Source organism: Balaenoptera physalus (genome assembly GCF_965194825.1).
Source record: "Balaenoptera physalus genome assembly, chromosome: 16".
Lineage (NCBI taxonomy): Eukaryota > Metazoa > Chordata > Mammalia > Artiodactyla > Balaenopteridae > Balaenoptera > Balaenoptera physalus.
The window spans coordinates 63,742,881-64,896,313 of NC_138898.1; the positions used below are offsets into that span (position 1 = coordinate 63,742,881).

Here is a 1,153,433-nt window from a genome sequence, read left to right on the forward strand (position 1 = left end):
CTCTGACCCTGAGAAGTGCAGATGACCATGGGGCCAACCTTGTGGGGCATTCCAGAAGGAAGGAACAGCAAGAACAAGGAGATGGGAGCCTGCAGGACATGTTTGGGGGACCAAATAGCCATGTCCCGAGGACCCAGGGCACGAGGTAGGAAGAGGCAGAAGCTAAAGTCGGAGAACTTTATGTCGGGGCAGTTTATTAAGCACTTACTAGGTGTAAGGGCTGGAGACACGGAGGCCCAAGGGGGGGGGATTTTTGTCTGTTGTGTTCACTACTGTATCCCCAGTGCCTAGAAAAGTAGCTGGTAAACAGGAAGCTTTCAGTAGTTGATTTATGAATGAATGAACAAATCAATGAATCAATCAATCGATGAGTGAGTGAGAATTAATGAATGAGTGATTGAATCAGTGAATGAGTGAGTGAATTATGAATGAGTAACTGAGTCAATGAGTGAGTGAGGGGACTTCCCTGGTGGTCCAGCGGTTAAGAATCCGCCTTTCAATGCAGGGGACACAGGTTCGATCACTGGTCAGGGAACTAAGATCCCACATGCCGTGGAGTAACTAAGCCTGTGCACCGCAACTAGAGAGCCCACATGCTCTGGAGCCCACACACCACAACTAAAGAGCCCCGCACACCGCAACGAAGCAAAGACCCAGAGCAGTAAAAAAAAAAAAAAAAAAATGAGTGAGTGAGTGAATGAATGCATATGTGTTCTGACTGCAGTCTTAGTGGAGTAGCTGGGGAGGGAGGTGGATACAAAGAAGAAATTACTGTTCCCTAGCAGGTAGGAAATCCACAAAGGCTTTTTAAAGGGGCTGATGCTCAAGTCCAGTCTTAGGCAGACAGGGAGGAAGAGCATTCCAGGCAGAGGGCACCACATAGGCAAAGGTCTGGCAGGTTAATTAACAATCGCCTGGAGTTCAGAATTACTGGGGCGTAGGATGGAGGTGGGTGTAGAAAGAAATGTTGGTGGTAAGTCAGGGACGGGCCCCCAGGGTCTGGGATCAAGCATTTGAATACCGCCCTTATGTGATGAGTCAGAGAAGGTTTTGAGTAGGAAAACAATGGGATCAGATCTGACCATGTCTGGCTGCAGGACTTCCCCAGCCAAGACCCTTCACCCTTTCACTGCCTTCCACAGCAGGACTGGATCCCAAACACATACACCCCACTCCAAAGGCTGAATCTTCCATTACTTGTAAAAAAAAAAAAAAATGCAGGTATCCCAAAAGTATTTACCCAGCACCCTCCATGGCACAGAAATAATAGCTGGATTAACTATTTACTTCTGCCAGGTCTGGGGTCAGCCTTGGGTACATGCTATCTCATTTAATTCTCCCAGCAGCCCTGTGAAGTCAGTACTATTTGGGCCCCATTTTATGGATGAGGAAACTGAGCTCAGAGAGGTTTAAACAATGGCTGAAGGTCACACAGCTACTTGGGAGTCATTCTAGGCCTTGACCCCAGGCAGTCTGGCTCCAGAGCCCCTGTTCCTATCACCATTCTGAACTGCGTAAGGGCGCTGCTTTCTGCCTTCAATCTGGGAAAGTAAACCACCACACTCAGGGCAGGCACTCGAAAAAAGGCTGCCTTTGCCCAGCTGGCCTCAGCCTTACATCACGGCCTGCATTGCTGCTATCAGCCCTAGCACGTTGTTGTGGCCCCTTTATAAGGGCCTGTAAGAGAAAAGCCCTGAGCTCTTCAGGCCCAGGAAAGCCAGACTTCCCCTGAACCCTTGATTTGTTTTCACCTTTGGAACAGTGCGAATCTTGAAATTGATTGTGTTTCCCCCCTTTGCTCTGGCCACTAGGAAGCTCAGACCAAATGTACATCCCAGCTCTGGAAGCAGAAGCGTGCTTTAATATGAGTGTTGTTTTATTTTCCTTCCCTCCTATTATTTTTCACAGTTTCCTCATTAGAAAAAATTTCATTGCTCTGTTGATATCTTTGTTACTTCCTTCTCATTCATTGTGGCAAGAGGCAAGCTTACAGATAAATACATACACACATGAAAAATGAATAACAATCATACCATTAAATCAGTGTTTCTCAACCTTGGTGATATTAATATTTGGAGCTGGATCATTCATTGTTGTGGGCCTGTCCTGTGCACTGTAGGACGTTTAGCAGTGTCCCTGGCCTCTACCCACCAGATACCAGTAGCACCCCTCCCACCCGCGCACTGTGACAACCAAAGATGTCCATTGTCAAATGTCCCCGGGGCAAACTCTTCCCTGGTCAGGAACCTCTGCTCTAGGCTGAACTCCTTAAAGGCAGGATGAGAGTGCTTTATGACAGCAACCAGGGCCTAGCTCAGGACCGGAAGTTGGCAGGATGAGAACGGCTGGCTTAAGAGATGAACAAATGTCCACCCCAATACCTCATCACCCTTCTCCAGGTTTTCTGCCCATAGAGCTCCTGCCATCTCAATCCTCATAGGAGCCCCATGGAGTCATAATTAGAACCCTGCTTTACAGATAAAGGTACAGGGGTCCAGAAAGGTTGAGTGAGTAGACAAAGGTCACACAGCAAGTGGGCAACAGGGCCAAGAGGCACAGGGAGCGGTCACTGTGAGATAAAGGATGTAAGCTGGATTCTGAGGAGTAAGTCGGACTTGACTGGGCAGGTGGGATCCCAGGTGGGGGAATCTGAGCATGAGAAAGGCCCGTAGGTGGGCATTTGAATGGCTTCCTTAAGACTGGGAGATTCGAGAGGGAACTGAAAACCTGTATGTGGATGTTCATAAGAGCATTATTCACAATAATCTAAAGGGGGAAACAACCCACATGTCCATCAACAGACAGATGGATAAACAAAATGTGGTCTGTCCATACAATGGAATATTATTCAGCCATAAAAGGAATGAAGTTTGCTTCATGCTGTGATGTGGATGAGCCTTGAAAACATGATACTCAGTGAAAGAAGCCAGACATGAAAGGTCACATTTTGTATGATTCCATTGACATGAAGTGTCCAGAATAGGCAAATCCACAGAGACAGAAAGTAGATTAGTGGTTGCTTAGGGCTGAGGGGAGGGTGGAGTGGGAGGTAATAGCTAAAGGGGATAGGGTTTCTTTTCCAGATGATGAAAATATTCTAAAACTGTGACGGTTGCACAACTCTTGTATACTAAAAGCCATTGAACTGTACATTTTAAATGGGTGAATCATATGGTATGTGAATGATGTCTCAATAAAACTGTTAGAAAATAAAGATGGGGACTTCCCTGGTGGTCCAGTGGTTAAGACTCTGCGCTCCCAATGCAGGGGACCCAGGTTTGCTCCCTGGTCAGGGAACTAGATCCTGCATGCCCCAACCAAGAGTCTGCATGCCGCAACTAAAAAAAAAAAAAAAAAAAAGATCCCACATGCCACAATAAATATCCTGTGTGCCACAACTAAAACCCAGCACAGCCAAGTAAATAAATAAATAATTTTAAAAATAATCAAGTAAAATAAAGATGGAGTGAGGGGATACTCCCAAGGCAGAGGATGCAGGCTTCAGTGCTGGCTGTTCCACTGCCTGGCTACATGACCATGGACAAGTCACTTCACCTCCCAGAGCCTCAGTTTCCTTATCTGTAAAACGGGTACATCCATGACCCCCCATCTGCTAGGGCTGAAGGGAAGTTGAAGGAGATAAAGCATGCAGCCTAGAGCCTGCCATTCCAGTGCTCCGTAGATGTTAGTCACTGGACGTTATACTCTGGATGTGTCTTGTCCCGACCCACTTCTCATTCATACTCCAGAAGCCTCTAGAGCACCCATTCCAGGAATGGGGCAATTCCTTGAAATCTGAAAAGACCGCACAGGCTTTCTTGCCCTGGGAAGAAAATAAAAGCCCTCACTGTTGTCCTCCTAGCCCTGGATCCTAAAAATCAGGCCGGCCTTCTTTCCCCAGATCCAGAGGGCCCAGGATCTGTCATTTACAGTTTCAAGACACCAAATGACCCCAGTGATCTGTAAAGAGGTCCTCATGGCCCCCATCATCTGGGGCCCTCGAAGCTGTGCTCCACCCCCTCCAGCCCCCACTGCTCCTGGTGGCTTTGAGGACCTCAGGAAAGGCAAAGAGAAGCTGGCACTGACCCTGCAAAATAATCCAGCCTGGGTGGGATGGGTTGGGGGAACCCCACAAAGAAGCAAGTGTTGGGGGGGGCTCATCCCTGTACAATGGCTCCTCAGAAACCTGTCCCTGGGGGGAAACAGAGGATCTCTATCAACACGGCCTGAGAAAGAAATGTCTGTATTCTTTTCGGACCTGCCCCCACAGGCTCCAGGCCAAGAATGTACAGCACAGCATCTATTAAGTTTCTAAAATTATGCCTAGGTTTGGGGGTTTGGCCAGGGCGAGGAGTGGGAAAGGATGTGGTGGGTGGGCAGGCAGGCAGGAAACCTTTAATCCAGCTCCTTGCACCCCGACCTGCACGCTGGGCAGCGGGAAGGGAGTGTCCTTCCAGCAGATGTCAAATTGGTCCTTAGAATCAAAAGCCCTTCTGTGCACAGCCTGGGCACTCAACCGTTTTTAAACATTGCTGCACTGCCTTCCCGGATTGTTTGAGTTTTCCTTGGATCGACGGAGTTGGGGGGAAGGGGATGACGTATTTGGGCCTTCCAGTTTGAGGAGTAAATGAGAGAAAGAAAACTCCTAGTGGTCAAAATCTAGAAGTGGGAACAGGGTTGCTGTAGAGGGTTGTGCAGGCTGTGCACTGCACAACTGCTGAGGGTCCTCTTCTCAAACATGGAGTTACACTGTGTACACCCATTCGAGGTGGCCCATCACGTACCAGAAGGAGGACCAGCTGGCTCATGGGGTCAGGGCCTCATTCTTGGATGGAGCTGGGGGAATGGGAATCAGTGGCCAGTTTGTATGTGGGAGTCAGAGCAAGACCTTATCACAAATGTCAATCCTGATCGAAATACTTAAGACACCCCCTCATACAGATAACTAAATCTAAGGGGGAGGAAGGAAAAGTCAAGGCGGTAGGAGCCCCCAAATCTGTGGGCTATCCTACCTCCCAGATATGGTTGCCAGAAAAAATACAGGACACACAGTTAAATCTGAATGTCAGATAAGCAATGAATGGAAGATATCCCCAGGGCTAAGATCAAACAACAAACAAAAAAACAATGAATGATTTTTTTAGCATAAGTATGCCCCCAAATATTGCAGGGGGAAAATGACACTAAAAAAAAAATCATCTGTTGAGGGACTTTCCTGGTGGTGCAGTGGTTAAGAATCTGCCTGCCAACGCAGGGGAAATGGGTTCGAGCCCTGGTCCAGGAAGATCCCACATGCCACGGAGCAACTAAGCCGGTGCGCCACAACTACTGAGCCTGCGCTCTAGAGCCCGCGAGCTGCAACTACTGAGCCTGCACGCCCAGAGCCCGTGGTCCGCAACAAGAGAAGCCACCGCAATGAGAGGCCTGCGCACTGCAACGAAGAGTAGCCCCCGCTCGCCGCAGCTAGAGAAAGCCCCTGCGCAGCAACGAAGACCCAGTGCAGCCAACAACAACAATAAAAAATCCTCTGTTGTTTCTCTCACAGTCAAATTTAACTAGGCATCACTATTTTTCTTTGCTAAATCTAGCAACCCTACCCCCAGAGGGCATGCCTATAAAAACTCTTTGCCACCCACCATTGCCTGGAAATAGCTGTTGAAACAGCAGCTAATTAGGAGCAAGTTTCGCCCCAAGCCTTTTGGCTGCTGAGCGGGAGCCAGGGTAGGAGGTGTGAGAGCACTGCCCCCACACCCCCACGTGTCATCGCAGTGGCCTCTTCCTCTCCTGGGGGCTCTGAAATCACCACCTGGCCTGGCTAAGAGGTTTCTCTGCAGGTGGGTGCCCAGCACGGCGCCTGTCGGTGGGGAGGATGGAAACACAGCCTCGGAGCCAGAGGATCTCACAGCACTGCCCACGCAGCTGAAACTGGAGGAGTGAATCTTGTACAAGGCCTGCACAGTAAGTCAGACACTGTGACTCCCAGGAGCCAGGGTGGCCTCGGACTCTGGTGTACTCTCATTGGTCTGAGATGGGGTTGCCCTGGGGGTCAGGCTTGGAGGGCCGGTGCTCAGGTCAGGGCGGAGGCCCCTCCCAGGCTGTCCCCCTGGGCTTTCTGGAAGGCAGGTAGAAAATGAGGGAGAGCGCTCTGCAACCCTCGGCGGTTTCTATGGGAATGCCTGGCTGACCTCTTGTGGGGCCAGAACCAAATGCACGTGACCAGTGGGCAGCGGAGCCAACCCAGCTGGCAGGACACTCACGTGCACAGGAAACCTGGACAGAAAGTTACCCGAGGCCCAGGAAGGACGGACCTGGATCTGGAGCCCGGAAGAGCCTTGGCAGACAGCAGGAGGGTCTCCCCGGTCCCCCACTTCCCCCCCAGCTCAGGACTGGCCACCAACTTCCCCAACCCTGCTCCCCACTCCGTCTGAGACCCTGGAAGGGGTGGGGAGGCGAGGAGGGGCTGAAATGCCCCAGGGATGAGTCAGCCCTGTTTGGGAGCAATTCCACTCTGCTAGCCCAGAGGTGATTGGACACCATCTGGGAGCCTCCCTGTGGCTCCTGAAGACTTGTGAGTCCCCTCCCCGTCACCCCAGAGTCCTGTTCCCTACAGAGGCACAGAGGCACCCGATCCCTGCAAAAGCTGTCCCGTGTGCGCCATAACCGGAGACTTGAGATGCCTTCTTTCCACGAGAGGGCCAGCCAACTAGGCTCTTGACTCTAGTTTTTGTTTGCACTTCTGATCCTTGTTGGGTGGAGAGGGGAAAGACGCTCACAAGGGCAAAGAGGCCAGAGCTCCTCTGTCACCTGGGGCAACACACAATGCAGCCAGATGCAGTTCCCCAGTGGGGGGTGGGGGGGGCTGCTTTCTCCTGTGTGATTTGGTCACAATTGTCACAATGGGTTTGTTCGAGGCGTCAGACCCTGTTGTTCTGCCTATTTAGACCTGCCCCACTGCAAAGGCAGATTAACATTCTCCTCTCCAACTGCCAACTCCTGGAGGGCAGGGACCCTGCTACTTCAACATGGGCTCCTGGGAGAGCCCCCAGAGGGAGAGGGCAGTCTGGGAAGGCTTCCAGGCGGAAGTGGCACTGGTTGAAGCCAGGGTTCACTGCGGGGAGGAGGAGGAAGGGCACTATCACACAGAAACAGTGAGATGGAAGGTGTGGCACACAGGCAGGCTCAGCAGGCAAGTAACCCAGGGCAGCTCAGGCTGGTGGCACTAGGGCATGGGCTGGGGGCCGGGGGTCTAGAGAAACGGCTGAACAGAGAGAGCATCCTGGAAACCAGGATCTGGACCCAGAGAGCCAGCCTTGCCCTGCCACGTGCTGCCGGATGACTTGGCAAAACCACTTCACTTGCTAAGCCTCAGTTTCCTCATCTCTAAGATGGGAACAATGGCGGAGATGAACATCGCTGATCTGCGGGGTCCCTTTGTTCCCTGCCAGGCCCTGGGGTCCTCACGTTTACCGGCACATCACTCATTCCCATGACACCACTAGGAAACAGGGGGCATCCTTATCCCCACTGTACAGATGGGACAGTTGAGGCTCATGCAGGTTCAGAAAGACGTCCCAGGTCCTAAGGTTCAGGGTTTGAACCCAGACCCAGCGATGTGAGGCCCAGGTCTGAACTGCCCCTTGGACAGAGGGAAGGGGGATGCTCTTTGGGATATGGGCACAGTTGTCTCTCACTCTACTTTTTCCTCCCTGGGGCGGCCATAGGAATTAGCACAAACTTGGTGGCTTAAAAAAAAAGAGAGAGAGAGGAAGGAAGGAAAGGGAAGGGAAGGAAGGAAAGGGAAGGAAGGAAGGGAAGGAAGGGAAGGAAGGGAAGGAAGGGAAGGAAGGGAAGGAAGGAAGGAAGGAAGGAAGGAAGGAAGGAAGGAAGGAAGGAAGGAAAGGAGGGAGAAATTTATTCTCTCACAGTCCTGGAGACCAGAAGTCCAAAATCAAGGTGTCTGCAGGGTTGGTCCCTTCTGGAGGCTCTGAGGGAGAATCTGTTCCCTGCTCCTCTCCCGGCTTCTGGGGCTTCCGGCTGATGAAGTTCAGGACATCATACCCCAAAATATTGCACCTCGGCATGCTGAATACCTTAAGCAGAAGCAGGAATATCACCCTGAACTTGTCCTTCTTCCCTGAAACAGGTGAATAAAACTCCCACGTGAGAGGTGCCCTCCCTGTACCAGGAGGAAGGGAGACTTTCTTATCACCAGGGACGGGGAACTGGGGATTGAGAAATCTGAACAAAATTTGTTAATCTCACCTTTTCCTAGTTATTTCTCCACTTACCACCCCAAACCCAAACCCCTTTGTCTTGTTCTTCACACATTTACTTGTTTCTTTGTCTCAAAGGTATAAAATCTTCCTGCTTTGGTCACTTCTGGTCCTCATTCTCTTGTAAAGACTCCCATGTCCAAGTAAAAATTCAGTCAAACGTGTTTCCTTTTCTCTTGTTAATCTTTGTCAATTTAACTTTCAGACGCAGCCAGGGACCTTAAAGGGGTTGACAAAAATTTTTTCTTCCCCTCACAGCAGTCCTGGAGTTTCCTTGGCTTGTGGCTACATCCCTTTAATCTCTGCCTCCATCATCCTCTGTATCTGTGTCCTCTCTTCTTCTTATAAGGACACTTTTCATTGGCTGAATTGTTATGGTCTCTCATTGGCTGGGCTGTTGCCGGGCACGGAGAAAAATCTTCCTTCCTCCTGCTGGGGTGGTAAAGTAGTAACTTTCTTCCTGTTGGCAGATGCAAGGTACATCTCTTCCTGTTTGGAGTCTACAGACAGCAACGTGTGATAGGGCTTGAGAGCTCCCCCCTCCTGCCTTCCTGACTCCAACTTAAATGAGGTTTCATTTGGTCCTCAGAGTACTTGGGGTGATGGAAATGTTCTAGAACTAGGTAGTGGTGATGCTTGCGCAACATTGTGAATGTACTGAATGCCAGTAAATTGTTTACTTTAAAATGGTTGAATGAATTTTACTGCAATTTAAAACAATAAAAATATGGGAATTCCCTGGTGGTCCAGTGGTTAGGACTCAGCACTTTCATTGCCGGGGCCTGGGTTCAATCCCTGGTTGGGGAACTGAGATTCCACAAGCCGTGCAGTGAGGCCAAAAGGAAAAAAAAAGCAATAAAAATAAATGAGTGAACTTAATTTGAATGATATATTTTTTAACCCAGCCTAACCAAAGTGTTATTATTTCAACATGTAATTGATATAAGAAGTTATGAATGAGATATAATATTTTACATTCTTTTTTCCATGCAAAGTCTTTGGAATCTGGTGTATGTTGGACACTGCACCACAGCTCAATGCAGACCAGCCACATCTCCAGTTTCAGCAGCCACGTGGGGTTGGCGACTCCCTCGTTAGACAGCAAGGCCCCAGAAAGAGGCAAGCCTTCTGGCTTCTTCAGAGGAGCCACTGGAAAGTAAACCTTTCGCTGCAAAGCACCCCCCCCCCCCAATGTAACTTCGTGTGTGCTTTGCTCATGGAGTCTCTGGGGTCTTGTCTGCTCTGGCCAGTCCTCCCTCCCAGAGATGGGGAGAGTGTAAGGGTGGAATGGAGACCCTTCCCCCAAAGATATGTCTACCCAGAACCTGTGAATGTGATTCTATTTGGAAAAAGGATCTTTGCAGATGTAATTAAGACTCTTGAGGGAATTCCACGGTGGTCCAGTGGTTAGGACTTGGCGCTTTCACTGCCGAGGACACAGGTTCAATCCTGGTCAGGGAACTGAGATCCCGCAAGCAGTGCAGCACAGCCAAAAAAAGAAAAAAAAAATCATTAAAAAAAAAACAAACAACTCTCGAGGTGAGATCATCCTGGATTATACAGGTGGGCCCTGGCAATTTGCTGGCATTCAGTACATTCACAATGTTGTGCAAGCATCACTACTACCTAGTTCTAGAACATTTCCATCACCCCAAGTACCCTGAGGACCAAATGAAACCTCATTTAAGTTGGAGTCAGGAAGGCAGGAAGGGGGAGCTCTCAAGCCCTATCACACGTTGCTGTCTGTAGACTCCAAACAGGAAGAGAGTTACTACTTTACTACCCCAGCAGGAGGAAGGAAGATTTTTCTCCTTGCCCGGCAACAGCCCAGCCAATGAGAGACCGTAACAATTCAGCCAGAGAAAAGCCACTACACTTCGAACTCCCAGCTTCCTCCAATGGGCTCTTTGTTTATAGCAGCCCTGCCCAACTCCCCCTTCTCCTCTATGAAAGAATGTTCTTCTGTTTTCTCTGGACTTGCCTATATTTTTTGCTATAACACACTTGTCACGAATTGCAATTCTCTATTCCCCAATAAACCCATTTGCTGGTAAAAATAACTAGCTGTCTCATTTTTAAAGTCAACAACCAATTAGCAGTCACTCCTCTCTCTCCCCAGTCCCCAGCCACCACTAATCTGCTTTCAGTCCCTATGGATTTCCCTATTCTAGTCACACAGCAGGGACTTAAGTGGCTACTTCATGCCAGTGGATGCCCGGCTTCCAGGACCTCGTGGAGTGCTACCGGTTGGGACCAGGCAACCCCCCGCGCCAGAGCCAGGTCTGTGCGCTTCACCCCCAGCATTTTCTCCAGCACCCGACTCAGCCCTGTCACAAAGTGCATGCTCAGTAAACATATATGCTGGGAGAAGGAAGGAAGGAACAGGGACCCCAGGAAGAAAAGCAACTCTGGGAGCCCCATTCTGCCCTGGGGTCTGAATGGTCTGGGCAGCAACTCAGTGGAAAAGGAGAGATGTGTGTGCGTGCGTGTGTGCCTGTGTGTGGGCGTGTATGATATAATTTAAAAAATATATATCTGTTTGGTCTTTGCCCCATTCCTGGCACAAAGCCCCTAAAATCCTTGGAATTTCCTCAGTGATAAGAATGTCTTTTGTATGCTAATGAGAACTCCAGGGGTCGGGGCTAGAAAGCTTCAGGAGTGGGGCTGGTAGCCAGAAAAACCAGCCAAGTGATTACAGGGTGGGGACTTTCAGCCCCATCTCCTGAGAAAAGAGGCTGGAGATTGAGATCAATCACCAATGGCCAATGATTTAATCACTTGTGCCTGTGTAATCAAACCTCAATAAAAACCCCTAAATAATGGGGTTCGGGGGCTTCCGGGTTGGTAAACACATCCATGTGCCGGGAGGGTGGCACACCCTCCCAACTCCAAGTGGACAGAGGCCCGTGTGCTTGGGACCCTTCAGACCCTATTTCCCTCTTCCTCTGGCCATTCATCTGTCTCCTTATAGTGAACTGTAATATGTAATAGTAAGGATAGCTCTTTCCTGAGTTCTTTAAGTCCTTCTAGCAAATAATCAAACCTGAATGAGGGATGTTGTGGGAACCCTCAAATCTATAGTCAGCCGGGCAGAAGTACAGGTAGCCTGGGGATCCCATTTGTGGCTGGCGTCTGAAATGGGGGGCGTCTTGTGGGACTGAGTCCTTAACCTGTGAGGTCTAATTCTAGTTAGTGTCAGAATTGAATTGCTGGACACCCAGTTGGAGTGGGAGAATCAGAAGGTGTGTTTGAGGGATTCCTCTGGGCTTTGTTGCGTGGATGGGCTGAGAGCAAGATGACTGTTGCTGGTAATAGACACGGGTGATGCCCTTGCTTCCGGATGGATGGAGTATTTCTGGGGGGCTGCCCAGGGCTGAGAGCCGGTCACCACCCTGGGCTCAGAGGAAGAAGCTCCAAGGGAGCTACCAGGTGAAAGCCAGCACCCCAAGGGCCCTGCATGTCACGTGAACGACAGGTGCTTTGCTCTGTGGGTGAGAGGCTGCCAATGCAGCCCCCTTCGGGGGCAGGCCAGCAAGAGAAACAGGAGAAGTGAGCAGAGTGTAATTATAAGCACGGGGCACTCTTAGCTATATTTCACTCTCCCACTTTTGAAGGTGATATGGGCAGAGGGACGTTTCTCTTCTGTAAGAAAATCAGCAGCACAAGTATGAAGACGTAAGGAACCAACCCTCAGCCTCCTGTCTGGGAGACAGACAACAGGGAACAGAGGGAGTCGGGCAAACTGGAAGGCAGGGCCGTCTAAAGGGTGCAGCAGGCCCTGGCATCAGCGCCTATGATGCTTCTCCATCTGTGACTTTCTACCTGAGGTTTTTCTCTTGGGCCGACTGGCAGTGCCAGGGAGCTAATACCCCGGATGCAGGCTTCTACCAAGAACAGACAGGTGCTGGCAGGAGACACCCCAGTTCCCTGGCCCCTCGGGCGGCAGACGTCCCCAGATGTCCCCAGTGGGATTGCACCCCAGCTGCCCACAGCAGTGACTGCTCGCCCACACCCAGCACCCTGCACTAGCTCCTTCCTTCCCCGCCTCTCTCCCCGTCTCCCACCAGCTCTTCCTGGGATCCCCTCCCTAATAAACTACTTGCACTAAGATCCTGGCCTCAGAGCCTGCTTCTGGGGCAACTGAAATTTAGGCAAGGGACTGAGTAAGGGACCAACTGTTCCTTATAGCTGCAGCCAGTGTTTGCTGGATGGGAAGGCAGGCCCTGTATTGCAAGACCTTCCAATGTTTTTCAAAGAGAAACCAAAATCCAGACTTTCCTATGAAACCTTTCCTATGAAACCTTCATTGCCAACTCAAATTAAACAATACAGAACAAAATAAAACAGAACAAAACAAAACATGTCTGTGAGCCGGCCCTGGCCCTCGACCTGCCAGGTCAGGGCTGTTGGTGGCGGGTGGAGGAGACACAGAAAACTGTAAGCGGGGACTTGGTCAGAGGGGCTTTTTGGCAACCTGCTCAGGCGGCCTGGGTGGGGACAGGCGGGGGAGGCCCGCGGTGGGCCGGGCAGTATGGCCTGTTTACGAGACCCCAGCTGGAAGCATCTGGAAAGCCCTGCGTGGCCGCCCGTGGGCCGGGAGTAGACCCAGAGTAAACAATCAGTCCGAATGCTTTTCTAAACACGCAGACCCTGAGCTGCCTGCAGCCTCCCCAGGCTCGCCAGGCTGGGGAGAAATCCCAGGACCCCTCCGCCTGCCTGACATCTAAGCTCAGGCCCAGGAAAAACAAACTCGGGGCGGCTGGAGTGCCCCAAGGGGGCAGTCATGAGAGAGCCACTTCTAGACCCCACGCCTGTGAACTCCTTTTTAATTCTGTGCAGATGGGGAGGCTGTCTTTACAGATTTCCGTCTCCCTACAATGCCCCCTTCCTTCCTCTTGCAGAGAAAACAAAATGGGTGTCTCTCGAGATTGTTTTTGCCCTATTTCACATGGTTATTTAAAGCCATCGCTTTTCTGCTGCCTTCTCAGGATTTAAATTAAGAATACAGGGTGTCGAGTACAGGCGGGTGATGTAAAATTTGGGTTCTGTGTGTTTATTGTTCTACAACCAGCCAAACCCTTCTGTGCCTCTTCTAAATTGTTTAATGCGTTCAGTAGATTTTCAGTTGGAACTATATTCCGTCAGGGGGAGGAGAAGAGAAATTCCTGAAAGTGGACCTTTAATGGGCTCCCTATGAGCCACATATTTCATATATCTTTAACTCATGCAATCCTCATCATGACCCAAATAGCTGTATAGCATTGTATGATTAAGGTATCTTTTGGTTGCAAGGGACAGAAACCCACAGCAAAGGGAATTTACATGTTTGAAAAGTTCATGGTAAGGACCTCAGACATGTCTGGATCCAGGAGCTCAAATGCTGTCATGGGACTCTCTCCATCTCTTCTCTGCTCTCCTCTGTGACTGTTTCATTCTCAGTCAGGCCCTTCTCTTATGGTTGCAAAGATGGTACCCAGCAGTTCCAAGATTCCAGTCACCAAGCGACCCTGGTGGAAAGAGAATACCTCTTTCCCAAGAGTTTTAGCAAAAGTCCCATGACTGAATTTCATTGGTCCAGCTTGGGTCATGTGCCCATCCTTTGACCAATCACTATGGTTAGGCTGATTAAGGAAAGTCCCAGAATTTAGGACTTACTCCTCCAAATGGTGTGAGTCAGTTCCATAATATTGGGTTGCCCAAAAGATGTTAAGATGTTATGGAAAAACCTGAATGAACTTTTTGACCAACCCAATACTTGTGAGAAAAATCTCATTACTTTCCTAAGTCTGATGAAATTGGGATCTGATCCCCCTTACCAGGGGGGCAGGCTTTTGCCACTCAAAAGCTTGTTTCCCCAGATAGTTCCCACAAGCTTCTCCCAGATAGCCTGGTTCCATCCCGCTATAGCCCCAGGTGTAGACAATATCTCTTAACCTGTGCTGCCAAATCTTCCCTTCCTAGCCCCACCCCAGGCTCTTGGAGCTGAGTTGTGCACATGACCAAGGCTGGCCATGGTGACTGCTTCAGTAATGAGCATGTGACTTAAGCTGAGCCAAAAAGGAAATGTATTGTATGATTTCCTCTTCAATAAGAGGAAATCTCCACTAGGCTGGTGAGATGGAAGCCTGGCCTATGATGCACCATCTTTGCCAGCAGATGGTGAGAGCCCACCTAAGAATTAAGCCCCCACAAATGAAAGCAGAGTCAAGAGACAGAGACAGAGTCCCAACAACCTGCCTGAGCCCCTGGATCCAGCTGTGCCTGAAGCTGTTGCACTCCTGACTTTCCAGGGACACAAAACAATACATTTTGCTTCAATGTAAGCTAATTTCAGTGGGATTCTGTTATTTGCAGCTAGATGAATCCTGACTAATGTACTAGACTTCAAAAAAACCAAGGCCCGGGCTTCCCTGGTGGCGCAGTGGTTGAGAATCTGCCTGCCAATGCAGGGGACACGGGTTCGAGCCCTGGTCTGGGAGGATCCCACATGCCGCGGAGCAACTAGGCCCGTGAGCCACAACTACTGAGCCTGCGCGTCTGGAGCCTGTGCTCCGCAACAAGAGAGGCCGCGATAATGAGAGGCCCGCGCACCGTGATGAAGAGTGGCCCCCACTTGCCGCAAATAGAGAAAGCCCTCGCACAGAAAGGAAGACCCAACACAGCCATAAATTAATTAATTAATTAATTAAATAAAATAAAATAAAAAAAGAAAATCCCCTTCCATAAAAAAAAAAAAAACAAGGCCCATTGATTCTCCACTGGCCCAAGACAAACACAGCCTTTCAGAATGCAAAGTTGGTCCTTGAGAGGGTTGGAGGGAGGGAAAATATCTCTCATTCTTTTGTGATGACTCAATGGCTAAAAGAAGCCCTGGTTCATTTCTCAAGCAGGTTATCCTGGCTGACAAACATTACTCATCCCAGCCCCAACCAACCCTGAGGTTGGTGTGGCCCCAGAGAACTTGCTATACTCTAGGCCTCCACAGATTTTCCACATTCATGTGAAAAGCCTGTCTGTGTCATTGCTCCTTTCTCCTCCAGCTCAGAATCCTGGGAGCTGGGTTTTCTAGAGCTCCAAGAAAACACCTTACAGAATGTCCAGCCAAATCAACACCCAAAAAATGCTTACAATGCACAAGAGGCCGCCGGAGATCTCGCCTCTACAGAGAACGCCCAAAGAAGCTGTTCTTGCCCCTTCTTACCAAGTGATGGGCTAGCACAGGACTTCAGACGCGAGGAGACAGGTCAGTAGGGGCCAGATGAGGAACCTCTGGATGAGCCAAAGAGGCAAGACTCTTTCTGGAAGGACCTAGGGTGTACGGGAAGATTCTCAGTTGGGGAAATCAGACACGACTTCATCTTAGGCTAGGTTCCCAAGAGACGGAGCCCGAGATGGGGATTTGGGTGCACATGGCTTTTTGAGGGGGAGGTTCTCAGGAGGAGGCGGTGTCATTCCCTCTGGGCTGGAGCGGAGCGTGGGTAAGGGGTGGGGGAGATGGCTGTGGTCACTGGCCGCCAACACTCAGGGCAGCTGGCACATAGCCTGGTAAAGAGGATTTGGGCAGCCCCTTCCTTCCTCCTCGGGACCACACACCTGCTTTCAGGGAAGGGTTGCACCTGGTGGGGATGGGGATTCACCAGTGATGGCATAGCACAGCAGTTGAGAGCCCAGAGCCTTGGGGGCAGGCAGAGCTGGGTTCGAATCTGGGCTCTGGGACACTTCAGGCACCCATCGGGATCTGCAGAGGTGCGCAGCTCCCAGGACGAGGGCAGATGAAGCATGATCGTGTGTTAGGTGCCCCTGCATCCAGAGCCCAGCGTGTGGTGGGTGCCCCACAAGTCTCGGCTTTGTACACATCTCTGAGTGTCCCGGGCCTGAGGGCCGTGGTGGAAGTTCTGGGGTGTATGGGGGGCGCGGGGGGTCTTCCTGAGCCTTCCCGTGCCTTCCCACCACCTACAGACACTGACTGACCTTCTACGTGTGCCAGGTGTTACCAGACCCCTGGCTTTTGGGGTGTCTAAACCTTCTTTGTTGGGGATTCCTGGCTCCCCACTTTCCTTCCCACTCTCAGTCCCTCTGGGTGGAAAAGTACACTGATTGGCATGAGAATCAGGTCTGGAACACAAAACTGGAGGGGGGTGGGGTGCTTCTAACAGAGGAGCAACTCAGTAAGAGATGAAGGAGGTCTGGTCTTAGCCTTGAACCAGAATTGCTTCAAATCCTCCAATGACCCCTAAGACCCGGAGGACAAGTCCCAGCCCCTCATAGGCCATGCTCAGGGGGGAGGCCTCGTGGGCCTCAGTGCTCACCATGGCCCCTCCTGTACTCTGGCTGCTCAGAACACCTCTCCCATTGTTCCACATGGTCCTTCCCTGGGCCTTTGCACGTGCTGTTCTCTCTGCCTGGAAGGCCTTCCCCTCCTTCTCCAGGGCTACTGTCCTCCTGCTCTGGCCTCAGGCCTCCCCTGACTCCAGGAAGCCTTCCCTGACCGCAGCTCCTGTGGGTGGGCCCCTCCTTCCCGTTCCCTTCCCACCTCCCCACCCTGTGCCATCTCCCTCCTTGTTCACTTGCCTCCCCAACAAGACGGAGCAGCCCAGAGGGCAGCCGTCAGCCTTGACTGACTTGGTGTTGGCTGTGCCAGATACAGTGTAGATGCTCAGGAAATGGGTGTGGCATGAAGGAATGAAAGCCAGTGAGTGGGGTGGGCGGTCCCCCTTGGCCAGTGACTAATCAGGTGCCGCCACAAATTATATCCACTTATGTTGCACCAAGCAACACGCTAAGCCAGTGACACTGTCCTCTAAGCTGACTTTGACCATGGTTTGTGACAGCCAAACATTCCCAGATATACTTATCTATAATATACACCCTCCCCACCAAATTAAAATTGGCCATTGCTTTGGATGCATGGATGACAGGTACCATCCCACGAGTAGAAATAGCCATGATAATAACAACCATTGCTGCTCTGGATGTACCCAGCTCGGCTAAGCATCACCTGAGCATCTTTATTATTATTTTCCCTGTTTTACATTTGTGGAAGCTGAGGCCCAACATGGTTAAAGTTACCTGCCCACAGCAGGTGGTGGAATAGGGATTAAACAGAAAACAAATGACCAGGCTACAGTGAACTGTGCACTGCACGGGGCGGTGGTGTATCAGTTTCCTGGGGCTGCTGCAACAAATTACCACAACCTGGCTTAAAACAACAGAAATGTATTCTCTCACAGCTCTGGAAGCCAAAAGTTTGAAATCAAGGTGTTACTGGGGTTATTATGCTCCATCTGGAGGCTTTAGGGGTCAATTCTTCTTGCCTCTTCCAGCTTCCAGGGCTCCAGGCACTCCTCGGCGTTCGGCGGCATCACTCCCATCTCTGCCTCCGTCTTCACATGGCCTTCCCCCTCTGCGTCTCTGCGCCTCAAATTCCACCCCCCCCCACCATCTCCTTTCTCTTATAAAGACACCAGTCACTGGATTTAGGGCCCATCCTAAATCCAGGATGATCTCATCTCAAGATCCCTAATTTGATGACATTTGCAAAGACCCTATTTCCAAATAAGGTCACATTTACAGGTACCGGGGTTAGGATGCGGACATATCTTTTAGGGGGTTACTATCGCTGCACTACAGGTGAGCAGGAACAAGCCATCAGCTGCCCCGCCTCCACGGGGCTGAGAAAGATGAGGAGGGGGGCTTGCCCAGGGAGAGGAGGAGACGGGCAGGCACAGAGATCAGCAGGGACAGAGAGGCCACCAGGCTTCATTCCCCACTGGAAACCCCATTTACAGAGGAGGAAGCGGCCAGGGAGGCTGCGAGGCCACGCAGGTCCCACTCAGGACAAATAGCTGTCTCTGACCCTGTGATCCCTGGAGCCTCTCTGGGCCCTCTGGGCCAGCATCCTGGCGCACGGGGTCCCTTGGACCGGTCTGGGGAGGCCTCGCCAAGCCAGACCAGGCTGCTGGCCGGAATCTAGGTCCAAGGCAGACACCGCCCAGGCCCTGCTTTTGGTTCTGCAAACGCCACCGGCCCTGCTCCCTCGAGGACGGAGAGTCCGGCCCCTGTCCGCATGACCACGCTGTGCCCTCAGTCCCCACCAGCGGTCGGAGTTTTCCATGCGCCTCCCCGACCCCCAAAAGGCTGAATGCCTAGAATTCTGCAGGAATTCCCACAGCGGCCCCCGCCCCCTCTGGGTCCCCAGTGAAGGAAACAAAGGCCCTCTGCGGCCGGGGGCCGTGGGTGGGGGAGGCCCAGGGAAGTCACTGGGACTGTCATTCCTGGAGGTTTGCTCTTAGACAGGAAAGGATGGCGCCACAATGGGCCCTATAGATGTTTGCTATGATTATGATATAAACACACAGGTATGTATGAGGCTACGTACCTACACGCAGGGACACATGTAGAGAGACATATGTAACCCCGAATAAAAACTCACATGCAAATAGATACACAGATACATGGGTACCTACGTGCACACACACCAAGAGGCATTCACACACACACACGTACACAGATACACACTCACAATATAAAACTGGATGCACGTACGCCACACGCAGGCGTGCACACAAAGTGATGCTCACACACGTACCCACATGCATGCACACAGACACCAAGCCACACAGGGGAACCATCCCAGCCAGCCCTGCATCTGGTTCACTTCCTTTTCAGTACTTCCCCTCCCCTCCATTGCCCAGCTGTGTATGAGACACATCTGGCCGTGGCCAGAGGCACCAGAGTCCTTCCCTGACTCTTGAGAGGCGCCTGTGTCATCTCTCAGGTTATAACATGCTGTCACACACAGGCTGGTTTCTGTCTGTCTGACCAGACACCCCACTGCTCCCTGCCCGGCCCAGAGTCTGGAATCAGGACTCTCAGCTGCACAGCCTGGGACCCTTCTCCCCCCCACCTCCCTGCATCCCCCTCTGCTGGGCCCCATTTCCCAAAGTGGGAAACGAAGCCCAGGTCCCAGCAGCCTCTGAGCCCACTCTTCTCCCCACTCCTCTCTCTGTCTCTCTCTGTCACACACACACACACCCCAGGGAAAACAGATCACAAACCCAAACTGCAGCAGCTCCCTCCCACCTCCCTCATCCAGATTAAGGATCAGTGTCACCAGGGCGACACCTTTTGCCATCAGTGCCCAACCCCTGACCCTGTAGACTGAAACCTTTTGTCTGTGGGACCACAAGGGGCATTTCTGACCCAGGACTCCAGGCTTTTTACTCTCCCAAGGCCTGTGCTGTGGGCCGGCCCCCAGCATTGCCACACTGGGAAGAGTGGATTCGGGGCAGCAGCGCAAAGACCCTGGGTGTTTCTGGGAGAGGAAGCAGGAGGGCAGGGAAGAGCTAGACAGTGAGGCCATCCAGGCGGGGTCTCCGTCCTCCCTGAGCCTCAGTGTGCTCATCTGTAAAGGGGGTAAGAACAGCGCCATCTGCACTGGGCGTTGTTTGGGGCTGCCCAGGCTGCGCCCCTCCCCACGCTTGAAGAAATTTCCACCTTCATGGGTCTCAGTGGGAGAAAGCCCTGCTTCCCACTGGGGACCCTGAGGATGGCAGCCTGGCGTTTTGTCAGCCTCCTGGCAGCTAGGATGCGGGCACATGCCCCCGGCTGGGGCAATCAGTACACAGGTCCCAGAGTGGCACTAGTGCCACTAAGAAATAGGGATGGGAGCTCCACCACAGGGAGAGGGTGGCAGGGACACCCACCCCTGGGGCCAGGCCTGCAGCCGTGGGGCAGAACCCCATCTGAAGTTTCCAGGCATGAGTTTGCTGCCCACTTTCTAGGCCGTAGTCAGCACTGGGGCTGAGTTCTCCAGTTTTCTTCCTTTTCCAAGAGATTCCTTTTGCCTTATATCAGCCAGGTCTGTTTCTGTTGCTGGCTGCCGGGTCCAGGGCTCATCACGGCCCCCTAAGACTGCTGTGGGGAGTGAGTAAAACAATCCAATGGAGGACTCAGCTCCGTCACCTGCTAGCCGGGCACCTGAGCACATCACACTCCCTCTCTGGGCCTCAGTCTCCTCAGCTGTAAGATGGGCCGATAATAGTTCTCCACCCCCTGTGACATAATAAGAAATAGACATTTGGGGCTTCCCTGGTGGCGCAGTGGTTGAGAATCTGCCTGCCAATGCAGGGGACACGGGTTTGAGCCCTGGTCTGGGAAGATCCCACATGCCGCGGAGCAACTAGGCCCTTGAGCCACAACTCTTGAGCCTGCGCGTCTGGAGCCTGTGCTCCGCAACAAGAGAGGCCGCGACAGTGAGAGCCCGCGCACCGCGATGAAGAGTGGCCCCCGCTCGCCGCAACTAGAGAAAGCCCTTGCACAGAAACGAAGACCCAACACAGCCATAAATAAATAAATAAATAGCCAAAAAAAAAAAAATTCCACAACGTCTTAAAAAAAAAAAAGAAATAGATATTTGGTCTCTGCCCCCAGTTCCTGACACAGAGCTCCTAAAACCCTTGTAATCTCCTGAGTGATAGGAGAGTGTTTTGTTCTAATGAGGTGGCTCTTGGTGGGCACCCGGGGTGAGGGCTGGTCACCAAAAAGACCAAACCATGATTAGAAGCTTGGAGCTTTCAGCCTCACCCCCATCCTCAGGGAAGGGAGAAGGACTGGAGACTGAGTCAATGACCCATCATGCCTACATGATGAAGCTGCGATAAAAATCCCCAAAGTACGGGGCTCGGAGAGCTTCTGGGCTGAACACATCCATGTGCTGGGAGGGTGATGAACCCCATCTCCATGGGGACAGAAGCTCCTGTGCTCAGGACCCTTCCAGACCTTACCCTGTGTATCTCTTTATCTGGCTGTTCACCTGTATCCTTTATCATATCCTTTCTGATTAGCTGGTAAATGCAAGTGTTCCTGAGTTTTGGGAGCCATTCCACCAAATTATCAAACCTGGGCGGGGGCTGTGAGAACCTCTGACTTTGTGGGCAAGTCAGACAGAAGTAGGGGCGCTCTGGGGAGCTCCTGTTGGCTGGCACCTGAAGTGCGGGCAGTCTGCGGGACTGAGCCCTAACCTGTGGTCTGATACCCAACTCCAGGTAGGTAGTGTCAGAATTGAATTGAATTGTATGATACCCGGTTGGTGTCTGGAGAATTGGAGAATTGGTTGGTGTGGAGGAAAATCCCACATATTTGGTGTCAGAAGTGTTGTGAGTAGACAGCTTTCTTTTATCCTCATGGGGATGGTGTGAGGATTAAATGAGATAATGCATACAACAAGCGCTCAGGAAGAATTTGCCATGGGTAGCATTTGCCTTAACATGGTAACAGCAATGATTTATTTGGTTTTTATGAAATAAGAACTGAGTAGGGGTCCTCAAATTCAGAGAATCTGTAGATCTGGAAAGGAAAAAAATTACATTTTTGTTTTCACTAGCCTGTAACTGAAATTTAGTATCTAACTTCAATTCCTGAGGTAGCAACATCCATGGACCTGTGACTTTGTCACCAACAAGAATCGCAAGTATTTTTATCTCCCATGACTGTCATATATATGACATAGCTGGCTTCTTTTGTAACCTTTGTGGGGTTTTTTTTTGCATTGAAAAAGACTATTCTGAATATTAAACTTAGTTATTAAAATACATGCCAAAAAATACATGCCAAAGTGTTTAAAGGGATGGGTACTGATGTTAGCAACTTATTTTGAAATTTATCAAAAAATAAAATAAAATGGCTAGATAGAGTTATAGATGGATGGAGAGATAGAGAGATGGAGGAATGGAGAGATGGAGGGATGGATGGATGGATGAAGGGATGGAGAGAGGGGTAGATGGATGGATGGAGAGAGGGATGGAGGGATGAAGGGATGGATGGATGAATAGATGAGTAGAGGGCTGGCTGGCTGGATAGATGAAAAGATGAGTAGAGGGATGGAGGGATGAAGGATGGATAGATATAACAACATGCTATCTGGGTGTTCACTGCTCAAGTCTTTCAACTTTTCTGTATGTTTGAACATTTTCACAATAAAATGTTGGGGGAAAGATTTCTAAAAGAGAGAAAAGGATGAAACCGAGAAAGAAAAAGACATTCAAAGCCTGAAGAAAGAAAGAAGACTCATCTTAAAGATCATCTTTATCATTGAGTCCTTATCAAAGTCAGAGTATACAGAGAAGAAAATGAACAAAAGAAGCACCAAAAGCAGATACATAATGCAGGACTTAAGTAACTATAACATTAAGGGGGAGAAATTAAGTTTTCCCTATAAAGAAAGTTCAATGTCTAGGCTGTATTGTCCATGTGATGCCCACTGGCCACCTGTGGCCACTGAGCAGTTGAAATACAACTGGTCAGATCTGAGATGTGCTGTAAAATATACACCAGATTTTGAAGACTTAGTACCAAAAAAAGAGAATGGAAAATAGCTCTGGAATATTTTAAAATATTGATTACATGTTGAAATGTTAATATTTTGGATATATCAGATTAAATAAAATATATTGTTAAAATTAATTTCCCCTGCATCTTTTTTTTTTTTTTTAATGCAGCTATAAGAAAATTAAGATGACATATGTGGCTAAATTAGTTATATTTCTACTGGGTAAGACTGGTTTAAAGAAGTGTCCACTGTGAAAATTCTGAGTTTACCAAGCTGCATGCATTTCTCTTATACTTCTAGAATTATTCTTCTTCTTTCAGTGGTTGACCAGACATGGATATGCCAAGGGAATAATTGTTGCCCTTTGCTTACCTTTGGGGGAGTACCTGCTTTTTCCATTTTTCTTGTGCTCTGTACCTCTGGGAGATACGATGTCAAACTAGTGTTTAAGATATTTGGAAATAAAATAAAATCTTTATAAAATAAAAATATTTTTTAGGACTTCCCTGGTGGCGCAGTGGTTAAGAATCTGCCTGCCAATGCATGGGGACATAGGTTCGAGCCCTGGTGGGAAGATCCCACATGCCGCGGAGCAACTAAGCCTGTGTGCCACAACTACTGAGCCTGCACTCTAGAACCCGTGAGCCACAACTACTGAGCCTGCGTGCCACAACTACTGAAGCCCGCGCGCCTAGAGCCCATGCTCTGCATCAAGAGAAGCCACCGCAATGAGAAGGCCGCGCAATGCAAAGAAGAGTAGCCCCTGCTCGCCGCAACTAGAGGAAGCCCGTGTGCAGCAACAAAGACCCAACGCAGACAAAAATAAAAATAAATAAATAAATAAAAAGAAAATTTTAAATATATATATTTTTTAGAAGAAATATCCAGTCTTAAATCAACAGAAATAAATTCAGGTACATCTTTCAGAACAAAACAAAGGATATTTTTGGAAGGGGTGCCTGGACCCCAGAAGGGTCCTCAGTGAATCAGGATGTCCCAGCTGGGTCCCCTGCCCTCCAGCCCTTTGAGAATCACGTGGTTTCTGACCATGACCTTCCTGTTTTCAGATGATTCTGCCACAAACAGATGGTAATCACAAAAACATGAGGCACCATGTGACAGTCGCCTGGCCCTTCTTGTGGGCAGTGGCCCCTGCCCTGACTGGGGCAGGCACAAGGTTTGGTCCCTCTGGGCCCTGCTCCAGAGTAAGAAGACCTCGGGAGGAATCTGGCCAAAGTGACAGTGGCTCCATCCTCTGGTCAGAGAGTGGCATGGAGCTAAGTCAGGGTCTGAGCACACTGGATATTTACCCCAAAGGCAGCTTGGGAGGGGGGATACCTGGGCTCTGGGAGGTGGGGCCAGGCAGGGCCAGCTGTCACTATCGTCAGCAACTTATTGCAAGGCATTTCCTGGATTGGGGCTCCTCTTGTACTGCTCACCTCTCCAGGCCTGAGCCTTTCTCTTCCTTATTAACATATTTTAAGCATGTTCCAGGTGCTGTCACCAGACAAACATCATCTCATTTCATCCCTACTCATCCTTGAAGAAGGAGCTATCATCACATTTCCTAATTCACTGATAAGAAAACTGAAGCACAGAGAAGTTAAGTGACTGGTCGAAAGTCACACAGCTCAGGACCCATAGTCTTGACAACCACTCTGTGCTGCCTCTTTGAGGAAGGGTCAGAAACCCAGGTGCTCCATTCCAATAAACAAATTCCTACCAGAGAGGGTACAGTACTGCTCACCAGCATCTCTACCCAGGAGAGCTGCTCCTCCCCCAGGTGCCCCACGTCCTCAGGGCATCACCACCCACCAGTCACCCAGCCAGACACTCAAGCCTGACAATGCTTCCTCCGCAGTCATAAGTGTCTCTGGCGTCAGGCCCTTTCTCTCCAACCCTTCCCCTCACTATCAACTGTGTGACCTGGGGCAAGTCACTTGACTTCTCTGTGCCTCAGTTTCCCCACCTGTAAAATGGCGATAATGATAGGTCTATCTCATAGAATCATCATGAGGTCAAAGTGATTTTTTAAATTTTTTATTTATTTGTTTATTTTGGCTGCATCGCACAGCTTGTGGGATCTCAGTTACCCAACTGGGGATTGAACCCGGACTATGGGTGAAAGCCCAGAATCCTAATCACTAGGCCACCAGGGAACTCCTACAGTGATTTTTAAATTAAGAAACACACACACGCACACAACACTGTAAATCAACTGTACCCCAATAAAAGTTAAAAAAAACCAAAAACCAAAAAACAAACAAAAAAACCCCACATTGTAAAGCCAACTATACCCCAATAAAAATTAAAAACACACATACACACACACACACACACACACACACACATACATATTTTTATATATATATATATATATATATATATAGGGGCTTATCATGACACCTGGCACACAGTAAGAGCTCAACACTATTTAACTATCATAATTATCATCTGCATCCAGAGCTCAGCACAGTGGATGGGACACCAGAGACCCCAGAGCAGATGTCTGGGAGGCCAGAGATGGTTTCCTGGGAAATGCAATCATGTCCCTCCCCAGCCACGGGTCCTGTGGTGCTGTCCCCACAAGCCCGAGCATGAAGCACGAACTCCTCAGGCGGTCTCGTGAGTCCCAGCTGATGGCACCTACCCTCTCCTGCCCACAGAGCTCCCTCCAGCGACCTGCTGCTCCCCTGCCCTCCTGGCCCCTCCCACCCCCCAAGCCCTGCACAGCCGGCTCCTTCCCATGCTTCAGGGCTCAGCCCACATCAGTGCCTCCCTGCCCCAGGTCACAGCACATGGCTCTTCTCCCTCTGGGCCCCACAATTTGTCAGTTTGGACCTGCTTGTCTGTTGACTGTCCCCCCACTGGAATGTCCGGGCTGTAAGGACCGGGACCTCGTCAGGTGCTCACAGCTGGATCCCCCAGCAGGCACACCTGGCAGGTGCGTCAACAAGTGTTTGTGGAATGACCAAATGCTGGAATCAGTGAAGGAACAAATGGGGTCTGGTCCCAACGCTCATTTTGCAGCCTGGGAAGCCAGAGCGGAGATGAGGTGACTTCACGGGTCACATACACAGTGGGTGGCAGAGCCAGGCTGAGGTTATTATTATGAAATATTTCATAAGGACAAGGGGGCACATGCCATGCAGACAGAGCTCTGGATGACTTCCTCTTTGATTTGCCACCAGCCCTGGTGACACAGGCAGCTGAAGGCTCCATGAATCACTGCCCTTCATCCCAATCACGGTCACCCCTGTGCCAGTGGAGGGACTGGCTGCGAGGTCTTTTCATTCGATGCTGGGATGGGGGCTCAGGATGGCCCCTCTGGCAGGTCACAAGAACCCCCCATGGGATGGGAAATCACGTCTTAACAGCTGAGTCACAGCCAGGGTGTAGAACGGCATCGCTGGTGAGCGTGACTCCATGACATCCACTCCAAACTCATCCCAGCCTGTTTCTCCCCTCCACACAGCTCGGCTGTATTCAAGTCGGCTCACTGGCAAGATGCTGCCACGGGGGAAGGAAGCAAGCCCAGAGAGGACAGAGCTGGTTGGGGTGGGCAGCCTGGAGCCTCGTCCCTTGCGGAGGGAGAGAACCAGGTCACGATACCCAGAAGAGCCAGGCCCACTAGGTGTCTATTGTGCCGAGCCCTCACCTCCACCCCCGTGAAACGGGCAGAACTGTTATCTCCACTTCACGGATGCAGAAACAGGGCTCAGAGAGGTTGAGGGCTTTGCCCGGGGTCACACAGCTGGCCAGAATTACCTCGGGGCTGGAACTGCAGAGCCTTACACGCAGCGTTCCAGCTGATCGCAATCCACACTCCACCACGCGCCAAGTGCTTAGAACACGTCACTGCCTTTCGTTTTTTTTACAACAAACCTATGAGCTACGTGCTATTGTTAGCCCTGTTTTACAGAGGAGGGAACTGAGGCTTGGATAAGGGAGACCATTTGCACAGAGTCCACAGTCGGGGGCTGACAGGGGTGGGATTCGAACCCAGTGCATCTCCAGGGCGCATGAGCTTCCCTCTGCACCCGACCTCCTCCTTCATCAGCGACTCTTGGCTTCTGCACAGTTGGGCAGGAGCAGGCGGGCTGACCCACACTGTGACCTCTGGGCCAAGGACACGGGTCTGCAACCACCTTCCTGCCCCAGGGCTGCTTTCCCAGGCCTCCGGCTCTCCCGGCATTTGTGTAACTGGTCATTTTATTCACTTGTATGGCCTCCTGCCTTGGCCCTGCCTGATCCCCCATCCCCAGGAGGCCCTTTGAAAGAGTAAACGGAGCTGGAATGAGGGACTGACGCTGAGGGGTGGACAGATAGCCAGACAGTGGAGGCAGATGAGGACACAGCCAAGGGACCCAGACAACTACGGTGAGTGTGAGAAAGCAGGCGATATACACGTGAAATGCTGGCGACAGATGTGAGCAAGGCAGATAAAGGAACCTGGGTCACTGCGGAGCAGAACAGAAATAAAAATGCTGATTTATCACCAGCTGGACACGGCCCCCTGGAGGCCAAGTGTGTGACTTTTAAAGAAATACCCTGAAAAATGGGTCTGGCTCAGCCGAGAGCCTTGGAATCCTTTTTCTTTTTTCTAATAGCCGAGATATAATTCACATACCATACAGTTCACCCATTCAGAGTGTACATTTCAATGATTTTTAGTATATTCAGAGTTGTGCAAACATCACACAGTCAATTTTAGAACATTTTCATCACCTCAGAAAGAAACCCGTACCTTTTATTATCACCTCCCTGTTCCTTGTGCCCTCTCCCCATAGCCTTAAGCACCCAGTAATCTTTTTGTCTCTATAGATTTGCCTATTCTGGACATTTCCTATGAGTGGAATCATGTACTTTGGGGCCTTTTGTGTCTTTAGCATCATGTTGTCAAGGTTCACCCATGTTGTAGCACGTATCAGTACTTCATTTCTTGGGGAGGGATAAATTAGGAGTTTGGGATTAACAGATACACACTACTATATATAAAATAGATAACCAACAGGGACCTACTGTATAGACAGGGAATTCTATTCAATATTTTGTAATAACCTAAAATGGAAAAGAATCTGAAGAAGAATATAGATATATATAGGTATAACTGGATATATATAGAATATATATAGGTCACTTTGCTGTACACCTAAAACTAACACAAAATTGTAAATCAACTATACTTCAATAAAAAAATAAAAATAAAATACTTCATTTCCTTTTATTGACCAGTAACATTTCGTGGTACAGATACACCACATTTTGTTTACCTACTCATCCGGCTGACTGACATCTGGGTTGGTCCCTCCTTTTGGTATTATGAATAATGCCGCTACGAACCTCCCTGTACAAATTTCTGTGTGTTTCTACTTCTCTTGGGTCCACACCTAGGAGTGGAAGTGCTGGTCATATGGGAAAGAACCTTGGAATCTTCTTCCAGATTCAGAGATCCTCCATAAACACATAGGCAAGAAATTCTACAAATAATCCCAGCACATCTTATGCAGGCTTCCTGCATGCCAGGTCCTGTTCTATATTCACTTGCAGAATCTTCACAGCAATCTACTGATGAGACACTAGTATTATCTCAATGGTACAGACAAAGAAACCGAGGCACAACTCTGCCTGGCTCCCGAGAAACTGCTCTTAGCACGAGACCAGAACAAGGTTTGTGATGGGTGAGAGCAAGACCAAGGGCACCCGTGAGTCACACTCCAAGGACCTGAAGGAGTGGCTTCCCCTCCCTTCCTGGTGTGACCCCAAGGGACAAGCATCTCCCCCGGGAAGGAGCCCACTGAGGGCCCCCAGGCCTAGCCACACCCCTCCATCCTGGCTGAGACTTTTCGAAGGAGGGGCGGGGGTGGGCTGGGGGAGATCTTTCCTCTGCCATCAGTGAATCTGACCACTTACCTCTCCCCCCACGTCAGGACAACAGTCACAAACTCGGTCCAAAAGCATTTAGTGAGCACTTACTACATGCCAGGCACTGTGCTGTGCACAGAAGATCCTGCCAGGAGCAAAACAGACACAACCCCTGGAGCTGACACTCCAGGCGGGAGAAAGACGATACACTGCATAATAATAAATATATACGGCCCTCCATAGTAGCGGGTCCCTCCTGGCAACCGATGCACGCACCCCTCCTCTGTGGCAGAACAAAGGACCCCATTCCCTCCCCACAGCGGACGGGTACAGCCGTGGGGTTGGCCAGGTGCCACGTGACGCACACGCACACTTAAGCAGGGCAAAGGGGCACACACTGGGTCTGAAACAGGAACGACATCCTCACACAAGGCGATGAGGCTGAGGGGCCTCTTTAGTTCCTGGTAAGGAAGTGTTCTAGGCCCAAGGCCATTCTATGAGGCCAAGTCCAGGTTAAAAGACTGCACACCCCAGACCCCTTCCCAGCACGAGGCAATGCAGATCAAACCCAAACATCTTCTACAGCTGGAGGGAAACGTAGAGATGAGCTTAGTCCAGGGTTTCTCGATATCAGCCTTACTGACATCTGGGGCTGGAGAACCCTCTGCTGGGGAGGGCTGTCCCATGCACTGTCGGGTGTCAGCAGCACCTCTGCATTCTACCCACTAGATAACGGCAGCGCTCCCCACCCTGCACCGGCAACAGCCATCCAAGTCTTCGGGGCTACAATCACCACCCCCACCCGTTGAGAACCACTGATCTAGATAGACCCTGTCCGATTACAGATGGGGAAACGGAGGCCAAGAGAGGTTGAAGAATCACAACAGCTGCCACAGACTGGGCATCTACCTGGTGCTGACCCGACGCCAAGGGCCCTAGACGTTATCGTCTTGAATCCTCGGCACCATCCTAGGAGGGAAGCATTACCACCTCCCTTTCACACATGCAGAATCTGAAGCTCAGAGAGGCCAAGGGACTTTCCCCGGGCCACACAGCAGGTGAGTGGCCATCAGAGCCGAGCATCCCTGACTTGGGGCCCAGGCGGCCGCCTCCATGAGCTGAAGGTGAGCTTCACTGAGGGAGTTTTGGTAAACAGGCAACAGCTGCTGGCAAATTCTTTAATTCCATCTGTTGACATGTCTGTCATCAACTGCAAACATCTGTGGGCTTCCACCGGGGTCCGCTTGACTCCTTCCCATCCCCGCGGTCTGTCAGGCATGCGCAGAATGACAGGTTTCCGAGCTGATGGGCCACCTTTGGCCCGTATTATCCAGGGTCTCAGTGGGCAGGTGGCCCTGGTGAATACATAACCATCTGTCATAGTAAAATCATAAGCTGTCAGAGCTGGATGCAGCCTCAGAACGTACCTGATTCAGCACCTGTGTTCTCCAGGCAGGAACTGGGGGCCTGGGAGTGAGGGGAATACCATGCTCAAGGTTACACAGGGAGCTGGGGCGGGGCCAGAAGGAGGACCAGCTGAGATAGAATGCACATACCGTACAATTCACTCTCTCACGGCGTACAGTTCAATGGCTTTGAGTATATTCCTAGAACTGTGCAACCATCCTCACAATCCATTTGAGAATATTCTCATCACCCTTCCCAAAACCATTGGCAATCACCCCACCCCACCCTCATTTTCCCCCAACTCTCCAAGCCCCTGACAACCACTAATTTCTGTCTTTATGGATCTGCCTATTCTGAATGTTTCACGTAAATGGAATCATACAGTCTCTGGTCTTTGGTGACTAGCTTCTTTCACTTCGCATAATGTTTTCAAGATATATCCGTGTTTTTAACAGGGCTGCATTCATCTTAAAGGCTGAATAATATTCCATTGTATGGACAGACCGCATTCTGTGTGTCTGTTCATCCATTGATGGACATTTCCATTGTTACTACTAGACTGTTTTCTTGGTAACTCCCATTGATTGAGAGCTTCCTATGTGCCAGCCTGAGCACCTGACTTGCAGACAGATCACACAGCCCTGGAGGAGGCAAAATTGTTCCCATTTCACAGTCAGGGAAACCGAGGCTCAGAGGAGCCAAGGGACCAGCTCAAGGCTCCAAATCAGAGGTGTTCTCAGAGGTCCCAAACTGGCAGCCTGGGGGCCAACGTGAAACGCACTCTGGTTTGGCCTGAAAAGCATTTCATAGTTGCTTGAATTAGCTGCAAACATTTGAAACTTCAGGGTTTTTTGTGTTAAAAAAAAAAAAAATGGATTTCTAGCTTCTCTTGAAAAAGATAATAAAAGTCACACGATCTAGCCACACAGAGCCTGTCTTTCCCTTTGCAGGAGTTTAGAGACAGCTGCTGAGAGATCTGCTGTCCCCTCAGGACAGGCCTGTGCTCTCTCCCATCCCCCGGCCCACCTGCTGGGTTAGGGTGACCCACCATCCAGCTTGCCCAGGACTGTCCCAGTTTTAAAACTGAAGGTGCAGGGCCCAGGAAACCCCTCAGTCCTAGGCAGGCGGGATGGCTGGTCACCCTACTGGCCCAGAAGCCCCATCGCCTGCCAACCCTGCCATCCATCACTCCCCCCAAGAACCTTACACTATACGTCACACATCAGCTTTGGTCCAGTGTCTGGTGTTCTCAGCTATGGTTTCCTTCTACCATTTCTCCCCCTGCCCACATTCTCCAGGCCCCAACTTCTCATGCGTCCTGGGCAAAATGAGAAATATAAAGAGTCTGCATTCTTCATTAACCTGGACTTACTCCATTTCGACTCTTGTCCATTCTGAGACGGAGGCCTTCCTGCTGTTATGAACCTCCTTGCTTTTATGAAACAATAGGGGTGGGGAGGTCGTTGGGGAGGTTTTTAATGTCTTCATTAGGTAAAATAAAAAGTTAGCCATCTCATGTCCAACCGCAATTTTTTAAAATAAACTTTAAATTTTAGAATAGTTTTAGATTTAGAGAAAAATTGTGAAAGGAGCACAGAGAATTCCATACTCTCACATCCAGCTTCCCCTGTTATTAACATTGATACATTATTATTTACTAAAGTCTGTGCTTTATTCAGATTTCCTTAGTTTTTTTCCTGAAGTCTTTTTTCTGTTCCAGGATCCCATCCAGGACACCACATTACATGTAGGTTCCTCTGGGCTGTGACAGTTTCTCAGACTTTCCTGGTTTTTGATCACCTTGACACTTTTCAGGAATATTTGTCAAGTCCCTCAACTGGGATTTGTCTGATGGTTTTCTCATGATTAGAATGGGGTTGTGGGACTTCCCTGGCCGTCGGACTTCCCTGGCCATCCAGCGGTTAAGACTCCACTTCTACTGCAGGGGGCACGGGTTGGATCCCTGGTCGGGGAACTCAGATCCCGCATGCCGTGCGGGTTGTGTATTTTGGGAGGAAGACCCCAGAGGTGAAAGGCCATTTTCATCACCATCATACCAAGGGTACGTGCCCTGAAGATGACCCACCACGGTTGGTGGTGACCTTGATCACCTAGCTGATCAAGGTAAATAATTTGGAATTCTTTTGTGTAGGAAATTCATCTCTCCTCCAAATTAAAAAAACTATCATATATATATATATATATATATATATATATATATATCTCCATATATATATATATATATATATATATATATATATATGATATATATATTTTTAACTTTCTATCAGCAAAGCCCTAATCCTGGCTTCACCACTGCAGGCTCCAGCTGGCCATATGGGATTTGCCAGAGAGAGACAGAGCCCCCTCTGTGTGCCAGGTCTATGTGGGATTTTTATTTCACATAAAAGGGTGCTTCCTGGCAAAATGGGGCTCAGCCTCCCCAATTTACAGAAGAGGCTCAGAGAGGCGAGTGGGGCCCCAGGTCACACGCTGTGAGTGGCAGCTGCTGGGTCTGAACCCACTTCTCACCTCCCTCCCCAGCCACCCCTGAGCTGGCTTGCTAAAGCTAACTGCTGGCGAGCAGGAAGACACCCAGGCCACGGAGGCGGGGAAATTATACCAGCCTGGATCCCCCGCTCTCAACCCACGGGGCCCCACCCACCCGCGGGGAGACATCCCCGGCGCGGACCTTCAGCTGCCGCTGCTCCGGAAACCTGGAGTTAGAAAATGGAAAAGGTCTGGAGATGAACCGCAGGACGCCGCAGCCAGAAGGGCGCCACCTGGCGTCGCCCCTCCCCCAGCGCCCTTTATACGGGGCCTGGTGGGCGCCCACCCACTGGTAGAAGCCTGAACATATCTTTAAGGGAGTCTTGGCTCACTCCCCGGACCACATCCTGAGGCTCGTCTTCATCATCCCCCTGCCTCTTAGCGGGGCTGGGCTGGGCAGTGGTGAAACCTGGGGGGCTACTCCTGAAGGAAAGTCTGGGAGTCCTGGACCCCACTCTTGGCCTCTAAGGTCCCCCTGGTGCCCTGGGAAATGCAGCTCAGGTTCCCCGGCAGGAGCACTGGACTGGGGGGTATCCTGAGAGGCTGATCCACCCCTTGGGAGAGCCCTCCCTGCTCTCTGGGCCTGGGGGTCCTCCTCTGTAAATTGGGGGTAAGAGCTGACTCCCCGGGAGCTGCCCAGTCCCCTGCTTCCAACCCGGACGCAGCTGGCCCAGCCGCCTCTGACGGGGGCCTCGCGGCCTCCGTGGCGCGTCCCCTGCTCTCTGCCACCCCCTGCAGGTCATGTGTGGGAGGGCAACTTGGCTGAAAGCACCCAGAAGGAGACGAGAACTAGTTTTCTAGACCGGCATTCCTGGGTTCCCATCCCGGCTCTACCACCTGCTAATGGAACCTCAAGTGTGCCACTGAACCCCTCAAAACTTAACCCAATGCTTTGTCATTTATAAAATGCATAAAAACAGGTGAGGAGGACATCTAGGCGTCTCTGTGGTAACATTTGCCCAGGAAATTACTGCCTCCAGCCTTGTCCACTCTGCATCCTCAATGCTGGTGTGTCCACCCACCCATCTCTGCCCGGGCTGGGCCTTCAGCCTCTCTCCTGAATCACTGCCTAGGCCTTCAAGTGGCCTCCAGTCTCCACTTTAATCCACCCTCCTAACTCCAGCCAGGGTTCTCTTTCTAAAACACTGATCTCATGAGTAACTCTCCTGCTTGCAATAATTAGTGGTCCTCTATCGATAAAGTCACACCCTTCACAGCATTCAAAACCTTTTCCCTCATATCTGTCAGAATGGCTATTATCAAAAAGACAAGAGCTAACAAGGGCTGGCGAGGATGTGGAGGAAAGCGAACTCTAGTGCATAGTTGGTGGGAATGCAACTTGGCTCAGCCACTATGGAAAACAGTATGCAGGCTCCTCAAAAAATTAAAAATCTAAATACCATATGATCCAGCAATTCCACTCCTGGGTATATATCCTAAGGAAATTAAACCACTATCTTGAAAAGATATCTGCATGTTCATTGCAGCGTTACTTATAGTAGCCAAGACGTGGAAACCACCGAAGTGTCCATAGATGGATGAATGGATAAAGAAAATGTGGTATACATATTCAACGGAATAGTACTCAGCCATAAAAAAAGAATGAAATCTTGCCATTTGTTACAACATGGATGGACCTTGAGGGCATTATGTTGAGTGAAATAAGTCAGACAAAGAAAGAAAAATGCGGTATGATCTCACTTTATATGTGCAATCTAAAAAAGCCAAATGATACAGAAAACAGATTGGTGATTGCCAGAGGCCAGGGGGGCAGGTAGGGCTGGGGAGGCATGAAATGGGTGAAGGGGGTCAAAAGGTACAAACTTCCACTTATAAGATAAATAAGTTCTGGGAATATAACATACAGCTTGGTGATTATAGTTAACAATAATGTATTGTATAGTTGAAAGCTGCTAAGAGAGGAGATCTTAAAAGTTCTCATCACAAGAAAAAAAAAATGTAACTATGCGAGGTGATGAATGTTAACTAAACTTATTGTGGTGTCATTTTACAATATATACATATATCAAATCATTATGTTGTATACCTGGAACTAATACAATATTACATGTCAATTGTATCACAAAAAAAACGCAAAAAACAAAAAACCTGTTAGACCTGGGCCCTGTCTTGTCTCTGATCCAATGATTTACCATCTCTTTTTCCATCCTGGGCTCCTGCATATGAATCCACTGGCACCCTCTGTACCCCCTCACCCTATGGTGATTCCCAAATCTGGGCCTTTGCATGTGCTATTCCTGCTGCTGGAAGACACTGCCTGTATCTCTGTCCACTATTTGTCATTCAGGATACAGCTCAAATGTCCCCACTGCTAAAAAGCCTTCTTTCCTTCCCACTCCCTGCCCTGCCCTGCCCTGCCCAGAGAAGAGTGGGTCCCTCCTTTGACTTGTCCTTCAGGCGTCTGCTCGGGATCCAACTCCTCCAGGAAGCCATCCCTGACCACCCCATATCCTCAAGGTCTTGAGTTGGGATAGCGTGGCTTTGGTCTGTCTGACCTTGGGGACTGAGCGCTGTGAGGTCAGGGGCTGTGTCTGAGTACTCGGGTATCCCTGGCTCCCAACCACTGCCCGGCATGGAGGAAGAAGTCAGTTGGGGTTTGGTGGATGGATGAATAAATAAATGAATGAATGAACGAAAGAATTTGAACAAGCAAGTTAGAACTGGTGATCACAAGGAAGGGTTCTTGAGTGCTACTTGGAGGACCCCTTGGCTTCATGGGAGGTAGAAAAGGCTTTGCTCTGACACAGATCATGGCTCCTTTGACCCCATCTAAGCCTGTTTCTCCACAGGCAAACTTGGGAAAATATTAAGCCATTGCCCAGGTGGTTATAAGGATTGACTGGGATCACATTGCTCTTGGTTTATAGCCTGGACCCCGAAAGCCTTATGTCAAAGCTCATGGGACCTTTAGGTGTTTAGCCTTCATGATGGGATTCTAGGAGGGAGTGTCCAGGACACACAGTGCCCAAAGTCTCCAGTGCCCACCCTCCACCCCCTCCACCCCCCACTGGGCCCTCTGTGCCTAACATTGGCCTCCAGTCTGCTCTTCCAGCTGAGCCCCAGGCAGGCTTTTCCAGAGTCTGGGCTTTAGCCTCTCTCGGTCCCTCAGTCTCTGCAATCCTCCCTGCATCCCTGCTCCCCAGTGACATCCATCAGCGTCTGGCCAGCTGTTGTCCAGAGCAGCCACTTCCGACCAGACCCCCCATCCATCACCGCAGCCCAAGGGACTTCAGCCCAGCTGCAGCCAACAGCCCCAGCACCCACCCCGGGGCTGGGGTTCCCGGCAGCCTCTCTGCTTAACCCCAATTCTGGAAATGGACAGCAGCTGGGTGGGGGCAGGTAGGGGAGACCCTCCACTCCAGCTGTTAGGAGGGGACACCCCTACAACTGACCGGCTGACAGAGGCCTTTTGCAGGCCACCCAGTCAAAGGGAATTAGGAGCCTTATTTTCACAGCAGCAATGACAGCTGACCTCTATTGAGTGTTTACTGTGTGTTCAGACCCTCTGCCAAGCGCATTCCCTGCCTCTGCTAATTTAATCATCAAAACAAAACAAAAACAACCCATGAGGGGGGACTTCCCTGGCGGTCCAGTGGTTAAGACGTTGCCTTCCAATGCAGGGGGTGCGGGTTTGACCCCTGGTCGGGGAGCTAAGATCCCACATGTCTCGCAGCCAAAAAACCAAAACAAAACAGAAGCAATAGCGTAACAAATTCAATAAAGACTTTAAAAACGGTCCACATCAAAAAAACAAACAAACAAACACAAGCCATGAGGTTGGTTCTGTTATCATCCCACTTCATATGTGGGGAGACGGAGGTTCAGAGAGATGCTGTGACTTGCCCACAGTCACGCGGCGGGGAAGTGCCACAGCTGGGACTCAGACCCAGACTGAGCGATTCTGGAATCCACGCGCCTTCTACCCTACACAGGTGCCTGAGTGGAAGTACATGGAAGACACAGGGAAATAAGGACCGGGGTGGAGGGGAAAGAGGGATTCCTGCTCAGAGAGGCATTCCTTGGGAGCTTTGAGAGATGGGCAAGATGCGGGTGGGCAGAGGACTGAGGGGGATGTGTGCTTAGCAGGGGGAGCACCGTGAGCAACGGCGTGGAGGTGGGAGCCTGAACCACTATCAGCGCAAAAGAGCGAGAGTCAGCGAGATACACGAGACACACACACAGTGTGAGGCTTGTAGGTGATGTGGATGTGTGTGAATGGCTGCATTTGTTAGTGATTGTGACTCTGTGTGTGTGTGTGTGGAAAATTATGAAAGGCTTTGAAATGGGCAAAAAAGATGACTGGTGTCTTGCCTAGTGCACCCTTCTGGGTTATCTTGGCCTCTCATCATCTTCAAGGTATTTCACACGATATAGAAAACCGATTGTAATGCAAATTATTCTCCTCCATAGAAATGTAAATTACTTGCATCCAGTAGAGACACAATTGATTTTTGCCCTGCGCACACTGACCAGTTTTGCACCTATTTGTAAGTTCATTTCAGCACTTCTAATTGCCTGCGTTTGTGTGTGTGTGTGTGTGTGTGTGTGTATGTGTGCGTCCGTTTTTTAATCCTCCTTTGAATTGGCTGTAACATCTTACTAGTTCCCTCATAAATTCATGAGTCAAATAAAATCTTTGACATATGTTCAAAGATTTTATATTTGTATAAGAGTCCTGAGTTTCCCTTCTTAAAAAGATGTTCCTTTACCAGTGCCCATGTGCCTGCCCGCTCAGGGGCTGCAAAGCCTGCACACCCCCTGCCCCCTGTCCTGGCGCCCCTCAGGCTCTGGCCTGTCCAGCTGACCACAGACAGTATCCCCCCCTGTGGGATGCCCAGACCAATCATGGTTCTTGTGACATTAGTCAGCACTTACTACACGCCCAGCACTGGACTGAGCAATTTAAATGTCTGAGATCGATTCTTTCTCCCAACACTGCTGTGAGGCAGGTGGTCTCATCACCCCCATTTGACAGATGGGGAAACTGAGGATCAGAGAGGTGAAAAAGTCAGCTAGAGAGGAAGTGCCAAGGTCAGGATTTGAACCTCAGCCATCTGACTCCCGTGCCCATGGGTTCCTCCACTATCTACAAGTGAGTGGGTTTCTCTAGCTGCTCCAGCTCAGAGAAGGTAGGAACAAGGGCTCCCAAAGGCTGAGCCCCAGCCCTGCCACAGAGCAGTAGGGGAGGCTGTTCCTCAGTGGGGAGCACCTACTATGTGCCAGGCCCCAGCCAGGCACTTCACATGCACACTCCCACAGTGTCCTCACCATAGTGAGGCAGCTCCTGCCTCATCCTCATTGGACAGAGGAGGAAACAGGCTCAGAGAGGTTAAGCAACTTGTCCAAGGTCACAGAGCAGAGCTGGGATTTGAACCCAGGTCAGTGTGTCTCCCAAGTTTGGGCCAGGTTCAGTCTGCCTTCCCCCGGCCTGCAGGGGGGTCACTTATCCCAGCTGGGGTTCAGAGGGGACTGCAGTCAGCAGTGGTGGACATTGGTCCCCTCCCCGACCTGCTTCCTGCCTGGGAGATACAGACAGTCCCTTCAGAAGGAGCTGGAGTTGGGAGTGCCAGGTGTGCCAGACCCACCCTGCCCCCTTCTCCAAGAACAGTCTGGGGCCTCCCAATCAGCTGAAATTGGAGCTTCGCTGCTGTCTGCATGCTCCTCCATACCTCAGCCTCAGTTCCCACACCCAGAATCCTGCTCCCTCCACCATGCACAAAGGGTAGCTCGCTTGTTAAACCACACAGTGCAAGGTTAAAAGGAGCCCCGCGGTGCTTCCTGTCTCAGTAAGTGGCACCTCCACCCACACACGAGCACAGCTGTTATGCACGCCCATAGCACCATGAACTCCTGGGTAACACGTAAGTATCACAGTTATGACTGAAAATCCCACAAGGTCCTCTCAGTTTTGCTGTGAACCTGAAACTGCTTCAAAAAATTAAAGTCTTAAGAGACAGTTGTTGTTTTTTTTTAATCCCATGAGAGTATCTAAGAATCGGTCCCCAAAATATAAATCCATGTATGCACAAGGTTTTGTTGTTGTCACTGCAGCACTAATAGTATCAGCAAAGACTGGAAACAATACAAACATGTACCAAGAGGAAACTGGTTGAATAAAATGGACATCCACATAAGAGAGCGCTACACAGCTGTGAAAAGGAACAAAGATGCTCTCTTAATCCTGCACTGGAATGATCTCCAGGATATATGATTAAGTGAAAAAAGCAAAAATAAAATCCAAGGAGCAGAACTGTGTATGCAAAGTATTCTATCTTCTGAATATGTGTGGGGTGTGTATACATTTGCTTATATTTTCAAAAAGAAACAATGGAAAGATAAAGCAGAAGCTAACAAAAGTTGTTACCTATGGGGACAGAGATAATTAGTGAAAGGGAAAGATGTGGAAGCTGGATTTCACTGAGTGTATCTGGTTTTAGAGTATTTAGTTTGTAAATGCAAACTTACAAAATTGTAAAGCCAAGACAAAAAAAGCAATCCCTTAAAATAAAAATACCCAACAGAAATGAGTAAACCTGACTAAATGTCAACTTGGCAAACACACTAAGAAGGATTATTGGAAGTGACTTTAAAACAGCATTTTGATTGTACATCCCTAGTGGGCTTTAACCTAAGGACCACAGAATCACAAAGAAACAGGAGCACAACGAAATCTTCAACAGCACTCAGTCATCTTACAGGTAGTGACTATATTGGTATTATTAGGTTGAAACTGTCTGCTTTATAACATAGGATAAAGAAGATAAGAAATTGGATTAATATTGTTAGGAACAAAGATTTTCTGTGTAAAAATAAAAAAAGAGATACATAAAATCAAATAAGTTAACTGAAAACCTTGTAATCTTATATGTGAATGATAATTATCATTGTCTCCAGCTTTAAGCCTAGATGCAATGATAACCCAGTGGGAATGAGCATCCCTAATGTCTAGATTGTGATTCCTAACTCCCATGTATTGCCAAAAGGAACAGGGCTCCTCTGAGAAACAGCTGATTCCGGGTAGAAAATGCATGAGATGAATCTGGGACATGGCATCCATAAATCAAGAAAACTGTCAAAGACAACAGAGGTCATGTCGAAAGGACGCAGGATGCAGGGGGAAGGGACTCCCGTTTACTTGTGCTGGGCACGGTTCTAAGCACTTTACAAGTATTAACTCACCCTTAGGAAAATTGCTTAACATCGTTTAATCCTCACAATAAGCTTGTTATGAGATTTGTATGTTTATGCTCGTTTTACAGATGAGCAAACTGAGTCCCAGGCGATGAAGTAAATTGCCTAAGATCACGTAGCAGTTAGATGGCTGAGTGAGGATTTGAATCCATGCCCTTAGCCATCTTCTACGCTGCCTCTTCATTAATGCAGGATGATCAGCATCGAAGTAGAAAAGGGAAATAAAGAAAGTGGCCCAAGGCTTGGCAGAGGCCGGTCTGGGGAGTGTTTAGAACCACGGAGAGCGCCCCCAATCACTTCCCTCCTTGTTGGGTCACCCGTGCCTACAACCAGGGTGCTCAGAGGTGACCCCAGTGGGGATCAAGGACCAGTCATGATGTGCTCGGCTCCACACCCTGGTCAGCTGCAGACCACGCTCCCATAATGCTCAGCCTCCCTACAGCCACCCCTCACATCCTCCTGACTCTCTTGGGGCCACCTGGGCTCTCTTCCTCAAGACCACCACTTCAGAGCAGCTCACGATTTACTTCCTCACAATGCCCAGCCAGGTGGGAATGGGCAGTCCTATTGCTCAGATGGGGAAACTAAGGCTCAGAGAGGTATTGAGCTCTCCAAGCTCATGGCGCTTGGGAAGAGGCTGATTCTGGCATCCGTGCCCTTGCCCCACCCTCTCTCTCTCCTCTGTTGGCTCGTTCTCTTTGGAAGGCTGAGCGTGGGGTGCTGGTGGTCCATGCTGAGCAGTGAGTTACCCTCATTTTGGTGTGTGTCATCTCCCCAGCTTCAGCTGAGAGCTTGGAGGAGGGGTCTGCGTACAGGAGCTTGAGGCAAGAAGCCTGCTTTCCCCGAAGAGAAAGGAGCCTGCCATCCAAAGCACCCTGGACATCTCCTGCCCTCCGTGTCCACACAGCCACTGCACCCGACCAATTCTACCTCCAGAACACTCCTGGAATCTGTTCCCTCTTCACCTAAAGCCACCACCCTGGCCCAGGCCACCATCAGCTCTCACCTGGACTGTGGAAGCCTCCCACTCACCCCCCTCCCCGCTTCCTCCCTCGCCTCCTCCAATCCACTGCAAGAGAGAAAGGACAGATTCCAGACGTGCTTTCAAGGTGGGATTGACAGCATTTGTGACAAATGGGCAAATGAATATATTTAGTTTCTGCCATCATCAATGTGCCTCCCTTTTCTACCTAGGCCTGATTTTATTTCTTTTTAGATAACCAGTAAGGTGGAAATACCAGGCTCTCCACAAGGCCTGGAGGCTGGGCCAAGCCCCCACCATTCCCTGCCCCCTCTACCCCCCAGCCCAGCCCTCCACTTTCTGCTGGAGGCTGTTTAAGAGGCAGCAAATCAATGCTTAAGAGCAAGGATCTCACACTCTCTGCAGCTACTAAAAGGCAAGGAAATAAAAGAGAGAATCGTTATAGCTTACAAGGGATTTAAGAGAAATACCAGCCAAATGCAATGTACAGACTTTGTCTCTTGATTTGAACCATTAAACACGTTCAGAAAACAAACGGGGTGGGGGGAAAGATGGGATTCGAGAGGATATTACAGAATCATGAACTTCTTGTAGGTGTGATGTGAAAGTGGTGATTAAAAGAAAATGTGGTTATTTAAGAAAGTTCATATCACAGAGATACATTCTGAAGAATTTATGAATGAAATGCTTAGATGATATGATTTGTGATAGAAGAATCCAGCAGGGGGCAGGCGGGGAAATGGGTGGGGGCAGAGCTGCAACCAGATGATTTAGAGGAAGGTGCACCTTTCTCAAAAGATATGGAGGTTCCTTAAAAAACTAAAACTAGAGCTACCATATGATCCTGCAATGCCACTCCTGGCCAAAAGTCATAATTTGAAAAGATACATGCACCCCTATGTTCACTGCAGCACTATTCACAATAGCCAAGACATGGAAGCAACCTAAACGTCCACTGACAGGTGAATGAATAAAGAAGATGTGGTACATTTATACGATGGAATACTACTCAGCCATAAAAAAGAATGAAATATGCCATTTGCAGCAACATGGATGGACCTAGAGATTATTATACTGAGTTAAGTAAGTCAGACGAAGACAAATATATGATACTGCTTATATGTGGAATCTAAAAAAATTTGATACAAATGAACTTATATACAAAACAGAAATAAACCCACAGATATAGAAAACAAACTTATGGTTACCAAAGGGGAAAGGGGTCGGGGGAGAGAGATAAATTAAAAGTTTGGGATTAACATATACACACTACTACATATAAAATAAATAAACAAGGACCTACTGTGTAGCACAGGGAACTACATTCAGTATTTTGTAATAACCTATAAGGGAAAAGAATCTGAAAAAAATAGATATATATGTATGTATAACTGAATCACTTTGTTGTACACCTGGAACTAACACAACATTGTAAATCAAATATACTTCAATTAAAAAATAATTAGATATATACAACACTATGTATAAAATAGATAACTAATGAGAACCTACTGTATAGCACAGGGAACTCTACTCAATGATCTGGGAAGGAAATCCAAAAAAGGGGATATGTATACGTATAAGTGATTCAATTTACCGTACAGCAGAAACTAACACAACACTGTAAAGCAACTATACTCCAATAAAAACTTTTTAAAAAATCATTAGAAAAAGATATACTTCACATGATTCCAGTAAAAGCACAGTGTCTAGAAATAGAGCAGCCTGTGGTTTACCGATGCTGATAAGAACATGGGGGGGGGCACTCTTGGGCTGCGGACACTTACTGATTAAGCTCTTATCCTGTTTACTCTTGTCTGTATCAGGGACGGATGTGAGGATACTGGAGCTAGACTGTGGAGTTCAAACCTTGCTCTGACACTTCTTTGCGGGTGACCTTGGCCATTCACAGTCCCACTGTGTGCCTCAGTTTCCCCATCTGTCGAGGGGGGGTGTAATAATGTCTGCCTGATAGAATTGTGGTGAGAGTCACAGGAGTTAACCAGCATGTCACCAGCACTAAAGAAACGTTAGCTCTGATTATTGCTATCAGGTAATATTTGAGTGTTCCCATGATTTTTTTTTCACATTTCATTTGTCTGAGCCGATCTGGACCCCCTGGGGAAGACACAGAACACCTGGCTTTGTTGTTGTTGTTTTAAATAGATATATTGAGCTATAATTCACATACCATGCAATTCCCCCATTTAAAGAGTAAAATTCAGTGGGTTTTTCTGTGTCATCCATCACCATAATCGGTTTTAGAACGTTGCCCCCAAAGAGGCCACTTCAAGGAAGGGGTGGGGTAGTGACTCAGACCCTGTGACTTGTCTTCTGGCAGAAGGGGTGGGCTGTGGGGACCACCACCTCCCCACAGCTCCTCTGGGGTGGGAGCAGCCAGCCCGTCCTGCAGCGTTCTTTAGGGACACCAGGGACCAGCCAGCTGGCCTCGGCTCCAGACCCACTGCATTTACTGCGATCATGCGAAGTACCTCTTTAGAGAAAGGTGACCACAGACCTCCGTGCGGCTCTCTCTAGGTCGATGATAACGTGCCACAATTTAATTTCCTCCTTTTTTCTCAGGAGGGAGGGAGAGAGAACCACTAGCCAGATACACTGGGTGTTAAAGCTGCAACAAGGCCCGTCAAGGGGCATTTAATGACCGGCCCCTGGAAGAGGGGGGCAGCCAAGGGATCAGAATGGCTCTGGGGCATCTGGCCCAGCAACTGGGGAGCTGGTGGTGACATTTACCAAATGAAGGAAGGCAGGCAGGAAAGGGGCGGAAGAATCTGGATCTCCCACCATCACGAAACTCTTGCGAGGCTTGAATAGGATTTGACAAACCTTCCAGATGAGACTGAGCTGGGTTCAAATCTTGGCTCCTGCCTTCGGGCCACATGGCCTGAGGCAAGTCACACTGCATATGGGTCTCCTGGTCTGTAAAACGGGCTGTAAAACCTGAAGGGTCCGTGTGAGGGGCCAGGTCAGAGCACGCCCAGCATGAGGCATGGCTCACGGTAGGAGGTCCATGCACGGTGGCCTTGACAATGATGGGTGTTAGTTCCCCTCCCTGGTTGCACATCTTTGGGAAATTCCAGCCCAGGAAGTACGTGTAATGGGGGTGAAGGAAGCAGAGGAGCTAGAAAGGGCTAAAATAGGGAACTACGGGTAAGGGGGTTTCCAGGCTGAGCAAGAAGGGAGATTCTGGTAGGTCAGGGGCATGGAGCCCATCACCCCTGCCTGAAACCCACCAGGCCTCCCCAGTGCCATGCTCACAAGTGCCATCCAGGCCTGGTCCACCACTCGGTCCCCTTCTCCCACCACTTCTTTCCCTCCCAGCCCCCCTGGCCTCTTTGGTCCCACCTCAAGCCTTTGCCTTGACTGTTCTCCCCCCCCAAACAATGCGTTTCCATGACTGTCTTCTTTGCATCCTCAGATGAGGCACCACCCTGACCCCCTCTCTCACGTAGCCCCCAGCCCACCCTCCCCGAGTCTCTATCACGTCACTCATTAGAGCATTTATCGGTCTCTGAAGTTATATTTCATGACGTATTTATCAATGTGTTTTCGTGTTCCTGGCCTCCCCCTCTAGACTGTCAGGCGCCTGCGGGCAGGGATCTCGTCTCCTTGTTCATGCTCTGTCCCCAGGACTTGGCATGTGCATCCTGAGTGGTGTAATGGACATTCCCAGGGCTGGGGCTGGGCTGAGCCTGGGTGGGGGCTTCCTGGGAGGAGGCCTCTAGGAGCCCTTGATCCCCAAGGAAGGGGATGAGCCTCTGGCTCTCAGCCAGCAAGGCAGGCAAGGCTCCAGCCCAGAGATGGTCACTCGGCAACTCCAGGGCAGGGCGGGGCTCAGAGGAGCTAGAAGACTCTTGTCTCCTGGAATGTGTCGTCCACGGGGGCAGGGTCAGCACTCCTCGTGTCACCAGGCCCGTGGCTCTGGCCAGGGGGCTCTTGGCTGGTTGGTGGCCAGTGGGTGGCCAGGGCCCCGGAGGCTCGTCAGACCCTCCTCCTGAGAACAGGCTGCTTCTAGCTGGCCCGGCCCTGCTTAGGGCAGGACACCAGGCCTCACCCTGAATCCCCCCTCTGCTCTCTCTGCAGACTCCCCATGGCTGGGCCTGTCGGCTGGCTCTGCTAAAAATCCTCCACACCTGTCCACCCCTGCCTCAGTCCAAGTCCTTCACGGGCTGCAGGGGCCTCCCCCCTGCTCTCCCGGCCCCTCTGATCTGTTCTCCATGAGGCAGACACAGCCAGCTCTTTAAAATTTAATTTGGGTCCCACCCATCTTCCCAGGGAGGATGAAACCCTTTCATGTCCTTGCATTGCTTTGCGGGTAAAGCTCAGCCACCCTCCCCGCTACCTGACCTTTCCACCCCTACCTCGAACTCTGTGGCCCGCAGCGTCTCACACATACTCCCCTCTGGGTGTTTCTTGACCACTGGGCCTTTGCACATGTGGCTCCCTCTGCCTGGAAAGATCTTTCTGCCTCTCTCTGCTCAGTTAGTTGTCCTCGCTCAGCTTTCACATCAGGCCTCAAACATCACGTCTTCCAGGAAACCTCAGGTCCCTGTCAAGGTCGCATCCCTCTACACACTCTCACGGCACCATATTTGCCTTTGGGGATTGTTCAGGGTGACTGTATAATTATGTTTAATGTCTGCCTCCCCTTAGACTGAAATGTGCTGAGACTGGGAAACTTCTCTTACCTGCCTCTCTCAGTACTGCACCTGGTACATCAAAGTCTGGATGCAGCGGAGACATGTGCGTTCCTTCGCGCATTTGCTCTCCATAAACATTTGCTGAGAATCCACTGTCTCTGGGCTACCAAGCCGGCATAGACCTGATCCTGGCCCTCAGGGGGCTCAGCCTGCTGGGGACCACACACTACAGTGAGACCCGGGCTGGGCAGCGGCCACAGAGCAGGACCTCAGGGAGAGCTTCTCAAGACTTGACCAGTGAGTGGAAGTCTGAGAAAAGAGGGGGAAGGGAACCCCAGTCGTGGGAACAGCCTGTGCAAAGGCCCTGAGACAGGAGGAGACAGGAGGCATCAGGGAACCTCAGTGGCTGAGCATGGCTGCAGTGCAGGGAGGGAGGAAGGGGTGGAGGATACAAGGGCAGATGGAGATGCTCAGGACCCAGAGCTACCTTCCTGCCTCCCTCCCCTGTGGTCTCCCCACTAGGACAGGTCAGGACCTGCCAGAATCACGCTCACCAGCTCCAACTCCCTCCCTCTGGGGCCAGAGCAGCAGGGACAGGGTTTGGCAGGGGCCGAGGGCAGTGTAGGAGGATTTTCCTCCATGCATTGGGAACCAGGGAGCCCCAGGAGGCACCAGCTCTGCTCAGAAATGAGTCTCATTTTCTTGCACAACCCTCGCTCTCAGCCAGTTCTCACCAAGCGCTCAGCTGCCTGTGTACCATGTCCATGCTACAGATAGAGAAACCGAGGCTCGGAGACTGGGGTCTTGCAGCTGAGCTGAGTCAGAGCCGGGCTTGAAGCCACAGGCTGTGTGACTCAGAGCCCAGAGCGTGTTCCTTGCAGAGCCTGTCCCACGTGGGGCAGTCTGGTTCCAGCACAGGGCCCATCAGGCTCGGGACTGTCACAACAGCAGCAGCCCCTGTCTGAGGGGACTGCTGGCTCTGTTCCGAGGCAGGTCCTGTGGTGGCACACCCCATCAGCCCGTTCCACAGTTACAGGGGTGTTCTGCCAGGCAGGCACACGGCCTGGAATCCCAGTCTTTGCAGAGGCCCTGAGGATGCCCTGACAGAGCTGCTGGTGCAGGACCCCCATAAACAGGAGGGAGCACCTTGCCGGGCGCAGAGGGGTCTGGGGCTCAGAGGGTGGGCTGTGGCCTTTGCCCACCTCTCACCTCACATGCGGAGGCTGGCAGGCAGGTTCCATCTTCATTCCTGGTACCACTTTCCCTTCCGGAAGCTTCCCCTTGACTGGAGTGAGATCCAAGGGGGCAGAGTCCTGCCTGCTCCCCTGGACCCCATGGCCCCAGCCACAAGCTCATCCCCGAGCACAGCCCCAGCGCCGGCCCTGAGCCTGCGGGCTCCGGGCTCAATTTGTGCGAGAGCAGCCTCTCAGCTCTTCCTGGCTTTGTTGTTTTCCCAGTATTTTCTCTCAATTATTTCTCTTCCTCTAAATATTAGTGTATAGATTTTGTTATAGATATAATACATTCAATATTTTCAATAAATTACATATCTATTTTCATTATATATTAATATAATAGGTTAATATATTATGTTAAGATATTCCTATATATTATAATGATAATGCATATTAATGTAACGATAATACTACACATTAGAATTTTATCATTCTGTTAACTTCAACAGGAAGATCTCTCAGACTCTATCATTCGTCAGTAGTGCAATCTGGGACTTGACATTTCTCTGAAGTCAGTAGTTGTTATTATCCACCTGTTTATCAAAGCTGCCCGCGAACTGAAATTCTCTTCTGGAAACAGCACCCACCTTACGGGGGGTGTGGGGAGGGTCAGATGAGGAGACTGGCGCTCAGGACAGTCAGCGCTCAACAAACACCAGCTTGTCATTCTGGCTCAGCAGAACTGTGTCTTCATATGTTTCAAATTATCCTTTAAAATCACTAAATCAAAAAGAATAAGGCACGTCTATGTGTGATGATCAGGAGTGAATTTCAAGATATATTTTCAAGTGAGAAAAGCAAAGAATAGAACACCATGTATAGAATATTACCATCTGTGCTTTTTAAATAGGGATATATCTTTATCCATCCATACGTTCATCCATTCATCCATCCATCCATCCATCCATCCATCCATCTGCTGTGTTCAAACAGGATAGCTCTGGAAGGACGCACAGAGAAGACGGAGCATGCACACCTGGACCCCCACCTCCTCCCCTTTTGCTCTGGTTTTCTCCCAAACGTGTATATGATGCATGTTACTTCTGTATTTATTGTCCATCCCCTCCAGTAGAACGGAAGCCCCATGAGGGCAGGGATGTCCGCCTGTTGAGTTTGCTGTTGTGACTCCCACACCCAGAACTTTGCTGTCCAACGGGTCGATCACCAGCCACACGTGTTGCTTGAGCCCTTGACACGGGGCTGGTCGGAACTGAGATGTGATATGTGAATCAAATCCACATTGGGTTTTGAAGACTCAGTGTGTGTCATGCACTGAATTGTGTCCCCCCCTTCCAAATGTATATGTTGAAGACCTAACCCCCATTTCCTCAGAATACGACTGTGTTTGGAGACAGGGCATTTAAAGAGGTAATTAAGGTAAAATGAGGCTATTAGGGTGGGCCCTAATCCAACATGACTGGTGTCTATACAAGAAGAGGAGATTAGGACACTGAGAGAAACCAGGGACCGACCACACACACACAGAAAAGACCATGTGAGGACACAGCAAGAAGGTGGCTGTCTGCAAGCCAAGGAGAGAGGCCTCCCTCAGAAGAAACCAACCCTGCCAGCACCTTGATCTTGGACTACCAGCCTCCAGAACTGTGAGAAAATAAATTTCTGTTATTTAAGCCACCCCACCTCTGGTATTTTGTTATTGCAGCCTGAGCTAACTAATACACCATGAAAAGATCATTAAAATTTCATTAATAATTTTTGTATTGATTCCATATACTAGGTTTGGATATACTGGGTTAAAGAAATATATTATTATTTCAATAAAATTAATTTCACCTGCTTCTTTTTACTTTTTAAATGTGGCTCTTGGAAAATTTTAAATTTCATGTGCAGCTCTTATTGGTGGCTGACATCATACTTTCTGACACCATAGCCTGGCACAGTGCCTGGCACATAGTAGGTGCTCAATAAATATCTGTTGAATAGATCAATTAAAATAGTTGTCTTTGGGAAGTGACTGGAAGACGGGAGGAAGGGTGACTGGCTTTGCACCGTATTCCCTTTGAGTTTACCATGAGCAAGTATCTTCTTAAAAAAAGAGAGAGAACGAGAGATCTAAAATAAAATACGATCAAACACTCCCTTTGTGATGACTTAATATATTAAGACAAAATAAGAGTCGCCCCCCATACATTTAAAAGATGCCTCTTGGACTTCCCTGGTTGGCGCAGTGGTTAAGAATCCGCCTGCCAACGCAGGGGACACGGGTTCGATCCCTGGTCCGGGAAGATCCCACATGTCACAGAGTAACTAAGCCCGTGGGCCACAACTACTGAGCCTGCGCTCTAGAGCCCGTGAGCCACAACTACTGAAGCCCGCGCGCCTAGAGCCTGTGCTCCACAAGAGAAGCCACCGCAATGAGAAGCCCGTGCACCGCAACGAAGAGTAGCCCCCGCTCACCGCAACTAGAGAAAGCCTGAGTGCAGCAACAAAGACCCAGCGCAGCCAAAAATAAATAAATAAATAAATAAATAAATAATAAAAAAAATTAAAAGATGCCTCTTGCAGGTATGCACACAATAGTCAGCCACCAGGTGCCCTCAGATGGAGCGTGTCAGCCACGAGCTGCCGGAAAGCTGAGTCTCGGATGATGGGCGAGATTCCTCTCCACACCCCAGGCTCAGGCAGGGAAGCAGGTCCCAGAGTCTCCTGCACAAGCCCCCTCCCCAGGATGAACAAAACACAGGGCTGGGCCCAGGGACAGCCCCCCTGTGGTGGCCCCCAAGCTGTAAGCTTATTCAGCTTTCTGCTTTCCGGAGAACTGCTTGTCTCTTTCTTGGTATGCACTCCTGACGCTGTGGTATTGAGCGTAAAAAAGGAAAATGGCTTGCAGCCAGTTTCGTTCCAGGTGCCTGCTCTGAATCTAAGAGCCCCTGGTTGTTCCCCAGAAGAAGGACGTGCTGCCCTGAGGGGGAGGTCTGTATCTCCAAAGAATGGCCCATAAGGCATGCTGACGCATAGATAGTGGTGCATAGATAGTGGTGCATAGATAGTGGTGCATAGATAGTGGCGACAGAATTATGTGGAAATACAAGGTTTACTGATTTGTTGTTTAGTATTCGTTCCGTACTAAACCTATATATACATTCATGCTCTTTGAATAAACTTGCCTTGCAACCATCAGTTGTCTTGGCCCTTCTGACCCCATACTGGTGCTTTTCAGTTCCTTACCCCTCACCGCCAGGAACTTCTAGCTTTCTGCAGCCGGTCTGCGGCACCCCCCAGTGTCAACAACCTAAGGTGCCCCCCCAGGTCCCTCCAATCCTCCTGCCTGGGGTTTGCTTTGTCCATCTATACAATGGGCACATTGGGCTCACTCCATTTTTCAAACTTTTTTTTTCGGCCACACCGCAGGACATGCAAGATCTTAGTTCCCCAAACAGGGATCGAACGCACACCCCCTGCAGTGGAAGCACAGCGTCCTAAGCACTGGACAGCCAGGAAATTCCCATTTTTCAAACTTTTTACCATGGAAAATTTCAAACATATACAAAAACACAGAGAACAGTAAAGGGAGACTCCAAGCACTGTCCCCTCCCCTCCCCAACCATCAACTCATCATTTTCTTTCACATTTACCCCCTCCCCACCCTGACTATTTTAAAGCAATTCCCCAACAGAGTATCACTTCATCTGTAACTAGTTCAATATGTTTCTCCAAAAGACAAAGCCTCTTTTTCAAAACATAACCACAGAGCCACTGTCACACCAAATAAAAGTGAACAATAACAGCTTAATATCATCCAGGATCCCCTTGGTGGTCACATCCCCTAAATATCAACTTAAAACAAAACAGTTAATATGTTCAATCAGGAGCCAAACAAGGTCTGCACATTGAAATCAGTTTATGTTTCTTAAACCCCTTTTATTGTAGACTTTATTTTGTTGTTGTTGTTGTCTTTCTATTTTATTTTTTTATTTTAAAATTTTTATTGGGGTAGAGTTGATTTACAATGTTGTGTTAGTTGCAGGTGTACAGCAAAATGAATCTGTTATCCATATACATAAAAGTATACTTTAGATTACTCCAGTATATCCTTCTATTCCCTCCCACCACCCATCTCTCTCCCTCCTGCCAATATCCACCATATTAGTTATCTATTTGCTGCATAATGAATTTCCACAGAACGTAGCACTTAAAACAACAAACATTTACTATCCCATAGTTTTTGTTGGGCAGGAATCTGGGCGTGACTTCCTCTAGTGAGAACCCTTAAGAGTTTCCCACTGTAATCTAAGTGTCGGTGGGGCTATGGTCTCACCTGCAGGCATGACTGGGCAAGGATCCAGCTTCCAAGCTCCCTCAGTACACGTTGGCAGCATTCAGTTCCTTTCCACGTGGGCCCCTCCAACGTGGCAGCTCACAACATGGCAACCAGTGTCATCAAAGTGAGCAACGGAGAGGGAGCAGTGGGTCTCACATTTGTGTGTGCACCAGTCTCTCCTGGAGGAACTGTTAAAACACAACTCACTAGGCTCCACCCCCAGAGCTCCTGATCCAGCAGGCTTGGGTGGGGCCCAAGGATGTGCATTTAAAAAAAATTAACATTTATTTGTTTATTTTATTTTGGCTGCGCCAGGTCTTAGTTGCGGCACGCAGGATCTTCGCTGGGGCAAGCACAATCTTTTAGTTGCAGTATGCGGGCTTCTTAGTTGCGGCATTCAAACTCTTCAGTTGCGGCATGCACATGGGCTCTAGTTCCCCCACCAGGGATCAAACCCGGGCCCCCTGCACTGGGAGTACAGAGTCTTACCCACTGGACCATCAGGAAAGTCCCAGGATGTGCATTTCTAACAAGCTCCCAGGTGACGCTGGGGACCACACGTTGAGAGCTACAGAATTATAGGTACCCCCCTCTCAAATTTTTTATTTCTTCATTGCATTTTATTTGTTGAGGGGCCACTCTTAAGAAGTCCAAGGTGAAGACAATGGTTTCAATCCTGGATGCAAATGAGAATTACTTGGTGAAAAACTAAAAATACAGTTGCCATATGATCCAGCAATCCCACTCCTGTGCGTATATCCAGACAAAACTATAATTTAAAAAGATAAATGTACCCCTACGTTCACAGCAGCACTATTCACAATAGCCTTTTGGCTATTGTGAAACAACCTAAATATCCATTGACAGATGAATGGATAAAGAAGATGTGGTATATATATATACACACATACACACCTACATATAATGGAATACTACTCAGCCATAAAAAAGAAATAATGCCATTTACAGCAACATGGATGGACCTAGAGATTATCACACTAAGCAAAGGAAGTCAGAAAGAGAAAGACAAATACCATATGATATCACTTAAATGTGGAATCTAAAATGCAACACAAATGCACCTATCTACAAAACAGAAACAGACTCACAGACATAGAGAACAGACTTGTGATTGCCAAGGCAGAAGGGGGTGGAGGAGGGAAGGATTGGGAGCTGGGGATTAGCAGGTGCAAACTATTATATATAGGATGGATAAACAACAAGGTCCTACTGTATAGCACAGGGAACTATATTCAATATCCTGTGATAAACCATAATGGAAAAGAATATGAAAAAGAATATATACATAATTGAATCACTTTGCTATAGAGCAGAAATTAACACAACATTGTAAATCAAGTATACTTCAATAAAACTGAAAAAAAATTACTTGGTGAACTTTAAAGGGTCACACCATCTCCACATCCCCAGCAGGGCCTGGGAGACAATCACTGAAAAAGCAAATGTCACAATAGCTACTCTGATGCTCAAGCCCAGCTATGGACCACTCATGCATCTAGTTGTAGATTATTTCTAAATCTTTTAGCAAAGTGGAGCCAGTTATTCCCATTTTACAGATTAGGAAATTGAGGCCCCAAGAAGGTAACAGGAAAGTGGCAGAGCTGGGCTCAAACACAGCCCCAAGTGCTTTGTCTGTCAGTGGGTCGCAGGCCTGTAACTCATGCTGGAGTCTCCATCCCCTCTCGGTGGAAAGTCCTCTGCCCTCAGATCTAGAGAAGAAAGTTGCTTGCGGTCAGGCTCAGCTGTGGATAAAAGCGCCTAAGAGCTGGGCCTTGGGAATAATTCCTGCCTGACCCCAAAGTAACCCCAGGCCCGGGATGGCAGCTGTGAATAATGGATGACGCCGGGGAGAACACTGTGGCCTGTGATTCATCTCCACTGTGATGGCCAACTACCTCTGGGGAGGGGGAAGATGGATGGACTTCCCCACCAGGAGGCCCCGCCTCTCCCCTCCATCCCCAGCCTCTCCCCAGCCTCAGAGTCAAAGGCAGGGGCCACCGGGGAATCAGGGGTCAACCCCACTGCCTATCACTTCCTCATTTCAACCTCTAGACCCTTCCTCCTGTAGAAGCAGGGCCCAGAGACTAGATTCTGGAGGGGGAGGGAGGGAGGGAGGGAATGGCTGTGATGTGTGGTGGTGATGGGTGAGGGCTCTGTAGCCAGACTGCCAGGGTTTAAGTCCTCTGACATATGCTAGCATTGTGCTCTTGGGGGACTCACTCATCCTATTTGAGACTCAGTTTTCTTGTCTGTAAAGTGTGGAAAATACCATCGACTTCATGGAGTTGTCGGGGGTTAAGTGAGTAAATAACACATGTAAAGTGCTTGGCATCACCTGGCACATGGTAAGTACTCAATAAATGCTAGTTAGTGTTCTTATGCTGTGTATCCGGCAATGTGGGAAGCTTCCTGCGTAATTTGTCTTATGCAATCCTTATGGCAACTAAGGGCAGTATCTGCTATAATTCTCATTTTACAGATGAGAAACCGAGGATCACGGAGATGAAGTATAAGATCGCAAAGGCAGTCCGCGGGAGGAGCAGAATTTGAACTCAACATCCAGTGAACAATTTCCAGTACACTCAAGAGTCCCAGTCAAACATCCTGCCCCACTGTCCCCAAAATACACTTGTCACTTTACAAAAGCTCCTAAGATTATACGACCCATCCCTCCTTACACAAAAATCAACTCCAGATTAAGGGCTTAAATGCCAAAAACAAACAAACAAATAAAAACCACTTGAAAATTTTTAGTAGGAATTAGAGGTAAGTATCCTTTGGAACTTAATGATGGAAAGGTGATAGATTACGGACTTAAACGTCAAAACCAAAGCTTCAGAACCTTAGTAGGAAATATAGGTGAATATATTTTAGACCTGTGTTGACAAAGATGTTCAGCATCATTAGTGATCAAGAAATGCAAATCAGGATCTCAGCTGGAGGGCTTCCCTGGTGGCGCAGAGGTTGAGAATCTGCCTGCCAATGCAGGGGACACGGGTTCGAGCCCTGGTCTGGGAGGATCCCACATGCCGCGGAGCAACTGGGCCCGTGAGCCACGACTACTGAGCCTGCGCGTCTGGAGCCTGTGCTCCGCAACAAGAGAGGAAGCGACAGTGAAAGGCCCGCGCACCGCGATGAAGAGAGGCCCCCGCTTGCCACAACTAGAGAAAGCCCTCGCACAGAAACGAAGACCCAACACAGCCAAAAATAAATAAATAAATTAATTAATTAATTAATTAATTTAAAAAAAAAAGATCTCAGCTGGCAACAATTTCACGCTCAACTGGAAAACATTTTTAAATCTAGTAATACCAAGTGTCGGAGAGGATGTGGACCGTACATGCTGCTGGCGGGAGTGTAATTAGTGCAACTGCCACATAAAGTACCTTGTTATCATCTCAGAAAAGTGAAACATTCACGTATTCTGAGTCCCAGTGATTCCATTTCTGGGTAAACATCCCAGAGAAACTCTTGCATGCGTGCTAAGAGCCACTTATGAGAATGTCCAAACAGCACTGTAAATTAGCAGACACCTGGACACTACCCAAAAGGCCACCCACAGGACAGCAGATGGGTCAGCCATGGTATACAGACCTAGTGGACATATAACACAACAGTTAAAACAAGTGAACCTCAATATGGGCCAATCTTAACTATACGTAGACTATTAAAGAAATTAAGCCCCATAAGAGTCAGACAGCTTGATACTCTTTCTTAGGTTATCTGGATTCCCTTTGTTATGGGTTGAATTGTATCCCTGAAGAGAAACACTGAAGTCCCAATCCCTGGTACCTGGAAATGTGACCTTACTTGGAAATAGGGTCCTTGCAGACGTGATTAGTTAAGTTTAGATGAGGTCCTATGGGTTACAATGGGCCCTAAATCCAATGACTGGTGTCCTTATAAGAAGAAGAGGAGGTCCAAGCTGTAACAATCAGGCAAACAAAAGAAACAAAAGGCATCCATATTGGAAAGGAAGAAGTAAAATTATCTGTTCGCAGATGATATGATCTTATGTATAGAAAACCCTAAAGACTCCATCCAAAAGCTATTAGAACTAATAAATGAATTCAGTAAAGTTACAGGATACAAAATCAACATACAAAAATCATTTGTGTTTCTATATACTAACAATGAACTATCTGAAAGAGAAATTAAGAAAGCAATCCCATTTACAATAGCATCAAAAAACGATAAAATACTTAGGAATAAATTTAACCAAGGAGGTGAAAGACCTGTACACTAAAAACTATAAGACAAAACAAACAAACAAACAAAACCCTGATGAAAGAAACTGAAGAAGACACAAATAAATGGAAAGCTCTCTCGTGTTCTTGGATTGGAAGAATTAATATTGTGAAAATGTGCAAACTATCTAAAGTGATCTATAGATTCAATGCAATCCCTATCAAAATTCCCACAGCATTTTTCACAGAAATTTTAAAAACTACCGTAAAATTTGTATGGAACCACAAAAGATGCCAAATAGTCAAAGCAATCTTAAGAAAGAAGAACAAAGATGAAGGCATCACACTTCCTGATTTCAAGCTATGTTACGAAGCTATAATAAAACATACTGGCATAAAATTAGGTGCAGAGACCAGTAAAAATGAATAGAGAGCCTAGACATAAATCCACGCATACAGTCAACTGATTTTTGACAAGGTGACAAGAACACACAATGTTTGAGAAAGGACCGTCTCTTCAATAAATGGTGCTGGGAAAACTGGATATCCACATGCCAAACAATGAAACTGGACCCCAGTCTTCCACCACTCACAAAAATTAACTCAAAATGGATCAAAGACTTAAATGTAAGACCTGAAACCATAAAACTCCTAGATGAAAATATACAGAAAAAGCTCTTTGACATTGCTCTTGGCAATGATTTCTTGGATAAGACCCAAAAGCACAGGCAATAAAAACTAAAATAAACAAGTGGGACTACATCAAACTAAAGAGCTTCTGCACAGCAAAGGAAACAATCAACAAAATGAAAGGCAACCTACAGAATGGGAGAAAATATTTGCAAACCATATATCTGACAAGGGGTTGATATCCAAAATATACAAAGAACTCACACAACTCAACAGCAAAAAAAAAAAAAAAAAGTAAATAATACAATTTTTTAAATGGGCAAAGGACCCGAATAGACATTTTTCCAAAGAAGACATTCAAATGGCCAATAGGTACATGGAAAGGTGCTCAACATCACTAATCATCGGGGAAAAGCAAATCAAAATCTCAATGAGATATCACCTCACACCTGTTAGGATGGATATCATCAAAAAGACAAGAGATAACAAATGTTGGGGAGGACGCAGAGAAAAGGGAACCCTCGTGCACTGTTGGAGTAAATTGGTGCAGCCACCATGGAGAACAGTATGGAGGCTCCTCAAAAAATTAAAAATAGAACTATCATATGATCCAGCAATCTCACTCCTGGGTATATATCCAAAGGAAATGAAACCAGTATCTTGAAGAGATATCTGAACTCCCATGTTTACTGCAGTATTATTCATGATAGCCAAGATATGGAAAACAACCTAAATGTCCTTCAATGGATGAATGAATAAAGAAAATGTGGCATATATATACATACACATATATATATGTATATATACATATACATACACATATATATGTATACATATATATACATACATACACACTGTAATATTATTCCACCAGATGTTAAGTGAAATAAGCCAGACAGAGAAAGACAAATACTGTTTGGTTATCACTTATATGTGGAGAAGAAAGAGAGAAAGAAAGAAAGAAAGCTGATTTCACAGAAACAGAAAATAGAATGGTGGTTGCCAGGGGCTGGGGGAAGGGGGAAATGAGGAGATGTAGGTCAAAGGGTACAAGAATAAGTTACAAGAATAAGTTCTGAGGATCTAAGGTACAGCGTGGTGACTATAGTTAATAATTCACTATTGTATACTTGAAAGTTGCTGAGAGTAGATCTTAAACATTCCCACCACGTGCACACAGGTGCGTGTGTGCACACACACACACACACACACACACACAGGGAGTTAACTATGTGAAGTGACGAATATGTTCATTATCTTCATCTGGGTAGTCATTCCACAACGTGTATTATATCAAAGTATCACACTGTACACTTTAAATCATATTTGGCAATTATTCCTCAATAATGTTGGGGGATAAAAGGAGAGGTGATGACACACAGAGAAGAAGGCATGTGAAGACAGAGGCAGGGGCTGGAGTGATGCACCTACAAGCCAAGGATTGCCAAGGATTGCTGGCAACCCCCAGAAGCCAGGAGAGAAGCATGGAGCAGATCCTTCCCTAAAGCCTTCAGAGGGAACATGGCTCTGCCAGCATCTTGATTTGAACTTTTAGCCTCCAGAACTGTGAGAGAATAAATTTCTATTGTTTTAAGCCATCCAGTTTGTGGGAATTGCTTCCAGCAGCCCTGGGGAAGCTAATATAGCCTTTTAATAAAGTTAGTAAGAAGAAACTAACATAAAAAAATATACTTTGAGGGACTTCCCTGGTGGTGCAGTGGTTAAGAATCTGCCTGCCAATGCAGGGGACACAGGTTCGAGCCCTGGTCTGGGAAGATCCCACATGCCTCAGAGCAACTAAGCCCATGCGCCACAACTAGTGAGTCCTTGCGCCACAACTACCGGAGGCTGCACGCCTAGAGCCCGGGCTCCGCAACAAGAGAAGCCACCGCAATAAGCCCGTACACCGCAACAAAGAGTAGCCCCTGTTTGCCACAGCTAGAGAAAGCCTTTGCGCAGAAACAAAGACCCAACGCAGCCAAAAATAAATAAATAGATTTTTTTTTAAACTATATATATATACACACACACACTTTGAGGATAAAACCATACAAGAAGGAAAGCATGGAGTAATGAAGACAGGACCCAAGGTGATGGGGACCACGGGGTGGGGGATGGGATGGGGAAACCTCAAGACTGGACTTGGGCCACTGTTAGGGTTCTGGCTTTCGATTAATGGGTTACTTGGTGTGTATCATGTGATTAAAATAACTGTGGAAATTTTTAAGAAAAGCAGGTCATGTAAGACCAAAGAGAATACGCCATGATCTGGATTATGATCAGTCCATCATTCTCTGCACCTGAAGTTTCATTAAAAAATTACTTAAAATCAAAATAAAAGGGATCCCTGCACAGCTCGCTGTCTGCCTGCTTCCACGTCTGTGAGTTTCTCTGGTGCCAGGACGAGGCTGCATGCTCCCAGCTCGGGGCACACCTTCTCAGAGAGCCCCTGCCACCACACCTCTCACCTTACTGTCTTTCCCTTTTTCCCTAGCGCATACACTGTCTGATAACCCCTATAGTGTACTCATTTCTGTGTTTATCATCTGTCTTCCCCCAGGAGACTGTGAACCCCGTGAGGGCTGAGTTTCCTGTCTGATTCACGCCTGTCTCCCCGGGAACTAGCACAGTGCTTGGCACAGAGGAGGTGCTCCATAAAGATTGGCTGAATGAATGAAAAAGTGAGTGAATAAATGAATGATTTAGTGAATGGGTGATGAAGGGGCGCCAGTGCCCAGGTGTACATGTGTGTTTCGGGGGGTGGGTACCGCCCGTGGGAACGCAGGGCAGGCTCAGGGCAGGGAGCGGCTCAGGACAGTCCTGCCCTCCCCCCTCCCCAAGTCTGCCCCTCATCACGCTGATAACACAGACTCCAGGAATGAAGACGGGAGCCAACCCAGGCCGCCCTCAACCCATGACAACCCAGCTGGACTCTTCCGGTCAACACAGGAGCCCATGGGATGTCTCCGTCCCGGCCGGGGGCTCTGTCTGGCCCTGCAGTAAGAGGATTGGGCTGTGAGCGGCTGTGGGGTTCACCTCTGGCAGGTTCCCCACTTCAGCCATCCGTCTTCCACTGTCCTCACTGCTTCCATATCCCCCTACCATCTCCAGTTACTTCTGTTACATTTTGCTTTAAATTAACTCACTTATTTTTTTCCCCTGAATAGACTGAATTAAAAAGGAAGAGAGGGGGAACTCCCTGGCAGTCCAGTGGTTAGGACTTGGTGCTTTCACTGCCGTGGTTCTGGGTTCAATCCCTGGTAGGGGAACTAAGATCCCGCAAGCCACATGGAGCGGCCAAAAAAAAAAATGTTTTTTAATAAATAAATAAAAACAAATGGGTATGTCACTATCAAAAATGGAAAAGCAATATCTGTGCCAAAAATAGAAAGTAACATAAACTGCAGAAAAACAACACGTTGTTAAATTCTAGATCAAGAGTGTGGATTGCCCAAGACTGTCAGCCTGAGGTCTGCTCCCTCCTGGTTATAAGGGAGCTGAGCCAGTGCTAGAGAGATGTTAAAGCCACCCACCAGCAAGGGAGGATTTCTCTCCTTGACCAGGATTGCTGTGTGATTCAGAACAAGATGGCGCCCTCTCTGTGTCCCGCCTAACCTCGCCCTGCAGAACTCACCAGCGGCTCACTTCTCTCCCTTTGGGGAACTTCCCACTGGCCAAGCAGTTTTCATTTCATTTTTAGGCCTGGAACCCTAAGAGCTGTGGGCTTGGCAAGGAGGCCCCACTGGAGTTTCCCCGGAGGCTGGCTGAGGCCTCTCTACTCCCCAGCAAACCCCACCCTTGTCCCAGTCCCTCCGTGCCCCAAGGGAAGCAGGCACAGGGCCAGCCTGGCACAGGGCAGGCCCGGCTGGGCCCCAGCAAGCCCCAGGAAGCCAGGGTGATCTCAGCCCTCGCCCTTAATTATCTTCCTGGCTAATGAGCATCTGAAAACCTCCATGTCATCTATAGGACCCTTGGGATGCTGGGGGCAGGGAGGTTCTACAGGCCAGATGTCACCAATGGAGGGAGGTGGTAGGGGCCCCGAGAGAGGAAATGGGCTTGGGGAGGGGAGCTATACTTCCTGCCTCTTTGTAGGGGAGAAAGCTAGGGCTGGGGCAGGCAGTTATGGTGGCGGTTAAGTGCAGGACTCGGCAGCCTACTGTGCGGGCTCAGATCCAGGCTTGTTGCATACCACCTGTGACCTTTAGCAAACGCATTAGCCCCTTGCTGCTCAAAGTGTGGTCCCCAAACCATCAGTACCACCTGGGAGCTTGTGAGAAATGCAGAAGCTCGGGCCCCGACCTACTAAGTATCTACATTTTAACAAGACCCCCCAGGTGATTTCTGTGCACATGTGCCACTCTGTGCCTCAGTTTCCCCATCTGTAAAATGGGGATTAAAATGAATTTATGCATACGTAGTGTTCAGAACAGGGTTTGCTGCTATTATTATTCATTCATTGTTATTATTATTGAAGCAACTCACTCTGGGCAAGAGGGATGGCTGGACCCAGGTGGGCTATTCCCAGTCCCCCACCTCTCAGGGCCCCAGAGGTGGGTTGTCACTGTGAAGACCAGGAGCCTGAGGCTCACAGAAATGCAGTGATTTGCCCAAGATCCAAATGGGGGAGCCCAGGTTCAACCCCATTACTGTTCAACCCTATTACTAATGTTAAGAGTGAGTGAAATTGTTTCCTCTGCACAAGCACTTGTGGTACTCACAACCGCCCTGTGAGGTCAACTTACTGTCACCCCCATTTTTCAGATGATGAAACTGAGGGACAGAGAGATTAGGGTGCTTTTCTAAAGCTACCCAGCAGGAAAGGCTGCACTGCAGCCGGGCAGTCTGACGCTCATCTTCTATGCTATGCTGCATTCCCCCTCTGGTTTTTTCCTCCCAGAACCTGTTCCCCCAAAGTGTCCCTGCTTCCCCTGTCATTTCTTTGACAACCCTGGCTCTGGGGCTCTGAGGCTGCTCCTCTCAAGTGCTCACCACTAATGAGGTCTTTGGCTACTTGAGGCTGGGACCGCAGAGGCCGCTGAAACTGGGTCTGTGGGAAGAACCTGCTTCCTTTCACCCTGGGCTCCCTGGTGTGGCTAATGGGGCAGGAGCCCTTGAGGGCCGCGCCACGCAGACTCAGGAGCAGGAATCGTTCTGGGCTGTCTGGCTCTGGCCTCTGGGGAGCTGGCCTGGAGCTGGAAGCCCCTCTGACTCTCTGTCCCCTCTTACTTTCCCCTCTTACAGCTCACATCCTGGGCCTGGCCTCTTGGCTAGGGCGCAGCAGGGCCAGACCTGGAGGTCTGCAGTCTGTCCATTCATTCATTCACTCCACAGGCACGCATCATACACTCTTGCAAATGTACAATTTCGCAATGCACAGGCGGGAAAATAACAAAGGGACCGCGCTAGGTGGAGATCAGGGAGGGCCCTCCGAAAGATGGGAGTGGAAGAATGTTTCAGCGGAAGGAAACAGCACAGGCAAAGGCCCAGAGGTGGGAAACAGCTTGGCGCATTTGAAGCAGGAAGGAGAGACCAGCGACAGCGTGGCGACTATGGCCTTGAGAGCTGGGCCCTCCATCTTCTCCCAGAGGCCTCTGCTTGAGGCTGGCAAAGACATTTCCAGACAAGACTCCCAGCTTCCAGGATGAGGGGCTCCACCTCCCCGCTCCTGCCTTCCAAGCCAGAGGTGGCGATAAAGGGAACTTGGGCCACAGAGGCCTTGAAGTACCCACCCTTGCCCCTCTTATGGGCCCCGGCTGGCCACGAGGGGGAGTGTCCTCCTGCTGGACCGCCTTCTTGGGTGAACAAGTGGACTAACCGGCAGTAACTCCCAGGCAGACAGGCGTGGCCTCCAATCCTGCCCTCATTATATGCTGGCTGTGGTACTTCAGCCCTCTGGAGCGTCAACTGGAAAATGAGTAGCTCTCCCTTTCCCCGTTGTCTCCATGAAATGTGTTGAGAACTGAGTACAGGGTATAGCTCTTGGCGAGGGCCTAATCGCGGAGTTATTAAATTAAATAACCATGATTATAAGAGGCCAAGAGGCTGCAAATTCCCCACAGCTTCAGCCCGCAGCAAAATGAGAGCTCTGTGAGGGCAGGGTCCTTATCTGTCTTGTTCGTGGCTGTACCCGCGACCACTGGTGTACCCGGCACATGGTCGGTGTTCCATAAAGGTTGAATGAATGGACAGATGGATGATGAATTAATGAACTAATAAACGAGTGAACAACCAGCTCCCTCCCCAAGGAAGGACATTTAACTTAGGGGTCCTGCCTATCTTTCGCTCCTGCCCGGGATGCTGCCGCCCCCTGCTTCCGGGCAGCGTGCCACACTCTTACCTGCAGTGTGCCTCAGTTTTCCCCTCCGTAAGCTGGCGGGAGTAAGGGGAGCCTCTGGGGGTTGGAGGCTGGGCTCCCGGCCCGGGCCTCGCACCCACCCGCGCCCAATCGGCGCGCTAGGAGGCCGAACCCGCGCCCCGCCCCCAGTTCTGCCAGCTGCGCTCAGCCCCCGCCCCGCGCGCACGTGACCCCGCCCCGGCCCGCCCCGCCCAGCCGTCCCAGCGCGGACTCCCATTGGCTGTTCTAGGAGGGCCCCGCCCCCGTCCGGAGCGGAGCCGGAGATACCCCGCCCGCCGCAGAGAGGGGCTCCTGCGTCCGGACTGTGCGCTGCGGCCGGACCGGGCTGGCTGGCTGGCTGGCGGCTGGCTGGCTGGCGGGCGGGCGGGCGGAGCCGGGCCCGCGGGGCTGCGGGACGATCGGGGCGATCGGGCCGGGCTGCGGGCGGCGCCATGGTGAGAGGGGTCGGGCGGGCCGGGCGCTTGGGCCCGGCGGGGGCCTGCAGGAGGGGAAGGGGCCGCCCCGGATGGGGTGGGGGCGCGCGCGGGGGGGGGGGGGTCCTCTGCGGCGGGGGAGGGGCAGCCCGGGCGGGGGCGCGGCTTCGGGGGGAGGGTCTGTTCCGGGGGGCCGCGCCCGCGGGCGGGGGTTCTTTGTCCGCTGCGCTGCGGCGAGATCGGGACAAAGGAGGCGGCGGGGGGCGGCGGCGGCTTTGCAGCGAGCTGGTGTCCCCCCCAACCCAGTGCATGCCCCTCACCGCGGCCCGCAGTTCTGCGCCCCAGGTCGGCCGCGGGTCTCCTCTGGACACTTAGGGATTTTTAAAAATAACAGGAGGCGGGGATCCTGGCAACCTCCAGAGTGGTCAGGAGGGCTGCAGGGGGTAGGGGTGGGGGTCCTAGCGACGTCTGGCGCCCATTTCGCAGGTGGGGAAACTGAGGACGGGCTGCGGCGTTTGGTGCCCGGTTCCGTCGGTGGTGACTGCGCGGCGTGGGCATGACTGAGTCTCGTAGTCCCCCGTCCCCTAAGCTTCCCCCGCGCCAAGTCAAGCCGACTGGAGTTGCCTCTCCAGCTGTCGTTTCCCCTCCAGCTGTCGCCCCCTGGGCCGAGCTCCTTCCTCCCTCCAGCCTCGCTTAGCTCTTTGGTAGAGTCGGGGAGACGACGGAGTCGCCTGGCAGGGTTAAATGAGAGGGTGCGTGGAGCGCGCCTGGCACTGCGCCTGCACGTCGCCCGCGCTTGGCACGCGGGAGCTGCCAGGGCGCTTATCATCCCTGTGTCCCCAGCATAGAGCCGTCCACCCCAGTCACCCAGACTCTTCGGGTGGGGGCGGACTGGGGTTCACTTGTCCACCTTGGCCCCTCAGGCAAGGGAGCGAGGAGGCGGGGGTCAAATAATATGACATTTTAGTGTCACAGTTGAAATCCCAGATTCTGGATCCAGGCTACCTGGGTTTGAATCCCTGCGCAGTTACTTTTGGGCTGTGTGACCTTGGGCAATTGATTTAACTTTTCTGAGCCACAGATCCTTTATCTGCAAAGCGGGCATAGTAATAACTCTAGGGTTGTTTTGATGCTGAAAGGAGATTATCTGTGTGAAGTGTTCAGCCCAGTGTCTGGCACATAGTAATTATTGCCAACTTTTGCCAGGCGTCTGCTGTTATTACCAAAGTTGTTTGGCAAGTGAGCTGAGCCTGGGGCAGCCTGTGAGAATAGCCAGTGGCTGATTCACAGAGTGGGGGCACAGGAGACTCGCACTGACCTTGGGGCAGTCCCTGGGGTTCTGCCTGCGCCAGCTTCCTCTTCTGCACAGGGGAACCTGGGGGGTGCTGGTGCGAGTTTCCTCTCCGGGAGGACTGTGGTGTAATGGGTGGGTGGTGAGGGTGAGGTGACACTGGCCACAGAGCTGGGCACAGCCCAATGATTGTCAGTCTCTCATCCGCATCCCCACTGTTCTTGCCCTGGCTTTTGGAGGGCAGGGGCCTGTGTGATGCTTCCTTGGGTCCCAGCGCCTGCTCAGGCCTGGCACAGAGCAGATATGCCACCTGCCCCCTTGTCATGCCCCGTCCTCCCCACAGTCCTATGTTTCTAATCAGAAACTGGGCAGGAAATGTTTCCGGTTTGTGAACTGGGGTCCCCCGAAGAGCCTGGTTTGCTGGCACACCTGATAGATGGCTTTGTTGAGGGAAGGGGCATGGCTTCACCCCTGCGGAGGTGGTGGGTCCCCTGTAAGCAGGGCAGCCCCAGAAGGTGGAGGCTGCAGGGGGGGAGGGGTGGCAAGCTGGTGTCCAGCTGGGCTGGGTGACACTCATGATGTGCCCAGTTAAGCGAGAAGAAGGTGGCAGCGTGTCCCTGAGGAAGGCGCTATTTGTGGCACTGGGCCTGGACCAGGCCCTGTACCCTCCTGGGAGCAGGTCCTTCGGGGGGAGTGAGGGGCGACCCTGTGACACCCAGGAAGGTGTGGTGCCTGGTGACACACAAACCTGGTGGCCCCATAGCCCTTCTGTTTTCACATTTCTTATCACTTCTCAGCCTCCCCACAACCTGGCTGCTGAGGTCAAGGCCTCTTTCCCATTTTGCAGGCTGAGAAACTGAGGCCATTAGGAGCAGCTTGCTTGGCTGGGTCACAACAGCTAATGATAGTGGAGGGATGGTGTGGGGCAAAGGAGGGGACTCTTATCTGCTCTGCTGCTGGCTGGGCTCCACTGGGCCTTGAGTGTGTGAAGGGACCTGTGGAGTGGGGTTAAGGCTTCATTTTGGGGTCCCCTGAAGAGGCAGGGGTAACTAGAACCCAACCCAACATTGGGGAAGACCTAAGCCGTGGGCCTCCAAGGGCAGCAGGACAGTGGGGGATGCCTGCCCTCAGCTTGCTGGTGGCCGATGCAGGGTCTGTCCTCTGAACCCATCGGTGGTTGGGGGTGGGGCAGGGGGCGAGGTCAGAGGGGTGGTGTCGGCAGACGCTGGGCTTTAGAGCTTGTTGAATCCGTCTGAGGGAGGTGGGAGCTCCGAGGGAGGTGGGAGCGGGAGGGCGGAGGGAGGGTGGAGGATTGGCACTGTGTGTCTGGGGGGTCCAGATGGCCTTGGGCTTCCAGTGCCAGCTTTCGTCCTGACTGAGGGAGCTGGCAAGGAGATGCTACAGAGGTTGGGGGAGCATGGCCCGTCGCCCACCCCTAGAGTGCCCGGAGACTACAGTCCTCGGCTGTGCTCTGGCTCCCAGGCTGGCCTGACCCTCTGCACTTAGAAGACCCCTCCCTTTATTCTGCTGGGCCCCACTTCTGGGTCCCATCCTCCTTTATTCTGTCCAAGTTCACTCTTGGACGATCCATTCAAGCTCTCCACGCCTTAGTTTCCTCACCTGTGAAACTTGGATGGTAACGGTGAGCAGCGCTAGCCACGGGCTTGTTGGGAGGAGTAGATGATGGTATGGAATAAGTGTTAACTGCTTTGGTGATTGTTCTAAGGGGGTCCAGGTTTCCCACGTGCCATCCTGGGCGTCTACCTAGCCCAAGCTGTGGTCCTCCGCGTCCTGCCCTGTGTGCTTTCCTGGATCAGGGTGAGGGGTCAGCTGACTTGCAGGAGACATCTTAGCTTGGAGGGGCAGGAGGGAGGCCCTGAAGAGAGGAAGCAAGGGGTGGGGTACAGCCCAGGCCAAGAGGGTTCAGAGGGAACTGGCTGGCCGCCCTCATGCTTCAGGTTCCTCTGGGATCTGCATCTCAGTGGCATCTTCCCTCCCCTCCCCTCCCCTCCCACAGCTCGTGTGGTGACAGCTGCCCCTCCGTGGGCTTGGGCCAGGCCTGCCTGGGACCCACTTGCACATGTGGCTCCTGCCCCCATGCTCAGCCTGCAGCCTGTCCTTCCACGCAGGCTGCCAGCTCCCTTGAGGGGACCCGTGGTGGCTTCGAGATTCGGGGGCGTTCAGGGGTGGGGGCTGCCAACCGTGATCCCCATGCAAGCAAGGTCTCCTCTGATTACTGCCTCCCCGGGCTTGGAGTGGGCGGTCAGCAGACATTCATTGAGCACCTGCTGTGTGCTGGTAATAGGGCTGGGGATCCAGCAGTGGGCAAGATGGACAGTGCCCTCCTACAGGCTCAGCGTCCACTGCGGGAAGGAGACGGCAGCCAGGGAAACACCTTCCCTGACCCAAGAGAATTTCACGTGGCAGAGCGCCAGGAAACAAGAGGAAGTAGTACGAGACGATGGCCAGTGGGGGTGGGCTGCGTCTGGAGCCTGGGTGATCTGGGAAGGCAGCCCCCAAGAGGCACCTTCTGAGGAAGTCCCGTCTGATGGGAAGGAACCAGTCATGGGATACTCAGGGAAGAACACTCCAGGCAGAAGGAACAGAAAGTGCAGAGGGCTTGAGGTGGGGGGCGGAAGGGTGTGAAGAAGCTGGGGAAACAGGGAATTTGGATTCTCTGCTGGTACCAGGGAGGGTTCTGAGCAGGGGATGACATGATCAGAGTTTTTAAAAGATAGGTTCTCAGGAAATACTTGCTGAGTGAAGGAACAAACACATTCAAGGGAGGGCCAGGGACCGCAGGCAAGGCATGACTGTGGCCTGGTCACCCTGCTCTGCCCGCTCCTCCTGACCTGGGGCGGGGGCAGCAGACAGGGTTTTGAGGTCACTGCTCCTCTCAGAGGGTCCTTGGAGCTGGGGCTACCGCTGCCTCAGTTTGCTGGTTGGTTGTTGGTCCCGGGACCGCTTGTTCCGCCCCCCCACCCCCACCCCAGCACTCAGAGGCACTTCCTGGGCTCCTCAGCTGGTTTGGCCCCTGGGGTCGCCCCTCCCCAGGTCTTGCTGCCATTGTTTGATTTCCCTCTTCCTGCCCCTGAACCACCCCCTGCTCCCCAAACACACACACTTCCCCTTCTGCATTGACACTGACTTGCCTTCCTGTCAGGAACCCAGGGGGAGGGCAGGCACCCCAGCAGGCGCTGGACACAAGAGCCAGTGGAGAGGGTGAGGCGGGGAGGGACGGGCAGCCAGGTGTGCTCCCGAGCGGGACGAGAGCACAGGGGTTGGGGCAGGTTCACCCAGCTGCAGCCAGCAGGCTCTCTGGGGGTTGGGGGGAATCACCTGCTCCATGTAGAGGCCCAAGAGGACAGGCTGAGCAGAGCTGTGGGAGCTGATGGTGGCAGGGGAGATGCCAGAGGCCTCTGGGTGGGCACAGAAGTGTGCAGGGCCACTCACGGAGCACATGGCCCAACAGGGGAGGCAGGTGCCAACCCGATGGCTCTGACACAGAAGCCAGGCTTGCACGTTGAGGCTGGTGACCTGGAGGGAGGGTAGGAGGGAGTGCAGCCACAGGACGAAGAGGACTTCCTGGGCCGCGGGGTCAGGAAGGCTCCCCGCCTGAGCTGGAGTTAATAACCAGGGCAGCCTCCACATGTTGATGTTTGTCTGGGGTCTTTGGGGAGCTGTCCCATGCCATGTGACAGGTTTACCAGCATCCCTGGTCTCCATCCACTTGATACCAGTAGCACCCACACACACACTAGCTGTTATAATCAAAAATGTCTCCAGACGTTGCCACATGTCCCCTGGGGGGCACGGCTGCCCCCACTTGAGAACCACTGCACAAGGGTAAGGGGAGCAGAGCATTTGGGCAGAGGGACCTGGCTGGGCAAAGGTCTGGAGGCAGGAAGGAGCGTGGGGTCAGCGGGAGAGGAGCAGGGGTGGAGATGCTTCATCAGGTCTCGTAGGTCACTGCAGGGACTTGGGGTCTTTCCTCTGAGTGACAGGGGCACTGGCTGCAGTGGCCCCCACAGGTGGACCAGGGAGCCTGTTGAGAGTGATGGCAGCGGCTTGACCCTGGGGGCAGTAAGAAGGGGGCCGACTCCAGGGATGTCGCCCCCTCCTGACTAGGACCCCTCTGCACAGATGGGCGTGGGAGCAGGGCAGTTCTGGTGGTCTGTAGGGTTTTCTCAGGGCCCGGTCCCCGGACAGACTCACGGGCGTTGACTTAGCTGCCTTTGACCTTCAGGCAAACCTGGCCCTGGGGTTGGGGTGGAGGGCTCCCTGGTGTGGATAAGAATCATTTCTAATTAAGCTGTCATTGCTCCAGGAGGGCAGGTTCCATCCTGTCTGGAGGGAAAACCTGCTTCCAGTGATGTCTACCTGCACTGATGTCTGTCTTCTCCAAAAAAAAAAAACAGATTCAGACAGCTGAGCATCGACTCTGCCCCCACTGTGCCCAGGCGTCGCAGGCATCCTCGTAACCACCTGGGTGTTAGTTACTATTATTTGCTCCGTTTACGGTCAGGCAGGAGAAATTTTTAAAGTGCAAGGTCGGTCTTGGGACCCAGGGGAGCCACCACCTCCAACCTCAGTGGGTTGTCGCTGCCTGGGCCTTGGGGCACGTACACCCCCTCCCTGCCCCCACCCAAACCAGCTGATCTCCAGCTGCAGCCACCGGCGGCTCCTCGCACTTGCCAGCGGTCCCTCCTGCCTTCAGAGCCTTAGCAGACGGTGTTCCCCTGCCGGGAACGCTCTTCAGGGGCTGGCTTTCCCGCACATGCACATCTCGGCATCAGCATCACTTCCCTGAGTTTCGCCTGCCCCGCCCAGTTTAGCATCGTGGCATGTGGTCCCCTATGTTCCCAGCATTGCATTCCTGCATTTGTAGTGACAGGTGTTTGGCATATTGACCCGTTTGTGGTCTGGCTCCTGCACCAAGACGCCGGCAGAGGCTGGTGTGTCCCGCTCTCCCCTGCCCTCCTCAAAGTTTTTCCGGAGCCAGGTCAGCTACACCTTCTTTGTGGGCAAAGGCTGTTGTCGGCTGCACTCTCTCACAGGTGTTCCAGAAGACTCTTTGAGCTATATATGTCCCCTGTTCACGAGAGGGGCTGATGTCATTTCCCTGCTTTTGAATCCCTCATCTCTGGCCGTCTTGAAGCACTTTCTTTTTTTTTTAATTTATTTTTGGCTGCATCGGGTCTTCGTTGCCACGCACAGGCTTTCTCTAGTTGCGGTGAGCAGGGGCTACTCTTCGGTGCGGTGCGAGGGCTTCTCATCGCGGTGGCTTCTCATGTTGCGGAGCACGGGCTCTAGGCGCACAGGCTTCAGTAGTTGTGGCTCACAGGCCCTAGAGCGCAGGCTCAGTAGTTGTGGCGCACAGGTTTAGCTGCTCCGCGGCATGTGGGATCTTCCCAGCCCAGGGCTCGAACCCGTGTCCCCTGCATTGGCAGGCGGATTCTTAACCACTGTGCCACCAGGGAAGTCCCTGAAGCACTTTCAATGTGTGAGCAGTTACTGAACACCTAGTGGTGCTGGAGTTCTAAAACATTCACCTTAAAGAGACCCTCTTTCAGCCTCTGCTGCAGTGGTGACGGAGGTCTTGGGTGCCCCCTCTCCTGCCTGTCAGGTTCGTGCTGAGTGAGGATGACTGCCTGTCTGGTAGCAGAGGCACTGAAGGTATTAAATGAAAGCGGCTGGGGTGAGCGAGGGGAACGCTGGTGGCATCGTGAACAAAAAAACCCAGCAAATGCCAACCAGCCTGTTTCTCACTAGGATGAGGGCAGGACGGTCAGGCTTAAGAACTGATTAAAAATAGACCCCATGGAAGAGCAAGCCCGAGCGTGTGGGCTGTCAGGGTCCCCGGCGGACTCCCCGGTGTAGCCTCATCTTGCTCTTTCTTTCAGGGCTCTCGTGTCCAGCCTGGGTTCCAGCCTCGCTGAGCCGTCCCCACCAAGACCTTCCTGCAGAGGGGTCCCCTCCGCTCAAGCGCTAACCATGTCCATCATGGACCACAGCCCCACCACCGGTGTGGTCACGGTCATCGTCATCCTCATCGCCATCGCTGCCCTGGGGGCCTTGATCCTGGGCTGCTGGTGCTACCTGCGGCTGCAGCGCATCAGCCAGTCGGAGGACGAGGAGAGCATCGTGGGGGATGGCGAGACCAAGGAGCCCTTCCTGCTGGTGCAGTACTCGGCCAAGGGACCGTGCGTGGAGAGGAAGGCCAAGCTGACCCCCAACGGCCCTGAAGTCCACGGCTGAGCCGGGATGCGGAGGCTCCTGGGCCTGTCCGCCGCCAGCCGAGAGGCGCAGTAGGGACGAAACCACAGACGTGCTGCCATCTTGAGAGGAAGGGTTGACGCTTGCTGGCATGGCCTCGCCGGGCTTCGTCATCGCATGCACCGACTCCTGGGGTCCCGGCGGTCCTGAGCCAGGGCTCAGTGGCACTGGGCAACCCCTCAGCCTCCTGGTAGGACTGCCCATTGCAGGCAGTGGGCAGGCCTGACCTTGCTGGGGCTCACGGCCCCACGGCGCTTTTGTTACTTGAATGTTTAGCTGAGCCTGTTTTCGATGGAGCTACTACTGTAATGCGTGAACTCACAAGCCTGTGAACTGTAAATAGGCCCCAGAAGCACGTGCTTAAGCCTCTTTTGCTGATTTTTTTAAAAATATAGAGCACATGGGACTGTCCGTACTAACGCTGAGTCAAGGCAGGAGGGAGGGTCTTAGACTTGTAAGGCCCACATTGCACTTGGCAGGGGCCTCAGATACACGTGTGTATGTAGAGGACGTGACACGTCGGCTTTAAGTCTCGCAGCTGACCCGTTGGGGTGCTTTGGCGATTTCTGCTTCGTGAGCAATGAATGGGAGCGGCAGCACGTCCCGCCCCCTCCTGCTCTAGGTAGATGAGGTTGTTAAATGCCAGTTCCTGCTGCTGGTGGAGTGATTGCAAGGAAGCTACTGCAGCTGCTTGGGAGCCGGTGAAGGACGAGTCGGGGCCCGAGGCCCGAGTCCCGAGGCTGCCAGGCGTCCTAGTGGCAGAGCAGTTTCCGGCCCCCATGGTCTTGAGCGTGCTGAGCACCCCGCCCCCCACCCAGCTTTACTGAGCACAGGCTTCGCTAGAGACACCAGAGCCGCGGTGGCTACCTGTATCCCAAACCCAGTTGGCCCAGGAAGGAGAGAACATTGTGCTTTTTGTTTGTTGTTGTATTTAATATTTTCCCCACTGGAGGGGGCGGTGGGGGGCGCTTGGTTTCTTCCCCCCCGCCCTTTTCACAAATTCGCTTCCTTTCCTCCCAGATTCCCACCCACCTGCTGGGTCCTGGATTTCATTTTCCTCAGTGGGCCACCTAGAAGGAGGGTCCCCTGACCTTGCTCTAAGAGCGCCAAGTGTCACTTCTTGTGTGCCTCTGCACACAGGAGCCCCCAGCAGCCTGTGCTTAGTGGGCGCCCAGGGGAGGCGGCTGGGGGGAGAGTGAGTTTCAGGTTCAGGATTTGGTTTTCACAAAGGTGAGGCGTTTGGTGGCTCTTGGTCAGGCCAGTGATTCCCACCCCGCCCCTCCGAGATGTCCCTTGTGTGTACTTCAGTGAACTTGCTTAGGTTTTTAATCCCACCACTGTAAGCACACCCTAAGCTATCATGATTAAAATGTGACTTGTGTCTGCATCCTCGGGAATAAACTGGAGGCCAGCCCCGGGTGAGCTGGGGAGCGCTGGCCCTCAGCACTTGAGCCGCCTTGCCAGCAGCATGGGCAGGGAGCTCCCGGGTGGCCAGGGGCTGCCCCCGATTCCCAGCTCCCCCTCAAAGCTCTGGCCTCCTGGTCAGGCGGAAGGCGGCTCCTCTGGCCTCATCCAAATCTCCTCTAAAAAGCATGTTGAACTAATCAACTTTCTAGAACCCCTAGGAGGGAGCTTAAGGAACACTTCTTTTAGCGGCGTACCCCTAACTTAACGGTCAAACATTAAGGTATAGCTTGGGGGGAGGGGAGGAGTAGCTAGTTAGGCCATTTGAGCTGAAGGCAGGATTGAGACAGCACACGCGGGCTACTAAGGAATCCTTAGAAGGCGGCCAGGCTTTAGTACAGGGGAGGAAATGCCTTTGGCCCCCACCTGGGGATGGCCAAGCATGAGTCAGGCTGGAGACCAGCAGAAGGCCCTGTAAGCAGCACACAGGGTGTGGGCGGGAGGAGGGGTCAGAAGTTCAAAAGGGGTCAACTGGAAGGTCAGGGAGGTGTATTTCCTAATGAAGGACATAAGAAAAATGGGGCAGGCGTAGGGGTGTACGATCCATTCCCCTCACGTTTCAGAACTTCAGGCTTTCTACCTCTACTTTCTGCAGCCGGCAGCCTGCACCTAAGGCTGTCTTTCCTTTACCCAAGTAACCGAGGAGCTCCGGGGACTTGCATTTTCAGTCCCTGAGCCTGACCCTGACAATGACCATTGCTTGACTGTCAAACTCGCCCTGAGCTTCTTACTGTGCCGGTGCAGTTTCAGTTTTGAAAAGATGAAGCATCACTTTCTCCTCAGTTTCACTCCTGGAGGTTCCTTATCCCACGACATCTGTGCCATTTGCATCAGGCCCAGCAGCACGGCGTCAGTGCCGGGTGAGGGTCACGGGCATGGTGGGGCACTAGTGGGGTCTCTGGAGGCAAGTGGAAGTGCCTGCAGAACTGGTGACCAACCACATAACAGCTCTCACTGTTCTTGGTCAACAGCTACTTTTTTTAGCATAGACACCAGAGCCACACACTCAAATGGCTTAGTTAAGTTATGACCTCTCATTGAATTCTTTCTGAATAGCCCAACTGTTGCGTCCAAGTTTTCTGACTAGTCAGTCAGGACATCAGCCTTTCATTCTGCATGTCATCGCAGAAGCAACAGCAGGGGGATGGGGAGGGAACGCCGACACTGAGCCACTAAAATATGGACTAACTTTTCAGACCAGTCTTCAAGTGGACTGTGCTACTGTTTCTGTCTCAAAGCTACCAAGTTTGTGCAATAAGTGGAGGGGATGTCACCCCTGTTCAATAAAAGCTGAACGACATTCAAGCTGATTTTCTAGACCACTGAGAAAATCTTTATTTACAATAAATTTCAATAAAATTTGCATAAATATATTCGCAATGTACAGTCTTCACCTCTGATTTCTTCGTGTCATTTTCAAAGTTAGTCTGTCCTGTTCTCGGTGCTCCTTTCGGAGGCCAGCGTGGAGCTGACGTTGGAAGGCGGAGGGGTGCTGGCTGGTAGCCGGGGGGCGCCCGAGGGCTTGCGGTAGTCCGATCGCGCCTCCTCCGGGGGAGCACGGCCTTCGGCCCCATCCCTGCCCTCCAGTTTCTGCTCCATGGTGGCCACGAGGATCTTGAGCCAGGTGTTCTCGGTGAGGAGGTTCTCCGAGGCATCGGCCAGCTCCTGGAGCTGGCGGGCCACCTCCTCAAGCTGCCGGCTCTTCTGCTCGTGCAGGGCCTGCAGCTGCTCGCTGTGCCGCTGGAGCAGGCTGTGCTGCCTCTCCAGCGTGTGCTGCTGCCGCCGCAGCTGCTGCTCGTCCCTGCGCGTGCTCGAGAGCCGGGCCTCCACCTGCCCCTGTGCCTGCTGCAGGGCGCTGATCTCCGCCCTCAGCTTCTGGATCTCCCTCTCCAGATGGGAGATGTGCCCCTGCTGCAGGACGGCCTCTCTCTGAAGACACTCTTTGGTAGGAGGGTTAACCAAGTTCTGGGGGGCAGAAGCAGGGTCTGAGTGATGCAAAATGAACCTCAGCAGATTTGGAAGGGTGATGGGAAGGTCTTCGGGGTATTTCACACTTAGGTCCTTTCTGGAGAGAAAGGGAAAGGAGTCAAAGATAAGAGAGTCACACCAACATTCTTAGTCCAAAACCAGACTGCCACCAGACTGCCGCCGAAGGTCAAGCTGCTTATTTCCTACCAAAAGGAAGTCAGCATGGAAAACGTCATCTGGCAAAAAATTTTCTACAAAGCTGAGGATGTCCCATATGCTGCTTCTGTAATTAAGGTGGTTTATCTCAAAGGTGTGTCTGTTCCTGAGGACAAAGAGCTCAGTTTCTGTTCACAACCTTCCAAGAAAGATAAGAACTCAGGGCAGAGGGGCCTCCGTGTGCTCTCAGACGCCCAGTGGCGTGTCAGGAAGGGTGCCCGGGGGCAGGACTGCCACCCATGTCGCTATTGTGGCCATCGACAATGCTTGGCGAGATGGGAAAAACCTCCAACACTCAGCCTGGCTCTTCAGCAAGCATTTATTACACACTATCCAAGGCAAGAGTTCTCAACTGGGGTAACTGTACCCTCCCTTCCCCAGGGGACACTGGGCAACATCTGGAGACACATTTTATTGTCACGATGGTGGAGGTGCTACTGGAGCCCCACCCTTGACAAACAGACCAAGGGGCTCTGAGGAATTAAGGTTGCCGGGCCCTGAGAGCAGAGAATAAGGAAGGAGGGTGACATATGAAGGGGATTTTCCCCAAAGCTTTGCTGCAAGTCCTGATGTACAAAATTCCTTTTTAGAACTTGTCATCCAATTGTCTTGATGACCAAAATTTCTACCACAGATACATTTACCTGTGTATACACCACCTGGCTGCAATAAATCCAAACCAGCAGCTTTAGCATGAGGGGGGCAGACACCATCCAGTATTAAAGGAGTGGAGGTGAAGGGCACGACTCCAGGGCCCACCCGCCTCCGGGGCCTCACAGGACTCCTCTGTGGCCTGCACTGCTTTGTCTGTAAAGGGGGGAATATGAGTCTCATCTACCCCCAGAGGACTGCTGTAAGGACTGCGTGAGTTACCTGAAGGCTCAGGGAATGTTAGCTTGAAAAAAAAAAACCACCACCACATGGTTCCTTAGAGAAACTAGCCAGAAATCCCTCATTAAGAGCTTGCACACCCTCTCCACACACAAAGCCAGTGGCCAAACACCTAAGAAAAGACAAAAGGTGTTCTATCAAAGGGTAGCCCTTTCCCTATGAAATAAAAATCACAGGGAAATTAAAATCAGATATGTCCCATTTTATACGTTTATGGAAACTTCCAGGTAAATGGAATAATTTTTAAACTTTGGGGGTAAGTATATAACCACGCCTTCCTTTAAAGCATAGTTTTCTTAACATGTAAGCTTTCTCCAAGTGGGGCCTCCCAGCCATTCAACTGACAACTAAGAACATCCTGGCCCCTGTGAAGTGCGGGTGAGGACGGACAAGCGGAGGCTGGATCCACCCCTAAGTTCTGCAACACAACCTGCTCTTCTAGACAGAGCAAATGTGCATCATCCCCAGCAAAGAGCTTAGTGTGTGTATCTGGAGACATTTACAGGACAGAAAACGATACCGGTAAACGTGCTATTTTAGAGTTTCTGGAGCAATCTCCATGAACCTACCTGATGGGTGTGCTAAAATGCTTTCAAACTTCTTAGAAGTCGCAAGGATACAGAGCGTCAACAAACTGCTTCCAAAATGGTAATCATTTTGAAAGTGTAGTGGTAGAAGGTCCCACTGTTTATTGGACTCTGGTCTCAGTTCACCAGGAGTATGTGTACGCACCTCTAGCATGTCAAAGGCTAAATACAAAATGACCAATGGGGTAGAAGTTATCTGCTCCAAAGAGGGGCTATAATACTGAGGGAAGGTGGGCTGCTCCTCTAAAGAAGCGAGGTCCTTCCCCAGGGGACACATCAGAATGAACCCCCCACCCGCTTCTGATCTCCTGGCCCAGAGCCGGGCCAGAGCACCTGCATTTTGGAACGTCACACAGAGTGGGGGAAGAAGAGCGGTTCTAAGGTGCCCCTGCACAAGAAGGCGGCCCTGCTGGGAGCAGGAGGTAGTCCAGGCTGTGCACTGTGGCAGAGGACAAGCTCTTTCCTACGGTTTCTTTCATGATCATAAAATACAAACGACGTGCTCACTGAGGACCATTTGCAAAGGATATAAAAAGCATACAAGAGGCACCCCCGTGACCACTGGTAACCTTCACTCCTCCAAAATTATCGTCGTCAACATCTTGATACCTTCCCTTCTGCACACATTTTAACCCAGTGCATGTGTAAATTTATATTTTACCAAAATGCATATATACTTTTATATTCTTTTCACTAAAAATGACATAAGCATGTGCCCTGTGAAGAAGGTCTTACTGCTTGTTATCAGTTTTTTGTTTCCTTTTTTGTGAGCTGTCAGCTTTTTGCCCTTTACCTTCTGAGTGAACTGAACACTCACTTTCGACCAGTTAATGAAGAGCTTGCTTCACTTCTGATTACCATTTATTTTTAGGAAATAAGAAAAATTCCATTCCAAAGCAGTAAGGCTTTGGTTTACCAAGCTCTCTGCATTAGAATGGAACTGGACAGTCTACTCCTATTCAGTATTTACTTTCTTGACTTCTCAATACAAGGGAACTAGGAAGAGGCTGTAGCAGCGACCTTCCTGCAGGGCATGGAAAATGAGCTCATCTCTATGCTGACTCCATCAGGCAACCTCAGAATGAAAGGCACTCGACCCAAACGCGAAACAATTCCAGCTGCTGAGAACCTCTTTGTGCAAAGGCATGTGCTGGGTGTTACGACGTCAGTGTTTTTTCCAACTATGACTGAAATTTGAAAATTATGGTGTGCTAAACTTCATGCCCCACCTCTGTCCCACACACGATGAAATTACTTGTGTTAATTGTCCACGGTTCCTGGACCGTGTGGCACCTGAGACACTTCTTAAAAAGAAAAAGGCTCGTCACAATACAGTCAGCAGTAGAACTGGGTGAGTCACACTCTGTTTTTAGTGCGTGGTTTGACAAGACCCTACTACCACAGGAAGTATTCCAGCAAAAATTCTTTGAGATAAGGAGGAAAAACCAAGGAAATGATTCAGTACACATGAAGGAAGCACTCTCCTAGAGAAGCATGAAGAGCATGGCAGTGGCTGCAATAAACAGTAAAAGCAAGCGCCAGAGAATAAAAGACATGTGAGTTAGGGAACGTCACTAAAATCATCCTGCAAATGCTTTTCCCTATAAAGATATTGTCAAAGCCATGTGACTGGGTCCCTGAGGACCCATCCTTTTAAAAACAAACAGGAATCTGTACCAAGAGAACATCTGGTTTATCAGGCTTTAAAAGGCCAAGAGTTAATTTCCCTTCTACCAAAACATCTGGATCCACATTCGCTAACTGCCAGGTCACGTCCCCTTGCTAACGGCCCATCCCTGCTCGCTGGGCTTTCAGGGAAGCTGCCCTGATCACTCACCTTGGAGCACCACTTAGACAAATGTGAAGAGATCAAGGTGACAGCCCCGTCAGGTGACATTCACAGAAGTCTGCACAACTGGGGAGAAGGCTTCTTGAACCCCAGTATGCGGGTGCAGTGGGTAGGAGGGCCTCCGTTTCCTCCTTGTACCAGGGGGCCGAGGTAGCCATCCGCAGGGCTCAATGACAAATGACTCACGTGGAAGCGGGCAGGCCGGGCCTGACTCCCCATGAGGCCCAACAGTGAGCTGTTGTTTTGCCCCACGTGAACCTGGGGCTCTTTGCTGTCAATCTCAGCACTCACTGTGTGCTCATAAGGCCAAGAAGGTGAACAAGTTCCAGTGGCCACATTCATACTTCGTGTAAAACACACTCTGGGAGGGGGCAAACTTACAAAAACTACCACACCTGACATCATGACACCAAAGCCCTTTTACCCTTGGTTCCCAGTGGCACATTTTTTGAACAATACATTTTATTCTAAATACTTTAGTAATAAAAAATGATGTACATTTCACTTCTGTGAAGTACCTTAAACCCATTTCATTTTCAGCAAAAGAATCCCATCTGCCCAAATATTGAAAAAATTCAGCATTACCTGTTACAGGGAAAAAATAAGACAGTAGGAAGACGATCAACCATAAATTCCCAAGGAAGATCATTCTGAGATACATCAATCCTGGCAAAGGGAAAGAACAGAAAAAGCAAAAGATCAGCCCAAGAAACTCCAACTTGAAAGGAGCTTCTCAAATAATTGAAGAACCCAGGGCACTGTCTGCGCCCACACAAGACTGGCCCCTGGCGGTGAGTGCACCACCGGGTGTAAGGCAGGCACAGCTTGTGGGAGAAGCAGCGAGACTTCCAGGACGTGCAACTGCCCACCTAACTCACTGAGGGAAATGTCATGTCTTGAAAGTAAAAGTAGAATCCCCCCTCAAAAAAGGCTCGCTGACACCTCAGGAGTAGTCCACGCACCTGACCAAATCTGGGCAAGTACCTTAACCGTTGAATCAGCTCTGGAAAAAGGAAATCATTGAGCAAAACACATTGAGCCTCTGAAAATGTAAGAAAACAAGATAAGGAAGATTATATTCTACATTTTGTAAGTCTAGACAGAGGCCAAGAAAGTTGTATTTTCTAAGCAGATTTTAGATAAATTTTCTAATACAGGAAATGACATCTGTGCTAAATGAGCCAACCTGTGCTTAATTACTACTGAACTAGGTGGGGGCCCCTCCTGCAGCCCGCACTGAGCTGGGCCTGCAGGAGTGTCTCCCCACCTGCCCCCAGGGACTGCTCAGTTGAAGCAAAAAGAACATCCCAGAAGGAGGAAGCGAAGCAGCACGGAGGGCTGCTAGGCCAGGTGTCAATATTCACAAATAGTGCATAAAACAGGTGGAAATGTTTTGAATCATTAACTTGACAGGAGTTTTCAGAAAAGTATAATTGGGGGCAGAGTGGGGAAGGGGGGGAAATCAGTGCCTCGCATTTGTCCAAAAGGATAAAATACACTTTAAAAAAAATTGACATAACCAAATCATAATGGTTTTAAATAGCTTCATTAACAGAACAGTACTCCTGCCTCTCTGCCTGTGAAAGCCCACCTAGAACATCAGAGTTGCTATTTTTTAAACAAATGGTGTTGAACAGTTTATTCTATGATCAAGTGTTTCTTTCTCCTGATTTTTACTTCAAAGAAAAACCAAACTGTAAAATTAAAAGAAAAACATTTGTAAACATCCACTCAGAATCCCATTGTGCTAATCGGGACCTTCTTTCTGGGATTTTCATTCAGGCTTTGGTGTATATGCCTACATACTGATAAGAGCAGCAATCATATTTCATACCCTATTCTTTTCAGTTAATTGTATGAAAAGCGTTGTTCTAACAAAGGGGCAAAAATCCCATCAAATGCCCAACCGTAATTTACTTAACCATTTTTCTACTGTTGGATATAAATAATGCTGCAATGACCAGCACATGCTTCTCTGGAAGTCCTACTTCCTTAATTCCCCAAAGTGAAATTAACTGGATCAAAAATGTATAACCATTTTTGTTAAAATGTTGCTAAAATGCTTTCCAAAAAGTTTATGCCAATTTACTTATTCTATTAGCTACATCTGACTGTGCCGATTTTATTTTATCAACACAACACGTTAATTTAATAAGTGTAAATGACACTTTGTTATTGTTTTAATTTACATTTACTAGACTATAATTTCCCCACTTGTTTATTTACTCTTCTCTTACATGAAAAGCCTGTTCATGACCTTTCTTCACACGGCAGTCCTTCTCAGCTGTTTCTCCCTCCATCCCCCGTTTTTTTTAATTGTGGTAAAATATACATAACATTTACCATCTTGGCCATTTCTAAGTGTACAGTGCAGGGGTATTAAGTACATTCATAATGCTGTGCACCCATCACCACCATCCATCTCCAGAGCTCCTTCATCTTGCAAAACTGAAACTGACCCCATTAAACAACTCCTCCCCCTTCTCCCCTCCCCCCATCTCTTGGCAACCACCATTCTGCTGTGCCTATGAATCTGACTACTCTTGGTGCCTCATATAAGGGAAACCATACAGTGTTTGTCCTTTTGTGACTCATTTCACTCAGCATTAATATCCTCAAGGTTCACTCATGTTGCAGCATGTGTCAGAATTTCCTTCCTAATTTTTAAGGCTGAATAATATTCCATTATATGTACAAACCACATTTTGCTCTCAGCAGTTTTCTTAAACCATTTTAATTTCTCAGGGTCTGGAGCACGCACACCTGATTCTGAACCCTGCTCCCTCATTTACAGGCTGTGTAACTCTGGGCGAGCTGCCTCATCTTTCTGAGCCTCAGTTTCCTCCTCAGTAGAAAGAGAGTGGCAATCATACCTGCTCCACTGAATGGTCTAAGGATTAAGTCAGATAATATGTATACATAAAAATCTCGCAGCATAGTAACTCAAGTGTGGCTCTAATCATTACTTAACAGCACACACAAAAGGTTAAGACATATATGCTGTAAAATATAGCTATCGTCCTTTTGTAAGTCAGTTTTATTTTCGTTGTACATTTTTCTAGTGAAATCTGTTCATCTTTCTTGCATTATTTTTTCAACTGCTTCATTTTGGCAAGTTTTCACCTCTCAAAGGAACTAGCAAATCCAATATTCTAGCTTCTGTTATTTTTTCTATGATTTGATCTTTTATATTTATTCTATCTGAAGGGTTTTTTTTTTTTTTTTTTTTTGGTGACAGGGAGAAGATATAGCTTAAGTCTAAATAATTTTCATCTCAGACTGCCTACCTGATCCAAAAACTCTTTGAGCCTTGTTTTTACAAAACAATGGTTTAACATTTTTTTGTTTGCTACATATACACATACAGTACCAAGGAATCACAAAACTAGAACATGCAGGTATCAGCCAATCTTGCCTCTTACTTTTAGGAATGAGGAGGGAAAGGAGGCCTGGTGGGGAGATTTGCTCCAGGTCCCAGGGCTGGTTGGCAGCACACCAGGGACTGGCCCCCTTTTACTAGGCCAAGGCCCCAGTGCCATGTATTCCAGAAAGCTGGCCACTTGGGGGGCTATCCGAGCAACCAGGTCAGCACTAATCCCTCAGAACTGCACTCACCCTCCTATGAACTCAATCAGGACTAAACACACTCAACATCATGGAAGGAACACTCAGCATTCATCAGGAAAACTGTGCCTCCAATAGGTTTTGCTCACAGCTTTAAGCTGACAATCAACCAAATCTTACCCAAGGTCAACAGAAAATGGGCAGACCCTTGCAGGCCGTAACGGCTAAGCTGTAAGGAGGAGTGAAGGCAGGCACACAGCGCTGCAGCAGGGGCTTCCTTACCTCGCCACAGTGAATGTATCCGTGGGCAGGAGCCGAGCTAGCTGGATAAAGACGTGATTGAGGGCTGGACAGAAGCCGCACCACTGTGCATAATAAAGCAGCAACACATCCTATGGGAAGAGGAAGACGGCTGTTACTGGGCTGCTCAGGTCCTCACTGTGCTTAGAACCTGGCAGGCATTCGATAAATGTTGCTCATGCACTAATTACAGTGAAAATTTAATCTTCAGGTATTTTCAATTATGTGATTTCTTTTTTTTTTTTAATAAATTTATTTATTTATATTTTTGGATGCATTGGGTCTTCGTTGCTGCACGCGGGCTTTCTCTGGTTTCGGCAAGCAGGTGCTACTCTTCGATGCAGTGCACGAGCTTCTCATTGCGGTGGCTTCTCTTGTTGCGGAGCACGGGCTCTAGGCGCCCGGGCTTCAGTAGTCGTGGCGTGCGGGCTCAGTTGCTCCGTGGCACATGGGATCTTCCCAGACGAGGGCTCGAACCTGTGTCCCATGCATTGGCAGGCAGATTCTTAACCACTGCGCCACCAGGGAAGCCCTATGTGCTTTCTTAAGGACGTTTTACAATCACAAAACCACCATGTAATTCACATGTTCTGCAGTAAGACTGTCATGTGGTCCATCTTTTGTACATCAAAACCAACCGCCCCCGGGTGGCGCAGTGGTTAAGAATCCGCCTGCCAATGCAGGGAACACGGGTTCAAGTCCTGGTCTGGGAAGATCCCACATGCCGCGCAGCAGGTAAGCCCACAAGCCACAGCTACTGAAGCCTGCGTGCCTAAAGCCCGTGCTCCGCAACGAGAGAAGCCACCGCAATGAGAAGCCCGCGCACTGCAACGAAGAGTAGCCCCTGCTCGCCGCAACTAGAGAAAGCCCACGCGCAGCAACAAAGACCCAACGCAGCCAAAAATAAATTAATTAATTAAAACAAACAAACAAACAAACAAAAAAAGCCCAACTGCTCACCCCGATGACTGCAGCTTTGGAAATTATTATAATAGGGACAAATGGCTTGATTTTTGCCTCCCTCATGATTCCATACCTGTTTTTGAAGGACTACTTCCCAAAAGGTATCAGTTGTCACTTCAGTGATTAAACGCTGAGATGGGAACTGGGCAGAGTCACTTCCAATAAGATGCCTTTTCAAGGGACTGTAGAGAACGCTGAAGTTTTGAATGAAAGACTCTAAAAATAAGGAGAAAATGAGATCAGCTCTTCTCTCAGTACAAGGAGAGTGGCTGGCCTACTTTAAACTCTACATCTAAAAAACTGGGCTGGCTTCACAGGCCCACATTTTTAACACTTCACCTACAGGCAAAACCCTGAACGAAGCCACCCGGGGGGACAAGGGGTAGCTTTGGCAGTAGTAACTCAGCAGACAGCACTTTAGCTAACAAAGCACCACTCGGTGTTCCGTGTTCTACTATGCAGGGACTAGGAATTTGATGCTCCTTTTAAAAACAACACTGGTCCAAAAATGGACACCTGAGACTGCATAAGTCATCAACATGCCACCATGGAGATTTCAACCTACTATACCAAGACCTTTAAGCATAACTACTGATGCAGTAATTGCACAAGCTACCGTAATGGGGAAGGTGTTTAAATATTCATTAATTTAAGGATAAGGAGCTACGGTTTTTGTTTCCTTTATTAAAGTCCTTCAAGTTTCTTTCTTAAAAGGTTAAGAAAAATAAACTCAATTATATTTAGTGGAAAAACACATAAATAAAACCCATAAATAATCCCAAACCCTAACCTGAACCAACAGTTTTACCCTCCCCACCAACTCTACTATCTTCAGATTCCTTTGTATCATCTGGAGCAGCACTAATCTGAGTTTCACTTCTTTTTTTCTTCTTTTTTCTCTCCATTGCGACGCCCTAGTGAACAATGATATGTTCCGTGGAGGGAGGAGGAAAGGAGGAAGGTCTTGTGAAGAGAATCCATCATCAACATCTGACTGATACTTAGTTGGCTATGTTTTTGAAACATAAAACCGAGAATTATTTACTAATCTGAACGAAGCCTAAATTCTGAAACTGACCCAGAGACAGCTGACTTAAGAGTCAACTCTCCAAAACAACAACGATGCACAGTGAATGTTTTTGGACGAGGACCCTGACAAATTTTGTCACCAACCACAGCACGAAGAACAACGGAGCTAGATGTTTCAGAGGAGATAACAGAAGATGAAAAGAAAATCGGAAGAAGGCTTCTTTCAGATTACCATTAAATTCAAGATGCACACATCATGAGCTAGCTCACTGAATGCTTGAGTGTTATAACAGAATGCAGGAAAATCCAATAAATACTTACTTTAAAAATACAGGCTTGTTTCATTTTCAGAAAACTCAGTACAGTAAAATGTAACTTTAGGAAACATGAATTAGGAGCAATTTGTAGTATCAAAAGAGTACACACTTCATAAAGTGACTGGTCACAGGGTTCCTCTAAGCACTCAGGAGGCTTCGTGTTTATAATATAAAGCCTTTTATTAACATAAGCCTTTTAACGTGTCTAATGTAAGAAACGAGCTTCACCTGGACTTAAAGGACAGCAGCTAAAATGACTATCATTTAGGGGCTTTGATTTTACTCTTGCTTTCATACTCTCCAAAACTTGAAAATAAAAGGTTTCCCTCCCCACCAAATTCCTCCTGTCTCCATTTGGCAAATGCTAACTTTCCCCCATGTTTCCAACGAGGCTGAACTAACACGGCTTTTGAATTCTCACTTCCTTGTGTGCACATCAAGGATGGCAGCAAAGCCCTGGGAACAAGACAGCATCAGTTAGTTCACTGCTGCTGCCAAGCCTAAGGGCAAGCTCTCGGATGCACTCCCATAATGGGGCCTTACCCGCCACCCCCCCAAAAAAAAGTGGGTTTTGCTGGTTTGCAACCTGACACTTGTTTATTGCACTTGACACTTGTTTGTTACAATCTAGGCACCCAAGGTCAGAGCAGCAGTTCTCAACTTGTTATAAAAGAGCAGCAGAACAAACTAGGTCTGGCGGCCTTGATGCCTAGACAGTTAAACCTGTGAGACAAAAAGGGGGGTCAGGCGGTTCTATTGTTTCACTGCTTTCTGTTTAAGTACCTTTCGAATGAAGCCACTGTTGGGGCTCACGTTCATCAGCCCCTGGGGAGTTACCACCCGACCCACTCTCCACCACCCTGTCCATCACAGAGGCCAGGTTCCCACTGGCCGCAGCTCGCGCCACCGTGGAAATGCGGCAGGCGCTGCCGATCAGGAACGCTGGACTCTTAGCCCCCAAGGGCTAAGTGACGAACTTATCCAAAATTTGGAGTTAGGAAGTTTCTATTCCATTTAATATACAAAATTAGCTTCTTTTAAAATTATGACCAGCTGCAGTCTAAAGATTTCAAATGCACTAAGAGCCAACCGTAATGAGATCCCTAAATAAAAGTTACCTATGTTAAGTTAAGCAAAGCATTAGGCTTGGGGAAGGAAACTGCCCACAGTACCTAGGGTGAACTTCATAAGAGCTTGTTTTGGATCCAAGACATAGTGAGACTCTTCTTTCACGTCAACAATTGCAGCAAATCCTTTCACCCGAGCAGCGCTCGGAGCACCCAGCCTCTCTGCATACAACCAAAATAAATTGGAATCCAAAAGGTAGATGTTCAGGGTCTTGTTGGTTCTGCAGCTCAGGCCTATGAAGCTTGTGCTATCCACGTCCAGTTCAGGAAAGAGATACCTGTTCTCCTCAATGTGAGGAACGGAGCTTGGGGTATCAACCTCACATTTCTTCTCAAGGGAAGAAAATGCAATGGTCGGGGTTTCAAAGACATCTTGTTCAGAATCAATGAAGCCTGTCACGCCCCTGTTTATGGTCCTGCAACATGCAGTGTAGTAGCTGAAAGGGCTATAGAAACTTAGAAAATTCCTGCATTCTATGCTGTCTGATGCCACATGATAAAAGGTCCGCTCCTTGAGGTAGAAAGAATCCAGAGCTGCTGCCATCTCGAAAAAGCTGCACTGGGGCATGCTGACCGACCTTGGCCTGAGGCCGCCGGCGGTCTGGTTGACACACAGTTCACACACGTTGTGGGTCCTGGAGATGGAGTGCCACTGGGGCAGCACCACGGTGTTGCAGCAGGGGGACTCCGTTATCAGCGGCGGGTCCGGCAGCTGGGCCGGGGGCTCAGGTGCCAGAGACTTGAACACCGGGGCGTCCACTCGCCGCAGGTGCTGAAGGAGCCGCTCCACCACCTGGTCCCCATGACAGTTGTTGTACTCCAAGGCCACTTCGGTGATCTGAAACACAGGGCGGAGCTCATGAGAGGTGTGGGGGTGACTGAGGGACAGACCCCGTGGCTCTTAGACCTGGAAAGCATCTTGCCTGATTCACAAGAAGGAACCCTGGCTGGAAACACAGCATCAAACAGGAAGCTGTCACACCAAAAGCTATTAATAAAGAGGCTTGGGTTATTTTTCAGATCCTGTCACTCTGTTAACAAATACTGAACCGCCTGTTCAGAGACGGAAGGGGTCTTAGAGGGAGAGAAGTCAGTCTACCCTGTGATGGGGTGAAGTGGCTCACCCCGACACACATCAAAGAACCAGGAACAGAATTTAAATCTCAATGCCCAGTTGAGTGCACTTTCCTTTACATCCTTAAAACTCCTCCAGACGATGTCTTCTTTCTTCATCTTAACAGTCTAAAAATTTCCCAAATATTTGATCCACTTGTTGATCCACCTAACAAGTGGATCAAATATTTCACAGCACATGTTTCCAAATAAATTCATGCCTCGGGCTTCCCTGGTGGTGCAGTGGTTAAGAATCCGCCTGCCAATGCAGGGGACATGGGTTCGAGCCCTGGTCCCGGAAGATCCCACATGCCACGGAGCAGCTGGGCCCGTGAGCCACAATTACTGAGCCTGCGCGTCTGGAGCATGTGCTCCGCAACAAGAGAGGCCGCGATAGTGAGAGGCCCGCGCACCGCGATGAAGAGTGGCCCCCACTTGCCACAACTGGAGAAAGCCCTCGCACAGAAACGAAGACCGAACACAGCCATAAATAAATATAAATAAATAAATAAAATTAAAAAAAAAAAAAAAAAAAAGATTGTTTAAAAAAAAAAAAAAAAAAATTCATGCCTCACAGGAGGCTACGAATTCAGCCTCTTCCAAACCATACTCATCCATCTCGCCTTCCTCCTCCTGTACCACCTTTTCTGGAAAATGGCATCACCAAACTGGAAAAATCAGCTGACCCTCAATTTCTCCTCTGCACCACCCAAGCCTCCAATGCAGCCAGCTATGACTTCAGCATCACGAAGCAGCCTCCCTTTGCATCCTCACAGTCACTGCCTCAACTCAGGCCCTCACGGGTCACAGAGCGCCCCCTTTTTCTCTCCCCTACCTTAACTGAGCCTCCACACTGCCACCACTTATTTTTAAAAATACAACCCTAAGCAGGAGACTCCTCTGCTAAATGACATTCGACGGCTCCCTATTACCTGGAGGGTAACCCTAACATAATCTGACCTGCGTCTGCCTTTCCGGTGTCACCCCACCACCTTTAGACCAGCCAGGCCCTTCCACGATGCCTTGCCTTCAGAGGCCTGGCCGGGGCCTCCTCCATCTGACAAACCTCAACACTCCCCAAGACCCTGCACCAGGATGGCTGCTCCAACAAAGCTAACACCCCCCCTCCCCCAGGAAGAGTCTACATCTTCAGGGTTAGTTCCAGAAGCCCTTCCCAGACAGCCTCCCAACTGTCTGTCAAGACGTCCCTCTTCCCCACAGGCTTATGGATCCTCACGGGCAGGGACCATGTTTGATTTATCCTGCTATCCCCGCAGCCTAGCTCAGAGCCCGGAACATAACAAATGGTCGATAAACAGCTGGTGAACGAAGGGCATCTCAGGATATCGTACATGCTCCCGCTTCTCGGGGAGATGAACCGCTTTACCCTCAGATCAGTGTTAGCCATTTAGATTCACATTTCACATTTCATTCCAAGACTCTTCCATTTCCGAACTGAGTACATTTCACCACTCAACAGCCACCCCAGGTCAATGAAAAAGATGAGCAAGTCATTATAATCCAAAGGCATTTATACTCCCTAAAACAGAACTGTGTGCTAACTTAAATCCCACCAAGGTTAGTTAAAAGGTGTCAAGTCACTCAGGATTTTGTTTCATTAAAGTGTGTGTGTTCGTGTGTGTGTGTGTGAAAACCATTTAATAAGTGCTTTTCCAATTTAAAAGAAAACCCAAATTTTATAACATATGATACTTATAGACAGAGTTAATTTAAGACATATGCGTTTGTACAGAAAAACAGATTGTTTGAATAGTTCTTGGGCATAAAAAAGGTTACTTTAGATGATAAACCAGTGTTTTGGTTTTTTCCCCCACACAAAAACATCTCAGCCCTTTTTAAAGGATAAGGCTCTGACAGCACATTACGCTAAAAAGGTCAAGCCCGTATGATTCATAAATAGCCCAGCTGCCCTCTTGCCCCATCCTAGTACTACTTTATATTCAAAGACATAATAGATTACCACCCCCAGTCCCCCCCGCCAAAACCCACAAAAATTCAAGTACAGTCAGCCCTCCATATCCTCGGGTTCTGTATCTGCAATTCAAACAACCATGGATCGAAAATATTCACGGGGAAAAATGCCAGAAAAGAAAGCTTGAATTTGCTGCACATAGGCAACTATTTACATACCATTTATATTACATCAGGTATCATAAGTAATCTTAGAGACGATTTAAAATATACGGGAAGATGTGCATAGGTTATATACAAATACTATGCCGTTTTACATATGGAACTTGAGCATGTTGGATTTTGCTATCTGCAGGGGGCCTGGAACCAACCCCACTGTGGATACCAGGGGGCGACTGTATTTACCGTGGGTTTTTATGAAAAGTCCAAGTAGGAGTACACTGAGGACAGCAAAACTCCTTATGAGGTCTTCCTTCCTCATCTCTTTCATTCTTAATGTCTCTCACAAACAAAGCAGCCGTGTAAAGGATATTCTTAAGTGAAGAAAATATTTTATACAGTAATGCCCCTGAAAAGTGAGGAGTTCTTAGTTTTCTCCTCTAAACTGAACCAGTTTTTACTGTTATGTTCCTTTTTCATAACAGGCAGTTTTGAAAAGGCACTCCAGTTACATCCCGTATGTGAATCACTTGATGTCATATTTAATTTCATGTCAACTAATAAGGAAAATTTGGCAAAAAACTTTAAATGTTTGCACTATAAATGCTTCCTTCCATTTTCGTTAATTGGAGAAATCTGTAAGTCTGGACAAGATGCCTTTGTCCCCCAGACTCATACGCAGTGGACGCCTCAGAGCAGCGCTGTGAAAGCTAAGAACCCGGGACTTCCCTGGTGGCGCAGTGGTTAAGAATCCGCCCACCAATGCAGGGGACACGGGTTTGAGCCCTGGTCCGGGAAGATCCCACATGCCGCGGAGCAGCTAAGCCTGTGCGCCACAACTACCGAGCCTGCGCTCTAGAGCCCGCGCGCCGCAACTGTTGAAGCCTGCACGCCTAGAGCCCGTGCTCCGCAACAAGAGAAGCCACCGCAATGAGAAGCCTGCGCACCGCAACTTGAGAAGGCCCCCGTGCAGTAATGAAGACCCAACACAGCCAAAAATAAAATTAATTAATTAATTAATAATAAAAATAATTTTAAAAAACAAGCTAAGAACCCACACAGAGTCTCTTCTGGCTGCACTAAGAATTTCTTTTGATAAGCACACTGAGATGTCTCATGACCTCTCCGGGACTCTCTGGAGACGCTGGGGTCAGGGGCCTGATGCCGCGCGCGGTGCAGGCCGTGCTCTGCCGGGGGGCGGGGTGGGGCACACGTGCGGAAGAGCAGCTGCCTGGTCCCGGCCTGGGCCTCACAGGACGGTCCCCACGTGGCCGTCCCTTACTGCCTGACCCCCCCACCCCGACTCTACAATGACCACTCTCTTCTCGACAAGGCAGGCCTCCTCCATTGCCTGCCCAAAGTTGGGCCTAAAAGCATAATAGAAAAATAAGGCTTAAGGCTTAAATTCTTTTGGGGTCAAGGAGCCTTTGAGTTTAGAACTCACCCTCATGTAAGGGAGGTGTTCAGCCCTCCCACCCCGCCCAACCCCGAGGATGACTTCCTTACTTCTAGTCACTGTGTCAACTCTTTCCATGGTCACATGCCCCACTTCCCATCCCCAACACCACCGTCCAAGTTCAGCATCTTCCTACTTCTCACTTTTCTGGAACACGGCTGCTAGGACAACTTTAATAATGGTAACACAGCTCTGCTGACAGCGCTCCATTATCAGACCTGGATGGCTATGACTGATCCTGGAGTCCTCCAAGAAGCACCCAAAAGCCTCTCCTACAACGTTTTTTTTCTGGGTCTTCTTCAATCAGTCCTTTATGGAAACCATACAACCTGTCCTATTTCCTAATATCTAAACCCGTCGCCCCCTGCCCACCCCCGGTGCCTTTGCTCAGGCTATTCCTTCCCTTAAGTTTCTCTCAGCCCATCACAATCCTGGCCACCCCTGAAGGCCTGTCTCAAACACTCACCCCTCCCACAGCCCCGTCCTGCCTCCCTCCTGCCCAGCCCCCAGCTTCCCGGGACAGCACCCACTCTCCTCCAGTTCCTCCTGGGGCCGAGCACGCTCTGCCTTGAATTACAAGCAGGTTCTTGCTCCCCTACCAGACAGGCCTCCGAGACCATGAGACCAAGGCTCCGCCTTCTCCATCTTTCTCCACCGTGGCTCCCTGGCACAGTGCTCCATAAACGTTTTCTAAAGGGGCCTGAAATGAACAGGGAAACGTACTGCACTTGGCTGAGTAATCCATAACACTGCTAAGATGCCACCTGGTTTAACCACAGGCTGTGACTAAGGGACTCTCTTCACCTCACGGGGACACTAAGAGCCCGGAGGAAAGGAGCTGTGGGCAAAACCTTGATAAACAAAGACAGAGGAGTACGGGGAGATAGGCGAGACACTCACCCAGAAACAAAGAGTTGGAAAGAGAGTGTCTCCCACCAGGTGTCTAAATCCAAGCACAACCCCCCCAGAGGAACTGGGCTCCAGTCACAAAATACCACCCAACCCAGAACCCCGACATGCCCAAGCCAGACAAGACAGAACTCTCCAGGAGGAAACTTTAAAAGTTAAAGTAAAAATCCACAACCATGGCTAATACCTTGGTTGAAAACCCCACCTTTCCTACAAAGAGCTTTAAGGGCTCTTAATACTAGAGTGTCTTAGTAAAGAAAGAGTGTCTTAGTTCATAAAATAACTGTGTAGTGAAGATTTTCTAAAGAAATTAAGTCTTATTACTTCAAGTCCTCCCTAATCAGAGAATAAACAAAGCTATTTCATCTTCTCCTCTTTCCTCCTCTAAGCCATGGTAGCGGCATTCACTCAGAAGGCGCCCAGCAGGGGTAATAACTTCCACAAAGAGGCTCCAGAGCAGCCCCGTGAGGCGTCTGGCCTGGCCTCCCGGCTCCCTCGGAGAGCAGGCCGTCAGGCTCACGTGGAGGGCTCGGGAGACGCAGCATCCAGGCCGCCTGGCCAGGGATTCACTGGCTGTCTGAAATTGGTTTTGGCCAATTAAGGGATCCTTGAGGGAAGGAAAAAATAAAACCCCCAGTAAATCCAATTTAGCAATCCCAGGCGCTCTCGGCTGATTGTTATTGCTCTCTGTAAGTGCCTCCAAACGATCCCATGTATAAAATAAACTCACACCCAGAGACAGTGAATGCACCAGATGAAGCAGAAAAGGCAGCAGGGAGGGTTGACTCCTGATGGCGGTTGTCTCCGAAAACTGCTCTGTGAGACATGCAAGGTTTAGAAAATCGTGGGATCCCAAGGTCACCACCACCGCGGCTGGCTGCTGGGCTGAGGGTGGCCAGGGCCAACAGTCTGATCGAACCCCCGCGACAACAGCATCCCAAAGGCCACACTAAACCCTGCCTGTGTTGTCCATCCCCTCTGCCCCTCTCCCAGGCATCCGTCACCGCAGGAAGAGGGCCATCTGGTCCTTTTCCAGAGAGGCACAGTTTGCCTTCCCTGTCCCCTCCGAATCACCCCGACCTGAGCAGCTGTCAGTAATGTGGCCAGAGAGGCTGTGGTGAGTCCTACCCAAGGCACGGGCTCTCCTGCCCACTTACAGGAGAAAGGAGTAACGCCACAGAAACATAGCAGCTGCTCCTGGCGGCCGCTCGGCGACTAGGGGAAACTACTCTGATCGCAGAATGAGAAAAGGCTAAGTTAATGAGTTTCTCCGACTCCTTATGAGACACCTTTCACCATTATGACTCTTACCTCATCTATTAAAGGATGACTTTCGGCTAAGGGATTAAAAGGTATAAATACAAAAAGTGCTGGTCCCTTCTTCAGTTCATTGTTCAGCAGGAGACTCTTGCCGCCGTGTGGCCGCAGCCATCGAAGGAGCGTCTCTCGGTTTTCTAAGGCCCACTTATAGATGTTCTCAGCTGTGTAGTTGATGACCTCCCTGGGAAAGACCTGGGAAGGACAAACGCACAGAGGATAAAAGGCAGGACAGGATCAAAGCACATCAGTCCCGTCCTCAACCCCACACTTCACAGGTGAGGAAAATGAGGCTCAGAGCAGTGACACGACCTGTCCCTGCCTGTGCAGCTAAACCCTGGCTCTACTTCTCCAGACAGAGCGCTTCCTCACCAGCAGCTCGGAAAAGCAAAAGCAGCTGTAAGAGGTGACTTCCATATCATGTGGTTCATCTTCTTCCCTTTAGACAGACTCATCTATCAACAAATAAGTCTCCCTGCCTGCTGCTGGCAACAATGACCTCTACCACCCTGCGCAAGGGGAGCTCTAAGAGAACAGAAATGGTGGAGTCAAGGATAATTTTTACCTTGGCAAAATCATGTTTAACTTGGTCCCTGGGGACCCTCTGTTAGGGCAGAAGTTTGGATCTGCCTTGCTCACATGCACCCTCAGTGACTAGAACACCTGGCACAGAGCGGGAACTCAACAAATATTTGCATGAATCCATGAGTGACCTAGAACTTGCACAAGGCCACGGATCACATTTTATGTGTACAGAATGAAGGAGAGATACACCTAGATTTTTTGCTTTGTTTTCCTATAATAATCAAGAGTACGTCAACACAAAATTATTTTTGAAATTCCAGTGATATAAATCACTGGGTTTCAAACAAAACTCCCCACAGAATGCTTTGGAGAGTTCCACAAAATGAGATATTTTACACTCCCCAAAATAGAGGTTTAAATTGGCTTACAATAAAGATGTCCACTGGTTTTATTTTTTTAAAACACTGGTATCCCAGTAATATTTCATTTGCTAAAAGGAATTCTGCTGCTACACCAACCAACCAACCTTAAAAACTATGGAATTGATGCAGTAAGCCCAATATCTTTTTCAGTATCATTCTCAGTCCTACCTTCTTTTCTCCGTCTATTTAAAATTTCTTCCTCAGTACCCTTTACTATACATAAACATGATATATGTTGGTTGTATAGCATGCTATAAAGGAAGGATGAAGGAAAATGATAGCAAAGGCAGATGAAGTCAAAAGAAGCTTAGACAGAGAAACAAGGAGAGTGGGGTGGGTGGTGGGAGAAACCATCACAGCGGTGATTCCCAAAGTGGGATGGTGGGAGTCTGAAAAAACATAATCATCATAATCAACATTTCTATCTGGAACACACGTAAATACATTTGACTTTGGGAATATAAACTGCGAGAAGTAAAGCCATCTGGGATATAGAGATATGCAGAAGCCAGGGTGACTGGTACTGAGGGCGCCGCCCGGGAGGGTCTAACAGCATAAGGCCTGCACGCTGAGCCGAGGGGAGCGTGGGATTAAAGGGCTGGGCACACACTGGGTACAGGAGATCTGGTCTTCACTCGACCTGTAAGTCACTGACACCATCAATGAAGTCAGAGAGAGAAAATACTGAAGAAAAATCAACTCAGTGCTGGGACTGAGGAAGTAGCAATAAACAGAGCAGAAGCACAGGACTAAGCAGGATACAGGTCAAAAGCTCAGAAATCGCTGAGTTGGGGCTGGTCCACCAGAAAGCAAATAAAATCAGGGAACAAAGACAACAATGGAAAGCGAGGCTCTCTGGGGCGGAAAGCCAACAACTTCTCACTGTGACTTGACAAGAACTTCAAAATCCATTTCATCAGCTAAAGGAGAAAAGCATGTCACATTACTACTCTTGATAAATGGAACAAATGAACAGAGAACACTGCCCAAAGGAAGCTTAACCTCTCAGAACATGGGCCCAGAGTAACACTTCTCCAACAGAGTAACTCTGCAATTTCACCCAAGAAGGAAAACTAACAAGGCTGTATCAAAATCTAAGAATATAAACAGAATTTCTAGATGTTAAATCCAAGAGCCCTCTAATGCATGGGTTCTAAACCAGGGGCATGGGCTCTACAGAGGGACTGTAGGGACTCTCAGTTTGCAATATAAAATCATGTGCACTCTCCTAGAGAGAGTATCCATAGATTTTATCCAATTCTCAAAGACGTCTGTGATCCAAATAAGGTTAAGAACCACTGCGCTAATATAAACGTGATTTCAAAATACTTACAAGTGATGTGTTGAAATGTCTATGTAAATACACACTTCCAGAGTGTACTAAGGATACCAGTTTCGCAAGATGTTTATTTGTGATAACCCCAAATCGTACTGTTCCTAGGTAATCTGAAACAGAAAATTTTCCTTTATTAAAAAGAAAAAGCCTATGCCTTAAAACAACCACAAAACCCAGTGATCAAATCCTGACGCACAAATTCCCCAGGGCAAAGCTCTTTTTGGGGACCTATCCTAGATAGAAAAGGAGAAGCCGAAGAAACAACCTCCTGAAACAGACCTCATGTCTACTCCTGCGCACCTGTCTCTGACAAGCACTTTCGCTGTGTCCGTCAATGTCCCCCCGACTCACTAGCCCCACCTGGGAGCCCAGGCACATGCTGTTCTGTCTGGACACTTCCACGGCCAATTCCTTCTCATCATTCAGATCTCGGCTCTGACCCCACCTTCTCTGAGAAGCCCTCCCTGACCACCCGCCTCCGGACAAACACTCAGAGGATGGTCTGGAAGGGGAAACTGGGGCTCCCTCCTGATTCAGGTCCTCTCTCTACCATTACTCTAATTTTTTAATAGCACTTATTAACAGGTACATAATCCTACTGATTTATTTAGATTTTCTTTGGTCCAACTTCCTCTTAAGTTCTGTGAAATTAGAAACCTTGTTTATTGCTGTTACCCCAGCACCTAAAGCAGTGTCTGGGCATATGCATATTGATCTCTTGATTAATAAGTATTAGTTAAATGAATCAATCTAGCATATATAGTAACTCATACAAATTAGTAAGAAAAAGAAAGCAGTTAAAAATGGACAAATCACAGAAAAGGAAATGTAAAAAGGCTAAAAATACACTCAACCTCACTATTTCAGAGGAAAGCAAATGAGAACAAAATGCCACTTTTCACCTTCAAAATGCCCAAAATTTGAGACACAGGAAATATCAAATATTGATGACCAGCAGAGGAACGAGTCCTCTGATGCAAAGTTGGTGGAAAGGGTAAAATGGCAGCCGCTTGGGAGAGCAACCTGCTGTAGTGACACAGCCTGCGGCCCCACAGCTCCACTTCTTAGTGTCTACACATGTGCACCAAGAGACACGCAAGGACAGTCACCAAGAAATACTCTGCAGCTGTTAAAAACAGTGGGGCAGGGCTATCTATACACATGAATAGATTTTCTAAGACACATGAGTAAAAAAGCAAGCTGAAGAAAGATAAAGGATACCTTTTATGTGGAAAAAAGCGTCACACATAAAATGTTTTCCCCTACAGGCACGTATGTTTAGAAATGTATACAGAATCTGAAAGGATAATAAAAATTGTTTTGTGTTGGGGGATGGCGATCAAAGGGGACTTTATCCTTAGGTGTGAAGCTTTCTTTTCCCCCCAAGGAGTATATTTAATGTAATATTTGTGTGACTAAAAATTGACTAAAATATCTAGTATTAAAGGAGGTGGGTAAGACAGTGTAGGAAAAGGTGCATTCTTTCCTATCCCCTTTCTGCTTTATTAGCAAACGTTAAATAAAATCTCAGTTAAACTTTAAATGCTACCAACTGATATCTAAGTAGTTAAAATATGAAGGTGCTGAACACACGAAGTTTCTAGCTTAACCACACAGCCCACCTTCCAGCAGTGGCGGCGTCTTCCTCTCAGAGGAGGAGTGGCTGTTGAGGATGAGGGGAGAGTGCCCGTGACCCTAACGGCGGCTGGACAATCTAGCACAAACCTGATGAGTTTAAAATGGCACAAAACCAAAGAAACACAAGAAGAGTAAATCAGACATGGGGCTTCCTTGGTGGCACAGTGGCTAAGACTCCACGCTCCCAATGCAGGGGGCCCGGGTTCAATCCCTGGTCGGGGAACTGGATCCCACGTGCCGCAACAAAGATCCCGTGCATCGCAATTCTAAGACCTGGCACAGCCAAATAAAAATAAGTAAATAAATAAATATTAAAGAAACAAAAAGAATAAACCAGAAATGATGGAAATGGCTTATTTATAGGGTGGGTGGCAAAGGGGGGGTGGGTAATGGGAACTGGAGAACAGGGGTGAGGCAGCCTGACCTTCCTCTGAGTATCAGAACCATGGCAAAGCTCACAGCCTTCACACACTCAAAAACCAACCAGCATGTGTGGGGACCCAGTGGGGAACACAAGCACTAACAAACCCACCCAGCTGTACTGCAAATGCATCCCGCCTCAGTGAAGGGCTGCTGAGTGGGGAGTAAGAACGGGACCAGAAGAGAACAGCAAACGGTATCTTGACTGAATACTGTAAAACTAAAGACAATGAGAGCCAGGCTTCTCAGGGCAGGAGAAAAGTTACATATGAAGAGGGGAAAGCTAAAATGAACTCTGCGGTGTTAGATTGGAATCAGAAGAAATTAGTGTAAACTTATGACCTTTCATATAACCTTACGACTTATGACACAGATAATAGATACAGAACTATAGAGGCATGCATGTGTGTGGGTATAAATACGTATATGTCCTAGCTCTGTCTGCTAAAAGGGCCTAGAAGTAATGACACCTGATACTGAAGAGCATATCTTGTACCCAGATCTGGGTTTCTAAATGTCACTCTCCAATAAAAAGAAACCAGGGCTTCTTGGAGAAGAGGCTGATCCCAGAGCTGGGGCAAGGGAAGTATAAGATGAGCCTGAAACACCCTGTCGAGTCAGAACGAAAGATGTGCTCATAAAAGGAGGGGGATATGTTCAAAGGACACAGGCGCCAACCCAAGATGCTCCTAATGGCCAAAGCCAGAACAAGTTGAGCAACAAAATAGACGACCCGTATTTTTCAAAAGTGTCAACATCATGAAAGACAAGGAGTGAGGAATTGTTATAGGAGGAGACTAATTAAATGTGATGTGAGATCCCAGATCAGATCCTGGAACAGAAAACAGTCATTAGTGAAAACACTGGCAAAATTCAATAACGTCTGCAGTTTAGTTAATAATCCTGTACCAGTGTTAATTTCTTAGTTTTGGCAAAAGCACCCTAACAAATGGTTAAATAATATGTTAACAATGGGGGAAGCTAAGTGAAGGCAGGACGTTAGGAAACTCCCTGTTCTATTCTTCCAACTTTTCTGCAAGCATAAAATTGGTTCAAAATTTAAATTTTAAAAAATGGCATAGCATGTAAGTTCAGATTCCAAAGCTGTCAGAAGAAAAAGCAGGACCCAAGAGATGATATGAATTGGTAGAAGCAAAGACACCACTCTCCAGGAGAGGGCTGAATTTTGGTAGACTGGCATCGATAAAGAGAGGAGTGAAGGAAAAGCAGCCAGTAGGAAACTCATTTGATAGTCCACCAAAGTCACCAACATGATTTATTGGAGCAGAGGAATAAGTAGTGACAGCTTGACTCAAAAGTTGAAAGGGGTAATTCAAAAACCTATTTAACTGCATTAATGAGAATCGACAGCCGCCTGCACAGAGCAGATTCTAACACACCCAAACATGTTACAATTTCAAAACTTTATTTTTTACAGAGAAATTTATAAAAATCACACATTTTAAAAGTTCCTGCATATAGTGGAAATCTTGCTGGACGAAGCAGCTTAAGTTTGCAGTCCCATGTGTACAAGGAGTACATGAATTAGCAGAGGAAGTTTACAGTATCAAAATGACACAAGAAAATAACACTTCTCATCTCCATATCCAGAACATTCTGTTAAGCAGGGCTCCAGGGCTTTATACAATAGGGGCCTTTGTCATTTATAAAATGAGTAATTTTGTCCTAAAATTAATGAAGCTTTAATATTTTAATTAAGGTCTTTGACTGTGTTAATAATTAAAAATAAATTCAGAATCATGCTCTCCCCTCCCCCAACAATGGTCCAACAATGGCATGATCCTATTCAGTTAATAATAATAATAATAAAATTTCCAAACTTGCACAAGCCTCTTAGATAGCCTTATCCACCAGAGGGCAGACAGCAGAACTACAATCCTGCAGCCTGTGGAACAAAAACCACATTCACAGAAAGATAGACAAGATGAAAAGGCAGAGGGCTATGTACCAGATGAAGGAACAAGATAAAACTCCAGAAAAACAACTTAATGAAGTGGAGATAGGCAACCTTCCAGAAAAAGAATTCAGAATAATGATAGTGAAGATGATCCAGGACCTCGGAAAAAGAATGGAGGCAAAGATCGAGTAGATGCAAGACCTGTTTAACAAAGACCTAGAAGAATTAAAGAACAAACAAACAGAGATGACCAATACAATAACTGAAATGAAAACTACACTAGAAGGAATCAATAGCAGAATAACTGAGGCAGAAGAACAGATAAGTGACCTGGAAGACAGAATGGTGGAATTCACTGCTGTGGAAGAGAATAAAGAAAAAAGAATGAAAAGAAATGAAGACAGCCTAAGAGACCTCTGGGACAACATTAAACGCAAAAACATTCGCATTATAGGGGTCCCAGAAGGAGAAGAGAGAGAGAAAGGACCCGAGAAAATATTTGAAGAGATTAGAGTCGAAAACTTCCCTAACATGGGAAAGGAAATAGCCACCCAAGTCCAGGAAGCGCAGAGAGTCCCATACAGGATAAACCCAAGGAGAAACATGCCGAGACACGTAGTAATCAAAGTGGCAAAAATTAAAGACAAAGAAAAATTATTGAAAGCAACAAGGGAAAAATGACAAATAACATACAAGGGAACTCCCATAAGGTTAACAGCTGATTTCTCAGCAGAAACTCTACAAGCCAGAAGGGAGTGGCATGATATACTTAAAGTGATGAAAGGAAAGAACCTACAACCAAGATTACTCCACCCGGCAAGGATCTCACTCAGATTCGATGGAGAAATCAAAAGCTTTACAGACAAGCAAAAGCTAAGAGAGTTCAGCACCACCAAAACAGCTCTACAACAAATGCTAAAGGAACCTCTCTAAGTGGGAAACACAAGAGAAGAAAAGGACCTACAAAAACAAACCCCAAACAATTAAGAAAATGGTCATAGGAACATACATATCGATAACTACCTTAAACGTGAATGGATTAAATGCTCCAACCACAAGACACAGGCTTGTTGAATGGTTACAAAAACAAGACCCATATATATGCTGTCTACAAGAGACCCACTTCAGACCTAGGGACACATACAGACTGAAAGTGAGGGGATGGAAGAAGATATTCCATGCAAATGGAAATCAAAAGAAAGCTGGAGTAGCAATACTCGTATCAGATAAAATAGACTTTAAAATAAAGAATGTTACAAGAGACAAGGAAGGACACTACATGATGATCAAGGGATCAATCCAAGAAGATATAACAATTATAAATATATATGCACCCAACATAAGAGCACCTCAATACATAAGGCAACTGCTAACAGCTATAAAAGAGAAAATCGACAGTAACACAATAATAGTGGGGGACTTTAATAACACCTCACTTACACCAATGGACAGATCATCCAAACAGAAAATTAATAAGGAAACACAAGCTTTAAATGACACAATAGACCAGATAGATTTAATTGATATTTATAGGACATTCCATCCAAAAACAGCACATTACACTTTCTTCTCAAGTGCACACGGAACATTCTCCAGGATAGATCACATCTTGGGTCACAAATCAAGCCTCAGTGAATTTAAGAAAATTGAAATCATATCAAGTATCTTTTCTGACCACAATGCCATGAGATTAGAAATGAATTACAGGGAAAAAAACGTAAAAAACACAAACACATGGAAGCTAAACAATATGGTACTAAATAACCAAGAGATCACTGAAGAAATCAAAGAGGAAATCAAAAAATACCTAGAGACAAATGACAATGAAAACACGACGATCCAAAACCTATGGGATGCAGCAAAAGCAGTTCTAAGAGGGAAGTTTATAGCTACACAAGCCTACCTCAAGAAACAAGAAAAATCTCAAATAAACAATCTAATCTTGCACCTAAAGGAACTAGAGAAAGAAGAACAAAGAAAACCCAAAGTTAGCAGAAGGAAAGAAATCATAAAGATCAGAGCAGAAATAAATGAAATAGAAACAAAGAAAACAATAGCAAAGATCAATAAAACTAAAAGCTGGTTCTTTGAGAAGATAAACAAAATTGATAAACCGGGACTTCCCTGGTGGTGCAGTGGTTAAGAATCTGCCTGCCAACGCAAGGGACACGGGTTTGAGCCCTGGTCTGGGAAGATCCCACGTGTCGTGGGGCAACTGAGCCTGCACGCCTAGAGCCCATGCTCCCCAACGAGAAGCCACCGCAATGAGAAGCCTGTGTGTCACAAAGAGTAGCCCCTGCTTGCCGCAACTAGAGAAAGCCCGCATGCAGTGACGAAAATCCAACGCAACCAAAAATAAATAAATAAAATAAATTAAAAAAAAAAAAAAGATAAACCATTAGCCAGACTCATCAAGAGGGAGAGGACTCAAATCAATAAAATTAGAAATGAAAAAGGAGAAGTTACAACAGACACTGCAGAAATACAAAGCATCCTAAGAGACTACTACAAGCAACTCTATGCCAATAAAATGGACAACCTGGAAGAAACGGACAAATTCTTAGAAAGGTATAACCTTCCCAGACTGAACCAGGAACAAACAGAAAATATGAACAGACCAATCACAAGTAATGAAATTGAAACTGTGATTAAAAATCTTCCAACAAACAAAAGTCCAGGACCACATGGCTTCACAGGTGAATTCTATCAAACATTTAGAGACGAGCTAACACCCATCCTTCTCAAACTCTTTCAAAAAAATTGCAGAGGAAGGAACACTCCCAAACTCATTCTATGAGGCCACCATCACCCTGATACCAAAACCAGACAAAGATACTACAAAAAAAGAAAATTACAGACCAATATCACTGATGAATACAGATGTAAAAATCCTCAGCAAAATACTAGCAAACAGAATCCAACAACAAATTAAAAGGATCATACACCATGATCAAATGGGATTTATCCCAGGGATGAAAGGATTCTTCAATATATGCAAATCAATCAATGTGATACACCATATTAACAAACTGAAGAATAAAAACCATATGAGCATCTCAATAGATGCAGAAAAAGCTTTTGACAAAATTCAACACCCATTTATGATAAAAACTCTCCAGAAAGTGGGCAAAGAGGGAACCTACCTCAACACAATAAAGAAAAAAAAAAATTTTCAATAAACTGTTAGCCAGGTAACTGGCCAGTTGTAGTCTCTATTAACCATCCAGTGCAAGGTGTCAGAAAGACACCTGCAAGATGTAACAACATCTTGAAAGAGCATCTGGGTGAAGGCAGTAGTTACTGAGCAGTTTCTGTAGCTGGTCACTCAGACACTAAGTAGGTCAAGGTGACCACAGCATGAAGACTGTCGCCTGCTACACAAAGTGCTGAGTCCTTGGCCCTGTGTCCCTCAGCTACAAGGCAACCCACTGCACACACAGTCACCACTAGGCTCCCCACGAGACGTGGGGTGAGCAGAATGAATACTATCATGCTGATTCGCTGTTTGTGTGCTTTGAGTAACAAACAGCCTTTCTTTGATCCATTAAACCTTGTCTACTTTTAGCATGTATTGTAGGTTTACCCTCTGCTATCTTTTATGAGGCTAGGGTTCTTTTCTGCCACTAACAGAATGCTCTACCCCTGCTTCCTATGCCCCCGTAGGTGGAGCTTCCGCTGACCTTCTTGTACCTTCCACACACCACTGTCACCATTTACCTTGTAGCAACCACCAAGGCTGCATCGAGAATGGAAAGATCTGAAATTCCATCTGGTTTCCATTCAGAATCATCTGGCTCACTTGTGACCTTTCTGGTGTGCATTCAGATTTTTTGTTTTTGGCCACTGCCTAATGTTTTAATATCAGACTACTTTGTTTTGCTTAAAACCATTGCTTTAAATTCAGTTTTTAGTATTAAAACTTCAGTTCAGTATTAAGGTAAAGCAAACACATTCTGAGGCAAGACCTCAGTGAGGCGAAATATTAAAATTCTCAAACATGCCAGAAAGAACAAGAATTCGTTTCTTTTGTTAGCAAAAGAGAATCGTTTTTTCTTTTTATTGAAGTATAGTTGATTTACAATATTGTATAAGTTTCAAGTGTACAGCAAAGTGATTCAGATATGTACATATGTGTGTGTGTGTGTGTGTGTGTATATATATATATATATATATATATATATTTCAGATTATTTTCCACTAATAGATTTTTAACTGTGCTTTAAAGTTAATAATAAAGGGTCCTGCCAGAAGCAAAGCTACACAATTCGCACTCAGCAACTACCAGATTACCAAGACTACCAGGAGGACACTCTGAAGCATTAACTCAAGGACGTGCCTGCAGGAAGGAGACTCAGTATCTTAGGAAATAACTGTTTTCCCCGGGATACTTGGATAATGAGTCCTAGGCCCTGAGTGCACTGTCCTGTGTCATAGCCACTAACCATATGTGGCTAATGAGCGCTTGAAATATGAGCAACCGAGGGACTAAATTTTAACTTTATTTGATTTTAATTAAGTTAATGTAAAAGTGATACTCAACTCAGTTATCAGAAAATGTTTAAGTATGTTTAAGACAACATGGGTATGTAACCTGAAGCTAATATAATATTGTAAATCAACTATATTTCAATAAAAATAAATAAGTAAAATGAAACAATATAAATATTTGGTATATAAATCACTTTTTCAACTGTAAATTTTATAAACTCTAAATACAGATCAAGTATTTCCAATGAACATTTAGCAGCTGAATTGAGATGGGGCTGTTAAGTATAAAAGACTTAGTTCAAAAAAAAAAAAAAAGTAAAATATCTCAATAGTTTTTATGCTGATTACATGTTGAAATGCTAATAATCTGGGTACACTGGGTTAAATAAAATATAAATTATTAAATTAATTTTACCTATTTCTTCTTAAATTTTAACGCAGCCACCAGGAAATTTTTAAATACCTCCATGGTTCATCTTATAGTTCTACCGGACTGTGCCAAGGTGGCAATGATGAAAAAGCAGGATTCATGTAACTCAGGAAGAAGATCAGGCTAAGATAATAAGCCCATTAGCCAGTAAATCTTAATAATGGACAATTATCTGGGAAGGATACATAAGACAAAGATTTTTTCGTGAATGATTATTTTTAAGAATCCAAGAGCAGAGAATGATTATTTTTAAGAATGTGTCCCACTCTCTCCTTCGGAAAGGAAAAGGTGGGGCTCGAAACCTTGTGACTCTGGGTATAAACTGCCGAGCTTCTGAAATTCTCTCTCAGAGGGCTAGAGTAAACAGCGCTTGGTGTCCTACAAAGTAAGGTACCCAAGGATACAATGAAATAATGAGCAGAAATGCTGGAACTGAACAACATGGAAATTTTTACATCAGGACTGGCCATCTGCTCTCCAGGAGCCTTTCATGTGAGCTAATCTCTCAGGGATCATAGGACAAAATGGAATATCAGGTCAAGAAAAATACTGATAGAAGAAACTGCTAACAAATAAACCATGAAATACTTCAAAACTGAATACCACTGGATTAAGTCACATGGCTTTTAATCTGCATGGCTAAGAAGTTATTTACTCCCTGGGAAAAATTCTCTCACTTCTTTACTCTGGGAAGTAGTGACATTCCCAAAGGCAAACCTGTATTGTAGTACCTTCCATCCTTGCAACGATTCTCATTTTACTCTATACTCTGCCATTTTTATTAACTTCTACTTTCCCACTCTTCTTTACATGGTTTTGGACAAGGAAGAAAAAGGAAAACGACAGGATTATATAAAAAGGAATAACAACAGCCCCTCCAAGATTACTCAGCATTTACATGGTGATTCATCATCATTCGCTAGATGATGACTTCACACACTTCACACACTTTAAATGCATTCATCAAAATGAAAAAATCTTCAAAGAAATGCAATAGTTTATAGAAATGTTTGTTTTCAATGTATGAACTATAGCTATTGCTTGCATTTTTTCCCACAGAAATCTGACTCTGAGATTTGTATACTGTCAAAATTCTTTCTTCTTTTTTCGGCTGCGCCGCATGCCTTGTAGGATCTCAGTTCCCCAACCAGGGATTGAACCTGGGCCACGGCAGTGAAAGCACTGAATCCTGACCACTAGACCACCAGGGAACTCCCTCAAAATTCTTAATATAAAGCACAAAGCAATTATCTAGAAAAAAATCTGGCATATGGGCACCAGAGATACAATATGCACACTCTGGTACGTGCCAAAATACTGCTAAACTCTAAGTAAACATGTAACTCCTTAGCTGTGATTTTTCTCTTTCTTGTGAGTTAGGGAGGAGGGAAAGAAAAATATAGTTCCAAATACATCATTTTAGGGGAACATAAACTATAGAACTAAATATGCACTGTTCTATATACTAACATGACAGTAAACTTAACACCCTCACACCATTGTTCTCATTTAACCAGAGCATAATATTAAAATGATCAATTCAAACACGTCCCTTGTGTGTACTTCAATTAAATTCCTTTTTTTTTTTAAAAAAAAAACACCCTCAGGGAGGGAAAGACTTCACAAAAGAAACACATCTGCTTAGAAATCCCTCCTCCATCCCCTCTTATGCTGCTCTTAGGGTCTAGCATAGGTGTCACATATTCTTTTTTTTTTAAATAACTCTTTACAAATATAAAAACAATTCTTAGCTCCCAGGTCTAAAAAAAACAGGCCAAAGGCCAATGCATTTTCAAGCTGAAGTCTCCTTTAGAGGCAACTAGGGCAAAGTTCCCTCATCCTGCAGATGGGGAACCTGAAGACCAGTGAGAAGGGGTGACTGGTGAGCTGTGGTCACACAGGACATCTGCCACTAACATGACTGATCAGGACAGTCTCTGACTACTTGTTAGGAAGATACTAAAGTCTAAGGGAAAATCAGAAAACAACGTTGGTTGCTAAGTGGGAGACACAGCCAATGAGTGCAATGGGAGTTCCAAGAAGGGAGCCAGTGGATGGAAATCTCCACTTGATGTCCACAGTGTGCCAGAAATCATGCTGGCTGGGCACTATTTACAAATCCCAGAGGACTTCAGTTAGGCCTTGAAAAATTAGGAAGGCAGATAATAACTAGGGCAAGGCCTTGCATTTTAAGCAGTATCATGGGCAAAGACCAGGAGGTAGGAATCACCATATTGTGCCGCCTGCCCCACTTCCGGAGGGTACAGAGGCAGATGGAGTGATGTGGTCCTGGATTCCTATCTCACTCCTCGTTTACTGGTACGTGACCATATTAAGTTGCTATTTCTGCTGTAACAAATTACCACTAACTTAGTAGCTTAAAAAAACATAAATTTATCTTACAGTTCTGGAGGTCGAAGTCCAAAATGGGCCTCAATGGGCTAAAATCAAGGTGCAGCAGGTAATGTTCCTTCTGGAGGCTCTAGGGGAGAATGCAACTCCTTGCCTTTCCTACCATTTAGAGGCTACCTGCATTCCTTGGCTTGAGGCTACCTGCACTGGCTTGTGGCCCCTTCCGTCTTCAAAAGCAGTAATGGCCAGACAAGTCCTTCTCACACTGCATCACTCTGACACTATTCTTTGCCTCTCGATGCCACTTTTAAGCATCGTTCTGATTACATTGGGCCTACTCAGATAATCCAGGATAATCTCCCTTTCTCAATGTCAGCTGATTAGCAACCCAAATCCATAGGCAACCTCATTTCCTCTTGCCATGTAATGTAACATATTCACAGGTCCTGGGGATGAGAATGTGGACATCTCTGGGGAGCCACTGTCCTGCCTCACAGTGTCCTGGAGGCTGTTAACAACCTCAGTTTCCTCACCTGAGATAGTAACACTGAGATAATAACAGCTTCTACTTCAAAGAGTGGCACTGAAGACTGGATCCTCCAGGTAAAGTGCTCCATCCAGTATCAGCTTATCACGCTCAACGTTACATAACAAGTGGTCAAGTGGAGACCAGAACAGGGTTTGTCTGCACCGAGTTGAGTCGTTTCACTATAAGTTTGTGACTTTATTATAGAAGGTGATCCCTGAGAGGTTTCTAAGATTTTAGTGTTTTTGGTTCTTTGTCTAGGAGTCTTATTTCAGCTTAAACAAAACAAAAAAACCAAAACCCCCCAACAACCTTGAAGAAATAGGATCAAAAATCAAAACACACACATACACACTACTAAAACAGGATACCTTTAAAAAGGCAGAAAATACCACAAGACAATTAGAAAGTAAAGATGGTGTAACTTTTCAAATACGTGGGTTCAAGGAATCAAAATATCTACAAATGGGCACTAAATATAGTTCTGAGCTCTCCGCACACCTTTTGCTCTTCTCAACGCCGCCTATCTTCCACTCTCTCATTCCTTACACACTTACCTGAAAGCTGACCCCTCATTCTCCTGGGAAATCCTCCCCACCACCAGTCTTCCCTGACCTGATCCGCACGCCCCACCTCCGTGCTCCGACGAAGCCTGTCACAGACGTGTCACTGCACTCACATTGTGGGTAAGCCCACCTGTTGGCCACACTAGCTGGTGGCACCCCGATGGTAAGGAACAAGTTTTACTCCTCTTTACAGCTGTAGCACAAAGTGGATCCTCAAATGTCTGTTGAATTAATAAGTCATGCTGCTGAAGCTAATTCAAAGTGCGGGGATGTCTGTTTTTGGCCTTAGTGCTTATCTAGCAGCACTTACAAGGCTTGAGAGATGTCATAATAGGAATAAAAGCATTTCCTATGAAATATGATCACATCCTCGCTAAAATAATAGCAACATAATTAAAAAGTCAATTTTAGGTATGGGAACAAAAGGTATGGAATTTCTAATATGTATTAATCAGTACCCAGAGGGCCTCAGAACACAGGCAGTTAGTTAGAAAAAGATTTCCCTCTTTAAGTGAGTATAGTGACAACAAATGAGATTACGTGGGAAAACCAGTGACCTAGAACCTGTTTCATTCACGGAGAATTGTTAAACCTAATGCTTGGTCCAAACTCCCAAGAGTGAGACCCAGGAACCTGAAAAAATAAAGCAATTTCAGAGTCAATCTTGCCTAAGAAGTCAATCCCTTGTTTTTTCAATGACTTTAAGAATGTCACTTTCAGGATAAGAAAATCCTACTTTTCAGACCTCTTGATGTTGTACAAAGTTTCACAATCTAACAGAAAAGTGCCCCAAAAAAGCTTTGTTTGTGAATAAGGATATGGAGGAGGGAGCTTTTTGCGTCCTGACTCAATTCTACCAGCAAATCACAGCACCATCAGACGCCACCTGGTGGAGTAGAGGAACCCTACACTGGAATTACTTCTTCCTCTAAAAAATTCCTATTAAAAAAAATTCATTACAACAGTATTTTCCAAAGGTGTTCCTTAGACAACTAATGCCACAGGTTCCCTGTCAACTATGTTTAGGAATTCCTAAAGGTGAATGAAGGGAGTGGAAACGACGTCTTTAGTTAATAATTTAGTGTATTTTGAAGATGACATTTAAGTATCATGTGAATTTCAATTCAATCCATGAGGATTCTAGTGTCAGGGGACTGGGAGAAGCCAAGAAGAAAGAGTAAGAAGAATGAGCCAGGCAGGGACTCCATCCAGTCCAGTGGGAGTGATTCCTGCACACTGGTCTATGGAACCTGAAAGGCCAGGCATGAGGAGAAGTGGTGGTGGGAGGGGATCCAAAATGACTCAACATCCCTCTGCCAAAATCACTCCAACCTGAGCAATTTCAAGGTAAAGTATCCTTTAACTAGTCATTCATTCAAACTTTTAGCTAAATTGTTCGAGTTGTAGGAGAAAGACAACAAAACCTTGGCCTCAAGGCGCTCAATAAATACTGTCTGAACAAACCAGCTCAAATTCTGGTGGGACAGACATGCAGTCAGTTCCACAGCGAGAACACCATGCAGTACTGTCATCCCTTGGTGTCCACAGGGAATTGGTTCCAGCCCCCCACTTCCCTTGGATACCAAAATCCACGGATGCTCAAGTCCCTTATATAAAATGGCATAGTATTTGCATGTAACCTATACACATCCTCTGGTATACTTTAAATCAAATCTAGATTACTTATAACAACTAATAGACTGTAAATGCTAAGTAAACAGTTGCAATTACAACGTAATGCTATGGAAGTAGTTGCCAGGTACACGATACATTTAATTTTTGCTTTTTGGAACTTTCCGGAATTTTCTTTTTCCTAATATTTTCGATCCAGGATTGGCTGGATCCAAAAGTAAAGAACCTGTGGATACGGAGGGCCAACTACACAAAAAACAGCAGGTATGGAGTGCTCCAGGAAAAGGGAAGAGGAAGACCTGTGTCTGCTGGTCGGTCAAGGTACATACTATCTGGTGTAGATGCTCTTAAGAAAACAGACACAGTACTTACTTCAGGTGCTTTCAGCCAATGGCTTTCTCATTAAACTGCTACAGGTTTTCAGACTATTATTTTATTCACACACAACATACTTCACACATGATGTGGCCTTGTAAAACAAGCATTTACCCTTACCTCCACCCTCTCCAACTTTACAGACAGAGAAACTCAAACACAGAAAAGTTAAATCTTTTGTTCAAGTTTATAACCCTGCCAGGGGCAGACAAAAGCTAAGGACCAGATACTGCCAGATCCCAGGCCACGGCTTGTCCCCCAGGCGGCACTGCATCCCTTTTGAACAAAATTTGTTGCAAATTTTCTCTTTTAAAAAGGTCACTGAATCATAACAGAATATAACAACATTTTACCAGAACATATTTTTACAGCAAATAATGAAATAATCATAAGATGGAAGAAAATCAAGTAAGCAACTTAAAAATATCAACCCCTCTACCAAATTTTCTTTGGGCAAATTTTCTTTAGGCCTGTCTGGAAAGGCTCCAAGAGGAACAGGCTCTGCAGTCTGGGAAGAGTGAAGAAGTACAAGAGATGGGCTTCCCTAGGATCCTGAAACACACAGACTGCCAGCCCACAGTTAATCATTCAGCACTTTATTAAAAGGATTAACCATTAATGAGGGATGTGTAAGACCTTTTACAAAAAATTGAAAGGAAGGTTTGAATAAATTAATATCATGCTGTGATGCTAGAAAGGGAAGCTAAGTTTTATGAACATGTCAATTACCTCTAAGTCAACTTAAACATTTAATAAAATTCCAACCCAAATTCAGCCAAATGCATAGATGGATATAAAAGAATATTCCATAAAACACCAGAACTAGAGGACGCGGAGTCCAGAGTTCACCAGGTAATTACTTACAACGTAAAAAATGAAATTATATTTACTCGTATAAAAAGAGGGATGGATCTAGACCAAGAGAAAACACAGAAACAGACCCAATCACATATTAGAAAATATTTTGTGATAAAACAGGCATCATCAAGATGAAGGATAAAGAAAGCTTTATTCTGTGAATGGTGCTAACTGATTAGCCAATAAGAAGGGAGGAAAATCAATTGTGCTCTGTATTTTAAGCCAAAGTAAATACAGGCAGCATAAAGTGCCAAATAACTTTAAAATTCAAAAAGAAGTGAACTAATTAGTGACTAGATTTTTCTAAAAAAAAAAATCAAGAAAAAGAACCACAGGTTTAACTACATGAAAATATAGAACTGCTAAATAAAAAATGATACAGGTAAAATGGCTAGGAAAATAATGGACAGAAATATAACAAAAGGGTTACTGCCCACACCACTTAAGAGGAGGGCCGACATCAACTGACGAATCAGCACCAAGTTGGAGAGCAATAGGTAAAGGACACAGGTAACTGAGATGTCCCCTCTCAGCAACCCCACAGCACCCAGGCAGGATGCTTCATATATGGAACATTCTCAAAATATCTGTAGACCGATGGCCAGCTAGCTTCAAGAAACGAATGTTAGAGAGTGTCCTGGTTATTTCTAAGGCAATTAAAAAAAAAAAAACAAAACATTTAGGCAATGGAAAGATGTGTATTTTATATATGCTTGTGGCTTGGTGAACCAGGACATCTGCTTTCTACCACAACAGACTAAACACTTCGTCAGTTAAGCTCTCTATACCAAATGTTAAGTGTGTCAAATGTTCCTCAGGCCTCAATTTGTGTACACAATAGAAACACAACAATGACCTAGAATTTACATTCCAAACTGTCCCATTAAAAAAAAAGTCTGCACGTGTTTCTCTTACTTAACATTGGCTATTAATAATAGGTAAAATACCATTTGACTTCAGGGTAGGAGAAAGAAAAGGGGAAAAAAACCCAGATGCTCAAGGCAAGATTTATTTTAGGTAATCCTTCCAAATTTGTCTTTTTCTTCTAAAAATGGTTCATTAAGCTTAAGTGGGAGTTTACCCACAAAAATGGGGTGAAGAATTATTAATTAGAATGAACTCAGTTCTTGCAAAGTTCATATGCAACAGGATTTTATAAGACCCAACTAGAATCACAAGAGAGGGAAGAAATGTAGTACAGGTAAATTGAGCTAGATTTATTCTGAGAAGAAACTTCATGTAATCATTTGTGAAAATTAGTGATTTGACCAAAAGGATCGTTTTGTACCTTCAAGTAGTTTTTATCCATTTATTACCTTCCTTGCTTAAAAAAAAAAGAAAAGAAAAAAGCAAGGGTAAGTCAACTATACTTAAAAAAAAAAAAAAAAAAAAGGGAGGAAAAAAGGCTACTATCTTATACTTAGAAAGGTTTTTCCAAAAAGAAGCAAAATTTTGGAAACCTCTGAATGAAAAAGATGAATCATAAACACACAATATAAGCCAGCTGGATAACAAAACATCCTTCCAAATCTTGAAATAGCTTCTCCAACTCAAGTACTTGAATGCTGCCATCATTTTAGTGATTGACTCTAGGTTACCCTTTTATACATAATCTTCAAAGGACTTTACTTGGTTTTCTAATAAGATTTTTGAACATCTATCTGCTTAAGCTTATTTAAGTTGGTAGTATTTTGTTTTCAAAATTCAAACTCTGACTCACTGAGCCTTCTTAGTCACCTGAAGCTGTGCAGCTCAAAGTCTTTCAAGTAGACAGAAGACACACCTAATGTGACAGCTTGAGTTCCTCTCCCAGAGTCCCCTGCATGAAAAGCATGAATACAGTAGATTCTCTATGCATAAAACCTTAAGACAATGGACATATTAAAATAACCAGTAATATAATTATTTGACGTATTAATAGTATACTACTATAATACCCCCTCAAAATATTGAAGCAATGTAATATCCAGTAATAGGAGGATGACTACATATTTTTGGCTGACCTACTGAGGGAAAGATGACATGGCCATCAATCTGATCACTCATTTGGCAAATAGTGATTGAGTCCCTGCTATGTGCCAGATGCTGGAGAAAGAACACTAAACTGAAGATAGACGATCCCCATCCTCAGAAATCTCCCAGCCCAGGGAAGATGACAGACAGTAAACAAATCATCTCATAACTATACACATATTGGGTGGGCCAAAAAGTTCATTCAGGTTTTTCCGTAAGATGTTATAGAAAAACGCGAACGAACATTTTGGCCAACCCAATAAATACAAACTATGTTGAGTGCTATGAAAGAAAACAACAAATCTCTCTCCAGGGGGGTAGACTGTGGAGGTGATATTTGAGCTGGAATCTGAAGGATGAATAGGGGTTCGACAGGTGGACAGCTGGGCCCTGGGGAGGGAGAGGGCACATTTCAGGAAGAAGGACTAGCACAAAGGCCCTAGTGTGAGGAAGGAGGGGCGAGACTGGACACCAGTTAAGTGCCCACTGGCCTAGGGTAAGGGTGGGAAAGGGGCTTGGACCAGAGTGGTAACAAGGAGATGAGGAGCAGATCAAAGTATCTAAAAGAGAACTGACATAAGGTCATGGCTGATATAGAGAAAGAACATGGAGCAACACGAAAAAATGGGCAACATGAAAAATGTTTAATTTAAAAAGTAGGACACTCAAATAATACGTGATTTAGCTAAGTAAAAAAATATATATGGATTTGAGAACAGTGAACCTGGCAGTAGGCTTATGCTATGTGACATGACTTTCATCCTTATAGAAATACTTCTTGAAGAAAATGTATTCCTAAATTATGATACATCCAACTGACAATACAACCACTGAAAACTTTGACCAAGATTTGTAATGCCACACAAAAAAAGAGATTATGATATAATACAATTTGAAGTGCAAAATATATCATTGCAGACGCTGTGTGATCAAGCTACATTTTAAAAAATAATAGTCTCTAAACATTTAAGAGACTATACTTGAAATAGCACAAAATTTTGTTTGCCAGTGCACCATAAAATAACGTAATTATTTAACACAAATACAGAGAAAAAGAATCAAGAAAACTAAAATATATAATCATAAAGATAACATATGCAACAGAAAATATCAATATACAAACATTTCTGTTAAAGTACTAATGTCTTAATATGAATCATGTTTACCTTTCTTTAATGAATGTAATGCTGAAGTGAAGAAGGTCAAATAACCAGGAGGCTGGGGTGAGCCACTGAACTCAAAGTACCCGAGTACTCCAGGCTGCAGAACAAGAGCAGAATTAGGTGCCTGGGGTATCACTGGTCACTGCGTAAAGGGAAATATTTCAAAACAAGAAAGACATGCCATTATAATTTAACAACGGCAATTTGTTGCATTTCATTTTTTAAAAAGCCTAATAAGCCTTTGAAAAAAGTTGCCGGTTAGGGCTGACCTTTCCCTCCATTTAGACAAACAAGGCAAGGGATGGAGTGGCAGCAGCTTTTACAGAGGCAATTCAGAGCTGAAACTTCCTAAGCAGGTCTTTCCACCCTCTGTGGACAGTTCTCCTACATCCCTGGTTTGAAACCTCACTGTCAAGTTCAAGCACTCACTTGCTTTTGTTTAGCAACTCCAGGCAAACTAGGTCAATGATTTGTAACCTTTCTTACATTTCTTCCTCAATCTCTTCACCGCCTCACTCCAAACACACCTTCACACTTACTGGAAATCAGGCTACCTCTGACTGGCTCCACTGTTGTTCAAGGTCATCCTTTGATGGGCTCCTTCTTCCCCACCACACGCAAAGCCCAGCATTCCACAATGGCACCCCTCCTCTCTTGTCAGGTCAGTCTGCCGAGAGCCCTCTCGCTCCTCCACCCCAATTTCCACCTGCTCATTCCATTTCTCTAAGCTTAGCACAGAATACCCCTCCATTCTGCCAAACCAATTAACTGTCCCCACCAGACACATTCTGCCTTCTTGTTCAGAATAATTTCTTCCTTCTTAGAAAGGCTCGTAGGCACTCGTTCTGTCTGGTTTTGTTCTATATGTTTTAAAAGCCCAACTGTGAGATCCTTAAGGAAAGAGCGCTGGGCTTGGAGTCAGAAGACTTAAGCTCAAGTCTGACAGTTAAATGATACTGAGTGAATGCTTCAGTGTGAAGCTCAGTTTCCTTATCTGGCAAATGGGGACCATTCATCATGGGGTTACTGAGAAGAATGAGCCTGATGAACTATAAAGCACTTGGAAAATGTAAAGAGTCCTTTCTAGCCCTAAAACACACAGCACTATGTTTTTAATAAATAATTTTGGAGGTGATTTGATCATTGGGACAAAGTCAGATCCAAAAAGTAAAACAGAAATGTAACCTGTTGGTCAAGTTTAAAATCGGTATGTTGTATAAAAGAGGAAATTTCTGATTGTAGTGGAACATACTATCTTTCAAATCTAAATCACCTATTAATTCTAGTAAGATTCCATTTTAAACAGATCAATTGGTTTTCACTCTGGTAGAAACTGAGATAGTCAGAATGTTTAATCTTAACATCTAAAAAAATCTAGCAAATAACTAATTTCTCAAACAACTGAGGAAATCAGAAAGTAAAGTCACTGAAACAGGATTTTCTTTTGCTAAACTCCTTAAAATGTTTTCAACAAGCTGATCCAGAATTGGCTCAATGTAGAATTACACAGTGTTTGGGTTCTTAAGGTTTCAAACCAGGCTATGATGGTGTATAAGCCTTTCTACCATGAACAAAGGAAGACAAGATCTTCAGAAATTTTAGTCACTTAGTTAATACTGGATACAAGATAAAAATGAAAAGTAACATAAAGAAAATAGACTCATTAGTTTATTTCAATTCTGACCAATCTCCTAAACCAAAACCAAATGGAATAATTGGTTCTAAATATTAGGAAATGTTTCATGGCTAATAATTAAATGAGGTGAGTTTCAACCTCTTCTCCCATCATGTTATCTAAGGTGGCTTCACAGCAGGAGACATATAGCCCATAAACATGTATCTCTCTACATGCATGTATGCAACTACATATGTGTTTATGTAAATACACATTAATGGAAGTAAAAACGATGTGAATTCTGAGTCTTCATGAGAAACCCAGATTAAACCTTTAAAAATGAATAAAGGTTAGACCATTTGCAGGGGTCCTTTACGGACCTTTCTACAGTGTAAGGGTTTATTCTTGTTGATGGCACCACTGCTGCAGTTTTCCAAGGGGCTACATAGCTTCGGTGGAAGAGCCTGTATCCTCAGAAGACCTGGTACTAAAATTTCCAAGTAGTTTGACCAAAGAAATTCCACGAACAATACAAATAACCCCATAAGTAAAATTATTTTTACTTTTCATTGCCAAAGAAATGAAGATCATAAGATTAAACAACTATATGAGAGGATTAAAGGTTGTATAAATTATAAAATACTAGCTCTTTGAAACACAAGACGGGTTTCCCGGGTGGTGCAGTGGTTAAGAATCTGCCTGCCAACGCAGGGGACATGCGTTCGAACCCTGGCCCGGGAAGATCCCACATGCCGCAGAGCAACTAAGCCCGTGTGCCACAACTACTGAGCCCGTGCTCTACAGCCCGCGAGCCGCAGCTACTGAAGTCCGCACACCTAGAGCCCATGCTCCGCAACAAGATAAACCACCGCAATGACAAGCCCGTGCACCACAACGAACAGTAGCCCCTACTCTCCGCAACTAGAGAAAGCCCAAGCCCGCGTGCAGCAACGAAGACCCAATGTAGCCAAAAAAAATAAATTAATTAATTAAAAAAAAAAAAAAATATATATATATATATATATATAAAATAAAACACAAGAAACAGGCAAAGTATATTTTAGGTACTATTTTTCAAATATCCACAATACTGTGAGTCTGTATTAGATTTTGAAAAGTGGCATGTTTAAGGATATAACTTAAAATTAACATTTCAAAACAATAAGAGGAAATAAAGTGAAGTGATAGTTATCTGTTTATTTCTATTGCAAATTATCATTTAAAAGTTATTAAACTGGCTCTGGTTACGCTTTAGGTAAAATAAATTTTGCAATCATTTCCCCAAAGTTTCAGTGTCTCTCCAGCCAAAGCTGTATTTGAGAAATGATTATACATTTCAGAGTTTCCTCCACAGTTCTTTCTTAAATCTGGAAAAAGGGAAGTTTGGGGAACAAAACACATGCATATTCACATAGGTCTACACCCCTTGTTTGCTGGGTTGCAAATAAACCCAGGGGCTGGTTCAAAGCAGACACCTTGGCCCCTGCCTCTTACTGTGGAGGCTCTCTTTCAGATGAGCGGGCCGAGCACGTGAGCCAGCCTGACCCCGGGCTGAGGCTGGAGTGGAAGCCTGCTGGCACGCAGGCTGTCCCTCCTCACTCTGATGCTCACCAACATGTAAAGATGGTCCAGCCCCAGGTTCCAGCTGCAGTGTTTCCATCAGCCCCTCCCAAATGCCTGGACGGCTGCCAGGTGAATAGAACAGCCACAGGAACCGAACTGCCAGCATTCCTCTTTCCTTCATTTGCCCAACTAATCAAAGGTGTAATCAGGACGCACCACAGTCACAAGACACCTCTGTGCCCTCATCTCCTACCGCTCTCCTCTCTGCTCCGGCCCCCCCATCCTGTTCCTCCCTCAGGACCTTTGCACTCACTGCTCCTGCTTCCTGGAGCGCTTTCCCCAAATTTCCTCAGGGATGGATCATAGCACACAGGCTTCACTCTAAGTATCTGCTCAAATGTCATTTCCTCAGAGAGGTCTTCTCTGTCTTCTAAAATAGTTATGCCCACCCTCCCTGCCCTCATATCTATCTTATCACCCGTCTTTATTTCTCTTTGTAGCACTTATTACCTAATATTACCTTGTATGTTGTTTCCTAGGGCTGCCGTAACAAATTATCACAAACTTGGTGGCTTAAAACAACAGAAATTTATTCTCACAGTTCTGGAGGCTAGCAGCCCCAAATCAAGGTGGCAGCAGGACTGTGTTCTCTCTGGAGGCTCTAGGGAAGAATCCTTCCTTGCCTCTTTCCTAGCTTTTGGTGGCTCCAGGCATTCCTTGGCTTGAGGCTGCATCACTCTGGTCCCTGCCTTCATGTTCACAGGGCCTTCTTCCCTGTGGATTTAGGACCCATTCTAAATCCAGGATGATTTCATCTTGAGATCCTTAACTAATGACATCTGTACAGACCCTATTTCCAAATAAGGCCACATTCTGAGCTTCTGGCTGGACACAAATTTTGGGGGGATACTACCCATCCCCCTACATCTTGTTTATTTTCCTGTTTGTTGTCTATCTCCACATTTTTTTTTTTTTTTTTTTTTTGCACACCGCACAGCACGTGGGATCTTAGTTTCCCGACCGGGATCAAGCCTGCGCCCCCTGCATTGGAAGCGCGGAGTCTTAACCGCTGGACTGCCAGGAAAGTCCCCTATCTCCATATTTTAACTCCATGAAACACAAGCTCTCTCTTGTTCATCACTACATTTGCAGCTCAGACAGTGCCTGGCACAAAGCAGGCACAAAATAAACATTTGTTAAAGACTGAATGGAGATAAAAAGATAAATAAGACAAAGCTCCTCCTCACCAAGTTTACAATTTAGTGAAGAACAAAACATAAGTACCAGATTATAACTTGACCCAGTTTGTGTGTTTCAACTCCATTTAATGATGTACAGTATATTCAGTACCTGCTATAATGAGGAGCCTGGAAATAGGCTATTTATAGGAGGCTAGCACATCCTCATTGGCATAAAATATTTATTTTCCTAAGTGAGCACCATTTGCAGTATGGCATAAATTTCAGCAGATGGTGTACATGCCCTCTAGTGGCCAAGAGAATAGTTACCTCGGTGTGTTTTTTCCTCAATGGCAATTGAAATATTTCTGCATTAATGTTAACTCACACTTAGAAAATTTAAAGCTACTTAATTCACAGTCGTATAGAACTATGAATTAACAGAAACAGTATCAAGTTATGTGTGCAACATCCAGGGTACAAACAACCCTTTTACTAACAAACAACAAGATAACAGCAGGTACCAGGCAGTCTACTAGGTTTTTCTCCAAAGTGCTCAGGTTTCTGTCACCTGGCAATTTACCCAATGCCCTGCTTCTCCCTCCAAACAATTCCCAAGCCTTCTCCTATCTCACTTAAAACAACTTGGTTTACCAAAACTGCTAAGAACAAATGAATGGATGTGTGCTAAATCACTGCTCTTAAATAGATAAATTATAGAAATTCATGAAAAGATTTCAAAAATATTTTGGCTACAGATATAAGAGTTCTAAATAATACTGTTGGCATTTGGTGGGTAGATTATAAGGTACAAATCAGATAATTCTGTCACATTCTTTAAAATATAAAAAAGAAAGCATTATTGATGTAGAAGCTACCGATACTTAAGACAAATATGTCTAAAAAATACCGACAAATGAGCCCTAAAACTGTGACTGTGAAAGTGACATTACCATATTTAGTCCTATTCCCTTTCCAATCAACTTAATGTCTATCCAAAATAAAAATGACACTGGGTTATGTCTGCCTATGTTGTCCACAAGTAATAAATTAAATTGTCCTGTCTGTATCTTAAATATGCAGGAAGAACTTTCAAGGAAGAGGAATTCTACAACTGGAGTAAATGAAGAAAGCAGAATTTCTTAACATGGTTTGCAACAAGATGACTTAAAGTTCCTGGGGCTTCCCTGGTGGCGCAGTGGTTGGGAGTCTGCCTGCCAGTGCAGGGGACGTGGGTTCGGGCCCTGGTCTGGGAGGATCCCACATGCCGCGGAGCGGCTGGGCCCATGAGCCACAATTGCTGAGCCTGCGCGTCTGGAGCCTGTGCTCCGCAACGAGAGAGGCCGCGACAGTGGGAGGCCCGCGCACCGCGATGAAGAGTGGCCCCCACTTGCCGCAACTGGAGAAAGCCCTCGCACAGAAACGAAGACCCAACACAGCCATAAATAAATAAATAAATTTAAAGTTCCTGATCTCCCTCTGTGGTGTCCACCAGAAAGTCCACTTAGTTTTATTTAGCTACATTCATTATTTATAAGGCAGGTATGATTTTAGTGCATATCTGGGAAGAAAATTCTGGACTCTACCCAGCCTCAATACTGTGATTATCATACATAGAACACTCCCAGTTCTGTAGAATAAATGCTAATGACCCAATTAATAACAGTAAATGGTAAAACTCTACTGTTTGAACAGTAAGTCAATAGCCACGGCCCATCCTTTATCACTAATTATTCTTAGAACCATTCCTAAAGATGAAGGAAAAAAGTTAACAGTCAAATTAAGAAGCTGACTTCCAAAATTTTTCTTTCATGAAAAAGGAAGATTCAAAAATGACATTAAATAATTAAATATTCAAAGTTTTAACCTCTAGATACATAGTGAAGTTTCAAGTCAGAGACCTTAAACATTCCTTTGTGTACAAGGAAGAATTTTGGGAGCCAGAAGACCTAGGCTACAGTCCAGTCTCCACTTAGGGGTACATCACACCCAGTCTGTACCTTATCTTCTTAATCTGTTGAAAGGATCTACAATTTTCATCTATCTCACATGGCTGTTGGGAAGATTAGAAGTAAAAGCACTTGAAAACTGAAGGGCACTTACCAATGCATAGTCTACTCATTTTTTGTTTGCTAATAATGTCTAAAGTATTTTGGAATCTACAGAGTCAAGTATTTGTAACAGTCACTCTTTTAATGTCTTTCTACAATGTTCAGTAAATTAAAGGCAAAATTGTTTTCCTAAAAATTACATCTGGGGGAACTAAGATCCCACCTGTTGCGGGGCAACTAAGCCTGTGTGCCACAACTAGAGAGCCTGTGCACCAGAACTACTGAGCCCGCTCACTCTAGAGCCCCGGCGCCACAACTAGAGAGAAACCCGTGCACCACAACAAAGAGCCCGCGCGCCGCAATGAAAGATCCCGCATGCCGCAAGGAAGATCCCACGTGCCGCAACTAAGACCCGATGCAGCCAAATAAATTAAAAAAAAAAAAAATTGCATCTGGTTTCAGTGTCATATTTTATAAACATAAAAGTATAGAGAATGATGCACAATCTGATTTGGGTAGGTTTGAGATATCTAAGTCAAATAAAACATTTTCCATTGGTTAAAAACTTCTACTCTTCTAGGTAATTCATTATCAAATCATCTGAAACAGGCTTTTAAAAGGATTGATTCATCTGTAGGACTTATAAAAATTCAAACCAAGCTAGAATTAGAGCATTCCTCTTTATAATGGCAATAGAAGCATATGTGAATAGAGTTCAGTATATGTATAATAAAAGTTTATGTCAATATAGAAAGTTGTTAATTTCAGGGTATCATCCCTTCCCAAGTAATAAACCCTAACTACACAATCTTATGACGATCCAAACTGTTCACAAATATCTGGATTAGAGACAAACTTATGAGTAATCAATGTGTTTTTTTAAAATGAGGGGGAAATTATCAAATGCACTCCTATAAGACGTCACAAACACATCTAGAGACAGAAGCAAAAAAACAAAGCCATCCTAACAAACCTTAGAAGTGCCACAGAAACATTAAATAATTATTTCAGCCCAATTTTGGTATACCTAAATTTAAACACATTTGATATTGAAATCTATATAAAAAATATAAATTAGGAGACAAGGCTCTTGATCAAAACAAGTATCTTTCATACTAAGACTTCTTTAAATCATCAATACCCTTAACACACTTAGGATGCATACTTTTTAGGGGGGGGATTGTGGTACAGACAATTTGAGTAGAAAGTTGAATATCAGGGACATCTATTGATGACAACATAACTCACTCCTGGCTCTAGCTCCCCACAGGTAACACTCCAGAATTTTCTAGTTAAGGCACTGCTTAATTTTCATCTTCTTTCTACTGATACTGTTATAAGCAGATAAACTTGCAACAATTAGATTGTGGCATTCTGTGTGCTACATGAAAAAACGTGTTCATACTAAGACCTGTGGGGCATCCTTAAGGCCTTATTTGGGGAAACAATAATTGAGAGCAGTGGCTCTCAACTGAGGTGATTTTGCCCCCCTAAGGGACATTTGACAATGCCTGGATATTTTGGGTTGTCACAAGTAAGAGGGGGGTGCTATGGTAACTAGTAGGTGGAGGCCAAGGATGCTGCTTAACATCCTGCAAAGCACAGGACGGCCCCCGACAACACAGAATTATCGATTCCCAATGTCAGTAATGCTGAGGTTGAGAAACCTTCACTTAGAGGAATGTCTAAAAGTATATTATGCTCCAGAGTGGGGCCTCCCAAAATTCCTTTATCTTTCCTATTTATTCAACTATCAAAAACCATGACAGTGGTTTCACTTCTGGATCTGGAATTTTGTCTTTATGTTATCTTACAGAGAGTAAATGAAATTGATATCACTTCTTTCTAGGCAGTATTTGGTATGTTTCACAAGATAAATGGCTTCACATTTGAAACCATGCCGGGCTTGACTCCCGAGTTCTTTCACAATTAATCAAATACTGCCTCTTGCCAACCCAACAATTTCATCTCCGTGAAAATAAGCCCAGCAAAGATGATTCTAACACGCTAAAGGCCATCTACAGCTTTCGGGAGGCACTTAAAAGGCTGACAGAAGCTATACAGCATCCCAGCTTGGCAGCACTCTCTTGGGTCTCATCTTAAAGGCAGTCTCATCATTGCTGTACATCTTCTAATTAAGTGGGCTGCCAAAAAACAACCTTGAGTAATGTCGTGTGGACTCAGTGTCAGACTTGGAGCATAATCTCTGAAAGTGCTGCTGGAAAGCAGGTACAAAGAATGCAGAGGCTCAAGGTCAGGAATCATCCTGGCTGCTCAGTCATAACCATGCGCTTGTCTCCCCTGCAGATCCAACTACAAAGACACTACAAACATCTTAGAGGCAATAAATAAAAAAGGAGTAGAAAGATCTCTGACACAGATGCTCAAAGGCATTGTGTCAAAAATACTTTCCCAACCACAAATGATGAACCTTCTTCTGTCTGCCTCTTTCCAGCCTCTAAACTTCACCAAAGCCAACAGTCAGGAGGGATTATCTGAGCCAACTTCCTTATTTCAGAGATGAGAAATCTGCATAAAATGCAGAAATCACAGATTTCTGTCAGGGCTAAAACCCAGGCGTCCAGAGTGCTAGCTGAGTCCGTCTTATCACATGACCTCTGCTAAGAACTGGCTCAGAACTCTCTGGATACAAATCTCTGACAGAGCTGGATATACTAATAAAGCCACCTCTCTGTGCTCTTTTAAGGCTAAACAATCTCAATTTTTTCCACACTCTTTTGGTGCAGGTTAAGTACATGCTGTATGCTATTCGACGCTCCATAGCTCTTCTCCCATTTCTTTATTTTTTAGAAGACACTGACTGAAAATTTAAAGAAAAAAACAGAGGGTACCAAACTGGGCATGGTGTTCTATAAAAGTCCCAACAGAAGCTAAGCTGAAGGAAGAACTCTTGGCCCTTACAGGTCATTTTTTATCATCTTAAGTACAAAACAAACAAAAGGTGTTTATATCAATATAAGTTGGGAATTCCGGCAGGTGTTGTGCACATTTTGAGCTCTCTCAGTAGTGCTAAACATCCAGGATTTTTCCACAACGTCATTTTCACTGATAAATTTTCATTTATTAGGACTACATCCTAGCAGGCATTTTCTTTGTTTAATCTCACCTAACCCCTGTTTTACAGATGAGGAAATGGAGGCATAAAGAGGTTAAGTATAATACTAGCCGGAGGCCACACAGCTAATAAGGTGGAGATGAGTTTGGATTCAAGTCTGTCCAAGTCCTGATTCGTCACCATTCTGCTGGACCACCTCCAGTGACTGCTTGTCAACTAGTGCAAATCTATGTGAAAACCCACATCACACAATCATTGCACCTAAAAGTTAAAAGGAGTCTCAAGAAAACCCTGTTCCCGGGCCCTGACGCCTGACAGATGAGTGACCTGCCCCAAGTCACAGACCCAGTTAGTGCTGCCAAAGGGACTAGGCCCAGGCGCCCTGCCTCCTACTATAGCTCCTGCCCACCAGCCTCCCAGGCAAAATGGGAGCAAGCCCATGAGGGGCACGGAAACCCACCCTTTATCCACATGAGAGTCAGGAAGCATTCACCCTAATGCACATCTGAGAACTACAAGCAGAATAACTAGACAGTAACACTGCTGCTTAGAGAACCTGCTAATAGTTAACACAAAGTGTTCCTAACATAATTGAAAAAAGCTGTAAATGACGTTCTAGGGAAAAAAATTCACATCCTAGCTACATAAAATATACATAGTGCAAAAGGTAAACTTCAACCGAGTGACAATTGCTAAATTCTGAATTACTGAGGTGTGGATTCATATGGTTTTTATCTCTGTCAGGTACTTATGGTCTTGATTTTGTTGTAGCTAAGTATCATTTTTACTTGTGCCCCAGTATGATTTTACACTTGATCCAATGAATTTCTTTGTGGAACTATTTTTATAATTTACTGAGATTGTTTTAAGCTTTATACTGGCCTCTCAATAAGCTGTCCTGAACACGCAATGAGGATCCTACCAAAATAATCCATCAGGGGTTGACTGGCAATGGCAAAGCAGTAGAGAAGCCATGTTAGGAAACTTTCTGTTAATGAACCTTGAAATTGTTACGCACTTAATAAAACAGAAAGGAACATATTCCTAGTTCTGTTTTGCTTTTTTAAAGCTAAACTACAACTGACAAGAAAAACCAGAGATCTCAGAGTCAAATGCTGTAAGCAACAAATAAAATTTTTAGAAATCTCTAGCTGCATACAAACTATAAGTTAATTTTTACATACTCTAACTTAATTGTGAGACAAACTGAAAGTTTGTTAAAAATTCCTGAATAAAAAATAGACAAGGTTTTGCAAGTATTTTACTCTCTAAAAACTCACTTGGCCAAACTATCCCTATAATCAAGTATCTCAAAAAGCATTTAATTGGGGCTTATCTCCAATGTGATCTTTTAATTGCTACAAATCAGGAGGTATAAAGATTCTTCTAAATATAAACAATCCAATGCAACCCAGTGAAGCCTGGGGGAATGGGAGAAGATAGGAAAGATAGGTACCTCATAGTTTGAGAGAAAATCTAGTAATTCTGATTGAGATGGGATGTAGAGAAGTGGTTTCATCACCCGGCGGACAAACTTCTCAATGTAAACAGCACTCATGGGGCCTTTGTATTCGATTGGTCCAAAACTAGTGCCAAAAAAATAAAAATTAAAAATACACCATGCATTAAATCTGTAATATATACCTGAAATCATCAACATCACAAAATGAAAAAGTCTTGCTTTAGGATCCCAACTGTTTCATATGTAAGTAGCCTTCCTTGTCTCAGGAGGTAACTGGAGGGCCAATTAAGAACAAGCATTTTATGTAAGGGGGGGGGTACAAGTGGCCGTTACTTTTTTATATGAGCGTAATTCTGCAAACTGAATTTCAGAGCAAAGAACATTCATTCTAGTCTCTGAAAAAAATTGATTCTCACAATATTTCTTTAAAAAACAAAACAAAACAGACAGGCAACCCTGGAAACTGACCAAATGCCAAAGGATTCCAGGATCTTAACTACACAATTCAATTGGGGGTGGGGGGGAGGTAGGGGCAGACTTTCCAAGTCACTCCAAAATAAGGAACAAGTTGAGCAGTTGGTCCTTGGCCTACTAAAAAGTAGTTATTAAATATTTTTAGATGCACTTACACAAAGGATCACTAAATGAAACTTAAACCTATTTAAAGCTTTATTACAACAACAAAAAATTATATGAAGGTATGAAATCAGGGACCTATACAAACGATCTTATTTTCCCCTCCAGTTGTGCTTGGGAATGCACAGGAATTTGATTTAGTATTGCTAAGCAATGCTTCCAACATTCAGTTATCCTCCTAAGCTAATCAGAATCCTCACATGGCTTTCTTCAATCTTGCACAAAAGAGACATTGCTCAAATATAATTGGATGGTATGTGGTGGGGGTGAGGGAGTACGGTGAAATTCACCAATTCCATAACCATTCTTCTCTCTAAATAGAAATTGACATTAAGCCTACCGTTAATAGCAACAATAGAGCACAGTAAATAAATGTATAAATGGTGATCACATAACTATAATATATGGTTACAGAAATTAACACACACATATAATGTGATGAGATAAACACAATTCTTCGGTGTGCACTGCAGAATATGATACCATACAGAGGAATATTAGCATGAAAAAAGTAAAAATAGCATTCTACATGCACAGCTGAGAGACTGGGTGAACAATTCTGTCAATTCAAGACTTACTACAACTCATTTGTTAACTAATTCAAGTTTTAAAATTACTACCACCACCAACCCCATCAACCACCACCAATTTTTAATTTAAAGGAAGAAATCAAAAATATCATCTGATAACTTATTTTGTTGAGCAAAAAGGAGGCAAGTGATCTGGAAACCTCGTTACTCAAGCAAACAGGCTCTGCTGAGGTTCCCTGGTACCGTGTTACAAGGGTCCCAGTGACTCGTAATGAGACGATCCCAGGATGCAGGATGTAGGACACGTTTTGCCAACACACTATAGCCATTGCCTTAGGACAAGCTGAACTTTGCACAGAGTGTTTTGAGAAAACTACTCCCTGCTTCAGAGCCTGTTATAAACTGCCTTTGTAACTGGCATCAATACAAGCCAAAAAATGGAATCTACTTTCACAAAACAGAAAAGCCTGTTAATTTCTGTAAGCAGCTACTACTAGTTAAGCCATTACACAAACAGCAGCAGCAAGAACACACACAAACAGCAGTGGTCTGTCCAGTGATGAGACTCAAGGGCCATATTTGCAACCACCATTAGCCAAAAGAACCTCAAGACTACCAAATGCTCACAAGAGAGTTTAGTTGAAGGAACACATTCATTCATATGTGTATGTATAAAATAGAGGACTTGAAGATTCTTAAATAGAATATGAAAAGGCTACCTTTTGGGTATCTCTATGCCTTAGCACTTTCTTCTATTTTTGGAACATCGGGAATGGTAGATGTTGAAACGGGTATTAACGGGTCTGAACTGACTTAAACAAGTAAAAGTTGTAAAAGTTTAACAGGCAAAGATGAGGAGCAAGCACTTCAAGGCAAGTACCAGCCTCAAATTCCTCATGTGTAAAATGAGAGGGTTGGACTAAGTATTTCTAAAGTTCCTTTCGTGTCCTTCCAATCTCTCCATAAAACTAAGAAAACAAATAGTGTAAGACAATGTTACACACCCACATATCCCAAAATGACATTTGTACTCAATTCAAGGGAACTCTTGTGATTTTAATGTCACATCAAGTTAAGTCTACCTCTGGGCAGCTGGCTTGGTTACATACAGTTGCATGACCTACACTCCCTGCTAGCCATCTGTGCCCTATTTCCTATTTCGAAAAAAAGAAATGCAGGGATCTCTCCAGGGAAAGCTTATCGCCCATTACACAGCACTGACTTTGAGATCCTTCAAGTGTAACACCTTATACTTACCTTTTAGGAAAAAGAAAAAAAGTAACCATCAGAAAGTCATTCTGAGAAACTGTTCTTATATCCAGAGGAAAATTTGAGGGTGGAGATAGGGTAGGAAAGCATGTTTTTGCCCAAATACTATTTAATAGCTCCTGAGAAACAACACTCTGTTCCACACAAAGTTTATGTTAGAGACATGGGAGTGAGCTGAAAGATGACAGATAATCCACAAATGATGGTCTGGTGATGTTTGTAATAAATCCCCATTGATTAAGGCCCAGGAATTTTAGAGGGAGGAAATAAAGCCTAAAAAAGTAAAGCTCTTACTGGTGAACTCTTCTTAAACCATTTTACAGTAACAAACTTCAAACCAATTACAAACAGTAACAAACTTCAAGCCAATTACACTACACAGAGTCCAGAATCCCATCTCCTGTCTCCAAAATCCTTCAAGTCAGATTTTAGACATAACTTAACACCCACAGCAAGGTCTGGGCAGTTTTCCAAAATCAAACACCATTATTTCTGCAGCAAAACGAGTACAGTGGCACCTGATGTGGTATAAAGACTATAGGTGGCCTCTTGGTACTTCAGGCCAGATGAATGCATTTGGGGACAAAGTTCACGGAAGTCTTTCAGGTTTTAAAAGCTCTCTGGATTTCAGAATGATAGATTATAGGACTGCGGACTTGTAGTCTTTTTCTTCCCAATTTGAAGAGATGTTAGATACCCTCTTGACTATGCTATGCTGCCAGGTAATGGGATAAGGACTTCTGTATATTTTTATACCATAAAATACTTTTCGAACATTTGAAATGTTCAGCCACACAATGGAGTACTGGTATAATAAAAACAATGCTATCGAATATGTAATGACATGAAAAAGTGTTCACAAAAGAAAGAAAAAGCAGTTGAAGAGACAGTATTACTACATGATCCCATTTTTTAATTTAAAAAGGGGGGGTGGATATGTATAGTCACAGGAGGATATAAATCAAAACACACAGTGATTATGAATGGCTAATAAAATCACAGATCCTTTTATTTACTTATTTTTGCTTATCTGTATATTCTCAATTCTCTACAGTGAATGTAACAAAATTCACTTTGAAACTGATAAACTTAACTGGAATTAGAAATGCTACTTGAAAGTTCTTACCTCCGATGATACAGATATATTACAGGAAAATAAAAGAAGTGTTTCTGTTTTCTGCATTTCCCCTGATTCCACCAACAGTTAACTGCGACAAACAACACCTGCAAGTCAAAGAAGGTTTCAAATGACTATAAATAGCAACTGAAAAATTGCCAAGATTTAAAAGATAAAATTTTAGAAATGGAACAATTCCTCTCTGAAACAGAAAGTATTAAAAAAAATTGTTTTGAGTGTTCAAAGAATGTCATCATTTACCACGACAAGGACAAAGAAAGACACCTGTCCACAGTGTCCAGCTAGGACTCCGAATATTTTGGAGTCTGGCCCAAGAGGAGAATGATTTGCTTCAAATTCTGAAGTGAATGACACCAACAAACTTTTTCTAAGCATGATTACACTAAAACTCAGTAGTAGGATGTGTCTTTTGTTAGTCAAACTGAGCATCTGAGAAGGAAAACAATCTTACCTACAGATGAAATATCACAAATTTCAAAGGGCCATTTTTAATAACTATATTAAAAACTAATAAAGATAATAGATGACTAGAGCTATGCTCTAAAATGTACCATTAGATAACAAAATATGGATTAAGTATGTATTTATAGGTAAATGCTAAAGTATTTAAGGAGGAGTATCCCAATGTCCACAATTTACTTTGAAATGTACCCAAAATAAGATGGATTAACAGTTAGATTGTAGCAGAGTGTCTCACCTTTGCTACTACTGACATTTTGGGCTTGAATTATTACAGGGTTTTTTGCTGATGTGATGTTTGTTTTTGTTGGGGGTTGGGGGAGGGGAGGCTGTCCCACACACTGGATGCAGCATGGTGTAGGATCCCTGGCTTCTACCCATTAGATGCCAGTAGCATTCCCCCCCTCAAGTGGTGACAACCAAAGACCTCTCCACAGTCCCAAAGGTTCCCTGAGAGACAAAACTGCCTCTAGTGGGGAACCACTGATTAGAGGGATGGTAAGATGAATAAACACATGATAAAACAAGTGTAATAAAATGGTGATAGAATTTAAGTGGCAGGTATATGTCACCTTTGCTATGTATTTTAAAATTTTTATAATAAAATATTGAAAACATATGAAGACTACAAATTAAAAGTCACTTTCAGATGCCTTATATTTAGATAGCAATGTTGCTCAAAACTTAGTGGAAACTCTCAAGAGCTCCTTTTATAGTCTATCTATTAGAAAGAAGAGCAACAATATCTTTACTAAGGTTGACATCTCAAAAATAGGGCACAATCTACCGTGTATGCTAATTTTATTAAGTAATGTGGCGTAAAAAATTTTTGCCTGTTTCCAAAAATAAACCCAGTCCTTTTCCCTATTGAGAACATAGAACAATAAGCCCTCAATTTAGAAGAAGCTGAAAAAAGTTTTTGAAAAAAGCAGAGCCCATCAGTTGTGGACGGCACTGTAACCTCTACCACTTGTCCCGTGACCTTTAACAAACCTCTCTGCCCTCTAAAGCTGAGGTCCTGCTTCAGAGGAACAAGGCTACCAGCATCAGCTTGCAGGGCTGTCCTGAGGAACAGCATGGGCCTGCACACCAGCACACCATCCCTACAGTCACTCTGAAGGACATATTCCCTAGGCTGACAGTAAGATAACAAGTAATTGACACTTACCCTAAAATACAACAGATTCTCCCCTTTTTCCCCACAAGTTCTCTGAATTCAGAAAACTTGGGGAATGACTGACAAAGTGGTGATTTCCTTTAAGCTTGCCTCCCAGTGCTCCCTTAGAGTCCTTTCCTCCCTGTAAGTGCCGGATTGGTTACTATCAGCCATTTTTAAGGGGGGTGAGAAAGGGGGGTAAAGGGAAGACAAGGAATAGATCAATTCCATGGGTCCAAATCTGGAACACAAAATCACAACCCCCTCAGAATCAATGTTATAGGGAATGAAGAGTTCTATTTAAATACTACTTGGTACTACACATTCAGGGATATAAAACAGTTAAAAAGGCTTTGCCAGGCTGGGCAGGAAGCCTAGCCACCTTTTATAACATTGTTTCTAAGAAAAACCAACTGAGAGTTCCAAATGAACTTCTGGAACTCAGCTGCACCACAAGTTACCCCAGATCAGTGGGTGTCAGCAGCAGCCTCTTAGAACCTGTGGGATGCTTTTCTGACGGTTGCAATGACTGGGAGGAGCTATAGGGCATGTAGTGGGCAGAGGCTGTGGTACATATCCTGCAATGTTCAAAAGTGCTCTGCACAGGGAATAGTCATCTGCATCACCCAGAGCAGTTTTAAATGTCCTGCCAAATACTAATGTTGAAGGAAACCTGTTTGTTATTATTCAAGCTCAGAACCTAACTCTATTTTATATGTGAATCCAAACCATGGCTTTTGTGTTCACTGAATTTCTTGGAAGGCGACTTCTTTTTAATTGAAGGCAGAAAGTACTTTGTTTGGTTCAGAACTTTACCAAGAGCTGTTCACCAATTAGAAAAATCAAATCACTGAGAGCAATGCCCTCATGGCACCTAAGTTGTCAACACATCCTACTTTTATGGGCCTGCATTTGTAACTGTCCCATTCACAGTGGTTCTACATAAAGGTACAGCACTTACATACTGAAACAACATGTGATTTAATTATACACCACTTTTCTTTTTCCGCCATCTTTATGTTTCAATTAGCACATCAGATTGGCTATTTTGAAATTATATGTACAGGGAAGTTTTATCATCTATGAATTCCTTTTGAGGACAGAAAAAGGGACATCATAAAATACATACATAAGGACAACGGGGATCCACTGGATTTAAAACCACTGCCAGACAGAAGGCATATATATCCATTGCCTATATATCCCTCTTATCTAACACAAAGGTGGCATTCATTAAATATCTGTTGAACATAGTTCTGGTCCCGGGATTTAAAAGGTCTGCATAGTTACACTGTACTCATGATACATAAATTTCTCTTACATAAAATAACTAATCAGCAAATATCAAATGTATATTCAGTGAGGATTTTCAGTCTTCCCACCGAAGCCAAACAGCATGGCACCCTGAGATAAGCACTGGCCTGCATCACAAGGAATTGCAGAATCTCCTCCCTCTCCTGCCTCTGACCAACTATGACCATCACAGTCAGAAATTCTATTTCTTTATAGAAGGCTTTACAATTTACGAAGTAAGGCTCCTGGCCTTCACCCTGGCAAAATCAGCCATCTGGGTAAGGTGTCTCTATGGGGATAACCAGCCCTGCACAGGAACTGACGGTCGTTTGATTCTCAGGCTGAAGGTCAGCATTACCTGGTCTGAAAGCTGACTCGCTACTTGTTCAATTTCTGCCCTGGCGGCGATGGACTGCCCACACCACGGAGCGTAGAAGAACAGGAGCACCACCTCCGAATCCTGGCGAATGTGCTCTGCGTAGTCCAGCTGCCCCTGGAAGAGGTCAAGAACCGGAGACCTCGAGGAGAAAAAGCTGACAGGTGGCTTTGCTGGAATTATCACATCTTTCGCTCGACTAGAAAAAGAGCAAACACAAACAAGATTGTTTATCTTCTTCTAACAACAGCTCTGTGTGGAAGAAAAATGAAGCTTAAAAGAAAAGTCTTCTTTCGAAAAAGAAAATGGAGTTCCCAAAACACTGTCCTGGAGTATAAAAGTAATATTTTGTGCTAAGTTAAGGCAACATTTGGCTGAGAGAATGCAAGACATGAATAACATGTTAAAACGATTCTTGGACTTCCCCAGTGGCGCGGTGGTTAAGAATCCGCCTGCCAGTGCAGGGGACACGCATTTGATCCCTGGACCGGGATGATACCATGCCTCGGAGCAACTAAGCCCGTGCACCACAACTACTCAGCCTGCACTCTAGAGCCCGCGCACCTAGAGCCCGTGCTCTGCAACAAGAGAAACCACAGCAATGAGAAGCCCGCGCACCACAACGAAGAGTAGCCCCCGCCTGCCGCCACCAGAGAAAGCCCGCACACAACAATGACCCAACGCAGCCAAAAATTTAAAAACATAAATAAATAAATAACAAAAACGATTTTTTTAAAATTTATTTTATTTATTAATTTTGGCTGTGTTGGGTCTTCGTTGTTGTGTGCGGGCTTTCTCTAGTGGCGGCGAGCAGGGCTACTCTTCTTTGCTGTGCACGGGCTTCTCATTGCGGTGGCTTCTCTTGTTGCGGAGCAAGGGCTCTAGGCGCATGGGTTTCAGTAGTTGTGGCACACAGGCTCAGTAGTGTGGCTTGCGGGCTCAGCAGTTGTGGCACAGGGGCTTAGTTGCTCCGCAGCATGTGGGATCTTCCCGGACCAGGGCTTGAACCAGTGTCCCCTGCATTGGCAGGCGGATTCTTAACCACTGAGCCACCAGGGAAGTCCACAACAATGATTCTTAACAATGTCTGCCCAGGTATGGGGTGGGAGGGCAGTGGAGAGCAGAAGAGAAGGGTGTCTTTGAGAGAGCGCCAAATCCTAACCACTAGACCACCAGGATGAGTTGAGAATGGTGTCTCTGAATAATCCAGATCCTTTCCTCCCCCACCCAAAAGACTCCATCCTCATCTCTCCGCAGCCTTGCTCTCCACAAAAGCCACTGATCTCCAGGGTTTCAGAGCCACCAGTGAGTCACCCAGAATTAAGGGGAGGGAGCACATGTGCCACCACTAATAGGCATGGGAAATGCTTACAATCAACTCATGTTTAGTTTATTGGTTGGAGTTGGCCTGTAGTTATCCAGGGCACTCAGGCAAAAGTAATAATTAAATAATAATGTAGATTTCTCCAGATATATGTCATGATCCGAAGGTTAATAAAGATGAATAACAAAGCAACAGCCCATTTTAGTGGAAAACAGGTTTCCTAAGTATGTATTTGAGATTCCCAGAAGGTCAGGAGGAGAAAGAAAATAAAACTAAACAAGTAGTCAGAAGTCACAGAGCTGCCACTATTTCCCCATCAAGACAAAAAGGTCTCGGTTCAAGCTGCACCCCACCAAGTTAAAGAATCCTAGTAAATGCCTTGAGCTGTCCACGTATCTGCATTAAAATAGTATAAAACCATTATAGCAGCTTAGCTAAGAAACCAATAGAGGAAATAAAAATGGAACCCTAGAAAATATTCAATTAACCCAAAAGAGGTAATTCCCTGGCAGTCCAGTGGTTGGGACTCTGCTTTCACTGCCGAGGGCCTGGGTTCAGTCCCTGGTTGGGGGACTAAGATCCCGCAGGCCCCACGGTGGGGGGGGGGGGGGGGCGGGGAAGAAAGCAGAAAAGGACCAAGAAAGGAACAAAAGCCAGAAGGTACGAATGGAAAACAAATAGCCAGAAGGTAGACATAAACCCAACCATATCAATAATTACATTAAATATGAAAGGACTAAACCACCCAATTAAGAGGAAGAGATTGCCAGGCTGGATAATGAAGCAAAACCCAACCATATGCCATCTAAAAGCATTCTGAACATAAAGACATAAGGATGGGAAAAAATAAACCACATAAATAGTAAGCATAAAAAAGCTGTAGTAACTCACTAGGTGAAAGGATAAATAAACTGGGGTGTATTCTTACAATTAAATGCTACTCAGCAATAAAAAAAAAAAGAACTGATACACACTATAACTGGATGAGTTTCAAAATAATTATACTGAATTAAAGAAGTCAGACACTAAAGAATACGTATGAGTGCATTTATATGAAATTCCAAAACAGGCAAAACCAATCTATAACGAAATGAATCACATCAGTGGTTGTCTAGAGCTGGGAGTGGAGCAGGAAGGCTAACTGCAGAGGGGTACTGAGGAAATTTTCTGGGGACAAGGAAATGTTCTATATCTTGACTAAGAGAATGGAGATGGTTACATTTGCCAAAAGTCACGGACCTATACATGTAAAATGTGTGAATTTTACTGAACGTAAATTATACTACAATGAAGTTGATTAGCAAAAAGCTTTGCTGGCGTGTCACCTCCTTGGTGAGGATTGCTCTGATGAGTCTACCACAAGCCGGCGGCTCTCAGGTTTTTTTTATCTCAGCTTCCCGTTGAGCAGTTGCTTTCATAGCCCTCACCATAATCTGTAACTTACTTATTTTACCTGTTTATTAACTCCATGAGGGCAAGGATCCTGGCTCTCTTTTTCACTGTTATATCCTCACTGTTTAGCAGTTCCCAGTACTCTGAAGTTCAGTAATTTGTGAAATGAACAAACCTACCCTACACCTTACCTGAACCTATGTGAAAGCAAATTAAACATAAATCCATACAGACGTATATTATATTATTAAGAACAATATGAAAGAATCAAAATGTCAGAGACTTCCCTGGTGATGCAGTGGTTAAGAACCCGCCTGCCAATGCAGGGGACATGGGTTTGAGCCCTGGTCCGGGAAGATCCCACATGCCATGGAGCAACTAAGCCCGTGTGCCACAACTACTGAGCCTGCGCTCTGGAGTCCGCGAGCCACAACTACTGAGCCCGCGTGCCACAACTACTGAAGCCCGCCCACCTAGAGCACGTGCTCCGCAACAAGAGAAGCCACCACACCTCAAAGAAGAGTAGCCCCCGCTCGCCACAACTAGAGAAAGCCCACGCGCAGCAACACAGACCCAACGCAGCCAAAAATAAGTAAATAAATAAATACATTTATTTACTTAAAAAAGCGTCAGAAGGTCCATTTGCCTTACTAGGGGTGATTCTAAGGAACACCTAATTGTGTTCTAACTTTATATGTATGCAAATGAACTCGATAATCTGGTTTCTCAGAATATAGCAAAGGAGAAAGAAGGAGGAACAGGAAGGAATGTGCTGCTAGCTCTGAGATACGCAGCAGACAGCCAGATATTTAGGATCAAAAGAGAAATCACACAAATACCCAAGACCTAAGCTACTCTAAGAGCCTTGGGTCACTTAGTTTGAGGAAAAGAGTCCACCCCCTTCTCTACATCTAGAAGGTGTCAGCTTCCTGAGTTAAGACAGTTTTAAATATATTGCTTCCCCATTTTAACCAAAAATTATTAACATCATAAAGTAATGCCGTTAAAGGTTGCTATTAAATGCAAATCTCCTATTTATGCACTCACACTAACATTTTAACTCCGCAATCAGGGAGGTCTGTCTATGTAAAATATCTTCATAATCTGAAAAACAGTCACTTACACAATAATTCAAAAAAAAAAAAAAGTTCAGTAAGCAAATGCTACTGTGCTTCAGGCACTGCTCTACAGGAACCAAGGCTATAGGAGGGAGCACATGTTCTCAAGGGGCTTCTTTTCTCAGGGAGGGAGACAGGCAAACAACCAAACGTGTAAACAAACATAAAACCACACAAAATGATCATGTTCTGTGGAGAATTTAACACAGTGATGAGACAGGAGACCTGGAAGCTCCTCGATGGGGTGGTGGGCAGGGTGGTATCTTTTAAGCTAAGACCTGAGTGACAAGAAGACAGTCATTAAGACGGGAATAAAGACACAGACCTACTAGAGAATGGACTTGAGGATATGGGGAGGGGGAAGGGTAAGCTGTGACAAAGTGAGAGTGGCATGGACATATATACACTACCAAACGTAAAATAGATAGCTAGTGGGAAGCAGCCGCATAGCCCAGGGAGATCAGCTCGGTGCTTTGTGACCACCTAGAGGGGTGGGATAGGGAGGGTGGGAGGGAGAGAGATGCAAGAGGGAAGAGATATGGGAACATATGTATATGTATAACTGATTCACTTTGTTATAAAGCAGAAACTAACACACCGTTATAAAGCAATTATACTCCAATAAAGATGTTAAAAAAAAGAGATTAAAAAAAAAAAAGTAAATGGCAACCATGAGCCAAGTCATAGTTTGATACCTCTATTTGATTGCATCTTATTCCTGAGTTATGACACTGAATAAACATCTTTCAACAAGAAAAAAAAAAAAAAAAAAAGACAGTCATGCAGATAAGAGGGAGGTCTTGCAGCAAATAAGTGACACATTTCTCAGCAAGTCCAAAATGCTCCTCTTTGGAGGTATTATTTTTCTACTATTCAAATTTCGTCTTAAAAGTTAAATACACAATCTGAGGGGAAACGTAGGTCTGTGACAGTCAGACAGAGGATAATCATCAACTTCGCACTGTTGCACTGCATGTTCAGAGCAGCTCCTCAAGTAAGCGAGCCAGACAAACCCTCCGCCCGCCAAAAAGCAAACATTAACCAGGGCAGAGGAACATACGCCTCTGCCCCAACAGCAACATTCACGAGTTTCCATTTAACTCCTAAATTCGCTCTCGTTTTTGAGAAACTATACCTAGATCAAAGATTTCCTGCAGCCTTGAAGTGTAAATCTCAGGCACCAAAAACTCAAGAAGAGTTGGTTGCAAACAAGGAAGGCCTGTTGCAACTCCCAATTTTTGTATGAGACTCATACTCTACAGTTCCTCCCAAAGGATCTGAAGCAGCTTTGAGCTTACAAAACGAAATACAGCAAAATGAATCTACAAAGCAAAATACATATAGAGATAACAGAGACAAACACACAAACACACACAATTTTTTTCCCCACAAAAAAACACACGCACAAATCAGGGTAAAAGGAAAGCGAGGATGAAGTCATGGAGATTCAATGCATAGAAAAGCAGGTAGGATAGAGATTTAGGTGCCCAGAAATGCACAGTTATTCATAGTGTTTCAACCCCAAATCAACCTTTTCTTAATGCTATCTGATTTGAACTCAGCTAAGCAACAAGACAGTGAAGAGGGCTGTCACCTATTTCAGGCCTGGAGCTATTAATAAAAATTAATTAAAAAAAAATTCTACTCTCCTTTAAGCCTCTGTCCTCATTAACACAAAGATCTTAAAAGTAAAATAGGAAAAGAGTGGCAGAAATGTTAGAGTCAGTTGTAGAGCGGTAAAGTAGTATCATGACACCATTCCATCAAAGGAGACTCTAAAAAAATCAATCTGAGTCTATTAAAAGACTGTGAAATTTGCCAGTGGCACACAAAGAAGCTGGACAGGCAAGCAGCCTGTTCACTGGTTCACTCTCCTTGCCTGAAGTACGTGGGGACCTTGCTCAGTCTGCTCTAGTAATTGGATTTACACTCTTCCATCTTCCTGAAAATCTCAAAGCACTTTCGTATCTATTAAGCCCTGTTCTCTCAGAGCAAACATCGCAGGTTTTTACTATAGATGGACAAAGTGATGCAAGTAAGCCCCCCAACCCTTGCAGGAGAGAAAACCTCTCCTCCTAATCTGAATCCAAATACCACCTTGCAATAGTCTACCTTGTAAAATACTTTGTCTAATTTCCTTGTACAGGACGTGATAAAGAACAAGGTAAAGAGACTAATTCCTGACAATAAAGGATTCAAATTCCAGTTCAGCCACTTATTAGGCGGATGTGATTTGGGGCAAGTTTTGCATCATGACCAAAGCTCCACTCCTTCGTGTGTAAATTGGAAGGGTAAGAGTATGTATATCCAGACTTTACTGGATTGAGACTTAAGTGATCCATACTAGGCTCTCAGATCACGTGTTCAGTGAATGAATGCATTCACGTAATCTGCAGTTCTCGAACAGGCGATTCTGTTCCCCAGAGGGCATTTGGTACTGTCTGGAGACACTTGTGGTTGTCACACTGGGGTGGAGGGGTAGGAGCAGGTAGTAGGTACTGGCATGTAGTAGGTGGAGGCCAGGGATGCCGCTAAACATCCCATAATGTACAGGACAGCCCGCCACCACAAGGATTATCTGACCCAAGATATCAACAGTACCAAGGCTGAGAAACCCCGCTGGTAGTATAGCACCTGGCACATAGCAAATGCTCAATGATAGTTATAATAATTTGTTCCTTCCACTACAATCCCCAATCCTTTGACATCTCTTTGACAACAGGGGCCACATATTGTCCTTAACAGACTCAATAATAATGTTCCAAGTTGAAATCTTTCTCGTGGCCAATATGCCCGTCAGTGGCACCACAGATTTATATATTGGAGTCCCAGGAGATACACTGTGGATTTGGGAGCCCGAAAGTACTCCTGAAATTTAAAGTAAATTTTCTATTTGTGTCCTTTCCCAAAGAGAGACATTAACTCTCACTCTTCCTGTTCACTACACTCCAGCCTACTCAGGCCTTCCTTCCAGTTCCAGGAAAACAGCAGCCTTGTCCAGCCTCAGGTCAAAGGACCTTTGCACTTGCTCCTTCCTCTCCCCTGGACGCTTCCCCCAGATCTCCCCAATGCTGGCTCCTTCCCCTTCGTGGGTGCGTTTCCTATCTAGCTCCCTTAGGAAGGCCTTTCTACCCCACCCTCTTCGCTTCTATTCCCCGCACAGCACTTACTGAAGCTCTTTAAAATTATATTAAGTTTTCTTATTTACTGTCTGTACCACCCCCTGGAATGGAGAACAGGGACTTTTTATCTTCATCGCTCACCTGGATGAGCGCTCCGCACACAGCAGGTGCGGATAATAATCACTATATCGATGAGTGCATGAATTCTCAACATGTGGGACGCTAAAGGTTGTCTACGCCTAGCCTAGGCATAAGGTAAATAAAATGGGTGATAAATGAGGGTCCTACAGCCTGGGCAGAAGTGACAGGTGCACCCTCAAGAAACCCCAACAGCTGACAAGCAGCTCGAAACCTGGCCCGCCTTCCTCGGTATTAAAATGGGAGGAAGGGGCGCCGGGCAGCACCCCAAAACCTCGCCTTATGGCTCGCTGGCCGGAGAGAAGGGAACGCGGCGGGCATGGCCGCATGCTGGAGGAGGGTCAAGTCCATCGCTCCAGGCAAAGTCAGGCCCGACTTCCCGGGAGGCCGCTACGACCCTCGACCCCGAGGCCCAAGCCGGCTACGCGCCGCCCGCCGGGCCGAGGGGGCGCCGGGCCCGGGGTTCGGGCCGCCTCACCTGCAGGTGAACTTGAGTGCGAGGAGCAGCGCGCAGCCGAGCGCCACGGCCCCGCAGAGCAGCTCGGGCCGCCGGCGCGCCATGAGGGAGGCGCCGCGCAGTCCGCGGCGGAGCCGGCCCTCCGAGGAAGCAGCCGGGGCCGGGCTGAGGGAGCCGGAACCCGCGGGGCCGCCGCCACCGCCACCCTCGTCCTCGGCGTCGTCGCTGCTGCTGCTGCCGCCGCCGCGGCCTCCGCATTCCGACATTACATGCTCCCCGTCGCCGGCTTTATACCGCCGCCGCCGCCAAGGGCCCGAAGGCCCGGCCCAGCCCGTCGCCCCCCAATCCCGCAACTCGCCGAGCCAGCTAACCCGGACAGTCCACGTCAGCCCCGCCGCAGCCGCGGCGCCCGCCCACGCGCAGGAGGCTCCGCCCCCACCCGAGAGGCGGCGTGGACACCACCCATCAGTCCCGCCCCCAGAGAGCCACGCCCCCTCGCTTACGGAGTCTGCGCGGACCCGTTCCCCGCTGGCTGCGGGGCAGCCGCGGCGTAGTCCCACAGGCCCCGCCCCCGTCCCTGACGTATGCGCCGAAGCCGACGTAGCCACATGCTCGCGACGGTACCCAGTCCACTGAGTCTGCGCAGGCGCCGGCGCCTAGCGTCCGGCGACTCCTATCCCGGCATGCAGCTATCGCAGACCTCAGCAGCTCCGGGCTCCAGGGAGTCCGCGCTTGGCTCCTTGAGTTTAAAGAGCCGTGATGATGACAGCAGTCGTGTCTGCTAATATCACTACAGGCTCCGGAGGATGTAGGTGCCATTTATTGTCCCCGCTTAATGAAAGGAAAACACGTACAGAGGCGAGAAGTGCCCGCGGATCCAGGAGAGAGGCGGGAGAGGTCACGGCCTCGGTTTACACATCTGTAAAATGGGGGTGATATCAGTACCACCCTCACAGAGCTGCTTTGAGGATTTTGTTTTATATAAATTTATTTTATTTATTTGTGGCTGTGTTGGGTCTTCGTTACTGTGCACAGGCTTTCTCTGGTTGCGGCAAGGGGAGGCTACTCTTTGTTGCAGTGCGTGGGCTTATTGCAGTGGATTCTCATTGCGGAGCACGGGCTCTATCTAGGTGTGCGGGCTTCAGTACTTGTGGCACACGGGCTCAGTAGTTGTGGCTCGTGGGCTCTAGCGTGCAGACTCAGTAGTTGTGGCACATGGGCTCACTTGCTCCGCGGCATGAGGGATTTTCCTGGACCAGGGCTCAAACCCGTGTCCCCTGCATTGGCAGGCGAATTCATAACCACTGCGCCACCAGGGAAGCCCTGCTTTGAGAATTAAGTGAGGTCATTGATGGAAACTGCCGGGCCGAGAGTGAGTACTCAATAAATTTTAGTGACTGTCGTCTCCCAGTGTCCATTTCCTGCACCAGTGAAGTGCTGTGCGCCTGAGCACCATGTCCCTACATCACACCCCTGGGAGGAGGGTCTGTACAGCCTGTACTCACTTCACAGGTGGGAAAACCGAGGCTTGGAAAAGCCACGTGACTGCGGCCACAAAGCTAGTAGGTGAGGAATTCAGGCTTAAGGGCAATTTGGTTAACAAGCCGCTCCAGCGACACAAACGGTTGACTCTAAATCCTCTGTGACTCTAAATGTTAGGTCCTTACTAAGTAAGTTTTTTTTTTTTTTTAATTATTTTTGGCCGCGTTGAGTCTTTGTTGCTGCGCGGGCTTTCTCTAGTTCTGGCGAGTGGGGGCTACTCTTCGTTGTGGTGCGCGGGCTTCTCATTGCAGTGGCTTCTTGTTGCAGAGCATGGGATTTGGGCATGCGGGCTTAAGTAGTTGTGGCTTGCAGGCTCTAGAGCGCAGGCTCAGTAGTTGTGGCGCACGGGCTTAGTTGCTTTGCGGCATGTGGGATCTTCCTGGATCAGGACTCGAACCCGTGTCGCCTGCACTGGCAGGCGGAGTCTTAACCACTGCGCCACCAGGTAAGTCCCTCTAAATAAGTTTTTGTGATTAAAAACAAGTCGGAGAAGGATGAAATGTGAGTTGAGAGTGACAGGAAGGGATTGTTTCCCTGGGACAAGTGTACCTGGAGCTAAGAGAATGTCCATAATTACCAAATTGCTGGGGCCACAGATCTAGACTCGACTTCCGTTGTCAGTAACTACAAACCAGGCAGAAAAAACTCGGAGGGAACTAAGGCAGTATGATGCCACGCAAAAAAACCAAAAAACCAGAAGATGAGACCCTACCTGTGCCGCAAGCCAGCCGCATGACCCCGGTGCAGATTTTCCAGGGATGTAAAATGTGCTACGAATGGTCACCTTCGTAGGTGACCCAGAGCATTAAGTGTGTTAACCACGGAGGCCCAACATGGTAGCTCATATTCACCTGCCATTTTGCTCTTTGGTTTCTACATCTCTTTGTTCTTTATTTCCTTCTTTTGTATTAAGTGGATCTTTTCTAAAACATTATTAATTCCTTTAATGATTTAAAACTTTTTTTTTTTAGTTACTTCAGATTTATACTAACTTAATTCCAGTAAGATACGGAAACTGCTCCAGTACAGCTCCGTTTCCTCCTCCCTTTTTTATGCTATTATTACTCTTTTTTTAATCTACTACAAATTGAATAATATAGTGTTACATTCTTGTTTTATATAATCTTATTGGAAGAAGCTAGAAGAGAAAAAATATATTTCTAGTTTTTAAAAAAATATTAACCTTATTTACCGTTTCTAGTTCTCTCGATTTCTTTGTGTAGATTTGAGTTACATAGTATATTACTAACAAAAACAAATATGGTCCAAAGTCACCGGTACTCATTCACTGTAGGTTGCTAGAACAGAATCCACACTACTCTTCCGTAAGACACCTGTTGTTTGCACAGGCCTTTATAAGGTTCAAAGTACTTTTGCTGCCTGTGGGTTATCTCATGAGACCCACAATAGCTTATGGCAATGCAGGGCGGCGTCTTACAGGCCAGGAAACCACCCTGGATCAATAAAAGGATGTTTCCTTTACTATTCTCTTTCTAGACATCTGGCTGCTGCTCTGGCCCTAGATGTTCTCCTGAAACGGTGATAAATTCATTTCAGATTACACCAGGCCATCTGGGTCAGGCGGCACTGCTCTTCAAGGCTACGTCAGCCCTAACTAGTCCACATCAACCAATATCTGAGCTTTCATGGCCACTTTTTATACCATGGTCAAGGTGGTGGCATTTGAGTAGGGGGCAGGGGGAAGATTACATATATTTCTCCCAGGTATTAATCCTTTTCTTAGAATCGGAGAGAAATAATGCTTGTAAATTTTTTTCTTAATCAGAGCTCTTTTTTTTTTTTCTTTCGTGTGCTAATAATCATTTTTCCCCTGCTCCAAATTTTGTAATTCTGTCTTTTTAACTGTCTCATTACTATTGTTTCTAAGCCAAATTTGGTTATTTTTAAAAGTGAGTTACTATGGTAACTCAGTATCACTTGCTTCAAATATTTTATTCTACTTTGTCCTTTCAGCAGTTTCCTTTTTTTAGAGATATAAATTTATTTATTTATTTATTTATTTATTTTGGCTGCGTTGGGTCTTTGTTGCCGCGAGCGGGGACTACCCTTCGTTGCGGTGCGTGGGTTTCTCATTGCGGTGGCTTCTCTTCTTGCGGAGCACGGGCTCTAGAGCGCAGGCTCAGTAGTTGTGGCACACGGGCTTAATTGCTCCGCGGCATGCGGCATCTTCCCGGACCGGGGCTTGAACCCATGTCCTCTGCATTGGCAGGTGGATTCTTAACCACTGTGCCACCAGGGAAGTCACTCACCAGTTTCCTTAAATCTGAGTCTCTGGTTTGGTATTGTCAGTGTTTCTTACACAAGAAAACCCATATTTTACATTCTGTAGTTTCAACTAAATTTTTTAAAAGTTGAAGTACAGTTGATTTACAATATTGTGTTAGTTTCAGGTGTACAGCATAGTGGTTTTTTGCAGATTATGTTCCATTATAGGTTATTACAAGATATTGGGTAATTCCCTGTGCTATATACAAGGTATAGTAAATCCTTGTTGCTTATCTATTTTATGTAGTTTGTATCTGTTGATCCCATACTCCTAATTGTTCCTTCCCTCCCTCCCTCTCTCCCTTGATAACTGTAAGTTTTTCTGTGTCTGTCTGTTTCTGTTTTGTATATAGATTCATTTGTATTATTTTTTTAGGTTCCACATATAATGGATATTATATAGTATATTTCTCTGACTTAGTTCTCTAAGCGTAATATCCTGTGCCCCATCCATGTTGCTGCAAATGGCAATATTTCATTCTTTTTTATGGCTGAGTTAATATTCCATTGTACGTATACATACATATATATAGCATATATATGTATAAAACATCTAATGGTTGTTTTTTTTTTATTTTTGGTTGCGTTGGGTCTTTGTTGCTGCGTGTGGGCTTTCTCTAGTTGCGGCGAGCGGGGGCTACTCTTCGTTGCGGTGCACGGGCTTCTCATTGCGGTGGCTTCTCTTGTTGTGGAGCAGTGCTCTAGGCACATGGGCTTCAGTAGTTGTGGCACGCAGGCTCATTAGTTGTGGCTCAATGCAGTTGAGCAGTTGCCTACAGCTTGAAAAGCAGGGGGAGTGGGTAGACTAGGGTGTGGGTTTGGTTTGGTTTTGTTTTAGGTAATGAAATACACTATAATTCATTGTGGTGATTGTAGCACATTTGGAATCTACTAAAACCATGGATTTGTACTTTAAAATGGTAAAACTTTTGTTATAAAAATTGTATCTCAATTTGTTAAATGTTGAAAAAAATCCACCCTGGAGGAGATATGGAGATAAACATGTCCAAGTAGACATGCCAGTTATTAGTTTTGTCTGCTGTTAATATTCGGGTTTTGCTCTTTCATATTTTCTTTTCCTTGCCCTTTTCCCCCCCCCTCACACCTCGTTCTCCTCTTCGCTTCTAGGGTGGAGGTGTGACTTCACTATGGAATAATTCGCATTGACTTCCTGATGCTGAGACCAAGGCTGTGGCCAGGGGGGTTCTTAGCCGAAATGAGGCAAAAAACTGGATGATTTAGGCAGAAATGGAATTTACTGAAAGTATAGTTCAGAGCACAGAGAACTGCAAGAAAGCCCAGGCACAGAGAATTTGAGGTGGGGATGTGGGTGTGGAAAATAAACAATTTTCATCTTGACCGGTCAAACTTGTAAGTTTCTAGCCTAGATTCCAAAGGTTCAGACAACCAACTTGTTAAACTGCAAGCTAAAACAGAGCACCAGAGACAGCTTTTTAACATCTATTCTCCCTGGAAAGAGAGGATAAAAGAATGGAGAAGAAAAACATCATGAAGGCCATCAGACTAAGGAGACCTAGCAGAATGAGAACACTGCCAGTCTGCTCTACAGAAACAGATTACTTATTTGGCAAATAAGATGCACTCCTAACGCACCTGCCAAATAAAACCGGTCCCAACTGCCTTCCATTCATGGGAGGGAAACCAGTCTCCTGTGGTCTTCGAGGAGTCCCCCGGGCTTGCCTTTCACTCTGCAGCCTCTGGTTCTGCTGAAGGCACCGCTTCTCTCTCGTCTCTCTACTTGCAGCCGTGCTCCCCCCACCCAGGCGGGACTCGCACTGAACAAAGACCCTTTTCTGTTTGCCACAAACCCCACTGACTCAAGGTTGTCATGAAGAAGTGACTTTCGAGCCCATCAGCCATTCCTTCTGACTCCCACCCCCAACAGGGACTCTGCACTGGCAGTGTCCTCATGAGGTGGCGGCCCTCAAACCCTGACAATGACTCTTCTCCCTAGCTCGCCAGGTCAGGAGCAGATCTGGGTCTCAGGACAGCTCAGCCCCTTCCTTGTCTCTGCAAGCCCGTCCTGACCACAACTTCAGTGGTCTTCCAACAACCGAAACGGCCCTATAGAAGGCGCTGTGCTAGACAGTTGTGTCTGTGGAATCCCACAGCCCACGTCTTAGCTGACCGTGTGTCCCCTTGCTGGGCATTCATCTGAATGAGACACAGAAGAGCCCCCAGAGGGGTTAGCATGTCAGTCAATAAGAGAAGCCTCTTAGCAACCTGAATCGGAGGAGAGCGGGACAGAGTGAAAGTTGCTGCCATGTCTCTCTAATTTGCCTTCTGTCATTAATTGCTTAAATGAAAGTGTTTTAAAAAAAAATCTAGGGAATTCCCTGGCAGTCCAGTGGGTAGGAGTCCACGCTTTCACTGCTGAGGGCCCAGGTTCGATCCCTGGTTGTCGGGGAACTGGGATCCCGCAAGCCGAGCGGTGCGGCCAAGAAAAAAAAAAAAAAAAAAAATCTAACCTTGTGATTTTAGTACCCAGTTTTAACAATTCTTTAAGGAACTGGCAAGGACCACACCAAAAAAATGAAAGACATCTGTATATAAAATCTTTATTACGGGCAGTATTGGTCCATACACTACACAATACCAACAGTACAAGTTTAATCTTTCAAAATCATCATTTAAACAGCAAAAGACCAAGAAATAAAATTTGAGTCAACTGATTATTTTTCAAAATATTCTCAATGCACATTATCCTCAGTTCCCTTATTATAGTGAAACATACAAATACAGAAAAATACCCCATTTAACATATACTAGTGTTAAATGGTTATTTGGCTTAAAATCTGAGTTAAGAAAATCCTTTTTAGCAACCTACATACAGATAAGTAGCAAACTTTATTATATTAGACAAATTCATTCCTCTTAAAACATGTGAAGAATTTTCATCCATCATGTGTTCTGATCCTAGTACAGTGTTTCTCTCTCACCATCATGATTCTTATCTGAAGGACCAACTCAAGAAGTCGTCCTCAACATAACCTTATCCTCTTCCCCAACACAATTCATCCAAAAGTCTGTTCAACAGATGGCAACCAGTAGCGGTCGCTTTGCCATTCGATGCCGTGAGAGCCTGGCCAAACCTGTCAAACAGCCCGTTTTCCTACCTACTGTGGGTTGCTGCTCAGGAGGGACGAGAGACGCCAATACAAGCAGAAAATCTGCAGCTCCTCTGCTACGTGCCTTACAACACTTTCAATTTTTCTGGTCAATGCTCTGATTAGGTAACATACATAAAAGCCAGCATATTAGTTTAAATCTTTAAACAAAAAACTATATTTTCCAAAGTCATTATCATTGGGGGCAATTAAGTGATCTTTTCGTGCTTTGTTGAGCTTCATCTTTAGGGCATCTCTTCTCTCTTCCCATTCATGAAGTTCAGCATTGCCATGTGCAAATTTACAGCTGCTTCCTTCCGTGCAGGTACCATTCATATACCTGTTAGGACAAGTCAGCTTGGTAAGCGTCCACCAGCTTGGTAAGCGTCCACCAGTTGTTTATAAAAATCTTTAAAATGTGCTCTTCACTACCTTTATGGTTTGCATTAAACTTTTAGCTCGAAATGTTAATCCTAGAAAAATGAATATTTTATTGCCTTGACATCTACAATAATTAGTACTTTAAACTATTTAAATGCACTATTTAATGAAAAATACAGATTGTTGGGGAAAAAAAGACTACGCTCCTTCTTGATGCAGTGGCAAGAAATCAGAAGGGGCAGGAAGTAAAAAATATCTTCAATAATTCTATGTATCACATGGATCTAAGTTTGGAAGTCAAATAGAAACAGCAACAACAAAATGAGGAGCAATTCAAAATTATCTAGCTTTTCACTGAAAAATTTTCTAAGTAAACTTAAAATACTAATATTTTCCTTTGACCTGAGAAAGTTCCAGATTTATACTTGGAATATAATTCAAAGGCAGTTTCAAAACTGATGAACATCTACTACGAGAAAGATTATTGTGAAGGGTCAGAGAATCTCCACTGCCAGTTCAGAGATCATTTGGGCAAGCTTGAATGAACTTATTTCCCTATTTGGTTATCTTTAAGACTTTCACGCCAGTACCGGCAGACTAGTGAATCTTTTCATGTAACGCAGAAGAGTGAAGAAATGTTCAAGGAGCAACTAAACTTTGAGCTCAAATCCAAGCATCCAGGATTAGAAGATTTTATCACCCAGATACTCTGTCTACTCACAAGGTCAGCAGTTTTCATGTGGGAAACTGAAGAGACCCACGTACCTATCGCAAATACTAAAATATCCTGTTGGAAAGCGGTGCTGCCAGCAGTACTGGTCATCTTCAGTGTGGAAAACCTTCTCCTTGTGCTTCTCCGAGGAGATGTGGCCCTGCCACTGCTTCTCACTGTTGCAGTTCTTCCCACACATCCAGCAGTGGAAGTCCACCTAGAGTGCACGGAAGACACGCATCCCGTCAGTGGCTGCTGTCTGTGTGGCCCCTGACGGGTCACCTGTGTTCAGGCACCAGAACAACTAGAAACGACTCCACCCAAGACCCAGACTCTACTCTTGGGGAGCCCGTCCAGTGGGGGATACTGGGTGAGAACGTAAAACTCAAAGTCAAGAGCAGGACCAAGGAGAGGGCGGCCAGCACACAGGAAGCAGAGAGCAGGGGCGACGGACCGGGCCAGGGGTCCAGGCAGGCTCTGGCAAGGAGCTGGTGTGCAAACAAGGGAGTCTGTCGGCAGGACAAGGGGCCAGGTTCAAACAAGGATTCCGGGGAAGATTCGTACCACGAGGGAAAGCAGAGAGGATGTGAAAACCCGGGACTCGCCCACTGCAGAAGGACGAGCAACTCCATCCTTGCACATGAACTGAGCCCCTACTATGGGCCAGGACTTGTGCCAGGGGCCAGGGAAGTACACGTGCTGGGAAGACACCTCCCTGGGGGCACAGACCCACACATTAGGAACCCTGTGCTCCCACATATGCAAGCGTGCAGTGTTTCAGTAGTGTTGACTATTTCCCAAATGCCCTGCAACACTGGGTAAGAACAGGTTCGCAGAGACAGGTCAACCTCATGACCCAGCAAGTTGGGGTGACCCTGGCTCTGGAAACCCTGGTAGTACTTAAGAAAAGGTGGTGAGGAGATCAGTGCTGAGCCTTGGCAGAGAAAGCAGGGTTCACAGGGCGTATCGTGCACAAAGACGTGTCCATGACCCACATCTGAATGACTCAATACAGAGAAGGGACAAAAAACAAAACAAGAAACAAGGAGCAGAGTAATGCATACGCCTGTCAGTTTGAAAAGAACATGCCAGGCAGAGCGATAGGTTAGGAATAAACAGTCCAAGATGTGTAAACATGGCCTGGAAAAATACACACCGGATCTGGTCCCTCTGGGAAAGGGGGACAACTGGGGTTCCCACTTTATCTGTGACATTTTATTGACTTTACAGAAGCAAACACAACAAACTGTTAACATCGGTTCACCTGGGATGGTGGGCTCAAGACAGTCATTATAATACCCCCTTCACTTTTTTGAAAAATTTAAAAGACAGCCAAAACAGTAAAAGACCACAGGTGACTTAACGTCTCTGTAGAACCCAGAGGCAGAGGCCAGACTACGGGACGGTGATAAGAGAACAAGAGGACTTGGGGGACGGGGACCCCACATTTCCTGAGCACCTTCCGTGGGCCGGCACTGGGATAAACCCGCAGGCTCATCACACTTCGTGGCTCCATCACAAGCAACCCCCTCAGAGACGTTCAGTAACCTGCCCAGTGTCACAGGCTAGTAAGGAGACAGAAGCAGGACTCGGACTCACAATTTCCTGGCTCCACAGTTGGAAAAAAGATCCAGGAAAGGCATTTTTAGGATGAAGAGACTTAAACTAACAGTGGAGAGGCAGCGTGGAGAGAAGATGAAGGTAAGGGGGAGGGCAGACCGGGGGCGAGGGAGCCAGGTTTTGGAGAAGGTGGGAAAGAAAAGAAAGGCCTGGAAGCAAAGGTGAGGGGAACCAACCTGGGGTACTTACAGTAACTTCCGCGTAATCTGTCGGCATGTGAATTTGTTTTCCATTTTCTTTGTTTGACTGACTGGCTACATCATCGCTTTTTTCATTTTTTTGGCTCTTTAGCCAGAGTTCATAAAACTGCTCCATATCTTGTACTAAAGAAAAATGAACTCCTTTCAGTGGCAAATATTTAAATACGCCATTTAAATACACACAAGAACTCGCACTCTTTTGGTATCAGTCGGTGCAATTTTCAAAAGAAACTTGAGAGGGCTGAATGGAAACTGATCGTACTGAGACACAGAGAGACAGTCCATTTCCAGACTCTCAGGGGTGAGAAGCAAATTCAGGACTGTAAGACCACAAACGTTAGTTTTCTTTTTTTTTTTTTAATAGTTAGCTTTCAAGATTAACTCCTCCCTGCATTTGCAAGACACTATGGGGGTGTTTAAAATTCAGAAACCATTTCAAGGGCATTGCTGGAAAGGAAAGCCTCGGCACGGCTTCACGATGCCCCCCGTTAAACGCTCGCTACCGCTGCTGTAACCACACGGGCTGCTTACACGGCTGCTCACTGTTTGCTGAGAAACCTACCATAAGGACCGAGATTCTGACCCTGGTGGGAGCCCGTCAGTTGAGCCACAGTCCCAGAAGACCGACATGCTGGGGTGCAACTTACAACAACACAGCCATGACCAGGTGCTGGGCAGTGGCTGCAAGCTACTGGAACAAGTGTATCCGGCATTACTATCAAGCGATAAAACCAAGGTTTCTCAACCTCAGCACCGCCAACGTTCTGAGCCAGAAAACTCTTCGCTGTCGGTGGCAATCTTGTGCGTGTAGGATGTTTAACAACACCCCTAGCCTCTACCCACTAGCTGCCAGTAGCACAGCCCTACAAGTCATGACAAAGTCCAGACGTTGCCAAGTGTCCCCAAGGGGAGAGAGGTGTGTGTGTGGCAAAATTCATCCCCAGTTGAGAGCCACTGAGTTTAAAAAAAAGTCTGGTAATGAGGATCTGGTCAAAACTCGGCTTTACTGCCTGCCCAAGTGTTTCTATGATTAGAGGTAAACTAGGAAATTCTTCTTCCTTCAGACCAGTGGTAGCAGGAATCACTGCAAGAGCCCTGATTTGCAAGGACACCTTCAGTAAGGCCCAACTCTATGTCCCCACTCCAAGCAAGAAGGAGTCCTGTCCACACAAGTCACTGAATTTTTACATGGTTGAAATACGACAGGTGACATGCTTAAATCAGATGGCTTCTTGTAATCCAGAGATCACAGATCTTAAGCAGTCGGTAAATTTCCATCAGTTTACTTAAGACTGAAGAACAATAATCCTGGTAGCAAAACCTTTTCTGGTTGGAAGTGAAAGGTTGTCTGAGGCTCCTCTCAAAGGCTCTCACAATAAACCTGACGTTTGACCAAAACAAACATCCTCTCCTCGGGCCTTTGAATGTGGGCCTGTTCTACCAGTAAGGGCTCCTTGAAGAGACCTCCAATTATAACCTGATTAATTCAGGGGTGACTATTCACAAAAGGAGCTCACAGAAGGACTGAACTTCCCCCAGACCATGAATCACGCCTGTGACATCAGAGGATGCTGACCTATGTATTCGTATCCGAATCTGACCTAAGCAAACATGATCAGAGGTCAGACTCTGCTTCACTGATAAAATGGTATAATGGTTTAGAACGCAGACTGCTTTCTGTGTGCACAGTGAGTTGGCATATTTACAGAGAGGAAAGAGACTTTCAGGCAAGCTAGATTTCACGGGTGTCAAGGCCACGGTTAATCATCAACTTACTCCCGTTCTCTTTCATGTAGGTCCACACTTCCCGTTCCTCAGGACTGTGAGCAAAGGAACAGTTTCCAACATACTGACATTTTTTCCCAGAAGCAATATGATTGCACAGCTGTGTTAGAAAAATATGAACATGCTTTAAGACAGAGTACACTTAGTAAAACTGCCTAATTTTTACATTTAAGCAAAATAAAAATTATTATCCATGCTAATGCCGAGAACATAATTTTAAAAGGAGATTAATTTGCTTCTATTCAAATTGACTATAAGCCCCAAATACATGAGATGATATTAAGCTTTCTGTCTCAAAACTTTTCAAAAGAAAATTTCCAAAAGAAAGTAAGTATGAAACTGGAATATGGAACATTTTCTTACAAGGAAATGTCAACAAACTCATTGATTCAGAGTATCTGCTTTTAACACAGCAGAACATTTTATCTCTGCAATGCAAGTCTCTGGCCCCCTCAGTCTGAAGGATCCTACTCTCCCCTACCTGACACCTAGGATGCCTCCTTGTCAGCACTTGGGAAGCGATAAAGAAACTGCAGACTCCTCCAAAGGTACTAAACAGTGTCAGAAAAAATCTCGGACATTTACTTATCACCAATACTGGCAGCTAATCTTGGCCATCATTCACTAGCTATGCGTTGTTCAAAAACAATTATTCCACTAACCAGGCCATCCAGTTATACAGCGTTCAAATAATACCTCTTCTGGTTATTTGCATTTTTACTTTACAGAGTAAATACAGTGATACCGGTAGGAAAATAAAGTGAGAGCCATCAGCAGAACACAGACTCCCCTAAGACCCATGACTATTAAGAACTAGGAAAACCGCCGGCACCAAGAGCTCATTCTTAGATATCATCAATGTACTTGTCTTTATAGAGCATAAATCCTAGTACAATTAATTGTTAGCTTATTTTAGTTTATCCGTGTTTCAACAGGAGTTGGCCCTATATATTAGTTTACGTAATAGTAGATGCTCAGCATTGACTTTCACTAAAAATCAAGCAGCAGTCAACACTTAACACTGCTCCTTTCCTCCCTTGGACCAACGTCAGGGACCCCCACCCCTGCAACCCTTACAATCTTCCGCATGAAGTCGACAGTCAACAGTCAGCAAAACATTCTTGGGATGGACTGTATTATATTCCTTTCCCAGTCAATCCCCAATAAGTACTTAGGTATTACTAGGTAGACATTTACCATCGTCTTTCAAAACTCAACGATAAGGAGCAGGGAGAAGAGAAAATAAAGGAGAAGGCCGCTCTGTGCTGGGTTTTTACACAACACCATCTCCTGTATCTTCCCTAGGATGCAATTATTCTCATTTACAGATGAGCAAACTGAGGCTGAGTAACCTGCCCTTCGGGCAGACTCTGAAGCACACGCTCTCTCCACCTCACCACACTGTCTACACACACACACACAGAGTACTATTTCTTCTTTTAGAAAAAGGATCCCTTAGCAATACCTAGTATGGTAGGAAAAAAGAGGAAATAAGCTCCTGTAACATTGCAAAGTAGGACACCACATCCAAGATGAGAGAATAATCAGTGGTCCTAGGCAGCTGCATCATGAGCTAGAATTGTTCCCAGTCGTCTTAGTTTTAGCAAAGTTTTGAGGAATATGCCCATAATCTCCACTATCTTTTGAAGCACAAGATATCAATGGTTCCAATAAACCTTCCTCCCCTCCTTCATAACCCACGGATTAAATCACCCAAATCTGAGGCTGAAACCACTGTGGATAAACAAACACACCACCTCCTTCAAAGACTGTCCTTATAACTTGTATAAGTTTTACAAAAAGCAAGGTACCCTGGGTGATGGGAAATTAACCCTCCTCTTCCTCAACTCTCTGGCAGTTGGGAGAGGGAGCCTCGTTACGTGGGGACTCTGCAATCCACCTGCACTGCTTCTCTGGGCAAAAGGCTCTCTCCATACTTCCTCCGCTGCGGCAGAAAACTTCCGCCCTGTCAGCTCCAAGTGTCCCTCGCACAGTGAAATCCCTCCAGACCCTCTCTCTTGTGAAGAGGCAAGTTGGGCCAGCTCCAGGGCTTTGCCCAGACAATCGTCTTTAAGACCCCGTAAGGCACCAGGGGGACCAAGCTGAAACGTGCTACCTAGTGAGTGAAATGCTACCCACACATTAAGTTGGCCTGGTGTTTTCATTCTAAGGGCTTTTGAGGAACATATTGCTCTAACATGGGGCGTTTCTCCTTTGGGTTACTTCAAGAAAATCCTATAATGTTGGGCATCCTTTAGCGAGCATCCATCGCTTCAGTGAAAGAAACAGGCGTGATAAGAACAACCCATCAACAGCATCCATAATCATACGGAAGGCCCTGGGTTTGACAGCAAAGCTGAGGAATCAAATTTAAATGAAATTCTCTCCCATTTGCTCCCAAAGTAATTCATCTGGAAAATAAGCTGAGCCATGACCATCACTCTTCTCTAGTCCACTGTCTACTTACTTTTCCTCAGTAACTCATACGATTCCAATCAATCTAAAGACTGTCCCAGAACCACACATTCAAAAGGGGAAGGAAAACGAAAGGACCACTTCGATTTCATTAACATGATGAGCATTATTTAAAGGGGACCAGTTTCCATCTGAATTACTACTACTTTCTAATGATTTGAAATGCCTAATAAAAAAAAAAGTGGCTTAAAAATTACGTATGTACATCAAACTGTAAAGGCATTTGTTTCTTTGTGGGGAGAGGACGGATGTTCATCCACTTCTTACGTTCAATAGACATCACTCTCATCGCACGACGATCTTTGGTCCACCTAAGAAAAATGGAGTTCAGAAAAAACAAAAACACACTGGCAAAGGCATAATATAAAGGGGCAGGTACAAAGTTTGTACCTAAAGGACCAGAGATTTTTTTTTTCCTCAACCCTTCTAAAAGAAATGCCTTATGATTCTGTCATTTCATTTCCTGTCGATAATTATAAACAAACATTCCCTATGAATCCTAAACACGGAAATGATGAAATACAGGAAAAACACTTGAATTGTGTTGAATTCTTAGCTACTAAATTCTAAAAATCTCTTCCCTTTTGCTTTGCAATCATTCCTAAATTGTCTACTTTCCTTTGCTCTCTTCAAAGTCTTAATCTTTTTTTCTTATATGCATGGTTTTACACCCATGAAACAGATCATTATGATCAGGCACTATTTCCACACACACACTACTTACGAATGCCTTGCTTTTGCACTACAATATTTTCTGTTTTTGTCTGGTTCAATGACTTGACCATTTCTCAGACACTGAGCACACACAAATTTTATCTTCATATTAAGGGATCCAGGCATTATTTGATTGCCAAGTACCTTAAATAATTAAAAGATTAGTTTTAATTTAACAGAAAACCAGTTTTCTGAGAACACAATCACCATGCATTTTTTTTCACAATAGCATACAATTTCCGTTTTTGTCTGGTTTGATGATTTGACCACTATATATATATGATCTGATAACTAAAATCTCCACTTCTCCACCCAAATGCAAGAGAATATGATAAAAGCAGATTACAGATGCCAAACCTCAATTTATGAAAGTCAGCTTTGGAGTTAATGACTAGGATTTTTGGCAGGGAGGGGAAGGAGGGTAGTTGGGTAAAGCAGTTTGGCTGGGCAGTAAGCAAAACTACAAACACAATCCACCTCCCTTATTCCAAGGATCCCCACAGCGCGAGACCCCAACTGTTTTGCCAATTAAGCTGAATAAGAAAACTGTATCCTACAGTCTTTTTTTGGCCATGCCGCCCGGCTTGCAGGATCTTAGTTCCCCAACCAGGGATCGAAACCGTGCCCCCTGCAGTGGAAGCATGGAGTCCTAACCACTGGACCTCCAGGGAATTCCCTATCCTACATTCTTGGTGGGTGTTATGGGCTGCCTAACTTTTTTTCTTTTATATGATCAACTAAAATTCAGATTTTTTTTTCACATTAAGAATTACTCAACTGGGGCTTCCCTGATGGCACAGTGTTTAAGAATCCGACTGCCAATGCAGGGGACATAGGTTCGAGCCCTAGTCCGGGAAGATCCCACATGCCACAGAGCGACTAAGCCCGTGCGCCACAACTACTGAGCCTGCGCTCCAGAGCCCGCGAGTCACAACTACTGAGCCCACATGCCACAACTACTGAGCCCGCGCGCCTAGAGCCCATGCTCCACAACAAGAGAAGCCACCGCGATGAGAAGCCCGTGTACCGCAACGAAGAGTAGCCCCCGCTCGCCACAACTTGAGAAAGCCCGCGCGCAGCAACAAAGACCCAATGCAGCCAAAAATAAATAAATAAATAAATAAATAAATAATTAATTAATTAATTAACTCAATAAACATTAAGAAAGTAACTGGACTGTATGTAAGTTTTAACTGCATCTGCCGACAACTAACATCAATTAGGCCGTTCCAGAAAGGATCCCAAATGCAGAAAGTACACAGGAAAAAATACCTGAGCTCCAGGTACGTTTGCTTCCAAATTTTGCCAATATCGTTTAGATTCCTGGGCAATAGCGTCATGTGAGATACCTGGGAAACGCAGAAGCCTTTTTTTAGGTCCTCGACACAACAACAGGCCACCAATCTAGGCAAAGTCAGACTCAATTCTTTAATTAACCCCACTTGGCATAATCTGTTGCCAAGAATGAACATCCCATTATTCTTTCAAAATGGAATATTTACAAATATAGCTCTTGGTGTCTTCCGAGGAATCTTTCTTCCTCACAAGTCCATACTTCATACATGAACTTGTATCAGCAATTACTTATACGAGACCACACTCAAAATAGGCCACTCTAAAGATGAAGTGACTACACGGTTTAAAGCTCAGGAAAAAGTCAACAGTGTTGCCACACCAGGTTGATGGAGAAGGGTCTCCAATACCGCTTCATAAACCCTGACGCTCTTGAAGAGACATTTCTCAATCACACACAAACCTACCTGTTTCATTTTGCAATATCCAGACTTTCAATTCTACAAGACTATGTGCATAAAAGCATTCGTCTTCCCTTAAACAGCCATATCGAACCTCATGTCGGCATAAATCAAGCTGACATTGACCATGAAAAGAACGTATTTTGGAGTATTTTACTGTTGTCTCTCGCAAAATGTGGACAAGGCACCTAAGAGGAAAAGGGAGTGACATTTTACTATTGTTCTGCCATAGCTTTAAAAAAAATGTACATACACATATAAAATGTAAAGTTCTAGACTGAAAATACATTTTAAATCTTTATCAGAAAAAATATATCACTGTATGCAATTGTTTTGCTCGGGAGGGGAGGGGATAATTATATGTTAAGCTATAAAATACCTAAATCCATGTCATGAGAAGCTATAAATCAGTATTGCTTTTCTGTATTAAATTTCAATTAAATAATTCATTTTAAAATTCTCAGCAAAACCTATTAGCCATTTAAAAATAGTCACCATCTTTCAAAACAACAACAAAAGGAGAGGGGGAATGCCTGAGCAGATACTACTCTGGTTTAATTTGGATCTAAAAAAAGACTCTTGTCTTGTCACTATAAAAATTAGAAACTACCAACATACTTATTGTCTTCAAACTCATGCTTTGTAACCGGATGAGAACAAGAAGTAGAATTATCTTTGTTTCTTTTACTTATCATTCTAGGCTTATGATCAAAACATTTCTGAAACAGAGAAGAAGAATTATCATGAAAACATAATATGAGATAGAACTTCCGTGCCATGCTTATGATGTACATACCTATACATTACATGCTTACACCAAATAACACTCAGTAAGTACGAAGTCTTAACAGTATTCTTTTGGATAATAGCAGTGGCTACCGTTGCTGAGCAGATGCTTTATCATATGGCAGGACCAGAGCTAAGTACTTGATACTTCTGGGCTTGCGGGTCGGAAGCTACCACCAATTTCACAGCAGAAAGTAAGGTTTGGAGAAAGTACCTCACAAAGGAATATAAATTCTCCAAGATGCTCTTGGAGCAGTCTGAACACGGTAAGGTTGATCTTTCCGTTGCCACCAAAGAAAGCCTCCCTGCTGAATGCTCCCTTTCGCTCTAGCGTCCAGACATCTATCTCTTCCTGGCAATAAGCGAATGTGCAGTGGCCCAAATATCTACATTCCTCCTCGGCAGCAACATCTAGAAAGACAGGGAATTAAAACACATTTAAAACGCGGACTGTTGTTTTTTCAAAGCCAATAAATATTAAACACGCTTAGGGAGAGTTCCCTGGTGGCACAGTGGTTAAGAATCCGCCTGCCAATGCAGGGGACAGAGGTTCGATCCCTGGTCTGGGAAGATCCCACATGCCGCGGAGCAACTAAGCCCGTGTGCCACAACTACTGAGCCTGCGCTCTAGAACCCACGAGCCACAACTACTGAAGCCCACGTGCCACAACTACTGAAGCCCGCACACCTAGAGCCCGTGTTCCGCAACAAGAGAAGCCATCGCAATGAGAAGCCCGCGCACCACAACAAAGAGTAGCCCCCACTCGCCGCAACTAGAGAAAGCCAGCGTGCAGCAACGAAGACCCAACGCAGCCAAAAATAAATAAATAAATAAATTTATAACAACAACAAAATATCAGAAAAGTGTTTAAAAAAAAAAACAACACGCTTAGGGCATCACTTGAATTTTTATAACAATTCATGGATAGCTTCAAACCACGATACGCGTATTACAATGCAGGGATGGTATTAACTCTTAAAAAAGGAAACCAAAAAACCAGCACCACAATTCTAAATTATTTTTATTTCAGACAGGGAAAAAAAGCCTTGATACCCGGATGTACTCCACCTAAGTTTAAAAAGTCATTTAGGTACATTCAAAGCTCGTTCAGGTGAAGTGGTCTGACAAAAATGAAAATACTAAGTTCTCTCAAAAACAACTTAAAAGAGCAACATTTTCAAAGCCTTAGTTCAGTGTTCTGATTCTGTTTAGACCATGTCAGAGAACCCAAAGTTTGAGACAGTTTTCTGTTTAAAACCTGGGGAAATCCCCATTTCCATAAATAACTATAAAATACCCACAAGACAGCAAGTTAAAAACAAAGGTAAAAATAATATAAAAAATACTAATGTCTCAATCCAAGGAACTTTCTGTTAACTCTATCTAAACATTTTTAGTTACAGTAATACTGGAACCATTATAACAAATGTAGCAAATCATTTCTCGCTTAGGCGATGTACACCAATTAAGTAATTATAGCATATACCTTTACATATATAATAAGGTCCTTCGTAATTTGTTTTTGTTGGTCTTGGACGTATTTTTTTCCATGATTTATCTTCAACATTCTTTATCCTACCAATTAAAATATCTTTCTTACATTTATGATCTATATTAGCATGGTAAGTGAAATCCATTAACTTAGGGCCTGAAAAAGATGTAAAAAGGATTGCTCATATGCACAAAAAGTATCATTTCATTTTACAGGCACATTTATAAGCAGATGTGAGCAGATGGATTATGATTATTAAATTCCCATTAAAAAATCCCATCTTCATAACCCCCAAATGTAAACAAGCTATGGAAGTAACTTTTGCCTTTCGTGCTGTTTGTCAGACAAAACAAAGATCAGGACAAAACACCAGTCTTCCCAAAACATAACCCTTATTTAACTATTAGAATAGGAGTTTTGACGGCTTCTAAAGGTAAAGAACGCATTTAAATAAGCAACTAAGAAAGAAAATTAACTTGGGTCGAGTTTAGAATAAACTGTGTTCATATCACTTGACTTAGGGGTAAAGATATGAAATAACCCAACAGAAAGTACTTTAATTTTCACAAACATTATAGTCAGGTAAATATTCTATTCCATATGATTCTATACATAAAATTTTATCAAAGGAGAGCAGCGGCTTATCCTATTAGACTCCAAAGGCCCCTAATCAATAACTGCTGCTTCTTTAGAAAGAATTCAGAGATTGAAGAATCACAATAGGCTGGTGTTTCCTAAGAACTCTCAGGTTATTGACTGCTTTAATCCTGTCTGCTCCTTGGTTTGGTCCTGACCTGATTTTACGAAACAGATCTGGCAAGCTTGTCTCAGTTCATGGGTTCCTTCAAGGGGATGTCTTGGGGTCACTGAAGAAGGTGGTTTAGTTACTGCACTTCCAAAAAAGTTTCCGAAGTCATTCCTAGGGTGACTTGACATTCCCAGGAAACTCTCAGAAGCAAACAAACTGCCTGGTCCATTCATCTGCAAGAAGAATTAAGAAAACAAAAAACAAAAAACAAAAAAACAAAAAACAGCCAACAAATATTGCACTATCACTAAAGAAGGAAACAGATGCATCTGAAAAATAAGACATTCTGCACATACTGAAGTTGAGACTATTCTGTCCTAACTGCGTTTCTATTTAAAAACCATTTCCTTCTACATTTTCCTCTCTTTTGGGTCTCTAGGCCCCTCCCCCACGTTTTTGGATGCTCCATGAGTTGTTATAAGTGACGGGTAATTGTTCTGCTTCATCAGCCAACATGTTTTTCACGCCCTGATCTTGTATTTCCTTGTCGTTCACGCTGTGCTAAAGCCTCTTACACTGCCTGCGATTGTGATTAATTTGCTATGACAGATCCAGCCTTAAACACAAAGCATTTATTACTGGATGTTCCAGAAGAGTCTTATTTTAGCACTCTTTCCCACAGCACACACAAAATTTCAGGGAGACGGTCACGTTCATTCAAATAACTCAGTTACTTAAGTAAAAGACCTATTTGCAATTTAAGCGACGTATTTACAAAAGAGGAAGTGGCACTTACAAGTAAAAGGGAAGAATTACTGTTGTTAAGCGGTGTTCCCTCTCTAGAAGTTGAGGTGGACAGATCTAAAATAATAAAAAAACTTCAACAGACCTTTTCATTCTAATCATGTAATAAGAACATCAGGGCTTAGTAGCTCACTGTGGCTTCCCACGTTATTTTCCCATCCCAATTCCAAGAAGCTTTCTTGCTCATGATTGACACTTAAAGAGGGCTATGGAGTCTTTCCTCTCCTCTAGAAACCAAGGGCATAAATAACCCTTAGACATACAAATTTAGATAAAAAGTGATTTTCAGAGACATAAGCTAAGGCAGGGCCTACCAAGTGGGACTGTTAAAAAGACTGAGAAAATAATTCGTATTCAAAATGGGAAAGGAGCCTCTCCTTTTGAAAATATGAAGCAGGAACTCATCATAACATTAAGAAAATCAATAAAGTTCAATTACTTTCTTTTTCTTAGTCTACCACTCAGTTACTTTCTCTCTGCCCTTCTGTCTCCCACAAATTTCAGTTTCTTCAGTTGTCAATCTTCAAATCAATTATTTTGATTTTTATCCCTTTAACCATAACAAAGCCTCACAAAAATATGAAGATTTTCATTGTTATTGTTTAAAGTATATATTAAGCCTAGGACTACAGAAACAGGAGTCAGGCCAAAACCTCAGCAATCCCTTGCAAAACTAAGGCACCAGGCATGCTTTGCTGAGCTCAATGGATGAAGCCTAAAATAGACGGATCTATTATCATTTTAAACACTGATTTTAAATTAGTCTTAACTAAGTATTTGCCTAGTTCAGAATTTAAAAGGATAACCTGTCTTTAAGACCCTTTAGATGGGGTATCCCTTTTTTAGAGAACACATTAAAAGTCATTTCACCCCCCAAAACAACAGACACCCAGCTTAACAAACTATCCTATAAAAAAACCAGTGCCACATACATTCCTACTCTCAGGGCTTTGATTCTTGATCTCCAAAATGGCACAGTTAAGTCCAGGTGAATTTAAAACAGGAGGGTTTAGACTTTAGAGCTACAATGTATTTTCAGCTACAATAAAAATAATTCAAGTACCAACTATCTGGAGTTAGTTAAACAACATTCAAACCAAATTGTCTTTTTTAGAAAATGAACTGTAACTGTTTATATAAGTGGCTCGAGTCTTACCTCGTTTGGATTCGCTCATTGAAAATGAATTTAGAGAAGAACAGAAATCTTCTAAGGATGAAGTCAAAGGCGGATACAGCTCCGAGAAGGAGGGTGCAGGCGCGTACCTCGCACCGATGGGCAAGGCGCCCAAAAGAGACGCTGAGAAGGGGATGCTCGGAGCGACGCTGGCCGTTGGGAGGGGGCCTCTGACTAAGGCTGATGGCTGGAGAGGAAACAAGACCGGATTAAAGTCCATGAAACTCAGTTCCAAGCTGGCCAAACTGCTTTTAACATCAGCATATAAAAACAAATTACTTCACTGGGTAATTCTGTTACATAACAAAGTTGAAATCAAAATCAAGATTCAGTGGCAGAATCCAAGCTACAGAGCTGATTTCTTCTCAAGCCTACTTTTTAAAAAGGATGCAGATGTGATGTCTAATATTGCTGTAATCCAAATAAGACGTTCATGGTTCATTTTCAGAACTTCCTTAGGATTCCCTACATGAGAGCTGGCTTCATCAAAGAGGAAATGTGAGGATGTGTGTGGGGCTGGAGTGGAAGGAAGGGTGCTTAAGAGAAGGGAGCTGGAGCAGCCTGGAAAAGTGGGCACCATCTTTCTGGAGATGTGAATGTACAACCTCACAAGAACAAATGGAACGCTACCTTGCCCCTCCCCCACAGAGCGAGGATTTTTGGAGAGTTTCCATGTGCCTTGTACTATGATAAATCATATACCATCTATTTAATCCTCCTAACCCTCTGAGATGTATCCTACTAGGGCTGCCACGGTACAGATGAGAAAACCGAGGGACTGAAAGGTGAAATAACCTGCCCAAGATCAAAGTGGTAGGAACCAACCCCCCATCTGTCTGCCTTTTACATCTTCTCTCTGTCAGCTCCACGGGGACATCACTGGTTTCACCCACCCTGGAAACCAGCTTTGAGTTCCACCCCCCATCATCATCCTACTGCTGCCACTATTTTAATATACTTCACGGCAGGAGTCAGTGAACTTTTCTATAAAGGGCTGGATATTAATATTGTAGGCTTTGTGGACTACACGGTCTCTGTTACAACTAGTCAACTCTGTTACTACAGTGTCATGAAATATTTTCATGTGTCTCAAAATATTATTATTTTTTTTTTTTTTCTTCCAACCATGTAAAAATCTAGAAACCATTCTTAGTCCATGGGCCATACAAAACAGGCAGCAGGCCAGATCAGGCCTGTGGACCAAAGTCAGCTGACACTTGCTTTATGGTATATGGTTATAGGAGAATTATCCTTAAGGAATGAGAAGTCCTTAATCCATGAATTCATTTTGCCTTACATGTCAAATGCCTATTCTTTGTCAGAAAGTTAAATTTACCGTTTCCATAATATGTGATTCCTAGCACATTTCCCTTTTTTATTTAAAGAAATGACCAAATTAGCCAGTTACCACTGGAAAACGACAAAAGTAATTTTCAAGAAACCCAAAGCTTACTCTATAGTCAATACTAAAAATATCTAGCAGGTTATACTACGATTAAAAAAAAAAACACAAAAGCCTGCCTTCAGAAGAAAGGAGTCACACTGAAATTTACCATAACAGTTTCATTAGTTTCAGGTGCAGAATCAAGGAGGTCATCTATTTCATCTCCAAGGACCATATCTCCATCATCTAAAAACGCTTCCGGCATACTGAAGGGGATCTTTCCTCCATTTGCCAACACTGTCGATGGCAGAGAACTCTCTTCCACTTGCAGTGGCAAAAGAGAAGTTAAGGGCATAATGGGAACTGAGGCCAGCTCATTTCCAACTTGGTGAGAAAAACTGGATGCAGGTATAGAAACAACAGGAACTGCTTCTTGCCTCGGAGTTAATAAATCTGTAACATGGATGGACATGTACTCACTTATTTTCAGTGTATTTATGTAATACTAGTGTTAATAGCCAATAATAGAAAAAATGAAGAGCTAGGTGAAAATATGAAAGCAATTATAAAAATAAATTAGATACAACAGTGAAAGCAATTCAAATAAAAGAGTACAAGTAATCCTAAAAATAATTTGTTTTGAACAGGAATAGATATATTGACTTGTGAAAACTTCTCCTTCTTTCTCAAAACTGCTGGCCCCCTTTCGGATGGAGCTACTAGAGGGTGGTGAAGCCACAGTGGGTATCGAACAATTGCTCACTGACATCCAGTACTGTCACTCACTCACTGGCACATCCAGAGGCACAGAGGTGGTTTTTGAAATTACTCTTGTTTTAATACTAATAACCACACAGCAATCTTATTTGACAACACTATAATGTACATAACGTCTAAGGCTGGCACTTTTCAGATTAAGAGGATGTGTGTGAAAACGTACCTGGCTCAATATCTTCCACAGAAGAGTTCAAAGCCTAGAAATTAAACCAAATAATAGATGATAGTATTTTCAGGACTCTAAACCACAAAGCAAGCTATAAAACTCACTCTAAGAGAGCAATGCAGGTTCTCACATTTGACCTCCTTCCAATTAAGACAGAAATAAAGAAAACGTGTAAACCTCTGTAATACATGGCGTTAAACGGTGCTGGCCTACTGGCACTTGTTTCTTGTGGCCCAGTATTTCTCAAAGGATAGTCAGGAGCCTTCTAGTTCCAGAGGGACTAGTCTAGCCACCACTCTCTCCCCAACTCACAGTGGCATCCTCACAGCTCTAAGAAGACTTACCTTTAAAAAACAACTTGTTAATTATGTTTAACCCAATGACTCCTAAAATTAGTATGTGGCCCTGACCCACTTTTTCTAATAAAACCTAACATCTATTAAAATCCTGTAAAATGCTCCATTGGCCTTCAGGAAATGCTGATTGAGAGTAACAGATATTACTTGAGTTGTTTGTTTTTTCTAGGGCAGGAAGCTCTGGCCACTTTTATGTTTGAGGAATAAAAAGGTCTCAAAGGGCTTCCCTGGTGGCGCAGTGGTTGAGAATCTGCCTGCCAATGCAGGGGACACAGGTTCAAGCCCTGGTCTGGGAAGATCCCACATGCCGCGGAGCAACTAGGCCCGTGTGCCACAACTACTGAGCCTGCGCATCTGGAGCCTGTGCTCCGCAACAAGAGAGGCCGCGATAATGAGAGGCCCGCGCACCGCGATGAAGAGTGGCCCCCACTTGCCGCAACAAGAGAGGGCCCTCGCACAGAAACGAAGACCCAACACAGCCATAAATAAATAAATAAATAAATAAATTTTTTAAAAAGGTCTCAAAATAGACACAAACCAAAAATATTAGAAACAAAACTACTAATGCTTCTATCTTTTCTTCTTTTTTTTTTTGTATTACGATTCTTACAAGAGTAATAACCTTACCTTTGTAGCCCCATCCCCAGGAACTGTTTTTAGTGAGAGCTGAAAGAAAATTAAGAAACTAATTTAAAACCAGAACTGACTCCAAGCTACAAAACAAAACAAAAATACCTTATGGAGAGAACTCCACCTTACCTCAGTTCTAACATATGCTTTTCTTATTTTAAATCCCAATTTCTGAGCTAGTTCTTGAGTTAGTTTTATTACATGTTCATCCTGAAAAAAGTGAGAATATATGATTAGTGGAGGGCTATATTTACTAACTGTAAAGACGAAGAGGCAAAACAGTTCTAACTTATACTCTGTCAAGACACTTGTTTTATGGGCAATTATTCCCAACTGCAGCAGGTGGGTGGCTGGCTGGAAGATGTAACTTTTTAAGGCCATTTCTCTACACAGAATCAATAATTATGATGTTATGATGTAAACGAATGAACCAAAACATAAATTCCATACCTGAGGCACTGCCAAGGAGCACTTTGCCACAGCGTCATAAGCCTCTTTGTATCTTCCTAAATCACTTAGAGCCTTAGATTTCCGATAGAGAGCTTTGCAGTTACTGGCATTTAAACTGAGGACTGTATCACAGTCTTCTAAAACTTTATCATGGAAACCCTGGTGAGGAAGACCAAATAAAGTTAGCAATCAAACAGTTCACATCTTGTGATGATGTCTCCCTGCAAATGGAAACAAATTCAGACTTTTCCTTTAAATTGAAAGTTAGTGGTATTATTTGTCTTTTTAAAAATTATTTTCATTACGAAATTTCAAATACACAAAAGTAGAAAGAATATCGTGGCTACCCATGTACCCACCACCCAGACATTTGGCCATAAAATACCCCAGATCTTCAAGAAATAAAACGTTCCAGGTATGGCTGAGGCCCCCAAGTGTCACTCGCCTGTCCTATTTTCCTCGCAGTTGTAGCTACCCCCTTTTTGGAGCTCATTAAAATGTTAAATGGAAATGTAACTCCCAAGCAGCTAGTTGAGAAGGAATATATGATAGAAAACAAATCATCAATGAATGCTCATTAGCAAAGAACTAGGTGACAACATGGATACTTTTCTTAAATTCATGGTTAAATTTTACTGAATGTCTATAGTGAAAATTATAAGCACATTAAAATGTTGCTTTCTAAGTTCAGACATGTGAAGAGCTTGTTAACTCTTTTGAAGGCTAACTACTGTTTTGTGCTATAAAAAAAAACAGCTCCTAAGAGAATCTTGACTAAGAAGCAAACTGTCAGCAGAGACACCTGATGGGTACCCTGTACCCATCTGTGAACACCTGTATCTTCCTAGGCTGGCTTTTTTTTTTTTTTTTTTTTTTTTTATTAAATTCTGCATTTCTCTTTTTTTTTTTTTTTTTAATTTATTTATTTATGGTTGTGTTGGGTCTTCGTTTCCGCGCGAGGGCTTTCTCTAGTTGTGGCAAGTGGGGGCCACTCTTCATCGCGGTGCGCGGGCCTCTCACTGTCGCGGCCTCTCTTGTTGCGGAGCACAGGCTCCAGACGCGCAGGCTCAGTAATTGTGGCTCACGGGCCCAGTTGCTCCGCGGCATGTGGGATCCTCCCAGACCAGGGCTCGAACCTGTGTCCCCTGCATTGGCAGGCGGATTCTCAACCACTGTGCCACCAGGGAAGCCCCTAGGCTGGCTTTTTTATGAGCAGACACCCCCCACCAAAAGCCATACTCAAAAAGGAATCTCCAAGGACCAGTATCTAAGAAACAAATTATTTTTAAATACCTAAGCATTTGGCCAAAGCTGATTTTTCAAAGCTTGAGGCCACTCTAAAAGCAGTTAATTTATCTTTCTTATAAACTGAAATTAGGAAACTGACTTTCGCTAGTATACTATGTTATTGAAAACCTTTTTTCTCTCTAGAAACATTGCTTTAAAAATCACAACTCACCATATTAGAATAGCAAGCAATACGATTTATATATAGTTTTTCAATGATTTCTTTAGGGATTAAAATTTCTTCAGACTTTGCATAATCAGCTATACTCAAAGCTTCTGAATATTGGCTCATGGAGTTGTTCCAATCACGTTCCCGATAAACATCATTTCCTTCGTTAAAAAGATTTCTCACAAGAGCACGTAAATATACCTAAAAAGAAGAAAGTAACCACTTGAAACCCTTCAAGGGACAAGTCAGAGTGTAAGCAAATTTTAATTTTTGTATCTAAAACTTCAGAGGAAATAATTTGACAGAGCAACAAGCACTGTCGTAAGAAATTATCAAATCCAGGCCAAGTCACTGCTATTTCAGCTAGGGTTTCATCTTGCTTGCTTTTTCCAAGAAAAAATTCAATGTCTCATTATTAAGAGAAGTGCTGCAAAAGCACCTTGTCATATTTGTTGACATCGCCAACTCTGTGCCTGGGATAAATTCCTACAAGTGGAATGAGGATTTTAAGGCTTCTGACTAGTATTTCTAAATTGTCTTCCAAAAAGGCAACAACAAGGAATACTTATAGCGGCTTGCTTCAGAGCACCTCCACCAACACGTGTGCACACGTGCGTGAGCACACACACATAAAATCTACACATTTCTAGGTGAAAAACGGTACCCTTTTTTATTTGCATATCTGATTACCAGCGAGGTTGAACTTCTCCACATTTTTATGGACCATTTGTGTTTCTTCTTTTGTAAATGTTCAGGTCATTTACTGATTTATGGGGAGGGGATGGCAAACCTTTTTCTTACTGTGTAAGTATACACACTCTTCTGGTAGGGGCAAATGTTCTTAAGTCTCCTTCAGGATTTCTATCATTGCTCTAAGATTTTAAAAGTCCTTTCCTATCAAAGGATCAGATAAACATTCAGCTCTTCTTTGTCTCATTTTACGAATTCACGTCTAAGCTGATGAAAGTAATAAAGAAAACTGTCCAGATCAACCTTTAACAGCTGAGGTGACTTGAGAGACAGGCCGTTTCACCTCCCTGGACCCCAACCGCACGTTTGTGAAATGAAAGGATTGCTCCATGTGATTGCTAGTCCTCATACTTTACAGATCTACGTCTGTTTGGAGAAAAGGAAGGAAGGAAGGGAGAGACTGAAATGAACGGAGAGGGAGGAAGGGAGGGAGGCAGAGAGAAAGGAGTGACATTCAGAAGCACCACAACCCACAGAGATGCAAAGCCACAGGGGAACTAACGGTCTGCAGAACTGAGGGCCTTTAGTCCGAGACCCAGTCAGCTGGGCTTTCTCTCTAACTAACTAGATTCCTCTCTCGCTCTTTCCCCTAATTATCCAGTCACCTCTTTACTTCTGTTACAACTTCTCTTCTAAGGAAGAACAGAAGATACTCTGCACTCTCCCTCTCAGCATATTCTGTCCCCCTCATTTTCGATGAAATGAAAGGCTAAAAGTAATTGTCAAGGGGCTCAAGAGAAATTAATTCAAAACTACACTAATAGAGGAAAGAAAAAATAAGACAACTGTCCAAGTACACCAGAAAAAAACAACATTGTCTTATATATACATGGGTCAGCAAACTTTTTCTGTAAATGCCCAGATAGTAGGGATTTGAGGCTTTGTGAGCCATAAGGTCTCTGTCTCAACCACCATGTCGTGAAAGCAGCCACAGATAACACATTGACAAATGGGCGTGGCTGTGTTCCAATAAAACTTTATTTATGAAACAGACAGGGGGCCACATCTGGGTTTGCCAACCCAGGCTACATGTGGCAGTTCACAGGCTACTTGTGGAGTTCTCAAGCAGACCTTCCCAGAGTCCTTACCGCATACTGTTCCTGTGTTCCTGGATACGACAGCGGTGACCTAAGAAGAAGAAACAAATCAATTCTGATGATCAGGCTCTTATCAGGATTTGTTCACCCAGGAGTCATCTTAAAACTGAGGTTCTCATTTTAAAGACCTACTTCTCCTTTACGACCATTATTCACATATAACTGTAGTCATGAAAAAAAAATCTAAAAGTATTCCTTGGTATTTTCTTGAGTAAGTATAACATTTTCCCTGCAAATCTACTTCTGATTAAAGACAGCCTAATTCTTCAAATGCCGAAAAAGTTTTAAAATAGTATAGAACCACTAGTACTATTTGATTCAATTTACTATAGAACAGAGGGGAAGAATGTCCCCTTCCCAGGAGGGACAAAGAGGCCTTTCTGCCTGGACATGGCCACCCGGGCTGTGGTCCTGTCACTGACGTGCTTCATGAAGGCCAGTTAGAGACCGAGCTTCTTAGCAGAAAGAGTGCGATCACAAAAGCCCTGTGTGCTGAGAGATGTTGATTTTCACTCATCAGAACCGTTCTTACGAGATTAGGTTCAAATTCCTCAGTCTAACATTTTAGAGGATACTTAAGGATTTCAGCCCTAAAAATCAGCGACAGCAAGATCCACTTCAGAACAGAAAGAAATCAACGTCCAAGAGCAGAAAATACTGCTGGAACAAAAATATCTAATTTCTAACCCAAAAGAACAGGACTTCTGAAACATAACTAAAGGTTTCCTAATCCCTGCTACATGCAGAGCCACACCAAAAGGAGTTACTCCATGACGAGAACATGAGGCATGCAGTGAGCCCTTACTGTATAAACTGTAGTCCTTCCTTAATGTTCTGCTGCCTTTTTCTTCTCTCCTCGGACACACTGGACATGTTATCCCACACATCCACTTTCTAAAGGAGAAATCTGGAAAGAAACAGGCAAGAAATTACACAAGGCACGGGGCTCCTGGACCCCAGTTAAAACACCCATAATCTAGGTCTTGTCACACGCTTAGCTGTGGACACGTCCATCTCCGCCGCCTTGACTAGGGTCCTGGACGCCGAGGACACCACCTGAGTCGTGTCTGTGGTCCCCACCGTCTCGTGCGCCACGAGCAGAGGGCTTCCACACTCCGCTCACTCCCCTTAACAGCCGCGCAGACGCTGTCGCTGTCGGCCCCTCCTAAACAATCCCCGCGCTAAAGTCACCTCTCTCTCCCCATTTCACCTTCCTTCCTTCGACGACAGGTTTTGTTCCCGGCCTGTCTCTACGCACGCGGAAGCAGCCACGAGAACAGTCCTGGCCTTGTTTTGCTTCTGGAAGCTTTCCAGAAGCAAAATGGTTTCACGTCCGCTTGCCTCTGAGGGGTTTTGACTTCCTTGTGAGCAGAGTCTAAACCTTATCTGTGTTTTTTGAAACAATCCTTCTTCGTACAACTGATAGAATAAGGATCTAAGTGAAGTTACATTAATTGGAATTTTCTGGAGGGTAAGGGTTTACCTTCGATGTAACACTGGCAAATGTCAACACCGTTAGTATTTAACCTGACTAGTCGACGCTCATTAAGCAGCTCCCAGGAAGCAACGGGAGAACCACAGAGAAGAGATCTCGGATAAAACATCGTCTCCCAATGTCCTAAACTAGGGTTTCTCAACCTCAGCCATTCAGGCCAGATAGCTCTCTAGTACGGAGGCCCGTCCTGTGCACTGCAGGATGCTGGCGGCATCCTGGCCTCCACCCACTGGATGCCAGCAGCACCTCCTCCCCTCAGCTGGGACAAACTAGTGTCTCCAGATATTGTTAAATGCCCCTTGGCGGGGGTGGGGAGGGGCTGGGGGGTCCACACAGTCACCCCTGGATGAGGACTACTGAGAGCTAATGCTGAGAGGACATCGTGTCACATAAACCATGTATTTGGACCCATGTGACAGGGAAATGGCACCCGTGTTTCAAGTACGGAGCTGAAATGTTTTCGTTTCATTATTGCTTACCATTTGTAAGCAAGTTTTATCTTTAAGTCTACCTTTTTTCAAAGTGTAGAGTGGGGAGGGAGGCTGGAATACCCTGGAAGCTCATAACTGGTGCTAATACTTTTTGTCTTTTATTTTTTCTCCTTCCAGTTTCATTGACATTATCATTGAAATACAGCACTATGTAAGTTTAAGGTGTAAACATAATGATGTGACTTACACACATCATGAAATGATGACCACAATAGGTTTAGTGAACATCCGTCATCTCATATAGATACAAAATTAAAGAAATAGAATAAAACATTTTTTCCCTTGTGATGAGAACTCATCTACTCTCTCAACAACTTTCATATATATCATACAGCAGTGTTAATTATATTTATCACATTGTACATTATATCCCTAGCACTTGTTTATCTGATAACTAGAAGTTTGTAGCTTTTGCTTTTTGTCTTTTAAATATTTGTCTTTTAAATATTTGTCAGTTCTAAATATTTTGATCTTGTATCTAAAAGTTGGTTACTTTACTTAAGTATTGTTATTTACACGTGTATCTGGTATCTGCCTTAAAATACTATGTTTGAAATTATCCAGAATTAAAAGTTTAAAAAGCCCGTTATACTGAAGTAAAACAGCATTGTTTCTGGAATTTGTTTTTAAGATCGTCTAGCTTAAAGGGGGGTAAATGGGTGGGCATGAAACAAGAGTAGCAAAAACATGGGACACTGCTCCAGCTGGATGAGGGGAGGGTATGTGGGGTTCATTCTGTTCTTCTACTTGAACATGTCTGGCCATTTCCATAATAAAAAATTTTTTAATTCATATGTATGAATACTTACAAGGTTCTTTAAAGAGGCACTATTTCTAAGAGAAAAAAGATGGGAAATTAACTCAATGCCTGTCAAAAAGGAAATGGTTGGGGCTTCCCTGGTGGCACAGTGGTTGAGAATCTGCCTGCTAATGCAGGGGACATGGGTTCGAGTCCTGGTCTGGGAAGATCCCACGTGCCGCGGAGCAACTAGGCCCGTGAGCCACAACTACTGAGCCTGCACGTCTGGAGCCTGCGCTCCGCAACAAGAGAGGCCGCGACAGTGAGAGGCCCGCGCACCGCGATGAGGAGTGGCCCCCGCTCGCCACAGCTAGAGAAAGCCCTCGTACAGAAATGAAGACCCAACACAGCCAAAAATAAATAAATTAATTAATTAATTTTTTTTAAAAAAGGAAATGGTTGAATAAATTGTGCTGGAGGGAAAAAAAGGCAAAGTGCAAGTGTCCACAGTAAGACCCTGTTCTGTTATTTTAAGAGGGGGTAGGGGTATATATTCATATTTGCTTGTGTACACACAAAATAGCTCCAGATGGGATCACAGAAAGCTACAGCAGTGAGAGAAACCCAGGGGTTCAGGGAAAGGGGTGGGACAGCGTCTTTTCACTGCAAACCTTTAAAACTTCTTTTTTTAACCTTGTAAACAAATGATATCTGGGAAAAGAAATAAAGTATTAAAAGAAGTCTACGTAGCTTCTGAGCCCTTCCTTAGAAAGATGACTTACTGGGTCACCCAGCCTTTTTCTTCTATTTTACTTAAAACAGAGTCAGAACCTTAGAGCTCAAAGGCACCCAGAGGTGCACTTGGGGGTCCAGGGTGGTCAGGCCAGAGGGAATGGGACAAAAGAAGTGAAGCCAAAGACAAGAAGCATCCCCTCTCCTTCCGTGAAGGACACACGTCTCCCAACCCCTGTCTGGTGGGGTGGGGAATTAGTTTGAGGTTCACTCAAAAAGTAAATCTGTTGGCTCAGAAGGAACTCCGGGGTAATGATAATCCGCCAAGTTAAGAGCCTTAGAGCTGTTTCTCCAGAAAGTGCTCGAAAACCTTGAACCTTGGCCTCTTAAGGACAAAGGGCAGGTGGAAGAGCTGACAACTCAAGCAAGTGATTAAGAGAAAATAAGACTCAGATTCTTAACAGCATGAAATACTATGCCTCCTTTAGATGTTTAAAGATTTGAAGACATAACATCAGGTGATGTTTAAATATAATATGGCAGGGCATTTCATGTTCTGTAGATTTTCCCCCTAAATTTTATTATGAAGAATTTTACACACACAGTAAAATTTTTTTTACAATGAATAACATATACCTCTATACTACCTATATCCTACAATTAATATTTTGCTATATTTATTACATCTGCCCACACTTCCGTCCATCTACCAACCCAATTTTGGTAAACTGCAAACTGAGTTGCAGACATCAATTATAATTTACCACTAAACACTTCAGCATACATATCATTACCTCGGGTTCCACATTTGTTTACAGTTTTTTAAGGTAAAATGCACACAATTTAAGGCAACTTCTAACAAACGATACACTCATGTAACCCAGACCCCGGTGGTGAGACACACCGTCACCGTCACTCCAGAAAGTTCCCTCAGGCCCCTTCTCTAGCCAATCCTTGCCCCACCCCCAGCCCAGGAATCACTGTTCTGATTTTTTTTTCACCATAGATTAGTCTTAACTGTGAAATAAAGCCTCCCCACCCCCCCATCTCATTTTAAAAGAAAACGATAAAGGCTTTATACACCATCTTATTTTCAGATCCAGTCAACAAAATCTGGCCTCAATTTTCAAGTGAGGAAGAATTTGATAAAAGTTAATCCAACAATCACTTTCCTTCTTCAAACTCAGCAGCACATGACAGGTGTCCACTGTCTCCTCAAAACAGGGGCTTCATCTCCAACTGACCTCTAAATGTGAGGGCCCTGGGGCGTCATCAGACCCCCCCCTTCCCCCAGGCACCCTCTCCCCTCAGGGACCTCCTGCTCTGCCCAGATGTTAAATACACTCATCTAGGGCCCGACAACTCCCCACGTCTGTCCCCTGGCAGAGCTTGCTAGACACCCTCTACCTGGTAGTTCTACTTGGGTGTCCAGACATCACACACTGTTCGGAGAGCAGGAGTTTAAATATTATGACAGCGAAAAGCAATGTCGCCTTCCCAACCCTGTCATTCAACCACCCATTTGCCCTGTGAAGGCAATCAATCAATACCATTGCTACCGATCTGTTATGTGTCCTGACAAAGACACTGTGTGAACCAAGCTGTATCTTGATTGTAATGGTAGTTACGTGAATCTATACATGGGATGAAACTGCATAGATACACACACACACATACACACACAGGCGTGCGCACGCACATACACACACGAGTGAATGTAAAACTGAGTCAGGTCTGTAGTCGGGTTAACAGTATTACGTGAATGTCAGTTTCCTGACTTTGCTATTGCACTACAGTTAGGTAAGATGGCACCATTGGGGGAAGCAGATGGAAGGGTTCATGGGATTCTATATACGACTTTTGCAATTTCCTGTGAGTCTATAATTATTTCAAAATAAAAAGTTAAAAATATCCTGTGCATACGTTATTTTTTATACAAACTGGGGCTCCTAACGTGCTCTGCACCTTGCTTTTCTCGATTGGTACCTCATATCTTGAAGGCCAGTCCATATCAGCACGTATCAAGCTGCATTACCTTTAACAGCCGTGCAATGTGCTCCGTGATATGGCTGCACCATAACATCACCAGCCCCCTAGTCATGGACATTTTGGTTGTTTCCAATCTTTAAAAGTTCACCAGGTACACAGAACATTTCATATATGCATATCTTCAAAGAATTTCCGTAGGATGAAGGGTATGTACATTTCTTTATTTTGCCAGCTACTGCCAAGTTTTACCAAATGACCCTACCCACCACCAGTGCACAAGGGTTGCTATTTTACCCCTTCACCAAGAAATTATCAAATGTTTCCATCGCTGTCAGGGAGATGAGAAACAGTGTGACAACTGTGGTTGGGGTCCTGCTTGTTTTAGTCTATCATTAGTGAGGCTGAACACCTCTTCAGATTTGAGAGCTGTTTGCACTTCCTTTTCCATGAACTGTTTCATTTCCTTCACCCATTTTTCTTCCAGGCTGAGCTTTTCGGACTTATGGAAGTTCTTTATGTGTTGAGGAAAGCAGTCCTTTGTGATGTTATCATTATTTTCTCCAACGTGATGTCAATCTTTTGACATTGGTTATGGTATTTTTTTTTTTTTGGCTGCATCGGGTCTTTGCTGCTGCGCGCAGGCTTTCTCTAGTTGCAGCGAGCAGGGGCTACTCTTCATTGCGGTGCGCAGGCTTCTCACTGCGGTGGCTTCTCATGTTGCGGAGCACGAGCTCTAGGTGCGCGGGCTTCAGTAGTTGTGGCACGTGGGCTCAGTAGTTGTGGCTCGCAGGCTCTAGAGTGCAGGCTCAGTAGTTGCGGGACACGGGCTTAGCTGCTCCACAGCATGTGGGATCTTCCCCGACCAGGGATGGAACCCGTATCCCCTGCATTGGCAGGCGGATTCTTAACCACTGCGCCACCAGGGAAGTCCTGGTTTTGGTACTTTCTGATAGCAAAAGTTTTATTTTTAAGTAGCTGAGTTTATCAATACTTATTTTTATGGCTTCTGGATTTTGACATACTCAGAAACGCCTGCACCACTCTGAGATCATAAAATAATTCTCCACATTTTCTTCCAGTATTCTCACTGTTCCATTAAAAATTTTTTTTTCTTAAACTGGATACGTGTGTGTGTGCGCGTGTGTATTTCCCTCCCAAATAGCTACGAGTTGCCCAAACACCATTTACAAAAAGGCCTTCTATCCTACACTGATATGCATAAGGCCCATACAAAATTCTGGGTCAGTTTGTGACCTTTACTCAGCGTTTTTAACTAAATGTCCCCTAATCCTACGCCCTCCTCCCAAGACTAACCTTTTGCCCAAACTTACCTTCTTAGTACTAAAACCACCTTCTGGCCAATTGCTCAAACCAGAAGCCATTCTCTCACCACATCCAATCAATCCACCGACAAAGGCTCTATCAGTGATACTGTCAAAATACATGCAGGACACCCCAAATCTGTCAGTTCTCAAACCTCCTCTGCCACCTCTGCCTGAGCCACAGGTGGATGTCGAATACCCTCCTCTCCCACCTCTACTCTCAGCTCCCTATTCTCTCCACTGTCCCCTCCCCCATGCAGTTCCGACACTAAACTGAAAGGAATGCTCTTTAAAAGCACAAGTCGGTTATTACAGCCCTGCTTAAAATCCCCTGCCAGCGTCCCCTGCGCACTCAGAATCAAATCTAGACTCCTGACTGTGACGCCGCCCTCACCCAGCCGTTCGCACTGGCCTTCTTCCTGTGGGTTCCTGGGATGAGTCAAGGGCTCTGTGCTTCCGGGACCTCGTGCCTGCTGTTCCCTCTGCCCCCCGACACTCTCCCCAGATCTGCACGGGCCTTTCACCCCAGAGTCTTGGCTTCAGTGTCAGCTTTAGAGGCCGTCCCTCCCCCCCAACTCTGTCGCCACACCCCACTCTCACCCCATCATTCCCTTCCAGGGGCCCCCTATCTTTCTTAGTCCTCATCACCTTACACTCTCTGGGTCCAAGTCAATGAAAACTTGAATGAAGAATGAATGAAGTGGCCAAGCATAAAGACAATGCTCTGTACAAAGTACCTGGGTACAGCCGTTCACTCAAGGCAAGCGTGACAAACCAAAGGACGGGGCCAAGAGGATGTGACCAGACGCCAGCAGGGCTGGCTGAGGTGGACCCCACCTCCTTAGGGAGCAAAGCAGGGAGTAAATCAATAGGGTGGGAATCAACCAGAGACAGTGACAGAGAAAAACCTGAAACCGTAAGCAGCTCAAGGAATGCGGTGAAGGGTTTCATTCATTGCCAACAGGGGAAAAGTAAGTCAGCCACACCACCTCCTCCTTAAACAAAAAGGAAAAGAGATGGGGGTGGGAGCTTTGAACAGTAAAAATAAATAAATAAAATATGTCAGAAACTCAATTAGATAGGAATTTCATTCAATTAACTAAACTCTTACAAGCTGGAACATACATCACCTTCCTGGAATCAGCTGATTTTAAGTTTGTTACTCACTCTGAAGCTTTACAGGAGCAAAGGTCCCCTGGTTCTCCAGTATAATTCCTTACATATTTATTCCGTACTTGTTAGGTGGAACCCATTATAGTGAAGTCCAGTACAAAGCTATAACTAAATGATGAAATGCTAAACCATGAAATTTTGGCCTTACATGGTAACTTCATAAACTAGCTCCCCTTGTCAGAAAACACCAAGGAAACGAAATGTGACTACAATATCCGGTAGAGATGGAAATAATAGCTAACACTGAAGCCTCTTAGTGGACGCCGGGTATTGTTCAAAGTTCTTTACACATATTAAATCATCTAATCCTCCTAAGAACCCTGTGAGGTAGGTACTTAAGAGGAAACGGAAGCACAGAGAAGTGACGCAAACAGTCCAGGATCACACAGCCTGGAAGTGGCCGAGCCGGCCAGGCTGGCTCCGAGCCTGAATTCCTATCCACAGAGCAATTCCGCACCGTGAGTGCCAGGAGGTAGAGCACGGCTATACTGGCCCTGGGCTGGGCTCTGAAAAACACATGCAGCTGCGACAGACAGGTGGGCACTTCAAAGCCACCCGAGAGGAACAGGACAAACACACGTCTCTGCACACGCAGGCACACACAATGACGTGTACAAGGGACATGATTTAAAGCAACTCAGACAAGCAGAGGGTGTCCACAGCGTGGACACAGGGAGTTAGGATAACACTCCGGGGCCAGAGCTTTGAATGGAAATACGCTCCGCCCACAACATCACGTGTTTAGATGCAAGGAATAAATATTAAACAGCCTTACTTCCGAGACACTCTCACACAGGACCAGAGAAGGTGCCCCAGGGAATGCAGCACAGTGCCTGTATTTTTGCCTAAAAAGGTATTCCTAAATTTCAAGTGAAAAATTATAATTTCCAGTCTGTATTCAATGCTACCCTCAGACTCAAGCCTGTCATGGTAATGGCATAAACAAACACGCACACAAAGTAGTTAAAGTTCCTGTCACCCCAGCTTGCAACAGTGTTCGTTCACTCTGGTAACACTTAACAAAAGCGCGTGGATATATTACATCCCTCAGTGACCACAAACCCAGGGAGGGAAACATTATTACAGATTATTACAGATGTTCTATCACTTTCTTGGAACACTAAATCTCCTACTGGATACTTTATGAGACAGTTTTCCCCTTTTACTGAAAATGAAACCCCCATGATGAAGGCTGTGCTAAACAACATCAAGAAGGAAATTTCATATTTTTGCCACACTCCCACCCCTGCCCCCAAGCTATCCATTTTGAACTTGCTGTCAGATATAATAACATGTGCAGGGTGCCCCTTATAGGGCCCAGCCCTCCTAAGGCCCAGGGAACATCCTCACCTCATACAGGAACCCTGTATGGGAGGAATGAACAAGAAAGATGTGAAATCTTCCAACCAGCCTGCCCAGGGGCGCCCAGACCCTGGGTCAGTGACACGTCCAGGACTGCAGAGGAGGTATTCTGAAGTGCCAGATTACTCTCCCGCTCCAGACTCAGGTATTCTAATAAAATACAAAGGTTCCACTTCCTTATTTGTGAAACAGAAAAATTTCTGCCTCTCTCTTACTGCATCCATTACCTGGTTCCCAAAGCTTTGAAAGGTATGTGGAATTAATAGTAATAAATTAACTAAAAACACATCGTTAAACTCATAATAAAATTAAAAAGCAAATTTCTTGTTGGGGCAAAACCTGATAAGGACAAGTGGCCTTGTTTCTTTATATCAAAGAAAATTTTCACCTCCACTTAATACGCTTCGTGTGTGTGTGAATTAAAACAAATGTATTGGGACTTCCCTGGTGGCACAGTGGTTAAGAATCCACCTGCCAATGCAGGGGACATGGGTTCAAGCCCTGGTCCGGGAAGATCCCAAATGCCACAGAGCAACTAAGCCCGTGCGCCACAACTACTGAACCTGCGCTCCAGAGCCCGCGAGCCACAACTACTGAGCCCGCATGCCTAGAGCCCGTGCTCCGCAACAAGAGAAGCATCACAAGGAGAAGCCCGCACACCACAAGGAAGAGTAGCCCCCGCTTGATGCAACTAGAGGAAGCCCGCGTGCAGCAACGAAGACCCAATACAGCCAAAAATAAATAAATAAAATAAATTTTAAAATAATAATAAAAATAAAACAGATGTATTGTCACAAGCATAAACTTCTAAACTTCTGGATTAATGTTTTACTATCTCTTCCCCCTAAAAATACTATCTAAAGTTTTCCTCTTGATTTGTAAACACATCACACTTTGGAGAAAACAAATTTCACTTCCAATCGTAAGATTCTGGAGAAAAAGTATTTTCATTTAAAAACAAAAAACAAACCAAAAAAAACCTCAAGATATTATCTGGAAGTCAAGTCTCCACACATCATACTTTCTCTTGAAAGCCCTTCTAGAGTAACGAAGGCAACAGAATACAGACATATTCTGTTTCTACCTTGTCCTTTATTGGAATGCTCACAACTTTCCAAAAGTCACTCTCACCATTCCTAAAGTTGAGGATCTATAGTAATTGATTCTCTCCCACTTAACATTGATTTAACCCTCCCAAACTGGCAAGTTTTACAGTTAATCAAAATTAAGAATTAGGGGACAATATGGTTGACAACCACCATTTTTACTGGCAAAAACTGACAGCATCTGAGGGCTGGGAAGGGAAAAGGGTGTAGGTCAGGGTATGACGAGCGCCCAAGAAAAAGCCACAGTAACTTGGAGGAAGGCATTTAGGTGGCAGAGGCCCTGAAAATTAACATGCTCTTTGCATCACACACACAAATATTTAAAATACTCAGCTTCGATAGCTCATGATCTGATTCTGAGTCGAATCTTACACAACTATTTCCAGACTACAATACACAGCATATAGACATTTTTTTCAACAAAGAAAATTCTGTCCACTAATTTAAATTATTCTGCAAATTAGAACAAGATCCTCATTAAGCAATCAGCTCGACAGTTCAGTTGAGGGTGAGAAGGAAGAAGCAGGGGGCTCCTTGAGAGGCTAAGAGAGAGGAGGCCACATGCCATCAGAAAAGCAGTTAAAAATAAGCAGATGGCATAGGCTCCCAGCTACCCCTGCCCCCATTCTGATGCTCTGGCTGAACACTGTCCAATAGAAATATAATGCGAGTCATATATCTAATTTTAAATTTTCAAGTAGCCATGTTAAAAAAAAATGAGTAAAATGAAACCAGTGACATTAATTTTAATATTTACATTAACCCAATATGTTCAAAACATTACCATATCAACCTGTACGATTTAAGCAGAAAAAAATTACGAATGAGGTATTTTACTTTTTTTTCCTTACTAAGTGTTTAAAATCAGGTGTGTCTTTTCACTGGGAGCGCATCTCCATTGGGTCTAGCCACATTCCAAGCGCTCAGGAGTCCCTTGCGCTCAGTGGCCACCTTCCCGGGCAGCTCACATCGCCTTTAGGCAGACTCTTGGTTCTTAAATACCTAACTACATATGGGGGGACGGGGAAAATACACCCAATCAGGGTGCAGGCGCAACCTCTCGGGACCAGCCGGAGCTTTCCAGCTGGACCACACCCCTGCAATGACCGTCCCCAACAGGAAATTCACGCTAATGGGAACTGACAGGTCTTCATTCTTTAAGGGTGGGGAAAAGAAACCTAAAGCCCGGCCGTCTCCGTATCCACAATATAACACAGGAAACCATTCGCCGCGCGTCCTAGACGTGCGCCCCGCGCAAAAAAAAAAGGGGAGGTGGTGGTGGTGGAGAGTAACCCGAAATAAACGAGCCAAGAGCCCCGGGAGCATCCTGCCCGCCCCCAAACCCAAGGTACTGAATTAGGGGTCCTAAATCACCGGAACAGATACAAATAATGGGGGAAAAAAAATCCTTTTTTTTTTTTTTTTTTAGTTAACCAGAGAGGAGGTATTTTGCCAACGGAAACACATGCTGGGATGGAGGGAGCGGCAGCCCTCTGCGCCCCACTTGGCGGAGACGCGCCCCCAGAGTGAGCCCCGCACCGCCCCCAGGGAGGGAGGGCACCGGGACCCGCCCGCCCCCGTCGACTCGCCCGCGGGGCCCGGGCGGCGGCGCGCGCTCGGACCGCCCCTCCGCCGGGGCCGCGCGCCCTTTGTGGCCGAGCCCTCCGCCCCTAGGGCCGCCGCTTCGCCGCGGGGGGGGGGGGCCAAGCGCGCCGCCCCTCCCCCGCCCGGCGTCCGTTACCGACCGCGCGCGAGCACGAGGCGGCGGCGGGCGCGCGCCGGGCGGGGGCGCCGGGCGGGGGGTCGGGGCGGCGCGCGGGCCAGGCGGGCGGCTGGGCCCGGCGGGGCCCACCTACCTGCGGGGACGACCGCGCCGGCGGGCAGGCAGCGGCGCGCGGTGAGCGGGCAACGGCGGCGGCGGCGGCCTCGGCGCTTGCTCGCAGCTTCCCTTTGCGACCGGTGGTGGCGGTGGCTCCGCTGCCCCCGCGCGGCGCCCTCTGGCGGCCGGAGGCCGCGCCCGCCGCTCGGGAGAGGCCGCCATTGGCTGCGCCCGCGAGCGTCGGCACCGGGGGCGGTGGCGGCGCCACGTCGGGCCGGGCGGCGGCGACCCTCAGCTCTGGGCTCCGGGGCCGCCCCTGAAGCGGGCGCGCGGTCCCAGCCGGGCTGGGGCCGCGGGGTGGAGCCAATAAAGGGCCAAGCGGTTCCGGGACGCACCCGTCCTGAGAACTGATTGGGGCGGACATGCAATTCAAATTGATGGGCGCCGTGGGTGTTTTTTCTCGGCAGCGGCCCCGGGGCAGAAGAGCAGGGAGTTAGAACAGCGTCTAACATGGAACTGACCTAGTTTCGGGTGTCGGGAGGCCTCCCCTGAGATACTGTTTATTTAGCAAATCCTTATCCGGTACTTTCTACTCTCCCAGTTGTAACTCTGTGGAGCCTCCGGGCAACCATTGTTGTCCCCTTTCCCGCAGATGAAGGGGAGCACGGAGCTCCATGGCAGCTCTGCGATGGACCCTAGAGGGCCTGGCTCCCTGTCCTTCAGACACCCCGCCCCCCAAATGTCACCTCATACACCTGTATTTTCAACAGCCAACTGTGCTCGGGGCTCAACAGCGGGCAGAGTCTCTGCCTAATAAGGGGTTGGGGGGGTGGCGGTGGGGACCCACAAGGATGCAAAAAAAAAAACCGTTTCGGGCAGTGAAAACCAAGGAGACTAGATCAGGGTAATGAAACCATGATGGGAGGGCTCCACTTAAGGTGGGATGAGTGAGGGCGCGGTGGGGATCTGAGAAGGTGACAGCCGTGCAGAGACGGAGAATGTGCTCCAGGAAGAGGGAAGGTCAAGTGCAAAGACCCTGAGGCTGGAGCTTGGTGCCTGGGGAACAGGAGAGGCCTCTTTGGTGGGTGTTTTTGAGGGGAGAAAGTTCTGAGTGACAAGAGAGGGGCCACAATTTGGAATTTGGAGTTTGTTCTGTGTGGTGCTAACGAGTCTGAATTGGGAGTGACACAATGTGATTTACATTTCAGGAAGTTCTCTCTGGCTACTGTGCAGAGACTGGGCCGTAGGAGGGACAAGGGGAGAAGCCGAGGCTGGGAGACTAGCTGCGTGGCTCTGACGTTCGTCTGGCTGACGTAGGTTTATAAACCAGATGTACTAGCTCAGGCGCTATAACAAAATACCACAGACCTGGAGGCTTAAACAAGAATTCATTTTCTCACGGTTCTGGAGGCTGGAAGTCCAAGCTCAGGGTGTTGTGTTGGCAGGGTTGGTTTCTGATAAGAACTCTCTCCTTGGCCTGCAGGTGGCCACCTTCTCACTGTGTCCTCACATGGCCTTTCCTCTGTGCACAAGCATTTCTCTTCCTATAGGGACACCTGTCATTTTGGATTGGGGCCGCACTCTTACGACTTCATGTAACCTTAGTTAATCATTTGGGTACTTGTTTGTGGTCTTCCTCCACCCCTCTTAGGACAGCAGAGACCCTTCCTGCTTTGTTCTCTATTCCCAGCCCCTAGAATAGTGCCTAGAACTCTATAAACATTTCTTAAATGGATGTCCCTGTGAAACTTGGAGCTAAGATCTGCAGGATGAACAAGAGGTAATGAGCTGCAGGGGTGCGTGGAGAGAGAGGAAACATTTTAAGTCAGAAGATGCTGAAAGGCCAGAGTGGCTGGATCACAGAGAGCTGGGTGGGGTCCCAGGGAGGTGAGACAGGAGATGAGCAAGGGCCAGGCCCTGAAGGCTATTGTAAAGCTACAGGAAGCTGGACATCATTCTGCCAGTACAAGGAAAAACTCGATGGGACAGTATAAGTTTCCTATGGCTACTGTAACAAATCACCACAAACTTAGTGGCTGAAGACAACACATATTTATTATCTTACCTTTCTGGAGGTCTGACATCTGAAATGGTTCTCACTGGGCTAAAGTCAAGGTATGGGCAGGGCTGGTTCCTTCTGGAAGCTCTAGGAAAGACTCTATTCTCTTGCCTTTCCCAGCTTCTAGGGGCTCCCTGCCTTCCTTGGCTCATGGTCCTTCCATCATCTTCAAAGCCAGAAATAATTGGTCAAGCCTTTCTCAGGCTGCATCTCTCTAACTCTGCTTCTGATGTCACGTCTCCTCTGATGCTCCCTCTTTCTTCTTTCCCTTATAAGCACCCTTATGATTATACTGAGCCCATCCAAATAATCCAGGATGATCTCCATATGTATATATGGAAGAGTTCTTATGACCAGAACATATGTATTCTAAAGAAGAGAAGGCAAACAAGACCTGTTCTTTTTAGATAGGTTTTGTTTTTGCTAAGGTATGTTGAATTAGTTTGTGATTCCATTCTTCCTACTCACCTTGGATTCTCCACTCCTCTGCATGTTGTTCTGTCAATTCTCAACTGTTTAAGGAGTCAACATATAAGTCTATCTTTTGTTGCCTTGGTTCTCCTTTCAGCTGGGCACCAAATTAGGAATCTTAGTTTAAGAACCTCATCTCCTAGCACTCATCTGGAAATGTGGGAGTGAGTCCTTGGGCCATGGAGATCTCTGGACAGCAGCTCTTGTTACTATCCAGGCAGTAACAGCAGTGGTAGTTCTGTGTCATGTATAAAGTTCCCCAAGATTCTCAGCTGAAGCTGGCACGCACACTTGACAAAAGTGGTTTTTGTTTTATACGTTCACATCCTAAGTCCCCTCCAAAGGAAAAAAAAAGTGTTTCTATCATTATAAACACCATTCTCTCTCACCCAAGCTCCTCCAAATAAACATAAAGTGAATGTTCTGGAATGAATGTTTGTGTCCCCGTCTCCCAAATCCATATATTAGAAATCCTAACCCCCAATGTGATGATATTAGGAGATGGGCCTTTGGGAGGTGACTAGGTCTTGAGGGTGGAGGCCTTATAAATGAGATTAGTGCCCTTATAAAAGAGGCACAAAGGAGATGATTTCTCTCCCCATCATGTGAGGACACAAGGAGAAGACATCCGCCTGCAAGCCAGGAAGAGGGTCTCACCAGACATCAGATCAGCTGGCACCTTGATCTTGGACTTCTCAGCTGTCATATCTGTGAGAAATAAATGTCTCTTGTTTAAGCCACCCAGTCTATGGTATTTTGTGAGAGCAGCAGGTACAAACTAAGACAGTGAACATCTAAGATACAAGCATCTGGTCAGTATGAGGTAGCACAGTGGTGGAAGGAGAGGGACTTTGGAGTCTGGGAAACAAGGGCTAAATCCCAACTTGCTCCTTACCCATCTGGACGGCTCTGGGCCAGTTTCTTACATCTGTCTTGAGCTCATCATCTTTTTTTTCTTTTTCTTTTTTGGCTGTGTTAGGTCTTTGTTGCTGCGCGCGGGCTTTCTCTAGTTGGGGCGGCCAACTCTTCCTTGTGGTGCGCGGGCTTCTCATTGCCGTGGCTTCTCTCGTTGTGAAGCACGGGCTCTAGGGTGCGCGGGCTTCAGTAGTTGTGGCACGCAGGCTCAGTAGTTGTGGCGCATGGGCTTAGTTGCTCCGCAGCATGTGGGATCTTCCCAGACCAGTGATTGAACCCGTGTCCCATCCCCTGCATTGGCAGGCGGATTCTTAACCACTGCGCCACCAGGGAAGTCCCCTCATCATCTGGGCGGGGTGCACTTGCACCCCACCCCACGCCCATACACTGTGAGGCACGCTTCCCAGTACCCCTGGGAGTTACTGCATTTAGAGAAACTGTTCTTGAGGGGCGTGACGGAAGGGTGAGAGATCTCTTAGGTATCCTGAGGTGGCAAAATGCTTGAGAATCACTAGCTTAAAAATGGAACCTCAGAGATATACCCACAACTTGAGGCCACTATCACAGTATTATCTACGGAAATGGATTGACCACAGGGCCAACCTCAAATAAGAATGAAAATAAAAATGATCCATTTGCAAATATTACACACCTGTACCAGAAAAGGAAAACCTTCAATTTTATAGCAACTCAGCACATGAAAGGCATGTGTTAAAATATTTGCCAAATGACCCCATGATACTGTGACAAGCCACATGCACTGAATTTTGACAGCACTCATATGGAAATCTGTGCTGGAACCTACATGTGCAGCATAAAAAAATTTTATATTATTACATTCCTTCTTGAATAAGCAAGTAAATTGATTAATCACTGTGAATCACCTGGGCTATATTTCTTCCACATTCTGCTTTGATGAAATGCTGAAGTATAAGAAAGATACAAAAAATATTGACTGGATTCTTTTATTTGGCTTTTTAGGTGGTATATGGATTAGGCATTTGCTTCCTCTCCACTTTCTCTTGGTATTTACCTTGTGTTATTCAGCTTTGAAGATGGCTTGCTAAAACCTCTGCCCATGGGCTGACTGCATGGACATCAACTTACATGTGTAACTAACTGCAGGCGGGCTCCTAAACATTGTATAAGGCAGGAGAGCCCTAATTATCCAAGGAAAAAAAAAAAGGAGCATATACATAAATAATCGGGGGAATAATGAGATAGACTTTATGTTTTACTTGTCAGCACTTTTTCCAGGAATTCTTTGGAGCTCCCCTCCCCCCCCCCCATAGTAAGTTTAGTGCCACAATGTATAGCACAGTTGCTTGCTTTTATTTGAGGAGACACATTTGACGTTCAGAAAAAGAGTTGATCCAACTCCTAGTAGCTTCTGGGGATAGAGGAGCATGAGAAATCAGGAGTGCTGCCTTCCCAGTAGGAATTCTTTCCAATTCTTTCCCCAACTTCTTTCTGCCCCGAGTTGGGAATACAGGAGTCCCTTTTCCATGCATTCTGTCTTCCACTCCATACCTGTTCCCAGCTGGCTTTTCCTCCCCCATCCTCTGATTAATCTTGCCCATAATATCTACTGCCTCCAGCCTCTGGGACTCAAGCCACCTGGAACTGGTCCTTCTGGAATGGTGGATGGGATCCAGGGAGCTCCGTTCATCTGTTCAACAAATATAAGTGCCAACTACATTCAGGGCAGTTTGCTGAATTCCAAAACCTACAAGTCACGGTTCCTACACTCAAGATACTTAAAATTAAACTTGCTGTTTGATCCCCCAAGAGGTGGGCTTGGGAAATAGATAATTAGAACAGGAAAGCACAGGGACCCCTATGATGAACCAAAAACACAGGTTAAGGGAACTTGATCTGTAAGATGTAGGGTCCAAGATCTTTGTCTTTTAACATGTGAGATTCTCAGGACATGTGTAAATGAGGAGAATTAACATGAAATCAGAAGAAAACTTACCACGGACACTGCGGTTTAAAAGATACTTTCTGCTTCAATTAAACGAAATTGCTGTCAGGCTCCTTTAATCCAACTAATCTACAATAGAGTGTTTTTTTTTTTTTAAACATGTTGAAGGATCATAAATTTTACTCAGTCTTTTATAGCCTTTGGCAGGGTGCCAAGGCTTATTAGGAAATTGCAGAAACCATAAATATAAAAAATGTACAAGTTCTCCCTTGAGTAACCACACGAATGTTTCCAAAAACATGTCCAAAGCCATTTTTCCCTTCTGTGAAGTTGTTAGAAAATGTACTTAGCACAGACCTACATCTGCTGCTCTAGACTGATTTATAGCAAAAATTTAAATGAATGTATTTTAAAGACATTTGCAAAAAGGAATAAATGTGAATAAATTCTAAATCTGAATCACGGTCATCTGGTTGTGCTGTAAATTTTAAATATCAAAACAAAACAAAACAAAACAAAAAAACCCTGAGCCAGCTCTTCTCCCTAACATTCAGCATCCATCCTTCAGGCATGATATTTAAGGCATGTGTCTTCATTAGGAGAGATGTTTCTAGGAGCATGCGTGTGTGTGTATGTTGCAACCAAAAAAATTAATATAGGGACTTCCCTGGCGGTCCAGTGGCTAAGGCTCCACGCTCCCAATGCAGGGGGCGCAAGTTCAATCCCTGGTCGGGGAACTAAGATCCCCCATGCTGCACCATGTGGCCAAATAAATAAATTAATTATATTCCTATGGAAATACAAAAAAAAAATCTTTCATGTATTTCAGACAAACTTATTACAGGATGGACTTAAATCTCTTGTTTCTTTTCTAGAATAAACATATCTAACTAGGTGGGTTTTTTTTTGGCTGCATTGGGACTTAATTGCTGCGCACAGGCTTCTTATTGCGGTGACTTCTCTTGTTGCGGAGCATGGGCTCTAGGTGCACAGGCTTCAGTAGTTGTCGCACACAGGCTCAGTAGTTGCGGCTCGCGGGCTCTAGAGCACAGGCTCAGCAGTTGTAGCACACAGGCTTAGCTGCTCCACGGCATGTGGGATCTTCCCGGACCAGGGCTTGAACCCGTGTCCCCTGCATTGGCAAGTGGATTCTTAACCACTGTGCCACCAGGGAAGCCCAACATATCTAACTAGGTTTTAAACATTCTTGGGTTCAACGTGACTTTGTAAGAGCTTTCTTTTATTCTCAGTTCAAATGTTAATTTTCTTCATCTCATCTACAGTATGCACAAAGTCTGTCTTGCTTTTCTTCAGCTTTGATCAGGGGAATTGGTTTCAAGTCTGCTAGTTTATCCCTAGTGAACATTACAGTAGTGTGGCACCTTTCTTTTTGGGAGGACATCAAGTTCTAGCAAAGAAGTCCCTCTAATCAGGGGGACCCAAAATCTTAGTGATGCAGTTACCTTTTGGGGGGCGAGTTCCTTCTCCAGCACAATATTTTACTGGTATTTTCTTTCTTTCTTTCTTTTTTTTTTTCTGGCCAAGCCATGTGGCTTGCGGGATGTTAGTTCCCCGACCAGGGATTGAACCCGGGCCCCCGGCAGTGGAAGCTTGGAGTTCTAACCACTGGACCACTGGGGAATTCCTTACTGGCATTTTCTTTAAAGAAGTTCATGAATGGGTATGTCAAGAATTTTTTAGTAGCCATGATCTTTAACTAGTGAATCCTGCTTACCCTAGATTAAGGCAGAAAACAAATTTATAAGCACATGTAACTTAATCATCCAGGTAAAGCCAGCCTCGATGTCAAGAAAACCCAGTCTTTCTCCATCTGTCAACTCTGCTTTTCATTCTCAGGCAGGTGCTCCCCTTGTAGGGGCATTCCAGGCTTATGGGGCATCTTCTCAGCAGCCGCCACAACAAGTCCCACAAATATCCAAGGCCTGACTCTCACTGGCCAGAACTGGGTCATATGACCATCTGGAATCAATCACTGAGACCAGGGGGATGTTATACAATTGTGTTGTCATACACTTACATTGTATACAATTGTGTTAGACAGTGATGACTTGGGCTTCAATTATATACTCACCCCTAGAACTGGGGATGGTGTCAACCCCACCAAGAAACAGAGAAGGATAGTTCCTCCAAGGAAGAGTGCTGGTACCTAAAGAAGGTTATGAGTGGATAGTACCTATGTCCAAAACAGGGACTCTATTTCTAGTAAAATAATAAACTGATATAGGTCTTCTTCTGTTCCAATTCTCTACTCTCCTAGGCAATCTCATTCATAGCTCTGGCTTCCACTGTCATTTATGCGCTGATGGCTTTTCCATGTACATCTCTAGCCCAGATCAGTCCTCTGAACCCATACCCAAAATATAGTCCAACTGCCTACTTAGTATCTCTTCTTGGATATCTCAGAAACATTTCCAACACAGCATCTCAGAAGCTGAACTCATGGCCTCCTCCTCCCCACGTGACACTTTCTCAGGGATACCTTCCCTAACTTTCCCAGATAGATCAAATCTGCCCAGCAGAGGCATTCAGCGTATCGTGTACCTCCCTCCGCTTGTAAATGGACACAAGTGCAAGGTTACATTCGTTTGTATATGATTTGATTCATGTTTGTCTCCCTCACTAGACTGTAAGCCCCATGAGGGTAGGGACTGTATCTTTTTTCCTCAACATCATATCCCATAGAGACTGGAACACAGATATTCAATAAATATTTCATTGACTCCATTAGTATTTATTGGTGTATAGCTATTTACTGAGAAACGTGTCCCACTGCTACATAAATACTCTCTAAAAAAGACAGTTTGCTAGTAAGAAATTAATCCAAAGTACAGCAGATCAGATGGGTGGTGGTAGATAGAAAGACATTGGTTATGAATACATGCTCCTTGACACCCACTGCTCTGAAACAGAGAGATCCTAAGAGGAATTTAAAAGGCCACCTTGAGGGACTTTCCAGTTGGTCCAGTGGTTAAGACACTGCACTTCCACTGCAGGAGGTGCAGGTTCGATCCCTGGCCAGGGAAATAAGATCCCTCATGCCACGTGGCCAAAAAAGAATAAAAATAAAAGTAAAAGGCCACCTTGAAAGATTTCCATGAGCATGAAGGCTCTTGGAAGACATGCAAGTCAAAAAGGATGCATGCAACATTTTATATATATATATTTTAATAGCATATGCATACATATTTATATATTCTAATATTTTCTATTTCTATTAAATATTAAAGTATATCTATTTATTCAGTTTTACATTTGGGTTCCTTTAAAGTGTATATGGCATTAATATTTTTCTCTAAGGTTTTATATAGAGTTTTTGTTACAATTAAAAGGCTATAACTTTTCATTAAGTTTTCTAAGCTATTTAAAATTTTTTATTGAATGAAAGATTCTTTAAATTATATAATGCTTTATAATTTTCAAAAGTTTCACACACATGATTTCATATAATCCCATAATAACCCTTATCTCCCCACCCCTATATTGCCCCTCCCCACTTCCCCCTCCCCACTAGTTTGTTCTCTGTTTCTGTGAGTCTGCTTCTTTTTTGTTTTATTCACTAGTTTGTTGTATTTTTTAAATTCTACATACAAGTGATATCATAAAGTATTTGTCTTTCTCTGTCTGACTTATTTCACTTAGCATAATGTCCTCCAAGTTCATCCATGTGGCTGCAAATGGCAAAATTACATTCTTTTGTACAGCTAAGTAGTAATCCATTGTATATGTATATACCACATCTTCTTTATCCATTCATCTGTTGATGGCCACTTACGTTGCTTCCATACCTTGGCAATTGTAAATAACACTGCTATGAGTTAGGGTGCATGTATCTTTTTGAATTAGTATTTTGTAACATTTTATATTTAGTTATGAAAATCAAGCAATTATCAAATAACATTCTATCCATTGTGACTGAGATGTGCCTGTGATAGAATTCATCCTCCCAGGAGGAAATAAAGCAGAGACTGATAAGATCAGAGAAAAGGTCAGGCAACAAAATGCAAAGACAAGGAAGGAAAAGTCAACGATAAGAAGTGATCAGCCAGGGAGCAAACTGGGAGCAAACTGTCCTTCAAAAAAGCCAATTCTGTGACAAAGTTCAACATGTTTAATAAACAAAAGTAGCAGTTCTGGTGGAAATTTTTGTGTTATGTGCTTTTTACAAAAAAAAAAATTTTTTTTTAATTAGAAGCTCTGGAAATTATTTACTTCATAAAAACAATTAAGTAAATTCCTAAAAGGCTGTGAAGTAAAATAGCTTTTAAAAAGTGAAGAACTGTTAATTTTATAGATAAAAGCCATTCATACTAAGAAACCATTTTGGAAGGCAAAAGACCCCAGAGGAATACTAGAATATTATAGGTCAAATGCAAAAGTTGAGAAAGGATATGGGAAAAGTGAACAGCATTCACGAACTGCAGGAAGAAAATAAGGTGGATCTAAACAATCACATATCAAGAGATTAAAAATTAAAAGTGCTAGGGGAAAAAAAGGAAAATGTTTCCCCATTAAACCCTGAAAGCTTTACTTCAGAATATTCTGAGAACATCCTGGTAACATTTGAAACTATCTGCTTTTAGGCATTTCAGCAACTCCAATCTAAAGAAAGAAGGTGACACCAGGTATCTTCTTGGAATTCAGTAATTATTAAATGATCATAGAGGGGACTTCCCTGGTGGTCCAGTGGTTAAGACTTCACCTTCCCGTGCAGGGGGGTGCGCGTTTGATCCCTGGTTGGGGAACTAAGATCCCACATGCCTCACAGCCAAAAAGCCAAAACATAAAACAGAAGCAATAGTGTAACAAATTCAATAAAGACTTTAAAAATGGTCCACATAAAAAAAAAAAAATCTTTAAGTGATCATAGAATATATCATTTTATTTAAAAAATCAACAGGTTAGTGTAAACCATTATTGATGTTTCGGTCTAAGTTTCTAAAACGAGCTATCACTAAACTTTTTTTTGCAAGATTGGACCAAAGTTTGGCGTATAATAAACATGGAATACAATTTACATATTTTATGTGTATACACATATATGTGCAAACATATTTTGTGGGTATAATTATGCATTTTGCATGAACCATCAGCTTGTAATATTTAATCCAATCCAAGTTAAAATTATAATTCCGATTTAGTGAGCTCCAAATTAGGACTCTTTTTTTTTTTTTTTTTTTTTTTTGGCTGAGTTGGGTCTTCGTTGCTGCTCGTGGGCTTTCTCTAGTTGCGGCGTGCAGGGGCTACTCTTCGTTGTGGTGCACAGGCTTCTCATGGCGGTGGCTTCTCTTGTTGCAGAGCACGGGCTCTAGGCACACAGGCTTCAGTAGTTGTGGCACGCGGGCTCAGTAGTTGTGGCTCATGGGCTCTAGGGCGCAGGCTCAGTAGTTGTGGCACACGGGCTTAGTTGCTCCGCGGCATGCGGAGTCTTCCTGGACCAGGGCTCAAACCCGTGTCCCCTGCATTGGCAGGCAGGCTCTTAACCACTGCACCACCAGGGAAGTCCCAGGACGGTTTTATTGTATTGGCAGCAGCTGGTATTTTCCAGGCCTCCATTTATTTTCTTTGGTCTCTTCTAGATTTTTATGTCTCAAAGTGTAGTCGGTGGACCAGCAACGTTGACACTTTGAGCTTGTTAGGAATCTAATTCAGTACACCTGGGGTCGGGCCTGAGGTTTTTGGACATCTTACAAATTCTTAGGCCATGCCAGCCCTACTGGTCCATGGACCACACTTTTGAGAAGTGAAATTCCTCTAGAGACTGCCCCATTTGCTTTCTTTAAACTCTATTCCTTTTCTTAGGGGTTTCTGTGTTTTCACCTAGAAAAAGAGTGGGATATTGGGATTTCCCAGTGCTCCCAGTCAGAAAAAACTATGTTTGAATATGGCAGTTTTATATTCTTTATTCTTTAAGTGGTCAATTGGATGAAGGTGGTCAAAAGGTACAAACGTCAAGTCATAGGATATAATAAGTACCAGAGACTTAATGTACAACATGATAAATATAATTTACACTGCTGTATGTTATATTGGAAAGTGAAGAAAGTAAATCCTAAGATTTCTCACCACTGAGGAAAAAATTTTTTCTATGTCTTTAATTTTGTATGTATATGAGGTGATGGATGCTCACCAAACTTGTTATGATAACTGTTTAATGAGGTATGTAAGCCAAATCATTACACTGTACACATTAAGCTTATACAGTACTGTATGCCAATTCTATCTAAATAAAAGGAAAAACAAAAAACATAAAAAAAAGAAATTGTAAACTCCCCCCCCCCCAAAATAAATGAAGCAAGTCCTTTCTTCCTGAATAACGTCTTATATAGAGAGAGGGGGAAAAAAAAAATTTCAGAGGGCTATGGCGGACCACTAGTGACACCCTGTGGCCAATTCTTATAATTACAGTAGCATTTCGGGAGTTTCTTTCCAATGTAAAATTAGACTACCTGACCTTGGGTTTTTAAATGTCAATAGTCTGTGTTTTAATATTACTTTTTTAACTTATTACTTTGAAATAATTATAGATTCAAAGGAGGTTGCTAAGAAATGTATAGGGAAGTCCCGTGTGCTCTTCCCCAGCCTCTCCCAGGGTTAGTGTATTATACTATCAAAACCAAGACAGAGGGCTTCCCTGGTGGCGCAGTGGTTGAGAATCTGCCTGCCAATGCAGGGGACACGGGTTCGAGCCCTGGTCTGGGAAGATCCCACATGCCACGGAGAAACTAGGCCCGTGAGCCACAACTACTGAGCCTGCACGTCTGGAGCTTGTGCTCCGCAACAGGAGAGGCCGCGATAGTGAGAGGCCCGCGCACCGCGATGAAGAGTGGCTCCTGCTTGCCACGACTAGAGAAAGCCCTCGCCCAGAAACGAAGACCCAACACAGCCAAAGATAAATATAAATAAATAAATAAAATTAAAAAAAAAAAAAACCGAGACAGACATTGACCAGATTTCACCAGTTATACATGGACTCGTTTGTGACAATAGCATTTGACATGTCAAGGAAACCACAACAGGCCTATAAGATTATTTTATTTTGGTGCTTAAATAATATTAAATGCAATGACCAACTGGAAATCCTACTTTAGCATTGTAACAATGTAAAAAGAATCTTCTATTCTAAAACTCACAATTATATTGAGTCAAATATTGCAAAAAGTGTGATCTAGTGAAATAAGCACTGGACTGAGAACCAGAAAGCTCAGGTTTGACTTTTTGACTGAAGAGAGCTGAAAAGCCTTGGGCAGAGTGTGTAATCTCCCTGCATCTCCTATCTCAATAAAAAGCTTTTACTTCGTTGGTTTCAGGACTTGTTTCTGTGAGGTTTCTTGAGAAAGAGTACATGTCAAGACAATGTTTCTGACCTTGCATGTCTGAAAACATCTCTCTTCTAACCTCACATTTGATTGATAATTTTGCTGGGTATAGCTTTTTTAGGTAGGAATTTATTTTCTGTTGGAAATTGGAAGTCATCCTGCATTGTTTTTGTTCTTTCCTAGTTCCATTTTTTTCTTCTTGTTTGGGTGGCTCGTTCACAGTAGGGCTTTCTTTAGATGTCTGTAATTCTTTGCTCCCTGTATTAAGAATAAAGCATCGAAAAGCCAATCAGGAGCTCTGTGAACAGCCTTGTCAACTGGTGAACTTTACAGAAGGAGCATAAAAAGGCCAACCAACTTTTCACTGAGGGAGCCTAGGTCTCTTCTTTTTAAGGTGGTAAGTTTCCTGAGAAAGGAATCTCCCAATCTCCCATGAGAAGTTGGGGGCTGGTAAGAAGGATGGACAAAAAGTCTGATGCCCAGTTGACATGGGTGACCTTGATTTTAGATCAATATGAGTCAGTTAAAGCATAATGTTTAGCTGCCTCAGTACAGACATCTAAGAAATAAATTCTTATATTGACCAAGTTTCATATATTTTAGGAAGCAAGTGGAGGGGGAGAGATAAGGAGAGTTGGAGGGTATTTGAAAGGGAGCGATGATGGTGGGATATGGGGTCTCAGTCAGATGAGGGGGGAAGGCACTAGAAGATTCATGGAAAGTGAGAAAATTGGGAGTTTTTGAGTTGGAGGTCTCATGAGAAAAGAATTTCAACAGTGGGAACGATAGTACAAAGGACCTAAGATATTGGAATGACTAAAAGTGAGAATTCAGGGCACTGTGTTATGGGTGATAAGGTCTGGACAAGCCAAAAGGTCATTGGATAGAGAGAGAGCCAAAAACCAAGCCATGGGACTTCCCTGGTGGCTCAATGGTTAAGAATCCGCCTGCCAATGCAGGGGACACGGGTTTGAGCCCTGGTCCGGGAAGATCCCACATGCCACGGAGCAGCTGAGCCCATGGGCCACAACTACTGAGCCTGCGCTCTAGAGCCCACGAGCCACAACTACTGAAGCCTGCGCATCTAGAGCCTGAGCTTGGCAATAAGAGAAGCCACCGCAATGAGAAGCCCACGCACCATGATGAAGAGTAGCCCCCGCTTGCCGCAACTAGAGAAAGCCCGCGTGCAGCAACGAAGACCCAACACAGCCAACAAATTAATTAATTAATTATTTTAAAAAAAGCAACGAAAACAAAAGAAAAAGGTACACATATTCTTTGGAGGTGCAGTTCTTAAAAGTTTTCTCTGCATGTTTAATAACAAATTTATAATATGTTTTTCTCAGTCCATTGGAGCTGCTATAACAAAATACCACAGAAATGGCTTATAAACAGCAGAAATGTAGTGATCACAGTCTAGAGGCTGCAAGTCTGACATCAGGGTGCTAGCATACACCGGTGAGAACCTTCTCCTGGGTTGCAGATTTTTCCTTTTATCCCCACTTTGGGGAAGGGGTGAGGGAGGTCTGTGAGATTTTTTTTTTTTTTAATAAATTTATTTATTTATTTATTTATTTGTGGCTGCATTTGGTCTTCGCTGCTGTGCACGGGCTTTCTCTAGTTGCAGCAAGCGGGGGCTACTCTTTGTTGCCGTGCACAGGCTTCTCATGGCAGTGACTCCTCTTGTTGCAGAGCACGGGCTCTAGGTGCATGGGCTTCAGTAGTTGTGGCACTCAGCCTCAGTAGTTGTGACACACGGGTTTAGTTGCTCTGCTGCATGTGGGATCTTCCCAGACCAGGGCTGGAACCCGTGTCCCCTGCATTGGCAGGCAGATTCTTAACCACTGCGCCACCAGGGAAGTCCCTGTGGGATCTTTTCTAAGAGCGTTAATCCCACTCATTAGATCTCAGTCCTTATGACCTAATCACCTACCAAAGGCCCCACCTCCTAATACTATCACCCTGGGGGACGGGTAGGATTTCAACATATGAACTTGGGGCAGACACATTCAGACCATAGCAATGTTGTTTTGATCATATACTAATCGTAATTGTAAACTAGTTCAGAAAAAGTTTTACCGTTAGAACGTCATGTTCAGAAGAATTTGCCTTAAATCCAAGTTTATCTATACGGATATACCTTTGTTGTAGGGAACAATGATATGGGTGATCAAAAAGGACTTGAAAGCATAACATTAAGATACGTTTCAGGAGAGATTGAATGGAATGGAAGAACAGATTAAAGAAAAGGAAATGAAGAAAAACTTCAGACTGTTAAAGAAGAATTTGTTTATGTGTATTTCAAATGCATGATGGTGGTGAAGATTCAAATTTATATACACATTTAAAAGTAGTATTAAGGGGACTTCTCTGGTGGTCCAGTGGTTAAGAATCTGCCTTCCAATGCAGGGGACGTGGGTTTGATCCCTGGTCGGGGAACTAAGATCCCATATGCTGCACCCACGCCACAACTAGAGAGCCCACGTGCTGCAACTATGGAGCCCATAGTTGCAGCTAGAGAGAAGCCCAAGCACCACAACAAAAGATCCCACATGCCGTGATGAAGATCCCGTGTGCTGCAACTAAGACCTGATGCAGCCAAATAAATAAATAAATATTTTTAAAAAGGTTAAAGTGGTAAATAAAATAAATAAGTAAATAAAAATAGTATTGAGACGGAGCAGGACCCTGTGGTCCTTCCCTCCCATGTCCTCTGCCTGCCTTTTGTCTGTGGAAAAACTTTAGACAAAGAATAAGTTTAATCAGAGAAGTGAGAAAATGCAGAAACAAAGGAAAATTGTCCAACAAGACTAAATAATAATAGTTTAGTCATTAAGCATAGTCAAGGACCTTTAGTTCCTCTTCGAGAGCTATAGATAATATCCTGAGCCTTATCCTGCGAGCTGTCTTATAGATACTGAAACCTCCACCAGGTGGAAGAAGTTAATTACTTGATGACCAGACTGTAGCCATGACATAAGCTGCCACAGTTGCAAGAACTGGCCTCAGGAAATGGAAACAAACCGACCCTGGAACTGAAGATTAACTGTACTTAAAACAATCAAGATGACACTGATCAGACCACCGATGACCAATTTCAAGATGACTGTCAGAGCTGACTGTGCTCTTTCTGCGTGTAGCCCCCTCCCTTCACCTATAAAAGCTCCTGCCCCATGACTGTCGGGGCGAGGGGGCAGCCGGCCTTTGGACGGGTTGCCGGCATCCAAAATAAAGCAAGCTTTCCTTTCCACCAACCTTGCCTCTTTATTGGCTTTTAAGCAGCGAGCAGCCGGACCCCACTTTCAGTTACAGTATAACAGTTATTTTGAAGGGTCAGAATTTACAAAATTCCAGAGAGTGCATTCTTTGTGACTATTTAACATGATGGAAACCTTTAGAAGTGCAACTTAATGTACAAGTAACTATGGAGTTGTCTCCAAAAATATTATGATGCATGAGATCAAAGAAATTGAGGAGCTCAAACACAAGGAGAATATAATTGAAAATTGCCTCGCTTCGTAGATTACCTTTAGCGCAAATGCTTTGGTTATTTCACCATTTCTTACATTCTTTGCTGTCAGCAGATTCTCTTTTTTAGAATCAGCATCTCCATTCTTCTTTGAGAATTTGTCATAAGAAATTGCTAGGGAATTTTGTCAAATGCATTTTCAGCACTTGTTGGTAAATGTGACTTTCTGCTTTACTTTATTAATATGATGAAGTTTATCAATTTTCCTCATTTAGACCTATCCTTGTGTTCTTGAAATAAATACTCATGGCCATCTTTGTTAAATGGTACAAGTAATTTTATTAATCAAGGTGGTCTTCAGTTTTTGTAGGAGAATGCCCTTCTTCACAGGAGAGGCATGTTCAAGCATTTAGGCATGCAATTCGTAAAGTCTGCCACTGATTCTCAAGTGATTCGGCAAACCATAATAATAGCAATAATAATAATAATAGCAACAAATGATGTGAACATGTACCAAAGTTACAACAAAATGTTAATTTGTTGATATTAAGGAGGGTAGATGAGTGTTCATTGTGTTTTAACATTTTGTTTAACACTTGGAAATTGCGATTAAATGTTTTTAAAAGGTAAGATTTTATTTGCTCATTATGTTAGGAACTTTACAATGTAGGTTTTTGAGTTAGACTATGCCCCAGTTTCATCATGGAGATTTTTATGGGTGCTGGGGCTGAGGTAACATTACCTTTTGAAAAAGGTGCCTTTGGAAAGCTTCCAGAGCGCAAAGCAATAGGCCGCTCGGGCTCTTTAGGTGGAGGTGTGAATACATTTCTCATATCTTCTAGAGTGATTTATATGCCTGCTGCAACTTTCTGTCGCTTCTTGAATCCATTTTGGTAACTTTTCAAGGAAACCATCCCTTTAACCTAAATTATCAGGTATTTTGATATGAAGTTGTATATTACCTTTTTTTAATAATTCTTTTTACCTGACTATATTTCTTGTATTGTTCACCAAATACTCTTTTTTTGTTTGTTTGTTTTGACAGAGTTGATCTATTTGTCACCATTTACAAGAGCAAGCTTTTAGTTTTACCCATCAGTGTGGTATTGTACTTGATTTTGAATTTAATCTAGGCTTTTAAATTTCCTCCTTTTTTTTTTTTTTAATTAATTAATTAATTTATTTATTTATGGCTGTGTTGGGTCTTCGTTTCTGTGTGAGGGCTTTCTCCAGTTGCGGCGAGCGGGGGCCACTCTTCATCGCTGTGTGCGGGCCTCTCACTGTCGCGGCCTCTCTTGTTGCGGAGCACAGGCTCCAGACGTGCAGGCTCAGTAGTTGTGGCTCACGGGCCTAGTTGATCCGCGGCATGTGGGATCTTCCCGGACCAGGGCTCGAACCCGTGTCCCCTGCATCGGCAGGCAGACTCTCAACCACTGCGCCACCAGGGAAGCCCTAAATTTCCTCCTTTATTTCCATTGATTTTATTTATTCTAGTTTCTTAGACTGAATGCATATTTTCAGTCTTGCTAAGTAAGGAAAGCACTTATGTTTTACTCAAAAAATGAAATAGAGATGCCTTAAAATAAAAAAAAAAAAATCTCTTGGTGGGCATGACATCACAAAGTTATGGTAAGTGACCAAGTAAGAGAATATATTTTACACACATAGAGGATAAAGAGTTAATATCCTTCATAAACAAAGAACATCAACAAATTAAGGAAAAAGAAAGAAAAACAGACAAAGGACATAACAGGGAACTCACATCTGAGGAGCTGCAATGATCAACGAATCTAAAAAGACATCCCTGACCTCATCGAGTAATGATAAAAAGAGCATCCACACAATGATTTCCAAGCACACCACTACAGTTACACGCAAAAATTTGTAGGTTCCTTTACCTGGTATGAAACGCAGCTCTTGAACCACCAAAAAAGTCAAACTCTTTTCAAGATGAAACACCAAGCACAGCTCTTTGTGTTTCTTTTATAGGAGACAGGATCTTGATTGGATAATTGCAATAACATGGATTCTATGGAGAGAATCTATTCTTTTTCACCCATCGGCTTAGCTTTCTCCCAATTCATCCAATGATGTAAGATGCGGGGGGGGGGGGGGGTGCTGAGAACATTCCTTAAAGGAGAGCCTGGTAACAAACCCTTGTTATATAGTGGTTAAGGATCATGTACTTGTGTGAAACACTAGGAAATCATAGGTTTGTTTTTCCCTGTCTGTTGATGGTGGCAGTTTCATTCAGCTTCACCTGATAATGGTTTGGTCAAGATGAGGGAAATCTCCTTCTCTTCTACCACCCACTTTATACCAGGGTTTCCCAACCTCCCTGAGCTGGAGAATCCCCGAGGCTCTTATAGAAAGCACAATTCACCTGGTGCTTCGTGGAGGACTCAGCAGTGGGACCAGGAGCACGGACACCCCACAGTACCAGGGACTTCTTAATATCAGCAAAGGTTGGGGAAACACTGCTTGAAATCATTCACTCTATGCTTCTTTATTCACAGCTTCATGAATGTACAAATGAGGTACAAAAAACAGCACATATTTAAAGTGTACAATTCATTGAATTTTGGCATGTATGAACCCATGAGAGCATCAGCTTAATTAAGATAAAATAAACATACCCATCAGCCCCAGAGTTGCCTTGTGCTTCTTTGTAATTTGTACCTCCCTCCTTCCCACTCGCAGGCAACCACCAATCTGCTTTCTGTCATTAGAAATGATTTTTCATTTTATATAAATATAAAATATAAACATCATCCAGCATGTACTCTTCTCTGTCTGGCTTGCTCCCTCAGAGTAATTATTTTGAGGTTCATTCATGTTGTCTTGAGTATCAACAGATTGTTTTCATGTTGAGTAGTATTCCACTATGTGGATAAATCACAGTTTGTTTATCCATTCCCTCTGTAGATGGATATTTAGGTTGTTTCCAGTTGAGACTATTACAAGTAATTTTAGATAATTAAAGAGGTACAACGAAGGAGAAATGACTTTTCCCTTTTCATTTGAAAAATTTCGCTAGGAAAAATTTGAATATGACAGATGGTAAAAAAGAAGAGAAAAGAAACACCCTATGCACATAGAGAAAAAGACTGTCAGAAAATGCACCATCCTTATGTTTGGGAGGTGGGGACTTGAATATTATTTTCTCACAGATTTTCAATCTCAAAAGTGTAAAACACTTCAAAAACATCTAGGTGATGTATCGATAGTTCAATGGTGAAAAATTCAAGGCAAAAATTTATAGTTGTTTTAAAAAAAATGTAGCAAATATGAAAGATTGTCACAACGGCTGACATCCACACAGCCGGCTCTCCCTCCTTGCTGCTGGACAGCACACGAATTCTCCCTTTTGGAAATGTACTTTCAAGTCCTGTATCCTTTAACCAGGTCACCTGGATATTGATATATAAGAAATTTTATTTTTTAACATTTTTTTTGATTACAGAGTCTTGGGAAATTTGGGAAAATAAAATATCCAAGTACAAAGAGGGTCATTAGTTATTCCATCTCCCAGAAACAATCACCATTAATGATGGTTTCCTTTTTTGTTTCTATCTTTTTCACATCAGTTAGGGATGGTAAGATATTTCATTGTCTTGTTCTGTTGTATCAAGATTTTGAACAATTCTCCATTGTTGGACATTGTTTTCAGTTTTCCCATTTATCATACACAACTTTTTTGGATTTTTAAGTTCTGCTCTCATTTTTTTAAGATTTTTTTTTGATGTGGACCATTTTTAAAGTCTTTATTGAATTTATTACAATATTGCTTCTGTTTTTTTATGTTTTGGTTTTTTGGCCACGAGGCATGTGGGATCTTAGCTCCCTGACCAGGGATCAAACCCGCACCCCCTCCATTGGAAGGCGAAGTCTTAACCGCTGGACTGCCAGGGAAGTCCCTGCTCTCATTTTTAATTCAAGAGCTCCTGCTTTTTTCTTACGGATCCTTTGTAACACCCTATTGTTGTTTCTATTATGCAGTATGTTCTAAGTGTCTGAAAACATCAATTACATAGTTGAAAGATATTTCTATTTACTGCTCCCTGCACTCTCTGTGCCCTCTAAAGTCTTCTGAGTTTGCAAATCATCGCAGAGGCATTCCCAAAGGGTCCTAGTTTCTGGGCTTTCCCTTCTCATTTCAGAGTGAGGACTTCAGGGCTGTTGAGTGGGGCTTGTTGAAGGGCAGGATTTCCATGGTGAGTAGGTTGAGCCACTGTTTTCATTATGGAATCCCTACATGTTAGGGGAGAAGGAACAGTTTTTCTTTGGCCAGTTAACTTAGGAAAGATTCTTCCGATCTCCCGCCTGAACTGTAGGACTGGGGACACATAAGAAAAGCAGGACAGCAGTGGTGATTCCCCTTCGGTGAATGATCATGATTGAGAGGAAGCAGTCACCTTTACTGAGTGATTACCTCCTTGGATTCATGTACACGGGGGGATAGCTTGGTTCAATTAGGTTCACATGTCACCAGGAATGTATAGTTATAAGGGGAGGAAAAGGTAATTCCAAGAGGAAGCCCAACAGAGACAAGAAGTCGAGGCACTGTGGGAGAGTAAGGAGACCTCAGCATCAGAAGGGTGGACGACACCATCACATTGGAGAATGGTCAGGTGAGGGATGCCAGGGAAATTGACCAAGGATGATAGGGCCTGTGTGGTGCAAGAAAGGAATGTCTGAAGGGATGTTTTGGGGACTCACAGGTAACAGTGATGAAAAGTTACAGGACGGGACCATGGACAAGATCAGGGCATTGCAAGCGAGGAGGGCCATGAGCTGGTCACCTATGGTCTTGGGTGGGTCGACTGTGTGCACATGAAAATCTGCAGGAGTTGCGTGAAAAGCCAGAGCGAGAGGCAGCAGCTGGATCTTCAGTGATTGTTGGACGCGAGCTACGGAAACAGGGAAGAGAAAATTGGTTCGTTTATCTGGTGCAACCTTGAAAGAACAGGAGCTTCTGCAAGAAGATTTCAAAGAGGCAATAGGGAACAGAAACATTCCAAAATCAAATAAGCTTTTTAAAAGCCAGAGTTTATTTCTATTTAAATCTTTAAATTGTCCCAAGTCCCAAGGATTTCCAGGTTTAAGATAATATTACAGTCAGGTGATAACTGTTGGTTCCTCCGTTTCTAAAGCCTCACAAGGATCCCGAGCACTTCTACTCCTTGAAAATTTGTCTTGTATGAAAGCTGATATCTTGTTAGCTTCATGCAAGTACATCAGTCCAGTGAGGAAGAAAAACACAATGCCGGTAACAATCATTGTCTTTGGAAGGGAGAAAGGGGTATGGCCAGAGAACAAAGTGATCAAAACACCGCCGAGTAACAATATTATTGTTGCAGCATAGAACAAATAGAAACATATCCAGAATCTATGTGAAAACTCTTCTTGCGTTATTCTTTGAAACCAGGTCCACTGACGATTAGCTTGAAAAGATGGGATCATGATGAGTTTTAGCTGCAGGGATTAGAGGAAGAAAAAAGTTAAGTTCAGATAAATCAAAAGGTTGACCGTGTGGCTTTGCTTTTAGATGAAGCTTCAAATTCCATTCATCCTAAATTAAAGTGTCCTGGTGATATAATACAAAGGGCTAGTGATTAAGACAACCTGGGAGTTGGCTTCCAAGGAATGTTGCTAGAAAATCAGGGATGATTGGCATTTAATCCTTATTTATTTTAAATATTTCTTTCAATATCTTCATGAATCTATTTATCACAAAATTCTGGATCCTTTTCAGAGAGACCACTAGTGAATTGGGTATATCATGTAGTCCTGAGGTTTGCTAGCAGGTATGTAAAGACTCAGAACACACACTGCATTTTATGGGAATATCAACATTACTTGGCGGTATACCTAAGATTGTTAATCAGATACAGATGAAATGGAGCACAAAGCAAGAGCCCCATTATTCAGTTTAGACACAGATGGAATAGAATGGAATGGAATACGTGCTAAAAGCAACATGCACTCCAGACAAAACATAACAAGGGAACTTTGACCTGCAGCCCAGGCACCTGTGTTTTCCTCTCCTCTGCCAGTAGGAGGACCTACCTGAGTGCAATGTTCAACCTGCAAGACTGAAGGAAGCTTCCAGGTGTTTCCCACTGATGCTCTTGTCCTTGCCTGAATGAACTGAAGAGGAGTCTTGAGTTCACCAGACTTCCAAAGGGCCACTTGGGAGGGGTAGAGTTAAGGAAAGAGCCAGTAGGTAACTCTTGTCTTGATTGGCATTTTAACAGACAGATGGGCTGCCTGCTGTCTCTGGACCATGCAGGACCCACCTGATGATGGACATGATTTCTAACTAATGTGGTTAAGAGCCACGATCTCAACTGAATCAAGGGATTTACTTCTCCCCATCATTATTATTATTAATCTTTTTTTAAAGATTTTTTTGATGGCCATTTTTAAAGTCTTTAATGAATTTGTTACAATATTGCTTCTGTTTTATGTTTTGGTTTTTTGGCCACGAGGCATGTGGGATCTTAGCTCCCCGACCAGGGATTGAACCCGAACCCCCTGCATTGGAAGGCGAAGTCTTAACTACTGGACCACCTGGGAAGTCCCTTATTATTAATCTTTAGTTTCTGAGGTATATAGTCCATTTGATCAACAAATCCTGGTGCTGGCACATTTTGTTACATTTCAAGAAACACTTAAGAGGCATACCCCACCTCAAGATTATAAAGCGTTACATTTTAATAACTATGGTATTCATTTTAATCCATTGACAATTTTTGTACTTTTGCATGTAAAGGAACTCTATATTCCCTCCTAAATGAATAGCCAAGTAGTCCTCTACCATTTATGGAATATTTCATCCCTGCACATTATTTTGAAATTCTGCTACCCCTATCATATTAAATAACTCTATACTACAAGATGTGTTTTGACACCCTATCTTCCTTTTATATCTAGTCTTTTGCCCGTCCCAAATTGTACTGATTTAGATCCCATTTTGTGATCTTGTTGAAAGTATTCCCCAACAACCTGTCTGTTAGACTTCTCCTGGCACACGAAGAAAAGTCAGGGCTTATAACTGAAATTGTGACAGAAACAATTTCTTAGAAAGATATTATATTTCATAAGAAGTCTTCCTTTTCAGGAAGGGCTCACTACTGAGTTCATCTTTCTAGTCTTCATTACTGTTTTATGCTCATTTCTTATTTAATATTTATGTTTCTGTGTATAACACAATTACATAATTATATCAAATGACATGATTAACGTTATATAATGATTGAGAATTTTATCCGTTCTATTTCTAACTAGCAATTACTGCCATAAAAGAAAACTACTAAAGTTGTATACCATTGCTTATCCCCAGCCATTTAAATTTGTTGCACTAATTCTAAAACTCTTCACTTGAATCCTGGATTCTCTAGGTATACAGTCATAGGAATAATTTTTCCAATCATTTTACTATTTTGTTTTCCTATTTTATTACATTGTCTAGAACAGTGGTCTTCAAATGAACCCACATGTACCCTCAAGGGACACAAAGACCATCCATTCATGTTTGGAAAGCTCCATCGAGCTCCACATCCTCAGCTCCCTGTTGTCCTTCCTACAGCTGCTCTGCCTGCAATCAGGGCATCCCTTTGGCAGGTGCCCTTCTCCCTCTTCAGAGGAAAATCATCCCTCTCATATTTATCTTGCTGTGGTGCATTGCATCAGGGTAGGTATTAAAAAAATATCCAGGACTTCCCTGGTGGCGCAGTGGTTGAGAGTCTGCCTGCCAATGCAGGGGACACGGGTTCGAGCCCTAGTCTGGGAAATCCCACATGCCACGGAGCAACTAGGCCCGTGAGCCACAGTTACTGAGCCTGCGCGTCTGGAACCTGTGCTCCGCAACAAGAGAGGCCGCGATAGTGAGAGGCCCGCACACCGTGATGAAGAGTGGCCCCCACTCTCTGCAACTAGAGAAAGGCCCTGCACAGAAACGAAAGACCCAACACGGCCAAAAAAAAAAAAAAAAAAAAAAAAATCCAGGGCACCAAATGTAGGCACAACTCAAAATGTGGACATCTATCTTAATAAATGACTAATAACTGGGTAACAAATAGTTTTACAAGCAGAAGTCACTTTTTTTTCTTTTTTTTTTAGCTGTTAAAAACTGGAGGAATCAATGAAGTTTTCAGCTCAGGAAAATAACTCGATAAAAGATCATTTTGTGATTTCTGCATGTAACCTTGAAGGAGTCCAAAATATCAAGTGACATCACTATACATTCCCATCTCTCTATATGTGTGAACAAGTTTCTTTTGTTTGTGAAAAATAAAAGCAAGAAGTGTAATGATGCTGAAATTGGTCTCATCCTAGCAGTGAGAATTCTCTATGTAAACGTGAATTTTAAAAAGGGAAAAGAAAAAAAGAAAGAACATATTAGGGACTTCCCTGGTGGTCCAGTGGTTAAGAATCCGCCTTCCAATGCAAGGGACGCGGGTTCGATCCCTGGTCAGGGAACTAAGATCCCACATGCCATGGGGTAACTAAGTCCGCACGCCACATACTGAGCACGCGGGCCACAACTAGAGAGAAGCCTGTGTGCTGCAACAGAGAATCCCGCATGCCGCAACGAAGATCTGACGCAGCCAAAAATAAAAATAAACAAATTAAATAAATATTAAAAAAAAGAAAGAACATATTATTACATCATTGGAAATGAAGCCCTTACCAAGAGTCTTTTTCATATTAACATGATTTGTAGTACATTGTTTTGATCACATGTATACTAATTGTATTTGTAACTTAGAAGAAACTTAACACCTAGAGTCTTACAGTCAAAAAATTTTAAATTTAGGCTTACATACACACTCTTACTGCAGAGAACTATGATATGTTGATCAAAAAAGATTTAAGGCATAACGTATTACATTAGGACACAGCTCTAGGTGGGAGTGCATGGAATAAAAAACAAGTTGAAGTAAAGGAGTGATGTGAAGTTTCAGATTGTTGATGAAGAGCTCAGTTCATGTATATTTCAAACAGCTGATGGAGTTAAAGATTCAAAGTCAATGCATTCATTTGAAAGTGGTGTAGCAGTTACTTTGAAACATCAACATTTATAATATGTCAAAGCATCTGTTGTGAATAATTTAATTTACGATGAACTGCTTTAGAAGTCAACTTAATATGTAACAAAAGACAGAATTGTCCTCCGAAAATGTTATGGTTCTTGGGATCAAAGAAATTGAAGATCTCAAACACAGTGGCGAATAAGAACACTGGAAACCATAGAACTGTGTATATTACATTTCTCGGAAACCCTCTGTTCATTTCTCATGCTCTTTGACAAATGCTGATTCTCTTTCGCACATTTAGAGAACATTTCTATTCTTCCTTGACAAACTGTGATGAAAATTTCTAGGGAATTTTTTCAAATACATTCTTAGCATTTGCTGAAAAATGGGACTTTCTGCTTTTTTTTATTAGTACAATGACATTTGATGACTTTCCCAATTTGGATTCACCTCTGTGTTCCTGAAATAAACCCTCATAGGCATCCTAATTATATTAAAACTGTTCAGTAATTGTCCTGCACGTAAGTGAGTTATTGTAGGAGAATGCTCTTATATGTAGATGTAAGTTCAAGTGTTTAAGGGTGAAATGTTATGAAGTCTACAACTTTCAAATCATTCCAATAATAATAATGATCATGATAATTATATACACATGTACCACAGTTATGACCAAGTAATTTGTTGCATCTAAATGAAGTGTGGGTAAGCAATCTTTTGATTATTTAAACTTTTGTGAATGAAAACTATTATGACTAAGTTTTTTTAAAAAAGATGGGAATTTATTTGCTTGTGTTAGGAATTTTTACATGTATGTTTTAAACTTAAACAAGGCCCCAGTTTTGTCGTGGGGATTTTTATGGGTGCTGAGACTAGGGTAAATCTACCTTTGTAAAATAATTGAAAAGCTTTCCAACAGCTCAAAGGAATCAGCTCCTCAGGCCATCCCTAGGTGAATGTGTGACCAACTTTTAAAATTCTTTGAAGAAAATGGGCTGTTTGGAGTTTCTGTCCTTTCTAAATTTAATTTTGGTAATGTCTGTTTTCCAGAAAATTATTCATGTAACCCAACATGTCAAGTATATAGGTATGAGGTTGTTCATTATCTTTTAATATTTTTTTTGTGCAATATTTCTTGTCTTATTCATAATAACTAAGTTTTTTATTGGCTTGACAGTGTTCACCTATTTCCAAATAGAATAATTTCCTTTTCCAAAAACCAGCTTTTAGTTGTATCCATTAACCACAGTGTTTGCTTTCCAATTGGTTAATTTTAGATTTTTCCATATTAAATTCCTCCTCCATTTCCAATGTTTAAAAAAACTTTTTTTCAATTCCTAGGTTGAATGCATGTTTTGTGTAATTTCAATCTTGCTAAATAAAGAAAAAAGTTCAAGTTTTTACTGAAAAAAAATTAGCACAGCTGCCATAAAGAAAAAAAACAAAAAAAACTAGAGATGAAGTTAAAGTGACAGGATGGGATGAATCTATTTTCAACAGGGAGAAGACAAAGAGTTAAAATCCATTACATACAAAGAATACCACAAATTAAGAAAAAAATAGAAAAATCGAGAAAGGGCATGACAGAAAACCTACATCTGAGGAATTGCAATGCTCTGTGAATCTCAAAAGATATCCCTGACCTTACCTAGTCATAAGAAAAAGAACATTCTTAATGACTTCCAATCACACCACTACTTCTATATAAATATTAAAAAAATTGTTGCGTGCTTTACCTGGCATTAAATGCAGCTCTTTCACAACAGAAACCAGCAAACACCCTTCAAGGTGAAATGCTAAGCACAGCTCTTTGTGTTGCTTTTCGAGGAGACAGGATCTTGATTGGATAATTGCAATAACATGGATTCTATGGAGAGCATTTTTCACCCATCAGCTTAGCTTTCTCCCAGTTCATCCAATGATAGAAGATGCTGGGGGACTGAGAAACTTCTTAAAGGAGAGACTGGTGACAAACACTTGTTATACGGTGGTTAAGGATAATGTGTCATGAATAAAACCTAGGAAACGATCGTTTGTTTTGCCCCCTGAGCTGTTAATGGTGGTGGTTTCATTTGGCTTCACCTGATGATGGTTTGGTCAAGATGAGGGAAGCCTCCTTCTCAGCTGCCACCCAATTTGTACCAGGGTTTCCCAGCTGCCCTGAGCCTGAGAATTCCCGGGACCCTTATTGAAAGCACAATTCACCTGGTGCTTCATGGAGGTTCCAGCAGCGGGACCAGGAACACGGACTTTCCACGGCGCCAGGGGCTTCTTAATATCAGCAAAGGTTGGGGAAACACAGCTTAAAATCATTTACTCTGTGCTTATTTATTCACAGCTTCATGGAAGTATAAATGAAGTATAAAAAACAGCACAAATTTAAAGTGTAAAGTTCAATGAGTTTTGACATATGTGTATATCCATGAAAGCATCAGCACAAGTAAGAAAAACATATCCATTGCCCCCCAAAGTTTCCTTATGTCCCCTTGTAATCCATGCCTCCCTCCCTCCTATATTCAAGCAACAGCTGGATCTGATTTCTGTTTCTAAAGATCACTTTGCATTTTATGTAAACAGTGTCAAGTATGTAATCTTTTCTGTTTCTTTTTTTTTTTCACTTAGGATGATTATTTTGAGATTCATCCGTATTGTTTTGAGTATCTGTAGCTTGTTCCTTTTTGAGAAATATTGCAAGGTATGGATATATCACTGTTGGTTTATCCATTTTCTTACTTATGAATATCAGGTTGTTTCCAGTTTGGGGCCATTACAAATCATTTAGGAAATTAAAGAGATAGGATAAATGCCAGTTTACTATTTTTTACTGAAAAGGAAATTTTATTGACAAAAGCTTGAATACACATAGACTGGAAATATAGATTAAAAATGTTAAATCCTATATATTTGGGAAAAAGATGATCGGAAAACCAATCATCCTTATGTTTGGGAGTTGCTGGGCTTTGAATATATTTTCTTACAGAACTTCCATTTCAGAAGTGCAAGATATTTCAAAAATATCATGGGGATGTTTCCCCATTTCAGTGGTGGAAAAGCCAAGACAAAAAGTTTATGGTTGTGTTTAAAACAATACCAAGGAATGGTCTGTATGCGATGTCGGCAGAAAAGCTGGCTACCATCTTCTAGCTCCTTGCCACTTTTGGGGGGAGTATATTTTCATTTCCTGTAATGTTTCACTGAGCAGCTGAGATAGATCGATCGATCGATCTATATATGTATATGTATGTATGTATATATATGTACATACATATATGCAATTTTATTTTTTAAACCATTTAGTTTTTTTTTTTTACTACCACGTAATAAAAAAGCCTTAGTGAAACTTTGGGAAAATCCAAAACAATTCAACTAGAAACAAAGTTCATTACTTACCCCACCACTCAGAAACAATCACCTTAATGGCAATTTCCTATTATGTTTACTTCTTTCTGACATCAGTTCAGGGATGGTAAAATGTTGCTTTATCTTATTCTATTGCATCTTTTAAAAAATTATTGGACTTGTTTCCAGTATTTTTCATTGTAAATGATTCTTCTTCACTTTATCCCCTCACCTGTATGATACAGAAGTATTGGATTTTGAATTTTTGCCCTAATTTTTGATTTCCAAGAGCTCTTGCTGTTTTTCTTTTTTTTTTTAGTGATGCTTTGTAACACTCTATACTTACTCCATTTATACACTGCTTCCTACATGTCCGAAATGTTAAATGCAAGTTGAAAGATATTTTTTCTGTGTGCTGCTCCCTGCACTGTTTCTACATCCTCCAAAATCCTTCGAGTTTGCCGATCATGCCAGAAACATTCCTCAAAGGTCCTAGTTTCTGGGCTCTCCCTTCGTATTTCAGAGTGAGGCACTCAGGGCTGTCGGGTAGGGCTGGTGCCCTGGGGGGATTTGTAGGGTGATTAAGTGAGTAGGTGGCATAAGTCATCATTTCATTGTGGGACCCCTATACATCTGTTGAGGGAGAAAAAACTTCTCTTTGGTCAGTTATATTAACAAGATTTCACTCTCCATTAGGGCTGAAAGAGTGGGAGACCCCTCAAAAAGGTGGAACAGAAGTGGGCAGTGCCCTCTGAGGCAGTGATCGTGATTTGAAAAGAAGCCAGTCAACGTTTTGGCATGACTTGCTCTACTCTATAGAGTCATGTACACAGTGGATAGCTTAAGTGGAGTTCTGATGTCCCCAGGCCTGGAGGGTTAGAAGGGGCAAAAAATTAGGGGTATTCCTAATGACAAAGTGTCTCTCCTTGACCAAAGGCTCCTCTGAGTCCTCTTCCCAACCAGGACTCAAATTTTGCATTTCTGTGTTGGTCTTTGCATCACCCAATTTGAGTAGGAATCTTGCTAAGTCAGTTTAGTGAGAAACCACCACCCTTGACGGCTGATCAAATTCCTCATCTCCCTACCCCCCACACCCAGGTGATGTCTGATCACCTTGGCCTGCCTTCTGCAAGAATTGTGTTAGGTTGGTTTAGCCAGAATCACCCCCCCCACACACACACACCCCTAATGTTTCCTCAGTAATTTTCTATCCAGTGACCACCCCCCCACCCTTCTCCTGGGCTATAAAACCCCACTTGACCATGTCGTATTCAGAATTGAGCCCAGCTCTATGCTGAGGTCTCTTCTCTCTCCCCTGTTGCAATAGTTCCTGAGTAAACACTGATTTTACTGCTTTAACTACTTCCTGGCTCTGGTTTTCTTGGACATCAAGAAGAAGCCCAGGACTTCCCTGACAGTCCAGTGGTTAAGACTCTGTGCTTCCACCACAGGGGGGACGGGTTCCATTCCTGGTCAGGGAAGATCCTGCATGCCGCACGGCACAGCCAAAAGAAAAAAAAAAAAAAGAAGCCCAAATGGGACAAGAAGAAGGTGAAGGCACTGTGAGAGTGAGGAGACCTAAGCAAAGGGTTGGAGAGCTCCATCACAGTCAAGAATTGTCCGGTGAGGGGAAGGAGAGAAAGTAATCAGGAATGATAGGTGAGGTATGTGTGGTGAGGAGGGATGTGTGGTGAGGGAATGAGGTGCCTGAAGTGATGTTCTAGGGGTCCCACAGGTATAGCACTTATGACAAGATACCCACCTCCATGGTCATGTTTTGTATCCGGTGGGGGAAGAGCAGGACATGGCAGGTGAGGAGAGCTGTGAGCTGGGCACCTGTGGTCTTGGAGGGGTCAACTCTATACTTGTTAAAATCTGGAGTTGGGCTTCCCTGGTGGCGCAGTGGTTGAGAATCTGCCTGCTAATGCAGGGGACACAGGTTCGAGCCCTGGTCTGGGAAGATCCCACATGCCACGAAGCAACTGGCCCGTGAGCCACAACTACTGAGTTTGCGTGTCTGGAGCCTGTGCTCCGCAATGAGAGGCCGCGATAGTGAGAGGCCTGTGCATCATGATGAAGAGTGGCCCCTGCTTTCCGCAACTAGAGAAAGCCCTCGTGCAGAAACGAAGACCAAACACAGCCATAAATAAATAATAAATAATAAATAAATTTTAAAAAAAATCTGGAGTTGACAGTGAAGACCCAGATGAGAGGCAGCGGCTGGACCTTCAGTGATAGTAGGAAGAGAACAGGAAGGTTGGGAGCTGCAGAAACAAGCAGGACAAAACTAGTTCCAACAAGAATTTGAGAGAGAAGACTTCTGAAGGAAGAAAGATTCCATACACGCAAGAAAGAACAAGCACATTCCAAACTCCGATAACAAAACTTTTTAGAAGCCAGAGTTTATTTCTGCTTTAACAATACTCAAGGAACTTTCAGAAGGTTAAAAGACCCAATGATATCTGGGTTTAATATAATATTATAGCCAGGTGCTGATTGTTGCTGCCTCTGTTTCAAAATCCTCAGGATGACCCTGGGCAGTTCGATGCCTCACTGATTCTTCTGGTCGAAGAGGGGCGTATTCTGAGTTTCGGCATAATCCATACAAAACCATCCCTCCAGAAATGAGGATAAAAACAATGCCGGAAGCAATAATTGTCATTGAGAGGGAGAAAGGTAAATGATCAGCAAAAAAGGCCACCACAGCAATTTCAAGGAGCAAAATTATTAATCCAGTATAGAACAAACAGATGCGCTTGTGGAATTCTTGCGTTATTCTTTGAAACCAAGTCCACTGACTACGAGCTTGAGTTGCTAGAATCATGATGAGTCTTATCTGCAGGATGAGGGGTAGCAAAAAGTTAGGGTTAGATAAATCGAAAGGTTGACAGGAACCTGTCTCCCCATTTGTCATGACAGTGCTTTCAGATCAAATTTTCAATTATATTCACTGAGTTACCAAGTATCCTGATGGTATAAAACAAAGGGCTATCTTCTGGACAACCTGGGAATTGACTTCCAAAGAAGACTGACAGAAAATCCAGGAGGATGAGTACCTATTCTTAATTTCCTTTAACTATTTCTTTCAGTAACCTTCATGAAACCATCTATCACAAACTTCTAGATTATATCCAGAGAACACTATGGAATTGGGGCATGACCTATAGACCTGAGGTTTGCTAGAAGACTCGGGTTGCATTTTATTGAACTATCAGCCTAAGCTGATAGTCATATTCTAGGATTATTATACAAATTAGATATAAATTAAATGGAACACAAAGAAAGTTTAGACACAGATGTAATGGAATACATGTTAAAAGCAACGTGCACTCCAGAAAAAACATAACAAGGGAACTTTGACCTGCAGCACAGGGACCTGTGTTTTCCTCTCCTCTGCCAGTAGGAGGAGCCGGGTGCAACGTTTGACCTGCAAGAGAGCAGAAAACTTCCAGATGTTTCCCACTGATGCTCCTGTCCTTGCCTGAGTGAACTGAAGGGGAGTCTTGAGTTCTCCAGGCTTCCAAGGGCCGCTTGGGAGGGACAGAGTCAAGGAAAGAGCCAGCACGTAACTCTTGTCTTGACTGGCATTTTAACAGACAGATGGGCTGCCTGCTGTCTCTGGACCATGCAGGACCCACCTGATGATGGACATGGTTTCTAACTAATGTGCTTAAGAGCCACGATCTCAACTAAGTCAAGGGAGTTTCTTCTCCCTTTTATTTATTATTATTATTTACCTTGGTTTCTTAAGCATAATACCCTTTGACAATTGAATACTGGTGCTAGGCATGTTTTATTACATTTTAAGAAACATTTAACTATATTCAATATCTTATAATAACCTATAATGAAAAGAATAGGAAAAAATATATAAATGTTTAACTGAATCACTTTCCTATGCACCAGAAACATTGTAAATCAACTATCCTTCAATTAAAAAAAAAAACATTTAAGAGGTAATTCCCGACTTCAAGATTATGAAGTCTTGTGTGGATACGTTCCTTATTCATTTTCATCCATTGGTAATTTTTGTACATTGCTTGAATGAGAATCTATATTTTCCCTCAAAGGAATAGAAAAGTATATGTAAACCATTTGTGGAATATTTCATCCTCCCCTATTACTTAGAAATGCCACCTTAATCATATGGAATAACTATATATCCTTGGACATGGTTTGCCACAGGCTGAGATTTTCTAGTCCTTTGCTACTTCCAAATTGTAGTGATTTAGATCCTGTTTTATGATCTGGTTGGAGTGTTTCCCCATCAACCAACAGATTGACTGGGGTTTTGATTGTATTATAGCAAAATGATTTCTTAGGAAAAAGTTACATTTCCATCGTCTTCTTCCTTAAAGGGCTCTACTGATTGAATTCATCCTTATAGCCTTCATTATAATTTTATGCTTATTTTCTACTTAACATTTTATTTCTGCTCAACTCATTTCTGTATGTATGCATGTACGTGTATAAACACGCATATTTTTTAAGTGGGCTTTTTATCAATTCTCTAACTGCTAATTATACCCATAAAGGAAAACTGTTGAATTTTTGTACCATTACTTTTAGCTAGCCATTTAAATTTGTGGCAAGAATTTTAAAACTATTCATTTTAAACCTGGATGTGGGGACTTCCCTGGTGGTCCAGTGGTTAAGACTCCTCACTCCCAAGGCAGGGGGCCCAGGTACGATGCCTGGTCAGGGAACTAGATCCCACATGCCTCAGTCAAATAAATAAATAATAAAGTATTATTAAAATAAATAAATAAACCTGGATGTGCTTGCTATATGGTCATCTCCATAAAGAGTCATTTTCCTGGGACTTCTCTGGTGGCACAGTGAGTTAAGACTCCAAGCTCCCAATGCAGGGGGTCCGGATTCAATCCCTGGTCAGGGAACTAGATCCCACATGCATGCCACAACTAAGGAGCTGGTGAGCCGCAACTAAGGAGACCGTGAGCAGCAACCAAGACCCAGTGCAACCAAATAAATAAATAAAATAAATATTAAAAAAAGAATTATTTTCCCAACATATGCCATTTAATTTTCCTATTTTATTATGTTACCTAGAACACTGGTCTACAAAGTGACATACTACACATGTACCCTCAAGGGACACAAAGACCATCAAGGTGGCTCATTGTCAGGGAGCTTCCTCAGACTTCACATCCTCAGCTTCCTGTGCTCCTTCCTACAACTGCCCTGCCTGCAGTCAGGGCATCCCTTTGGCAGGTGCCCTTCTCCCTCTTCACAGAAGCAAAGCATCTCACTCATATTTATCTTGCTATGGTGCAATGTACAGGGTATTAAAATATCTGGGGCACCAAATATAGGCACAATTCAAAATGTAGGTGTTTATGTTAAGAAAGTGAATGCCTAATGATTGGGCAACTAACATTTCTGCAAGTAGATGTCTCTTATTCTTACCTGTTACCAAAAAATGGAAGAATTAATGAAGTTGCCAGCTCAATAAGAAAAGCTGGCTGGATGATCATTATGTGATTTTTTGGAAGTAACCTTGACAAAATTCAAAGAATTCAGTGACACAGCTATAATCAGACTCTTTCCATTCCTATCGTTTTATGTATGTGAACAAGATTGCTTTTGCTTCTGTTTATGAAAAATAAAAGTAACAAGAGAATGCATCCTGAACCTGGTCTCATTCTAGCAGTAAGTTACATGCAAACAGGTACTAAAAAATGACAAGAAGAGAGCAAAGAAAAGAAAAAGTGTATACATTGTGTGACTAGAGTTGCAGCTCTTAAGCAAATTTCCCTTTTTACATTTAATACCATAGTTTGTAATATGTTGTTTTGATCACATATATATTATTATAGTTGTAACCCAGTTCAGGAGAAATTTTACATTAAGAACCTTATGGTCAGAAAAAATTTTAAATTAAATCTATATACATAATTTTGTCCCAGAGAACTATATACTGTGATGTTTTTTTAAAAGACTTTAGGGGCTTCCCTGTTGGCACAGTGGTTGAGAATCTGCCTGCCAATGCAGGGCACACGGGTTCGAGCCCTGGTCTGGGAAGATCCCACATGCCGCGGAGCGACTAGGCCCGTGAGCCACAATTGCTGAGCCTGCGCTTCTGGAGCCCGTGCTCCGCAACAAGAGAGGCCGCAATAGTGAGAGGCCCGCGCACCGCGATGAAGAGTGGCCCCCACTTGCCGCAACTAGAGAAAGCCCTAGCACAGAAACGAAGACCCAGCACAGCCATAAATAAATAAATAATTCCCATTTAAAAAAAAACAAACAAAAACAAACAAAAAAACCACATAGTTTCCTTTACCTGATTAAATGAATCTCCTTAACAACAGAGGCAAACACCCTTCAAGACGAAACGTCGATCAGAGCTCTCTCACTGCGTTTCTTTTATAGGAGACAGGATCTTGATTGGATAATTGCAATAACATGGATTCTATGGAGAGCATTTTTCACCCATCAGCTTTCATCCCAGTTAATCCAATGATAGAAGATGCTGAGGAGCCGAGAAACTTCTTGCAGGGGAGATGGGTAGGACACGTATTATATGCGATTAAGGATCAGGCACTTACGTGAAACACTAGGAAATCATAGGTTTGTTTCCCCTTGGTGGTGGTGGTGGTGGTTTCATTTGTCTTCACCTGATGATGGTTTGGTCAAGATGAGGGAAACCTCCTTCTCAGCTACCACCCAATTTGTACCAGGGTTTCCCAATTGCCCTGAGCTTGAGAATCCTGGGACCCTTGTTGAAAGCACAATTCATCTAGTGCTCCATGGAGGACTCAGCAGCAGAACCAGGTGTGTGGACTTTCCACGGCACCAGGAGATTCTTAACATCGGCAAAGGTTGTAGAAACACTGCTTAAAATTATTCACTCTATGCTTCTTTATTCACAGCTTCATGGAGGTATAAATGAGGTACAAAAAACAGCACAGGGGCTTCCCTGGTGGCGCAGTGGTTGAGAATCTGCCTGCCAACGCAGGGGACACGGGTTCGAGCCCTGGTCTGGGAAGATCCCACATGCCGCGGAGCAACTAGGCCCGTGAGCCACAACTACTGAGCCTGCGCGTCTGGAGCCTGTGCTCCGCAACAAGAGAGGCTGTGATAGTGAGAGGCCCGCGCACCGCGATGAAGAGTGGCCCCCACTTGCCGCAAGTAGAGAAAACCCTCGCACAGAAACGAAGACCCAACACAGCCATAAATAAATTAAAAAAAAAAAAAATCAATGCTCAAGAGACTTAAAATCGAAGTTTCAATGGCCTGAAGATATCAGAGTTTAGGATACGGTTATAGCTGCCAGGTGTGGCTATGGGTCTCTCAGTCACTAAAGGCTCTGTATGGCTTCAGGTCCTTCTGCCTCTCCTTCCTGCTTCCAGTCTTGGCTTGTGGTTCTCTGGGCCTTCTAGCTCCCTGCACACAGGGCTAGCCCTCCAGTTAAGACAACAATAAAAATGCTCGTGGCGACCATCATTAATCCACCAGAGAAAGCCACGTCGTCAGAGGAGTCGCACACATTGACAACCCTTCCCAGAATCAAGAACCCTATGCAAACAATGATCACGTATTCAGAGCTAGACATGCACCCGAGCTTTTCCTGCCCTCTTCTTAGTAACCTGGTCCTCAGGTTATAAACTCCCACTGGCTGCAACATCATGATTTTTTTTTCTGAAGTGGTTAAGGAAAGAAAAAAATATTACAGGTCAAAAATATCAAAAGGTTGAGGAGAAATGTCTTTACTGAAGACATTGTAGTGAATTGCCTCTCCCTGAATTATCCATCAGAACTATGTTGACCCTCTCAAGTGTCCTGAAGCCTTAATTCAAAAGAGCTGGCTTCTAGGAAGAGGGAACATTCCCCTCCGAGTAGATTCTCAGAGGGTCAGCTCACATTATGGGAAGTTCTTAATGGCTTAAAGTACATCTTTCCACATATATCATGAAGCTGTCTCCTGACATCCAGACAGACTACTTCCGAAGATTAGCTTCTCCAGGGGTACTTGAAAAAGTGGGATTGACATGATATCTTCCTGAAGCATCATTATTACTCGATGCTACGTTTAGATTTTTATGCTTTAGATACAAGTGATGAAATTCTAGGTGAAAGGTTAATTTAAGAGGGAGTACGGGAAGGAAACTTTGGACAGTTGGAGAGAGAAATGTGTTTCCTCCCTTTTGCCAGTAGGGGGACCCAGTGCCAAGTTTAACAAGCAAGAACCTTGGGGTAGAACCATTCATTCCAGCCCTTGCCTTTCCTAAGCTACTTCTCCTGAGTTTACTACTTGTAGAAAGCGTCACTTGTGAACTGCAGAATTAAATAGCAGCCACTAAAATAACTCAAGGCTTGACTGGTATTTTAACAGAGAAATGGGCTGCTTGGGTTTCACCAGAACCCATGTGAAAAGACTTCTAATTAATGGGCTTATTAGCCAACTCACAAATCAATCATTTTTCTTAACATATACAGACAAAAGCCATTTACTGAGTGAAAATCTGAGCACGTCTTGCTGTGAACTCACCACTCTTCATCACTTCAGGAAAGTTAAAAAAGACCTTGTCCAACACAAAATGATCAAATCCTGGGTTTTCCAGAATTTGTACGATGCCTGAAATATGGTTCTATATTTTTCCCCAAATGAATAACCAAGAATTCCCACATTATAGTGCAAGTTTCATTTGTTTCCTTTAATTTAAAAAAAACACTATTATGATATTAAATTCCCCAAGACACTAGGCCTATTTTGACTTACCATTCTGTTCTACTTATTTACACGTGTGTGTGTATGTGTTTCTTCCTGTACCATATAGTAGAGCTTTGTGGCATGTTTTCAGACCTAGGGGGAAACATTTCCCCTTCAACAGCCGCGTAGAGATTTCCTAGCTATTTTCACATACCTCCTTTTCTGGCAGAGGAATTGACTTCAACTTACCCACACCACACCAACACGCCTATTCAAGCTGGGTTTCCACTGGATTTGAAGTAGAACTACTACAGGGCAAAGTCAAATCTTCTTAACGAGTCAATAGGGACCTTGGAAAGAGGAAGTTCTCTGCACTCACCGAGGTGACTATGTCCTTCCTTAGAGCGTCATACTTCTTACTTTCTACATAAGAGTTATCTGTCTTGCTCGATTTATTTATATGTGTTTTATAGATCTTATTGCTAGTATAAATGGGATTTTTGTCAGTTCTAATTGTAATTGGTCTTTACTCCCATAAAGGAAAGCTACTGTGTGCTTATAACCTGACCTTATTTGCTGCATCAGTTCTTGTTCTGGTATATTACCTAGAACGATGATCTTCAAACTGGGGTGCACAGTCCCTTTGGAGTATACAGGGACTTTCCAAGAATTACACAGGCATAAGAGTTTTAAGGAAATCGTCTTCAGGTTCTCAACTTCTGCATGTTTTCTGTTAAGTCAGCAATGCCCAAGAACCTAGAGTTAAAGCGTTCCCATTTCACAACTGCCCTTCTCCATTTAAGAGAGGAAAAGCAGTATACGGGGTTTTGGTTTTTGGTTGTTTTTTAAAACCTCCAGAAAACCTAGCATAAGTTCAAAATATAGATACCTGTGCTGAGAAAGTGAATGACTAGTGACGGGTAACATTGTTAAATTGGCCAGGTGTTTGCAAATTTTGGCTTTCAACGCTTCCTTGCTCTCAAATGGCAGAACTAATAGAATTTCCAGCTCAGTAAAAATAATCCAGGAATACATCACTGTAATGTGGGCATGCATTAGCAACTCTGAACAAAGCCAAAGAATTGAGCCACAATTCTTACTGCTAGTATAAATGGGATTTTTGTCAGTTCTAATTGTAATTGGTCTTTACTGCTGTAAGCCCCCGCCCATCTCTATCTACCGATGTGAGCTTTCTCTGCACTTACATCTGTGAAAAAGGAGGCAAATGGAGGCTGAACCATCTCATTCTAACAGGAAGGAATAGTCATTCGTGGAAACACGCACCAGGGTAAGAAATCTAGCTCACTGAGAGAGGCATGTCTAATAACTGTGAACCATGAAAACTCTTAAAACAGATAACATACACAATTTGATCAATTGTATACTAGTGATTATAATTTTGCCTTAGACCAGAGTTGATACTTAGGGACTTATAGTCATAGGAAATTAAATTTTAAATTGATATGGTTTTTTTTGTGGCAGAGTGATGGGATAAAATGATCAATAAAAGAGTTAAGCATAAAAAATGCTACACTAATATAAAATCCCTGGGGGAAGCAGAAAGGAAACATCTAAGGAGAAAAAGTGTTAAGAGCTGGTCCGTGTGTTTTTTGAAGTGGGAGATGGTGGTCATCAAATCCCTTAGGTATACAGAATCTAAGATGTACTTGAGAGTGAAATAATGGTTTTATTTTAAAAGATCACTATTTATACAACTTCCAGTAATTGTATCTTTGGAACTGTATACACTGAAAATTTTAGGTGTTAGATGACATGCTAGGTGATACAGAGTTCTTGACAATATTTTAGGGCATGTAGGAACAAAAGATTGAAGATGAAAACTGTAGCAAATATTAATGGTTTTGGCTTTACAGACTCCTTCCTGCCTGTAACGGCAACATTTTATTAATTCAGCATTTCATATGATGTTTGTGGCTTTAGAAGTTTCCTTTGCCTTTAAAATGTTTAATCGCAAATTGCTGGTCAGTTTGGTAGCTGCGCTTTTAACATTTGTTGCTATGGTTTTCTTCCTTTAATTTATCGACATGGAATTTAATAATTCCTTGATGTTTTTTGTTTGTTTGTTTTTTTCTTTTGCTTTTTAAAAAGTAAGCTTTTGTTTTGTTTTAATATTTATTTATTTATTCAGCTGTGCCTGGTCTTAGTTGTGGCACGCGAGAGCTTCGTTGTGGCATGCGGAGTCTTAGTTGCAGCATGTAGAATCTAGTTCCCTGACCAGGGATCAAACCTGGGCCCCTTGCATTGCAAGCACAGAGTCTTAGCCACTGGACCACCAAGGAAGTCCCAATAATTCCCTAACGTTTAACCATCCTTGTATTCCTCAAATAAGCTCTCCTAGACTATTTATTATCCTTATAAAGCAGTACATGGTGATTTACATTTATTTTAAGCCAGACCAGGTTATAGGGTTTTTTGAGGGAGGAGGCAGAGAAAATTATTAAGTTTGAGTACTAAGAATGTTACTTTAGTAAAACAAACTGGGAAACTTTGATTTACAATGCACGATATGATGATGATGGTGATGACGACGATGATGGATCTCATGACCTTTATTCCCCAACTTTTTAGGTTTTTGTCTCTACATTCAATTTTTTTTTTTTTTTTTCTCTACATTCAATTTTGATAATTAATATGTTCCCAAAATATTCATTCCATCTAGATTTTCAAATGTGTTGGTAGGAAGTCAACCATAATTCCCTTTGATTTTTTTTCCAGCCTATTTTTCCTGTCTTGGTTATTAAATACCGGAAGTTTATTTTGTTTGGCTGTACAGGGGTTTATTGATCTGTCACCTTTTTCAAGAAACAGCTTTCGGTTTTACCTGTTAATTTGTTATTTTTAGCTTTCTTCTTTTAAAGCCTTTCCTGCATTTTATTAGTTTCCTCCCTATTCCTTAAGTTGAATGCATACATGATTTTCAGTTTTTGTTCAAAAAAGAATTGCAAGTTTACTTAGAAAAGTGAAACCCAGAACCATAAAGGAAAAAAGTATTTTAGGATGCAAGATTTCATTAATTAAAATAGGGTAACTGTTATATTTGGATCTTTAACACACACACACACACATATATAACATATGTAGACAAAGAGACATATAAAACATATGTAGATGCCTAAAATACAAAGAACTTCTGCAAATCAAGGACAAAAATCCAATAGCCTAATAGAAAAGTAGTCAAGGCATAAGAATAGGAGACCCACCTCTGAAGAAATGCAAATGTAAGTTAATACACATAAAAAGATATGCAGCTCAACCAACAATAATATTATAAGAAGCACCTTTAAGTGACTTTCAACACACTAAGCAAAAATCAAGCTACTAATTTTATAGAAGAAATGATAGTTCCTCACACCTGGTCCAATAGGCAACTGTTTAAATTTTTTTTTAAATATAAGAAATAATTTCCCCCAAACAGACAGTTACCTTTCAAGTGAAATGTCTTTAGATGAAAAGAGAGTCAACATGATTCTGTTTCTTTTTTACGATTTAGGCTCTTGACTGGATAATTGAAATAACGTGGGTTCTCATGGGGAGCAATTTTCACACATCAGATTAGTTTTTTTTTCTGGATTAATCCAATAACGTAAATACCTTGATTCTATAGATTTGAAGGAAATTCCCAGCAGGGAGAGACTGGGGCCAAATGCATATAGTTCATTCAAATGTCCAATGTAAAATAATAATAATAATAAGAGGAAGTAAAGAATCGTTTACTCTAGCTGTCTTTTACTTGGCTGTTTCATTTGATTTCACCTGCTGAGGATTTGGTAAAGATGTAGTGGAAGCAACTTTTAACTACCAGGGTCATTATACCAGTGTTTCCCAACCTCGCTGAGCATAGGACTCATCTGGCCTCTTGTTAAAAACACAGATTCCTGAAACTTCCCTGGTGGTCCAGTGGTTAGGACTCTGCGATTCCACAGCAGGGGGCATGGGTTTGGTCCCTGATCAGGGAAATAAGATCCCACATGCCACTCAGCACAGCCAAAACCCAAAAAAATACACAGGTTCCTATGTCCCACCGTGTGTAATTCCAGTGATTAAGTAGTCCTGCAATGGAACCAGGAATGTGCATTTTTCAAAAGTGCCACCCCTCACCCTCAAGAATTTCCTATTTCCTCTGTGCTCTCAACGATAGACATTTAAGGGAGTAAAGTGCAGGAGTACTGGCGTTTGTCCACTGCAAAATAACTTCACTAAAGAAATGTTAGAAAATACAGTTTAGAAGAAAAATACTTATGCATAGGGAAAACATTGTAAGAAAATATATCAAAATATTAAAACATGAACTGTGCTTATGTTTGAGAGGTGAAATTATGGGTATTATTTACAGATTTTCAGACTAAAGACTGCAGAGCGCACTAAAAATAGTTCATGGCAGTATTCCCATTTCAGAGATGGAAAAAACAAGCACAAATATTTATGGTTGTTTCAAAACAGGATACCTCAAGAGAATGAGAAGACAAGCCACAGACTGGGAGAAAATATTTGCAAAAGACACGTCTGATAAAGGACTGCTATTCCCCAATATACAAAGAATCCTTAAAGCTCAACAATAAGGAAACGACCTGATTTTAAAAATGAGCCAAAGCTCTTAATAGACACCTCACCAAAGAAGATGTACAGATGGCAGATAAGGACATGAAACGATGCTCCACATCATATGTCATCAGGGAAATGTAAATTAAAACAAGGAGATACCACTACACACCCATTACAGTGGCCAAAATCCGGAACACTGACAACACCAAATGATGACGAGGATCTCTCATTTACTGCTGATGGGAATATAAAATGGTGCAACTAATTTGGAAGACAGTTTGGCAGCTCCTTACAAAACTAAACATACTCTAACGATATGATAGAGCAATCACACTCCTTGGTATTTACCTAGAGGAGTTGAAAACGTACGTCCTCACAAAAAGCTGCACACGAATGTTGATAGCAACTTTATTCACAATTGCCAAGAACTTGGCATACAATAATGCTAATATTCCAGGCAATGGAATATTATTCAGCACTAAAAAGAAATGTGCTATCATCAAACCATGAGAAGACACGGAGAAATCTTAAGCACCTACTACTAAGCGAAAGAAGCCAGTCTGAAAAGGCTACCGACTGTATGATTCCAACTCTATGACGTTTTGGAAAAGGCAAAACTACGGAGACAATAAAAAGGTCAGTGGTTGTCAGGGGTTCTGGTGCGGGGAGGGGAGAAGGATGATTAGGTGGAGCACAGGTGATTTTTAGGGCAGGGAAAATACTGTGTGTGATACCATAATGGTGGATACATATTATCAACATTTATCCAAACCCATAGAATATACAACATCAACAGTGAACCCTAAAATAAACTACAGACTTTGGGTGGTAATGACGTGTCCGTGTAGGTTCATCTGTTGTAACAAATGCGCCACTCTGGTGGGGATGTTGGTGATGGGGGAGGCTATGCATGGTGGGCATGGGGGTGGAGGTGTATGAGAAATCTCTGTACATTCTGCTCAATTTTGCTGTGAACCTAAAACTGCTCTAAAAAAATTGTCTTAAAAACAACCACCACCAACACAGAAGACCTACATGTATACATGTAAGAACTGCTGATATGTAAGATTCATGAGGAATGACCAGGTGGTACTCTGAGATGAAAAAACTAGATGTCTTTGCTCTACTCTCTAGCTCTTTGTCATGAGGGCTGAGGAGTATCTTTTGACAAGTTTCACTTCTTGTAACTTTTCAGTAAGTCATGAGGATAAGGAGAGAAACTCAGTAATTTTCCTTTTTTTTTTAAACACTTTTTTCTGATTATGAAAGTAATTACTGTGCCTTCTGAAAAATTTAGAAATTATGGAAACACAGAATAAAAACAACCTATAATTCACCACCCAGAGATAACCGTTATTAGCATTTTGTGGAAATTAGCTTTTCCAAGTTAATATGTGCTTTTGGTGCACATACTAACTTTAAGACAGAATTGGAAAGAGATTGTATATCATGTAACTTTCTCTGTCCCATTAATAATAAATAGTAAACATCCCACGTTTATTAATTTAAACATTGAATTTAAATATTTCTTTGCATATTTTTCTATAACATTTGTAATGATTTCATAGGTTTTCAATGAATTGCTCTGTGTCCAAACCATAAGGATTTAACCAAATCCTTATTGTAATACTATATTAAATCTGTTTTCTGTTGTTTTTCCCATATTAAAAATCAGTACACATTACATATAGACCATGGCGTGCAACTTTGATTGTTCCACTAAAATAATTATCTATCCCTAACAGTTTAATTGCTGTGTCAATGGGTATGAACACTTGAAAGCTAAAGCCATTCTAGAATGCAGGCTTACGGCTTCATTGCAGGCTCTAAAGGGGAACGTCAGTTATACTTGTCATCAAAATAGATATGACTTATTAAGCACCTACTACATGCCACTTTTTTCAACTTTGCTTACCTTTATTTATTTACTTATAGATATTTATTGGAATATAATTGCTTCACAATACTGTGTTAGTTTCTGTTGCACAACAAAGCGAATCAGCCTTATGCATACCCATGTCCCCATATCCCCTCCCTCTGAGCCTCCGTCCCAGCCTCCCCATCCCACCCCTCTAGGTCATCGAAAAGCACGGAGCTGATCTCCCTGTGCTATGCTGCTGCTTCCCACCAGCCAACTATTTTGCATTCGGTAGTATATATATGTCGATGCTACTCTCACTTCACCCCAGCTTCACCCTCCCACCCCATGTCATCACCTCCACTCTCTATGTCTACCTCTTTATTCCTGCCCTGCAACTAGGTTCATCAGTACTATTTTTTTCTTTTTTTTTTAAGATTCCATAGATATGCATTAGCATACGGAAATTGTTTTGCTCTTTCTGACTTACTTCACTCCGTATGACAGACTCTAGGTCCATCCACCTCACTACAAATAACTCCATTTAATTTCTTTTTATGGCTGAGTAATGCTTCATTGTATATATGTGCCACAATCTTCTTTATCCATTCATCTGTCCATGGACACTTAGGTTGCTTCCGTGTCCTGGCTATTGTAAATAGTGCTGCAGCGAACATTGTGGTGCATGTCTCTTTTTGAATTATGGTTTTCTCAAGGTATATGCCCAGTAGTGGGATTACTTGGTCATATGGTAGTTCTATTTTTAGTTTTTTAATGAACCTCCATACTGTTTTCCATAGTGGCTGTATCAATTTACATTCCCACCAACAGTGTAGGAGGGTTCCCTTTTCACCACACCCTTTCCAGTATTTATTGTTTCTAGCTTTTTTGATAATGGCCATTCCAACCAGTGGGAGGTGATTTTGCATTTCTCTAATAATTAGTGATGTTGAGCATCTTTTCATGTGCCTCTTGGCCATCTGTATGTCTTCCTTGGTGAAATGTCTATTTAGGTCTTCTGCCCATTTTTTAACTGTATTGTTCGTTTTTTTGATATTGAGCTCCATGAGCTTTTTCCATATTTTGGAGATTAATCCTTTGTCTGTTGTTTCATTTGCAAATGTTTTCTCCCATTCTGAGGGTTGTCTTTTTGTCTTTTTTTTTTTTTTTTTTTTGGCCACGTTGGGTCCTCGTTATTGCACACAGGCTTTCCTTTAGTTATGGCGAGCAGGGGCTACTCTTCGTTGTGGTGCACAGGCTTCTCATTGCAGTGGCTTTCTCTTTTTGCCAAGCATGGGCTCTAGGCGCATGGGCTTCAGTAGTTGTGGCACACAGGCTCAGTAGTTGTGGCTCATGGGCTCTAGAGCATAGGCTTGGTAGTTGTGGTGCACGGACTTAGTTGCTCCGCAGCATGTAGGATCTTCCCAGACCAGGGCTCGAACCTGTGTCCCCTGCATTGGCAGGCGGATTCCTAACCACTGTGCCACCAGGGAAGCCCCTGTCTTTTTGTTTTGTTTGTGGTTTCCTTTGCTGTGCAAAAGCTTTTAAGTTTAATTAAGTCCCATTTGTTTATTTTTATTTTTATTTCTGTTACTCTAGGAGGTGGGTCAAAGAAGATCTTGCTGTGGTTTATGTCAAAGAGTGTTTTTCCTATGTTTTCCTCTAAAAGTTTTATAGTGTCTGGTCTTACATTTAAGTCTTTAATCCATTTTGAATTTATTTTTGTGGATGGTGTTAGGGATTGTTCTAATTTCATTCTTTTACATGTAGCTATCCAGTTTTCCCAGCACCACTTATTGAAGAGGCTGTCTTTTCTCCATTGTACGTTTTTGTCTCCTTTGTCATAAATTAGGTGTCCATATGTGCGTGGGTTTATCTCTGGGCATTCTATCCTGAACCATTGATCTATATTTCTGTTTTTGTGCCAGTACCATACTGTCTTGATTACTGTAGCTTTGTGGTATAGTTTGAAGTCAGGGAGCCTGATTCCTCCAACTCTGTTTTTCTTTCTCAAGATTGCTTTGGCTAGTCAGGGTCTTTTGTTTTTCCATACGAATTGTAAGATTTTTTGTTCTAATTCTGTGAAGAATGCCATTGGTAGTTTGATAGGGATTGCACTTATTCTGTAGATTGCTTTGGGTAGTATAGTCATTTTCACAATATTGATTCTTCCAATCCAAGAACATGGTATATTTCTCCATTTATGTCATCTTTGATTTCTTTCATCAGTGTTTTATAGTTTTCTGAGTACAAGTCCTTCACATCCTTAGGCAGGTTTATTCCTAGGTATTTTATTTTTTATTTTTTGTTGCAATGGTGAATGGGAGTGTTTCCTTAATTTCTCTTTCTGATTTTTCATTGTTGGTGTATGGAATATCTTTTCCATTCCTTCACCTTCAGTCTGTATGTGTCCCTAGGTCAGAAGTGGGTCTCTTGTAGACAGTATATATATGGGTCTTATTTTTGTATCCATTGAGCCAGTCTGTATCTTTGGTTGGGGCATTTAACCCATTTACATTCAAGGTTATTATTGATATGTATGTTCCTATTACCATTTTCTTAATTGTTTTGGGTTTGTTTTTGTGGGTCTTTTTCTTCTCTTGTGTTTCCTGCTTAGAGAAGTTTCTTTAGCATTTGTTGTAAAGATAGTTTGTTGGTGCTGAATTCTCTTAGCTTTTGCTTGTCTGAAAAGCTTTTAAGTTCTCCATCAAATCTGAATGAGATCCTTGATGGGTAGAGTAATCTTGGTTGTAGGTTTTTCTCTTTCATCACTTTAAGTATATCCTGCCACTCCCTTCTGGTCTGCAGCGTTTCCACTGAAAAATCAGCTGATAACCTTATGGGGATTCCTTTGTATGTTATTTTTTGTTTTTCCCTTGCTGCTTTTAATATTTTTTCTTTGAATTTAACTTTTGTTAGTTTGATTAATATGTGTCTTGGTGTGTTTTTCCTAGAGTTTATCCTGTATGGAAGTCTCTGTGCTTCTTGGACTTGGGTGACTATTTCCTTTCCCATGTTAGGGAAGTTTTCGACTATAATCTCTTCAGATATTTTCTCAGACCATTTCTTTTTCTCTTCTTCTTCTGGGACCCCTATACTTTGAATGTTGGTAAGTTTAGTGTTGTCCCAGAGGTCTCTGAGATTGTCTTCAATTCTTTTCATTCTTTTTTCTTTATTCTGCTCCTTGGCGGTTATTTCCACCATTTTGTCTTCCACCTCACTCATTCATTCTTCTGTTTCCGTTATTCTGTTATTGATTCCTTCCAGTGTATTTTTCATTTCAGTTGTTGTGTTGTTCACCTCTGTTTGTTTGTTCTTTAGTTCTTCTAGATCTTTGTTAAACATTTCTTGTATTTTCTCAATCCATGCTTCCATTCTATTTCCGAGATTCTGGATCATCTTTACTATCATCACTCTGAATTCTTTTTCAGGTGGATTTCCTATTTCCCCTTCCTTTATTTGGTCTTGTAGGTTTTTACCTTGCTCCTTCATCTGTGACATATTTTTTGCTGTCTCTCTTTTTTTTTTTTTTTTTTTTAATGAGTGGGATTGTGTTCCTGTTTTACTGGTTGTTTGACCTGAGGCTTCTAACACTGGAGTTTGTAGGCTACTGGGTGGAGCTGGGTCTTAGTGCTGAGATGAGGAACTCTGTGAGACCTCACTCCAGTGAATATTCCCTGGGGTCTGAGCTTGTCTATTAGTCCAATGGTTCGGAGCTCCCACTGCAGGAGCCTCCGCCTGACCCCGGGCTCGTGAATCAAGATCCCCCAATCTGCATGGGGTGGCAAAAAAAAAAAAAAAGAGAACAATAACAAAGTAAAAAATAAAATTAGACTAGGAAACTAACAGATATGTTAGAAAGAATGTAAAAATAAAATATAGATGAATCAACAACCAGAAGGTACATCAGTTCCACAATAGTAAAAAAAGAGGAGGGAAAAGAGAAAACAAAACAAACAAATAAAAAAAATGGGGAAAAGGCCTTGGCTGTGGGGGGCAGGGCCTAAGCAAAGGTGAGGTTTGGGTGGTGGGCGGGGCCTATGCTCAGGACCCACAGGGCTGGAAAAGGCCCTGGGGGGGTGGGGGGTGGGGCTTAGGCTCCAGGAGCAGAAGGGGCCCAGGCGAGCCCCCCACCCCTGGTCTCAGAGGGCAGGGGACCTCACCTGGGAGCCCAGCAGGCTTCCTGGGCTCGAGTGGGCTGGTCGATCACCCTCCGTTCCTCTCCCTTTCCTCCCAGAGGGCCCCTCCCACCTGCCTCTCTTGATCTCCCCGGCCTCAGGGGTGCCGATCTTGTCTGGCCTCCACTTCTTTCTCCTCCCCGCTTGGTCCCCCTACATCCTACCGGTTCACTCTGGGGTTCCTTCCGTCTCCTTGGGGGTCAGAGTCCCCCAGCAGCAGCTGGCAGGTGCCCTAGTTGTGGGGAGACACTAACTCTGTGTCTTCCCACACCGCCAGCTTGACTCCTCCCCTCTACATGCCACTTTTATAACTCTAAATCTTGTGAGTACCCTCTGCAGTAAGTATATTAATTCCCATTTTATAAATTAGAAATCTGAGGCTCAGAGAGGTTAAGGTTGAGTGGTGGTACAGAAACAACAGAATTAGGATTGAGACTCAACTCCATCTGGCTCTAGAATTATTCCCTTTCTGCTAACCCAGTAGATACATAGTTTGCTCACGTTAGGGCATACTTAGAACATGTCAATATCTGTGTGGTACACAGAGAGAAACTGGAAGGGATTTAGAGACATCCATATGAGATTTGTGGGGAAAATGCAAAATATTCTTTATATTCTAGAATTATATTAAAATAAAATATACCCTATTAGGTGATATTAAATATTGAATAAAACCCCCAAATATGTTTTTCTATTTGTAAATGAAAGTTTGAACTTGCTTCTGTGAACATAAATTTTTCTTATCAAAGCTGTATTGAGATATAATTCATGTAACATAAAATTTACCCTTTGCAAGTGTACAATTCAGTGGTTTTTAGTATTTTCACAGAACTCTACAACCATCACCTCTAATTCCAGGACATTTTCATCACCCCAGAGAGAAACCCTGTAATCCATTAGTGGTCACTTACCATCCCCTCCCCACCCCTGACCTTGGCAACCAATAATCTACTTGCTGTCTCTATGGCTTTGCCTATACTGGACATTTTATATAAATGAAATCTTACAATATATGGTTTTTGTGTCTGTTTTCTTTTACTTACCATAGTGTTTTCAAGGTCCATCCATGTTGCAGCATGTATCAGTAAGTCATTCCTTTTTGTGACTGAATAATATTCCATTGAATGGATATGTTACATTTTCTTTATCCATTCATCAGCTGGTGGACATTGGGTTGTTTTCACTTCCTGTCTATTAAGAATAGTGCAGCTATAAACATTCAGGTGCAAGTCTTTTTGTGGACCTATGTTCTTAATGCTCTTGTGTGTATACAAAGGAATGGATATGGTAACTCTATGTATTCCTTTCAGGAAATGACAGACTGTTTTCCAAAGCAGCCACACTATTTCATATTCCCATTTACAATGCAATAAGGGTTGCAATTTCTCCACATCTTGTTATTGTCTTTTGGATTACAGCCATCCTAGTGGTGTGAAGTGGTATCTCATTGTGGTTTTGATTAGTATTTTCCTGATCACTAACGATGATCATCTTTTCCGTGCTTGTTGGCCATTTGTATACCTTCTTTGGTCAAATGTCCATTCTGATCCTTTCCTCATTTTAAAAATTGGATTGTCTTTTTATTATTGAATTATAAGTTTATATATTCTAAATACACATCTCTTCTCAAGTACATATTTCCTTTCATTCTGTAGGTTGCCTTTTCACTTTTTTTTTAAATTTTTATTTATTTATTTATTTTTGGCTGTGTTGGGTCTTCGCCGCTGCGTGTGGGTGTTCTCTAGTTGCGGCGAGCAGGGGCCACTCTTCGTTGCCGTGTGCGGGCCTCTCGTTGTGGTGGCTTCCTATTGTGGAGCACGGGCTCTAGGCACGCGGGCTTCAGTAGTTGTGGCATGTGGGCTCAGTAGTTGTGGTTCACGGGCTCTAGAGCACAGGCTCAGCAGTTGTGGCACACGGGCCTAGCTGCTCCGTGGCATGTGGGATCCTCCCAGACCAGGGATCGAACCCGTGTCCCCTGCACTGGCAGGCGGATTCTCAACCACTGCGCCACCAGGGAAGCCCCACCTTTTCACTTTTTTGATGGTGTTTTTTAAGGCACAGAAATTCTAAATTTGGATGAAGTCCAATTTTTCAATTTTTCTTTTAGCACTTGTGTCTTCAGTAGCATAGCTAAGAAACTACTGCCTTACCTAAGGTCATGAGGATTTACTCCTGTGTTTTCTTTTAAGCGTTTACATTTAGGTGTAGGATCCCATTTTATTTTCCATTAGTTGGAAGACTGTCTCTTCCCACTGAATTGCCTTGGCACCCTTGTCAAAAATCAGCTGAGCATAAATGTAAGGGATTATTTCTGGATTCTCTATTCCATTCCATTGGTCTATATGTCTGGTTCTTCTTTTTCTAGTCCCTTCCTACGATCTCCACTAGCACTTCCTTCTAAAAGCGTATTCTAAATTTAAAACACTTGACAGACATCAAGAGAAGTTCCCTAACCCCTGGGCCCACCTCCTTGCAGCCAAACTGTGCCCCTGTATCAAAATTCTGAGGATGCCACTAACTAGACTAGGGCATCTCTTGAAGGGCAAAGCTGTGTTTTGTGTATTAGTTTTTCAAATCTAGTACCTTGGCAGTTTGTAGGAACTTAATGGTTAAAGGGTATGTGGGTAAGTGGATGGCTGAGTGAATGAAATAAAAACTTGGTAGCTCAACAGCTGAGTTCAACAGTTTTTGAGACTGTGTCATTGTAAGGTTGAGTACACTGGAGGAATAGATTTTGAGGGAAATCTGTAATGAAAAGTTGATTGTTTGATTCACATAAGCTAACATCTTTTAGATAGCTAAGAGACATCTTTTTAGGTGAGCCAAAATCATACATATGCCCTATTTCCTGTAGCTTCAAGTATAGAAAATGCCTCAAGTTATACAAACAAGGTATTAATCCTTTTAAGATAGTGTTAACTAAGATGTAGAATCTGGGATTAAATATATCCACCTAAATAATTTGCCATTTTCTCTCTCCAGGACCATTATACAGAAATCACTATAACCAAAATTTTATTTGTGGTCTTTTATCACATGCATTCATTCCTTTAAGATCCAAGGACCAATGAGGGCTTCTCACAGTTCGTAAAGTCCTAATTGGGAATCTTGGTGCTGTGACTACTAACACACTAATTGCAGGCAAGGAAAACATAGCAAACTTAAGAGATAAAAATGTAGGTAGTGCAGAACCTTCAAATATTTAATTAAATGGCAAAAGACTTCTTTGCTAATTAAACCCTAAACACCCATTAACTGAAGTACATAAAGTGTTTCTGGTCTGGTGACAAGACAATATGACTTAGGAATTTCTTTGTACTTGCATTCAAATATTTCTCAAGACTATGAAATAAAATGTAACATTTATTAAACACTTGGACAGTCTTAAATACATTCAAGGCATTTAAAATATTAAATTTTCCATGCTTATTACAGTTCCTAAAAAAAACAAATTAACTAAGATTCAATATTTCTTCAGAACAAAAACATGGCAAATTTCTTCCACCAGATCTGGTTTTGTCTATTAAATTTCTATGGCATGAAGGATGAATCCAGAAATTCCAGTGTTGACTTCCACTGAAACATAAGCCACATACTCAACCTCTTATCCCACAAAACAATGTAATTTACTGCACAGATTTCCAGTACTCGTCTTGGCCCCTGGATAGGCCATTATTGGCTCCCAGCCCTCGCAGCCATGAGGTAAGGTGCCCCCCAAACTTCTTAAGCCTTGGAAATCTAGCACCATGATTTGAACATTTTCATTACAATTCAGAATTATCTCTAACTCAACTGTGGCCTTCAATTGTCAAAAAACTATCATCCTGCTCAAGAAACTTAAATAAATCTGCTCTTTTCAACATAGAGAACTATGAGAACTTCTATAGAAGGAAACTAGACGCACAGTGGAACAGGAAGGTAAACATCTGCATCGTATTCAACAGGAACTAAGCTACAGGCCAAAGAACCACTGGGTGTTGCAAAATCTTTAGCTGGCTAGAGGATGGGATTAAAAAACCATACAGCTAACCCCAGAAAACTGTCATGGAGAGCACAGACTATATGATTAGGTAGGTAAGTTTGCCCTCAGCAAAGCAGTAGACTTAAATCTTCATCTTTGAATAAGTGAATAGTTTCTATGGTAAACAAATCAATTACACTAAACCCCTACATTAAATGTAGTATACTCAGTTTTACAAGCCTAAAAGGACAGTGGAATGAAAAACAAATTATTTTGTATTTCAGAGGCTTTCATGATTTAAAAAGCTGTCTCGACTCCTTGACTTGCTGGAGAACCATCTGAAGCTTTGATTCCTTTAGTCGTTATGTTCATGAACGGTAATTACCTTTGAAAGCATGCCTCACTTTGGCCTTTCCTATACTACAGTGACTATGTCACTTACTATTAGAGATGTGTACCCCAATTCAAATGCAGCGAAAGGCCGAGTACCTGAAAAGTCACTTACTGCCTCAGGATATTTGACAATGACCCAAAGTTTAAGAGTCTACTCTCCCAAGCTTCCTACCCTAGAGCTGTCACATAAAAGTAAGTCTGTTTAGGGTGAGGAGGAATCTGGAGGAAGATGGAAAGGCTTATGCCAAGACAAATATTTTCTTGCCTCCAGCATTCAGGATTCGATCCAGTGCCTCTGTGAATGACTCCATGTTAATTTCCCCCAACAAATGTATGCTAACTCAGTGATCTGCAACCTTGGCTGACCACCATCTGGGTCCTGGAATCGATTATTTTAATTTTGATTCCAAGGCCTTTTCTAAGACCCATCTCAGCATGAGGGCCACGGCTGACTTGCATGCAGCGAGCCCATCAGTGGCCTGCAAACAAGCTTTGGATGTGTTTGCACAGATTACTGTGATGGAGCTGTCATGTGAACAAATGGCTTAAAGCAGATGAGGAAAAGGGTCACATCATAGGCATTCAAGTAAAACCAACAAGACATGGGATGCCAATTTTATACTGAGAAACAAATGTTAACTTTAATAATAAAAAACACAACCACAGAGAAGCACTGTATTTTCCCTCTACTGCATTAGCAAATACAAAGAAGAGCAATGAAATGAATGGATTTACTTCAAACTACTGGTTCTTACACCCACGAACATGTATCAGAATTACTTGTGGAGGTTTTAAAAACTATTTAAGTCTAGGCCTCACTCAGCGGTTGCAACAGGGGTCAGGACCCAGGTATTTTTTACAAGCTCTTTAGATAGCTCTGACGAGTTTCCTGCTGGTTGAGTTTCTGATTTTAGGTTGACTGGGGTACTTTGGGTTTTTTGGGCCACTGTTTGGGGGTACGGGGAGTTTTTTTCGCAGATTTACTAGCAGTAGTGAAGAACTTGGCCTCTGGCTTTTTAGGAGTCTGTCTTGGGTCTTTTTTCCCCAGCGAAGAGGTTCTTTCTTTCTCCAACTCTTCTTTGATTCTTGCCTTCTTCCCTGGGCCTTTACCTGGGGTCTTGGGCTCCGCAGCTGCTGGGGTCTCCAAAGCTGGGGAGGCCTTTCTCTTCTTCCCATGAGGTGTCTTGGGACCAGGACTCTTCTTTGGAGACTTCTTTCCTGCAGCATCTTTTTGTGTCTAAGAAAAAGAAAAAAGTGGGTGGGCTGCGGGACAGACAACTGATGATGTAACTCTAAGAGTTACTGTTCTTAAAATTTAGGGAACCCCTAAGAGGGAAACTGCAGCACGATGAATGAGGAATGGCTTTTTCCTCCTGCCTCAAAAACATTTTGAAAGGCAGCTGTACTCCACTATTAATGACTGTAAAAAGGACCCTGGCACCTCCCTGGCCTAACCATCCTTCCTTACGGCTGGGGCGAAGGACTCCTAGAAGCAGTGGGAGCACAGTGGGCAGACCTGTGACCCAACCCTGACTCTTCTTCACCTCCAGTTGTAAATTCCTCGCATGTGGGTTAGGGCAGGGGGTTCCGAAACAGTGTGTGTGAAAACAACTGGGGTGCCTGTTAGCAAAAGGGGGGACCGTGTTCCACACCGGAAATCCCGGATTTCCCAAGCAGCCCAGATGATGTGGCTGACGAGCCGAGGACAACATCCCAGCAACGGACTGGGTCCCACGCAGAGAGAGGTTATACAGGCAAATCAACCAACAAAACTTTGCTTTTGAGTTATCATAAAACAGACGGAAATTTTGAAAAACATTGAAAATACAAAAAACTAAACTCCCTAATAACTCTACCACACAATATTAATATTATTCACTACCTTTTCCCCATGAGTATGTATGTATTTAAAAGCCAAGTATTATGCTCTTTCCCCAACTATTTCATTAGTATTTCCTAAGCACTATAAACTCGTACTAAACGTTATCTTGAATAACTTTATAAAAACTACTGCAAGGGTACATAGCATTTTCTCATTTTTATAAATTTATTTATTTATTTATTTTTGGCTGCGTTGGGTCTTCGTTTCTGTGCGAGGGCTTTCGCCAGTTGCGGCAAGCGGGGGCCACTCCTCATCGCCATGCGCGGCCTCTCACTATCGCGGCCTCTCCTGCTGCGGAGCACAGGCTCCAGACGCGCAGGCTCAGTAGTTGTGGCTCACGGGCCCAGCCACTCCGCGGCATGTGGGATCCTCCCAGACCAGGGCCCGAACCCGCGTCCCCTGCATTGGCAGGCAGACCCTCAACCACTGCGCCACCAGGGAAGCCCTCTCATTTTTGCTTCTACAGCGAATAATGCTGAAACTTTCATACCTTTCCCCTGATCAAATTTCCTAGATGGGTTCAAAGGGCACAAACACTTCTACACTCTTTTTTAGGCCTCGCCTTGTGGCTTGTGGGATCTTAGTTCCCTGACCAGGGATCGAACCCGGGCCCCTGGCAGTGAAAGCGTTGAGTCCTAACCACTGGACCGCCAGGGAACACCCAACACTTCTACACTCTTGATGGGTATCACCCACCCAGGAAGCTATGCTTTCCACTCTTTAATTTCCAACACATTATCTGCCAGTCCCATTATAACAAATACAGCTTACTTTTTCTAGAAACAATTATACTGCCTATAGTTAATATACTGATCAACATTAATTTCAAGTATATTAAAAAAAAAACCTCACTAGCAGTTTGGGGACACTGTAAAAGGAATATTTCACTAGCAGAGGAAAATTATAACTCTGTTGAAGACGTTAAGGATTACTGTGAGGAAAGAATACATAATAGGTAAAGTGCAGTAACAGCCCTGGGTTGACCCTAACGGGCTGTGCCGAGGGGTCATGAGTCTCATGCACACATGGTGAGGGCAGCCCTCTAGTCTCTTAGGGACCCATTTCTCCCCTTATTTTCAAGAGGTCTCCCCCCAATAGTTGGATGGATACTATGAGTATGAGCAAAAACATTATCAAAATGGGAATTCCCTGGCGGTCCAGTGGTTAGGAGTCAGCGCTTTCACTGCCATGGGTCTGCGGTCGATCCCTGGTTGGGGAACTAAGATCCCGCAAGCCTCGTGGTGCGGCCAAACAAACAATACGAAAACAAAAAAACATTATCAAAGCACCCCAAAATAAAAAAACTCAGTTCCTTTAAATCACCTCCTCTGAAACCCAAGAAGTCAGATTTCTGTAAGAACCATGCACAGTGGGGTGTTTGAAAGGTTTCAGAGGCAGAATCCAGCACCCAAGTTTCCCTTGGTCAATTTTCTGAAACTAATCATGTGGTGACTGAGGACTCACCTTCAGAAACTGAACTTGCTTTTCAAAACCACAGGCAACGTTTTTTAGAATTAATAATATGGCCGAGTCTCCCTTGATTCCAAGGTACACAAAAGGCTGTGCTAACTGCACATCGCTTCACTATTTACGAGGGGGACAGAGTCAGTCAGGGGTTCTTGGGATTTACCCTAGTAGTCTTCATCCATGACTTCACAATCTCTGGTAGAACAGATTTCTATAGACGCCGCCTGCCAGCCGCACAGCACTTCCCGTCCCTCACCAAGTGCCTGCCTGGCACACGGAGCCCCGGAATCCGTCCATGATGGATATTAAATATTAATGAAAATACCTTTACGCTTCTTGCAGCTGGCGTTTCCTTCACTGGTACCAGCAGTGGGATTTCATCTTCAGACTCGTCTTGAGCTTTAGGGGGGGCGCTCACCCCACCGGTCTCCTTCTGGGGTCCAGGGTCCTGGGCTGGAGCACCACCAGTTTTGGGGGCCGGTGCATCTGTAGTCGGGGCTGGTGCAGCCTTTCCAGCCTGTTTCATAAGCTTCTTGTCTCCTTTCTTCTCCTGCTGTCTTTTAAGACATTCTTTCTTCTTTTGGCTTTTCTTTGCTACCTACCATAAAAAAAACAAGCATAATTTTAATGGGGGACTCTTTTGTTGGTGAATAAATGGCACAGACTTAGCACGTGCAGTCAGGTCATCCATAAGCTCCCTGAAAGGGCCTTGACCTGTACAAGATCCAAGCAGATGAGTCCCATCGCTAGCACTTGAACCCCAACTCTGTTTTGTCGCAGAGTCCCAGCCAAAGATGCATTTTATGTGGTAAATTATATTCAAATCTGGGTAGCTGAAGTGTGTAGTCACCAGCTGTGTGGAAGTCAACCTCATTTACAAGTGAGTTACGAATAATCCAGAATTGTATAGTATGTGACGTGTTGAACTTCCATATATGCAGGTTCCACATCTGCAGATTCAACCAAATGTGAATCAAAAATATTCAAGGGAAAAAAAAATTCCAAAAAGTTCCAAAAAGCGAAACTTAAATTTGCTGCACTCTGACAACTATTTACATAGCACTCACATTGTATTAGGTGTAAGTAATCTAAAGATGATTTAAAGGGAGTCCAGTGGTTAAGACTCTGTGCTCCTGGGAGTGCTGGGGGCCCGGGTTCGATCCCTGGTTGGGGAACTAGATCCGGGATGCCGCAACTAAAGATCCCGCACGAGGCAACGGAGATCCCGCGTGCTGCAATTAAGACCCGGAGCAGCTACATAGCTAGCTAGCTAGCTAAACAGATGGATAGATAAATAAATATTAAGGAAAAAAAAAAGATGATTTAAAGGATGCCAGAGGATGTGTGTAGTTTATGTGCAAATACTATGCTGGCTTATATAAGGGATTTTAGCACCCACAAATTTTGGCATCCTTGGGGGGGATCCTGGAACTAATCTTCCCATGTACGAGAAGGGTGACTGTACATCTCCATGAAGCTGCTACAAAAACGAAATACTCTGATATTTTTTTCCTGCCTGAGTTTGTGGTTGAGAGTTAACACAGTAGCAAGTTTACATAGCTAGAGGTCCATTATCCTTATCACAGAGTACTGTCAGATAACATCATAATTATGACAAAATTCCATTTTAACCAGCAATTCCAACATTGTCACAAAGCCCTCAACTGAATCTGACAAACAGCAAAAAATTCAGACTTCTTGTTTCCAGTAACAGCAGTTTATGTTATTTTGGATTATGAAAACAAGTAAAAAGTAGGGTAAAATATTAACAACTTTTTTCATAAAAGCACCGATGAGCTGATTACACTGTAAGAAACGTTGGCCCCGAGAGTATTTGCTGATCCCTAACTTTTAACAGCCGTTACGACTGGGCACAGGAGGGCAGGGGTGTGAAGTGGAGAAATCAAATCCTAATGTCCATACCAGGCAGGGATTCTAAGTAAAAACCTTGTTACAATAAGCTGGGACACCAATGAGTTGGACCCTCAGGGTAGAGATGAATGGGGGGCAGAGCCGTGAAGATCTGTCACCGTGGGTGGATTTGAATCATTCAGGGAACCTCAAGCCTTGAATGTGCTTCTAGGTGGTTCTGGGCTGAGACTGCCCCAAGGTGCCTGGCTGCCGTAAGTCTAAATCCTCTCGGGAAAGATCTTCATCCCACCCCTCAAGTTAGTTCTACAAATAATTTTCCAAATGGACTACCCACGATACAGTCCACAATAACTAAGTACATAGGAACCAGCAGGTAGAGACAACCCGCTGCACCACCAAGATGCCTAACGGTTTGAATTATCAGACAATAAAGCAACTATGCTTAATGTGTGCCAAGAATTAAGACAAACTGGAAGACTATTTATAGATAACAGGAAACCAAAAAAAGGTAACGATAATTTGAAAAAGAACAAAACACAGAACTTCTAGAAGACAAAAAATTAAAAGACTGAGTCTAAAAACTCATTGGACACATGGATGAACATGGCTGGAGAAAGACCAAATAAACTAGGAGACTGGTCCAGCCAATAGCAAAAAGTTCCATTTTCTCTCATGCGGCTTTCTGCAATATTACCAGCAGCACTGAAAACCTACAAACCAAAACCAAGAGGTATGTCAGCCTCATATGATCTTGAATTTCGCCCATAAATAACCGTGTATCAATACTGCACAGACTCGATTTCGGTTTTCCTCTTCCTCTCAGCTCCTCTTGCCACTGCACAGGCCCCTTCTGAGCCTTTGTTCTCTCTTCCTGGGCTGCGCTTACAGCCTTGATTAAGCCTGCCTGGGATGTGAACTTCTACTAACCTTTTTCTTCTGACTTTGTGTGCGTAGTCCCCTGGCTTCACCACGACTGCTGACAAAAGAAGAAAAGACAGGCAGGGAAACTGATCTCTCAGTCTTCACGTACAAGAGCTTCACGCTCTCCCACTTCTGAAACAGAGAAAAGAGTAACATCATCCGTAGGTGTTTTGTTCCTTTAAACGAACGGCCAATGGAAGCATCTGCGAGACCGTACCTCCGGCAGTTTCTGTGAAAGCCTTTTTGTGACGGCAACAACGTTTTCGACGATGTGCTGAACTTGCATCCCAGTGTGACCGATGCGGATGGTACTGAAATTTAATAAAGCATTATACACAGAGAGCTGAAAAAATAACTTGGTTTTCAAAATAAAGCATAAACAGGTATGTGAGAAATACAAATACACAATCCTAAAAAAAATTTTTTTTAATGTAAAATCATTGAAATCTTTAGGTTCCCAATTTATTTTAAAGGAAGATGATCATCCTTCATGTTCTAGAAATGCCCTCCTCCTGAAATATGGCCTACCATCAAGAGGTGATCGAGGAGCTGGCACCTAACCGTGTGAGGCTGGGAGGGTCAGTGGGGAGGGCCAAAGGGAGTTCTACCTTCATTCTGGAAAACACAGGTCACTGAGTCAGCCCTCAGGCTTTCCTGAGGGCAATTACCCCCAGCAGTGGCTGTTCTGAAAAGAACCACGCCCAGGAGGACTGCTTGCTACCTTTATAGCTCCACTGCCCTGACACAGCGGCCACCTCTAAAACGAACAGTTGCTCGTGTAATAGCGTCTTCTGGCCAAGAGCAAAACCATCCCGTCAGCTGAAGCAGGGGGCTGCCGCAAGCCAACGGCGAAGCCCAGAAGTGCCCACTGCTCAGCCACTGGGTCCGCTGATCCTGGCAGCCCCCACTCTCCCTATCATGGGAGCTGAAAGGCAGGCTGGCTGTTGGCAGGATGAGTGCAGAATGAGGATGAGACGGGCTGATGCTCCCGCCTCCCTCCAGCCAAAGACGGGGCTCTGCCCATTCTGTGTGCCCACTGTCACTGACCTGCAAGTACACCCTGAACCAGGCTTATTCTCCTGTTTTCCTGAACATCTAAAGGTGCCCTGTACAGGGACTTCCCTGGTGGTCCAGTGGTTGAGACTCCATGCTCACAAGGCAGGGGGTGCGGGTTCAATCCCTGGTTGGGGAACTAAGATCCCACATGCTGCATGGCACATCCAAAAAATTACAAAAAAAAAAAAAGGATGCCCATCCAGTACAGTAAAAACCAGCAGACGTGCCTTTTAAAATTTAAGTCAGTTAAAATCAGGTAAAGTTAGAAATTCAGATCCTCAGCTGCGGAAGCCACGTTTCAAGTGCTCAGCAGCCATCTGTGGCTCATTCTTCCGCATGAGACTACACAGCTATAGACCATCTCCACCACTGTGGAAAGTTCTGGAGGGCAGCACTGTTCTAGAGAATTGAATACTTCTAAAGAATGAATTTTAGTTTTAACAGAAGAGTCTGGTTTCATTAACACTATCTTATTTTAAAAAGTTTATAAAATCATTATTAAATATAAAATGAAACAGAGGCACACCTTAACGCCTTTTACCTACCTGCAAGAACCACTTTTAGAGATGTTTAAGACAGTTCCCCCTACACAGTCACTGATCTCTCTGGACAAATCCTTGGCCTGAAGGTTTACAGGTACTGGAACTCTAGAACAATACAAAGGCATTTACAGCAGCACATACACACCCATAAATTTCACGCTACTAAAGTCCGGTCATTGCTGAGAAACTTACTTCTTTCTGTTGTAGAAATGTCTCCCGAGGTGTGAGGGTAAGAGCCGCCTGATTCTGGCATCCGTAATGAAGAAGTCGAAACTACCCAAGAGGCGGAGCTTAGCTTCATAGGCTTTATATTCCTTTTTTAAAGTTCGGAAGGGGATAATCTAGAAAATGTAAAAACATGAATCGTATATACAAACAGAAACAGACTCACAGACATAGAAAACAAACTTATGGTTACCAAAGGGAGGGGAGGGACAAATTAGGAGTCTGGGATCAACAGATACAAACTACTGTACATAAAATAGATAAGCAACATGGATTTACTGTATAGCACAGGAAACTATATCCAGTATCTTGTAATAACCTATAAGAGAATATAATCTGCAAAATAAACAAACAAAAAACCCTGAATCACTATGCTGTACACCTGAAACTAACAATATTGTAGACCAACTATACTTTGATAAAAAAGAGAGAGAGGAAAAAAAGGTATAAAAACAAAAAATTAAGAACCTGAACAACAAGAAGAAGAAATACTGGGGCAATTTATATTTGGATTTTAAAATGCCCTGGAGTCACAGTTTAGTGAACATGTGAGTATCTAAAACAGCACAGGCACAGGGCAAATGCGTCGGGACCCTCACCTAAAGAAACCGCACCAATGACTACAAAAAGGGGGAGGGGTGCCCAGTCAGAGGCAAACCCAGGATGCTCTGGAAGGAGAGAGAAGTGACACAACGGAGCAGCGTTCTGTAAAATCTTCAACATATAATCATTACTGATGCATGTGTTGAGCTTTCAGGTCAACACACCTCAACAGCCCATCCGTCACAGGGAAGAGGGAACACGCCCTCCCTAAAGCCGATGAGAATTAAATTAAAAAGAGAAAATTAAGTTAAAAAGGAATGTATTACTTGTCACTTCAATTGAATCCAATCTTTTAGTTGTCTTGAAAATATTAACCTGCTCCCTGCCCGAGAAATGTTTTTTTTCCCCATAACAGATTTTATTGAACACAATAGATCTAAAATACCATATTTAACTGTAATTTATAGAAATTATTTTATATTCTTTTTCCATATTAAATCCTTAAGATCCAGTGTTTGTGTTACATCTTAATTCTGACTAGCCACGTATCAAGTGCTTAATGCCACGTGTGGCTAGCTGCTACCATGATGGACAGCTTAGCATTGGTCAGTTACAGCTATTCATTACCTGAGAAATGGTTTTAACTCCATGCTTGTTCAAAAGCTTCTTATAAAAACGTTCTGTCTGTTCGGGAGTTAAATTAGGTTCATCTTTGGTAAATAAACAGATATCTGCTAAATCTGATCGAATACCATGAGGCAAGGACCTGCAAAATGCATGAGAAGGAACCAAGGAATAAAGCATTATAACTGATAACATGTATGTTTATATCCCACAGAATACACAATAAATTCACTGTCATTTCAATAAACATCATTCACGTTTTTTAAGCAAATACACTACTGAGGACATTTAAAAATATATCTAGTTTTCAGTGGTACAGAGGAGAGATTTAACATTCAAATACTAAATCACCACAAATATCTGCAGGCCAAAACATCAACTAATATTTGGGATACAATTAAGACTTAAAATATAATCAAAGATACTCAAAATAGTGCACATGTAATTATTATTATTTTACGTGTTGCTATATAGGCACACGTATTACCGTGTGCTAGAATAATCTAGTTTCATCAGGACAGTTCTGATTCAGAACTCTACCTTGTAGAAACCCCTGGGCTCCATAAACATAACTCTCAACACCTGAAACAGAAAACAGAGCAAACCTACAGGGACCAGCAAACATGAATTATGTTGAGTCTCAAAAAGGTTTAGCTCACTTCCTAGGCCTACATGTTGTGAGGAAACACTTCCTTAGTTTAAGAAGAGAGCAATCCACAGTAGCAGGACTTGGCAAACGAGATGGCAAAGTGGCAGAAATCACCAAGAGGTGAGCAGTTGGAAAAATACCCGGAGAAATTAAGGGCTTTCCAGAAGCAAAAACCCGCCTGGGCAGAGGTATGGAATAAAGAACGCACCCAGATACATAAAGCAATAACTAAGGCGATCTGGCTGGGGCAGTTTGTGAGGATGAGTTAAGAGAGAGTCTGAGGGTCAAAAGGGTCTTTCCAATTTGGAATCATTCTTAACCTCTATCCCCCACCTTTATGGGCAAAAGAAAAAGAAACTATCCCACACACTGCTTTCTATAGCACAGCTGGCTTTTTAACACCCAGGGAATGAGAGACTCCACAGAGAGGCAGGGTTACCAGACAGAATATAGGACATCCAGTTAAATCCGAACCATTTTTTAAGTATAATTATGTCCCCAACATTACATGGGACCTACTTATCTAAAAAATTGCTTGTATTTTTTGTTTGCTAAATCTGACAACTCTGCAGAGAGGGCATCTCTCACCTACGAGTCCTAGCAATAAGAATGTGCAATCACCATGGGTTTTTCTTCTCTTAGGAAATCACTGCCAAATTTTTAATTGTCTCTGTATAAAGGAGTGAGTTCAGGACCTCAGGAATTTTAGCTTGCAACTATCTTGACATGGAAAGATAACAGATTCTATGACAGTATGGAAGCTGTTTCATTTAGTCTAACCTCTGTCCTCTCAAAAACCAGGTTTTCAGATTCAATAGAACAGCTTAGGTCAAACCGTCCACCAAACATCCAGAAAACTGGTGACATGTCTAGAAAACTTAAGCACATCTGAAATCCTAGAAAATTTAAGAATGTCTGAAGACCTATGGTTTTTGGGGGGCACAATTATTTCAACTCAACATATCCTGAGTTTGCAAAGTTTCCACCAGAAACTAAGCTGCCGATTGTTAAAGTTCCACGGAATGGCCAAGCAGATAAAAAAAGCAAAGGTAGAAAATCAGAACTTACAATCTGACCCTCAGTTCTTTACTTGGAATTTTCCATAATACCACCATTAAAAAGAAATTTTCATTCTCATTCAAAAGCAATCCATTTGCGTTTTTCCTGGATCTGGAATGTGCCAACAGAGCTTCTACTGCCTTTTTAATCTGCAAGGTGGGGATACACAAATAAATTACATCTCAATCGAATTTAAAACTTGCCCCCGCCCCAGAATTTGTCCCTGATCAATTTCTATTTTAGCAGGTAACCTCCACAACCGTATCCATTAGGATCCTGCAATTTGTAATCAGAGGAATGTAGCCACCTAAGTATCCGCTAATAGCATCGTCTACAGAAACGAGCCTCTTCTATATAAAACACTGAGACAGAGGGAACGTGCTTCCCCTGCCCTGGATGATGAAGGCAGTAATGCCAATAAAAGCGCAATACACCTGCATCTAGCATTTCCTGAGCGCTTATTATGTGCCAGGCTCCCTGGCTACCGCGCTTTAGGTGCATCACCTCCTCTCAGAGCCCATTTTAAATACGAAATTACTGAGGCTGGTAAAAATCAAGCGACTTGGCCAAAGTCAAAGGCAGGGAAGCACAGCCAGGTGGACCTCACCCCAGGATCCCAAGTTATACCTGCAATCCAACTCAAGATAAGGGACTTCCCTGGTGGTCCAGTGGTTAGGACTCCGCGCTTCCACCGCAGGGGGCACAGGTTCGATCCCTGGTCGGGGAACTAGAATCCCGCAAGCCACGCGGAGCGGCCCAAAAAAAAAAAATCCAACTCAAGAGAGCCAGGCCGCAGGGCTGGAGGAGGCGGGCGCCTACCGGCGAGTACAAAGCAGCGGGCGAGCCGAGGGCACCGCGAACGCGCGACCCTCCCAAAGCTCCGGAGGCGCCCACACAGGAGCGGAGCCCGCATTCCGCACCCGCGCCTCCCAAGGCCACGGCCATCCCGCTTCCGAACGCCCCTCCCCAGAGACCACTCACCTGCTCTTCGTCCAGCTGCTCCAGGCCGACCGGGGTCGCTGGAGTCGAAGCCGAAGTTGCGGCTGAGGTTGACGGTGGGGTAGAAGCCGAGGCCTCCATTTCGCGTTCACCTCGTGGAGACGCGCATCCGGGTCCCTGGAGCTGGTTCCTGAGGCGCACGCGCGAAACCAGGCCCGTAGCCGGAAGTCGGGGGGCGGGGACTAGACCCTCGCGTCACTTCCGGGAGCGCGAGGTCGAGTTCCTGGGCGTTGTGGCGTCAGAGTTTGGCGGGCGCGAGCAAACTGAGGTAGGTATTCGCCCCGCCGTGGTCTGTCACTTCCCAGAGGGATTGCCTCTCTTTCTCTTCTGTTCCCGGTGTCTGTGAGGCGCGGGGAGCAGCCTGGCGACATCTCGTTCTCACTTTTCCACGGAAGAAATCGAGCGCCCGGAGGCGGGAGACGAGGCCTGTCCGCCCACCCGCTGGGGCTACCTGCTGTCAGTGGACCGCCCCCCTCTCCCCAACTTTAGGCTGGCGGCGTGGGGCGTGGGGAGCGCGGGGAGTGCGGCCTCATCACCCACCTGCCGGCTGACCTTGGGCGAACCTAGCCACCGTCCCCGCCACGGCCAGGGTGGCGGGCCCCTCCCCGCTGGCTGGTGAAGATTCCGTGGCCTCGTGCGCGGGAAACACCAGGCGCGTCGTTAAGCGGTGTGGAGCCCGAGCGGTGGGCCGGAGCCAGTCTCCTGAGCTTCGGGGCTCACAGAGGCGGGAGGTAGGAGCACGTACACGTAAAGGTGTAGGCTGGAGAACGGGAGGATGCCTCCCTTCCTCCCCATGGCCCCAGAGGTGACCACTGTTACCTGTTTCTCCTGGAACCTTCCAGGGGTGTTCTAGGCATGTTTAGGAAATACTTATACTTCTTTCTCTTTACCGATGGCTGGGTTTCAATTTTCTTTTCTTTTCTTTTTTAAACACAAGTAGTAGCCTGTACGCCCATTGTTCTGTACGTTGCCGTTTCCTCTTAATATATCTTGGAGGTTGTCCAAGTCAGTACCTAAGGCTGTGCCTCTTTTTTTAACAGCCGTATGGCCTTTCACCGTGTAGATAAACAAGAGGTAATTTAGGAGCTTTTTGATGGATATTCAGGATGGTTCTTTGTGCAATTTGCTACAGAAGATTTTGAGAGATCAAAGAATGGGAGTAGGATGCTTTCCGTGTCAGTTGCTTACAAAAAAAATGCTCCTTCCATATTGCCAAAGCTGGAGGAAGGGGTGTTTTGCTGCTGATCTCTAATACTAGCTTTGTCTTTTTTTTTTTTTTTTTTTTTAATTTTAATTGGGGTATAGCTGATTTCCAGTGTTACGTCTGGCTTTGTCTTTTTATTTTAATTTATTTATTTATTTATTTATTTTTGGCTGCGTTGGGTCTTCCTTGCAGTGCGCGGGCTTCTCATTGCGGTGGCTTCTCTTGTTGCAGAGCACGGGCTCTAGGCGCGCGGGCTCTAGAGCACAGGCTCAGTAGCTGTGGCCCACGGGCTTAGTCGCTCTGCGGCATGTGGGATCTCCCCGGACCAGGGCTCGAACCCATGTTACCTGCCTTGGCAGGCGGATTCTTAACCACTGTGCCACCTGGGAAGTCCTGTCTGGCTTTGTCTTTAACCAGAAACTTGTAGGAGAAGTGTTCTAAACCTTTGGCACCTACTCCCACTTGTCTGTTTTAGAATCTAGTATAAGATGGAATTCGTTTTAGCATGATATTATGAATTGCCACATTAGGCTTCATGTATCTGTGTTTCCTAGTATTCTGAAGAGAGCATCGGGGCTGTCACATGTTGTGTCACCTGAATTCAAGTTTGAGAACCAGACTTTCGGGCCAGGGGAACCGCATGAATTCAGGTGAAAGAGGATGGTGGTGTTAGGAAGTAGTAAGTGACTGGAGTAGGGATGTGCAGAGGGGAGAAATGGGAGATGAGGCTGGAGTGGGGAGGTTAAGGAATTTATTATCAAGCTGAAGGTTTATATTTTGGAGAAATCATACAGATACAAGGTTTTTGAACTGGTATTAGGGAAGAAGAGGAGGTGATGAATTATGCTTTAGGAAAGCTGTGGTATTGTAGTGATTAAAAAAAAATATCACATGCCCACAATTCTTTGAAACTTAAGTGATGGAGTTTCGTTCCCCTCCCCTTGAGTGTGGGCTGGACTTAGTAGACTTGCTTCTAGCAAATAGAATAGAGTGGAAGTGATGGGATGTCACTTTGGAGATTAGATTATAAAAAGAATATAGTTTCGACCTTAAGTGTTCTTTTCCCCTCCATCTTTCCCCCCACCTCTCCCTCCGTCTTTCCTTTGTTTAAAATTACTTGCTCTGGGTGAAGCCAGCTACCAAGTCCTGAGACTACTCAGGCAACCTGCCAGCAAGTGAGCTTGGAAGTGGGTCCTCCTCCAATCAATCCTGCAGACTTTTGAGAGATCCTGAGCCAGAACCATCTAAGCTATGCTGCTTCCAGGTTCCTGACCCATGCACATAAACTATGAGATAATAAATGTTTGTTATTTTAAGCCACTAAATTTGGGCTTGGTAATTTGTTATCCAAAAATAGATAACTAGTGGAAATGTGTAGCCCTCCCATCTTCAGACCCATCAGCTGTGTTGATGTAAAAGTCCTGTTAGGACCTCACACCCAAAACAAGTTCCACCATGAACTCGTTATCTTCCTCTCAAACCTGCTCTTCGTATGTTTTCTGTCTCAGTTCATGGCACCACACACTCACTGCCTAGTTGCCCAAGCCAGAATATGGGAATCCTCCTTAATTCTTTTCTCCTCATCCTCCAAATATGGTTAATAACAAAGTCTTGTTGTTTATTTCTTTTAAATATTTCTTGCATTCATCCAATCCTTTTTATCCCTTCCAGCTCGTGATGCAAACTATCATTATTTTTTTTCCTAGACTACTGTACCAGCCTCCTAAGTTGTCCTCCTACCTCCAGTTTTGCATATTATAGTCCGTTCTTTGCGCTTAGGTGGGAGTGATCTTTGTAAAGGGCAGATGTGGTCCTATCAAACCTGATCATGCTTAACCAACTTCCTTGCAATATCATTGTCATTAGGATGAAATACAGATTCCTTAATTTGCCTTATACATATCCGTGTGTACATTTGTTTTCTGATGTCCCATCTGGTTTAGAATTTGTCCTGGAAAAAAAGTGTCCCAGTTTGAAAAATAAAATTATATGGTCATCCTTAACATATGAGGCACTCTTCGTTTGCTGCCTCCCTTATTACCTCCCTGACTTCATACCCTGCCTCTCACCCCTTCGGTCTTTAGATCCTGGTTTCAACCCTGCAGTTCCCACTTGTCTTCATACCTTCTAACATGCTGTAACTTTTTCCTGGAGCACTACCACCTGCAAGGTCGTCCTACCATAATTGGCTCTCCCCTGCTTGAGGATAAGCTCTGAGAGGGCAGGGGAGAGCCAATTAGTGGTAGGAAAACTATAAATGTTGTCTTCACCATTGTATCCTTAGCACCTAGCCCATATATGACATAATGAATATTCACTTGAACAATGAGTAATGCATTGTAACGGCCTGAGACAGGGCTTAGGTTGACAAGAATAGGAAACTATTGTGGTTTTCTAGGTATTGAGGTCTAATAGCGTGATAGCAGTGAGGACAAAGTATAAGACTTGAACAAAAATTGGATAAACAAGAAGGGAAATTCAGATTATTCCCAAATTCTGAATAACTGGGCAAATCGGTGGTTTTGTTAATAGAGCTTGGGAAGGCAGGAGGAGCAGTAGATTTGGAAAGAAAAATATGATATTCTTTTTCAATATTGAGTTTGAAGTTCCAGGGGTACATCTATGTGGATCTGGAACGTGGAGGAGAAGGTTCCTGAACTTAAGTAGGAAATGTGAAAGTCATGGAAGTGATGGTTAAAACTGTGGAGAGACTTCCCTGGTGGTCCAGTGGTTAAGACTCCATGCTTCCACTGCAGGGGGCACTGGTTCGATTTCTGGTCGGGGAACTAAGATCCTGCATGCCATGTGGTGCAGCAGAAAAAAAAAACAACTGTGGAAATAGATGAGATTGCAAAAAGAAGAAGCAGAGAGTCAGAATAGGGCTATGGAGAAACCCTCAGTTAGGGGACAGGAGGAAAAAGAGCCTGTAAAAGAGAACTAGTTGATGTAAAAGAGGGTGCTTAGGAATGGAGAAGTGAGGATGTGTTAATACCGTCAAATACTGAAGAACTTCTAAAAGGCCAGTTCGTTGGGCAGTTAGGTCATGGTGACCTTACAGAAAGCAATTTCAGTAAAGGATTATGAGGAATGTGAGTGAGAGAGGAAAAATGGAACATTGGTATATTTTAAACTTTTACCATTAAGGCAAATGAAATGAGTGAAAATATTTTTGTGTCCCAGAGAATTCTTTATATTGACAATTCTCTTTACTATCAACGACAACGTATATAATAGCACTTGCCCATCTCTCTATATGGCATTTATTGAGTTACTTGTTAGCATTTTTGATTTCTCCAGAGTTTGAATGTCTGTGGCCTTATCCTATTCACTTTCAATCCATAGGACCCAACTCATGTGTAGGTGCTTACCACCAGTGAGCTTACAACTTAACAGGGCAAAATAAGGCATACGAGGCAGGAAGTGATGTAAGATGCCACATGACCTGAGATTACTTAAAAACTGAAAGAATAGCAGTAGTTAGAAGAGTTCTTAAAATTAGTGTTTCACCCTGCTTTGATAATAACTGTTGCTTAGTTTGTTTTCCCTATGTACTAGATTGAATCTTTGAGGACCAGAACTAGGGTTTAGTTATTTTGGTACACACAGGGCATGCCTGGCCTGTGGTGAGCAGACACTGAGTCTGTGAATCCCTTTCTGCCACCTTAAGGCTTTACTCTTAATTTTCCTCTTCCTGTTCCGTTTTCTTCATTTTCCCCTTCTCCAGTAGCTGTCTTTGCTTCATGTGTGTTCTTAAGAGGTAGTGTCATGCTACTTCTCCTTTTTTCCCCCCGCTACCTTTTTTTTGTCCTTTTGTAGTCAAGTGCTTTCTCCTGACTCCTTGGTTTCAATCACACTATTCCTATTCCCTTTGAAGTCACCAGTGACCTTTTTTTAAGTCAAACAATTTTTAAAAAATCCTTGTTCTTCTTGACCTGTTGTATTTGAAACCATTCTCATGTACACTGAAATTTCTCAAGGAATTTTATCCCTTCCTAAATATCCGTGCCTGCTATTTATTAAGACCTGAGTTAGCCATTAGTGAGCACTAGTTTTAAATCTGAAATGTACTCCATTTTTTCTGTGTAAGTATAGTTGCCGCAATATGTTATTTAACTTTGGGATTTATGCTGGAAAATATTTTACTCCACCAGTTCGTCTTTTATTTTTATTTATTTATTTTTGGCCGCACCATGCGGCATGCGGGATCTTATTTCTCCCACCAGGGGATTGAACCCGTGCCCTCTGCAGTGGAAGCGTGGATTCTTAACCACTGGACCACCAGGGAAGTTCCCCAAATGGTCCTTTAAAACAAGCTAATCTGAAAAACTAATCCATATTATTAAATTTCACTCAATAGCCTGAGGGTAAATATTTCATTAATAAATTAAATAACTTAAAATTTTCTTAAACTGCTGTCAGTTCTACCTTTTCTTTTTAAAGCTTTTTAAACTCAAGATACTGTTAAGCACACACAAGATTAATACTATGTAAACTCTATCCAGACTCCTCATATTAAATTACATTATTTATGCCTATCTATCCTTTACCCACTAAAAATAATGAATTTTTAAAAGAATTAAATATGTAATTGCCAGCCAAAATGAACATAGTATTGTACTTGTAAAGGAATACTATAGGTAGTCCTAATAGTGGAGATTGAGTTAAAGGAAAACTAAATGTAATAAGTATCCTGAACCATGTATGTGAATTACTTTTTAAAAATTAATACATACATTAACATCTGGGAAGAAATGAAAGTAATTAGCATGTACATTTCTAATGGAACAATAACTAAGTTTTGTGGTATGATTTCTTTTTATAGTAAACATACATTAAGGAAGAGGCATTCAATATTTTGAGTACCCAGGTCTCACTGAATACTATTAAGTTGTTTCTCTGAAGGTACTGAAAGAGGTTTCTCTTTAAACTTCTTGAAATTTTTTTAGTAGTTGCAAAATCTGCCTGCTTAACAAAATGGCATTCACTATATGCAAAGTAGTATATAATCTTATAAAGGGTTTAATAAATCATAATGCAACTACCTGCAAAGAATGTATGAAGATGTTGCTAGATGGTAAACAAAGTTTAAGAAACAGCAAACTTAATAATGGAGCTCAAATTCCAGTTATTTGAAAATAAATATTTGCTAGAATCAACTAGTAAATCTAAACAGCCCTGCAAAATTAGAATAATTACAAATGACAGAACAACAACAAACAAGCCATATAATTAATTATCCATGTCTGGGTTATCTAAAAGCAATTTTTAAAATCTTAGTGTCCTCAAGATACTCATCCTGTTATTGAAATCTGCTAGGAGATATTAACCTAGACATAGTAGAATCAAGAGGTGAAACAATATTGCTCAAATATAGAATGTGACATTTTAAGGAAGGTAGGAAGAACATGGTCTTTGTGGTCAGAAAGATCTGAGTCTGAATCCCAACTCAGCGATATACTAGTTATTTAGCTTTGGACAAGTTAGCTAATCTCCCAAGCCTCAATTTCTTTATCTGTAAAATGAAGCTAGTTCTCCATTGGAATTGTTAAGAGATTAAATGAGATAACATATATATCTACATAGTACCTGGCACATACATAATAGCACAGGGCCCTTTGCTGAAAATTGTCATTAAATGGATTGGAAAGTGAAATGTGCATCTTAGGGCCTGAAAGAGGGGAGGCCTGTACCTAAACTCAAGCAGGGAAGAAGAGGCTGGTAAGTCAAGAAATTTTTATTAGATTCTGATTTAAAAAAAAAAAAAAAAAAAAAATGGGGAGGGCCCTAGGGAAGGAGAAGCAAGAGAACAATGAGATCACCAGAAAGGAGAGAAGAAAATGAAAAGGTTTTCAGTAGAGAAACTTTATCAACCTGTTTGCTGTTCCTCTTTAGCTCTCTTCTTGTACCTATATAGCTGTGTGGGTACCTCGAGCACCTCTTGTTGCTCAGTCTCATGATGTACACCAACCCTTCCTTGTACACCATTTAGGTAGACAATTTTTTAATCCAGTCAGTCTCAATTTAGAGGAATTATATTCCTTGAGAAATGTTATTAAGGCTATTTAAAAAAAAAAAAAAACTTATTTATCTGGCTGTGCCAGGTCTTAGTTGCGAGATGTGGGATCTTTAGTTGTGGCACGTGGTATCTAGTTCCCTGACCAGGTATTGACCCAGGCCCACTGCATTAGGAGCGTGGAGTCTTAGCCACTGGACCACCGGGAAGTCCCATTAAGGCTATTTTAAAAAGTGACTTCTAAAAAAAAAAAAAAAAAAGGTGACTTCTAGGCTTTAAAAAAAAAGGGTTTTCAGTACCACTGATCATCTTTTATCTTTGAAGATAAGCAGCTGACAACTTCTTGGAGGACTGTGTTCTTTTAACCATAGCAGTACATAACTGGTGAATGTTACTGACAGTTCAAAGTGAGTCTTCACTCAAATTAGGAAGGTTTTCAATAGCCACTGAAAGTATTATGCTAGGTCATCAATAAGGGATCAATAAAAGAACTTCTAAAAGTTCTTCATACATGTAATTTAATAAAATAAAGCTACCAAAAAAGAAAACAAGGACTTAGCCCTGAGGTTTAAAAGAGTTAATCAGTAGAGGTACAAGTCAGGTGAATTTGCCTCTAGCAACATGAAAGTGTGATAGGGACAGTCCAGTTTTATAATTGACAGGGCACAGCAAAGGGAACAGAGTGAAGCAAGCACTCAAGACTGATCGGGAGCTCATGTTTTTTCACCTTTGGGGAGGCTAAATAGTCTGTTTCTGTTTGGTAACAGCTTTACAAAAGCAGATAAAGGGAGAAGAGGTAAAGCTTTTCTCTCTGGTTTATTTACTCATTTGCATTTCTAATGATAAATTCAAACGAGGCTGTTTGTATTTGCAACCAACATGAGAAAAAATCCTAATTGGAAAACAAAATTAAAATTTTCAAGGACGGACAAAAATTTATGGGCTATTCATCAAATAAAATTATTACCCAACAAGTATAAAGAGAATAAACTACTGGTAAGACATGTGGGTTAATCTCTAAAACATGCTCAAAAAAAAGACAGTTGGGTGCATAATATGATTCCATTTATGTGGAGTTCAAAAATGGGCAAAACTGAGACTTCCCCAGTGGTCCAGTGGTTAAAACTCTGCTCTTCCACTGCAGGGGCTGCTGATTCCATCCCTGGTCTGGGAACTAAGATCCCACATGCCACAAGGTGAGGCCAAAAAAAGAAAACCAGGCAATACTAATCTCTGGCAGAACTGTGATTGCCTTGGCAGGAGGAAGGGATGGATTGGAAACAGGCAGGAAGAAACTTTCTGTAGTGATGAAAATGTTCTGTATGTTGATGGGGGTGTTTACATAATTGTATGCACTTGACAGACTCATTGTAAACTTGAGATCTGTGCATTTCATCATATCCAAGTTTTATCTTAATAAAAAAACGCTCTTTGTGTACACCTCCTGTTTGCTGGACCTTCTTTACAAATGGTAATTACTCCTACGAATCTAATCCTTTCAAAATTGCTTTCTTACCCTAAAACTTAGTGTATTTGCCAGGGAAATAGCAAAGATGGTGGAGATTGCTTTTGTTCTAAGTAACTTGTGTAGTTTATAAGCAAACACAAAATCCTTTAGGAAGATTGTACTGCTCAATTCAGAGGGGTGAAATCTCAACCTAAATACAATCACAAATAAGGGTGCAAAGCAAGTTCAGTATGTTTTCTTCCATTATGCCCTCTCTAGCTAATCTATTTTGCCAGTAGACATATTATCAGTAGCCTCACTCTTCTCTAAACTCAAAGAATAGAACTTATTTCATTGTAATTTGGCCATCATTTATTCTAGACTGGGAGATACAGTTCTTCACTACAAAGCTACAACATCCAAGGTACTGATGCTATTTTTCTGCTTTAAGATGCATTGATAGAGAGAGCTTGTGTATCTGAAACTGGTTCCACAGGCCATGAAGTGTAAAATGTTGTACACACCGCAGTACCATGCCTATGTGTGGTCTGATGCCCAAACACGACATTGAGGATTGTAGAGAAAGCAGGTTCACTCAGAGTATGGTACAATACAGGTGATATAAACAGACAAATCCTTCAAAAGGGAAGATGACAATTTTTATTGTTATTACAAAAGCAAATTTTTTTAACTTCAGTCATTTGAGTAATTGCAAGAGCAGACTAAGGGCTTAATCCTCACACAGGCACCAAGTCAGGCACAGTAGGTAGCTACAAATCATAAGAAAAAGGTTTCTTTACCTTGGATTCCCATAATTCCTACCTAGAGCATTCTGCCATGCTTTGGAATTAGGTTAAAAACCCAGCAAACCTAATCAGTTCCCTTTAATTCTGCTTTTTAAAAAATGAGAGCTAGGTATTAACCTGCTGTCTAGTGAAAACTAGTCACTAAATCCTGGCCTGAGAGAGAGCCACATTTGTTTGAGAGAAAAGAGAAGAAACTAGTTAACTAAGAGGTTTGTCAATTTCTGAGAGCCCCATGTGAGTCCTTAAAATGTAGACCTTCTGGGCTCAGACCTCAGTTTTCACCTAATGCATGTGGATGGTCACCTGAGGAGTGCAGGAGCTCCAGCTCCAGCACAAACACTCTTCCCGGGCAGCAGGAAAGGAGGTAGCAGGGACTTGGGCTGACATCTGAAGCACTAAGGTAATGTGCCTGGCAGAGGGTAGCCTCAGGAAGCACAAAATGTAATTCTACCTTTGCTGTCCACAAACCTGAGGTTTAAAGGGCACAGTGGCATGTGTGGCAAGGCAGAAAAGACAATTACTGTTCGGAGAATTGATGAAGAAATCCTGCCTACTTTTCTGCCTAATCAGACATGGTGCCTATCTGCTTCTCCCTTATTTTGGAGAACACTCCAACACTCCCACACCTCCAGGCCCTTAAAACATTTCTTAGTAAACAACTCAGCTAGCACATTACTGTTTCAAGGAAGCATAGGATTAGAGGTATGTGAAAAGTGTATTTACTGAAGGGAAGACTCAATATGTTCTAGGATATTGAAATTTAAGAATATCCTAGAGCCAAAACCATCACTAGTTGAACCAGATTTACCCTACCTGAAATTTGGCAGTAAATTGGTTCAAATGGAATCCACTGAACTACAGGAAAATAACACTTCCTATTCCATTTACTATGAAATCTAATATAACCAACTGACTGCTAAATTTAAACCTACTAAGTCTTTGAACTCAAAGTTGTGCACGTGTAATTACATTTATATAACAAGTTGATGCCATGGCAAGATTTCTAGAGAAAGAAACAAGATCATAAATGTATTAGATGGCATCTGCTATAATCACTGAAAAATTAGCTGGAGGAAATATAAGCCATATTATTTGGAGACAGAAAATCGTCCCCTAAATTCTGTTGATTGCTATCTACCTTACGTGTATATGTCTGTGAGAGGATTAATGGCACAGTTTATCCTGATAAGATAAGCCAACGCTGAAAATTTAGTCATCCTACAGTCAGAGCTATAGTGCTGTTACCAGAATTTTCACAAAGGGTTTTTAAAAGCTGAAAGTTGCGTGATGTTAAGAGCTACAATAAAAACTGTCCCTCGACTACCTTAAATTCCTACCCAAAGCAGTGAAGCTGTCATCCACGAAGCAGCAGTCCACGAGGAAGTCCATGCCAATGAGGAAAGGTGCTAGAGTGCTGTCATGTGGAACAGCCATCAAAGACCACGGAGTAATTACAGTCACAACTAGTGTTTTCTGAAGATTGCCAGGGAGTTGTTCAGTTGATTTTTTTCAAAAATTCATCATGGAAGCAGTTTTTGACCATACGTTCACCTTTTTCTTGGGTTGCAAAACTGCGGCTGGTTGAAAGTATGACCCAGAATATCTGCAGTACTTCAGCTGAGGATGCCTGTAACTGTTCAGTTGCATCACGTTCGAAGTCCATCCCATATTGTAAAAGCAGTTCTTGTAGTTGATGTAACTAGCAGACAAGTATGAATTACCTCTTGTTACAGTGAACAACCTGTATTCTTTTATAATTTACAAAGTTTTTACATTCAATTATCACATATTTCAAGACTTTCAATTCAAAACAAATATACATGGGCTTATTTACTCAAGAACACTTTACTATTTGTCACTTAGTTTCATGGCATTATATATACTCAGTCCATCTCTTTTGGTTTGATTTTACATAATTTTCATTGGATAAGTTCTGTTTGCAAATTAAAAACAAGAAGCAAATGCTATATTTCCCCTTCTCCCACAGTAAGAAATAGGATTTAAAATGGCCATTACTTAGATGTTTATTTCAATATCTTTCTTAAATTCTTTTCATTAATTTAAAAAACTATAATTAAATAATATATCATGAAAGCTGTATAAAGAACATCATTAATGCAAAGAAAATTGTGATTCTAACATATCTATGCTAAAGAGGAAAAAAATGTTTAGGTCTGTAATATCCTAAGTCTGCAGCCAATTACCCTATTTTTGCCTTGTCAACAATATAAACACATTTGTACTTACAGAAGACAAAATGACAGCATAGGAATCTGTATTGCTTTTTAAAGGCCCAACATCTCCACACACTGCCAGTTCACTTCAGACATTATATTTGCCCATCCAAGTAACCAGGCAGTGTAATGAGTTTAAAATGCATCAAGTTTAAGTGAGCATTCTTCCCAAAGAACTTCAAAGCCCACAAAAATGTATGGTGTTGGTTAAATTAACAATGAGGTTTCTTCTAAATAATCTTATTTGCATAAATGTACAAGAATCCATTGAAATTTTTATTTCATAATTATTCTTTTTTTTTTTAAGAGGTAGGCCCTTCACAGTTGATATCCATGTCATTTTACTTGAGTCTTGGCAACATGCACATAATATCCTAAAAGTGTAAATGTTTTAATAGCAAACGTAACTGGTTTTTAAAAAATGTGTTCAATTTAAAAATGGAAATCTATCTCTGGAATTAATTTCAATGACTTTTGAGCTTTTAAAGATTCATTAAAATCCAAGCAATTGCTAGTATTTTGTTCTTATTAACTTGGAAGTAGAAAAAGAGTTACTATGCACTGATTAAAGCTCCCACATATCCCAGAAAAATAAAAGCCCAGAGATTTGCAGACATAATAAAATTTATTTAAATTTCATGCAATTTTAATAGCCATGAGTATAGTTATAGGACGCTGCAGGACAGTAGCTATGCTCTGTCCATAAGATGTGGCCTCATTCATGAAATGAATGGCAATTTTACAGTTAAGAGAACAGGATTAGATTAATTTTTATGTTTTGTGACTGGAAATAAATGCAGTCTGACTAGGCTTTTCTTTTCTGAGGCAGAAGATTACAGGGAAGGGACATGTCATTAAATACACAATTACAAAGTATCATCTTATTTAGAGATAAACGAATCTAAAAGAGGCCAAGTCTTTGATAAAGGGGGCATCCAATAAACCCAGAAAGTGTCCCTTCCATTCCCCATTTATTCTCATTAAAAAATTTCAAAGTTGTGACACAGTTATAACAGAAAGTCAGCCTTTGATCTAAAATCCACAATGCTGCTTTGCGGTTCATCCAAATCATAATTTAGCAAATTTCAAGAAAAAAGTCAATTTCGAAAAGTTGAGAAAAACTTACACTGTGCTTGATTCTATTTATCACTGTTAACTTTAGTCTGTGCAGATTCTGATGGTTCTAAAAATGTGTTCATTTAGTTGCTGGATGAGATTTAGCTTTAATCAGCAAGGATCATCCAGCCTTTAAAATTACTAATACAAACAAACAATAAACTGAGTAATTTGTAGAACTGGCACTTGCAGTTGATACAGTTTTCATATTAGATGCATGCAGCTCTTACAAATACTAAAGGAGGCATTTCTGCCAGGTCTCAACATGCTGTCTTTATTGTAAATTCCATTAATTTAACAAGTTAATGGAATTTTTTGTAGGGGTACAATTTTATTATGCTTTATACTTATAAAAACTACAGTATGCTGTTCTTGTATTTTAAAACCACTTACTGTGTTTAAGAAATCATGTTAAAATATAAATTGGCAGAAACTGGTAGACCTAATAAAGCAGTGTCACAGTTGCATAAAGATATTGTATGTATGCATTAACCATCAAAAGAAGGGGTCAAACTAATTTTCTTTTAATACAAACTTGAACGTTGTTTGTAAATGCCTCATTTAAAGTAGTGGATAAGGAAAGTTTAGAAAAGTCCAAGTAATAAAATGTACTCAATTACTTGGTAAAGTTAAAAAGCTAATGCAACAATGTTACATCCAGATAAAAAACATTATTCAAAAGCAATTCAAATACCGAAAAGGGTTTCAAATTGAATATTTTATTAACATGGTAGTTGTCTTTGTAACATGTGCACACACACTCGCACACTCAGAATGATCTGCCTGGGGGAAAACAAGACTAAGTATGCCTAAGGGGAAATGAAAAATAAAAAAATTCCTGGTAGGTTTTCATTATTGTAGGCAATAATGTCCACATCACTTACAAAGCTATTGCCAAATCTGTCCAAGGAAGCAGAGTTTGAGAGGGGAAGAAAAAAATCTTGGGAAAAATTCAACAGTGGCATAGCAGAGCTCTCAATATGAGAAAGCTGACATAATGTGGACTTTTGCTGTGAATTTTTGTCTTTGCAAAACATAGGGAGAGGTTTGTCAATGGGCAGAAAATAAGAGTAGGCGGTGTGAAGTAGGCTTTTGCAGTCAATTTTCCTCACAGTATTGTGCAGCGTCATCAAGAAAATGCTTAGTCTTTCTCTGGAACCAGTTTCAGAACTTTTCCAATTGCAATGGTCTTACCTAGAAATGAAATTTTTAAAAAACCTTTTCAGTAGTTAACAGCAAGGCTATTTAAGATATTAAAACTTATTATTTTAAATCATATTTTAAATCATTATTTTACAATGTAAATTACTAATTAACTGGCTTTACCATCAAAGACATGATTTCTGATTAATGGAGGGGAACTGAAGATACGATTTTCTTTCAAAAATTTATGTTTGGAGAAGTAAAATGTGGATATCCGTACAATGGAATACTATTTGGCAATAAAAGGGAATGAATTACATACAGTACATGCCACAACATGATTGAACCTCAAAAACATGCCGAGTAAAATAAACTAGACACTAAAGGCCACAAACTATATGATTCTATTCATATGTCGTGTCCAAAAAAGGCAAACAGAAAAAGTAGATTTATGGTTGCCTAAGGCTAGGGGTGGGAATAGGTGGTGACTTCGTAAACAGGTATTAGGGTTCCTTTTTAGATGTTCTAGATGTTATAAAATTAGAATGTGGGGATGACTGTACAACTCTGTAAACATAGTTCACTGAATTGTATACTTAAAACAGGTCAGTTTCATGGTATGTAAATTATCTCATTAAAAGCTGTTAAACAGGGCTCTCAGTCCTATTATAAGAGATACAAAACCCATGTAGATCTTGTGAAAAACCTAAAAGCCAACTACTCTTTAGAAAGAAAAAAATTCTGGGGCTAAAAATTCTTGCTACATTAATTTCTTCTGCCTGATTTTATCAGGTAACTAAAATTCTCATTTTGTTATATTAATGGGACAAACCCAGTAACCAGTTTCACCAAGAAGAGTTTTAAGATAATGACTTCAAATGGATACCACCTTTATACAGATTTCTCCAAAATAAGGCTCAGGGACCATATTCATCGTATTTCCAGTGCTTGGCATGGCTCCTGCCATGCAGTAGATATAAAGTTTTTGCTGAATGAAACTGGAACTAATACGTGAAATGACTATTCTGTATTTCAAGTGAACCATGAACTTTTATGTAAAGTTTTCCATAGTCTTAAAATAGTTATCTAAGTTAATATAACAATCCATAGAGAAATGTTTAATAAAAGTCATTTTGTTTCCATGATACCAGAGTTTCATGGCTGTGAGATAAGAAAATTACAGCTGTTCCAATCCATTCAGGTAGGCAGAAATGGACACACACACAAAAGAACATGAATATTAAACTTCTGAAATATTAGGTGTTAAGACTATCAATCTATGTACCCCTTTTATCTCCCCCCATTTCAGTGTGGTTAATGTTTATCATATTTGATTTTAAAATGATTTCTTCTGAGCATAAAAAAAGATGTCTACCGCAGAGGCTTGCTTAGCAAAAAATTTGCTCTACAGGATAGAGTCCTTCAAGATGAGTTTTAATCACACATATTACAGAGGATTTCATCATAGAAATGTCTTATTTAGTAGTAAATGACTCTCAAAACCCACTGCTTGCAAAATATTAAAATTAAGATTATTCATCTAGAGCATCACTACTCAGATGTGGTCAAGTCTGTCTGCTGTTCAACTCATTCAACTCATAAAACATTTATTATATGAATATATTATAAAACAAGTATCCAAGTTTCCTATGAACTTGCAATGTGCGCTGCACTCAGATGAAGATTACCAAAGCTAAGCATCTTAGATATAACACTAGACATCAATTTAAAGGCTTACCCTCATCTCTTAGAGTAAAACGACCCATCTGAGGGAAGTCTTTAAAGGTCTCAAGGCAGATGGTTCCTGCTGTTCTCAAGCGGGCAATGCATACTTGATCTTGTTTCACAAAACGGGGTCGAGTCTTACTTTTTTCTCCTGATTTTTTGTCTACCAAGCAGATTAAGGCCTATCCAAGAAAAAAGGATGAGATTGGAATAATGTCAAATAAAAGAATCTTTAATACTAGAAGTGCAAATAAGAATACATCACTGTTGCTGATCAAAAATTATCAAGATGAAATGGTCTTAAATCAAAAACCTCAATTATCTTAAAACTCACTGTTATTTCGACTTCTTCAATACAGGTATGGATATGCAGCACCGCATTATAACCTGGGCAGATGATGGATTTGTGCTCTATAATCACTATCTGTCAAACAAAAAAATTCACATCTTTATCCCTAGGTAAAAAAGAATTGAATGTGTAACTCACAATCTCAATAGGGCACCAACTTATTTTTGCGTTAGAAGTGGTAGATCAGGTTGCCTTACCTCCAAGCATGAACTTTGATATCCTTACCTCACTGATCTTCTTGGCAAGCACACAAACCTTAAAGACACAGGCAGACTTTCTTCTCTGGGAAGGCTTTCCTCTATACTCCCCACCAAGGAATTAATCATTGCTGCTCACATGCTAGGTTTTTTCCTCCTAGATGTGAACTTATAGTTTTATCCATTTCCCAGTATCCAAGGTCCAAAGTTAACAACCTTGTATCTGACATCAAAATCTAACTTGATTAGTCATCGTATCTTAGAACTCAAAAATTCTGCGAGCTGTACCAATCACTTACTCTTTCATTCTCCTGGGGAGGTCACGTTGCTAATGACATGGAGAAATTACGTGTGTTTTTCTGTCTGGAAAGTTATTTGCTCTGAATGAACAGACAAACCATGACTTCTAAGGCAACTACGCTCTACTTAAAGTGAAAAACACTTTGAGCAAAATGTAAGTATCAATATATATTATCAACAGGAAATAAAAAACAAAAGGGAACTTACAAAGAATACTACCTACCCAGTACTTGTACCATCTTAAAGACTTTATGTGTATGAGATACACACATCACAGCTGTGATCTCTATATATGGTTTATTCTATTTCAGTTCCCCTTCTGCACACAATGGCATGTCACCAATGATGGGGACAAAGGAGATTTAAATTCTAGTTTCATTTAGACAGTGAACATCATCATGATAATTACAATAACTGGTTTACCTGGGCATCAAATGTGCGACCAGAATGACAAAGATTATTAGGATCACAAAGTATGAACCCTGGAAGAATCTCCTCCTCTTCAATTCCTTTCAGTCTGATTTTGAGGTTTTCACCTGGGGCTACAGAATCAGTTTCTACATCATCGGAAAGGATTCCAAGAACTTCCACGTTGTGCTTAAAAAGAAACCAAGATTGGAGATTTTTTGACACATTCACTGCATTATAGAATGGAAAATTATCTGTTTGCTGAAGACTTGCAAGTCACATTTTTCTGTGGTTGTTGATTAGCCAAAATAATTCTTTGAGTGTGAAGAAACTTTATAACATTTGTATGACACGAACTTAATGAAAAAAATCATATCCTAGAAGTACAAATTGCCAATTAGAAGATTTATCTGTCACATCCTAATAATTTCCAAATAGAACAAGTATAAACTAGCATTTGCCTTTTTTACTTTTTCAAAATTACAACATTAAATCTAAAATTTGGATTTTAATTTTATGGATGTAATTTTTATTATTATTGTTAAATTCCAGGAGTTAACAGACATAGCTTCCATTACCTATCAATCCCCCAAACATCCAAAGAATGTACTTTTCTAAGGTTTTTTGAACAGCTAAGCTTTAAAGCACACTGACTGTTTAATAGGTAGTTTCCTTTTGGGGTGATGAAAATGTTCTGGAACTAGACAGTGGTGATGGCTGCACAATACTGTGAATGTACCTAAATGTCATTAATGGTAAAATTTATCTGTCTTTTACCACAATAATTTTTTTTTAAAAGAGCATATAGATGGGGAAAAAAAATGTTAAAAGCAATACTCACTAGTATTCCCTCATTTTATTCCACTTCTGCCCTTGGAGGTAATTCATATTTTTAAAACACATACCAGAAAACAAACAAAATAAAGCCTTCAAGACAAAAATGAACTTTCTCATGATGGTAGACATACAGTAGAGAATCCAGAATTGTTATATTCCATACCAGAATTCTACAAACTGTCACTTGCTAAACTCTAGTAGTTTCCCCATACACACATATACACAAATAATGGCTTTCTTTCCCAGAAGGCAGCTTATACCTTACTGATACCTGTCTGTTGAAATTCATTCCAAGAACTGGTAATATAGCCATATTTGCTAGCAAATTCTTTACAGTGATGGGATAAAGGGGTAGAAACTAGCAGTTCCACCATATACAACTAAACAAGTATTGTTTAATACTTTTTGCCCAAATAATCCAGCATAATAATTCCTCTTCCCAAATAAGGACTTTTATAGCTAAACAAAATAGAGCAAGTCTAATCTCTAATCCATACTTATGAAAAATTAAGATTAAGACCAACAAATTCTTAGTTTATGAAAGGTATTAAGGATTTTACGTACTCTAAGTACCTCACATAAGTGGAGTCCTACATGATTTATCTTTTTGTGTCTGGCTTATTTCACTTAGTAGAATGCCCTCCAGGTTCATCCATGTTGTAGCCTGTTAGAATTTCCTTCCTTTTTAAGCTGAGGTAATATTCTGTTGTACGTATACACCACATTTTGTTTGCTCATTCATCCATCAGTGGACACTACAGGTTGCTTCCACGTTTTGGCTATTGTGAATAATGCTGCTATGAACATCAGTTCTTTGTTTTTTATTAATTAATTAATTTTTGGCTGCACTGGATCTTCGTTGCTGTGCACGGGCTTTCTCTAGTTGCGGCGAGTGGGGGCTACTCTTCATTGCAGTGCGTGAGCTTCTTGTTGTGGTGGCTTCTCTTGTTGTGGAACACGGGCTCTAGGTGCGTGGGCTCTAGGTGTGCAGGCTCTAGAGCGTAGGCTCAGTAGTTGTGGTGCACGGACTTAGTTGCTCCGCAGCATGTGGCATTTTCCCGGACCAGGGCTCGAACCCATGTCCCCTGCAATGGCAGGCGGATTATTAACCACTGCGCCACCAGGGAAGTCCCTGAGCATCAGTTATTCAAGGTCTGCTTTCAGTTCTTTAGGGTATATACCCAGATGTGGAATTGCTGGATCATGATTATTCTATTTGTAATTTTTTTGAAGAAATGCCATTATGTTTTCCACAGCAGCTGCACAATTTTACATTCCTGCCAACAGTGCACAAAGGTTCCAATTTCTCCACATCCTCACCGGCATTTGTTATTTTCTGGGGTTTTTGATAGTAGCCATCCAGATGGGTGTGAGGTGTTATCTCACTGTGACTCTGATTTGCATTTTCCTAATGATTAGTGACGTTGAGCATCTTTTCATGTGTTTTTTGGCCACTGTACATCTTCTTTGTAGAAATGTCTATTTAAGTTCTTTGCTCATTTTTTAGTCAGCTTGTTTTCTTTTTGTTGTTGAGTTGTAGGAGTTCTTGATATATTATGGATAGTAACCCCTTATCAGATTTATGATATATAATTTTTTACCCACATTCTGTAGGTTGCCTACCTATTAATTTTTTAATGTAAAATAGCCTGGCATCTACATCTTTTAAAACATTTCATTCTGTTCCACTGAGACTCAGGGGACTAGTGAACTCAGTGAACTGAGTTTTTAAGGCTTGATTAACAACTGTAAGGTATGCTACACTGACCTGCTTAGTTATTAGTATAAAGTGACAGCTTCTACAAGAACTAGTATATTAAGGCCCTTTACCTTTAGCTATAGCCCAGCTCTAGGTTCACTGGCCCATAGTAAGTACTTTTCTTTCTATTGTGATAAAATACTCATAAGATTTACCGTTTTAAACCATTTTACATTGTACAATTCAGTGGCATCTACATTCACAATGGTGTACAACCATCACCAGTATCTGGCTCCAAAACACCTTCATCACCCCAAAAGGAAACTCTATACGCATTAAGCAATCACTTCCCTATTCTTCTTTCCCAAGCCCCTTGCTTCCATCTCCACAAGCAAACACAACTTCTGTGACTGCTGAACAGACAAAATAGAGCAAGGATTCAAACTGACCATTATTTCCATTCATTTATCATTGACCTTCAAGTTGCAGAGATAATTACCTTAGAAAAAAGATACTATGATAGGATACTCTGATCTCCAAGGCATCAAGAAACGCCAAAGTATAATTTGTAAGGTTCCAATTATACCTAAACAGTACACTGACAATTACCTTTTGTAATTCACTGTGCCTGGAATAAGCATGGTAAAGAAATTCTCAGGGGACCTCCCTGGTGGCACAGTGGTTAAGAATCCTCTTGCCAATGCAGGGCACACAGGTTCAAGCCCTGGTCCAGGAAGATCCAACATGCCGCAGAGCAACTAAGCCCATGTGCCACAACTATTCAGCCTGTGCTCTAGAGCCCACAAGCCACAACTACTGAGCCCATGTATCACAACTACTGAGCCCATGTACCACAACTACTGAAGCCCACGTGCCTGGAGTCCGTGCTCTACAACAAAAGAAGCCAACACAATGAGAAGCCCGCACACCGCAACGAAGAGTAGCCCCGCTCGCCACAACTAGAGAAAGCCTGTGTGCAGCAGCGAAGACCCAACACAGCCAAAAATAAATAAATTTATAAAAAAAAAAAAAGAAATTCTCAGTTAAATCTTAAAGTCTCTATTTGGAGGTTCTGATGATTCAGGCCTGTTTTCCTACATAACTAATACCTCTAGATTGTTAGAGAAGTCCTCTGGAAAACAGGTAACAGTTTCTTAGTAACACATCATCTGCAATTATCAGCAACTGAGCAGTCAGAAATAACACAAAGGAATAGCTTGAGATTTCTGCATGTTACTTAATGAAACCCTCTCCAATAATGAAGAAATTAAAATAAGGTAGAAAGAAAGAGGGAAAGACCTATTTATGATAAAGGCAAATCCTCTTCTCCCAAAATAAATTAGGAACATAGGTTAGACACATTATTTTATAGTACCCAACATAACTATGTACAAAAAATAAAAGGAAGCTAATTATATCATGATTAAAGCTGAGTTTTCATCCCTGGCTCACTTACTAATCCAGCGTGTTAACAGAAGCAAGTCACTTAACCATTTACTTCCTATAAAATAATGGAGCTGGGCTTCCCTGGTGGCACAGTGGTTAAGAATCCACCTGCCAATAGCAGGGGACACGGGTTCAAGCCCTGGTCTGGGAAGATCCCACGTGCCGCGGAGCAACTAAGCCTGTGTGCCACAACTACTGAGCCTGTGCTCCAGAGCCCGCGAGCCACAACTACTGAGCCCGCGTGCTACAACTACTGAAGCCCGTGCGCCTAGAGCCTGTGCTCTGCAACAAGAGAAGCCACCGCAATGAGAAGCCTGCTCACTGCAACTAAGAGTAGCCCCTGTGCGCAGCAACGAAGACCCAATGCAGCCAAGAATAAATAAATTAAATAAAAAAACAAAAAACCCAAAAAAACGGAGTTGAAGCTTTCATGATGATGCCACCTTTTAACTCTAACATGGAGCTAATACTGTCCCTTCTCCATTTGTCAATAAATAACATCACATATTCTTGATTAAATTTTGTACTTGACATTAATAAAACATAATCCTGGATTTAAAAAGTTGTTTCTTTTAATGAAATCCCTAAGATTGAAAAGTTCTGGCTCCTTGCTAATATTTTCAAGAGAAAATTTAAATGAGCAAGAGCATTACTAATTCTTACCTTGTTTGGCATCATAACAAGCTGCTGACCTTTACAAATAGATCCTGATTCTAGCTTTCCCAGGACCACAGTGCCCATATCCTGTTTAAATTTAAAATGAAAAACCAAATGTCAGGCTTCTATTACTACTCTACAGCAGTTCAACAACCCAAAGTGAAATCTTGCAGGGCTTACTCATAAAAGAAAATCTTTGGCTCAAGTGGTAGAATGCTTAGGATTAATCTTAAACACAGGTAAATACTCTATATCTGTGTCATAAGCATAGGTATAATTATAATACTAATAAATAAGTAGGCTTAGGATTTAAAAAGAAAGCACACGGCAGGAGACAGGGCAGAATTTTATGTTTGAAGATCTGAATTATTTGTTCAAATTCAGGTTCTCTCAAAAATATCTGAGACTTTTCTGTCTTTTATAAAATTAGAAAAATACTTGTTCAAGAAATTTAGCATGAAGCTAATCAAAGAATGAAGTGTTTGAGAAGGGCAAAATATTATGTATTGGTAGTGCAATACTTAAAAACCTAGTTAAAAATACTGAAGCTTATTTTTTCTAAAGATTAACATCCAGTGTTGGTGAGGCTATGGAAAACTAGCACTCATATACTGCTTGCTGGTGGTCATGTAAGTTAGCACTGTATTCTGGAAGGCCGTTTGTCAGTATCCATCAACTTTAATACACAAACCCGTCCAGCAGTTTTACTTATAGGAGTCTCTCTCTAAAACTGATCATTGGCTCACTGGAAAATAGCTGAAATAAACTAAGTTTGTTGATTCAATTATGGTCTGTCTATATCACTGAATAATATATAACCATTAAAAAAGAGACATCTATGTTATGTTGTTAATTATTAAAGTTATTTCATAATTTAAAACAAAACCATTTATCACCTCCCATAAAACCCAAGTTCTTGAACATTTTGGGTACCTTGTACTTATCCACAATTGGCAGCCTTATTGGTCCATCAACTGATCTATTGAAGTTTGGCAAATTATCCAGATATGGAATAAATGGTAATCCACTGAGAACATAACAAATATCCATTATAGAGAGTCAACATAAATGTTAAAATTTTAAGAAATTACATGACTCTTAACTTTATACAAAAAAAAGTGGTTATAACAATATTTCCATTCTACCCATGTACTCTTCTCATTCAACCTTTTTATTATCCAGTTCATTTCACCTATTCCTCAGAAAATTAAAAAAACAAAATAGCTCAATATAATGAAAAAGCTTCCCCATAAACATATTTTATTAAAATTGAGAAAAGTATTTTATGGCAAATAGCCCACATGTTGTAATAAAATGACTCCACTCTATTACTTAATTTTTATGGAGTTTTCCAGCTCTGAAATCAGGATTCTATAAAATATTAATAGTTTCCCCTTTAAAACTACAGTATATGGATTGGGAGGCTTAACATTGCCAAGATCGCAATGCTCCCCCCCAAACCGATCTACAAATTCAATGCAATCCTTAGTAAAATCCCAGCTGCCTTTTTGCAGAAATTGATGAGCTGATCCTAATATTCATATGGAAATTCAAGGGACCCAGAACAGCCAAAATAATTTTGGGGAAAAAATAACAAAATCAAAGACTCACACTTCCCAATTTAAACACTCATAAAGCTAAAATAATCAAGACTTTACCTTACAAAAAATTAATCCAAAATGAAACACTCCCCTAAGAGCTTCAATAGGCTTAAATGAAAGTAACAGGGCTAACTCTTTATGACTGGATTAGGCAACACTTCCCTAGGCATGACACCAAAAGCACAATTAAGAAAGAAAATAAACTAGACTTCATCAAAATTAAGACCTTTTGTGCTTCAAAGGACACCATCAAGAAAGTAAAAAGACAGCCCACAGAATGGGAGAAAATACTTGCAAATTGCATATCTGATAAGGGACTTATATCAGGTGAGTAAAGTACCCTTAACAACTCAATAACAAAAAGACAACCCAATTAAAAGACAAAGGTCATGGTATTTTTTTTTTTCCCATGGTATTTTTAATGCCAAAGTTAACAGTCAGTATTTTCTTAAATTACTTATTAAGACACAAACTTTTAAAAAGGTTACTTACATGTACCAAGGACAGAAATCTGATTGCTCTTTAAGATTTGCTCCAGTCAGTCCTGAGCAGGGCATGAAGTGAATGTCCTTTTTGGGATTGAAGCCAACTTTTTTCAAAAATGGCACTAGTTTCTCTTTACATTCTTCATATCTATTAATATTTATAAATAACTCAATTATAATGTAAAGCAACTGAACTCTAGTTTCAACATTACATAAATTAAGGTTTAGAAAAATCCCAGGGGAAAACATACAGTAACAAAACCATCCTTTATTCCACTAACATGTCTATAAAAAAAAAAACAAAAACAGTAAGACATCCAAACTTACCTCTCATTGCTCCAATTTACTGTTGGATCATCCATCTTATTAATAAGCACAATTAAGTGTTTTACACCTGCTGTCTTTGCCAACATTGCATGTTCTCTTGTCTGTCCTCCTTTTTCAAATCCAGTTTCAAACTCTCCTTTCCTGGCAGAGATTACCTATTCCAAGAAATCAAACAGTTTATTCTTACACATTCAGGTACACTCTTCTAGCAATAAAACACCTTTCCTTTCAGTTTTATCAGAAGCTTCTTCCAAGAAAATATAAGTAAATGAGTTATAACATACATACTTTTGAACATCACAATGTCTAAATGCTTTAAGATTTTGGTAAATGTTTCTTGATTCCCAATTCTCCAAAATCTAGTATGCCTTTATATTTTAAAATTCAAATATGTATGTGATTTAGTGCTAGTACACTGACCATCCCCTGCCAAAAAAATTGCAAAATGACTGAAGACCTTAAAACGGATAATTTCTTATTCATTTTTGTACCCACAGTACATTTACTGGGTACAAAATGGATTAGGCTTGGCAGTCAGTGGACACTAATTTCTGGCACAGTAAGAGGTAATAAAGGGTAGAGAAAAACTGAAACATTTTCATGAGTAAATCAAATTATGAAGATTTCTTGGGCAGATTAGAGAGACAAAAGTGAAAATTGTGACTATGTATATATTATAGTTCACCGTAACCTAAATTCTAGCTTTTAGAAGGTAATTGAATCAAATGTTTACATTTTAAGTTGGGCTGTTAACAAATACACAGATGAATTGGAAATGTCTTTCCTTACCAGTACAGCCAAATCTGCTTGAGAAGCACCACCAATCATATTTGGGACAAAACTCTTGTGGCCAGGGGCATCTAGAATTGTAAAATGCTTCTTTTCCGTTTCAAAATAGGCACGACCCACTTCTACTGTTTTACCCTTGTCTCGTTCTTCCTGGTTTGTGTCTAAGGCCCAAGATAAGTACCTGAAATAATTTTAAAGTAAGAATAATACTGGTAAGAACATGAAAGTTTTAAAAATATTCTTCTACCAACATTTAAATCATGAACAAGACTGGGTAGAAATAAAAATTAAATGACTAAAACTTGTATTCTTGTGATTCAAACACTCAGTGCTTTTATATATATCCAGTGTCAATTATATATTCTATAAGCAAACATTATGTATGAGAACAAGCTGACAACATACAAAGAAAGACTATTTAGTACCAATGCCAATATCACCATGAGTTAAGTAATAAGTTCCTTTATATTTCATTTTAAAAATCATCTAGCACAAAGTATAATACAAATAAGGCTGTCTAAGGGTATCTTTCAAAAGTAAAGGCCACTAATCCACCATTTGGGAGCAATGGTTACTTGCTAAAAATTATTTTGATATTTCTTCGCTATATACGAATTACTTATGTAAATTTAAACCATCTGTAACAGTAGGTGTTAATTTAGATGACATCATCCGTATTTCATAGTAAGTAATCCATTCTGTAGTATTATACTGATTAGGATTTTTTCCCTTAACACAGAAATACAATTTAAAAAAAAAAAAGACCATCAATGTCCTATTTAGATAAAGCTTGTTAACTTAAAAAAAATAAGGTTAGAAAGAAGAAAAAAGCTGACCCTTTCTCTCACCATGCAAAGGCAACCACTGTCAATAATTCCATCTATTCTTTTTTCATTATTCACATAATGATCATACCCTAAGTGCTATTATGTTACCTGCTTTCTCCCCAAATTCCACTGTAACATCAGTTCTATTCCTGGTTACTATAAATTCTATAAATGAAATTTTAGTGGCCAGGTAATGACTTAATTAAATAGATGTTTTATAATTTATCCCACAAGTCTCCTATTATTATCCTGGATGTTTGGATGTTCCCAGATTTTCTCTGTGTAAAGTTATGAAGTCATCAGGAACTGATCTACTAGGTAGTATGAGGGGAAGGGAAACTTTTCCTTTGTTATGACACCATTTTAGACCTCATGAACTTACATCTTAGTAGACTACAAAAGCATTAAGTAGGCAGAGTTTCCTTAAAAGTAATTTATAGTGTCATAAAAGTTTACCAAGTTTCTCTGTTTTTTTCTTTAGCTTCTCTTTCATATTTCTCAAGTGTCCTTTTGTCAACCATTCCAGTCAAATACCTGAAAATGTTGAAAGAAAAGAGAAACAACATTTAGTTACTCACAAATTATTCAGTTGTGAAGTTAGGAAACCTTTAAACTCTTTTGAGGGGAATTTGAACTCCGCAAAAAGCTACTTTAAAGTACAAGTACCATTGGGGTAGATGCTGAAATTATGGAACGTTCCAGTGGAAAAGATATTTACAGTCTCAAATTACTTCCCCCAAGATAATGGGGGAAAAAATAACTTTCCAGTGGAGAATTCTGGCAGACAACACCTTAACTAAGTAATCATGGCTATTATCACCAGTAATAAATAAAACATACTGAATATTGCTATTTTGTGCGCCCTGATAGGATGCTCTGTTAAGACCACAACATACCTTCTGTGACATTCTTATCCAAAATGCATACCTCAATCTAATTGTTAACATCAGTCAAACCCAAATTGAGGAGCATCTCATAAAATAACCAAATAACACTCTTCAAATTATGAAGGTCATGAAAGGCAAGACTGAGAAAATGTCACAAGTTGGAGGAGACTAAGGAGACTTAACAATTAAATGCAATGTGGAACTCCAGAACAGAAAAAAACGACACTGGTGGAAAAACTGGTAAAATTCAAGTAAGATCTGTAGTTTAGTAAACAGTATTGTGCCAGTGTTAACTCCCTAGTTGTGATGATTGTACTATGGTTACTTAATATGGTAAAATTAGTTGTATAGCAACTCTGTACTGTTTTTGCAACCTTTCTGTTAAGTCTAAAATTATTTCAGAATAAAAGTTTAAAAAAGCTAATGTAAATACTGTATAAAAGAAAATAATTCCAACTGTTGTCCAGGCAATTATGTCTTACTAATACATTTCAATATTTAATATTTTTAAAATATTAGTCAAAATGAGATTATAAATTTTTAAATAATTCTTTAGTAATACCTAACTGCTTCCCTTGACTCAATCCAAATCAAATCCTGTTCTTAGCTTTAGTCTCTATGTGTTCTCTGCAGAGTCATCTACAGTGCATACTTCTAACCATTTTGGTATAGAATCTTGGTGAAATGCCAATGAAAATTCCAGCCCATAAGCAAAAAATATACACTCTCCTAAAACACAACATCAACTGGGCCTGTCACTTCCTTCCACAGAGCCTTAGGTAAGGATTCCTGTGTAATAGCCTGCTTTATGGTCTGTTGTGGAAATTTTCAAAAGTAATTGCCAAGATTACTGATTAAGATTACTTAACAAGGCAAGACAATAAAGATATGCCCTCTGGATCCTCTGATGACAGAGCTTAAAGAAATGAGTCTAATTTAGGAGAGATTAAAAAGACATTTTAATTATTTTTCAATTCTAGAACACATCACTAAAAGTCAACCATGGCATTTTCATACCTAGATACCTTCTATATGTGATAAAAAAACTATTCAGCATGTTAGCCAGACTGTCTTTGATTAAATCCACATATATTCAAGGAGTTGATGAATGAGGAAAAACCCGTTCCCCAGATTCATTATTCCCAAGAAAATCATATTTAGTAGCAGACTAAGATTTCTTATAATCTAGGGTTCTATATTTTTATACACAAATCTAAAAGACAGCTATTAGAAATACATTTAATTAATGTTCCATGAGACTCTTAAGATATTTAACAAAAAATATACTTACATTATTTGTCCTCCAATGGTTGACTTGCCAGCATCTAAAAGTAACAACATCATCAACAATAGGCAAACCGCAGGTGTAATAAAAACAAAACACCATCACTATATAGGAATACAACTAAAGGTCCGTTTAACATCATAATTACAGCTTGCAAAAGCAACTGCAATGATAGGAATTTGGGTCATAAGCTCTGGTTAGTCACCTTCTCCCTTTGAAGCTAAGACCCCCTGAAGCTCTGCAATGACTTAGCGCTACTTTACTGATAAAGAAAGAAAGACTTTAACAGATTGCTCCTTGACCTTCTGCAGCAGCAACAGAATATGAATTACCCAAGAGGAGCCTTGAAGGAGAACAAAAGTAGCCAAAGACCCATGAACTACATTTAGGTAGTCTGCTTTTTCACTTTTAGCCAGTATAGGTGTTCCTTTACAAATTTCAAAGGAGTTCTTGCTACTAAAAAAAAGTAGAACGGTGTATCATCAAATTCAGGGCAAGGCAGAGATAAGATAAAGGGAAGAAAAAGGGGCATATAATTCCCTTATTTTCTTCTCACTTCTCTCTGACAAGTGAGATTGGCAGAGAATATCTGAATAAATGAAATAGGGTTTGGTTTTGTGTGCTAAACCAGCAACCTGACAACATCCAGAAGTTACTCCAAATTATTCATTTTTTGCATACACAAAATTAAACTACCTAGTAAAGTTAATACCGCAAAATCAACTGAAGTTCACACAAAAAATATAGGCACATTTTCTATGCTATTAATTAACAGATATCATAATATGCTGAGCCATCATCAGTGGTCTATAGACCAGTTATGCATTACATACAAATATACTGAAGCTTATTTTCTTCCAGCTTCCATGCCATCACAACCTTCAAAAATAAAGCACTAGGGGCTTCCCTGGTGGCGCAGTGGTTGAGAGTCTGCCTGCTAATGCAGGGGACACGGGTTCGAGCCCTGGTCTGGGACGATCCCACATGCCGCAGAGCAACTGGGCCCGTGAGCCACAGCTGCTGAGCCTGTGCGTCTGGAGCCTGTGCTCCGCAACAGAAGAGGCCGCGATGGTGAAGGGGCCCGCGCACCGCGATGAGGAGTGGCCCCCGCTTGCCGCAGCTGGAGAAGGCCCTCGTGCAGAGGCGAGGCCCCAACACAGCCAAAAATAAATATAAAAATAAATAAATAAAATAAGACCTAAAATAAATAAATAAATAAAGCACTGGCAATGTTTTGCCAGCTAAAAAAAATCTATTGAGTTAAAAATCAAGACATTTTGGATTAATTTAGTTCAGTTTCACGAAACACTTCCGAGTAGCTAAATAAGATGTTCTATGTTTGATGTACCCAATAACTTTGGTCATTTCTTATCACTGCTATGAGTACAACTTACCTACATGCCCAATGAATACTACATTTACGTGTTCTTTCTTAGGAGCACCTGGCGGTGCAACCACAGATTTAGGTTTTGGTATTTCCTCTTCCTCCTCCATCATTTCCTGGGCACTTTCCTCTGTGGGCCTTCCATCTCCCAAGGAACCACTCCCTGGCTCTGCTTCACTTATTTCTTCTTTGTGCTCCCATGATTCTTCTGGGGACATTTCTGTCTCCCCGTTTTCTACTGAATTAAGACATTTTAGCTTAGTATTCCGAAAAACATTTATCATCTATACTTTAAAACACAGATGCTTTCAAATAACAAATAGAACTTAACATATTCAGTTCCATTTCCTAACCTCTAGTGACACACAAGCAAGAAAATCTGTTTTACAATAGAAACGGACAAGCTAGCCTCACTGCTGACATCAGAGCTCTGACTCAGAGACTAGAAGAGACTATTTTAACGTAGCTTCATCTTCATAAGGACAAACAAAACATGAACAGCAGATCTAACATTCCTAACAGCCCAGTTATTCCATCGTCAAGATGTCCTGACAGTAGAAGAAAGGGGAAGTTCCAAATCAGAATACAAAAAAGTGTGAAAAGATTTAGATCTTTTCTTTTTCCTCTGCAAGTAACAGAACTTTGATATTGACGTTATTAATCACCTTGGGAATATGAAACCCTTAAGGGTAAGAACATTACAAAAAGGAAGAAAATTTTCACAAAGTAAATGGATCAAGTACAACTATTCAAACTGACTTTAGCATTTCCTCCATTCGATTCTTTTATATTTGCCATCAATAAATTTATCATGGCAGTGTTAATGCCCAATTAGTTCTGCTTTCTAAATCCTAACAGCAAAGACTCAATTTTAAATGTAGGCATTATAATAAGCATAACACTTACATTTGCACCTTAAATCTTGAGAGTGAAAGAGTTTCATATTACTGTATTAATATGGTCAGAAATTTTCTTACCAACAGGTTCTGAAAGTTCCATGCTAACAGCTGAATTTGAACCTAGACAAGAAATTGAGATATAATATACATTTACAAAATAGTATCTAGCTTTACACACCACAGACAACTTAATGTTTTCTGAATTAGATGTTCAAAGAGTCACATCATAGAAAATTACCTTCACACAACAATGACTGTTCCTCTTGAGAAGGTTCCACAGGTGCTGTTTAATAGAAATAACTTCTATTAAAAATTGAGAGCTATACATCCATTTTACTTATCTTTTAAAATACAGGAAAAATAGAAGTTCAATAACAAAACAAAAACCTCAATAATTCAGAACAATGGCAACTAATTAGGCTTTCAAATTAGAAGCCTCTGTTTAACTTACTAAAAAATCTACCCATCACAACCAATTTTAAAACATTTTCAGTAACTGAAATGTAAAACCATGTTTATTGTCTGAATTTGCTTCATAAACTTTTCCTTTACAGATATTATAAAAGTAATCTGCACCCCAGCACAGATCAAATAAGTAAGATTCTGTTCAACAAATACACATTACTTCTCTAGATTCTCCCTTGGTAGCTCTAGCCCAAGAAGGCAATGATCAGTCCTTTTTAAGATTCTATAATCATATGTATTATCAAGATCCTTGAATAAATTCTGTTCAATACCAATAAAATTAAAAGGACATTCATATAGTCTCTGAAATGCACATAGGCCCTTACATCATCTCAGAAAAAGTGATTACAATGATGCCAGTTTTGTCATATATTAGAATTCTAAGGTCAAGCAACAATCCAGTTTCCACAAGTGTCATACTGCAAATCTTATGACATCACTGGAAGAGATGTATGTGAAATATACTCTAATACCCCAATACATAAGTTTATTTTTTATATCTGATAAACCTAAATGATACTCCAATATCTAAGTACTCTTGCTTTAAAGAATACACAAGATGTACAAAGACATCAAAGAATTTGAAGTCACATGAATCCTGCACACCAATAAAGAATAACCTGCAAAACTCACATTTAAAATCACTGCTCAGAGGACATGGGGAGGGGGAAGGGTAAGCTGGGACTAAGTGAGAGAGTGGCATGAACATACATGCACTACCAAACGTAAAATAGATAGCTAGTGGGAAGCAGCCGCATAGCACAGGGAGATCAGCTCGGTGCTTTGTGACCACCTACAGGGGTGGGATAGGGAGGGTGGGATAGGGAGGGTGGGAGGGAGACGCAAGAGGGAGGAGATATGGGGATATATGTATATGTACAGCTGATTCACTTTGTTATAAAGCAGAAACTAAAAAAAAAATTAAAAAATTTAAAAAATAAAATCAACACTAGTATTGTATTATGGGATAGAATCTGGAATTCTATAGCTGCAATTTTATTAGATCTAAAATAACTGAAATACATTGTTGATTTGTGTGAAAAAAAAAAATAATAAAATAAAATCATTGCCCAGAAAGTATTAACACCCATAAGTCAACAAAATTTTGGGCCCAATCTTCAATAACATGAAGTGCTGAAGAAAGTAATTCCTGGGAGTTCCCTGGTGGTCTAGTAGTTAGGATTCCAGGCTTTCACTGCCATGGCCCTGGGTTCAATCCCTGGTCAGGGAAATGGGATTGTGCAAGCCTGCACAGCATGGCCAGAAAAAAACAAAAACAATACGTAATTCCTATCCCTGAAAGGTAAAGGCAACCAATTTTTTGAGGAAAGAAGTGACATGCTAGCCAAGTGTTACTTAGGAGGATCATTCTATGGTAGTGCATAGACGAACTAGAGAGGTAAAGACTACAAGGCAGAAAGACCAAAAACACTACTTACAAAAAGTATCCCATCAGGACAAATAAGCAGTACAATTAGAGGAGGTGTTAAGTGCAAAGATAATGGGAGCAATATCTGACAGGAGTAGGAAGAAAGGAAGTATGAAAAGTCTAAGATGACCCCAACTTATGTGGTTAAGCAGGGTATTTTAACAGAAACTGGGGGGAAAAAATCCTTTGAACTCAGTTTGGAAGGTAACAGGAATTGTACTTCAGACGTAAGATACTTATTTTGTTTTCCTATTTAAAAAGTGTATAGGTAAGATAAGGAAAAACTACTCAATTTTCAGAGAAAGCCAGGCAGTGCTAAATGAATCAAGTTCATATAACACCCTAGGGATGGAGGAGGTGGCACAGGGTAGTAGCAAGAGGGCAGAACTGAGCTGACTCCTGGCTTTAAATCCTGGCTTGTCATTTATAAATTATGAGATACAATTATTTCATTGGAATCATGGAAATGACATGCCATCTGCCAGACAAGATTAAATGAGAGAATACATTTGTATAGTATCAATTAGATAACTTGTGGCACCTAGTAGATATTCAACAAATATGAGTCTCCACCTCCAAACATGGACTGAGTATCACTTCAGTTCTATCAGCTAACATGGACTGAGTGTCTGTTACGGGCTGGACCAGGATAAGGAGCACTCACCAATCCACAGAGTGCTGGAGGTGGGGCTGAAGGTGGTGGCAAATCACCCTAACTCCAATTAATTTGTATTGAGCCCTTATGTGCTAACTGCTATCTCACGTAATTCCCCTGAAGACCCTATGAAACAGATAACTACTACATATCAGACTCAACTAGGCTTTTCCAAGTTATGGAAGTGCCATCTTGCCCTTCCTCAGACAGCCCCTGTTGAAAATCACTCAGAAAAAGTAAACCGAGTAAGTGATGATGTACAAATGTTTTAAGGCAGGAAAAGACTGAGATAACTGGTATGGTGGGCTCTCCTGTCACTTATTAAGATGACCCAAACTGCAAGTGAGCTTTATAAAATGAAGTAGTACATACACCTGACCACCTAGATCTAGAACCAACTCTTAAATTTACAAATATACAATACATGCATTAGGCTGTAAGGCACTTCTCATGACAGTGACATCAGTCATGAGATCACCCCCATGGATGCATAATGCAAAATCTGTTCATGGTTTTTCAAAGTATCTTAACTTTAATAGTATGTTTGTTTTAAGTTTATAAAGCTTACAGTCAAGTACCAAAAGCAATTAAATGCTTAATATACATCTCATGATATTATTAAAGGGGCCCCAAATAAGAAGTTGACCATAGTTTTCCCATGGTGGAAAAAAGCTTTCCATGCATTCAGACCACAGATAACATTATAAACTTAATGGCAATGCTAGAGACATTTGCAACGTGATGGATGTTTTTGGAATAATGAACCAGAAAAATCCAGATATAATAAGATGTTCCTTAAATTTAAGCTTCTCAATATAGTTGTACCCAGTCTCCACACACACACACATGCAACCCCTTCTTGTTCATTCTACTCTGGTCTTACTCATAATGCATATCACATCCAGATTTACTGGCTACTATTGATCCTGGACTTAGCATTCTACTAGGCCCAAAGTCATTTGTTTATGGTTAGCAAACAGGTGACTATTTTCTCAAGTCCTGCATGGTTCATATCTGTTAGTGAAAGAAAAGTAAACCTCCCAAGGAATGAAATTACGGTTTCATATTTTCCAATGGTATCTCCATGTTCAGAAACATAATCTTATCAAGTGTTCAAAGGAATAATTCTAATTAAGTAGGAAAGTTATCAGAGTGTATGAGTGAATAAAACTGCCACACCCTAAGTTAAAAAAAGAAACAAATAATTGTGGTAAAATTATTACCACAATTTTTAAAACAAGAAAAGATTTTACCAAAAAACAGTCAGGCAACAGTACTGACTGTGTTTTAACACAGATGATAATCTGGGTCTTAAAATTGCTAGTTAAATTTGATCATGGTGAAATAAGCCAGTCACATGTTATACCATTCCACTTACAAGAAATATTCAGAATAGGTAAATCCAGAGAGGCAGAAAGCAGATTGGTGGTTGCCAGAAGCTGGAAGGAAAGGGGAATGGGAAGTAACTGCTTAATGGGTACAGGTTTCCTTTTGGGGTGATAAAAATGTTTTGAAACTAGACAGAGGTGATGGTTTTTACAACACAATGTACTGAATGCCACTGAATTGCTCACTTTAAAATGGTTAATTTTACGTTATATGGATTTCAGCTCGATTTTTTTTAAAGAATATAAAAAAGTTTTTAAAGATTTGATCATGGATCAAAGGACTTCAACATGGAGACTCCTATCTTGCCAGTTCACAGTACAGCACAAGTGAGTCAAGAACATACATGTGGCAGGTAATGAAAGCCATGTTTTAATTCCGGCTACATGTTTTAAACACAAACGTATGGCCAATTCTTGAAAAGTGCTTAATCCATATATTTCATAAATAAGCAATTTAAATCTGCACTGCTTTAGATATAAAACCAATCTCTAATCCTCTTTACACACTAAATACAGATATTTAAAACAGCCATCCTAACTAAAATATCTTACGCCTGTTAGCTAAATGGTGTGTTCATTAAAGAAAAAAAATAAAAACAACTTCAGTGCTGTCACAGAAGTCACAAGTGTCCTACACTGCATGGAAGTGAGAAACTGTGTGACAATTCTGTGCAATACGAGTTTCTACAGTGGTGGAAATGTGCTATATCTGTGCTGTGATGATAGTCACTAGCCCCATGTGGCTATTAAAGCACTTGCAAGGTAGCTACTGTGACTGAGGAACTGAATTTTAGATTTTATTTAATTTTAAAATTAAATAGCCACATGTACACAGTTCTAGCTCCTCTGAAGGAGTAGTCTCCTCAACTGCGGTAGGAACTTGCCTTATCTGGTTTTCCACTTCTGTCCCATTCCCGGTCCACCCCACCACCCTGAAGGGCTAATGAGCTCTCTTCTGAACTCCTCTAGGATATGACCCTTCTTTCAATTATAGATCCACCCACACACATAGCTTAGTTCTTGTTCCCTAGGAGATTATGGACTGCCAGAATGACTGGTTTTCTGAAATATGGAGACTTTTTTTTCTCTACTCTGTGATCTCCACAGGTTGGCACAGTGTACTATATAGAATAAATATACAGTTAATTTTTACTGAATTAATTCAGGCAGTTTCCATTAGGGTTCAGTAGAGTAAAAACAATTTTATATGTGCCGATTTTCTAAGAAAGGAGTTAGAGAAACAATATCCAAGAGATGTTAAAGTACAGCTTGAATAAAAAACTAAAATTCTCTAGCACACAGGTGACCATATAGTCTTACCAAAACTGCACGCTGAGGCATTTTCTCCCACAGACAACACTGTTAAATAGTAAAGGCAGACATCAGAAAGAAAAGCCCACAGAACATATACAAGTGTCCCCGGTTTTGCCTTAACTACCTAACACTCTAAAAATAAAAACACACGGGCTTCCCTGGTGGCGCAGTGGTTGAGAGTCCGCCTGCCGGTGCAGGGGACACGGGTTCGAGCCCTGGTCTGGGAAGATCCCGCGTGCCATGGGGCGGTTGGGCCCGTGAGCCGCAATTACTGAGCCTGCGCGTCTGGAGCCTGTGCTCCGCAACAGGAGAGGCAGTGATAGTGAGAGGCCTGCGCACCGTGATGAAGAGTGGCCCCCGCTTGCCGCAACTGGAGAAAGCCCTCGCACAGAAACGAAGACCCAACACAGCCATAAATAAATAATTAATTAATTAATTAATTAATTTAAAAAAACACACACACACAATGTTACAGACAGTGGTGAACAGAGCTGTTTAAAGTATTCTACATGATTTCCTAAAATGCATGAAGAAGTTATTTCAAAATATTACTTTAAATTAGAGCATTGCCTACTTATGACAATGTCACCCAGCTACTACTGAGAAAGAACATGGAGACGGTGCCATAGTGCACAAACTCATAGGCCCAGTTTCTGAAAAAGTGTCTCAGCCAAAAAGATCTTTTAATATCCAATCACAAGGAAACTAGTGGAGTTACTATTACTAGGAATAAGCTTTGAAATCAGACCTAGATTCTAATCCTTACTCCTCCATTTATTCATGGATGTCACCTCACCTGTTTATTTAGCTTCTCTGAACCTTAATTTTCTTATCTGTAAAAATGGGTCAACAGTACCTATACCTCAAGAGGTTGTTGTGAAGATAAGGGCATATTAACCACGTGGTAACTGCTCAATAAATTTATTATTACGAGCATTTCAAAGCCCCATAATAATTACAAAAACTTTTAAGAATGAAATAAAGAAAAGCAAATTCCAGGGCCACTCTCTCAGAAAATCCATGCTGGTTGTAGTAATTAGCTCTAGGCATGCCCTTTTTTCCCCATTATTAAACAGCATGGTGTGGCAGAGACAGCACTATATTAGCGCTGGCAAATTTGGATTCTAGACTCAACTGTGTCCTTAAATCTGTGAGTGACCTTAGGCATTCACTCAGCATCTCTAGGCTTCAGTTTCTTCATCTGAAAATGAGATTGTATTACTGCCAGGTCATTTCTAGCCCTAACATCCTAAGAACCTATTTTCTAAGAACCTATTTACTCAGTCACTAAAGCAATGCCACGTATCAACCTGACTAGGCTTTTCTGTAGAGTAACTAAAATTCCCCTCTTTTTCAAACAAACCTAAAAGATAGTCTTATTTATGATTTATATCCTATCTACTGCAAAAACAATGAGATATTTAATTTCAGATACCACAAAAAAGTACAAAGAAAGCAGAAAAACACCCATGTGCAACCAAACTCTGCAAAGAAGATGGACACAGACTACTTAGCAGTACAGTAACCCACTGGAGTTCTATAGAACTAGTCAACCGGGAAATTTCCCCGGTGACATTCTAAGGTATGCACTTTTTTCTTTAAATTGAGGTAGAGTTGATACACAATATTACGTAAGTTTCAGGTGTACAACACAGTGATTCACAATTTTTCAAGGTTATACTCCATTTATAGTTGTTATAAAATACTGGCTATATTCCCTGTGCTGTACAATATATCCTTGTAGTTTATTTATTTTATACATAGTAGTTTGCTAAGGTATGCTTTTTTTGTTTCAAGTGAAGTGACATACAATTACTTTGTCAGAATGTGGTCTGGAATTTGGTGTGACCACTCTCAAGCTAGGCTAGTGAAAGATGCTCAAAAAATGCTTGCTAAGTGTTTCTTTCACCTAGGAAGTAGAGTATAATGGGCACTGGTTTAACTTGGAGTACTGTAACGACTAGGTTTCCTTAGAACAAAGTCATTTATGGAAAGAACCAACTACACATCTGTAGTCCAGCCACGCTTTGTTAAAATCTACTGAAAACAAGGACACAACTTTTAAGAAGCTTTGGTATGAATCAGCAACTGACAGCTAAAAAAGGAGTCTGAGGACCTCAGAACAATCAAGGACCTTCAACTAGTAGCCAAATTCTTGCTTCCCCAACATTTCTAAGAACTGTGAATAGAATGATGAAATTCTAAATTAACATGCCCAATAGACAGCCAGAATCACAGTAACTCACTGCTGTTTGATATGAAATAAACAAGCCTCTACTTACAAGTAGTGTAAAGATGACTGATGCTCTACTCTAGCAAATTTCTAACAAACTTAAGGTACAGAAACACAAGAAGGATGAATTTTATATGTTAATTATAGCTCAAAAAACCCACCTCCAATCTTATGGTATTCACAAAGAACACTCAGTAGAAAACAGATCTTTGGTTTTAAGATTTCACGACTGAATTTATATAAGGGTACCTGTGAACAATTCTTCTCAGCTTTGAAAGCCCTCTACACCCTGTAACTGGCCCTCTTACCAAGAAGTGTCTTCCATTAGAGTAAACTGGGAAATTGGGTATCTGATCCCTTTTTAGACTCCTTGAGAACCAGTTCTCCATCTTGGTGGTACCACTTCAAGTGCCTAGCACAGCATCCTGCCTTCTGTAGGCAGGCAAATGTCTGTTCACTAATTGCTATGCATATATCTGAGCAAAACCAGAGATTCACATCTCAAAAAATTTCATTCTAATACTGCTAACTCGCCCCAAAAGTTTATCAAATCTCTTTTTCCTTCCTTTCTCTCCAATCAGAAAGACAACGCTATTTTAACACTTTAAGACATTTCCTCCCCAGCAAAAAAAAAACAAGGCTAAAATCTGTTCTCTACAATATTTCCCTAACTCGCTGTGATACGTTTTAATTGTTATCTTTTCATGCAGTACAATTCCAGAAAAGGTGAAAAATAAACAAAGGACACACAAACACACATACAAAAGCAAAAAGCACTGAATAAAACCTGCGCTAAAGAAGGTTTATTCACATGGGAATTCCCTGGCGGTCCAGTGGTTATGACTCTGCTCTTCCACTGCAGGGGGCACGGGTTCCATCCCTGGTCAGGGAACTAAGATCCCACATGCAGTGACATGGCCAAAAAAATAAATAAATAAAAAATAAAGGTTTACTCCCAATCAACATTTCTAACAGTTTAAACAGCTGCTCAACATGGCGTAGCACTAGCGGATGCCCTCACTTGTTCCCTATATCCTCACACCTGAGCCGTTCCAACATGTAAAATCATGAAACAAGAGCCAAAACCGAATGATCTCTAATAATCAGTAAGTCAAGGTAGGAAAAGAAATAATACTCCAGGAACAATACTTTCTCTGATCTCCTCAGCCCACTTATCCCATTCACTGTCCCATCTGAAAAATCCTTTCTATTAGAATTGTTTTTGCAGGCATTTCAGTCACATAGGAAAAGAAAAACAAGTGTCAAGTGGAGAACCATATCTATCATCTATGTAAACTTAACTGTCAGTCAGCTGGTGTTCTTTAACATAAAGTGTAAGAGCCCTTCAGGACAAAACAACCATTACTTTGACTCTGGATCTTCTCTACTCTGGGGGCCCTGAGGAGGTCACCTTTGGGAAAATTCAGTGATTAACAAGCATCCACCAAATGGGGACGGTAGCACAACTTAGTGAATATACTAAAAAACCACTGAACTTTTAAAAGGTGAATTTTATGGTATGTGCATCATAACAATCATTAAAAAAAAAAGGTCCCTCCTCCACAAGGCATTCAGCAAAAACCAAACACTACAAAACAGAACTTTTCTCTTTAAAATTCAATATAATTCGTTATATTTGGGAGATAAGCCCCCTCTAAGGGCTCACTGGGGACTGCTACTTTTATTCTATACCCATTTTACAACCGCAGAGTTTTGAGAGGCATTGAGGGTGGGATGACAGAAAGAACTCTACGAACTCTACACCATTACTTTAGAAGCTCTGGCAGTGTCTAAAAGTCCAGATTCTACGCCTGAATGTTTTGCGTTCCTCCCAAAATTCGTATGTTGAAATCCTAATGCCCAAAGTGATGGTATTAGGTGGGGCCTTTGGGAGGCCTTAGGTCATGAGGGCAGAGCCCTCTTGAATGGGATTAGTGCTTTTCTAAAAGAGGCCCCAGAGAGCTCCTTTGCCTCTTCAGCCCTGTGAGGACACAGAAAGAAGTCAGTCTGCAGTCTGTTATCCAGAAGAGGAAAGAGGGCCCTCACCCATCCAGGCTGGCACCCTGATCTCAGACTTCCAGGCTTCAGAACTGGGAGCAATAAATTTCTGTTGCTGACAAGCTACCAAGTCTACAGTATTTTGTTATAGCAGCCCAAACAGACCAAGACACCAAGTAACCCTGATTAACACTGCTGAACCTGTTTCTCATTTCACAATAAAAAAGACTGAGCAAGACTGAACTTGGTGCAAATTGGAACTGAAAATAAGTACATTCGATCACAGAAAATGTTTGTTCTAGCACACACAACCCTTGTCTACATTTTCATTCATTTCAGGGACTCTAAATGACCATCACTTAGCCATTTTACTCGCATCTGTAGAGAACTGCACTTAAATGAATTATTTAATTACACTTACATGAGTTCTACTTAATCATTTCTCTGGAAACCTATATTAAAAATTTTCAGAGAGATCCAATGTCAACACTGAATCCCAAGTTCTGACTCGAGATAGCTGGATATAAGCATTAACCAGCAGCCTGCCAGTGAAAGTGAATGACTCTTTGTGCCAAAGCATCTTCCTCTACCTGCTGCTCAAAGCACCACTGAAACTATTTCAAAAAAAAAAGAAAGAAAGAAGAAAAAAGAGAAAACTAGCCTTCTTTCCAGAGAATGACAGATATTCATCCTAGACACACACATTTTAAAAGTCATTCATTCATTTTAAAAGTCATTCATTCTAGCGCTCTACCTCTAGATTCCTTCAAGAGCTCCCCCGGTATCTAGTTTAAAAACACACCCACCACCAATTTCAGCTATGGGTTAACAACAGAAGAAAACATGCTAGCCCTACAGTCCATTTCCTCAGTATAAAAAACCTGCAAACTTTATGGTTTCCCCTTTGTAAATTCCAACCTAAGTGCTATTTCCAATTTTTTCCCTGCTTCTTCCAAGCATAGTTCTCTGCTCTGATGCTGGTAAATTATGGACCTGAATGAGCTGGAACATGCAATCCAACGGTGCCACATTAACTCTGGACCTCAATTTAGAAAATTCATTCTTTTCCAAACAGACATCCTACAGAAGACGGGTTGTTGTTGCTGCTATTTTTGTTTTAACATTAACTGGCGTTTTGCAGAAGCAGCTGATAGAGTCAGTAACACCAAGATAGGTTTCTAATTAAAAAAAGAAAAACTGACCACAATGTAGGGACCATAAGGTAGGGACAACCACTTTCCTATACATTCTTACATCTCCAATTTCTAGCAGTGTCACAGAGCAAAGGATCAAAACTGCAAATTGGCAAATACCAGGAAGAGAAAAGACAGTCCTTCTACATAAGAGGCAATGCCTACTCACTCAAGAATGACCACCATTCCAGACCACTGCTACCAAGGACGATGGTCCCGTGATGGTCTCAGAGTTAGGAGGGAGGGCCAAAAAATAAAATGGCTGGATAAAAGCAAACTTCATGATAAGGTTTGGGGAAAGAGGCACTTTTAGGAGTTAGTAAGCGAACTAGTTTATGTGGCCCAAAGGACTTGGTCTAAGCAAAGCTAAGCTTCCTTATTTAAAGGGCAAACTTCAACGGCTTCACACAAGTAGAAGAAATACCAGTCAATAAAACAAGCAAATCCGAACTATGTGCTCACAGACATACTTCCCAAAAACATTTCCCCAAACTCGCTTTTTGCCTCTAGAGAGAAAATTGTAGCCAAAGCCTCTGAAGAAACTAAACTCCTAGAGCACTTTTACAATGTCTACTTAGCCAAGAAATGCTAGAATATAGAACTTTAAACAGAAATCAAGTTCACTCATTTGACATTCCTACAAAATCAGTACCTGAACGCATGCCATCACTTAAGCAGCCCCTAAATAGACAAAGAGTTTTGAAGACTGAACTTGAAACCACAGAAAGCCTGTCTACTCGATATGGTCAAAACGGCACGTGACACCTAAGAAGTTATAACAAATGTTCAGGTGTCTGAACAGACTAATTCCTGACACAGGAGCACAGAGAGTGAGTTACACCAAGCAACCTAAATAAGGCAAACGATTTTAACATAATAAAAATTCTAAACGTGTCACCAACTAAGGAGAAGAGTCCAAATCCCACTTTAAAAAAGGGCACACAGATCAGCGTAGTCTCCTACACACTTTAATGTTAAGTGAGGAACTCTAACTTTGGGACACTGTGAACTTCACAAGCTTACAAAATGCTAAAGGTGAAAAAGACCTATAGATAGCCAACAGTTTCTGCCCCATCGCAAGACTGCAATGCATCCTGGGATTCCTTCAGGACGGTTCGGTGCCGTAGATATGTTAAATGTAATTACAGTTTCAGTAATAGAAATTGCAGCGAGAGACGCTCTCTCGCCTAGGCCCAAGGTGAAGGGAAAACTCGACCAGTCGTCCTCCCCAACTCATCTCTCTCAACGCCCATCCGGCCGACTCCTCCTGGCTCCATCTGTCCTCGCTTCTAGGCCTCGTGGCACTGACCCGCGGCCGTCCCCCTCTCCGTCCCATACGTTCCCACTTCCAGCGGGGAACTGCGGCCCCAGGGGGGAGGGGCGGACACCAGGCCCCTCCGGTGTGCCCGGCACCCTGCTCCCGCCCCGCCCGGCCCTCCGCCGCGGTCAGCCCACGCAGTCCGCCTCCCCGGCCCGGGGCCGCCCCACCCAGGACAGCCGGCGCCGCTGTCAGCGCCCCACGTGCCGCCCGGCCCCACGGCCACGCATCTCCGGCCCGGCGAGGCGCGCCCTCGACCCCATCCCAGGTGAGCTCCGGCCCCCAGGCCGGCTGCTCCCGCCCTCGCAGCCCGGCTACCTCCCGCGTTCCGGGGCTGCCCCGCGTCCCGGCCCTTTACCCGAAGGGCCTCCCGCGCCGCTGCCGGCTCCGTGGTTGTTGGCGGCGGCGCCAGCTGGGGATGCCGGCGACTGGGCCGGGCCCCGCAGGAAGGACGGCACGAACTCAGCGGCGTGGACGTTGGGCACGAAGGGCTTGGCGTTGACGTTGAGTTGCCGGCTGAAGGCCGCGCTGAGGTGCTCACGCTGGGCCTCGGCCGCCGCCGCCAAGGGACCGCCGGCGCCGCCGCACGGGCCCGGCCCGGGGGCTTCCATGTCTGCCTGGTCCCAGCAGTCCGGTGCTGAGTCGCTGCTGCTGCTGCTCCCGCCGCCGCCACCGCCGCCACCGCCGCCACCACTGCCAGGATCCATGATCGGGGGGGCCGTGTGTGTGGTAAAGAGAGGGCGGGAAATGGAGGCGGGGGCTATGGGCCGGGGAGGAGCAGGCCGCGCTGACCCAGGGAAGCGGCGAGGCAGAAAGCCCGGGGGCTAGCGGCACAGTCCCCGGCGTCGTCGCGGCAGCAGCTCCAGTCCCGACTCCGCACTCGCGACGACGACGGCGGCAGCGGCTCAACCCTCCTCGTGTGTGCGAGCGGATCTCCTCCCACCCAGCCCCAACCACCTCCGACCGCCTCAGCGCTAACCCCACGCCCGGAGCAGATTGACCCCTCGCCGCTTCCCGTACCTTCGCCTCGGTAGTTCTCGGTCCCGGTCAACCCCGTTTCCGCCTATGAAGCGCGGCAGAAGGCGGAACTACGAGTTCCGGCAGCGCCCGCGCGACCCCGCTGCGGTTTTCCCGGGGGCCGACGGGAGTCGGAGTTCGGGGCCGGGAGCAACCGGAAGCGGCGCCGACTCCCGGCATGCAGCGCGAGGAGGCGGAGGTCTGGTCGACGCTCGGCGGCCCCACCTGTCACCGGGTGGGGGCAGGGGTGGGAGCGAGCCTTGCTGCGATTCGGCGCGGGGCGGCGGACCGTGAGTCTCAGCTCGCGGCGGTGGCCCGCTCCGTCCTGTTCTACACAGGACGCGGGAAAACGAACAGCAGTGCTAAGGTGGAGAAAAAAGCTTTCAACTCCTGAAAATTCCTTCTTTCCCTTTTCACCAGCCCTCTGCGTTCCCTGCCTTACAGTCTCCGTACAGTGTTCTCTTTCTTTCCACCTTCCTCCTCCCCGCCCCCAGCCAGAATTTGCCCTACATTTCAAAGGCGACGCAGGGCGTCCTTCATTTTCTGTATTCATTTGGTGGAAGAGACAATAAAACCGTGACCCATTGCCCCTAAAACTGCAAAGTGGCTCATAAAGCGCTCCGGCCCAGGTTCTACCCCGGCAGAGGGGATTATTAACTGGAAACTTACAATGACTCACTGTATGACTAGTCATTTAAAGCCTTCACTCAAACTTTTCCGTCCCTTCCTCCTCCCGGCCAAGGGCTTTGCAAACTAAACAGAAGATTGCCATATTCCATGATGTAGCCAGCTGGACCCAACTGACAGGGTTATTTTTGTGCGTCCAGCGTCGTTATACTCCTTCAGGTGAAGTGGTTTTCTTTTGAATGGCCGGATTTGCTCAGGTTTTCCCGAAATACTTGATTGACTGCATCTCACGCTGCCAGGTTGCGGTTCCGTAAACATGGGGAAAGAAAAAAAGCAAACGATAAATACGTAGACCCAACTGCTCGAAGTAGGAAAGTACCTGTTAAGTTTTCTTTTAATTCACCCTTGTGGAGCCCAAGACAGAGAAAAACATATTGTTGATATTTTTTTGCAAGAAGTCTAGACAGAGTGCAACTAACCTGTTAGCTAGAAATAACAGTACAGGGGGGAACACAGAAAGAATGTTTCTTAGCCTTATGTTAAGGTCCAAAATCTAGATCTAGATATTAATTTTAATTTTAAACATCTATTTTAAAGGTAAAAGAGGACTCAGCCTAATGAGACAAATCAAAAGCAAAGCTGTCAGTTACCTTTGAAAACCAGTCCTAAGTGGTTTGAAATTGTGTTTAATATTAAATTAGCAAATTTGATGGATGCTTTGTTTCTTTAACACGTAACACTTGGGAAATTGAGCCCTATAAATGTAAAGAAACCAGTGACCTCAGTTATCACAAGGCTGGCTTTAAGTTTCTCGACAGGTCTGTGGTTCATGCTCCCTGAAATCTTCTGGACATTGATATTTTTTTCCTCCCCACAACAGAGGATTTATTCCTCTGATTAATACAAAAATCTGCTTACAGCCTATTAATATAGTTCTCTGAAGACCCCACTGGATCTTTCTTATGTGACCTGCTTTAAAGTGGGTATTAAGTGATTGCCCTCAGGTTTACAGAGAATTTACCAATGACTGATATAAAAATCAGACCTTCTTTCATATATAGGAGACCTGCCTTGCTATTGACTCAGAGTCACAAGAAGAAGAAAACACAATGTGTCCGAAATAAAGTGCCTAAAGTGACTTCTGACTCAAGATTTGCTCTCCCCAACCTACTCCTAAGAAAGTGTCAACACAAGCAGCTGACTCAGATGGTGACCCACACTGTCCTTCTTCAACCCTCGTCATCAGATACCAGACTTCAAGAGGAATCACCCGGAGGGCACTGGGTGATCTCTCTGATAGGTTAGTTCTTCACATCTAATTAAATTAGCAGAGTTTCTTTTGGTGCTTTTTGGAGGGACAAAGAAACTGCTAAGACTGCAGCTTAGAAAAGTTGATGTCATTAACTGTCCCTGAATAGGATAATTATTCAGGAAAGAATCCACTCTGTTTGTTTTCAAAAGCCTTGACCTGCCAGAGTAGAGACACTGTTCCAAGCAGGAAAGAGAGAAGCTCTTTTTTTTTTCCCCCACTTTTTTCTTTATTTTTTTAAAATTGAAGTATAGTTGATTTACAATGTCTTGATAATTACTGTTGTGTTAAGACTGAGCAACTTGAGGTCAAAATCTTTATTCATCTTCTTTATATTTGTAATGCCCAGTATAATGCCTGGCATAAAAAAACATTCTTAATAAATGTTGAATGCAGGAATCAGTAGGGAGTCTGGCACGATACTGCCCTTTTACACTCATCTGGGGCTGTTGAGACACAGGATTGTCAACTTTGAGAGTTTTCCAAGGACGCCCTGCTGTTCCCTGTGATACACACACAAGCTTAGCTTGACAACAGCTTAACTTTGCAAAGCTATGCTTGTTCAAGTCTGAGCCATTTCACCACAGATATTCCCATCTTCCAATGCAAATCCCCCTTGTTGGCATTCCTAGTCTCAGTCTCTCTCTCCCTCTCTCTCACTCTCTCTCTCTCTCTCTCATTCTCTGTGGTCTTCCAAGCCCCCGCTTAGTTATTCTGCCTTTAAATCAGGGTCACAGCATTTGCACCTTTAATCAAATACACAGTAGTTTGTTTTGTTTTTTTAACCTAAGAGTTTATCTTTTATGCTTCTGAACATGAGACTGATATGAAAAGTCAAAGCTGTCCTGGGCTTTTAGTGGATGAAAATGTGTGCACACAAATGGACACTGATGTAGCAGTCCCACTCCTCGAGATGTTTTCTACAGAAATATGAACACAAGTGTGAATAGCAGTTCTTTCCAGCATTTTTTGCAGTAGCTCCAAACTGGAAACAACCTAAATGTCGATCAACAGGGAAATGGTTAAGTGATGGTGTACCAATATTATGGAATAACATGCAGCTGTTAAAAAGAGTGAGAGGCCAACATGGAAATACATGTATAATATATGGCAAAGTAGGGGAAAAGCAAGATATCTAATATGTGTACAATGTACCTAGTGGATCAGTGTACCTAGTACACTCCTATTTCTGTAAAGATATCTAGCTTTTTTTCCTCTCCCTTGAATCCTCTTTCCCTAGATCTTCACCTCTCTAGCTTGTTGTCATTCAGCTCACATGTTTTGTCCTCAGCTCAGAGACCTCTCCTAGCCACCCTGGCCCTCCGCCAACCCACATCACTCTCTACCATCTTATCTACTTTTATTTTTTCATATTTTTTCACAATCTGAAATTCATATTCATTCCCATGCTTGCTGCCCACCTCTTACTAGAAAATTAATTCTATCAGTCTGTCTTATTCACCATGGAGTTTCCCATCAGGTGCAACATTGCCTGCCTGACATGGATAAAGTGCTCAGTAAACACTCAGGAGAGAAGGAAACGCATGTATCTCTCTGTATGTTATAAAGCTTTTTAAAACATGGACTGTTACCTATTAAGCAGTTAAGGGAAGGTGTGTTTGTGGGGTGGGATTGGATGTGGAGAGACGAGCAGCTGGGAGAAGAAAAAATTGTCAATTTTTGCTTATACTCTTTTTTTTTTAAATTAATTAATTAATTAATTTATTTATGGCTGTGCTGGGTCTTCGTTTCTGTGCTAGGGCTTTCTCTAGTTGCGGCAAGTGGGGGCCACTCTTCATCGCGGTGCGCGGGCCTCTCACCATCGCAGCCTCTCTTGTGGAGCACAGGCTCCAGACGCGCAGGCTCAGTAGTTGTGGCTCACGGGCCTAGTCGCTCCGCGGCATGTGGATCTTCCCAGAGCAGGGCTCGAACCCGTGTCCCCTGCATTGGCAGGCAGATTCTCAACCACTGCGCCACCAGGGAAGCCCCTTTGCTTATACTTTTATGTTTGGACTTCCCTACAACAAGCAAATTGCTTTAAAAATGTTTTTATTGAGATGAAATTCAAATAACATAAAACTGACCATTTCAAAGTGAACAATCCAGTGGTATTTAGTGCATTTACAGTGTTGTGCAACTACCACCTCTATATAGTTCCAGAACATTTTCATCATGGCGTAAGGAAACCGGTAACTGTTATGGTAACGGTTCCCATTCCCACGGGAACATGTTCCCCATCTCCTCTCCCCAGTGCCCCTGAAAACCACCAATCTCCTTTCTGTCTCTAGGATTTACCTAATCTGGTCATTTCATGTAAGTGGAATCATACAATATATAACCTTTTGTATCTGGCTTCTTTCACTTAGCAAAATGTTTTCAAAATGTTGTAGTATGTATCAGTACTTCATTCCTTTTTATGGTGGAGAAATATTCCCTTGTATGGATGTACCACTTCTTGTTTATCCATTAATTCGTTGATGAGCAAATTGCTTTTATAACTTAAAGACATTAAAGGGAGTTCCCTGGTTAATGAGCAAATTGCTTTTATAACTTAAAGACATTAAAGGGAGTTCCCTGGTGGTCTAATGGTTAGGATTCGGAGCTTTCAGCTTTTACTGCTGTGGCCCGGGTTCAACCCTGGTTGGGGAATTGAGATCCTGCAGGCTGTGCAGTGCAACCAAACAGGTGAAGTCCCAGTAAGGTGTAGAATTTACTTAATTGTATTGTGGCAATGTCGATTTCCTTGTTTTGATAGTGTACTATAGTTATGTAAGATGTTACCATTGGGGAAAGCTGGGTAGTGGGGACATAGGACCTCTTGGGATATTTTTGCAAATTCTTATGAGCCTCTAATTACCTCAAAATAAAAAGTTAAAAGGTTAAAAACTCTCATACTAACAAAAAACCATGAACTCTTAGAGCCCACTTGTAATTATACAGACGTTAGCCTCAGTTCCCAAGTCTTTACCAAAAGAATATTTTTTTTCTGCCTTTCTTAATTAAATTTGTTTGGGCCAGGGGTAGTATTGGGGGAGGGGGATTTTTTTCACCTTTGAGGATGTTATAAATATAGAATATACAAAGAATCACAAACACTCACATAGCTACATACAATCCCAGGATTGTCAATTTTTTTTTAACTTTTTATTTTGTGTTGGAGTATAGTTGATTAACAATGTTCTGTTAGTTTTAGGTGTACAGCAGAGTGTTTCAGTTATACATATACGTGTATTTATTCCTTTTCAAATTCTTTTCCCATTTAGGTTGTTACATGATACTGAGCAGAGTTCCCGGTGCTAAAAGTAGGTCGATGTTAGTTATCCATTTTAAATATAGCAGCGAGTGCATGTCAGGATTGTCAAATTTTTTTTAATCCTTCTTCCTTCCTTCCTTCCTTCCTTCCTTCCTTCTTTCCTTCCTCCCTCCCTCCCTCCCTCCCTTCCTTCCTGCGTTGGGTCTTTGTTGCAGCGCACAAGCTTTTCTCTAATTGCGGTGAGCAGGGGCTACTCTTCATTGCGGTACGCGGGCTTCTCATTGCCGTGGCTTCTCTTGTTGTGGAGCACGGGCTCTAGGCGCGCGGGCTTCAGTAGTTGTGGCATGCAGATTCCAGTAGTTGTGGCTTGCGGGCTCTAGAGCACAGGTTCAGTAGTTGTGGCACATGGGCTTTGTCGCTCCGGACCAGGGCTCGAACCCGTGTCCCCTGCATTGGCAGGCGGATTCTTAACCACTGCCCCACCAGGGAAGTCCAGGATTGTCAATTTTTAACATTATCTTGATTCATGTTTTAAGATCAGAAATAGAACAATTCCAGTGCACAGGCCACCTCTTTACACCCAACCCTGTCCTATTCTACCCCCTTAAAAAAGGCAACCACTCTTATATACTTAATGTGATCCATCGAATCTATTTAAAGACATATTTATATACATATAACATACAAATCAATGAAAGATACACTATGTTGTTTTAAGATTTACATATAGTATACAAAATCTCTTTCATTTCATGTGTTTATCTTTTAACTGCTATACAATAACTCCATCTATTTATACATCTTTTTTTTATTTACCCATTTCCCTACTGATAGACTTTTAGGTTATTGCCAGTTTTTTGTTACACTGACAGTACTTGTACAAGTGTCAGGATCCTTGCAGAAGCAAATTATAGAAATTTCAATTCAAACTAGATTTAACCATGAGAAATGTATTATGTTACATAACTATAAACCCTAAGATAGGACTGACTTCTTAGTCCATTTGTTTGGGAGCTTAATGACATCACCAATGACCTACATCTTTCCATCTGTCTGCTGCTCTGGGTGTTGGCTTCATCCTCAGGCTGGTCCCAAGATGGCTGCAGGACTCCAGATGAGAGTTCCAGATGTGACGTCCAGAGAAGCAAGAGAGAGCATCTCATCCTGCAGCCCTCTTCTAGGAATGAGGAAACTTTTCCCAGAAGCCCTCTATGAGGTATCTCCTCCCATGTCATTGGCCAGAATTTGATCACCTTCCCATTCTTTTTTTTTAAAAATAAATTTATTTATTTATTTATTTATGGCTCCATTGGGTCTTCGTTGCTGCGCGTGGGCTTTCTCTAGTTGCGGCGAGCGGGGGCTACTCTTTGTCGCAGTGCGCAAGCTTCTCAATGCGGTGGCTTCTCTTGTTGTGGAGCACGGGCTCTAGGCGCATGGGCTCAGTAGTTGTGGCGTGCAGGCTCAGGAGTTGTGGCGCATGGGCTTAGTTGCTCCGCAGCATGTGGGATCTTCCTGGACCAGGGCTCGAACCCGTATCCCCTGCATTGGCAGGCAGATTCTTAACCACTGTGCCACCAGGGAAATCCCCACCTTACCATTCTTGAAAAGAATATATATATATTCTTTTTCAGTTTCTTTTCCCTTATGGGTTATTACAAAATATTGAGTATAGTTCCCAGTGCTATACAGTAGGTCATTTTTGGTTATCTATTTTACATATAGTAGTGTGTATATGTTAACCCCAAACTCCTAATTTATCCCTCCCTGCCCCGCCAGAGTTTTTGTTCTTGCTAAATATAGCCAACTCTGAATTATTCATAGAAATTTGGAACCAGAGGGGCATGCCAGCCGAGATAGCAATAATGAATAGAAAATACACTGCTTGCTGCTTGATTTCCTCACCCAGCAAACATTTTGTTGAAATTGGCAACAAATACTGTGGTAAATTGACTGGTTCTGCATTTTGGCTAGACTTTCTCATTTTGTGTGGTTTGTTTGTTTTTAACAGCTTATTGAGATTTAATTTGCATGCCATACAATTTGCCTATTTAAAGGGTACAACTCAGGACTTCTCTGGTGGCTCAGTGGTTAAGACTCCATGATCCCAGTGCAGGGGGCCTGGGTTCAATCCCTGGTGAAGGAACGAGATCCCACATGCATGCTGCAACTAAGAGTTTGCGTGCCACAACTAAGGAGCCAGCAAGCTGCAACTAAGGATCCCGTGAGCCACAACTAAGATCCAATGCAACCAAATAAATAAATAAAATAAATATTAAAAAAATAACAATAAAGGGTACAACTCAGTGGTTTTTAGTATATTCACAGGTGTGACACCATCACCAAATTTCGTGGTATTTGTTTGGTTTTTATTTATTTTTAAATATTTATTTATTTATTTATTTGGCTGTGTTGGGTCTTTGTTGTGGCGTGCAGGCTTCTCTCTAGTTGTGGCGTGTGGGTTTTCTCTCTCTAGTTGTGGCACGGGCTGCAGAGCACATAGGGTCTGTAGTTTGTGGCACATGGGCTCTCTAGTTGAGGCACACGAGCTCAATAGTTGTGGCGCACAGGTTTAGTTGCCGTGCAGCATGTCGAATCCTAGTTCCCTGACCAGGGATCGAACCCACGTTGGCAGGCAGATTCTTTACCACTAGACCACCAGGGAAGTCCCTGTTTGTTTTTTAAGTCTAGATTAATGGAAATGCAGTTTGAAATGAAATGACCTAAGAGCTGACATCAAAAGGGGTCTCAATGAGTCACAAATACATAAACAATTCTTCACAAAGAAGATTGCATTGTAAAAGATTTAAAAGGTAAGGGAAAAGGGCTTTCCTTGTGGCTCAGTGGTTAAGAATCTGCCTGCCAACAGAGGGGACACGGGTTCGAGTCCTGGTCTGGGAAGATCCCACATGCTGCGGAGCAACTAAGCCTGTGCGCCACAACTACTGAGCCTGCGCTCTAGAGCCGCAAGCCACAACTACTGAGCCCACGTGCTGCAACTACTGAAACCCACGCGCCTAGAGCCGGTGCTCCGCAACAAGAGAAGCCACCACAATGAGAAGCCCGCGCACCACAAGGAAGAGTAGCCCCTGCTTGCCGCAACTAGAGAAAAGCCCACACGCAGCAACAAAGACCCAACGCAGCCAAAAATAAAAAAAATAAAAAAAAAAAAAAGGTAAGGGAAGACTGAATTGATAGCAGATGACGATGATGATGATGACAGTGATATTGTTACCTGAAAAACTGGATTCACCTCTGGGTGGGTGTCCAGCCAAAAGACACAACCAAGCCAAAGAGCAGGGAAAGGAAGGATTTATCACCTGCAGCAAGTAAAGAAAACACCAGGGATCTTTCCCAAAGCAATGTCTCCCTGAACAACAAAATTGGGGAAGTTTTAAGCTAAGGGTACATGCATATTCATGAAGGAGCTTGAGCAGAGGAGAATTCAGCATAGAATTGGGGCCAAGGTCAACAGAGTCCAAGCTTCAGTTGATTGAAGTCACGAGGGTCAACATCATTCTGTCCTCCACCTGAGTTCCTGCAGAACTCAAAGACTGTATTAGATTGTGATGTGTATCCCTTGAGAAGGAACTAGGACTCTGTTTTATCGCTGAACTATTGTTTCTTGACTGCTTTTCCTTTGTTCCTGCATTCCCTCACTTCCCTTAAGATCACTAATTACTGAGACCTGTTCAAGGGCAAGCCTTGTGGCCAGGCTTAGATCACAAAATGGCTTAGGCCCAAAATGCCTTCTTTTATGTCAAGACAGCCATGCCTGTTTCTGTTTCTCTGGGGACCCTACCCTATCTGCTTACAATATTGTTAAAACTTGGTGATGCCAACAAGATCACAATGACTTTGAGCCTGAGAACTCCGTCTTGGTTAATCAACTGGTTCTTGTCCTGAAATTGGCTTCCTCACCGGCTCCTGTGTGTTAACCACCTTCCCAATGAACTGCTCGGAAAACTCGTTGTTCTGGTTTCCCCAGGAATCAGAGATGCTTCTGTGAGTAAATCTTTTACGTCACTTTGCCCATTCATCTGAAGGAAATGATTGTATTCAGAGATCTTAGCCAACGTAATCCCGGTGCCCTCCGTGGCCAAAATCCAAGAAGTTTAATGATCGCTGACCCCCTGGGGTTCCCTGTAAATGGGTTTGTCCCCCTGAAGCAGAATGAAACTACCAGGACCACCCTAAGAGCTGCCTGTTTCCTCAGCCAGCATGGCCCAACTCTCTCCCTGGGTTAGCAGAGGCTGGCCATTAAAAGGTGTCTAAATAGCAGCAGTCCCCAGGTTCCACTGGCTTATTGATTTACTTTTGAAATAGCTGTCTGAGGGCTAATGATTATCTCATTACATCCCCTTTGTGAATGTAAAAGACCCATAACAGAGAGCACAGAGAAAGTCTGATAGTAATCAGCTGACGCAGATGAAAAGTTGATTCATTCTGCAGAAATCAGGGTTCATTATTCCTGAGGTATTACCATAGTGCTTGTGATGTTTTACATACATCTAAGAGCCTGCACCTTTCTTTCCAGGGCCCCCGCACGTTTCTACAGACCCCTTGCTGAGAAAGGTCTGATACAGGTAAGACGAGGAAAACTCCGACTAGATTCAGTAGTTTTAAGCTGCACAGCTAGCCTACTAAATCATGTATATATTGTACAAATATATAATGATAGCAATTATAATTTATTAACAAAAATAACTATCTTTATTATCTTTAATTTTCTATTTTTAAAGAATTGGGGTAAAATATACCTAACAAAAATTTACCATTTTAATCACTTAGTTCAGTGGCATTAAGTACATGCGCACTGTTCTGCAACCATCACCACCATCCATCTCCAGAACTTTTTCATCATCCCTAACACAAACTTTGTAAGCCATAACTCCCTTCCCCCAGCCCCTGATAACCTCTATTTTATTTTGTCTCTATTAATTTGCCTATGCTAGGCACCTCATACGTAGAATCATACAGTATTTGTCCCTTTGTGTCTGGCTAATTTCACTTAGCACGTTTTCAAGGTTCATCCATGTTGTATCAGAGTCCAATTCCTTTGTGAGGCTGAATAATATTCCAGTGTAGGTTTATACCACATTTTGTTTATCCATTTGTTGCAGGAAGGGGGACCCCTTCCAGGGCCCCAGAGTGGGCTCTTGTCTAACACTCGGAAATGAATTGTCTGAGGAGACACACGTGCTGATAAAGCAAGAGACTTTATTGGGAAGGGGTGCCCGGGAGGAGAGCAGCAGGGTAAGGGAACCCAGGAGAACTGCTCTGCCACGTGACTTGCAGTCTCGGGTTTTATGGTGATGGGGTTAGTTTCCAGGTTGTCTCTGGCCAATCATTCTGACTCAGGGTCCTTCCTGGTGGCGCACACATCGCTCAGCCAAGACGGATTCCAGTGAGAAGGATTCTTGGAGGTTGGTAGGACATATGGACTAGAGTCTCTCCTTTTGACCTTTCCCGAATTCTTGGTGGTAGCTTGTTAGTTCCGCGTTCCTTACCAGGACCTGCTGTTGTAAGATAACTCATGCAAGTGGCTACTATCTTGCCTGGCCAGGGTGGGCGGTTTCAGTTAGTGTTTCCCCTAACACATTCATCTGTTGATGGACACTTGGTGGTTTCCACCTTTTGGCTATTGTGAATAATGCTGCTATGAACATTGGTATACAAGTATCTTTGAGTCCTGGCTCTCGATTCTTTTGGGTATATACCCAGAAGTGGAATTGCTGGCTCTTGCGGTTATTATCTTTACTGTAACTTCAAAATTTATTTATCTTTAGTGTCACAACAGCCCTGAAGGGCCATATCTCCATTGTCAAGGGAGAAAATTCAACTTCAGAGAAATTGAATGACTTGAGCCCAGATCTGTCAGACTGCAAAGCTGGGGCTCATCCTCCACATCTTCACACATGATCCTAACATCACTCGTGTGTCTTGCACAGGGACTCAATCAGAAACTGCACAAACTTGCTCCTGTAAAGAAGCTTTTAAAGCTTTACTTTAACAAATAAGCTGTTTTCTGATCAGTTGGATTAAAAACAAATCTGTGGTTTAAAACCATCACTGATTTCAACAGGATGGCCGCACATTCTAAAAATGTCACTGATTCGAAACCCTATCAATTTCCAAAGAAGATTGGAAGCATTTTACAATAAAACAGTAGGGACAATAATGCCAAAAAGCATGAAACAAGAGAAAAGTCAGAAACCAAGATATAAAAAGGGGAGAAGGGAGAAAGGATATCAAGATTTGTTGATTGAGGAAGGCTGCATGGACTTATCACAATATTTAGGTCCAATTACTCAGCACAGGGAAATGATCCTCAATATAAACTCTGCATAATATGCATAATTCATAGAGACTTTGGGGAAGTGTATGGTCCAATAATTCTATAGCAGAATAAGTTTTATTTATTGAAAATGACCTAATTATTGAAGGGTAGCAGAATGTCCACCCAACGTGGACACAGCATGACAAACACCAGGGCATGGCTACTGCCTGACAAATGCCACGTCATTTATCCCCTCAGCCAAACTAGCAGAATGTAATCCTTCCTGGTTTGTCGTTCATTGAACAAATGTTATTTCACATCTACTATTTTCAGGATTTAGATAATATTAATATGCCGTCGGTTATACACTGAAACCACTCTTGCTGATTACAAACTTTGCAAATAATAAGCCGTAGAGACTGACTCTATTTATTTATTTATATTGGAATATGGTTGATTTACAATGTTGTGTTAGTTTCAGGTATACAGCAAAGTGATTTAGTTATACATATATATATTATTTTTTTTACATTCTCTTATAGGTTATTACAAGATATTGAGTATAGTTCCCTGTGCTATACAGTAGGTCCTTGTTGGTTATCTATTTTGTATATAGTAGTGTGTATAGAGACTGACTCTTGATTCAGCCTGTACAGGGCAAGGTATGGGGAACAAGAAGAACCACCTAGTTGTTTATATATAGATAAATCAGGTTATTGTGACCATCCATAAAGAGAAGTGTTGAGAGTCTGTACGTTTGAGAAGAGCCAGGGGAGGGAAGTAGAACGTAATAGAAAGAGTTCAGCTTGGAGTTAGATAGAACTGGGTCTGAATCTTCCCGCAGCATTTAGCTGTGTCAAAAGTGTGACTTTTGACAAGTTACTTAACCTCTCTGAGCCTTTTCCCTTAAAGCTCTTAGCATATTGCTTGTGCTCAGAAAGTGGTAATTGTAATATGTTAAGGAATGGTAATATGCTAAGGATGGTGATGGTAACTCTCCTATATTGTTACTTAAGACAACAGAAAATGGATTTGAATTGTTGCAACCCTGATTTAGGTTATACGTAAGAAAGAACTTCCTACTTGTTAGCATGCCCAAGGTAGAGAGAGAGCAGGGTCTGGGATGCCAGGGGGAGCCAGCCAGGGCTACTTGGGACGGTCCATCAGAGGTAGGAGCTGAGGGTAGGACCATGGGGGTGGCCAGAAAGGAGCCCCTTGTCTAGAGGAAGATCTGAGTTTTATATAGGTGATGGGCCAGGATCTATGTGGGCTTGAGGACCAGCCCACCCCAACCTCACTTCTGCAACTTCATCTCCTGCCTGTCTCCCCATCACGGGCTACTCTCTACACTTCAGCCGCTCCTTTCGGCTTCCCCGACTCGCCAAGCTTGTTTCTTTCTCCCGTCCTGTACTCTTGCTGCTCCTTCTGCCTGGCACACTGTGTCCCCCGAACCTCACATGACTGGCTTCATCTCATCATTCAGGTTTCAGCTGAGATGTTACCTCTTCCTCAGAGAGATTCCCCATTGAAAACTGAAACCCCCTCCTCCTCACTCTCTATCACAACACACTAATTTACAGTCAGTCCTCATTATTTGCAGATTCGATATTTGCGAATCCGTCTGCTCGCTGGAATTTATTTGTAACCCCCAAATCAATGCTCGAAACACTTTCTTGGTCATTCTTGGACACGTGTAGAGTGACAAAAAATTTCTGTCATCTGACATGCACATTCCCTGGTGAGCTGGGGAAAAGCTGTCTTCTGCCTTCTTGTTTCTGCTCTCACATTGTAAGCAAGTGTCCTTTTCAGGAGGAGATCAGGGCACAAACTAGCTGAAAGTGTTCCATGTCTGTGTCTTCTTGTTGATTACCGCTCATCTGCATGCCTCCGCAGTGGAGGTGCTCTGAGAGCTGCGGCTCGGCTTCCACGGTCAGTGCTGTCTCCCCTGTGCCTGACAGGCGCTTAATAAGTATGTGTCCCATTAATGAAGAAATGAATGAAAAGATTGGGCTGCCTGCACTCAGGAGGGAAGGTCAGGAGCTGGGAGAGTCCACTGATGGATGACCATGGAAGAAATGAAGGCAGAGAGCATCCAGGCGTGCCAGTGTGGGACTCACCCAGAAACAGCCTTTTCTGTGTTGCTTACGTGGCCAGGGATGGACCCTTGTGGAGGCAGACTCCTCAGTCCGGAAAGCAAACACAGCTTGTGGTCCAGAGTTAGGCGGGGCAATAGTCGTACCAAAAGTATCCACTGAGTGGGCTGCTTTTATGAGTCAGACACCTTGCTTGGTGATGCGCTTACATATTTAATCCACATATTTAATCCATGCAGCTACTCCATAGGGATGGATTATCCCCTCAAACAAGTGAAATAACTGGCCCAGGATCCCAGAGCTACCAAGTGGCACAGCCAAAATTCAAACCTAGGCCATTCTTTTTTGTTTTTTTTTAACATCTTTATTGGAGTATAATTGCTTTACAATGGTGTGTTAGTTTCTGCTGTATAACAAAGTAAATCAGCTATACGTATACGTATATCCCCATATCCCCTCCCTCTTGCGTCTCCCTCCCACCCTCCCTATCCCATCCCTCTAGGGGGACACAAAGCACCGAGCTGATCTCCCTGTGCTATTACGTCTGACCCCAAACGAGGACTCCAGCTTCAGTCTTCACATTTTTGCCATCTGTTTACCATCTGTACTATTATTTACTTCATGTTTTTTTCTTTAAATGGACACCCTTTCTTCACCAAGTTTATTTTAAAAGGAAACTTTATTTACTATAGTAAATAGAAAACAAGCCTCCCGTACCATGAAAAAAAGATAATTTTAAAACTACATACAGGGGTTTCCCTGGTGGCGCAGTGGTTGAGAATCTGCCTGCCAATGCAGGGGACACGGGTTCGAGCCCTGGTCTGGGAAGATCCCACATGCCACGGAGCAACTAGGCCCGTGAGCCACAATTACTGAGCCTGTGCGTCTGGAGCCTGTGCTCCGCAACAGGAGAGGCCGCGACAGTGACAGGCCCGCGCACTGCGATGAAGAGTGGCCCCCACTTGCCGCAACTAGAAAAAGCCCTCGCACAGAAACGAAGACCCAACACAGCCAAAAATAAATAAATAAATAAATTTAAAAAACAAACAAACAAAAAAAAAACTACATACAAATGAAACAAAATATTCTTACATTTTGGCCAGATACCATTACCTGTTTCAGGGCCATTTTCTCTTTGTTCAAGGTGGAGGTTAGCAGGCCTTGGAGATGCGTTAAAAACAGGGTAGCATTCACCAGGGACTGTCTTCTAGAACTAATCAAAGGGTAATTGAATGGAGAATAATTGTCGCACTGTGTGACTTAATGTTATTTAATAGCATGCCTCTTTATCATACACAGTCTTCTCATATTCCTCCTAAATCAATTCATGTGCCATGCCAGGCTTCTGGAAATAGCAACTGACCTTTGTGGCCTGAGACCCTGATGAGCTTTCACTCCTGAACAGTGTGAGTAGGCAAAGTTTATGTTATGGAAAGTTGTAGAGGGAATTTAAGGAGGTAGAAATGCAACTCCTTGAGCTGACATCTGATTCAGCCCCAGAGAACAGTCCAAGGGATCAGTAGCCCCAGACAATGAGTACTCTGCTGTGTTTGCTTTCTAGGGATGCATCCAAGTCATGATGTATGGCTTGGAGAATGTTGATAAGGGTCATCAGAGGACATCAAAATTCATACTAAGGGCACAGCAGGGGACTGGTAATTGTGCAGTGGCACACAGTCAGTCCGTAATAGGTGGAGAGTCAGTTTAGAAGATCTACACAATATCTCTGCTTCCCACTCTGAGTCTTCCTCTGCAGACCTGGAAAACAAGTCAGTTATTTGATGTGCAAAGAGGAAGTGAAGTCACACCCAAATGAACAAAAGCAGAGAGGAGGGGGCATCATGTGAAGCTGGAAAGGGTACAGGATTCGTGGAGTCGTTTTCTTTTTTTTTTTTTTTTTTCTTTTTGGCTGCATTGGGTCTTTGTTGCTGTGCCTGGGCTTCCTCTAGTTGCGGCGAGCGGGGGCTACTCTTCGTTGAGGTGTGCCGTTTCTCATTGTGGTGGCTTCTCCTGTTGCAGAGCACGGGCTCTAGGTGCATGGGCTTCAGTAGTTGTGGCATGTGGGCTCAGTAGTTGTGGCTCACGGGCTCTAGAGCGCAGGTTCAGTAGTTGTGGGTCATGGGCTTAGTTGATCCACGGCATGTGGATCTTCCTGGACCAGGGATCAAACCTGAGTCCCCTGCATTGGCAGGTGGATTCTTAACCATTGTGCCACCAGGGAAATACCCCCTCGTGGAGTCTTAAGTTACAGAGCCTGATGTGAGATGTGTTATCAGAGGATAAGATGCCTTTGTGGTAATTCATATGAGACAGCCTGGGGTTTAAGTCAAGGGTGATCTTGTGACATCTCAGTACTGGGAGATAGCTTGGATGGTTGAGGGGAGAGGTTGCTAGAAAGGCTTTGCGGAGAGAAGAAAGGGTGTGTTTGTCTTCTACTCCTCTCTCTCGTACTCCTCACCCTTAGTCATTTTATAATGACCGCGCCACGCCGTCAGTTAAAATGTGAGATAAGGAGATCCGAGGCATCTCTATCTGTGTTCCATTAGAATTTAATTATTCAGCACATAATATCATTCAGAGGTTATCAGACTCAAAGACTGACTCATAATTATAAAAATCTTAAGAACCTGATATAGAAAGAAAAATATCAGTTCATTTCTGTAGCTAGAAAAATGTCACTGCTGAGGCGATTGGAATCCTGTGCTGGTTTGATCAGCAGATCTCTGCTCTTCAGAAAAGTGTACATGGGAGTCATAAAGTATTTACCTTTTTTGTGTTTGGCTTATTTCACCTAGCAGAATGTCCTCTAGGTTCATCCATGTTGTAGCGAGCCCGTGCTTTCAATTCTTTTGCGTATATACCCAGAAGTGGAAATGCTGAATCATATAGTACTTCTAAGTTAAAATTTTGGCGGAATCACCATACCGTTTTCCACAGTGGCTGCACCCTGTTATATTCCCACCAATAGCGCGTTAAGTGTTCCAATTTCTCCACATCCTCATCAACACTTGTTTTCTGTTTTGGTTTTTTTTTTTTTTTTAATAGTAGCCGTCCTAGTGGGTTTGAAATGGTGTCTCATTGCAGTTTTGATTTGTATTTCTGTAATGATTAGTGATGTTGAACATTTTTGAAGTGTTTGTTGCCATTTGCAGATCTTCTTTGAAAAAAAAAGTCTCTTCTTTATGCGTCAGGGTATCTAGTTCTGTAGCATCTTTTTTTCACAGCTACATAGTACTCCATTGTATAGATGCTCTATACAGTTGATTAAACCAATTTCTCACAGTTTTAAACAACATGATGATGAACATTCTTGTAACCAAATCTTTGACGGCTTCCTTAATTCTATAAAATAAATTCCTGGATGTGAACTTCTGGGTCAAAGAATATATATATTTTCAGACCCTTTCAACCCACATTCCCTAATGCCTTGTGGAGCAGTTGCACTGCCTACACTGCTGCCCACAGTGTAAATTATAATTGTGTCCTGTTTCTTTGGGGTTTCAATTGCCTTTGTCAGATTAGCCCAGCTGGTGGGTGCTAATCCTCGAGGCTCTTACTAAACGCTATTAATGTCACCAAGCTAATAACAGCAGCAGGGACTTCCCTGGTGGCACAGTGGATAAGAATCCATCTGCCAATGCAGGGGACACGGGTTGAATTCCTGGTCCGGGAAGATCCCACATGCCGCGGAGCAACTAAGCCTGTGCGCCACAACTGCTGAGCCCGTGTGCCACCACTACTGAAGCCTGTGCACCTAGAGCCCGTGCTCCGCAACAAGAGAAGCCACCGCAATGAGCAGCCTATGCACCTCAACGAAGAGTGGCCACCACTCGCCGCAACTAGAGAAAGCCCGCATGCAGCAACAAAGACCCAACACAGCCAGAATAAGTAAATAAATACATAAAATTAAAAATCTTTAAAAAAAAATGAATAACAGCAGCAGTATTCGACTCAGCAAGCTTGCATCTCACTTCCAGACAGGCGATTACAGTCTGTTTATGATTGCTTGGTGGAAAGACTGGCTGATTTCCAGTTAGCAAACCAAACTGTTCATTTGAAAGGTTTGTTTGTGTATAATAAACTGAGTGTTTCCATAATTCAGTTTCTAATTAAACATAAAATCAGAGAATGATAATTTGCCTGTTATTTTCTGATACTTCCTGGATAAATATTTACACCCTTGTTATTGAATATTTTTTTCTGAAGATGCATTTGGTTTTTGTCTCCACTTGGCCATAGTTTTTCAGCCTTGAAGTGTTAGATGTAGCAGGGACACAAAAGACTTGTGCAGATCTGGGCAGTGATATTCAAATGAAAATGGCTTTGTCTTTGTGACAGTGAACCGGCTTCCCACTTTTCTTGTATCTACATGACATTTATTTTATTCTCTTGCATCAGCTGTCATGAATGGATGGTCCAGTTCTAGGAAGATAGCATAAAAAATAGGGGTCTACAGTCAATTAAGATTCTGGTTGAATTCTGAGGTTGAACCCAAACTTCAGTGTGTGCCTAATATTTATTTGTTTATTATGTATCATGTCCTATGGCACTAATATATTATGTGCATTATAAAACATACACAAAAATTTTAAATTAGGGACTTCCCTGGCAGTCCAGTGGTTAAGACTCCATGCTTCCAACTCAGGGGGCATGGGTTCGATCCCTGGTTGGGGAACTAAGATCCTGCACGCCAGCGAGGCGTGGCCTAAATAAATAAATAAGTAAATAAATGAATAAATAAATAAATTAATTAAAGGATTATAAAAACAAAAAAAAGCTCCAATCTGATCCTGTCACTCCCCTACTAAAAAAAATTTTTTTTAAATTGCAGCATAAGATAGAGAAAAAAAATAATGGTCTAAAGCCCTAGACTCAGAGAGATTTTGTTCCACCATGTACCAGCCTGAATAAGTAATCAAATCTCTGTGTGAATCAGGTTCATCTATAAAGAGACACGATAATAATCATAATCATAATCATAGCCTCCCTTTAATGAGAAAACGAATGTAAAAATGCCTAGTAGGCATCAGGAATATGAGATTAATCCCTCTGTAAATATTAACTATTATTATTGTTGCCATTATTGTCATCATTGTTGTCAGTGCCTTCGGGATCTTCCTGCAGAAATTTGCAGTAGAACATTTGAGAAGGAAGTAGTATAACAAGAATTGTATTCATGGTGATAAAGTTTGCTTCAGGTCTCTTAACGCTTTTTTGGGTGCTAGCGTCCCTGGGCCAGAGACATTTGAACTTGTTTTGAACACAATCAAGGCTCTCAGTTCCTGTGAGGGATGAGCCTTATCAACTCATAGTCTTTATGTGGGTTAAGTAGACTAGCTGAACCATTGGCACTGAGTTTAAACTCTGGTGCATTCACAGAGTAGGTGCTCGATAAAAACCTGTTGAATGTTGTCCAGGGATTTAGTCACTGGCGCTTTGGGGCACACCATCATCATTTCCTCTCTCTTCCTCCCTGTTTTGGGTGACTTTCTTCTTCTTCTTCTTATTTTTAATCTTTTGACCGTGCCCCACGGCACGCGGGAACTTAGTTTCCCGACCAGGGATCAAACCTGCGCCCCGTGCAGTGGAAGTGCAAAGTCTTAACCAGTGGACCACCAGGGAAGTCCCAACTTCCTCCTTCTTTGGAAGTACCCGCAATATGCTTTCAAAAGGGGTGGCCCTAGATGGTTGTGTTTGTACTAGTTATTCTACCTACTTGCCACGGATGGTTGGACTAAGGATGGTTGGACTTGGCTCAGAAACTGCCATTCCTCTAAGGAAGAATCCTTCCTTGCCTCTACTAGCTTCTGGGGATAGCTGGCAACTCTTGGCCTTCCTTGGCTTGTAGAAGCATTACTCCAATCTCTGCCTCTGTTTCCACAGGGCCTGCTCTCTGTGTGACTATGTCCAAATTTCCCTCTTCTTATAAGGACACCAGTATTGGATTAGGGGCCCCCTAATGACCTTATGTTAACCTGATTATATCAGCAAAGACCCCATTTCCAAATAAAGTCACATCGCAGGTACTGGGAATTAGGGCTTCAATGTATCTTATTCTAGGGGGACACAATTCAACCCATAACGAGGGGGGTGCATGCTGCTCTTTTGGGTTGGGTGCTCTGTGGGGGGACAATTGACAGAGACCAGGGAAGGAGGGCTCCAAGAACAGATTGAGTATAGGACAGGGCCTCTGTCCTTTGTTGGAAAGGAGCGGGGTATGTCTGAGCAAAAGCCTAGAGGACAATGTGGCTGGAACAGAGTTCAAGAAGGAACTGAGTTCAAACAGGTTGAGGGGTGAGGGACCCAGATGGTGGGGCTCAGGCCTCCGCTAATGGTGCAGACCCTTCCCCCTACCATGGGGCAGTCCTGGCCCAGGACTACCAAAGTGCCCACATTTTTAAGAGAGGCTAGAAATCTAGATATTTAAAGTGTGAAACCTCTCAATTTTTAAGTGTTAATAACAAAATTCGTTTGAGGCTGTCAGTTTGCAGGATGGAATTGGAGGAGGGGAGGGAGTCAGGAAAGGCATCTCAGAGAAGGTTTGGGATGGTGAATAGGAATGAAAACTAAAGGACAAGTCAAACTGTGGAATGGGGTGGCTCTCTCCTCCATCCCCTCCCCCACCAGTGGCCTTTTCCCTTTTCCTTTCTCCTTTGAAAGTCTGGCGTCATCTTTTCAAGTATCCCCACTTGCCAGCTCTGTGATCATGGTTAAGTCATCTAACCTTGCTGTACCTCAGTTTCCTCATCTGTGAAATGGAGCAAGTCCTTTAACTGCTTTGGGCTTCAGTTTCTGCTCCAAGAAATGAACTAGAGTGAGAGGAGGAGTGGAGGGCGGGGCAGCAGTTGTGAGGATTTAGTAAGATTCGGTGGTTACTAAAAGCCACTTCTTATGGTCTTCTGCCCCTTCCTCTTTACACCACCCCTCACCGGCCCAACTGTGGAAGGTTCATCAGCCTCCCAGGCCCCTGAATGGAGGGCAGCTGTCTTCCAGCTCTGCCCTCCCCCAGAGGCATTTAGGTACAACCATGGAGACCTGGCAGAGGCTGGTGGAGAGATTTCTTGGCTGTTTCCGGCCGTTTGCCTTGTCTTCCTAGAGAACTGGCAGTGGTCCCAGCATCTCTGCCTAGTGGGCAAACGAATAACCAACCAAACGTTCCTGGTTGGGGAGGAAGGTGGGATTGAAGATTGGATGCCCAGTTACTCCTATTGTTCTGCCTGGATGACTCCTGGGCTGTGATGACGGCTGTGTGTGCGTGCGTGTGTGTGTGTGTGCCTGTTCCGTCACTGAGTGGAGCTCTGAGGTTTGGGAGGAGGAACACGGAGGTCCAGCCACAAAGGTGAGAGGAAGCCAGGTGAAATGCTTTCCGGTCATCAGGTACTCTTGGCTCTATGCTTTTGAAAGCTTTATCTCTGTGATGGTTAATTTTATGTATCAACTCAAGTGGGCACAGGGTGCCCAGATACTTGGTTCAAGCTTATTCTGAATGTGTCTGTGAGAGTATTTCTTTTTCTTTTTTTAAATTTTATTTCCTTATTTATTTATTTATTTATGGCTGCGTTGGGTCTTCGTTGCTGTGCACGGGCTTTCTCTAGTTGCGGCGAGTGAGGGCTACTCTTTGTCGTGGCGCGCGGGCTTCTCATTGTGGTGGCCTCCCTTGTTGCGGAGCATGGGCTCTAGGTGTGCGGGCTTCAGTAGTTGTGGCACGCGGGCTCAGTAGTTGTGGCGCACGGGCTTAGTTGCTCCGCGGCATGTGGTACCTTCCCGGACCAGGGCTCGAACCCGTGTCCCTTGCATTGGCAGGCGGATTCTTATCCACTGTGCCACCAGGGAAGCCCTGTGAGAGTATTTCTGAATGAGATTCACATTTGAATCCATAGACTGAGTAAATTGGATTGCCCTTCCCAGTGTGAGGGGCCTCATCCAATTCTTTGGAGAACTACTCAGTTCTCCAAACTGAGAACTGGATAAGTAAGGGAGAATTCATGATCTCTTCCTGGCTGTTTTCAAGCCAGGACATCTGTCTCTTCCTGCCGTGGGACTCAGGACTCACGCTGGAACTTACAACCATCGGCTTTCCTGGGTTTCCAACTCACCAGCTGTAGACATTGGGACTTCTCAACCTCCAAGATCATGTGAGCCAATTCCTTAAACCTGTGTGTGTGGTGGGGGGGGGCATTTTTATTATTATTTCAGGCATACCTTGTTTTATTGCATTTCACAGATACTGCATTTGGTGGGAGCGGGTTGTTTTTTGATAAGCCTTTTTTTTTTTTTTAATATATGTCTCCTATTGGTTCTCTTTTGCTGGAGAACCCTGACTAATGCAACCACTTTCACTGACTTCACAACCACTTACTTGAGGCTTTTTTCCTTTCTCCCTGTCATGATCCATAGAGAAATCTTCCAAGTGAAATGAGTCTGTGGCTGGTTTGGTTTGGGGACTGGAGCTCACTCTCTCATCCGTTTATTTGACAGATCTGTATTGATTGAGTGCCTACTGATAGAGTTCCCTATGTTGTGCACTTCTTGGGCGATGGGGTGCAATTCACAGAGGATACAAAGTACATGGTGCCCCTGGAGTTGTACAGCTTGGCAGCCTCATGCCGTGTGCTGGGTTCTGAGGACATAGCAGTGAGCAAAACCGCTTCCTGCCCTCCCAAGCTCACCTTGACCTGTGGAAAATTGCTGGAAACCAGACCAGTTCACCGGCCCCAGATGCTTCTGGCCTAAACATAAGGAAAATTACTAGCTTTGGTCACAAGCAGAAGGCTTGCAATTTCAGGAGCTTGTGGGTAAACATTTTCTGACCCTCTTTATTCCCCCAGTCTGAGTTGGATGCCCCCTCTCTTTGCTCCCATCTCAGTCTCTGCTTCCCTGATCACAGCACTTACCTTCCTGTTTGAATTTGCAGGCAGAGAGACCAGTTACCAGAACCCAGAAAAAAGAGCTATAGATGTACGACAGGGCTGCCTGGCAAGAGCTGTGGCTTTTGGTAGAGGAATGCAGCCAACATGCCGTGTCTTGGCAGGGAAGGAGCTAAGGATATTTATACCCCAGCCTCTTTCCTCCTGTGGGCTATTCTCCTGCCAGTGTCTTCAACTGGCTGAACCCAGCTCTGAGCAAGAGAGCAAGGATTAACTACTGTTGATGTGGTCCACACTTCTCAGCATCCTGGGGCAGAAAGCAGGGTAGAGGAGGTAGAGGGTGGATCTGGATGGGTAAGTGGAAACCATTCAGCACAGGAAACAGCTCCAAATGTCCTCAGCAACAAGGTAGAACTTTCCAACGGTCCAAAAGATGGAACAGGCCACCTGATGGAAGAGAATGGTGTTATAGACAACCTAGTAGGATCAAACTTCAGCTGGGAGATTGGGCTACATGACAAAGTCCTTATCAAGGACTTTATGAGATTAAATGATTCTGTGAAAGCTATTGCCACCAACTGCCCTCCTGCTTTATCCTTAGATGGGACAACAGTAATAGTAAAAACAACAACAACAACTGCTAACATGTAATTAACATGTAATGGATGGCATAGTATGTGAGGCACTGTGCTAAGCCATTTGCATGCATCACCATATTTATTCCTCATGACAACCCTATTAGGTAGCTACTTTTACTGATTCCATGTTATGGATGAGTAAATTGAAGCTTAGAAAGAAGATCAGTAACTTGTTGGAGGTCACACAGCTAGTATCTGTCAGAGCGGGGATTTGAACCCAGGTTTCCACTATGGATAGGGATAGCCTGAAAGCCAGCAAACAGTAGTGGTCTTGCAGCGAGAGTGGGGAAGATGTATGGAGTTCCTCTGAATAGAATGAACCCCCCGGCCATAGGCATCTCTAAGAGTGGGACCCAGAGTTTGCTGTGGTCTCTCTCCAGTGTATGGATGCAGGGGCTTCACCGGCTTCATCTAGTCCAGATATGTGTGTGTAACTCACACACCAGCTGGACCTTCCTGCCACAGTAGAGCTAGATGAAATACGAAATTGTCTTAGAAACACCTTCCATCCTACACCCCAGGGCATGTGGAAATCCAAAGTCCTCCTCTTGATTTCTGCTTCTTCCCAGGAGGTTTACATTTTCCTGGTGTCCGCTGCCTCTTGGATTTCTGGTTTGTTTATGTGCTGTCTCTTTCCCACACCATGTTAAACCCAATGTGAATTCAACTTCTTCAGTTTCCACAACAGCCAATCAAGCAGAGATTTTAGGGGAAGTTGTAGAGAGTGGCCCCATCATATAGTGCATAGCTTCCTACCATCTTACTGGCTTTGTATCTCCTCTCCTTTTCCTGTCTCTGCCCCCCATCCTCTCACTCTTTTTTATTTAAATTAATTAATTAATTAATTTATGGCTGTGTTGGGTCTTCGTTTCTGTTCAAGGGCTTTCTCTAGTTGTGGCAAGCGGGGGCCACTCTTCATCATGGTGCGCGGACCTCTCACTATCGCGGCCTCTCTTGTTGCAGAGCACAGGCTCCAGACGCGCAGGCTCAGTAATTGTGGCTCACGGGCCCAGCTGCTCCGTGGCATGTGGGATCTTCCCAGACCAGGGCTCGAACCCGTGTCCCCTGCATTGGCAGGCAGATTCTCAGCCACTGCGCCACCAGGGAAGCCCTTCTCTTTCTGTTTTTTTGAATAGCTTCCACTTCCTCTGAAGCCTTGGTACCTAAGGCCTGAGAAAAAAGAGGAGACTCACTTTCTGACCCAAGCACTTATCTAGTCATCTTTACCAACCAAGACAGTTCCCTCCCTAGAAGGGATTCTTAATTTGCTGTTAAAGTCATAGAGTTTTCTCCATCTTATTTTATCTATGCAACTATTGGGTATTAATTATCCAACGTCTAACCGATATTGGGGCTATAGGGACTTTATTAAGATGAGAAAAGGGTAAATAGAGAATGACTGAACCCATACTATGGAATGAAAACTCTATAACTTTAATAACTTAAATAGAAAGGCACACAGTGGATTATGTGTTCTATACAATGGGATTCATTCTGATATTAATTTCTTGTATTTTCTTATGAAGGACCTTTACACACTTCTTAGCTTGGGCTAAAATAATATTCTGGTTGTGGTTCAGTTTAGTGTTCTTTTCTTCAGCTTCCCACTTTTAGCTCATTCTCTTCTCTTACCTTCCTTTATTCTTATTCCTTGATCTCTCTGCTAGAGGTAGTTGCTTCCCTATATCAAGTCCTTTGTGCTATTTGGATTGAATCCTTTGTCCTCACCTCAGCAAGCATGCAAAGTTCACTCCAAATGCTTGGTGTTTGCTTCAGAATTGATAAGGAAATGTGCCTTTCTCTACTCAATAGAATGCAAGTTAAAGAAAATCCAACTCAAGCTGGCTTAAACAATACGAAGGATTTCTTGGCTCCTGTGACTGAAGGAGTCTGGAGGTTGGATGGACTTTGAGTACTGTTTCATCAGTGCTCTGAAACTGTTCCTGAGTCACTTCGTCCTAGAATAATGGGAAGGTCACGGACCTCACATCTGTTTAGAAGAAACAAGACTGTTCTTTCTTCATGCCTTGCTCTTAAGAGTGAGGATATGCTTTATGAAAAGATGCTAAACAACATTCAGCATTACAGAAATGCAAATTAGAACCACGAGATACCACTGCATATCTACCAGGATGGCTATAATCAAAAAAGACGGAATTAACAGATGGTGAGGGTGTGGAGAAACGGGAACGCTCATATGTTTCTGGTAGGAATGTAGAATGGTACAGCCACTTTAGAAAACAGTTTGGCAGTTTATTAAAAACGTCAACCTAAATGTACCATATGATCAATCAATTTCCTAGGTATTTATAATTGAAAGAAATAAAAACATATGTCCCCATAAAGACTTGTACAAGAATGTTCACAGCAGCATTACTCATAATAGCCAGAAAATCAAAACAACCCATCAACTGATGAATGGGTAAACAAAATGTGGTATATCCTTATGATGAAATATTATTTGGTCATAAAAAGGAGTGAAGTACTGATAACTGCTACAATGTGGATAAACTTTAAAAATATGCTAAGTAAAAGAAGTCAGTCACAAAAGACCATGCATTGTATGATTCTATTTGTATGAAATGTTCAGGAGAGGCAAATCCATAGAGACAGAACATAGATTAGTGGTTGCCTGGGGCTTGGAGTGGGACTGGAGTTGACTATAAATGAGCATGAGGGGTCTTATTGGGGTGATGAAAATGTTCTAAAACTATATTGTGGTGATTGTTGCACAGCTAAGTAAATTTACTAAAACTCATTCAGTTGTGTGCTTGAAATGGTTCATAGTATGTTAGGGAAAAAAAGAGAGAGAATGTTTTCCCAATGCCCCTAGCAAACCACTTCTTGGGATTCACTGGCCCAAGCTGCGGCTTGGGGAATGGCATGTACTTACTGGTCTGGGCCTTGGTGCTGGAAAGGGAAAGCCCATCCCTGGAGCTGGGGCTGTGGTCAGCTCTTCTGAAGCACTGGGGATGAGGGTAGAGATCACTACCTAGACAAAAATCAGGGTATCGCAAGGAAGGTAGAAATGAAAGCTGAGTGGGCAGCCACTAAGGTGTCAACCACACCCAGGACTGGCTGCTTAATACAGCAGCCCTACCGCTGCATTCTCTGATCTGTTACCCACATTTGGTCTCTGAGTTCTCTGCCCAGTATGGCAAAGGGAAGGAGGGGTCATGGGAAGAATGACTTCTTGAGAACATGGAACCTCAGCTAGCGTGACCAACTGACCTGGTTTCCTTGGGATGGAGTGGTTTCCTGGGATGCAGGACTCAAGGTAATAACACTGGGGAAGTCCCAGGCAAACCAGGAGAAGCTGGTCACCCGATGACCTCACCAAATAGAAATATAGAATCAGTCCTAATGAATTGGTGGGTCTTGGCATCAATGGCTTCTAACACCACAGAAAAACAGTCAGTCATTGTGTGCCTGTGATAAACACATACTCAGCACCATTTCTGAAATAATTTTTTGGCAAAAAACTTGAACCTAAATATAAAGAAGGCTGTAGCTCTAACGCTCAGTTAATAGGAAATACAGAGGACCATGGGGGATATGAAATGACTCCACATAGGCACTCTATAGGACAAATGACAGATGACCCAATTCTTCAACAAGTAAATTGGAAGGGGCAAAAAAAAAGAGATGATGGAGGGAGGACCTGTAGATTAAAAGACACTTAAGAAGCATATCAGCCAGTTGCAATGTGCGGATCTTATTTGGATCCTGATTTGAAGAAACTAAGAGAGAATGTGTGTGTGTCAGGAATGTCTAATAAGATATTTGATGATATTAAGAAATTATAAGTATGTATAAAATAGATAAACAACAAGGATTTACTGTATAGCACAGCAAACTATATTCAACATCTTGTAATAACCTATAATGGAAAAGAATTGTGAAAAAATTTATATGTATAACTGAATCACTTTGTACACCTGAAACTAACACAATATTGTAAATCAAATATACTTCAATTTTAAAATTTATTGGTATAATACTGTATTTTGGCTAGGTTTTCTCAAAAAGAGTCCTTACCTTTTAGACATACATTCTGAAATATTTACAGTCGAAATGATATGATATCTGGGCACTGCTTCAAAATAATCCAGGAGGAAGTAGTTGGGGGTAAAAATAAAGCCAGCTTGGCCCGTAGTTGATAGTTTTTGAAGCCAGGTGATGGTATATGAGAGTTTGTTATACTGTTCTCTTTACTTTTTGAAGGGTTGACATGCTCCTTCATCAGGACAATTAAAAGCAGCAGCACGGTGTTCTTATCCTGCCTATGTAACCCTCCCTGCTTGGGGGCTGCTCTTAGTCACAAGTAGGCCAGGGTCTCACCAGAATTCAGAATTTCACAGATCCGTGAATTTTCCAAAAACTTGAGTGAAGGACAAAGTCAACTTTTCCTTTTGCCAAATTAAAACAAAAGAAAACCAAACAAAATTTTAAAAGTTCCATCTACTCCATCATCATTTCGTAAAAGGAAGGTCACGTAAACACCAATAACATCTTTTCAGAAAAGTCCAGCCTTTCAACTGGGCACAATTAGCCTTATGGACAAACTTGTTCCATGTCCCTCTTTTGTCAGTTTACCCTGAAACTGGCTACACAAACACCCTGGGGAGAGGAAGGAAGACTTGAGGGCTGGCTGCTCTCACTTCCCTTCCTGCTAATGAGGGAAGGTCTTGGATGCTGCTGTCATTACAATGGGCAGGGCTCTCAAACCATCAGCCTCTCAAAGGGTGCACGTGAAGGTCCCCCTAAACCAGGAACTCATGAATGCACTTCCCTTTCTATCTAATCCTAGTGATGTGTCCCCGGTGGGGGAAGGGAATTGCAGACTCAGGGAGGGCTTTCCTGCTGGATGAAATGCTTTGTACTTGAATGGAAAATAACAGCTAGGCCCAAGGCAGCAAGGGCCCTCTGTCTGTGCTCAGCTGGTGATGAGGGCCCCTTTGAGACCTCAGGAGAGCAGAGCCAGCCTTGCGGGTGGCATCAATTGGCTGCATGGCTGTGCTCCTGAGACTTAAGCTACCACCTGATACACTGTGACTTGCTCCTCTTTCCTTCCCTTCCTCCTCTCTCTTGCACCCCACCTACCAAGGGGTTTTGGTTTATTTCTTAAGGCAATCAATTTCAGGATCAGATATGAGCCTCCTTTTCCTTGAAACTCAGGCACATGGAAGACAGATTTTTGGGGGTGAAGAAATGTTCTGGAGGTAGATAGTGGTGATAGTTGCACAATGTTATAAATGTATGAAATACTACTAATGGTAAATTATATGTTATGTGTATTTTACCACAATTAAAAAAATAAACAGACTGTCCCCCGGGTTCTCTTTGGGGCAGAGTCTTAAAGAAGGTCCAATATTAGAATATCAGAGATGGAAGAGATCTTAGAGGACATCTGGTCCAGCCCGTCATTTCATAGACTAAGGGTCCTGAGGTCCATCATGGGGAAGTGATGTGCTCAAGACCACAGAGCAATTTAGACAGAAGAAATTTGCCCTCTACCATCAGTTCTTGGTTCTGATGGGGGAGAGGCATTGGTCTTGTGTCTTTTCTTAGTAGTAGGCTCTTGGACCTGGCCATCCTCAGATTATATGCAACTACCAGACACGTTTTGTTTGGCTGCTTTGTGTTTAATATTCTAAAATTAATTGCCAGCATTTAAAATCAGGCAAATTCACATATAAACCCAGATTTCCAGCATATTTTAACAGAAAGCTCTGACATCGTTGGGTTCATATTCCCACATGGCGGTGATGGGAGCAGATAGGGACCGTGTTCTCTCCAGTTCTCCACAGTCCCCACCGCTCCCCACTGTCTCCCACTTATCCTCAGGCCTGTGTTGGTTTTCTAATGCTCAGTCTGCTTTTGTCATTTCTATTGCCTGCCTGCCCTGGGGAGACAGGAGGATTGGCAGCCCTGCTTTAGCCTGGGATGGAGGACTGTGTGTATTTGAACATTTTTCCTAGGTGCATTTCGGCTGCTGGGTGGAGTACAGTTGGCCCTTTGTATCCACAGTTTCCGAATCTGTGGATTCAACCAAACATGGATCAAAACTACTTGGGGAAAAAAAAATCCAGATAATTCCAAAACGCAAAACTTGAATTTGCCACATGCTCTGGCAACTATTTACGTAGCATTCACATTGTATTAGGTATTATAAGTAATCAAGAGATGATTTAAAGTATATGGGAGGATGTGCATAGGTCACATGCAAATACTACACCATTTTACATAAGGACTTGAGCATCCACGGATTTTGGTATCTGAGGGGATCCTGGAACCAGTCCCCCATGGATACTGAGGGGTGACTGTACAGATGGTGGAGTACACACACCTGGAGTTCTGTGTATCTCATCCATTTCTGCTCCACCTACAGTGTGGCCCCAAGATATTGTGGACTAGCTTTGGCTGAAGAATTTGCTTCTCTGTGGTGCCTTGCCTTTAAGAAATGTTCCCAGTTTACAGATGGGGAAACTATAAGAGAAACAAACATGGGGATGCGTCCAAAGAAGAAACTCACTTGAAGGCCTAGCACTATATTTGAATGGATGCAGGCTTAGAGTGGCATCTCCATATGATGGAATATTATTCAGCCATAAAAATGAATAAAGTTCTGATACATGCCACAACACAGATGCACCTCGAAAACACTATGCTAACAAAAGGACACATTTCGTATGACTTGACTTATATGAGGTACCTAGAAGAGGCAAATTCATAGAGACAGAAAGAATAGAGGTTACCAGGGGCTGGGGGAAGCAGGGAATGAGGAGGTATTGTTTAGTGAGTGTAGAGTTTCTGTTGGAGGTGATGAAAAATTTTGGAAAGAGATAGTGATGATGATGGTTGTACGACATGCTGAATGTAATTAATGCCACTGCATGGTTCACTTTAAAATCGTTAAAATGGCACATTTCATGTTACATATGTTTTATCACAATAACCACAATAAAGAAATAATAGAAAAAAATGTTATCATCAGCAGGAAGTTCCATGTGGTATTGCTGCATCTCTCTCTTACAGCAGTGGTACTAAATATGGAGAAAGAGAACCAAAAATTTTAAAATGTTCTGTTATCATCTAGGACACCACTGAGGGGTAGGTGGCTGTTCTCTTCCAGCTCGTAATACTTAGTAACTCCTACTCATTCTCCACATGTCAGCTCACCTGTTGCTCCCCTGTCCTTTGCACTCCTTGAATTTTGCATTCACAGCAGTTAGTACAGTTGCAGTGTATCATCTTTCAGGGTGATGATCTGATTAATGTGTTTTCTCACTTGGCTGTAAGCATCACAGCATCATGAGAGCAGGAATCGTGCCTGGTTTTTGGTTCAACATTATATCCCTGGTGCTTAGCCTAGGGCCTGGCACGTAGTAAGATCTCAACAAATACTTCACGAATAAAAGGCAAGAAGTTCATAAAGAAGGTGTAGTGGAGGGCAAAGTGTCACCAGGGAAGACACATGTTCAGCGGCCGCCATGTTGCCCGGATCGTACTTCCTCCATGTTTCATACTACTTGGGGTCGTTCTCCCTTTCTGCTAGCCAGAGTCTCTTTCTGCTGTTTGCAACCAAAAAAACAAAAACAAAAGCAAAACCTTCCATTATGTAATCTCCCTAAGCCTCAGTTTCTTCACCTGTAAAATAGGGGTAATAATAGTACCTTCCATTTATTCATTTTAACAAAGATTACATCAGTAAACGCAATCAGTGTTCACCAAGATAATGATGAACAAGAGGAGGAGGAAGATGGTACCATGTGTATTTCCTATTGCTGCTGTAACAAATCACCATAAACTTAATGGCTTAAAACAACCAAATTTATTCTCTTATAGCTCCGGAGATCAGAAGTCCAAGTTGGGTCAGCAGGGCTGCCTTCCTTCTGGAAACTCTAGAGGAGAATCCATTTCCTCACCTTCTCTAGCTTCTAAAGGCCACCCGCATTCCTTGTCTCGTAGTCCTCCATCACTCCAATCTCTGCTCCGGCTGTCACCTCTCCTTCTCTGACTCTAACCCTCATGGCTTTCTCTTATAAGGACCCTTGTGACTGCATTGAGCCCATCCGGATAGTCCATGATAACCTCCCTATCACAAGATCCGTAACTCAATCTGCAAACTCATTTGCCAAGTGCCTTTTGCCATGTAAGGTAACACTCACAGGTTCTGGGGTTAGGCTGTGGATTTCTTTGGGGGGCTGTTATTCAGCCTACCGCTCCATGTGTCCAGAGTTTTGATTTATAACTGTTTATGTGGTTATGTGGAAGATTCCAAGGAAAATAAGTTATCTTCCCTGCCTTCAATGCTTAGAATACTGTTGGGGAAACAAAATATTTACCAAGTCCACAAAGCCCCAGGTGGTGTGGTCGATGCTACTTTGGGAGGTGAAGTGATGTTTTGAGGATATGAAATGAGTGCAGGGATCCTTTGTTTCCACTCTGAGAGGTATCTCCTCTCTTTAGAGCTGTGTAGGCTGTGCCCGCTCAAATCGGGGCTCCACTTTTCCAGGAACAATGATCTGAATGTTGTCTCCTGGAGGTGTGTGACACAGCATTCCTGCCTTCTCCTCACAGGAAGTGGGAGCTTTGGGACAGGCAAGGCGGAATCTCTTCACTAGATCAGCAGACATCTTTGCTTTCTACTTTTATAGATTCCTATGGTCGGAGTGTTTGTGTTTCTCCCAAATTCATATGTTGAAATCCTAACCCTAAATGTGATGGTATCAGGAGGTGGGGTGTTTGGGATACATGCTTAAGTCATGAGGGCCAAGCCCTTGTGAATGGGATTAGTGCCCTTTTAAAAGAGGCGCCAGGGAGCTCCTTTGTCCCCTTCTGTCTTGTGGGGACACAGGGAGAACTCTGCACCACCTTACCTGATCACGCTGGTCCCCTGATCTCAGACTTCCAGCCTCCAGAACTGTGAGCAATACATTTCTGTTGTTTATAAAGCAGCCAGTCTATGGTATTTTGTTATAGCAGCCCAAACAGACTAAGACACTGATGATTTGCTAAATTTCATTTGGACCCTAAGGAGGGTTAATTTTAATGTTAGCCTTAATTTTGGCTTAGGGTCTGACAGGTAAGTTGATGGTGAAAAGGGGTGAGGGGCAAGGGAGAAGGCATGTCCCCCTCCTCCAACTTCCCAGAGCCCTGGAGAAATTGTATCAGTTAGAAACAGGACGGGATGGTCCAAAGAATAAGAAGTCAGCTGCTAGATCATCTGCTGTGATACAGTTGCTGGAAAGCATGAAGCATGCCCATCTTTCATCAAGTGAGTAAAGCACCACTGAACAGCAATAAAGACAGTCTGTGAGCAATTTAATTGAGGTATCTAGAAGGGAGACGTACCACTACGTGTCCAGATAGGCTTTGCCCAGCCCCCCAGCCCTCAGGTAACTGACTCTGGGTCTGGCATGTGACTAGAATGAGTTGGGTCATTCACTGGTGAGTTCTTAGTTTTTCAACTGGTGTCTGTCCTGGGACCTGGCCCATGAACTCTGCTTTCCCAGAGTAAAAATTGTGACATGTGTCTCAGTAAGGATTACTTGATGTGTGTGAGCTCTGTGACAAATACAAAGGTCTTAAAATTTACTTATACATTGACTCTTTTTTTAAAAAGAGATTTATTCACGTACCATACAATTCACACATTTAAAGTGAACAATTCAATTTTTTTGTATATTCAGAGTTGGGCAACCATCACTACAACCAATTTTAGAACATTTTCTTCATCTCCTTACTAATTAGCAGTCATTCCCCGTTTCCTCCCAACATCTACTCCTCAGTCCCTGGCAACCGCTAATCTACTTTCTGTCTCTCTGAGTTTGCCTGTTCTGGACATTTTGTATAAATGGAATCATAAAATGTGTGGTCCTTTGTGACTGACTTCTTTCACTGAACATAATGTTTTCATAGTCCATCATGTTATAGTATGTATCAGTATTTCATTCCTTTTATGGCTGAATAATATTCCATTGTGTTGATATACATATATACTATATACTATATACATGTATACATATATACATATACTATTTTGTTTATCCATTCATCAGTGGATGGACATTTGGATTATTTCACCTTTTGGCTATGAACAGAGAGTAAGGGTAGTATATTCATGTACAAGTTTTTGTGTGGACATATGTTTTCAATTCTCTTGAGTATATACCTGGTGTATACTGGGTCATATGTAACTCTGTGTCAATTCTCTTGAGTATACACCTGGAAGTGCTGGGTCATAGGTAACTCTATGTTTAACCTTTTGAGTAACTGCCAGTTTGTCTTCCAAGCTGGCTGTACCATTTGACATTCCCGCCAGGAAGGTATGGGGGTTCAGATTTCTCCAAATCCTCACCGACACTTGTTATTTTCCATGTTTGCTGTTGTCCGTGTTGTCTGTTTTTATGATCATCTTAGTGGATCTGAAGTGGTATATCATTGTTTTGATTTGCAGTGCCCCGATGGCTAATGATGTTGGGCAGTTGGCCATCTTTTCATGTGCTTACTGGCTATTTACTGGCTATTTTATCTTCCTTGGAGAAAATGTCTATTCAGATCCTTTGCCTCTTTTTTTTTGGGCTGCACAGCATGAGGGATCTTAGTTCCCGACCAGGGATGGAACCAGTGGAAGTGTGGAGTCTTAACCACTGGACCACCAGGGAAGTCCCTGGGTACATTTAATCTTGAATGGCCTCCTAAACAATTTCATACAGGAGCCACTATAGAATAGTGATTCACTATGGGAGCTCTCAGGTTGATAGCCTGGATTTGAATCCTAACTTGGCTGTGTATTAGTACACGACCTTGACCATTCCCTACAGACCTCAGTTTTCCCCAACTACACAATGAGGATAGAAATACTAGCGACTTCATAGGGTTGTTGTAAGGATTTTAAAAGGCAGCACATGTCAAAGGCTTAGTAAGGCTTAGTAAAGACTCAGTAAATGTTACCCATAATAGTAACAACATCAACACTTACCAAGCCTTTTCTATTTTATGTGCACATAGGACATCTCATTTAATCTACACGGCAATCTTGCAAAATAGGTATCATCATCTCCATTTTACGAGTGAGAAAACTGAAGCTCAGGGAGATGAAGGAATGTGTCCCGGGCTACACAGCTGGTAAGAGACAGAGTAGAGATTCCTACCTGCATCTGGATGACTGCAGGGCCCTCCGCAAATGTGTCTCAGGAGAGTTTTTAGGCTTCTGCTATTCAAATGCAACTGTAATTAAGCAAATGCTATAGGAAAGGAATCAGAAGAACCCAGTAGTGAAATCGTCACCTGCTTATTCAGGCAGAGAGAAGCCATAGCACCCCCGCCCCCTCCACCAGGGATGTGTTCATTTCACTTTGGGTGGGTTTTTGAGTCGGAGGGTCTTTTCACACAGCCCTGGCAAGCTCTCCCTGTTTAGCACAGCCTCCCTGAGAACCTCATGGAATTAACTGAAAAACGAAGAAAGGCAAGCATCCAGTAAGGCTCCCTCTTCTGGAACCATCGTTTAGGATTTCTTTGTAGTTCCCCATAGCGACATTGGGTGTCACCTTCGAGTTGACTGAAGCCAGTCTCCCAGAAATTGTCAAAATGCGTCGTTTTGTTCCAAGAGTTTCTGCCTCTCTAAGATCCAGTTTGGAGGCATTCATTACCAGCACTTCTGGCCCCAAGTCAGGCTGAATAATCTGGTTCTCATTTACAGAGCCAAGCGTTGTTCTTAAAGAAGAGGGCGCCCAGCAGCTGGATAAGCTTTGAGTTTGAAAATGGGCTCCGTGGCCATGACTTTTGCAACTGACTTCTCTTCTGTTGAAAGGGAGGTGATGACACAAGGATGAGAGATAGTTTATGCAAAGATCCTACTAGCTCAGAGTCCTTTTCTCCCAGAGTTCTCTGCGCTGCCCTGTCTCATCTGCTCACACCTGTGTCTACACTAGGCTGTGAGCAACTGTGGGCAATGAGTGGGCTGGGACTCTCCCCCCCTCTCTCCCTCTCTCCCTCCCTCCCTTCCTTTCCTTCCTTCTTTCCTTCCTCCCTCCCTCCCTCCCTCCATTCCTTCCTTCCTTCCTCCCTCCCTTCCTTTCTTCCTGTCTTCCTTCCTTCCATTCCATACATATTAATTGAGTATATATTATGTGCCAGACACTGGAGCTAAAACAGAAACAAAACAGCAAGGTCCTCTTCCTTCATGGAATTGACATTCTAATTCCTTATTTATCTGTATGTTCTCAGTACCTAGCACATAGTAGGCACTTAATAACTGCTTTAATGGATTGGTGCATACTCTTCCAATTTTTTCCTATGCATATACTAACACGATACATGATATTTAAATTTTAGATAGAAATGACAGCATGAATTATTACTATTCTGTAACCTTTCCCCCAACTTAATAGTGTCTCATGGCCATCTTTCCATGTTAGAACATAAAAGTCGACTTCAGGGTTTACATGTCCCCAAGTGCTATCTGGAATCACTCTGCCCCTTGGAGTCTAGAAAAGACTGGCTTGAGCCTAAATCCATTCCCTATGAATTCTCAGGGTCAGGTTAGGATTGTGAGTGGGCCAGGGTGCTCATGTTCTCATGATCACTTCTGGTCACTGTTCATGCTTCTGCTGAATTAATTTCATCCCAATTTATTTAACCAGTCTCCTATTGTTGGACATTTAGGTTGTTTCCAGTCTTCCTATTACAAACAGTGCTGTAGTGAAAAAGCTTGTTCATCCTTTGTTTTATGCAAATTGAATAAATTGCTAGAAGTGGTGTTGCTGGGTAAATTTAGCAATAAGTATTGCTATAGATACGGATACTGCAATATCTGTGGATACTGCTAAATTTTCTCCACAGAGTTTGTACTAATTCTCATTCCCAATAAGATGTGTTACCAAATTGTGATCTTTGCTTATCTGTGCAAATACACATACACACACATTTCTTTTTCATAGTCTTTGCCTTTTTTTTTTTTTTTTTTTGGTGAATTGTTGATCTGCAGGAGCTTTTTCATATGTTAGGGAAATTATCCCTTTGTAACTTAAAATACAAATATGTTTTCTTAATTTTTATTTGTTTCTCATCATCTTTTTCTTTAAACAGCTGCCTAGTATTCCATAAGTATTCTTTAAACAGTTTCTTGTTGCTAGACATCTTGGTTGTTTTCAGTTTTTTGCTGTTATAAACTACATAGCTCTTTCCACTAATCTGCATTGCATCTCTTTATGCTAAACTCCTAAAAGTGGACTTTCTTGTTTAAAGGATATTGACTTTAAAAAGCCTTTTCATACATGTTGGGTATTGAATATTATATTTTAAAAACCTTTTCATTATTTAAAAACAAACATTTAGTAATTTAAAGAAATGCCCCACATCCCAATCGCCCATCCACTCAGACTGACTAGTCTAATCTATCCTTCCACCCACTTCCACTTGCTCTGTATTACTTTGAAGCAAATAATTTCATCTGTAAAGATTTAAGGATGTAGAGAGATGCTGTCTTTGGATGAGAGATTCACCATCTCTCCCCCTAGTTCTTCTAGGTAGTGGCAATGGAAAGTTACCCAACGATGCTGTTTAGAAGCCTTTCTCTTGGAGGCTGCTGGGGGGCAAACGTTTAATCACATTCACGTGCCCCTTCTCTGGAGCTCTGCTCTTGTTTTGCAGACAGGACAAAACGTTCGCCCACATGGATGACTCAGCCAGCCCCAGGCCTCTTTGGTCCACTGCAGAATCTCCACAGACACAAAAGCTTTGCTTCAACCATAAGTTTTCACTTATTTTCTATTCATCCCAGAGGCAGGCAGGAAATTGCCCTTGGTCCATGAATCACACAGGAATCTTTCCTCTGCCCTTTCCCATTTGGATCTTGCTTCCTTGAACAATACCCAGGTGGATGGGCACTTTTTCCATGCGAACTTATCTTGATGCGCACTGACATCTGGCTGGTGGGGGGCTCTGTCTTTCACGCTGAGCCCCTGAGACTCAAGAGTGTTGCCCAGGGCCTACCCAGGACTCTCCCAGGACCCTCCAGGCCATATTCTGAAAACTCCTCTTGCTCCTGACAGGCTCCCAGTTTCCATCCTTAGTTGGCTTCACCCTGGGGGTACTGGGCACTGAGGGGGTCAGTGTGGGCACTGCCGGCCAGACCCTGCTTCCTCATTTACGCAGCACCAATTATTGCCAAGATGCCCTTGGGATTTGGGAAGCAGAGAACCCATAGGGGTGCAGCAATATCCAGAGTGGCTGCTGGCAGCCTGGCTCTCTCCACACAAATGACTTGACCCTGTGCTGGCCTCCGTGGTGCTGGGGCCTTACCCACCTAGCTCACTGAACCCTCCAGCGCCCTGCAGATGGGTATTTCATTATTCTTATTTTACCCAAGAGGAGTAGGAGGCTCTCAGAGAGACTAAGGGACTCAATGAAAGTTACATAACTTGAGCAAGTACCAGTACTGAGATTTTGAATCCAGGTCCTCGAGCTGGAGTTTTGACCCTAAGACCGTCGTTCTTACCTTTTGATTCATTTTTAAGAACAAATATATCAGGTAGAGGTCATAGCAGAAAGGCTGCCCAATCAAATCCCCTTCTGAGGCCCAACCTGGGAAATCCAAGGGAAGTCAGATCACGTTGGGGTTGGCATGAATACTGGCTAATGACACTTTTCCAGGTGTAAAGTAGATTCCAGGCGATGGAGGCTTCTACAGGGAAAGTCTGCTTGTCAGTAACAGCTTCTGGCCTCTTTGGGCTGCTATGTATGTTACCGAGTCCAAGCTGGTACTGTTTGCCACACGACAGGCCAATAAAATAGAGAGATGAATTGTTGGGGCAAGGAATAGCAACTTTATTCAGAAAACCAGCAGACTGTGAAGATGGTGGACTAGTGTGCCAAAGAACCATCTTCCCTGAGTTAGAATTCAGGCTCCTTTTATACTAAAAGGGGAGAGAGTAAAGTCCTGGGTCCGGTCAGACTCCAGAGGGGATGTGCTAATTTCTTTCCTGCAGCCATTCACAGGTGGGCCTGGTCAGGAGGTTTCCTATGAGCTAAATAAAGGTACTTTAGCTTAATGCTCTTTATGTGGGAGGCAGGGTTCCCAGAGATGGGCCATTATGTATGATTTAAGCTTATAGGCAACAACCCTTTCGAGATTAACTTGTAGCAAAAGCAATAGAATACAAAGGTTAAAGTAGAAGAAATAGATCCAATATGGAGTCAGATTTGTTCTTCCCTATTGGATCTAGAAATGAGAAGGTGATTTCCTAGTTCAGTGATGGGCAGCACTGGGGGCTTTGGAATGTTCTCCCATCCCACCAAATGGACAGCCCTGTACATCCACGCAGAGTCGAGTACTTTGCCCAAGTGGGGGTGCTGGGGCTGTGGTCTGCTCTGCCACCAGGACTCTGTGCCACCAGGGGAACTATGGAATGTCAACATGGTAGAAAGAAATTTGCCCTCCTGAGTGTTAAGTGCTGGATGATGACCAGAGACTGGATTTCATTGTTCCTGCTCAGACCCATTAAATAGAGGCACCGGATGGGCAGATTTCCAAATGGGAGCTTCCACGCGTGTCAGGGCTCAGTCATCATTCTGCACTGAAGCCCTCCTTCCCCAACCCCAGGCCCTTTGGTGAGTTTGATATCACCCTTCATCCGGGCTCTCAAATGACAAACTCACGCTCACCTTCACCACCTCCCCTGTAGCCAAGCACTCACCACTGACCTCTCCATTCTCTCTCTACATTGTTTCAAAACTTTCAGGAAATCCTATTGGTGTTTCCTCCAAAACACACCTCACATCTTTTGACTCTTCTGCATGTCTATCTTACACCACCCTGGAGGCTCTTGCTCAAGGTCAGGGGTAATAGTCCCCTCATAACTGTCTGCAGCTTCCCCCTTTTTCCCCACTGCAGTCTGTTCTCACAACACAGGCAGAATGAGCTTCTAAAAACACAAATCAGATCTTGTCAGTCTTCTGCTTAAAATCCTTCAATGGCTGTCTTCCCATTGCATGTAAGAAAAATCCAAACTCCTTCCCTTGGCCTCTAAGACCCTGCCTGGAACTGGTCCCTGCCTGCCCACCAGGACTTTGTTGCAGACATGCTGGCTTTCTTTCAGTTCCCACCTGTTAGCACAGTTCATTCAGCCCCAGGGCATTTGCACTTGCAGCTTCCTCTGCCTGGGCTGCTATGAGTCTGGCCCTTCCTATTTATTTATTTACTATTTAAAACTTTAATTGAAGTATAGCTGATTTATAATGTTACATTAGTTTCAGGTACACCATATAGTGATTCAATATTTTTATAGATTATACTCCATTTAAAGTTATTACAAAACAACAGCTATATTTCCCTGTGCTGTACAATATATCCTTGTTGTTTATCTATTTTATACATGTAGTTTGTACCTCTTAATCCCCTACCCCTAACCTGCCCCTCCCCACTTCCCTCTCCCCATTGGTAACCACTAGCTTGTTCTTTATATCTGTGAGTCTGTTTCTGTTTAGTTATATACATTTGTTTTATTTTTTAGATTCTGCATATAAGTGATAACAGAGTACTTGTCTTTGACTTATTTCACTAAGCATAATAATCTCTAGGTCCACATATATTGTTGCAAATGGCAGAATTTTATTCTTTTTGGTGAGTAATATTCCATTATATATTATATACACCACATCTTCTTCATCCATTTATCTGGACACTTAGGTTGCTTCCATATCTTCGAAAATTTATATGGAACCGCAAAAGACCCTGAAATGCCAAAGCCATCTTGAGAAAAAAGAACAAAGCTGGAGGTATCATGCTCCTCGACTTCAGGCTATTCTACAAAGCTACAGTACAGTAAGTCCTCTACATACGAACCTTCAAGTTGCAAACTTACAAAGATGTGAACGTGTGTTCGCATGTCCCGTCACGTAAGTTACCTCACGTGTCTGGTGTACGTTGTTATGTGTGTGCTTTGTGTCACATGGTTGTGCTTTTGTGTACTTTACTGTACAGTACTGTATAGAGTACAGTAGTACAGTATCCTTATAGATAGAATTGAATCCAGCAAGGAACCAGAACCTGTGCCATCAGCATCAGGCATGAGCGAAACTGCAGCTTGCCCTCCGTCTCCTATTGCTGACGATCCTTCAGCTCTACCATCTCCCACCTCCTCTCCCTCCTCCAGTCAGTAACTCTTCTTGCCTGTTCACTCGATGATGCCAGCCCCCATATGCCAGCTGTACTACTGTACTTTTCAAGGTACTGTACTGTAAGATTAAAAATGTTTTCTTCATTTTTTGTGTGTGTTTGTTTTTTATGTATTATTTATGTAAAAGTAGTATAAACCTATTACAATACAGTACTATATAACCGATTGTGTTAGTTGGGTACCTAGGCTAACATTGTTGGACTGACGAACAAATACAAACGTGCTCTTGGAATGGAATTTGTTTGTATGAGGGGACTTACTATAATCAAAACAGTATGGTACTGGCACAAAAACAGACACATAGATAAATGGAACAGAATAGAGAGCCCAGAAATAAACCCACACACCTGTGGTCAATTAATCTATGAGGAAGGAGGCAAGAATATATTGGGTTGGCCAAAGAGTTCGTTTGGGTTTTTCTGTAAGATGTTATGGAAAAATCTGAATGAACTTTTTAGCCAACCCAATATAATGGCAAAAAGACAGTCTCTTCAATAAGCAGCCCTTCTTATCTTTTGGTTCTGCTTAAGTGTTAGTCCCTCAGAGAAGCCTTCCCTGATTATCTAAGCAGGTGTCCCTCCTTTTAAAGTAATAGCATCCCTTTCATTTCCTCCCCATAATTTATCACTGGGTTAAATTATGTGCTCTAAAAAGATATGTCCAAGTCCTAACCCCCAGTACCTGTGAATGTGGCCTTTTTTGGATATAGGCTCTTTGCAGATGTCATCAAGTTAAGATGAGGTCATACTGGATCAGGGTGGGCACTAATCCAATGACCAGGGGCCTTATAAGAAGAGGGAAATTTGCACATGGAAGAATACCTCTGAAAACAGAGGCAGAGATTGGAGCCAAGGAATGCCAAGGATTGCTGGCAGCCCCCAGAAGGTGGAAGGAGTGAGGAAGGATTCTCTCCAGAGTCTCCAGAAGAACCAACCCTGCCAACACCTTGTTTTCAGACTTCTGGCTTCCAGAACTGTGAGAAAAGAAATTTCTGTTGATTAAGCCACCCAGCTGTGGAAGTTGTTACCTAGGAAACAAATACAGTTGGTTAATTACTTTGCTTGCTTATTTGTTTATGATTTTTCTTCCACTTGACAAGACATATTTCTTTATTCTCTCTTGTATCCCTAGTGCCCAGCTGTGGGTCTAACACAGAAAGAACTCACCAAATATTTTTGGATGAATCAATTCCCCCACATAATCAGCCGTAACATCAACTGTAGCTTGTCTTGTGTTCATTGCTCTGTATCATGTCCATCGCTCCCACTTTTGGTCGTCATCTCCCTCTGAATTTTTGCAAGAGCCTTCCATCTGGTCTCCGCGCTGCTTAACTTTTCCTCCCCTTTTTAACAGAAATCCGATCTTCTCACTTTTCCACTTTAAACCCTTTATTCTTTCCCCACTGTCCTATACTAGCTGTTGGACCTTGGGCATTTGCCATAAACTCTCAGCCTCAGCCTCAGTCTCCTCATCTGTGGAATGGGAGTAATAATTGCACCTACCTCACCAGGTTGATGTGAAGATTAGCTGAGAATCAATGCAAAGCACAAAGCACAATGCCCAGCGCATCACAGGAGCCCTGTGAATGCTGGCTTTCACTATTATGGTTAGCATTTCTGTTGGATTGAGGCTAGAGACCCGAGGCTATATAAAATGAATCCTTTGTTAAGATGGAGGAAAGCATTTGAAAAATCACGCATTCAAAGTCGGCTTGCCCAACAAAGTGATTAAAAAGCAGAGTTTGCCTAGCCTTTTGGCCTGTTGAAGTTTGGAAAAGACATCTATTTTGAAAGCATGAGTTTGCATGTCATTAAACACACAATGAAAATACACTAAGTGAAAAACTTAATGTAGGCTCACATTTATATTAAAATTATATCATTTGTACCATAGACATAATCTTAAATGTAGAAATAAAGGAATTCATTTTAATCATGGCTCAGAACTGATGACCTCCATTTCTGAAAACCTCTTAATCAGGAAATTTCTGAAAAAAAAAAAAATTGTTTAAAATACATGGTAACACATTTCAGAGCAATTCCAAAATTTAATGTGTGCAAATTATTCATATATTCATAATTTCATTATAACACATCAGATTTGGGGAATCAAGCACAGGGTGAAGGGAATATCCATTAACTGCTAAAAAAGGCCCGTAAGTGAAATGAATTTAAATATTACAACTACCTTCCTATCGACCCAGAGATCTCACTAAAGCACCAGCTATTTAATAAGATAGGAAGGTCTCGTTGATTTGAAAGGCTAAATTGGTGAGAACCTCTCTTTTTAAAAGAGCTTTCTTTCAAAAAGTCAGGCTTTCTGTAGAAGTGAACAGTACTGTGATGTGGTCCGCTGCTCCTCTGAAGCTGCTTTTGTTTGATATGGCAAGTTTTAAAAATAGTGCCAGCAGGGAAGGTAGTAAATGATGGAAAATGGAAATATGAACATGGCTTGATAGTATTATTATTTACTATTTATTAAAATTAGAAATTCTCTTAAAAGTTAATAGGAGAGACAGAGAGGCTTTTGGCCAAAGGACAGCAGCCTGGGAGGGCACCCTCGTGTGTATGTGTGTGTGTGTGTGTGTGTGTGTGTGTGTGTGTGTGTGTGTGTGTGTGATGACCTTTCTGCCTTGTGATATATCTACTTCTGGACCCATCCCAGCAGTCCTTGTGGGTCCTTGGGTTCCTAGAATCACTGAGAGGAGGTAGAGACTGTTTGACAGGAAGGCTAGAGATTTTACTGACACTTGGGAACATACCAGGCCATGAGAATTGAACCATGACCTGGACCATGCCCAGTAGGAAAGGAGAACTCTCTCCACTGTCTTACTTTATTAAAAAGTAAAATCTTCTAAAATGGTCTTTGGTTGCACAAATATACCTTCACTTTGTATTCGATGAAAATAATACGGATAAAATGAGTGTTCCTTGACCTTCTTTTCTCCCCTCGCCCTCTCAACTTGGGACCCTAGTTCCTCTCATTCCAAGTTCAACAGGCATCAGTGTTAACCACTTCCATGCATCTCCTCCCAGATATTTTCTATACATTTGTAAACATACATATGCATAGAGAAACAGATTTATGCACTATTTCTAATTTACATTAAAAAAAAATTCTAAGTTATGCATGCTGCTAGTTTAAGGATCCAATCACTAAACAAGTTCTGCAGGAAGAACAGCAGGCCCTGCCCCATTCCTAGCTCCCTGTTCGCGGTGCCCTAAGGTAAACACTTTCAACTTGTTCCTGAACCCTCTCTAATTCTCAATAACGTGCTTAGACTTCTACTTCAGATTTTTTCATCTTCAGGCATTGTCTTTTGACTTCCCAGGATGGAAGACCAGGCTTTAGACTTCAGTTTTATGCCACCGCCAGCATCCCCCCTACTTTTGTCCTCCTGTCATCGTGGTACCAAAATCTTGGTTGGGTTAATATTTGCATTGTTATAAATATGGATGTGCCTTTCACAGCTGAGCCCTGTTGAATACCATGGAGTTTTGGGGCCCATTTTTAAATTTACTTTCTTGACATTAGTAATTGTTAAGTTTTCCCATGTGTGTCATGTTCTGTATTCTTACCACTCATTAAGCTGTAAGCTCTCTCTCCCAGCTGTCCCCACCGCCTCTCCCCACCGCCATGTGCATTAGGTTTTCCATAGCCTCATCTTGGAGTGACTCTCCAGGAGCCTTTTGACCTGCTCCACTTGGGACTGTCTTCTCTCTAAGCCCAGTGCACAGATGTCATCCTGGGAACTTTCTTCTCATCACCCCTAGATTCCTTCCTCTTTCTCTTGAGTTGGGTTTCCTGTTGCCTGGGTCCCATATCTTCCTCTTTTTTGGTTTGTTTATTTATTACCCCCTCCAGTAGATTTCTGAGGAAGGATACACGGGTAGGGTGTGTGCTTTTTCTGTAAGTGGGATCTTATTAGACAATTGTTCTGTATTCTTCCTTTTTTCCCTTAACCTCGTGTTTTGACAATCTTTCCCCATTGGTGTGAAAAATTTCCCTCTTATTTTAATGGTTGAGTAGATCATAGAAGCCCTGTTAACTGAAACAATTGGCACTCTCCATTGAATACTTAATTGAAAATTAGGATCATAAGAAAGACACACTATGGCAAAGAGTAGGTCAAAGCTCACCAATTCCATCTCCTCACAAGAAGACTGTGGGTCCCAGGCTCCCTTGCAGTTAGGTTGGGGGCCAGGTACCAGGGATTGACCAAAGATATGAGAAATATGTAGATGTGAGTATTAGGGTTCTCCAGAGGAACAGAACCAATAGGATATATATAGAGAGATTTATTGTAAGGAATTGGTCATGCGATATGGAGGCCGAGAAGTCCCAAGATCTGTTGTCAGCCAGCTGGACACCCAGGAAAGCCAATGGTTTAGTTCTAGCCCAGGTCTGAAGACTGATATCCCAGCTCCAAGACAGTCAGGCACAGGGCGGGTGGGATGAATTGGGAGATGGGGATTGACATATATACATTATTGATACTATGTATAAAATAAATAACTAATAAGAACCTACCATATAGCACAGGGAACTCTACTCAATGCTCTGTGGTGACCTAAATGGGAAGGAAATCCAAAAAAGAGGGGATGTATGTATATGTATAGCTGATTCACTTTGCTCTACAGTAGAAATTAACACAACATTGTAAAGTAACTATACTCCAATTAAAAAAAAAAAAAAAAAGACAGGCACAGAGAGCAAATTCTCCCTTCCAGTGGATTGGATGAGGCCAACCCACATTGGGGAGGGCAATCTGCTTTACCCAGTCTACCAACTCAAATGCTCATCTCATTCAGAAACACCCTCACAGACACATTCAGAACAATGTTTGGCCAATATCTGGGCACCCGGTGGCCCAGTCAAGCTGACAACATAAAATTTATCATCACAATGTGACAGGTCACTTGCAGACCTAGCCCTAATGTCCCCTGTGTACTCTTCTGTGTAGTCTTTCTTTCCTCTCTGTGGTGCCTTTGGAGGCCACATGTTAGAGGTGGTGGAGTCAGATGGAAGGCGCCTGGAGCCCTGGTTCACCATTTGTCCATAATGATATTAACAAATAAATGAGTGAATAACTGGGTAAGCAGGGAAAGCTCTTCCTTACAGAACAATGCCAACTTATACATGTGCAGGGAACGATGGAATTAGAAAGTCACCATCTGGCAGCCACCACAGTGATGAGTGTTTCAGGCAAAAATCTTCAGTGGGTGCTAAAATTAGTAGGTGAAAGATTGACGAGAAACTGGATATTTGCATAGTTTCAAAGTAAATCCGAGCAAGATATTTATAAATCGGGAAGGTTAAAAAGTAATAACTTTAGAGTGGAGAAACCTGGCTGAGACCATCTTAACCAATAATCCAAATTAACGTCACCAGCAATGTGTCAAATATACATCCTGTGCCTTTGATATAATGCACTGAGAAGGACCAATATCACATGTGTGGTATTCTGACCATACGTGCTTAACCTGAATCTAATCAGGGGAAAAAAACATTGGACAAACTCCAAGCAAGGGACATTCTAAAAAATAATGGACCTGTGCTCTTTGATTATTTATTTATTTATTTATTTATTTATTTATTTATTTATTTATTTATAGGCCACGCAGCTTGTAGGATCTTAGTTCCCCACCAGGGATTGAACCCGGGCCCTCCGCAGCGAGAGCATGGAGTCTCTGGACCACCAGAGAATTCCCAGGAAGAAATTTTATGTTATTTTTTTTTAATAGATCGTTATTGGAGTATAATTGCTTCACAATGCTGTGTTAGTTTCTGTTGTATTCCAAAGTGAATCAGCCATATGCATATATATGTCCCCATATGCCCTCCCTCTTGAGCCTCCCTCCTATCCTCCCTATCCCACCCCTCTAGGTGGTCACAAATCACCGAGCTGATCTCCCTGTGCTATGCTGCTGCTTCCCACTGGCTAATTATTTTACATTTGGTAGTGTATATATGTCGATGTTACTCTCACTTCGCCCCAGCTTCCCCCTCACACCCCGTGTCCTCAAGTCCATTCTCTATGTCTACATCTTTATTCCTGCCCTGCAACTAGGTTCGTCAGTACCATATATATATATATATTTTTTTTTAGATTCCATATATATGTGTTAGAATACGGTATTTTTTTTTCTCTTTCTGACTTACTTCACTCTGTATGACAGACTCTAGGTCCATCCACTTCACTGCATATAACTCAATTTTGTTTCTTTTTTTTTTAACATCTTTATTGGAGTATAATTGCTTTACAATGGTGTGTTAGTTTCTGCTGTATAACAAAGTAGATCAGCTATACGTATACATATATCCCTATATCCGCTCCCTCTTGCGTCTCCCTCTTGCCCTCCCTACCCACCCCTCTAGGTGGTCACAAAGCACCAAGCTGATCTCCCTGTGCTATGCGGCTGCTTCCCACTAGCTATCTATTTTACATTTGATAGGGTATATATGTCAGTTCTACTCTCTCACTTTGTCCCAGCTTACGCTTCTCCCTCCCCATGTCCTCAAGTCCATTTTCTACGTCTGCATCTTTATTCCTGTCCAGCCCCTAGGTTCTTCAGAACCTTTTTTTTTTTTCTTAGATTCCACAAATATGTGTTAGCAGACGGTACTTGTTTTTCTCTTTCTGACTTACTTCACTCTGTATGACAGTCTCTAGGTCCATCCACCTCACTACAAATAACTCAATTTCATTTCTTTTTATGGCTGAGTAATATTCCATTGTATATATGTGCCACATCTTCTTTATCCATTCATCTGTCGATGGACATTTAGGTTGGTTCCATGTCCTGGCTATTGTAAATAGTGCTGCAATGAACATTGTGGTACATGTCTCTATTTGAATGATGGTTTTCTCAGGGTATATGCCCAGTAGTGGGATTGCTGGGTCATATGGTAGTTCTATGTTTAGTTTTTTAAGGAACCTCCATACTGTTTTCCATAGTGGTTGTATCAATTTACATTCCCACCAACAGTGCAGGAGGGTTCCCTTTTCACCACACCCTTTCCAGCATTTATTGTTTCTAGATTTTTTTGATAATAGCCATTCTGACCAGTGTGAGGTGATACCTCATTGTAGTTTTGATTTGCATTTCTCTAATTAGTGATGTTGAGCATCTTTTCATGTGCCTCTTGGCCATCTGTATGTCTTCCTTGGTAAGATGTCTATTTAGGTCTTCTGCCCATTTTTTAATTGGATTGTTTGTTTTTTTGATATTGAGCTCCATGAGCTGTTTGTATATTTTGGAGATTAATCCTTTGTCTGTTGTTTCATTTGCAAATATTTTCTCCCATTCTGAGGGTTGTCTTTTTGTCTTGTTTATGGTTTCCTTTGCTGTGCAAAAGCTTTTGTTTAATTAAGTCCCATTTATTTGTTTTTATTTCGCTAGAAGAAACTCTAGGAGGTGGGTCAAAAAAGATCTTGCTGTGGTTTATGTCAAAGAGTGTTTTTCCTATGTTTTCCTTTAAGAGTTTTATAGTGTCTGATCTTACATTTAGGTCTTTAATCCATTTTGAGTTTATTTTTGTGTATGGTGTTAGGTGGTGTTCTAATTTCATTCTTTTACATGTAGCAGTCCAGTTTTCCCAGCACCACTTATTGAAGAGGCTGTCCTTTCTCTATTGTATGTTCTTGCCTCCCTTGTCGTAAATTAGGTGACCATATGTGCATGGGTTTATCTCTGGGCATTCTATCCTGTACCATTGATCTATATTTCTGTTTTTTTGCCAGTACCATACTGTCTTGATTACTGTAGCTTTGTGGTATAGTTTGACATCGGGAGCCTGATTCCTCCAACTCCGTTTTTCTTTCCCAAGATTGCTTTGGCTATTCGGGGTCTTTTATGTTTCCATATGGAGTGTAAAATTTTTTGTTCTAATTCTGTGAAGAATGCCATTGGTAGTTTGATAGGGATTGCATTGAATCTGTAGATTGCTTTGGGTGATATAGTCATTTTCACAATATTGATTCTTCCAATCCAAGAACATGGTATATTTCTCCATCTGTTTATGTCATCTTTGATTTCTTTCATCACTGTTTTATAGTTTTCTGAGTACAAGTCTTTCACCTCCTTAGGCAGGTTTATTCCTAGGTATTTTATTCTTTTTGTTGTGATGGTAAATGGGATTGTTTCCTTAATTTCTCTTTCTGATTTTCCATTGTTGGTGTATAGGAATGCCAGAGATTTCTGTGCATTAATTTTGTATCCTGCAACCTTACCAAATTCATTGATTAGTTCTAGTAGTTTTCTGGTGGCATATTTAGGATTTTCTATGTATAGTATCATGTCATCCACAAACAGTGACAGTTTTACTTCTTCTTTTCCAATTTGTATTTCTTTTTTTTCTTTTTCTTCTCTGATTGCCATGGCTAGGACTTCCGAAACTATGTTGAATAAGAGTGGTGAGAGTGGATATCCTTGTCTTGTTCCTGATCTTAGTGGAAATGCTTTCAGTTTTTCACCATTGAGTGTGATGCTTGCTGTGGGTTTGTCATATATGGCCTTTATTATGTTGAGGTAGTTTCCCTCTATGCCCATTTTCTGGAGAGTTTTTATCATAAATGGGTGTTGAATTTTGTCAAAAGCTTTTTCTGCATCTATTGAGATGATCATATGGTTTTTATTCCTTAATTTGTTAATTTGGTGCATCACATTGATTGATTTGTGTGTATGGAAGAACCGTTGCATACCTGGGTTAAATTCCACTTGATCATGGTGTATGATCCTTTTAATGTGTTGTTGGATTCTGTTTGCTAGTATTTTGTTCAGGATTTTTGCATCTATGTTCATCAGTTATATTGGTCTATAATTTTCTTTTTTTGTGTGATATCTTTTTCTGGTTTTGGTATCAGGGTGATGGTGGCTTTGTAGAATGAACTTGGGAGTGTTTCTCCCTCTACAATTTTTTGGAAGAGTTTGAGAAGGATGGGTGTTAGCTCTTCTCTAAATGTTCGATAGAATTCACCTGTGAAGCCATCTGGTCCTGGACTTTTGTTTGTTGGAAGATTTTTAATTATGATATCAATGTCATTACTTGTGATAGGTCTGTTTATATTTTTTAATTCTTCCTGGTTCAGTCTTGGAAAATTGTACCTTTCCAAGAATTTGTCCATTTCTTTGTGGTTGTCCATTTTATTGGAATATAGTTGTTTGTAGTAGTCTCTTATAATCCTTTGTATTTCTGTGGTGTCGGTTGTGATTTCTCTTTTTCCATTTCTAATTTTATTGATTTGCGTCCTCTCCCTTTTTTCTTGATGAGTCTTGCTAAGGGTTTATCAATTTTGTTTATCTTCTCAAAGAACCAGCTTTTAGTTTTATTGATCTTTGCTTTTGTTTTCTTCGTTTTTATTTCATTTATTTCTGCTCTGATTTTCATGATTTCTTTCCTTCTACTGACTTTGGGTTTTCTTTGTTCTTCTTTCTGTAGTTGTTTTAAGTGTAGGGTTAGATTGTTTATTTGAGATTTTTCTTGTTTCTTGAGGTGAGATTGAATTGCTGTAATCTTCCCTCTTAGAACTGCTTTTGCTGCATCCCATAGGTTTTGGGTCATTGTGTATTCATTGTCATTTGTTTCTATGTATTTTTTAATTTCTTCTTTGATTTGTTCAGTGATCTCTTGGTTATTTAGTAGTGCACTGTTTAGCCTCCACGTATTTGTGTTTTTTACAGTTTTTTTCCTGTAATTGATTTCCAATCTCATAACGTTGTGGTCAGAAAAAATGCTTGATACGATTTCAATTTTCTTAAATTTTCCAAGGCTTGATTTGTGACCCAAGATGTGATCTATCCTGGAGAATGTTCCATGTGCACTTGAGAAGAAACTGTATTCTGCCACTTTTGGGTGGAATGTTCTATAAATATCAATAAAATCTATCTAGTCTATTGTGTCATTTAAAGCTTGTGTTTCCTTATTTATTTTCTGTTTGGATGATCTGTCCATTGGTGTAAGTGGTGTGTTAAAGTCCCCTACTACTATTGTGTTACTGTCGACTTCTCCTTTCATGGTTGTCAGCATTTGCCTTATGTATTGAGGTGCTCCTATGCTGGGTGCATAAACGTTTATAATTGTTATATCTTCTTCTTGGATTGATCCTTTGATCATTATGTAGTGTCCTTCTTTGTCTCTTGTAATAGTCTTTATTTTAATATCTATTTTATCGGATATGAGTATTGCTACTCCAGCTTTCTTTTGTTTTTCATCTGCATGGGATATCTTTTTCCATCCCTTCACCTTCAGTCTGTATGTGTCCCTAGGTCTGAAGTGGGTCTCTTGTAGATAGCATGTATATGGGTCTTGGTTTTGAATCCATTGAGCCAGTCTGTGTCTTTTGGTTGGGGCATTTAACCCATTTACATTCAAGGTTATTATTGATATGTATGTTCCTATTACCATTTTCTTAATTGTTTTGAGTTTGTTTTTGTGGGTCTTTTTCTTCTCTTGTGTTTCCTGCCTAGAGACGTTTTTTTAGCATTTATTGTAAAGCTGGTTTGGTGGTGCTGAATTCTCTTAGCTTTTGCTTGTCTGAAAAGCTTTTGATTTCTCCATCGAATCTGAATGAGATCCTTGCTGGGTAGAGTAATCTTGGTTGTAGGTTTTTCTCTTTCGTCACTTTAAGTATATCCTGCCACTCCCTTCTGGCCTGCAAAGTGTCCACTGAAAAATCAGCTGATAACCTTATGGGGATTCCTTTATATGTTATTTTTTGTTTTTCCCTTGCTGCTTTTAATATTTTTTCTTTGAATTTAATTTTTGTTAGTTTGATTAATATGTGTCTTGGTGTGTTTTTCCTAGGGTTTGTCCTGTATGGGAGTCTCTGTGCTTCCTGGACTTGGGTGACTATTTCCTTTCCCATGTAAGGGAAGTTTTCGACTATAATCTCTTCAGGTATTTTCTCAGACCCTTTCTTTTTCTCTTCTTCTTCTGGGACCCCTATAATTCGAATGTTGGTGAGTTTAGTGTCATCCCAGAGGTCTCTGAGATTGTCTTCAATTCCTTTCATTCTTTTTTCTTTATTCTGCTCCTTGGCAGTTATTTCCACCATTTTATCTTCCAGCTCACTTATTCATTCTTCTGCCTCCGTTATTCTGTTAATGATTCCTTCTAGTGTATTTTTCATTTCAGTTATTGTGTTGTTCATCTCTGTTTGTTTGTTCTTTAGTTCTTCTAGATCTTTGTTAAACATTTCTTGTATTTTCTCAATTCGTGCCTCCATTCTATTTCCGAGATTCTGGGTCATCTTTGCTATCATTACTCTGAATTCTTTTTTGGGTAGATTGCCTATTTCCTCTTCATTTATTTGGTCTTATATGTTTTTACCTTCCTCCTTCACCTGTGATATATTTTTTTGTCATCTTATTTTTTTTTTTTTTTTTTATGAGTGGGATTGTGTTCCTCTCTTACTTGTTTGGCCTGAGGCTTCCAACACTGGAGTTTGTAGGCTGTTGGGCAGAGGTAGGTCTTAGTGCTGAGATGAGGACCTCTGTGAGACTTCACTGCAATGAATATTTCCTGGGGTCTGAGGCTCTCTGTTAGTTCAGTGGTTCTGACATGCAGCTTCCACTGCAGGAGCTTCGGCCTGACCCCCGACTCCTGAACCAAGGTCCCACAAGACATGTGGGGTGGCAAAAAAAAAAAAAAAAAAAGAGAACAGTAAGAAAGTAAAAAATAAAATTAGACTAGGAAACTAACAGATATGTTAGAAAGAATATAAAAATAAAATAGATGAATCAACGACTGGAAGGTACAACAGTACCACAATAGTAAAAAAGAGGAGGGAAAAGAGAAAACAAAACAAACAAAGAAAATGGGGAAAAGGCCTTGGCTGTGGGGGGCGGGGCCTAAGCAAGGGCAAGGTTTGGGCAGTGGGTGGGGCCTATGCTCAGGACCCACAGGGCTGGAAAAGGCCCTGCGGGGTTGGGGGGTGGGGCTTAGGCTCCAGGAACAGAAGGGGCCCAGGCATGCCCCCCACCCCTGGTCTCAGAGGGCAGGGGACCTCACCTGGGAGCCCAGGAGGCTTCCTGGGCTCAAATGGACGGGGCAAACACCCTCCTCTCCTCTCCTGCTCCTCTGCTCTGGGGTCTGGGAGGGCCCCTCAGGCCCCTCCCACCTGCCTCTCCTGTTCTCCCCTCGGCCTTTTTCTTATGCTCCCAGGACCAATGAGGCCAGCGGGGGTGGGGACCTTGGAGGGCAGGGAACCGGCCTGGGAGTTCAGCAGGCTCCCTGGGCCTGAGTGGGCGGAGCAATCACCCTCCACTCCTCCCTTGCTCCTCCCAGAGGACCCCTCCCGCCTGCCTCTCCCTGATCTCCCTCCTATGCCCCAAGGACCTACAAGGCCTGGAGGGGGCTTTGGAGGTTAGGGGACCCGCCTGAGAGCTCAGCAGGCTCCACGGCCCCGAGTGGGCCAGGCGATCGCCCTCTGCTCCTCTCCCGCACCTCCTGGAGGGCCCTTCCTGCCTGCCTCTCCTGATCTCCCCTCGGCCTCCTCCCTATGCCCCCAGGACAAATGCGGCCGACGGAGACAGGGGGGCCTTGGAGGGCAGGGGACCGGCCTGGGGGCTCAGCAGGCTCCCTGGGCCAAGTGCACCGAGTGGGCCGGTCGATCACCCTCCGCTCCTCTGCCGCACCTCCTGGAGGGCCCCTCCTGCCTACCTCTCCTGATCTCCCCGGCCTCAGGGGCACCGATCCTGCCTGGCCTCCACTTCTCTTTCCCCCTCTGTCCCCCCACGTCCTACAGGTTCACTTGGGGGTTCCTCCTTTCTGCTTGGGCATCAGGGTCCCCCACCAGCGGCTGGCAGGCGCCCTAGTTGTGGGGAGACGCTAACTTGGTGTCTTCCCACACTGCCATCTTGACGCCACCCCGATGTTACTTAAAAAAAATTTTTTTTTCTGTTTTTTGGCCTCACTGCACGGCATACCGGATCTTAGTTCCCCAACCAGGGATGGAACCCACGCCCCTGCAGTGGAAGTGCGGTGTCTTAAACACTGGACTGCCAGGAAGTCCCAAGGGCCTGGGCTCTTTGAGAAATGCCCAGATCGTGAAAGACAAAGACAGAGGCAGAGTTCCAGATTCAAGGAGACCAGTTCCTGGATAGGATTCTGGACCAGGAAAATTTTTTTTTCCTTTTGCTGTAGACATTAGTGGGAAATTGGCGAAATCTGAATAAGGTCTTAGATGATAGTATCAGTGTTAATTATTATCAATATTAATTTCCTGATTTTGACAATCATACTGTACCTATGTGATAGAATGCCCTTGTTTGTAGGGAAGACACACTGAAGTATTTAAGGGTGAAGGAGTATCATGTCTGAAAGTTGCTTCCTAAATCGTTGATACAAATGACAATAATTATATATATAAAGAGAGAGCATGCTCTAGCGAGAGGAAGATTACAGAGCAAGTGTAAAATGTTAACATTTCTATAAGTATGAAATTTTGTCAAAACATAAAGTTAAGGGAATGCCCTGGTGGTCCAGTAGTTAGGACTCAGCACTTTCACTGCCAAGAGCCCGGGTTCAATCCCTGGTCGGGGAACTAAGATCCCACAAGCTGTGTGGCGTGGCCAAAAAAACCCCCAAAAACCAAAACCAAAAAACAAAACAAAAACAAAAACAAAACAAGAAAAACGCCCATTAAAAACAAAACAGCGTAGCTAGGGAAAAGTCTGCCATCATAAATTCAATGTTGATTTCACTACAGTGAGTTTTCTGAAAAGTAATTTTCAGGCAAGATGTACTTTTTGTCACATAATGACAATTATCATTGTATTTTCTTTATTCTATGAAGGGATACATTAATTAAACATTTCTGCTAACGTTAAATGTGTCAAAGAAAATATATAGCAAGTTGCTTTTTTCAAATGCCTAATGCATTGAGGCATTTTTGTGCATATTTTGGATGGTATACTTGTTTCCACTCAGCCTGAGAGGTTTGGGTTTATGGGGCTTACAAAATATCCCACGATACTGATAGAAACAAAAAAATTAATGAAACTAGGAAAACTCAAGAATTGGTTTCTACCAAGAAAGAATATTTAACTAAATAAAAATTGATGTGCTTTTATCAAGTCTTTCCAAAGCAACCAACTTTGTTTTCATATACACACTAACTCTTTTTATTTTTCACATTTCACTGGTTTATGTGATATTTACACAAACAATTATAAGAACAAGTACAAATGCAAATAGGTTTGGAAACACAGACAGTTAACTTTTGGGATAAGCATACAGCTCAACTAATAGGAACAAACGTTCACCTACATGTGGTAGCTCAGTATCTCCTCCCATTCTTGCTGTGGGCATCACACTGACTGGTGAGAGCTGATTAATGCAGCTAGTCAGGTAATTGGAGATCATTAAAGAAAATTCATGTTTTATTAAATAGTATGCATTTACTGTACTTTGATTAATCATTCTCCTACTGATGGGCATTTCACCAAGATATTCTAGGCCCTGATAACACAGTGTGTTGTTATGACCCATCTCTACGGCGAAACAGCTAACAAGAGGGTAAAGGGAAGTGGTCCCTGATGCTCTCTCGTTCAGGGGTTTTCAATGTTCCAAGGTTGGCAACGCCACTCCTAAATTCAGCATGATTATTTAAAGAGCCTGTTGGTAACATTTTCAGTTGATGGGATTGAGTGTCTATCAGAGAAAGCCAGAAATAGCTCAGTTGTATTAGTAGAACTCTTTAAAATGCAAGAGACAGAAAAGAAACTCACGTGTATTTAAAGGAAAAGGAATTTATTGGCATATATATCTGAAAAATCTGTGACTTTAGGCACTGCCACCTCCAGGAGTTCAAATTGGTAAACATTTCCATTAAATTTATCTCTTCCCCCCAAATACTGAGATTCATTAAAGGGAGTGAATCATTTATTGGCTGGAGAAATACACTGATTAGTCACAAATGCCTGTACATTTTAGCCTATGGTGTGTACATCTCTAACAGCATTTCCCAAAATGGGTTCCTTAGGACATCAGTTCTGTTAATAGATGTTCTGTGAAAAGGGGTCCATGATCACATATGTTTGGGAAACACTGAGCTCCACAGTATTCTCTATGCAGAATATTCACAGAATATTTAATATATTGTCCATGAAAAATTAATCAGCCAATATAAGAAAGAAATGGAAAATCTTATTCGAGCCAAATTTGAGGATTATAACCCAGGAAAAGCATCTCAGAAAGCTCTGAGAACTGTTCCACCTGTTAGAAGTAAAAGCACAGTTATGTAAGTTTTTTGAGACAGGGGGCTGTACATCAAATCACATATTATTGACAGTTTACATAATCCAGATCTAAGCATCATTATGGTGGGTCATGTGACCCCTCACAAGCTCAAGAAGGAATGTCATCTTTTAAGGAGTTGTCTTGGTGATGCTGGGAGCATGTTGCTCTTTATGGCTGAGCAGGTGTTGCCGCTGATGGGGAGGTTTGGTCAATGCATAATGCAGATACACAATGCACAGTAGAAGGGAGAGAAGTGGCCAAAGGGCAGACAAGAATTTTTTATGTTTAAATTTTTCTTGTCTTGGCATAAAATATGAATTTTATTTCACAATGTAAATTTGCATTATAAGTCTACAATATGTGGCATACGTCATCTTCTTACACTTTTTTGAATGTGAGATCTATTTCTCATGGAACATCTTTTGGGACTTAGTGTTCCTTAAAAGCCATTTCAGGAAACACTGGTCTCTGGCTATGGATAAAATACCCTTGGATGTGAGGTAGTTGTGGAAACAAGGAATTGTTGACTAAGATGAAAACCATGGTGAATAATTAAATGAAATGATGGCAGTTCAAAAAGTTAAACATAGGGACTTCCCTGGCAGTCCAGTGGTTAAGACTCTGCACTTCCAGTGCAAGGGGCACGGGTTTGATCCCTTTTTCAGGGAACTAAGATCCCACATGCCAAAAAAAAAAAGTTATACGTAGAGTTACCATTTGGCCCAGAATTCTACTCCTAGGTATACATCCAAGAGAACTGAAAATATATGTCCACATAAAGACTTGCACATGAATGCTCATAAGCATTATTCATAATAGCTAAGAAGTGGAAACAACCCAAATGTCCGTGAACTGATGAATGGAGAAAGAAAATTGGTCTTGGGTAGATCAACAGAACATTATTCAGCCATCAAAAGGAAAGACGTACTAACACCTGCTACAACACACATGAACTTTGAAAGCATTATGCTAAGTGAAAGAAGCCAGACGCAAAAGGCCATATGTTGTATGATTCCATTTGTATGAAATGTCCAGAATAAGCAAATCCATAGAGACAGAAAGCAAATTAGTGGTTGCCAGAGAATGGAGAGTGACTGCTAATGGGTAGGAGGTTTTTTAGAGGGTGATGCAAATGCTCTGGAATAAGATAATGGTGATTGATGTATAACTCTGTGAATATACTAAAAACCACCAAATTGCACACTTTAAGAGAAGGGACTTTATGGTATGTGAACTCTATCTCAATAGAACTGTTATTAAAATAAAATAAGGTAAAACAATGACGTGAACTAAAATTAAATTGAAAATTTTTTTTCTTTTTTGGCCACACCACATGTCTTGAGGGATCTTAGTTCCGAGACCAGGGATTGAACCTGGGCCCCAGCAGTGAAAGAGCCAAGTCCTAACCACTGGACTGCCAGGGAATTCCCTAAATTTTACTTCTAAATGACTGCCATCTATTGAGTCCATACTGAGTGCCAGGTACTGAGTTACAGTGGTGTCCCAAGACAATTCTAAACAATATCAGTGATTGAATACTTTCCCTCTGGGTGGACCATTCCCACCTCACAGTCGCATCCCTGGTGTCCTAAGTATTTTGTCATTTAATCTTCACGACAACTCATGTGATAGGTGATTTCATTATTGTTTCTCTTTTACAGAATGTGAAATAAAATTCATATTTTATGGCAAGACAAGAAAAATTTAAACTTTTTTGGGGACCCATGTGGGCCTCCTCCCTCTCCCTTAGTGTATATTGTGCATCTGCATTAACCAGACCTCCTTAGGAGATAACCTTCCTTCTTAATCTTGTAAGGGGCCCTGATGACCCATGACCTACCACTCAGTGCTTTATATGTGAGATCTGGATTGTGTAAACTGTCAATAAGACGTTATTTGACTCTAACCCTTTGTCTCAAAAACTTATATAATTGTGCTTTGACCTCTAACGGGTGGAAGAGTCCTCAGAGCTTTCTGAAAGACTGTCTCCCCGATTATAATTCTTAGGTTGGCTCAAATAAAATTTTCTATTTCTTTCTTAGTTGGACTATTGATTAATTTTTTTCGTTGACACAGAGTAAGTAGCCAAATCTCCAAAGCTCCGACAAGTTAAAGAAATTTGACAAAGCCACATGACTAGTAACAGGTGCTTTGCCAGGATCCTAAATCAGGATGTCTGACTCCTTGATGTGGTGATTCTATGCAGAAACGTTCCCTGTGGTTTGAAGTCGCTCTTGCATCTAAACAGGAGCAAAGGTCAGGAAAAGAAAGTACTATGTATTAAAAAGGTGAATCAAAAGATGCATGACAGGCAACTTTGCAGTCTGTGTCCTAGAGAGAGGGACAGTCACCTTGAGTCATGGTCATGGCAGGGATTCACTCTTCTTCCTCCCTCCCTCCCTCTATTTATACATACTTTTGGCCGGCCAGGGATTGAACCCACGGCCCCTGCGGTGAAAGCGCGGAGTTTTAACCGCTGGACCGCCAGGGAAGTCCCCACTCTACATTTAATCAGAGGCATCTGTTCTGGGGCTTTCTACACCCCTGAGAGGAAACATTACGGAAGATGATTGTGATAAAATGGCAGTGCATATGTATCACAGAACACAACCACTGCTTGGGGCTTGGGATTCCTTCTCAAAGTCAATTTCCTCAGTGCGTTTTTTTTTTTTTCTTTGGCTGTGTTGGGTCTTTGTTGCGGTGCGCGGGCTTATCGTCGTGGTTTCTCTTGTTGCAGAGCATGGGCTCTAGGCGCCTGGGCTTCAGCAGTTGTGGCACGTGGGCTCAGCAATTGTGGCTCGAGGGCTCTAGAGCGCAGGCTCTGGGCTCTAGAGCGCAGGCTCTGTAGTTGTGGCGCACAGGCTTAGTTGCTCCGCGGCATGTGGGATCTTCCCGGACCAGGGCTCGAACCCGTGTGCCCTGCATTGGCAGGCGGATTCTTAACCACTGTGCCACCAGAGAAGCCCCCTCAGTGCGTTTTGTACCCAAATCTCCTTCATGAAGAAACCGAAGTGGAGCAGTTGTGAAACACACACTTTTGCTTCAGATGTTTGAATGACTTCACAACAGGAATGGAGGAAAGCCCAGTCTCACTCTGCTAATTAATTCATTGAATCACAAATGTGTAGGTTTTAAAATTATTTATAGCTTAGGAAAGAGTATTGTCCCAAAAGTACAGGAGAGAACGTAAAAGTTCTTGAACTTGACGGGAGAGAGAAACAACCATAAAATAATTATGCCATCTATTTTTCTAAGCCATAGGATATTTATAAATAATTTTCTTGGCATGTTAACTGATACTCTTAATCTTTTTGAGGTACAATATGTCTAGGTTATTAGACTCCACGTAATACCATTAAATATTTGTAGGTGATCATTGATTGGTGACATGGTACAAATTGTATTAACAATGATCCTGATATTCACCCAGGTGATGTGGAAGTTGTAGATTATGGAACTACTCAAACTTTAAAAATATTTATCAAACAACATGTATGACAAGCCACTTAGAGATTATTTCTATGTTCTAGGCCCTGTAATAATTGTATTATATAGATTGCTTTGCAATAGTCTTACAACAGCCCTGTGGGGTAGATGTTGGCCCCTTTGCAGAGGCGAAGAAATTTGCTCAGGTTAGACATCTAAAAGATGCCAACAGCTGGAATGTAACCAAGCCTGCCCGATTCTAAATACCATGATTTTCACCTATATACCACACTGACTTTATTCTATATGTCATTGGTTAAGATTTTAAATAAGGGACTTCCCTGGTGGCACAGTGGATAAGACTCCGTGCTCCCAATGCAGGGGGCTGGGGTTCGATCCCTGGTGAGGGAACTAGATCCCACATGCATGCCGCAACCAAGAGTTCGCATGCCACAACTGGGGAGCCTGAGAGCTGCAACTAAGGAGCCCGCCTGCTGCAACTAAGACCTGGTGCAACCAAATCAATAAATAAATATTAAAAAAAGATATTAAATAATTTTTATTTGAATTAACATGGTGTATAGATGGATTTTGTTGGATTTAAACCTAAGGTATCTCAAATTGTGTGCTACTAATAAATACTATTACTGTTCCAAGTACTTTACACTTTAAAAAAATCACTTGAAAATGCCTATTTAAAATTTTATAATTAAAATAACTTTTTTATTATTGTAAAAGTAATATATATTTATTGGGAAAAATTAATTAATACAGACAAAAATAAGAATCACCCATAAAAGGATACTCAGAGATACACTTTCTTAATACCTTGCAATAAATTCTTTCATATACTTTTAGACTAAAATTTTAAATTTCATAGTATAAAACTTTCATAACATATGCAAAATAGAAAAGATATTATAATGAACCCTAGATACCCATTATCCAATTTAAAAAGCAGTTTCCCCTCATAAGAAAGGCCCTTGGAAATCATGCAGGGCTGCTCCGCAAACAGTCCTGGAGACTGATGGCCGCGTCGGTAACCCCTGGGAGGTGCTGCAGGGAGCCTGCCTGCCTGACTGTTCCGGCTGCCACTGCTCACCACTGCTTTCCCACTGGGACTTGGCTTCCCCAGGCTGCCCCCAGCCAGGCCCGAGCACGGCCAGGGGACTAGTGCATTGGGCCCATTCCTGTGAGACCCAGGACTCCTCCACGAGCAACTTTGGCTCAAGAACTGCCCCCCCCGCCCCCCCCCCATCAGCCTGACCTTGCCCTGCAGCCTGAGACACTTGCTACCCAAGTCCCTTCCTTGCCCTTCTCCTTCAGTGGTGTTAGACCTGCATTATGGTCTGAAGGTTCTTCCCCCTTCTCTGGCTCCCTCCCTGTGTTCTTCACTAGTGTTTTCCCCCCTCAAAACCTGTCGCAATCTAATTCCATCTTGGTGACTGCTTCCCAGAGGGCCCCCGACTAACAGAGGAGTTTCTTTCCCCTGTACCCTCCACCCTCACTCACCTCCTTTCAGGCTCTCTCAGCACTGTGCTTTTTCCTTAATAGCACTTTCACAATCGTAGGTACTTTATTTATTAGTTTCTTTTTTTTTTTTCTGTGTCCCCCATCAGACTGTAAACCCCGTTAGGGCAGGAACCACATCTAAAATGAACTCACTGGTGTACCTCGGTGCCTGGCATAGTGCCTAGTACGTAGTGGGCACACAATCAATATTTATGGAATGGGAGGATTTGTTTCTGCTTCTCAAGTCATCTAATGATGCAGGCACCACTGTCAGCAAGCTCTGTGTCCTGTGGTTTTTGGTATTTACAGTGGAGACAAAAAGTGTCACGAGGAGAAGTCAGTGGTTGAAAAACAAGAAATCAAACTTCCCTGATATGACGAGTCTTAGAATTGCAAACAGTCAGGACGCCCTGGAAATCAGAGTGAACCCACTTTGAAAAATTCTAAAGAGCTGACGTTTCTGATAGGGCTGAGAGATGGCAGGAGTTCAGAGGAGAATCTTCAAAGGGAATCTTCTTGGAAAACTAACAGACGGCCTTGAGACTTGGCCCCATATCAAATTAGCCTTTTCATGTCCATGAGCAGACAGGCTTCTGAGGGATGTGCAGAGATCTGAGTATGAGGGAGAGATGGGAGGAAAAGGTCTTTGCATTGGAATCTGCCATTGCAGGATTCGCCCAGCAGGAATGCTGAGCCTCGTGCTTCATTAGAACCTGGCTCTGAGCTGTTTCATCTCCTCCACCTCCCTTTAGCACAAGCCCAGACTCCCCCAGGCTCTGTTTCAAGTTGAGTAAGAAACCAAATCATCGGCAGTTTATGGGTGCACCAGAGGGCCAATGTTTCTGCCTTAATGTTCGCTGTTCCTTTGTGTCCTTGTTAGTTTTGTGTTCTTTTGAGGTTTCTTTCATTTTGGACTGCAGTACACTAGCAGAAGTTTGTTTGGAAATATTTAGTGCTCATAAAGAAGTTTTCAGTGGTAGTGAAGAGGCAATGCCGCACAATGGTTAGTACCATGGCTCTGGACTCTGTATCAGTCAGGATAGACAAGGTTGTGTTGCAGTAACAAACATCACCCAGATCTCATTCATGCAACGTGTCTCAGGAGGCATGGGTTGCTATTACAAAATATCATAGGCTGGGTGGATTAAACAACAGAAATTTATTTCTCACCATTCTGGAGTCTGGGAAGTCCAAGATCAGGGTGTCAGCAGATTTGGTGTCTGATGAGAGCTCCCTTCCTGGGTTGCAGTTGGCTGCCTTCTCCCTGTGTCCACCTATGACACTCGAGTGCTCGAGAAAGTTCTCTGGTGTCTATAAGGCACTGATCTCATCACAAGGGCCTCCCCTCTCATGACCTCATCTAAACTTAATCATCTCCTAAAGGCCTCACCTCCAAATACCATCACTTTGGGAGTTAGGGCTTCACCAAAAGAATTTGGGGGCACAAACATTCAGCCCATAACCTCCCACTGGGTCAGCTGGGGCTGTGCCTCTATCATCCTCCCATTGGAACCCAGGCCCATGGAGCTGTCACCCACTGGGGCATTGCTATTCAACATGGCAGAGAGAAAGAGAATGTGGTTGAATTAAGCACTGGCCTCTGTCTTCAAGTACACATGTCCCTTCTGCTCACATTCAAAAACAAGTTACTCATCTATGTGTAACTTCAAAGAGGGGCATGGAAAGTACAATCCTGCCTTGTGCTCAGAAGGAGAGAACTGTATTCTTGGGAACAGCTCCCGTGATCACCAGAGTTACACAGTCTAGATGTTGTGAAGATATTTTCTAGACACGACTCACATTCAAACCAGTGGACTTTGAATAAAGCAGATTACCCTCCATAAAGCGGGTGGGCCTCATCCAATCAGTTGAAGGCCTTAAGAGCAAAGACTGAGGTTTACTCTCCCTCCAAAAAGTTTTGGCCTCAAGCCTGCAACATAGAAACCCTAGAATTTCCAGCCTGCCTTGCTTGCTGCCTGGATTTTGGACTCAATACTGTAACATCAACCCTTCCCTGCATTTTTAGCCTTCTGGGCTCTGCCCTGTGATTTTTGGACTTGCCAACTCCCACAACTGCATGAGCCAATTCCTTGAAATACCTCTCTCTCTTTCTCTCTCTCTCTCCCTCTCATCTCTTTATCTATCTTCCTTTCTGTCTCCTGTGGGTTCTGCTTCTCTGGAAAACCTTGACTAATACATAGTTATACCCCAATTATAGAGTTAACCCCACAACCTGTCAACAGCCAGTCCAGAGATAAGCCTGTTTTGTTGCACCGGCTCCCAAATCACCTAATCCAAATCCAAATCCTGTAATAAGAACTGTCTAACCTTCTCTAAGTAAAGAAAGCACTAAATAATGATTCTCAAAATAATGTGTCATAATAAATACCATGTACATCCACCAAAGTAAATGACATTAAAACATCTAGATGTTGTTGATGCAGCATTGCAATGATATTTGAATTTCTGGAAGCTATTTTTCTACTTTGGGAAAAGGTAAAGGTTTTGGACTGAACTTGTAGATTTCCTATAGGCCACTATGCCTGCTCTGTGCTACACATCAGACATCCTATAAAAAGAGAATGCTCACTTTTGCCTGCTACTCATTACCTTAGTACTCACCCCTTGCCTTAACCCATCTCTCAAACTCAAACACATTCTGCCTTCCACCCTTGCGGTGCCCCTTTGCTTCATCATCCCTTGAAATTCTAGCATTTTAATTAATTTATTTGAAATTCCAGCAATTAATGCATAATGTTGGTTTCCTGACTTTGGTTTGGGGATGATCCCATTTATGTGGGGTCTCCCCCTGGTTATACTGCTCTAACCAAACTTGGGCAAACAACCTTCCCAGAGGTTGAATGGCTCTGAGCTTCCCGTTAATGATAACAAAATCAATAAAGTTTGCTGAGCACTTCCTCTGGTCCAGGAACTGTGCTCATAAATTATTTGCACATAAATTTATTATTTTTTAAAATAAATAAATTTATTTATTTATTTATTTTTGGCTGTGTTGGGTCTTCGTTGCTGCACGTGGGCTTTCTCTAGTTGCAGCGAGCGGGGGCTACACTTTGTTGCGGTGCGCGGACTTCTCATGGTGGTGGCTTCTCTTGTTGCGGAGCACGGGCTCTAGGCACGTGGGCTTCAGTAGTTGTGGCACGTGGGCTCAGTAGTTGTGGCTTGCAGGCTCTAGAGCGCAGGCTCAGTAGTTGTGGTGCACGGGCTTAGTTGCTCTGCGGCATGTGGGATCTTCCCGGACCGGGGCTTGAACCCATGTCCCCTGCATCAGCAGGTGGATTCTTAACCACTGCGCCACCAGGGAAGTCCTGCATATAAATTTATGAGTTCTAGAGATTATCTTACTTAATCCTGGCAACAATCCCAGGAAGTTGATATATTATCAAGGACATTGTTACAGATAAGGAAACTGAGGCTCAGAGAGGTTAGACCACTTGCCCAAGGCCACACAGGATCCACTGTGGTGAAGCTGGGCTTCAGATTTTTCTGGCTCCAAAACTTGTGCCTTAATCATAATGCTGTGCCACTCTGCGGGCAGGATCTGGACAGTTCTTAGTGAATCATTTCAACTGTAGGTTCAAAACAACAAGATTAAAGAGGTGCATCAGTCAAGGATGGTCAGGGGAGCTGAGCCACCATGAGTGGTACAGCGTAAGGGACATATTGTAGGAATCAGACCTTCCACAATTGTGAGAGGAGCTGGGGAGGTGAGGACCAGAGGAATCACTGACCAGTTGATCTGAGAAGTCGGGAACATCCAGTTGCTAACAGAGGGCCGTGAGGGGGAGCTTGTACAGTTATGTGTGGCCCCCGCCTCTGTGAATCAGCAGGTAAGCTGATGGCAAGGTGGTGGGGCTGGGGCTGCTGTTGGTCAACACGGCCAGCAGGTGGGAAGAAGAGCTGCATGTAGAGCAAAGGAGAAGGAGGATGTACCTGAACCCATTAGGCATCTTTGTGACCATCCATCACTGCATGCGACTGTGATGTCCTTCGGAGAACAGTGGCTGCGGCTTCCCATCCGCTTTCCCAGTCTCATTCATGTTCCTCTGTTGGCCAGCTCTATCCTGGAACCGTGCAGGGATGGGGATTCTGGGAGACACAGCTCCCACAGTAACCAGGTAGAACAGCATAGCACAAAGGTTATTCAAGGAGGTCAACAGAAGGCAAGGATTGGATGTGTAGTCAAGGGCCTTGCGATGGTTAATTTTATGTGTCAATTTGGTGGGGCCCAGATATTTGGGAAAAGATTATTCTGGTTGTGTCTGTGTGGGTGTTTTTGGATGTGATTAGCATTTGAATGAGTACACCGAGCAAAAGTAGACTGCCCTCATCCAGAGAGTTGAAGATCTGCCTGACTATTGAGCTGGGACACCAGTCTTTTCCTGTCTTCAGACATTGAAACATCAGCTCTTTTTGTGTCTTGAGCTTGCTGGCTCTTGGACTGAAACTACACCATTGCTGTTGACTTTCCTGGGTCTCCAGCTTGCCAACTGCACATCTTAGGACTTCTCAGCCTCCATAATTGTGTGAACCAGTTTCTTAGAGTAAATCTCTTTCTCTCTATATGTACATTCTGTTGGTTCTGTTTCTCTGGAGAACCCGGACTAATGCAGGTCTAGATTTCCCTCTCCAAGTGAAAAATCTACTGAAGTCCTGGGAAGAACTTGTGTACTGTTGGTTTGGAGTTAAGAGCTAAAAGGTCAAAGTGTTCTGCTGTGAAAGCTTGCTGATAGTTTAGTAATTTGGATAAAGGATCTTTTAAATGGATGGAATTTTTCTTGCAGAACACGCTAATGTCTTTGGAAGTTTGAGGCAGCGTCTCTTCGCTTCTTTAGAGCGTTGAGTGACTGCTGAAGCTTGATGCTGACTTGGGGATTGGTTTTCCTCCCTGTTGTTTCTGTGTAGAGCGAGGTCAGACCCAGCACTCTTTTGGTGATGTTATCACATCAACAAACTTTATCACGAAACTTAAAAAAAAAATCCTTGCTTTAAAACCATGCTACTTCTGTTTTACTGTGACTCTGCTAAATCCCCAAATCACAGTCTTTGAGAACTGGAGGAAATTGTGGAGATAATCTGGCCTGATTTTTCCCAAATTATGTTCCATAAAACATATATTCCTAAATGTTCATAGGTGGTCCTTGAAAAAAGGAATTCAATGACCAAGTAGGTTTGAAAAGGCTGCATACATTCTTTCCCTTTTGGAGAATCCAAATGCACTTTAATAAAGTTTGAGATGCCTCTTAGACTTGAAATGGATGTACCAAGTAGGCAGTTGGTAGATAGGTTTGGATTTCAGGGCCAAGGTTGGAGTTGGATATATAGATTTGGAAGGTAACACGTTTCAAACCATGGGAGCAGGGAATTCCCTGGTGGCCCAACTCTGCGCTTCCACTGCAGGGAGCAAGGGTTTAATCCCTGGTTGGGGAACTAAGATCCTGCAAGCCACATGGCATGGCCAAAAAACCAAAAATGAAAACAAAACAAAAAACAAAAAACAAGCAAACAAAAAAACATGGGAGCAGATGAGATGATGAGAGAGAGTTTAGAAGGAATTAGTGTGTGAGGGCTGCAAGTGCTGCAGCTCTCTTGTGACCATGAGGGAAAGACCTGGGAATGGAGCCAAGACCCAGAAGATGGCATTGCTGAGGCAAGTGACAGAGAGAAACTTGGTCAAAAGTCGAGCTACTAAAGCTGATTTTACCATTGGACTTTTCAGCAATAATACCAGTAAGTTGTTTTTGAACTTCAGTGTTTATGTCATTTCTTATGGAAAGAGTCCTGACTAGTATGACATCTCCCAAATCCTTTTGCACACTTATCTCTATCTGTCTGTTTCCCCACCTCCTTCCCTGTCATGGAGGAGAAGCAGCTGACCCTAAGATGCCAGAATTCACCAGTCACCCCTATCCTGAGGAGCAAAGGGGAAGGCCCTCAATCAGTGTCTATTGTCGACATTTCAGGCAAGAGTGGAGGAATTAGTTAAGAATGGGATAAAACGGTTAAGGATTTTATTTTTATTTTTGGATCGTTAGCAACCAACCCAAACTGACTCTGGCTAACTTAAGCCAAAATGGGATTTTATTGGAAGGATCACAGGTTTTCCTCACAGCATCAAAGAGAGAGCTGAACAAGCTGAGCAGCAAACCTGGGGAAGGGGAGGGACCAGAGCTACCCTGGGGAGCCTCGGCAGGATGGCATCACCATCCTCTCTGGGCCGCCCATCCATTGATGTGGTACCACTCCAAGGCCTGCGCTCTCTGGTTCAAGCTTGAAACAACTGGGGGAGAGAAGATGCTTGTGGGGAGAGAGCCTGAGGCAAGATGAAGCCTCCCGGCCTGGTCCCTAGAAGCCCAGCCAGCACATCTGAGAGGCTTGGCAACATGCCAGTAGATGTCTGCAGTGACCTCTCTGAGGACGGAGCCATTCCTGGGCTTTTCCAAGACACCCGAGGCCTACAAGGGATTAAGAGCAACCTCCCTCGGCAGGCCTTCACTGCTCGTATGGCTCAGTGAGGGTGCCGGGGAAGGACTTCCTTGGTGCTTTGGCTTTCAGGCCTCACACTGTCTCAGACTCTGCCCATCACTGATTTCTCTGACTTCTTTAATCTTTACTCTTCCCCCCTTAGCCTATGCTCTTCATCTTTGGGAAACTTTTCTTTCACTCTACTCTTTTCCCTCCTCCAAGCCCCCCAGTTGCTGTAGACTGAATGTTTGTGTCCCCCCACACCAAATTCTTATGTTGAAACCTAATCCCCAGTGTGATGGCATTTGGAGGTCTTTGGGAGGTCTTAGGTCATGAGGGTGGAGCCCTCATGAATGGGATTAGTGTCCTTATGAAAGAGACTCCAGGGAGATCTCCTGCCCCCTCCACCATGAGAGTTTATAGCGAAAAGACAGCTAGCTCTCTGTGGGCTCTCACCAGACGCCAAATCTGCTGACACCTTGATCTTGGATTTCCCAGCCTCCAGAACTGTGAGAAATATATTTTTGTTGTTTATAAGCCACCCAGTCTATGGTATTTTGTATAGCAGCCTGAATGGACTAAGACACCACACTTTAAAAAAATGATTCTTATTAAAAAAAAATCATCATTATTAAAAAAGGTATTCAAGCAGTACCAAAGATTTTTCAGTGAAAAGTAAGTTTTTTTAATTTTCTTCCACCCTGGACTTTATGTCTCTTGCCAGAGGCAGTGATTATTATCAGTCTCCTGAGTATCTTTCCAGATGTAGCGTATGTTTATATCTCTATATATAGACCCTACATATTTTATTTTGTAAACATAGGAGAGAAGATTATAGACACACTGTTCAGTACCTTGTATCTTCCACTTGGTGATGTATTGTTCATATCAGAGCACATTGGTCTCATTTTTTTGATGGCTGTGTCGTATTATACAGTGGATTCCCCACTGATGGTCAGGCTCTTGTGAATACAAATGATGTTGCAGTGCACGTCCTTCTACATGGGACTTCAGGCACCTGAGCCAGTACATCTGTCAGAAACAGTACTGCTTTCTTTTCCAAGAGATATCGAAGCTCAGTTCTGGTTTCCACCAGACTTCCCAGGCGTGGCCCACCTTGGCCACCTCCTCTTTCTCTCCACTCCTTAAATACCTACAATATGCCCACTGACATACTCAAAGGCCACCAATGACCCCCTTCCTTAGTGCACCACCTCTGACTTTTCTGCAGAATTTGACCCCACTTCCTATCCTTTCCTGAAGCTCTCCTTGCTTGGCTGATAGGAGGGGTAATCTTTGTCCTTGCCTATCTCTAATCATGCTTTTCCTGTGTCCTTTCCTGTCTCCCAAAGGTCACCATTTGGCAGGAGCGTGAGGGCGTGGGACCTGCTGGGCCAGCCCTTTCAGCTCCTGGTTGTCCCACCCAGGGTGTCACACCTGTTGACCTCACTGCCTGGACCCTAGAGGAATGTAAGATTTTGATTTATTTCTCAGTATGGTTAGAAACAAACGCATGTGATTCCATTTATGTAAAAAGGAAAATGCACCTCCCTATCTATCTATTTATCTGTCTATCTATCCCTCCATCCCCCTACAGAAATCCTCCCAGGAGTTGGCCAAATAGAACACATTGGCAATAGCCCAGAGAACTCTACTCAATACTCTGTAATAACCTTTATGGGAAAAGAATCTGAAAAAGAATAGATACAAGTATATGTATAACTAAATCACTTTGCTGTACACCTGACACCAACACAACATTGTAAATCAACTATACTGTAATATAAAATAAAATTAAAATTAAAAAAAAAAAAGAACACATTGGCAGGCCTGTTTGCAAACTCTGTGTGATACACCGAAATACTAACAGTGATTATTTCTGGATGCTATGATTGCGGATAATTTTTCTACATGCTCAACTGTTGTTTTTCTAAAATTTCAACAATGGAACATAGATATTAATAATATATTAATAGTCATATATTATTATTATGTCCCAAACCTATCTTCCCCCCAACCCTCTTGCCAATTTAACTTTTATCCTAGAAATCCCTGTTTGTCGGAACTCTGGGATTATTCCTGGGTTTAAAACCTGGCAGGCGTGCTTCATATTCCTTCCCTCTCATAGTCTATCTTCCTACTACACTTTGTGGTTATTCGAGTGAATTTCTATCTCCTCTGTTAGATTTTTAGTTCTTGAGGGACACAGACCTTGTCTTATCTCTCTCCCTGGGGCCCATCACACAGCACAGCTCACAAACAGATGCTCCAAAAATGGTTACTGAACCTTCTGCTTGATGCCTCAGGCTTGTCGACATCCTGCAACTGTCACCTGCCTGAGAAATTTCCTCTATAAATAAGCAGTTTCTGTTTCAGGTATAAACCATAGCCCTTGCTACACACGCTCCATCTCTTACCCCACCCGGGCCTCAAACTTAGAAACTGGAATTAGTGTTGGTATTCAAATCCTTAGCCACGGTACAAGGAGTCAGCCCCCATAAGAACCAAGTCATTGATGTGAAGTTCTTTTTTTCCCTCGACATTCCAGTAGCTGTCATTACATTTGCTGGGGAATTCTCGACGAGATTTTACTTGTCCTCCCATGCTGTTCTTTCTGTGGTTTCCTTGTTTCTTTTTGCGATCCCGTTCCAGATGGCTCCACAGTGCTTCCAAAATGAATATTTTGACAGATTGCTGAATGCTTGCAAACCGTGTCACCTTCGATGCCCTAATACCCCTCCTCTAATATGTCAGCGTTATTGTAATACAAGTAAGTAATACTGCTCGAACAATTCCTCATTGGTGTGACGTCTTCTCTCTGTATTGACTTTATTCAAAGAAGAAGTATTACGGGGAAGGTGGTGAGATTTTCTGGATCAAAAAGAGGAAGAAAATTAGGCAACATTTAAATGCCAACAGGAACGAACAATTATTCAGAACTGAACTCAATTTTATTCTGCAATCTTAACAGCAGAGATTTTTTTATCAGCTCTCCTAGTTAAGTATTGTTTAGAATTTAAAAGTCAATGCTGAGGAATTAGGGGAATTGGACGGCAAATAATCTTTACTTGATGTGGATGTGATGTTATCAGTTCATTATCTCTCTGACATTCTTTTAATTCAGTGAAAGGAACAAATGCAATTCTCTGGACCTGTTTGGGCCTCAGCTTGATAGTTTCTTTGACAGTTTTCGTGTTGATGTTCTTGCTCAGGAAGATGAGCTCCGAGCCATTAAAGGACGAATTTAAAAACACAGGTTGGTTTGATGGTTGATCTTTGAAATCTGTTTCCAAGAGGTGGCTATGATGAATTTCAGTTCCTTTTCTTTTTTCATGTTGAGTGTCTCATCCGGTAAGGGCCCTTTTGAGTGTGTTAGATGACAGGTTAAATGAACTCTTGGAAGAAGCGAGCTTTCTTTTCAATTTTTACACCTTCTTTGCTGATGTCCTACAATGTCAGCCTTCCCCAACATTTTTTCTAATTACTCTTTTGAAGTACTGAGGCTTCCTTGGGAAACATCCATCTCTTTGACAAAGTTAGCACATTGATTAAACGTCATGCTATCAGAAAAGCTAGCCAGGTTTGGTACTATTGGGAAAAGTATATTTGGCAAGATCTGTGGCCATATTTTCATACAAATATAAGTGTTGTTTGCTTGGGTGAACATTTTACTGTGAAAAATGCTAGAAATGAATACCAGTTGCTCCTGGATTATTTAAGCAATCATCTCAAAGATTTTTATCTTTATTAAGCAGTAGAGAACCAGTCCTAGAGAAGTGAATGTTCTACTTAAAGGCTTTGTAAGATCAAAATATTTCAGCACCTTTGCCCATGATCTAACTCCCGAACACTTTGCAGCCATTGCCCTATTTCTTTTGCATGTATTTTCCATGCATAATCTGTAAAGCATCCACCTCATTTGCTTTCTAGTGCAGTAAAGGGAGGGAGATGGCTATTCCATACGATTTACTCATTTCTCTTTTTTTGCCTGGGGTCTGAGAGACAGGTGGGGAGTGACTTTAGTGTGACGTTTTGGAAGATGGAGTTACACTGCAGAAGGCTGAGGAAGTAGTAAACGTGCCTTCATAGACATATATGGGGATGTAGCGGAGACTCCTTCCTTCTGTGAGCGTGACAGATTCATTTAAAAAAAAAAAGTAATCTGCCACAAAATGCTCTGTAAGAGAAGCATCTTTACTGTGAATTCTAAAGTGTCACCCAACACTGATTTTGGTGTGCTGTAACATATGGTAATTTGTCATTTCACGTGTGTAAAAAGGCTCAGTACCTTAATGCATCCAAGGGCCAAGTGGGTGAGAAACGAATGTAGTGGGCTGCTTGAGGCTTCGGCGATAGGGGAGCCCGCGCCCTGCTTGAAGGAGACAGGTGCTATCGACTCCCAATTGTTTCCGTGTAGGAATGTTGGCTCCTAGTGGCCACATTTTGTTTTCTTAAAAAAAAAAAAAAAGAGGCCAGTTGTCTAGATTTGTATGTAAAATCTCTTGCTTTTCAAATGTGGGCCAATGTAAAACAGACAAGCAAACACTTAAAAACACTGTACGCCCTAAACCAAGCATGTCTTTGAACCCAGTGTGGCCCATGGTCTGTCAGTTCATGACTTCTAGTGTAGGACCCACTTATTTGTTCTGTGGGAAGAGACACATCTCACGATGCTTTGATCCCGGATGTGTGCTGCTAAGTCTGGCACAACCACGCGCCCTGAAAAGTTTAGGTTAACGGTTCTGTTTCTGCATAATCAGGATCGGCTCTCCAGAAGGAAGCTAATGCAGACCTGTATGAGAGCGACAATGGCGGGACTGGTGCGGAAACTCTTCTTTCGAGAGGCCTTGGGTACACAGTGGAAGAATGTACGTGTGAAGACTGTGTCAGGAGCAAACCAAAGGTCGATTCTGACCATTTCTTTCCACTCCCAGCCATGGAGGAAGGTGCAACCATTCTTGTCACCACGAAAACAAACGACTACTGCAACAGCCTGCTAGCTGCCTCCAGTGTCACCGGGACAGAGAAATCAATTTTCCCAGCTAATTAACCATTTCGATGGTATAGAGCTACTTGGAAAATCTTTTGTCAGAAGAAAAGGATGATGTATCAGATCTTTTTAGGATGATTGTACTTATCAGTGGATGATATGGCTTTTTGTTCTCTAATTCTGGAAAATCTTTGTTAGATATATTTTTCTACCTTACTGTTGGGAGCTTAGCTGTGGAAACTTCCTTGGTTTCATGATTAAATTGACTCACTGAAAAAAAAAAAAGCACTGCAATGTGTAGATTCCATAGTCACACATTTCTGTGGCTAGACCACTTCTCTCCTATACACACACACATACATTTCAGGACAGACTGGATTTCTTTTTATTGTTAAAGGAAAGCAAGGTTATCCTATGTACTTTCTTTTTTTTTTTTTTTACCTATTCTTTGTTTTTAATTACAGGGTAACACAGTAAACTCCAACACAAAGGTGGGGATGGGGGAGTGCAAAAGGAATAAAGAAAACAGAACCAGTATTTCACAAGAGCATCAAGCCAGCGATGAAGTAGCAGCTAATGCTTTGCAGAGTCTCGAGGGTAGAATTCGCTCAAGGTGCTCTGAGGGATTCTCTTCAGCATTTCTTTGGGGAAGATTCGGAGCAGTTGCCAGCCAATGTCCAAAGTCTCATAGACAGTGCGGTTTTCGTAAGGACCCTGAGCAATGAAGTTCCTCTCAAACTTCTGCAGAAATTCCAAGTAAAGCAGATCATCTGAGGTAAGGGCTTCTTCTCCAACTACGGCTGTCATGGCCTGCACATCCTTACCAATAGCATAGCATGCATACAGCTGGTTAGATACATCGGCATGATCCTTTCTGGTCATACCTTCTCCAATAGCAGACTTCATTAACCGAGACAACGAGGGCAGCACATTAATAGGCGGGTAAATCTGTCTGTTGTGTAGCTGTCTGTCCACATAGATCTGCCCCTCTGTAATATATCCAGTCAAGTCAGGGATGGGGTGAGTGATATCATCGTTAGGCATGGTGAGAATAGGAATTTGAGTAATAGAGCCATTTCTACCTTCCACTCTACCAGCGCGTTCATATATCGTGGCTAAATCTGTATACATGTAACCTGGGAAAGCTCGTCGACCAGGAACCTCTTCCCTGGCTGCTGAAACCTCTCGAAGTGCTTCAGCATAAGAACTCATGTCTGTTAGGATAACCAATACATGTTTCTCACACTGATAGGCCAGGAACTCGGCCATGGTTAGAGCCAAGCGAGGAGTGATAATTCGCTCAATAGTTGGGTCGTTAGCCAAGTTCAAAAAGAGGCAGACGTTGTCCATTGAGCCATTTTCTTCAAAGTCAGATTTGAAGAACCGGGCAGTTTCCATGTTTACACCCATAGCAGCAAATACAATCACAAAATTTTCCTCACTGTAGTCCACTACATCTTTGGATTTTTTTACCAAACCAGCCTGGCGACAGATTTGAGCTTCAATCTCATTGTGCGGTAAGCCAGCAGCAGAGAAGATAGGAATTTTCTGCCCCCTAGCAATACTGTTTATGCCATCTATGGCCAAAATGCCGGTCTGAATCATCTCCTCTGGATAGATCCGACACTGAGGATGGATTGGCTGGCCCACGATATCAAGGAAGTCTTCAGCCAGTACAACAGGACCTCTGTCAATGGGTTTTCCTGATCCATTGAATACCCAACCAAGCATATCCTCAGACACTGGTGTTCGGAGAATATCCCCAGTAAACTCACAGGATGTCTTCTTGGCATCTATACCTGAAGTCCCTTCAAATACCAGAACCACTGCTTTGGAACCACTAACTTCTAGAACTTGCCCACTCCTCTTCGTGCCATCAGGTAGTGTTAAGTGCACAATCTCAGCATATCTGGGAAACATAAAGAAGGCTCAGAAATTCCTGGGTGGGTCCAAGGGAGGCAGAAGGTGGCTGTGGGGTCAGCTGGTGGCCACAATGATCACATGGTTCCATCTGATGGGTTTGCAGCTCCATGTGGAATAGTGAATAAAAGGGTCAGTTCATCCTCGGGGTTCCTAGAATTGACTCTCGAGCATCCTATGTACTTTCTATCTACAGGAGAAGCCTAGCGCCAGCCACACTAATTCAGTGTGCAGTGCATGGCCAGTTCCTGACCTTGTGAGCTTTCAGCTTCATGGAGGCATCAGGCATTATTATAATCACATAAATAAACGTGTAGTTGCAAACTGTGATAAATGGGTACTAGGTATCATTTTTGCACCTACATGCAGGTAATAATAATGACAGCTAGCATTTATTTACCCTTACTAATGTGCTAGGGGTTGTTCCAAGTGCTTTACCTGTACTAACTCATTTAATATATACAACAAACCACAAGGTACGTGGATCATTATTATCTGCATGTTACAGATGATGACAGAAACTAAGTCAGAGCAAGATTACATAGCCGGTAAATGGCAGGGCCAGATTTAAACCCAGACATTCTGATCTATTCCCTTTTCCCTCTTCACATCAATTTAATTCCATTTCTGAGTTTCCCCATCTCTTTGGGCTAAAATCTTAGTCATTATTGGGAGAGGGTTGCCTTCCCTGGGTTGTGCAAAGGTCCTGAGGTGCTATGGAAAGGGCTGTGCAGTAGGCAGTGCCCTCTGGTAATCTGTTGACTTTGATCATTGTTAAGATGCCCTCTGGCACCACAGCAGAGACCCTGAAGGTCTTGGGGCTTTGTGGCTTTTGTGTCAGGTTTTGGGTATGGAGAAACTTGGTGGGAACTTTTTACCCACTCAGGGCCCATCATGGCTCCATTGCAGGCCTTTGAGGGCCATAGGAGACAACGCAGTATAGTGTTGAAGGCACTGGCTCTTGGAGTTTGACTCCAGGCTCTGTTACTAGGAAGTTATAGACATTGGGTGACTGTGAGGAAGTTACTTAACCACTCTATGCCTCAGTTTCCCCATCTGTAAAATCGGGATAATAATAGTATCTATTTATAATGTTGTTTTTTTTTTTTTTTTTTTTTTTTTTTAATTTTTAATTTTTTTTTTTTTAATTTTTTTTTATTTATTTATTTTTTATTTATTTATGGCTGTGTTGGGTCTTCGCTTCCTTGCGAGGGCTTTCTCCAGTTGCGGCAAGTGGGGACCACTCCTCACCGTGGTGCGCAGGCCTCTCACCATCGCGGCCCCTCTCGTTGCGGAGCACAGGCTCCAGACGCGCAGGCTCAGTAGTTGTGGCTCACGGGCCCAGTTGCTCTGCGGCATGTGGGATCCCCCCAGACCAGGGCTCGAACCCGTGTCCCCTGCATTGGCAGGCAGATTCTCAACCACTGCGCCACCAGGGAAGCCCTATAATGTTGTTTTAAGGATTAAATGAAAATATACACACACATACATTTATTATTTATTTATTCCCATGAAAAGTTTCTGGTTCATGTTAAGTACTTTGTGTTAGTTACGTTGCCATCATGGTTTTTATTAGTGCTTTGAGGTCTAGTCTCTTTGAGGGCAGGCACACACTCCTTTTCTGTTATATGGCCTGGGAATATTCCTCCTAGTTTCTCACAGGCCTTCTTCCTTCTCCCCTCACCCCCCTCAATGAGTTTAGATTTTTTCAAAAGCCCAGAAGAGCTGCTGACATCAGGCTTCTGATTCTTGGTCCTCCAGTACCAGGCTAAATCTCGGGAGGAAGGAATTACAATACTTAAAGGGGAGTGGCTGGTGGTGGAAAATGTAAAGCACGCTCTACGAGTTCAATAACCTATACCATCTCAAGTGCCATGAAGAAAGGGTACAGGGCGCTAGGAGAAGGTATAACACGTATCCTCATGACAATTCCATGAAGCAAGTATGTGATGTCTCACCAAAAGTTACAGAGGCAGACAGACCTAAACTAGGCTTTCTGCGGGGGAGAGGAGGGATTCAGACACACTGACTCTTTAACTAGAATAACAAATTAGCAACAACTACAAAGTACAATTTTGAAAATGGGAAAAACAACCCCACCAACCAAACACACAAGTATTTTCATTTTTACATTCTATCATAGTCCCTGCACGACTGTATTTTGACTTTTGACACAATTGTAATCATGGTGTACAGACCATTTTGCGTGGGGCTTTTTTTTTTTCCAAACCGTGTGGCATGTGGGATCTTACCAGTTCCCTGACCAGGGATCAAACCCATGCCCCCTGCAGTGGAAGCATGTAGGCTTAACCACTGGACCACGGGGGAATTCCCTGAATGGGGCTTTTTTTAAACTTTTTCTGTTATCACTGGCTTTTCCTTGCATTTCCATAACCTTTATAATTAGCACTTTCAACTACGAGATTCTTTGTGAGGTGGGCCATGATTTGCTTAGCTATTCTTCTGTAACCTGGCTTTGGTGCTTTTCACTTTTTCTCTATTATAAATAATGCTGCAGAGCATCCTTCTCCAAAGATCTCTCGATCTCTGCTGAATCCAAAAGGTAAATTCCCAGGGGCCAGAGAGTATGTGTTGAGAGGCAATGTAGTAGGAAGACCAAGGGGATGTGGGTCACGCAGAACTCGGCTGGAATTCTGGCTCCATTTCCCCGTGGGGGCCTCAATTCAGTGTTTTGGGGATCAAGACTTAGGAGTGATCAATCGTCTCAGTCAGCATTGAAAAAAAGAAAAGTCGAAGAGAATACATTACCTACAGAATTGTTTTGTTAAACAGCTTCTTAAATATATGTATTTGTGTACTGGGTTGTGGTGTAAAATGCATTTTCTTTTACTCTGGGTTGTGGGCAAAACAAGTTGGGAAAACACTCCTTTAACCTTTCTGAGTCCCCTTTCCCTTATCTGTAAAATGGGGCAGTAACCTGCCCTTCTTTCAAACACAACCCATCTACGTTCACACCACTGCCACCACCCTAGCCCCAGGCACTAGTATCTCTTGCCAGACAATTGCAGTGGCCCCCTAACCAGCTGCCCCTTCTCCACCCTGCCCCACTACAATTCATTCTCAACCCAGGAAGAGGAATCACCTTAAAACCTAATTCACATTGCGTCACTCCCCTCCTTAAATTCTTGTAATGATTTCGCATTCCCTTATCTCCTTAGAGTTAGGCAGGAAAGTCCAACCCATTCACCATGGCCTGCAGGGCCCTCCACCCACCTCTTCAATCTCCTCTCTCACACCTTTCCTCCCTCACCCTTTCACTCCAGTCAACCCCTCCTTCTGGAACACCCTTCCCGTCGATCTTCCCGGGCCGTCTCCCTCTTACCATCCAGGTCTCTAAAGTCGTCTCCAGAGAGTGGCCCCCCGGGACTGCCCACCTCCCCTGTCCCCACGCTTTGGCCCATTCCTCTTTTTAAATTTCCCCGTTCCGCTTCTAGCGCTCTCTGGAACCGCGTTGTCTCATTTCTCGTGGCCACCGTCCCGTCTGGCTCCCCGACAGAGGTGTGAGCCCAGGATGGCGGGGAGGCGTCCCGTCCGGTCCCCGCCTTGCTGATCGCGAGGCGTCGCTGCGGGGGTCTCCGGTCTGCCTCGGTCGCCCAGCAGCCTCGGCGCGGCGAGCATCACCCCAACTCTGCCGCCCGGCGCGGGTGTTTACGTTCCGGGTCGGGGGGCGGGGCCGCGCCGGCTGGGTTCTACTTCCGGGGCGGGGCGGCAGGCGGGGCGGGGCGCGCCGTCTCCTGGCCTGTCTGGAGGGCTGCAGCGGCAGTGGCGGCGGCAGTGGCGGCAGTGGCGGCGGCACGGCAGGCACCGGCCCGGGGAGCGGCACCATGAGCGGTGAGTGGCGGCCTGGCCGCTGTCACCCGCCCCAGCCGCCCCGGCTCCCGCCGCACCAGCTGCACACTCCGGCCCCCGAGTCCCTGCGTCCCGCTCGCTCGCGGACCCCGTCCCATCGCTCCCAGTTTCCTGACCCCCATGTACACCCAGTTCCTAGCTTCTGGTCACCTGCACTTTTCTGGCGTCCCGGGTCCAGGCAGTCCTAGTCCCTTGACTCCTGTCCATCACTTACAACCAGCTCCTGGACTCCTGTCCTCCAGATCGCCCAGTCCCTCCCAGTGCTCCGACCCCCTGGTCCAGTTACCGACCCCCAGTTCTCAGACCTCCTGTGTCTCAGTCCCTCCTAACTCCTAGACTCCCTGAGTCCCAGTTCCAGTCACGGGTCCCCCTGCTCCCCAGTCATTCCCACCACCCAGGCCCCTGTCCCCAGTTGCTCCGGTCTACACACAGGCAAAGAGTGCCTCATTCTTAGTTTGCTGCCTCCTGAGCCTTGTGTCCCCCGCTAGCTCTCGGTTCCAGAGGACGCTTGGTTCTCCTCATTTTCCCTCTCTGGTTCTGCTTCTTGTATTTTGGTTATTTTTTCATACTCCAGCTCCTTCCATTTCTTTTCTAGCTCATTTGAGGTCTCCCTAGTCCTGCCCAGCAGCCGTTACCCTCTTGTCCAATGCTGAGCTCATTTGGGGACCTCTGCCCTTCCCAGTCCGACCCTGTCCCTCCCACTGGGGAGCGGGGTGGTTTTGGTGGGAGGCTTGAGGTATGTGTGGACAGCTTGCCTTCAGTGTTTCTGAAGTTTAGTCCCTAGACTTGGACGCGTGTTCTCAGCCCTTTCCACTCATGAGATCCGTTGGTGTTTTGGTGCTAAGTCATTCCTGGGTGTAGTATGTAGAGATGGGAGTGACTCAGGGAAGCCTCGCAGCTGCCCTGACTGGGATCTGGATTTACTTAGGAGGACCCGCCTACCCTCCTTCTGCCTGTTTTCCCCTCACTGTGGAATAGCCTCTACAGAATCCTTGCAACCAGCCCAGCTGGCCCTGGCCTTGGACTCAGGCATGTCTGGAGGTCGAGGCGGGGCAAGGTGAAGGCCATGTGTCTCTCTTCATCTTTAACTTTTAAGTTAACTCTGTGGATCATTTTACATAACTTAAGTGCCTTTTGTTTTGCTATTCATGAGCAAGGTTTGTGAAATTGATGGTCCTAATGGGGGAACTGGGGAGGGGGGTTTTCCTGGGAGATAGTCCAGCTTCTGTTGTCAGATGATTTTTGGCCTCACTAGAGTTTCTGGTCCTTGAACATTAGTGATACCACAACAAAGATGCGATGAGCTGGTTTCCACCCAGGAAGTAGTACAGCCTGAAATAAGTGCAGACCTTGTGGGCAGACAGCTTGGGTTCAAATACCTGCTCTGCCACATAATCCTGTGTGATTTAGAGCAAGTTGCTCTGCCGTTCTGGAAGTCTCAGCAAAATGAGGATAAATAATAGTACCTGTATCCTAGGCTTGTTGCAATGACTAACGTTACTCAGGTAAAGCGAATGGTACTGTACCCCTTACATGGTGTGTAGTCAGGAACTTGAGAGCTGCCATTGTTTCTGTAAGGATCCCTGTGGGGTTCAGGTGGGGTTGTTTTCTGGCCCAGCTCTGGGACAAGGGCTGGGGCTAAGAACGCCCTGAGAAGCTTTTTTTTTTTTTTTTTCTTTCTTTCTTTCTTTCTTCCTTCCTTCCTTCCTTCCTTTCTTTCGCTGTGTTGGGTCTTCGTTTCTGTTCAAGGGCTTCCTCTAGTTGCGGCAAGCGGGGGCCACTCTTCATCGCGGTGCGCGGGCCTCTCACTATCGTGGTCTCTCTTGCTGCGGAGCACAGGCTCCAGACTCGCAAGCTCAGTAGTTGTGGCTCACGGGCCTAGTTGCTCCGTGGCATGTGGGATCTTCCCAGACGAGGGCTCGAACCCGTGTCCCCTGCATTAGCAGGCAGATTCTCAACCACTGCGCCACCAGGGAAGCCCGAGAAGCTTTTCTTTTTAATGTGACCATGGAGTCTCTCTCTTGAGCTCACAGTTCTGGACCATTCTCTCTACTGTCTTCATTGGGAACAAGTGAAATTGACAAGCCAAGGGAAACTGACCAATGTATACTTTAAGGAGCAACTTACTGTCAAAACTAAGGAAGTTTTAAAATTCAGTTAAAAAAACCCCATTAGGTCTAAGGTTAAACAAATTATAGAAGGAAACCAACACATGGCTTTTTAAGGAAAAACCATGAAGGATGAAAGCCTTCTTTTGGAAAGATTGTAATTGAGGCAGAAAAAGTGGTTGCTGAGGATTGGAAGGGGAAGTCCAAGGTATTTTCCACCTATGGGATTAATAATTGGCACATAAAATAATGTGGCATGGAAATATTTACTCTCTTTTGCGTATTTCTTTTAAAGAAAATTTCAAGCAAAAAAAAGTGGAGAGAATAGTCTAATGAACAGTTACCAACTCATGACACTTCACCCACATACCTGTCTACTTCCTACCTCTCTCCCCAGTTTATTTTGAAGCAAATCCTAGACACCCAGTAGATCCTATCATTTCTTCTTGTTCTTTTTTTTTTTTTTGGCTGCGTTGGGTCTTCGTTGCTGTGCGCGGGCTTTAGTTGCAGCGAGCGGGAGCTATTTTTCGCTGCGGTGCGCGGGCTTCTCATTGCGGTGGCTTCTCTTGTGGAGCACGGGCTCTAGGCCCGCAGGCTTCAGTAGTTGCAGCACACGGGTCAGTAGTTGCAGCACGCGGACTTCAGTAGTTGTGGTGCACGGGCTCAGTAGTTGTGGCTTGCAGGCCCTAGATCGCAGGCTCAGTACTTGTGGTGCACGGGCTTAGTTGCTCCACAGCATGTGGGATCTTCCCAGACCAGGGATTGAACCCATGTCCCCTGCATTGGCAGGTGGATTCTTAACCAGTGCGCCACCAGGGAAGTCCTATATCATTTCATCTGTAAATTTTTAAAAAAATATTTCTCTCTAAGATATAGGGACTCCTTTTTAAAAAAAATAACTCAATTCCATTATCATACCTATAGGTAATGAGCAGTAATTCATTAATATCAGATATTCAATGTTAAATTTCCATGATTGCCTTATAATTTTATTTTACAGTGTATTTTTGATTTGGCCACGCCGCATGGCTTGCCCGATCTTAGTTCCCCGACCAGGGATTGAACCCAGGCCCCGGCAGTGAAAGCTCTGAGTCTTAACTGCTGGACTGCCAGGGAATTCCCTATAGTGTATTTTTTAAAGTCAGGGTCTAAATATGGTTTAAACAATGCAAATTGGTTTGTCTTTTAATTTTTTTAGGTCTCTTTCTCTCTTTTTAAGTTTTTTTTTTTTTTAATGTTTAACATATTTACAGAATTGTGCAAACATCACCATAATAAATTTTAGAACATTTTCATTACTCCAAAAAAGAAACTTCACACCCGTTAATAGCTCTTCTTCATTTTCTGTTCCTTCAGCCCCAGGCAACCACTAATCTACTTTCTCTCTCTATGGATTTGCCTAGTCTGGATATTTCATATAAATCAAATCATACAATATGTGACCTTTTGTGTCTCTTTTCACTAAGTATCATGTTTTTAAGATTCATCATGTTGTAGCATGTATCTGTACTTTATTCCTTTTTGTGACTGAATAATATTCTGTTGTATGGATATTCCACATTTTGTTTATCCATTCATCATTTGACAGACATGGACTTGTTTCCACCTTTTGGCTATTATGAATAATGCTGCTGTGAACATTCACGTACAAATTTTTGTGTGGATAATATGTTTTCATTCCTCTTGGACAGATATCTAAGAGCAGAATTGCTGAGTGTATTTGAGGAACTGTCAGACTGTTTTCCAAAGCAGCTGCACCATTTTCCATTCCTGCGTCATTTACAGCACTGTAAAAAGGTTCTGGTTTCTTCCTGCCCTCACCAATAGTCTTTTTGATAATAACCATTCTAGTGAGTGTAAAGTGGTATCTCTAGTGAGTGTAAAGTGGTATCTCTTTGTGGCTTTGATTTGCATTTCCCTAATGAGTAATGATATTGAGCATTTTTTCATGTGCTTGTTGGCCATTTGTATATTTTCTCTGGAGCAATGTCTGTTCAGATTCTTTGTCCATTTTTTTTTTTTTAATTGGGTTGTTTTTATTGTTGAGCTGTAAGAATGCTATATAATTTCTGGCTACAAGTTCCTTATCAGATATCTTTGCAAAAAATTTTCTCCTGTTCTGTGGGTTGTTTTTGACTTTCTTGATGGTATCCTTTGAAGCACAAAGTCTTTTTTTTTTTTAAAGTTATACAATTTTTATTTATTTATTTATTTATTTATGGCTGTGTTGGGTCTTCGTTTCTGTGCGAGGGCTTTCTCCAGTTGCGGCAACTGGGGGCCACTCTTCATCGCGGTGCGCGGGCCTTTCATTATTGCGGCCTCTCTTGTTGCAGAGCACAGGCTCCAGACGCGCAGGCTCAGTAATTGTGGCTTACGGGTCTAGTTGCTCTGCGGCATGTGGGATCCTCCCAGACCAGGGCTCGAACCCGTGTCCCCTGCATTGGCAGGCAGATTCTCAACCACTGCGCCACCAGGGAAGCCCCACTAAGTCTTTTTTTAAACTATGGGTTCCCCTTTCATCTCTCCCGTTTTTTTTGCCCCCTTGCCATTTTTTTTGAGGGTAACAGTTTATCCTGTTAGGTTTCTTTGTGGGATTTTGCTGATGGAATCCTTTTGGTGTACTTTGACGTGTTTCTCAGTTTCTCGCGTAGCCTATAAATTGGCAATTAGAGTCTGTTGTGTCTTGCAGCTGAAAATATTGGAGTGGAGGCAGAGGTCAGATGGGTACAAGGCCAAATACATTAAGTGCAAATCGCCAGGAAGTGGAATGGTTAGGTAATGCATGCACAAGATAAATGGGCATCACGGGGCCAGGAACAACTAAGATGACCGTTAATAGGGGAGTGGACAAATATATGTGGTATGGTCACATGATGGAAAACCTCAAAGATGTTAAAAGGAATAAATTAGATTTATACACATCACTGTGGCTATATCTCAACATTAATGTTCTCTAAAAAGAAGCAAGGTACAAAATTATATTTAAAATATATACCTTGATGCACATCAAAACATGCACATAAAACAATGTTTATGGGTTCATGTATGTGTGTAGAAGTAAACAAATTGCTAGGAGGATGGATACCTGCTGGATGTGGGTGGTTGTTCCAGTGTGATAGTGTGATGATTTACTTGTTTCTCTTTAAAGAATCCGGTAGGTAGGAATACTTGATCATCAGCCTCTACTAGCTAAGGAATTCTGATTTTCAGATAATGCTTTTGCTCTTACTGGGGAAAGTAGAACTTGGAGGGTCAGAAAGTCATTGTGATTCTCAAGCACTGTCTTTGGTAAGACTTTATAGTTGAAGCTACTTGATGCTCATTTCCATCAGTAATTACTCTGTCACGAATCCTTCTTAAGTTAGAAAGACCCTGAAACCCCCATTTCAAGGCCTGGGGAAAGCCAGACCCAGAGAGGTCAAATAATGAGTGAAGCAGACAAGCTCTAAGGGCCTGAAACACCAGAGTTGGGGACTTAGTGGGTAATTTACTGCTGTGTCTTGTCTGATGTTTAGGTTCATTTTGGCAGCTTTTTTCTTATTTTTCTGGAATGTTGAAGGTCATGATTTTCTCTTTGGCATTGACTGCGTCATCTCCAGCAGTGGCTTGTATTTGGAATAAAGGATCAGCTGATGGTGGAGGGGGAGATAAATTAGGAGTTTGGGAATAACATACACACTACTATATATAAAAAAGGTAAACAGCAAGGACCTACTGCATAGCACAGGGAAATATATTCAATATCTTATAGTAACCTATAATGGAAAAGAATCTGAAAAAGAATATATATATATATATATGCCAAATCACTTTGCTGTACACCTGAAACACAACACTGTAAATTAACTATACTTCAATTTAGAAAATGGTTAAAAAAAGAATCAGCTGAAATGAGTGAACGGAAAAAAGAATAGCTGTGGTCATTCAAAGCAGAAAAAGTGATGATATCACCTTTTTCCCCCCCAGTGAAGGCACTGGGCTGATCTGTTATGGCAGATTGTAAGAAGAAACTGTTCCACTGTCAGCAAACATTTGACTGCCTGCCTCTCTTGTGAGCACGTGGCAATGGCCTCAGTCCCACTGATCTCCACTCTCCCGCTTCCCGGTTGCATGGCTGTGCCTGGGTGACCAACAGGAAGTCAAATGCTCAGAGGTCTTAAATTTTGGAACTAAATTCTCTAAATTCTGGCAATGTGAACATAATCCCAGATAAAGCACCTCCCGTCCTGCTACCGTCTTGCCTGCACACAGGCCATGCATTCTCAACGGGGTGATATCACCCCTGTGGGGGAGAAACATCTATTCTTGCGTCTAAAGCACAGATATGCATGATGTACGATACCTCTGTGGTATTAAAATTTCATGGCGGGGGTGATTAAGGAAAAAATGTCTAAAAAGGATCCTGACAGAGAATGAGAAAAAGCTTGAGAAATGTTGACATAGGCTGAAGTAATTTTATCACTATCATATAAATTCACATTTTGCTTTTACCCTTAACATTTCTGGATAAAACTTTATCATATTGCTACATGGTCTTCATATTGATCACTTTTATGGACTTCATAATCCATCAGTAATCCATCATTATACATATGGCATAACTTTTAAATTACTGACTTTACTCGTGGAAACTTATCCCCCCCCACCTTTTTTTCCTTTTTGTTCCTATTATACATAATGATGCAGTGAACATTTTTGTTCAAGGTAGTTTTTCTTCCTTTTGATGATGTCTTTAGGATGATTTCCCTGAAGTAGTTTTAACATGAAAGTGTTGATGGTTCTTGATTGCTCTTTCCGCCAAAGCAATTGCACTTGTTTAAAACGCTACCAGTGAGGGGCTTCCCTGGTGATGCAGTGGTTAAGAATCTGCCTGCCAATACAGGGGACACAGGTTCGATCCCTGATCCGGGAAGATCCCACATGCCGCGGAGCAACTAAGCCTGTGCACCACAACTACTGAAGCCCGCGTGCCTAGAGCCCGTGCTCCGCAACAAGAGAAGCCACCGCAGTGAGAAGCCTGCGCACAGCAATGAATAGCCCCCGCTCACCGCAATTAGAGAAAGCCCTCGCGCGCGAAGCAATGAAGACCCAGCGCAAAAAATGCTACCAGTGAGAGTGAGGCAGTGGTAGCAACAGAGCCTGGCCAGAAATTCAGGGTTCAACATTCAGCAGTCATTTGTTGGATGACAATTTGGCGCATCTTCTGTCACTTAGCAGAGGGCTGTACTGTCGGTGTTTGTTGAAGGGAATTGAAAGAATGTACCCAAAATGTTAGAGTAATGGGTATGTTAACCAGGACTCTTCCTCCCACACACCCGGCCGCGCCACGCAGCTTGTGGGACCTTAGTTTCCCGACCAGGGATCAAACCCGGGCCCCAGCAGTGAAAGCACCGAGTCCTAACCACTGGACCGCCAGGGAATTCCCCAGGACTCTTTTCAATTGCATGTGGTGGAAGCTGATTCCAACACAATGGGAGTTTAAAGCATCTTGTGCTGGAAAGGTCTAGGGATAGCCTGGCTTCAGCCTCAGCTGGTGCTTAGTCATCAGGACCACCTTTCTGTCCAGCTCGCAACTCTCAATACTTTCCTCTCTGTTGGCTTCACCCTCAGGCAACCTCCCCTCCGTGGAGGCAAGACGGCCCCTAGCAGCTCTTGGGTCACATCCTACAACGTAGCAACACCCAAGCGGGCAGGCCTTTTCCAGTTGCTCCGGCAGAAGTCCTGGGGCTGACTCATAGTGGTCTGGCTGGCCTCGCGGCCATCCTGGAACCAACGCATCACCGTGGCTCTGGCTGCCCATGCTTGGATCATTTGCCCGGTCCAGAGCCCAAGGGTGGCGTGTGTCCCGCTTGTTGTCTGGATGGAGGAGGAACTGAAGGGGAAGGGAGGGCTCTTGTCATTTGGTGGGGGGGGGGGTCAAGGAAGACCTCGCAGGGAAGGTGATGTCTCAGCAGAGACCCTAGGGAGGAGAGGGTGACTCCTGAGCAGCTGGACAGGTGAGGATGCCTTTTGCTGAGGTGGGAAAGGCTGTGGGAGGAGCAGCCTGAGGCCGCCAGGGAGAGTGAGGGCCCTTTCCCAGCCCTGACTTGTGCTCACCCATCCAGAAGCCCTCAGAGGCCTGTGCTCCCCGGCTTCCCACGAGGGGGGATCTTGCCCACTGGCACCCCGCTTCTCCTTGCCTGTGTCTGCATAGTTTGGAATCTGCTGTTTCCTCCTCCACCTTAAAAAAAAAAAAAAAAAAGCAAAACCCCCAAATGACATTAAAGACTATTGTGAAAACAATATACCTATAAATATACCTTTCTAACAGATTAAATATTTAGATTTTTAGGTATTCCACTTCTGTCTATGTTCAAAGCATATGCATTTTACCTAATTGCATTGAGTCTACATTTGAATTAGTGTTTTCACTTATTATAGCATTTACCCATGTTCCTTCTCTTCACAATTATTTAAAAATGCTGCGTAACATTCCACTAAATTGACATGCTGCAGTTATTTAACCTTTCTCCCATTGTAGGAAAAGAAAGTAAATTCGTTTATGATGTTCTAGGATGGAGTTGGCAAACGTTTTCTGTAAAGGGCCAGATAGTAAATATTTTCTGCTTTGTGGGCCATCTGGTCTCCATCCCAACTACTCATCCCTGTCGTATAAAAGCAACACGGGCAATACGCAAGTGAAAGCACGTGGCTGTGTTCCAATAAAACTTTATTTAGAAGACCTGCAGTTTGGGGGCTGTAGGTTGCTGAGTCCTGTTCTAGAACACTGTGGGAAAAATCTGCACCCCTGAAACCATGTTTAGGCAGGCATCATGTTGCAGTGGAAAAACACTTGCACTCAGGCAATCCTGGATTTAACTCCCGTTTGAAGAACCTGAGCAAGTTGTTGAACTTCTCCGACTCTTAATTCCCTCATCAGAAAATGGAAGTGAAAGTGAGTGATGAATGTACAATGCCTTACTCAGTACCTGGAAGACAGAGAGACTGGTAAGGAAGTTACTTATTACTTTTCTCATAATCCCAACCCCCCCACCCTGGCCCATTCCTCCATAGCTTAGTTTCCCAGGAGTCAGGAAGGTGCTTTGATGTTCTTGTAGTTTTTGGTATTCCCTGCTCGTTGCTTTCCAGGACTCTGCACTGGTACTCATTACCAGTGGTGCATTCCTGTATCCCTGGAGCTTTACGAGCAATGGGGAATTTCATTTTTTAAAAAAATTGAAGTATAGTTGATTTACAATGTTGTGTTTAAGATGTACAGCAAAATTATTCTGTTATACATATATATGTATTCTTTCTAAGATTCTTTTTCATCATAGGTTATTATAAGATATTGAATATAGTTCCCTGTGCTATACAGTAGGTCCTTGTTATCTACTTTATATGTAGTAGTGTATATCTGTTAATTCCAAACGTCTAATTTATACCTCCCCCTCTTTCCCCTTTGGTAACCATAAGTTTGTTTTCTATGTCTGTGAGTCTGGTTCTGTTTTGTAAATAAGTTCATTTGTATCATTTTTTTTTTAGATTCCACATATAAGTGATAACATGATATTTGTCTTTCTCTGTCTGATTTATTTCACTTAGTATGATAATCTCTAAATTTATCCATGTTGCTGCAAATGCCAATATTTCATTCTTCTTTATGGCTGAGTTGTATTCCATTGTGTATATGTACCACATCTTCTTTATCCATTCATCTGTCGGTGGACATTTAGGCTGCTTGCATGTCTTGGCTATTGTAACTAGTGCTACTGTGAACATAGGGGGGCATGTATCTTTTCGAATTCGAGTTTTCTCCCAATACGTGCCTAGGAGTGGGCTTGCTGGATCATATGGCAACTCCATTTTTAGTTTTTTAAGGACCCTCCATACTGTTCTCCATAGTGGCTGCATCAATTTACGTTCCCACCAACAGTGTAGGAGAGTTCCCTTTTCTCCACACCCTCTCCAGCATTTGTTATTTGTAGACTTTTTGATGATGGCCATTCTGACCATTGTGTTTCCCTGGAGCTTTGCCAGCAATGAGGAATTTCAGTTTAAATGTTTCTTGGTGAATTTAGTAGTTATACAGTGGTAACATGTGGTGGTTGATTTGGTAAGTTTATAATTTGCATTTCTCCAACCATGAGGGAAGATACACTTTCTCTTCAAAGTATTTGCACACTGCAGTTTTTCTTTTTTTTTTCTGCAGCAAGGATTGGCAAACTGGGCTGGCCACCTGTTTTGTAAATAAAGCTTTATTGGAACCCAGCCATACCCATTCTTGCTATTGTCTCTGGCTGCTTTTGCACTCTGATTGAGTAGCTGTGACAGGGACCATCTGGCTTGAAAAGCCAAAAATATTTACCATTTTGCTCTTTACAGAAAATATTTGCCGACCTCTGCTCTAGAGGGAATTCTTTGCCCATTTATGAGTCCACTGTTGACCCAGTCTTTGTTCTCAGGCATCACAAGGCCACTTGGATGGCCCGAGCCCATCTGCCTCCAAGCAGAGTCTGCCTCTTTCCATTGTGTGGTGAAGGAAAGTCTGTCCTTTTGTCCTCCTCCAGCTGTGCCACTTTACCCCACAATACTGGGACCCAGTGCCCTGACTTTGGGGGTGAATGATTGTCCATTTTATCTGTTCATGTGCTAATGCAGACAAAACTAGTGCTTCACTATGCAATGTGCATTGCATGCACAAGGCCATTCTGGTCCTCTCCATTTAAAGCAGCCGCTTGAGGGACTACAGAACCGAACCCCGGAGTCTTGATCCAACAGTTGTTGAGTTCCTTCTGTGAGGAGGGGAACCAGAAACACAAATCATCTGAGACAACGCTCCACATGCTCACAGGGCTCCATAAAAATGCCGTGTTAATCGCAGTTTTGCAGGGTGCGTTGAACAAATCATATAATATCATTGACTGTATCATGTGTTTGTTATATGTCAGTAAGTCATTTGTTGTGTTCCAGATGTTATGGCCCCTGTGTAGATAATTCGGTGCAGGAGGAGATGGGAACAAAAGGGCCTTTGGCCAGAGCTGGGAACAGCCATTGTGGAAGGAGTGGCCCTCACAGAGGGCCTGGCCGCTCTCGTGAAGGAAGAGCTGTGCTGGACAGGGCAGCAGAGAAATGAGGTGGAGGCTGGAGCGGCACGTGCGAGCAAGGCACGGCTTTTATTAAACTGGGGGGAGGTATTATGACATCCCCGTATGCTGTAGGAATTGCACAGATGAGAAGAAAGAATTGACGATGTTGGAAAAAGAGGGACCGTTGCTGGAGTATGTCCTTTTTTTTTTTTTTTAATATTTATTTATTTATTTATTATTTATTTATTTTTGGCTGTGTTGGGTCTTCGTTGCTGCGCGTGGACTTTCTCTAGTTGCGGCAAGCGGGGGCTACTCTTCGTTGTGGTGCACGGGCTTCTCATTGTGGTGGCTTCTCTTGTTGCAGAGCACGGGCTCTAGGCGCGCGGGCTTCAGTAGTTGTGGCACGTGGGCTCAGTAGTTGTGGCTCACGGGCTCTAGAGCGCAGGCTCAGTAGTTATGGCACACGGGCTTAGTTGCTCCGCGGCATGTGGGATCTTCCTGGACCAGGGATTGAACCTGTATCCCCTGCATTGGCAGGCAGATTCTTATCCACAGCACCACCAGGGAAGCCCTGGAGTATGTCCTTGAGCAGGTGAGAGGAGATGGGGTTCAGAGCACAAGTAGAGGTTTAAGTTTTTTAGCTTCTCGGAGCCTCAGTTTCATCGTCTGTGAAATGGGACAATCAGAGTTAAGTTAGGGCAGAATTTCCCAATTGCGGCACTATTGACATTCGGGCTGGATGATTGTTGTGTGCGGCTGTCCTGTAGTAGATGCCAGGAGCAGTTCCCTAGTTGTGCCAAAAATGTCTCTAGACATTGCCAAATGCCCTGTTTTGGGGGGTGGGGGTTGAAATCCTGGTTGAGAATCACTTCTCGCCACCACTTCTCTGTAGGGCCCCTTATAAGTAAACCTCCTTGAAGCCTCCTTATTTGAGAGTGCCTGCTGTTTCCTGTTAGGGGCCTGCCTGATGCAGAAGGTAAGGACTTACTGGCCTCAGACACTCCCCTCGGTGTAATCAGAAACGTGAGAGAGGAGTGAGCTTGGCTTTTCTCCCCTGTGTTTCAGTGTGGGGTCTGGGCCCTATGGGAAGTCTTGTCCCACCCCTAGGGGACTGTTGCCGTGGTGGCTTCTTCGGCTTGGAATGTGCTCTCATCTACCTGTTGCAGTCCTTTCCATAAAGTATTTTCTTACGGAGGTGAATTTCAGATAAGGTGAAACCATGTATGCTTTTAATACAATTAGAACAACGAACTGTTAAGTTAGAAATTTAACAATTATATAAACAATTAGCCATTTAAAAGTGAACAGTTCAGTGGCAATTTAGTACATTTGTAACGTGCAACCACAGTGTCTGTCTAGTTACAAAGCACTCTCACCACCCCCAGAGGACACCCTGTACCTATTAAGCAGTAGCCTTCTATCTTTATGGGTTTACCTATTCTGTATTCTAGCTCTTCCTGTTTTTTTAAGCACAGTTCAAGTTCCCGCTTTTTCAGTCAGGCTTCCCTGGCCCCCAGCAGGCCAGCAGTGTGGTGTGGAAGAGGCCAGGCAGATCAGAGTCTCAGCGCTGCTCTGCTGCCCGACCTCGGGCAGAATTCCTGGCCTGCAGTGGGCACCCAAAGAACCTTACCGTCTTTTTCTTTTCTCCGTTATGCTTGCTGAGTGCATTGCAAGGACTGGCCTTCGAGCAGAGAAATGACTTTCCCTCTGCCACTGCGTAGAGAGGCAGGGAAATACCGTTGTGTGTGTGTGTGCAGCCTTGCCCAAGTGACCTAACTCCTCTGTGGACGGGCACCACGATTACCTTGACCTCCTGGGTTGTGGCAGGGATTGGAGAAGGGATATATGTAGAGTGCCTTGGGGGCATCTTGCTGGTTTTCCCCTCCCCACATGGCAGAGAAGCTTTTTCACCTTTACAGTTCCCCAGGGCAGTGAACACAGAGGCCAGGATTGGATTGCTTTGCCTGTGCTCTGGAGAGAAGGAAGCCTGATGAAAGTACTTGTTAGAGCCAGAGGTATAGGATTGCCCACAACAACAGCAATAATAGTTAATATGTATAAAGTGTTTGGTGTATACCAGGCACTGTTCTAGGTGCATGGTATCCATTCACTCATTAATAGCTGTAGGAGGGGACTTCCCTGGTGGTGCATTGGTTAAGAATCCATCTGCCAATGCAGGGGACACGGGTTTGATCCCACATTCCGCAGAGCAACTAAGCCTGCGCGCCACAACTACTGAGCCTGCATTCTAGGGCCCGCGAGCCACAGCTACTGAAGCCCACGCGCCGAGAGCCCCGTGCTCCGCAACAAGAGAAGCTGCCGCAATGAGAAGCCTGCGCGCCGCAACTGGAGAAAGCCCACGCACAGCAACAAAGACCCAATGCAGCAAAAAAAAAAAAAAAAAAAAAGCTGTAGGAGGTGCAGAGGGGTTAAGTAACTTGTCCTTGGTCACATAGCTGATGTTGTAGGATTCGAACCTGCCCTGTCCTACTCTGAATCCCTGCTCTCTCTCCCCAGGAGGTCACTGAAGGCTGGAGATTTGTGGGAAAAATTAGTGTAGGATCTTAAGGATTCTAGTGTTTTTTTTTTTTTTAATTAATAGACTTTTACTTTTTTTTTAAGTATCTGGTTTTTTTTTAATTTATTTATGGCTGTGTTGGGTCTTCGTTTCTGTGCGAGGGCTTTCTCTAGTTGTGGCAAGCGGGGGCCACTCTTCATCGTGGTGCACGGGCCTCTCACTATCGCGGCCTCTCCTTGCGGAGCACAGGCTCCAGACGCGCAGGCTCAGTAATTGTGGCTCACGGGCCCAGCTGCTCCGCGGCACGTGGGATCTTCCCAGACCAGGGCTCGAACCTGTGTCCCCTGCATTGGCAGGCAGACTCTCAACCACTGCACCACCAGGGAAACCCTGGGATCTTAAGGATCCTAAACGTGAAAGACAACAGCGATGCACCTGGACCAGGTGACTGAGTTTCAAACGCAGGTGATTTCTAAGTTAGAGCCTCAGGAGATCACTGCATTTCTCTGACAGGTTTGTGGACCCTGGGTGTATTCCCTGGGGTGCCTTTCTGTTTTCTATTTTCATTTTGATGGAAGCCTGTTCCGTGAATCACTTTGCTTTATATCTGAAACGAACACAATATTGTAAATCAACTATACTCCAATTAAAAAAAAAAAAAAAAAAGCCTATTCTGGCTCATCTGGTTGATAGTGTTGACTCAGGGCTACCCTTACAGAAGGAAGGAAGCAGAAAGGCTGGGGTTTCATAGAGAAATCATTCCTGAACTGGCAGTGGGGCTGTCACTGCAGGTTTGTTACAGGGGTTGAGGGTGAGCAAGATTTCACAGAAGGCCGAGCCAGTGGACTTGAAATTGAATCCTTCCTTCAGCACTTCCGTGGGTGAAGGTCTTTTCCTCTCAGCCCCAGTGCTCTGTTGAGTGGAGCCACCTTTCCTTCTTTGTCAAGGATTAGATGCCAGTCAGTTAATGGCTTAGCCCACAGTTGAGGCTCAGTAGGTGGGCACTGGCTCCCTGCTCCTCTTGGGTGGTTGCAGCCGTTGAGGCTGGAAGATTCTTCTTGCCCTGGGAGGGGTCCTGTATTCTCCTCTTGGTCCCTGGGAGAAGGTAGGAAAGAGCCCGGTAGCATCGATTGCTCTGCCTGCCTGTCTCCGCAGACACCCCACACTCGCAGACTGCAGAGCTAGGAGGGGGTGATCTCATGCAGAAACCAGTGCCCCGAGAAGGGAAGTGACTGTCCGAGTCAGGTGGCCAGCAAGCAGCCCGGCCGGGATGAGAACTCCTGATGTCTTGTGACTTCCCACTAGCGCTCCTTCCACTGTTCCTCATGGCCATGGGCCTCCTGGGCACCTCCTGCCGTCGGTGAATGCTCCCAAGGCCGCCCGTGCTCCCTCTGCCCTACGAGACCCCCTTTTCTTCATCCCCGTTCAGGCCTGGGATGGCCACAGGTGCCTTTGCAGGGGTCAGGACTGTCTTTTTCAAGTGCACTTCTTGTCTGTGGAGAGATCGCGTCAGCGAGGGTGGGTGTGTGGTGGGCTGAGACCTGCACAACCTCAGGCTGTTCCTCTCTAGAGAGCAGGCTTTCTTCCCACGGTGGAGGGGCTTTGCAGGGTGAGGCAGAGGAGGCTGCTGACCTTTCTAGAGAAAGCAGTGGAACGAGTTCCGTCGCAGAGATGTGGGATCATTGTGCATATCATTAGGGGTAGGTGCTGTATCCTTGCTCTTCACGGCGGGTCAGGCACCAGCAGCATCAGCGTCACCTGGGACCTTGTGAGAGAGACAGAACCCCAGGCCCCACCCAGCCCTTCTGAATTAGAGCCTGCCTGGAGATTCGTGTGCACGTGAAAGCTTGAGAGTTACTGCGCTAACAATTATCAGGAGTGAGATGATGGAGATTTTAATTTTCTTTGTATATTTCCCCCCGATTTGTTATTATTGTATTTTTTTCACATGAAGTACTCTTTTTTTTTAATTGTGGTAAAATACACATAACAGAGTTTGCCAGCTTAACCATTTTTTAAAAAAATTAATTAATTTATTTATTTTTGACTGTGTTGGGTCTTCGTTTCTGTGCGAGGGCTTTCTCTAGTTGCGGCGAGCGGGGGCCACTCTTCATCGCGGTGCGCGGGCCTCTCACTACTGCGGCCTCTCTTGTTGCGGAGCACAGGCTCCAGACGCGCAGGCTCAGTAGTTGTGGCTCACGGGCCCAGTTGCTCCGCAGCATGTGGGATCTTCCCAGACCAGGGCTCGAACCCGTGTCCCCTGCATTGGCAGGCGGATTCTCAACCACTGCGCCACCAGGGAAGCCCTTAACCATTTTTAAGTGTACAGTTTGGTGGTGTTAAATACCTTCACACTGCTGTGCAGCGTCCCCACCATCCATCCCCACGACTCTTTTCATCCTGTTAAACTGCAGACGTGTAGCTATTAAACCCTAACCCCCATTCTCTCCCCTCCCGTCCCCCTGACAGCCACCATTACACTTTCTTTCTCTATGATTTTGATTGCTCTTAGTACCTCATATAAGTGGAATCATGTGGTATTTATCTCTCTGTGTCTGGTGTGTTTCACTTAGCATAAAGTCCTTAAGGCTCATCTGTGTTGTAGCATATTGCAGAGTTTCCTTCCTTTTTAAGGCTGAATAATATCTATTGTATGTATATGCATACATATTTTGCTTATCCATTCATCTGTCAGTATACACTTGGGTTGCTTCCACATTTTAGCTACTGAGAATAATGCTGCTGTGAACATAAGCGTACAAATATCTCTTCAAGACCCTGTTTTCAATTCTTTTGTGTATATACCCAGAAATGCTGGGTTATATGATAGTTCTATCACATGCATTACTTTCATGATCAGAAAGAATAGCAAAAGCACTTCAGGGGGGAAAACCTTGTCGAGTTTCCAGTTGGCATTGCCCAAGGGCAGGTAGAGTTGTTGGGTGCAGTACTTGGAAAAAGGAAGAAAGCAAGCCTGACTTCCCAGTTGTGGTGTTAGAGAAGAGCTGAAACTGGACCTTCTGCTAAACGGAGAGCAGGATGATTTGATAGACACAGGTGTCAAGAGCGATGTTGAGGGCCTAGGGTCGGCGGGGTCTCTAGCCGTCCTGAGTGACGCTTCAAGATGGCCTCTGGTCTGGTGGGAAGGATGCGTGAGCTATCCTTTCTCAAGACCTCTTCCAGAAAAAATAACAGTGGCAGAGTTTGGGAAGTCAGCTGTATTCCTGTGTGTCCATGGAGAGTCTACTGACTGGTTTGACCTCCGGGCCTGGGGTGAGGCAGGAGCCCGTGTGGTAGTCCTAACAACCCTTGAGGGGCACGATCTCCAGTCGGGGTCACCATTCCACCTATTTTTTTCTTAAGTGTTTTTTAAAAAAATTAATTAATTAACTAATTAATTTTTGGCTGCATTGGGTCTTCATTGCTGTGAGCAGGCTTTTCTCTAGTTGTGGTGAGTGGGGGCTACTCTTCGTTGTGGTGCGCGGGCTTCTCATTGCAGTGGCTTCTCTTGTTGCAGAACACGGACTCTAGGCGTGCAGGCTTCAGTAGTTGTGGCTGTGGCACGCGGGCTCAGTAGTTGTGGCTTGCAGCTCTAGAGCGCAGGCTCAGTAGTTGTAGCGCACGGGCTTAATTGCTCTGTGGCATGTGAGATCTTCCTGGACCAGGGCTCGAACCCGTGTCCCCTGCATCGGCAGGCGGATTCTTAACCACTGCACCACCAGGGATGTCCAACGGTTCCAACTCTTTGTATTCAAATACAGAACAAAACCTAAACCCATTATCATGGCCCACAAGACCTTTGTTACTGGCCCCTGCCTGTCTGTCTTTGCTTCCCCTTTTCTGCTTTTTGCTCAAGTCATAAGAGGCTTCCTTTGGGTCCTGGAAGACCAGAAGCCAAGCTGTTCTCTCCTCTTTTCCCTGGCCGTTTGCTGTGCCTGGAATGCTGGTCTTCCATATCTTTCCACAGCTGCTCCTTCTTGTTCTAAAGGGCTCAGCTCAGATATTACATGTGCAGAGAGGCCTTCCCTGACTGCCCCGGCTGACGTGGCCCTCTTGCTTCCTCCCTGTCATCACCCCATTTAGTTTTTCTTTCTAGTATGACTCTCTAACATCATCTTTATTAGTTTACTTAGGAGCTATTTGTTTCTTCCTGAGAGAATTTTCGCTCCATGAGAAGACGGTTCTTTTATACCATTTAACCACTGTTTCCCCAGCACTTAGAACATTGCCTGGCACACAGTAGAAGTTAAATAATTACCGAGTGGGTCAATGCATGTAATTGCTTGTCTTCTCTGAGCTTCAGTTTCCCCATCTGCAATTCAGGGATCCTAATACCTGGCTGGTAGGGTGGTTGTGAAAATTACAGGGCACAATGCATTCAGAGGACTCAGTTTTGTGCCTGGCATGCAGGAAGTGCTCACCACACGGTCACAGTTGTTAGCAAGCGGGTGGCCCTGGCATGACTTACATGAATCACTGACCATCTCTAAGGTGATGCCCTGCTGGTACTCCCTGGTGAAGCCCCGGCTGAGTTGCCCAAGAGAGAAGCAGCTCAGTGGCAATTCAAGGCCTGCAGTGTGGAGCATTTGCCCTTGTACAAACTCTAAATTTGGGTCTCCTTTGAAACAACTGTGTTCTGTGTCTGGTGCATCATAATATGTAGCTGTGTCTCTGTTGATTGGAGTCACTGGGTCTCTTGTGGAGCATCAGATGTGGTTCTGACAGTGGTCTGCCTGGGGCTTTGAAGTGTCCTTGCCCCACACCCTCTTAAATGGGAGTTTGGTGTGTGCCATGTGTATCAGTTGAGAATGCTTTTGGCTGTAAGTAACAGCCCAATCAATGTACAATGCTTGAACGAATGGAACTGTTTGTTGTGTGAGAGGTATGAGATTTCTAGCTTTGGTTCAGCAGCAAAATGACATCGGGGCTGGTGTCTCTGTGATTCTCTTGGCCTTCGCTGCAGGCTTGTTGCCTCAAGGTAGCAAGATGCTGCTCTGGCTCCACCCGATGTGTTTACGATTAAGGCACGAAGGATGGAAGAAGGAGCGAAGCCGTTAACATCTGTTCTTTTATAAGGATGGCATAATTTCCCCAGATCCCTCCCAGTGCTCTCTGCTTACATGTCATTAGCTAAAACTTCTTACGGGCAGCCTTACAAGAGAGGCTGAGAACAGGAGTAATTAGGTTTTTCATGGAAAAATGATGTTGGAGATGATGGTGAGGTCAGCCAACAAGCAGTGCCTGCCGTACTAGGAAACTTACATTTTAAGTTAGACTATTGGTTCTCAACTGGGGGCAGTATCTGGAGACATTTTTGTTGCCACAGCTAGGGTGTGTGTGTGTCTGTGTGTCTGTGTGTGTCTGTGTGTGTGCGCACGCTAATGGTGTCTAGTGGGTAGAGGCCAGGGATGCTGACAGACATCTTAACAATTCACAGGGCAGCCACAGAGAATTATCTGGTCCAAATGTCAGTGACACCAAGGTCGAGAAACCCTGAGTTAGACCATTCCAGTAACATCATCCAAATTTGGGAAACACTAGTTTAGTTGCTTTCCTGGGTTGCAGTAACAGGAAAGTGGTCAAACTTCATTGTAATGATGTAGATTATTGATACCTGGTCTTGTTATTGATTTTACTAAAGAGAAGGCTGATGCTAGTTGGGCACAGCCGTACACTGCATGTCAGAGAGTCTTAATAGAAAGCGAATGTCAAACAAAACTAATTAAGCCTCATTGCATTTTAGGATCACAGAACAATGACATGAAAAGACAATTTCTGCTGGAGCGACTGCTGGATGCAGTGAAACAGGTAAGAAGAAAGCTCACGTTTGACTTTGCGGTCAGGTCATAGTGTCAGATGATCAATGAAGAAGTCATTTCTGCCCTTCTATCTACACAGACCTCCTCCCGCTTTGTATCTGGGAACGGTGAGGCTAATCGTTTTCCCCAGCAAATGATAGTGATCAGTGGTAGGGACAAAGGAGCTCCTGTGTCCTGACTTCCTGGAGACCCCCTGGAGGACCCGGCCCCATCCTTCACAGATGTCCCCTTGAGAAGGGCATTGAGTGGGTTTCAGAGCCTCATTTCCAAGCAGTTGTGTTTTAGGGCAACTCCTAAGGGTGCTGCAGTTGTGGTTGGAGTTAGGACCCCGTGAGCACAAGAACAGAAGTGAGGCCGTGCTCAGGCTCGTGTGGATCCCGCGGGTGGGCTCTGCTTGGTTTGGCTGATGCTGTTTCTGATGCCTGGCTTTTGGCTGGGTGTGGAAGCGAGCTTTGACATGAGGCTGGCATCAGTTTGCTTGCTTGCAGCTACCAGACAGGCATCATTTCTTGCATATTCATCGCGTGCCTGATTCTCTGCCAAGTGCTTTACATCTAATCCTTCCAACCACCCCGTGAGATAGTTCTTGTAAATATTGCCATTTTACAGATGAAGAAACTGAAGAACTGAAGCTCAGGTCTGATAACTTGCTGCCGACGTCATAGTTAATAAGCAGCAGAGCTAGGATCCAGCCCTAGGAATTCACATTTTGGAAGAGGCGACTGGCAATTATCTGCGTGTAATCACGATGTAGGGAGATAAATATGTACTTTAATGGAAGTGTCTGTTAAGTGTCGACGTGAGTCCAGAGAATTTAGCATCTGCCCAAGCCTCGAGGCGTCCAGGTATGGTGGGAAGGACACAGACTCGGGTGTAGCTGAGGTTGAAGGCCAACTTCATCTCTTCACAGCTGTGTGTGCTGGGGCAACTCACCCAGCCTCTCTGAGCGTCCTTCTTCTCTTTAATTGGGTTACCGATCTCTATAGGGCTGTTGATGGAATTGCATTTGTTAAAGTGGGTAAAGGGCCATGGCCAGCGCCTGTTCCACAATAAATGCACAACCCACATTATTAGTTTCTTCTTTCTTTGCTCCAGAAATGGAAAGTAAAATAAGAAGATGAAGAGTTAAGTCAAGCCACGTCAAATGTAGCAGTTAAACAGAAATAACTTGGATCTTCTGCCTAGAGCTGCTATTATTATTTTGAGGGGTGAAAGTGTTGTATATATGCCTTTTAAAAATCAACTTTATTGTGGTATAATTTGCATACAATAAAATATACCAGTTTTAAGTGTGCAGTTCCATGAGTTTTGACAAAAGTGTCATTTAAATGTCTATACACACACACACACACACACACACACACACACGATAATAAATTCAGGAATCTTGCAAACGTGCTACCCACAGTGGAGATTCTACACTTTGGAAAGAGTAGTGGAGAGGGGTGATGGTTGCACAATATTGTGAAGTGAATTGAATTGCATAACTAAAAATGGTTAAAACGGTAAATTTTATGTTGTCTATATTTCAGCACAGTTAAAAAAAAAAAAAAGAGCAGTTTGCTTTTGTTTCCACCTTCCCTGGGTGAATTGTGGTTCAGCACAACCAGATGACTTGTCTGAAGCTTGATTTATGCTGTCATAACTTTACAGCCAGCCATAACAACTTTGGGCCCTGTCAGAAGGGACCCATCATCACAGATTTGTGGAAGTTTTGATTACTGCCTGTTAAGAGCTCTGTGTTATTGACAGTCAGCTGCTGACAGATAGAAGAAGCTTCCTAGATAATCTGCAGGAGGCCGTGTGCTTCTGTTTTCCTCTCAGCGTTGTCTTTGCACAAGGCTCACTTCTCTACGAGCTGGAGATAAGGGTTTCCTTCAAGTGGCGGCTGGAAGGCTGGGGTGCCCGCCGTCTTAGGTCTTGGGCTGACACCCAGGGCATGGGGACACCCTGACTTGGCACCCAGAGTTCCTGGCCTTGTGTCCCCCGTGACCCTGAAGGCCTGTGGGGGAGGTTTTGTATGTCCCATCCCAACAGCTGATCTCAGCAGCTTCTTTTTCTGTGCAGTGCCAGATCCGCTTTGGAGGGAGAAAGGAGATCGCCTCGGATTCCGACAGCAGGTAAATATGTAGCTTCTGAAACCCTTTACCTTCAAAGACCAAAAAGGTGGTCAGAGATTGACCAGCTTCTATATTCTGCCGCTGCAGCCAGGTGGGGCAGTGATTGCATTTGGGGGATCTGTAGGTCATCTGTGCTGTGACTGCTTGTCTAAAGTATTTCCAGCTTCCTGTCATTCTCCTTCTAGGAACCTACTCTGAGTGAATTCCTTGAAATGACTTTCCGCATGAAATTATTTTCATGGTAATTTAATAATGATGAAAACTCAGAAACCTGAATGCTCAACAATTGGGAAACGGTGAATAAACTACAGTGCATCGGTAGAATGGAACGTTACATAGCCATTACGTTGATGTCCATACAGAATTTGTTTTAAGCAGAAAAATGCAAATGTAGTGATTTAAAAATAATATATTTAGTAACAGTAAGAAGAGCAGGATACAGAGTTAATATGGATTCACAGTGATCCTCGCTATGTGAAACAACAGCTCTGGCAAAAAACACACCAAAATGTGAATAGAGGTCATGTTGAGGTTAAGACTTGGGAATCTTTATACTTTCTGATACTTTTTTCATGTTTTATACTGTGAGCATGTGTCCCTTCTATAATTAAAAAAAAAAAGTCCTAAAAATGGCCATTGACCTTCATGACCCTTCATGACCTGACATGACTGCATAAGCTTATAACACCGCCTAGGAGGAGAAGCAAATGTTTTGGCAAAGGTAAGAGACACAGGCACTTGCTGGAAATGCCCAGTGAAGTCGTTCAGGGCTAATTCATGCTCTGCGGCCTTGGAGGGGCAGGAGGAACATTTCCGCAAAGGAAGGGGAGGGAAGGGAACTCACTTGCTCAGCATTCACCTCATCCTGGAGACTGCGAGTGTTCCCCACCCTCTGACCCTGACCCACCCAGCCCAGCCAGTTCCCTTCTCTGTCCTTCCAGAACCTTTCTCTTTGTGACACTTTACCAGCCATGAGCAGTGGGTGTAATGCTACATTTTAATCGAGCTATGGGGACTATTTGAAACCGGTGCAGATTTACAGTTCTCCCCACCCTTACACTCTCTGCTGCTTCTTTCTCAGTTTTTCTCCATAACACCAACTAACAACTATCCATTATGCTTTTTAATTTTGTTTCTTTCTGTCGCCCGTACCATAACAGCGGGCAGGGATGTTTGGCTGTCATGTTCACGGGTGTATCCCCAGTGCCTAGAAGCATCTAGAAGGTGCTCACGGAGATTGGTTGTCTGGTTGAGTGTGTGCGAGGCTTTGTACCACACACGGTCAAGTGTTTTTTAATTTTTAAATGTTTATTTATTTATTTATTTGGCTGCCTCGGGTCTTAGTTGCAGCATGTGGGATCTTTGTTGCGGCACATGGGATCTTCATTGCGGCATGTGGGATCTTTTGTTGTGGCGGGTGAGCTCTTCGTTGTGGTGTGCGGGCTCCAGGGTGCATGGGTTCAGTAGTTGTGGCACACAGGCTCCCTAGTTGTGGCGCACGGGCTCTAGGGAGCGCGGGCTCAGTAATTGCAGCACGTGGGCTTAGTTGCCCCGTGGCATGTGGGATCTTATTTACCCGACCAGGGATCGAACCCGAGTCCCCTGCCTTGGAAGGCAGATTCTTAACTACTGCACCACCAGGGAAGTCCCTGGTCAAGTGTTTAAAGAGGTTGTGGGCTTGGAGGGCAGAGGGGCAGCTTCTCCATTTTTTTCTTTCTCAGTGTTTTGCAGAGACATTCTGTGCCCGTCACACATTAGGTTCTCTGTGTGTTTGTGGCATTAGATCATTAAACTGAATTTTTGCTTCAGTTCTTCCTGAGGGCTTACTATGGGGCCTGGCCTCCGTCAGCACAGGGGTTCTCATTTTGGAACCCAAGGTCCACCTGCATGAGAATGAGAGGCTTATTAATTAATAATGCAATTCTGTACCCCATCCTAGATCTCCTGAACCAGGAGGTGTGTATGTGCGAGTGTGTGCGTGCATTTGTGTGTATGGGTGTGTGGGTGTGTGGGTGTATGTAGTCAGGAGTTCTTTATCACTTTTCTTCATAATTATTCTTTTCATTTCCTGAGAGAGAGAACCCATTTCTGAATGTTAGGTTAACGTGTTGTTATATAATAGAGCTTACTATTACAACTTTTATTATGTAAACTGTTGTGTTTTATAGTAGAATTAACAAAGTTAATTCCTTCCATGGTAACTGGTTTCCGGCTAAAAGGAGTATCCTGCTTAATAACGATAATGATAGTTACTGTCTCTCACTGTTCCAGCTGCCCTTTGTTCGTGTCGCCTCTTAGCCTCAGTGCAGCCTCAGGAGGAGCAGCGGTGTAGTTCTTTACAGATAAGAAAACAGAGGCTCAGAGAGGGCAAGTAAGACAGCCTAGGTGAGTCATCTCGGGGATGTTAGAGTTGGAGGTTGGACCCTAGCTTCTTGGGCTCCAAAGTCTATTCTTTCTCTGTTATATCACCTTTAGCGATTATATCGGTTTGGAAGCTGGGTTTAAAAAATTTTTTTGTTTTCTCCCCCCTAGAGGGTTCCTTCTCAATATCAGAGTCTTGGTCTCATCTTGCAATGTGTTTGGCTAAAGGTGGCACCACCTTCACGTAGGAAAGGTCACATCGGTGTCCTTATTCTGTGAGAAAGTTTAACCTCAAGAGGGAAAGTCAGTGAATATTTTAAAACAACTGTCGTGAAGTCTGAAAAGGAAGATCAGTCACCTCTCTCCTCACCCCTGACAAATGGCCTGGCACCGGAATGGATCTCAAATCCATTCGCTTCTCTCCAGCTCTCCGGCCGTTGCCCTGTCCCAGTCACCACGTGGCTCCCAGGACAGTTGCCGTGGACCCGCCACCGGCTTCCTTCTTGGCCTGCCTCCTGTGCATTGAGAGGGTTCTGCAGAGCACGGATTCCCACTGGTCACTCCCCCATGGAAAACCTTCCACTGGCTTCCCTTTGCTTTGGGAAAAAGGCCCACATCCTTAGCAGCTTGGAGGGCCCCATACCTCTCCCCTGGCTCTCTGCTCCTGCCACCCTGCCCTGGCCTTTCTGTTTTTTGTTTTTTGTTCTTAAAGCCTTTCAGTAATTTTTCAGGGAAACCTTCCAGACCCCTGATATGAATCCTCCACACTCCTCTCCAGCCCTGGCCATCTGGACCTGTTTTCCTTGCTCTGTACCATGGACTGGCAAACTCTTTCTGTTAAGGCCTGGATTTGGCCTCAGGCTGTATTTTGCTGACCCCTGCTCTGTACTGTTAGAGTCTATAAACCTCTGTTTCTCATTACTACACGTCTGTGTGATGAATCGATTACATCTGTCTGCTCAACTGGATGACCAGCTGGAGAGAAGCCTGTTTTGCCCACACTACATCCACAGCGCCTGACACATAGTAAGTGCTTAGTAAGTACTTATTGGATTACTCATTTGTTCAGCAGTTAGTTACTGAACGCCGACTTGGTGTCACAGACACGGAGCTTTCCAAATACTTCAGACAGATTTCTACCCCTCAGGTGGCTTCGTGTCCACCTGGGAACATAGTCCAGTGAGGCAGTGATCACAACATGCGACGCCGAGGGCCATGTCCAGGGGGCTGTCGGATGCCCTGGGCAGGCTGGTGCGAAGGTTCATGGGCTCTCAAGGCCTGAATCTGGCGCTTCCCCTTTCCAGCTGCATCACTAACTTTTCTAAGCCCAAGAATTAGGTCTACTGTGATACTGTGATTTATAATAAGAAATACACATGATTGTTCTTTGCCCCATTCCTGGTACTGAGCTCCTAAAACCCCAGGAATTTCCAAAGTGGTGATAGCCAGAAAGGTGTCTTTTGTTATGTTAATGTAGTGATTTCTGGAAAGCACCAGAAGTTGGAGGCTGGTTGCCAGGAGAACCAACCACGTGATTAGAGGGCTGGAACTTTCAGTCCCATCTCACCACCTCTAGGGAGGGGAGAGGGGCTGGAGATGGAGTTCAGTTGCCAATGGTCAATGATTTAATCAATCAAGCCTATATAATGAAGCCTCCATAAAAACCCAAGAGGACGGGGTTCAGAGAGCATCTGGGTCGGTGAATACTTGGAAGTGCGAGGAGAGTGGTGTGCTGGGAGAGGGCCTGGAAGCTCTGTGCTCTTTTCCCATACCTTTCTTCCATCTGGCTGTTCCTGAGTTATATCCTTTTTTTTTCTTTTTTTTTTTTTTTTAACATCTTTATTGGAGTATAATTCCTTTACAATGGTGTGTTAGTTTCTGCTTTATAACAAAGTGAATCAGCTATACATATACATATATCCCCATATCCCCTCCCTCTTGCATCTCCCTCCCACCCTCCCTATCCCACTCCTCTAAGTGGTCACAAAGCACCGAGCTGATCTCCCTGTGCTATGTGGCTGCTTCCCACTAGCTATCTATTTTACATTTGGTAGTGTATATATGTCCATGCCACTCTCTCACTTCTTCCCAGCTTACCCTTCCCCCTCCCCATGTCCTCAAGTCCATTCTCTACGACTGCGTCTTTATTCCTGTCCTGCCCCTAGGTTCTTCAGAACCTTTTATTTTTATTTTTTTTTTAGATTCCATATATCTATGTTAGCATATGGTATTTGTTTTTCTCTTTCTGATTTCCTTCACACTGTGTGACAGCCTTTAGGTCCATCCAACTCACTACAAATAACTCAATTTCATTTCTTTTTATGGCTGAGGAATATTCCATTGTATATATGTGCCACATCTTCTTTATCCATTCATCTGTCGATGGACACTTAGGTTGCTTCCATGTCCTGGCTATTGTAAATAGAGCTGCAGTGAACATTGTGGTACATGACTCTTTTTGAATGATGGTTTTCTCAGGGTATATGCCCAGTAGTGGGATTGCTTGGTCGTATGGTAGTTCTATTTTTAGTTTTTTAAGGAACCTCCATACTGTTCTCCATAGTGGCTGTATCAATTTACATTCCCACCAACAATGCAAGAGGGTTCCCTTTTCTCCACACCCTCTCCAGCATTTATTGTTTGTAGATTTTTTGATGATGGCCAGTCTGACCGGTGTGAGGTGATACCTCATTGTAGTTTTGATTTGCATTTCTCTAATGATTAGTGATGCTGAGCATCCTTTCATGTGTTTGTTGGCAACCTGTATATCTTCTTTGGAGAAATGTCTATTTAGGTCTTCTGCCCATTTTTGGATTGGGTTGTTGGATTTTTTGATATTGAGCTGCATGAGCTGCTTGTAAATTTTGGAGATTAATCCTTTGTCAGTTGCTTCATTTGCAAATATTTTCTCCCATTCTGAGGGTTGTCTTTTCATCTTGTTTAAGGTTTCCTTTGCTGTGCAAAAGCTTTTAAGTTTCATTAGGTCCCATTTGTTTATTTTTGTTTTTATTTCCATTTCTGTAGGAGGTGGGTCAAAAAGGATCTTGCTGTGATTTATGTCATAGAGTGTTCTGCCTATGTTTTCCTCTTAAGAGTTTTATAGTGTCTGGCCTTACATTTAGGTCTTTAATCCATTTTGAGTTTATTTTTGTGTATGGTGTTAGGGAGTATTCTAATTTCATTCTTTTACATGTAGCTGTCCAGTTTTCCCAGCACCACTTATTGAAGAGGCTGTCTTTTCTCCATTGTATATTCTTGCCTCCTTTATCAAAAATAAGGTGACCATATGTGCGTGGGTTTATCCCTGGGTTTTCTATCCTGTTCCATTGATCTGTATTTCTGTTTTTGTGCCAGTACCATACTGTCTTGATTACTGTAGCTTTGTAGTATAGTTTGAAGTCAGGGAGCCTGATTCCTCTAGCTCCGTTTTTCTTTCTCAAGATTGCTTTGGGGGCTTCCCTGGTGGCGCAGTGGTTGAGAATCTGCCTGCCAATGCTGGGGACACGGGTTTGAGCCCTGGTCTGGGAAGATCCCACATGCCACGGAGCAACTAGGCCCGTGAGCCACAGCTACTGAGCCTGCGCGTCTGGAGCCTGTGCTCCGCAACAAGAGAGGTCGTGACGGTGAGAGGCCCGCGCACAGTGATGAAGAGTGGCCCCCACTTGCCACAACTAGAGAAACCCCTCACACAGAAACGAAGACCCAACACAGCCAAAAATAAATAAATAAATAAATTTAAAAAAAAAAGAAAAAAAAAGATTTCTTTGGCTATTCAGGGTCTTTTGTGTTTCCATACAAATTGTGAAATTTTTTGTTCTAGGTCTGTGAAAAATGCCATTGGTAGTTTGATAGGGATTGCATTGAATCTGTAGATTGCTTTGCCTAGTATAGTCATTTTCACAGTGTTCATTCCTCCAATACAAGAACATGGTATATCTCTCCATCTGTTTGTATCATCTTTAATTTCTTTCATCAGTGTCTAATAGTTTTCTGCATACAGGTCTTTTGTCTCCTTAGGTAGGTTTATTTCTAGGTATTTTTTTCTTTTTGTTGCAGTGGTAAATGGGATTGTTTTCTTAATTTCTCTTTCAGATTTTTCATCATTAGTATATAGGAATGCAAGAGATTTCTGTGCATTAATTTTGTATCCTGCTACTTTACCAAATTCATTGATTAGCTCTAGTAGTTTTCTGGTAGCATCTTTAGGATTCTCTATGTATAGTATCATGTCATCTGCAAACAGTGACAGCTTTACTTCTTCTTTTCCGATTTGGATTCCTTTTATTTCTTTTTCTTCTCTGATTGCTGTGGCTAAAACTTCCAAAACTATGTTGAATAATAGTGGTGAGAGTGGACAACCTTGTCTTGTTCCTGATCTTAGAGGAACTGGTTTCAGTTTTTCACCATTGAGAATGATGTTGGCTGTGGGTTTGTCATATATGGTCTTTATTATGTTGAGGTAGGTTCCCTCTATGCCTACTTTCTATGCCTACCCATCATAAATTGGTGTTGAATTTTGTCGAAAGCTTTCTCTGCATCTATTGAGATGATCATATGGTTTTTCTCCTTCAATTTATTAATATGGTTTTTCACTTTGATTGATTTGCATATGTTGAAGAATCCTTGTATTCCTGGGATAAACCCCACTTGATCAGGGTGTATGATCCTTTTAATGTGCTGTTGGATTCTGTTTGCTAGTATTTTGTTGAAGATTTTTGCAGCTATGTTAATCAATGATATTGGCCTGTAGTTTTCTTTCTTTGTGACATCCTTGTGTGGTTTTGGTATCAGGGTGATGGTGGCCTCATAGAATGAGTTTGGGAGTGTTCCTCCCTCTGCTGTATTTGAGAAGGATAGGTGTTAGCTCTTCTGTAAATGTTTGATAGAATTCGCCGGTGAAGCCATCTGGTCCTGGGCTTTTGTTTGTTGGAAGATTTTTAATCACAGTCTCAATTTCAGTGCTTGTGATTGGTCTGTTTATATTTTCTACTTCTTCCTGGTTTGGTCTCGGACGGTTGTGCTTTTCTAAGAATTTGTCCATTTCTTCCAGGTTGTCCATTTTATGGGCATAGAGTTGCTTGTAGTAATTTCTCATGATCCTTTGTATTTCTGTGGTATCAGTTGTTACTTCTCCTTTTTCATTTCTAATCTGGATGCCATTTTAAATTTGCCATCTTAGGAAAAGTTCTAGGCAGGACTGCGAGGGGTTGGCTTCTGGTTGCAGCTGGTGAGTCTCGCTGGTTGGATGAATATCAGTAGGAACCTTGGAAAGGATGGTACACTGGTGTATCTGCCAGGACTCTTTGGTAACAGGCAACAGAAATTTACTCCAGTTGAGGATATTGTGAGCTCATGGAATTGATGGCAGGTCAGGTTTGGAAACAGGAAGGAGTCAAAGCAGCTTTGGAAGTCTCCTAACCTGGAAACAGGGTCCGTGAAATGGTCTCCTAGCAGGAATGGTCCAGTTAAGGCCCTGCTGCAGGAGTGGACACCAGCTGTTTCCTGACTCGCTCTCATTCTGCCCAAGGTTGGCATTCCAGGGAGGAGGCACCTGAGTGACCAGTCTCAGGTCACGTGGCCGCCTCCTGCCCACCAGCAGAAGGATTGGCTGATGGAGCTTCCTGGGACCCTGTTGACTTACATAGTGCGAAGATGTCTGCTTGGGTTCATCATCGTCCCCCCAAGACAGTATCCAGTAAGGAAGACATAACCCTTCAGAATGAAATCTGGGTGCTGTTAGGAAGGTGGAGTGAATATAGGGAGGCAGAATGCACAGCAGTTGTCCCTGTCACTGCCATATCATAATCTTTCCCATGACAGTTCTGTGTGGTTTGAAAATACCTGTAGGCAGTGGAATGGGGCTGGAGCACAGACTGCATATTTTCCCAGCTTGGTCCTCACTCTCTACCACATCCCTTCTTGTTTTCCTAGCACGGAGTTTCCCCAAATGAGAGATTTGTATCATTGCAGGTACTTTTAACATTATTTTAAGTGTTAAATATCACAGCATTACATTCCTTTCAATTGCCCAGTAGCTCAGTTATTCTCTTTTCAGTTCCTTTTAAATCGCAGTGATATTGGGGGAAAGACTTGGTTTGGTATTAATATTAAGCTGAATTAAATGAAATTGCCAATATTTGATCATTTTTTGACATACCAGAATAGTAGTATCATACAGTTGAAAACAGTATCTCGAACACCCCCCGCCTCTCTGTAAACAGAGCGTACAGGTTTCAAGCACAGTCCTCCCCTGACAGCAGCAGAGACAGGATTTTATACTTTATTTGGATGACATTTACTTTTAGGGCTACTCTGTTGAGGGCCCACAGTGCTGGCTTTGCATTTGCAATAGCGATAGAGTTTTTCCTTTTAAAACAGGTTTATACAAGTCGAAAAAGTGAGTCGGACTCAAGACAAGTAAATAATAGAAATATCCTCACGAGTGACAAAAGTGGCCGAGGTGTCTGTGGACAACAGACGTTGAGGAAAGAAAAAGCGGGCTGGACCGCAGCTGTTGGGTGTGGGGGCCTACATGATATACAGTATTGTTCTGTGAAAATCCCAAATGTGAGTATGCTTGTGTGTGAGTGTGCCTGCCCGAGTGTGTGAGTGCTTGCGTGCCTGAGACATTTGTTTGGTCTCGTGAGATTACACCGCAAGATGCAACAGGCCTCACATGAAGTATAAAACAACATTGACAGGAAGGGAAATGACAGGCAGCACTTGTTTTTTCCCATCAGATTTTGTCCTCGGAAACTGGCGGAAGTGGTGGCGGTCATAACGCACGGGCTCCTCGTTCCATTCTGTTGGCCTTGTTCCCCTGCTCTGTTTTCCCCTAAGGACGACCCATTCTTGTGCTTCGTTAAAATTATTCCTTGTTCTGTCAGTCAGACTGGCCTGTGGGGAGGCTGTCTTGTATCTTTTGAATAGTGTGCCTTCTAGAAAGAATGGCCCAAGAACTCAGCAGGCCCTGGAAGTTACCTCTAGATGTGCTGGTGCTCCACCAGAAGATGCTGCTTCTTCCCGTGTGGAATTACAGAGCATGCTAAGTTTTCCCATTGAATTGGAAAGAGCAGCCCAAACTGGGGGGCAGCAGGGCAAGCATGGGGTTTGGAGCTCAGAGTCTGAATCCTGGTGTGGCCAGTTCCGGGTCATGTTGGACTGTGGGCAAGTTTCTGACTTGCTTGTGCCTCAGTGTCCTTGTATGTAAATGGGGAGAGTAGCGATAGTATTCACTTCATAGAGTTGTGAGTTAGCTCATGTGCAGCCCTTAGAACAGTGCCTGGCAGCTAGTAAGTTTCTAGAAATTGTTAGCTGTTGTTACTGCCATTATAATTTTGTGTGAAGTGTCTTGACACTTGTGTTACTGCCATTATAATTTTGTGTGAAGTGTCTTGACACTCTGCCGTTATGGGTGGCAGTGAGTTGGCTTTGGGTATTTGCCTCATTTAGAAATTGTAAATTTTTGTTACTCGTTCAGGTGACTATGTCAGAAGAAATCAGAGAGGAGAATTTCTTCTCCTTCCAAAACATGCCAGGGAAGAGAGCTTTGTTTTGGTGATTTTTCTTTACCTGTTAAGGAATTCAGAACGGTTTTGAACTTTTTTTTTTTTTTTTTAATATATTTATTTATTTACTTATTTATTTTTGGCTGTGTTGGGTCTTCGTTTCTGTGCGAGGGCTTTCTCTAGTTGCGGCGAGCGGGGCCACTCTTCATCGCGGTGCGCGGGCCTCTCACTGTCGCGGCCTCTCTTGTTGCGGAGCACAGGCTCCAGACGCGCAGGCTCAGTAGTTGTGGCTCATGGGCCTAGTTGCTCTGCGGCATGTGGGATCTTCCCAGACCAGGGCTCGAACCCGTGTGCCCTGCATTGGCAGGCAGATTCTCAACCACTGCGCCACCAGGGAAGCCCCGGTTTTGAACTTTTTAGGAAGCTAGACAACAAACAGCTGCTCTTTGCTGTTCCCTAATGTTGTGTCTTAGCACAGTTGAAAACTGTCCTGTGTATTCCTCTGGACGCTTATGAAACTGAATGGCTTTTTCAGACATTCCTTTTCCTCTTTTACATGTCTCTGGATGTTCATCATGTGATTTTTTAACGTGCAGTTTGTCACAGGTTTCTCACCAGCCTCTTAGTGGTTTGAGGTGTTCACTGGATGTGCTCATCCTTCTCATCCTGGCAAAAACCCTGGGGTTCATTAATTGGGTTTCTCATCTCCCCAGCCCTGTGCACTTGATTTCCACTTTGAGGCTCTGTGGTAGATAATTCCACACTGCATATTCTTTCATTTTACTTTATTGATCAAATGAATTGATTTCTTTTTGAAAAAGATAATTTTTAGCAAATGGGGAGCCCTAGGGCATTTAGCAAATCTGAGCACATTTCCATGTGAATTTTAATATTTATATTGTTTATATTGATAGTTGCTGAGAGCAGTGCTAGGCCCACAGGAAATCATACGTAAGCACGGTCGTCATCAACATCACCCCTGTCCTGGTGTGGAGAGAGGCCTTGAGCATGAAGTATGAGCTTTGGAGTCAGGCGTACTTATCTTCTTGCCCACTCGGTCCACAGATCACCAGTTACCAGCTGCGTAATTTAGGACTTGCTCAGCTTCTCTAGGCCTCTCTTGCACGATCTGTAAAATTAGATGATGATCGTGGTACCCACTTCCTAGGGTTGAAGTGAGGATTAGATGTAATATTGTTTGCTTGACACACCCAGTGAGAACTTAGTAAGCGCAATACATTTTCTTCCTATGACTAGACATACCAGTGTTTTGACTAATTTGGAAACTAAAGGCCGGAATGATTGCTCATTAATTGCTTCATTTAGCAGATGCTTGTTTATAGGTCACTGGGTTGGCATTGGGGCTGCAAACTGGACGAGATGGTTGCTATTCTCAAGGAACTCAGAATTGAGCCTGGGCGATGGACGTGTAAATTGCAGACAGTCATGGTGGCCTGTGGTAATAATTACATAGTATAGACGTGAGAGGCGAGTACAGGGTCTTTAGTGGTCAAATGGGCAGGATGGGACTTCCAGGCAGCAGGAGTAGCAAATGTGAAGACTCAGGGGTGTGTGAGAAAGGAGTGGAATCATGGATGATGTGTTGTATGTGCTGGGAGCTGGGCTGGAAGGTCAGTAGATTCTTGGCTTGCTGTCATGGGGAAGTGTTTGAACTTTATCCACTAGGGTATTATTTCTTAAACTATGGCTATCCGTATACTCTTTTCACAATTTTTGCCATTTCCGTGTACCATCTGAGCCAGAGATTGGCTTGAGGTGGAATTTCAAGGCCTTGTCTACTCTGGTCTTGTCATAAGCCGTCAGTGAAATCAAAGATTGATGGCTGCTTCTGTTTTTTTCTTGACATAGTAAAATGATTAACCAAAAATGTTCATTTATGGTCCCCCTAAAATCATGTCATGTACCATATACCCATAGCAAACTGTGGAAAGAAAGATGATGACGTTGTCAGATTTGCATTTCAGGAGGGTAGCTGCTGATCAGCATGCCAGGGGCATGGGCAGGTGAGGTGGGACCTGGGGTTGCAGCCAGAGGCCGTGGCTCTGTGCAGTAGGCAGGGAAGCTGAGTGGAGGTGGTGGTATTGGGAGAAGGGACGGAAGGCTTAGTACTGAGGCTTGGTAAGATTGGCTGACGTGGGGGATGAGGCATAAATGCTCTGGCTCTAAGAGATGGCCAGAAATCAGAACAAATGTATATTATTTTAAATTTTGTTTGTTTTATTTATTTTTATTTTTTTGGCTCTAGTAACGGGCTGTAAATTTTATTCTGAGTGGCCTTTGCTTTTTCAAAGGTACATCTGTACTGCAGAGTTGCCTGCATCTTATTTGTTTTTGTTTTTTTTAATTGGAGTGTGGATGATTGGCAATGTTGTGTTAGTTTCTGCTGTACAGCAAAGTGAATCAGTTACACATATAGATATATCCACTGTTTTTTAGATTCTTTTCCCATATACATCATTACAGAGTATTGAATAGAGTTCCCTATGCTATACAGTAGGTCCTTATTAGTTATCTGTTTTATATATAGTAGTGTGTATGTCAATCCCAATCTCCCTCCCCACCACCCGTAACCATAAGTTTGTGTTCTACATCTGTGACTCTGTTGTTTGTTTAAAGGAAGTTTTCGGTGTGGAGTTTTCTTTCTCCCAGGCTATGGACTCCAACCAAACTTGAAGATCCCTTGGCCACTGACTTTGATTTTTTTTTTGTTTGTTTGTTTGACCGCCCTGCGCAGCATGTGGAATCTTAGTTCCCCAACCAGGGATTGAACCTGTGCCCCCTGCAGTGGAAGCTCAGAGTCTTAACCACTGGACCACCTTGGCCACTGACTTGATACACGTTAACCATTTCGTCACCCCTTCTGCATTGAGGGGCTCTTGCTTTTCTCCATCCTCTTTTTCCCCTTTGATTTACCGGCTTCTTCAACTGATTCCTTCTCAGCTGCCATCTCCTGTTCCTGACTTTGAAGCTCCTCATCTGCCAAAAGAATTGCAAGTGGTGTTTGTGTCTAGATCAGAGCTGGAGGGTCTGTCTACCCCAGAGAAGACAGTTACTGTGTTTATATTAGTAACTTTAAAAAATGGTCAGAAATGATGATTTAACCCATTTAAAAGTTGGTTATTTTTCTAATTTCTGGTTCCTCTAGTAGAACATTCATTTGACTTCTTTTTACATGCCTGTCTGCCATCCTCAGGCCTTCACACGAACAGTATCTTTTTTTTAAAATTAATTTTTATTGGAGTATAGTTGCTTTACACACACCGATAGTATCTTGAAAAGTACTGCCTTGTGAGTTTTCACTGTTACCAAGCTTGCATTTTTTCTGGTTCTTTGTCAACTGTTTTTTTCCCCCTCTTCTTTCTCTACCATATCCTCTTCTCCCTCCCTCTGGGTAACTTATGTTAATGATCAAGAATCATTTGTTCTGTGTGTTTCTCCACATTCATTTAATCTTTTACAATTAAAATACATGTGTATACACACACACGCACGCAGGTTTTATTGCCATTGTCTTACAAAAATTGAATTATATATAATGTTCTGCATCTGTATTTTCTCTCTTGGCACTACCCTGTCAAAACCTTTCCAAGCTAGAGTTCTAAAAATTCTTTTTAAAAGGCTGCATTATATTGCATGATGCAGATATACCAACAATTGCCTATGAAGTAATATTGACTTTGTTTCCAATTTTTACTACTATAGACAGTGAAACAACAGACATCCTTGAGCATGTTTTCTTATGTACTAAGGATTTTGTTTGGCAGAGATTTCCAGGTTGGGTTGCTGGGCCAAAGAGAATGTGTTTATTTTTAATAGTTGTGGTCAGGTGTCTTTCTAAAAATTTCTACTGGCAGTGCATGAAACTACCCTTTTCTTACTTCCTAATAATAGTTTTGAGTGTTGTTTTGAAGTTTTGTCAGTCTGATGGTTGAAAAGTGGTGGCTCACTGTCATTTTAATTTGCATGTTGATTGCTAGTGAATTTCAGTTTTTTTTTTTTTAATATTTGTGAGCTGTTTGGCTTTGCTCTCTTGTGCAAAGCTGCTTCATACTGTTTGTCCAATTTCTTGTTGGATTATTTGTCCCCTTGTCAATTTGTGAGAGCTCTTTGTATATTATAGTAATTAATTAACCTTTCATCTGTTTTCTGCGTTGCAAATATTTTTTTTCAAATCTGTCCATTATCTTTGTAGGCACAGGTAATAGTATCTGTTATAATGCTACATTTAAAAATTTTTACATGGTTAAATGTCTTTTTACTGATTCCATATACCAACCTACCAGTTTCTGTGTTTTCAGTGTTTTAAGATCTTCCTCAATGTTAGAGTATGCATGTGGTCTTTTACATTTTCTTACAAGATTTTTAATGTGTACAGTTAAGCCTTTGATCCATCTGGAATTTATCTTTGTAGGGTTTCTGAGATAAAACTAAAACCAATTTTAGTTTCTTCTAGGTGGATGCCACCTTTCTCAGAGATCTTTTTGGCTCGTTATCTCTGGGCTGCAATTTACTTTCGTTCCATTTACCTAGCACAGAGAGAAGGTGCTCTAGGCCAAAGCACGGAGGACTAGTTGAGAGCCCTGCGCTGATTTGATTCACTGGTCCCAGCACCCCTGGCACAGCAAGGAGTGGGAGAGAGCCTTGTACGCTGGTGCTGTCACGCTGAGGAGGAGGATCCCAGCCTTAACCCCAGCCCTCATTATCCTTGCTCTGGATGAGTTTGCCTGAATTTTCAAGGATGCTTACGTCTGCCCACCTGATGGTAGATGATGCAAATAATTGAGAAGACAGGCTTATGGAAGCCCAGTCCTCTTCCTCTTTCTCTCCCTCGTCCTTCAAATAGGAATCATACAATTTATATTACACTGTAACTTGCTTTTTTTTTTTTTTTAATAACTTGGCCATGTATTATGGACATTGTTTCGGGTCAATAGGTAACATAATGGTGCAGCCTACCATCCATGTCTTCTTTATGTGTAATTAAGAAAGAAAAACCAGTGCCAGTTTTAATTGGATAATTTCATCAATTATGAGGCACACTTGGATTTCTGAGACCTTAAAATGTGGGGAAAAAAGGTGCTTCTAGGTTGTTTAGGTCTGGCATCTCATTCTTTTAAAATTTCTACATAATATTTTGTAGTGTGGAGGTGCTGTAACTTATTTACCGTTTTCCTGTTAATGGACGTTCAGGTTGTGTCTAGTTTTGTTTCTGCTTTTACTATTATAACAATGCCGCAATAAAAATATTTGTGTATATGTATGTCTTTGCCTACTAATGCTTTTATATTTAATTGTTTATTTCAACTTTAAAAAAAAATAAATTTATTTTATTTATTTATTTTTGGCTGCGTTGGGTCTTTGTTGCAGTGCGTGGGCTTCTCTTGCTGTGGAGCATGGGCTCTAGGCGCACAGGCTTCAGTAGTTGTAACACGTGGGCTCAGTAGTTGTGACTCGCTGGCTGTAGAGCGCGGGCTCAGTAGTTGTGGCACACGGGCTTAGTTGCTCTGCGGCATGTGGGATTTTCCCGGCCCAGGGCTCAAACCCATGTCCCCTGCATTAGCAGGTGGATTCTTAACCACTGTGCCACCAGGGGAGCCCTATTTCAACTTTTAATTTTGAGATAATTATAGATTCACATGCAGTTGTATGTATGTGAATAATATAGAAAGATCCCATTTACCCTTTACCCAGTTTTCCCCAGTGGTCACATCTTGTAAAATTCTAGGCCGGCATTTCAAATTTCACTAGTTTTACTTATACTTATTTGTGTGTGTGTGTGTATTTAGTTCTGTGCAGTTTTATCACTCTGTAGGTTCATGTGTCCCCCACCACAGTCAAGATACAGAATGGTTTCATCACCACAGGGTTCCTCCTGTTGCTTTTTTATAACCGTGCCCACCTCCCTCCTGTCTCCTCCCTCCCCATCCCTAACTCCTGGCAACTACCAATCTGTTCTCCATTTCTATAATTTCGTCATTCCAAGAATGTTATGTAAATGGAATCATACAGTGTGTAATTTTTGGGATTGGCTTTTTTTTTTTTCACTCAGGGTAATTTCCTTGAGAGTCATCCAGATTGTTGCATGTATCCGTAGCGTGTTTCTTTTTATTGCTGAGTAGTATTCCGTGGTCTGGATGTACCACAGTCTGTTTATTCATTGAAGAACATCTGTGTTGTTTTCAGTTTTTGGCTACTGGAAATAATGCTGCTATAAACATTTATGTACAGGTTATTTGTGTGAACATAAGTTTTCATTTCTCTGAGATAAGTACTCAAGAGTACAATTGCTGGGTTGTATGATATTTGCATATTTAGTTTTATAAGAAACTGCCAACTGTTTTCCAGACTGGCTGTACCATTTACATTCCCACCAGCAACGTGTGAGTGATCCAGTTTCTCTGCATTCTTGTCAGCATTTAGTACTCTCATGATTTTCTATTTTGGCCATCCCTATAGGTGTGTAGACATATCTCACTGTAGTGTTAATGTGCATTTCCCCAATGGCTAATGATGTTGAACGTATTTTCCTGTTCTTATACATGTGTATCTTCTTTGGTGAAATATCTGTTCATGGTTTTTGCTCATTTTCTAATTAGTAGTGCTTTTATTTTTATAGGATAAATTCCTAGAAGTAGGATTGCTGGGTCAAAGGGTACAGGCATTTAAACAAATTGTACTGCTTGGTCTCTCTGCAGAAGGATGTAGGAATTCACATTTATATTCCAATCAGCAGTACCCATTTACATGTACTCTTGCTAGATCTGTGACTGGTTTGAAATTGATAGTCCTAAGTTGATATCTTAGTATTTGCAACACTTTCCTGGTCACTAGTGAGACTGAATATCTTTTCCTATGTTTATTGGCCAACTGTATTTCCTCCCTTAATGGTTTGTTGGTTCACCTTCTTTAATAGTCTTTTAATTTTTTGAGTTGCATGTCTTTTTTTTGTCCATTTGTGGAAGCTCTTTGTTTACTATGGCCCTTAATTTTTTTTCAGTTGTGTGCTGTAAATATTTTCTCCAGTCTATCATTTATTGTTTTACCATATTTATATCTTTTGCTGTGTTGAAATTTAAACATTTTATGTGGTTAATTCTATGAACCTTTAAAGTTTTGCTTTGAGAGTATACTGTCCTGAGGTTCTTCTGTATTTTTCTCTATCATTTTTTCTACATTTATATATTTTTTTGATCTTAACCCATCTGGAATTTAGCTCTGTGATGGTTTGAGACAGAAGTTTATTTTTATTTTCTTTCAGCCCTATAACCACTTGGGTCAGTGCCACTGGTTAAATAGCCCATTCTTGCCCATCTGAGTTGAAGTGCTACCATTATTATATATAAAATATTTCCATATTCATTTGGACTTTTGGAGGGGGATTCTCTATACTGCTTCATCAATTTGTTTATCTCTGTACCCAAAACCACACTAGGCCGAGTCCTTCCTGTGATTAGTATTGGAATTGTATTAAATATATACACTAATTTGGGAAGAATTAAGATTTTTATTTTAATAAATCTTCCCATTTAGGAAAACAATATTTCTATTTATTTTGAGCTTTACACCTTTTAAGAATATTATGTTTTTCTTCATATAGGACATGTATCTTTCTTATTAAAAATATGATTTATTTTACTGTTGTTACTGTTGTGAACGTAGTTCGCCTCCACCATTTTGTTGACTTAAAAAAAATCAACTTTTAATGTTACAGTTTCTTTTATTGCAATATTTTAAATTTGCAGGTTAGAAACCTTTTTATATCTTTTTGTAGATCTGCTTTTTTTTCACTTAACATTATAATCCAAGCTTTAAAAAAAAATGCCATTTCAAGTTTCCAGTAAGCATTTTAATAGTTGCGTGATTTTTTTCTCACCATAACTTTGATGCCATATTTTTTCATTTTTTTTAGCTCAAGGTAGCAATATTTCTGGTTCTTGAGACATGAATACTTTTTAAATGCTTGTTTTAGAAAAAAAGCTAAGTCAGAAAAGCATAGAGGCAAGAAAGTCATCAACAGTAATTATTTTACCAAGTCACTCTTAATTTTTCACAAAATCCCCTTCAGATTTTTTTGTGAGTGTTTTTTTAGCATAGTTGAAAACATACTTAATATACAGTTTTGTACCCTGCTTATTTTTCATTTTATGTTATAAACCTGTTGGCTTATCATTATAAGCTCTTGGTAAATAAGGGCTAAATGGCATTCGATTTTGTGTTGTATTATCATTTAACCAATTCCCCAAGTGTCAAATCTTTATGTATTTTTAACTTTCCACAGTTTTAAATAATGTTTTGAATATTTTCCTTCTTAAATCTTTATCTGACTTGTAGATTACAACCGAGGATTGATTTCTGCCAGTAGAATTCAGCGGTTAAAGGATGTGAACCTTTCTGAAATTTATAACACATAAATGTAGGGCATGGCCCATTTCAAATGGCTGTCATGTGATGGCCTTGCTGTAGTTGATGATTGTACTGTCTTAGTTGATGATTGTACTGTCTTAAATCTGAGGTATGGCTAATGCTGTTAATGGCCCGTTTTTATGGGTACAGTCGACTCCGTTCTCAGTGACATTGGAGCTTTCCACACGAGGATGATCCAATCCATTTTCATGATTGTACTTTTCACCAAAAGGTTCTAGTAAAGCTGTAACGTAGTGAAAGGATCAATTTGAAGTTATGCTGTCAGGAGGTTAATTTGATGCAGTTCTTAAAATACAGCTTTCATTGCTGATCCTTTCTGTCTAATATTTGCCATAAATGTCTAACATTTGCCATAAAAAGTACAGGATTCTTAGGATTCTTATCATAGATTAATGTGGCAGGTTAAGCGGTCTTGAAATTTAGGACACAGCTCAGGAAAACCAGTGCTTGCAGAATTTTAGCAGCAAACCAGTTAAGCTCGTGCAATATCCAGCTGTGCCGGCGGGTGGTGAGAGACTTAAAGTCAGCAGGAGGAGGTTATTTCATTTTCCACTCCTTCATCAAGCTTTTACTGGGCACCTTGAGGGCAGTTTTTTAAAAACAGCTTAACTGAAGTCTAATTTACTTACCATAAAAATCTACTCCTTGTACGTGTACAATGCAGTGATTTTTTTTTTAAAGTAAATTTATAGAGTTATGTAACCATCACCACAATTCAGGTTCAGAACATTTTCATTGCCCCAAAGAGTTCCCTTGTGCCAGTTTACAGTTAATTCCTGATTTCAGCCTTAGGCGACACTAATCTACTTGTAGTTTCTATGTATTTACCTTTTCTCGACATTTCATGGAATCATACAATGTATGGCTTTTGGGTGTGACTTCTTTCCCTTAGCATGATATTTTCAAGGCTCATCCTTGTTGCAGCATGTGTCAGTACTTTATTCCTTTTTATTGCTGAATAGTAGTCCATTGTATTGATATACCACATTTTATTTATCCATTCATCTGGTAAACAGCTATATGCATAAAAACTTGAAGTGATTTTCTTGGCTGGTGCTTTTTAAAAAAATTAAAACATTCACTGTTACGTGCCCTGCTTAATTAAGAACATGGCCAATTCATTAACTTATAGTAGAAGTTAGATGTGAGAAAATGCCGTGGAGGCAGCCAATCCTCCCACCGCCTGCCCTCCCCTGCCGCGTGTCAGAGAGCACTCAGCAGAGAGCATTCTGGGAAACAGGAGAGACTGAGCTCAGAAAATAATGAGCTCCGTGAAAGCAGGTGCCCCTTTCATTTTTGCAGAAAGTATCATATGCCTGAGTCAAGGTGAGAAGAAATGGAAAACCTTCAGGTGACATGATTATAAATCAGTGCCCATAGCGTGCCCACCACAAGCTGAAGGGCTTAGATTCATGTAGTTGGACCAGTGTGTTCTCCTTGGTTCCCTAGTCTATTTTTTTAAATTTTATTTATTATTAATTAATTAATTAATTAATTAATTTTGGCAGCACCAGGTCTTAGTTGTGGCATGCAGGGTCTTTTAGTTGCGGCATGTGGACTTCTTAGTTGCAGCATGTGGACTCCTAGTTGTGGCATGCATGTGGGATCTAGTTTCCTGACCAGGGATTGAACCTGGGCCCCCTGCATTGGGAGCACAGAGTCCTACCCACTGGACCACCAGGGAAATCCCTTGGTTCCCTAGTCTTAACTGACCTGGATTTGGATTCCAAATTATACAAGATCTCCTGAGATGCATCTCTCACCTAAGTATACATCAAGTCCATGTTCTGAGTTCTTCGAGGGGAGGGACCATATTGGACACATATACCACAGATGGCAGGCATTGTGCTAGGTGCTGTCGCCACTAAGATGAACGAGGCATGATCCTTGCTCTCTGGAAACTCAAGTTAGCAAGAGGAGACAGCTGTGGAAAGCAGATTGTTAACAGAGATTGACCAAGTGCTGCAGCAGAAGGAAACTCAGCATGAGGAAGCACTCAGGAAGGCTTCCTGGAGGAAGGGACCCTTGAGCTAAGTCTTGAATGACCTGTAAATATAAGCTCAGGTCAAATGGGGAGGTGAAAAGGGGACATGGAGAGGGTGTTAAGTAGAATGGCCTTCAGCAAGGCAGGCATCATAATGAACTAATTATAGGACTAATGCCCACCTGGGTTTTCTGCTGTGTTGGGTTGATTGTGACCTATGTGCATCTGGAAGGTAATGCTGCTGATGTAAGCAAACCTTGGGGACTGGGTTTGTGCTGTTCGCCTGCATTCCATTCCCCTTAGGGGCCAGATGTTATAGAGTTGGTGGGGCAGTTACTGACTTGTGCATTGGAGCCAAACAAACCGACGGGGATTGTTGAGTTAATCATTGTATTTGCAGATGATTCGTTTAAAGATGTGGTTTATTATGGAGAACTCTAAACACAGACCAAGGTTTTTGCCCTCCTCCCCACCCCACCCTGAAACAGGGCCTTGGTCAGGCTCCGTATTGCTATGCCTTGCTTTTGGTTCCTGTGGGATTTAGATAGTTTTGGCGGGTGTCCCAGCTTTCAGGCAGCCCTCAGATGTGTGCCTGTGTGGATATGCAGAGAGACTAACATATGCACATCTAATATTTAAGAGTGACATCTGCCACAGCAAAAAGGGTTGTTTCAATGTGGGGGAGTATTCTGGGACCCAGGGTTCAAGGTTAATCACCCTTTTACCTATCCACTGAAAAAGCATTTACGGAGCACACGCTGTGTTCCAGGCACTGAGTGAGCTAGGTGCAGGGGAGCCAGGAGGACAAGGTAGGAGTTGGAAACCAAATAGTGTAGTTGAGGACAAGTTCAGTTTGGGATGCCAGGTGGGGCTCCTTCCTGTGGAGGACTAACTTTTTTTAAAAAAGTTTTTATTTTATATTGGGGTATAGCTGATTAACAATGTTGTGATAGTTTCAGGTGCACAGCAAAGTGACTCAGCCATACATATACATGTATCCATTCTCCCCCAAACTCCTGGAGGGCTAACTTGGATCATTGGCAGTAGTAGCCTAGAATTCTGGGATGGATTAGTGATGTCTGTCACGGGCACAGACTAGAGGATAAATATTCGTGTGCCGTGTATTTGCTGATGCTGGGTTAGCGTTTTCTGGTGTAGACAGAAGACTTGAGTAAAGGTGGCATATGGGAGGGAGTTGACTTTTGTCTTAGAATAAAGCATGTTTGTCTTGGTGGCATGGGGTGTAGTGGAAACTACCTTGGATCAGCATGGGGGTGGGTAGGGTAGGGCTGGAGTACCCATGTTGCTGCTAATTATGTACTTACTAGGTACTGTCTCTTAAATGTCTCTAAGCCTCAGTTTCTTGATGTGTAAAATGGAGATAATAATACCTGCCTCAACCATATCATAATGTTGATGGGAGGAGCTAGTGAAATCATGGATGTGAAGATGTTTTACCACCCACAGAGTGATAGACTCTTGCAGTATTATAACTACAGGTGTGGGGGTGGGTGGAGCAGGAAATGCCTGCAGTTATGCAAGGATGAGCCAGATGGTGGTGGCCTCAGGGTCTTTGCACTGGGTCTGTCTGCCCAGCCTGCTGCCTCTTGTCATATCCAGGTCATAACTCTAAGGTTACCTCCATTCGGGCCACAGAATCTAAGCCTGTTCTTGCCCTGGCTCCACCTACCACCTCATCCTGTTTTATTTTCTTCAAAGGTCTCATCAACTGATATGGTCTGGTTAGCTTATTTGTTTTTGTATCTTCCCCTGCTAGAACATGGAAACGTGGTGAGGCAGAGACCCTTTTCTGTCTCACTCCCACCATCATATCGTCAGAGCCTAGAACAGTGCCTGGCATGTAGGAGAAGTACAGGATTTCTTAACATTTGCTGCATGAGTGATTGCAAGGGTCTCTGAAGTGCACAGACCCGATTGGGCTGGGGGCCCAGGAACCCTGTGAGGATTGTTAAGAATTGAGTGTAGTTGCTGTGACCTCATCTCTCTGTGAACATGTTCCTGAATCTCCCATTTCTTTGGTTACTGATAAATCAATTCAGTTAAATGCACAGTAATTGTAACTTAATTGACAATTCCATCAACTCCGGATCTGACTTCACAATGTAATCTCTTACAACAAAACAAAGGACAAGAATCAGAATTCATATTATTTTTTAGGGTATGTAACAGGCCATGAAATTACACAGTGTTTCCAATTTGGCAGGCTGGTGAATTCAATCTCTTAAAAGATAATCTTGTTTCATAAAGGACATGATATGAATTAGAGTTGAAACTTGTGAATTGGATACAATTAACACCCAACCCCTCCCCACACGGAACTGATTTGTTTTTAAATTGGCTTTTATTTTATTTTTTTTCTCCCCTGCTGGCTGGCACCAGTTCCATATCCCCTTGTTTCTTGTGAATTGTTACTGTGCTTTCACCAGTCTGATGAACTTGGCTAGACTGTGTGGGGCTTCCCTAAGTTATGTGAAATGAACATAAATGGAGATTGGTGTGGAGTCAGTTACATGTCAGTCACCTGTCTGTAAATCCAGGTGTCTAGTGTGTACCCTCACTAGCTCCCTGGAAATGCCAGGGCCGCCCTGGTTGTTTCTCTGCCTTCACAGGGTGGATTGATGAATCATTGGTTCTCTCGCAGGGTAACCTGTCTGTGTGCCCAGTTTGAGGCCGTCCTGCAGCATGGCTTGAAGAGGAGTCGAGGATTAGCGCTAACAGCAGCCGCGATCAAACAGGCAGCAGGCTTCGCCAGCAAAACCGAAACAGGTACTGCTCGGCCTGATGCATCCCGGAGGATGTTCCTTTCTCTTGCTCTTTTAATTTGTGTTTATTTTTTAATAGCGGGCAAGGCAGTCATCGTGCGGGACTGGTGGGGGCCAGTGGCACGTTGTGGTGCAGAAATCCGTGGTAAGGATGTCTTACTTGCAGTCAGTTAGGGTGTTGTCTGGTATCTTAATTTAAATGAAGTCAGCCTTTGTGCAGAATTCTCAGAGCCACATGTTGTGGTCTCCGAGGGGCTCGGGGGACCTGCAGCTAAGGTGCTTATTTCACCAACATGGTGTGGCAATTGCTGTGAAACTAATAATCTGTTCTAACTTTATGCACAAGGATAGCATGGCGTTTCATAATTAAATCTGTCTTCAATAACAGCAGCAGAAAACAGGCAGGTCTCTGAGCTTATAGTTCTGCTGCCATCCATTTTAAAATTGTCACAGCATTTCCCTTGTCCTGTGCTCCTGTGTCTCTGAATGACAGGGATAATGCTAATAATAATAATTCAACGCTCATGGGTACTTAGTGCAAGCCTGGCACTTTGTTAGTCTTTTATATAAATTAACTCGCTCAGTTCACACAATAGCCCTATGAGTGGTGGGGACCTTCATCTCTCTTCTCCATGGTACAGATGTGATTTGTTCGAAGCGGTTTGCTTTGGATCTGAACTTTGAAGTGTATCATGTCATATAAACAACATCCTGTGTGTTCCACCCCACACGCACATTTAAAAGAGCAGGTTCTTTCAGACCCTGCTTGTGGCTGCCGCCCTGAATTCCCAAGTCCTTCTTGTTACTGTGATATCAGTGTCACTGCTGAGTAAAATGTGTCACCTTTTGCTAGTTCACCTCCTTTCACAGCAAAACATCAGTGCTCACCGTGTTTGGTAGCGGTGTTTGTGGAAATTCTCTGCCCACTGAAGCGAACCCTTTGCCTTTCCCTCTCATGTTGGTGCGTCTCCTTTCCCTTTTCTCTCACCCCTTCAGCAGATCTTTCATCCCTGTTCATCTCACCGGTTGCTCATTTTCAGAAATGAATGTGGGTCCTGTTGGGGTCAGGGGATGGCTGCAAGAGGGATTCCTGTCACCGTTGATTTTTCTTCTGTGTTCCCGGGTCCCTTCCTTCAAAGTCAGGGACATAGGGGGCCAGTTCAGAGAAGAGCCGGTGTCAAGGGCCTCAGTCCTCGTAGAAAGCACAGCCAGCTCCTTGGCCACGTCGGATGTCAGCCTCAGTCGTCTTGGTGGCATTTTATGTACGGGATGCTTCCCTGAGCCTCTGTGTGGGGTGGCGTGGGGCTGGTTGACGTCTGGTTGAGGACATGGCCTTTCCGACAGTCCTCCTTGGCTTGCTGGGCCCTTGTGTTTCTTCTCATTTCCTTCTTACCTGTCTGTGGGGCAGCTACCTCAGAGGAACTGGTGTGGAATAGACCACCAGGCTCTGGGCAGCTCCTGGGCATGGCAGAGGCAACCCTGGCTTTGGAGTCAGACTCCGAGGGTAAGTCTGGCATGACCCTGGGAAAATGCCCCTCTGTGCCTTTCATTGTTTGCACCTGTAAAGGCAGAGCATCTCGTCTCCCTGGGGGATTGTCAGGAGGCTTCAGTGAGACTCTCATGTGAAACACCTGCTTCAGTTCATAGACACTCCCCCCCCCAATAAATGTTTAACCAGTTACCCTCTTCTCCCAAACACCCTTTAAACTTTTAATCTCTTTCTCCACCTCACCCCCTCTTGAGGCTCTGATCTTTTAACCATGAAGAATGGCTCTACCTATTCCCATCCAGACTAGAATTCTTATCTTTTTGTTACTTGGCCCTGATAATCACAGAAGCACCTACACGTTTGCAAGACATCGCCAGCCTTCGCCTTCTTGCTGTTTCCCTGCATCTGAGCATGATTTCTACACTTGCATCCTGAAGAGGCTGAGGAGCAGTCTCCGGCTTTGTTTTTGCCCAGGAGGGTGTGCTGGGCTGCCTCCTGGCCAATTAGAAGCAAAGCAAAGACCGAACTCGCTTAGCCCTGGAGTAGTTGCCAAGGGCTTGTGTCATCATTGCTGGCAGTGTTAATTAACCATTCACGGGTGTAGGATGGTCCTTGGCTGGTTAAAACCTCTTTCCTGCCATTGCATGTTTGATTAAAAACCTCACGAGAGAGGGGGCAGGTGTTTCTTCAGCTGCTCAGAGTTGGAAAAGATCAGATCAATGACTTGTTGCGGTTGTTCTTAAAGCCATTGGAATGACCTTGCCAGGCAGAATGAATAAAATGGAAGTCTGAAGAGAAGGATCCGACGGGAATGAGCGTTGCTCTGCTCCCTTGTCTCTGCTGGCTGCTGGGCTGGGCCCTCTATGTAGCTTAGCGATCGGACGGCAGGGTTGAAATCCCCGCTCAGCGACTTGTCACACATGAGCTCTCTGGGACACCTCCTCTCTGAGCTTCTATTTCCTCGTGTGTAAACTAAGGGTGATAACGGGACCCGCCTCGCAGGGTTGTGGTGGGGGCTTGAGGCCTTGGTACTGGGCTGCCCGAGCTGGTGCGTGATGATAACATGCCACTAACATTCCAGCGTAGGTGATGGTGTCTTTACTTTTCAGATGATGACACTGAGGCTCAAGTAAGTTAATACGAGGCCCAAGTTCCCATGGCTGGTAAATAGCAGAGCTGAGGATTCCTACCCAGGTCAGACTGATGTCAAGAAGTTCCTGGCCCTTCCCCGCTCCCCACCTCCTCTGGCAGCAGGCCTGGTGCCCATAATTGCTCCTCTGTAGACCACTCTAACTCAGTGAACTGAACTGAAAGTGACAGGAGAGAATGAGTAACGGTGAATTAATCCACAAGGCTGTTGCATTAGCTCTGTTTCTAGATGAAGAGAGAAAAGCTGGACTTCAGAGTAATGACTGAATAAAATGACATTGTTGAAAATCACAATACAGTAGATAATACTGAGAGTCTGCCAGGGGCATGACTGCATTTGGTTGTCTGCAGTTAGGGTGCACGTAGGACTGAGTTTGGAAACTGGTGCCCTTGCACAACGTATTAAAAAAACTTTTTTTTAAAGTTGCCAACGTTTAAAAATTATGAGATTTTATGTTGAAATATAGATTTCTAGATTTTCTTAAACTTGAGGATCTGTGACTCTGGGCCTACATTTACTGTTGACTTTGTTTGGAGCCCAGCACCCCTGCCCTTTGTAGATGGGGCAAAAGTACTCCAGGTCACCACAGTCTCCACCCCTCCCTATCGCCCCTGACACTTGAGATAGAATGTCGATTGCCATTTATTGTTGTACTGTTGTTATTGTTCCCACTGTTCTAATTGGAAATTCAGCAGTTTTCAAGGGTAAACACCTCTCAAGTTGTAAGCCTTTGAAGCCAGTTTCTAGAGTGCTAAAACCGTTGTTTTTGTCAATTTTGTTCAGTTTTATAGTTGCTTTTTGGGGAGAAGATTTGTTAACCTTCTCACTGGGCTGTAGCCAAAAGTCCCTTATTTTTTGTTTTTGTCTTGATTTTGAATACATTCTTGTCTTCGCATGTATCTGGTATTTTCGACTGAATGCCAGATGTTGTGTATGAAGAATCGTAGAGATAATTTGAAGTTTGGAATGATTGTATCTTTTTTCAGAGAGGATTTACTGTTGCTTCTCAGACAGTTAGGGTAGAGGGAGATCAGTTTAATCCAGTCAAGGGATCAAGCCAGTTCACACCTGGCCTTTAGCATTTGTGATGCCTGATGTATTTCTAGGATGTAGTTCTTCGGGGTTTCCAGCTTATATCAGTTTCCTGGAGTTGCCATAGCAAATTTGCACACCCCAGGTGGCTTAAAACAACAGAGAGAAATTTACTTTTTCACAGTCTGGAGGCCAGGAGTCCAAAATCTAGGTGTCGGCAGGGTTGGTTCCTTCTGGAAAGCTCTGAGGGGAGGGTGTGTTCCTAGCTTCTGGTGCTTGTCAGCAGTCCCTGCCATTCCTTGGCTTGTAGCTTTATCACTCCAGTCTTGGCCGCTCTCTTCACATGGCCTTCTTTCCTTTGTGTCCATGTCTCTCTGTGTCCCCTCCTCTCCTTAGAAGGACACCAGTCGTGTTAGATTAGGTCCAGTATGACCTCGTCTCAACAAATTACACCTGCAAAGAGGCTTTCCCTAAATAAAGTCCCATTCTGGGGTTCCAGGTGGACACGAATTTTGGGGGGCACTATTCAGTCCAGTACACAGCTGAATCCCTGAGGTGTTTTCCAGTGCCCTTCCTCATCTGCAGGTCCCGACCTCTAATTTTTTTTTTTTAAAGACCCTGTGGGAATTCTGAAAGCTCCACTTAACTTCTCATCAGAGAAGCTCTGTAGTTGGGAAAAGCCTTAGGGCAGAATAAGGCTCTGTAGACAGGAGTCATGTCTGTGGACATCCCTTCTCTTTGGGATCTGAGTTTCTCATGTCTTTCTTGCCTTTGCAGAGCTCCTAGTCCTTCAGTTTTGCTTTAATTAAAAAAAAAAAAAAAAAGGCTGGCTTTTTCAGTTGCTGTTTTCTTCGTGGGGGAGTTGATCTGGTTCAAGCTGATCTTCCGCAGCCGACAGTGGACCCTTGGAGTGATGCTTTCAGCTTGTGCCTTTTCCGGTGGCCAGAGGTGCCCCCTCTGTGCGTGACCATCTTCTGTTACTTTTCTACAAATCAGGTACCAGCTTTTCCTCCTGAGAGCAACTGTAGCCTGGGAAAGGGAGTTTGCACGCAGTTTTCCTTCAGTTTTGTGCTGATTTTCATCAGTACCCACATGTATCTCCCATTCCCTAGTTTGCTGTCTATTAGGGGGTTTTATTTTGTTTGTTTTTGATTTTAGCTTAGTATTCAGGTTTCTTTTTGTTTTTGACTTGGGAGGCTTTTACCCAAACATCCCTGACCTATGACATGTTGGTAAGGTAAACATCGTTCTAAGCAGTTATGCTGCCAGCTCAGCAGTTATGCCGTCTTGGCGGGCATGGGAAACAGTGTGCATCCCAAACTGCAGTCCCTTTGAATAGATCGTCCAGTTAGTTGAGTTACGCAGGACCCAGAGAAGTTTAGAATAAGGTCACCTAGTGTGTCTCCTTTAGAATTCAGACCCCAGAAGTGAGAGCCTACTGTGTCCAGTAGAGCCATTTCCTCTGACTTTTGACAAGTGACTGGATTTATCTGCACAGACAGTTGATTTGCCGGTGGTGAGATGGGAGCCTGCATTTTCCGAGCCTGTCCTGAAGTTTGTTTAACCTTTCCATTCCAGTTATGCAAGGTAGCGTGAATCATTACAGCCGACACTGGTTATTCCCCACCCAGCAGTTCCATCCCTTCTTTCTTGCTAATAGAACTCTGGTTTTGTTCTGATGTTGGGTGGCCACGAGCTTCAGGCCTGAGGCTAGCCACAGGAGGAGTAAATCTGGATCAGATCAGGCCAGCCATAATAATTTCCAGCCTGCCAGTAGTTGGTTTAGGAATAGACATGTGATGCAATTCTGACCAAAAGGAAAGGTCTACTGACGGGCTTCTGAGAAAGCTTCTTGCTGTTTGAACAGAGACACAAGAAAGCTTATTTTATGGCCTTGGGTTGTTTTGTGAGACTGTGATGTTTGGAGCTATGGCAGTGATGTTGTGACCATGAGGAGGGACCAAGTCTGAAGATGAAAGCCAGTACATTCAGGATGGCAGCTCAGAAAGATGGAAAGTACTTGGACCCTGATAATGTCACTGAGCTACTGAATTAACCAACTCTGGAACTGCCCTACCTCTGGACTTAATGTTACGTGAGATAATTAGTTCCCTAATATTTTAAGGCATTTTGAGTTGGATTTCTTTTTACTCGCATCCAAAATCATCCTAACTCAAACAATAGAGAAAAGGAAGACAACTTAAAGAAAAAAAGAGACCTATGCTCCAGAAATGGGAGGAACAATGTGATTAGCACATTCATCTTGGAAATGACACTTGGGTGTTTTCTGCTCTTTTCAGTGAACCACAGGTTTGGCTTTCTTAGTGTTTGCTAGTGACTCATATTGAGCAGTTCTTGTGACCCAGGGGATTTGTTAGACCCTTCGCGCTCATTGTTCCACTTTACTGCTAAAATGATTATGCATAGTGAATAACGGTGTTCCCATTTTACAGGTGAAGAAAATGAGGCTCAAAGAAATGAAATAATTTCCTTAGTGTTCCAGAGCTAAAAAGTGGCAGAGCTGGGATTTCTACTTAGGCAGGCCTACATGATTGTGATTCTGAAGCTCCTACTTTTATTTATAATGGCATATTGTTTCCAGAAAGAGGGCTCTCTGAAAGATCATGACCCCTCCCCCCCAATTTGAACTCATGAGTAAATTAAGCAGCATTTTATTATTTATTTATTTATTTATTTTGGCTGTACCGGGTCTTAGTTGCTTCATGTGGACTCTTAGTTGTGGCATGCAGACTTCTTAGTTGTGGCATGTGGGATCTTTAGTTGTGGCATGAAGACTCTTAGTTGCAGCATGCATGCGGGATCTAGTTCCCCAACCAAGGATCAAACCCGGGCCCCCTGCATTGGGAGCACGGAGTTTTACCCACTGGACCACCAGGGAAGGCCAAGCAGCAAGTATTGAGTAAGTTAGGAGCACTCAGAGCAGGGCTCAGCAAACCATGTCCTACCACCTGTTTTGTAAATAAAGTTTTATTGGAACACAGCCACAAACATTCATCTACTTAGTGTCTAGGGCTGCTTTTAGGCCGAGTTGTGACTGAGACTATCTGGCCTCCTGACTTTCTAGCTCCTAGCATAGTGTCTAGAAGTATATGGGTTCTTCAGTAAAAATATGTTCAATAAATACCTTTTGGTTGGAAGGAAGGGCCTCATTCAATGTGCATAGTACTATATTTCATGATTCCCAAGGTACCTTAAACCAGGATCACTCCAGAGTACTTCCTTTTCCTGGTTCATAGCCTGTGCCTTCTTGCTGTGTCTTCACATGGTGAAAGGAACCTCTTTTATCAGGGCAGTAATCCCATTCATGAGGGCTCCACCCTCATCACCTAAGGGTCCACCCAAAGGCCCCATCTACTAATACCATCATCTTTGGTGGTTAGAGTTTCAAGAGTTGAATTTTGAGGGGACACATGCCGATTATAGAAGTGGCATTTCAATGGCATAACCTTGGAGTTTGATGTTCTTGTTAATCACTAAAATATCATCATCAGGTTATGTGTCGGCAGTCTGTTACAAGGTGATGGGCATGATTCAGAACATACCAGAGGCACATTTATTATTGAGGTGCCTGTCTTGTAAAATTTAACTGTAACTTTCCTTATCTGTTCAGTAGCCTTTTGGCACCTCTGACCTTGACACTTTGTCTCCCACTCTCTTCTGTAATGCCACAACCTCTGGGCTTACTTTCTACTTCTTTGCAGATCCTTCCTGGCATATCCCTTCTACACTCTCAAACATTAAATATTATTTATCCTCGGATTCTGTTGTTGACTCTTGTTTCTACACGTACTGTCTGAATTCCTTGGTGAAAATTGCTATCTGTGCGTCGATTACTCTTAGTTGTACCTCCTGCAGATCACTCCCGGTCTTCCTCTTGAGTGTCCCTATTTGGATGTACCACGGGCTTGTCAAGGTCTGCACGACTGAATTCTCATCCCTATCCCTCCCCCATGTTTGCTCCTGTGTTCCTTGCTTAGTGAATGGCTCTGCCCTTCACCCAGGTCCCCCGACCAGCCTCGGGCTTCCTCCCAGCCTCCTCCTCCTCTTCCTTCCCCCGCAACCGCTCAAACTTCTATTTTTTTTCTCCCTCTCTTTTAGAAATTGTCATAAAGTATACATAACATAAAAATGACCATTTTAACCATTTTTAAGTGTACAGTTCAAAGGCATAAAAGTACATTCACATTGTACAACCATCACACCATCCATCTCCAGAACCTTTTCATCTTCCCAAATAGAAACCCTGCCCCCATTAAATAATAACTCTCCATTTTCTCCTCCCACTAGCCCCTGGCAACCACCACTCTACTTTATGTCTCTATGAATTTGATTATTTTAGGTACTTCATGTAAGTAGAATAGGACAATAGTAGACAATATTTGTCCTTTTGTATTTGGCTTATTTCATTTAGCATAATGTCTTCAAGCTTCATGCATCCTTTTTAAGGTTGGATAATATTCCATTGTATGGATAGACCACCTTTGTTTATCCACTCATCTGTCGATGGACACCTGGGTTGCTTCCACTTATTGGCTATTGTGAAAAGTGCGGCTACGAACATGGGTGTACAAATAACTGTTCGAGTCCCTGCTTTCAATTCTTTTGGTTACATACTCAGAAGTGGAATTGCTGGATCATACAGTAATTCTATGTTTAATTTTTTGAAGAGCCACCATACTGTTTTCTGTACTGGGTCCTCCATGTTATTTTATTTTTTATTTTTTTAAAGTTTATTTATTTTATTTATTTATCTTTGGCTGTGTTGGGTCTTTGTTGCTGCACGCGGGCTTTCTCTAGTTCCGGTGAGCGGGGGCTACTCTTCGTTGTGGTGATCAGGCTTCTCATTGCGGTGGCTTCTCTTGTTGCCGAGCACGGGCTCTAGGCACACGGGCTCAGTAGTTGTGGCTCGCAGGCTCTAGAGCGCAGGCTCGGTAGTTGTGGCGCACGGGCTTAGTTGCTCCGCGGCATGTGGGATCTTCCCGGACCAGGGCTCGAACCCGTGTTCCCTGCATTGGCAGGCGGATTCTTAACCACTGCGCCACCAGGGAAGCCCGGGGTGCTCCATTTTAAATTACCACCAGCAATGCACAAGGGTTCCCAATTTCTCCACATCCTCACCAACACTTGTTATTTTTTGTGTTTTTGATAATAGCCACTCAAATGGGTGTGAAGTGGTATCTCATCCTGGTTTTGATCTACTGTCTCTTGAAGTTTCAGATTTCTCTCTAAAAGTCATTTTTGAGCTCCCCACCAGTGCAGCTGGATGGTGCCCCTCCAATCGGTGACGACCCCCCACCCCCACCCTGCAACGGTCCTGAGTCCTCTTCTCACCAGACCCCTGTGTGGCACCACCATTTTCTTGTCTCCCTCTCTCGGTGGTCAGGGACTGGCTCCGTCCTTGCTCACATTTGTAGCTCCAGTGTATTGCAAGGAGCCTGCAACTACATTCAGAATAGTGACTCGAGGACCCAGATGTCAGGTCATGCTGCTCATTCTCCTGGGATGCCAAACCTCGCCCCCTTCCGTCTGTACATCCTCACAGTTGAAAGCAGGTGGTGTTAATATACCCCCAACTGTAATATTAGAGAAACCTACTTCCTTGATCCTCACGGGGGATTTTTGAAAGTGGTTGATTGTGTTTAACTCAAATTGGAAGTTATATTTTGCTTCACTGGGGCACCTTGGGTAACAATTTCATTTCTGTAGAGAATTGTTTGCAGAGGAAGCTGTATGTGCCGGGAGAACCCCAGGCCCATCCTTTTGATCGTGAGGGGAAGTCCACTCCCTCACCCTCCCATCCCTATCATGTTTTCAGTTCCCTCTTTGTGTTTCTCTGTTGAATTCGCGAACTTGCAAATCAGCTAGTTCTGGTGAAAGAGAGTTGGGAGGATGTCTGCCAAAAGGGCAGAGAAGATGTCCAGGGTGGCGATAAAAATGTTCAGCAGCTGGTGGGGAAGTGCTGGTCTTAGGGAGGGAACCAGGGCCAGAGCGCTGTCCCCCACGGGCGAGGTGTTAACCCGTGAGTCACTGGATTTGGGCAATGTCCATAGGGTCCTGGGAGGGTTCTTGACTGCGGGAGTGGCTGAGGGCTTGGGCCAGTGGCCATTTATTAAGGGGGATGAAACTGTCCCAGCATATTAGGATTTGTTGTAGCCAGACTGACGCCTCTTGGCCGAAGGGGACCTCTGGCTGTTTCAGAGGTATTTAATCTTTTTTTTTTTAAATGAATGAATGAATTTATTTTTGGATGCGTTGGTTTTTTTGTTGTTGTTGTTGTTGCTCTGTGTGGGCTTTCTCTAGCTGCGGCTAGCGGGAGCTACTCTTTGTTTGGTGCAAGGGTTTCTCATTGCGATGGCTTGTCTTTGTTGCAGAGCACAGGCTCTAGGTGCACGGGCTTCAGTAATAGTTGTGGCTCGCAGGCTCAGTAGTTGTGGCACACGGGCTTAGTTGCTCCGCGGCATGTGGGATCTTCCCGGACCAGGGCTTGAACCCATGTCCCCTGCATTGGCAGGCGGATTCTTAACCACTGCGCCGCCAGGAAAGTCCCGGGTATTTAATCTTGATGTCCTGTAAATTAAGACTCAGACCTGGCCTCGGAGTTGTCAGTTTTGAGTTATTATCCAGCCTGTTGGTTCCATGGGTACTTTGCTTCGCTTCTGTCAGCATGAAAATGGCTCTTGCGCAGAGGATGGAGTACACCCCTAAAAGGAAACAGGGCACAGGTTTTAGCAGTGGTGGAGAAAGTTCCCACTTGTTCATAAGGGAGGTACCATAGCCCCTTGTGTCACGTGGGTGAAGGCCAGGTGTGCTCTGTTGAGGTGTTAGAGCTGGGAACTCAGCCTTCAGATGATCACAGGGGCCGGACAGCTGACAGAGATGAGTGAACCGGGCTGGTGAAGGGTGCCAGGGAGCAGTGGCACCTGAGAGTCACCTGGCCCCTGCAGAGCAGGCTGGGATGTGTAGTCAGTCTGCGGATTCAGGAGGAAGAGAGGATAGATTTGGATGAGCAGCTAGCAGTCTGCCACGGTGGAGCTTTTCCTCTTCTCTGTAGAGTGGTCAGAGACACCTCTTCATGGGACATTTGAATAGAGACCTAAGGAAGCGAAGGGATTAGCCATCCTGTTATTGGGGGAAGGAATCCCAGGAGGTTCAACAGGTTCAGAAGCACGTAGCAGTCAGTCTCTCGTTTGCTCGCAAGTTGACTCCCTGCCCTTGCCCTGCAAACTCTATTTCCTGGGTCCCCTTGCCCATCATTTCAGTGGGAGGTGGTGATATGGTCAACAGGTGAGAGGAAGAAGGGAGCTGGAATATTTCTTCCTCCCAGCCCTGCTTCAGGGGGCATCTCTAGCCGTGGCTGTGCTTCCTTCATGGTCCTTGGAGGTCCCCCGTGGCTGCCGGTCAGGCCTTCCTCTTGTCCCCCCACTTTCCTCCTAGGTGCCTCTGCCACAGTCCAGCTGTTGCCCGCAACCCTGGTTACACCGCCTGGGAACACCTTTTGTTCCTCTGGCTTTAGGGATGGATTAGCTTTCTGACGTCAGTTATCTCCGGGTGCCCTCGTTATCTCCTGTTTGGCTTTCTGGCTCTTCCAAAAGCTCTGTAACAGATGTCCTGTTTGAAATTCCTTCAGTGGCCTAGCTGGTGTGGTTTCTGTTCTCAGGGCTGGGTGGGCCCTGAGGTGGAGCAGGCTTGGCTGGTTGGAGGGGCGGCTAGGAGACTAGTGAGGCTGTTGCAGGGTGAGTGACAGGGAGAGTGGGATGAGGTGAAGTGGAGAGGTAGTGGGGAGCCCTGTCACGTCCGGGCAGTAAGTGGTAATGTATCCTCCTTTTCTTGCTTTATTTTTGTGATCTCCTTTCACCTCTACCAAGATAATTGGCACTTGTTCTGTAGAGTCAGTAGGGATGTTTAAGTTTAAATCTACTGAAGTCTTCCAAAGCAATCCAGCATCTCAGATCATTGTGCATTTATTCATTCTTTTTTAAAAAATTTTTGTTGGGGTATAGTTGATTTACAATGTTGCTTTAGTTTCAGGTGTACAGCAAAATGAATCTATATTCATTCTTTAAAAATGTATCATATTCCGGGACTTCCCTGGTGGTCCAGTGGCTAAGACTCCGTGCTCCCAATGCAGGGGGCACAGGTTCGATCCCTAGTCGGGGAACTACATCCCACATGCCACAACTAAAAGATCCTGCATGCTGCAACTAAACATCCTGCAAGCGGCAATGAAGATCCTGTGTGCCACAACTAAGACCCGATGCAGCTAAATAAATAAATATTTTTAAAAATGTATCAAGTTCTGAATTGTACACTTTAAAATGGTGAATTTTATAAGTGAATTTTACTACAGTAAAAAAAAAACCTGGAAATGGCTAAGTTACCTTAAACTGGCAAGTTTTAGTTTTTTTCTGAGTGAAGGGAGTTTAAAAACTAACTGAAAGGAAATTTAATAGAGTTAATTTCAGTTGCAGAGAAATAAAGACAGTTCCATCTTTACTAAAAAAAAAAAAAAGTATCAACGTAAAATGATGCAGCTACTGTGGAAAATAATTTGATGGTTTTTCAAAAAGTTAAACATAGAATTACCAAACGATCCAGCAATTCCACCCCTAGATGCATACCTAAAAAAATCGAAAGCAGGGACTCAGATACTTGCACACAAATATTCGTAGCAGCATTATTCACAAAAGCCAGAAGGTAGAAACATCTCAAATGTCTATCAGCAGATGAATGGATAACAACGTGCGGTATATACTATATATAATGGAATATTATTCAGCCATAAAGAGAAATGAAGTACTGCTACCTACTATAACATGGATGAACCTTAGAAACATGCCAAGTGAAATTAACCAGTCACAAAAGGTCACGTGTTGTGTGATTCCACTTATATGTAGAATCTAGAATAGTCAAATTTGTAGAGACAGAAAGTATGTGGAATAGAGGTTACCAGGGGGTGTGGGACGGGAGAATGGGGGGGGGATTAGTGTTTAATGGCTATGAAGTTTCTGTTTGGGATGATGAAAAATTTCTGGAAATGGATAGTGGTGATAGTTGCACGACCTTGTGAATGTACTTCATGTCACTCAATTATACACTGAAAAATGGTTAAAGTGGTCAATTTTACTATGTATGTTTTACCGCAATTGAAGAAAGCAAAAAAAAAAAAAGCCCCAAGTTTACATACTTCGTACAAGTCTTAATTATGTGTTCTTCATGGTTAAAGCACAGCCCCTGTGTTCTAGTTCCAGGAGGCGTCTTGTGGCTGGTTGGGCGATGGCCACGTGACAGAGCCACAGCCCCTCTGCTTTGCCGCTGCATTTGTGTCTTGTAGTCGGGCTCATGCAGATTGGGGTGTGACTGGGGTTTGGGGGCGCCTGCGCTCACCAGGTCTCAGGCTGGAATACGGAAGCACTTGGTTTTGCCTTGTGCTCCTGGAATGGTCGATGCGCTGTATGGCTGACTCTGTTAGCTTCCTGCCTAGAATCCTTTCCCCTTTTCTTCTCTGGCTTAACAGAACCCTGATTTTGCTTGGGGCTGTGGGATGTCCTTCTCTAGGTCATGGCTCATGTGTGATTTAGCCAGTCTTGACACGTTCTCCACTCCCTTGTGCTTTTCTGGGGTAACTCATCCTTGCCTGAAAAAAGGGAGTGATAGAGCTGGCTTTATCTTTTTTTTTTTTTTTTTTAAATTTATTTATTTATTTTTGGCTGCACTGCAGCATGTGGGATCTTAGTTCCCCGACCAGGGATCGAACCCCTGCCCCCTGCAGTGGAAGCGCGGAGTCCTAACCGCTGGACAACCATGGAATTCCCAAGAACTGACTTGCATCTTAACCTCTTTCTTCTGCTCCAGTTGTGAATGTGAGGCCCAGAGTGTTGACAGTCCTCTGAGACAGCAAGGGTAGAGGGTAGAGATTCTGCCCATGACAGAGCCTTTGAACCAGCTGTCTACCTCCAGACTAAGTATTTAAGAAAAGTAAGCCTTTCTTTGTTTACAAGGAGCCTAGCTCCTTGTAGTTGGGTTTTCTGTTTATTGTTGAGCAGTGCTTTTGTATGTGTGTTTATTTTTGAGGGATGCCATCGCCCCTTGAATGTGTGCAGGCATTGCTCAGGGCCTGCCATGTTCTCGGCCCCCAAAATGATTGTCAGATGGTTGAAGAACCTGCCCTAGCTCCCTGCATTAGGCTTCTTCTGGTTGCAAGTGACAGCCAAAGGGCACTTACTGACTGACGTAACCAAGAAAACTAGGGGTTGAGCTGGATCCAGTGGAGTAGCATCCCCTACATCTGTCCCTTGGTCTCTCCCAGTTCCGCTTCTCTCTGGGTTGGCATCTTTCCCAGGTGGGCCACTCTACCTGATAGGGGAAATGGGCCCAGGAAGCGCCAGATTTACACGACAGTTATAGCTCCTACTTCTAGAACGGCGGTTGGCAAACTTCCTTAAGGGATCAGATAGTAAGTATTTTAGGCTTTGTGGGCCATAAGTTTCTGTAGCAACGTCCCAGCTCTGCCTTTGTAGCAGGAAAGCAGCCACATATGACTTGTAAACAAATGGACGTGACTGTGTTCCAGTAAGACTTTATTTACAGGGCTTCCCTGGTGGCGCAGTGGTTAAGAATTTGCCTGGCAATGCAGGGGACATGGGTTCTAGCCCTGGTCTGGGAAGATCCCACGTGCTGCGGAGCAGCTAAGCGTGTGCGCCATAACGACTGAGCCTGCGCTCTAGAGCCCGCGAGCCACAACTACTGAGCCTGCGTGCCACCACAGCTGAAGCCCGCGTGCCTAGAGCCCATGCTCCACAACAAGAGAAGCCACCACCATGAGAAGCCCATGCACCGCAACGAAGAGCAGCCCCCGCTCGCCGCACCTAGAGAAAACCCGCGCAGCAACGGAGACCCAACACAGCCAAAAATAAATTTAAAAAAACACAAAAAGTTTATTTACAAAAAGAGGGGTGGGGATGCTGAATTTGGCCCTCGGGCCTTTGTTTGCTGACTTCAGTTCTGGAGGGAGACAAGGCTTCTCTTCTAGCAGTTCAGGCAGAAGTTGTGGGGAGGGCCCCGTGGTCCAGGGTGAGGCAGTGAAGTACTCACTTCAGCCACAGAATTTAAGGGAACACCAAAAGCTCAGCCATCAAGATAAATAATATTTTCATGCAATATTTTTAAAAAAATCAAAATTAATACAGAAAAAAAATCCATCACGCAAAGGTCATGCAAAAGTCACACAAAATATCAAACAGGACCAGGGTGAGGGGGTGCTGAGTGAGGCAAGTTGAGGCGCCCGCCCTGCTGTGGCCAGCTGGTTGACCAGCTTGGGTTACCTGCCCACCCCTGTGGGAGGGAGAGTTTGGTAGTGCTAAAAGCACCTTCACAGGGAACCAAATGGAACACGGTTCCCCTAGGAAAGAGGGGTGCAGCTGCCAGAAGAAAGGGAAAGGGATGCCGTTTTCCTGCCTTGGTACTAAGCACTTCATATGCATGCTTTATTGTCTCATGTTTTTTCCCTCTTAGCAAACCTCAAAGGCAGGTAGTTCTCCCCATTTTACAGATGAGGAAAATGAAGGACAAACTATGTTGCCGAAGGTCACGCAATGCCTGAACTAGAATTCGCGCCAGGGATTTTGCCCTCCAAAGTATGCATTCTTGAATTCTTGGCATCGATTAAAGTTGAGGCCTGTTAGAAGCTTTGCCAAAGGCCCCGTGCTTTCATCATCCTCTGTCAGCAGGTACCCCTAGGTAGCTCACCTCAGTGCCCCCTTCTTGGCTCTTGTTCTTGTCGGCAGATGGCTTTCAGGAGTTGGGGGAACCAGAAGCCCTCACCCACTTTTGGAATCAGCCTCTGGTTTAAAGCAACAAGAGATCAGTGTATATTCCCCAATTAAATTATGGAGACTGCAAGTGTTAAGTGGCAGGTGAGCTGCGCTTTAAATAGACCACGTTAATTCTGGCGGTGGAGGCGGAGCCCCGCTGGGATAATCGTGATCAGCAGCAGCATCACTCAGGCAAGCTTTAGAAGGATTCTGTATCGGTAAGCAATGTGCGGAATTGAAAGGTGAAAGCACACTTCGAGGTGTTTCATGTGTACTCAGGGTCAGAGGGAGGTGACTGCAGTTTTCAGGAAAGACAATGCAAGTGAGAGTCACTTGATTGGAATCGTGATGGATGTACTGATGGTTGTCTGGTGGGTTACAAAACAAGTTTTTGGCTGGTCAGCCGGCCAGCCCAGAGTGGTACTCTCACCAAATTCTGAGAGAGGCTTCCAGTAGAAAGAAGGCTGTTTGCACTTGTGCGGTTTGGGCTGATCTAATGGGTTTCGGAAGGGGATTAGTCTGGCTTTTAGGGATTGAGACAGAAGGTATTCTGAGTAAACTGCCCTGCTGGTGGTTTTACCAGTCATTCCTGAGATGTTTATTCTAAATGATCTCAGAGGTTGACTTGATACACAGATGCATACACACACTGATGAGTACATACACATTTAGATGCTGTTAACAGAAAAAGGAAAAGAGGAAACAATATGAATGCTCTTGGATAAGAAGATAATTATTTAGCAAACAGTGGTTGGTCATCATGGGCTGGACGTCATGCTCAGTGTTCTACCCCCCTTTTCTCCAGTTACCCCAGTAACCCTAGGTGATTCTGCACTTGGGGGCTTACTTTAAGGGAGAGGAGTGTGAAGCTTAGCATGGTTGAGGGACCTGCCCAGGGTCCTTCCGCTGAAGACCTCCTCACCTGTTGTCCTGCCTGCTAGACTGGAAGCTTGTTAGGAAAGAGTCCTTCTTTTCTACCTGGCGGCCCATAGCCTCGCCCAGCTTGTGGCTACTGGGAAGAATGCAGTCTGTGCTACTTGAGCTGAACTGCAATCTTAGAGTGAGCTTGTTAACTTGCTGTCCAGTTTATGGAGATCTGTGTATTCACATCCTTCTGGAAGGAAGGTTCAAAGCTCTTGTCACCTTCTCAGAGGGGTCTGAGCCTGTTTAGCTCCTGGATTAGAATCCCTGTCTGGCAGCAGAGACTCAGCAGTTTCCCCCTCGGGATATCGAGCAGTTGTGAACATGATCCTTTTCAAGGAGGCAGAGCGCCCCTCACTTTGCAAGGCAGTGTGATGAAGTGATTTGCAGGGAGACAGCTCTGAGGTCCCTTTCTGCTGGACCACTTATAACCGTGTGTCACTGGGCCAGTTACTTCACTTGCCTGGGCCTCAGCCTTGTCTTTGACATGGAGATGGCCTTGGTGGTTGTGAGGACTGAGGTCGGATGGAAAGTGTTGGGTGCAATGGTTGGCACGTAGTTAACGCTCAATAAGTAGTAGCGGCTATCGCTGTTGTTGCCGTTACTATTGGCAGCATTGAAAAGTGTTGATGAACTGTCCTTAAGTAAAGAAGGTTGGTTACAAAATTAGGTATACACTGGAATTACACCTATGAAAAACATCTGTGTGCATGTGGACAAAAAAAGCAGGATGTGAGGCGACACGATGACTATTTTATGGATAAAAACAAACTTCTTAGCTTTCCTTAAAGCCTTAAATCTGCTCAGACCCATGGAAATCTCCCCTAAGGAACTAGAAGCAAGGACAGTGAGTTATGTACAGGGATGGTCAAAGCATTATACAGGGAAAATTGGCATTATATTATGTTCCCAGCAGTCCCGAAATAAATTGTGTTTAACTGGGGAGCCATCAAAAATCATGTTCTCAGAGATCTTTACATGTTACGGGAAAATGTTCATGATCTAGACAAGAAAAGAAACAAGTCAGGATACAAAGCTACGTGTGTGTGTATTTATATATACACACACACATACATACATATACATATACATATACAAGACACAATGTGATGGTGCATTAATTTCTTATGGTTGCTCTAACAAATTACCACAAAGTTTGTGGCTTAAAACAACACAAACTAATTTTCTTATAGTTATGGAGGGCAGAAGTCCAAAGTCAGTTTCACTGGGCTAAAGTCAAGGTGATGGCGGGGCTGGTTCCTTCTGGAGGCTCCAGGGCAGGATCCGTTCCTTGCCTCTTCCGGCTTCTGGTGGCTTCTGGCATTCCTTGGCTGTGGCCGCATCACTCCAGGCTATGCTTCCCTGGTCATGGCACTACCTTCTCTTCTGCATCAGCTCTCCTTCCCCCTCCCTCTTTTAAAGACACTTGTGATTATGTCAGGCCCCCAGAGACTACCCAGGATAATCTCCCCATTTCCAGGCCCTTACAGGGGTCATTGCGCTGTAAGGACACACCTGCACACCTGTAATGACATGACCTGTCACACCTGCAAAGTCTCTTCTGCTGTAAAAGGTAACGTGCACAGGTTCCAGGGAGTAGGATATGGTTATCTTTGGGGGTCATAATTCAGCTATCACAGATGTCAATTTTGTATAAAAAAGCAAAGTGCAGGCAAAAAGACTAACTTGAAAATGTTAATGTTGGTCACCTCTGGATGGTGGATGGGGGGTTCATTTTTATTTTCAATATACTCTCGGGTATCTTCCTTTTTGGTGCTAAGAAGTAACTCTTTTACAACCCTCAAAACTGCCCATGGACATATATACAATTCTTTTTTTTTCTTCTTAATATTCTTCTCCATTATGGTAAATCAACTATACTTAAATAAAAAAAACAAAACCAAAAACTGCCCAAGGGTGTTCCTCTTCAAATGATGCACGCCCCATAGCGCGGTCCCACTGTCTCCGCAGAGCCCGTGTTCTGGTTCTATGTGAAGGAGGTCCTCAGCAAGCATGAGCTGCAGCGCTTCTACGCCTTGCACCACATCGCCTCGGACGTGGGCCGCGGCCGCGCCTGGCTGCGCTGCGCCCTCAACGAACACTCCCTGGAGCGCTACCTGCACATGCTCCTGGCCGACCACAGCAGGCTCAGGTACCCCAGAGGGGCTCGGGGAGGGGGTGCGCCGAGGGGTGACCATCGTAGTACCTGCCCGCCTGCATCTGGGGTGGCTGGGTTCCCCTCTTCCGGCCCCAGCTTGTCCTGCTGTGCTGTGGGGACAGTCGACCAGAGACTAAATGAGGATGCCTGTAAAGGGCTCCCTCCGCATGACAGCTGCATGCAGCAAGCACTCAATAGATGCTTGTTATTATTAAGGCCTGGGGTGTGGAGAGAGCTGTTGTCTTAGGACACAGCCTGCGCCCCACTTGCTGGAATTTTAATCTGGGTTTCTTTAGGATTCAGAATTTCTTTCTCTTTAGATGTTGGGTGTTCAGTGCCCAGTTTCATGTTGTGTCTCACCTTGTGTGCTGCGTACTGTACAGCTCCTTCTGGTTTTTTTGACGTTAATCAACCCCAAACTGATGGAAAGAAATAGGGAAGTTTTAAGTTGGCAAAAGAAGTCATTTGTTATTATAAAACAACATCTCGTTTTATTTTGTTTTCTTTTTTTCTTGATCATAAAGTTCACTCTGTCAGTTAGTATAGGCCAGGTTATGCTGCCATAACAAGCATCGTATAAACCTCATTGGCTTGAGACAGCAGAGTTCATTTCTTCCCCCTGCTGCATGTCTGTCATGGGTGGGAGGTCTCATCTCAGGGATCCAGGCTGACAGAGGCTCCATCTCTACATATGCTTTCCTGATTGCCAAGGCAGGACAAGGGACTGTGGCTGAGCGAAGCTCTGGCTCTTAAAGCCTCTGCCCGCCGTGATGCTCACTCCCACTCATATTCGTTGGCCAGCAAGTTACATGGCCACAGGCAAGCTCAGCAGGGTGGGTGAGGTATGCTTATCCCACAGCCACGGGGAGACGGCACTGAATATGCATCAGCGATAGTACAGTCAGCCATCTGCCCTTCAGAAACATTTGACGATGCTGTAGAACCCTCTGGGACAAAACTTAAGTCACTCATAAATTACACAGATATAACTCTGCTAACATGTTGCTATTTTTTCTGTCATTTTGCTTGTATGCTGGTGTTTGTGACCTCTTTCTCCTCTCTCTGTCTTCCTCTCTCTGTCCCTTTCTCTCTCTCTCTCTCTCTTTCTCTCTCGCTGTTATTCTCCCTCTGAGAAGGGTGGACTAGACATGTTGTTTTGTGTCACCTGATGATGCAAAGGGACAGTGGTCCATTCTGCCCTGGTCCCTTGAATAACTTCCACATCAGCCCAGATCCTCAACACTGAAATGTCAGTTAATTCATTAAGCTGGCGTTTCCTTAGTGCCGTGATGCATTCCCGTGATTTCACATCTTGCTGTGCATTCCCCGGCTCAGGTATCCTCTTCTGTTTCTTCTGTTGCTTGTGGTCACCTCTCCTACCAGTAGTTTGCTAGGTGTTCTGGGATTGTGTACTAAGGCTGTTAAAGATGCCCTTGAAGTTCTCCTATTGATGTTGCTTGTGGTACCTTGTCCAGTTGTGTGTTCAGACCCTGTGGATATGAAATGGTAGGGATGGGGCCAGAACGACTGGCATCAGCTGTACTTGTGTGCTGCTTAGGGTCTGAGTTGGGAGGCTGCGAATGTCTGTGTGTACATCTGAGCATTAACCAGCTTTCATTAAGGAGAACATACGCATGTTTCTTATAATAGTTTTTTTGTGTGTGTGTGTGAATCTCTTTCCAGCAGATCATTTACAAGTGCAGTCTGCCCTCTCTATCCCCAGGTTCTGCATCTGTGGTCTCAGCCAACTGTGGATTGAGTACTGTGTTTAAGATCTGTGGTTGGTGGAATCCATGGATGCAGAACCTACAGATTTGGAGAGCCAATTGTACTACACTATTTTATATAAGCATCTGCAAGTTTTGGTATCCGAAGTGGGTCCTGGAACCAATCCCCCATGGATACCAAGGGACAGCTGTAGTTCAGAGTTGTGCTCTCATTGTCAAGGTTGAATGTAACAGTGAGCAGTTGAAATGAATCAGCTGTTAAGAATCAAAGTTGAACTTACCTGAATCACTAGCCACTCTAACTTGATGTGGGAAAACCAAATTCATTTACATGCATGAAAACTGGCTCCAATTTGTAAAGAATCACAAATTTGGGAATCAGAGGTCTAGTTGCAGTGCCAGCTTGAACATGTAGTCTGTGCTTCCGCTGACATTTTTGCCATGTTGAGTATGTTGAAAATGATGTGTTTCTTTTCTCTTTCTGTTAGTTGTATTCAGTCGCTTCAGCAATTATGCATCCGGTCTCTTGCGGAACTCCAGGTCACCCATCACTGACTGTGCTTCAGTGAAATTGGGTTTTGACTCTGTTAGTTTAGAGTTCTCTGACCTGGCTGGGAAGTCTGGGGGGTGAGGATATTTGCTTGTTGTTGCTTAACGGGGGGGTCGGATAAAGAGCTGGGGAATGAGGCTGGGAGACCTGCTTTGGAGCCCTGGCTGTACCATTTATTGCTGAATGACCTTGAACAATGGAATGACCTGTAGGCCTTTCTGTCCCCCTCCTCCCCCACTGCTGTTTAGATTTGTGGGCCTTTTTAGCTTCCCAGCCCTTTCCAGGGGTAACTTGGGCTTTTGGGCTGCAGCCCAAGCTGGTGTTATGTACAAATGCCCTGGTTGATGGAGCCATGGAACTGTAATTTCTTTCTGAAATTGTCTCTTCTTGTATTAGCCCAATCAGAGGGGCCCTGTGGGCCGGCTTGGATTTCCTGTCTGTCTCTTAGAGACATAGCTTGAGTGGAAGTCACCCCTCTGTTTGTCCCCTTCTCCTTTTCTGCTTCAGAAATACCACGTGTACATCTCATGCCGATCTCAGTACTTTCAAGCTCAGGGGGCTCTGAAGATCTCAGGGGACCAGTGAGGAAGTTGTAGGACATATGCATGCAATCCTTTGTTTATAACCAGAAGCCTCAGCCCAGCAGAGACCTCGTGTATCCGGTCTGGGATAACCAGGCACGGATTGTCCAGGGAGCCAGATGCGGGAATTGTTTGGCTGCCAGGTGCCGAGAACCACTGTTCAGAGTTTTTCCCCTCTCTTTTCCAATTTGCAGCACTTTTTATGAAGACTGGGCTTTTGTGATGGATGAAGAAAGGTCTAGCATGCTTCCTACCATGGCAGCGGGTAAGCCTGGCCAGGGCCAAGGGCGGGGGCTCCTGTGAAGCTTGGTGAGCAGAGGAGGCTGCCTGGGAGTGAATTTATAACTCCAAGGGATGCTCTGGTTTTCCCTGTCCTCGCCGAATTAATGAGTCACTTGCCACTGTCCTTCCTTCAGTGGTGATGAGCAATTGAGTCCATTTATCTAGAATTTGATACCCTGGCTGGGAAAGCATGGGGTTGAGGGGTTTGGGCCGTGGCTTTGCAAGTGTAATATAAAGATCCAGGGAACTGGGGGAGGAGACCTGCCTTTGAAGCCTGGCTCTGCTCCTGTCTGGCAGGTGGCCTGGGGCAGATCCTGTGAGCTTTTTTACCTTTACTTTTCTCTTCTGTGATGTGGGAATCCTGATAGCATGGCAGTCACCTGTATAGGGCTGTGAGAGAATGAGATGTGAGAAAGAGTCAAGTACATGATCTGTTACCATGAAAGCCCTGCATTGATGCTAGTTGATGAATTGTTAAATTGTTTAACATTTGACTGTCACTCAAAGGGTAAAGTGGGTAACTTGCTTCTTTCTTCCACATCCTTTGTTGCCTCCTTTTTCTCTCTTCCCTCAAAGTTTACACTGAGTCCCACCTACTGAGAGTTATGTTAGGCTTGTCCATTGATGAGGAAAAGTCAGGTGACCATGATGTCCTGTGTGGGCCATAGGAGACCAGGGCAAGTTTTTGCCTAAAGTGATAATGGTAATGATATTGGTACACATTTTTTGATTGCTTACTGAGCTGTTTTTGATGGGTGATGGTCTTTAATACTCTGTAAGGGATTCTGCTGTCCCCCTATTATAGATAAGGAAACTGAAGCTCAGAGGTCGTGAATGGCTTGACCAAGGTCTCAGAGCATGTAAGTGGCAGTGCTGGGATTCAACCCAGGCAGTCCGACCCCAGAACTTACTCCTTAACCTCCCCACGGTTGACTTCTTATTTGCATTTGTCTTCCTGACGGATAGGGAGAGAATTTGGAAAGACTCAACTCCAGTGATAGCGGGTGTCTCCTGATCCCAGTTTTGTGGGTGGTTTTTATCACCATTTGAGACGAGTGTGTACCCTCTTGTGTACTCTAACGTCTGCGGCTTGTTTATCGTGTTGGAGTGTGACTGTTGAACAGCAGACACACCAGGCTCTTCCCTTTTTGGGGGCAGGTCTGAACTCCATACTCTTCGCGATTAACATCGACAACAAGGATTTAAACGGACAGAGTAAGTTTGCTCCCACCGTCTCGGACCTCTTGAAGGAATCCACGCAGAATGTGACCTCCTTGCTGAAGGAATCCACGCAAGGAGTGAGCAGCCTTTTCAGGGAGATCACGGCATCCTCGGCCGTCTCCATTCTCATCAGGCCTGAGCAGGAGACCGACCCCCTGCCCGTCGTGTCCAAGCACGTCAGTGCCGGTGAGCGAGAACGGGGGAGGACGGAGGGTTGGGTGAGGATGACAGATTGTGTCATCTGAAAGCGCCAAGGGGAGTGAAATCTGATGCACTCGTATTTTCAGTTCATGTTTGTGTTTATCTTTTTAATTTTTTTTTTTTTTGGCTGCACCGTGTGGCATGCAGGGTCTTATTTCCCTGACCAGGGATTGAACCTGTGCCCCCTGCAGTGAAAGCATGGAGTCCTAACCACTGGACCACCAGTGAAGTCCCCATGTGTTTATCTTTCTTAACCTTATTCACTTGGAAAGGGATCTGAGAGCCTTCCTGAGATGTGAAGATGATAGGGTAACCAAGCCAACAGCTCAGAGCAAACTGAAAGGGAGGGTGTGATGGTCACGTGAAGCCAGAGGAAGTTGATCTTCATTCCTTTATTCCTTCATCCATTCATTTCTTTAATTATCCTTCTGATAAGTGGGGTGAAAGCCCAGCTCAGGGTGCTATAGAGAATGTATACTGTTGGGGGGATGACATTTAAGTGGGGACCGGGGGAAGGGAGGAGTTGGTCAGCTTTGACTCTAGGCTGTGAGGAGGCAAAAGAAAGTTGATTGAGTTCTGATCAATTTTGTGAGAAGTTTACAATACCCCTTGAACTTTCTGGGACATCCAGAATGTTGCAACAGCAAAATTGGAAATTTTGGGTATAAGGGCTTAATCCTGGTAGTCTCAAATCCCTTAAACAAAGCAGTAATCATGGTCATCCCTTTGGAATTATTCATGATGGTGAAGACTCAGAATCCCATGGAGTCTTTGGTGCACACTGGCTTTATCTGTCTTGCCCTCTGTTTCTCCAGCAGAGACCCCATGTGAATGACATAGAAACAGGACTGTTGATAACTTTGTGTACCAGAGATGCTGGAATTTGCATACCCAAAGGAGTATCTTGGGACTTCCCTGGCAGTCCAGTAGTTAAGACTCCGTGCTTCCGCTGGAGGGGGTGCGGGTTTGATCCCTGGTCGGGGAACTAGGATCCAGCATGCCCTGCAGCATGGACAAAAAAAAAAAACAAACAACAAAAAAACAAAAAAAAACTGGCCAAAGGAGTGCCTTTTCTATCTATTTTGGGAAACTGCCTTTGACACTGTCTCAGAGTTTGGACACACTGGTGAAGCATCACCACGTCACACCTTGGTTTAGACGGATTTGACTTTTTGGAATTGGCTCCAAAGTGCCTCACACCCAAGGTTGATGATTAAGATGGGTGAACAAACTGGCTCATTTAAGTGCTGGTCACCAAGGCAGTCTTGACCTTCTGTTTCAGTTAGCCTTTGCTGTGTAACAAACAGCTCCAAAATGTAGTGGCTTAAAACAAACAACCACAATTTATTATTCTTTTTATGATTCTGTGGGTTGGCAGGATGGTTCTTCTGGTGGTTTCACCTGGGCTCCCTCTTGGGGCTTCATTCAGCTGGTGACTGAGCTGGAAGATTCAAGATGGCCCCACTCATGCACCTGGAGTTGGTGCTGACTCTTGGCTGGGGCATCTCAGTTTCCCCCCACACGGTCTCTCATCCTCCAGTAAGCTAGACCGGCTTCTTCCGTGGTCATTTCAGGGCAGCATTCCATGAGGGTAATGCCTGGGTTCTAGAACTCACACACTGTTATTTCTGCCACATTCTGTTCTTAAAAGCAGAGCACTAAGTCAGCCTAGATTCCAGAGGGTGGAGAAATAGATAGCACCCTTGATGGGGGACAGCAAAGCCCCACTGTAAAGGGGCATCGTGCTGGGCTGGGAGGAATTGTGGCTGTTAAACAGTCGACTACAATCCCCAAACTGATTTTCTTAGTCTCATCTCCCAGCCATGAGAGTATCTTCCAAAGTCAAGCAATACAAATCATTTCAATAATGATTCACCCTTTTAATCAAAGTGCTTGGAAGGACTGCTTAGAAGGAATGATTGTAATATGTGCTCTATGGCATATATGTTCACATCAGAAGTAGAGGCTCACATCCATTTTGCTTGGTCTCTCGTAGACAAATTTTTTTTCCAAGGGTTAAAAGAAATCTGAGTTTATCTCAGATTTATGTTTTAGTAGAATAGTAGAGATTTTCCACAGTCTAGAGGCAGGATGGCTCCATCATCGCTTTATCTTCCCTGCTTTTTCTTATCTCATATCTTTTGCCAGATGCCAAATGTAAAAGGGAGAGGAAGAAGAAAAAGAAGGTGACTAACATCATCTCGTTTGATGACGAGGAAGACGAGCAGAGCTCCGGGGATGTTTCTAAGAAGATCCCTGGGACGGGGGAAAGCTCGGAGGAGAACTCCGACCGCTCCTCGGTCAGTATCATGACGGCCTTTGAAAGCCCCTTTGGGCCAAATTCCAACGGAAGTCAGAGCAGCAACTCATGGAAAATCGATTCTCTGTCTTTGAACGGGGAGTTTGGGTACCAGAAGCTCGATGTGAAAAGCATCGACGATGAAGACGTGGATGAGAATGAGGACGACGTGTACAGGAGCACTCCTGGGAAGAAGTGCCCGGGCCACTCGGAGTCGCCGGAGAAGTAAGTTCTGCTCGAGCTTCTGAGGAAGGGTGGCTGGCTCTTTCTGTAGTATTGGGTGAAATTAGACTGCAAGTTTTCTGTTTGTTTGGGGCGTCATTCATTTTTCAGATCTTGATTTCAGAAGAAGGAGCATGAGCTTGCCCCACTCCTGAGAGCAAAGGGGAAGGGAGCATATATACTATTTGAAGGTACTTACTGCAAAGTTGGTGTCAAGATGTAGGCCTGGAAATTCTTGCTTTATGTCTGTGTCTTTCATTTTCGTTGCTTGGATTTTGCTTGCCTCTCTTACTTGCCACTAGCCCAGGAAGCTCAGGAGAGAGGCAGGGTATTCTAGAGAATAGTCTCCGGCTGGTAATTTCTGTGTTTATTTGCAGGGGTGTGAACGGCAGTAACTGGCCTGCACTCGCCACCTTAACACTGGAGCCGCGGTACATTTATACCTGCAGGAGGGGCTTGGTGCAAGTGAAGGCGTAAAACAGAAAAGCATAGTTAGGAGCTTGGATCTTAGAATCAAGACAACCTGGGTTCTCATTTACTAGCTGCGTGGCTTAGGTTAGACTAGGATGGACGAGTTTCTTCACCTCCCAGAGCTTCGGGCCTCGCGTGAGACCGAGGAGAAAAACAGCATCTGCTTTGTAGAAAGAGTTGTTGTCCAATTAATGGGACCCTGCGTGTTGGGCCTTGGGCACGGGTGCTGGCACGTCAAGAAAGAATGCAGGCAGCTGTGGCTGCTTTACACTGTAACTCTTGTAATAATTCCTGTGCTTGGTCTTACTCTTAATGCCGAATAAACTAGTGACCTCTTCACCTGAGTTCTGTAGTGTGCAGTGCAACCCTAGTCACGGCTGGCTTCAAAACCAGCCCGTGAAAGTGTAAAATGAAGACCCTGAGACCCCCTGGTGCGGTGGAGGGGCACAGTGTGCCTCTAGCCCGAAGCTTTGCACGTCCGTGTGTTGAATTGGAGTTTTTTTTCTTTCTCGTGAGACTTTCCCTGTTTTTGTCTTTGATTTTTACTCTCATCCTCATTCACATGCATGCCCATGTTAGTAGCATTACCTTGTCGATCATCTGGGACAGGCCAGATGAGGCAAGCTGCAGATTCACTGTATCCTAATACTTAGAGCTGCCCTGGGGGGTTTGTGGGCGTCAACCCCACCTGATGGATGAAAGACCAGTTTCTTTAGTTAAGATTTGTCAAACCATTGGGAAGAACTGGAATTAAGGTCAGGTTGTGCTGTGTTCCAAAGCTTATATGTACTGTCAGATATTTTCCATGTTTCTACATAGCCATGAATCTCGATTGGTTGATATTCGGTCAGATCGATGTCATGATTTGCTAACGGTTCCCCTGTTGTTGAGTATTTAGGTTGTTGGCATTGTTTTTGTTTTTTGTTATCAGATATTCTGAAATGAACATTTTCGTGCACAAGGCTTTTTTCTCCTACTAAAGTACGTTAGGGTAGCTTCCTTCCAGCATTGTTCTTGCTTACTGTGTATGAATGATTTTGTACCTGCATCCAGTCTTGTGACCCGCTATATTAGGGTTCTCCAGAAAAACAGAACCAATAGTGTGTGTGTGTGTGTGTGTGTGTGTGTGTGTGTTTCTCGTATGTATGTATGTATGTATTTATCTAGAGAGATTTATCTTAAGGAATTGGCTCATGTGATTGTGGAACTTGACAAGTCCAAAATCTGCAAGGTAGGCTGGCAGGCTGGAGACCCAGGGAAGAATTGCAATTTGAGTCTGAAGACAGTGTGCTGGCAGAATTTCTTCTTCTTTGGGGGAACCTCAGTCTTTTTCTGTTAAGGCCTTCAACTGATTGGATGAGGCCCACCCAAATTATGGAGGGTTACCTGCTTTATTCGAAGTCTCCTGTCTTACACTTTAATCTCTTCAAGACAAATACCTGTACAGAAACGTCAAGAATAATGTTTGATCAAATATCTAGGTACCACGGCCTAGCCAAGCTGACACATAACCATCACACCTGCCTACAGTTCTTCCTCTGGGCCTTTTAGGAAATGCCATTTGCATTCTCTGTCTCTGTAGGTGAGTGCATCTCTGAGTTGATTCAGTCCACGAATCAGTTTTTTGGCCTCAAACACAGTCATTTCTCTTCCTACTGGACTGGTGCCATTGAGGGGAGGCTGGAGGTGGGAGGCCAGCTTGCGAGCCAGGATAGCGGCCAGCATTGTGATGTGTGAAACACAAAACCGGGCAGGGTGACCTTTACAGGGCCTGGGCCCTTTGAGGCCATTGGGCCCCCTATAGATTACGGGCAGCCACTCCCTGGCATAAAGAGGGGATCCTGAGTGAGCATTCTGCAGAGCCTCTTGGGGAAAGAGAGAGAAATGATGAGATGGCCTACTGAGTGATACTTTCATTTTGCTTCTAAGCTAATATTCACGTGAAAGGTCTAGGATCCTGGAGGGGCCAGAACTTTAAAAGTTTAATAGCACAGCCAGGTTTGTGGGAGGAAAGGGGCCAGGCCGGGAGAAGCACATGGTGGGTTGCAGTGGCCTTTGGCAAAGTCGAATGCTCTGATGGTCTTTTAGATGCTCTGTTGGCCAAAAATTGGGTTTACACCTCTACTTGCTGGCAGTTAAACCACTTCTTTGATGACTGAGGAAAAATGTCCAATGACTGAGGAAAAATCTTGTCCCTCCTACCTCAGTATTTTATATTATTTTATTTTTTTTTAACATTGCTTTACAATGGTATGTTAGTTTCTGCTTTATAACAAAGTGAATCAGCTAAACATATACATATATCCCCATCTCCCCTTCCTCTTGCATCTCCCTCCCACCCTCCCTATCCCACCCCTCTAGGTGGTCACAAAGCACCAAGCTGATCTCCCTGTGCTATGCGGCTGCTTCCCACTAGCTATCTATCTTACATTTAGTAGTGTATATATGTCCATGCCACTCTCTCACTCCTTCCCAGCTTACCCTTCCCCCTCCCCGTGTCCTCAAGTCCATTCTCTACGTCTGTGTCTTTATTCCTGTCCAGCCCCTAGGTTCTTCAGAACCATTTTTTTTTAGACTCCATATATATGTATTAGCATACGGTATTTGTTTTTCTCTTTCTGACTTACTTCACTCTGTATGACAGTCTCTAGGTCCATCCACCTCACTATAAATAACTCAAGTTCGTTTCCTTTTATGTCTGAGTAATATTCCATTGTATATATGTGCCACATCGTCTTTATCCATTCATCTGTCAGTGGACACCTAGGTTGCTTCCATGTCCTGGCTATTGTAAATAGTGCTGCAATGAACATTGTGGTACATGACTCTTTTTGAATTATGGTTTTCTCAGGGTATATGCCCAGTAGTGGGATTGCTGCGTCATATGGTGGTTCTGTTTTTAGTTTTTTAACTACCTCAGTATTTATAAGTGTTGACCTTGCTTTTGTTTTTTTTCTTAAAGTATTTATTTATTTATTTATTTATTGGCCGCACCAGGTGGCAAGTGGGATCTTAGTTCCCCAACCAGGGATCGAACCCGCGCTCCCTGCAGTGGAAGCACAGAGTCTTAACCACTGGACTGCCGGGGAAGTCCCTGTTTTTTTCTTAAAAGAGGATATAATATCTTTATCATAGAAAGGGGTTTTCCTGTCACTTTATGTGTGTTGCATGACACCAACAGGGCAGTGGGGTGAAAATATAGTTCAAAAAGAATTACAAACATGAAAAAGGTTGCACTTCACCAGCAATTAAGCAAGCGCAAAGCAAAACCAGACACTGTATTTTGCCCATCGTTTTCGTCAAGATTTAAAAAGAGAACTGGGTGAAGCGCCCTGCCTGGAAGGCTTGCCCTCAATGTGACCTCAATGCTTGGAATCTTCCAGACACATAGTAGACGTTAACTGTGGAATAATGATGAGGCATGGCTGGTGCTAGGGTCATCCTGATAGAGCGCTGGTCATGTCCACAGCCCTTGGGGAAAACAGTTTGGCACAATGTCAGGAGCCTTAAAAATGTTTATCCCCCTTGATTTAGTAATTCCACTGCTGGGAAGCTACCCTGAGGACCAGCCTCAGGAAAAAGGTTGCTGCATCTAGATACCAACATGCTAATTTAGAAAAGCTAAACAATGAACCCGACGAAAATGTGCAACCACAGAGGAGCAGTTAACAGTGGAATATTTTGTAGTTTAAATCTTAAAATCTTAATGTTCTGGATCTTAAACATCTTAAATGACATCTAAGAGTATCTAAGTAGTATGAAGATGAAATTATGAATTAATATTGAATGAAAAAAGCAAAATATAAAAACCTACATCTAGCTTCATTACAACCTCGTAAAGGAAAGCACGTGAGGAAAGAAAGAAAAAAAAGACACTATGAAAATCGTGTCTACCTCAGTTGTTTTGGGTAATGGGGCTTTGGGTGTATTTTTCCCCCTCCTCTTTATGGCATTTTGTAGGTTTTAAAATAAGTGTCTTACTTTTCTAATGAAAAGCAACACCGGTTCTGTTTCTAAGCCCAACTCTGACCCCGTATTCTGAATTGGTCTCTGCTTTAGGAATCACTTCAGTGTAACTCCTTTTCGAGGTGGAGGCCTTTGGCCACTTTTACTCGGGTCCGAACCTTAGTTGGTGGGACCTGACTTCACTTTGTGCTCTGAATGTGTTGCTGGAAAGTGGCAAGACGTCCCCTTAGAAACAACAGAAAATCCCACCTGCCTGGAGCCGGTGCAGTGGCCGGGAAAGGACTGTGGTTTTGCTGCTGTGTCCCGAGGGGCGCCCCTGGCCACCTCTGGGTGTCCGGGAGTCCCCTTGGTTGCCAGCTGCTGGATCAGAGCCCCGGGCGGGCGGTTCTTTACAGATTGTAGAGGCAGAGCCAAGTTCACCCCAGAACCTGGCTCTGCGGCTGGGCACACAGGTGGGGGGCGCTTCCTCTTCTGTGCCTCATCGTGTGCGTTACCTGCAGGACTAAATGACACAGGTGGCAAAAGTCTGTTAGGGTTATTACCTGCTGTGTGTCCTGCTCTGTGTCAAACGTGTGACCAAAAGCTCGAGAGTGCTCAAAGGAGAATGTCTACAGACAGGGCTTAAAAGAGGAGTTGACAGACTAGCCTGCTGGCCAAATCTGCCCCCAGACGAGAATGGCTGTTACATTTTTTAAAGCGTTGTAAAAAGCAAAAACCAACCAAACAAAAAACCAACAAAGAAGTATACTTATGGCCACAAAGCCTAAAATACTGACTATCTGGTCCTTTCCAGAAAAATTTTGTTAACACTACTGCTCTAAACGAAAGAAGAATTATGAGGTGCCAACACTACTGCCTCTGGAAGACCTGGGCTGAAGCCTTGGTTCTGGCCAAGTGATGAACTTGGACAAGTCGCACGATCTCTTTGAGTTGTTTTCCTACCCCCTCTCTCCTCCCCTCCTTTCTCCCTCCCCTCCCTCCCCTTATCCCTCTCCCTCCTCCTCCTCTTCATCATCCCTCCCTCCCTCCCACCATTAAGTAGGTATGATTATGATCTGCTTTGGTCTTCTTTACAACTGATCTACGACGTGATTTTATAAACTTTCGAGTACTGCACAGATGCTTCCTGGTATTTGTCAGTGGTGCCTGATTGCCCAGAGGCAGATGCTGCAGTGGGCAAATACTTTCTCAAATTTAACTGAACCAGCTTGGCGTTACAAAGACGGCTCAGGTTAGTTTGGTACTTGGTGGATAAGGTGACAATATAACAGATCATGTGAGCCTGGTTAATATTTGAGCTGACCCCCTTTCTTGGAAGGGACCCAGACACGATCCGGTCTGGTTCTGTCCTTTTACTCGTGAGGGTTTGAGAACCAGCGAGGCGTAGGGGCCCTAGCCCAAGGTCATTTCAGAGCCTGGAGCCCACGGGGCCTCCTCCTGCTTCAGCACCAGCACATGCTGCCCCCACCTCCCGCCCCCGTGACTCTGGTTCTTCCCTCCGTCCTCACCTCAAACCTCCTTTCTTCAAGGAAGCCTTCCACCACCTTCCTGACCAGCTCCACAGACCTGAGCTGCCATTTCACACCTTCTTGTGGGATTATATGCCTCACGTCCGCTTCCCCCAGTAGACTGTAAGCTCCATGAGGGCAGGAGGGACACTGTTGGCTGGTTCTTCGGCAGCACAGAGTGTGTGCGCACTGCCGGGCGGGGAGGAGGTGCTCAGTAAACACGGGCTGAAAGAGTGAGCAGCGGAGGGCTGGCTCCCGACTCCCACCCGGGCCCGCTTCTGTTCTCAGCCCCCTCATGGCGTGGTTGGTTCCCAAGAGGGGGCTTGTGGAGGCCCATCAGGTGCTGCACTACTCGGGGCCCTTGGGGCTTTCGGCCCTGATGTGCAGCTGTGTTCTCCCCCCGCAGGCCGCTAGACGGGGGCGCCTGCCTCTCCCAGATGCACAGCTGGGCTCCACTGCACGTGCTGCACGGCGACGCCGATGTGCTCTTCCCGGTCAGTGGCGTGGGCGCCTACGGCCCTGCAGGTAGGTGTCTCCCGATTCCCCCTTTCCTCCTGTCGCAGCTCTGGCTCGAGAGGCAGCAGGAGTGGCTGGGTTACGTATGCGGGTGGCGGGGTGGGAGAGTGGGAGAGTGAGCACGGAGGCCAGGGCTCAGGGCAGTCGGGGCCCGTTGAGCTCAGGAGCGACAGAGGCTGCTCTCCTTGCGGAACCTGGGTATTTTGAGGTGCTCTCACCTGAGCGAGTGTCGACAAACCACCAGGGAGCCCCTGGGGCCTGTTTTTCTTCTTGGCAGTGATTTGTTGAACTTGGTCACATACAAGCTGATCACAAATGGTGACCATTATTTTTGCCTCTTAGGAGAAGGGAGCAGGTCACAGAACCCGTAGCTCTAAAGGTCCTTGTGCTCTTTGCAGCCAAGTGCTTGGGGGTCAGGGAGTAGCTTGCTTAAAAGTGGGGAAGCATTTCTGACCTGTTCCTTGTGGTCGAGCAGGCTTGCCTGTGGTTCGTGATTGTTTTCTTTAGCTAGAGCAGGTCATGGTGGGGGGTATTGGGGGGGGTGGGCGGCGAGGGTGGGAGCATGGATGAGCCCGGCTCCCCTGGTGGGGTAGGTGTTTGCAGCGCCTGACGCAGTGAAGTGCTTGGTCACCGTCACTGCCTCACAGCACCAGCGTGTCATGGAGGCCTCGGCCCCCTTGTGTAGGTGCCCTTCTCACCCTCCTAGGCCCAGGTTTAGGGAACCGTGGGCCGGGGCCCACCGACTGCCCAGGAAGCTGTTGACATGCTGAACCGGATGATAGACCGTTGTCGTGTCACTGTGTGAGGAGCAGAAACCCACTCAAACTAGCTGGGGCACGAGGCAGGGCGGTCACGCTGACTGGCGCAGTCTTGGGGGCGTGGTCAGCTCAGGCCCAGCTCTAGAAGTTGGAGGGGGGCACGTGACCGCCCTGTGAGGCAGTGTTCCCGGTGTAAATTGAGGCTAATGAGAGTACAGCTAAGTGACTTACGTCGCCAGGCTGTTCTCCTCTTCTGCAAAGTATGGATGGTGGTGATGACAGCCCTGAAGTGAGTCCAGGGCTGAAAGGTGATTGATCTGGACCTGATGGGGAGAGGAAGGGGCCGAGGACCCGAGCTGTCCAGTGAACCAGCTCCGCATTTGCCAAAACCCAACTCCAACCACAGGCCCTTCATCCACTCTTGACCACAGCCTGCGAGGGAAGGGGTGGTTATTGTTATACCGCCTCCTTCTGAGACTTGTGGCAAAGGTTCCCTGAGTTAATCTGGGACAAGGTGCGGGGCACATGTGAAGTCCCCGGGCAGGCTTCCTGCAGGCATTGCACTATTGAGGTCGTCTTGTGGGCGCCCGTGGGCTGGAAGCTGGGACTTTGGGATGGAGGGACTCCGGGCCCGGCGAGGTCCTGCTGTCATTCTCATTCTGTGCCCCACGCTTCCTTGTGGGGATCCGCCCCCATCTCCTCTCCCTCCTGGTCTGTCTTTGCTCCCTCATCATTCTCCGCCCTCTTGTTTGGCCTCTATTTGGCTGAGGTGCCAGCACTGCTGCCTCGGCTGTGTGTCCTTCCATACCAACTAGAGCTTCTGTCCAGGTGTTGATTGAAACCCCAGAGAGGGACGGTCTGGCGGGCCTAGCTGGTGTCTGCAGGCCAGGCCGGCCCCTGCAGCTCCTTCCGTTCGGGTGACCAGCCTTGGTCTGAGCCACTGTGGGCTGGAGGTCTGGTCACCTCGCCCTTGCCCATTCAGCAGCGGTGCAGACACGAGCAGAATGTCTGAGAAGGCGGGGGGGTGGGGCGGTGGCTGGCAGAGAGCAGGTGGTCCTCACGTTTGTCTGTGGGACCGCTGGAGGATTTCCAGTGCTTGTTGGGCATCTGAGTCGGGGTCCAGTTCCCCATCCCCTTACCCTGCTCCCCCGGGCGGGCCTTTTGTTTGGGTCAGGAACTGTCGCTGGTTGCCGTGTCAGGCTGCTCCTGGGGCCTGGCTGTGCGCCATTCGCATCGGGGTTTAGTCACACAACGCGGCGTTCTGGCCGGCCTCCAGGGTCCTCGCCGGGAGGCACCCCTGCCCCCGCAGACTTCCCACCGGCCCTCCTCGGGCTGTCAGCCTCGCAGGCGCAGAGGCCCCACCTTTGCCACTGTTGGTGGGACCCCAGCTCCAGGTGATGGCGACTGTCCTCACCAGAGACGCTGCCTGTGAGCTGGTCTGCCACCTTTTTCACTTACTGTTAACAAAGCCGCCAGGAGTCATGGGAGCCTGTGACCGCCCGCGGGGCAAACTCACCGTGGCGAGAACACTGCACGGGAAGGCGCGTTATTCTAGGGCTGCACGGAGATACTAGAATCAGCTGGGGGAAGCCGTGTCCTGGCTGGAGTGCCAAAGTGCATCGAGTCCCTCCTGGCCTGATGCCCCATGTCCGTGGAGGTGTGCGGGCTGGCGGTGCTGAGGCTGGCCTGGCTGCCGGCCCGGCCTCTCCATGGGCAGCCCTGGGCGTGCACGGCCAGATTCCTCCCCAAGACTCCTTCTCTTTCACTCCATTTGACTAGCGTCCCTTCTGATTGACACTTGCCTGCTTTAGTGACGTTCAGATCTCCCTTCTCTTTCTGGCCTGGGAGTCATTTCATGTCTTTAACTTGGGGGTATTTAGAGAAAGAGGGAGGGGATAAAAAAAAAGGAGACAGGCCTGTGGCAGGGAAGGATGGATGTTTTAGTAGCTAAGTCTGGGGAGGGAGAAGGCGGCAGAGAAGGGGACCCTGAACACAGGATTATTATCCTTCTGAACCTTGGAAGAGGCACCTCTGTGGTTTGGGGCGCCATGCCTTGGGCTGCGTTTTTGGGGTTAAGGAGGGGCTCAGAGAAGGGGACACCAGCCCAGGGTCCCCCGAGACCCTGACAAGCAGAAGGAGGTTAGATCCAGTCATTCCTCCGGGCCTGTCACTACCTGCAGCAGAGCACAGCACGTTTACCAACATCTGCTTGAAGCTGCCAGGGAGAAAAAGTCCCCAAAGTTTCTTTCAACTGAGAATCGTAAATTGAGGGGAACAGAACATCCGTTCCTGCTGACCGTGTACGTGGAAACATCACTGCTGCTCGCTGAGGGCCTGTGGTTGGAGTTGGGCTTTGGCACATGCGGAGCTGGTTCACTGGGCAGCTCGGGTCCTCGGCCCTTCCTCTCCCCATCAGGTCCAGTGTTCCCCGATTTCTTCCACTCCTGCCATTGGGTCTGGGGTTGGGTCGCTGCCAGGCTCTGGGGGATCTACAGGCGAGTCCCCTGCGAGTGCCGCAGGCAGGGAGGGGACAGGGACATCATTTTAATCCTCCGACGTAGAGGAGGAGGAATGAATGGTCTGAATGCTTCCACCACCCTCTTCTAACTCATCCTTCTCTCGCTGGGCTCATGCAGAATAGCCTCTCAATAGCCCTCTATCCCTGTCTGCCATCATCCATCCTTCTTTCAGCAGCCAGTGATTTTTTAGAATGTAAATCAGATTGCCTCATTCGCCTGCTCCAGACCCTTCCCCCCACTTAGGGTCAGATCCGGAATCCTCCCTGTGCCCACCCGGCCCCCACTCACCCCGCAGCCTCACCTCCTCCCGTTTCCCCTCTGCCTGCTGCCCTGGCCATACCAGCCAGCTTTCACTTCCTCCTCCCCTCGAGCTCCTCCTGCCTATAGGCTGAGGCCCAAGGGCTGCTGCGTTAGAGGACACCCCGGCCCTGCCGCCCACCCCAGCTCACGTGGCCCGGGCCTTGGTTTCACTCTGTTGTAAACCTAGGTGTCTCCACTGCTCCGACCTCGGTGTACCATCTGAAATCGTGTATTTGTGTAATTACCTGATAACGCCTGTCCCCGAACCCCTACCCGCACTAGCCTTTGAGGTCCGTGAGGGCAGGACCATGTCTCTTTTGCTTCCAGTGTGACCCTGACCCTAGTCAGAGCCAGGCCCGCAGCTGGGGTTCAGGCGAGCACATCAGTGCCGGAGTGGGGTGTGGGCATGCTGAAGGGAGTGGATGTCTGGCAGTTGGAAAAATGACGTCTGGCTGGGGGCAGAGGAAGAGGGGCCTCGACAGTGTCTGCGATCGCTCTGTGGCCCCAGTGCATCAGGCCCGCTACAGCTGGCACGGGGTCAGGGTCGTGTATTATGACGGGAAATCCACTTGGGCCGGGGAGGCGTGGTGTCCGGAATCCTGGTGGCTGATACTGGTCTTTACTCCACCCGTGGATTTGCGTTGTGCAGTTGGAGTCCTGTCTTTGCTTCAGGGAGTGGAGTCTGACGGCTGTGTGTGAGTTAGATTGGAGGCTGAAGCAGAGCTGCGGGGGCCTGCTGCAGAAGACCCCGGGGAGAGCCTGGAGCCCTCGAACTGGGGGGCGGGGGAAGTGGCTGGAGAGCAAGGCGTGGGAGGTGACTGGGTGGGACCGACTGGTCTTGGACACCAGCCAGCTCTGGGATGGGAGGGAGGGTGGTGCCACCATCTTCTGAGGTGGGAGCGGTTTTGAAGGTCATGATCAGTTGGGAGGCCAGTACGGTATCCCAGTAGAGCTTTCTGGCGGGCGGTTATAAACGTGGGTTTAGGATTCAAGATTGGGGGCCTAGCCAGAAGTGAGGACTAGCCAGAGGTGAGGGCTCGAGAGCTGTCACCTTCACGGAGCCGAGAGCTGGAGCCAGTACCTTTGCTGGGTTTGCCAAGGGCGTCAGAGGCCACGGAGCCGTGATCCAGCGACACCTTCACGCAGGAATCAGAGAGAGAGACGGTGAGGGGAGGAGGACCACTGTGTCTTGAAGGCTGAGAGCAGAGAGCTCCTAGGAGGAGGTGGGGGGTCTTGGTTACAGGGCGAGCTGGTACCAGCCACCGCTCACTGCACGCTGTCACTGAAACGTATGTGTAATAAAATGTGAAGTTTAATTATGTGGCGGGCGTTATTAAAATGTTGTATGAAAAGAGGGGATATATGTATACGCATAGCTGATTCACTTTGCTGTACAGTATAAACTAACACAATATTGTAAAGCAACTATATTCCAATAAAAAAAAAAGTATGGTCGGCACTAGTGTCAGCCCATTTCAGAGAGGAGGCAGCCGAGTCACAAAGAGGCTGGGTAACTTGCTGGATTGAAGTTGGGGAGCAGGGACTTGAACCCAGGCCAGTGGGCGGAGCCTGCACCCTGAACGCACCACGTTGCTGGGGAGCGAGAAATGGGAGGCGGAGAGGTGGACACTTTCTCTTCCCCCTGTGAACTTCTTAAAAGAGGTAGGAGTGAGTGGAATAGTCTGGTGGGGACAGCAGGGTAGAAGGAAAGGAGAGAAAACCCCTTCAGTTTCCCTTAGGTCAACCTCTCAAGAGCTGGGGAATCTTGAGCAGGACCAGACCAGGCGTAAGCGGAGGAGGAGGTCACACGACAGATGACTTAGGGCAACGGGACGTGCGTCCTTCCGTCCCTGCACCCCCTGTCCCTGATCCAGGCCTGGCTGGGGGTGTTGACAAACCAGAAGTTTGCCCAACGTGCAGGTGTTCAGCTGGATGACACTGGTGTGAATGTCACTGTCCAGCCTCAGGGGCATGGATTTGTACTTTTTCCTGGGAAGAGACTTGAACAGCAGCTAATGCGTCTACGAAAGTCTTTAGTGCCTCTTGCCTGTTGTTTCTAGAGATGACTTATGGCCTCACTTCTTCCAAATGCCTTTCCCACTTGATGCAGGGCAAGTGGCGCTGTAGAAAGCAGCAGTCACTGGGCTGTGCTGCCCTCGCGTGTCCGTCTCCAGACACTGCAGGCGGGAGCGATCTAACAGCTGATTTATTATTCCCTGGTTCTGAGGTTGGCTCTGGATATGGACTTCATGCATAATTCCAGGTGGCTCCAGATCAAAGAGGTTAATAAATAAGTCATGGGATGTAATGTACAGCATAGGGAATATAGTCAATAATATTGTAATAACTTTGTTGGTGACAGATAATACATTTATCGTGGTGATTAATTTGTAGTGTATGTAAATGTTGAATCACTGTGCTATACACTTGAAACTGATATTATTGTATGTCAGCTATACTCAATGAAAAAAAAAAGGTTAAGTGGGAAAATAGGGCCTCCAGTCAGTGACTGATACCAAGTCTGAGATTACGGCCCAAAGAGATGAAACAGGGAGCAGATGAAAATCCATTGTGCCAGACGGGTAAACATTTGTAAGTAAACTGATTTAGCAGGTGAGCCCGTGTCTGCACTGTGTCCTTGTCTCATGGGGAAAATGAAACGAGAACAGAACCCTGACTTTCTCTCTGTGGTTGCTGTGTGTGCGCAGATACCCCCCTCGGGAGCCTGGAGAACGGGACGGGACCTGATGACCACGTCCTCCCGGAGCCTGGACCTCGGTACAGGTGAGTATTCAGACCCCAAGCTGCCTCTGGGGTTGAACTGTCCTCTTTACAACTCTGCCTTTTATTCTTTTATAAGATGGGCGGGCGCCTGCTGGGACTGAAGGGTAAGGCCTCACTTCACGTTAATTTAGTTCAGGTTTGGTCTAACATCCCAGAGTGCGAAGTGGCCAGGGGTCTCAAGCCCGAGACTTGGTATGTGTCAAATTTCACTTGCATACCACCTTTACTTTTTCCACTTTGGGGACCATATCTGGATACCTCCACCATCATAATTTGCTTGATTTTAATATTTGATAATGATAACAATTGAACAATTTTAATATTACAATTTATAATTGTAATATTACATAATATTTAAACCACTTTGATATTATATATCGGTGAAGTGCTTAGTCTGGCATTCAGTAGCAAGCACCACATTGGTTTTCGTTTTTTTCAAATGAAAGTACCTCAAGGGAAAGCTGAGTTGCCCAGAGTCACTGGACGTTTGGTGGCAGAGCTGAGATGGACACTGAGGACCCCCTGATGCCACCGTGATCCTTGTTGCTCTTACAGCTTTTTCCTTCTTCTCTCCATGGGTTTAAATTGGTGTCCCCAGGGCGTAGCATCTGCATTTTCAACCTTGGCTCCAGAGTGGGGTCATTGTTTACCTCCACCCACGCTTGGTGTTACGGTCTCGCCCTGCTCTCTGAGAATGGCACTCCCTGTAGGAGGCTCGTACCGATTAGTACGATGCCAGGAAGGGTTGGTGTCACCAGATCCATCCAGGACGCTGAGACCTTTCTGCTGTTTATTTTAGAAAATTTGGAAAATGCAGCAGTACATGAAACTACATCACTCTTACCCCCAACTCCATTTCATCCATGATGTTTTGGTCCTTTTCCTCCTGGGGCGTGGGTGTGGGTGTGGTAACCGGATTATGGTCTTGCCATTTTCATGAAAGATGCGAAGTGCTGTTTTTCCACGTTGCAAATTCTTTGTAACTACACAGTCAACTCTCGTCATTTGTGGTGGTTGTGTTCTGTCAAGATGGAACCATTGCTCCTAGGTTCCTGGGAGTGTCTGGTCACAACATTTTTGTCAACAGATCAGTACATACCTATGTTTTATGCCAGTTCCTGTTTAAAGACACCGTATTTAACATATGTTGTTGATTCACTGACGGTGGACTCGAGGCCAACAGCCCTATCATCAGGCCTGAACAAGGGCCACCTCACACGTGTATTTTCTCTGTCAGGCACTTCACAGTCTTGCATTGAGGAACACCAGACAGCACTTCAGCACTAGCTTGGGGCCATTTTAGATGCAAAATCAGCAACAAAAAGCACAAGAATGTGAACAATGTGGTGCTAAATAGCTCGCCAGAAGGACAGAATGTTAGTTGAAAGAAGGCGGAGCCTGCCTTGTTTGGCAGGAGCTGGGAGCATGCACGTCCGTGACTCAGCCTTTTGGCCACTCTCTGCGTGTTCACGGGTGACCATGTTATACCCGAGAGCTGGGAGTTTTGGGGTTACAAGTAAACTGCAGGGAGTAGGCGAATTTGCAGCTACGGAATCCACAAATGAAGACCGACTATAATTTCAAAGGGCATCCTTCCCTTCCTTCTAGTTCGTAAACCTGAATAAGCGTAAAGCCTGCTGGTCTTTGATGGTGAGGAGGTGTGTTTTAAGTGGCCGACTGTAACTTCCCTCTGTCTGCCTTTCCCAGTGTGGAAGCCAGTCCTCCAGGCCAAGGAAGTCCTCTGAGCAGCCTGTTACCTTCTGCCTCGGTGCCCGAGTCCATGACAATTAGTAAGTACTTTCTGAGCAGCTTCTGCCGATGCCAGGATGACTCTTGGGCCTGCACATTGAGGCAGTGCCTTTGCGCTTGCTCCTGTGTGACCGTGGACTTTAGAGTGTGGGATGAAGTCAGGTGTGTGTGTGCCTGCTCGTGGACTTGGAGTGTGGTGCGTGGTCGTAAGCTCCCTGAGCTGTAAAACTTGATACTTGGGTGCGTGAACGCTCTAAAGGACGTGCTTCAGAGGTGGAGCAGGATTGAGGCAGAGGGAAACTTCTTCTTTTTTTTAAAAAAAATTAATTAATTAATTAATTTATTTATTTTTGGCTGTGTTGGGTCTCGTTTCTGTGTGAGGACTTTCTCTAGTTGCGGCAAGCGAGGGCCACTCTTCATCGTGGTGCGCGGGCCTCTCACTGTCGCGGCCTCTCTTGTTGCGGAGCACAGGCTCCAGACGCGCAGGCTCAGTAGTTGTGGCTCACGGGCCTAGTTGCTCCGCGGCATGTGGGATCCTCCCAGACCAGGGCTCGAACCCGTGTCCCCTGCATTGGCAGGCAGATTCTCAACCGCTGCGCCACCAGGGAAGCCCAGAGGGAAACTTCTGTCGTTCAAGGTTTCCGGGTTTGTCTCCTGCAAGGCCGTCAGCTACAGAGGAACTTTCTAGTTGGGTTTCCTTTGAAGCTCTGGAGGAATCACTTTTGTAGGTAAGGGAGAGAGTGTCTCTCGAAGATGAATGAAGGTTGCTAATGATCAGATTCAAACTGTTTGCAACCTCACCACTCAGTAAAAGTATTAGCAAAACAGCAATTACAGTTAGGTTTGAGTGGCTTTATGTAATAAAGAATAAACCAGCAAACTGTGGCTTAATGTGATAGGAATTCATCTCTCTGTCCAGAGGTAGGCAGGCTGGGCCGGTATGTGGCTCCATGGTCATCGGAGACCAGGGCTCCTTCTATCTTGCCTCATAGTCCAAAATGGCTGTTTTAGCTCCAGCCATCCCATTCTCATCCCAGGTACCAGGAAGGAGGAGGGGGCAAAGGAGAGACTTCCTCCATTTCCACAGGTGGGATTCAGGTGTCTGAACTTGCACAGGGGAAGAAGTTACAACTTTTTTCTCTAACCTCTGACTGAAATTTAGTATTTCCTTTATTTTTTTATTGTTTTACTTGATTTTTCAATTGAAGTGTAGTTGTTTATAATGTTATTAGTTTCAGGTGTACAACATAGTGATTAAAAATTTTTATAGATTATACTTCATATAAAGTTATTGTAATACATTGGCTATAGTCTCTGTGCTGTACAATATGTCCTTGTAGTTTATTTTATCCATAGTAGTTTGTACCGCTTACCCCTCCCCCCATCTTGCCCCCTTTCCTCTCCCCACTGGTAACCACTAGTTTGTTCTCTGTGTCTGTTTCTGTTTTGTTATATTCATTTGTTTGTTTTATTTTTAAGATTCCACATATAAGTGATATCTTACAGTATTTGTCTTTTTCTGTCTGACTTATTTCACTAAGCATAGTACCCTCCAGGTCCCTCTGTGTTGCTGCACATGGCAAAATTTCATTCTTTTTTATGGCTGAGTAATATTCCATTGTATGTGTGTGTGTGTGTGTGTGTGTGTGTGTGTGTGTCTGTGTGTCTGTGTGTGTGTGTGTGTCTGTGTATACCACATCTTCTTTATCCACTTATCTGTCGATGGACAGTTAGGTTGCATTTTCTTTAATTATGAAAGTAGCAGCAAACCATAGGAACCTTAGTAGCCCTAGCAAAATGGGTGACTTTGTCACTGATAGAAGTCACAGGCACCTGTAACAACAGTGATATGGAAAAATCTCACAATGTCATTTCTGCTTGAAAATACAGTAGTTTTTTAATGTGATAAAAAATCCTGTATATTAGTGTGTCACTTTTCCTTTTTACATTTTAATAATTCTATTTCAATTTGATCAGTTTCCTTTGTAATCTTGGGTGTTTTATTTTATGTATTTTAAAACATTTTTCTGAGAAGAGGCCCATGGGCTTCATCACCAGACTGCGGAATGGGTCTGTGACACAAAAAAGGTAAACTTCTCCCCTCCCCCAAGCTGTAAGGGCCCTTCCTAGAAGGTGCACACAGGTTCCCACTTGTGTGGCCAACATCCATCCCGAGGCCTCCCCTGGCTGCTAAGGAGGCAGTGTGTCCTATCCGTCCACCTGCCCACCCCCTGCCAAAAAAAAAAACCACCAAAACACCCATGGCTAAGGAAGGAAGAGGGGTTCGGGGGGCAACCAGCATTCTGATTCAAGGATGAGGAAGGAAATGAGTAGGCGCTGTGAGGTTGGGGTGTGGGGATTGGGTGGTGTCAATGTGCGTAACCAAGGCATGCGGTTTACGCTGGCATCTCTCAGCCTCGGGTTCAGCTGAGCAGATATTTCTATATCTGCCAGTGTGCGGGACACACGGGCCAGAAGAGCACTAAGGTCACTGGTTTTCAAATTTCAGTTATTTATTTACTGCTGTACTATTAGCTCTCCGGCCATTTTTTAAAAATGGGTGCCCCTAAAAAACCTGAATGCCTTTATTTAAAAATGGAATTTTATGTGCTTACTGTAAAGGGAGAGCCACTCTCAGTTGACGTAAATAGCAGGTAACCGTGAAAATAAAGACAAGAAAAGGAACCAGTGTTAGTAAGTCGGCCTGGATGTTGTTGCCTGTCCGAGCATGAGAAGCTATCTCAGTGCTAATCCACTCAGGTGGTTTTCCTGACATCATCGGAAGGAGTGGAAAAGGGAAGGGGAATTCTCTCTATGGTTCACTGTTATTTGATGCCTTGTCTTTCTGGCATCTGCAGTGCTGCCTCTTCACATGGGTCACACCTTGACCTAGAGGGGTGAGAGTTTACTCTGGCCCTGAAGTGCATCTACTCTAAAGACCCCGAAATAGAGGATGTGGAGGCCAGGCTTCGTAGGCGCCTCATCCTACGCACCATTTGTAGGGATACAGGCGTCTCCACACCGCCACTTCCCCCCACCCTGTGGTACCTAGCACTGTGCTTCCGCATAGGTCTCCTGCACCCCGGCATGAGGTCCCGCCATCTCAGACACAGTTCTCTTCGTCAGCTGCTCTTGGGGTCGACAGAGATTGTGGTCTGTAGGTCTCCCTCAGCCATCTTCTGACCTTGAGGAGGGTGCTGGCCCTGCTTGTGTGTTTTCACTAAGGACATGCCTCTGAGCGCACTCGAGTGATGTTGATGGCAGGGATTTAGACTGTTTTTCTTGTTTTTAGTCGTACACTTTTCTAAAAATGTAAATCCGGTGTTCTTATTTGGTATCTTTGGCAAATAGAGGCATACTCAGACTTCACAACCTGCATCTCTGAAGAAAAATGTCACTACATCCACATTTTGACCCTCGACACCCTGTAGCAGTGTGGTTTGTGGGGGATAAGTGTGTGTATGGTGGGAGGGGATTCTGTTTTCTGCGGTGGCTGTAAATTTCAGGGAACCTTCAGGGGACAGCACTGTTGTCTGTCCTGTGGGTGTTCCAGACGAGAGATCAGAATCCTGAGAAATTTTGAGCGGTGGGTGGTTTTGACTTGTACCCTCCCCATCCTGCCCCTGCCTCCTGTGTCATCGCAAAAAAATAAGAAGAGCGAGTCTGTCTGGGTATCCAGGGTGTGTTACTTTGCTAGGGTTGTTGTAACAAAATACCACAGACTGGTGGCTTAGCCAACAGAAATTTATTTCTCATAGTTCCGGAGGCTGGAAGTCCCCCAAGATCAAGGCACCAGCAGTCATGGTTTCTGGCGAGGCCTCTCTCTCTGGCTTGATGACCTTCTCTCTGTGAGCACGCATCCCTGGTGTCTCTTCCTCTTATAAGGATGCTTTAATTACCTCTTTGAACGTCCTACCTCCAAATACAGTCAAAACATATGAATTTGGGAGGGATGCAATTCAGTCCATAACAGCGGGTGTCCCAGGAGTGGTGTCCCAAGAGCTCTCCAAGTTCAGGATGAGAATTGCATCCCAGCATGTGAAGCACCCAGGATTGTACTCCAGAGGAGATGCCCGACTCTCACAAACCCCAGAAGAGCCTGGCAGAGGAACCCCAACTCTGTTCCCTGGAGCGGCGAGTGTTTCCCTCGCGTCCCACCAAGTGGCTCCCAGCCTGCACTGAATAATCGGGCCAGGTGGCTGTCTCGGCCCTGTCATCGAGCTGGAGCTTGTGTACTTAACCCTTGGCGCTGCGGGTAATTGACAAGTCCTCTGCCAAGCAGCCTCCCCGCCTTGGATGTCTCTGAAATGGCAAAGGGTTTTGTCCCAGGCTTTTGGGGCATATATTATTGTTATTTAGTGCCCAAGAGAAGATGTGTGATCACACCCCCATTACTGCTCTCTCTTCAGGCCCTTTGGTACTTAAGAAAACACAAAAGCCTGTTATGAAAAATTAATTATTGAGGGGAGTAGTAAAGACAGTTACGAGCAAACCCAAATACCCATAATTCTGCCTCAGAGGTCCTTTCCATTCCTGCAGGTGAATTTGCGCTCCTGGATTTGGGGCGTGCAGAGTTGTAGCTGGTTGGAATTGCAGCGTGCCTGTTGCTTTAGGAGGACATGCTCTGAAACCAGGCTGCCCAGGTTCAAGTTCTTAAACCTCCCAGGCTCTTGTTTCCTTGTCTAAACATAAAGATTCGATGAATACTTGTCTCGTATGGTCGTTGTGAAGATTAACCGTGATGTGCTTAGAGAAGTATTTAGATCACAGAGTTGAGTCATGAACGTTAGCTATTGTCGATGTGCTTATTTCGTATTCAGCTCTTAACATATATCACAGTTGCCCTTTTTTCCGTCATCTCCCCGTTGTCCTGTTGAATGTGTTGACTGAAGAAAAACACACAACCTAAAAGTTGTGAGTTGTTTTATTCGGGTATCTTACTGAGGACTGTAGCCCAGGACACAGCCTCTCAGGTCGCTCTGAGAAACTGCTCAGAAGGGGTAAGGGAGGAGTTAGGATATATAGGAGTTTTTTGCTGGAAAAAAACCATGTAGTTGAACATCAGGAGACTACTGCTAATCACAAAAACCAGACATCTCAAGTTAATGATTCTAGTGCTTTTCTACGCATGGGAAGATGCAAGCGTCTGGGCTCCTTGAAATGATCCCTTAGATATGCATCTTATCTAGGGCCAGTATCCAAAGCACAGAATTCTTCCTGTTTTTCTCCATCCTGGATTGTCCTCGGGGTAGCATTCCACTGCAGGGTCAGCTGCAGTTGCCAATGGCTTGATCCTTGTAGAACTGGAGTGGCGGGCAACATTCTCTGTTCACAGATGGCTGCATAATATTCCATCACTTGATTTATTACAGTTTGCTAGGTTATTTTTTGGGAGAATCACCAGCCAGGGTTTTTTTCTCCCCAGTGAGTTTCTTCATTCATTGTAAGGAAGAATTGAAGAGTGCTATTAGTAAGTGCACTCTAAGAATATTGGCTATTATTTTTTTCTGCTTAAGCATTCCTTTGTGGTAAATTTGTGGGATAGGAGGCCAAGGTTGGGCCATATTTATGGGCTAGTTCTCAATCGCCACTTGTGTTCTGAGTTAGTGTGTTGCCAGGAGTATGACAGCTGCATTTCTTTACCCTCCGCCAACACTAGGTGCTAACATGTTAATGCATTTTTTCTACTTCGGGCCTGGAAAATTATCCTTTGTGGTTGCGTGGCTTTGCATTCCCTCCAGGGCAGCCCCTCTTCCCGCTTTTGTTTAACATTTGTAGCCCCGGTGTGAGTTGTTGGCTTGGGGCGTGGTCCCCCATTGGGTGTTCTGCCTGACTTGGGAGGGCAAAGGAGAAAAGGGGGGATGTGACTCCAACAGTCGATCCTGGCTGCTCTTGGAGCTGGTGGCTCAGGGAGGAGGTCAGAAGGAGGGGCCAACAGTCATATTGTGTAAGAATGTGACCTAGTAAAATAATAACATGCTTTAGTAGATCTTACGGCGTGCCAAGCATTGTGCCTAAGCGTTTAAAATGCTGTTTTCTCATTTAATCCCCCAGCAGCCTCCTGCAGATAACATCACTCTTTTTGTTTAAGAAAACAGGCTGAGTGAGGTTAAATAACTCGTCCGAGGCGTTACAGCTAGGATATCATTCAATTTATTGAGCATCTACTGTGTGCAGGGTGTGGTTGCTAGGACGAGTAAGTGGTGAAGCTGGTGAGGGACCCAGGTTTCCTGACTCCCAAGTCCAGATGACCTAAAGAGTGTTCTTCCGTCACCCAGCCAGGGCATGCAGTGCAGCCAGTAATGGGTGGGCCTCCAGGTCTGAGAGCCTTAAATTATTTTCATCATTATTTTTTTAATAGAGCAAGGGATTCCTGGGTGAGGACACTAGGTTTTTAGGATGAGCTTACCAAACTTGTTTATTTTCAGGGGCACTTTTTGCCCTGAGTACTAGAGTCGGAATGTGTCCCCTCCCCAAGTTTATAGTTTGACATCCTAATGTCCAATGTGATGATATTAAGAGATGGGGGCCTTTGAGGTGTGATTAGGTCCCGAGGGCAGAACCCTCCCAAAAGAGGTGCCAGAGAGCTCCCTTGTCCCCTCTGCCGTGTGAGGACACAGCGAGGAGTCTGCAGCCCTCACCTGACCACGCTGGTGCTCTGACCTCGGTCTTCCGGCCTCCAGAACTGTGAGAACGCATTTCTGTTGTTTATAAGCCGCCCGGTCGGCTGTGTTTTGTTACTGCGGCCCGAAAGGACTGAGACACAGGGTTAGTGGGGCCGTGAGGCTGGGACTGCTGACCTCCCGTCCATACCAGCCACTCTTTGCAGGTTGCTGCTTCTCCGCTTTCTAGTTCACCCCTTTCCACCAACACCCCAGATGCCCCAGGTGACGGCCAAGTTGTCCAGGTTACTGTGCCACCTAGTGGATGGTCCAGGAACTAGCCCTGTAGTCTCTCTTCCCCATCGCCACCTTTTCCTCCTCAGAACACATGACCTTTGCAACTCTTGGTGTGCTTTTCATTGTAGATGGTTTAGGGAATTTCACCAGAGGTTATCATTTGCACATCTACCTGAAATAATAAATGGTGATGATTATTATTCAAATCCTTTTAACTCCCTTTCCCTTTCTTTTTTCTCCACCTTTATCTCAAAAATCTTTGTCTCTCTTTTATGGGAGCAAAATATGACCTTATTTTTAATGGGTACATAGAAAAGCAGTTTGCCTGATACACTGAAATGGAAGCAAAAGAAAGTCGTGTACTTTTGAAGTGAAATTAGACACAAGAGATCCGTGTTGTTAACCTCTAATGCCTTTAAAAATACCCAGCAGGCCTTCTCATACCGTCTTGGAATTGGCACAGAATAGCTTTCCACCTTGTCATCATTTGCTGTTTAAGCTGACTTACTCCAGACACCAAATTTTATCATGAATAAAATTCCATTTTCTATTTTGCAGTTCCACTTAACTTTTGGCATTCTTTTAAACTCAATTTGTGGCAACAATGTTTCAACAGAGTTTTGGATTAAATAGTCCTAGGGTCCTAATCTGGGGTCCAAGAGGGTGCAGATGGGGGTCATGGGCAAGAGAGAAGCTATGTGAGCTGTCGTGATGGAGACTGACCCAGACCCAGAGCCGTGAGTCTTTTGGAATAACACGTGTCTGCTTTTGGCTGGGGGTGCTTTAGTCTGTGTGATAAAAAGCAGGATAGCTAATACTGAGGACTCACAGGCAAATGTGGTTCATGGGGATGGCATAGGAGGGGCTCTTGGTGGTCAGTAATAATTATGATAATGATTAATACTCATTAAATGGTATCACCACAGTCTATGCCATAAACATATCCATCACCTCCCAAAGTTTCCTCCCACTCTATTGATCAATCGATTGAACGATTAAGAACACTTAACATATGATCTGCCCTCTTAGCAAATTTTTGGGGAGAGCTTGTCCTGACGAAGAAAAAAGTGCACTTTCTTTCTTTTTATCCTTTTTTTCCTCTTTCTTTCTTTCTTTCCTTCCTTCTCTCTCTTTCTTTCTCTGTTTGGTAGATCTTTTTTTCATCCATTCCAAAACTCTTTGTGCCCGTGCTGACCAGGTGACAGACACTGTGCTGCTCCTGGCCTGTGAATTGCTGAGCAAGAGGCCAGAGTCCTGCCCTGGGAACTCGCCACACCTGTGGGAGGCAGACACATGTGGAGGGCTGTTTTAATTTGGGTTACCAGGGAAGCTCTCTCTTGGGAGACAGTGGGACTGAGGCTGCGGGACGAGGGGACTGGGCCGGGTTTGGTGGCTTCTGGGCAGAGGTGAGGCGGGGGAGCCGAGCAGGAGGATGCTGGATTTTATCCCAAGTGCAGCAGGGAGCCGGCAGAGGGCCTGAAGCCAGAGTGACGTGACTTTCCCCACTTGGTCTTGCCAAGGGCAGGCTGTTCACTGTGTGCCTTCCTTCCCCCTTTCTGATGGCCCTTCCTCGCCTGAGTGGTTGTTGCAGGGCCCCCCTTGTGCCTCACAGGGTGGGGACTCCTGGGTTGACTTGGGTGTCCTAACTCTCTCAAGCTGCTGACAGTCCCTAGTGGGTGCCCCAGGTATGGTGTGCTGACACCCTTAATTCAGAGAGACATGCTAAGGGCTGCAGGGGAGCAGAGTGGGGGAGGTTTGGGGGGCGTCATCTGGAGCCACCATCCTGGGGTCAAGCCCCAGCTGCAGTACTTCCCAGCTAGGTTGCTCTTTCTTTATTCCCAGATCCTCTGGGTCCTGTTTCCTCATTTGTAAAATGAAGACACTTAACGCTGGCTTTTCAGGGCCGTCTGGAGGGTTAAATGCACTAATGCCGGAAGGCACAAAACCTGAGCCCCGAACCAGGGGTTGTACGGTTGGTCTTGTATTGAGAAGCTTCCGCAGGTGGTGAGCATTGCCATTCTAGTTCTTCAGGGCCAGGTCATTGCCTGGGGAGGCCAAGGACCCAGGTCAGTGAGAGAATCAGCGCCGTGTCCAGCGTCATCTCACCATGTGTGGGTGTCAGCCGGTGGCATCACTCCAGCGAGGCCAGCTCTTCCTGAAATCTTTTTTGGAGGTCCCCTTTGGAGATCAGTTCTGAACCTGTTCAGTAGCCCCAAGGGTCCACGCTGTAAACCCTAGTCAGAGCCAAACCCCTAGGATTCTGGAGTCTCACGTTTCCATGCTGGTTCTTTCCAGATGACATCTGGCAGGCTTCAGATATCAGATCCAGCTGCAAGTTCATACCTATTTCTGGGGCAGTTCCACATCTTCCTTCAAGGAGTGCCTGGAAAAGGTTAATAATATGGATAGCTCCTCATTCATTTTCCTGCTGTGAATCAGGCTGTACCTCTACTATCACTCAGTTTTCACACCATCCCTGCAAAGTGGGAGTGTTGCTTCATTTTATAGTTGGAGAGGCAGGGGCCGAGAGAGGCTGCAGTGAAGGTCCCACTGTGAGCATGTAGGGGAGCTGGGGTTCACCCCCCACCCCCCTGCTGTTCCTGGACACCCTCAGCTTCTGGAATTCTCTGCCCTCGGAGGGAAGCATTCAGGTCTGCCGAAATGACGCTGTTGGAGAGGCTTCCCTTCCCTGACTGCCCGTCTGCTTCCATCACCCATGCCTTATCACCCACTTTGTGTCTGAGGGCACCAGGCTTCCGAAGCCCCTGTGGCCTGAGTGTACTGTTTGTTTCTTTTCCCACCCCTGGAAGGTGAGCTCCTCCAGGGCAGGCGCCTGGCCAGCTTGTTCACTGCGAGGCCCTGGTGCCTGAAACCCTGCCTGCCATGGACTTGCTGCTCAAGACACTTTAGTTGAAGGCGCGAGGAAGGAAGGAATGAATGTTTATTCTAGTTCTAACACACAGGAAAAATTTACAAAGGCTTTGGTAGGAATGAATTGAAAGTGAGTTCCCCGAGGGTGGGCCCACGTCTGTTTTCATCACCTTTGCATCTCTAGCTTGGTCCGCGGTAAAAACCTAGAACTGTGAGCTGCCCGCGGAGTGAAGGAGTGAGTGAACGTTCCCCCTTTTCCTCTGTTGCGTCAGGGAGGGGGCAGCTGGGGTGGAAGGAGCACCAGCCTGGGTATCGGGAGCACTTCGTTCTGATTCCGGCCCTTACAGTAGTGGGTCCCTGCACCTCTCTGGGGCTCAGTTTCCCCAACTGTAAAGTGGAGGAGGCCGCCCTCCAGGATTCCTTGCGCTTCTAGCCGTCTGTTCTGAGAAAAGAGTCATGATACTCACATCCTCCTTCTGCAACCATTCCAGAACCAGGCTGTAGAAGTCTGGATGTTTCTAGCATCATGCCTGGTCTTGTTGGCTGTCCCGATAGCAAGGCAGGCGTCTTCATTTTCTCCTTGCTGACTGTCTCCTTTGCAAATGTGTTGACTGTTGCCTTGACTTTGAGTGACCTTTGGCAGGGGGAGTGGGTATCCATAAACATACTGGCTCTGACATTTGGCTTGTAACTTTTTCTGCTCTGGGCCAGGTGTTGTTCGATGTAGGAAGCATGACGGGTTGGAGAGACAGGATGGTATCTGTGTGAGGGTCCAGGCTCCTGGGGACTGCTTTGAAACGACGTTGTCTTCCAGAACGTGTAAAGGAGAATAGTCTTCTTTGCGAAAGGCAAATGTCACCTTCAGGTTTTCATTCTGCGAGGCCAGCAGCCCTTATATCGTCACTGCCAAATTTCTGTCATCAGTGCTGCTAGATCAGACGTGTAAATCCTTTCTGTCCTTTGCGCATCCTTCATTTTTGTAGTGCCCTGGTGTGGGGTCGTGGACGAATTGAGTTGTGAAGGCAGCCTTTTGGGGAGGAAGGAATGCTGGAGTCAGGCAGACTACAGTGCTGCTGTTCAAGAGCTGTGTGACCTTGGGCAAAGGCCTTAACTTCTCTGAACTCAGTTTCCCAATCCATGAAATGGAGGTCATATTACCTGCTTGCAGGATTCTTCTGAAGTCTATGTGTGTCTAGCACAGAGCCTAGAATATATTGTCTGGGTGCTTCCCGGGAGGCCCATAGATAGTTTGGGAGACTTCAGAAGCCTCTTGCAGTTGTGTGCAAATTATGTTTGTGTGTTTGTGCTCATATGTGGATTTTCCTGGGGAGAAGGTCCTTTGCTTTCATCACTCTCCTTCAAAGGATTGCAGACTTCAGAAAAAAAAAAAAAAAAGAAACACTTTGTGATGATTGCACCTAGTGTCTGCCGCAGCCCTAATAATTGCGATATCATTATTCTCGCTGTTGCCATTCTGCTCTCTGACGATCCTTCCAGCTAGACTGGCTGTGTTTTTAGCCACCTCCGTCCACAGATTAGCAGTGGGAAGTTATTTAACCTGTCCATGCCTCAGTGTTCTCCTCTACGTAAAATGAGTCTGCTAATAGTACACATCTGACAGGGTCGTGAGGATTAAATGAATGAATACATGAAAAATGCTCAAGATAGTTTATATAAATTATACCTCGATAGGAAAAATGGAAAAGAACATGATGAATACGAAGGGTGCCTGGCATAGTAAATGCTCACTGACCAGTAGGTGCTATTTTATTGTTAACGTCCTCAGAGGGTACATTGCTGGCTAGTCATCCCGAAAACAGTATCTGGGCCTTCTTGTTGAACTGCAGGTGGATAGACCCGATTTCCTGTTTTAGTGACAGCATCCCTCCCGCAGAGGCCCCTCAAGGTGCCTTCCCGTGGCACCTCCTCCTTAACTTCCCTCTCCTCTAGAGAAGATGAAGCTGTACACTCTTTCTGTGAGGCCGGTGGTCTCAGGAACGGAAATGTGATCAGATAGGACAGTGATTCTCAGCCAGGGGCGATTTCAACCCCCAGGGGGCATTTGCCAGTGTCTGGGCACGTTTTTGGTTGTCACAACTGGGGTAGGGATGCTACGGCATCTAGTGGGTGATCCCAGGGACGCTGCCGTACATCCTACAGCACACGGGAGAGCCCCACACTGGAAAATTATCCAGCCCCAAATGTCAGTGCCAAGGATGAGAAACCCTGAATAGGCAGTGGGGCTATTTTCCAGGAATCATAGTTTATTTTATACATTTTTTTTTTTTTTAAACCACCTGCCTCCTGCATGGTTCAGGGAATGAAGCAGGATAAAAACGAACCTGAATGAAATGACAGATCCCAGAAAGCGTTTGTTCTGTGTGTACTTGGGAGCTGTTTAGTTCCATCACCCCTGCACTGAAGGTGACTTAGGGGGGCTGAAGGGTGCATGAGGATAAACACCTGTAGAAGGTACCAGAATAAATGATCCCAGCCTGATAGCTGCAGTCACACTCAGCTCGTGCAGCTCATTGGTGCTATTTTATTGGAACTTATTGAAAATTCCTTCAGTCGATATTTATTGGCATTCCTGTCAGCCTTACATTCCTTCACTTCCTCTTTAGAAAATGAGTTTCTACTCTCAAATTAATTTCTTTGAATATATCAATATGATGACCTGGGAGCTGGAAGTTGCAAGAAAGCGGCTCAGCGTGCATCTCTGCCGGTTGCAGGAAGAGCAGCACTGGAGCCACCAGGGGGCGCCCTGACCCTTTCTCTGCCTCCCCCTCCCCGCTTTCCTTCTGGGGGTTGTTGCTGGCTCAATTTTTGATGTCCAGCGCTGGTGCCCTGTTTTAACGGTGAGGGGGTGGGGGGAACGATGGTCTTTTCCAGATGAAAACATCACCCCCACACAGACCATCCTACTCACCATTAGCACAGCTATCGCCGTGCTTTCTGAAGGGGAGGTTTAGGTGTCTGGTCCTGTTTTGAAATTGAATATACAGTTAATTAGAAGATAGTTCTCCTTTGTAATTGCTTTTCATGAGATATAATTGATTATCCAGGGATATTTATTCAGCGCTTGAATCCTAATCATTGCCTTCTTTTTCCGTTTTGGGGGTGGGCATTGATAGGTAGTGGAGAGAGTTAAGCCCAGATAATCAGCCTGATTGTTCCCTTTTGTTTTTGCTTTTGGTTTTTTTTTGGTTTGTTTGTTTGTTTGTTTTTTATTTATTTTATTTTTGGCTGTGTTGGGTCTTCGTTGCTGTGCGTGGGCTTTTCTCTAGTTGCGGCGAGCGGGGGCTACTCTTCCTTGGGGTGCATGGGCTTCTCACTGCGGTGGCTTCTCTTGTTGCGGAGCAGGGGCTCTAGGTGCGCGGGCTTCAGTAGTTGTGGCACGTGGGCTCAGTAGTTGTGGCTCGCGGGCTCTAGAGCGCAGGCTCAGTAGTTGTGGAGCACGGGCTCAGTTGCTCTGCGGCATGTGGGATCTTTCCGGAACAGGGGTTGAACCCGTGTCCCCTGCATTGGCAGGCAGATTCTTAACCACTGCGCCACCAGGGAAGCCCGTGATTGTTCCCTTTTGATTTCTCCCCACTTTTGATCTTGAGCCAGGGCAGAGGGGGCAAGAAAAACATCCTCAGTCGTCAGTAGGCCTTGTTCTTCTCCCGGCTGTTGTTGGAAGGGATTCTCAATACTAGTGAGGAGGTCCAGCTTGTCGCCTGGCAACGCAGTTCCAAACACTCGGCAGCTTGGAGAGCGCTGTAGTAAGTGTTCCCAGGGAGATGGCGAGGTCCCCAGCTGCCGCCTGCCTGGCTGAGGGTTTCATGATGCAGGTTAGGAGGAGGTGGTGGGGCAGCAGCCGTCACACTGGTTGTGCTCGAGCCCTCTGGCCCTGAACCACAAGGAGGGAAGCTAGTTGGTGCAACCAACCCAAAGCCTCGTGTTGGGCAAGTTCCTTGAAAGGGGAAACGTCCCACTGAATTTTACCTACTAGATCTTCAGAGACTGACTTGGTAATTGGAACGTTCCAGCTGGAATTTAGACATGTCTCAATTCTTTATTGATCTGTTATTCAGCCCACAAACATTTACTGAGCCTCTGTCACATGCCACACCCTGGGGAGTCAAGGTGAAGGTGATCCAGCTCTGCACTCAGAAGCTCTGTGGCTGAGTTTCACCATCATTCAGATGCAGATTGTAAGAGGGTCAGCATCAGAGTTCTGAGGACCAGACGAGTTAATACAGATAAAGCGCTTATGCCAGTGCGCTCGCTACCTAGTTGATAGGAGCTCTTACTGTGGAGACCCTGCCCGCAAGGAGTTTAAAATCTAGGGGAAATAACAGTGGTCATGAAATACAGAAACCAAGAGCCATTGGATGGGGGAAAAAGAAGGCAGTTGGGGCCCTCGGGGGTGATGGATTCTTTGTTACCTGTGGGCACTGCGTGACCTCCCCGGTGACCTTCCCCCACCCTCACCCTGAATGAGTCCCCCAGAAGTGGGATTAGGAAATCCTAATCTGAGTTTCAGATCAGTAGTACAGCTTCAGCCCCTTACCTGGAACCCCAGAGGCCTCGAACCTACTGCCGGGGCCGATTGTAAGCAACACAGCCTTTGTTTCCTCGCTCCCCAAGCAGCAAGGGGGAAACCGGTGAGAGTCAAGAGGGTGAGGGGACTAAGGATGGGGGCTGGCTGAGGAGAGGGTGATGGAGGAGGAAAGGGCTCGGGTGGCTGCAGGGCAGTGAAGGAAGCCTTGACAAGGAGGGGAGGGTGCACCCCGGGAGCGGCAGCCTGTTCAGAGGCCCCACGACAGAGTAACTCTGCAGGACGCCCAGCTGGTCTGGAGGGGCTTTTCCCGTCTCCAGAAGAGATGGGGCTGCTGCTGCTTGGTCCCTTGCCATGATCACCTGCCCTCCACAGCGATCCCAGGGGAGGGGCCGCTGGTACCCACGTTACAGAGGGGTGAAGGGGCTTGTCCGGGAAGGCCGTGTGTAGCCTTGCCTGGAGCCCCTGCCCAGCCTGCTCCCCTGGGCGTTTCCATGAGCTTCTCTTGCAGGACGACTGCCTGCTTTAGGGGGTGTCACTGCCCTTGCGAAACTCTCCCCCGACTGCAGTTAAGCAGGGGGCGGCTGTGAGCTCCCCTGGTCTCAGCATCGTGTCTGTGCTCTTGGTTCTTTTTTGAGCCAAACGTGATTTTTAATTTTTTCCTTTTGAATTTCATCCTCCCAGTCGGGGTCTCTTGCATTCCTGCTGACCCCCTAGCAACTCAGACTCCTAATGTGTTTGCACACGTTGCAGTGAGGGTGCTCGTGACCCCTAAGCCAGGATGACTTTGGCCTTGAGCTCTCCCATTCTCTGTCTCTCTCAGCTGGGCCTGGTAGCAGCTTATGTAACGGCTTGATGCAGTTCAGAGCGGATCCAAAACAGGCCTCTTGCTCGGCGGATGAGTTATCAGTCACACTTGTTTGAAGTGTCAGCTTTGTTTGAGACATGCCACCAGAAGAACCAGGGCAGCTCGCTTTGTGGAGTTGCGAGAGGGGGGCAGTTACGAGGCTTGACTTGGGGGTGGGGGTCTCCTGGCTGGGCGTCGGTGGAACTGGTGACACCGGCCTGTGTTATGAAAGTGGGGGGCAGTGAGAACGCCCCAGCTCCCACAGCCCTGGCCCTGCTGTCTGCTGTGCTCATTCCTTACCCTCCCTGGACCCCCTTTTCCTTACTTCTAAAAGGAGGTAGTAACAGCCACGCGTGAAGAGCAGCAGCTCGGCTCAGGGGGCCTGATCTCAGCAAATGGAAGGGGGCGCTTGTGTGTCCCTCCGGCCCAATTCTTTCCCCTCCCCCTCCTTCAACTCCTCTTCCTCCGCCTCCCCCTCCTCCCCTGGATCTTAAATATTAACTTTAAAAATTACTATTAACATTTTTGTATGGCATATTAATACATTTACGTGGGGAAAAAGCCTCAACAGATACTGCTGTGGGCACAGTGAAGTTTCCCTTCCTGTCTCGTCTCAACCCCAGCTCCCCCTGCAGGGCTCTGACCTTTGTGGTTCAACATCTGGAAGAGCACAGTTGCCAGACCGAATAGGCGGTCAGACGGACAGAGCTGGCACTTGCCTTTGACCATCCCCATGCCCCTTGCTGGGAAGCCACGATGTCTCAGCAGGTCTAAGCTGCTCCAGGTCTCTGCAGCCGTCAGGTTCACGTGCCCCCGACTCTGTCCGTGCTGGTCCGTATGCCCGGGGCGTGCTTCCCGCTCCCCCTTTTGTGTGGTGCTTCTTCATCCTGTAAGACTCAGCTTAGGTGTCGCCTCTTCTAGACAGACAGAAAGATGCAGATCAAAATGGTAGCTTTGTTATTAATTAAGCAGACTGGGAAACAGAGCTTTAAGCCTGTGGGCAGGCAGGCATGCCAAAAACGCCATCCCTGAGTTCACTAGTCAGGTGGGAACCCCCCAGGGGCAGCTCCTGAGCATGCACCATGGTGGGTGGGCAGCGGCTGGGCCCTGAGAGAGAGAGAACCCACTGAGCTGAGCCCGCCCAGTTCCTCCTCCCAGGCTCCTGATCGGGACCAGTCCCCCTCCCTCCTGGGAGCAATGAGTGAGGAGCAGAGAGATGGGGCAGGGAAGAGGGGGGCACTTGTTCCATGTGGAAATGGAAAGTCAGGGACTTGGCGGTTCTGCTCCAAGCTCCTTGCTTGGGAAGAGACATTGAGATTTCAAGCCTGTTTTTTAGGTAAGTGATCGAGGTTCAGTGACTTTCCTGAGGCTCTGTTTTCTCTTCTGCAAAATGGGATCGCTAACCCATCCCTCCCAGATTTGCTGGGAACGTTTGGTAAAATAAAGCACTTAAAGCATGGTGCCTGAATCTGCGAGGTGGGCGGCTGCGCGTTCAGTCCTTGTCGTCGAGAGCTTGGCTCCCTGTTCTCATGCCACCCTTCTCCCTGACCTTTCTTGAAACCCACGTCTCGTCCTCTCCCTGAAGCACAGCTGCTGCCTGGGGTGTGTGTCTAGGAGGGAGCGGGGTTCAGCTGAGGAAGGGCCAGCAAGCTGGTGCCGCGTGGCCGGGGCACTAGGTGGCAGCCTGCGGCTCAGCGTGTGGTGGCCCTGACGTGGTCCTCCTGGGTGCAGGTGTTTGGGGAGGCCACGGCCGGGGCAGGTTTTGACCTCTTCCCCTCCCCACACGTCCACACTCCCCAGCTGAGTTTTCTGACTTTATTTAGCCAAGAATTCAGAACTTAGCGCGAACAAGGAGGCCACAGGGAACGGGAACAGATGCAACCCGTCCGAGGGCGGCTTTCCCTGGCCCGGGGTTCCCTCCACAGCGCTCTGCCGGCCTTGATTCCCAGTGCGGGGACGTCCTGCCAGCTTGAGAAGGCAGCCGGTCCGGCCTGGGCCATGGCGCTCTTGTCCAGACTTCCATCAGATTTCGGGAGAAGCTGCACCAGCCTTCTGGGCGCTTTTGATTCAGGGGAGGCTCCTCAGTGGGGCTTTCCTGGGGGAGAAAGCCGAGTGCCCAGGTGTGCCTGTGTCCCCAGGAAGCTGGCCTGCCCGCCCCCGGCCGGCCACCCCCTCTCTGTGATTTAGTACCCTGGCACCTGGCTGATTCAGATGCAGGCTTTGATCTGCGGCCCCCCGACACACACCCATTCCTCTGGGCGGCATTACGAACAGTAAATGCCAGGTGTAAGGGACTCGTAATAAGTGATAGTAGGTACTTGATGTGCGCTGTGGGCCGGGCGCCGTTCTGAGGCCGTTATGTTTATCCCCTCGTCTAACCTCACCCCAGCTCCATGAGGTGGCTCTGTTGTCATCCCCGTCTTACTGATGAGTAGAAGCTGAGGCTCGGTGATGAAGGGGCTTGCCCAGCATCACGTGGGGAGTCCTTGACGGGAGCATGTGGGACCTCATCGCCCAGGCTCCCAAACCTGGTGCCCTGCTGCTCCGGCTCGTCAGTGTTCACGCAGGCATCCGTGCAGCAAATATTTACTGAGGCCCTCCTGTGTGCCAGGCACCGAGTGGGTCTCTAGGGCAGGAATCTCAGCCTCGGCACTGTTGCCTTTGGGTTGGGTTATTCTCTGTCGTGGGGCTGTCGTGCACTGTAGGATGTTTACCAGCATCCCTGGTCTCTTCCCACTTGATGCCAGTACCCTCCTCCCCCCAAGCGGTGACACCTGAAACTGTCTCCAGCATTGCCAAATGTTCCTTGGGGGGCAAACCCCCACTCAGGTGAAAACCACTGTTCTAGCAGGAAACATGGAGCTTATGTTCCAGTGGGGGAGCATGGAGACCACAAATATGTATCAAGTGAGGGTCTGTCTGAAGCAAAATGAAGCCGAACAAGAGCACAGACGGAGGGTGGCCAGAGGGGCTGCTGGGTCCTGCTGTCTGTGAAGGCCCATCTGATAATGTGACTTCCAAGTAGAGGCCCAGAGGAGTGAGGAAGGGTGTTCCTAGCAGAGGGGACGGCCAGTGCAAAGGCCCTGGGGTGGGAGGGTGCTGGGTGTGGCTTAAGCAGAATAAGTCTTGGACAGTAGGAGGTAAGGGTAGGGCAGGTGGGGTGGCTTTAGGTTTTACTCTGAATGAGATGGGAACCTACTGGGGACTTCAGAGCAGAGGAGGGACTCCACCTGACCTGTGTCCACTGAGTGGAGAGTTGACTCGGGGGAGTGGCTGGAGGGCCAGGGAGACGGCAGAGGGAGCAGCTGGTCCAGGCAGCAGATGCTGGCCACTTGGAGGCGGGTCTAGGACTCTGTGTGTAAGAGGATGACCTGTGGGGCTTTTTCCAAATTCAGATAATGCAATACAAGACCATGGTTGAAGGACCTGGCCCACCTCTTCTCTACCCTAGCCCTGTTCCTCCCAGGATTAAGAGAACCTCTTCATCTTTTAGTTGTTACTTCTGCAGCTCAACACTCTTCCTGAACCACCATTTCTTGAGTGAGCCGTTTTTAGCTTATCACTTAACTTCCCGCTAGGATGGGGAGGAATCGTGCTTCCTGATTTGAGCTCTTTCTGGGCTGAAGGAGGCAACCTCTTTTGTTCTCCTTGCTCAAGGCTCTGCTATTTTTTTCTCATCTAAATTGAGACATCCTAAGGTAGCTTTTTGCCTGATTTTGCCTTTCAGAACCTTTAGTTTCTCTCTCATTGTGTTCCTCCCTCTAATGAATAGTTGACCCCTAATTACTTTTAATCATTTTATATTGGCAGCTTTAGTTCATCACAGCTGTCCCTTGATGTCTTTTTAATGCATCCTTGTTTCCATTTATCATCTCTCCAAGATGTTCTTGTAATCATTAATTTATTCATTCATTCCTAGAGACCTAACTGTGTGATTAGGGCCCTTCTGACGTTTACTGGTAAAGAGATGAAATATACTTGAAAAAAATGACTTCTCCTCACTTCAGTTTCCTGGAATTGGAAACCCGTGCCTGGAGACTAAGGCTCTCACTCCAGAGGAGGCAACCCCAGATCAGAATTTGTTCCCTTGAAACTGTGGCTACTCCTTGATCCCAGACCATCTGACAGTTAGGCGCCTCGTTTGAAAATCAAGGTGTCCTTTGATGCTTGTGGGCACTTAGGTGCCAGGAGAATCTTCTCAACAGACACCAGACACAAACATCACCCTTGCCAGAGGTCTCTGAGGCCAGCGCTTTTGGAAAAGTTCTTGCCACCTGAGTTGCCTGGCCGCGTGGCTTCATCCAGGATTACTCCAGGGTTAGCTTTGGGTTTGGGCATCATTTTCATGCACTGTATTCGGGAAGGTTCTTTGTAGCAGACGGAGTAGGTGACATACCGATCACCGTGGAAATTGGTTACCTTTTCTGTGAAAATCATTGATAAAAATAGTTGGTGACCCTTGGCTTTATTGCTGTATATCATAGAACCTTCTTTGCCTTGCAGAGATAGGTCCCAAAGACAGATTATGCCGAGGAGAAGGACGTGGAAAGGATGCCAAAGGCTTGCGCCACATCCAGTGTCTGCCGGGAACGTGGGGTTGGTCTGACTCCTGCAGGTGTGTCTGGTTGGCTCCAAACTCGGACCTGCTTGCATTTTATCAATGCTTCTTTTTGCCTGTTCCTGGCCATTCAACCCAGGGAGAAGATGGAGGCTTACACTGAGTTTCTGGGAAGTCAGCCTCCGTCCTCAGAATGTGAGAAACACAGCAAACAATTGTCTTCACAGAGCCACAGTTAACCCAGGTATGAAGCCAGACTGTACTAAGAATCCAATTTTAAAAGAGTATTTTGGAAAAAATCCACCAACAAATTTTTGATGAAGTTTGACCCTTGAGTCTAAGTTAGATTTTTTTTTCCTCTTCTGAGTAGCACTGATCACTTAACACAGCAGATGTCTTTTTTCAGGTAATAAGTTAGCAATAGAAAACTCAAAAAATGGCGACAAGTGCCGTCTGTGTTTCCAGAGATTCCTGTTCCCCTCCCTTCCCCCACAGATTCATCATCTGGTCCTGTCGTGTTCCTTGAAGTGGAGCGATCAGTCTGCAGAGGCGAGCTGGCAGAGTTCTCTTCGTGTGGATATTTTTTGTTTGTTTTTTTATAAATTTATTTACTTATTTATTCATTTTTTGGCTGAGTTGGGTCTTTGTTGCTGTGCGCGGGCTTTCTCTAGTTGCGGCGAGCGGGGGCTACTCTTTGTTGTGGTGCACGGGCTTCTCATCGCGGTGGCTTCTCTTTGTTGCAGAGCACGGGCTCTAGGCACGCAGGCTGCAGTAATTGTGGCTCGCAGGCTCTAGAGCGCAGGCTCAGTAGCTGTGGCGCACGGGCTTAGTTGCTCCGCGGCATGTGGGATCTTCCCGGACCAGGGCTCAAACCCGTGTCCCCTGCATTGGCAGGCAGATTCTCAACCACTGCGCCACCAGGGAAGTCCCCTCTTTGTGTGGATATTAAGTTGAGGCGACTGAGCTGAGAAGTTGGGACTGAGAGACCCCGACCGTATGTCTTTAATGCTGTTTGGTCTGTGTGGGAGGAGATAGAGTGACTGCTTTCCGGAGGGGAGCCTCCATCATCCACCTTCACCGAGACGGCCCCTCCGCGGGGACAGAGCGTGCATCTCCATCTAAATCACACGGGGCAGGCGGCAGAGGCACTGAGGCGAGACCACAGCTTAATACGAGATGCTTCCACCCGGGACCCGAGAGGCTTGGCCTCTGTAAATTTCCCCTGCTCTTCCTGGCTCGCGTGGGCTGAGGGATGGGACTGGACAGTCACTCAGCTAACGCATCGGTCACTTCGTCAGGAGATGCATATGCTAGCATATCGGGCAGGAGGTCGCTCTGTGACAAGGACCCGGTGTAGCACTGGGTTAAACGGGATAGAATTTTATTTCTTCTCACATAGCCGCTTGGGACCCGGTGTCCTTTCATGTGGTTGCTCCGTCGTTTCTCCCATGTTGCCCTTGTCCTTGCTGACATTTCCGCCGGAGAGGAGGCCTGGCCCCTTCTCCTGAGGGCACAACACCAGGCTTCCAACATCGCTGCCACCCACCTCACTTCACCTGGTGGTAGTTAGAGGGTCACATCCAGCTGCAAGAGAAGGTGGGAGATGTTTTTATTCCAGGTGGTCGTGCGGCCAGCTGTGCAAGAGAAGCATGGCCCCTGCTCCAGATGGAGGACAACACGGTCAATCTGACCAGCACACTTTTTTGGGGTATATGTATATATGTATGTGTGTGTACATACACGTAAATGTATGTACACATGTATGTATCCCCCCAAATTGTGGGTATACATACACACACACACATATATATATATAAAACTTTCTGTTCTGAAAGACTTTAAGCCTCACAAGAATTTATAAATTGTAGTAGAGAATGTCTATGTGCCATTCCCCAAGGTTCCCCCGATAACATCTTACAGAACCATAGCACATTGGTAAAACCAGGGAACTGACACCGCTACAGACCTTATCTGGATTCTGCCAGTTGTTAATGTGAGCTGTTGCACATGTATGCACGCATGTATAGCAGTGAGAGATGTTATCACTGATGTAGATCCACATGGCCAGCACCATAGGTGGCACTTTCGAAAATCCCTTCAGAGGCAGCCCATCCTCGGGGATTGAGTCCGGGACCTTCCGTGAGCAGCCCCTGCCTCATTGCCCACCATTCTGTGCTCTTGGCCCTCATGTAAACAGCTGACCGTTCTCCGGTGCTTACTGTGTGGTCCCCTCACTTTCCGCATTCCCTTATGCCCATAGGTGCCAAACTGGTGGTCTGCAGAGGGGTTTCGTCTGAACTGCGCGGTGTTGAAAACGTTTTTAGAAATGTAGTTGCCAACACTGAATCATTGGGAGATTTTCATGTTAAAAACAACATCAATAAACCAGTACATCTGACCTCAGTGGAGAAATCAGAACCTCTGTGGTCCCCGGGCATGTTTGCACAGCACCACCGCGGTCGCCGGAGAGTGGCTACCCCGGTAGCAGGCCGTTGCCGGTTCCTCGCAGCCCCACCCGGCTGGCCCCAGGGAGTTGAGTGTGCACTGCCTGACAGAAGCAGTTCTCTCTGTTATGGGGGTCTTACCCAATTTGGGGGTAACTGCTGCTCACCCTCCAAGCCTTTGTGCGGCATCTTTCCTCTGAGGAAGGATTTCTTGGCCCTCCTCACCGCACAGGCTTTTGGCGGCCTCTGCCGTCTTTGCTGGTCTCCATCACTCCACTCCACGCTTCCTGTTTGCCTGGCAGCCGCCTCGGCAAGTCTGCAAGCTCTTTAAGGGCGGGGGGTGGGGTGCTCAGAGGTTGGGTCTCGTCTCTCTTCGCTCATCCACTGTGTATGGGCAGCGTTGTGCCTGGTGCCCCTCGTGAGTGATGCATCATTGTTGGTCTAGTGGACAGAACAGAATCGAGGTGATGAACAGGCAATCAGTAGGTGTCAGCGTGTTGACTGCCCACCTGTGGCCGGACTCTGCCTTCGCATCCTCACTCATCCTCCCCATGATCCTGTGGGAAGGTGTTCTTTTGTCCATCTTGTGTGTGAAAAAGTGCAGCCTGGAGAGATTACAGAGCTTGTTTTCAGTGATAGAGTGAGGTACTGGTGAAGCTATGACATGACTTCGGCCATGGGCTTTTCTTTTTTTTAAGGCCAGGGATTGACTGACAGCCCCAGAATGAGACATAGAAATGGAAATGTATTAGGAATTGCTAGAAGAGCATAGGAAATAGGGAAAGGTCAGCGTTAAGCCACAGAGATTTCCCGCTGATGTATCAATTGCTGTTTGCAGTCCCAGAGAGGATAATGACGCCACTCCAGCGGAGATGGCAGACAGGCTTGGCACGGAAGGTCAGGCTCTTCCTGGACAATCCTCAGGGCACGAGAAGCCCTCCTGGTGGCACAGGAAGTTGACTTTTCCTGACCTTCTCTGACACTCTTTGAGAAGCACTGGTGGAAATGAGAAGGGGCTGGGGTGAGGCTGGGGAGAGCGCCACCTGGCTGTTAGGGCTAGCGTGCTGGGCCCGGTGCCTGTTCAGGGGAAGTGCCAGGCCAGGCCCTGGGAAGACTTGGTCGGTGACTTCTGTAGAGCAGGACGACTTGACCACGGAGACCACGGCAGCAGGTGCGCTGGGGGCACCTGGATGCTGGTTCTGGCTCCGCCCCTTAACCCTTTGGGTTTTGGAGGTGTCGTGTCCTCTCGTCTTTTAGGAGAGGCTTAGAGGTGTCCAGGCTTGTGGGGCACCTACTGTGTCTGGGCAGAAGCTTTTGTAGCCTGTAACTTACTCAATCCCCTCGGCAACCCCGTGAGTTGGGTGATTGTATCCCTGTGCCCAGATGCCACCGCTGGGGACCAGGGAGGTCGGTTCGCTACTCAGAGTTACACAGCTGGTCCTTGCTGGAGCAAGGATTGAACCCAGGCTCAAGCCTGAAGCCTCTGCTCCGTTCACCACCTACGGCATGGTCCTAACCGCGTACGCGGGGCCCTGTGCACACGCCGCGGAGCTGCACTCCCTGGAGCGCGGAGAGGACACGGAGGTGGGAGGCTGTCCGGCTGAGAAGCCCGGCCCCGGCTCCAGGAAGTTCTCACGAGAAAGACGTGGACATCCTTGCAGACCCCAGGGTTAGCCTCTTTAGCTTCCAATTTCCTCACCTTTAAAATGGAGTGATCTCATCTGCCTGCTCTCCTCACAGGGCAGAGTGAGTGCGGGGTTTGCAGGTGTGCTGGAAACCTGGAAGGGGCTGCGGGCCGTGAGCTGGAGCTGGTGGGGACTTCTCAGCCGCGGCTTGTCGGTCTCAAGCTGCAGACGGTCTCAGGTGACTCTGTTCCCATGTCCCTGCTCGGGGACATGCCCCCCACACAAGGTTCCCAAGGCAGGATAGAGGTGGAAATATTATTTGTTTACTTCTGCTCAGCCAGCCCTGGCCCTAATGGGGTCCGCCCTCCCCAGTTTAATATCTCTTGCCGCCCACCACGGTGCCTGTGTATTCGTCTGATTAAAGACTAATTTTCTAGCTTTCAAGGTGGAACTTGGCCCAGATTTTCTTCTCTCCAGATGAGTGGGTTTTACACAGATGCCTCAGACCATAGGCTGTGAGGAACCCAGAAGCAAAGCTCCAGGGCCGCCTCCTGGCCCGCTGAGCCCCACCACGAGGACCCCGAGGACGGGAGGGCGTCTCGCTGAGGGGGGCAGGGGTGAGGGGTTGGCTGCTTAGCTCCCGGTCTCCAGAAGGCTTTTGAAGACACGCAGTCCACTGTCACTTCCCACCAGGCCTGCGCCTAAAGCCAGCTCTGGGGTCCGTAGGCCCTGGGCCCCTGAAAGACTGGCTGGCGGCCTGGGGGAGCAAACCTGATTATTAACGGAAAAGGGTATTTTTTCCTCGGGTACCAGGGTTTTAATAACTGGAACGTGTACGAGGACACTAGAAAGAGGTACTGAAGACTTGTCCGCTGCACACTTGTCCTCTGGGCGGGAGGGCGGTTTACCTGGGCAGATGGGATGCGCAGGCACATGAACTCCCGCCACCCCCCACCCCGCCCTTGCCTGCTCTCATCCCTGCGGTGGCCTTTTTCTGCACGTGGGGCAAAACCTGAATTCCTGCCACGGCCTTTAAAACCTGTCTGCCCTTTCTCATCCCCGTCCCCTGTGCTTGTCACTCACCGTCCTACCACACTGGCCTCTGGGCAGTTCTCAGACTCGCCAGGCCCTTCCCTCTGCTTGGATGCTCTCCTCCCCCCACCCCCTCTGCCCACCTGAGGACTCTTATTACTTCATCACCTCCAATTTTCACTTTCCTCAGCCTGGCCCGGCCACGCCCCCTCACGTGGGTCACGCCCCCTCACGTGGTTCACGCCCCCTCACGTGGGTCACGCCCCCTCACGTGGTTCTCGCTCCCTAGTCTTTCCCTTCCCGGCGTCAGTTTGTGACGGTTACTTTCTGTGTTTGTTTAAAGCCTGCTTCCCCTGCTGGTCTGAAGCCCGCAGAGGGGCTGGTTTCTGCTCCTGCCTCCCCTCCCCTCCCCTCCCGTGGTTTTAGGAGCCTCCTGGTCAGATGGACCGTGGCCCGAGTGAGGAGGGTGCCTGCTCTGGGCTCAGGCCTAGCGCACTTCTCTTTGTGGCCTTGGGGGACCCCTACCTCGAGGGGTGCCCGCCTCCTGCCTGCTGCTCCTTCCAGCGCCTGGGCCCTTCCTTGTGTGTTCTCACTGGGAGGCCTGCCAGCCGGCAGTCTGCGGCCTCCACCTCGCACCCTCCTCCCTCCTTCGGGTTTCATTGGGGGTTTGGAGTCTCACTGTGAGGAATCGATGCAGCCCGGGAGTCGTAACTCTCAACACCAAGAGCACCCAAAGAACACCGTCGTTCCTCATGCCGCCTCCAGGCTGGCCTCCAGGTATGAGTCCCAGGCCTGGCTGCACCATCCGAAAGCAGGATGGCCTGCCTCTGCGGCCTTTTAAGTCTCGGGGACAGGGATTCAGCACAAAAGAAGGGAGCTCATTCTCTTGGGCTGCTTTCTGTTAGGTGCAAATCCTCAGCTGAGTCGAGGGTGACCATTTCCGCCAGGAGGAGGTTTTCAGCCTGTTCACCTGGGGCAACGCTTTTTCTTCATGACCTCGTCCAATGTTGGGGAAAGGGAGCCGGAAGGAACTTAGCTGCATAAACTTGGCTGCTCTGAGGCGAGGATTTGCTGTTGTTACTGAACCAAACTTGGGTCCGCGTGTGCACATGCAGTAAAGCCAATCTACTGACACTGGGTCGTGCTGAAGGCAAGTGCAGGGTTTATTGCAGGCACCAAGCAAGGAGTCCAAGCAGCTAGTGCTCGAAAGGCCTGAACTCCCGGATGGCTTTTGGGGTGGGGGAGGGGGGTTGTGGGGTATGTGATCAGCTCCTGGACATTCTTCTGATTGGTTGGTAGTGAGGTAATTGGGTTCAACATCATCAACTTCTGGTTGCAGCCTGGCTGGAGTCTAGGAGCTGGTGGTCAGCATGCAGTTAACTTCTTCCACCTGGTGAGAGTTTCAGTCTCTGCAAAACAGCTCAAAGGATTTGGCTCAGAATATTATCTGTAGCCCTTGAGGAGGAACTAAAGGTCCTTGACTTTGCTTAACGGCTAAACTGTTATTATTTTGTCCTGCTTGGCTGTTTTCCATTTTTTCACTTCTCTGATTAAGTTTATTCTTTGGAACCTGGGGAAGGCCTAGGAGGCTAAAGTTTTTCTGCAAGCAAGAGGCAGGCAGAGGACATGGTGGTGGTGGAGGTCTGTCTGGGAAGGCCCCACAGGGTCCTGCTCGGTTATACTGTGGGGTGATTCTGCCCTGGAGTGGGGGGCGTGAATAGGATAGAGGGAGGGGATGGACCTTCCCGCTCCTACTGGTGCCTGGTGCCTTCTACTTATTCTCCTCTAATTCCCACAGTAGCCGAAGGAGGTGAATTTGATCTCCCCATTTTACAGATGAGGAATTGGGTTCAGAGAGGTTAATTCATCTGCCTGAGGTAAAACAGCAGGTACTGACAGAGCCAGGTGCTTCAAACCTAAGCCCATCTGACCACGAAGCTGGAGTGTGTTTTGGCTGTGCTGTCTCCCAGGGAAGTCAGGGAATATTGAGGCCCTGCTGTGTGCAGATTGTCACACCCCATTAAGTATTTTATCTCGTTTACTCCCCAGGGCCAATCCTTGGCACAGGGAGTGTGACCCCATTGTAACAGGGGACACTGAGGCTCAGGGAGGACAGGTAGCTCAGCTCCCAGTGGGATCTGGGCTCCGTGTGTGGCTGGTCCCAGAGAGGCCTTCACAGGCAAAGAGGTAGACCCAAGAGGGGTGCTGTGTGGAGGCTGTTAAGTCAGTGAGGAGTGCTTTCAGCTGCAAGTAGTTGAACATCCACTAACAGTGGCTTAAGCAGTCATTTATTTTCCTCCTAGAACGGGAAGTGTGGGCGTCAGAGGTTGCCGGCCTGGTTCAGCAGCTCAGTGCTGCCAGGGATGCAGGTTCTTTCTGCCCGAACCTCTTTGGTGGTTAGTTTTCATCCTAATGTTGGTCGCCTCATGTTTGCAAGATGGTTGCTGCTGTTCCGGCGACCATACCCATTTTTGAGCAGGAAACAAGGGAGCAGGGGGTAGCCCTGGCTATTTCTTCCCTTTATCAGCAAAATAGAAGCCTTCCCACAAGCCCACTTGGCAGACTTCTCTTTACATCTCTGCAAGCAGAACCGAGCCACACGGCCCCTCCACTTTCGAGAACTGTCAGGCAAAGCAGCAGGTCGGGCGTGGAGGGAGTCACAGGTGACAGGCTTACTCCTCCTCCCACAGAATTTGCCACGTAGCAGGGGAGGTGGTGAAAGGTCCAGCGGAGGCCCTCGGGCCGCCCCAACGTCTGAGTTGGGTTTTCAAGACGCAGCAGGAGTGAAGTGTTACATCCGTGAATGTGAAAGGCCACTGCTGGGTCAGTTTGCAGTGACGCTCTTCCTCCAGCGGGGTGGCTCTGAACACCCTCCTGATCTGAGCCTGGGAGTCTCTGTTACCTGCACCGAGGGCAGCTTGACCTGTGACTCCCGTACCCTGCCCGGTGTTAGAGGTTGCCTCTGCTCCTGAGTCGCTGGGACGCCCCGGGGGAGTGTGCGTGGTGTTGGGCAGTGGCGAAGGAAAACAGGACGCCCAGGGACAGCGTGGTGGACTCAGCCTCGGGAGAGCGCAGCTGTTTGCATGGTTTCTCGGCCACTTGTGTCCTGGGTGTGTCTCGGGTGTCACTCCACCTTTCTGAGCCTCACTTGCCTCGACTGTAAGACGCGGGAGCGTCGTTCTGCCTCGCTTCCCTGTGTTCATGGCTTGAGGGGTGCCAGCTCGGCCAGACATCAGCTCACCTTCGGCTGACTGAGCTCCGCGTGCCTCCTCTCCCTCTGTAACCTTGGAGGTGGATGAGGTGCCATCATGCCCATTTCAGAGGAGGGGAAGCAGGTTCAGAGAGGGCAGGTGACACACCCATGGCTGCACAGGACGTAAGTGGCAGAGCTGAGCCTGGAACCCGGGCCATCTTGGCGACCGGGAGCTTGTGTTCTGTGTAGCAGACATCAAAGCGTCCAAGTGTGGAGCAGGACAGTGTAGAGTTGGTGTGACTCTGTCTGGCGTGAGGTCTGCCTGTGCCCTCTCAGTAGCCATGTGCTTCTAATTAATTGCAGATTATGTGTGTGGGTCTGTTTGACAGTTGCCTACACATACGATACCACAGCCTGAGGGTGGACGGAAGCTGTGCAGCTGATGTCCTGATTATTTATGGGTATTTCACATGCAATTAGTCTTCCTTGCCGTCAGTTAACCCCACCACCCTGCTGTGCGTGAGGCCAGTCTCAGCAGGTGCTGGTGTTGCTGCCCCCTGGGCAGACCTGGGGCTTTAGCCAGGTCAGGGTCATGTTTCTGCTGGTTGCACTTGACAGTCCAGCCAAGTGCAGGCAGCCAGCGGGTAGAGCAGATGAGGGGGATGCCTGGTGCTTCCCGTTTGCTTATTGGAGCCAGAAGCTAGGGAGGCTCATCTGCTACCCATGATGATCACAGCCTCTCAGAGCCAGGAGGGTTCCAGAGGGTCAGCTTGTCTAACCTCCTCATCTTACAGATTGAACATCTCAGACCCAAAGTGGGTGTGACATACTTAAAGCACGGCTGGACCAACTGTGGACCTGGCATCCTTACCTGTTCTCGTTGTCACATTGCACATCTTTTCTTGTCCTCTGTGTCTCCCAGCTTGCTGGCCACACTGACTCCAGTGCCACCTCATGTAGGTTCCAAGGTGCAGCATGTGAGGGATGATTCACTTGGTCACAGGTGCCAGAAACCAGCTTGAACCAGCTTAAGTAAAGTAAGGGAATGTGATTGCCCTCAGACCTCCAGCATCCAGGGGGCCTCTTGCGTTTAGGCAGCACTGGATCCCCAGGCTCAGTTGGTCTCCAGGGCTCCTCCTGAGGGCTGTTAATGGAGTGATGAGAAGTCGGGGGAAAGCATGTCCACGACCTCTGGCCAAACTGACTCTGCCCAGAATCTGCCGAGGCTTGGTTCTTCTCAAGATGAAAATCCTGAGAATGTTGATTTTGGGGGTAGAATACAGGGCTGGCATGGAGCCCTGGCCTCCTCTTTCTGAGACCCCCCCGGTGGGGCTGGGGGGAAGAGTATCACATGGTAGTTATGGTTGTGGGTCCCAGTGTCAAATGGCTTATGTTCTGATCTCTGTTTCTGTTTCCTTATTTATTTTTATAAATTTATTTATTTATTTATATTTGTTTTTGGCTGCGTTGGGTCTTTGTTGCTGCGCACAGGCTTTCTCTAATTGCAGTGAGCGGGGGCTACTCTTCGTTGTGGTACACAGGCTCCTCATTGCGGTGGCTTCTCTTGTTGTGGAGCATGGGCTCTAGGCACGTGGGCTTCAGTAGTTGTGGCACGTGGGCTCAGTAGTTGTGGTGCACGGGCTTTGTTGCTCTGCGGCATGTGGGATCTTCTGGACCAGGGCTCGAACCCGTGTCTCCTGCATTGGCAGGCGGATTCTTCACCACTGTGCCACCAGGGAAGTCCCTGTTTCCTTATTTATAAAATGGATTTGATTTGAGCACCTACTTTGTGGGGCTGTTTGGAGGGTTTAATGAGACAATTTACACACACAGTTTCACCCAGTGTCTGGCACATGGCATGTACCCTGCTAGCAGCTGTTATTAGGAAAGTCATTTAATGTCTTGGTTTTTCCACCTGTAAAAAGGGCTTGGACACCACCCGTTCTATGAAATAAGGAACTTGGCTCCTTTAATACAGCCAAGCCCAGACCTATGCTTCAAGGTTGGTAGTGGATGAAAAATTGCCATGTGCAAAGGGGCAGCTAGACCCTGAGGCCCTGTCTCTCCTCTCCATCGACTTTTCCCTTTTGGGTGCCCCTGTCACACTGAAACCCCATGCCTTATCTTGGGGGGCACTCTGTCCCCTTTAACACTCCCGCGGTGCCTTGGACGGAGGCCAGGCTGGAATAGTTTAATAGGGCTTGTCTGAATGTTGGGGTATAGGTATCAGCCCCCTTTCTGCAAACACTTCCCCAGAGAAACCACTGTGATTGTTCAGGACCAAGGGCAGAGGCCCCTGTAGCTGGCTCTGCAGCCTAGTGGTGAGGAACAGGCGCTAGGCCTAGCAGGTACCCTGATTCCTAGCTGTGTGTCCCTGAGAAGATTGTTTGACCTCTCTGAACCTTGGTTTGTGCATCTGAAAAATAGGAACTCAGACAGCATGTGCTTGTTCGGAGTATTGATTGAAGTAATGTCTGTAAAGTTCTCTGGATGTCGCCTGGCCCACAGTAGGCGATTTTGAACGTTACCTGCTGCCACTGCTGCCATGCTGAGTCATCTTCAGCTTGGGGTCTCCTGCAGCCCTGCTTCCCAGCCGTGGCTGCACAGAATCAGTGAGGAGCTTTGCACAAAAACACTGCTGCCTGGGTCCCACCCCAATTCTGGATTAGCTGGTCTGTGGTACAATCTGAGGTTCGGTTTTTGGTGGTTGTTGTTGTTTATTAGCTTCCTGAGTGGTTCTAACATGCAGCCCAGTGTGGCTGGAGAACCATTCCACTAATGTCTGCCATCTGCTCCGTCCCCACGTGGCCAAGGCCACCTGCCCCCCCCCACGTGGGTGCTCCCTTACCCGCTCTAGGCTCTGCCAGCTCCAGACCCTGGAGAGAGAGGTCTGTGGGAGAGAGAGGCTTTCCTCTTCCCAGAGCCTGAAGCCAGGAAAGTCACCTCTTTCAATGGAGACTTCATTGTCTGTACCTGTAATCCAGCACCCTGGACAAAGCTCCTGCACCCGTGAAGGAGCTGCACTAGGCAGAATGGGGTGGGTTGCCCTCTTGTCTCGTGATTAAGGTGGTCCATGGACATCAGGGATGCTGACAGGATCTCGTCAGCCTTGAGAGACCATTGTCTGGGGAGGAACTACTTCTGATTGACTAATACATAGTCAGTGTAGTGGTGGGGCCAGAGGATTCTGGCGGTGGAGTCTTTGAACTAGTGGGGAAGGGCAGTGCTACCAGCATTGTTTTCCTCTTGGTTGGGAATCCTGTCCTATGATAGGGATTGGAGTCTCCTCCACACCCCAAAGGAAGAAGGCGGCTCCCGGGTTTACCCAGGGGTTATAGATCTGCCTGGCTTCAGGAGCCAGGCCGGTCAAACCTCCGGCATGGGTGGGACCCAGCAGGATAGGACACGCTCTGTCCAAAGAGATTAGTTTTTGCTGGCCCCTACTGCACGGCACAGATTGTGTGTGTGTGTGTGTGTGTGTGTGTGTGTGTGTGTGTGTGTGTGTGTGTGTGTGTGTTGGCGGGGGATGTTACTGAGTGGAATCATGCTGTTATAGCAGTAGGATGGCCTAAGTTATTCAGTAGTGCCCACGTGAACACCTTTGTAGAAGGTACCATCTCTCTCTGGGTGCCTGCTGATTGAGCCCCTTTGCAATACAGAGCAGGTAAGCCCTGCTTTTCATGGCTTCATATTTATCTAATACTATCTAGTTAACACCGGTATTCCACTTGTCACCTTAACCCAGACACTTCACTGGTTCTGCTACATGTTTCTCACTGGGTCTTTCTCATACAACACTTGTGCACATAACTAGCATCTGCTTGCATGCTGGTGAAGGAGAAGAGGACGACCTTGGTGTGTGACGGCTGAGCGCACACCCTGCCGCCCCTGCAGTAGCGCCCCACCCGGGTGAGCAGCTGGCTTCTACCCCTTTCCTCCCAACCCCCTCCATAATTTATTTTTCAACTACATCTGTAATGTCTTGTTAAAAAATATTTGAAGAGAATATGGCAAAGTAATAAGAACTGGCCATGCTGGGTGGTGAGGGCAAAGACATTCACCATACAGATTTCTGAACTGTTCCATGAGATGTAGTGATTCTAAGCCACGATGCCTGCTCACTGTGGGAAAGTTTGGCAGCTCTTCAGAAAGTGAGATAGAATCACCACTTGTCCCCAGAATTTCACTTGCAAGCAGAGACCCAAAAGAATTGAAAATGGGGACTCAAGTACATGTACGCAGATGTTCACGGGAGCACTGTTCACAACAGCCCAAAGGTAGGAACCGCCCAGATGTCCATCAGTGGATGAGGGGAGGGACAAAATGTGGTCTCTCCATACAAGGGAATATTATTCAGCCATTTAAAGGAATAAAGTGCTGACACCTGCTACGTGGATGAACCTTGAAAGCATTATGCTCAGTGAAAGAAGCCAGATACAAAAGGTTACATGTTGTAGGATGCAGTCTATGTGAAATAGCTTGGATAGGAAATTCCACAGAGCCAGAAAGCAGATTAGTGGTTGTCCGGGTTTGGGGAGGGGGGCACATGTGGGAGAAGCTGCTTCGTGGGGGAGGGGTTTTACTTTCGGGTGCTGGAGGTGTGTCAGGACTAGACAGAAGTGGCAATTGCACAAAACTCTGAATGTACTAAAATGCCACTGAATTGTTCACTTTCAGATGGTTAATTTTATGTTATGTGACTTTTACCTCAGTACGTTATTTTAAAAAACCTCAATTATCCCCCCACCTCCACCCCACCTGCTTCTTACTGCCCATAAAACACTCAGTTCCATTTCTTCTCCTTGAAGCAACTTCACCTTACAATTGTTTCTGATTTTAGTTCTTCTGGTGGATACCTCTTTAAAGCTGAATGATGCCTTTTTTTTCTTTTTAATTTTTAGAGAATGAATGTAGGCTCTTGACTCCTTGATATGCGGAAAAGCATGAAATTAAGACCCCCCCCCCATTTACCCCTTCTAACCTTCTGACGATTTCGTATGTTCTCAGATGCTCTCTTTTCTAGGCCTTTCTGAGTGGGGCAGGGCAGGGCTGCTCAGACCCTTTTTGCTCCTTGAGTTAATCGCTTTGGGGTTCTTGGGCGGCTGCCCTGGAGGGTCCAGCCCTTGCCCATTCTCTCCATCTCCTGGGGGTCTCTGCCTCCATTAGAGCCCCATTCAGGCCCCTTCCAGCTCTACACTTTTGACATTCTCTGACGTGGAATAGAAAGCTGATTTTTCAGAAATGGCTCTGCATTGTTGTGTGCCACTTATCTTGACGTTTTCAAAATAATTGGCCGTCAGGAACTCAAACTTCAGGGCAGAGGGTCTCAGATGGGGGCCTGGAGCCGTGATGTGTTGGGCCAGCCTGGTAAAAACCTTTGTTAACAGCCTTTAAAATCAGATTTGTGTAGAAATGCGGGTGTTGGCTTCTCAGAGCGGGGCTGCGTCCCTGCATGGGACAGTGGACTGGAGGCAGGAGTGCTGCCTTCGCTGGGCACATCTGCCCCTCTTCCTGCTGTCCCCACGGGATGTGTCCCTTGGAGCACGTTACTGCATTCACTAGCATTACTTTTGGTCCTGTCTGCATTTGCTTTGGGGACACCTGCCTTAACATTTGTATTACAAGTCATTATAAACAAACACTATACGTGCGTGCGCGTGCACCTACGTGTGTGAGAGGGTGCACACACACCAATGAGCAAGAAAACCCACAATTACACACATGGAAAAGTTCACAAAGATTTAGAACTTTATCAAGATATTGAAAGAGATGTTTCTTATCCCTTGTGATTTTCTTGTTTCTCATTCTGTTTCCATGGGTTCCTCAAACCTTTCCTCTCCTTTCCAGATGATGTAGAAACAATTGTTTTACAGTGGGGGTGGGGGTGGGTGTTGGAGGAGCAAAATTTAATCAGATTCCTGATTTTCCTGGAGGGCAGAGAAAGGTTGGGAAGGTTGTTGGAGGCCATGCACCAGGAGCTGGTTGAGTCTCTAGGGCGTGTGCTCCATTCCAGGGGACTGCTAGGCATGGTGCCGCAGCTCGGGGACAGGCTTCCGAGGGAACCTGAGCAGGCTGGGTCCTTGCCCTGCCACCTCCTGGTTGTGCGGCACGGGGCAAATCCCTTGCCTTCTCTGGGCCTCTGTTTCTTGATTCATATAATGGGTGTAGTAAACTTTGCTTCTCGGGGATGTTGTGAGAATCAGTGAGATTGTGTATTTCAAGTGCTTCTTGCCTTGCTGGGCATACAGAAAACAATGCATAGCAGCCACTGGCCATCTGAACACTGGGAATGTGTCCTGGGGTATTTTAATTTTTTCATTATAACAAATTGCAAGACAGAAACTCTGGGCGGGCAGGGGAAAAGGAGAGGCAGGAAAGAGAAACAGGACAAAAAGCTAGAATGGGCCCGAGAGCGATTTAAAAAGTTATGTTTTGGGCTCAATATAGTTCATCCTTTCTTTTAGAGATAAAAGGAAAGGGAGTGGGTAGGCAGAAAAAGATATAAAAAGCAGTATAAGTTTGGAAAACAGCGGTGTAGGTTAAGTATATATTCACAGAAGAGCACTGTTTATTTCTGTGCATGTGACCTCGTGAGCCCTCTCTTTAAATATAACTGAGTACGGGCCCCAGGGGAGTGTTTGTAAAGGCTCTTTGAGGTCTTCGCAAAATGATGCTATATAAAACCAAAGAATTATTACACAGCTCTATGTATGTGGGAGAGAGTGTGTGCGTGTGCTTGCACATGCCCGCACGTGCCCAGATGTCTAGTTACAGTCATCGAGTTTTCTCCCTTTAATCTTGAAAAGGGAGTTGAAGATCAATTGATCTCAAGATAATTTCCCTCCTGGAGGGCCTTTAATGGCTGGAGATGAGAAGGCTCTTCCCTCCACCCTCGATGTCACTGTTTCAGTACTTTATGTAGCGACCTCTGATGCCCATTCTCATTGTGAGAATAGAGCATTCTCTGTGGTGTGTGTCTTTGTTTCTGTTTGGGTCCTTGGCCAGCGGAGGTTGGCTGCTGCTCTGCTGATCTTGGGACTCGAGTGGTTGGGTTCATGTGCCAAGGGGGAGGGAATGGTTTTGCAGGCTTGCCCCGTTTTAGGTCATGGTCGTGAAATAGAATTCGTCCCTTCCCTCCCATGTGTATCCATTCATGAGACACATATTGGAAAAAGCTCATTTTGAGCCTGAATCCCTGTCACTGGGGCAGGAACTTACAGCTGTGAACTGGTAGTTAGCTCCTCTGGCGAGGCCTTGAATTTATTATTAAACGCACTAGACATTTCTGCCCGGCCCATCCCATGCTCAGTTCCTGGAGGTGAGGGGCAGATTTTAGCAGCGGGTGTCAGTCATTCACTCGTTTATTAATCCATTTATTCATCCGGCCCTTGACTCATTCTGCTGGTCTTGTGGGTACCGTGCCCAGGGGCTGTGCTGGTCCCCGGGGTCCCCGCTGTCAGGGGCTCACAGGCTTGGGGGTGGGGCTTTGGTAGCCACAGCTGCAGAAGAACAAGTCCACTCTGAGGGACAGAGCTTTCATGGAGGTGAAAATAAAAAGGTGCGGCGGGGCTCAGGGAAGGAGGGGTCCATTGAGCTCTCCTTGGCTTGATGGGCTGGAACTCGGAATCTTCTCAGGTTAGCACAGCAGGGTGGAGGATGTGAGGGCTCACAGGGGCCTGGGTTCTGGGTCCCGACGTGCCTGCCTCATTCCTAAGGCCGCTCAGTCTCTGCTCTCAGAGAGCTGTCTTGGTGATACTAGTACAGCAAGAGACCAAGCCAGCCAGTGGCGAGTTTACTGAATCAACAGGGATCCTTTTCAGAGTCTGGGATCCCCTGTGGCTTTGCCCCGTTATCAGGCCCAGGGCTCTGTGGCTTATGCCTGACATTTCAGATGCCAGCCACTTGGCTAAACTCAGCCTTCTCTCTGCGTTGAGTGGTCTTGTCCTCCCGGAGGGGCTTTATTGGCTTTTCTCTTGGGTGGGCTTCTTCCTGGTGCCCGCATCTCATGTTTCCCTGGCCAGGCCTCTGCACCTGGCAACAAAAGGGACCCAGCAAACCGTCCTTGGCTAAGCTCTCAACAGGTGGATCTTGGTGGAGCGACTTAGAACTGTTTGCTCTTGGGCCAGACGCCTCTGCTCCCATCCTCCTTTGTCGGAGACTGTGGCCCATCCCAAACTTCTGGAAGTCTCTATCAGAGTCAGCCAGCCACCCTCAGTCTCACCTCCACCTCACCCTACAGACGCCTGAAGCTCCAGCCCGTGTGCAGTGCAGGCCCTCGGCTGGCTCGCCTCTAGGGAACCAGTGAGGGTAGAAGAAGATGATCTAGGGCAGGAGGCTGAGCAGGGACAGCTGGAGGGACAGAGGCAAAACTGAGGGGACCTTTGAAGAGGCAAGAGGGATCCACAGTGTCTGAGGCAGCAGCTGCTCCAGTGCTGTGTTGCATTTATTAAAGCCGGGCCCGCAGCCCCTTCTTGGGTTCCAGCCATGGGGCCCCACCGTCGGCACCGGTGTCTGGCAGGCCACACACCTAACCGCAGAGGGCCCGCAGTGGAGAAGGCTGGCATGGGGAGCGGAGGCAAGAGCTTCTGGATGTTCCCCTAACTTTTCCTTAAAGGGCCAGCTGGTAAATGTTTTAGGCCGTGCGGCCCCTCGGTCTCTGTCACAGTAGCTCAGATCTGCCTCAGTAGCATGACAGCAGCGTAGACAATATGTAAACAGACAGTGGGGCTGTGTTGCAGTAAAACTGACGCGGAGCCCTGCCCTGTCCGGGGAGGTCAGTGATATTAACACCGTTTTTCCAGCTGAGCGGACGGAGAGGCGAGGAGGGACCCAGAGCTGAGACCTGTGGGATGTGGGATTTGATTAGAAGACCTGTGTTCTTTCCACTCTGCCTGTTCGCTGCCCCAAATTGCTTAGGAGCTTGGTTTCCACAGTGGACCAGATTTTTGTTAGATTGGCCCTCAGTGTGCAAAAGTTTAAAAAAAAAAAAAAAAAAAAGTAAAACTATCATTTCCTTAATGGACTTGTTCTTTGCTTGCATGTTAAGATGGGCTTGTGCTGCTACATATGGCATAAATGTTTGTTCCCATATTTATATTGTTTTTATTGCTGCATTTCACATATTTAAATTATTCTGTCTGAACTTTATTTCCATATGTAGTAGCTGCAGAGATTTAAGTCTTGTTTCTTGCTCCCAAAATGGTACCCTGCCCTGGCAACATTTATGGACAAATCCATCCTTTCTGCAGTGATTCAAAATGCTCTGTATCCCAGACTGATTCCCTACGGTTAACATTCTCCTGTGTTCTGGACTGGATTTGCTGTTCAGTTCTCTGAAGCCAGGCAAGGAACTGATTTCGAGATGGATCATTCTTTGTCTTTCAGCCTTAGGAGAGGGAGACCCCGATTCAGCCGGGCTCTGCAGAGGCTGCAGTGCAGAAAGGTTGCCCTGTTGTCCCTCGAAATGTGTGCTGAGGCAGGTAATAAAGAGGAAGGAAATCACAATGATAGAGACTAACAAATAATGGGATGCGCGGTGCTGGGGAGAGGAGAGAAAATTGCAAGTTAGGGAGCGCCTCTGCCAGTGTGTGTCACTGGAGCTTGGAGAAGTAGAATGTTTACGTGATGTATGGAAATCAATCCCAGCATTACCTATGCAAGGAAAGTCAGCAAAGCGAATGCATAGAAAGTTAAAGCCTGTCAAAAGGGCAATTTTTTTTTTTTTTTTTACGGGGGTGCGCGGATACCAGCTCTCAGGCCGTTGCCTTTTTCACCATTAACCATGAATGTTCTGTGATGGTAACTTGGGGAAGGCGGAGAGGACAGTCTGACAGCGATGGATTTTTTTTTTTTTTTTTTTAAAGATTTGAGGTATCAGAGTACTGTGTTACCTGTATTTGTGTCCTCAGTCATTTTGATGTTGATGCAGCTACAGGGCATGGTCCAAGAGGCTGGAGATGCACGGCGTGTGGGACGGGGGAAGGAAGGGTTATGACAGGATGATGGTCTGGATCAGTCAGCGATGGCCATCCCCCTGCTTCTGTGGCTTCTGTGCAGTGTGATTGTGGCCCCTTCAAGGTGACCTTGTGGCCAAGACGTCTCATTGCAGCTACTCGTGGCTGTTCTTTTCCAAAAGAGCTTTCATACCTTTTCTGGGTCCTCCTGGGAAACACTTCCTCCTCCAAGTTTTCTTTCCCCCATGGGCTGTACGCTTTTCAGCTGCAAAAAAGCCTGGGTGGTGATGTTTGGGATTCCCGCATGCTGGGCCTAAAAGTCCAGAACCTGACCTGACACTTATGCAGTCTCCTTCAGTTGGCACCTCACTCTTAGGGTCTGATTTCCCACATTGCCCATGCCGAGCTGGTTTGATGGCTCATAAAATTCTATTGTCTAGTCTGCTGCTCTAGGGCATAGACCACTTAAAAAAATTCCTTTTTATTTCCCAAGGTTGAGATACACAGGAGCTCAGTAAATCCTGTAACTCCTGAAAATGTGACCAGGGGAACCCACTTGTGCTTGGATGGTCACTGCTGCCTTGGCCCCCATCTTTCCGCCTCCGCCATTGAAGGGAAAGGCACTAATTATGGTGATCAGTAACATTTGTTGAAGGCTTTCTATGTGCTGGGCGTTGAATCCTTAACAATGCTTCTGTGAAAAACAAAAATGCTTCTGTGAGATAGAGACTGTAAAGATTCCATTTGTAGATAAGGGAGTCAGGTGCTCAGAGAGGGTGGGTAACTTGCCCAAGGTTACCCAGCTGCAGAGACAGGATTTGAACCCGGGTCCTGACTCTAGAGATCATGCTCTGAAATACAGGACCCTGAAACCTGCATTTGCTGCAGTGTGGACACCACCGGGAACTTCAGTTTACTCTGTCAGCATCCCACAGGAAATGTGGCTTTATCCCCTTTTGTGTTTTGCTGAGGCGGAAACCTGCGCGAGGTTACCAGGCAGTAAGTGGCTGAGCTGGGGGCTTGAACACAGGTCTCCCCAGCCCTGGGACCTGTTGGTAGCAACCTTCAATGGGTCCCACTCCTGTCATTGGAATGGAAGCTACTGGAACCCACACCTGACCTGCTTGCCCCTGGCAGGTCCCCGCTGAAGCGCTTTATTTTTCTCCAGCTCTTGGACCTGCTCAGGGCAATTTCCATGATTTCTGGCCTTAGAGAGGGTTTGGAAGGCGACTTGGGGCCCCGCGGGCAGCTTGGCTTGTCCCAGTGTGGGTTCCTGCTCTTTGTTTCTGAGTGTCCTCATTAGGTGGTCGTGAGAATTGAAACGAGGCATTGGTGCTGACGTGTTACTAGACACAGAAGTACCCGCCACGTGACAGCCCTCCATTTTAGTTGTGTTGTACTCAGATAGGAATCGTCTCTCTGCATCACTTATTTTCCATAAACCTTGACCAAGCTCCTGGCGTGTGGGAGCTCTGGGGACCCCAGATGCACGGCATGCTGTGCGCCTTTAAGGAGTTGTGAGGTGATTGCAGGAGACAGAGGCGGTTAGCTACTGCACACTCTGCAGCTTGCTGAGGGGTAGGAGAATCACGGAGGGCTTCCCAGAAGAGGTGCCTTTTCATCTGGGCCTGAGTAGATGGGTTTTATCATATTGGGATGGAGGGGGTTGGTGAACATGAGGAAATCCATGAAACAACAGTGTGTTGGAATATTATTCAGCCTTAAAAAGGAAGGAATTCCTGCCATAGGTGACAACATGGATGAACCCGGAGGACATTATGTTAAGTAAAATAAGCTGGACCCAGAAGGACAAACACCGCATAATTCCACTTATATGAGGAATCTAAAATAGTCGAACTCTGAGATGCAGAGAGTGGAAGGGGGGTTGCCAGGGGCTGGGGCAGGAGGGAATGGGGGGATGCTGTTCACCGGGTGTAAAGCTTCAGGCAAGCAAGATGGGTCAGCTCTAGAGACCTGCTGTATAGCATTGTGCCCGGGCATAGTCGTTAACATCTATGAAGAGGAGAGAGCTCGTGTGAAATGTTTGCACCACAATGAAAAACTGTTGGGCTTATTCAGGGAGAGGCGCTCACATTTGTGGGGACGAAATAGTGCAGTCACATCCCTTGGGGAGAGTCCCTCGGGAAGGCTCTGTCACAGGCTCCTGGCCCAGCTGGATTGCCGTCTGCAGTAGAGGCCAGGTAAAGGGGTTGGTGACGCCTGGTGACGCCAGGAGAGGGCATGGCAGCAACACCTCAGCATAAGGATCGTGTTCGTGGGCAGCGAGCTGCTCCCTCCAGGACCGGCTTGGCACAGCCACGGGACTGAGGGCCCTGGAGCACGCCCCTCCTGTCCTGTCGGGTCCAGGGTACCCGGTGCCAAGCGCCCTGGTGGTGGGTGTGCGTGTGCTGGGCACGTGTGCTCTGCCGAGCTCTCATCCCACTTACATCCAGTGCACGTGGCTCATTAGTGTGAATCAGGCACACGTGTGACATGTGCTGCAGGACAGAAGGCTGGCATGATTCCTTTGATTAAGAGGAGATTTCCCCAGGGGCTAGTGGGGAGGGGGGGATGAGCAGGCAGAGCACAGAGGATTTTTAGGGCAGTGAAACTCTTCTGAATGATGCTGTCATGGGGGGTACGTGCTGTCACATAGTTTTCCAAACTCATGGAATATGCAGCACCAAGAGCGAAGCCTGATGCAACTGTGGGTGATTATGATGGGTCAGCAGGGGTTCATCAGTTGCAGCAAATGTCCCACTCTGGGGGGGGCTGTTGATAATGAGGGAGGCTGTGCATGCGTAGGGGCTGCTGGTAGACGGAAAAACCTCTGTACCTTCCTCCCGATTTTGCTGGGAACCTAAAACCGCTTTACAAAATAGTCTATGTAAAAAAAAAAAAAAAAAAAAATCAAGTCTTCTAGCCTCATGTTGCAATGATGATTATCCAGTCCTTTGCTCCCATAAGAAGTTTCGGCCAGTTGAGAACTCCAGAAGAAGTCCTCCTTAGAAGATTCAGATTTCAAACAGGCCTTGGAGTAAAGGAGCAGTTTCCCGAGGCTGCGTCTCCAGTACCTGGCTGCAGCCTCGCCACCTGCTCTGGGTTTCTTGAAGATAAGAACCAAAGAGACACTACCCGGCCTGTCTTCAATGATATATTAAGTCTTGATTTTTTTCCCCCCCTGTGGCTGTGGTGTCATGGGATTAAATTACTGGCTGGTTTTTGTTTTTACAGATTTATCAGTGTTTTTAGTTAGAAAATGTGAAATCTAGCATTACGTTGAGTTCTTCTAGATTATTAGTGCTCCCCACTGCCGTCCGCGAGAGGCAGTGCCTTGACTTAGTACCGTCCTGTCTGGTCTCTCCTCTGAACCTTACAGCACCCCAGGGAGGTGGGAAGGTGGGTGCCGTTCACCCCTTGTGTCTGACAGGAAGGCTCAGAGAGGCTGAGAGCCAGGGCCCTCATTACCTGGTCACGTTCAGAATGCAAAGCCAAGCAGACGCTGTCTCCTCGTAGGCACATGTGCATGTGTGTGGTTGTCCTCCGTTAAGAAATCCGCTGTTAAGGACTCCTTCCTTAGGTAAGTCGGGAGCCTGGCTCTCCCCTTGGGAAGGTGCCTTGTAGCCAGTAGGTAGGTGCTCAGTAGATGTTTACTAATGAATGAGTGTGTGAGCTGGGGGCCATTGTAACTTCAGGCAGCCCATGGCCGGGCAGGCAGCACACGGTGACTTTATCTGTGTCGCTGTCAGCTCTCTTCCCCCTGGGACTGAAGGGCAGCGGCTCGGCCTCTTTCCTATCTCTTTAGGCTGATTAACTCTGCTGAGGATAAAATAGGTAACTAGTAAGGGCCTACTGTAGAGCACAGGGAACTAGTCTCAGTACTCTCTAATGACCTACATGGGAAAAGAACCTAAAAAAGAGTGGATATACATATATGTATAACTGATTCACTTTGCTCTACGTCTGAAACTAACACAACATTGTAAATCAACTATACTCCAATAAAAATTAAAAAACAAAACAGAAGAAAAATCTCTGCCAAGGGCCTAACCCTCCTTCCCTCTGTTCTTCCCAGTCTTGCCCTCTCTCTGCTCTTTCTAACCTTTAGTAGTATCTTGTCTGGAAATGCTTTTTCTGCCCATTGTTTCCCTTTTGCAAATTTTCAAACCTTGCGAAAAGTGCAGAGGATCCGGTGTGGCTCTGGTCCTACAACCTGTGCCAGGAACTGAGCCCCAGGGGTCCTGGTTGCAGCCTTGTTACCTGGACCCGTGCCACTCAGCGGCCTCGGTTCTGGACACAGCACACACGTCCCACGGGCCAGGGTCTTCTCCCCAGCCAGTTGGAGGCCTCGGTTTCCCTCCTGGCTCTGACATGTAAAGGTGTGTGGTTGTGCAGCTTATTTAATTACCTCTCAGGTTCGTTCTTCTGGCTTAATGTCCCTGTGCGCTGTCAATGAAATAGTAGCTCTTACATCCCCGCATGTGAGTGGTGGTAATTATCGCTGTTTCCTGGGGTCGAGTGCAGAGGCTGGAATTGGACAGATTTGGACTCAGATTCCAGTTGTGTCTTTACACTTCCTCTCCCTGAGCCTGTTAGGCCTGTAAAAGGGACTCAGAGATAGCTTCCATAGAGTTGCCCTGCGGCACCAAGGAGACAGTGTACCCGGAGCGCTTAGCTGGTGGCCGTTAGAATTGTCATCGAGTCCTGAGCTTCCAAGCTCCCTGAGGGCAGGGCCACGTGGGCCTCCCGCCTTCCTCGGGTCACCCTGCCATCCTCGTGTGAGCAAGCTCACGCCTGTCCCTGCGCCTTTGCACGTGCCTTGTGCCGTGTGGAGTGTTTCCCTCCACAGAGCAGCACGCTGGCTCCCTCCCTTCCTCGGGCCTCTGCTGTCATGTCGTCCCCCAGAGAGGCCTTCCCAGAGCACCCCAGGACGTGGCACCCTCCCACCACCCGTCTGTGTACCGCACCGGGCTTTCCTCCTGGCATGTCTTGTCGCCACGACTGCTCCGTGCTGCTTTGTTTGTCCCCCTTCTGGGGAGGAGGCCTGCCTGCTGCAGGTAGAGACTTTGGTCTCCTCTGTTCACCCTCTGCCCACAGCGCCTAGAGCAGGGCTTGGACTTTGTAGGTGCTCAGTAAGTTCGCATCGACCCAATGAATTTTGAATCTTCCTTGGTGACACCAGGAGAGGGACACCTCAGACACGCCTCCTCATCAGCACCTTAGGAGGCCCAGTTTCTCACTGTGTGACCCGCAGGTTTCATGCTGTCACAGGTGCGATGGGGAAGCTGGGGCCTGGACCTCCTAGTCGTGTCCTTGTGATGCCCACGTGGCTGCTCTGGGTCAGAAAAGACAGGGAGGGTCTATTTTTTGTCCCATCTCTTCTGAACAGAGTGGCTTCTGGTGTCTGACCCAGAAGCTGAGGAGGAGCCCCCATGACTCCCCTCCTTCCCTTTCTTCCCCTGGGACCTGGGCTGTGGGCTTTTATCTCCTCTGTAGCAGCCTGAGGACAGCATGGGTCCCGGGACCTATTTCTTGCCTCAGGGTCTTTGGTGGGCCTCTGTGTGCCGGGCATCCTGAGTATAGGGGACCGAGGGACCTGCCTGTTTATCTGTGTCCTCTTCCTCCCCCATTTCCCCCTTCTTTCCAATTTATTTGTACCCCAACAGTGTGGGGTAGTGTTTCTTAGGTGTGTGTAAAGGACTAAACAAGATAGCGCCAGTATGGGCTTTGAACAGAGCTTGGCAAGTAGAAGCGTTCAAATTTTAGCTAAAAAAAAAGAAACCAAAAACCATACTTCTTCCCAAAAGAGGACTTGAAGCGGCATATTAAAACAGATTGAAAAAAATAGAGTGAGACGGGTTATATGTAAATTGGCAGCAGGTGGAAATACAGGTTGGCGATCAGAGGGAGGGTTGGGACACGCCGTGGTGGCCACAGGGCCACATGCACTCACTGGACTTGTAACTTTGGCTGTGAGCTTCCTCACAGCCAGTCCCAAGAGGGACAGAAAGTTCACAGGGTTCCTTAGGGAAAAAAATAGAACAAAACTGGCTCTCCCGGAGAAATTCACAAGTTCCTGGTCTTGAGGTCTGAGTGTTACGGTAAACAGCCCACCGTGGGTGGATGGTGACAAGTTTTTGATGTAGATGGGAAACTCGGGCGCTTATTGATTTTAAAGGGGTGATTTTCTATCAGTGACTGCTTTCCAACGTTGAAGATGTCAGGAGAGTCACTCCTATAGGTAATTATGGACTGTGCATTGGAGAGGCCCCACCCCCCCGTCAGAGTCTATGGGAGTCAGCGCAGGAAAACCAAATCTCTTAGTGAACTTGAGTATTTCTGTGTCGGTATGGAGTCAGTTGTCATGTGATCTGTCTGATCTGCGGTTGATAAACAGCTGTAACTGGGAACATACTCTTGTTCAAAACAGTTGCTGTCCGGTAGTAGAGACTTGGAAAAGCGCTTAGAAATTACCAGCCTGTTTCTTCTGTAGCGGCTGATTATATTCACTAAGGAGACACCTCCACAGTTATTCTCATCCTGCTCTGCCTTTGGGTTTTGTGTGGCTAATGAGAGTGATTGACTGAGCCCACTGGATCTCTTAGACTGTATAGGAATTATTTTTGAAAGGGAAAAGGGAACTTGTCTAGACAAGTGGCCCTAAATAGCACATAATCCAGACCAGTGAGGGGCAGTGTAGCAGGCGGGATCTGCCGGTTAATTTGGACTTGGCTTTCTTCCTTAGGTGAACTCCGACAGGCCATCGTGGCCATGATGACCAGGAAGGATGAGCTGGAAGAAGAGAACAGGTATCGGGAGCCCCGTGCTTGAGGGGCAGTCTACCGTGGACATTCTACATGTGGGGCAGAGGGAATATCACCGTGAAGGAAGTTTTGCTTTATTGGCAGAGTTGTGACCAGTGACTTCTTATTTTTTGGTCTGGGATGTACCACTTTAGCGTATATATTGTGGCTTTAGTGTTAGCAAGGAATGAAAACCGTATGATCCTCGCACTATCTTAGAACAAACTGAGAGTTTGTAAAGCCATCTTTTTTATTTTTAAATTCTTTTTTAAAACAACAGCCTTTGAGATAGAATTCACATATCATTCACCTATTTAAAGTACTCAATTCAATGGGTTTTAGTATATTCACAGATATGTGCGACCATCACCAGAATTTTAGAACATTTTCACTACCTCAAAAAGAAGCTCCATCCCCATAGCTATAACTGCACGACCCTCCTTAAGTAGTGGGTAACCTTTAATTCAGGGTCTACCCGTCATGTTCCAAGCACTAGACTACTTAAAATTTTCTCAAGTCAGGGACACATAGGGCAAGATGGCATTTGGAGTCTTTTGACTTCCCCAAAAGCCTAGTTGCAGGCACTGAGAGGCCAAAGGGTTTTATTCATTTTGATTCCCTTTTGAAACCAGGGCTAGATACCAGCCAAGTATTAGCCATGTTGCTACTGCTTGGCTGCCCAGATGTGAGCTGCTCCAGTGCCAGGACCTTGTCTTGGCTACAGGGTGGTCAGTAGAGAGGTTTGCCTGCAGTTATCTGCCGAGGCTCTGCGAGCATGACAGGCTGCCTCCCTGGGGGCCAGGGGACGGGTGTGTGTGTGAGTGTGTGTGTGTACGCTCATGTCACCCTCTTATTCTTGTACTCAGAGCAGGAATTGTGTCACTGGTGACATGCAGTCGTGATTCTCCTTTTTAAGTCTCGATTTGGGCCCTGCTTGACAAGCTTCTCCCTCATCCTTTATGGAAACATATAAAAGCAAATAAGCGTGATTTGGAAAACAAAAGAGTTTTTTAAAAAAGGAATCTTCAGACAGTGCTATTTTCCAATGAAAATAAATTCCAGTGACGGGCTGTAGACGTTGTAGGATGCTTTTTCCTTGATCCAGCTGGGGCCGTTATCTTGGAAAAAGCCATAGGTTTTGTCTTACCTTGTAAAGAACAGTCATCACTGTCTGGTAATTTCTTCTCCTTCCCAGCGAGAGAAAAAAATCACACTGTGTTTGTGTTGGGGGGTTTCCAGGCCCCAAGAGGGGAATTTTCTCAAAACTTTCCAGAAACACACGTCTTGGGGGTGGTGTTCAGTGAGCAGTGTGGGTGGGGAGGTTCAGACACTTTTGCTTATATTCTGATGTCACGTGGCAGGTGTCCTCTAGATTTAGGATGTAGCTGCACCGAAGTTAGTAAATGTTCTATAGAAATAGCCATTTGAGGTCCAGCGACGTAGATGGTCAGAAGAACCCTGCTTGGCTCATTTCTAGGTGGTAACTTGTGGTTATTTCTGGAAGAGCTTCTGTCTTCTCTGCTGTTTAAGACCAAGGATGACAGATATGCAAGTGAGTGTGTTCTGGAGGTTAACACACTCCAAATATAATATAAAACACGTTCTATGCAATGTCAAATTGTATAGCTCCATGAGATACTCTATATGCTTGTTTAACCGGGAGGTGGGATGGAGCAGGGGGTAAGGTGCATTTTGTGGCAGAAGGAGAAATGAGACTCCCATTTTCTGACAGATAACCGGAGCCTGTCTTCTGCTTTTGTGGTTTAGGTTGTTCTTTTGGCCTGTCCTGGCATCCTTTCCTTTGTTGAATCTCCTACGCAGTGCGGCTGTGACAGAATGTCTCGGTTGAATATGCTGCATCTCTGCGTGGGATGTCTTGAAGGGGGCTTGCCTGGGATTGGCTCGGCTCATTGTTTTCCCTTGATTTGAGCTGCCCACAGGCTCTCAGGGCCGCAGAGCCAGGCCACAGATGGTTCCCCGGGGGCTCATCCTAATGATGCTTCAGAGGCTCTTGAGCAGAGTTTGGTATCTCCTCAAATCAGTTTACATGAGATGGACTTGAACTGCAGTTTATGCAGAGCCTTGTGGAAGATGAATGAACTAAGATTTGACTCCACGGACTCCGGGTTGACAGCATCTGAACGGTGGGCCTCCTCTTCCCAGGTCACTGCGGAACTTGCTGGACGGTGAGATGGAGCACTCGGCCGTGCTCCGCCAGGAGGTCGACACCTTGAAACGGAAGGTGGCCGAACAGGAGGAGCGGCACGTCACAAAGATCCAGGCGTTGGCAAGGTAGGGGAGGGCAGAGGGACTGGGGGGGAGGCTTTGTTCAAACCCCAAGCACACCTTTCATCAGTACTTTTCAACTAAAAAAAAAAAAGTGACCAATGGAAATAAAATTTATGCATCTGAAATTTTAACTTACTACATTAAATATTGAATGGCATGTATGCACATGGTTCAATATCCAAAAGGTACAAATGGTTAAACTCCGCCACCCACCTGGTTCGCCCCTGGAGGTGGGCAGTGTTGCCGTCCCAGAGATGCTCTGTGCATTCCATGAGCAGGTGCGTACATTCGGACGCGCGAACTTTTTCTCCTTTTCACCTCCCTCCCCTCCTTCCTTTCTGCCTTGATACAAATGGTCACGTATCCTACACCCCACTCCCTCCACAGCTTAGAGGTTGTTCTGCGCCGAGTACACGGAGCTGCCATCTTTCTAACAGCTCCCGGTACCTCATTGCCCGCCTGCACCAGGATTCATTTGGCTGGCACGCCAGCAGCCAGGCATCCCGGTGGTTTCTAGCCGTTTGCCTCTTCTAATAATAATAACCTTCGCGTTTGTTATTTTGTCCCAATATGACTCTGTTTGCCAGAGAAATTCCTGGAAGTAGAATTGCTGGGTCAAAGCGCAGTGCCTTTCTGAGTTGGATAGAGGTCGTCAAGCTGCCCTCCAGGGAGGCTGGGCCTCACCCAGCACAGCCCTGCCCCCAGGGGCGGATCCAACTTTGGGGTCTTTGATAAAATCACAGGTGAAAGCAGCACTGGCAGAATATTTTTCATTTGCATTCCCCTAATTCAGAGTATGGTTGAACCTCTTTTTATTTGAGCCATCTTATTATATCTCCTTTTCTGTGACTTTGTTTATATATTATTAATAATGAGAACCGTAAAGCAACCGCCCCCTGCCAAGCTCCAACTCCCGTAAAAACATACATTTTTACTGAATTTGTTCACATGCAAATGTATTTTTATGTACTGTACTTAAAATCTCCAGCCTGTCACTTCTTAGGCCACCTCCCTCCACCACTGAAGCTTCATGGTCACCATTTCTATATGCCTGGATGTGGCATTTCATTGAGTTAATGCACCATATTAAAATCATCATTTCTGATTGCTGGACACTTGAGTTCGAGTTTTTTTCCCCATTTTAGGTAAAATAAGCAGTTTATCAGATCATTTTTTTTAACGGTAGGTTTCTGCTTTTTTTAAGATTTATGTATTTATTTTTATTGATTGATTGATTGGTTGCTATGTTGGGTCTTCGCTTCTGTGCTAGGGCTTTCTCCAATTGCGGCAAGCGGGGGCCACTCTTCATCGCGGTGCGCGGGCCTCTCACTATCGCAGCCCCGCCCCCGTTGCGGAGCACAGGCTCCAGACGCGCAGGCTCAGCAGTTGTGGCTCACGGGCCTAGTTGCTCCGCGGCATGTGGGATCTTCCCAGACCAGGGCTCGAACCCGTGTCCCCTGCATTAGCAGGCAGACTCTCAACCACTGCGCCACCAGGGAAGCCCAGGTCATTCTTTAAAACTACTTTAAAATTAGACCAGGAGATAAACGTGACTTGTGGATGTGCAGGGGAGCCCAGGGTTACGTAAACCGACAGAAGCAGCATTTACCATCCTCGTGCTGTCAGCGGATGTGAGTGGCACTAATGTAATTGTTATATACATGTAACTGAAAGTTGGCACCGTGATCCCATATTTAGTTTTAATTTGAACTTCTCTCCTTTGTTCACATTTGAAAATGACATCTCAAAAGCATCACAGACCGTTAAATGACTATGCTAAATACAGTCCCAGGTGCCTAACTTGGCATTTTCTCAACCGGACCTGCATCTTACCTGGCCATGCTAGGGTTCTGTGGTGTAATTGTGCTTTATGTTCTCATAAAGACTGAAGTCCGTGGAGACTCGGGTTCTGAATCATCAAAGAAAGACAGACTTCTGTCCTCTGTCGTTTTACTGTGTTAGGAGCCAGCTCACCCTTGAGTCCCTGCTCCATTGCTTGCGAATTGTGCACTTTGGGTGAACTGCTTCACTGCCACAAGCATGCGTTTTCTCGTTTATGAAATGGAGAGGATGATCTTACCCCCTGCGCGGGCCCAGTGAGGAGGGCTGTGTGTGAAAGTACATAAGGCGCTGGGCAGTGATGTGCTATCGGAGTGTTTTACAGTAAATGTATTTTGAGTATATGATAATTTTTGGGTAAATTTTATTTAGCCCATGAATGGAATAGAAAAAAATAACTTCTTAACTGAGCAAGTTTGTAATCTGAAGCCTCCCCATTTAAGCAGTGGGTAGCTGAGCTTTTAAGGTGCCTGAAAGTTTGCAGTTTGCAGGTAGAAGGAACATGTATAAAGCAGGCAGACACTTCAGAAGGAGAAACCAGGAAGAAAGCAAACGGAGAAGTGGGATGTGTAAGTTTTGAAAAACTCAACTGCTGACGTGTTGCAGACAGACTTGACCTCTGCCAACCGTCAGAACTTTCTCTGGGCTTCTGGCTGCAGGAGGAGCAGCTGTCAGTGCAGTGTTGTCAGGTGGTGGACCCGCTTGGTCAGTCGTGGCTTGGGGGCTGGGGGGTGCTGTCACTGAAGGGACACAGGCAGGATGTGCAGGGTCACAGGCTGGAGGTGAGGTCCGCATGTGTGCACCAGGGCTGCTCTGTTCTAGGTCCCCACGTGTCCAAGTGGCAGGTTTCATAATGCGGCTGGGTTAGCCTAGTGGTTGGTGGCACGGATTCTGGCGTTGGATCCTGCAGGTCCGATCATGGGTCTGCTGCTTAGTAGCTGTGGGACCTTGAGCAGGTTACGTAACTTCTCTGTCTCTGTTTCCTTGGCTATGAAATGAGGATAAGAGACGTCTCCACCTCATAGAGTGGTTAAATGATAAAATGACAGACCATATGTCGGCTCCATGAGTGTGCTTCATAAATGCTCAAAAATGTTAACTATCATTATCATCTTTCTCTAGTATAATAATTATATTACTAAGAAACCTTGCCTAATCAATAGTTGTATTTTAACGGCAGTGGTGCAGAAAGAATTAAGAATTAGGCTATTTCCGACTCAAGAAAGTGAAATTATTTTTGCCGTGAGTATGCTAATGCTGAGAAGCGTGTTTGGGTGGATGTGGGGCTTACTGGGTCTGAGTGTAGAGTTGTAAAAATGGGAACATCCCTGAGCAAACCTCGCGTTTTATTACACATTCATTTTGCTCAAAATTAATGGCTTTCCTTTCATGCTATCGTGGCTCAACAAAGAGCAAGGTCATATAACCAGCCCAGTGCCTTTGTGGCACCAAGCAGCTGCTCCTTGCTGGGCGGAGGCATTGTAATCAGTTGCTGTTCAGGGTCGATAAGTCTCATTCCCTGAATAATTGATTGCCTTATTTCCTGTGGAATTAAGAATACTCAAGCTAAACAACAAGGTCCTACGGTATAAGCACAGGGAACTATATTCAATATCCTGTGATAAACAGGCTATGAAATGGAAAAGAATATGAAAAAGAATATATGTATAACTGAATCACTTTGCTGTTTAGCAGAAACTAACACAACATTGTAAATCAACTATATATACTTCAATTAAAAAAAAAAAAAAAAAAGAAAGCTCAAGCTATGAGACAGGTGTTAGCAGGAAGAAAACACACATTTACCTGAGCAGAAGTACTTTCGAGGGAAGCAAGTGGACAGGGTTGTGGGCTTATTGTGGGGACATTTTCTGCTTCTGCTCTTTGTATTATTTACCCCTGGCTGTGTAACAAATTATCTCCAAACTTGACAGCTTAAAACAGTGAACATTGAGGATCCTCTGCAGTTTCTGTGAGTGAAGAATGTGGGCATGGTGCAGAGTTTCTCATAAGGTTGAGGTCAAGGTGTTGGCCAGAGCTGTGGTCGTCTGAAGGCTTGACTGGGGCTGGAGGGTCCACTTTCCAGCCCCCTCACATGGCTGTTGGCAGGAGGCCTCCGTTCCCTGCCATGTGGGCTGCTCTACAGGGCTGCTCACAGCCTAGCGGCTGGCTTCCCGGAGTGAGTAACCCAAGAGCAAGGAAACACACCCAACGTGGAAGCCACCACAGTGGCTTTTGTATCCAGTCTCGGAAATGACACAAGATCACATCTGCTATATTCTGTTGTCACACAGCTCAACCGTGGTTCAACGTGGGGGAGGGGTCTACACATGGATGGAATACCAAGAAGCAGGGTCATTGGGGGCCACCTTGGAGGCTGCCTATCACACCCACCCTGGGACAAGCACTACCCCAGTCTTCTTTGGCCGGCTCATCCTTCTCCCCATTCTGTCCCTGTGGTTTGGCAGGAATGACCCCACCACTGCCCCACCTGAGCTCCAGAGCAGGGAGCTTGTTCCATCCCTTGGCCACCATGATTGGGTCACAGGATGGCGTGTGGCCAAGCTGATCTGGTAAGAGCCAGTTCTAGCATTCTTGGGAGGGTATGATGGAAGCCAGGGGTTACTGGCAGCTCTCCTTGCTGCCGTGCGGGAGGGTCCTGACCCCACATGCTGACAGCACAGTGGCGGATGGAGGGAGAGAGGAACCAGCAGGTCCTGATGATACTGTTTGAGCTCCTGGATCCCGTCCTCCCTGAAGCTGCTTTTCCTCTGGACTTGTCAGTTATGTGAGCCAATAAATTCCTTTTGTTACTTGAGCCAGGTGGTGACTGGTCTTCTCTCTGTTACAGTCCTGAGTCCCGACTAACCAGGCTGCCTTGTGTGGTTATTAGGGGATCAGAGCGAGCTGTTCTCTCTGTGCATGAGTAAAATCGCTCCCTCAGTAACCAACTTGCCAGGGCCGTGACGCGACCTCCTTGTTGTGATTACCGAGGGGGTGAGGAAGGTGTCTTGAGGAGGACCCGCTGGGTCGTTCCACAGGCACTGCCCAGGGCCTCTCCTGCCTGTGTCTCATGTCGGAAGCAGCCTTCCGAGCACCCTTTTGTCACGGCTTTTCTCCTCCTGAGGCGCTCTACTGGACGCGAGACTGGGGTCATTCCCTCCCGCTTCTGAGACTCTGGTTCTTCCTCTTTAAAAGCTTGAAGGGGGTAGTGGGTGTGGGGCCCTCTCCACGCCTCGTGTGCAGAGACGTTAGGCAGGACGCTGTGCGTGTGTCCTGGTCGCTGCTGGCGTGGAAGGGCCGTGTCTCATCCTCAGCAGGGGAAGCAGCACAGACTCCTGGCTCTGCCACTCAGCAATTTCTCAAATCTCCGGTTACAACCGGGGCATAATAGTCTTCACTAATATTCGTGCTTTTGGTGGCAGAAACCCAAACCAAGTTAGCTCGGGTCCGCAGGGGAATTTCGTGTTGCTGGAACCGGTCCCTGGACCTGGGTGCTCCCGTGAGGCCAGCGCTCTTCCCCGCCTGCTCTTGGCTCTGTGTCCTCTGTGTGTTAACGTCAGTCTTAGTGCCTCTGCACTCAGCAGCAAAGATGACCTGTGTGACACCAAGCCCCCTGCAGGATCCAGAGAGAAGAGACTCTTTCTCCAATGTCCATATGTAACATTTCAGGAGGACTCTTCCCTGGGCGTGTCGTGGCCAGGAGTGAACAGAGGCCATGACTGACAGCCTTGCCAGGTCCCCAGGGCAGGCGGGGGGCAGATGAATCCTGTCTGTTATGCTTCCTCATAGGATTGTGGGGAAGATTACACGAGCTCATGCTCCTAAAGCACTCAGCGCAGCTCGAAAATTATCATAAGTGCTCAGTGGGCGTTCCCTGATTTCTTCTTCCCAGCTGCTGCCTTGGCCAGGCATGGCGAGGGATGCTGAGGCTTGGCCAGAATCTCGTGGGTCCTTCGCTTGACCCATTTTCCCCTGCAACGAGCATCTTGGAGGCTTTGGCCGCTGGCCTTCATTTACCTTCAGCGCCTCCTGGTGTTATTTTTCCAGCCCTGCCGGCCCAGTGTGTGTCCCTTTGTTTATTTGTCCCTGTTGGGCTGCCGAGCAGTGATCTGCTGTGACAGCGTTCTGCATGTGAGACAGAACTGGTCTGCACGATCTGTAAGTGAGGCTGGACCAAGGACCTTGGGAGCCCTGCTCATACCACTCCATCCAGCCGCCTGGGAGGCCTTTATTGGCTTTCTATGAAGGCTTTAAATCTCTGTTTCTGCCCTAAGGCTCAGTCTCTTGTCTTTTTTATTTTAATTATTGGAGAAAGATGAAGACAGCTTTTTGTGAAAAAGAACAATAAACATCTTATGTTCATCCAAAGACATTGATTATGTTTTTAATCACAAGAGGCAAATGGTCAAAGTTGAGAAAGTCAAACATGGAGGATACTGGCTTGAATTCTGAGCCTGTCGTGGGTTAGGGATGGCACTTGGAACCAAGAGTTGGTTCTTTTCATCACCAACTCCCAGTTGGAATACATTCTCTGACAGGGAAAGCCAATAGTAGGTTTCGTCCTGTTGCCAACTCTGGGAGTGGCTGACTGGGGTTCTGGGATGAGAAGGATTCTGGGGCCTCATCTGGGCTCAACAGGAGGGAGTGCTGTTATTGATTGGTGATGTCTGTCATGGACAAGAATTTGCCATCCCTACACTAGTGCTGGTGGAGCAGTGGCAACCGCTGGGATAAAGTCCCAAAGCCAAGAGGGCAGAGGCATACATGAGACTGAAAAAGGAAGAATTTGTCATTCTTTTATGATGTCCCATTGTTCAGTTCTGTCTCATGAAAGAAACATGCTCTGGAGGACTGTTTCAAACCCATTACGTAAAACAAAACAAAACTGCAGTCAGGGTGAGTAGAGATCAGAAATAAGGTCCAATTTTTGTCTATATATATTTCAAAAAATTAGCGCTTGGTTTGTTGTCTGATTCTTTTTTTTTTTTTTTTTTTTTTGGTTGTCTGATTCTAAAAGCCCATGGTTGAGAACTGAGAGTTGGGAAGGCAACTGAGAGTGGGGTTCTTTCACTAGAAGAAGAGTTGCTATAGTGGACATTGTATTGTTTCCCGAAGAGCCCTCCCCTAGATTTTTCCCACGTTGGAGAAGCATCCATGGCTTGGTTTTTCCAGTTTTTTCCTCTTGGTTGGTGGTAGGGGTTGAACTCTCCCAAGCACCAAGGGTCAGCCCTGATTTGTCTAATCTGGTCAAGATAATTCCATCTCCTTTCTGAAATGATTGGTTCAGGTAACCACGGCTTGACCCAGCTAGGTGTGGTGATTGGACTTGGTTCAGGAAATGGGCACGTGATCTAATTCTGGAGATGTGGTTGAGGTTTGCTAGGGCTTTGGAAGAAGATGGTCCCTTGGTTGTTGGATGGCTGGAGTGGCTCCCTTTAGAACATGTGCTGTGAGGGTGTAGAGGCTGGAACTGCTGTAGCCATTTTACCACCACGAGGGAGACAGCCTGAGGGTGAAGCTTATGCTACAGCTTGGAATGGAGAGGAGGGGTGAGAGAACTGGTTCTTCCTTATGATAGCAAAGGGCTGTTAGATCAGCCTCCCCTGGAAGCCAGATTTTCCCCTTGTGTTGGCCAGTAAATCCTCTTTGTTAGTTAAGCCATTTTGATTCGGGTTTTCTGTTTCTTGCTTCATCAGGAACACTCATTGACACAGAAGGCTTTGCCCACCATCTCCTGCCCCACCACGGGCTAGGTCACATCCCTCTGTGGCTGTCCTTCCATGGGGACCAGTGTCCCGCTATAGTTGTAGTATTGTCAGTTGTGTGTCTGTATTGTGTTTGCTTTTAGGCTGTAAGCTCCATGAGGTCAAGGACCATGCCTTTGTGCTTTACCTTGTTTGTCTTCCTTGTCCCTAGCATCACACCTGGCACACAGTAGGTGCTCTGTAATAGTGGTTAAGTGAGGAAGTACTGGGACCATGGGACCAGTGACGGTGCCACTTGGTCCGAGTCTCACTGAGGAACGTCAGCTCTTTGGTCACCTGACAGCTCTCCTCCTGTTAGTGCCTTCCCTCAGCACAGAACTGTCACACTGAGCTTAGCTTCAGGTCTGTCGATGGTTGTCATTTGCCCCAAGGTGATGTTCTGGTCAAGCTTGGTGACTTGTGGCTTTCTGGAAACCCCTCAGCCATCTACTTAAATCTTATCGATTAAGATAGGTAGGTAGTGTGAGATCTCTCAGTACGAAGTGATGGAAACCCGCTGAAAAATGGCTTGTGAAAAGGTGCTGTTGATTGGCTTGTATAACTGAAAAGTTTCGGAGACGAGCTAGCTCTCCGCCCAGCTGGACCCAGGGGCTTGGGGGGGTGCCTGCGGGACCCGCTTCCTTCCGTGTCTCCCCTTTCTTTCCTTCGCTCACAGCTTCATTCTCAGGCCTGCTCTTCTCTCGTGGTGACAAGAGGGCCCCCCGGCAGCACTAGGCATAAATCCCGTCGGCTTGGCACCCAGTGGAAGGAGAGCACGTCTTCCCGAAAGCTGGGGAGGAAGTCCCGGGATTCCCTCTCAGTTCCCCAGCGGGATGTGTTACTTTTGCTGCCGGGCCTGGGTCACGTGCCCACTGGAGCCAGGAGGCGGCTCGCTTTTCCTCACCTAGCCACGCGGAGCAAGGACAAGCGACAGAGGAGTTTCCTCAAAAGGACAGTCGGGGAGCATGTCCCATCAGATGGGGCTGAGTGGTGGGGAGGCAGAGCGGGGGCGGCCCCTGCGGTGGGCTCAGCTCCTCGTCACATTTGGAGACTGTTGGTTTCCTGAAGTAGAGGTATTGTCGTTCTTGAGCCAGCCCTCCCGTGAGTGATGGTGAAATCTGGGCTTCAGGTCTTCCCAGTGTCTCTGCGTGTCTTTCCTTGGTGGGATGTTTACGTCTGATATAATTTGGCCTCGTTAGCAAGCGCCTAGTCCAGCCACTTTGGCATCGTTAGACATATAGTTCTCCATTTTAGCCCAGTATCCCTTAAAAAACAACCAACCCCTTCACTATCCTGAAATGAAATTCATAGCTAACATACCCTACCTGCACAAATAATTTAAAAAATCAGTGTAACACCCTAACTCTAATATGAAGGAGGAATAATAGGAAAGTAATTTATAATATTAATACAAAGTAGATTACAGTGTATCTTGGCTGGGCACGAGCTTTGCTAGAAAAACATGATGCACTTAAGTGCTCATACCTACTTAAAATGCATAAGTTTGGATTTAAAGGTGGTTAGATCAGAAGTCACTCTTTAGAAGAAGTACAGAAAATGAAAGAGCAGAGCATGGGTGGACCCCAGGGTAAAAACTGGTTTATTCAGTGTATAGTTAATGAATTCAAGGACAGGCTTAGATTACAAACAAGCTTTTCACCCACGTAATGGGCCATCAGGACCATTGAAAGCATGGCAGGATGTAGTTTGCTCTTGGTTGTGTGCAACTGTCTTGTCTTTCAGGACAGTTCGTAGCCTTAGTTCTCTCAGGGCTGGTAGCACATTATCATTGTGGTGACTGAAAGCATCTCGACACTTTGGCCTTGCTTAGGCTTTGCTGTGCCTTACAGTCACCCGGGGAGCTTTACAATGTGTCCACTCCCAGTGAGAATCACCGCTTTAGCCCTTTCTGCAGCGTTCTCATCTTCAAGTTTGTAAACGTACCTTCAGAATTTTGTGTTCAAGAGCCTTGTGGTCTGTGTTCACGTGGCCCCTCTTTTAGAATCCTTGTCCAGGGACCGAGCCCTGACCACACGGAATTACCCGTTGAGCTCCTGGTGTCCTGGCCCACCCTGCCCCTGCTGTCCTTCACTTTTCCTTGGGTATGAAGCGGCCTTCCCCAGGGTTGCTGGCCCTCTCGCTCGGCTGAGTCTCTACTGAGTGAGCTGTGCTCTTCGTCATCCTTCCGCACGTCCTTGTCAGCAGCTGACAGGTCCTTGGTGACTTACACCAGAGCAGCCAAGGAGAGCGAAGTGCACGGGGTGGGGCTGGCGTGTGGGGACAGGACGCGCCTGTCAGGGCAGGAGGCGGCATGGCACCCGAGGAGAAGCTGGTCTCCTGAAGTTGAATGCTGCCGGGATCCAGGGGAAGATGGCTGCTTAGTTAATACGCATTTGTTCATTGGTTGATTCACTCATCAAACACCTGTTCTGTGTGAAGGTGGATCAACCAGAGAAACCAGAGACAGCTGACTAACCTCTAGGTGCTGAAAATCAGGGGAGGACTATATAAACACAGACTTTAACCGTTTGGCCAGTAATTCCCTGTCCTGCAGTTGAGGTGGCCATTCTTGGAAGGAAGTGCGGGGCAAGCCTGGGCTCGAGTCCAGCTTCTGAAGGCCGGGACTAGAGTAAGGTGGGTGAGGCCCCTAGGGGGGCAAAAGAAGGGAGGCGCTCACTCCGAGCGCCCTGCGAGCGCTCCTTCCACTTGTAGATGTGTGATCTCAGCTGGTCATTTCACCCCTGATGCTTCTCATCTAGAAAACTGCCACATAGTAGTCCTCCCTTCTAGATACTATCAATACACAAAAGATAATGCACGAGAAGAGCTACGCACAGCGAGCGCCCTGCATAAGTACTTAGTAAAAGCCAGCTGTGACTGTTATTACCGGTTTTGTGCAAGTAAGTTATTCCTCCATTCAAGGCTGCAAAGAGTCACTTTCAGGAGTTAATCTAGCCCGCCGTTGCTCAGATGTAACTAACTATCTAATAAAGAATTCTCTGGGCTGAGGAGCTACATGCCTTATTTAGGCTTGGCTATAGATACATTGCAGTCACCAGGGGAGCTTTTTGAAAAAATTTATTTTATTATTTATTTTTGGCTGCGTTGGGTCTTTGTTGCTGCGTGTGGGCTTTCTCTAGTTGTGGCAAGTGAGGGCTCCTCTTTGTTGCGGTGCGCGGGCTTCTCATTGCGGTGGCTTCTCTTGTTGCGGAGCACGGGCTCTAGGCACGTGGGATTCAGTAGCTGTGGCACGTGGGCTCAGTAGTTGTGGCTCGCGGGCTCTAGAGTGCAGGCTCAGTAGTTGTGGCGCACGGGCTTAGTTGCTCCGCAGCATGTGGGATCCTCCCAGACCAGGGCTCGAACTGTGTCCCCTGCATTGGCAGGCAGATTCTTAACCACTGCGCCACCAGGGAAGTCCCAGGGGAGCTTTTAAAACTGCTACGACCAGGCCGCCGTCCAGACCAATTACATCAGAATCTCTGGAGGCAAGACCCAGACTGCTCAGGTGCAGCCGAAGTTGACAGTCCGTGGCTCAGAGCAGCGTGTCTCAAACCGTAACGTGTCCACCAGGCACCTGTGGGTCATGGTGGACCTCGGACTCTGATTCCGCAGGCCTGGGCGGGGCCTGAGAGTGAGTATTTGTAACAAGCTCCCAGGTGGTGCTGATGCCGCCCGAGGCCACACGCCGCTGTGAGTGTCCAGGGCTCACACAGATGCTGGTGATGATCTGAAAGGGGAATTTCAGTGGTTCGAAACCCCTGGGCTCTTAGAACGATGTGAAGGCATTTGTGATTTTTTTAAAATCTCAGAACCAAGTTTGGAGTTAGTTTTTGTTTGTTGGCTTGTTTGAAGAAGGCAAAGCATGCTATGGTCCACTATAAGAATTAGCACTATTAACATTTGTCATTTTTGCTTTTGATTTTATTTTTAACTGAACTATAAACAACATGCAGGCTTGCTTTTTGTGGGTTGTGGAGGATCTGCAGGTGGGCTTTTAACACGAACCCATCATTCTGCAGCTTGCCTTGCTTTCCCACCATCAGGTTGAATGCTTTTTGGTTAAGATGCCCACAAGGGGGATTCTGGGATGGAATTCAGTCATGACTGGCCAGTGTGAGATTTCTTGAGAAAGCTCTTGTTTTTGTGCTTAAAAAAATTACTTTTGGGACTTCCCTGGTGGCGCAGTGGTTGAGAACCCGCCTGCCAATGCAGGGGACACGGGTTTGATCCCTGGTCCGGGAAGATCCCACCTGCTGCGGAGCAACTCAGCCCGTGCACCACAACTACTGAGCCTGCGCTCTAGAGCCTGCGAGCCACAGCTACTGAAGCCTGTGTGCCTAGAGCCCGTGGTCGGAAACAAGAGAAGCCACCATAATGAGAAGCCTGCGCACGGCAACAGAGACCCAACGCAGCCAAAAATAAATAAATTAATTAAAAAAATGTTGGAAAAGATAACTTTAAAAAAAATTACTTTTAAGTTGTAAAAGCAACATAACAACTTGAAATGGAAAAGAGAGACCCAAATCTCACGACCCTAGCATGACAGTTATTTCTATTCTTAGTTCATTTAAGTACAATTTTTACATAGTTATACCACCATTAGTGTGTCCATGCAATTTTTTTTTTTATAGAAGCATAGTTGATTTACAATGTTGTGTTAGTTTCTGGTGTACAGCAAAGTGATAAATTTTATGTGTGTGTGTATATATATATATATATATATATATATATATATTTATTTATATATATATATATACACACACACACACACGCATATATATATTCTTTTTCAGATTCTTTTCCATTATACCTTATAACAAGATATTGAATATAGTAGGACCTTGTTATTTGTCTATTTTATATGTAGTGGTGTGTATCTGTTAATCCCAAGCTCCTAATTTATCCCACCACCCCCCAACACACTTTCCCCTTTGGTAACCATAAGTTTGTTTTCTATGTGAGTCTGTTTCTGTTTCATAAATAAGTTCATTCATGCCTTATTTAATTAAATTAATTAATTTATTTTTGGGCACATCATGCAGCATGTGGGATCTTAGTTCTCCGACCAGGGATTGAACCTGTGCCCCCTGCAGTGGAAGCGTGGAGTCTTAACCACTGGACTGCCGGGGAAGTCCCTCTGTCATATTTCAGATTCCACATAAAAGTGATATCATATGATATTTGTCTTTCTCTGTCTGACTCACTTCACTTAGTATGATAATCTCTAGGTCCATCCACTGTTGCTGCAAATGGCATTATTTCATTCTTTTCTTATGACTAAGTAATATTCTATTGTGTATATATACCACATCATTATCCATTCATCTGTTGATGGACACTTAGGTTGCTTCCATGTCTTGGCTATTGTAAATAGTGCTGCAGTGAACATTAGGGTGCATGTATCTTTTCAAATTAGAGTTTTCTTCAGATATATGCCCAGGAGTGGGATTACTGGATCATATGGTATCTCTATTTTTAGTTTTTTAAGGAGCCTCCATACTGTTTTCCATAGTGGCTACACCAGTTTACATCCCCACCAACAGCGTAGGAGGGTTTATACAGGCAATTTTTATTTTGTTTATAATATTTTCATGTGTTTCCCTGTAGACTTCAAACTATGTTTAAGTAGAGATTTTTACCCTTAGAATATAAAAGGAATGCACAAATTACAATCCTTAAGTCTGGGAAGAACAGAAAAGTTTAAAGAAGAAAATCGCTTGGACACAATTACTGTTAATGTGTTTTATTCCAGTTTATTTTATGTGTACATTCATTTTACATAATTCAGATCATTCTGAATCCATAAGTTGATGGTCTGCTTTGAAAACCAGTAAAATATAAGTAAATATAAGTAAAATATTCTCATGCTATTCGCTTATGTGGATATTACTTTTGATGGCCATGTAGAATTACATGTTGGGTTATGTCCTTGTTTCTCACACCATTTCCTTTTCTAACCATTTCCCCCCTTCCCCTCTTTTTAGAATTAGTATTTCCATGAACATATTTTTTTGTCCACTCCTTCTTTTATTTAAAAAAAAATCTTGAGCTGGATTTCTAGAAGTGGAATTCTCATTTTAGAAAGTATGAGTATCTGTAAAGACTCTTGATTCATATTGCCAAAATCCTTTCCAAGAAGAGGTGACTTGATCCCCCCTCCCCCATCAGTCTATGGAGGGCCTGCTTCCTTGGCATTTTTAACGGCTGTGTAGCACACCACAGTTTACTTTGCAGTTTTCATGTGGGTTAGTGTTTAGGCTGCTTCTAGTTTTCTGAGATTGTAGATGAAGGCTCAGATGATATCCCCTTGTCTGTAGCTCATTCTGCCTCTGGCAGTTTCTTTCCTCAGGCTGTATTCCAGGACTGAGGCCATGGGGCAAAGGATACGAAGGCTTTAATGGCACAAGTTATGTGGTTCTGGCTCCAGGGTGAGGCAGGAGGACCCACCCACTAGAGCTTTAGCTGGTTCCATCATCATTCATCACCACTTGGGCTTCTGCTTTTGTGGCTGTGGAAGGTGCGGGTATGCTTGGCATGAGTGATTTCCCAGCTGATTTTTTCTTTTGGGAGCAGAGACGCGGGAATCCCTCACAGGCCAGAGAATGGAAATGCCAAATGCATTCATGTCTGAACTTAGAACCATGAACGCTGGAGAGCCGTATACATTCCTTCATGACCCTTTCAGAAGTTTGTGACCTGTGTCAGTTTCCTAGATATTTTTTCCAAATGAAAATGATGGGCAGGAACAGACAGAGGAACAGGAGCCCTGCACCATCTCTTAAAGCAATCACGCACAGGGGAGAAAGCCACATGCTTGTTTATTTTCTCTAATGCTTCTCGAATCCAATCAAAGACTCACGTTTTGTTGACGAACTAAAATTTTTAGGGAGTAAGCAGCAAGGTATATTTGCACGCACATCTGCATTTTGAAGCACGTGCCACCGTGGAATGGTTCAGCGTCAGAGCTGTTAGTAGTCGGCGCCAGATGTTCCCCACAAAATGTGCACCAGACGCGGAATTGGGTGGTTCATCAAGATGCGAAAAATAGGCAGCTGTTAAGGGAAAAGGGAGATGGTTGTGTCTGAAATGTGTCTTTAGCCCATCACTTTTCCCCATCAAAGCACAGAAGCAGGAGGAGATAAAAAATTACCCAAACCAATCAGTGTGATAGAACTCTCATTAAAAGGTTATGATAATTGTCTGCTGGGGAGGGAAACGTGTTTAGCATTCATCAACGCTCCATTTGCTGTCTTTTCTAACGAGAGGTAGGTAGAAAAGTCTAGAGGAGTAAACACAACAGAATGGCTTTGAGGGATAACAGAAGAGCCCAGGAAAGGAGACCAACGGGGGGAGAAGTGAAGCTACCAAGCAAATGTTGGTGTTCGTGTTACTTGAGAGAAATGGTTGACATTAAACAGCTGGACCTCACTGATCCTGGGAGCTGGAGCCCTTTGCTCAGTTTAATGCCCTGGCTTCTTCCTCTTTGCCTCGGAAGAGGCAGAGTTGGTAACCTGGTTCTCCGTAGAAAATAATTTTTCAAACCTTGCCTTTCCGGTACGATTCACAAGGTGGCAATTTCCATGTCACTGAACATGAAGTCTGGGTCTTAAATATAGCCAGCATGTGAATGCCCTGCAGGCGGTGACAGTGGCAATGACATCACTGCTAAGCAACTTCTTGTTATTTTGGAGCCGGGGAGGGGAGCGGCAGGAAGCTCTGCAGAGGGGAGATATTCTTGGCAGCAGCAGTAACGCACTTTAAAGAGAGACGACTGTCAAGTCTAGTGGCTCTGGAAGTTTGCAAAGTTTATTTGTTCTGGGAGCAAACAAAAGTTCACCGAGTTCGTCCCGGGTGCCAAACACAGACAAAGCACAGACACAGACATGTGAGATGCTCACCTACCATCACGCGGCTCACGCCAAACAGCCATCACAAAGATGTTTTATTTTAAGCAGAACTGTTTTTTCAAATGCAGTCTTTCTTGGAAGCTCCAAATGTAACCTTACTGAGAGCTGAGCTGCACGGTTGGAGCGGAGGGCGGGGGTCCTGCAACACCACCTGCTGAACTACTAAACCCCCATGTGAGCCGCACCGAAAAGGCAATTTAGAAACGATCAGCTAGTGTGGAACAGGTTTTCCTTTGAGTTCGTTTCTCTCGTTTCTGGTAACGTGGAATAAGGAGTTGTTAGGGCTGAACTAAACCCGCAGATGGTCCCTGCAGCTCTTCTCCATCTTGTGAGGCTGTTTCGTTTCCCAAGGTGGTTTCGCTAGGAGTGGAGTTAACTGTGTCTTATGAAATATTCTTGTTTTCCTCCTCATTCAGTCATTGGTCTGTCAAATCTCATAGTGCAATCTCTCCCCTTCCCCCCATTCTTTTTTCTTTTTTTTTTGGTAGCATTTATCATCTTCTGATATGTTACTTATTATAGTCAGGTGTTACTGCATTTTTCTCTTATGCTGTAGGCCTTGTGGGGGCAGGGACCTTTGTCCCATCTGTTCACAGATGGATCTATCTTGGGGGCCTGTGCAATGCCTGGCACATAATAGAGCTCAGAAATTTGTCAGATGAACAAATGAGTATTTGTCAATTACTTCTCTGTTGTTGCTCTGCTGTGTTTCTGGCTTAAGTTTCTAAGGTCCTTTATGGTCTAAGATGGCTGCTAGAGCACTAGCCATTACATCTACATTCTCAGCAGCAGAAAGGGTGAAGCAGGGGAAGGGTAAAAAGAGTGTGTGCCAACTGCTTTTAAGGAGGTTACCTGCAAGTCACTCAAAATAGTTTCTCCTACATTTCAGTGGCCTGTACTTATTCTGTTAGGGATGCTGAGAAATATGTTTTTGTTTTTTAATAGGATAAATTGTCACCCTAAATAAAACAGAAGAAGGGAAGAACAGATATTTTGGAAGGTAAATAGCGGTGTGTGTTCAGTGCCTTGCACACTATAAACTCTCACAGAACTAAACTAAACATAGAAAACCTCACTTCTGTTGTTACATGGAGTGACGACGTAGCTTAAGTTCTGTTCTGTGGTCATCAGTATATCAGATTGACCCCGTGGTGATTAACAAAACAGCTTTTGAGTCAGAAGGACCTTGCCTCAAATCCCTGTATGAGCTGTGTGACCTTTGGCAAGTTACTTTAGCTCTCTGAGCCTCAATTAAAAAAAATCTATAAGATGGGGATAATATAGAACCTCCTCAAGGGTGATAGAGAGGAATAAGTGATATAATGCAGGTAAAGAAACGTGGCCTGGTGTCTGAAGCCTGGAAAGTTAATAAATGGAGGTTGTTATATGTCATCCCAAGACTTTCATCACTGTCCTCAGTCAAGTATGTTTTCTAGATGTCATCCACAGATGACAAAGACATGATCTCTGTGTTCCAGAAGCTCACAGAAGGGCATTCCAGGAAGAGAGAACAGTTTGTGCAAAGGGAGAGAGGCAGGAAGCAGGAGGACATGCTGAGAAAGCTTCAGGTAGCTGCAGTGCAGCGTCCTGGAGTCCGGGGTACGTGTGGGGAATGACTAAGGAAGGGTCTTGAAAGGCAACCTGGGGACAGAGTCCAAAGGTCCCAGTGAAGCGTTTGGTCAGTGGGGAACTAAGAAAGGCCTTTAAGGAGGAGGGTAATGCATCAGGTCTGTTCTGTGGACAGTTCCCCCTCCTGGGCTCCACAGAGAAGTGGATGGAAGAAGGCCAGCCTTGGAGGGGAGAGTCTGGGCTCCAGGTGCTTTGAGCCATTCAAGCAAGAGACGATGCTGGTCACCTCTAAGCAGGGCCAGCAATTCCAGAGAGAAGCGTGGCAGGTGAGGCAGAGGGTAGAATCAGCGCTGGCTAGTGTGATGCTGGTTGTCCCTTTCTTGGGTGAGAGTCTGTTTTCCCAGTCGACTTTGTTACGTGGGGATGAAGGGAGGATAAACAGGATGTAAATGAAGTACTTCACATGCCCAGCGTAGCTTCTCGAGGTAGAAGACTAGATCCAACCCAGGTCCTTGCTGGCACCAATATTTTCACTGCAGACATTTACTTCATTCCTGAACCTGTGCATCTTTGTTAACCTGAAGCTGTTAAGTGGCAGGTCTTTTGAAGAGTGAGTCAGCATTGCAACTTTAAAAACCTGCATCCGGTGCCCAGGAAGGACAGCTAATGAGCTAATTATTGCCCATCAATCACGTCTTGAGATCGTGTGTGCAAACCTGCATCCCTTTGTAATTACCACAGTCACAGGGTCAGCTGGCCCCAAGCTTTCGAGAAGGAGGTTGTCCCTGGGTCACCAGTGGGGGTCAGACTGTGATTTTGGTTCATCTGTGCAGATTGGGGCTAATTTGTTTTGGCTGCTTTATCTGAAATAGAAATTGCTCAGCAGAGACAAGAGATGTGGTCGTTTAACAAACAGATGTGCTGGGACGGGGAGCATGAGGCGGGATGTGACCTGGGTTTTCCTCCAGGTTCATTGCTAAGGGGGACATGACCTTGGCTTTGAGAGGACCTTAACCAGGCCAAGATGCCTTTTCCCCCTCTGCCACATGGCCATAGAGTGAAACTTTTAATAACGGATTGCTTATGTTGCTTATTTAACATTTTTTAAGGCACCTTTCAAATTACATACTAAGGTAGACGGAAGAGTATAACAAACCCCCACGCACCCATCACCCAGCCTTTGCACTTATCCACAGTTTATCACTCTTGCTTCCACCCCATCCCACTGTCTGCTTTGTTTTTTGCTGGAGTACTTCAAAGCAAATCCTAGATATTACGTCACCAGTAAATGCTTCATTACATAGGAGTCTCTAACAGATATGGATTTAAAAAAACATAACCACATAGAATGCTATTATCACACTTACTAAAATGAGCACCAATCCCTTGGTATCATCTGGTTTGTAAGTTCAGAGGTCCTCGGGTTGTCTCAGATTTTTACAGCAGCTTCGTCTGAATTAATTCTGAATTCACTTTCTAAAGTGTAAATCAGCTCCTGTCATTCCCATGCTTAAGACCCTCTGTTGCACACAGAAGAAAAAATCCGCACTCCTCCGCGTGGCTGAAGCCCCGCGCCGTCTGACCCGCACCTCCCGCTTCCTGCCGAGGAGCTGCGCTGTCCCTCCTGGAGCATCAGACCCCCAGGTCTTCGTGTGGCTGTTCCTGCCCCTCGCCTCTGAAGAGAGGGCCTCCCCCTTCCTCCCCCAGGCATCTTCTCTTACCCGACTGCTCACACGAACTGTTGTCCGTTCCTCTGTGTTTTTGTTGGGTGCAGACCTTCCGCTCGTGGGTGCCGGTTCCCCGAGGGCCGGGGCCAGCCCTGCTTGGCCACCGCTGTCCCCCCAGTGCTGGCACCCCGCAGCTGCCCAGCCAGTTTGTGAAGTGAGTGGACGATGTACAGCACAGCGCCCTCTGCAGTGTGTGGCCCGGAAGCCTGCAGCCCTCACCTCCTGGGGAAAAGTATTAAAAAGGGAGTTTCTCCTCCTTTCCTGTTCCTCTTCTTTTCTCTCTGTTTTGTAATGGCAGTGTTGGCAAGGGTGGTTCAGGCTCTCAGAAGCTGTGCCCATGGTGGTGGTGGCGGTTTACATGAATAAGACACTCCAGACAGCGCGTCATAGAATCCTTGGTTTCGAGAACTCTTTCCTTTTAAGAGGAGGTCCCAAACCCGCCTTTGAATCATCACTTCCCACATCCTGGACAGGAAAGTTCTTTACAGATTGGGAAGCCAGGGTACCTCCAGGTGGTCATTTCAAGGTTCTGCCTCAGGTGGCATCTGGAGAGGAGTCACTTGCCTTCCCTGAACCTCCTGTTGCTCGTGCACAAGTGGGGCGAGCCATCACCCCCAAACCAGCAGGCGGGCAGGCCTTCCTCAGGCTCCTTCCGTGCATCCTGCACAGAGAGACCGATTTGTTTTAATTGGTGACCGTGTCAGGCCAAGAGATGAAAGCAGCACATGCCCCACAGGTCCCTGGAATAGATGCTACCCATTAATTATGGGCAAAATGTATTTAAAATAAAAAAAATTTTTATACAGTTTTTTAAAGGTAACTTTCTATTTACAGTTATTGGCTCTATTCCCCATGTTGTGCAGTATGTCCTTGAGCCTGTCTTACACCCAAGAGTTTGTACCTCCCACTCCCCCACCCCTATACCGCCCCTCCCCACCATCCCCACTGGTAACCACGAGTTCTCTATATCCATGAGGCTGCTGCTTTCATGGCAAAACATATTGTAATAGCTAGCTTTTCAGTGTTTTCTGTGCATCAGGGATTGTTCTGTCTCATATACATCTGCTCAGTTAATCCGCACAGCAGTCAAAGCTGAGGACTGGGGTTTTCTCATGACCGATGAAGCAGCTTGCCTGAGGTCACATGCACAGTGGCAGGGCTGGGGCTTGAACCTCTGTCTGCCTCCAGACCCTGTTGTCAGGCCCCCTTGACATCCCCTCTTCCTAGTCATCAGATGGTTTTTGTCCTGTGCAACTGTCACTTGTGACAAGTGTCTCTTGTCATGTCTCTTACTGTAGGGTTTCTTGGTCCCAGCCCTGGCTGTTTTTAGTCGATGAGAATGATAGTTTAAAAGGGGCCGCATCCTTCATTTTCAGCTGCAAGGAGGGACGTTTCATCTTCCAGAATTGTCTGATTCTGAACCTTCTATCTTGTTTCCCTTTCTAAACTTCTCAGCCAGGCTCATGCCAGGTTACAACATGGGCCAAAAACTTGCCCACATTTTGCCTTTCCCTGAATCTTTATGGCAAATGCATGTTCTTCAGAAAGTTTTATGTAGCAAAACATTGTGATAGGAAGACAAATTATTGAGCTTTAAATCGAAGAAAAACAGAAGGCAGTTTGTCTGACGTGTTCCAGTTCTGTTCTGCCTTCTTCGAGTTTGAATCATGATGATTTCCTTTCACTTTGAAGGTTAAGCTGCTGGGAGGTGGTTTCTCGGGGAATGTTCTATTAAAGCATTAAGAACAATTACGTGTAAAGTTCTTTTTTTATTTCTACGCATTTTGACATGTAAATAATTGGAAGTGTGGTTCTCTTTTGCTCTTCCTTGAAAAGACTTCTAAAAGCACTGGAATGAAATGTGTTTTAGGGGTCACTGGGCGCAGGCTTACCGTAGTTGCCCAGAGAGAGAAAAAACATACTTATTTTTGGAGGTTGAAGCCGATGGCCTAGGCCTGAGTGGTCTTGATACAGGGCAGGCCGTCCCCTCCGCTCAGAGGCCCCTGAGTTGGAGCAGGCTGTTCCGCTCCTCCTCGCCTCACTCTGGTTTACGATTGCGTATTTGTGTGCATCTGGGATTAGAGTGTGTCTCCTCTACAAGACTTGGGGTCCCGTGAGGGAGGGGGTCCCGGCGCTTCCCCTCGTCTCTGGCTCTTCATCCTCAGGCCTGAACCTGACACACAGCGGCTGACTGGCATCTTTGGAATTTGAAGGATGATCGATGTAGCTTAAACAAGGCTTTCCTTCTTACTCCCCACCCCCTTGCCCTTCCACCAACGATTCTTTCTGCTGGATGCCCTCGTTCTGGATTTTCACCTGTCCACTTCCTGTTGGTGCTGGCTGGCTCTCCCTTCCCCACCCCAGGCCGCTCTGGTGCTTGTTGCCATTGTGCTGATCAGAAGAGAAAACTCCATCCCAGAGGATAAGGATTCGGTTGGGAGGTTTGCGACAGTGTAATTATGTAGCTGTGTGTGCTTGGGAATATTCTGTGTGTGATGTTTGTAGAAAAACATCGTATTAAGTCAGGGAATTCAGAACATGGACAATTTATCAAGCCTTTGGGAGGAACAGCTGACATTAAGAGTTTATCTTCTTGAGAGCCCAAGGGTGGGGCGAGCCAAGGATACAGTCACTAACAAGTGGAGGAAAGGGTCTGGCTTGGGTGGAAGGACCCCAGACCCCTCAATGGCCTGGTACAGGCCCACTTCTCCAGTGAAAGGCGGCCTCGCTTGGGTTTGAGTAGAGGTTGGTGCCGCTCTTAGATGGAAGATAAAAGGGTGGACTGAGCTGGGTGGCTTGGAGCACCTTGGGCCCGGAACCTTCTCTGGTTTATCCTGCTCGAGTGGCCACACCAGCCAACAGGCACGATGGGATATGTGCTTGGCAGTCAGGCTGGCCTGGGTGGAGTCCCGACCCCTCACTTCCAGCTGTGTGACCCTGGGCACCTTTGAACCTGGCCCTTCGCGTGTAAAATGGGGGCGTGAGGATGAAACGAAATGGAGCCCGTAACCCTGTGCTCAGACCTGGTTATTGGCCCTGAAATGTAGACCCTGCCCCACTTTCCCCAGTTCGTGCTCAGTGAATTGTTAACTTCATCCCAACTCAAAGCGAAATCTTCTTGTTCTGTGGGGTTAAGTTGTTTCCCTCATCATGGGGGGTGGATTCAGAATGGGATTTGTTCAGTCCTCCTGTCAGGAAAACTCTGGAATTTATATGGCGTGGGTGTTGGTAGAGAGCACATCTTGTTCATTATCTTAGCAATTAGCCCAAACGGAGCTTCCAAGTGACCCCTGACGAGGACACCCGTCCAACAAAGGGCTTCTTTGGTTCCAGCAATGGCTGGCTCCTCTACGAGGGCGTGATGATTCCCTGCCACGTTAATCCGTAGCTCTGCCTAATCCCCAGTTGCAGGCAGAGCCTGCAGAGTATTACAGGGAGTTGGCTGCGTTCCCCACCCCTCTGTTCTTTCAGAGCTGGTGGCTCAGAGCACTGTGTGTTTGGCTGCTTCTCTGAACAGAGGCAAGGCCTGAGCCCTAGTAATCAGAGAACCCAGCACTGAGCAGATGCAGGCAGATCTGGAGAATTCTCACCATTTCACTTGCTAGGCTTTGGCTTCAGATGTCTTGGACTAAACTTTTCCCTCCGAAGATGGAGAAATTTCACCAAATGTGTTGATGAACACATCATCACATTTGTGATGTAGGCCCCCTGGATCACATCTCCTTGGAGGCAGGGTGGTGTATTAATTAGAGGAGTTTATCTCACCAGTAGGAGAATAGAAATCTCCACTGACTGGGAGAACTCACGCCTTGTGGGTATGGGACTCATTGCCCCTGGTGAACACCCGAAGGAGGGATGGAAATACAAGGTCATTTGCTGCTACTCCTGCATCCCATGCCCGTGGCAGACACTGTTAATCAATCTCTGCTCTCTGCCATAGCCCCAGAATCCAGTATTCCTAGTATCTAGTATCCCCAGAATCCAGTATCCCTAGTATCTAGTATCCCCAGAATCCAGTATCCCCAGAATCTAGTATCCCTAGTATCTAGTATCCCCAGAATCTAGTATCCCTAGCATCTAAGTGCTCCAGTATCTAGGTAGTCACTTCTGATCAGAGTTGGTTCTTCAGTGAAAATCTATTCTTTGTCTTTCCTATCTCTGTGAACCCTTAGAAAGGCCCTTCCTGGAAAGGGCAGAATAGACAAACATCTCAAACAAACGGTTCTAAGACCGCGTGGGGATGACGAGACCGGGATTGTGATGATGGGCAGGTGTGGTCATGATGCCAGGGAGACTGGGTGTCCCCAGTTGGTTCTATTCCCAGTTCTGCTGGCCCCCAAGAACTGCCTCCACGCCACTTCCTCTCCGTATTTGCGCTGCAGGTGGCCATCATAGGAGTAAGTGTCAAGTTTACAGTGAAGAATCTCTTGTCCGGGTGGAGAATGCTGGGCCTCCATTTGGTTTGGGTCCATTCTCTCAGTCGTCTAAGCCGGCCTCCTGGGTTACATAGTGTATGTGCTCTGCTGACCAGCCCACCAGCTTTGAAAGGTCACAGCCAGAAAGATGGTCGGAACGAAGCAGTTAAGAATCACGTGATGGCCAGAATAGGCAGATTCACTGTGACGGAAAGATGACTGGTTGTCAGACGCTGGAAGTGGGGTGGGGCAGCTGGGAATGACTGCTGATAGATACGAGTTTCTTCAGGGGTGATGAAAATGCTCTGGAATTAGTGGTGATGGTTGTAGAACCTTGGGAATATACTAAAGACGACTGAATTGTGCTTTTTAAAGGAGTGAATTGTGAATTATATATATCTCCATAAAAGTAGAGAAAAGTCCATGGGGATTTTAAGCTAAACAAAATCAAATGTTCATAACAGCTACCATTAGTCAAACACTTAGAAAATAACTTTGCACAAGGGTTAGTGCCATTCCCTGTTTCTTGATGACATTAGAACATCAGCATGGGCATGGTGGCTTTCTCTTTTGGGTCTGAAGCAGTAGAGACTTGACTGCTTTCATCTCTGGCCCTGTGCTGGGAACAGTTAATGCGTGTGTGATTTTAAGATACGCAGTCATCCTTTTCTTGCTTTCCTGATTCTGCTCTGGAATGCTGACGTGTTATAACTGATCAAAGCACACGCCAATTGTATTTTTGACAGAGATGCAGTAATAACAATTCATCTTTCATTTACTTAATACTTCTCCTCCAAAGAGTGTGTCTGTCTGGTACATCACAACAATCTTGGGGTTGATATGATTAACCCCACTGACAGCCCTTGAAGTGACGCCGACCTTTTTTCTGACCTTCTGATGTACAAAGGGTGCCATATAGACTGTGTTTTCCCCCCCAATTTACTGTCCACTCTTCTCTACCTTGTTCTGAGCCCCAGGAAGTGCACCTTGATGGGCTGGGTCCCTGGACTCCCTTGCCCCCAGCTTCCGGTGGCGCTTGGGTGCTTTCGGTCCAATGGGAGGCACTGGCAGGAGGAAGGCAAGCTTGGGGCATTTGTTCCTTCAGCTCCCTGCCTGCCAGACCGTGGGTTGTGATCTTGTCCTGGGGGCCGCAGCTCCTCACGTGTCTGCCGGTGTGCCGCTGGGGTCTGGGAACCGCTTCCTCCTGCCCCTTCAGGCCTGGCAGAGTATGAGGGAGGGGTTTCCACCATCGCCGGCCCCTGAGTGGCCCCTGAGTCCCTCCCCATCCCTTGCTGGTTTCCCTTCACCTTGCCCCTTGGCAGAGAGTCTCTTCATTAAGTCCCATGACCTCCCCCTTTGTGCCATCTGTTTTCTGCTGGGCTGTGACTGAAACGCCAGGCCTGGTCTAACTTCATGACTTTGCACTTGGTTGTTCCCCTCCAGGAACACTCTTTTCCCAGATCTTGGCATGGTTGGGTCCTTCTCTGGGTACCCAGGCTCAGTGCAGCTGTCACCGCCTCAGAGGGGCCTCGTCTGTCTGCCCTCCCAGTCCCTCTGTCCTAGTCCCAAGACTTACTTTCTCTACAGTACTTTGACCTTGAAATCATCTTTGACTTGTTTGGCTGGCTGGCCTCATCCAGGGCATCCTCCTAAGTTGACCAGGGGTCAGCAGACATTTTCTGTAAAAGGCCAGAGAATAAATATTTTCAGCTTTGCAGGAACACTGTCTCTGTTGCAGCCACTGAAGTCTGCCTTTATAGTAAGAAAGTGGCCACAGACAAGATATGACCGAATGGGTGTGTCTGTGTTCCAGTAAAACTATATTTACGAAAACAGGCAGAGTAGAAATTTGTGGTAGGTAAATTTCATCTCAATAAAGCTATTAAAGAACAGCAACAAAATCAGCAGTGCAGTGCATTTGGCCTGTGGGTCATAGTTTGAGAAGCCTGAACTAGACCGAGAACTCTGTGAGCATTGAGACATTATTGTCTTACTCACTTTGGGCCCCGGACTTTGAATGGGGCCTGTCCCATGGCAGCTGTGTAATAAATGGTCCCTGAATGCACACACTTACAGAATGCCTCTGTGTAGGTCATTGTGCCGGGCTGTGGCAACAATGGAAAAATCAGACAAAACCCCTTGACTTTGCAGCCCTGGAAGACACCCAAGTGTGTGTTTATGGCACAGCACAGCTGTTGGTTCTGATGACAGAGAGAAGTGCCGTGTGGGAGCTCACAGCTGGATTGACTCATCTGCTGGGAAAATCAGGGACTGGTCTTCAAAGGGAGGATCCTTGAGCTGGATCTTGAAGGATGATCAGGGGTTTGGCAGGTGGGCAGCGGGGGAGGGCAGGGAGGAAGGCTTTTCGAGAAGGGTGGGAGGGTGTGGTATGTTCAAGGAACTGGACTCTGCAACCCAGGGTGACAGAGTGACCAAGAGGAGCATACTGGACAGAGGCCGGATTGTGAAGAGTCCTGTGTACTGTGCTTCGGGGTCTGGCGGTCGTCCTGTAGGCAGTGGAGGGCACTGAAGGAGGCTGAGCTGAAGTACCGTGATTAGCTAAGCATTGTCATCAAGGGTAGTACGGAGGGAGGCCTGGGAGGGGTGGTAGCAGCCGGAGACAGACTGTCTAGAAGTTTCTTGCCCAAGAGCAGGGTCTTGGTCTGGGGTGGGGTCTTGGGATGATGTATAGTTCTTAAAGCTGAACTTTATGTTCAGCCGGGACCGGGGACTGTCCCCTGCCTTGAACTTAGTGTGGGAGAGAATGGACCGGAGGCTGATGCAGATTCCGTTTCTGCCGTGATGGGTGGCAGTACTCTTGGTGCAGACGGATGAGCAGGTGTGGGTGAGGAGTGTTCCGGTCTGGACTTTCTAGTGGGGGTGGGGAGGGGAGGAGAGACAGAAACAAGTACTGTTGACCCTTGAACAATGCGTGTTTGAACCACATGGGTCCACTTACACGCGGATAGTTTTCAATAGTAAATACTACAGTACTACACGGTCCATGGTTGGTTGACTCCACAGATGCAGAGGGACCGTGGATACAGAGGACCGACTATGAATTATATGCGGATTAACCCCTGCGTTGGTCAAGGGTCAACTGTACCTGAAAAATTGCAGAGAGTGCAATTGTGAGTACTGAGAAGACAGTAAGAGATGGTTGATGGGAAACTGATGGGGACATATGGGAGCAGCTGCTTTCTAGTTAGGGAAAGCCTTTTCGCGGGGGGTGGGGGGTGCGGTTTGGGCACAGAGGAGCTGGGATTGGGAAGATGAGAAGGAGCCAGCTCTCCCAAGACTGGGGGCAGACTGGTCCAGGTAGAGGGAAGGGCACACGCAAAGGCCCTCAGGTAAGAATGAGCGTGAGGTGTGTAAGGAATGTAAAGAAGGCCAGTGTGACCAGAGCGGAACCCTTGAAGGGGAGTGAGGTACAGAATTAGGCTGGTGACGCTCCAGGAACCCCATCCTGGAGGCCGCCATAAGAAGTCTGGGAAACAGAATTTCCAGTTAATTGCGATTTCTAGTGAATAGGATGGTGGTTATGCCAGTTTAAGAAAACTGGTGCAATAGTGAATTGTTACATAATGGGGATTTATAAGATGTACTTGGGAATCCTTGATTGTGTAGGTTCAAGGCTTTCAGAAGTTGAGCCGCGGGACTTCCCTGGTGGCGCAGTGGTTACGAATCCGCCTGCCAATGCAGGGGGCACAGGTTCGAGCCCTGGTCTGGGAAGATCCCACATGCCACGGAGCGACTAAGCCCGTGAGCCACAACTACTGAGCCCATGTGCCACAACTACTGAAGCCCACACGCCTAGAGCCTGTGCTCCGCAACAAGAGAAGCCACCGCAATGGGAAGCCTGAGCACCGCAACGAAGAGTAGCCCCCGCTCGCTGCAACTAGAGAAAGCCCGCGTGCAGCAAAGATGATCCAACGCAGCCAAAAATAAATGAAGGAAGGAAGAAAGAAAAGAAAGGGAGGGAAGGGAAGGGAGGAGAGGAAGGAAGGAAAGGAAGGAAAGAAAGAAAGAAAAGTTGAGCCACTGCGTTTTTCCTTCTGGCCTAGCGTTACAACTTTGAGAAGATTTAGTACTGTTTACAAGTGTGTTCCTTTTTGGCTGTTAATATTTTTTTAAACTTCTCACTTTGAAATGGGCTGGCAATCGAAAGCTCTGCGAGCAGTCTGAGCATTTGGCTTGTTTTTAATCCTGGAATTTTCTTATTTTGGGCAGTGAAATTCACATGGAGTGTGTTTATTCATGCTTTCTTGACTCACTTCTCCCACGGCTGTTCTTGAATTTGCATTGCCACCATATGAATGAATCAAGAATCCATCAGGTTCAGTCTTTTGAGGATCAGATAAGGAGCATTTATCAGAACTTTTGGAGAGGCCCTGACTTATTAAGTGGAAAATACATGGTTTCACACGGGAGCGAGTGTAAACAGAGTAGGCCGGTGTTTCTGCTTTGCAGTCATCATCACTCAGTCTGCCTTGCAAAACATGCTTTTTCTGGGTAATTGTCCTAAAGCAGAGAGTAGCTTGAGTGACACCCCATCTGCAAACACCTTTTTCCTATCGCACTGCGCTTTCTAGTTATGAGGTGGCACATATAGGGCTTGTCAAGCCGTTCAGCCTTTTAATGGCATGAAAAGATAACTTGCTGTCATTTTTTGTCTCAGGTCAACTCACTTATGCCTAAGGAAAGGGGAAGAATGATCTATGAGTCAAAATTGTCTATCCTTTAGTTCCCGAATGCTTATTCAGCTAAACATTTTTTTGTAGGCTTATTTTTATCATTCAAATATTAAAAGTAAACGTTGATTCCCGGAGCACTTCTGGAGGACCTGTGTATCGTTTAGGGCTCATGACGGTGTCGGAAGATCCAGTGCAAATTGACAGAAGCAGAAAGGGGATTCATGGGCTCCCATGACCCATGAATCAGACTTTGGCTTCAGGCACAGATGGATCCAGGGTCCACCTCTGTTCTCTGTCTGGGCCTCGTTTCTAGAGGGAGTTTCCGCTCTCCCTGTCTTCCAGGCGTGAGATGGCTGCAGGAGCTCCAGACCTCCCTTTTTCTCGGTGTTATGTCCAGTGGGCAAGACAGAGCTTCTGGACTCAAAGCAGTCATCAGAAGTCTCAGGCTTGACTCTCGTTGGCTCATATTAGGGCCAAGTGTAGGCCCATCCCTGAGTTGGTCCCTATTGCTGGGGAGAGTGGAGGCCTGATTAGCCAGCTCCGAATTCTACACCCACCCCTGGAGGTGAGGCGGGTGGAGGGGTCAGCTCCCAGGTGAGCGTCCTGGGGGAAAACTGGGCATAGAGGTAATGTTCCTGATGAGAGCAGAACCGGAGCTGCCCCCTAAGATGTATCCTGTTCACGTGTGTGTCCCTCCTTGCGCCCCACAAGTGCCCAGTGCATTGCCTCACCTGTACTGGTTAGATTCAGGAAATGTCCTCAGAATCTGATTACATGCCCCATGAGAAGCTGCAAGTGAGGCTGCGCTGGCCAGAGGGGGCGCTGCTGTGCTGGGCTGTGTTCCCGAGTTTGCAAACTAGGATGGTTTCTCTTGCTATACAGATGAATATTTAAGTTTTAGAAAACAGAATATAACCCGTCAAATCTGTGACTTTTCAGATTCCATTGCTTAGGACAAGGTGATGTAAAAAAGTGGGTCAATTAGAAAAATATTAAGGAGACATTAGCATGGTTTCCGTAGGATATGGTAAAAAGCTTGAGAGGGACTGATGTGTATGCAAGCCGGGCCCACCGGCGGGTAAGGGGTGGGTCTTGAGCCAGACTGCCCAGAGTCCCCCAGCTCTGCGCACACGGGCTGTGTGACCTTGGACTCCTTGCCTCACCTCTCTGGGCCGTTCCCCCTGTGAAGTGGGGCTTCCATGGAGGGTGGTTGGGAGAATCGTATGATGTGCTTACGATAGTTCTGATCCTGTGGTGCGTGTTTAGTTAGTATCGGGTATCAGTAACAGTGGTAGTACTCGTAGTACTAGTACTAGTAGTAGTAGTAGTATAGATGTGGCTCAAGGTTAAAAATGCGGTTTGGAGGGTCAGTGAAGTACATACGTTAGTTCATTACTGAAACAAGTGTTCACCAAGCCTCTGCCATGTGCCAGGCACTGAGCAGGGCATTGGGGATGCAGAGGTGAGCAGGCAGGGCTCCTGTTCCTGGAGGGCAGCCGTCCAGTGGGAGAGACAATGTGGAGGCCACGATAGGAGTGCAGGGCAGCGAGTCTTGGAGGGTGTTGAGAGGAGGGAGCTGTGGGAGCACAGAGGAAGAAGCCTCCCGAGCTGCGCCGTGACGCCGGAGGAGCCAGTGGGTGCGAAGGCACGGGGCACCCACAGCTAAGTCTCCTGGGTGCGGGCAGGACTCAAGCGCCTGGAGCTGAGGAGTGGGGCACTCATTTTGGTTGGAGATGATTATGTCATTTGGGTCATTTCATCGTCACACCCTTTCCCCACCTACTTCCCAGGTGACTGCTCTATGTCGTCAGGGAGCAAGGATGGGGGGCGAATTGCAAATCCACAACTCATGGAAAGTGTGAGAACCCTGGGTGTCTTTCCTCCCTCTGAGGCTCTCTTTTTGCTTGAGAACTGCCACCAATAGCTTCAAACGTCAGAGAGTGTGTGTGCGTGTGTGTGTGTGTTTAAAATCAGGAGGACATGATATACTTTTATTAAATGATTCCAGAGACTCTCTGGTCTAACTTAATGCTGTGCATTTTGTAACTGTAACTCATTATTGGTCTGTTTGGACCTTTTATTTATGTTTATTTTGCAAAATAAAATTAACTTTGGACTGCTGCATGGACCTCCCCTTTGGAGGGGTCTGCCAGTGGTCAGTGATGGCGGTCAACCGGGGACATTCTGTTACGACTCCCCACGTGGTTCATTAGCTCGATGCCTGTCTCTTTTGCATCCAAAGGAATGTTTGACTTTACGGGGAACCCTGTAATGAAGTCTCAGCTTTGCTGGCTGAACCAGGAAGACTGACTTCCTGGCCAGCTCTCAGCAGGTGAGGCCCTTGTCCTCATTTGGAAATTGAAGCGCCATGTCATTTTTCCTGGTCTCCCTGCCTCTTGAGGAATCTGATTTCAGTGACCTATGACTGTACCAGCTGGTTGGGTGGCCCAGAGCTGGAGTCACCCAGTGGTCCTTGTCTGAGCTCTGCCAGGGAAGCAGGTGGGTCAGCTGAGAGAGGTGACTGGAGGGTGGAGGTGACTGGAGGTGTCTGGCCATGTATCAGATGTCATAGAGCCTCTGTGCGCCCCAGAAGAGTTCTTGAAATCTCTCGGTCCTCCCCTGGGCTCACCTGGTCGCCGCTGTCTTTGGCAGGGTTGGCTTCATCTTCCTCCTCATCAATGTGGCCACCGTTATGGCAGCCACCACTTACTGAGTGCCTAGGGTTGGGAGGTACAGTCATTGATTCTCTTATCCCACCATCATTAATTAAGACTGTAATGATCATGGCAGCTCACATTTATTGAGTGCTTACTGTGTTCCAGCCATTGTTTAATCCTCCCAAAGCCCAGTCTGATTTGACAGATGAGACCGAGGCACAAAGACCTTAAGCCACTTGTCCAAGGGATCGATACCGTTGCTGGGGTGCAGCTTAGCCAGGATTCGAACTCACATACCGTGACTCTGGAGCAGAAGGTGTCACGCTGTGGCCTGTGGGGCCACCATCTGTGTTTGTAAATAAAGTGTTACCGTAACTCAGCCATGCCCACCCGTTTACGAATTGTCTCTGGTGGCTTTTGCTTTACAGCAGCAGAATTGAGTGGTTGTAAGAGAGACCTCTGGCTCTTTTCTGAAAATGTTTGCCAACCCCTGCTCTGAGCCCAAGCTCTCGGCCACCATGCTATGCTGACTCTCAATGAAAAATAAAAGCACAGAGTTCCTACAGCATGCCCAGCACTGTGCCAGGCCCTGGGAGCCAGTGATGAACCGGTGAACACGTGTCACGTTCTGGTGGGGGGCAGATGGTAGTCAGCTACTCACCCTAGTAAAAATGTGTTTATAAACAGAAGTGCTCTGAAGGGAGAGTGTAGGCTGTATGAAAGCAGAAAAGAGACTCTTAGTGCTGGAACATACGTGGTGGAGGGCGGGAGTCAAGGAAGGTTCTCTCACGGAAGTGATATTTGAGCAGATAAAGTTTGAGGGAGGAACCCTCAGGGAGAAGCAACAGGATGTGCAAAGGCCTGGGGTTGAGCAGCAGGGAATAGGAGAGGACAGCTCTCCTTCCAGATGAGGAAAGTGAGGCTCAGAGCTGAAGGAACCCTTGTCCCAGGTCACATGGCAAGGTCATGCAGAGAACTGAACCCAGGTTTGATTCTCAACCCCATATTGTTCCTCCTGTTCTGTTCCTCCACTCACAGTGTCCACCTCCTTACATGCAGTGTCCCAGCTGGCACCATCTTCTCATAATGGGGCAGGCCCGTGGGCTCCCCGTGTCCTTGGGACACAGCCTGGACCCTGGGTGGGCAGTAGCAGAGGTGAACCAGGGCCTTGAGAGCCAGGTGTGCCTTTTGGAACCTGACCCACTTTGCGTTCCTTGTTTCTTCCTTGAGAGCGACTTGTTTTCATCCCTCATCACAAGGAGGCAATTCGAGCACATTCCTGAGTTCACCTTTGCTGCTAGAATTTTTTAATGATAACATCTTGAGATATTATTAGATGGTTACATAAATTCCTATTCATGCACTTTTGGTAGCTTGCCCTCTGAAGTGATCCCTTAGAGGGTAAAAGAAATTCATAGGAGAATGATGTGAGAGCGTTAAAGTTGCTTGTGTGTCGGTTTCCTCTTGCGCGGAAGCATCTCGAGAAAGGGCTGAGCGGTTGGCACCCAGGGGTCGGGTGGGGAGGGGGCTGCCCCACTTCTGAACAGTACCCACTGGGGAGGACAGTCACAAGAAAGGGTTTCCCCTCCTGAAGATCATGGCCGTAACTGAGGGATGACTTTGGAGGGGACCTCAAAACTTCAGCTCACTGCTAAGGGCTGCGGGTTTTAGAGGGATGAAACGTTCTAAAGTGGATCGTGGTGCTGTTTGCATTAGGACTGACATAAATACACGACCACGTGTAGACTAGGCAGCTAGTGGGAACCTGCAGTATGGCACAGGGAGCTCAGCTTGGTGCTCTGTGATGACCTAGATGGGTGGGATGGGGGGGTAGGAGGGAGGTCCAAGAGGGAGGGGATATATGTATACATATAGCTGATTCACTTCATTGTACAACAGAAACTGACACAGCATTGTAAAGCAATTATCCTCCAAGAAAAAAAAATCGTTAAATTATACACTTGAAATGGGTACACTGTATGGTGTGTGAATTATATCTTCATAAAACTGTTATTTAAGAAAGAGACTAGAGGGGAGGGAAAACCACTTCAGCTCATTCAGGCTTGGTAAACTAGAGGGTGTATGAGGGGCAGGCTGGGGATTTGTTAGTTTAACAGGTTTCCAGGACGCTAGTTGTGTAGGTAGTGGGAATCAGGCCCTGGTGTTAGAGAGGGCACCTCTGATGCTCTCTGCAAGCAGGGCAGCACCCCGTAGGCTCAAAGCACAAGCAAGGCCAGCTGCGCGCGGGCCCCCAGAGCCACGCTGTGACATCGAATAAGCCAGAGTGCGCCTATGGTGTGCGGAGCTGTCACGGGATTTCTTCCCAGAACCAATCCCATGAGGCTCTGTAGGGCTTGTCGATGGGGCAGGCTGGGGGGAGTCTGGGCCTGGCTGGGGTCTGCCTCTGCGGCCTCCCACCTGAGGGACCTTGGTGAAGTGGCTTCACCTTTGGGTGGGACACACGTGGACGTGCTTTGTGAAGGGGAGAGCTTGGTGGGCATTTAGAGGAATTTGTTCATTTAAAAAATATGCGAGTGCCCACTGCTCAGGGGCACCGGAAGAAACGGGAGAGGAGATAGATGGGACCTCTCCCCCGGGGCCGGGGCTTATGGTCTAGAGCAGGGTTTCCCGGCCTCAGCCCTCCTGACTTGTGGGTTGTGATTCTGTGCCATAGGCTGTCCTGTGCACTGTAGGAGTGGGGCAGCATCTCTGGCCTCCGCCCGCTGGATGCCGGTAGCACCCCCTCCCCAGTCATGACAGTCAGATGTCTTCAGACATGGCCCAGCGTCCTCTGGGCTTCACATTGTCCCCGACTGAGCCACAGTGCTCTCAATGGCAGGGCCGCCACATCACGTGGCGGAGGAGCCCTGGTGAGCACGTGGGTGTGAGAGGGGCCGCGAGGGTGACGGCAGGTGGGCGCAGGGGACCCGGGCAGGTGTGTGGCAGTGGAGAGCTGCGGCGTGAAGTCACGGGCAGAGCCTGGTCCGCTTGTCCTCGTGACCCTGGGTGGGGGTCACTTCCCTCTGTGGAACCCCTCACGAGGATGTGGGCTTAGAAAGTGCCACCGAGCTCTGTGGGGTGAGAGGCCAGGTACAGAGGGTGGCACTCGGTGGCCTCTGCCCCGCACCTAGCACTTCCGCCACGTCCACGCCGAGACTGCTGCGTGGGGTGTGGGGCAGCACCTCCTGTGCCCAGGGCTTGGGGAGGTCTCAGGAGGATGTGACGTCTGATCGGTTGGAGCGCCAGGGGGCGACGGGAGTCATGGGGGGAAGGTGGCTGGGGGGAGGGCGTGGTGGGCACTCGTGTGCCCGTGTGTGGGCCTGTGCCCCTGGGCCTTGGGTAGTCGTGGGTGGGTATGTACTCGTGTGTGAGCGTGCCCTTGCGTGCGGGTGTGTGCGTGTACACACGCCTGCTCGGTAGCAGTGAGGGACGTCTTTTCAGGCACCCCGGTTGTATGAGGAGTGCCTGGAGACCAGAGAGCTGGTGGCACGTTCCGGCAGCTGCTTACGGTCAGTCCAGCGTGCACGAGGCGGGCCTTTGTCCGTGGGGAGGACTGCACTGCTGTGTGGGAGAACGGCCGAGGTGGCCCCGGGGTGGGGCGGGGGGACCCGTGAGGAGAGGTGGCCGTGATCCAGGAGGTCAGGTGGGCTGTCCCTGAGGGGTGCTGGGGGGTGGAGAAGGGCACCCAGAGGGGAGCTTGGGGGGCAGGCTCCCTGATGCGGATTGGTTGCGAAGAGGGAGCTGTGGAGGGTGATGGCTGGGCTTCTCTGGAAGGTGAGTGTGCACGCGGGGGTGTGTGTGTGCATGTGTGTTTTGATGGTGACACCAGCTGAGGACTCGACTGTCTGTGGTGCCCCTGAGACGTCCAGGAGCACTGATGTCCAGGTAGACAGTAGTAGGATTTATCTGTGGCTCTGGAGCCCAGGAGAAATATCATGGCTGGTGCTGTTTGGGTCTTGGGGAAGTGATGTGATTTTATATCTTAGGTTACTCTGGCAGCTTGGAGGAGAGCTGGGGAGGCCTTTCACGAGGGCCGCGGGTGCCTGCTGGTGGCCTGCAGTTCCTTCTCCAGCTCCTGATGGACCCCAGAGGAGGGCTCTGACCCTCCTCCCGATTGGCAGAGGCTCTTGGACGAGCTGAGGGGCTTCCTGCAGAATTGCATCACTCCTGCGGTTAATGGGGCGTTTCACACCGGTGCCCGCATCATCTGCATGTGATAACTGAGGGCACCAAATTGAACCCGGCTCTGGGATCTGCTGTTGCATAAGCCTTTGCAAAAGGCTGAAGTTTGTAAAAAGGGGGGGGCAGTCACTCCCAGTCATTTCCGTCTTGTGATGAGCCCGAGTCAGGTAGCAGTAACGGTCTGGTCTGGGTGTGTCTTTCTCAGAGCGTGGGTTTGATAGGTGGTATCGGTGGCCTCTCTCATCTTGAGTCTGTGCCGTTGCAGAGAGACTGCGAGGGAGGGCGGGAGCCCCCGGCTCTGGCTGTAGCGTGTTCCAGAGTCCATGTGGTTGCCGTTCTTTGCTGAAGAGGGTGTAGTTCAGGGCTGTAGCCCTCCTCTGTTGTCTGTGGGTGTTCTCTCGAGGAACGGTGACTGTAGGGGAAACAATGCACGTGAGGATTCTGGGTTGCAAATCAAATTAGTTTATATAAAACACGCAAAACCAAAAACCAAGGAACGTACCAGGTTAATATAACTGGGAACATCCAAAGGGATGGTGTAGGCTTCCCAGAGATCCGGATCCAGAGCAGTGCTGACGTCACCGGCCTCTGAGTCTTTCCCCTCCGCTTGTCTTCAGGGTTGACGTCATGCTCAGGTGGGCTTTCTCCAGAGGTGGCAAATGTAGCCTTTGGCAGAGCCAGGCTTCCATTCTTCTTGTTAAGTCAGGGTCTCAGCGAGGCGAGCACATGTGTCCCTCCCCAGAAGGACCCGGCTACCTCTTTGTGGGTCATAGGGCCTCCGCAGCTTGGCTCAGTCTTCAATTCCAGAGGGGTGGGCCAGCCAGGGTCAGATGCCCACCCCTGGTAGGGAAGGTGGGGCTGTGTGATTGACAGGCCCACTAGAGTCTCATGAGGGGCAGTTTCCAGAAGGAAGAGAAATGGGATGACCCCAAAGTAGAAGAGTTCCCTCCACCTTGGCAAGTGCCAACAGCCACAGGATCCCAGATTGCAGGTTTATGAAGCAAAGAATAGAGGAATTTCATCTGGCTAAAATGGTAGGGAGCCTTGTTTTTAGGCATAATGCGGCGTTTGGATCAGATTCATATTTCTCCAATGGTTGTTATAAGTACGCTTTCGAGATGTCTCCTGTGTTCACAACTCAGGGCATGGTGGGTGGCCCAGCTGTTAAATTTGGTCGAGGACTTAATTTTATTTAATTTAATTTACTTTAAATTAATTAATTAATTTTGGGCTGTGTTGGGTCTTCGTTGCTGTGCATGGGCTTTCTCTAGTTGTGGCGAATGGGGGCTACTCTTTGTTGCGGTGTGTGGGCTTCTCGTTGCGGTGGTTTCTCTTGTTGCAGAGGATGGGCTCTAGGCGCGTGGGCTTCAGTAGTTGTGGCTCACGGGCTCTAGAGTGCAGGCTCAGTAGTTGTGGCGCATGGGCTTAGTTGCTTCGTGGCATGTGGGATCTTCCCGGACCAGGGCTTGGACCTGTGTCCCCTGTGTTGACAAGAGGATTCTTAACTGCTGTGCCACTAGGGAAGTCCCCGAGGACTTAATTTTAATCCTCAGCTCTGCTCTTTGCTGGCTGTGTGCCTTCAGGCAAGTCTCTTGACCTCTCTGGGCCTTGTTTCCAATGCACACCAAGGCTGCCAACCTCTCACAGTGCTTTTGTGAGGATCACATGAGAATCCTGACTTTGTAAACTGTGCAGCTCGTAGCAGACCTCCCTGCTGCAACTTTACTGGTGTCATCATTCTGGGACGCGTGTGCTGTTTTTTTTTTTGAAATTGCATCAAAAACTTTGAATCTTTATTCCGGAAGTGTTCCTCGCTCTGATTTTAAAATGTTTTGTTTTTTGTTTTTTTACCTACTTCACAATGTGAAGTGTTGCATACGAATGAAATGCAGATCGGCACCTGAGGCTTTGCTCACCAGCTGAGGACACAAGATGGCAAACTCTTCTTGGCAATTTAAATGGGGAGGGAGTAGAAGGAAGGAGAGGGACAAGGCTGGAGGGAAAGTGTGGAGACAGGCCAGGGGGTGCCATGTGGGGCTAAGATCTGTCACTTCAGTGCTCTGGTGGTCAACAGCTCCAGCTCCCGAGTCCCCAGGACCTGAAAGAGCAGAGGGTGGTGGATTGGTTAGGAGCTGGGATTGAACCCCAGCTCCACTGTTGACTAGAGGTGTCATCTCTGTGTCCTCATCTATAAAATGGATTCATAGTATTACCTTCCTCATAGTGTTGTAAGGATTAAATAAAATAATCCAGGCAAAGTGCTCAGAATCTTGTCTGGCAGATATCATGGGCTCAAAGATTTGTCATCGTCATTAGTACGATGCTTTAATGAATGAATTTGATTTTTATAACCCCTTTGAGATACACAGGGCGGATGGTTATGCACTTCTCATTTTAAGGATAATGGACACAGATTCAAAGATATAAAATAACTTATGTGAGGTGTCACGTGGCACATGGGTCCACAGACTTTGTCTGTAAAGGGCCAGATAGTAAATATTTTCAGGTTTGTGGGCCATCTGGTCTCTGTTGCAGCGACTCAACTCTGCCCTTGTAGCAGCAGCCACAGATGACACATCAACTAATGGTCGTGACTGTACCAATAAAACTTTATTTACAAGAACAGGTGGTGGCTGGATTTGGTCTGTGGGCCGCAGTTTGCTGACCCCTGATGGAGCTGGTAAGTGGCCAGGTGCCGAGTTAGGTCTCGAGTCTGGGTTTTCTGGCTTGGAATTATAGCCTTGTCCCCTGTGATGCACGGCTTCCTCCACATGTGGGTCAGGAGAGGTTTGTCCGCCAACCAGAAGCCAAACACCTGCTTCTGGAGCCAATTAGATGGAGCCTTTGGGAGAAGGGAAGGCTTCATCTCCCAGCCTGTGAGATGCCTGCAGAGACATTTCCTATCTTATGACTTAATGTGTTGTGAGTTCCTCGACACTCGGGTGGGTGTTGCCGCCCCTCTGCTGCTTGTTGACAGTTCAGCAGAAGTGAACCCTAGGAGCTCGAAGTCTTAACCTGGGCCAGCAGGCCCGTCTCAGACTGCAGGGCAGGTCAGCGGCCTCCCTGCCCACTGCAGCCACCAGTGATGGCATCTCCTGGGAGGCAGCTGGGTACCTCTGTGCTCCTGAGCTGCTGGGATAACCGCATGGGAGGGATGGTGGAGTGAAACCCATCAAGAGATCAAGCGGCCCGCAGTTATCCTGTGGCCACTCTGACTGATGAAAGTAAGGGCAAGGAGAAGAAGTCCCATCTTGGCAAGAGGAGTCATTGGAGACTTTCAGCCTTGACCTCTGCTCAAAGGAAAGGGCGGACCCACTTGGTTGTTGCTGCCACTGTCAGCTCCGGGCAGATAGGAGGCAGAGAGATTTGTCGTTGGATTTTAGCCAACCCCGCAGCAGCCTTAGCGCTGGTTGACCTCGGCTGGGCTGGGAGAGGACTGAACGGTGACAGACCAGCTTGCGTGGCAGTCACCAACTTTCAAGGCGGCATTTGAACCAGCACAAAAGAATTCTCAAAGCTCATTTAAAAACCGGAGGAATAGGTTTATTTTCCACACGACAACTCTGTTGTTGCTTTATACATAATAATAAAAAGATTAGGAGGCTGTAGAATAATATGAAAATGGAATCTGTGCTGGGTGGCTTGTTTGAAAGTTGCTGTGTTCTCCCTCCTCTTAGTAATAAACAGTATGTTTAAGGAGATTTTGTGTTTGGTGGTTTTGCTGTTTGGATTTTGTGGGGGAGGAAAATGGTTCTGTATATTGAAAGTATTGTTAATATTTCAAAAATGTCAATCCTTTTGTCCCTGAGGTGGGAGGGTTAGTACATGGCTTAGTGTCCTCTCTTGAGAAGCCTAATAAAAAACGTTAATTATATTTCATTTACTGCTTAGGTAGTTTCTAAAGGGAGATTGGCTTGGGAATAATTATTTGGGGATTATTCTATTTTTAGGGTTGTTGTGGAAGGGTTTCCTAAATTGCTCCTAATCTATTTCTAGGCTGCGTTTTACTCACTGCCTCAGTTATACATTTGCAGCAGGCTTTGGCCCCCTGTCAGAAGTGGGTCACTATTTGCTATGGACTGCATTATATCCTCCCAGAATTCATATGCTGAAGCTCTAACCCCCCAACGTGACTGTCTTTAAGGAGGTGATTAAAGTTAAATGCGGTCATGAGGGTGGGACCCTACTCCAACATGACGGGTGTTTTTATTAGAGGAAGAGCTGCCAGGAGTGTGCACACACAGGAACGACCGCGTGAGGACACTGAGAGGAGGCGGCCGTCTGCAAGCCTGGGAGAGAGGCCTCAGGAGAACCCAAACCTCCCACACCGTGGTCTTGGGCTTCGGGTGTGCAGAACTGTGAGAAATAAATATCTGTCGTTGAGCCACTCAGTCTGTGGCGTTTCGTTATGGCAACCCTAGGAGATGAACACACTCTTTTTTTAAAAAATAAATTTATTTATTTATTTTGGGTTGCGTTGGGTCTTCGCTGCTGTGCATGGGCTTCTCTAGTTGCGGCAAGCGGGGGCTACTCATTGTGGTGGCTTTTCTTGTTGCGGAGCACGGGCTTTAGGCGCACGGGCTCAGTAATTGTGGCACGTGGGCTCAGTAGTTGTGGCTCGCGGGCTCTAGAGCGCAGGCTCAGTAGTTGTGGCACACGGGCTTAGTTGCTCTGCGGCATGTGGGATCTTCCTGGACCAGGGCTCAAACCCGTGTCCCCTGTACTGGCAGGCGGAGTCTTAACCACTGCGCCACCAGGGAAGTCCCATGAACACACCCTTAACTGCTGTCTCTTCTCCCAGTTTTTGACAGGTACAGGTTCATCCTGGGCCCAGTGCTTACCAGCTGTGAGTACTTGGGGCACGCTGATTAATCTTTCTGAGCTTCACTTTTCTGTAAAATAAGAGTGTGTCCCAGAAATTAGGTGTTATGTGTATATGTGTTGTTTTAGAATTGCAAAAGGGGTTGACTCCAGCTGAGCCTTGCTGTGTCAGGGTAATCCACATTCTGAGGTCCAGTGTCCCTGTGGGATGCTTATATGTTTCCAGTGACTCACATTTGTCCCTGCTGGAGGCAAGCACCTCACTAGGATAGATGACCAAGGCGGTGTGGTATGGGGGGAAGTGTGCTGGTTCTGGGGTCAGGCTGCTCGGGTGTTCATCTCAGTTCTGCTTCTCTGTTGGTTGTGGCCATTGGCTAGCTGTGGTCCTACTCCCAGCCTCAGTGTACTCAGCTGAAAAATGGAGGTGGGCCTGGAGTTGGGCTGGGTCACTGGCATTCTTGTGTATGATACAAACTCTGATTTTATGACTCCATTTTCATAACCCAGACATGACTAGGCCCCTCATGACTGTCCTTGTGGTTTTTCTTCCCTCGTGTAGGTATTAGTCTGTATAGGGTCTTAAGTGAAAGCCACATCGATCTTCTCAAGAGGCAGACCTTGTTGGTTATATTCTCTCACATCCCTGTGCTTGTCTCAGTGTCTGGTATATAGCAGATGCTCAATTACATTTTTGTTTTTAAACAGCCTTATTGAGATACAGTTTGTACATTATACAATTTATCCACCTAAAGAATGCAAGTCAGTGATTTTTTTAGTATACATACAGTGCTCAATTATTTTCTTTTCTCAGTTGTTTTTTAAAATGAATGAATGAGTGCTTTATCTGTTGCTTCATATGTAGTATTCATTCATTCATTCATTCAGTGTTTGCTGGGTGCCTGCTGAATGTAAGGTAAGGTGCTAGTTGCAACACTGGGGATCCAGCAGTCTCCCAGTCAGATGAAATTCCGTGCCTTCATGGGGCTCACATTCTTGTCAGGAGGACACTGTGAGCCAAGAGTTGGTAGCATTGACTTTCCTTCTCTCACTAGAGTAGCTTCTCTCTAGCTATTGAGCAGAACTACCTAGCAGTAACCCACAGTCTCTACCCTGTCTTAGACTTCCTTGTCCCTGCCATTCCCCAGCTTGCCAATATAGGCTCTATGTCATTGTATTAACAGTTTTCATCTGATCAGTATTCACTGGAGACGGGGAGGGGCCCAAGGGCAGGAATATGAGGTTGGAGGTTACGTGATTCTGTGAGCTCCAGAGGGTGAGATGTGCCGGGACCTCTCAGGAGGAGCATCTTTTGGTGATAGGGCGTGGCTGTGCTGGGGGTGGTCAACTCCTCTAGTCTTTTCTGAACCTATTCCCTTCCCTTTGCCGTGATCTGTGGATGGTTCTTGGGCTGGAAGGGGGCTGGTGTAAGCTGTTACTACTGTGGGCAGAGGTGGGAGGTCGAGTCGTGCTCATTAGAGACAGGCATTGCTTTGGTCCCATGGAGCACAGCCCTCAATCCAGACATCAACCAAATCTCAAGGTTCCACAAACCAGCCTGGCTTTCATCCTCTTTTAAGTCAACCCGGGATCACAAAGGGCCAGACCTCCTTCAGAAAAAGGCCTTGTGGTCCTGGAAACAGTATGGAACCTGGAATAATCAGGAAGCTTGTTTAATAGGCCTTTTTGTGTTTATTTTGGAGAGGAGAATGGTAGGTGATTGGATTCACCAAAGATGAATCAAAACATAATTTTCCAGTGTATACCATGGGGTCCTCTCCTTTTTACCTTCTCCTTTGCTTTGCGACAGTGGCCATCTGTCTTTGTGGACCCTGAGATAATGTCCAAGTCATCAGCATTGTACAGTTCGGACTAACTTGGATGGTGTTTTGTTTTCTTTGTACAGTTGTGTAATTGCATAGACATGTGTAACTTGGATGTAGCGTATTTGGCTAAATGCACACATAGACTTCTTGAGTCTCTACGCTGGTAATATTGTTATTCTGAGACTGTTGTGTATCTATAGTGGTATAAAGCATACAAGTTATGATGGTAATTCTATTATCCTGTGCATCCTTGGTGTACATACTTTGTATGAAGAGAAAAAGATATACAATTGTAATATAAAAGAGGTTAAGTAAAAAACTCATCAAGTTAGAATTGGAAATAGTATGAATAATGAGGTATTTTATCTTAAAATAAATAGGTTTGTGTATCTATGTATATATTCCTATGTATAGCTCATCTGTAAAGTCTCAGAATATAACACAGTATAATTGCTGAGAACAGATAAAAAATTTTGCATATGCTTTCTCCATTCTTAAAAAATATTCATTCTGTATCTACATTATCTGAGTGCATAGCCAACACATACTTTACTCTTTCCCTTTCATCCTTGTTTAGTCTTAGTTCTGTAAGTTTTCCCACCAGTTCTGTTGCTACCCTGCTAATGGTTTTGTCTCTCTTAAGCTTATCCTCTGATAGATTCTGCGGGGAGGGCTTACCAGATCAGTATTCCCAGAGTTCTTACATGTTGTTACTTGTTTGTACTTGAAAATCAATTTGGTGGCTCTAAAATCCTCAGGGTGCATCTTCTTGAGACTCTTAAATATGTTATTACATTTGGGGAAGCATTGTTGTCGAAGTTGGATGAGAATCTAATTTTTCTTACCCTTAGAAGTCAGTTGCCCAAAGGAGTTCTTCCCTTTGTTTAAAGTTCAGTAGTTTTACTAGGATGCCTCTTTGTATTAGTCACTCAGAATTAGCACTCTCAAGTACCTGGTGGGCCCTTCCCATATATGATTTCAAATCTCTTTATTTCAACAAAGTTGGTTTGAATCATAGTTTACTCTCTGTTCCTTCCCTTTGCTTTTCTTCCCTTTTGGTTTTCTGTATGTTGGATCCTGTCTTTAATGTTTGTCACTTGCTCTCCAATCTTTATTCTTTTCTTCACTTCCTTTTAGTTTTTTTTTTTTTTTAAGTTTGTTCTTTTCACTTTCTAGGTGTTCCTTCTAGGTTGGTCTTCATTTCTGAAAATTTTCCTTTAACTTCCTGAGTTTTGTCACTTCATGATTGAGTTTTTCTAATTCTGGTTCATGTTGTTCTTTCATGTCTCGTACCATCTCCGCGTTGTCTTTTAGCTTGGATTGAAATAGAAGGCTGCAGTTACATGGATATTTCTGGCATGCCTTCATTGTCTGTAGAAGTGTTCTACTTCTTCCTCTCTTTTTTCTTGCAACTTCTGTATAGGATTTTCTCTGGCCACTTCTTTGTTGCTCTTCTTCTTTTGTAGTCAAGAAACTAAACTTTTAGAGGGGAGTGAGGTTGAGGGCAGCTCTTCGTACCTTCTCTTGTGTTCATGGAGGGGCCAGGTGTGTCACAGCTCTGAGACCTCCTGGTTCTGTTCTCCTCCCTGACTTTTATCTAGATCTTGTCTTCCCTTTGCCTCCAGCATCTCTGTATTGCTCAATTATGATTCCACTCGGGTAGTTTTTCTTTTTTTCCCCCTCATTGTGCGGCCCTGTCCTGGAACGAAATCCAAGGGGGCCAGTTTGGAGAATGAGTGGAGCCTTCCTGAGGTATCCCCTTGGACTTCACCTTACGTCCCTTGCACTCGCCTGCTATTGGGAGAAGGGAAACCTCTTCCAGTTTTATTGTAGTTCTCAACCTGACCCAGCATGCTTTCCTTTCCAGGAATACTAGTTGGTACTTTCGGGGTTCTTTTCTCAGGGTGTCTCATCAGATGCCCTGTTGCTGCTTCCCTCTGCGTCCTCCTACACAGATGCTGATGCCCTGCAGGCTTTGTGGCTGTGGGTTTGTCCTTACCTGCTTATATTTTGGGGTTTCAGGGCTTCCTTGTCACCTAGCTTTTTTTGTATTACCCATAGGCTTTTGATTTTGCTATATATATTTAGAGAGATTAAAAATTAGGCTGCCATCACGCCTGTCTTCCCAGAATCCCCTTCTAAGACAGACAGAGCACGAAAAAAGGAAGCTGCCCCTGAGGGTGAAATTGAAGGTGAACAGTCATCTGGTAATAGGCTGATTGATTACAGGGTATCAGAACTGATTTTGCGTCACAGAAGTGGTTACCCTTCTGGCTCCTAACAACCTTGGTTCATTCAGAGCAGAGCTTCCCAGCCAGGGTGCTGCCGAGGCTCATGGGCCCGAGACAACGATGCCTTCGGCCCCCAGTGCGGTCAGAGGGACCCAGGCGGCAGGACCCCTGCCAGTTCCTCCAGCCTGAGTGACTTCATCTGTTCATCCTCAGTGGGATACAGAAATGTCATTCTGAGCCTTGCTTATGGATATATTTATTCATCAAATGTTTCTTATTTTTAAAAAATTCCCTTAATGTTTAATTTTGAAAAATTTCAAACCTACAGAAAAGGTGCAAGACTGGTGCAATGAACTTGGGTACAAACACCCTTTACCTAAGATTCACCAGTTGTTAATATTTTGCACATTCGTCTTTATTTTCACTTTTTCTTAATAAATAAACAAATGAATAAAAGTGTGTATACCTATATATTTATATATATGTATTTTTTTCTGTACTGTTAAAAATAAAAGTTGTTTCAGACATTGTGATTCTTTACTCCTAAATCCTTCTACATTTCTCTCCCAAGAACAGGGATAGTCTACTATATTATCATAATATCATTATCCTACCCAAGAAAATTGACAATAATTCCATAATATCTAATATGCTGTGCATATTCACAATTCCCTGATTGTTCCTAAAGTGTATTTTTTAGCTATGTCCCCCCTAGATTCAGGATCCAAAAAGGTTTATGCATCACCTTTGCTTGTCATGTCATCAGACCGCAGCCCAAATCCTGTGCCATGTTCTGTGCCGGATGTTGGGGATACAGGGGTTGGGTAGACCCCAGTGCCTGCTTTTAAGGAGCTCGTGGTCTGGAAGCAGCCAGGTTAAAGTAAGAGCAGGACAGATTTGGACCTCCTAGGGTCTTCGTGCTGGTAGCTATATTCCTAAGAGTTTCAATTCACCTTTGTCACCAGTGGCATCCAGTTCCCACCTGGTCTTCAAGCCCGCTGTGCCTGGTCAGCTTCCTGGAATCCATGGGAATGCGTTCATGTTTGACACTGACATGTATAAAGCCATCTTAAGAGCCTTCCGGGCACATTGTCTTGACCCTCTTGAATATTCTGCCGGGAGCCTGGAGGCCAGAGAACAGACCCTCCTTACTTACATTTAGTAGTGTCTTCTATAGCTTTTCAATAATTTATCACCAAGGTGTGCAGTGGAATTGAACACACTGAAATGTTTTAATCAAGTGAAGGCAAGCAGCAGTGACAGACAGGTTGAAGGAGCCTCGTTTTCTTTTTCGCTTTGTCAACTTGCAGTCACTAGCTGTTGACAGGGAAATGATTGTGTTTTCTCAGAAGTGCGTTTTAATTGGCTAGATCTTTTGGGACTCGTTTTGCATCAAGGCAGAAGTGCCTGTTTGAGCAGGACAAAGCCAGTTTTGCCGTAGTCGCCGAACCATAAGCTACCACACTGGGAGGGCTATTTGTGTGAACCTGGACTTAGAACACGGTGGTGGCCTAACTTCTCTATCATGTTCATGTTTTGACCCTGCAATCCCCATCCCACAGCTGCCTCTGGAACTTGTCGAAGTGCAGTGTTCATGTGCACTGCGAGGCGGGGGCGGGGGCGTGTCTCAAACAGGAATTCCTACAAAGGGCCAGGTGGGTAATGACAGTGGATAGGAATGGAAGCAGGCCACGTGTGAGAGGATGGGGCGTGGAGCCCTGGAAAGCACTTGTCCCGTCTGAAGAAGCAGCAGTGCCAGCCACAAGTGGCCTCAAGGGCATGTGGGTTTATGTGGTCAGACACTTGGATTTTTCAAGATAAGTTGGAAACATAGATCTTTAAGGGAAATATCTTGATTTTTAATTATTTACACTTAATTCAAAAACCACATCAGATGCGCGCGCGCACACACACACACACACACACACACACACACACACACACACACACACACACACACACACACACACACACACACACACACTTGCTTATGCTCTGAGGGGCAGCAGAGCATGTCTACAAGCCAGATGGCCCTTGTGGCTGGGATGAGCAGTAATATTCACCCTCCTTAGGTAACCGTGGTCTTTCTTTCTGTGTTGCTCGGCCTCCATTGCTGCATTTTGTTGTCACCTTTTTATTTTTGCTTCATTCACAGTCCCTGTTTGCTGCCTGTGGTCTCGAGAGGCTGGGATTTGATGAGACTGTTGTGACTTGATCAAGAGCCAAATTGCGTTTTCCACTTGGTAGTCAGATGCTGGATGTCTGTCTGTCCAGGCGCTGTGTCAGTAACAGCAGCTCCTCCGTGGCTGATCAGAATCTCGACACCATGCTGCCTCGTGGAAAGAAAGAGGCCCATTCTTGGCCTTTACCCCCCTTTCCTGATATGCGGGCTGTGAGATAATAATAGTGGTTGAACACTCCTATTCCCGAACGCGGCACAAAGTGTCTTCTAGGTTCTAAGTGGTCCTGCCAGCATTGCCACAAAGGAGGTGGGTGGATTTCGTGAGCTGCACCCCTCTGAGCCACAATATTTATCAAAGTAATAATAGTGGCTGGGCCTTGTTATTCCCAGATGCTCTTTAATATTTAATGTGCTGTATTTATATTTACCAAGCAGATTTTCTTGGCTTTTCAGTGCCAGTTATGAGCTATTCACTTAACCCTTGCAACCCTGCTGTGTGGGCTGTTATGATATGCCCACATTTTGTTGGTTGGGAGTCTTTCTTTTTCAAGAGCTTTTTTAAAAAAAACTTATTATTTTTAAATAATCTTAAATTTGCTGAAGAATTGCAAGATTTGTAGAAGAATTCCCATGTATCCTTTACCTAAATTAACTAGTTAATATGTTGCCATATCTGAGATAGATTTATCTTTCATCTGTATCTGCATTTACTCCTGTAAGCTTTTTTCCTGACCCATTTAAGAGTTAGTTGTGAACATGATGACCTTTTACCTTTAAGTACTTGTATTTCCTAAGAACAAGGGCACTTTCTTTCGTCACTACAGTGTGATGATAAAAATTCAGGAAATTTAACATAGATGCAATATTATTATGTAAAGTACAGGCCATATTTGTTTTTCTCCAGTTGGGCCAATTAAGCCTTTTATGGCCATTTTCTTTGCCTGATCCAGGAACTGGTCCAGAACCAGCCATTGCTTTGAATTGTCCCTTCTCTTTAATCTCCTTTAATCTGGAACACTTCCACAGCTTCTTCGTTTTTCATGGCCTTGACATTTTTTCATTCCTCTTCTGGCCAGTTGCTTTGTAGGACATCCCTCAATTTGGGTTTGTCAGCTGTTTCCTCATGATTAGATTTGGGTTATGCATTTTTGATAGGCTCTCAAGAGTTTTAAATCCATTTCCTCTTGGCCTAAGAAAGGGACACAAGCTAGGAGTAGACTTCTGGTCTTATAGTTGGCAAAGCTTGATACCAAGAGGTGGAAGTCAAGAGCAGAGGTAGCACTTGGTGGCCCCAGGTGGAATCCAGCTCACAGATGTGCTTTCTTTGGCATATGAGGTTTTTAAAAAAATGTGAATTAGTGTTTTAAGACTTCTAAACTTCACAGAGAAATCCAGATTTCCAGTTCTTCTTGAAGAGTTTGGCGATCTGGCAACATTGGGGCCACCCTCCCATGTGCCTGGTGTTGAGCTGTGGATGTGTCCTTCATACAGGCATGTGCTCTTCACTGTGACCTTCACCCCTTACACAATGCCTGCCATGCATTGCTCCTAGCCTGATTCACCCCTTTATGTTACTTGCCTGCCTCCTGTAGGTCCATAACTCCGAAATCTTTGAGATAGTTGTGTGCTCTCTGTATTCTGCTCTTATAGGCCATATACATTCTTCTTGGGGCCCGTTAGCCAAAGAATTTGTCGTTTCATATCTACTCCTCTTACCTATTCTTCCCTCTTTTGGGGAGGTTGGTTTATTTGAATATCCATTCTTATGCAGTGACACTGTTTGCATTCACTCTTCCCCAAGGTAGATTGTCACATGGAAGACCTTCGGGTATTCCAAACTGGCTCCCATAGAAGCCCAGTGCAGTGAGAGGCTCCTTTAGGTCCCAGTTAATGTGGGAAATGTTACTCCCTAGAGGGACCTACACCAGCCTGGGAAATCAGACAAGTATTTTCTGAGGAAGTGAGGTTGAATTAATTGGTAATGCATTGAGTCATCCGGGCAACAGGCTGGGGGAAGAGGACTCAGTATTGATGCGTGACCTGGACATCCTTCCAGGGACAACTTGAACATCACTCTAGGTCTTCCCTAGCCCTTAGCTTCCATGGGGAAAACAGACCTCTTTGGGTTAGAATATAGTGATAGTGGAGCACTAGTTTACAATTTATGACTAATGATAATAATAATAGTAATAATAAAAATAACAGCTAACATTTATTTAGTACTTATTATGTGCCAGATACTTCTGTCAATTTTAATAAAGCCAGTTATTTTACCATCAAAAGGAAGTTTATTTGGGAGTAGCCAGAGGAATTGGAATTTGGGATATGTAAACTATAGTGGACCATAGGCAGATCTGAAGAACTTGCTTTTATGGGGAAACGGGGGGGAGTTGGGAGGGCCTCTAATAATCAAAGAGCCCATTGGAGGAATTTAGGAGTCCAAAGTATGGAGGCTTCTCATTGGTTGGGCTACTGCAGTCTCTGATTGGCTGGGCTGTCATTGGGTGGAGAGGAGTTTTCTTCTTCCTGCTGGATAGTAAAATAGGCAACACCTTTCTGTTTGGAGTAATTGATGATGCACGGTGGATGTGAGAGCTTCCCCTACAGGCCTGTCCCGACTCTAATTTTAGCTGAGGTTTCTTTAATTAATTCCACATTTCCCTCTTTTGATGAAGATCTTTTTTCAAAAGCATTGCTGATGAAGAGTCAGGATCTCCACATGTAGCGGTTTGTCCCTCGGTGCCAGGAGGGGCCTTCTCTGGTTGTCATGTCCCATATTGGAGGGAAAGTACACAAACCAGAACCCTCGTGAGGCCACATTTGAGTAACAAGGAAAGGTGGTAGGGAGAACTTTCATATTTGGAGTCTGCTTCATCAGTGTTGTAAGCACTAGAAATTATCTTGAAATGCTGAGCTAGCATCACCTTATTAGGCATCTCATTTTTACAAAAGTTCAACAAACAACATGTGCAGAACTTAACAATAAGTATACATAGCAAAATTAAAAACAACATTCCAGGAACTTCCCTGGTGGCGCAGTGGTTAAGAATCTGCCTGCCAATGCAGGGGGCACAAGTTTGGGCCCTGGTCCAGGAAGATCCCACATGCCGTGGAGCAACTAAGCCCATGCGCCACAACTACTGAGACTGCGCTCCAGAGCCCGCAAGCCACAACTACTGAGCCCACATGCCACAGCTACTGAAGCCTGCATGTCTAGAGCCCTGCTCCGCAACAAGAGAAGTCACTGCAATGAGAAGCCTGTGCACCGCAACAAAGAGTAGCCCCCGCTCGCCACAACTAGAGAAAGCCCACGCGCAGCAACGAAGACCCAACGCAGCCAAAAATAAATAAATAAATTTATTTAAAAAAACAAACCAAAAAAACCATTCCAAACCTAGTTAGCAAGATGGTTCCAAACCAGGAGCCCAGATCTTAAGGAAACCAGCTGAATAAATCAAAAGACAATGGATTGTCAGGTGAAATTTGCTGTAACCAATGTGCTTATTCTTTAATTTTATGTAACTGGGTCTCTACTTGCCAAAAGGCATATTTCCACATCCAAGAGGTGTTTGCTATTACACAGACACTTCCTTGCTCAGCAAGTAGGTAATCAAGGGGTCTGCCATTATCCAATGAGTTAAGTGGCCATTGCTGAGCTGAAACTGTGTTGGCTGTGGAGTCAGCTAAACTCTCCTAATGTCAGAGAGAGATTTCTGCTTATTTGTTGGTGCTCACTTCTATTTGTGGGAAGAAAGGTCTCCCTGCAGAGGCAAAGCCAGCATCACATATGCCTCCTGAAAGCTCTCACTTAAGGTAGTTATAGAGGTTGAATGGGATGAACCAATCTGAGGCTTCTGTTTGGTTTTGTAGGGAGAACAGGACAGTGAATACAGCCAGGGCACACTGTCGTTGTATTCTCCAGCTGTCAAGGCAATGAGTGGCTTAAGCATAAAGGCCATTCCCCAAACTTCTACACATGAAGTTGTGACCAGGGGGTGCCCATAAAGCCCTTGCATAAAGTGGTAGTATCTGATGGACTCATTCATTGGCATAGAGGCATTAGCATTATTTAAGCAAGGCTCAGACCTTATGTTGTTATACCCTGAGCAGTTATCTAGATATGTAGATATGTCAGCCAGTTTACGAATGACCTCACTTGCATTGCCAACTCCACAGAACCTTTCATACCAATATTTACCCAGGGCTGGGTAAAACTGAAGCAAAGAATAATTTCAGGCAGGCTCAGCACCCTGACTCTATAAAATGGGCCTGTGGAACAATTTGGAGAGAAAAGAATATCTTGCACCTCAGTGAAATTACCTATAGGATGAACCAAAGGGTCACTGTTATCTTGCACAGACTGAGGTTTCTGATGGCAAATCCAGTGATCAGAGAGATTTCCCCCATTTGTAAGGGATTGGGAAATATGGATGAGGGCATTTCTCATGGAAAAGTGGGAGAAAGAAAGGTAAGAGACAATATTGAAAGAAAGGTATACAGGCCTTGTCCGGACATCTTGGGAAAGCTGTCAGCTTAAGGTTACTGGATGGTGTGCAGGTCCAGTAGGGTTTGGTGCTTTCTTTAGGTGTGACATATGGATCTAGGAGTCTACTCCCTGGAGTTTGGCAGCACAAGCGTTAGTCAGCAGGACCTGATAGGGGCCCTTCTAGCAAGGCTGGAGAGAGAGTCCTTTTGGAGGTGCTTTTTCAGTATACAAAATCTCTAGGTTGTAGGGTGTGACATCTGGGATCTTTGTCTCCCAGGAGCATGCTGCAAAAAGAGTGCTCTACCAGAGCATGGTTATGTGTAATAGAAGCAATTAGGCCTTTACAATGTAGAATACATGCTTTCCTTTGTTAGTTGTGGATCAAAAGAAGCAGGAGCTAAATGCATTGGGCATCCTGTGATTATTTCAAAGGGTGAGAGTTTATGATTCCTGAAGGGGGCTATAGGCCTAAGAGTCAGAAGGACTAGTGGCAGTGCTTTTGGCCAGGGTATCTGGAGAGTCTCTACAGACTTCACCAGTTTATTCTTTTTTTTTTTTTTAATTTTATTTTTTAATATTTTATTTATTTATTTTTGGCCGTGTTGGGTCTTCGTTGCTGCACGCAGGCTTTCTCTAGTTGCAGTGAGCAGGGACTACTCTTTGTTGCGGAGCACGGGCTCTAGGTGCAGGGACTTCAGTAGTTGCAGCACGTGGGCTTCAGTAGTTGTGGCACGCAGCTCTGTAGTTGTGGCTCGCGGGCTCTAGAGCGCAGGCTCAGTAGTTGTGGCGCACGGGCTTAGTTGCTCCGCGGCATGTGGTATCTTCCCGGACCAGGGCTCGAACCCGTGTCCCCTGCATTGGCAGGCAGATTCTTAACCTCTGCGCCATCAGGGAAGTCCCTTCACCAGTTTATTCTTAATGATGCCATTAGTGTGTGTGACTAGCCCAGAGGATTGAGGATGATCAGCACAGTGAAAGTGGTGCAGAACTGGCCAAACAGCACAGACCTGCTGTAGTATTTGGCCGGTATACTGAGTTCCCTGATTACTGAAGTTCAGAAGGGGTTCCCCAGGTGAGAATGAGCTTTTCCAGCAGGACTTTAGCCACAGCAAAGACAGTAGCACAAGGGAAGGCTTCAGTCCAGTGAGTAAACATACAAACCATGGCCAGAGCATATTTATATCCATAAGCTGGAGGAAGCTGGATAAAAGCCAGTTACCAAAACTTGAATGGTCCATTGGGTAATTTAAAATGTCCAGGAACAGGAATGACAGGTTTCCCCAAATTATGTATTGGACAGGTAGGGCAGGCAAAATAAATGCTTTCTACAGCTTTATTGATATTTCCCCACCATCATTCATGCATAAAAGTTAGCCTTTATTGGTGGACCAGTGATTTCAGGGCATGTACAGTGGGCAGAAATGGGAACTTTAAAGTCTCTGGTAGGACCGAGTGGTTATTTGGTCTGAACCAGAGCTGCTTTTTTTTTTTTTTTTTTTTTTTGGTCAAACCGGCAGTTTTTGAATTTTTGATCTTGTTTTTCTTTTTCTGAAGCAAATTGTTGGGTTTACATAGTCAGTTTTTCTAAGCTTTCATTCAGAAAAACTTCCCTTTGGACCATGACAGAGGTTTGGCTGCAGTTGGCTCCTTTTTTGCTGAACTGTCAATAGGTGGTTTCCCTTAGTCTCCAGGGAGTCAAGTTTAGAATGTCCTGGAATCTGAATAATAGCCAAAGTAGCAGGTAAGATTATGGCATCCAGTAGTTCCTGAACGTAAGGGCTGTTCTTAACTTTATCTCCACTGGAAGTGAGGAAACCACTTTGCTTCCGTAGCATCCCAGAGTCACGGGCTTCTCTGAAAGCATACCTGCTATCGATATAAATGTTGGCAGCCTTGCCCCCTGGCTAGTGTACAGGCTTGAGTAAGTGCATATAATTGGCCTCTTGGGCCCAAGTAGCCAAGGGCAAGGGTGTCACTTCAATTATATCAAAAAGTGTTACTGCATATCCAGCACAATATTTGCCATTGTCACATTTTAAATAAGAACCAACAGAACACCATGAGATGCCAGCATTACTCAGAGGAGTTTCTTGTAGGTCATGGTAGGGGATGGTGGTGGTGTTCAGAAGGTGATTCATCCAGGTTAAGCAGTTGTGGGCGATTTCGTTGGTAATGGGAGAAGAGTAGCAGGGTTAAGGTTATTATGATGGGAGTTATATGAGGAGTGGTTAATAAGAGAATCTCATAAGAGGTGAGATGTCTAGCAGAAAGATGCTGTGTGTGGTGAGAATTTAGAAGGGTTTCTACTACATGCGGTACGAAAATGGTCAAAGGAGATCCTACAACTATTTCTTCAGTGGCCTTAACCAAAAGGGCAGTGGGGGGGGGGGGTGGCTCTAAGGCAGGGAGGGTATCCTTGTGCTACAGGGTATAGTTGTTGGCTGTAGTACCCTCTGGGCCAATGGTGATCCCTGTGCTTTTGAGTGAGTATCCCAAGAGCATTCCCTTCTTTCTCACACATGAAAAGGAAAGGTGGAAGCTGATATTTGGGATGCCCAAATATCAGGAGTGTTCATTAAACTTTCTTTTAAGGCTGTAAAGGCTGTGTCATCCCGTTCTCCCCATAGAATCGAGTTGGGATGGTCATTTTTTTAGTAAAACATACAGGGATTTGGCTGTAAGAGAAAAATTTGGAATCCAATTCGGACAACAGCCAGCCAGCCCGAGAAAACCTCTTAACGGGCATTTAGTTTTGGGTTTTGAGAAGCTCAGGACGCTATGAACCCGGTCTGGATCTAGGTGTAGCCTTTGTTCTGGTATCAGGTGACCCAAATACCAAACCTGGGTTTGGACAAACTGCAATTTCTTTTGGTGACCTTGTGTCCTTTTAGGGCTAAAAGTCTTGGTAAATGGATGCTGTCTTCCTGTGAGGGGGCCTGGGAGGGAGAACAAAGAAGTAAGTTGTCTAAATGTTGCGACAAAGTAGAGCCTCTAGGAAACCTTACGTCATCCAGGTCAACCTTCAGGACTTGTGAAACGTAAGAAGGACGTTCAGTGAAGCCCTGAGGCATTGCTGTCCAGGTAAATTGTCTTCCCTCCCAAGTGAAAGCCGAAAGGTACTGGCAGCCTTCATCAACCAGAATACAAAAGAAGGCACTGCATAAATGAACTATTGTGAAGAATTTGCTTCCAGTTGGGATGGATCCCAGTAATGTACGAGGGTTAGGAACAACTAGGATGGCCATGTTATTTATCACTTGGAGGTCCTGGACAAATCTCCATCTTCGGCCATTGGATTTCTTTACGGGTAAAATAGGGTTGTTGTAGGGACTAGTGCAGGGTACGGTAAGGCCTTGGGCCTTCCAGTTCTCCATTGTCAGCTTGATGCTCTAGAGGGCCTCTTTATTTATAGGGTACTGGTTAATTTTGGGGAGAGGCTTTCCGGGATCTCTTTGGATTTTGATAGGAGGTGCACTGTGGAGTCTGCCAGTATCTGTTGCAGACTTTGCCTACGAGGAGGGTGGCAAGTGATCTAAAAGGGATGAATGACTAGTGTTCGAGTTACTTTTGCTAACAGAACAGATAAAAGATGTTTTAGGGTCATTTAATTTGCCCAAGTGACTATTTTGGTTGTTGCTGTCACTGCTGTTATCAAACTCTGGGATTATTTCCCCCTTTTGGGAGAAAGAAGTACCAGCATGGTATTTTTCTAGGAAATCTCAGCCCAACAAATGAACAGGAGCAGAGAGACTAAGAAGAAAAGGGTGGGTATCTCTCAAAGGGCCCAAACAAAAAGGAATGGGTGTGGAAACAAGGATTGTTGAGGTTTGTTTGAGACTCACCTGTCTGAACTGTTTAGTGCTCCAAGGCAGGGCTGTTGAATGGCAGTGGGGTTGAGCACCGGTACCTCCACGGACAGGTAAAAAGGTTCAAAGATTCATTCTCAGTCTGGAGAGGGGTTTCCCTGAGCTGATTAAAGGGAAGGATTGGAACAAGCTTTGGTTCCTGGGAGCCTCGTCATTGGGGGTTAGGTTGATTAGAGGGCTGAAGGCATAGTGCTTAAGCTTGTAACAGTGCTTTTTTCCAGTGTGCTGGCGTCTTGTAATAATGGCAGAGACCAGGAAGGTTTTGGTTTTGTTTAGGGGTCTCCATTTGCTGTAGTCAAAAATTTGTGTATATTGCCATTTGCATATGCATTTATTTTCATTCTTTCTAGTTTCATTTTTAATTAGTTTTTATCGGAGTATAGTTAATTTACAATGTTGTGTTAGTTTCTGCTGTACAGCAAAGTGAATCAGTTATACATATACATATATCCACTCTTTGTTAGATTCTTTTCCCATATAGGTCATTACAGAGTATTGAGTGGAGTTCTCTGTGCTATACAGTAGGTTCTTATTAGTTATCTGTTTCATATAGAGTAGTGTGTATATGTCAGTCCCATTTCCCGATTTATCCCTCCCCCTTGGTAACCACAAGTTTGTTTTCTACACCTGTGACTCTCTTTCTGTTTTGTAAATAAGTTCATTTGTACCATTTTTTAGATTCCACATATAAGCGATATCATACGGTATTTGTCTTTCTGTGTCTGACTTCATTCAGTATGATGATCTCTAGGTCCATCCATGTTGCTGCAAATGGCATTATTTCATTCTTTTTTATGGGCTAGTTTCTGAAGTAGGTACTCTCTGATCACCCCGTTTTGTAGTTGCTAAAACCAGGATGAGAGAGGTCAGATGACTTACCCAAGGTCACACAGAGGCAGAGCCAGCATTCACATTTAGGCCTGTCTGACCTCAAAGCAAACACTTTTAATGGCACAGAGGACTGAAGTGAGCAGTGAGCTGCCTGCTTGATATATAAATGCACCAAGAAGTAACTTTGGAAACAGTTTTGAGTGAGTGAAATGGCAGTCAAGTATGATTCCGGCTGTTAAGTTTGGAACCCTGTGATTTTCCCGTTGTACTCAGGATATTTTGGGTGTGTGTCATCTGCAATTAATTACCTTCATGAGTTGCTGGAGTTGTTTGGGCTCTTTCCCTGGCTCTGGATATGAAATGTGGGGGCCAGTGTGCCATTCTGAGGGGAATTTACCAGGTGGCTAATGAGATGGGGCTTATCAAAGAAATAGTGGAATGATGGGAACAGGGGAGCGAGCACTAAAAATCAAACAAGCTTTTCACGGCTCCCCAACTCCGTCCAGCTGGCAGATGAGATGCCGCACAGCCCAAGTGAGAGAACAGTCGAGGAGAAATGCAGACTTCCTGGAACTGGAGTTCCCTGGCAGCCCTGGCCCTGTCCTTTTACTGAATCCAGTTGCAGAGAGAGGAGAAGTAGTCAGAGGTCTTGTGAGTGAGAGGAGACCGCTGTTCTCTGAAGACTGTCAGAGGCAGGATCGTTGCCCTCGTCTGGGTCCTCATTCCGATCAGGATACGGCAGGAGAGCACGGGGCGGCGTGTGGTTCTTGGGCTCGAGCGTGGCCCAGAAGGGTCCTGGAGGCTGGTTAAAATGCAGATTCCAGGCCCACCCCAGAGCGTGTGACTGCTGACAGCAGGGCCTGGAAGTCTGCTTTCTACTTTTCACTTTTTTTTAAACCAAAGAATATTAGGGTGTGTTTCCTACAAACAAAACGTTCTCCTTCATAATCGCACACACCAATCAAAACCAGGAAGTCCACAGCGGTATGTTTTTACCATCGAGTCCTCCCCTCCCGTTCAGCTCTCTCCAGTTGTCCCGGGAACGCCTGTTCTGGCAAAATGATGGAGTCCAGACTGACTTGGGGCCTGTAATTGTCAGGTTTCTTCTGTCTGGAACAGTTTCTCTCCTTCCCTGCCTTTCGTGACCTTGACATCTTTGACGATTACAGGCCAGTTTACTTTGCAGACTGTTCCTCCGTTTGCTTTGTTTGCTGTCTCCTCCGGATGAGATCCAGTTTCTGCGTCTGTGGTGTTGATATCACAGAGGTGACGCGTGTTCTTCTTAGAGCGTCCTGGCGGGCGGTGCGTGGCTTCAGTTTGTTCCTATGGTCATGCTAACTTTGATCCCCTGATTAAGGGCGTGTCTGCCCCCTTTCTCCACTGTGAAGTTACTCTTTTCCCCTTTGCAATATTAGTGTTTTGTGGGGCGGTAGTTGGAGCCTGTGTAAACATCTCATTATACATTAAATGCTCCATTTATTCATTTTTGGATTCCTGGGTTCCTGTTTCATTCAGTAGATCATAATTATTACCATCACTGTTTGGCTGTTCAAATTGCCCCAGATTTGTCCAGTGGGAACACTTCTGAACTGGCTTCCAGGTGCTTCTGAAATGATCCCGTGAGTTTACACCAACACCTTGAATTCCAATCCAGCACCACGGTGTTGACTTCTGGTTTTCTCCCTGTACATGTTTGTTACTCCCTCCTCTGACAGCGTTGTCTGCAGTGTATTGAGGTATTTGCCCACTCTTCTCATATCTCCAGCAGCCTTCACTGAACAGTTCAGGAAGGGATGAGCAGGCCTTGGAGAGACCTGCTTTCTGAATAAGCTTCTCCAGCTGATTCCACTGTAGGAGAACCTCCTTCCTCTGACCCCATTGCAAGAACCCTGGCTTAGTGCTTGAGGGTGTGGACTTTGAAGTTGCCCAGATGCCAGTTCCAGCTCCACTCCTGAGTGACCTTAGCCTGTCACTAACCCCCCTGAGCCTCTGTTTCCTGTTTGGTCAAGTGTGGACAATGGTGATACCTGCTCCATGGTTTCAGAGGCTAAAATGAGTAGATAAGGGCCAGCTTCTCTCCTCCAGGTCTCACAGCCTAGCTGGGGGAGATGAGCACAGGCCAGGGCTATTTAAGTCTTAGACTTGAGCGTGGAGCTTGTCTGGGGTGAGGTGGGGGCAGAAGAGGGAGTGGTCACAACCCCGGATGGTGGACCTGGAGTTAGCTGGAAGGGCTTCGGAGAGAAGACGGCCTCCGAAGAGACTCTTGCAAAAGTCGTAGGTGTTCACCAGGGAGCTGGGGCAGACGGGAGAGTCGGGTCAGCCTTGGCGAGAGCCCGGCTGGTGTGGGCGCCGGGGAGGAGCTGATGGCCACGTCCCAGGGTCGGGGTAGCTTCTGTGTTAGCCCATCGCCTGAGCTGCCGAGCTACTTCCGGAGCCCTGGGAGCTGCGAGAGGAGGGGTCCAGCCTGAAGAGCACTGGTGTTGGGGTGGGGAGCAGTAGCCTGCGGGAAGGCCTGGGCCAGGCTCCCCACTGTGGCCTGGGCGTGGCGCTCTGAAGGGCATCCTTTGCTTCCTACCCTGACCCTCACTGCCTGGATGGTGGCTGGCGGCCTGGGCTTTATTGCTCCAAACCTCTCGTGACGGTTTCCTGTTTCGCAAAGGCAGCAGAGAGGAGTGGTCAGGTACTGACCCCGGCGTCACACTGCCCGGCTTAGAGTCCTAGCCCTGCCTCTTGCCTGCTTGTCACTGCCCAGAGAATTACCGCGTCTCCCTGGAGTGTCTGTGTCTGCAGGTGGCTGAGAGCCTGCCTGACCCGCTCCCGCCTCTCGTCCGCAGTCAGTGCTGGGCAAGTGTTAGCGTCCAGTCACCGTCGTGGGGAAGGCAGGGTGTGGACGCAGAAGTGTCCTGTGAAAGACGATGCAGAAATACACGTGCTCGCTTTAGCAACAGGCGTGAGAGGTTATATGCTCCCCAAAAGGAGGTGGGGCTGGAGTTGGGGGTCTGAAGACACTAATGGGAACGCACACAGTTTTGGGAAAATGGCTTTTCCACTTTGTGTTGTTTTGCAGTGAGCTTGGTGGTGACTGTACACACCTCAGAGCCGGGGGATTTATGCCTGCCTTCCTGTCTTTTGTTGGTGGCAGCTTGGGACAGTCATTTTTTGGATCACGTGGTCACCTAGCCGCATTCTTCCAGCACTCAGGTGTGGTTACGGTTAGTGCCAGCTTGGTACCCACCAGACCGTTGATTTGAGGGAGGTGCCCTCGTGCCAGTGTCTGGCGGGGGAAGGCAGCATACCTGTAGGTGTGTTTCACTGCAATGTTTTGATGCCTGCAAGTTACCAAATGCACTTCACAGGTTCCTCGGTTTTGTTTTGAGTAATTATCCTTTGAGTAGTGCTGTCTGGGGTTGCCGGTTGTTTGTTCTGACAGTGGGGCAGGCATAATTGCTTTGACTTACAAACATTAATTATTGCAGTCACTGGAAGCTGTTTGAGAGGTACTTGCCACCTCCCGATGACTTGCTTCCTTTCCTGATGCTTTTAAAGAAAATTGCAGGGTGGCCAACAGGCGTATTTGAGGCTGGGGGTGGGAGCTGGCAAGGCTTTCTGGAATCCTAGAGATGAGGCCTGAATAGTCTCTCTGTCTCCACTGCCACGACCCCAGTCCTCCCGGTCCTCCTGGTCCTGGCCGTCATCATTTCTTGCCTGGATGGATGATCACAGTAGCTTCCTTCTGGTCTGACACTTGTCCTGTTTCCAGCCCACTCTGTTTTCCCACACAGCCTGCCATTCCCCTGCTTAACACCTTTTATTGGCTGCCCTTTAAGCTTAGACTAAAGTTCACACTTTGGGGTCCCGCATGATTCCTCCCTGCTCCAGCCTCCTTGGCCTCCCTGAGTTCCAGGAACAGGCCCGGCACAGGCCTTGGGGCTTTTCCCTGACTTGTTCCTTGTGGTCCAAGGTCCGGTGATATTGGCATCCCCAGAGGGCCTGGTAGAAATGCAGTCTCAGGCTCCACCCAGACAAGCTGAGTCAGAATCCGCATTTTTGCAAGGTCTCCCATTGCCCCCTTCACCACTGTCACACAGTCCACTTCCTTTAGGTCTTGCCTCTTTGTCACCTTTCAGAAAGGCCTTCTCAGATGACCCTGCCTAAAATACTCTTTACTCTGCATCTTTTTCTCTTGCTTCATTTGTTTATTTATTTTTAAAATAAATTTATTTATTTATTTTTGGCTGCGTTGGGTCTTCGTTGCTGAGCGCGGGCTTTTCTCTAGTTGTGGCGAGCGGGGGCTACTCTTCGTTGCGGTGCGCGGGCTTCTCATTGCGGTGGCTTCTCTTGTTGCAGAGCACGGGCTCTAGGCACATGGGCTTAGTTGCTCCGCGGCATGTGGGATCTTCCCAGACCAGGGCTCGAACCTGTGTCCCCTGCATTGGCAGGCGGATTCTTAACCACTGCGCCACCAGGGAAGTCCCCATTTACTTATTTTTAAATTAATAGACTTTTGGGGGAGCAGCTTTAAACGTGAGCAGGAAGTCCAGAGTTGCCATGTACATCACTGCCCTCCCCCCCAGTTTCCCCTGTATTAACATCCCGGGTTGATGTGCTACATTTGCTACAATTGATGAACAGCATGGATCCGTTATTATTAACCAAAGTCCACGTTTACATTAGGGTTCACTCTTGGTGGTGGACATTCTGTGGGTTTGGACAGATGGGTGACGTGTGTCCACCATTACAGTATCATACAGACTAATTTCCTTGCCCTAAAAGTCTTCTGTGCTCCACCTATTCATCCCTCTCTCCTGACCCCTGGCAACCCCTGATCTTATTACCGTCTCCATAGTTTTGCCTTTCCCAGAATGTCATATAGTTGGAATCATAAAGTTAGTAACCTTTCAGATGGGTTTCTTTCACTTAGTATGCATTTCCTCCGTGTCTTTTCATAACTTGGTAGCTCATTTCTTTTCATCACTGAATAATATTCCATTGTCTGGATGTACCACAGTTTGTTTATCCATTCACCTATCAGAGGACATCTTGATTGCCTCCAAGTTTTGGCAATTATGAATAAAACTGCTAAATATTGTGTGCAGGGTTTTGTGGGGTTATGTGTTCTCAACTCCTATTGGTAAACACCGTATGATAAGGGTATTTTAGTTTTGTGAGAAGCTGCCAGACTGTCTTCCAAAGCGGCTGTACCATTTTGCATTCCCACCAGCAATGAATCAGAGTTCCTGTTGCTCCACATCCTCGCCAGCGTTTGGAGTTCAGTGTTCTGGGATTTAGCTGTTCTTACAGGTGTGGCTTTGGTTTTTATCGTCCTCACTGTGATCTGAAGCCTGTTCCTTGACTGGTTTGACCACCTCCCCTTTGAGTGTCACTTCGTGAGTGTAGAGACTTAGTCTTTCTTGTTCCCCCCTCCATTTCTGTGTTCTAAACAATACCTGGTACATAGTGGGTTTAGGAAGGCCTTTGTTGAATAAATTACATACTTTCTGCAACAATCCTGTGAGGCCTCAGTGTCCTTCCATTGTTTGGGTGGGTAGCCGGAGGTGCAGAGAAGGACATCCACCTTGCACACGGTTGGCTAGATGTGAAATCACTCAGACTGCAGGACTTTGACAGATGAGGGAGTCGAGGGTCAGGAATGAGTTGCCTTCGGCATGTTATTTGTCCTCTTTGTCATTCTTACTTCTCTGTTCCTTGGCCCAAAATTGAGGATCAAAGTACCTCACAGAATAGTTGTAAGGATTAAATGAATTAAGGTATGTAGAGCTATGTTAGTTATCAACTGTGTAACAAATTACCCCCAAATTCAGCAGATTAAAAGAACATATTTGTTCTCTCAGAGTTTCTGTGTGTCAAGAATCTGGACACGGCTTAGCTGGAGCCTCTGGCTCAGGGTCTCTCATGAGGTTGTAGTCAGGACATTGGGTAGAGCTGCGGTCATTCCAGGGCTCTGCTGGCCTTGGAAAATCTGCTTCTAAGTTCACTCAAGTGGCTGCTGGCAGACCTCATCCCTCACTGTGTGGGCCTCTTTCAGCCTGCCCAGGTGTCCCAGGACAGGGCAGCGGGTGACCAGAGAAAGGAGAGAGAGGGACGAGCCTGAGAGCATCCCAGGTAGATGTCATAGTCTTTTTATAACTGATCTCAGAAGTGACAGCCCATCCCTGCTGTTAGAAACAAATAGTAAGACCAATCGGAACTCAAGTCAAGGGGCGGGCAATACGCATAGTTGTTAATACTAGGATCGCTGGGGGACAGTTTAGAGATTGCCTAGGCAGAAGCGTTCCGAGCAGTTCTTGCTGCCCAGTGAGCACCGTAAAGGGTTTAATGGTGCGACTGCCCCTCTCCTCCCACTGTTACTGCCACCACCCCCACTCCCCACTCCCCCTCCTCTTCCCCTTCCTCCCACCACCACTGCGGTGGCATCAAAGAGCCTGGGAAGGACTGGAGCTGAGAGCGGAACCCAGGTTTGTCTGGTTCTGGAGGTTTCCAGTTTCCTAGGCTGCCTCCTTCCGTTGACTTTCCTGCTCTGCACCGTGGTTCCCAGAATTGATCTTCTCTCCCCGCTGGATGGTGAACTGCGGGGTGGGGGCAGCCCATTGCGTGTAACCTCATGCCTCCTGTGCCCAGTCCTCGTTCAGCAGATGCTTTCTGATGACCTTGCTGGTAAAACCCTCCTCAGGGTAATGTGCTGGCTGTGAGAGCACAGGCCACTTCTGTGCATCCTGGGAAAAGCAAACTCTTGAAAGCACAGCCATTGTCAGGAACCCAGGTTTTGTGTGATTTGAATCTAACGCATATTCCTAAAGAAAAAGAGGAATTACTGTTAATGAGTGTCTCTGGGTGTTGGGCACTGACTTTATACCCACTGCCTCTAATCATCTCAACCCGGCAAGGCTCATTTCCTCACCTTCTTCTTGGGAGCTCAGGAATCCTGGGCTCAGAGAACCATTGGTGCCCAGCTGGGCGGGACAAGACTGGTGTTTGAACCCAGATGTGGGTAACTCTAGAACCAGACACCCTGCTTCCTCTTTGGCTTTATGTGTATAAAGGATCCAGTGTTTTACAGTAAAAGCCCGCCAAAGTATAAGGCCAGTACTGTTTGAACAAACTAAAAACCTGAAGCAGTTGGGAACACAGGGTATTTGATTACTTTTTTAGGTGTGACACTGGTTTTGGGATTAGGTTCAAATAGACTCTGCCACTGAGAGGTAAATCCTGACATTTTTATGGATGATGTTCTGTGCCTGAGATTGACTTCAAAATAAGTTGGCGAGGGGAGTGTACACAGGTGAGGCTTGAAAAGAAACGAGACTGGCTGTAAGTTGGAGAGCTGGGTGGTGGGTCCGTGGAGGTTCAGTGTCCTGTTTGGTCTGCTTTTCTGTATATGTTTAAATTTCCATCATTAAAAGTTAAACAGAACCTTACTTTACTTTTCAAGGGTTGCAGCCTGTACCTATTCAAACAGAAAAATAAAATTTAATTAAAAAAATTGGGAAACAAATGAAGCTCCAAGAGGCCAGGGAATTTTGTCCTTTTTGTTTGTTTGTTTATGCGTTTTTAGCACCTAGATCAGTGCCTGGCACTCAGTAATACCTGCTGAATGAACGAGAGAGAATTGATCCCTTTTTGTAGGAAACACTCTAGCCTCCCTCTGGCCGATGTTGTGGTTGAACTAGTGACACGTTCTGTAGAGATTAAATCCGGTCGTCCAGCCATGTTCACGCCCTGCTTTGTTCTATACGGATTTTAAGAGGCATCTTATGCTCTGGATGAGAGCAGTCAATTTTCAGAGAATTAAAACGTAATAAAATAGTTGAATCTAGAATGGAACACAAGCTGGTTTTTTATTCTGAAGCTAAGTCAGCATCTCGGGAAGGAAACTTGAAGCTTCCGTTGCATCCATCAATTCTCACTGCACAGAAGAGCTGTGGCATGCAGACCTCTGTGTGGCAGAAGCCTGAGCAAGCCAGGCTTGACTGGCCTTGTTGTGTTGACGTCCTAAAATGACACTTGTTTACGGCTCACAAGTCTTTGGAGCCACGTTTGAAACCAAGTATTTTTGCATTGGCATCTCCTTTCATCAAAGCCACATTCAAAGCTGCATCACTGTTGATAGTAACATTTGTTTGATCATCTTTCTTAAAAGGATATAAATCACAGAGACGGCAAGTAGAATGGTGGTTGCCGGGGGCTGGCAGGGGGTCGGGGTGGGAATGGAGCGTTTTTGTTTAATGGGTACAGAGTTTGTTTTGCAAGATGAATAGAGTTCTGGAGATGGATGGTGATGATGGGTGCACCAGAATGTGAAGGTACTTAATGCCACAGAGCTGTACACTTAAAAGTGGCTAAAATGGTAAGTTTTGTATGTTCTTTATCACAATTAAAAATAAAAAAAAAGGGAGGAAAAAAGGTCTGCTCTGTTAAATGCTGACTTTGTTAACTGTTATTCTTTTCCTGTTCCCCTGCCCGAAATTGGCACGCCTGTAGCTGTATGGTGTCTTTTTCAGGTGCCTGTGTTATGGACCCTAGTCAGCGGGAGATGCCTCTGGACTGTCTTCTAGGCAGGCCCGTCTCCTCCTCTCTCCCTTACTCTTTTTTATTAACTAAATTTTTTTGGTTTTAATGTCCACACAGTCGAATTCACCTTTAAAAAAGATGTACAGTTGCATGAGTTTTAAGACGAGCAGCTTAGGTTAACGTAACCCCCTCGCCCCGGCACACCACAGTCAGGGCACAGCAGAGCCCCATCACCTGCAGAAGTTCCCTCCTGCCGCCCCTTTGCCATCACACCCTCCCCCCACGCCTAACTCTTGTCTACCGCTGATCTGTCCTTCTCCCCTGTAGTTTTACCTTTTCTAGGATGTCAGATACATGAAATCAGAGAGTATGTGGCCTTTTGGGACAGGTTTCTTTCGTTTAGCCTAATGTTTTTGAGATTCATCCAAGTTGTGGCATCCGTCACTACCCCCTTCCATCTTACTGCCAAGCAGTATCCCTTTGTATGGATGGACCACGGTTTAGCAATTTACCCATCGAAGGGCATTTGAGTTGTTTCCAGTTTTTGGTGATTATGAATAATGCTGCTGTAAACATTCATGTAGAGATTTTTGTGTGAACAATAAAATTCATTTCTCCAGGAAAAATAGAAGTGAGTTTCTGGGTCATATGACAGGTGTCTGTTTAACTTTATAAAAAGCTGCTCTGCTGTTTTCCAGGGTCACCGAACTGTTGTGCATTCCTGCCAGCAATGTTAATAAGAGGGTTTCAGTTGCTCCAGATTCCCCTGGCACTTGATATTGTCATTAAAAGTTTTTAAAGCTATTTTACTAGGTTTGTAGTGCTGTTTCACCAATTTTGATTTGTATTTACCTAATGACTAATGATGATTAGCATCTTTTCATGTGCTTATTTACTGTCTAACTTCTTTGGTGAATTGTCTGTTCAAATCTTTTGCCCTTCCCCCCCTTTTATTGGGTAGTTACGTTTTGTTTGTTTGTTTTGAGAGGTCTTTATTTCAGATACAAGTCCTTTATTGTTTATCCGATTTGTTAGTATTTCCTCCCCATCTGTAGCTTGTCTTCTGCTCTTAACAATGTCTTTCACAGAGCAAATCCAGTTTAACATTTTTTTTTCTATTCTGGCTCATGCTTTTGGTGTTAAATCTAAGAACGCTTTGCCTAACCCCAGGTTAGGCATGAAGACTTCCTCAGGTTTTATAGCTTTATATTTTACATTTATATGTCTTCTAGTTTGAGTTAATATTTGTATAAGATGTGAAGTATTAGTTGAAGTTTACTTTTTGGCGTGTACATGTCCAGCTGTTCCCAAACTGTCTGTTGAAAAGACCATCCTTTTTCCTGAATAGCCTTTGTACCTTGGTTAAAAATTATTTGGCCATATTTGTATGAGTTTATTTCTGGACTCTTCTTTCTATTGGTTCTATATCTATCATTTGCCTATACTACATTCCTTGATTGCTGTAGCTTTATAGAAAGTCTTAAAATTGGGTAGTGTGCATCCTTCAAATTTTGCTTCTATTTCACGATGATTTTGGCTACTGTACTTTTTTTTTTGGCCTTTCCATATGAATTTTAGAATCAGCTAGTGTATATGTATAAAATATCCTGCTGGGATTTTTATTGGACTTGCATTCAATCTATAGATCAGTGTGTTGACATCTTAACTATTTTGAGTCTTACAGTCTGTGAACTTGGTATTTACATCGACGTAGTTCTGTTTTGACATCTTGCATCAGTGTTTTACAGTTTTTAGCATACAGATCCTGCACGTTTTGTTGGATTTACACCTGTGTATTTCATCTTTTGGAACTATGATGAATGATTCTTTTTATGATATTGCTTTCTAATTGTTCATTGTTAATATATAGAAATACAGTTAATTTCCATATTTGACCTGGAAAAAGTCACTTATTTGTTCTAGGATTTTTTTTGTAGATTCTTGGAATTTTCTCTGAAGAAATCATGTCATCTGCCAGTGGGGACAGTTTTAGTTTTCCCTTCATTCTGCATGCCCTTTAAAAAGAAACCTCATTTCACTGGTTAGAACCTCCAGTACTGTGCTGAATAGGAGAGCGAGGCAAGAGAGACTTCCTAGCTTGCTCTCAGTCCCATGGGGAAACCATTCGGTCTTTCACCACTAAGGATATGTTAAGCTGTAGGGTTGCTTTTGTTTTCTGTAAGTCTGACCTTACTCTTCATACCTTGTTTTTTCTAGTGTGCTAGTAAAGTGTGTTGATGGCATATTAAATTTTTTTTCTCCTAATTTCATTGTTCAGAAATAAGCCCTGTTAACACTGTGGTATATATATATTTCTACTGCAAACATATACCAATAAATATACGTGAGAGGTTACAGTAAATATACTTTCTTTGTACTCTGCCACATTCACGTAATGGTGTATTGTAAATGTTCATCTATGTTAATTAACATGCATATTCATCACAACTTCAGCAGCTTCATAGTGTCCTATTACTGGTGGATACACCATAATTTATCTCTTCACTCCCCCAGTGTCAGACATTTAATTTGTAACCAGTTTCTTTCTGATAACATTCACAGCATCCTCATGTGTATGTTTTGAGCCTTTTGTTCCTTCTTATTTCCTGGGCATAGTTTCCTCGAAGTGGAGTTGTTGGGTCAAAAGGTATACAGTTCTTGAGGCTGTTGATTCATATTTGGAAAAAGCTCACCTCGGACCAACTGCTTACGTTTGTGAGATGTCTGCTGAGGGGCAGCAGAGGCTGAGTAACCCTAGGACAGTTCCTTCACCTCTGAACAAAGCTTGCTGATCAGGAGAATCCCGTTCACATCTGCACAGCAGTCTGACCAGCCGAGAGATTCTGCAGACCCATGCTTATCCGCCCTCATTTCCCAATGGACTCTTTCAGGGCTTTAGGTTTTCAACTTTATCCAGTTCATTTAATTCCCTAAATTTATATGAACCCAGCGAGAGACTTTGGAGTTATAGGACATGGGTTGGAATCCCAGGTGTGTGTGTATGTTGTTTCACTCTGTGGGCCTCAGCTTTCCTATCTGCAAAATGGGCCCAGTGAAAACCAACCTTGTGAGGCGTTGTTGATGATCCACTGAGACCAAGTATGTGGCAGGGAGGAGGAAGGAGGGCACGGACTTGGAGATGCTTAAGTGCAAATCATGGCTGTGCCTTGTATAGCTGCGTGGATTTTTTGATCAACTGCTGAACCTCTCTGAGCATCAGTTCCTTCATCTGTATAATGAGAGTATAATAACTCTTGCAGAGTTGCCATGCAGGTTGAACGAGAGCACGTTGTGTCTGCAACACCTTGAACATTCAGAGCCCCACTCGGAGGCCGATACTCTCGTGTTGTGGGTAGAAAAGCTTATTTCCTGTTACACATGTAGGGAGCTTTTGAATGAGGCCCCGGTCTTACCCGTAGGAGGTCTTGGCACTGAACTGCTTCTCACTTCTTAACTCTCACAGAGGGATTTCAAGGAGGTATAAACATCTCAAATGCCCACCTCTGCCACAGTCCATGTGGGCAGTGTTTTTCTAACATAGACGTGGTTCTTTTCCACTGAGATTTCTCTCCCGCTCATAGAGGGTTGTGCCCAAGGTGAAAATGCAGCATTTCACAAACTGTGAGGTTTGAGGAGTTAGTAGGTGGTCAGTGTACATAAATATATTAAAGGCTTGAGGAGCCCTGGGGAGGAGGGGGAGGGAGAGGGAACTTTCCTAATGTTGATTAGCGCCACCGTTTCCTAAACACATTTAACTCTACTCTCTCGTCCCTGTCTGAGAGCCGTTTGTCATCCCCGGGAATACAGTGTGGGAAGTACACTGTAAGAAAATATCTTCTCCTTATACCCCTATTTTATCTAAAGCAAAGATTCTCTTCCTCAGATTTGTCGCTGTGCAGTGCCTTCATGTGTACCGCCTTCATGTGTACCGCCTTCACGTGTACCGCCTTCATGTGTACCGCCCATGTTACTCATTCCTTAATATTTGTCTTTCAGTTCACTCACTTTTGAAAGCCTTCACATTTCTTTCCAAAGGATTCTTTATATCACTGCCATTAATGGAAAATCGGTTTTTAAAAAACATACCGGAAGAAATGCTTAAGTGTTAAAATAGAAAAAGTTTTGTGAACCCCTTAAATGATCTTGGGCCTGTACCACGTTTGGGAGATTCTGTTTTAGTTCATTCTCTTGGCGTTTTTTCTCCTTTCATTGAACTGCGAGGAAGTTGGATCCCACTGCCCTTCAGAGTGGAAAGAACTGGATGGTTACTAAAGAGGCGGCGGGGCGGGCGTTTCTGCAGGTTTATCTTCCCTAGTGGGGTTGGACTCCCACGCGGTTGCCTGGGCCACGAAATAAAGACTGGACCCCATCCCCATCCCCCCTCGCCCCATGGCTTTCTCATCTTCAGCCTTGTAAAGCAGTCGTTGAGGGCATCCCCCATCCACATCCTCCTTTGAGGCAGATGTGGAAATTGCAGCTGAAAGGCTAAATCCTTGGGGAGAGCCCAGCCGTTGACAGATGGACCACCGACTGCTCTCAGAGGGTGAGATGTCCGCCAGCTGCACCTGGAGCACCAGTGACCACCCTCGGGGTGAAGGTGGAGGAACTGGTTGAACCCTCAGGACCCCTGAGTGGCCCGTTTCATTAGATGGTCTGAGCACTGACAGTTCCTTTTCAAGAAAGCACCCCTTCCCCCAGCTTTTCTAGATGGTTTTCCAGATGGAGTGTTAGGATTTGATTAAAAGACTCCGTTGGTTGCAGAAAGAGCCAGGTGTCATGGGCGATCACCTGGGCTGTGTACGCCGAGAGCCGGGGAGGGGGACACCGCGTGAAATGGAGAAGAGAGAGTTGCCCGAAGATCCGGCTCACGGGGCTGCAGCCATCTGTGCCGCCTCCCGCAGAGGGCTCATCCCCCCAGGCTCGCTTACTCGCAAGCAGCCAGTGTAGACGGGGTGGAGGTGGGCGGTGCCGCCCCCCAGAGGGGAGCAGGCGGAGGGGGGCCCTGCCCCATAGCAGCCTCATCGCCCCTCTTAGCATTTTCTTTAAGTGTGCAATTGTAAGAGACTAGGCAATGAAAGTGTTCTTTTGTTTTCAAACATTATTTTGTTATGGACAATTAGAGAACATAGCTGAACAAGAGCAACCAAAAAAATTAAAAGTCAGAGCCCTGTGACTTCACTCAGAGATGAGTCTGGTCAGTCCCACCTGTGTGCGTAGCCTCCTGGGCTCTGTGGCTCTCACTTTACCACACATGTGTGTGCTCATGTACACACACACACACACACACACACACACCCTGAAGCCTGGGCTCTGTGGCTCTCACTTTACCACACATGTGTGTGCTCACGTACACACACACACACACACACACACACACACACCCACACCCACACCCACCCCCACCCCCACCCCCACCCCCACCCCCGAAGCTGGACTGCCTGGGCCTGTGGTGGGTGCTGATGCGTTGGGGCCCCGGGCAGGGTTTGGTCCGCTCCGCTCACCTTGCCTCTCGGACTGACGGGCACCGTGATGTGACCTGTGCTGGGCTGAAGACCCCTGCTGGGATGAGCCTCAGCCGCAATCCCGATCTCGTTCACACACTCGGAGGGTTTCTGAGGCCTTTCACAGTTAGGATGCGCTTAACTACTGACCCATCCTGTTGTATCATGAGGTGGCAAATAAAATGGCATTCTTATTTGATCATCAGGAATGGTGCATTCTGTATGGTTCCTCTGTCTACAAATTAAAGTCCTGTTGCTGGTTGCAAATTAGTCGTTCAGAGCCTGGGAATTATTTCCTTGGTCCATTAACATGTTACGTTTTTAAAAAATACCTTTTGGTGGGACAAGAACTCTCTGGTTGGCCACAGCTCCCACCCCATAGACCCTCTTGTCTTATGCCTGGTTTGCCTTACTCATGGTCCTCGTCTGTCTGCCTGCTCTGGTCATCTGAGTCTGTATCCCATCTGCAGACTGGTATGACCATCAGTTAAAATACCAGGTGGATAGAACTACACACACCATGTGACTGTGTTGGAGTCCTGGATTTGCCATTGGACTGTAGTTACGGAAGATGTAACCATTGGGGGAGGCTGGGTCGAGGGTATACAGGACCTCTCAGTAATATCTTTCCAACTTTCTGAATCTGTAATTACTTCAAAATAAAAATTAAAACATAAAAGGCCTCATCTTGCCTGGGGTCAGGAGCTAGCTGCCTCTTTGGGGCGGTCAGTGTACCCTCCAGGTGTTTGCGGTTGAGTCAGGAGCAGTTCTACTGACCTGAAAGTTCATTTCCCACAAAAGGCAAACAAGTTCATTGGCGCAGAGTTGGCCGGGATGAATTTATGGTTCCTAAAGGTGTCCGTCCGTGGTATATTCTCCACGACATCTCATCATTTTGTTGGAAGTTGGATTTGTATTAAAGTTTTTGGTCTTTATCTGTTAGGTCTGATATTTAGATAGTCGTAAGATGCTCTTAAAAGATGACTCCCAACCAGAAGAAAAGCAGCCACTTGAATATCTTAGTGCTGGCTACAGAGTTGAAGATGAACTAGGCCGCTGAGGGTGGGCCTGGATGGTGTGAGCAAACGAGCTGAGACCTGGCAGCCAGACACGGACACGACCCACCTGTCAGTCTGCCTGAATGAACCTGCCTCTTCTGCCTCTTGGACAACGTTCTGCATGAACCGTTGTTAAATTAGGCCGTATAGAGATGCACATCAGTTGCTTTCTCTCCCTTGTTTTAAGGTAATATGTGCCTGGAATTCACATGTGGGGATTAGGAGTAGGCTGGGAAGAATGACAAGATCCGGCTGAGGGGATCCAAGAAAACCAGCTGTACCAGCATGCCCATCGGGGAGTGTTTTCCCTCCCACAAACCTTCTCAAGACTTGTTAGTTGTTTAGCTTCAGACGTTCACTCTTCGTGTCACAGAGAAAGTGCGGCCACGGATAGAAACATCTGTGACAGGCTGTCTAGGAGGAGGGCGATAATTAAGGGACTCCATGTTTTACTTTCTCTCAAGCTTCTGAGATGAATGCACAGATCTCAGGTGACACCTAAGTATACGGTAGTGTCTGCAGTTGGTACTTATGTTCTTTCTGACAAATACAGGGCAGAAAAGCAAAATACAACCAAAGTGCTGTCTCTGTGGGCTGAGGTACAGTCATATGCATCGAAGACAGACAGAACCTGTGATGGGCAGTCTGCAGTTTTTCCACTGAGCAAATGTGTGGCATATTCGTACCAAGGAATGGCATCTCCATCCATAAATAGATGGAGTCAGAAGCTTACCCTGGTGAATTGTTAAATGAGACAAGCCGTAGCAGAAAAATTTATAATAGGGTCTGGCTTCATAAAGTAAACTCTGTTTAAGTGTATCAGGTTTGTAGTGACTATGTGAGCATGGAGGAGGCGTGAAATGTGTGTACCAGGTTTTTAACGTTGGTTACCATGGGGAAGGATGAGTGTGACAGTAAACAAAGGAAAAAAGACTTCAAACAAAAAAATTTAGAGGAGTGTGAAAGGTGTTTCATCTGTGAATAATTATATACAGTGTGTGTGTGTGTGTGTGTGCATGCCTAGAGAGAGAGCTGATAGGACAGATAGAAAAATGATAGTGGGGTTTATTTCAAGGTGTTGAATTTTTAGTGGATTTTTTACATTTCTTCTTAAATGTGTTCTGATTGAGTATTTTGCAATGAGCGTTTTACTTTTTATAATCATAAAAGACACCCAGTCTTAAAGCTCTTTTCTTTGTGAGGAAATATTCCAACATGTGTAAGAGCACACAGGCTCCAGACCTTGTTGGGGGAGGAGCAGGAACAGGAGATGTGGAAGAGGCACCTGTCTCTGGGGTAGCCAGTGAGAAACCAGTTCTGAATCCCAAAAGAGACAGAGAAGAGCTCTTCTGGGCCTCGGAGGCAGAGAGACCTGGGCTTGTGTCTGGGCCGTGTGCCTTACGTATGACCTTGGCACTGGCCATGTGACCTTTTCCATGCCCCAGTTCCTCTCCTGCAAAATGAGGAGAATTCTACAGGGTCACTGTGCCTGACATATCCTTAGGTACTTAACATTATTCAGTGTTACCATCGAATGAAGAATGGGTGAATGAATACACGTGTGCTTGATTCAGTGAGGTCACATATGTAAAGTCTGAGCTATGTGGGTAAACACTCAACAAATGGTAGTTTTCTCTCTGACCCTCATGTCCTGTTCCTCAGCCGGGGTACCTGGGGAGTGAATTTAGTAGAGTGGGGTCTTGTCATTGCCTGAGTTCCACGTTTCATTCTGCAATCTTACATGGGGTGCCGCTGGAGTTGGTCAGCCGCTTCTCCTCATTATACCTCACTTTCCTCATCTGTAAAGTGGGTGTTGTGATAATATATGTCTTGGAAGGATTAAATGAGATACATAGAGACTTCACGTGATACCTGGCAAATAGGAAGTTTCCAATGCATGTAGTAGTTAGTAAAAATACTGAGTGTTCCCCAAGTAAACAGTACCTAGTATGTGCTTCTGTAAATGGAGAGAATACTACAGGGTGCCTGGCACAGAATAGGCACCTAACAGATTGATTCAAATAGCCTGAGGGCAGCACATGTCAGCATCCTGAATCTGTGGGCACCGCAACCAATTAATGCTTATTTCCATCACGAATGAACAGTTCTTGAAGGCATTCTGCAAACGTGCCTTTGCTAACGTAGTCTTTTCCAGCGATGATCTCTAACACAGAGAATATATTAATATTTATAAGATGCACATTGTGTATTTTTCTTTACACAGATTCTTCTCCTTCCTTGGGTCTAATTTGCCAATTTTTAAATACATTTTTCTAACATTCTTGTACCTGCAGAGAAAACGAGGTGCTCAAAGTCCAACTGAAGAAATACGTAGGAGCTGTCCAGATGCTGAAAAGAGAAGGTCAAACAGCTGAAGGTGAGGGGCAGACGGAGCCTGGGTGGGGAGGGGGCTACACCTTTTCATCTTCATCGCCCCTGTGCCTGGCATAGCAGACACTCAGCATGGGATGAGTGCACGTGCAGATGAATTAGAAGAACGGGCCTGGTTAGGGTTCCAGAAAATCAATTAAATGGAAAACCCTGCTCTGTATTCTTGCTAAATGCATAATATTATAAGACTTACTTGCCAGATTATTAGCAATACTTGTATCAATTTGTGTACTTAGGGAGTCTTATGTCTAGAGTCTTGAAACATTTGCAAGGTAGTGAACCTTCAGCACGATTAAGTCACATCAGGCCATGGGTGAAAGCAACAGAACGCCAGACTGGCGGAGAATCAGAGCTATGGAGTTTGGCTGACCAGGCTCCAACCCCAGCTCTGGTTAAATTTCTTAATCTCTGTGTACCTCAGTTTTCTCATCTGTAGAATGGAGTTAGTTGACAGTGCCTACCTCATGAGGCAGTCCATGTAGACATCTTAGCATAATGCCTACATAGAGTGAGTACTGAGTAGATTTTAGCTATTATTATTAATACTCTTAATCAGAAATACAGGTAGATAGAAAAATGATCGTTTGACCAAGATCTCACTAAATAAAGTGGTGCTATATGCTTCCTCCCTGTGCAGTTTGCCTGCACTTTAACTGTCATGACTCTACTAAAATGTTTCTCAGTTCAGCCTGAAGAAGAGATAGTTAATTAACTTTGGCTCAAGGGTCTTGCAACCTTCGACCAACTGACCATTACAAGATTTTCTTAAAAATGAGCTCTCAGAGCGTGGACATTTTAACAGGGGGGTGGATGCGCCACGCTCACAGGTCTTGGGAGTCAAGCAGACCTGGATTTGACTTCAGGTGCGCCCTCCATGACTTGACCTCCTGGAGTGACTTTGCCATCTGGAAGAGGAACCGCCACACCAATGTAAGAGGAAATCACACCAATGTCACGAGGGCTGTTGTGGGGATTTTTCCGAAACAATGACTGCAGAGCTTCTAATATGGCACCCGGTGTATAGTTGGTGCTCAGTCAATGGTAGTTATTTTTCTGTGTCAGAGAGAGAGAGATAAGATTGGAGTCTGGATTTGCCTTGCGTAGCAATATCATAAGGACTTGAATTTTCTTTGGAGCTTTTGTACTTGGTCAGGTTCAACATGTTGATTTTTTTTTTTTGGATAACATACCTCGCCTCATTCCTGCTTGGTCTGTCAGTTACCCGTCTGGGGGTTGCCACTGCAGAGCTAATCGTGTCTTGCTATGAGGGCTCATCACCCTTTTCACACAGATTCTGCTCGTGTGTCCCGGAACCCATCTCATTACGTGGAGTTATGTCTGCCCTGGCCTTCTGCCTTTTCACTTCTTCTCATCTTTGTTCTCCCAGCACCTGGCTTTTACCGTCATTCATTCCATTCACTATGTTTCGAATGAATAGTATATGTTTAGCCCTTTACCCTTTCCAAGCAAGTTCAAGTATATTCACATTTGATTCGGTAACGCTGTGATGAGTAGGTGTTTTCCCTCTATTTAAAAAAATTCATTATTGGAGGCTCAGGAGAGCTTAAGGGGGCTTGTCCATGGATCTGGGGTGGAAATGAACTTGGGTCATTTTCCTCCAAATCCCTCTTCTTTGCCTTATGAAGTTCTTAAACTAGTGTGCAGAGGCCTTTCCTGGGGCACCTATTAAATATGCTTCTTCTCAGGAGATCTGGGTTGAGGCTGTAGATTTGCACGTCTAGATACGTGACTCTCTTGCAGCTGATCCGTGGACCTCGCCATCATCTTTTGAGAAATCTACTCTCTACCCACACAGAGCTTTGATTTGATGCAGTAAGAAAATTAAACCAGGGGGTATGGGGAAGCACCACTGGGCTTGCATTTGGTTTAAAAACCACAATACTATAAAGTACATTTCTGAGTAGGAGCATTTTTGGAGTGAGTCCCCCCCAAAACTGATACACAGAACCTACAGCGTACAGAATGGTTTCTCACGGCAGCCAGAGTCCCTTTTCCTAAGACCCAGCCTGAATGCTCTGAGCCAAAGCTAGGTATGAGATAGCCCTTAAAGGGAACAGAGCAGAGATAATGAAGCACATTTTGCTATTTCTTTGCTGTCTCTTACCCCTCCGTTTCTCACTGGGTCGTTTAAGACCATCTACCTTATCTGTGAGTCATCCTTAGTGGGAGGTCTTTATGAAAGCCCTCAGATGCAGGCACATACTGACCGATGCCCTGCGTTTGCTTGTTTGTTTAAGTCCTGCAGTTTATTCCTTCTTCCACTTAAGTAATACTCGTGAGCACCGGCTGTATGCCAGACACTAGGAAGCAGCCTCATTAAAAGGCATGCTTTCAAAAATTGCACTCTGGCCTTTCCAGAGCTTTTACCTAATTTTTAAGTGTGTCATCTACTACTCAAAGGAATTGGGACTCATTCCTCAACCCCAGCCAGATGCTGACTCAGTTTGTTGAAAACTATTGAGTATGTGCCCTGGCCAGGTTGAGGTGCCTTGGGGTGCCCTGCTGTCAGGCTTTGGTAGCTCGGGGTGTCCTGGCCAGGCTAGGAGGGGCTTGGGGTTTCTGGGGAGTTGGAGGAGCAGGGGCAGGGAGAGGTTGGAGAGGGAGAGTCCTTCCTTCCTGATCCATGATTTCCTTGGCTCCTGATGTTAGGTGGACATAGAGATGTGTACTAGCTTCCCAAATTCTAGGTGGGAATTCAGAATGCATTTTCCACAAAGGAAACCTTTCAGTTTGAGGATATAAAGATTTTTCTGTCTTTTGGACGACAAATGGTTTATGAAACTGAGCTCATCAGTAGGGAAAAGAGTGAAAAGTCATTTAAGCCCCAAATGCCTTCAGGGTTGAATAGATGGCTGAGGGCTATATTGGGATCATTATATACATAGTTGTTGTGGGAAGTGCCTTCAGGATTAAGAAAAAAAAATCAACTTAAAATGGACCTTTAGAATAGATTTGTTGACAAACTTTAAGAGGTTAGTAGGTAACTTTGTTTCAGTTCTGAGGTTATAATTAATCATGGCTATTCTTTCCCCCCAAATTCTCTATGAAACACCCATGTAGGAATCAGACAAAAAGTGATCAAAATAACATTTTTATTACTGTCAGTTGATTGGAAACTCCAGCTTGACCTGAAGCCAGAATCACACTCCCCAGTACATTGCCTCCCAGGTGTAGACCCAGGGACCCCCACTGTGAGGCATTGTTGGACCTGCAGAATTACACTCACCCAGTGGGGACCAAGAGGGAAGACAGTCCCTGGAGGTGTTTCCCTTTTTAATACATCATCTCCATTTGATTGAGGATCTCACCAGTGAGGTAGGAGGTGGGGAGTGAGGCCCAGAGCGTATTATGACGGATGTCACCCCATGGAAACATGGCCCAAGGTGGGGGCCCTTCGCTGAGAGCTGTGATGACCGCAGCTGCTGGTGCCTCCTGAGGGAGAGGCCAGGGCAGTGGGGCTGGGGCAGGAGTGTGGGTCAGTGAGTGGACACCTCCTCCATCACACCTGTCCATCTGGAGAAAGGCTGTGCCAATGGAAGGAAGGCTTATTTCACCTGTAGCTGCGACTGTTCTCCAAGGGGGTCACTTCATCCTAGTCCCTGTACGTGTCCCCATGAGAAAGGTAGTCACGGCCAAAACGTTTGGGAAACACTGTGCATTCTGCATTCTTCTTGCACGTCATGATGGATGTTAGTGAATGAATGACTTCTGTGCCAAAGACACTGAGCACTGCGCGGGGCTGCTGACTTAGAGGCCATGTAACTTTCTGTGCCTCAATTTCTTCCTCTGTAAAACAGGAATTGTAATAGTACCTTCCTCACGGGGTTCTGGGGGAAGATGAGATAGATTAGTACATGGAAAGCATTTAGAATAATGTCTGATATGTAGTAGCCACTCAATAAATGTTATAATTATTATTATTACTACTTTTACTATCTCACTTTACCTCTTATGGCCCCTTGGAACAATTGTAAAATTAGGATTTATTAAAATAGTATATACTTCATAGGTGGTTGTTGTGAGGATTAGCTGTTAAGAGATGTAATTCAGATAACATGGTGGGATCTAGAAAATGCTATGGTGGATAGAATGTTGGTCCTCCAAAAATGTCCATGTCCTGATCCCCAGAATCTGTGAATATACCCCCTTACATGGCAAAAGGGACTTTTCGGATGTGATTAATTTAAGGATCTTGACATGGAGAGATTATCCTGGTTTATCCACATGGCCCCCGTGTAATCACAAGGGCCCTTATTAGAGAAGGGCAGGAGGGTTGGAGACGGAGAAGGAGTGACAACAGGAGCAGAGGTAGGAGAGATGCACTTTGAAGATAAAGGACGGGCCACAAGCCAGGGAATGCGGGCATCCTCCAGGAACTGGAAAAGACAAGGAAACAGGTTCTCCCCTAGAGCCTCTAGAAGGAATGCAGTCCTGCTGACACCTTGAGTCTAGCTTATAGGACCCATTTGAGCCTTCTGACCCCCTGAACTTCAAGATAGTAAATTTGTGTTATTTTAAGCCACTAAGTTTGTGGTAACTTGGTACAGCAGCCATAGGGAGCTCATATAAATATTCAATTAAGTTGAGGTATTGCCTTAATCATTGATGGACATGGGGATCATCTAATCATCTTATGGAGCTTGTGGTGGGAGGTTGATGTCTTAAAGGTTGGTTTTCTTGGTCAAAGGTCACCTGGTGGACAAACTTGGGACCTCAAGGGAGAGCTGTGGTCTTTGATTTGCAGCCACATCTGGGACAGGAAAGCCCACCACCCCTCTGCCACACCCCTTCGTTCAAGGTGTGTTTGGCCAAGACAGGGAAGTCCTTGTCCCAGGTCACACTCACCCCACCCGGGGGTCACTCGTGTCAGCCCTGGTGGATGATTCCTGTCACCAGCCAGCTCTGGACATTGGAGACGAAGCCTCCAGAGCTGTAGGGTTGTGGCCTTACTGTCCGGTGGACCCTTGGTGTTACTCTTTGGGTGTGGTCATTGTTGCGTGCGCAGCTGGGGAGTCTGGGCTCTCTGAGTGTCCCGCGACGGGGGTGGGACTATTCTCATGAATGCTTTGCTGCATGTTGGGCTTCTCCCAGGCTCTCCCAAGGAGCATTTGCCTGTGAGTTGGAGCTTGCTCTCTGTATTAAGGAAAAGGTTCTCCTACCAGGGGCAGCCGAACGTGGGATTCCGGAAGTGCATGAGTCTGCCCTCGTCACACGGCTCGGGTTGCCTCTCCCGTCTGCCTGTGCACGGTGGACATCTGCGGCCTCGCGGTGTCAGGTCCCACGTGCTCCGGTTTTCATCAGACCAGCGTCCTCGCTCAGGGTCAGCCCAGTGAGGTAGATGAGGCTCTACCCTCCGTTCTGCACTTGACCTCAGCTGACTGGCTCCAGCTGGGTCTCAGGACTCTACTAGGCTGTCAAGAGTTCTTCCTTTCCTGTTGGGCCTGGAAGGCTGGGGCCACTGTGGTTACCGTGTCTCCAGGTGGAGCCTGGGCGTGAGGCCGTCACACGGAGAGAGCAGCTGGGCCGAGAGGCAGATAGGAATCAGGGGCCGATCGTGTCCTTCGAGCCCCTGAATCCGGCAGTGCCTGACGTGACTGTTCAGCCCTGAACGTACTGTTAACAAGAGCAGTAATTCACCAACCTCCCCTGCCCCTGTTTTCGAGCTTGAGTTGGGTTTCCATAGCTCGTACGCTCCACGGCAAAAAATTAGCTCTTAACTGGGTGCAGAGTCCATTCTGTCTTCATGAAGCACTGTTACTTCTCTGGAGTCTTTCCCAGTCCACAGTGTCTGTCTCCGTGGTGTGAGGCCCTTCCTCCCGGCCGCCCTCCATCTCACTAGGTCCACTCCACTGGCATCACCTGTCCTGGCCACCGCAGTCCTGTTCCATGGTGATGGATTTTAACACTGCAGGTGCTTGCCGGCATTGCCATTTAATTCATCTGCCGTAGGCTCAGGGGCAGAGGGAGAAGAAATGGCCTGTTGCTGGTGGCAATCAGAGTAATCGGCAGCGAGGGTAGGAGATCCAGTGGGAGGAACTTGACAGATGAGGGAGGCTTGGGAACAATTTTAAAAGTTTACTCTAAGAAAAAAAAGAAAGAAAGAAAACAAAAAAAGGAAGTCATCAACCTCTCTCCCGTGTCATGTCTCTGCCTGCGTGTGGCGTGCCCACTGATGCCTGCTCCACTGCTGCATGTGCTTCACGCCCTCCCCGGGGTCTCAGTTTCCCTGGGCTCCCAGAAAGTGGGGTGGGACAGTTGAGAAGCCTAATTCTGTGAAGATGGACGGTCATGGGCGAGAGGATTCCTGGAGCTGGCATGTTTCAAGGGTGCGTGCGGTGCTGTGTACCCTTTTATCCTTCAGCCTCAGTCACTGCAGCTTGGGTGGCCGCATGTTCTTGCCCCCTGTGTGCACAGAGGTGGAGATGTCTTTGTTTGAGGCAGGCTGCTTTGGTTGCAAGGAAAGCAAGGTCATGAGTCTTGTGTGTATGTGTCTGTGTCTGGTTCTAGTGGGATAAGCGTGGGACCTCGTGGAAACACTAAGATCTCATCACTCTGCTGTTTAAAACTCAGTCCAGACTTTCTGACCATGGCTTGCGGTACTTGGTGTGATCTGGCTCTTCCCTACTTTCCAGCCCCACCCCCCCTCACCCTCTTGTTCCCTCTCTCGGCCCCGGCCACACTGGCCTTGACTGAGTAATACATCAGGGCCTTTGCACTTGCTGTCCTTCTGCTGGAAAGCTGCTCCCTCAATCTCTGAATGGCTGATTCTGCCTTGTCAGGCAGTTTCTGTTCAGATGTCACCTCCTCTGACCTCCCTGCCTCTCCTTCCTTCTTTGTTCCATTACTTCCTTTATCTTCATCACAGCGCCTTTACCAGTACCTCACAGTACCTGGTGGTTTACTGCCTTCCTTGTTCGCTGTCTGGTTCCACCCTGCAGTGTACAGTCCACAGGAGCAGGGGCCTTGCCTGTTGTTCTTCCCTGCTGTGTTCACGGTGCCTGGCACAGTGCTTGACCCAAGGGATGTGCGCCATAAAGATTTATAACACGAATGAACAGAAATCCAAGAGGAGCTATTGTAGGACCTGACCTCCTGGCATTTAGGTGATTGAAAACCCACGGCAGCCAGGGAGAGCTCAGCAGTGGGTGAGGTCACGGGTCTTCATTCTAGGGCTACAGATAACGTGCTGTACCCTGTGTAACCACTTCCTTCAGTTGTGCCTCTAACCAGATTCTTCTGATCATATATAGTTTTGGCTCCTTGTGACTACAGTTAGCACATGACTTTGACTCTTCCAGGGTTTCATCATTCAGAGCTCTTTTGATTCCAAGAGTCATAAAGTCCAATTCAATCTGTTTTAAATGAAAACAATGGAAGTCCAGGAGTGCCTGTCTTCAGGAATGGCTTGATCCAGGGGCTCAAACAGTATCATTAGGAGGTTTTTTTGTTTTTGATTTTTTTCATTTCTCAACTCTGTCTCCCTTCCCCCTCGCCCCCAAATATTGGCAGTGTGGTGCTGCTGGTGAATGTTTAACAGCTAGCTCTCTAAGGGAAGAAGGCTCTGATTTAAAGTGCTTGCTGATGTCCATGGTGGTGGTGCTCCATTGTGGCTGATTGCAAGCTGTCAACAAGATGTCACTGAATGCAGAGTTGGGAAGAGGTACATGCACCGGGCTCCTGTGAGCTGGTGTGCCCCAGCTTTACACCCGCCCCCCTTCATGTGTTGGGTCCATTTTCAGGCAGGTGTTCCTATGCTGGCAGAAAGCTGCCAGCAGCTCTTGGTTTAATCTTCCCAGCAGCCCAACTGAAGAGAGAGCTCTTCCCCACTAGTTTCCTTATAAACCACTCTCCCATCTTCCCCCACGAGGAGCAGTGCTCCTCAATCTTGGCTCCATATTCAGTCACCTGGGGAGTTTAAAAAAATCCCAGCGCTTGGCCACTTGGAACCACTGCCTTCAGATTGATGAAGTGATGTGTGCTAATGTGCTTCAGATGTGTCAGTACTCCTTGATTCTTGGCCTGTGGTAGATATCTTGAATCTCACTGACACAGGAAATTAATCCTTACAGTCATCCACCTCTCAAGTGGCTGAGCCAAAATTCCTGCCCAGATGTATGCCAAGTCCATGCTTCCCCCAGCGCCCTAAGTTGATTCTCCCGGAAATGTTCTAGGTGATAAGATACGCTGCATCACTCTGGGCCTCAGAGGTGGTGTGTGACAGGTGGCCGAGAGGTGCTTGTCTGTAGGGGCAGCCTCTGCCTAGGATGCCTGGCTTGATTGGTTAGACTCTACCCCTTAACTTTATCCTGAGAAAAACCCACTCTATGCCCCTGTCTTCAGTGGGTGACCAAAACCCGGTCATGGACCACATGGGGAGCCGGGTCAGAGCATGAGGTGCTTGGAACTGGACATCAGCTGGGGACAAACAGAAGCGCTGGCTCACCGCCTCTCAGTAGCAGTGGTGTGTGTGGACCAGGCGTCCTGTACACATTTTCTTCTTCCTCAGTGAAGGCTCCTCCTTCCACGGTAAAGAGAAGCCTTTGCCTTTGCCTTGAGAAGGAGCACGGAGAAGGCGGTAGCAGGGCTTGGAGGCAAAAGGCAGGCACACATTTTCCCGTTGGGGAGAATCTGGGTTGAACCTCAGCCCTATCATCTACCAGCTCCGAAGTCTTGGAATGAGTTTTAATCTTAGAGTTTCAGTGTTTTTATTTGAACAGAGAGATAATAGTGTTGACTTCCTAGCATTATTTGAAGTATAAAAGAGATGACAGATGTGAAGTACCAGGCAATTGTTGACATTATGTTGGATTGGAGATGCATTTTGAAGGGCGTCCAGGCTGTGGAAGGTCAGGGGCCGTTAGCAGAACACCTGTACATTAATTTCTGAAAGTGGGTGAATAATTACGGTGATAATTGTAGAGTAAACCTCTTTGAAAGCTTTGTAGTCCATTAGGCCGGTAGAACAATATTTGTGTGATTAGCCAGTTTCCTGACCTTTAAATAAAAATCCGAACAGGTAGCCCCAGTACCTGGCCCTTGCTAAGCACTCGGTACTGCCAGCACCAGGAAGGTGCTCCAGGGACAGTGGCCAAAGCTTTGATATTTTAAAATCAGGACTTGCTGGAGAAGTCCAGGGAGTAATGTACCCATCACCCAATGTACTCACCACCCAGGTATAACAGATAGATTTCCATATTGATTGCAGATTAATGAAAAGACTTAAAAGTTGCAAGTGCAGTTGAGGGTGTCCTTACTGACTGCATGCACAGATGTTTCCAGATTAATTCTGATGGCCCAGCTTGGGTGGCAGGCCTCACTTAAATGAATTCTGGGGACTTGGGTGGCATGGGCGGGGGGGAGTTAGAACTCTGATAGGCCTAGCCATGGTCACATGCCCTTTCCTGGAAGGGAGGGCGTAAGGTGGGAGCAGCCCCATCCAAACATTCTGAATTGAGAATGCAGAGGGGCAGGCCCCCAGAAATAAGAGATGAATTCTGACAAGAGAGGATTTTGGGAGCAAAAACAGATGATCTTGCATCTGGAGTGATGTGGGAAATGGGGGTAACGCCAGAATTTTTATGTAGGAAGGGTTTGGTGGTTTTGTTGGAAAGGAGGTTTGGAGGCATTGTTTTGCTCTGTTTTTATTGAATTTTTATGTTTCCTTGGGATAGTGTATCAGGTAGAACTAGATTTGGCTGCATAAGAAAAAGAAACCTAGACAACACTGACTTCCATGAAGTTTTTCTCTTATCCCACACAAGTCTAGAAGTAAGTAGTCTAGTCCAAGGCTAGTGTGATGATTCCATAGCGGTTGGGAACTCAGGCTGCTGTTTTCTTTTTGCTCTGCCATCCTCAGTACATGGCTTTTTATCTTCATGATTGCCTCATGGTATCTATCAGTGTATTGCAGCTAGTGCTCCAGCCATCACATCTGTATCTCAGGCAGATAGATGCAGAAGTGGGAAGGGAAGAGAGTGCATTTCACAGCTGAATTCTATAAGGATTTAAAACTTTAAGGATCATAAGCTTTCTTTAAGCAGCTTTCGCCCCAAATGACTTCTGCTTAATGCTGTTGGGCCTCCCCTAATTGTGGGGAAAGCTGGGAAACATGGTTGCTTAACTGGCACATAGGGAAGGAGGGACAGTGGATATCGGGTAGGCAGCCCGCGGTCCTTGCCCCAGGTGGCGTTGAGGAAGGTGAGGCTGATGACAGTTCTGCCGGGCTGGGTGGAGGAGGATGTTTCTGAAGTCCCCCCACGCCACCCCTTAGTGCCAGCACTACTGGGAAAAGCTTCCTCAACAATACAGGGTCATAGCTGCAAGAGGATCCATTCCCTGCTTCTAGAAGTGGCCCATGTCTCTCTGGAGACCTCCATACGAGATAATGTTTTATTTGCTCCACCTGATTTTATCCCCTGCAGGATGCTTTCCTCTCGTAAATCATTGCAAAAACAATTGCCTGAAAACACCAAGTATGGATTCATGACTTTTGTTCATTTCCTTTTTATTGTTCAGTAGGAAACACTGGCCCGGAAACAGAACAGGAGTACTTGGAGTGCTTCAGCTCCCTCCTGAGAGGACTAGGCCAGACATAACACGGATCGTTGTCATTGTGACTTTTTAGGGCTGTCTCGGCGTTGTGGTTCTCGTCCTGCAGTTTTTCAATCAGTGTCTCCTTTGGTGTTCAGCTCCTCCCCTTCCTGGAAGCTGACAGGTGGCTTGTTTTGTTAAATGCCACTTTGGTTCTGAAAACTGCTCTGTTTTAAGTTTCTAATTACAGTTTTCATCAGGCAACTGGTCATTTTGCTTTGCTTGAGTGGGTAATGATGCTTCTACCTCGGCGGAGAGTGACTTGTCTAAATGTTTTCTTTTTTCTTGGACTGAATAGAAAAATAGACATCCTAGAAAGAGATAAAGCCCACCTCTTGGTCTGGGGTTATTTCACTGGTTTATGGCCTCAATTTCATTCTTTGCGTTTCAGGAGAAATACACTCCTTCCTCACCCCTCTCTGCGGAATGCCTTCTCACCCTGGTACCTTCTGTTCATTCAATATAGAATATTCCTTCTTCCTTCCCAGTATACCTCCTAGTCACAGATATCATTGCTCCAGGAAGCCTAAATGATGTCCTCACCATCATTTCCCCTAGTTGGTCACTCCCAGATCTGTAGTACTGCTGCCTAATTTGTGCTTTAAAATTTTAATTTCTTCCTTTCTTTAGTGACATATTCCATAAACATTTACCAGGATATAAGCTCTGTGACAGTGGGGACTGACTTGGTTTTGATACTGTTGTGCACTCAGCTTCTGAAACAGATTCCGTACCCCTGGTAAGTGATCAGTAGATGTTTGATGAGTGATGGACTGACTGACTTACTGAGTTTAAATGCTAATAATAACTCGTGTGGGTTAAGCACCATATGCCATGTCCTGTGCTAACTGCTCAAGAGGCCACCTTCCTGTGAGGTGGGCACTCTATATCATCCTCACTTTACAGGTGGGGAAACTGAGGTCAAGAAAGGTCAGAGAGAGAGTATAGGGGAGTCAAACTGTCTACATTAAAGTCCTTCCCACGTACTGTGTTAGATTGTTGTTATTACCACCGTCATGGTCAAGTGCTCTGACCAAGGCACACAGCTGGTGGGTGGGGGGCCGGATCATTGAGGCCCCGAAATAGAAGTGAATGACACACAGTGTCTGCCCCTCTGGAGGTCACAGATGGGCGTGAGTGGGTGGGTCCAGTAACCTGGGCTCCAGGAGGGGGGGTGCCTGGTCTTTCCAGTCCCAGTTTTCTCCCAGGCAGCCAAGCCGGTGGGCAGAGCAGGCGAGGATGTGGATGCTGAGCCACGTGATGTGCTGCTTGGATGCCCTTGACCCGAGTTCCTGGGAGGCATTCTGGGTCCGTGCTGTGCTCCCCATTACCTTTCCATTTCTGACTTAGAGTCTGTTTCTGAGGCCCAGTCCCTCCAAAACAAAACAAAACAAAACAAAACAAAAAAACCAAAAAAAAAAACCCTCCTCTACCAGGTGGAGCCAATTAGGCCAAGCTCGGCTCTACCTTTAATTACTTTTGCCCTCATTTGCATCTGGTTTGTCTCATTATAATGCCATTAGCAGGGTGGCAACCAGGAATGGTGCGCACACAGTTTTGAGGCCTTGCTTCTGTGGTCTTGGCTTCCTTCTGAGTAAAATGAAGGATATGGAATAGACACAAGCACACATATACCCCTGGGCCAGAAGCAGCCTGCTGAACTCACCAGGCTTGCCTGAAAATTGTCTTTAGCAACTTGATTGTGGAATAACAATTTGTGTTTTCTTTCCTTGTTAAAAAATGAAGCCATATTCATTATAGAGAACTTAAAAAGAGAGACAAGCAAAAAAGGAGAAAATAAAAATCACACATCCTCAAGCGTTGTTAATATTTTGGAGTATATCCTTCCAGATGGGTATAGCGCTATGCACTGTGAACGCTCTTGGGATAAACACATCTTGCCTGAAAAGTCTGGGCATCCCTTACCCCCCTAATTGACACAGGGACTTCATGGGCTAAGAAGAAAACTGATGGCATTAAAAAAAAAACACACCAATAACAAATAATTGGTAGGGATTTTAACAGCAAAATCAGGCAGTGATATAAAATGACTGTAAATTATGCCAAGATCCTGTCAGTAACCAGTCACATGTGTGCCAAGATGACAGGAAGTGGGGTTTGATGGGCATGCAAGCTGGTTACTGCTGTCTTGCCTCCTTCCTTACCTCTTTTCCAGAGGAAAGCAGGACAGCATTCATGAAGGCTGCCCATCCTGCGTTAGAGCATGAAGGTGTCGTCCATGGGTTTGTCCCAGAAGGTTCTAGCTCTGCCCCTTGCCAGCAGTGTTACCTTGGGCAGATAGCCTGGCCTTTTTTGTGTGTTTTATCTTTTTCCTTTCTGTATGTTTATTTTTTGGATAGTTTCTGTTGCTAAGCCTTGAAGTACACTAATCTTTCTTCTGCATTTGGCTCATGACACTTCACGGTGGCCGTACCTGGTTGCAAGGGATGCTGGGAAACATAGTCTCTTCGTTTTGTGCCCAGATGTCCAAGTGCCCAGCAAAAACTGGTGTTTTTCTTACGACAGAAGAAACACTGGCTATTAGGGGATACTTGCCATTTTTGCCACACATGTGAATTAATTGCTACTCTGCCTTTGATGAGCAGGTGGGCGCAAAGTGCTAGCTTTCTGGGCAATGGCAGTAATGGGGTCAGTTTCAGTGGCGAAATGGCGAGAGGTAAAATGTGAAAGATGGTCTCCGCTCAGCACTTGGAAACTCTCCCCCTGTTTGGGTGAAACAGGGGTCATCCTCCTCTTCATGTTTCAGAAGTAAGGTAGCCAGTTGCTTTGTGTCGCATGCCTATTTCCCCTGTGAATCGAGGGTGCCCTCATGGCATGAAGGATTAGATTTACCATGATCGTACTGATCAGCTAGGTCAGCGCCAAGAGAATTTGATGAAACTAGAATTGAGACCCAGGTCCAAATCTTGGCTTAATGCTCTTCATGTTATTTCCAGATGGCATAAACTCACCTGCGCCATCTGTGAGGCACGGGTAGTAACTACCTGGCTCAGTTAACAGTGGATCCCAGGTTCAGGAGATCGAGTTTTAAACTGCTCTTTCTACATCGTTTAGTCTCCCATAGGGAGAGGAAAATCAACTTTACAGTATTTTCTTGGTTTCCCATGACTTATCATACTTTCTACCTTCCTTGGATAATTTCTATCTGGAGAGTACGACAGTTGGCATTCAATTAAATATGAATTATAGAAGGTCTCTTCTGTTACTTGCAACGATAAAAAATATTGGTGTAATATATTAGAATTGATGTCAGCGAAAGCAATCACTTCATAGCTTGTTTTTCATACATTGATTTTTTATAATTGAGTATTTTATTGGAATTTAAAAAATGAGTTATACGTATTTTTTTTAATAACAATCCCAATAATACAGAGACGTATAAAGGAGTTAATCTCCCTTAATGCTCCCCACGTTAGAAAACCAGGATAAATTGATGTTTGTGAACTTAGGCAAATCTATACTCTGCAAACGTAAGTATACCTGTTCTACCTATTCCATTTTTTTCCCCTCAAAAATGGGATTACAGTCTCTATCAGGGGTTGGCAAACCATGGCCCATGGGCATGCCATTGGTTTTTGTAAATAAAGTTTTATTGGAACACAGCCACATCCATTTGTTATGTATTGTCTGTGTGCTTTATCTATACGATGGAGGAGTTGTGTGGTTCCAACAGAGACACATGGCCTGAAAAACTGAAAACCACCTAGCCCTTTAAAGAAAGTTTGCTGACCCCCGATCTGACCTACTTTGGCTTTCTCAGGTAACAGCATATCACTGAACAGTCATGAATCTTCCTCCAGATCAATAGGTACAGATCTAAGTCATTCTTTTTAATATCTGCATATCAGAGTTGATCATGTGACTGTCCTGTGATTGTTAAAATCATTCCCTCATAGATGGTATTTAGTTTGATTCCAGGTTTTTGCCATCACAGTGTTTCATAAACCCCTATATACATGTATTCTTATATCCTGGGCCGCTTCATTTACGTGGGAAAGATTTACAGAAGTACGGTCGCTGAGGGAAAGCATGGGTTCTGTGCCCATCAGTTGCCTTTTAGTTTGAAACCAACATGTCATGTCATCAAATGTTCTCCCTGATCTGACACCATTTTTTGGGGATCTGACGTCTTTTTTTGGGATCTGACATTTTTTAAAAAAGTGATTTTCAATCCCTTTTGACTCTGGCTCACAGTAAGAAATAGGCTTTTGAAGCACACACTTTCAAGTATGTATGTAATTGAGACACAACCTTCCTGGAATAATACTTAACCTTTACTACGGGCAAAACATTCTCATGTTTTGTATCCTGTTCTACTCCATGTTAACAAACATCAGTTGTGACTCACTGAATTATTTTCACCACCCTACAAAAGGGACACAACCTGTGGTTTGAGAAACACCATTTTCTAGAAAGGGATAATATTCTGGAATCTTGTAATCTAGTTAAGTTTGATATTTTATCTGTTGGTCAAGGCCATTCCTCCTCCTTCCCTTCCTTATTTAAGGTAAAAACATTATTCTTCTTAATGAAAATTCATATATATTTTAATGCATAATGTCTTTATAGTGCAAGGTGGGATACAGACCAGTTTCCTTTGGAAATGGGAGTTGTGCTTTGGTTTTCGTGTGTTTCCCGGGAGAGACTGAATACTGGGGCTTTGCCACCATGCAGTGTGGACATACCTGTTAGCCAAGCCACCTCACAGGTGATTTGTCCTCTCTTGGGTCCAGCCCGGTTGCTCATACGTTGATCCTGACCACTCCCTGACCCCAGTGTTCACACACGTCACCACCCCCCGCTCAGCCGCAACTCCCACTCTGTCCTCTGCTGAGTGCTCTGCAGACTTTGGCCTTGACCAGCCATGAAAACTGTGATTCTGCTATTCCCTCTGGGTCTGTTGAGGCCTGTAGCCTTATTTTAGTAATAGAACTTTTTTCCCCTTTGGCCAACAATGAAGCCAACTGAAGCCAACAAGAAAGGGTATTATCTCACAGAACTTCTGCGGGTGCAGGTCTGGCTGGATCCAGGTGCACAGGCAGTTTACCAGGAAGATTTATCTCTCTTCCCCTTTGTCCTGCTTCAGGTTCTGGTAGGTTTGTTTTATTTTCAGACAGCTTATCTTTCCTGGAGAGAGGAAGAGGTAAGATAGAAGCTGGAGAGACAGGGAAGGGTCAGAGCAAGGATCACTCCATGTGACCTGCAGAAGGGCTTGGGTTTTATCCTCAGGCTGGGGAACCTGGTGAAAAATTTAAAGTGGGAAGTGACATGAGTCAATTTGCATGTTTCCTCCCCTCACACGAAGATCTGCCCCATGTGTCGTATTGTTCTGTGTACGTCAGAAGCTGGATTCTGCCTTTAGAGGGATGGTTACTTTCAGATGCCTAAAATATTTTTTTCCTTTTTTTTTCTTTTTTTGAAATTTCTGACATTGTTTGAATTTAATGATTCATATTACGAATTATTCATGGAAATGATCTTTTAAGCTTCTTATAATAGCTGAAATTATCCTTCATTAGATACTGACAGTTCCTGTGATGGGTGTAATTATAAAAAAAATATTCTTAGGCTAGTTATATTCTGCAGTGTTAAAATTGCGCAAATGAGCAAGGGATAAGAATAGAAGCTGAGTAGGATGGTCAGATTTTATGGGAGGGGGGAGGTGGCAGCATTGCAGATTTTCTCAAAATGAATAAATATGTGCTGTACACATTAAATACGTTTTTATTACAGTCTGCCTTGATGTTCACCCTTTCCTCATTGGCAGGGGAGCGCATTAATTTTAGCGCCCTGAATTGTTTGTAGCTCTTGCCCATGTATGAATCGCGTAAAGGAGAAAATTTTTTTTTTTCTTTCCTCCTTCGTTCCACTCAGCATTTTCTGCAAGGCAGGCTGTAGTAATCTCTGGTAGCTCTGCAGAATGGCAGGCTTGTTGCTAATACAGAGAAAGCCGAGCAGGGAGTGGGGAGGCTCGGGAGTGGGGGCAGTGAGCCGGGTCCAGTGAGCCGGGGTGGGTCTCTGGGTAATTAGCCTGAGAAATCAGGACTGCATCTTGTTCATGTCCCAAGGATGGCCAAGTGGGATGTTCATGGCTAATAGGGGCCAACCTACTTCTTGGGATTAACCTTGGCAACTTTGTGGGGAAGCACTGGGACGAGAAGAATTGAGGAGCCTTACAAACCACAGTGGCCGGGACCCCACGTGACCTGCCCCTGCCTGCCTCTCCAGGGTCTGTTAATCCCCTTTCTGCCTCTTCCTCACGTGGTCCCATCCCTTCTTGGGGGCTCTACAGAACCCCCAAGAGAGCAGTTGGTGAGTAGAGCACCATCACTGGCTCTACAATCTAAGATCAACTCACAAGTAAAGCAGGTGGAGTGAATTATCCCATCTCCCTGTCTTTGAACTGGACCAGTTAGCGAAATGTAAGGTAGAGGGTGATTTAAAAAAGGAAGAAAAAGGCTAACATTTAAGTAGTGTTTTGCATTTGAAGAACTGCCCATGTGCTCATTTAATCCTCACATCAATCCGATATGCTAGATGCTTTATGATCTTCAGTCTGCAAGTGAGGAAGCATAAACAGAGAGCTTAAGTCACTCGCTCAAGATCACACAGCAAATTAGGAAGGTGAAACAGTGGTGGTAAATTTCCAGTGATTGGTGACAGCACGGGGTGGGGGCCTGATCTGCCCACCCAAGAGGTTTTCACATAAGCTTGCGTTTACTCACGCAGACATGTCTTCCAGAGCTCTCCTTTCACTTTTACCTCTTGGGACCTCTACCCATTTCCCGCCAGGTTCTGGACGCCCACCGTGTTTCCGGCTTCTGTGCCCAATTTGGCGTGTACCGCCACCCCTCGTGTAGCATTACGTGTCACTTCACAGTGGGGATGGTTCGGTGTCTTCCTCGCTTGCATCTGGGCAGCCCTCTGCCTTGGTGTTTGGTTTTCTTCCAAAATGTGCACAGACCTCATTATGCCTTCAGATGACAAGAAGTAGGTACTTACTTTCCATTATATCTTAGAGACCAGAGGTTGGCAAATATTTATTTTTTTGTAAAGGCCCAGAAGTAAGTATTTTAGGCATTGTAGTTGGTCTGTCTCCTCGTCCTCTTCTTCTCCTTTTTTTCATTCCCTCCCCTCCCTCCTCCCCCTCCCTCCTCTCCTAAAATGTACAGTTTTTACAATAAAATAGACCACAGGCTGGATTTCACCCAGGGGGTGTAGTTTGCCAACCCCTCTTGCAGTCATTTGTTGGTATTAAACTGCCTCTCTTAAAGAATTGAACTGTCCTTGTTCTTGTGGGTCTGATGTTTGGTTCCGGTGGTTCTCCTTGCACTTGTTCTGTCTGCTGGTTTCTGAAGTGCCCGGCACCCACTTGTATACTTTCTTCCGTTCCCTGTTAATCTCTTGCCACTCTTGCCTGTTCTGGTTTTGCTCCAGCCACCCTGGTGCCCTCGAAATTTCTCAGAGATGCAGGGCTAGTGGAGGTAAGGGTGATGGTATTTGCTTCTTCAGACTTTTCTTTCCACAGTTTCCACAGAAAAACGCTCACTTGATAAAAGGTGACCACCAGCCTGTGTGTTTGCACCTGAGTGTTCCTTTGGAGCGGCTTCTCCCTGAGCGTGTGATGTTGCAGGAGGGGGCATGGGGAGGAAGCCTTGTGGTTTGCAGATGCCGTCCTCTTAGCCATCCTTTGCCAGCCTTCTGAGGTCTCTAGTGTAGATACCCTTCTCACTTTTTAAGTGAGAAAACTGAGGCTCAGTGTGGGGTTCTGCACGCAGCATGTGGCAGAGCTGGAGAGTCAGTTTAGGTCTGTAAATTCCAAATTTGGGACTCTGGCTGGTACCTCCTTTGGGCATGAGTAATTCTGGAATGCTTCTCCTCAGTGTGCTCGTGGTTCAGAGCAGGGTTTCTGGAGCCAGACCATGTGGGGGTGAGCCCAGTTCTACCCTTCAGCAGCTGTGTGACCTTGGGCCAGTTACCTACCCTCTCTGGACCCCAGCTCTCTTAGGTGTAAAACTGAGATAGCGGTATCGCCCTCATGGGTTGTAATGACTATAGAATGAAACCAATGACATGATGCTCGGGAAACATTAACTATCACTGCTATTTCTTTTTCTTTTTTTAAAATTTATTTATTTTTATTTATTTTTTTGGCTGTGTTGGGTCTTCGTTTCTGTGCGAGGGCTTTCTCCAGTTGTGGCGAGCGGGGGCCACTCTTCATCGCGGTGCGCGGGCCTATTATCGCAGCCTCTCTTGTTGCGGAGCACAGGCTCCAGACGTGCAGGCTCAGTAGTTGTGGCGCACGGGCCCAGTTGCTCCGCGGCATGTGGGATCTTCCCAGACCAGGGCTCGAACCCGTGTCCCCTGCATTGGCAGGCAGATTCTTAACCACTGCGCCACCAGGGAAGCCCACTATTTCTTTTTTAATCAACTTTATTTTTAATCGTAGTAAAATACAGATAGCAAAATTTACCGCCTTAACCGTTTGTAAGTGTGCACCTCGATAGTGTGAAGTACATTCACATGGTTATGCAGCTGATCCCTGGAACTCTTGTCGTCTGGAGATCTAAAGCTCTGTCCCCAGCTCCTTGCTTTGCTTTTTAAACAATCAGGCGAGAGCAGCAGGCACTTGATTGAATTGAAAACAGCACCTGCAGTCTGCAGACAGCTGTTGTGCTTTGCCCTGTGGGTGGCCGGGCTCCTGGGCCACGGTGAGGCATTTAGACTTGGGGTCTGTCTCCCTCCCCAGCCATGACACCTACCGTTTATTGCCTGCTTTCTCCTCATGGGCTCTTGGCTGAGCGCTTCACGGTCAGCATCTCTCAGAATGTGTGCCACAGTACTTTCCGGCATGTTCTCGTGGTTCCCCTGTTTTACATAAGAAGAAACTGAGTCTCAGAGAGGCTCAGCAGCTTATGTCCGCCCACGTGGCTCAGAGAGGGCAGAGCCAGGCTCTTACCCTCATCCAGGGGCTGGCTCTGCACCTGCTAGCCTTGCCTCCCTACCCAGTTTCTTGCTATTGGACGGCTGTGGTGAGATTTTTTTTCTCATTGTTTTCCTCAGCATGTGAAATACTAATCCTTTTGAGTAGTAGGTTATCTGAGCACCTGCTTCTGACTTCAAGAATGGAAGAGATGTGGCAAATGATACATCTCCTCCCCTACTGCTCCTTTCTCCTTTCTTTTCCTTTCCTTCCCTTCCTTTTCTTCCCTCCCTCCCTTCCTTCCTTCCTTCTGTCTTTCCTTCCTTCCATCATTTCTTCCTTCCTCCCTCCCTCCCTCTCCTGGCTTCACTGCTTTCTCTGACACATCGTTATAGAGGGCCTGCCATGGACCAGGCCCAGTACCCGATGCCCGGAATGCAGACACAAGACAAAGTCACTGCCCTCAGAGCTCGTGGACGAGAAGGACAGACAGCTGAGTAGGAAGAAGTTACAGGTCAGCGTGACAGGCTCCCTAACATGGCACTGAGGGGAGTCTGGGTGCGACAGGAGTATGGCGGAGAGCCTGGCCCGTTCTGGGTCTGGGGAGAGCATCAGGTTCTTAGAGAAAGTGCCATCTGATTTGAGGGTTGAAAGCTGAGTAGGAATTCTCTGGGTCAAAAAAGGGAGGATGAGATGGTCAAAGCTTTCTGAAGAATTCTAAAGAAACCATCTGTGCAAAAGCAGGGTGGGTCATTGAATTTGATCTTTCTCTAGTTAAAAAAAATTTTTTTAACAGCAAGCAAGCACAAAACCAGATAACCCACTGAGACAAGCTTGCTGGAGTCCCAGCTCTGGGTCCTTTTGGATGCTTCCATAGTACCTCCTGGAAGAGCCCAAGGCAGATGTGACAGTATCCCAGGGCAGGATGGGTTAAGGTTAACCGGGATTCCGATTGGCGGCTGCACGCAAGACCAGGTTAGAAGCCAGCCTGGGCACCTCCCAAAGGGGGAAGGCTGTTGGTCTTCCTGGATGTTATACTTTATCCAAGCAAGGACAGAGCTTGGATAGACATTTCTAGGTAATCTGTAAATCTCGACCTCCCTTTACTTCACTGAAAAATCATTTCTAACACCCATTATTCTATTGAACAAAGCCTTTGGTGGTGATCAGAGACAAAGATGGCTGAAGTCTTAATATAACCTATTATATCTTTAAAAGGCACCTTACATACTTGGGCCTGGGTATGTTGTAAAGTTTGCAGTAGGCATCTGGGTCAGCCAAGGTCCAGGGTGCAGGGTGAGAAGCAGCACGGAAAGTTTAAGGTCCTTTCCTGAATTGTTTGAGGAGTTGAGGAGCTGAGCTAAGCGTCTGACCAGGTCTCAGCAAAGCCTCAACAGCCATAGTTGTGAACTCAGCAAGCCTTCCTCTCTTTGTTAAAAAATTCATTGACTTTCCAGCCTGCAGCCCCATGTTTACTTTGCCATCCTCATTGTAGTTAACTGTACAGTAATACACTGGAGTTAATGAAGAGGCCCGCCTGCCTTTACACTAACCCCAGTTAGACAGATGAAGCAATTGACCTCTGTGTTTTACCAGGCAGCGTTCAGCCCTCATCCCCCAGCATTCCAGCAAGAGGCGAATTCATCCGAGGTATGAAATCCCTCAGGTACAAATGGCTTCTTTGCTGTCCCACTCCTTCCTCACAATTAATCCTGGTGATGATTAATCTTTTCGCTCTTACTTTATCTAAGGAACAGTCTTGTTCAACATTCTGGAGACCTGAAAAGCGCTGTGTGTGTATAATATTAATATGCAACCACTCAGAAAGGTGCAGAATAAATTGAATTAATATAGTCTCGGAGTTTGGGATGCTGTAACCAGCAGAGGCCTGAAATTGAGGTGTATGCTAGTAGAAAGCATGAATCACTTCCCTGCAACAGGAGAATGTTCTCATGATTTTTTAATGGCCCCCTGAAGATGAATGTGCACTATTAAGGTAAACTCTTTAAAAATTAAGGCTTTTGTAATTCTGTGAGTTTAAAAGAGAGAGAGAGAGACAAGAATCTGTAGACCGTGTAATTGAGAGGAGGCAGCTCCTGGGACTGACTGAGCTGCATGGAGCTGTAGGGCCTCTGTTCACTGTAAAAAGGAGACTTTGGTTTCCAGGGCAGCTGAATGCCTTGAACCGAACCTTCAGGTTTGGGGAACATTTATTTAATACCCAGTCCGCTGGCCAGCTGATCCCATCTGCAGACAGCAGGATCTGGCTACAATCCTTGATTTAGAGCTGATTTGGATCTGACTTTGGGAGGGAAATTTGGACTCGGCCAATTCTTATATTATCAATAGTTGTAGTTGGGATTGTGGACCAGGAGTGTGGTGGAGTCCAGACACAGGATGCAAACTCCCTTTTGGGGCTTTTTGTGAAGAGCCAGCCTTGCTGTCATCGTGCAGTGCAGCTGGGGGTCCAGCAGGGGGCGCGGTGCTGCTCTTCTGGGGACCCAGCTGCAGCTCTTTCTTTCCTTACCGTATTTCCCAATCATTCCACAGTGCTTAGAGTTCAAATAATAACCCCGTGGTTAGAATCAGCCCTGTTAAGCAGATTTCTAGCTTTTGCATTTTCATTGCATTTTCATCGCTTCTTACCCTTACCCTCACCCAAATGATCTTCAACTCAGTAAGGATGAGGTTCAGGTCCACAGACGATGTGTAATACATATGCGTGATGTTATTGGCGATATTCTGGGGTGATGCTTTTTATGGCTAGCTACCTGGAATTTTTCAGAGTTCTTTTTATTTCAGTTGAGGGCTGAAAGTCACACACATGCAAAACAAAACAGAACAAAACCCCCAAAACCAAACCAAAACAAAACAAAAAGACCCCCAACTTGGCCCAGTCAGCATTTGTTGAGAGTCCTTTTGTGACGAGCCCTGGGAGCTGGTGTTCATCCTGTGCAGATCTGTGGGGGGAAGAAAAGAGTACAAGCTCCAGACCTGCGCTGTTCAAAGTGACCTCTCTGCACCAGCATCATCACCCTGAAATATGATTGAAATGCAGAATCTCAGGCCCCACCCTAACCCCACTGTTTCAGAATCTGTAGTTTAAAGATCTGCAGGTGAGTTGTCACACATTATAGTGTGAGTAGCACTGCTTGAAGTTTCTGTAGACGGAGGATGTATATTGACATCTGTTGCTGTTATTCCCTCTCCTGCGCCTGTGGCAGGCATCACTAACCAGATACTTTTTTCCCAGTGAACCCCTTCTAAGCTTCGTAATCCTTCTCAACGCAGTGGTCCAGGTAGCCACTTTCAGTTGTTCAGAGCAGGTGCTCAAGATCAAGTTCAGTCGCTGTGCCCCACCTCCGTCGAGTCCATGATTATCTCTTACCTGGACCACAGTGGCAGTCTGCCGCACCTTCCTTTCTTACCCCACTCTTTCCCTGTTCTCTATAACACAGTCATCTTTGAAAAGTGAAAACCTTCCCTGCTTCAAACCCTTTAGTGACTTTCCATCGCAATTTAAATAAATCCGAATTCCTTACCATGACTGGGCCCTGCCCACACTCCCGCCCTGTCGTGTGCCTCCCTCCCCCTTTACCTGCTGTTCTCTGCCCCTCTGGCCTTGTACCAGGTCCTGGAGCATGCCACGCCCTTCCCGCTTCAGGACTGGGACACACCTAAGTCACCATCTCCCCGTTGTCCCTGTGCAAAAGCGGAGGAGCACAGAGGTTTGGTCTGTCTGAAGCCTTATGAACAGTCAGAACTGGAGCAAGTTCATTTCAGAGCCCGAGATGCTGGTGTAGCTACCGCCCCCTCCCCCCCGGCCCCCGGGGACACACCAGGGAGCCTCCCGAACGTCCTCTGAGTCTTCCCGTCCTGTGACAGCAGGAAGAGCGCCCCCCTTCCTAGACTGCACCCCCCTGGCCCCCACCCCCGGCACCCTGCGTGGCCGCTCCTCCTCATGCCTCAGGGCTGGCCCTGGGCTGTCACCTCCTTGGAGAGGCCTCTTCTGGCTGTTCTGCCCCAGCAGCCCCCCACGTTCTCTGTCTCAGTGCTCTGGAGAAGTTGTCGTCGTTTGCATTTAGTTTTATTTATTCGTTGTCGGGCTAGTGCTCTGTCTCTGGAGAAGACAGTAACCTCCATGGTGACGGGATTCCTTTCTGCGTTACTGGCCCCACACCCAAAGCACCAACAGTGTGCCTGGCACATGGAAGTAGGTGTTCAGTAAATACAGGCTGAACATATGCATGAATGAGTGATGAAAGTGCAGGACAGTCCTCAAATTTTTGGCCGGATTTGGACCCAAGAGCACATCTAACCAGCCTGTACTTTGTACATAGGGTGACACGGGGAAGTGTCCGTGAGCTGAATCAGAAGGGATGAACTGGGCTGGCTTGGAGTTCCATCTGTGGTCCTGTGTCTTGTGCCAAGATCTCTACAGGTAGCTCAGTTCCCGCCGTCTCACGCTTGTCTGGTTGGACCCATGAGGTGACTTGAATTGCCTTCATTTTTTTCTAGGGCAGAGGTCAGCAAACTTTTTCTCTAAAGGGCCAGATAGTAAATATTTCTGGCTTTGTTAGCCAGAGGAGTCTTTGTCACAGCTACTCAACTCTGCTGTTGTAGTACAGAAGCAGCCCTAGACATTATGTAAACGTGTAGGCACTGTTGAGTACCAATAAAACTTTATTTATTTACAAAAACTGATGTTAGCCCAGATTTGACCTGAGGGCCATAGCTTGAGGCCCTTGTTCTAAGATGTCCAAATTAAAAACCAAAACCAAAACACTTTAAATGTTAGATAGCTTTCATTTCTTGCCAAATTTGTTTGCAAAGTGCCTTGGAAGACAGATTTGAAGCTGTTCTTTGGACTCAGGAACTGGTTCTTAAACTTGAGAAACATCATTGTTTTTGGCTTTCCGTTTGGGCAAAGAGTCAAGCAGTGATTTCTCAGTTGCAAAAAATACTTTTCACTTTTCAAATAAACAATCATATTCTCTTCATTAGTCACCCATCTGCTGGGCCCTCTGCGGTACTGAGGAAAGATTCCTTCATAAACAGCAGGATCGCATTGTCCAAACTAACCCTGTTTCTTTAGTGATAGCTCTTTTGTGGAAACTGGGCTCTTCTGCACGTGGGTGCATCATCCTTGCCCAGATGCTGGGAGGGCCCATTCAGCATTAGTGGAAATGCCAATATACTTCCCAGATCGATCAAACAAAACTGCATGTGGACAAGTTTCAGCATTTGTTTTTTGACCAACCAACAGTTGATAGGCCTTGAATGTCCCAAACGTTTATCTTTGAGTTAGGTTGGAAAAAAATGCAACACCAAATCCGAAGTGAGAATTAATGCTACTCTAACACCTAGAAATGATTTGGGCTGCAAGTAACAGTTGTGGCTTTCAAGAATAAGAGTTTGTTTTCCTTTGTAACGAGTCACTTAAAGGTTAAATTGGCTAATGAAGAAACTGAGTCTCTGGCTGGTTAAGTAGGGTGCACAGTTCACTCTCCTGGGCTCTGAAGCTTGGTCTCTTTCCACCACACTGAGCCCCTTCACTAGAGAAAATTAGGAAAGCAGGACTTCCTTCAAAAGATTTTTCCTGTCTTCAGACGCCTTTGAAAAATATTACTGAACTCATGCCGTACATCAAATTTTGTATTTTGCTTCTTCCCCTGAACTGTCTGTCTCAGGGGTTTTTCTATCATTATATAGACTGCATAACTCCAGTCTGTAACAGCTGTATAATGGTCCATTTAGAGGATGGCCAGAGTTTATTTAGCCCATTTCTTATACTTGGGCTTTTTTTTTTTAAACTGTTACTTTACCGAACATTGCTGCAGGGAATGTCTTTTGTATCCAAAAATTTCCCACGTTTCCAGTTAATTTGGGGGATGTGGTACCATAAACCAAATGGATGGATGAAATGCTGTGTTTTTTTCTGACTTTTGTTATGGATTTCCGTGTTGCTCCCCAGAAGGACTGTGTCCATTTGAATGTGTCACCTGACCACAGGGCCTTGTGGCCACTCTCTCCAGCATTAATGGATGGTTACCATTTGAATTCTAGTAGGCAAAAATATAACTGGTTGTATTTGTACTTCCTGAGTTGCTATGGAGATGGAATACTTTTTTTTCTGTATTTATAAATTGAATTTCCTTTTGGTGAATTATCAGCTCATTTCCTTGGTGTTTATGTCTTAAGGATTTTTTCTGTGGGTTATATGAGGGCTTGGCCTCCATAAAGATGCTGGCTCTTTGCTCTAATGGGTTCACAGTTCTAAGGTCTAGAAATAGTCAGAAATCGTCCTCTCCTTTTAGTGTCCCCCAGTTTAGGTTTTCAGCAGAGGGCCTGGTTAAGGCACTTTGACAGGCCGTATTTCGAGAATGAAACCTTCAAGCCTTTGTTTGAAGGTATTTATAGGGGCTTATGGTCATTAAGGGGGAAAAAGCATCAGGCAGCTGCATTGAAATCCCCCGCCGTCGTTCCCATGGTATAATTACTTCGGTAGTGGATGTGTCTAAAAGCTTGAATCCTGGGCTTACTTTTCCTTTGGGAAACAAAAGAACAGCTCTGGTTTATAATCTCCCCTCTGAGCCTCACGGTGGGGTAGCTGAAACTTGAGGAAATCTGGCTACTCACAAGAGTGTAATTTTCCCCAAAGCTACAGGACTTGGATACCGAGTACTGCGTGCAGCCCGTTGCTGTCAGAACCAGGCAGGGCTTTGGAGACAGCTGGTGTAGAAGGAGTGCTGATGGCTGGCCGTGTTTGAGCCCTTGCTCTGTGCTGAGCCCTGGCGGTGTGGCAGAGAGAGGCTGGCTGCACGGTGGGTCCTGGCCAGACCCTTTTTTGAGCTGCATGCCTCGACAAGCTGCTTCTCTGAGCTTTATATTCCTTATCTGCAAGATGGATATGGTAACAGTGTCCTGACTACTGTCCTGAGATGGAGCCAGTCCAAGCCCGGTCCAAGCCTCTGGTGCAGGAAGGAGTCTGACGAACAGTCTTCTTCCATCTCACGCTGGTGTGCCTAGAGTTAATAAAGCGCTCTCATATCTGTTACCTCTATTTTTATCTTGAAAATAACTTCGTGGGTTCTGGTCCTTCAAACGTGTGAATTGAATTAGACCATCGTGTCACTGCTACAGAGCCTTCCTTGGTCCCTCGTTGCTCTTGGAGGTCAGCTCTCGTCAGCATTTCCTGGCCTGAGGTCTCCCCACCTCATCCCCTCGTCCCCAGCCCCCCGCCATGCATGTACCCCTTCCCCCTTAGCTCTCTGCGCTAGCGACACAGGTCTCTATCTTCCTCCAGTTTCCAGGAGGTGTGTTCTTTTTCCTCTAAAGACCTTTGCACTGACCATTTTCTTCTTTGCTTGAACCCCCTCCTGGAAAAAAAAAATAGCCACTCCTTCCCCTTTCTGACAGGCCAACGCCTGCATCCTTTAGGCCTCGGCCAAAGGTATGAGGCCTACGGAGTTCAGGGGCTGGGCAGTCAGGAGGTGTGGGGGCAGGCGGCTCCAGCACTGGAGTTGCCAACTGGTTCCCCTTAGTCCAGCGGCACTTATGTCATCATCTGTGTACTTCCGCGCTCCAGTTCTGGCTGCCACACTGGAAGCAGCCACTCCCAACCCTCCTCCCTGCAGCCCCTGGCAACCACTCATCTACTCTCTGTCTCTAGAGATGTCCCTATTCTGGACATTTTAGATAGACAGAATGAGGTAATATGTGACCTTGTGTGTCTAGCTTCTTTCATTCAGCACAATGTTTTCAAGATTCGTCAACATGGTAGCAAGTCTCAGTACTTCATGCCTTTTTATGACTGAATTATGTTCCATTATAAACACCACATCTTAGTTTATCCATTCATCAGTTCATGGACATTTGGGCTGTTTCCACTTTTTGGCTCTTGTGAATAATGTTGCTATGAATGTTCATGTACAGGCTGTTGTAGGGACGTGTTCTTTCGTTTGTCTTGGGTACATACTTAGGGGTGGCCTTGCTGGTCAAATGGTGACTGTGTTTAACTTTTGGAGGAACTGCCACACTGTTTTCCAAAGTGACTGTACCTCTCACCAGCAGTGAATGAGGGTTCCAGTGATTCCACATCCTTGCCAACATTGGTTACCATCTGTCTTTTTATTACTGGCATCCTAGTAGGTGTGAAGTGGTATCTCACTGTGGTTTTGATTTGCATTTGCCTGATGGCAAGTGACGCTGATCATCTTTTCCTGTGCTTACTGGCCATCTGCGTATCTTCTTTAGGGAGATGTCTCTTCAGATCCTTTGCCCATTGTTTGATTCAGCTGTCTGTTTTACTGTTGAGTTGTGAAAGTTATTTGTATATTCTGGACACAAGACCTTTATCAGATATATGATGTGCAAATGTTTTCTCCCATTTTGTGGGTTGTCTTTTCATTTTCTTGATGGTGTCATTGAAGCATACATGTTTTTAATTTTGATGAAGTTCATCTGTTTTTTTCTTGTTATTTGTATTTTTGGTGTCATACCAAATTTAGTTTGTTTTTAAATCATTGTTTCTGTCAATTAATTTTATGTCTCAAGATGATTTTATATCAAGATGATTTGATATTTAAGGAGTAAGTACCCTTTGACTCTGGCCCAATGGTTTTGGGGTATCTTGAATGGAGAGTTGTCCGTTCCCTCTTTGGACTCACCATCATGCTGCATTTACACACCTCTGTAACCGTCACCAAGCACCCAGGACTGGAGTTATTGAGAGTATAGCTGTTTCCCTGCTGAGCATCATAGTAGGTGCTCAGAAAATATCTGCTGAGTGGATGGCGGAACAACGGACTTCCCATTCGGGCAGGTATCACCCATGCTTTCTTTGTTTCTCTGATGCTGTTTTTCTTCTCCATTATCTCTCTCTGTCTCTGAGTGTGTGTGTGTCTGTGTCCCTCTCTGGCAGTACTCCCTGTCCTCCTCTGCCCACCCCCTCCTTTTGGTTCTCTCTCTGCTCTTTCTCTTACTCTTCCTGTCTCTCACTCTCTCCATCTCTCTTTAGGTCCCTCTGGCTTGGTCTTTGTTTCCTCAGAATCTCTCTGTCTTTTTTCATTCTTTTTTCACTTTTTCTTCTAAGCAGTTTACCCCATCAGATGATCTTTGCAAGTGATTGGAAGCAGACCTGCTCTTCGTCCCCCCATTTCCTTCCTTTCCTGTCTCTTTCTTTCTTTCCTGTCTCTTTGATTATCTTTGGTGTTTAATGAGTTTAGAGATGTTATACACAAACTGTTGATCCCTCTTCGCTGATTGACCCAGGTTGGCAGAAGTCGCTCGGGAACCACTGGTCCCTGGGCTGCAGCGCTCAGATTTCCAGCTTGCTGTCTGCGAGTCTGTCCGCCCCCCGGGTCTGCAGTACTTAATTTGAAATTTGGTTTGAAAGCCGCAATGATTCATTTTCACATTCTGAGGTACATTTTTGGTCTGTCGGATGGGAGCAGTGCAGGCATATTTTTCCCTGTGTGTTACTGCTGGCGTTTGTCAGGAGCTCTATTATGGAAATCACCATTTCTGCCTTTCCATTTTCCCAGGTTACTCTCCTATATTGATATATTTTCACCTGTGCAACGTTGGGCTGTTCTTCAGGGTTCTTGCTTTCTGATTCAGTGGCAAGACTCAAAATAACGCAGAGGAAAGAAATGGAAAAACCTTTGGGTAAAAAAAATTTGCACTCTATACTTCTTTTATTGAAAGGAAAATTAATCAGTGTTTTGAACAGAAAACATAAATGCAATAAAATGTGGATGAAAACATAGGTTGTAAATTTGATCTGTGTGTCCGTGTATGTTTGGAGCACAGATTCTGATCTATAATCACAGTTCTTTTTGGCAGTATACAGAAACCTAAGGGAACTGAATAGTAACAGGTAAGGATTCAGGAATAAATAACAATTTAGGGGTTATTGGGAAAGTACAATATTCTGTTCCTGTAGGACTTGTTTTTGCCAGGGGGTGGGGGGGAATATGTGTGACTTAAAATTTGATCTCTCTGTTTTTAAAATATGCTGCCTCTGCTTGCACAGATAACCCAGAACTGATTTACATATTTATTTCCCAATACTATAGGTTTGGATTTTGTATCTCTGGTTTCTTCATATCAATCTGACACAAATCTCATTAAATAAATGTTCATCAGCTCTGTTTCAACAGTTAATACATCGTGTTGAGAAGAGGCTCTGCTTGCCATAGCTTCTGGCAGTGTTGCTTCCTACAGTGGAAAGAAGAATGGTGTTGATGGGAATTCCCAAAGTTAGGCTAAAGTGGGGGTGAAGTAACTTTTCTAGGTGAAGAGGTGATTTTTTTTTTTTTTTTGATTTGTATGTGTGTGTTTTATTATATATTAGTCTCTTAAATCAAATAGAAGACAAAAAGTGGAGCTACAAACCAAAGTTACAACAGTACTAGCTTTTCTCGTCGCCCGTCTGTCTACTTTTACCAGAGGTCTTTATTTCTTCATAAGGCTTTGAGCTACTGTCCAGGGTCCTTGACACCAACCTGAAGAACTCCCTGTGGCAGGCGGGTCTGGTGGTTAAGAACTCTCTCAACTCTTGATTAACTGGGAATGTCTTGATTTCTCCCTCATTTTCGAAGGAAAGTTTTGCTAGATATAGGATTCTTGGTTGACGGTTTCTTTCCTTCAACACTTCAAGTACATTGAGTCATGCCATCTGGCCTCCGAGGCTCCTGATGAGAAATCTGCTCAATGACCTTCCCGGCAAACCTTCTCTCAGCTTCATAGACTTTCATAATGTACCGTATCATGTCTTATGCAACAGAACATTTTGTATAGTATCGTGAAGTCAGTTAAGTTGTAACGTTATTTTGAGACCAGAATTTAAGGAAAAGGAATTGAACATTTCAAGTGTAGACATTATGAGGTCTCTAAAATTATTACACATTTTCAAACTAGAAATAAAAAGGCCACTGAAGTATCCTGCAGATTTTTATTTATAACAAAGTGAATACCAATATCTAATAACACATGTAAAGAAAAATTTCTTTGGGATCCTTTTTCCTAAGTGTAAAGGGGCCTTGAACTCAAAAAGTGAGAAAACCACTGTGGTGTATCCCCAGCGGTGATGGGTCCATTTCTTGCTCTGACCTCAGAGTGCACCATTGTGATGTACTTCACAAAGCCCTATGAAAGAGAAAGGTGGGCCCAGGTTTTTGGTCCTTAGAGCCCAGGAAGCTGCTTTTGGTGACCTGACGGCCTTGGACCTACAGTTAGCTTGTGTTTTCCTTGTTTCTGCCATTTTGTTGATTTTCGTTTCTCTTTTCTCTACTCTTTTTTATTTGTGTCATTGTTCTTTCTACAGTTAGCATAGTGAGTATTGTTGGTATAGTTAATACTTGATTAGCATAGTTAGTGTAGTTAGTACTAGTTAGCGCTGTTGGTACAGTTAGCGTAGTTAGCGTTGTTAGTAGAGATAGCACATTTAGCCCTGTTAGTACAGTTAGCATTGTTAGTTAGCGTAGTTAGCGTTGCTAGGTAGTGCTGTCAGTCAGTGTAGTTAGCAGATCACCAGGATGCAGGGCCTCACAGCCAAATCTGCTGGCAAGGAGGCTCATATTGATGACTTCGAGATCCTCCACACCATTGGTGAAGGCACCTTCGGTAAAGTGAAGTTGGCCCGGCACATTCTGACCGGGACACAGGTGGCTGTGAAGGTCATAAAGAAAAGGCGTCAGAGCTTCTCAAGTGTCCAGGCACTTTTCTCGGAAGTGTGCAGTCTGAAGGCTCTGAATCACCCCAATATTGTAAAACTGCTGGGGGTGATTGACACGGAGGAGACAGTTTTTCTAGTGATAGAGTACCTCAGTGGGGGGGACATGTACCGCTATTTGAAGATCCATGGCCGTATGACAGAGGCGGAGGCCCGAGGCCCGTTCCAGCAGCTGGTCTCCGCCCTGCAGCACTGCCACCAGAGGGGCATCGTGCACCGGGACCTGAAGCCACTGAGCCTCCTCTTTGATTCCAACATGAATATGAAACTTACAGACTTTGGCCTCAGCAACAAGTGTGATGGCACTGTCCAACTGGACACGATCTGCAGCACACACCCTTATGCTGCCCCGGAACTCCTCCTGGGGCAGAGCTCCAGCAGCCCTGTGGTGGACGTGTGGGGCTTGGGAGTAGTGCTCTACGCCATGGTAACTGGGTCCCAGCCCTTTGTGGGAAAAGACTTACAGGAGCTGCGGAAGCAAATCCTACAAGGGCAATACCCCATCCCACCTTATCTGTCTTTGGAGATAAGGGATCTGTTACAAAAAATGATTGCCCTCAACCCCAGTGACAGAGGCACCTTACCTGACCTCATGAGGCATCCATGGGTCAACATGGGCCAGAAGGAGCCACTCCAGCCACCCTGTGCAGAGGACCTGGAGGTGACAATGGTGAGGACTCCGGGCTTGACTTGCGACCAGATCCAGGACACTGGGACAGGCAGTGTGAGCGCCAAGAAACCCAAGGTGGAGGTCTCCATCATAACTCTGAAGCCCTTCTGTTCCGAGGAACTCTGTGGCAGTGAACTTGAGCCTTCTCCAAGCCCTGTGGTGTCCTCCCTGCAAACCAGGTGGCTCTACCAGGGAGAAAATGTGCAGCTGCAGGAAGACCAGCAGGCAGGGCAGAAGACCGGTGAGTCTGCCTGTCCCCCACCCAGCCTGGAGGCGAGGACTGCCACCCCCAGCCCAGCCCCCCAGTGTGGCACTGGGACATCCACCTCCAGCAGCAGCAGCAGGACTGGAGCCCCAGAGGGAAGCAGCTGCCCCCTGGGTGTGTCCAACACTGGAAGGTCCTCCCACGCTGGGCAGCCTGAGAGTGTGTCCTCATCCACTCTCTCTGGCCACAGCCAGAAAAAGCAAGGGGTGGCTGGGAGAATCTGGAACTTTATTTTGAAACATCTTTGTTGCAAGCTGCCCAGCATGAGGCGTCATAATAAAGTGAGCCCATGTGAACCCCATGGATGACCGAGGCAGGAAGGTCAGGCCGCCGCGCTCCCTGGGGCCCGGTGCAGGGGAAGAGGAGTGTGTTCTCTGCACGGCCTTCAGAAGCATCGTATCCAAGACCCTGGCCAGCTCAGAGGATGGTCCGGAGCAGCCCGGGCGACCGAAAGCGAGGCCACCGTGGCTGCAGGTCTGCCCCTCAACCCCCACCTGGGTGAAACTTGAGAGACTGGACTGTCATTCCTGGGGCACGTCTCCCCTCCCCTACTCTTCTGTCTTCCGTGTTGGTGGGGGAGGGGGATAGTTCTTGTTCCAAGAACTCCTTGGTTCTTCCAATTCTAGTTAATAAACTTGATGCTCCAGAAAAAAAAAAAAAAAATACATCGTGTTGGTTGACCCAAAAGACGGGATTGGAGAAAGGAAGGCGGTCACTTTCAGGTTTTGAGTATTTGTTTTTAAAAGTCTTCATTTGAACTCATGTCTGCGGGAGAAAGCAGAAGACAAAAAGGGCTCACGACTGCAGTCTGTCCATCGGTGAAGGAGCTTTCTTGGGAGTCCTCTCTGACAACTTCCGTTTCTGTCTTACTGGCCAGACCTAGTGGCACCACTTGGATGTAAGGGAGGTGTGAAGTGTGGTCTCTCGGCTTAGCGCGTGGCCTTCTTGAATAACACTGGGCTTCTGCCAGGAAGGAAGAAGGAGGGGAGGGATGCCAGGCAGGCTACCCTGCCCTGCTTGTAGAGGTAGTGCCGGCAGCAGCCAATGTTCATTGAGCGATTACTGTGTGCCGAGAAGTACACTGAACACGGTACATGTATTAGAGATGGCGTGAGGGTAACCAGGTGGTGCCTACACCTGCCCTAGCATCTAGCATTTGGTTGGCCAGGAGATTTTTAAATTGTCAACACCATTTCCTCGGTTGTGTCTAGCTCACTGGACTGCAGACCCCTTGAGAACAGGGAGTACTTGCTTTTGTCCCTCAAAGTACCTAGCTCAGTGCTGTGTACCTAGGAAATGTCCACCACATCTTGACTTACTAAACCAAGGCTATTTCTACTGAAGTGTGTGTGTGTACTTGTGTGTTTTCTGATTACAAAGAGCTGTACATTTATTAGAGAAAAATTTTAAAACAGGGACGAGGACAAAGAAAGGAAAAAGGAATCACTTTTAATCCCATCACCCAGAAGTAGCCATGGTTAAGATCTTTCAAGTACCTATTTTTGATCTTTTTTCTTGGTTTTTATATGTGTCTGTGTAACACAAATTTGGATCATTCTACATATATCATTTTGTATCCTCACATTTCACTTGGGATTATATCATGAGCATTTTTACAGGTGATTAAATGTTTTTTTTTAACAGTCTTAATGGCCGCATAGTATTTCATACTCCCTTTGGCTGGGTGTTGTTTTTATTGTTCTTACTGCTGTTGTGACTATTTTTAAGCACACATTTTAGTTTATGGTTCCTCTAGCGTCAGCTCCTATGAAGAGAATCCCTAGGTCATTTAAGGCTCTTGACAAAGATTGCCAACATGCTTTCCAGAAAGAGGATTTGATGCCAGCTGTGTGTGTATGTGTATGTGTGTATGTGTGCACGTGTATGTGTGCGTGTGCACGCGCCTGGTTGCTTCTCACTGGTATTCTTAGTATTTTAACTCTTTGCTAATTTGATGGTGAATTTTGTTTTATCTTATATTTCTACAGTGGTTGGGTTTTTCCAAGTGTGTTGACCATTAGTTGTTTGTTTGTTTTTTTTGCTATGAAGAGTCAATTTACTGTCAATCTTTTTTTTTTCCCCATCTGATTTTTAGGTTCTCTATTTTTGATTTGGGCATCCTTCTTGTTTATATGAATAAACATTGGCCTTTTGTGGTAAATGTTTGTTTTTTTCTGTGTAATGTTTTTTTGATATATAACGGTTTTTAATATTTACCAAATCAAATCTGTTGACTTTTCTTTGTGATTTCTTTAATTGATTTAGAAACTTCTTACAGGTACTAAGAACTAGTGTTTTCCTTATTTGACTTACTTTAAACTTTTAAATCTCTTTAATACATCTGGAATTTATTTTAGTGAAAGGTGTAGGGAGAGGGTCTGACTTGTTCCTGCTCCTGCCCTCACCCACTAATTCAACGATTATTTTGTTCTGCATCATTTAGTAATGATTCTTCTCCTTCAGTAATTTGTGATACTGCCTCTCTGTCTTTGTTATAACACTAAAAAAAAAAACAACAACAACATTCTAGGGCTTGTGTGTCTGGTTATCTTTTCTGTTGCAGTGAATCTATTGGTGGATACCTGTACTTTATTATGTTAATTATTATAACTTTGTAGGATGTGTAAGTGTTGGGCAAATCTCAATTTACTGTTCTGGAAAAAGTAACTGTTTAGTTGATTATTTTCTAGATGAGCTTTAAAATTTAGTAGATTAAACCAGCTTTACAACAAATGCTAAAGGAACTTCTCTAGGCAAGAAACACAAGAGAAGGAAAACACCTACAATAACAAACCCAAAACATTTAAGAAAATGGGAATAGGAACATACATATCGATAATTACCTTGAATGTAAATGGATTAAATGCTCCCACCAAAAGACACAGGCTGGCTGAATGGATACAAAAACAAGACCCATCTATATGCTGTCTACAAGAGACCCACTTCAGACCTAGAGACACATATAGACTGAAAGTGAGGGGATGGAAAAAGATATTCCATGCAAATGGAAATCAAAAGAAAGCTGGAGTAGCAATTCTCATATCAGACAAAATAGACTTTAAAATAAAGACTATTACAAGAGACAAAGAAGGACACTATATAATGATCAAGGGATCGATCCAAGAGGAAGGTATAACAATTGTAAATATTTATGCACCCAACATAGGAGCACCTCAATACATAAGGCAAATACTAACAGCCATAAAAGGGGAAATCGACAGCAACACAATCATAGTAGGGGACTTTAACACCCCACTCTCACCAATGGACAGATCATCCAAAATGAAAATAAATAAGGAAACACAAGCTTTAAATGATACATTAAACAAGATTGACTTAATTGATATTTATAGGACATTCCATCCAAAAACAACAGAATACACATTTTTCTCAAGTGCTCATGGAACATTCTCCAGGATAGATCATATCTTGGGTCACAAATCAAGCCTTGGTAAATTTAAGAAAATTGAAATCGTATCAAGTATCTTTTCCGACCACAACGCTATGAGACTAGATATCAATTACAGGAAAAGACCTGTAAAAAATACAAACACATGGAGGCTACACAATACATTACTTAATAACGAAGTGATCACTGAAGAAATCAAAGGGGAAATCAAAAAATACCTAGAAACAAATGACAATGGAGATACGACGACCCAAAACCTATGGGACGCAGCAAAAGCAGTGCTAAGAGGGAAGTTTATAGCAATACAAGCCTACCTCAAGAAACAGGAAACATCTCGAATAAACAACCTAACCTTGCACCTAAAGCAATTAGAGAAAGAAGAACAAAAAAACCCCAAAGCCAGCAGAAGGAAAGAAATTATAAAGATCAGGTCAGAAATAAATGAAAAAGAAATGAAGGAAACAATAGCAAAAATCAATGAAACTAAAAGCTGGTTCTTTGAGAAGATAAACAAAATTGATAAACCATTAGCCAGACTCATCAAGAGAAAAAGGGAGAAGACTCAGATCAATAGAATTAGAAATGAAAAAGGAGAAGTAACCACTGACACTGCAGAAATACAAAAGATCATGAGAGATTACTACAAGCAACTCTATGCCAATAAAATGGACAACCTGGAAGAAATGGACAGATTCTTAGAAAGGCACAAACTGCCGAGACTGAACCAGGAAGAAATAGAAAATATGAACAGACCAATCACAAGCACTGAAATTGAAACTGTGATTAAAAACCTTCCAACAAACAAAAGCCCAGGACCAGATGGCTTCACAGGTGAATTCTATCAAACATTTAGAGAAGAGCTAACACCTATCCTTCTCAAACTCTTCCAAAATATTGCAGAGGGAGGAACACTCCCAAACTCATTCTACGAGGCCACCATCACCCTGATACCAAAACCAGACAAAGATGTCACAAAGAAAGAAAACTACAGGCCAATATCACTGATGAACATAGATGCAAAAATCCTCAACAAAATACTAGCAAACAGAATCCAACAGCACATTAAAAGGATCATACACCATGATCAAGTGGGGTTTATCCCAGGAATGCAAGGATTCTTCAATATACGCAAATCAATCAATGTGATACATCATATTAACAAACTGAAGGAGAAAAACCATATGATCATCTCAATAGATGCAGAGAAAGCTTTCGACAAAATTCAACACCCATTTATGATAAAAGCCCTGCAGAAAGTAGGCATAGAGGGAACTTTCCTCAACATAATAAAGGCCATATATGACAAACCCACAGCCAACATTGTCCTCAATGGTGAAAAACTGAAACCATTTCCACTAAGATCAGGAACAAGACAAGGTTGCCCACTCTCACCACTATTATTCAACATAGTTTTGGAAGTGTTAGCCACAGCAATCAGAGAAGACAAAGAAATAAAAGGAATCCAAATCGGAAAAGAAGAAGTAAAGCTGTCACTATTTGCAGATGACATGATACTATACATAGAGAATCCTAAAGATGCTACCAGAAAACTCCTAGAGCTAATCAATGAATTTGGTAAAGTAGCAGGATACAAAATTAATGCACAGAAATCTCTTGCATTTCTATACACTAATGACGAAAAATCTGAAAGTGAAATTAAGAAAACACTCCCATTTACCATTGCAACAAAAAGAATAAAATATCTAGGAATAAACCTACCTAAGGAGACAAAAGACCTGTATGCAGAAAATTATAAGACACTGATGAAAGAAATTAAAGATGATACAAATAGATGGAGAGATATACCATGTTCCTGGATTGGAAGAATCAACATTGTGAAAATGACTCTACTACCCAAAGCAATCTACAGATTCAATGCAATCCCTATCAAACTACCACTGGCATTTTTCACAGAACTAGAACAAAAAATTTCACAATTTGTATGGAAACACAAAAGACCCCGAATAGCCAAAGCAATCTTGAGAACGAAAAATGGAGCTGGGGGAATCAGGCTCCCTGACTTCAGACTATATTACAAAGCTTCAGTAATCAAGACAGTTTGGTACTGGCACAAAAACAGAAATATAGATCAATGGAACAGGATAGAAAGCCCAGAGATAAACCCACACACATATGGGCACCTTATTTTTGATAAAGGAGGCAAGCATATACAGTGGAGAAAAGACAGCCTCTTCAATAAGTGGTGCTGGGAAAATTGGACAGGTACATGTAAAAGTATGAAAATAGAACACTCCCTGACACCATGCACAAAAATAAACTCAAAATGGATTAAAGACCTAAGTGTAAGGGCAGACACTATCAAACTCTTAGAGGAAAACATAGGCAGAACACTCTATGACATACATCACAGCAAGATTCTTTTTGACCCAGCTCCCAGAGAAATGGAAATAAGAACACAAATAAACAAATGGGACCTAATGAAACTTAAAAGCTTTTGCACAGCAAAGGAAACCATAAACAAGACCAAAAGACAACCATCAGAATGGGAGAAAATATTTGCAAATGAAGCAACTGACAAAGGATTAATCTCCAAGATTTACAAGCAGCTCATGCAGCTCAATAACAAAAAAACGAACAACCCAATCCAAAAATGGGCCGAAGACCTAAATAGACATTTCTCCAAAGAAGATATACAGATGGCCTACAGACACATGAAAGAATGCTCAACATCATTAATCATTAGAGAAATGCAAATCAAAACTACAATGAGATATCATCTCACTCCAGTCAGAATGGCCATCATCAAAAAATCTAGAAACAATAAATGCTGGAGAGGGTGTGGAGGAAAGGGAACACTCTTGCACTGTTGGTGGGAATGTAAATTGATACAGCCACTATGGAGAACAGTATGGAGGTTCCTTAAAAAACTACAAATAGAACTACCATACGACCCAGCAATCCCACTACTGGGCATATACCCTGAGAAAACCATAGGTCAAAAAGAGTCATGTACCAAAATGTTCATTGCAGCTCTATTTACAATAGCCAGGACATGGAAGCAATCTAAATGTCCATCGACAGAGGAATGGATAAAGAAGATGTGGCACATATATACAATGGAATATTACTCAGCCATAAAAAGAAATGAAATGGAGGTATTTGTAATGAGGTGGATGGAGTTAGAGTCTGTCATACAGAGTGAAGTAAGTCAGAAAGAGAAAAACAAATACAGTATGCTAACACATATATACGGAATCTAAGGGGAAAAAAAAAAAAAAAAAAAGAGAAAAAAAAAAAAAAAAAAAAAAAAGGCCATGAAGAACCTAGTGGCAAGACGGGAATAAAGACACAGACCTACTAGAGAATGGACTTGAGGATATGGGGAGGGGGTGGGGTGAGATGTGACAGGGTAAGAGAGTGTCATGGACATATATACACTACCAAATGTAAAATAGATAACTAGTGGGAAGCAGCCGCATAGCACAGGGAGATCAGCTCGGTGCTTTGTGACCATCTAGAGGGATGGGATGGGGAGGGTGGGAGGGAGGGAGATGCAAGAGGGAAGAGAAATGGGAACATATTGTATATGTATAACTGATTCACTTTGTTATAAAGCAGAAGCTAACACACCATTGTAAGGCAATTATACTTCAATAAAGATGTTAAAAAAAAAAAAAAAAAAAAAAATTTAGTAGATTAAAAAATAATTAATTAGGATTCCAATATTAATCTAATAAAGATGCCTAGGTGGCTTTTCAGAGGATTAATGATTATTGGGTAAAACTCTTCTTGTCTAGCTTGGCCTGGCAGTCTCTTAGAAGTCACTGTTGTAAACAGGAGAAGATAGTTGACTTAGTATTGAGGCAAGGAAACCCTGAAAATGACTAATCCTGTTTTATATTAAAAGGGAGTTTATTGATTTACATAACAAAGGTTTTCTGGCTTCAGGCAATGCTTGATCGAGGACTTGGTGTTACCAGGACCTAGTCTGTCTCTAGTTCTGTCTGTCTCTGCTTGTGTGCATTTGTCTATTAGTATCTCTCTTTGTCTCTGTTTCTTTCCTTGTCTGTCTTTCTCTTGCTCTCTCTCTCTTTCAGTTTTGCTCTAGCCCAGGTTGGCTTCGTCATCAGACAGGTCAGTCTCCCTGCGTGACTGTAAGGTGATTGCAGCAGCTCCAGGACTTGGATCCTTAGGTCGATAATAATTTCTTGTGAGTGGCAGATTATTCACAAGAAATGCACCTTGGGAGAGCGAGGGCCAGGAAGGGGAGTGTGGGAGGAAGCTACCCAGTGCCCTGACTTTTTCAGGAGGGGGAGTTACATTCAGTCCTGATCTCGAATCCTGCGCGTGTTGATGTTTCTAGCCCTCTTCCTTTTTGTCTTTTCTTTTTTTAATTTTTTAAAAAATTTATTTATTGATTGATTTTTGGCTGCGTTGGGTCTTGGTTGCGGCACGTGGGCTTCTTATCGCGGTGGCTTCTCTTGTTGCGGAGCACGGGCTCTAGGCGTACGGGCTTCAGTAGTTGCAGCACGCAGGCTCCGTAGTTGTGGCTCGTGGGATCTAGAGCGCAGGCTCAGTAGTTGTGGCACACAGGCTTAGTTGCTCCGTGGCATGTGGGATCTTCCCAGGCCAGGGATTGAACCCGTGTCCCCTGCATTGGCAGGCGGATTCTTAACCACTGCGCCACCAAGGAGGTCCCTTCTTTTTTATCTTGAAAGCAGCCAACTTTCAAGGAGTGCTAGGCTACTAAATTTCAGGGGGAAGGGCGCCAATCCCAGGAGTTCAGTTATGTCTGCTGTGGCTGGCTTTCATTATTACCAGAGAATCTAAATCATACGTCATCCACCAGAAAATGAAGATACTCTTGCCGGTTTTTTACCTCTTACAGATGACTTCTTGTAGGATGAAGCAGAGCAGACAGCAATGGTGTGAACGTTGCTGCGAAGCAAGTTGGTGGTAGTGGTCCACCAGGAAGTCACAGTGGGGCTCTGTGGGTTAGGGATGGATGCAAGCGGAGGAAGATGGGTGCTTTGAAGAAGGCAGTACGTACAGGTTAAAGCAACAGGTTTAAGGAAAGTATGTTCCACTATCAAAAAGCACAGTTAATCTCCAAGTTTTTTCTCATCATTTGTGTTTCTCCAGCACATTGTTCTGTGGCCTTGGGTGGCATTTCGGTGTTCCTGTGAGAGGTGTGCCAAGCTTCAATGTAAGCGGCCTTTTGATTGAGTCAATAGTGGTCTCCAGAGATGCCCCTGGTCTATCCAGGAATGTTGATAGCTTATTTAGGCCTTCATCCTGGCCCAGAAACTTGTGGGGCATTTAATTGGGTTGAACAGTTGTTTGGTTGGGTTTCAGATCCGTCCACTTAGAAGACTCCAGAGGCTTCGACTGCAGGCCTGGTTCTGACCTCAGCACCTGCATTAGTAGGTCATGTGGATTAAGGAGGATACTACCTACGAAGAGTTTGTGTCATTATGAATGTCCACTCATTCAGCACGCCAGTGTCCATTGTCTAACGTCACAGAGTCCTTTGTGGCTCTTGCAGAGGTTTGCTTCTCACCAGCATGGATGGTGACAGTCACCAGTAATTAGAATTACTCTGGAGGATCCCTTAGGAAGGGACCACTTTGGAGATGCTCCTTCTTCCAGCAGTGGAACAGATTGTTGTTTCTGAAGTCACACACCAGATGAAGTGGCTGGTGGGTATTCAAGGTCATTTAAGAAGTAGGTTATTTTATAAACACACACACACACACACACACACTCACACACACACACTCACACACTCTTTGTTAAACCCTACAACCTCTCACTTCAGCAGGAGCCTCGTACTGGGAGAAGCACGTGGCTGCTGACGCCTGGGGAGTGGCCGTTCCCACACCTGCCCTGAGGGTGTCCTGACACACAGGCTGGAGGAGCGGAACTGTGGGGCAGCGTTGACTTTATTTCTCTGCTTTTCCTCTCGTTATGTATATTTCAGCGCAGGTCCGGCATCTCTCTCACGTGCACATGGATCCACGAACATAGTTGATCATGAATAAACTAAACGTGCATTTGATGTCACTCTAGGGCATGTGCTGCACACAGCCAGGCGTCACGCATTGCGTGTGACCAAGCCCTGCTCCCTAGTCTGGGCTGTCACACGGCTTGTTGCGTGAATACTGGGGCAGGTTTCCCAGCGGCCCTCGCTGACCTCTGAGCTTCTCTCTTTCTGCCACCCGGCTGTTTGTCTCAGACTCCTGGCGTCTCCTTTCACAGTTGGTAATACCATCTGATGCCTTGTAGTGAGTTTACTGATGGTTAAATAAGAGCACTCTGGGCCGAGGCTGTTGTGGGATGTGAGGTTGTTGGGTGACTTTAACTGGATCCCGGTTAGCATTCTTGCCCCCTCAGGGTCTAGGATTCTGAGAATGGAAGATACGATTCTGTTTTTTCATTCATGTAATCCAGTAAGCGACATGTGTTCAATGGAGGGTTTCTTGTGCTTCCTAGAAGCAAAGACCTCTTCTCAATACTGATTTGGGCCCAGTATGATCTAAATAAACGGAAGGTGGTTTCCGTCTGTGCGGGACTGTTGCACATCTCGGAGAAGCCGGGGCTGGAGGGATGGTGCGGATGGATGCGTTAACAGGAGGCTCCCTGGTTAACGTTCAGATGCAGGTGTGCATCGCCCCCGGAGTCACGTTTCTCACCATTTGTTACTGTTACTTAATTTGAAATGACAGTTTTGTGTTCTCAAAAGAACAGTCACGTTTCTCCTTCCAGATTTGTTGTGGCAACTTATTAGTGGACCTAATTATAATGTTTGTTCCATGAGGCCTCAGGTAGGACCCGTCTAAGTGGTTATAGCACTGCTTTAAAAACAAGTCTGAAAGGGCATGTTTTCCTTATAATGATAGAGAACATCGATTTTTTTTTTTTTTTTCCCCTACAAAAATTACTAAGTGGTAAACTTAAATTGAGAAATGATGTCTCCCTTTTTTGTTGGATTCCTTATGTGGTGGTTGAGAGCTTGGGCTCTGGAATCGGTCAGTCTCCTGGCAGAATCCTGGCATGGCTCCTTATTAGCTGCATGACTATGGCCGAGTTGCGTGATGTGGCCCAGCCTCAGTTTCACCTTTGACAAATGGTGTCATGAGAGTATGCCCTCATGAGGTTGATGGGATACATACAGGTCTATGATGTGCTGTGACAGTGCGTGTCAAGCACTTTGTGGGATGACTCCCTCTCTAGAAACAGCCCAATACACGTGACTGCTGTTATGATTACTTTTAATTCTTATCATCTGCTTGGGTTTTGATTTATAGTGACAACTTCTTAAGTTTCCTCTAGCATGGGAGATGCTCTCTTCCTATTTATGTTTGAGGGGAAAGTTCTCTTAAACATGTTTAAAAGTATAGTGCTTAAAGACATTTAATTTTGTTCTTGTTTTCCCCTTTGTGACCAGACTAAAACCCTGTGGTTGCCATTTATTATATCACTGCCCACCCCCGACCGCCAATTTATGGCAGTACTCACAGGCCTCGGTCAATGAATTCTGAAACAAAAGTTGTTTGCTGCTGAAGCATCATCTGTTTCTTTGGCTGGAAACACACTTGTGTTGGCTGCTCTGGGGTTAGGCTGGTTTTGTGGCTGATGGTGTGTTGCGGAGAGGTGAGTTGGGTAGGGGGGTGCAGAGTTTCTACTACAGGAACTGGCCGTCTTGAAGGGTCAAGTCTTGAAGTGGAAGGGTTACATGTTTGGACTTACCAGCCCTTTGACCTTGGGTTAATACAGTAGGTCCCCGATATACGAACCGTCCAGTTGCGAACTTTCAAAGATGAGAACGAGTGTTTGCATGTCCAGTCACGTAAGTTAGTTCACATGTCTGGCGTACATTGTCACGTGCGTGCATCCTCTACAAGTGGTTGTGCTTTTGTGTACTGTACTGTATAGAGTACAGTAGTACAGTGTCTTTATTTTAAGCCCAGGATGTCCGGAAGCAAACGTAAAAGCAGCGGTGGTGTAGCTGGTACTACTGTACTTTTCAAGGTACTGTACTGTAAGATTAAAAATGTTTTCTTTATTTTTTTTGTGTTTGTTTTCTATGTATTATTTGTGTGAAAAGTATTATAAACCTATTACAGTGCAGTACCATATAGCTGATTGTGTTAGTTGGGTACCTAGGCTAACTCTGTTGGACTTATGAACAAACTGTACTTAACGTGCTCTCGAAATGGAAGTCGTTCATATGTAGGGGACTTACTGTAATTTCCTTAAGCCTTATTTTTCTCATCAGTGGAATAGGGGTATTAACAATGGTTACTTTGTAGAGTTTTTGTATAGATTAAAAGAGTCCACAAAAGGTAACTAACACAGTGCCTGGCATGTAGTAAGCACGCCATAAATGTTAGCTGTTGGGTTTTTATTTTGTTATTACTTTCCTTGTAAAGCACTAATGATGACCCAGAGGGTGTCTACATACGTGGACCCTCTCCTTGGAGTCTGTAATTTGGACTGATATGAATTAATACTGAAATAAGTTCAGTTATTGGTGAGACAAGGTGATACCCTTATTTCAGAGATGGGCATATCTCTTGATGGCTCTAACAACATGTAGCTTGCAGAAGTTTTGACATAGAACTTTGGATGGTCTGAGGAAGGGAGAGGATGCTGGGGGCAGGCAGAAGTAATAGTAATTAGTTACAGCTAATAATCCCTCCTCCTTTCTGGGTGGGTCACAGCTGGGGTAAGTCTTTGGATCAAAAACAGCGCTAAGCTTGATCATTAATAATTGTGTCCTAGAGTCAAAGAGTAGCCTTTATGTATGACCAGCACAGAAGGGGCAATTTGTGGTGTGCTGAGAACAATGACTCCAGGCCCAGCAGTCACTGTCAAAGCAGCAGCTTCAGAGGATCTGCTCAGGTCTGGGGGTTGGGGGGGTTTGTATGGGTCAGAGACAGCTTCTTGAAGGAAGAGATGGGGGAGCTCAGATCTGAAAGGAGGAGGGTGTCTGCCTTTCCTCACCAGGTTTACGGCCTGAAGAAGGAGGGGAAGTGGTCAGAGGGGCTGAGGAGAGGCTGGTGTGTTGAGCTGGGAGCTCAAGGGGAACGGCGTGGGGCCCAGAGCACCACAGGCCCCATAGCTCCCAGGAAAGGGTTTGATGTTCATTCTAAGAAAAATGAAAAGTCTTTGAAGAGTCATGAATAGAAGACTGACAGGGTCAGATCTGCATGTTAAATTTATCACATTCCCCACACTGTGGAGAGAGAATTGAAGAAGCGGAGGCCAGTGGGTGGGGTGACCAGTGGGCCGCTCAGCCGTCATCCAGCCAGGTGTGGTGGTTGACACTTAGGGTGGAGACGATGGGAATTAAAAGAAGATCATAGGATCCAGGAGAGATGTGGGAAATAAAATGTATAGGACCAGGAATCCGTGTCTTGCATTTTTTGATAGAACTCTTTCTTATCAGACTATATTCTTTCGTTAGTCTTTCTTCCTGTACTTAATTTTCCTATGGCCTGCACAGTCTGTTTCCTTTTGCTTTTCCCTGAAAATGATTCTATGGGTAAAAATAAATATCTTCCAACTTAGAGCAGCTCCCCTTCCACATGAAGCAAATAAATGAGTGCCTGAAATGAACAGTGATTTGTAATGAGAAAGGAACCAGCGGTCTGTGATTGACACAGGTGCAGTGTTTCCTCCCGGAGAGCCGTTGGGTCCATGTTCCATTTACGAAACGCACAGCGGGGCCTGCATTTGGTAGTGGTGTTATCCAGCAGGGCATTATAATGTTGTGTAGTTTATTTTCAGCCTCAATTAAGGTTGAAACGTCCCATTTCCAAGCAGTCTTCAGACTAGGGTTGCTTTTTCTTTAGGTTGAGTTCCTTATGTGGCATGCTCAGGAGGTGCTATTGGAGCGAGTCTTAAAAAAAGAAAACCAGCTGTGTGGCGGCCACATGTGTTTCCTGTGCCAACCCCGAAGTTGTACAAGAATGGCAATCAACCACATTTTTATCCCAGAGAAAGGCAGGTCAGCCCCTGGGTGTTGTTGACCAGTGTGGGGTTACCATGGGAACAAGGATAAGGGGAGCATCTCTCAGCCCTCCCACCTCCTAGCCCAAGTCATCATCATATGTATGCCTCCTTGCTGGTCTCTCTGCTTCCTCTGCGGCCACGCCTGCCCCTTCTCTGCTGCCAGGGTGATGATTTGAGAAGAGACATCAAGTCTGTCACTCCCTAGCCTCTGTCTCTCAGGCTTCCCTTCATGCTGAGGACGCAGTCAGGCCCTGAGCACGGCCCTCCGAGCCCCACGCAGTCTGGCCCTGCCCTCCTTTTCCTCTTTGCCTCCTACCACCATCCTGCCCTGGACACCTCCCCTCCTTCCTCTCTGGCGTGACTCAGTCTCAGGGCCCTTGCTCTTGCTGTCCCTGTGGCCTGGAATGTTTTCCTGCCAGATCTTTGTATGACTTCCCCTCTTCCTTCAGGTCTCCACTTAAATATCACATGATCAAGAGGCCGTCCTATCTAGAATAGCACCCCTGACATGGCTTTGTTTTTCTCTGGACTTCTTGCCACTGCTTGGCATAAAAATGAATTTATCTGTGGGCTCGTCTGACTCCGCACGAGAATGGAGGCTCTTCGAGGGCAGGGGCTTTGTCTCTTCCGTTCTCTGCCGAATCCTGGGCCCCGGCGGTGACGAGTGCACAGTGCGCTCTGTGAATGTTTGTTGAATGAATGAGTATGTGCTTGAGAAGCTCCCCACTGGGTCGGCCTGATCCTGCCTGTGAAAGTCATCACAGAAGGCACTGCTTTCTGTTATCTAGTTTTGCTTCACAAATCAGCTCAAAACTCAGTTACTTAAAACCACGACCGTAGCATTTGCTCACTTTTCTGTGAGGCAGGAACCCATCCAGGGCGTAGCTGGAGGGCTCAGTGCTGCGGCATGTTGTCTGAGGCCTCAGCTCACTGCCTCGAAGGGCTGCAGGCTGCCCCCCGGCTCAGCTAAGGCCCCTGTGTCGGGGCCTCCGTTCCGGCTGTTGGCGGAGGCCGCCCAGTTCTCCTTCCCGTGTTCTCCACGAGCCTGGTCCACACCCCAGTGGTCTCAGAGTTTGGGGGGCGCATTTCCAAAGGACAAGGCCACGTGCAAGGCTTGTCAAGCCTCTACTTGTCCCACACTTGCTAATGTCCCATTGGCTGGAGCACGTCTCCAGGCCACGTCAGGGCCGGCGTGGGAAGTGACTGCATAGGGGCGGGGATACCAGGAGGGGTGGTTCATCTGGGGCCACTGGTATAACTGGCTGCCATTGGCAGGATAATATGTAGTTGAAGGGATGGATTTAGAATCAGCCTGCTGGGTTTGAGTCTTTACTCAGCCACCCTCCGGTGGTATGACTTCAGGTGAGTTTTCTGATTTTCCTATGCTTCTATTTTTTCTCATCTGAAGAATGGGGCAGAGGCTACATCATAGGGTTCTTATTGAGTTTGGTGAGAAATATATGTAAAAGTTCTTAGACTGCTTGCTGGTGCATAGTGAACACTGTATAAACTATTGGGTGACCATTAACTATCTGTGTACTGGGCTGTCCTGTCACCCATTTCCCCATTCATTTCTTTGCTCACTGTTCATTCATTTCATTTCTCAAATATTTATTTATTTGTTTATTATAAATTTATTTATTTATTTTTTGCTGTGTTGGGTCTTCGTTGCTGTGCACAGGCTTTTCTCTAGTTGCAGCGAGCAGGGGCTACTCTTCCTTGTGGTGCGTGGGCTTCTCATTGCGGTGGCTTCTCTTGTTGCGGAGCATGGGCTCTAGGTGCGTGGGCTTCAGTAGCTGTGGCTCTCAGGCTCTAGAGCGCAGGCTCAGTAGTTGTGGTGCATGGGCTTAGTTGCTCTGTGGCATGAGGAATCTTCCTGGACCAGGGCTCGAACCCGTGTCCCCTGCATTGGCAGGTGGATTCTTTTTTTTTTTTTTTTTTTTTTTTAATGAAAGCTTCTTTCTTTCTTTCTTTCTTTCTTTTTGGCTGTGTTGGGTCTTCGTTTCTGTGCGAGGGCTTTCTCTAGTTGCGGCGAGCGGGGGCCACTCTTCATTGCGGTGTGCGGGCCTCTCACTGTCGCAGCCTCTCTTGTTGCGGAGCACAAGCTCCAGACGTGCAGGCTCAGTAGTTGTGGCTCACGGGCCTAGTTGCTCTGCGGCATGTGGGATCTTCCCAGACCAGGGCTCGAACCCGCGTCCCCTGCATTGGCAGGCAGATTCTCAACCACTGCGCCACCAGGGAAAAGGCAGGTGGATCCTTAACCGCTGAGCCACCAGGGAAGTCTCTCAAATACTGATTAACCACCTGCTGGGCACGTGCCCTGTGCTGGGCCCTGGGATACAGGAGGGTCCCTCCCATGGAGCTGGCGGGGGGTGGGGAAGGCAAACCAAGCAGTCAGGATGCAGTCTCAGTGGAGTGTGAGGTGAGCGGGCTTGGGGAGCCCCAGTGGGAGCCCTCTCTTGGGGCTGTGGCAGGAGTGGGCCGGAAAGGCTTCCTGCAGGGAAAAACAGCCCTGGAAGGACACGATGGACTCAAGGAGGGAGAAGGTTCCAGGTAAGTGGAAGAGCGTGTGCAAAGGCCCAGAAACGAGAGAAAGCCTGGTTGATGGAGCACCGGAAAGAGTTAATGGGGGGGCGGCCCATGCCCTGCTCCCGCGGAGAGACGGACTAGTGGTTTGCTTACTTCTCAGTCTGGGGAGGCGAGGTGCCTGAGGAAGAGCCCGAGGACGGGGGGCCACAGGTGGGAGCTGGGCAGGTGGCCAGTTGGTCGTCAAGCTGGAAGAGCCTGGCAGAGAGAAGAGGGTTTCCAGAAGGAATGAAAGTAGACGTCAGTTGGCCAAGAGCCAGCTTGAAGTGCACATGGGTCGGATTGGGTGGGTGGGGCGCCTGTCCTGCAGGCTAGGTCCCCCGGGAGTACTGTGTATGCACTCTCTGCTCACCTGCTTCCCTGGGTGCAGGCTCTTGAAGGAACATCGCAGGGCCTGACACACATCCTTGGGTAGTGTTTTGGGAAGATTATTATTTCTGTCCATTCTTTACGCACTCACTTTTGTGCCGGAGATGGAAAGCAGACGGCTCTGTGCACAGATGGGTGAAGCACTGAGAGGTAATTGACCCAGTTGCAGCACGTGTGAGATGGGGAGGGCATACAGAGCTGGGTTGTAAGGGTGGCCCAGGGCAGGCTTCCTGGAGGAGGTGACATCTGAGCTCAGTGCAGAAAGACAAACAGGGATTTTCAGAAAGAGCCCTGTGGGCATCCAGGGGTACTGCCAGTGGTTTGGCTCTCTTCCAAGAGGAGTCAGGGTCGCTCACAGCCAGCGTGGGGCTGGGGTGCAGACCACTGACCCAGGAGACTGCCGTTACTTACGGAGACTGTGGGGTGCTGGGAAAATGACACAACAAAGGGCTGCCCGCTGCTCCTTCTCAGAGCTCCCTGAGAGTCCCTTTCTGGCCTCCAGGGCCCTGCCCTTTGGGCCACAGGCTGTCGTTATGGTTATGCGTGGCCAGGAGCACAGTCAGAAGTCAGACTGCCTGGGGTGGAGTCTTGGCTTTGCCACTTACTAGCTTCCTGACCTCAAGTAAACTACCTTTGCCTCAGTTTGCCCATCTGTGAAGTGGGGGCAATATTAGTTCCTGTTTCATAGAGCTTTTCTCAGGTTTAAGTGAGATGATGTGTTCTCAACATCGCTAATTAATAGAGAAATGCAAATCAAAACTACAATGAGGTACTACCTCACACCAGTCAGAATGGCCATCATCAAAGAGTCTACAAATAATAAATGCTGGAGAGGGCGTGGTGAAAGGGAACCCTTCTACATTGTTGGTGAGAATGTGAATGGTGCAGCCACTGTGGAGAACAGTATGGAGGTTCCTTAAAAAACTAAAAATAGAACTACCGTATGACCCAGCAATCCCACTCCTGGACATATACCCAGAAAAGATGAAAACTGTAATTCGAAAAGATACATGCACCCCAATGTTCATAGCAGCGCTGTTTACAATAGCCAAGATATGGAAGCAACCTAAGTGTTGCAGTCTCACCACCTAAGTGTCACAGGTGAATGGATAAAGATGTAGTATATACGTATATACAATGGAATATTACTCAGCCATAAAAAAGAATTAAATAATGCCATTTGCAGCAACACGGATGGACCTAGAGATTATCATACTAAGTGAAGTAAGTCAGACAGAGAAAGACAAATATCATATGATATCACTTATATGTGGAATCTAAAAAAAAATACTGACGAACTTATTTACAAAACAGAAACAGACTCACAGACATAGAAAACAAACTTATGGTTACCAAAGGTGAAAGGGGGGAGGGATAAATTGGGAATTTGGGATTAACAGATAGACACTACTATATACAAAATAGATAAACAACAAGGTCCTCCTGTATAGCACAGGGAACTATATTTAATGTCTTGTAATAACCTATAATGGAAAAGAATCTGAAAAAGAATATATATACGTCATATATTTGTATGTATGTATATATAACTGAATCAGTTTGCTGTAACCCGAGACACTGTAAATAAACTATACTTCAGTAAAAAAAATAAATAAATGAGATAATGTGTGGCAGACACTTAGAACTGAGGTAAGAACTCAGTAAATATAGTTATTTTGGCTCTTACTATTATCGATCCTCAATGGACGCTATTTAGGGTTTTTAATGACCTAAACTTTATGATGCAGAAGCCATTAATCTGAAAGAAAATTGCAGCCCAGGCCCTACTCATTGTGACAAATAATCTCTTCTCCTGCCCTTACCAGGTTTCCCCCAGTCCATAAAGATTTTGGGAAGCAAAGTGAATGACAAGACTGTTCACAAAGCCACATCTTCAAACCTCAAAGTGACAGATTTAAAGGAAACCTTACCCCTCTCCCTGGTACAAAAGCACGTGAACTCCCTCCCCAGCTTATAGCTGGAAAACCCAAAGCTGCCAGGCTCCCCACCTGGCGACTCCCCCTCCCATAGCCCCTCTCTCCCCAACTGGCTTCTTGACCTGGTGGGAATTCAGTTCTTGTAGCTCCGAAATATATGTGCTTCATAGCATTGATGATAGAATTCAGTGAGGTTGTGTGCCGGGCTCAGATCATAGTACGTGCTCAGTCAGGGCTGGCTGAAACAACAGTAATCTGACCATCAGCCTGTTATTTCTGATCATTAACTCTCTGTGGACAGGTGCTCATTTCCTGGTCCCACGGGTGCCTTTGTGTCTCACTCTTTCCGTGAAGGGTGCCCTCCCCACACCTGCCTCCTGCTGTGGCTGGCAGCTCGCCTCAGCCCCGAGGCATCACAGGGAAGCTCCCCTCCTCGGGTCATACCCCTAAGAGGCAGCAGCCCCTCGAGGGGCTCTGGGCGCCCAGCCACGCGGAGCCTCAGTGGGCCACCAGCTGCCTCTCCAAGTGGCGCGGCGCCCACAGTGAGGGAGCAGCTGTCTGATTGCTCGGCAGATCCATTTGAGCACCAGTTTAACGAATCTTCCTCCTCGTCCCAAGCCATCTTCTCCGTGATCTGCCTGCCAGCTCAGGATCGGAGTCGGGGAGGAGTGTTCCGGTTGGGTGGGAGGAGTGCGGGTTGGGGTGGAGGAGTGTTCAGGCCCAGATGGAGAAGCTGGTGGTGTTCGGGTCTCTGGGTCATCTCTGGGGGCCCGGCGATCCCAAAGGACTGGTTATTTTTGCTCACTCAGCAGAAGTCCTCTAACCCCCTACCATGTGCCAGGCAGATCTCGAGATGAGAGAGAAAAAGGTGGAGAGACACAGTCATCTGGGTCGTAACCCTCTGGTAACTGGGCACTCGCCTGCATGTAGTCATTCATTCGTCATTCATTCGTTATTTTAATAAATATTCATTAAGTGCCTGTCGTGGGCTGGACACCCTTCTGGGCATTTGGGCGACCAGAGCAGATAAAGATTCCTGCCCTTGTGGAGTTATGTTCCAGCTAGGGGGAGGTGGATGACAGTCACCAAGTGTGATACGTAACGTGTGGCCGGTTGGAAGGTGATGGTAGCTGTGCAAGAAGAGTAAGAACAGAGCAGGCTGAGGGGGCTCAGGAGGTGATGGCTTCCCACACGTGAGGGTGGGCTTCACTGAGAAGGTGACGTTTGAGCACAGACTTGAAGGAGGGGAGCAGTGGCCATCAGGCAGGAGAATGTTCCAGGCAGAGGGGATGGCCCCGTGACAGCCTGGGGAGGGAGTGTGCCCGGCGTGTCTCAGGACCATCAAGCAGGCAGTGAGGGGGGGAGTAGGAGCAGGTGAAGTCACAGAAGCTTCCAGAAGGTCAGATCCTGCAGGGCCCTGTGAACTGCGGTGAGGAGGTTATGTTTTTTCTGTGTGAAATGAGAAGCCCCTGCAGGATTTTGAGAAAGACTGACTTAACGTTTTCAAGCACTGCTTTGGCTGCTAGTGTAGGGGGCAGGGGTGGAAGCTGTGGACTAGGTCGAGTTTGGCTTTGGGCAGAGCAGGCTTTGTCAGGGCGGGGGGTGTGGTGATCAGGATTTCCGGTGTGGATGTGCTGAGTCTGAAACATGTGGACATCTGGAGGGAGACAGGCAGAGTTTAGAGGAGATGCCGGGGCTACTACAGACTTGGAAGGTGTGGACATATCAAGGTATTTAAAGCCCCAAGACTGGAAGAGCTCCCCGAGAGGGCACGTGTAGATGGACCAGGACTGAGCCCCAGGACCTCCCACAGGAAGAGGATGCAGGAGAGGAGGAGGCACCAGCAAAGGAGATGGAGAAGGAGCGCCTGGGGAGGAAGCGGGGAAACCAAGGGAGTGTGGGGTCCTGGAAGCCAAACGGAGAGCCTGCTTGAAGGAGAGGTGAGCAGCTGTGCCAGGTGCTGCTGGTGGCCAAACAACACGGGGGCAGGTGACCTTTGGGACCATCTCGTGGTGAGCATTTAGGGTGACATTTACAAGAGCAAGAGCGTTGAAGACAGAATAGGAGAAGAGGCGTTGGGAACAGCAGGTGTACACAGCTCTCTCAAGGAGGTTGGCTGCAGATGAGAGCGAGGAAACGTGGCAGTGAATGGCAGGGATGTACAGTGAGACTCTTTTTTAAAAGAGAGGACCGTCAACATTCATTCAACAGTTTTTCATGAAGCACTTGCTGTGTGCCAGGTACTGTGCTCCTGTCTGACTTACATAGTTCCTGAGTACGTGGGACTTAAAGTCTGCCAGGGATCATGGTGGGAGAGGCAGGTGTGACCATTGACCTCCCCATTTAGCTCCAGATGTGCATCTTTTTGGTGACCGGCTCCCATCCAGGAGCCCTCGCCCCAAGCATCACCTCCTTAGAACAAAAGACACTTCTCTCACCCAGGAAATTCCAAGGGATTTAGGAGCTTTGTGTCAGGAACCAGGATCAAAGACCAAATATTATAATAAAAGATGCTCCTAGCGCCTTATCACTCAGGAGTTTACAAGGGTTTTAGGAGCCCGGTGTCAGGAACCAGGTCAGAGACCTATATATATTTCTTATTACTTAACATTTTCTCTGTCTCTCCACCCTATTAGCTTAGAGGAAGAAATACTTTCCATCTGCCCATGTCTCACGGGACTTGTAAAGGTTTGGGAGTTGGTTCCTGAATTTGATGTCTCCTCAGTCAGAGGTGCCAAGTGTGGAAAGAGTGGTTATTTCTTAATCTAATATACAATCAGACACCCTCAAGGACTTCCAGCCTCCCTTGGGAAATTTCCTTGAATCTCAGTAGCAGGGGGACCTCTGTCTTGTGTCATTAGCTGACTGTAATAGTCAAGTGCAAAGAGACTGCCTTGAGCAGACAAGAGACATCCCATCAGCGCAGAGACAGAGGGGTGGATTCAGCCCTCCGGCCTGGAATGTTCCAGTTCCTTCCCCAGATTCCTCCTCCCCTCTCTCTTCTGTCCTCTGCTTCTTCCAGACTCTTTCTTGCTTTGGGTTCTTAGACATAATTAAGGTTTTCTGGGAAGTTGTCAGAGCTGCAGAACATCTCTGTGAGCTTTTCGAAATGGCCTCTGGTTTGTCGTTTATCATCGTGTTGTTCCAAATACGTCAAGGTCTCTTTCTCACGCGGGAAAGAAACACCCTCAGCTTCCAGGTGTCAGAACGCAGAGGGCTCAGTGGGCCAGGCCGCTGTGTCCTTCAGCCCCGTCTTTGGCAGGAGGCAGCGTGGTCTCGCTGGTGGGCTTGCTGGCTGGTGTGGGACCCTCCCTCTTTCTGCCCACCCCTGCAGCCGTGTCAAGCCCTAACTGTGCTGGCTGTGGGGAGTGCTGAGGGTGTGTCTGCCTTCCCTCCCCCGGCAGGGGAGCACTGAGGAGTGGGATCGGGGCCAGCCCTGGAAGAGAAACCCTGGATGTGATGGTTCTCCCGTCTCCTAGTCTCTGTCTGTAAGACATTTTCTCATTGCCTTAATGCTCTGGTTCTCACACTTAGTGTGTGCATTGAAATCACCCTGGAAGTTACTAAAAATGCAGATTCCTGGCCCTTCCCTCAGACCCATTGAATTAATTTCTGGGAGTGGGGGCCCAGGAACCTGCCTTTGAACAACTTCCTACTCGCATCCCATCTCTCTCCAAGCGATTCTGATGAGGGTGGCCTACAGGTCACCCTTAGAGCCACGCCGACCTAGTGGACCCCTCTGCCGGGGTCACTGCTGCGCCCACGTGCCCCCTGCCCTGAGTCCCCACGTCAGCAGCCTTCCTCCCCCGGCCCCGCGCATGAGGCCCTCTGACCTTTGCTCCTCTCCACGAGTCTCCGCTTTTCGTCGTCTTCTCTTCTGTCCCCTTAGGAGGCAGCTGCCATGTCGGGACTTCTCCTGTGCTTCCCTATGACCCCTTTTTCCTTTGCATTGTGACCTGAATTCATGAGGTGTGAGCTTTCAGCATGATTTCTTTCTAAACCAATCTTTTTTCGCCCCTTGAAACATTAGACTTCCCCGTGACCTGGAGTGTCAGGGATGATGATTTTTCTTTTCCTGCCTGTGTTCTCGGCGTCCCTGGACACTGTTCTCTTGCGGGTCCCTGGAGCAGGAACAGTTTTCGAATTTTCAGCATTAATTGTGTGAGCTTTTTTTTTCTTAACCCCTCCTCTTGATGAAATCCTCTTCCTTGCCTTCTGCAGTGAGGCTTTCCTTGACTGGCTTTGTCAGTCGGGCTTCCGATGGGTGAGTGTCCTCAAGGTACTTGCTGGTGTTCCCTGTGGGCAGAGTAAAGCGCCCCACGGAGCCCAGGCCCGTGGCCCTCACGGTGTGCGTTGTCCATGCCCTGCAGCCTGCCAGGCCCCGGGAGACCTGAGAACTTACCCCAGTGCATTTCAGCCTCATGCTCTCTGCACACTTTCTCCAGCCCCACGTGACTTTGTCAGGGTGTTGAGGGTGTTGAGGCCCATGGAAGTGAGGTCATTGTGCAGGGTCACAGGACACTCTGTGGGAATCTGGGGGGTGGGGAGAATTCGTCAGCTCTCAAAATTTAAACTGCACACCCCTCGACCCAGCAGCTCCATTTTGAGGAATTCAATGCGAAGAAAGCTTTACACGCGTGAGCAAGAAGATGGGTATGAGACTGCGGATGTGGCATTATTTGAATCGGGATCAATAAAAGATGGGTGAAATAGATCATGGTTCCTTCCAGACATGCAGCGGCGGTAAAGAATGAGACTGGTCTGTCTGTGCCATGGGGTGCAGTTGTCAGCGCTGGTTGTGGAGGGAAAGGTAGCTATGCCATGTGTGCCACTTATGGTTTATGAAGATCAAAACCTGGAAGAGTACACCAGTATGTGTATCTGTATATATAAATACACAGGAAACTATACAGCCTGGAAGAATAATCCTGTGACAATAGTGGGAGCAATGGGATTGGGGGAAGGAGGGTGAGCCTTGGTAAAGGATGCCCTGGACTTTCTATGCTCTGTACTTAGGTATTTCAATTTTTTATTGAGATATTATTTGTATACCATACGATTCGCCTGTTTTAAGTGCACAATTCATTGTTTTTTAGTGTATTCATCAAGTTGTGCAGCCGTCACTGCTTTATCGCTCCGTTTTCATTGCCCTGAAAAGAAACCCTGTACCTGTTAGCAGTCACTCCCCAGCCCCTTTTCCCCAGCCTATGGCAACTAAGAAATTACTCTCTGTTTCTATTGATTTCCCTATTCTGGCATTTCATATAAATGGAATAATACTATATGTGTCCTTTTGCGTCTGGGTTCTTTTACTTAGTATAACGTTTTCAAGATTTATCCATGTGTGGCATCTATCAGCACTTCATTCTTTAAAAAAGCTTAAAACATTTTTTTAATTGTGGTAAAATACATATAACATATAATTGACCATCTGTTTTGAAATGTACAGTTTGGTGGTGTTAAGCACATTCATACTGCTGTGTAACCATCACCACCATCCATCTCCAGAGCTCTTTCCATCTTACGAAACTGAAACTCTTCCGTTAAACAGTAACTCCCCATTCCTCCCTCCCCTCAGCCCCTGGCAACCACCATTCTCCTTTCTGTCTCTATGAATTTGACTAATCCAGGTACTTCATATAAGTGGATTCATACGGTGTTTGCCCTTTTGTGACTGCCTTACTTCACATAGCACAATGTCCTCAGGGTTCCTCCATGTTGTAGCATGGGTCAGAATTTCCTGCCCTTTGAAGGCCAAATGACTATTCGCTGTATGTACAGACCACACTGTGTTTATTCATTCATTCAGCCCTGGACACTAGGGCTGCTTCCTTCCGCCTTTTGAACATTTGGAGACAAGTTTTTTTGTTTATTTTCAGTTCTCTTGGGTTGAATTTTTTTAAACCACAAACTTGCGCTCATGTATTGCTTTTGAATTTATAATGAAATGGGGAAGAGAAAATAAGTAGTCACATCCACGATATCAAGGTTTCCTGCGTTTTTTTTTTTTTCTGGGACGTGGCACCGCATGGGGGAAAAAAACCCCAACATCCTGGAGAAGAACAAACCCAAGTTGTCTGAGGCTGGCTCAGGCTCTGCCTCTGGAGTCCTGACTCCTGTGTGTCTGTGCCAGGCCCGAGCTCCCACGCTGGAGCTCCTGGGCAGAGTTTGTAGCATACTGGTTCAGATAGCAGCCTCAGAACGCAAAGGCGGATGCTGCGTGCCCGTGCACGTGCGGTGCTTGCCGTGGTGCCAGTGCTTGGGAAGCATCCAGTAAGTATTAACTATCGTTATTATTGTCTTCTCCTCTTGGCCAGTCGCCCAATTCCTGAAGAGTTACACGGGCCAAGTGAGAGAGTGAGTGGGTACACACCTTGGCGAGAGTGCAAACTGTCTAGAAATGTAATGGATTATCTGTGACTTGTCGGCTAGGTTGGATTTATACCCTGTTAATGTCCCAGTGGTATGGTGTATGTACAACAGGGGCATGAAAATATTAAAATGGATTATTTTTCCTGCAGTGATCATGTGTTACTTTTATAATTTGAGAAAATAAACCTGTGAAAGGAACAAAGAGAAAACATAACCACAAGTTCCGAGAACCACGCTAAACGTGCCTTGTCAGCTGGATGGCATCTCCAGTAAGAGTGGCAGATCTTTGCTGACTGATTTTCTTGGTACGTTGATACATTCAGACTCAAAGAGGTGTCTGTCCGCCCGGAATTATCGAGAATCTGATTTATGCCTCATTGGATTCTGGATGTTTTGTGGGTTCAGAGAAACAGGATGGAGCGTTTGCCTTTTAGGAGCTTCTAGTCTGGGTAGACGGTCAAGGTCGCGATCTGATGTTCTGTTGATTACCTGACAGCTCCCACCACCATCGCCATGTATGCAGCATGTTTTCTGCACCGGGCCTCTGCTAGCCGCTTCATCTCTTTTCTCTGGGAATCCTCCATTGTTGCCCTGCAGGATGGGTGTGATTATCCCCTCTTTACCAAGCAGGAGACTGGGCTCAGGGCAGCTGAGGACCTTGCAGAAAGGGGCCCAGCTGGCATTTGAACCCAGGTCAAGCTCTATGCCTTTTGCACTGTTGTGTCCTTCTCATTCTGTTGACACATTTCCTTTTTTTTAAACTGCACCACATTTGCCTGTGGGATGGTGCAGAGTCCTAGGGACCGAGGCAGTTCAGAGAAATCTTCCACGCGGGCTTTTGAAATTCCAAGAGCCTCTTCTTAAGGGCAGGTTGTACAGTGATTTCCTAAGGAAGGTTTGATGCCCGTAAACCCAGGGCTTACAGATGAACAATTCCTGCCTCTGATAAATGTGGCATTGCTGCTGTAAGAATGAATTGCAGAAGTCACACGTGCTTGTTGTTCCCAATAAAATGATTCAGAGGTTTAGAATGAAAACACTGATTGTTATCCACTGCTCTCCACACCCAGGTGACCAGGGTTAATAGCTCAGGTGGGCCCTGTGTCCTTGCTCAGACCACCAGTAGATGTCCAGCTCGTGCCTTTCCTCCTCCCTCCCTCCCCTCTCCCTTCCGCCCAAATGGAAGCACATTACACACATTTCTGCTACTAGTGGAATTCTTGAACCTAGATATATCTGTTTTGGAATGAACAGTTTTGTAAACAACATTTGAAGCCGTCCATGTCATCTTGTCCCATTGCTGACAAGCTGACCCTCGTGGGTCTGTAGAGCGTGGTCAGGTCCAGAGTTCTGTTCAGCAAACACTTTTGCACCACTTAGATCACGGCAAGAAATCGCTCTGTCTGGCATGCCCAGCTGCTTGTTTTATTCCAGCAACAGAGTGGTTTTCACTCTCAAACTGCTTTTCACTTAGGGGGAGAAAGACATCTCTCAAGTTTCCATCAGAGCCTCTGCTAGGCTGCATCACATGAGCAGGTGAAAATGTGGTTGGCGAAGGGTGTGATGACAGTTCTGGTTTTATGCACCAGCCATTCCCAGCTGTCCCTGTGCATGTGTTATATATTTAGATGATCCCTTGGTAGAGAGATGTGGCATCTACACAGGCGAGCAGATTTCTCTGGAAAGGCCTAGAGGAGATGGAAACTTCTAATGAAAGGACTTTCTGATTTGAAAAAGAAGGCAGGCTCTCACTTTATATTTGCCTTTAAAAAATTGTCATATCTTTAGTGCTTGGAGCGAGAATATAAAGTAGCTTGTATTCTTTTGTTTAATCCTCACAAGAGGTATTATTATCCCCTTTTACAGATGAGGAAACTGAGGCTCAGAGACTTGAAGTCATGTGCCTACGATCTCACTCTGCTTAGTGACAGAGCTAAGGTTTGAATCCAGGGATGCACTTGTGTCTCTGTCCACACTTCTGTACTTCTGATCATGTATATAATTCTTTGTCTGTTAGAAAAACAGTATCCCTCTCGATCCCATGGTTCCTGGTCCTGTTCTTGAGGGATACAGACGAGTGTGCACCCCTTGGATAGATGTTGTTGGTGTGGATGTCACGTGCTAAGACATTGTTGGGTAACATTTTCATAGCTTGGCTATCACGTGTCCCCTGATTTTAACCAGAGAATCATCTATCTGTGAGGTGACTGAGTGTATATCAAGTTATTGGAGAATCAGGTTTCAGCTTTCTGGAGAGTTTGAAATTTATAGTTACCTGTGAGCCAGCAACCAAAAATGTAAGCATGTGTATGTTTGTGTGTGTGTGTGTGTTTGATGCATGTAGGGAAGTAGGTTTCCTCTGAGGTTTCAGCATGTGGCCTGCGAAGTCTGTCACAGGTGGAAATTGGTGACACAGTGGCCAGTAGGCTCAAGAGGTAGGGAGGCAGTGTGGTGAGCTGGGGAGAGCATGGGGCTTTGAAATCAGGCCGACTGGGGTTTGTAGTACAGTGTTGTAAAAGAACCCACGCCTCCATTTCCTCATCGTTGCGGTGGAAAATACCGCACAGTGGTATTTCGAGCCGGATATGAGATGATATGAATCATCGGCTCATCGGGCTCCGTAAACAGTAGCTTTTCCCCTTTATTGCTGCCTGTAGATGTTCTGTCTGTGCTGCAGCCTGAGACCATGGCAGGGAGGTGGAACCTTTTCCTGTTCCAGTTGGGAGCGGCCATTCCTTTTCCATGCCACGATCTCTTGTCTGTTTCACCACCTTCTTTCCCAAGTACTATGGCCTGGCTTCTCATGGGAGACTCTAGGTTGAATCAAGATTTCTCAGTTTTGGGGGACTCCCTTCCCCAAGGTCGAAATTAGCTGACTAGCAGCCAAAGTTCATTGGTCGCCCCATCCCTAGAAAGCCTGAACATGTTCAGCGATAACTCAGAAAGCCCTGCCAGAAGCTCTTCTGAGAGATGCCGGAAACTTGCTGCCCTGGTGACACCTGGTTCTGTGACGCTGGAGCCGTGCAGGGGCTGGTGGCAGTGTTGGGGTCCCTCTGTCTGCGTTGTAACCTTGGGGCGGGGGGAGAAACCCCTCAACCTCTCCTTAGCTTTTGGACCTCACGAATGCCTGCTGGACGAAGGTCTGAAGCAGAGAGTGAACGAGTCTCCCTTAGTTACTCAGCTGCTGACGGGGCTGGGGCGGGAGCGTGCTGTGGGGGAAGGAACACGGGCTTGGGTTTCGTCCTGAACCTCCCCTTTGGTACCTGTCTGACCTTGGGCTAGCCCCTTAACGCCTTGGAAACTCATTTTCCTGGGTTAATAATATCTACCGTGCACGTTTATTGTGAGAACAACACATAATATAATAATGTGCTCAGCAGTGTGCCTGGCGAGGCAGAAGCACGGTAGAAGGGTGACCCCAGCAGTAACAACATCTGTACTCCTGGCTGCACACGGTGCTGAGTGCTTCGCCTGCATTGTGGTGTTTCATCCTGTGGTTCTTTGGGGTTGGGGCTATTACTGTGACTATTTTACAACAGGAGGAAACTCAGCTTTCAAAGGTAGGGTGGTCTCACCTAATTCTATGGTTCTTATCCTGATGCTCTTGTCTCCTAATTTTGTGTCTCCAACCCTGACCTCTCCCCTAAACTCTAGACTCACGTGCTGCATTTTTGATATTACCTCTTAGACATGGTTGTATCAAACCTAGCTTGTCTGAAAACCAAACTCCTGGTGGTCACTCGCCCTGCTCTTTCTCCAGTCTCCCCGGCTCAGTCAGATGATGGTTCCATCCTGCAGGTTCCTGAGGCCAAAAATCTTGGTGTTACATTGACTCCTGTCTTCACCCAACCCCACATCAAATCTGGCTTTTCTTTCTCGACCTCTTCTACTGCTTGTCACACCCGTTGCTGTCCCCATGGTCCAGGCCAGCATCATCGCCCCCTGCCTGGACCACTGCCATAGCGCCCTAACCAGCTCCGTGCCCTGGATTCTCTCGGAAGAAGATGCTGCTACAAAGTTAGGGGCACAGGAGGTGCCCTGGGGGATAATGCCTGTGAAATATAAAGGGGACAGGCGGCATCGGGCAGGGAGAGCCTCAGATTTGGATGCAGATTTAACACAGTTTTGCCCACCCACCTTGGTGGGGAGCTCTGTGCAAGGATTGCTCATTAGAGGGGCCCCACATTGCCCCGAGGTACCGCTCTGTGCTCAGCCACTGGCTGGGGCTGCCCTGGAGGAGCAGCGCATCTGGAAGGGGCTGCAGCTGGCGGTTGTCAGCTAACTGCACTCCTTGCTACTGGTAGAGCAGTGAGTTCTCCCTTGAAGGGAGACCTGAGCTGGGTACGTCCCCAGCCACTACACCTCCCCTCCCAGCTTCCACACTTGCCCCTTCATAGAGCCAATAGAATGATCTTCAAAAAAAAAATAAGTCTGATCATACCACCTTTTGTTCAGAGTCTTCCAGGGGCTTCCTGTTTTGCTCAGAATAAAATACCATAGCCTGCAAACCCCTGCCATCTCCTCCGTGGTCTCATTTCCTGTCGATCTCTTCCTCATGCATTATCCTTAAGCCACACTGGCCTTCCTACTGTTCCTGGAACACATTAGGCCTGTGCCTACCTCAGGGCCTTTGCACTTGCCATTCCCAGGATTGCTCTCCCCGCCCAGGGCTTTGCATGGCTCACTCCCCCACTTTATTCTGGTCTATGCTCAGATGGTACCTCCATGGTGAGGCCTTTCCTTGTACTTTATATAATTAGTATTTCTCCACCACCATGCTTTAACCCTCCCAAAGCACTTCTTACAGCCTGACATATTAAAGAGATATTTTCTGACTCCTCCCACTAGAGTGTAAGCTTCATACTGGCATTCCCCACCACCCCCCTCCCCGCCCCCATACATCCCTGTATTAAGTATCTAGTGTCTAGTGCCTGGCATGTAATGAATCTTAAGTAGCCAGTTGTTGAGTGAAAGGATGAAACACTTGCCCAAGGTCACTCACTGGTGAGTGGTGGAGCCAGACTTTGCACCTGGTATCTGATTGCAGAGCTCACGCTGTCTCATTCACTGTGCTCTCCCCCTGCCTCAACGAGTGCTTGGAGGACGGTAGATGCTGTTATCATGAAGACTGTTTCCTTTGCTGGAACAAGTGTGCGCACCTGCTGTTTTGTAAGGATCACGGTCACCTTACCCAGGAGGAACTGTTCTCCTTTGGAACCTGCACGTGTCCCAGATTCCCATCACACCAAACCCAGCCCCCTGTTATAGGACCCGGCACACCTCCTTTTGTGCATTAGAATGTTCAAGGGAACCATCTCTGAATTTTAAATCGTTCTTCATCCTCTTTATAAAGGTTCTTTATCCTTACCACCAGCATCTCATACTGTTTGCATCCGGGTCAGGCTAAGCTTGTTCAAATTGAAAGCAGAACAGTAACCTTATCGTACTGTTTGCCATGCTGCTCTCCATGGTATCTGAAGTTTTGCTTAAAATAATTTAGGCAAAACCCCCCATGTGTTCTCTGGTGCTTTGCCTGCTAGTGAGACCAGCATAGTGTCTGCTTATTTCAGGTGACTTATCACAGACGCCTCGGCAGGCAGCAAGGAGGTGAAAAACGGTGTCATGTTCCCTAAGTTTCATTTAAACCTGCTATTGGTGCTAACAAACCCACAGCTCTTCTGGAACATGAAAAATAGTTCTGATTTAAAGTCAGTGTCTTTGTGCTTCTACCAAACACAGTTTCAGTGTCTATTTGGATTTAAAGAGAGAAGGCTTATTATTTTTGCCAAATTTTTTCCATTTGGCATCTAACTTCGATAATTATGCCATCAAGGAAATACCGGAGAAAACTGCTGACTACTCAGAGTATGTGCAAGTGAATAAAGTGTAGATGTTCCTGTGAATAATGTGGATATTCACTAGGTTGCTTGGGTTATGGGGCATTCTGTGCTAGACAGACAATGTAGATAGCTTCACCTTTGGCACAAACCTCAGCTGGCCAGACTGAGTTCTATATGGAGGCTCCAAAGTGCTGTGTAAGATGAAGCAATATCATTGTTTTATTTATATGAGAACCCATTGTGTATGGATGTAGCTTTCAAATTTCGTTTAGCAAATTAAATACAGCCCTTACCCCGTTTTGCTTTTGGACCTGTGTTTATGTTTTGGTCTTTTCAACACAGTCCCCTCCCCGCCCATCCTCCCGGCATACTTTCCAAGAGCCCAGGGGATGCCTGAAACTGCCCATAGTACCACATCCCATATGTACTGTTTTTTTCCTGTACTAATGGGCAGGTCATATATACAGCATTGGATACTCTGCCCAAAGAGGTGAGTCACGTCCTGGGCAGGACAGAGCAGGGTAGCGCAAGGTTTCACCATGCTACTCAGAATGGTGCATGATTTAAAACTTACAAGTTATTTATTTCTGGAATTTTCCATTTAATATTTTTGGACCACGGTTGACCGCAGGTAACTGAAACCGTGGGAAGTAAAATTGCAGATAAGGTGGGGGGTGGCTACTATACAGCTGAAGTTTCTTATCCACGGTTGAAATATCTAACCATGTGGGTGAAAGTTTCTTTCTGTCCTGTTGGGGACCAGCAGCTGCCCTCTTCGTGCAGTGCTTGAGCAGGGCAGAAGGTCAAGTTCTGAACACTGTCAAAGTAACTCAACATATGGACCGAGATTGTTAATGAAACAATTTTAGGTTTAAGATGGCATAGTCTTGTACTCTGGAATTCAGAGTGAGCTATTTTGGACACGAATAGAGTTGCCTCCTGGGCTGTTAAATTGTCTGTCTTTCTGTTCCAAGACTAATAGATCACTCTCAGGAAATAGGTATCTTAAAACAACAACAACAGACTTGAAGTGTGATCAATCACAAATGTTTGTATCGGGTGTTCAGATTTGACCTGCAGAATTCAATCACAGTTGGTCCTCTCCAAGTTGATTGGTTTACTGGAGGATGTGCAGAGTGTGTGAGATGGTGCTGTGAGCTGCCATTTTTGGCTCTCAAATGACTTGGCGTTACTCACACTTTTATTATGCTGTCTTCCTTGAACGCCTGAATGTTCTCTTGCTCCCGAGGCAGATGAAATCTTCTTGACTTGAAAAATACACAAATCAGATGGTGGTGCTTGTACAAACTTCAGCTAAAGGGACAGCTGACTTCTGGTGCCTCGCCACAGCTCACCTTGCCAGTAGAGAGGCGGGGAGTGTCTAACCAATGAGATGGCTCCCCTCACTTTCCTAATATTAATCTATAAGCTATAGAGATACATCTTTATCCACTCATCTGTTGATGGACACTTAGGTTGCTTCCATATCTTGGCAATTGTAAATAATGCTCCTATGAACACTGGGGTGTTTGTATCTTTTCAAATTAGTGTTTTCATTTTCTTCAGATAAATACCCAGGAATGGAATTGCTGGATCATATGGTAGTTCTATTTTTTTTTTTTTTTTTAAACCTGAAGTCCTCAGAGGAGCCCTTTTTTTTTTTTTTTTTTTTTGAATAAATTTATTTATTTATTTTTAGCTGTGTTGGGTCTTCGTTTCTGTGCGAGGGCTTTCTCTAGTTGCGGCGAGCGGGGGCCACTCTTCATCGCGGTGCACAGGCCTCTCACTATCGCGGCCTCTCTTGTTGCGGAGCACAGGCTCCAGACGCGCAGGCTCAGTAGTTGTGGCTCACGGGCCCAGTTGCTCCGCGGCATGTGGGATCTTCCCAGACCAGGGCTCGAACCCGTGTCCCCTGCATTGGCAGGCAGACTCTCAACCACTGCGCCACCAGGGAAGCCCGGTAGTTCTATTTTTAGTTTTTTGAGGAACCTTCATACTGTTTTTCACAGAGGCTGCAGCAATATGTATTCTTGCCAGCATTTGTTATTTGTGGTCTCTTGATGATAGCCATTTTGATAGGTGTGAGGTGATGCTGCATTGTGGTTTTGATTTGCATTTCAATGATGATTAGGAGCGTTGAACATCTTTTCGTGTGCCTGTTTGCCATCTGTATATCTCTTTTTGAAAAATGTCTATTCAGATCTTCTGACCATTTTAAAGTCGGGTTGTTGTTGTTGTTTGGTATTGAGTTGTATGAGCTGTTTTTATATTTTGGATATTAGCCCCCTGTTGGTTATATTATTTGCAAATATTTTCTCCTATTCAGTAGGTTGTCTTTTTTGCTGTTGTTTATGGTTTCCTCTGCTGTGCAAAAGCTTTTAAGTTTAATTAGGTCCCATTTGCTTATTTTTGCTTTTGTTTCCTTTGCCTTAGGAGACAGATCCAAAAAAAATACCACTGCAATTTATGTCAAACAGTGTTCTGCCTATGTTTGCTTTTAGGAGTTTTATAGTTTCTGGTCTTACATTTAGTTCTTTAATTCATTTTGAATTTATTTTTGTATATGGTGTGAGAAATGTTCTGATTTCATTCTTCTACATGTATCTGTCCAGTTTTCCCAGTACCAGTAATTGAAAAGACTGTCTTTTCCCCATTATATATTCTTGCCTCCTTTGTTGTAGATTAATTGACCAAAAGTGCGTGGGTTTATTTCTGGGCTCTCTCTTCTCTTCCATTGATCTATATGCCTGTTTTTATGCCAGTACTGTACTGTTTTGATTGCTGTAGCTTTGTAGTCTTGTCTGAAATCAAGGAGTGTGATGCCTCCAGCTCTGTTCTTTCTCCAGATTGTTTTGGTTAAATGGGGTCTTTTGTATTTCCATACAAATTTTAGAAGTATTCTAGTTCTGTGAAAAATGCCATTGGTATTTTGATAGGGATTGCATTGAATCTTTAGATTGCCTTGGGTATTATGGTCATTTTAACAATACTAATTTTTTCAATCCATGAACACAGTGTATCTTTCTGTCTGTTTGTGTTGTCTTCAGTTTCTTTCATCAGTGTCTTATAGTTTTCTGAGTACAGGTCTTTTACCTCCTTGGTTAGATTTATTTCTAGGCATTTTATTCTTTTTGATGTGATGGTAAATGGGATTGTTTTTTAAATTTGTCTTTCTTTATAGTTCATTATTAATGTAAAGAAATGCAACAGATTTCTGAATATTATTTTTATATCCTGTAACTTTACTGAGTTCATTAATGCGCTCTAGTCGTTTTTTTGGTGGTATCTTCAGGATTTTCTATGTATAGTATCATGTCATCAGCAAACAGTGCCAGTTTTACTTCTTCCTTTCCAATTTAGATTCCTTTTATTTCTTTTTCTTGTCTGATTGCCGTGGCTAGGACTTCCAACACTGTGCTGAATAAAAGTGGCAAGAGTGGGCATCTTTATCTTATTCCTGATCTTAGAGGAAATGCTTTCAGCCTTTCAGCTTTTTATTTTTTGTATATTTTTATTTTTTTATTTTTAAACGTTTCTTTAATTAATTTATTTATTTTATATTTATTTTTGGCTGTGTTGGGTCTTCGTTTCTGTGCGAGGGCTTTCTCCAGTTGCGGTGAGCAGGGGCCACTCCTCATCGCAGTGCGCGGGCCTCTCACTGTCGTGGCCTCTCCCATTGCGGAGCACAGGCTCCAGAACCGCAGGCTCAGTAGTTGTGGCTCACGGGCCTAGCTGCTCCGTGGCATGTGGGATCCTCCCAGACCAGGGCTCGAACCCGTGTCCCCTGCATTGGCAGGCAGACTCTCAACCACTGCGCCACCAGGGAAGCCCCTCAGCTTTTTATTTAAAAATTAAAAAAAATTTTTATTTCACCAAATAAAAATTGAGTCTAGTTTTTTAAAAAATTGAGCTTTTGTACATAGCCTTGTGGTAAAAGACCTGATACTTCTAGCCACCATCTTCCCCCGTTTCCCACTCCTCACAAGCAACTGCTTCAGACTTTTTTTAACTGATAATTTTAGTAGTTACCTTGATATCTCTGAATAATGTGTGTCTATTGCCACTTGTTGATTTTTTAGTTGTAGGTGTTTATTGATTTCTCATTGTGGAAGATGAAGGGTAGCATTCTCTGATCCTCCACGCCCTTGAACTGTGTACACACACAGACAGACATATACACACACACACCCTCCAGCTGTCATATAATCTAGCACAGCCATGTAATCATTTTGGTTCGATCCATGATCCACGATTACATTATTATGACTCTGAAAATGCTCTCCACAGTTGAGCCATGAGATACATGATTAGTATTTTTAGACAACTTGTAAATTTCTTTGAAGTTAATAATTATCTGTTTTTGTTTTTTAAGTTTTGTTGGTATTCTGCATACTTATCACTAATTTGACTTCAAATTTTCCCTCAGTTATATAAATCTCAATGTTTTCAAACACTTGAGTCATCAGTGTCATCCTGAGGCAGTCTCTCCTGGGGTCCTCTGACCTGTAGCTGGAAGAAGCCTGACTACTCTGTGGGCCTGTACTCTCCAATTCACTCCTCCTTTATTGAGATATAATTCATATACTATACAGTTCACCTCTTTAAAGTGCACAGTTCAGTGGTTTTGGTATATTCACAGGGTTGTGCAACCATCATTTTCTATTTCCAGAACATTTTTTATCACCCCAGAAAGAAACCTGATACTCATTAGCAATCACTCCCCATCACTCCTTCCTCCCAGCCCTTGGAAATCAATACCGCTCTGGACATTTCATGGAATCATGCAGTATGAGGCCTTTCGTGTGTGGCTTTTTTCACATAACATCACGTTTTCAAGGTTCATCCATGTTGTGGCGTGTGTCAGTACTTCATTCCTTTTTAATGCTGAATAGTAACCCGTTGTATGGGCATACCACACTTTGTTTATCCATTTATCCATGATGGCCTGCAGGTTCTTCCCACTTTGGTTATCATTAAGAATTTTCTCAAACTCACTTTTGTGTTGGATCTCCTATATCTTGGCATCTCTGTCTTCCTCTTCCTAGATTTCTTCTCTTCTTTGGGTGGGAGGTAAAATTTTTGAGAGGTTGCATGTCTGTAAATGCCTTTACCTGCTTCTCACATGGTTTGGCTTTGTAGATCATTCCAGGTTGGAAATAATTCCACTCAGGACATTGAAGATTCATTGTTTTCTAGCTTACAGTGATGCTGTTCAGAAATCCTATGCCATTTCTGATTTTTTTTTTATCCTTTGTAAAAATTCTGCTTCCACTCCAGGAGTTTGTACCCTCTCCTCTTTGTCTCCCGTGTTGTGGAATTTCACTGTGAGCATGTGAGCATCGCTTATCATCAAGCTTATCCTCAGTAGAGCTCTTCAGCTTCAACACTCATGTCTGATGGTTCTGGGACATTTCTTGATTTATATCTTTGACTTCCTCCTCCTCTCTGTGTTATTTTTTCTTTCTTGAGCTCTTCTCATTTGGTAATTCTTGATTTCCTTTTTTGTTCTCCATTTTGTCATCCTCTGGCTCTATTCTCTAGAAATTTCTTTACTGTCTGTCCCTTATACGTGGTATTCCATTTTTGCTGTCATAGTTTTGCTTTCCAAAGGGCTTTTATACATTCTGTGTGTTCTTTTCAAGTGTCTCCCTCTTCCCGTTTCTCAACTGCACCTTCTCCTCTCTCTCTGGGAGTATTACCGGTAGTTTGCTTTTGAAGTGTTCTTCTCACTTAATAATTTTTCTTTCCTATGTGTTGATTTCTCTATTTGTTTATTCTGGTCCCTGTCTTTCATCTTAGATGCTTGCCTCAAATGTAAGGTGATTTCTGGCTGTCTTCTCAGATGTAAGAGTGGGGTACTAAAACACTGACTAAAAACTATCTAAGATCATTTCTTGGTGGGGTGAGGGGCTGTGCCATTTTCCCAGAAAGCCTCCCACATTGAGCCCTTTCCTCTTTGGCTGGTAGATTCCTAGGAAATTACTTTCTGTTCCCTTGCTTAGAGGTATATGCCTGCTGCCTGCTACTCTGGGAGTGGGGAGGGAAGAAGTATGGGAAAACTTCAAAAGTTCAGTGTGCATTATTTTTACCTCTGTTTTCAGTAAGATACCCCTACCTTCAACTCAGGCACAGCTACTGTTTTTTTTGGGTTTTTTTTTAACCTTTTCTGGAGAATAAACCCCTAGTCTTCTGCTAGTTACTTCTTAAGGCAGACTTTTATCCCTTCTTTGGGCTTTTAGCTGGTGTTCACTCCTGCTCCTAGAAGTGTCCCATGTTAGCAGTTTATGCAAGTTTTTCATTTTAATCAGATTGTGTTTTGCAGTTGCCCACTTGTAGCTGAGAATGAAATTTTCTCAGGTCTGTCAGGTTCCTCACCAGTTACCTACCTTCTTCTCAGCTTCTAAGATTTTGTTGTGTTGTTTTCTCTCTCATTCTCTTTTTCTTTAAAGGTGGTGCCTTTAGAAGGAATTATTTTTAATTGGTATTTTAATGAGATTTTGAGAGGTTGTGAATGTAAATTAACATGTTCAGTCTGTCAACTTTAACAGATTGTTACTGGGTCACTCCTTGCAGTAGTGGCTGGAGCTATAGTCACTGCTGGGGTGGAAACCACTTAGGGTTTTATTCCAGTATGTTCTGTATCGTCACTCAGGGGCCTTGCTACCTCCGGGGCCCTGACCAGCTGTGGCCTGATGGAGGCTCTGTGAAGGGCTGAAGGTGGAGCCACTGGTCAGTTCAGGCCCAGCAGTGAGTCCCATTTTTGCTCAGCTTTTCCCCATGTTGACTTCTCCCTCAGTGCCTGACCAGAGCCCGTGTCTCTCGAATCCCAGTCGCTGGGGGGCTCACCTTAGCTTCCTGTTCTGCCTCACTGCCATCTCAACACACTTGATGGGGCATCCAGGAGTCTCATCTCAGGACACACAGACATCTGCATCTGCATCCCTGATGCTTGTTTTCAGACGTGGGGTGAATCCATAGTCACACTACTGGGCCTTCTTAACTGCTCGTGCAGGAGTTCTCCACTGCTCTCCTTCTCCTACTTATCTTGGAATTATCTGGCTCTTTCCCAGTTTTTATCTTTTTACTCTTCTCTACAAAGTGAGCATATGTGGGTATATACCTGATAGTAGAAACAATGCCCATGGGCATCTACTGTGCTAATTCTTTTTTTTTTTTTTTTTTTATTGAAGTATAGTTGATTTACAATGTTGTGTTAGCTTCAAGTGTACAGCAAAGTGATTCAGTTATACATATATATATATTTTTTTTCAGTTTCTTTTCCATTATAGGTTATTACAGTTCCTTGTGCTATACAGTAGGTCCTTGTTGTTTACCTATTTTATATGAAGTAGTGTGTATCTGTTAATCCCAAATTCCCAATTTATCCCTCCCCTCCTTTCCCCTTTGGTAACCATAAATTGGTTTTCTTTGTCTGTGAGTCTATTTCTGTTTTGTAAATAAGTTCATTTGTATCACTTTTTTAGATTCCATACTTAAGTGATATCATATGGTATTTGTCTTTGTCTGATTTACTTTACTTAGTATGATAATGTCTAGGTCCATCCACATTGCTGCAAATGGTATTATTTCATTCTTTTTTATGGCTGAGTAGTATTCCATTGTGTATATGTACCACATCTTCTTTACCCATTCATCTGTCAATGGACACTTAGGTTGCTTCCATGTTTTGGCAATTGTAAATCATGCTGCTATGAACATGGGGGTGCATGTATCTTTTCAAATTAAAATTTTCTCTGGGTATATGTAACTCTGTTTTTCGCTCATACAGCTTAATATAAAAAAAAAAAACAACCCAATCAATAAATGGGCAGAAGACCTAAATAGACACTTCTCTGAAGAAGACATATAGATGGTCAACAGGCATGTGAAAAGATGCTCAATATCACTAATTATTAGAGAAATGCAAATCAAAACTACAATGAGGTATCACCTCACACCAGTCAAAATGGCCATCATTAAAAAGTCTACAAACAATAAATTCTGGAGAGGGTGTGGAGAAAAGGGAACCCTCCTCCACTGTTGGTGGGAATGTAAATTGGTGCAGCCACTATGGAAAAGGGTATGGAGGTTCCTTAAAATACTGTGCTAATTCTTGTGCTGACCTGAGAGTCAGTATCTCATGAAGATGTCTTTGCATTGTCATTGTGCATTGGTTTTAGAGTTTTTCCAGAAGCTTCCTTGGTTCTAAATGTAATCTGAGCCCTTTTACCATTTCACTTCAGGCTCTAGGCAGGCGCTATCTCCTGGAAAACTTTTTTGTTGGAGAAAAAGAAATTTGACCAGTATAAAAGATGCAAGTGTAGGCTCTTATATTTGCCAAAGCATTGTCCGCTTTCCCCTGAAATGGAAAGTAGCTACAAGATCGTTCCCCACACTCCTGTGCATCTGGCTCTAGGACAGTTATTGCTGTTCTTAAATACAGCTTATCATTTGATTTATTGTACTTCTGTGAAAATGATGCAATGCTGAAGTAATTAGTAATTGTGATTTTTTTTTCTCGTTTAACAAGAGCTTTCTCTCTGGAGAAGCCATTTGGAAAAGAAGAATTTTTTTTTTTCAACTGGGAGAATTATTTTTGATTACTGTTAAAATACTTATGGAATGTCTTTCTTTTTCTAAAGTTGTACCAAATCTTTGGAATGTTGATGGAGAAGTTACAGTTACTGACCAGAAGCCGGGAGAAGTTGCCGAGGAACTAGCAAGCTCCTATGAAAGAAAGCTCATTGAGGTAAGGGTGGCAGAGTCTGCGTTTATTCCCAACATTGGCTGCTTTGGAGACTTTTCAGACATAGGCCCAGCCTGTTAAACAGACGTTAGCAAAACAAGCAGTCACACACTCCGCCTCCCACAAACAAAACACAAAATGATAAAACCATTGTAATTGATAGAGAAAAGTAAGAAAGTAAGACGTGGTTCTTTGAAAAATATCATTTAATTAGAAACCTGTGGCAAGGAGATAGGAGAGAAAACGTGAAAAATAAGAAAACAATTGTACCCTTGGATTTGGAGAATATTCAGAACAGAAGAGAATATCACATACAACTTTGAGCTGAGAAATGGGGAAATAGGGATGAGATGGACTGTTTTCTAGGATCGCATTCAGTATCAAAATTCATTGAAGATGAGGCAGGCTACCTGAAGGGACCAAAAAAATCTGTGGAAGAAAGTTATAAAAGTTAAGAAAGAACTGTATCCCAAGAAGGTAGCAAGCCTGGATGGTTTTATGGTGATTTTCAGGACACCTTTCAAGGTATATACAAAAAGCCCTTCGCTATTTATATTTTCTTAGAGCATTTTTTATCTGTGTCTGTACCTTGGTTCAAGTGTGTATCGCTCCAGTATAAAAAATCTGACCAAGACAGCAGAAACAAGAAAAGTATAGCCTGGTAGCATTTGTGCATGGATACATAACAATTCAAGAAAGGTATCGCTCTGTCAAATTCAGTCATATATTAAAGGAACAACATATATAAAAAGTTAAAATGTATTTAAGATTTCTAGGATGGTTTAACATTAGGAAATTCATCCATTAAGTCCACCCATTAATAAATCAAAGGAGAAAAACCAGATATTTATCTTGATAGGTACTGAAATGTCCATTTGGTAACACTCATCATCGATATCTGATAAAATATTCTTGGTAAATGAAGAATAAAGGTCCTTTTTTGGTATGATCAAATGTTTTTGTCAGAAACCATTAATTATCACCATACTCAATGGTAAAGCTGGGAGAGTAAGTTTTTGATTAGGTAACTAATGTATATACAGGTGTGTGTATGTGTTGTGGTGATCCAGTGGTGGTAGTATTTATTACAAGTCATGTATGTTTGTGTACATACACACATAAAAGTATACACCTATACTTAGTACTTTCTAAATCTTCTACGGTGAGTAAGTTTTATTTTTGGAATCAGAAAAACACCCACAGTTGCCGTGGAGACGTGCCTGACCTGGGGTGGGCTTCAGGGGTAGGGCCTTTGAGGAGCAGCCCCTGAGCTCGTTCTGGTTCAGGCTGCCATCCTTGTAGTCTGTTTCCTCTGTCTCTAAATGACCTCGAAAGAAGGGAGCTGACTTTAGAAGCAACGTGAGTTCTAACTCAGGTGAGCTCAAGGGAAAGCAAGCCAAGGTCTTCGCCAAACAGGCATCTGGGGGAAGAGTTAAAAACCGGGATGGGAGGGCCTGGGCACGGGGGAGGTGGTCCCTGCAGCATCTCTGCCCACCACTATGCCCATCCGTGGGCCTTCATCCAGAGCGATCATGAGACCGGAGTTGGCTGTGGCAGAAAGCCTGGGTGGAGAGGGGAGTGGGCCCCTTACCCTCAGAACTGTGACAATCCTAGTGGACTCCGGGTCTCTGGATGGCAGAGACACTTTCATCTCTGTATTCTCAGTGACTGTTTGTTGACAGGCGGTGAATTTAGCTAAATAGCCCTTGAGTGAAAGTATTTGAACTTCTCCCGGGACAGGGATGGCTCCGGTTTGCTGAATGAAGGAAGGGCTGCTGAGCTAGGAAGGGTGAAGGGTTCTTACCAGAGTGAAAGGGGAGCTTCTGTCCCTTCAGGGGAACCAGGGTGATGTGTCCACTTGTAAGGATGTGGTCAGACCCGCACGGCTTAGAGACCATTGCGTGTGTCCCTGGATTCCTTTGGGTGCCGGGCCTGGGGCAGTGATCTGGGGGGTTGGCATGCTCATCAGAAACTCGGAGGGGCTTGGGAGGAAGTGACCGGCTGCTTGACCCACTGAGGAAGCACCGTAGTTCATTCATGGCCCGGCTGCTTGGGTGGGTGGTTGGTTCATTCAGTGTTTGTTGGGTGCCCTGTCACCACCCATTTTGACCATGAGAAAGCCTCACCACCTCACTGTGCTCCAGCTGCGATGTGCGGGGAAGATCCAGGTGTGACGTGAAGTTACTGTCGGATCCCCTTGCGTCGTTGCTCTTGTTGCCTGCGAGAGAGGTAGCTGTTGAACTCCCACATCAGGGTAAAAGACTTCTCTTGCCAGCCTTGAGCCTTCTTTCACGTCCTTCTGTGATCCTCTTGCCCTGGGAGCAGTGGAGTCGATGGCTGTAGTCAGCCAGCTGGGAGAGAGGTGAGGTTGAAGCAGAGATGGTCCTCCAGGGGCATTTACTACGCCGCACTGATTTTTCATTCTGTTTTTGTTTGCAAAGTGAGATCCTGTCAGTGATCTCTCATCTCTGAATAACATTCGTGTTTCATTTCACCATGACTTTTGCCGAACCCTCTTTGTTGGCATTAATCAAACCCATTCTTCGTGATGCTCGGCTGTCATTTTATTAATGGGTTGGTTTTTACCAAGAAAGAGTTGTAAACGTGTGTTGGAGTGGAGTAATAAAAGGATGAGGGGGAAGAGTTGAGGCATTGCTCTTCCCATTTCGAAAGGGCAAAGGAAGAAAAAATATATCATTTTAAATAATATGACTATTTAAAATACCCCAACAATTGAATGACTCTTCTGTGATTCATCCCAACGAAAAGGGAGTTCCTGAACCTTCTTTCTCTAGGTGTCTTTCAAAGCATTAAAACCATTCCACCCACCAGCACACATACACAGCACGCTGCACGGACAGCTCAGAACCCAAAGCAACACCATATGTAGTAGCTGGTGAGAATCAGGGACCCAGGACAGGAGAGACTGTGCAAAGATTGTTCCTGACACCCTGTGGTGGTCAACTTTTGAAAACAAGAGGGAAAAGAGAATTCTGGCAGGTGTAGGTTAATCTGGCAGGGAAAGAACACTGCTATCAAAACACTCATTATGTAAGAGCCGCTGTAATACTAGCAGCTAGCCGTCAGCGCACACTTTCAATTCTGGTTACTGTGCTAAGTCTTTACGTCAAGTCGATGAACTCTTGCAATCCTCAGCAGGGTTCCTTGAGGGAAGTTACTGTTCACAGATGGGGTTTTGAGAAGTGAAGTAGCTTGTCTAAGATTTCTCAGCTGGTAAGAAGCAGAGCTGGGTCCGAATCCCTCAGGCCATCTAGCACCAGAGCCCAAACCCATCGTCCTGCTGTGTTCTGGAAGGCCAGGCTCAGTGAGAAAAAGAGACATCTAAGAGAAGGGCCAGTCACTCGTCCCATTTGAGAGAATGCGTGGAGGGAGGTGAGGGTTGCCAGCAGTAGCTGACAGAAACATGGCACATCGGCCGTTTGGCATGGTGCTGGCGGGGCCTCGTCCCACACCCTCAGTTACTGCAGGAGGAGGGAACGCCTCCCATCCGCGCTTGGACCTACTCGATTCTGAAGCCACTTGCAGTAGAATGCCAGGCTGGGACGTTATCTTTTTTACTGTATGTTCATTGCCTCATTCGGCTCCAGCATATAGTAGGAGCTCTGTAAGTATCGAATGGGATGACAGTCTGTCAGGTGGATTCGGCTGTTCGGGGTCATGTTTAAAGAGTGATGGATGGACTTCTCTCCGCTCTCAGGTCGAGAGTGGGTTGTACAAGGCACCCCTGTAGCTCAGAGCATCCTGGCGGGAAGGATTCCATATCTAATAAGAGGAAGCATGGCTCTTTGGAGGAGGCACACGTTTTTCTGGCGGTCAGTTTTAGGGGGAATTTGAGCTTGGAGAGTCTGGAGGGGACCTTGAGAGACAGATGGGCGCTACCAGCTCGTGTAGCACATACTTACTGACTACCTCCTAAGGGTCCAGCCTTCAACTTCCTTTCTCTACCCTCAGTGGCCTCCCCTACCCTGGGAGCAGTAGAGGTGATGATTCTAGGAGATGAGCCACAAGAGGTGTGAGTCTGAAGCTGAGACGTTCCTCAAGTGGCGTTTTCTTCCCTAGACTGAGTTTTCCTTCTTCTTTTGATTGCAAAGTCATTGATGCTTCATCCATGGGTAGCATCTGTGTAACCAAGGCTTGTCGTAGGTTACAAAGACGAACAAGACACATTGCCTGCCTCTGGGGAAGCTCCCGGCCTGGGGGGTGAGGCAGACATGTCCGTTATGATCATTAGGAAGCAGGCTTGACGTGCCAGAAGTGCAGACATAGAGTGACGCCTGCCTCATGGGCTCCTAGAGCTATGTCTTTAACAGCAGTCTTGCAGAGCTTGAGCACCTAACTGGAGCTTCTAGAACGTTCCTCCCCTTTTCTTTGGGGTTGTTAGTGATGACACTCAGAAATTTCTCTTGTCCACTTCCCATCCCTCCTGAAGAGCTACACATTAGAGGAAATGGATTTGTTCTCACCAAGGTTTTTGAGGATAAAAGATACTGGACACGTCCAAGATAGATCTGCTCTAAGATTCTTCTTTACCTCCTGCAAGTGCAATCCTTTTGGTTTGGATTCGTCTCCAGAGATTTTTCCATTGCTTTCTAGCAGTTGCCATCAAGAAAAATGTAGAATTGTTGGTGGCATTTGGACTTTGGTCCTGCGTCGCCTCCTGCAGCCTGGTGGCTTGGAGAGCACAGGTGTCCCATGTCAGACTCAGTTCAGATTGGTCCCTCATCGCCATGCATTCGTTCCTGGGCAGGCCACCTGAGCTCTCTAAGCCTCAGTTTCTCTGTCAGTAAAGTTGAGCTGGTAATACCTACTGCTAGGGTTGCTTTGAGGATTAAATATAAAGAATCAGGTTCAGGACCCGTAGTGGACAGGAGTGCTTTCTTTTCTTCCTTCTGTCCTGATTTCCTTTGGAGGAATGATGGCCCCACCATGTCTTGCCGTCTTGGTAGGAGAGTAAATCTTAGGTACTTTGTCCTACTTTGGCCCCAGGGCAGGCATGTGACCTGAGCCAGGGCAGTTGGGGCTTTAACTCCTAAATTAAACAAGAATGGCAAGAATGCTTGAGAGGCCATTTATTCAGTAACTGGGTCCTGATGACTCTCCATTTGTTCCTGTGTGAACTGGCCAGAGCTGTTCTGGTTTCAGGTCCTTCTCTGGGCCAGGTTCTCCCAATTTCCTGACTGTTTACAGTAATTCCTTTGTAGCTCAGGTTAGAATCTCTGTTACTTAACCTCCAAAATACCTTAGTTCATGTGAAGTTTTGTAAGTGTCTGCAATCCATAGATGCTGTTTCCTCTTCCTCTCCTTTGGGGCTCCTTGGTCTGCCTTTTGCATACTGTCCTAGGCCTTGATCACAGCCCTGCTTCCCCGTCGTTTGCTCGCCTCTGCGCCGTGTGCAACGCAGCCCATCCGTCCTCAGCAAACAGACCTTTACTTCCTCCCGTGTGGAAGGACTCATCTAGCTGTTGATTGATTTTTCAAATTATAGGATACTTATCATTTACTGTGTGAATGTAGTTAGCCCCTGAATTTTTGCTCATGGGTGAAATAAATGTGTATTAGCGGCATTTGTTCTCATTATAATGGCAGAGTTACTATTAATGGAAAAGTAAGCTTAAGCATCAAGCTGGTAAAAAATACATTCATAATCACACGCTGTGGATAACTCTGAATGTGATCATCATTTTAATAAAATGGAAAAGTTCCTGAAGCAGCCAGGACCTTGGGGGCAGTTATACCACCAGCACTGGCTTCATAAATTGGCACCAGTGGGTTCCAACACTCTTGATATATCTGGGAGTCATTTTTATGCAAAAGAAAAACAGGCTCTTAAATAAAAGACTGGATTCCGTGTAAGGACTCAGGATACAGAACTCTGAGCTGACATCTCCATCAAACTGCTGCTCAAAATGAAGAGTTTGATGTGAATTTGTTTTTCTTTTTTAATATCTCATGTTACTGAGCAGATTGAGACCGGGCTCTCACCTCGTCAGGGGAAAGAAGTTTGCTCACCACGTAAAACTGGGTGTTGAAGCAAAATTGTTATGTATGAATGAAAATTGGTAAGGAGTTCTCTCCCTTCTGGAGGGATAGGGGTAATTCCCACTAAAATGTGAATGACTAACAAGGCCAAATCTCCAAGGAATTCTTAAAATCTTTTCATTATGGAAAAGATACAAAAATGGAAAATTTAGAGGTTTAATCAGCCTCTAAATACCCATCATCTGGCTTCAACCGTTAATAACTCCTGGTCAATTTTGCATCATCTCTGTCCCATCCTACTCCCAGTCTCTTGTGGCATTTTGAAGCAAACCTGAGTTTTCATATCATTCCACTCCTATTTCAGGCTATATCTGTAAAATATAAGAGCTCTAAACAAAACAAAACAAAACCACAATACCATTAAAAAATCTTCTAAAGGAGGCCCATGCCAGTCCTAGCAAATCTCAGATTGTGGAATATCAGAGAGAAAGAGAGAGAGAGACTGACTGACTTCTTTTAACAGAGCACCTTTTAGGGGGCCTGAAAAATGGTTCCTCAGCCAATTCCAGCGTGTGTGTGTGTGTGTGTGTGTGTGTGTGTGTGTGTGTGTGTGTGTGTGTGTGTGTAGGCTTTCCCACACCAGCGGAGTGTCTGAGAATTCAACTGAATTCTGACACTGTCTACCCAGAGATAGCATCAGATTCTACAGGTAAGAGGCCAGTCCCACAAGATCACCCTCCACTTCAGACACCAGTTGTGAGCCCAGATTGTTACCTGTGCTTCTGACCGACTGGCTATAAATCAGAGGTTCCCAAGACGACGAATTTGCTATAGCGTCTCACAGAACTCAAAATTTTACTCACTAGATTGCTGGTATATTGTAGAAGGATGTAAGTCAGGAACAGCCAGATGGAAGAGATACATAGGACAAGGTATGGGGAAAGGGTACCGGCATCCAAGCCCTCTCTGGCCACGCCACTCTCCCCACATCCCCATGTGTTCACCACCCTGGAAGCTTTTGGAACCCTGTCCTATCCATAAAAATAGAAGCTTCATTACAGACGCAGGAATGATGAAATCATTGACCATTGGTGATTTTTTTTTTAACATCTTTATTGGAGTATAATTGCTTTACAATGGTGTGTTAGTTTCTGCTGTATAACAAACTGAATCAGCTATACGTATACATATATCCCCATATCCCCTCCCTCTTGCGTCTCCCTCCCACCCTCCCTATCCTACCCCTCTAGGTGGACACAAAGCGCCGAGCTGATCTCCCTGTGCTATGCAGCTGCTTCCCACTAGCTATCTATTTTACATTTGGTAGTGTATATATGTCCATGCCACTCTCTCATTTCGTCGCAGCTTACCCTTCTCCCTCCCCGTGTCCTCAAGTCCATTCTCTATGTCTGCATCTTTATTCCTGTCCTGCCCCAGGTTCTTCAGAACCATTTTTTCTTTTTTTTTAAGATTCCATATATATGTGTTAGCGTACAGTATTTGTCTTTCTCTTTCTGACTTACTTCACTCTGTATGACAGACTCTAGGTCCATCCACCTCACTACAAATAACTCAATTTCGTTTCTTTTTATGGCTGAGTAATATTCCATTGTATATATGTGCCACATCTTCTTTATCCATTCATCTGTCGATGGACACTTAGGTTGCTTCCATGTCCTGGCTATTGTAAATAGAGCTGCAGTGAACATTGTGGTACATGACTCTTTTTGAATGATGGTTTTCTCAGGGTATATGCCCAGTAGTGGGATTGCTGGATCGTAGACCATTGGTGATTGACTCAACCTCCAGCCCCCCCCCCCCCCCCCAGAGGCCAGGGGGTAGGACCAAAAGTTCTAACCTTCTAATCACAGGATTGGTTCTCCTGGCACCCAGCCCCCATCGTTAGGTGCTTCTAAAAGTCATCTTATTAACATAACAAAAGACACCTTTATCATTCTCAACACTTAGGAAATTCCAAGGGTTTTGAGAGCTGTGAGCCCAGAACTGTGGCCCACAGTAAATCACAGTATCGAAGGACCCCTTGCTTCCTGTTCCTCCCCCTCAGTTTGCTGAGGAAGGAATCTTAGCACCTAACTCATGTGAGATGGCCAAGCCGAGGTCTTCCTCCCCTTTGCTTGGCTTTCTATGTTAATTCCAGTTAATATCAGCCACGGCCCTGTCACCAGCACAGCTGCACTGACTTTTGGAAATGGAACAGGTTGGAGACAAGGAGCTGTTGATTTCGGATGCAGGCAGCAGTAGGCGGCAGCTTGCAGCAAGCAGCAGCAAGCAGTAGCTGGAAGCAAGATCTTAGTGTCTGGACTGGGATTCTTAACCGCTAGACCACAGGGGCCTGGATCCCTAGTTCTTGCCTGTCTTGTCAAGAATGAATTCAGGTGAGGAGGCAGAAGGTAAAGAGAAAAGTAAAAAGTTTATTGGAAAGACAGAGTACATGCAGAAAGATGCAGGGGTGAACTCAGAGAGAGAGTTGCGCCTCTGGGAAGTTTAAACCCTTTATAAGGGCACAGTTTTCCAGGTCTTTGTCTTCCGGCCAATCATCTTGTTTTGTCCCCCCTGGCTAATTTGTCTTAGGACCCTCCCCTTAGGGGTGCAGGCACCTCTCAGCCAAGATGGGTCCCGACGTGAAGGCATCTTGGAGAAGCAAGAGTCACCATGGCCTGGAGGTGTCCCCTGACTTTTGACCCCCAAGGAGCCTTTCTGCACATGTGTGGTGTCTCTCTTGCCCCAAGGAGGGGGGAAGCAGAGATCCCTTGATCCTTTACTCAAACAAGGTTTTGCCCCTGTTCCTGCCATGACTGTTATCCTAGGACATCCACAAGAGACAAAGCTTGGGTATTTACCCTGTCTCTGTCATTGCTTCCATTTTGGAGAACAAACAGGAGGCTGATTTTAAATGTCTAACCTCAAACCCATCTATCTTCTGTCTCAGGAGGTGCAAACAGGAGGCTAGTTGTAAGTGTCTGGCCTGAAACTCACTTTATCCTGCCCTATGAAGTGTAAACAGGAAGCTAGTTGTAAATGTCTAACTTGGGGCCCATCTATCTCCTGCCTCAGTGTCACCACGGCTTGCAGGTTTCCCAGTGCTTGGGTTTCCGAATGCTTGGGCACACGGGCCTCCGCTGTGCCCTTGTGCATGAATGAACTAGTTCCCTAATGAAGATCACAGGCAGTCCAGTACTTTATTCAAAATATTTTTTGTGTGTTTTCTCTTCTTATTTTTAATATTCTATTTTTAAAATTTGAAGTACGGTTGATTTACAATATTGTGTTAGTTTCAGGTGTACAACATAGCGATTCAGTTATACATATATATGTGTGTATGTGTATATGTGTGTGTATATATATACACATATGTTCTTCACATTCTCTTCCCTTATTCAAAATATATTTTCATTATGGAAAGTTTGAATGTAAGAATAGCCCGAAGAATATAATGAGCTTTCACGTACCCATCACCCAACTGCAATGGTGGCCAAGTCATGGCCAATCTCGCTTTGTCCATATATCTTCCTACTTCCCCAGCTTCTCATAGATACGCTGAAGCAAGTTCAAAGCACAGCGTTGTTTCCTCCCAAAGTATTTTGAAATATATCTCTAATACAACATAAGGGTCCTCCTATTTTTTAAAAGAAAAAAAATCCTATAATATCACACCTAAATAAAAATTGGCAATAATTTTCTTAACATCATCAAATATCTGGTGAGTGTTCAAATTTTCATTTCAAACAAATGTTTGAATAAGTTTCCAAATGGGGTCCATCCACACATTGTAATCAGTTAATGGACCTCTTAAATGTCTCTGAATCTGCAGGTTTCCCATCTTTATCTTCCCTTCTCTCCCTTTCTTCTTTACTTGAAATTTATTAGTTAAAGAAATTAGATTGTTGATCCTAGAGAATGTCTCCCACCAGTGTTTTTTGAGAGTCTGTCATGTGCTTGGTACTCTGTGACCTCTTAGGCTTTTGGTGACATTTACTTAGAGAAAAGCAACCCCCAAACATCGATGACAACGTTGGTAGTAGCAGTTAGCATAAGTTGAGGGCTTATTCTACTTTTAGGCCCTGTGCTAATAGCGTCACATTGGATTGTCTAACCTAATGTTTGCTGCATCCTTACAGATGAGGCATCTAAGGCTTGGAGATGACAAGTCACCGGCCCAAGGTCCCAGGGCTTCACGTGTAGACCTAGGATGTAACCCTGGCTGTCTGACTCCAGAGTTCGTGCTCTTCCCCTCATGCTTAGCTAGAAACAGGAACTGTTGCCAAATCTTGGCTCCCTGTGCACCCATGCCGAATAAAAATACAGAGACAGAAATTTGGAAGATAAGAAATAGAGAGGCTTTTTATTTTCTTTGCCAGGCAAAGGGAAGACACAGTAGGCTAGCGCCTCAAGAACTGTGCGCCCACTCTGCGGAATTACAGGGATTCTTACAGGGGAGTTCACAGTCCAAAGTGAGTGATAAGGATCAGAACAGTGAATGTCTTGCCTTCTTCTTCTTCTTGCATTATTTCAAAATAGTCACCGCTGGCGTCAGGAAACCCAGTAATTGGGTCCATTAGTCTCTGGGTTATCAGTCTGTGAGCTCCCTTCTGGAAAGCAAGCAGCTACAAGGGGTGATTTGCTGCAAGAGATTACAGGGGGAGCAAATACCAGGTGCAGGATGTAAATTACACAGGTTTAGGGGCGACAGGTTCGCTTTGTGAAGGACAAATCTAACAACAGACACTATAGATTAGTAACGGTTAAAATAAAACTAGGATTGATTAACTCTTTCAGGCCAGGTTATGTTTCTTCTCTAGTCTGGCACTGTTGCCTTTATTTTCCTTGTTCTCAGGAGAGGGAAGACTTCATTTCTATTTCTGCTGCAACAGAGGCAGGCCCTGCTGGCTGGCTGGCTCTAACTTTTAACTCTAAGGGGAGCCACGGTGATGAAAGCATGCTAGCTCTGAGCTTGTCACACCCAAGGGAATTATTGAAGGATGAGGAGGGATAATGGGAAGAAATTCTGGCTGACAGACACAAGCCCTGCTGTAAGCTGTATTGACACACACAAGCCCAAGCACTTGCTCAGATGGCAGGGCTCTTCTGATGCCTCTTTTTTTAAATTAATTTTATTGGCGTGTAGTTGGTTTACAGTGTTGTGTTAGTTTCTGCTGCCATGCCTCTTGCGCTCATCGCGTGTCCCCAGCCTGTTCCTGTGTGCTCAGGTGACCTGCCCAGTGTAGCAAAGGGAAAGGTTCCACTTCGGGCAGTGCGCCCTTCTCGCCGGACGGGCCTTCTTTCTTTCCTGCATGTCCCCAGGCCTTTCGTCACTCTTTGCCCTTGGCAGGGTGTGTGGAGTGGCAGGTGGCAGCCCGGCTCCGGTGCAGACACGCCCACACTCCAGGCTCATTAGTGCTCGCTCGTCCCTGCCCATCTCCTGGTTTCTCTCGTAGACCTTTGGGTGTCTCTTCTCCCGTCTCGTGGTGGGGTCACCACCCTCCGTCGACGATGATACCACAGGCCCTGCTGTTTGCTCGGTGTCTCCACCCTGGGTGTTCTCTTCGGCTGCCATTCCTGTTACAGCCTCATTTCTGTTTGCGTCTCTGGAGTCTGGAGCACGTGAGATTGAACAGATGAACTTCCTTAGAGAGACACTTGGAAAATGATCCGCTACTCCTTTTTGGGTGATGGATAAAAATACTTGTAATTGTGGTGGCTGGTTTTCAGCTTTTCAGACCCACACTATTTTGGGCCTGTTTTATATTTGCTTTCCTTCTTGAGGCGGGAAGTGGCTCCTTGAAGCTGCTTCTTGGGCTCCCAGAGGAGTTGTGTGGTCTCAGTCGGTGGCGGGGGGGGGGGATAGGTGGCACTGTCCTATCAAGGTCAGTGTTGAGGATGCGCCAGGTGAAAGGACACGGCTGTCACGTGTGGTGAGCCCAGCCCACCGGGAACATCTAGGGATTGTCCCCAACAATGTGGAGCCATAGCAATTGGAGGTGTGGGGGGCAGATGCAGAGACAGGGAGGAAGGAGATGGTGAGTTTAATGCACGTGGACGGAATAATGAAAAACTACCCCAGGCCCAGCTGGCTTGGGCCATTTTCCTGCTTAAGACTCCAGTGGCTCCTCTTTTCCCTTAGAGTCATTAAAACGTGACCCCTTTTTTATATGTTACCGTAAGATCCTGTATGCCGTGGCTCTCATCTTCCCCTGCAGCCATGTTTCTCACCTCACCGTGAGCTTGTGTCACCTTTCTACCCGTTGGTTTCTTACCTGGAACCCTATTCTTTCTCTGTGTCCCCTTCCCTCCCCATTTTCCTGGGCTGACTTCTGAGCTTTCAGATCTCGCCCTAAAACCCTTCCCCTACCAGCCCTCTGCGCTCCCAAAAGCTAAGTTCCGTTACCCCCAGGTGTCTTGTTGCTACCCACCTCTCCCGCATCCCCACTCCTCGTCCTGACTGTGCCATGTGTGTGTTTGCCTGTCTTGCGGGTTCTCTTTTCCCTCATTCTTTGCCCCACCTCTCACTGTGCTGTGGGTTCCATGTTGACAATTCTCACGTCCTGTTCACTGTTGTGGTCCCAGCATATATCATTTTGGAGTCTTTTGGTTGCAGGTGATAGAAAGTGTGGCTGATCCTGTTGTGGCAGAGACTGTGCTGTGTGTTCATCAGGCCTGTCTCACTTGTCTCTCCCTGGACAAGCAGGACTGCTGCATTTCCCAGTCTCCCTTAGGTTAGACTGGGACCATGTGACTCATTCTGGCCAGTGGGCTATGAGTAGAAGTGATGAGCGTCCTCCAAGGCTGAAGCGTGGAAGAGCTGGTGTGAATTTTCTTTGATCTCGTTGTCCTTGCCGTGATGACCCTGGGAGCCATGTGCTCCGTGTGGCGTAGCTACAGGGTGATGCTAGCCTGGATCCCTGAGTCACCGCCTGGAAGGGATTGGCCCTGTTGTGCTGCTGGGCCCACTGCACACTTTGTGAGAGCAGGAATAGACCATATCTGTTCAGCCAGTGAGATACCAGGGTTTGCTTGTTATTACAGCCAGAGCATAGCTTACCCTGATTTTGCCTAGAAAGAGAATTTCTTGATTGAAGGGAGAGTTTGGCTTTAGGTGTGGCTGAATCTTGGGATGTGAGCTCTGTTACCAGGCTCCTGTCTCTCTCTCTCTCTGGCCCTTACCTCTACCATGTCTGGGTTGACATCATTTTGGTGGGTTTATCCCTCCTGATCACAGCTGGCTGTGATAACCCCTGGGCAGATAGTTTTTCTTCCAGGTTCACATTCAGGGGAAGAAGCAAGGGTCTCTTTCTTGATTCCTGGGAAGAGCCTTGAGTTCCCTCTGATAGAGCCAGCTTAGGTCCCTTCTCCCTCTTCACCCAATCGCAGGATCCCTCTCATGTGCCGAGGCCGAGGGAAGAACCCCATTCAGACGTGGAGAATGAGGGCTGGGGAGAGGGGTGGATCCCCCAATGAACACGGAGACTGTTGCTGGACAGGAAACGGGTGCCATAGGGACAGGTGACGAAGGTCCACTTCAGTGCTCAGTGAATGTTTGAGTGCATGTATGCATGAACAGATGAATGAATGAATGAATGAATGAGTGCCAGATTAGTGGATACATTGATGAATCAACCTCTCTCTTGCCCCAGGGGGCTCGCAGCCTGGTAGGGGAGTTAGTGTCATAAAGCAGTAGCCAATAGCAGCAAGTGATCAGTAAACCAAAAGAAGTAACACAGGGAAGAGGGGAATTCACCAGATCTGGTAGTGGAGGGGCATGGTTTGGGGTGTCTCAGAGAAGATATTGCAGAACTGTTCATTTCTAAGTTGGGTTTTGGGGGTAGAACAGGAATTTGCCAGAGAGACAGGGAAGGGCAGGGTAATCCAGGTTGCAGGATCAGCACGAGCAAAGGCTCGACCAGGTTCCCAGGAGGCGACTGACTGATATATAATAGGGTGAGACGGAGGCAGACGCCTTCAGATTTTCTTTTTATTAGCACTATCCGTTTATCATTCCTATTAGAGTTTTCTGTTTCAGGTCCTACAGTTAATGGTTATTTTTCGGTGCACGGTAGAATTGGAAAGCTTTCTCTTTCCTTTGCCTTTTCCCGTCTGTCTGATTCACCCTGACGCAGGCACACGTGAACTGCCACACCTGCCACCCCCTCTCCACTCTCGGCCTTTGGAAAGAAATACCCTTCTAAAGCCCAGGCAGCCATTTCTGACCTTTTCAAGAAGGTGTAGTTTTGTGGGTCAAGCCGGTGGTGCTGAGAGACTTCTGTTTCTTAAAAGGCTCTGCAGTTTGGTCCTCAGGGAGGGAACCTGAAGGCTTCCAGCTTGAAGATTTGTAGCAGTTTTGCTTGGGTATGGTTGGGGCACATCTTGTGAAAAGTGTTGCCTGAGGGTGCCTGTCATTTTAGAAGTGGCCCTTCATTAGACTTGGGACTTTGCCTCCAATAGCTTGATGCTCTTGTTTGTTTTATTTAAAGGATCTAAAACTTTCCATCACCTGCCTGTTCTCTTGCACCAAGAGGCTGACACACAGCACGGTGGCTCTGGTAATAGGTTTGCAAAAGCCAAGGTTCCACTAACTCTGTCCAAGCTCGTATGTAAACATTGCTGCTACCATCTATTATGTGGAATAAGTCAAAATTTTCCCCAAAGTGGCTCACTCACCTGGAAATGAATGAATAATTGTTAAGTACAAATTAATACAATTGATACCATTTAATAAGTGCCTACTATGTGTCAAAAACTAAACGGGGGCATCACCTGCATCCTCTCATTTAATTCTTACACCAAGAGGTCAGGAAACAGGTTCAGGAAGGGTGAGTATAATATCCTGAGTCACACAGCAAAGAAGTGGTAGAACCGTGGGGTTTTTTTTGTTTTGTTTTTTGTTTTTTTAGATTGAAGTATAGTTAATTTACAGTGTTGTGTTAATTTCTGGTATACAGCAAAGTGATTCAGTTTTTTATATATGTATTAAAAAAAGTGCTATACACTTTATAGTTGTTTACCTATTTTTATATACAGTAGTGTGTATATGTTGACCCCAAGCTCCTAGTTTCTCTCTCCCTGCCATCCCCGCAGAACAGATTTTTTTTTTTTTTTGGAGCCAGTTCTGGTGGCTGCAGGGGCTGAGATCCTGCCACCTCGCTGTTCAGACTGTGCCTTCATTTACAGAGGTGTCACTGTGAGATGTGACGGCCCTCCTTGGAGGTTAAGCACACCATTTCTATTTCCTGACACATTTTATGACTGTCTTCTAGCGGAATACTCTTGCAAAGCTCGAAATGGACTCAAAGTTGGACTTGCAGAGACTTTGGGATTTTGCCGCTTCTCCTGGCTCATTGCGTGCAAATTAATCAAATGAATTATGTAGCCCAGGTAATAACTTGCCTTGATGCAGTAGCTCTGTAGAAAAGAATGAGTTGAGCGTTTTTATTTAATCCACTTTGGGGGCATGTTTGAGTGGATTGAAAAAATAAAAAGCACAAAGAATCCTTTTTATCAATTAATTGTGAGCCATTCTGTTCTTTTGGGGGCAGGTGTCTTTCTCAGAGGTGATTCAGGTTCTTGTCAGGCTGCCTGACTTACATCTGTTCCGTGCTTATAGCGTGCCAGGCATTTTTCTGAGCACTTTATCTCACTTTATCCTTAGAATCACTCGATGTGATGAGGCGTGGTGAGATGACCGATGCTTCAGGTTACACAGATGGCAGAGCTGGGAGTGAAATTCCAGGCCCGAAACTCATAACTCCTCCCTGTTGAAAAGAACCTTAAATCTGAACTACAGGAGCTGGTGGAGGTGGTTTGTCCCCATGTTGCCCAGAGTGTGAGAGTCCCAGTGTTGGCCTTAGGTGTGTTCCCTGGCCCTGTTACCCAGCCTCTGTGAGCCTCAGTTGTCCTCATCTGTAGCCTGGAAGTATTGATTTCTGATGTGCACTGCTGACAGATCAATCGGGGAATCGTCCACATTGCTTCCTGCCACCCCTCTTCTCCTCGGGTGGCTTGTGTGCTGTGGGGAAGGACTGTCTTGTCTTATTTACCTGCTGTGGGACAGACAGTGACACTCCTGCGTTGAATGACCCCTGAGCTCCACCAGTCACAGAGCAGCCCCATGTCTCGTCGTTGCCTGGGCCTCCCTCCCCTGGTGGGCCGAGAATGGCCTGGCGAGGCCACTCAGGGAGATGCCTCCTCAGGGAGAGTGAGCCAGTCCCAGTTTCCGAGGACACGCCCCTTCCACCCAAGGTCAGGGAAGTCCATGGTCATCACCCCTCTGCCATCTCCGCAGGAACTTGGGCAGCTTCGGGCTGCTGCTGCCGCTGCTACAGCAGAAAGCACTGTCTGTGCTGCATGATAGCTGGGCCTGTGTGCCTGCATGACCCTCTTCTTAGGCATGAGCACACCTTCCTCCCTGGGGTAAGTTCAGGCCCCTCCCCAGGCTGGCTCCCCACCTCTCCCTGGCTTGCTGTCGCATGGCTGAGGATGGCTTGTTTCACCACTGGAGCTGCTCTGGGCCACTGTGGGGCTGAGCCACTCTGGGTCTGGACTGCAGCTCCCAGTGTAGTTGGAGCCCCAGGGAGAGGAGGTCGCTCTACCCGCCGTCCTTGGTCCTCCACTCTGCCTGCCTGGGGATTGACTTGACAGGATGAGGGGCAGTGGCTTCATCGGTTCTCTTTGGGGAACCCCACACCGCACTATGGGGCAGTGAGGCCTGCCTCCCGCCTTCCTCGGAATCCACTGTTACCCTTTCTGAGTGTCATCGCCAGTCTTGCTCGGAAGGGCTGCTGGGATCCCTGGCCCTTCCTCCCTCCCCTCCCAACCTCAGAGCTTTCACTTGCCAAGCTGCCCGCAGCCCTCTTAGTTTTCTTTTTCAGAAAACAACTCTGTCTCACAACATCCTTCGTGGCTGATTTTTCCCCATCAGCATCCTGCTTTTTCCGCCGCTTCTGTTGATGCAGGTGAATTTTGCCTCTGTACCTGGTGAAGCACAGACCTGAAAACACTGTTTCCTCAGGCCTCCTCCATGTGACTCACAGGCTCCATTTCAGTACCGAAAACTCAGCTTCGCCAGGGCAAGCTCTCAGCCTCTTTTATACAGTGACAAGTACTTCTTAAAAATTTCTTTCCCCTTCACAGAACCTTTAAAATGCCCCAGTTCATTTACTTCTCTGGGTCATGCAGGCAACTCTGTGGCCTGCTTTGGGCAAAGAATGATACTTCTTTTTTAGCAAAGGAGATTGAAATTGCGTTCTCTTGATTTTTTTTTTTTCTTCCACGCCCTCCAGGTGGTTTTAAAAATAGATCCATTTTTAATAGTGTGAAGATAGAGAAGGGAGACCAGTCTTACAAAAACTTGGAAATTTTTCTCCTACAAAGACCAGCTTCTGTGCCCCAGCTGTTTCATTTCCAGGTACCTGAGATTAATGCTTCTGAAAATGAGTCTTTTAAATTTCGTTCCTCTCCTCTAAATGAAATGTGTTCTGGGGTAACGACCCAATTCCTACTATGCAGAAATTATTTTCCTTTTGTGAAGAAAACTGGATTGAAATGCAAAAATATTGCCTTTTTGTCTTCCTGAAAAATCTTTTCTGCTTTGTAGTTAAAAGCTTTTAAAATTAATGGAAAAATTCCTCCATCCCTTTGCTGTAGCTCAGGAGGAGAGCAAGATGTCGGTTTCTCTGTAAATAACATAACAACTGCCTTCCTGATGTTTGAGGTTTGAGCTGCTTGATGGCGTATATTTTAAAGCAAAGTAGTGGTCAATTTGGATGTAAAGTGATAAAATTGAGTGGATTAAATTGGCCGTCAGCAGTTAAAATACCATTTTGCATCCAAAACTTTGTGCCAACAGCTTTTATATATGTGGGAAAAGAAAAGTAAGTTTCCTACAATTCTTTTTTGACACATCAAAATTATAACTTTCTTTGGTATAGCACTTTGCAGTTTTTAGATCATGCGTCAGCAAACTTTTTTTCTATCAAGTGGTAAGTATTTTAGGCATTGCAGGCCACCTAGTATCTGTTGCAGCTACTCACCCCTGCCATTGTAGCGCGAAAGCAGCCTCAGATGATATGTAAACAAATGGACGTGGTTGTGTTCCAATAAAACTTTACTTATCAAATCAGGCAGCGGGCGGGATTTGGCCAGCAGGTGGTAGTGTGCCAACTCCTGATCTAGATGATTCTCCTACTTGATGATGGTGATGGTGGTAGTGATGGGAGATCATCATGCTGTCAGAGTCAGTGCCTGTCACGGGCCAGGCAGGATACATATTTAATGCTCATAACACTTGAGTGAAGGGTAAATATGATTATTGCCACTTCGCAGAGGAATTAAGTGAGGCTCAGCTGTGTGCTCATAAAACTTTATTTATGAAAACTTTATTTCCAAAAAATAAAAGCAGCTTACACAGTTAAAAGGAGACCTACTTCTCCCTCTCTCTCTCTCTCTCTCCATATATATATATATATATATATATTTTTTTTTTTTGGACTGATACTATAATTTTCTGTTTATCGTTGTTGATTGTATTATCTGCTGTTCTGTCATTTTGGAAGCTTTCTGCTAAGTAGTACCTTTTACAAAGCACAGTGGACTATCTTGGGGCCACCTTTTAGGGTGAATACCTTTTGAAAGAAATCTCACTATTTTCTCAAAGCTTTTCTGATTCATGAGGGTCCATTCTGGGCTCTTTAGGAGCACAGCCATTGCAAGTCAAGGTAATTTGATTAGTCACATTCCCCTGTCACTAGGAATAAAAGTAACATAGGATCATTGAAAAAATTACAGATAAGTAAAACTTAAAAAAAAATTCACTTGCAGGTCATCCCAGAGATGATCACTCTCGACACTTTGGGGTCTGTTATGACATTTTGTTCCCATCATAACCATATAAATATAGGTGTTATCTGTCACATACTGTATACTTATTTTTGACTGGAATGTATGGAATTTTTCAAACTTGGCATCATACCCTCTGCAGAGTTTTGTAACTTTTATCATTGAAGTCAAATTCCCACTCTGGATGCATTGTCAGTAGTGGGTGTTTTAGTAGTGCCATTTCTAGTGCACAGTGTGACCTGCTAACAGGTGGTCAGATTTCCAACCCAACAGCCCTTGAAAGGGTAGGGATCGGCTCTTGGCCAGTAGCACGTATGTCTTCCCTCTGGGTTTGTGTGAGTGAGTATAAGGTCACACTTTGTTCCTTCCAAAAGCCCCAAAAGCTTATTTTTAAGAAATGATATTCACAAACACTTGCCTGAAGGTCAGATGGTCTGTCCATGTGAGGCCCTTTTGACCTTGAATGAAGCTAGTTCATGGCAGGAGCACATGTAGCATGAGTCGTCTTTCTGCTTAGAGAATTATTCTTTTGCAATTTACCATGAAGCTGTCAGCCTGTGTTGAAGGCTGTAGACCAGCAACCGATAGACAGCATCTAGCCCACGGGTGCGTTTTCCTTGCACGTGTACAGTTGATGCAAATGTTCTTTTTAGTTGAAGTTAATTTGGCCAATATTAAAGTCTAGATTTGAGCCCCACCCTAGAGAAATACTTGCCCACAGGCACCAGGAGAGACACAGACAGCCACGTCCATAGCGTTGCTCATAATGACGGAACATTCAGTGCAACTCTAACATCCATCAGCGAGAGAGGAGATTTTAAAAAATAGTGGCGTGGCATAGTGATCAGTACAGCAGTGACACTGGACGAACCTCAGCTGTGCACATCTACGTGGGTGGGTCTCAGGAATATTATGTGGCAAATTACAGAACACATTTATATAAAGATGAGAAAAATGTAGAATGGAACTGGAGGTAAGTTAGGAAGTCACCCATGTGGTAAACCATCCAGAAAACCAAAGGGATTACAAATATAAAAATCAACATAGTGCTAACAGGGGAGAGGTTCTCAAAAGTCCTGGAAGGTTCTGTATCATAAGTGATACAGGCAGTGAGTGGGTACACAGCTATTTATTACTGTTATTTATTTATTTCCTCCATGTATGTATGATATTTCTTCTTTCGTATGGTTGAAATATTTCACAATTTACAAAATTGGATTGTCTGGAAGCATTGGGCCCATATTCCTGCACAGCAGCGGTTGGGTGGAGCTGAGTTCCAGCTGCCTCCTTCAGATGCTTTGCAAGCTTTCCGGCTTACTACAGTCCTTAACTACCTATTGTTCCCTAATGTTCCCCCAGCCCAGCGTATCTTGCGTGTTTTCAGTGGCATTTGAGTTTTTGTCCTCCATCCTTGGGGTGTTCGGAGATACAGCCTGCAGAAAATCATTGTTGTATTTTCTGCAAGCATGTAGGTAAGGATGTTGGCGATTACTCACGTTGTATGTAACGTGAGTAATTTCTATGTTAGAGAAATTTCTCATGGTTATAAGTCCCAGGAATGATTCTCTTGAGTAAGCAATCAAGTCTTTTGGATGCTGTGAATGTTGTCACTGATCGTGTTTTCTTCTTCACCTTGCCTGCTGGGAAGCTCAGAGGCAAGTGTGGGCTCGTCATTAGCTAAAGTGGAGACATTGTAGCCTATATGTTCTATTCTAACCTTGCTGTTGGCTTCATCTGTTCTCCTGCCTCTCCTCCCTCCTTTATTTCCTCATTTAATTTTAAAATACTATTCCATGATACGCCTGTTTATAAGTGGCCATATTATTTTTGGAAAAAGAGGATGTAAATTATCAATTCTCATTTACCTAGAATGATGGCAGAATACGGGTTTGTGAGAACATTCTGGAAATCTGAGCTTTATCCAGAATGTTTTATTCACAAAGCTGCCTTGGTCATGTATTTCAGCCATGTGGGTTACTAATTTTCTAAGAATGAGAATATAATTAAAATACACTTAACGCTAAAATGCAACTGAACATAATTTAATCTTCGATAATTTAGAAGGCAGTTAAGTAGCTTGCCTTTCCTCAAGGCCATAATTACGAACATCGGTTATCATAGTGTGACACTATAAAAAATCTAGTTATTTCAGCTTTCTGATTATTTGAAATCTGTAGGAACTAGAATTTAGAGTCAATGCATACAGTGTATATAATGGTCTTTCAACCGCCCCCCCATACGAATAGTTCATACATGATTTCATAGCTGATGAATGTCAGAAAAGGACAGGCGTGTAGTAGGAAGAGTTCAGTTCTCCAAACGTTTGCCAGATAGTTCCTGCCATGTGCTGAGTGCTGGAAAAGTCTTTGCTTTTTGGTTCGATGCAAAATTCAGGAATGTAAGTAGATATATATTTTTTTAAGTGTTGAATGCTGTGGCAGCACAGATTGGTCTCTTACCTGGACATGAAGTGGGTAGTGAAGGAGTCACTGTGCCAGGAAGTAGCACATCCGTTGGGAAGCAGAGTGTAAGTGGATTGGGGCGTGGAAAGATCCAAGAAGGCCCAGAACAGCCTGGTTTGTTTAAGGGGCTTATCTCTTTTTTCATCCTTACCCTCATGGTGATAGGGGAGGTGATGGAGAAGGTGGTACTATTGTTGGAGGAAGAGGTGATGGTGGTGGAGGAGAAGGAGAAGGTGTTATTGATAGAGGTGGTGTTGGTGGAGAAGGTGGTGTCATTGATGGAGGATGTGATGGTGCTGGGGGTGTTATCGATGGAGGTAGAGGTGGTAGTGATGGACGTGTTATTGATGGAGGAGGAGGTGGTGATGGAAGTGTTATTGACGGAGGTGGTGATGGAAAGGGTGATGTTATCGATGGAAGATGTTGATGGTGATGGAGGTAGAGGTGGTGGTAGAGGCATTATTGATGGAGGAGGTGGTGGTGGTGGAGGCGTTACTGATGGAGGAGGTGGTGGTGATGGAGGTGTTGTTGACGGAGGATGTGGTGATAGAGGTGTTATTGATGTAGGAGGTGGTGATGATGGAGGTGTTACTGATGGAGGAGGTGGTGGTGGTGGAGGCATTACTGACAGAGGAGGAGGTGGTGATGGAGGTGTTATTGACGGAGGAGGTGGTGGAAAGGGTGATGTTATCGATGGAAGATGTTGATGGTGATGGAGGTAGAGGTGGTGGTAGAGGTATTATTGACAGAGGAGGTGGTGGAAAGGGTGATGTTATCGATGGAAGATGTTGATGGTGATGGAGGTAGAGGTGGTGGTAGAGGCATTATTGACGGAGGAGGTGGTGGTGGTGGAGGCGTTACTGATGGAGGAGGTGGTGGTGATGGAGGTGTTGTTGACGGAGGATGTGGTGATAGAGGTGTTATTGATGTAGGAGGTTGTGATGATGGAGGTGTTACTGACGGAGGAGGTGGTGGTGGTGGAGGCATTACTGACAGAGGAGGAGGTGGTGATGGAGGTGTTATTGACGGAGGAGGTGGTGGAAAGGGTGATGTTATCGATGGAAGATGTTGATGGTGATGGAGGTAGAGGTGGTGATAGAGGTATTATTGACGGAGGAGGTGGTGGAAAGGGTGATGTTATCGATGGAAGATGTTGATGGTGATGGAGGTAGAGGTGGTGGTAGAGGCATTATTGACGGAGGAGGTGGTGGTGATGGAGGTGTTATTGATGGAGGTAGAGACCGTGGTGGATGTGATGGTGTCAGAGATGGGGATGCTGGTTTCAGCACTTAGCATTTCCGTGCCAGGCACTATGCTATACACCCTTTACACACACTATTTCATTCATCCTCAGCAACCCTCTGAGGGTAGGTAATTTTTGTATTTTCCATTTTCTAGATGAGGAAGCTGAGGCACGAGGAAGTTAAGTACATTCCTCAAGAGGTGGGAGTGAGAAGGGGTGCTGCAGGCCTGGATATGGGCTCACTCCCTCACCTCCATCAGGTCTTTACTCAGATACCCACTTCTCAGAGGCCTCTCCCTGACCACCCTGTTTTCCCCCAGCTTAATTGAGAGTTTACTGACACAAAATCTATGTAAGTTTAAGAGGCATACAATGTGGTGATTCAATACACATATATATTGTGAAACGATTACCACAATAAGGTTAGTTAACATCTCCATCCCCTCACAAAATTTCCTTGTTTGTGTGTGTGTGGTTCAGAACATCTAGGATCTACTCTCTTAACAGCTTTCAAACATACAATACAAATAACAAAACACAACACAAAAAATAACATAACACAAAAAAGTGTTATTTTTTTTTAAGATTTATTATTTATTTTTGGCTGTGTCAAGTCTTAGTTGTGGCACGTGAGATCTTTGTTGCGGCCTGTGGGCTTCTCTCTAGTTGTGGCGTGCGGGTTTTTCTCTTCTCTAGTTGTGGCGCGCAGGCCTCAGGGCGCATGGGCTCTGTAGTTGCGGCACGCAGGCTCTCTAGTTGAGGCGCGCGAGCTCAGTAGTTGTGGTGCACGAGCTTAGTTGCCCCGCGGCATGTGGGATCTTAGTTCCCTGACCAGGGATCAAACCCGTGTCCCCTGCATTGGAAGGCGGATTCTTTACCACTAGGCCACCAGGGAAGTCCCCAATACAGTGTTATTAACTGCAGTCACCATGCGGTACATTAGACCCTCAACACTTACTCATCTTGTAACTGCAAGCTTGTGCCCTTTGAACAGCATCTCCCCATTTCCCCCAGCCCTTGGCAACCATCGCTCTACTCTCTGCTCTGATGAGCTCAGCTCTTTTCGATTCCACTTATAAGCGAGACCACGCGGTATTTGTTTTCTCTGGCTCCTTTCACTTAGCACAATGCTGCCCGAGGTCCATCCGTGTTGTCACAAATGGCAGATTTCCTTCTTTTTCTGACCACCCTGTTTAAAACTGCTCCCCTCTCCCCTACAGATAACTATTCGGATCTCCTCTACCAGCTTTTGCTTTTTTTTCATCTTAATTATCTTTTGATTTACTTTATTTCACCTATTCTGTCCATCATGTGTCCCATTGGAATGTAAACTCCATGAGAGCAGGTGTTTTGGTCACTTTTGTCCACTGCTGTGTCCCCAGTACCTTGAACATCGCCCAGCACATGGTGGGGCTGATGCTGGCCGGAGAGCTTGTGCTTTTTCCACGCCCTCATGGGAGAGTGGGCCCAGTGTTGCCAAAACATTTCTGTGTTAAGAGAAGTCACACATCTCCTTTTTTTCTAAAATCTTAATTTCAAAATGCTTGCAAGTGATTTTAACCATAAACACCCGGGGAGTCCAATGAAATACATTGCGCGCTGAATTCAGCTTGCTGGTTGCCACCAGCCTCCCCTCTGTGGATGTGGGAGGAGCACCTGACCACAACCAGAGAGCTGTGCCCGCCCAGGTTAGATGGACACTTGGTGAAGATCACCTGGCAGCAGTGACATCCAGACTGGAGTGGGGGGTGCGGGGAGGACGGTGACCCCACCCAAGGTGGCAGGGACCCCGAGAGGACAGAGCAGAGGGGGCCTCGAGACCTGGACGATTTAGTTCCCAGTGACATTGTGACAATGGCAAGTCATTTCGCTTTTGTGGGCATGTTTTATCATCTTCAGAAAGAGCAGCAGCGCGGAACCCAGTCACATCACAGCGTGAGGCTGAAGGAGAAGTCAGTACTACTCATCCTGTCTTTATGGAAAATTTTGCTGTTTTGTTCATTATAGGTTTTTTACATTATTTTGATTTTTCAGAATATTGCACGAAAACGTGATGCCTGATTTTTTTGGCACCCTCTTAAATTTTGCACATGGCCCCTAGTCACCCCAATCCCACCCTGAAAAGCAGATTGCTGTTGACATTGGGGCCCATCCAGGCTCTGAAAACCTCAGACACTGCAATTACAGTTTCCTAATTATGCTTCTCTGGGCTTTGAATAGGAAAAGACAGTGTTCCCATTTAGAATTTGGTCAAATTATTTGCCTGTTTTACGTGGCAGGGTGGAGTACCAACAAGCTATAACCTGTCCAGATTTACAACAGGCCTTTATTTATTTTTATTTTTATTTTTTTAAGTTTTTTATTTATTATTTATTTATTATTTTTATTTTTGGCTGTGTTGGGTCTTCGTTTCTGTGTGAGGGCTTTCTCCAGTTGCGGCGAGTGGGGGCCACTCTTCATCGCGGTGCGCGGGCCTCTCACTATCGCGGCCTCTCTTGTTGCGGAGCAGAGGCTCCAGACGCTCAGGCTCAGTAGTTGTGGCTCACGGGCTCAGTTGCTCCGCGGCATGTGGGATCTTCCCAGACCAGGGCTCGAAGCCGTGTCCCCTGCATTGGCAGGCAGATTCTCAACCACTGCGCCACCAGGGAAGCCCACAACAGGCCTTTAAATACATCTTGCGATTTCTTGAAATAGCAGAATCTTTGGCTGGAGAATTCAAATATTACAGAGCTTTTGAAGTCTTCGTCCTGTTCTGGCCAAGGCTAGCGTGTAAATGTCTTTGAACGCATGTTTCGCCCCCTTTACAACCACACTCCCTTTAGTCGAAATTGAAGGGAACTTGTGTTTAGTGGTGACGGCTCGAATGAGCACGCCGCTGATGGCAGAGCTGCCGCTGCAGTGGCCTGGCCTTCGGGGATAACGGCAAGATGTTTGATCCCGCTTCCCCAGCACTTTGGAATAACTCTTCAAGAGTTATTAGGGATCTGACAGCAAAGGACAGACTTGTCAGCTGAGCTGTCCCGTTGAGCTCACTGGGAGCAGCCGTGTCCCGAGGAGGCAGAGTGTTGGTCTTGGTGGGGGTGGGGAGAATTGCTGCTCTTCAAAGCTTTCTCTTAAGACGCAGAGCATTGGGATCGTGGGAGCGTGGCCCCCGGAGTGCCTGCACCCCTCTGCACCTCAGTTTCCTTGTCTTTGAATAGTTGATGAAACGTGGATTTCAGAAGAGAGCTCTGGAAACTGTGATGGCTTTGATAACAGAAAGATACAGGTCCAAATTCGGGGTACTCAGAGCTGTCTCAAGTCTAAATTTTCTCCTCCATCAAATGGGATCATGATGCCAACTGCATGTTGTCGTGAGGGTGAATGATTATACATGTCAGGTGCCTGGCAGACAGAGGGTGTGGGATCAGTGGGGTGCAGTGGCAGCAAGGGGATGGAGAGAACTGTCTGCTCTCGCTGCAGTGAGAGTGCTGTTACGTCATGAACGTGGGGAGCGGTGTCAGTGCACGTGGACGTGTCACCACACACGTGCCTCATGAACAGGGGAGCAGATGCATGAGGTCCCTGCCTCACGAGGGCTGGTTGGGGTCCCTTTTCCTCACCATTTTATCCCATGTGTCTGGCACAGCATCGGGCAGCCTAGCATCTGTAGGCATTTGCTGGATGCACGTCTAGGCCAGGAAGAGGCAGGAAGCCATCAACGTAGAATCTTTGGGGGCCACTCGGGCTCCTGAGCGGTCTGGCACGTGTCACAGCCCAAGTGGCTCTGGGAATCCGGGAGGCCTGTCCGCACAGAGGGCAGTGCCCGGCTGCCTTCTGTCAGGGCTTGGATTTAGCACCGAGGTGGCCGGGCTGGTCATTAAAATGGTCAAATATGCCCCCACCTCTCGCCAAAGTGCTGCCACCGACTCCCCGTGTCGTCCGTCACCTCCCCAGTGACCCTGACCCTCCAGACTCTCAGACTACCAGCCACCACTGCTCTGAGTATGTTTTACAACCAGCAGCAGAGGGGATACCTCGCTGGACCCTGGCAGGCAAATACCTGCAGTTCGTTTTCCCCCACCGGCTGGCACTCCACCTGGTCCCCTCTCCTGGTGGCTTCTGGGACCTGCAGCCTCTGCTCTGTCTGTACTGACTGTTCGGTATTGTGACCATTTACCCGCAGGGCCTGGGGTGGTCCCGGGTTTGATTTGGGCCTCAGGTCCACTCGGTGGTTGCTGGGCCATGGCACCACATGGGCCCGGACAGGTACTGTTCTCGAGCCTCAGCACGCCTGCTCGGTGGTACTGTCATCATCTCTCCCTCATGTGTGTTGACTTATTCTCCAGATATGTACTGAGTACCTACTACGTGCCAGTCACTCTTCTGGGTGCCAGGGGTAAACAGTGAACAAAATAGGAAAAAATCCTTGACTTCGTAGGTACAGGGCTGATGGCTGCAATGCGTGTGTGATATTCACTATTGCTATTTACATATAAATGATGTTCCTAGACGGGTACAAATTAAAGACAGTTCCATCAGTTAGTTTCTCAGCTGGAGAGTCTTGACAACACGTTAGGATTTATTTATCTAGCGAGCCAAAGTGACAAGCTACAGCGATTATGAGTGTGATTATGTAAGCTGTCAATTATGTCCACACCCATTAGAAGACCATTAACCTGCTGTGTGTAGAAAAGAGAAGAGTGATTCAGGGAAATGCAGGTCACGGCTGGCTGGGGCTAAGGGGACAAACACGAGTGGTTTCGGCAGAGACCGTGTGAAAGGCAGCCTCACTAGGATGGAAAGGTTGTCTCTCTTTGGGGCATTAGTATCAACAGAAACTGCTCCAAGGTAAGATTTCCTACCAGGTGTGCTTGGGAATGATTTTGGTTTTCAAGGCCCTGCTCTGATTTCTGTGTACCCCGAGAAAGGGGAGGGAAGTGATGGGTTCCCCTGAGAGTTCTGGGTCCGCTGGAGTTGTGCTCAGCTCATAAGACCTTCGGTATAGACAGCGCTTGTTAGCCACTGAGCAGAGATCCTCGTCCTGTCCCCAAGGTGGTCAAGTGGAGAGATGTACAGGTACCTCTAGCCGTCCCCACACCCCCGCCTGTGCCCGTAGCTGATAATATAACAGTAGCCGACAGCCTGCTGGCGTTCACTGCCCTGAAGGTTACATGGTCTCTGCTCAGAGGTCTGCCCCTCAGGAAGTCCTTCCTGCCTGGTCCTCGGCTCCCACCTCGGCTCCCACGGTGCTCTATGCCCCCCACCCCTTTATTTTCTTCCCAGCACCGGCACGTAGGCTGACGTCTGTCCCATCTGACTTGGTCAGCTCGCTCGTCCGCTCCGTGAGAGCAGAGACTGCTTTGTGCACTGTGGTGTCCCAGAGCCTCCATGGTTCCTGGTACGTCGCAGGTCCTCTGTAGGACGTGCGCTGAATGCAGGACCGCTCACGAGGACTCGGGAGAGGGCGCCGTCGTCCTCACTCTGCAGCTCCCACCCTGGGAACGGCGACGAGGCCGGGCACACTCACAGCTTTAAATCACCCGTGTCAGCGACTCCCAGGCTGGAGGTGTGGTGTGGTGTGGTTTGGAGAAACTGGAAGAGTTTCCTTTAGAAAAGGCAGTGGAGTTGAAGGCTCCAACGTGGGTGTCACGTTGCCTTTGATCATCCCCCACCCTTGGCCTGAAATCCATGTGCATCCCTTTCAACTGCACAGCTTACGTCCCAGCTCAATGCTGGGTCATATTTTGTCTTCATATCTCTAAAGTCAAATATGCAGCAGTTAGAGTTCCATAAAGGAAGCAGAACCACCAAGAGATCTGTACACACGTATGTTAAAGAATTTGGTCCGGGAACTTGGCCTTACACAAGTGCAGGAGCAGGTTGAGCCTCTGTAGGGCTGTTGTTTTCACGTCTGATGCTGGAGCTTGAAGTCCTCAGGGTGGCCACCAGGAAGGGGGGACAGATGTGAAGAGCAGGCTGGCCCCACGCTCAGGCCAAAGCCACATCCATTCTTGCTCCTTCATTGGGGTGCTGTGGGTGCCCCGAAGCAGCTGGGCCCTTCATCACGGAGGTAAGCCCACAGCCCCGCCCCGGAGAGGGTGACCCTGAGGAGGACTGAGGAGGATGGAGGAGTTTCAGGCCCAGCTATTGCTTCACCCAAAGACATGAGTCAGCGGGTGAGCAGGAAGGTGCGTGAGCCACGAAAGGGCAGCTTGCTTCACTTCTACCCCCCAAATCTCCCACGGGAATCTCTTCATGGACCACCCTAACTGGCAACTTGCAGGAAACGGAATTCTGGAAAATGTAGTTCAGGCTAGCCAAGTCGACAAGTGACAAAGCATCACAAAATGCCTGCTATTAAAATACATTTAAGCACTTTGAGGCAGGTTAGCATACTGGTTAAGAATGTGGACTCAGGAGCCACACTGCCTGGGTTAGGATCCCAACTCCACGTGGACCTGCTGGGTTGGTCCCCCAGGGCAGGTTACCTCTGCAACCTCGCCCTTGGTTGTCTTGTCTGCAAAGTGGTGATGAAAATAATCCTCGCTTCACAAGGCTTTGGGAGAATTCATTTAGTTACTAACTGGAAAGTGTTTATCACAGCCTGAGATGTATATTAAGTGCTCAAAATGTTAATAGTAATAATACAGTAACAATGCTTACCTCGGCACCACCTCTAGTTCTCTCATATCAGAGATCATCCATGCATTTGGAGAGACTCATCTCAACACTGATCCCAGTATTTGAACCTGAAAAGAGAGAAACACCACACGGAGAATACTCCACCTTCAGAGGCAAGGTCGTCATTCCACTCCTGGGTTTTTAGCAGGAGAAGGAAATGCATGTCCACACAAAGATCTCTGCATGAATGTTCGGAGCAGCTTTATTTGTGATAGCTCTGAACTGGAAAACCCAAATGGCTACTGACAGTGAAGAGATACACAAATTGTAGAATGTCCATCCATTAAACAGGAATGAACCACTGGTACACGCAACAGCATGGATGAATCTCACAGTAGTTATGCTGAGTCAATAAAGTCAGACCAAAAATGAATATTATGCCATATAATTCCATTTACAGAAACTTCTAGAAAATACAGATTCACCTACAGAGACAGAAAGCAGATCAGTGGTCTCTTGGGGATGGAGGGTGGGGAGGGCAAGAAGGAGGGGAATTACCAGAGGGCCTGAGGAGACTTTGGAGGTGATGGAAATGTTCAGTGTTGATTGTGGTGATGGTTTCACACATGTAAATGTACATCAGAACTTAGCAAATTACGCACCTTAAGTAGGTGCAGTTTATTGTATGTCAATTAAACCTCAATAAAGTTGCTTAAAAAAGAAAAAAGTGCACGACCAGAACTGCCTAGGGCATCTGGCACGCTCAGGAGCAGTGCCCCACCACAGGTGAGACTCACTCAAAATCCACCAGTTCGGAGAAAGATAATTGTGAGCAAGCAGCGCATCCCCCAGAGGGGAAGTTTGTTGTTTCTTCAGTAACCGCTATGGAAGGAGGGAAGGAGGCGTATAATGAGATGAGGCTTCCCTGAGAGGACCATCACCTAGTTATAAATTGTAGTGAAAATAAAGTAAATAAGGCTTCCTTTAAGAGGAAAGTTATAAGTTAGGGCTGGTCACCTATAATCAGCTCCACAGAGCAAGGGTGCATCACTAAAAAAATCAAGCTCTTCGTTTGAAACTCTGCCAGGGGCTCAGAGGAGTCGCTTTCTGGTTTTCTGAAGTCCCCCTGAGCTAGGAACTTCTCTTTCCAACCCTTCAGTGCTTCCCCTTCCAGAGGTTGTTGGACATGTGTCCAGGGGTCTTCCAGCAGGTTCCATCACAAAGGGGACAGATGGGAACTGAAAGCTCGAGGGGCAGCCTCCTGAGCTCCTTCTGTTGTACAATTCCCTCTGATGGAAGCACACCCTCCCTACGTGGATATCATTTGAGATCCTGCCCAGGTGGTGTTTCCTCCAGGCAGAGCTCCTGGACTTCTCTCGCTGGGTTAGGTGCCTTCCTCTGTCCTCATTTCTGGTTTCATTCTCCTCTCTCCTCACTGGACAGCCCCGCACTGGCCTCCTTTCACGTCTCCCCAAAGCCTACGGGCTGCTGTACTTGCAGTTCCCTCTGCCTGGAATATTCTCCCCAAGGCCAGCGGCTCTTCAGCATTCAGGTCTGAGCTCTCACTTCCTAGAGAGGGTGTTTCTGAACGCACATGCTCGTATAGATTAATCTCAAACCCTTCATCTTCCATCCTTCGGAGCAACACAGTCTGACTTGTTTTTTGTCTGCCTGCAGTTAGGCTGTGAGCTCTGTGGAGCAGAGACTTTGGCTGTCACTGCTGTGTCTCTGGCACCTAGAACAGGTGGGCAGCATAGGTGGGGCTTGTTATAATGAGCTTAACACAGATTATCATTGCATTAAACAAAGTGAAGAATTACTTCTCTCTTACATGAAAGTCTGAGCTGGTAAGTGGTCGTGCAGGTAGGCAGCTCTTCTCCATGAGATGATTTAGGGACGCAGGACCTAGGTTCCTTCTATCTCATTGCTTTCCTGGCCCTCGGGAAGGGGAACAGGGAAGGGAGAGCCAGCACCTTGGCTGTGGGACCCAGAAGTTGCCCACATCACTTCTTCACATTCCACTGGGCAGAACTTAGTCCCGTGGCCACGCTGAGCTGCAGGGGATGCCGGGAAATGTAGTCTTTCTCTGGCAGCCATGTGTCCAGCACAATTTCCTGGCTTTTATTACTATAAAGCAAAAAGGATATTGGGGGATAGTTAGCAGTCTCTCTTACAGTGCTTGATCAATGATGTTGAATAAATGAATGAATGAATGGATGAATGAATGAGTGGATGCTCCCCCCATCCCAGCCCCTTGAGCTTCCTTCTAGCCCAGCACTTACCGCACCATAATTTATTTATGGCTTATCCATCTCAATTCCCAGAGTTCGGCCAGGGTCTGGTGCAGAATAGATGCCTAGCACAAGTTGAATGAAAAGCCAGCACCTGGATTGTAAAGGTTTTTCCTTAGCTCTGCGCCATTTGGTGGGAGTTAGGGTCTGTGTATGAGAAAGCTCTGTCTATGAGCACAAGAGCCTTTCTTGTAAATGCAGCTGAAAATGAAGTGTCCCACTGAGGCAGGTCTTGCCAGAAAAACCCCAGGAGCCAGAGGCAGGGGTGAGGTGTGCAGGGCAGGGGAGCCCAGGGTCTCATGTTTCTTTGGAGCCTAGGATCTGGTGCCTCATCTGCTCCCCCTCCTCAGGAACCCCCTTTGCTGCTTGGCTTGGGCACTGGGGGGTGGGGGATGCTTTCATATGGTTCTATTGTTTAAAAAATTTATAGACCAAATAACTTCCATGTTAAGGGTGAAAACGTTTTTCTAGATGTTATCCACTTTTAGAAGATGGAGACAGAAGAGCTTTTATAGTTTCCTCTGAGACATTCTTGTGGGTATCCAAAGAAAAAGAAAACCAGTTATGCCTGATACGCGTATTGGCTTTGAAAGCCTTTCACAGACAGAAGGATGTATTGCCCGTTAGGGACAGGATGGCTTTCGGAATCAGGAAGATCTGGCTTTTGGGATCCCGGCACTGTAATGTAGGAGCTTTGGGACCCTGAGTCTTAATCTTTCAGAAGCTCAGTTGATGCCTCTGTGAAATAAGGATAATTACACCTCCCTCATGGTCTCTGCCAGGGTAAATTGGTGGTGCCCAACCACAGGCTGAGCTCAGGACCTTTGCACATGCCCTTCTCTCTTCTGGGAAAGCCCCTGCCACCATGACCTGGTAAATTCCCACCAGGTGAGAAGGGCCCTTCCATGACCCACCAGAATAAACTAGGACAGTTCCCATCATACTTCTTGTGGCATCCTGTTTTTTTCCCTTGCCGCATTATCTCTGGTCTTAATCTGTGGTTATTTGTGTGAGCATTTGTTTTATGTCTGTTTCACCACTTGACTGCAAGCCCCTTGAAGGCAGGGTGGTGTCAGTTTTGATCACCATTGTATCCCTTGCAACTCACCCAGTGCTGGATATGGACTAACTGCCTCATTGATACTGGTTCAGAGATTGATTCCATAAGTAATAGAGTCTCAGTAAATTGAATCCTGCAACAACGGTTTCCTATGATGTAGAGAGTGTTTATGATCTTAGCTCTTTGGGATCTAAGCTAATCATTCGTTCTTTCAGACTTCACTGCTATATATATTCCTAGAATTATACGGAATATTATAGCATTTGTGGATGGCTGGACCACAGATGTGACCTATCCACATTGCTCACACCTGAAAGGGAAGAAATACAGAGTGATGGTTGGGGGCAGACTCTGGAGCCAGACAGCCTGGGTTGCAATTTTGGCCCTGTGACTTAATAGCTGTGTGACCTTGGTTGAGCTACTTAGCTTTTCTGAGTCTCTGTTTCCTCATCTGTACAATGAGGATCATAATATTCCCCCAACACACACCCCAGCAGTTTGTCATGAGGACTAAATGAGTTAAAGGAGATGAAAAAGAGCAGTGTCTGGGACATGGGAAGCACTCGTTAAGATTTGCTTTAAAAAAAACTAAAATTGGGTCCTCAGCATCTTCTTCCCTGTGAGCTTTCGAAACTGAGGTTCTTTGACTGTAATTGAAATTGTGGTTGAACAGAAAGAAAAAAAACCCCAGGAGGAACAGAAGAAGCCAGGCACGTCTGGGGCCCTTGATAGCTCTTGGTGGATAAAAAGTGACACCTCTGGCATCACTCCGTCTCATCGCAGAAGGCCTGGAACACCAAATTCCTCTGTCCTCTGAACAGTCCTTGAGTGGTTTCTGAATTATGATGGAGGTGCTGTTAGCAAACTGTGTATCCTACCAGATTGCTGTGGGGCTGGCATTTGACAGGTAATTCTCTTCCCTCATTTCCTGGATGTATCTTAATTATGGCTTTTGGGCTTGGGCTTTTAATCTCTGGTTTCATACTCCGCAATCATGGGTGCCTCAGGAGCTGACCCAGGGGAGTGACAAAACTACCGGTAATTGTGAAGCAAAAGAAAATGTCCCGGTGCTTTGCGCTGGGCTTCTCTGGGATCTTCTAATGGTAAACGCAGCGGGAGCCTTGCTCTAGACCAGGAGTCAGCAAACTTCTGTGAAGGGCTAGATAGGAAATGTTTCCTGCTGTGCAGAGCTGCTGGTCTGGGTCACAACTACTCAACTCTGCCGCTGGAGCATGGAAGCAGCCAGAGGCCACATGTCAACCATGGGTGTGGCTGTGTTCTGTTATGTACTGAATTGTGTCCCTGTGCCCGCCCTAAATTCCTGTGTTGAAGCCCTAACCCCCTGGTGCGACTGTAGTGGACAATGGGGTCTGTAAGGAGGTAATTAAGGTTAAATGAGGTCATAAGAGTGGGGCCCCAAGCTTCCAATAGGACTGATGTCCTCATAAGAAGAGGAAATTTGGACACACAAAGAGACACCAGGGCTGTGCACTCACAGAGGAAAGGCCATATGAGGTCACAGCGAGAAGGTGCCCATCTGCAGGCCAACGAGAGAGGCCTCAGACGAAACAAACCCGCTGGCACCTTGATCTTGGACTTCCAGCCTCCAGAGCTGTGAGCAGTAAACTTCTGTTCCTTAAGCCACCCAGTCTGTAGTATGCTGTTATGGCAGCCCTACGAGATGGATACAGTGCCAATAAAACTTCATTGACAAAAGCAGACAGTGAAGGGCCGTCCATGCTAAAGAAATCAGTAGAAGCTTTTGATCACATATTCTGGACCAGGCGCCGGGGATCTAAGGGGCACACGAGGCACAAGTTCTCTGCTGGAATGGAGGTGACATTCTTGTGGGGGAGACAGTCAACAAAGGCACGAATACAGAGCCACGCCGATTTCAGGTAGAGCCACCTATCCCGCAGAGAATGGGTTGATGCGATTGGGGGACTGCTGGGTGGGGGCTGGGGAGAATGGTCAGGGATCCTCTGAGGAGGTGCTGCTTGAGGTACAAGGCGTAGGAGTGCAGTGTCCCGCCCGGGCAGACAGGCAGCCAGAGTCAAAGGCCAGAGGCAGGAGCAAGCTTGGTAGGTTGGAGGGCCTGGCGGTAGCCTCAGGGGTGGGAGAATTTGGGGTACATGCCCCAGGGACACGGCTGACTTGTATCTCGACTGGTGTCACCTGTGGAAGTCCCCTTCAGTGGCATCAGGGTCTTATTCTCTGTTACCTCAGGGACCAGTGCTGAGGTGCTCCCTCCATTCCCACTGCTGTCCCACCTCGCCCCCACGGGCTCAGAGCAGGCGCACCCCCTTCTCTGCCTTCCGCGCCCTCCTTCTCCCGGTTTCTCTGCATGCTTCTCCCTCTTGGCATTTCCTGCAGCCTCCGTGCGGATAGAATGATAAGGACGGGGCCGCTGCCTGGTGAGCTCGGAAGGTGGCGGGAAGTGAGAGCTTCCAAGGCCACTTGGAAAGTCATTGGAGGGTTCTGAGCAGAAGCAGGGTTTAAAAGGCTCCTTCTGGCTGTTGGGTTGAAAATAGACCATGGAGTGGTGGCTAGGGCAGAAGCCCCATGTCCCCGGGGGTTAGACACATCACACTTTATTGTTTTATTAAATGAAATTTGACTTGTACTCTTCTTGCCCAGCTTGCTTCCTACCTGCTCTGCTTGGAGGAAATCTAATCACAGCCGTATTTTGTTTTTCTTTTTCCCCAGTCGTTTCTCTTTCCACCTTGATGTTCTGTAGGAACCCAGGGTTTCTCCAGGGAAACAACTGGTGGGCGCTCTTCTGGTCCGCAGGGCACAGAGACGGCCACTCCCAGAGCGCCACTCACAGGCCGTAGGCGGGCAGGGGCCACACTTGGCCACAGGCCCGGATATGTGATGCTCCCCGCTTCCTCATCTCGGGTCCTGCCCCCTGAGCGGCAGGTGGTTCCCTTTCTCCATCGTCTCTGTCATCTCCTCATCCCTTCCCCTGCTTTCTGTCGTGGCTGTTTCCCACAGTCCGCACAACCAACCCGTCCTTTCTTTTCCTGTCCCTTTCTTTTATGATGGGGCTTAGCGACTCATCTAGAGGTGCTGGGGAGTTTGGGCAGCTGGGGCCCAGACCGTTGAACCACTCGAGAACCTGCTGGCCTTTCCTAGGTTCTGTCTGGAGACCCACAGTAACAGCCGCCCTCCATCCCCCAGAGACGGGAGGCGCTGCTTGTAAAGCCGCAGAGAGCAGCCCACATGGTTTAGATTTCCACGTCCTGCTCTTTGACAGTCTCACTTCCTTTCTTTGTGAGCAATGCAGTGTACATTTGTTTAATATCTGACACCGTCTGTGAAGGCAGCGACTAAGTGTGTATTATGCACCATTGTATACATGGTGGCTTGCATACAGTGGACACTTAATAAATGAGGAATGAATGTGAAATGAGTCAAACAAGCATTATTATGGATGACCCTGGACGCGTTTCTTAAACTCTCTAAGCCTCAGCTGCTTCATCTGCAAAATGGTGATGATTATACATTGCTCTATGTGCTGGGAAGTTGAAATGAGCTAACGCACGTGAAGCGTGCGGCTTCATTCAGGACCTGCCAGCATTTATCATTTCCTAGTATTTATAGCTGCTTGGGGATGGGGGGCGGGGACCTGGCTTGGGTCAGGTGATAGCAGTGCCCGGGTCAGCAGTGGAAATCACAGTGCCATCATCCTGTGTATGGAGGAGTTCCGACCTGCGTTGGGCTCTGTGCTGGCTGTTTGCACTCCTGGGTTGCAGTGATTCTGTGATTGGGGCATTGCTGGCCCATTTTACAGATGAGTCCGTGGGGCTTGGAGAGGGCATGCCCTCTGAGTGTGGCCGGAAGCCAGTCCCATGTGGCAGAGCTGGGATTGAAATTCGCGTCTCTCTCAGAGCACACACGTGCTTGGGAACCTCGCGTTCTGTCCAGAATCAGCAGTCAGGAGGTGCTTATTGGACCATGAGCAGCAGCCTTGGACCCGGCTGGGTTTTCTGCCCTGAGGTTCCTTGGACGTTGTTACCCTTGGTTTTCTCTGGGTGACAGGAGGCCCCGTGAGCACCGTATTTTGCGTCATCTGCTCGGGGTGGATGGGAACAGCAGGTAGAGAGTGAGGCTTTCTGCCTCAGGTGGGAGATGCACGTGTGTCTTGGATACAGACTCTGCCTGGAGGGAGGAGAGCTGCTTCTGGTGCAGAGAGGGGATTGAGTTGGGAGGGCAGAACCGTGCAGCTTTGTTCCTGTTACTTCTTAGGGAGAGAAGAGTGTGGGACCCAGCAGTTAGAATCTCATTTCTAAGGACGTGTAGTCTCTCCTAGGGAAGCAGTCATGGAAGTTTAAAAATTTCAAGCTCCCATCCCACCACTTCAGAGAGATCCTCATAAAAGTCAAGACAACATTTCCAGCTGCCATTTGATGAGGGCTGTTGTCTTGAGAGCATGAGCGACAGATTATCTGTGATGCTGCATTCACTCATCCCAGGAACTGAGCAAGGTAGTGATCATTAGTACCCATTTTACAGATGAGAAGACTGATACCCCAGGAGGAGAGGAAATAGTATTGGCAGCAACCACAGGAAGTATCTGCTCTGCGCTCGACATGTGTTGGCTCACCTTAACATCCCTGGGAGGGAGGGTTCCTGCTTGCCTTGTGACTGTGGAGGCATTTAATCAGGAAGAAGGAAAGAACAAACGTTCTTTCTCTTAGAAATTTCCTGGACGGCAAGGACTGCTTGGGCTCAGCCATAATGAGTTTGTTGTGGCAGGTTTCTTTAACCTCTCACCAGGAGGAAATCAGGGTATAGTGTTGAAATGCCCCTCCTGCCAGCTCCAGGCTTCCCTCTTCACCAGCTTCTCCTGCTCTCCAGGAGTGGCTGCCTTTCCGTAGCTGAGCCCGATGCACTAGACATGGCCACGTCCAACAGTTAGGAAAACCGGTGGCTCCAGGCTGACCTATTGGTGGTAAAACCATTCTTTTATTCAGTGAAATATTGGGAGATTGATTAGTGAATAAGCAGATGGGGCAGACACAGAGGACAAGTGTTTGTCCCAGTGTTCCCAGCAGAGGACCTGAGGAGGAGCCCGTAGGCCCTGACTACGCTGGTGGTGGCAGTGGGGAGGGTTCCCCGACTGGCTAACATCATCCTGTGTTCCACCCTGGAGCCAGGAGAGGAGCCTCTTGTCCAGAATTACATGGGGTCCCCAGTGGAAATCAGAGGCCAGCACAGGAGGGGCAGGGAATGGATGCTGGGGGCCGGGGGGTGCGCCTAGTGATCACTGCGGCTCTTGTGGGATTCTGCCCCGTGGGAAAGTGCAAGGAGTCTAGTCCTCGGTAGACAAGCTTCTTTGATCGAATATCCCAGTCGATAAAAAGAATCTGCAGTGTACATGTTTGTTTGCAATATACGTAGTTAGATTATTTGTAACATACAAAGCAAAAACCTGAGACCTTTCGAGGTGACAGGTAAAAATGGATCTAAACTGGAGCAGTTCTTTTGGTGTCCCAGTGGATTGTCCCGAGCGCCCTGCTCTGACGGCCCCCGTTGTGATGCAGTTACCTGAGGCTGAGTCATCCCCGTCGCCTCGTCCTAATGCCATTACCTTGAGTTGAGTCATTCCTATTCTACTGTCATGATTTTTGCCATATCTGCCCACCAGTACTGATTTAATATTTTCTTTAAATTGGCTCTCACTTTTTGCCTAAAGTAAATTTATTTATAAAGAAAACCAGGATCCTTTGCCATCAGGAGAAAATAACTGCGAAAGTACCATGATGAATACAAAACAACTGTTAGTTTCTGGCCAGAAACTGTTGCCTGCCCAGAGGTAAAAAAGGAGATGAGCACCAAACTGAATCTTCAGACAGACTGAGAATGTGTTAAGGGAAGAACTTTGTCTTTGGGACGTCAGCGTTGCTCTCTCTGGTGTCCAGGCACTGCAGAAAACGATCCTGGGTTCCGAGTTCCCTGCCTGGGGAAACACCAGTGGGGTGGTTAAGAGCTTGGCCTGTCACGAGGGACGGACGTGAGCTTGAGTACTGACTTTATCACTTCACGCCCGTGCCTCAGTTTCTCCATCTGTAACATGAGCCTACCTCACAGGGTTTCTGGGATTAGATGGAGTCGTATTTTCAAGTCTCTTCACATAACATGCAGTTGCTAGATGCAAGCTTTTATTATTAGCGGCTGGTTATTTGAGCTGTCCCATGTTTTTTCATGACTCAGTCCCCTTTCTCAGCATTCCCTGGGCTCTTAGGGGACCCTTTAGTTTTGAGGGTCGTATCCTTGGAGCCTCAGAAATCAGAGCAGCTCATGACCAACTGGTCCCTGGATGCTGTGAAGGCAGGCCTCACCAACACAGGCGCCAGCGAGGTCCAGGCTGGGGGCATTGGCGAGGGATGGAGGCCACGGGAGGACTGTGAAGAAGACAGGAGTGTCCAAAGAGGATGGCCCTCGGTCAGTGCCAGCTGATTCTTGCCCCAGGGGGATGTTTTTGGCATTTAAATGTCGGCACCTGGCTGATGTTTTCCTTCTGTAGGTTATACAGGGTGAGCAAAACCTATTTGTAATCCCTGGCCCGCCCGAGTGCATCTGTTTAACTAATTCCATCCACTGCTTTTGCCCCCACATAGTTGACCTTGAAGTTTAATAAGTCTTGGTTCTTTGGTCATCTCATAGCGCCTTTGATGGTAACCAGTGCCGTGAACACAGCTCACAGCTGACAAACGGTCCTCCTGACCCAGCAATCCATTTCTCTGGGAAATTCCTGCAACCTCCCAAGCTACCTAGACATCCGTTTTTTTTGTTTTGTTTTGTTTTTTAACATCTTTATTGGAGTATGACTGCTTTACAATGGTGTGTTAGCTGCTTAGACATCTGTTTTTAAAACCCCAGTAACTCCATCAGGTGATGAAAGATATCGAGGGAAATTAGAGCAGCAGAGAAAATAACAGCAAACTTTCACCCAGGACACAAGCTCTGCGGGACTTCACTCAGAAGGCTGTCCCTCTCCCTCTGGCCCTTTACATAATCCTCTGTAATGGTAGGTATGTTACAGCAGTGTTGCAAAGCGACTGCCTTGTGAAAGGCACAGAAACCACGTGACGATGCCCAACTTTTAACTGATTTTCCTTTGTGAAATTTTGCCCTTGCCAGCACTTTATCCTGTTTCTGCAGTTCTGAGGCCCCTTCCTAACGGGAAAAGCGAATCAGAATCTAAAAATGCCTACATTTTGACTGTCTCCCTTCCAGTCGGCCCCTATGAAAGGCATTTGTAAGAACGGCAGCATTGTTAGAATGTCAAAGGCATTTACTTGCATGGTATCGGAGCAGATTTTAATTTGACAAGGAAATCTGCCGAAAGAGGAAGGAATGGAAAGCCAGCACGAGGTGACTTGGAAAAGGTTTGCTTTGTAAAAATTAGTTAAATGCATTCTGGCAGCTCTTCTTTTAAGGTTAATTGTGGTACTGACTGTTAGGAAAAACCTAATTAATAATAACAGAAAAAAAAAGCTACATTTAAGTAATATTAAGGTTGTGACAAGCACTTCATAAAACCAAGAATTCAGCATTAAGGTTTAGACTTGATCTTCCAACCTGTGGCCCATTGTTCCCAGGTGGCGAAGCAGATAAAATGCATTAATTAAATATTGGAAAGCACTTTGCTGGTTCATCTTATTTATTATCTTGTGTGAGGTTGACATCTTGGCAATTTCTGAGAACAAAAGAATCTGCAGAGAATTTGGTTTGCTCTTTATTTTATCAGGAGGATTATATTTAAATACAATTTTTTTCTCTCTCCTTTTTTCGTTTTCTTCTATCAGGGTATGAGAGAGTCCTGGAAGGGTCGAATGGGGTGGGTGTGGTGTGAGGTCAAGAGTCTACAGCAAGGTTGGCAAACCTTCTGTAAAGGGCCAGGTAATAAGTTCAGCTTTATGGCCATGTGGTCACTGTTGCATCTATTCCACTGTGTGGACAGCACAGAAAGGAATGGGCAGGGCTGTGTGTGTTCCAGTAAGACTTGATGTACAGAAGGGCTGGACTTGGCCCACAGGCCGTAGTTTGCCAACCCCAGCTGGAGTCTGGCGTCAGAGGGCCTGGGTTTGAATCTAGGTCACTCTCGAGTCTGCAACCCTGGACACATGCTTTAGATTTCTTGGAGTAAAATGGGGGTAATAATAGTACCCAGTCTCACAGGTGACAGTGAAGGGGGCACAGGGGCCGGAAGCAGTGTGTGTATGGGGGGGTGCAGTGATTGTGGAGGTGGCCCCATTTGGCTGGAGCAGGTGCCGTTTATTACTGTGGGCCATTGTCAGAGACATTTGGGAAACAATGGACTGGGGGTGGAGGCAGCTGCTAAGAAGGGAGAGAGATACTCGAGGCTTCCTGTTAGGCAGGTGGAGTTCTGGGCTGTTCTGTTAGAAAACGGGAGGGGTGATCCTGTAGGCTCAGGATTTCACGTCTTCTGTGTGGGTCACATGGGTGGTCAGCGTTGGTGCTGTAACAACCCCTGGACAGCTTTATTTGTAGATGATTGGGGTCTTATTAAGCTTCTGAGCCTTCAGCCTTTGCAGCAGGTGGGGAACTCCTCTAATTTGAGGATATTGGATGGGATATCAGTTGGCTCAGGCCACCATGACAAAGTACCACAGACTGGGTGGCTTAAATGATAGGTGTTTATTTTCCACCAATCCTGGAGGCTGGGAAGGCTGAGAGCAGGGTCTCAGCAGAGTCGGTTTCCTCTGAGGCCTCTCTCCTTGGCTTGCAGACGGCCGCCTTCCCCACAAGGGCTTCCCTCTGTGCACGTATGTGTCCTGATCGCCTCTGCTAAGAACATCAGTCGTATTGGCCTAGGGCCCATCCTAGTGACCTCATTTTACCTTAATTACTGCTTCAAAGACCCTGGCTCCAAATACAGTCACATTCTGATATCCTGGGGGTTAGGATTTCAGTATGTGAATTTGGTGGGAACACAATTCAGCCCCTAACAAATGGAGTCTCTAGGCACATAAAAACGGAGTGTGTAAGTGAGAGAAGGTGTGCAGAAATGAGAAAATGTGGGGCACTGGTGTGTGCAGGGAGGAAGTGGAGGCGGGCGCTGAATTGGGCCACATGCTGGGCTTGCTCCAGTGAGGTGGCCGTTTTGGATGAGCTCCCAGCACCATGTTACGGAGTGCCAGGCGGGCAGGGCCCTCTGTGCCACCGGCCTGGGTCATGAGCCTCTCGATTTCCGCAGGACCTTCCCTTGGAGCTCAACCCCACTCAGGGGCCATATTCAGACAGTGTCACGGTGGCCAGAGCAGACCGGCCTGGCTTTCCAAAGCCGTCTCGGCTGCTGTGTGCCCCTGGGCAGATCCCTGCTTTCCTGAGCCTCAGTCTGCTCATCTGGGAACAGAGGTACACACACCTATCTGAGAGTATTGGGAAGATACTGTGAGAACCTGCGTGTCAAGTGTTTATCTCAAGCCTTCCATACAGTGCGCGTCCGTGGACTTTAGCTGTCCTTTTAGTACAGTCACAGTCATACCTGGCTTTACTACGCTTCGCCGATACTGTGTTTTTACAAACTGAATGTTGGTGGCAACCCTGCGTGGAACAACTCTGCAAACAGCTCTTGGCGCCATTTTCCAACAGCGTTTGCTCACTTCCCATCTCTGGGTCACATTTTGGTAATTCTCACAATATTTCAAACTCTCATTATTATTATATTTGTTATGGGGATCTGTGATCAGTTATCTTTGATGTTACTATTGCAAAAAACACTATGACTCACTTAAGGCTCAGATGATGGTTAGCATATTTTAGCAATCAAGTATTTTTAAATTAAGATATGCATGTTGTCTTTCTTTTTTTTTTTTGACACAATACTATTGCGTTCTTGATAGATTACAGTACAGTGTGAGTGTAACTTTTATAGGCACTGGGAAACCAAAAGCCTTGTGTGCCTCACTTTATTGTAATATTTGCTTTATCGTGGTGTTTTGGAACCAAACCTGCAATATGCGAGGTCTGCCTGTATTGCTTTTGCTGTTTTACTGCTACAGTTGTTAGTATGCTCAGCCAAAGATGTTTCAAGCTTGTTGGTATCCCTTGGTCTTTGGGTAAAGATTGTTTCTTCAAGCAGCTAATTCTCAAACAGACTCAGTGGTGGTTTCAAGAATCTTAGAGCTAAATGTAAAGAAAATTCTTCCACAAGCTCAATAGCAAGGCCTGGGCTGCCTCACACCCCCCAGTGAGGGTATTTTTTGTGCTGGCAACAACTCTTAGGAAACAGAAGAAGAGGCTGTGGCCCTGGCCTCGAAGCAGCGACTCTTGGCCCAGGTGAGGCTGCAGATGGCAAGGCTTCCTGGAGCGTGACCGATTCCTGGGTGCCCGGGATCTGTGGGTCTCTGTCCCCAGAGGACCCACCTCTCTGACTGATCAGTCACCTTCCTTTATCTCACCACGGTCAAGCCTTTTCTTGAAGAGGAATCAACCATCCCTTCCCCCGGGCATCCTGTAATCGGAGTACATCTCTATCACAGCTCTGCCGACTGGTCTGGTGTCTTATCCTTTATGTGTGTGTCTCACTTGTTAAGCTTCCTTTCATTATGATTGCCAGAAACCCATCTTAAAATGATTCAAGCATCGTTAAGCAGAGTTTACTGGCTCATGTAACAGACTGTTCTAAGAGCGGTGGTGGCTTCAGGTCTGGCTGGGTTGGGGTGCTGACGTGGTGCCGTCAGGCCGAGCTCTCCTTGCTGTCTCAGCTGCCTTTCCTCGCTTGGCTGCATCCTCCAGGCGCTCGTCACCCGTAGGGGCAGAATAAGCACCGCAGCTCCAGGCTTCCATCCTAGCAGCCCAGCAACCCCAGCTGAAGACCTGGGATGGAGCCACAGTGGCTACTTGGAGGGGGGACTCAGTAGACTGGCCAGACCCGCACACTTGCGCCAACCCCTGGTGCCATGCGCCCTGGAGATGGGCAAGTCAGCGTTTCCCAAAACAAAATGTGGTGCTGTCACCAGTAGATGGGAGGAGATGCCGGACTGCCACAAACAGCAGATGTCCCCTTAAGCCCCTTAGGGCAGGGAACTCTGGCTTCCTGGGGTTTGTTGTCTCAGGCCCTTGCAGAATGTGTGGCAAATAAATTCCAGGCATTGAACCAAGTTGTCCCATGAAGATAATTTGGATCCTCACTTGGACTCTCCTATTGGCTTTGGCGATTGTGTCTTTCAGTGGCGTAAATGATCTGAGAGTGACTGGTACCCTGCACAGCCCTGTTCAGTAAACAGGAGACAGGCCTCACGGCAACAAATTATCTGGCCCCAAATGTCAACAGTGCCGGGGCTGGGGACCCTGGGCTAGTCTTATCCCTGTGGCATATGCGAAGAAGCTGAGTGCAGAACAGTTACTAGGTCTCCGGAGGTCACACAGTGAGGGTGGCAGAACCCCAGCTGGAACCAAGGCTGGCCTGGTGGCCGAGTTTCTGCTCTTCCTCGCTGTGCTGTCCTGTGTGTAATGGTAACGATGATGGAGGTGATGATAACGGCCACCACCTATAGAGCCTTGTCTTCCAACCGATATTCTAAGCCAGAGGTTGACAAACTTTCTCTATAATGAGCCAAAGAGTATTTTAGGCTTTGTGGGCTTACAGTCTGTCGTTGTACCGTAAAAGCAGCCACAAACAGTGTGTAAACACAGGGTCATGGCTGTGTTCCAGTAAAACTTTGTTTAGAAAACAGGCCATGGGCTGGCTTTGGTCTGCAGGCTGTGGTTTGCCAACCCTGGTTCTATGTGGTTTACGTGGCATTTCTCATTTTGGGGTTGTTCGTTAGAGAGCATGTGATAGAGTCAAAACAACGTAGGTTCTGTTTTTTCGAAGATCCGGATGTGAATTTTGTTCCGTCACTTACTGTCTTGTGACCGTGCCACAAAACCTCTCAGGCCTTGGTCTGCATCTGTAAAAGGGGGACAGTGGCGCTGACCTCACGGTGCTGGTGGGAGACTTGGGAAGCGTGTGGCACAGAGATGTTGCTCAGGGAACAGTAGCCCCCTCGTGGCATGGAGCAAGTGATGTAACCTCTCTGAGCCTCAGTTGCCTCACCTCTGAGATGGGCTTGATGCTTATATAATAGCTAACACTTGTGTGGTCCATCTTTGAGGCAGGCTTTCTGCAGGAAGAGAGCCATTCAGTCCTTCCAACAGCTCTATGAGGGAAGCAGGCACTGCTGTCACTGTTTTACAGAATGTGGAAACTGAGTCCCGGAGAGTTTAAATAGTAGCCCGAGGTGACATCCCGGCAGGTAGTTGAGTGGGCAACCGAGTCCCAGAGGCTGGTTCTTACCCAGTACCGGACCCGGGCCTCAGTGTCTCCACCTGTGCAAGTTCCAGAGCTGATATTGACATCCTGGCTCAGGAAGTCACAGCAAATATTTTTAGCCGTGGATTCTAATTTCTCCCTCAGCCCATTGTGATTCCCTGCCGATTGAGCTTGGAGCAGTTTCATGTTTCGTGTCTTCCCTGCATTTGCTTCCTGAGCTCCTGGGGCAGAGCCCTGGATACAGGACACGTTGTCCACTCCATTCCTGCTTCCTTTCCTCACTTACATGTGACTAGAGGATTCCTCAACCCCCCTCCACGTACTGGAAACAGTTCAGTTTCTCATCTTCGTTTCCTCCTTGCTCCACAGCCTGTACCTGTGTCTGGCAGGGGGCTGTGGCTTCACCCCACAGGCTCCCACTCTGGATCCTGGCCTGGTGTGAGCTGAGCAGGGGCCGGGCCCAGATGCCCAGGCCTGCCTGGTCTTTCTCCAGAAAGAGCATCTTGGCCTCGGCTGCTCTGGCCCAACTTCCAGGCTGCTGGACTTGGCCACACTTCATTTCCAGAACCTCCTGCCTGGAGATTCTGAGATTACAGGACAGAGGAAAGACTAATAACACCTTCTCTGTGTGCTCCAGGTGGGTCCCCTTAGCACGAATTTCCAGGGCCTAGCTGTACCAAAAAATGGTTGCAGAAGCTGCCTCAAACTTGATTTTTAAAATTTATTTGTACCCTGTCTTGTTCCAAAAAGCATTTGAAATAGCATATCTTCCACATAGGTGCTGGGACCGTGGGCTGTGGCATCAGATACACTGTATGATCATGGACGTGTTCCTTAATCTCGCTGAGCCTCAGTTTCCCCCCATCTGTGAAATGGGGACAACAGAAGACCTATTGCACCGTGTTGTTTGGAGAATTAAATAATTTACAGCATAAGCATTAGTTACTTTTGTTGATGTTAACTGCTGCTGTTACTATTATACTCACCTTAGAAAGGAACTGGGGATCAGGGGAGATGGGCTCTTAGTCCGGCTCAGACCCAGGGGTGCGTGTGCGCTTGTGTGTAATGTGTGTCCTGACCTCATTGCCAGAGGATTGCATCTGCTCTTCCCCTGCGTGCGGTGCCATCGTTTTCCATGGATTCTGAGCAAATTGACGTTTGCTTCTCGCCGAGATGGCTCATTAGTGTCATGCCTGTTAGGAATGTCTTGTTAAAGCAGTTCTATTGGTGGTATTTTAAAACTGGGTTACTCTCTGTGTATCCTTTTTGCCTGTTGGGTGATGCCTTCCAGTCCTCCCCCATCCTGATCTTATTTAAGGCCATGATCAAAAAGCTTGAGAAGGACCTGGCGCTTGGTGGGGTGGCCGCGGGCTCCCCTGGGGTCCTTTGGCAGATGCTTCTGGCTCGTGAGAACTCCATCTTTAGGCCCACCTGCCGGGTTTGCCTGCATCTCCAGCTGCTGGATGGACACCCGTCTCTGCATTTTCCTCCCAGCCTGATCTGTGTCGCTTCCCTGCTCCGACCATTGATTCTACAGACTCTGCTTTCTTCCTCTGTCCTCACAGCCCTGTCTGCTTTTCTGCTCTTTCCTCTTGGCTTTGTCTGCCCTCCTTCCTCCTCACGACATCTGCCCCATCCTTCAAGCCTCACCTCCAAGCCAGCTCCTCCCCTGGACCAACTTCTAGGCCCCCATGTTGGCCCTGCTCATGTTGTTGGCATGTGCTCATACGAGTCAGGAGGAGATGGAAGGACAGAGGAAGGGAGGGTGGAGAGTGAATATTAACACCTGTGCTGTGCTGGGCGCCATGTTTTACGGTCACTGGACAGTGATGATGGTTTTCCTGTTTGAGAGATAAGAAACCTGAAGGTCAGAGACATCCAATAATTTGACCAATGGCTTGTGATGATGAAGTGTTGAATTCAGACTTTGTTGATTTATTCATTCATTCAGCAGCTTTTCATCAAGCGCCTGTGATGAACCCGGCGCCTTTGCAGATGCTGGGCTGGTAGCTGTGAGCAAGAGGTTCTCACCTCTTGGGGTTCACAGTCCAGGCTCAAATCCACTTCTGTCTGACTCCGGGGTCTCCGTTCTTTTTACAGCACCACGTCATCCGTAACGGTTTCTTCCCAAGCAGGTGATCAGGTCCTCCTTGGACCACCATCTCCATCCCCCACAGAGCCTGCATTTGGGGGCCTGGGTGGGAAGGGAGAGCTCCCATAGTGTTGAATGACTCATTTAGAAAAGAGTGCGTTTGGCCAAGTCCAGTCTGCTGTCCTCAGAGGCCCGATCGAGAGTGGCAGGGGCAGCTGCCGACCCCGATGCATGCAGCCTTTCTAAGTCCCGTGTTTATCCCTGTCATTTCACTACACTGGGTGCAACCTCACTGAATGCTTACTGTTTCCTTCTGAAGCTGATGGGTCTGGTCTCTCTGTTAAATATATGGGTTAATTTTGGGGTAACGTTTTAGGGGAAAAAAAATGGTGGATCATCCCTTTCAGCTAAAAGGAAACAAACAGGAAATCACACTTCAAAGACAGGGTCCCTTCTAAAGCGTCCCCTCCAGATTTTCCACTTTTGACTGAGGACAAGTGCAGTGAAATGATGAATGTTGATTCAAACCCATAGGCAGTCTGGAGAGCTTTTGGATGGGATGTTTTAAAAAGAAGCACAGCACAGATGAACCCTTTTAGCTCGGAGCAGCTTCCACCACAACTGCTTGTTGATGGGCCTTTTGATGGAGAAACTCTAGACAGAGGTCTGGGGCTTGGCTTCTGTGAGGCTCCCCCTTCCCCTGTAGGTGGTCCCGCTTCAGGGAAAAATAATACTGAGCCGCATGCATTTGAACGTTACCATATGCGAGGCACTGCGTAAAGCACTTGACGTGATTATCTCATTTAACCTTGATTTGTAAAGCAGATGGCTGAAGTGGACGTGGTTCTGATGACAAAGGATTCTTCCCCTCAAAGGTGAACTCATTTGCGGGACTCCTTTAAACCAGAGATCCTTCAATCCACATCAGGCCCAAAGATCTGTTTCATTTGGCTAATGCCATTTTAAAAATTGAACTTACTGACAATGTTGAACAACCCATTGTTGAATTTCCCATAAAATCTTCGATTTCCAATTTTTCTTGAAAACATGCAACGATCCAACAGCAGTGGGTCTGTGCTCGTTCAGGGCCGAGCAGGTGCTGCCCTGTATCCAAGAGGCGGTCCTGGCTACATCCCTAGCCCACCCAGCCTGATTTTGCCTGCCTGGTCCGTCGAGGCATTTGCATTGGCCCCCTCTGCTTTACATTATCAGCCTTCCTCGTCTTTTTTTTTAAGCTTTAAAGCAACAGTTTCTCCAGTTTGATTTCATATACAAACTTTCAGACGTGTCATTCATTCAGCATATCTGTGCCAGAAGATGAAATCTGCCAAGATGCCTAAGAGGTTGGTTGACTATCGCTTCTCGACTTTTTCTGTGGGAAGTGACTTCAGTTGCAACAGGGGAGAGGCAGCTGCATCTGTCAGCAGCACTTCCCACACGGGTGCCCGTGAAGGCCTGGCTTCTTTGGAGATCCGCGTGGTCAGTCGTGTCTTAGATGGCCAGGTTATATATACACGAGGACTTGGGAATCCAGGTGTGTGTGTGTGGCAGGGGTGGGGGTGTTCTTCCCAACGTGGAAAACAGCCTTTAATTGTACCTGAAACTGTGGCTGCGGCGTGGAGTATAAGAATTCAATTCATCCATCAGAAAAGGCTCCAAGCGGTGCTGTCCAATAGTAATCATAATAGCAGCTAATGCTGTTCGCGTTCTCACTGTGTGCTAGACGGCGTGTGGGGCGCCTCACCCAGATTACTTCAGTTATTTCTTACAGCAGCCCCATAACATGGGCACCACGATCATGCCTGTTTTACTGATGAAGAAGTTAAGGCCCAGCAAGGGTTAGTTCGAGCTCATATAGCTCTCAGCTGGCAGGATCAGGATTGAACCCAGGCAGTCGAACCCACCACCTCCACCCTCTCCGGCCTCCTGTGGGTTGAGACACAGCCACGAAGACAGTCTGTCTGGGTCTGAGTGTGTAACAGTGGCCAGGGCACTTTCTGTCTTTATTAAGCCGTCACCATATTTGAAGAAGAAACGGTTGGCCTCAAGGGAGGTAGAAAAACGTGATATTTACATTTTAAATCAAATTAAATTAGACCATCGCCAGAGACCCGGAGGCACTGACTGTTCCCAGAGTAGCTAACAGAAGGTTGAAATGACTTAATAGTGTGGTCTTTCAGCTTTTAGGGAGAAAGTTTTGGTTTGGAACTCAGTGTAGCACAGGTAGAGCCACGGTGTTCAAAATAGAGTCTCTGCTTAGCATTTCAAGATGGCATGGGAGCCATAAATAAATTTGACTACAGAGAAGTTCTTGGCAGGAATTTAAAAAAAAATCTTTTAGCAGGTGGCACTGTGACATGACATGAAGAAACTCTGTTTGCCCTGCCCTATGTGTGTCACGACGCTGTTTGGCTTGGCCCAAGCATGCTGGCACTTTTCACCGGCTGCTCTTTGTGTTGTGGTGACTCTAATACCTTAAAGTTCTGTCCTCTTAGAGAAAAGATACTGGGAGACTGTGTTTTTCTTTACCCAGGGTTTGCATTTTGACTGGTGACATTTGTCCTGCTTTGTGTATTCCAAAGGGACACATCGCTTGTTGCCCCATTTTCGACATGGACCATCAAGGCACGGGGAAGCCGAGTCTTCCTGCAGCCATCCCCTGAGGCTGGTACTGGAGGAGGCCGCAGAGGGCAAAGGGGCCGAGTGTTCATTTAGTACCAGCCTTGGCCAGGCCCTGGAGAATCTTTTTTTCGATTTTATCTTCTTAACCAGCCTAGGCAGCAGATAGCAGTAGACCCTTTTACAGACAAAGACACGGAGTACAGCACACTGAGCTTAAGATATGTCACCTGTTCGAGGCCACCCAGCTAGTGGGTGATGGAGCTGGGATACAAATCTTTTTTATAAATTTTTTTAAGCTACTTTGTTTTTTTTTTTAGTTTTTTGTATTGGAGTACAGTCAATTAACAATGTTGTGTTAGTTTCAGATGTACAGCAAAGTGATTCAGTTATACATATACAAGTATCTATCTTTTTTCAAATTCTTTTCCCATTTAGGTTGTTACAGAGTACTGAGCAGAGTTCCCTGTGCTCTACAGTAGGTAGGTCCTTATTGGTTATCTGTTTTAAATATAGCAGTGTGTACATGTCAATCTCAAACTCCCAGTCTATGGGATGCAAATCTAGATTTGTCTTCTCTCCTGTTCATGTCACAGTGCCACATCGCTCCCAAAAAGCTGTGAGATGTGGATCTTTTAAAGCACCCGCTGAGGCTTCACTTTCCTCAGGGCCCCAGTTTGACTGTTGGCCTTGATCCCCGAGCTGCCTTTCCAAATGTCCTGAAGAAGGCAGCAGCAGGTGAGGCATGGTCCAGCAAGATGGAAGCAGTCACGAAGGACTAAAGTCCTCCCCCCGCCCCCACCCCTGCTTCCGAGGCGTGCACCTCTGTCTCCCCACGCACCTCCTGAGAGGCTCCAGAGCCCCCAGCCCCCGGTCACAGCACCCAGAGGAGGCAGCCAACTTCTCTTTCCAGAAGCCTCCACCAACGTCTCCCTTCTCCTAGACTCCTGATGGTGCCATCCCTGAGCCAGTCCCTCGGGATGGGGGTGAGATCGATCCTCCCGAAAGCCTGTGGTGGAGAAAGGGAGAGGGGCCCTCCCACTCGGTCATTTGTGAGTGCTCTTTGTCATCTGTATTCTAGAAATATTTTCCTTAGATCTGTCATTTGTCTGGTGCAGGGCTGGCTGCATAATTTGCAGGGCCCAGGGAAAAATGAAAATGCTGGTCTTTGTTCAAAAATTAGGGTAAAAACGTCTTCCTTCCTTCTGTAGTCTCTCTCTTGACCTGTCGGGGTGTTTTTTAAAAATTGTATTTGCTATTTAATGTCACCCTTCCCTGGACGTGGGGATACTTGCAGGGCAAGTGCAGACCCTCCCAGGCACCTGGGGCCCTGCCTGGGACCTGACACATGGGGGCACGTGTCCACAGCAGGCCCGTGTTAGGGTGGGGAAGGAGCGTGGCAGCGCTTGCTCTGTGAGGGTGGGGAAGCAGACGGCCAAGAACCCGTGTCCTCTGCTCACACACACGCTCCGTGGTCCCATCAGACTTCACGTACAAATCGGCAATTCAGAGATCAAATGACTAAGAATTTCAAGATGGTGAACACAGAGCATTAAGCCCCAAGTGCAGGTTCCTCCCCCTCTTTGAAGCGCAGACCCCGTGTGAGTGCTCTGGCCACAGGCCCACGAGGCTGGTCCTAGCCTATGGCCTTTATGCCGTACCAAAGTGTTAACTTTTCATCTAGTTAAACATCTCTCTCCGTTATTTTAGCTCAGGTTTTGCAAAGGCAAGTCCAGGTTCTACTGCAAGAAGGAGGAGTAAGAGCTGGGCAGTAAACAGCGGACGCCCATTGCAAGGAGCTGCTGGTGGAAGGCTGGAGGCCGTGTGTGTGTGTGTGTGTGTGTGTGTGTGTGTGTGTGTGTGTGTGTGTGTTGGTTGGTGTTGTCAAGGACTGGATGAGACATAGGGTTATGGGGGGTGACCTTCAAGTTACTTTTCGATGTAGTAAAGCTGTTGCCACCGTATGAGCTCAGACGTGCCTGTCAGTTGAACAGCATCCCCTCGAGGGCTCTGTCCTTGGTACAGGCAGGGTTTTCTCTGACTGCAGGCGGCTCCTTCCGGCCGCCATCCTGTCCACTGGGAGCTGCTCAGACCCTCCTGGGCAACTGAGGAAATGGACGCTAGCTCCACACGTTCCCTGACGAGCAAAACACCTTCCCTGCAGGGAGGGGCCGTGTTGGAAAGTGGAGAACAGCGTTCCATCCCCCCTTCCCTCACCCACCCGGCCCGTGCAGCCCCCAGAGTCTGGGGCGGAGGTGGGAGCCTTTGCAGTGACATCCCCACCTCCGCCCTGCCCAGGTCTCTTCTTTGGATGAAGCCTTTTTTCAAAACAGCAAGTTGTTTTTGAAAGGCCTGTTCATTTCTGGCTAAATTTACAAAGCAACTTGTGTTGATATTACTCTGTCGGTACCAAAATCACATGTCAGTTCCTTCCCCGGAGTAAACTGCTCACAGAGGGGGCGTCTGCAGAGTTGCTGCGACTCTCCCAGCCTCCTTTTGCCGGTGCAGTGATTTGAGGTTCGGTGTTGTGAAGTGAGTAGCTCCCCACTTTGGGAATCAGACAGACCAGGCTTCGAACCTGACTCGCAGGGTGGCTTCGGCCAGTTCCTTCAGCTCTGCGGGTCTCATTTTCCTCATCTTCAAGAGGGAGGTTGATGTGAAAGGATGAGGCGAGGCAGCTCCTGTAAAGGGCTTGGCACATGTGGGCAGATGGCAGCTGTCCCCCCTTGCCCGTCATTGCTGAGTGTCCTCTCCCATGTGTGCAGCCCCACGGAAGAGCTTCCCAGGAGGCTCTCCCAGGAAGGCGTTTCCAAGTGTGGCTGAGGTCACGGAATCCTAATGCCAAAGACCTTCTGACCGCACCTGCTGACTCCCATGGAAATTGTGTCGATGCCACTTTTGCATGTCACAAATATTTATCAGGAGCCTTCGTCAAGCACTGGTGTGTCTGTGTGTGTGTGTGTGTGTGCACGCGCACGCACACACACAAAACAGACTTGGTCTTGCCTTTATGGAGTTTATATTCTAGCAAATCGAATAGAGTGCAAACAAGTCATCAACAAGTAAGTTAATCTATTTCTATGTAACATTTACTCTCAAACTTAGTAGTTTAAAAGAACATGTTATTTATTGTTGACTTGTGGCTAAATCTGCTGTCCAGCACATGTATGTGCCAGTCCGTCAGTACCAGATCACGTGCCCCTTCCCTTTGGGGCCTCAGGTCCTGATGCGCAGGACAGCTGACGTAGCTGAGCATCCCATCGTAGGGAGCGGTGACGAGCAGCTGTGAGGGTGACGGCAGGAGGGACGTCAGCCTTTGTAACCTCATCTTAGCCGTAACATCTCAATGCCGTTCCGTCTTCTGTTCTTTGAGAAGCAAGTCACTGGGTCCAGCCACGCTCACGGGAAGGGGATTCCGTGCGGGCGTGAGGTGAACAGAACCCATGCTGAGAAGAGCCACTGCACACAGGGTGGCCTGTCTGCAGAGGCGACGTTTGAACTGAGTCCCGAGTGATGAGAAGGAGAGAAAGGAAGAGTAGAAAGCAGAAGAAACAGCAGACGGAGGCTCGGGAATGGGGAAGGGCTCCTTGGAGAGCTGGGAGACCACTGTGTTGGGCCATAGCGAGTTAACAACAACAACAAAAAAGTGTGGAATTGTGCTGGGAAGGTTGGCAGGGACCAGCCTTTGCTCAGGATCCCGTGGTGGCAGGGAGCTCACCTCCTGTCCCGCTGAGGGTTAACAGTCGTTGTTGGGAATTTTCTGTCGAGCTGGAACGGTCCTCTCTCCCTGGCTACAGGGCCCCCGGGCCCGATTTTCTGCACGTGGAGTCGTGAAACTTACCGAACACGGGGGCCTCCAGTGTGCCATGTGCTGGGCTGAGCATCACAGGGTTTGTGCTCTGGGGACGCAGCGGCATTCCTGACCTCAGGGAGCTCACAGGGCTGAAGAGAAGGGCACAGCACAGAGTGGAGGGTCCGTGACACACGGCAGACTGATGACATCCAGCTGGGCGAGGTACGTGGATGTTTCTGGAGGAGAGAACGTGGAAGGATCTGGCACATGGGACTGCCTGGTGAGAGGAACAGAACGCGTGACCTCAGAGGAGCCGGGCACTGGCCGCTGTGCAGGGGGCGATGGAGGTGGTCCAGGTGGGGGTCCTGGGATGTCGGGGGGCAGATTTCTCAGCAGTGGGGAGTGGCTCAGAGATGATGTCATATGTGGAAATCCACTGTTGCCTCTGTTGCAAAGGCCCCAGGGCATTCTCTAGCTTCAGAACTAGCCTTCCTCCCTGCGGTGGATGTTCCGGAGGCTTGGAGCCGGGGTGTCCAGGGCTGTGCGTCCTCTATGTGTTTTCTCCCCCTCTCTTCCTCAGTCCCCTCCATTGCACGCTTGCTGTGTTCTCAGCTCTGTCCCTGGAGTTTTATGTACACGGTGTATTGGATTGATTCTTCACACCCACTCCCCCAACGAGGTGGGCACCGTCACCCTGTTTTAGTGCGGGAGCTGAGGCCCCCTCTCATGGGGGGATGACGGAGGCTGTCTTCCCTGAGGCCCCCTTGCCTCTGAAGCCTGTCCCTATCCAGCGCCCACACGCCTTCTTGTCTCTTCCATTTCAAACCTCTTGGGTCAGAACATCATTGGTGTTTGTTTAAAAATCCCTCAAAGAAGTTTCCAGAAACCCCTAGGGCAGGAGTTGAGAGGGGTCTTGTATTTATGTGGGAGAACATCCCTCAAGCAGATGGGAGTGGGGGTAGGCGTTTGCCGTCCCTTCTTCTCGGTGTCGGAGCCCCTGGGCTGCCTGCAGAGACCGACAGGCCGTTCATCGGTGGGCTTTGAGGACAGATCGCTGTGTTTTGACCCAGAGACAGAGCAGTGAGCCCAAGCGCAGCCCTTGCCCAGACGGCAACACCTCCAGTCTTGGGGCGGGAGATGCCGACGTGCAAAAAGCAAGTTAAAGTCGTTTGCTAAGTACTGTGCTCGGGAAGGGAGAGGCGGCCACCTTCTGCTTTCCTGCTGGTGATTCGATGACCTGAGCTGGGCTGGCTGACAAGGTTGTGCAAGCAGGACCTGGGAGTCGCAGCACATGGGCTGGGCCTGTGGCAGCCTGGTCAACAAGACAGGCCCTGCTCACCTGCGGGGAAGCGCCACCAGGCCTTGACCCTGGCCTGGGGCTGTGGTCCCCACCTTGCTGGATCCTCCCCCATCACCTTCCTCTTCTTTCCTCAAGCAGAGGAGAGCCCCTGAGTGAGGCGTCTTAGTCCGTTCAGGGTGCAGTAACAAAATGCCACAGACTGGGTGCCTTACAAACAACAGGCATTTATTTCTCACAGTTTGGGGGCTGGAAGTCCGAGACCAGGGCACCAGCAGGTCCAGTTCTTGGGAAAGGGTCAGCTTCCTGGTTTGCAGATGAGCATCTTCTTGTGTCCTCACGTGGTGGAGATCAAGCTTTCTTGTCTCTTCTTAAAGGGCACTGCTGTGGTCTGAATGTTCGTGGTCCCCCTGCCCCAATCCATACTATGAAAACCTAACACCCAAGGTGATGGTACTAGGACGTGGGGCTCATGGGAGGTGCTGAGGTCATGAGGACAGAGCCCTCAGGAGTGAGCTTATAGAAGAGGCCTGGAGAGAGCAGCCTTGCTCCTTCTACCACATGAGGGCACAGTGAGGAGTCAGCCGTCTGCACCCTAGAAGAGGGCCTTCACCCCACAAAGCTGGCACCCCAATCTTGGACTTCAGCCTCCAGAACTATAAGAAATAAATGTCTGTTTTTCATCATCTACCCAGTCTGTGGCATTTTGTTATAGCAGCCCGAATGGGCTACGACTGGCACTAACTCCATTCATGTGGGCTCCACCCTCATGACCTAATCACCTCCCAGAGGTCTCGTCTCCTCACACCGTCACATTGGGGGTTAGACTCTGACACACGAATTGTGGTCGGGGGACACAAATGTTCATTGTATAGCACTAACTTCATCGCAGGCAGAGGTCATCCACTGTGGATATAAGCCCTGGAGTTCTAACATGGTTGAATGTTTTTTAACATTTAAAAACCACTCATGGGTAATTTCTGTTCCTCTCTGCCTGTATGCTACACACATTTATTGCACGCTTACTGTGTGTCAGGACTGTTCCAGGCCCTGGGGGACAGCAGTACACACATGCCCAGAGATCGCTGCCCTCCTTCGCTTCTCCCTTGTGAGGAGCAAGTGAGTTTGAAGAAACAGTAGTCAGATGGGAGTGAGGGCCGCATAAAAATGAGAACAAGCGCAGGGAGTGATGGGGCTGGGAGGGCTAGTTTATACGGGTGGACTTGGAAAGCCATGCTGCCCAGGTGGTCTTGGAGTAAAGGCCCAAAGGTGGAGGAGGGAATGTGCCTGGTGGTTAGTTACCTGGGAGACGGAAGTCCTCTGCAAAGGCCCTGGTGTTTCAGAAACAGACATGAGGCTGGTGAAGAAGGGAGGGGCCGTAGGTCAGAGATGTATGGGCTGGATGGACCGGGCCTCCCAGGCTGTTGTATGGACTTGGCTTTGACCTGAGTGACACGGGGAGCCACTGGTGAGTTTCTCTTTTTTTTTTTGGCTGCGTTGGGTCTTCGTTGTGTCTTCGTTGTGGCATGCGGGATCCTCGTTGAGGCATTCAGGATCTTTCGTTGTAGCGTGACAGCTTCTCTCTAGTTGTGGCATGTGGGTTTTTTCCCTCTCTAGTTGTGGCACGTGGGCTCTGTAGTTTGCGGCACGTAGGCTCTCTGGTTGTGGCACACAAGCTCAGTAGTTGTGACACGTGGGCTTAGTTGCCCCGCGGCATGTGGGCTCTTAGTTCCCAGACCAGGGATCGAACCCACGTCCCCTGCATGGGAAGGCAGATTCTTTACCACTGGACCACCAGGGAAGTCCCCACTGGTGAGTTTTTGAGCAGAGCGACAGTGGCCAGTCTGTTGAAAGCAGATGGTGGTAGCCAGGGGGCTCTTGCCGGGGTCCAGGTGAGACGGCCTGGTGGCTGAGCCCGGTGTGCTGACAGAGGAAGTGGTGAGAGGTGGCTGGATTCTAGATCTGCTTTGAAAGGAAAACCATCAGAACTTGCTGTGGACTGCGTGAGGGCTATGAGAGAAAGAAGAGTCCGGGGTGGCTCCAAAGTTTCTGGCCTGAGCAGACGGAAGGAAGCTGGGAATTGTCAAGTGGAAGGAGGCTTGAGGGGGGAAATCAAGTGTTGGCTTTTCAGGCCATTTCCTTTGAAGTATGGGATGCCGATTACATATGCAAGTGAAGGGAATTCCCTGGCGGTCCAGTGGTTAGGACTCTGCGCTTCAACTGCAGGGGGCACAGGTTCCATCCCTGGTCGAGGAACTAAGATTCCGCAAGCCGCACGGCCAAAAACATAAAAGATAAAAAGATAAAATGGTAAATTAAACAAATATTCCAAGTGGGGCTGCTGAATGAGCAGTTGAATGTATGAGTCTGGGGGTCCCAGTGGGAGATGTGTATTTAGCGGTCATCAGGGTGCAGGTGCTATCCAAAACCGTGGGACTGGCTGAGGTCATCTAAGGAGGTTTTTAAAAATCTCGCTTAGAAGAAGAAAGCTTGTGACCATCTCCCAACCCATTCATCCCGGTGCTTAGTGGAGATGAGAAGGATTGTCCTGCTGTGCGGTGAGGGTGGTCTGCCCCGCAGTGTAAGGGTGACAGCCTCCTGGAAGAACCTGTGAACTGGCAGTCCTGACCTGGCAGCTGCCACTCATCCCAGGTCTGGGACGATCCAGCGCAGGTTCTAGGAATACAAGCACCAAGGAAGCAGGCAGATCTTGCCACGAAACTGGTGCAAAGTGGAAGTTTCCGGGGCTGAGTCACCGTGGCGTGACACCTCCAGGGCCCTTCCTCGGCTGCTTCAACCTGATGTGCTGCATCCTTGAGCCAAACTCGTGTTCTCTCTGCAGCAGCTTCCAGAGGAGCCTCTGAGGCCTCTGCAGGTGGAGAGTATTCAGTGTGCTGTGGAATTGGGTGTATGAGGCATTTTCTTTCTTGGCATAAATAGATTTCTACCTGAATGTCTCATCGGTGTTTTGGGGGCTGAGTCATTATGAAAGTGGGAGGCCAATCAATTTTTTAGGCCAGGCATCGCCTGTTTAGCTTGCTGAAAGCAAGACCTTTGTTTCTTTGACAAGGAAGGTGTTGGAGGGCAGTCCACGTCCTTCACCGTATGGAGGCGCTCCAAGTTCAGCCTCCAGCACCCGCCCACACTGCACACGTGCACTTGAGCAGCAGTGTCCTTCTGTCCAGCTGTCTGTGTCCACAGTTCACTGCCCAGCATGACTGTGTCCACCCTGGAGAAGCAAGGTGGTCGTTACCTGAAGGGGGCTCCTCTCAGCTTTAAGCCAGTGCTGTTTGGTATGAGAAAGAGACCATCCAGGGAGAGAAACATTTTTCAATGCTCATAAAATTTAATGTTTTTCATTTACTGTCTTTCTTTTGAAACGTGGGCATAATTTATCGAGCCGTGTTCAAAATATTCAGGAGGGCTCTATGTATTCCTTCCGAAGGAATATGATTAAAAATGCACCAGTCTCCCCTGATTCCTGGAAGACATTAGACTGTGACAAAGAGCCACATAACTTCAGGATTTACATCTTTATATGAAATCCGTTGCTTTCCAGCACCCTGCACAATCAACTTAAAAACAGCACTTCAGGGTGAAATATTTTCTGGAGAAACCTCTGAATTGGGGAGCGAGTGGTAGATCTGTGATATTATGTAACTTCTAGGTCTGGCATCCAGTTCTCAAGAATGAGAAGAAGCTGTCCCAGGGTGAGCCCCTCCTGTGTGCCAGCCTGGGGCTCTGAGGTCAGCTCTTGTCCCATCTGGGTCTCCCACCAGCCCTGCCCACTCAGCACGATGGGTCCCCACTGTATAGCACAGGAGCCTGGGGGGCACAGGAGTGCTGCGGCTCGGGCGCGGCCGGACCTGGGTGTGTCCTGGTTCTCCTGCCTCCTGCTGGCTAACCTCCTCCCACCCCGCAAGGCTCCCCTTGTGTACAGTCTTCTGGACCCCTCCCCTGGCCCCCGGGACCCCACTGTGTTCTGGCTGGGACACTGGCTGTGCTGTATGGGGACTGTCAGTGTCTGAATCCCTCGGGGGCAGGGAGCTCCCCGAGTCACCACTGATGCCCAGAACCTGGAGAGAAGGTGGCATATCCGCCAACTCCACTATTGGTGAGGGTGAGCTCCCAGTGAGAACCCAGGACAGCGCCTGGCACACCAGCGAATGACTGCAGAGGCGAACGAAGTCATTCCAGAAGTGGCTGCAGACAGGAGGAACTTTATAAATGAACCACCCCAGAGCCAAGAGATGGTCCCTCGTGGTGGTGGTGAGCGCGGGCTCCAAGTTCAGAGCCCAAGGCCTCAGCTCGTTAGTCTTGACGAGGACTGAACCTCCGTGCACCTCCGTCTCCTCGTTGGGGTGGGGCGGTGTCGCTACTAGAATGGAGAAACCACCAAGGCAGGGATTTTTCTCTCATTTGCTACTATGTCTGTAGTACTTCATAGATGTACAGGGCTTGGTAGATGCAAATAGAAATTTGTTGAATGAATGAATCTCTGAGAATTTTCAGGTACTGAAGATGAATTTTTGAAGAAGAGACAATGCCATGGCTGGGCCTCAAAAGGTTGTCTGTGGATGAACTCACAGAGGGACGCTGCTGGGAACTGGGGCCGGCCCAGGTGTGCGCTTGGCAGATGTTTGCTCTTGATGATGATGGCCTCTCCCCTTCCTCTTTCCACCCCTTCCGTCTCCCCACCTCCTTCCTCCTCCCCACCCCGCCACCAGCAGGCTGGAGAAAGCTTTCTGTGCTGGGGAGACAGACGAGGCCAGCACCGAGCTGCCTTCCAAGCCCAGGATCCCTGGGAATCGATAGCTGTCCTCTGTGAGCAAGCCTGTAACAGCAGTGCTTTTGAAAGGAGGGGGCAGCAAAGCCTTTTTTAAAGACTTAAAAAAAAAAAAAAATTGATTGATTGCTGCATTGGGTCTTCGTTGCTGCATGCGGGCTTTCTCTAGATGCGGCGAGCCAGGGCTACTCTTCGTTGCGGTACACGGGCTTCTCGTTGCGGTGCATGGGCTTCTCATTGCGGTGGCTTCTCTTGTTGTGGAGCATGGGCTCTAGGCGTGTGGGCTTCAGTAGTTGTGGCATGCGGGCTCAGTAGTTGTGGCTTGCAGCTCTAGAGCGCAGGCTCAGTAGTTGCGGCACATGGGCTTAGTTGCTCCGTGGCATGTGGGATCTTCCTGGACCAGGGCTTGAACCCGTGTTCCCTGCATTGGCAGGCAGATTCCTAACCACTGTGCCACCAGGGACACCTAGCAAAGCCTTTTAAAGTAATTCTTGACCTGTTTTCATAGCCTGGCCGAGCACAGTGTTTTGTACTTGTAACGGGTTATAATTACAACCACTGTGCGATGGCAGCTAAATGACATTATCTGCTGTGTTAACAGAAAGGGGCCTTCACCGTCTTCTTCTCTGTTGCCCCCCACCCTTCACTGATCCAGCAGAAATAAGCCCCAGAAGTGTCAGGTGTTGTCAGTGGCTTTGGCCGCCATCCCTTGGAAGACATGTGGAGTCGGGTGAGGTCTTGCGTTTCATGACAGGCCTGGGAGGCAGCACTCTGTGCTGGGGTGCATGGAGGCTGGCCACGTAGGGCCACACCTCCTCCTGTGGGTGCCGTGTGTAAGAAACGGAGCGTGGGTCTGGCGTCACCCAGTGCCCTCATCTCTGTGTGACCATGGGCGAATGTTCTAGCCGCTTTGGGCCTCAGTTTCCTCCCCTGTAAGATGGGAGAAGCAGGGCACCTAGCAAAGTGTCTAAGGCCTCTGTGTGTCGTTGTGCAGGTTGTACACTGCACGAGGGCATGTGGTTCTCAGGACCAGTGGGAGCTGTGTCCAGCCCGTGCGCCACGCACTGAGCCCCTGCGGGGCTGTGGCCGCTCAGAGACACACCTTTTCTTACAAAAGAGCCTTTTTCTGTGGCCCTGAAAGTGCTTGACATGTAGTAAGTGCTCAGAAAACAATAACTGCTCTTACACTCTTGAGGAATTATTTATGGAGAACATGGATAAACGTGTCAAAGGATCTGGGGAGTAAGGTAAACTGAGATATGAATTCATCTTTGAAGGGTGGATAGGATTCTAGGAGATGTGCACAGAGGGAAGTGTAGGGGCAGGATGAAATCTCATATGATCAGTTTCGGTTTTTCCCTTGAAATATTTCTTTCTCTCCCCTTCCCACCTCTTCCCTCCCTTCCCCACCTTGCCCCTCCTCCCATCGCTTGTATGCCATGCCAGGGAAATTCGTGGAAAGCCATTGAAAGATATTTTTAAACTTTTGATTCTGGAGAAATTTAATGTAGGCAGAATAGTGTAACGTACCCCCTGTACCCATCACACGGTCTCATCCGGCTCCAGCTGCCAAGGCCAATCCTACTCCATGCCTAACCCTCCACTGCCTTCACCTCCATATTCTTTTGAAGCAAATTGCAGACCTCTTGTCATTTCTTCGTCAACATCAGTGAAATGTTTTAAGCAGAGAAGGGATGTGATCGGGTTTGGGTCACAGGGAGGCTATTTGAGCACCAGCTTGGGGGTGGGGCGGAGGACAAGAGGGCAGCGGGATGGCAGCTGGAGACTGTTGTGTTTGTCCAGGTGGGAGATGGGAGGCTTTTCAACCAAGTCTTGGGTGACAGAGATGGAAGAGTGGGGACAGATCTGAAGGTGGTTAAGGCTGTAGATTCTGTGGGACCAGTGACACGGGATGTTTTTCTTGGTGCCGGTTTAATGGCATAATAATGGCCAACAGTTACGGAGCACTCAGTGCCTGTGGGCTCCTAGCTGAGCACCTCTTGCGTATATATCACCTTGCTCAGATCTCACAAAAACCCTGTGAAATCTACACTGTTAACCTCATTTTATGAATGAGAAACTGAGACCCAGGTTGGTGAAAGCTTCTTGCCCGAAGTCACAGCTAGAAGCTGGGGAATCCCAGGTCGCTGGGCTCTGGAGTTTGTGCCTTAAACACCAGGCTGTGCGACCCCTCTGGTAATGCCACCAGGATGGGTGACAGGTTCTTTTTTTCGGCCGTGCTGCGCGGCATGCAGGATCTTAGTTCCCCGACCAGGGATCAAACCCGTGGCCCCCGCAGTGGAAGCACAGAGCCTTAACTGCTGGACCGCCAGGGAAGTCCCAGGATGGGTGACAGTTGATGGAACCTGTTTAAAAACCTCCACAGATGCCTGATGCCTCTTGTGTTATTCTTCTGATAGGAACGTGTCTTTCAGCAGAGGGCTGGGGCTCAGGGTTGTTTTTGCTTTTTTTCCCCTGTCCTTGCTCATTTGTCTCAAACAACCACCAGGAAGGTGTTGGCTGCTCTTTTATTATTGCCATTTCCGTATATTCTGCCTTTGCTCTTTAAGGGCCATTAGTGGAAAGCAGGAAAGAAAAGGTGTTATCTGGGTGGGTAGCAGCTGCTGCCGTGTGTGACCTTTCTCAACAGCTTGCCCGGTGTATTCTCTGAATGGTCGGGTGTCGGGAGAAATGAGGGCAAACGTCGGGGACAGGGACCCAGCAGCTCTGTGGCTGGGCTTTAACAGTTACATAACATCTGTTTCTCAGAGGCATCCCGTAATTAATGAGTTCTGGGTGTTTCCTCCTCCCCCATTAAACCATAATACCAGCCAAATGTTTTTAAGCATCCCCTCTCTCAAGCCCGGCGTTCTGAGCACAGAACGGCTCGTTACAGAGGAGGTGAAGGAAGTCTGTCTTCCACGGGAACTTATCCCTCGGGCTCCTTGCAGGCTTCTACTTATCTCAGTGGCGCTGCGGATGGAGCCCCCACGGGGCTATCTCGGTGGACTTGAGGATGGAGCTGCTCCCTGGGCTCCCGGTGAACCTGTCACTGGGCAGCATGACAGTGATCCAGGAGGATCAGTCCCGAGATCCCAGAGCTCTGCCTCATCAGGGCGAGCCTGCATGCCTTCCCGGGGTCAGCCCCACACAGCAGAATCAGAGCGCAAGGTGGGCTGGAAGCCACAAGGAAACAGGAGACTCGGGAGATGCAGGAGCCCGAGCCCCGCAGTCACACCAGCCCCCTCTAGCAGACTGGTTTTGGGCAATCACTTTATCTTGCTGAGGCTTGCTTTCCTCATCTGTAAAATGGGCATAAAGCTCGACCTCCCAGGCCGTGGTGCCTGCTCCTGTAAAGCACCTGGAACACCGCTGGACCCGAGGAGGCGCTCTGTTACGATAAATTAAGGATCACTCACTGTGGCAGGCACCGGGCGCTCCCCAAACTCTGTCATCACTTTGTCCCTCATGACAAATCTGGACAATAGGGAACGATACCCTCATTTTACAAAGAAGATACCAAGCGTCAGAGGTGTGAAGTAATTTACTCGAGGTCACACGGCAGTGAATAGACAGGACCTGGGTTTGACCTTCACGCCCCTCATTTTTCTACACCTGATTCGAGGCCCTGCTTAGAGGGCTCGTTGATGCCAAACATCTCCAAGTATTCCTGACAGTCCCCTGGAATGTCTTCATGTTGGAATTTTCATTTACACACTGGTTTGCACAGTGCCTTCACATGAAGCAATGACCACTTTGAAGAAGGCCCATCTTGGCTGCCGGCCAAGTTTCTGGGTTTCTCCTTGGGCCCTGAGTTTCACAGTAGCTCCTGCCTTTGCTAAGGTTCTTGTTTACCCTGGGCGCTCCTTCCCTTACTGCCAGGGTCCCCCCGAGGGGGCTGGTTGCAGACTGGTCTGTGATAAGCCAGACTGGGCCTTGGGAGCAGCCAGAGACGGTGCCTTTTCCCAGAGTGTGCACGTGTATGCGCGTGCTTGTGCGTGATGGTGCCCCTTACCTGGGTAATGCTCTCTGTACTTGATCCCAGGTTTATCACCTCCTCCAGGTCCTCTGGTATCTTGAGATGCCAGCTCAGCATCCTGGTCATGGTATATGCAGAGAAGCAGGGTAGAAAGTCCAAAACATGGACTCAGAAATTTGAAAACCAGTTCTGCTGCTTGCTTCCTGTGTGGCCTTGGGCAAGGTGTTTACCTTCTTTGTGCCTCTGTTTTGGTTTGCTTCTCAGTTCCTGAGCCTCTCCTTCCTCCTCTGGGGGATGGGCATGATCAGGCAGCTACAGGAAAGGCCCACCATCAGTCTCAAAGAGAGCGATGGCAGCTGTAATTTTTTTTGAAGACATCTGTGACCTCAGCTAGGTCTGGACATGTGTTGTTTCAGTTAACGTTCCTGATTTTCTTAGTCTTCAAGCCTAAATTGACTCTGTACAAGGAAACAAGGTATATACATCTAAAAGACCAACAGATGTTGATAACATTGGTTCTTATTTTTCTTTTCAGTTCTCTTCACAAATTTTATCCAAAAATGGTCGTATTTTGGCTTTTTTCATCATGATTAGTCATTGTTTCTAATAATTATTAATGCAAAACGTTGTTTCAAGTATAGCATCTGTGTTGTTGATAGGTGCTTCTCAAACTATCTGTGCTGAAGAGCCAGTTTTTTTGGGTTTTTTGGTTTTGGTTTTGTTTGTTTTTAAGTATTTTCAATTCATTGCAAACGGGTACTTTTGTAAAATACAAAAAAAAAAAAAAAAAAACCAACTAGAAAAATTCCGGAATTCCTGGATTTCATACCAATATGAAATTGCTTCAGATGTTTCAAAACACTTATTGTGAATTTCCGTGCTTGCCTCAGGTGGGTAGCAGACAGCTCACATCCCTGCCCCAGTTCACAGCCCCCTCGGTTGCAGACTGAACTCTGCCATCGCAGGAGTAACAGCGCTGCGCGTGGTGGTTGCTGCCATCTGGTGTTGGCCGGCAGCCTTGATGCGGTTTTTCTCTGGCTGTGCCTTTGTTCACCTCCTTGAGAATCTGGAAGTTGAAAGCTGACAAGTGGAGGAGCTTCCGTGACATCCCGATTTTACAAATGATGAACTGAAAAACCTAGGTTTCTAAAACTAGGGAGTGACCCCACTGCAATTCACACCTGAGTGTGTGAAATCCTTCCCCTTTGTCTTTGACAGTTGTTCCCAGGTCTGATCGATCATCACAGTCACTGGGGTCTTTAAAAAGTATTGCTCTGGACTCCCCCACATTGCATCAGCATTTCTGGGAGTGAAGCCCAGAAATCTGCATTTCTCAGAAGCCCTCCGAGCAACTCATGATCAGCTTGCTCTGGGAGCCACTGGTCCACACTGTGCTGCTTCCCTCTGCTCTGCGGGACTGACTCATCTCCTTAACCCCTGAAGGGCTCAGCTTTCTCCTGTGCCCCAGGGTGGAGGGCAGGGAACACAGACAGTGGCTCTGACTCTGATGCCTTCGACTCACAGCCTGACCTCTCTGAGCCTCGAGGCCCCATCCATAGGAGGCCCTGCCCACCTGACAGGAGGGTGGCGAGGGTCACATGAGCTGATGGATATAATAGTTGGTGTTCAAAAGTATGTTAAGGCAAGTGGGCACTGGCTAGGGCTTTGTCTTTACCCAGGTGGGCGTAGTGTCTTCACCACAGAGGGAGGTTCTAGATCCCTCCCCACGGCCAGTGTCACTGGGACCCACAAACAGTTTGTGTGTTTTATAAAACTGAGGTAGATTCTGAGGCATCAAGTGAACATTCTCAGAGAGTTTGAGTATGTGACCAAAAGAGTCTCAGTTGCTGTTAAAATTTGGGGGTGTCTTGGTCTAATTAATCAGGAAGTGTCTAATTCGGTACTATAGCCAAAGGAGGAGTGAAGCAAGATTTACTTGAATGTGATTAGATAGAACATTCTGATATAAAAGGAAGTGCCAGAGGCTTTTTTTTTTTAATTTATAATCGTTTCATGATTTGGCAGGTAATTATGATAATTCCTGGGATTTTCACAGACTTAAAAGCTTTTTCACAGACACATTATTTTTGGAGATCATCTTCCCTGATGCCTCAGCTGGAAGGGATTGCCCAGTCTCCTGAAGCTCCAAAGGCATCATCTTACAAACCCCAACTCAAATGTAACCTTGATGACGCCTTTCCCTGTCAATGATGACCCTTTAGGCCAGGGATACTAAATAGGTATCATCACGTAGGCCAACACACTGATCAGTTGGTTAGGGCTGCCTGGGTATCTTCTTGAGGAAGGTAGCCGTGATTGACTAGTGATGTCTGCCAAGTGGCAAGCAGTGGGAGAGAGCAGTGGAACCTGACAGATTGCACCAGTTCCCTGTGGTTGGGCATTTAGATGGGTTCCAGCCATTTGGAGCTAAACTTCTGCTTGAGCACATGTGCAAGTAGAGGCACAGGCTACTCCACAGCAGGGGTTTGCTAAGCCACAGGTGAGTGATTTCAAAAGTTTGACAGATGTTGCCAAACAGCCTAGTGACTTAAACTTCTTAAATCTTTCTGCCGTCTTCTCTCCAGCCTAAACGACAAAACCCAAATGTTGACTGATAAGCATTCACACCTTATTAGCTCATGAGTTGTGCACCTTCCAGACATAACTTGGGAACCGTACCTGCTGCCATCCACGTGTTCCCTTGGGCCTTTCAGAGAATCGGGGCTCACTTCCCAGTGCTTTGGCCCATGTTGGGCTCTGTTGGAAGCTGCATCAGCTGTGGTCAGTGTAACTCCACCTGGCATTTGCCTCTGACTTTGTCACCATCATTAGTGTTGTCAAATGGCACCTCCTCCTTAACCGCCTTCAGATTAGTTTTCAAGGAAATACAACTGCTGAGAGTAGTAAGAAACACGACAGACTTCTAAAGTGGCCCTGAGCGTTGATGGTGCCAGCACGCAGTGAGTGCCTGGCTGCAATTTAGGGCATGGATCGGCCATAGCAGGCTGCCTGGCACGTGTCAAGGCCGACTGGAGACGTGACTCCTGAGTGTTGTCTCTGGGCGAGGCCTTTCCCGATACCCCGCCTTCCAAGTCCTCCTCTCTCTCTGGGCTCTAGTCCAGTTTGTCTGACCTCTAGGGTGTGAACCCCATGACTTTCCTGCACCCCAGCACCGAGAACAGTGCCTGGCAGGCGGTTAACAGTTCTCTTGGTGACATTCCTGCTTTGGAGATGGTGAGGCTCTCTCCACAGCCATCTGAGCCACTTGTTATGGAACATGTGGCCATTTTCCATGTGGCTTCCGGAGACCTGCCTCTCCTCCTCCTCCTCCTCTTTCATGTCCCTTTCACGTGATCACCCACCATGTAAAACGAGCTTTCATTCCCTGAGCATTTGCCATGTGCAGACATGGTGCCAAGCCTGCTAAGGGCGGCAGCTCATTTCATCCACACGGCGGCCCCGTGCAGTGAGCATGTTATTTTTGTTTTTTTGTTTTGTTTTGTTTTGTTTTTAACATCTTCACCGGAGTATAATTGTTTACAATGTTGTGTTAGTTTCTGCTGTATAACAAAGTGAATCAGCTATACATATACATATATCCCCATATCCCCTCCCTCTTGCGTCTCCCTCCCACCCTCCCTATCCCACCCTTCTAGGTGGTCACAAAACACCGAGCTGATCTCCCTGTGCTATGCGGCTGCTTCCCACCAGCTATCTATTTTACATATGGTAGTGTATATATGTGGATGCTAGTCTCACTTCATCCCAGCTTCCCCCTCCCACCCCATGTCCTCAAGTCCATTCTCTATGTCTGTGTCTTTATTCCTGTCCTGCCCCTAGGTTCATCAGAACCATTTTTTTTTTTTTAGACTCCATATATATGTGTTAGCATATGGTATTTGTTTTTCTCTTTCTGACTTACTTCACTCTGTATGACAGACTCTAGGTCCAGCCATCTCACTGCAAATAACTCAATTTTGTTCCTTTTTTTGGCTGAGTAATATTCCATTGTGAATACGTGCCACATCTTCTTTATCCATTCATCTGTCGATGGCCACTTAGGTTGCTGCCATGTCCTGGTGAGCGTGGTTTTTATTACCCGTTTTGTAGGTGACGGGCCTCAGGCTCACAGAGGTTAAGTGACTCGTACAGGAGCACAGTGTTAAGTGATCCAGCCAAGACCAGTCTTGCACCAGAGTCTGAGCCCTTAACTGCCTCTCTCAGCTACCTCCCTGCCAACCTCTGGGCCTTTGCACCTGCTGTTTCCTCTGCTGGTTGTGTCTTTCTCCTCTTTGTCCACAGGGTGACCTCCTAGAGCTCAGCATGTTTATGGAACGTAGAAGACCCGCGGGGCTGAGTGGCATTAGGGAGAGTTGTTGGGAGGAAAAGGGCAGGAGATGGTGTTAGGGAGAGAGGCCGGCACCGGATCTGGAAGGAGGGTGGATTTTTATCCTTAGGGCAGTGAGAAGCATTGAAGGTTTTAAACAGCAGGTGACAACATCAGCTGTTGCTTTGGGAAGATCACTCTTGCTGCTTGGTGGAGAAAGAATTGGAGGGCCCCTGTCTCTCTCTCTATCGTATTCCCTGCAGCTATTGAGAATAACGAAAGAAGGTCAGGTGAAACCTGTAAATGCCCTCAGAGCCTCATAGAAATTCCGGTAGGCAGTGGTTGTGCCTTTTATTTTGATGATAATGGGAACCATTTGTGATCTCACATTTCTCTTCTGAGGCTCTCTCTGAGTCTTGAATTCATTTCTAGTTATGCTAGAGTTTGGAAAGAGTTATTTGAGGAATAGTAAGCTCAGTATGGTTTATGTAAGATGAAAGCTGTTTATATCAGTAACTGTTTGTAGGGATATGTAATGGAGAAATTCAGGGTTTCAGAGCTTCGCCTAGTAACAATGAGCATTGCCATTTTAATGACTGCAGGAAATTATTTCATCAAATTGTGTCTCCTCAGTTCCATAGGATTTTCCCCCCCATTCCCTAGTGAAATGAAAGCTTTGTCTGATGTGGTCAAGTTACTCTCTGGCTGCAAAAGAGAACCAGGGTTTTGACAGCTCATGATAAACACCACTTGAAGCTGGGATGTTTCAGTGTTTTATGCACTTAGGAAAATTGTTTTAACACTCTGGTTTCCACTGCCAAACAAAACAAAACAAAACAAAAACAAAGCAAAACCCTGCTTTGCTTTAGAAATGACAGTGGCACTTATTTAAAGCTTGCATTTTGTGGGGGCATATTAGCTGGTATTTAGCAGTGATATTGGCAGTTGTGTATGTTTCCTGCTTACTGTGTGGTGAATGGATTCTCAGCCCTGAGGAAGCTCATGGAGGGTTTATGTGATTTCTGTGCGGAGGAGTCAGACAGGCATTATTAGTGATGTTGTATTTGTTTGTGAAAGGCCAAAAGATCATCTTAAGCTTTTTTTATACAAAAGGAGTAAGGCAACCGGGGAATATTAACTTTAGGTCTGTATGACAAAAAAACGTTGGTTAAAAGACTCAGTGACTTATTCTCCATTTGTTAATTGCATGGCTATTGCAGTGTCTTTTATGCCATTTTCACTTTGCATTTCACACTGGTTTGAAAAAGGTGAGCATCTGAGGGACAGAGAGGGGATGACATGTGAGTGGAGATTCACAGAGCAAATTAATGGATGCGTCAGAATTATGGCTGGGAACCTGATAAATTTCACGTTGATTACACCTGGCTCCCCTTACTTTCAGGTGAAAAATTTTAATTCTTTTAAAGAGGCTAAGTGGTTATTCTCTCTGATAAATTATTAGGAAACTAAAAAGTAAAGAAAAGTAGAAAGAATGGAAAGAAAAATACCCCTTGACTAATGTTAATATCTTCGTGTATTTCCTTCTATGCCTTTTACCCTTTATATAACATATCCAAAAAATAAAAATAAAAAGGAGGGCTTCCCTTTGTTCCACCTGAAGCATCAAGAGTCAGGTTACTCTTTTTTTTCCCACAAAGCTTCTCCTTACATCCTTTCTTTATTCTGACAGTATGTTTTATATTTCACATAGAATACTTATTATAAATGGTCTGATATTATTTATGTGTTATATAGAAGGTAGTAAGTACCTGGCTGAAGTCTGGGGTATAGGAGGGATGATCTTTGGAGAAGGGCGGAGGGACAGGGGCTAGGTGGGGTCTGCTTGACCTCTGCATTCTGGGGGGCTTCTATGTAAGATGCTCGCCAGATTCTTCCTTTAGGGTTCCTGATGAGCACGGCAAGATTACATTCTCACATTTCTCTAAAACATTTAAATAAATTACAGTTGAATTTGATTTTAAGCCCCAATAAGATCACTCTTGTAATCAGAGAAATTACTGTATGTTTTGACCATATGGGATATCTTTGTTCTGTTTGTAAGTTACAGCTTGAAAGGTCTGTTATTGATTCTGTCCATCAGTCATGGGCTGTCTTATCGCAACCTCCATTTTTATTTATTTGGGATCAGCCAAGAGTATTGAAACGTGGATAAATTCGCAGGCTCTTGGCAAGCCTGAATGGGCTAAACAGTGGAGTGGCAGGATTGTGGAGTGTGGCCCAGTGGCCAAGAGCCAGGGCTGCGGAGTCAGCCCTTTATTAGCTGTGTGACTGTGACCCAGCTCCTTAAACACCTCTGACATTGTTCCTCTTTCTGTGAGGTAGGAGCAATAATATCTTCCTGGCATAGAATGAGCAGTGACCATAGTGCAGCTGTGCTGCTGCAGGTGTGTCTGTCACCCTCACTGTCACCATCCTCAGCAAGGCTCCGGTTCTGGTTTCTTGGTTTTCAGAACCAAGGCCCTGATGAACAGAAATGGTCGGTCATTCTCCTTGTACCATTAGCGGGGAAATTCTTGACAGGCACAGCTCGGATGAGAAAGAAAGCCTTTGCCAGAAAATTATTCATTTATTAAGAATAAAAGCCTAAGGTCCAAAAATGACCTGATACAGTCATATTGTGACCATAAACTGGGGACCGTTGAGTCCATAATGTTAAAATCAACCAAGTCAAAAACGTATTCAACTTCTGAGTGGATTGCGTAGCTAATCCGTAAGTATAAGCAGTGTTACTGTTTCCAGCCCGACAACCTCCTGATGCCTTGCTGACAAGTGATGGGCTCGGAGAGGGCGGGGCGAATCGTGGGGAGGGTCTGCCCTCCGAGCCTCACTCCGTGGTGCTTGTGCGTTGCAGGTGGCAGAGATGCACGGAGAGCTGATCGAGTTCAATGAGCGCCTGCACCGGGCCCTGGTGGCCAAGGAAGCCCTCGTGTCCCAGATGAGGCAGGAGCTCATCGACCTTCGGGGGCCGGTAAGTGCTCCCACCCGGCAAGGCCCTGGCCTTGCCATTCTGCCCACACCGTCTGTCGGTCCACCCAGCCTCTGCTGCTCACAACCGTGCTGTTACGTTTGTTCAATGTCAAGGGTATGGAAAAGTACAGACACTAAAAGAGCATCCAGGTAGCTACCATCTCGATTTTACGTGCATTAGCCTTTAGCACATTTGCTTTCCTTTGGGTGGGAGGGGGTAAAGTAAATAAAATGCTACAGAATCTGTCAAAGTCCCCTTGGCACCATTTCATGCCCTGTACCCATCATCGATATTCTGAAATTGACATATAGCCTTCTCCTCCCTGTTTTTATAGTTACTACATGGATAAATTTCCATAGAAATAAATAGTTTCGGTTTTGTGTAACTTTGACCTACGTGGTATACTTGTGCATATCTGTTTGCCCCGTGTGTGTATGTGAGTTTATGTTTATTTAGTATTATGGTTTGAGGACCATCCCACATAGATCTAATAGAGGGTTTCAAACTGCAGCACTCTTGACACTTTGAGCCATTTAATTCTTTGTGGGGTGGCTGTCCTGCGCATTGTAGGATGTTTAACAGCATTCCTGATTCCTACTCACTAGAGGCCAGTAGCACCCCACCCAGTCATGGCAACCAAAGATGTCTCCAGACATTGTCAAATATCCCCTGGGGGACAGAATCACCCCTGGTTGAGAACTCCTGACCTAGTTTGTTCACTTTCTTGATTCTTTAATTCTCTATTGAACGAAATACTACCATATTTTAAGTCTGGTTGTGTTCATAAACATTTAGGTTGTTTCCAGTATTTTGCTACTGCAAATCATGTTGCTGAGAGCATCTTGTCCTTCTGTGCACATTTATAATAGCTTCTTCTTTGCTTTAAAACTTTCTTATGATGTCAAATGTTAAACACCCGAAGGTCGGCGGATGTGTGACGCACTCTCACGTAGCCATTGTTCAAATGACCTATTGTCAGTCATGGTCAATCTTATTTCAAGTTACCAGTACCTGCTTTTCCCTTCCATATTGGTTTGAATCAAATACCAGGCAGTTTCATCTGTAGACATTTCAGTGTATAGCTATAAAAATGAAGAAAACAAATAGAGTATCATGGTCAGGCCTCCATTATCAATAATTCGTCTATACCAGTGAATTTCGGTGTTCAAATTTCTTCTTGTCTCATAATTTTTTTAATAGTTTTTTTGAGTCATGGTGACCTTGTTACACCCATGCTAAACAGTCAAGTAGTATAAAAGGGTATGATCAGTGAAAAATAAATCTCCTTCCTATCCCAGGCCCTTTATTGTCCTGCCCAGAGGCAATAACAGTGATCCGTCCTGGGTTTGTCTTTCCAGAGATGAGCACTGCTTGAGTAAGCTGCGCACACACACCTACACGTTTAACAACCAATAGCGGCTCTATCCCCTGTTCTGTATATTACTTTCCTCCCACCTATCTATGTACCTTAGACATCATTTTATTGTACTTCGCGTGTAGACCTGCATCCTTCTTTTAAAGAGCTGCATTGTATTCCTTTGAACTGATAATACCAAGGTTTATCTAACCAGGCCCCCACTGATGGATATTGAATTGCTTCCCATTTTTATTTTTACACCAGAGCTGTCAATAACATCCTTGTGAAATCCACATTTAGACTGGAAGGTTGTCTGGCAGCTCATGGGGCTCCTCTCGGCTGGGTGTGGACCCAGAGATCTCGTCGTGCAAGCTTCCGGGGCGCTGGGAGGACTAGCACCTTCTTCCATCCTCCCCCATCTGTTGCAGGAAAACCCTTCCTGAGCGCCAGCATCCGTCAGAGTTCCGACAGTGTGTCAGGCACACATGGGTCTTCACCTTCATTGTCTCGTTTGATTTTGAAGACAAGCCTGTGAGTCGAGTGGGATTAGCATCCTCTTTAATAAACATGGCAGTTGAGATGCAGAAGGGTTCAGGCCCCGCTGGACTTCTCATTATATTCCACCACGGTGCTGGGCCCCCAGCCCATCGGCTTTCTTCTGCCCCGGGTCCCTTGCTTCCTCCCTCTGTGGGGCCTTTGCTCCTGCTGTCCCCTCTGCCTGGAATAAGGCTCTGGGCCCAGGTAACTCACCCCTCAGTATCTACCCATCACCTCCTCAGGAAACCCGACCAGGTCAGATTTTCCGTGTTGAATGTGATGTTTATATGTATCTCTCCCTTCTTCTCTTGCTGTGATTTTACATTTATCTCTCACTAATCAGTATCTCCATGAGGTGCCCCTCCTTGAGGGCAAGTTCCATGTCTCTTTCTGCTCCCTTTGAATCCCATTGATTCACATAGTAGGTGCTCAATAAATATAAGTTGACTTATTGAGTGAATGAGGGAATGTCACAGGTAGTAAGTGGTGGAGTCCAGATTTTCCCTGGGCCCCTCTGACATGAAAGCCCATCTTCTCTCCTCCTGCCAGGCTCCCTCTTGCTTCCAGTCTGATTGCCCTTCAAGGCAGTGACATCCCTTTACCCAGAGGCAGCTCGAACCGTCATCAGATCCTTTCCTGCGGGCAGGTTGTGATGGCCAGAAGTGAGGAGGGAGTAAAGCGGTCCTGAAGGCTGTTGGGAAGAGCCGGCCATTTGGGCATTGGCCCCAAGGGGACATCTTGACCTTGTTGTTACTGCCTCAGGCCCGCTCCAGTCATCTGCCCAGAGCCAGACAGACGGGGCAGAGGAGGGAGGCAGCCGCAAACTCAGCTTCAGTTCTGGAGCCCACGAGAGGCCTCTCTTGTGGGAGGCTGCCCTACCCCTTCGTTTCCACTTTCTGCTGACCCCGGACTAGACTTCCTCCCAGACCGCTGGAGTATTTGAGGACCTCACGGTCAGGACCGGGTCTGCCCTATTCAGAAACCCCGGTTTCCTCTTCCATCAAGTGGAGAATAACGTGGCACTAGCCGCTTGGGCGGCTCCACGAGATGCTGCCGGTAAAGGTGCTTGGTGGCGGGCACGTGGTAGAGGCCCCGTTTTCATCTCTGAGTCCCCAGTGCCCAGCACCCTGCCTGGCACATCGTAGCTGCTCCGTAAATGTTTGCTAAGTGAGAACTTCATTTTCATAGAGCAGAGGATGACTCCATGCACCAAATAATAAATTTTTTAAAAGATAGGTGCAGGGACACAGTTTCTTCTCAGTGGTGTCTTTTCATGATCTTATAGACTTTTAAGAAGTCACTTATTTTAAGGAGAAGGGTTAAATCCTTATTTTAAGGATTAAGGGTTGAATTTTTTCCTTTTCTCTTTCTGAATGTAAGTATTTTTAGGACTCTCTCCTCATTATTCCCCCACCATCCCCCCCGCCCCCGGTTAAGATGTGAATGAATGCTGTAGTTTTGTTTTGTTTTGTTTTTTCTTTTTTACCTTTTAGCAGGATTTGATTACAGCCCTGAAAGTTCTCTGGGAGAACAGCTCCTATTTTGAATAATAAATGGAGACAGAGAAATAGAACCTTGTAAGATGGCGGGATGTAGAGGTCAATTACGGTCACAGCACAGGGAAAGCTGAAGGCAAAACAACTCGTTAAGTGCAAGTTTGTTCCCACAGGGGAAGCAAACTTGGTCTCACTTTATGTAATTGAAGTTGGATTCCTCTCTTTCCTGCCCCTTCTGTGGGTCTCTATTTCTTTGTCCCAAGTACCCTTTAAGTGGGTCACCTCCATTTAAGCAGAAAAGACGCCCTGCCTGGTGTAGCTTGAGGTCTGTAGAATCGCTTCCCTGATTCAAAGCACCAGCCCTGTTGGTTTGTCCTCCTGTCACCAGTCTCTCACCTGTCCCCTCCCTTGTCTGTTTGGTGAGGGCCATGTACTATGTGCTTGGTGTTGGCGTGCATTTTTATCCTTTCCCCTCAGAACAACCCTGTATAGTATATAATGGACCTAATAAGGTCCATTTTTCAGCTTAGCAAACCGAGGCACAGAGAGGTCTCAGGATTCACCGTGAGGCACACAGCTCCACAGTTGCACCAGATTGCAGATCCAGGACCATCTCATTCTTTAACACCATGCTGTTTACTCTTCTGTTTTGTTTCCTTTTTCATTTCAAGCAAAATTTAGTGTCTGTTGTGCTCCAAGCACAACCCTCCTGGGGATTTGAAAGATTCAGATCCCTCTTTGGTGAAGCTCTCGCACATTCCACTCCCTGACTGCATCGCCCCCTTCCTTGTCTCCCCATCTCGCTTTGTACATCAAAGTTGGTTGGGTTTGTTTTTTTTTTTTCTTAACCTACTGATCATTTAATCTTGATATCAGACGGGCTCTTTGGAAATTTGGAATCTGGAGAAGGCAGAGTTTCGTAAGAGTAGAATAATGTTTCAAAGGGTGCAGGCAGGTGGTGCGTATAAAAAAGGAGGGGGTGCTGTGATAAACCATCTTGAAAAAGGACGGTCAGTAGGCTTCTTTGCTGTAACACTTTCTGCCAGGTTGCCTCATGGCTGTCCATGAAGGGGAGCTCCGGCATTTGTAGGCATTACTTCCCCAAGGACCATCTTTTCTAAGATATTTTTCAAGGGATGCATTTAGGAAAGTTAGGGCCGAGTTATGTGTCATGTTCGTTACCCCACACACCAGCTGCAGGGAGATCCTGGCAGCGCGGGGTTGTCCCATGAACCTGCCCTGGCCTGGGATTCACAGGGCCCGGAGGGGAGGAGGTGGCATTGCCTGGCCGTGGGGTGCACTGGGCCTGCCCCTGCTCTACCGGGGCTGAGTGGCCGGCCAGGCGTTCAGTCTTGGGTCCCACTGGCCTTCCACTGACTCCCCAGCTGGCCGGGGTCTCAGTCATCTGAACCCCAGGCACTTTGGGCCTCCTCCACACTGGCTCCCAGACAGCGGACTGCGCGGTTCTCTTGGATTCTCTGTGCTCTCTTTTGCTGTCTCTGTTTTTTAATCTCTTTGTTTCTTCTTCTGTCTCTTTGTGTCTCTCTCTCCCTGCTCCTCTTTGTTTCTCACTCTCTGCTCCTTTCTTTCTTGGTCTGCCTCTGCCTGTCTTTCCCTCTCTCTCTCTTTCACCTCCTGTGTGCGTGTTGGTTTCTCTGCCTCTGTCTGTCTGTCTCTCCCCGGTTCTGAGTCTGTCTCTGCCACTGTCTCAAGCTCTGTCTCTCCCCTCCCCCTTCCCTTCCCATTGTCTCTAGTTTCATAGACGTTTACATTGCTCTGTGGCATGATGACGATGCTGTTCGTTGCAATTGCCTTGAAAAACTGCAAATCCTTTCCGTTTCGGGTTCCCTGAAGTGGCTTACAGTAGAATCAGCTTCCACGAAAGTCTTTGCAGACTCTCCCTTCTTGCTTGCACCCCTCCTGAGCTCCTGCCTGGCCCTTAATCTGTTTCAGTGGCACTTTGTGCCCCAGCATCTGTCACTCTGTATTACCACTTTGTGTTGAATTTTCTTTTTTTAATCTGTGGATAGATGGCCGCCCTGTGACAGGGGCTGTGTTCATTTTCCTCTTCTCAGAGGCTGGTACACAGTCACTCAGGGAGCAGTCGCTGTCTGAGTCGGGCCACGCACCTGCAGTATCTATGGAAACACTGTTAACCACAGTAGCTGATCATCCAGAAAGGTGCTGTCCTGGAGGCTGCTGGATGCCAGAGACTTCCCGTTAATCCTCGCTGCAAGCTGCATGGTGTTTCCATGGGCCACCTTCCCTCCGTTATAGAAATGACTGAGCTGGTGGGAGAGAAAGACGAGGAATTTAAAACTCAGGGGTGAGACAGATGGACAAAGCTCATCCCAAATTTTGTAATAAGGTCTACTTTGAAATAAAATGCTTCCTGGGACTTTCTTGGTATCTTTAAAACCTTCCGAGGGAGGGATCTCATTTGAGGGCTGATGCTATTTAAGTCCAGAGCTTAAAAGAAATATATTTTTCAGCTGGGTGGCACTTGCCGAATGTCTAATGATCAAGCACCAAATTGTCTGCGGTCCCACAGCAGCTCTAAACAGCGCATTCCAAATTATAAGAGGCTTTTTAATTCGGCACTTGGACATCCGTGTTCTAATCGTCTACCGTCTTGAAGGAGATTATTTTTAAAAGTGCCATTTAAGAGAGGCTGCTAAAAATATGTCTCACATAGAGGCTTAAGTCAGAAATATTAGTTTTTGTCACAGAATCATCCGGAAAGATGCTTGCAGAACCCACTTTAAAGCGCTCAGTGCCAGAGAATAAAAGCCCCTCTTTGAGCCCAGTCACCCTTTTCTGTCGATGGACAAATTGCCCGCCTGATCACACGTCCCTTGGCATTAATGCTGGACTCACAGGTCTGTCTGCCCCCATGTGCCCAGGTCTTGCCCCTGGTTTATGCCTGGTTCACTCATGGCTGTGGGTAGTTGGGTTCCTTTGGGGAGCCCTGAGGGGCTACAGTTTAGCATTTGGGTAGACAGAGCCTGGCTACCCAAGGCTTACGGGTGTGGAACTTTGAAATTACATTTCCAGTAAGATCAGAGTTTTGTGTCAATTGGCAAATGCAGCGCGTGCAAGCTTTGCCACAAGGCTGATCCCTTACTGATGCAAGTAGGAAGCACTGGCAAGGTACAGAGTCATCAAGACATGTGCACATTGGGCTCCTAATGACTTCAGCTGTGGGTTCAGGGAGGCATTTGCTGCCTGTCTGTCACTCGTGTTTTGTGAGGCTGTTTTGACACAGAGTGTGGGGCATGCTACAGGGTTGTGGAGGACATGGGCTCCGCCCCTGAGAAGGTTGAGAGCAGAATATGTTTTGCCTGACTTGCGTCTCTCTGGTTTGACTGCATTGTGACTTGGCGTGGAGACAGGTAACTCAGAGACCTTTCCTGCCGCTGACTCAGAAGAGATAGAAGCCAGGTTTACAAAGCAACTCTTGCCCCCGATTTGGCCTGCTTGCTCACGTGGCCACGTGATCACTCGGCTTAAGTTCGCTGCTCACGGCCCCACCAGCAGGAAGAATGACAGGCAGCGACAGTCAAGGAGCTCTTGGGTCTCCCAGGCCCTGTGCTCCCCTTCTGTTAACCCCTCCGTCCGTCCTGACAGGAGCTCGCTCTTTCTTCTTTTGTTTTCATCTGACCCAGGAACTCGGAGTTGGATGAACTGAAATCCTGAGCTCATGACCCACACTGACTATAGGTGCAAACAAGGCCTGCTCTTCTGTATTTAATATGGTAGCCCTGATCTCACTCTTTGCCTCTGTGGAAGCTGCTCCCAGACTCTACCCTCACCGCTCCTGCGGGTTCAACCTCAAGACTTTAGGTTGCTTGGCTCCTAACCTCTGTGTATTTTATTGGCATGTAGGTGTCTCAATCTTATGTTGTTAGCCTGGAAAAGCTGTTCTTGAGGCTCAAGCAGCCATGTGGCCTGGGCTTGGACCTCTGTCCCATGCTGTCAGACTGTGGTGCTGTCCTTGACTCATGTCATTTTTGTCATCCTCAAAATGTAGACTCTCCAGCCTCTTCCATCCTGTCTCCACTGTGCCTTGTCACTCCTACTGACTAAGACATGTCCATCTAAATCCTAATTTAATTGATTCTATTTCTGCTAAATTAACACACACTGTATTTCCAAGGATACGTAATAACCACGTGATTATACTTGTATAAACCCTCTAAATATATTATATGTGCTTATTTCTTAATAAATATCTTTCTCCACAATAACAGAGTTCCCGTCTGATTAGTCCTCCTCCCCCACCAATTGCTTGTGACTCACATTTTTTTTTTTTTTAAAGATTTCTTCCTATTTTTTATAATATTAAAAAGAAAAAAAGGCCCATCTCTTCTTCTTTCTCTCCTGGTCCATCATTAACTTGGGGCTGCCAAAGTGGAGAGTGGCATCTGGGCATCAGAGGGATCTTACAGTTTGTTCTGGAAGCGTTCCCAATCTCCTTGAAGTGGATTTATGTAATCTTCCAGCGGAAATAAATGCTGTTTTTACTGTGTGTGTCATGGAGGTTGATTCCCTGGTCAGCTGGTTTGTGGGATCCAGAGCCGATTGTGCCTAGATCTGTTGTTGTCTTCTTTTCTGGGAAACCAAGCCAAACCATTGGCTGCCTGTTCTTTTGAAAATGACCTCTTCCTGAGGGGACGGGTACCATCTTGGAATTGCCTGTGGGGTCCCTGAGCCTTCCTGCCCATTGGGTCTGCAGAGCTGCTGCTCTTGTTTCTGAGGAAAAGGATTTTGCTGACCAGGGTTCAAGTTGTGTTCTCCCAGATACACAAAACCTCTGGGCCTTATCCACACCGAAGTGGGTGGCCGTGTTTTGAGATGTGATGGATGTTGCCAACCAGGTGTTTGAGATCTGACTTTGACAAGGCTTTTGATAAAGTCAGAAAAACCTTGTGTCCACTCAGATTTTTTTTTTTTTTTTTTTCTGTCCCAGAGTGTCATGGCCTTTGCCAGCATGAGAGCATGTGCCTCCAATGAGAATCACCTGCTTCCCCTGTTACAGCGAGACTCACAGCCAGCTGTGGCTCCCGGTGCCTCCGTACATGCAGATCTTTTTTTGGCTTTTTTTTTTCTATTGAAGTAGAGTTGATTTACAGTGTTGTGTTAGTTTCAGGTGTACAGCAGTGTGATTCAGTTGTATATATTCTTTTTCAGATTCTTTTCCATTGTAGGTTATTACAAGGTATTGAGTATAGTTCCCTGTGCTATGTAGTAGGTCCTTGTTGCTTATCTATTTTATATATAGTATTAGCCTTGTTTTAGAAAGAATCTGGCAGATGCTGTAGCAGGACCTGACTCTGGCCTTGTCCTCGCCTCTCGCTCTTGGACCATGGAATCCTGCCCCTCACTTTTGCTCGTGCCCTTCTACTTGCATTGCCTTGCTTCTCTGCCTTTTGTCTTTCAGAAGACATGCTTAAAATTTTTTTTTATTAAATTACACAAATAATATAAGAATCTATTTTTGAAAGAAATTAAGTACTATACAACTGCAGAGAGTATAAAATACAAGTGTCCCTCTCCCAGAGATCCTTACTCTAAGAGTTTGGGTATGTGTTGCTTTCTCCTTTCTTCCCACCCTTCCAGATCTTCCCCACCCTTCAAAATCCAGCTCATTCTAAAGCCCTCAGTGGCCTGGTCAGTACTGAGTTGTTTCTATTTTTAACTTCTTCTGAATTCCTGTAATCCTTTTCCCCCTCCGAACCACCCATTTTGTCTACTTTTCTTATGTTGTCCTTTGTTTACTTATTAATGAATTTGTTCTGTTGACTTATACCCAGTTGATTTTTTTCTGCCACTGGACAGAAGTTTGTTGTCCAGTGGAGGACACACAGAGACATGTTACCACGTAATTGCAGTGGAGTATGAGGAGGGTCTGGCAGAGGGCAGGCTCTTGATACGTATTTGTTGAATGACTGAAGTAACAAACAAATAAGAGAATTATGTAGAATCAGGTGTAATGGTGGCACAGTGTTGGGTTAATTAACTGCTGGGGTTGTCCTGGAAGGCTTCAGAGAGGAGAGGTTTGACTTGGGTTTTGAAGGATGAGTAGAACTTGGTCGGGAAGATGGGCCTATCAGGCGGGGGGGACTGGTGGTGTAAATCAGTGTGGTGCATTCATGGATATTATCATCCACTAGTTTCATGGGTGTATCTTTTGGCTTCTCCATCAGATAATGAAGTCCTTAAATGTGGGAGTGACATTTACACTCTTACCTTCAATGGGTAACATTTATTAAGCACTTTTTATATACCAAATCTTTCCCCAAGTGTTTTACATGTAGTAGCAAGCCCATGAAGTAGATATTACTGATTCCATTTTAGAGATAAGGAAACTAAGGCACAAGTAAGATAGATAATGTCCCCAAGTCCTTAGGACTAGTAAGCGTGGAGCTGGTAGGTCTTACTTTTTGAGTCTTCATGTCCGCATCCCTAAATGGGGTGATGCCCACAAGAGAGAGTTGTATGAGGTTTGAATTAAATGAGATAATACGTCTAAATCATCCAAAGTCGGGGCCAAATATCAGCTTATCATAACCTTGAATAAAGTAGCACCTCCACCCCCTGCTTTATTTTTCTTCATGGCATTTATCACTGCTTGGCATAGAGCTGTTGATTTGCTGTCTCCCTTTGTCTGTTGTATATTTGACTGTGTCCCTAGTACCTGGTAAAGAGTATTAAATATTTGTGGCATAAATGAATGAATATTAGTTCTCACTTCCCACCATAGCACCCTGACTATGGATGCTCAGAAAATACTTGATGGGGCTTCCCTGGTGGCTCAGTGGTTAAGAATCCGCCTGCCAGTGCAGGGGACACGGGTTCGAGCCCTGGTCTGGGAAGATCCCACATGCCGTGGAGCAACTAAGCCCGTGTGCCACAACTACTGAGCCTGCACTCTAGAGCCTGCGAGCCACAACTACTGAGCCCACGTGCCACAGCTACTGAAGCCCACACGTCTAGAGCCCGTGCTCCACAACAAGAGAAGCCACCACAATGAGGTGCCCGCGCACCGCAACAAAGAGTAGCCCCCGCTCGCCGCAACAAGAGAAAGCCCGTGTGCAGCAATGAAGACCCAACACAGCCAAAAATAAATAAATAAAATTATTTAAAAAAAAAAAAAGAAAGAAAATACTTGATGAATTTGACTGAAGCGAAACATTCTATGCCAGTTCCCTACACCAACAAGGGACCATGGATTTATATGTAACGAGATGATCAACATTGCTGTTTTCATTTTTTATTTGCTGTCATGTTCAGGGAACTATCATATGTCTCCCACCCCGATTTCCGTGATGTCTCAGTTTAAGTGTTTCCAATTTGAGTATGAAATTATCCATCAGTCACAGAGAGAATTTGTGTTGTCCTAACCGGGGAAACTGTTGATGGAAGAGCAAGGGCTGGCTGGAGGAGGCTTGCCCCCTCTGCCCCGGGCCCCCATCTGGAATATCACTTCTCCCCCTGGACAGCGGTCCGATCTTGCGCATCCCCGGGATCCAGGATGATACCATGTTTATCTATTCACTGCATACACAGTAGCATGCTCCATGTGTCGGGGGCTGACCTGGGCACCAGTGATGCAGAGAACGGACTGTTCCCTGGGCCCTCCTAGTCAGCAGTGTGGTGGAGGAGACACTCACGTGAGCTGAGCTGAGCTGATGGCATCCAGGCCCTCGCCAGAGCCCGTAAGGTACAAGTATCTATTCTGGGGTATCTAGACCCCAGCTCAGCAGAAGGAGAAGCTCTGCAGTGGGGTCGGGGCCCCCCCCTCATTGCCTCGGGTGATTCTAACGCAGATGGTGCTGAGAACCACTGACACCTAGAATTTAATAGAGTTTTGGTTTCATTGGATTCAGTTTGCCTTCTCTATATAGCAGGTGTAGTTGGTTTTCTATTTGCTAGAGTGATTTCCTTTTGAGTAAATTTTATAACTAAGAAAGGTGAGTTGATTTAAAAAATAACTAATAAACAATAGTGCAGGTAGTATGCAAATGTGGCAAACATCACGACGGTGCCTTGTGATTGGCTGATATGTGGGAAGTACTCCTCTTTGTTTTATCACAGGATCAAAGTTTTAGGCCCCCTTATTTTGGTTCCCATAGCATCACTGGGACGGATTGGGCAGTATGCCAACGATTCACGAAGGGGTAACACAGAAACAGTGAACAAAACTCATCATTATACTTGTTTAGGGACTCTGCTAGTTGTCTATTTCTGCATAACAAATTGTCCCAGAACGTAGAGGCAGAAACAACATTTTGAAATAGCAACATTTACGATCTTATGGTTTCAGGAATCCATGTGGTTTAGTTGGTTCTTTCTCTGGGTCCGGGCCACAGACATCTCAGGCCTGATGGGGGAAGGGTCTGTTTCCATACTCACCCGTGTGCTTGTTGGCAGGACTCAGTTTCTCAGGGGCTCTTAGACTGAGGGCCTTAGTTCCTCCCGGGCTGTTGGCTGGAGGCCGTTTCTCACCACCCTGGTTCGTCATAGCCACTTGCTTCATCGAAGTGAGCGAGCCAGGAAAACATGAGAGAGACCAGCAAGATGGAAGTCTCAGTCTTTTATAACCTAACCTCAGAACTGGTTTCCCATCACTTCTGCCTTCATCTGTTGGTTAGAAGTGAGTCAGTAGGGCCCACCCACCCTCAGGGAAAGGGATGACACAGGGCACCCATGCCAGGACGGGGGCCACCGGGCTGTATGTTAGGAGGCTGCCTAGCATGGGACTACGTTGAAGACACCCACTAATCCACATCCCTGTCACCTTGAGGGGCACCCATGGGAGAGCGTTCTTGCAGGTCCTAACGCCAGGAGAAGCTGTGCTTCCTCTCAGCATTCACTGTTTGTTTTTGTTTGTTTGTTTGTTTTTTTGTGGACACAGTGAATCTTGTAACTAGTGTTGTTTCACTCTTTGGTCAAGAGGCATTTGAGTCAAAATTACTGTTGCTTTTTGATTATAGAGAAATGATTGTATAGAAATTTATGATCTGGAAATTCTGTGGCAGGACTTTCTGCATACTGACATTCTCTGGTCTGGTCTTCCATAGTAGTTCTGTTTTATTTCTTTCGTTGCTCTCCTCCATTCTTTTTGTATTATTATACTGAATTGTATATATTCTTACATGTCTCTACTTTCACATGTCTTGGGGTTCGGGGAACTTGGTATTTGTCAGTTTTGCTGTTTCAGGGTGGACTCTTGGTTTCTGAGGTACAGAGGGACCAACACCTCCGTTTTCCTAGTGCCCGGGGTTTCCAACCAAGAGTGTGTGGGCAAGGCTGGCAGTGAAAGCCCTGAGTCACCTGGTTGCAGGGCGGGGGTGGGTCACAACTCCTCAGAACTTGAGCGACAATGGCCAAGTCTGTGTCCTCCAGGCCTACACGTGCCTCTCTGCTTCGGTAACAGCATGGTTTGGCACAAGGCCCTTCACCTCTTTGAGCCTCAGTTTTCCCATCTATAAAATGGGGTGTGGTATAGTAGTCAGGGTGGGCTGGGTTATGCTGCAGTAACAAAGAACTCCAAAATGCCACTATAGAAAACAATGGTTTCTGTCTCATCCGTGCTGCATGTCCTTCACCGGTTTGCTGGCCCTCCGCTGCATCCTGTCATCATTCTCACACCCAGACCCAGGCTGTGGTAGGGGGACGAAACAGCCTGGCCGAGCACACACTCTCTCTTCCACCTGGGTATGAGACACATCACTTTTCTCTTATTTCATTGTCAAAGCAAGTCCCCTGGACGCAGGTCATTGCAGGTGAGTGAGGACATGCAGTCCTACCAGGCACCTAGAAAGAGCAGAGTTATTTGTGGCTGGCCCTGGTGACTTCCAGAGGTGGCAGCTTACTTGCCTCCTAGGGTGGTGATGGGACCTCTGTCAGATAATCTCTGCAGAGCTTTTGGTGCCTGGCGCCTGGGAAGCACTCACTGAACCGTGATACTGGTGGTAGTTACGGTGGCTCTGATGGCGATGCTCATTAGAGAAGTAAAGCTTGTCTAGGGGCCCACAGTTTGCAGACCTCCGTCTGATTGATGTATCCATTCAGTCCATGTGTGTGGAGTTTCTCAGTTTCCCGAGTTCCATGTACTATGCTTTGAACCGGAGATCAAAGACAAGATCGACATGGTCTGTGTCCTGAAGTAGCTCCAGTCTCTCCTTGGCAGCAGGGATTGAAGGCTTTCCTTTGGGTTTTTCTTTTGAGGGCTTGACCTTCCCAGGAAAACATATGGAATCAAATAAATGCCAGACCTGGAAGGGATCATCGTTTCTGTATCAGTTAGGATGCTTTCAGTGGCAGAAACAGAGGACCCAAGGCACAGCGGCATCAGCAGAGCAAGGAATTCGTTACATTAGGCAACTGAAAAGTTCAGAGCTGGATGAGCCATGGTCCCATCTTCTCAGTAATCAAGAGAAAGAACGGGACTGTCCACCACAGCCAGCAAAATCCCCAGGCTTCACTCTGATCGAACCAGCTTGAACCAGTCATGTGGCCACAAGGACAGGATACGCTGACTGATCTGTGTTATCTGGTGCTCACCCTTGGATCAAGGCTGGGTAGGGTTTGTTCCACACAGATCTCTTGGTGGGGTGGCTTCCCGGGAGGGGAGTGGGTGCCGGGCGGCAAACAGCCACAGTCCACCCCTTCATCCTGCCTTTTCCTGTCCTTGGGGAGGAGATGGAAGCTCAGAGCAGGGAAATGGCTTGCCTGCTGCCACTCAGCGTGTCAGAAACAGAGCAGGGACCAGGCTGTGGGTCTAGGACTGTATTCTTGCTGCTTTGACTCGGTTCCAAAAACATCTTCTTGGGAAGTCATCAATTTCGAAGGGGACTGGGGACACATCGCACTTTGGGAGATGTAATTATAAAACAGATGTTAAATTGCACTGTCCCTGGCATCTTTAATGGGCAGAACTTCATTATTTATTGCTTGTTGATAAAAGACAGATTGAAAATCAGACAGATTTCTCCCTGGCAGGACTGCTTGTCGTGTCTGATCTCTGCGGGGAGAGGTCTGGGGCTCTAACTGAGGGTGTTGGTGATGGGCTTCCTAAGTCAGCAGTGGCAGCAAGTGGCGGCTGCCCAGCCATGCTGAGGCCATTATTTAGGCTGGTTTTGGGAGGCACTGGTGTGTGTGTGCGGCAGGGCTGTTAACTTTGACATGTGAGTATTTCTGGAAGGTGCTGTTTTGGAGTTACTGCTGGTGTTCATCGCTGAACATCACACAGCAGCTTGTCTGGGCGCTGGTTCAGGAATGGGCCTTTTTAGTGCTCGAGGACAGGAGCTCAGCTTTAAGAATTCTTTCTCCCTTTCTGCCATCAAGGCCATCACCTTTTACTCTCGCACAGTGGAACCCCTAAGGCTGACCAGCTGCCCGAGCTGTTCTGTGGAACCGATTGACTCATCCATCCTCCCACCCATCTGGTGTTTCCGAGAGCCGATAGCACAGTGGATTGGGTTGGGTGAGTGAATGTAGGAAATAGTTTGCACCTGTAGTCAGCATGTTCCTCACAGAAGATCATGTCTTCCAGCCATTTCCTACCCCCGGCCTCTGACATGACCTTCCTTGCCTGTGAGTAACACCCTGACCCGACCTTATTCATGACTTCAGGAGATGCTTGCTGAGTGCCTTCTCTGTACGCAGCCCTGGGATCCAGTACACCAGACTCTATCTGCATTATTTCACTTAATCCATAATAAGCCTAGCAGGGAAGTATTACTTGCCTGCTTTATACCTGAGGAGAGTGAGGCTTGGAGAGGTCGGGGGCCTTGGTTGGGATGGCACAGTAAGCGTGCAAGCCTAGACCTGTCAAATCCCAAAGCCGTGTTCTTTCACTGCATGTTACAGCCCATTGTGGACTCTCCACCCCACACCTGAGTCCACTCCTGGCTCTGGCACTTACAGCCCTGTGCCCTTGAGCAGGTTAAGTCAACTCTCTGAGTGTCTGTTTCCTCATCTATAAAATGAGCATGATAATAGTATCAACCCCTCAGGGTAATGACGCATTTAAAATGTATAACCCAGGGCCTGGCACCGAGCACGAGATCAATAAATGTAACAAGTCACCACAAGCTTGGTGGCTTAAAACAATACACATTTATTCTCTCATGGCTGTGGAGGCCAGAAGTCTGAAATCAAAGTGTGGACACCAGCAGGGCCAGGTATGATCTGGAGATTCCAGGGGAAGAGCCTTCCTGCCTCTTCTAGCTTCTAGCGGGCCTGAGCATTCCTTGGCTTGTGGCCACATCATTCCAATCTCTGCCTCTGTCTTCACATGGCCTTCTCCTGCTTCTCTCTGTGTGTCTCTTCTGAGGACACTTGTCATTGGGTTTTAGGGCCCACCCGGATAATCCAGGATGATCTCATCTCGAGATCTTTAACCTAGTTACATCTGCAAAATTGTTTTTCCAAATAAAGTCACATTTACCGGTTCTGGGCCTTAAGATATGGACATACCACTTGGGGGGCCACCGTTCAAGTCATTACAGCTGCTATTATTTTAAAAAAATGTTTTGGAAGGCACATGTATTACATGAATACATTCTGAATGTAAATATTCAGACATTATGTTAAAATCTCTTTGTCAGTCACCCTCAGGTCCATTCCCCTCCCCAGAGACCACCGTCCTGGTGAGTTTGGTGCTTATCCTTCCAGACCTTTCTGTTAGGATAGAAAGATAGATGTCATCACGGATTATTACCCTGTTGCCAGGCCCCATGATAGGTCCTGGGTGTCCGAGGTGAGTGAAAGCACAGCCTGGTGCCCGGTCAGCTTGCAGGTGTCTAGGGAAGTAGGGAGTAAACCAGTGATCTCCATGCACGTGGGAGGGGCCATAACAGCCACACGTACAAAGTGCCGTGGGTACACCACGGGGCAGCCTTCAGCTCTCTTTATAAAAGAGGAACGTCAGGTTCTAAAGGCTTTGCTGAGTGGAGGCACCTCAGCCTTGTAGGGTTTGAAAGATGCCAACCTTGAAAGGCACAAGTCTGGGGAATTGGGTGAGGAAGGAACCTGGAGTGGACATGGCCGGTGGCAGGAGTGAATCCAGAGCTCCTGGAGGCTGTGCCTGGGGATTGTCCTACTCGGGGAACTGGAGGTTTTCTCCAGGGTGGTGGGTTTCAAGCTGTGTCCCACGGGGCTCCAGGCCTCTGAGAAGAGGACACAGGGGCTGGGGTGGGTGGGAGGAGGGCAGAGCCCTGGGCTCTCACCCAGCTTGGCCCCAGCAGCCCCTCTCCCTGGTGAGTGACGTGCATGGGAGCTGAGCCCAGTGGCCTGTGATCCCCTCCCAGCATGGTCTCCAGCTGCCCCAAGCCTCAGGAGCAAACATGCAAACAGAGGAAAAGCCATGTGCTTTGGCTGACTGCCGTGTTGACAAATGGTGCTAATAGGTCTAGATGGACAAAAAAGACAAGATGAGATGCCTCTGGGTGACTTTTCAAAGTCACCTTTCTGGGTTTTCTCATGTAGCGGACACAGATGGTATCCATTGTGCTGGGAAGTGAGGCAGCCAGATGGACCGTGTCCTCCAGGACTGACCTGAGCCACTGTGGGTGTGGTGAGTGAGAGGCGCTCAGACCTTCCAGAAGCGTAAGATCCGCCTCCACGCCCAGCCCAGTGTACTTGGCCTTACGAGGACTCCCGCTGGGCCTTCGCGTGCTGGGCTGCTCGGGGTGATGCAGCCATGGCTGCACTTGGAGCCCCGGCTCCCGGGCTCTCTTCCCTCTACTTGACATCAACTGTCTCACTTCTTTGTCAGGACAACCCTGCGAGGGAAGTGGAATTGCTGTATTTATTCTGCAGAGAAGGAAACAGGCACAGAGCGGTCAGGCCACTTGCCAGGCTCACAGCACTGGAAAGAGGGCCCCCAGGCGCTGGGCTCTGGCGTCCGTGCCCTGCGCCCGTGCTGCTGTGCTCTCCACCGCGTCCCCCAACCCGCGGCCGCCAGGGTGATGCCCTGCAGAGCAGCAGGGCGCTGCCGCTAACGCTGGGCCTCTTGGCAAAACGTCAATCGATAAAAGTGGCTTGCTTACCCAAAATATCGAAATCTTGAAAGTACAGGGAAGGGAAAACCCCCAGATGCGTTTTCAGCCTGGGCCATATTCACAGACATGTGGAAATACAAGCTCAGTCTTAATAAGAGGGGAGTTGAAGGGTAAGAAATAAAATAGGAAGCTTTCTGTTCCAGCAGAGCGGACAGATCCAATAAAAGAGAGTAGCATCTACGTTTCTGTTGCTGACGTGTAGAAACCAAGTTGGCCGTTCAGTTTTCGGTGCCTTAGCACTGGCTGGGAGGGGCACTGGACTACATCATTTCTCTTTGCTCCTTGTGGCACAGCTGGGTGGGGCTAGAAATGCTGGGCTGAGGAGAACGCGGACAGCCTGCTCGAGTGCCCGTTCTTGCTGGTGGGGCCGGTGCTGCTCTGCTCGGAGCAGCTGGTGGGCGGCCCTGTGCTGCCCCAGAGACAGATCAGGAGACATGGTGAATTCTCAGTAGTGGGAAATGGGTTCTGATTAAAAAAAACATCCGAGCTGAAGGCAAGGTCGCTAAAGTCTGGAGCTGGCCCGAGTTCCCCTTCTTGTTTTGTCCTCTTCCCGCAGGGAGGTGACAGGGAAGGTAAGAAATGGCAGCTGAGGACGATGTACTGTAACGGCACAGGCAGCGTGCTGGGCAGCTTATAAACAGGACGCTGCAGAGGTTGGGGTGAGTGAGTGCTGGCCCCGCTTTACAGAAGAGGAAACTGGGGCATACATTTCACGGTTAGTAACCGGCAAAGCCCGGATCTCCCTGACCTTTAGACACCAGCCCCTCCCTGCGTGTTTCCCGAGGACCTGGGCAGCCAAAGGGAATCACTAAAGAACTTCCTGAGAAACTCACCCCTCCAACCCACCTCACGCACCTGAAGCAGCCTCTAGGGTGTGGCTCTCTTATTTGGAAGGGGTAGAAATTAAATCTGCAGAAAGAACCCTGGGAGGAAACATTCCAGAGTCGTTTTGCTTTTATCTGCAAGTCAGCAGTGCCTGCTTATCTGCTGATGTAATCATCACACTTGTAATGGCAGAAATACAGTCCAGACGTGTCAGTAGCCGCAGGGAGCGCAGGTGTATACATGCTCTGACTGCCCGAGTGTCTTCATTTCCCGTTACAAGGAACAGATTCCTTCCCTCAGGGATTAGCCTGGATTCTCGTTTTGCACCCTTGTTTCTTTGGGGGGAGGCGGCATGTGTAGTAAAAAGAGCACAGCTCGGATTTCAGCCAAATTTGGGTTTGAATTCTTGCTGTGTCCATGGGCACATCGCAGAGCCTCTCTGAGCCTCTTGTAGAACATGGGACACGAAATCCTCATATTAAAAGGTCGCTGTGGGGATGATGTAAATGAATGTAAATAAGGACCTGGATCCTTAAATGTCATTTCGTATCCCTCCCCCTCCATCCAGATCTGGGGCCTCTCTTTACGCTCAAGTACTGAAAGTCGTTTCACGAAGCTGTGAAGCTCAAACATTTGTTCCTCCCCGCCGAGAAGAAGGAAGTGTTTCCTTGAAATTACTGATGATTTTTCTACATCTGTTCAACCATCAACGACAGCAGAAGTTGGCAAACTTTTTCTGTAAATGGCCAGAGAGTAAATATTTTAGGTGCTGTGGGTTGTCCTGTCTCTGTCACACGGACTGAACTTTGGGGATAGAGTGTGACAGCAGCCATAGGTGATACACACATGTCATACCAGCGTCACTGTGTTCCAGTGAAAATTTATTTACAAACTCAGGCTGGATTTGGCCTGTGGGCCATAGTTTGCCAACTGTTGATTTTGATTCTGGGGAGGTACTGGGTTTGGGGACCAGGAATATAAAAATGAATGAGCCCCCGCCCTGGAGGGTTTCCCCCAGCAGCACGCCTGCCTGTGCGAGCTCATGAGGGCTGTTCTGTTTGCAGGAAGACAGCATTTGGGGTAACAGGCCTGGAGGGGGCCTTCTGTTGTCCTTCCGGCCTAGTGTCTCCAGCGCATCAACCCAGATAGACTCAGATCTGCTCCTGTCTGCAGTAGTGAGCTCCGCAGACCTGCCGCTTAAACCTCCTTGATACATCTTAATGCTGTTAAATGCTGCTCGGTGGTCCCTGGCTAATTTCTAAGTGACAGTTTCAGTTGTGTTTGCTGTGTATTTAAGGAAATCCTACATTCACTCTCCACTTACACTGCAATCCTGGTGAGAGCAGTTTTGGATTCTAGAGTTTGCACAACTCTGCTTCTCCTTGGCATCTTCTGGTTGCTCTGTGCTTCCATTTCTCTGGCTGTTCAATGGGAGTTAAAGGTGAAATGAGGCAGTTTGTTGAGTGTTTTCTAAACTTTTTGCTTCTTAAGTAAATCATGCTTGTGTACCCTTTTCTTTAAAAGGAGCTCTGCCTTGGAAACTCATTATGAGAAATGGGTCAAAGCATAATAGAAGCTGCTCTTTTTTTTTTGGCTGCATGGCATGCAGGATCTTAGTTCCCCAACCAGGGATTGAACCTGCGCCCCCTGCAGTGGAAGTGCAGAGTCTTAACCACTGGGCAGCCGGGGAAGTCCCTAGAAGCTGCTCTTGCTGAAGAAGGGCATTGGGGGAGGGAAGGCTCTGGCCACTAAGCCCTTGCAGCACCTACTAGAAACTTTGGAGATCTGTCAGGAGCAGGCATGACCCCCGCTGTGGTGCGGGGCCATAGAAACCTGCAGTGGGGGGACCCAGCCACTCCTCAGCCCTGGGTGTCCTCAGGTGTAGCAGGAGAGGGTTTAGATGAGTCGAATGCTCTCAGCTCCTTCTTAAGAAGCCTAAGTCTTTCGCTAGAGATTGGCTGAGAATTAATGACTGAAGAATAGCTTTCTATTAGTAATTACTTAATTAGTAATTAAGCCTAGAGAAACTGGAGACCCTTGTGGATTTGTACTTTCTTTACAGGTGAGGCTTAAAAAAATCTGTTGCTGAAAAGGCAATGGGCAGACGTTGGCAAATTATCTGGTGTGCCAAGTTGAGATGGCATCTGCATGTGTGTGTGTGCGTATGGGGGTGTGTGTGCGTATGGGGGTGTGTGTATGGGTGTGTGTGTGTGTATGGGTGTGTGTGTGTGCATATGGGGGGGTGTGTGTGTGAATAGGGGTGTGTGTGTGTATGGGGGTGTGCGTGTATGGGTGTGTGTGTGCATGTGTGTGTGTATATTGGTGTGTGTGTGTATGGGTGTGTGTGTGTATGGGTGTGTGCATATGGGTGTATGCGTATGGATGGGTATGTGCATACGGGTGTGTGTGCGTATGGGGGTGTGTGTATGGGGGTGTGTGTGCGTATGGGTGTGTGTGTGTATGGGGGGTGTGCGTGCATGGGTGTGTGTGTGCGTGTGTGTGTATATTGGTGTGTGTGTATGGGTGTGTGTGTGTATGGGTGTGTGTGTGTATGGGTGTGTGTGTGTATGGGTGTGTGCATATGGATGGGTATGTGCATACGGGTGTGTGTGCGTATGGGTGTGTGTGCACGTATGGGTGTGTGTGCGCGTATGGGTGTGGGTGTGTGTGCGTATGGATGTGTGCATATAGGTGTGTGTGCGCGTATGGGTGTGGGTGTGTGTGCGTATGGATGTGTGCATATAGGTGTGTGTGTATGGGGGTGTGTGTGCATATGGCTGTGTGTGTGCATGTGCATGTGGATGTGTGTTTGTCCATATGAGTGTGTGTGTGTATGGGTGTGTGCATATGGCTGTGTGTGTGCATGTGCATGTGGATGTGTGTCTGTCCGTAGGAGTGTGTGTGTGTATGGGTGTGCGTGTTCGCTCAGCAGCCTCCTGGCTGTTCCCTCTTGCCTGCTGCCCAGAGTGACTTTTCAAACGGGGACTTGCCCAGTCTCTCCGTTGCTTAAATCCTTTTGGAGGCTTCCCTCTACCTGAGCAAAGACCAGAGCCACGCCGTCCTCCCTCAGGCCTCAGCTCCAGCGCTGGTCCCTCCAAACCTCTTTCCCGAATCGCCTTCCCAGACACCTTAGTTATCTTGATTCTTCTCCATGGACTTTTCACACTGTAATTGTGCTATCAGTTACTTCAAGACTGTCTCCCTGGATGGATTGTGTGCTCCATGGGCCCCAGGCCTTCATCTCCCCTGCTCCCTGCTGCCTCTCTGGTACCCAGAGTGTCTGGCCCGTAAGAGGAACCTAGTACGGATTTGCAGACTAAATGAGTAACAGTGTGTGCATCTGTGTTGGAGCAGCTGGCCCTTCACGCGTGCGTGGGGACTGCTGGGCCCCAAACGCCTGTCCTGTCCAACATCCTTGAACTCTGCCCCTGAACGATGAGAGTAACTGCCACTTAGCAAGCCCTTTGTACGTATGTTGTCCATGCATCTTAATTGCTTGGAAAGAAACTAGATGTCCATTCTTAGTAAATTAGATAATTTTCTCACGCCCCCCCCTTCTCATCCCTGCCCTCCTCCAACCATCCCGTCCCTCATCTGTCTATTTGTTCATCTGTACATCTATCCATCCATTGGGAACATGCTCTGAGCAATCAGTATGTGCCTGATACCATCTGGGGTTCTGAGAATACTGTTCCCAAGGCCCTCAAGAGTCTTTCTGTGAAAAGCAGACACATCAAAAACTAATTCACAGAAGTGTGCTAGCCTGCCTTTATGCAAGCTTCCAGGGCTACTCAGAGGATTGAATTAAAGACTCTTTAAAGATCTTATTTGCCAGTTCGTTACTCCCAGTAGAGAGTCTCGGGCCTCAGCTGATGCCTCTAATTGTATATTTGTAAAACAAAGAACAAATTAACAGATAAACACACAACCAACCCTGAAAGTGGTCCAGACCTGGCAGCAGCCTCCCTGAGGGGAGGAAAGCCCAGGCCTGCTTTGTGTTCAAAGCAGCAGCCCTGAGCCTGTTTGTCCTCTGGCCCAGCGACCAAGCTGGAGACAGAGCCATGCATTTCACATGTTGTTCCTTCTTAAAAAGTGAGAAGAGAAAGCAAGGTGTTGGTGGGATGGGAAATAGTTGTCGTTTCTGGCAGTGCAAAGTGAGAGCTAATTGCTGAAGAAAAGGCTATGTGAAAAGAGGGATGTGTGAGAAAGTGACTGGAAAACATAAATTATGGGTGTTTTTTCATGATTGGGACAAAGATTTGCTGTCCTGTATTGTCTGCCTTTTTGCCTTGTCTTTTGAGCAGTGAATCCGAGAGCCCTGTAATTAGAAGACAAGGAATATGGTTCTCTTCCTTTGGTTCCTCTTATCTCCAAACGAACTCATCCTTCTCATGCATGATGATTTCGAATTTGCTCCAGAGCAGTTTAAAACTTGATTGACACTTCCTTGGAAATGGAGCTTCCCTCATCGTTCACTTGTTTCCTCAGTCACAAGTGCTCAGTCAGTGCCCACAACATGCCAGGGCCTGTGTGAATGACCTTTCGTGGAAGCTGCTGTCCCCACGCTCGCAGGGAGGGACCAATACAGAGTGTGGAATAATTGCAGCCTGAGCACCGGGAATGGTAGAGGGTGGCAGTGTGGAAGCTGCTTATTTCCGGTGATCAGGGAAGGTATCTCATAGGAGGTCATCTTTTAGCTGAATCTGAAAAGATGTGAAAAGAGCCAGCCGTACAAAGAGGCTGGGGGAAGAAAGGAGGGAAGCATGACTTGCGATAATACATCCTTCACAGTATTTATTTGAGGATTAATAATGTGCGAATACATTGGCGCATAGTAGATGCTCAATGCACATTGGCCCCCCTCTGCCCGCCATCTTTGTTGCTTTCTCGCAGGGCCTTCAGAGAGCCATGTGACTTCTTTCATGATCAGTGGAGGCTGACTTGTGTACCCAGAGATGGAAAAGGATTCTGATTGTGGGTCTCGCCTGTCCCTCCACATCCTTGTGTATGCAGCGCCTGGGGTGTTTGCTACAGAAAGACCCAGAAATCCTGGCTGCTCTGTTTCTCCAGCCATGGGCTCTGCCTTTCTCTGCACTCACATACTGACCCCCGAACCCCCAGACCGCAGGCCAGATGATGAGCCGCCTTCTCTGCAGGGCCAGGGAGAAGCAAATGAGGACAACCAGACTTACTTGTGCTCCATGTTGGAGGGAATCAGAAAGAACCCTCCATGCAGAGATGTGTCCTCCAAGACTCCCCAGGGCTTCAGGGAGGCACGAGGGATGTTTGTGGCCAGTATCAATGGAAAGTTGATTTTTCTTACAAAATCTCTACCCCACAAGTCTTTCACTGCCAGAATATGAAGTCAAATCAGCTTTCTGGATGCTTACTGTAAACCCCAGATGCTATCTAGCTCCAATCTGGGTAGACAGAATGAAAAGAGGGCATGTTAAGATGTTTAATAAGTTTGGCCATCAATTATCATCCTGCAGTTGCTGTAGAGCCTGGCCTGATTTTTAAGATCTATTCCACTGAGGTCAGAAAGTTCATGGACTCTTTTTCCAGCCAGCCTCCCTGAACTCAGGCAGACACACAAATGTCTCCTGACTTGCTGATGCCAATAATGCCAGTAATCAGAAGAAAAACTCCTGGGGGCTTCCCTGGTGGTACAGTGGTTAAGAATCTGCCTGCCAGTGCAAGGGAAACGGGTTTGAGCCCTCGTCCAGAAAGATACCACATGCCGCGGAGCAGCTAAGCCTGTGAGCCACAACTACTGAGCCTGCGCTCTAGAGCCCGTGAGCCACAACTGCTGAGCCCACGTGCCACAACTACTGAAGCCCGTGTGCCTAGAGCCCGTGCTCTGCAACAAGAGAAGCCACTGCAATGAGAAGCCTGCGCACCACAATGAAGAGTAGCCCCTGCTCGCTGCAACTAGAGAAAAGCCCGCACACAGCAACAAAGACCCAGACCCAGAGTGCCAAAAATAAAATTAAATAAATAAATTAATTAATTAATTAATTAAAATTTTTAAAAAAGGGAAAAAAAAATTTTAAAAAGGAAAAATTTTTTTAAAAAAGAAGAAAAACTCCTGAGTTGGGAGGATTTAACAACTCCCAGGTACTTAACATCCATTGTCCAAGAGGGTCCCCCTACAAATAAGCATCCCTAAAGGGAAATTTATCTGTCAGGAAGATACTTTCTTTTAAAAATTGATTGTTTTCAAGAAGCTCTCTGTTCATATCATTGTAGAGTGACATCTGTCCTTAAAAACCTCACCTTATCTTTTGCTTCTGGTCACCCTTCCCCTCAGCCTTGTGGGGCAGACAGTCAGAACCTTGCTTCTTGTGAACGAGGTTCCCTGGGTCCAAGCTCTGTTCACATCCCGTTTGAGACGAGGCTGCATTTAAAGGCAGTGTAATGAGGCCACTGGTGCCTTCACAGTCTGTGGGTCCTTCCTCCGACCTGCTTACCTGATCCTCACATTGTGCCGAAGAACCTTCCCCAGGCTCAGGTGCTGAGGGAAAGCTCAGAGAAGAGAGGTGGAGAGCCACCCTGCAGCCCCGCCAGAGAAGGCACTGGGTTCCATGTGGAAGCGCTGAGGGGAGACTGGTGTCTGGAAGGGGGCGCTTCAGAGCCAGCCTTAGCCCTCGTTCATCCCCCGTGAACAGAAGACCTGAAGGCACAGCCTCTCCCATCCTGCGGGGGAGGATTGGAAAGACTATTTTACTCACTTTACGCAGTAATGCGTAATGTATTATGTATATAATTATGTAGGTGTATATTATGTATGTATATATACACAATATAATGTGTATCTGTTAGTGTTTACACGATTAATGCATCTTCATTGTAGAAAGTACAGGAAAGTTCAGATCCATGCTACAGATCCACCTGACCGCCCTCTCTCTGATACCCCACTGTCTTTCGGATCTCTTTCATCCTAATATTGATCCACAGTCATTATGAGTTATATTTAAGACTCGCACTAGGCATTTGCAGTCTGTAGCAGCTTTTTTCTTTTTTCTTCTTAAATTTTTTTTTTTGGTCGTGCCCTGCGGCTTGCAGGATCCTAGTTTCCCAACCAGGGATTGAACCCAGGCCCTCGGCAGTGAAAGCGCCAAGCCCTAACCACTGGACCGCCGGGGAATTCCCCATAGCGGCTTTTTATTAAACAGAGACCAGGAGCTTTTTTTCTATGCCATTAGACATTTATCAAAAGCACTCTTTTGGTGGGATAATGCATTTTAGTTTACATTTTTAATTGTTAGTATTAGATTATTTTGAAACTCGAACGATACAAAAGAGTGTTGGCTAAATACCCTTGCTCCCACCCTGCTGCCTGGGTCCCACCCCCACCCCTAGCGCCCACAGGCTGGTGCCCCTTTGATTGGTGCCTTGAACTTCACTTCTCTACCTTCTTGATGCAAAAACAAACAAATACAACTTGATATTCTTCATTCTCTGTTTTCGCACCCAAGGTAGTGTATTAGACCCACTGTCTGTACCCTGCTTTTGCTTTCACATGATGGTCCATCTTGGAGATGTTTTCATAACTGCACGTGGAATGCTATCTCATTCTTGAAAAGCACATTTAAATTCTTTTAAAGCAATTCACTCAAAAGATAAATTTTTTTAATCTTCCAGAAAGATAGCAAATGAAAAATAAGCATCATTTCTCTCCCCAATCCCACTCCTAATCTGTTATCAACGATAGCCACTGTTATTTTCTTAGATCCTTTTCCAGAATTATTTTTGTGCTCGTACCTTCATGAGTGTGTGTGTGTGTGTGTGTGTGTGTGTGTGTGTGTGTGTGTAACTCGTGTCTTTTTAAACCAGGCATCTCATATGGACATGTCATAATTTCTTGAATCATTCCTCTGTAGTTGGACCTTTAGATCCTTTTGGTTGGCGTCTTTGTTTCTCTGGATAGCAGAGGACTGTGATTTCTGGGTCAAAAGATGTAGGTGTCTTTAGGGATCTCAGTACACACAGCCCCGTGGCTTCCCCTGATAGATTGTACCAGCTCTCACCCCAGCCACCCAGAGGAAAATAACAGTCTCTCTAACAGTAGGGCCACCCCTACCCCCAGCCCAGGGAGCTCCTGATCTTTTGAAACTGATGTTCTCTCAAACGGTTAGGCGGGTTTCTCCTTGTTGGGCTTGAAAGAATCTCTCAACAGCAGCTCCTCAACAAAGCCTGCAACCCGGAGCCCAATTGAATTGCTTAGTTCCAGGAACCTGGAAAGGGCTCAGCTTGGGCCATTCTCCCTCAGGGCTGCCATGTATGGGGTGAGACACCCCCAATGGCAGGCAGATTCGTGTCTGGTGTCAAGGATAACAGACAACTTCTCAATAGTTGTCATATTATTATAGCGCACAGGTCAGTCAAGGAGACCCTTCTACCTGCCTGGCACTGTTCCACATGCTCTACACGTATCAACTCCTCTTGTTCTCAGAACAACCCTGTGCGTATTAGTATTATACATACCCATTTTACAGACAAGGACAGTGTGATGCAGAGAAGTCAAGTGACTTGCTCGTGGCCACACAGTCAGGAGCTCGGGCTTGGATCCTGCGCCGTGTGGTCCCAGAGCCCAGGCTGCATAACCACTGCATCCTCCTGCCTCCAAAAGGAGCCTGCTGTTTCTCTAAGGACTGCCTTCTAGTGTCTTCTTATCCTCTGTACAGGCAAGACTTTGCCGAGTCTCACCTTCTCCTGTCACCTTTGAGCTGGCTTTTCCTCTGTTTGCTAAGGGTTTGTAGCAGAAAAGCCTGGACAGACCTGGATTCGTATCCCTTTCCTACATGTGTGGCCTTGGACAAGTTCAGCCTCTGTGATCCTCAGTTCCCTCATCTGGGGGGCAGGGAGCATTACCCACCCCCGGATCCGTATCACGATTGATGAAGATTGAGGATAAGGAGAATGCCCTGACAGGTGCACAGTGTGAAACTTTCCCTCGTCACCCCGCACCCTTCTCTATCCCTCTTGGTTCTTCTTAGTTTTGGTCCACAGTCTTAAGTTCTCTCCAGTTCAAATTCGATCCTATCACAAAAGGAAGCTCATTCCCAAGGTCTGACAACATCATGATTTATTGAGCATCTACAAGTGCTGGCCATTCGCTGTCCGCTCTGGGTGAGAACTGCCATTCCGCCAGGCGTTTTAGTTTCTCGCACCCAATCCTGTTCTCATGGGGCCCTTCTGAGTCAGAAGAGAAGGTCATGTTCGGCTGCCTTAAATTGCTCACACATGTGAGGGGAGAGGATAGAGCCATTTGGGGGACAGACATTTCCCTTTGTGTTTACACACCACGTGTGTCTGTGCGTGATGGTCATCACGGTGACGATGCATATTTTTGCCTTTGCACGTTTGATACCTTGCCTCTCAGCTCCTAATCAGGCCTCTGTAGCTCCAAAATTACATGCTTTTACACACCCATGATGATCTCAGTAGGATTAACAGTCCTTTTCATCTGTGAAGGTAATTGAGATCTTTCATGGTGGCCTATTTTTATTACTGTAACTCCGTCTTTAACCATCCTTCCATAAAATCTCTTACTGTTTTCCAGTGACTGCTTCTTCACCTCATTCTGAACAGGAAATGCTCAGGGGTCATTGAGAAGCAGAATTTCCTGTGACTGTGCAAACCATGGTAACCATGATGCATTTTCTCTCTCCCCTTCCCCCTCTCCCTATGGCAGGTGCCTGGAGATTTGAGTCAAACATCCGAAGACCAGAGTTTGTCGGATTTTGAAATGTAAGTCCACAGCATCTGCTCATGAGGGGCCCTTTAGAAACAAGACTCTGTTACTTGGCTTGCGTCCCAGGAGACCGTAGAGGGAACCAGCAACCGCTGTTGAAACCTGCATGGCTGATTTGGTTATTGTAGAGGTGGGGAGTTGTTTGCCTGCAGCCTGAGTCTGGCCTTCAGATGTGTTTTTATCTCCCTCTTTGGGTATTGAAAAACAATTTTTTTTTGGCTGACATTTAAGAGTCGGAAGGTATCACATGAAAATTTAAATTTCTCCATTTTCTTTAAAAGAAGAAATCCCGGCAAGGCCACCGTCAGCTAGAGCTGAGCAGCAGCTGCCTCTTCCATCCAGGGCGCATGCTTGTCAGCTTGCTGCAGTCCCCACTGCTCCCTTTTGTCTGACTGTGGCCCACTCCACTCATTCCATTGTCTGGGTGTCTCCTGTTCAAATTTTGAGTTTGCAACTCCTGGGCTATTGGAAATGACAGTAGTTCAGTACGTTGGTCTGATTTTTGATTGGATTTAATTCTGTCTGGCGCCTCTGCTGATAACCCCTAAGGAATTTAGTTGGTCTTCAGACTGATTCTTTCTGATGAAGTTGCCTTGGTTTTTGGACCAGTAATCCCCTGGGGCTGGTGAAGAGAGGAGTGAGTCCTGAGCTAAGGGCAAGCAAAACGTCCCTCCTCTCCCATTTAGTTGTGCTGAGTAGAGGAAGGTTCAGCTTCCCCAGGAGAGGGGGCGGGGCATCGGAAGAGCATTTTGTTAGAGCCAGGCTGAGCCAAGTTGAAATCTTAACTGCAGGACTCATGCTGGTGTGACCTTGGGCGAGCCACTTAACCTCTCTGAGCCTGAGTTTCCTCATTCATAAGGCGCAGATCACAAGAGTGGGGTTATGAAAAGCGTGGAGGGGATCAAGAGGCCCCGCAGTGCTTGGCAGCTGCGGTAGAGGTGGAGGTGGCTGTTAGATTGGTGAGGGGGGTCGTGGAGGTTAAGAGGTGAAGGATGAAAATCAAAGGCGAGTTGGCTTCGCATGGGCCTTTGGGGGGCGGGGTGGAGGGGAGTACCTAGTGAAGAGGGTCATGGGATGGTGGCCTGGTGGAGGGAAAGGGGGGACCAGCTGGGGAGAGAGGTGAAAGCCGCAGAGGGGATCCCAGAGACGAGCCACTGGTGAGGCGCAAGGGGCTCATTCATGAAGCAAGAATTTATCACGTGCCTGCTGCGGGGAGGGGTCGCGCCAGGTCGTCGGTGGAGGGGATGAATCAGCCATGGCCCCTGCTCTCAGGCAACCTGTGCCGGGTCCAGCCACCTCATCTCTTCTCCTCCCGCCCGCCCCCGCCCCAGGTTGATCATCTCTACTAAAGCCAGAGGGAAGTGCCATTTCCCTCTCCCTCTTCTCTTGCAGAGAAGGCCCTGGCTGACCTCAGCTCCATCCCCAGCCTCCCCCGGCCCTCCCTTCATACCAACTGCCCTGGTAGATTTGACTCCTCCAACTTATTTGCTCTTCCATACTCGGGATCATTATTTTATTCCCTTAACTCACACTTCTAAGTCTAGGAGAGAAAGGACAATCAATTCTAATACAGCGAGCTATGTGCTCTGAAAGGGAGAGCACGTACGGGGGGACCTGGGGGACCTCCCAGAGCCCTGGGAGGTGGTCCAGCCCTCACCAGTCCTGGGAGGTTAATGAAAACCAGAGTGTCAGTTACACTTCTACACCCCTCCCCCTCCCGACAGAAATGAAAGGGGAACACTCTAGTCACTAGCACAGTTTTGGGGACCTTTCCAGGAGGGGTGTCATTAGATATCCAAACCAGTTTGGTGCCTCAGAATGGCAGTTTGTACTTGGAGCCCTGGGGAGGTGATCAGTAGGGTGTATTTTGCCCCATGAAGGCGGTCAGCACCTGGGCTCAGAGCTTAGAAGAAATGCTGCTTCAGGAGAGAAGCGTGAGGCTGTTGAGTCATGGACTCTTCCGTCATCAGTGTCTCAAGCTGTGTTCTAAGCACAGGGGGCTGGCGAATTTTCAAGAGCTGCTCTTTAGAGATAAGGAGAGCTCGAGGAAAAGCGTTTAGCCCTGGAGCAACTCCTAGCAGAAACAAGGGCTAGGACCTCCCAGCCCTTCCAGAATTGCACAGCACTGTTGTGAGAGCTGTTAATGATTGATCTGGAAGTTTCGGTGACAGTTAACTTATCGGCTTCACATGATGTAGATCCAGCCGGTGGAAGAGTGGTGGTGGTGGGAGTGTGCGCCCAGTGACTCAGAGTTAGGTTCAAGTCATCATGCAAGGCGGAACTGTCACATAACCGAAAGAACCCTTGAAGTTCTCTCAAATAGCTGGCGAGGATCAACCGAGATAATCTAGGTGAAAGCCTGGAGCCGTGCAGTGTACGTGCTCAGTAAATGATTTTGCTCTATTCGAGCCACACACAGTGTTTTTGGAAAAGTTGCAAAAGCGGTTATTGGTGCCTGGCTTCCTGGAATCCCCTCCCCCACCCCAAAGAGCTATCTCTTGCATAGCCTGAGTGTTGGTCTCCTGAGCTCTTTCGTGGAGCCTGACCTTCAAGTGGGGGTCAGAGTCTAAAGTGGGCACAGTGAGGAGGCAGCATGACTCCTCCAAACGCTCCAGAAACCTTGTGGGCGCTAGTGCTCCTGACCCTCCCCCACCTCGGGGGGGCTTCCGGTGATCGTCCCCCTCTTCAGGTGAGCAAACTGAGGGTCAGATAAACTATGGGCCATGGCCACTCACTCAGTAAGGACTGAAGGGCAGCTCTTTCTCATTCCAGAATACAAACTGCATATATAAATTTAAAAAATATATATATATATATATTTTTTTTTAAATTTTATTTATTTATTTATTTATTTTTGGCTGTGTTGGGTCTTCGTTTCTGTGCGAGGGCTTTCTCTAGTTGCGGCAAGCGGGGGCCACTCTTCATCGCGGTGCGCGGGCCTCTCACTATCGCGGCCTCTCTTGTTGCGGAGCACAGGCTCCAGACGCGCAGGCTCAGTAGTTGTGGCTCACGGGCCCAGCTGCTCCGCGGCATGTGGGATCTTCCCAGACCAGGGCTCGAACCCGTGTCCCCTGCATTGGCAGGCAGACTGTCAACCACTGCACCACCAGGGAAGCCCTATATATATTTTTTAAACTAAGTCCCTCAAAAATAATCTTGAGGGACCAAGTAATGAGATGGAAACTGGTGCTTTAGCTTACAATTAAGTGTAATAGATGTTGCCGTACATCGTGGGCCTTTTTTTGGTAAACTGAAATGACCACTTTGCATGTTTCTTTTGTTCAGATCAAACCGAGCGCTGATCAACGTCTGGATCCCGTCAGTGTTTCTCCGGGGCAGAGCCGCCAATGCATTCCATGTGTATCAGGTAATTACCTGGTTTTCAGTTAGACTTCACCGCTGGGGTGGGGGCCACACTTGTTTATTACTCTCTGGTGCTTTTGCCTCTTGGCGATGGAGTGCCATACGTAGAAGCCACAACCTCCAGATGCCAGCATCCACCTGCCCAACCTCCCCGAGGAAATGATCCTTCTGGCAGACAGAAGGAGGCAGGGTGGAGCTTTCTCATGCTGTCGGGCCTCCTAGTGTGGCCGTGACCCCTCAGCTCGGACTGCTTGAGCAGAAATGGGATTTGTTGGCTTGTGTTGCAACTGAAACGTCCAGGCGTGGGTCTGGCCTCAGACCTGCCTGGACCTGTGGTCAGATGTCTGCTCCCATTTCCCCTGGTTTCCTCTGCTTGGGCGTCCTTTTCAGGCTGGCGCCCTCTGTGGGTGGACCAGGCAGCTCCCAGCAGCACCAGACTCTCAGCCTGTCCGGGCATCTCTCAGGAGTCTGTCTTGGATCCCAAGCCCATCCCTAAACCCCAGGGTTGGGTGATGGACTTCTGTGATGGGCCAGGTTCGAATCATGTGACCCCCACCGGCACTGGGGTTGGAGTTGACCTCATCTGACCATGTGACTGAGAGAGGGGTGAGGGGGCTCCCCAGATGAAAACCAGACCACTCTTTGCCAAAGAAGGGGCAACAGACACTTGGCAAGTGAACACTGCAGATGTGCCCTCTGCTTCCTTGAGGTAGAGCTGATCACCCCCTCCCCGGTTGAGGATTGAGTGTCTGAAACCAGGGGACCTTTGTTTTGGAGGTGATTTTGCCCCAACAGTTGGGACCCCAGTTCTCCATCTTTTCTGTGATTTTCTGATGCCTCTTCCAGCCCTGCCTACTTACCCTCTTCTTGGCTTTCTTGTTTCTCTTTCTTTTTCTTACCTGATCTGCAGCTGTTGGTGTTCACTTGTCCTGGGACTGTTTTGTTTTCAACTTTGACTCTTAGCCACTTCTGGTTCTGCTGTTGAATTATATCACAACAACTTTCATTACGTTTTGTTCTTATTCCCTGTGAGCTCTGTGAAGAGCCTTGAGTTTTGTTGCCATTTTTCTTAGTGGGGAATTGACCATTGAAGAAGTCTTCTCAGCTATTAAGATAGTTTCCCCAGAGACTGGGGTGGTGCAAAAAGGACACTGACCTTGAGAATAGAAGCCCTGGTTTCAGTTTTGTGGCCTTAGGTAAATCTCAGTTTCCTTATCTGTAAAACAGAAATAATAATAATGCTTACTTTGCAAAGCTGTTGTTGTTGGGATTAGAAATACATGGTATCCAGTAGGCACTTGGTATTCGTTTCTCATCTTCCAAAATGATCGCCGTGTTTAGTCTTTGATGGCAGGACTGGCAGTGGGCATGGGTTATATAGGAATGGGCTTAAGCATGACACACACCTCTTACCTGAAATCTTACGGACAAATGAGCTAGAGTTTGGCAAGGAAGTTTGCACCGGAAAGTTATTCTAGTTTACTTGTTCAGCTGGGCGACAGTAGCACTTTAATAAGTGTTAGAGAATCTGAGGGTTCCTGATGCTCTCAGCTCTGGCTTGAAAAGAGAATTAGATATGACAGATTTCCGAATATCCTCTTCTCCTTTTATCCCAAACCAACCCCCCCCCCCAAAAAAAAAAAACTCTCATTTGAGCGTCCTTCAAGTTCTGCTTTGTGGTCATCAGAATGCTGGGAGGTGTTGCCTGGAGAATGAAAAAAGTGAAGCAGACAGCTTTATCTTAGAGCAAAATTAAAATGCGAGATCGCTTGAGAGGTTTCCTTGACCTTTCATTTTTCACTCCTCCCCCTCACCTCACCCCAGGAAGCAATGGGGCCGTTTTTAGCTCCTGAAAGTCAGTTAAGGAATGAGATGGACACAGCAAATATGCCGTTGCCTGGGAGATTGTTTCCACAGTGGCCACCGTGGGATTCGAGCCGCACTCTCCCCATCCTTGACCATTTCCAGAGCTTTCCTGGGTGTGGTCCAGCCAGTGTGTGGAAGATGAGGCCTGGATTTCACGGAACCACGAGGCTGACAGCTCCCACGTCACGTAGAGCAGCTGCGTCCCACACTGTGGGCTGTCTGAAATCTCTCCTGATCTTGGAGTGTGTTGAATGCAACTGTTTTTCTCCTTTTAGCTAACAACGCTTCTGGTTGGTACCTAAGAGGAAAATCTGAGCATGTGTTTGGAAGCATTTTAGAAAGTCTTCATTACAGTGTGATTTTTTTGGATTTTGTTGTTTTTTAAATGATAAATGATATTGGAGAGAGAGTGACTCCTGTAAAATACTGGTACTGTTGGACATTATTTTTATTAGTTAAAAAAAATGCATTTTATATAATTCCACAAAAGATTTGAGATAATTTCTAGAGAAACTCAGAAAAGAGTGATAAAATAGAAGTAAGAAATAAAATATCAGAGTCAGAGAAGATGTAAACTAAGAGTGTTTCCATTAAGGGAACAGTGGAAATCATATATATACATACATACATATATATGAGATCCTATGTGATTGCTCTCATTGGTTTGTAAGTTTCCTTTGAGCTTCCCGGCAACCAGTGTGAAAATGGAAATGTGGCTATTTTGGATAATTCCATTGCTAATGAGAAGAAAATATGTCAGTCCCTCGAAGGGAGTTCTAAAAGAAATGTCCTCACAGAGCTTTAGATGAGGCAATAATAAAGAATGTGGTAGATGATGCCCTGTTACAGCCCTATGACAAGTCACTGTCAGGTTTCCTTAAGATCTCCCTCCAAGGAAGCCAAGGGCATAACCTCAAAATGAACCATAGTTCATTTGAAGAGCCCAGACAAAAGGATCAGCACATGTAGCTTTCTCAGTAGATCTGCACTGTCCAGTCCGACAGCCACTAGCCACGTGTGGTCATTTAAATGTTTTTTTTTTTTTTTTTTTTTTGGCTGTGTTGGGTCTTCGCTGCTGCACGTGGGCTTTCTCTAGTTGCTGCGAGCAGGAGATACTCTTTGTTGAGGAACATGGGCTCTAGGTGCACGGGCTTCAGTAGTTGTGGCGCACGGGCTTAGTTGCTCTGCAGCATGTGGGATCTTCCTGGACCAGGGCTCAAACCTGTGTCCCCTGCATTGGCAGGAGGATTCTTAACCACTGTGCCACGATTGGTGGCATCATTTAAATTTGACTTAATCAAAATGGGAAGAAATTAAACTCTAGTTCCTCAGGCACACCAGCCATATTTCAAGTGCTTTCTTAGCCACATGTGGCTGGCGGCTACCGTATTGGACAACGCGGATACAGCACACTTCCATCATCTCAGGAAGCTCTGTTGGATGGTGATGATCTAGAACAGTCTCTCCCAGAGTTGCGGAAAGCAAGATGATCTTCTGTATGATCTTCTATGTGCTTAGTGAGGTTTTAGAGAGACAGAGACTGGACATCCAATAAATCGTTCTGCAGGGAGAAGGCCACTCGCCTTTCAGCTCTTCCGTCACTGGCAATGACCTGAAAGAGAAAGTCTCCACGTGGCCCTTAGGCCTTTAACGCCCTGTAATCGTGCATCTTAGCAAAGACGGAGGAAGGCCCAGGATCAACGCCTTTGGCTGGCAACAGACTCCAGCTCAATTAGCTACATTATTTTCTTTCATTGTATTTGTTTTCTGTTCATCTGCCTTCTACTATTTTTCCATTTACCACGGTGATGTACAGTTTCCTTTTAAAATAAATTTAAGCAGAAAGAAAGTGAGTCAGCTTAAAGAAAAATACTGAATGTATGATAGTGAAAACAGCAAGAAGTTTAGGACAGTGCTATGTGAAGGAATAATATTTGGGAAACGCCACCTCTCAGTGGTCTGTGTACGTTACATGAAATAGCTCATTCAGTCCTCACAACAGCCCTGTGAGGTAACAAATGCTTATTATCCCCATTTTATAGATAAGAAAACAAAGACACAGAGAAGCAGCTCATTCAGTAACATGACTTTCAGCCCCCAAAGCATTTTCTGACAAGGTACTGGTTTGCACAGATTCTGTGAATGTGGGCAGAGTCCAGATTTAAAAATCCGAGAAGCAGATGGGGCAGTTGGCTTGGAAGGGCCCAGCCTGACCAAGAACTCGCCGTGTGGATGGCCCCCTGCATCCCTGAGGCCAGGGGCCAAGGGTCCCCCTGCCACCAAGCCAGGGATTTTCTGTCCATCTGTTCCGGGCCCCCTGCAGTATACACGTCAGAGCCCTGCAAAACCCGGAGCCAAGCTGTGGGCAAGTTTGCTTTGGAAAATTGTTAAAGCAGGGCCTGTTGGCCGTGACGGCTTTGGCCACAGAAGAGTTTCACGGATGCTTTCTCAGAACCTCTTGTTTGAGCAGTGGCAGGGTCCCCAGAGCCTGCCCTGGGACGCTTGGGAAATGTGGCACTTCTGACTGCAGAAGAACTTAGCTAGGTCACCCGCTGCCCGGTGTTACTGGGCTCTCACCACTTGTCTTGTGGGAGAGGTCTGGGTGTATATTTTGCACAAAGGATCCTGGCCAGAAGTGCTGTCCCTTGACAGGATTGAATGCAAGTTATTAAGAAAAGTTTGTATCTCCAAACACCATGGTTTCCACACTCTGCTCCTGGGTCCCAAGGTGGGTGCTGAGGTGTGTTCTGGCAAAAAAGTAAGAAATGGCAGCCTTTGACCAATTTTCAGAGCAAAAGTAAAATTGATGTCCAGGGCTTCCCTGGTGGTGCAGTGGTTGAGAATCTGCCTGCTAATGCAGGGGACACGGGTTCGAGCCCTGGTCTGGGAAGATCCCACATGCCGCGGAGCAACTAGGCCCGTGAGCCACAACTACTGAGCCTGCGCATCTGGAGCCTGTGCTCCGCAACAAGAGAGGCCGCGATAGTGAGAGGCCCGCTCATTGTGATGAAGAGTGGCCCCCGCTTGCGCAACTAGAGAAAGCCCTCGCACAGAAACGAAGACCCAACACAGCCATAAATAAATAAATAAATAAATAAAAATTAAAAAAAAATTAATGTCCAGAACTTTCCCAATTTAAATTTTTCTTCCACAAATGTTTCTTACTTCTCGCCCCTGCTAACTAATGCTTGGCTGCCAGCAGACACTAGCCAGAGACAAAATGATTAAATAGCAACAAACAGAATGGAACAAAACAAAACAAAACCCTATTTACTAATTGGTCTTGCTCAGTTTCCCTCTCTCGCTCTCTCTCTCTCTCTCTCTCTCTGTCTCTGTGTTAATACACAGTTGTCCTAGTGGGTCTGACTTTCTGTCCCACATGACATAGTGACATTTGTTGTTAATCAATTAGCCTTTATACCTTTGCAGATGTTTGCTCTTATTTCCCAAATACCCCAACTTCCAAACCAGTTTGAGGTCCACTGTCTTAATATCCTACTGTAGTGTTTATAAAGGCATGTTAGACCTTAAAACAATCTATTTATTTTTTTTCCTTATGCAAATATTACAGCCGCTAAATTGGCATGAAATAATACATCAATACACTTACTCTCTAAACTCTTAGGTCTTTCCCTTTGAAAAGCACTGTTAGTGTAAGTACAGCTGGAATCAGTCCTCTACGTGGGAGTTTATTTCAGCCTTTGAATTTAGCCACCAGAAACACTGGCTATGGTGCAATATTCCGTTTGCCCAGCACAACTAATTAGGTCTCCTTTGTAAAGAAAGTTGCTTTGTTTCAGCAAAGCTTTTTCCTTCTAGAGTAAGTCCCCTTTCCTTGGGACCACAGGAGGTTGTCTTGACTTAGAGAAAAGGCGGTACCCCAGGAAGACTCCTTCAGTGTTGGAGGTTCCCCCACCCCCAAAAGGTTATTGTGTAGCCTGGGCAGGTGTTTTCAAGGTTTATTCTAGTGGAGCATGTTTATATATGCAGCACAGGGAAAGCACATGATTTTTCGTATTAATAATAGATCACAGGGTCTGGCGGGCTGCATGGGGCTGCAGGTGGTTTGGAGGATGGTCATGTTTTTGCACCTCAGGCTTCGGGTGCTTCAGCCCTTTTCATCTCTGTCCTAAGATGGTTTACTCTTGAGGTCCTCAAGGTTGCTGTTACCTACGGTTCCATCTTTATGCTTGCTTAAAGTGTATAGCTATGGGAGAGAAGGGGATTCATTAAGTAGAGATGGATGGGATGTTTGAGCCACGCACAGAAATGGGAATGGCAGCTGCAGCAACGTGGGCTGACCAGAAGCCTCTGCCCTAGCGGTTACCATTCCAGGTGTGTGGACACAGGGACCAGCTCTGAGGCCCAAGGGATTCTCTCTCATTCACGCCAGGTCCTTCCCACCACACCTGCTGTGAACCAGGCAGGCGGGGAAGACAGCGGTGGATCGTTTGATTTCTGAGTTTCGTTCCAGCCAGGTTGGCTTCTGTGCTGCATGATAAGCGAAACTGTGGGAGACTTTGCCTTTGTTCTCGCTCTCTCCTTCCTTGAGAACTTTCCATCCCACAAAGTCAAGCACCTCCACACCTCTGAGGATTACAGCACGTTAACCTCCAGCTGTTCTTGGGATGCTCAAGGCTTCTGGGAAAGCCTGATACAGGTGAAAACAAAAAGCCAAATGGAAAAAGCCTGTTTGCCTCCCCTTGGACATACGTGTCACTATTATTCTGTTACTGCCTTTATCTTCTCAAACAGGAGGAACTTTTTTCCCCCCTTTCATAGTATAATTCCATTATTTATCCCAAAGCTGTGGATTGAGGGCCGACTAGATGCCAGACATGTGCTAAACGCTGCAGAGCCTGGGGTGAGCAAGACTTGACATTGCACTTACCTTCCCAACCTCACAGGCTGGAGGGGGACAGTTGCTCTCGAGTAAACAGAACAGTCTCGCGAGATAAGGGCTGCAGAGAGACGTACGGGTGGGAGGGATGGAACAGCCACTCACCTTGCAAAGTGACAACAGACGATGATGGATAACGTGGTTGGCACAGTGCCTGGCAAACAGCTACCGTGCAGACACTACCCTTAGTGACCTAAGGACCACTTGACTTGTGATAAGCAATTAGACCTGAAAGTAAACATAAAAGAATTACGCCCTGTTGAATTGAACGTCTCTGGGCACGTTTGCGTGCTCAAAAAAGCCTTTATTTAGCATCTACTTGATCAAGGGCTCCACATCAGCCTCCTTAGGGGCGGCAAGGAGCAAGATACCTTTGTCCTCAAGGTGTCTGGGTCCGTTGAGGGGACGGAGCCCCATCAAGCAGCTGAAATGCAAGGGTCGTGTCGAGCGGCTCCAGGGAGGCTTAGCAGAGGGGTGAGCTCTACTGGAGGGAGAGACCTGGGCTCAGAGGTGAAACCTAGGATCATAGTTCACTTTCCCAATGGGACTCCCTGGAAGCCTGAAAGCATTAATGCCCAGGCCCTAGTACATTACAGTTTCACCAGCCCAGAGCTGCCCACTTGGTGCTAGGTTTAGTCTTCTTTTGAATTCAAGTACAGTCTTTACTTATTGAGTACTGGGTTGCACCAGTGACATTACTCACCAGCGTCTCCAAGGTGCCTGTACGTGATCCCACAGCATCATCACCCTCTTGGCCTCCTCCAAGGAGGTTTCCCAAGATGGTACCCCAGTTTAACGCTGCCTCTTTGTGTGGAGCCATAGGCACAGCTGGCGTGTAAATCTGGATGAGCTAAACACATATATGTTCTCGGTTTCTGTTGCTGGAATACAGTTGGGGTGGCCTCAAGGAGGTACCACCCCCAGTTCTGATGTACTACTGGCCGTCTTCTTCACAGGGCACTGCAGCTGGCATTTGGTTATTGTTGATCATTGTCAAGGACGTCTTCTCCTTTGAGATCTGCTCTGTAAAATCTCTAATCTTTGCTAATTAAGGCCATCTGAATTGGCCATAATTCTTATATTGGACTTGTAGGGCATCTCCATTTCTGAATTGGTGTAGAAATGGACTCTAGTAAAATTATTGAGTATTAAACATTATATTAGGAATGCTTTTTGCTGCAAGTAACGTATTATCTCACTCAAAGTGACTTAACGAATAGGAGTTAATATACGTAACAAAAAGTTGGGGACTCAGGTATTCAATAGCTTAATCACATCAGTGGCTTCCAGAGCTGTTAGCACTTCCTCTTTACAAGACAGTGTCCAAGGGGGAAGAAGAGAGGTTTTTACTCACACATTATTTTTTTAATCAAAAAGAAAAATCTTTGCCTAAAGCCCTCCTGTGGACTTCGCTTAGATCCCGATGACCCAAGGTGAGGTCACATAGCCATGGTCTCGCTGAAAGCAAAGCTGGGAAAATGAGCATCTCCCTGTCTCAGTCCCTGAGCAGGTGGAGAGCTCTGCCAGTAGGTGAGACAGGCAGGGAGCTGGCCATTGGGTAGGCAGCCGGGCTTCTGCCACAGGCACTGTAACATACATTGTGTTGACAGAAATTAATCAGTCGAGGGACTTCCCTGGTGGCTCAGTGGTTAAGAATCCGCCTGCCAATGCAGGGGAACACAGGTTCAAGCCCTGGTCTGGGAAGATCCCACATGCCGCGGAGCAACTAAGCCCATGCACCACGACTGAGCCTGTGCTCTAGAGCCCATGAGCCACAACTACTGAGCCTGCATGCCACAACTACTGAGCCCGTGTGCTGCAACTACTGAAGCCCATGTGCCTAGAGCCCGCGCTCTGCAACAAGAGAAGCGACTGCAATGAGAAGCCCATGCACTGCAACAAAGAGTAGCCCCCACTCGCCACAACTAGAGAAAGCCCGCTCACAGCAGTGAAGACCCAAGGCAGCCATAAATTAATTAATTAATTAATTAATTAAAAAGAAATCAGTTGATCTAAGAAAGAAATGGAAAATTTTATTCAAGTCAAATTGAGGATTATAACCCAGGAACAGCATCTCAGAAAGCTCTGAGAACCATTCCACCGATTAGAAGTCAAAGCACAGTTATGTAAGTTCTTTTGAGACAGAGGGCTGTACCTGAAATGATGCATTATTGACAGTTGACACAATCCAGATGTGCAAGTACAAAGTGGTGGGTCATCATGACCCCTTAAGAGATCAAGAAGGGGAGAGGAGCTTCAAGATGGCGGAAGAGTAAGACGTGGAGATCACCTTCCTCCCCACAAATACATCAGAAATACATCCACATGTGGAACAACTCCTACAGAACACCTACTGAACGCTGGCAGAAGACCTCAGACCTCCCAAAAGGCAAGAAACTCCCCACGTACCTGGGTAGGGCAAAAGAAAAAAGAAAAAACAGAGACAAAAGAATAGGGATGGGACCTGCACCAGTGGGAGGAGCTTCCACACACTAGGAAGCCCCTTCGCGGGCAGAGACTGTGGGTGGCGGAGGGGGGGAGCTTTGGAGCCACAGACGAGAGCGCAGCAACAGGGGTGCGGAGGGCACAGTGGAGAGGTTCCCACACAGAGGATCGGCGCCGACCAGCACTCACCAGCCCGAGAGGCTTGTCTGCTCACCCGCCGTGCGGGCGGGGCTGGGAGCTGAGGCTTGGGCTTCGGTCGGATCGCAGGGAGAGGACTGGGGTTGGCTGCGTGAACACAGCCTGAAGGGGCTAGTGCACCACAGCTAGCCGGGAGGGAGTCCGGGAAAAGGTCTGGAGCCGCCGAAGAGGCAGACTTTTTCTTGCCTCTTTGTTTCCTGGTGCGCGAGGAGAGGGGATTCAGAGCGCCGCTTAAAGGAGCTCCAGAGACGGGCGCAAGCCGCGGCTGTCAGCGCGGACCCCAGAGACAGGCATGAGATGCTAAGGCTGCTGCTGCCGCCACCAAAAAGCCTGTGTGCGAGCACAGGTCACTCTCCACACCGCCCCTCCCGGGAGCCTGTGCAGCCCGCCACTGCCAGGGTCCCGTGATCCAGGGACAACTTCCCCGGGAGAACGCACGGCACGCCTCAGGCTGGTGCAACGCCACGCCGGCCTCTGCCGCCGCAGGCTCACCCTGCATCCGTACCCCTCCCTCCCCCCGGCCTGAGTGAGCCAGAGCCCCCGAATCAGCTGCTCCTTAACCCCGTCCTGTGTGAGCGAAGAACAGACGCCCTCAGGCGACCTACACGCAGAGGCAGGTCCAAATCCAAAGCTGAACCCCGGGAACTGTGCGAACGAAGAAGAGAAAGGGAAATTTCTCCCAGCAGCCTCAGGAGCAGCAGATTAAAGCTCCACAATCAACTTGATGTACCTGCATCTGTGGAATACCTGAATAGAAAACAAATCATCCCAAATTGAGGAGGTGGACTTTGGGAGCAACGATACAGATATATTTTTCCCTTTTTCTCTTTTTGTGAGTGTGTATGTGTATGCTTCTGTGTGTGATTTTGTCTGTATAGCTTTGCTTTTATCATTTGTCCTAGGGTTCTGTCTGTCCGTATTTTTTTTTCTTTTTTTTAGTATAGTTTTTAGTGCTTCTTATCATTGGTAGATTTGTTTTTTGGTTTGGTTGCTCTCCTCTTTCTTTCTTTCTTTCCTTTTTTATTTTTATTAAAAAAAATTTTTTTTAATAATTATTTTTTATTTTAATAACTTTTTATTTTATTTTATTTTATCTTCTTCTTTCTTTTTTTTCTCCCTTTTATTCTGAGACGTGTGGATGACAGGTTCTTGGTGCTCCAGCGTCAGGGCTGTCCCTCTGAGGTGGGAGAGCCAAGTTCAGGACATTGGTCCACAAGAGACCTCCCAGCTCCATGTAATATCAAATGGTGAAAATCTCCCAGAGATCTCCATCTCAACGCCAAGACCCAGCTCCACTCAACAACCAGCAAGCTACAGTGCAGGACACCCTATGCCAAACAACTAGCAAGACAGGAACACAACCCCACCCATTAGCAGAGAGGCTGCCTAAAATCATAATAAGGCCACAGACACCCCAAAACACACCACCAGATGTGGATGTGCCCACCAGAAAGACAAGATCCAGCCTCATCCACCAGAACACAGGCACTAGTCCCCTCCACCAGGAAGCCTACACAACCCACTGAACCAACCTTAGCCACTTGGGGCAGACACCAAAAACAACGGGAACTACGAACCTGCAGCCTGCGAAAAGGAGTCCCCAAACACAGTAAGTTAAGCAAAATGAGAAGACAGAGAAACACACAGCAGATGAAGGAGCAAGGTAAAAACCCACCAGACCTAACAAATGAAGAGGAAATAGGCAGTCTATCTGAAAAAGAATTCAGAATAATGATAGTAAACATGATCCAAAATCTTGAAAATAGAATGGAGAAAATATAAGAAACGTTTAACAAGGACCTAGAAGAACTAAAGAGCAGACAAACAGTGATGAACAACACAATAAATGAAATTTAGAATTTTCTAAAAGGGATCAATAGCAGAATAACTGAGGCAGAAGAACAGATAAGTGACCTGGAAGATAAAATAGTAGAAATAACTACTGCAGAGCAGAATAAAGAAAAAAGAATGAAAAGAATAGAGGACAGTCTCAGAGACCTCCGGGACAACATTAAATGCACCAACATTCGAATTATAGGGGTCCCAGAAGAAGAAGAGAAAAAGAAAGGGACTGAGAAAATATTTGAAGAGATTATAGTTGAAAACTTCCCTAATATAGGAAAGGAAATAGTCAATCAAGTCCAGGAAGCACAGAGAGTCCCACACAGGATAAATCCAAGGAGAAACACACCAAGACACATATTAATCAAATTATCAAAAATTAAATACAAAGAAAAAATATTAAAAGCAGCAAGAGAAAAACAACAAATAACGTACAAGGGAATCTCCATAAGGTTAACAGCTGATCTTTCAGCAGAAACTCTGCAAGCCAGAAGGGAGTGGCAGGACATATTTAAAGTGATGAAGGGGGAAAACCTACAACCAAGATTACTCTACCCAGCAAGGATCTCATTCAGATTTGATGGAGAAATTAAAACCTTTACAGACAAGCAAAAGCTGAGAGAGTTCAGCACCACCAAACCAGCTTTACAACAAATGCTAAAGGAACTTCTCTAGGCAGGAAACACAAGAGAAGGAAAAGACCTACAATAACAAACCCAAAACAATTAAGAAAATGGTAATAGGAACATACATATCAATAATTACCTTAAATGTAAATGGATTAAATGCTCCAACCAAAAGACACAGACTGGCTGAATGAATACAAAAACAAGACCCGTATATATGCTGTCTACAAGAGACCCACTTCAGACCTAGGGACACATACAGACTGAAAGTGAGGGGATGGAAAAAGATAGTCCATGCAAATGGAAATCAAAAGAAAGCTGGAGTAGCAATTTTCATATCAGACAAAATAGACTTTAAAATAAAGACAATTACAAGAGACAAAGAAGGACACTACATAATGATCAAGAGATCAATCCAAGAAGAAGATATAACAATTGTAAATATTTATGCACCCAACATAGGAGCACCTCAATACATGAGGCATATACTAACAACCATAAAAGAGGAAATCGACAATAACACAGTCATAGTAGGAGACTTTAACACCCCACTTTCAGCAATGGACAGATCATCCAAAATGAAAATAAATAAGGAAACACAAGCTTTAAATGATACATTAAACAAGATGGACTTAATTGATATTTATAGGACATTCCATCCAAAAACAACAGAATACACTTTCTTCTCAAGTGCTCATGGAACATTCTCCAGGATAGATCACATCTTGGGTCACAAATAAAGCCTTGGTAAATTTAAGAAAATTGAAATCATATCAAGTATCTTTTCTGACCACAATGCTATGAGACTAGATATCAATTACAGGAAAAAGTCTGTAAAAAATACAAACACATGGAGGCTAAACAATACACTACTTAATAACCAAGAGACCACTGAAGAAATCAAAGAGGAAATAAAAAAATACCTAGAAACAAATGACAATGAAAACACAATGACCCAAAACCTATGGGATGCAGCAAAAGCAGTTCTAAGAGGGAAGTTTAGAGCAATACAATCCTATCTTAAGAAACAAGAAACATCTCAAATAAACAACCTAACTTTATACCTAAAGCAATTAGAGAAAGAAGAACAAAAAACCCCCCCAAAGTTAGCAGAAGGAAAGAAATCATAAAGATCAGATCAGAAATAAATGAAAAAGAAATGAAGGAAATGATAGCAAAGGTCAATAAAACTAAAAGCTGGTTCTTTGAGAAGATAAACAAAATTGATAAACCATTAGCCAAACTCATCAAGAAAAAAAGGGAGAAGACTCAAATCAATAGAATTAGAAATGAAAAAGGAGACGTAACAACTGACACTGCAGAAATACAAAGGATCATGAGAGATTACTACAAGCAACTATATGCCAATAAAATAGACAACCTGGAAGAAATGGACAAATTCTTAGAAATGCACAACCTTCCGAGACTGAACCAGGAAGAAATAGAAAATATGAACAGACCAGTCACAAGCACTGAAATTGAAACTGTGATTAAAAATCTTCCAGCAAACAAAAGCCCAGGACCAGATGGCTTCACAGGCGAATTCTGTCAAACATTTAGAGAAGAGCTAACACCTATCCTTCTCAAACTCTTCCAAAATATAGCAGAGGGAGGAATGCTCCCAAACTCATTCTACGAGGCCACCATCACCCTGATACCAAAACCTGACAAAGATGTCACAAAGAAAGAAAACTACAGGCAATATCACTGATGAACATAGATGCAAAAATCCTCAACAAAATACTAGCAAACAGAATCCAACAGCACATTAAAAGGATCATACACCATGATCAAGTGGGGTTTATCCCAGGAATGCAAAGATTCTTCAATATATGCAAATCAATCAATGTGATACACCATATTAACAAATTGAAGGAGAAAAACCATGTGATCATCTCAATAGATGCAGAAAAAGCTTTTGACAAAATTCAACACCCATTTATGATAAAAACCCTCCAGAAAGTAGGCATAGAGGGAACTTACCTCAACATAATAAAGGCCATATATGACAAACCCACAGCCAACATCGTCCTCAATGGTGAAAAACTGAAACCATTTCCACTAAGATCAGGAACAAGACAAGGTTGCCCACTCTCACCACTATTATTCAACATAGTTTTGGAAGTGTTAGCCACAGCAATCAAAGAAGAAAAAGAAATAAAAGGAATCCAAATCGGAAAAGAAGAAGTAAAGCTGTCACTCTTTGCAGATGACATGATACTATACATAGAGAATCCTAAAAATGCTACCAGAAAACTCCTAGAGCTAATCAATGAATTTGGTAAAGTAGCAGGATACAAAATTAATACACAGAAATCTCTTACATTCCTATACACTAATGATGAAATATCTGAAAGTGAAATTAAGAAAACACTCCCATTTACCATTGCAACAAAAAGAATAAAATATCTAGGAATAAACCTACCTAAGGAGACAAAAGACCTGTATGCAGAAAATTATAAGACACTGATGAAAGAAATTAAAGATGATACAAACAGGTGGAGAGATATACCATGTTCTTGGATTGGAAGAATCAACATTGTGAAAATGACTCTACTACCCAAAGCAATCTACAGATTCAGTGCAATCCCTATCAAACTACCACTGGCATTTTTCACAGAACTAGAACAAAAAATTTCACAATTTGTATGGAAACACAAAAGACCCCGAATAGCCAAAGCAATCTTGAGAAAGAAAAACGGAGCTGGAGGAATCAGGCCCCCCGACTTCAGACTATACTACAAAGCTACAGTAATCAAGACAGTATGGTAGTGGCACAAAAACAAATATAGATCAATGGAACAGTATAGAAAGCCCAGAGATAAACCCACTCACATATGGTCACTTTATCTTTGATAAAGGAGGCAAGAATATACAATGGAGAAAAGACAGCCTCTTCAATAAGTGGTGCTGGGAAAACTGGACAACTACATGTAAAAGAATGAAATTAGAACACTCCCTAACACCATACACAAAAGTAAACTCAAAATGGAATAAAGACCTAAATGTAAGGCCAGACACTATAAAACTCTTAGAGGAAAACATAGGCAGAACACTCTATGACATAAATCACAGCAAGATCCTCTTGACCCACCTCCTAGAGAAATGGAAATAAAAACAAAAATAAACAAATGGGAGCTAATGAAACTTAAAAGCTTTTGCACAGCAAAGGAAACGATAGCAAGACGAAAAGACAACCCTCAGAATGGGAGAAAATATTTGCAAATGAAGCAGTGGACAAAGGATTAATCTCCAAAATTTACAAGCAGCTCATGCAGCTCAATATCAAAAAAACAAACAACCCAATCCAAAAATGGGCAGAAGACCTAAATAGACATTTCTCCAAAGAAGATATAGAGATTGCCAGCAAACACATGAAAGGATGCTCAACATCACTAATCATTAGAGAAATGCAAATCAAAACTACAATGAGGTATCACCTCACACCATTCAGAATGGCCATCATCAAAATATCTACAAACAATAAATGCTGGAGAGGGTGTGGAGAAAAGGAAACCCTCTTGCACTGTTGGTGGGAATGTAAATTGATACAGCCACTATGGAAAACAGTATGGAGGTTCCTTACAAAACTAAAAATAGAACTACCATATGACCCAGCAATCCCACTACTGGGCATATACCCTGAGAAAACCGTAATTCAAAAAGAGTCATGTACCACAGTGTTCATCGCAGCTCTATTTACAATAGCCAGGACATGGAAGCAACCTAAGTGTCCATCAACAGATGAATGGGTAAAGAAGATGTGGCACATATATATAATGGAATATTACTCAGCCATAAAAAAAAACGAAATTGAGTATTTGTAGTGAGGTGGATGGACCTAGAGTCTGTCATACAGAGTGAAATAAGTCAGAAAGAGAAAAATACCATATGCTAACACATATATATGGAATCTATGAAAAAAAAAATGGTCATGAAGAACCTAGGGGCAAGATGGGAATAAAGACGCAGACCTACTAGAGAATGGACTTGAGGATATGGGGTGGGGGAATGGTAAGCTGGGACAAAGTGAGAGAGTGGCAGGTACATATACACTACCGAATGTAAAATAGATAGCTAGTGGGAAGCAGCCGCATAGCACAGGGAGATCAGCTCGGTGCTTTGTGACCACCTAGAGGGGTGGGATAGGGAGGGTGGGAGGGAGGGAGACGCAAGAGGGAAGAGATATGGGGATATATGTATATGTATAGCTGATTCACTTTGTTATAAAGCAGGAACTAACACACCATTGTAAAGCAATAATACTCCAATAAAGATGTTTAAAAAAAAAAAGAGATCAAGAAGGAAGGTTCTTCTAAGGAGCTGTCTTTTTTTTTTTTTTTTAAACATCTTTATTGGAGTATAATTGCTTTACAATGGTGTGTTAGTTTCTGCTTTATAACAAAGTGAATCAGCTGTACATATACATATGTTCCCATATCTCTTCCCTCTTGGAGAATGTCACTCTTTATGGTTGAGCAGGCATTTCTGCTGATGCGGGGGGGCGGGGTTTGGTTGATGCCTAATGCAGATACACAACACATAGTAGAGGGAAGAGAGGAGGCCAAAGGGCAGAGAAATTTTTTGATGTTTAAATTTTTCTCGTCTTGCCGTAAAACATGAATTTTATTTCACAATTGTCATTTAATCCTTTTGGCCACCTTCTGTGATAGGCACTGGTATCATCTCCCCTGTTTTTATAGATGAGGAAGCTGTGACTCCACGGGTTAAATAACTTCCTCTGGGTCACACACAAGATCCTGCCTGTTCCTCTTGTTATCCCCCCATGTGGCCCACTGTCTACCCCACAGGCATGTGCCCTAAGTGTATGTTTCAATGAAATCACCCGTTTCCTCCAAGGAATTCTGCCCACAGTTTCATTGCCCCATCACTCATTGTCATAACTGCCACAGGCAGCTGATACTGGTGACAAGGTAATATCCTCACAGGGTGGAGAGAACGGCGAAGACCAGTGTGTGGAATTTATGGGTCCCTCGGAATTTGAGAAATTCATTAAGGCGGAGACTTTCAGCCTAAATGTATAAAGTCATAGAATATTAGGGTTTGAATAAAATAGAGAGCTCACCTCTGTGTGTGCACGTGTGTGTGTACATGCATTTTGAAATCTGTATTCGGTACTATAACTTAATATTTGAAAAGCTGGGGGCAAAAAAGACAGACATGGGCTTTGTGAATTGGGTGAGGTGGATATACCATCTTGGCGGGTGGGATGTCCGGTTTGACCCGCCCCCTTTTATATTTCTCCAAAAGCAGTGACTTGTAGAAGAACATGCTGCCAGCAGCACAGAGAAGGACACAGATGTGTTGCCTGGAGCCCTTTGTCTGCCTGTTGTGTCTCAAGACCCCTTCCTAGCTACTGTGCCCCAAAACAGCCCCAGTTTTATCTAGAGCTGCTCGGGGCATGCATCAGGTGGTGACTTGGAAGGTTAGTCGTGGGGCTGATAACTTAGCTCATCATGGAGATCTGCAGCTTTCGTTTCTTCTCTGTTGTGCGGTCACTGTCGTCACCTACTGAATACAGGTTTCCCCCTCTATCAGAAAGCAGAGCGTTCCTGTGAGATCTTTTGTAAGTTGCGATGGCGTCAAGTGAAGAAGCAGTTAGCTTTTTTTGTAAAAGCGAGAATCCTTTTCGGATTTCTTTCAGTTATCGAAAACACGTGCTAATGTAGGTCTTTTGTAAAAGCCAAGTGGCATAAAGCGAACTTTCAAAAAGCAAGGGATACTGGTGTCTGGTTTTAGTTGGGAAGGGAGGGTGGGCTGGGCGAGGTACACTTGTGATTGAAACAGCCAAGTTCTAATGGGGAAGGTGGATGTTAATCATTATAAACGTGGAGAATGTTTCAGATGGGGAGGTACAAAAGCAAAGGATGTGGCCACGCCGCTCTTGCTGACGTGGTGATGGTGCCTCCTAATGGCAGGCAGACGACCCAAGTGGTAATAACTACCATCCCTGGAAACGAAGGGGCGGGGGCGGGGCAGGGGTGGTGTCCAGGGAGGGCCCTGGCAGTGGAGAGCAGAGAGCCTGACTTAATCTTGGAGATCAGAGTTCAGCGATCTCTTCGATCTCTGCCATCTCTGCCGGGACACCTGAGGCTGGGGAGGAGGAGCCCGGTGAAGCGGGAGGCGGCAGGAAGAGCATCTCAGGAGAGTGCAGTGGGATGGAAGGACCCAGCGGAGAGGCCCTGTGGAAGGGAGAAGGGAGGAAGGAGGAGTGAGGGAGAACCCAGCCGAGGCCTGGCAGCAGGGTGGGGGTTTCAGGCGTCCGCTGAATGTTTAGCCTCCTGATCTCAGGAAGGCGCACTGCGTAGGGACTCTGGAGCCCTGGCTTCCAGGCCTGCCCCGCCGCTGTGTGTCTTGGCCAACCCCTGCCCCTGCCCCCGCCCCCCACTGGCCTCCTCCAGTCTGATGAGCTGGCCTCTGAGGCCCCTGAGCTCAAAGCCATGGATCCCTTGCCCCCGCTGGAGCCGAGACTCCCCAGGCCCCCAGGAAGCCTGCCTGGCCTCCCCGTCCAGGCTGCCCTCCCAGTCTTCCGGCTCCTCCTTCGATGAAGAAACAGGGGAGGAAGGGACCGTGGCGCCTCTGAGGCAGAGAAGGATGTTCAATTTTGCTCGTCAAGGCAGCAGAAACAGCCTTGTGCCTCCTCATTCCAGGCCCCCCGGCCCTCGCTTCCTGCACCAGCCCAGGGCCCTCAGAGCTGCCTGGCCCAGAGTCACCTCCTTCACGTACTGTTTTTAGATGGTGGTGTCACCTTTTCTAAGCCCACCTTAAAGCTTTTTTCCAAATGAGGCAGGATGTAAGTAATTACATAAAAAAGGGAGAGAGGTGTTTGGAAGTCCTTCCCTTTTCCTGTAGTGCATTGGCACAGCTGAATGGACCTGTGTCAGCTTGGTCCCTGTATCCCACCTTCACCCCCACCACTGGAGAAACAAAACCTAGGAAAAAAATAACTTGGTTAAGATGTGAATCTGTTTCCCTCCAGTAATTCCCTTTTCCAGGTTCCTCAGTCACACCCAGCTGGTCCTTTTCTGCTCCCTTGTCTGAAGGGAGACTTCTGGTGAAAATCGAAGTCCCAACAAAGCTGCTTTCCTTCCTGGCTGTTGTTTTCAAAAGCCTGAAGTTTGTTTCTTTTTACAGAGAGACTCCTTTGCATTTTTGTTGGCCTCTGAGGAGGCAGGTGAGGGTTCATGCGGAATGCGCTGAAGCTCCCAGTGGCCGGGCCCCCGGACAGGCGAGACCTCCGAGAGAGGGTGGGGTCCCAGCATGGGCAAAAACTCTCCCCTGCCTTGAGTGGTGGTGCGGGAGCAGAAACCAGGACCCCACAGGCTGGCAGCAAGCATGCCAGTCCCTGCAGGTCCCCTCTGCGTGGTCTGGGTACCACACAAGTGCCCATGGTGTCCGGTAGGCGGGGGATGGGGGCAGGACCCCCGGAATGGCTGAGATGGCCTTCCCTGCCGACTCAGCAGGACTGTCTCAGAGTCTTGATTGAAGTGCAATCAACAGTTACTTCTGGAAACCTTGATTTTTCATACCCACTCCAAGCACCATGAAGTCTTGTAATTACACAGGAAGAACAGGTTGTTTCTTCTCCCTACCCGCCCTTGCCTGAACAAAAACTAAAAATATAAAAATTCCACCGTGAGTTATTTCAGCCGCGTAGGTCTCCTTGCAGGAGGGTTGATACTTGTGTCTCAGGATGCTGTGAAGTCCAGGGCCCGGAGTCGGCATCCATCAAACTTTCCATCCACCTGGCGCAGGGCTGGTGGGTCATCATGTGCAGCGGGGGGAATGAGGTGCCCCACCTCCCAGGACGTGATCTCGCGCAGTCAGGGCATGAAGCAAGGCCGGCAGAGCGACCTGGTCCAGGGAGATAGGTAGGTGGGTCCTTCTCCTCACCCAGGCCGCGTGCCCCGTGCTCCCTAACCCAGGCCGGGAACGCCTGCTCTTCCATTTAATACACCTGCAAGGTTTAGACTTTTTTTTTTTTTTAAACGAGGTGGTGAAAAGCGATGGCCATTATATTCACATCTCCCCCGCAGAGGAGCTCGTGGGCTAGAGGACGAGGGAGAAAACCGTCCCAGTAAAGCTTCTCTGCGAGCCTGGGTGGTGGGGCAAGCAGCATCTTCCCAGACTGTGGCCAGAGCCCACCCCCCTCTCTCTCCTGTCCCCTGTCTTGGCAGATGGGCTCAGGGGACATGGAGAGATGTGGCTTCGTCCTCAGCTCTGTGAGACTCAAGCAGCCCCTTCACGTTAGCCTGGGGGAGATGAGAAATCCAGAACCGGCCGCACTCTGCTCAGATTCTGAACCGCTAAGGCCACTGATGGTCCCCCGTCTCCTTCAGCTCTTCTTAAACCTTCCCGTCCAGTCCACTCAGCGCGGAGGCAGGGAAAGCCCAGGAGTTGAGGGTCACAGCGCAGTGTGTATTCATTCAGCGGACATTCGCTGAGCCCCTCCTGGGGTGGCAGGAGGAACAGAAGAGCCTTCCCTCCCAGCCTCCATACAGGGAGGACTGCAGCCTCCCGGTCCCCGTGAGACAGTCGTGGGCACTGCTCGTGCTACGCCACATCCACCCAGGATTTGTCATTCAGACACTTTTGTGTTTCCCCCAGTTCGTCCACGGTGAAAATGCTCCAGGTTTCGTGTGTTTAACCCAGACTTCGTTGCCCCCGTGGCATACCCCTTATACTCAGGGTCTAGAGGGCCCTGGTTCCAGAAGGAGCTTCCACGGGGAGCCACCTCTTGCCAGGTGTACTCGCTGCTTTGGGGCTGTCTGGCTCTCCTGTCTCCAGGCATCTGTCATGAGGGCCGGGCAATGGTGACCTCCCTGTGGGATGTGGAACAGAGAAAAAGTGCTAATGTGTCAGAGTGGGGGGTCTTCGAGTTTCTGTGCTTTCTCTCCACTCAGCCCCATGATTTCTCCCGCTTTCTCCCCCTCCTCCCCCTCCTCCCCCTCTTGTCCCTCCTTTTCTACTCTCCTCTTTCTTATTCTGCTTCCCTCTTCTCCACCTCCCCCCCCCATCTCCCTCCTTCCTCTTCCTCCTCTTCTCTCCCCCTCTCTCTTTGGGGCTCCTCTCTCTCTCTCCTCCCCCCCACTTCTTGGCTTCCCAGCCTTCTCTCTTCTTGCCCGTTCTTAGTCCTTGACCCAGAGAGCAAATTCCTAACTCCCTGTATCCACCCATCTTTCTTCTGCCCTGGGAAGAAAAGTTCTGCAAACCACGGATCGGTGAGTGTTTTCTGCCTTCAGTCTTTGGATGGCTTCTTGGTGTTCCCCATTCTCTCCATTTGGCTGCAGCCTTTCTTCGCTAAGCCTTGGGAAGCGGGAAGGGAAGGAATCAGGATAAAGTGCAGGGGGCACTTTTTCTCCTGGAAGCCCGAATCGCATGCAAATGTGACAGCCCCAAGCTGCCTGCCTGTGGCAGTTGTTGGAAATCAGGGGATCCCTGCCTGCTGGGAAAATGTTGTTTTCTGGCACGATTACCTCGTCACTCCTAATGATATCCACCTGCAGCTTTTTAATGACCAGCGATTGTTCTATTACAGAGTTAAAATGGTACAGAGTTAATTGGTTGGTGATATTTTTATTCTTAAAAACTTGACTGCTTTTCATCAATATCTGTAAAACCATATGCCGCTGCCCCCTAAATTAACCCGATCAGGAAAGAAAACATCCCCGTTCACCATACAAATCACATATAGAGTGTTCGTGTTGACAGTGAGGATTTTTTTTTTTTTGCCAGAAAGTTGTTTTCCAGGTGGAGTGAGTAAGAAAGGGAAAGGGCACCTGTTTTGTCTGGTTGTGGTCTCGGATTTCTGGACGTGGTTTGGTCCTCTGCACCAGTTTCTGTCCTGCTGTGTTTCTGGGGTTTTTCTCCATATGCCTGATGACAACTCTGGTCCCAAGACCTGGGGGCTGTCCTACTCCGAGTCGGCTCAGATGTCTCTTCTTTCTTCCCGTCCCCAGGAGCACTTGTCTTACGTCTCTCCTGCTAGACCATGCGGGGGCGGGGGTGTTCGCCATGCCGCTCAACCTCCTACACCACAGCCCCTTGTCGTGGCGGGGACAGCCCCCGTGACAGTGATCTGACCCCGAGTATCCACAGTGTCACAGCTGGAAACCCCTGGTCTCTGCAGTTCTGGTGCTTCCGCCTGCTGGTCCCTGTGCTTGGTCCCTTGTGGGCAGGTTTCCGTGGGGAGTCGTGTCTTGGTACGAGGGCTGGAGGTGCAGGGTGAACCTGAGTAGTCCCTGATAGCCTGGTGACAGGGCACCTGATGCAGCCACCTCCTCGGCAGGACCCAACCTGATCCTGCAGTGTGATCCCCCTTCACGTCCAGGCCAGGGATCCTCCAGCTGGGGCAGTGTGGACTTCTAGCTGATCAGCTGATTCTTCTGTTCAGGGCACTACTTCCCTGTCTATACCTGCACTGTCTTCCTTGTAGGAGAAGGAAACCCAGCTCAATCCAGTGTAAGAAATGCAGGACATCCATTGACTGCCTAATGGAAAAGACCAAGGGCGTGCGTAGCTTGAATTTCAGGAGCTCAAGGTTATGAGGACGCCGTCTCCAGTCTTTGGAGAGGGTTGTTTTGCTCTCTGGGCTGGCTCCGTTCACGGCCAGGCTGTGGTGGCAGGATGTCTGTGGGCACCTCCAGGCTTGCATCCCCTCAGCTCAGCTGCCCCCACTGGAAAGGCCTCTGTTTCTCCCAGTGCTGACAAGGGCCCTGGATCTGAGCCTGCTGCCTCTCGGTGGTGGGGGCCATGCCCCTTGTCTGCTAATCTCTGTGTCCACCAGGGTGCCGTAGTGGCATACCTCCTCCTAAAGCTACAGACCAGTGGGAGCAGGGTGCCTCCCCAAAGGGAAATGAGGATGCTCTTACCAGCAGAAGGGGGCGGGGCCAGACTGGCCAAAAGAGCATGTGGCCCCCAAAGCCTGCAGGCTGCTCGTAGCCTGGGGTTGTCTCGGGACAGTTTGGTGACATTTAAGTGTCTCTACACCAGGGTTTCTCACCTGTAGCACAGTGGACATTTGGGGCCAGATACTTCTTTGTTATGGGGCCTCACCTGTGCATTGTGGGACGCTGAGCAGCATCCCTGGCCTTTACCTGGTCCCACCTCTCCCTTCTCCCCAGTTGTGATGACACGAGATGTCTCCAAGCATTGCCAGTGTCCCCCGGGACATCGAACTTCTACTCTGCATGGAGCCGTTGAATGCTGTTGTGGTTTTATCAGACATTTATTGGCCATCCTCTTCTTGGACATAAATGGGATCATATGATACGTGCCCTCCTCCTCAGTAAATAGACCTCTCTTCTCCTTCCTCTTTTTAAGCTTCTGCATAGTATTTTCTAATATGAAGGACTTGCCCCTAACCCAGGGTGGCCCAGAGCAAGGAGTATGCCCCAACCTCTTGTTCCATGTCATGGTGGTTCAGCAAAAGCCACTTAAGTTGATGCCATGGTTCTCATGTAGTCAGCATGGCCATGGCTACCACATTTATATCTCTAGTCTGGGCCTGGCTCCTGAGGTCTAGACCCAGGCCCATGGTGTGCCACCATATACAGGCTGTGACCTGCTGCCCACCCAGTAGGTCAGGTCCACAGAGGCACAGCTGAGTATCAGTTCTGTTCACTGCAGTATCCCCAGTCTCTAGAACAGGGGAGGCAAGCTCATTGTATATTAGACAAATGGATGGATGGATGGATGGATGGATGGATGGATGGATGGATGGATGGATGAAGAAACCAATACATGAACCTACAAATGAACTTTTCTAGTGGGAGGGCTGTGGTCTGCCATCTTGACTTTATACTCTTGACTCCAGTTCTCCAACTGCAGGTGTATCCTGATAGGCCCCTCTCATCAGAGTTCTCATTTCGCATTTCTTATCAAACTGTTCCCTAAATGACCAGTTCCTCCTGGATCGTTCTCCTGGTCATTCAAGTTCAGCCTGCCTCTATTTTCTCACTGACTCAAACAGTTTTCCTCATTGCTTGTAACTGGCCCAGCCTTGGTTCAGAAAGTTTTACCTGCCCAGGTATTATGCTGTCTTGGGTTTAGTAGTAGTTTAGTTTCTCTAGCGTTCAGTGGTCAAGGGTAGCCCATGCCTTCATCTGTAATCCCCAAACTTTCCCATGATCACCTTTACACACTCAAGGACCAGTCCCAGCACCTGCCCCAACACCTTAGGTACTGGGAGTAAGAGTTTAGGATCAGCAGGAGGGGCTTTATGAAGGTCAGACAGTGAGGATTCATTGGGCCACTCATGTGAGTCAGGCACTGTGCTGGGCCCTGAGGATACATCAGTGAGCGTTGTAGACATGATCCCCCTGCCCCAACGGAGCTTGCAGTCTTATCAGAGAAGAGACTTTAAACATATTAATGTGAAAATTATATCTGCAGGGATAAATAATTACAAACTGTACGTGCTGTGAAGGAGTCATACACAGGGTTCCAGAGATTACAGAAAGGGGCCCACGTAACTGGGGGCAAGGAAGCAATCCTCAGAGGACATCTGCTCATTCCTGAAAGGCGATTTAGAGTTAACTAAGTAACCAGAAGAGGAATATTCTAGGCAGAAGAAACAATACATACATAGCCCTTGAGATAGGAAGGGGCTTGGTTCACGAGAGGAACTGGGAGGCTGGTATGGCTGGGGCAGGGGGAAGTGGGGCTCAGGGCACTGCAGCCAGCTGGGTCTGTCTGTCTGTCCATCTGGCCACCCACCCACACAGAGCAGCCATGGAGGGGAGAGCAGGTGATGTGCCAGAGGTACACATCCATCAGGATTCCTGGGCAGCTGAGATGGTGGTCCAGATGTGGACTCTGCAGTCAGCCCAGGTGTGAACCCAGATCTGCCACTTGGTTCATAGTTGGGTGACCTTTTAGAACAGAATCTCTATTATCCTGTCCAAGTCACAAATTTCTCACCTTTAAAAATAGGGCTGCTGCTTCCTTCACGGGGCTGTCGTGGGTTGGAAGATGTGTGTGGCGTGGGTCTTGACACCCACACATTTGCACTCGTAGGCACACGGCGGCCCCCAATCCTAGAAATAGCTTCCTCTCTAGCAGGGAGTCCGGAACCCAGGTTACGCCATCCTTCATTCCAGTTGATTGAGTGTTTGGGCACAAGTGTCTGCCTGTCCCTCCTGGGCTTTAAGGTTTAGTTGTGACCAGAAGATCCAGACCACGGTCTGGAGCCTCTGAACTGCATGATGCTGAGCTGCAGTTTCCTCATCTGAAGATCCCGCTCCGGCCCGATGCTCACTCGAGGAGAGGGGAGACAGATGTAGAAACAGTTTGTCAGCCATTAGGCAGCTGTTCAAATGTCAGCTGTCCTGATTTATGTTTATGTGATGGGTGTTTTCCCAAGGCCTGCGGCGCAGGAATAATAACTATTTCATTCCTGTGTTTAAAACAACAGCCCTGTGCGTTGGTGAGTAGATGCCTCTCCTAGATTGGGTGAATCCTCTCATGATCTTTAGAGCTTGAACTGTACTGGCATTAGGAGGGTTTTTGCATCACCTTGGTAAGCATTCATCTGAACCGATGAACTTCAGCCATGAAGGTGGTTGTGTTTTTGTTTTCCCCTCCCTGGTCTGGGCTTGGAGAAGCCTCGGTCTCCTAAGGAAGTCAGTTGCAGGAGGAAGAGGGGCTGTTGCTTTGTTTGGGATCTTTTTTTCTACCCCTTCCAGATACAGAAAAGCATTTTGAGTCCAACCTTTAAAGGTTATCTCCTTGCGCTGCCGGCAAACTCATCCTGAGAGACTGTGAATTCCAGCTCCTTGCCAGACTTCCCCACCGAGTGACGTTCTGCCAGACTGCTCCGGCTGCCTAGAGCTGGAGGAGGCGGCTCAAGGTGGCGGCCACGTGGGGGCCGCTTTTTTCAGGGGCCAACAGAGAGCGGAATGTGAGAAAGGTGCAGGGTGCTTGACTGGGGGCCTCAGGAGGTCCCGAAGGACAGTGTGATGGCCGTCACACAGGGCGGTGCATGTGCGGAAGAGGAATCTCACCGCTGCGGTTGTGATGCTGCTAGCCTGCTATGGCCCGGACAACAGGAGACAGCCTGGAGCCGGGGAAGACTGAGAGGGAAATGAGCTTTGCACACTTCAATTATTAGAAGACGCAGAAAGGAAAACAGAGTGCACTTTGCAGCACATGATTTAAAGGAAGCTTCATGCTAGACTGTGGAAGTAAATAACTGAGTCATGTTACCAAGTCTGCCCTGACCCTGCCCATTTTTATGTGAAAAAGAGACGTGGGAAAGAGAGACACAGGCCACTGTTAATTGTAAGCACTTACAATTATTGAGCCTTTGATTCCATAATTCTGATTCCCTGACACCACCCTGTGAGGGGAAGTATTTTCCTCTCTGTTTACAGGTGAATAAACGGAAGTCAGAGAAGTATAGTAACCTGCCCAAGGTAACACAGCTGGTGAGTAGCAGGGATGACCTGCAAACCTAGGTCTATATGACCTTCCAGCTCTATGTTCTTTAAGAGAAAAATGCTGCCTCTTTTTTAACTGAGTTTCCCTAAGAAAGAAAGGAGAGAGATGTGGAATACAGATGAGGAGGAGTGAATGATAGATGATGAGGAGGAGGAGGATAGTTGATGGTGATGATTGATGAGGATGAAGATGGTGGTGGTGGTAGTGGGGGGGATGAGGATGGTTGATGATGACTGATGAGGATGAAGATGATGGTGGTGGTGGTGGTAGTGGGGGGGATGGGGATGGTTGATGATGAGGAGGAGGATGAAGATGAGGATGGTGGTGATGGTTGATGACGATAACTGAGGATGATGATGGTTGCTGATGGGAGCACCTGTGTTTCCTGAGCACTTCTCATGTATCAGACATTGTGCCAAGTTCTCACCACGTTTAATCTCCTTAAACTCACACAACAGTCCAATGGGAAAGTTCTAATCACAGCTGCAGGAATAAGAAGAGGCCCATGTTCCCTTTGAATACCCCATCATATCAAGAAAGATTTGGGAATCTTTTCACCGTTAAGAGAAGGTTTTCTGCACGTTACAGCTGGTTTCCAGGCATTCACAATTAAGGACCTGGCAGAGCCTGGGGAACGGAAAGCCCTATTTAGTCCCCGTACCTCCCTTGGGACCCTAGCGAGTACTCTCTACCTGACTAGGTCTTTGCCTAGACTTGCTAAAAGCACAAACTAGCTGCTTTTCATTTCAACCACCCCGGCCCTGGCTTTTAGGAGTGGTGCCCATCACTTTGTACCTCTGGCTCTTTTCATGACAAATAAGGAAGTTGTGGCCAGCTTGGCTTCTGCTAGTCAGGTTTTTGTTTTTTTTTTTTTTATTTTAACACCTTGGGCTTGGGATCAGGAAGCAAAGCCAACCTCTGTTATTTACCAGCTGTGTCCCTCATCTGTAAAATGTAGCTACCGACCACCTCACATGTAGGATTGATGCAAGAATTAAGTGAGATATATAAGAAAAGTGCCAAGCATGGTGCCTGGCACATAGTAGACACTTAATAGACCCATATCTCCTCCGTGCGCCCATCTTGCTGTCACACTGCAGCACTTACCTTTCATTTATTTATGTGCTTGCTTGTTTATTGTCTGTCTCTCACACTTTCTCCACGAGTACTGTCTTATTTTTCTGCTGTATCCTGCTGCCTAACCCAATGCCTGTCGATAGATATTTATTAAACGAAGTCTTAACAAGAATTTGCATGAAGAGTCAAGGCATGTGGGCTAAAAGATGAAGCTAGTGAGGTGGGCAAGGGCCTCGTGTCCAGGCTATTCAAAATTTTCGCCACAAAGCATGAGCTCCATGGAGTGAAGTTATAAGTTCGTCTTCTGAACCGGTTGGTCAGAGGGGATCAGGACCACAGGTGACCACACCTGTGCCTGTGTCTGAGTTAGAGCCTCACAGGTAGGATTGAAAAGACTCAGTTTTAAAAGGATGATGTGTACTATACAAATCCCAGAAGCCAATTTCTGTTCCCACGTGACATGCTGTGACTTCCTCTTGTCAACCTCCATTGCAGGTAAAAGGAAGAGCTCTTCCAGAGTGGAGGGTGGGGTCCCTTTAGGGTGTGGCTGCTGACCGAGAGGTGAGCCCTGCCTAGGATGCCGCCTTACCACTTTCTGTTCTCCACCTTGTGCAGGACTTTTGTGTTTTGTGTTTGTTGTTTGCTTTTTTTTTTTTTTCTACCAGTGCATATTTTACAAAGATAATTGAACTGTGAGTGGTTTTCTCTCTTGAATGTGCTGACAACATGAAGATGATAATATTCTGTCTTAGGGCCCCTCCCCAGGCAACTAGAATCTTGGTAAGGAGCTTTTTTTGGGAGCCAGAGACTTCTGGTACCTACAAATGTTTACTAATAACACTGAAATATCTTTATTGGCAATAAGAGTCAGGAATCCCATAAGAGCCTAGGGGCTTAATTTAATGTGAAATATGCAAGGAGGGAAGGAGCTTAACAGCAAGCAGGAATTAGGAAATTGTTTAACTGGATTGTTGAAACAGACCTTGTATTAGGGGGTGAGGTCCTGTCTTTGGACATACTGGTAACATGTGTTCCCTTCCTGTCTACTTGCCTCCTTCCCCCTCTCCCTTCTTTCCTGCCTTCCCTCCTGTTATGGATCAGGTGCTGTATTTAGGATTGGATTACAGTAATGAGAAAGTATAAAGCAGGTTCTTCTCATCATGGAGTTACAGTCTAGCGAGAGGAAAACAAATATTAATCAACCACATAAATAAAAGCAAAATAACAACTGTGACATGCCCAGCCACAGAAAACGGATAAATAATCTGTGACATATTCACACATTAGAGCACCAGACAGCAAGGAGAATGAAGATCTATAACAGCATCCAACAATATGAATGAATCTTACAAACAATGTTGAATGGAAAGCTAGAAAAATACACACCAGGTGATTGCATCTCTCTAAATACAAAAGCAGACAAGACTAATCCACGTTGTTGGAGGTGCCCATTGTGGTTAACAGGAGAAACGAGTTTGACCACCACACCATCATCAAGTTCCCTCTGACCACCCAGTCAGCCGTGAAGAAAGTGGAAGATACCAGCACACTTGTGTTCACTGTGGAGGTCAAGGCCAACAAGCACCAGGTCAAACAGGCTGTGAAGAAGCTCCATGACATTGACATGGCCAAGGTCAATGTCCTGATCAGGCCTGATGGAGACAAGAAGCATATGTTCAACTGGTTTCTGCCTATGGTGCTTTGGATGTTGCCAACAAAATTGGGATCATCTAAACTTGAGTCCCAGCCAGCTTATTCTAAATATACATTTTTTCACCGTAAAAAAATTCCCCCCCAAACCAAGCCCTCTGGGAGCCTGGGGGTGAGGTGTGGCTGATGTGGGTTGCTTAGGCTAGCGGGGCTTAGGGTGAGCGTGGAGGGGCCGGAAGAGAGGAGAAAACCAGGTCACCAAGCACATGTTGAGAAACTGGGATCAAAACCCAGGCATGGCTGATCTCAGAGAGTTCTTACTCAAAGCGCGTGTGTCCCGGTGCGTACACGAACCACACGGGTGTCGGGGCTCTGTTCCTCCCTTGGTCACTCTTCATTTCTAAGTTCCTTTCGTATTGTGAGCATCTTGCTGCTTAAAGCTACCTGGTTTTTGTACTGCTTTCTTCTACTTTTGGATGCCACTGACACAAATAACCACCTCTGTCTCGGCCATGAAAGTTGGTGTGTTTCAATATGGACCCTCCTGTCCTGGATCCAGCAGGTGCACGGCGCCACTGTCCCCAGCCACATCCTGCCAAGACCTTCACGGCCAGGCTTGGGCACTGGCCAGAGACCTTTTAAGATGGTTTTATTCAGTTTTTTAATTATTTTACTTCTAAAAAGTTTTAATGCTTTAGTATATTGATCAGCTGAGGCTAAATTATGCTGTGATAACAAACACTCCCCGAATCTTGGCAGTGGGTGACGTTAAGTTCATTATGTGTCTGTTTCCAACTCGTGCTGCACGTCCATCCCGGGTCAGCTGTGTTTATGCGCCATGTCGTCTGCATGCCAGGATCTAAAGCAAAGAAGCAGCCCTAAGCCGGGGCATCCTGCTCTCATGGCGGAAGAGAAGATGGCAGATCACGCTTGCTTCTGAAAGCCTGTGCTCAGAAGTAACACGTATCACTTCCACAAGACACATGGTCAAGCCTGATGGTAATGGACCAGGAAGAATAATCCTCTTACAGGGAGGATTGCGAGAGGGGACCCTGCAGAGAGGGGAACTGGCCTATCTGGTGGAGTAGTAATATGATATACCCCAAAAAGTGATGCTTACCCTTGGAAAGATCAGCCAAGATAGATGAGTATTCTATAGCCATTAAACATGATGACGTAGCTCTTATATCAGCTTGTTGCCGGGAGGGGGACTCCTTCCAGGGCCCAAGAGTGGGCTCTTGTCTAACACTCGGAAATGAATTGTCCAAGGAGACACACGTACTGACAAAGTATATAAAAGACTTTGTTGAAAAGGGCACTGGAGCGGAGAGCAGTAGGGTAAGAGAACAGGACAGCTCTGCCTCGTGGCTCGCAGTCTCAGGGCTTATGGAGGTGGGGTCAGTTTCCAGGTTGTCTCTGGCCAGTCATCTTGCTTGACCCGTATTTGACCCGACTCAGCGCCCTTCCTGGTGGCGTGCACCTCTCTCAGTCAAGATAGATTCCAGCACGAGGGTTTCTGGCAGGTTGGCAGGACATATTATGAGCTGGCGTCTCCTCCCTCTTTTTGGCCCCTCCTGAATTCTTCTGGTTGGTTTTGGTGGCAGCTTGTCAGTTCTGTGTTCCTTGTCGGGACCTCCTGTTTTGAGACAACTTATACAAGTGCCCAGGGTGAGCAGTTTCGGTCCACAGTTACCTAACAAGCTTGGAAGGTTATTTCTTTTCTTTTCTTTTCTTTTTTAATTAATTTATTTATTTGTTTTATTTTTGGCTGCGTTGGGTCTTTGTTGCTGCACGTGGGCTTCCTCTACTTGTGGCGAGCGGGGCTACTCTTTGTTGTGGTGCGCGGGCTTCTCACTGAGGTGGCTTCTCATGTTGCGGACCACGGGCTCTAGGCGCACAGGCTTCAGTCGTTGTGGCCCGCGGGCTCTAGAGCGCAGGCTTGGTAGTTGTGGCACACGGGCTTAGCTGCTCCGCAGTATGTGGGATCTTCCCGGACCAGGGCTCGAACCCATGTCCCCTGCATTGGCAGGTGGATTCTTAACCACTGTGCCACCAGGGAAGCCCTGGAAGGTTATTTCTTATATATGACAAAACAGGGGAAAATAGGTACCTAAATAGAATATATCATTTAATCCCATTTAAAAAAATAACCTAAACATTTTAAAATGTGTACATTAGCATAAGGAAAATGAAATGGAAAGTTTTAGACCAGCTGTGGTAAACCTCGATGTCCACAGAGCCCAGGCAAGAAATGACTCAGGTCAGCTACTTCTCAGTGCCAGCCGATTGTCACCATGCAGGAATTTGGGCTCTGTGTCCTCTGATCTTTCAGGCCTTTTATTTTAAATGGAAATCTGGATTTAAACACTAAAATCTCTTATTTTTAAATGTTGGCAAGTAATTAAAAGTTTTAACCTGCACGGGCTGCCAGGTTTGCAGTCTTTGATATGAACCAAAGATGATTTTCTCTGGGCAGTGAGATTTTGTATGTTTTCTTGCTTTTTCCTTATCTTTTTTCTAACTTTATCTCAAAAATGGCCATTTCTTTGTGACAAATAATGGGGAAAGCAAACAAGAATATCACTCATAAAAGGAAAAATGTGTTTTAGCTGCAGGAATCGCTCTTGACTTTGTAACTTCTATTCAGTTGACAATTGGTGGTTAATCAAAAACCTAGCGACCTAAAGAATGAGCCATATTTGGAGCTGCTTGATGTTAATAAAACTGCCGAACACCCAGGTCTGTGATCAGGAAAGGCCAGACCCCTGGGGGAGATTGCGGGGAAGAGAGCCCAGGGGTCCTCTTCGGTGTCTTGGTGACTTCAGGCAGCAGGATTCTCTTGTGCTGAAAATGATGCCGAGACAAGAAGCCAGCTCTCTTAGGCAGGAGAAAGGAGAACCATTCTGAGGGCAAGCTCCCAGGGCAGTTTGCTTAAAGAAAATCAGATGAAACACGTGGACCCCAACTGCATTTACCAAATGCACCTTTTGCTTTTGAGGACGCAGGAGATTGTGTGGAGGGGAAAGAAACTGTGTTGGGTTTGAATGTGGATGCAGGAGTAGGCTTTACATTAAGGACATGCTGTTGAATATTCAGGGTTTCTTTTTCCATTTCTTTTTATCCCCAACTGTAATTCCCTGCCTCATCACCCATCATGCAGATGTGATTCTTACACATTTTCTGATGTTACTCTTTCCCTAAACAAGTAATCAAAACAAGGTTTTGAGCTGTATTTGAGCTGCAAATAAGTTTAGTATAAAATGCAATTATTCGCCTCCCAAAATCAACAGAGACAATTTGGACATTTCAAAGGCTTGAATTACCCTTAATCAGAACTCAGAATGGCGTCCATTCCAAGGATTAAAATAAGCTAGGACTCAGCCCTAGTACATAATATCCAGTTGCTTTTAAAAAAAAAAACAAAAAAAAAACACTTTAAAAAATGCTAAAAATAGCATATGCTCATTATAGAAAATTTGGAAAATAAAAGAAAGAACAAAGGAAAACAAATGCTCAGTCCCACTACATAGATACAATTACAGTTAATATCTCCTTCCAGCCTTTTCTCTGTGTTTTTTCTCTAGATGGAATCATCCCATGGATGAACTTTTGTGTCCTCCTTTTAATTTCACATAATTTTTGCCATGTCACTCTGCACTTTATGTCAGAATCATCTTTCACAGCTGCATAATGTTCTAACATAGCAATTTAATTTCTTTGGTCATTCTGATAAAAAATAAACTGACTCATGTTAAATTTTTCAAGAGTTTATTTGAACAAACATTGATTCCAATCAGGCAGCACCAGACCGGAAGTGGTGCTCAGCATTCCACCAACAGGAGCGGGGCGAGGTTTTCATAGAGAGGATGTGTCCGTGGAGCAAGGAAATTCTGTGATCGGCTATAGCTTGAGTGGTTGCATTATTTGGGACAGCCTTGCGGCGATTTGTGATGGGTTGTTCTCAGCCTTGAGGCCATTACAGGGACTGACGGTGGCTTAGGTGTCGCTTTGCTTACATAGGCTGCCAAAGCACTAAAGCCACCACAGTCTCTGGTTTCCCTGTTTGATTAATTTAACAATTCCTATTGTTCAACATTTAGGATTTTTCCAGTTTCTCACTGTCCTGAATAATCACAGAGAACCACAATATCGTTCAGGCCTATGCTGTATTTTAGATTCTTTTTCTAAATACGTCTGTGGTTGGAGAAGGGGGCGGCAGTGTGATATAGTAGGAAAGGCCTGGATTTCTGGAGTAGAGGAATACAAGTTCAAGTCTGACTCTCCTGTTTTCTTGCCGTGTGACCACAGGCACCTTATTAAATCGCCCGTGCCTTGCTTTCTTCATCTATACTTTGGGGGCAGTATCACCCAACTTTCAGGTCGTGGTGAAGTTTAGAATAATGGCTGTGAAGTCCCCAGCCTCCAGGGGACACATAGATAACTTGGCATGCTGTTGGCTGCAGGGAACAGAGGACTAGATCAGCAGTGACCTTGACATCAGACACACTGTGGAATCAGGTCATTCCTGGGTTGACATCACACCTCTGCCCTGAGAGAGCTGTAAACTTGGGCGAGTTTTATAACACCCCCAAGGCTCAGTTTATTCATTTACAACATGGGAATGGTGGTACAAAGCTCACAAAGGGGTTATGAGGATTAAATGGAATTAATGAAATGAGATTACACATACAGCACTTCGTACAGTGCCTGGGCTACGTATAGTTCGTATTTGGTACATGATGGTCGTTACTGTATTACTCCTGTCCTCCTCATTAGTGTCAGTGCCGCAAGTGAGCTCTGCAGAAGCTGCTGTGGGAGAATAAGGAGAGACCCTCACTCTCTTTGCCAGTGGTGGTGAGAGGTCATGGAAGCTTCCAGGAGGCAGTGGCGCCTGAACCAGTCTTTCACGCTGAGCTGGGATGAGCCAGGCAGGCAAGAGAGGCAGAGGGTCCTGCGGGCTCCCCAGCCCCCAGAGATGGGAGAAAACTGAGGGAGGAATGGCCACACCCCCCCTGCAGGTGTCGCATGGGTGCAGACCCGGATGGCGTCACCCCGTTAGCCGAGCCAGGGGGGTTTGGGAGGAGGAGGAGAGTGTGAAATCCTCCTTGTGTCTCATTCTCAGCGGCTGGGGCCTTCCTTCCGTTCTTGCACTGCTGTTATCGATCCGCAGTGTGACAGTGATGTTCTCTGGCTCTGCGGTGGAATGAGAAACCCAGCTTTGACAGAACACATCAGACAGTGAAACATTCATTCCTCCTTAAAAAATAAAAATCTGATCTTTTGCAGACTTTCAGAAGATGAGTCCTTCTGTGTTATGTAAAATGCTTTTTCATTTTCTCCCTGAGTCAAACAAAGTCAAGAAATAGCGAAGTAGATGTTTTCTGCTTCAGGGTGTTGAGAACTCAGTGATGCTGCCCTTGTGGCCAGTGTCTTCTGAGCCGTCACCCACGCCCTTAGCTGGCACTGCTGGTCAGGTAACGCTCACAGTGCAGGGACGGGTGGCTCACAAGCTGCTTTCTGGTGGTTTATTTTTTCATTCGTTCATTCACTCATTCTTTGAACCAACCAAACAAGGAGCCCACCAACAAATGTTTATTGAGCACCTTCTGTGCCAGACTTTCTTCCGTGCCCTGGGGATGTACTCACGAGCACAAATGGATACGATCCCTCCTCCCACGGAGCATACATTCCGGTGCAGAGGCTTCATAAACACATAAACAAGCACTGTGGTTTCATTCAAGTTAGTGCTGGGAAGCAAATAAAATGAGTGATGTGGTGGAGGGGATTGTTCATGTAGAGCTGCTTCCAACGAGGTCATCGGGGAGGACCTTTCTTCACTGGTCAGCCTGGGAGTAAGTCCTGGGGCTTATTGGCAACCCGGATTGGGTGAATCGTCTCCCCCATTCACACATTCAACAGGCTGGTATTGTTACCTAACAGCTCTTTGTACTTCTTTGTATTCTAAGACTTGACCCTTGTCCTCAGGGAACCTTACGGTCTGGCGGAGGTAACGGATGCTTTTGGGGGGTAAATGCTGGCATTGTAATACCCCGTGGTCAGTGTAGAAGGACAGGGTTTGGGCACTCAGCTCAGGCCCGGGTAGGGGGGTGTTCAGGCAAGACTCCTTCTGGAGAAGAGATGCTTGGGCTGATGGAAGGGTGATCAGGCAAAGGTCACCCTGATCTTTGGGCAGGGCATCCCGAGTGGACGGAAGGCCCCAAATAGGAGCCACGAAACAACACACGAGGCACGAGACAACATCACCGTGCTCGCAGCTGCAGCTCACACGACATAGGCCCAGGGTCAGGCCCTCTACTTAACCAAGTACAGGGCAATCTTGGTCTGGATCGTTCGCATATCAATGACAAGAGCTTGGTTAGCTTAAACGTTTAAAAAGAAAAGGTGGGCGAGAGAGCTATCACTTTACACAGAAGAATACCGTGGAAGCTCACAGAACACAGAGCGGCAGCAGGCGTCTGATCCTTGAGGCCGGGAAGCTGGACTCATCACCTCCGTCTCCACGAGTCACCGCGAGCCTCCTCGTGCTTCTCGCGTGACCTGCGTTCTTTCAGGGGAGCAAGGCCGGTGGGCGGAGAACTCTCTCCAGCGTTGTGACCGTGTATTACTCTTAGGGAAGAGCTTTGGCGGGGCTCCCCGCGGGCGGACTTTGGCCAGCCGCGGGCACGGGGCATGGGGTGCTGGCGCCGGCCAGGCCGGGGCCGCGTCATGGGGGCGGGTCCCGTGGCCGCAGGTGTGGAACGGGGCTGGGGTGGTTCCCAGAGGAGGGCGCGCTGCGCAGCCACACGGCCACGCTCTTCTGGAAAGCGCGCTCGGCCCGCTGCCTTAGGGCCGCTGCAGGGGTCTGTTCCCCCCCCCCCCCCCCGCCCCGGCCCCTGCCGTGGGTAATTACCGCTGTCACAGCGTGGTGCGCCACAGTTCCCGGCAGCTTTTGTCAGTTTGAAAAAAAAAAAAAAGGTGTGGGAGAGGAGAATGTCTTGAAGGAAAATAATAGTCAACATAATGAGCCTCCTTTCTCTGCTCTAATGTCCACTAATTGGAATACTCTCCTTAGTAAGTCTCCTAACAGGAAAATAATGAGAACTGTAGGATCAAAGGCACCGCTCAGCTTTCGGGTGTTTGCATGAAAACGCTTCCAGATCCCAGAACTGTTACAGAAGCGGGAAATCAGCAACTCTGCCCACCGCCCTCTCTCATTCCAGCCGAGCTGCCTTCGTGTCTGAAGTTCGGCTCCTCTGCTTGACTCGCCTGCCGGAGGGTGTGTCCTCTGCCCCCAGTGCTGAGGCCCTCAAGCGGGGCGTCCCTTTTAATTCCTCCCAGACTCCTGCCCTAGATCAAGGGGGGATGGGTGAGTTTACCAGATGCCGTTGATTTCAGGGCCTTTGAGGTGCTGGGGCAGCAGGAGTGTGGGCTCGAGCCAAGCCCCATCCCACCGACTCGTGTGCGGCCTCTGTACACTGGGGATGGTAAGAGGAGCAGCTTGGAAGGTGCTGTAGAGGGTTGAGCAGAGTGTCTGCAATGCAGGAAGCGCTCAGTGACGGGGCTTGTTTCTCTGTTTGCCCCGGATAGGGAGTGGCTGGTCAGTGAGCCCCAAGAATGGAGACCTGGGCCCCGGGGACAGCCCTGCACCCCGAGAATGGCGGGGCAGCGTGTCTGGTGGCGAGAGGGGAGGGGTGCTGCTCTTCGTTCATGCTTCCCTCTGTGCCCCATCTCAGAGCTACAGCTGGGTGCCCAGAAGTGCCCCCCGGCCCCCAGGGCCTTGTGATGACCCCACAAAGCCAGCCCCTTCGAGTGCTGGGGCCGGGCTGGTCTCCGGGCTTCAGGTCGGCCTCGCTTGTGGGGCCGCTGCTAGGATCGGGCAAGAGAGGGGCCCATGGCTCGGTCAGGGCCACGCTCGACCCCAGAGCTTTGTACTGAGACGCAGCCTCTGTCAAGGTTGATTTCCCAGAGGGTAAAGCCATTTTCTGGGGATGCCCTACAGCCCTGAGTGCTCCCCACCCAGGCCCGCGATGGCCACGTCTCCTGCCTGGGCCGGGCGTCAGGCAGGCGACAGAAGGCAGTGAGTTCAGGAGCTCACAGACAGCCGTTTCTATTTGGAGAGAAGGGAAGGAGTGAAGGCAGGAACATGGCACCGTTTTTAGCACGAGGAGACGCAACAGCTTGGCGTTAGCACGAGGCGTGACACCTCTGTGTGTAAGGTGTGTGCTGCCTGGTGGAGTGGGGAGCCGGCACCTGACTGCTTGCCTCCTGCCAGATCCCTTTCCAGGAAGACGCCTGCATTGCTCAGACAGGCATTCGCGGCCCCGACTGCTCAGGCGCCAGCCATGCTCAGGATGTGGGGCGGCTGAACAGCCTCTCTGAGCCCCAGTTGTGCCTGGAAGGGCGATGCTGTGTCCCTGGCCCCCAGCCGGCGGTGACATGGCCATCCCTCCAGGGCACTGTCTGCCTGGGTGGTGGGTGACCTTGGCTGTGACCTTTCACTTCTGGGAGCCGTGCTTCCCTTGAAGTCTGTGAACTTGAGGGTTAGGGTTAGAGCAGGCTGACATGTCCTAGTGTATGAAAGGAGGGTATCAGACCTGAGATTCTGGAAGACCCAGCTGGGAGTAAGACACAGGCAGACAGCATGGCCTCAAAGACCTGTTATTTTTTGGTAAAATGTTGCTGAACTCCTATACTGTTTCACCATAACCAAAATGAATCTGATGTATTTCTTTCTCCCTCCTTCTCTTCCTATTCTTTCTTTCTCTTTTTCTCTTCTTCCTTTCCTCCTTTCTCTCCATTTATTCACTCACTCATTCATTCATTCTCTTTAACCTCCATGTACTGGCTGGACCGATACCGTGCCCAGTGCTAGGGATGGAACGGAGAGGACCAAGGCCCTGCTGTGCTATATTCCTGGTCTCATTGGGGAAAGAATCACGTGTTTCAGGCCACCATGATGCCAGAGATCAGGTGTGGAGAGAGAGGGGTCCCTGGGGTGGTGGGTGTGCAGAGGGCTTCTTGGAGGTCAGGTGTCACCTGAGCCGAGTCTTGGGTCACATGTCTGAAAGAGTTTGACACAGAAAATGAGGGGAAGGGTGGAGCTAGCAGTTAGGACACCACCTCTTCTCATACTTAACCCCTGGAAACCAGTCATCTGCTTTCTTTCTCTGTGGGTTTCTGTATAGCTGGCCTTTTTGTGACACTTCATATAAATGAAATCACACAGATCTTACAGTATGTGGCTTCTTGTGTCTGACTTCTTTCACTTAGCATAGTGCTTTCAAGGTTCATCTATCTTGTAGCAGGTGTCAAAGCTTCATTCCTTTTTATGGCTGAATAATATTCCACTGTATAGACGGATCACATTTTGTGGCCCCCTTCATCCAATGAAGGACATTTGGGTTGTTTCTACTTTTTGCCTGTTATGAATAATGCTGCCGTGAGTATCATGTACCAGTTTTGCGTGGGCATTTGCTTTCAGTTCCCTTTGCTGTACACCTAAGAGTGGAACTGCTGGGTCCTACATCAGTTTTATTGATTATAGCCATCCTGTTGGTATGAAGTAGTATCTCATTGTGGTTTTAATTTTCATTTCCCTAATAGCTAATGATGTCGAGCATCCTCTCATGTGCTTATTAGCTTTTTGTATATCTTCTTTGAGGAATGTCTGTTCAAATCCTTTGCCCATTTTTAAATTGGGTTATTATTTTATTTTATTTTTGAGTTCTAAGAGTTGTATATTCTGGACACAAGTCCCTTATCAGATTTGCAAGTATTTTCTCCCATCCTGTGGTTGTCTTTTCATTTTGTTGATGGTGTCCTTTGATGCATGAAAGTTTTTACTTTTGATGACTTCCAATGTATCTGTTTCTTTTGTTCCTCATGCTTTTGGTATGATATCTGAGAATCCTTTGCCTAACCCGAGGGCATGAAAATGTAGTCTTGTTTTCCTTCTAGGAGTTTTATAGTTCTAGCTCTTACATTTAGGTCTTGATCTATTTTGACTTAATTTTTGTACATGGTGTAAAGAAGGGATCTGACTTCATTCTTTTGCCGGTGGATCCACTTGTCCTGACACCGTTTGTTGAAAAGACTGTTCTTTCTCCATTGAAAGGTCTTGGCACTCCTGTCAAAAACCAATGTAACATAGATGAATAGGTTTATTTTCAGACTCTCAGTTCTATTCCGTAGATCTATATGCCTGTGCTTAGGACAGCATCACACTGTCTTGATGCCTGTGGCTTTTCATAAGTTTTGAAACCAGGAAGTATGCCCCATCCCTCCCATTTCTTGTCCTTGTCTCTGTTCTTCCTTCCTCTCCTTTATGTTTTTGTGTATTCTTTAGAGCAAGTGCTCACAAATGTTTTCAGTAAGAGGCCAGACAGTAAATATTTCAAGCCTTGCAGGCGATGGGGTCTCTGTCTCAAGGACCCAAAGCACTCATAGTCTGTATATATAATGAGTGGGCGTGGCTGTGTTCTAATAGAAGTTTATGTTTTGTTTTCACTGAAATTTGAATTGCACATACTTTTTACATGACCAGGAATATCATTCTTCTTTTGATTTTTTTTCTCCCCCAGCCATTTAAAAATTCAAAAACCATTTTTAGTTTGTGGCTCACACAAAAACAAGCAGCAGGCCAGTCTGAGCCTGCAGGCCCAGGGTTGCCAATCCCCATTTGAGAAGAATGAACCTGGAGGGAGGTTTCGGAGGAAGGTGGAGTATTCCCCTTAATCATGTGTGGCCCCAGGCCAGGCTGGGGTTTCTCTGCCAGCCCTCCTCCTCACAGAACCCACTCTTCCTTGTGGAAGAGCTCAGGGGATCCTGTGGGGACATGGCAGTAGAGATCTTCCTCAGCTTATGATGGGGATGCATCCCAGGAAACCCCTTGTAAGTCGAAAATAATGTAAGTCAAAAGTGCTTTTAATACACCTAACCTACTGACCATCATAGCTGAGCCTAGCCCACCTGGAACACTTACATTAGTCCACAGCTGGGCAGAAACATCTCACACAACGCCTATTCTGTTATAAAGTGTGGAATATCTCACATAATTTACTGAAGACTGTGCTGAAAGTGACAAGCAGGATGGTCGTCTGGGTCCAGAGGGGTTGGGAGTGTACTGGTTGTCTCCCCTCATGACGGCGGGGCTGACCGGGAGCTGCGGTTTCTGCTGCTGCTACCCAGCATCACGAGAGAGGATCACACCGCGTATCGCTAGCCTGGGGAACGATCAAAGTTCAGAATTTGCAGTACGGTTTCTGCTAAACCTGTATCCCTTTCACGCCATCATAATGTCAGAGTCCTAAGTTGAACCATCATAAGTCAGGGAACGTCTGTGCTGCCCTGGGATGTCAGGGCACTGTGTTCTGTGCAGCCAGGGGGAGCTGCACTGCTGGAGGGCTCTGTGAGGAAGGAAAAGAACTTTCCTCTGCCCTTCCACATTCTTCTGGCCGGTCTGAGAATTAAATTGACATGAGACAGGGTTAGCAGGAGAAAAACAGAAGTTTAATGACATGTATACATGGGAGAGACCCAGGAAAAGTGAGTAACCCACCAAAATGGCCTAAGCCCTCACCTTAAATACCATCTTCAGCTAAAGACAAAAGAGGATGTTGGGGGGCAGGGGTTTGGGACTTCAGAAGGGGGGAAGGCAGTTCACATGGAGATGGAAAAATAAATGTTTGGTAAACAAATGTTTGCTGGGCCGGGCAGAGACAGTGGGGCACAGAGAGAACTCTGATCTCCAGGCCCTGCCGAGTCCCCGCCGCTCACTTTGCCCGTATTCTCTGCAGACATCTCTAGTGATAGTTCTCGTCCTGGGCCAGGCTCTTTATGCAGATTCCTTTAGGCTGCTAAGGAAAGGTAAGAAGAAAGACTTCCTGAGTCTTCTGTTTCTTAAAAATAATCAGCCTAAAATAATCCTCATGCCTCAGAGACACGTTTGGGGGTGGCAAATTTTGCTTTCCTACAGTCTCACCTTTGAAATGTCTCCAAAGAAGTTTCACAGTCCAGAAGTTGAGTTTGTAGGTTTTTCCATCTCTCTGAACCAGTCTCTTAGTCCTGACAATACGTCAGTCCAGTTAAACTCATTTCAGGAGGCGGTGATGCAGGTGGGCTCCCTAAGTTACGCCTTTGGTGCAAGCAACCAGGTGTCTAATAAGAGGCACTTCTGTGGAAGCAAAAGAAAAACAGTGGCTAATGATGGGAGCAAACCATAATCCCAGTTTCTCAGTTTCGAAGGCAGCCAGTCGAGAAGATTTTTAGCTGTCCTCCTGGAAGCATCTTCAGATGGAGTGAGGGCAGCTAGTGACAGACTGACAGATCTTCCTAGTTTGCTGTACAGATGTCTCTGGTGATCTTTCCTGAGTGGCCCAGTACAGCAACAGGCCAAAGGTTGTCTGTATATGAGCTGTTGTGGTGATTTCTCTGCGGTTTATATCAAGTTGTCTAGCTTCAGTTTATAGGGCTTCAGGAAAAAGGGCAGTTTTAGCTCTTAATGATTCCAAGTCAAAAGGATGGGAGAAGTTAGGAATGTTAGTTTGGAGAGTTGTAGCCAGATATAAAGAAACTATAAGAATTCAGGATCTAGTCCAGTTTACAGGTAGATGATAAACCTCAAAGACAAAGGATAGTATTAGGATCTAATAACCACAAAGGTATATTACTGAAACAATTTTTCTCTGTAAAATTACCCTCATTTCTACCAAAGATAGCTAACTGAAGACTAATTTGTTTGCAAAATAAGTTTAGTTTCATTAAACTTGGTCCAGTTATTGATGTTCACGTAAGTACAGCAAGAACAGTGATTGACCATACAGGCTCTTTTAAATATGCTTTGCTAGAACTTTGCATAAGGAGTCTCCAGACTGAACTTTTAAATGTCTCTCAAGGCCTGAAAGCCAAGCCGAAGACTTGCTATTAGACTGACCTGTAATACCTATAGATTCGGATGAATTCTTCTCTTCTCAAGGTCCCCAAAATATCCTGAGGTTCCTGCACCTGCCAGGAAGTGACCTTCCTCACTTACCTGATGAAGCTGCTGGGAACCCTGTAAGCAAAGTACCAGGCTTTTTTTTTTCCCCAAAGGACTTTATTGGCTCCATAAAGTCAACCTTAGTTCTTTAAAGCTGTCTGGTCATATCCAAATCTATGCATGTCTCTCTCAAATATGGCATTCCAGTCAAAGCCTTGGTAATATGTCCAGTTTCCAATTGTGTCCTGGTATGAGGAGAACAGATTCTTATTGAACTTATGTAAATATAACTGTATTGCCATGAGAAAAAGGGTATTCACTAGGAGTTTCCAAATTCTGGAGGGATCATGTAGAGAGAAAAAGGTAATAAGGGTTTCAATTCTGCTTACAAAGGTATAATTTACGAAAGTGCTTTAGTCATAGTTAGCGTAAGAGGAAAGATTTCCTTATATCTGGAAAACAAGGATTAAAAAAGCCAGTAATGTTTCAGACAAAATGTCATAAAATTATAATCATATTCCTCAGTTTATTCAGTCCTGTGTAACTAATTCTTGTTGATCTTGATCTTTTGTTAGTGGTTTTATGAAGTCATCCATTTTTCCATCAGAGTTCTGTAATTTCTTACCCAGTTCAGTGGTATGATTTGAAAGTTATCAGAAACTTGTTTAGAAAGCAGAAACTAACACACCATTGTAAAGCAATTATACTCCAATAAAGATGTTAAAAGAAAAAAGGAAACTTGTACTTTAGAGTACTTGTTAGATTCCTTTCCATGAATTTTTCTGAAGATAAAATACATTTGCAAGAAGCTTTTGTAAAAGCATCTGAGTAGAACAATTAACTGTCTGTAAATGAGAAAAAAAAGACTTAAAAAATGGCCATTCCATTGTTAGAGTTCATTTGATAAGGAAGTGTAGTTATTTTTGTGATGTACAATGTTTTAAGATAACAGTTGAAATTATGATGACAACATTATATCAGGATATATCAGATTTTTAGGGATTTCATAAGATTTCTGGAACATTTATAATATATACCTATACAGAGACAGCATAAAGAAAGCTTAGTATTACTTCTTATTTAACATTGCTTCCCATGTAATTTAACATGTCAAATAAGCCTAATTAGTTTAATATCTCCCTTTTATAAGGAGAGAGAACAAATCCTTTGAAATGTTCCAGAGGCCCTCTGAAAACCTCAAAATTGGTTTCAGGTTGGGGAAAAAAAAAAAAGCATGTAGGATTTGATTTGGGGGTAGTTTGTCAAAAATATCAAAAGACTTTAAACACTTGATTAAACAGGATCATAGGTCATTGTGAAACAATATTTAGTTGCTCATTTAACCATGGTGACAAAGACTTTGCAGGCAAATATAGAAACTTAAATAGTTGTAAAAAGCCTTAGCTCTTTTAATATTGAAAAGACTCAGTTTTTTTTCTTCTAAATAATTAGAGACCTGATAAAGACAAAACATAGAATCTTTGTTTTTTCTAGACAGATTACATTAAAGGTAAAGAAGAAACTTTGTTTACAGTTTCTCATTAAGAACAGACCAATAATGTAATAAAACTTTGTCTTTCTAACAGAGAAAAAACAGATTCTAATTTTGCATCAGTGTACCTTTGATAATGAAATTCATTCACTTGATTAAATTTATTCCTATCTTAGCCAGAGTGATCACATGTAAAATTCATTTTCCAAGATTACTTTTTCCCAAACCTTCTACAACTTTCTGTGTCCATTTTTTTTGTCCCTTGTTCTCTTTCCCATTTAGAAATAATCAGCTGTAGGGCAAAAATCACTTTCATTCCCTCAATAAAAATGCATCTCCATATCTCATACCTTTTCTTAGCCCAAAATACCTTTTACTTTCCTTGCATACAGAATTGTTTTCCTTATTATTTCTAGTAACATTAATCACATATATTAACTAGAAACCTTAATTTCTTGTGAAAATAAAGAAGCAAATAATCGTGAACTATTATTAGCATTTTTTGGCTTGGCATATTTATAAATACCTTTTATAATTTCTATAAACATATACCCATTTAAATAGTGTAATCTTTCAATGTGGCACAAGACATGGTTACTAACAGACCCTAACTTTTCTTTAGTTTCTCTATAATAGGAAGCCAGAAGTAGATAGACTTATGTTCAGTAACTAATGTTTTATTTTTTGTCTTCTTTGGAAATGATCTAGATATTCAGTGAATTTAACTTAACTCATCATTTAACTCAGCTTAGCAAAACTTTGAGGATTCTAGTAACCAAAAAGATTTTGAAAGCTGTTTTTAAGTATACATATACCATAACACATAATTTTTGTTAAAAGGTTCACCTAAAAACTTTTTATCCTGCCTACATCTATTTAATTTTACTTGTTACTAACAAATATGTTTAGATTACCTGCGAAAACTTTCATGAGATATTAGACAAAGTCAGTTATCATCTCAAGCTATATATTTTTTTTCCTGAAAAATTTTAGAACAGAGATAACATGAACTTATTTGATTGATAACCCAGGTAGAATAAAAGCTGCATGTCTGTATTATAGCCAGTGCTGATAACTCTGAAGACATGCTTGTTTTAATTAAGCCACAAACTTAAATAAGCTTTCATTTACCAAAGATTCTTTTATATCATGTTAACTTGAAAAAAATTTTTGGGTTAGTTTGTATTATATTTTTGAGAATTTTTATGTAAGTACTTGCTTGTTTAAGCCGATTAAATGGACCTCTTTTACAAATTAATTTTGGCAGTACCATCGGGGGAGGGGGAATGACACATCTATGCACATATAGACACACACGTGAGCATATAGACAGATGCAGACAAAGATCTTAAAGCTTTCATTAAAAAATTTTTTAAATCAGGAGACGGGTACAATAGTACAAAACTTACTAGTTTGTAAAAGAATAGTTGGATCCACATTTTGTTCTGGCAGCTTGAAAAAGTTAATCTGTTCAGATGGCTAAAGCCTTTTTACTATTTGTGGAGAGAACTTTTAAGACTTGTATTTGACAGGTAATCTCAAGGAGGCTGTGGTCTAGAGTTTGGGCAAAAGAGCTTTTCTTGTAGGTTATATTTTTAAAAAAGGATTCTTTCCCTCTTTATCCGCCCCCCCCCCCAACTTTGGTTTCATGTTCTACTGTTTGAATTAACCCAGCTCAGCCTCCAGAAATTGTGGGTTATGTAGAGATTTGCAAGAGAAAGACAGTTGTTTCTGTTAGCCCTTGGACATTGACTTCCTGCTTATACCTCACCCTGTGTGGGCTCAGGCAACCCTACTGGCTCCCTTTAGCACTTTTGTTTAAAGTTGCCCCAAGGGTGGATTTATATGCCCTGTTTTACAACACCAGGCAGGAGAAACGTTCCCCAGTGAGACACAGTGCCCATCCCCACTCTACAATCAGGCAGAAGAGACGCAACCCTTCTACGTAAAGCCCACCAGTGTGCCTACAAACTTTCACCTCAGTTCTGTTAACTCTTTTTTTTAAAATAAAAGTATAATTGATTTACAATGTTGTGTTAGTTTCTGCTGTACAGCAAAGTAATTCTTTGATGAATGGATAAGAAGAAATGGTATATATATGTACAGTGGAATATTACTCAGCCATAAAAAAGCATGAAATAATGCCATTTGCAGCAATGTGGATGGACCTAGAGATGATCATACTAAATGAAGTAAGTCAGACAGAGAAAGACAAATAGCATATGATATCGCTTATATGTGGAACCTAAAATATGACACAAACAAACTTACCTATGAAACAGACTCACAGACACAGAGAACAAACTTATGGTTTCGATGAACTCTTATACCTCTAAACAGGTGCATTTCACTAGGACCCCATCAACCAGTCTCTGTCTTACAATTTTGGGTAAAGGAAGCATTCCTGGCCTGACCCAACATCCATTCCTATAAAACACTCAGGCAGTGCTGACACACCCTCTGTACGTAACACCCACTCAGACATTCCAACCTTTATGATCAATCCTTGCATTTTTACGTTTTCTCACTCTAACTGTAGCCCAATTTGGGGCCCCTACAGTGGGTTTTGGTGTCACACCTTAGGGACTCCCACATCAAGGAGTCCTGGAAACTTCTCTCTACCCGATGGCCACTTTACCCATATCTGTGCAAAAGGCCTTGGCTCCCAAGTGAGGGGTCCAGCCAAGGGTCCTGGGCCCTTCTGCCAGTCTTAATCTTGATTAATCAGCCTAACTGTTGCCCAAAAAGATTGCCGATCAAGTTTCTCAGTGTAATTTTTGCCTTCCAGCCTTTTAAATTTCTCCAAACTGATATAAACAGAGCAGACTTCTTTGGGGCCTTTTAATGTTGGGGCAATGGATAGGAGGTCCCTTTGACCCACGCTACCTTAGGTAGTGCTCTATTAAAACCTTTGTTTTAACCTCATCAGTGTCTTTTATTTACCCCATTTCTTTCTCTTTTTTTTGAATTTTATGTATTTATTTTACACAGCAGGTTCTTATTACTTATCTATTTTATGCATATTAGTGTATACATGTCAATCCCAATCGCCCAATTCATCACACCACCACCACCACGACCCCTGCTTTCCCCCCTTGGTGTCCGTACGTTTGTGCTCTACATCTGTGTTTCTATTTCTGCCTTGCAAACCAGTTCATCTGTACCATTTTTCTAGATTCCACATATATGCATTAATATATGATATTTGTTTTTCTCTTTCTGACCTACTTCACTCTGTATGACAGTCTCTAGGTCCATCCACATCTCTACAAATGACCCAATTTCATTCCTTTTTATGGCTGAGTAATATTCCATTGTATATATGTACCACATCTTCTTTATCCATTCGTCTGTTGATGGGCATTTAGGTTGCTTCCATGACCTGGCTATTGCAAATAGTGCTGCAATGAACATTGGGGTGCATGTGTCTTTTTGAATTATGGTTTTCTCAGGGTATATGCCCAGTAGTGGGATTGCTAGGTCATATGGTAATTCTATTTTTAGTTTTCTAAGGAACCCCCATACTGTTCTTCATAGTGACTGTATCAATTTACATTCCCACCAACAGTGCAAGAGGGTTCCCTTTTCTCCACACCCTCTCCAGCATTTGTTGTTTGTAGGTTTTCTGATGATGCCCATTCTAACTGGTGTGAGGTGCTACCTCATTGTAGTTTTGATCTGCATTTCTTTAATAACTAGTGATGTTGAGCAGCTTTTCACATGCCTCTTGGCCATCTGTATGTCTTCTTTGGAGAAATGTCTATTTAGGTTTTCTGCCCATTTTTTAATTAGGTTGTTTGTTTTTTTAATATTGAGCTGCATGAGCTGTTTATATATTTTGGAGATTAATCCTTTGTCCATTGATTTGCTTGCAAATATTTTCTCCCATTCTGAGGGTTGTCTTTTCGTCTTGTTTATAGTTTCCTTTGCTGTGCAAAAGCTTTTGTTTCATTTGGTCACATTTGTTCATATTTGTTTTTATTTCCATTACTCTAGAATGTGGGTCAAAAAAGATCTTGCTGTGATTTATGTCAAAGAGAATTGTTCCTATGTTTTCCTCTCAGAGTTTTATAGTGTCTGGTCTTACATTTAGGTCTCTAATCCATTTTGAGTTTATTTTTGTGTATGGTGTTAGGGAGTGTTCTAATTTCATTCTTTTACATGTAGCTGTCCAGTTTTCCCAGCACCATTGATTGAAGACACTGTCTTTTCTCTATTGTATATCCTTGCCTCCTTTGTCATAGATTACTTGACCATAAATACGTAGGTTTACCTCTGGGCCGTCTATCCTGTTCCATTGATCTATATTTCTGTTTTTGTGCCAGTACCATATTGTCTTGATTACTGTAGCTTTGTAGTATAGTCTGAAGTCAGGGAGTCTGATTCCTCCAGCTCCGTTTTTCTTTCTCAAGATTGCTTTTGCTATTCGGGGTCTTTTGTGTCTTCACACAAATTTTAAGATTTTTTGTTCTAGTCTTGTAAAAAATGTCATTGGTAATTTGATATGGATTGCATTGAATCTGTAGATTGCTTTGGGTAGTAGAGTCATTTTCACAATATTGATTCTTCCAATCCAAGAACATGGTATATCTCTCCATCTGTTTGTGTCATCTTTGATTTCTTTCATCAGTGTCTTATAGTTTTCTGAGTACAGGTCTTTTACCTCCTTAGGTAGGTTTATTCCTAGGTATTTTTTTCTTTTTGTTGTAGTGGTAAATGGGAGTGTTTCCTTAATCTCTCATTGTTAGTGTATAGGAATGCCAGAGTTTTCTATGCATGAATTTTGTATCCTGCAACTTTACCAAATTCATCGATCAGCTCTAGTAGTTTTCTGGTGGCATCTTTAGGATTCTCTATGTATAGTATCATGTCATCTGCAAACAGTGACAGTGTTACTTCTTTTCCAAGTTGGGATCCTTTTATTTCTTTTTCTTCTCGGACTGCCATGGCTAAAACTTCTGAAACTATGTTGAATAATAGTGGTGAGAGTGGGCACCCTTGTCTTGTTCCTGATCTTAGTGGAAATGGTTTTAGTTTTTCACCATTGAGAATGATATTTGCTGTGGGTTTGTCATATATGGCCTTTATTATGTTGAGGTAGGTTCCCTCTATGCCCACTTTCTGGAGAGTTTTTTTAATCATAAATGGGTGTTGAATTTTGTCAAAAGCTTTTTCTGCATCTCTTGAGATGATCATATGGTTTTTATTCTTCAATTTGTTAATATGGTGTATCACATTGATTGATTTGCATATATTGAAGAATCCTTGCATCCCTGGGGTAAATCCCACTTGATCATGGTGTATGATCCTTTTAATGTGTTATTGGATTCTGTTTGCTAGTGTTCTGTTGAAGATTTTTGCATCTATGTTCATCAGTGATATTGGTCTGTAATTTTCTTTTTTTGTAGTATCTTTGTCTGGTTTTGGTATCAGGGTGATGGTGGCCTCGTAGAATGCGTTTGGGAGTGTTCCTTCCTCTGCAATTTTTTGGAAGAGTTTGTGAAGGATGGGTGTTAGCTCTTCTCTAAATGTTTGATAGAATTCACCTGTTAAGTCCATCTGGTCCTGGACTTTTGTTTGTTGGAAGGTTTTTAATCACAGTTACCATTTCATTACTTGTGATTGGTCTGTTCATATTTTCTATTTCTTCCTGGGTGCGTCTTGGAAGGTTATAGCTTTCTAAGAATTTGTCCATTTCTTCCAGGTTGTCTGTTTTACTGGCATAGAGTTGCTTGTAGTAGTCTCTTATGATGCTTTGTATTTCTGCCATGTCCATTGTAACTTCTCCTTTTTCATTTCTAATTTTATTGATTTGCGTCCTCTCCCTCTTTTTCTTGATGAGTCTGGCTAAATGTTTATCAATTTTGTTTATCTTTTCAAAGAACCAGCTTTCAGTTTTATTGATCTTTGCTATTGTTTTCTTTGTTTCTATTTCATTTATTTCTGCTCTGATCTTTATGATTTCTTTCCTTCTACTAACTTCGGGTTTTGTTTGTTCTTCTTTCCCTAGTTCCTTTAAGTGTAAGGTTAGATTGTTTATTTGAGATTTTTCTTGTTTCTTGAGGTAGGATTGTATTGCTATAAACTTCCCTCTTAGAACTGCTTTTGCTGCATCCCATAGGTTTTAGATTGTCGTGTTTTCATTGTCATTTGTCTCTAGGTATTCTTTGATTTCCTCTTTGATTTTTTCAGTGATCTCTTGGTTATTTAGTACCATATTGTTTAGCCTCCATGTGTTTGTGTTTTTTACATTTTTTCCCCTGTAATTTGTTTCTAATCTCATAGCATTGTGGTCGGAAAAGATGCTTGATATGATTTCAATGTTCTTAAATTTACCAAGGCTTGATTTGTGACCCAGGATGTGATCTATCCTAGAGAATGTTCCGTGTGCACTTGAGAAGAAAGTGTAATCTGCTGTTTTCGAATGGAATGTCCTGTAAATATCAATTAAATCTATCTGGTCTATTGTGTCATTTAAAGCTTGTGTTTCCTTATTCATTTTCTGTCTGCATGATCTGTCCATTGGTGTAAGTGAGGTGTTAAAGTCCCCCACTATTATTGTGTTACTGTTGATTTCCTCTTTTATAGCTGTTAGCATTTGCCTTATATATTAAGGTGCTCCTATGTTGGGTGCATATATATTTATAATTGTTATATTTTCTTCTTGGATTGATCCCTTGATCATTATGTAGTGTCCTTCCTTGTCTCTTGTAACATTCTTTATTTTAAAGTCTATTTTATCTCATATGAGTATTGCTACTCCAGCTTTCTTTTGATTTCCATTTGCATGGAATATCTTTTTCCATCCCCTCACTTTCAGTCTGTATGTGCCCCTAGGTCTGAAGTGGGTCTCTTATAGACAGCATATATATGGGTCTTGTTTTTGTATCCGTTCAGTGAACCTGTGTCTTTTGGTTGGAGCATTTAATCCATTCACGTTTAAGGTAATTATTGCGATGTATGTTCCTATTACCATTTTCTTAATTGTTTTGGGTTTATTTTTGTAGGTCCTTTTCTTCTCTTGTGTTTCCCACTTAGAGAAGTTCCTTTAGTATTTGTTGTAAAGCTGGTTTGGTGGTGCTGAATTCTCTTAGCTTTTGCTTGTCTGTAAAGCTTTTGATTTCTCCATCGAATCTGAATGAGATCCTTGCCAGGTAGAGTAATCTTGTTTGTAGGTTCTTCCCTTTCATCATTTTAAATATATTGTGCCACTCCCTTCTGGTTTGTAGATTTTCTGCTGAGAAATCAGCTGTTAACCTTATGGGAGTTCCCTTTTATGTTATTTGTCGTTTTTCACTTGTTGCTTTTAATATTTTTTCTTTGTCTTTAATTTTTGTCCATTTGATTACTCTGTGTCTCGGCATGTTTCTCCTTGGGTTTATCCTGCCTGAGACTCTCTGCGCTTCCTGGACTTGGGTGGCTATTTCCTTTCCCATGTTAGGGAAGTTTTCGACTCTAATCTCTTCAGATACTTTCTTGGGTCCTTTCTCTCTCTTCTTCTTCTTCTTCTTCTGGGACTCCTATAATGCAAATGTTGGTGTGTTTAATGTTGTCCCAGAGGTTTCTTAGGCTGTCTTCATTTCTTTTCATTCTTTTTCTTTATTCTGTTCCACAGCAGTGAATTCCACCGTTCTGTCTTCCAGGTCACTTATCTGTTTTTCTGCCTCAGTTATTCTGCTATTGATTCTTTCTAGTGTATTTTTCATTTCAGTTATTGTATTGTTCATCTCTGTTTGTTTGTTCTTTAATTCTTCTAGGTGTTTGTTCTTTAATTCTTCTAGGTCTTTGTTGAACATTTCTTGCATCTTCTCGATCTTTGCCTCCATTCTTTTTCCAAGGTACTGTATCACCTTCACTATCATTATTCTGAATTCTTTTCCTGGAAGGTTGCCTATCTCCACTTCATTTAGTTGTTTTTCTGAGGTTTTATCTTGTTCCTTCATCTGGTACATAGTCCTCTGCCTTTTCATTTTGTCTATCTTTCTGTGAATGTGGTTTTCGTTCCACAGGCTACAGGATTGTAGTTCTTCTTGTTTCTGCTGTCTCCCCTCTGGTCGATGAGGCTGTCTAAGAGGCTTGTGCAAGCTTCCTGATGGGAGGGGCTGGTGGTGGGTAGAGTTGCTCTGGTGGGCAGAGCTCAGTAAAACTTTAATCTGCTTGTCTGCTGATGGATGGGGCTGAGTTCCCTCCCTGTTGGTTGTTTGGCCTGAGGCAACCCAGCACTGGAGCCTAGAGGCTCTTTGGTGGGGCTCATGGTGGACTCCTGGAGGGATCATGCCAAGGAGTACTTTCCAGAACTTCTGCTGCCAGTGTCCTTGTCCCCCTGGTAAGCCACAGCCGCCCCCCCACCTCTATAGGAGACACTGCAACACTAGCAGGTAGGTCTGGTTCAGTCTCCTGTGGGGTCACTGCTCCTTCCCCCTGGGTCCCAATGCACACACTACTTTGTGCGTGCTCTCCAAGCCTGGAGTCTCTGTTTCCCCCAGTCCTGTTGAAGTCCTGCAGTCACATCCCGCTAGCCTTCAAAGTCTGATTCTCTGGGAATTCCTCCTCCCGTTGCCAGACCCCCAGGTTGGGAAGCCTGACATGGGGCTCAGAACCTTCACTCTGGTGGCTGGACTTCTGTGGTATAAGTGTTCTCCAGTTTGTGAGTCAGCCACCCAGTGGTTATGGGATTTGATTTTATTGTGATTGCGCCCCTCCTACCGTCTAATTGTGGCTCCTGCTTTGTCTTTGGATGTGGGGTATCTTTTTTGGTGAGTTCCAGTGTCTTCCTTTGGTCCCCCTTCCTCAGAGTGCCCAGGCGGCCTGAGCTCACGGCCTTTACCAGGCCAGTTCCTACCCCATTTCTTAATAACCATCTAAAGATTTCCATCCTGCTGAGACCAGTCCTCTGACTCCTCCCTTTCTGATTCTTCTTTGTTCTGCCTCTTTCAATATTTGCTTTGTTTACCTTATTTCTTAACAACAGATTAAAAATTTCCACCTTGTTGGGAAGAGTCTCTTGACTCTCCCCTTGACCTCTTCCCATTGTCTGGTTAATTAACCTAATGTTTTTTGGGGTTTTGTTTTTCTGTTCAAATTTTATTTTAAAAAAGTTTATTGCGATATAGTTGATTTACAATATTATGTAAGTTTCAGGTGTACAAAATAGTAATACACAATTTTTAAAGGTTATACTTCATTTATAGTATTATAAAATATTGGCCATATTCCCTGTGCTGTACAATATATCCTCATAGCTTATTATATAGTATGTACCTCTTAATCCCCTACCCCTGTCTTGCCCCTTACTCTTCCCTCTCCCCACTGGTAACCACTCATTTGTTCTCTGTATCTGTGAGTTTGTTTCTTTTGTGTTGTATTCACTAGTTTGTTTTAAGATTCTACATATAAGTGACAACATAGAGTACTTGTCTTTCTCTGTCTGACTTATTTCACTAAGCGTACTACCCTCCAAGTCCATCCATGTTGTTGCAAATGTCAAATTTTCGTTCTTTTTTATGGGTGAATAGTATTCCACTGTGTATGTATGCCACATCTTCTTTATCCATTCATCTGTTGTTGGACATTTAGGTTGCTTCCATATCTTGCCTATTGTAAATAGAGCTACTATTAACATTGGGGTGCATTTATCTTTTCGAATTAGTGTTTTTGTTTTTTTTCCAGATATATTCCCAGGAGTGGAATTGATGTATCCTATGGTAGCTTTATTTTTAGTTTTTTGAGGAACCTTCATACTGTTTTCCACAGTGGCTGCACCAATTTACATTCCCACCAGCAGTGCACAAGAGTTCCCTTTTTGCCACATCCTCACCAACATTTGTTATTTGTGGTGTTTTTGATGATAGCCCGTCTGACACGTGTGAGGTGATATCTAATTGCGCATTTTGCATTTCTCCAATGGTTAGTGATGTTGAGCATCTTTTCATGTCTTGTGGGCCAACTGCATGTCCTCTTTGGAAAAATGTCTATTCAGGTCTTCTGCCCATTTTTTAAAAAGGTTGTTTGTTTATTACTGAGTTGTATTAACCTAATGTTTTTGTTAGCATCTGTAAGACCCATGAGGGGAAGCTGAGACCATAAGTTTGCAAGTTCGATAAATCTTCTTGAACTCAAACTGTTTTGGTTTTTTTTTTTAAACATCGTTTTTGGAGTATAATTGCTTCAAAATAGTGTGTTAGTTTCTGCTTTATAACAAAGTGAATCAGCTATACATACACATATATCCCCATGTCTCCTCCCTCTTGTGTCTCCCTCCCCCGCTCCGTATCTCACCCCTCTAGGTCATCATGAAGAGCCAAGCTGATCTCCCTGTGCTATGAGGCTACTCAAACTGTTTTTTGTTCTGTTTTAATTAAGGGAGTTCTTAAGGCTAGCCATTATATTTCTTTGTATCCACCTTTTAATTTGATCTTTCCGTAGGTACCAATAAAACAGTTGTTTACAATGAGAGCTTTCTAAAAATTTACCAATTTAGAAGTTTTTCCAGTTCAAAAGGTCCATCATCTGGCCATTGATGAGGAGGATCTTAATAGCGACTCGAACCAATAAGCCTCTTTATCACTTAACCAGGGCTGCCAGACGTAGCCCCAAAGGAGAGTTCAAAAAGATGCAGCTCTCGTAAGATCCATAAAGTTCACTCCTCCAAATAGTCTAAGAAAGCAGAGACCTTGGTTGCACAGGTGTTAAGGATGGTATAGTGCCAGCACTAACAAAACAATGAAGGTTGAAGTGACATAGGCCCCTTAGGGACCGGGACCCCTGATGCCGAATTCCCCTGAGAGCTGGCTCCGCTGGACAGAGAGGTGTTACCGGTGCTTCTGACCAGCTGGCTATAGCTGCTGAGAATCCCGGTCTATTTTCCTGACCGCCAGATGCGCACCAGTACCTGCACCTTCCAGGTGGTGGAGACCAGAGAGAATATTCTCACTGGTCATAAAACTGAGCTCAGGACATAGAACAAGACCAAAGGAGAAACCTCATGTGGTTTTTCTTAATGTACACACTAACAGCGAAGCCTTGCATCTCTTGGAACCAAACTAATACCTCAGAGGGTTGTGCCTCGGGATTGAGGATTGTATGTTGCTTTACAGTGTACCTCGTTGGAGATTTTCTTGAGGTTGACAGGTGACCTAGGGTCTATCTAACCCATTCCGTGACCAACTTATCCCATCACGGGTGCCTCCTTGAGGTGGTGAGTGCCCTAATGGCGCATTACGAGCGCATAATGCTCCGCTTAGGCCCACCAAGTTTTGCAACTTTGACTTCTGAGATTTCCCTTAGCAGTAGCTTTTACCTCATGTATGTGTTAACCTACAGCAAAATTTGTCAAAACAGACACCATTCTGGTGAAACCTGCAAACTCACCAGTCTGTCGGGCTGGTCTGGGCAGCTGGCTTATAGGGCCTAAGCTTGTATCCTATACTATGGAATTTCCTTCTTATGACAACACATTAGACAAGTCAAAGAAAAACAGTGAAATAAAGGAAGGAGGAAATAAAGCCTAGAATACTCTAAAAAGTTTATCAGAATCGCTAAGCCCACAGAACTTGTTCCACAAATATTTTCTCCTACTAATCTAAACTTAGAAAAGAGAAGAAGGACTCTTGCCACTCTCGCTTCCAGTAGACCTTGTAGGCAGAGATCTGGGAGACTGACACGGTAAGAATTCTTTATTTTTTATTTTTTTATTTATTTAATTTTTTTTGACTGTGTTGGGTCTTTGTTGCTGCGCGCGGGCTTTCTCTAGTTGCGGCGAGCAGGGGCTACTCTTCATTGCGGTGCGCAGGCTTCTCATTGCGGTGGCTTCTCTTGTTGCAGAGCACAGGCTCTAGGTGCACAGGCTTCAGTAGCTGTGGCGTGCGGGCTCTAGGGTGCACGGGCTTCAGTAGCTGTGGCTCGTGGGCTCTAGAGCGCAGGCTCAGCAGTTGTGGCACACAGGCTTAGTTGCTGCGCGGCCTGTGGGATCTTCCCAGACCAGGGCTCGAACCTGTGTCCCCTGCATTGGCAGGTGGGTTCTTAACCACTGCGCCACCAGGGAAGCCCCATGGTAAGAGTTCTTTCCTTCTGCCCGTGCTTGTCAGATGTCCTGGGATCTCTCAGCTTCAGCAGCCTCGGAGGGCGCAGAGTCCAGCCAGGGACGTTTAGCCTGCCAAGTATGCCAACTGTGGGGAAAGAGAAAAAACCTTTCCTCTGCCCTTCCAGGTTCTTCTGGCTGGTCTAAGAATTAAATTGACATAGGACAGGTTAACAGGAGAAAAACAAACAAAAGTTTAGTAACATGTATACCTCGGAGGGACCCAGGAAAACTGAGTAACTTGCCCAAATGGCCAAAACCCTCACCTTAAATACCATCTTCGGCTAAAGATGAAAGAGGACATTGGGGTAGGGGTTTGGGACTTTAAACAGGAGGAAGGCTGTTCACATGGAGATGGAAATGCAAATGTTTGGTAAACAAATGTTTGCTGCACCCGGCAGAGGCAGTGGGATGCAGGTGGGCTCTGATCTCCAGGCCCTACTGAGTACCCCCTCACCTAGCCCATATCTTTGCAGACATCTCTACTGACAGTCCTCTTCCTGAACCAGACCCTTTATCCAAATTCTTTAGGCAGCCAAGGAAGAGGTAAAAAGAAAGACTTCCTGAGTCTTCTCTTTCTTAAAAATGATCAGCCTGAAATAATCCTCATGCCAGAGAGACACGTTTGGGGCTGGCACACTTGCTTCCTGCAGCTTCCTTCCTCCCTGACTACTTCATGAAGCCCTGACCCAGGGAACAGAGAGCCTCCCTGCAGAGACTTGGACAAACCAAGCAGGAATGAATACGGCAACAGCTTGTCCCTTTTCATCTGGAAAACCCCACTGCCCATTTCATCCCAATTGATGAGCTCTACATCTTGCTCAGGAGGGCATGAATTTTTGAGCCAGTCCAGACCCGGCTGGATGCCATCCTGTGTGACTTTGGTTGGGTTGGTGAGCCTGCGGGAGCCCCGGTTTCCTCACTTGTATAAAGGGGGTGATGATAGTACCCTCCTCACTGGGTAGTTGTGAGCTTTCAGTTCTTAACACAGCACCTAGTACACAGCAGGCACTTAATAAAGCTAGTTGCCCCTTTGCTGCTATTTGTTACCACTGCATCCCCCGTTGTGATGGGTGGCAAAGGGGTAAAGGTGGCTGAGTCCAGCACGTGGCAGATCCCTGAGCCCGTTTCCTCATCTGTGACATGTGAGTAGACCCAGATATCAAGCACTAGCCATGGATCCTGGGATGGAGCAGGTGTTGGCTTCTCCTCTTCGGTCTGAGCTGGATCAGGCGGTCTGGGGGTGTTCTCATGCATACCTGAGTTACTATTCAAGGCCCCCCCTGGCACAGGTATTGGAACCGTTCTCCTGGACCTGTTGAGTGAGAGGGAACATTTTTCTCCCCTGCCTCCAAACCTGACTCCCCAGGTCACAGGCCTTCTCTTGTCTCTTCCCCGCAGCCCCGGCCTCATGCTGCAGGTCTTGCGCATCATATCTAGGTTACTCTAGATCAAGGGTTGGCAGACTATGGCCTGTGACTACATTGGCCCCCTGACAGTTGTTGCAAATAAAGCTTTATTGGAACACGGTCATACCCATTCACTTACGTATCATCTGTGGCTACTTTTACGCTACAATGGCTGAGTTGAGTCTTTGCAACAGAGCCCATATATTCCACAAAGCCTAAAATGTTTACTGGCTGGCCCTTTACAGAAAGACTTTGCCACCCCTGCTCTCCCCCTTCAGGGCTCTCTCTCATCCATGGGGGCGTCCTCCGTTTTGCACCGTTTATGCTGTGCGGCGATGGGCTGTTCCTGCCATTGTCGCTCCATCATCTGGGAGCTCCTGGGGGGCAGTGGCTCTTTATCCTGGACCCTCGTCCCTCTCACAGCACAGACACATAGTAGGTGCTTAGTACCTATGAGATGGATAGACAGCTGATTGGCTGGCTGGCTGGCTGAATGAATGAAACAAGCATACTAAATAGTCGGCTAAGATAGAGTCCTTCCTGGGTGAACCTAAGCTAAGCTTCTTCACCTGCAGAAATGTTGCCTCAGTGTCGAGTTGGTCTAGAAATTCTGTCTTCAGTCCCTCAGGTCCCTCCCCAGTCCTCACAGTGAGGAGGTGTCACTGTGAACGTGGCTGATACTCAGCATAGCGCCTGCTGTGTGCCAGCCTCTTGCACTAAGCCCTTTAGGGATATTAGCCAGTTCCAGCCTCAGGACGACCCTAGGAGGGAGGTACCGTTACTACTTCCATTTTCCAGATGAGAAAATCGAATATTGGCGGGGCTCGGTGGCTTTCCCAGGACACCCAGCTGGTAAACGTGCATGTGTATGGACGGTGGGGTGGGTCTGCGTTCACACCTGTGCAGCTGAGCTCCAGAGTATGCCCCTCCCAGGGCACACCCTGCACCCTGCTTCGCCGCAGCCCCGGTCAGTGCAATTGCAGCAGCAGCTTCCTGTTCCATTTGCTTTAAGACAAGGAAACTCCTTTTAGCTTCTCTGCTTCAAATCCTAAAAGCACAGCACAGTCAGTAATTGTGCTTTATCATCTAGTGGCATATTTAATGCATTAACCGCCTTTAACTGAATGGGTAATTGAGGATTGATCCTGCGCTCCAAGAGGCACCCATCGCGTACTTGATGAGCAGACAAGAGAGTCGGAAGAGCTTGTCAGGAACGTCTCAGAATAGGAGCCAGCAGTAAATGTTTCCGTTCGGAAGAGCTGGCCCTGTGGAGGGTTGCCTCACGAGGAATCGTGGCCGTGGAGCTCTTGATGACTTCTCACGGAGCCCTGGTTTCTCCTGCTGGACGTGGAGCAGGTCGGCTTAACGCAGGACCCTTAGGGCAAAATCAGGATGTTGGGACCATAGAACAGGGTGTGGACATACTGGGAAGAAAGAGAAAAATACCAAAGCAAACAAGAAAAATGGCTCTTGCTGTTACTGGCACAGGGACAACTAGATTATGGTGTTTAAAGTGGGTAATGAGATTTGTATCTGGCACTTTCACTGGACAGTGGCAGAAAAGTCAACCCAAACCAGCCTAAATAAAAAGAGGATTTGTTATTCCTTATAACTGACTAGTCCTGGGGGTAGATCTGGTCAGGCACAGGTTGATCAGGGGCTCACACGAGGTCCACCTGCTCTCAACATCTCCATCCTCCGTTCTCTGTGGACACATTCTCAGACAGCCTTTCTTATGGGTCAAGTCAACTGTGGCAGCTCTGAATATGATCAACTGTAAGTCAGTGGGAAAAGAGTAAGAATCGCTTTCCCAGTAATCCCAGCAAAAGCCTCACCAAATCATAGGAGGTCATGTGCCCATTCTTGAACCATTGTCTGTGGCCAAGGGAGTGAGGGAATGAGCTGATTGGCTTAGGCCTGGGTCACAGATGGCATCCAGGGCAGCCACAGGAAACAGAGGGCCTCATTTTACGAGGTGGCCCGAAGCAGCCCACGTTCAGTGCAGACTGGCGAAGTGGACTTTGCTGTGCCGGGAGCTTGGGCATTGCCCGGAGTGTGCGGGGTGATCTGGGCCAGTCATTGCGGTAGTGAGGAAGGTGAGGTTGCTTGGGTGGCCCGTGGGGGTCCTGGCAAGAGCTGATGAAGGACTGAGCTCGGGAGTGAAGAAGAGGGAACAAACCCAGGACACTCGAGGAGGCAGATTCGGCCAGACTTGATGGTTCCTTCGCCCGGTGAGGGACGTGATTTGCACTGTGCAGAGCGGTCAAGTCGGAGACCTAGTCTTGGGGTGTGACTGGGCTTTTACCCATGATTTTAAACTGAATGCTTACCTTCCACAAGCAAGGGAGAAAGTCCATTTATTACCCAAACAGTAGCCACTTTTACCCTTGAATAGGGCTCCAGGAGTACTTACTGCTATTTTTATTTATTCAACAACCCACTCACTACCCAGTGGCCCCCAGACTCTTGAGATGTGTGTCCTTGTTCCTCCTCACCACATTCCCCTAAGTGCGCATTAGCTACATAAACACAATTTCAGGGCCGTGAGGAACTGGAGATGCGCTGTAATAGAAAATGAGCTTCCCTGCCCGCCGCACCGGGTTCAGGTTTCCTTTCCTTTGACGGTGGTATTCTTGGTGTGGGGAGAGAGGAGCCCTCGGGTTGGGAGTCCTAGTGACCAGCCGCCGAGTGGTAGCCGCCTCCTGTCACCCGTCATGTAGCCATCTGGTGGTGGCCTAGTGTGTAGGATGACCTGTGACCCCCTCTGTTTTCTTTACCAACAAAACATACCCCGTGTAGCAGCCTTTTGGCACTAAAATAAATACGAAAGGCCACCACGCTGTGATTGCATTGCTTCAAGAAACAGATGCTTTAAAACCAACTGGCCTTGCTGGGCACCTCCCACTCTTCCTGTCCTAGAATAAGCAGGGGACCATACACCAGCAGCTTTAGCCATATGGGCCTTCTGGATTCAGTTCTAGAAAAGGGCAGTTCCCAGCTGTTTGACTTTCGGAAAGTTATTGAGTCTCTCTGAACCTCTGTTTTGTTATCTGTAGGATAGGGGTAGCTGTACCCACTCCATTGGACTACAGTGGGGCTAAGATGAGATATGAGAACAGCTGGAAGGTGCTTAATTAGCACAGGAACTAGCTGTGTGGCCCTGGGCAAGCTGCTGGGCTTCTTGAGATGTCCTTCAGCAGTTCTCAACCAGGAGTGATTTTGCCCCTAAAAGGGGACCTTTGGCAATGCCTGGGGGCACTTTTGGTTGTCACAACTGGGGGCCGGGGGCTGCTGCTGGCATCTAGTAAGTAGAGGCCGTGTTTGCTGCTAAACATCCTGCAGTGCACAGGGCAGCCCCACAGCAGAGAGTTATCTGGCCCAGAATGTCGACGGGGCTGAGGTTGAGAAGCTCTGCTGTACAGAAATACATAGCACAATGCGTGGCTCTGAGTGTGCTCTCATAGAGGGTAGCCGGGTAGCCATCAATGGTAGGTGCCGTGTGCCAGGGACTGGGCTCAGTTCAGAGCCAGAGATCAAGACAGACGTGCACGGGGTGCTGGTGGTAAAAGTACTGGAGCTCAGGGGAGAGTCACCTAACCCAGCCTGGGAGGTAGGACGGGTCCCTTCTTGGAGGACGGGGCTCCTGAGCTGAGTTTGGCTGGGTTGATGTGAGAGGAGGGGCACCAGCCCTGGGGACTGGGGTGTGGAGAAAGGGGGCCTGCCCGTGTGACTCCTGAACCCCTCTGAGTGTCGGTCGCATGGGCCTTTGGGAGGGAGAGGAGGAGCCAGGCGGCCAGGGTGTTGGCAGGGACAGTGCTTCAGGACGGGACCTGTCACCTCTGCTCCAGTCCGAGATTGTGGCTCTGTCCTTTTAAAGTTGGGTTTTAAAATAAAATCGCACCTTGTTCTGACTGTAGCTGTCACTTCTTTTGTTACTTTTGAGGCCGTTTGTTAGTAAAAGGAATAATTTGAGGCTTAGAGGTGGCCTTCATCTTAGAAAGTTGCTAAGCTCCCACTTTCTGAAAGCACGGGAGCCAGAAAGCGTTCTTAGCAGCACACCTGGGGCTGTCTCACCTAATGGCAGTGTGTGCCTCCCCTCCCACCCTCTGTGCAGACGTAGACATCAGAGTGCAAATGCAGCATTTCCATAGACAAAACGACCACCGGAAGTCTTGAATGCAGGACTATGAAATACATGGCACTCGTGCCACAGCTCCCCATTACCATGTCCCTGGCAGACATAGCGAATCAATCACCACCTTTCTCAGTGACCTCAGACCCATTCTCAGAATCCTCCTCCACACAGCCACCACCTTCCCTAGGCAGCCACAACTAATGGACTAGAGCAGGCAGGCAACTCTAGCCTTGGCAGATCTGCCATCCTTGTTCTAAATCCTCACTGGCTGTGTGGCCCTGGGCACATCAAACATAACCCTTCCAAGTTTCTTTCTTCTGCAAAATGGGGATACTAACACCTCCTTTGAATGGTTGTTATGAACACTAAGAGGTAAAAACACAGTATACAGTAAGTGCTCAATAATTAATTGCCTTCTTATTTGCGTAGAACTTACCCTGCCAAGGGTGCACCCTGCACCATGACCTGTGGTCCATTTTATTCCTGCCTGCTGTTGTCATTTATCTCTTCAGTTGCATTTGTCTTAGTCTTCAGTCAGATTGTGGGCACTTAGAGAACAAGGATGGTGTCTTTAGATTCTTTCTGTCGGCTGGCCTTCCATCAAGAAGTAGTTCTTGGGTATATAGGAATGTGGCAGAATCTGCTAGTTGCTTGCCCAAAATATCTATTTTTCACTTATCTTTTAGTGACAGAGCTATGTGCCCAAGGGAAAAACACTAAATTTCTCAGCTTCCCTTGTACCTACATATGGCTGTGTGACTAAAATCTGGCCAATGAGATATAGGTGGACATGTGGGCGTGACCTCCCAGGAGGGCTGCTAAAGGGAGATACTTCATCTGGGTGGTACATGCTTTGCCCTTCTCATTTTTCTCCTTCCTGTTGTCTAGAATTTAGACATGATAGCTGGAGCTCCAGCAGCCATCTTGGCCCTTGAGGATGACAGCCAAAGACTAAGGATGGCAGAGCAGAAAGATGGACAGTTCTTGGTCCCTAATGATTTTGTGGAGTAGCTGTACTAATCCTGGATTGTCTCCTTCCAGAGTGCTCATACAGGAGAAAAGAAACCCCAAATGATTAGGCCCCTGCTGTTTTGGAGCCAAATGCAGTTCGTAACTGCTACAATACAACAAGTTCTTTGAAAAAGAGTTATGAGAATTGCTTTCCCAGAACCCTAGAGGTGATACAGCACATAGCATTTAAGGATCTTGGAGTTCAGTTCATTTTTTCGCCAGCTGTTTATGAGTTCCCACACAGGTCACGTGCTGCTAGGCACTACAGCTCATTGCTGGGTTCTTAAATAGCCCAAGGGAAATAGCCCGACAAGAATCTGAGGAGAGAGATGGGCAAGGGAAGATCCTGCTGTGCCCTTTAAACCATGTCCAGATTAAGATTAGACTTGAGCTCCATGGAGCGCCATTAAAGGGCTTTGATTCGTGCTTTGGAACCGTCGCTCTGTCTGTGGCACGGAGAAGGGGTGGGAAGGGAGAGAGCTGCCTTCATCTATCCTGCCCAGGGTTCTTCTTCCTCCTACAAGATCTGAGCCTGTCAGCCAGCTCTAAGACTGCCTTTTCCACAGTAGAGCCCCAAGTCTAACCTGCGTGGCCAGTCAGACCTTGGTATATGTCTGGCGTTTTCTAAAGCACCCACAGCTCTTGACATTCTGGGCTGGGCCTTCTAGACCCTTGGTCTGCTCCTATCAAAAGCTCTTTAATTGAGAACTTCTATTCCTGGTCAGCCACATGCCAAGCAAACAATGGAAGAGTTTGGCCAACATCCACTGTGTCTGTAACTGACCTCTAGGTGGCAGTGGCTGCCCACTGCCGCTCTGGCTCTTGGCGCCGTGGCAATTGGAAGTCTTTCCTCCACAGGAGCCGGTGTTCCTTGTCTCTTTCCTCCCTGCAGTTTGGACCCAGGTACCCACCTCTTTCTCTCTCTTTTATGCTACCCCTCTGACTTCCAAGTTTTCACTGCTGTGGATATCATGGGTCATCTTTACAAAATCTTTATTTGCACAGAGGGCTAGATGGGGTATCATGCACAGAAGTCTACATGTATACACCTTGGCCATACATGACATACACACACTGTCAAAGACATCAGTCCATTGCTCACTGTTAGGTAGTCACCAACGAGTCACTTTTACCTGGAGGTAGAATTGCAGAGGGGTAACAGGCATTGAGTGAGTTGAGTCTTGGGAAATGTGTGGGTTTCTGCTTGGCACACTGAAGGTGGAAAGGCCTTGCAGGCAGAGAGCCTGGTGTAAACAAAGGCCACGTGGGCCGGAGCATCTGCGTGGAGGAGGGAAGATTCAGGGGTCTCTGGACAGCTCAGCATGTGTGTGATCCAGGCCACCACATGGAATGTGAGGGGGTGGGGCTGCCGAGGCAGGCAGGGAGGAGATTGGGAGGGGACTCAAGTGCTTTATCAAGGAGTGTGGACTTGATCTTCCAGTCTGGGGTCTTCCAGACTTGGGATTGTGATGACCTAACACTCCACTGAGTTGCCTCAGATCCACCCTAGGTAGCAAGGGACAGGTGGGGCCCTGACCTCCTCCTTGCTTTTACCAGAGCTCCTCTAGGTCTAACACCTAGGATTTGGTTTGAAAAAGGGGTTTGGCTGCTAAAAGGGATGCTTGAAAACTAAGAGTGAGAATGGGGAGAGATTTTTTGTTGAGCATAATTATTAGCCCGGTGGGCTTTTGTTGTCAGATCTGGCTCTTGGAGGCTCAGTTTATTCATCTGTAAGATAGGGGTAAACAATAGCACCTGCCTCTTGGGGTTTTTATGAGGATTAAACATGTTATAGAGTAAAATGCTTAGCACCAGTGCTCGTTACACAGTTGGTGCTTAGTAAATGTTGGTGGTTGTTAATAATTAGTATTAGTTCTCATGTCTTTTGTTTCTCCTACTTCTTCTCCATTGCTTAGCATAGTTCTGGATACACAGTCAGCACTCACAAAATTAATATTAGTTGTCATTTCTTCTCCTTCCAGCCCAGATCCCATGGCAATAGAGCTCGTCCCCTGGTTCCTCTTTCACAACCAACAAAATGGAAGCTGGAGGAAAGACAGTGTAACACAGTAGCTAAAAAACTCAGGCTCTGAAGGGTCAGACAGGCCGAGGTAGAATCTTTGCTCTGCAACTTTCTACTGTGTGAGTTTGAGCAAGTCATGTAACTCTTCTGAGCCTTAGTTCCCAATCTGTAAAATGCTTGGGATAATTAAATAAGATGTATAGAAAGCAGTTAGGACAGTGGAAAGCAGTGACCACATCATAAGTGCTCAGCGGAGTAGCTTCATATGCATTCACCTTATCCAGTTTCACCTATTCCAACCAAGTGTATCAGTCAGCTACTGCCACAGTAATATGGTGTAACAAACAGCCCCCAAACTCAGTGGCTTAAAATAATTCTTGCTCACATGTCTGTGGATTATCTGGGGGTTGGCTAATCTAGGCTGGGCTTGGCTCCAAGCTGCAGTTGGTCCACTCTCCTCATGTCTTTCATCGTTTTCAAACTGGCAGACTGACTAGGGTGTGCCCTCCTGGTGGAGGCAGAGGTGCAAAGACCAGCCAAACCATGCATGTGCAGAAGCCTCTGCCTGAGTTACATGTGCTGATTTTCTGTTGGCCAAAGCAAGTAACACAGCCAAGCCCAAAGTCAAAGGAAGTACAGTCTGCCTCTAGTAGAAGGACCTGCAAAGTCACATGCGAATGACTTGGAGTATGTGTGTGGGGCGGGGAGGGGATGAAGAACTTGGCCAGTAATTCAGTGGCCCACAGTAGGCAAAAAAAAAAAAAAAAAGGGAGAAAAAATGTCAATCATGTAGCCAGCCTACTTTTCTCTCATTAAGTATCCTCAAAGAAGCATAATACAGGAGACAATCTGCTGGCCCTTTTCTTGGTCTTCAATGTAAAGCTGCTCCCAGAGTGTAGTGTTTAAAGAGCTGCCTCTTTTATATAATCAAAAATCTTATAAAATTACATTTTGCGCATAGCCTTTACATAGTATATAATACTCTGTGCATTATACGGTTATACAGCCAAATTACCGCTCAGGGTTGTACACCAAACCGAGTTCACTGTACTTTATGGGCAATTTAAGACATCTCCAGGTGGTAATTTTGACCAAGCTCACTTTTTACCTCTGGGCTGACTTTAAAACATAAAGTTCAACTTCATTTAAATGGACTCTTCTATTAAAGGTCCATACCCCATTATTCAAAACTCTTCTGAGATCAACACAATTCAAGATACAGGTTTTCATTTTTCTTTTCTTTTTGAATTTGAGAAAGGAATAAGGGCATAATAAGCGGGTCTGTGGCAGCACCTGTAATCAGACATTTCAGTGTTTTTACAGTGAAACAGTTACATTCATACGAAGTGGGATGGGTCGAGTTTATAAACACCCTCATTTCAGTTCAGTCAAGTTTCACTGCCAAATGAGTTTGCACTAAACTCAGTAAGAGCCGTGTGGTTTTCAGAGCTTTTCGGCTTTGGGAGTTGAGGATGGGGGTTGTGGCTGAGGGGTTGGGCCCCTGTTAACGTTGCTGTTGTTGACGTGCCCCCCAGTGACACACAGGTCAGTTGGTCCTGGGCCCGAGGAACAGCCCACCGCTCCAGGGCCACTTGAGGACATGTTTTTGCCCAAGTCCATTGCCTTGGGTCAGCAGGTACCAGATGTGTGGATTTCACAGTTCCTTTCTGTAGAGAAAGCTGAGCTGCCAGCTGCTGTGGGCTCAGGCACATCTCAGGAGGACCCGGAGAAGAAGTCTTCGGTGCTCAGCCACTAGATCCACCAGGCCACCGGGCCATCCTCTGGGGTTAGGGCACAGGCCTTCGCTCCCCGCTCCCCCTCCGTGCATAGAGGGAGGGCTTGGGTGGGCAGCTAGGACCTGGAGCTTGAGGATTTCCTGGAAGCAGGGCTGTAGGTGTCCTCAGGCAGCTGTAGGGCCTGATTTGGACCCTTTTGGAGCCAGAAGTGCCCACTCATCTCTCAGAGGTTGTGTGTCCCCCTTTCTAAAGTAGAGATGTGACATGGCCTGCAGGGTTGCTGCAAGGAGTAAGTGAGCGAATGTGTGAATGCCCCTGAGCTGGCCCACAGGAGCAGGATGGGGAATTCTCGGGAATTCTAGTTCTTAGATCTGACCGGCGGTGACTTCCTCACTGTGGGGTCTGGATGGGCCCCAACTTTGTTGAATGGTCTGAGATGATTTGTAAAAGTGTATGTACCTGATGGGGCCGTGTGTGTGCATGTATGTATGTACGTGGTAGGGCTGTGTGTGTGCTTGTGTGTGTGTGTATGCGCGTGTGCACCTAGTGGAATGTGTGTATAATTGTCTTTTTTCAGGAAAGAATCCCCAGGCTTTACGAGTTATTTCAGGGAGTATGTGACCCAGGAAAGGGGGAAGGAGTCCGAATCCTAGCTGCAGGGAGACATGGCTGAGTAGATAAGAACTGCTCGAGGCTTCCCTGCATATGAACTCCTAGAAGGCGGGGGACCTTCATCGTCTTTCCACCAAACAACTCTAGAGAAAATGCTTTGTGCATCTTGGTGCCAAAGGGATGTTTGAATCAAATTGCCAGAGTTGATTGTGACAACTCCTTTGCCATCGTGCCACCCTCTTTAATGGGCAGTAAGCTGAGCTATCAGGCAAGGCCTTTTCCCTCTTTTCTTTCCCTTACCAAGTAGCAGCCCATCCTGGTATTCCCAAATGTTCATCCCAGCCCCATCTTGAACATCAGAAACTTTTTAAAAAATGCTATCTTGTTGGCATCATTATGAGGAAGAAATGAGTACATGGACCTAATTAGCTGTATTACCATATTTGTGTCCTGCAAGCAGGCAAAATTTGCTTGTGTAGGGAGATAAAAGAGGGTTCTTCCTAATGACTAATATGCCTCTTTAAGCGAACATTAGAGAGAGGTGCACAGAGTTCTCATCTGAAATGTTCTATTGTTCTGTTTGTTTTTTCATTACTCTGAAATGATTAGTGCAAAAATTCTTAAATTGGAAGCTTTTCAAAGAGGAAGATTAAAGACCGTAAGCACAGGCTCACAGCTGTGTAAAAAAGAACATGCATCTGGGTTGCTTTGGGGAGAGCTTCAGCGGCTTCACCTTGGGCTGTGGATAGCATGTGAAGGAACTTTCAGGCCTGTCGGGGGTGCATCTGCCACGCTCCCTCCGTGAGTCTGTGTGGAGCTGAGTTGGCAGCTGGTAGCGTTTCTGCCCGAGCTCGACGCCATCTTTTTCACGTTATTTAACTAAAGCCTCCTAAATGCATTTCAATGAGGGATCGGTTTCCATAACACCAAGACAAGGATGCTGAGGCATTTTGAAGAAACCCAGACAGAGACCTTGAATGAATGCACAGGAGGAAGAGAAATCTGGTCTTGACATGCTCACCAGAATACTTTGCAGTGACTGCCTGGGAATTCGTAGCTATGTGATTAAGGATCATTTCTAATTGGAGAGTCCTATATTTATTATCCACATTTTTTTTGTTAGGCAGTCACCACTTTCCTGTTTCTAGACTGAGGGGCTAAGTATTTGTACTCTTGGCTTGGCTCCAAGGTTATCCCAGCCCATACTTGCCTGAGTCACTGCAAAGGACACCAGTCTTTGTGTTGTGTGAATAAACTAAAGGTCTCCAAGGAGGAGGGATCCTTGGAGGTGCTTTCCCAATCTTCTTCTACTTCTCTGGGAATTGCCCCCCTCCTCCCACATACACACTGCACAGATACACAGAGGCAGGCACTTGCCAAGGCGACTTGGCCCAGAGTGGACACCCACCCAGGGGAAAACTATACAGATACTGGTAATCACATTCTCTTTTGGTCTGAGTTCTTTTGATTGCAAATAGCAAAAAATGTTGTCTTAAAACAGAATTTATTGGCTTAAGTGACTAATGAGTTCAGGTGTGGCTTGATCCAGGGGCTCAGTCACTCTCCCTCCCTTTCCTTTTTTCCATCCTCCTCCTCCTTCCCCTCCCTCCCTCCCTCCCTTTCTCTTATGGCTTTATTTTCTAGTAGATTCCCTTTCTTATGGTGTCTCCAGCAGCTCTGAGCTTACATCCTCATAGGCCAAATATAACTAAAACACCCCTCACCTCTTTCCCAGTCATACAAGCTCCCAATTGGCTTGGCTTAGGTGACATGCCCTTCCTGTGGTGCCCCCAGGGCTCTGATTGGCCACACCTTGATCTCATGCCTGCCTCTAGGGTGAGAGCCGGAGCGGGGTCCACAGGAAGCCCAGGGACTGAGGTTGGGTAGAGAATGGGTCCCCAGAGGAGAATTGAGGCGCTGCTGCCAGAAGGAGGGGACGTGGGTGCTCAGCAGAGAGAAGCGCCCAGTGTCCTCTGGCGGAACTGTGGAGGCTCTCTCCTGGAACATGTGGGACTGGGCAAGCCATGAACGGGTCAGTCTGAATGTATATGGGCCTGGGTTTGAGGGGTGTCATGTTTGGACCGTGCGCTCAAAAAGTAGAGAAAGCAAGCGTGCGGAGAGAATGAGCAGAGTGTGGGACGCACAGCCCCCTGCCCTGGTTCTGGACGGCTCTCTGGCTCCTGGTCCAGCCCCTCGGAGGGCCCAGCAGCACGTCTAGCTCTTGGTTGTCTGAGATACCCTTATATCTTTCCAGTAAGTCCTCATTTCCCTGAAGCTGTCGTGCATTGGCTTTTCTTTCTGGCAGTCGAAGCGTCCATGACTGGGAAGAGAAAAACCAGGGACAGCGTTAGACTAGCCTACAGGGTTTCCCTCCAGGAGAGAAGCGCCCATCTTCTGCGGGGGATTGATGTGCCCGGGACAGAGGCAGCATGCAATGGAGCCGCGCCTGCTATGGATGGAATTCTGCACATCGAAGGCAGATTCCAGTTCCTCAAAGGACAGTTAGCAGGAGGAGGGGGAGGGGGATCATTTAGTCACATTAGAAAGTGACACTCCTGGCTGTCCCTGCTGAATTACTGCCTCCCTAGCCCATTCGTTTACACGAGAACTGCTTGCTTGAAAAATGCTTGATCACACAGCCCAAGTCTTTGGAGGCCAAATGTGGCTGAATAGTCCTGATGTGTCTGAAACTCTTCATTCAGAAGGGGAAACCCTAAAACCATCTTTTGGGGGTAGCCATTTCTTTGGTATCTTCAGAGTTGAGTGTAGTGCTTGTTCAGATACCAAATTCTTTTATAACGATTTCATTTTCACTATTTCTCCAGTCTCGAGAACATTTGATTTGGAAAGGTCTCCGTGTAATCAAGCAAAGTAGAAAACTCTGGCAGCTTTGACCTGGATTGTCCTCTTCCCTCCTTTCCCTCACCCTTCAAGGCTTTGCTTAGACATCACCTCCTCCAGGAAGCTTTCCTTGATGGACTCCACACTGCATTCCATGCTGCTTCTCCTTGTCTCCCGGCCTTCTGTGCTTCCCTCTGTTGGAGCACTGATTCCACCAGACTATAGTTTTTGTCTGTTTATTTGTCTGTCGGCCTCACTAATGTGTGACCTTTAGAGCAGGCCAGAGCTTTGGCGAGTAAGAGCCAACCTTTGCTAAATACTTACATGCCAAGCAAAGTAGTCGATCTTAAACACAATCCTAGAAGGTGGGTGCTAAAATTGCCCTCATTTTTACATTGAGAAATTAAGGCACGTGGAGAGGTTTAGCAAATTACTAAAGTTCACAGCTAATAAAGACGGTGAAATCAAGATTGGAACCCGGGCAGCATTAGTTCCAAACTGTTGGTCCACCTCCGTCTCCTTGCAGCCGGCACAGGTCCCGGCACTTAGTAGGTGCTCAGTATACACTGGGTGAGCTGAAGTAGATTGAATACCTGCGTATGTGCAGCTCAGCTTAGATGGACATTGTCAGGTGGTTTTGCTTCTTTTATCGCTGAGACGAGAGTTAGAGGCAGGATTGGTTTCCTACTGAAACAGGGTTTTGCAGCCAGAGAGCAAGTTCTCACCAGGACCCTTCTCTCTGAGGCAAAGGGACTTACTCTATTTTTAAAACCTATTTCCCTCAACCAGCAGCCTTCTCCAAGGCTTTAGCTCTGGGAATACAGAGTGACAAATAACTTCCCATCTGTCACAGCAATATCACAGCTGTTTGGGGCTGGGAAGCAATTGGGAACATCAGATCTTCCAAGAGCATTTTCCTTTCAATTTCGTTATATTGGCAGAATGCAGGAGTATATGGAGATCAGTATCACAGATATCCTGGGCCCCGGTTCTGCCTTCACACCCATGCCCAGCTTGGTCTCTTGCATGGGCAGGGCTGCCTGGTCCTCGGGCCCTGGCGACCTCTCACACCCTGGCCCTGGAGCCCAGGCCTGGACGCTGCTTCCCCACCCCGTTCACTCGTGCAGGTTTCCTCCTAAATGACAGAGATGATTATTCTGTTTTTGCATCTGTGGCCATGCGTTTCAAAACAACTAACATTTATCCAGTTGCATTTGGAGAGAAGAGGGAGGGTGAGCTCTTCATTGTCTTCTCAGAGCCCACCAGAAGTCCCGCTTACTTGAAATATATCATTTAATTTTTCTATCATCAAAGTCAGTATTCAATAGAAGCAAGAAATTTGAGAAACTGGGGAAACCATAATGACAATAAAAATTTACCAACATTCCAAAACAACCACTGTTAATGTTTTGATTCGAATCCTTCTGGTTATTTTCAGTGATATAATTGCACACATACACACATGTGATTAGAATCATACTTGTCATATCATAAGTGGTCTCTAAATTAAATTATTTCAGAGTAAACAGATGTCCAGCTTCTGCTTCCCCCTTTCCCCTACACCCCAGAAGACTTGGCTGTATTTATATCCGTGAAGAGAGAAGCAGAAGACTTCACTGCTTTTTCAGTGAGTCTAAAACTCCGTTTGTAATTTCAGTGCTACAGAGTAGCCAGCTTTTAGAAATAGATGTCTATTGCCGTGCACATGGCCCAAGGGGTATGAGGTGCATGACTCAGATATCCAGACTGCAGTGTGTGACTGCAGGATGAAGTCATATTTCCTTTTAAAATTTCCCAAACGTGATCATTGGAGCCCCTGGCAGCTTGATTGCTGAAAATGAGCTCCCATCACAATGGCTCCAGCTATTTCTGAGTTTCCTGGGAACTGTCTCACGTGCACACGGGGAACTGCCCCTTGTGGTTTTCTCTGGGGCCCCTGGCGTTGCTGCCTGTGCTGAAGATGACCCTCATAGATGGCTGGGCTCCTGGGCACCTGGCCCACCTGTGGTCACCTTTGCTCTAGCTTGGGGTGGGGGAGGGTGGTACGGTGCTTTCTCTAACTCTGCTGTTGAAACCCCAAAAGACAGCTGGGCCTGCTGCCTGTGTCCCCTCTGCACAACTGAGACCAGGCTAGAACTTTTAATAAAATTGGGCCAACAGTGTAGGGATTATGGCAGAGAAATACAGCACAGGGGAGAACTCACAGTTGCGGCTGTTGGATGCAGCTGCCCTCAAGTCCAGGGGTCTCGGAAGGGTGACTCTGCCTTCCTTATGCTCTCCAACTCCCTTGAAAGGGCAGGTGACGGCCCCAGGCGGGGAGGGTTCTGCCCCAGCACGGGGTCAGAGCCATGAAGCCCAGAGCACAGGCAGTTTCACGCTTGTCTCCTCCTCTGGCCGAGGCTGGTGTTAGCAGTGATTGGGGCTGAGGGGGCCGCGTTGGGCGTCCGGCAGAGCAGAGGGTCCTCGGTGGGCCCTAGGCAGTTGGAAGGTCCATTAACGTAGCAGGCGTGACATAACGTGGAGACTGTCCCCATGGGTCCTCTGTGAGAATCCGTCTGTATCTGACCTTCACTGGAAGTGGTCCTGCCCATGACTTACCTAGTCAGAGACTTTATTTTAGAGGCAGAGGGTAGGCTCCAGGGTCAGGAACTCAGCGAGTCAAAGGGACCAGAGTCCCCACTTTTGTCGCCAGCTTAGTGGGTGGGAACGGGAAGACACAGGCCCCGGAGTCAGGCGGACCTGGGTGCCAGTGTTTACTCCCCTTCTGACTAGCTCGTGTCGGACCAGTGGCTCAGCCTCCCTAAGATAAGATGGCAAATGAAAGTACAGTTGAACGGGCCAGCCGTGGTTCCTGGGCTGTAGTGTTTGAAAAAAAAAAGTTTCCTCTCCTCTTAGAGACTTATGTCTGTGTTCTCCCTCCAATCATCTAAAAGTAGTATAAGAGCCCTCACTTTTATGTAAATTGCCGTTGTTCACTACGGTGGAGATCGGTGCTCTCATTATCCCCCCTCCAGATCTGTTAGATCAAGATGACCGTCCTGTGCTCTGAGCAGCCCCTGCTTCGTGTACTGGACGCAGAGCCATCAAGGACACACACGGACGCAGGAGGTGACAGGCATCCTGCTTTTGTGGGCCTGAGCTTGGCAGTGCTCTCACCGACATCTGAGCACAGCACCTGTGTCCAGTCGGACCTGTCCTTCCATCCATCCACCCTTTCCATTCTTTTTAAAAGCTTATTTCTGTCCGTGGATGTATACTGAGGGCCTCCTTGTCCTGGGGCGGTGGGTACAGCAGTGGGTAAAATCAGCCAGGTCCCTGCCCTCATGGAGCGTCCCCTCTGGCTTAGAGAGCCAAACGACAAACAGATGAAGAGGTGAATGCCTAGTGTGCCGGTGCTGGTTGGTGCTGGGGGACAGCAGGGACAGCTGATGCCGAAGCCTCCGGGAGGGAGGGAGCAGGCATTCCAGGCAGAGGGGGCAGCTGGAGCAAAGGCCCTGAGGCTCCAGCCGCTTTGCTAATCCGTGACATCTGAAAGCCAGCTCTACCCACCTCCAGCATCTTTTCACATCCGTCTTGTTCTCCTGCCCGGCTGCCCCGGCCTCCTTTCACTTCTCCTTCTGCCAGATGTTGGCCTCTGAACGTGCCCCGCCCTTTGCCCCAGAGCTGTTTCCCTTCCATGACTGGTCCGTCCTGACTCGTTGCTTTTTGTCCCAGGTCCAAACCTCCCTACTTGGCTGACCTAACCCCATTCCCAGGCCTGGCATAGCTGCAGGAACCATGTCCCTTTCCTTACAGCTCTTTGTCCACGTGAAATATGTTCATGTGTGTGATTATTTGCGTAAGGGCAGCTGTCTTCCCTGGCCAACTGGAGGCTCCAGGAGGGCAGGATTATGCCTGGTTTTATTCTCCGTGATATCCCTGGGGCCCAGCCCTGAGCTTGGTACGTAAGAGGCACCAGTGGTTACTCTGAGGAGGGAATGCCCAGTTCTGATGAGGGGCCAGAGGCGGTGGGGGAAGAAGACAACTGCCCTGAGCAGGGTCTGGAAGAAAGAGTCGATGCCCTGATCCCAGCGTCCAGCTCTCGTCCCTTCCGAGACCAAGTCAGGTGCCATCTGCTGCAGAGGGTCCTCCGGGCCATGCGAGAGATTGGGGTCATGTCCAGGGACAGCAGCGCTCAGGCTGGAACGTGGCGTGTACACCGTGATGCAGTCCCTGAAACGAAGCGTCTGCCGCTCAGCCAGCGTCAGTCAGCACTGTAGTGTCGCCGTTCCAGGTGGAGCAGAGACTGGGCAGGGTCTGTTCCACTTCTGAGCTGCTCATTCTCTATCCTTCTTTAAAAGGAATGTGGGGTGATGCTGGCGATTCTTAGTAAATAATGCATTTTCGCCTTTACAAGTCTGGCTCATCTACCTAACCCAGTGAACCAAAAAGCCGGTTTTTTCTGGCTAAGTTATTCATCTTATTCTCGGCATTTGGCTGCAATAAAATCACTCCATCAGCGTGGTCATACGGTAATTCAGGCATTTTGTTCTAGCAACAGGGACACTTATAGTTAATAACACATGAAGCCATTTCACTAAGAGGAAAGTTTTGTTCGGATCCATTAACACAGGCCGCCAACCAAAACACAAATCATTTCCTTGCTTGGATATTAAGGAAGCAAAATGAATCGGGAACCTAAAGGCATTTTTAAAAGAATCTTTCTTATCCTCATGTCGTCTGACTCTTGGCATTTAACAATCCTCATAAAGGGCGTCTGAGCTTAGAGTTTATAGCGCCTGCTTTTCTCTGGGGCGGAGACCACGCGGCATAGGCTTCGGGTGCAGCAGCAAAGCAAGGCCCAGCTTGGTTCTGCTCCTCACTCCCTGGGTTGTTTTGGGCACGTTGCTTAGTTACTCCAAGACTCCATTTTTTAGGCATATAAAATTTCAGGACTTTGGTGAAAATTGTAAGTAAAATGTCTGGCACGTGATTGGCACTACTAAATGGTACATCATCTTCTCTAAGTCTGAGGACGCTCACATAATTTAGCTTTCACTCTTGAATATCACAATACACATAAAAAAAGCATTTGGTTCTAAGGTGGAGGAGTGTGGATAACAAGAAGTCACCTGAAGCTGGAAACGGAGAGGCGGGCATTTGATCTATGACGAAGGAGGTTTCCAAACAAGCAGTGTGTAAATGAACATGTATTTCAGGGTTCTTGCTGCGTTCACAGCAGCAGGTTTTTCTGCAGAGGTTAGTAGCGTCCATCAGGTATCTCCTATGAGGTCCCTGTCCTAAAATAGCATCTTGTCTGGGAACCTTGGTGCTTGCGTGACAGGGGCTGTATAAATGCCTGTGCACCGAGCTCGCCTTGAGTCAGAAGCCCCAGCAGCGCGTTATAGGTTTTGTTTGCATACTTGAAAACCCGCCCAAGAAAGTCATTTACTGAACTCCACTGTTTCTGTTGACAGTTTTTTGGAAGCAGAGGGGATGCTTAACTGCCCAGCCCACAGACCGTGCGTTATGTTTGTTTCCTCGCCTGCCTAGCATTTGACAATTAATTAGGCATGGTAATTACCTGCTTTAATTTCATGATTGCACATCCTATAATTACCCCTGAGTCTGTAATAGGGAAGTTCATGTACACAAAGGCAGATGATGATGAAGGTGATGGGGTTACCATATTAACAGCTGCCATTGCTTCCTGCCTGCCAGGCACAGCATCTCACAACCACCCGACATGACTAGTCTTGGCCCCATTTTACAGATGGAGAAGCTGAGGCTTGAGGTAGAATATTTGAATCCAGGCCTCCCTCCTTGTATAGCCCACGCCCTTTCTCTGTGCTCTTCTGCCTTGCAGGACAGGCCTCAGACGTGCCTAACATCCAGTATGCTGCTGGCTACAGAGCCTGTGCTCGGCAGACCCTTGAAGCAGATCTGGGACTTCAGCCCACTGAGAACAAGCTTTTAAATCTTCATTCTCCCTCTCTCCTTCTTCCTTCTCTGCCTGCTCCCTCCCTTCTTCATATATATATATATATATATATATATATATATATATATATAGAGAGAGAGAGAGAGAGAGAGAGAGAGAGAGAGAGAGAGAGAGAGAGAGAGAGGAGAGAGACAGAGCGCGAGAGAGAGAATCGAGGCTTGAAGAGGTGAATTAACTTACCCGGAATGGCTTGGCTAACAAGAGGTGGAGCTGGGATTCGGACTCAGGTCTCCCTGAGGCCAGAGTCCCATCCCTGGACCCCCCTCAGCACTGACATCTGACTGTGTGTCAGGTCTACGTGGATGCTCACAGACTAGCTTAGACGTCCTACCATCATAAATTAGGGTAAAACTCACTCTCCTGAGGATAGTGTAGGCATGGCTTTTTTTGACTTTCGCTTTTACATCCAGGTTTAATATAAATATCATCAGATGCATAATTTTTTTTTATTGAAGTCTAGTTGATTTACAATGCTGTGCCCATCTCTGCTGTACAGCAGAGTGACACAGTTATACACATAGAGACATTCTTTTTTTATATTCTTTTCCATTGTGGTTTATCACAGGATATTGAATATAGTTCCCTGTGCCGGACATTAGGACCTTGTTGTTTATCCGTAGATGCATAAATCTTAAATTTATAGTTCAATTAACTTTTACTTCTGTGTGTATCCGTGTAACCACTGCCCAGAGATATAGGACATTTCCAGCACCCAGAATTGTGCCCTTCTGAGCTGTGAGCAGGAATCCTTACCCATCCCCAAGGTCGTGAGGATATCCTTCTAGGTTTTTATCCTGGTAGCTTTCTGATTTTACCTTTCACATTTAGATCTATGATCCCAAAAGAAATGAGTGCAAAAGCCAAGTGCATCAATGCCCGGAGCTGCCTTACCCATAACAGCCCCAACTGGAAACAGCCCAAATGCCCATCCCAGCACCGCGGGTGTGTAGGCTGTGGGGTATGCGTACCGCGGACAGGCGGTGAGCACGAACACGTGAGTGCTGTCCACACCGCACAGAAACATCCCATAAACACAGTATGGAGTGAAAGGAGCCAGAAACCAAGGAGCACACGCTGTGGGAGTCCATTTAGATGAAGTTCAAAAGCAGGTGAAAGAAGCTGGGGAGAGCGCTCCGCAGAGCGGATGGGTGGTGCTGACGGGTGAGGGGCACAGGGGCTGATGGGAATGCCCCACCCTGGCAGACGGTCTTCATCTTCTCAGTGAGAGTGTTTCCCAGAGGCACTGTCTACACAAGAGTTCGTTCTGGATTCAGCTCCCCCAGGCTGAGGTTTTGCCTCCTCCCCCACTTAACCTCTCCCCCCACCCCCCCCAGGATTATTACAGGCCTCCCTGGGCTCATTCTTCCCAGTGGGAAAGAAACCTCAAGATTCAGAGTTCCTCTTAAAATAGAGAAAAGAGAATTTGCCCCGATTCCTGATTACAAATAGTACCCTCCTATTTTATTTTTCTTTTGCTGAGTCGAGGAGATTGGACTTGAAGTGTCTTTTTATTGCTTATTTTAAAAGGGAGCTTGGTTTTGCTAGAAGAGGTCAACTCTTTTTATTCCTCCAAGGAATTAGTATCCTTACGGCTCAAGCAGCAGGAATTGGGGCCTATCAAACTTAATTTAGAGGGGGTGAGCCCTTTAAAAAAACAAAACAAAGCAAGAACAAAAACCTGATAATTTTGGACATAAGCCCTTTGAATTCTTCAGTGAAATAAGTGCACAGTTGGTTAAGTATAATTCAAGGACAACTTAATTTGCAGAGAAAGTTTCCCGATTTCAGATGCTTAAAAGCATGGCTGTTGAGGGTGGATAGTTCAGGTAATTCTGGGCCATTTTAATGGCATTAGGTTCCTGGAGGGAGAGGCGTGAATGAGAAAGCACAATTGAAGCATCTGGTACCAAGGAGACTCTTGTGAGGACACGTGATCTGCCCAGGCGAGGGGCGTTTGGGCCTCAGACCTATTGAGCAGGGACCTTCCTTGCCAGTTGCCAGCGTTGATGGCTTGGGGTCCCTGGGGTCCTCAGGAGCCTGGGTTCTGCAGCGATGTGCTGTAATAGAAAGGGCCGGGCCTTAGCCATCAGGCAGACCTGGGTTCAGTCCTCCATTTCCCCACCTCCCCTGCACAAGTGATACACCCCCTCTGAGCCCACGTCTTCATCTGGAGAAGGGGCAAGTTCACACCGTGCCTTGCAGACTCATGTCAGGCTAAGAGGTGAGGCGTGCGGAGTGCCCAGCACATAGTAGGTGCTTCATAAATGGCAAGTGTTAGCACTGAAGGTATTTATCTTATTGGAATTCTGAAAAACACTGTTTTACTCTCTTGGGTCTGTCAGTGTACTTGGCTCTTGCTGGATTTCTCATCGAGCTTCATAACTTTGACTGCTAACCGGAGAGATCAGGGTTTGATCGACATCCAGACAACAGCAGAAGCTGAGAACGGGGGTGCTTGACTGGAAGTGTGTTGCTGGTCTCCACGGGCTCCGTGACTAGCTCCCCTCCCCTCGCTATCAAATGGCCTCCAGCTGGAACAGAGGCTGGTGCCAGAAATGCCCACTGGCCACTTTTCACCTCTGAGAGAGACTCAGTCTAATGATGCTAGCAGAGGCAGGACAGTCACTAAACTTGATGGAAGCACCTGGAACCCTCTCTGCCCCTGGTTCCCCCTTGGGCATCAGTTCTCCCCACCCAGTGTTCCCAGGAGGCTGCTCTTCCGCTTGGCAGGGAGACCCAGACAGCTGAGCTTTCAAGAAAGAGGCTCCGGGGATGGTACTGCTGTTGCCTTTCCCCTTGAGTGTGAATCCTCCTAAATCAAGCCCGAGGTCAGACCTCCTGCCTGATACCGTGAATACCTTGGTCTCCGCAATGAAATGGGAGTGGAATGTGGGTGGAAGAGGCCCAGTGAAGCCCATGGGGTTTATGAATCACCTGAGGACTCAGAGGACCAGAACTGGGGGCCTGTGAAGGGACCTAAGGCCATCTAGTTCAACCCCTGCATTTTATGCAGGAGGAAGTGAGGCCCGGGAGAAGCAGGTGTCCTCCCAGGAGCACACACGGTGGCTAGAGGGCCATGCCATCCAGTCTCAGGGCCAGAGCTGCTTTCATGTACTCCTGAGATATAAGGTGTTTGGGGATTTATGTTTGTGGAGCTTTTTAGGGGCGGGGCATGATAATTTGTATTTTTATTTGAAGTTTTTAATGACCCACAGCGTAATTTGTTCTAAGCTCTTGGTCTAAGGCTCAGCAGTAATCTGCATACTTGTCCTTTATTAAGCAGAGCTCCTATGGTGGAGATCGTAAAGCTCAGACAGGTGTGGCTTCAGTAGCACTGCTTCCTCCACTTTGCAGAATTTCATGCTTTTGATGATGGTGGTGGCAACAGTAACAGTAATAATAATAATAGCAACAGCAGTTAACCCTTATGGCATTTTTATGAATGCTTTCAGGCATGGTTTTTTTTGGGGATTATACCCATTTCTCAGATGAGTAAACTGAGACTCAGAAAGAAGCAATTTGCCTAACATCACATAACTGGTAGGTGGTGGAGATGCTGAGTTTCTGGGATCTCCCTACAGTTCATGAGCCAGCCAAGACCATCTCGATGTCCCAGTAGAGCCCAGTTCCCATCAGTCAAACCATTGGAGGGGATGAATGTTAAAGCTGATCACCAAGATCAGAGACTTACAAAATCCAAATCTTTGTCAATTCCCAGTGTCAACCTAACCAATAGGTTACATTTTAAATTATTTATCAAACACTTACATGGCATCTTCTATGTACCAGGCCCTGTTCTAAGCCCATTATATGTGTGAATTCATTTAATCCTCCCAAGACCCAGCGAGGGAGGTAATATCCTCATTTCTCAGAGGAGGAAGTGGAGGCACAGAGAAGTGAAGTGACTTCCTCAGGGCACACAGTTAGTGCACCAGGGTTTGAATCCGGGAGTTTGGCTGCAGAGTCTGTGCTCTGAGCCGCCTCCGTGCGTTGTGTCTCCTTACTGATCACACCGTTACGATATCAGATCCCCTCCTGTCCACCACCGGGATCTTGCTCCCCTCCCTGCCCTGGTCATCATGCCTGTGACCTTCCCTCTCTCCGGAGTGTTTATTCAAATCCTCAGTCCAGGTGGCTTTCCCCAAGCCATTGGCCCTCTGGAGCCAGACGTCAAGGAGGATATGGGATGAGGAGAGAGCATTTGTCACAGCAGTCCTATGACTTGTGGAAGGAAGGGTTGAACTAATGGTTTCTGAGGTCCTTTCTAATCCTGGCATTCAGAAATTCTGAGTTCTTGAATGCCTGCTGTCCCCCAGAGCAGGGGGTACAATTCGGAGAGAGTTGGAAGGCAAGGGATGATGCTGTTTCTAGGACAGGATATTTGCTCTGATCTGAACATTTTTAAGGATGTTTTAAAGAATGCAAGCAAATTGGCAGCATCCTGGTTGTAAAGAAATTTTTAAGGATTTAAGGAATTAAAGGATTTTTTTTTAATTTTAAGAATTGAAGAAATTAAAGAATTTTAAGAAAATGCAGGCAAGTTGGCACGATCCTGGTTTGCCAGAGCGAAGGGTGGGACCTGAAATAAGATGATTGTAATGACGCAAGAGCCTTCCAAGCCCACTGTACCTACCCCCGAACCCAGTCTCTGGCACGAGCGTTCTTCACGGACAGTCATTGAAGGAGTTTGAACAGGGAGGTGAAAACGAATTGAATGGGGAAACAAGGGAGGCCAGAAGAGCAGCTGGAAACCTGCTATAGTGGTCCAGGCAGGGGCGGGGCTAGCTCTGGAGGTGGGCTTGGCAGGCCCTGCTGTTCAGTACTTGGCCGTGGGGGTGAAGAGCAGCACTGGTCAGTGCTGATGCCCAGATTTCTGACTCAGACAACTCGGTGGTCCATTCGCTGAGAGAGCGAGGTGCAGGTCCTGAGTGCAGATGTAGACACGAAGAGCTTTATCAAGCCTGAGTCTGGAGTTTACATCAGAGGTCCAGACTAGAGATAAAAATTTGAGAGTCATTGACCTAAGAGTGAAATGTACAGACGTGGGAGTGGACCACTTGTGTAGGGGAGAGGAGGGCCTTGGGAAAACCTCCACTTTTAAGGCATGGGCAGAAGAGGTGCCCACATGGAAAGCCAGGAACGGGCTGTCGGAGAAGCAGGAAGGACTCAGCGCTTTCACAGAGTGAAGCATCTGGCTCTTGAATGTGTTATGAAAAATGTAGAATCATAATTTATAACCCACATTAGAGTTGCCAATTTTTATCGTTATGTGAGAGGTTTTTAAGATGTGTATCGACATTCACTGATGGCGGATTATAAGAGCTATTTATCACTGGAGATTTTACTCTCTGGGCTGTTCTTAAGTCATGTAATTTTTTAAATGCATTGATCTCTCTCCCACTGTTTTCCCTTGCGATGTAGTTGCTGGGTGTCCCTAGAAGGTGCGAGGGCCTGGAAAAAGCTGATGAAACAGCCCTCATATGTTGTACCCCCAGAGTGTTCTCTTGATTAAAGTAAAGACATTTTATGCCCCAGTTATGCTTATCCCATCTGGATGTGACTTTCCATCCAGTTGGGCTGATCTCAACTCTGGCCTCTCCCTCTTTCCCCAAATCAATTTGCTGGTCTTTGTGATGCCTTGCATAGCTGTATGGCCTATATACCTGAAGATTCTCCATACTGCCTTGCAAGCAGGCACTGTTAATCAGCTCCATTTTATAGACATGGAAACACATAGAGAGGAGGAGTAGTCTGTGCTTTACCTCAGGGGTTGCCCATTGTCTAGTCCACTTGGGCTGCTGTAACAACTATAGACCACAGTTCTGGAGGCTGGGAAGTCCAAGATCAAGGCACCAGCAGATGTAGAGTCTGGTGAAAACCTGCTTCCTAGTTCATCGACAGCTGTCTTCTCACTGTCCTCACATGGCAGAAGAGGCAAGGGATCGCTTTTATAAGGGCGCTAATCCTATTCATGAGGGCTCCATGCTCATGACCTAATCACCTCCCGATGCCCCACCACACTGGGGGTTAGGATTTCAACATGTACATGGGGGGCGGGGCACAAACATTCAGAATGTAACACCCACTCATCAGAATCACCGGGAAAGCTTTGGAACACGATTCCTGGTTCCCAGATGGTTAATGTGGCCCACCCAAGGGCTGGTAATATTTGGAAAGCACTGCCCCTCTCCACACTAGATTTGGATATGTTGGTAGAAAAATAACAATAATGAGGACTTTCTGAGTATCTAAATCAGGGATCAGAAAAGTTACTTTGTAAAGGGCCAGAAAGTAAATATTTTCAGCTTTGCAGGCCATATGGTCTTTGTTGCAGCTGCTCAACTCTGCCATTGTATTGTGAAAGCAGCTGTAAACAATAGCTAAACAAGTAGATATGGCTGGATTTGAACCACGGGCCATAGTTTACCTCCTCTGATCTAGATAATTAGTTTTGTGCATGATGATCAGATAAGCAATTGAATTTGCCACTCTCCAGGGCATATTTGAACTTGTGTAAGAATATGCTACAAGCAGATACAGTCCATTCAAGATGTATCAGAGCAGAATTGTATCCAGCCACTCATACAAAGACCTCTAAGACATTAGCTTGAACAAATTAGAGGTGAATATTTCTCTTGTTTAAAAAAAAAAAGTTTTGAATCAGTAGTCTAGTATTTGGTGTGGTGACTCCATAATGTCATCAGAGACCCATGGTCCTTCTAGCATTCTATTTGCATTCTCAGGATCACCTCATGATCAAAAAATGACTGCTGCAGCTCCCGTCTTCACATCTGTGTTTGAGAAAGAAAGAAAAGGACAGAGAGAAGAGTAAAAAGACACTTGTCAGCTGAGTCAGCTCTCTCCTGAGAGCTTTCTTACATCTCATTAGCCACTCTTATCTGCAAGGGACACAGGAAAATGCAATTAAATTTTTTTTTGCTTTCTGAACACATTGCTATCCCCAGAAATATTGGAGGGAAATGGATACTGAGTGGGCAGCTAGCACTTGCTGTGACGTGGGAGGACCCAAAGAATGCCCCAAATGAGCTGCATTAAAGTCCCGTGAGCTCTGCTGTGTTTATTTGCTAACTGATCCATCATGTCTCAGTCTCTGGAGATTGAATGCCTGAAGTCCCTCTTCTCCACAATTAGCCAGGCCTTTCCAGATGCTTCTGGGGTCTAATGTATCCTTCACTGTTATAAAGCAAATCCTTGCATAATTGTGTTAGCAGTCCTAGTAGTCATCATACTACTGCTTGAACCCCTAGTGCCAAGAAACCTTTTGAGACATACCTTTTCCTCTCTGGGCAGCTTTGGCTGCTATAAAGTTCTTTCCTAATGAAATCTGTCTTTCTCTAGTTTCTGTCTGCTGGAAGTTTGTCTCCTGGAATCATCCAGGACACATCATCTTGGTCTTTCCTCTTCCTCATTATAGCCTTCCCAGGAATTCAGAGATCTCTACCTTCTCCATCTTGACACTCAGGGTATCGCTCTCCAATGTCTTCCATCTTCCTTCTGATAATTTGTTTGCAAATCAGCTCCTAGGGCCTGTGCTTCTAAACTTTAAAGTGTGTATGAACCACTGGGGGTTCTGGTTAAAATGCAGATTCTGAATCAGTGCACCTGGGGTGGAGCCTGAGATGCTGCATTTCTACCATCTTACCACGTGATGCCGATGCTTCTGGTCCGCGGACCACACTTTGAGTAGCAAGTGATCTGGGCCTTTCTGAACCTATTTTAGTTCATCTTTTAACAGGTGGCAACCAAAACCTAACTAAGTTGGTGTGGTCGATTTAGAATAGAGCAAGACTTGTCAACCTCTCTATTCTAGAAGTTATCCTATACCTTTTAATGAGGTCTAAATAGTACATAGGCTTTTTTGGTGGCCCTTTCACATTATTCACTTAGCTTGAATTTACTAAAATCCGTAAGTCTTTGTCCCACAGGCCATTGCTGTGCCGTATCTCCCCCACCTTATACGTACAGTGTTGGCTTTTTGGATTATATTGTAAAATCTGACACTGATCTTTTAAAATTTCTTCATGTTGCATTAAACTCATTCCTTAGGCCAGTTGAGATCACTTGATGCCTGTCATTCAGTGTATTTACTGTCTCTTTGTTAGAAGCTTGGGGGCTTCTAACAAACTTGATAGGCCTCTGTTTCTCCATCTAATTCCACTGGAAACTTCCATCCATTGATTGGAATTCTTTGGTTTAAATTATCCTTCCTTCATCGTGTTCACAAGAATATTGTGAGAAACATTGATGGTTGCCTTACCAAAGTTCAATACATGATGTCTGCATTTGGGGATACAGGGTGGTTTTTTTTTTTTTTTCCCCACACACACACACACTGTATTTTATTTTTACAAGAGATAAATAGACTGACACCAAGCATTGTACATGGATGACCACAACAAAAGCAACAATGATTGCAATTACCAAACATGAAACACACTCGTACTATGTCATAATATTGACATTCAGTCCAGTAATCCTCCACTGTAACAGCTCCTTTACTTTGCAGTGAAAATTGATTTGTATATTCTTTGCCTCTGAGTCCTTGTGGGATTTTTTTTTTTTTTAAATTCAGACAGAAAGTCACAAAAATTATACTCATCCTCATCAGTTCACTCAGTCCCATGTAATTCATTTTTTTTTTATCTTGATATTTTGTTAGCACTTTTATGAGTTCATAAGTTTTTCATTAGAGTTCTGAAAATGCTTATTCATTCAGTTCAGCAGTACAGTCAGTTACCTGAAACCTGTACTTGTCAGAGTCTTTTCCATGAATTTCTTGAAGATGAAACCCTTTTATAGGAACATATTTGCAAAATCATCAGAGTACACCCAGAACTGTCTGTAAATGACAAAAGACTTAAAAATGACCACGGTTAAAGATTTGATGAAAGTTCATAATAATGCAGTTGACAAGAAAATTAGTTATTTCTGAGATATACATTTTAAAGTAATAACTAGGATTATTACTTATAACATTATACCAGAACATATAAGATTTTTAGAAATTTCATGTAATGTCTGAAACATTTATATTAACATATTTCCATACATATTTCCATACAAATACAAATATAAGATTTTTAGAAATTTCATGTAATGTCTGAAACATTTATATTAACATATTTCCATACATATTTCCATACAAATACAAATATAAGATTTTTAGAAATTTCATGTAATGTCTGAAACATTTATATTAACATATTTCCATACAAATAACCCAATGAAAGTTTAGTATTAGTTGTTTTGTTTGTTTTTTTATACTGCAGGTTCTTATTAGGCATCATTTTTATACACATCAGTGTATACATGTCAATCCCAATCGCCCAATTCAGCACACCACCATCCCCACCTCACCGCAGTTTTCCCCCCTTGGTGTCCATATGTCCATTCTCTACATCTGTGTCTCAACTTCTGCCCTGCAAACTGGCTCATCTGTACCATTTTTCTAGGTTCCGCATACATGCATTAATATACGATATTTGTTTTTCTCTTTCTGACTTACTTCACTCTGTATGACAGTCTCTAGATCCATCCACGTCTCAACAAATGACTCAATTTCGTTCCTTTTTATGGCTGAGTAATATTCCATTGTATATATGTACCACATCTTCTTTATCCATTCCTCTGTTGATGGGCATTTAAGTTGCTTCCATGACCTGGCTATTGTAAATAGTGCTGCAATGAACATTCGGGTGCATGTGTCTTTTTGAATTACGGTTTTCTCTGGGTATATGCCCAGTAGTGGGATTGCTGGGTCATATGGTAATTCTATTTTTAGTTTTCTAAGGAACCTCCATATTGTTCTCCATAGTGGCTGTATCAATTTACATTCCCACCAACAGTGCAAGAGGTTTCCCTTTTCTCCACACCCTCTCCAGCATTTGTTGTTTGTAGATTTTCTGATGATGCCCATTCTAACAGGAGTGAGGTGATACCTCATTGTAGTTTTGATTTGCATTTCTCTAATAATTAGTGATGTTGAGCATCTTTTCATGTGCTTCGTGGCCGTCTGTATGTCTTCTTTGGAGAAATGTCTATTTAGGTCTTCTGCCCATTTTTGGATTGGGGTGTTTGTTTCTTTGATATTGAGCTGAATGAGCTGTTTATATATTTTGGAGATTAATCCTTTGTCCGTTGATTCATTTGCAAATATTTTCTCCCATTCTGAGGGTTGTCTTTTCGTCTTGTTTATGGTTTCCTTTGCTGTGCAAAAGCTTTGAAGTTTCATTAGGTCCCACTTGTTTATTTTTGTTTTTATTTCCATTACTCTAGGAGGTGGATCAAAAAAGATCTTGCTGTGATTTATGTCAAAGAGTGTTCTTCCTATGTTTTCCTCTCAGAGTTTTATAGTGTCCAGTCTTATATTTAGGTCTCTAATCCATTTTGAGTTTATTTTTGTGTATGGTGTTAGGGAGTATTCTAATTTCATTCTTTTACATGTAGCTGTCCAGTTTTCCCAGCACCACTTATTGAAGAGACTGTCTTTTCTCCATTGTATATCTTTGCCTCCTTTGTCATAGATTAGTTGACCATAGGTGCGTGGGTTAATCTCTGGGCTTTCTATCTTGTTCCATTGATCTATGTTTCTGTTTTTGTGCCAGTACCATATTGTCTTGATTACTGTAGCTTTGTAGTATAGTCTGAAGTCAGGGAGTCTGATTCCTCCAGCTCCATTTTTTTGCCTCAAGACTGCTTTGGCTATTCGGGGTCTTTTGTGTCTCCATACAAATTTTAAGATGATTTGTTCTAGCTCCGTAAAAAATGCCATTGGTAATTTGATAGGGATTGCATTGAATCTGTAGATTGCTTTGGGTAGTATACTCATTTTCACAATGTTGATTCTTCCAATCCAAGAACATGGTATATCTCTCCATCTGTTGGTATCATCTTTAATTTCTTTCATCAGTGTCTTATAGTTTTCTGCATACAGGTCTTTCGTCTCCCTAGGTAGGTTTATTCCTAGGTATTTTATTCTTTTTGTTGCAATGGTAAATGGGAGTGTTTCCATAATTTCTCTTTCAGATTTTTCATCATTAGTGTATAGGAATGCAAGAGATTTCTGTGCATTAATTTTGTATCCTGCAACTTTACCATATTCATTAATTAGCTCTAGGAGTTTTCTGGTGGCAGTTTTAGGATTCTCTATGTATAGTATCATGTCATCCGCAAACAGTGACAGTTTTACTTCTTCTTTTCCAATTTGTATTCCTTTTATTTCTCTTTCTTCTCTGATTGCCGTGGCTAGGACTTCCAGAACTATGTTGAATAATAGTGGTGAGAGTGGACATCCTTGTCTCGTTCTTGATCTTAGAGGAAATGCTTTCAGTTTTTCACCATTGAGAATGATGTTTGCTGTGGGTTTGTCATATATGGCCTTTATTATGTTGAGGTAGGTTCCCTCTATGCCCACTTTCTGGAGAGTTTTTATCAGAAATGGGTGTTGAATTTTGTCAAAAGCTTTTTCTGCATCTATTGAGATGATCATATGGTTTTTCTTCTTCAATTTGTTAATATGGTGTATCACATTGATTGATTTGCGTATATTGAAGAATCCTTGCATCCCTGGGATAAATCCCACTTGATCGTGGTGTATGATTCTTTTAATGTGTTGCTGGATTCTGTTTGCTAGTATTTTGTTGAGGATTTTTGCATCTATATTCATCAGTGATATTGGTCTGTAATTTTCTTTTTTTGTAGTGTCTTTGTCTGGTTTTGGTATCAGGGTGATGGTGGCCTCATAGAATGAGTTTGGGAGTGTTCCTTCCTCTGCAATTTTTTGGAAGAGTTTGAGAAGGATGGGTGTTAGCTCTTCTCTAAATGTTTGATAGAATTCACCTGTGAAGCCATCTGGTCCTGGACTTTTTTTTGTTGGAAGATTTTTAATCACAGTTTCAATTTCATTACTTGTGATTGGTCTGTTCATATTTTCTGTTTCTTCCTGATTCAGTCTGGGAAGGTTATACCTTTCTAAGAATTTGTCCATTTCTTCCAGGTTGTCCATTTTATTGGCATAGAGTTGCTTGTAGTAGTCTCTTAGGACGCTTTGTATTTCTACGGTGTCTGTTGTAACTTCTCCTTTTTCATTTCTGATTTTATTGATTTGAGTCCTCTCCCTCTTTTTCTTGATGAGTCTGGCTAATGGCTTATCAATTTTGTTTATCTTCTCAAAGAACCAACTTTTAGTTTTATTGATCTTTGCTATTGTTTTCTTTGTTTCTATTTCATTTATTTCTGCTCTGATCTTAATGATTTCTTTCCTTCTGCTAACTTTGGGTTTTGTTTGTTCTTCTTTCTCTAGTTTCTTTAGGTGTAAGGTTAGATTGTTTACTTGAGATTTTTCTTGTTTCTTTAGGTAGGCTTGTATAGCTATAAACTTCCCTCTTAGAACCGCTTTTGCTGCATCCCATAGGTTTTGGGTCATCGTGTTTTCATTGTCATTTGTCTCTAGGTATTTTTTTATTTCCTCTTTGATTTCCTCAGTGATCTCTTGGTTATTTAGTAACGTATTGTTTAGCCTCCATGCGTTTGTCCTTTTTATGTTTTTTTCCCTGTAATTCATTTCTAATCTCATAGCGTTGTGGTCAGAAAAGATGCTTGATATGATTTCAATTTTCTTAAATTTACTGAGGCTTGATTTGTGACCCAAGATGTGATCTATCCTGGAGAATGTTCCGTGCGCACTTGAGAAGAACGTGTAATCTGCTGTTTTTGGATGGAACGTCCTATATATATCAATTAAATCTATCTGGTCTATTGTGTCATTTAAAGCTTCTGTTTCCTTATTTATTTTCATTTTGGATGATCTGTCCATTGGTGTAAGTGAGGTGTTAAAGTCCCCCACTATTATTGTGTTACTGTCGATTTCCTCTTTTATAGCTGTTAGCAGTTGCCTTATGTATTGAGGTGCTCCTATGTTGGGTGCATATATATTTATAATTGTTATATCTTCTTCTTGGATTGATCCCGGGATCATTATGTAGTGTCCTTCCTTGTCTCTTGTAACATTCTTTATTTTAAGGTCTATTTTATCTGATATGAGTATAGCTACTCCAGCTTTCTTTTGATTTCCATTTGCATGGAATATCTTTTTCCATCCCCTCACTTTCAGTCTGTATGTGTCCCTAGGTCTAAAGTGGGTCTCTTGTAGACAGCATATATATGGGTCTTGTTTTTGTATCCATTCAGCCAGTCTATGTCTTTTGGTTGGGGCATTTAATCCATTCACGTTTAAGGTAATTATCGATATGTATGTTCCTATGACCATTTTCTTAATTGTTTTGGGTTTGTTTTTGTAGGTCCTTTTCTTCTCTTGTGTTTCCCACTTAGAGAAGTTCCTTCAGCATTTGTTGTAGAGCTGGTTTGGTGGTGCTGAATTCTCTTAGCTTTTGCTTGTCTGCGAAGCTTTTGATTTCTCCATCAAATCTAAATGAGATCCTTGCCGGGTAGAGTAATCTTGGTTGTAGGTTCTTCCCTTTCATCACTTTAAGTATATCATGCCACTCCCTTCTGGCTTGCAGAGTTTCTGCTGAGAAATCAGCTGTTAACCTTATGGGAGTTCCCTTGTATGTTATTTGTCGTTTTTCCCTTGCTGCTTTCAATAATTTTTCTTTGTCTTTAATTTTTGCCACTTTGATTACTATGTGTCTCGGCGTGTTTCTCCTTGGGTTTATTCTGTATGGGACTCTCTGCGCTTCCTGGACTTGGGTGGCTATTTCCTTTCCCATGTTAGGGAAGTTTTCGACTATAATCTCTTCAAATATTTTCTCTGGTCCTTTCTCTCTCTCTTCTCCTTCTGGGACCCCTATAATGCGAATGTTGTTGCGTTTAATGTTGTCCCAGAGGTCTCTTAGGCTGTCTTCATTTCTTTTCATTCTTTTTTCTTTAGTCTGTTCCACAGCAGTGAATTCCACCATTCTGTCTTCCAGGTCACTTATCCGTTCTTCTGCCTCAGTTATTCTGCTATTGATTCCTTCTAGTGTAGTTTTCATCTCAGTTATTGTATTGGTCATCTCTGTTTGTTTGTTCTTTAATTCTTCTAGGTCTTTGTTAATCATTTCTTGCATCTTCTCAATCTTTGCCTCCATTCTTATTCCGAGGTCCTGGATCATCTTCACTATCATTATTCTGAATTCTTTTTCTGGAAGGTTGCCTATCTCCACTTCATTTAGTTGTTTTTCTGGGGTTTTTTCTTGTTCCTTCATCTGGTACATAGCCCTCTGCCTTTTCATCTTCTCTATCTTTCTGTAACTGTGGTTTTTGGTCCACAGGCTGCAGGATTATAGTTTTTCTTGCTTCTGTTGTCTGCCCTCTTACAGGGTGGTTTTTATGCAGAGGCAGAATTTATCATTCATATTAGAGATGCCTACTTTTATGGTTAAAGAGATTTTAAGATGTGTATTGACATTCGCTGATTGCAGATTACAATAGCTATTTATCATCAGAGACTTCACTCTCTGGGTTATTCTTAACTCACATAATTTTTTTAAAATGCATTGATCTCTCTCTCAGTTCTCTGTTTTGCCCTGAGACGTAGCTGCTGTGTGTCCCTGGAAGGTGTGAGGGCCTGTAAAAAAAAAGGAGGTGAAATAGCCCTTACATTTTATACCCCTAGAATGTTCTCTTGAGAGTCACATCTTGATTATAATAAAGAAGTTTCATGCCCCAAGTGTGTTCATCCATCTTGATGTGACCTTCCATCCAGTTGGGCTGATCTCAGCTCTGGCCCCCTCCCTCCCTCCCTCCCTCCCTCCCTTCCTTCCCTCCTTCCCTCCCGAGATTGATCCCGCCCCCTCCGCGTGCTGGTCTGTGTGATCCCAGGCACAGCTGCATGGCTTCTATGTCTGACTGTTCTCTGCACCACCTTGGGAGGAGGTGCTGTTAGCTCCGTTTTACAGAAGAGGAAACACATGGGCAGCGAGGATGAATGGCCTCTCCCCCGCAATCTGTCACCATTACAATATGCATGTGACAAAAGTGTGAAAAATGTGTCTCTAAGATTCACTGGGCTGCCGATTTCTGCTGATACTAGAAAACTGATGTTCATGAATATGCAGCCTGCCTGATGCAGTCATTCTCTCGTGTACCCATTGGTACACTCAGTACACTGAGTCCCTCCTCCGTGCCGGCGCTGGGCCTCCAGTGACACGGGAGGTGGGGGGTGGCCCTGCTCTCGCAGAGCTGGTTTTTCTGGGGGAAGCCTTGCCAGAATCCCACCCGTTTGTAATGAGAGCTTTAAGAGACATTTACATTTTCTTTCTCTTTCCTTTTCTCGGAAGGTCTACATCCGAATAAAAGACAATGAGTGGAACGTCTATCGGCGGTACACGGAGTTCAGGAGTTTGCACCACAAGTTACAGAACAAATACCCTCAAGTGAGGGCCTACAACTTCCCACCCAAAAAGGCCATTGGAAACAAGGTAGGTACCGTCACTGCCCAGGGCCAGGCAACTCTTCAAGTGGTGCCTCTGTCTTCTCCTTCCGTTGGTGATTTAAACATATGTGCTCCTTTATTTAACTCAAGAAGTTGGCTAATATGAGAAAAAATAGGAATGAAGAAAACAGTCACCCATCATTCCGCCCGCCTAAAGACAGTCGCGTTACGTTTTGTCTGTATCCATCCTCTCATTTCTCTAAGGCAGGGGCTGACAAACCTGTTCTGTTAAAAGGCCAGAGAGTAAATATTTTGGCTTTGCTCACCATACCATTTCAGCCAAAAATACCCAGCTCTGCCATCATGGCAGCAGCTGCAGGCAGTATGGATGCACGTGGGTGCGTCTGTGTGCCAATAAAACTTTATTTTTAAGAAGAGGTGTCAGCTGGATCTGGCCTGTGGGGCATAGTTTGCCAGCTCCTATTCTGGACCAAAAAAAAAAAATGTTTTCTAGTTTTTATCCATGGTTGTCATGATATTTATTTGGACTTAAGAATATGGAGTTATTTCCCAGGCAGGGCTTTCTCAGAGGAGCTCCTTTTATTATTACTGCCTCATGAAGTTTAGTCATTGATAATGACCTAATTTGTTTCTGTGTATTCTCCAAGTACCCTGGAGAAAGGAGGCGCTTGCCCCGCGCATGCTTGCTGGTCGATTAGCGTTCATTCATTCATCCAGCCAGCATTTATTGAGCACCAGTTAAGTGTCAGAGTGCAAGGGGCACCAAAGATGACAGCCGAGCCGGGCGTCGGGCCCCATTGTGTTGTCTGCCTCAGCCGGCCAGCATCGTTCTGCCCTCCATCACGTTTGCAGCCGTTCTCCATCATGGCTGCGCTCTGGATCACTTGGGAAGCTTTAAAAACTCTGAGACCTGCCCACCCCCCAGCCCCATCCTGAGTTCATTGGTCTGGAGTGAGGCCTGGGCACTGAGGGATTTTAAAAGCTCTCCAGGGGGCTCCTGGATGCAGCCAAGCCGGAGAACCCCTGGCTTCCTGTCAAGTAGGAGACAGAGACATTTCATCAATTGCAGTGTGTTAACTAGCTTGGCAGGGGCAGTCGAATCAGATGCGGTAACGTGGACCCTTCTCAGGACCTGGGAGAAAACGGGCCTTGGATAGGAGGCATCCCTCTCCTCCTGTGGTTCTCAGAGTGTGGCTCCTGATGAGCAGCGTGGGCCTCACCTGGAGCTTGTTAGAAATACAGATTCTCAGGCTCCATCCCGCAACTGCTGGAATACAGGCTCTGCGGCTGGGGCCCAGCAGGGTGGGTTAACAAGCTCTCTGGGTGGTGCTGAAGCACAGGAAGTGAGGGAACCAAGCGCCATCACATTGACAAAGCTTGTGCAGATTCCACTAGCCATGAACTTCCTAGTTTGTCTCTGGAGGAGGCGCCTTGCCTAGGATTTCCTACAGTCTTTATCATAGAAAACCCAGAGCAAGAGTTTCCATAATCCACTCCCCACGCTTGGGAATTCCAGAGAGAAAACTATCATTGACCGTTCTGTTTACATCTTCAGAGATTTCTGTGTTTAAACCAGATTAGAAACCTGATCACATCAGGGTGTGCTGGAACATAATTTAAACAGTTATAAAGCAGGTTTATCTCAGGCCCAGAATAAACCTGTTGGTCTTTTTTTTTCTGTTGAAGAAAAGTAGAGTTGAGCCCATAAAACAGAAGACTTAGGAATTCTATACTTGTTCATAGCAAGGAGTACGATAATTCTTATGAAAAGAGGCGGGGGGACCGTATACTGATTTAATCTAATGACTTGCAGGCTCATACAGATCTTGGGACCCATCCAGAATGTCTTAAAATGTCACAGAACAAAATTCTACATAACCAGCGTATTATCCCTATAAGATGTTCTCATTTGCAGAGAGCATTCATTACACGGAAGCAGCCCTTCCATGATACCTGCAGGGAATGCGGCCCGTCTGTGTCTCACTGGGGACATGTCTGTCTTTCACTGTGTTTTCACTTCCTATGGCTGCTGTAACAAATTCCCACACATTTAGTGGTCTAAAACAGTTCAGGTTTATTATCTAAGACTAGTCTCTCTGGGCTCCGATTAAGGCGCAGGCAGGGCTGCGTTCCTTCTGGAGGCTCCAGAGGAGCCTTGCCTTTTGCAACTTCTAGAGGCCCTTGGCTTGTGGCCCCCTTTGTCTTCAAAGCCGCAATCACATCACTCTGGTCTCTGCTTCTACCAAGATAGTCACATCTCCTTCTCTGACTCCTCTTCCTCTAATAAGGACCTTTGTGACCACAGTGCCCTCCCAGCCCCCTGCCCCTGATAATCTGTGATCATCTCCTACCTCAAGTTCTGCAAAGTCCCTTTTGCCATGTAAGGTAAGGTGCTCTCAGGCTCTGGGATTAGGATGCGAACACCTTTGGGACCCACACTTGCTGAATGATTTCTCTGCAGCCCAAAGGGACGCCCTCCCCACTCCTTCTCTCCTCAAGCCTTATAGTTACGCAAAACTTACTAAGACAAGACAAAGTTGCCAAGAACAACACCAGTCCTAAGTATGTTGGTGTTCGAGGCTCAGGTTTAGTGAGATGAAGTGTAGGCCTGAGGGGTAGGAGGGGCTTTCCGGCGTTCCGTGACTGAGAAAGAGTGTGAAGCAGTCCTGTCTCTGCTGTGCCAGGAGCAGGGACCGCGAGGGAGTTTCCCCTCTGAGGTGGGTCACCTGCAGCCCTGCTCCCCGTCCTCCCATCCCTGTCAATCCGGGACTGACCTACAGCAGCAGTGGCCTTTTCGCCTGTGAAATCTGTATCAATAGGGCACCCAGGACAACCCTATTTGCAAATGAATGAGCTTGGCATTAAGGTACTATCTTGGTGGGTCTGGCCCAGTGATGACCGGCTCGTACACATGCACTGGCTGATTCTTAACTAGGTCTTTGGTCCTGTCCCGCATGGTCAGGGGCGGATCTGACAGCTTCCTCTCTTACTCAGGAATCTGACAGCTCAGAGCTGTCCTGGGGTCTCAGCCTCTTTTCTCGTCTGTGCGGCCCTTTAGCTTTTAATTGGCTGGTCGGGGTCCAACTGTAGTTTGATTCCCTCCACTCCCCCACACCCCATCCCCCACCAGAGTACACTTTGGCTGATGCCCAGGACAGATCTGAGGATCTGTCTGATTTTCAAGGGCAGAATGAGTCAGGATTCAGGACTTCAGCGCCCAACAGAGGCCAACGATGAACTCTTCTTTAGAGACCAAGCTTGCGCTGGCCACAACTGGGTCTGATTGCTCAGGGTACCTGCTTTGATACCCTGAGGGCAAATTTTCTAGAGAGCTTTGATTCTAAATTGACCCAGAAAAATGTACTACATCAAAATCTTTTCTTTGATTGGATCACTTCACCAGTGAAACGCTTGCCCACTTGGACCATTAAGGCACGTTGACACAACATCCTTGTGTGGATTGAGCTACATGCACCTTGTTGCTCTAAGCCTTGGACCCGTTAAATGATTGACTCCAGGATCCACAGTCCTGGACAGTATTCAAGGACATATTAAACATAGTGTAGCCTTTTAAAATTCATCAGAGGAGTATCTTTCTAGCCTGAATTTCTAGATATTTCCCCAACTTTAGAAGTAAAATGTGATCTTAACCCCAGTTTGAACTTTTAAAAAATTGATTAAATTTACACATTTTATAGTTTCTGGATGCAAAATTTGTCTTCACCAAATCATTTCTTTTACCTCCATATGCCACGTATGTGTTTAGTTATAAATGGGCAGGGTGCCCAGAGCACTTGCTAAAGATATTTCCATTCTTGCCCTGCCTACAGTCCCTTTCCCTCACTGTAGCCAGAGTGAGGTTTGTATAACATCAGTCAGATTGTATCACTGTTGATTAAAACCCACCAGCGGCACCAGTTAAATTCAGGACTCTTTGCTGTGGCCTGTGAGGCGTCCCCTGATAGGTCCCCCACTTCCTCCCCTACCTTATTTCGTGCCCCCCTACTCTCCCTCTACAGACCCAGCCACTCTGACCTCCTAAGACTTCCATGGGATTCTCTGGCCTTTGCACCTGCTGTTCCCTCTGCCTGGAACAGCTTTTCCCCGTCTCTGCGTGGACAGCTCCTCCAGCTTGTGAGGTCTCAGCTCAGTTCCACTCCTCAGAGAGAAGCCTTCCCCAGCACCTTTGTCAGTGCCACTCTCTAGCCCATTACTCTGTTTTCACGTTCTCCCAGCCTCTCCTGCCACATATCATGAGTGGAAATGATTTCTTTGTGTACTTGAGTAGCGTCCATCTCTCTGCCCTGGAATGGAAGCTCAGGAAACGGGGCCTGGGTCTGTTTCTCTTCACTGCTCTCTCCAGCTCCTAGTATAGAATCTGACACACCAGAGACACTCGTGGCTTGAATGAATGAATAAATGAACAGAAATTAAATGGAAGTTTCCCTTTTACTTTCTTCTTTACTTCACTGGGTCTTGGCACAAATTCAAAAAAATCTGAATTCCAAAAGTGAGTAGAATAACTTGCAGGGTATCTTTGGAGGTTGTTCCCACTCCACTTTTGGCTGAATATTTCTTGCAGAATGGGCAAGAGCCTGGCAAGCCTTTGCAGACAGGAAAGCGGGCTGCCTAGCAACCTGAGGGTGTGGGCTGGAGCTCGCTGTCCAAAAGGACTTCGCCGGCATGAGGGCTGAGGTGGAGGCCGTGTTTTTGATGTTGCTACTAAAAGTCTACATTATTGCTCAGTGAGCAAATGAGAATTGAGGGACTGTCGTGCCTTCTTAGGATAATGGAGTCGGTCTCTGAAAGTTCATTTGGCACTAAGGCAAGGCAAATCGCTTTCCCCCGGGCTGCAGATAATTCAACTTGTTGGAGAAATTATGCATTAAAACTCTCATTAAAAAGACATACACCAGTGTGCGGTGGAGGAACCGAGGGGCACTCGCTGAGCCGTGGAAAGCGCCTTTGCAGCTCCCGAGAGGCATAGATTGCGATGCAGCCCCAGGGATGACGGCAGGACCCCAGCCAGCAGTGGGAATGAGCAGGCATCTGGAGGAATGCGGAGGCTGATGAATTCTTCCACTTGGCAAACATGTTGCAAGTGCAGGGGTGTTCTGCTAGGTGTGGGGAGGCGAAGATGATTTAAAGTACGGTCTCTGCCTTCACAAACTTCAGGTTCTTGTAGGGTGAATCCTGTGGGCTGGCGGAGGGTTCCAGTGCACTTGGAGAAGAGCGAGGAGGGGGAAGCAGAGCTGCTTGCTGCAGGAGGGAAAATGCTCGAAGGGCCAGCAGGAGCCCCGGTGCTGAATCTCACACGAGGGAGCAGGTGGGGACGCAGGCAGTTCAGGGGACGTCCTTCCCGTCCTTGTGCCTGTTTCCTCAGTGCGTCTGCATTAGGCTCCTATGGCTGCCTTAACAAACACCACAGACCTGGTGGCTTAGAGCAACACACATGTATCGTCTTGTAGTTCAGGAGGTCATAAGTCTGACACAGGTCTCACTGGGCTAAAGTCAAGGTGTTGGCCAGGTCGGTTTCTTCTGCGGGCTCCAGGGAAGAATCTGTTTCCTGGCCTTTTTGCAGCTTCTAGAGGCTTCCTGCATTCCTTGGCTTGTGGCCCCTTCTGCCGTCTTCCACGCTGCATCTCTCTGGCCATCCTTCCATAGTCACATCTTCCACTGACCACAGCAGGGAAAGGTTCTCCACTTTTGAGATTAGATGTGGTCGATCATCTCCCCATCTCAAGGTCCCTAGTCACACCTTGCAAAGTCCCTTTTGCCATGTAAGATAATGTAGTCACAGGTCCTGGAGGTTAAGGTGAGAACATCTCTGGGGGAGGCATTATTTTGCCTACCTCGTGCCTCTTTCCTTGCCTGGAGTAAAAGAACATTACTGGTACCTCACTTTACAACTGGGGAAATGGAGACACAGAGAGGTGAAGTGACTCGTCCAAGGTCATCTCGCTCGGCAGTGTCAAGGCTGATGTGTGTGCCCAGGCAGACAGTCTGCAGAGCCCTGAGCCTTCACCCTCTCACCACAGGTCTGCTGCAGAGGACCCTGGAGGGTGGGTGAGTAGATTATTTAGCCATTGCCCAGTTGGTAGATATTTACATTGATTCCATAATTCGGTTTCTGAACCTCGTTGGTGTAGAAATCAAGGAGCAGGTGACACCGGGGCCCCCGGTTGCCTCTCCCTTCTGCTGAACCATGCAGGCCTCACATACCGCCTGCCCTCACTTAGGGACCATTTTTAGAGCCAGGAGCTGCTGCCTTCATAGTTGACCCGAAGGCTTATAAACTTTCCTGATAAACCTAAGTGTATGGAAAGTCGGTCATTCGTTCCTTTGTGTATGTATTCATTCTGCAGGACTTTGCCAACCCTGAGAGTTAAAAAAAAAAAAAAGTTCTTGTTGGTTCACTAGCTGTGTGGCCTTGGGCAAGTTATCTGTCCTCTCTGTGCCACACTTTCCCTTCTGTGTAACAGGGATGGTCATGGCACTTCCCTCCTAGTGATGTTATGAGGATTTAAGGTGGTAACGTTTCTAAAGTGCTCACAACTGGCTTGCATGTGATAAGTACTACGTATGGGTTTGTTAAAGGGGCATGTGGTCTGGTTGTGAGATGGAGCAAGCAGACACATAAGTGCGTCCTTATTGTAGAGGACGCTGGGACCGTGAGCCTGAGCAGTGGACGAGCCTGACATAGGTGGTCCGTCCGGAACCTCCACACCCTGTGTTTCTGTGTACAGTAATGCCAGCAGCCATCCTGTGCCCGGCTTGTCATGTATACTGGAGGCTCTGCATTCATTTTCTCATCATGAAGTTGTTGCCAAGCCCTGTAGAAAAATGTCTTATAGGTGAGGAAACCGGGCTCAGTTGCTGTAAACACACTGCCCAGGGTCCTGTGGCTCCTGTTAGGGATTGAGTCAGACTCGTTCTAATGGCACTGTGCCTCCTGGTCCAGAAGCCTCTAAACCCACACCCAAATCCAGGAGCTGGTACTGCAGGAAGTCACTGTTACCACAGGTTTCTCTGTGAAGATACAACATCTCACGGGATTCTGCCAGAAACACCCTCATGTGGAAGAAGGTGCAGAAGGCAGTGCAGATACCAGCACCCAACTGGGACGGAGACACAAGGAGCTCAGACACCATCCCCTGAAGCTGAAGTTTTTCCAAGAGAAATTTAGGGGAGAAAAGAAACTCCAGCTGGATGAAGCCATAAACGCAAAGTTGTTTCTTATTTGACACTCTGCCAACCACTGTGTAAATAGTCCTGGTACTTAATGTATTAAACAAGAAGAAAAAAGAAATTGGGCTCATTATACATCACACATCTGTGTTTCTCTTTAATACAGTAAAGGCCTCTTAAGATATTTTCCAGGAGAGCAGTTGCCGAAGTCATCTTGCCAGAAAAATTGTCTCAGGAGAGAGACAGTGCTGAGCCCTAGACCTGGACTATGTATAAGTGTACATATGCAGATAAGGATACATATTTAATGAGCGAGGGGTTCTTGGGAGGACTTTTCTATAACATCAAATTAAAATCCAATTTTAAAAATCAAGGTCAGGGCTTCCTTAGCGGCACAGTGGTTAAGAATCTGCCTGCCAATGCAGGGGACACGGTTACGGGCCCTGGTCCGGGAAGATCCCACATGCCGCGGAGCAACTGAGCCCATGCACCACAACTACTGAGCCTGTGCTCTAGAGCCCACAAGCCACAACTACTGAGCCCGCATGACACAACTACTGAAGCCCATGCACCTAGAGCCCGTGCTCTGCAACAAAGACAAGACACCGCAATGAGACGCCCACACAACTGCAACGAAGAGTAGCCCCCTCTCACCGCAACTAGAGAAAGCCTGCGCGCAGCAACAAAGACCCAACGCAACCAAAAATAAATAAATAAATAAATTTATTTTTAAAAAAATCAAGGTCATTTTATAAACGAATCATCCCGAGCCAGCAGCTAGAGGTGGATTTGCTGCTCTGGTCCCATCCCCCGTGTTTTCTGCATGTAGCATATGGAGAGTTTGATTCCAAGAGAATCATCTTGGTGGTCTCAGGTCACAGACCTTGCAGGTCCCACCTACTCCAGGAAGCCTTACCTGAACTCAGAGTGTTAGCCATCCTTCCTCTGGGTTCCTCTCCCAGGCTGCCTCTGGGCTGCCTGATGCACAGTCGTCTCCCCCACCCCCACCCCCACCCCCATTAGCCCATGGAATTAGAGAGCAGAACCAGGCCTGGTGAGTCTTTGTCTTCTCAACATCTCACCCAGTGCCTGGCGCATAGTAGGTGCTGAGTTAAACATGTTTGATGAACAAATGAACTCAAGCTACATAGAAATCGGTGTGTGACGTCAGCGTTGTACGACTTCCAATTCCCTTTCTCCTCAGTTCCCTTCATCACTTAACACTTACAGCTCTTTGATAATTACTCCTAGAAAGATTCTCAGGCCCTACCTGCCAACTGGATATAGACCCAACACAGAATGTTTGCAGGAGGGTCTACAGTGACATTGCATTAGCCGTGCCGTGTGACACACCTGGGCTCTGGCCTCCCCCCCTTCCCCAGTTCACCAGCCAGAATGGGTCAGCTCCCCCTTACTCATCTCTGGTGAGGCCCCTGATGCAGCAGTGTGGGACCCATTGGTTTGGAAATTGACATGAATTATAACACACTTGACTCACTCCTGGGCATTAAGTGTTGCCTCAAATATTTCTGGGGCTGTTAAATAACTTGTACGTCATCATTTAACCTCTCCTTCTAGCTCTGAAGGCCTTCTGAATATACTTAAACCACGTTATATCTGCTTTTTCCCCCTCACATTTTTGGACAACTGCTTAAAAATTACTACTCGGAAGAGTACTTCTCAGCTTTTACTCACGTCTCCAATAAGTGAGAATAATCGCTACCTTCCCCTTCAGCACTCCCACTAACATTTGAGAACTGTGTATTGCGATCTTGGTTCATCTTTAGCAAGCCGGGGGAAAAACAGCTTTAATTTCTCAAGTTGTTGCCATTTTAGTTTTGTCCCCATTACCAGGTCTCTGGGGTCAGAATCCTTCATGTATGGAGGAAGCCATCCATTTCCCCTTGACTTTCTCTGCAGCTCCACGGGCCATGGGCATTTTTAGAAGCCACGCAATTTAGCTTCTAAATTGCCAGAGGCCAAGGGGTTAAGCGTGTGGGCTGTGGCGTCTCACTGGCCGCAGTTCAGACCCCGTCTCTGGCACACACTGGCTGCGTGACCTCGGGCAAGCCTGTGACTCAGTTGTCTCAGCTGTCACATGGGGCGAGGGCGCTTACAGCACAGGCTCCCATGATGATCCAATGAGATGCTGCCAGTTAGCTGTTAGCACAACACCTCAAATGCTAGCTTGAAATAATAGGTCTACAGAGAATCCTCACTAATTTGGTTGCCATTCTTTTGTAACCTGTGATGACTCAGACATATGCATGCTGGGTTCTTCTTTCTTCCCTTCTCTCTCCTTCCTCTCCCTCTTCATTTATCTTACTGTTGTGGTGGTGGGTTTTTTTGTTGTTGTTGTTATTTTTTAAATTGAGGTATAACATACCTCCAATCTTAAGTGTATAGCTTGATGGATTTTCACAAAATGAACACACCTATGCTAACAACACGGAGACCAAGAAATAGACCGTTATCTCAACTCCAAACCTCCTCGTCACTCTCCCCACAGGGGTGGCCACTCTCCCGATTTCTAGTACCATAGATTTGTTTTGCCTGGTTTAGGACTTGACATCAGTGGGCTCATAGACTCTGTCCTCCTTTTTGTCTGGCTTCTTTCTCTCAGCATCACATCTGTAAGACTCATCCGTGCTCTTGCAAGGAGCAGTCATTTGTTTTTTAATTGCTGTGTAGTATTCCATTGTATGAGTAAGTCACATTGTATAAATTCCATTGAGAATATTCCATTGTATGAATATATCACAACGTTTTTTAAAATGAGGTTAGACCTCTTTTTTTTTTTTTTTTAATTTATTTATGGCTGTGTTGGGTCTTCGTTTCTGTGCGAGGGCTTTGTCTAGTTGTGGCAAGCGGGGGTCACTCTTCATCGCGGTGCGCGGGCCTCTCACTGTCGCGGCCTCTCTTGTCATGGAGCACAGGCTCCAGACGCGCAGGCTCAGTAATTGTGGCTCACGGGCCCAGTTGCTCCTTGGCATGTGGGATCGTCCCAGACCAGGGCTCGAACCCGTGTCCCCTGCATTGGCAGGCAGATTCTCAACCACTGCGCCACCAGGGAAGCCCCACAACGTTTTTTAATCTTTGACTGTTGGTGGATATTTGTGTGGCTTCCAGTCTGGCTCAGTTACACGTAGTGCTGTAATTAACATTCTTATATGTAGATGTCTTCTGGTGGAGATCAGCCCTGATTTCTGTGGGTCTATACTTAGGAATGGAATTGCTGGGTCAGAGGATGGGCATATGTTCCACTTCAGGAGATACTGCCAGAGAGTTTCCCAGAGTGGTGATATTTAGTTTGTTTATGATTTTCCTTACTCAAACAGTGTTGCAGTGAGCATCCTTCCATATCTCCTGGCACACGTGTTTTAGACTGATAGGTGATGTACCTGTGAGTGAGATTGCTGGCTAATAGGGCATGCTTGTCTTCAACCTCCCTAGCTGTTGCCAAATTGCGCTCCCAGATGGTGGCACCAAGTGTTCCCTCCCAGCCAGGTGGATGAGAATTCCCATTGTTTTCAACAACACTTGGCATCGTTACACTTGTAATTTATGTTTTGTCAACACAATGGGAACAAGATGGTACCTACCTTGTCATGGTTTTCACATATTTGCCTGATTACTGATAGGGTTGATGATCTGTTCATGATTTTTGGCCCTTCATATCTCCTCTTCCCTTTCTTGCCTGTTTATATCCTTTGGTCATTTTTCCACTGGAATTCTTGTATCTTCCTTATTGGTTTCTATGATCTTTTTATGTTTTCTGGATGCCACCCTTTGTGCATTCTTTTTTTTTCTTTTGGCTGTGCTGGGTCTTTGTTGCTGCATGTGGGCTTTCTCTAGTTGCAGCGAGTGGGGGCTACTCTTCGTTGTGGTACATGGGCTTCTCGTTGTGGTGGTTTCTCTTGTTGCGGAGCATAGGCTCTAGGCGCACGGGCTTCAGTAGTTGTGGCACGTGGGCTCAGTAGTTGCGGCACGTGGGCTCAGTAGTTGCAGCTCACTGGCTCTAGAGCGCCGGCTCAGTAGTTGTGGCGCATGGGTTTAGTTGCCCTGCAGCATGTGGGATCTTCCCAGACCAGGAATCGAACCCCTGTCCCCTGCATTGGCAGGTGTATTCTTAACAACTGGACCACCGGGGAAGTCCCTTTGTGCATTATTTTAAAAAGATACAACTCTTGTCTTCATCTCCAAGAAGCCTCTCTCGCTCCCCTCACAGTAGAGCCCACCACCTCTTCTTCCTCCCTGTGCTTCCCGTGTGCTTGGCACCCGTTTCCTTCACAGCCCCCATAATGCTTTAGTGCGTACACATGTTTACACGTCTGCTTCCTCACTGGTCCAGTTTCCCAGAGGAGCAACGACTTCTCATCAGACTCTATACAACACACCAAGACACTAGCATGAAGTCCGCTATCAGTAGAGGCTGGATCAGGTGTATGTGTATGTGTGGAGGGGTGTGTCGTGTGTGTGTCTGTGTGTGGTTATTTGCACGAGGGAACATGAGGCCCCAGGTTACATTCTTTAATGTGCACCCAGGGTCAACCCCTCCACAGCTCCTCTCCCTGAGATGGGGTCCAGAAAGCCTTGAGTGTCTGAGAAGTGTTGGACACAACTTCCTTTGCGTCTCTGGGGAGCTGGTCTTCTCTACTACTACGCTAAGGTTAGCCACCTCCTTGGAACTTTCTCGTCATTACTTTCTCAGCTCTTCTGCCTTCCGTGGGAAGCGAAGTTCTTTTTGTATTGAGTTTAGAAGCTTTTTTGCGTTAAGTGCCTGATCCTCATAGGCCCATGAAAAGGGAACTGTTTTGTATCATAAAGGCTTTGATGCTGGCTTTGAGCTCTCCCTCGTGACCTGGGCAGCCTTATTCCTAGCAGCAGGAGATAGACAAGCCCTCCTTCACATCAGCACCCATCTTACTAAGAACAGCAGCTATTCACTGAGCACTAACTCCCTCCAGGCCTGGTGCCGAGGACTTGGCCTGCACACTTTCATCTAATCCTCTCAGTGTCCTGGTGGCCGAGGAACTGTTATCCCTGCCCCACCTCATGCCACTGTGCATGTCTCCCTCTTAGATCCTGAACCCTCAAGCTCTTCCATGCCTCAGGGCCTTTGCACATACAGTTCCTCTAGAATACTCCATCCCCCACCCTTCCTATGACTGGTCTTTTGCATCTGTCAGCCCTCAGCTTAAATTCTACCTCCTCAGGGAACCCTTTCCCAGCTACCCAGAATAAGTGCTCTCCCTCCATTAGGGGCTTTGTCAGCCCAATGTTTTGGGGTTTTTTTTTCCCTTTGTAGCATCTGTACATTTTATAACTATAGTGATTTGTTTAAACATGGTGTATGTGTGGAGGGGTGTGTGTGTGTGTGTGTGTGTGTGTGTGTGTGTGTGTGTGTGTGTGTGTGTGTTGGGGAGAAAGCCATTTAGGAATTTTAAGCAGAGGAAGAAAGATGGGGCATGTGCTCCCTGGGTCACCAGCCTGACTCTCTTCTCTCGCTTCTGGTCTCTGAAGGCTTTTGAACTTGTCATGCCTGGAAGTTCAGGGCAGACCCCTTGAAGAAGATAATTTTTCATGTAAGCTTTGAAGAATTAAGTAGAGAGGAAAGGGAAGGGCACTCAGTCAGGGGAAAGCGAAGGTACAGAAACATGAAAAATTAATGGGTTCAGGCATGTGTTGGATCCTTTATGTCCTGGTGCTCCAGCCCCTCACCTGGGCAGTGTAGGGATCCAGTGATGACTTCAGCCTTGGATGAAGTCCAGGTGAGCAAGAAGCACAGTAATATTAGGACCCTGGGCCATGTGCTTTCTCAACACCTTGGATCTGCCCCTTCCTGTTATCTCTGGAATCTCTGACTTTGGAGAACGGAAAAACAACCACTCAGGGGAGTAGAGCAGACTGGAAATAGCCAAGACCCTGAGAAGTCTAAGGGTTCTTGTCAGAGAGGCCCTTAAAGTAAAACAAATAAATGGAAAGCTTCATTAATTTCCAGATAAACATTCTTTCACTCTTTCATTTCACAAATCTTTATTGCATATCTATGGTACACCAAGTCTTATGGCTACTGAGGTGAATGAGATGTGTTTCTTGCCCTCAGGGAGCTCACAGTTTTGTAGGGCAATTGGTAGATCACCCCGTCCCCAGTAAGTGCTATGGGGAAGGTTAAATCCAGGGTTTTGTGGGCACAAAGGGGAGAGTATATCATCTAGGATGCTTTTCCCTGCAAGTGATGGAAACCAAAATCAAACTATTTTTAGTTTAAAAAGAGGTCTCATTGGCTTCCGTAACTGAGCAGTTGAGGTCTGACTTGAGGAATGGCCGGATTCGGGAGCTCAGTGACATCATCAGAGGTCAGTACTTTGGCCAGTCATTTTCTCTTTTGCTGTCTTGCTTCTAATCTGTCTGCCTATCTGTTTCTCTTGCTTCTTATCTGTCTGCCTATCTGTTTCTCTCTCCATCTGCTTTTTTTCTGAGTTGGCTGCATTTTCAGGCAGGCTCCCTTCTCATGGCAAAGATAGTCACACACCTCTAGGCTTTCTCTATATCACCTTAACAGCTCAGGCAGAAAGAGTAAATCTCTTTTCAGTGTTCTGGTCTCAGCACTGATGCTCATTGGCCCAGTGAGTGCCACTGGGGACTCACTGAGTCCTGTGCCTATTCCAGGGTCAATAATAATGACTGTGATTGGCCAGGTCATGTGCTCAGCCTTGAGTCAAGGGGTGGAATCAATCCCATCCCAAACCCATGATCTGAGAGTGGGAAAAGGTTGATTTCCCAGGGGAAGATTATAGCACTGTCACCAGGAGAAAAGGGCATGGGTGGTGTGTGTAGGCAAAACAGCAAGGGGGGGACCAGCCTGGGGGAGAAGGGAAAGAGGGAGATGAGAGAAGTTTCAGAACAGAGCCTTGAAGGATGAACAGGATCCAGCTGTTGAGTGAGGTGGGGAATTCCAGGCAAAGGAAACAGCACTTTGGAAGGCAGAGCTCGTGGAGCAGCTTGACTCCTCAGGCTTCTTGGGAAGCAGTGTGGAGGATGAGTAGCAGGAGACACTGGCCCAGAGGACTGCACAGAGGTCTACAGACTTATTGAGAGGAGCATCATGCATTCACTCATTCATTCAACAGCTCTTTCTTGAGCACCTACTATGTGCCAGCCACTGAGGCTAAACAGATAAGAGCCCTGCTTGCATAGGGCTTAACAATTCGGGGGGTGGGGAGAAGGGGATGAAGAGGGAAGACAGATGACATACACTTAAACAAACATACAGATAATTTCTGATGATCTCTGAATAACATACTCAGTAGAAGAGATTTAACACTAGAACTGTGCTGGAAAGGTTACCCGGGTCATAGGAGATATTAAATTATGAACTGAACAGTATGGAATTTCTTTGGCCTGAAACTAAAAAACAAAAACAAAGAAATAAATTTTTTTGCCCACTGCTGCCAACCAAAGTAAAATTACTCGGCTCCCTTTAAAAGACAAGGGTAAAAATAGAGAGGTAGTAGGTTTTCAGCTAGCAATGGACTATCATTTGGGCTTGACCTTCTGCTGCTTGATGTTCAAAGCAGCTCAGTGCACTGGGTAATGGATCCACAGTTCGTTTTAGACAGGTGCATAAATCTTTGGGGGAAGCTAGAAAAATGAGCCAGCCAGGCAGCCCTGGCATTCTGCTTCATCCTCATTTCCGCCTTTTATCCTCTCCCCTCGTCCTCTGTTCATTCTGGCCTCTTACAGTGGGGAATCCCCACGGAAAGTGCAGACTGGAGTTTCACGCAGGCATTCTTCAAACTAGAGCATCAAATAAGGAACGGTTTTGCTGTCTGGGGCCTTTCCCTCAGTAATACCATTAGTGTTCAGGCAGGTCTGGAGAGCTGTAAATCATGTCTTTCACCATTGCTTCGGGGACTGTTGCAGATGCCTCAAATGCATTGATTTTGGAAATAATTGGGCATAACTGTTTTCCCTTTTCCCTTAGTTTAGGCGTCACTGCTGTGCACCAGATGACCGATGGTGTGCCAGTACAGCCGGTAACCAAGCAGGGCAAAAGATGGCTGCATCTTTTCAGATTCTCAAACAAAGTGGGAAATTACTGCCTCCCAGCGATCCCCTAAGTCTGTGTTTAGTCCACTTTGCGTGGCACTGGTCAGCACCACGGAGAGTTCCACGGTGGTCGTCATTTGTCTGATGGTTTCCCACCTTGGATGTGTATGTGAATCCTTGGGTTTAAACAGATTCAGATGCTCAGACCACACTTCAGGCCTACTGAATTAGAATCTCTAAGGGTGAAGCCCTAGAATCTGTATTTTTGAAAAATCCTTGGAAAGTGCTGACACAGCTGGTCTGCAGATCAGTGATGGGGGTGCCACTGGCCAGAGGCCCAGGAAGAGGAAATAAGTTGCTCGAGGTAACATGATGAGGTATTCAGAGAGCCAGGACTGGAACTTCTGATGAGTCCGTTTCCACTTTGTGGCTTCAGCAGGCTCACTTACTCTCAACCTTGTGTTTCTGTGCCAGGGTTTCCATCCAATATCTGGCTTGAGATTAACGATATCAAATAGGACCTCAAAAGATGGTTTCAAATTCTGTCTCATATCTATTTTTTCTAAAGATCTTGCCACTTAAAGTGTGTTTTTTGCACCACTGACATCACCTCACCTGGGAGCCTGTTAAAAATGTGGAAACCCAGCCCCCCCACCCCCAGGTCCAATTGACTCAGAATCTGCATGTTTAACGGGCTTGCCAGGTGAGTTGATACACACCGAAGTTCGAGAAGCAGTGTTCCAGGGTTTTTGCTGTTCACTGTCTGACCTGGATGCTTCCAGCAGGGCTCTTCACCACTCCTTCCTGTTCCCCTCCAGGGGGAAGGTCGCTGCTCAAGCTGTCAGATGTGCAGGCTCTGAGCCACACCTGTCAGTGGGCAGAGTCACCGTGTGTTAAGCTGGTGCATCAGGTTGTACCTGTGTCCAGCCTCGACCTCCCAGGTTGAAACAGGAAGCTCCCTAGAAGCAAGCCGGCTCAGTCCCTTGCTGCTTTTTCCTTCTTCTTAGGTGATATTCACTCATATTCATTAAGTAATTGTGTTTAAGTCAGTAGGGAAAGACGTGGTCCCTGCCCTTGTGGAACTTTTAGTTTAGCAGAGGCAGACATTAACGAACAAACCTGTAAAGAAAGATACTTTCAAGTGCTTTTAATGAGCTTTTATGTAGGAACAGTGCAGAGAGCTATAACAGAGAAGATCTGATTTAGTCAAGGGGTCCGAGTAGGAACATTTAAAGTGAAATAAAGGGGGCCGTGTAGCAGTTAGCTGGGAAACAACCCAGAAAGCCCACTCCAGGCAGAGGCAGCAGCAAACTCAGGCCTGCAGGCAGCTCTATCCTAGGGACTGGGTCAGAGTCTCTTCTCTTCTAAGCTCATTTGGCTTTTCCTCTCTTTGGGCTGGACAGATTCTAGTTCTTGGTGAAAACTTAGGGTCTCTGTTGTCTCCAGGCTCAGGACTGCCTGACCCGGGCTGAAAATGTGTTCCATATAGACATGCAAGGTTTGCAACCAAGGCCTCAAGCTCAAAATCAAGTCCGACTCAGCCTTTGGGCCTTTATCTCCCTTGGGTCTCTGGGGTGGTGGGAGTGAGAGGGGGTGGTGGGAGTGAGAGGCGGTGGAGGAGAGCATGGGTCTGGGGTCCCCTGAGTTTGAACTTGAGTCTGAACCCTGATATACTGGTGCAAACTAGCACGTCACCTCGCTGTGCCTTGGTGTCCTCAAGTACTGGCATCTCCCTCCTGAGGTTGCTGCCAGGGTTAAGGGAGATAACAGGACAGGCTTAGAACACGCCTGGCCCACAGTGAGCTCAGAAACTGCTGGTGGTGGTTGGTACTAGGCCGTCTCCTGGGTCTCCTGGCGACACTGCCCTCTTAATGCCATTCCCCTATACCTCCCCACTCTCATCCCCTCCCCACAATGGGCAGGGCACCATTCCCAGCCCCATTTTACAGAGGGAAAACTGGCTCAGAGTGGCCTGCTCGAGGGCTCAGCCTGATTTAGCCCAGGAGTTCTTATCCTAGTGTCTGAGGATAAAATCCGGGTGATCAGTGAACAAGGATCACACTTTATTTTCACTACTATCTCACTGACATGTGGCCTTAGGCCACAAGCTGTAACAGTGGTTGTGGTATCTGTGACTTTGTCCCCAGTAGAAATTAGTCATGTGTATTTCCCTATCACGTGACAGTTGCTGCAGATGGCTCACTGTCCTAAAGCTCATCATCACTTTGAAGGCAGTGATTAGACCTGCCATTAGATCTTGTTATTAATGCCCCAGCAAAGAAACACTTGCACTGGTTTATCACAATTGTGATAGCTGTGCCTAAAATATAAAAGCTGAGCTTTTCTGACTAATCCTATGTATCTTGTTTTGGGAATTTAAAAACACATTTCTGACAAAGGGATGGTGGGCTTCACCAAGCCCATTCAGAGAGCCCTACCAGGGCCCCTCCCTCGTGTCCCCAGGGTCTCTCTACACCACACCCCGTCGCTCCCGGCCCTGGCGGAGGTCTGCCACCCACCCTGCTGTTTCCAGCCACCTTGCTCTTTCCAGGCTCTCCTCCCTATTCCTTCCCCACCAGGTTCCTTTTTTGTACAAGTAGGTGCTGGATAAATAATAGGGTGGGAAAACTTGTTGGAAATAGTACAGCTCATGCTTATTTTTAAGCAGCTGAGTTATAGAGCCCTGGTCTGGGTGCAGTCTAGGTGAGGAAGACGTCTTTGGCTAAAAAGAGGTGCTGTGAGGTTGATGAGGGCTGCTGTGAGCAAGAGACAGAGGATTTTTGGAGAAGCCTGGGCACCGGGAGGGTTGAGGGGTTGGGTGGGAAGCCCAGGGAAGGAGAGTTCTGTGACCTGAACAGCGAGCGGAGGATGTCAAAGGAGAGCCACAGTTTCAGTGAGGACGTGAGCAAAAACCGTCCGAGATCGGCAAAGGCGGGAGAGGAATTTGATTTATGTGATTGAAAGGAGCAGGAATGGATTGCAGCTTCAGACATAGCTGGTCCAGGGTTCGTAGGATCCCATCAGAACCTTGTCTCTCCCTCCCCCTTTCCCTCCTTCCCTCTCTCCTTTGCTTTCTCTGTGCTGGCTTCGTTCCCAGACAAGCTTTCTCCAAGATGGACTCTCTGGCAGTTCTAGGCTTATATCATCCCGACAGCAACCCCAGAAGAAAGAGTTTTCCAGTAGTTCCAGCAAAAATTCTGGAATTAGACTTCATTTATCTGCCTGGATGTTGTGCTCATTCTTTTTTTTTTTTTTTTTTTTTAACAGCTTTAATCTACTTTTTTATCTACAGATTTGCCTACTCTGGGAATGTTATATAAATGGAGTCATACACTATGTAGTCTTTTGTGACTTCACAGAAGCATGTTTTCAGGGTTCATCTGTGTTGTCATATGTATCAGCACTTCATTCCTTTTATTGCCAAGTACCGTTCCATTGTACGGATACAGCACATTGTGTTTATCCATGCATCAGTTGATAGGCATTTGGGTTTCCACTTTTTGGCTATGATGAATAATTCTGCTATGGACCTTTGCGTCTAAGTGTTTGTGTGGGCATATGTTTTCCTCTCTCTTTCGTTTCATTCTTTTGTTTCATTTCATTCCACCTAGGAGTGGAATTGCTGGGTCATATGGTGAGTCTTTGTGACACATTTTGAAGAACTGTCTGTTTTCCAGAATGGCTACACCATTTTATATTCCCATCAGCAATGTATGAGGGTTCTAATTTCTCCACATTCTTACCAGCACTTATTATTATCTCCTTTTTTTTTTTTTTTATCGCCACCCTAGTGGGTGTGAAGTAGTATCACCTTGTGGTTTCAATTTGTGTTTCCCTAATGACTGATGATATTGATCATCTTTTCATGTCCTTATCTTCTTTGTATATCTTCTTTGAAGAAATATCTGTTCACATCCTTTGCATTTTAAAATTGGGTTACTTGTCTTTTTATTGTTGAGTTGGCAATAGTTCTTTATGTATTTTAGATACAAGTCCCTTATCGGATAGATGATTCACAAATATATTCTTTCATTCTGAGTTGTCTTTTCACTTTCATGATGATATCCTTTGCAACACAGGGGTTCTTAATATTGATGAAATCCAATGTACTTATTCTTTCTTTTGTTCCTTATGCTTTTTGATGTCATATATAAGAAAGCTTTGCCTAAGCCCACAAAAATTTATTCCTGATTTCTTATAGCAGTTTTACAGTTTTAGTGCTTTCATTTAGTTTTGTGATTTGTTTGGAGGTAATTCCTGTGTATGGTGTAAAGAAGAGGTCTAACTTCTTTCTTTTGCGTGTGGATATCCAGTTGTCCCAGCACCATTTGTTGAAAAGATAGTTCTTGCCCCCATTAAGTTATCTTGTCATCCTTGTGGAAAATCAGCTGACTATAAATGTGAGAGCTTATTTCTGGACTTTCAGTTCTTTTCCATTGATCTAAATATCTGTCCTCATGGGAGTACCATACTGTCTTGATTACTGTAGCTTTTGTAGTAAGTTTTGGAATTGGGAAATGAGTCCTCCAGCTTTGTTCTTTTTTTTCAAAACAGTTTGACTCTTCTGGGTCCCTTAAATTTCCATATGAATTTTAGGATAAGCTTGTCAATTCTGTAAAAAAGGCAACTGGGATTTTGATAAGGGATTATGTTGAATCTGTAGATCAATGTGAGGACTGTTGTCATCTTTATAATATTAAGTCTTCCTTTTTATGAACATAAGATGTTTTTCATTTATTTAGGTCTTCTTTGATTTCATTCAGCAATGTTTTGTAGTTGTTGGAATACAAGTTTTGTACTTCTTTTGTTTCTGTGCTTATCCTTCAGCCAATCTCTGTGGCCAGAGGGAATATTGCAGTAGCTGGACCTGTCTCATGTGCCTGCTTCTGCAGCTGGAGCGGGGAGGGCAGCCCTTCCCCAACTACGTGAACTGAAAATGAGGAACAGGAGATCTTTGAAAGGATTATTATAGTCCTCTTAACAGAGGCTTGGAGGGGATGGTTGCTGGGCAGGCAAAAGTAAGAAAGAAGAAAAATTGGCTGTTATAAATTCTTACAATCACAGCCTCAGTAAAGGCATCTAAAGGGATACAGAGGCAATGGAGCCAGGATTTCAAAGGCCATTGTCCAGTTGATTACCCCAGAAAAGGAGAGATGAAAAGAAATCACTGACATCTCCAGGATCTTAGGGTACAGAAGGGATTGTTTTTGGAATCTTATGTTCAGCAAAGACCTAAGACATCAAGGCTTCATCAAGGGCTTAAGACAAGGCCAGTTTAAGAGGATAGTAACAAAGAGTTAGCTGGGGAGGTGGGATCTCCTGCCTGGAAAACTTATACTAACCACACCTCCCTCCCAACCAACCCACCAAATCTAGTTGAAACTTGCTCATTCTTTGATCCCTTTCCTGGGGCTTGTCAACACAACACACTATCTTCCTTCTAATTATCACTCAGTTTTGCATTTATTTTTCTGATTAGAGTGTGAAGACCACGTCTTTTGTGCTTATCAGCCACTGGGGATAATTATCACACTGAACCCATAGGTTATTGTGAAAATTAAATGGTCCAACAAAGAAGATAATAATGATGGTAACAGGTAGCCCAGACTGAGTGCTTGCTTTGTGCCAGGTACCACAACTACTACTATTATCCCTCTTTCAGAGATTATAAAACTGAAGTAACTTTTCCAAGCCCACAGATCTAGGGAGCAGTAGAGCTGGGCTTCAAACCCAGGTGGTCAGACCCCCCCATCTCAGGTTCTTCACCACCGATTCGAAGCAAGCACTAACACAGGGCCTGGCACAGAGCTAGCCCTCAATACGGGTTGGCTGCTGTGTGTAGTCAGAGAAGGAGAATCTTTACTACTGTGCAGAGTTGCTGATATTGGTGCACTGGCCCCATTGTCCCAGGGCTGGACCCTCAGTGACCAGGGTAGCAAGGAGCCCTCTACCTCATGCCTTTCTCCCCACGTATTAGTTGGGGCAGAGCCAGCTGCTGTGGCAAATTTAAACCCCAGACTCTCAGTTTGTTCCTCGTTGATGTTGTTGTCCCACGTTTGTGGTCAGGAGTGGCTTGTGCCTGGGCCCAAGGTCTTTCCATCCTGAGCCTTCATTATGCCCTGGGGCGGGGCTCAGCAAACTTCTCCTGTAAAGAGCTTTGACAGTAAGTATTTTCGCCTTTGTAGACCCGATGGTCTGAGCAGCAGCTACTCAGTCCTGTTGTTGTAGCATGAAAGCAGCTACAGACAGTGCAGAAACAACCAATGGACTGTGTTCCAGGAAACTTTACCCACGGAAACAGGCAGCGGGCCAGAGTGGCCCACGAGCTCTACTTTGCCGACCCCTGGGGCCTTGGAACACTTCACCAGGGGTCGAGAAGGGAGGAGAGAGTATGAAAAAGACACATCCACTTGTGCCTCGGCCCAAGAGTGGAGCATTGCTTCTCCTTACATTTGATTGGCAGGAGCTAGTCCCTCGGCCTCACGTAGATGCGAGAGGGGCTGGGGAGTGGAGCCTCTGTCTGGGTCACTGCTTTCCAGAAACAAGTCTCCCTCTTGGAGGAGGAGCATGCATTTGGGGGTCAGCCAGCTGGAGTCTCTACCCCATACCCCTGAGGCACCTCCCCATGCTGCAGTGAGTAAACTGGGAATGTCATGGGCCCCCAGTTTGAGATACATTTGCCTATTTATTAAGTACACAGGCCAGGGTTGGACTTCTGGTTCCCATTGTTCAATGGATGTTTGACCTTGGACAAGTTCTTCACCTCAGTGCCTCAATTTCCCCAATCTGTCAAATCCGTCTCATAATAGTGCCCACCACCCAGGATGTGAGGATTAAACAAGGTAATATATGAAAACTGTTTACCATTGAGCCTGGCCCAGAGTGAGCTCTCAGTCCAGGGCAGCTGTTTTTGTCACCGCCATCACCATCTGCAATTCTCTAAACAGACACAAGGGGAGCTGCCACCCAAGACACTTCCAGGAACCCTTCAGGAACCTCCTTTGAAGACCCCTGAACTCCATGAGATCAGAAGGCCCTTTGATTCTCAGGGACTCTGAGTCTAGGAGTCTGGGTTAAATCTTGGCTGCCAGGCAGGTCTGTGCTTCAGTGGCCCCATCTGTGCAGTGGGGTTGGCAGCAGCTCTTCTGCCATCAGCAGGTCAGCTGAGGCTGGAGGGGAGAAGGGCGGAGCACATTTTGAAGGAGCGTTGAAGAGAAAGAGGAGGAGGGCAAAGTAATGGCCCCCAGGTCACTGCAGCACCCCCTGCAGGGAGATGTGGGAGAGACACCAGCCCTGAGCCGCCCCCTCCCGGTACTGGTAGGGACCACTTCTGTTCACCGCCCGTTGGCCAGAACTGGTCCTGGGACCCCGCCTCACTGCAGAGGTTACTGAGAAATGGAACAGAGCGTATAGATTTTTTGTGAGCACCAACTTCCTATGCAGTAATCTTAGTCACCACTGGACCTCAGCTCCTGGCACAGTGCCTGGCACGTCGTGTTGGTTGAATAAATGCACGATGACAGCACCCACTCTCATTTTACAGATAAAGATGCTAAGACCTCGAGTCGGGACATGTCTTGACATGTGGTTCCTTGTTTGACTCTGACTTTATTTTTACTTTGCTTCGGAGAGGAAAACTCCAGAGACCTTGTCCAGGGTAAATCAAGTTCCCAAGTAAAACTTTAAAATAATCCCTTTGGGCTTCCCTGGTGGCGCAGTGGTTGAGAATCTGCCTGCCAATGCAGGGGACACGGGTTCGAGCCCTGGTCTGGGAAGATCCCACATGCCGCGGAGCAAATGGGCCCGTGAGCCACAATTACTGAGCCTGCACGTCTGGAGCCTGTGCTCCGCAACAAGAGAGGCCGCTACAGTGAGAGGCCCGTGCACCGTGATGAAGAGTGGCCCCCACTTGCCACAACTAGAGAAAGCCCTCGCACAGAAACGAAGACCCAACACAGCCATAAATGAATGAATAAATAAATAAATGAATAAAAAAAAAAAAAAAAAAATTGTTAAAAAAAAAAAAAAAAAAAATAATCCCTTTATCCTCCCAACTTCATCTTATCCATTTGGTTTTATGATATTGTGATATAATAAGAAACACACATTTGCTCTTTGTCCCTGGTTCCTGGCAGGGAGCTCATAAAACCCTTGCAATCTCCTGAGTGATAGGGGTGAAATGAGCATCTTTTGTTACAGTATTTGCTGTGACACAAGAGCTTCTAAGACCCTTAGAAATCCTGGAGTGATAAGAGTGGGTTTTTTGTATGCTAATGAAGTGACTAGTGGCTGGAGCCCCAGGTAGCTTCAGGATGGGGTCTGGTCCCCTGAAGGACGCAGGCATGATTAGAAGGTTGGAACCTTTAGCCTCTGGGGAGGGAGAAGAGCTGGAGATTGAGTTATCACCAGTGGCCGGTCATTTAATCAGTCACTGCTGTGTAACGGGATCTCCATAAAAATCCTAAACTCTGACGTTTGGAGAGCTTCTGAGTTGGTGAACCCATGGAGGTGCTGGGTGGGAGGTACACCCAGAGAGGGCATGGAAGCCCCATTCCCCCCCATCACCAATACCTTGCCCTATATGCATCTATTCCATTTGGCTGTTCTTGAGTTGTATCCTTTATAATAAACCAGTAATAGTATGTAAGCTGTTTCCCTGAGTTCTATGATCCATTCTAGCAAATTGTCGAACCTGACAAGGGGGTCTTGGGAACCACTGATTTATAACCAGTTGGTTAGATGTCCCAGTGGCTCAGGCTTGCCCTTGGCCTCCGAAGCGAGGGCAGTCTCATGGGGCTGAGCCCTTAGCTTGTGAGATCCGATGCTAATTTCAGGTAGTTAGTGTCAGAATTCAGTTGAATCATTGGACACCCAGTTGGTGTCTAGAAAGTTTGAGAATTGGTTGTTGGTGTGAAAAAAACCTCCACATATCTGGTGTCAGAAGCACTGTAGATAAAACAGTGGAGGCTTGTGTTCAGCTCAGATTGCCCGAGCGGTAGGGCCTGGCCCTCTACCTCCTCATCCCTCCAGCGTCCACCGTGGCACCGGGCACACGGTAGAGGCTCAGTGAAAGTTTTTGAAATGGATGGATTTTTTTTTTTAGATTTTTTTTGATGTGGACCATTTTCAAAGTCTTTATTGAATTTGTGACAATACTGCTTCTGTTTTATGTTTTGGTTTTTTTGGCCGTGAGGCATGTAGGATCTTAGCTCCCCAACCAGGGAGCGAACCCGCACCCCCTGCATCGGAAGGTGAAGCCTCAACCACTGCACCGCCAGGGAAGTCCCTGGATGGATTTGTTGTAAACTTCCCCTGTGTAAACAAAGGAATAGTGTGGAACAGCAGAGTCGCTGGGCCTGGAAGTTGTCTGGACCTGGGTTAAAATTCTAGCTCTGAGCATTCTAGCGTGACCATGGACAAGTTAACTCATCTCTGTGAGTCTCAGTGCCCTTACCTGTAAAATGGAGAGACCACCACCTCCCTGAGAAATGTGTTCTGAGAGTTAAGAAAGATTCTGTATTCTGAATGTCTAGCCCCAGGTGGGTGTGCCGGGTGTTCAGTCTCTAGGAGTACAAGCAAGGGTCGGAGTCCCAAGGAGCGGGCTGTCGTGTATAGTCCCAACCCTGCTCTGGAAGGTGGGCTGGGCCCCACCCTTTCCCAGGTGTCTGGGTTGTTTCTGTAGAAAGATGCTGGGCCCTCGGAAGCATGGAACCATCCCCACCCCGCCTCAGTAGCACAGCTTGGGGGGACTGATTTTGCAGAGATCTGTTTTTGAAGACCTAATGATTTTATTTTCTTGCTTCTGGACGGCCTGTGGACGTATGTTATGTCGTCTGCACCATCATATTCAAGCATGTGAATTAGCTGCCAACTGATCTGAGAATTGAGAGATTTCACCTAACAGTCCAGATTTGCAGGTTCCCTTAAAAAGCGGGGAGCGGCCCTGCAGACCTCCGTCCCCGCGTCGCAGTGGTCTGCGGGAGCCCTCTGCTTCGCCAACATTGCTGTCGCTCTTGTGTCTCCCGCGTCAGGCCTTGGCCCTGGCCCTGCTTGCGCCCCTGGCCGCTGAAGTGTGGGTGTGTGGCTGGCAGGTGTTGGCCTCTGTCCGCTTGCTCTCGGGAGGGATGCAGCTGCCTCACCGCCCTCTCTTCCTTGGCTTTGACGCCTGCGTGTCCCTCGCAGCCGTGTCCCACGTGAGGGGCCTCCCCGGGGGGCGTGATGGCTGAGCAGAGCTGAGGAAGACGGGCTCTCGAGGCAGTTCCTGTCCTGGCACTGCTCCTCCTCCGCTGTGTGGTCCTGGCCACGGTGCTTAACTTCTCTGAGCCTCATCTATGAAACGCAGTTGCAGTCAGCAATGATATTCATAAGCGTCTCCACTCAAGTCCTGGCATTCGACACGCACCGGCTGGTATTAACGTTTTGGCTCCATTTTGCCTCTCTTTGCCCAAACAGCCATATCAGCCTGTGGCATCAGCAGTTAAGGATTTATACTGATCGTAGAGGCTACACTTAAGACAGAGACGGCCCCACATAATGCCGCTGCTGCTGCCGTTAAAACCTTCTCTAGGGGCTTCCCTGGTGGCGCAGTGGTTGGGAGTCTGCCTGCCAATGCAGGGGACACAGGTTCAAGCCCTGGTCTGGGAAGATCCCACATACCACGGAGCAACCAGGCCCGTGAGCCACAATTACTGAGCCTGCGCGTCTGGAGCCTGTGCTCTGCAACAAGAGAGGCCGCGATAATGAGAGGCCCGCGCATTGCGATGAAGAGTGGCCCCCACTTGCCGCAACTAGAGAAAGCCCTCGCACAGAAACGAAGACCCAACACAGCCATAAGTAAATAAATAAATAAATAATAAAAAAAAAACTAAACCTCTAAAAAAATAAAAAATAAAAATAAATAAATAAAAGAACCTTCTCTAAACCAGACCCTGTATGACCATCACACTTCCAACGGGCTGTGAAAGGGTCCCGGGCATTGTGGGGGGACTCTCTTGTCGATAACGAGGAAGTGGCTGTGTGGGTGCCATCTGTCTGCCCAGCGATCACTGTGTGGTCTGGAGCCAGCACAGGCAAAACAATTGCATGGAGGAGAGAGAGGGGCCCCATGGAGTCCGCAGGAAGGACTGGACATAAAATATATGCGAGCACTCTGAATTTCTGGTTGGGCTTTTACAGCTCAGTCTCAGCCTCTGGAGTTGTTGGACTTGGAGCTTTTCAGAGCAGGGCACATCTGAACCCAGGATCCCGCTGGGGTCTTTGGGTCCAATGGAGGGAGGTCCTGGCAGTAAACAGGTGCAGACAGGAAAATACCACATCTCTCCTTTTTGATTTTCCTCTTTGGACCTCACATACAAAACAGCAAGTTCATGCTATTGCCCAGCTCCTGACACGTGGATCTCACTGTTCACTCTGAAACCTGAAGCCTCAAGTTCATCACCTCTTATCCCGTCAGCCTCCTGCTCTTCTCGCTGCCACAAGTAGCCGCTCCAGCGTGTTTGGCTCAAGCTATAAACTTGTGTGTTTCCTTCTAGAATATGTTGCATTATTCATGTTCTTAATTGATCTACATGGCATTGTGCTAGTCTTCATTCTTTCACTCTTTTCACCCAGCATCCTGTTTACGCTCTGCTCCTGGGGCCGCGTACGCCTGTGCTTTGCTTCCGTAACTGTTCAGTATGTTTTGGGGAGTACACCCACCACAGTCCGCTTGTCCTTTACTCCGGAGATGCCGCCAAGTGGCTCCTGATTCCTCCCCACTCAGACACAGCGCGGCAGGCAGTCTCCTTGTATGTGACCCTTATGGTCCATGTGAGAATTTCTCTGGGATAGATACTCAGGCTGGAATTGCTGGGCCACGTAGTGTACCATATATATTTTTTTAATTTTATTGAAGTATCGTTGATTTACAGTGGGTCATGTAGTGTGCTATATTTAATTTGACCAAATACTGCCAGACTAAAGAATATGGTAGTTTTAAAGGCAGAGGAACCTGAATTGTGCCTGCTTCTAAAAAAGAAATCACGTGTGTTGAGTGTCTACTGTGTCCTGGGAACACATTATCTCATTTGATCACACAGTAATCCTCTGGGACAGGCACTCTTAACATCTGTGTTGCACAGGTGGAGAAATTGAGGTCCAGAGAGGTGGAGTAACTTGCTCGGGGTCACCCAGCTAGACAGTCCCTGGGGCTGAGCCTGGCTCTGAGTGATTCTTGTGGACATACCATGCTGCTTTCCTAAAGAATCCCAGGTCCTAGGCCTGGCTTCCGTAAATTTGTAGAAAGCATTCTAAGTTAAGGAGCATCTAATTAGATCAGACGTCTGAAATTGGTGGCTTTGTGTGGCCTGCACTCTGTTTTGTTTGATCCACCTGGTCTTTAAATCTTTTATAATTTTCAGTATTTAAAAATCTGGGATTTCACTTAAAAATCGAGGCGATCTGGCAACAGTGGGCCCACTTTCCCATGAGGCAGCAGTTGCTGGGATTAAAGTCGTGGTTGCATCTTTCCAGCTGACCCTGTCCCCACTGGCCCCTCCTGGCCCTGGAGCTTGCAGCTCTGGGAAGAGACATTTTTGCATGAGGGCAAGGACTTTTTTTTCCACACTTGAGTTCTTCCCAGTAAATGCATGAACCAGCCTTTTGCCCGTCCCTGACTCAGCTGTCCGGCCTGCAGTTTCCCTTGGCTGCAAAGTCAATAACAGAGAAAAATAGGCTTTAGCTGTGACAGAGCCTGCTGCTGTCCTGCCAGGAGATCATTTGTTGTGTCCTATCTGGAACCCAGCCTGTGCCAGGCACCGCGGAGGGTGGAAGAGACATTGCAGATGGGCTCCCACCTGTGGGGGACAGGCCACCTTATCCAGCCCATCTTGAGCAACAGAGGCTGCTATGAAGCTTCTGTCCGTAATCCCCCCTCCCACAGAAGGTGGGGTTCTGATGATAGAAAGACGAGACTTCATCCAGACACAAATACGTAGCTCTATGCTAAGAGGAAAGTTTTTAGAGCTATGGTATTTGGTTCACCCCATGTGAACTGAAGGGCTACTTTGTTTTTTTAATTCCTGTTTTTAACAAAGCTGTAGGGCTCCTGCTGTTGTGAATACATTGACCCTAAGAGCCAGGACAGCATCCTGGTTATGAGCTGAACTCAAGACAGGCATGGCTGTAAATCCCAGCTCTATTCCTCCCTAGCTGGGTCACCTTATTTCTTGGAGCCTCAGTTTCTTCACCTGCAAAATGGGAATATTAGTATCTACTACACAGAGCTGTAACAGGGGTACATTGAAATAATTCAGGTAAACACTCCACATAGTGCTCAGCACATAGTAAATTTGCAATAAAGGGTATTACTATTATTATTATTATTATTATCGTCATTTTGAGAAGCACATGGGAGGAGAATGTCAATGTACCTTGAGCCCTGGAGGTGGGGATGGGGGCGTGGGGGCGTGTTCCTTTTCTGAAATAGAGACTTGCTTTCCTTCCTGTGTTTGCAGTCAAGGTGTGGAATGGGCATGCCTTCATTGCAGGTGGGGGTCAGGATCTATCTTCTGTTCTGACATTTAGCGTAATTCACTGACATCACGCAAGTGCTGTTTTACAGTCTCGAAGCTCTGTCACACGTTGTATTCCCTCCTTGAGCTGCCCAGCCCTGAGGGTCTGATCTGTTTCCCGCATTTTAGAGTAAGGTATCGTGAGCAATGGGGCTTGTCCATAGCCTCACTCGGGGCTTTTTGAACAAGAGGAGGAGGGTCTCTTGGGTCAACGGGAAGCACAAGCTTGGATTTGGTGTGGCACTAAGCCCCTGGCCTTTTTCGAGAAGGAAGTGTGGAGAGGACTTTGGGGTCCGTGGTGTCCCCTTGAGTCTGCCCTTTCTCTTCCTGTCACAGGCAGCGTCTCACCCAGAGGCCATCAGAGCCTTGGGCCTGCCGACAGGGTCGTACAGCTTCCTGTGTGTCGTATGGGAAGTCCTGTTTCAGATATGAGGGGGGAGGTAGAGGCAGTTAGGTCTTCAGTAGCCCCTTGCCCTTCCCATGGGAGCATTAGCATATGCCATTGATGGAGCCAGAGGACCTGGCTCCACATCCTGGCTCCCTAATTTTCCAGATCCATGGGCTTGGGCAAGCCTCTTCCTTTCTCTGCACCTCTGATTCCTCATCTATGACATGGGGGTGCTGGTAGAACCTACCTTGGAAAGTCGTTTTGTGGATGAAACCGGATTGATAGGTGTAAAGGACTTAGTAGGCACTCAAAAGTCAGCCGCCGCTGCTGCTGCTGTTATTATTGTTGTCCTTGCTGTCGTTCTTTATGCATCTATTGTGAGGATGTTTCTAGCTTCTTGGGAGTTTCTGTTACCCGCTAGAAAGGGGGGGGGGTTCATGGATTTCTTTGCCTTCCACACACACAATGTTCTACACAAAATAGGTGGTGGCGATTTAACAATTTAGTGCAAAAACAGGAGTAGGGTTTGGATCACAAAGTCCACAGTTTGAATTCTGGCCCTTCCCCTTTTTGTCGGCCTTGCCGAGGGTGAGCAGCCTCTCCGACTGTCTGTCACCCCCCACCCCGTCCCTGTGCAGCAGGGATGAGCCTGCCTGGGGTGCTGGGGTGCTCAGTGGTGTACGCGGTTACACGCGCTCCCAGCTGTAAATGTGCCTCCTGACTGTGAAGGGGTCACTGCCTTTAAGAAATGTTGATCTTCTTCTCTTCTAAGTAAATATTATTGAAAATGTTACCAGGTGAATAGGAGCAAGGGCTCTGATGTTGAACCACCTCAGCGCAAACCCCAGCCCCATCACGTTCTCCTTGTTGGCTTTGGGCTTTGATGGCATGTAACATCTCTGAGCCTCAGTTTTCCCAGCTGCGAAATGGGGGTAATAATTCCAGCCTCACTGGAGGCCACAGGAGTAAATAGCTAGACTCACGGAAAGCACACAGAGGGATCCATGTTACATGGCAGGCATCAAATCGTCAACTCCTTTCTATTCCTCCCCTGAGTCTTGACCTCCGGGCCTCCTGAACCCCCAGCGTGTGCACCTGGTCTCTCTCCCAGACCCTCTGCACTGACTTCATGACTTGCCATCGGCCTCCTTCCAAAGCCTGGCTGCTTCAGTCCGTACACTGCCCTGCACCCACTGAGAGGATTTCACCCCACACCCTGAGCCCGGGCTCCCCTCACTCCCCTCAGTCACCGTCTGCTGGAATCCCACCCAGCCCTCCAGACCCAGGCCGGAAGTGCCTGCTGATTCGCAGCAGCCCAGCTCAGGGAGCAGCCCCGCCCCCCCGGGCCCAGGAGCTCTCCTCCTGTTCTGCCGCAGTTTTGTCACTGGCCTCCCGGCCTGTTGTCCACCACTGGCCCACGAGCTGACACCAGGACTTGTCATCGCATCTCGGGGCCCCCAGCCCAGGGCCTGGCCTGTCACTGTTGGAAGAAGGAAGGGGTTCTCGATTGCGACCTCCGTGAGGGCGTCTGTCCTGCTCACCTCCTCTCGCACCTGCTCACCATCACAGGCCCTGGCATGAGGTGGGCGTCCGGGGCAGGCGTGGACGGGCAGGTGGACCCTCCTCTACTCTGGTGTCTGGTAGATGCTGGAACATATGAATGAGTGAGATGCCATTCATGCCTTTAGGGCAAGAACTGGGTGTTTTTTCATCCCAACTAACTGGGCCTGGCAGGAGAGGTGTCAAATAAATGTTTGCTTGGATGGATAACTGTGTAATATCTCCGGGACTCAGTAAATGTTCCAAGCGGGAGACGCTGAGCTCCCCGGGGCTAGGCCTGTTTCCTGTCTTCCTCTGTCCATCCCAGCCCGTTACCAAGCTACTTGCTTGGTAAATGGTGGCCCAGCTGAGTCGCCAGGGGTAAAGTAATTCAATTAACAGGACTTTGCTTCCCTGTCCCTGCAGGAGGGGCAGTGACTCTGGCCTCTAAATTAGTGGGTATCTGTTGAGGTTTAGGGCCTGAATTTCTCACCAAGGGTGCCTTAGAGACACACGGGCCTTCCTTTCCCCTCCCCTGCCATCCCCTCCCCGAAACCGCTCCAAAGAAAGCCCTCCTCCTTCCCCTCTCATTCACACCCAGTGCCACCCAGCTGATGATTACTTGGAAGAAAACTTGTTAAACGAAACTTGTTGAAAGCAGCCAGGCTGCTCGCCGTCTGTTTGACCCGGATGAGAACATCAGGACCTCCATCCTGACCCCTTGGAGCCCACCCGCCGTGTAAACATTAGGAGAGTTTCCTTTTGTAAGTTCACGATTTTATTATTTCTGAGTTCAGCAAGCGAAGATATTTGGTGTAGTTTTGCTAAAATCACCCAATCAGATGCTTATCAGAGGGGCTCAGTGATGTTTGGGAAGCTGCTACGAGGGTCCTGCATGCCCGGCCATTCATTGCTGTCAGAGGTCTCCGTCCAGAGTGTTTAGAGTGGCAACAACAGTCATTGTCTCTTTTCAGGTTCCCATTAACAAGTGCATGATGGTCAGCCTAGAAACCACCCTCAGGTGTCAGGGTTGGGAACCCGGGCGTCACCCTTGTAACAAAGCGGAGTTCGTGGGTTGCAGCATTTGCCCCAGGATGACAGGATTGGGCCTGCGGTTCGGATGAGCTACATCCACACCTCACAGCCGACCCACACTTGAAAGAGGAAGGGCAGGTTTCAGCATTCCAGGGACAGAATAGAGTGACCGGGACAAAAGAGACCTTTTTAAAACTGAAGCATCTTCTTTCCATTCTCCCAGAAGGAAGAGCTGATTGTCACTCTCTTGCTTAAAACACCCGTGGCCCTGAGGGCAGAGTCCAGATTCTCTGAAGTGACTTCCCAGCTCTGCCCCTGCCCTCCCTCAGCTCCCCCTCTCTCGGTGTCCCCTCTGATCCCCACTCCCATGGTTCCTTCTGGCTGTGGTCTTTGGAATCTCCGGGCGGTTCTCTCCCTCTGTCTTAGAGCAGAGCACAGGCTTCCTGGGGCCGAGTCCTGTCTGCACCCCTCAGTCGTTAGTGTCTGGGCACTGGCCCTTACCCCCTCTGAGTCTCATCTGCTCTCTCTGACATGGGAGTACTAAAAAGTACCTATCTCAGTGGGCCTCTGAGAATTCAATAAAATAACATATAAGTGTGACCAGCCCAGTGCCCGGCAGAGAAAATGTTCGGTAAAAGTTACTATTAACACTTTCTCCTGCTGTTGCTGCTGCTATTATGATAACTGTTACATCACACGACCCCTGGGGAGGGCCCACGTGCCCCTGTGTGCTCCCCACACACCCCACAGCAGACCTTGTGCGCACCTTTATCCTGTGTTCCTGGCTTTATCGCGCTGTTTTGTAATGATCTGTCTGTCTTTTCCATCGACTGTAAGCTCTGTGAAGGCAGGATCCGAGTTGCATTTATTCCTTCACTCACAGCACCTGGCTCACAGGGGGCCCCCCCAGGAGTATCTGTCGCATGAATAAGTGCATTGAATAAACGAATGCAGGATTCCAGCCCATCAGCACGTCCCACCTGGGTCGTTGACTCTAAACTAGAACTCGAAGTCATTCGCTAATGCTGGGCTCCTTGGGAAGCTAGTCATTGTTCTGGAATTCTCTAGCCATTGAGGTGCCCTTAGATCAGCTGATTCTGCAGCAGCCTCTCTCGACAGGGCCCTGAGCTGCCTGCTGCTCCTGATGGACAGGACCTTCCGTTTATTTTATAAAACACCATGATATCCTTAGATGAAAATAAAAAGGAACTCTGGAAGTGCAGAATCGTGGGGAAGGTCCCCTTCGAGAGGCAGAATGTGGTCTGGAAAGCACTGTTGTCAGGAACGGCCCAGGAAAGAAAATGTCACAAAGCACAGGGGGCAGGGGGTCTGAGCATCGGTTCCAGGAACTGCAGCTCGTCATCTTGTTCACAACATTCCATCGTTTTTAAAATAACTCTTCTTCATGTGACGGCATCTTTATCTTCTTGAAGCTCAAAATAAAATTAACCTTTTCTGGAGGGAAAAAAAAAAAACACTCCCATGAAAATAGTCCTGAATGTTCTTTTTTAAAGCTAGGACAAACTCCCAGTTCTTTTGTTAGTCCTCAACCATAATTGACAATAGTATTATGATAGGAGTGCCGCACAAGGCGACAGCAGGGCCACGGGCAGCGAGGGCTCGTTAAGCGGCCACCAGAGGCGTCTGGCAGATTCCACGAGCTGGGCTTCGGTCCAGCCCATCGCTTCTAATGCTGCGTTTTGGCTGCCGCCTAGGAGCGCAACCAAAAAACTCACAAACGTTCCTTGGCCCTTTAAGTGCTGGCCCCTCCCCAGCGGAGCAGGCCCTATGTGGATGCTCACATCCTCCCAGGGGTCCTGGGGGGCAGACGGGGTCCCTGCAGGACCAGCTCGCTGTCTTTGCTCACTCATTACCCGTTGTCTGCCCTTTACTCCCCGCCCACGGGGAGTTGGGAGCCAGGGAGCGAGCTCGCAGCTGCTTCTGTCCCTCTTCCTCCCCGGTCAGGGGGCTTTGTCGTCTCTGCTCTGGGCTTGTTCTCCCCGGCGGCCTGCCTTGCTGCCCCTCAGTCCACCTCCCACATTTCTAAGTTCCTACAACAAATGTTGATGGGGCTGCTGTGATCTCCAGGACGCGGGGCGTGTTGTCGGGGGGAGGGGGGGGTGCCGTGAAGGGAAGCCGTTGTCAGGGCACGCTGGGGCCACGTGGAGAAGGTTCCTGCGAGCCTCGCTAAGGGTTTAGATGTGCGTGTTGGGAGGGGGCAGTGCTCACGGGACGCCACTGAAGAATTCCAAGCAGGGGAGTGGCGTGATAGATCTCTCTGCCTCAGGCTGCTATGGCTCATTCCCCACCGACAGTCTTTCTAAATGCACCTCCTGGGTCCCACCCCCATCAGCTTCTTTCTTGGTCCACAAGGCTGTGCCTGATCCTGCTGCTGCTACGGCTTCAGCGCTGGGGAACCACTAAGCCTAGCCCCGCGGGCCTGCCCTCTGCTGCCCCCGTAGGCTGCACTCCTTCTGCCTTCGGCCTTTGCATTTGCTGTTCCCTCCGCCTGGCATGCCCTTCCCCCACTGAGGGCACCCGCCTAGACCCCTGACCAGGTGTCTGTCCTCCAGGAGGTGCTGGAGCAGCCCCTCCAGGAGTCGCCTCCTCTGAGTGAAACGCTCTCTCCGTTCCTCGTGCAAACCTCCGGCGCGCTTCGCTGAGCACGTATGGATGGCGACATCCCAGCACTTGCCCCTGCCTGGCTACCCGCTGTCTGTCTGCCTGCCTGCCTGTCCCCACCCCGCACACATAGAAACTCTCTGAGGAAGGCTTCCTGGCTGAACATCCAGAATCATCAGCTTCTGTCGCAGAGCCTGGCAGGCGATGTGGGCTACCGGGCGCGTAGCCTCGGTTACCAGGAATGACGTAGGCACCATCCTTACCCCCATTTTACAGGTGAGAAACCCCAGCTCTGCGTGGTTTAGCTGCCAGACAGTAGAGCTGGCCAATAGCAGTGCAGGCCGTTCTTCTGCCTGAGGGAACGTCCCCTGGAACGTGGTCACCTGGAACGTGATCGTCTCACAGGGCGGCTCTCGGATGGTTCTGTAGGGCCTCAGGCAATCCAAGTGGTACAAATTCGGGGTCCCACAGAGGCCAGGCCGGGGACGGGACTGAGGGGAGGAGGCTGGGTGGGATGGTAGCCCTGTGCTTCCAGTAATGAGGGCCATTTCTCAAGGGAGGCCAGAAACCCGGATCTGAGGCAGATACACCCTGGTTTTAATGTTTTTAGGCCATTCAGGCTGTTAGCAGCTTGTGGTGAAAAAGGCACCACCATCTTCACCTTTTGGTCAGAACGCAACTGATCCCCGAGGGGGAATGTGATCTGAACGAGACTGCGTTCAACCTGCTGGAGGACTGCCAGCTTCATTCTGGGGTGGAGTCCGCCCCTTTTTAAAAAATCCCAGAAGCAGTAGGCACGTTTGAAAATGCAAACGTTCAAATACCGACTAGGTATGAGGTAACACCAACAAATTATCATTCATATTGTTAGAGGTGATCATGGTATTGTGGTTCAATCGGAAAATGTTCTTAGTATTTTAGAAATACACCTTGAAGTGTTTAGGGGTAAAATGTCATGATGAGTATAATTTACTTTAAAACACCTTTGCAAAAAGGTAAAAATGACGTAATGTGGAAAAGGGTTAAGACTTTATTAGATAAAGGGTCATGGGGGTTCATTATACCATTCGCTCTGCTTTTTGCCCTAATTTGAAACTTTCATAGTAAAAAATGAAATGACAGTAATGGGAAAGAATATAGGCTTCCTTGAGTTGTTCTGAGATCTTCCCAGCCCCACTGCGTCCTGCCAAGTTGTGTGCGGCCACTCGAGGTGTCCATACCTCCAGGATCAGATTGAGCCCCAAAGGCAAGACATCTAGGCAGAGGCTGGCCGTCAGCAACCCCCCCTCCCCCGCCCCACCACCCCCATCCCCGCAGTGACTCGCTTCCTTCTGCTACAGCTGGCAGGCAGGTGCAAGTTCTGTGAACTGCATCTTGGCTGGGAGACACCTGCAGTTTAGAGGACCTGTAGATTTTTCTTACGTAAATTGGAGAGTGTCTTCTGGATTGAGGGCAGCTCTGACTGCTCACCCATTGATGACCTGGGACCCTGCTCAGCCGCCTGCAGGTCTTGAGCCCTAGGGCAAGTTTCTTACCCTCCCTGAGCCTCCGCTGTGCTGTAAAGATGTGGTGCTAGGAAAGTGCTGAGTGCAGAACGTGAGTAAAGACTCCACAAATACCATCGCTTGTTCTGAACAGCTCAGGTAGAAATTGCTCGGCTGTCAAACTCAGATTACTGCCAAGTTGGGTTTTCTCAGGAGCTGGCCGGGGTTTCCAGGGACTGCCTAGCTTGAGGAATCAGTACGTGGGAAGGATTTGTGAGTCCTCCAGGGTGATGATAACCTTTCTGCCAAGTCCCTGTCGGCCCTGGGACCTGGGCGAGAAGAGGCCCAAGTGAAATTGGGCAGATTGGACTCCTGGGTAGGATCCTCTGACCTTGACTTTGGGGGATCCTCAGCTTCCTAGGGCCCCGCAGCCCAGCCCAGCCCCACTAGCAGCACAGGGAGCCACCCCCAGCCTTCCCTTGGTGCTTACAGTGTTTTGAGCATCTTCCCCCCGAAAAAGGAGAAATCTCCACGAGTTCTTCCAGGGATGATTAGCCCCTTTCTTGCCTTCCTGCAGCAAAGCCTCTCAAGCCATCCTTGAGGGTATCTTGTGCAGATTGAAAACCAGGCCTGATTAGCTCCTCTGGGCACTAACCTGGCATATTGACCACCTTCCCAAGGAGGCACGTCTAATTGCTTAACGATGGGTTGAAACTTGGAGACCGTGGAGCGGACTCTGGTATCAGATGGGTGAGCGGAGCCGGACTGGCTGAGCTCCAGCTGAAGACCCACGGCTCTCCTAGCCTGGTGCCTTCACTCCCCGCACTCAGCGCCCCTCCAACCAAGCTGCAGGAGATTTCTGCCCCAGACTGGGACTGCGCTGGTGGTCAAGTTGGAGCGGCCAGCAGCAGTGTTTGAGCGCCATCCCCCTCTGGAGAAATGTCCGGCTGAGGCAGTGCATCAGGGGGTGGTTCCGGGTGAGAGGACCTTGATGTGACCTTGAAGTGGCCCCCGGGGATCAGCAGGTGCTCTGTGTTCCTTCCTCCCCCCGGTACTCGGAGGAGGATCGCCAGATGAAACACAGGGCACCCAGTGAAATCGGAATTTCAGATAAACAATGAATAATTTCTTAGTATAAGTGTATCCCAAACATTACATGGAAAGGTTTTATTGTATAGGCCGTACTTGAACCCTGAAAAATTATTGAGTCATGAATTTTTGAATATGGAGTTATGAATACTGAAAAATTCATTGTTTATCTGAAATTCAGATTTCACGGGTCATCCTGGCGTTTTATTCGCTAAATCTGACAACACTTAAGAGGGAATCTCCCTGCTGTGCTCCGGCCCTTGGCAGGGCGTTGCGGGGACGGGCATGTCCTCGGGTGTCTGTGAGCACATGGGCTCATTCTGCACCCCGTTCCCGAGCCCCAGGCTGGCGGGAGGTGGAGGGGGGGGATGATTGTACTGCTGCGTCGCTGGGGCCTCGTGGGCTAGCGGCCCGGCCCCGCTCTGGGCCACAGTTTCCTCATTTGTCGTGTGAGGCTTCTCGTGTCCCTGTGAGGCTGAGTGACCCTGTTCCTTCTGCCGCCCTCGCTCTGCTCTCCCCTGTTCACCCCACTCCGCCTTCAGTCTGGAAGGAGCATTACTTCCTCAGAGAAAGCCGTTCCTGCCCCACACCGGCCCTGGTTTCCTGGTTCTAAGCCAGGCCCCCAGTGCAGCTGCGCATGGGCAGGACAGGCTCCAGGCTCTGTGGGTCCCAGGGCAGCAGGCAGATGTGAGGTCCCTCGTGCCAAAATTACTGAGTTTCAACATGAGGACAGCAGATCACCACACAGGTCGAGTTCTGACCCTGAGGGACTGCCCGGAGTACATGCCTAGGAGCTAGCCCTGCCTACGAGGGCCAGGCAGACACAGGGGTGGGTGGCGGTGTGAGTCAGGAGGGTCCTGAGCGCGGATCTGGGGCCCTGCGCCTGCCTCGGGGCGCACCGAGCAGCCCCGGCCCGGAGCAGCTCTAGGGGTGGGACCACGCTGCTACCTCTCCTAGTTTTTCAGAGAAAATGGAATTTGTTTGTTAATGAAATCTTTCTTAAATAGTGGTAACTGATTCATATTTCAGAAGATTCCCATGAAGGCAAAATTAAGCATCCTCTCTGGAGGGTGGCATTGAGTGTGATGAATAGTTATATGCTGACCTGTGTGGTCACTGGATTTATTGGTGTCTCCCCCACTGGCCCCGTGACCTCCACCAGGGCCACAGCAGTGACCCTGTGTGTTTATGGTCTGTCCCGGGTCCCAGCACCATACTCAGCACGTTGCAGGTGCTGAGATTTCATTCATTCGTGGGAACACACTGTAGGAAGTTTCATGGACCTGCCTTCCCCCACTTAACAATAATACTATCACGAGCATCTCCCGTTATTAAACGTGATCACACGTGTAAAGCCTGAGGCACCACTTGCACTCGCTCTGGGTGGTGATGATTGATGGTTACGTGTTCTCCGGGTCGTCCGTCTCCGGGCGGGTGAGGAAAGCATAGCTGAGCACACCTGTCTGTCCGTCTTCCCAGGACGCCAAGTTTGTGGAGGAACGCAGGAAGCAGCTCCAGAACTACCTGCGCAGCGTCATGAACAAAGTCATCCAGGTGGTCCCCGAGTTTGCCGCCAGCCCCCAGAAAGAGACCCTGGTCCAGCTGATGCCCTTCTTTATGTGAGTACCGGTCACGTTCACGTGCTCCGCCCCACGCGTCCTCCCTTCTCTCTCCTGCGGTTGCATGTGTCTGCGTCCTGGACACCCCAGGACCCGGCTGTGCCCCAGAGCCTGCGAGGTGCTGATGTGGAGACTTGGGTCAAGGCATCTGGGAGTTTAAAGGGCTCACGAGAGAATGAGCCCGCAAGTGAGCATTGTTGATTTGAGGCTTGCGAAAAACGCAGGGCTCTGTGGTTTTATACTTTGGTACATTTTGATCAAAGGAAAGCTTGCAGCTCACAGGTGTTCCAGAGCTAAAGTGGTCTCTGTCAGGCTTTCTTCAGCATGTGGGCAGTGAACCCAAGGAAACTTCTCGCAGATTCCCACTGGTGCCGACTTAGATTACTTTCATGTTAATATGACCTAAGTATGAACCAACTTAAAACTAGGTATAAATTCCTTGTTCTTATATGTCTTATAAAAGTAAAAAAAAAAGAAAAGGAAGTTTACATGTTAAGCACTTACAAAATCATTGCAATTCAGAATCAGCAGTTAACAGAGCAAATGCTACTTTTTCTGAAACCAAATCTTTGCTCACGACGGTGTACAGCAGCTTCTCCTGAGCTCGCCACATGCCGTGTACCGCGCCGGTGGTCCACGTGCTGACCACACCTCCCCCACCATGACTTTCCTTGGGTCACGTCGCTGGGAAACATGTGTTTGGGCCTCACCTTAGGGGCAGGTGGGCCTCACTGGTGTCACTACTTTATCACTGATCAATCCCCTCTGTTCTCATAAGTCTCTCATCACACCACGACATTTACACCCTTGGATTCAGGGAACCCAAATGATGAAGCATCCTTGGTTTTTATAAAGTCTTCAGATGCCAGAGAATATTAATTCCACCCGACCCTTGAACAATACAGGGGTTAGAGGTGCCAACCCCCGATGTAGTCGAAAATCTGTGTATAACTTTTGACTCCCTCAAAACTTAAATGCTTGTAGCCTACTGCTGACCTTACCAATAACATAAGCAGTCACTTAACATATATTTTGTATGTTATTTGTATCTCTACATTGTATTTTATGCATTCATGATATACTTAGCTTTTGCTTAATTTTTTCAATATTTCTAGGCTATGCAGTTTTCTGCGAGTTTTTTTCAAATTGTTGCAAATCTCCAAAAATTCTTCCAATATATTTACTGAAAAATATCTGTGTGTAAGTGGACCTGTGTAACTCAAACCCATGTTGTCCAAGGGTCAACTGTATATTATTTCTAAAACGTTATCATCACAGCGGAAACGATAGATATAAGAATCCGTATAGCTAACCTGTGGGCCTCTGAAAGTGGGTTGGGACTTGTCACTTGAAAAACACTGATTTGCTGGGATGAAGCAAGAGTTTCCTTTCCCCAGAGCTCTTTAGAATGGCGTGCTGAGGGTTTGGGGATCTGTTTTGTCCTAACGGTGATGCTATGACTCAAGCCGGGGCTTATTTCTGAGTCTGTCTGTGGGGGAAAGGGTGTGCCTTTGGCATCACACTTTCCAGAATTTCCAAGTTGAACTTCCAACCAGACAGACATCAGCAGGGCTGCCCCTCTTACCTGCTTAGGGCTTTGAAATTGCAGCCAAGCCACTTGCTTATGTCTTTCTAATTGTTTCAGGACCTTTATGAGAAGATATAATTGTACTGTGCTATCTGTGATAAAAGGATGCCTTTTTCCCCCCCAAATAGAATATACCATATGGAAAACTGAATTTTTCTTTTACTCAGTTATTTGTGATGCTAGGGCCTTGATCTTGCTGTTTTGAAAATGCCACTATAGTTCATGAGAGGAGATCCCCTTCATCTTTTAAAGGCAGCCCCCTGGCCTGTGATGAGTGTTGGAAATCAACCTCTCACTGAGTCAGGTGTGTTTTGGCCAAATTTCCTGATGAAAATTGAATCCAAGAGGTGGTCCTGAGACCCCAATGCTAAGAAAGGCTGCCCACCTCACGTGTGAGAAGAAGAGCCTGCCTCGTACGGGAGAGCTGGTGCCCCTACTGCCAGGGCAGGGGATCCAGGCAGCTCTGGTGGAGAGTGTACCAAACATGAGCCTGCCGAATTGTGACAACTGCACTTTAACTCAAGTGTCTCGGCGTGTTGTGCAGTCCCAGCCACTCTGGTTGCCATTGATGAGAGCTGAGAGAGAAAGCTTTGTGCCTAATTAGCAGAGAGAATGTGAAGTTCAATTTCATGGGCTTTAAAAAGCACAAAGCATTTTGGTAGGAGATTGTGGCAAGGGACACAATATTGACACGAGACTCCGGACTCAACATTGGTCTCGACCCCAGTTGAAATTAAACAGCTTGCCCTTCGGCTTTCCTTGCAGTTCCACGGTTAGCTGCCCTCTCCTCCTTTGTCTGTTTTGAGTGAGATGGGATTCCAGGTAGGAGCTTGCAGATTGTTTCATTTGGGGGTGATGGAAGGTGAGCTGCAGCCCGGTTTGTCCATGCTGGTGAGCCTCCAAATGATAACTTCCTGTCTGTGCAGCCCCAGAAAACAGCAGGTCCGGTGTCTCAGCTCGGAATCTCACCCTGAGAGATTCCTACTTAAAAACACATCTCTCTCAACTAAGGAAATAAACTCCCCAAAGCGTGATTATTATGATCTTGACAGATTTCCTCAGGTCTTTCAAATGCTGATTCAGGGCCCTAAGCATCCCTTTCAGCGACTGAACATGAGTGGACTTGTTGACTAAGGATGGCCTTGCCCTGCTTCCTCCCCTGGCTTATTGAGCATTTACTATAAGCTCTGGCTGTAGGTTTCACCTCATCCAGTCTTCCTGAGAGCCTGTTAATTAGGTGGACACCTTATCTTCATTTTATTACATGGAGGCTTACAAAGTTGCCAGTGAAAGGGTAATTTCATAAGGTTCCACCTAATACTGACAAGGAAAATGAGGCCAGAGAGGTTACTTTGTGACCCCATGGTTACCTACCAGCACATGGGGGAGCCTGGGCTGTTTGGTGCCAGAGCCCATGGCTTGAGGACATGGGTGACAAACCCGCAGCCTGTGGAGGGAGCCTGACCCTCCAACCTGTTTTATTTGACTATTCCGGTGGGGTTTTGTTATTTGGTTTTTTTTTTTTCTTTTTTTCATATCTATTTTATATATAGTAGTGTGTATCTGTTAATCACGGACTCCTAACTTATCCCCCACTTCACCTTTCCCCTTTGGTAACCATAAGTTTGTTTTCTATGTCTGTGAGTCTGTTTCTGTTTTGTAAATAAGTTCATTTGTATCATTTTTTTAGATTCTGCATGCAAGTGATATCATATGATATTTGTCTTTCGCTGTCTGACTTAATTCACTTCATAGGGTAATCTCTAGGTCCATGTTATTACTTTTTCTTAATTAAAGTGTTGCCAACATCAAAAACTTAGAAGGTATCAGATTTTTTAAAAAATCATATATAAGGCTTCTCTTGAAAACTCAGAATTGGTCACACCCTGTTATGAACTAAATGTTTGTGCCCCCCAAATTCCTATGTTGAAGTCCTAATCCCCACTGTGGTGGCATTTGGAGGTGGGGCCTTTGGGAGGTGATTAGGGTTAGATGAGGTTATAAGGGTGGGTCCCCATGATGGGATTAGTATCCTTAGAAGAAGAGGAAGAGACACCAGAGTTCTCTCCTCTGCCACATGAGGTCACAGTGAAAAAGCAGCCATCTGCAAGCCAAGAGGAGAGCCTTCACCCAGAACTGAATCTGCTGGCACCTTGATCATGGACTTCCCAGCCTCCAGAGCTGTGAGAAATAACTGTCTGCTGCTGAAGCCATCCGGTCCGTGGTATTTTGTTATGGCAGCCAGGGCAGACACATACCCACCCGCATTCCCCCTGGACCACACTTGGCTACAGTCAGACAGTGCCGCCCTCTCCCCACTGAGCCCGCCACTCCGCTGCCTCCTGGACACTGAGCCGAGCCTTCCCTGCCACCTGCTGTTAGTGTTTGGCTGTTTTTCTCCCATAGTCACTCGCATGACCTGCCTGGCCCCAGGAGACACTTGAGTTTCCGGTGCTGGCTCTTACCTGCTGCTCAGCAATGTAGGCTTTGACTGTGAGGTACCCATGATGCATTGCTCACACTCCCTTAAAACCTTCAGGCTCATGCAGCCTGGAATCCAGTATTCCATGGCACCTGCTTTTACACACACTTTTCCATTTCGTCTTTCCTTTTTAGTGTGTCAGTATTTCACTGTGTTCTGCAAGGGGCAGCATGACTTCCAAGGATTCTGCCATCTGCACAAATCTGAGAGTTGAAGAATCAGCAGGTTCAATTTTTGTTTCCAGATCTCTCTGCCGCCCATTGCCTTCCTTGCTAATGCCAGCAGCAGTCTGAATTAGAAAGTAGGACAGTAGGAAGTGGGCCATTTCTTTTCCATTTTGAACCCTGTGTATGTCTGGCCCACGTGGGGACCAGAACCTGCCCCCAAGCTAGTGAGCAGACAACACCCCCTAATGCCCTCTTCCTTTGGGGGCCCCGTGTTGTTTGCATCCTCCTGGCATGTTGGAGGGAAAGGCGAGCCCCAAGATGTGACACATGGCAGATGTGAGCAGTTACTTAGGGAAATGTCAGGTGCTCCTTTGAAGGTGCATTATCGAAGGGAGACCAGGATTCCAAGGATTCATTCTGCGGAACTGGACTGCAGATCGGTGAAGACTTAAGTGATTTGTGGTGCTGTCATTTAGCACGTTATTAAAACGTTTTTCTGCAGAGTCATTCATCCTTGGGAAATGCATCGTGTTCTGCCGTTCCGTGAGGGGAGAGGAAAAGTTCCGGGGGTGGAAGCCAGAGTAATGTAGGTCACAGCACAAATTCTCCACCGGATGCTCAGCAGAAAACACGGTCGATGTTTTCCCCACTCCCCACCCCCATCTGCTGCCATATTTACTCTCAAAGCTGTTAAATATATTTTTGCTGAAATAGGAGCTGCCATGTTCTCCCAGCGAGTGGGGCTTTGGCGTGGGGTTGAGACGCTTCAGCCTGGGTAACGCCAGGATCACGTGGACCCGAGCGGACACGCTGCTTTGCCAGGGGCGCTCACAGGAGTCACATGGTTCCTTCCTAGGACCCTAGACTCACGTTGCTTTTGTGGCTGATCCACACCTTCAGGTTCCAAAGTGGTCTGCCACGTCCAGCAGCCAGAAAGGGGTGCAGATCCTGTTCAGAAAGTCTCAGTTGTGTGGCCAGACTGGCAGACTGGTTAGGTGTGGGCTGTGTTTTAAAATAAAATACCAACGTGAGTGGCTGTCGATGGGAGGAGTGTGCGCCGGCTGGCACCTCTCCCGCTGCTCCCTCTCGCGTTGCCCCTGGACCTGCTTCGCTGACGCACCTCAGCTTCCTGGCCCTCGAGGGCAAATGAGTCTGAGGCCCCTGGTGTCCAAATGGAATGCGTGGGGATTTGGGAGTCAGTGCTCTTCCCCACTACCTCTGCCACGAAGGAGGAGGCTGATCTCGGGCAAGGGTCCAGCCTTTCTGAGTCTTAGTTTCCTTATGTGTAAAATGGGAAGATAAGTATTTGACATCACTGTTCTGCTGGGATGTTAGGTGAGGATTCTGTGTGAGAGCGGGACACAGCAGCTTCTCCGTGTCAGTGGCTGTTGACAGCGAGACTCGTGAGAAAGACCAGGAGAGAAGCCCCACAAAAACCCTACAGATATTTCTCCATCTGTCTCTTCATCCATCCATCCATCCATCCATCCATCCATCCATCCATCCATCGATCTGTGTCTACAGGTGAAAAACTGGAGTGCCAGGAAATTTAAGTGGGTTGCCTAAGGTCCTTGTGAGAGTAAGTGGCAGGCCAGGGCAAGAGTCCACTGTGCTTTCCTGAGATACAGGGCACATAGTAGGTGCTCATGAAATGCTGACTTATAACATGAATTATTCTGAAAGTCAGTCTTTCCCTTCCTCCTTCCCCTGTGGGGATCTCTCATCTAGATGGAGTGACTTAGGGCCTGCCCCAGGGAAACTGGGTGTGACAGCTAGGCTCTGGCTTTTCTGGGAGCCCAAGAGCTCAGCCGGGCCTAGATGGCAGCGCTCCCCTCTAGGGGCCAGGCCTCCCCTGCAGGAGGACGCCCACTCCTCAGAAGCTCGTTACCCGGAGGCCCCTCCCCAGGGAGACCTGACACCTTGTCGCCTGGAGAGATGATATGTAAAATGGCACTTAATCTCCTCCATCTGCTGGCCTGGCATTTCAGGGGCCGTGTTAAGGGATGCAGAGAAAGTGCAGTCCCCAGGGTACTGGTCCTCCACGTCCTCAGGGCACCCACCCACAGAGATCAGAATGAATCGCTCTTTCTGAAGATGACCAGGGCGACAGCTACTCTTCTCTGATACTGAGGTGGCCTCCCTACCCCCTATGCATCCCACAGGTCACAGTAATTATGTTCTACTCCTGCCATTTCTTTTCTGTGTGGTGGTGAAGTGGGGAGAGATCAGCTCTACAAAGAGGAGGGAGAAGAGGACGATGGTGCAGCTTTTACAAGTCCCAGAAAAAGTGGGGGAGCCTGGAACATCTCCAGGGCAGAAACGCTGCTGAGCGGATAGACGGAAAGCCTCTGTCAAAGGGGCTTGTGTTCAGCAAACACCTCTTTCATCCAGTCAGTGTTTATCGAGCACCTACTAAGGACTCAACAAGCACTGGGGATGTAACAGAGAACAAAACAGAAAAAAGAGGATAAACCACCTTTATGGAGTTGGGGAAATGGAAAATGGACAAATAAACATATAATACACTGCTAAACAAGAAGGTCTCTGAAGAAAAGTAATGCATAGTTAGAGGCTAGAGAGTCACAGTCACATGGGCAGTGTTTCCACCAAATGGTCGGGAAAGACCTCTCTGAGGGAAGAACTTGTGAATTTCTGGGGGAAGGGTGTTCAGATAGAGGGAACAGTAAGTGCAAAGGCCCTGAGGCAGGAGCAAGCTTGGTGTGTCAGATAAGGCCAGTTTGGCCAGAACAGAGAGAACAGAGGAATGAGGCTGGAAACGTCACCAGGGCCGTATCATATAGGGCCTCGGAGGCTATAACAATGACTTTGGGATTTACTCCAAACTGAAGGGTTTGGAGCAGAAATGTGGCATAACCTGGTTTATGTTTTTAAAACCTCACTCTGGATGTGGGGTAGAGAATGGAATCAGGTGGGGCTGGGTGGGGAGGCTTTTGTAGGGTCCAGAAGGAGGAGGGTGGTGGCTTGGCCAGGGTGATTGGACCCTGGACATATTTGAGGACTGGCTGTCGGGAGTGAGAGAAGAGAATTATGACACACCCGGGGTCCTGACACACCAGGATAGAGATGCACCAAGATATAGATATAGAGATGCACCAAGTTATTCCATACAGACAGCCCTGTATTCAAGTCAACAAATGTCTCCTGAGCCCCTACTCCATGTAGGCCCCTGGGGTAGCGGGGAGGTTGCTGGGGGTATTATTACACATATGACAGCGCCCCAGCCCTCAGGGTCAGCAGGTGTGTGGGTCATGTTATTATTCCATGGCAGCATTTCTTTCCCTCATTCCTGTTTTCATTCACTAGGAATTTGCAGAGTGCCTAGACAGGTGTCATACTGCCCTGTTTGTAGCCCAGCTCTGCTATGGACTAGCTGTGTGGCCTCAATCAACTAACTTAAGCCCTGCCATGCCTCAGAGTCTTCCTCTGTGCAGTGGAGATGTTGCCAGCACCCCTTCGTGGGGCTGCCGAGAGGGTTCCACGAGCGCGTGTATGTCAAGCTCGTAGAGCAGCGCCTCGCACGTAGTAAGCTCTGTATGTGCGTAGCTATTTTTTACCAGCAGAAAGGGAGCACGGGAAAAGGAGAGTATGGGGAGCAGACGTTTTGGAGGAAGTGATAAAATCATGGTATTAAAAAAAAAAACCTGAAACGCAACAGAAAGATATAAGAAGGAGAAGTAAACATCACACCCCACTCTGCTGTGCTTCGTGCCCCCCACCCCTGTGATCGCTGTCAAGTTTCTTATGTAACTTTGCAGAAATCGTCAATACTTATGTAAGCCAAAGCCAGGCTCTACCCAGCCCTCTGTAGTTTGCCTTTTTAATTTAATAAAGCTGGCTCATTCCCTTTGAAAGCTACAGAGTACTCACTGCAATGGCTGTTTCATAATTTATTTCACCGTCGCTCCATCTGAACACTTAGGAGGTTTCCAGATTTTTCTCCCTCAAACAGTATTGCCAGGGATGTTTCAAATAGATGTACTAGATGTATAGTATGGCAGGTAGGTCTGTAGAGTTTATTTTTAGAAGCGGGGCAGGTGCATGTTTAAATTTTGACAGATATCACTAGCCCCTACCCTCTCATACCAATTTGATACTCACCATTTTGTTAGGCATGAAGGGGGAGATGTTCTGTCCAGATATGCAGAACAGCTGCAAAGCTCGGGGGGCCCTCTGTCCTCCACTAGCGGAGAGCAAGCGCTGCCCTTGTGGCCAGGACGCCCTGGAAAGCAGGGCTGGGAGCTGGGGGTGGAAGGTCTTGGAAACCAGTACCATCTTGGTCTCTGGGAAGGGAGCCCTCGCAGGTCTCTGAGCTCAGGTCCATGCTTTAGGAGGATCCCACTGGCAGCTGGGAGGGGGGGAGTGAGAGTGGTGGGGAGATGGGGCAGGGTGCTTTCATAAGAGTTGAGAGAAAGGGTGGGAGGGCCTGAACCAGACGATGCCAAGATTTTGAGGCTAAATATCTGGGCAAAGGGGACAGAGGGGAAACTGGTTTGGGAGCAGGCGAGGTGAGCGTGAGGCGTTGGATGTAGAAACCACGCTCTGTGGGGTCCTGGAGGCAGGAGAGAGAGGTGAGCATCTCCTAGGATTGCAGCCTGTGGCTTGGCATCAGCCGTGAATTCCTGACTGCGTTTCTCAGGAAACATAAGTTTTTCCAGGTCTCAAGGAAAATCAGTCAGGAAATCAGGAAAAAGTATTGTCATTCTCCTGTGAAAATTAAAGTGTAACAATCCCTGGTTTGAAGGAATCCATGCTGATGAGGTAAAAGCAAGAGCAGGAAGTGCCACACGTGGAGTTGAAGGCAAATGTCGATGGTTCCAGGAACCAGGACAGGAGCTCGTTGAAGAGGAACGGTCATGATCTACTTACTTAGTCTTGCCGTTAGCTGATGCCATGTCATAAGTAGTGTGTTCATGGCTCTGTCTGCTGCAAACAATGAATCATTCTTGCAAATAAAATAAATACTAATAAGTTTATGTACATAGTATACTGCTGTGAGTGGCATTCCAAGAAATACGTTTTGGAAGCACAGAAAGTCCTTAAATGGGCAATTTGGACACAGGAGATTCGCATGTTGCTTTATTATCCGAACATGACCCAATAGTGTTCGCTAGCATTTCCCAGCATTTGAATATTTGCTCTAGGCTACGATTCTTCGTGAAATACCACTGAACTTAGTATTTCTTATTTATTAAGCAGATCATGTTAGAGTTCCACAATAATGAATAAATAGTATGAAGAATGTTGGGACTATTTTAAGAATAACTTATGATTTGGGGAATTTCCGAGAAAACACCCAGGGATTCTGACTTTTGCTCTCCAATCCCAAAGAGTCATGTCCTTCAGGATTTTGGAAACACTCCTTGGGAGACAGTTTCCTAATATGAACTGGAGAATGGGTGTCACAGAGGTGGGGAAGGGCGCTCAGAGAAACAGGAGGAGGTGACAGAGTGGAAGCTGGGACAGAGTAGGCCGGGAGCCAGCACGGCAGAGGGGAGGGGAGGTGGAAGCTTGGAGAAAGCTGGGTCAGGGTTGCGAGGGGAGAGAGCGTTTCCCAAAGAAGGCTTCCTCTGCGTGAAAGAGCTGCCAAATTAACACCTAGTCCCAGAGCAGCAAGAATAGCAAGCTGTCCTCCTTCCTCGCGGCCAAGCTGGCTGAGGAGCACGGAGCAGGTGGCGCGGCGCAACTGTGGTGGCATCCCTGCCACCGAGAACCAGCCATCGAGGGCAGCGGGGGGGGCGCCTGCTAGAGCCCCGGCTGCCTGTCGGGCCTCCTGGAGGGGGCGGGTCAGCTCCTCAGCCCTGCTTAGAGATGTGTGCCTTCCACAGGCAGGCCTCGCTCTGCAGGAGCCCACTCGGGGCCTGGCAGCTGTCCACGGTCCTGAAGGACCGTCGGCCTTGTCTCACAGGACGGGGCAGTTGACTCTGGTGTGGAGCACTTTGCACAGGTCGAAGCTTCCACCTGGGGAGTCAGCTCTGGTGACTCTGGGGCTGGTACCTGGCCCCCCTTTCAGGAACCATGACACTTTAGGGGTCCTGGAATAACTCAGATCAGATCGAGGTCGGCTGGGATTACAGATTCCTTGACTCCTTTTCTGATGTGTTGGTGCTTTGTTTGCGTTCTGTGGGGGCAAAGCACTGATGTCTCAGCCCCAGCTCAGAGGGGGACCATGCACAGACTTGGATAAACTGTACACGTCTTTCTTTCCATTTCAGCCTTTGTCATTGTCTCTTAGCTTCCATCTCTTACCTGCATTATTAATGAGGTGATTATTGGGAAAGGAGGCGCCTCTCCACCAGGACTGGCGCCCTCAATGGGACAGGTATGCCCCGGTGGGAGGCTGCCTCCTGACTTAGTTCTGTGACCTTTCAGCATCTTGCTTATCTGGGTTTGGCACCTTCCCAGCATCCAGGGTCAACAGGGCAGACAAGTACCCCAAATGTATCCCTCTTGACCGGAGGACCATGGCAAACTCAGATGGCTATAGGGTTCAGGCAGGTCATGTAAGTGAATAAAGCCAGTGAGCTGTGATAATAGGGAGGGGTGTGGAGTGGAGCTCAGAGACCCCGTCTAAGAGTTGACCACTGCTCAGCCTAGTTGATTATCATCAAGTGAGACTGCAGGTTGCCGATCTGTGAATTTTCCAAGAGATGGCAGAAACCCGTATCTTTTTTTTTTAAAGGGGTTTAATCTATCTATCTATCTACCTATCTATCTATCTATCTATCTATTTATTTATTTATTTATTATTTATGGCTGTGTTGGGTCTTCGTTTCTGGACGAGGGCCCTCTCCAGTTGCGGCGAGCAGGGGTCACTCTTCATCGTGGTGCGTGGGCCTCTCACTGTCGTGGCCTCTCTTGTTGCGGAGCACAGGCTCCAGGCGTGCAGGCTCAGTAATTGTGGCTCACGGGCCCAGCTGCTCCGCGGCATGTGGGATCTCCCAGACCAGGGCTCGAACCCGGGTCCCCTGCATTGGCAGGCAGATTCTCAACCACTGCGCCACCAGGGAAGCCCAGAAACCCATATCTTGATATAAAATCTGCCTTTTAAATTAGTTGGCAACTAGTTTGTCTGTGGGCCAGACACAACAGCTGTGGGCCGCATGTAGCCCACTGTATATCACACGCCTTCTAGAGCCCAAAGGGCCTGCATCAGATGAATCTGTTTAACGCCTGAAGAAATGCAGGGTAGAAGCAGGCAGTAATCCACTCAGTTCGAGAGGACAATGATGACAAGATATCTGCCAGGGTAGCTCTGACCGCAGGCGCTCAGGACTGAGGTTCTGACCGAGGCCTGATGAGTGATGGGTCCACCAGAACAGGCCACGGGCAGTAGACGTTGGCTCAGCATCCAAGTGCATGCAGCCCATCAGCCCTGCCCTCTCCCTCTGTATGGAAGGCACCGTGTTCCCAGAGAGAGGCCCTTGACCAGCCAGATGTTCAGCTACTCCAGGTAAAGTGCCCGCCTGAGTCTCCCACGTCTTCTCCAGGGTGGTTCTTTTGTTTCTTGTCATCTTTGTGTAACCATAGGCCGTGCTTATTTACCTGTAAAAAGAACACAGCCAGTAATTATGTGGTTTTCGTCTTAGTAAGAGGAATGTGGGTCCTTGGAGGACAGTTGTGTCTATTCCAGGGAATTGGTCACAGGTTGTTAGGGTTGAAAAGGAAGTCTGGTAATCTCACCTGTTAAGTTCAAGGAACAAATTCTGTTCTTGAGTACAGTTTACCTGAAGGGGTTTTGTGCAGAGCAGCTGTTGCAGGACATTTTACTATGATTTTGTTCATGTTGCTCATCTTCTCACTCACTGCTCCTGCCCTTCTCACCCCTGTTGGGTCTCCTTGTGCCTCTGACTTCATGGTTCTCAAGTAGGGGCATTATTACCTTCTTCCCCAACCCCAGGGACAGTTGGCAGTGAATGGAGACATTTTTGGTCATCACCGCCGTGGGTGGCAGTGCGGCTAGAATCTAGTGGGTGGAGACTAGGGCTGCTGCTCTACATCCTGCAGTGCCCAGGACAGCCCCCCACAACAGAGAGCCACCCGACCCAAATGTCAGTCGTGCCAAGGTTGGGAAATCCTGAGCCAGCCCAAGAAGCTGGTCTGTCATTGGATCTTGTAGAACCAGCTGCAAACCCGTGTGGTTCCATTGCCAAGAAAGAGATAAGAAGGATACACCAAGAAACGGGCCAGGAGCTGTTCTTTCATTAAGTCCCCACATCTGCCCTCTGAGGTTGGTGTTATTGTTGCCTTTTATTCGGAGGAGGAAACTGAGCCTCTGACAGTGACGTGAGCTGCCGTAGTCTCACGGCTGGAGGCGGTGGACTGGGGAGTGTAAGCTGCGTTTGTGTGGTTTGGCACCCTCCACTCTGTGTCACCATTACGTCAAAATTAAGCACATGATACAGCATTCCTAAGTATCTTCTCATGGGCTGTCTCCAAGTTCAGGATTCTAATTGTGGGTCCTCCGCGCCCCTAGGAAAGGAAGCCTGGCTTTGTCACACTTGTCTTTGGCCACCTGCCTCTCCTCTGGAGGGTCTCTGGCATGGGCTACGGCCACTGGTTTAAACCTATCCCCACCATGGCCTCTTACTGTGCACAGCTGTTGTAGGGCCGCTGCTTGGTATGTCTAAGATCCTACCCTTCTCCCCCTCTTTGGGATTAACTCCCAAAGTAAATGTTGCAGAAAGGAAGGGAAATGGGGCCGAGGCGGGTTCAGGAACTCACGAGGGCTTTGACCCAGTTGAGAAAAGCCGTCTTAGACACCTGCTCCTTATACACTTTCCACCCCCTCCCCATTCTGAACCGGTTTGCTCACGAGCCTCGGTCCCTTCTTGTTCTTCATGAATCTAACACTGGATGTTTTTACTGGACCAGAAAGGAGAACCGAAGTCCTGCTTGGGCCCTGGGAACACTCTCCTTTGAACACATCATCTGCTGGCTTAGCAAGCATCACTCAGAAGATAAAGCAGGTCACGGGCTGAGTAAGAACAGGATCCCTTGTTTTTATTTTTCTTTTTCACACATGAGAACTTGCTGTGACAGAGTTGTGGATGTTTTTCTCACTAGCTTGTTCTGGGAAGGCAGGTTGAGAAATTACTAATGTGACAGGAAGCAAGCCATTCTGTCAGGGTTTGGGATGCGGCGTGTTTTATGACTTTCACATTAAAGGTACAAGCTAATGGCATCATCGTTAAGAGAAAGAGATGCAGTCATGCAGGCCTGAGTTCCACTCGAGGCCATGCTATTTACTAGCTCGGTAATCTCGGATCAGACCCTTTAAGGGCTTTGTGCCTTGACTTCCCCATGTGTAAAATGGGACTGAGAATAGGCCCTCCCTCAGAAGGCTGATTCAGAGCTTTGACAAGACAGTGCTGAAGCACTTACACCAGGCACGTAGTAAGCACTTAATGGGTTAGCTGCGGCTGCAGGAGGAAAGTGATTGCTTTTGTTGTTAGCAGGAGGATACACAGCTCATTTCTGGCTCCTTAGAATCAGGGCAGACCTTGGAGCTATGGCATTTTCATGGCATGATGGCCAGAGGAACACACAGCAAGCACACTCATTGAGGATATGTGGGAGACAGTATAGATTTCTCTGTGACTCTCCCAGCCATGGTCACTCCCTTTCTTCCCAAATATCAATCAGGTTGATCTGGGAGGCTAAGGATCTGTGACCATGTTAGTGTAAAGATGGCAGCCCCATGGCCAAGCCCTAAATTGCCGAGCCCAGTGACCAGGCAGCAAAGTGCCAGGTTCCTCTAAAGTAGCAGACCTTCTGTTCACCCCAGTAACTGTTCAGTATGATGGATAGATAGCATGATAACAGATAAGCCAGAGCTCTGTTATTAATTTCTTACAGAATTTAAGCAGTAGCTTGGTATCTAACTGAAAGAGCAAGATTTTTTTTAATTGAAGTCTAGTTGATTTACAATGTTGTGTCAATTTCTGCTGTACAGCAAAGTGATTCAGTTATACACATATATACATTTTTTATATTTAAAAAGAGCAAGACTTGGAGTCAGACAGATCTGGGTTCAATGTCAACTGCACTACCTAGTGGCCTGTGACCTTGGCCTCTCTGTGCCTCAGTGTCCCCATCTGTAAAACGGGGCCAGTAGCACAGAACTTGCTGCCTTGCTAAGAGGATTACATGAAGAATCACCTAGTAGGAGCTTCTCCAAGGGGAGCGGTTTTAGCTGCAGTCACATTTCACTTCTTTGTTCAGACTCTCACTTCAGTTTCAAAATGATTTGAGTTGGCAGCTTTGAGATTATTACAATTGCTTGCCCTACTTCATGTCTTTTATTCTTAGACATTGGAGCATCTGAAAGTTTGGAGCAAGGGAAGCCGATTAACTTATTTTTGGCACAATAACCTCCATCCAATTTGGTGTTAGTAAAAAAAAAAATAATAATAGTAATAAAAGTTTTCTAGTATCAGGGGGTGAGACCACAACACGCGAGAAGCTGACTGCTGTTTTCAGGCAGAATTATTCTGTTCTACTACATCATAATCAACCTGGGTGACAGCTTTCTTCTCAGTGGGTCAAACAATTTCACAGCTTTCTGCATTTCCCCTTGCACTTTTCAAATGATATCTCTGAGTGGTAACTGAGAATGGTTACTTAATTGGGTGATGTATCAGTTACCTACTGCCACGTGTTAATACTGTGTAATAAACAACCTTGACACCTTGGTGGCATACCGTAATAATAACGTATCGCTCACATATTAGGTGATGGGCTAGGAGGCTCAGCTGATCTTGGCTACATTTGCTTCCATGTCTGGGGGGATCAGCTGGCTGTCAGCTGGTCCAGGATGGCCTTGACTGGGAATAATGGGGCAGCTGGGACCAGCGGCCCAGCCTGAGAATGTATGGCAGAGGGTGAGAACTGGGAAAACCCAAACACTGCAGCACCTTCCAAGCTCTGACTGTGTCACGTTTGCTAACATCCCATGTTGGGCAAGGCACGTCCACAGCAGAGACCAGAGTCAGAGCAGGAGAGCTCTGCAGAGTCATGGGCAAAGGACAAGACACAGAGAGGGTAAATAATTGGGGCCATTTGTTCAACTACCACAGGTGAATAACTTGTTCTAGGTAGAAGGTGAAAGGGTGCGGGGGAAACACAGCTGTAAAGTTCTACGACAACACTTCAACTAGTAAGAAGATGGAAGGGAGACCAGTGATTAGAGCCCCGGGAGCCCATAAATCAACAACGGGGCTCAGAGAGGGGTCATTCCACTGCATTCTGGGCAAGGGCCAAGTTAATATCTTTCACATATTGACCAGAGTCCCGCTTGCCTTGACTTTTTTAAAAAACTTCTTTTAAAAATCAGCATACAGGGAATTCCCTGGTGGTCCAGTGGTTAGGACTTGGCACTTTCACTGCCGGGACCTGGGTTCGATCCCTGGTCAGGGAACTAAAATTCTGCAAGCTGCATGGCACAGCCAAAAAAAAAAATCAGCATATAGTAAAATTGACTTTTTTTTTTTTTTTGGTATTCAGTTCTATGAATTTTAACACATGTATAGATTTGAGTAGCCACCATCACAATCAGGATAAAGAACAGTTCCATCGCCCCCCAAAAGCTGTCTTCTGCTGTCCCTTTATGGTCACACACTCCCCCATCCCTAAGCCCTGGCCACCGCTGCTCTGTTCTTATCACTTGTTTTGTCTTTCCGAGAATGTCATCTAAATGGAATCATATAGTATCTAAGCTCTTGAGACTGGATTCTCTCACTTAGCACAGCTCCTTTGAGATTCACCCAGGTTGGCAGGTATATCAGTTGTCTGATCCTTTTTATTGCTGAGTAGTGTTCCATCATATGGCTATTCCATAGTTTATCTGTTCACAAAAGACACTTGTGTTGTTTCCAGTTGTCAACAACTTTGAATGGAGCAAATATAAACATTCGTGTGTAGCTTTTTATGTGAACTTCAGTTTTCATTTCTCTAGGGTAATACCTAAGAGTGGGGTGCCTGTGTTATATGGTAAATGTAAAAACTGCCAAACTGTGTCTCCGAGTAGCTGTGCCATTGTGCATTCCCACAATCAGTGTGTGAGAGTGTCAGACGCTCTGCACCCTCGTCAGTGTTTGGTGTTGTCACAGCTTTTATTTTAGCCATTTGAAGAGATCCATCATGGTATCTTGTCATGGTCTTCATTGGTATTTCCCTAGTGACTAATGACGTGGAGTATCTTTTCATGTGCGTATGTTTCTTTGCTGTGTCCTCTTTGGGGACGTATCTATTCAAGTCTTGTGCCCATTTTTTAAAATTGGGTTGTTTGTTGTTTTACTGTTGAGTTTTTTTTTAAGTATATTTGATTTATATAATTTACATGCTATGATGTTTTATTAGTTTCAGGCGTACAACACAGTGATTTGCTATTTTTATAGATTATGCGCTAGTTAAAGTTGTTATAAAATATTGGTTATATTCCCTGCACTGTACATTGCATCCTTATATCTTATTTATTTTATATTTATTTATTTATTTGGTTGCACCAGGTCTTAGTTGCGGCAGGCGGTCTCCTTAGTTGCGGCATGTGGGCTCCTTAACTGTGGCATGCATGTGGGATCTAGTTCCCTGACCAGGGATTGAACCTGGGCCCCTTGCATTGGGAGCACAGAGTCTTAACCACTGAACCACCAGGGAAATCCCTATCGTATTTATTTTAGACCTAGTCATTTGTACCTCTCAATCCCCTTCCTGTATCTGGCCCCTCCCCCCACTGGTAACCACTAGTTCTCTATATCTGTGAATCGGTTTCTGTTTTGTTATATTCATTTGTTTGCTTTATTTTTTACATTCCACATGTAAGTGAAAACATACAGTATTTGTCTTTGTCTGACTTATTTCACTTAGCATAATATCCTCCAGGTTCATACATGTTGTTACAAATGGCAAAATTTCATTCTTTTTTATGGCTGAGTAGTATTCCATTGTATGTATATACCACAACTTCTTTATCCATTCATCTGTTGATGGACACTTAGGTTGCTTCCATATCTTGGCTATTGTAAATAATGCTGCTGTGAACACTGAGGTGCATATATCTTTTCGAATTAGTGGTTTTGTCGTCTTGATATACACTGAGAAGAAGAATTTCTGGATCATATAGTAGTTCTATTTTTAATTTTTTGAGGAACCTCCATACTGTTTTCCACAGTGGCTGTACTGATTTACATTCCCACCAGCAGTGAACGAGGGTTCCCTTTTTCCACATCCTCACCAACATTTGTTATTTGTGGGGTTTTTTGACAATAGCCATTCTGACAGTTGTGAGGTGATGTCTCATTGTGGTTCTGATTTGCATTTCCCTAATGAGTAGTGATGTTGAGCATCTTTCCATGTGCCTCTTGGCCATCTGTATGTCTTCCTTGGAAAAATGTCTATTCAGGTCTTCTGCCCATTTTTTAATCAGGTTTTTTTCTTTATATTTAGTTGTATGAGCTCTTTATATATTTTGGATATGTTGAGCTTTGATGGTTCTTTATATATTCTGTATACAAGTTCTTTGTCAGATAGGTAATTTGCAAACATTTTCTCCCTGTCTGTAGCTTGTCTTCTCATTTTCAAAAATTTTTTTTCTTTACAAAGCTTCTAAATTTTGCTGAAATTCAGTTTCTTAATTTTTTCTATTGCGAGTTATGCTTTTGGTGTCACGTCTAAGAACTCTTTGCCTAAACCAAGGTCACAAAGGTTTTCTCCTAGGCTTTCTGATAAAAGTTTTATAATTTTATATTTAGATCTGCGATTCATTTCAAGTTAACTTTTGGATAAGGTGTGAGGATTGGGTTAAGGTTCACATACCTCCCATGACTGTATCCGTGTCCAGGGCCAAGTGCAGGAGGACAGAGAAATAAAAAGCACTGAGGGTTTGTCCTGCCCTTGTGGGACCACAGCTCTTTCATTTGAAGACTATTTCCCCTGTATTAGTTTCCTATGTCCACTGTAACAAACCTACCACAAACTTAGTGACTTAAGACAGCTCGAGTGTATTGCCTTCGAGTTCTAGAGGTCACACAGGACTGAAGTCAAGACGTCAGCAGGGCTGGTTTCTTCTGGAGGTTCTAGGGCAGAATCTGTTTGCTTGCATTTTCCAGCTTCTAGAAGCTACCCGTGCTGTGGCATCTTCCTTGCATCACTTCAGCCTCTGCTGCCATCAGCTGCTCTGTGACTCTGACCTCCAGCTCCTTATGAGAACCTTGTGATCACACTGGGCCCACCCAGATAATCCAGGATCATCTCCTCATCTCAAAGCCTTAAACTGCAAAGACCCTTTCGTCATATAAAGTAACAGGGATTAATACAGGACATCTTTAGGGAACTGTTATTCATCTTACCTCACCCTCCCTCAGAGTTCTAGGTGCTTCAGGCCCAGACTGAGGCATGAGAGCATAGAGGAAGGAGAGAAAAGAAACACAGGGGACTTCCCTGGTGGCACAGTGGTTAAGAATCCACCTGCCAGTGCAGGGGGCACGGGTTCGATCCCTGGTCCGAGAAGTTCCCACATGCCTTGGAGCAACGAAGCCTGTGCGCCACAACTGCTGAGCCTGCGTGCCTAGAGTCCGTGCTCCACAACAAGAGAAGCCAACGCAATGAGAAGTCCGCGCACCGCAACAAAGAGTAGCCCCCGCTCGCCGCAACTAGAGAAAGCCCGCGCGCAGCAACCAAGACCCAACACGGCCAAAAATAAAAATAAAAAAATAAGAAAAGAAACACGGGTGTCCCCTACTCTTTCTGACCATTAGGAACCCCCTTTCCTGCCTCTTGAGTAGAACCAGAGGGCTTGCCCGGAGCGCTCTCTGTCCACACCCCGCCCACTCTCAGGTGTCCGGCTCCCTTGAGTCCAGGCTGAAGGATTCCAGAGGTTAACAACGGTGAACTCACTTCAGGTTTAACGGTTCATCAAATTCTGGTCACCTTCCGCTGTCCACCTGCTATTATGATTTTTCAGACTCCTTGAATAGCTGCCTCGTGCATTCTCTCCAGGTTTTATAGCCACATTTGGTGGGAGACCCAGGGTGGAGTGAGATTACTCTATCTTCCCCAGATCTGGACGCCTTCTTTTGCATTTTCTGCACCAAAGTATCATGGGATAGTTGTGCATGCAAAGAAGAGTATGCTATGTAAACATGTATTATGTCAGGGAGTGAATGCTCAGTGCCGGGGAATGTTACTAGGAATTATGATAGCATTTATCGAGCACTTTCTGCCTGCCAGAATTCTCTCTGTCTGCTTGAATTATCTTGCTTAATTTTTGTAATACTCCCTCTGAGGGCAGTTACCATGTTTAGGCCCATTTTACAGATGAATAAACTGAGGCTCAGAGAGGCTAATGAACTTGCCGAAGGATCCGTCCATAGTGAGTAAGGGGGACAGCATCTCGGACTCAGATGTGTGTGACTCCAGGGTCCCAGGTCGTAACCACTCTGTCATGTGGTTTTTAACCACCCTGCCCTAGCAGGGACTGCCAAACCTCTCTCCATGGCCCGGCCTCTCTCCCGAGTTCATACCTTGGCCACGTCTCCATCTGGCCCTGTCAAGTCTTCCTTTAGCTGTCCTGACACCCTGTTACCACCACCATCAGGCAGGGGTGGCGGGGCCCTCTCCTGATTCCCATCACCTCGTGTGCTTCCCTCCATCGAGGCCACTAGTGCCTCATCCTGACCTGCCATGTGGACGTGTGTCTCTCACCCGCTCCAGTGTAACCATCCAGAGGGCAGGAACCCCCCTCGCCTTTTATCTCTGCTGTGGAGCACAGGGCTGGGCAATGGCCGATGCTCAGTGAATGTTTACTGTAATGAACCAAAAGCTACTTTCCATTGATTCCCCACAGTGGGGACCTCCCCAGACGAGAGGTCCATTTAAGGAGACTTATCTGATAAATCCAGAAGGGTTCCTGTTTGGGACACTGCTCCTCTCTGTTTTCTTTTTCTTTCTTTTTTTTTTTTTTTTTTTTTAAATTAGTATAGCAGAGATAGGCCTAGTCACCAGTTAGCTCAAATCCTTCAATATTGTCTCTTCCCAGACCGACTGATCCCTGAAAGGAGCCACCACTTCAGATTCAGCCACGTCACCCGGTGCTCCTGCCGTGTGTCAGGCCTTGTGTTACGCACTTTACAGGCAGGACCTCATTTCATCTGCAATTCTAAGAGAGGTGGGACCCATCCTTATTCCCAGTTTGTAGATGAGGAAGTTGAGGCCTCTAGTGATTGAAGGACTTGCCCAAGATCACACAGCTGGCAGGTTTCAGAGCTGGCATTGAACTTGGGTCTAACTCCTCAGCTTGTGCTGTTCGAAGGCAAAGTATTAGGAGCATGGACTTTGGTCCGAGGCAGGTTTTGATCCCTGGCCTCTGACTCGAAGGTCATTCATGCATGGAAACACTATATTCTCACTGCTTTTTACAAAAATAAGCTATTAGCTAAGTGGAAAAATGAGGTAAAGGCATCTTGTAAGGTATCTGGACCCATGATAGGCATTCAAAATGCTAAATATCCGAGTCTCTAAAGGCCCCAGAATCATGATATATGTCTTGAGGGACTCTGGTTTGTAAAATTTAAGAAACCTACTTGGAATTGTCTTCAGCTGAAAAGAAGTACTTACTAGCTCACGTAACTATAAAGCCCAGGGATAGTGGTGGCTTCAAAGGCTGGATCCAAAGGTTCATATAATGTCAACAGGACACTGTGTTGGCTTCATTTTCAAGCAGGTTCTCTCTATCAGATGGAAGATGGCCCCTGGCAGCTACATGCTCTTACGGACCCTACAGATGCAGGTCCTGAAGAATAAGTGTCCTATTCACTGGCTTCTGCCGAAGTCCTAGGGAAGATTCTGATTGGCCGAGCTTTGGGTCATTGGCTCGTCTCCAAGCCAGTCACTGTGACCCAGGGAATGGAGTGCCTTGATTAGCTGAATCTGGGCCAGCCTTCCACACCCACTGAGCCACGAGATCCCACTTCTGTGCAGGAATCTTCTGCATGGCCCCAGCTTATCACTCCTCGTGGAGTGGGAGGTGTGCCTTACCGCTACCAGCAGGCGTCATCTATCTTTAGACACGCTTCCAACTGTGTTGGTAGGGCATTCTGAGTGTAACATGTTCACCAGGATGGATTAGTGGATTTGGGGGTTGCATGGGTTTGATTGGGACTGCAGAGTAGATTTCCCAGGTGGTTTCCTCCCAGCCCCTGGGGTGGAGGTGTGAGGGACTCTCTCTGTATTTGGAGGAGGGCAGTCTAGGCCGAAAGGTCTCTTACCACGCTACAGGAACCCTCGTGTCCCTTTGCCCTGGGTCACAAAAGTAGGATCCGGTGCCCTCTTGTTGCAGATGAGGAACAGACGGTGAGAGAGGTGGGGGACGGGAGGGAAGGGGCTCAGCCAAGGTCACACCACAACTCAACTGCAGAGGCCCTGGACTCCAGACCTCCAGCTCTGACTTGTCACATCCCGAAGCCACAGGAATTCCTGTTGCTCACGTCAGCAGGGGCAAAGGTCTTTCAGCAGGTTCGGGTGCTGAAGGCTGTTGTGAAAAATAAGTCCACAGTCCTAGATTTTAAAATAAGGTTTCGTCGTTTAGAACACATGGCAGGAGGGAGGGGGAGGTGTGTGCATCAACCGGGAACTACGAAACCTGGTTCCTTAACCCCCAGGGCACAGCTCAGGGTGTTAGACTGTCCCTGAGAACTGCTTCAGGGCTCCCAGGGACAGGTGTCCCCTGACACTCAGGCAAGGTTGGGGAGGCAGACCCTGTAGTCTCGGGGCAGCAAACGTCAAGAGTGTTGGAAAGGGGAGCTGATATTGGAAGGGGTCCTGGGGCTTGTCTGCTGAAACTCAGAGTCTCTGTCATCTGTGGAGACTCTAAACTTCCTTTCTAGCCTTTGTCTTCTGAAGAGGCAGGTCTCTTATTGGGGCCCGGATGGAATGTTTATGTTCGGACTGTGCGGACCAGGGACGTTCTCCCAGGATACTCCATTAAGTGGCTCATTTGTCCTGCAGGTGTTTATTAATCAGTGCCATTCCTTATTCTCTGTCAGACCCTGGGATTGGTGGGTTCGTGGGAGATCCCATTTATTTCTCCCTACAGCCCTTGAGAGAGCTACTACTCGAATTATCTTCACTTACCATCCTTTCCATAGGAGCAGGAAAATTAAGCCCAGAGATGTGGTCACTTGCTGTGGGTCAAACAGCTGGTGAACGGCAGAGCCGAGATTCCGAAGCTCAAGCTCTTAACCCTTCCAGGGCCTCGTGCCAGGGAATTCAGCAAGATGTCCTCAGTGGGATGCCCAGAGCTTCCGAGGGAAGGGTGATAACCAGCTCATTTATATTCAAGTTGAAGAATTTTGGAGCTGCACGAATCCCAAAGGGTAGGTGTAGCAAGGGATGTAGATCAGGCTCAGAAATCCGGGAAGTGGGGAAGGTCACTGCAGCTAGTCCCTCAGAGAAGAACCCTGACGCATCAAGGCGATCACACACCACCTGGGTGTGGACTGCCCCTTGCCCGTGGTGGGTGGTCCAGTAATCGGCAGCTGTTAGATATTATCATCACCATTCTGTGTGCACATTATTTCCAGATGAGGAAACTGAGGCTCACAGAAGTTAAGCAACTTGCCCACGCTCACACAGCCAGGAAGCGGCAGAACCGGGCTTGCATAGCCATTCTGAGGCTCCACAGCCCAGGCGTGCTCTTCCTACTCCCCTAGCACGGTTACCAAGTGCACACACTCTGCTAGCCCCCAGGGAAATAGGAATGATTAGGAAAAAGGGTGGGGGGGGGGACAGGAGAAAGCCCCCGGTCCCAAATAGCTGCACAGAGTTTTGATGAGTAGCTGCCTTGCCATGTGGACCTATTTAAACATGGAGGCCCTGCAGCCCCAAGGAGGGGGCGACATTGCCTCCAGTGCACACAGGTGGCGGCACCTCGCTGCCACATACCACATACACAGTCACCTTCCCAGCCCGCCCCCGCCTGGCTCCACCCCCCCGGGGATTATTTCTGTCCTGCTCATGGGCTGATACAATGCCACTTCGCTGGCTCTAGGGCCTGCAGCCTCGAGCAGGACTTTGCCCTCCTGCAGACGGTGTGTCCTGAGAGAGCAGCGTTCGGCTCCCAGTCGGAGCTAGTGATGAGGGCCTCTGCCAGCCGGGGCTTTTTGGAAAGAGCTACTTTGAAACAGACTGAGGCGCCTGTGTCCTCCAGAATCTGTACATACAGAAGACAAAGGTCTGGCTCTTTTCTTCTGTCCTCTGAGCCCAGACTGTGGCCCTTCTCTGGCCTGCGGCCTCCAAATAAAGGAGAGTGGATGGTGCAAAACTGGCCCCATTATTGCTTAAACCAGGGGTCCACAGACAAAACCCCAGGGCCAGATCCACCTCGCTGCTTGTTTTCATAGGTAAGGCTTTATTGGAACGCAGCCACGCCCATCTGTTATGTACAGTCTGTGGCTGCTTTCACGCTGCAATGGCAGAGGTGAGTGGTTCAGAGACTGTGTGACTCTTACAGCCTAAAATATTTACTATCTGGCCCTTCACAAAAGCTTGACGACCTCTGCACTACACAGTCCCCAGCAGTGATCTCGGGTGTGGTTAATCCTGGGAAGGGTGACCTTATAATTCAGAGTGCAAGTTAAAGAGGGAGGTTGGTTGCCACCTCAGCAGACCGTATAGGACAGTGACCAAGGGCATGGGCCGGCCTGGGAGCCAGGTCTGGGTTCCAGCCTGGACCTTGCCCCCACCTAGCCATCAGACCTTGATCAAGTGACTTCGCCTCTCCGGGTCTCAGATTCCTCGTCTGTAAAATGGAGTTAACAGTAGCACCCGGCTTGCTGGCTTGTAGTGAGGATTGCACCTAGAACAGTGCCTGGCCCATGGTAAACGTGGTATATGCTTTTGCCATCTCCACTGCTGCTATGATTGTTATTATCAGGAGCATGGACATGATGTCAAAGCATGGGCCAAGTCTTCTGTTGTTTAATAGCTGTGTGAATCTGGGTGAGTCACTTAACCTCACTGGGCCTCAGTTATCGCCTTTGTAGAATGGGCACAAATTGTAGTTCCTCCCTCTTGGGGTTGCTAAGAGGACTGAGTGAGACGAATGCATTTCAAGTCCTTGCTGCACAGTCAGGCACAGGGTTGTGCTCCAGAAGTCAAGGGTGCAAGGGTGTTTTTATTGCGAAAGAGTGTCGGATTTTGTCAAATACCTTCTCTGCGTCAATTGAGATGGTCTTTTTTTCTCCTTCATGCTGTTAGTGTGGTTTATTACACTGATCAGTTTTTGTATGTTGAGTTATCCTTGCGTTCCAAGAATAAATCTTACTTGGTCATGGTATGTAGTCCTTTTACTACGCTGCTGAATTTGGTTTGCTAGTGCTTTGTTGAGGGTTTTTGCATCAGTATTCTTCAGGGATTTGAGTCTGTACTGTCTTTGTCTGGCTTTGTGCCAGGGCAGTGCTGGCCTCATAGATGAGTTAGGAAGTGTTCCCTCCTCTTCCATTTTTTGGAAAAGTTTGAAAAGTATTGGCATTAGTTCTTTAAATGTTTGGCAGAATTCATCAGTGAGGCTATCAGGTCCAGGCCTTTCCTTTGTCAGGAAATTTTTGATTACTGATTTATTCTCGTTACTAGTCATACATCTATTTGGATTTCCTATTTCTTTCATACGTTCAGTCTTGGTAGGTTTTTTGTTTCTAAGAATTTGTCCTAGGTTGTCCTAAGAGTTTCACCTAGGTTATCCAATTTGTTGGCTTACAGTATGTCATAGCACTCTTATAATCCTTTTTATTTCTGTAGAATCAGTAATAATGTCCATATTTTCATCTCTGATTTTAGTAATTTGAGTCTTTTTTTTTCTTAGTCCATCTAGCTAAAGGTTTGTCAATTTTGTTGATCTTTACAAAGAACCAACTTTTGGTTTCATTAATTTTCTCTACTGCTTTTCTATTCTCTATTTTGTTTCTCTCTGCTCTCATCCTTATTTTCTTCCTCCTGCTAACTTTGAGTTTAGTTTGCTATGTTTCCAGTTCCTGAAGTCATAAAATTAGAGTTCTGATTTTACATCTTTTTAATATAAGCATTTATAGCTATAAATGTCCTCCTTAGCACTGCTTTCACTGCATCCCATAGGTTTTGGTATATTGGGATTTTGTTTTCACTCCTCTTGAAGCATTTTCTAATTTCCCTTGTGATTTCTTCTTTGATCCAATTGTTGTTTAAGAGTGTGTTTAATTTCCACAACAACTTGTGAATTTTCCAGTTTTCCTTCTGTTATTGATTTCTAACTTCATCCTCTTGTGGTCGAAGAAGATACTTTGTATGAAATCCATCTTTTAAAAATCTGTTGAGACTTGGTTTGTGGCTTAACATATGGTTTATCCTGGGTAATGTCCCCTGTGGCCTTGAGAAGCATATGTATGTGGTGGTTGGGTGAGTGTTCTGTGTACGTCTCTTATCTCCAGTTGGCTTATCATATTATGTCTTCTGTTTCCTTACTTATCTTCCCTCTGGTGGCTCTTGTCTACTGTTGGGAGGTGGGGTATTGAAGTCTCCACCTGTAACTGTAGAACTGTCTATTTCTCCCTTTGATCCTGTCCATTTTTGCTTCATATATTTTGATGGTCTGTTATTAGGGGGGCAAATGTTTATAATTGTTATATCTTCTTGCTGTATTGAGCCTTTTGTTAATCTATAATGTCCTTCTCTTTGTAACCTTTGATTTAAAGTCTATTTTGTCAGATATCAGTGTAGCCAAATCAAGGGTGCAGGGGTGAAAAGGAGACTTGCAGTCCCCCCGCTTTGAGATTAATTCCTTTATTTAAAGCTACATGTGGAGCCCCCTCTGCCTCTCCCAGGCCTCAGGCACCATGCTGGGCTTTGGGAAGACACAACCAACAGTCTGTCCTCAGGGAGCTTTGGGTCAGCCTGGAGGCTCAGTTGGGGGTCAGGAGGCACTGTCAGTGGAGGGGTCTGTCTGACTTGTGCCTTACACCACTGGGGATGGGTGTTATGAGGGTGGCCCCTTGGCACTGCCACCCTTAGAGCAAGCTGTGACCCCCTTACCCAGGGAAGGGTTAAAGGGGTCAGTTACACCTGTACGTGCCGCACAGGACCCACATGCGGTGCCCTAAGACACAACATGGGAGCCTCGGCTGGTCTGGGGTCAGGGAGGTGTTTGCTGAATGAGGAGGATGACGGGAGTCAGGCAACCAAAGAGGGCGGAGGGAGAGAGGAGTGAGGAGTGAGGCTGGAGGGTGAGGGAGGTGAGCCAGGGCCGGCCGGTGGAGGAGGTGAGGGCAGTGTCTAGGCCGGGGCTTCAGGGGTCACGGTGCGGCCTTTAGATTCCAGCCTGAGACCCAGGGCCAGCCTTTGAAAACCAGCTCTCTCTCCTTCACTGGGCACGTGGGCACTCTGGGTGGCTTTCTAATCAGACCCTGAGCGCCCGCTCTGCAGGCTGCCGCGGGCGGGGAGGGACCATCCTCTGCCGAGCCAGTGAGGTCTTGCGGGCACCAGGCCTGTACTCCTCCCGCTGTGGCCGGCTGCCTCCGCCAGTTTTCCAGATCTGTACTTCGCGGCCTCAGCGGGACACAGGGCACCATCAGTGTGCTGCTGAGTGAGGCCAGCCCCCCTCATCACAGGGACCCTGTGGTCTGGCTCTCCAGACATCCCCACCCCCACCCCGCAGGGCTGCCTGGGGGCGGAGGGGGCGTGACACCTTTCGGCGTGGGAAACCCTTCTGAGAGAAGAAATTCGGGCACACCTCATTTTATTGAGCTTCACAGGTATTGCTTTTTTTTTTTTTAACCAACTGAAAGTTTGTGGCCACCCTACATCAAGCAAGTCTGTTGGCCCATTTTCCAACAGCATTTGCTCACTGCATGTCTGTGTCACATTTTGGTAGTTCTCACAATATTTCAAACTTGTTCATGATTATAACTGTTACGGTGATCTGTGATCTTTCATGTTGCTGTTGCGAAAAGATTACAGCTCACTGAAGGCTCAGATGATGGTTAGCATTTTTTAGCAATGAAGTATTTTTTAATTAAGGTATGTACATTTTTTAAAGACATAATGCTATTGCACACTTAATAGACTACAGTATAGTGTAAACCTAACTTTTATATGCACTGGGAAACCAAAAAATTTGTGTGATTTGCTTTACTGTGATATTCACTTTATCGCGGTGGTCTGGACCACTGCACCCGCGGTATCTCCAAGGCGTGCCTCTATCAGGAAGGGATGAATCTCGGAGGGGAGCCTGAGCAGCCCAGATATCTGGGGATATTTATTTATTTATTCTTTACTTCGGTGGGGACTGTAGTTTGAATATCTGAATATCAGTAAAATACAACTGGAAAGAGTGGGGCAGTCCTGGGTTCAGGTCCCCAGCCTGTCACTTAGTTACGTGACCTTCGGCAATTTATTCTCTTCTATGCACCTCATATTTCTTCATCCATAAAATGGAGCCAATAACCGAGACCTCACAGCATGGCGGTGGGTACCGATGCAGTGAATATGAAGCATCCAGGCATGTAGCAGGTGCTGTCTGCCATAAAGTATCGATAACACGTAATTTCCCTTCTCCATCCTTTGTTCAACCCAAGAACGATGATACGAGTTGAGTATAAATACTAACTTGATCGATCGATAATTAAATGATACAGAACAAAGGGGGAAAAACTTTATTTCTTAATACATATAGAACCACTGTGATTAAAGCTGTTGTTTTCACTGGAAAACTAAGAAAACATGATGAGAGAATTACAGAGACATTTGAGCAGCTACCTTCTACGCAAGTACATTTATTACAGGAGATTTTAAATATAAACGATTAGGACTGCTTTCAAAATACGTAAAAATAAAGAGACTAAAATTAGTCTAAACACTAACAGGTACGCTCAGGCTAGCTTGGTTCTCCCCAGGATCTGTCAGAGTTCCAGGGAGGAAGAATCACAGCTGCTTCAGCCTCGGCTGGGACAGGACGGGGACTGAGGTCATGGTGGGATTGGAGCAGGGATGATGGGGAGGAAAATCCCTCAGTCTGTCCATCTGTCCATCTATCCCACCCAGCAGATACTTATTGTGCACCTACTACATGCACCATTTCAGATACTGATAGTTCAACAGTGACTAAAACAAAGTCACTGCCCTCATGGACCTTAAATGAACATGTAAACATATGTATGTCAGATGGTAATTACTATGGAGAAAAATAAAACAGGAAAGGGCACCCTAGGGGGTGTGTAAGGGAAGAGGCCTGCTGGGGGTGTGTCATGTATGATTGGAGGAAGGCCACAAGCATAGTTTGACAATGTGGAGACCTGAGGGACTGATTCAGGCGGCAGAAACAGCAAGTGCAAAGGCCCTGAGGCAGAGCCTGTTCAGCCTGCTTGAAAAATAGCAGGAAAGCCAGTATAGCAGGAGCAGAGTGAATGAGGGGGAGAGCGTCAGAGGTGAGGTCAGGGAGGCGATGAGGACAGTCAAGGGAGCACTCTGGCTGCCATTTGGGGTGGGAGCCATCAGAGGGGACCAGAAGAGAAGCAGGCAGGCCAAGCAGGGGACGATGTTGTCACCGAGGCGAGAGGAGATGGTGGCTGGGTCCAGCCGGGAGGGGCTGTGGTGTGAGCAGCAGTCGGATTCTGGATGTGTCCTGAAAGCAGAGCAGACAGGATTTGCCTGTGGGTCAATGTGGGCTTCAGGGAAAGAGAGGAGTCAGGCTGGCCCCAAGGTTGTTGGTGTGAGGAACTGGAAGAAGAGAGTTGCCATTTACAAAGTGGAGGTGGCCAAGGGTAGCGTGGGAATCAAGAGGCGGCCTTGGACTTGTTCGGTTTGCCATACTTGTCAGACATCTGGGTGGCGACTGAGTCTACGAGCCTGGAGTTCAGGATGAAGGGCTGGACTGGGGATGGAATCTTAGGAGTCATCTCACACAGGTGGCACCTGAGGCCACCAGCCTGGGGGAGGTTGCCTAGGGAGGGAGGATGGAGCCCCGCCGGCCCATCTTGTAGAGGTTGGTACCTGAGAGGGACCAGCCGAGAAGATGGAGAAGCCTGGGAGTTCTGAGCAGGATCCAACTGGAGAACAAAGGAGAATGAGCCCAGGCAGGAGGGCGGACACAACGAGGGCCGGGCTCTTTGCACCGGGAACATCCTCTGACCTTTGTCCAGGAGGCTGCGATGTAGTAGGAAGAGCCGCCTTTGGGCGTCAGACAGCCCTGAGCCTGAGATGCAGTCACACACTTGCCAGCCACGTGGGTGCTGTGGCAGCGGCCCTCTCTGGAGCCTCGTCCGTAACAGGATGCTAACGTCCGTTTCTGTATTAGTTTCTTGATCCTCTTGGCCCACACCCCAGAGCTGCTGTTCCCCGTTACACCGTTCAGGGGACCAGTCTTGGACCCTCGAGAGTAACCAGCAGCCTCCAGACGCTGCTCGGAGCATCTGGAGAGAAGCGTGGTGGGATGGACGAGGTTGGTGAAGCCCTCGGCCAAGCCGGGCGGGGCTCTTCCCACAAAGCTGCAAGCATCTTCTCTCTGTCACCTACATGAGGAGCTCTTTCTGCTTCAGCCTGGGGTCTGCCCCATCATCATTTCTTTTTTTTTTTTTTTTTTTAATTGAGGTGTAGTTGATTTACAGTGTTGTATTAATTTCTGCTGTACAGCAGAGTGATTCAGTTATATATATATATATATATACATTCTTTTTTTAATATTCTTTTCTATTATGGTTTATCATAGGATACTGCATATAGTTCTCTGTGCTATACAGTAGGACCTTGTGGTCTCTCCATCCTATATATACAAGCACCTGCTAACCCCAACCTCGCACTCCATCCCTCTCCCACCCCACCCCCACCCTTGGCAACCCTCAGTCTGTTCTCTATGTCTGTGATTCTGTTTCTGTTTCATAGATAGGTTCATTTGTGTCATATTTTAGATTCCACATATAAGTGATATACGGTATTTGTCTTTCTCTTTCTGACTTACTTCACTCTGTATGACATTCTCTAGGTCCATCCACCTCACTACAAATAACTCAATTTCATTCCTTTTTATGGCTGAGTAATATTCCATTGTATGTATGTGCCACATCTTCTTTATCCATTCATCTGCCAATGGACATTTAGGTTGTTTCCACGTGTTGGCTATTGTGAATAGTGCTGCTATGAACATAGGGGTGCAGGTACCTTTTTGAATTAGAGTTTTGTCTAGATATATGCCCTGCTCCATCATCGTCATTCTCTTCCAAATAGTACCCTTGACTTGTGAGAGAAGCAGTGACATCAACAAGAGTATGCTCTCCTGGGGCCACGTTCTACCTCTTCAGCTTCCAAACTAGTAAAGATCCCTTCTTAAGCCAGGAGATGGCCAAGGGCGTCTGATGTCAGGCAAGGAGCCCAGGCAGGGGCAGGAGGAAGGTCCCCTGGGCAAAGGAAGTGCTGGACGTGTCCTTAAATAGCTGGAGAGAACCCTTTGATGCCTCATGTCCCTCCCCTCTCTGAGCCTCAGCTCCTGGCCTCTAAAATGGGTATATTGCACTAAGGGCCTCTAAGACCCTCCCTCTCCCGTGCCCTACCTTGAGCAGGTTTTACAGAGGATGAGAAATTAGCAGGGTCTTCCTTGAGTCAGAGGAAACACAGCCACGTACAGGCTGATTTATCAGAGCCCGGCAGGCTCCTTGGAGGAGGTGGCTTCAATCCCAAAGTGGTTTTACCTCAGCCGTGTTGAGTTGGCACCCAGAATGCTCATCCATTTGGGTCCAGCTGTGGACCACTGTCCCAAGCACGCTGGTGCGTGCCATCCCAGGCTGACACCGCTGGTGACTCACAGCCTGTCTCTGGCTGAGCCCAGAGGTGGCATCAGTATGCTTGTCAAGACCATGCCCAGGGCAGCCGGTACTAGTGGAACAGGGCTGGGTCCAGAGATGAAACTAATCTGTGGTTTTTATAAATCAATAGCAGTAGTAATAATAGTAATGGTAGCTGTCATTCATGGAGAGCCCCTTGTCTCTGAGACTGTGAGAGACACTTGATAGGCCTTTTCTATTCTCATCCTCAACCCTGTAACGTAGCTACCATTGTTGCCATTTTACAGGTGAGCAAGCTGAGGCTTCATAGATTAAGCGACTTGCCTGAGATTCCAAAGCAGACCCTGCTGACTCCAGAGTCCAGGGCTTCCCATTCCCTGCCGCAGCCCCTCTTCAGAGGGTCACCCCCAAAAGTACACGAGGGCTGTCATGTTGCATCGCAGCTAAAAGTAGCATCGGGGCTGCAGCCTGTTATGCCTGCTGTATATATAGGAAGAGGGTGGCAGGGAAATCCTAACAGAGAGAAGTCGCTCCTTTCATTCCTGACCTAGAAAGTTCACTGCTATTAGGGCTCCAGTGCAGAAAGCATGGGAGCTGCACCTTGGTTTGCCTTTTTCCAGGTGAGAGCGGCCGTCAGCTGCTACTGTGCCCTTACTGTGGGCTGGTCATGGGCCAGCTGCTCTACTTACTTTGTCTCAGTTCTGCTTTACGAGACACTCGCTACTTCTCACCGTGGGTCTTCTCTGACCCTCAGTGTCCTCATCTATAAGACGGGCTTCTTATTACCCTCCCTCAAAGGGAAGCAGCAGTGGTAACAGCTCATTTGAACTTCCCTGCATCAGAGCCTGCGCTGAGCATCTTACGTGTACTCACTCATTTGACCCTCTCGACTTCGGGGCCATCGTGGTACCAGCCTCACCTCACAGAGGACAGCACAACAGCGAGGTGAGGAACCCACCCCAGGCCCTCAGCCTCTCTGCAAGAGCAGGGATGTGAACCCAGGCCATTTGCTTCAGATCGTCTCACTCAGTTAAACATGATGCTCTAAGAGCCTGGCATGTTACTAGGCAAACAGTAGGTGCTCAATGTACGTTAGTTTTCTTCTCTTTAGTGAGCGCTCTAAGGAAATTCCTAAAGGCTACCACGGGAGTGCTGGGCAGCCTGTCCTCTGCCCAGGTTGATCTTGAGGAGAATTTGTTCCCCTGGCACTTCTGTCCCTCTGAGTCTGTCCAGAGCTTCTCCACGGCCTTGGGCCGGACCAGCCGGGCTGAAAGCCGCTTGAGTGGCACAGTGAGTGCGGGCCAGGCCGCGGGCAGCCACCCAGCCAACGCATCGGGCCTGCATTCTCTGCAGAACCTTCTTTTCCTGGCTTCCTCCCCACACCCACGGCCTTAGCCCAGCATCCCGCACCCCGTGGGGCTCAGCGGGCAGCTTCCCCGGGCCAGGCGGGTCAGAGCACTGATGGGCTCCCCACAGGCAGGGCCTGCAGCCATGAGGTGTGGGGTCTCTCCTGCAGCTCCCGTCTTCTGGTCAAGGGGACTGACATGCCGCCCTGTTGGTGGAGGCCCCCTTCACACCGTGCTGGGCTCATGCCTGCAGGTGTCTGAGAAGTGGGTACAGTGGTTTCCCAGAGGGCTGAGCTCTTATTCCCTGCAGAGGAGCCAGACCGAGTCGGGCTGGATCCCAGGCAGGATGTCATCAGCCTGAAGCAAGTCCCTGAGCTGGACGCTCTCAGCCGCTGCTCGCTGAGGCCCCTTCTCCCTCACAGGAGAAGGTTCTCGCTTTTGTTTTTCCTACTCCTAGCACCTCTGGGAGGCTGGGCTCCCCCTGAAGGAGGAGAGAGGGTGGGGAAGGGGTGTGCAGAGTGCCCCCATTTGACACGGGCTGGGTTTGGGGGAACACGAAATCAAGGACCCATCTGGGAACTGGGGCACCCGTGTCCTAACCTTGACTCTGCACGCATCACTCTCCTCGTGTACAAGGCCAAAGGCTGGACTTAGAGCCGGGCTGTCCTGGCAAGGAGCTTCCTCGTGCAGCGGCCAGTGAGCCCCTTCCTTGTGCCAGAGACAGAGCAATAATCCAGGCAGCCTTGGTCCCCGCTCTCCCAGAACTCATGATAAGTGCAGTGAAAGGGTGGCGTGTCCAGGGTCCAGAGACCACCTCCAGGTCCAGTGATTCACTAGGAGAACTCAAAGACCCAGCATAGACTTGCACTCATGGCTCTGATTTATTCTGGTGAACGGAAGATGAGCAAACAGGAAAGGCGCAGGGGCTGGAGTCCAAGGAGGACCAGGTGCAAGCTTGCAAGGTCCTCACCCAGGGGGCTCACACTGGATGCACCTAATTCCCCTAGCATCAGATTGTGACAACACACATGAACTCTAGCCAACCAGGAAAGCTCTTCAGAGACTCTGCAGCCAGGGTGTTTACTGGGGGCTGGTCATTCACATGCTGGGCAGCCCCAGAGATGGCTTAGGCCAGAAGTGGAGGGTGCAGAGTCAGTGGTCAAACTGCCTTTAGTCCACTCACAGCATCACCGGCTACTAACTCTGGGACCAGAACAAGGTCTCCCTGCAAGCCTTCACTGACTCATCTATAAAATGGAGATAATGTTATCAGCCTCATGGGGCTGTTGCGGAGATTAAATATGGGACTGTGGGTAAAGTGTCGAGCACATAGTAGGTGGTGAATGGTGGTTGCTGTTAAACTGAACTACCCACCTGTGGTGTGTGGAAGAGCATCCCTCTACAGATGTCCCTGTCTTAACCCCCAGAACCTGTGAATGTGTTATGTGGTAAAGGAGAATCAAAGTTGCTAGTCAGTTGACCTTAACATAAAGAGATGATCCTGAGGTTCCTGGGTGAGCCCAGCATAATCACAGAGGTCCTGGAAAGGGGAAGAGAGAGGCAGAAGAGCAGCCAGTGTCAGAGTGATGGGATGTGGCAGAGACCTGTCCTGCCCTTTCTGGCTTTGGAGATGGAAGAGGCCACGAGCCAAGGAATAGCAAGCGGCCCCTAGAAGCTGGAAAAGGCAAGATAACAGATTCTCGCCCAGAAGTTCCAGAAGGAACACAGCCCTGCCAACACTGTTACAGAACCTGGGGTCCACACACCTGTGTGCAATAAAGCCAATCTACTGGCTTTATGGATTGTGGTGAAGGAGAAAGTGATGTGGTGAGGGAAAGTACAGCGTTTATTGCAGGGCACCAAGCAAGGAGAATGGGCAGCTCATGCTCAAAAGACCCAAACTCCCCAATGGCTTTCCGGGAAGGGGTTTTAACGGCAGTGTGAGGGAGGGGGCTGCAGTTGCATGATCAGCTTGTGCACAGCTCTCCGACTGGTTGGCATCAAGGTGAAGTTTGGAGCATCATCAATCTTCTGGCTTCAGTAGGCCTGGGATCTACCTGCTTGCAGTCAGCAGTTTCCATCTGGTGAGGGTCTGCTTCTTGGAAAAACAACTTAGGACTGTGTGTCAGGCCTTCATATCCTTCAGGGAACTGGGACTTCAGTGACTCTATACAGATAATTTACAGTCTAAATTGCTACCAGTTTCCTGTCCCTACAGCTATTCTTTGTTTCTACACCTTCACATTCCTTAATCATTACCTCTTGAGCCGGCAGCCCTTTGAGACGCAGGGGAGGCCCAGGAGACTAAAGCAAAAGCCTTTTACTTCAAAGGACAGGGACACTGGGTTTATATATGGTTTTAATCCCCCCTTTTCTTTGATACTCCTCAACCTTCACAGGAATAGGTTTGGGTCAAGAAAGGGAATAAAATTTTGGGTAGGGAAGTTAATCATAAACTCAGCAGAGGAACTCAGTATCACCACCTGGGTTTTAGCCCAGTGAGTCCCATCTGGAACTTCAGATCCCCAGAATTCTAAGAGAATAAACACATCTGTGTTGTTGGAAGGGAGTACGTGTTAGGATCGTACGGCTGCTGTAACAAGCTACCTAATACACCATTGTTTCCCCTCTGTCCTAGATCCTGCTGTCTCCCCTGCCTGATCCTCTTTTGCAATCCCCTACCTTCCGAGGCCCAGTTCAGATGTCACCTTCTATGTGACTGGCCCCACCTGCCCTTCCTGCTGCATTTCTGTGGCAGGTGAGGCACTTTTCTCCGACAGCACTGTCATTGTCTGGCTCACCGGAATGTAGGGACAGTTGGTGACAGTTTGTGTCTCCTCTGACCCGTGTGCCTTGAGGGTGAGGCCCTCTGGGAATTACCTCTGTCTGGTGCCTTCTGTCGGCTCTCGATAAAGTTGGCCTGAATCAGTCTCTTCCCCTTAAGCCCCATGAACTCGCCAGGCCAGTGTGCTCTGCCCAGGCCCCCATCTGGTCCCAGCACAGCAGGGTGTCGGTGTGAGTCCTGCTCTCCAGCTAGACCTTTGGGGGTTCGGAGTCAGAGGATGGCCCTGGCCAGCTCTCTCTCAGTTCCTTGAGTCTCCAGCCAGGGTCCTGGGTGTGTGTCCCGCAGATGCCTGCATTCATTCAAGCAGCTGATGTTTTCCGGGGACCTGCAATGGGCCAGGTGACCGGGGAAACCACAGAGAATATGATAGCTGAGTGCCCACTCTCCTGGTGTTTTTGGTCTGCTGAGGGCAGCAAAAAAAAAATTGAACAGGTGATTGTAACTACAGGCCAAGGGGTCAGAGCAGAGATGTCCAAAGAAGGCACAGCTGGTCACATCAGGACATCTGGGCAGGCATTCCAATATGAAGCAAAGAGCGGGGGGCAAAAGTGAACAGGTCCTGCAACGTCCTGAAACTTAACGGCCACACTTGGAGCTGTCTATTCATTGTAGCATCTGGGTTTATGTTGAATGATGTCGTTTCTTGGGGAAACGGTAGATGGAAAATCCTGGGGTCGAATTTTGACCTTTTATTCAACAATTTTCATCCTCATCCTCATATTGCTGTCTATTGAGCATCTACAGGCCAGGGCCCCTCAAGATGCTTTTGCGTTAGTCTCATTTTTGATTCTCCCACACGGCTAGGAAGGGTTGGAATGGGGTTCAGGCCTTGCCCCAGGACCCAGTCCTAAAGCCCAGGCCTCTCCTACACCAGGCCTTCCACAGTCTCAGTGCTTTCGACCTCTGCACGCTTCTCTGAAAAGAAAACAGAGCTGCTTAAACCAACTCAAGGCAGTCCCCGTGCCTGGCATTTTGGCGTCCTGGGTGCTGTTCAGGGGGCCAGCGGAGTCGCCAAGCAAAATCTTTTCCACATTCAGCTTGAAATGTGTTGGGTGATAAACAGATGGCCGACTTCTGTTTGCAGTCAAGTGCTCGTAGAACAGAGAAAGGCCCATTCCTGGTCCCGCCCCCTCGGTGCTATGCAGCCATTGATGGATGGCTCCAGCTGTGATCAGACAGCCACAGAGAGTTTAGAACAGGGGTCAGTGAACTGTGGCCCACAAGCCAAGTCCCACCCACTGCCTGTTTTTGCAAATAAAGATTTGCTGGAACACATCCCCTCCCATTTATTCACAGACTGTGGTGCTTTTGTGCTACAAGGACAGAGCTGGGTAGGTGCAACAGAGACCAAAGGGCCCGCGAAGCCTGAGATGTTTACTCTCAGACCCTTTAGAGAAGAAGTTGGCCCACCCCTGAACTAGAACGTTGGGGCTGATGTATATGTAGTGATATGGAAAATCTCCAGGATACATCTCTAAGAGGAAAAAGCAAGATGGAGCACAGTGCATGCATTTCCATTTTTAGAAATAGCAAACAAGAAATGTATGTATACGTAGTATGTGTGTGTGTATACACATACATGCACACCTGTGTACGTGCTCTGTGTGTGATGGGTAGCTCTAGAAAGATGCATTTAAAAGTCACCATGGTTGCCTGGAGGACGGGGGTGGGGAGACTCAGTTTTTATACATTTCCTCTGCATGCTTTTTCATTTTACACCACTTTATATGTTCCTTATTCAAAAAAAATGAAATAATTTTGTTCAAAAGTACGTTGAGGCCAAAGAGTTGAGATAAGGAAGGTGGAGGAAGGAATATCTTTTGCCTTATTTTCTTTAACTTTTTTGGGAAGATGGAGCTACCACCTTTTTTTTTTTTTTTTTAACGGGACTTTTTTTTATTTGAATGGTATTTTCATAACAGACTCTTTCTAGGAAGAAGCCGGCAAGAGAAACTCAGAATTGTCAGTTATACTGAAATAGAAATAAATCTCCAGTTGACCCATAGAAGTGGAAAGCGCTTCTCCATCTCAGGCAAACTGATCTGTGCTCCTAAGCGGGTGCATCCGGGTACAAGGAGCAGAGCATCTTCATCTTCCAGTGACGAGGCCTGAATCAGTGTGGAGTGATGAAACCAGGGCCCACAGCTGCTGGGAAAATATTAGAAAGCCCTCGGTACTGTCCATGAGCCGCTCCCACCGGCAAAGGTCCATGCACCGTGCTCAGACCTGCCCTCTTCCAAGGATGGTTCAAATTGTTTCTCCAGAGAGTTCTGACACTATCAAATGTTCCACCAGTTTGCCAACCCACCAGAAACCCACCTTTGACTTCAGAGATAAAGGGGATCATTCTCTTTTTAGCTGGTCTTTACATTTGCGGCTCTCAGCCCTGGCCCGCACAGCGGATGGCCTGGCACACTTCCGGATAATACAGAGGCCCTGTCCAGTGCTGTGCAGCCCTGGCGGGGGGAGCGTGGCCTTGGCAGCAGGCTGTAAGGAGCGTGGGGTTTATTCAGAGCGCAGCAGGCAGCCTCTGAAGGGCTATCATCAGGGGAGTGTGCTGTGATCAGCCTTCTGTCTTAATAAGTTATCTAAGGGACTTCCCTGGTGGTCCAGTGGTAAAGAATCCGCCTGCCAACGCAGGGGACACGGGTTCGAGCCCTGGTCCGGGAAGATCCCGCATGCCGAGGGGCAACTAAGCCCATACACCTAGAGCCCGTGCTCCGCAGCAAGAGAAGCCACCGCAATGAGAAGCCTGCGCACCACAATGAAGAGTAGCCCCTGCTCGCCGCAGCTAGAGAAAGCCCGTGCGCAGCAACGAAGACCCAGCGCAGCCAAAAAAAAAAAAAGCGTAGTTAGAGGTGATCATTCTGATGCCATTAGCCGACTCTCATCAGAACTGCCCCATTGTGTGGGCTGCGCCTTGGGGTGCAAGCTGGGGCGGTCACGGACATCTGGCTCTGGGGTTCTTTGACTCCTTAGTCAGTGTCCAGCTGCACTTCTTTCTAGGGGCAATGCTAGAGGATGGGGACTCGGGAAAATGGAGGGAGACTCTTCGAGATCACCGTTGCCTGGAGGTTCCCAGGCTGTGCAGAAAGGCAAAATCGAGAGAGTGGGGCAAACACGGATGGAAACACAACACGGCTGGAAACTCAGCAACAAGGGAAGCAGAGAAGACACAGTCTTCCCAGAGCTTGCTGGGGACGGGGGTATATTGAACTGGTTACAAGCAGATCTGATCACTGAAAAACAGCTCAGACACAGAGACACTCCTGCTAGTTGAGGCCACCCCAGGCCCACTCAGGCTCTGGATGGCTTCAGCCTGGCGCAGCTGCCCGTGCTCGCCATCCCCGTACAGAAAAACGGAACCCAGTGAAGTTGGGGATCTCCAGGCAGCAGCTCAGGGGCTCTTCTATGCAATGTTTTGGTTTTTATTGTGTTATTTATTTACTAACTTATTGTTTTTTTTGGCCGTGTTGGGTCTTTGTTGCTACGCGCAGGCTTTCTCTAGCTGCGGTGAGCGGGGGCTACTCTTCATTGCGGCGTGCAGGCTTCAGTAGTTGTGGCGTGTGGGCTCAGTAGTTGTGGCTCGCGGGCTCCAGAGAGCAGGCTCAGTAGTTGTGGTGCACGGGCTTAGTTGCTTCGTGGCATGTGGGATCTTCCCAGATCAAGGTTTGAACCCGTGCCCCCTGCACCGGCAGGTGGATTCTTAACCACTGCACCACCAGGGAAGTCCCCTATTGTGTTTCTATTAAATGAGTAATGTATTCTAGTTGAAAAAGTTTAAACAAAGTGAATATACAGGAAAAACACAAGTTTGGCCTTTCACCTCCATCCTTCTGGTCTCTGCATTTAGACGCATGTTTATGTGCACATGCATTTTGAGGTTTTTTTAAATAAAAATAGGATCCTACACTGTCTTGTTCTGAAACCTGTTTTCATGTAATTGTACCTTGAAGATGTTTTCTTGTCCGTGCACGTTGGTGTGTTGCGTCCTCTGTGATGGCAGCGTTGCCGTTTACCCACGTGCCGTCGTGCATTTACTGCGTCTCCTGCCTCCGGGCAGGCAGGTTATTTCCACGCTTCCTCATTAGAAACCACGCTGTCTTGAACACCCTTGCACACACAAGTGTCTCCATAGGAGGACGCCTAGAAGTAGTGTTCCTTAGAGGGTTTGCACATGTATATTTGTGTGTGTAAACACGCACACGCATGCACACACAGCTCCCTCAGCTTTCCTAAAAGCTTTCACCGGTTTGTACGTTTGCACCTGCATGGCCACCCGCTTCTCAGCACCCCCAGCAAAGCTTGGTAACGGCTCTGTCCCCTTTGGCCGGTTTGCATTCTCCTGATGACTAATGAGGGGGACTCTCTCTGGGTGTGTTGGGTCCTTCTCTAGGACTCATTCATTCCACAAATCGTCCTTGAGTACTACTGTGTCATTGTCTCTACACGCTGGGTTACAGCCATGAACCAGACCCACATCAACGTAACACGCCAAATGACAGTGCAGAGTAGCGGGGGAGAGGTGGGAGGTGGGCAGTGGCAAGGAAGGCAGCACTGAGCACGTCCCAGAAGAGGAAAGACCTGGAGGAGGAGGGCGAGAAGCCGGCAGGAAATCCCCGCTGGCTTTGGGGTGAAGAGACGGTAACTGCTAAGGCCCCGGGACAGGCGTGCGCCCAGCCCCCGCTGCGGGGCCCGAGGCAGGGAATGGAGTGAGGAAGGGGACCGCCCAGTCGGGGGTGGCCTGGGAGAGCACGTAAGCATTTTACTCGGCGGTGGGTGAACGACTGGAGATTTTGGAGCCAAAGAGTGCCGCAGTCGGGCTTGTTTTGTTAGCTGGATTGCTCAGCGCTGGATGAGAGTAGCAGCAGGCTGGACACGGGAGGGCAGGTAGGGGGATTCGGGCGAGAGGAGACGGTGCCTGGGGTCACGAGGCCACCTCCCCAAGAGCAGGGGCTCTGTCTGCTACGTGGCACATAGTGTGGCTTGAACAAATAGCAGAATTACTGAAAAACCTAAAACCTGTTTATGTTTCTTCCGTCAAGGGCTCACTGTATCCCTCCCCGGTGGGCTGTTGTGCTGTTGGGCTGTTGGACTGTTGGGCTGTTGTGCTGTTGGGCTGTTGGGCTGTTGGGCTGTTGGGCTGTAGCCTCCTTCTCGTTGGTTTGTAGGAGCCCTGCACACACGCTGGACATTTCATTCCCCGCTCCTCACAGTCTGTCTGTCATGTAAGGGGGTCACGTTTCTCAGTCTTTTCCTTTACGTATTTCTGCAGATGGTGTTAGGTCTGTTCCCTCCACGCCGAATTTTATGCCACTTTAATGTTCTCTTTGCACCCCTACTGTTATAACCACTATAGCTTTTGCCTGATGGGACAAGCCTGGGTGATGCTTTGGAGGCAGTTATTTTCCTTATTACCAATGTCATGAAAGTAATATTACCTCCACTTTCTATGAGAGAAGTGAACATGGATTATTACTCTTGTTTTTTCGGATTGAATCACAGAGGCGTTAAATGGCTTTCTTTCTCACAGTCACATGCTGGTACATTATAGAGTCAGGTGTCAGCCTGGGGCTCTCCGATTCTGAGGCCTCCCCCTCTGAGCTGGGTGAGGACAAGGTCTGGTGGGGATGAGCTTGGCGTTTGCAGGCCACTTTGACCTCACCCAAAAGGTTAAGTGGACCAGGCCCAATTCTAGGCACTGGGGTTAGGTGGGTAAAGATGACACTTCAGAGAGTGACAGGTACTGTAAAGAAACCAAAACAGTGATGCAGTGGCGCACGACTGGCGGTGACTTGAGTGAGACTTGAAGGAGGACTTCCGAGCAATCCAGGCGGTCTCAGTGCAGCTGGAGGAGGTGAGGGTGAGGTGTAGCCCTGGTAAGGATTTGACTGAATGCAGAGGGAAGCCATGGAGGTGGGGAAATAACGGGATAACTTTGACGAGTTGCAGAGGAATCAAGTGGAAGCAGGGAGAACACATGGGAATCTGTCGTGAGAGTCCAGGCAAGAGGTGATGGTGGCCAGACCTAGGGCGGTCACAGCGGAGAGGAGAGAAGTGGAGTATCGAGCATGTGTCTACAGGTAGAGCCGAAAGGGCACATGGATGGATTAGGTGTGGGATGTAAGGGAAAGGGAGACACCAGGGGGATGTGTTCGGTCCTGGTTTGAGCAGTGGGGTAGGGAATTGCACCAGTTACGAAAGTGAAGACCAGAGAAGGAACAGAAGTTGGACGGGGACATCTGAATTCCCATTTTGGCCACATTCAAGATAGGGATGCCTGTCAGACATCCAAGGGGAAATGCCAAAATGTCCACGGGGTCCATTGACTCTGGAGCTTGAGGGCAGTCGGGGCTGAAGCGTAAATATGGGAATCCTTGGCATTTAGACGTATGCGATGCCGTGGGTCTGGATGAGATCCCACCTAGGCGCTGTAGACAGAGACAAGGAGAGAACCGAGGCCTTGGGACCCTCCACAGTTTAGTGGCCAGGCAGCAGCGCCGGGGGCACGTCAGAAGGGGATGGAGCTGCTGCCGGGGGGGCAGGGCGACCGCTGGCTTTGACAGCGTGGAGGTAGCCAGAGGGGCTCGAGGCCAAGGAGGGCTTTAAGCTGAGAGATACCGGGACATGGTGACATTTGAAGGGACGGTGCAGGAGGGGGCAGGACAGGGCAGGGCCACGTCCTTGAGAAAGTCCCGAGGGAACTGCCCCTGGGCCCCATGGAGGGGTTGGCCTCAAGTAGGAGCAGGGATACATGACCCTGTGTCACGGGGAGGAGAGGAGAGGAGAGGAGCCCCCCGGCTGCTTTCTGGGTGACCTGCCAGGCAGAGCGTCCAGGATGGAGATGGTCTGAGAAGAGGGAAGGAATACAATAGTCACTTCAGCGAGAGAGGGAGGGGCCAGGTGGGGAACTGGGGCAGGATCGTTGGGGCCTGTAGGGTTAGCCGTGAACCGAAAACGCGGCCAGCCAGCCAGCCCCATCTTCAGCTTTTTCCTCCCTGGTCTGCTGCTCTGCTTAACCAGGGTAGGGTTTGGCCAGGCTTTATGATCGGGGAGAGCACCACAAGGGGGTGGGCAGTGATTACCATGGAGATGTGATGAGGGCTGACCTGTGAGAAGGGAATTGAGAAGGGGTCAGTGGCAGGATTCAGAGAGGGGGTGTAGATGGGGGTCTGGCAGAGGAGGTACTGGGGGGGGCGAGCAGGAGAATGACCCAGCCCCTTTTCGGAAGAGCCTTTCAGGTACTGGCCCCCAACCTAGGACATGATGCACACACCTTCTGAAATGTCAGCCGAGTCAGATCAGGAGCCCCGGAAGCCCCACTCTGGGTAACAAGGAGCTGTAACTGAAGAGGCTCCCGGCCAGGCACCCGGTGCGGCCCCGTTAGCATCACGCCATTTGTAACGATCAGAATCTCATCTATCATCGTTTGTAGCCATGAAGTAATGAAAGCTGATGTGTCTGGGCGCAGTACAGGTAGGCAGTACAGTGTTGGTATGGACTTGTGCGATCTTCCTGGCAAAAAGGGACAAATGTATCTTTACTTTTTTTAATAGCATGATTTATCCCAGAGATACACATGGCGCCATCCACCTGTCACTTTCTGTACCTTCCCCGCCAAGCTCGGCACTCCCTGTAGTCCAGTTTGCAAGCACAGATGAAACCCGCTCTCACTTCCCCCGTGATGGGTCATGGAGCCCTAGGGACGCTCTCTCTTCAGCACCTTTGGATCCCCATCCCCACCCCTGCTGCGCTGCCACTGCCCCGTCTCGGGTCTGTCCTCAGGATCTTTCTCCCAGGGGGGGCTACACCAGCCCCACAACGAGGCTCCCTGTCTCTGGGGCTCACCTCTGTCCTATGGCTACCGGCCCCGTCGGGAGATCTTCAGAAGCTGTACCTTCAAATGCAGCCCCTCCCGCCACGATCCTCTGTCCACGATTCAGGCCCTGCCAGCTCCTCCAGCCACTAGAGCCCTCGTTGACAGACAGCACCCGCCGTGTTGTCTTGTTTAATCCTACAGCCCCATTTGTCAGATGGCAATCATAGATTAAGAGACTTTGCCTAGAACCGGGCTAAGAAACGTCTTACATAGATGATGATAGAGGAGATGCAGTGATGCTGGGGGGAGGAGCATGAAAAGGCTCGCTCAAGGTGAGTCAGTTCACAAATTGCAGCATCTTCCCAGAGCCCTGTAGGCCTTCTTTTTTTTCCTGCCAATACTGCCCTGTCATCTGCCACTCAGCCCAGAGGCTGAGAAGATGGGCCTGGGTGTGTGTCCTGCTGTATCACATAGGACACGTGTGACATCGCACAAGTCCCTGCAGCTCAGGAAGCCACGCTAGACGGTAGCTTCTTGAGTTTTCATGTGTAAAACAGAGTCCCTACCTCCCAGGGTTGGTGGGAGAGAGAAGTGCATAAAATAACGGTGGTGAGCCCTGCACCTGCCACACAGCAAGCCCGCAGTGAACGGACCTGTTATAATGACACATCGTCACTGTCACCACTGTTTTCCAGGCCACATCACCAACATCTGCGGCATTCCATGAACAGAATGCCTTGATTTAAAAGACCATCAGATTTCAAAGCAGGTTTATTTAGGAAGTAACCATTTTCATATTGAAAGATCCACCATAAGAAATGCACATAAAAAATGACCTGAAAAATCTACACTCCTGCACTAACAAACAGTGGTCGTCCACGGAGGGCAGGATTACAGGCTATTTCTGTTCCCTTCTTCACACCTGCATGTATTGGTTCCATTTCCTCCCCTACAGTGAGCCGGTGTCACTACTCTTTACGTTTGTTAATGATGCGAGGGCTCTCTACATCCTCCCGCTTCCCTTTGTACCGTCATTTAACTTGTGCGTATTCAACTACCAGGCCAGAGCTTGGACTAGAAAAATTTAAAGCTAAAGTATTAAAAATCTGTCAGCAGAGAGCAGCAGTTACGTCAGAGCACTATTGAAAGCACGTGCGAAAGATCTTGAGAACATAGTACGGGATTTACTGAAATGGGGTTTGTGGGCACCTGGTGACAGACACGCCCTCCGCAGTTCCAATTGTTTCCAAAGGTCAGACGGTCTGTGCTGAAGGCGCAGCCTCTCAGACGCGTACCAGCGGCCCCAGCCTGACTGCGTGGTCTCCTGGGTCATCTAGTTGTGCGCTCTGGGGCCAGACTGCATGTTCAAGACCAGCCTCTGCTTCTCACTTGCTCAGGGGACCCCGGACAAGTGGCTTCTGTGCTTTGATGGCCCCAGCTGTGAAACACGCCTCCTTCGCGAGGCTGGCGTGCAGATTACATGAGAATCGGTGTAAGTTTTAGCCCAAGACCTGACAAGCCGTGGTCCTCTTTAATCCATCCAAAAGAGTTAAATGACCAAGTGCTTTTGGGGTCGGGAACTGTGAGGTCCCAAAGAAGAACCAGGCCAAGCCCTGCCTTCAGGGAGCCCTTGGTCCTGCCGGGGCCATTTCTGGGTCACGTCCAGACGGTGACACCCATCAGACCCAGCTCAAACCGAGGGACAGGAAGCAGCGAGGAAGTGCCACGGAGGCCTCCTCCCTCAAATCCACGGGTGCAGCTCTCAGAGAGAAATCCTCATGGATGTTAGCGGAGTGACGGAGTGCATGGGTAGAGGTGGGGCCCCATCGTGTGGTCCTGAGCCTGAAGGTGTGCCTACGAGCCAAGTCAAAGGCCGACTAGCCTGGCGCACCTTGACTGATGGGGGGCAAGGCCTCCCCTCCCCTCCCACAGACCGGAGGGCACGAGACGCAGGGTGTGCACACCCCAGAGGCAGTTCCCCCAACTCCTGCAAGCACGGGCTCCGTCAGGGAGCCGGGTACAGGAGGACAGCGGCCACACCTTCTACAGAAGGCCGCTCAGTCCCAGCTGTGTTCCAGGGTCCAGCCCAGCAGCAGGCGTGGCCCCTGCAAAGCCACCCTCCCAGCTGCAGAAGGCAGCTCCCAGCAAATGGAATATTGACCGGCCCTTGAAAGCCACTTTATAAGTGAAATGAACAGCAAATCTCTCCCCATGGTCATTTTCACTGAGGAGGGGTTGAGACTGGCGGATCAACTTCACCTGTGTGCCGGGGACGGAGAGGCCATGGCAGTGTGCCCCAGAGGCTTATTAAAAGGAACTGTCCCCCCCTGGGGCTCCTGGCAGGGGCCACCTCCACAGACATGGACTCCCTTGGCACCTTGATGGTGGCCAGCAGTGGGGAGAGAGTGTTGCTGAATGTGTCTGAGGAACGGAAGACCTGACAGGAGGAGGGGGCTCCAAACATCCCTGCCAATGCCCATCTCTCTCCCATCTCTATAGATTGTTAGGGCACCTGTTCCAGAAAGCCTAGTATGGTCTCTTCAGAGAAGGTTCCTTCCTCTGCCTTCCAGCCTCCTGCCCTCAGGTCAGACAGATGGAAGACTTGAGTTGTGCTGGGGAAAGGAACGGGAGGTTTTGAGGTATATTTCTGTCGTTTTTAAAATCTTTGTAAAAGCCTCTATCCACTTCCCTTCATATATTGATGCCTCAGCCATCAAAGTTCTTAAGATTTTGCTGACCAGACTTTGCCTGTGCCTCTTTTATTTCAGTGATCTAGGGGCCTTGAAAGAGCCAACTCTATTCCTATTTGTAACAGACTCAATAAATATGTGTTGGATGATACATGAGCAGTAGAAAGGACCAATATTATGCCCATTTCACAGATCAGAAAAACTGAGTCTTGGGGAGGTTATAGATCTTCCTCAAAGGTCCTAAGGTGTCTAACTGAAGGCACACAGGTTTTCTGACTTTGAATATGGAGCTTCTATTACTCCACACTTCCTTTGGAAGTCTATTTTTATGGTGGAAGTGGGGCCTTTCTTGCTCTCCACACTTCCCTTTTCTTGTCTGCAAAACTGGGGTAGACATACCTCCCACATTAAAACAGAATCGGGTGGATCAGGAACGTAATTTTACCTTGCTCAGTGGTTCTGCTCCTGCCCAGATCCAGAGCCACCAGCCTGCTTTATTATAAAAACACAGGCCGGAGAAAAGAAGAGCTTCTCGGTGGCCTGATTTCTGTCGATGGGGCTGGGTAAGAAACGGCAGTATTCTTTAAATCTCACTAGTGCACAAGGCCAACAAAGGCGTGAGCAATGAGAATTTCAGCCTGAGGACACAGAAATGTGATGGCATGCAAGGTGGCGGCTGCAGTGAGCTTTGGTGTAAAAAAAAAATCAATGGTCCTTATTTAAAGCTGTCCTTGCAACCGTGAGACCTTCCTGCTTCCCTGGAGCTGCATGTGCACAGCCCTGGGCTCTGCTGATGGACCTCAGTCCTGGGATGCATGTGGCCTTGGCCCTGGCTCTCTCCTAGAGGGAAGGGACCCGGGGAGAATCCCAGGTCTCTTTCCCATTCAGAGCAGGCCCCACCCTTTTCTCCATCCACCCCGGACCCCTGTCACCTCCCAGTTTATACTTACCAACAATCCCATGCCTTCAGATACTACTGTTAAACCATGTGAAATTGCCAATACTAGACTTATTTTTTGTTGTTGTTTTTGTGGCAAGAGCATTTAACCTGAAACCTTCCCCCTTCACAAATTTTAAGTGTACAATACAAGACTGTTGACTGTAGGTACAGTGTTGTACAGCAGGTCTCTAGAGCTTATTCCTCTTTTTTTTAAATTTAAGTTTTCTATTGGAGTATATAGTTGATTTACAATGTTGTGTTAGTTTCAGGTGATCAGCAAAGTGATTCAGTTATACATATACATATAGCCATTCTTTTTCAGATTCTTTTCCCTTATTACAAAATATCGAGGATAGTTCCCTGTGCTATACAGTAGGTCCTTGTTGATTATTTTATATATATTGGGTTGGCCAAAAAGTACGTTGGGTTTTTTAGTAAAAATAAGACAATTTTCATTTTCACCAAGAACTTTTTTAAGCAACGTATTCACCCTTTTGTTCTACTACTATCTGCCGTTTTTCAGGCAACTTCATAATTCCGTCTTCCCAAAACTTTTTCTTTTTGAGAAAAGAACTGTTCCAGGTGCTTTTTACAGTCTTCCAGGAAATTGAAATTTTTTCCATTAAGAGAATTTTGTAAAGATGGAAATAGATGGAAATTCGACGGTGCAATGTCTGGTGAATACGGCGGATGAATCAGAACTTCCCAGCCAAGCTGTAACAGTTTTTGCCTGGTCATCAAAGAAACATGCGGTCTTGCGTTATCCTGATGGAAGATTATGCGTTTTCTGTTGACTAATTCCGGATGCTTTTCGTTGAGTGCTGCTTTCAGTTGGTCTAATTGGGAGCAGTACTTGTTGGAATTAGTCGTTTGGTTTTCTGGAAGGAGCTCATAACAGAGGACTCCCTTCTAATCCTACCATATACATAGCATCACCTTCTTTGGATGAAGACCGGCCTTTGGTGTGGTTGGTGGTGGTTCATTTCGCTTGCCCCACGATCTCTTCCGTTCCACATTATTGCACAATATCCACTTTTCATGGCCCATCACAATTTGTTTTAAAAATGGAACGTCTTCTTTACGTTTCAGTAGAGAATTGCTTGTGGAAATACGGTCAAGAAGGTTTTTTTTCACTGAACTTACGTGGAACCCAAACATCAAAGCGATTAACATAACCAAGCTGGTGCAAGTGATTTTCAACGCTTGATTTGGATATTTTGAGTATGTTCGCTGTCTCTTGCGTGGTGTAACGTTGACTGTTCTCAGTTAGTGTCTCGATTTGATCTCTGTCAACTTCAACTGGTTTACCCGACCCTGGAGCATCGTCCAGTGAGAAATCTCCAGCACTAAACTTCGCAACCCACTTTTGACATGTTTGATCAGTCACAGCACCTTCTCCATACACTGCACAAATCTTTTTTTTGCATTTCAGTTGCATTTTAACCTTTCTTGAGATAATAAAGCATAATATGCTGAAAATGGTGTTTTCTTCCACCTTCAATATTAAAATGGCTACACAAAAATTCACCAATTTTGATAAGTCTTAATTTTTAAGTGCACGCTGATATGACAGCTGTCACATACAATCTAACAAAATTGTTTTGAATGAAGTTAAAGACAACTAAGTGCTACTAGAGCCATCTTACGGAAGAAACCGAAGGAACCTTTTGGCCAACCCAATAGTAGTGTGTATCTGCTAATCCCAACCTCCTAATTTACCCCTCCCCCCAACATTTCCCCTTTGGTAACCAAAGTTTGTTTTCCAAGTCTGTGAGTCTGTTTCTGTTGTAAATAAGTTCATTTGTATCATTTTTTTTAGATTCCACATATAAGTGATATCATATGATATTTGTCTTTCTCTGTCTTACTTCACTTAGTATGATAATCTTTAGGTCCATCCATGTTGCTGCAAATGGCATTATTTCGTTCTTTTTTATGGCAATATTCCATTGTATATACCACATTTTCTTTAAACATTCCTCTGTCGATGGACACTTAGGTTGCTTCCATGTCTTGGCTATTGTAAATAGTGCTGCAGTGAACACTGGAGTGCATGTATCTTTTTGAATTATGACTTTCTCTGGCTATATGCCCAGGAGTGGGATTGCTGGGTCGTATGGTAGTTCTATTTTTAGTTTTTTAAGGAACATCCATACCGTCCTCCATTGTGGTTGTACCAGTTTACATTCCCACCAACAGTGTAGGAGGGTCTCCAGCATTTATCGTTTGTAGGCTTTTTGGTGATGGCCATTCTGACCAGTGTGAAGTGATACCTCATTGTAGTTTTGAATTGCATTTCTCTAATAATTAGCGTTGTTGAGCATCTTTTCATGTGCTTTTTGACCATCTGTATATCTTCTTTGGAGAAATGTCTGTTTAGGTCTTCTGCCCTTTTTTTTTTTTTTTTTTTAAACATCTTTATTGAAGTATAATTGCTTCACAATGGTGTGTTAGTTTCTGCTTTATAACAAAGTGAATCAGCTATACATATACATATATCCCCATATCTCCTCCCTCCCGCATCTCCCTCCCTCCCACCCTCCCCATCCCACCCCCCCAGGCGGTCACAAAGCACCGAGCTGATCTCCCTGTGCTATGTGGCTGCTTCCCACTAGCTATCTATTTTACATTTGGTAGTGTATATATGTCCATGACACTCTCTCACCCTGTCACATCTCAACTCTCCCCCTCCCCATATCCTCAAGTCCATTCTTTAGTAGGTCTGTGTCTTTATTCCCATCTTGCCACTAGGTTCTTCATGACCTTTTTTTTTTTCCTTAGATTCCATATATATGTGTTAGCATACTGTGTTTGTTTTTCTCTTTCTGACTTACTTCACTCTGTATGACAGACTCTAACTCCATCCACCTCATTACAAATACCTCCATTTCATTTCTTTTTATGGCTGAGTAATATTCCATTGTATATATGTGCCACATCTTCTTTATCCATTCATCCGACGATGGACACTTAGGTTGCTTCCATGTCCTGGCTATTGTAAATAGAGCTGCAATGAACATTTTGGTACATGACTCTTTTTGAATTATGGTTTTCTCAGGGTATATGCCCAGTAGTGGGATTGCTGGGTCGTATGGTAGTTCTATTTTTAGTTTTTTAAGGAACCTCCATACTGTTCTCCATAGTGGCTGTATCAATTTACATTCCCACCAACAGTGCAAGAGGGTTCTCTTTTCTCCACACCCTCTCCAGCATTTATTGTTTGTAGATTTTTTGATGATGGCCATTCTGACCGGTGTGAGATGACACCTAATTGTAGTTTTGATTTGCATTTCTCTAATAATTAATGATGTTGAGCATTCTTTCATGTGTCTGTTGGCCATCTGTATATCTTCTTTGGAGAAATGTCTGTTTAGGTCTTCTGCCCATTTTTGGATTGGGTTGTTTGTTTTTTTGTTATTGAGCTGCATGAGCTGCTTGTAAATCTTGGAGATTAATCCTTTGTCAGTTGCTTCATTTGCAAATATTTTCTCCCATTCTGAGGGTTGTCTTTTTGTCTTGTTTATGGTTTCCTTTGCTGTGCAAAAGCTTTTAAGTTTCATTAGGTCCCATTTGTTTGTGTTTTTATTTCCATTTCTCTAGGAGGTGGGTCAAAAAGGATCTTGCTGTGATGTATATGTCATAGAGTGTTCTGCCTATGTTTTCCTCTAAGAGTTTGATAGTGTCTGGCTTTACACTTAGGTCTTTAATCCATTTTGAGTTTATTTTTGTGTATGGTGTCAGGGAGTGTTCTAATTTCATACTTTTACATGTACCTGTCCAGTTTTCCCAGCACCACTTATTGAAGATCTGCCCCTTTTTTTTTTTAAAAGATTTATTTATTGATTGATTACTATGTTGGGTCTTCGTTTCTGTGCTAGGGCTTCCTGTAGTTGCGGCAAGCGGGGGCTACTCTTCATCGCAGTGCGCGGGCCTCTCACTATTGTGGCCTCTTTTGTTGCGGAGCACAGGCTCCAGACGCGCAGGCTCAGTAGTTGTGGCTCACGGGCCTAGTTGCTCCGTGGCATGTGGGATCTTCCCAGACCAGGGCGCGAACCCGTGTCCCCTGCATTAGCAGGCAGATTCTCAACCACTGCGCCACCAGGGAAGCCCCTGCCCATTTTTTGATTGGGTTTTTGTTTTTGTTTTTTGTTTTTTGACAGAGCTGTATGAGCTAGCTGTTTGTAAATTTTGGAGATTAATCCTTTGTTGGTTGCTTCATTTGCAGATATTTTCTCCCATTCTGTGGGTTGTCTTTTCGTTTTGTTTATGGTTTCCTTTGCTGTGCAAAAGCTTTTAAGTTTAATTAGGTCCCGGTTGTTTGTTTTTATTTTGATTATTCTAGGAGGTGGATCCCAAAAGATATTGCTGCGATTTATGTCAAAGACTGTTCTGCCTATGTTTTCCTCTAGGAGTTTTATAGTATCCAGTCTTACACTTAGGTCCCTAATCCATTTTGAGTTTAGAACTTATTCATCTTATTCAACTGCAACATTATGCCTGTCAGTCAGTAACTCCCTACTTGCCCCTCCCCGCCTCTGCTAACCACCGTTCGAGGCTTTGGCTCTCCAAGTCGGACTGTTTCAGATGCCTCGTGTAAGTGGAGCCATACAGTAGCTCTCCTTGTGACTGGATTATTTCACCTAGCATAGTGTCCTCAGCGTTCATCCGTGTTTTCACATATGTCAGAATTTCCTCTTTTTTTTAAAGGCTTGAATATTCCATTGTATGGATGGACCACATTTTTTATCCATTCACGGAGATTAGGTTATTTGCACATCTTCCCTGTTGTGAATAGTGCTGCGGTGAACATGGGGGTGCAGAGAGATTTCTTCCAGATCCTGATTTCTATTGTTTTGGATAAATATTTATTCTGCCCTAGAAGCCTTGGCTCAAAGCCAACAAGACACTTGCCTAAGGAAACGCAGCTCGTCAGTGGTTCCTCGTGGGGTGAACTCTCCTGCCATTGCCACGGCGCTGTGAGGGCCGGGCGATCATCATCCCCGTGTGGCGGGCAGCCCAGGGCACGAGGCTCAAGGGCAGCGAGCAGAGCCCGTTGGCGGGGGACCCGAGGGTGTCCTGGCTCAGAGGCCCCGCCCTCACCCGCTGCGCTACTCCCCACACAGGTGCCTTTGGTGAAACTAAATGAAATGCCAGAGTCCTGGCCCCATGTCTCGTAACTGTCCCCTCGCACCAGCCAGGCTCCCGCCTCTCCCGGACCCTCCCAGGAGCCAGCTCTGGGTACCACGGGCTCTGGTCACTGTGGGCAGAGGTCCTCCTGGCCTCGCACATCATGCCCAGTGATGACAGCAGTCACGGGCACAGGGGCAACTGGCTGGACCCCTGACCCCGGACAGTGTGAGGGGAGGAGGTTGGGGAGGCCAGTGGTTTACAGTGACCTTTACACCTTAGCCCACCTGCACACTCGCAATCATCAGCCCTTCACAGGGGGGCAAAGATTCCTTCCAGCATCTCCTGCCCATACCTCTAAGCGGCATTCAGGGATAAAGAGGCTTATGGTAATGTGAGTGTTTGGGAAGAAGAGAGGGCCGTGGCGGCTTTGGGCCCGTGGCCAGTGCCATTCCGAAGGAGGTACCCAGAGGATTCGGAGCAGCTCCAGCTTTGTTCAAGGTCAGATGCTCCTCTTCCCTCCATGCACAGAAGATAAGCACACCCTGGCTCCCATGGGAGAAGGTGGTAATTAGAAGGATTTTTCATTTTATCATCTTACTGAGATGTCGTCCCAAATGGGAAATGAGGGACATCTCACTGAGCACAGTGTCTGGGTCCCTGAAAAGGCGTGAAAATCAGCTCGTGTAAACCGAACCACTCCTGAGATGCAGGAAGCAAGTGGCCATTTCAGGGACCCCTGCGGGGACCATTTCTCTTTGGATATGATCCATTCCTTTGCTTATCTGGACTGGGCCTGGAGACAGCTGCTGGTGATTCTGGATCTGCCACTTACTCGCTGGTGGCTGTGTCCTCCCTGAGCCTCTGGGCTCAGCTCTAGCTGGGCTCTGTCTTCCCTTGCAGAGTCCTCCAGGACTCGCGTCCGGAAAGCCCTTGGCACAGAGTCTGATGCCACAGAGACAGTCAGGATGTGCGAACAACCTTTAATCTTTGTTTTTTAAAAGCATTTTATATCAGTGAGATATTTATTATCAACGTTTTCTCTTATTTCTCTTTTATATTTTCTGTCAGCTGTGATCTCACCATTTAGAGGCAGTTATTATTCCATTACCAAGTCGTGTTGATTCTACTTTCTATTCAAATTTCAGTCTGTGGTAGACAGAATGACACCCCCCCACAAATTCTGTACCCTAACCCCTGGAACCTATAAATGTGTCCCCTTACATGGCAAAGGGGACTCAGTAGATTTAAGGATTGGGGCAGCGGGGAGATGTCCAGGTGGGTCCAATGTGATCACAAGGGTCTTTATAAGAAGGAGGCAGGAGGGTCAGAGGGAAAGAGAGTTGAAGATGCTGCAGTGTTGGCTTTGAAGATGGAGGCGGGGGCCACGAGCCGAGGCAAGCAGGCGGCCTGCAGGGGCTGGGAAGGGCCAGGAAGGATTCTCCCTTGGAGCTTCCAAGAGGTACACCTTGAACGTAGCCTCATAAGGCCCATTTGGGACTTCTGGCCTCCAGAACTGTAAGACAGCACAGCGTGTTGTTTTAAGCCACCAAGTGTGTGGTAATGTGTTACAGCAGCCGTGGGAAATAAGACAGAGTTCACCACCTCTGCATTCACAGCCCCAGCCCAGGCTTCTGCGCGTGCCTGGAGCAGCGGCCTTGGCATCGGGCACTTCCCAGTGCAACCAGATCACAGGGCCCCCGAGAGCCCTCCGGCAGATGCCCTTCACCCTCCAGCTGCTCCCTCCCTGCCTCCCCCAGTGCTCCGGTGCCCAGAGCCTCCTGGCCCCAAGCTTCACCCAGGCTGGCCCCCTACGCCCGCTCTCGGGCACTTCCTGCCATGCCCCAGGCTCCCTGCTCGGGGAGGCTCTGGTGGCATTTGTAACCTAAGTCTTTGAACGTGTGATGTTTTTAACCCTCCTTTGGACTGTGAGCTCCCCGGGTCCTGGGAGAATCCGTTTTGTTCACCATTTATCCCCAGTGCCTTGCACGGTGCTTGGCCCACATGGGTGCGCCAAGATTCACAGAGTAAACAAATGTATCCTTCAGGTGTTTTCTGTACATGGCGGGGTTACAGCCTCCCTACTGTGCTTTAACCTGTGTTGGAATCATACGCCCTTACTGGCTCATAAACGCACTCCCGTGCCCCTGTGCGTACCGGCTGCTGCTGTCTCGTGGTTATAGGTGTTTTTTCACCAGTATATCCAGTATCAGTGATCCTTGCATTGGACTCATAAGTTGTTCCGTATTTCTGGCTCTTTTACATACTGCTGTCGTAAACGCCCTTACAGTTGGACGTTGGCAGACATAATTCCCTCTCCTGTGTTTGTGCATCTTTTATGACTTTAAATGCAGTGTTCTCCCAAGCATTTTCTTTCTTTGACTTTGAAATGTGCCTTTGCTGGAAGATCAATGAAGATGGTGAGAAGACAGCCGGGGCCAGAACCATCTTTCGTTGACTTAAAAGCGGGTCCAGAGCTGCAGCCCCAGTGCTGTGCTGGTCGCTGCTGACGGACAGAAAGTTCACATGACAACGTGGACGCCCCTCCCCATTTCTCCACGCCGCCCTTGCCACCCAACCACGCAGCAGCCATGCCCCGGAGGCCACTCCCGCTGTCCACCCCACCCCCTGCCGCCCCGCCTGTAGCTATTTGCACTTGGAACCCTGACTTAACCCGATTCTCCCTGCTCTGTCTTACAGTGACGTCACCCCTCCCGGAGAACCGCTGACCAAGAACAGCCGGCCCAAAGTGGCTTCCCGCTTCCCCAAGCTGTCCCGCGGTCACCCCAGGGAGACGCGCAACGTGGAGCCCCAGAGCGGCGACCTCTGACCTCGACGGCCACCCAGACTCGGGCCCTACGTGCTGCGCCAGCTGCCTCCACCCCGGCCACGGCAGCTGGCCCCTTCCACCTCGGAGGGACACCCCTGTCCCCCCGGTGAACGCCAGAGAGCACACCTTCCCCACCGGTTCCGTGACCCCCTGATTAAACTGGGCCGTGTGAGAGCAGGGCAGGTCCTCGCTGGACAGACGCAGACATGTGGGCCCTGCTCTCCCTGGCCCTGCCCTGGGCCATGAGGGCCAGCCGTTCCCCTCCCTCCAGCCCAGGGGCTGGCAGGAGCGTGGGCACTGGGTCGGGCTCGGAGCCCCCTGGTTGAGATGCACGAGTCTGATGTCTCAGTTGGTCAGAAGGTTCATCGAGAAACCACCTCTTAACTCTTTCCCACGTGGGAATTCGAATGACTGGTTTGTTTTTTTTTCCCCTGTTTAATGTAATTGCCTGCTACAACCTATGGACGTGAAGGGTTTGGGTGGAGGCTAGTTCCTTTCCATGCTCTCCCCACCAGTGGTCAGTAGACACCCTAGTTCTTGCCACCATGCTCCAGGGAGACAGTCCCGTGGCCTTCGTGTGAAGGAGCCATGAGAGGGATGCGGAACTGTGGTTCTTGGAGAACTTCCCTACCTCCCTATGGTTGGTTCTGGAAGGACCAGCCCCTGTAGGAAACCTGAGGCCCCCTGGGCCCATGTGCACCTGGTCAGGCCAGCCGCCAGCAGCCACCCAGTGACCCGTATTGGAGAGCCTGGGCTATGCAGGAGTCGGTGGCCCTGGCCTCGGAAGCCTAGAGGAGAGCCCTCAGGCTGTTAGAGACTCGGCTCCGGGAAGCATTCCAGAAGGTTCTGTGGGCCTCGGGCTTTCAGACCTGGCCCCGGGGCTCCGAGGAGCTCAGCGTGGCTGTGAACTTGGACACAAGTGTCCCCTCTGCACAGGTCATGATCATGCCCTAAAGACGAGGGTGTGCGGCACAGCCTCTGCCGGCCAGCGCGCTGTCCGTGGGAGCAGGGCCCTGCGTGCCCCTGAGACCACTGCCTCTGCTCCTCCCATTCAGAGCGGGGCCCCCCGGCAGGTGGAACAGGAGGAGGAGCAGCGGCAGGTCGCCCCGTGGGACCAGAGCCATTTGGCCGGAATCATGGAACTCTCTCCCACCCCGGGCAAGAGCCAATCTCAGCTGCTGATACAAAGAGAGGCATTTTCTGGGGACAGTAGCCGACGTAAATGTGTGTGAAAGATATGGTCCGTAGAAGGCTAACCACTCATCAGCTTACAACTGGGTGAGCGGTGTGGGTAATCATTGAGCGTTTCCTAGATAGCAGAAAACTCTGGAAGGAATGGCCTGGAAGGTTTGTGCTGCGTGTTCCTCCCGTCAGCCAAAAGGAAACTTATCAGAGCAGTTAAGCAGAGCTGAGATCATCTACGCACAGCCCTCCAGAGACTCGGAGGAGGCCTGAGTGACTTCTGAGGGAACATTCTGCCAGGTGAGCCAGGTCCAGGTGAGCGAAACAAGCCGGCTGTTCTCCGCAGATGGAGTGGGGAGTGCGTGTCTGGGGGCCCTGCTGTCAGCTCGTGGGGGTCCGAGGACCCGAGGGACGCCGTGTCCTAGAAAGGCAACATGGTTTCTCTCTTCCGCGTGTGTGCCGAGGGAGCCGCTGCACATGCACTTTGTTGGAATCCCGAGTCCCACAGCACTGCCTTGAACACAGAGCCCTCCTCGACCAGATCCTCCGGGACTTTCCGGAAGCTCCAGCTGCCCCAGATCCCAGCCCCCTGCATTTGGGTCCCTCCACAGCAGTCAGTTTGATGCCAGCTGACAGGCTGCACAGCCGGATCTGTTCCCAAGGTGTCTCCTCTCTGGTTGTACTAGACCCAGAATGGAACCACTGCCCCGAAACCCCCCAGGGCCAAGGGTTCCAATCAGCCAGCCTTTTCTGGCGCCTGACCCGAAACACATCTGAGTGCGAATCTGGTCTCGCCTTCTCCAACCACCCCACCAGGAGCCAGCTTTGACATTCTGTGCACGGAGTTAAGAAAAGAGCCAAAAAAAAAAAAAGGTACCCATAGCTACGGCGGACAGATGCTGAGCTGGGAGATACAAATGCACTCGCAGCCCGTATTTAAAAAGGAGAAACTCTGCCTCCCCATTTTTTTAAGGCTTAATTATTCACGGAAAACTTGCCCCGCTCTCCCAAAATGTGGATTGTAAAAAGCATGTTCCTGGGGGCCCCACGGGGACCCTCCAGGCTGCTTGCTATCTGTACCTCCGTTTTTGTGATCCTGCAGAAACCCTGATCTTCAATTCCTTTGATTTCAGCTCAGACATGCATGTGACATGCACATTACAGCACCTCCTCAAAGCCTTAACTTTGGAATCACATGGAATGTTCTGCAGTGATTAGTCCATCCAGCTGCTCAAAATACTCCTGCCCTGCTCTCCAGGGTGGCGGGATGGACTTAGAAGGGACAGACTCCCCAGCTCCTAGAGAAAGAATAAAACACCGAGGTCCAGGCCAAGATCCGGGACACAAAATGCCAGCCCCTGAGGATGTGTCAACATCTGCCCATCAACCCAAATCTAATTCAGAGGGTGGGATATCCCCTGGGACCCATCAGGGGGAAAGACAGCCCTTCAGAAAGGAGCAGTTGACATTGCTTCTCTCTCCTTGATCAAATTAGAAAATTGTTTGGAGCCTCCAAAGTTGGCGTCTGAGAGAGGAAGCCATCCCCCATTCTGAAAGGAGCTGAAGGGCCCGTCTCTCTAGAAGGCCTTGACCCTCTGGTACCCCACCTGTTTGGGGAGGGAGAGGCCCCTCCAGGTCCCCTCTGCAAAGCCAGGCTGTCTGCTCAGGGGCGGCTTCAGCCAGAATGGGACGCAACATCAGCCGGGTCCATCTCTGCCATCATCTTGTTTGCTCCCTCCTTTTCCCCCAGATAAAGGAGACCCAGGAAAAGCAGGGCTTAGCAGAGACATCTCTCCTTAAAAGAGAAAACCAAAGCTCCCAGGAAGGGCGGTCCGAGGCTGGTGTAAACCTTGCCCAGAAGCGAGCTTTCTCAGCTCCTACTCCTGCAGCTGGTCTGGAATCCTGGCTTGAAACAACCCAGCATCTCTCCACAGTCAGGCCCTGGGGGAGGAGGCGGCTTTCCTGGAAGAGGCTGTTAAACCCCACAGTGGTCGCCTTTAACACCATCACCAGGCCCATCCAGGGGCTTCCTGGCTACGAAAGGGATCACCTGATTGAGTTGTAGAGACAGTGCCATCTTGTGAGACCTGGCAAGAGGCGTGAACGGTGAGGGGGAGGGATGTGGACCAGTGTTTGTGGACAAGGTCTGGTCACACAGCATGGGGCCTATTGAGATGTGTTCTTTGATAACCGCTGGATTTTACAGCAGTGCTGGGTGTAGTGCCGGGCTGTGCTGTGCCTTTAAAACAACGGAGGCAATCAAAGCTGTTTACATCCGTGGGATTGATAACACAGCTGCAGCTAATGCCCAGAGGCAGCAGGCACTGGAGGCCCAAGAATTAATCCCCAGGTTTTGGGCTCAGAATCAGGAAACAGGAATGAAGACCCACCCGCCAGCCCAGTTGATCCGAAGTACTCCTAACACCCTGAACTAGGGCTCTGCGGCCCCGGGCAAGCTGGTGGCCTTGCCTCCTCTTTTTCTCCTATTTCCTCATGAGACAGTTCGCCCACTGGAGGACCAGGTCACAGGCTTTCAGGCCTTGGTCCCCCACGCCACCTGCTCACCCTCACAGGGGGTGCCGCCAGCTGGACCCCTCACCTGGAGGCCAGGCCCTGACCTCGGGCCCCGGCAGACCTCTCCTAACCAGTCACGTCTGGCATCCTTCCTTCATCCCTCAGCCTGGCAACTCGGTACCAGCGCCCATTCATGGGAGGTGCTCTCCCCCAAAGGGGGCACCTCGCCTGGGCATGTCACTGACAGTAAAGAACAGGCTGAATTCTCAGCCTCAAGCCGCGTGGGCATCCCCAGGACCTGCCAGAGAAGGACCCTGCCTGGGAGCATCAGATCGGCTAAGAGGCGTCCTAGAAGGAGCACGCCCTGCTCAAGCTTCAACCCCAAAGGCAATAACTAACTGTCTTGACCCTGTCTTGGTGTTTCCCTCGGGACACTGCCACCCACACTGGACCTTCCCCCAGGCTGGGCGCTTCTGGCACGCAGGCATCTGCTCACGAGCAAGGCCTTTTGCAATGATCATTTTTCACAATATTGTGTATTGTTACATTAAAGCTAACATTAAATGTCTGCTGTTCAGATTGGCTTCTGTGCTAATTTTGCACAATTGTAGCACTGTATATTTTATCTAACATTCCCATGCCAAAAAATTCATTTTTCATGTTTCCCTAACACGTGGTCTTGATTACGTTTCTAAAATAAAACTTCGGCGACTGGATCGATAGAAGTGAGGGTGGAGCCTTGCCGATCTCCGTGCTCTGAGCAGAGCAGCTGTCTTCTCACCCCACAGTGACTGAAACGCCCCTGCTCAGTTCATGGCGGGATTCTGACCTTCCCTTCCGCCATGCCCGTTGCCATGGATGGGCCTGATTGATTTGGGTAGTTCTCAAGTCTGTCAAGGAGCCCTTACTTTCATCTCTGAATCCTAACAACCGCATTAAATGGGTTTCCTCATCTACCCAATCAATCAGTTTAGGAAGAGAAGTGGAAAAAAAAATCTGGTTTCTCTAAAAGATGGTTGAGCCTACAGCAAGGATGAGCAACCCCACTCGAAGGCCAGGCTGGATCCATGAGTGTTTCGAGGTCCAGGGATTCACTTCTTTCTTACTGGCACATAAATGTTTTGCCACCATCACTGAAAACCACTAGCTGACCCGCCCAGGCTCCCCGCCTGCCCTCGAATCCCATCAGGTCTGCCTCCTGCCTTCATGAACTGCAAGGGGAGAAGCCACGCACCTCCGACGATTCTTTCCGCCATCACCTGAGACCATACAAGGGGACGCCCTTGCAAAAACTGGGACTGAGGACGTGGAAGGTTACAAAATGGGGGATCACACGTCTGCACCCAGAGTTGCTAGCCCCTCCAGAGATGAGCTGGAGAACAGGCATAGCCAGGAGTGAGGGAGTGGTGGATTTTTTATTATCTAGCATTCATCCTGGAAAGAATGTCTTTGCCTCTGCCGCCTTAGTGGCACCATCCCTGGCATCACCATTTGGTAGAACACTTTGCTTAACTCATCAGATGCTCACTTCTTGGAGGAGGGAGTCTTTTGACTACAGGCGCCATGGTGACCCAGCCGGAGTCACCCACGATCGGGTCCCAGTGAGCCGTCTGTCGCAGGGAACAAGGCGACAAATCTAGAGTCTAGTGTCTGGACATGAGGCCTAGAAGCCCGCGGATTCGCTCTGAAACACGTAGTATTATCTTAACTACCCTGCTCTGTTAAGGTTTACACAATAGAATTTTTAAACAAATGTGTTTAATTTTCTAAACTCTCTTGTATTAAAATTTTCTTTTGGAATAAGCTGTGGTAATTTTGTTACAATCTGGTTGAGACACACCTCTTTACAACTGACAACATTAAAACAGTGACATTTTCTAAATTAGATACTCGGTTTATGGTCTCTCTGATTCTTTGTGTCCGTTCTTTTTTCAGCAGTTGGGGATTAGGTGAACTTTCAATATACATGTTATAAAAACTTCCAGAAAGGTCCTTCACCATGGCACATGTTATCCTGAACAACAGGATTTGACTGGACGAACATCACTTGTATTTGAAGTGGAGCAAAATCCTATTTTGAGTTATTAGGCAGGTCTGTATTAATTGGAGATGTAGAATCAAAATTCTACACAGAAGGGAAAAAGCCCCTCCTATTCATTCACTAAGAAACAGACAGTTATTGGGCACCTACCATATATCATCATGCGAGGCACTGGGCATGCAGCAGTGACCAAGACAGAAAAGACCCCTGCCGTTTTGGACTAACATTCCAAGTAAGGCAGATGGACAATAATATGTATATTTCTTCCTATCTATCTATCTCTCCATCCATCTCTCTGTCTATACACACACACACTTCTTAAAGTCAGCCATCCAGATAATTACAAGACCGCAGTAAGCGCCATGAAGGAATAAGCAGGGCTTGGAGGAAGGATCTCCTGTAAATAGTCCAGGCCAGGCTTTCTCACCCTCAGCACTGCTGACATTTGGGGCTGGACAATTCTGTGTCAAGGGGACTGTCCTGTCACTGTTAGATGGTCAGCAGCCCTGGCCTCTACCTGCTAAATGCCCCTAGAACCCTTTCCGTACTGACAACCGGCAATGTCTCCAGATTTGACCACACGTCCCCGGAATGAGGAATGGTCCCCCCTTGAGAACCATGAGGCTAGACCAAGGGGTTCTCTTGGCAGATGTGACATTTAAGCTGTGACCTGAAGGATGAGAAAGAAATACTGCACTGTCCCCTGCTCCCCACCCCAAATTTACATTGGCTTAAAAATTCATACCCTATAGCAAGGTACTTAACCTTTTTAACCAGGATGATAAGAGCCTAGGCATAAAGTCAGTATATAAAAGTCATACCCGCAAATCCTGGGGAGATTCTGCTCAGGGCCCCACGAAGGGTGCACTGCAGACTGCTGAGCCCAGTGCTGTGGAAAGGGCACTCCCGGGCTGATAAAACAGGAGAAGGGGTGGGACCAATGCTGGTTTCTGAGGGCGTGTACATGGATCACACTGCGTCCTGTGCTCTATAGCCTCCAGGTTACTTAACCCTATGCCAATCCAGTGTATCCTGTATTTGAAGAGATGAGAAAACTATGCACAGGTTGAGTGCTGGCCCGAGGTCCCCCAGCCTCAAGGTAGAAAAGAAACAGAGGACTGTTTCCGCCGTGCCCACAGCCTGAACTGTCTTGGCCACGCTCTAATCTGTCCTGGTCTCCCCTCCCTCGCTTCCAGTACGGAACAAACTCCCCGATAATCCTCAACCTCTCCTCCAGCTTCCCAGCCATCTCCAAGCATGGGTATCTCCCAAGGGCCCTATTCACTCGAGCTCCCCCAAGGAAAGGCTGTCTTTTTTATTCTCCCTCAATCCATATTCCCAATTCTCAATTTCCCTGCTTCAAACCACTTTGCCTCCTTAAAAACATCAATTCCTTTGACGTTCATGCCATGCACCTGTAACACTCTCTACGCCTACGCTTGGACTTGTATATTGACCTCCGAGCTGCTTCTCACTCACTGATGATTAACGCCTCACTCAGGGGCCCCTCCATCCCCTCCAGCCACACCCCGCATCTCGCTTCTCTGAGCTGCTTCCTCTCCAGAGGCTATTCCTCCGTGCCACTTGCAGCTCTTCTAGACCAACGTGGCGGCCATCACTGCACCACCTCTGTAATCTTGACATCAGACTCTCTGCTCTGATCCACTCTGTCACCCCAGCACTTTGCTCTAGGGCCCTCACCGCAACAACTGTTCAAATTTTTCAGGCCTGCAATCTGTCATTTTTAAAAACCTGTCCTCCTCACATACTCTTGCCAAGCACCCCCGTCCCAGTGCTGGTTCTGTGGGCCATGAGGATCATCGCTCCCTTTCAGGGACATCCGTGATTCCCCTGCCCCTCTTTCACACTTACTTGGCAAAAACCCAGCCCTAGTCAAGCCCAACTGACAAGCTAGTCTAAAAGCCAGTATTACTTGTAACTTTGGTTTTAACTCCTTGTAACTCCACATTTTGTTTTCTTCATAATTTAAGAGACTAATGCATTTAAAAAAATTATTAGTTTATGTTTGGGAGCACACAATGTACAAAGATGTACAAAGGGGTGGGGATGGAGCTGTAAAGGAGCAGGGTTTTTTTGTTACTAAAGTTAAGCTGATGTAAATTCAAATCATTATTCAAAGTAACTTTAGGTTGTTAAATGTAATCCTCATGGTAATCACAAAGAAAACAGCTATAGAATATACACAAAAGGAGATGGGAAAGGAACAGTTCATGACAAAAAACTAAACACCAAAGACAGCAATGCATGGAATGAGGGACAAAAAAGCTATAAGGCATATAGAAAATGAATAGCAATGACAGAATATGTCCCTCCTTATCAGTAATTAAATTTAAATGGATTAAACTTTCCAACCAAGACAAAGATTGGCAGAATGAATAAAAACACATGATCCAACTATATTTTGTCCACAAGAGATTCACTTTAGATCTAAAACCACAAATAGATTTAAAGTGAAAGTATGGAAAAAGATATTCCATGCAAGTAGTAACCAAAAGAGGAGTGGCTATACAATATCAGACAAAATAGATTTTAATGAAAGTTTCAATACAGGAAGAAGATATAACAATTATAAACATTTATGCACCTAATAATAATTATCAAAAAATAGAAAGCAAAAACTTACAGAATTGAACAGAGAAATAGACAGTTCTACAGTTATAGCTGGTGACTTCAATAACCCACTCTCAATAATGGACAGAACGATCAGACAGAAGATAAGTAAGGAAACAGGATTTAACAGAATAAACCAACTAAATCTAACAGACATACACAGAGCACTTTACCCAATAGTAGTGGCATATACATGCTTCTGAAGTGCACATGGGACATTTTCCAGGATAGACCATATGTTAGGCCACAAGTCTCAACAGATTCTAAAAGATAGATTTCATACAAAGTGTCCTCTCCAACCTGATGGGATAAAGTTAGAAATCAAGAACAGAAGGAAAATGGAAAATTCACAGATTTGTGAAAAACAATACAAACAACCAATGGATCAAAGAAATCACAAGGGAAATTAGAAAATACTTCAAGACAAATGAAAATGAAAACACGACATACCAAAACCTATGGGATGCAGCAAAAGCAATGCCAAGGGAGAAATTTATAGCTATAAATGCTTATATTAAAAAACTGGAAAGACCTAAATCAGCACTCTAATTTACAACTTCAGGAACTAGAAAAAGACCAAACTAAACTCAAAGTTAGCGGAAGGAAGGAAATAATAAAAATTAGAGCAGAAATAAAAGAGAGTGGAAAAGCAACAGAGAAAATTAATGAAAGTTGTTGAAATGTATCAACAAAATTGACAAACCTTTAGCTAGATGGACCAACGAAAAAAGAAGAAGCTTCGATTTACTAAAATCAGAAATGAAAATGGGGACATTACTACTGATTCTACAGACATAAAAGGATTATGAGTACCATGAACAATTTCATGCCAACAAGTTGGATAACCTAGATGAAATGGACAAATTTCTAGAAACACAAAACCTACCAAGACTGGATCAAAGAAATAGAAAATCTGAATAAACTTATGTATAACTAGTAAGAAGATTGAATTAGTAATCAATCTCCAGAGAAAGGAAAGTTCTGGACCTGATGACTTCCCTGGTGAATTCTGCCAAACATTTAAAGAACTAATGCCAATCCTCAAACTTTTCCAAAAAATTGAAGAAGAGGGACTTCTCACTCATTCTATGAGGGCAGTATTACCCTGATACAAAGGCAGACAAAACAACTACAAAATAAAACTACAAACAATATCCCTGGTGAACACTGATGCAAAAATCCTCAACAAAACACTAACAAAGAATTCAGCAGCATATTAAAAATATTATACACCATGACCAAGTGGGATTTATTCCTGGAATGCAAAGATGGTTCAGCATGTGAAAATTGGTTAATATAATATGCCACATGAACAGATTGAAAGGGGAAAAAACCCACTTGATCATCTCAATAGATACAGAAAAGGCATTTGACAAAATTCAACACCCTTACATAATAAAAACACTCAACAAACTAGGAATAGAAGGAACATACCTCAACATAATAAAAACCATATATTAAAAAAAACACAGCAAACACCATATATATTCAGCAGTGAAAGACTGAAAACATTTCCTCTAAGAACAGGAACAAGATGAGGGTGTCCACTTTTGCCACTTCTATTCAAACATAGTACTGGAAGTTCTAACCAGAGCAATTAGGCAAGAAAAAGAAATAAAAAGCATGCAGATTGAAAAGGAGGAAGTAAAATCCTCTCTATTCATAGATGATAGCATCTTATACATAGAAAACCTTAAAGATTCTGCAAAACAAAACAAACAAACAAAAACCCCACAACTGTTAGAGATAATAAACTATTTCAGCAAAGTAGCAGGGTACAAAGTCAGCACACAAAAATCAGTTGCATTTCTGTACATTAACAATGAATAATCTGAAAGGAAAATTATGAAAACAGTTCAACTCACAATAGCATCAAAAAGAATACTTAGGTATTAACCAAAGAGGTAAAAGACTTGTACAATAAACTATAAAACACTGCTGAAAGAAATTAGATAAGACATAAATAAATGGAAACACATACCATGTGTAATCTTCATGGATTAGAAGATTTAATATTAAGATGTCACTACCCAAAGTGATTGACTGATTGAATGCAATCCCTATGAAAATCCCTATCACCATTTTTTTTTTTTTTTTTTTTGCAGAAATAGAAAAAATCCATTTTAAGATTCATACGGAAGCTCAGGGGACCCAAAATAGCTAAAACAATCTTGAAAAGGAAGAACAAGTCTGGAAGACTCATATTCCTTGATTTCAAAACTTTTAACAAAGCTACGGTCATCAAAACAGTGTGGCAGTGGGACTTTCCTGGCGATCCAGTGGTTAAGACTTTGCCTTCCAATGTGTGGGGTGCAGGTTCAACCCCTGGTTGGGGAGCTAGGATCCCACATGATCAGAGCCAAAAGGCCAAAACATAAAACAGAAGCAATATTGTAACAAATTCAATAAAGACTTTAAAAATGGTCCACATCAAAAAAAGTCTTAAAAAAAAAAACAAAACAGTGCGGTAGTGGCGTGAAGAAAGACATACAGAAAAATAGAATAGAATAGAGAACCTAGAAATAAACCCTTGCATATATGGCCAAATGATTCATTGACAAGGGTATCAGGACCATTTGATGGGGAAAGGACAGTCTTTTAACAAATGGGAAAACTGGTTGTCCATGTGGAAGAGGAAGTTGGAGCCTTACATAACACCGTATACTAAAATTATCTGAAAAGGTATCAAAGACCTAAATAAATGTATAAAACTCTTAGAAGAAAACACAGGGGGAAGGCTTCGCAACACTGATTTGGCAGTGATTTCTTGAATATGACACCAAAGGCACAAGCAACAAAAGAAAAAATAGATTCAACTTACCAAAACTTTAAAAATTTTGGACATCATAAGACAATATCAACAGAGTAAAACAACCCAGAGAATGGAAGAAAATACTGGCAAATCAAATTTGTGATAAGGGATTAATACCCAGAATATGTAGAGAACTCAAAACTCAACAACAACAACAAAAAACCCCAATTCGAAAATGATCAAAGGACTTGAATAGACAGTTCTCCTAAGATATACAAAGAGCATGTGACCAAAAGCACATGAAAAGATGCTCAACGCCGGTAATCATTACAGAAATGCAAATCAAAACTGTAATGAGATAACACCTCATACGCATTTGGATGGCTACCATTTTATTTTATTTTTTTAATTTTTTTTTTAATTTTAAAATTTTACTTATTTTTGGTTGCATTGGGTCTTCGTTGCTGCACGCAGGCTTTCTCTAGTTGCAGCGAGCAGGGGCTACTCTTCATTGTGGTGCACGGGCTTCTCATTGCGATGACTTCTCTTGTTGCGGAGCACAGGCTCTAGGCGCACAGGCTTCAGTAGTTGTAGCATGCGGGCTCAGTAGTTGTGGCTTGCAGGCTCTGGAGCGCAGGCTCAGTAGTTGTGGCGCATGGGCTTAGTTGCTCCGCGGCATGTGGGATCTTCCTCGACCAGGGCTCAAATCCGTGTCCCCTGCATTGGCAGGCAGATTCTTTATTTATTTATTTTATTTATTTATTTTTGGCTGTGTTGGGTCTTCGTTGCTGCACGCAGGCTTTCTCTAGTTGCGGCAAGCGGGGTCTACTCTTTGTTGGGGTGCGTAGGCTTCTCATTGTGGTGGCTTCTCTTGTTGCAGAGCATGGGCTCTAGGTGTGTGAGCTTCAGTAGTTGTGGCACGTGGGTTCAGTAGTTGTGGTTCATGGGCTCTAGAGCGCAGGCTCAGTAGTTGTGGCACACGGGCTTAGTTGCTCCGTGGCTTGTGGGATCTTCCCGGACCAGGGCTCGAACCCGTGTCTCCTGCATTGGCAGGCAGATTCTTAACCACTGCGCCACCAGGGAAGCCCCTGGATGGCTACCATTTTTAAAAAAGCGAACAGAAAATAACAAGTGTTAGTGAGGATGTAGAGAAACTGGAAACTTTGCGCATTGTTGGTGGGAATGTAAAATGGTGCAGCTGCTATAAAAACAGTGTGGTGGTTCCTCAAAAAATTAAACATAGAATTACCACATGATTCAACAATTCCACTTCTGGATATATATCGAAAGGAATTAAAAGCAGGGTCTTGAAGAGATATTTGTACGCCCACGTACACAGCAGCATTACTCAGAGTAGCTGAAACATAGAAGCAACCCAAGCGTCCACTGACAGAATGGTTAAGCAAAATGTAGTACTTGCATACAATGGAGAGTACTCAGCCTTAAAAAGGAAGGAAATTCTGACAACCTACAACATGGATGAACCATGAAGACATGATGGTAAGTGAAATAAGCCAGACACAAGAGGACAAGTACTGTCTAATTCCACTTACACGTGGTACTTAGTATAGTGAAACTCACAGGGACGGAATACAATGGTGGTTGCCAGGGGATGGGAAGAGGGGTTGAGGACTATTGTTTAATGGGTACAGAGTTTTAGTTCTGCAGAATGGAGAAGTTCTGGAGACAGACAGGGGTGATGGTTGTACAACCATATGAATGTACTTAATGCCACTGAACTGTATACTTAAACATGGTTAAGACGGTAAATGTTATGTGATGTGTACTTTTTCACAATTAAAATAAATAATTATCCTGATTTCATAGAAGAGATTATTAAAGCCCAGAGGAGTGATTAGCTTGCCCAAGTGTATACGGCTAGGGATTCAAACCCAAGTCTGTCCACACCCAAGCGTTAGCTCTTTTCACTAAAGGGCATTAAAAGAATAATGAAAGAAAAGTTGAATGGAAGTTCACTAATGTGTGGTGTTTTCTATCCTGTGCTACCGTGGATCTCTCTGTCACTAATTTGGACTTCAAAGTTTGAAGACTTTAAGTCAATATAATGGAAAAATTTATAACAGAAACATTTATCATGGGCTGTATAAAGACTCCTTGAAAGAGGTAAACTTTGTGATCAAACAGAAGTTAGTGGATCACTGTCAAGCGGCTGCTGGAGAATTACTACTCAAGCTGGGGGTTGCAAGATGACTTCTAAAATGCAGGCATACTTTGTTTTACTGCACCTCACAGATATTACTTTTTTTTAAAAAAAACAAATTGAAGGTTTGTGATATCCCTGCATTGTCAGATGACAGCATTTTTAGCAATAAAGTATTTTTTAATTAAGGCATGTACATTGTTTTTTAGACATAATGGTACTGCACACAATAAACTACAGTATAGTGTACACAGAACTTTTATATGCACTGGGAAACCAAAAAATACATGCGACTTGAGTTATCGCTGTGTTGGCTTGATTGCAGTGGTTGCCTCTATCCTAACAGTCCGCAGGGAAGGGAGATGGGCACGAACCAGGGCTGAAAGCATTGAGGAAAGGAGAGGGAGGCAGGGCCGGCTCCTCTGAGAAGGCTGCCTGCCATAAAGGGCCCCTGGGATTTCCCTCATTGATGACACGGCCGGCACTTACTGGTTCCTCAAGCTTACTCACATAAACATGATGCTCAGACCCAGAAACGCTAGGTGAGTGAAGAAAGCCCTTGAGCACCTCTGATGAAAAAGCATTGACCCCTGCAAGGCAGTGACCTGCATGCCAGCTCTGCCACCTCCTGTGTGACCGTGGGCGCCTCTCTTGCCCTCTCTGGGCCTCAGTGTCCCCATCTGTGAAATGAGGATAAAAGCACACCTTCCTTATGGGTTGTTGTATTAAGTGTGTAAAACACACAAAGCCCTTAGAGCACCAGCCCCGCTCAGACATCCCCAGCGTCCGCCAACACAGATGCTGTTCAGCGTCTCACATTCATTTCTCGTTACCTGTTGATCGTGTATCTTCCCCCGGGCTGCACATGCTGGGTGTACACTTCTTTTTTTTTGGCTGCGTTGGGTCTTCATTGCTGTGTGCGGGCTTCTCACTGCGGTGGCTTCTCTTGTTGCGGAGCACGGGCTCTAGGCACGTGGGCTTCAGTAGCTGTGGCACATGGGCTCAGTAGTTGTGGCTCACAGGCTCTAGAGCGCAGGCTCAGTAGTTGTGGCGCACGGGCTTAGTTGCTCTGCAGCATGTGGGATATTCCTGAACCAGGGCTCGAACCCGTGTCCCCTGCATTGGCAGGCTGGTTCTTAACCACTGTGCCACCAGGGAAGTCCTGCCGGGTGTACACTTGTTCCTCACTTTCTCTGCTCTGACCCCACTGCTCTGCCAAGACGCCCCTGGCACGTTTCAGGAGCAAGAACGTTTTGTAAAGCGAGTGCACTAGCACATCTCCACGTCCGCCACCTTAGCTTATTTAAAATCCTCACAATCCCACGAGGTGGAGATAACAGATCATCCCCATTCTACCCCGTGGGGAAGGGAAGCGCCTTGCAAACCCAAACACTCTGAAGAAGCTCAACAAAGATCCTGGAAGGACAGGGATTGAGACTCAGGCAGATGCTCACCCCTCTGCAGCCTCAGTCTACCTGTCAGGTGGGAACAATGTTGTTCACCTCACAGGGTGGACGGGAGAACCCAGAGAGGATAGTTACAGAGCATGAGCATACAGCAAGTGCTCAATAAATGGTCCTTCCCACCCCTTGCCGTGGAGACTGGGCAGCCCCATTACAGCGTCCCATGGAGGAAACAGGCCCAGAGAGGTATGGCAACGTGCCCAAGGCTGCACAGCACTGAAGGCCACCTTATACAGAAGCACAACATGCTTGTGGGGGAGGGGCTGCTGTGTCCAAGCCTCACCTTTGCCTGGACTCCCTCCCCGAGGACTGTGGGCGTGTGGAAATGAGCAGATCAACCTCGATGTGTCTTTACCAGAAAAAATAATTATAATAATAACTTCCTCTCGTTTCACACCGCTATTCTGTGACCGTTCTGGCTTCTGCAAATCGGTCCCCCTGCTGTGTCCCCTGCTCTGTTTCCTTTCTCTTGCTGTTTCCTAGGCACAGTATTTATCACGTCGTGTTCTTTGTCTTTATGTAATCAGAGTTTTCTGGGAAACAGCTAAGTGATGAATCCAGTAGATGTCCTGTGTGCGCAGGTTTTTTAATTTGCACACCCCCTGAGCTGGCCTGACAAGCTGTCACCTGGGACACTGGCTGGGGCTGAGGTTCAGAGAGGCCACCTTCCGCCTCAGGGACATCCATATCGTCCCCATCACTTTGGGGGACGGGGCACCTTTCGTGATGAGAACAGGACCACCCGAGGCCGACAGCCCCAGGGGACCAGATCCTGGCCCCCTCTGGTCCATGACTGGCTTCTATCACTAAGCATGATGTTTTCAAGTTCATCTCTACTGTGGCAAGTGTCAGTACTTCATTCCCTTTTATGTCTGAATAGTATTTCATTGTGTGGACAAACCACATTTTCTTTACCTACTTTTACTTTCTGTGGCTTTGTGGGGTCTCCGTGCTGCCAGCGTCTGGCCCTCAGCTCCTGGCTCCCTGTGAGTGGTGCTCAAGCACCCCTTGCCCTCAGTATCCTAGTGGGCCTCACATTTGACGGTAAATTGCCAGCATACAGAGGGCCTGCTAAAACCCAGTCGCTGGGCCCACCCCCAGAACTTCTGCTGCTGGACGGCTGGCTGAGGCTTGAGAATGTGCATTTCTAACGAGCTCCCAGGCAACGCCCCTTCCCCCAGTCTGGGGACCACCCTGGAGAACCTGGGCAGCAGAGGTAACAGCAGCGATGACAGGAAAAGAAGTATTAGGCACAAACAGCTACTGAATGCCTGCGAGATTCTGGGCCCTGAATGGAGTCCTTCACATAAATATCTCATCACTCCTCACCCCAACCTTATAAGGCAGGCGCTGTTACTACCCCCATCTCACAGATGAGCAAACTGAGGCCCAGGGAGATTAAATGGCCTTGCTGCCGAGTCTAGGAATATCTGTACTGGGGACTTCACAGCCTTCCCAAACCAGTGTGGAGGCATCTGGGTAGAAGGGCACTCATGGCTCCTCCCACAAGGGCAAATGTTCCAAGACAACGGGCCGCAGGTCACCCCACTGGTGAGAGCCGAGGGCAGGACTGAAACCCAGGCCTGGAGTCTCTGAAGGTTGTGTTTGCATCTGGAGACGTAAGGATAGTCCCGCGAATCCTCTCTGTGCCTGTCTCCCCACTTTCCCTCATCCCTTCTACTCCCCTCCACCCACCTTCTTGATTGTCCCATGGCTCAAGCGTGCTAAGCCCTTACCTACCCCGGTCCCTTTGCGCATGCTGGTCCCCCCCGCCTGGATTGCTCTTCCTGCCTTTTCTGCCTGGCTCACTCATTCTTTGGGTCCAACTTGAACATCACTTCCCCAGAGAAGCCTTTCCTGACCTCCTGGTCTACCATTATTTCCAGTCTCTCATAAACTGTGTAGTATATATCAATACTTAAACATTTATTTGTAAGGTTGCTTACTTATGATGGCAGCTGCCCCTGCTCTAGAGGGAATGGACCATGTTGGTTTTATGCACCATTGCACACCCATTGCTGGAACGTAGTAGACACTCAGTAGATATTTGTTCAGTGAATGAATAGTGAAGTGAATGATCGCTTACTTTTAGGACTCTTCTCCGTATCTCCTGGTTAAAAGGAACAATCATCTACCTTCATCTATGAGACTTCTCTGAAAAGCTGGCCAAGATGCTGATTGGACCTTGGCCCTAACTGTAATGGCCCAGAGAGTAAAGGCTCGGACTTAAGCCTTATTGATCACTGCATCCCAGCTCATGCCTGGCCCCCAAGCAGATGCTCTGTGAATGGGGGTGATGTGTTGGTCTTCTCAGGTTCACCCATCTTTAAACACCCCACCCAGGTGGCTATGAACCCTGAACTAGGGACGGGGTGCATGTGGGCCCCAAACACATCACTGGGACCATGAGATATCAGTTTACCCTCATCCCCGAGGGGCACTCCATAGACTTTCTCCAAGGATGGGGCTCCCTGTATTCTGTGCTGGGGGGTTCTGTGTCTGCCAGAGAGCAGGTCTCTTGAAAATTTCTTTTTGTGGTTCCCTAACCCTGACTAGGAAGAGGAATGCAAAATCTGGATCACCCAGAGGCTGACAATTTTCTGATGCTGAATACTGTAAGAGCTTTTTCATTCTTTACAAAACTGAAGTGTTTCCCTGTCCCACTTGAAATGAATTAGGTGAATTTGAGTGGGTTGTTTTGTCAAGTTACATGAACACGTGGACAGTAATTCTGACTTATCTCTGCAGTACAACTACGATGTCTTAAAGCCCACCTTTTGATTGTTATTACAGTAACTTGCATTTCTGTGTCTGTGTGTTTGAAGATTCACAAATGCTGCTGGGACTTCCGTCTCTACATTTTGAAACGTCTCAGCATTAAGACTCAAGAATGGGTACTGGCTTCTTCTTTTCTGAGGGTCTTACCCATTGCTTACCATCTATACACTCACAATACCCCAGTTTACATTCAGGTCCCACGGGAACGTCTAATGGGCATCTCCAACTAAATATGCCCCAAATGGAACTCCTGAGGCCTCCCCCAAACTTGCCCCTCCTCCTTTCCCCTGTGTAGGTGAAGGGCGCCTCTCCCCGGGCTGTTCAACCTGCAACTTGAATCACACGACTCCTCTTCCGTCACCCTCTTCCCACTACATTCAATCCATCAGCAAGTCCCTTCTACTCTGCCTTCAAATTCTATTCATACTGGTTGTTTCATGTCCGCCCAAAATTCATGTCTACCTGAATCTCAGAATGTGGCCTTATTTGGAAATGGGCTCTTTACAGATGTAATTAGTTGTTAAGATGAGGTTACTGAAGTCGGGTATCCTAACTCCAGTGACTAGTGTCCTTATAAAAAGAAGAGAAGACACACAGAGACAAAGCCTGTGTGAAGACGGATGAAGCGACTGGAGTGATGCAGCTACAGGCCGGGGAACACCAAGGATGGATGGCCACCACCACCAGAAGCTGGAAGACGCAGGAAAGGACCCTTCCCTAGAGCCTTCAGCTGGAGCGTGGCCCCGCCAGAACCTTGATTTGGGACTTGTAGCCTCTAGGATTATTGGAGAATAAGTTTCTGTTATTTTAAGCCATAAAATTTGTAGTAATTTGTTACAGCAGTCACAGGAAAGTAACACACTCTCCAAATCTATCTGCTTCTGCCATCACTCCCTCCAGGTTACCATCACCCTCGCCTGGAGACCCAGCAGCCTGCCAGCTGGTCTCTGTTCTATTCCCATATGCATATGTACATATGTGTGTACCTATGTATACACACACAATACATACAAATTATATATAAGTAGGTATGTAAATGTATATGCCATGTGTGTAATATACACTAGTGTATCACATGTATATTACACCTAATAAGAAAGAGTATTTCCTTCTTCCCAGAAAGTTCTCTCCTATGGATGCAACTAGAGATTATCATACTGAGTGAAATAAGTCAGAAAGAGAAAGACAAATACCATATGATACCACTTACACGTGGCATCTAAAACAGGGCACAAATGAACCTATCTAGGAAACGGAAGCAGACTCACTGACAGAGAACAGACTCATGGTTGTCAAGGGGGAGGGGGGAGGGGGGAGGGGGAGGGGAAGGGATGGACTGGGAGTTTGGGGTCAGTAGCTGCAAACTATTACATTTAGAATGGATAAACAACCAGGTCCTACTGTATAGCACAGGGAACTATATTCAATCTCCTGGGATAAACCATAATGGAAAAGAATATAAAAAAGAATGTACATATGTGTATAACTGAGTCACTTGGGTGTACAGCAGAAATTAACACAACATTGTAAATCAACTATACTTCAATTTTTTTTAAAAAGCCTAAAAAAAAAAAAGAAAGCAAGTTCTCTCCTGCCCCTTTCCAGTTAATTTCCGCCCTACCCCGCCAAGCACCCACTTTCTGATTTCTATCACTATAGATTAGTTTGCCTGTTACTTGGCATCATATAAATCAAATCGTATAGTATATACTCATTGTATCCGGCTTCTTTTACTTGGCATAATCTTTGGGAGACTCATCCATGGTTTTGTGCATATCAATAATTTAGTCTCTTATTGCTGAGTTATTCCACTGGATCAAATAATGTTTTAAAAATACAATCAGATCATGTCATCCCTGTGTTTAAAACTCACTCACAGCTCTCCGTGGGCTTAGGTTGAAATGCAATCCCTGACTGTGTCCCCGGGTCCTGCTGACCACGCTAATCCCATGACTTGGCATGACCTGCCCTGTGGCCTCCTTCCTCTACCTCAGATATGCCCACCTCACCCTGGACTCTTAGTCTGATGCTCACATCTCTGAATCTTTCTCATCCTCTGTTCTCAAGTCATGTGTCTTCTTCTCAGAGCAGCCGTCCCTGGCCATCCTGTTGTAAAACAGCATCACACATACCCCCCATCATGTTCTATTTTATTCTGAATTATCTTACCATTTGCTCGTACGTGACTGGTCCACCCCTACTCCACAAGCTCAACCTTGCTCACCATTACAATCTCAGCCCCTAGAGTAACTCCCCAGCATAGTGGGATATTATTCAATATTTGTTGAATAAATGAAGTGATTTGCAAGAAAGTTCACATACAGGTTATGTTTTCTGTGTTATTCATTAGAGCTATTCATTGATATCCCTGGTTCCCTCCTTCTGGACACTCTTTGATGTTAGGCATAGCCATGTGACTTGCTTTGGCCTGTGAAATTTGAAAGGAAGTGACACATGTCTATTCCAGGTAGAAGCTTGCATGGCTGGTGCATAATTCCCCTCCCTTCCCTCTGTGATGGTGCAAGTTTGTGTTGAGAGAGACCCTCTACTGGCCTGGGCAACAGGGTAGCTCCAATGACCAGCACTCTCTTGCTGACCTCTACTGAACACATATTATGAACAAGAAATAAACTTGTATGAAGACAATGACATTGGAGGATGTTTGTTACTGCAGCATAACCTGTCGTATCCTGACTTGCTCTCTTCTCCAATGCGTTCTCCACATTCCTCTCCTCCCACTCACTCTTTCTTTTTTTTTTTAAGAAACGGGTTTTTTTTTTAAAAAAAACAATTTATTTATTTATTTTCGGCTGCATTAGGTCTTCGTTGCTGTGCACAGGCTTTCTCTAGTTGCAGCGAGCGGGGACTACTCTTCGTTGTGGTATGCAGGCTTCTCATTGCGGTGGCTTCTCATTGCGGAGCATGGGCTCTAGGCATGCGGGCTTCAGTAGTTGCAGCACATGGGCTCAGTAGTTGTGGCTCACAGGCTCTAGAGCACAGGCTCAGTAGTTGTGGCGCATGGGCTTAGTTTCTCTGCGGCATGTGGGATCTTCCCGGACCAGGGATCGAACCTGTGTCCCCTGCATTGGCAGGCGGATTCTCAACCACTGCACCACCAGGGAAGCCTCCCACTCACTCTTGAGCCCCTCTGATCTAGCATTTCTCGGCCTCTGACCTCAAATGACTCTGTTAAGATTACCAATGACCTCCCCATGGTGAAACCCGATGGTCAAATCTTGGTTCTCATGTGACTTGACCATTACAGCATCTGATGAAGCTGCTCATTCTCTCCTTGTAAGCTTTTCTTCACTTGGGAGACAGGATGCCACACCCTCCTGGCTTCCATCCTACTTCTCTGGATACTCTCATCCGTTCTCTCTTGCTGGTTCCTCCTCATCTCCCCCCCCCCCACCTCTTCCTGCAGAGCATCCCAGGGCTTGGTCCCAGACCTCTCCCCTCCACTTATATGAGTGACTGCATCGGTCTCCTGGCTACCCCAGGCTGATGACCCCCAGATGTATGTCTGTCACCCATGCTGCTCCCTGCTTCCCAGCCTGTATTTTCACCTGCTCACTTGACAGCTCCATGTGGCATCTCATCAACATCTCAAACTTAACACGTCCAAACAGAGCTCCTGATCATCCCCGGGAGCCTGCTGCATTCCTAATTGTTCCTCCCTCAGGGTCCCTGAGTAACTACAATGAGCAGGCCAGAAGCTCTGGACTAATCTTTCAGTCCCTTTTTCCCCCCCATGCCTCACATACTCTGTTTATTAGCAATTCCTGTCAAAATATATCCAGGGTCCTACCTCTTCCCACCATCTCCTTGGCTACCACCTCGCTTCAAGCCACCTGCCCCTCTCACCTGGATTATTGCGTTAGCCTCATAACTGCCCCGGCTCTTGCCCTTGCCCCCATACTGATGATTCTCAACCCAACAGCCTAAAAAATCCATCAGAAAATGTCACTTTTTCTTAAATCCCTCCAGTTTCTCCCCATTTCTCTCACAATAAAACCTACCCTGTTCTAGAGTCACAGATGTAGAAAACAAACTTATGGTTACCAGGGAGAAAGGGGGAGTGGAGGGATAAATTGGGAGCTTGGGATGGACATACACACACTACTATATCTAAAATAGATAACTAATAAGGACCTACTGTATAGTACAGGGAACTCTACTCAATACTCTGTAATGACCTGTATGGGAAAAGAATCTAAAAAAAGAGTGGATATATGTATACATATAACTGATTCACTGATTCACACCTAAAACTAATACAACATTGTAAATCAACTATACTCCAATAAAAATTAATTTAAAAAAAAACCCTACCATGTTTAACAATGGCCTATAAGGCACTAACCACACAGCCCCAGACACCCTCCTCCCCGGCCCCAGCCTTCCCTCCCAAGACCCTCCCTCAGTTTCTCCAGCCACCCTGCCCTCCTGTGGTATCACGCTCCCCCTTCAGGGCTTGCAGTTGCTATATCTTCTGCTCAGGACACGTTGTCCCTAGATCTTTGCTCAAATGTCACCTTCTCAGTAAGGCCCTCTCTGATCAGTCTATTTAAATACTTGGTGGGCAGGATTCTAAGTCCCCAGTGACCATCTAGAGGGGGTGAAACCTATGAAATGATGGGATGTCAGTCCAGTGATTATATTATCTACACAGGGACAAAAGCGGTTCTGAAGATATAATTAAGGTTACTAATCACTTGACTTTGAGTTAATTGAAAGGGAGAGTATCTTGTGGGCCTGACCTAATCACAAGGGCCCTTTAAATCTGGCTCTAGAGATGAGAGACAGAGGAGGCCAGAAGTCCAAAGCATGAGAAAAATCTGGCACCTGTTGCTGCCTTTGCAGATGGAGAGGACCACATGGGAGCAGCTCCCAGCTGACAGCCAGCAAGGAAATGGGGACCTCAGTCCTACAGACAGAAGGGACTGAATTTGCCAATAACAAGGATGAGCTTGGAAGTGGATTTTCCCCATATCTTCTAGATGAAAACTCAACCCTGCTGATACCCTGATTTAGCTTGTGATGCCCTGAGCAGAAAACCTAGCCAAACTCTGCTAGACTTCCAATCTACGGATGTGAGCTGATACATGTGTGCTGTGTATCAGCAGCTATGTTTGAGGTAATTTTCTATGCAGCAATAGAAAACTAAAACAAATAACAACCTTCAAACCCCTAGAGTGGGAGAATATATTCACAATCAACATAACCCACAAACAGCTCAGATCCAGAAGATAAAGAACTCCTACCAAACAATAAGAAAAAGACAGGCAACCCAATAGAAAAATGAGCAAAACACCTGCTCAGATGCTTCATGAAAGAGGGTACTCAAGTGGCTGATAAAACATATGAAAGAGTATTAAATGTCATCAGTCATCAAGGAAACATAAATTAGAACTGCATATATCTGGAGAAAACCATGCTTCAAATAGATACATGCACCCCAGTGTTCATAGCAGCACTATTTACAATAGCCAAGACATGGAAGCAACCCAAGTGTCCATTGACAGGTGAATGGATAAAGAAGATGTGGTACATATATACATTGGAATATTACTCAGCCATAAAAAAGAATGAAATAATGTCATTTGCAGCAACATGGATGGATCTAGAAATTATCATACTAAGTGAAGCAAGTCAAAGATAAAGACAAATATCATATGATACCACTTATATGTAGAATCTAAAAAAATGATACAGATGAACTTATTTACAAAACAGACTCACAGACATAGAAAACAAACTTATAGTTACCATAGGGAAAAGGTTTGGGGGAGGGATAAATTAGGAGTTTGGAATTAACATATACACACTACTATATATAAAATAGATAAACAACAAGGACCTACTGTATAGCACAGGGAACTATACTCAATACTCTGTAATAACTTATATGGGAAAAGAATCTGAAAAAGAATAGATATACAAATATGTATAAGTGAATCATTTTGCTGTACACCTGAAACACAACATTGTAAATCAACTATACTCCAATACAAAATAATAAATAAAATTAAAAAAACTGAAATGAGACAGCACTCCACAACCACCAAAATCCTAAAATGGAAAAAGACAGGAAATACCAAGTGTTGGCCAGGATGTGGTACACAATTTTCATCCTGCTGGTGGGAGGACGAATCAGTACAAACACTTTGGAAGACTGACGTATCTACTGAGGTTGAACATATGCGTCCCCAAGACCCAGTAATTCTGCTCCTGGGTATGTACCCAACAGAAATGAGTACACATGTCCAATACAAGTCAGGCATAAGAATATTCATACATGCATTATTCATAGTGACTTACAATGGCCAGGCTCTCCAAGGCCTCTCTGACCTCACCTCCCTCTACTCTCCCCCTTGCTCACTCCGCTCCATCCTCGTTGGCTTCCTCGCTATTTCTAGAACACAGCAGGAACTCTCCTCCCTGAGCCCTTTGCACTTGCTGTTCTGTCTGCATGGGAATCTCTTGCCTTGGAGCAGTAGTCTGCAATTGGGGTGTGACTTGGCCCCCCAGGGGACAGTTGGGATGTCTGGAGATGGCTTTGATGAGCACGCCTGGGGGGCTGCTACTGGCATCTGGTGGGTAGAGGCTAGGGATGTTGCCAAACATCCTACAGTGCACAGGACAGGCCCCCACAACGGAGAATTCCCCAGTTTAGAATGCCCACGGTGCTGAGGTTGAGAAAGTCCCCAACTTCCTTCAGGTCTCTGCTGGAATGAATGTCACTCCCCCAGTGAAGCCTTCCCAAACCGCCCTGCTGAAAATTGTAAACGACCCTTGAACAGGACACTCCTTCCACACAGCCCTGTCTTTGCTTCTCCATAATAGTCATCACACCATATATTTTACCTATGAATTTATTAGTGTCTCTCTCCACTCATGGAAGGTACGCTTTTACAAGGCAGTGATTCTGGCTTGCTCTCTGCATTCCTAGCCCCTAGAAGAGGTGCTCCATAAACATTTGTTGGATGGATACATGGATGGATGCCACACTAAACGAGAGGAAAAATAACCAAACTACTACTGTGCCCAGCAATTTTATTTACTCTCCTACACTGACAGCAAAGATTGCATTGAAAGGTAGGAGACTACGGTTGAGAAAGCACCAATAAGCAACGATCGAAAAGGAAGGCTTCTCATCTGCCTATGTTTTACTTGTTACAGTTTGCTTTCAAGGTCTAGTGTTTTGCTATTGAAATTGGACTTCGTTCAAGGCAGCTGGCCATCATCGTCAATAAAACAAACTCGGGGGGAAAAGGGAAAAGCAGAGGCAAGGATCACTCGTGTTCAGAGAGCAGATCATGACGCTATCTGGATATAAAACCTCTGCTGGCCAGAGGATACTTTGTGCTGGATGGTGTGATTCCACTAGACAAATGCTTTCCTTCCTAATGCCATTCATCTCGACTCCCTGCGCAGAAGGAGTTGAATCAGCACCACTTTAACTTTACTGTGGAAGATAAACACCCCGCTCCCATGGTTCTGATGCGAGAGTTTCAGGTAAAGGGACTTAGAACCTGGGCTGGCTCTGACGGACAGTAAGAGGAGGAGGAGGGGCCTGTGAGGTGCCCCACAATGACGTCTGCTTCTCTTTGGTGTGTGCTTCCAAAACCCTTGATCATGTGACCTTGTCTGCAAATTTCTGAGCATGAACTCACAAGTTTTTTTTAATTTAGAAATTATGAAATGTGTTCAAATATGCTGTTTATAATACATACAACCTCCAAAGAAAAGTTTTCAAAGAATGAGATTTTCAAAAGTGAAACTTTTAGGTTTATACTACTCCCCAGTGAACTGTCTTAACTGTCCCCTGGGGCATGTGTACTCCGTCTTGGCAACAACTATGTTAAGTGCAGTTTCTAAGATTCTTCTCAACTGGCTCCATTACAGCAATCACCGCAAATGAATTGGAGGCCCAGCAGCAGAAGTTTTGTCCCAAGACGGCCATTAACCTCACAGCTGTCACCAGCCACATTCATCATGATAAGAGGCTTTGGAACTAAAAACAAGAGAACAGGGCTAAAGACATCTGAGACCATTTCCAACCTTTCTTTTCTTCTATACATCCTTCACCTTTTCTTCCACCCCCTTCTAGAGCTTCCTATGTAAGACTACTGAATTTGGCTGGGCCAAATTCAAATTCATCCAAATTGGATGGGCTGAGGAAACATGATGGGCCACCTGCACATAGAGGTCAAGGACCCCTCCCCAGTGGCCAGCCAGTGTGTTTCTGGAGGCTACTGTGGCAGAGACTTGAAATGCCTCAATATCCATCCTTCCCTCCTTCTATAATGACAGAACACACAATTTTTATGGGACACCTGCCCACCCAGGATATAAACTGTATTTCTCAGATTCTTTGAAGTTAAGTGGGGCCATGTGGCCAAGTTCTGGCCAAGAGGATGTAAGCAGAAGTGAAATGTGCAATTTCTTTAAAAAGAAAGATGCTTGTCCTCCCTCCCTTCCTCCCTGCTGGCTAAAGTGTGGCCATGAAGGGGGTCGTCACCTTGGGCCATGTGGACAAGGGCAACGTCTTAGCGGAGGCAGAGCAACAAGATGGAAGGAGCCTGGGCCCTTGACAACTTTGCAGAGCAGAGCCGTCTCTGTCTTGTTCAGGCTGCAGGTATTCTGAGTCTCTTGTTTGCAGCTGAGACTATGTAACACAGACAATGACAAACTAGATAAAATCCAGGAAGAGTTCACCATATAATGAGGGGTCTGGGTCTTATGTCTTAAAAATCAACGTTTGAAGGCCTAAAAGCTGTTTTAGCCCAGAAACAGAAGGTTGAATCGAAACATGGCAACTGTCCTCAAACACCTGAAAGGCTGTCCCCAGCAGCAGAAAAGGGTGGCCTCCTCTGTGTAACTCCAAAATATTTGTTGAATTGGTTAATGAATGATTGAGATTTGATGCGCGGCTGTTTCAGTGGGGCATATGTTGGTTCCAAAAGAAAAACCCCTTTTAAACAATTGTGATTAATAGAGAAGAAAGGGAAGAAAAGTCACGTTTGAGGACCTGCTGTATTCCAGGCAAGGTGTTACGTGCTCAGCAGCCTTCGTATGATGTCACTGCAGTCTGACCTGCCCTCAGCTGTGAACTTCCAAAGCACAAATTCGTTTATGGTGTACACTTTAACCCAAAGTCCTTCTCCATTTCTCCAAAGTTGACAAATGGCCAATAAGCACATGAAAAATACTCAACATCATTAATCTCTAGGGAAATGCAAACTGAAACCACAATGAGATACCACTCTACACTTACTAGGATGGTCATAATTTAAAAGACAGACAATAACAAGTGCTGGCAAGGATTTGGGGAGGTAGGAACACTCAAGCATTGCTGGTGGGAATGTTAAAGGTGCAGCTGCCTGGAAAAGAGCCTGCAGGTCCTCAAAAGCTTAAACATGGTTACTATACAACCCGCTACTTGTTCTCCTAGGTGTATATCCAAGAGAACTGAAACATGTGTTCACACAAAAATCTGTACACAAACATAGTAGCGTAATCATAATAGCCAAAAAGTTAGAAACAATTAACATTAAACAAAAGTTAGAAAGTTAGAAGCAATCTAACTGTCCATCAGCTGATGAATGTATAAAAGAATGTGGTCTATCCATACAATAGAATAACAGTTGGCTATAATAAGGAATAAAGTACCAATATCCATTACAACATGGATGTGCCTTGAAAACATGTGAAAAAAAACCAGACACAACAGGACAAATATTGTCTGAGTCCATTGATATGAAATGTCCATAATAGGCAAATTCAGAGAGACAGAAAACAGACTGGTGGTTGCCAGGGGCTGGGGGGAGGAGGAAGGGAATGGGGAGTGATGATCAATGGGTGTATCGGCTTTCTTTTTGGGGTGATGAAAATATTGTAAAATTAAATAGTGACGACGGTTGCAGCATCCCTGTGAATAAACTAAGAATGGCCTGCTTTAAAGGCGTAAACTGTGTGTTATGTGAGCTCTCTCTCAATAATGCTGTTTCTAAAAACTCCTTTGGCAGCTCTCTGTTGCCTTATGCTATATCCACATGCACCATTATTTACTTAATACTTTCCTTTAAAGCCACTCATTTTTTTTACTGAATATTTCTTTTAAAAAGAAAAGTGTTTATTACTCTCTTAAATGAAAGGCTAATATCACTTGAGAGAAATAAGGGAGCTACTGACAAGCTCAATCTGTTCTGACTGCTCAGCGTCCATGCCACCCTGTTACTAAATATTTTGAATTTAAGTAAATAAAACCCACGACTAACTTCTAAGGTGCGTTGTCTGAAGCCTGCTCTCAATTTGTTAAAGAAAAGAAAAAGGTGGGGGGGGGGGAATTAGTATTAGGTGTTGAAGACAAATTAGCACCTACATGAGAGTTTCTCCTTGATGTGATCAGGCTAGAAAGGGACAGGAAAAAGGAATAACTTCCCCTTTATGTGATTTGATAATTTAAAATGGCCACCATGATGTCTACCTGAAGGATATACCACCCTTTTGGAGACACCGACCTTGATGAGAAAGGCTAGCGTCCAGCCCTAAATACATTTAAACTCCTTGGGTGTTGTGATGGTGTCTCATTCATCCCTGGGTCCCCCCTGTGCCTAGAATCCTTTAGGGGACACACTTAGCACTAAACATACTCGAGTTGTTGCTGTCAATCCTCCCAGGGGTCTCCTATGGGTCTGTGTTACTCTAAAGGCTGTGGTTTCAAATTCATGGTTACCAAAGGGAATAGCAGGGGCAGGATGGGGAAGAGATAAATTAGGAGTTTGGGATTAACATATACACACGACTGTACCTAAAACAGGTAAATGACAAGGACCTCCAGTATAGCACAGGGAACTCTACTGAATATCTCGTAACAACATATAGTGGAAATGAATCTGAAAAAGAATGTGTGTGTGTGTGTGTGTGTGTGTGTGTGTGTGTGTGTGTGTATAACTGAGTTACTTTGCTGTACACTTGAAACTAACACTGTAAATTAACTATGCTTCAATTTAAAAACAGGTCTTGAAGAAAGATAAAGGCTGTGGTTTCTCTCAATCAGGGTTGAGTTTTCCATCAACAAACTCTTTTCATGTAGAGGTGAGACATCATCTGTCAGAAATATGCAATGGACTCCTGGTACAGGAGCGTCTGTGATCTTGGACAAGCCCAAAGACTCTTCCAAGACTAAGAAGAATGGATATACATGAAACCGCCCACGTCTGCCTTCTGTGAGGAAAGAGCAGAAAGCAGCAGAAAGAGCACAGCCTCTGCAGGCAAGGAGCTGTGCTGAGTGCTGTTAGCTTAGCCATCTCCCCCAAACTCAGTTGTTCCATCTGTGAAATGGGGACACCATGCCTAGCTTTCAGGGCCATTTTAAGGATTAGCTATATAACTGAAAGGTGGAGAATTCAAGGGGAAAAAGGACAATAGGAAGGCTCTGAACTGTGGCCAAACCAGCTTTCAAGCATTGCCCTGGTCCTGAGGACAAGAAGGGAAGAACAGAAAAAGCAGACCCAGGAGCCTAGTGTCCTCACTGTGTTTCTTCGAGGTAGAGGTGAGCTAAGGTTTTGGCTCCATCTTCACTTCTCTTATCAACAAGTACTTCACCTCATCAGGCTGCTCAGAAGTGGAAATACTGCCCTCTCTTCCACCTCCAGCCATGATGGGATAACTGGGACCCAAATAACCCTCCTCCGTAAACGACCATAATACTGGCAAAATATATGAAATAACTGTGCCCAGACTTCATGCAGCTGACTCCCTGAGACACAGGGAACAAGGGAGTGCCCAGCTTTCCGCCTGAGATCCCTTCTGTTCACAGCAAAGGAAGGCAGAGTCCAAACAGAGACTGGAGGAGCTGAACTGGCTGGAATCTGTGGGGAAGGGTCCTGGAGAGAAGGGGCTACAGAGATCAGCATCGGGTCCCTTGAGTATTTGGCTGAGCACGAGGTTGTGAACGCAAAGGCCGGTCCTCCATGACGACGGCAGTGAGCACCTGCTGGGGAAAGAACTACCCAGGAAATAAACACACTAGGGAGCTGTGAGCTGAACAAATAGCAGAGCTCAGAGGTCTGGGAAGCATTCGTGTTCCAGCCATCCAGAGTGAAGAGGCCCCACTGAAGACATGGAGCTTTCAGGAGAGACCCCAGGGAGGCTGCACTTAGGAGTAGGGCTAATCTAGGCTTAGAGCAAAGGCTAGTCCAGATGCACACTAACAAATTTCTAAAGGATCAAGCTCATTCGCGAGTAAGTAACTGCCTGCTGAAGCAACACTCTATTGAGACCAAAGAATGCAGACACTCAGCAACACAGAATCCATCATGTCCAACATACAATGAAACATACACTACATACGAAAAAGCAGGAAAAGGTAACCATAACCCAGAGGACCATCAGTCAATAGAAACACATCCAGAAATAAGATGGGATGGAATCAGCAGACAAGGACTTTAAAACACCTGTGATCAATATATTCCAGGATTTAAAGGAAAATAAGAGCATGATGAGGGAACAAATAGGGAATCTCGATACAGAAATGAAAATATTACAAATAATAAATGCTGGAGAGGGTGTGGAGAAAAAGGAACCCTCTTACACTGTTGGTGGGAATGAAAATTGGTGCAGCCCCTATGGAAAACAGCATGGAGGTTCCTTAACAAACTAAAAATAGTGTTGCCATATGATCCTGCAATCCCACTCCTGGGCAAATATCAGGAGAAAACTCTAATTCAAAAGGATACGTGCACCCCAGTGTTCACAGCAGCACTATTCACAATAGCCAAGACATGGAAACAACCTAAGTGTCCATCGACAGATGAATGGATAAAGAAGATGTGGTAATATATATACAACTGAATATTACTCAGTCATAAAAAAGAATGAAATAAAGCCATTTGCAGCCACATGGATGGACCTAGAAATTATCATACTAAGTGAAATAAGTCAGAGAAAGACAAATACCATATCACTTATACATGTAATCTAAACAAATGATATGAGTGAACTTATTTACAAAACAGAAATAGACTCACAGACATAGAAAACAAACTTACGGTTACCAGAGGAGATAGTGGGGGGAGGGAGGGAGATAACTTAGGAGTTTGGGATTAACATATACACAAATATACATATACATATATATATGTATATCTGAATCACTTTGCTGTACACCTGAAGCTAACACAACATTGTAAATTAACTATATTTCAATTTTAAAAATGGTTAAAAAAAAGAAATGAAAAATTTTTTTTTAAATTAGAAATTTTAGAACTGAAAACTACGATATCTAAAGTGGAGATTTTTCACGAGATAGAATTAAAAGAAGATCAGACATTGCGTAGAAAGAAAGATTAATGAACTTGAAAATAGAGCAATAGAAATTATCCAAACTGAAGCAGAGAAGGGAATAAAAGAAACCAGAGCCTTGGGGACCTGTGGGAGAAAAATCAACGAGTCTAACTTGTGTCGGAGTGTCGGAGGAGAAGAAAGATTGGGGCAGGGTTTCGATTGTTACAGCAGTGCTTAGATGAAATGTATAGCTCTAAAAGGAGAAGTCTGTGAAATCAGTGATTCAGGTCTCTATCTTAAGACGTTAGAAAAAGAAGCATAAATTAAACCCAGAGCTAGCAGAAGGAAGGGAGCAATAGAGAATGAGAATCAATGAAAGAGAAAACATAAAATAGAAACTTCAATTAAAAAAAAGAGACATGGGAGGGGGAAGGGTAATCTGGGACAAAGTGAGAGAATGGCATGGACATATATACACTACCAAATGTAAAACAGATAGCAGTGGGAAGCAGCCACATAGCACAGGGAGATCAGCTCGGTACTTTGTGACCACCTAGAGGGGTGGGATAAGGAGGGTGGGAGGGAGGGAGACGCAAGAGGGAAGAGATATGGGAATATATGTATATGTATAGCTGATTCACTTTGTTATAAAGCAGAAACTAACACACCATGGTAAAGCAATTATACTCCAATAAAGATGTTAAAAAAAAAAAAAGAGTTGAGGAGGTATCTCATTGCGGTTTTGATTTACATTTCCCTGATAATCAGTGACGTTGAGTATCTTTTCATAAGTTACAAGGATGTAATGTACAGTAGAGGGAATAGAGTCAACCTTTTATAACTTTGGATGGAGTATAACCTGTAAAAATATTGAATTACTATTTGAACCCCTGAAACTAATATTGTAGGTCAACTATACTTTTTTTTTTTTAAAAAGCTGAAAAAAAAAAAAGTTGATTCTTGGAAAACTGATAAAACTGATATGCCACTAGGCTAGACTGATTAAGATATAAAGAGAATAAAATAAATTAATCAACATTAGGAAAAAAAGAAGGACATTGCTACAATCTTAGAGATGTTAAAAGGATAGCAAGAGAAATTTATGAACAATTATTTCAATAAATTTGACAACTTAAATTAAAACAAAAAAATCAATCAATTCCCTGAATGAAACAAATTACTGGAACCGACCAGGAATAGAAAATCTAAATAGCTCTATTAAACTATTCAAATTCATAATTCAAATGCATCCCACAAAGAAAACTTCAGGCCCAGAGGGCTTCAGTAGTGAATGTTATCAAACATTTAAGGAATTTTGTCAAACCATATGAATGCTACAGAGACCTCTATCTCTCATAAATATATATGCAAACATCCTAAACAAGATATTGAAAAGTCAAATCCAGCAATCAGATGAAGTTTGATTCTGAAATGCAATATTGATTTGACATTCAAAAATCAATACCATTCACCACATTGAGGGTAAAAGAGAAAAACCATAGGATCATCTCAGTGGATGCAGGAAAAGCTTTGGGGAAAAAGTCCACATGCATTTATGATAAAAACTCCCAGAAAACCAGATAAAGTGTATCCACAAAAAACCTACAGCTGGGAACGTCCCTGGTGTAGCGGTTGTGCAGTGGTTAAGACTTTGTGCTCCCAATGCAGGGGGCCCGGGTTCGATCCCTGGTCAGGGAACTAGATCCCACATCCGCAACTAAGAGCCGGCGCAGTCAAATAAATAAATAAGTATTAAATAAATAAATAAAATATTATTGCCATGATTTTTTTTTTAAAAAACCCCTACAGCTAACATCATACTTACTAGTGAAAAACAGCTTCCCTATAAGATTGGGATTTCTATTGAACATTTTACGGAAAGTCCTAAACACCACAATAAAAGAAGAAAAGATAAAAGACATAAAAATTAGAAAGGAAGAGCTAAAACTATCTTTATTTATACATTACATAATTGTATATGTAGAAAATCCTAAGGAATCTACCAAACAAAACAAAACAAACCCCACTAGAACCAATAAGCAAATTTAACAATACTGCAGGGTATGAGGTGAGCATACAAAAAAAATCATTCTATTACATCAGCAATGAATAATTGGAAATGAAATTTTTAAAGTACCATTTACAATAGCATCAAAAAACATAAAATACATAGGGATGAATTTCAACAGATATATAAAACCTCACTAAAAATTACAAAACATCACTAAGAGGAAACAATCTAAATAAATGAAGGATATATTATGTTCACAGATTGGAAAATTCAAATGTTAAGGTGTCACCTACAAATTTAATGCCACCTCAGTAAAAATTTCAGTAGGATTTTTTGTAGAAATTGACATGCTGAATGTAAAATTTATATGGGAATGCAAAGGACCTAAAAAAGCCAAAACAATTTTGGAAAAGAAGTATGGCTTTGACATAAGTGTCTATACAATGGAACAGAACGGAGAGCCTTGAAGTAGATTCACACCTATGAAATCAATCCCATTTCTTAAACAGGTACCAAAACAATTTAATGGAAAAAGGAAAGTCTCTCAACAAATGATGCTGGAACAACAAGATATCCATATAGGAAAAAAGTGAACTTTGACCCATATGTCATTTCATAGACAAAAATTAGAATGAGAGGGATCAAAATTCTAATGTTATTGCTAAAACTATAAATATTCTAGAACACATAGGAGTATATCTTAGTGATCTTGGGATGGGCAAAGATTCCTTAGACAAAGCACAGAAATTATCATAAGAGTTTTAAAATGTTAAAATACACTTCATCAAAAAAATCCTGTACGGGATTGACATGTATACACTGATGTGTATAAAATTGATGACTAATAAGAACATGCTGTATAAAAAAATAAAGTAAAATTCAAAAATTAAAAAAAAATTACCAAGGAGGACAAAGCAGGGAAGTAAAAGCATCTCTTCTTACAAAAAAAAAAAAAAAATTGAAACCCACTGATTAACAGGCAACTATAGCAATACTATTTTTGCTAGATTTAAAGTTTATGAAATTGATTTATTCTTTATTGCTTGAAATACTTAAAATACTGTTTAAAATACTTAATTAGGAATAAGTAAGGAATTTTCAGAAGAAAATGTTAGGAAATATCTTTAGTACTTTGAGAATAGTCTTTATAAAGACAAAATGTGTAAACAACAAAGGAAAAGGTTGATAAATTCAGTGGTAGGACGTTTATCAAAGTACTTAATAAAGACTGTGAAACATCAACATGATACAACCATTTTAGTAAAGATTGGATCAAGCAAGAACTATCAATAGAGGGACTTCCCTGGTGGCGCAGTGGTTAAGAATCCTCCTGCCAATGCAAGGACACGGGTTTGATCCCTGGTCTGGGAAGATCCCACATGCCGCAGAGCAACTAAGCCTGTGTGCCACAACTACTGAGCCTGTGTGCCACAACTACTGAAGCCCGTGCACCTAGAGCCACGCTCTGCAACAAAGAGTAGCCCATGTTCGACGCAACTAGAGAAAGCCTGCGTGCAGCAATGAAGACCCAACGCAGCCATACATAAATTAATTAATTAATTAATTAATTTTTAAAAAATCCTGTACATCAAAGGACATCATTAAGAAATAAAAAGCCGCTGATTAGGAGAAAAATAATCATAATATGTATAGCTGACAAAGGACTGGTATCCAGAATACAGAAATGAGTTTTACATCTCAATAATTAAAAAAAACAATAAAATAAAAATGGGCAAAAGACTTGAAGACCTCTTTATGAAGGAAGATATGTGAATGTCTAATAAGCACATGAAAAAGCATTCAATATCACTAGTTGCAAGGAAATGCAATTTTATTTAATTAATTAATTTATTTATTTATTTACTTTTGCCTTGTTGGGTCTTTGTTGTGGCACGTGGGCTTTCTCGCCATGTTGCGGCGAGCGGGAGCTACTCTTCGTTGAGGTGCTCAGGCTTTTTATTGTGGTGGCTTCTCGTTTCAGAGTATGGGCTCTAGGCGCACAGGCTTCAGTAGTTGTGGCACGTGGGCTCAGTAGTTGTGGCTCACAGGCTTAGTTGCTCGGCAGCATGTGGGATCTTCCCGGACCAGGGCTCGAACCCGTGTCCCCAGCATTGGTAGGTGGATTCTTAACCACTGTGCCACCAGGGAAGCCCGGAAATGCAATTTTAAATCAATGAGATACCACTACACACCCATCAGAATGGCTAAAATTGAAGATCATCAACCTCATGTTGGCAAGAATGTAGAGCCACTCAACTCCCACACACAGTGGAGGTGTGTAAAATGGTACAACCAGAATGACTGTTTCTCATAACATCAAACATAAAGCTTCTCCATGATCCAGAAATTTCACTCATAAAATAAATGAAAATACAAATCCAAAAAAAAGCCTTGTACAAGAATGGTCACAGCAACTTTATTCATTGTAGCCAAAACCCAAGAACTACCCAAATGCTCAACAACAGGTGAATAGATAAATGATGCTACATTCATACAGTGGAACACTGTTTAGCAAGAAAAGAATGGACTGCTGATAAAACTCACACCATGGAAGCACCCGAAAACAGGCTGCACGAAAAAGGCTGGACTCAAAAACAGGACACTCTGTATGATTCTGTTACATGAAGTCCTAGAATAGGCAAAACTAGTCCACAGCAAAAGAAATCGGAACAATGGTAGCCACTCAGCTGGGGGTGGGAGTTGATTGGGAAAGGACATGAACCATCTTCTCGGGGATGAAAACATTCTATATCTTGGTAAGTGTGTGGGTTACACAGATGTGTGAGTCTGTCATTGAACTGTATGCTTAAGATCTGTGCATTTTCCTGGATCTCAATTTTAAAAAGCTTTAAAAATTAAAAACAAAACCAAAAAACATTTCTGCCAGTCCTGAAGTTTCTAGTTCCCTTGAGCCAAAGTTCCAGTGCCGAGAAAGCCATATTGTAGATCTCTCTTTTCCATCACCATCATAGCAGCCCCCGTTTATTGAGCACTTACTATGTACCGGGCACTCTTCTAAGTGCGTTATGCAGATTAACTTCCCAATATTCACAAATGGTCTTCGTGATATTTATCATTTTCAGTTTACAGATGGGAAAGAAGACCTACACATTCCCACTGGCAGCCTCACTTGGGAGACCTTTACAGATTTCAGTTAATGATGGTGGCGGCACCACATCCTGGGGTGACCTGGCTTTGCCATTGGCAAGGTGATGTCACACTTTGTGTTTAATTAAATCAAGTTCATGGGTGAAGGCTGTAGACCTAAGAAACAAAGCTAATCAAGACAAGACTGAAATACAGGTTTTCTGGAGCACATGATGCACTGGTCCCCTGAGGAAAAGGACTATTTGGGATGCTGAGGCCGGTGAGGAAGGGTACTTACTGCCTGGGGGCCCCGGGGGCCATGTACAGGTCATGCTAGGTCCTCCCATGCAATCTTCCAATCTTTTACATCCTACATGCAACCCCACCCAGACCATGACGGACAAACCCAACAGGGCAGGCTGTCATGGAGGGACTTCAGGAGAACCCCAAAGTCCCATGATGTCAATTTGTAAATTTACCATTTACCTTGGGAAACAGCTGAGTTATAAATGGAGTCCTTTATTTTTAAGCACACCAATAACTGTGTGTCCATTGCTACATGTGGCCAAAAAGTAAGAAAAGTGATTTAGGGTCCCCTGCTTGCTTTCTAGGTATCTGTTGGACATTGGGGGAAAACTTGCCCCTCACTACCCCAAATACATTGAGAGCTCTGGTTGCCTGTAACATGCACTTGTGCATATGAAAAAGACGAGTGTCTCGCCCTGGGCAGATGCAGCCCCACGCTCAAATGCACACACTTGGCAAGTGGGTAATGGGTTGGGTTTCATCTCCCATTTGCCCCATCACGGGACATCCTGGGGTTACGTACGACCTGCCCAGTTACACCCAGCAGCCCTTATGGAGGTCTAGGATATTTCCATCCAAGGGTAGGTAGAAAAAGGGATCAGAACCCCAAACGGTTGCTGTCTCTTACCCACACAGCTTACCTATGGTAAGTGAACCTCTTTGTAACCATACCTCAAACAAGAGCCCTGCTTAGACAGTGAAGAATCCACCTTTGGCTGATGGCAGAGGGCTGGCTGCTGTGTGGATAATTATGAGCGTTACTGATCAGTCTCCTGATACCACAAAACTTTATCCCTTCACAATGAGAAGAATCAAGGCAAAACCAAGCCCACAGAGACAGGCTGGCTGGTGTTCTATTGGGTTCCCAGATCCTGGATTCCTTTGCTCAGGGAACCTCTGTCTTCTGCTCTCATTCTCACCCAACAGATCCCAACTTGATCCTGTTCATCTTCCCTGGTTTAAGTCGAAGTCATTGGTTTTTGTTTTGTTTTTTAATTAATTTAAAAACCACTCTGTAAGGTGAGAAATGAGACCCAGAGAGTAAAGGTGTGTCCGCAGTCACACAGCTGGTAGAGTCACAGCCAAATTTAGGCTCGGGGCTAAACTCCAAATTCAGTGCTCTTCCCATGTGTCCATCTCACTTGGGGTCCAGACCAGGAAGGCACTCCCAAATATCAATATTAATGACACTTAAGAAAATGGTGTTGATGCCTCTAAACCCAAAATGTGCATCAAGTGAATCCAATTAAAACCATAATGATCCATCACTTTACACATGCCAGGCTGGCAAAAATTAAAGTCTAATAAGTTGTGGCAGGCAGAAAAATGGCCCCAGAGACGTCCATGTCCCAATCCCTGGAACATATGAGTATGTTCTGTTACGTGGCAAGGGCGAGTTAAAGGTGCAGATGGAAAGAAGGATGCTTGTCAGTTGATCTGAGATGGGGAGATTATCCGGGTGGGCCCAGCATCGTCACAGGGTCCTTCAGAATGGAAGAGAGAGACAGAAAAGGGCAGAGAGATGTGATGTGAGGAGGATTCTACCTGCTGCCACTGGCATTGAAGGAGGCGGGAGGGGCCGCAAGCCAAGGAGTGCAGGTGGCCTCTAGAAGCAGGAAAGGGCAAGGAAACGCATTCTCCCAGAGAGCCAGAAGGAATGTGGCCTTGCTGACACCGTGATTTTTAGCCCAGTAAGACCCATTTCAGACTCCTGAACTACAGAACTGTAAGATGATAACTTTGTGTTGTTAAGCCACTAAGTTAGTAACAATTTGTTACAGCAGCAATGGGACGCCAAACACCCAGCATCTTTCCCGGCACATAGTAGGTGCTGGGGGCTATGGGAACATAAGATCACCAAACCCAGTCTTGGGGGAGAAGAAAGGGGTAGAATCAAGGGGAATTTCTAGAGGAGGCAATGTCTGAGCTAAGGCTTGAGGTTCAAGCCACAGAAGGAAGGGGCTGTGGTTTTCACAGAGATCTCTGTGGAAAGGCGAGCTAGGAGGAGGTGCCCGGGGAATTGCAAGCCATTGGTTCTCTGCACGGGAGGATGGAGCGGACGCTGAACGTGGATGTGGATGGTGGCCACGTTCAGGGTCATGGACTTTATTCCCAATGCAGCGGGGAGCCTGCAGGGGATTTTAGTTGGGTCGTGCTTGGCCTCATCAAATTTGCCTTTTACACAGCCCACCCTGGCTGTGTAGAGTAGACGGGAAAGTGGGACTGGAGGCAGGCCGACCACACGAAAGGCCACTACAGCATCCAAGCGGACAGCGACGAAGGCCCGGACCAGGTGCTGGTCCAGATTCATATGTTCATGGCGGCGGCTCGCCTGGACCTGGGGAGGGGCGGAGGAGCTACTGGATGTCTTATTTGAGGCTCTTGGAATGCCCCTTCCACAGTCTTTCCACCACATCCTACCCTGAGTCTCCAAAACTGCCCTGTGCTCCTTGAAGCCACCGCAAGCTCCTTCCCTGTCCCCAGACAAACGATTGACGCGGAACATGGGTTGTCATTTACCATCTGCTGCGAGAGGCCCCAGCGGAGGACGAGGCATGTTAATGAGAAGGGGGGCAGAGGAGAGTGAAAGAAAATGATCACCATCTGCTCTGGTGCTTTGGGGGAAGGGGCGGGACTAGGATGGGGAGACGGAATTGGTGACCCCAATTTAGTTAAAAGTACAGCGGTCTCGAGGTCTGAGCTAGAGGGACCCAGATGTCCTTGGCAGTGCCCTTAGCAGACAGACAGAGTTTCCCACCTAGAAAGTGGCTCTGGGCCTTCTCAAGCAGAGCAGGGTAACCGGGTAGGGTCTGTCCACACAGTGAGGCGGGGATGGCGGGGGGGGGGTCCATGGAAGGGCACCTGGGCAGGAACCACAACCAGGTAAATGTACGGTGGTGGGATGTTGAGTCTGTTGGCGACAGAAGATGCTATGTACAGGCAAGAGGAGGAAGGAAGGGTGGGAAGCTGGCTCCAGGACAAACAGATTCAGGGTCATTCTAAGAAGGATGGACACCATTTTCCAGGCAAAGTTGGGAAAAGGGTAAGAGATTATTTTATCCTAAATACGGTGTGAGTTAAGAATTTTTTAAAAAATAACTCATTTAGTCTTTACAACAATCATACGGAGGGAAGGGGTGAGTTCTATTATTATGACCATTTGATAGATGGGTAAACTGAGGCCCAGACCGATTAAAATGTCAAAGCTAGTCAGTGCACAAGACTGAAGTTCTGGTCTGCGGCTCGCACGTCCTTTATCTACAAAGTGGACCGTAAGCTTCCTGAGAGCAGGGCCATGTGTGTTGATCCTGTGACCCCCTCTCCAAACACTGGGCCCATAGCAATTATCCTTATTGGCTGACTTGGCCCATCGAATGAACCTTTGCCAGCTCTGATTACACAAGCTGATAACAGTGTAAATCCCAGCTCAGGAAGAATTTGTTGCTCTAAGCCAGGGGTTGGCAAACATTTTCCTTAAAGGGCGAGTTAGTATTTTAGGCATTGCAGGATGTTAAACCTTCGTTTCAGCTACTCAACTTGGATGCCTGGGCATGGCCATGTTCAAATAAAAGTCTATAAAATGGGAGGACTGGCTGGATTTGGCCCACAGGCCCACACACTATAAGCAATTTACTAAAAAGCCAGCTGTGGGGATGAGGGCAGATATTAGATCTCAAATAATGAGGCTCCCGTTCTTTCTTCCTCCCTTCTGTAAGAAAGTGAGCAAAACCTGCACTGAAGACAGGAGGATAATGACATTTACCCATAATTTGGTGTCTACTGCCTGTCTGGTGCCTTATAGGCATTTGTTGTAATCCTCAAAATCATTCTGAGGAAGTAGGGTTTAGCTCCATTTTCCAGATGAATGAAGATGCTCGGAAAAGTTAAGGAAGTTGCCAAAGATCACAGAGCCAGGAAGGCGTAGAGTCAGGATTCCAACACAAAACCCTCCTCTCTTCCCACTATACCCTGCTGGCCCTCATCTGGTCCTGGCCTCAGTCCCCCTACATGTGGAGTGGCTTCATGATAGCCACTGATGACCCTGAAAGGTCACTGCTGGGCGTTCAGGGCACAGCAGACACAAAAGCTACACGAGGCGAAAAAATAAGAACCACAGTGCTTTTGTGTCTGCTGTGCCTTGAACGCCCAGCAGGCTCTGTGCTGACCGCTTCAACCCAGATAAGAACTTGATGGAAGCATAAAATCAGAGAAGAGGTCGTAATGAGGTCATAAGAAACCTCTAGAGATTTGGGGAAATTTCGGAGGGTACTTTTGGGGGTTTTTTTGTATTTATTTATGTATTTGGCTGTGCTGGGTCTTTAGTTGCGGTGCATAGGCGCTTTAGTTGCAGCATGCGGGCTCTTAGTTGCAGCGTGCAGGATCTAGTTCCCTGACCAGGGCTCAAACCCAGGCCCCCTGCATTGGGAGTGCAGAGTCTTAACTGCTGGACCACCAGGGAAGTCCCTTGGAGGGTACTTTGAATTTCCCCAAATCCATGGAATAGGGGTTTAAATCAGTCTTACCTAGATCTTAAGGGGCTGGGAGACTCCCCAGCTGACTTTGGGACTTCATACCAAAATATGTATAAAATTAATAAAGGGGGCTGTTCTGGTTGAAATAGGAGGTGACAGACTCAGGAAGCTGTTTGCTGCATTTCCCCCTTCTCCCCCAAAATCACTGGACTAGATGACGCTTGAGATTCGAGTCTTTCAGCTTTGACATTTGATAATTATAATACCAACTATACATAAGATGGAAACCACACTCCAACCAGAGTGTGTGGATAAAAGGGAGACACACACACACCTTGGTCGTGCTCCCAGCGTTAGAACTGCACAGACCAGGAGATGATCATCATTTGTTAGCCAGGAAACACTTGGGTTTTTCTGCCCTTGAACTCAAGGACTGTGAGATGGACTCTTGCTCATTTCCTTTCCACACCCTGCACCACCCCACTGGTTCACAAGCAACCTTCCAACGGCCACAAGGTCTGGGGTAAGCTATCCAAGAAGAGACTTAAAAAAAAAAAAATAGTGCCTTCATGAAAAGATGCTCATCATCACTAATTATTAGAGAAATGCAAATCAAAACCACAATGAGGTACCACTTCACACCAGTCAGAATGGCCATCATCAAAAAGTCTACAAATAAGAAATGCTGGAGAGGGTGTGGAGAAAAGGGAACCCTCTCACACTGTTGGTGGGAATGTAAATTGGTGCAGCCACTATGCAGAACAGTATGCAGGTTCCTCAAGAAACTAAAGATAGTTGCTGTATGATCCAGCAATCCCACTCCTGGGCATATACCCAAACAAATCTATAATTCAAAAAGATACATGCACCCTTATGTTCACAGCAGCACTATTCACAACAGCTAAGACATGGAAACAACTTAAACGTCCATCAACAGATGAATGGATAAGGAAGATATGGTGTGTATACACACACACACACACACACACATACACACACACACGAATATTACTCAGCCATTAAAAATAATGAAATAATGCCATTTACAGCAACATGGATGGACCTAGAGATTGTCATACTGAGTGAAGTAAGTCCAAAAGACAAATACCATATGATATCACTTATATGTGGATTCTAAAATATGACAATGGGAATTCCCTGGTGGTCCAATGGTTAGGACTTAGTGCTTTCACTGTCGGGGCCTGGGTTCAATCCTAAGATCCCACAAGCCACAAGGCATGGCCAAAAAAATGACATAAATGAACATATCTACAAAACAGAAACAGACTCACAGACATAGAAAACAGATCTGTGGTAGCCAAGAGGGAGGGGGGTAGGGGAAGGAAGGATTGGGAATTTGGGGTTAGCAGATGCAAACTATTATATGTAGGAAGGATAAACAACAAGGTCCTGCTGTATAGCACGGGGAACTATATTCAATATCCTGGGATAAACCATAATGGAAAAGAATATCTATATATCTATATCTATATCTATCTATCTATATATATATCTGAGTCACTTTGCTGTACAACAGAAGTTAACACAGTATTATAAATCAACTATACTTCAACAAAATTTTTTTTAAAAATGGTGCCTCAGGATGAAAGCCGCAGTCATGCATACTTGCTTTTCTTTTTGGGTGCACGTGCTAGTTTTTGACAATGTTGTGCAACATCAGTCTGTCACCTGAAATCAGCAAGAACCCCGATTCTGAAATGTAATGAGTGTTTAACTGCAAGTACTAATCTCTTGATATGTGAGCCCCAGATTTCTCATGGACACAGTTCATATTTCACGGCCAGCCAACTTTGTTTACCTCAGGGCAAAAAACTATAGATGACCATGGTGTTAGTTTAGCAACGTCTATGTTATCTAAGAAAACAAGAGTAACTTTACACATTTATGTGGATATGACTCAACAGGAAATACTCAATGAAGAGGAAGGAAAGAGCTGGCAAAAGAGGTAAAGGGTCTAATGGAAGCAACCTAAGTGTCCATCGACAGATGAATGGATAAAGAAGATGTGGCACATATATACAATGGAATATTACTCAGCCATAAAAAGAAACAAAATTGAGTTATTTGTAGTGAAGTGGATGGACCTAGAGTCTGTCATACAGAGTGAAGTAAGTCAGAAAGAGAAAAACAAATACCATATGCTAACACAGATATATGGAATCTAAAAAAAAATAAAAAGGTTCTGAAGAACCTAGGGACAGGACAGAGATAAAGACTCAGACATAGAGAATGGACTTGAGGACATGGGGAGGGGGAAGGGTAAGCTGGGACGAAGTGAGAGAGTGGCATGGACATATATACACTACCAAATGTAAAATAGATAGCTAGTGGGAAGCAGCCGCATAGCACAGGGAGATCAGCTCGGTGCTTTGCGTCCACCTAGAGGAGTGGGTTAGGGAGGGTGGGAGGGAGATGCAAGAGGGAGGGGATATGGGGATATATGTATATGTATAGCTGATTCACTTTGTTATAAAGCAGAAACTAACACACCATTGTAAAGCAATTATACTCCAATAAAGATGTTAAAAAGAAAAAAAGAGGTAAAGGGCCTAAATGTGATTTGTCTATTTCCATCCTAAGAGATTATGGAACAATAATGATGATAGCTATGATAATAATACCAACTAGAAAAAGCCAAAATGTATTGAGTGCTTTCAGTGTCCTAGGAACTGTGATTTACGAGGTGTCTGCTGGGGCCACCATAACAAAGTACCTCAGACAAGGTGGCTTAAACAACAGAAATTTGTTCTCTCACAGTTCTGGAGGCTGGAAGTCCAAGGTCAAGGTGTCTGCAAGGTTGGTTTCTTCTGAGGCCTCTCTTCTTGCCTTGTAGACAGCCTCCTTCTCCCCATGTCCTCGTGTGGCCCTTCCTTTGTGTGCACACAGTTTTGGTGTCTCTTCCTCTTCTATTGGATGAGAGCTCCACTCTTATGACCTCATTTAACCTTAATTGCCTCCTTAAATGTCCCATCTCCATATATTCTTTTTTTTCTTTTTTCTTTTTTTTTTTTTGGCCATGCTATGCAGCCTGTGGGATCTTAGTTGCCCGACCAGGGATGGAACCCGGGCCCCCGGCAGTGGAAGCACAGCGTCCTAACCACTGGACCACCAGGGAAGTCCCTCCAAATACAGGCACATTGGCAGTTAGGGCTTCCGTATATGAATGGGGGGGTGGAGGTGGGGAGGGACACAACTCAACCCATAACACATGGATTATCTTAATGCTCACCACTATCCCACAGGTAGGTACTATTACTATCCATTTGACATTTCACAGCTATAGTAACTGAGGCTTCACGTACACAGTGGGCAATCTGAGATTTAAAGTATGCACTCTGAGTCTAGAGCCTATACTCTTGACCACTGGGCAGTCCTGCCTTTCACAGGCCCTAGCGTGCACCTCCTATAAGCAGCCTGTCAAGAATGCTTTTAGGAAGGTACCTGGGCAATTCAATGATCAGCTAATTTGAGGACCAGGAGTTAAGAAACGCAGGCTCTGCCTTCACCAAGGGGTTGTGACGTGAGTAGCTACAGAACAGCCTTAGGTCACGTCATCTGCACATATGGGGTACTGATCCCTCCAATGCATGACTGTGGCCATCAAATCAGATGACGTGTATCAGAGCACTCAATCAGAAGAGATATGCAAAAGACGCCATTGTTACTCTCAGTCTTAGTGTAAGAGTTCTTAGTGATGAAAAAGACCTTAAGAAATCATTTGTGTCTAAATAGAGCCATGCCCAAAGAGTCCCTTTTTATAGAAGAGGTGAAGAAGTTGAACCAATGACTCAACAGTATTGGAGGTAACGAGCAGAACTGACACATCAGACAATTCATTTGCCCCACAAAGCAGAAGAAAGGCCAGAAAGCAAAGGAGAAGATAATGACTAGGGAGGAGAAAAAAAGAAGAGTGACCTTTAAAACTGTTGGTTTTCCCAAGAAATTAAAACAGAAAGAATAAACAAAGACATAGTTGAGGAAATTATTTGGCCCTGAAGAACATTCTTAAGGTTTTTATTATGAGGAAATAAATTCTGAAAATATCCAGGAAGATAAAATAAAGGTTAACGTACAATAGGCCAGAAATTTTTCTGAAAAAAAAAAAAATCAGAATACAATAGAAAGAAATCTAAAAGATTTTGAGAGGAAAAGCCATGATGTAGCAATTTAATGCCCAACCAAGCTGTTGTTGGTTCTTAAAGCTGAGAAAAAGATATTATCAGAAGAATAAAAAGGCAATATTAAAGAAAAAATGAATAATAATTGGTGGTGACTAAGCCATCCATGTATTAAAACAATACAAAGCTGCAATAAATAGAGCAGTGTCATACTGGTTTAAGAATTAATCCTCCCATCAATGGAACTGAATCAATAACCTTAAAATGGATCCCAGTATAATTTTGGAAAAGTTAGAGACAATGCAGATTCATGCTATCTTTCTGCTACATTTCAAAATTGTACTGGAAGTTGTAGTTTATGTAAGAGGAATAAGAACTTTTAACATAGAAAGGGAGATACAAAGCTAATTATTTACAAAAGATATAATAGAAAATATTCCCTAGAAAATTCTAAGGGAACAAATTGACAAACCCTTTATAAGTAAGAGAGCAAACTGGTCAGATATTAGACAAACATAAAAACAAATAGAAGATTAAAAAAATGGAAAGCTAAAATCTAAAAAACAAAAAACAAAGTAGAAGATGCAATAGGAAATTTTTTAAAAATTGAATAATAACAAAACTTTAAACTTTAAGAAATAAGATCTTTATCGAGACAATGCTAGATCTTTACTGAAAAAGAGAATTCTATAAGTGGGGTGATATACCATGTTCATGAATGAGAAGACACATAAAAATGTTAGTCAATTCTTCCCAAATTATTTTACAATTTTAATGCAGTCCCAAAGTCCCAATAAGACTTTTCATAGAATTTGACAAGCTTATTCTGAAATTCAAAAGAAGAGCCAAGAGAATTTGGGGGAGAAAAGACCAAAGAGAACCTTCTCCTACCAGATATCAAAAATATATGTATTATAAAGCTATGTGATACAAGCTATTGTGATACACAAACCAATGAAGAGAATACAAACCCAAGTAGAAATGAAGGTTTAATATGTTAAAAGGAGGTATTTCGCATGAGCAGAGAAAGAGAGACGCTTCAATAATCTGTGTTGAGACAATTGGCTGGGCATTTAGAAAAAATATAAGCTGGATCCCTATCTCATACGACACATGAAAATAAATTTTAGTAAAAACCAAAGCTATTAAAATATTACAATAAAATATGAGCAAATGTTTGACTTTGGGGTTTTAAAGGCCTGTAGAGATAAGATGTTTTAAAAGCCATAAAAAACCCGATAAATTTGGCCATACTAAAATGTTAAGCGTAACAAAATATAAACAAAGTGAAAAGGCAAGCAACATTGAAGATATCTGTAGCATCTGTAACAATAATTATTACCTAGAGAATATACATACATACATATATATATATAAGTAAAATTTGGAGGGGAGAAAGCCCTTTTACACTGGTTCAAATAAATCAAAAGGAAAAATTTGAGCAGTGGTTATGAATGACCAATTTGCAGAAGATGATGATCATATGAAAAGACATCCAACCTCATTAGCAATCAGAAAAATAAAAATTTAAAAAATGAAATAACCTATTAAATTGCCCCAAACTTAAATATGATAATTACTTTCATACATTGCTGGTGCTAAATCGCTATAACCCTTTGAGAATATTTTGGCAGTAAAATAAGTGCATACCCTAGGTAGGTTTAACTACCTCCCCCTGGAAAAGCATTTGACTATGTTAACAAGAAAGCCTGAACAAGTGTGTCCATCACATCGTGTGTAACAGCAAAATCAGAAGACCATCCAAATGCCCAGCACTGGGTGAATGAGTAGACAGGCTCTGATGTATCTGTACCATAACACACTGTACAGCAGTTAGAAAGAAAGAAGTCTAAGTATACTGATACCATTCTGAGCTATAAATGGTGAACAGAGCAAGTTGAAGAACAATACATACATCATATATGCACACTGTTGACACCAAACAAGAATAGATCCTAAGGGTATGGATAGTAACACGTAGGAAAAGGTCTGGAAAGGCACACTCTAAACCAACGACAGAGATCACACCAGAGGAGGGAAAGGAGGGGAGACCTGGGATCATGGCTAGTGGTCCAAGATGACTTTAGTCTTTTGAGCCACCCTTTAAAACATCCAGGTTGTGATGAATGTAATTCTCTAAAAGGATTGAGAATACCTCACAAGTGGTCAATATGTTTAAAGTCTTGAAAAGGATCTTGAGAAATAGCTGCTTGAATCCTAAGAAAATAGGCAATGGATGTGAGTGGGGAACCAGGCTCAGGTGTGTGAGGTTGGGTCTACTTAACTTGAGGAAACAAATTTCAGAAGTAAAATGTTCTGCTTAAGTTCCTGGAGAATCAACCCAATGACCTAAGAAAGTAGTATTTCTTCTGGTCCCCAGTGACTCAGCACAAATCCAGTTACAAAAATCAGAATTCCCGTATTCAAGTGCCAACTCCATCACTTCTAAACTGGCAAACTTGGGGCAAGTCTATGATTTCTATATGCATAGAATGGGGTAACGTGGCATGCCCCATCTACCTTCTTGGTTTATTTTGAATCTTACATGAGATAATACAAGCAAAAGTGTTATGAAAGGTGATAAAACTATAAAGACATAAAATGACACCCCCCCAAAAAAACCCGCAAATACAACAAGATAAAGTATGCACATACTGAGTAATTAAAAATATTTTAAAACAGCTGTTTTTCCTTCAGAATTTCTCATCAGTTCAATATCTCACACCATATTCTTTTTAAAAAGCCCAGATGAAATAATCAAATAGTAAAAATGAAACCATAAAAAAACCCAACAATATGGTTTTTGAACACACAGGAAATATTTGACCACGTAAAAACTTTAAACTCCTTTACATCAAATTATATAAGCAAAAAATAAACGGCAGACAACAAACTTCGAAAGCAATAGATACCACATTTACAATCGCCCATGATCCAATGAAAAACACAAATTCTCTAATAGCAAAATGGACATAAACAATTTCCAGAATTATAAGCTTATAAATCCAAGAGAACATCTCACCTCAGGAAAGAAAAATTGAAAACAAATGAGATACTATTTTTTGGCTACGAAATTGTTCAAAATTTAAAATACCATTAATACTTAATGTTGCCAAAAATAAAGTGGGATGGACCTTCTACAGAAGTGCTGTCCAAGGAAATATATGCAAACCATATACATAATTTAATACTTTCCAGGATCCAGGTTAAAAATAAAAATAGGTGAAATTAATTTTAATAATATATTTATTTAACCCAATATATTGAAAATGTTATCATTTTAACTTGCTATAATATTAACGAGATATTTACATTCTTTTTTGGAGGGGTACTAATTCTTTGATAGTATGAATTTTATACTTTCAGCATCTTAATCCAGATGTTAAATTTTTATTGGAAACATATTTTAAATTTTGTAACATTTTCGGTTGAAAAAGGAGATTCACGTACCCAAGTTGCTCCAAACATACTTAAAAAATTTTTCCAGTAACTGAATGGAGTATCAGGTTTTAAAATTTATTCTAAATTAAAATTAAACCTCAGTTTCTCAGTCCCACTAGCCTGAAAGCCACATGTGCTGCTCTCTGACCAATATTCATGAATATTTCGAGACCTACCCTCCTCCTCGATGGATGGGTCCATCCGGACATCCGTTTCCATTCCTGCTGTGACTCTTCCCATGGGGCCCACAGCCCAGCCCATCACCAGCACACCTTGAGTTCTCAGGTTCTAAATGGTAAAGAACAATGCGAATAAGAATAATAATAATAATAAAGCACAATGGGTTCTACCTGTTGAGCAGACCATGGTGTCAAATGCTTTCCATTCTTTATCAATAACCCATACCCCTCCTGTTTACAAACAGGAAACTGAGGCTTAGAAAAGGAACATGTTAGGGTCAGGCTATCAGTAAGTGGCAGAGCCACTCACTGCTGGAACCAGAGCTGATTGTCCCTAGCCCCTGCCCTCCCCTTCCCTACGCTGTTCTGTTCTGTTTGTGTGTTAAGGCTCCCTCCCCCACCCCCATGAAGTCACCCACAGGGGCCCCTAACCCTCCTTGGGGGATCCGGGGCATTGGGATCCCATCCACGGCGTTGCTTCTTCTCAGAGTGTCATTAGGCCAAGTTGAAGGAATCACCATGTGAAATCCTTACTGGGTGACAGGCCCTTTGCAATAGGAACCATCACTTTTCCCACTTTATAGAGAACAACCGACTTGCCTAAGAGCAAACAGCTAGGAAGTGGGGTGGGGGGGAACTGAGATTTCATTGTCAAATCTGTGTTCCATGTTCCATGCAGGGTGTTTCCCCCCTGCCTCAGTCTCCACCTCTGAGTTTACATAACCCCCTCTCAGGATCTGTGGTCACAACTGAGTATTATAACCCATAACGTGTCAGGCAAAGGTATTCTTAATTATCGCTGTGTGTCTACAGAGGAACCACTTCAAAGGTGTGTCAGGGGCGGATCACTGAGCACCTACTGTGCCCTTGCCCTGCACTAAGCATGCACATGCATCTTCACACCTAAGTCTCGTTAACAGCCCTATAGGCTGGGTGCCATCCACTGCATTTCACAGATTAGAAAACTAAGGCTACAAACACTGGGGTGCATCTAAGATCACAAAGCAAGTATGCAAATTGCAGAGTCAGGGTACAAAGCCCCATCCTGAAGCATGAGTTCACCTTTAAGGCTCATTCCTTCAGGCAAACATCACTTTTTGGCACCTACTATGGGTCTGGGTCTGGCTCTGACTAGGCAGGCAGGATACAGGAATAGGACAGACACGATCCCCAGTTGCAGGAGCTCAGTCCCTAGTGGGTGGTTGTGCTGACAACATGTACCGACACCAGGTCTCCGTGTGCTGCCTCCCTCACCTGCCAGGTCCTGGCCCCACTGCAGCTGGGCGGGTGAGACCACATTGTGATTGGGTCCAGCCTACAAGCTCTAAGTGGCAGTGAGGTGAGGCTGTCAGCTCCAGGTTGACCCACTTAGGAGTTGAGGCAGGACCCTCAGCTCTCCTCACAGGCCGAGTACTGAGCAGGTAGAGCCAGCCTGGAGCCTGAGTCACCACGTGGAGCACAGCTGAGTGTCTTCACATGAGAGCGAGGCCTCGGCGTGTGAAGTCAATAAGATGAAGGGCTTGCTTGTTACAGAAGCAGAGCTTAACACATCTGGATAAGCACAGTGAAACAGACATTCAGATAGTTCACAAATAATTATAACTTACATAAGAAGGGCACAAGGAGAGATTTTTAACAAGGAGACTGATTTGGTCTTGCAGGGAAGACAAGGGTTGGGAATGGGAGGATGGAGCTGAGATTTGCAGGTAATAATGATGGCAGGTGACAATCACTGAACACATGTGCCAGGCACTGTGCTGAGTCCTTCACAAACATCCAAGCAAAAGCCATTCCTGGGAAGAGTCTAAAGCCTGGGGGACTTGCAAGTCAGCCCTCTGAGTGTGGTTTCTCTCCCCTTTATCTGTCAGGCACTGAGCACCTATTATGTGCCAGGCAAAGCAAAGCCTCTGCTTTCACATCTCTCACACCCTGGAAGGTGTGAAGGGGGAAAACAAGGATGACATGTCAGGAGGTAATAAGTGCTACGAGGGAAGAGAACAAGGTAGGGGGCCCATAGTGACCCAGGCTAGTTGAGATGGAACATACTGCATATACCCTGAGAAAACCATAATTCAAAAAGAGTCATGTACCACAATGTTCATTGCAGCTCTATTTACAATAGCCAGGACATGGACGCAACCTAAATGTCCATCATTGGATGAATGGATAAAGAAGATGTGGCACATATATACAATGGAATATTACTCAGCCATAAAAAGAAACGAAATGGATTTATTTGTGGTGAGGTCGATGGACCTAGAGTCTGTCATACAGAGTCAAGTAAGTCAGAAAGAGAAAAACAAATACTGTATGCTAACACATATATATGGAATCTAAGAAAAAAAAAAAAGTCATGAAGAACCTAGGGGCAAGACGGGAATAAAGACACAGACCTACTAGAGAATGGACTTGAGGATATGGGGAGGGGGAAGGGTAAGCTGTGACAAAGTGAGAGAGTGGCATGGACATATATACACTACCAAATGTAAAACAGATAGTTAGGGCTTCCCTGGTGGCGCAGTGGTTGAGAATCTGCCTGCCAATGCAGGGGACGCGGGTTCGAGCCCTGGTCTGGGAAGATCCCACATGCCGTGGAGCAACTGGGCCCGTGAGCCACAACTACTGAGCCTGCGCGTCTGGAGCCTGTGCTCCGCAACAAGAGAGGCCGCGATAGTGAGAGGCCCGCGCACCGCGATGAAGAGTGGCCCCCACTCGCCACAACTGGAGAAAGCCCTCACACAGAAACGAAGACCCAACACAGCCAAAAATAAACATAATAAATAAATAATAAATAAAAAATTAAAAAAAAAACAACAGATAGTTAGTGGGAAGCAGCCACATAGCACAGGGAGATCAGCTCGGTGCTTTGTGACCACCTAGAGGGGTGGGATAGGGAGGGTGGGAGGGAGGGAGACGCAAGAGGGAAGAGATATGGGAACAAATGTATATGTATAACTGATTCACTTTGTTATAAAGCAGAAACTAACAAACCATTGTAAAGCAATTATACTCCAATAAAGATGTTAAAAAAAAAAAAAAAGAGATGCAACATACAGGAAAGCCTCTCTGCAGAGGTGACAATGGAGCTGAGGGTTGGAGGGGAACCGTGAGCCCTGGGCACGGGGAGATCTGGAGAAGGACATTCTCAAGGGAACTGCAGGTGCAAACGGGGTGCCTGGTGGGTTTGAGAACCAGCAAGGGGGCAATGGTGGCTGGAAGAGTGAAGGGGGGGGATGATGAGGTCAGACACAGGGCTCTGGATGCTACTCCAAGTGATACAGAAAGCTCTGGAGGGTTCTGAGCAGACAAGGAACATTATGTACTTCATGCTTCAGGAGGATCTCTCTAGGCGCAGTGGTTCTCAACGAGGGGACATTTGGCCATTTCTGGAGACTTGTCACAAACAAGGGGTTGCTACCAGACTCTAGTGGGTCAAGGCAGGGATGCTAAATGTCCCCAGTGCACAGGACACCCCGCCCCCCCAGCAAAGGATGATCCAGCCTCACATGTCAATAGAGTCAAGGTTGAGAAATCCTGCTGTCAGGGCTTGATAGCAAAGAGACCGTAGGGGGGAAGTGGACGCCAGGAACCCATTTAGGCTACTGAATAGTCCAGACAAGAAGCAGTGGTGATGGATGGACCTAGAGATGATCATACTAAACGAAGTCAGACAGAGAAAGACAGATACCATATGATATCATTTATATGTGGAATCTAAAAAAAACGATAAAAGTAAACTCATTTACGGACCAGAAATAGACTCACAGACATAGAAAACAAACTTATGGTTACCAGAGGGGATAGTGGAGTGGGGTGTGGGGGAGGGAGATTAGACTGGGATTAACACATACACACTACTGTATGTAAAACAGGTAACCAACAAGGACCTGCTGGAGAGCACAGGGAACTCTACTCAGTATCTCGTAATAACCTATAACGGAAAAGAATCTGACAAATATACATGACTTAGTCACTTTGCTGTACACTTGAAACTAACACAACATTGTAAATTAACTATACCTCCATAATGATAATAAAAAAAGAAACAGTGGTGGTTTGGACCAGGGTGGCCGGAAGTTATCAGACTGGGGATGCACTTTGAAGGAACAGCTCTGGATGCTACTCATAGTTTACTGAAGCCATGGCACTAAAATATGAGAGAAAGGGGGGGATGTCCAGGGCAATGTCAAGGTTTACCATCAGAGCAAGGAGAGAAAAGAGGCATTTACATGCCAACAGTGTAGTTGAGGACCTCCTATGAACCAGACACTGTTAGGTGCCAAGGACACAGGAAGAAGAAAACAAAATCACTGCCCTCCTTGGCACTTAGACTTGAAGGGGGAAGGAAACTGACAGATAAGCCAACAAATTAATAAGTCATTTCGGATCACAAGAAGCCCTCTGAAGAAAACAAAAAAGGGTGATTCGACAGAGAAGGGGTTACTTGGTACAGGGTAGTCGGGAGTTTCTCTGAAAAGCTGACATCTGAACGATTAAAGATCTGGGGTGAAGGCACACCAGGCAGAGGGCACTGGAGGTGCAGAGGCCCGGAGGCAGGATGTTCATGGCATGTTTGCAGAGCTGCAGGCAGACCAGTGCGGCTGGGGCGACAGGGCGCTGGACAGGCAGGTGGGGGCGCAAACTCGGAAGGTCCGCTGGCCACACAAGAGTTCAGATTTCATGTCCAGGGCAGTTGGCTACCATTCGTGGCTTTAGGCAAAGAACAGCATCAGCTGACCTTTGGACATCTTCCAAGGATGTCTCTTGGCTGCCACGGGGGAAGGGACCGTGGGGGCATCAGGGAAAGTGGGGAGACCCCCCAGGGAGGCTGTGCAGGTATCAGGAGAGGGGATTCCCTCTCAGGACCTGGGAGTCGGATGGGCTTGCATGATATAAAGAAGAAAATGCCGCCAGCTGGGCTGGGGCCTCCTCCGCGCCCTTGCTGGGGCCACGTGAGTGTGTTCAGGCAGTGACCCGGCCCCGCTACAAGGTGTCTCGCTCCAGGCGGGCTCACTGGGAGCAGTGGCTCAGAAGCCCATGGCCTGGGGGTCGGCCCCGCCCTGCCCACCAGACCCTGGTCAGTCCTGTGAGTTGCAACAGCCATGGCGCAGTGGTGGGGTATCCCCAGAGCTGTGATCGGGCAGACTCAGATTAGGATCCTGATTCCGCCAGCCACAAGCTCCAGCTCCCTCCCCTGTAATAATGGAAAGAGGACCTGCCTCAGGGAGCCGAGCGTATGCAAAGTACTCAGCCCAGAGCAAGTACCCAGGAAATTACAGCGATGACCATCTGTGTGGGTGCTGAGATTCGGCCTTATGATTTACGTGTGCTGCCCACCCTCTTTCAGTTAAGAAACATGAGGCCGGCAGAAGAAGGGGGCAGACGGGAAGGATAGACGATGGGTCTGTGTCCCTAGAGCCAGGATGCCTGGGTTGGGACCTGACTGAGGGCTCTTATGCAGCTCATTTGAAATTGATGAACCTCAGTTTTCTCATCTGCAAAGTGGGAATAACACGGCAACTACAGTCATACCTCATCTTACTGTACTTTATAGATATGTTTGTTTGCTGAGACAAATTGAAGATTAGTGGCAGCCCTGCATCTAGCAAGTCTATCGGTACCATTTTTAGCAACAGCATTTGATCACTTCGTGTCTGTGTCACACTTTGGTAATTCTTGCAATATTTCAAACTTTCATTATTATTATTATCATTGTTATTTCATTATTATTACTTGCCATGGTGACACGCGGTCAGTGATCTTTGATGTTACTATTGCAAAAAGATTACAGCTCACTGAAGGCTCAGGTGATGGCTAGCATTCTTTAACAAATAAAGTCCTTTTAAATTAAGGTATGCACACTGTCTTTTCGGACACACTGCTGCACACTTACTAGACTACAGTATAGTGTAAACATAACTTTTATATGTGCTGGGAAACCACAAAATTCGTGTGACTCGCTTTATTGTGACATTCGCTTTACTGCAGTGGTCTGGAACCAAAACCGCAATATCTGAGGTCTGCCTGTACTTCCAGGGTTGATGAGGGCCCTTCATGAGGGGATGCACAAAAGATGCTTAGCACTGCACCTGGCCATTAATGAAAAATTATGAGGATGAAAGGCAGTGATGCTCTGTAAACTGTAGAGTCCTAACCCACACATTGGAATATACTGGAATATGCTACTTCCATTTCCAGAAGTACTGTTCTTATTTTTCTTATTCTGGACACTACGACAGTAGTTCTCGAAGGGCAAGCCCCAAACTGACAGCATCAGCATCACCTGGGAGGCAGGGCCGGCTTCATAGACGTGCAGCTTATGCAGTCACCCAGGCCCTACGCTCCGAAGGGCCCCCTGTTTGGTTTCATGATCTGCTGTCACCATCTCGAGATTCTTAATTTAAACAAGGCACCCTGTAAACTGTGTAGCTGGGCCTGCCTGGAAGCTAGAGAGGCAAACTCTTGGTTCCCACTCCAGACCTACTGAATCAAACCCTAGGCAGGGGCCCAGCCAGCTGTGTTTAATAAGCATGATGTGCCTCACCATCTGTGGTAAGCAAACAACAAGGCGTCTTCCTGACCGTCTACGTAAGCCACTCAGAATTTCTCCACTGGGGCAAAACCACGGGCCAGCCGGTGGGTTAAAGGGTCCTGTGCTTTCTGCTTCCAGCATCTGCCTTCCCTCTGCCGACATTGAGAGCTGTCCATCCAGAGGCAAACTTAACACGAAGCTAATGATGTTTCAGCTTCCCTCACTGGCAAGGGCCCCTTCCGAAACCCAGTAACTGATTTTACATCTATGATTCTGCAGTCTTTTCTTAAAGAGGCCCACCAAATCGTACAAGCTTCAGGCCCTGGAGCACCCAGACCTGCTGTGGTCTAGACAGGCAGGTGGGATGATCTGAGCTGTGACATTTCAGTTGCTAAGTAACTAGGTGACACTGCTTCTCAGGCGTCCTGTGCATTAGCATCACCTGGAGGGTTTGTTAAAATCCAGATGGCTGGGCCCCACCCTCAGTTTGTCAGGAGGCCTGGGTGGGGCCCGAGAATGTGCATTTCTAACAATCTCCTGGGCGACACTGCTACTGCTGGTCCGGGGACCACACTTTGAGAATCAGCATCTTTGAGGATTCTTCCCACCTCCACCTTGATTTCTGCCTCCGAGGGGCCAACCCCTGCTGGCCTACCCCCCTCCAGGAAACCCTCCCTGACCTCCCAGGCTGGGCTTGGGGTGCCTTCTTTGGGCAGCTCTAGCCCTTTTCTCTCAAGCTATCTTGTGATGGTCAGTTGCCACCACCAGACCATGAAAATCTGTCCTCTATCTGGATTCTCTGTGCCCACCTCCACGCCTGCAGATGAACAGGAAGGTCACTCTTGGACTTACGATACCCACTTCCTGCCCAGGGCCCTGCTCCATCCCCAGCTAGGCTGCCGCAGGAAGCCTCAGGCTCCTCCTGGGAGGACCTCCCAGTCAAGGAGAGAGAGGGGAGCCAGGTGGAGACACAGGTGCTGCCGGAGCTAGGGACGTAGAAATCTGTGTCCCCCAGGCTGAGTTATTACCTGGGAGGTGGCAGCTGCTCCCAGCACAGCAATCTCCGCTGCTTCCTAATTAGGTCGCAGCCAGTGGAGGGGACGAAGGCACAGGGCTGCTGCTCTCTTTTCCGCGCAGCCCTCCTCTCTCTCCAACAACAGGGCCCAGAGTGCGGAGCTCACGGTTTAAAAAGCCTTCATATCCAGCATGGGGCCTCTGGTCCCTCCTCCCTCTCCCAGCAATTCTGTCCCTGCCTGTCCCTGCAGTGTCACAGGTGCCAGGGGTTCTCCTCTGCTTGCCCGTCACCGGCACAGGCTAGCCTTTGTCCCCTCGGCCATCCCACCACACCCGCCTTCCCCTCTCCTCCCTACCCTCCAGCAGTGAGTTGCGTCTGGAAGTTGAGTGAAAGCTCAGAGGCCTGGCCCAAGGCCGGGTCCCCGGGGTCACAGACACACGTCTGAGGTCCACGGAGCTGCCCCAGCCCCACCCGTGTCCCCCTGTGGATGGAGGGGGGGGGTACTCACCTCTCTGTCTCCCAGGGACATCCTCCAGGGCCTGCGGGAGATCCGGAAGGCCCAGCCACAAGGGGCGGGGGTCACGTGGGCTTTAAGCAGAGCCGAGTAATATGGCCCACACCTGGCGGAGCCCCGGGCCGACCCTCGGGCCAACTCGTTGCTGGCCTCTCAGGCCCCAGGGCCCGATCTCCATCACCTGGGTCAGGTTCACCCGAGGTGCTGGGCGAACGATTCCCGGCCGCTCCCCCGCCCCCACCCCAGACCCACCGAGTCTCGGCCCCTGCTGGTGGGGACTGGGGGCCTGCACTGTCACAAGCAACCCGACACACTCAGGGTACTCAGGACCACTGCTCTGAGATCTCCAGCATTAGGTGCATGTTTTCAGGCTCTTTACTACCAGGCCATCTGAGGGGCCTCGCTGTGGGGTGGGGGTAGGGGTTTCTTCTTTCTTCAGGTTTTATTTATTTGCATTGTCTTAATGAGCAAAGGTAGGGAATGGCATCAGCTCTTAACAGGAGCCAGAGGCTTCACAGACAAGGAAGCAAAGCTTTATTATTACAAACCACCCTGTTTAAAAATAGTGGTTCCCTCTGTTTATTCAAGTCTTGCACATCTTGCAAATTACATCAAATTAGAAAAATAAAATGATAGTCACCTATAATCCCACTAGCTACAGATACCAACATCATTTTGATATATTTCCATCCAGTATTTTTCCTAATGCCTGTATTTTAACATAATGGAGAATTTACCAAATAGCGTTTTTCTTAAAAAAAAAAAAAAAGCTCGATCAAGGTATAATTAACATATAATAAACTGCACATATTTAATGTGTATAATTTACAATGTTTTCACAATTGTATACACTCATGGAGCCACCACCACAAAGAAGATAATGAACAGATCCATCGCTCCCAATTTTTTAAAAGGAGTTTTTATTTTGGAATTATTTTAGATGTACAGAAAAGTTGCTAAGATAGTATAGAGAGTTCCGGTATAGCCCAGACCCAGTTCCCCCTAATATTAATATCCTACATACCATGATACATTTATTAAAACCAAGAATTTAATATTGGTACATTGTTATTAACTCAACTACAGACTTTATCTGAATTTCACCAGCTTTTCCACTGACATCCTTTTTCTGTTCTAGGATCCAAGTTAGGATACCAAATTGCATTTAGCCAAATGTAGTTTGACACCTTAGCTTTCATTACTTAGCATTCGGTGGTGAAAATCTCTTCAAAAACTTGCTTTAAATGAGTGCCTCATATTTCTTGATATCAATTTACTATAGTGCTTGACTTTCCAATTTTGCTCTTATTAACAACGTTGCCATGAAAATCTTTGTACGCAAATCTTTGTTCACATCTTATATTGCTTCCTTGAGATATTTTCCCTTTTCCCCCCCCCCACCTTTATTGAGATATAATTGACATACAATATGATTTTCCTTGAAATATAACTAGTAGGTCAAGGACTTCCCTGCTGGCGCAGTGGTTAAGAATCAGCCTGCCAATGCAGGGGATATGGGTTCGAGCCCTGGTCCGGGAAGATTCCACATGTCGCGGAGCAACTAAGCCTGTGTGCCACAACTACTGAGCCTGCACTCTAGAGCCCTCAAGCCGCAATTACTGAGCCCGCACGCCAAAACAACTGAAGCCCGTGCGCTCTAGGGCCTGCGTGCCGCAACTACTGTGCCTGCGTGCCGCAACTACTGAAGCCTGCGCCACCTGGAGCCCGTGCTCCGCAGCAAGATAAGCCACCGCAATGAGGCCCGCGCGCCGCAATGAAGAGTAGCCCCTGCTCACTGTAAATAGAGAAAGCCTGCGCGCAGCAACGAAGACCCAACGCAGCCAAAATAAATAAATAAATTTGTTAAAGAAAATAACTAGTAGGTCAAGTCCTTTGATATATACTTGCTTTTAATCCTTTCAACAATGATGTAAGATTTGGCAACCACCATAATACTTGTTTCAGTGGAGAATCGTCAGTGGAAGCTAAAATGAAAGAGTGAAAGTTTGATAAGGAAAAGGATAGTCATATGGTCTCAGAATAACTCCCCACAGATTCCTGGTTAGTTACAAAGGCAGGAGTAGCCCACTCGACGGTGGAGAAAACCAGCAGGCACCACCTAAATTGGGCGATCAAAGTTAAGGACATCAGGATGAGACAAACCACACCGTGAGTCTCCTCCACTGACATGCAAAGAAAAACACAAGATCAGGTTGGGGCATTCCTGCCAAAGCTGCATTACCTGAATCTAAAGATGAGAAAATGTCAGGCAAACCCAAATCGAGGAATATTCTACACGATAATTGGCTTGTACTCTGCAAAATGTCAGGGTCCTGAAAAGCAAAGAAAGGCTGAGGAACATTCTAGATGAAAGGCGATTAAAGAGACATGACCACCAAATGCAATATATAATCCTGGGTTGGATCCTGAATGAGAAAATACAATTTAAAAATTTTTATGTAAAAGACAGTATTGGGAAAATTGATCCATGGATTGGATAATAGTACCACATCAATGTTAATTTCCTGACTTTGATAAATATTTTTTATGGTGGAAGATGCATGGACTTCCATCAATAAGGTATTCCAGAAAGACCCAATATTAGACTTTTTTTTTAAGTGCGGAGGCATATTAAGATGCTTTAGAATTCAAGCTACAGAAAAGCTTTATTATCTCACCAAGGTGATGGTGAGATGCTTCCATAAAGTCTTGGAGTTTTCAACTTACATGAAAGTTGCACAATTATAACAAAGAACTCCCATACGCCTCTCACCCAGAGACTTTATGCACGTTTTGATAATTGCCCCAATGATGTTCTTTACGGCAAACCCATCCAGTCCAGGATCAGGTATTATAACCAAGTTTCACACCCTTCTAGTCTTCTTCAATCTAGGATGAATCAGGAAGGAAGGAAAGAGTGGAGGGAGGGAGAAAAGGTGGGTACAGATTTTTAGAGCATCCTTTTATTTTCTGAACATCAAAGTTTCTGAGTTGGAAAATTTGGAAAACACAGCAAAGCACCGAGAAGAAACTAGCTCAGACTCACTCCACCCAGAGACAAGCATTGTTCACTCTTTGATGAACCCCATTTTTTGTTCTTTGATCATATTTGAGATTATAGTGGATATATAACATTTTACGAATGTACAGCATCTCTTGGTGAGCTTGTAAAAAATACAGATTTTTTGCCCAGGCCCTATCCCAAGCCTACTGAGTCAGGACCTGCAGGGCTGGGGTCCTGATGTCTGTATTTTTAACTAGATCCCAGGGATGCTGATACAGACCCGAGTTTAAGAATCACTCTTGGCATTCTATATTTGCTATTTACTATTATGTTGTAAACATGTCCCTTCACTGTTAGGAGGTCTTTTCAATCACTTATATGAGCATGCATTATTTATATTATCCAAATGATATTTTAAAACAATCTTTTAAAGGCCAGCCAGCCTCATAATCCTGGTTAATAACTTGTGTTAGAGGATCTAGGTGGAGGTGGACACCTAGCAGGGGCTGAGGGAATGTTTGTGGAATCTCAAAGAGACAAGTTGGACCCACATATTAGGAAACAGAGTGAAGTGGATCCTGCCCCAGAGACTCTCACACATTTTGGGGAAAGAGTGAGCTGGTGACATTGCATTGGGTGGTGATATCTACTGAAATTAAAAATACACTTAGCCATTGACCCAGCATTTCCACGACTAGGAATTGGTTTCCTATGGATATTCTGACATCAATCAAAGACGGATGATCTAAAGAGCTCATTGAAGCATCACTTGTAATAACGAATGATTGGGCACAACATAAATATCATCAGATGACCTGGAAATCAAGAAGTCATGGGGTGCTGGGCAGCCATGAAAAGAATGTAACAGTTCGTCATGTGGTGTTATTCGGAGATGTCCAAAATGCCTTATGAACTGGGAAAATTTGCGTGTATGTGGTTTTGTTTTTTTTTTTGGTTGCGCCAGGTCTTAGCTGCAGCACTCGGGCTCCTTAGTTGCGGCAGGCGGGCTCCTGTGTATGTGTTTTTAAAAATTGGAGACAATAGCATTGGCACATTTGTGTATGCATAAGACATTTCTGGAAGGACACACAAGAAACTTAAAATAGCCATGGCTTGGGAGGAGGCGGCCTCAGAGGTCTGGCGTGAAAGGGGGATCTACTTTTTGTCGTGTATCTTCTTGTGCTGTTTGACAGTTTTACCATGTGGCTGTATTATCTGCTTGATTAAAAAAAATTACAGGGAACTATATTCAATATCTTGTAATAACTCATAATGGAAATGAATCTGAAAAAGAATATATATATAACTGAGTCACTTTGCTGTACACCTGAAGCTAACACAACATTGTAAATCAACTACACTTCAATAAAAAAAAATAAAAATGATTAATACTTAAAAAAAATACTAGCAATAAAGGAATGAATGCACGAATGAATAAATGTTGATGAAACATTAGCTGGGGTGGGAAGGCAGCGTTTTGGAGCGTGTGCAGGTGCTGGTCCCAGCATGGAATTCCCAGGTGATCCTAATGGGTCTTGACACCTCCTCCTAATTAAAGTGGGTGAGCGAGGGGTGTCTGCTGGGTCGCGATGCATCTGTCACCAGCCCCCATTGCAGAGGGCGGTTTGTGGGATGAGCGGGTAGAAGGCAGAGCCCCTGCCCTGCCAACTCGGAAGCGCAGGTCCTATCCAGAAGTTTCCAGATCAGCTCCCAGATCACTCGGCTTCTTCCCGCCACCTCCGTGTAGCCCACTTGTCCTTTCAAACTCATGACTCCTCCTCCTGGTTTAGGAAGTCGCTCCCGTGCCTTGAAGCCCACCCCGTGTCCAGTCTAATGTGGTGGTCATGGGTATAAGCACAGAGGGCAGAGACAGCAGGGTTTAAGGCCTGCTTCCACCACTTACTGTATGACTTCGGGAAAGTGACCCAGCTTCTCTGAGCCTTCCTTTCCTCATCTGTAATATGGCATTAATACTAATATCTATCTGAGTTCCCTGGTGGCCTAGTGGTTAGGATTTGGTGCTTTCACTGCCGTGGTCCAGGTTCAATCCCTGATCGGGGAACTGAGACCCTGCTAGCCACTAGGCATGGCCAAAAAAAAGAAAAAAATTATAACATCTATCTGTCTTAAGGGGCTGTAAGTATTAAATGAGATAATCTCTAATAAGAGCTCACCAAATATCAACTATTTATTTCATTAACAAACATTTATCAAGCACCCTAGCCTGTGCCAGATCCTTTGCTAAGAACTGGGGATTGAAACAATTTTTAAGGTGAAATGCTCTTTGCTCACAGTTTAACAGAAACAGGGCCATACATAATTTTTAATAGCTTTTTTTTTTTAATCAAAATGCTTCCAGATTTATCTTCTTTAATTTTGATTACAATCCTATGAAGTAGCTCTGATTATTCATATTTTATGGATGAGGAAATGAAGGTTCAGAGAGGACCCGAGCAGTGGGCTGGGATGAAGAGGAGGCTTCTGGGAAAAGCACCGCTGCGTTTCTCCCCTGCTCCCTCACTGCTACCACATTTTGCTTCTAACGCCAGATGTGTGGGTTTTTCACATATCAGGCAATTCTCTGCAACACCAGCTAGGTATGCTACAATCCATTTCTGACACTACTCAGAGTTAGTGCAGACCCTACAGGTTAAAGGATCCATCCCACACGACTGTCCCCAACAACTTCAGACAACGATCAAAAGTAGTATGTCCCCAGGTTACCCACAAAGTCTGTCCAACTTGGCTGCAAATCGGAGGTTCCCATGACCCCTTCCTTGGGTTCCATCATTTGCTAGAAGAGTTCACAAAACTCAAACAACAGATCACAGGTGGCATCACAGGAACACAGCTCATTTGCAGGCTAAGAGATGCTGCAGTGTGTAGGGGCCAGGTACACGTGACCCTATGATCTCGCAAAGCTTCCTCTCTGCCTGGACCAAGTTCTGAGTCATGGGCTTTTCTGAGTGGGAGGGCTGCTGAGGGCATTGGCTTGGTAGTCAGGCACCCAGCTGTTTGTTTCCCCTTGGCCAATCCTCCAATTCTCTTCTGAAAAAACGGTGCAATACTTTTGGGCTGCAAGTAGCAGAATGCCTGGCTAAAAGTGGCCCAAACAACAAAGACATTTATTCTGTCCTCGAATGAGCAGCCTGGGGGTAGGTGGTTCCAAAGTGCTTCATTCAGCCCTTTGACGATGTCCACATGGACTCTGGGATAGTTTCCCTGCAATTTTTGTTTTGTTTTGTTTTACCTCCCTCCGAGGATTGCACAAACGCCACAACCTCATGATGCCCAAAAGCGGGCAGGGAGGGCGGGGTTCTCTTGGAACACATCCTTCCTTTTAACCAAGGAGGAAACTCTTTCCCCAGAGCCCCTGCAGAATTCCCCTTACATCTCGTTGGCCAGAACTGGGTCACATGCCCCAGGCCTCAAAATTTCACCCTAAGTTTCTTTGCCTCACCCATTTTTGCTGCAAACATTTTGCCACATAACTAAATGGCTGTCAGAAAATTTTGCCACCAAAGATAAAATAACTGGTTGACAGTGTGTTTTGACAGTTTGGTTTTCAACTGGCTGAAATTTTTTAGCACTTCCTCCATCAGTGACGTTACTGATGGCGTTATTGAGCTGACTGATGATGAGGATTTGCCCAAGAGTTGGTTTCTTATTTTGAAATACACTACATCAAAGGAGAAAGAGGCCAAGGGCCTGTGAAGGACCAGAGTTGAACCCGCATGTCCCACAGAACTATGGAATGTCTATCGATGAATATATGACCATACGCCAAGAACACAGTGTAGAAGGTTTTTGTGTTGCATTACAAATATGCATCCTAGTATTGGGAAACTGATACTTCTCAATGAAGGAAGAAATTTTAGCAAAAATGCGTGATGCTGAATGAGGAAACAAATCAACAAGCAAAAAAAAAAAAAAAAAAAAAAAGCATAATATTATGAACAAAAGACTTGGAAGACAGCTGCTTTGGTACAACCCACAAAATAAAATCAGTTTTTCTGCACACTACTGCCATGAATCCACACACATTTTAAATGTATTCAAATATTTTGTAGTTCATGATAAAGTCTTTTTAATTTTGTTAATCATTTCTCATGTTTCATCATGTCCTCTTTAATGTCCCTCTTTTATTTTTCATTATTTTATCTTTTACAGCAAAATTGCCTTACGGCCAATTGGTTACTTGGCAAAAATGTTTATGGAAAAATTGCTGCAGCAAAGGTGTCTATGGCAAAGATGCTTATGGCCAAAGTACCTAGAACCCACATGCCCGTGCCTGGACCAATCACCGGGGGCTGCCTGCCTCATCAAATGCCGCTATCCCCATGGTGTTCCTTGCATGACATGGTTCCCTCCTGCTATAGGACCTCCACATGTAACAGTCCCTGTGTTCGGAGTTAATACCAATGCACCCTTCATATCACAATTAAGTTTTTCAAGGAATTTACTGAACCTCTCTATGCCTCACTTTCCTCCTCAGTAAAATGCATTCCCATTATTTGCTTATCGGTGGGGAGGCTGTGCTCAGCTGGGCGGTTCTTCAGCTGCCCTCACTTGGTCTCACGCAGTTGCAGTGCAATGGTGGCTATGGTGGTTCTGACAAGATGACCTCAGTCGCGTGGGTGGTGCCTTGGAGGGGACAGCTGGAGGGCTGGCACTTTTCTCTCTCTCCTCATGTGGTCCTTTTCATATGACTTGGGCTTCTCTACATGGTGGCTGGATCCCCACACACACAAAAGTGCCAGGTTTTCTGGAGGCTTGGATCCAGAACGGGCATGCTGTTACTTCTGCTGTATTTCACGTGGTTAAAATGAGTCACAGGACCACCCCTGGTGGAGTAAATGTCTGGCACGGGTGTGAGAAGGGAGATGATGGAAAGAGACTAGACTAGACTAGATTTTCTTACAGGGTCTTCCTCACTCTAACATTCCAGAATTATACATTCTTCCCTAAACCTTCAGTAGAACTTAGTGCCCATTTAATGATCTAACCCATGACGTAATGGAAATATTTGTCTCTAGCCTCTGTGTTCCTTTTAAAACCTGTACCATCTACTTCTTTCCTGATAAATGTAGAGACTATTGACTAGAGGGATTAACTTTAAAGCATTTACCCACATCTACATGCATTTGCCCTGAAACTAATGATTTCAGGCTTGTGAGATGTGAGTCACCTTCTCTTCTTCTCCGGAGAGACACTGAAAAGCCACCTCTTGAGAGGCAGGGCGTCATTACCAACAGGAAAGGGAAGGACCCCTTCTGTTTAATGTGTGGATAAAAGTGGGATGCTGGAAATAGCCTTTTAATATGTGACTGCAGAGGTGGGACAGGCTGTCACAGGCTTCAGCTGTCCTGGAGAGGAAGCCAAAGATTCCACTGCGGGGAAGGGAAGCAGGGTGTGGAATGGCATCCTCCCCAGAGCACCAGGAAGGCTGACAGCTCTCCCCCAGCCATCCCCCAGTGTCCCTGCCGGGAACGGAAGGGCGGGTCATGGGGCTGACCCCGGCTGCCATTTCTGACAGCTTTATAATTACACCATCTGTTCGTTAAATTACTGGTAACCTTTTGATCTTCTCATTGGGGAGTCTGTGTGCTTTTGATGTGTCTTTTATCTCAGTCTGATAGTCTAATCATCGTTTTCTTTTTTTTCCCTCTCTTATCTTCTTTATCATGCGGACCACACCCCTGGATTCTCAGGGCCCACTTGGCTTCTCTTTCCTTCTGCTTTTTCCTATTGTGGAATTAACTTGAATAAGCCTCATCACCTCTCTGAAGTCAGTTTCCCATTAATGAAATAAAATATTTTGACTGGATCATAAGAATTGGTGACCTAGAACATCTGACTCGGCCTGCCATGTCTCTGTCCAAGTCCTCATCCTCTGTCATAGGCGAGACCATTATCCGAACATCCCCAGATGGCATCCCCACGGGCATTTGAGCTCCACCCCCCCGAATCCAGTCTCCACCTGAGCCAGAGTGATCTTTTCAAACTGTAAATTGGATCATTTCACTCTCCCACACCATCCTCATACCTTCCAAGACCAACCTCCCTAACGTGTTCTCCGAGGCCCCACGTGGTCCAGCATCTGCCCACCTCTCCTACCTATTCCATGTCACTTCCTCTCTGTCCTCCAGCCATCCCAGCCTTTCAGGTCCCCTATCCTAGAACAGGGGTTCTCAAACGTGGCTGCACATTACAATCAATTTGGAAAGTTAAAAAAAAAAAATCCCGATGCCCAGGCTTCACTTCCAAAGACCTTTTAGAGTCTTTGGAGGTACATTCTTGGCATCAGTATTTTTAACATCTCCCCAGATGACTCCAGTGAGCAGCCAAGATGGAGAATGAACGGTCTGGGGCACCTTGTTTCCCTTCTCCATTTCTCTTACTAATCATCTCCTGCCATCCCAGAGGCCATTGTCAAAGTGCCATCCCTGACCCCCACCTATGTCTGAGTTAGACCTCATGTTATTCCTTTCACAAAACGAGGGTCTGTAATTTCAGAGCACACACCTCAGTTTTCAACTGTATATTCATTAGTGTGATATTTGATTACTCTCACCACGACTGTGGTGGCCAGCCTCCAAGACGGCCCCCAATACTCTCCACTTCCTGGTATTCACACCTTGTGGGGTCTATTCCCACAAGGTACCAGGATTGGATTCTGTGACCAATAGCATATGGCAGAAGTGATGGTAGGCCACTTCAAGATTAGGTTTTAAAAGACTAAGGCTTCCCTCTTGGGGATTCTCTTTCTCTTCGGTCACTTACTTTGGGGGATGCCAGCCATCCTGTCAAAAGGACCCTCCAGACGGCCTATGGATAGACCCATGTGTTGAGGACTAGGGCCTCTGACCAACAGCCAGCAAAAAGTTGAGGCCTGGTGCTTCCCTCGTGGTGTAGTGGTTAAGAATCCGCCTGCCAATGCAGGGGACATAGGTTCGAGCCCTCGTCCGGGAAGATCCCACATGCTACGGAGTAGCTAAGCCCATGCGCCACAGCTACTGAGCCTGCGCTCTAGAGCCCGTGAGCACAGCTACTGAAGCCCACGTGCCACAGCTACTGAAGCCCACGTGCCTAGAGCCCGTGCTCCATAACAAGAGAAGCCACCGCAATGAGAAGCCCACGCACCACAACCAAGAGTAGCCCCCACTCGCCGCAACTAGAGAAAGCCCATGCGTAGCAACGAAGACCCAGCACAGACAAAAATTAAAAAATAAATACATAAATTTGTAAAAAAAAAGTTGAGGCCTGCCAAGAGCCACATGAGTGAGCTTGGAAGCAGATCCTGCAGCTTTCAGATAACCGCTGTCCCAGACAACAGCTTGACAACAACCTCATGACAGACTGAGCCAGAACCACTCAGCAGGGGACTTCCCTGGTGGTCCAGTGGTTAAGAATCCACCTTCCAATGCAGGGGACAGGGGTTCAATTCCTGGACGGGGAACTAAGATCCCACATGCCACGGGGCAACTAAGCCCACACGCCACAACTACTGAGCCCATGCGCTCCGGAGCCTGCGCGCCACAACTGGAGAGAAGCTCGCATGCCACAAGTAGAGAGAAGCCTGCACACTGCAACAAAGAGCCCGTGTGCAGCAACAAAAAGATCCTATGTGCCGCAACTAAGACCCAATGCAGCCAAAAATAAAATAAATAAATATTAAAAGAAGAAAAAGAACCACTCAGCAGAGCTGCTCCTATATCCCCAACCTTCAGAAAATGTGAGATAATAAATGTTTATTGCTTTGAACTGGTAAGTTTTGGGGTGATTTGTTACACAGCAGTAAATTACTAACACATTCTGATAGTTCTGTGAGCATGGAGACCATGGCTGTGACTACTCACCACTCTATCTCCAGAGTCTGTAGGAAGGCTCAACAAATATTTTTTGGAATTTTTCAATCAACAAATGCTTCTTGAGCACCTACTCTGGGCAGGTGCTGGTCTAGGCAAAGGAGATACAGTGGAGAAGGGGACAGTGTCCTGTCCTCAGGGAATTTACATTCCAGGGGGATTTGATGAATAGGAAGGGGAAACAGTTGGAGCAAGGGTGGGGAAGTTTGGAACACAGAGATGTGTGGTGGGGTGGAGGGAATTCAGTCATGAGCAAAGGGGTTTGGGGCTTCTCAGGCCCATGGATGGGCCTCAGGGAGGCCATGAACCCATTAGTCTTGTGTGTAAAATGATGTGCAGATGTGCCTTTGGAGGATGGAGGGATTCTACATGGCATCAAATTCTCGAAAGGAAGGCTAAGAACAACTGGCCTAGATGAATGTTACAGGTGAGTGCTGTGGACTGAATGTTTGTGTCTCCCCCACCCTTCCAAATCCCTATGTTGAAGTCCTAACCCCCAAGGTGATGGTATTTGATGATGGGGCCGTTGGGAGGTGATTAGATCACTAGGGTGGAGCCCTCATGATTGGGATTAGTGCCCTTATAAAGAGATAGGAGAGAGCCTGCTTCCTCTCTCTGCTCTCTGCCATGTGAGGACACAACAAAAAGGTAGCCATCCACAAACTAGCAAGCGGTCCCTCGTCAGACACCAGGTCTGCCAGCACCTTGATCTTAGACTTTCCAGCCTCCAGAACTATGAGAACTAAACGTCTGTTGTTTAAGCCACCCAGTCAGTGGTAATTGGTTACAGCAGCCCAAACTAAGACAGTGAGGCAGGTGGTGACCTTCCAGTGCAGCCCGTTCCTATTCTTGTTGTGGGCAGAAGAACAGAATGGGGAGAAAACTGGACTTTAAATATTTGCTCTGACATCCACCATCTGCAGACTCTGGACAAGTTATCATCTAAAGCCTCGGTTTCTGCACCTGTAAGCTGAATATAAGAGCAATGGCTTCATAGGGTTCTTATGAAAATGAAATAGGATGTGTATGTAAAGCTCAGAGCCCAGAGCCTGCTGTCCAGCAAATGCTTTCTGACAGCTGTTAAGTTCCTTAATGGCGTGAAAGAGATTTGGGTTCTGATACCTTTTTTCTCAATATTTTTAAATGAAAAATTTTCAAATATATCTTCTTTATCCATTCATCTGTCGATGGACATTTAGGTTGTTTCCATGTCCTAGCTATTGTAAATAGTGCTGCAATGAATATTAGCCATAAAAATAAATGAAATTGGGTCATTTGCAGAGACGTGGATGGACCTAGAGTCTGTCACACAGGGTGAAGGAAGTCAGAAAGAGAAAAACAAATACCATATATTAATGCATATATGTGGAATCTAGAAAAATGGTACAGATGAACCTATCTGCAGGGCAGGAATACAAAGGCAGACATAGAGAATGGACGTGTGGACCCGGGGGGTAGGGGAGGGTGGGATGAACTGGGAGATTAGGATTGGCATAAATACACTACCATGTGTAAAATAGATAGCTAGTGGGAACCTGCTATACAGCACAGGGAACTCAGCTCAGTGCTCTGTGATGACCTAGATGCGGGGCATGAGGGGTGAGGTCCAAGAGGGAGGGCGTGTGGGTATGTGTATAGCTGATTCACTTCGCTGTGCGGCAGAAACTAACACAACATTGTAAAGCAATTATACTCCAATAAAAAAAGTTTTCAAATATAATGAAATGTTGTAAAGGCTTTGCAGTGAACATGAATATGCCCACCACCTAGGTTCTGCCATTAAAGTTTTGCTGTATTTGCTTTATCACATGTCTATCCACCGCTGTCTAGCAGACAGTGTTGTTGCCAGACTGATGTTCTCAGACTGTAATTAACTTTGTTAAAAATCCTTACTCCTTCAAAGCTCAATGGAACCCTGCCACTGGGGAATTCAAATGAGCCCACTGCTTTTTCCTTTTCAAAGAAAAGCACATTGTGAAATTTCTCAGTATCAATTACTATTTGTATATGCTCTAATCCTTTAGGTATTGAAAGGGTTTCCTTTCTGCTGGGTTCGATTTCATGACAATAAATGGTACCCAGGGGCATGATGATTGCATTGGTGGTTTGATCCGAATTTCTGATGCTTGGCAAAATTCACCCCAAAGCAGACAATTGGTGTTAGAGCCCTTGAAGGACCCAACCTGAGCCAAGATCGGTGAGGTGTCCAGGACAGAGAAGCAGAGATGAGTTCCTAATTTCTAGTTCTCCAGGATCTGGTGTTATCACCTTCAGAAAAACACATCATGCACTGAAAGGGTGTTACAATTACCAGCCCTGTTGGGGAGATGATGCTGAACTGTCTACACAACATCAAAAAGCTTGTTTTCTTAAATGATAATTAGAGCATCTCCATAGGAGAGCTGGTTCATAAAGACGCTCCCTATGACATTGCTCCCTGCACACAAACAAGCCAGACGGGAAACTGCGACCAGGAGGGCAGAGGCCGCCACTAATTAGTCGTGACATCAGCATTTAGACTTTGCTGGCCAATTACGTCGGGAGAAGTGAATAAAGCTAATGAAACTTTCTTTTCATCTGCGCCAGGAGCTGCAGTGTCTCCATAGGTGAGTGGGTTTGGCCCAGAAACCCCCTCTGCTGGAGATCTTTGGGGGAATGCGTGACTTTATTGCTAGAATTTGTTGGAGAGAGAAAAAAGTACCTAACTAAATGGAACGATTAAATGGATAAACTTGGTTCCATGTGGCAGAGGAGACGTAGTTTTAGCATGGAAAGAACTTGCTTTCCAGGCTGACTCCAAGGTAAGCAGAAGGACTTCCACGTCCGAGGACAGGCTGGGGTCCTGTTTGGTAACACGGTCCTCCTTACCCTGCAGGGGCTGGAGGCTTGCCCCCCTGCCAGCCCCCCGAGGACCACTTTGAGACCTGGGACAGTGTAGGGGTCATGGGTTCCGGAAACACACGGCTGGGTTTTGATTCCCAGCTCTGCCACTTATGAGCTGTGTGATCTTGGGCAAGTTCCTTAACGTTTCTGTGCTTTCATTTCCTTTTCTGAAAAATGGGGATAATAAAAGTACTTACTTTCGTAGGGTTGTCTCCAGCATTCAGTGAGCTCAGGCACATGAAGCGATTAGAAGAGTGACGGGCCGTTTAGCTGACGTCCCCCTGCCTCGGCTCCCCCCTTCCCTACTGACCAGAGGGCACTGGATCCCCCCTCCCCTACTGACCAGAGGGCACTTTCTTTTTTCCTTTCGAGGCGGAATTGTAAAAACACCGACTGCTGCTCTGCTAGTCATTGCACTTGCCTTCCCTCTGCCCTTCCCCAATGCCATGCCCATCCTCACTGCCTGTTGTAATGATCACCAACGATGTTATCCTGGGAATTCAGGAATATAAATCTATTTTTATTTTATTTATTATTATTATTTTTTTAAAAATAAATTTATTTATTTTCGGCTGCGTTGGGTCTTCGTTGCTGCACGCGGGCTTTCTCTAGTTGCGGCGAGCAGGCTTCTCATTGCGGTGGCTTCTCCTGTTGCGGAGCATGGGCTCTAGGTGCGCCGGCTTCAGTAGGTGTGGCTCTCAGGCTCAGTAGTTGTGGCTCACGGGCTCTAGAGCGCAGGCTCAGTAGTTGTGGCTCACGGGCTTAGTTGCTCCGCGGCATGTGGGATCTTCCCGGACCAGGGCTCGAACCCGTGTCTCCTGCATTGGCAGGCAGATTCCCAACCACTGCGCCACCAGGGAAGTCCCTATTATTATTTTTAAATTTATTTATTTTATTGGTTTATTTTTGGCTGCGTTGGGTCTTTGTTGCTGCACGCGGGCCGTCTCTAGTTGCAGCAAGAGGGGGCTACTCTTCGTTGCTGTGCGCGGGCTTCTCATTGCGGTGGCTTCTCTCGTTGCAGAGCACGGGCTCTAGGCGAGTGGGCTTCAGTAGTTGTGGCTTGCAGGCTCTAGAGCGCAGGCTCAGTAGTTGTGGTGCACGGGTTTAGTTGCTCCGCAGCATGTAGGATCTTCCAGGACCAGGGCTCGAACCCGTGTCTCCTGCATTGGCAGGCGGATTCTTAACCACTGTGCCACCAGGGAAGCCCCTATAAATCTATTTTTAAGCAGCCAATCTAGGAGGCTCAGCACAGGAGGGGTTGGGGCGGTGTGGGCCCTTCGTGATGCACTACTGGGCTCTATGCTGGGGTCGGGGTGGGGAGTCAAACTGTGAAGTTTGATTATGATTAGCATCGTTATTCTCTACAGGCGCACATTCTGCATCTAATAGGCTAACACATTAAAGAATAAGCTCATTTCATCTTTATGGGGAAGGTACTATATTGTACCCATTTTAAAGATAAAGAAACTGAGTTCCGCAAACAGGACCTTACCTGCCCAAGGCCACAGAGAGTGAGTGGCAGAGCCAGGACTCAAGCCCAGATGCGCTGACTCTGTCCCATTAACACGTTTTCCTCCCTGGCCTGGAAAGACGTACTGGAGGCAGGGAGATGGGCTGGGAGGTTGCGGCAATGGTTCAGTGACCTGGATGGAAGCCGTGGCTATGGGGATGCCATTCACTGAATGCCCACTGTGTGCCTGCCACGAGCTTGACATGCATTGTTTCACTTAATCCTCACCCACATACCATTATTATCCTACAGATAAGGATGTGAAGGTTTGCAGGGGCTAAAAACACCCAAAGTTGGGCAACCACTAGCGGCCCAGATGGGATTTGGGTCCAGAGTCTGCCTTCGGGGCTGTCAACCACTGTGCCGAGGATCTGCGGGGGCACTGGGGTGTTGGGAGTCGTGAGAGATTGGACACAGGGCAGATGGAGAGGGAGAAGCTGGGTTTCTGATTCACGGCAGGTGTGGGGGGGTGTTGGCACTTGTCAAGACAGGGAACAACAGAAGAGAAAGTGGTTTCAGAAAGGAGATGGATTCAGTTCTGGAGATGGTGTGCCTGAGCCCTCTCTGGGTCTCTGTTATGCTGTTTGGTTGGCATTTGGAGGATGTGACTCATGGGCTTAGAAGTCATCTCATCTTAGAAATGGCTTACATGGGAATTGTCATCACAAAAGTGGCAATTGATGCTATTGGTGCTTATGCTTCCCAAGGACAGAAGGGAGCAGAGAGGGCTGCCCGGGATGCAGGAAACATCAATATTTAAATTGTCTCACTGCTCTCCATTCAGCAGCCAACAAGAGGCCGTCCTGTCCCCAGGGGCTCATGATATTTTCTGACAAACAAGGGAGACCAGGAAGGTGCAGGTCTACATGGTAAGTACCGTACAATGTCATTTACATGGCTTTTCAGATAATCTGTGACAGCGAAAATAGGTGGTTTAGGGATACAATGTTCCAGTTTGGTTGTTTCCACAAAAAGCAAATCCAGTCTTTCGAAGACATTCTGTAAGAGATGAAATGGATGAATTTCTCCATGAAGTCTTGAAAGAACATCTTCAGAGCCCAAGGGGAGACTTTGATAGGCCCAGGAGTAAGCCACACCCTGAATGTGCTCTCCTTCAATGTCTAAAGCACATCCCATAGGATCTACCCAGGGGAGAGATTCTGTGAAAGCCAGATGGTCACCAGTCTATACAGATGGTGGTCTTTGCCTGACAAGACAGAGAGGTGAACTGAGCATAAATCCAGAAAGTCTCACCTCTTCACAATGAAGCACAAGCACAGAGCACCTCTGAGAAACGCATTCTCGGGACACAGAATATGCCTGTCAATCTATCAACCAACCAGTCAATCAAACAACCAACCAATCAACCAACCCCAAACCTCCTCCACTCTTAGGGTCACCACCCTCTCCATCCTCCTCCCTCCTGTCTCACGGCCAAGGCTGTGCTCCTCTTCCAATGAATATCCCTGTTCCATCAGTAATTTCCTTTCCCATGTCCGTTTTTATCCTCCTTCTCTTGATTGCTGCTTCCTCTGTTAACATGCTCAACTCACACTTTCTCCACTTTGCTCTCTGTCTACTCCCCTCCCGAGGTCCCTGGAAAGACTGGTCTTTGTGGATTCCCTGTTCTTTCTCACTATTCATTTCTTCAGCAACTTGTGGTGTGGCATCCATGTAATCAGTGAGGCGAGCGTTCACAGTCACCAATGGTCCTTATCCTCCCCATATTTTTTGCGATCAGGGATGGCTCTTGGGTTGTATTGTTGGCATTTCTGGTTCTGGCCAAGGGGACCTATGGAGACTCTGTTGAGGGTCTCCGGGAGATACTTTCCTCTCAGATAGAAAAAAGCAACTCTGTAGATAAAGACCCACCCCACCAGCCCCGTCTTCCTGTCTCTGAACACAGTTCTATAAGGATGTGATGCTTGGAGCTGGGCAGCCACCTTGTCAATAGGAGTCACGATGGTGTCCTCGACATACAGACCTGACATGTTGAGCTGATGGAACATTTCAAAACCACTGCCTTCAGTTCCCTTTTAATGCTGAATAGTATCCCATCGTAGGAACGTACCACATTTTACTCATTCATTCAGTTATTGATGGACATTTGGGTTGTTTCTAGTTTGGGGTTATTATTACAAATAAGCTGTTATGTACAAACTTTTGGTGGAAATATGCCTACATTTTTCCTGGGTCAATACCTAGGAGTGGAACTGCTGGGCCATATGGTGGACTTTCATTTTTTAAGAAATTGTCAAACTCTTTTCTAACGTGGTTGTACCATTTAATATTCTTGCCAAGAATGTATATGAGTTAGTGTACAGGAAAAAGGCTGGTTTTTCTTTACTCACCATTCACAGAATACTTCACTTCTGGTATTTAGGCTCACCATACATGTGGGTTTCTTTTCCCCACACCAAGCAATTCTGCAACACGGGCTGGGTGTACTACAATGTACCTCAACTCTGAGATTATCTACCTAGAGATCACATCAGATCCCAAAGGTTAAGGGTTCAGTCCCACAAGACTGCCCCATGCCCCACTTTAGATGCAAGTCCAGGTTGTCATGTGTGCTTCTGACTCCTCAGCTCTAAAGTGGAGGTTCCCACAATGCCCTTGTAAGGTTAAATGAATTTGCTAGAGAGCTCACAGAACTCAGGGAAACATTTTACTCACTAGATCATCGGTTTATTACAAAAGGATATAACTCAGGAACAGCCAGATGAAGAGGTGCATAGGGCAATCCACAGCTATACTACCCTGAACCCGCCTAATCTCGTCTGATCTCGGAATTTACGAAATGTCAGGCTGGTTAGTACTTGGATGAGAGATGCACAGGGCATGGTGTGTGAGAAGAGGCAGAGCGTCCATGCTCTCTCCAGATGTGCCACTTCCAGCACCATCACCCTGGAAGCTCCAAGAATCCCATCCTTTGAGATTTTATGGAAACTTTGTTACCTGGCACGATTGCTTAAATCATCACTTGCTGGTGATTAATTCAGTCTCCAGCCTCTTGGCCCTCCCCTGAGGATGGGCAATGGGTCTGAAAGTTGCAACCCTCTAATCTGGTTCCATTCACATAAATTCAGGTGTGGTAGAAAGGGGTTTCTTAGGAATAACAAAAGGCATCCTCCTCTCTCTTAGCACTTAGGAAATTCCGAGGGTTTTAGGAACTCTGCCAGGGACAGGGATGAGACCAAATACATATTTCTTATTATGAATCGCTATCACAGAGTTGTACCAAACTCTCACTAACATTTGGTATTAATCTCTCCATTTTAGCCATTTTGGTGAGTGACAGATGGCATCTCATTGTAGTTTTAATTTGCACTTGCATGTTGGCTGTGATGATGAGCATTTTTCATGTGTTTGTTGGCCATTCATATATTTTCTTTTGTTAAGTGTCTGTTCAAATATTTTCCCCATCTTTTTTATTAGCCTTTTAAAAATTGAGTTGTAAGAGTTCTTTACATACTCTGGATACAAGCCTTTTATGTGATAAATGTGTTGTAAATATATCCTTCCCACCTGTGGCTTGCCTACCATCTTCTTAGCAATGTCTTTTGAAGAGCAGAATCTTTTATAAAGTCCAATTTGGCAATATTTTGTTTTATGGCTCGTGTTTTCTGTGTTTGCTGAGCAGCTGGAATTTGTAAACTTTTGTCTTTTACCAAATATGGGAAGTTGTTGGCTTTAGTTTCTCCACATAATTTTCTGCTCCATGATTCCTTTCTTTTGGGGGACTCAGATTAGCTGTATATTAGACATTTTGACATTGTCCCACAGGCTCCTGAGGCTTTTTTTCCAACCCTTTTTCTCTTTCTCTTTAAACTGGATGGTGTCTATTCATCTATCTTCATGTTCACCCATCTCTATTGTGATATTAAGCCCATCCAGGGAATTTTTCAATTTCAGATATTGTATTTTTTCAGTTCTGAAATTTCCATTTGATTATTTTTATACATTCTATTTCTCATGTGAGATATCCTTTATATGAATTCATTTAAAGCATGTTTTTTAACTTTATTTCACTGAGCACTGTTATCATAGCTGCTTTACTACCCTAGTGTGATAATTCCAACATCTGGGGTATCTTGAGGTTGATTGTCTTTTCCTTTGTGAGTGAATCACATTTTCTTGTTTTTGTTAGCTTTTTGTTTTGTTTTTTTGTACATCAAGTGATTTGGATTGTATCCTGGGAATCGTGCATGTCATATTGTGGAGAATTGGAATTCTGTTATATTCCCCTGAATGTTGAGGCTTTTGCTTTAGCAGGAAGTTAACTTGATTACTTAAGTTGTAAGTTCTCTGTTGCTTGCCTTAAGCAGTAGTTAACATCTCAGTTCAATTCTTTAAGCTTTTGCTGCTCTATCCTGCTCATGTATACTTAGAGGTAAGCCGGAGATCTGTGTGAAGTTCGCATAGAAAATCAGGGCTTTTCCATTCCCAGTTCTCCGGGATTCCTCACTCTCCAGTGACCAGGGCTTCTTCCCTGGCTTCTCTGGGCAAAGAGATGGCGGGTTTTGGGGAAACACTTTATCCATCCCAGTTGCGTTGCTCTACAACTCTGGTTTGCTCTCAGGACAAAGTAGAACAGGGAGAGGGGAAGTTTTGAGCTCCTGGTTTCTGTTCACTCTCCAAATCACCAAGTAGGTTTTTTGAGTTTATAGTTATCTGCAGCAGTGCTGGTCTGTGGGGGAAAAGCACTCAGCTCCGAGTGGAGCCCATTCCTTTTTCTGTTTATTCAGTGTGCACCAGTCTGAACTTTTCAGAAAGACTCCCCTTCACTCCTTCCGTGGCTCCCATCTTTCTCTTCTCGTGCTGAAGCGAGGATGTCCCCTAAAGGTCTATTTCAAGGTTCTGTCCTTAGGTCTCTTGCAGTGCTGCTGAATGGTCTCAGGAATCTCATTCATTCACGTAGTCTCTCTGGGTATCGCTTCCAAGGTGTATTTTTCACTTCTGAGTCCCACATTTGTATTCCCAGCCATCTCCTTTATATATTCCCATATAACCTTTAGTCTAAAATCAGTCCCTTCTCTGGGCTCACCTGCTCTGGTTACTGGCACAGCATTCATTCTAAGCCCAGTGAGCAGGGCTTAGAATCACTAAGCGTCAAGAACACTTCTCTATTTATCCCCAATTTCTTCACTGTGAGTGGAAAACCAAAGGTAACACTGATGCTGTAATTTACTGACCTGTTGACAATACCTAACTTTGAGGACGCTTCCCAAAGAACTACCACAAGGCTTAGGAATGTGGCCTCTTTCCCTTCCCTGTATTGTGTTAATGTTGATAATTAGTATTGCTATATACTTATTTATTCCACATTCATGGAATAAGTATTCATTGAGCAGCTCTTCTGTCCCAGGCAGGGTTCTAGGCATTGGGAAGAATGGCTGATGAGACAGAAAAGGTCCCTGCTGTTCCGAAGCTTGCATTCGGGGGTGGGCGTGGGGGGGTATATAAAGATCAGGAAAAACAAGCAAATGTCTTAGTGCCATGCTATGGAGAATATAAACAAGGGAGTGGGGAGGTGCTGCCTGGGGCTGAGGAGCGTAACCACAGACAGGTGGGGAAGGAAGGCTACGCTGAGGACTTCCGAGCTGAGGTCACAATGATAGGAAGCCAATTCCCATCAGAGGAAACAGCAAGTGCACAGGGCAGTGGGACGCTCACCAAGGGCAGGGTGGCAGAGCCGACGCTGAGAGGTGTGGGCAGGCAGGGGCAGAGTGGGAGGGGCCCGGGAAGTCGTAGGAAGGAGTCTGGACTTTGTTCTAAGTGAGGTGCAAAGCCCCTTTAACGAAGAAAATTACTTTTTAAAGACAAATATCAGAACAGAATAATTTAAAAGGTAACTTGTGAATATTCACATTCAATGCAATTTATTTACAGAGGTTTTTTACTTACATTGTTCCTTTAGGTGTTATCCAAAGAAAAAAACCGACTTGTGTATATTTGTGTGTGTATGTGTATAGTCACAAACGGTAAAATAAAAAAAAGAAAATAAAATCCATTGAAGGAAAAAGATAATTTAGTCAGTAAAATGTTTTCTATAAAGATGCTAGAAATCATTTATTATTCCAAGAAAACAATCCTCCATTGTGCCTATATATAAATATACCTAAGAGCTCTCCAATGGTGTAAGACAGTATTTTATGCAGTTATTTAAAAAATCAATATTACCTGTCAAGTACTATCTCTTGCATGTGCAGCCAAAACTGCTAAGGTTATCTGAACAAGAAATCCCTGGTGTCTATTACAGAGAGCTTTTAATAAAACTTGCCTTGACAATTTATTCCTAAATCTTCTTCTTTCCCCTTAGCTCAGTACTATATTGCTACTTAATTTCATGACTGCACAAAACTGTTCTAGACACTACTTGGGGAATAAGTATTAAGAGTTCAAGTAAATGCAAATGATGTTTTTGCTACCTTTTCTCAAAAGATTTCACATTAGAAGACAGACTATAATATTAAACTGTATTATGTGTATATAGATTCTACAGTTATATGTAACTCAGTATCTTTTGCAGGTACATAAGGTAAATGGTCCTAGTGTTTTTAGTTTATTTTTTATAGTGCTGCTATGAACATAGGGGTGCATGTACCTTTTTTGTTTTTAATAGGTCTTTACTGGAGTATAATTGCTTCACAATACTGTGTTAGTTTCTGTTGCACAACAAAGCGAATCAGCCATATGCGTACCCATGTCCCCATATCCCCTCCCTCTTGAGCCTCCCTCCCATCCTCCCTATCCCACCCCTCTAGGTCATCGCAAAGCACTGAGCTGATCTCCCTGTGCTATGCTGCTGCTCCCACCAGCCAACTATTTTACATTCGGTAGTGCGTATATGTCAATGCTACTCTCACTTCGCCCCAGCTTCACCCTCCCACCCCATGTCCTCAAGTCCATTCTCTATGTCTACCTCTTTATTCCTGCCCTGCAACTAGGTTCATCAGTACCTTTTTTTTTTTTTTTTAGATTCCATATATATATATATATATGCTTTTAATAGAACTGTTAGCATACGGTATTTGTCTTTCTCTTTCTGACTTACTTCACTCTGTATGACAGACTCTAGGACCATCCACCTCACTACAAGAAGTAACTCAATTTCGTTTCTTTTTATGGCTGAGTAATATTCCATCGTATATATGTGCCACATCTTCTTTTCCATTCATCTGTCGATGGACATTTAGGTTGCTTCCATGTCCTGGCTATTGTAAATAGTGCTTCAATGAACATTGTGGTACATGACTCTTTTTGAATTACGGTTTTCTCAGGGTATATGCCCAGTAGTGGGATTGCTGGGTCATATGGTAGTTCTATTTTTAGTTTTTTAAGGAACCTCCATACTGTAATTTTTATTGGAGTACAGTTGATTTACAATGTTGGTAGTTTCTGCTGTACAGCAAAGTGAATCAGTTATACATATACATATATCCACTCTTTGTTAGATTCTTTTCCCAGTCCTAGTGTTATTAGTCAGGCTTAAAACTAGTGTTTGCCTCATAACCCTCTATTAGGGACTATCTAGCAATGCTGAAAAATCAAGATATTATGAAATGTCCTGTTTGTTAGTGCCATGAAGTTTACTACATTTTTTTCCCCTTGTTCTCCAACTAGAGGGGAAACATGACTGAAGACTTGAGATAAACTTACTTATTGTAAAAACCAAACGCAGTTAGATGATCATCTCCCCACCTGCCATCCACAAACCCACCCCTGAGTCCTCACAGTCTGGTTCTAGATCACTTTAAATAAGCTTCCTCCATTAGCAGCCCCTTAGTTTTTTCCCAATTAAAATGATTAATTGGAGGGGGGGTAGCATTAGGTGGCCCTCTCTGCCCTGAGAGAGATGCTGGCTTCCTACCCGCTGGGGTGAAAACTATAAACAAGGAAGGAAGCTTCATCTGATGAAGTGTTTACTGTTGTGGCCAGAGCTGTGTCCTGTGGCCCATCACGGTTCAATTCAGCTTTTCAATCTCCTCCAGTGAAAATTCTCTGCCTGGAATGACCTGCTCCTTTGGACAGGCTTTTGCCACCCTGAACCTGGTGTCAGAGAAGGGGCTTCTGGGCCTTGCCTAGGCTTTACAAACCCTGGGATGAAGTCCCAGGGCCTCCAGCTAACTGGGTGCCGTGTTGCCAAGAGCGGGTACAAACCTCTCACCTGTGAAAAACGTGTTCCGGGAAAGAGGATAATGTTAGGGAGCGTAGGCTCAACAGCTGGACTGCTTGCGTCTCAATCCTTCGCTCCCCACTGATGAGCTGAGTGACCTTGGCCAAGTGGCCCCACCTCTCTGAGCCAAAGGACTTAAAACAGTACTTAGCACCTAATAAACATTCGAAACCAGAGCACTTATGATCATGGTGTGTTTTATTGTTTATCCCAGTATAAGGCACTTTTTAAAAAATATGTCTTTTTTTTTTTTAAAGAAAAAGGAATCATAAGTGAACGCATTGGTAATTACTATCAGAATGATACACCATCATTTCCTAACTGCTTTCTGAACCTATCACCATTGGGGAATACTGCTGTTTGGTTACTTTAAAAATGGTGAGAATTTCACAGGATTCCCTATTCGTAGCATATTCTTGCTGTGTTTTGAATCAATTATCTTTCTTACTAGGTTTTTGGAGAAGGACATTTAGAAGTTTCACTTCGATTACTTTTAATTATTTCCATATCCTTCTCCAAACCCAGGTGCCACAGTCTAGAGCGTTTTGCACAGGTGACGTGACAAAGAGAGCTCCAGTCCGTGGTGATTAAACTCTCCCCGTTTCCCCCAGGAGACCCACATCCGCACTGACCATCCTGGTTCACGTTCCTCACGTCCGATTCTGAAGTTACCACATCCCAGGCCTCAAACGCATGGCTTATTGGTTATGCCTCTTACTGAATTCCTCTCCTTGATCTCTTCTATTCCCACCTGTTGTAAAGAAAGACGAATGCGAAGCAAGAATGCAGCAGAACTCTAAAACAGGAGCATTCTAATTTTGAAAAATTTTAATTTCTTGCCACATAACAATGAGCTATGGTGTGTCACCGATCTGTAGTAAAATTAACTTCTTGTCTTTTGTTCCTTATGAATTTATATATCCAGTTATCTTTCTATTTAATTTCACATGGGTTTGCTACATTGACTAAAACTTTTTAATATGAAAGTCTTTTAATTTAATGGACTTTGCAGTTCATCTGCAACCAGTTTTTTGGTTTTTTGTTTTGCTTTGTTAGGATGACTGAACGCTACTGCGTAACGCTGTGACGTTCTCCTGGCAGGATGGAGGGTACCCAGGCTCCCTGTCCATCAGGATGACTGCTGGAAAAGGTGACATGGGTAAAATTACGCAGTGGTCAGGAGCCGCAGAGAAGCAGCAGCAAGGTAGATTAAACAAAGACAATGCTGGTTTTAACCCATCCACGCTCCTTGGTCAAGGGATCCTGCACCAGCGCATTTAATCAAAATCGGTGCCAATTTAGATAACATGGCTGAAAGCACTGTTTTTGCCCCACAGGAATTTCTGCTTGGTTTCTGAAGAACTCTGCATCAATTCCCATGTTTTCTGTCAAAGTAGACAGAGCTAAGAGTCTCATAAACGGAGGATGATTCCGATCACACGAGAACATCCACCTGCGGAGGGAGTTACTGCAGCAGCGAATGTGAATGTGAGTGAATCAGACGTGCTGCCCATGACTGCAGAGGTGGCCTTTTAGGGCTTCGGTTCTAGTCTCTGGGATGAGGCTTTTGAATATGGACGATTTATGTGCAAAGGTGACTCTTCTAGCCGCCATGAAGGTAAACTCGAGCTTTGACTTGTATCAGCTTCATCATCGGCCATAACAGATGTCCCAGACTTTAACAGTAAATGTCGGCTACTCAGCTCCTCAGCCAGACGAGTCTCTGGCTCCGGTAACAGAACGCAATTATTTGTTTTGTCAGGAAGGGAAGGAGATGATCTTCGTTTTGCCTAGCATTTTGGGAGTTGTGACCACGGTTTACTATAATCAGGTGAATTTTGTTCAAAGATTCATCAGAGATCACACTTGGATATCAGGATGTGACTGAGATCGATAGGTTGACATTTACCATATGATGCCAGGAAACCATCTAATTCAGAGCAGAGTTGAGAAAAACATCATTAGGAGAACTTACTCAATCACCCATGCAGAGAGATTCTAATAATATCATTTATTCTTTCATTTCCGGGCTCCTCCCCTCTCTTTTGCATAGGGAGGGCAGTTCTATTTTAAATATCATTTACGACAGGACCTAGCTCTCTGATTTAAGCAAAAGGACATAAATTCACAAATCTGCCTGGTATACTTTTTTATTTCAATAAGGGGTTGTGTGCAGCTGCTGTTTCTTCTAAAATGAAAAAATAGTAGAAGTGAAAAGTGAATAAATCATAATCGGCAATCATTTTTCCTTCAACAAATCCATCAGATCGTCTTCTATTCCCTTCTCACTCAGCTCATCTAAACTGTAGTATCGATGGATGATTTTCTTAGCGGTGACCACCACGACTCGGAGCCCATGGGTGTCTTTGCCCAGCTGGCATCCGATGGCAGATGATACCACCATGTCGAGGTCCTGGTAGGTGCCCCCGGCATTTCTGTGGTAGTGGCCTGAGAACACAGCTTTGATACCTGCAGGGAAGGGAAAAAACATTAGGGGGCCAAGGATTTCCATTTAGGTAACTTGGGGGCTCCAGTGGTTTCCTCTGTGAACAATGCATATTATTACAGTAAATGCACAATATTATTCAGCATATGATAAATAAGAAGGCAGCATATGTGACATCCAGAATCTTTTCAAGGATAACTCATATATATATAATACATTATTAACCTGTTTCTTGTAACTCATACAGGAAAGTACTAGGGAACAAGGAGAGAAGGGAGAAAAGGTGAATGACTTTGGGAGAGATGAAGGAAATATTTTGAGGCCTTTATAAACAACCATAGAGTAGAAGGTACATGTCTATGAAAAATAATGTTTATCAGAAATATAGATCAATGGAACAGGATAGAAAGCCCAGAGATAAACCCACACACATAAGGTCACCTTATCTTTGATAAAGGAGGCAAGAATATACAATGGAGAAAAGACAGCCTCTTCAATTAGTGGTGCTGTGAAAACTGGACAGCTACATGTAAAAGAATGAAATTAGAACACTCCCTAACACCGTACACAAAAATAAACTCAAAATGGTTTAAAGACCTAAATGTAAGGCCAGACACTATAAAACTCTTAGAGGAAAACATAGGCAGAACACTCGTATGACATAAATCACAGCAAGATCCTTTTTGACCCACCTCCTAGAGAAATGGAAATTAAAACAAAAATAAACAAATGGGACCTAATGAAACTTCAAAGCTTTTTCCACAGCAAAGAAAACCATAAACAAGACAAAAAGACAACCCTCAGAATGGGAGAAAATATTTGCAAATGAAGCAACTGACAAAAGATTAATCTCCAAAATATACAAGCAGCTCAATATCAAAACAACAAACAACCCAATCCAAAAATGGGCAGAAGACCTACATAGACATTTCTCCAAAGAAGATATACAGATTGCCAACAAACACGTGAAAGGATGCTCAACATCACTAATCATTAGAGAAATGCAAATCAAAACTACAATGAGGTATCACCTCACACCAGTCAGAAAGGCCATCATCAAAAAGTCTACAAATAATAAATGCTGGAGAGGGTGTGGAGCAAAGGGAACCCTCCTGCACTGTTGGTGGGAATGTAAATTGATACAGCCACTATGGAGAACAGTATGGAGGTTCCTTAAAAAACTACAAATAGGACTACCATACGACCCAGCAATCCCACTGCTGGGCATATACCTGGAGAAAACCATAATTCAAAAAGAGTCATGTACCATAATGTTCATTGCAGCTCTATTTACAATAGTCAGGGCATGGAAGCAAACTAAGTGTCCATCGACAGATGAATGGATAAAGAAGATGTGGTACATATATACAGTGGAATATTACTCAGCCATAAAAAGAAATGAAATTGAGTTATTTGTAGTGAGGTGGATGGACCTAGAGTCTGTCATACAGAGTGAAGTAAGTCAGAAAGAGAAAAACAAATACCGTATGCTAACACATATATATGGAATCTAAAAAAAACGGTTCTGAAGAACCTAGGGGCAGGACAGGAATAAAGACGCAGACATAGAGAATGGACTTGAGGACACAGGGAGGGGGAAGGGTAAGCTGGGACGAAGTGAGAGAGTGGCATGGACATATATACACTACCAAATGTAAAACTGATAGCTGTGGGAAGAAGCCGCATAGCACAGGGAGATCAGCTCGGTGCTTTGTGACCACCTAGAGGGGTGGGTTAGGGAGGGTGGGAGGGAGATGCAAGAGGGAGGGGATATGGGGATATATGTATACGTATAGCTGATTCACTCTGTGATACAGCAGAAACTAACACACCATTGTGAAGCAATTATACTCCAATAAAGATGTTAAAAAAATAAATAAAATAAAAGAATAGCTGGATGGAAGGAGAAAAAGGTTTGAAATAGGAGAAGGGATAAGGAGGTGGACTTGTCCCTCTCTTTTAAACAAATACTTTTTACTCATTAATTCCTTCATATTTCTCAGGAATCTCTGAGTCCAGGAGCCAAAGATAGGGCCAGTGAAATAACAAAACGTGAAGACATGTATGCAGCAAGGAGAAGGTACACGTTCCACACCACGAGAGAACAAGCTATTTACAAGCACTTCCTCAAATCTCTATAATTGACACCCAATTCAAATTCCCACTGTTATTCATTGTTCATAGGATACAGCTTTATTTTGGAAGCTGCAGTGTTCTCACTGTGAAAATGGAGATGGGATTTAATAGGTAACATCTTCTCTGTTTTAAATGTCCTTCTGGTATTTTGTATGTGTAGAGCTGTTCTTACCCCCGGCCAGGAGTCCTGACTCTAGGAAAAGCTGTTTTAACTTATCATTGGTTGCTTAGTGTGGCAGAGATCAGCCACCCAGGACTGGACTTCCTGGTGAGCCAACAGTCATCTAAAGGACTTTTGGTGGATCTTATTCATCTAAGGTGTGGAAAGTACACCTCAAAGAATTTTTAAAAGCGTAAATCATATACTATGGTATATGTAATCATTTGTTGTCTAGCATCAAGATTACTGACAGCTATATTAAAATCTTTTTGAAAAAAAATAATAATGTTTATGGAGTTCTAATCAAGATAGCACAGCATGGTCAACATTTAATGTACCTCCTCCTCTCCAAACTTAGATCTATGATGGATAAAATATAAAAAAAAAAAAAAACCAAAGGACAGAGATAGCTTCAATACCAAAATAAATAGCTCTATGGACCAGAAGAAAAGCAGGAAGGCAGAGTAATGAGTGGGAGTTGAGTTCTTACAAGATAATCAAGATTGAAAGCACTTTCTCTGAGATGAGGCAATAAAGGCTGGCTCCCGGCTGAAACAGGGGTGGTGTTAATACCTCCGTTTATGGAAGGAGACTGAAGGAAACCACGGCTGCCCTGTTCCAGGGTGGTGGTGGGCTGGTACACCCTGGTACAAGCACTCCAGAAAAAAAAAAAAAGAAGGACCTGATTTGTAATGTTTACTAATTTCCATGGAGTAAAAAAAGGACCTGATTTGTAATGTTTACTAATTTCCATGGAGTAAACATTCTCACGATGGCCGATTTCAAATGACCAACGTGATGTCACTGAACCAGAGTGGTCAAGAGATGTCCAGGAGCACACCCACCACCACGGAGTGTTCCCAACACACAAACGAGAGCTGTACGCAGCCAAAGAGCAGGGGTGAGAATAATACGGAGCAAGATAATCAGAAAATGGTTAAGTGTCGAGTATGAGTATTTATTACCTTTGCTTCTTAATATAATTTACTTAATGATGAGTTTGTATAATTAAATTCTAACAATGGCTGTTTAACAACCAACTCACACAATTCTCTACCATTTAGTCATTGGTTTTCATGTGTTGGTAGGATTTGTCTCCAGCACAGCACTGGGTGAAGGCTTATAGCAACCCACGGGTCTAGGGAGGAAGGACAGACACAGGTTCAAATCAAGGAACCGAAACACGTTTTCCCAGGATGACTGGGGGGCCAAGACTCTAAAGCACTATCGTAAGGCCTGGTCCCCGACGGGGGCCAAAACCCCTGCACAGGGAGAAGTCGGTCAAGAGGAAAAGTGAGGGAAAAACCGCCGCCTCCCCCCCTGCAAATACCTCTTACCCAAACTGAACCTGAAATAAAAAATTCCACCATCCGTGAAAATTTCACGCTAAGTAAGACAGTCTTCAAACTCTTCAATCGGGAATATGAATTCACTTCAGGGGAAATCAATGATATAAACTGTGTGAGAAATACTTAAAATAAATGTTTAGGATATCAAACGTACTCAATAAAGGACAAATATCCATTAAGAAGAACAAGATGTCGTGAAACGAAACGGGCATGAATTGAATGAGAAGGGTTGGTAATGGAAATTTAGAAATGGTGGACATAAAAGGTATGAATTAAAATTTTAAAACAAAACCCTCAATAAATGGGATAAATTCTAGACTAGACATGAATCAGACAGGGAATTAGTGAATGAAAAGGTAGAAATGTGGAGCTGAATCAGAAAACAACACAGACACCCAGACATAAGCAATAAGAATGAGAAGTTCAAAGAACCCAAAGGATGGGTTATTTGGAATTTTCCGGAAAGGAGGAACATATGGGTCTTTACATGAAAAGTATTAAGTAGGATAAATAAAAATCAATTCATACTGACATATGCCATGGTAAAATTATGGAGCATCAGAAAGAAAAGTCTTAAAAAGATATCATGGCAGGACCTCCCCGGTGGTGCAGTGGTTAAGAATCCGCCTGCCAATGCAGGGGACACGGGTTCGAGCCCTGGTCCGGGAGGATCCCACATGCCACGGAGCAGCTGGGCCCGTGAGCCACAGCTGCTGAGCCTGCGCTCTGGAGCCCGCGAGCCACGGCTGCTGAGCACATGTGCCACAACTGCTGAGGCCCACGCGCCTAGAGCCCGTGCTCCGCAGCAGGAGAAGCCACGGCAATGAGAAGCACGCGCACTGCAATGAAGACCCAACACAGCCAAAAACAGATTTTAAAAATAAAAAAAAAAAGATATCATGGCAAAAATACTATAAAGGAATGACAATTAGACAGTAGCAGGCATCTCAGCCATAAAAGAATCAGGGAGTAATACCTTCAAAATGCTGAAGGCAAGTACTTGTGAACCTCAAATTTTGTACCTAGCTAAACCATCATTCAAGTTTAAGGGCAAAACAGATACATGTTTGGACATATAAAGACTAAGAGTTTACCACTTCTCGGGGCTTCCCTGGTGGTGCAGTGGTTGGGAATCCGCCTGCCAATGCAGGGGACACGGGTTCGAGCCCTGGTCTGGGAGGATCCCACATGCCACGGAGCAGCTGGGCCCGTGAGCCACAGCTACTGAGCCTGCGCGTCTGGAGCCTGTGCTCCGCAGTAAGAGGGGCCGCGATGGTGAGGGGCCCGCGCACCGCGATGAAGAGTGGCCCCCGCTCGCCGCAACTAGAGAAAGCCCTCGCACAGAAACGAAGACCCAACACAACCAAAAGTAAATAAATAAATTAATTAATTAATTTAAAAAAAAAAAAAAAAAAAGAGTTTACCACTTCTCAAAACATTATGCCGAGTTAAAGAAGTCAGATGCAGAAGGCCACGTATTGTATGACTCCACTTATAAGAAATGTCCAGAATGGGCAAATCCATAGCGAAAGAAAGTATATTAGTGGTTGCTGGGTGAGGAGGGGAAAGAGGGAGTGGGAATGACTGCTAATGAGCACAGGGTTTCTTCGCAGAATGGTAAAAATGGTCTGGAATTAGACAGTGGCAATGGTTGCACAGTCTTGTGAATATATTAAAGCCACTGAATTTTGGAGTAAATTGTACGGTATGTGAATTATACAGCTCAATAAAGAAAATGTTGTTTTTTTTTAAACCCATATGGGAAGGGGAGGAGGCTAGAATGATCTGTGTGGTAATGGATTCGAGTTGGGAGACGTCAGCATGAACTTGTGTTTACCTTAACGTGGAAACCCTGCTGACACCTGGAAACATTGATAGACGTGCATGTACACAGGTTAGTGGAGAGACACACACTTCTTGCTCTGTCAGGTGCAAGTGCCTAGGAGCAAGGACACATCCTGGCAGGGAGTACACCTAGCAGTCACATCTTGGTTTCTACTTCTGTTCTCCAACAAAAGGAGCTACGGATCCCTGGAGAAATGGGTGACTGTAAGACTGGGGCAGGAAATGTATTTAAAAAGCCATGAGTCTATACTAATACAAATAACTGACTGAATAAATGTGGGGAAAAGAGACAAACATCCCATACAGAAGACTAACAGGTAATTTATGTGGAAATTCCTCCTTTAAGGAGGCAGAGTATAACTCCCTACCCCTTAGGCATGGGCTGTGCACAGCGACTTCCTTCAAAGAGTAAAGTATAAAGAGGGGTTTTTTAAAAAAAAGGAACTTTACAGTGGAGAAACTGACGAACGTCAACAGTGATGAGACGTCAGGTTGATGGTATGTACCTTGATATGACTGGGATTAAAACAGTAATTGACCTGTGTGGTCTTCCTCCCTTAAACCCATAATTCTGGCATGAAAAAAACATCAGACAGATCCTAATAGACATTTTATAAAATACCTGGCCAGTACTTCTCAAGACTGTAAAGGTCATCAAAAATAAGGAAAGTCTAAGAAATGGTCACAGTCAAGGGGCACCCACACCAACGGAACACTACTCAGCCATAAAAAGGAATCAACTATTGACACATGCCACGTCTTGAGTGGATATCAAGGAGATTATGCTGATTTTAAAAAGCCAACTTCGGGACTTCCCTGGTGGCGCAGTGGTTAAGAATCCGCCTGCCAATGCAGAGGACACGGGTTCGAGCCCTGGTCTGGGAAGATCCCACATGCCGCGGAGCAACTAAGCCCGTGCGCCACAACTACTGAGCTCACGTGCCTAGAGCCCGTGCTCCGCAACAACGGAAGCCACTGAAAGGAGAAGCCCGTGCACTGCAATGAAGCCTAGCCCCTGCTCGCCGCAACTAGAGAAAGCCCGCGCGCAGCAATGAAGGCCCAACACAGCCAACGATTAATTAATTAATTAAAAAAAAAAAGGAAAAACTTATAAAAAGCCAACTCAAAAGGTTCCATACTGTATGATTCCACTTAACATAACATTCTTAAAGTGACAAAAATTATAGATATAGTTGCTAGGAGTTAGGGACAGGGATGAAGGGGGCTGGGAGTGGGTGTGGCTACAGGAGGGACCCTCGTGGTGGGAGAACTGTTCTGCATTTGACAATGATTCAAAAAAGGTATGAAGGAAATACGATCAAAATGTTTAACCCTTCTTGTTAGTAGGGTTCTGGGAGACTTTGAACAGAGCTCTGGAGATTATAGCCACTCTCCAGCAGCAAGAACTGAGACCCACCTGCGGGCAGGTGTGGGTCTGCCAGCCCTGGACCATGGCTAGGGATGGAAAGGAAGGTGACCCAGGTTTCCCTACTTAAAACAGCCAAGGGTGGAGAGAAACAGCTATTTCCATTGACTGTTATTAGGAAGCAAACAGATACAATTCATTTCAGAGGGTAATTAGGTGCTATTAGGTTCTCACATTTTGCTGTGCATTCCCCTGGACCCAACACCACCATTTTCATATAAATTTATCCTTCAGAGATACCCAGAGAAAAGCCCACAGATGTAGGTGTGTTGTGTCTGTGGGGACAAATACACAGTGCTCACAGAGGCACTGTTTGTAATATTCGTTTACGGGAGACTGGATAAATTATAGTATGTGTATTAAAAAAAAAATTAAAAAAGAGGTTGATTTACATGTACCGGCACTGAAAGGCACCAAATATATTATTAAGTATGAACAGCAAGATGTAAAAAGAAGTGTTGTGTGATCCTGTTTTTGTAAAATAAAGATAACATCCGTATAAGAGGGTGTGTGCTTGTGTTTGTACCCCCAGCTGAATGGGAGAGAAACAGACACTAAACTCACACAGGTGATTTCACCACCAGGGTGGTGGGGTGGGATTAGCAAGGGCGGGCATCACTTTCTATATTTTTATTCCTGTAATGTTTGCAGTGATCATGCATTGATTTGGTGATCACAAACAAACATCAAGGTGACGCGGACCGGGAAAGAATGACAGGAGGGACGGAGGTGCTGCCACACCAGGGCCGGAGCTGTGTGGCTAAAAGCTGCAGCTGGAACCGCTGGGTTGGGTGTATCGCCGTAAGTGGGGGAAGTGAACAGCTCCTGATCACTCAGGCCGGAGGGCCGTGGAAATGACTGCTTCCTCCACTGCCTTCCTGGGGTTTCCGAGCCTTATGGCCTGTGCCGTCAGAGGCCCAAATGGGAGAGTGTGCGATTAGACCCACCTCGGGGAGTTGTTAATGGCCAGTCGGAAAGCACTTAGTATTATTATTATTTTGTTGTATGCTAAATTATGTTTATGAAATTTGGCTCTTTATGCCTAATTCATAGTTGCAAAATGTACTATTCTGGAAGGAATGTTTGGCAATTTTGAAAGTTGCTCGCATTAGCCGTAATTAGCTGTGAAAACTCATTTATGTTTAGATTTCACGCCGTTATTTGTTGGCATTCGCAGAGACAGGAGTGTCAATGGGGACTGTGCAAGTGACTGGCAGACCTTTCAGAAGGGGTCTCGGTGGACTGTGGAGAGCTGGGCTTCTCTGCCATCAGCGTGTCCCATCCATTTCCCGTCCCAGGTCCCCGGGGGCTCATCATTTACTGTTAATGTCCCAAGTCACAGAAAATGTGACCAAATGAGGATTTTTAGATGAGCAAAGAAGCCTAAAGAGAACTAGAAATAAAGATGAAAGAGCTGTCAGCAAGCAGAGCTGTTGTGTTCAGAATCTTCTTGCTCCTGGTAAAAGAGATCCCCCCTCCCCTCCGCCCATTACAACGAGGAACTTGTCATTCTGGAGTCCTGAACAGGAAATCAGGCAATGACCATGTGATCAATTTGCAAAGGGATGGTCAGGCAGGAAGCTGAAGTCTGTCTCAAAGTAGGGACGTATGAATGACTCTCCACTCTCCTGGGTTCTGGTGCAGAGTTCAAGGCTCTGGGATATTCCCAGTTGGTCCAGGGAGGAGCAAAACACAGGGATGAGACTCAGGTGGGAAGTGAGGGAGCCTCTTCTTGGGTTGGAACCGGAACCAGGAGCCTGGTATTTGGTAGTGGGAGTTTCTACTTCCCACCTCCTGGGAAGTCCAGGAGTTCTGAACCCCAATCATGTCTCCTGATTCTGTCCCAAAGAAGGGCAAACACCGAGGCAGAGTGGGTCGAGGGTAGCAGCAGCAGGACCCTAAGGACTTTTTATCCACCATCTCCTGAATCCTCCCAATGGACCTTTGTCCTAGGGACACAGGAGTCATCTCCATTTTACAGATGAGAAGACCAGGCATGGAGAAGTTAAGGAACCAAGGCAAAGTTACTCAGTTAGAAAACAGGGCAGCCAGGATTAGAACCATGGTACTCGGATGTAAGAGCTCAGGTTCTTGCAGACTCAAGTTCTGTCCTTTGGGACCTTGGGCAGGTTACTGACCTTTGTGAACCTTGACTTCCTCATTTGTAAGACAATAATACCTGTCTCACGGGTGGCAGAGAGGTTTGGATGACAGCTTGGATGCTGGCAACATGTGCCCAGTAAACAGCAGGTGCCCATCATGCCCCGAGGCTCCCCTGCTGGAGTGGGGCGCAGACATGACCAGCTGGCCTTGCAACATGCAGGCCCTTGTCCGAGTTACAATCCTGCCACCAGGACTTGCAAGAAGTTTTACTCACGTTGGTTTTCTACTAGCTTTTTTTAAAAAAGTTAATTAATTAATTTAATTTTTGGCTGTGTTGGGTCTTCGTTGCTGCGCGTGGGTTTTCTCTAGTTGCGGTGAGCCGGGGCTACTCTTTGTTGCGGTGTGTGGGCTTCTCATTGCGGTGGCTTCTCTTGTTGTGGAGCATGGGCTCTAGGCACACGGGCTTCAGTAGTTGTGACACGCAGACTCAGTAGTTGTGGCTCGCGGACTCGGTAGTTGTGGCTCGCAGACTCGGTAGTTGTGGCTCGCAGGCCCTAAAGCGCAGGCTCAGTAGTTGTGGTGCACCGGCTTAGTTGCTCCGCGGCATGTGGGGTCTTCCCAGATCACGGCTCGAACCCGTGTCCCCTGCAATGGCAGGCGGATTCTTAACCACTGCGCCACCAGGGAAGTCCTCTACTAGCTTTTGATGGGGACACATTGATTCACAACTCGATGGAGGTAAAGAATGTATTAATAAATCATGGTTTTCCTGACGGGGGATTGATTTTAGTGGTGTTTTCAAGAGTTGTGCAGAATTTCCATTCGGACTGTTCATCAGTCATCTGTGGCCGACATGCCTCTATGGTGCCTTAATTGAGTATCACGTATAGATTGTTTTTGAATTATGAACTGCTGTAAGGAGGTGACAGGCATCTCCTTAAATTACCACCAGGAAAATCTGCAGCAGAGACAGCCCCTGCATCAAGAGGACGCCCTCCGTGGCATTAGCTTCATATTTATTTCTCCATGGTATCAAGTCATAAAGATGCTATAAATGCAATTTTTAAGCTGTCCTCATTCAAATTCATTTCAAATCAATCAGAGGATTGGGATACAATCTCCATATAATTTAATATTCTAATATCAGAAATGTGCCTCAAATCAACCAGGAAATCAGGATGCACCCTGATACAATTTGTTACTTAGGCTTGGAAAGTGTAAACAGATGCTAATTGGGCAGTTTTTACTTTTATCCTGCCTGAGTATACACTTATGAAAATGCTTGGCATCTTTACATTGCCAGCTGTAACAGTGAAACTTGTGTCACAAATCATTAGTCACACTCAATTTATTCTGTCTCAGTGGTAAGGAAAAAAATGGGACTCATAAAAGAAACAAAGAAAAGGAAAATTAAAAAAAGGAAAAGGTTGGTGTGAACACACAGAAAGCAGGCATAAATAATCCCTCCTGCCGGTGAGGAATTTCCTCAGCAGGCAGCCAAGGTGCAGGCCTGGAGACGGTGATCCCTGCTGGCGGCCAGTGGCCTGGGGTGGCTGTGAGGCAAAGTGGGGGGAGAAGCAGATGTTTCTTAGGCAGGGCTGGAACGTCAGCTGCTGATCCAGTATCGGGGTTAAGGCCCACCTGACTCATTCAGTATGACATTCTTCATGTTAAATTACGATTCTGAGTTGCCAATTTGGGAGTTCTAGACTCCAGTATAATCACGCTCAGAATTTTACTGGCAGGTATCTTTCCAGATGCCTAAGTGTCCATGGCCCATGGCTGCCAGGGACCGTGGAGAAAGGCAACGGCCTGCTCCTCGTTCTTCGGCTGAGGCAGGATGCTGTTTCTTCAGCCAGTTCGAGGCAATAAACATTTGCAGAGCTCCCTCTCGGTGCCAGGTGTTGGTGGAGCCTAGCGGGGCACCCAGATCAACCATTCCTAGCAATCAAGAGCTTAACGTCTACAGCTGAGTAGTACTGTAAAGTGCTTTCATAATAAAATGCAGAAAGTGAAAATAACACGGTGTAGCAGTGTTTTATTTACAGAATATCTGCTCTGAGCTGAGCACTCTGCACGTGCATCGTCTCAGGTAAGCCTCATGAGGACCCCCACGAGGAAGATCCTGTCCCCTTTTACAGATGATGGGATCAGGCACAGAGAGGTTAAGTAACTTGTCCAGGGTCACACAGCTAGGATTTGTTACCTAGATCAGACTGACTCAGAAGTAGATGCTCTGTCTACCACCCTGGAGGTCCAAAGTGCCACGGATCACGGATGGTGCTGGGGCCCAGTAAGAAGGCTTCCTGGAGGGGGTGGCTTCGACCTAAACACACCCTCAGCTTCTTCCAGTTCTTTGCTTGTGCCTGACCTGGGACTGGAAGGAGGGTCATGATTAGGGTAGTAGTAATAATAATAAGAAGAAGAAGCAGCAGCAGCATTACTTACGGAGTGCGCACTATCTGCCAGACATTGTCCTGAGCTACTTTACATGTTTTTAACTCACTGAATCCTCACAGTTTGCCTAAGAAGAAAGCACAGTTACTATCCCAGTTTTGCAGATGGGAAAACTGAGATGTAGAGACATTCAGTAGTTTGCCTAAGTCAGCCTGTACCCAGGAATCTGGCCCCCGTCGATGCTCCTAACCAAAACACCTGCGTAGTGGAGGTAAAAGAAAGGCCCGTCGGGGAAGGCGCAACCATGAGCACAGAACGGGAGTCAGGTGAGTGCAGGAAGCAGCAGCTAAACAACAACAACAACAACAACAACAACAACAGCTCCTGCTGACTGGCCACCTGCAGGCATTTCCTCTCCAGCCTTTGGACTCCTCCCCAGACATGGCAGAACTTATCCGTACTTCCCAGGGCAGTGGGTGGCAGCACCAGGGTTCCAAGTCAGATTCTGGCCCAGCTGGAGGGCCCGGGAGGCGTGGCCAGAGGCTAGACTCTGTCTGGCTGAAGTGGAAATGGACTTGAGACAAGTGCCAGCTTGGGTCGTGTCTTCCTCTTGTGGTGAGCAAAGCACTCCATCATGTCCAGTTTCAGCCTTTCGCTGATTCAAACCCTCCCATCCTCAAATTCCCATTAACTTGAGTGGGATCTTAAAGGCATTTTCATGGACCTCCTTTTGAGGATCACCTGTAACTTAATTGACCCGGGGTCTGCCAACCTTTTCCGTAAAGGGCCAGATAGTAAATATTTTAGGCTCTTCAGTCTCTGTCGCAACTACTCAACTCTGCCTTCCTTTGTGACATGGAAGCAGCCGCAGAAAGTGTGTGAACACATGTGTGTGATCCAATAAAACTTTATGTACAAAACTGGGAGGAGCGCCACCCCCAGTAATGGGGGAAAAGCATACCATCTTAAAAAATACATTTGGGTGATCAAAGGTCAGTCACGATTTCTTGATTCTTCAACAATTGGAAGCTTCTGTGCTTCTCCCAGATAAAGTAAACAACAAAGGACAAGTAATTTGTAGTTTAGTTTATAAAACTATGGATGCCATTCCAACCAGAAGAGACAAGCATATTTGCCCAAAAGAGAACAATGTTTTAAAGAACACAAAATTGGTCAATTATTCTATAAACAGGAGCACCTGTCCTGATGGTCAGAGACTTCTGTATCTACCTAAAACTAAGAGTGTTCACATCCTTCCATCTAAAAAAGTAATCCAGACCTGAAATATGGAAAAAATTGTTTGCTGACAATTTTTGCTTGACATTAAATAGCTAATGGACTTAGAGTAAACAAATGTACCAATAAGGGAAACTATAAAGTTTAACCAGCACACATTTTACACTCAATAAATATAAATATATGCTGTTGAATTAACCTCCTAGTTGTCTCTCACATAGACAATATGATGTGGAAGGAGCTCTGAGGTGGCACTGGTCAAAAGAAATGTAATGTGAGCCTCACGTTAATTTTTGAATTTCCTAGCAGCTCCATTAAAAAAAGTAAAAAATAACAGGTGAAATTAATTTTACTTATGTATTTTATTTAACTCAATGTATCTAAAATATTATCATTTCAATGTCTATTCAGTATATAAAATATTACTAATTTTACATCCTTACTTCCACACTAAGTTCTTGAAAATTCAGTGTGTATTTTACACTTAGAGCCCACCTCAAGTTCTTGAAAATTCACTGTGCATTTTACACTTAGAGCCTATATTGAACAGTGTGGGGCAGATGCGGAAATCCAATTCCAGCATGGGTACTTTTTAGCTGAATGGCCTTAGTTTCATCATCCATAAAATGGGGATAATAACAGCTACTCTGCAAAGCTGCTATTGTGAGAAACAGCTCTGTTGTGCCTGGCACATAGTAGGCACCAAATGAATGAAAGCCATTATTATATTAATTAATTAAAGCACTGAATATTTCTTTAATAGAAGTTCTTAATTATTAATATCATACAACAAGGCACAAATACAACAAGGCACTTTTGCAGAGCAAAAATGATAACTACACCACATATACAAGTAGACAAAAAAGGCTGGCTCCAGGGTCATCAGTTTCAAAAGTCCACAAGAAGGTTGAACTCCTGGGTCAAAACACACCTCCTCCTTTTGGGTACAGCTTAAGGTATAACTGAAGAACCATAAACTGTGCATATTTGATCAGTTTTAACATATGTCCACTCCTGGAAACCATCACCAAGATCAAGGTCATGAACGCATCCATCACTGCCAGTTTCCTCGTGCTCCTCTGGGGTCACTCCCTCCCTCCATCCCTGTCCCAGGCAACCACAAACTTGCTTTTTGTTCCTATAGATTAATTTGGATTTTATATAAATGTAATCACACAGTATGCACCTTTTGTGGGGGGGGGGTCTGGCGTCTTTCATCCAGCATACTTTTTAAAGATTTCATGAAAGAATCATGGAAGCATAATTTTGAAAAATTCATCCATGTATCAATAGTTCATTTTTTCATTGCTGAGAACTATTCCATTGTACAGATATCCCATAATTTGTTTACCCATTCAACTGTTGATGAACACTGGAAGTTGTTTCCAGAACTGCCTCAGCACTTTTGATGAAAATTGATTAACCATATAAATTTGGGTCTATTTCTGAACTCTTTTCTGTTCCACTGATCCATTTATCTTTTAATACCAAATGCCTAATAGTCTTGATCACTGTAGGTTCATAGTTAATCTTGAAATCAGATAGGTCTTTCAACTTTGTTCTTCTTTTCCAAAACTGTTCTGCTATTATAGGTACTTTGCATTTCCATAGAAGTTTTAGAATCAGCTTGTGGATTTCTACCCAAAATAAAACTGCAGGAATTGTGACTGGTATTATGTTGACTCTATAGATCAATATGGGGAAAATGCCATATTAAAAACTCTTCTGATCCATGAACTTGGTCTATCTTTTCATTTACTTAGGTCTTTAATTACTCTCTGTAATGTTTTATAATTTTTAGGGTAGAGAACTTAAGATATCTTTTGTTATTCCTAGGCATTTTATGGTTTTTGGTGCTACTGTAAATTGAATTATTTTTACAATTTCACTTGACAGTTGCTTGCTGCTAGTATATATTGTACATAATTGTATTAAGAATACAACTGATTTTTGTCTATTAAGCTTATATCTGGGGACCTTGTTAAATTCATTTTTAGTTCTAGTGTTTGTTTTGTAGATTCCTATGATTTTCTAAGTAAACAATCACATCATCTGCAAATAGGGACAGCTTTACTTCTTCTTTTGAACCTTATGCTTTTCCTTGCTTTTTGTAATGGCTGGAACCTCCAATAAGATGTAAAACAGGAGTCCTGATCTTAGGGGAATCATTTAGTCTTTCATATTCCCATAGTTTAGGCTTTTGAAATAACTGTCAAATGATCCTACAGAAAATGAACCAATTAAAATTCCCACCAAGGGTGTGAGAGTTTGGTCACCCAGATTCCATTCCCTGCTTGATATTTCGAGGAAGAGCCTTGAAGAGGTTAAAAAGGGACCCTGCCCAGGACAACATACAGTACGTTTCTGTTTATCCAGAACTTCTGAGTAACTGCTGTTGTTATTTTATTATGCTGAACAATCCCTTTCATTTCACTTTTTTTTTTTATAAAGATAGTGAAATAGAGAGAAAGTCTTTTTTTTTTTTTTTTAAATTTATGGCTGTGTTGTGTCTCTGTTTCTGTACGAGGGCTTTCTCTAGTTGCGGCGAGCGGGGGCCACTCTTCATCGCAGTGCACGGGCCTCTCACTATCGCGGCCTCTCTTGTTGCGGAGCACAGGCTCCAGACGCGCAGGCTCAGCAATTGTGGCTCACGGGCCTAGTCGCTCCGCGGCATGTGGGATCTTCCCAGACCAGGGCTCGAACCCATGTCCCCTGCATTGGCAGGCAGATTCTCAACCACTGTGCCACCAGGGAAGCCCTCATTTCACTCTTAACGAAGCCCATTCACACGATTTTCTCTGGGGGACTCTAATGGTGTCCCCACTAGGCTCCTTCACAGGCTGGTGTGTCCCTCTGCCAGCTGCTGGGCAGGTTGGCTGCTAATGGCTCACAGCTGCCCTTCTCTGGAGCCCTGAATGACTGAACCAAAGCTGCCTCACTCAAGTGGTGACCCCTCCCCTTGAGGGCTGGGGGCGGGGGAGGGGCACAGCCCATGACCGAACAACAAGAGCGTGCAAAAGGCCAGCCCCCAAACCATACATCGTATGACTCCATTTACACGACATGTCCACAACAGGCACATCTACAGAGGCAGAAAGTAGATTTCTAGGGCAGGGAGGGAGGAAGGGGTTGGGGAGGAAATGAGGCAGTGACAGCTAGCTAATGGGATAGGATTTCTTTATAGGGTCATGAAAATGTTTTAAGATTGACTCTGGTGATGGACGCACAACTCTGTGAATATACTAAAAACCACTGAATTGTACATCTTAAATAAGTGAATTGTATGTTAATGGTATGGTATGTCAATAAAGCTGTCATTAAAAAAAAAAGGAAAAAAGGGAATAATGACTAGAATAGTAATAGCCATCATTTGCTGAAGATCTACTACAGGCCAAGCACCAGGAACAAGACCCATTATAGGTATTAATTTGAACCCTTCGACATTCTCAGAGTACATTACTGTATATGGGGGACGGGGGAGTCCCCCCCCACCACCACTCAACGTGGGACCACCTCTGGTGTGATCCCTGCTCTGGAGCTCCTGCTGGATCAGACTGAAGTCTGACTCCAGCTGAGCACATATCCTTCTTAGCTCTGTCGCCTGCCCTGTCCCGTTGTTACTTCCCTGTTCCCTCACATGTCCTCCAATCCTGGTCTCAGGCTCTGCCTCCAGAGACCCCGACCTAAGAGAGTTACTTCGTGTGGACCCCTTGCCATCACTATTGCTCTATTTGTGAGGCTCAAGGGCTCACCAGCCACCTGGCTTCTCCCATGGTCCCACCCACTTTAAAAACAACAGACTTTCTATTAGAGCCTCAGCTTGCTCTCTTCAGTGGTTTTAAATTTTCCATTTCACTATTTATCTTTGTTTTTCTGCTTTCAAAAGTAATGCATGCCTTAGGAGAGCAGCTGAATAAACTATGGTACACTCACAGTTGTAAACAAACAAACCAACAAACCGAGGAAGATCTCTGTGAACTGATACTGAATGATTGCAAAGAAAAATGTGAATAATGTGCAGGAAAGCATATATAGGAGCCTACCTTTTGTGTAAGGAAGGGAAAATAAAACACACGTGATGCATGCAATGTACCCTCAAATAGATCAGAAAAATATACTTGCAATATCTATTGCAAATAATAAAAAAATTAAGCAATTGGGGTAAAATGCCAGATAAATCTGGGTAAAGAGTATACAGGTGTTCTTTTTACTTGCAACTTTTCTGTAAGTTTGAAAATATTTCTGGACAAAAAGGTTTTTTTTCAAAAAGCAATGCATGCTTGCTAAAATAAAATCAAATATTATAAAGTACAAGGCACTTAAAAAAAGGAGGAGGAGGGAAATCTCTTGAAATCTCTCTTTCCACTTTAGGAGTTCTGTGTGTCTTGTTCAGATAATTTGAATGTCTGTACTAATAAAAAACAGATGTAAGATATAGGTCTATAGAAATACACACATACACAAATACATATAATTTCACAAAAATGGGATATGCTATCTGCGAATTTGATCCTTGCTTTTATTCACTCAACAATCTGTCTTTTAATTGCTCCCCTCAGGACACACGGCTCTATCTCAGAGCTACCGTATAAAACCCTGGAAACTATCTGCAGTGTGTACAATCTAAGCTGTCAGATGATCATTCTATACTTTACATTGGGAGGTCGGGACGTTCAGAGCCTTCCGGCCCTCCAGGGACTGTTCAGGTACTTGGGGACACTCAGTGCAGCTTCTCAGAGAGCCTCGGAGGCCCTGGGGCAGTGACCCCACAGGGAGGAAGCTGTCCATTTGCTCAGCCCCAATGGCCAGCTCTCCAAGGAGGGGCCCATCCATTCCTGTTTTCTGCAGGATCAACAGCACAAGAAAAGACTCTCTCAGGTTAAAAAGCACCCAAGCCAGGCAGCCCTGCCTCTGTACCACTAGACCTGGGGTGGGGGTTTGGGGGGCCATCTGCTACGGGAGTTGAACCCCAATCTTCTGAAGGGCATGAGCAGCCACAGCAGGCTGGAGATGACTTCACTGCCAGGGGATCAGGTGCTCCCGGGCTGGGCCTCCGCTGGAAACCTGGATGGGGTTCATGCCACCCTTTCTTTTGTGGGTGCTATGCAACACACAAACATCTGGCCACCTCAGGCATTTGCTCAGATGTCTGGTCCACATGCTGCGTGAAGCATCTGGCTTGTCTTGAGGATTCATAGCCTCCTCTTGGGATTTCTCCTCTCTCTCTCTTTCTGTTTTGCTTGGGTTGAAAGTAATGACCCAGCTATTGAAATGACCTTCACCCGAAGCCAAGAGATTTCTTTTCTCTATAGAGTCGGAGCTGGTGTTAGGTGAAGAGATTTCGTTTGTTTTAAATTTTCTCCCCCGTTTCCTCTCCTAAAAAAATAGCCATGTAAATTCCACTCTTACCTCTCCTAGATAATCATCAACAAAATGATACTCTTCCCTTCCCAAGGCTCCTACAAGAAGGTGGGAGGGTGGGGGGATGAAACCACAATTCTCGGTGGCAGAGAAGTGGCTCAGAGCACACCGAGGGGCTGTGCATTTCCAGCTTAATCAGGAAGGGAGTGGTTTTGCTGAAAAAGTTCCCAAGAAGAGCGGGTGGAGACAGATCCACTGATCCGTCATCACGCCCACACGGGAGGCGGTGGGCAGGGCCCCGCTCCTGTTTGTCACACCGCATCTCCACCTTCACCCCCTCACGACTGTCAAGGCCTGCGCTCCCGCCTTGGGAGAAAGTGAGCTCCCAGTCCCAGGCACAGAGCGGTGCTGCCGGGACATAATTCCTCTCGGGGGCTGGAGATGCCTGGCTGCCCTCATGCGTGCAAAGCCTCCAGAATCTGCAGTGAAGCATCGCTTCTCCACCTGGAGCTGAGGATTAATTATGCTCCTACCACCTTCAGACTCACTCCCCTTTATTCTTCTTCTACATGGGAGGTATGAACAACTTTTTAATTTTCCCCTTTCCTGATGACCTGGAAATTCAAAACCTGTGTGTAGTATGCAAGAGGAGCACCGTATTTTCTTAATATTAATATTTGGTTGGTAGAAAAGCAGTGGCAGCTTGGGGCAGGGGCTCAGGAGACGAAGGTTTGAACCCCAGCCTGCCACTGCCAAGCTGTGAGCGTGGCATGGGCGTCCACCTCTCTGAGCCTCAGTTTTCCCCACTTGGAAGGTAGGACCAATGTCAACCACCCCCAGGTTCAGAGCCATGCCCAAGGTCACACGGCAGGAAGCTGCATGTGACATACTCAGGCGACGCTCAATAATTATACCTTCCTCTCATCCTTCTCTAAGATTCTGATCAGAAGATCTTTTTTTTCATTTGCACAAATTACATCTTTTTCGCTATTCATAATTTCCTCTTTATTTTTAAAAGAAGATGGCAGGCTTGTGTGTGAGCTGGAGCGTGGGGCACACAGTAAGGTTTCAATCCAGAATGGACAATTTTCTAGATTTCCATTACCCAGTTTCCATGCCCTATCTTAAACACAGCTGTCAGGACAAGAGGCTCATTAAAAAGATTGTTTTGACTGATGGCATGCTCATGTATCAAATTGGAAATCCGTCCAAAAATACTGGAGGGAGGTAGACAGAGGTGGCAGCAAGCCACGGAAGGGAGATGTTGAGCAGCGTGCTGAAGATGAAATTTACTGGGGAAAAGGGGCTCTAGCTCGGACCAGGTAGGTCCACGAGGGGAGCTCTGTGCCATCGAAATGTCAGGACCTTGGGAGAGTCAGCTTCTGTTTTAATAACTGGGGAAAGAACGATTCCAATCAGGCAGAGATGCCTTAAAGAACACAGCATTTGCCTAATTAGTGTGCTTTTCCGTGAGCCCTTTAGGTAGCAGCCTTCCCTGGGCTCTGCCCATGCCCTTCTCTGCTCGCTGGATGACCACAGCCTGTCGTAACCTCAGTCACCCCACCTGCTGACGACCCCGAATCATTTCCCGGCCCAGACTTAGTTCTCCCACTGCTCGGAGGACCTCTCTTCCTGACGTCCCTGCAAGTACTGCAAACTCACTCCTTCCGCCCCATGCCTGCTCCTCCTCGTGGGCTCCCCTGGGCCAGCACACAGCCACCTGCTCCAGGGATGTGGGCTGTGCATCCCATTGGCTTTTCTGCCTCAACATGCTCACAGCCCTTTCTGTTCTCCATCCTCAGGGCGGTCTTTGTGGCCACCTGCTCTTCCCTCCTTTCTGCCCCCAGGTGTGTCAGGATGACATTCAGCTGTCAGCGGCTTAAACAAGCAAAGGGTGTGCTTGTATTTACCTCTGATCTGTCCACCAGACAGGAGGTGGGTAGTCAGGGTGGGTGCAGCTGCTCAACAATTTCACTAAGAATCCAGGCTCCTTCTGTCCTGCTCTGCCATCCCCAGCTTGTGGCTTTGTCCTCAAGACTGCAAGATGGCTGCAGGGCTTCCAGGCATTATGTCCAAGTTCCAAGCAGGAAGAAGAGGGAAGGGCCAATGAAAGCTTTCCAGGAAGCCCCACTTGCTAAATTCCAGGACTGGGACATGTGGCCACACTAGGTGTAAGGGGGGCTGTAGGTGTTTCCAGCCTGTCATACGGTGCCCTGAACAAAACCAGGGAAAGAAGGAAGAAAAATGCATCCTGGACAGACCGGGCAAGGTTGTCTTTCTCAAATGCAAAACCCGATTGTGCCACTTCTCCACGTAAAACCTTCCCATGCTTCTCCATCACCTTGGGGCCGGATCCGGCTCCTGTTCCGTGTCATCCAACACCTGAGCCACACTCTGGTCACCAAGCAGCTCCAGTGCCAGGCCCGGTACATGCCCGGCTGTTCTGTGGCTCCAGCCTCAGCCCATGCTCTGCCCTGTGTCTTGAGTGCCCGCTTCCTGCCCACATCTGCCTGCTGAACTCTCACTTGTCCTTTACGACCCTGCCTGCTCCTCCCCGCGGGGAAAACATCCCTGGCCAAGCTGGACTGGGCTGATTCTCCTTCCTCCCGTGCTTGGCACATTCCTCTACTTTTGTCCTGAGGTTTCTTGCTCCCATCCTGATGTCCCCTGCTGGCCTGTGAGGACAGAGACCAAGGCTATCTAACTAAATATCCATCCCTAGAATGAAGGTAACAGGGCTGCTGCTCTATAAATGACTGTTGAAGGATGGATGGATGGATAGAGAACGAATATATCAAATTTGTGGCAACTCATAAGCTGCATTTTAGTAGGTGTCCTGGAGAAGAAACTCAAATCTCCCCTCTGCCAATATTATCTAAGGAAAAGCAGAGTCCCAGTATTTACTGATATTAAAAAAGAATTGCCATGTTCCTTATAAAAGGAGGCCTGATGTTACTACATGAGGGTGGAAGGCAGAAATGGTGGAATAACCACTGATGTTGAATCTTGTCTGTCACTTAAATGCCACATGACAAGCTACTTTACCTTCCTGAACGTACGCTTCCCCAATTTTAAAAAGGGGGTGTTAACAGATCCCTCACGGAGTTGCTGTGAGTTTCAGAGATGATGTGTTTGAGCCCCAGTGCGGGCTCACTAATGAGCCCTGCGGACACAACACTTTTCGGTCCTGTTTCTCAAATAAAGTGTAAATGTGGGTCCTTCCTTCCTTGCTGTGGGAAGCAGTGCTGGTTGCCTCCCGATATCCATGCCCTTCCTTCTCCTCTTTGCTAAGAGGATCCTGATTTTGCTCTGGCAGGTCATGGGCTGCATCCGCAGAACCAGGATGGAGGCAGTTCTCTTCCTACGACCACCCACGGGGCTAGGAAAGGGTCTGTGGCCAGGTCTCGGTATGGCGCTGTGGGAGGATACCTGCTGGGGGTCCATCCTGGGAAAGGTGTTGCTTCTTTTTTTTTTAAAGCCCCCTTTTCTGCCTCTTGGGGGTTGTCAAGTCAGAACGTTATGCCCAGAACTACAGCAGCCACCTGAGAAGGTCCAAACTAAAGAAAGGGCCACACTGGGTATGTGTGTGTGCAAGGGGGGGCGGTGGCGGGGACAGGACAGCAGAATCACAGTGAGATCCTGGTCCCTAAGTTAGACTTGTCTGAGAGCCTGAACCACACGAGATAATAAACTTCCTTATTCTCTGAGCTGGGCAGATTGGAGTTTCCGATTACGTACAGCCAAAAGGAGCAAATACTATCCTATCCTTTTTAGAGCAGTAAATCATCTTTTGGGGTGACCGGTAATCTGCTTTTAGACATGACGTAAGTTGGCCTTTGGAAGCTCTTACAAGATAATACAAAATGTCCCAGGATGTTTCCTTCATAGGGTGGGGTTCAACAGGACTCCAGCAGAGTGTTGTTTTGTCAGGGATCTTCTTTTTTTTTTTTTAATAAATTTATTTATTTACTTATTTATTTTTGGCTGCACTGGGTCTTCATTGCTACTTGCGGGCTTTCTCTGGTTGCGGCGAGGGGGCCTACTCTTCGTTGTGGTACATGGTCTTCTCATTGTGGTGGCTTCTCTTGTTGCGGAGCACAGGCTCTAGGCACGCGGGCTTCAGTAGTTGTGGCACGTGGGCTCAGAAGTTGTGGCTTGCGGGCTCTAGAGTGCAGGCTCAGTAGTTGCAGCACACGGGCTTAGTTGCTCCGCGGCATGTGGGATCTTCCCAGACCAGGGCTCGAACACTTGTCCCCTGCATTGGCAGGCGGATTCTTAACCACTGCGCCACCAGGGAAGTCCCTGTCAAGGATCTTCTTGACATCCTTTCTAAGGCTTATGAAATTGCTTTCTCAAGCAGCAAGCATTCAACAGGACCCATGGCACAGACCCAAGGCAGTGACTGGCACAGAGGAGGGGGCAGGGCATTGGGTAACCTTAGGCCATGTCTATATGACAACTTGGAGGCAATTTGGAAGTGAGAAACAGACAACACCACAGAGGCAGAGTGTGCTATTATTAAAAGACCCAAAACATAGTCAGCTAGAAAGAAAATCTCCTCCTCCCTTAGATTTTAGTCTTTCATTTGTGGGTAGAAGATATGAAGTGTGGAAAATGCTAAGTGGCATAATCTTTTGAAAATAATTGATGGCTCTGTAACTATTATCCTTAAATACAAGTGTCAGTGGAGATTGATCTTAAGTTTCCAGACCAGGGGCTGGGAAACCACAGCCCATTGTCTATTAACTTTTAAGGGGTGTGAACTAAGAACGCTTCCTATATTTTTAAATGGCTACATTTAGGTTTATATAAGCCCCTACATATTCTCTTCAATTTTGCCTCTTGGCCCACAAGGCCTAAGATATTTACTATCTGGCCCTTTACAGAAACAGTCTGCCAACCCCTGACCCTGACTTCATTACAGGGATTCTTTTATTATTCTTTTTTCATTTTTTGAGAAACTTAGAAGATTCAGATTAGGAAAAAAAATAATATAACATTTATATTCTCACCACCCACAAATAATAAATATTAACATCTTTTAAGATCTCCTTTCACAGTCTTTAAGAAAAAAAAATTATAATTACATAACTTGTATAAAATTATAACCCATGTCCCCTTTGACCAGCCCCTGCTGTCCCAGAGGCACCTGGCCTGGCTTCACCTCTAAGGAATGGGCACCTTTGGCCAGAGGGTCAGTAGCTTCAACAAGGTTGAGAACAGCTGTCCTATAACCTTGATCAGAAGATAGGAAACAGGGCCACTAATCACAATGCTTCTGGGCGTTGATGTATCCATCACACAGAAAGGTTTCTTTTCCTTGAAAGCACTCTTTGCCATGATACGCAGGCTCAGCACAGAGTAGGCAAACTCCAATCTACTGAATTAACTGAATGAGTGGCCCCAGATCAAACATTTCATGGAGCAATTTCATGAAGACACAGCCGTGAAGTAAAGGTTGTTATGAATTAAAGTAAAGGAAGGAAGCGGGGCGGGGGCAGGCAATGAAGGAAGAAGGAAAAAGGAAATGCAATGCAATTCACACAATCTTAAGGGAAACCACGCCCCTATCAAATAGGTAGCAAGCAAAGTACATACATATCTTTAAATGTGACTTATGGAGAGAGGAATTTAAATATTAAAAACAAATCTCTAATGTGTCAGGAAGTACCCACTCTTAAGGCTTCCACATTGGTTGTAATTCTCTGGTTCCCTCCCGACTTTGCCCCTAGGATTGAGCTTAAGCTTAAACTAGGATTGATCTTCTTGAGGGTAAGATCAAAGCTTACTCATCTTTGTTCTCCTAGTTTCCAAATGCAGAGAACACGTGCAATGTGTTCAAAATGCAAAGATGAATGTGACCATAAGCAGTACCCGACCCCAGTGTCAAGAGCTCCATAACTCTTCCAGTCAGAGTGTCGAACCTCTTCAGCAAAACATGACTCCAGGTCACGCCTGGCCTTACCATGACCAATTTCAGGCATTCATTTCATAAATAAAAAACATGTAAGCGTACTTATTTTAAGATTTGGGCCTGTTTGTGCACAAAGAACTTCATAACAGTAGTATTTATCACAGAGAAAAATCAAACACAACTTAAGTGTCCAATAGTGGCAAAAGAATTAATGAACATGGTATGTCTACACGGTATAAAACATCTGTGGTTTGGAGAATATTTTTAATGACACGAGATAATGCTCTGTATGACATAATCTTATGCTTCTAAAATGCTATGATCTTAGCTGTATGAAAAGAGAACTTCTTAGTAACAAGAAAACATTAATGAATGGATTACTTATAAACCAAGCCCCTACTAAACCCCACCCCCCAACCTGTACAACCAGGCAGAGGAAGCTTTCTGTTAAACCACAAAGACACAGGATTTTATATAAAGCCAATGAAAAGTGACACCAGGGAACTGCCTGAATCACAGGGGAAGTCATTAACAAACAAGGCTCTGGCAGAATACACACACACACACACACTCGGGCGCACACACGTTCCAGAGAAGGGCAATAATTGGACTATTGATAGATTCAGAAAAAGACCCTTGAGAAAACTGATGAAACCTGCAAATATTTTTTCTCTTATAAAAATGACCCTCAATTATGCTGTTGCCAATGTCAAAGGCAGGATGCTGTCAAACAATTATTTCAGACAATTTAGGCCAAGGAAACCAAATTGACACTTGATTCATTCTTTGTTCATCCTAAGAGTTGGTGCATATTTGCAATAACAACCAACATTTTATCAAATACAAGTTGAAATAAACTGATTGCCATAATTTGTCTCTTTCCTCAAGATAGTATCTCAAACCAACCTTTATTTTTATTTTATCACTATTTTCTATGAGCTACAGCTGCCATTTTTAAAATGCGCTTTTTCTGGTGCCCATAATCCTCTGATAGGAGCCCACTTGCACTTGTATCCCAGGGGAGCCAGCCAGAGTCTGCTGGGGGTGGGGGGGTGTAGGGCAGGATGTACAGATCCCTTCCTGTTTGAAGCAGCATCTTTATCTGCAGAAGGCACAGTCCACCCTCTCTAGATGAAAGAATGAGGTGAGGAGCTTACTCTGAAAAAAGACTGCTGCTTGCTGAGGCCAGAGAGGAATTCCACACCCTGAATGGACTCCCTGGACCCTCACCCAGCAGGACCCCTTCAGACGTTGTGATTCTAAGCCTCCATGGCTGGCTGGACCAGCTCCTTCCCCGGGGCAGCCCATGAAGGAGCGCAGGTAGAGAGAGGACGTGGTTTGTAAGCAGGTGGGAATCGTCCCAACACAAGCTGGCCTGGCTCTTCTCACCTTGCCCAAAGCGCATTCCACTCATTACCCCGAAAGCATGATTAACAGGCCAGGGGTCAGAGCCAGAGCCCTGGGACTGGAGCCGAGCTGTGTGAAGCTGGGTAAGCTGAGGTGTCTCTCTGTGCCTCAGTTTCCTTATCTATAAAATCAGAGCAATAGTACCTGTAGCATAGTATTTAATAAGTGGGAAATATTAGTATGTGAATGTAACGTTAATTGTGTTTTAAATGGCTTATAAAGTAAAACTGATAGTCAAGGAAGTTGGTTACCCTGGGGACTTTAGCACCCACTGGTGGCACATGGTGCGGCTGACTCAGGGACGTGGGACCCTGGTGTGGTGGGCAGAGGAGTAGAAGGAACACAGTCAGAAAGACTTGGGTTCCAACTTCGTCAACACTCTAGCCACCAGCAGTGGGTGAAAGGTGTGAACTTGTGCAAGGGAGAAAATAGGTTCCTTACAGATCAATTTCTCTGATGTTAAGTCACCTAAAATATTTTTATGATAATAATGAAAACGATGATAGTAAGATGGATAATACTAATAGCACCATCATCATGGAACACTTAACAGGAACCAGATACTGTGTCAAGGTACTGGATTATCTTATCTGATCTGCACAAAAAACAGAGCTATTCTAGCCCTGCTTCCTAACTTTGTGACCTGAAGAAGCAATTCAGCCTCCAGGACTTTGCTTGTCAGTAAAATGGCAAGAACGCCAACACCTTGAGGGGCGCTGTGTAGGCTGCAGTGACAATGTGAACAGCCGCTGACAATAACGTGAGGAATAAAAAAACTGAATATCAGCCATGGCTCTCAAGAAGCTTGTTCATCTTCTGCCTTTTTCAGGAGAAAAAAACTGCTCTATTAGGTGCCTTCAGTGGCATCCGGGAGGAAGTGAGGTTACAGCCCCCTGAGGGAGATGGACCACAAGGCCCCACCCAGCAGGTGGCCCGGCAGGAGGCTGGTGGCTGAGGCAGCATCACACCCGGCAGGACTCGGCCCCTTCCCCCTAGGCAGCGGTGCTGCAGGGACTCCTCACCTGCACTTCCACCAGTGCGGAGGGGAGGGCCTTCTGTAAAGGAGACATATAAGAGAAGTTCTTTTCCTTCCTCTCGTGTGTCTGTAATTTAAATCTGAAATGGACTCAGGTTTCTCACTGCTGTGTGCTCAGGTTCCTCACCGGGACTGCAGACACCTGTACTCACAGGACCCTGGGTTGTGATGACAGGGCACATAGGAGGCTTTACCCAAATAGGTGCTGTTCTTTTACTTCCAAATGAGTCATCAATATGCAAACATTTCTGTTAAGTAAAATTGTAAAACAAAACTAAAGCAATTTCCAGCTTATTTTACGTAGCAATATTCTAAATTTTCATGTACAGTGTTAACCATAGTCGGGGCAAGTGCCTTTTAAGTGAAAGCAAGTCCAGTAAATAAAAAAATACTTGAACTAGTATAGGAAGTAAGAGTGTTTAGCACCAGAGGGCAGATAGCAGAAGAAAGAAGAACTACAATCCTGCAGCCTGTGGAAAAAAAGCCACTTTCACAGAAAGATAGACAAGATGAAAAGGCAGAGGGCTACATACCAGATGAAGGAACAAGATAAAACCGCAGAAAAACAACTAAATGAAGTGGGGATAGGCAACCTTCCAGAAAAAGAATTCAGAATAATGATAGTGAAGATGATCCAGGACCTTGGAAAAAGAATGGAGGCAAAGATCGAGAAGATGCAAGAAATATTTAACAAAGACCTAGAAGAATTAAAGAACAAACAAACAGAGATGAACAATACAATAACTGAAATGAACAATACACTAGAAGGAATCAATAGCAGAATAACTGAGGCAGAAGAATGGATAAGTGACCTGGAAGACAGAATGGTGGAATTCACTGCTGCGGAACAGACTAAAGAAAAAAAGAATGAAAAGAAATGAAGACAGCCTAAGAGACCTCTGGGACAACATTAAACACAACAACATTCGCATTATAGGGGTCCCAGAAGGAGAAGAGAGAGAGAAAGGACCAGAGAAAATATTTGAAGAGATTAGAGTTGAGAACTTCCCTAACATGGGAAAGGAAATAGCCAGCCAAGTCCAGGAAGCGCAGAGAGTCCCATACAGGATAAACCCAAGGAGAAACACACCGAGACACATAGTAATCAAATTGGCAAAAATTAAAGACAAAGAAAAATTATTGAAAGCAGCAAGGGAAAAACGACAAATAACATACAAGGGAACTCCCATAAGGTTAACAGCTGATTTCTCAGCAGAAACTCTACAAGCCAGAAGGGAGTGGCATGATATACTTAAAGTGATGAAAGGGAAGAACCTACAACCAAGATTACTCTACCCGGCAAGGATCTCATTCAGATTCCATGGAGAAATCAAAAGCTTTACAGACAAGCAAAAGCTAAGAGAATTCAGCACCACCAAACCAGCTCTACAACAAATGCTAAAGGAATTTCTCTAAGTGGGAAACACAAGAGAAGAAAAGGACCTACAAAAACAAACCCAAAACAATTAAGAAAATGGTCATAGGAACATACATCACAATAATTACCTTAAACGTGAATGGATTACATGCTCCAGCCAAAAGACACAGGCTCGCTGAACGGATACAAAAACAAGACCCATATATATGCTGTCTACAAGAGACCCACTTCAGACCTAGGGACACATACAGACTGAAAGTGAGGGGATGGAAAAAGATAGTCCATGCAAATGGAAATCAAAAGAAAGCTGGAGTAGCAATACTCATATCAGATAAAATAGACTTTAAAATAAAGACTGTTACAAGAGACAAGGAAGGACAATACATAATGATCAATGGAGCAATCCAAGAAGAAGATATGACAATTATAAATATATATGCACCCAACATAGGAGCACCTCAATACATAAGGCAACTGCTAACAGCTATAAAAGAGGAAATCAACAGTAACACAATAATAGTGGGAGACTTTAACACCTCACTTACACCAATGGACAGATCATCCAAAATGAAAATAAATAAAGAAACAGAAGCTTTAAATGACACAATAGACCAGATAGATTTGATTGATATTTATAGGACATTCCATCCAAAAACAGCAGATCACACTTTCTTCTCAAGTGCGCACGGAACATTCTCCAGGATAGATCACATCTTGGGTCACAAATCAAGCCTCAGTAAATTTAAGAAAATTGAAATCATATCAAGCATCTTTACTGACCACAACACTATGAGATTAGAAATGAATTACAGGGAAAAAAACGTAAAAAACACTAACACATGGAGGCTAAACAATACGTTAATAAATAACCAAGAGATCACTGAAGAAATCAAAGAGAATATAAAAAAATACCTAGAGAGGGGCGTCCCTGGTGGTGCAGTGGTTGAGAATCTGCCTGCCAATGCAAGGGACACGGGTTCGAGCCCTGGTCTGGGAAGATCCCACATGCCGCGGAGCAGCTGGGCTCGTGAGCCACAATTGCTGAGCCTGCGCATCTGGAGCCTGTGCTCCACAACAAGAGAGGCCGCGATAGTGAGAGGCCCGCGCACCGCGATGAAGAGTGGCCCCCGCTTGCCATAACCAGAGAAAGCCCTCGCACAGAAACGAAGACCCAACACAGCCATAAATAAATAAATAAATAAATACTTAAAAAAAAATACCTAGAGACAAATGACAATGAAAACACGATGATCCAAAACCTATAGGATGCAGCAAAAGCAGTTCTAAGAGGGAAGTTTATAGCTATACAAGCCTACCTAAAGAAACAAGAAAAATCTCAAGTTAACAATCTAACCTTACACCTAAAGGAACTAGAGAAAGAAGAACAAACAAAACCCAAAGTTAGCAGAAGGAAAGAAATCATAAAGATCAGAGCAGAAATAGAAACAAAAAAAACAATAGCAAAGATCAATAAAACTAAAAGCTGGTTCTTTGAGAAGATAAACAAAACTGATACACCATTAGCCAGACTCATCAAGAAAAACAGGGAGAGGACTCAAATCAATAAAATTAGAAATGAAAAAGGAGAAGTTACAACAGACACCGCAGAAATACAAAGCATCCTAAGAGACTACTACAATCAACTCTATGCCAATAAAACGGACAACCTGGAAGAAATGGACAAGTTCTTAGAAAGGTATAACCTTCCAAGACTGAACCAGGAAGAAACAGAAAATAGGAACAGACCAATCACAAGTAATGAAATTGAAACTGTGATTAAAAATCTTCCAAAAAAAAAAAAAAATCTTCCAACAAACAACAGTCCAGGACCAGATGGCTTCACAGGTGAATTCTATCAAACATTTAGAGAAGAGCTAACACCCATCCTTCTCAAACTCTTCCAAAAAATTGCAGAGGAAGGAACACTCCCAAACTCATTCTATGAGGCCACCATCACCCTGATACCAAAACCAGACAAAGATACTACAAAAAAAGAAAATTACACACCAATATCACTGATGAATACAAATGTAAAAATCCTCAACAAAATACTAGCAAACAGAATCCAACAACACATTAAAAGGATCATATACCACGATCAAGTGGGATTTATCCCAGGGATGCAAGGATTCTTCAATATATGCAAATCAATCAATGTGATACACCATATTAACAAACTGAAGAAGAAAAACCATATGATCATCTCAATAGATGCAGAAAAAGCTTTTGACAAAATTCAACACCCATTTATGATAAAAACTCTCCAGAAAGTGGGCATAGAGGGAACCTACCTCAACATAATAAAGGTCATATATGACAAACCCACAGCAAACATCATTCTCAATGGTGAAAAACTGAAAGCATTTCCTCTAAGATCAAGAACGAGACAAGGATGTCCACTCTCACCACTATTATTCAACATAGTTTTGGAACTCCTAGCCATGGCAATCAGAGAAGAAAAAGAAATAAAAAAATACAAATTGGAAAAGAAGAAGTAAAACTGTCACTGTTTGCAGGTGACATGATACTATACATAGAGAATCCTAAAACTGCCACCAGAAAACTACTAGAACTAATTAATGAATTTGGTAAAGTTGCAGGATACAAAATTAATGCACAGAAATCTCTTGCATTCCTATACACTAATGATGAAAAATCTGAAACAGAAATTATGGAAACACTCCCATTTACCATTGCAACAAAAAGAATAAAATACCTAGGAATAAACCTACCTAGGGAGACAAAAGACCTGTATGCAGAAAACTATAAGACACTGATGAAAGAAATTAAAGATGATACCAACAGATGGAGAGATATACCATGTTTTTGGATTGAAAGAGTCAATATTGTGAAAATGACTATACTACCCAAAGCAATCTACAGATTCAATGCAATCCCTATCAAATTACCAATGGCATTTTTTACGGAGCTAGAACAAATCATCTTAAAATTTGTATGGAGACACAAAAGACCCCGAATAGCCAAAACAATCTTGAGGGAAAAAAACGGAGGTGGAGGAATCAGACTCCCTGACTTCAGACTATACTACAAAGCTACAGTAATGAAGACAATATGGTACTGGCACAAAAACAGAAACATAGATCAATGGAACAAGATAGAAAGCCCAGAGATAAACCCACACACCTATGACAAAGGAGGCAAAGACATACAATGGAGAAAAGACAGTCTCTTCAATAAGTGGTGCTGGGAAAACTGGATAGCTACATGTAAACAAATGAAATTAGAACACTCCCTAACATCATACACAAAAATAAACTCAAAATGGATTAGAGACCTAAATGTAAGACCGGACACTATAAAACTCTTAGAGGAAAACATAGGAAGAACACTCTTTGACATAAGTCACAGCAAGATCTTTTTTGACCCACCTCCTAGAGTAATGGAAGTAAAAACAAAAATAAACAAATGGGACCTAATGAAACTTCAAAGCTTTTGCACAGCAAAGGAAACCATAAACAAGACGAAAAGACAACCCTCAGAATGGGAGAAAATATTTGCAAATGAATCAACGGACAAAGGATTAATCTCCAAAATATATAAACAGCTCATGCAGCTCAATATTAAAGAAACAAACAACCCAATCCAAAAATGGGCAGAAGACCTAAATAGACATTTCTCCAAAGAAGACATACAGATGGCCAAGAAGCACATGAAAAGCTGATCAACATCACTAAGTATTAGAGAAATGCAAATCAAAAGTACAATGAGGTATCACCTCACACCAGTTAGAATGGGCATCATCAGAAAATCTACAAACAACAAATGCTGGAGAGGACGTGGAGAAAAGGGAACCCTCTTGCACTGTTGGTGGGAGTGTAAACTGATACAGCCACTATGGAGAACAGTATGGAGGTTCCTTAAAAAAATAAAAATAGAATTACCATATGATCCAGCAATCCCACTACTGGGCATATACCCAGAGAAAACCATAATTCAAAAAGACACATGCACCCCAATGTTCATTGCAGCACTATTTACAATAGCCAGGTCATGGAAGCAACCTAAATGCCCATTGACAAATGAATGGATAAAGAAGTTGTGGTACATATATACAATGGAATACTACTCAGCCATAAAAAGGAACGAAACTGAGTCATTTGTTGAGACGTGGATGGATCTAGAGACTGTCATACAGAGTGAAGTAAGTCAGAAAGAGAAAAACAAATATCATATATTAATGCATGTATGTGGAACCTAGAAAAATGGTACAGATGAGCCGGTTTGCAGGGCAGAAGTTGAGACACAGATGTAGAGAACAAACGTATGGACACCAAGGGGGGAAAACCGCGGTGGGGTGGGGATGGTGGTGTGCTGAACTGGGCGATTGGGATTGACATGTATACACTGATGTGTATAAAATTGATGACTAAGAAGAACCTGCAGTATAAAAAAACAACAAAAACAAACAAACAAGAAAAAACAAAAAAAAGAGTGTTTAGCTAAGCGAGGGATATTTCAGTTTTACAAAGGAATCCCACCGCTCATTTGAAAGTGACACTAATTGCTATTTTTAAAACGTGACCTAGAAAGAAAAGATATAATATTTTGACTTCATACGCTTAAACAGACATTGCTGTTTCCCATGTACTTGTGGCTCCTTTTTGAAATGTTGCAATGGGATTCTTCAACAAGATTTTGAGCTTTTAGTTTGAGGGTGACCTACAATACTCTGTTTTGTGCATTGCTGCCCTGGGTGCCCAGCACAGGGCCCAGGCTATTTGTTGAATGGATAAATGCTGACTTAACTTTGGGAATAAGCAGCATACACATACACATGCCAGATTCTCAACTTATAAATATTTACTATCAGGACTTGATTTTAACTTTAATTAGCCCAACTGTTAAGGATACCTCCAAAGTGAGAAATGTAATCCATCACTTCGCACCAGATGTAGCTTCCGTAGCTGGTCTTTTATCTTGGTTTACAGTGAATGAAACACAGACATAAAATGACTAAAGCATGATGTTTTATGGTGAACTGATTGAAACATACAGCAGACCAAACCTGGAAGATGAATTCAAGACCAACTGTAAATTAAAGAGGGTAAAATTCCTCAAGCTGACATGCCCTCAGAAACTCTGAATTCTACAGATGCTCAAAAAAAGGACTGTTTGTTGAGCTCTCACTTGAAAGTCAGTTAAAAAAAGAACCAATGAGATAGATTTTTAGTGCATTTTAAACAGAGGGCATTGGGACTTCCCTGGCGGTCCCTATGCGCTTCCACTGCAGGGGGCGCGGGTTCCATCCCTGGTCAGGGAACTAAGATTCCCACACTGCCCTGTGGCCAAAAACAAACAAACAAACAAAGGGTGTTGTTTGATGACAGCCACTGCCTTGTAGACCCACTTGCTGGATTCAGAAAAATCTGACTATGAGATTACGCATTCCAAAGTGTGTTTATTAGCACATTAACTGGTGAGGTGTGTGCTTTAAAAACATAAATGCAGAGTCAAATCCTCTCACTAAGTTCCATAGGAATTTTCCACCTAGTTCAATGTTTCCCAACCTTTTAAACTAATACCCCTTTCGACAAAACTGAAAATAGCGTTCATTCCTCATTCACCCCAAAAAACCTCAGACTCTTTGAGACACAGTCTATCTTCCTGCGTAGCCCAGAAGCCAAGAGGTTCCTTCTCAAGCTTCACTTCCTTAGTTTGTATCCTAAAAAGAACTGCTAATTCCTCTTCCTTTTTCAATATATAAAATTATGTTAGCAAACTGCAGGCACGTCCCCAAACTCAAGGTGCCTCTCCGTGCTTTGTACCCCCTCACGTACACCCTCCCAAGAAGACGCTGCCTGCTCCTGGCAGCACCAGGAGTGAGAAGCGCTGCTCTCGTGAAAGGAGGAAGCCAGACCCCGGGTAAAGCTAACTTGCCAGCTGTGGGCTCGCACCACGGTCCAGCGCCAGATGACGACAAACCACCCTTCATCAAGCACATGCCATGTCCCAGGCATGGGGCTAAGTGCTCTTATACACGCCTCCCTTTACCTGATTCTCACACCAACACTATGAGGCTGGGACGAGTACCCTCCTTTAACAAGTGAGTAAACTAAGGCAGAAAGATGTTCAGCAGATTACGGGAAGCTGCTTCACTGGGGAGTAGCACCAAAGGATTTGAATCCAGGTCTGTCTGAAGCCAAGCCCGCCTGCTGACCTGTGACCTTAAACGGTCTTACAGCCTACCCTCATTAGCATGCCACCCCTTGTACCGCTATCACAAGTTCGGCCTTACTCGCACACTATCCATGCTACCTGTCATTTATTATTTTTCTTTCACTTGACGAGCTAGTTATAGTTTTTTTCTAACACATGTTAAACACCCAAGCATTTGATTTTCAGTGCCCCAGGGGCCCCCCACCTACACCACACCATGGGCCTCCAGCGGGATGAGCTGCACCCAGGCATGTTCTCCACTGAGGAACCCGGAGCCCCTTCTGGGCAGACCTTCCGTGAGTTGGCAGTTGTGACAGGGGGGTCATCAGAAGCAGCCTGGAATTAGACGTGTGCATGTTGTGGACAAGGTCTCAGGGGAGAGAAAGAGCCTCCCGCTGCATCAGGAACGTCTCTCTAAGCCAAGGATGGGAAAACTATGGCCTGCAGGCCCACCACCTGTTAGTGTAAAGTTTTACCAGAACCCAGTCACACCCACTTGCTTATGTACCGTTTGTGGCTATTTTCATGCTACAGAGGCCAAGTTGAGCAGTCGCTACAGAGACCACAGCCCAAAACGTTCACTGTCTGACCCTTTGCAGGGAAAGTCTGCTGACCCCTGCTCTAGGTGATGCATTTCCCATCCAGAAGTCAGCTGGTAAATACCAATCCAGAGGTAACATGGACATTACCTGTGATTCTGCTGATTAGTAGATATGAATCAAGTTTAACTCAATTCCATATTTATTCATTGAGAGGCTACTATGTGATAGTCTACGGCTAGGGGCTGGGTCTATAGAGGTGAACAAAGTTGGGACTCCATTTCCTGGAGGAATCAGGATGGAAACAAATAATTTCAATACAACTCAATATTAGATGTCAGAGTAGGATTTGATGTTTCATCCTTCCTGTTAAGTAGACCCTGGAAACCTGACCTTTTTGTTCTTCAAAACTTTGAAATTCTAAAACCATAACGGTACATGGGCTAAGATCTCTTTCTAGTTTTTTTTTAAAAAGCATAAATAGAGGTGAAACTATAATTCTGTGAAATTACTCATTAGCTTTTACAGGAAAGATCAACTTATTGGAATTTTTCATAATTGCCAAATTCGCTCTGGGCTTTCTACTATACAGTTCTAATCTCTATGTTGAGAATGGAAAAAAGAAAAGGTATCGAGACATCAAGGGAAACAGGGTCAGTTAAAGAGCTAGACTTTTGTTTTTTAAGATTGAGTTTTTAAATTGAAATCCGTATTAACTGGGTCACATATTAACCTTCTGCTGAAAAAGGCATGAGGGATACAGACAATGGCCAGGAGGTTCGATCAAGATTTCATTATCTACTGTCTTTGCAACTCCAACTAGGTATCAGGTGAATTATGGGGAAAACCAATTTCTACATCCCGTGGATGTGATGAAATTGATTATCCTCAGGCAGAGCAAAGAAGATGGAAAATAACTGTGCCACTTCACATCTGTGCATCTGTCCTGCCCCGATAACTGTTTATTTGTACTGGCTATGGACAACATTTTCGCATCATACAGAGGTTTTTTTATTGAGCTTCAAAAGGAGAAACAGAATGCATCTGTTTCTAGGGAAACCTGAGCTCGGAGGCTGGATGCTTTGATTCAAAGAACGCACCCCTACACACATGGTGGCCCATTGTATAGTAACAGCCCTCCTCCTCATTTACCTCATCCCGTTTAGAAAATTAATGCCACAATGTGAGATGATTACTGATGCTCGTTATTAAATCATTTATTCATCCCACACAATGATTCAGAATTATTCATTAAGCTTGCTGGAAGGAAGCTGGGTGTTACCTCCATGGTGGTTTGAGGAGGGATGTGCTCTTTAAAAGGATATTTTATAACAACACAATTATCATAATGAAAAGCTACCCTGATATTCTGATATGCTTTTGACATATTTTTGAGTACTGGCATTTTAGCATAAGGAGATAAATGAGACTAAAATAGTATTAGGGAATAATATTGCTGTGGGGAAAAAAAGCTGGAGGCAGTATTAAATACCATCTGCCATCATCACCCCCAACTTCATCATGGTCTTTAAGTTAATGAATTTCACAAAATGTCACCTGAACTTCTGGCTTTCCAAAATGAGTTCAAGAATTACATGGCTGTGACCTGAGCGATCTCCGGCATTACTGAGTCGTGGGGGCCTGCATTCCCCATGACAGCCCACCTACCTGTGCTCCCAAACCAAGCAGGCCCCTCAGGCTGCCACGGAGCTGTGACTGCATCTGATCCCGATATCTTCCCAACGCTGCCCATGCTTTGTTCTGAGTTCAAAAGGCCATTAAGCAAAGGGCCTGGTTTGGGAAGCCACTCAAACTGACAGGTGACTGCAGGAAGGGCACCCTTCTCTCTGCTTCTGCCTGGTCAAGCAGGTCTAGGGGAAGATCCTAAGGCCAGTGACCAAGAAGAGCACGCCTGCCCATACGTTAAGGTGGTGCCTGATGGGAACAGCAGGTGGCCACTTGGGAAGAGAGCAACTGACTGCTGGGTGAACCTGGAAAGTCAGCATGTGGGTCGGAGCAGAGTCACACACATGGCCTGACCCAAGACTGAAGGACCAGGAGGCTGCGTGATGTGTGCCCGACACTGGGAACGCACCACACAGAGGCTGCGCCCGGGAGTTCCACCGAGTGGGACCTGGTCTGCTCTGTGCCAGGCGCACAGCGGGTGCTAAACACAGGGAAGGAGCCTGCATCAGAGGTTCATCCTTCACTCATTCCACAAACACTGATGAAGCATTTATTATAGGCTAAGACCTGAGCCAGGCCTCCCCTGCACTCAAGGAGCTGAGAGTCTAGGGGGGCTTCAGACAGGTTGACACTTACAAATGCACTGGGAGCAAGGGCAGCTGAGGAAGAACCTGGCGGGGCAGGGCTGGGGGCACCTCATACCGAAAGTTGAGGCGGCGTTGGCCAGATGAAATGGAAGAGGCAGAGACAGTGACAAAGGGTGAGGACAGCCTTATCCTATGTAGGAAGGGGCCTCAGAAGGGTAGATGCTGTTGGGCTACGTACTCCTCTGGATGTAGTGGAGAAAGGACCAGAATGGGGCAAGAGTGGGGCAGGGGGACCAAGTCAAAGCTGTTGCTACCACCCAGCTGAGAGGCAATGGTGGCCTAAAGAAGTGGACAGGCTGGAGAGCTATTAAAGAGGTAGAATTAAAGGCACATGAAGCATCAATCTTCCTGGGCAAGGAGGCCCTACTGGAGAAGAATCCATCAGAGTTCCAGAACCAGAGGCCGTTAAGAGCTGATAAGATTATTTACAGTAGCCAAGACATGGAAACAACTCAAGTGCCCATCAATAGACAACTGGATTAAGAAGATGTGATACACACACACACACACACACACACACACACACACACACACACACACACACACACACACAGGAATATTACTCAGCCATAAAAAAGAAGGAATACTGCCATCTGCAGCAACATGGATGGACCTAAAGACTATGATGCCCAGTGACATAAGTCAGACAGAGCAAGACAAATACTATATGATATGACTTATATGTGGAATCTAAAAAATAATACCAATGAATGTATATGCAAAACAGAAACAGACTTACAGACATAGAAACCAAACTTGTGGTTATCAAAGGGGAGAGGGAAGGGAGAAGGGACAAATGGGGGGTATGGAATTAACAGATACCAACCACTATATATAAAATAGATAAGTAAGAAGGATATACTGTACAACACAGGGAATTATACCCAATATCTTGTAATAATTTATAATGGAGTATAATCTGCAAAAATACTGAATCACTATGTTGTACACTTGAAACTAACACAATATTGTAAATCAATTATACTTCTGTTGAAAAATAAAGAGCAGATGAGAAAACTAGTCCCTCGGCTCTGTCTCATGCTCAGCAAGCAACCTCCTGATTATAACTTGGCCTCCCATGCTGTTTTGCCTACGGGAAGAGACTGCACTGCTAGGGTTAAGGGGAGGATTGCGGCCTTGCTCTAAATTAATAAAATGTAAAATAGATAGCTAGTGGGAAGCAGCCGCATAGCAGAGGGAGATCAGCCCGGTGCTTTGTGACCACCTAGAGGGGTGGGATAGGGAGGGTGGAGGAAGGGAGACGCAAGAGGGAAGAGATATGGGGATATATGTATACGTATAACTGATTCACTTTGTTATAAAGCAGAAACTAACACACCAATGTAAAGCAATTATACTCCAATAAAGATGTTTAAAACTTTTTTTTTTTAATTAATAAAATGCCATTCTGGTGGTAGATATCAGTCTCTGTGAGCTGGGGCAACTGGAGCCCACCCCCGAGACACAGACCAGCTCTGGGGGTGCCGACAAATCCTCCCTGAGCTTGCAGGGCTGCAGGCCTGACGGGGGAGGTGGCTGGTGCATCCCAGATGCGATGTCACCCTCCGGGCTTCCTGGTGGGTGGGCAGCAGGATTCCCCTGAGGATGCCCTGTTAGAGCTGGGGTCGCCCTCTTTATAAACGTCTCCAGGTCTCAGTATCTGGGGCTGCTCCTGGGCTGCATGTGCTCCGTCCTACAGGGGGAAACCCAGAACCCCATGCCACTCAAGGATGCGGCTGACAACGAAGAGCAGCCACGGGGATGGCATTTGCATCATTTAACATTTGATATAAAAGGAATCATTTCAGTGGCATTAAGTGTTCTCTCTGGCATTATTCTCTGTTACAAAATAGTCTCCGTGGTGGTGCTGATGCCATCTTGACACTTCATTTCCTTGCCAACAAAGACAAAAAAAGTTGGTTTTCTGCACCAACTCAAGCATGGCATAAAATTTCAAAGGCTTTAATAAAAGTTTTCCAACTTCACCTCCATGGAACAGTTGGAAAACGTCTCCAATTATGCAAGCTTTTTGTAAAATGTCTCGAAAATACAGAAGGGCCTATTGTACTTTTCACAAGTAAATGTGAACACATTTAATGCTCAAAGGTGAAAAGAGTGTCAGGATTTTTTTTTCTAATGAATGCTTGCTACTTATTGGGTCAGGCCCCCTCCCTCTCCCTACCCCCTAACAAATAAAAGAATGTATTTATATTTTAGAGGCGTTTGATGAAGTACACTCTGGAAAGATCTGAAGGGAGGCATTAGGACCAAAACAAGAGACACAACAGCCATCAAAATTGGAATCCTGCCAAGTCAGTGGTAACGCAGGGAACCGGCTGAGAACGCACCATTTCTCACGAGAGAAAGCCGCAGGTGCTCCCGGGAGGAGGAATGAGGTGTGTGGGCTGGCGGTGCGCACAGCGCCACCGGAACTGCGATCGCTAGAAACGGAGTGTCCTCATTGCATGTCTGTGTGCTCACGTATGTGTCATATGTATGATTAGCTTAAAATTCACAGCAGGGTAAGATCAGACTAAATAGATTTCTCCTCCTACTTCTGGAGGAGAACTCAGTCCACCGCACTAAAGGAACACTGATAAGGCTCCAGGACCTGCCCTACAGCCATGTTCCAGGATTTCCCGGGTTACGTCTAATACTGGTAGGAAGTTTGGCTCTTAAATACCATCTGCCCTTGGGCAAGTTCCTGCTTCCCAGAGAAATGAGAAAAGATACTCCTGGCATCTTCCTTTGCCTGGGGCACATACAGCCACACTCAGACCAGACCCGCCCCCCAATAACCCCCAACCTGCAGGGTCCCTCCCCATCCTCAGCTGTGAGCAGCTATGACTTCAGTACTCAGCTTGGGGCCGTTCTCATCCTGTCCAGGCCCCTTCTCACTGAGTCCTCACAGCCACCCCATGGGAGAGCTGCTTCTGCTATTCCTACTTTACAGACGAGGAAGCTGAGGCTTGGAGGGCAAGGCAGCTCATCTAAGGCCACACAGCCATGAGTGCCAGAGCTGGGATTAGAATCCAGTCCTGCCCAAGGCCCCATCCTCTGTCCCCTTTGCCAGGCCGCAGAGGGGCAGGAGAAGGATCTGGACACCTCCTCTCCAGATCAACCTTCCACCCAGACACCTGGGGCCCCAGGCCTACCTGCTTGTGAGAACTTGTCTGCCATCTCCTTCCGCACCAACCTGGTGAGGTTGAAGTAGTTGTCGTCCTCGTCGATGCTCTGCAGGAACAGCGGGATGTGCTGGAAGACGACGGCGTGCTGGCACTTCTGCTGCCCAGCGATGCTCAGCTGCTGGTCCAGCCACTGGTCCTGGGCCTGCTTCAAGGCAGGGCACATGGAGGCATCGTAGAAGAACTGGGAGTTGAGGACGAGGAACAGGACGCCCCCAGCCCAGAAGCTGAAATAGTCATCTCCCCAGGTCCGCTGGAACTCCGCGATGGTCTCGGGGGTGGGGACATTGCCCACGTCATGGTTGCCGCTGACGAGGACCAGCGGGATCTCGCCGTCCACGGTCCTGAGCACCCGCTGCAGGTCCTCCGTCTGCTCCTTCCGCCAGGGCGTCCCTGGAAGAGTGAGGGTCATGTCCTGAGACGGCTGAGGCTGCTTGTGCCTTTATAATATCAAATTAGAGAATAATCTAGAAATCCACTCAACTGGACACATGGAAACTGCAAAAAGCAGTCGTATGTTAAAAACAAATCAACAAGTGAGGTGGGAACTTCTGTCCTCCTTCCCCTGGAAATTCAGTGTCTAACTGGCCATCTGACCCAAAATTGCTGATTGAGTGATGGTGTAGAGTCATTCTAATTGTAAATATTAGTGAAGCTGAATTTCTATCTTTTACTTAGAAAATAAATATAAATAGTTGTGACTTTTCTGCCCTGTTTCAAGGGGTCATCAAATGCACCCCTGAGGTGTATGGACCCAGCTCTGAACGCTAACCTCAAACGACAGCTATTTAAGTTTTTCTTACCACACACACCACCATGCAGACTGTGTGACCACCTTTATGGGAAAAAATCTTAGAATCCAAATGGCTACATCAACTGGCATGTGTATCTTGCCAAACCTTCCCCATACAGGGGAAGAGGCTTTTTATATTCTACTAACAGTGTGCTAGAGAGCAGGGGCTCAATGCCTTAATATGAAGCACATTCCCCCTGGCACTCAGGAGTCAGTATGGAGATGATCATTTGCACAAAGAGTGGGTTCCCTCCTCCCTCAGATTCCTGGCTTCCACGCTTCCTGTAATAATGTATTAAAACCTTAATAAATGGGCTTTGACATGACCAATTTAATTCCAGATCTTTTTTTTTTTTTTTTTTTGGTGCTACTTTATTCAACAAATATTTATCGAGTACTGACTATGTATAAGGTACTGATTTAGCTACCAGGATCAGCTGTGAGTCAAAGAGACACAAACCCTTCCTTTCAAACTAGTGAGTCAGACAATCTGTCAAGTAAATTATAGAAGCACACCCATCTGTATCAGATGTTATTAAGCATGATTGAGAAAAGCAAAGCGGGGAAAGGACATGATTCCTGATAGTCCTGAGGAATAAGCTCAGCATCCTGCAAAGACAGCATATGAAAAATGATGAAAGAGAGAAGCCCACCTTCACGAGAGATGATAAAAATTCACCTGAAAAATGCTGCCATGAGCAGATGAAAATTATACCCCACATTTCATTTCCATCATGAATTAAAAAGAAAGCAGCAAAGTCTTTACAAAGCAATTACAGCTAAGAAAGAAGAACATAAAGCAGAAGTAAAGGAATTCAGTTTAGATGGTCAGAAAATAGGCAGATGTGAAATAGGAACTGGTAGAACTAACTCAGGAAAGAAAGAGAGGGAAATGACAAAGCCACTTCAGAAATTACAACCACAAGATTAGCAGTGAGATTTCCTTTACAGCAAGTATATGCCTGCTTTTCTAAATATCCCATCAGAGTGTGTACAGAATGTGCACTCTCTAACTGCTGAATACAGAGTCCCTCATATTTCCACTCAATCAAACTTGTTAATGGGGTGATTCAAACCTCCTACGTCATTATTCTTTGCTTTTGGCCTATTGATCTGTATCAGTTTCTGAAACACCTGGTTAGGTCGTCACTCTAATTATGGATCAATTGATTTCTCCTGGTAATTCTGCCACATTTGGTGTTCACTTACTTTTAGCTATGTTGTTAGACACTTAAGAGTTCAGAACTCCCATATCTCACTGAAATATTTTTATATTTAATCCTAATAAAATAAATAAATGAAGAGAAAATAAAGAGGTAGATCTGTATGGATGTTGTGGAAAGATCTGTAATATATATTAAATTAAAAAGGTAAGACATGGAGGAGTAAAAATCACACATAAATTTTAAAAAGGCTTACACATATTCATATATTATGGATAGAACTTCTCCAAAGATACAAAGGAAACTAACAACTCTGGTTAAATCTGGGAAACAGAAGTGGGGAGTGAAGGAGACTTTCACATTTGGTTTAAAACCCTTTATACTATATTTTTAAAGTTCCATCCTTTCTTCCTCACTTTTTCCAAGCTTATGTATCAGTTTCATTTTAAAAAAGAATTAAATTTTAAAAAGCTTATGTATTATTTTCATTTTTAAAAAAAGAATTAAAAAAAAAAATCCTTAGCCTCAGGATCCTAAGGATTAAAGAAAATTTAGAGGAGGCCAGTCAGGCGGCTACATTTCCAGTAGACCCCAATCTCGGGAGTGAGTGGAATTTACTGGGGAAAGGCCGGCTGATCCCCACAGAAAGAGCTCAGGCGAGGGGAGAAGCAGGTCCTGCCTAGCACCGGGGACCAGGAAGCCTCTCCCTCGGTGGTGCTGGGGATTTGCCTACAGACAGCATCTGCTTCCTCACTGGTCTGGGCTGGCCCTGGGGCTCCTGGTTTGAAGAGGCCGTTGACTGATGTTGCTTCCTTAGCTAAACTTGGATTGTGGGTATCTGTGTTGACTCTAAACCCCTCTAAGACTCCACTGGTCTGTCCCTTTCCCATGTGAACAGACTGCTAGTTAGAGAGGATGAATCCTTTACGGCCTTGAACATGATAAACCATCTCAAAGGGACTCCATGAACCAACAGTAATTTATCACTACTTTTCGTAACCAGTTTTCTAAAAGACCCCAAAACTACCACAATTGTCTCCTCCTTTCCATTGACTTAGGGATTTTCTGACACTCGACTAGCCAATATTTACCGAGCACTGACTCCAGGCCAGGCACTGTACTAAGAACTGTACGTGTATTAACTCAGTTGACAACCAGTGGAGAACTTGAACTTGGTGCTCCGGCTCAGAGTGCTGCCTCTCATTACAGTGTCCTGGTCACAGTGTATTATGTATGAAGTCCTGATCCACAGCACAAGGACTTTGTAATACACTGGGGTGCAGAGTGTCTCCCATTCATGATTTTCAAAAGACATTTCATCACAATGCTTCATACACTGACTGAGGCAGACGCAAAGAATGTTCAAGTAGCTAATGACCATACACAGAAAAGTTAAAAATGAGCACCTCAAAAGACAGACTTATTCAAACCTTGGAAAGGAGACCTCGTCTACAAAGCAATCTACAGCGAAGAGCTGTGAATTATACACAACAACAGGATGTTTGTTTGTTTCCAAACTTCAGAGGGATGCTGCTCTTGGAGAAATCACAAATAATCCCCAATAACCTGTTAAAAGACATGAAGCCCATCTTCCCTGGATCCCCTCAAACAAAGATAAGCCTCTCTTGTGCAGCTTTTCCAGGACTTTCTATACCCCCCCATCTGGCAAGGTGTGGATGGGGAGTCTGTGACACATGGGTTTGGACCTTGGCTCTTGCCCTTCACAAGCTGTGTGGCCTTGAATGAGTCACCTGGGTCCTCTAAGCCTTGGCCTCAGTATGTGCGAAATGGGAATGATAACCCCACAATTCAGAGGGCAGCTGTACGGATTCATACCAAGATGATTTCCAGAATTTGGTACAAACAGGTATGGAAAAGGTGATCTGTCTTCCCTCCACCCCACACTTGAAGGTAGTAATTCTTCCCTCTTTATCAGTAACCCAACCATGTACACAGAGCAATCAATGTATCATTTCTGGGGAATTCCCTGGTGGTCCAGTGGTTAGGACTCCGCACTTCCACTGCAGGGGGCATGGGTTCAATCCCTGGTCAGGGAGCTAAGATCCTGCAAGCTGTGAGGAGCAGCCAAAAAAAAAAAAAAAAAAAATCATTTCTGAAGGAATAAAAACATTCTCCAGGGATATAAATAATTTTTAGATAAGAATTTCAAAGTGAAGGAGTAAATTCTAGATGGTAAAAAGCCAAGTTTAGGGCTTCCCTGGTGGCGCAGTGGTTGAGAATCTGCCTGCCAAAGCAGGGGACACGGGTTCGGGCCCTGGTCTGGGAAGATCCCACATGCCGCGGAGCAACTGGGCCCGTGAGCCACAACTACTGAGCCTGCGCGTCTGGAGCCTGTGCTCCGCAACGGGAGAGGCCGCGACAGTGAGAGGCCCGCGCACCGCGATGAAGAGTGGCCCCCGCTTGCTGCAACTGGAGAAAGCCCTCGCACAGAAACGAAGACCCAACACAGCCAAAAATAAATAAATAAAAATTAAAAAAAAAAAAAAAAAAAAGCCAAGTTTAATGAAAACATCTGCATTACATTCAACACGCTCATTTGTGTATATCAGAATTTCTTTAGGGTCAGAATATCAATAATACCTTAGAATTAACATAGCTTATAGCACATCTTAGCACACCTTCCAAAAAAAGTCATAATGTTGTAGCAAAGCCCACAGCCAAACCTCACTAGCACCAGGAGTAGAATAAAAATGGAAACCTGGTCAAGGATCCAGAGCTCCCATGAGATTATTATTAAGCGAGGCTCTGCGCTTCACAGAGAAGATAGGGAAGGAGGCAGGAAAATAAAAGACTCTGGCTAAGGAAGAAAAATTGCAAGAAATGGCTCAGAAGAGAGAAGGAAAAGGATTGTTCTGGGCAGGTCTTCAAACTGGATGAGGGGTGTCTGCTGAGAAGTGGGTTACCAAGGGAACAGGGACCCCGAGGTCAGCACACACCTGTTGCATGCTGAGGATAATTCTGCATGGGACTGGCAGGGCAGTATGGAAAGCTATGATGTGTTTAAAATATCTTTTAAAAAATTTTAATGCAATGAATTAAAATTAAACCAGGAGGTAAAGAACATTATAAAGATAATAACAAAATACTTATTTACATCATTCATTGACATTGAATTTTTTTTTTTAATTTATTTATTTATGGTTGTGTTGGGTCTTCGTCTCCGTGCGAGGGCTCTCTCGAGTTGCGGCAAGCGGGGGCCACTCATTGCGGTGCGCGGGCCTTCTCACTATCGTGGCCTCTCTCGTTGCGGAGCACAGGCTCCAGACGCGCAGGCTCAGTAATTGTGGCTCACGGGCCCAGTTGCTCCGTGGCATGTGGGATCCTCCCAGACCAGGGCTCGAACCTGTGTCCCCTGCATTGGCAGGCAGACCCTCAACCACTGCGCCACCAGGGAAGCCCGACTTTGAATTTTTAACATGATGTGGTATCACAAAATGTGGAACTTACAGGCAATGTTCATTAAAGCAGAGATTATTACCTTGTTGTTTTCAGAATAGCCTTAAAATACATTGATAAAATCTCTCAGCAAACTTGGAAGAGAAATAAACATCCTTCACTTGATAAAGGGCATCTACAAAAAAAAAACCTATAGCTAACATATACTTAATGGTGAAAGATTGAATGCTTTCCCCCTATGATTAGGAACAAGGCAAGAAGATCTGCTCTCACCACTTGTATTCAACAACATACTGGAAGTGCTGGCCAGTGTAATTGGGCAAGAAAAAAAAATAAAAAGCATACAGACTGGAAAAGAAGAAATATAACTGTCTATTCTCAGAAGATATGACTGTCTCCATAGAAAACCCCAACAAATCTAGAAAGAAAAAACCGCTGCTAGAACTAATAAGGGGAATTAGCTTGGTTACTGGATGAAAGGTCAATATATAAAAATCTATTTTATTTCTATTTACTGGCAGTGAAGAACTAGAGGTTTAAATAGAAGGATTTAAGAGATATTTAGGAGGTAGAAACAAGAGAAATCTTTGTTGTATTGACTACAAGAAGGAGAAGGACTCAAAAATAATTCCCAGACATCTGAGCAACTGGAAGGTTAGTCATGTCATTTACTGACACAGAAAAGACTAGGGAAGAAATAGATTAGAGGTAAAAATCAAAAGCTTTTTTTCAATATAAAATCTGATGTACTGGTACAAGCAACATAAGAAAAAATAGACAAATTGGACTTCATGATAATTAAAAACTTTGTGCATCAAAAGACATTATCAACAGAGTAAAAAGGCAGCCTACATTTTGGGAGAAAATATTTTCAAATCATACATCAGATAAGGCATAATATCCAGAATATATAGATAACTCCTAAAACTCAACAACAACAAACAACCTGACACAAAAGTGGGTAAAGGACTGAAACGACACTTCTCCAAAGAGGATATAAAAATGGTCAATAAACCCATGAAAAGATGCTCAACCTCACTAGTCATTATGGAAATGCAAATCAACACCAAAATGGGATACCACCTCACATCAAGACGGCTACAACAAACAAACAAAAAACAGGTGTTGGTGAGGATGTGGAGAAATGCAAACCTTGTACATTGTTACTAGAAATGTAAAGTGGAACAGCTGCTGTGGAAAACAGTATGGTGGCTCCTCAAAAAATTAAAAATAGAATTACCATATGATCCAGCAATTCCACTTCGGGGTATATACCCAAAATAATTGAAAGCAGGGTCCTGAAGAGTTATCTGTACACCCATGTTCACAGCAGCATTATTCACAATAGCTAAAACGTGGAAACCCAAATGTCCATCAGTGGATGAATGGATAAGCAAAATGTGGTATATACACACAATTCAGCTTTAAAAAGGAAGGAACTTCTAACATGTTACAACATAGATCAATCTTGAGGACATTATGCTAAGGATAACTTGCCAATCACAAAAAGACAAATACTATATGATTCCACTTATACACTGGGGGTGGCATTTCAAGCCAAAGCACAGGTGGGCTCTGGATTCAGAGGTTGTGAGACTGCCTTCATGAGGGGTGGTGTCCTTTGGGCACAATCCCTTCTGGGCCTCTACCCCTTAAAATGGAAATTTTATCACCTCTTTTATGGAGATGCTGTAAGATAAATGAGATCATGCATTAAGTGCCCGATGTGTAGCATGTGCTCACCTGTCTGTCCCCTAGCCCTAACCCTCTCCCTTCCCAGCCCTCCCAGTGAAAAGGCAAGGAGGAGGGAAGCTAGACATTAGATCATCTTAGATCTCCCTGGTATCCTCCTTATTCTCAGGGTGATTGGCCCCTGGCCCTACTGCTGACCCCTGAGCTGTGCAGGAAAGGACAGCACACACGTGCATGCTGACACCCTAGCATATGGGTGGGGAGAATATCCAGCTCACCTCTACCTGGCAATTTGCTTGTGATGTTTGGAAGCCACAGGGCACTGCAGAAAGGTGGATGAATGGATGGATGGACAATGATAAGACACTTGTAGCGAGGGTGAAACCTGCCAAAGATGAGAACTTCTAGTGCCAGCCCTAAGAGATCTCTGGAAACACCGTCACTGGTGGCCCTTTATCATTTGAAGACTGGAAACAGAACAGTCCCATCAGGGCATCTACTAAATGGTTAAGATCATAAATTAAAACTCCTTTTAGGGGCCAATTAGGAAAGATCAATTTAAAATTTTAAAAACTCATATCTAGTCCTTAGCAATTCCATTTATAAGAATTTATCCTACAGAAATATATGTGTGTATGTATATTCACTGCAGCATCATTTGAGAAGACAGAAAAATCTGAAATGACTTAAATGTTCATCAGTAGGGAGTGTGTCTTTACTATGGAACAATAAACGGTAAATATGTATCATATAAATGTATATTTGTGTATAAATATATAATATAAATACATAATAAACAGGTAAGTAAATATATACTGCTAAAGCTTGGGGAGCTATGGCTTGGGCGGAGAGGTTAAGTGAAAACAGTAAGTTGCAAGAACCAGTATATATGATTCTGTTGAAAATAAGCCAACAAGTTAGTATACTCAGAGATAAAATTTCTAGAAAAATATGGACGAACTATTAATAGTAATTATCTGTAGTGAATGGAATGACAGAAAACATTTCAGTTTCCTGTAAAGTCTGAATTCTTATAATGAGCATGAATTACTTTTACAATCAGAAAAACAATCAAGACATTTAAAAAATTACAAATGCGCTAGAATTATATCGTTAGGTAAACAAGTACAAGTATAATTTTAATGGGAACAAATACAAAACAAATGACAAGGCCAATGTGTAAGGTAAATTCTTCGCTCTCAGAAAGACAGAAAATAGAGGAAAGAAAAGAAAGCACCAGAAAAGTGTTTTGGTTTTGTTTTTAGTTTTTTTGCTGCATATAAATAGAATCTTACAATAAATGGTCTTGAGTGGCTGGCTTCCTTCACTTAGAACAATGTTTCCAAGGTTCATCCATGTTGTAGACTGTATCAGCACTCCATTCCTTTACTGCTGAATGATACGCTACTGTACAGACACACCACACTGTGTCTATCCATTCATCAGCTGATGGGTATTTGGAGTGTTTCCACTTTTTGGCTATTATGAATAATGCTGCTATAAACAACTATAAACTTCTCTTGGGTATTTCTCTAAGACTGAAATTGCTGGGTCATAACTGTGTGTTTAATCATTTAAATAACTACCAGACTGTCTCCCAAAACACCGTTTTACATTTTACATTCCTGCCAGCAATGTACAAGGGTTCCAATGTCTCCACATCCTTGACAATACTTGTTATTTTCTGTCTTTTTGGTGAGAGCCATCCTAGTGGGTATAAAGTGGAATCTCATTGTGGTTTTCATTTGCATGTACCTAATGACTAATGATGCTGAAAATCTTTTCACGTGCTTACTGGCCATTTGTTCACCTTCTTTGAAGAAATGTTTATTGAGATCCTTTGTCCATTTTCAAACTGAGTTATCTGCCTTTTCATTACTGAGTTGTAAGAGCTCTTTATATATTATGGATACTCGTCCTTTATCAGCTATATAATTTGCAAATATTTTCTCCCATTCCATGGGTTTGTCTTTCCACTTTCTTGATAATGTCTTTTGAAGCACAAAATTTTTCAAGTTTGATAAAGTCCAACTTACCTGTCTTCTCTTTTGTCGTTTGTGCTTTTAGCATTATATCTAAGAAATCACTGTCTAATACAAAGTCTAATACAAAGATATATGCCTACATTTTCTTCTAAGAGTTTTACGGTATTAGCTTTTATTTGGTCTTTGATACATTTTGAGATAATTTTTGAATATGGTGTGAGGTAGGGGTCCAAATCTACTCTTTTGCATGTGGATATCCAGTTGTACCAGCACCAACAACAACCAGTTGTTGTAAAGATTACCTTTTCCCCCACTGAATTGTCTTGGCAACCTTGTCAGAAATCAATTGATCCTAAATGTGAGGGCTTATTTCTGAACTCTCAATTCTATTCCACTAATGTCTATCCTTATGCCAGTACCACACTGTTTGGATTACTACAGCTTTCTAGTAAGTTTAAAATCAGGAAGTGTGCGTCCTCTGATTTTGTTCCTCTTTTTCAAGGTTGTTCTGGCTATTCTGGGTCTCCTGAGTTTCCACATGAATTTTAGGATCAGCCTGTGGTAACTGTGGAATCAAGGAGAGCTAAGATCAAGGTCTACCACTCAGGAAGCTTACAGCTTTGAAGGAAAGCTTGTTTGAGTTTCTGTCATTGCAAACACACCCACAGCCATGCTGGCCATTCTGGGACTGGACCATGACCCAGCAGGTTGGCCCATGCCCAGAGAGTAAAGGTGATGTGTACTTCTGAAAACAATGTCCCGACCACCTGTGTGCCTGCACTACACAGGCGAGGGAGGCAGCAGGGGTGTGGGGCCCTGACGTGCTCTGTGAAGGGTGTCACATTAGGAGGACCACGTCCTCAAGAAGATTCATCTGCCAAAGGCAGACGGGAGGGCTTAGAAGGAGCTGAATGGAGGAAGAGGCGCCGACAGACAGGCGATTTTATGGGGTTCAGCCAAAAGGTAATAAAGACTGGAACAGGGCCGTGATACTAGGAATGGCAAGGAAGGAGACCATTGAAATAACGTGTCAGCTTTACCATTTGAATAAGAAAACATGGAGGAGAAAAACATATAAACATTCTGCCATTATCTGGACTTGTTGCTGCTGGCCAAGGTCTTCCGTAAGTTATTTTTCCCTCCAAAGTGATCCTTTATTTGGTATCTGTCTTCTTTAGAGCCAATCTTGGTGCTACTATAAAGTGTGTACATACATAATGATAAAATATGCAATTTAACAAAATGCTACTGGGCACTTGGTACATGCAAGACATTGCTTAAGCCTGATGCTGTTAAGAGACAATGTCATGCCCAGGGACAAAGAAGCTCCAGGACAGTTACAAGCTGATTCACCTCTAAGTACCGGCAAGTCCCCTTGGAGGAAGAAATGAGCACGATTCATTTCTGTTCACAGCTTCTGGGGTGTCAGATGCATGAAAAGATCTTATGTAGAATGTGTGTCTCTTTTTACTTTAAGATTCCATTTTACAATCTGAACTCTGGCACTGGCAGCTATGCCCCTCAATCTTTGGTCTCATTTGGGATTTTAAATACACAACCTAATGAAAAGTTAATAGGAGATTCACTGTTAAACTCCAAATATAGTCACTGCTCTTTCAAAGCCAGAGGCAAAAATCTAAAAAGCCCCAGTCACTGCAGGGCTGAAAGAAGAGAAATTATTTGTCTTCCACTAGGCATTTAATCAACGCACACCTGCCGTCCTACTGTGTGCTAGGTCATGGCCACACCAGAATAAGTTAGATGTTATCTTTGTTCTCATGGAGTTCAAAGTCTGGAGGGGACCCAACATGAAAACAGGCAGTGACCATATGGGTCGTGAAGTTCTGTGATGCGAGCAATGGTCCCTGTGGAAGCACAGGGTGGGGGTAACTGATTAGTTGGGAGGTATTCGAGAGCGTTGTCAGAGGAAGCAACACTCCAACCAAATATCAAAAGGCTTAGGAAGAATTAGTGCCTGCTGGGTAGGGGGTGTGTTTTCCTAGGCAAAGGGAATAGCAAGGTGAAGGCAGAGGTCAGAAGGAGAACCTGGCACCATTTGGGATGTCGGGCAGTGAAGACTGCACAAGCCAGAGTAATAAAGAGAGCTTAGTCGCTTGGATGCCTATTCTGTAACTCAGCACTGAGCTAAGTGCTTTACACAGATGATCTCATTTGCTCCCAGGAGAACCCTAGGGGCTAGAATTAACAGTACAAATGAGGAAACTGAGGCACAGGTGAGAACCTCATTCAAGGTCACGGAGTTGATAAGTGGCACAGCTGGATTTTAACCCAGGTAGGAATACCAGATAAAATACAGGATGCTCAAGTTACATGCGAATTGCAAACGGATGAGTTTTTAGTATAATTATGTCCCATGGAGTATTTGTATTCCTGTAGTTTTATTTGCTAAATCTGGCAACCCTAAACTTAGATCCCACCTGGGTTAATCCAGCCTGACTCCACAGCTGATGTTCTTGGCTATGAATGGAAAAGGGTGCGTACACCATCCTCTGGTCAGTGCCAAGATGCAGGTGAACACTATAGGGGAAGACAGAGGGAGCTGCAGTCAACTCCATGCGTTTCTATGTTGAGATGCAAGACTATGATTTCAGGCCCAATCCCTGAAACAATTAGCTTGACCACGTTTTTCTTGATGTGTTTTCCATCCAACTGGCAACAATCAAAAAGTGTTAATAATACAATTTGTTGGTGAGGGTATGGGGAAACAGGACCTCTCTTAAGAGTGTTGGCTGGAGTGTAAATGATTTCCTTTATTCAAATTTGAAAACCCACATATACTTTGACCCCAACATCTTAACACCTGGGAATTTTCCCAACAATATGTGCCCAAAAAACAGGTACAAACAACAATTTTTATTGCAGCCTGGTTGTAAGAGCATAGCAGGGCTGGGAGTAGGACGAGGAGAGTGAATGCAGAATTTAAGGAGGCATTCACTCTTGGGTTTATGCAAGTGCTGGCCCTGCACCTACACAACCCTGAGAGCAAGTGCCTTCTTAAATTCTGCTCCCTAGATGCCTCCCTCGCTTCACTGGAACCCCAGTCCTTCAGCCTATCATAATCGACAACCTAAGTGAACACAGATAGGAGACTGGGTAAATAAATTATGGTCAATCCATATAATGAAATACCATGCAGCTACACAAAAAATGAGGTAGACTGTCTATACTATGGTAAAAAACAAGAGCAAGGCATTGTGCATAATTTGCTACCTTTTATGTGAAAAAGGAGAAATATATATACATATGTGCATACACTATCTCTGGAAAGATGTCTTAAAAACTGGCACTATGTGTTGCCTCTAGGGAGGGAAAGTGGGTTAGGAGGGAATATTTTATACATTCTATTATAACTTTTGGATGTTGGTCCATATGAATAGATTCTCTATTCAAAATGTAAATAAAATTATGAAAATAAAATGTAAGGAAAAAATATGCAAATACACTTAGAAATGTATCTGGAAAAGATACACAAGAAACTGACAGCTGTCTCTGGGAAGAAAACTGCCATTTGGGGGTGACGGGGGGACAACTGATTTACCATTGCTTACCCATATACAAGATTTGATTTTTTTCCCCATATGCATATATTACCTGAAAAATTAAACACATATAACTAACTGCATGTATGTTAATTACACATACATCACATTGCGTGTACGCACACACACACACGTTTATGTTTCTAATCAGAAAGTCATTAGAACTGAACAAAACTGGATGACTTTACACAGATGCTGGACAAGCCCAGACGTCTTTGCAAGACTCATCATCTTCAGGGGATGTGCAGTAGGTTTGGTGAGTACTTGGCATCACTTTTCTCCCCAGGGGATGGCACCCCAGAGAGACTGATCAGAGCAGTGTGGGACCAGGCTTTTCTCACCTGTGGCTTTTTCCACTGTGGAGAAGGAAGCCTTTGCCGTAAAAAACAAATATTGGATTCTCTTCCGTATTCTTCTTAACTGTCCCTGGTATCAGACACCTATGTGTGGCTTGGCTTCAGTTGCTAGCAAGCCTTCCTCGAAGAGGTGTTCAGGGTCTGTGTTCTCAGCGTTCCCTCCCGGGGATTTGTGTTGCAGCTAAAGAACCTTCTTCTCTGAACTTCTGACATTAACTTGGGTTTTCGATTTTATACAGGTCTATCAAAGCTTAGTTTACAGCTCAACATGATTAAACAAAATTATATGTTGTTACTAGGATAAAACTCCCATGCCCGGTTCATTTATTCCACAATTAAACTCTTTTGGGCATGGCACATTAAAAGTAAACATCAGAATGTACCTGGGATGGCTATTCATGGAATACTGCCATAATATTTCAGAAGCAATGGTAAAACCCTTGGAAGGATGAGATGAACTCTTGGCCATGTAGCTTTTCTTAGGATTTTAACGCACTGCAATTTATTGTTTATTGAGAACCCAAGTGGTTACTTCATTTCCAAGAACAGAAGTGTCCATGTTATTGCCATTTTCCACCCCCAGACTAGGGCTCCAACTCCTGAAGGGAAAATACCCACCATGTGTCACTTAAGTATATCTCAACCAGAAGTGCAGGCAGCTACTGCAGAAATTTTTGTGCGTGCCTGCCAAGCACAAAACATCATGATAATACACATTTGTTTCCCCCTTGGGGGTAAAGGAAAACAGAAGCTGCTGCAAAGCACTGAAGAATATAGCCTGGTTACAGAAAAGATAGAACAAGAAACAAGCATTGAACTCACGTTGTTTCCATTTCCCTTGAACCACCCACCCCAGCCAGCAATACGTAGTGATGCAAAATCCCACCAGCAGATTACGTGTAAGAACCATCCACCTCTGAGACCTTTAAAGCATTTTCTCTTCTCTGTGGGAGGTCGTCTAAATAAGAGATAACTGCGAAATGATTTCAACAGGGTTATGAATCTATTTACTGTTTTAGTAAGAAGCTTTTCTTCCTTTTTTAAATACAAACAAGGAAACCAACATTCTCTGCAGCAAAGCGACACGAAAGGATGTTGCTCAGTTAATGAAAATAAGACCTCTGTATTCCCCAGTCCCTGAAGGCACAAGAACTCAAATGAGAACTGACGATAATACACTCAACCACTGGCAGGAAAAGTTAAATGAAATGGTGGAAGAGTAGAGAAACAGTCAGGTGAGGTAATGGGCTACTTGTTCAGGGGGATCTAGAGTGGACTTCCCAGTTCAATACCAGCAGCAGCGAAAAGAGCAACAAAATCGACGCGGCCCTCGAGTAAGCCCATGCTGAGCAGTTACTTGCAAACCAAACGACTTCTCCAGCTGAGGCTGGCGCAGGGGAGGCAGATGACTCAGCCTGTGATGGGGAAGGATTTCCTGGCAGAGAGACCGCTGCTGCTGCACTCTGTCAAATCCTTTCACACCCACAGAGCCTCCTGCCCGCCCCAGCTCCTAGGTGCACACTCCCACCTGGGACCTCACACAGACCCTGGCTTCCCCATGGCACCCCCAGGCTGGGCTGCTAAGTGATGGGTGGTCTCCAGCAGCATTTTCTTTGCACAGTGAAGGTGCTTGGGAGATACGTGTATGGATTTGGTCTAATTTGGCTGAGTACAGAAATTAATAGGAGGGACTTCCCTAGAGGTCCAGAGGTTAAGACTTCGCCTTCCAATGCAGGGGGTGTGGCTTCGATCCCTGGTCAGGGAGCTAAGATCCCACATGCCTCAGGGCCAAAGAATCAAAACATAAAACAGAAGGAATATTGTAACAAATTCAGTAAAGACTTAAAAAAGAAATGGTGTACATCAAAAAATCTTAAAAAAAAAAAAAAGAAATTAATAAGAAGATACTGGGATATGCATGGGACACCCATTTCTCGCCCTCCTCTTCCTAATTTCAGCAGTAGGTTTTCGGCGGGGCAGCCTTAGAACCCTTGCTCCTCAGCCCAGGCCTTCGGACAAGAACAGAAGTCCAGCAGCTTCTCCACCCAGTTCCAAACCAACTTCTACACACACACACTGTTCCTCTGTCTTCTAAAGTCTCTTTTCCTAACAGAGGTGTGGCCAATTTTTAGGCAACTGAAGGCATGACGTATGGCTTCTGGCAATCTGCGAAGCTGTAAACAGGTAGCAGCATCTGTCTCTCATGGACTGAATTGCTCCCACACCCCCAAAATTCATACACTGAAATCCTAACCCCCTGTCCAGGAAAGCTAACCCTTTCTCCTCTACTTAAATTCCTCTCTACCCATCCTTCCCGCATCCTAGAATCGGCAAGACCATGTTTCCTCTCCCCTGGTTATAGCTCACTGCCCAGAGGACCGCAATACCCTCCTGACCGGCCCCTCTGCCACAAGCACCCCTGGACAAGCTGTTCTCACACAGCCAGCGGCACGAGTCTTTTTTCAGCCAGGCCACCAGCGTGTTGAACCATTCACCTCTCCCGATCACAAACTATTCAAAGTTTCATAAATTTAATCTCATCTTCTTATACTTTATCCCATCTGATCCTCACATTGTCCCTTTGGTGGCCCAATGGATGGCCTTGTGGCACCTTACACAAGAGACATCTTCTGAAAACCTTGCCCAATTCACAACTTGCATATTTCCAGACTATGCCTGAAACAGAATGGTACTTCTTACCAGCTGAAGTGTCCCTGCCACTTTGCAAAAGCAACCAAGAGTTTTGCATTTATAGTAAGTACCCTACATATGAACCTTCAAGTTGTGAACTTTCAAACATGCTAACATGTGTTCCCATGTCCAATCACGTAAGTTAGCTCACGTGTCTGGCGTACATTGTCACGAGCGTGCATCCTCTACAAGTGGTTGTGCTTCTGTGTACTTTACTGTATAGCAGTGTATAGAGTACAGTAGTACAGTATCTTTATTTCAAGTCCAAGATGTCCAGAAGCAAGCATAAAAGCAGTGGTGATATAGCTGGTACTGCTAAGAAGTGCCAAGCAAACAAAAGTGAAAATAATTGAGAGAGTGGAGTGACAAGAGGAAAAAGAAGTAACTGAAGCACTGAAGAGATTCACGATGCAGGAAATGGCAAGGGGACTTTCTTTATTTGAGGAGGCACTGTTAGTTTTTGAGGCACAGGACCCGAACACAGAACGGTACATGAAGGTGGCAGCAGCCGTTCAGAATGCAATCCAGCGCTACCGTGTCATCTGTGACGAGAAAAAAAAGAGCTACTACCCAGACGTCACTGGATCGTTTCTTCAAGAGAGTAGATAGAATTGAATCCAGCAAGGAACCAGACCTGTGCCATCAACGTCAGGCATGAGCGAAACTGCAGCTTGCCCTCCGTCTCCTATTGCTGACGATCCTTCAGCTCTACCATCTCCCACCTCCTCTCCCTCCTCCAGTCAGTAACTCTTCTTGCCTGTTCACTCGATGATGCCAGCCCCCGTATGCCAGCTGTTGTACTGTACTACTGTACTTTTCAAGGTGTTATACTATAAAATTAAAAATGTCTATTTTTTGTTTGTTTTTCATGTATTGTGTGAAAAGTATTATAAACTTATTACAGCGCAGTACTATATAGCAGATTGTGTTAGGCTAACTTTGTTGGACTCATGAACAAACTGGACTTAACGGACATGCTCTTGGAATGGAACTCGTGCGTATGCAGGGGACTTACTGTACTCATCAATAGCTTCACCAGCTCTAAAATGGCATGGTTCTTGACAAAGGTTTGATTTGAAGGGATTTGTATTACTTCAAAGCTAAAGCATAAAGAGAGGCTTTTTTTTTTTTTGGTATCACACTATTTGGGGTTCACATAGCATCCATCCCATTGTTCTGTTACCCCTGTTTACAGGCAAGCAAACCAAGGCTTACTGCAGTCACAGGGGGAGGGGACGGGGCGTGAGGACTCAGGGCTGAGCTACACGGAGCCCAGGGCTCAGCCATGGAGGACTGGCCTGGGAATGGCACCATCAGTGGGGCTCACTGCTGGGGACTCAGGGAGTAGGGAGACTCGGTGTTCTAAATCTCACTCTGTGACCAACTGGCTGTGCTCTTTTGGCAACAATCAATCATCAACATGGCCCTTGCTATCATCAGTGAGGGTTTCTATCTGCCAGGGCACCAAGGAAAGCACTTCACACATAATATTTCATCATGACAACAGTTCTGTCACCATGACACCACTTCTTACTTAACTGTGGGCTGCCCTCATTTCTCCAGGTATAAAGTAGCAATAGGAAACTTGCTGTATCTACTTTCAATGAATGGAAAAAAACAAAAACAATGACATGGGACTTCCCTGGCAATCCAGTGGTTAAGACTTCGCACTTCCACTGCAAGGGGCACGGGTGCGATCCCTGGTCGGGGAACAAGATCCCGCATGACGAGCAGTGTGGTCAAAACACACACACAAAAAAAAACCGATGACATAATGTGTACACAGCTAGGTGCCCTGGATAGTGTGAGGAATGTGATGGACACAGTCCCTTTCCTCATGAAGCTCAGCGTGTGTACACACGGCTATGCTGGAGCCATCAGGAGGAGGACACTTCTTCCACTTGGTGCTGAGGACCATCCTCGTAGCACCGATCAAGGAACCATCGATTCAGTAACAATAAAGAACAAATAGCCCTTAGGCTTTCGACCATAAACAACTTGACCCCTGGGTTTATGAGGTACGGTTAGTACATCCAAATGTGTGCCAAATATAGGGGGATTCTAGACATTCTTGAAATACACCCATTTAATCCATTTAATCATTCAGACAGGCACTGCAGGTCGTGGTAATAGGGAATATAGAGCAGCAAATCCTTTGACCAAAGCATCAAATCTGCCAAAGGGAGGTTGCTGGAACTTCAGGGGAGATTCTGGGTATCAAAGCCAATTTTTTTAAGCATTCCATTCTGATGGAGTAATGTCATTTCTCCAAATAAAGATGAGGCTCTACAGTTTCTGAATTCATCATAATTCTGCACTTATGAACATTATAATATGGATTTACTAACTTGCAAAGTTTGTAAATTATCCCCTTTGTAGCATCCAGCAGTATTAAAAGAAAAGGGAAAGACACTAGAATTATAAAACTTTTTTTAACCTCTTAGAGTGGTCTTCATTTTAAAAATGTACTGCGGGGGGACTTCCCTGGTGGCACAGTGGTTAAGACTCTGCACTCCCACTGCAGGGGGCCCAGGTTTGTTCCCTGGTCAGGGAACTAGATCCTACATGCACGCCGCAACTAATGAGCCTGACTGCCACAACTAAGACCCAGCACAACCAAATAAATTAATTAAATAAATAAATATATTTTTTTTAAATGTACTTTGGGGACTTCCCTGGTGGCGCAGTGGTTAAGACTCCGCAGTCCCAATGCAGGGGCCCGGGTTCGATCCCTGGTCCGGGAACTAGATCCCACAGGCATGCCACAACTAAGAGTTCGCATGCCACAACTAAGGAGCCCGCCAGGCGCAACTAAGACTGGGAGCAACCAAATAAATAAATTAAATAAACAAAATAAATATTAAAAAAAAATGTATTGTATGCAGAAGTTCGTTCATAAACTGGCTGTTTGGAATGTAACTAGGGTTTGTCACAGAAATAACACTGTAATTGGTGATTAGATCTCAGGCCAACTCACAAAAACCTAGTTTTTTTCATCACAACATGAATGTACTAATTCAACTACATAAGAGTTATAATCAAGCTTTTCTCCCTAGCCACTCTGTTTACTTTCTAGTAAAACATTTGAGACTTCTGTTTTTGTTGCCAGATTCTGTGTCTTTTCTTCCCTTCAAAATTCTCTTACCAGCTAGCATAGGAAACTAACCACTATTTATACCCATAGGTAACAATGATCATAAGGGAATTTAATACACTAGAGGAGAGAAATGTATTATGTAATGTAATAAGTATATTAAATGCATCTGATTAGAGGGTCGATAAAGGTATGTGGTTATTTATACTTCAAAATATTATTTGTTACATTAGTAGAAGTAAGCTGTATGAAATTAGTGGTTTTGGGATAACATATCTCTGATATATGATGAAGCCGGGAAGATAAAGATAAAGGGTCTGCAGGCTGATTATATTCTTGAGACTCCGAAGAAAGAGTCAGGTAAGCCAAGGTCACAGTCTGAGTTTGACCAAGTGAAGCATATAACTCTCCTGGTTACTCAAAAGCTCACTCTATAAGAAGAAATAACAAACATAATATCAGCTCTCATTCATGGAATTCTTACCATGCACTAATTAGCACCTGCATGACTGCACCCTGAAAAGCCTGTTACTTTACTACAACACGCGACACATCTGGTTGACCAGCTGACTGGGGCCCCTCCTCATGCTAATACTGTTCTAATGAGTAAAACCACATCAGATGAAGTGACCTGTAACCAGGGGATAAGAAACACGGTCGTGCCAGTTCTGTGATGCAGGAGGGATGGACAAAGAGGAATTTAAGTACAGGACAAAGGGTTAGTGCCCCTGAGGAAGAGCCTGAGTGGTAAATGGACGGGGACATCCAGAGTCCAGGAGCTTGGGAGCATCTCAGGCACTGAGGGTTCCTGTCACCTTGTCTGCCTCATGGTCACCACCACTGTCAGCAAAGATGTCTGGGACTCCTTGCTGCCATCCTGCCCTGCCAGTTGCCATCTCTGCATAGGAAGGAGGCCCCACAGGGGGCCCAGAGGGTCAGTGGGGTCAACATACAACACTGGTTCTTTGGGGAAACATGATCTGACTCCCAATTCACGGCTCTAGGAGTTCCACTGTGCCTCCTGGTCCTGGTGTACAATCCAAAATGGTGAAGAAGTTTCAAGGGCAATGGGAACACCTGGGACACACGCTTGGGATATTACAAGATTAAACGTTGGGATGCTACAAGGCTAAATGTTGGGATGCTACAAGGTTAAATGCTGGGATACTACAAGGTTAATGTTCGGATACCACAAAGTTAAATGTTGGGATGTTACAAGGTTAAATGTTGGGTTATTGCAAGGTTAAATACTGGGATACTGCAAGGTTAAATGTTAGGATACTACAAGGTTAAATTCTGGGAAGCTACAAGGTTAAATGTTGGGATATTACAAGATTAAATATTGGGATATTACAAGGTTGAATGTTATAGTATTCAGATTTGCCTAGACTTGGACACTATTTGATCAGCTTAAAAATCCTAAATACAATAGTATACTCAGAGTTTTACAAACTGAAGAAAAAAATTTAAGGGAAAGAATCCTAACAGACTATACCTTCAGTTTGTGTTCGTTATTAATCACTATATATGATAAAGACATGGAATCATAATTATCTTATTATTGTGTTCACAATGCAGAACGCAGAAAACAATGTCTACAGTAGCTGTGAAAGGCTGAGAGTCACAAAACCACGTTTGTATAAAACCATTAAGCAGAAAAAACACAGGGATAATTATGTTTGGTGAGACTGACAGAGCTAAAAGTCATCTTAAAATCACAACAGAGGGGCTTCCCTCGTGGCACAGTGGTTAAGAATCCGCCTGCCAATGCAGGGGACACGGGTTTGATCCCTGGTCCGGGAAGATCCCACATGCCGTGGAGCAGCTAAGCCCGTGCACCACAACTACTGAGCCTGAGCTCTAGAGCCCACAAGCCACAACTACTGAAGCTCGCGTGCCTAGAGCCCGTGCTCCGCAACAAGAGAAGCCACCACAATGAGAAGCCCGCGCACCGCAAGGAAGAGTAACCCCCGCTCGCCGCAAGTAGAGAAAGCCCGCGCGCAGTAACAAAGACCCAACGCAGCCAAAAATAAGTAAAATAAATAAATTTTTAAAAATTAAAAAAAAAAATCACAACAGAGGCTTCCAGTTAAAGATGGTGGATTGAAAACACACACTTAGCTCTGTTCCTTCCACAAACCCTACTGCAAAGACAGTAAATTACCCAGGACAGAGATAACAGGGGAAGAGAAAACAGCCACAGATATTTGGAAACCAGAAAGCAGATGGACAAGTGGTAATGGGCTTAGCCGATTTATAAAGTTAAATATTCATCTGGCAGTGGGAAAAGTCAAGAAGCAAATGTCTTGGTACAACCACTTTGGAAAACTCTTTGGTGGTATTTACCAAAGCTAAACCTACATCTTTGTGATGGCCCAGCAATTCCCCTCCCAGGAATACGCTCAAAGAAAATGAGTGCACAGGTCTATTAAAAGACATGAACAAGAATGTTTATGGCAGCTTTATTCATAGGAGTCCCAAAAGAGAAATGACCCAGATAACCATCAACAATGGAATGAGTAAATAAGTTATGATATAATAACTAGATGGATACTATATAGCAATAACAAAGAACTAATTGCTGCTACATGCAATAACATGGATGAATCTTCAACATTATGTACAGTAGAAGCCAGAAGAGTACCTACTATACGGTTCTGTTTTTATGAAGTTCAAGAACAGGCAAAATCAACTGATAGTGACAGAAAGGTTATTGACAGAGAAGAGACACGAGGGAGGATTCTGGCGTGTGGCAAATGTTCTCCATCTCTGAGTGGTGGCTAAGGGTGGACTCACATCTTCAAGCTCTTCACTTCACATTAATTGCATTTCACTTTATTTATACTAAACCTCAATTTTTTTAAAAAGTAAAGAAAATGAATGAAAAGAAAAAACTTTGCTTTGGGACGTCCCTGGTGGCGCAGTGGTTAAGAATCCACCTGCCAGGGCTTCCCTGGTGGCACAGTGGTTGAGAATCTGCCTGCCAATGCAGGGGACACGGGTTCGAGCCCTGGTCTGGGAAGATCCCACATGCCGCAGAGCAACTAGGCCCGTGAGCCACAACTACTGAGCCTGCGCGTCTGGAGCTTGTGCTCCGCAACAAGAGAGGCCGCGACAGTGAGAGGCCCGCGCACCGCGATGAAGAGTGGCCCCCGCTCGCCGCAGCTAGAGAAAGCCCTCGCACAGAAACGAAGACCCGACACAGCCAAAAATAAATAAATAAATGAATTAATTAATTAATTAATTTAAAAAAAAAAAGAATCCGCCTGCCAATGCAGGGGACACGGGTTCGATCCCTGGTCCAGGAAGATCCCACACGCCACGGAGCAACTAAGCCCATGTGCCACAACTACTGAGCCTGCATTCTAGAGCCTGCAAGCCACAACTACTGAAGCCCGTGCGCCCTAGAGCCCGCACGCTTCAACTACTGAGCCTACACACCACAACTACTGAAGCCCACATGCCTAGAGCCCATGTTCCAAAACAAGAGAAGCCACTGCAATGAGAAGCCCGCGCACCGCAACGAAGAGTAGCCCCCCGCTCGCCACAACTAGAAAAAGCCCACGTGCAGCAATGAAGACCCAATGCAGCCAAAAAAATAATAAATTAAAAGAAAAAAAGGCAATAAAGTTAATCAGCCCCTAATTCCTTGGTGCACTGATGAGGGGGACACAAGGTAATTATAAAAACAAAACAAAGAAAAACAAACAAAAAAACTCTGCTTTATATTACAGAAACCTCACAGGCCCAGGAATTTGTGGTGACAGGTATCCTTGGAAATGGGAGTAAAAGAGCCAAAAAAGAAAGACCTACAGACACTGATACTGGGGACAGGGGGAGCCTTCACTATGGTGAAGATCTTGGAATACAAGCCCTCCTACAAAAAGGGTCCAATCAGCTTTCTAGTGCTGCACTGGTTTTGTGTGTGTGCTACACCCTTAAACTAGCAGGCAGCCAGGTCAAGAAGACACCTAAGGAAAGTGTACAACAAACAACCAAAATGGGAAGAAACAGTCTATTTGGAGAAAAAATAAAACTATCATTAATATTCTCAGAGAGGGAAAAGAAGATATTGCCTCCACTAAACAATGGTAGGATGCTATTTTTAAAAGGCATTTGATGACCGAAAAAGCTCTTGGAAATAAAAACTATGGTAGCAGAAATTAAAATCTCAGCAGAAAGCTTAAAAGATAAAGCTGAAGAAATATCTCAGAAAGTAGAATAAGCAAGGAAATGGAAAAACAGGAAATAATATTTGAGGACCAGTATAGGAGGTGCAGCGTCCGAAGAATTCAAGTACCAGAGAATATAGAAAAAACTCACAGAGGGAAAATCATCAATGAAATAATTCAAAAAGATTTCAGAACCAAAGGCATGACTTTAAACAGATTAAGCAGATTCACACGAGGTACATCACAGTGCTATTTCAGAACCCTGGATACAAAGAGAAGATCCTACATGTTGCCAATGCCATATAAAGGATCAAGAATCAGAACAGAATCAAACATCTTAATATCCATACTGAGCGAGCAAAGGCAAGGAAGCAAAGCTTTCGAAATTCTGAGAGAAAGATGACTCCTTACCTAACATTCTATACCCAGCCTAACTACCAAACTACCGATTTAATGTGAGGGTAGATTGAAGATATCTTCAGATATAATTTCTTCTCCAGAAGCTGCAAGAGGATATAATCCATCTACAAAGGAAAGAAAAGAGGATCCAACATGAGAGAGAGGTAGTCAGTCCCTCGAACAGGAATGGAAATCCGAAGACGACAGCTGTTAGAGAATAACCCGTCAGGAAACAGAGGGCTTTAGGAGAAATTTCTTCAAGAAGCTGAAACTGATAGAATGCCTAATTTTTTTTTAATGTATTGACATATCTTCCAAAGGTATGTGCACTTAAACCTTTTGAAGGAGAGACTGAGGTTGATCCAGTACATTTAAAAAACTAAGAAATTTTATTTTAAAAATGCAAATAAAATTTGCAGGAGAAATAATCATGGCTTATTAAATGGCTCAGCTGTGAGTAGTGTTTAAAATACTGTATATATATAGATGAACTATTAGAAACACTATATACCAATATAACCAAAATTAGGATTTAACGAAGATGCAAATTCAATAAACAACAATAAGCAGATCCAGAAATAGCAGCATAAACATGTTATTTAGAATTATGTATGTGATTGTAAACAAAATTAGCTAAAATCATTGATAGTGGTGGCCTCTGGGAAGTGACCAATGGGCAGGTGAGAAGTCGTAAGCTATGCTTCTCACAACATCCTGTGTACGATTTGACTCATTAATCTGTGTGCATATGTAACACTGACAAAGATGAAAAACTAAATCAATAAAAGCAAAACTTTCTATTATAACTCTATTTTTGTTTTCTATAAAATAGCAAGTCTATAACCTATATAAACCACGACACAATAATTTTTATAATTAAAAAAATCACTTTCCCGTCCCTGAAGGCATTTAAATGTCTGGCTTCAGAAGGTAGTTCAACTCCCCGAAGTGTCTGTAGGGTCCCCATGACCCCTCATCAGAGCAGATGAGGAAAGTGGCAGAAGCTGAACACAGGGGGTCACAAATCACAGTGGGCACCCCATGAAGACCACAAGGCAAGTGAGCCTCTGGGCAAACAGAGATCAGCCAGGGGCCGAGATTAAAGGGCTCCTCTGTCTTACCTGTGCTCAACCACTCTCCCACACCCAGCACCAGACTTCAGAGACCAGTCAAGGCAGGGAAATGCAGGAAATGGGGTGAGCCCTGCCAACAGGCAGAGAAGAAGTGGGGTCTTCTGACTGTCTGAAGGGTCAGCTGGGAAGAATAGAGTCACTGCCATCACAAGTATACAGATGTCCGGGAGACCCTGGGTGCAACTCCTTTTCATGGGCCTGAAAATCTGCCTCTCTGACGCATTGCATGGAACGATGATTATTTTTCCCTTTTCAGCTCTTGGGAAAAGAGAGGGGATGAGCAGCCTATGACCATAAAGCAATTTGCACCGAGATCCAGGTGCCCCTTCCCCAAAGATAAATTACACGCAGTGTAGCAGTATGTCTAATTATACTGCCTGCTTTATAGGACTGTTATGAAGACGAAGTGAGTTCATCCTTGCAAAGCACTTAGAACAATGCCTGGCACCTAGCAAGCTGTATAAATGTTAGTTATAAAAATAAAATAAAACGAGGGAAGAGAATATGGCGTGTCTGCAAAGGTGTTATGAGAAGTCTCCATCCAGAAGCTGTGCTCACAGGCTGATGAAGTGTTTCTATAAGAGATTAAACAGGGCCTGCCCCCTCAGGGTCCCAGTGAGGAGAGAAAGTTATATTTGGATTAAACCAAACGGTGGAAGAGAGGTAGGCCTGGATAACATTATGGGCCGTCGTTTCAGCCCTAGGGGGAGGTATAAGTACAGCAGACCACCTCCCAGCTTCGAAACAGGAGCCCCTGGGCCCTTGGAGCCTGACTGAGCTTGCTGCCCAGACTTCTGTGTTCTGACTCTGCTGCACTGAGGTAGGCATGGGAGAGTGGGGGGCCCCTACGTCCAGGGTGGCTTTGACCTTCAGAGCACCGTCTTCCCATCAGTGGGCTACGTATCCCAATATTGCTTAGCACTGTCCACAGATGAGGGGAAGCCTAAATACCTTTGGATTCCGGCTCTTGTTGTCTAGAAACTTCCAGTGTTTAAAAGAATCAAAGTAAATACCCAGAGAGAAGACTACATACAAAGAAAATGGAAGAGTGACTTAGATTTAATACTCCCCCTATCAGCTTAACAAAAATTTACTAAACGACTACTCTGGACCCAGCACTATGCTAGGCCCAAAAACAGAGATGAAAACAGAACAAAGAAAAATTCTTGCCCTCTTGGAACTTACACAATAGTGGAGACAGAGAGAGACTATCAGTACAGTTAATAGGGACTTCCCCGGTGGCACAGTGGTTAAGAATCCGCCTGCCAATGCAGGGGTCCGGGAAGATCCCACATGCCATGGAGCAACTAAGCCCGTGCGCCTGCACTCTAGAGCCCGCGCGCCACAACTACTGAAGCCTGCGCTTCGCAACAGGAGAAGCCACTGCAGTGAGAAGCCCGCGCACCGCAACGAAGAGCAGCCCCTCCGCCCCGCTCGCTGCAACCAGAGAAAGCCCACGTGCAGCAATGAAGACCCAATGCAGCCAAAAAAAAAAAAATTAATTAATTAATCTTTAAAAAAGTATGCTTAATAAGTAAAAAAATGTAGGATGTTAGATGGTACTAACTGTGATGGAAAAAAATCAGGCAGGGTAGGTGTTAGGGAGAGCCGGTGGGGATGGGAAGAATTATAATTTTAAAATCAGAGACAATCTCAATGGAAAGGTGACATGAGAACAAAGACTTGAGGGCAAGACAACAAATAACCGGAGGATCAGCAGGAGTTCAGGTACCGGAAGAAGGGAAAGGAGGAAGAGGGAACAGTTTTCAGGAAGAGGGAACAGTATGTGTGAGAACAGAAGGCAAAGGAACGCGGCCCAGTGAGGAAGCGAAAAGCAGTTGGTATGGCGGGAGGCCAGAGTGCTCAGGGGAGAGGGCCAGGAGATGCAGTACGCAGGGCCAGATCAGGCAGAGCCTTGCGGCCCACCTTAGGAGCCTGGCTGGATTCCAAGAGCAATGGGCAGCCCCTGAAGGGTTTTAAGCAGGTATGGGCATGTTCAGGACTGAGGTTTCAAATAAAAAAGAACAAAATAATGCCATCTGCAGCAACAGGGATGGACCTAGACATTATCGTACTAAGTGAACTAAGTCAGACAGAGAAAGACAAATACGTGGTATCATGCATATGTGGAATCTAATTTTAAAAATGATACAAATGAACTTATTTACAAAACAGACTCACAGATTTTGAAAACAAACTTATGGTTACCAAAGGAGAAAGGGTGGGGGAGGGATAAATTAGGAGCTTGGGATTAACATACACACACTACTACATATAAAATAGATAATCAACAAGGACCTACTGTAGAGCACAGGGAACTCTACTCAATATTCTGTAATAACCTATATGGGTAAAAATCTGAAAAAGAATGAATATATGTATATGTATAACTGAATCACTCTGCTGTACACCTGCAACTAACACAACATTGTAAATCAACTCTACTCCTATAAAATTAAAAACAAACAAAACTCTCCAGCTGCAATGCTCTTACTGCCCACCACTTTTTGAAGAATGAAAAGTTAACAGAGGGTCTAAGTTTACCCTTGCCTTACCAAAGGATTCTATTAACCATGCGAGGCTGCAGGGACCAGAGGGGCCGGCTGAGCCACAAGAAGAAAAGGGACACTGGAGATGGGTGGCAATGGAGCTCGAAGCCACCAGATGGAGGCCAGATAGGAAACAGCGGAAGGGAACAGCTGGAGGAAACACGTGAGGAATTTTCTGACTTCTTGGTATTCATCCTCTTGGTGTCAGGGGACACCTGCTTGCAAGACTGAAGGATCTGGCTGGTTTTTAAAATATAAAAATTACCAAGGAAAAGTCATCATGACAATAAGAACGACTGATGCTCATCTGTGATAAATTGTTAACACCGTATGGGATGCAGTAGAGGACCTGTTAGCAGATGTGTCAGGATGTGGGTTATTCTTCCTTTGGAAAACGTTAGCAATTCAAGGCTCACATCACAACATCCATGAGATAATCCAAACATGTATCAATAAAGGAGGGTATGTTTGGGGAGTGGAGGGTGAAGAGGAGTTCCTTAAGCTACGGATATGGAATGGCACCCTCCCATTATAAATAATTTTCTACAAAGAGCCAGATGCGGTGCCAAAGGCAGGAATAAAGGAATGCACAACTCAAAGCCTGTGCTCACTTTCGGTAAAGGCAGCCTCAGACCACTCTATGCTCACCATCGAGCCACCCTCTGTAGCACCCGAGCCTGCAAATCTACAACCTCATCCCCATGATGAGAGAGGAAAGCATGGCTGGTTTGCAGTCACACTATCCTCTAAGAGACCAGCCTCCTGGAAAAGCCCAGGCATGCCCACACGACAGAGCAAAACACGGAGGGATCTTGAAGTTCTTGTCAATGCTCGGTTAGTAACAGGCCCGGGAACTGGACTCGCATGTACAAAGCCGCTGGGAGACTGGCAGGCTTTCTGTTAATGAACATGGGAGTTATCTGCAGAGAAATCATCAGACTCAAGTCTCTATAAGGCAGCAATTATTTCTGTGTTGGAAACAACCACTTGCAAACTCCAGAAGCACTTTAGGCTATTTGATAATAGTGATGCAATCATATGCAGGTTCGTATAGGCACAGAGAAAGAAAATGAAAGGTCACAGGCAAGAGCTCGGAACTGGAAGAAAAACACAAGGTACCAGTTCTTAATTCTTCTTCATAACACAGGGTTGGGATACACCCTGCAGATTTGTTGCTAAAAAAATCACTCCTCAAATTACACATTCCATGTAGGAGGAAATGATGTCTTTTGAAGGAAATAGATGACATTTTTTTTCTAAAAATTAAAAAATCTCTCATCTGATGGGTTCTCATAGTTGTAGCACCCATCATATCACAGAGTAGAATAAATTATTTGCCAGGCCTTGAACTGCAAAACCAAAACAAACACAACCAAAAATATTTTCTCCGTACTAACTTTAGCATCAGCCCTGGCCGCGGAAATTACAGTATCCCTCCCCAAACACACGCTGCACTTACTCAGAATTCTAGTAGCTGTCAGTTTGGTACTCTGCAGCTCTGAGGGCCCTGGTCCAGGTGTTTGTGAGTCACTCCATTTGGAGGTAATTTGAACAGAAATGTTGGGAAGAGGAAAGGAGGAATGAGGATGGCCAAGCAGAGGATGCATTTTCCCACTGCTGTCTTGGTAAATTTGGACTTGAGGTCAGCACCCTAGTGCCTGCTGGGCAGGAGGAAATCAAGACATATAAAACGGGCCAGGAAGATAGGAAGCAATCACAGTGAACCATAAAATGAGGAAGACACCGAACATTCAGAAAGAGAACGAACATTGCTGGAGTAAAGGGGACACTGGCAAAGAGAGGACGATACCTACCTTAGTATGAACCACCACAGAACACATTTTTACCAAACTTTCTTAAAATGAAAAGGCAGATCCTGAAGCACATCTATCAAGAAAATGTTTCTATCTTGAAGTATAAAAAATAACACTGAAAATATTTTTACTTAAGGGGATCTACCATTGTTAGTGAGCATTTAAATAAAAATTATGAAGGATGGTGTGTTCTTAATGAAGAAACATTATGCAGCCATTCACAATGATGCTTATAATAATAAGGAGGTTTGTTTACATTCCATGAAAAATCGCAGCACGCAAAACTGCAAATAACGTATGAACTCAGCTGTGCCAAAAGAATTTAAGAAAATATTAGGAAGGACATATGCCAAAAATGTTAATAGTTACTGTCTCTGGGTAGTATAGAATTATGAGTGATTTTTCTCATTATTCTTCTTCCCAAATTTCTTTCAACTGAGCATCTATTACTTTTATAATCACAAAAACCACACACATTAAAAAACATGTTGCAGGGATGAAATGTCTCTACATATTTTAGTTCTCAAATGCATAACTGTAAGCTGTGAACATGAATATAGATGATCCTTGTTTCATTTATCCTGAAATAAGAATGCTGGGGTTTTCCAGAATAATAAAGGGCAGAAACTCCTGGCAAAGTGCCTTACCTACTTAACGGGAAAAGATTATGCAAATTATTTAGTCTTAAGAGTATGGACTAACCATGGGGTAAATGCTTATTAACTAGCCTACCATACAAGGCCCTGTACTAAAAATTATAACCCTGCTCATAGAATGAATGTCACCTCATTAGACCCCAAATATAAAATCACCCCAAATTACAGCTGCAATATTATTAGTGACCTGTTTTTGCCAAAACATGTTTAATGTAGAAGCTAAACTCTGTCAGGCTAACAATCATTGCGCCCTGGTAGAAAAAAAATCAAATGCAGGAGTCTTCATGGGATGAGCTGTAATCATCCCAGAGGCAGTGTAGCATCGTGGAAGGTGAGACCCGGAGGGATGGAGGGAGGGAGTGAGGGAGGTTTGGGTTTGAGCCTTGGTTCTGCCACTTACAGAGTTTCATAACCTTAGGGCAGTCATTTATTCTTCCTGAGATTCCATTTCTAATTGCAAAATAAGTATAATAATGTCTACCTTGCCAGAACTGCCATGAGAATAAGAAAAATGTATCTGAGAGTGGCTAACGGCTGGCTCACACTGGACAGTGGATGAGTGAACAAAAGAACAAATAACCAAAGCAGGTGGGTTTTTCCTACTCATCCACTAACACCAAAGTACTTGCTCTGGTAAATACTGGGGCAACAGGGGTGGGGCAGACCGCTCCTTGTGGGCTAGCCTAGCTCCCATTTCTTCCCTTTTTCTCCCTGTTCACTTCCAGTAGAGAGGCTGGAAAAGCTACACACGTGGTTTCCAGACTCCTTTCTAGCTAGAAGTGGCCAAGTAACAAAGTGACATAAACAGAGAGTGGCTGTCTCCCTACCTTCTTTCTTCTCTTAAACATGGAGGAGATGGCTGGGCTACAGCAGCCATCTTGCAACCATGAAGAAAGTAACAAGAACATGGCAGAGACCCCATCATGACAGTGTTAAGCTACTTAATCAATGCCAGGAGCTGCCTACCTTTAGGCTTGTTATTATGTAAGAAAAAATAAGCCCTACCTTATTTAAGCTACTTAAAAAAGGAAAGAAAGAAAAAAAAAACCCTGCAACCAAAGCATTCTTAAATATAGAAATCATGAGTATAATGGTGCTTGCTCTCATGGAGCTTACTGTCTACTGAGGATAAGGACAATAAAAAGGGCTCACAAATAAATATAAAATTAGAATGCACGGTCAGCCCTCCAAATCCACAGGTTCTAAATGTATGGATTCAATCAACTGCAGATTGAAAATATTTGGCAAAAAAATTCTAGAATGTTCCAAAAAGGAAAACTTGAATTTGCTGTGCTGGCAACTATTTACATAGCATTTACATGTATTTACAACTATTTTGATAGCATTTACATCATATTAGGTATTATAAGTAATCTAGAGATGACTGAAAGTATACTGGAGGACGTTTGCAGGTTATATGCAAATACTACATCATTTTACATAAGGAAATTGAGAATCCACAGATTTGAGCATCTGAAGTGGGCAGGGGTCCTGGACCAAATCCCCTGTGGATAAGGAGGGATGACTATATTATCAGTGTTTGAAGAAGGGGGTGCTTGAAACTCTCTCCTTCATATATGAGGGCATTTGAACCCGCTGAGGTGGTCAGGGGCAACTTCCTTGACTGGGTCATGATGATGCTGAGGAAGGTGGGGGTAAAGGACAGGATTCTCAGCGGAGTGAAGAGCAGGTGCAAGGCCCTGTGGCAGGAAGGAGAGTACAAAGTATGAGGATCTTAAAAAAGGACGGTGGGCTGGTGCACAGGGAGCATGGAGAAGTACACTACAAGATCAGACCGTGGAGATGGGCAGGGTCAGACCTCTACGGACCTTGTATTTATTTTAAGTATTTAGTGTTTTTTGTTTTTCTGTATTTTGTTATTCCCTAAAAGCAAGGGAAGCTATGTGAGTCTCACAGAGGGGTGACGTGTTCAGATTTGATTCTAGTGGTTGTATGATATCTATCTGCGGGTGTGGTGTGGTGTATGAGAGAAAGAGAGAGATTGAGAATACACATCTGTGGCCAACACTAACACCTGTGTACCCAGTAGCCATCCTCCGTCCTCCCTTGCCAACAGAAACCCAATTTTGTTGAGGGCAACCATGTGCTGGGCCCAGCTAAAGAGCAATGATGGGTCCACACCAATAGGCACATTCCTCTTTCCAGCTTTCCAAGACTCCCTGGGGTCCATGAATGGCCACGTGACCCAGATCTGGCTGGTGGGACCTCAGCAGAAGTCTGCCAAGCACTGGGGGTGGGGTGAGGGTAGAGGTGTGTGCAAAGGGCATAGTTCCAGGGAAGCTATAAAAGGGGACCCATATGTGGCCAATACAGCCAACCTGAGACAAAGTAAGAAGCAGGAATTTGAAAGCCAGCATGCTAAGGATGATGGCGCTTAAAGTTAGAAATACTCTGGGTCCCTGAGGGCACTGCTTGGGCTGCTGAACTGCAGATCCCTATTTGTTTAGGCTGCCAATACTTGGGTAGTCTATTAATTGTAGCCAAACACTTTCCTGAGTGATGTACCAGCTTTCCTCACCTAACTGAAGGAGAAAAGGCTAAGGGTCCACACTTATTCAACATGCTTGAAAGTAATTTGCTTAATAGCTCTAAGGAGCCAGCACTGCACTAGGTAACATTCCCATTTTTAAACCAGGAAAACTGCCTGACACAGCAATATAACAAGACCCAATTGTGACAAAATATAACAATAACTTCAGGTCAACTAGCTGGATGATAATTATAATATAGTGGGCAGAACAGAAGAGTAAGTCATCAGAAAGAACTATCCTGCCTCATAAATGGCACCAGAGATGCTCAGAATGGTTTTATATCAGTCTTTTTAAAAATGGGCAGAAAAAATAAATCCTCCTTTGGATGTTTTTCTGTAGGATAAGTGAATTGAGACAGACCTGTTTCTAGAAAGCTGCAGAGAATCACATGTGATCAGAGAGACATGGCAGTCGTTCAGAGTGATAAAGAGACTCCGTTCGCTGTTGGTGTGATTTAAGGCATTAAGCTCAATTCAGAGCAGTTTCTGAAATGGGCATGATTATTTGCTTCCCCTCATTAGGGGAAGAAATTAGTTGGGCACTAGTGATCTCTTCATACAAGCCACCAGGGAGAATCACTATCAAAAAGCAGGTTGGGCGTGTGAATTCCTATGAGACAAAATACACTGAATGGACAAATAAGACATCTCTTGGAATTTTATAAGAGGGTTCACAGTTAACTGTGCTGCAACTTACAATTTCTAGTATATAATGCCAATCACTGTACGTTTGTTTACCTCACACCTATGGTCAAACAAAGTCAACAGTATTTAAAACATGACAGAATAGAGATGTTCTTATAAACACACGAAGAGAAACATGTAGAGATGACCATAATACTCGTAGAAAACATATTTTAAATAACTGTAGACATGTCTTTCAAAACATGTTAATGAAATTGCTTAATAATGAACTACTACCTACAGAAACATTACATGAACAAAAGCAGCTGGTTGGATGAACAGCTGGCTTGCTATGTTAGAAATATAGAGACAAGTCTTAGTTCAGCTGTTATAACAAAGTGCCACAGACTGGGTGGCTCATAAAAAACAGAAATTTATTTCTCACGGTTCTGGAAGCTGGAAGTCTAAGATCAGGAAGCCAGCATGGCCAGGTTCTGGTGAGAAACCTCTTGCAGGTTGCTAACTTCTGGCAATGTCCTCACACGGCGGAAAGAGGAGTAAGAGAGCTCTCTGGGGTCTCTTTTATAAGAACGCTAAGCCCAGTTATGAGGACTCCACGCTCACGACCCACCTCCTAATATTATCACATTGGGGGTTAGGAATTCAACCTGTGAATTTGCGGGGGACACACACATTCAGTCCATAGCACTACACAAAGGCAGAAATGTGAAGCATGTTAAATAACAGGATTTTAAATTCTCAGACAAGGTTAAGAAGATAGAAAATTCCTAACTTGGGATATTAAAGGAACTATAAATGTTCCAAGATGATAAAAAAAAAACTATGATTGCTAACCTTAGAAAGATATGGGAAAATTTATTTCACTAATTGCAAAAACATAAAATATGCCCATCTGAAAGATTTACAGCTGAATATTTAACCTTCCTCAAACTACCATAGCACTTTACCTATTCCTTTCTTACAGTTATTAATGATCATTTATTGAGTGATACAGGGTATGTGCCAGGCATCAGCTAAAACACCTGAAAGCGAAGGGGGGCTTAGATGTTTAGATAAAGAAACTAATGTTTAACAACAGTTAAGAACACTGCCCCATACCTGCTTCTCAGGATTCTTTTAACATCAGCAGGGAAAGGATAGTGTGTTGGGGGTCCTCAGGACCACCCCCGGGTTTGATGACTCGCGAGGAGGACTTCTAGGACTCGGCACCTAGTACTCACGGTGTGATTCATCCCAGCAAAGGCGTACAGAGCAAGACCAGCAAAGGGATCAGGTGCGCGGGGTGAAGTGTGCGGGAAACCAGGGGCCAGCTGCCCATAGTCCTCTCCCCATGGGCTCCCACAGGATGTGCTCACCTCCTCCAGCAATGAGCTGTGACAGCACATGTGACGTGTCTGTATCAAGGAAGCTCATTAGAGACCCTGCGCCCAGGCTTCTCACGGGGGGCTGGTCACGTAGGAGCCTCTGCCTGGCACAGACCAACATTCCAGACTCGCAGAAGGAAAGGGGGTGTTCAGCATAAACCACATTGTTCGTGCAATCCAGGCACAGCGAGGCCCTCTTATCAGGTCTGGGAATGGCGGGAACCCTCCCAAAATCCAGGTTCAGGCCCAGCCAAGGGCCTAACTTGTGAACAGGGCTTTCATATGGGAAGTCTCAGGCCTGCCGGGCTAAGTCTTTCCTGCATAGATAGACTATTCATTGAACAGTGATGGAGCAACTGGTAATCCCAACTGGAAAAAAATAGAATAAATTGGGTCTCTATCCCTATCACACACAAAAATCAGTTCCAAATGAATTAAAGACGTAAATACACAAAAACTTTCAAGCTTTTAGAAGAAAATATTAGTAGACTATCTGAATAACTTCAGGGTTAAGCATTTCTTAACTAAAATAAAACAAAATGCACTGACCTTATTAAAGGAAACTGACAAATTGGACTATATTAAAACTTTAAACTTCTGTTCATCAAAAAACAATATAATTTAAAAAATGAAAAGATAATTAAATCTAAGAAAAGTTAGCAACAACCAATTTAAGCTGACAAAAGGTTAATCTGTAAAATATATAAAGAACTATTCCAAGTTACTAGAAAAAGACATATATATCTCAATGGAAAAAAACAGGCTGAGATGAACATGTGGTTGGAAAACATGTGAAAAGATGTTTAATCTCTCCAGTAATTACAAAAAGAAAATTAAAACCACAATGAGGACTCACTTCTGCTTCCAGCCAAGGAGGAGGAACAGACACTAGGTTTACCTTTCTGCCTGGAACAATTAAAACACTGGACAAACTATACGACCTGATGGCACTCAAGACAGTGAACTGGGCCATGGCCCTCAGGGACCATAAGAGACAGGAAGCAAGTGAGGTGAGCCCTACAACTGCCCAGATACTGCACAGACAGTTTCCAGGCCATGCTGCAGGGAAGGGAGACCCAAGTAGACCCAGTCTCCCTGAGTTAAGAAAACGGAGCTGGGAGTCCAGGCATCAAGAGTTTCAGGGCAGAGAACAAGCAAGGAGAGTCTCATTGACAAAGAACCCCAGATATCTGCTGAGTGTCCCCACTTGAGCCTTCAGTGAGAACTGATCAAGGCAGGTGAGGAAACTATCCCAGGCCAAGGAAAGAAACACTTGAAAGGACTAGTGGGAACAATCCCCAGTGCTCACACAGGGCCAGAAACAATTCCCATTCCCACCCGTCAGAGGGGAAACCCTCATAATTCATGGGCAATCGGGTAGAAGATCTGAAGAGGTTTGCTTTGGTAGTGGGGGCAAAATTAGTCCCAAACCAAACTCTGCGCTGGTCCTGCATAACAAACTTAAAAGCAAGACTGAAAGGATTAGCTGTTTCCAAATAACTTAACTGAGTCCTAGAACTCCTCAAAAATATTTATAGGGACTTCCCTGGTGGCGCAGTGGTTAAGAATCCGCCTGCCAATGCAGGGGACACGGGTTCGAGCCCTGGTCCAGAAAGATCCCACATGCCACAGAGCCACTAAGCCTGTGCACCACAACTACTGAGCCTGCGCTCTAGAGCCCACGAGCCACAACTACTGAGCCCGTGCGCCTAGAGCCCGTGCTCTGCAACAAGAGAAGTCACCGCAATGAGAAGCCCGCGCACCGCAACGAAAACCCAACGCAGCCAAAAACAAACAAACAAATAAATAAATAAATTTATTTTTAAAAATTTATAGGAAGATAAAAATATCTAGCATCCAACCAGGTAAAATTCACTATGTCTGGAATCCAGCTAAAAATTACCAGAATTGCAAAGAAGTATGAAAACAACACCTATAACAAGGAGACAAATCAATCAACTGATTAATAGAAGAGAATAAATATAGTAGCAAAAAGCTGAAAACATCTTACATGTCCAACAACAACATAGCGGATAACGGTAAATTATGGTACAGTCATATACTGGAATACTCTACAGCAGTAAAAAATAAATGAACCAGAATGATCACGTGAATGTGGATGACTTTAACATAGAGCTGAATGAGGGAAAAAAGCAAGTTGTGGAAGAACATATACAGGATACAATACCATTTACATGAAGTTTAAAAACATATAAAATAAGCCTATATATTTCTGAGGGATACATACACATACAGCAAAAATATAAAGAGACAATTTTTTAAAAACCTCTTAATTTAGGACAGTGTTTACCTCTCAAGGAGAAGCTGCCAGCTGCCTACCTAATAACCCTTCTTTTCTTACTAGCAGAACCTACATTTTGATGGCAGTGAACATGATCTCTGCTGGTAACTACTATTTCCAGTACAATTCTGGTCTCTGGGATGAAAGTCACTGGGTGGGCCTTCCTGAAAAGCCCTTTTGCCATCAGTGTTTCCTCCTTCATGGAACTCAAATGTGATGGCTGCAGCTATAGCAGCCATTCTATAAAGCATGGAAACAAGGGCCACAGCCTAAAGATGAAGGAGCACAAAGCTAGAACAGCCTGGGTCCCAGGAATGCCTGCCCCAAAACTTCTTATTACCCGAGAGGAAAATATATATTTGCCACTTTTATTTGGATTTTCTGTCACATGCCCTTAATCTCTAACTGAAACTGGCACACAGGGGGTTTCAACAGTGTTGTTAATGTTTTATTTTGTAAGCTGGCTGGTAGATACATGTGTATTCATTATATTAATCTCTAGGCTATTTTTGGTGTTCTTTATGCTTTTTAGTTTTTCAGTCTTCCTAAAATGCTCAAATTTTTAAATGCTCATTTAAAACTCTTAGCCCAATACTTAATCCTCAGTAAGATTCTGAACACTCGATGATAAAATATATGAGAAATGCCTACAGTAGGCAATTCAATGAATAAACTGAATCGGAAATAAAAAGAAAGCTTCCTAGAGTCACCAAGCTAGTAGACAGTGGTGCCAGAATTCAAACCCAGTTTTATCTGACCTCCAGTTCCAAGCAATTCCCAATACACCCTAAATTAATGAGTAAACACAACTTTGCCTTGAAGATAAAAGTGTCTCGTAATAAACTAGTTCTGGTTTATAAAAATCAAACACAACAAGAATAGAGCAGAGGTTAAAGTGCTATTTTAAAATGAAAAGGCTCATTCTTTCTTTAAGAAAATCTATTCAAAGAACATCACGGGCTGTAACTGGATTTTGGCAAAAAACATTCTTTGGATCTCAAAAAGCCTACTTGATGTTAGTTTATAACATACACGTGGTACCTGAATCGCTGTTCGGGTTTTAATGAGCTGGCATGCAGGATAAGAAACTCTCATGTTGTGTATTACTCGACCACACAAATAGGGAAGCTTTGTTTAATCTTGACAGCTCCCACTTAATTTTCCCTAACTGCCTTCTGTTCAACCACCGTTGTCTTCTGATTGGTGGGAATAAATCAATTTGCGTCAGCTTGAGTAGATCAAATTTATTAAACTCTGAAAACCAGTTACTTGAGGGCTATCCTGGCAGGTAAACAAATGAATAAACAGAGAGAGACTGTTTGGAATGGTATGAAAAATTATCTATATATTTTATTCTGCCTGGGTGGCAATACCAACTTCAAACTCTCTTGCCTTTCAGATTTACAAGCTGAAGACAGCAAAATGAAGCTTTCTAAGCGAATCTGAACTGTCTGAACTATCATAAATTCAGTACAGTGTGAGTTTAATCTTTTTTTCTTATTTTCCTATTACTTTATCAAACACCAAAAATATTTCTCTGAAAAATTACTGGATTTCTTAGCATGTTGTTATGGACTGAATGTTTATGTCCCCTGCCAAATTCCTATGTTGAAATTCTAACCCCCAATGTGATGGAATTAGGAGACTGGGGGTGGGGGGGCTTTGGGAGGTAATTAGATCATAAGGGTAGAGGTCTCATGAATGGGATTAGTGCCCTGATAACGAACCAAGAGAGAGTGTGCTTCCTCTCTGCTCTCCACATGTGGGGATTTAAGGAGAAGGCTCTCTGCTCTCCACAGGTGGGGATTTAACGAGAAGGCGGCTGTCTGCAAACCAGGAGAAGGGCCCTCACCAGACCCCAGATCAGACCAATGCATAAGCAGAGGCACCTGGACAGCAGTGCCGTGGAGAGAGCTTCCATTAAGCTCTGCTTCCCAGCTCCCCAGAGCTGGTCAGTTCCTTCTGTTTTCCAGATGCCTATTTTTCAGCTTTTCCTTCAATCCTGTGAACCACCTCTTATTCTTTCCATTAATTGCTTTTATTTTTTTCTTCTTAAATTGGCCACCGGGTTTCTGGTGCTTTGCAGCCAAAGAACCTTGAGCAACAAACTGAAATGCCCTCCTCCCTCCTCTAGGCAGATTCCTGGGATACCTTCTGGTAGACGACACCAGCCCATTCCTCCCTTCCCGCCTCCACCTGCACACATTTATGGGGACAAGTGCCAGCCGCCCATGTCTGTACAGCATGAACTTATTAGCACCTGGCAGTGGCTGGGTGGTGTCAGGAGACATCTGACCACAGCTGACCCAATCACAGGTTCTCTTCTGGGAGTCTGAAATTGGACCTTTTGATATCGATGCGTCTCACTGAAGAGCTGAGATGTGAAATAACGTGAAGGCAGACAGGGGATCATCCTGTACGCGCACCCAAGCCGAGAAAGCTGTCTTCCACGAAGCAGAGGCCAGGTAGGCCCAGGGATGGCACAAGTCACTGACGGATGCCTTTCCTGTCTCTGTCCCCACACTTCCTCGCCTTCCAGGGTCTCAATGCACTCCTGCCCTTGGATTCCATGAAATCCTCCTGAGACCCAACCCCCTGCCACCCCTACCCTCAGTGCTTATTTTTTTCTCAAGCTAGTCTGAGTGGGCTTCTCTTTCTTATAATAGAATCATCTTTCTTCCACATCCTCATAAACCCCCTCTTTCTCCAGAATCCCCCGCGCCCACGCCACCATCCCGTCCCCACTACATAGGCTGATTTGAACATAGGCCCTATTTTCTACCTGGAGCCTGTGCTTGCTTTGCCTGGATCACATGCCCTGTGGGAGCCCCTCACCCCCATACGGTTAGAGTCTAGCCTTTGGGAAATCCAACCCTACTTACTGACTGAGCCAGGAAAAGAGGAAATGCGGCTGTTCCTCCAGAGTGGATTATGGAGAACCTGGACAAGAATGAACCAAAACAGCCAAGAACGAGGCTCTGCGCCACTGGAAAGTTTAATTGTGGTCGTTTCTTTTAAAATGTATGGGGCTTCCCTGGTGGCGCAGCGGTTGAGAATCTGCCTGCTAATGCAGGGGATGTGGGTTCGAGCCCTGGTCTGGGAAGATCCCACATGCCTCGGAGCAGCTGGGCCCGTGAGCCACAACTACTGAGCCTGCGCGTCTGGAGCCTGTGCTCCGCAACAAGAGAGGCCGCGATGGTGAGAGGCCCGCGCGCCGCGATGAAGAGCCGTCCCCGCACCGCGATGAAGAGTGGCCCCCGCTTGCAGCAACTAGAGAAAGCCCTCGCACGAACCGGAGACCCAACACAACCAAAAATAAATAAATAAATAAATAAATAAAATTAAAATGTATGCAACCTCCCTGGGGTTCTTGACCCCTTTCCTCTCTGGCTGTAGGTTCTTTTAGGCTCTGATTCTTTCTTTCTTTGTGTGGCACGCTTTGTCAGATAGAAGAAAACAGAGAGATATTTGGTCCTCAAATTGCATCTCAATAACGGAGAGCCACTCCCAGGTACACTGTGCCCTTTGAATTCACTCATTCGAGGTTTCATAGTCGCAGTGCGATGACAAATGAAATAGTAAATATAGGTCTGAAAACCTGCTTTGTCTCTAGATCATTTTGACAGGATGCTTTCAAGCCAAACCAAAACCAGATGAAGCCCTCTTAGTTCAAGGCAGCTTTCACGAGCAACTGCTTGTTGGTTTCGCGGGGAGGAGGATGGGTTCCTCCTCCTATGAGAAGCCTCCCCCCACACCGACTAACAGCAGTTATTCAATACACTGTTGGGGGGAGCACAATTTCTAAATCTGATTAATCAAACTGAGGGGATGGGTGCACAGTACAAGTGCATTCTTGGCCTTACAAAAGGATAAAGTGCAGAGACCCTCTGAGATCCTCTGCTGCATTCTATTTATATTATAAATAGAATTTTCACAGGCACTTCTCTACTGCCTGTTGAGAAAGAGGCCAAGAGGGAGAATACCAGCTTTTCTTTGACCTTACAGTAGATCAAAGTAAAGAAAGTATTAAAGTACAGCAGGAAAAGGCGGGGTCAGACTCGCTGTAAAACTTCTGCACGCTGGAAGTGGCGGGGCAGGAGCCATATTCCAGACTAAGATGAACAGTTTTCTCTCTCTTTCTTTCTCTCTCTCTCTCTCTCTCAGGCATGAGGCAGCAAAAATGGGGTCAAACAGTCTCCAGTGGGTGTCTTTTGGCATTGAAATTGCATCATTTTTATGACTACTATCACAGTGATCCTCATGGATTAACCTCTGAAATTCTCTCAGGGTGACCCTCTTACGAGTATTTCAATACACATCTTTATATATCTAGCAGCTATGCAGTTAGATCACTTTGGCGATGGGTATAAATACTTTTGAGAAGGTTCATATCCATACAGTAAAATTAATTCCCTCTCTGTTGCTTTATCATATGAAAATGGCTAGACACATTCAGCAAATTTGGAAGATATGTTTCAGACAGTATGACGTAATACCCAGGTTAAGTGGCATATTTGAAATTTGCACTAGGGGCTCTGCCAGGTGCCTCGAAGAAGCAGAAGTGGGTTCAGACGCAGACCCTCTGAAGTAAGTACAATGATACGTCTGTAGGACAGGCGATTGGGAAGGCATGCTGTCCATACTGAGAAGCTGTGGACACAGGCAGCTGTGGTTTTAAATAAGAGCCCCAAACGGAAAGTCACAAGGGCAAAGGCGGCAAATGAGAGGATTGATTTGCAACAGAGCTGTGTGTGTGCAAACTGCTCCGGGTGAAGCAGCAGCAGAGACGTATTTATTTAACAGCAGCTAGTGATCCTCCCGAGAAATGCCAGGAAAGCCAGCCATCGACAAAACAAATCAGACAAAAGTAAGCAATTAAAGGGTATTATGGGAAGCTTAGGGTACAACTTTAACCCCTGAGATGGAAGTTATAGACCTCAACTACGCTGCTCTCCCAAAATACGTCCCCGATGGGTTCTTTTTCCTATAGAGTGGTGAACATTTATATTAAATGCATGGATCAACCATTTTCCAGGTCTCACTTCTGAAGTTTTTAGTTACAATGCCCTGAAAGATGTTTTTCTTCACAAACTACCATCTGGGTCTGGGAGAACCCTACTGTGACACACCGAGGATGACCACCCACCTCAGTTTGCCCAGAACTGAGGGGTTTCTCAGGATGGGAGACTTTCTGGTACTATTACTGGGATAGTCCCCATCAAACCAGGCTGGCTGGCTGGCTGCCCTAAACTGGAGCAATACAGAACTCTAAAGTGCAACTACAGACATCACCACGGATGCTAGAAGAGCATATTTTGCAGTCTGCCTATAGGGTTTGCCTACCTGAATGGTACAGAAGGACCTTAACACGCTTGAAAATAATAACTCGTAAATAAGTCTCGGGAATGTAATGTACAGCATGGTGATTATAGTTAATAATGCTGTATTGCATATTTGAAAGTTGTTAAAAGAGTAGCTCTTAAAAGTTCTCACCACAAGAAAAAAAACTGTGTGGCTCTGTGTGGGGACAGATGTTAACTAGACTTACTGTGGGGATCACTTCACAATACATACAAATATCAAATCATTATGTGGTACGCCTAAAACGAATATAACATTACATGTCAAGTATACTTCAATTTTAAAAAATATTCAAATTCAAAAATGAAAACAAAAAAGAAAATAAAGGCCCACATGACGTAATGCCTTGGGCTATTTTATAGATACAGCCTCAGACCCCAGGCACTGGTATTCCACACGGGGGTCTTAGCAGCAGAGGTGTCGTGAAGGAATAACAGTTTACACTGGTGATGAGCTTCATTCCATCCAGATCAAACCAGTCCTAATGATCAACCAAACCAGTCCTAATGGCAACCTTTTAAAAAGTCTTCCTAGCATGCTGTCAGATGATGCCAGATGAAAACACTGTGTCATTATTTACAGGAGATGGTGGTGTGTCAGAGCATTTGGATGAAAAGACCATGTTTCCAAATAAATTTGGTAGCTTGCTAGGGCTGCTTTAAAGCACAGCAAAATATATGGCAAGGAAATGCAGAAGAGGAACTAGTCATTTGGGCGAATCATGTAATCAAATACTCAGTTTTTGTCACAGGGCTCTCTTGGCTGTTGTTTTTCCATGTAAGCGTTCAGAATATTCTGAATAAGAGCTGGAAGGTCAAAGAAAGAAAAAACAAAGCCCCTTTCTACTTCTCACATTTCCACTTCCTGCAGGAAAAAGGACAGGGTACTACTGCATGGTCCAGCATGGCGTCAAGTGAGGATAAAGGAAAACAAGCGAGGACATCACTCTCTTACTGCTGCCACCAAGGTCTGTCACAGACCCTGTAATTAACAATCTTGTTTGATCCTCCAAACAACCCAGAAACATAGATACCATCTCCTCTGGCTTCCAGATAAGGAAGCAGACGCTCAGTGAAGTCTACGACCTTGCCCACAGCCAAACAGCTCTTAAATGACACTTAGTCTTTTTTTTTTTTTAATTGGAGTATAATTGCTTTACAATGTTGTGTTAGTTTCTGCTGTACAATGAAGTGAATCAGCTATATGTATACCTATATCCCCTCCCTCTTGGACCTCCCTCCCAACCCCCCATCCCATCCATCTAGGTCATCAAAAAGCACCAAGCTGAGGTTCCTATGCTTTACAGCAGGTTCCCACCAGCTATCTATTTTACTCATGGTAGTGTATTTATGTCAAACCTAATCTCCCAATTCATCCCAGCCTTCCCTTCCCCCGCCCCCCATCATGTCCACATGTCTGTTCTCTACATAAATGACACTTAGTTTTAAACCCAGGTCTCTGTCTTTCCAAAAAGCTTATATGCTTTGAGCACCTGCCATGTGTCAGATACTGTGGTAGGTTCTGGGATACAAATGGATAAATGGCAGAGAACCTGTCTTCAAGAGGTTCACAAGCTGGGAGAAAACACAAGAAGCAGCACCATAACAGTCATTACAATGATGGAGTGCTTATAAGGTGTCAGATACTGTGCGAAATGTTTCCCAGTCAGTATCTGAGTTCATCCTCCCACCTGTTCATGGATACAGCTATCACTTTTCATGTTTTACAGAGTCTGAGGCTTAGACAGTTGAGTAACTAACCCAAAGTCACAGGGTGAATTAGTCACATCTTCTGACTCCAAAACCCAGACTCTTCAAAGGACAGCACATCAGACAAATGCAGAGGATGGTCTGAGCTTAAAACCACATCAGTGAAGCAGACCACCGAGTTTAAGGCAGAAAGAATCACTAAAAAACTGGTACTTCTGAAGAAGTTTTCAAGAAGAAGACAGGCAGTGGAGCTGAATCTCAAAAGAAGGTGTGATGATGAGGACCGCAATGACAGCAGAATAATGAAGACCGAGGGTGATGGGGGGGTGGTTCAGCCACTGTTTATTCAATGCCTGTGTTGTGCCAGCCCTTGTATCAATACGTCCGTCATCTCGCCTCGTCTCCACAACTAGCCTCTAAAGTGGGTACCACTGTCAGCCTCATTTAACAGAGGAGGAGGTCACATGGTCAAGGTCACATGGCCTGTGCTCCCGACCAGCACCTCTGCGGACACAAGGCGGAAGGAACAAGGGAAACTCGCTCCGCCTCCGCATGGGAGAGCCGCGAAGGCATGCTGCAGGGTGGGGTGCAGGATTGAGGCCATTCTGTGATAAGAACACTACAAGGGTGACGAGGCTGAGTATGTGACACAGAGGAGGTGGAACAGGTGGGCAGCGAAGGAGACCGTTTGATGAGGGGCAGCTGCACGAGTCCTGGCGTGAGTGTCTGGGGCTGACAGGACAGAGGGGAAGCAGGGCTATAGGGGGACTGGGCAGGACTGGGCAGGACTGGGAAGGAGCTGGGTGGGGAGGGAAAGATGGCTCAAGATGGCTCAAGGGACTTCCCTGGTGGTCCAGTGGTTAAGACTCCGCACTCCCAATGCAGGGGGCCCGGGTTCGATCCCTGGTCAGAGAACTAGATCCCACACGCCATAACTAAAAGAGCCCACATGCCACAACTAAAGATCCCGTGTGCCGCAACGAAGACCAGGAACAGCCAAGTAAGTAAATAAATAAATAAATATTTTTTTAAAAAAAAGAATGAATTCAAAAAGGTCACATCCGTATGATTGAGGGAACAATGAGAAGGAAGCTCTAAGAAGAGAGCGGGTTCGGTTTTCACATGGTGAAACTGAGGTGGAGTGGAGCACCTGGGGAGGAGCACAGAGCGGAATCTGCCCCCGGGTGGTAACTGGGCAGCACTAGAAGAAGGTGCCGTGGAAGCTTCCATCAGTCAGGTTCTTTGCTGCACACAACTGACTCTGGCTAGTCTGAATAGAGAAGCAATTTATAAAGGATGTCAGGTAGCTGGGAGTCTTACAGAGAGCTGGAGAACCAGGTCTCGAGGCTAAGAAGGCAGCACCTCCAATCACATTCAAAAATGCTTCCAGGGAGAAGCACTGGCCTGGGCACAGACCCTCCCAGGCTGCCCGCTGACACGGCTGATGGTGATGCTGGATGCTAATAATGCTGGGACCCCCCCGCTGCTGCCCCTGAAGGTAGACGCAGCTGCCAACCCCTTCACCGGGACAGATCCTGCCCCCTCTGAGTCAACAGCTGAAGATTCAAAATCTGCTTCAGGGGGGTCTGGGTGGTTGAGACAGGGTCACAAGCCTGAGTCCTAGCTGCACGGGAGGCTGGAAAGAGCATCAGGGTACCTGGCTTCAGTCACAGCAGGTGGTTTCTGCCTCCCTCCAAGACACACACCGGAGGGAAAGTGCAGTTCAAAGGAGTGGAAGGTCAAGACGAAGGACAAATGTCCATTGCAAGTGCCTTGTTCTGTCTTTTCTAAATAATTGATGGTTAAATTTGCCTTTCACGGTAGAAACATTTTCTATGTTTCGGAATGAACAAAGAGTTTAAGATGGCAATGCTAAGATTTTGGACCTGATGGCAACGTTCATCTTCAGAGGAGTCTGGGGGCTGCTGTAATGATATGGTCTGTTTTTCTGCTGTTGGGGGCCCAGTGGCCCCGGGGCAGCAGGCCTGGTCACTGAGAATAACAAAACTGTCTTCTGCTCAGAAGTGCTGCGAAGCTTCCACAGCATGTGCCAAGTGTTTGGAGATCCCTGGATTAGGGACTCTGGGGACTGCTTTTAATTTACCGACAAGTAGAAATTTAAAATGTGACATCTTTGAGTACCGCTGTCCTGGTCTATTAAACAAAGAGGAACAATTCCCATGCCAGTATCATCCTATTAACCTAAAGCTGATAATGCTGAGGTGGCCCAGGGCTGGCAGGATGGCCTCGATTGCGACTAAACAGCACCTGTTTCCACTTACAGAAACATGGCTTCACCCTTACTATAGAGCTGCATCTGAAATACGGAGACAGACCATCTTAGATTTTGTAGTTTTAGCTCCAAAAGCACAGCTAGGGCCGTCATCAGATTCCCCCAAGGAGGGAACACTTGTCCCCCCGCTCCAGCACCTCTCTCCCTAGTTTCATGCAGCCTTGGCCTGTTGGCGGGCAGCAGATAAGAAGTCACCCTAGGACGGCTGTAACTCCTTGAGGGTCCAGTAAAGGGAGTCTAGGCTCTGAGTTACTGAACGGACCTCAGTGCCAGCATCACCTCCCCAGCAGGTGGAGCTGGGCAAGCTGTCTGACCTGACAGTTTGCTCATCTGGAAAAAGGGATAAAAGCACTATTCTTTCATCATAATACAGCTACCTTAGTGGCTCTGCACGACCACGAGCCCTACTCTTTAGAGTAACAAGTTCTTTCCAATTTCTGGTGGCCACTTAGTTGACTTAATGATAAGGAAGGAATCAAGGAAGACTGTTTTTTGAAGTGATTACATAAGAAATAATAGGCGGCTACAGATACTCAACTAAACTTAGTAAACTTGCTCTTTATTTTCCAAAAGTTTGGGTTTTATTTTCAGACAAAAATATTCTTAATAAAAACTGTGAAAAAATGAAGAGTTAAGAATCTTATAAAAAAAAAACAGGCTCTCAGCTATTTGAGATGGCAAACTGGGGTTTGCCTGAAGGTAGGGAGATGGCCCACTCCCCATCTTCTCCCTTCTACCTAGTGACCAGGGACTTTAATTCCCACATTAAAAACACCCTCTCGTTTATTTATACCTTTTTGGGGGGAGGAGGAGTAATACAAAGATATAGTAAATTTGATCTCTTGGGCCACTAGGGATATTATTTAGTAATGGAATAAAAATATTAAAATACAGGGACTTCCCTGGCGGTCCAGTAAGATCCCACAAGCCGTGGGGCACAGCCAAAAAATAAAAATTAAAAATTAAAATATATTAGTTGAGGACTTCCCTGGAGGTGCAGTGGTTAAGAATCGCCTGCCAATGCAGGGGACACGGGTTCGAGCCCTCGTCCAGGAAGATCCCACATGCTGCGGAGCAACTAAGCCCGTGCGCCACAACTACTGAGCCTGCGCTCTAGAGCCCACGAACCACAACTACTGAGCCCACGTGCCACAACTACTAAAGCCCGTGCACCTATAGCCCATGCTCCGCAACAAGAGAAGCCACCGCAAGGAGAAGCCCGCACACCACAACGAAGAGTAGCCCCCGCTCGCCGCAGCTACAGAAAGCCCGTGCGCAGCAACAAAGACCCAATGCAGCCAAAAATAAATAAATAAATAAAATATATTAGTTGACCATATATTAGGACAAAGGCCTAATTTCCACTTTCCTTAATATTAACATTTGGTTCAACAGTCTATTTCTAAGAATTCATCTCACAGAATAACAACAAAAAGTAAAAGTAGGTAAATGAAATGCAGTCTATCCCTACAATTATTCAGACATGAAAGAGGAATGAAGTACTGACACCTGCTACAATACAGATGAACCCTGAAAACACCATGCTCAATGAAAGAAGCCAGTCACAAAGGATCACATAGTATATGATTCCACTTACACAAAATGTCTAGAACAGGCAAATCCATAAACACACAAAGTAGATTAGTGGTTGCCTAGGGCTGGGGATGAGGATGGGGTGGAGGGATATGGAGAGGAGGGGTTAATAGTATGAAACAAGGCTTCTTTTTGGGTTGATGAAAATGTTCTAAAATTGATGGTGGTGGTGTCTGCACAATGCTGTGAATAAACAAAAAGCCACTGAATTACACACCTTAAATGGGTGAATTACATGATATGGGAATTAGATCTCGATAAAGCTTTTATTAAAAACAAAAACAAAAACAAAACCTAACTAGTGGAAGTAATTGTAGTTACTGGATGGTATTAAACGCCAGACAGTGTTCTGAGCACTTTAAGTTTCATGAGAAGCCTACCAAGCAGTATCATCATTATCTGCATTTTACAGATAAGGAAACTCAGCTACTGAGAGATAAGGTAAATTGCCCAAGGTTACCCAGTCAGTAAACAAGGGACCCAGGATGTGAATCTGAGCAAGCTGACTTCAGAGCCACAGCCTTAACAGCTGCTCATGCACACAGAGGTGCACTGGTCACCGCAGAACACAGGGCACAGCATAAATGCCCCCCAGTCAGGGGCAGTTCAAACACATGCTGGTATCTTGTCCACTGAAAAGAGTGACGCATGTCTATACCTCCTGCTACAGAAAGACAACAGAAATGACATAAACAGATGCTGTGTCTTTTTTTCTTCCATTTGTACTTTTTACAAAACACTCTACATGCAAGTGTACATAAGCTTGACAATTTTCTGCCATTTTTCATGAAAAATTAATAACCATGGGTTTCCTCTAAGAAGTAGGTCAGTGGTGGCTGGAACGCTGACTTTTATTTTCCTGAATACCTTTTAGTACTGTTTGATTTGATTTGATTTTTTGAACGATGAGCAGGGCAGAGGCTACCCAATATTACTCCGGTTTCAAGGCAGCCTTTGCTAACCCTCCAATCAGGGCTGCGTCCAGCATCTGCCCACAGCACAACGCACCACGCACCACGCCTGGAATCACTCACTAAGGCTACTGTTTTATTTCATTTATAGAGCTTTTTGCTTCCCTCCTCTCTCCCTAACTGGAAGCTTCCTGAGGACAGGCACTGGGTTTGTTTCTTGCTAAGCAGGGCCAGGCACATAAGCAGACCCTCCACACTTATTTGCTATTATTGATCAGACAAATGAGTAAATGGATTAGGGTCGAATTACCTAACTCCAACTGCCAATAGTCAAGGGCACAAGCAGTGATGATGGAACGGGTGGACATCTGGCTGGAAAACACTAGGGCTAGGGACACAGTGGCACAAGCAGCCTTGAGAGGAACTTAAGAAAATGATTTACTCCTTCAATTAAAAACATTTACTTTCATCTAGTCCCAGAGAATTTATGGAGCCATAATCCTTTCCATCTCAAATCCTTTCCATTATCTTTTCCAAATTAATTGAGGTATGCAAATTCATTTGATCTAAATCTTTGCAAGCATAAACATTACTCATGTGGTGATTTGGCAGCACATAGCTAGCAGATCAAGTTTAATCTGGTTCTACTGGTTTTTAAATTATACATGATATTAAACAAGATTCACTTAACTTTGCATCTAACAGCTACAACTTATTACACTGGCTGCTCCCAGACATTTATAGCAAATCACTGTTGAATCTGTCCTGTGAACCAACTTAGGATACAATTAATAAAATAAACTGTTTGAAATTATAGGAGCTTTTGGTATGATATAAAATTTACTTTAATATTTTTTGGGAAAAAAAAAAAAGATTAAGGAAAGTATATTATCCAAGTGAAATTTCTAAAGCTGCCACCTTACAGATCAATACAAAATCTCTTCACAAGAATATTTATGGATTATGACAGCAGTATTTCACCCAAATAATACATAAAGAAAGGAACAGTACATTTTTTATACAACCCAAATAACATATATTGAAAAGAATCTACCATGGTATTCCAATAAACTTTTTAGGAACTGAAGGGAGTGATAGATACAGAATTCCAAACATGCAGGTGAGTGTCTAAATTCTGGAAGTTACAAAATAGGCATCCTCAGCAGTTTTGGCCTGAAATGTGCTCCCTTTTCTAACCTCTCATTATTTTTTTCATTTCACATTCTGATCACTTGACCAATTAACTGGTAATTGAACTCCTCTGGGATCATGCTCCTTTTTACTATTTCATTTAGTTGCAGATAATAGGCCCATTAAGGAAGTGAAATGTCCCAATTCCAGAAAATGAGTATTTAGAGCAAAAACAACGAAAGGAAAGATGTAACTATTCCAATCAGCTAAGCACAAGCTAGAAAGACGTTGGTTTTGTCTACACCGTATTGGTTTGCCAGGGACTCTGCAAGCTTCTGTAGCATCCCTCTGCCGCCTCCAGGAAACCCCCCAGGATGTGGGGGAGGGTGGAAGTGAGCTCCCTAGCTGTTCTGCTCAGTGGCCTGCACCACTCAGAGGGCTGGCCGGGGTCGCGGAGCAGACTGCCACAGGTTCTTTGCCTAATGGCCTCTACAATCATGGTCTGCTACAAAGTGAAGAAACGGGGATCCAACCTGAGAGAGGTAGTCAGTCCCTAGAACAGGGATGGAAATGCCAATATGACAGCTGTTAGGCTTAGAGAATAATGAGCCAGGAAACAGAGGGCTCTAGGAGAAATTTCTTCAAGACACTGAAACTGATAGAATGCCTAATAGTTTTAAATGTACTGACAGGAGGGACTTCTCTGGTGGCGCAGTGGTTAACAATCCGCCTACCAATGCAGGGGACAGGGGTTCGAGCCCTGGTCCAGGAAGATCCCACATGCCGCGGAACAACTAAGCCCGTGCGCCACAACTACTGAGCCTGCGCTCTAGAGCCCGCGAGCCACAACTTCTGAGCCCGCGTGCCTCAACTACTGAAGCCCGAGTGCCTAGAGCCCGTGCTCCCCAACAATAGAAGCCACCGCAATGAGAAGCCCACGCACCGCAACGAAGAGTAGCCCCCGCTCGCCACTAGAGAAAGCCCGCGCGCAGCAACGAAGACCCAACGCAGCCAAAAATAAATAAATAAAACAAATAAATTTACAAAAGACAATTGTTAACTAGCTCCTGTTACTCAGCTCATTTCTTTTCAGGGAATAATCAGAGGTCCACATTTTCCTAGCTACAATTAAGAAGCGTTTTAGCCTTTAATTCAAAGCAGAGTTTCTGCCATTGAGTTTACACTGTGGGCAATTATAATATCCACACATTGACTATGAAGAGAAAGCTCTGACTAGTCAAACAAGAGCATATCCACATGTGCACATGGATAAGGGCTCATAACCTGGAGTCCACGGGGATCTGTGAACCTAGATGGGGAAAAAGCCTACATTTTCACTGACCTCTAACTGACATTTAGCATTTCCTTCTGCTATGAAGTTAGGCAGAAAGCCACAGAGGTATTCACGCTCCTGTGATTCTGTCCACCAACAGAAATCACGAGGATTTTTCGTATTCCATTACAGTTGTTGCAATACCTCACAACGTTGCTTAAGCTCAAGCACCACTCTGAAAATACAGTAGTTATTAGCCTTGCTGTTAGACTGTATTATATAACAATAGATCAACAAAGAGGCATGCATTTTACTCTATCAAATAAATTTTAAAATATTTTGATAACTGTATTTCAATATAATTGGTTTCTGAGAAACCCCATGCATTTTATTTTATGCATTTAGAAGCATTATTATGAGAGGTGGTCCAGAGGCTTCAGCAAGCTGCCAAAGGGGTCTGGGCACAGAACAAGCTGAGATGCCCAGCAGCGGGCACAGGGCCTCTGCCATGAGGCCACGTGGCAGATGCAGGCGGGGGCGGGAGGGCGATCACCGCTCCCAGCTGTGCTGCTTCAGACCACACACATCATCAGAAACAGTGGCATGGACATACATACACTACCAAACGTAAAACAGATAGCTAGTGGGAAGCAGCCGCATAGCACAGGGAGATCAGCTCCGTGCTTTGTGACCACCTAGAGGGGTAGGGTAGGGAGGGTGGGAGGGAGGGAGACGAAAGAGGGAGGGGATATGGGGATATATGTATATGTATAGCTGATTCACTTCGTTACACAGCAGAAACTAACACACCATTGTAAAGCAATTATACCCCAATAAAGATGTTAAAAAAAAAAGTCACAAGAAAAAAAATTTGTAACTATGTATTGTGACAGAAGGTAACTAGACTTACTGTGATCATTTCACAGTATATACAAATATTGAATCACTATGCTATACACCTGAAACTATTATAATGTTGTATGTCAATTGTATCTCAATAAAAAATCCTCTCTCCATGAACAACAACAACAACAAAAAAGAAACAACTCTGCAAGTAATGCTGGGAGTTCCCTAACTAGTAATATCAGGTAAATTAGTTCAAACCACTTTCAATCAGCCCCAGCAGAAGGGAGGCATTGTTCCTGATCGCCTGGATGCTTCAACAGCGCTTATAATGGATGTGAAGGAGCCCGGGAGCCCGGGGCTGGCTGATTGCTCCGGGTCACCACGGCTCAGCATTCGGCCCGCACACAACCTGCTGGAAGAGCTGAAGACAGCAGCCTGGCCCAGTCCAGGGCCTGGTGATATTTCAACCAAGGCGGGTCACTTTCTTGCACCCACAGAACCCCCCTTTAATGTTTCCGTATGTTAAGCTGTGTGGTAAATTGTCTTTAAATCATGGCATTTCTTGGAGCCTGGAATAGGCACTTGAAAATAACAATGCGGGGCTAATTATACAGCCAAGGAATTGAACATGAGTTAAGTGAGCTTCTTTTAAAAACAACGACAACAACAGGAACAAATCCTGTTAATAGGGACAAAAGGGTTTCCGTTCAGCGGAAACTTTCTGAGTGCCTAGGGTGCGGTGGGCAGTGCAGGCAGAGACGCGCGCGCGGCACAGAAGAGACGGTACAGAAGGGAAGTGCGGCCCGCCCCTGACAGGGGTCCTCCTGGGAACTGCAGAGCGGACTGCCTGGCGTTCACTCCCTCCAAGCGCCAGAGCAGGTCCCGACCCAGCCAACCCATTTTGACCTCAAGCCTAAAGAAAAGCTGACCTGAGTACACAAGAGGAACCTCTGCTAGCGGCACTGTTTAGATCATCACTCCTAGTGATGGTGAGGAGAGAGGACTAGCCAATTAGGAGATTCCAACCCACGGAACTCACCGCAGTTATTAAAAGCCTGACATAAACCTCTGCGTATCAGCGTAAAAGGGTTCTCCAGATGGATGCAAGGGGAAAAAGCGAGGCACAGAGCAGTGTGCACGGAATGATGACATTTATGTAAGACCAGCTTGCTCACCAACACACATACTTTTAACTATGGTGACCCCAAGGGGTGGACCTGGTTGGGGGTTACAGCTTATTCTAGATACAGATTTTAAATCTTTATAAAGAGAACGTATTCACATATTACTTGTATAATTTAAAAATCTAATAAAATAACAAAACAGATCCATAGCTACACGAGTTTGAATCCTACAAAAGATAAGAATGACAAAAAAATAATAATTTCATGTTCCCATGTGTCCCTATTCCTTATTTCTAGGTCAAGCGCAGGTTTTGATCTGTTTTATTCACTTATGTAGCACAGGCATCTGGAACAGTGCCTGGCTCAGAGTAAGCACTCAACAGATTTGTTAAATAAATGAATTGATTACTCATCTAATCCAGAAATTTGTACCGGGGGCCTACCATGTGCCAGCTACTTGCTAAGGACCCCGGGAAACATACAGTGATTCACTTGACCTGCATTCATTTACACCGTTCACATGCCCACAGTGTTGGGCGTTTGATGTAAATACACACCAACACAGATACACACACTCGCTGCCCTTTAGGAACTTAGAATTCAGCTTGGGGGAAGGTGAATCGTAGAGGCTGGAGGGCGGACATAAGGCCTTTTCCTGGCCACAGCCTTAATCCTGGCTTTGGTTTTCAAAAGCGTGCCTCTGAGGCTTTGCTCATCATAGTCTGTCTTGTACCAGAATTACATTCACATGTTCGTGCCTGCCCAGCTGGGGAAAAATAAACACCAACCTTCCTGGATTGTGTGAACACAGAAGGACAAATGGCTTATTCTCTGCCTCAAGCCCAGCACACCAAAGCATTCCACCTTGCTTTATTTCCCAATTCTACCCATTCATCATAGAATTAGAAATCTAAGTGGGGAAGGAGTCTTGATGGCCATTTAGCCAGGGCTACGCTTATCTGGACCTTGGCCTAGCCCTTCACATCTAATTTAAGGTGAGGGGCTACCAAACTAGATGAGATAGAACCTCTCAGGTCTCGCTTGGGTCTTGCAGGAAAACCACAATTCAGCAGTTCTGCTTTACATTCCCAGAGTGTCTCCCATCCTAAACACCATGCCGCTAATCCCCTTACTCTCCAGCCTTTTGCAGCCATATCTACAGAAGCCCAGTCCTTCTCTACCTTGAAGTGAAGAGTTTTCCACCTAAGTGGATTAGTCTGCACTTATCTGTGGCAAACATCACCTTTGTGTACATACCCTCTCTTTCAATTTGTCAGAATGATTTCTGAACGCAACTCCATTTTCATATTCAGTCACTTTGGTCCCAACAGGAATGGTCCCCAAAATTCAAGTATAAGATGCCTGGGAACATTTTTAACTTTGAAACTAAAATGTGGCCACTGTGCAATGGGTGTACAGAAGTGAACTTGGGGGTGTGACATTAAATGGGAAGGAAGGAAGAGCCTTCTGCCTCTAGTGATGAAAGGTTTCTCCATCTATAAATTCCAAATGATCCACACTGAAGATTCATGTGTTCTTATCCAAAATGCTTTGGGCCAGATCTGGTTTGAAATCTGGAGTTTTTCAAACTGAAAAATAGCAATACCAGGCAGAGGGCACATATTAAATAATGCCTCCAGCTGGGTCTCAGGCACCACCCCGTCACGGAACACGGTAATATTTCACTAGGAAAATATATGAATGTTCTAAGTAGGATAAATAGAGACTATAAATAGCTTCACGTCAGTTCAGGTCAGTTTTGCTGCCAACTGAGTTAGTTTCGAACTTAAGCAAAAAATGCGTAGTGTTCAGAGCTTTGTGAACTTTGGAATGGCAGATAAGAGATCATGCACACAGATAGGACCCAAAGAACCAGTGCTGGCCCTCCTGACCTTTCTGCATAAAGATACTTTTAAAGCATGTAGGTGTGGCTGCTTTCCTGAATACTTCTGTCAGGTTCTGTTTGGGAAGCCCTGCATAGCAGGGGTCATTCGGCTTTTGTTATTCAAACTGTTGTTTAGAAAGCAAAATAAAAACCTACAAACTTAAAGCATTTCCCTTTGAAGCTGAGCACGGTAAGTCTAAAGCAAAGGTAGCCCTCTTGCTAAACACCATTATCTTTAAGAGCTAAAGTGAATTTTCACAAACCACTTGCATACACACAAAATGGTACATAATACACTGAAAAGCCAAACACCCAGGGCACTGTGCATATCAGTCTATTAAGTGCTTCTCAGACTTAATTGTCCATAAGATTCGCCTGCGGATCTTGTTGGAATGCTGATTCTGTCTCATTAGGTCTGGGTGGGACAGAAATCCTACATTTCAAACAAGCTCCTGGATACAGCTCTGAGGACCAGCCTTTGAGTAGCAAGGCTGCAGCAGAAGTGCATTCAGTTTGGAAACAGACAGACCTGAGTAAGATCCTGACTCCACCACTTACAAGCTAAGTGACCCTGGGAAAATGGAAATAACAATGACACTTTTTCAAGCCCATAATGAGTGAGCTAGCAGAACAGTTCCTGGCACATAACAGACCCTGAATTCATCCTTTGCCAATCTGTGGTTGGCTGAATAATGGTCCCCCAAAGATGTCCACATCCCAGTCCCCCAAATCTATGAATATGTTACCTTACAAGGCAAAAGGGAATTTGCAGATGCGATAAAGTTAAGGATTTTGAGATGAAGAGATTATCCTGGGCTACGTGAACAGGACAACATGATCACAAGGGTGTTGATAAGAGGGAAGCAGGAGGATAGGAGTAAGAGAATATGAGAGGGTGAATCAAAGGTCAGTGAGGAGAGAAGATGCTATGTTGCTGGCTTTGAAGACAGAGGAAGGGGCCTTGACCCAGGACATGTGCGCAGCCTCTAGAAGCTGGAACCTCCCAGAAAGGATGCGGCCCTGCACACCCATTTTATACTCTGTCCTCCAGAACTATAAGAGAATTAATGTGTTGTTTTAGACCACTAAGTCTATAGTAATTGTTTACAGCAGCCATAGGGAACTAATACACCACCTATTGAAATAATGCTAATGCAGGCTTGCCTCACTTTACGTAACAGAGGACTTCCTGGGGCTGAATCAACTGAAACATCATGTAACAGCTGCCCCAGTGGAGGTCAGTAAACACAGAACTCTTCAAGGAGACTTTGTATCAAGGGAAGAATTCCTCCCGCTTTATCTGTTTTGTTTGGTTATAGCCCTTGCTACCAAACAGGGACAGACACACCAACCCGTTCCAAAGGCTAAAGGGACTCTCCTGCACTCTAGTTGTATCATCACATTCCAGCTTCTCATGTAATTTTCGAAACCTAATAAGGCTCCTGGGGACAGCATCAGTGGGTCGATGCCTCAACGTCAGGAGGACTGAAGAAAGTCATCCTGGGCTCAAGAGTGAAGGATTGAAAATCAATGGTCTCAATATTTGTACAAGTCTTCATTTGCTACTTATAATGCGGTTTATCCCACAGAGAAGCTTTATAAAATAAGAAAATATCAAGATAACCCAAAACACGCCTGCAGAATGAAAACTGCATATGTTTCAAAACTAAATGGGCCTTGTCCTGCATTTCTTAGGCTTTTTCCTGCAGGCCTTGGCACCAATGGCACCCCTTAACCATCCAGGGTTTTACACTTCCCTTACCAGACTCTAAGCTCCGTGGAAGGGCTGGTCTCTCATTTCTAACTATCGTATCCACAGCATCTGTAACTGACACTTAGTCTGCACACAATAAATGTTTGTAGATGAATGAATATTATGATGGATATTTATAATAGAAAAGCATATTCAGACTTTCATTAGCAAAAGCATTACTTGTAAAGTTCTTTTTCTCCAATTTGAACTTAAAACTACTTGGCCCAAGATATTATTTATGGTGGAATTAAAAGTATGCTCTCCAATTTTATCTGCCTATTAATATATGCATTTGATAATTAACAATGTGCTAAGCAGTCAAAGCAAATAATTACTTTTCTAATGTCTGCCTCTGCATATGAGCTAAATGAGGGGGAAGCCACTAATTGCATATTAAAAAATGCAATTAAATGCAAAAAAAATGGTAACTAGATTCAAAACGTTCTGTTTAAACCTCAGACCACAATATTCAAAACAGTTACAATCCTTTCACTGGGTCAGTTACAATCCCACAAAACAGTCCAAATCTTCAGAATTCTGTTCGGGTCACAATGAATATAAAACAAGTTCTCAAAAGTTTGCTAGTTCACATTTTCGAGGTCTTCTGACCAACTGGTAGGGTTGATCATAAAAACTCTATCTTTTAAGTTACTTATGTTCAGTACACTTTATTTAAGAAGCAGTGTAATCACACAGAATGCTTTTATTTTAAACCTTATTTTGAAATATGACTGAATACATTAACATAATTCAGAACAAGTCAGTAAACATCTACAAGAACATGTTATATAATTCTAGTGAGTCTCATAGTATTCTGTTTTCAAAGGAAAAAAAAAAAAAAACACTGGACAGAAAAGCAGTAAATTTGGAATCTGTTTCAACTGTCCAATGAAAGTTTGTTCACTGTGTTGTCCAGAGGGAGAGCTCTAGCTGATGCTACAGTGCATATCGGGCCAAATGATTCCAAAGAAACCAGCTAACTGCAAATCAAAACATTTGGAAGTAGCATAAATCTGTTAGATCAACTCACACATTACCTTGGTTTACTTTGTAAACCAAGACTCCAAGTCCTGCTACAATTTCTAACTCCTTTAGAAACTGGGGTACTCTGTGGTCACTTTAGCACTATATAATCTCAGCACTGGAGGACCCTCAGCCAAGAGTCACCAAGGGTGGCCAAGTTCATAGGCAGCTAAGATTTTACCTCTCTAAAAAAAGAAACTCAGCAACTTCCTGAGAATACATTTCTGTACCAAGCTGCTGAGATATTCACCACCTGCATGGAGGTATAGAGTCGTCTGCCCTGTGCTGTGTAGCCCCAGACTATTGAGGTTACACATGCATCAATGGGCTCTTGGTTCAGAAACTGAGGCTCTAAGAAGGTAAGGGGTCTGGCCAAGTGTACCCAGTGCATCAGTGGTAGATGTGGCAGATGTGGAGCTGGCATCCCGGCCACATGAGCCCTAGTTCAGGTCTCTGTCCACTGCCTTGTTTTCCCTCTTCCCCATCCTGCCGCCTCTGTATAGGCCCAATAGCAGGACAGGCTGCTTCTCCAGGGATGACATCACTGGGTTCCTCCAGGGGGAGGGGGAGTCAGTGACGTGGGCTGTGGGCATGTTCACAATCTTGACTTTGTGTAAAATGGGAGTAAACAGAGGACGAGGGAAGGTCTGAGGGTTCTCCCTGCTGGCCATACTCCCTAGACTTCAAGGAGAGCCATTCTGGGCAGCCCCTTCTCCATCCTCACACGTTCACTCTGGGACTGTTCTAGATAGGTAGGTTACCAGACAAGTGAGTCCTGGAGGGGAGGAATTAATGTACCCAGGCTTCCTGCAGAGTGCCTTGGCTTCTAAAGACATTAGAAATCATAGCAGGACTCAACAGTCTTGGTTTACAACGTAACGTTAGCCAAAAACAAACACCCATAGCGACTACAGTGTTTTCTGCAATGGTCTTTGGGTCATCTCTGTCCACTAAGCAGAGACCAGGACACAGACAAGAGTGGTCTTGGGTGCCTGCTCTGCCTCCCAGATGGGCAGGGGCGGTTTCCACTTTCTTATACTTGCTCACTGGGCTTCATCTTTGCCTGGGAGAGAAGGATATCAAAGGAAAGGGGAATAAAAAAAGGAAGCGAGTTCTAAAAAGGACCTGTCATGTTCACATTCCTACTATCTCACTTTTCTTCAGGGGAACCATCCTGTTCTTCTGACCACTTGGCTGCAGGGGAGCTGACCCCACGCCCTGGCTTCATGGGGCTATGTGAGCTGGATGGGTGTTGGTCTGTAACTCTGATTGGACCACTAAGAATAAGGCACTTTCAGGGGCTTCCCTGGTGGCGCAGTGGTTAAGAATCTGCCTGCTAATGCAGGAGACACGGGTTCGAGCCCTGGTCTGGGAAGATCCCACATGCTGCGGAGCAACTAAGCCCGTGGGCCACAGCTACTGAGCCTACACTCTAGAGCCCGCGAGCCACGACTACTGAGCCCGTGTGCCACAACTACTGAAGCCCGTGCGCCTAGAGCCCATGCTCCGCAACAAGAGAAGCCACCACAATGAGAAGCCTGCACAGCGCAATGAAGAGTAGCCCCCACTCGCCACAACTAGAGAAAGCCCATGCACAGCAACAAAGACCCAATGCAGCCAAAAATTAATTAATCAATTAATTTTAAAAAAAAAAGAATAAGGCACTTTCTTTCTGTTGTGGTTTCAGTAAGAAGGACATAAACCTAAAGCTCCCAGGAGCCACTACCTGGAAAGAGCCTGCATGAGAATAAATTCAACCCAGAGGAAAGCAAGGCTGAGCGAGGAAGAGATCAAGCCCTGATAGCAACCTCTGAGCCCCTGGATCCAGCCATACCTGAAGCCCAAATCTGCCCTTGGACTTTACAGTCCTATAGGGTAACACAAACTTTAAAAAAAAATTAATCTAGTTCAAGTTAGATTGTCATTTGAAATTGAAAAAGCACTAACAAATACAGGAGAGATAAAAGCACAAGAAGAAGGGAAACGAAAGGAGAAGATTACATTTATGGATATGGGATCTGAAAGCAGTTCAAGTTTGTCCCCTGGAAATGAAGAAAGGTGACACATAGGAAACTGTTCCATTTTTCATAGTAAGCTCAGACCATCAGAACTGTAGCTCTGCCTAATTACTGTGATTAATCTTGCCAAATTCTAAAAATAAAATGAGCGTGTATTTTCTGATGTTTGATGATACTGCAACCGTTGTGAAGAGAAGGAATGAGCCGTTAGTGAATAGAGTTGTCTTTTAAGACAAATCATTTTTCTCTGGCTGGGGAAAGAAGACAAGGTCACAACGACGACCCAAGTCTTACCGGGCATGGCATGGACGAGGTCCCCGCACAGAACAAAGAACTTGGGCTTGGGGTTCAGCTTGTTGATAGCCTGGACGGCTTGCTCAGTCAGACGGATCTCCTGCTCCCACTCGTCACCGCCGCTGTCACAATCCCCAGTGGACCAGGCCTTCATCAGTCCAAACTGTGGGTCTGCACCTTGGATGAAGTAGAATGGGCCTTTCCATTCCCTTTCCTTTTCTTTAATTAAAAAAAAAAGAAAGAAAGAATGAAAGGAAGGAAGGGAGGGAGGGAAGAAGAAAAGAGGGGGAAGAAATATTATAAAATCTGTCAGGGAAAGCACCCAGGTTACCCTGCAAGTGGATACAATATTTTTCTTAAATTAAGTAGGTCATTTTAATAAGCTGCTGTTCAAACACACCATTTTCCTGTCATCAGCCAGAGGATTTTGATTTATACTAATTATGCCTGGACCTGGTGATTCCCAAAGGCCAGGGAAAAACCACATGGGCCGTAACAGCTACGCAACCAAGCTGTCTGTTTAAAAGCCAGACGGCCAAAATGGAGCACAGAGGCACCACGGCGCACTATATAGAGGATATTAATGTTCAATGGTTTTTTAATTAGAATTTAAAATACCCCAAATTGAAAGCTGCCAGAAGTATTATGTTTAAACGACGAGGTGAAGTGCTTTCAAATCTTTTACGCTAGGCTTAATGGCACAATTTGCACTGTTTCAGGGGATGTGACAGAAAAACTTGGAGCTCGGAAGCTCCGGCTATCTGGTGGGAAAGGCAGGGCCAGAAATGAAATCTTAGTTAACGTGGGGGGGAAAAAAATGATGCTAACATTTCCAAGGCAGCATGATGTGGGCATAGGTGAGGTGTGAGGCTGCAGGGCAGGGCTGGGGGGATGAGATTCTTTAGTTCTTTATGTCCTTGGAAAGCACTTAGGTCACCTGAAGGTAAACTATCGGGCTGCTCTTCCTATTGGTTCTGCCAAAGCTTCAAGGGCCACGGGTCTCCACTCTGATCTGCCCAAAAAACTGCCAGCAGTGTCTGCATTTACAGAGCTGGAATGCCCATCAGTGTGTGGGTGGGTTTCACACTTTTCTTTGGCCACAGAATCCTTTCTTCAAACAAAACCACAGGTGGCTGACCAGTGTTGAAAACACATAGCCTCCTCTGCCTGAGTGGGTTCTGGGGACAGAGCAGTCTGAACACACGCACTCATCATCCCAGATTTTATCCTCAGCCCAGAGAGGTGACGTGACTTGCCTCATGGACACCAGCCATCATCAGCTGCAGGGACAAAACTACCCCACAAACTTGAGACTGTTTTCTTCTTTTTAACAAATGAACGTATTTTGCAGGTGAGCTGAATAAATGGCATTTCCTTTAGAAGTCATGAAGATATTAGAATTTCCCAAAAGCTCCTTGAAGTCATTTCACATCTTTGTGTTCATTTCACTCATTTATTCAGTATTTACTGAGAGCCTACTGTTTGCCGGGCCCCGTGCGAGGTGCTGACGACATGCAAGTGGACCAAGACAGGTGAGGTCTCGGCTCTCGTGGGCTTAGTTCTCACGGGGGTGAGACAGCACACAAGGAAATTCGCAGAGAATAGAGCCGGAGGGTGCTAAGGGCTCTGCGAGGATTAAGGCGAAAGCAACGGTTAATTTAAATTGGATGCACAGGGAAGGCCTCTCTGAGGTGGGGTCATTTAAGCTGAGATCTAGATGTAGCACATAAGCTTTTAAAATTCCACGGCCACCCTCCCACCCACCATGCCTAGCTTACTATCATCTTAGAATGGACCTCAGGCTTTAGGCCTCCTTTCCTTAATTCCTCTTCCAGAACTTAAGAAGACAAGCATGTAAACAAACAAAACTACCTATCCGTACTTTCCAGAACAAATTATGTATGTGTGTTAACCTGCCAGTTCTTGACCTACAGCTTAAAATGCTAGCTGTTCAGTCAAATCACAACCTACCTAAACTCACCCTGAACAAGGACTGCAATGAAACCCTGCTGTGTGCATCTCATTGCCAAGGACAGCAATCCAGCACTACAACGGATCTGACTCATACTCACTGAGCCCTTACATGTGGCAGAAAGACTCCAAAATGCCCCCGAAGACCCCTGATTCCTGATACTCACATCCTGTGTGATCCCTTCCCCTTGAGTGTGGGCTGGACTGCTTCTAACAAGCAGAATACAGTTATGGGATGTGCCTTCAGAGACTGGCTAGACCAAGATATGGAAACAACCTAAATGTTCCTCAATGGATGAATGGATAAAGAAAAAGTGGTATATACATACAACAGAATATTATTCAGCCTTAAAAAAAAGGAAATCCTGACATTTGGGACAAAATGGATAGACCTGGAGACATTAAGCTACCTGCAATAAGCCAGTCGCAGAAAGACAAATACTGAATGATCCTCAACTTGTATGTAGAATCCAAAATAGTCAAACTCATAGAAGCAGAGAGTAGAACGATGGTTTCCAGGGGCTGGGGGGGAGGTAGGGGAAATGGGGAGGGGAGGATCAAAGGGTACAAAGTTTCAATTATGCAAGATAAATAAGTTCTGGAGATCCGCTATACAGGATGGTGCCTATAGCTAACAATACTATATTGGACACTTAAAATTTGCCCAGAAGGTAGATCTTAAGTGTTCTATCACACACACACACACAACAACAACAACAACAACAATAAAGGGGGCGGGAAGAAACTTTAGGAGGAGATGGATGTTTATGATAGATGTTGATGGTAGTGATGGTTTCACAGGTCTATACTTATCCCCAAACTCACTGAGTTGTACACATTAAATATGTACAGCATTTCATGTCATCATATCTCAATACAGTGGTTTTGAAAAAGAGAGAGATTAGGCTAAAAAAAAGACCCTGACTTTCACCTTGCTCTCCCTCACTGTCTCTCAGAGCCCTTCTCCTGGAGGGAACAGGCTGTCATGATGAGTAGCCCCTTGGAAAGGCCAACATGGCAAGGAACTGAGGGAGGCCTCTGGCCAGCAGCCCGTGAAAAACAGAGGTCCCCCATGCAACAACCTGAAAGAAACCAAATCCTGCCAACAAGCATGTGAGTAAACTTGGAAGAGGATTCGCCCTAGGTGAGCTTTTGGATGAGACCACACCCCAGGTGACACCTTGACGGAACCCTCATGAGACCCTGCAGCAGAAGGACCCAGCTAGGTTGCACCCAGATTCCTGATGGGAACTGGGAGATAGATAATGCACATTAGTTTGCTCAAGCTGCCAAGTTTCTAGGTAATCTGTTACACTGATCAGACTTAAAGATAAAGGGCCAGGAAGGAGTCAGCAAAACTTCTTCAAGAGCTCAAGGTTGGTGTCATGAAAAAAACTGAGATTCTGATTTGAGTTTTAAAGTTAATCGTTGGCACTGTTCATTTATTTTACTTTAATAATAACCATTTTGCCCTGATGAATGCTTTTAGCTATGTTCCTGTTACTGAGGCAGTTTGCAAAGCTGTTTAAACTGGATAAATTAATCAGGGAGATGATTGTCACCCCAAAGTTGGGGCATAAATCAATCTGCTACAACAAACAGAATTTATAAAGTTTTCTACAGCAAACGTTTTAACAATTGTAGTTTCCTATGACAAACAGTCATAGTCTCAAAAACTCGTCTTTGGAGGTATTAAATCTTTCATTATTACCGGTTTACTAAGTAAAATCTTAGAAAGAACCTCAATTTTATGATGACAAGGCACAAAATAAACAGATTTGACCTAAAATAAATGACAGCTCCATGTCACTGTTCCACCTACCTTATCTATCTAATAAAGGCAACCTGTTGACTCAGGGTTCTGCGTTCTCAAAAGCACCTGGAGCCTCTTAAAGTTCCTGCTACAGAAGTTTGTGATGTTTGGCCTCATCTTAATTTTAATCAAGGCTGAATTTAAGATATTTGAAGCTTGTAAGACTTAGTACTAGATGGAGGGATCTTTTTTAAACTTATACCTCCCCCACCCCTCAGAAGGGCAGACTTTTATATTAGGAAAGCGAATTCTTAACAACATTTGCATTAAATTATTTCACCAAAGTCCAGAATTACCCCAAGGACAGGGCATAGGTATTAGCTGACTGACACCTACAAGGGCCTGGGAATGCTTACGATGATGCCTCCCTTCCGGGGCAGAGCAAGTGTCTGGCCCCAGCTTCTCTCTTTAGACTCCGGAAAGCACTGTTCTGGCAGCTCTCACTGTGGAAGTCTGGATATGGTGAGGACCATCCCTAAAGCAACCTGATACACAATCAGGGCATTTAAAAACCACTTAAGGATCCAGTGGTTTATTGCTTGTTGTTTTGTTTTGTTTTTAATTTTCCTAGTCAAAGAGCCTAAAGGTGAGACAGCCTGGTAAACGACTGACAACCCAAATTAAGGAGCAGAAGTACCTGGAAATGGAGGCTGAGGGAGAAGGTGAGGATGACGAGAGAGCAGCAATTATGCAGGCTGTACTAGGGCACAGGGGGCTGGGCTGGGCCTCCACCTCAGTCCTCAAGGTGTGGCCACGGACCAGCAACATCACCATCACCTGCGAGCTTAGAAAGCCCACCCCAGACCTACTGAGTCAGAATCTGCACTTCAACAAATTCCCAGGTGATTTTATGCAAATCCAAGTGTGAGAAGCACTGGCATGCAACTAATCAAGGACCTGTTTAAATGTGTTTTATATCAAACAGATGTAAAGCGATTGTTTCCCTAAATTGAAACAATGTCTTGGAGGGGTTTTGTTGTTGTTAGTGGCTGTGTTTTTTGTTTCATTTTGGTTTTGTTTTGCATATTTTCCTATTCATTCTGACATCCTGCCTATGTCCAGCTCAGGTATTTGGTCCTAAACATTTCTTGGTCTTACCCATTACTGTCTAATCAACTCCCTTTAAATCACCTTTCAAAACCAATTCAATTTTCTTGGTAAGAATTCCAATATTCCAGGTAAGAACTTAATCAGGGAATTCATTACTAATTAGTGAGTTCTAACACTTTAGATTTTCACATGACATCATGACATACAGTGAAAGCACCTGCTAGCAACTGTGTGTGTGCAGCATACACAAATGTGTGCTTTCAAAAGCACAACAGAGAGGTAATTTTTTTTTGTCCAAATTTGATACAAGAATGCAGTCAGGGACCCTAACTGACAACTATGATAAGACCAAGGTCAAATTTTTTAGATAAACTAAATACTTTAGAATGAATGGATTAAAGGATAAAGTGAGTTGATTAAATTAAGATCTCATTTCTGACCCTGATGGTGCTAAAACAAGATTGTAATCTTTCGAAACATTTGACACAAACCTCTGGATAATGCCTATATGGTTCTTAGTGTTAAGACACAATAATGCACACATTCATTTAACTATAACACTTAAATCTGCTATGAATAAGAATGTCTACAGTGAACGTAATTTTTTAAACAAATTCAAAGAGATGGTGTATTAGCCATCTACTGCTATGTAACAAATCACCACAAATGCAGCACCTTGAAACAAGACACATTATTTATCTCAGTTTCTGTTGGTCGGGAATCTGGGCACAGCTTAGCTGGATCTTCTGCTCAACATCTCTCACAAGCTGCAATCACAGTGTTGGCTGGGGCTGGTGTCTCAATCTGAAGACTCGGGTCAGGCAGGATGTGCTTCCCAGCTCACTTAGGTGGTTGTGGACTGGGGGACTGAGGGCACCTGTTCCTTCCTGGCTGTCAACCAGAGGCCACCTGTTCCTTGACATGTGGGCCTCTCCAACATGGCAGTTCATAACGTGGAAACTTGTTCATCAGAGGCGGCAAGAAAGAGGGTTTGCTAGTAAACGGAAGTTATGATCTTATGTGACATGATAACAGAAGTGACTGCCCATCACTTTTACCAGGTTCAATTCATTACAACCAAGTCGCTAGGCCAGCCCACGCTCAAAAGCAGGGGCTCATGCAGGGAGGCAGGTCCTGTCTGCCACAGATGATAATATTAACTAACATAATTAACTAATCTCAGGTAGCCACAAGTTTAATGTGACCCTCCTGTACTGAGTTGAGTGAGCTCATTTGTTGCAGTCCATCCTATGAAGGCTGAAGGCTCACCTTATACAAGCCCACCTTTTCCCCCTAAAGAACTGGAAATTGTGCCGGAGGGATTCTCAGAGTTACTTTAACCAACACTCTCATTTAACCAAGGAAGGAATACTGAGGCCTGGTTAGGGATCTTAGTCATGGCTCAAGTTCAAGGTTACACAGTTTATGAGCAGCAACCTCTATTGTTCAGCATCTCAGTGCTGCCGGGCTGGCCTGGAGAGGAGAGAGCCATGAATGTTCCCTAGGCTGCCTGCAAGTTGCCCACCTCCATAAAGACATTTTTTGTCTCCAAAAAGTTTCCTTTAAATGGCACGTCTTGGTGAATACGAAGACAGTACACAAAGATAATGCTGACAAGGCTCAGAGCCTTTCCCCAGGAAGCTGTGATGCTCACAGACCCTGCCAACAGCCAAGGGCCCAGGACATCTATTTTCTGTGGGACGCTAACTGGTGATCTCCTCAAGACATTACAAACTTCAGGTCTCTCGATGCGATCTGATTAGCAGGTGTGTTCTGTTTGGCACACACAGTGTTTATAAAATTTTGAATTTGTTGCCAACAATTTAAATGCATGAGTTTCACATATACAACTGGCTTTCTGGATTCTCATGGAAAATCTGGCCACACCAGGCCCAAATGGAGTGTGCCAACGATTGGCTGGGACTGAGCAGTAACTGCCCCTTTACTGGCATGAATGGTCTGGAATTCACTGCGGTCCACACCTGGCCCCTGAAGACATCTGGGATAAGAAGCCCTTATCCACAGTAACCCTTCCATTTTGCTTAGGGGTACAGAAGAGGAGACTCACAAGGTCAAGGGTAAATAACTTGATCAAGACTAACAAGGCGTGAGGGGCAGAACCAAGCCAATTACACCCAGAGCCCTGACTTCAGGGCAGGTGATCACACAAGTGAGATTAAAGAGAAGACTCATCCGGCTAGGAGCGCCAAGGTCTGCTCAATGACAAGCTGGAAGAAAACAAGCTCCAAGCTACCAAAATAAAAGGCCATAATTCAGTATGTTACCATAGCCTAAATCAAATTTTAAGATTAATTGAAAAATACTTTTTAAAGAAAAAATGGGCCTTAGAAAGAAATCTGACTCATCCGTCGTATACAGAGTAACAAGATTTGGCCACTTCCAATTTTCAGCTAATGGATAGACTGTCATAGAAACAATCTTTCAAAATCGAGGGATAAAAAGGACACTGGATTTTGGGTGGTATTAAATCATGGTCAGGAAAGGCCTGTGAGTCTTCTTTAAGCATTATTGAGTACAAAGCAACTGTATACAGAAAAGAATCTCAAAAACCTTTTAAAATTCACATGATTCTTTACCATTAAGCCTTCCTATGAGATTCTGTTTATGTGCCAATATCTTGCCTGAAAAACAGATATTCAAACTGCAATCGTTCTTCACAGTTTGCACCTTTAATATCACAAACTAAATGATTTCTTGAATTTGTCTCTGCCAATATATTTCCTCTCACTCATTTTTATTATACCTTTTGGGCACATTTGTCAATTGTTAATGAAAGTTGACTTTTTAATATACACCAAGAATTAGAAATCGCATTGATCCTTTCATTCTTACCAGTTAATCAATGACTAACTATAATGAACGCACCCCCCAAAAGCAAATGAATCGCTACTTCCATCACCCAACTAGGAAAAGGCCTACGGGAGTCAGCCATGTCACTAATTAATACCTAATACTCTAATAATTTATATTTTCATGATGTGCTAAACCTGCCACTTTATAGGCAACCCCAAATAATTCAAGGTGGAATACAATGACAAACAGCTTTCTTAATTTACTTTTTATAAATAAGAGTCTCATTTTCTAAATCTAGTTTGACTTTTGGAAGACAGTTAAAATCACAAGATAGTGGTTAAGAAGTGTGAGAGCTACAATACATCACTACATTGTAAGAATATTTAAGAGTTCAATGTTTTGACTCCTGTTAACTAATCTGACTCAAAATAATACATAAATTGGGACTATAGAGGCCACGTTTCTCCACTGGACTATAAAGTCAGAGAATTAACTCAGCATTAACGGACAGCGTCACTGTCTTGGGTCAGGCGTCCACCATTCCCACCTGGAGCTACCAAGACAGCTCCATGCAGGACTCCCTGCTCTGATCCGTCTCAGCCAGTCACTGCCATCGTGACTCTTTATAAAACGCTTACCCTGATCATCAAACTCCCTCGCTGAAGGGCGACTACCTTCTAATCTCCACAAGGAAAGGCCCACATTTGCTTTCCCTTTCCAGTATTCTGTCAGCATGGTATCATTTGGTCCCTGGCAGGTGGGAGGCATTCAGTAAACATCTGGTGAAGGGCTAAATGAAGATGTCAGCGGATCCTCGCTCATTCCGGCACCTGGTGCTAAAACACAGCCTGAAATTTTTCCAACTGTACCGATTACTGTTCCCACTAGACCAGTGGCTCTAAACCGGGGATGATTTTTGATCCCCAGGGCACATCTGATGTCTGGAGACATTTCTGGATATCACGCTGGGAGGGGGATGGTGCTTCTGGCGTCCAGTGGACAAAAGCCGGGATGGTGCTCAACATCCCACATCACACAGGGCAGCCCCACAAAAGAATCCAGCCCATGTCAACAGCGAGACTGGAGAACCGTGCACAAGACATACCACAGGATCCCTCCACGTGGACCCTCACCTGCTCCTCAAACACGCCCCGTGCTTTCCCGCCCCTTCCCCCAGGGGTTGCTCTCCATTGTGCCAGCTCCTCCTGCTGAGACGCTGTCTAGCCTTCCGGGCCCAGCTCACACGCCACTTCCCCCGCCCCGGCAAGCGGATGCAGCTCTGCCTCTTCCTCTCATTCAGCAAGTTTGTTCTGAGGACGGGTGTCATGTTAGTCACCAGACATTCAACTAGTGGGCAAGGCCGCAGGTCCCATTCCTTAAGACCTTACAGGGACTTCCCTGGTGGCGCAGTGGTTGAGAATCCGCCTGCCAATGCAGCGGGCACGGGTTTGATCCCTGGTCTGGGAAGATCCCGCATGCTGCGGAGCAACTAAGCCCGTGCGCCACAACTACTGAAGCCCGTGCGCCTAGGGCCCATGCTCCGCAACAAAGAGAAGCCACCGCAGTGAGAAGCCCATGCACCGCAATGAAGAGTAGCCCCCGCTCGCCGCAACTGGAGAAAGCCCACACGCAGCAACGAAGACCCAATGCAGCCAAAAATAAATAATTAATTTTTAAAAATTAATTAAAAGCATTCATTTCATTTTCTTCATTGATAAGTTAGAATTTTTTACACCACAATATTTTCAACCCTCTTCAGACTTGAACAAACATTTCCAGGTCTACTGTTTCTAGAGAGGTTCTTAGGTGAGACCTGGAAGGGATGAAGTACATTATTCTTTAGAGATTTCACTTATTCTCTGCGAGAGGGTTTCCAGAAGGGACCAAGAAACATCCAGAATTAGTAAATAGAGTTGGCTCCTCTGAAGCAGCTGTAGAGGTTTAAAATGTCCAGGGAAATCATCATTTTAGGTAAACCACTGAAGATCCCTGTTCTCTAAGGGGGAAAATATTCCAGTGGTAAAATGAACTGGAAAAACTGATTAGGACCTGAAAACAATTAAATATAGGTAATTTTGAAAACACATTTTATCTTGATATTTCTCCCTTTGAGAATTTCTTCAAAACAGATGTTGTAAACTTTTCAGAAAGACAATTATTTGTTAGGAGGAAGTAGTCTTAATTAGGATACATGTCAAGGAAATATAATTATTAATTTTCCTAATTAAAATGAATATTTGAACATGCCTGAGGCTTGTGAGCCTTCTCAGGTGAGACACGTACAACTTACTTTCTATAAACATCTGTTGACAGAGCCTAGCAGGTTGTGTTAACAGGAAACGGATGGCTGAAGCCAGGCTTCACACACAACACTCCTGGAAGAAGTGCATGGGAATACTGTTCCTTGAAAACTATCAGGGGGAAATGGTCTTAAAGTGCTCGCCATGCACTGTTTGTGTCCCCCCCAAATTCTTACATTGAAATCTAACCCCAAATGTGATGATATTTGGAGATGGGGACTTTGGAGGTGATTAAATCCTGAGGGCTTAGTACTGGGATTATTGCCCTTATGAAAGAGACCCTAGAGCGCTCACTCCCGCCTTCCTCCGTGTGAGGACACAGCAAGAGGACAGCCATCTGCTATAACGATGGTTACATGTCATTATACAGTGCGCGTACATGGTACATAAGATGTACAACTCTGAGAGTGAACTGTAAGGTAAGCTGTGGCGATTATGTTGTGTCACTGTATGTTCAGTTGTAACAAACACACCACTCTGGCGGGGGATGCCGATGACGGGCAGGCTGTGCACGTGTGGGGACAGGGTATGTACGAGAACTCTCTGTAGCTTCCTCTCAATTTTGCTATGAACCTAAAACTGATCTAAAAAATAAAGTCTTAAAAAGAAGAAAAAAAAAAAAAAGACAGCCATCTATGAACCAGGAAGAGGGCTCTCACCAGACACTGAATCTGCAGGTTCCTTGACCTTGGACTTCCAGCCTCCAGAATGTGAGCAATGTATTTCTGTTGTTTTTAAGCCATCCAGCCTATGGTGGTTTGTTTTTAGCAGCCTGAGCTGGGTAAGACAGCACTCTTTCATTTACCTGACAAGCTTCACTGGAGAAACAAACTGTTTCATTCTGGAGGGGGCTTCCGGGAGGGAGTGTGAGGGTTACCAGGGTTGTGATTTGAGGCACATTTGCTTGAGTTCACCAAAACCTCTTTGAGAGGCAATGTGTATTTTGGCAAGAGACAGAAAAAGCCAGTTCCTTTCCTTTCTCTTCCAAACCTGCCCTTGGGGCAACTCTACCAGCTTACCACCTGCCCACAGAGCCTGAACTGGCAATGGACCCTCCAAGAGGATCACTCAAAGTCACCAGCAACACTAACAGGGAACTAGGACCCAGGGAAGTCAGTGACAGCAGTAGAGGCAGCTCAGGGGGAGACTAGGTGCTCAACTTCTAGTGAAGGGTTCTGAGCCTGACCCTCCAAGGCCGGGCCTCTAGAAGCCCTGAGCTGTATGACGCATGCTGGGCATGCCCACTGGGGCTGCTCAACCCACAGAGGAGACCAAGTGCAGGCCCCACTCCTAGAAGTCCAGGGTCATTTTCCCTCCTCCTATCTCAATTTATCTTCTCAGTCTCTCTCCACCCCCTCCGCGCCCCACTCTTTTCCAGGTGAGCACCTCTCTTGCTCTCTGGTCCCACGGCAGCCCTGGGGCAGCTCCAGTGGGCTAGGAAGCTTCACACCTCAGCGCCCCCATCACCTCCACCAGAAGCCCCCCACCACCACCACACGCCCCTCCAGCTGCTGGAAGTCAACAAGTTCAAAGTGAACAATGTGTGCCTTGGAAATGCTGCTTCAAGACGAGTCGCTGAGCTCCAGCTTCCAATCAGATTGCACCCCAAGTTCCTCGCAAGCAGAGACTCTTCTGTTGTTACTGCTACAGCCAGACCATTCTTTCCAAAATGGAAATCAGATCATGTGTCCTTGTGTCCACACACATGCAGCTTAAAGACAAAACCTCCCCAATGACCCCCGTTCCCATGCTCCAGTCTCATCCTGTACCACCCAGCTCCAGACTCAGGGGCTTCTTTCTCCCCTCACCCTTCCCTTTCCTGTCCCACCATGTCAGACTTTCACACTTGCTCTACCTGTGGTCTACAATGGTCCTCCCCCTCCCTTCAGAGCCCAGGTATCTCCTACTCATCCTTCAGCAATCAGATGACACACCCCTTCCCCAGGGGAGCCCTCCCTGCAGGGCCTTATTAAGATGCCCCTCACTTCCTGAACAAGTGACATTCCTCACTTCCCTGACACTTGCCACAGCTGGGATTTATGATGGTTTGTGTGACTGGCAGGTTAATGTTGGGATCTCCAAGTAGCTACATGACAGAGGTGAGGAATCACATCTGGTTTTCACTCATCACTGCACTCTGGGATCTAGCACAATGCCTGGGACAAGGGAGGTGCTTAGTACATTTGATGAGTGGGCAAATGGATGAACCAACAGACAAATGGATGGACAGACAGATGAAAAGATGGACATATGATGGACAGACTGGTGGATGGATGGTCTGGTAGATAGATGGATAGACAGAAAAACAAATAGATAGAAGGAGGGAGAGATGGTCGAAGAAGACATTTGTTCCCAGGGCCAACGCCTCTTCTGAGCCCTCAATGACGTCTTTTCCCATCTCCTCAGATATTGCTCTCCAACAATTATCCTGCCTTTTGCATTTTTCAACCCCAGATCCATCTCAGACCAATCATGTGACCTTGGGCAAGTTGCCTAGCCTTCCTGAGATCGATTTTCTCCCACTGTAAAAAGAGGATAACCCTAATAGCTAGCTCACAGGACTACCTTGAGGATTACATGAGATAATCCACATACAGCACAGAGTATAGTGCCTGGCACGCCGTAAACACCTGATAAACGTTAGATGCTCCTGTTGTTCTTACCACCATTATTACTACTGCAAACCCTTCAGCCCTCCTTCAGCATTGCTCCTCCTTCAAACTGCTATTACCCTATGTCCACCTTGGATCACCAAACGGCTCCAAACAGAATCCTGCCTTTGCTGACTGCGCATCCTCAATCTCCACCACTCCTCAAAAGCCATGCACCAGGCTTCCCCCTACAACTGCACTGAGACTGTCCTGAAGGTGACATAACAATCAAACCTGCCATCCTCTGCTCAGCTAACACTCACCTAGATGTCTGCAGCATCTGAGCCTGTGGACCACCCTGCCTTAAGCCCTCCTCCCCAACTTTGGTACCAAGGCCGGCTCCTGGATTTATCTTCCAAAATTTCTGGTTGCTTCCTGCTCTGAGACCTTCAGTGTGTCTTTTCCTTCTTCTGACCCCCTAAACGATGGCACATCCTAAGGTTACACACACACACAGCCCATCCACTACTCCACACCTTGCCCCTCAGGAATGCCACCGACTCCTACAGCGATATCATCTACTCGCCTCTCTGTGGATGGCACCCACACCTCCATCCCCAGCTGTGCACCGCACCCTGCAAGTTGCCTCAGATTTCCTGACCGCACCTCAAAGCCACCACTTCCCAAATTAATCCCATCAAACTGGCCCTACTCCTTACTCCCTGATTTCAATTAACAGTCTCACCATCACCCAGGACCAATGTGTAAAATCCCGATTCCCAGGCTTCCATGGTGGTGCAGTGGTTAAGAATCCGCCTGCCAATGCAGGGGACACAGGTTCGAGCCCTGGCCTGGGAAGATCCCACATGCCGCGGAGCAACTAAGCCCGTGAGCCACAGCTACTGAGCCTGCGCTCTAGAGCCCACGAGCCACAACTACTGAAGCCCGCGTGCCTAGAGCCTGTGCTCCGCAACAAGAGAAGCCACCGCAATGAGAAGCCCTGCACCGCAACAAAGAGTAGACCCTGCTCGCCGCAACTAGAGAAAGCCCACGCACAGCAACTAAGACCCAACACAGCCAAAAATAAATAAAATAAAATAAATTAATTAAGAAAAAAAAAGCTTTAAAAAAAAAAATCCCGATTCCCACTGCAGTGGCCTACAGAGCCCGCCAGTTGCCAAGAATTATTTTTTGTGCCACAGCTCTGTGCTTAGATTATGAGCCCTTGCCTTCCCCTTGACTTTTTTTTACTCATCACAAGATACTAGAGAATGCAATAGGAACACAATAAATACTTTCTGAACTGAAAAGAGATAGTGCAGAGTCACAAGGAACTCTCATACCCTGCTAGTGGGAGAATAAGTTGGTGCAAACATTCTGGAAGGCGATTTGACAAGATCTAGGAAAGCTGGAAAAGATCATACCCTACAACTCAGAATTTCGCTCCTCTGGGTATATGCGCTGGAGCAATTTTTCCCTGTATCCACAAGAACGCTTGTACCAGAATGTTCATAACAGCACCGTTACCAAGAGTGAAAAACAGAAATAACTGAATGTCCATCATATCAGGATCCTAGCAGGAAACAGCTGGCGTACTCAAATCAGGATAATTAAAGGAGCGTTTAAAAAGGGATTACTTGGGATGAGTTGAGTATCGAAAAACATCAAAGGACAGTTTAGTAGTCCAACACAGAAAAGCAGAACTACATCTGAAAGGAGGGAGAAAGTGGTTACCCAAATCTGAAAAGAGAGTTCCAGCAGAAAGCCTACCTTGAAAGAAGCAGTGAATTTCAGGTAAGGAATACAGTCAGGCTGAGGCAACCCCACAGGGACTAAACCAGGGGACTAAACACCCTGACAATTGTTTTCCCCACCCTCTAATCTCCAGTCAGGACTCCCCACTGGCTGAACCCAACAGCAGGCCAGAGGGCAAGGAGCCCCCGGATGAAGCCCAAAGAGGTCAACCTCCTGGGGCATGGCGGAGCAGGGAGAGAGTGGATTTGGAAAGGCAAGAAGATCCTCAGCATATCCAGCAACTGAATGTATCAATATATGCTGATACAATGGCATACTGCCCAGCAGGAAAATGAGCAGACTAGAGCTACTTACACCAATATGGATAAATCCCCAAAACCTCACATTGGTTTGAAACTGAGTGGGACCCTGTGGGGCCCGCCAGGGCACAAAAGCCCTTCCGTGTCTCCCATTTCTTGTTTGCAGAAAAAGGCTTTAGTATCCTAGACCTTCCCTGAGTTCCAAAGGGCAGATTCAAGGAGTTACTAATTAGGGAAGTGAGGAAATGCAGAAACAAAGGAAAAGCAGTCAAGAAACAATAGTTCAGCGATAAAAAAGTCTTAGTTCCTAACTGGACAGCTACACGTAAAAGAATGAAATTAGAACACTCCCTAACACCACACAAAAATAAACTCAAAATGGATTAAAGACCTAAATGTAAGGCCAGACACTATAAAACTCTTAGAGGAAAACATAGGCAGAACACTCTTATGACATAAATCACAGCAAGATCCTTTTTGACCCACCTCCTAGAGAAATGGAAATTAAAACAAAAATAAACAAATGGGACCTAATGAAACTTAAAAGCTTTGCACAGCAAAGGAAACCATAAACAAGACGAAAATACAGCCCTCAGAATGGGAAAAAATATTTGCAAATGAAGCAACTGACAAAGGATTAATCTCCAAAATTTACAAGCAGCTCATGTAGCTCAATATCAAAAAAACAAACAACCCAATCCAAAAATGGGCAGAAGACTTAAATAGACATTTCTCCAAAGAAGATATACAGATTGCCAACAAAGACATGAAAGGATGCTTAACATCACTAATCATCAGAGAAATGCAAATCAAAACTACAATGAGGTATCACCTCACACCAGTCAGAATGGCCATCATCAAAAAATCTGCAAACAATAATTGCTGGAGAGGGTGTGGAGAAAAGGGAACCCTCATGCACTGTTGGTGGGAATGTAAATTGATACAGCCACTATGGAGAACAGTATGGAGGTTCCTTAAAAAACTAAAAATAGAACTACCATACACCCCAGCAATCCCACTACTGGGCATATACCCTGAGAAAACCATAATTCAAAAAGAGTCATGTACCACAATGTTCATTGCAGCTCTAATTACAATAGCCAGGACATGGAAGCAACCTAAGTGTCCATCGACAGATGAATGGATAAAGCAAATGTGGCACATACATACAATGGAATATTACTCTGCCATAAAAAGAAACGAAATTGAGTTATTTGTAATGAGGTGGATGGAGTTAGAGTCTGTCATACAGAGTGAAATAACTCAGAAAGAGAAAAACAAATACCGTATGTTAACACATATATATATGGAATCTTAAAAAAAAAAAAATTGGTTCTGAAGAACCTAGGGGCAGGATGGGAATAAAGACGCAGACCTATTAGAGAATGGACTTGAGGACACAGGGAGGGGGAAGGGTAAGCTGGGACGAAGTGAGAGAGGGTCATGGACACATATACACTACCAAATGTAAAATAGATAGCTAGTGGGAAGCAGCCACATAGCACAGGGAGATCAGCTCGGTGCTTTGTGACCACCTAGAGGGGTGGGATAGGGAGGGTGGGAGGGAGACGCTAGAGGGAGGGGATATGGGGATATCCGTATATGTATAGCTGATTCACTTTGTTATAAAGCAGAAACTAACACACCACTGTAAAGCAATTATACGCCAATAAAGATGCTTAAAAAAAAAAAGAGTCTTGGTTCCTTAGTCTTAGTTCCCTCAAGAGATGTGCATAACAATCTGATACAGTCTTCAAGTTCTGCAGGCCCCCACCCAGGTGACGGATGGTAAGTACCTGCGGAGACCCCAGACTGGTCAGAACCAGAAGGCTGATGCTTGAGATTCCTGGACCACCATCCTGTCACCTCACCAGCAATCAATCAGAAGAAAGTCATTCACCCTGCAGCTGTCACCCCAAATGTTGCCTTTAAAAACTCTTCCCTGCTTCTCCATTGGGGAATTCCCTGGCGGTCCAGTGGTTAGGACCCTGTGCTTTCACTGTCAGGGCCCGGGTTCAATCCCTGGTCGGGGAACTAAGATCCCACAAGCCACGTAGCGTGGCAAAAACAAAAACCTCTCCCCTGAAAACTACAGGGAGAGCTCGGGTCTTTTGAGTACGAGTCACCTGTTCTCCTAGCTTAGCCCTGCAATAAACCTTTCTCTGCTCCAAACTCTGATATTTTGTTTGTCTGGCCTCACTGTGCATGGGGCACACAAGCTTGGGTTTGAAAACAGGTTGAAAAAGGCATATTAAAATATTTAGAGAATGGTCACCACAACAGACTGTATTTTCTAAAATCCACCTCAGCTAGATTTCTGGTTCCACATGCTCTTCCAGAACCTTGCCACCCCCCACCAACAGCTGCAAAGAAAGAAAAGAATAAGGCTTTAGGACAGAGTTACAGGAGAAACCCACTTTAGTAAGGGTAGCCAGGGAAAATCTGTCTGAGGAAGTGACTGAACTTTAAAGTGTGAAGGTTGAGAAAGTGCTATTAGCTAGGCGAGCAAACAGCAAGCACAAAAGCCCTACGGAAATAAAGGACTTGGACCTTTAAAACTGGAGTTAAGAAAACCAGTGAAGCAGGAGAACTGGGCAAGGGGAAGAATGGTGAGCATGAAGCAAGAAAGGTGAGTACAAGCCAGATCACGCAGGGTGTCTGGGGTGACTGCCCCGGGGTGACAAAAACTGGAATTTGACCACGCAGCAAAAGACGCAGGGAGGACCAATAAAACGGGGAGCAATGGTCCCTTTTATAGCTCTAGGGCTAACATTCACTTAGCACCTAGCCTGTCAGGCACTTGGTTACAGAAATCCTTTTAATCTGCTAACCCTCCCCTATGCGGTAAGTATTAACAAACCCATTTTCACAGCGAGGCAGATTATCTAAATCCAAAATCCAAGCACTTAACCCTACACGGCTCTTCTGCCTCCCCTCTCCAGTTCTGATGGGCACTGCTAACATTTTGGTGGATGGCTCATATTATAGAAGGTAACCATGATTATGGAGTATAAACTACATCGTGGTGAATGACCATAATAAAAATAACCGCATCTCACGTGCACCCAGCTCTTATCCTGTGCCACACACAACCTCGCTGCGATTATTCCCCTTTTACAGATGAGGAAACTGAGGCCAATACTCGCTGAGCAACGTGTCCAAGGCAGGGCTTGGAAACCAAGTCTAACTGCAGAGCCCACGCTATTAACTATGCTTTGCTGCCTCACTCTATCTTCTCTCAGGGAACCTTGGTCAAGGCCAACGAGGCTCCACCACCAGACCTCTTGCCCAGACACTCTTCTTTCAAAAGCGCCCCTGGAAGCCCCAGGTGCGGGAGGTGCGGCTTCTATTGCGGTCCCGGGGTGCAGCCCCCGCTGGGGTCCGGCTGGAGGCGCACATCCCGACCGAACGTTCTCCCCGCCGAAGGTTCCGCAGCCCTGAAACCATCCCCTTCCCAGGCGAAGGGCGGGCAGTACCTGAGGAAAACGCGTCCAGGGTCCTACCCCGAGCTCTGCGGAAAACACCTCCCGCCTCCGCAGCCGACATGGCAAGCAAGTTTTTGGCCTCGAAGGAGTCCACTGCGTGGGAGGGAGCGGCGCGACTCCTCACAGCCCAACTGCCGTTTGGGGGTTGCCCGGCTGGGAGCTGCGCCCTCTGCTCGGGGCGGGGCGGGGACGGCGGGCGCGCGGGGCTCGGTCGCTCGGGGCGCCACTAGTGCTGCCTGAACGGGGCCGAAGCGTGAGCGGCCCCTCTGGGATCGACTGGGGCTCCTGGCGAGGGAGCCAACTTGCCTGGCGCCTGCGTGAGCAGAGTGAGTTTCTTCAGACTCAAGGTTTGGGTTGGGGGGGCAGCCCTTCCCTAAAAGTGGGGTCTGCAGGTTTAACAAATAAGAATACAGGACGCCTAGTTAAATTGGAATTTCAGATAAGCAATGAATGATAAGTATGTGCTATGCAATTTGGGAGATGCTTGTGCTAAAATTTTTGTTGTTTATCTGAAATAATTTAAGTGGGGACCTGTATTTTATCTGGGAATCGTACCTTACGGTCCAAAGGACCCGGCCCTGTCCTTGGAGGACTCGACAGGAAAGTCCTCCGAGCCACCAGGTGTGATCTCTGTCACATTTCTGAGGCATCTCCAGTTTCCTAGTCATCGTCACCATCATTCCATTTCAAAGCAAGTCCCCCTAAAACTGAGTTCCCTTACTGAATTATGAGTAATCTCACTATGCCAAATTTTATTCTCTTTCTTGTCTGGCCCCTGTTCCCCTCAGGATTGAGGACTATCAAAGAAAAGGGGAGATTGCAACCAAGCAAGACACTGTAGGGCCTTCCTGGGTACAAAAGCCCCACTGTGTCCCCTGTTGCTTTTTTTTTTTTTTTAAATTTTATTATTTATTTATTTATTTGGCAGCGTTGGGCTTCTCATTGCAGTGGCTTCTCTTGTTGCGGAGCACGGGCTCTAGGCGTGCAGGCTTCAGTAGTTGTGGTGCGCGGGCTTCAGTAGTTGTGGCTCGCGGGCTCTAGAGCGCAGGCTCAGTAGTTGTGGCGCATGGGCTTAGTTGCTCCGCGGCATGTGGGATCTTCCTGGACCAGGGCTTGAACCCGTGTCGCCTGCATTGGCAGGCGGATTCTTAACCACTGTGCCACCAGGGAAACCCTCCCCTGTTTCTTGTTTGTAGAAAAAAAGGCTTTAGACTCCTATGCCTTTCCTGAGTTCCAAGGAGCAGGCTCAAGCAGTTGATGATTAAGACAATAGAGTAACAGAACTCCTAGTTCCTTCTGAAAGGATGTCGATAACAATCTGATGCATATCAAGACCCCCCACCCAGGTGGAGGGTGGTAACTACAAGCTGACCACAAGCCTAGACTCCAAACTGGTTGGAACCAGAAGGTTGAAATTCCAGAAACATCACCCCGTTACCTCCCCACCAACCAATCAGAAGAAAGTCCACGAGCTGATCACACGTCCTATGACCCTCTCCCCTAATACTGTCTTTAAAATCCCTTGCCTGAAAACCATTGGCTAGTTCGGGTCTTCTGAGTATGAGTTCCTTGGTTGGCGCCCTGCAGATGAACCCTGACTTTGCCACAAACAGCTGATGTCAGAGTTTGGCTTTCTGCGCCACGGGCACAGGAGCCCTTGCTTGGTGCCACGTTATTTTCATCATTGCTCCCTAAGCATCAGGCGTTGCTCTGAGCACTTTGCACCAGCTCACTTAATCCACTTAACAGCCTTAGAAGATGGTACTATCGTTCGCTTCATTTATCAGAAGGGGAAACTGATGCCCAGAGAGGTGAAATTGTGTGCACAAGGTGACACACATCCAGGAAAGTAGTGAAGCAGCCACCCACCCAAACTGGGATCTGTCCAGCAAAAAGCCATTGAACTGAACTACTAAGCCAGCGTTTGTCAAACTTGCTAAAGATACAAAATCCAGGGTGGACCTACTGAGTCTAAATCTCCAGGAGAAGCTTCTGTTTCTAACTCCTCCGGGAGTTCTTATGACATGCCAAGTTTGGGAAATTCTCTTAAGTAGCTGCCTACCTCTGAAGCATTGTTCGGGTGGCTAAAATGACCAGAACTGTCCTCTAATCTTAGATAAGAGGCAGTAAATCATAGCGGTTAAGAATATAAGTGCCTAGGAGTTCTGGAGTCAGACTGCTACCACTTGCTTGTTGTATGATCATGAAAATTACTTAGTTTCTCCATGCCTCAATTTCCCTATCTGTCAAATAAAAACAATAGTAGTATCTTGGTCATAGAGTTGCTGGGAGGTTTAAATGAGTTGGTGCATCAAAGTGCTTAAAACAAAAATGGTACAGATGAACTTATTTGCATAGCAGAAATAGAGTCACAGATGTAGAACACCAACTTATGTTTTCCCCCCAAGGCGGGGGCGAGTGAGATGAATTGGGAGATTGGGATTGACATATATACACTACTATATATAAAACAGACAACTAATGAGAGCCTACTGTATAGCACAGGGAACTCTACTCAATGCTCTGTGTTGACCTAAATGGGAAGGAAATGTAAAAAAGAGTGGATATATGTATATGTATAACTGATTCACTTTGCTGTACAGCAGAAACTAACACAACATTGTAAAGCAACTCTACTCCAATAAATTAAAAAATAATAATAAAGTGTACTGGAATGAAAAAGTGTTTAAAACAATAGTTCTAATAGCAAATGGTAAGTACGCAATGAATATTGGCCATTATTATTATCATCATTATTAATCACTATATCCCTATTCACTGCCTATGGCCTGGTCCAGCAGAAAATTCTCAGGAAATGTTCAAGGATCAAAAAATGAGGATCAAAAGATTAGGGGGAAAAAAATCCCCAATACTAATTTATTTTGAAATACATCAAAAATAATAAGATGAACTGATGGAGGAATATGTGATAAAGCAGGTACAGTAAGTAAAATGTTATTTATAGAATCTACAATAGATAGTGGATTTACAGTGCCCAATGGAAAACGAGTTCAACTTTTCTACATGCTTGCAATTTTTCATAATAAAATGTTGGAAAGAAAAAAAAAAAATGAGGATCAAAAGTCGTAATGGTGGCCTCTAGGCCCTGCGAGATCCAGCCTGCTTCTCACCCACTAACTTTGCAGCCACTGTCTTCCTTAAACATGTTCCTTAAACATGAAAATCCATTTCCCTCTTTGCACTTTTGGTTCCTTCTATTTACAGTGTATCTGCTCACTTGAATGTCAAGGCCTCTGCTTAAATCATACGTCCACGGAGAGACCTTACCCTACACACCTGCACACATTCTTCAGAGCTAAACTAGGGCTTCCTCCTTCTTTTTATAGCACTCTGTTCATGATCGTCATAGCTCTTTGCACAGTTGGGTATCATATGTTTACAGATGTAACTATTGGTTTTATGTTGTCTTTCCCAGTTCAAGTGTAAGGTTTGTGAGGGCAGTTACTTTGACTGTCTTGCCCCCCAAGCAGGGGGCTTAACGCATAGACACAAATGGCTGTCGCATGAGAAATAAATGGCTGATGACTACCTTGGCAAGATAACCCTGTTTGGAACCTGGGCGGCAATGGTGGGTAACGTCAGAGCCGCAGGGGTGCCACTTCCTGATAGTTATGGCTGCAGCTACACCTTGTGCACCACCGGGACCAGCAAACTCTGAGCCTCATTGCCTGCCGCATCCTCCCCTGGTCGCTGTGCAGCTCAGTGTTTCCACTCTCCCCGACTGTGCTCTTTCAGCCCGTACACTCTTATTTTCAGCTGTCTGCCTGGAAGGTAAGAGGGGGCAGACACGCACCGTAAGAACAGCATATTCCTGAGCAGCAAGCTGTCCTGTTCAGTCCACTTCTCAGCTGTGTGACCTTCGGCATCTTTCTGAGCTTCTGATTCTTCATCTAAAAGGGGTTTCCTGGCGGTCCAGTGGTTAGGACTCGGCAATTTCACTCTGGATGTGGCCCGGGTTCAATCCCTGGTCGTGGAACTAAGATCCCGCAAGCCATTGCTGTGGCCAAATAAAATAAAATAAAATAAAATAAATAAATAAATAGAGATAATCACAGCACCAACCTCATATGGTTTTTTGGTTTTTTTTTAACATCTTTATTGGAGTATAATTGCTATACGATGGTGTGTTAGTTTCTGCTTTATAACACAGTGAATCAGCTATACATATACATATATCCCCATATCTCCTCCCTCTTGCGTCTCCCTCCCGCCCTCCCTATCCCACCCCTCTAGGTGGTCACAAAGCACCAAGCTGATCTCGCTGTGCTATGTGGCTGCTTCCCACTAGCTATCTATTTTACGTTTGGTAGTGTATATATGTCCATGCCACTCTCCACTTCGTCCCAGCTTACCTCATATGGGTTTTGTGAGGAGTAAATGATCCTCTAGGCAGAGTTTCTGGAGCATACTAAGTGCTTGATACATTTTTGCTGTCATTGATATTGTTAATATCGTTGTTGGAATACACTTCAACTCATTTTTTTCTAGTCAAAATTCTACTCAAAATTCTACTCTTTCAAGATACTTTTAGGGAATTCCCTGGTGGTCCAGTGGTTAGGACTCAGCGCTCTCACTGCCAGGGCCCCGGGTTCGGTCCCTGGTTGGGGAACTAAGATCCTGCAAGCCACATAGCGCAGCCAAAAAAAAAAATTCTTTTAATCAACTATACTTCAATAAAAAATTTAGGGACTTCCCTTGTGGTGCAGTGGTTAATAATCCACCTGGCAGTGTAGGGGACACAGGTTCGAGCCCTGGTCCAGGACGATCCCACATGCCGCGGAGCAACCAAGCCCGTGCACCACAACTACTGAAGCCTGTGTGCCTACAGCCCATGCTCCGCAACAAGAGAAGCCACCGCAATGAGAAGCCTGCGCACCGCAACGAAGAGTAGACCGCGCACCGCAACGAAGAGTAGCCCCCGCTCACCGCAACTAGAGAAAGCCTGCGCACGGCTACGAAGACCCAACGCAGCCAAAGATAAATAAATAAAATAAATAAATTTATTTTTTTAAAAAAAAGATTCTATTCAGGTGTCACCTCTTACATCAGCCAGGTATCATTTCATTGCAGATAACTAAAAATCAGTTCAAGTTGGTTTGATCAGAAAAAGGAATTCATTGGCATACATAAGTTAAAACTCTGCTATGTGTGGCCAATACGGTGGAGTAGGAAGACCGATCTCACCTCCTCCCACAGGTACACCAAGATTACAACTATTTACACAGCAACTACTGATGAGAAAGACCAGAAGACTCAAAGAAAAAGATCCTCTACAACTAAAGATATGAAGACGGAACCACAACGAGATGGGTAGGAGGGGTGGCGATGTGGTATAGTCCAGACCTTCCACCCTCGAGTAGGTAACCCACAAGCGGGAGGGTAATCACATTGCAGAGATTCTCCCCAAGGAGCGAGGAGTCTTAGCTCCACATCAGGTTCCTCAGCCTGGGGGTCTTACACCAGGAAAATCAGCCCCCAGGATGGCTGGCTTTAAAGGCCAGTGGGGCTTGCATACAGGAGAGCTAAAAGGTTGTAGGAAACAGGAACTCCACTGTTAAAGAGTGCACACAAAATCTCAGGTGCTTTGAGTCCCAACCCAGACTAATTTGAAAGGAGTCAGACCTACTTGCTCATCTTGGAGAGCCTCCCAGAGAGGCAGGAGGCAAATGGGACTCCCCCTGGGGACACAGACACGGGTGGCAGCCGTTTGGGGAGAGCTCATTCTACCATAAGGACACTGGTGCTGGCTAGAGCCATTTTGGAATCCTCCCTCTAGCCTATTAGCAACAGGGGGGACTTACCCACCCATCAGTGCGCCAGTATTAGTCCAAGGACACCGCGGGCCCCCCAGCCAGCCAACCCAGAACCCAGCCACTTCCACCAGCAGGCTGGCACCAGCCCCAGGACTCCCTGGGCTGTGCAGCTAGTCATGCCAGGGCTCAGCCCTGCCCACTAGCAGACTGGCAGCTTCCACACAAGGCATGGCCTGGCAGACACCTGGGCCAAGGGCCAGCCTTGCCTACCAGCATGCCCATAGTAACTGGCTCTGCCACAACAGAAGGGCCCGTGCGACCCACATAGGGGGTACCCCTAGAGCATAACGCTCTGGTGACCAGAGGGGAGAGTGCTGCTGGGCAGCATATCAGCTGGTGAATATTATGCCCCCTTCCCCACCCTTTAAAAACCGCCCCTTTTCTTCCATCCTACCCCTTGTAACAGCTAATCCAAATGTGTTGTAATTTAGAGACTTGGGTATATCACTAAGAACATCAGTTGCTGTACTGGCCTGTATTATAGCCTCACTCCAGGAAGCAAGCAGAACAGTCTGTCCTGACACTCAGAGGCCCTAGGCAGATGAGCTTTTATAGATCTTCTCTCTCCTCCTCACTGTCAGGCTGTGAGCCGTCCCTTCTCACTGTTCTAGCGGGTCCTCACTCTACGTTCTTCCCTCGTTTCTCACCTGCCCAGGTTTGTAAAACCAGACAACAGTGGTTGTTAGGATTCTGAGCCAGGTTGGTTTATGGATTTCAGCCGGTAGGCTTGGCCTAAGAGCCTGAGGCCTCATTTAGAGAAGAGTGCCTGGGCTTTACTTTAATGAGCATGGTCATTCCTGGTTAGACTGCGCGATAGTTAATTTTATGTGACAACCTGGCTGCTTCCCCACCCCCACCTTGGACCCAGATATTTGGGCAAACATTACTCTGCATGTTTCTGTGAGGATGTTTCTGAATGAGATTTACTTTTCAACAAGTGGACTTTCAGCAAAGCAGATCGCCCTCGATAATGAGGTCGGGCCTCATCCAATCAAGTTGAAGGTCTGAATAGAACAAAAGATTGACTTCCCCTAAGCAAGAGGGAATTCAGCCAGCAGATGGCCTTTGGATTTGAAGTGCAGCATCAGCTATTCCTTGGTCTCCAGCCTGCTGGCCCACCTTACAGATTTGGAACTTGCCAGCCCCCATAACTGCATGAGCCAATTATTCCTTAAAACGAATCTTTCTGTATATCTACACATCCTATTTTTTCTGTTCCTTTGGACTAATACTGACTATCAGAGGTCTTCTTTGCAAGTGGTAGAGTCCCAGAGTTGGGTTCCTAATTCGGGTTGGTATCATAATTCTGGAATGAAGGATGGTGTCCTGACACAGCCTATTTGTGGGTTCACGGGTTGTGAAAAATCCTTTTTTCCCTTTCTCAATAAGAATAAGGGTTCTCCTTAAAGCTTCAGTCTTCTGAACTCAATTGTACATTTAGTGTATAATTTAAGCTCCTTGCAGAAGTATAAGCTCCATAGAATATACCAAATGTCCAGAATAGAACTTCACACAGAGGAAGCCCTCAGTCAGTATGTTGAATTGAATTGAGTTGCTTCTCGAGCTTACTCACTCATGTTGAGAGTCTTGAGGGCAGATTTCAAATTCTGCCCACTTTTCCCATGTGCCTTGGTATTGGATCAGTTCATGATGAATGACAACAAAATGCTACATACTTCAGCGCCTGCCTCTTGCATTGTGCTTTCTTTAATTTGTCGTGTGTTTATGCAATAACTGCATTTGATTCCTGGCCCTCTCTGGATGACATTTCTGCCTTTGGGGGCTCAGGACCAAATTGAAAGCCATTGGTTTCACTGGAAAACTCTATAGACACACCCGGCCCTTCCTCTGTTTTCATTTTATTTTTCCATCTTCATCCTGCTGGGTACTGTTTGATTGAAAGCAAATCCTGTGTTTGCTAACATCATAACAATGCTTTGTTTCCCACAAGAAGGATCAACTACACACAGGTTTGAATCTGACAAGACCTACTGTTTTTCATCTTTCCAGAACTCCAGCCTAATTTGTTATTGAGTTTATGTTCCAGAGAAATAAGGGCTGTATCCAAAGGCACTACGCCAGTAGAATTCTGGATTTTCTCTCCAACCCCGTTAGTCTCAGTGAGTGGCCCTCAAGCCTCTCTACATGTGAGAATCCATCACCTGGGGAGATTATTAAGCACACCTATTCTCCCTGGAGTTTCTGATTGGATATGTCTTGGGTAAGACATGAGCAGTGGTCTTAAAAATGTCCCAGGTGATTCTGATATGCAGTTTGGGTGGAGAATTGCTTGTCTAGACTCTACGATGAGACCAATATCTGAGTCAGGTGAATAGCAAGTGACCATCACAGCCTATCGCTGCAGGTGTGATGAGAATGGCAGTAACATTTGCTGGTTAGGTAGGACCCTAACTAAGACTGGTTAGGTAGGACCCATTTGGGAAGAACCTTGAATCCCTGCATGCCTTTTATTAGAGGGCCCCATACTAGATGTAAAATAGGTAAGCAACAAGGACCGGGGGAACTATACTCAGGGAACTATACTCAATACGTTGTAGTCACCTATAAGGGAAAAGAATCTAAAAAAGGATATATATATATGTATTATATTTATATATCTTATATATATATATATATTTCCAATCACTTTGTGGTATACCTGAAACTAACACAACATTGTAAATCAACTATAATTCCATTAAAAATTTTTAAAAAATAATGTGGGGCCCCAGTTAAGTTTCACCCCAATCCTGAAAGGTTGTACACTGGGTTGAATAGTGTACCCCAAACTCATGTCCACTGGAATCTGTGAATGTGACCTCATTTGGAAACAGGGCCTTTGCAGAGGTAATCAAGTTCATATGAGGTCATGCTGGATTAGGGTGGGCCCTGAATCCAATGACTGGTGTCCTTATAAGAAGACGTGAGGGAAATTCCTTGGTAGCCTAGTGGTTAGGACTCCACGCTTCCACTACAGGGGGCCTGGGTTTGATCCTAGGTCAGGGAACTAAGATCCCACAAGTTGTGCAGTGCGACCTTAAAAAATAATGATAATAAAAAATTTTTAAATTAAAAAAAAAAAGAAGAGGTGAGGACACAGAGAGACACACAGAGAAGAAGGCCATGTGATGACAGATGAAGAGATTGGAGTGATACAGCCACAAGTCAAAGAACACCAAGGGTTGCTGGCAACCGCCAGAAGCTGGAGAAACAGCAAGGAAGGATTCTTCCCTAGAGCCTTCCGAGGGACACGGCCCTGCTGAAACTTGGATTTCGGTCTTCTAGGCTCCAGAACTGAAGAGGATTTATTCATTGACGCTGTTGTTTTAAGCCGCCCAGTTTGTGGTAATTTGTTATGGCAGCCCTAGGAAACTAATACAGATGTTGAATTATTGCCACTCGACAGATGAGAAAACTGAGGCAGTATGAAAGGTACAAAGAAGTTATGCATGGGCCCCACCACCAGAATTTACACTGGAGCTGTAGGAAAGCATCACGTGCAGATTAAGAGCTTGGGCTCTGGAGGAGACAGAACTGGGGAGCATCTCAGCTCCACCACTTACTAGCCGTATGCCCACAGGCAAGTCCCCTGGTCTCTCTGAGCCACGTGTCCTCATCTCCAGAACAGAGTACTTCATAGAGGTTTAGAGAGAATTAAATGAGAAACTGCAGGAAAAACACCTTGATTTGCTCTCCAAAATGGTAGCTGTAATGAGAAACAAAACAAAAAGGTACCTGTAATGATTGTCATTTTTATTAGCATTAATGATAGATGAAGCTGGCCAGGATGCTCTCCAGAGGAGAAGGAATCAGAATTTACTTCTAAGTTTGTGCTAAAGCTTCGCCCTTTCACGTGGTCCAATTGTCTTTGGTCAACAAAGGCAACTGGAGGAAAGGGAGGAGGGTCTTGAGCTCCCCCTAGAGGTGAGTGTGGGTAACAAACGATGTGAAGAGGGGAGGGAAGGGAAGAAATACACCTGCGGGGAAAACCGGAAATAAGACTGGTTAGGTAGGACCCGTTCGGGAAGAACCTTGAATGCCAAGCAGAGGAGCTGTTTTAAGACAGCCCACAGTTGTGGTTGGAAGGAACTGGGCATAAGGAGGACAGCTGAAACCTGGACTGGCTAGGGGTAACTTTCTGACAGTCAGAACGGAAAAGAAAAAATGATGGGCAGAGATACTGTGAAAGAGGGAACCCGCTGACAGGACAGATGCAGGAACTCTAAGACCAGAATCAAAAGCTTGGGTTTCTTCAGACTCACATATAGAAAATAGACTTGTGGTTGCCAAGGTTGAGGTGGGGGAGGGCAGGATTGGGAGTTTTGGATCAGCAGATGCAAACCAGTATATATAGGCTGGATAAACAACAAGGCCCTACTGTATAGCACAGGGAACTATATTCAATATCCTGTGATAAACCATAATGGAAAAGAATATGAAAAAGAATGTATATATATATGTATAACTGAATCACTTTGCTGTACAGCACAAATGAACACAACATTGTAAATCATCTATACTTCAATAAATTTTTTTTTAAAAAGGCTTGGGTTTCTAGCCTGAGAAAACAGAATAAAAGATGAACCTGCTCTCAGAAACAGCTTGGTTGGAAGGGAGAACAGGTTTGGGGGAAAAAAAAAAAGGTGAGTTAGTTTTTGAACAAGTGGAATTTGAGGGAGTTCGGAGTGAGGAAACTTGGACTCTGGTTATGGCTGATCCACATGTTAATATCAAATCCAACACATAACTCTTCTGGGCTTCAGTCACTTGATCTTTAAAAATTGAGGGCACTGCATTAGACCCGAGTAGGCAAACTCATGGCAGATGTGGTTTGTTTATTCTACACAGGGTTTTACATTTTAATTGGCTGCCAACATTTTGAAATTGGGAGACTTTACACGAAAGCCCAGATTTCTGCCTCTAGCTGTTGGCTAACGCTGAACATCAGCTGCCCCCTTTAGACTGGCCATGGATATGTTCCCTGGCTTTTCCACAGCCTCCACCATGCCCTGTTGTCTTCCTGATACTGAGACCAAATACCAGTTGCCAATTGTCATCTATACCCAGTCGGCTTCACACATTTAAGTTCCCTTTCTGGTCCCTCTGAGGCAATGGAGTTTGAGATCCCTGGATTAGACACTCTCTAAACTTCCTTTCAGTTCAGTAAGTCTAAATTTTACCTCCATATTCAGTTGGAAATACAAGTCTAATGGGAAGTCAGAGTTCAGCGTACTGATTTGGGAATTACATGAGAGGATATAGTTAAACCCTTGAGCTGTACCATGGGTGTACAAAAATGTAGAAAAAGGAGAGGAGGGGAGAGAATCAAGGGTATAGGATATTCACCCGTGGTTAAGCAAGGTCAAGGTTAAGGACAGGAGGAAGATGAAAGGTAATAAGGAAGACAGAAAAGGAGAGTTTAGATGGATAGGGACAGTGCAGGGTGATAGAGACCAAAGAAGTCTCTAGAAAGAGTAGGTGTCAGAGAGATTTCAGGGAATCTAGGCACAGTGCAAAACTCTAGCAATGGCTAACATATTGAGCATCTACATGTGTCCATTTTATCCTCATGGCAACCCAATGAGGTGGGTACCATAATTTTTCCTATTTCACAAATAAGGGAACTGAGGCTCTGGAAGTGTAAATAACTAGCCCAGAGTCATATAGAATGAGGCATTTCCCATAAGTTCTTGGAAATCTAGAAGCAGTAAAACAAGTCATGCATTTTCAAGCACAGGGAGGGGGGTCCGCAAAGACAGAACAAACAAACCATCAAGGGTTGAGGGCGAATGAAAGCAGGGAAGTAACTGGTGCACACTGTATGTGAAGGATAACTCAGCTGAAAAAGACAACCAAAGGTAGCCTTTTCAAGTCACCAGTCATTGACTGTACATTTGACTTTCTGACTGAACTTGGGTAATTTCCGAGGATGCCAGCTTTCTCTCCCCTTTTTGATTGACAAGTGGTGATATTAACCCATCTCAGAAGATCTTTGTGTCATCTGAGTGTTTCCGTGACTTGTTTTGTGTCACTGGTTCTTAAGGGTCCAACCAGGAGACAGTGCTCTCCAAGTGTCTACAACAGAGGGAATTTAATGCAGGGGATTTATTACACAGGGGAGGGGAAAGCTGAGAAGCCAAACAGGGATCAGTGAGGCAACCAGAGTTTAGCAATAGCAGGAAACCACTCCCATTCCTAGGCTGGGGATATAGGGAGGAGGTGGTGGTACCAGGCAGGCATCACCTGGCAGAAGTGGGTCCCATGGTGGGCCAGTCTAGTTGGGGGCTAGAGCCACGGAGGAGACATAACTCCTGCTAGAGATATTGCTCAAGGCAAAGAGGAAGGAGGAGAAATACCTCCCTTTTGTTCAGCAATCTTCCATGGGACCATCATTGGCTGAACTCAGCCAGCTATGTGAGAACCTGGGATCCCAGCTCATAGGAGCCAGGAACCTGTGATACAGAGCAGATCAGGAGAAGGGTTACTCAAGAGGTATGATGTTTGGGGTATATTTTAAATAAACTCAATTTTAAATAACCTTATTGGTTTCATAGGGGAATTCAGGGTAATCCCAGGCCATTTGTCACCAAGAGTAGTAGCTTGTCTATCGAGACTATATACTGTGTGAGAAAGTCATGCCTGGAGAATGACAGAGGAAAAATTAGAGGAAAAATTAACAGTGATTACAGAGAGCCTTTTAAATAAATTGATTTATTGACACTCATAGAAATAATTATAATAACAGTTACTACTTATTGGAGTCTGTCGTGTGTTCCATAGGTAACATACATTATCTTCATTTATTATGCATGTATTATAGAGTAGAAACAGATTCAGAATCGGACTTGACAAGGTCACCCAGTGGAGGCAAGTGCAGCCTTGTGTCTCTGACTAGGCGTTCTTTGCACTATACTAGTGTTTTCTCAAACTTCAGCCATTTGGGAAAAGTCTCCACAATTTTTGTCTTATTTGTATCCTTTCTGGACTATTTACTCATTAAATATATATTTTAAAATCAAGTCACTTTTTAATCTTGAATTTAAAAGTAACTTTATAGTCACCACTGAAAATGGAAAACTCCTATCAACTCTTGTAATAGAAGGTAACTGTAAAAACAAATACAGTGAAAACATTATTGGAATCCAAGAAGATATGTTGTCTGCTAAAAGTTCTGAGCCCGAGGCCTTCTCTTGGGTAAAGGGGGGAAATTAGCAAGTGTTAGAAAGATCCTGAAGGCGTGCTAGTACCAACTGAGACTTTCCCCTTGATGTCATGGGTGTGAGAAAGGAGAAACATTCTGTGTGATTTGATGTAACAATGTTGCAGTAGGTATCACCTGAATTAGGATGTGTATCTGTGGTAGATTGAATAATGGCCTTCCAAACACATCCGTGTCTTAATCCCCAGAACTAATGAATATGTCACCTTTCATAGTAAAGGAGACTTTGCAGGTGTGGACGAGGTAAGGATCTTAAAATGGGGAGGCTATCTAGGTGATCAGGATGGGCCCAATGTAATCTCAAGGGCACTGATAAAATAGAAGTGGGGATAAAGAAGGTGATGTGATCATGGAAGCAGGGAGAGAGGCATTGTGACAACAGAAGCAGAGGTCAGAGATCCAGAGACAACATAGAAGGTGCTACATTGCTGGCTTTGGAGATGGAGGGAAGGGGACCTGAGGCAAGGGATACAGGTGACTTCCAGCAATTGTAAAAGGCAAGGAAACGGATTCCCCCCCTAGAGCCTCCAGAAGGAACATAGCTCTGCTGACACCTTGATTTTAGCCCAGAGGAAACTTTTTTGGACTTCTGAGCTCCAGAACCGCAAGGTAATAAACTTGCATTGTTTTAAGCCATTAAGTTTGTGATAACTTGTCATAACAGCAATCAGAAACTAAGATGATACCTCATTTCAGGGAAGTGCCTCACAGTACAGGAAGAAAGAGTCGTGGAGTCTCATCCTACCTGACCCTTTTAAGTCCTTCCCACCAGGACCTGTCAAGTAGACAATAAATCTACCTAAAACAGAGAGTGTTTTATGAAAGGCCTTGGATGGGACTGTCCGTAGAACTGACCACAAACCAGTCACTCAGCCTGTATTCTTCAGCAATGCTGGCCCCTGTGTCCAACTCCATGCTGGACAACCTATAGTCCAGGCGTTAAGACTCTAGCGACATCTGCAAAACAGCCACCAGCACCACACAACACGATGACATGTATTCCTGTACTTTTTTTTTTTCCAGCTTGAATCAAGAATCTTTTTGAAAATTTTATTTTTTAAAGTTTTATTGACACATAGTTGATTTACAATGTTGTGTTAGTTTCAGGTGTACAGCAATGTGATTCAGTTATACATACATATATAAATATATATATATTCTTTTTTTACATTCTCTTTCATTATAGGTTATTACAAGATATTGAGTATAGTTCCTTGTGCTATATAGTAGGTCCTTGTTGGTTATCTATTTTATTTCATTTTTTATTTTTATTTATTTTTTTCTGCACCATGAAGCATGTGGGGTCTTAGTTCCCTGACCAGGGATCGAACCCACACCCCCTGCATTGGAAGTGCAGAGTCTTAACCACTGGACCGCCAGGGAAGTCTGGTTATCTATTTTATATATAGTAGTGTGTATATGTTAATCCCAAACTCCTAATTTATCCCTCCCCCCTCCCCTTTGGTAACCCTAAGTTTTCTATGTCTGTGGGTCTATTTCTGTTTTGTACATGAGTTCATTTGTATCTTTTTTTAGATTACACACATAAGCAATATCATATGATATTTGTCTTACTCTGTCTGCCTTACTTCACTTAGTATGATAATCTCTAGGTCCACCCGTGTTGCTGCAAATGGCATTATTTCATTCTTTTTTATGGCTGAGTAATATTCCATTGTGTGCGTGTGCTTGTGTGTGTGTATATGTGTATATATATGTATATATACATATACACACTACTCCACATCTATCCTTTCATCTGTTGTTGGACACTTAGGTTGCTTCCATGTCTTGGTGATTGTCAGTAGTGCTGCAGTGAGCATTGGGGTGCATGTATCCTTTCAAAGCCCTGCACTTCTTGACACAGACTGTTAGTGCAAGAGAAATTCAAAAACAAGAGAGCAAAGAGATTTTTTTTCCTGTTTTGTCCCTTAGTGCTTTATTAGAGGAGACGCTCTTTGTAAACACTGTTTCCTGGAGAGGTCAAATTCATGTCAAAATTCCATGAAGCTAGAGCTAGCTTAAGAATTTTAGAAGCCTAAGACTTGAAACCATAGTGCCTCCTCCTTTATAACTGAGAATAACGCCAAAATAAGGATGAGAAAGGCCAACAAGCTTCTTGATTTTTTTTCCATCATTGACACCTGGATGCTTATATTTTTGAGATAGCATAGCGTCAAATCCTTTTTAATTTTTTCTCCTTTTATAACCCTTATTTACTGGTGTTCTCTTCATATGTTTTGTCTGCCACCTGGATAGTATGGTATTATGAGAAATGTAAATGGTAGCATGTGTGAAATTTAAGGGACTTCAATTTTCCCAGAAAGTTCAATTACCTTATAAAGTTATGGTCTTTATAAAATGTTAAATCAATTAAGAGAAAACGATAGTTTTTTGTAATTTCATTCTTCCCAGACATTACCACAGTGGCAAATATATAGTATATCCCAACATTTTAATGCCTATAGGAATGTGTGTGTGTGTAAAATTCCATTGTTCCACAATTCTATTTGGTTTCTGGGGTTGTTTCAAATTCTGTTCTTTTCAGTAGAACTATATGAAGTTGCTGTTTTCACAGTTCAGATGTGGTCAGATATCAGCAATTTCATATAGTTCAACTTAATATTTATAAGCAATACTGCAATGAATAGCTTGGTGCACTTTTCTGATAATTTTTTCAGGATAAGTTCCTAGAAATTGGGTCATTAAGCTAAGGAGTATACACATGTGAAAAGTCGATGGGGTTTGTCAGTGTACCCTCTATTCCCACCGATAGTGTATGAGGCCTCCCAATGGCCCTCCACACTCGACATCTAAACACTAAACCATGGGTAGACCAGTTCACCCTTATCAAGCATGCACTCCTCTTTCTTTTAGATTTTTCTGTGGAACTTTTGTTTGCAGTTGCCTCCCTTTGGGGTCATCTTTCCTCTAGCATAAAGATACACAACTGAGTCCCCTGATCCTTACTGCATAAGAACCAGGGGGTGAAACCTGGACTGTGCTTTCTCTCATGCCAACTGTTAACAGAATGTCCTGAAATGTGATTTCTAAAAACAATTGACTTATATGTTTAGACCTCCTGTAGTTTGCATTTATTAACTTCTAAGATTGGTGTGCATTGTGAATACAGAATGTTATCAATAAAATAAAGGCAAATTTTAAAGTAAGCTTACAATAGGTATAGCCACTATGGAGAACAGTATGGAGGTTCCTTAAAAGACTAAAAATAGAATTACCATATGATCCAGTGACCCTACTCCTGGGCATATATCTAGAGAAAACTCCAATTTGAAAAGATACATGCACCGCAATGCTCATAGCAGCACTATTTACAATAGCCAAGACATGGGAGCAACCTAATGTCCATTGACAGATGAAAAGATAAAGAAGATGTGGTATACACACACACACACACACACACACACACACACACACACACTCAATGGACTACTACTCAGCCATAAAAAAGAATGAAATAATGCCATTTGCAGCAACATGGATATGGACCTAGAGATTATCATACTTCATCATAAATGAAGTAAGCCAGACAGAGATAGACAAATATATGATATTGCTTACATGTGGAATCTAAAAAAATGATACTTATGTACAATGAACTTATGTACAAAACAGAAATAGACCCACAGACATAGAAAACAAACTTATGGTTACCAAAGGGGAAAAGCAAGGGCGGGATAAATTAGGAGTTTGGGATTAACAAATACACACTACTATATATAAAATAGATAACCAACAAGGATGTACTGTATAGCACAGGAAACTATCCTCAATATTTTGTATTAACTTATAAGGGAAAAGAATCTGAATAAGAATATATATATACACATATACATATGAACGGAATCACTTTGTTGTATACCTGAAACTAACACATTGTAAATCAACTATACTTCAATTCTAAAAAATTTCATAAACATAAAGTAAGCTTATAAGGTGCCAGCTACAATGTTAAGCTTTTAACTTACTGATTCCTCACAGCCACCCTGAGAAATAAGTGTTACCATTTCCATTTTACAGATGAGAAACTTGGGCTCAGAGCAGCTTAGTGGCTCACCCAAGTTGGCATAGTCCCTGCATTAGTTACCTGCTGTCACATAACAGATCATCACACCCTTAGCAGCTTAAAATGGCATGTATTTATTATTTTCCATCAGTCTGGTCATAGCTTAACTAGGAGCTCTGCTCATGGGCCTCACAGGCTGCAATCACAGTGTCAGCCAGGGCTGGGGTCTCATCTGAAGACTTGACTAGGGAAGAATCTGCCACCAAGCTCACTTACATGGTTTATTGTTGGCAAGATTTAATTCCTCAAGGGTGGTTTGTCTGAGGGCCTCAGTTCCCTGATGGCTGTTGGCTGGAGTCTGCCCTCAGTTTCCTGGCATGTGGCCTCCTCCCAGAATTGTCTTCCCATCACTTTTGCCATGTTTTGTTGGTTAGAAGCAAGTCACCCGGCCAGCCCACACTCAAAGGCAGAGTGCTACACAAGGGCACAGATACCAGGAGGTGAGACTCATCAGAGAACTTTATAGATTCTACCTGCCACAACAGTTAAACAGCAGAACTAGGATTTGAAGCCAGTCATTTCAAACTCTGAAGTTCCCCACAGTTAACCCCTATGGTCTACTCTCTTCCCAGGCAAATTACCCTGATTACACCTTTAAAAGATTAATCTGGTTATTCTAATATGAACTCTAGTATTTTTCCAAATGGATTATCCTTTTAAATTTAATCTCCTACGTGGGAAGCTGACAGATCCATCCAGGGTGGGTGAATTAACTAGTTCTATGGGTTTTATTTCGGAGTAACTCTAGAAAGTAAAACTAATGACCATATGACTTCCATTGCTAAATCCTGACCCCTAGATATTAGACTTAGCCTTTGCATATTATTTTTTAGAATATCTGACTAATTTGCATAAGGATAAATACAAATTGGAGAGATGATTAGATTCAAAACAGATAAAGCAAAGTTTCCCTGGGAGAAAGAATTTATATTATTCGTCCAATCTTCTTTTCCCTTTCATTTGGTGTCTTGAACCTGTAACTAAATTCAGAATTGAAATGACCAGCCTTAATAAACATCCTTAGACCTAGCCATACATCTGTGTGTAATTTGGTTTGGGGGAGAACAGGAGAACTGGTTCACGGGGGCATCTTTGTGGGCAGAGAAATATCTTCATTTATTGAAATGTTCCTAGAGACAGAACTTGTATTCTTTTTCACCCCCAAATCCTCAAAGTAGAAACAGGCAAAATGATAAGAAATCTAGAAAATTGTAGATATATTTTAGTTTCTTTAGAGTGCAGTTGTGTTGTAAGGATATCTCATTGCATTTGCTAAAATAAAGTCACAAGTCTCCTTTTTTAAAAAAATTTTAGTGGGAAACGTGGATAAATGTGGATTTTTCCCCCCAAAACTAACTTATAGAATAGCAGGTAAATGCTATCATATTAAACTGCTTTGGCATTGCTTTGGCATTTCAACTGCATTTCCCTTGCATGATGATTTTTCTTTGGCTGTTTTCATATTATTCAACTCTGCAGGCATTCAGAACTTAGCCAGCTCAATTCCTTCTGGGAAGTTAACAACAATAATAACATATATTTAAAAATTTTGTCGATCACTTAGAGTGTTTCATACTATGCTCTTCATTTCCCATGCATTATTTCATTCTCTCTTCATAATAATCCTAAAAAGTAGGCACTTATTCCAATTTTACAGACAAGGAAAATGAGGTTTCAGGCTCAGAGAACTAAAATAATGTGACCAAGGTCACACAGCGAGTAACTGGTGGACCAGGATTTGAGACCGTGCTTTTTGTTTGTTGATTTTTTAATTTTTATTTAATTTTTATTTTTTAATTGAAGTATTGTTGATTTATAATATTGTGTTAGTTTCAGGGACCATGCTCTTCAGTGTATAGACGTGCAATGAGCAAATGAGTAAATGAATGTCCAATGAATTAAATTACAGCAAACCTTACCTCTAATTGTATGATCAAATCATATTTTCTCAACTCTCCCACCCTCCCCTGGCAACAAGTGTGAATGTTGGTAAATAATGAAGGTAAACAATGTCAACTGTGAAGTCAAACAGAGCTTTATTCTAATGCAGGCTTGCAGCGTTTTAGCTCTGTGACCTTGGCCAAGTTAGATAACCTTGCTAAGCCTAGTTTGCTCCTACAAAACACCAGGAATAATGAGCACATCACCATCTTCCAGTTAATACGAAGATTCTCCTAGGGTATACAAGTAAAGTGCTTAGCACGATGCCTGACACTGTGGATAAATGTTTAATCGTTGGTAGTTAACGTTATTATAACATGGAGTTCTAGAGAGCTGGATTTGAGTCCTGGTTCTGTTACATACTAGCTCTGTGACTACAAGCAAGGTACTTACCTCTGTGTAAAATGGGCATCGTAATATCTCCTTTGTCAAGAGGGATTTTTTAAAAGGTTGTATGGCAGTGGTTCTCAAGTGTCGCCAAGCAGACATTTGGCAATGTCTGGAGACATTTTGGTTGTCATAACTGAGGGGGGCTGCTCCCGGCATCTAGTGACTAGAGGCCAGGGATGCTACGAAATATCCTATAATACACAGGACAGCCCCACAGCAAAGAATTATCTGGCTTCAAATATCAATAGTTCCAAGGGTCATAGATCCTGTTGTATGGGCCCTTCAGCAAGAGCCAGGGCCCAGTAAGTGCTAGCTATTATTATTTCTTGCCTCTTTGAGCTTTCATTTCAATCAATGTGTTTTTTCTGAGAGCGTTTTTCAGCTTTAAAATTCTCTGATCCAACATAATGTAAAATTTATCTACAACTACATGTAAGAGACAAGTAGGATCTGAACATTGTTTCTGAGTGTTCTTATCAAGACCAATTGAAAACAATGATCTATTTTGGCAAAATGGAACATTTATTTTTGTCGTTATTTGAAGTTTTATAGAAATTTTACTTTAGAACTACAGTTGAGTAGAAAAGCTTATAAAAGCTAGTTTTCTTCCCCCCATTTTATATTAAAAGAACAACGGTAGAGAGGAACTATTTGTGCTGTAATTCCATCCCTATTTCCAGGGGTTTCATAAAACTCAAGGTTTTTTGGGACAAGAAATGTCCACTTGTTACAGATTTTTTTTTCTGAAAAGTTATGATTATGGGTATATTTGTCCACTTGTGTTTTAAGAGTTAAAGTTGACATATCAAGTCATCTTTTCCCTGGAGATGAACCTTTTTTTAGATTATATATTTTCTTTTTATAATAGCAACACTTAATTGTTGTGGAAAAGTTGCAGAGTCTAAAGAAATATTAAGGAAAAGGAGGAGGAGAAAAAGAAAACAGGCATAATCTTATCACCCAAATATACCCAAATAAAGTACTGTTAATATTTTGGCATATTTCTTCCCAGTGTTTTTTCTCTAAGCATTTCTTTAGACAATCAAAATGATACTATATAAAGAGGTTTTTTCTTACCTTTCTCACTTAAGATCACAGTATAAAAATTTCTCCATGTTATAAAAATACTTCCTAAATATTTCTAGGGCTGTAGAATGTTTCATTATATTAATGGATACTTTTAAAATGTATACCACTTCTAAACATATTTCATTACAGGATAAATTGGTTGCAAAATATCAAAAAATACAGAATTATACCAAATAAAAATTAAAAATTAACCCCTCACTCCTCAAAATCTCTTTCTTTAGTTGTAACTGTTTTGAACAATTTCATGTGTATCTTCCAATATGGTGTTTGTGGCAGTCAGTAGCGTTGTTTGAATATTTTTAGTTCCAGGCACATAGCATGATTGTGCTTGTTGGCTAATTTATGTTTTGATTAGACCATGTGACTAGTTCTGGCCAATGAATTGTGAGTATTTAACTACTGCTGTAAGACCCCTCAGTGCTTTTGTCCCCTCTGCCATGATAACTGGTGATGCTCCAGTGAGTAGCTGCTTCATTAGCCAAGTTCCAGAGAGAAGGTGACACACGGCAGGGCTCCCAGACAACCCATGATGAACATGCAGAATAAGTGAGAAATAACACAGATTGTTTCATTTAAGAGTTGTCTGTTACAGCAGCATAACATATCCTATCCCTACTAATAGAGCAGTGTATGTAATGCACAGCCAATGTTTGTATTTGGGTATTTATACATACACACACACATGCACAAATTGACTGTAGGGTACATTCTTTTGTAACTTGTTTTTTTCCTTTATTGCTAAGAAATATTATTCAAAAGTTGTTGATTATTCAAAAGTTGTTGATTGAGCATCTACTATGTCTTGGTACTTTTCTAGATATTGAAGCTGTATCAGTGAACCAAACAGAAAAAAGCGCCTAGCTTCAATGGAATTTTTTTTTATTGCTTTTTTCTTTCTTTTTTTTTTTTTGGCCATGTAGTGTGGCATGCAGGATCTTAATTCCCCGACCAGGGATTGAACCCTTGCCCCCTGCAGTGGAAGCGTGGAGTCTTAACCACTGGACCTCCAGGGAAGTCCCCAATGGAATTTATTCACATGAATATTTTTCCATGTTTATACATATATATTGACCTTATTACTCTTAACAGTTGCCTATTATTCTATTGTATGGATGGACCACACTTTATTTAACCATACTTCTTTTTTTTTTTTTTAACCATACTTCTATATATGAATATTTAGGTTATCCCAGTTTGTCTCTTGAAAAACAAAACTGGAATAAGTATCAACATACACGTATTTTGAGTCCTGAGTATCACAGGTACACTTGTGGATACACCCTAGTTTACTTAATTGGACACATGAGCCAATATGTGTCCTACATTTGGACACATTTTCCTACAATTGGACACATGAACCATTTCCAATTTTTTTTTGTATTTTCCATGCAGTGGTTTTATTGTTAACAACTATTTGTTTGAAACTTTTGGGCTATGTGGGGGTTATTTATTTAAGATAGAGACTCCAAAGTGGTATTAATGGATCAAAGGGTTTGGGCATCTTCAAGGCTGTTGATGCATGTTGGCATGATTCTATTTTGTAGACTCCTTTTTCAGCAGGAATTCTCCTGGTGTCTGTGGTTGTTTTACACATAGAGAGTGACAGGGATCTGAATTGCCCATCATCAACTATTCCTCCTCAAGGCTATCTAAGGAACCAATCAATCTAGGCATGAAAAAGCTCAGTTAATACTGATAGACTAATTTTTTTTTTAGTGGTTAGCATTTTGCTTATTTTCTTTAGTTTTATTTCCTAAGCATTGATGTATTTCTTTGTTTTTAAACAAAGTTGTTACATTGGACACTTCACACATAAGATTTCACACCTGAATTGGCCTTGAGCCCAGTAGGGCACACCTACTGGGTTTCCCTGATGAGTTCTCTTTCTTACTCTCCAAAACAATAGTCCATATCTTCTCCCCTCATCTTCCCACTGCCATACCTATCACCTCCCTGCATCCGTACCACTTTCCCTCTATCACCTCCCTGCATCTGTACCACTTTCTCCCTTCCCTCCCTCCAATGGTAATGATGGGACAGACTGTGATACCCACAAAAGGAACCCCTTACCTTGTGCATTGCATCCTCTTCCCTCTTACCTGTTCAGCAGGCAGTAGTTCTCCTTCTTGCTACTCTGTCTTTCACTGCAGTATGCAATGCTGGAGAGATTTTTGTTGTAGCAGAAGTTAAGCTACAAAAGTGCCTGGTCTTCCTCTCTGGAAAGGGAATAAAAAAAGAATGCAAAGGGCAACATCTTGTCAGGTTTTCTAACCGGATCAGGACTCCTCTGAAACAATGTAGGCTGCAGCTGTCCTCTCCTGGAGAGTTTGCCTGTGGGACAAAGCAGCTGCTGCCTGCATTGCAGGATGCCCCACACAAGCTGTGGATTTCTAACTGCCCGTGGTTACTCTATTCCCAGCCCCCAGAGTGGCTGGTATGACATTCAGAATCCCTAGTTTTCATGAGATCCGCAGAGCAGATGAACTGGAAAAATGAAATCCTATCGTCTCACTCTTCACACAGTACTGTTATAGGCTTTCTCAGTTAAATAAATATGCAGAACTCCAAGATAGGTTGATGGGCATTGAGAGTGTTTCTTCTTTGGGACATTCATTCATTTGTTCTGCAAATATCTATTGCATGTCTGCTTTGTTCCAGGCATTGCTTTGGGGGCTTGGGATACATGAGTGAATAAAACAAAGACATCTGTCCTCATGGAGCTTACATTCTGTCAGGGGAATTCAGACAATACATATAATAGACGGATAATATAGTGTGATTGAAGATGATATTGATGCTATGGAAAAAGACAAAGTAGAGCAAGGCAAGGGGGACTGAGCACACTACAGCTGGGGAGAAGGAGCGTTGCATTATTAAATAGGGTGGTCAGGGTGGCCCTCATTGAGAAGGTAAAATTTCAGCAAAGATCTGGAGGAGGTGAGAGAATTAGCCAAGTAGATATCTGTGGGGGAAGAGTGTCCCAATAGAGAGAAAAGCTAGAGCAAAGTCTCCAAGGAGGTGGAAAGGAATGCTTGGAACATGCAAGAGCAGCAAGGAGACCCATGTTCCAGGAGCAGATGAGCAAGTGGAGAGTAGTAAGAGAAGCAGTCATAGCGGTGATAGGAGTACATCACATAAAGTCCTTTTATGCCATCCTAAGACCTTTGGTTTTACTTTGAGTGAAACAGGGTGCCACTGCAAAATTTGGAGCAGAGGCATGACATGATACGACTTATATTTTTAAAGGCTTGCTCTGTCTGCTGTGTTGAGAATTGACTAGAGGAAAGGAAAGAAGCTGGGAAGCCTGTTAAGAGGCTATTGCTGGGATCCAGGCAAGAGTTAACGATGTCTCAGAACAGGATGCTAAAGGTGGAGGCAGAGTCAAGTGGTTGGGTTCTGAATGTATTCTGAGAACAAAAAGTCAACACGATTTTATGAGAGCTTGGATGCCAAGAGAAGACAAGGACGCTTCTGAGATTTTGTCCCGTGCCACTGGAAGGATGGAGTTGTCAGGACATGAGATGGAAAAAATGGTGCAGTTTTTTGGGGAGAAGATCGGGAGTTCAATCTGGGGCATGTTGAGTTTGAGATGCCTGCTAGATACCCAAGTAGAGATGCTCATAGACAGTTGGATAAATGCATCTGGGATACAGGGGAAAGGTCTGGGTTGAAGTCTACAAAGCGCACAATTTTTTTTTCTATTTCTATAAGTCAAAGTTTCTGTTATTCAAAAGCATATTAACCACCTGTTTTGGTTTGTTTGTCTTCCAAGTGTCTCTCTTCAGTAGTAATTAATGTTCAGAACGCCGAACACAAGACCTATAAAACCCTCAAATACCTTCTGATTCATTGGTGAAATAAAATCAAGTTACGAGGATTCATGATCTCTTCATGGCATGTATGGTGGCACCAAGAGTATTTAACTCATTGGTCCCTTCTCCAATTCTGTCTGTACAGAGAAGGGAAAGTGTCATGAGTGAAATAGCTTTAGAAGGAAACAGATCTGTGCTAGACTCTTAGTGCTGGAACTTTTCCGCTATGAAGAGTAATTAAACATTTCTGAATCCCCAAATCTTCACTGTAAAAGGGGAATGACACCCATCTTGGAGGGATAGCAAGGAAAATGCCACACTTGATACTTTATAATCATTGTTTTTGTGATTTACACCTTGCCCATAAGGTGGGTGTCCAATAAACCATCTTATTCCAGCTCCTCCTCTTCCCACCACCCACAGAATGCCTAGCATATAGTAAGTGTTCAATAAATGCTTATGATTCATGACTCAGATGACCCCCACCCCCTCAGAGGAATCCTCATTTCTCTCTCCATTCTTCTGCTATATATTTGTTTGTTTCCCTGCCACTATGTGGCCTGACATGACACATTTACCTGTCTACTCTCTGCCTCACCCATGACATGTAAGCTTCAAGGGGTAAGAAATTGCATTTATTCAATCCCTGTATCTCTAGTGCCTAGGACTGTGTCTGGTACATTGTTGGGGTTCAACAAAAGTTTATGGAATAAATTAGGAGATGAATGAATGATTTCAGCCAACAAACCAACTCTACCATTTCCTAGACAAAGTGAAACTTCAAGGATCATCAAACAAATCACCTTGAAAAATCCTCTGCCCAGAAAAGGACAGACTGGACATTGTTTCCAGCAGTAAGGGTTTACAAATTAATTGATTTTTCTGACTCAGTGTGGGTTTCAACCATTTATCTGAAAGTGCCCTAATATATTCTTTGAATTACTCTAACAATAAGAGACACAAAAGCTGAAATAATGAGTTAAACACTTAGTTGAACCATCTCTATTAGCCCCTCATGTTTATTGCCTGTCAGTATCACCTCTGCAGTGCCAGCTTCAATGCACATTTGGCTCTTCTGGGGACAGATGCGATGAGTTTTCTCCCCTTTCCCTCCCGGCTTGTTTGAGAAAACTGCAGACCTGCCCTTTGGTGACATCACCTGCTCTCAGATCAAGAGCCTTTGGTGGAGGCCTGCCAGACCTTCTGGATAAGGCTGCTGCCTTGTCCTAGCCCTGGTGTGCCACCCACTCCTGCAGCAGCAATATTTAATAACACGAAGAATACCAAGCCCAGCTGGTGAGTCACTGTTGTGAGTGACCAGCCAAATTGAAATCTCCTTTAACAAAACGGCCTTGAAACGCAGGAAGAAAAAAAAACACTCCTTTAATTTCCACTTTTAATGGGGATGCTATGCATTTCCAGGGACAATGCCTGCGCTTTCTTCTTCCTGGTTGATGTCATAAAACGCCTCCGAATCCGCGTTAGGTTCAGACTTCTTTCTTAACCCAGTGTTCTGCAAACTTCAGGCATGTGCAAACTGTCTTCTGTCACTTTCTTTGCCCTGTCTGCATACCACCTGCATGACTATTTACTTCCTAGTTTTCTTTACTATAACTCACTTTGGTTACTTAAACATCTTCGTTCAAAAGACAAAAATTTCATCTCGCTCCTCCTGATTCTGGTAAACCAGTATTTCCTACCAGAAATAGACATGTGTAAAATTAGAGGGGAAACCAAAATACTATCAATTCTTGTTAAACAGTTTCTGTGGTCTGCTGGGGACTCTGAGGCTGGGATTTGGGATGTCTCTGATAAAGAGGGAGAGTGGAAAGCATTAGGTGTTAAAGATACGGTGACTGCAGATGGAGATGGTCTCATGAAGTGAACTGAGGAGGGAATACAGACGAGGGGTGCCTTTGTGGTAATCCATTCTGAATCAAGATTGTGGTGGTGGTTACACAAAGCTATGCATGGGATAAAATTGCACAGAGCTGTGCACGCACACGCACATATATGTGTCAAAAAACTGGTGAAATCTGAATAGGGTCTGTAGTCTGGTTAACAATATTGTACCAATGTCAATTTCCTGGCTTTGATATAGCACTTCAGATGTCACCATTTGAGGGCTTCCCTGGTGGCGCAGTGGTTAAGAATCCACCTGCCAATGCAGGGGACACGGGTTCGAGCCCTGGTCCGGGAAGATCCCACATGCCGCGGAGCAACTAAGCCCGTGTGCCACAACTACTGAGCCTGAGCTCTAGAGCCTGCGAGCCACAACTACTGAGCCCGTGTGCCACAAGTACTGAAGCCCACGCGCCTAGAGCCTGTGCTCCGCAACAAAAGAAGCCACCACAATGAGAAGCCCGCGCACTGCAACGAAGAGTAGCCCCTGCTCACTGCTACTAGAGAAAGCCCGCGCACAGCAACGAAGACCCAACACACCCATAAATAAATTTATTTTTTAAAAAAAGATGCCACCATTTGAGGCAGCCAGGTGAAGAGTTTGTGGGATTCCATGTATGGCTTTTGCAGCAACTTCCTGTGACCCCACAAATTTTTTTTAAGTTGCATATTTTAAAAAAGAGTACTGTCCCCCCATGTGGCTTGATTCTGTGTATCACCTAAAATCTACAAGTGTACTACCAGTGGTATATGTCCCCCTCTGGGCAAAAATTGCTTTATTATTTTTTGGAGGTAAAAATCTAAGAAGAAGATACATTTATCAGACTTTGAAACCCTCAAGTGTAGGATGCGTTACTGTAAGAAGCAAGACAGCATTGTGGTTTAGAAGCTTGGGCTGGGGGGTCCCATCAGAACTAGAGTGAATTGCAGATTCACTCTACCAGTAGTGAGACCTCAGGCCACACTCTTAGCCTCTCAGAGCTTATGTTTCTTTGGTTGAAAATGAGAATAAGAACGTGATACCTTTATCATAGGTTTTCTAAGGGGATTGTATGAAATCATTCAGATAAAGCACTAAGGATACTGCATGGCACTTAATAAGGCTCAATAATTATTTGTCTTGTCCTAACTTCTTTATCATCTTCTTTCTCTTATTCTCCTCCTTCCCATCACCACCACCACCACCATCATCATCACCACCGCCATAATCATCACCATCATCATCATCATTATCATGTACCAAGAGGAACTAGCATTTGGGAAATACTACCTTCATCTCATTTCACAATTAAGAAAACTAAGAACCAGTGAGAGTAGTTGACTTGTTGTAAGTCATAGCGTGAAACTAATGTCATACCTGGAATTAGAACTCAGTTCTCCCTGATATTCTGTCTTAACAGCAACAAAGTAATAATCGTTGAGCCATGGAATTTTAACTGTCAGGGCCTCAGAGCTCATCTAGTCCAAATTCTTCCTGAGGAAACTAAGGCCCAAAGAGAAGCAATTTCCCAAAGTCACAAAGTCAGCTACTGTGGTTTTCTCACACCCACAAAATATACATCCAAATTACCCAGCAATCAAAGAAAAATCATAGCTGATGCTGCCCCTAGTGGCCGAGCTCTGCAATACAAACCATCACAGCACAGATATTTTTAAAGGTAGATTTCTTAACAAAAATAATAAACCACAGACCACACAGCACATCAGGGGGAAAGTAAGGTTCATTCCTTAATATATTAGATTTAAATTTATGATTACTCTACCTTTGCTATGGAACTTTAATCATTGATGCCAAAATATTTCTTTTAGCTGATTTTGTATCTTTTTTTTCTAGGTTAGTACAATATTATTGCACATCAAGAGCTAATAATTTTCTATTAGATTTCAACACACAGTAAAAATGTACTTCAACCAACCAAAAACTAGTGTGTTACTCCCAACAAAAACTACTTTAAAATCACTTTCAATACATGTTATACATGTAATGCAGAATTGGGATGTATTTTATATACCTGCATGGCTTAGGTGCCAACAAAAATGGTAGTAACACAGAACAACTATTTTTTTAAAAAATATATATCTCAATGGGGAATCTTTTGGTTTTTTTCTTTAAAATCATCCTGCCTTTAACTTCCTAGTCAATGCTTACATGAATTTCAGCAAAAAAGTAACTGGCAAATGGTACTTTATGCACTCCCCCTCCCCAACTCCGATGAGCAATTAATCCAGACATACAGACATGTGATCTACTTTTTGAGGACCACAGGAATAGAATGGGTCTGAGGAGTTGCTTTTCTGGAAAAAATCAGAAAGTCCTCATTATCT

General features: G+C 45.4%; 9 protein-coding genes, 3 long non-coding RNA genes and 1 pseudogene across 51 annotated transcripts in view; 5 read left to right on the forward strand and 8 right to left on the reverse strand.

The window, feature by feature from the left end:
* LITAF (lipopolysaccharide induced TNF factor) overlaps window positions 1–50,928 on the reverse strand; it is a 99,237-nt gene extending 48,309 nt beyond the window's left edge. The window contains exons 1-2 of one of the 4 annotated variants that reach the window (XM_082429712.1): window positions 50,791–50,920; window positions 29,377–29,841 (exon numbers count right to left, since the gene is read on the reverse strand). Coding sequence is in view for 1 of the 4 variants with exons in the window: in XM_082429710.1 (XP_082285836.1) it covers window positions 50,791–50,851 (61 nt within the window). In the remaining 3 variants the exon portion in view is untranslated. Of the gene's footprint in view, window positions 1–7,923; window positions 7,948–15,474; window positions 15,582–29,376; window positions 29,842–50,790 lie in introns of those variants that run through there. The other 3 variants (XM_082429714.1, XM_082429710.1, XM_082429713.1) reach the window with 3 other exon arrangements.
* The window catches only part of LOC309645113, a 252,052-nt gene extending 194,419 nt beyond the window's left edge, over window positions 1–57,633 (forward strand). Inside the window, exon 2 of the long non-coding RNA XR_014254748.1 lies at window positions 54,069–57,633. This is a non-coding gene — a long non-coding RNA (uncharacterized lncRNA). The remainder of the gene's footprint in view (window positions 1–54,068) is intronic.
* Window positions 57,634–62,285: 4,652 nt separating this feature from the next.
* Window positions 62,286–72,810, forward strand: SNN (stannin). Of its 2 annotated transcripts, XM_082429719.1 has the most exons (3): window positions 62,286–62,420; window positions 69,264–69,366; window positions 69,594–72,810. In XM_082429719.1, the coding sequence occupies exon 3, from the start codon at window positions 69,685–69,687 to the stop codon at window positions 69,946–69,948; it is 264 nt and encodes an 87-aa protein (XP_082285845.1). In that variant the 5' UTR covers window positions 62,286–62,420; window positions 69,264–69,366; window positions 69,594–69,684; the 3' UTR covers window positions 69,949–72,810. The 2 variants fall into 2 exon arrangements, with proteins under 2 accessions (XP_082285845.1, XP_082285844.1); XM_082429718.1 differs by lacking the exon at window positions 69,264–69,366 and having other exon boundaries at window positions 62,287–62,420.
* TXNDC11 (thioredoxin domain containing 11) lies at window positions 72,738–137,543 on the reverse strand. Of its 6 annotated transcripts, XM_082429638.1 has the most exons (12): window positions 137,164–137,542; window positions 129,574–129,790; window positions 126,296–126,393; window positions 122,729–122,858; window positions 111,793–111,886; window positions 93,408–93,520; window positions 91,122–91,322; window positions 84,287–85,079; window positions 81,842–81,984; window positions 80,788–80,897; window positions 77,527–77,607; window positions 72,738–73,495 (listed from the first exon to the last, which is right to left on the reverse strand). In XM_082429638.1, exons 1-12 carry the CDS (start codon window positions 137,406–137,408, stop codon window positions 72,853–72,855), a joined length of 2,868 nt encoding a protein of 955 aa, XP_082285764.1. In that variant the 5' UTR covers window positions 137,409–137,542; the 3' UTR covers window positions 72,738–72,852. The 6 variants fall into 6 exon arrangements, with proteins under 6 accessions (XP_082285764.1, XP_082285765.1, XP_082285766.1 ...); XM_082429639.1 differs by lacking the exon at window positions 77,527–77,607 and having other exon boundaries at window positions 137,164–137,543; XM_082429640.1 differs by lacking the exons at window positions 126,296–126,393; window positions 129,574–129,790.
* A 5,992-nt stretch (window positions 137,544–143,535) lies between these two features.
* ZC3H7A (zinc finger CCCH-type containing 7A) lies at window positions 143,536–178,236 on the reverse strand. 3 transcript variants are annotated; one of them, XM_082429635.1, is made up of 23 exons: window positions 178,076–178,236; window positions 166,616–166,717; window positions 165,802–165,841; window positions 163,967–164,164; window positions 162,508–162,666; window positions 162,187–162,267; window positions 162,055–162,093; window positions 161,069–161,102; window positions 160,298–160,581; window positions 158,727–158,931; window positions 157,563–157,627; window positions 156,813–156,999; window positions 156,013–156,174; window positions 154,740–154,936; window positions 154,358–154,458; window positions 153,746–153,927; window positions 153,258–153,334; window positions 151,996–152,129; window positions 151,477–151,582; window positions 148,788–148,896; window positions 147,001–147,134; window positions 145,245–145,408; window positions 143,536–144,438 (listed from the first exon to the last, which is right to left on the reverse strand). In XM_082429635.1, the coding sequence occupies exons 2-23, from the start codon at window positions 166,681–166,683 to the stop codon at window positions 144,249–144,251; spliced, it is 2,916 nt and encodes a 971-aa protein (XP_082285761.1). In that variant the 5' UTR covers window positions 166,684–166,717; window positions 178,076–178,236; the 3' UTR covers window positions 143,536–144,248. The 3 variants fall into 3 exon arrangements, with proteins under 3 accessions (XP_082285761.1, XP_082285762.1, XP_082285763.1); XM_082429636.1 differs by lacking the exon at window positions 178,076–178,236 and adding an exon at window positions 177,071–177,199; XM_082429637.1 differs by lacking the exon at window positions 163,967–164,164.
* A 50,974-nt stretch (window positions 178,237–229,210) lies between these two features.
* RSL1D1 (ribosomal L1 domain containing 1) lies at window positions 229,211–242,220 on the reverse strand. Of its 2 annotated transcripts, XM_082429689.1 has the most exons (10): window positions 242,036–242,166; window positions 241,682–241,781; window positions 241,064–241,203; window positions 239,350–239,488; window positions 238,147–238,295; window positions 237,958–238,059; window positions 236,574–236,667; window positions 236,363–236,488; window positions 233,889–234,161; window positions 229,211–231,451 (listed from the first exon to the last, which is right to left on the reverse strand). In XM_082429689.1, exons 3-10 carry the CDS (start codon window positions 241,108–241,110, stop codon window positions 231,125–231,127), a joined length of 1,257 nt encoding a protein of 418 aa, XP_082285815.1. In that variant the 5' UTR covers window positions 241,111–241,203; window positions 241,682–241,781; window positions 242,036–242,166; the 3' UTR covers window positions 229,211–231,124. The 2 variants fall into 2 exon arrangements, with proteins under 2 accessions (XP_082285815.1, XP_082285814.1); XM_082429688.1 differs by lacking the exon at window positions 241,682–241,781 and having other exon boundaries at window positions 242,036–242,220.
* Window positions 242,221–242,327: 107 nt separating this feature from the next.
* On the forward strand, window positions 242,328–357,371 carry TNFRSF17 (TNF receptor superfamily member 17). Of its 6 annotated transcripts, XM_082429704.1 has the most exons (10): window positions 242,328–242,784; window positions 278,801–284,379; window positions 286,817–287,055; window positions 290,533–290,582; window positions 291,402–294,319; window positions 294,852–294,900; window positions 324,889–325,023; window positions 354,695–354,812; window positions 355,167–355,298; window positions 356,803–357,371. In XM_082429704.1, the coding sequence occupies exons 5-10, from the start codon at window positions 294,264–294,266 to the stop codon at window positions 357,090–357,092; spliced, it is 780 nt and encodes a 259-aa protein (XP_082285830.1). In that variant the 5' UTR covers window positions 242,328–242,784; window positions 278,801–284,379; window positions 286,817–287,055; window positions 290,533–290,582; window positions 291,402–294,263; the 3' UTR covers window positions 357,093–357,371. The 6 variants fall into 6 exon arrangements, with proteins under 6 accessions (XP_082285830.1, XP_082285832.1, XP_082285834.1 ...); XM_082429706.1 differs by lacking the exons at window positions 286,817–287,055; window positions 290,533–290,582; window positions 291,402–294,319; window positions 294,852–294,900; window positions 324,889–325,023 and adding an exon at window positions 353,395–353,512 and having other exon boundaries at window positions 278,801–278,951; XM_082429708.1 differs by lacking the exons at window positions 242,328–242,784; window positions 278,801–284,379; window positions 286,817–287,055; ... (2 more) ...; window positions 294,852–294,900; window positions 324,889–325,023 and adding exons at window positions 317,141–319,325; window positions 353,395–353,512.
* GSPT1 (G1 to S phase transition 1) lies at window positions 251,355–285,268 on the reverse strand. Of its 4 annotated transcripts, none has more exons than XM_082429674.1 (15): window positions 285,132–285,268; window positions 272,357–272,401; window positions 272,197–272,238; window positions 271,230–271,457; window positions 269,842–269,875; window positions 268,120–268,197; window positions 266,837–267,017; window positions 266,048–266,202; window positions 265,728–265,868; window positions 264,568–264,661; window positions 263,641–263,721; window positions 259,011–259,184; window positions 258,076–258,165; window positions 257,755–257,923; window positions 251,355–256,067 (listed from the first exon to the last, which is right to left on the reverse strand). In XM_082429674.1, exons 3-15 carry the CDS (start codon window positions 272,216–272,218, stop codon window positions 256,015–256,017), a joined length of 1,500 nt encoding a protein of 499 aa, XP_082285800.1. In that variant the 5' UTR covers window positions 272,219–272,238; window positions 272,357–272,401; window positions 285,132–285,268; the 3' UTR covers window positions 251,355–256,014. The 4 variants fall into 4 exon arrangements, with proteins under 4 accessions (XP_082285800.1, XP_082285798.1, XP_082285797.1 ...); XM_082429672.1 differs by lacking the exon at window positions 285,132–285,268 and adding an exon at window positions 284,470–285,092 and having other exon boundaries at window positions 271,230–271,454; XM_082429671.1 differs by lacking the exon at window positions 285,132–285,268 and adding an exon at window positions 284,470–285,091.
* Window positions 357,372–357,456: 85 nt separating the features above from the next.
* Window positions 357,457–359,178, reverse strand: LOC309645091 (V-type proton ATPase subunit B, brain isoform pseudogene; annotated as a pseudogene). The gene has a single exon. The product of its transcript is annotated as a V-type proton ATPase subunit B, brain isoform pseudogene (transcript).
* A 3,515-nt stretch (window positions 359,179–362,693) lies between these two features.
* On the forward strand, window positions 362,694–929,096 carry SNX29 (sorting nexin 29). Of its 16 annotated transcripts, none has more exons than XR_014254726.1 (23): window positions 370,865–371,917; window positions 382,260–382,324; window positions 384,403–384,455; window positions 407,416–407,540; window positions 407,616–407,681; window positions 425,931–426,111; window positions 429,170–429,240; window positions 430,416–430,664; window positions 432,828–433,203; window positions 439,552–439,670; window positions 445,947–446,022; window positions 447,730–447,812; window positions 492,482–492,545; window positions 494,703–494,831; window positions 567,188–567,270; window positions 638,645–638,751; window positions 709,311–709,427; window positions 737,412–737,467; window positions 740,757–740,838; window positions 831,492–831,632; window positions 870,034–870,173; window positions 924,694–926,320; window positions 927,139–929,096. XR_014254726.1 is itself a non-coding variant. In XM_082429659.1 (22 exons), exons 1-22 carry the CDS (start codon window positions 362,798–362,800, stop codon window positions 924,821–924,823), a joined length of 2,520 nt encoding a protein of 839 aa, XP_082285785.1. In that variant the 5' UTR covers window positions 362,694–362,797; the 3' UTR covers window positions 924,824–929,096. The 16 variants fall into 16 exon arrangements, 9 of the variants coding, with proteins under 9 accessions (XP_082285785.1, XP_082285781.1, XP_082285778.1 ...); XR_014254727.1 differs by having other exon boundaries at window positions 927,756–929,096; XR_014254728.1 differs by having other exon boundaries at window positions 928,685–929,096.
* Window positions 929,097–936,352: 7,256 nt separating this feature from the next.
* Window positions 936,353–1,125,054, reverse strand: CPPED1 (calcineurin like phosphoesterase domain containing 1). 4 transcript variants are annotated; one of them, XM_082429701.1, is made up of 5 exons: window positions 1,124,826–1,125,053; window positions 1,106,757–1,106,975; window positions 1,047,159–1,047,599; window positions 973,271–973,366; window positions 936,353–937,039 (listed from the first exon to the last, which is right to left on the reverse strand). In XM_082429701.1, exons 1-5 carry the CDS (start codon window positions 1,124,893–1,124,895, stop codon window positions 937,005–937,007), a joined length of 861 nt encoding a protein of 286 aa, XP_082285827.1. In that variant the 5' UTR covers window positions 1,124,896–1,125,053; the 3' UTR covers window positions 936,353–937,004. The 4 variants fall into 4 exon arrangements, with proteins under 4 accessions (XP_082285827.1, XP_082285826.1, XP_082285828.1 ...); XM_082429700.1 differs by lacking the exons at window positions 936,353–937,039; window positions 973,271–973,366 and adding an exon at window positions 1,006,771–1,007,247 and having other exon boundaries at window positions 1,047,177–1,047,599; window positions 1,124,826–1,125,050; XM_082429702.1 differs by lacking the exons at window positions 936,353–937,039; window positions 973,271–973,366; window positions 1,106,757–1,106,975 and adding an exon at window positions 1,006,771–1,007,247 and having other exon boundaries at window positions 1,047,177–1,047,599; window positions 1,124,826–1,125,054.
* On the forward strand, window positions 1,069,332–1,121,523 carry LOC309645106. Its single transcript, XR_014254741.1, has 2 exons — window positions 1,069,332–1,086,007; window positions 1,111,112–1,121,523. It is a non-coding gene; the product is annotated as an uncharacterized lncRNA (long non-coding RNA).
* Window positions 1,125,055–1,143,724: 18,670 nt separating the features above from the next.
* Window positions 1,143,725–1,151,656, reverse strand: LOC309645112. Its single transcript, XR_014254747.1, has 2 exons — window positions 1,147,377–1,151,656; window positions 1,143,725–1,147,343 (listed from the first exon to the last, which is right to left on the reverse strand). It is a non-coding gene; the product is annotated as an uncharacterized lncRNA (long non-coding RNA).
* Between the last annotated feature and the right edge of the window lie 1,777 nt (window positions 1,151,657–1,153,433).

What these genes read in the sequence shown, in the direction of transcription:
- RSL1D1 (XM_082429688.1), bottom strand. Translation starts at nt 242,134, where the DNA reads ATGGAGGCCTCGGCTTCTACCCCACCGTCAACCTCAGCCGCAACTTCG. An exon ending in AGCAGCTGGACGAAGAGCAG is followed by an intron (nt 241,204 to 242,035) that starts GTGAGTGGTCTC and finishes CCCACCTTGCAG; the next exon opens with ATTAAAAAGGCAGTAGAAGC. An exon ending in GAGTTAAAACCATTTCTCAG is followed by an intron (nt 238,296 to 239,349) that starts GTAATGAATAGC and finishes TACATTTTCTAG; the next exon opens with ATTATCCCCTTCCGAACTTT.
- SNN (XM_082429719.1), top strand. Translation starts at nt 69,685, where the DNA reads ATGTCCATCATGGACCACAGCCCCACCACCGGTGTGGTCACGGTCATC.
- GSPT1 (XM_082429671.1), bottom strand. Translation starts at nt 284,818, where the DNA reads ATGGATCCTGGCAGTGGTGGCGGCGGTGGCGGCGGTGGCGGCGGCGGG. An exon ending in GGAACTTTCAGAACCTGTTG is followed by an intron (nt 271,458 to 272,196) that starts GTAAGAAAATTT and finishes GTCTTAATTCAG; the next exon opens with TAGAAAACGGGGAGACAGAA. An exon ending in CAATTGTGGATAAGTACAAG is followed by an intron (nt 263,722 to 264,567) that starts GTACCCAAAATG and finishes AAATTTAAACAG; the next exon opens with GATATGGGCACTGTGGTCCT.
- ZC3H7A (XM_082429635.1), bottom strand. Translation starts at nt 166,683, where the DNA reads ATGTCCAGTGTGTCCGAGGAGAGAAGAAAAAGGCAGCAGAACATTAAG. An exon ending in AAACTAATGAAACTGTTATG is followed by an intron (nt 158,932 to 160,297) that starts GTAAATTTCAGT and finishes TTTCCTCTCCAG; the next exon opens with CCATCAGCCTTAGTCAGAGG. An exon ending in CTACATGAAAGAGAACGGGA is followed by an intron (nt 147,135 to 148,787) that starts GTAAGTTGATGA and finishes ATTTTTCTTTAG; the next exon opens with TACAAGATATGGAGCAGTTT.
- SNX29 (XM_082429651.1), top strand. Translation starts at nt 371,872, where the DNA reads ATGAATGTACAATGCCTTACTCAGTACCTGGAAGACAGAGAGACTG. An exon ending in CACTCGGAGTCGCCGGAGAA is followed by an intron (nt 433,204 to 439,551) that starts GTAAGTTCTGCT and finishes CTCCCCCCGCAG; the next exon opens with GCCGCTAGACGGGGGCGCCT. An exon ending in ATGAAAGAAAGCTCATTGAG is followed by an intron (nt 638,752 to 709,310) that starts GTAAGGGTGGCA and finishes TGTGCGTTGCAG; the next exon opens with GTGGCAGAGATGCACGGAGA.
- CPPED1 (XM_082429700.1), bottom strand. Translation starts at nt 1,124,895, where the DNA reads ATGTCGGCTGCGGAGGCGGGAGGTGTTTTCCGCAGAGCTCGGGGTAGG. An exon ending in CCTCGTCCATGCCATGCCCG is followed by an intron (nt 1,047,600 to 1,106,756) that starts GTAAGACTTGGG and finishes TCACTCTTCCAG; the next exon opens with GGACGCCCTGGCGGAAGGAG. An exon ending in AGACAAGTTCTCACAAGCAG is followed by an intron (nt 1,007,248 to 1,047,176) that starts GTAGGCCTGGGG and finishes CCTTCCCTGCAG; the next exon opens with GTATCAAAGCTGTGTTCTCA.
- TXNDC11 (XM_082429638.1), bottom strand. Translation starts at nt 137,408, where the DNA reads ATGTCGGAATGCGGAGGCCGCGGCGGCGGCAGCAGCAGCAGCGACGAC. An exon ending in ATTTTCTCTCAAACTATGAG is followed by an intron (nt 111,887 to 122,728) that starts GTACCTATCTTT and finishes CTTGTTCTGCAG; the next exon opens with CCTGGAGTACTCGGGTACTT. An exon ending in AAGTAGTCCTTCAAAAACAG is followed by an intron (nt 80,898 to 81,841) that starts GTATGGAATCAT and finishes CTCTTCCCATAG; the next exon opens with GATGTGTTGCTGCTTTATTA.
- TNFRSF17 (XM_082429704.1), top strand. Translation starts at nt 294,264, where the DNA reads ATGAACTGCTCGGAAAACTCGTTGTTCTGGTTTCCCCAGGAATCAGAG. An exon ending in CAGGAATCAGAGATGCTTCT is followed by an intron (nt 294,320 to 294,851) that starts GTGAGTAAATCT and finishes CTTTCTTTCCAG; the next exon opens with GGCCCCCGCACGTTTCTACA. An exon ending in TTCTACAAAGCTACAGTACA is followed by an intron (nt 325,024 to 354,694) that starts GTAAGTCCTCTA and finishes ATCCCGTTCCAG; the next exon opens with ATGGCTCCACAGTGCTTCCA.